This window comes from Diabrotica virgifera, chromosome 2 (genome assembly GCF_917563875.1).
Source record: "Diabrotica virgifera virgifera chromosome 2, PGI_DIABVI_V3a".
NCBI lineage: Eukaryota > Metazoa > Arthropoda > Insecta > Coleoptera > Chrysomelidae > Diabrotica > Diabrotica virgifera.
In genome coordinates this window covers 105885545-106769191 of record NC_065444.1, presented here as the reverse complement: position 1 = coordinate 106769191, position 883647 = coordinate 105885545, and the positions used below count along the sequence as shown (strand labels likewise).

The window sequence follows — 883647 nt, the reverse complement described above, 5'->3', positions numbered from 1 at the left end:
TTTAAACAACTGGACTCTATCAAAGAGTGGCAGTAGAGCTATTCAGCAGATCGCAATCGATTCTTTGAGGCTTCAATTTTAAAATACATACAATAAAAATATTAACATCTTATCAACATTGTTATAACAACTTTTTGAAGATATACTTCTTTAGGCGCGATTGAGAGTAAAATTTCATAATTCTGCGCGCATGCGCACACAGACAGTATGGCGTTTAGTTGCTAAATCTTTCAAGTTATGTACAGTCCGTTTAATTTACTTACCGTTGCACGTCATTATCTACGCCAGAGATCTAAGTTGACATAGCTGCCAAAGTATAAAAAAAATCCTGAATCCATTTTAAATCAAATAGATCACATAATTATTGTAAACGTGGATTATACAACAAAACAAATTAATATTCAATGTAAATAAATAAAAACTTAAGAAATAGAGAACAAGAATTAAGTTATAATCATTTAAGATTTGCAGTGCAAGTGTTTTTACACTGCATTGTTTAATTATTAAAAAACGGCTCCGAACTCTTGGGAGAAGCCGATAGGTTTCTTTGTATATGTCTACAATAGCAACTAAAAAAGTTGTCAGATACCTCGATTATTCCAAGTCGTGATCAAATTAGGTGAAATTTATATTTTTATAGTAGAGGATCTTTTTATATTAAAGTAAATAAAAAAACAGTAAATATAATAGAACAGATACTTATAGTAAAGAATATAAACAAATATGAAGTGTCATCACCGCAACTGTCAAATAAATGTTACCAATTTATTCTAAAATGTCACCTTCATTCGATTACAGTTACAGTGTGTTCCGAACAAATGTGCTTCATAAAAACGCTTTATAATCCATTTATACAAATTAAATGAAACATATTATTGTGTATTTCTTTAGGTTAACATTAATAGAAATCTTCAAATATTATTTCTACGCGTATATAATAAAATATGTCTAGTGGCTGTAATTCCCGTGTAATCGGCAAAATGATTCTAAAAAAGAACACACCTACCGCCAAATATTTCGTGTTGGTATCATGCGACGTCACAGGCTATGACGCGGATGACGTGCAACGGTTAGTAAATTAGTCAAAGTATATAGTATATAAATATATCAGTGCAAGAAAAGGCGTGAAAAGAATATATTAGTGTTTTTAGTAAATATATTTATTATAATTTTTGTGTCTTTGGATTTGTCTTCCTCAGGAGTAAGATGAGTATTAGTAAAACATTTTATTGTATATTTATTATACTTCACCTTGTCTGTTTATTTCTGTTAATTTTTTTTAAACACCAAACAATTTTGTGCTTACCGCTTTCAAAAAAATAAAAAAAAGTATAGGATTGCTCCGAATTCGAACTCAAGACCTCTCGATCTCTGGCCGAATGCTATACCAAATACGCTACGAGGACTGTGTCTGTATCGGTTCGGACGTACCTGACAATCCTATACTTTTTTTTTATTTTTTTGAAAGCGGTAAGCACAAAATTAGTTTGGTGTTTAAAAAAAATTAAAACTAACTGTTTAAAGTATATTTATTTTTAAGAAATCATATAATAGAAGTATAACTTCTTACGAGCGTACAAAGTACACACACATTCTTTTTTTAATTAGCTATCTCTATCTATATAAGGATTTTTATAGTTGTCGCCGCCTTCCTTCTTTCAGACAACGTCTCCAGTCATTTCTGTTCTGTCATTCTCCGTCTCTAAGGTCTCGCTTTTCCATGGCCTCGTCTACTTCATCCCTTCATGATCTTCGGGGTCTACCTCTTCTCTTTCCTATTTTGCTCCAATCCGAAATCTTTGATATCCACTTTGTACGATCTGCTCTTCTCACATGTCCTCCATACCAAATTAAATGTTTTTCTTCGATGTATCTGAGTGTGTCTTGTTCTACTGCCGTTCTTCGTTTTATCCCCTCATTTCTAATGAGATCTATTCTTGTCACGCTTGCAGCTTCTTCTCATGAACACCATTTCAGTTGTTGTAATTTAGGACCTGTTTCGGTTGTTTATTACCCAATTCTCTGTTCCATAGGTCATTACACTATGTACCAAGGTGTTATATATTCTCTTCTTTGTAAATCTGATAATCTCTCTATCCCACAGTACCCTTTCATTTGTTTAATACTAATACAAGTTCTTGTCTGTGCTAATCGGTTCTAGGTCAATTGCTCGAATGCAATTGCTCGAGATCAATTGCTCGAAATCAATTGCTCGAAATCAATTGCTCGAAATCATTGCTCGACATGAAAATTGCTCGAAATACAGATTGCTCGAATAAGAAAGAGAATTATATATCTAAAATATTTATTCACAATAATGCAAAATAATAATAATATATACCCAATAAGGAAACATTGGTAATGGGTAAGCATGTTAATGGGTATTTAATGATTTTAATATTTCTGTATCGGAATATAAATGGAAATTATTATAATCTCTAATTATCATAATAAGAGAAAATCAAAACCGTTATTTTTATTATTATTTTAAAAGTATTTTTTATTTGATAAAACTAGATTACATAATGCCACACAAAAATTAAAAAGAGAAATTCAAAAAATTAAAAACGAATCGGTTAGCATCTACCTAAGTGAACTATCAAATGATAGCGCTACTGATTACTCATTGTGGAAGGCTACCAAACGACTAAAAAGGCCAATCTTACAGAATCCACCAATTAGAAATACTAATGGTAGCTGGGCAAGAAGCAATATACAAAAGGCCAACAGGTTTGCTGATCACCTAGAAAATACTCTTCAACCAAATGAAGAACAAGAAATAATTAACTGGGAGCTCCCTGATCAAGATGAAATGGAGATTAGCCCTGTAACTCCAAAAGAAGTATACTTGGAAATAAAAGAAAATATAAATCCAAAGAAAGCTCCTGGATTTGATCTGATTACTGGGAAAGTGTTAAAGCAACTTCCAAGGAAAGCTATAATAAAATTAACACATCTTATAAATGCTTCCTTTAGGCTGAGGTACGTACCAAAGATATGGAAGGTGGCAGAAATTATAATGACACTAAAACTAGGAAAACCTCCACAAGAAGCTTCTTCATATAGGCCTATTTCACTGTTACCTGTCATGTCTAAATTATATGAAAAACTACTCTTGAAGAGACTAAAACCGACTATAGAGGAAAAAAATCTAATTCCGAATCATCAGTTTGGGTTTAGAGAAAACCACTCAACGATAGATCAGGTGCATAGAATAACAGATATAGTAGAAAAAGCTTTAGAAGAAGGAAAGTCTGTTCTGCAATTTTCCTAGATGTAGCGCAGGCTTTTGACAAAGTGTGGCATGACGGATTATATCATAAAATGAGATGCTACTTACCAAAACAATATTCTGAACTACTAGAATCATATATATCCGACAGATACTTTCGAGTTAAAAATGAGGAAGCATATTCAGAATTAAGAGAAATTAAAGCTGGAGTTCCACAAGGAAGTGTCCTGGGGCCAGTGCTATACCTGCTCTATACCAGTGATATTCCATCATTAGAACCTAACACAATTGCGACATTTACAGACGACACATGCATTCTAGCAGTCGGACAAAACCACGAGGAAGCAGCAACTATGCTACAGAATTCTGTTGAACAAATTAACATCTGGACCAGACGATGGCGTATCAAATTAAATGAAACGAAATCTGTTCATGTCAATTTTACTAACAAAAGAGAACAACATATCCCAGTTAGTATAAATAGAAACCAAATACCTTATGCAAATACGGCAAAATATTTGGGTGTGACATTAGATTCCAAGCTACGTTGGAAAGCGCATATTAAAAAAAAAAGGAAGAATTAGAAAGTAAGTTCAGAAAGATGTACTGGTTGATGGGAAAAAAATCCACTCTGTCTACTTATAACAAATTGTTATTGTATAAGTAAGTCCTTAAACCGATATGGACATATGGGATACAGCTATGGGGCTGTACAAAAGAAAGTAACATCCAAATTATACAACGATATCAGAATAAAGTATTAAGGAACATCGTCAAAGCTCCATGGTACTTCAGAAACTGTGATCTTCATCGAGACCTCCAGATGGATACGGTTATCCAGACAGTAAGTAAGTTTGCCGAGAGTCATGAACAAAGGCTCTCCAACCATGTGAATGTCGAGGCCATCAATAATTTGTCCTATGTCAAGAATATTTCGTATGTCTATATTTTGTATTATTGTGCATAAATATTTTAGATATATAATTTTATTTTTTATTCGAGCAATTTGTATTTCGAGCAATTGAATTCGAGCAATTGATTTCGAGCAATTGCATTCGAGCAATTCACCGGTTACCGTGCTAATCTGCTGGTTATCTCTTGCTCGATGGTTCCATTCTTTGAGAGTATGAATCCTAAGCGTTTGAATTTTTCAGTGCCGTTAATTTCCCTATCATCGTCCATTTCCAAGTTTCTAAGTATTCGGTATTTTCTAGGTTTATTTCCAGTCCATTTTTTGTGTATTCCTCTTTTAATTTTCGGAGCATATAGGACAGATCTTCTTTAGTTTGAGCCGTTACCACTTGGTCATCTGCAAAACTTAATGTGTACAAGAAGTTGTCCCGGATTAGAATTTCCATCCCCGGTAAGCTGTATTCCTGCGTTAGTGTGCACAGATAAATTAGCACGATAAGTGTTCCGGGGTATGTCATACCACCCCAAATTAACTAAGGCAGGAATTTAAAAACTTGAAACTTTTGATCATTTAAAATGATTAATCTTGTTTTTTTGCTTATTTATGAGTCAAATAAGTTAAACATTGTACTGTAAAAGTTTTATATTTAAAAGTTAAACATCATGTATGCTTAGTGTGACCAACTCCAATTTAGTCAAATTCGGGACAAGGCTGAAAAAACTACCTAAAATCCGGGACTTTTCAATGAAAATCGGGCCATTTTTTTTTAAATATAAAACTTGATTATCATCATTGTATAGATTATTATTTAACATTTTTATGTTGACAAAATTTTTTTTTGGTGGAATGGGTTGTAATGATAATTACATTTTTTTGTTAGTTTTTGACGTTTCGACTTCCAATCCGGAAATCGTTCTCTAAAGACGAAAAATTTTTTTGGGTGGAATGGGTTGTAATGATAATAATTACATTTTTGTTAGTTTTTGACGTTTCGACTTCCAATCCGGAAATCGTTCTCTAAAGACGAAAAATTAGAAAATCAACTAATGTTGAATTTTCATGTAAATTGAACCTTGGGTTAAAATATAATAATCATAATTTGATATTCATGTTTTTAAATCATCTTTTCAGTAGACAATAATTAAAATACAGAAACCAAAAAAAGTCCAGAGTTTGAGTTTTCGTAGAACTATAATACGACGATATAAAATGCAAGCGTTTTGGATGTGGTATTAGTATCACACTCTAGAAATTTTCGACTTTTTTTCGTCCAACGTATTCAAAATGGAATTTGAAAATTCGGATGGCCCGGAAGCCTTGTCCGGGACGCCGGGACACGACTTCGTAATTCGGGCCATGTCCCGGATTTTTCGGGCTAGTTGGTCACACTATTATGCTACATATTGTAATTATGCCACTCAAAAAACATGGGTGAACAATAATACACTCAGATATTATGAAACTTCTTACTGAACACACAACTCTAAAGAAACTTATAGCCCAATATTATACAAAGTAAAGAAAAAAATGTCGACATCGAAAAATAAAAAAGTTAGAACTCCTCCAAATAGGCCAAATTTGAACATGCATGTCATTATTGCTTGTTCCAAAAAAATTGGAGTATGACATCGCATACAAATGTTGGAGTATGACATCGCATACAAATGTAAAATGTCTTCCTATCTTTATTCCTTGGACAATTAGAACATCTACTTCTTGTCCTACGTCGCATAGGTCCCATATTGATGTAACTCTGGTTGCTGATTATCACATAGTGGTCAACGCAAGGAAGGATTTTGTCTTAGTTGGTTTCGAAACTCGGAAATCAGCTGCATTTAAAAATAGACAAGGCGTAAACGGCGGGTTCATTGGGAAAAAATCCCCATGAAATTTTTTTGCTTAATTACATTCGTGAGATATCCCAGAATAAGGTTCAAGAAGTCGCCCACGTGAAAAGTGGGCCAATATTTTTTTAACAATTTTTTTTAATCAAATTGCAAAAATCAATGTTTTTGGCCCGGACAATTTTTTTGTAGGTTTTTGAACCATTCTGGATAAAAAAGGTCTCTTATAATTTTCTCTAAAGTTGATCGTTTTCGAGTTATAAGCAATTTAGAATTGAAAAAAACAAAAAATGGCGATTTTCAAAGCTTAATAACTCGATTAAAAGTTATTATTATGAAAGTCAGAAAGTGACTAAATCAACGTTTAGTGCCCCCCTACAAGATCCCGCAGAAATTTTTGTCATTATTTTATTACTAAGCTGTTATTTTTAAGTAATAATATTAAGCGCCATGCACGTGGTAGCCGGCCGTAAATGCTGAGTGCGAGAGAGATGCCACTCCGGCAGTCCAATTGTGCATCTTACTTGCACTCACATTTACGGCCGCCTACCACGTGCATGGCGCTCAATATTATTGCTTAAAAAATGATGACAAAAATTTCTTCGGGATCTTGTAGGGGGCATTAAACTTTGATTTAGTCACTTTCTGACTTTCATAATATGTAATAACTTTTAACCGAGTTATTAAGCCTTGAAAATCGCCATTTTTCGTTTTTTTCAATTTCAAATTGCTTATAACTCGAAAACGATCAACTTTAGAGAAAAATTATAAGAGATCTTTTTATCCAGAATGGTCCAAAAAACCTACAAAAAAAATTGTCCGGGCCAAAAATATTCATTTTTGCAATTTGATTAAAAAAAATTGTTAAAAAAAATTTGGCCCACTTTTCACGTGGGCGACTTCTTGAACCTTATTCTGGGATGTCTCACGAATGTAATTATGCAAAAAAATCTCATAGGAATATTTTTCCCAACGAACCCGCCGTTTTCGCCTTGTCTAAAACATTCGTCTTTTCAGATTAAAGTTTTTTGTAGTTGTTATAATATAACTTGAACATTCATTCCAGCTGTATTCAAAAACGAAATAAAATAATGTCAAAGTCCAACGACGGCTGCGACTTTTTCTTGATACGCTGTAATTAGCAGATAGATAGCTTATCCAATGTGTCTACACAGCCTTTGGTTGAATTTTAAAAGCCGATAATTTCAGGCAATTTCGTTTCACCAGTTTCTTCAATAATTATAGTATCAAGTACCATCATGATGCAAAGTAAAAAAGAGGATTACATTTTTTTATTTGTTCAAAACAGAAACATATATGACAGTCGTTATATCGTCTTTGAAGGCAAATTGTGAACTGCGAATTTCTCTTATTCGTGTGATCAGAAGTGCTGTTGGAATTTGCCTTTTAAGGAAAATAAAAATTATTGTACATCTCAAAAAACATCAAAATATCATGTACTTTACCTCCAGAAAACAAAACAACTAAAAGTTACAACAGTAGTGTATCGGGATATGACATACCCCAAACGTCTTTGACAAACTCCTAATTCGAATTGAAATTTGGCGAATGGATTTAGTGTCCGCAGTCATATAAACCCAAATAAACAAAACAACAAGTTGAAATTGTATCGACAGCTGGCAACAAAGTTAACGCGACAAAACATGTATAAACTACATAGGTCTGGATCCCGCATATGAAAAAAAAGTTGATTAATAGCAAGCTGAAAATTTGTTAATAGCTTAAGGGTGTCTAGTCGGATAAACTTTGATATATGGGAACACTGGAACAGGGCAGTTTTAATTGTGGAACAAGTTAAAAATTTGGAACGGTCACACCACGAAAACGGCACATTTATTTTGTCCGACAGAACAGACTTAAACTCTCCGAACAGAGATTAAACTCTCATGCAAAAATCAGACTGCTATTTATCACCTGTCATAATTCCTGTCATTTGACATATTCTACATGTTCCACTCATTAAAGCACCCATTTGGTGATAAATAGCAGTCTGATTTTTGCATGAGAGTTTAATCTCTGTTCGAAGAGTTTAAGTCTGTTCCGTCGGACAAAATACATGTGCCGTTTTCGTAGTGTGACCGTTCCAAATTTTTAACCTGTTCCACAATTAAAACTGCCCCTGTTTCAGTGTTCCCATATATCAAAGTTTATCCGACTAGACACCCTTAAGCTATTAACAAATTTTCAGCTTGCTATTAATCAACATTTTTTTCATACGCGGGATCCAGACCTAACAACTACTAGGCGCTACAGGGCGCTATATTTATCGATTTTCGATTTTATAGTAATAAAAGTAGTACCTGGGGTATGGTATACCCCAGAACACTAACCGATGGTTAAGGAGGGCTATTACCCTATAGTTTCTACATTCCAATTGATCACCCTTTTTGTGTAGCGGACAGACGATTCCAATACACCACTCTTCCGGGATTTTTTCCTCATTCCAGGCTTTCAGTCTTATTTTATATATTTGATAGTCAGAGTAGCACCTCCATATTTAATGAGTTCCGCGGGTATACCATCACTTCCTGGAGATTTATTATTTTTTAGGTGTTTTATTGCATGCCGTACTTCTTGAATTGATGAAGGCTCTAATGGTGTATTGTTGCTTGCTCCTGGGGGTGGTTGATTTGGATCTTCTACTTCGATAGTAAGTAGTTCTTTATAACCTTTTCGTTGTTATTTTTCCTTAAAGATTTCAGTATTTTCCAGGATTCCGATTTCCTTATTCCTCCTCTGATGTATTGTTAAATCTGTGCACATGTTCCTTCCCATTCTTCATTCTTTTCTTTTGCCCTTCTTCGTTTTATTTCTCTGTTTTTCTCTTTGTACTTCTGTATGTTTTCTGGGGATTGGGTGTTCATACATTTCATATATGTATATAATTTTCTATTATTCGATACATTTTTTGGTTTCTTTGTTTATTTTTAGTTTGTGTTGGATATTTATTTTCTCCAGTTCTTCAAGTGTTTCTAATGTCGCCTTTTATATACTGTGTTTAACGTGCTCGTTAAAATAACGTTACAGGGTTCAAAAGCCGCAGTTAGAGTAGATGGAGAACTGTCTCCGCTGTTTGACATCAACATAAGGGGGAGACAAGGAGACGCACTTTCAACCATGCTTTTCAACCTAGTTCTTGAGGCAGTCATCAGAAAAACCAATGTAATCGGCCATATAAATACCAAAACAGTACAAATTACTGCATATGCAGACGATGTCGCCATTATTAGTAGAAGCAAGACAACTAATAGAAACGTTCAAGGAAATTGATCCTGAAGCACAAAAAAGAGGGCTTAAAATAAACGAAACAAAAACTAAGTATATGACCGTCAAAGGAACTCCTGAGAATGAAAATAATATAGCAATAGACAACTATAGTCCGTCCGCTATAACTTTTCCCATGCGGTACGATTCATTTTCAATCAAATTAAGTCAAAACAGAAAGTGAAACGTACGCCGATGTGTGTAGTATATAGTATACAGCAGGGGTGGGCGAAGTGGGCCCGCGAGCCGCATGCGGCCCTTTAGACATTTTTTTGCGGCCCGCGTAAAAAAAGTTAATTATTTTCATTTAAAGATTTTTTTAATTATTGGTAATATTAGTAATTAAATATAGATAATAATACAGATATTAATTAACACTTTCGCAACGGGTGATTTTTCCGCAAATTTTCAAAACAACGCGGGCAATTATTTGGGTTTCCGGCACAGAGTTTTGTCGGCTCTCTCAATGAAATCAATGAAATTTCAACAAATTGAAACGATATTTTTGAAGTAGTCAGGAACTGTATGGAAAATTTTAAACTACACCGTAATCACCTAGTACCTAAGTGTAACAACTGATGGAGCACCAAATTTAAGAGGAGCAAATATTGTAATGTTGAGAAAACCTAAAGATAACGTTCATGAACAATTTCCAGAACATGATTTATTATTTTGTCACTGCATAATCCGTTAGCAGGTATTGTGCAAAAATGTTTTACGAGTAGACACCGTCATTTCAATAATTATAACTAATATTGTTAGTTGTATTCGTTCAAGAGGATTAAATATCATGGTACATTCATAGCATTTTTGGAAGAGTTATAGGAACAGAACATACTCAATGTATTATATTCGATGGTTAGGTTTAGAAAGGGTTCTTAAACATGCTGTGAATTAGAGTAGGAAATTGCTTTATTTTTAGAAATCAAAAACTGGGACAAATTTGCTAAAATAAGGTTTGAACGTAAAATGAAACTCAAACTATTCATTAATCATATAAAAAAGCAAGAATTCGTTCAATTATTTCCCTCATTAAAATCATTAAATAATGTACCATAAAATATGTTTAAAACTGATGAAAAAAAACTTTATAATTTGCTGACGGATATTGAAAATTGTTTTAAAGATTTTGAAGATATATTTTCCATTACCACTTCTAAGAAATCATTTTTCAGTTCAAATTGATTCCTAGCAGTCTACATTCAACTAGAAAATAAGCTACAATTTAAGTTTGAAATTAGGTTTATATGACGTTTCGATTTCCACTTCGGAAATCGTTATAAAAATTCGATTTTTTTATTATCACATTTCAAACACATACCCCCTCCCCTAAATAACATTTGCACTTATTTAAGCATGCTATTTCCCTCAATATCTATGAACATATTTCTTTTTTGACTAATATTATTCTGAAGTGGAAGTTCCTAGTGGCATCTTATGCAATTTACTATTTTATTTGGAAATAAGACACAATTTAAGTTTGAAATTAAATTTATTTGACGTTTCGATTTCCACTCTGGAAATCGTTATAAAAATACAAAATATTAATAAATTAAGCATCTATTTAATTAGTTTAATTTATTAATGTTTTGTATTTTTTTAACGATTTCTGAAGTGGAAATCGAAACGTCAAATAAATTTAATTTCAAACTTAAAATCGATTTCGATTTTTTTTATTATTTTAAATGCAAGTATTGTACTAACTTCAAGAATACTCTCTGAAACTTTCAGTTTGATCGGAGTAAAATTACAGGAAATAAAACATGTTTAATATCCCTACGTTCGACTCGCTTTTCAGTAGCTTGAGCGCAGTGAAAAACGTTAACAGCTTTTCCCTTCTCTTTTGTACATTATTCCGCAATTCAAAAGCATATTTAGGTGTTCATCACTTTACGATTTGACAGACAAAAAAAAAATTGAAAATAAAAGTTGTCAAAACTTTAACCGCGTTTTTCTCAAAACTGCTTTTCTCAAAGGCGGTGGACATTGTAACTCAAAAGTTACTTGACAGATCCACCTGAAATTTTTCATAGATTTTGTTTAGACATTTCGTGAGGTAACGCTGTCGAGAATTTTTTTTTTAACAATAATAAATATGTTGATTTTCCCCCCTATTTTAAAAAATGTTGTTATTTTCACTTCTGAGCGATATCAAAAACTCAAAAATTATTAAAATTAAAAAACTAGACAGCGTTACCTCGATAATCACATAAGCTAATAAAATATTTTGTGAGGTGTCTGTAAAAATTTGCCACCATTAATTATTTTTCAATATTTGGTTGATTTGGTATTTTTTTGAACATTCTTTGAAATGTACCGAATATGTTTATTTATTTTAAAAATAAAATAATTCTACCACAGTTTCAAACAAAATTCACAAAAATGTGCTTGAAGTGTTGATTTAAAAACATACCCTCCCCCACCCCTTTAAGGAAAATTAGTCAAGAGTTAAAAATTCGAACATGTAGGTAACAAATATTGCGGCCCTTGGTAATAGACCAAAAACATTTTGTGGCCCTTACTAAAAAAAGTTTGCCCACCCCTGGTATACAGTATACAAAATGTATATACACATCGACGTTCGTTTCAATTTATGTTTTGACTTAATTTGATTGAAAATGAATCGTACCGCATGGGAAAAGTTGTAGCGGACGGACTATATACTATTAAACGCGTGGATGCCTTCACATATCTGGGCACAGAAATCAATCAGAAGAATTCCGTAAGTAGCGAAATTAATGCACGTATTTCCAGTGGAAATCGTACATAATATTCTAATAAAAGATTGATGACATCGAAATTATTAGACAAAAGAACCAAAATGACCATCTACAGAACCTTAATTAGACCCGTGGTGACTTATGGTTGTGAAACCTGGGTGATGACGAAAAGGGATTAAGCCCAACTCAGGACATGCGAGAGAAAGATACTGAGAAAAGTATATGGCCCAGTGCAAGAGGAAGACGGCACATTGAGAATCAGGAGAAACGACGAGGTTAATGGACTGAATGAAAGGTACGATATTGTAAGATTTGTGAAAAGTCAAAGACTGTCATGGCTGGGACATGTTCAGCGACAAGAAGATATGAAAACGACAAAGAAAATATTACAGTGGAAGCCGGTAGGAAGGCGAAAAAAGGAAGGCCCAGGACGAGATGGTTGGATGACGTGGAAGACGACCTGAAAACCATGAATATAAGACAATGGAGGAGAAGAGCATAAGAGAGATCTGAATGGAAAGACATAGCCAGATAGGCAAAGGCCCATCCAGGGTTATGATTCCAAAAGAAGAAGAAGAAGTTTAACGGCTTGTACGTTTCTTTGACGTTTCTGAAATCGAATTCCCGTAGCTTCTGGTCCAGTGTGTTGTCTGGTATAGGTCCCTTATGGATTCTTCTTGCAGCAAATTTGTGTTGAACTTTATTTCTTCTTCTTTCTGTTTATTTTCTAGCTGGTCTTCTTCCTTCCTTCTAGTTTGGGTGTTCAACGTGTAGGGAAACCCCATTTTTGAAATTATTAAACGGTGGTCAGTGCCACATTCGGCTCCTCTATTTACTCGTGTATCTCTAAATTTGATAGTACTACTTTTGCTGACAATTACGTAATCGAAAATGGTTTTGATGTTTCTTGTTGTTTGTACGAGTAGATACGTGTACTTATGTATGTCCTTATATCTGAAGACGTCGTTAGTAATTTTCAGATTGTTCAGTTCGCACAGGTCAATTAGTCTTTCTCCATTATCGTCTCCAGCAGTAGAAGATATTACATATATACAAATTGTGTACCATTTTCCTTTTTCTTGGTCTCCGTTGTTACCAAAATGTCAAGGTTCATCCTCTTAAATTCTTCTATCACCTCTTTGTCCTTAGTTCGCCATCCTTAGGTGTTTTAAGTGCTACGTGATTTCCATCCTTCTGTCGACGTTGGTTGAAATTTATGACTGAGTTTTTCTTACTAACAGCAGAATTGCCCCCCCCCCATATCCGATGGGGCTCCCTCTCCGTTGGGGGTGTAGATTACCACCCGGGGAGCTCGTATTCTTATTTTTCATCCTGCTTCTTGTATGTTCTCCCTTTGTTGTCTTTGCATATGCCAGGATGCTAAATCCTGACGCCAAAACCCGCACTTTGGAGGACCTGCACTATCAGCCGCCCATTATGGATTCGACGCGACAAGGGACACTAAGCAGGTACTAGTTTCCCGGTCCAGGAAACACCTGGAATCTGTGAAGGGCAGACAATTATTCATTTTCCCTGATAGGACTATCCAAGGAGTTTCTACCCACTACCCCTTTTTTAGCTAATAAACATTTAGGTATAATAACTATGATATTTTTTAAGTTATACTTCTTTAGGCACGAGGGTGAATTTTTATTATCGCGGGCGCATGCGCACAACTAGAGTATGGTATTATAGTCGCTTAAGCGTTATACGGGATCTGATTGGGTGTTAAAATCATATGTCAATAATTGTTCAATGTGGAGATTATGGATAAACAAGTGTATATTAGTTTTAATTGTTGTGATGGCAGAGAAAAAAGCAAGTGTATAATTGTAGTGACTTTTTAAATAGTTTTTAAAAGCGACAAGTACGTAATAATTGTAAATGTTTCAGTATCCTAATAAAAAAATACATAGGTACCTACCTATTTGGAAAATTTAAAATAAATCTACCAAAATAGTAGATATGTAATGCTTTGATTTACATAATTTGATTACCATCAAAATTTCTACCAATATTCACCTAATATATTATTATTCCACAAAATATTCCTTTAATTCCACAAAAATCAAACTGATTTGATTAAATTCATATAAGTAATAAATAACTGTCAAAAAGTTTATGGTGTAAACGTTCAGTTAATGTATATTCCCACATGACAGAAACGCGAAGATGGCGCAATGGGAAAGCACTACGTTTTCGATGGGCGGGATCGACGGGAAGCAGGTCTGATCCCCAATGCAAGTTACTATTTTTTTATTTTTTTTATACATGATTGTAAGTATATTATTATATAATTTTTATCAAAAAATACGTATTTAGTTAAAATTTTTGGCAACAATTATTGTTCAGAAATCATTTCTTTGTGGCATTTTTCAATGTGTTTGTGTGTGTTTTATTCTTTTATTTTTTTTTATTTTTGGTATTGTTTTAATAAAAATTTTTGGAAAGTAGTAACTATTAAAATTAGTTTAATAGTTAGATTAAATATAAATAAACTGTTTAAAGTACATTGATTTCAAAAATGAATAACAATTTTCAATTTCGTTGCAACACGAAACTACAGCCGCATCATTATTCCAGTTCAATCAGAGACTGCAGCAAGCACCTCTACCGGTTTCGAAACTTATTAGCCTCTCATCAGGAGGCACATATTATGCTGCTCTCTCTGACCCAACTAGGACAAACCCCGACGTGCAGTCACGGATTGCAACGAACGAAATGGCAGGGATGCCCTAGCGGCAACTGCTAGGGCATTGATTTCGTTGAAATCATATAATAGAAGTATAACTTCTTAAGTGCGTACAAAGTACACACATTCTTTTTTTTTTATTTCACGCATTTGTAAATAGGCTCTCTAAGTAGACGATGAAGAAACTATCTATCTAATCAGCCCTAAACATCCATCCTTGGATATAGGCCTCCTCTTCCTTCTTCCATGCCTCTCTATCTTGGGCAATTTGCATCCATTTTGACCCAGTGTGTTTCTTCAGGTCATCTGACCATCGCATCTGTGGCCTTCCCCTTTTTCGTTTGTGGTTCCACGGTCTCCAATGTATAATCATCTTACTCCATCTTTCGTCCTTCTGCCGTAGGGTGTGTCCGGCGAACTTCCATTTAAGCTTTGCTACTTGGGTAGAGACATCTTTCACTTTTGTTTTGTTACGGATCCATTCGTTTCTTTTCCTGTCTGATAGTTTAATGTTCAGCTGTATTATAATATGAACCCTCTGTATAAATCATAATTTAAATAAGATTATTAACCTTTAGGGTATTGAACAGATATAAAAACAATAGTTTATAGTTTTGTATCACATGTTTATTATGCGTGAACTTAAACTATATTTGTTATGATTTAGATCGGTATAAAAACATGCTGAGCAATCAGTATGGGGATATAGACAGATAATTATTAACGTAGTATGTAGAGGTCGAGGCGCTATGAATCATTAGTGTTATTATTTACATATTGGTCGTACCAGTGAATAAAATATAATGTATCGAAGATGTATTTATTCTTTTTAATTAATTAGAACCAGAAGAAGGCATTAACATCACACTATTTATGACATGGCTGATCCTGCAGACTAGGAAGGTCTTCTAAAAGGAGCAGAGATGGTGGCGCCAGCGTGTAAATACCGACGGCGAAAACGGACAAGGACCCAGGAAGAATACAGGCAACCCCAACCCAGTGAAAAGACAAAGTGTTAAAATGTAAGTAAGAAATTTAGTCTATCTTTATTGAAAATGCTTCCCTCGTTTTTTATATATACATATTATTATTATTGAACATTGAATATTTATCTTTGCTGATTGTCGAATTGAATATTTTTATCGAAGTTTATTATATATGCTATTATTGAATTTTGAATTTTATTGAATTTATTTGAAAAATCTCTATCCGACTTCGATTTTTAGTACGGTTATTTTTGAATAGCTTATGGAATATCGAATTTTTTCCAAAAATTTCTATTGAATTTTGAGATATGAACTGATTTTGAATACTTTTATCTAACTTTTGCATATGCTGTTTTTGAATTTTTATTGAATTTTTGTCGAATATGTATACTATTATTGAATTTTTATTAGCCATTTGTTTTTATAATTGATATTTGTTGAGTATATAGATACATTTTCTTCGATTTTTTTGTTAAATTTTGTATGATATGAACCTGAATTAATAATTTTTTGTGTGATAAATGATATTTTTTTAATGAATAATGATTAGTGATGACATACGGTGATATAAGAGCTTTAAGACAAACACTACTATAAGCAAGAGATATATTTTTAACGAACCGACGTGATGAGTCGAGATAAGGAATTTGGAGAAGAACTATATAGATAAGAAGAAGAACTAACAATATTATAAGTTGAATATTATGAGGAAATTTGAGACAATAAGCAACCCACTGCTCTTGTCAAATTAGGAAGGTACTAAGTGATTTATAGAAGTTTGAAAGCTTATTCGAGACCCACTCTGTGTTTTGAAGGGTACCTATTTTATTCATGATTATTCGTGAATAAACAACGGCCTCAAAGCAAGAGATTGAGGTTATGAAATATGTAGAAGAAGTTGATCTATGCAACGGAAGTATACCCGCTTTTACTTAGGTAAAACGCAGAGGTTTCGTGGCTAGTATATGGAATGATTATTATGATGATTATGAGAGAAATATGTAGAAGAATTGGAACTGTCCTCTCGAGTAAAGCCACTTTGACTAGTCGAACGTAGGCATTGAGGGATAGATAAAGGAAGTGATTATTATGATGTTATATTATGAAATGATATATTGATGATTAAATGACAAATGATTGTTATATGAAGATGAACTATGTACACTGTAGAAGTGTTATTATATGAAGAAAAATGAAGAAATATATAGTTGTAGTACCATACAAGAAGAAGAAGAGAAAAAAAGATAATTTTTTATTAAAATATGTGGGAAAAATGAAAGAAGAGACATAAAATTTGTCAGAAATGTCAAAATAAACAAGCAGAATTAAGAATAATACACTAATCACATAAGTAGCTAATCATTGAATTATGTCTAAGAATTAAAGTTGTAAATTTTTTTTCTCTAAGTAACGTAAATTATAAATAACTTATTTTTAAATGTATGTAATGAATTCAGGTTAAATTTTCGCGGAAAATAGAAGTATTTGAATTAAGGATAGACAATATCTTACAATAAGTGTTAGTAGATAGTAAGCAAAGGGACACAAAAAGTGAAGTTTTTAGAGAGATTAAATCTTTATTATAGGTACAAGAGAGTTATTAGAAGTTTTTAGAGACATATTAGAAGTTTTTAGAGAGATTACATTTTTATTATAGGTACATTATTTTAAAGTTAGTAAGGCGTATATAAATAAACCAAAAGAAGACTGAAATAGGAATTATTAATAAAGTAAAGGTTACATTTTTATTAACTGATTCGAGTAATATTAGCTTAGCTTAGGACTTTTAGTTAGATACGAGAATTTTATAATTATTTAAGTCGATTAAATTATTCCCCTGCTTATATGAGATGCTTATAGGCACTAAAAGACTATGATAAAAATCCGGATAGGTTTAGTCACTGTTTTTATGTGGACACTGTATTTTTTTTGTGAATGGAGAAAAGCCTAAAAGGCAAGACGGACCAGAAAGTGAATTAGTGATAATAATAATAGCTATTTGTATAACAAGGGAGGAAAGTGCTACTTTTCCTCCCGAGAATGAAGTTTACTGCCCGACGCGTAGCGGAGGGCAGTAATCATTCAAGGGAGGAAAAGGCACTTTACTCCCATGTTATACATATGGTTTTTCCACCTTCCTCAAAAAACAAGTCCTTTTTTCATTTTTACTTAATTTATTTATGTAACTAACCAACAAAATTTATTAGAACTAAAATTAACAAGTAGGTACAATATAACTGTCAACTGTCAAATATAAGTCAAATTATTAATGTAAACATTGTTAAATCAGAATAACAATTTACTGTTTTTTACCATTCTGCAAAATACAGAGTGTTTTTAAATAAACGTTAAAATGTATAGATACTTACGTAATAGAAAATATATATTTTACAGGGCGTCAATAGGTTATATTTCATGAATGAAATACCATGACGTCACTTTTACTTTTCCTCCCTAGGGAGGAAAAATATTTTCCTCCCTAAGGAGGAAAAGTACAACTTTGCTCCCTACAATCAGGTAGGGAAACGTATACTTTCAGTAGAGGTAGGTGGAAAACAATTTTTTAGTATTAGAAAAAACCGGTTTAGAATAGGAAAAAGAATATACAGGTTTAGGGTATTAGGGTATTAGGATAGTTAGGAAATTTAATTTTTGAAAATAGTATTACGTAACCATAAACATTTTGTAAAAGGGAAAGAGGAATATATCGTCAGATATTCTTCTTCTCTTCTTAGGACTTTATTTAAAAAAAAACGGCAGAGATGTATTATAATATGAACCCACTGTATAAATCATAATTTAAATAAGATTATTAACCTTTAGTTAAGTATTTTCTATGGGAAATAAGCCACAATTTTACTAAAAAATGAATTTATAATTTAGTTTTTAGTAAAATCGTGGCTTATTTCCCATAGAAAATACTTAATTATAAAAATGCCACAAGGAAATAGCTTCAGAACAACATTAACCTTTAGGGTATTGAACAGATATAAAAACAATAGTTTATAGTTTTGTATCACATGTTTATTATGCGTGAACTTGAACTATATTTGTTATGATTTAGATCGGTATAAAAACATGCTGAGCAATCAGTATGGGGATATAGACAGATAATTATTAACGTAGTATGTAGAGGTCGAGGCGCTATGAATCATTAGTGTTATTATTTACATATTGGTCGTACCAGTGAATAAAATATAATGTATCTAAGATGTATTTATTCTTTTTAAATAATTAGAACCAGAATAAGGCATTAACATCACACTATTTATGACACAGCATTTGTCTTTCCATGGCTCTTTCTGTCTTTGCTATTTTTTCCATATTCTCTTTTGTAAACGTCCATGTCTGAGAGCCATATTAAAACAGGGAGTATACATTGATTGAAGACTCTTGTTTTTAGGTATTGCGAGTATTTTCTGTTCTTTAGAATATAAGACAGTTTTCCGAATGATGCCCAGGCCAATCTTATTCTTCTCTTTATTTCTTCGGTCTGATTTTCTTTATTTAATCTAGTGATTTGTCCTAGATATATATATACTCTTTTACTTGTTCTATTCTTGTTTGTGCCACTGTAATTACTAGTTCTTCTTGTTGATTGGTCATGGTTTTTGTTTTACTGTAATTCATCTTCAGTCCTATCTTTGTCGATTCTCTATCTAGTTCTTCCATCATTCTTTGTAATTCTTCACTTCTTTCTGCTATTAATACAATATCATCAGCATATAGTAAGTGATTCAGATATTGCCCGTTTATGTTTATACCCAAGCCATCCCAGTGCAGTTGTTTGAACACATCTTCTAGCTCTTGGTTGAATAGCTTGGGCGAGATGGTACCTCCTTGTCTTACTCCTCGGTTTATTTTAATAGGCTCAGTTTGTTTCATTAGCTTAATAGTTGTTGTTGCCTTATTATATATATTTGTAATTAAGTCGGTATATCTGTAGTCTATTCTGCTGTTTTATAGGGAATTCTTTACTGCCCAGTGTTCCACACTATCAAATGCTTTTTCGAAGTCAATAAATGCCATGTATAGCGGGATATGATATTCGTTAGATTTTTCGATTAATATCTTCATCGTTAAAAGGTGGTAACTTGTACTGAAGCTCTTTCTAAATCCGGCTTGTTCTCTTGCCTGGTATCCATCTAATTTAGTTGTTAATCTGTTTGTTAATATCTTGGTTAATAGTTTGTACATCACATTTAGTAAAGTTATGGGTCTGTAATTCTTTAGATCCTTTTTATCTCCTTTCTTAAATAGTAACAATGTTACTGCTTCGTTCCAAGTGTTGGGTATTTGTTTTGTCATTAATATTTTATTCATAAGTGTGTACAAAACTTCTCTAGTTGTTTTCCCACCATTTTTTAGCATTTCTACAGTTATCCCGTCTTTTCCTGGCGAATTATTATTCTTCATCTCCTTGAGTGCTCTTTTTATCCCATTCTTATACTGATTTCTGGTTGTAAGTCGGAATTGTCATTTTTTATTTTTATTTGTAGTTGCTTAAGGATTTCTTGTGTTGGTTTCTGTTTTGTATTGTGGAGGTTTTTATAATATTCTTGTGTCATTTGTATAATTTCTTCTATATTATTGGTCTCTATGCCTTCTTTGTTCTTTATACTAGTAACCTGTATGCTTCCAAGCTGTGGTTTTAAGCACTTCATATTTTTATTTTGTTCAATCGTTTTTTCTATTTTTTCTTCCTGTACTCTCCTTTGACTTTCCTCGATGTTCCTTCTGATAGCTTTGTTTACCTCTTTGTAATCTACTGTGTTTCTCTTATCTTGTTCTATTAATGTTTTTCTTTTGCTCATGAGGTTTTTTGTTTCCTGGGATATATAGTTTTCCTTTTTTATTCTTGTTTTTGCTACCTCTTTTCGCGCCTTTGCGACGATGAAGAAACACAATCTTTAAAAAAGAGAACATTAAAAAAAAGAGAGAAAAATAGCATTTTCTTTTTAATCATAAAATGATTTTTGTTTATGAGCATTATGAACTGCAAAATTGACCAAATTATAAGCAAAGGTCTAGATTTTATAACCCAATTTAGAGATGGTATATACAGGGTATTTGGTAATGAATGAGCCATAGCTTAACCTTAGATTTCTGATCTTAAAATAGGTTGCTTTAAGCAAATTTACCTTAGTACGAAGGTTGATAATAACCGAAATACAGGGTGTCAAAGTTAAACTTTTATTTTATTTATTTTAAAATATTTCCTGACATGCATGGGATAACAACACGAAATTTGGTAAACGGGACTTTTTTGGATTTGATGTTTCTTGTTGTTTATACATACGTGTATTTATGTATGTCCTTATATCTGAAGACGCCCTTAGTAATTTTCAGATCGTTCAGCTTGCGAAACCTAGTTTGAGAAACCTAAATTCCCCACGAAAAATTATTAATTGCCCAGATGGCGCCACATACGTCTTTCAGCGCTCTTTTTATATGTTCAATTCCCCTCACCCTTACATAATTTTGAGATCAAAACTTTTACTCCCCTATTTTTACTTCATTCATCTCGCTAAACTCAACCGTTTTTGAGATAAACGCATTGTAAATCTACGATGCAAAATTCAATTTTTTGCATTTTTTGTTGTTACTAAAAACCATTTGACATATCCTTTTCATACTTGGCAGCAAGTGTAGGTGCTGTACACCCTACTAAATTATGTTACACAAACGTTTCTGTCTACTACCAGTGGCGTACGACGAGGGAATGGTTGACCCTTCCCAAATTCTACGCCACTGGTGGAATTGCTATTTTAGTGCAATTTTTAATAAATAATAATATATAATAATACTCTTGATTCGCAACGATAAAGTCATTAGTTTTCGAGATATTTGAAATCAAAAACGAAGTGGTATAATACATTAATAGTGTGACCAACTAGCCCGAAAAATCCGGGACATGGCCCGAATTACGAAGTCGTGTCCCGGCGTCCCGGAAAAGGCTTCCGGGCCATCCGAATTTTCAACTTTTTGGTAAAATTCTATTTTTTTCGTCATTCTTTTAAGAATACACATCAAATTAATTTGTTGGGACGAAAAAAATCGACAATAATTATGATTTTAAAAAATAAGCAATGTAAAGAATTACATTGCAAGAATACCTAACACCATATTTTGTTTGTTGAGGTCAATTTAAAATATGAATGGATTGATTTTTAAATGTTTTGAAGCTGTTTTCTTGTGGCCTGTTTGGCAATTATATTTTTGATGGGATTAGGCACAATTGGTTGAATTGATAATTACATTTTTATATTAACCTAAGGTTATGTTTACGTGGAAATCCAACATCACTTTATTTTCTAATTTTTCCTTTCTTGAGAATGACTGGAAGTCGAAACGTCAAAAACTAACAAAAATATAATTATTATTATGCCCTGTGTCTTAATACAATTAAAAATATCATTGTCAACATAAAAATATTCAATATTCAATATTCAAATATTCAATAAAATGATGATAGTAAAGTCCTATATTTAAAAAATAAAAAATGGCCCGATTTTCATTGAAAAGTCCCGGATTTTAAGTATTTTTTTCAGTCTTGTCCCGAATTCAACTGAATTGGAGTTGGTCACACTATACATTAATCAAAATAACTGTGCCGTTTCATTTTTAATTTCAAATATCTCAAACACTAATGACTGTATCATTACGAATAAAGAGTACATTATTTACATACAAAGTATTGGCGAATCTAAAAATTATGCTAGAATAGCAGTTCTGTCAGTGGTGTAGAATTTGGGAAGGTTCAACCATTCACTTTCCTCTTTCGTACGCCTCTGGTAGTAACAAGAAACGATTATTTAACATAATAGATGTACAGTAGCTATATTTTCTGCCAAGTATGATAAGGATTATTTCATTCATAGGAGATTCTGACCAATAGAAAGCTACAGAAATCTAAATTAGACTGATAATTTTTGATAATTTCCCGTCGTCAAGTATATTACGTCAGATGCCCTTCGTTGCTATGAAAAAATACATTCAGTGACATTAATGACAATTAATGTTTTAAAAATTATAAAAGTGATTACAATAAAATTTTGGTTTTGAACAGTTTTATTTATGAAATAATCGCAACAAATTGCACTCAATCTCTAAAATTAATATAGAATTTTAGAGCTCTTGTGCAATTACTACTGATAATATGTCAAATAATTTTAAAGTACCGGATACAAAAAATAATGTTTCTTAAAGTTTTAAATAAAGAATAAATTATTTAAAAAAAAATACTACTTTAAAAATATTTGACATATCCGTGTCATACTTGGCAGAAAGTGTAGGTGTTGTAGACTCTAAGGGCCAATTTCTCATATCGAGTTCAACTCCAGTTTAACCTGAACTTCTAGTAAACGTCAGTTTAAAGTCAAAATCGTCTTTCTCAATTCCCGTTCAACCGATGGCAGTTTAAACTTGAACGATGCTTGAACGGTGGAATTCGGCCGTTCAAAGATTTCAGAACTCAGTTCAGATGATTTCATGGACTACGCATGCGTTGTATTAACACGAAACGCTGTCATAATATAAATATATCCTATTTTATTATATTAAGCCTAACGATAAACGATAACATTATTTGTGTTTTTATAATAGGTCTGGATCCCGCGTATGAAAAAAAAGTTGATTAATAGCAAGCTGAAAATTTTTTAATAGCTTAAGGGTGTCTAGTCGAATAAACTTTGATATATGGGAACACTGAAACAGGGGTAGTTTTAACTGTGGAACAGGTTAAAAATTTGGAACGGTCACAGCACGAAAACGGCACATTTATTTTGTCCGACAGAACAGACTTAAACTCTCCGAACAGAGATTAAACTCTCATGAAAAAATCAGACTGCTATTTATTACCTGTCATAATTCCTGTCATTTGACATATTCTACATGTTCCACTCATTAAAACGCCCATTTGGTGATAAATAGCAGTCTGATTTTTGCATGAGAGTTTAATCTCTGTTCGAAGAGTTTAAGTCTGTTCTGTCGGACAAAATAAATGTGTCGTTTTCGTGCTGTGACCGTTCCAAATTTTTAACCTGTTCCACAATTCAAACTGCCCCTGTTCCAGTGTTCACACATATCAAAGTTTATTCGACTAGACACCCTTAAGCTATTAACAAATTTTCAGCTTGCTATTAATCAACTTTTTTTTCATACGCGGGATCCAGACCTATAATATTTATTTATAATTATTAAAATGACTATTTGACTATAAATACTTAAATTTAACTTTATTCAAAAACAGCATAAAAAAGGTAGTTCAAAATGGCGACAGTTTTTACCTTTTGCCATCCGGTATAACCGGAAGTAACAAATCGATGAAAATATTTTCATGAAGCTGTTCACCCTTCAAAACCCCTTCATTATAAAAGATAAAGGCAGTTTTTGTTTATATTCGTTATAAGATTCATTATAATTTTCATGATTCAGTTAGCTTTAGGTCTCGAGATATTTCTAATTGGTCGTTTATCTACCTCACCCATACTTTTAACTCCATTCTGCTAGATTCTATGAAACTTTTGTCGATAGGTCGAACAAGATGATGGACTACCACAGAACATCTGCGACTCTTGTATAGAAAAACTCGAAGAACTATCAGATTTTATAGATTTAGTAAAATACAATCATTCATGTTTGAAGCAAGTACACACCATAAAATCCGCTGTAAAACCAAACAATATAAAATGGCAGAATGACAACCATAACGACCAACACAAGGAATTTCATAAATATTACGATGAATCTTTGGACGCGGTAGCAGTGGTCAAAACGAACGGTTCTGGAGAGGCTTCCGAAAAGGTAGTGGAGTTGCAGATTATTGAACCTGTGCTAATGAAGGTGGAAGAGTTGTATGATGAAGATACTGGGAATGAAGATGAAGAGCTTGGCAATAATACGTCTAGGAAAACAAATTATGCTCTATTTCAACAGGTAATCATTTTTTTTTACTAATTAAGCAGTCCCATAATATATAATTTTTATTCCAAAACCATTTATATCATCAAATCAAAAGCTCCCCAATGGGATCTCCCCTCTCTCCGAACATTTCAATACAACAGCTGTGCAACAGCCCCGTCCTCATCAAATCTCAAACCCACCTGCTGGTTACGGTATACGTTTATATGACACTTTTGTCACTTGTCGCCATGATAAAGACACATTAGATCTCTTCCTCTCCCAACTGAATGGAATACATCCCAGTATTCAATTCACGATGGAATTTGAGTCTGAGGCATCTTTGCCATTACTTTATATTCTTATTCAGAAACACACCTCACAGTTTTTCGTATTTTCCGTGTATCGAAAAACCACCCATACAAACCGTTATCTCAATGCCCAGTCACATCGTCACCCCGCTCAACTCAATTCAGTTATTAACACTCTTATTTCCCGTTCCATAAGACTTATCGACCACAAACACAGACCATCCGAAATCAATTCAATAAGACAAACACGCTTACAAAAAGGCTACCACAAAACCCAAATCAATAAGTAGGAGCATTCAAACACATCTAGCCTAAACCCCATTACATACAAAAAAAGTAACCTTGCTAAGATCAACCCAAAATCTTTCTTCCTTTTATCAAAGGTGTCACTGACAAGATCAGTAGAACTGAACAAGATACCTTGTTTCAGTTGCCCACGAACATACATAGGACAGACAAACCGACGAATCCACAATCGCATTTACGAACATTATAATATATCTGTAAAACAGTCCGATACTACTTCAGCCCCAGTCCAACTAGCCCGATCAGGGAACACAAGATTTTACGAAAACCTCCAAAAAAATAAAGGAAGGATGAAAATTTGGGAATAGGTAGTTGAAATTGTCTACTATTATATAAGAAAAAGTTTACAATTCTACACCCCCTCCATTTTACAAAAATTGGGAAATAAAGGGTCAAAAATATTTTCTCGGGAGTGAAAAAATATACGTTTAAAATAGGCCCGGAATTGGACAAAATGACTAATTCTTAGCAACTTTTCTTCTATAGAGTTTTTTCACTAAGTCAATACTTTTCGAGTTATTTACGAGTGTTCATTTTTAACGAAACAAAAACATGGTTTTAAACGGTGTTTCGCAGATAACTCAAAAAGTAAGTATTCTAGCGAAAAAAATATTCTTAGTAAAAATATAGCTCATAAAAAATTGACAAAAATGGTGTACGCGTGAGGTCTGTATACCCAGTAGAAGCAGAGTTGTAGCTAATGAAAAGTAGGTTCTTCTTCGTCAAATTTCAAATCGAATATTTCAATGTGAAATAACCAAAAAACGGAGCACTTTTCGGGGAAAATTAGTTACAACTTTTTTGAAGTGTTTAAAAAAAGGTTAATTTTTGTTTTTTAAAAAAACTTCTAACATTAAAAATAAGTGAGTTACGCTCAAAATATTGTTCGTCCCTTTTATTTTTTGGTACAAAAATCGCGAAAATCGCCTCCTAATTAGCTTCCCAAATAAAAATTAATCATTACCGCTTCACAAGTTACTTTAGGTATGTATTATTTATATTATCCATAAGTTTTATTGGTTCAAAGTGCTCATTTTTGAAAAAAATTGGGTTTAAAATAAAAATTTTTTTTTATTTTGAAAAAAAAATGGAATTGTTCATGGAATTAACTTAAAAATTATTAGTAATACCAAAAATCTTAAAGAGTAATAAAATGTACGTTTTGCTTTTCTGAATATTTTTGCTTTTTTTGTTTTCTTGATAGACAAAAATTGGTTATGCTATGGCTGTTCAAAATTTGCCTAAACTCGTGATTAGTTACTCGTTCAAGCCATTTTAACTACAACTTTTTCAAAAATAAGCACTTTGAACCGATGAAACTTACAGATCATATAAATAATACATAAGCAAAGTAACTTGTGAAGTGGTAATGATAAAATTTATTTGGGGATGCTAACTTTGGGGTGATTTTCGCGATTTTTTTACCAAAAAATAAAAGGGACCAACAATATTTTGAGCGAAACTCACTTACTTGTTACAAGTTTTTTTAAAAAACAAAAATAAACCTTTTTTTAATCACTTTACAAAAGTTGAAATGAATTTTCCCCGAATAGTGCTCTGTTTTTGTGTTATTTTACATTGAAATATTCGATTTGGAATTTGATGAAGAAGAACCTACTTTTCATTAGCTACAACTCTGCTTCTACTGTGTCTACAGACCTCAAACATAGGTACACCATTTTTTCGGTTTTATATAAGCTATATTTTTGCTAAGAATATTTTTTTCGCTGAAATGCCGAAAATATCCGGTTATCTCCGAAAACCCGTCCAAAAACATGTTATTTCTGTTAAAAATGAACATGTTCACTTGCAAATAACTCGAAAAGTATTGACTTGGGAAAAAAACTCTATAGAACAAAAGTTTCTTAGAACTAATCATTTTTTTCAATTCCGGACTTATTTTGAATGTATATTTTTTACCTTCGAGAGGGGGGTATTCCTCTCCATTTTTGTAAAATGGAGGGGGTGTAGAATTGTAAACTTTTTCTTATACAGGGTGCCCAGAAACTCTACCGACAAACGAATACAGGAGATTCCTCAGATGATTTTAAGACAATTTAACCCAATTCATTTAGTCCGAAAACGCTTTCTAAGGGAGCTAGAGCTATTTGAAGATGGCGTCTGGTAATTAGTTTTTCTTAAATAGCTCTGGAACGTATCTATTTAAAAAAACAAAAATTTGTATGCGTATTTATCTTCCAGAGATAAATCGATTCCATTTATTGTAAATTTCTAGTACCGGTCATAGGCGTCCGTTTTGGGTAGGGCAACGGTTACTTTATCGCATAACTTTTTTATCTTTAACTTTTAAGCATTTTTGACTCTGGAGTATTAAATTGTGAGGTATTCCTGTACTAAAAGGTACTCGTCGTACTATTTTAAGTCGATAGAATACACCGTTTCCTAGAAAAATCGATTTGAAAATTTTTCGTTTTTTTTTATTTAAAAAAAAATAAACAAAAAAACTATTTAGAAAAACGAAAACTTGTACGTTTAAATATATTCCAGAGATAAATTGATTTCATTAATTGAGAGTATCGGTCATATGCATCGGTTTTGGGTAGGTCAACGGTTATTTTATCGCATAACTTTTTGTCTTTAAGTTTTAAGCATTTTTGACACTAGATTATTAAATTATGAGGTATTCTAGTAGTAAAAGTTACTCTTGCTTTAAGTTGGTAAAATACACCGTTTTTTTTAAATGTTTTTCAATTTTTTTTTTCAAATTCAAAAGACGAAAAATTTTCAAATCGATTTTTCTAGAAAACGGTGTGTCCTACCGACTTAAATCAAGAGTACCTTTTAGTACTAGCATACCTCACAATTTAATAATCCAAAGTAAAAAATGCTTCAAATTTAAAGACAAAAAAGTTATGCAATAAAATAACCGTTACCCTACCCAAAACGGACGCCTATGACCGGTACTATAAATTCGCAATGGATGAAATCGATTTATCTATGAAAGATAAATCTGCGTACCAATTTTTGTTTTTCTAACTAGAAGCGTTCTGGGTGTATTTAAGAAAAACTAATTACAAGACGCCATTTTCAAAGAGCTCTAGCTCCCTTAGGAAGCATTTTCGGACTAGGTGAATTTGGTTAAATTGTCTTAAAATTACCTAAGGAATCTCCTGTCTTCATTTGTCGGTAGAGTTTCTAGACACCCTGTATAATAATAGACAATTTCAACTACCTATGCCCAAATTTTCATCTTTCCTTTATTTTTTTTGGAGTCAGATTGTTCTTTGATAGGGCTAAACAAGCATTTCTCCAATCGCAACAAGCAAAAACTATCGCTCCTATCCACTTCTTAAAATAGAAAATTATCCGTGAAGCCATCGAAATTGAAAACGCCCTTGACAGCTTAAACACGCTCGATGACGCTAAAAACTGCCGGCAACATGGAGACCGCTGCACTATCGTATTGACTCATTGCGCAGAAAAAAGACGTTAAAATGAAAGTAGGCGATTGCATTTCATTTCAATTCGAACACCACCATTGCTCTACACATGTTTCGAGTTATATCATCGGGAGCACTTGTGGTTGTTCAAACTTAAATTAAAAGTAATCTAGTTTCGTTGTTATAACATAACAACCTGTCCACGCTAGCAGCGACCTCTATATGAAGCATCAAGTAGTTAGGAAACCTCTCTCTTTGATAGCAAAATAAATGAACCGCAAATCCAAAGCTTATTTTCGAAATAACTTTTTTGGATATCCTGTACTGTAGTAGAATTATCGACCAATGTCGGACTAAAAACCACGTTGCCACTCATCCACCATGGTTTATATTCATTTTAATTTGTAGGATTCTACTTCGTCTATCCTTCCCTAACTCTACTCCATGAGATATATTCGAAACTATTATTTTTCGCAATCAACTGTCTTTTTGTCAACAGCAATTTTTTCACCGTCAACCCCAATTTTTTCACCGTCAAAAGTTATCATTTTATTTGTAGTGGTAACTCCTTGATTAGACTCGTAGTAACTTATGGTTGTGAAACGTAAATAATGACAAAAAAAGATGAAGACCAACATTCGAGAGACAGATATTGAGAAAAGTATATGGCCCAGTGCAAGAGGGAGATGGTACATGGTAGTCCAGAAAGCCACTGCGCATCCGCTAGGAAAATATTCCGATTCGGATTTTTTGCACAATCTTACTCAAAAAGAACCCCTTTTAACAAATTTGCATGTTGCCAGGACCAAAAGTGGGTCAAAAATTTTTTAAATGTTTTTTTTTTGTTTTTTTCCTATAATTATTTTTTTGCATGGAACAAAGTTTTTTAGGTTTTTTGGATCATTCCAAACAGATAAGGTCTTTAGTGACTTTTCTCTAAAGTTGATAGTTTTTGACATATAAGCGATTAAAAATTGAAAAATTGCGAAATCGGCCATTTTTAACCTTCCAAAACTATGTGAAAAACTTAAAATTTGAATGTTGTCAAGGTAGGTAGATATTCTTTAAACATCGATTGATGAAATCCCGAAGAGTTTTTGCAATACAGTATTCAAAACTCCTTTGTTTTTTAATTTCTAATCACGCGTGCGCGACACTATTTTCCACCGTTGCATGTGTATACATACAGTATACAGTATGGTGCAAATGAAAGGAATAAATTCGTTATTTCGTAAACCGGCGACTTTAATCCTCGTAAGGCAGTGCTTAGATTCTTACGTAAACAACGGTGCGGGGTGCATTTGTACCCCATCCGTATATCCATTTTTTTATATGTGAACGTTGGGGAAATTGATTTGAAAGATAATTAGGACTTGTTTTTCATAGTACAGTAGAGCGTCGATAATCCGGACGTCAAAAATCCCGAATATATAAATCCTGAAACTTGACAAAGAGAACCAAAGTACGGAAACTAGAAGATCAAGACTAGTGATGTTGAACAAGTAACTATTCGTTACAAAGTACTCGTTACTTACGAATACCGAAAGTAACGATTACTATACACAGAGGCAAATCGTTACTTCGATTACTCTGACTACTTCGTACCAATCGTATTTAATTACTTTGATTACTTCGTTACAAAATACAAAAGTAATCATAGTAATCAAATCATTTTTATCCCTTAAATAGATCTGTGAAGGTCGTTGTTATATCGAAATACCTATACAAAATACCTATCTACTGAGAAATACGATTCTCGATATGATTACCGGTACTCAAATACAAAAGTAACAAAAGTAATCCTAGTAATCAAAGTAACGAATACTGTAAATGATTACTTTATACAAAATACCTACCTACTGAGAAATACTATTCTCGCTATAATTACAGGTACTCAAATACAAAAGTAACAATAGTAATCATAGTAATCAAAGTAACGAATACTGTAAATGATTACTTTATACAAAATACCTACCTACTGAGAAATACTATTCTCGATATGATTACCGGTACTAAAAATACAAAATAACAATAGTAATCATAGTAATCAAAGTAACAAATACTGTAAATGATTACTTTATACAAAATACCTACCTATTGAGAAATACTATTCTCGATATGATTACCGGTACTAAAAATACAAAAGTAACAATAGTAATCATAGTAATCAAAGTAACGAATACTGTAAATGATTACTTTATACAAAAGTAACGATTTGTAACGAATGCTCGAAAGTAACTATAATCAACATCACTAATCAAGACTAGCATGGGCAGGATTTGGAAAACTTAGTTGGATATTCAAGAACCGCAAAATACCCCAATACTTTAGAAGCAAAGTGTTCAACCAGTGTATGCTTCCTATCATGACATATGGGTGTCAATGTGTCAAACCTGGATCCTAACCAAGGTAAATATGAATAAACTAGCCCCAATAGAAAGAGCAATGTAAAAAACAACATTAAGGTCGTTTACGAAAGTAAACGACCAAGAGAAAGACCACATATGAGATGGGTTGATAATATTAAAAGAATAGCCGCAACAAATTGGAAATATATTGCTCAGGATAGAGACCGGTGGAAGGAGTTGGAAAAGGCCTATGTCCAAAAATGGATGATATAAGGCTATGAAGAAGAAGGAGCACTGAGCCCCGACAGTGTCCTGAAGGCTATGGGTACATAATTCGCAAATATTTTACGTGAATCCCTACTTTTTCTGTCTTTACACGGCAAATGACGTGTAGTAAAATTCACATTGGTATGTATATGTAAACATTACTAGAATGTCATTCTACTTGAAAATGTCATCATTAATTTAAAGAGATGGCTTTTGAATGTTCTTGGATAACTGTTATTTTTATAATTGCAAATTATTAATTCAGTTAATAAATGTGATAATTTTTTCACTAACTATGTATTCAGTGATTGTAATAATTTATTTGTACAACAAAAACTAATACTCAATCGAGAAAAGAGGAAAAGTGTTAAAGTGATTTTTTAATAATATATTGAAATGGAACGCTTACAATTTTGAACATCTGTAACAACAAAATACTTGGATCACAGAATATATATTATCCTGATGTATTCTCTGCTTGGATCTTCCACAAATAATACACAATAAATAACTTTTTATTAAGTTCACGTCTTAAATAAATTATTTATCAAATACACTATATATCAATAATATTTAATCAATAACTCAACATATTCCCGATGCAATGTCAAATATTTAAAATTGTCACTGATTGTCAGTGTCTGACTGACAATATATGCTGACAATATTATATTCGGCTGAGTGCGTTGTAAGACAAAGATAGATTTGGAAAATATTACCACGGCATTATGTTTATTTTTTTCAAATCCTGATAAAACCAATAAATATTTTTGAAAAATTTAAACGCAGAATGAAAGACTAAATTATTACCGAGGGCCGAAAGTCCCTTAGAATAAATAAAAAGTTTATTTTGAATGAGATATTTGAAATTAAAAATCACACTAACTTTTCTCTTAGTTTTTAATCCCTGTAACTTATTAAAATAAACATTATAGAAGTTCTCAGGGACTTTCTGCCCTCGCTAATAACGTAATCTTTTATTCTGCGTTTAAATTTTTCAAAAATATTTATTAGTTTTCTCAGGATTTGAAAAAAATTAATCCCCATTTGAATAGCATTGCAGCCGGAAATACGTTCCGATCCTCTGAAACCCTATTAGCCATGAGTATTTGGAATATCGAAACATATTCACTCCCAATAAATCATCAAAGTGCAGACCTCTTTAATGGTTACAAATTTTTTACTAGAGAACCCTGTCTATCCACCAATAACATGGCCGACGAACAATTGACCGTAAAGAAGTTAAAAAGAAGAAACGCGTGATTTGTAAATTTACTTAAGAGCAAATAGTGGTGATCAACAGGTAGCAACAAACGCGGTCCAAGATTGCGAAAGTTCCATAGGCGTAACCAGGATGATCCTAAGGGGGAAGGGGGTTACAACTACCTGAAAGGGGGGGTTACAACTACTGGAAGGTCTCTGAAGGGTATGGTGTTAGGCGTATAGAGCTCAAAGTACATCCCAATGGGGGGGGTTATAACCCCCAAACCCCCCCTAGTTACGCCTATGGAAAGTTCTGCGAAGTTTCAAAAGTGAGGCAACAGTGCGTCGGTAATTCGACACTGACAGTGACGTTTATACTATCAAAAACAATAATTTTTATACACATAGGCGCGAAATGTTGCCAAGTCAGTGACGTTCGATTTCTTGTTGTAAAAAAATCGATTTTTAGTACTTCCAATGTGACACAAAATCTAGGCACGGGATAAAAAAGTTTATTTGAAGAAAGTTTATTTTTTTGTGTTTCTTAATGGCGGTACATGCTCCTTTTTGCAATATTTTATTTAATTATGGAGTAATTTCCACATACTAACATATTTATGAAATTGGGCTCTGTACCGCCATTCTTTATTATATTACGAATATGTGTGCCAAATATCTCGAAAAAATATTCAAAATTACAGCGGCAATCTTGGAACGCGTTTGTTGCTACCTGTTGATCGCTACTGTGTGCTCTTAATTTGATCTACTACTATGAAGGAGCAACCTACTAAAACTTTTCCAGGCTGTTTTTTCGCGTTCTTTGACAACTTTTTTCATTGTTTTTTTTTATTGTAATAAATGATCTGTTCCAGGGTTTATCAGAAGAAGAAATTAGACTGCTAAGACGCCGTGCAGGAAATAGAAAAGCCGCGGCAAAACGTAGAAAAAAAGTTCAAGATCACCTAGATGGCCTTGTTAAGGATGCGAACTCATTGGCTAAAATTAATAAACTACTTAAAATCCAAGTGACAGAACTTGAAAGAGGAAAGCGTCATTTACTATCACTTTTGTCCAAGTTTAAATGTAGTAAACAACATTTGGATGTATTAGAAGAGAGACTAAAACAGAAGTCTTCGTAGTTTTTGTTTTGTATATTCAGTTTTTATGTAAATAAATATAATATACTTATTATAATATGCGTTTGAATTTCCTAAAACCTAGCTCTCTTGTCATTATCCCATTATAATGCAGTCAATGAAATTTTCACCTCCGATTTCGTTGAATCTAGATAGATTTTCATGAAAATTGGTGAGTAGTTAGAGGATACGTCAAGAAACAAAAGTAAAGTATGTACCTATACATATGAGGCCAACTCGCGCCTTTACCCTGGGTGTGGATGCTACCTCTTGTCAGGGGTGAAAATTATTTTATTAAGAATAACTCCAGTCGATAGAGGGACAAATTCTAATCAAAATTTGTTATTTCAAGTTATTAAAATAAATCAATACTTTTTGGATTATAGTGCAGTCACTGAAGGTTTTCACCTCCTATTTCGTTGAACCTCCATCAATTTTCATGAAAATTGGTGAGTAGTTAGAGGATACCTCAAGGAACAAAGGTGACATGATGCAAACTTGCGCTTTTGTCCTGGGGGTGGATGCCACCCCTTCTCGGGAGTGAAAATTATTTTATTAAAAATAATACCATAAATCGATAGTGGGACAAATTCTAAGAAAAATTTGTTATATAAAGTTATTAATATAAATCAATACTTTTTGAGTTATTAAAGATCAAAGATTTTATTTTTTCGTAAAAAAAATGAAAGTTCTAAAACTGTTCTTCACGTATTTATAACTCAATAACTATAAGCTTTTAAAAAAGTTATTATTACCAAAATTAAAGATAATAAAAATTTAATACATGCACTCCTCACTTAAAGAACTAAACTAATGTTAACTCAAAGTGAGTTATGGGTAATTGAATGTATATTTTTTTCGGCGACTACTCAAATCTAAGGATTTAAGTCTAAATAACGGGACAATAATGGTGCATTTTATAAAATACAACTATGAAGCACTTGTCAAATTACTTCGGAATACCTATCAAATGAGCTCCAAAAGAAGTTAATAGCATCAAAATTAAGCAAGTTATGATTAAAATAAGAGTTCCCTTTCGAATTTTTTAGAAAAAAGTGAAAAATAAAACATACCTACGCAATTTCCACAAAAATTAACATGTATAGTAATCCTTACAATAATTGCTTTGTATTAGCATAAGAAATATGATTTCAAAAATTTTGACCGGTTTAGAATGCATATTTTTGAAAAAAAAAGGTATAATTTAAAAAATCAGAATTTTTAAAATTATCGTAATTTTCTTTTGATAATAACTCAAAAATTACTCAATATACCAAAAAAAAAGATATATAACCAAATGTTAGTTTTTTTCCGTATCAAATATTTTACCTGTTTTACTATTTCTGTAGAGTAAAAATAACCGAGATAGAAACGTTTAAAGCTTAAATTTTGCTGCGAAAACCATGTAACCGTGACCATTTAATATTTTATTTATAAAAAAAGATTAAATTTAATGTGGTTTAATAACCCTTGAAATTAACTTTCAAATGGTTTTTAGGCAAACCTAATGGCGTAGAAATTAACGGAGTTATTAAAAAAAACACTTTTTGGAAAAATTTAAAAAAATAAATTTTGAAAAATTTTTGGGCATAAATTTTAATGCTATCAACTTGTTCGGAAGCTTATTTGATAGATATTTCGAAGTAATTTGACAAATGTTTAATAAGTTTATGTTATAAAATTCATCATTTTCCCATTATTTAAGCTTGAATATTTAGATTTGGGTACTCGTCGAAAAAATATTCATTCAATTACATATTACTTTACTTATACTTAGGTATCACTTTTAGTTAACAATAAAAAAAGGTTTTTCTAGTAAGGAGTTTATTTCACATTTTATTAGCTTTAATTTTGGTAATAATAACTTTTTTGTAAAAACTTTAGTTTTTGAGTTATTTTGAAAAATTGGTTAAAAACATGCATTTTTCTCATGAAAAATTAAAATCTTTCATCTTAAATAACTCAAAAAGTTTTGATTTTTTTAATATATATATATCCGGGGTGTCATATCGGCTGACGCCGCATCCCCACACCTAACCGCCATCTATTTCTATCCTGATTTTTTTAATAACTGTATATAAAAAATGTTGCTTAGAATTTGTTCATCTATCAATTATGGGATTATTTTTAAAAAAATAATTTTCGCCCCCGAGAATGGGTAGCATCCGCCCCCAGGTTAAAAGCGCAAGTTGGCACCATATGTCACCTTTGTTCCTTGAGATATCGTCTAACCACTCACCGATTTTCATGCAAATCGATGGAGGTTCAACGAAATCAGAGGTTATAGCGCATATCTACCTTCAGTTACTGCAGTATTATTAGAGATCAAAGATTTCATTTTTCGTGAAAAAAATGCATATTTTAAAACGGTTTCCATAAATAATTAAATAGAAAAACTAAGTATAAGTTTTTACAAAAAAGGTATTCTTAAGAAAATTGATAACAAATCTAAAAATTCTTTACCTATAGCCCAGTAAATGAACGGGAAATTCGGCGATACCGTGTAATTTTCAGGGGCAACTCCGAATTGCATGAAAATTTGAATTTAGGTTCTACTTACCCTCCACTTTAAAGTTGAAATTGTACCGTTGGTTGCTTTTACTTGGGGGGTGACAGTCACCCCTTCTCGGGGGGTGAAAAAACATACGTTCAAGATAAGACCAGAAATGGATAAATTGACTGATTTTAAGCAACTTTTGTTCTATAGAGTTTTTTACGTAAGTCAATACTTTTCGAGTTATTTGCCATTGAAAATGTTGATTTTTCGACAAAAAAAACTACGTTTTCAGACGGTTTTTCGCAAATAACTCAAAAAGTAAATATTTTATCGAAAAAAATATCCTTGGCAAAAGTGTAGCTTATAAAAAACCCAAAAAAATGGTGTATCAGTAAAGTCTATCAATTAAATAAAAACAAAGTTGTAGCTCATGAAAAATAAGTTCTTATTCGCCTAATTCCAAATCGAATATTTCAAGGTGAAATCACAGAATAATTAAGCACTTCTAGGAAAAAACCCATTTAAACTTTTTTAAAGTGTTTATAAAAAGCTTTGCTTTAATTGTTAACAAAAGTTTTAGCATTAAAAATAAGCGAGTTACGCTCAAAATAAAGTTGGCCCTCTTTTTTTTTGTAAAAAATCATGAAAATCTCGCCGTGTTTAGCTCCCCAAAAGAAATTAATCGCTACCGCTTTACAAACAATTTACTTACCTTTCTATTTTTTATATGATCTGTCAGTCTCACCGGTTTAAAGTGTTTATTTTTGAAAGGGTTATAATTGAGAAAGTTTGAATGGGTCACTAATCACGAGTGTATGCAAATTTTGAACAGCCATATCTTAACCAATTTTTGTCTTACGGAGAAACAAAATGAAACTAGCATATTTATAATAGCAAAACCTACATTTTTTTACTCTTTAAGATTTTTCTTATCACTAATACTTTTTAAGTTATTTTAAAAAAATGAAATTTTTCAAAAATTTTTAGAAAATTTTTTTTTACTATAAAACCAAATGTTTTCAAAAATAAGCACTTCAAACCAATCAAACTTACAGATCATATAAACAATACACATACAGTTAAAATATATGATAAAGCCAAACGATTAATTTCATTTAGGGTGCTAAATAGAGTGAGGTTTTGACGATTTTTTTTACCAAAAAAAAGGAGCTAACTTTTTTTTCATTGTAACTCGTTTATTTTTGATGCTGTAAACTTTTGTAAAAAAACAAATAATAAGCTTTTTTTCGATACTTTAAAAATGTTGATAAGGTTTTCCCGAAAAACGCTTCTTTCTTCGGTGATTTCGCGTTGAATTATTCGATTTGGAATTAGACGAATAAGAACGTATTTTTCATAAGCTACAACTTTGCTTCTACTCAATTTGTGGACTTAACTAGTACACCATTTTTTTAGTTTTTTTATAGGCTATACTTTTGTTAAAAATATTTTTTTCGATAAAATATTTACTTTTTGAGTTATTTGGGAAAAACGGTCTGAAAACGTAGTTTATTTGTCGAAAAATCAACATTTTAAATCGCGAATAACTCGAAAAGTATTGACTTACGTAAAAAACTTTATAGAACAAAAGGTGCTTAAAATAAGTCAATTTTTCCATTTCCGGCCTTATTTTAAACACGCATTTTTCACCCCCCGAGAAGGGGTGACTGTCACTCCCCAAGTAAAAGCAACCAACGACACAAATTCAACTTTGAAGTGGAGTGTAAGTAGAACCTAAATCCAAATTTTCATGCAATTCGGAGTTGCCCCTGGAAATTACACTCCAAAATGGTCATTTATTGGGCTACTACTTGAAAACTCAAATCTAAGTAAGCTTAAATAACAGGTAAACGATGAATTTTATAAAACAAGTAATTGGACTTTGTATGTCCTAGGTTTTCACCCAAAATGATCGAAAGGAAAACCGGAAGTCGATTTGAACTCTTCGTGTAATTTTACGTCGATTGATATAGGATTTCACAAATGTTGAGTAATTTTTACTAAACTTTCGGTCATAATAATTGTTTAAACGAAAATGACTTCAAAACCAGAACTAACGATTCAAGCTCGACTTTTCAATGCGCTTCGATTGATATGTCACAATGTACTATTTCTGTGACTATAATATAGCACTTCTGGTTAGAACTTTTTAACTGAAAATGATATAAAATCCAAAAGTATACATTATTTGTTCTCATCTTATTAAGGCGCGTCGAATAATATTTAGCTTGTAATATATTCTGGCGACTTTAAAACACTATTTCCGGTTACATTTCTAAAACCGGAAGTCCTAGGTCAAATGTCTTACCTTTAGTACCATCCTTGAGTTATAAGCTTTCATTCGACACCTCATTTGTCATTCTACCTGATATAAAATGAAGGAGGAGTTGTGTTTACGGACGGACGTCAATAATTCAACGTTTCCACATTTTTTCAAAATTGGGTGAAACAGTGAAAACAACTTACCTACCTACTAAACATTTGTCAAAGTGCCTATTCAAGAATACCTATCAATAAATGAGTTGCAGAAGAAGTTAATAGCACCAAATTAAGCAAGTTGTGATGAAAATAAGACGACCCTTTCGATTTTTTTAGAAAAAAGTGAAAAATAAAGACTTTTTTCTTTACATTAGCATAGAGCATAGGTAATAATGACATCAAACATTTTGATCGGTTTAAAACTTTGTTTAAAATGCATATTTAAAAAAAAATCAAAATTATTAAATTTTTCGTAAATTTCATTTTTTTTGATAATATAACTACAAAATACTCGATATACGTAAAAAGTAATATAAAACGAAACTTTGAGTTTTTTTGTTCCATTCGAAATAAGAAGAAAGGACCTTTTCTCAGTGCCGGATCTAGGGTACTTGCGGCCCTAGGCCAAATTACCCCGAGCGGCACCCGATAACTTCCGATTGTGTAACTAAAGCATAGAGCACATTTCATATTAATACATAATGGTAGGGGAGCCCAAGCGGGGATTTTTGCAGTTACTCGAGCGCGTCAGATTATCACATGGGGAGAAACCTTGTACCCTGTAAATGTACCCCTACCATATATTGGATCTTAATACATGGGAGTTCGTTAAGCGGGGTTCGAAAAAAAATCTATCTTTAGAAAAACTCAAAATCGTCAGATTATGATAAGGTAAGTTACGTACATGACATTACGGATCTGACGGTTTGAGCGGGACGTAAGGATATGGGTGAGCCACAAAATTTCACAAGAAAAAGCGATTATTTCGAGAAATAAACGTCAGATTGACAAACTCAAAAGTGCTCAATATTTTTCAAAAATCTATCCAATCATGCCAAACACGGTCCCCTACGGAGAGGGGTGGGAGGTAAATTTAAATAGTAACCCCGCGATTTTTCGCGAAATGAACATCAGATCGAAAAACTGCAAAAGGAACATATTCAATATTTTTGAAAAAATCTATCGAATTGGTTTACAAATTTGGCTAATACCACAAAACAGCTCTAACAACAATTTCTATATTTATAGAAAATATTTAATTCAAAAAGTTAGCAAATAGCAGTTATTTGTAAAATTATTAACATTACTAAAATTATCATATTATAAATTAGTAAGTATTGCAGTTAATTGTTAAAATAAAATTAAATAAGTTTTGTCTCATTTGGGGGTAAAAGTACAGGTGCCAATAAAAGATTAAAAAAAGCCGAGCTGAAATAACACTATAACAAATAAACATCCAGATTGTTAATTCTCACAGTATTCTCTTATACTAAAAAACGTCAATGTAATGTTCTTAATAGTGTTCTAAAGTTATTAATAGTGTTCTTAATATTGTTGTTAATTTGGATAAAGTTAAATTAGTGATTAGCACTGACACTCACTTCACTCAATACTCATAATAACTCTCATATATATATATATATATATATATATATATATATATATATATATATATAGACGTACACACCGGCCATGTGAGTCCCATTTTGCCATATGCTGCGCACCGTCTGAGACCCGTTTTGACCATGCGAGACCCTTCAGCGGGACTCGCATGGTTTTATCGTGTATATCGGTTGCAGAAGGTCCAACTTATCAAAAAAAACTGATCAACAAAAATTTTTTTTTGGACTCGGAAGTCTGTTTGCTATCGCAAAATATATGAAATTTAGTTCATAGAAACGCACCACAGGCGGCGCACAGGTAGACTGTATGTAAGCTGTATGTCCATCCGAGACCCAGATTGATCAAACATTATATGCGAGACCCAAAACCCGGCAACATTGCTTTGTTATAATTTACGAAAGAAATTTCATTTGAACGTTATTTTAGCCAGGGACGCGATTCCAAAAGAACGACTGTCCTCCGCCATATTTAAAGACGGCGTAAATCGTGTAGCCGAGAAACAGAATCGCGGGACTGATTATATTTTGTCAGCAGGCTACTTTTCACCAGATTATTGATTAAGTATTGGTTGTATTCGGTGGGATTTTGTATTTACCGCTAAGTTGGAAAAATAACGTTTGTGCGATGAAAAAATTTAAAGTTGTATGTATTTTTTAATCCACATTATAAAAAGATAATAAAATACAAGACCAAAAAAATGTTTTAGGGGTGGACAACCCTTATCATCTAGGGGGATAAAAATCGGTCGAACCGTTTCAGAGGAGTTTGGGAACGTACTTTATGACACAAGAATTTTATATAATATAAGATACCATTTTATTAATCATAGTTTTGTTAAAAATCTGATTTGCTAGATTAAATAAATTTTTACCGAAAAATATATATCAAACGAAATCGAATTAAAACACAAATGTTTAGAAACACGTTATTTAATAAAAACTTCACAAAAACTACATTCTGTAAGAATTGTAAACAAACGTTTTAATTTTTACCCCATCAATTGATTTAAAGTTTTCTCCAGCTTTATTTTTTTTTTAAATTCCTGTACGTCTGCTTTTTTCGGAACTCTTTTTCTTTTATGAATCTTGTAAAGTATTTAAGCATCGTTTGTTTGTCCTTTTCGGTCCATCGGTGCCTGCAATCGCTAAAAAGAGTTAATACATAAAAAAATAATACATAAAAATTAATACAAAAAATGTGCCCTTAATTAGTTATATAATTTGGAAAGCATTTTTAATTTTAACAAAAGCAGGTAATTGTCCTTTTACGAATAAAATTATTATATTAGAGTTTTTTACGAATAAATATTTTTTAAATCGTATTAGGTAACAAATATATTATTAAATTAAAACAATTGTATTACGAGTAGCAGAGTAATAGTTATCTAAAGAAATTACCATTTGAACTGCTTTCGGTTTTTTCAGTAGTTGGCTTTCTTTTTGTAACTAAAAAAATAAAATCTTTCATGCATTTTTTCGATATACTCTTATTAAAACTTCTTTACCTTTATTATTTTGCATTGGATGCGTCATTTCATCGGTAGATAACTTTCTTTTACCCTTCGACGAAACTTTTTCTGCAGATTAATAATAATTATTTATTTGTTACTTTTAAGTAGAAAACTGCTTTAAGAGTTAGGAGCTACTCATCTTTTTTTTTCATTTATAATATTTATTGTAATGATTTTTTAAGACTTCGTTTATAATAATCTTTTACCTACCATTTTTATTAGCTTGTTCAATTTTTTCGTCAGTTACATCGCTACAATTACTTTTAGGACTCCAAGAATGAGTAGGCTCTGTTAATTTTAAAAAATAGATTATTAAACTTTTAGGCAATTACCAATGCGAGTACACTAATCCTACCTTTTCATTTATTTCATTTACTTCTGTTTCTATGTTTTCAATTTCCAAGTAGTCATTTTCTTCTATATTGATATCGTCTAAGCTCTTTCCTTTGTAAATATTAACATCACCTTTATTTAAAGCGATCATTGGTTTGGCTATTTTTGCAGTCTGGTATAGATCTTGAGGAAGTCTAAAAAAATATTACAACTATTAATTATGCTAATATAATAATAAACCGTTTTAACAAGATTGGCTTACCTATACCATTCTTCATGGTTTTTTTTGTATGACCCATAAAAGTGGCTAATTGTTCCATGTCAGTATTATGAATATCCATAATCTGTAAAATTGTTGCAGTCTGTTTTCGAAATTCGGTAGAAGTTAGAGAGTTGGGATCCTTTGCCCCACAGCTTTTTGCAAATTGTTTAATTACACTTGTTCCATGAAACCAACCTTTCGACGAATTGGGATTTGCAAAAATGTATTTATTATCTTTTGGAATTAATTTTATTTTTTCTCTTATTTTAATCATCAGCTCAATTTTCTCGTTTAAAAAAGGAGAAATTAAAATAAAATAATTCTTCTAAAAGTTTCTACACAATAGTTTTTCTGAAACAGTTAAACTTTCAGCAATTTCTTGTTGAACACTGGGGTCCGCAAATGATCTTTTGTAAGTAGAAATTTCAAGGTATTGAATCTCACCGATGCGTTTTCTATTTAGTATTAAAAGAAGGGCCATTACTCCTTTTGCTAAGGTTTTATATAAAGGAAGTAAATTATTTTTGTCATTTTGTTTCCCCTTCTTTTCTAAAAGTTTGTTTAATTTTTTGGCACTGTCTTCAACCTGATTTTTGACAAAACTATTAAACTTAATTACTTCACTTGTCACCGGCAGTATTTGGGGTTTTCCCATTGCCGTTCTTTTATTGTTTTAAGGCCTAATGAAGAAATTTCATTGGCCCAACTGGTCTCTAATGTTTTAAAATCTGGAATGCTTTTTTTCCTCATTAGGGTTTTTAAAGGTAAAGAATGGAAATTTTTTTAAAATCATTCGATTAGTTATATCGCATACTTGTTTTAAAGTGGTACCCATATGAAGTGCTAATGAAGAAGATTTAAAGCTTTTATCGGCATTGCTAAATCCCGAAATTACTTTTGTGGCCGTAACTAAATCGTCAAATAATTCTGGTTTCATAGCATCAATTAGGTTCTGAACAGGTGTGAACTCTCTAAGAGCAATCAAAAGTCTTGCTAATTCTCTCATTTTGTTGCTACTGTTACAATTTGCTTTCTTTTATGTTTTTTGAGATGGGTTTCCCCGAATAAACATATTAAAAATATCATTTTTTGAGGTGGCGCTTATTTTATCTGCTTTCATAATGCAAAATACCTCTTTCTTTAATCTTGACTGTGATAAAAAACTGTTTTGGCAGCGAGAATCCGCTGAAAATGTTTGGGATTGAGTTAAGGCATTTAGTCGCCCACACTTTGTACCAGTGTTTTTCTTGGCATTTTTAGCATGCTTATAGAAAAAAAATTTTTGTACACCCCAGAACAGTTTTCGCAAACAACAAAATCGTCAAAGTCTAATGCTTGGGCTTCCGTGGGCCTTCGAACAGCCACCACTTTTTTTTCTTCTCTAAACAAATGAAAATTTCCTTCCTTGCGTAAATAATCCCATAAGGTTTTCCTTTCATTAGATCCTTTTGGAAAAGATAAAATATTTTTTACTCGACTTTCGTCATCATGTTTTCTTTCCAAATGTCTTGCAAAATGACTCACTTCTACGAAACAAATTGGACAGAAATTCTTTTTATCCCAAACTCTTTTTTCTATGTGAAAGGGCAACAATGGAATTATTAGTTTCGATCTAAAAAATTAAAAGTAAGACTGTAAAAAAGTACATTTTAAAACTAAATTTAAACAATTTAAATTAATTAAAAGATTACAAAAGGGATTCCCAATGACTGCTAATTATTAACCTAATAATTCTTTAACTTACGTTAGAAATATGGGGCTTTTCCGAGGGTTCGTCCTTTGTTAAAGTTGATTCAGGGCAAGTTACGTTTATGGTCTAAAATTAATAACAAAAAATCAGTAATAGTCGAGGAAATGAAGCATTTTGGCTCGCAATTTTTTCGTCCAGCATGGATTTACTTGAAATTTTTAAAGAAGGTAAAGAATAGTCCAAGGATCATTTTCTATACCATGCCGCTGTACGCTAAAACCTTGGGGGTGGTTGCCACCCCATCTCGGGGGCGGGAATTTTTTATTACATTTTAACCATGCAAACCGATGTAAAAAGTAATTCTAAGAAAAACATGATTTTTACATTTTTTTTATAAAACTAATATTTTTCGAGTTATTCGCGCTTGAAGGTAACAGTTTTTCGATGAAAAAATCGACTTTTTTAGAGGGTTTTTTGAGAATACCTCGAAAAATACGCATTTAATCAAAAAAAATGTAGATATCAAAATTGTATCTTTTAGTAACACAAACCAAATTCTTTTTCTGTAAAATCTTTAAGACCAATACAAACCGAGATACGGCATGTTGAAAGTTAGCTTTTTTCATCAAATGCATAAGTTGAAATATTCAAATTAAAATAACGGAAAAATTTTGCATTTTTCGAGGAAAACTTAAATAATATTTTTTCAAGCATACAGTTAGGCCTTTCAAAAAAAAAAACAATAAAAAGTTTCTAACCTAAAAATTAAGCGACTTATGATCAAAAAAAGGTCGGTACCTGCTTTTCTCTATGAAAAAAATCAGTGAAAACAAGCCCCTACCTACCCTCCTAATTAAAAACTGGTCTTCATCTTTCCGTAATTCCTTTTATATTTGGATTATCAATAGACCCAAGAAGTTTGACCTATTTAAAACGCCTAATTTTAGAAAAATTGGAGTTTAAAGAAAAATTAATTTTTTGGAATTTCCCATTTTTTACCTTTTACTTTAAAATATCTCCGAAAATACTGGAGATACGAAAAAAATGATAAACTACTAAATTGTAGCTTTTTTAATAACTAAAATTACCTTGTGTACAGATTTTCATTACAGTACAGTTAGCGAGATATAGCTGTTTAAAACCTCTATTTACGAGCAAGCACCCCCTTATTCGAGCCCTTTAAAGCCACCCTAATTAAAAGCTAAGGGATCTTATGGAATTTAGTTTACACAGTCTCATAACCCTTCAAAAATTCTACAAAGTCGTTTTTGAAAAAACTTTTTATCGCCAAAACTGGAGGAGCTGTGTTTATAAAACGAATTTATTTTTCGAAAAATTCGGATAGTCCGCTTATGGATAATTTTCAATGTATGTATAATACCACACAATCGGTTCGTATACTGGAAGATAACTAAAAAACTATTTGTATTTGTATTTGTACATATTTTTAAATTCGTATTTTTGTGTATTAAATAAATGTTGTTGTAATTCTTTAATTCTACTTTTTTTTGTATAGATCTATTAAAATATATACTTATAAAAACTGTAATGTTATTAAGGGTGGTTTTTAAGGGTTGAAATATTATGATATTATATCCTGAAGTATAAAACAATCATTATTTAACCAATCAAAACCACATTTTACCCATATTAAAGTTTACAATGTTTTTATATAATTTTTGACAATAAGGGGTAGTTTACACCCCTAAAAATAATCAACGCCCTTAAGCATGATATAGAAAATTAACTACAGGTTGAAATGATCCTAATCGCAAATTTTTATGTAAATCGATGCAAGCCGAAATTATTCTTTTAGGATAAGTAAATTTTTTATATGTAGCTCCAACAAGGGTGGTTTTAAGGGTTGAAATATTATATTATATCTTAAAGCATAAAACAATCATTATGTAAGTAATAAGAACCAAATGTTGACAATATAAAGTTTAATATGTTATTTTATTTTTTTTACAATTAGGGGTAGTTTTCACCCTTAAAAAACCAAAAGCGTACAACGGCTCAATATAGAAAATGAACTAGAGGGTGTAATGAGCCTAATCCCAAATTTTTGTACAAATCGATGCTGGACGAAAAAATTGCGAGGTTTTGCCATTTTTTGAGCAGCCAAGAATTACATTGAGCATTATCTTTTAAAATAAGTATCTACTTGTCATTTTGTATTTTACTTAAAATAAGGATTTATCCAATACTTTTTTGAAGTGATAAAATATGTCGTATTAAAAAATTACCTTAAAAATTGGGTAAATAGTTTCCTCTTCCCCTCCCTCAGACTCTATTTCCGTTTCGGGTACATATGAGGATGTGTCACGTGACTCGCTAAAGTATTCATTGTCTTCATAGTCTCTATGGTTAGTATTTGGATTCGTGTCAATTTTGGTCAAAATTGGATAGCAATCAAAATTTACAGCTTTTAATGGAGTGTAAGTTTTTTCTTCCAGCTAAAGCAATATTTAAATAATAGATAAATAATTAACACCAAAATAAGACTTTTTTAAGATATTATGTTTTATAAAATAGAGCAAATAAGTAGTATGAAAATAAACAAGTTTTTGTTAAATATTTTGTTTAAAACAATTTTTACCTTATCGTATTCAGGCGATTTTGATGCCTTTTCCTCTAAATCATTTTCTTGAAATTTATATAAATCCAAGGTTTTGTTTAAAGGTTGTGAGTCGTTATCAATATTATCATTAAGTTTAACATCTGGTTCCAGTAAAATATTTGCTTTGGGATTTAAATGGTCCTGTTTTTTTTCTTTATCATATTTATTAAATGGAGTCTAAAAATTAAAATAATTTTCTTGGTGTATACTTTAATTTACACCTTACCTCTACGTTATTTTTACTTTCAGATAATGTTGATTCATCTATTTTATTTTCTTGACATTAAAAAAAAAGTGAGTTGTTATAGTTTGCAAGTAGTTACCAATTTTTTCTTTAAGGTTAACGTTCGATAAGATCTTTACATTGGGCTCTAAAAGCTCAGTTTTTTTTTCGCATTGTGTTTCGTTTTGCTAGGCGGCCCAAAATAAGATTTCCCCATCTTATTTGCATTTGAATAATCTTCTTCTAAAAATTTAAGAAATAAATAAGAATAGAACAAAAAATAATTTATTCCACCAACGATTGCCAATAAAAAACATAATTTATAAAAGCGCTCCGAAGTTTATAATAAAATGGCATTTTTAATTTATTAATTCATTTATAATAAATATTTTGTAAAAATTTTAAATAATTAGACGTGTGTAAGTAATATTAACTACTTTGCCACATAACTGATTTTTGCATAAATTAAAAAACACTTGAGGTACTTACTTTTATTATTTTCGTCCAACGCGTTCCAAAAATTTTTTCGATCTATTTTCCATAGGTACCTAATATTTATCCTTGCGCCTAAAATCACTATTTTACGTCCGCCCTTACTATTCACAAGAATTAAAATAGCAACCGCTGAAACAAAACTGTTAAATTCGAGGTGAAATATAAAAACCGGGGAGTACCTAAAAGATTCGGCAAACAATACGAGACCCAGCGTTGTGGCAACATCGCTGGGTCTCATATTGTTTGCTGAGTGTGCCATGTATAACTGGCGGGACTCGCATGTCCTCTTGACTTGTAAGTGGGACTCGCACGGTATGCTCCGTATAGATTTATTAAACTAAAAGATTTTTCTTACCCCTCTCTGGGGCCCATAAAAGTTCATATTATATTGTTTATTTTTCTATAATAAAAATCTAATTATACACTTTGGTTATGGTGGGTCTCGGGTGGTCTGCTGGATATATCGGGACTCGCATGGTGCGTTGCTCGCGTATATATATATATATATATATATATATATATATATATATATATATATATATATATATATATATATATATATATATATATATATAAAACAAGGCTGAAATATTGGGGTAGCAGCAATCTCAAAGAAAACTCTTTATAATAGTTCCAAGCTTTCGAAAATGTTTATTTTCATCATCAGGGAAACTACAATCATAAATAGACAGTATTTAACAAATAGGCTAACTGAAATCAATAATAATTGCTATCTTTGTGTTACCAAAAATCCAGAACACCATAGTTTCCTCTCACTAAACCAGGTGTCGAGGATCCCCAAAAACACAAAAACAACAAAAAATTGTTATGAGAAATGCAGAGTCAATACTTTCACTAAAAACACTGCACATCACAAAACAATCTTACTAAAGAGTTACTTATATGTTTGTACTTACATTATTTGAGGATGTTGAGCCTAGTTGTTAAACACTGACATATAAAACGAAATTTTGTCCTGGTACAAATCGTAAATAAAAATTAAAATTAAAAACTATATATAAAAAATTGTTCTAAAAATCGAGTATAAATTGAAAAATGGTAAAATATTTTAAAAAATGATGTATGTCAAATGGCATTTTTGAAAATGTCTAACAAATGTTATATCGATTTTTATTAAATTTTGTTTGAATTCATACGGAAACGTCACCACCACTGAACCAATTATAATTATTTAATAAATGTTTTTTAAATTTTGAAATAGGAAAATTCCGAAATGAGAATAAAACAGTTTTAATCAATGCAAAGTTTTTTTAATAGTAGATGTCTTTTTTATTATGTGATTTATATTGAAAAAATCTATAAATTATATATTAAATGAAAGAAGAATTTGAATTATTAAATTTAAATTGGTTATTTTTATCTAAAGTGAGTAAATAAGAATAAATTTCACTGAGATGTCTTACATCTGATTTTTTGTTTATTGAATTTTCTTCTTGAAAGATAAAAGCCATTTCCAAAAAGAGTCTTTTGTTATATGAGTTCTCAGAAGCTAGTACTTTAGTATATTGATAATCCATTGTATGACTGATTTTTGATTATATACATATATTTATGATTGTAGTTTCCCTGATGATGAAAATAAACATTTTCGAAAGCTTGGAACTATTATAAAGAGTTTTCTTTGAGATTGCTGCTACCCCAATATTTCAGCCTTGTTTCCTAACTGTTCAGCAAATATTATATACCTGTTATATATATATATATATATATATATATATATATATATATATATATATATATATATATATAGAACTGGATTCGAAATCCGATGTATTTATCGACCGTGCAAGTATATTCTATAACACTATAAAACAGTGTTGAAATTATCGGGAATTGCGGTCTGTGGCTTAGATTAAAACTACATTTAATTCTGTTGAATTCGATATTTCGATGAGTATTTATTAATTTTTCATCTTCATCAGGAACAAACTACAAAATTAACTAACAGTTAGGTACAAACATAATATTACAATGATATAACTTACGAATTGTTGTAGGTATGTTATATAAAGCAATTTAACTTAAAGCTATGCATGTCGTTTCACGAGAACGTCGACGGCGGCACTGAGTCAGGTATCTTTTCTCACATGTGTTAAGGGTCAAAAGTTTCAATATCGAGCCATCTGTTTAATATTCTGCTATTTTTCGAATTTTAAAACATTGCAGTAAATTTCGCTTAATCTACTTGTGTCTGATTTGTAATTAATTGAACGTTTATTACTGTTTATGTGGTACATCTCGAGGAACAATCTTTTCTTATAATTGTTTTCTGAATCTAAGATCTTGATATCTGACAAATTAAATTGGTGTCGTGTTGTTATGGAATGGTGTGCTGCTGCACAAGTATTTTTGTGTGTTTTATAATCACTTTTGTGCTGCGTTATTCTTTGTTTCAGCCATTGCGATGTTTGTCCTATATACTGCCCATCACATTAGAGACAAGAAATTTGATAGATGATATGACTCTGATTCAGAAGCGGTGTCTGGTCTTTAAGCTTCGAGAATAAGCTATAGTTGGATATGCTATTGTATTTCGCTATTTTGATTTTAGGAATTCCGTTCAGCAGCTTGATTATATTGTTGGTTAAGCCATTTATGAAGGGCGACTTTTTGTAAATCACGGGATCTGATGGTCTGTTGTCACGTTGCCCGTCGTATAAGTCTGAGTTATATATCAATTGCTTAAGAATTTTACTTGGATAGCCGTTGTTCAAGAATATGTTGTAGAGTGTTTTTAAATTCTTTTGTGTGAACAGGTCATTGCTGATGTGTAAAATTCTGTTTTTCATTGCCACAACAGTGTTGTGTTTTTGGCTTTTCGAGTGCTGAGAGAAATAATTTATATATCTTCCAGAGTCAGTTGGTTTCTGATACCAATCCAAAATTATCTTGTTCTCTGTGATTCTTATCACCTTAGTGTCTAAAAAGGGCAGACTTTGTTCTTTCTCCTCCTCAACGGTAAATTGTAGGTGTTTGTGAAATCCATTGAAGAGGTCCAGTGTAGTTTGAATATCCTTAGATGCGGTATCGCTTTTCACGAATATTCCTCTCAACTTGATTATTGAAATTTTAGAGCAAAATTGGCAGTTAATAGAACCCAACACCACACTAAGTAAGAATAACTTCTTCAAACTAATCGATTTTATTTTTTCTAATGTTTACTTTTCTTTCGGTGGAACTTTTTACTCACAAATCTTTGGCACTCCCATGGGCTCTCCTATCAGCCCCATTCTAGCCACCATAGTTTTAGATCATCTATTTAATATAGTAATTCCACGACTACCGTTCAAGTTACCGTTCATATACAAATATGTGGATGATGTGATAAGTGCGATCCCCGAGGACTCTATTCAAACTACACTGGACCTCTTCAATGGATTTCACAAACACCTACAATTTACCGTTGAGGAGGAGAAAGAACAAAGTGTGCCCTTTTTAGACACTAAGGTGATAAGAACCACAGAGAACAAGATAATTTTGGATTGGTATCAGAAACCAACTGACTCTGGAAGATATATAAATTATTTCTCTCAGCACTCGAAAAGCCAAAAACACAACACTGTTGTGGCAATGAAAAACAGAATTTTACACATCAGCAATGACCTGTTCACACAAAAGAATTTAAAAACATTCTACAACATATTTTTGAACAACGGCCATCCAAGTAAAATTCTTAAGCAACTGATATATAACTCAGACTTATACGACGGGCAACGTGACAACAGACCATCAGATCCCGTGATTTACAAAAAGTTGTCCTTCATAAATGGCTTAACCAACAATATAATCAAGCTGCTGAACGGAATTCCTAAAATCAAAATAGCGAAATACAATAGCATATCCAACTATAGCTTATTCTCGAAGCTTAAAGACCAGACACCGCTTCTAAATCAGAGTCATATCATCTATCAACTTTCTTGTCTCGAATGTGATGGGCAGTATATAGGACAACAATCGCAATGGCTGAAACAAAGAATAACGCAGCACAAAAGTGATTGTAAAACACACAAAAATACTTGTGCAGCAGCACACCATACCATAACAACAGGACACCAATTTAATTTGTCAGATATCAAGATCTTAGATTCAGAAAACAATTATAAGAAAAGATTGTTCCTCGAGATGTACCACATAAACAGTAATAAACGTTCAATTAATTACAAATCAGACACAAGTAGATTAAGCGAAATTTACTGCAATGTTTTAAAATTCGAAAAATAGCAGAATATTAAACAGATGGCTCGATATTGGAACTTTTGACCCTTAACACATGTGAGAAAAGATACCTGACTCAGTGCCGCCGTCGACGTTCTCGTGAAACGATATGCATAGCTTTAAGTTAAATTGCTTTATATAACATACCTACAACAATTCGTAAGTTATATCATAATATCATTGTAATATTATGTTTGTACCTAACTGTTAGTTAATTTTGTAGTTTGTTCCTGATGAAGATGAAAAATTAATAAATACTCATCGAAATATCGAATTCAACAGAATTAAATATAGTTTTAATCTAAGCCACAGACCGCAATTCCCGATAATTTCAACACTGTTTTATAGTGTTATAGAGTATATATATATATATATATATATATATATATATATATATATATATATATATATTCTTTTTCTTTTCTAGCTTTTTTGACTGCAAAATCTTTAATTAAACCGTTAAATTCTATGGCTTGAAAAAGCTCAGCATTTGAAAAAAACTAGCCAAACTAGACAATCTAGAATCTTCGTCAGAAGTCGAGTTCTTCAAGTAGTTTTTGATTCTTTTCAACACGCTGAATGATCTTTCTCGAGATGCATATAGATGTCATCAGGCATAGTTGAATGTGCAAAGCCGTGTCCATATTCGGAAATAATGTTGTTACCTGTTTTTCACGAATGAGTTTCAGATACTCCAAAAGTTTATTCCTCGGAGCCTTGGTAATCTTGTTATCATGAGGTTCTGTTTCTTCATGAAATATACCTTCAGCAAAGCCTTTGCACTGTACACACTCTTCTCCAAAGTCACCACCTGTCTCGATTCGATACTTTTTAGCCAAAACAGAAGCTTTTCCTCTGATTTCTTCAACGGAAATTCCACCTGCAATCTGTAGCCTCCTATAAGGCGGGTTGACATTACTAGTGAATAACGAACGTGGCTCACGCTTACGTATTTTGCCCGTGCTATTGTTAGATATTTTACTATCTATTTTCAAACTCGAGCAGTACATTTGTATTTATGCATTGCGTACAAATACAAATGTACTGCTCGAGTTTGAAAATAGATAATAAAATATATAACAATAACACTGGTAAAATACCTAAGCGTGAGCTACGTTCGTTATTCACTAGTAATGTCAACCCGCCTATATCCTGGCAAGCGTTAATATTTATTTTTGATATGAACGTTGTTATTTTAATTAGATTGTATTGTTTCACTGTGTCCGTAAAGTATGGAACAAATTCTTTTTTAGCTAAACAGAGCATTTTAAGAAATAATCCTGAAACACGTCGATTTTTTATTTTAATTTACCGTATTTTAAAATAATATTCTAATATACAGGGTGAATTACTTTCGAGTAATGGAACACCCATTTTCCATTTCCATTTTTTTTTTAATGGAACACCCCCATTTTTTCTCAATTTTCGGAATACTAGTATTTTTGGAATCAGCTCAGCTAGAGCTCTAGCTGAGCTGATTCCAAAAATGCATCACATGTTGATTCAAATTGGTACAGGGTGGACAAAAATACAATAGTTTTGTTTGTATTAATAAAGTAACGCGTTAGTTAAATTAACAATATTATCAAAAATACTTATTGTCTAGCGGACAGAATATGATGAAATACATAATATGATGTCTGATGAATTCTGTCCGCTATACAATAAGTATTTTTGATAATATTGTTAATTTAACTAACGCGTTACTTTATTAACACACACAAAACTATTGTATTTTTGTCCACCCTGTACCAATTTGAATCAACATGTGATACATTTTTGGAATCAGCTCAGCTAGAGTAATCCGAAAATTGAGACAAAATGGGGGTGTTCCATTAAAAAAAAATGACGGTGACGTCATTACTCGAAAGTAATTCACCCTGTATATTAGAGTATTATTTTAAAATACGGTAAATTAAAATCAAAAATCTACGTGTTTCAGGATTATTTCTTAAAATGCTCTGTTTAGCTAAAAAAGAATTTGTTCCATACTTTACGGACACAGTGTATACAAAAGTAATGTACCCGATTTACATACAGTAGCGGTAAATTTTAATTAATTTTGGAAAATAAAAATTCAATTTTTTTACCAAATACAGTGGAACCTGCTTAATTCGAACTTCCATAATTCGAAATCTTCTTTAATTCGAATTTTTATTCTGGTCCCTAGCATTTCCTATATAAGTAATGGTAAAAAGTCGTGAATAATTCGAATTATATTTTGGATAATTTGAACTTTTCTGCCATCTTTTCTAAATATCTTAGAATCTTTTGTCATTACTGAGAAGCTAAATTCTAAAAAGCAGCTAAAAATTTCGGATCTCTTTGGAAAAAAATAAAGTCGGTCTTTTTTATAGCTTGCAAATTTTTTAATTGGTATTTTTGGCCGAATTTTGTTAGCCCATTTTTTTTAGGTTGACAAAACTCTGGCAAGAATAGAAACAAAAACAAGAATCATCAAAATAAATGGAGAACCACTCAAGGGCAAATCCAGACTAAAAAAATAATCAAGAATATTGATAAAAAACTCTCGAACAGTTTGATGAACCTCAATAAACGAGAGATGAAAACGGTCACTGAAATGGTGACTGGACATTGCCGTTTAAGAAATCACCTATACAAACTAGGTAAGGTGAATCAACCATGGCGCAGAAAGTGCGAAATGGAAGAAGAAACTGCCATACACATACTATGCCATTGCAGTGTGCTAGGTGATGTAAGGCAGTACTTCACTGGTCAAATGAGGTTTGAACCAGAAGAGATCCTAAAACTAGCAATAAGAAAACTGTTGGCCTTCGTTGAGGTCACAGGACTTATTAAAGTTTAAGGAGAAGAACAGGGTTTGGTACAAAGGTCTTATGGCCAAGTGCCAGAGACTAACGAGTCTCGCCTGAGTTAAGAAGAAGTAGAAGAGGAACAAAAACATCTCCAAGCGATAAAAATGATCAACTACTGCTTTTTTCCTGATCAACTACTGATATTTATCATTTGCAGATGTTTTTGTAGGTAATCCTTGTTTTTGTAGATTTATTTTTTAATTCGAATTTTTTGATAATTCGAATTTTTTTAACAGTCCCCTGAGATTCGAATTATCCAAGTTTCACTGTAGTTTTTTTTTTACAAAACGCTACGGCCCCCTTTTGCTTGCGGCCCTAGGCCGCGGCCTAGTGGTAGATCCGGCACTGCTTTTCTGACAATTTTGTTTCAGTGCCTGTAGACCAGTGATGTAGGAGGGAGGGGATGCGGCATACGGTGAGGTAGATGGGCTCGGTTTCACTCGCAAAAACGCTCCATCCAATATGGCGGAACAACTCTTTGGTAGTATATTCTGCTCTATATAAAATATATAATTATAAAATTATATTATATTATATAAATATATAAATGATTAATCATATTCATAACTAATTCATATCATATTCCGTATATAACGTATAAAAACCTGACCGTCGCCATATTGAATGTAGCAAAAAAGTGCCAAATCAAGTGGTCCCATCTAGTAAATACAAAATCATCCCTTATGTCGTATCCCCTCTCTCCCACATCACTGCTGTAGACTCACTTGGTAACAGCTGTGGCATAGCCACCTTTACTTAACAAGCCATGAAGAGAAAAAGGCAACATCGCAATTGATGACGCGCGTAGTCCGACTTTCGGACTACGGCTTTTGAAAACACAATTTTAAAGTAGAAATTCTGGTAAAATTTATAGTATTTGTGGAGTCGAACAAGAAAATATTATTAATTAGAAGTTTGTACAAAATAAAATTAAAAGTACTTCCTTGTAAGTAACGTTTATTATACAAAAAAAAAACCAATAACAAGAATATACATGGGATTAATTTTTTTCGAATCCTAAGAAAACTAATGAGTATTTTTCAAAAATTTAAACGCAGAATGAAAGATTACGTTAGGACCGAGGGCCGAAAGTTCCTGAAAACTTCTATGTTTATTTTAATAAGTTACAGGGGCGAAAAATTAAGAAAATTTAGTGTGATTTTTAGTTTCAAATATGTCATTCAAAAACAACTTTTCATTCATTCTAAGGGACTTTCGGCCCTCGGTAATAAAGTAATCTTTCATTCAGCGTTTAAATTTTTCAAAAATACTTATTAGTTTTCTCAGGATTCGAAAAAAATGATTGCATTTAAAATACACTGAAAATTTTGACAGGCGTCAAAATTTTGCATTTTGTTCCTTTCCCTTTAAAGTTTTTCGCACTTATTTAGAAACACCCTGAATTTATAAAGAACAAAAATCTAGTTGTTAAAGTAGCTAACTTTTTTTTATTATCCAACATAAACGAAATAATAAAAAAAAACAGAATGTTATTAAGAAAACCAGAGTCTATAGTTGGGTTTTAATATATTATTATTATTATACAAAAAAAACCAATAACAAGAATATGTGTAAAATACTTTATTTTAAATAAATAATATCTTATTTTAAATTATATACAAATATCGCTAGAAATAACTATAACAACAATTTCTCACATGGTTTGATGTGAAGTGTTGGGGTTTAGAATTAACTGCTTAGCAACAATATTATTACAGCGTATTGTTAAAGAATCAGGCTATAACATATTAAAAAAATCACTTGAATCGGCCAACAGGTTTAGTAAATATAAGACATCAAAAATGACAAAAATTTTAAGTGGACGCATTTCTATATGCACGTAAGTTTATATAAAAATATATTATACTATAAAATATAGTATATAAAAATATATTATATTGAACTAAAATCATCTTAATACATACCTTTTAATATTCTTTATAATTTGGAGCACGAAATATTGTAAAATGTTTGAGTTTTTCTGTAAATACAGTGAATATTATTTAAAAACATTTAAAAATAAATGAGAACTGTCAGAATTAACCGGTCTACGCTTAGATGTTGCCAAGTTTCAACTTCATGGCTTGTAAAGTAAAGGTGGCTATGGCTGTGGGGAAAGCTAGTAGAAAAAGAAGTATTTAACATAACCTTACATTACAATACTGTATTTGACAATCTTGACGTACTGTACTGGTATTATAAGAACCATATTTTAACATAAACAAAACAAATTATTATATATGTTTCTTGCTGGGATTTGGATTATTAAACAATGGACAACAATCCACGTCCAGTACCAGAACTCGGCAAACTACTACAACTAAAAAAATTAGAAAGTGTTTTAACAGATTTGATAGAAAAAGTGGACAAAGAAATTATCCAGACTGATGTGGAATGGCTGCATTTGAAAAGTGTTGTGGAAAGTAATAAAAGAAATAAAGATATTCTTAAGCAAAGCAGTGAGAAGTCGGAGAAAACTAATAAACAAGAGTGTTCATATACCCAGGAACCAAAATGTATTAAATATGAGCCTTATGAATTAGATCTAGACGTTTGTCAAACAGATTCTAATTTAGATGAAATTGAAGAATTTGATAGTGATTAAACATAATTCTCGAGTGTTTTCTACAAATTTGAGGTGTTCTTAATTCGGCTACAACTGTTTCAGGACAACCTAAAAATAATGTTGAATGTGGGTCTCATGTTTTAAATTCCACAGTTGTCAAAGACCACAATTTTTAAATACCTATGTTTACACATAAGATAATTATATTATTAGTATACCTACTCTTTATATTTAACACCTTGGCTGCGTTTAGGGTTATTTATAAAGTTCCATTGAGTGTGTTACAAGACATATATCGTCGGTGATGTGACAATACCTCCTACCTGCTTTTTCATGAGTTTTGTAGGAGAGACGAAAAACCTTTTTTAGGGTCACCTCCTGTTTTTATATGTAAGTTTTGACTTGTTTTGTAGTAAATAAATAGTTGAATTTACTACAAGTCAAAAAATATATATGAAAACAGGAGGTGACCCTAAAAAAGTTGTTAGTCTCTCATAACAAAACTCATGAAAAAGCAGAAAGGAGGTATTGTCACATCACCGAGGATATGCCCCATTTGCCACTGTGCGTTATGGCAAAGTCAACGCAGCCAACTGTTAATCTAATATGAGATACATTTGTCTCATAACGCAGCCAAGGTGTTACAGTTGTTTTCTAATATTTTGATAATTTTTTTTTAAATAAAATTGTTCTAACAATATGTTTTTACTTACTTATCTGTGGCTTTCTACAGCATACTCTGTCTGCCGTTAACAATGTCCCTATCTCTATTTCTTCTTTTCATAAATATCTCATTCAGTGGGATCTCTTTTGTTCCATTGCTGTTTTTATTTGTCTATTCCACTTAATCTAGGATGTCCTTTGTTCCTCCTTCTGTTTGGTTTTTATTTTTTAAGCTATCAGTGATATTCTTTTCTTATCCGTTCTTTGCATATAGTTGGTGTTTAGTTTTAATATATAATATATTCCATATTACCTATATATCGTCGCCTCAAAGCAACAGTAGGATATGTAATATCCTACTGTTGCTTTGATCGGTGCATGAGTGCACTGATCAACCAGTTAAGTGATATTGGAACAATGCGATGTCTGTGTATATACGCATATACGGTGCACTCGTGCAACAGTAAGATATGGCTTATCCTACTGTTGCTTTGAGGCGACGATATGGAGGGCATATATTACCTATTTGGGCATCAATGTTAACGATAACTGGGATATAAACAAAGACGAGAATATGCATTGAAAAAGCCAGAGCCACCTTTTATAAACTAAAGAAAATTCTTATTAATAGAGATATTACATTGGACCTTAAAATCGGATTACATAATATGCTGCTACATTCTCTACACTGCTGTATGGCATGGAGAGCTGGACCCTTACAGACACACACTAATAAAAAAATTGGAGGCCTTTGACATGTGGATGTATCGACAAATATTGCAGATAAGTTGGGTTGATAGAGTAAGAAATGAAATAGTTTTGCATCGAATGAAAAAGAGTGCATAAATAACAAAAACAATAAAAATTCGAAAGTTACAATATTTCGGCCATGTTTATAATTAGATATCCAGAGAGACATAACCTCCTACATCCCATAATACAGGGGAAAATCGCCAGAAGGAGAGGCCCAGGTCGAAGAAGAACATCCTGGCTCCAAAATCTCCGAGAGTGGTATCAAGAGACCACCACTAATCTATTTTGAGCTGTGGTAAACAAAGTTACTATTGCCAATATGATCTCCAACGTTCCATAATTGGACAGGGTACTGAATGAAGAATGATACCCTGATAATCCAGTGTAATAATTGTCATTTTATTGACTTTTCTTTATGAAATCTGTTTCGTCTGATCCTGTATTTGTTAATCCCCAAGTATTTACATGTATTCATTTGTTTGTTTTATTGAGCTCTTATTCATCTTCAAGTCTCGTGTGCTGTTTCCAATGACAATAACTTGATAGCCCGATCAAAGAGCAATCTGACCCCAAAAAAAATAAAAGAAGGATGAAAATTTGGGAATAGGTAGTTGAAATTGTCTATTATTATATAAGAAAAAGTTTACAATTCTACATGGTGAAAAATATACATTCAAAATAAGACCGGAATTGGATAAAATGACTAATTCTAAACAACTTTTGTTCTATAGAGTTTTTTCGCTAAGTCAATACTTTTCTAGTTATTTGCGAGTGAATATGTTCATTTTTAACAAAAAAGAAAACATGTTTTTGGACGGTTTTTCGGAGATAACTCAAAAAGTAACTATTTTATCGAAAAAAATATTCTTAGCAAAAATATAGCTTATAAAAAATTGAAAAAAAGTAGTCTGTAGACCCAGTAGAAGCAGAGTTGTAGCTAATGAAAAGTAGGTTCTTCTTCGACAAATTCCAAATCGAATATTTCAATGTGAAATAACCCAAAAACGGAGCACTTTTCGAGAAAAATTCATTTCAACTTTTTTAAAGTGTTTAAAAAAGGTTTATTTTTGTTTTTTAAAGAAACTTCTAACATTAAAAGTAAGTGAGTTGCGCTCAAAATATTGTTGGTCCCTTTTATTTTTTGGTAAAAAAAATCGCGAAAATCACGCCCTAATTAGCATCACAAATAAATTTTATCATTACCACTTGACAAGTTACTTTGCTTACTATGTATTATTTATATGATCTGTAAGTTTCATCGGTTCAAAGTGCTTATTTTTGTAAAAGCTGTAGTTAAAATGGCTTGAACGAGTAACTAATCACGAGTTTAGGCAAATTTTGAACAGCCATAGCATACCATAAAATGTTTTATTTTAAACCCAATTTTTTTTCAAAAATGAGCACTTTGAACTAATGAAACTTATAGATAATACATAAAAAGTAACGGATAAATTCATTATTTCGTAAACAACCAACTTTAAGGAAAAATCCCGAACCAGGTCGATTCCTATTTTTAAATTCCGATTTTTTGGCATATATTTAACACTAGTGACGTCATCCATCTGGGTGTGATGACGTAATCGATGATTTTTTTGAATGAGAATAGGGGTCATGTGATAGCTCATTTGATAGAGTATTCAATTCTCTATTCATTAATATAAACATTAACATAATAATTATTTATACATGGTGTTCAAAAAAGCATTTTTTTTAATTAAAATAGTTAAGACAAAAAGAAGAATCTATGTAATTTATTTAATTCAAAATACAGTAGGAAAATGTATTTTAAATTAAATAAATTACATACATACATTCTTCTTTTTGTCTCAATTATTTTAATTAAAACAATGTTTTTTTGAACACCCTGTATAAATAATTATGTTAATGTTTATATTAGTGAATCGGGAGTTGAATACCCTTTAAAATGAGCTATCACATGACCCCTATTCTCATTTAAAAAAATCATTGATTACGTCATCACACTCAGATGGATGACGTCACTAGTATGATATATAAGCCAAAAAATCGGAATTGAAAAACAAAAATCGACCTGCTTCGGAATTTTTTTAAAGTCGTCGGTTTACGAAATAATGAATTTATGCGATATTTTATGGACGCACTGTATAAACAATACATACAGTAGGAAAAATGAAAGAATGCCCATGAACGAACGTATAAAACACGCTGTATTTTCCTGTCACCGTGTCACACAAAAAATTGGCCAGCGCAAGTACATGTAATAATTATTGTTACATGTACTTGCACTGGACAATTTTCTTTGGGACACGGTGACAGGAAAATACAGCGTGTTTTATATGTTCGTTCATGGATATTCTTTCATTTTTCCGACTGTAAGTAAAGTAACTTGTGAAGCTGTAATGATTAATTTGATTTGGGAAGCTAATTAGTGGGTGATTTTCGTGATTTTTTTAGCAAAAAATAAAAAGACCAATATTTTGAGTGTAACTCACTTACTTTTAATGTTAGAAGTTTCTTTTAAACAAAAATAAACCTTTTTTAAACACTTTAAAACAGTTCTAATGAATTTTCCCCGAAAAGAGCTCCGTTTTTGGGTTATTTCACATTGAAATATTCGATTTGGAATTTGACGAAGAAGAACCTACTTTTCATTAGCTACAGCTACAACTTTGCTTCTATTGGGACTATAGACCTGATGCATACACCATTTTTTCAGTTTTTTATAAGATATATTTTTGCTAAAATAAATGAAAGAATAATTTTTTTGCTAAAATACTTACTTTTTGAGTTACCTGCGAAAACCGTCCAAAACATGTTTTTTTTTTGTTAAAAATGAACATATTTACTCGCAAATAACTCGAAAAGTATTAATTTAGTGGAAAAACTCTATAGAACAAAAGTTTCTTAGAATTAGTCATTTTATACAATTTCGGACTTATTTTGAACGTATATTTTTCACCCCCGATAAAATATTTTTCACCCCGTATTTCCCAATTTTTGTAATAGACAATTTCAACTAAATATTTCCAAATTTTCATCCTTCCTTTATTTTTTTGGAGGTTTTCGTAAAATTTTGTGTTCCCTGATTGGGCTATAATTACGGTGACCATATGTACTTATTTAAGTAGGACAGTACTTATTTTTAAATATTGTCCTAATGTACTTTAAAACCTTTCTAAGGACACGCGAATGTACTTATTTTTTCTAAAAAATGAATATTTTTATCTTTTACTAATTTTAAACAAATTTCTTTGTATACTGTTCCAGGTATTGCAGCTTTTGGGTTTTGATGGTTTCCAATATTTCCATTCTTTTGTTGACTCTTCTCGTGACTTTGTTGTTTGTTACAGGCTCGGTTCATGCTATCTTCAGGTACCTTCACCCACAGTTCAAATGATTCCAACTTTTTAGTAGTCGACGCGTTAATTGACCATGCTTCTATCCCGTAAAGTAGAGTCGAGAAAATATAACACCTTGCCAGCAGAATTCTCAAGTCTTAATTATTTCAGTTCTCTTGCACAAACTACCTTTCTCATTTTATTGAAGTTAGTTCTTGCTTTCTCTCTCTATTCGAACTTTGATTTCTTTGGAGTAATCGTTTGTGTGATTAATTATTGTGCCAAGATAGTTGTAGTTTTCAACTTGTTCTAAAGTTTTACCTTTAATTGTCAGGCTTTTATCATTATTTTGGGTTTTTGATAGCCTTATAAATTTAGTTTTCTTGATGTTTACTGATAATCCATATTGTTCTCCATACTCAACTATCTTGTTCATTAGCTTTTGGAGGTCTTGGAAGTTGTCCGCTATTATGATAGTGTCGTCCGCATATTTAATGTTGTTAATTGGCGTTCCATTTAGGTACCTTTATTCCTGCTGTTTCTCCGTCAAGAACTTTTCATAATTTCTTCAGAGTATGCATTTAATAGTAGTAGTGACAATACACACCCCTGTCGCACTCCTCTTTTAATTTCGAACTCTTCTGATGTGTGTTCGTTAATGCGTATGTGTGCCTGCTGTTTATAATATAGATTTGTTATAATTCAAAAGTCATTGTATTGTAATTGTTTTGCTTTGAGGACGTCCATTAGCTCTTTGTGGCGGACTTTATCGAAAGCCTTGTTGTAATCTATGAAACGGACGTACATATCCTGGTTCACATCCAAGCATCTCTGGATTAGTAGTGTAAATCCAAAGTGGGTTTCTTCAATATCCATATCAAGTGTTTGGTAAATGCATTTATGAATGATCTTTAAAAACATTTTTAAGTGTGTAAAACATCAGGATTATGGTGCGGTAGTGCGGTGGTCGCACACAAAACTTCACTGCGCAAGTGAAACATTTTTACACAAAATGTGTAACCTACCTAGAAAACTGGAGTACAAATTTTCATGAATTTAAACTATTCAAAAGCATAGATCTAAAGCGGGCTCCACATTCTCGGCGAAGTTACTTCGCCAAAGTTGACCGAAGTTCAAAGTACCCTCTCTACACACTCGTTCTACTTCGTGAGGAAATGCGATACTGACAAAGAGTGGTGCGATACCGACCAAGATCCCTTTGACCAGACCAACAGAGAATGGAAGTAGGACGAAGTGAGGCAAAGTTACACAAGGTGGCCGTCTTCACTCTCGTACTTGTTGAACCTCGATCGACTTCGGCGAGAGTGTGGAGCTCACATAAGAAGTGAAATAACATGAAACGATGTTTGTTATTCTCTCGAAGCTTTTAAATTGTATATCAAGGCAACCATGTTAAACGAAGATCAACTCTTTGACGAACTGTGAATTTTGAAAGACGTGGCTACAAGTGAAAAAATTGCTGAGTGGAACAGAGAAGAAAAAAATAGTCAGGATCGATGGCTTAAAGTTTTTAAGTGTGTAGATCAATTCAAAATGAAAAACAAATATTATGCGAATTTATTTTTTGTCTTCCGGGTACCTACTAGTGCGGCTATCGAGCATTTATTTTCTGTAATAAATAATTATTATTGGACGTCGGAAAAGTCACAAATGTCCATATCCACTCTCAAGGCAACGATGATGGTGTACGCAAATTTTGATGAGACTTGTATGAAATGTTTCATATTTACTTCAGTCGAAGCCGGACCTTCTTAAATTAATTTTAAGTTCAGAAAAATATGAATGATGCAAAAAACCGGAAGAACATGAGGTTATTCCAGGTCCCTCATCTAAAAACTCTTAATTACAGGCTTGTAACTTTTTCAAAGTTAATGTAATATGTTATATTTAGTTTAATTGATATAATTTTTTATGTCTAGCTACATAGTTTATTTATTTTTAATGCCAAAAAGTTATCTTTGTCCAATAACAAGATACATTTTGCGTTTGTAATACATTTTTGTTTTTTGTACTTATTTTTCTTTAAAAAGATATGGTCACCGTAGCTATAATCCCATATAAATAAATATAATATTTAGACCAGGTATTGCATTTTATCATAATTAATTTCTAGACCCCATCTTCCAGCTTTTTATCGTGTGGATGATGTTGTCTTGCTCTTATGCTAAAACTGTTTGATCATCGCCAGAGAACAAAAGGTTATGGACATAGTTGTCAGTTTTTGCTCCCATATGTCCAATGTCCACATTTCCATCTGTTAATGTTTTTCAATGTTTCATTTATATAAAGTTTAAATGGAATTGGTGACAGGCAGCAACCTTTTTCAAAGTCCTTTATTGGCAGTTATGGGTAGTTTAATCCAACTGTTAGAAAATGTTCTAACATAACGCTAATTATCATTTCTATACTTATATAAGAATCTTAACAAAATTCGTCGAATCCTTGATTATTTCAAAACAAACACATCTGCCTTATAGTTTCCAATTTAACTATGTAATTCCGAGAAAATACTGCTTCTCGCGGGGGGCCTCCCTTTTAGTCGGCGATACAAGGACCTTTGCACTATGAAAACATAAGATTCTAAGATACATCCTGTTTCCCACAAGCTCGGTCGAAATTAAGAACAATCTCTATATCCTTAACTTGACCAAGTGTGATTTAAGCTGTCTCGCTGTTCGGACTTATGTTTCCTAAAACCAATAAAGGCCTTTGTCCCTTTAGAGCTTCTGTTTATTTTTGAAACGTAAATTAGACACGCATAGGACTTTGATAAATGAATTCCCCTTCTTTTTGAGAAACCCGAAGGAAAGAAGAATCCTTATGTTTTAGTCGGTTTTCAGACTTGACGTTCCCGAAAACGGAGTGGGACAAGCCGAACTGAAACGACTATAGTTTGTTTTTAAACCAAGAGGAGTGTGAGGACTTTCCTGGGTGTGAATCTGTCTTTTTGGTTTACTCCTCTTAGTTAAAAAATAAACAACCCTAATAACACAAGACATTCCAGGAATGTTCCTAGAATGTACTCACAGGACATTGAAAACATTCCTGGAATGTCCCCAAATGCACACGAATGTCCCTGGAAAGTCCCAGGAAAGTGCTGTGTCAGCATTTTAAATATTCTTAGAATGTTCTGTTGGAACATTCCATGAATGTCTACGAATGTTCTTTGGACATTCACAGTATATGTTTTAGACTGAATGTCTTGTTGGAACATTCCATGAATGTATACGAATGTTCTTTAGACATTCACAGTATATTTTTTAGACTGAATGTCTTGTTGGGACATTCCATGAATGTTGGAACATTCCATGAATGTTCTTTGGACATTCACAGTATATTTTTTAGACTAAATGTCTTGTTGGAACATTCCATGAATGTCTACGAACGTTCTTTGAACATTCACAGTATATTTTTTAGACATTCTCTGAAATATATCGTCAGTGATGTGACAATACCTCCTATATCTTTTTTCATGAGGTTTGCAGGAGACGAAAAACATTTTTTAAGGTCACCTCCTGTTTTCATACGTAAGTTCTGACTTGTTTTGTAGTAAATAGATAGTTAAATTTACTGCAAAACAAGTCAAAAAATATATGAAAACAGGAGGTGGCCCAAACAAGTTTTTAGTCTATCTTACAAATCTCATGAAAAAACAGATAGGAGGTATTGTCACATCACTGACGATATGTGGCCATACCAAATAATACATTCTTGATAAATATAAACATTTTTATTGCAAAAAATCTTTTCATACATTTTTTTAATGTAATTTACTGATATTCCTATAAAAAATGTGTCACATTTGCTTTATAAACCTTTCTTTTGCCTTTCATAGCCACATATTCCATTTCCTTCCTGGTTTTTTGTAGACCACTTCTCTCAGCTGATTCTAAAAGAAAAAATAAATGGTAATTTTTCTATCCTTTACAATTAACAATCAGAAGAAATATTTACAGGTAATAATATGCATAAATAATAAATAATATTTAATAAAGAAAATAATAAAACATTTTGTATTTTGACAACGACGTCCGATGTGGAAGTAGAAACCATAATAAAGTTATTTTTTCAAGTAAATTGTGGCTTATTTCCCCATTAAAATAGTTACAATAATTACAAAAATGCCACAAAGAAATAGTTTTTTTACAAACAAATAAGTATTTTGTTTTATTATATTTATTGTTTTTATTATTTACTTTAACTTAAGATTATAACTTAATTCTTGTTTTCTATTTCTGATGTTTTTATTTATTTACATTCAATATTAATCTGTTTTCTTGTATAATCTACTTCGCAATAATTATGTGATATATTGGACTTATAATGAATTCAAAATTTTTTTGTAATTGGGCAACAATATCAACTTAGATCTCTGATGTAGATAATGAAGAGCAACCCCAAGTAGCAATTTTTCGACGCATTGGTTGTCAGTACAAACAAATGCACTGTATATAACGTTGCCACAGTGGACTTTCAGTTGTTTCGGCCAACGACCCCTAACCCGACTGACATTACGATGTTACAACGTTAAGTAATATCTTTAGTTATATGGGCAACTAAGTTATTACTATTGTGACAACTACATATCACAGTTAAGTTTTTTCAACAATCGCAACTACTTAAAAACGTTATAATGCTAAACTAATTTACGCCCATGGGTTTTCTGGCCGACTAGGTAGTTGTCTCTCACGACCCCAGGGCCTTTACGTATAGTTCTATAGATGTGTGACACGTTTACGGCAACTTCAGGAGCAAAAAAAGAATTTACTTTATAACTGTACTTCTTTCTTATTATTTTATATTTTATTTTGCTGGAAATTTTCGATTTATTTAACAACCTGTTTATTTGTTTTTTATTAGCTGGTTTCTCCATTGTCCATTGTTTTATCAGTAGATTTGATAAGCTTAAATCTTTGTATCAGCTTTGCTAGACAGGGTTGCCAGGCCAGTTCTTACTCTTTGAGTACTATATCCGTTGCAAGATAATTTGGCTGAAACTCCGACAAAATATGTACTTTTTGTACATATTTTGTCTGAATTCCATCCGAGTTATCTTGCAGCGGATAGTAGTTTTGCTTTCAAAAAATCAATAGAAATCAGTAGATTCTTTTTAGGCCTGTAAATACAGTAAAATCTGTGTTAACGGTTACCTTGTCAAAATCGCCTGGTTTCATAATCAACTTAAAGTAAACATTAAGTAAAGTTCACTTTAAAGTTGACATTTACCCATATATGAATTGTGATAAAGGTAGGTACCAACTTACTTAAAATTTAAAATCCTTAACTGATTATGAAACCGAGCGTTACAATCATTTTGAAAATTCTCCAAACCAATTATATGAAGATTTCCTTATTTAGATCTGGTATTTACCAGTTTCATTTCTCTGTCCATCTATTATCATCATCTACGTCCTGAATCTTATTTTCGGTAATGACATTGGGAAATTGTAACAAAATGTCTGAAAATTAATTTAGAAACGGGGTGAATACTATTAAAAAGCAAATTTTATTTTAGTGATAACAAAATATGGAAATATACCAAACATCTAAAAAAACATTGCCTACTAGAATTTTTTAAATAATATCAAAAATATACCAAAACAGTAGATATCTACTAAATGTGGCAACGCTGTTAAGGAGAATGATGCACTTCATTGCACTGGTCACATGACCTCTGTCACCCAATAAGAGGGTGCGTTCTAAAGTGGTTGGGATAGTCGGTCCAGGCCGTGTTTGGTCGGCGATTGGACTTCTCGGTTGTCTCATCCGTCTGTGGTTGGTAATAAGGTATATTTTAAATAATATTGGTAATGTTGTTTAATGCACCATTTTGGTTTTTTTGGGGTGTAAAGAAAATAAAAACACAAAATATAAAAAATGCAGGCATTTTCTAATACCTTTAAAAGCACCATCAATACATTAAATTTATACAAAACATCTTTAACATAAATTCTGGCTTTTATATTAAAATTAGATTTTTTAAATATACATATTTTTTGTTAAAAAGGTGATAAAAAATGAGCGCGTGTGTTTTTTAAAGGTGGAATATCCATATTTGACGGTAATCTGAGATGCGTTTATAAATTTCACATCAGGTAATTTTGTTTAAGTCCTTATTTATGTATTTATATAAATTTAAATACCTGATATGCTGTCAAAATAGTTTACTTTTTATATAGGTAAAAAAACATAACCAGCCCGACTCTTTGAGCAACCATTGCACGCAGTCACTTTTTATAGTCGCTTCAGTTGTCTTATGCAACGCTTAAGGTTGCCTAGGCAACGTCAAGACAACTCAAAAATCGTCCACCAAATTAGTGCAGAATTGGGTCGTCTTCTAGGCAATAACAACGTTGTAACAAAACGTTGCCACGCGGTAGACAACGTTGTCGCGTCGACAAATTGCTACTTGGGACGGTATCTACAGTTGGAAAAATGAAAGAATAGGGCTTTTCATCGATTGTCATTTGTTTCGAGCTTCTGTCATGTGTCACACATAATATTAATATATCTACGTCATATGTCTTTGGTTTGTATTATACCAATAACGTATGTCGTAGATATATTAATATTATGTGACACATGACAAAAGCTCGAAAAAAATGACTGTGAATGAAAAGCCCTATACGCTCTGAGCTTCGCTGGTGTCGCTCCTAGCGGTTACTAATTCAACTTTTACCGGTAATTTTTAAATTTATTATTTAATTGTTATCGCTTAATATTTACAACGCAAAAAAGTAATTAAATTGTAATCGATTTTTTTAAGATTTTTCTAACCATTTTGACGTTCTATTGATAAAATATCAATTTATTACTTCGGATACTTTGACAATAATCGTGTAGATGGCGCTAAGATTATAATAGATTATTTATAATTAGATATTACGGAACATTAAAAAAACTTAAATTCAGTATTTAAAACGTAAGTATATTTAAGGTAAAAATATATACCACAGCTTTGGCCAACTAATATTGTTTATAATTAATGTTTTTAATTTTAGTTTTAAATTAATCACTTTGACATTTATGTCAAATTTCCAGTAAACGTTTACAAACTTGTCACTACTGGCGTTCGCGAATTTGTAAATATCCCCTCTACGTACGAGCTCACAGCGTATACCCATGAACGATCACATCAATCACTTATTTTGTATTTGCTATCTTTTTCTATTTTAGAACAAATAGGAAATGATATAAAAACCTTAAAAATAAAAAACTGGAGAAAAAAGCACGAAACAGATCAGAGTGGAGAAGAATCCTGGAACAGGCCAAGATCCAGCCCAGAAAGGGCTGTCGAGCCAATGATGATGATGATGATGATGATCTTTTTCTATAACAAACGTTTGTGATTTATAGAAAAACACAGCAAATACAAAATAAGTGATTGATGTGATCGTTCATGGTTATATGGCTTTTCAGTCACAGTCATTTGTTTCGAGCTTCTGTCATGTGTCACATAATATTAATATATCTACGTCATATGTTATTGATATAACCAATGATACAAACCAAAGACGTATGACGTAGATATATTAATATATGTGACACATGACAGTAGCTCGAAACAAATGACAATGAACAAAGCAATAGGGCTTTTCATCGATTGTCATTTGTTTCAATCTTCTGTCATATGTTGTATAGTCTGTGTATAATATTAATATACACGGATTATACGAAATATGACAGAAGCTCGAAACAAATGACTGTGAATGAAAAGCCCTATATAGGGCTTTTCATCGATTGTTATTTGTTTCGAACTTCTGTCATATGTTATATAATCTGTGTATAATATTAATACAACACGGATTATACGACATATGACAGAAGCTCGAAACAAATGACTGTAAATGAAAAGCCCTGTTCTTTAATTTTTCCAACTGTATATTGTAATTGTATTATTAATTGGGTTAAGCATATTACCTGTGTGATATAAGCTATTGGAACAGCACAGTCTCTCAAACAAACAGTTGAAAGTGAAGTTCTGTCAATATCTTTTTCTAAAAAATGTTTTGAACATACTGCTCTATTAACAAATCTGATCTATACTTCATGCCTTCTTCGCAGGATCTTCTGGAAAGCTAAAAATACAAAATATATGCATTACTGAGCATTATTAACAAATTTTAGTTTTAAATAAAAAATATGATTAATGAACTCACAAAATATTATAAAAAGCAGCTTAGAAATTGTTTATTAGTATAGTCGTTTCCCTAGACACAACTGGCTAGTGATTTTAGTAGGTAATTTTTTTGTTTTTGGCCAATTTTGCCAAAATTACTAACTATTTGGTTATTATTTTTTTGCGTATTTTACCAAATTGTCAAAATTATTTACTAAAATCACTAGCCAGTTGTGTCTCAGACTAAGTTTAGCAAACCGACTATACTATTCATACTGTGTATTCATTGGTTGGTACTATTATAGTGTGTGGTCTACCATCCTGTTTATAAATGCATACATTAGCAAAAACGCAAAAAAAAAATTAATTTTACAAATAAACCGTTTGTTATTATCTCTATTTACTATTTTAGTTAGGAATAAGCAAGTTTGTGGCTTATTCGCAATTATTAAAATAATAAATGGATATTTTCTGAAATAGGGGCATGACTTTGTTTACATATTTGCATAGGTACTAACCTTTGAAACGTTATTCCTGCAGATTTTTTATCTACATTGCTTCTGCTACTCCAACTGATTTTATGCACTATGTTAATAATACTATTAAAGTTATTATAAAAGTATCCGAATTAAAAAAATATTCTTAAAAAGCACAAATAAAAACAAACAACGATCACGCACGGCAAGGTGGCCAAGGCCAAGATGCATGCCAAGATGACCGAAGCGCCGAAGTCCGAAGTGAGGTCATTGGTCGTTTTTAGTCACGTGATGCCCTCTCTAAGCACCATGCACAAATACATGCGCCGTGAATTTGAAAATGAACATATAGGAACATTGGTAGTATGTTCACAGAATGTCTTATGGTAACATTCCAGGAATAATTTAATCAGATGTTCACCGAATGTTCCCTAAATGTCCAGGACATTCAAATATTGATAGAACTTTGGTAGTACATTCCTGGAATGTTGTGTGTTGTTAGGAAATAAGTAATACAAGCACAACCAGATTGTCGATCTTTCGATGTATACGCGGTATATTAGGTACGAATGGATTATTATAAATTATTAAATTTAAGTATTTTAGAAGTATAAAACTTCTAAAAATCTTATAAGTTTAAAAGTATTTAGAACATTGTTTATTTTAAATCAAGATTATTATAAGTATTTTAGAACTTCTAAAAATCTTAAGTTTAAAAGTACCTACATATTTAAAATATTGTTTATTTTAAATAAATGTTTATTATCACCTAATATACAGGGTGTAACAAAAATACAGGTCATAAATTAAATCACATATTCTGGGACCAAAAATAGTTCGAATGAACCTAACTTACCTTAGTACAAATATGCACATAAAAAAAGTTATAGCCCTTTGAAGTTACAAAATGAAAATCGATTTTTTCGAATATATCGAAAACTATTAGATATTTTTTATTGAAAATGGATATGTGGCATTCTTATGCCAGGAGCATCTTAGAGAAAAATTATAGTGAAATTTCTGCACCCCATAAAAATTTTATGGGGGTTTTGTTCCCTTAAACCCCCCCAAACTTTTGTGTACGTCTCAATTAAATTATTATTGTCGTACCATTAGTTACCTTTAATATTCTTAAAACTTTTTTGCCTCTTAGTATTTTTTCGATAAGGCAGTTTTTATCGAGTTGAGGCTTATTTTTTAATATGTTTACATAAACATTTTATCGGGGTTTTGTTCTTTTAAAGCCCCCAAATGTTTGTGTACGCTCCAATTAAAATATTGATGCGGTACCATTAGTTAAACACAGTGTTTTTAAAACTTTTTTGCCTCTTTGTATTTTTTCGAGAAGGCGCCTTTTATCGAGATATGGCTTCTTTTTAATACGGTTCAAAATATACCTAAAAATGTAAATGATACATTTTTCATATTATTACCAAGTCTCCATAATCGTACTTAACCATATATACAAATATGTGGTGGATTTGACAAATATTCCAAATATCTCGATAAAAACTGACTTTTCGAAAAAGTACTAAGAGCCAAAAAAGTTTTAAAAATATTGTGTTTAAGTAATGGTACTACAATAATAATTTAATTGGAACGTATACAAAAGTTTGGGGGGGTTTAAAGGAACTAAACCCCCATAAAATTTTTATTGGGTGTCCGAATTTCACTATAATTTTTTCTTAAGATGCTACTGTCATAAGAATGCCATATGTCCATTTTCAATAAAAAATCTTTAATAGTTTTCGATATATTGGAAAAAATCGATTTTCATTTTGTAACTTCAAAGGGTTGTAACTTTTTTTATATGCGCATTTGTACTAAGGTAAGTTATGTTCAATCAAACTATTTTTGGTCCCAGAATATGTGATTAAATTTATGACCTGTATTTTCGTTACACCCTGTATTATTCTGAAGCTATTTCTTTGTGGCATTTATGTAATTTATTATTCCAAATTCTAAATGGGAAATAAGCCACAATTTAACTTAAACAATGATTGTAGATTGTATATGTTTTTTTTGTTAAAAATGAACATATTCTACTTCGAATAACTCGAAAAGTACCTACCTATTGATTCGGATCGAATCTAGTATCATAAAAGAGTTCTTGTATGTATTTTGTCCATATGCAGATTTCTTAATTTTTGTTTGTGATAATATTCTCCTGTTGTTCTCGCAGTTTGCTAGCTGTATTGAATTTCGAAAGACTGCTTGTTTCACCTTTTTAAGCATGTTACCTATTATGTCTTTGTTCTAACAAATCTTTTTCTAAGAATCACTATCATGTGATTTTAACCATTTTTTTTTGGCCTTTCGTATTTCGGTTTTTATTTGTCTCTGAATCTTGTTGTACATTATTTTGTTGTTCTTTGATTTTCTTCTTTCTTCGATAAGTTGCAGGATAGTGTAATTCATTCAAATCTTTCTCTTCTCTTTTCTTTTCTATTGCATGTTCTTCTCTGATCTTGTTAAAGGTTTTACATATATTTTATTACATACACCATTTTTTCACTTTTATAATAAGCTACTAGCTACTTATATTTTTGCTAAGAATATTTTTTTCAATAGAATACCTACTTACTTTTTGAGTTATTTGCGAAACACCGTCCAAAAATATGGTTTTTTTTTTTGTTAAAAATGAAAATATTCATTCGCAAATAACTCGAAAAGTACCTACCCATTGACTTAAAAAACTCTATAGAATAAAAGTTGCTTAGAATAAATCATTTTATCCAATACCGGACTTATTTGAATGTAGATATATTTTTCACCCCCGAGAAGGGGGTATTCCCCTCCGCTTTTGTAAAATGGAGGGAATGTAGAACTGTAAACTTTTTCTTATATAATAATAGACAATTTCAACTATCTATTCCCAAATTTTTATCCTTCCTTAATTTTTTTTGTGTTAAATTTTTCTTTGATCGGGCTTTACAAAAAAAAACACAACCACAACTTTTGATACACTTAAAAACTACTTTTGTTGTATGTAAACGTCTGATGATGTGGCAGTAGAAACGTTAATAAAATAATTTTTTAAGTTATCTTTCATCCTTCCTTTAATTTTTTTGAGTCAGATTGTTCTGTGATTGGGCTATGTAGCAAATAAAGACAAATAATTTATTAGTAATAAATTTTCCAAAAAAAACAACCACTACTTTTGAAACACTTAAAAACTACATTTGTATGTAAATTTAACAAATAAATAAATAAAAATAATTTATAGGTTATAAATTTTACAAAAAAAACACAACCACAACATACAACATTTTTTAAACACTTAAACATTTTCTAAAAACAGTTATTAAAAACTACTTTTATATTATGTAAATCTCCGAAGTGGAAGTGGAAACGTTAATACAATCATTGTTTAAGTTAAATTGTGGCTTATATCCCATTTAGAATAATAAATTACATAAATGCCACAAAGAAATAGCTTCAGAATAATATATTAGGTGATAATGAACAATGATTTAAAATAAACAATGGGTGCGTTCGGACGACCATAGCGGCTGGCATTCAGCAGAAATCGGCTGAGTGGTTGTATCCAGCCGTGATAGGGAAAGCTTAGTAAATCTCTCAGCGGCTGGCTTCCAGCGGTGACGTCTGACAGCTACTGCTGGCTCAGCTGTCCAGCCGCTGTGGTCGTCCGAACGCACCAATGTTTTAAATACTCTTAAAACTTGTACAGTGAGCACGTAAAGGTTGGAATAAATTAATTTTCTCGAGAATAGACAATTTTGGAAAAAAATCCCAAAACAGGTCGATTATTATTTCTAAATTACGACTTTTCGGTATATATATCATACTAGTGACGTCACCCATTTGGGCGTGATGACGTCATGGAGGATTTTTTTAAATGAGAATAGGGGTCGTGTCATAGCTCATTTGAAAGGTAATTCTATTCTCTATTCAGTAATATAAACAATAACATAATTATTTATACAGGGTGTCCAAAAATAATTTTTTTAATTAAATTTATTGTCAGAAAAAGAAGAATCTGTGTAATTTATTTAATTTAAAATACATTTTCCTGCTATCAGAACACAGGAAAAAATGTTTATTTGACAAATAAATATTGTTTTTTGCAAATTCAATATTAAAGCAGCCACCCATCTGCCTCTTGACAATTTGAACGAAATTTAATTTAAATGCATTTAATTTAAACGAAAAGCAATGATTTTTTTTCAAATAAACATTTTTTTCTGTTTTCTGAGAGCAGCAAATTGTATTTTGAATTAAATAAATTAGCATATTCTTCTTTTTATGTCAATAAATTTAATTCAAAAATTTTTTCTCTCGACACTCTGTATACAAAATTATGTTAATGTTTATATTACTGAATAGAGAATTGAATTACCTTTCAAATGAGCTATCACACGACCCCTATTCTCATTTAAAAAAATTATCGATGACGTCATCACGCCCAAATGGGTGACGTCACTAGTACGATATATATGCCAAAAAGTCGTAATTTAAAAATAAAAGTTGACCTCTTTCGGGATTTTTTTCCAAAATCGTCCATTCTCGAGAAAATGAATTTATTCCAACCTTTACGTGCTCACTGTATATGTATAAGATTTTAAACTTCTAAAATACTTATAATAATCCATTCGTACCTAATATACCGCGTATAAGTACATCGAAAGATCGACAATCTGGTTATACTTGTAGTCGGTTCAGTTCGGCTTGTCACACTCCGATTTCGGGAACGTTAAGTAGTTTTCAGTATTTCAGAATTTCAGTCTCTCAGTAACTTGTGAGCTGAGCCACCCTGATGGCTAGACGCTAGACGCTCGCGTTTTTAACTCTACTCAGAATTTCTCTCGAAACATTCTCACTTCCCGGCTCGAATTTTCTTATTACCATTACTCGGTTTTTCACGTGAACTGTTTCTCTTTATTAATCACATACTTGACTCTCAAATCGCGGTTCACTTTACTGTCGATTTTACATAGCAAATTTATGTATGTTTGTTTCTAGTAAACCCAATCCCAATAATAATTATATTTTATAGTATTTTGTAAATAATAGTGATTGTGTATAAATAAAATAATTATCCCACACGTTTCTGAATCATTCCAACACCTATTTACACCTTGCTTCGACTCTACAAAGAATATCAGAGTCTAATTATATCAACCACTATACAAGCTGGTTCCCCTCTTGTGTGAAGGACAAGAGATATTCACCAGGTCCTTTTACCATTGGTGAAGCGTCCTGCACACCAACTTTTATTCTACTTTCATGGTTTTTTTACCGCATCTTCCCCTAGGGTTATTAACAGGGTGGTTTATTTTATTTTAGAAATAGTCTTTTATACATCACATATTTACATAGCAATTTTGAAAAATACATGTTTTGGAATCTTAACAGTTTGTTATAAAGTTTACAATTTTTAAGATAGTTTATTGTTTCACTAATGTCTTCTGTTAAAGCTTCTTTCAGGTTGGGTTGTATTTTCGCTGTGAATCTTGCTGTTAAATACACTGGACAGTTCGACAGTCTATCATTATATGTTATACTGAAGTTGGTATCTGGTAGTTGTGGCACATCGGCTGAGGGTCATTGAAAATGCTGTTATCCATGTGTAAATTTTATATGACCTAGCCGCAATCTGTTGAGTGAGGACTACTTGGTCACAGTGCCGTATTTAGGATATTTGCGGCCCTAGGCCAAATTACCCCGAGCGGCCCCTGATAACTTCACGATTATGTAATTAAAGCATAAAGACAATAATACTAGACGAAGTAGTTTTCAATCCTAATAGTAAATTATTAATATTGAAAATATCAAAATATTACTAAAAGATTTTTAAATTGAAAACTTATTGGTACACTTTCCTGGTGACACCTCCAAGACTTCTACAATTTGCAAGTCAAATGGATGCTGCAGTGAAGACGAGAGGGAAGGAATTCTACACTATGCAATTCACATCCCCCGTCTGCAGCTGGTAAAGTTCCAACGGAAAAATGCACCTAGTTACTCTACGGAGTAATACGACTATAAAATAAAATAAAAATGTATACCATTTTTATTCAGTTGCAATGCGAAGGCAAAACAATCTTACTTTTCAACTAGAATACGGAGTGCAGTCCAGTCCCTTGAATCGCGATTTTCGGCTCTTATTGGAGCCTTCATCGGAAAGAACGTAGGCACTGTTCTCCATATTTTAACTGATTCGCATCGAGAGGTTTTCCCACCCATTGCAACTGAAGTGATGATAGTAGGTGGCTAGCGCCATCTGGCATTGAAAGACGAAGTAGTTCTCAATCCTGATAGTAAATTATTAATATTGAAAATATCAAAAATATTACTAAAAGATTTTTAAATTGAAAACTTATTGGTACACTTTCCTGGTGACACCTCCAAGACTTCTACAATTTGCAAGTCAAATGGATGCTGCAGTGAAGACGAGAGGGAAAGAATTCTACACTATGCAATTCACATCCCCCGTCTGCAGCTGGTAAAGTTCCAACGGAAAAATGCACCTAGTTACTCTACGGAGTAATACGACTATAAAATAAAAATGTATACCATTTTTATTCAGTTGCAATGCGAAGGCAAAACAATCTTACTTTTCAATTAGAATACGGAGTGCAGTCCAGTCCCTTGAATCGCGATTTTCGGCTCTTATTGGAGCCTTCATCGGAAAGAACGTAGGCACTGTTCTCCATATTTTAACTGATTCGCATCGAGAGGTTTTCCCACCCATTGCAACTGAAGTGATGATAGTAGGTGGCTAGCGCCATCTGGCATTGAAAGACGAAGTAGTTTTCAATCCTAATAGTAAATTATTAATATTGAAAATATCAAAAATATTACTAAAATATTTTTAAATTGAAAACTTATTGGTACACTTTCCTGGTGACACCTCCCACACTTCTACAATTTGCAAGTCAAATGGATGCTGCAGTGAAGACGAGAGGGAAGGAATTCTACACTATGCAATTCAACAACTGAACAATTCACGCATTGCAACTGAATAAAAATGGTATACATTTTTATTTTATAGTCGTATTACTCCGTAGAGTAACTAGGTGCATTTTTCCGTTGGAACTTTACCAGCTGCAGACGGGGGATGTGTACCATTGTGTCAAGCTGAAAATTGATCTAAGATTCAATGGCGCAACGCATATGTTTCGTTAATGCACGCCTTAAGCTTAAGATCTGTTGGTGCAACCAGGCATAAGAATACAACAAATAAACTTTTAGATCGTTCAATTCATTATTCTCTTATAATAAATATCATATCTAAACTCTAAAAACTCACTTTTCTAGCTTTTTCAAGTCTAAGGCTTGAAAAAGCTCAGCATTTAAAACAAAACTGGCCGAACTAGACAATCTAGAATCTTCGTCAGAAGTCGAGTTACTCAAGTAGTTTTTGATTCTATTCAATACGCTGAATGATTTTTCTCCAGATACATTAGATGTCATCATGCATAGTAGAATGCGCAAAGCCGTGTCCCATATTCCGAAATAATGTTGTTAACTGTTTTTCGTGAATGATTTTCAGATACTCCAAAAGGATATTTCTCGGAGGCTTGATAATCTTGTAGTCATGAGGTTCTCTTTCTTCATCAAACATATCTTCAACAAAGCGTTTGAACTGTACACACTCTTCTCCAAAGTCGCCACCTATGTTGATTCGATACTTTTTAGTCAAAATAGAAACGTTTACCCCGATTTCTTCAATGGAAATTGATGATAAGTTGTTTTAAATCCAAATTCTTCATTAAGACTGAAATAAACTTCGGACCTTTGATTCAATTCTGAATAAAGCGTGTCAATTACAACATTGGATTGTTAAGTTTTCTTTGCCATTAAAGTGGGATTCAGTGGATTTATCTTCTTTGTCTTAGCCAGGGAGAGCTTTTCTTTTCGGGCGTCTTTTTATTTCAAGAATATATTTCATTTTTAGACAACTCTTTTCCTCTTTTTTCATAGGAATCAAAGTTGTCTCTCAGACTCAATGCATACTCCTTTAGAGATTTGTATGTTGCAAGTCACATTCAAGTCTGTAGCAGTTAATGTTTTGCTACTCTTGTCAAAACGTTGTAAAATACCGTACCACGTGTTTAGTAGAATAGCCATTCTCTTATTTGAAAAATTGTTTACTGATTTCAATTCAATTAGTAATTTTTTTTACCAAAAAAGTTTTTTTTTACAAAACGCTGCGGCCCTTATTGCTTGCGGCCCTAGGCCACGGCCTAGTCGGCCTAGTGGTAAATCCGGCACTGCTTGGTCATCATAAGAATCTTATGTTTTTGCCACGTGTTTGAGCATTATAAAGCATGTCTTTTATTTGTGTTAAATTGGCATAGGATACATCTGATGATACCCTTTAAGGCAGCGTTTCCCAAACTTATTTTTCCGTGGCCCGGTTATTTTTGAGCTTATCCTTCGTGACCCACTAATTTTTTTGTATATCCTGGTATGTGTGTGCAAGAAAACATTTATTTTAGTTTTATAAAATATACACTCACCGGCACAAAATTCCGCCACCCAAAATTTTTGATTAAGTTTGACAATTTATAACTTTATTATTTGTGCTCCGATTTTTAAGATTCTTGCACCAGTTTGTAGGTACATGTATTGATGTCGTTTGGTATTATTCCGTTAAAAACAAAAATTTGCTTGCATGGCATTATACAGGGGTGAATGGAAGCGTTGTATTTTCTCCTTACTTTAAAAAGTTCTTTGGAAAAATAGAAGAGCTGATTTTGTTTCTTAGTCCGGTCATATGATCCCGGAGGCATCACTAAAATTTTGTTTTTGAATTATCCGAATATGTATATCTTTTCTTGTAAGAGCTAGAGCTGTACCATTTTTTATAAATAAAAACATTGATTGACTCATAAAATAGAAGTTGGACTGATAAGATTAGATTGGCCTGCACGCAGCCCAGATCTCAATCCTATTGAGCATTTATGGAATGAATTAAAAAAAGGTATTCGCCGTCATCCTAGGCCTCCAGAAAATTTGGTATAGTTATGGCCCTGGTAGAGGAATATCGGGCTATTCCCCAAGCAAGGATAACACATCTTTATTCGATGCCAAACAGATTGAGACCAGTCGTTGCTGCAAGAGGTGGACTTACCTTACCCACAATTGAATTGTTTTGTTTTGTTGTTAATTTTAGTGCGTTTGATATTTTTAATTAAATGCAGTGTTTTGATTTACAGCTCTTACAAGAAAAGAGCTATTCGGATAATTCAAAAAACAAAACCCTAGTAATACCTCCAGAATAATACAAAAGGAGCATGAAAAAAAATCAGCCCTCCAATTTTTCCACAGAATTTTTTTAAGTTAGGAGAAAATATAACGCTTTCATTTTGATACTGGAATAATTACATATGACATCAATACATGTACCTATAAACTGATGCAAGAATCTTGAAAATCGGAGTACAAATACATAATAAAGTTACATATTGTCAAAATTAATCAAAAATTTTGGATGGCGGAATTTTGTGCCTGTGGGTGTATTTTAATAAAGAATCATTAGCTCAAACAAAAATGTAATAAAACAAAATAAAAATCAAATACTTTATTAATGAGAAGTATCCAGTTGTTTCTGGTTAACTAAAAACTTCACGTTTTAAGGAAAAGATGTTAATGTTAATTTTATCCTCAGATACTTCCAAACGGTTTCTATATTTATTTTTGAGGAAAACCGGTGTTGAAAACCCCACCTCACACTTATAGGTTGTAACAAAAGGAATTAGAAACTTTATCGCTTTTTTTGTTAGAACTGGGTACTCCTGGTGGCAGGACAACCAAGAATCTATCAGTGGTATTTTGTCAAATAGGTATGTCTTTGAATGCCCTATCACACGATTGTTTAATTACTGACTTTATATCTATATAAGGATGTTCTGTGTCGGATTCTACTTTAAATGGATTCCTTATCCATGCTTTATTGCTGTGGATGGGAGAAAATATTCCTTCAGATTTGCCTCCAGTCCTAGCAGGGGTTCCTTGAAAGCCGCTGAAATCTCATCCGACAATGAATTCACGTTATACTCTTTTTGTTTTGTAGTTCTGTTAGCTTTGTAATTTCCTGCTTCTGCGCGACGTGTCCACAAATTAAGTTTTTTTGTTGCAGCTTTTTCCTTCTCCTGTACTTTGAATACAGTTACATTGCTACCTTTTAATGTAATATGTAAATTATTGTTGGAGAAGTCAAAACTATCACAAAGATAGCAGTGGCATTAGTCAGAGCGCGGCCTTAAAAAGCAAGATGTGAAACGGCGAAGCTAGACGACCCGGCATTTTGCTTTCTTGGCCCGGTACCGGGTCGCGACCCACCATTTGGGAAACGCTGCTTTAAGGCAATCAAGAATCTGATATGATGACAAACTTTATATATGTGATGGTACACAGGTTTAGTGTATTGCAGATTGCTTGCAGTTCTCCAGTATATATGCTACACTTACTGGCTAAGTAGGTGACAGAAGTACTGTCTTCGAAAATAGCTGCAGCAGCTACACCATTGCTGCTTTTGGAGGCGTCAGTAAAAATAGTCTGAAACCACAGGATATCTGGAGATGGTAGAGTGGAATTGTTGTTTTATTTCAGAAGGATTGTGTGAATGCTTGGGATAGCTGAGTAAGGTAAAATCTACTTTTGGTATTTGAACTTTTCAGGGAGGAGACTGGCATCTGTTTGTAGACAAGGCTCTCAACTGATATAATATGTGTATATCATATTCAAATCGATTTATGCGTTTGTTAAAATAGTCTGGGCTGATTATCGGAGAACAGGACATTTTTGAGAAAAGTTATTTACCAGCAATTTTATTGCTGGAATCGAAGCTTATGATTATATATATTATTAATATAGGTATGCAAAGTCCGCAGATAGTGTGCTACTTTTTTATTAACAAAATTGCGCCCCCCAAATCGTGTTTTTTTCAATTTTTGCTCAATAACTCCCAACATTTTAACTTTACACCAAAAACACCCTAATAAAAATTCACCGAAATTAAATTCTGCATAAAAACATGTTTTTCCCGATCTGCTCCGACGAAAATGTTTCTCGGAAAATGCGGGTTTTCCCAACAAAATCTTTAAATTTCAAATAAAGTTTTAGATAAGTAATTATATACCAATAACTAAATAACTAGGTGAAATAAAAGCTTTCTTGGTCTAGATTATAGTTCCAGAAGCCGGTGAAATTAAACGAAAATTTTAGCAACAATTCAATTGTTAATTAATAATTTACGGTCGCAATAATAACCAAAATAATTATGATACACTGATCAAACTTTCAAATCTTATAAAGATGAGATGCCTATTTAATATGTTGTCGACAAAATATTAATTTTTAATTTTTTTTGAATAATCTTTAAATGTTTAAAAAATATAGTTATAAACAAATTAACGATTCTCAGAAAGTTTTTATTATATTCTAATTTTAAAAAATAGGTAAAATGCGTATTTCAAAGATCTTGAAAATTAATGCTTTAATAGTTATTTATGATATAAGTGTTAAAAGTACGGGTTTAAGGCACGCATGTGAAAGTTTGCAGAATGAGCGAAAGCGTCCATCACATATTTATAATCTTTGTAAGTTTGATCAATGTCTCGTGATTATTTTGGTTGTTATTGTGACTGTAAATTGTTAATTAACAATTGAATTGTTGCTAAAATATTCGTTTAATTTTCACCGGCTTCTGCAGTTATAATCTATACCAAGAAAGCTTTTATTTCACCAAGGTATTTATTTATTGATAAATAATTACTTGCACAAAAAATTTATTCGAAAATTTGAGATTTTGTTCGGAAACCCACATCTTCCGAGGAAAGTTTTCGTCGGAGCAAATCGGGAAAAACATGCCTCTATGTAGAATTAAATTGGGGTGAATTTTTATTGAGTGTTTTTGGTATAAAGTTAAAATCTTCGGAGTTATAGACCAATAATTGAAAAAAACACGATTTGGGGGCGCCATTTTGTTAATAAAAATAGTAGCACACTATCTGCGGACTTTGCATACCTATATTATTAATATATAGAATCATAATATTCGATTCCACTGGTAAATAACCTTTCTTTGTACTTTACTAATTAGACCAGCGTATTATAACTATTTTTTTAAATTTAAATATTATGCAAAGAAACGAAAAATTTATATTATGGATAATATTTTGGTTATTATTGCGATAGTAAATTGTTAATTAACAATTGAATTGTTGCTAAAATATTCGTTTAATTTTCACCGGCTTCTGGAATTACAATATATACCAAGAAAGCTTTGATGTCACTAAGTTATTTAAGTAATTATTGATTAATAATTACTTACCTAAAACTTTATTTGAAAATTAGAGATTTTGTTGGGAAAACCCGCATTTTCCGAGGAAAATTTTCGTCGGAGCAAATCGGGAAAAACATATCTCTATGCAGAATTTAATTGCGGTGAATTTTTATTTGGGTGTTTTTGTTGTAAAGTTAAAATCTTCGGAGTTATAGAGCAATAATTGACAAAAATACGATTTGTCGGCGCCATTTTGTTTATAAAAAAAGTAGCACACTATCTGCGGACTTTGCATACCTATATTATTAATATATAGGATCTTATAATTCGATTCCAGCAATAAAATTGCTGGTAAATAACTTGTCTATGAATTTTGCTAGTTAGCCCAGAGTAAAAGGTAAGTTTCTAGGGGTAGACAGACCTTAAGTAGAGATTTGGAGTTTTTCTTTACTAAGCTTATGAAGGGATTTTCATTTGCACTGAGTTATTTACTAGCACAACACATTGAAAAATATATTGCCTTCTTAGAGTTAGTGAAGGTTCTCCTGCTAGGACTTGAAGGCTGCTAATTGGCGTGGTTCTGAGAGCTCCGAAAACTATGCGTAACGCTGTGGATTGGATGATGTTCAGTTGACTTTTAGTAGCAGTTTCGTAGCATATACATCCATAATCTAGTTTACTTCTAATTAAGGGGATGGGGATGGGTACGAAATTTCGGCTTCAATGCTATTTAAATGGGATTCATTTTTTTCGAATCCTCCGAAAACTAATGAGTATTTTTGAAAAATTTAAACGCAGAATGAAAGATTACGTTCTTACCGAGGGCCGAAAGTCCCTGAAAACTTCTATAATGTTTATTTTAATAAGTTACATGGGTGAAATACTAAGAGAAAATTTAGTGTGATTTTTAATTTCAAATATCTCATTCAAAATAAACTTTTTATTCATTCTAAGGGACTTTCGGCCCTCGGTAATAAAGTAATCATTCATTCTGCATTTAAATTTTTCAAAAATGCTTATTAGTTTTCTCATGATTCAAAAAAAATGATTAGGTACAATTAAAATACAATGAAAATTTTGACAGGCGTCAAAATGTTCCTTTCCTCTTAAAGCTTGATACAATCGTAGAAGTATAGTTAGTCTGCACCCCACACTTGTGATTAGAAAGGACTTTTACAAGGTTTATTCTCTGTTGGCATGATTTAATTAATTCATTTATATGCGATCTTCATTTGAGTTGAGAGTCGAATGTCATTCCCAAGAATTTGATTAATTATTGTTGTAAGAGGAAGTAAAACCAAATACTTCTTTTTATTCGATAGACCCATTATTACCATTGTTTATATAGGGAGATAGTTGGTCAGCCCAATAGGTAATAGGTAAATATGTTCGATTTAAATTGAAACAGTCACCAGGTGTCCCCACAATTTCTGCTGTCACACTATTATTAACAAAACATAAATATCAACCAATGACTTGTATATGAACCAAATAAAACAGTTACCAGAAAAGAGAGGAATGACCTTAAGTTGGACAAAATGGAACTGCAATGTCTAGTCCTCAAGGAACTTAGGTAACCTTTACAATCCAAAATCAGGAACAAACAAAAAAACTCACTCAGTTGAACACCACTACTTTATTCACAATAAATACATGTATCAAACAGTACACAGTAAAGATATTACTATGTAACACTTATAGTCCTGTCGCCAGTGGGGGGTCACTGGCGGATCCAGGGGGTGTCACGCGGGTCATGACCCCCCTATAATTGTAAACCCACTTACCCTAGGGTTGGTAAGACTAAGTGACCTTGCATCAGAGAAAAGTAATTAAATCACCCTCAAGACCCATGACCCCCCCCCCAAAAAAATTTCTGGATCCGCCAGTGGTGGGGGTACAACGGCCTCCTTAATTCAGATGGACTTACTCAAGTTTTTTTTATGTATTTTGACCAGTAGAACACGAATTTTTTGGGTAACAGTTGATCCGGATGTCGATAAGATTGTTATAAACAAAGAACTTAAGGAATCACATAACAGCGATTTTTCGTAAAACAAAACATGTTTTTGTATTTTTTGGGTCATTCTAAGCAAAAAATGTTTTTACAAGTTTTTTCGTAGAATGTATAGTTTTCGACATAAACGCGGTTAAACTTTCAAAAAATCGAAAAATTACAATTTTTGAACCCGAATATCTTTTGATTGAAAAATAAAATAGCAATTCTGCTTACCGCATTTGAAAGTTCAAGTCAAATTCTATCGGTTTTGATTATTTTCATCGCTAAAAATTAATTTTTTTATTAATAAACAAAGCTATAAACACATACTGGTTGAATGATGTTTTCAATGCATTTCTCATTTGAAGTCGAACAAGTAGGCGCGCATACGACAATTTCTACCTAGATTACGTACATTAAAACGCATGCATTGGGCACGGGAAACACTATGTGTTTATAGCTTTGTTTAACAATAAAAAAAATAATTTTAAGCAATGCAAATAATCAAAACCGATAGGATTTGACTTGAACTTTCAAATGCGGTAAGCAGAATTGCTAGTTTATTTTTTAATCAAAAGTTATTCGGGTTTAAAAATTGCACTTGTTCGATTTTTTGAAGATTCAACCACGTTTATCTCGAAAACTATGCATCCTACGAAAAAACTTGTAGGACACTTTTTTGCTGAGAATCACCCAAAAATACAAAAAAATGTTTTGTTTTGCGAAAAATCGTTGTTTCCTCAAGTTCTTTGTTTATAACAACCTTATCGACATCCGGATCAACTGTTACCCAAAAAATTCGTGTTCCACGGGTCAAAATACATAAAAAAAAACTTGGTAAGTCCATATCTGAATTAAGGAGGCCGTTGTACCTGCCTGGCGACAGGACTATTTATATAAATGTTGTCTAATTTTAAATACAGTATGACTTTCCTGTATTTGATTTGATTTACATTGAAATTGTGTCTGGCCTTGTGGGGATGTTGGACTATATGATAGACTAGGTGACCTATAACTTGGATATAGGTAAATCCTCTATATTATCCTCTAATCTTGGATTATAGGCTGGTGGTGTATACGCAGGACTGCGTGGTGTATAACTTGGACTGCATGGTGAATAACTTGGACTGGTTGGTGTATAATTTAGACTCATTGGAGAAAAACTTGGACTGGATGGTCGATAAACTGGACTGGTTGCTGGATACCTTAAGCTGGTTGGTGAATAACTTGGACTGGTTGGTGAATAACACTGACTGGTTGGTAAATAATTTGGACTACATGGTGGACAACTTGGATATAAATCCATTAAATTATCCTCTATTATTTTAAAATCCATTTCTCTCTTAATTCTTTTTATAGCGGGACCTTCTTGAATGTCAGGTTCCTCTTCACTATGATACCCAGTATATTCGAGATATGGGCCAATGATTTCAACATTTAGGCAAAGATTCTTCCATTTAGTCTGGTTTAATCGACTAACCACCCTTGATGCATCATTATGACATTTAAATATGACATATGCGAATATTAACTGTAAACAGTAATCCTCACCTATATGAATCTTTTCGACATCACCTACTAAAGGGACAAATCTCTGTATATGTTGTATTAGTTCATCTGGGGTTGTGCCTTTGGTTAAATTTACAAAACGGGCACATCTTGAGCGTTTTACCATTTTCTAAATAAATAAAATCGCAAAAGTTAATTTTACCAAAACGTATATCTTTGTATTTCGAATAATGTAAAACTATCGTCTGTTTTTAAATCAAGAGGAGCCCAATGCTTGTCTGTAATTGGTCCAACCTCAGGCAAGTTTACTTCACTGTTATTAAATTTTGACACTAATGACATTTATAAAATTTTGACACTACTGGCATTTCATAGGTTAATTAAGTTATATTAGCGAATTTTTGTATTTTCTTTAATTTTTAGATTTTTAGTCTAGTTGTTTTATATAAAAAACAGTTGTTTTTAGAACTCTTTAGCGAAGTATTAGTATAATCAAAGAATACATATCTACCATTAGGTAGGTAGGTATTCTTTGGTATAATAAATTATGGGTGGAATGCATAAAACGTAGTACACTTCGCGTCTAAAAAACTGGTACAACGCTTATAACCGAAAATCGTGTTTTTCAAGTTGTGCAAGTTGATCTTGTCACATGTGTCAATCTAATTTCTAGAGCAACGTTGCCAGTTCAACCAAAATATTTTATCAAACTAGCTATAAAAGCAGGGCTGTGCGCAGATCGCAAGTTTTTAGGTATAGGTACTAAAAACTAAAACAATATCAAGCATTCTCGATCAGCTAGTCACATTTATTTAAACATGCATCCTAAAAAATTAATTTTTTAATTTTCCATCATCTCAATTAAGCAGCCATACATAGGGCTTTTCATTCACAGTCATTTGTTTCGAGCTTCTGTCATGTCATGTGTCACATAATATTAATATATCTACGTTATTGGCATACAGTAGAGCGTCGATTATCCGAACTAATTGGGGGACATGGGTGTTCGGAAAACCGATTTGTTCGGATAATCGAACTATATTGAGATTGTCATACATATTTATCCACAAGTGAATAAAAACCATATTTATATAACTGTATATTTGTTTATACCTTTATAAAAACCTTTGTTTATACCTTTATATACTTTATAAAAAGTGCAGTTTTTGCAACAACATATTTTTGGATACATAATTGAAGAAAATTGAAGATATTTTAAGCGTTAATTACTAACGCTTGCTCAGTACTCGAGTGCGGGGCGCGGGAGTCGGCAGTTCGGATAACCGGTCGTTCGGTTGATCGACGTTCGGATAATCGACGCTCTACTGTATATACCAATGATAAAAACCAAAGACGTATGACGTAGATATATTAATATTATGTGACACATGACAGAAGCTCGAAACAAATGACAATCGATGAAAAGCCCTATTGATTCGAGTTTAATTGACAGATAATAAATCTAGACAGGACAAAAAATATTATGTCAAATCGAGAGGTGTGATTGGTTTCTTGTAAAAAGTAGCACAAAACTGTATTGAGTTAGATGTTTAAAGATTCTTCAAACATTTTTGACATTAACTCAACCCTCTCGATGGTTATTAAATTTATTAGATACGGTTTTTTGTTTTTAATGATAAAAATAATATCTATTTAAAAACTTTACACATTTTTGAAGTTATACTTCTTTAGGCGCGATTTCATTGAGGGTGAAATTTTATTAATCTGCGCGCATGCGCACACCGACAGTATGGTATTAGTCGTTATACGGGCTCTGATTGGGTGTTGAAATGATCTGTCAATAATTGTTCAATATGGAGGTTATCGGTAAACAAAAATATTGTATATATTAGTTTTTATTGTTGTGAGGACAGAAATAAAATCAAATTTATAATTATAGTGACTTTTTAAATAGTTTTGAAAAGCCGCAGGTACGTAATTCTAAATGTTTCAGTTGTATTCCAATAAAAAATTATCTTCATACCTATCTATTTGGAAAATGTAAAAAAAATAATGTAGTTACCTATTAGTAGGCAATGCTTTAATTTACATAATCTGATTACGAACAAACTTTCTACAAATCTTCATCTAATATATCGTTTTCTTACTCTATATTTTGTTGTATTTTAATTCGACAAAAATCAAACTAATAATTTGATTACATTCATATAAATAAACAAAGTGTCAAAAAGTTTATGGTGTAAACGTTTAGTTTGTGTATATTCCCACATGATGTATACGCGAATGTGGTGCAGTGGGAAATCGCTTCGACTTTCGTACGGCACGATAGACGTGAAGTGGGTTCAAGCTCCAAGCAAGTTGTTATTTTTTTTATTTTTTTTTTATAGATTTTATGATTGTAAGTATATTATTATATAATTTTTTTCAGAAAATACGTATTTAATTAAAATTTTTGGCAACAATTATTGTTCAGAAATCATTTGTGGCATTTTTCAATGTGTTTGTGTGTTTTTATTCTTTTATTTTTTTTTTAATGTTTGGTATTGTTTTAATAAAAATTTTTGGAAAGTAGTAGAGAAACTGTTTAATAAAGTATATTGATTTCGTTGAAATCATATAATAGAAGTATAACTTCTTACGTGCGTACAAAGTACACACATTCTTTTTTTAATGTTATTTTCTTTTATTTAGATTGCAAAACATTATTATTTTTTGGAATATTGAACTTAAATAATTGTTTTAGAAAATTTATATTATTGATAATAATAAATGTTTTTGGTTATTTAATTAATATAATTCTAAAATTCTCAATGTAATCGCGATTACGTTTTTTTTATTATTAAAGTACCATGTGAACGCTTATACAAGATCGGGCAGTTCCGTGTTGGTGTCGTATTTTAGCTGTGCTACACAAATTTCAATTCTAGAGTTGATGTTATGGAATATCATTATTTTCGTTAACATTAACAAATATTTTGGCATATGATTAATATATTTCGGCAATAGGGCTTTTCATTCACAGTCATTTGTTTCGAGCTTCTGTCATATGTCGTATAATCCGTGTATATTAATATTGTACACAGATTATACAACATTTGACAGAAGCTCGAAACAAATGACAATCTATGAAAAGCCCTATTGATGAAATCCGATTGACATCATTAATTAGAATACAGAATTATAGATATTATTTTTATAGTAAACAAAAACAAAGAAAAATATCTGACAAATAATGACAATAACGTGGCCATGTGAAAAGTCACATTCTAATGTTTTGACAGTGCTTTTACGTGAGAAATTTTGACCTACGTAATCTTGCTTTTGTAGTAAAAATACTATATGTCGACGCTGCCAAGCCAAAACGGCATAAACGCCAAAATGACCACTTTTTAGTTAGCTGCACCAAAAAATAGGATTTTAATTTTCGCACCAGACAGTCAACGCGGTATAACCCCAGACAAAGTGAAATAGGGGTAATATTGGTTTAAAATTTTTATAAACGCCAGTCTAGTCACGCACGTGAACACCGACGTGAACACGGATTGACATAATCGCCAGTGCCCGTAAGATTATCATTGTGTACAGTTCGGTCCAGTAATAATAGTAAAGGTATGTACTTTTACAATTTTTATGGATAAGTAACATGATATTACTTACCTCTGCAATATTTTGAATTTGTATTGATTTTTGAAGCGTAAATACACTGAAATTCTTTAAAAACTATGAGGCGTTTATGCCAAAACCAAATATTTACATCGTGGTTGACACAAGCGCCATTCCTCAATGGTATTCTTATTGGCCATGAGCCGAAGGGTAGAGGGGATTTGACAGCTTTCGCCAGCGCTGTTAGTGGCAGTTTTGTGCATTTATCTGATAAATTTAAATGGCGCGCCATGGGTAGAGGAGATGAGATTTGACGGTTATCGCCAGCGCTGTTAGTGCAGCGTTGCCACATTTAGTAGGTTTCTACTTTTTTGGTAAATTTTTGATATTTTTTAAAAAATTCTAGTAGGCAATATTTTTTAATAGATTTTTGGTATATTTCAACATTTTCTTATGACAAAAATAAAATTTGCTTTTTAATAGTATTTACCCCATTTCTAAATTAATTTTTAGACATTTTGTTACAATTTCCCAATGTCATTACCGAAAATAAGATTCAGGGGTGGGATTCTGTGTACAATCGCTAACACCGCCGACCGCTTTCTATCAATGTCAATATATTTGAATTTTTAGTTTTAATTCAAATATTTTCTTGTTTTACTAAGTGCCACTTCAGCATCAACCAGCAAAACTAGAAAATAATTCAATTAAAGCTAAAAATTCAAATATTTTCACGACAATTGACATCGATAGAAAGCGAAATGTAGATATCTACAGTGCACGGAATCTAGCCCCAGGACATAGATGATTAATATTAAACAGAAATGAAACTGGATTCTGGTGTAACAAACTTGCAGATTTCAAGTATAGCAGTGCAATCAGTACCTATTTCAGGTGTTATTGAAGAGTTCTGGCATTCGGTGAGCCTGTTAGAAGCTAACGATGGAAAACTAAAATATCTAAGGCCCGGTCTTTTCACCTCCGGATAAAAGTTATTCGGAGGTTTATTTGACATATTTACATGTAATCTGCCGGATAAAGTTCCTAATAAATATTTATTCGGAGGTGAAAAGACCGGGCCTAATTATAATATATGTAACTTTGCAAAACAACAAATATTGTGTTTGCGTGTTTCTAATATAAAATGCGAAATAATTGTTTGAAAAATATGATCCAGACATGCAGATGTTAAAATCAGCGGATGACAAAATATTATATACAAATATTAAATATAAAACTGATAAAAATTAATAATAGTTGGTCATTTTGTTCCACAGTTAAAATATAAAAAAGTTTTGTTTTTGTTTACAAACAGTCATATTAATTTCTAGTTAAACTCCCTCTGTGGCTCAGTGGTAAGAGCGCCTATCTTTGGACCGAAAGGACCGACTGCTCGCGAGTTCGAATCTCAGCAGGGTAGAGAATTTTTCGTTTATTATAAATTAATAAATGAAAATAGTTTCTATCCTTGTGGGATCGGTACCCACCGGGGGGACCGCAGACGTTCGGATACAATTAGCGTCTCTGCAAAGACAATGACATCGACTTTGCAAAGTAACAAGACACTTACTCAACACACACACTACACATAAAGTCGACTTTACATTACATGATTTATCATATGATTTGGTCATGGAGTGAAATTTACATGTTTACACTGTGTGATTTGTCATATGATTTTGCATTGTTTTGTCATAAGCATTGTCATGCGACTCGTCATGGGAAAAATCATATGACAAATCACATGATAAATCATGTAGTGCAAAGTCGACTTTACACTAGCTACCTAATTGGTAAAATCCACTGTACCATCACCATGCCAATGCCCATTAGTTGTCGAGGCATTAGCTAAATAAAAAAAATTTCTAGTTAGTCAGCTGTTATTTTTATTATAAAAAGTCCTAAATTATATACAAATATATTAATAAAGTTTTATAGTATATTTTAGTTTTTGATAAGTAGATTTTAGTAAGCTAAACTTACAGTAGATTTTCTAAATAAAATGTGGCAACGCTGTGTTAGTGGCAGTTTTGTTTTGTGCATTTGATAAACTTCATAAACTGAAATGGCGGATAATATGGATTTTTCAAAAAAGAAAACAAGATATTGCAGCTGTTGTATTGATTCATGTAAAAATACTGAATATAACAGTACTGGATGCATTTATTATATTCGGAAACATTGCGTACATGTCCTGCATCTACTAAATCCTTTCCTTGTTTGGTGTTGCTGATTGAAATTGGATATCATGGGAAATAAGACTTGAATCCAGTATAGTGTTTAATATCCATTTTGATAGAATTCAAACAAATTACAATTCATACAAATTACAAATTTTAATAAGCAAATCAGTAAGCACACAAAAATAAACAGAGGTAACATTTAAAATGTTAAATAATTCATTTAAACGTATTCTTTTTCTCAATGGTCTCTTGCGTAAGCAGTCATCCAGTCGCACGAACTTATATATTAAATATTAAAATTATAATGAATAAAATAAAAAAACATAATTAATTTTACTATTAATTCTGTGCATAGATATATAATACTCTAGATTGCGCCTTACGATCTTAAAATGGGTGACGGTTGCGACAGAGATAAATGAGCCTATTTGGTCGGTAGTCTCTTTCTAATTCAAGGGGAGTATCGACGACGTCACTATCCTACTCTATCGAGTATTATTTAAATGTTTTGACAGTTCGAGCGGATGGCGACGAGAACTGGTCGTTTGTCTTCGGACGTGGATAATCCTGGTTCGAATCCCATACCAATCTTTACTTTTTTATTTTTAATTTAATCAATATTGCGTTTATTAGATATTATTACATCTCTAAAATAAATCTATGATTTATATAGATAGATTTTTAAAAATATGTTACTTTTATAAAATATGCCAATGTTATTTTTTTTAATACGTTAATGGTAGAATAGTATAAAGTAATTGTTAAAAATATTCGTAAAAAATTACCAATAATTAATATCAACATAATGTACCATCGATTTATTAATTGAATCGGTCATTTCAAAAACAACACGGGTCACATATTCCTAATTTTACAGAAGAGCAAAGAAAACTAACTATATAGTCGAAAGATGGATGAAATGGATGACATCAAAATTCAGAGTTATATTGTAGTTTTGTTCCTAATGTTTTTACTGGACTGGTGTCGTTTTTGCACACAACGTTTATCTTAAAGGAATCTATTCCTCTCAAAAAGTTAGTTTCTGAAAGTTGTGGACTTGGAAGTAATTAGACATTATTTTTATTTATGAAACTATTGATACAATTTTTTAAAAAAGTAGAAGCAAAACAAACATTATTCACATCATTCGAATAAGGACGAATTTATATTAATAACGAATTACTTTTATTTTACTATGCAGTTCACAAAAATTATGTATTCCAATATTAACTTACTATACATACATTTATTATCTGCTAGATTTACTTACTTCCATTTTTCAGATGTAAAAATATTTAATAAACGCAATATTGATTAAATAAAAATAAACAAGGCAAAGTTGGTATGGGATTCGAACCACGATTATCCACGTCCGAAGACCAAAGACCATTTCTCGTCACCACCCGCTCCAACTGTCAACACATATTACTCGATAAAGTGGGATAGTCACGTCGTCGATATTCCCCTTAAATTAAAAAGAGACTACCGACCAAATAGGCTCATTTATCTCTGTCGCAACAGTCACCCATTTTAAGATCGCAGGGCGCAATCTAGAGTATTATATATCTATGATTCTGTGTATTCATTTAGTAATCAGGTTACAATAATATTTCAGTTCATAATTTGTGTCTTTCTAGATAAGTATCTATTTTTCTCGTTTTGTATATTTCACATACATAAATTTTATCAGAAAAGTATAAGTTTCAAACCGCGAGAGAGCGCTACCGTCGAAACTCACAGCCAATAGAGGTTTCTTATTTAAAAATTGCGCAAATAAAGTTTATTTTAAAATTTTCTATTGTAACTTTGTACTAGTGTGATGAACAATTAATTTTGTATTACAGCATATAGTTCAAATCAATTTTATATAGCTAAAAATGGCGATCGATTTTTGGCGTTTATGCCATTTTTTTGTTGCAGATGAATAGCAGAAGTAAAAAAATAATGGCCTTACTAAATGACAATAAAACATATACCGAAGCAGTAAAAAATGATATACAGACTGACAATAATTCCCCTATATTCCCCTTAGCACTGGCGAAGCGTCCATGTCACCACTGTTACCATTGGTAACAGTTAAAAATCTTACAATAAATATTTTATGACTGTTATGAAATAATTCCATTTATATTTTTTACCAACAGAAATATTTGTTAAAATAGTACCTAATTCAGTAAATAGCCAACTAGACGCACGAAAATATTGGCGAGATAAATGAATCCATTGCACTTTATTATATGCTGTTACCGATACTGGCAGTGGTAACGCAGGAGAAACCTCGCTATCGCTCGGGACTAGCTCGTTTCTGAAAATTTTGAAGGAGCGACGGCTCTGTTCGAGCGACGAGAGACGGCGCGCGGGCACGCTGTGTCCCAGGCAACCAAGTGACGTCAACAACGTCGAGGAAACGTCAGTATTTGGTGGAATATATACACGTGGTTGAACATTACGTCATATCGACGTCTTTTGTTGGTGATTTTAAATACGTAAGATTAATGACGTTAAAATACGTTTAAAAGACGTTTTTATTTCAGCCAGCCTAAGTCTGACGTCACGAAATTGGGAGGAGCTTGGAGCTTAAAAGTTACAAAACTAAGGTTATGTTTGTTGTTTGTTTGTATCGTTGTCGTTCGTTTGTCCTAGTCACGTCTTAGTATTTTGCCTATTTTGGATTCATTTGGATTTTGTTGGCTGTTTTGCGTGTATTTTTTAAAACTTTTGTTTGTCATTTGTAAATTTTATAAATTTACCACAATGCAAAGTGATTACCTATTTAAGGAAATTATTATTGGAAACTCCGCAGATGTTTTAGAAAGGTAGGCGAAACAATTTTTATTTACTATTCATTTTTCCCTGATATGTATCAATAATGATGAATTTTGCAAGCAATAACATTATTTCTTTTATGGTTTTAGATATTCATTGAAGCTGAAAATAATTGGAGATTTAGATCCATATACAATTCAGTCATCAGAATTGGATTTTACAGTGCATTCCATCAATTACTGTTATAATGCTATTATAGATAGACTGGTAGAGTCTCACAGTTACTACTTTAAGCAGCAGATGAAAGCATACAAAAGCCTTCAGGCACATAAAAGCCTTCACAACTGGATTTGTTTTGAAACATTTGATGTTTTGATGATTTTTATTTTATTGTTGGAAAGGTAAGTCTTTATAATATTTATTCACCATTAAAAATATATAGATAACAGTATTAGTGTCTTTCAGATAAATGGGTTTTAAATATTACATTTATTTACGTTTATATATCTGTATGAAACCAGACATATTGTCGTCCTAATTTGTAAACTGTGTAAAGGATACACATGCATATTTTTACCAGAAGAGTAAATAGTGACATCTTCGTATACACCGATCTCCCTTGCAGTAAATTTAGTACGAAAAATATGTAACTCCCCAGTTTGTCATACCACACGATTGACCTCACTGTTTAGAAAGTGATATTTTCAAGAAAGAGTTGGTGGTAAATAATATTAATACACTCATTAAACAATATAGGTACAAATGTTGTACCTATCTATAAAATATTCCATTTTAGCATTCTATCTTTTAAAATGGGAGATACGTAGTATTCGCATTAGTCATATTTAGAGAAATAATTTTTTTGCCTCTGTAAAATTTGGATAAATGGAGTTACACAGTTTACAGATTAGGTCGACGACATGTAATTGCTATGATAGAAAAGAGAATAATAAACAGTCATGATTGTTTGTTCTAAAATTATATTATATGAATGTCTGATTTTAAAATATTCTCAATCATTGTAAAGAACGCAAATACTCTAATGAAAATAAATATTTGTAGTTGAAGCATTCCCACAAAGATAAAATATTTTTTTTAGGTGAAGAATTCCCAAAAAGCTAATGCTAAACCACTAGATGCTTGGGTGATAGCCAGTTCCAATGGCATAGCAAATGCACATTGTATGTGTATTGCCGGTAATAGTGAAGTTTGCAGCCATATTGCAGCAATCTTATTTGCAGCTGAGTATGCCCACAGCAAGACAGAAGAAGAAGAACCCAATGCATGTACATATGTTACAGCTATGTACATTCTCTGGTGAAAAACTAACGAGTTTTCAAACTGTTCGGTCAGAGTGCTTGTTGCGCTCTCTAAACGAACTGAAATATAAGACGGCTTTGGCTTCATGTTGCAGCGATATGAAAATGGTTAGTCATTTTTAATTATAATGTACTTCCTCATCATGAGTATTTATGTATAGGGCTTTTCATTCACAGTCATTTGTTTCGAGCTGCTGTCATGTGTCACATAATATTAATATTATATCTACGTCATACGTTATTGGTATATACCAATAATACACACCAAAGACATATCGCGTAGATATATTAATATTATGTGACACATGGCAGATGCTCGAAACAAATGACAGTCGATAAAAAGCCCTATTAGTCTTTTAAGTGTGTATTATCAGATATCACATGTAAATTGTTTTTATCATTTTAATTTGGTCATTACAGTCCCTTAATCAAAAAATATATTTTTCAGGTGTCTGTGGATCTTTTTGTATGCAACTATTTGTAATAATTATTTGAAATCATTTTGAGGATTATAAGAGTATGGAAATATAAATGTGAGAACACAGACTATTATAGTTTTGTCCTATTTTTTATCATTCAATCGTCTTCTTTAAAATTTATAAATATAAAGCAGATAGTTTTCATTGAAATTCAATATATTGGGTCTTATTTGTATGTATTCATTTTTGACTAAAGGTACGATTCCGATAACGACTGCAGACAGCAACTGCAAACATCAGTTGCAGCTCTCGGCGTTATGGACGTTACTACTTTGCACTATTTATCTGTATGAGACTGATTCCGACATCTGACTGCAACTGCTGTCCGGCAGAATGTCAGTTGCTAATAATTATGCAAATTATTAGTGCAAAATAATGACGTCTGTCATTGTGACAACTGTAACTGCCATCTGCAGTCGTTGTCAGAATCGTACCTTTAAAATTTGTTGTATAATTATAATAATTATATATATATTATATAACTTAAATGGTTTAAACTTAAGTTTGTTATTACATTGTGACTTAAATGTTTAATTTGTTAATAAATGATTTATTAGTTTATATGTTGTTTCACTTTTGACACAGTAAATATTTATAATATAAAAAGTGAAAATTCTATGTATGTTATATATGTTGCATTGAGGATATTGTAATTCTATGCATTTTAATAAGCCTTCCATTTGGTTTTACTTAAATGGAAAAATTGCAATACTAACAATGCCCATACGAATAATTGAATGGGCCTGCCGAATAACGTTGTAAACGCCACATGGTTTGTTTTTGAGAAGTCAAAGAAAAAGTTTTAATATTGTGATGATGGTGAGTTTATACATTTTAAGGGTTAGTAGGGACATATTCACGTGATCTTCGACGTCGAAAAAACGTGATAAACTGACGTCGTTTGGTGATAATTATGAAGTTTTTTCAACGTTTTATAAACGTTATTTGGTTGCCTGGGGTGTGTGTATATCAGTATTGTCACCATGTTGAGGATTGGTAACATTAGTTTAGTACCTATTACAGATTACAGTGTGCGTGCATTTAAACATGCAAGCGTGTTGCTACGTATTGCGTAATTGATCAACTACTTGAAAAGTTATTCTCCTTGTATATATTTTTTTTAAATATAATTTTGAAGAAAAAAAAATGATATTATTGAAAGTGGAAGAATTAAAATATGAATAAAAAATAGTTTTCAAAATCTATGCTTTTTCCTACTTGTTCATTTTTTATGTTAATTTTATGGTAGAGTAATATGTTTAGTTTGTTTATTATTTATTGTTATACCTGTTACATATACATAATTAAGGAAAAGAAAATGTAGTATATCAAAGTGTGTAAATAATTTATTTCTTTAGCTGAGCGCTTTCGACATAAACGTCATCATCGGAGCTAATGGTCAAATAGTAAAAAATACCGCCACAATTGAGGTGTAATCATGTGCATCTTATGAATATAAATGTGATTTTTGATTGCAAATGTTAACTTCATAAGATGCACATGATTACACCTCAATTGTGGCGGTACTTTTTACTATTTGACCATTAGCTCCGATGATGACGTTTATGTCGAAAGCGCTCAGCTAAAGAAATAAATTATTTACACACTTTGACATACTACATTTTCTTTTCCTTTATTCATTCAAGTGTGTACAAACTTATCAGTATTTCATCTATATACATAATTACATACATATAATTTGGGAATAGTGATCTGTTTAATTTTATCCCACAGGATTGAAAACAAAAACTTATATTTGGGAGGTTCAAAATATTTTTTTTTAAATAAGACTTTTTTACATCTGGTTTGGTAACACTTTAGAAAAAGTCACGCGTCGCCACTGCCCCTTAGAAGTTTATGATATTTATAAGCCAACACTGCAGAAGCTTTTAGCAATCACACTATCATCTTTGAGGAACCACCAGACGTTGCAGTAGAAGAAGAAATATTTAGTCACGATCTCACATCATGTTTCAACTTAGCAGCAGATAATGGTTTGGGTGCCGGTATAAGTAGTGATCAAAATAAGGAAAATACAAGCAAACAAATCAATAATGATGTTGAACCAAATATTGACAGTGATTATGAATTAGAATCCGCTATTCTTAGATATCCGCTTCTATTTGTGAATTATTTACTTTTAAGTATTTCATCCTAGCATCAAAAACATGTTTAAAGAATTTAGGGTATTGTTTTTAACTTTAAAAAATAAAGCCTATCAAAAATCTTCGTAATTTCATAATTTTTCTTGTTGGCATAAACGACAATTTTTAATTTTCTTTTTTTTTTTCATTAATGGCATATATATATATATATATATATATATATATATATATATATATATATATATATATATATATATATATATATATATATATATATATCCCTTTTAAGCGCCATATTGGCTAACCTTACAACAATGCGATCGACACAAACACCAGAGGTAAGTTTGGCATATTCACCAATGTTATATCTTGATGGGACATAAGCGCAATTTTCTAGTTTTTAATTTATTTCAGACAGTATTTTCAGCTACATTCATGTTCACAAAATATTAAAATTTGAAAAAAAAATCATCAATTTTTTGAGTCACTATGCAGATAAGCAGAATTGGTAAAAATAAAAATAAACAGTTTTTTGTGTTTCCTGAAAAATCAAGTTAATGTCGTTTATGCCGTTTTGGCTTGAGAGCGTCGATGTATGGATTACCGTCGAAGGCCGATATGATCAAAAGATGTATTTATTGATTTTTCTAGTGACTTTCTTGGGTGTGAATCTGTCTCTTTAGTTTACCCCTCCTGGTTTAAAAACAAATCATAGATAATTATTAATTGCACTATTATCATAACAATAATGTGTAGATTTCACAATTTATAACAAGATCAAAAAAGAGGTTACAAAATATTTGATTATAAAATGTATTAATTATATCTATATTTACCTATTTTTTGTCAATTTTGCAACTGGTTATATCTAATGGTGAAACACAGCGAGACTAGCGAGAGGAATAGGAATAGGAAAGCCGTTCAGTGTACAATGTCCCCACCCTCTTATCTATCTGTCTATTATATACTATTTTACTATTTATCTGTGCTTATGTATATATACACAATGTGCAAATTTGTATTGTATTTGTAAATAGACGTCAAGAATTATCGATAACTATTATACGAAAAGTCAAACAATAAGAATGGCATGCATGGCACGTAATTTTCCCATTCCCATAGTTGCCATATTCTAAATTTGAAAAAATCTTCTTCTTTTTCTTCTTCTTTAGTTTGTTGGCCTCCACCCACTTGGGTATTTGGCCAGCTGTTATTGGTGAAAATCAAGCGTTCACCGCTGTGTCTAGGTACACGCTAACGTGTACGCAAATAAAAAAGTTAAGTACACGCGAATTAAACTTCATCAAGCCAGTGACGTCATTATTTAGCGTGCGCAGTGACTTTATATTTTGGTACACGCTACTTTGATATGTTTATTGTTTGTTGTTTCTTTGATAGAAAATATTTTTCCACCTACCTCTAAAGGCCGCGTCCCACCATCAAATAATTTGATCAAACTGGTTTGAGCAAACTGAAAGTGACAATAAGGCCGCGTCTCACCATCAAATAATTTGATCAAACAGTTTGAGCAAACTTGACGTACGTGAGGAAGTACGTCAAAGTGACGTCACAATTGCAGTTTTTTTGAAATTCTAAAAATCTGTGCTCTCACTATCAGTCTAGTTTGATCAAATTTTTTGTATTGAGTTGTCTAACTTGTTTGTACTTTATTTAAAATTAAAATTTTTCATTATTATCCACAATGAACACTCAGGATGTGACGTCACTAACTGTCACTTTGTGTCACTAACTGTCAAGTTTGATCAAATTATTTGATCAAACTTGACAGTTAGTGACACAAAGTGACAGTTAGTGACGTCACATCCTGAGTGTTCATTGTGGATAATAATGAAAAATTTTAATTTTAAATAAAGTACAAACAAGTTAGACAACTCAATACAAAAAATTTGATCAAACTAGACTGATAGTGAGAGCACAGATTTTTAGAATTTCAAAAAAACTGCAATTGTGACGTCACTTTGACGTACTTCCTCACGTACGTCAAGTTTGCTCAAACTGTTTGATCAAATTATTTGATCAAACTTGACAGTTAGTGACACAAAGTGACAGTTAGTATGTATAGTTTGTGTCACTCAGGGATGCCAGGTCTGGGGAATTTTCCCCAGAACTGGGGAAAATTGATAAATTTTGGGGACTGGGGAAAAACTTTTTTAAAATGACTAATATCTGGGGAAATCCAACTGGCTAAAATATGTTATTAAATTTAGTAAAAGATAGTTATTTTAGAAAGTCCAGTAATTACGTGAATATTAATTGTTTTACAACGACAAGATCGTGGTGACTGATTCCACATATAGGCCACTCTCAATACAGTTTGATGAATTGTGACTACCGCGAACAATGATATTCCCTGGAGTTCCCCAAACAAAATCGTTCTTTAACAGTTACGAGTATGCGCAGTAACGAAAAATGTGTAACTACGCATAAATTTTCGTTATTGCGCATGCGCGTAACGATTTAATAACGGTTTTGTATCGAGTTGGAAAAACCTTATAAATCTGGGGAATTCTGTTGAAAATCTGGCAACTTTTAAAACACAATTTGGGAAAATAAATTTTTTGGGCCTGGCAACGCTGGTGTCACTAACTGTCAAGTTTGATCAAATAACTGTCAATTATTTGATGGTGAGACGGGGCCTTTAGTGACGTCACATCCTGAGTGTTCATTGTGGATAATAGAGAGTTCCTGTATTTGTCCTTTATTAAAAGATCCTGTAATAAAGGAACTTTTAACTCCGAGTTTCGATATCTCTCTAATAGAGAGATCTGTCAGATATCTCTCTAATAGAGCCAACGTCTTTTAAGTCGACCTGTAATAAAAGATCCTTTATTTTGACATACATATAAGCATGCGCAGTATTGCGTCTTTTATTTTTGTCTTTTAATAAAATACAGGCTGCCTGTATTTAAGGAAAATTAGAGGACACAGTTCCTTTATTTTGACATAACGTGTCAAAAATGTGAAGAAAGGTGTAACTTCACTTGTATTTTGAATTTATCTTGTCGCTTCTTTGGATTGATAATTTATGTATTGTGGGATTGATATTTGATTAAACTTTCATCAATAAAGTTGTATGTTGGGTTTTATTTATTAAAAACAACTCTAAGTAATATTCTGAGATATAGATTATTGATGTTTTGACCCAAACGAATATAGAAAAGAACATTTTATTGAAGCTTGAGTTATTACAAGAAGTTGTAAAAAGGAATATTACGTAAATAATTTTAAATTGTTACTAATTACAATGATCAGACTTAAAATATCAGTAACTCATTTATTAAACTCAATATATTTTACATTTTTCTATAGAAATAAATATTTATTGAAGACATAAGAGATTGAAGATATAAGATCAATAAATTTTAATGAAAGTTAGGATTTGTTAAAATTCTAGATTCAAAATAGAGTTCTATTCAACAGATATATAACAACAGGTTAACAAAATAAAACAAAGGTTCAAGTATTTATTTTTGAAAATTTAATCTTTTATAGATTAGAATCTATAAAGTTTTTAATCAAAAGTATTAATACACTTTCATTTTCATGCCATCTTCTTCTTTTGGTTCTTATTCGTTTCGAATGTTGGAAATCATATAGCAATCGTAACCTTGCTAGCTGCGATTCGCAACAGTTCCATTGATATTCTCCCTCTACCAGGTCTTCGCTTACCTTTGACTGTACCTTGCAATATGTACTGCAGCAGGGAGTAACGGTGCTGATTTATCATATGTGTCCCAGATACTGCAGTTTTATGCGTTTAATGGTAAACACAATCTCCAATTCCTTCTTCATTCCTCCTTGTTCGTGATCCATTTCATGCCATCAGTATTTGTTTATTTAAACATTGCCAAAAAAATTAATAAAAACCAGCATAAAGCTTAATTCTTCTATTATCTTTTTGTATATCAGGAAGTTTATCTGACAGATTAGAGGTCTTTTCATTTTCAGATAACTAATTATTGGGAAGTTTATATAACAGTATCCTTAGTATCTGTCTTTTCAGCTCCGGATAACTAGTTAACGGGAAGTTTCTCTCTGTCAGATATCTATTAGTATCTAATCTGTCAGATAAACTTCCTGATAACTAGTTATCCAGAGGTGAAAAGAAAGAAAGAGAGGGCCATAATGGATAAAAGATCAAACGCCAATAGCATGTATATACATATTTATAAATTTATTATTTAAAACCTGCTAATGATCATAAAATACTTAAAATCAGTCACCAATATAATATTTATATTTATTTATAAATTTATTAACAAACTGCAGTCCAATAAAAATAAAATTAGTTTAAGCGCTAGCTTTAAATGTCGAACAATAATTTTAAACAAACACACACACAATTTAGTCGCATTAGATTAGCTCCTGGTTGAAAATATACTGCCACAGCTTCTATATCAATATCAACAGCACACTCATTTGCCAGTATTTCAACGTTTTCTCTATTATGTACTACTGCAATATGTAAAACTGAACAAGCTGATATTATTCTTTGAATAAAAGGTAACTTGCATCTCATTACATATGGTAAAATGGGAAATCTCTTCACAATACCAAATGTTCTTTCAATAACAATTCTTGAAGGGATTTGTGATGGATTATAAAAACACAACTTCTGTCTGAAAATTCTGGAATGGTGTCATTCGGTAGTTGTAGTTGAGGAATGGATATCCACTATTCCCTAATAATATATTCTCCAGAAATTCCCCATTACATATACCCATAATGCAAAAGTATTTAAAAACTCCTAAAATAGTATTTCCAATTTATTGCACTTCCATATTATTGAACGATGAGTATTATGGGATATATTATGTTGTTCTCTAAACATCTTTAAATGACAAAATAATTAAATTTAACGTTTTACTCTTCAATTATCTTATTTTAATTTATATCGACAAATGGAATTTTATAGGTTATTTTTATATTTACAAAAATATTTCATGTCATTTGTCAAAATAAAAGATTCTTTAACTGCGTTTGCAATACCACTCTTTTAGACCCGTCCTGTATTTGTCCTTTATTAAAGTATCCTGTAATAAAGGATCCTTTATTTGCCTAGAGAGATATCGAAACTCGAAGTTAAAAGTTCCTTTATTACAGGATCTTTTAATAAAGGACAAATACAGGACATGTGTAATGAGAGTTATCGAAAAGCAGTTTTAAGGGATCTTTTATTTTGACAAATGACATTAAATATTTTTGTAAATATAAAAATAACCTATAAAATTCTATTTGTAATCTCGTATAAATCATAGAGAAATAACAAGATATGGCTCTATTCTTGATAATTTGCAAGACTTTTTGGAAAGTTCAATAACCAAAAATGATTTTATTGATTTAGATGTTTTAGATGTGAATGAAATAGAAAATCTAGCTCTACCATTACCTGATACAGATGTTACAGGTCATGAAGGTAACACATTCAGCCCTATTCTGTAACTTTTAACAAATCGAATAGAAATGACCAAGTCGAATCGTAATTACCCAAAATCGGAATGTTTGATATCTATCGCGTAATTTTTGTGTTTGGATCGGTATTCTGTAACTCATATCGTAATCGAAATCTCTGACTTCTATTTCACGCGGTTCTGAGGAGGTGGCAACCGCGCAGTAACCAGCGAAATTGTGTTCTGTGACCTATTTTGTTACTTGAAATATGACACCGTTGCCATTTCCTCAATGTTTTCATACTTTCTTCATACTATCCTCAAAGTTTTGAGAAGTAAATAAAATATTCGTGTAAATACTGGATGCAAAAAGCTCAAAAGAGGATAAATGGTTTTAAATTAAAGTTAATTAAAATTGATATAAAAAATAAGATAAACTGATAAATAAAAAAGATAAGTGAAGATAAGAAGTATAAATGCTTTTAAATCAAAGATATTTAAATTGATTTTATTAATTCATTATTATTAATAAATTGTTTAAAATTGATATTACTAATAATATGCAATCTTTAAGATTCGATTCCAGTTGAAATAACTTCTAAACAGCGTTTCCCAAAAATGGCATCTTTTCTATAATTTGTTCAGACTATGAGCGTTGACTGATAAATATACAAGTATGCTGGTATAATATGTATTTATCAATTAACGCATAAGAAGTCTATCGTATGCTATTCTTGTGCATACCATTGATTGCAATTGTACAAGAAATATGCGAACAAAATATGGCAACAATGTGAATGGGAAACATTCAGACGCCAAGTAGCAAATAAATAAGGTTAGGTCCAATTATTCATACTCGTACAACATGTCTAAATGAAATATATATAGTTCTCTAAACAAATAACACCACAGACTAAAAATTAAGCAGCTAAAAAAAGGTACAAATACTATAAATAATTATAAATAAGTAGTATGTAATTAATTATTTTTATATATAAAATATAAACGTCAAAACAAAACAAAATGCGCTTGCGTCAACCACAATTCCGATAATCGAAATCTCATCTCGACAGGGTAAATGCTGTCGAAGTGATTTCTATTCACATTACGATTGTAGATTCCGAAGTAGTTATGGAATACGGATTTGGACTATTTCTATTCGACTTGGTCACTTCTATTCGATTTTACTGACTTCTATCATCGAAATGAGTTACAGAATAGGCATAATTAGCATATGTTGCTGGGTTTATAATAAAAAATCTTAAATATAAAGAATGTGAGGTGTGTGCAGCTAATATCATATCTGACTGTTTGGAACCACACCATACATTTACAATGTTTAAAGAATATAGTGATAATAAATTAAGTTTAAATTATGTTACAAAAAATTTTCTAGTAGATTTAGCCAAAATGTACGATATTGTAATTGCGGTATTAGTCATTAATGGACATATAAACCATTTGGTCAAAAAAATTAAAATTCTGATAAAAAAGTATGTAACCGAGTGGTTTACTTGTAACCAACATTTGGATTATGTGTTTAATTATTGTCTAGATGTGTCTGTATCCTTAATAATTAAGAAATATTATGATGATGTTTATAGAAGTTCTCAAGATTTGCAAAAAAATGATTTACGAAAAAAGAAAATTAATACTAATAAGAAAATTAATAATCCCTCCCTTAGACGGAATCTGAGCTGTAGGGCTAAATCTGATAACAATAATGATCAGTGAAATAGTTAATGGTAAATTTTATTATATTGTATTCACATTTATATAGTGATGAGCAAGCTAATCATCGGCAAAATAATGCAAAAGAGGGAAAACATATTCAGTTTGAGATAAAAAGAAATGAAACTAATGAAGGTGGGAGATGTAGCGATAAACACCTATAAACTTACATTCCATTTATTGTTTTCCACCTTTAGACATATCAGAGGAGCATGTCAACTAAAACTGTCACTGTCATTGTGGCAATTGCCAAACTCGTCTGATACATCTAAAGGTGGGAAACAATAAGTAGAATGTAAATTTATAAGTTTTTATTGCTAAATCTCACACCTCCTAGTTTCATTTCTTTTTATCCCACAACTTGAATGTGTTTTCCATCTTTTGTGCACACTCCAGCACACTCATCACTGTATAACTAACATAGTATAGTAGTCCCCAGTACAAGGACCTAAAATCTCACTGATATAATATATCTATAATACAGGGTGTCCCGAAAAGAATGGTCATAAATTATACCACACATTCTGGGGTCAAAAATAGTTCGATTAAACCTAACTTACCTTAGTACAAATGTGCTCTTAAAAAAAGTTACAGCCCTTTGAAATTACAAAATGAAAATCGATTTTTTCCAATATATCGAAAACTATTAGAGATTTTTTATTGAAAATGGACATGTATCATTCTTATAGCAGGAATATCTTAAAACAAAATTATAGTAAAATTTGTCCACCCCATTAAAATTTTATGGGGGTTTTGTTCCCTTAAACCCCCCTAAACTTTTTTGTACGTTCCAATTAATTCATTATTGTTATGCTATTAGTTAAACACAACGTTTCTAAAACTTTTTTGCCTCCCAGTATTTTTTTGATAAGCCAGTTTTTATCGAGATACGGCTTCTTTTTTAATATATTTACATAAAAATTTTATGGGGGTTTTGTTCCTTTAAACCCCCCAAATGTTTGTGTACGTTCCAATTAAACTATTATTGTGGTACCGTTAGTTAAACAAACTGTTTTTAAAACTTTTTTGCCTCTTAGTCCTTTTTTGATAAGTCACCTTTTATCGAGATGTGGCTTCTTTTTCAAAATATACCTAAAAATGTAAATTATAAATAAATTTTCAGATTATTAACAGGTCTCTATAATCGTACTTACCATATACAAAATATGTAGTGGATTCCACAAATATTCAAAATATCTCGATAAACACTGGCTTACCGAAAAATTACTAAGACGCAAAAAAGTTTTAAAAACATTGTGTTTAAGTAATGGTGCCACAATAATAATTAAATTGGAACGTACACAAAAGTTTGGGGAGATTTAAGGGAACAAAACCCCCATAAAATTTTGAGGGGCTGCACAAATTTCACTTTAATTTTTTTTTAAGATTTTGCTGCCACAAGAATGCCACATGTCTATTTTAAATAAAAAATCTTCAAGAGTTTTCGATATATGAAAAAAAATCGATTCTCATTTTGTAACTTCAAAGGGCTATAACTTTTTTTGTGTGCACTATTGTATTTAGGTTAGTGAGGTTCAATCAACCTATTTTTGGCCCCAAAATCTGTGGTATAATTTATGACCAATCTTTTCGGGACACCCTGTATAGTATATCTATAATATATCACTGATATATTATATTATAATATAAGTTTCAAGCTTTGTATGCATTCCTTGCTACATGTACGACAAACTTTTCCTCTGTGACCATAATTGTATTTAAATAAACCAAACTTGTATTGAGAGACAATAACGTAAAAGTGACATCTTTGAGAACTAAGCGTTCGAAAACATAGCAACTCTGAAAGATTTCACAGAGGAAAAGTTTGTCGGACATGTCGCAAGGAATGCAAACACAAAGTTTAAAACTTATATGTATCACTGAAATTTTAGGTCCTTGTACTGGGGACTATATAGTGTAAAGTTAAACAATTTTTAATGGCAAACATTTTGATTTCTCTTATAAACATTTATTTAAATTGCAGGTTTGTTCGATTTGTTTATCACCTAAAAGTATTTTACTTATTTATTGTAAGTTGATATTTTAAAGGTTTGTATTTTAGCTTTAGTAAAGTTCTCAGTGTATTATATAATATTTTCCTTTAGAGATTTTTAGGCTACTAATCAAATATGTATCTGCATTTTGTAAACTATAAGATAAATAAAGAATAAAGAAGAGCGGGGACATGCATGCATTTTGTGTTGATCTGTGTTTTACATCATTATTTCAAAACAATTTTACTGCATAGATTTCCCTATTTTGTTTTATCAGCACTCCATACATGCATGCGGTAAGTGGGGGGTCCCCGTGAGGATTAATAAAAATAAAATGTATGAAGTTGTTTTGTCAGTGTTTATATATTTTATCCTATTTTTCTAAAAAGTTCTGAGGGAACTACAACAGTTAGTTGATATTTTAAAGGCTTTTATTTTAGCTTTAGTAAAGTTCTGTTTGTATTGTATAATTTTTTTTCTTAAGATTTTTTTAGGCTACTAGTCAAATTTGTAATATGTATCTGCATTTTGTAAAAGATAAGATAATTAAAGAATAAAGAGCGGGGACATGCATGCATTTTGTGTTGATCTGTGTTTTACATCATTATTTCAAAACAATTTTACTGCATAGATTTTCTTATTTTGTTTTATCAGCACTCCATACATGCATGCGGTAAGTGGGGGGTCCCCGTGAGGATTAATAAAAATAAAATATATGTAGTTTTTTTCCCAGTGTTTATATTATTTTCTATTTTTCTGAAAGTTCTGAAAAAAAATATTTTTCTTTAGATATTTTTAGGCTACTAATCAAACTAGTAATATCTGCATTTTGTAAAATATAAGATGAATAAAGAGGTCGCTGTGAAGATTAATAAAAATAAAATGTGTAGTTTTTTTCCCAGTGTTTATTCCCATGTTTTACGAAGACCTATTTACAAAACCAACATAACTGTATTTTTAATATTTTTTGTGTAAAAATATAATTTCTATGAAAAAATTTAAAATTTTAATATTATTTATGACATTATAAATAAGATAATGTGTAAATAATATTACAATTTCCAAATTATTTCATAGAAATTAGGTTTTTACACTAAAACATTAAAGAAAACTTAAAAATACAGTTATTTTGTTTTTGTAAATAGATCTTCATAGCTAAGTGAAGTCTAAAATAATTTTAAATATCCCGCCACGCCCGCTTTTAGCCGTGTAGTTCGGTAAGTAGTTCATCGAGTCGCTAGCGTCTAGTGTGACAATCAAATGTATGCAACCAAGCACTCTCCTTGTTGTTATTTCTCTATGGTATAAATAAGACCATAGAAGAGTGAAAAAGACCTTATTATAGAGATAAAAATTAAAATAAGAGTAAGAACAAGACAATTAAGAATAAGATCATTGAAAAGAGTAAAACGTTGAATTTAATTATTTTGTCATTTAAAGAACAACATATCCCATAATACTTAACATAAACCATAGTACAACATGAAAGTGAAATTAGAAATACTATGTTATAAGGGAGTTAAGGAGTTGTTAAATACTTTTGCATATTATGGGTATACGAAATGGAGAATTTATGGACAATGTATCTGTTAGGGAGCAGTTGAAGTGCTGTGTAATTAATCACAAATTGCTTCAAGAGCTGTTATTGAAAGAACATTTTGTATTTTGAAGAGAATATTTCCAATATTAATATGTGAAATAAGATGCAAGTTATATTTAAAGAATAATATGAGCTTGTTCAGTTTTACTAGTTTTACAGTTTCATTGAAATTTGCACTAACAAATATGAAGGTGGTGCGATTTAATGGAACAAGCTTTGTTGTTTATTTGGGTTTATATTTATGACTGCCGACACTAAATCCATTCGCCAAATCGAACATGCTGTGGCAGTACATTTTCAAACAGGAGCAAATCTAGTGCAACTACATTTTGTGTGTGTTTGTTTGTGGTAAAATTATTCGCAATTTAAGGCAAGTTTAAATGGTTAATGTTGATAATTTTATTTTTATTGGACTGCAGTTTGCTAGTAAAGTTATAAATAAATAGGTATAGTATATATATAGTTTAATATTGGTGTCTGATTTTAAGTATTTTATTATTAGCAGTTTTTTAATAAATTTATAAATACATATTAATGTTTGATTTTACGTATCCTTTAAAATATGTTATATCACTTTCCGTTAAAAGGACTTCCACAACTAGCAAAAATGTATGAACAATTTGTTTTAACGGGTTTTGTAGAACCGTTGATACACAGATGCGTTGCAGAGCACATATAGAAAATTAAACAGATTGTGGATGAGTGGAATGCCCTATACAAAGCTTGAACGCCACAAAAGCGACTAAAATCCAGGAAAAGCTTCCTTGGAACAGTGCAGGATGAGTATTTTCCTCTTCCCTAGGTTCAATGAACCAGACAATCTCTAGACCTAGACTTTAAAACACGGAAAACTATAAATAGGATAAGACCAGGGGTCGCTCCAGTAAAATCAAACATTATAAAATGGAGGAAAATAGACCAAGCTGATGTGAACTGTGACTATGGAAAAATACAGAATATGGAACATCTTCTTACATGCAGAAACTATCCTTGTACCCTCGAAGATTTGTGGCTCGGCAACAAAGATGGAGCCGACATAGCCCAAAACTGTGTTTTAAAGGACAAAAATAATAGATGAATTAGCTTTATGGTGGATGAATTATTTTGACAGTATATTTAAATAAACAAAAGCTGATGGCACGAAAGTGTAATACTTTTGGTTCAAAACGATATAGATTCTAATACATCAAGGATAAAAAATTTCAAAAATAAATACTTAACCACTTAAATCTTTGTTTTATTGTATGAACCCGTTTATATTTTAATACCATTTATGTTATATATCTGTTGAATTGAACTCTACCTTTGAATGCAGAATTTGAACAAATCCTAAACTTTTCCACAATGTCTCAAGTATGATACTTGTGCATTCAAATTAATTGAAATTAGGAAGGTACATCTTATATATCTGTAATAAAAATATTTATTTCTATACAAAAATGTCTGGAGTTTAAATGAGTTGTAAAGAAATTCTATGTCTGATTATTGTACCTAATTATTAAACACTAAAATTATTTACAAAAATTATATTTAAATTCCTGTTTACAAACTTTTTCTAATAACTCAATGGTCTTAAATATTCTTTTTTATATTGATTTGGGTCAAAACATTAATAATCTATATCTGAGAATAAACTGTTATTCCTTTATTTAGGAGTTCTTTTTAATAAATAAAACTTCAACTTAGATCAAAAATATCCAGATGTGATAAAAACATAAATAAAAGTGAAGTTAGACGACTTTCTTTTCTTGTTTCTTCACATAATTTGACAAATATGTCACATTTTTGACACGTTACGTCAAAATACAGGATCCTTTATTAAAAGATTTTTGTCCTTTATTTTTCCTTAAATACAGGCGGCCTGTATTTTATTACAGGACAAAAATAAAGGATGTGATACTGCGCTTGCGTATATGTCAAAATAAAGGATCTTTTATTAAAGGACGATGTTAAATGGGGTTTCGATATCTCTCTATAACTCTCTAATAATGAAAAGTTTTAATTTTAAATAAAGTATAAACAAGTTAGACAACTCAATAGGGCTTTTCATCGACTGTCATTTGTTTCGAGCTTCTGTCATGTGTCACATAATATTAATATATCTACGTCATACGTCTTTGGTTTGTATCATTGGTATATACCAATAACGTACGACGTAGATATATTAATATTATGTGACACATGACAGAAGCTCGAAACAAATGACTGTGAATGAAAAATAGTGAGAGCACAGATTTTTAGAATTTCAAAAAAACTGTAATTGTGACGTCACTTTGACGTACTTCCGGAGTTTGCTCAAACTGTTTGATCAAATTATTTGATGGTGAGACGCGGCCTTAACGAAAGTATACTTTTCCGGACCTGATTGTAGGTAGGAAAGTTGTACTTTTCCTCCCTAGGGAGGAATATATTTTTAGGAATATATTTTCCTAGGGAGGAAAAGTAAAGGCCGCGTCCCACCATCAAATAATTTGATCAAACTGGTTTGAGCAAACTGAAAGTGACAGTTAGTGACGTCACATCCTGAGTGTTCATTGTAGATAATAATGAAAAATTTTAATTTTAAATAAAGTACAAACAAGTTAGACAACTCAATACAAAAAATTTGATCAAACTAGACTGATAGTGAGAGCACAGATTTTCAGAATTTCAAAAAAACTGCAATTGTGACGTCACTTTGACGTACTTCCGGAGTTTGCTCAAACTGTTTGATCAAATTATTTGATGGTGAGACGCGGCCTTAAAAGTGACGTCATGGTATTTCATTCATGAAATATAACTTATTGACGCCCTGTACAATATCTATTTTCTATTACGTATATAAGTATCTATACATTTTAACGTTTATTTATAAAACACCCTGTATTTTGCAGAATGCTAAAAAACAGTAAATTGTTATTTTGATTTAACAATGTTTACATTAATAATTTGACTTATATTTGACAGCTGACAGTTATATTGTACCTACTTGTTAGTTTTAATTTTAATAAATTTTGTTGGTTAGTTACATAAATAACTTAGTAAAAATGAAAACTAACTTGTTATTAATTTGAGGAAGGTGGAAAAACCATATGTATAACATGGGAGTAAAGTGCCTTTCCTCCCTTGAATGATTACTCTTGAAACTGAAATTTCTGATTACTGAAACTTCATTCTCGGGAGGAAAAGTAGCACTTTCCTCCCTTGTTATACAAATAGCTATTTATTAAGGGGAGGGGAAGGGAAGCAAAACTATTCAGATGTTTCAAACTTACTAATTAATTGTAATAAAACAATATGTATATAAAAGTATATATTCAGGTTAGCAAAATAAATATTTAGTTAACATGATATATATCTACAAAATACTGCTAAAATAATTTTTATACGTGAGTTATTAATTATACCAGTTTATATTGGTGTTTATTTTTGCTGTGGTGTTTGTTTTTATTTATACAGCTAGTTGGACTTGTTACGATTTCCATAGAAAATTGGTTATAACTTTGTAAATACCCTGTATAATATAATAAGCCTTTATATTTTTGTGATATGGAAGTTAAGAAGATTTCGAACATAAAATAAAATATAGGATGTTCCATTTAAAAAACATAAGGTTGGTCTGCCACTATATTATCGAACGCCCTATAACATTCTAACTAATTTTAGTAATTTTGTAATATGAAGCTCAAAGTTTGCTAAAATTTTTGTTACTAACTTTTATTGCTATCTATTACTATAGCTGATCTACTGAGCTTTTAGGCTATTGATTATGTATTTTAGAAAGGAACTACAACGTTAACGGGGTTTTATTGTTTCATATACTCAATGGACCTATAAATATGAAAAAACCGCGGAGTGCTACCATTTAAAGGGGTGCGTTTTTGAGAAAGGGTTGAATTAGTCCCTAGGCACAGGGCGAATTAGGGTGAGTTCTATGCACGTTTGGTACAAACATGTCTACAGGAAAAATTTTCCAGATTAAATTTACTATCGAAATATCATATTTTAAAGCCAAAAATATTTTTTTTTACAAAAATATATTCAAAAGAAAAGCAAGAAAAAAACACGAAAGGTAGCATTTTTGTTTCTTGCCCTATAACTTTTTTCCACGGGGATATAGGTATAGGCATTGCTTCACAGAAAAAAAAGTTCCATCCTTCCTCTTTAAAATGACGTTTAGTGTTAGTCTGTATGCTTTATAGTTTCCAAAATATGATTTTTCAAATTTCGCCACTCACAACAATTTTGGGCCATTTTCCTTGTTACTTCGCAAACATTGATTTGTAACTTTTTTTTACGCAGCTTTAGGTATATGCAATGTTACATTTAGTAGGAAGAAAAGTCAATTACCTTTAAAATGGTCTATCGTAGAAGGCTGTGTGACTATTTTGAAGTAAGATATGGTTTTTCAAAATTTTATACTTTTAATGATTTTTGATATAAAGGATGCAATTTATTTTTTGCTGAAGCAATGCCTATACCTATATCCTTGTGGAAAAAAATTATGGGACACAAAACAAAATTGCTTTCTTTCGTGTTTTTTTCTTGCTTTTCTTTTGAATGTATTTTTGTAAAAAAAATACTTTTGACTTTAAAATATGATATTTCGATAGTAAATTTATCCTGGAATAATTTTCCTGTAGAAGTGTTTGTACCAAAAGTGAATGAAACTCACCTTAATTCACCCTGTGCCTAGGGACTAATTCACCCCTTTCTCAAAAATGCACCCATTTAAATGGTAGCACTCCGCGGTTTTTTCAAATATAGAGGTCCGTTGACTATATGAGACAATAAAATCCCATTAACGTTGTAGTTCCTTTTAGCTCTCTTATTTTGAACATAATCAATAGCCTATTTATCACACTAATCAATCGCCCCGTATATTTTATTTTATTACTTCTGCTACCCTTAATCACGAATTTTTGTCTCTTATCTTTTTCATACTGTTTTAGAATGTTGTTAAACTCATTAAAAGAACTAAATAATTGTCCACACTCCATAGTTAATTTAAAAAAAAACACTAAACACGTAAAAAATAAGGAAACTCTTTGCACGGCTCAAATTAATTAGCGTGTACCAAAAACCCCAGTCATAGTACACGCTAAATAATGACGTCACTGACTTGATGACGTTTAAGCGTGTACCCAACTTTTTTATTTGCGTACACGTTAGCGTGTACCTAGACACAGCGATTATTCACTTACAATTTAGAGCAAGGTTGCCAGGTCTGGTGAAAATTCACCAGATTTGGTGATTTTCTAACCCATTTGGTGATATGGTGAAAACTTTTTTAAAAAGCTTAATATCTGGTGATTTTTGACCTTATCTATATTATATTTTTTTATTTAAAAAGTACGATTATATGTTTTTTATTCGTTATTAAGAATTGCCTAATATTCATATAATACAAAAAGTCTAATTTTGTAATATAAAATGATCCGCCTCTGTGGTGCTCAACCGGGGATTTCCCGAAGTTTACGCTACTCTTGCAAGTGTTCAAGCACTTCCAATAATTTATGTCCTAGTTTTATAAACAAACCAGTTCAGTTAATATCAACATATCAATTTAGCAGTTTTATCTTTCTTGTGTCAGCTGTAGAGTTTTAAGTGATTACTGTTCTTCATATTTTGTAGTTTTGTCACTTTTGTGTTGGTTTGATCTTGATCATCTACTAAACCAAAAGAACCGACACGGACGGCGATTCTTTTGTTGTTAGCATGTACTTAATTTTAGTATCGAGTTGGCAAGTGTACACGCGAGTACACTGAGAAAAGTCTCGCACATTTCTGGCGTGTATCAATAAAATTTTAGTTGCACTGAGAGAAAGGTTGCATGCAGGGCCGGCTTTTGTTGACATTCTTAATATGGTGGAATTATTTTTGATTACAAAAGGTTGCAAATACAACACAAAGTAATGGTGAGAATTATATTGATTAAAACCATGGATAAAATACCTTTTTTATCCTGATTTTAGCATTGAAAGACCAATAATAAAATATATTATAGTGGCGTGACATTCACTAATTATTCTTTTTGGCTTATATTGATACAACGATACAAAATATAATTTGTTGTTTTCACCAATTTTGAAAAAGTGTGAACAAGTTGGTGAGAATTTGAACGACTTGGTGTGACCTAATAGGCTGTCTGTCCGTCCGACCGCGAATATAACTCCTTCAGTCACTATACCAGGTAGAATGACAAATGAGGTGTCAAATGAAAGCTTATAATCCATGGATGGTACTCAAGGTGAGACATTTGACCTAGACTGTCTGTCCGTCCGACCGGAAATGTAACTCCTCCGTCACTATACCAGGTAGAATCACAAATGAGGTGTCGAATGAAAGCTCATAATACATGGATGGTACTAAAGGTGGGAAATTTGACCTAGGACTTCCGGTTTTAGAAATGCGACCGGAAGTACTCTTTTAAAGTCACCGCAATAGCACAAGTGATATATTATTCGACGCGCATTCGCAAGACGAGAACAAATATATACTTCTGGTTTCATGACTGTCTGTCCGTCCGACCGCGAATACAACTCCTCAGTTACTAATACAGATAGAATGACAAATGAGGTGTCGAATGAAAGCTTATAACCCATGGATAGTATTAAAGATGAGAAATTTGACATCGGACTTCGGTTTTAGAGTTACAACCGTAGGTACTGCTTTAAAGTCACTCAAAATATGATATGAATGTAAAACAAGATGACAAATTTAGTAAAATCGTAGATCAATCGACGCAAAGTTACACGAAGAGTTCCAATATCGACTTCCAGTTCTACTTTCGATTACTTTGGGTGAAAACCTAGGACCAATTACTTGTTTGTCGAGGTATTTCCTTATTCATTATATTCGTTATTTCGTAAAATAATCGAAAAATAACAGCCGTTGTAACCGTCACGGAATCCAATTCTTTTTGGATGACAAATGTTCGTGATCAACAACAAGAAACTGTATGTTAAAATCGAATGTCAATATTTTCAATTTTTATTGTCTTGGAAACCAGCCAAAACATTCCGTACATTCCAGCCAAAACCAGCCAGTACATTCTTTAAAGTCGAATATCGGGGTAAATAAATAAAAAACCAATAAGTATTGTACTATTTTATTTCTATAAATAATGTAATAACTGAAAAAATATATATAGTATACAATAAAAACTAATAAGCAATCGAGAAAAGAGAAAAAGTAATTTTTTTAATTAATATATTAATTAATATATATACGGAAACGTTTTGATCATTATGGTCAGAAGCTTATATTCCATATGAAAGCAGCCTTTAGCTTTTTTTGTTGGAACGCAAGTATAATCAAGAGAATGTAAACCTATTATGAAGAGTGTATTATCAATTATCAAGCATTAACTTGAATGTTGAAACAATTTCAAGTGATATTGGATCAAACTTTTTGAATTAGCTAAATTATATAATATTACTCCTGAAAATCCTGAATTTCAAGTAGTCAGTCATAAATTGTTTTATATATTTGACCTAAGTTATTGTTTTATACAAACTACAGAAACAATTTAATGAAACATAGTTTATTAAATTTAATTTAGGTTTGCTGATAAAAGTACTTTATGAAAGTTTTTGTGAGTATTGGATTCTCAACTTTTTAAACACAGCACGTGGCTTGTGGAATGAACACATATAAAATATGACTTTGTGCTCTTCCTGCAGATGCATTTGGTACAGTACAGGTCAAAGAAAGGTTAGAGAATTTGTATGATATTTTAGATTCAAATTCTTTGTGAAATCCCAATAAATACAAAATTAATTTTTTATACGATAGTTTATAGTTCATGAAAAAGCTTAATATAATTAATTCACATAATCAAGATATCTCAAAAAGAATTAATGTTGTTCTGAAGCTATTTCCTTGTGGCATTTTTATAATTACGTATTTTTTATGGGAAATAAGCCACAATTTTACTAAAAAATGGCAATATAAATAAATAAGCAACTCATAAGTATTGGCGATATCATTTTAAAGTCTTCTACTTTAAAATGTATAATATACGTCTGAATTGCCAATATAAATGAGTCAGATTAAATAAATTATTAGAAGAATTTTTTTACTTAGCAACAACATGTTTGTTTTATTTTAATAGTATTTTGTATTTCGACAACGAAACCCGATTTGGGCTTCGAAACGTTAATAAATTCATTTTTTAGTAAAATTGTGGCTTATTTCCCATAAAAAATACGTAATTTCAAAAAGAACTAAATTGTATAAATGTTGGAAAATAACAATTAATAGTTGTAGGCTATATAAGAAAATATATATAGAAAATAAGTCTATACAAAATATTATGAGCTACAAACTGATACAAAAACAAAATACTAACGCCAAGCCAAGCCAAACAAACAACTGTGACAACAAACGCCGATCCTGTACAAGACAAATGTCACCAAAATTATTTGCTATTCATACAAATTGAGAAATGGCCGATCTGGCACATGCGCATAAAAATTTAGTTCATAGATAATCCGTTTGTGTCGGTTCTTGGGAGATATGTATTCTTTGACTAAACTAAAATCCCAAAGGTTCTTAGGAACTATTTTTTCAATTTTAATTTGTATTAACATGAGCAAAAATTACTAGGTTTCCAACAAAACAATTTTGTATTGGCTCCGTGCGTCTCCCCTACTCCCCTCTACGTACAGTCACGTGATACGCTGTCAGATTTTGTAAGGACGTTTTAACATTGAGTCTTATGGGATTATTTTGTTAAACTTGAATATTTTATTTTGTAGTGATAATAACCGAATACAATTGTTAGAATTCATTAGTTATTAATTTATACTGTAATTTATAGTGCAACAAAAATATTTTCTTTTTCGTTAATAAAGATTTATTGACATAAACTGCGATAGTGAGGTTATGTATACAAAATCAAACTGATAATCAATATTGGAAATAGAAGAATTTATATCAGATTAAGTGCGTTTTTATTTTCTGTTTATATTAATACATAATATCACTAGCGGGACACGGCATTTTTTTAAATGTCTCATTTAAACATACACAAAGCGTCCTTATAAAATTTCAAAAAACCACCACCATGAGCAGGTCGGTCGATTTTGCTTTGACACTTTGTTAACGCTCGGAGCGAATAACACCCCGCTCGACGAGGGTCGTCTGTCAGGCCAAGTTTAAGACATAAAACGTTAAGTTTTAAATAATCTACATTGTCGGGATTATCAGTACCTTTTATAAAAATGAACACCTACATTTTACATTATATTTTACAAAAAAAAATCGTTTCATTTGTATTCTAATTATTGTTTTATTATGTTTGTTCCAACCCTTCACATTACCGTTCTCGAATGGTTACGCGTATGCGCATGCGCAATATTATGTGCAGCAACACATTTTTCGTTACTGCGCATACTCATAACAATCTGGTGATTTTTAGCAAAATCTGGCAACTTTTTAAGCAATTAGGGATTCCAATGAACTGTCAGTGGTGGTCGGTGGATGGCTAAACTGACATGCCCATAGACATAGTTAAGGGGGGTGGTCATGGCGTATCTAATGTTTACATTGAATATTGACAAATTTGTAAAGAATATTTTTTTTGGTTTTGTTTTTTTGTTAATTGTGTAGCGAAATTTGTGAAATTGTGATAGCAAATTAAATATGAAGTGGTTTAAACATTGGATACGCCTATGGATGACAGTTTCGCCATCCAGCAGCCATATTATATCACGTGATTTGGAATGCCAAATTGTCTGGTGATTTTTAATTTTTTGACCTGGCAACCTTGATTTAGAGTTTATTGGCTGTGAGTTTCGACGGTAGCGCTCTCTCGCGGTTTGAAACTTATACTTTTCTGATAAAATTTATGTATGTGAAATATACAAAACGAGAAAAATAGATACTTATCTAGAAAGACACAAATTATGAACTGAAATATTATTGTAACCTGATTACTAAATGAATACACAGAATTAATAGTAAAATTAATTATGTTTTTTTATTTTATTCATTATAATTTTAATATTTAATATATAAGTTCGTGCGACTGGATGACTGCTTACGCAAGAGACCATTGAGAAAAAGAATACGTTTAAATGAATTATTTAACATTTTAAATGTTACCTCTGTTTATTTTTGTGTGCTTACTGATTTGCTTATTAAAATTTGTAATTTGTATGAATTGTAATTTGTTTGAATTCTATCAAAATGGATATTAAACACTATACTGGATTCAAGTCTTATTTCCCATGATATCCAATTTCAATCAGCAACACCAAACAAGGAAAGGATTTAGTAGATGCAGGACATGTACGCAATGTTTCCGAATATAATAAATGCATCCAGTACTGTTATATTCAGTATTTTTACATGAATCAATACAACAGCTGCAATATCTTGTTTTCTTTTTTGAAAAATCCATATTATCCGCCATTTCAGTTTATGAAGTTTATCAAATGCACAAAACAAAACTGCCACTAACACAGCGTTGCCACATTTTATTTAGAAAATCTACTGTAAGTTTAGCTTACTAAAATCTACTTATCAAAAACTAAAATATACTATAAAACTTTATTAATATATTTGTATATAATTTAGGACTTTTTATAATAAAAATAACAGCTGACTAACTAGAAATTTTTTTTATTTAGCTAATGCCTCGACAACTAATGGGCATTGGCATGGTGATGGTACAGTGGATTTTACCAATTAGGTAGCTAGTGTAAAGTCGACTTTGCACTACATGATTTATCATGTGATTTGTCATATGATTTTTCCCATGACGAGTCGCATGACAATGCTTATGACAAAACAATGCAAAATCATATGACAAATCACACAGTGTAAACATGTAAATTTCACTCCATGACCAAATCATATGATAAATCATGTAATGTAAAGTCGACTTTATGTGTAGTGTGTGTGTTGAGTAAGTATCTTGTTACTTTGCAAAGTCGATGTCATTGTCTTTGCAGAGACGCTAATTGTATCCGAACGTCTGCGGTCCCCCCGATGGGTACCGATCCCACAAGGATAGAAACTATTTTCATTTATTAATTTATAATAAACGAAAAATTCTCTACCCTGCTGAGATTCGAACTCGCGAGCAGTCGGTCCTTTCGGTCCAAAGGTAGGCGCTCTTACCACTGAGCCACAGAGGGAGTTTAACTAGAAATTAATATGACTGTTTGTAAACAAAAACAAAACTTTTTTATATTTTAACTGTGGAACAAAATGACCAACTATTATTAATTTTTATCAGTTTTATATTTAATATTTGTATATAATATTTTGTCATCCGCTGATTTTAACATCTGCATGTCTGGATCATATTTTTCAAACAATTATTTCGCATTTTATATTAGAAACACGCAAACACAATATTTGTTGTTTTGCAAAGTTACATATATTATAATTAGGCCCGGTCTTTTCACCTCCGAATAAATATTTATTAGGAACTTTATCCGGCAGATTACATGTAAATATGTCAAATAAACCTCCGAATAACTTTTATCCGGAGGTGAAAAGACCGGGCCTTAGATATTTTAGTTTTCCATCGTTAGCTTCTAACAGGCTCACCGAATGCCAGAACTCTTCAATAACACCTGAAATAGGTACTGATTGCACTGCTATACTTGAAATCTGCAAGTTTGTTACACCAGAATCCAGTTTCATTTCTGTTTAATATTAATCATCTATGTCCTGGGGCTAGATTCCGTGCACTGTAGATATCTACATTTCGCTTTCTATCGATGTCAATTGTCGTGAAAATATTTGAATTTTTAGCTTTAATTGAATTATTTTCTAGTTTTGCTAGTTGATGCTGAAGTGGCACTTAGTAAAACAAGAAAATATTTGAATTAAAACTAAAAATTCAAATATATTGACATTGATAGAAAGCGGTCGGCGGTGTTAGCGATTGTACACAGAATCCCACCCCTGAATCTTATTTTTGGTAATGACATTGGGAAATTGTAACAAAATGTCTAAAAATTAATTTAGAAATGGGGTAAATACTATTAAAAAGCAAATTTTATTTTTGTCATAAGAAAATGTTGAAATATACCAAAAATCTATTAAAAAATATTGCCTACTAGAATTTTTTAAAAAATATCAAAAATTTACCAAAAAAGTAGAAACCTACTAAATGTGGCAACGCTGCACTAACAGCGCTGGCGATAACCGTCAAATCTCATCTCCTCTACCCATGGCGCGCCATTTAAATTTATCAGATAAATGCACAAAACTGCCACTAACAGCGCTGGCGAAAGCTGTCAAATCCCCTCTACCCATCGGCTCATGGCCAATTGCATGAGCATGATTATAGTATTTTTACTACAAAAGCGATATTACGTAGGTCAAAATTTTTGACGTAAGAGAACTGTCAAAACATTAGATTGTGACTTTTCTTTATTACCATGTTTATAACATAGAGGTATATATTAACATAGAGCCTACCTTCCGCGCTTCCTGACGACAAGATCTCATGGACTGGTTTGCTGCATCTCTTTCTAACACATTGTATCGAAAATCTATGATGACATTCAGTGTGAATATAGGCACGGAAGAGGAGGACAACTGTAGCAGCTTTACTATGCGTAAGAGTGAAACAGCACTAATCCAAATAAAAAGATGGTGTCGTCACTTCGCTCTGAATGACACTCTCTCTATGCTAATATATAACTCTATGGTTTATAATAAACATGGCAATATGAAAAGTCACATTCTAATGTTTTGACAGTTCTCTTACGTCAAAAATTTTGACCTACGTAATATCGCTTTTGTAGTAAAAATACTATACTACGATAATATATTGCGCATCTCGAAGAGAAGGGAGTCGTGACGTAACTGGAGACCCAGAATCGTAATGTCCGAATGATGTCCGATTAGTTTGAATTCAATTGGATTGTTTTGCACAAACTTACTAAAAAAGAGTTCCTTATAACAAATCCACAGGGTGCCGGGAGGTGCTACGGTGAGAAAATTGTTTGAACAATTTTTTAAACAAATTCAAAAATTCTATAAAATAAAAATTCCATTTTTATTCAGTTGTAATGCGAAGGCAAAACAATCTTATTTTTCACTTAAAATACGGAGCGCAGTCCAGCCCTCTGAATCGACGATTTTCGACTCTTGTTATAGTCTCATCGGAGAGAACAGGCCTGCTTCTCCATACTCTAAGTGATCAACACCGAGATTTTATCCCCCACGCCGCAACTGACGTGAATGGACTAGGTCACTAGCGTCATCTGGCAATTGAAATATGAAGTAGTTTTCAATCCTAATAGCAATATTAGTAATATTTGAAAAATATTAAAACATTTAAAAGATTTTTAAATAGAAAACTTATTGGTCCAATTTCTTGGTAACACCTCCATGGCTTCTAAAATTTGCAAGCCAGATGGATGCTGAAGCGAAGAAGACAAGAGGGAATTCAAAAAACTTACAATTCACGACCCCGTCTGTTCAGTTGGTAAATTCCAACAGAAAATAGACCTAAGTTACTCAAAGAAGTAACGACCAATATAAAAATAAAATAAAAATTCAATTTTTATTCAGTTGCAATGCGAAGGAAAAACAACCTTATTTTTCACTTAAAATACGGAGCGCAGTCCAGCCCTCTGAATCGACGATTTTCGACTCTTGTTGGAGTCTCATCGGAGAGAACGTAGGCCTGCTTCTCCATACTCTAAGTGATCAACACCGAGAGTTTATCCCCCACATCTCCGATGAGACTCCAACAAAAGTCGAAAATCGTCGATTCAGAGGGCTGGACTGCACTCCGTATCTCAGGCAACCAAACGACGTTTTTATAACGTAGATAACACGTCATAAACATGACCAATTGACGTGTTTTTATGACGTAGTACCGACGTTGAAAATCACGTGTATTTGTCTCATCGACTTGACGTCAAAAAGGTGACGACTTTTATACGTCGGTTAAATCACGTCTTTAATACTTTCAAAAAGTCACCTCTTTCAGATGTTTCAAAATAGGTAGTATAAAAAATAGGTAACATGAAACCCGTTCCCGTTCCATGAAAACGTCCCATGTGTCGAAGATATTATACTACCATTTGTTTAAGATTGCTTGTGCATTATAAGCAATCTAACATTAATTCTGCATGATTGTACCAGCCCTCGCATTATAGAATTTTCACTATTTATATAAGTATATGATACCTACCTACTTACTGTGTAAAAACTGAAACATATATAAACTAATATAGTTATTTTCCTAACAAGTGCAGAAAGTCATACTTTTCCGCACGCGACTGCAGTTTGCCGAACGACGCGAAGCGGGAGTTCGGCAAGCAGTCGAGTGCGGAAAAGAGACTTTCTGCAAGCGTTGGGAACAATATTTTTTCTATGAGTCCTTAAAAAATAACCATATCTTAAATTAATTAATTTAATTAATATGAAAATACTTACACAAATTAATTCTTTGACAAGGTTGTCAAAACCAAAGTTTCAGTATAATTGGTTAGCATGACGACGTTCTTGGTTTCCATGACGACGCTTCAAAACCACTGTTATTATCTACTGATTTGACTTTCGAATATTATGTCAAAATTATTTTATTTCATCGAATTCTCGCGTTAATTTCATTAAAACATGAACACAATAAGATATATTTGAAATAAATTAGTAAATAATATCTAAATATTAGTTTATTGCATGTATTATCATTACTTATAAGGCCACATTAACATATCTAAATCAACACGCGTGCGGAAAAGTAAAACGCGTGCGGAAAAGTAAAATGCGTGCGGAAAAGTAACACGCGTGCGGAAAAGTAAAACTTTCTAAACTAAAATGCGTGCGCGAAAGTAGACATTTTTGCACGCTCGTAGAAAAAATAATTTATTAACAAATTATCCAGCATAATTAATGCCTTAATTTAACGCTGTCCATTAAATCAAAAAGAATCATGAACAACTCATTTTGGAATACCTGTATACAGTAGTACATGAGCGTCATTTTTCTTTGCCATCTCATAGCTAAATCTTGTAGACTGCTGAAGCAATCTTAGAAGGCTAAACATTAATTTAATTAAACTCGATAACACATAATTAATTCATTAACAGAAAATAAACATAACCTCAAACAGTTGTCAAGAAGCATTCATATTGCATTAAACTAACTCACTGAGCAGAAACGAATACAAATCTCTTAATTAACACGTTTCTTCAAATAAATATCTTAATAAAAAGTCTTATTTTATTACACAAGCTCAAGAGAAACCACGTAAACAATAAATGAGAAATTTCTTATGAACATTATTTAACGAAATTCTTTGGAGTGATAAAAACAAGCTTCTCCCAATTTTGTGACGTCAGACTTAAACTGTCTGAAATGAAAACGTTTTTTAAAGGTTTTTTTACGTCATTAATCTTACGTTTTTAAAATCACTTACAAAAGACGTCTATATGACGTAATTTTCAAACACGTGTATATATTCAACCAAAACTGACGTTTCCTCGACGTTATATCACGTCACTGACGTCACCGAGGCCGTTCTAGGTATACTACATTTTTTGCCCTGCCTACTTTTATATCCGAGTTACAGGGTGTTTTATCGATATTGCTAATTTCTTTCCTAAGCCATAACTTTAGAACCACCCTGTACATTTTTTTTAATATTTGGTACACATATGTGTCTCATTCAAAACCCAAACGACCGACATACTAATCAGAAGAAAAATCCAGGTCCGGATTAACAAAAAATTATAAAGTAATTGTGACCTTAAAACAACACCCTGTATATTGAAATTTTGAAAATCTGTTTGCGTATTTGAAAAGAGCACATAAAACTAGTCTAATGGTTCGCTTCGATTTTTCGGCCAGACAATTTTTTGACTATAATTTTGAAATTATATTGAATTTTTTAAGAACTGCTTATAAAAAGCAGGTATTATTAACTTTTAATTATAAATTATTAAAGTTATTGAATATATACTCATTTTAAAATGAATCAATACTTATTTACCACATTGGAAAGACCCAATTATTAATCACAAAAAAAATCCAAGTCCGGATTAACAAAAAAACATAAAGTAATTGTGGCCTTGAAACAACACCCCGGCTATTGTCATTTTCAAAATTTGTTTGCATATTTGAAAAGACTTCAAAAATCTGAGTTTATCGGTTTACTTTGATTTTTGTGCAAAAATTTATTAACTTTAATTTTGAAATTAAATATTTTCAAATTTTTAAGAACCCTGAGATTAATAAGCAGGTTTTTAACGCAATTTTAATAATAAATCATTCAAATTAATGAATAAATACTAATTGTAAAAATAAATTAGTTATTATTTATTGCGTTAGAAGGACTCACTTACTAATCACAAGAAGAATCCAGGTCCGTATTAACAACAAAATACAAAGTAATTGTGACCTTGAAAAACTCCCTGTATATTGAAATTTTTAAAATACGTTTGCACACCTGAAGAGAACACGAAAAACTAAGTTTAATGTCCCGTTTTAATTTTTTGTGCAGACAATTTAACGACATTATTTTTGAAATTATATCGAAATTTTCATTATGAGTTCCCAGAGTTCTTAAAAATTTCGACATAATTTCAAAATTAAATTCATTAAATTGTCTGGCCAAAGAATTAAAGCGAACGATTAAACTTAGTTTTTTTGTGCTCTTTTCATACCTATGTGCAAAACGGATTTTAAAAATGTCAATATACAGGGTGTTGTTTCAAGGTTACATTTACTTTATCTTCTTCTTCTTCTTCTTAACTCAGGCGAGACTCGTTAGTCTTTGGCACTTGGTCATAAGACCTTTGTACCAAACCCTGTTCTTCTCCTTAAACTTTACTAAGTCCTGTGGCCTCAACGAAGGCCAACAGTTTTCTTATTGGTAGTTTTAGGATCTCTTCTGGTTCAAACCTCATTTGACCAGTGAAGTCCTGCCTTACATCACCTAGCACACTGCAATGGCATAGTATGTGTATGGCAGTTTTTCCATTTAGCACTTTCTGCAGCATGGTTCATTCACCTTACCTAGTTTGTATAGGTGATTTCTTAAATGGCAATGTCCAGTCACCATTTCAGTGACCGTTTTGATCTCACGTTTATTGAGGTTCATCAAACTGTTCGAGAGTTTTTTATCAATATTCTTGATTATTTTTTTAGTCTGGATTTGCCCTTGAGTGGTTCTCCATTTATTTTGATGATTCTTTATCAGCCATTTCTGAACCTCGTTTTTCATAGCATCTTTAGTGATGCGACAGAAAGGTTCTGGGCCTTCAAAAGTTTCTCTCGAGCCTTGTTTCGCTAACATATCTGCTCGTTCGTTCCCATGCACCCCTTCATGACGCGAGTTATAGTACAACGACCGCTACCATCCAGTATATTCTACCACGTGGAATCAACACGAGGCTACGCCGCGTCGCAGCGTTGAACATTCTGGACCTAATTGCGACGTATTGGACAGCAAGATCAGCAATTATAAAATTATAAAACACCATGTAAAAATCAATATTTTTCAGTCTGATTAAAATCTCTAAATAAAAGTCTAAATTAAATGTTAAAGTAAAGTCTGATTTTAAATTATTGAGTTGTATCTAAAATCTTTGTTTGTCGAAATAAAAGTTTTAATTGTGAAGTTTAGTTTTTTAAAAAAGTGTTTTTCCAAAGAACATTCATAATTGGCGCAGTCAGTAGGATAGTGGAAGAGTCTTTACAGATCCTCGTCACTTTTAAGTGTTTGTCCACTGTTCCAAGAACCAGCCCCAGGGAAACCGTTGCAGAGTTCACCCGAGGGAATTAGCAGTTAGAAATAGAAGTTAGGAGCCTTCAGGAGCAAAGGAATGCACATCGGCATCGTCTTTATCCTGTAAGCGATTTTTATTATTACTTAGAATTAAGAAGATTAATTTTTGAAAGAGATATTAATAAATCAGACTCCTCTGAGTCCTTAGATTGAATCAGAGCTAGATTAAGAAGATAAAAACAAAGATTTGAATAAATTAATAGAAAGATTAAAATAATTTAGAAATATCTCCTCTAAGTCCTTAGATTGACGTTAGAGCCAGATTTAGAAATTTATTTAAAGAAAAATTTGAATAGCTTAATAAATACTATATATTAATAAACACTAGAGATTAATAGATAAATAATAAGTAGTTTAAGATTGATATATTTGAAATTACTATACGTATTTGACTATTGACTATATATATTGAAATTTTTTTTAAATATGGCAGTTCCACAATTTGATGTGAAAAATTTATGCATTCTTCCAAATTTCGACGGAAACCCAAATGAATTACATGAATTTATTAAAGTTTCTACAATACTTCTAAACCATTATTATGATAGACTAAATGCAGCTAATATCCAAAATAAATTTTTGCTTCATGGTATTATAAGTAAATTAACAGGTAGAGCCAAAGAAGTTATATCTGTATATGGATGCGAAACTTTTGACGAAATAAAAAATGCATTAATTCAAAATTTTGGAGACCAAAGAGACGAAAATTCGCTTACAAGAGACTTAGTAAATTTAAGACAAGGAGCAACAGAATCTATCATGCATTTTTACGAAAAAATAATGGGACTTTTAAGCTGTATCAACAATTACTTAGAATTACATACTGTAAATGCCGACATTAAAAGAAGCAAACAAGAATTTTTCCGTCAACAAGCTCTTACAACATTTTTAGCAGGCCTACGAGAACCAATGGGCTCTGTTATCAGAGCAATGAGACCAGGAAGTTTAGCTACGGCGATACAATACGTACAGGAAGAAAATAATGTTAGATATCTTCAAAAAAATCAAATAAGTCAACCTTCAACATCAGGAAGAAGCGAAAATTATCAAGAACGCCGACCTCAGAGACAGCAAATGCCTTTACCTGTCCAAAAACCATTTTATCAACAGCAAAATTTTGCACCTCCGCAATGGCAGCAACCAATCAGGCAATTCTACCCACAGAATCAGTTTCAACAACCCCATCGACAACAAAACTTCAACCAATTTAGACAAAATTCAAACCCTCCAGCATTCAGGACCCAGAACCAGTCAAATGTATGGGCACCCAAACCCGGACAGCCAAAGCAGCCTAGACCAACACCTATGAGTGGAATATCAGAAACCACAACCGGAGGCCGTCAAAAATTTACACCAAATTACCGAGCACAACCAAAATTCACCGTAGAAGAACTTTACAATATACAATGCCACGGAAATGAGCAAGAAGAGAACGCCGACTACAATGATTACTATGAACCCGAATACGACAATTTTCTACAAGATACATACGAAAATCAACCAACCGAATACGAAGAAAACGTAAATTTTCGAGAGGACCCACCAGAAGCAGCCGAAACGTAATTGAACTTCATTCATTTCCCGACAAGAAGGAGCTACCTTACATTGAAATTTCTGAGCCTTCTTTACGACTTTTAATCTATACAGGATCCACAAAGTCATTTCTTAATCCAGAAATAGCTTCTTCATATTTTCCAAATTATATAAAACACGAACCCTTCATTGTCACATCAATTTTTCAAAATTATTCCCAAAAATATTGTGCTGAAATTCCTTCATTTTCAGAATTTAATTCTGACAGCAAAATGAAATTTTATCTCTTCAAGTTTCACAAAACTTTCGATGGTCTTATTGGCCTCGATAATCTAAAACTCTTCGAAGCCCAATTACACTTTCCTAAATCACTTCTAGTTACAAAAGATTCTACAATCCCTATCAAATATTATGAAACAAACAAAACACAATTTTATTCCATCCATTTGGAACCAAATTCAATTAGCCAAGTCAAAATTCCAGTCAAAGAAGAAAAAGGAACCATCATTATTCCAACTCAAAAAGTACAAGGCGTCGTAGTACGAGAAGCCCTTACTAACGCCGAGAACCACCTCGCCTGGACCGAAATTGCCAACTTCACGTCAGAACCCATTCACCTTTCTCTTATGGAACCACTCGAAAGCCAGGAAATAGACATTCAAGATTTCCATGTATATTCCATGGAAACAACCTCCGAACCAGACTACAGACAAGATATCGACGACTTAATTAAAACCAAACATCTTAACGAAGAAGAAGATATTACTGGCCTAATATGAAGAAAGACATAGAAGATATCATAAACTTCTGCGATATATGTCAAGAAAATAAATATGACAGACTTCCTCCCAAACCAAAATTTATGGTTACACCAACTCCCACTAAACCACTGGAAATAGTTCACATCGATTTATTCCAGGCTGATGGACAGAAGTTTCTAACCATAATAGACGCATTTTCGAAGTATGGACAAGCCTATCCAATAAATGGAGGAAACGCAATCAATGTACTCAACGCCCTACTAATTTTTATAACCCATCATGGACTCCCAACAATGATAGTAGCCGATAATGGTACGGAATTCAAAAATGGAGTAATACAAGAATTTGTAGACTCCCATAAAATCTCAGTCCACTATACGACACCAGAGAATCCGCAATCCAACGGGATGATTGAGAGATTTCATTCTACATTAATCGAACATCTTCGAATCCTAAGGAACACCAAGGCAAAGCTCCCGATAAAAGAAGAAATGCTATACGCTATAATTGGGTATAATAATTCCATACATTCCGCAACGAAGTTACGACCCATTGACATATTAAACGGCCATATCGACGCAAAAGATCCCTTTGACGTTGACATACAGAAAGTAATACTGAATAATTATATTCAAAATCATAGAGAGATAACAAAGGAATTATACAAGGAAGTAAATCAGCATATACAAGAAAATAAAAATAAAGTCATCGAAAATAGAAACAAATCGAGACAAGACCCTATTACGTATAAACCAAGTACAAAAATTTATACCCGAAAAACAGTCACTAGGAATAAATTACTTCCACGATATTCTGCAAAACTTATAAAGAAAAATAACGAAGTTACTGTAAAAACATCAAAAGCTACAGTACATAAGAAGAACATAAAACATCAACCTAAATCAAAAACTAATTTGGAAACTTCCCAACAAGATCAGCCAGACGATAGGAAAGAAATTAAAGATAAAGAAACTGAAAAACAAACCAGAAATAATTCCCCTCAACCTGGGACAAGCAAGGATTTAGATTACTAACAGACAAAAAAAAATGATAAAGAAAAAAATAAATTTAACTTTTCAAAATATCCGGAGTTATTAAATTCAAGAGCAAACGTTCCAGATAAATCGCGAATACTTTCCAAAAATTAGGACTGCAGAAATTCAAACCATTCAGGATAGACCACATCCCTTTAGAAAAATTCCATAAACTCTCCGAAGGAAGAAGAACATCCAGAAAAAAATAACCCAAAATTATGGAATAGCCATAGCCATTTTTTGGTTAACTCCTGTATAGATTTTTATTAAAATTATTTGCCTTGTATATGTTACAGATACAAAAAATAAATTCTAGCAACGAAATTCCAAGAGATGCCAATCCAAAAGTTTTGTTCATCCCTTACAAAACTTCTTCAGGGGATGGAGTAGTTATAGTACAACGACCGCTACCATCCAGTATATTCTACCACGTGGAATCAACACGAGGCTACGCCGCGTCGCAGCGTTGAACATTCTGGACCTAATTGCGACGTATTGGACAGCAAGATCAGCAATTATAAAATTATAAAACACCATGTAAAAATCAATATTTTTCAGTCTGATTAAAATCTCTAAATAAAAGTCTAAATTAAATGTTAAAGTAAAGTCTGATTTTAAATTATTGAGTTGTGTCTAAAATCTTTGTTTGTCGAAATAAAAGTTTTAATTGTGAAGTTTAGTTTTTTAAAAAAGTGTTTTTCCAAAGAACATTCATAATTCGCGGCACCCATATTAAAGACACTTTATTGTCTTTTGCCAGGTTATTGAGGAGATCTTTGCAGTTTCTCACCAGTTTTGATTTGGGTGAGAGGGTTCTTTACAGCCAGAATAGCAGATTGGCTATCTGTGTAAATGTTGATTCTCTTAGCTTTAGGGTCCTCATCAATGATTTCATCAATGCAGGCCACCAAAGCAAAAACTTCAGCCTGGAAAACCGTTGTATGTTGACCTAGGCAGTAAGATTTATTATAGTTACATGTTTGTCTAAAGACTCTTGATCCAGTACCATGGGCAGTTTTAGATTTATCAGTGAACCATATTAAGTCTCCATTAATGTTTGGGACTTTTTGTTCTCTAGATGGTATAATAGCCCATGAATCAGATCATCGACAACTATGTTCCATAATGACGGTGACAATACACCGCCTTGAGAGCATCCCTTAGTTGCCCTCAGATTTATGGTATCTTCATGCGTATCTGTGGATATTATTCTGGTCTGAAGCATCTGAATAATCCACTTATTGCATGTTGTGTTGTTGATTTTCTTCCTCACCAGTGCGCTTTGTATAGACTCGATTGAGGAATTATCAAATGCACCTTCTATATCTAAAAATGCAGCAAGGGCGACTTCTTTCTGATGCAGACTCCTTTCGAGCTCCGACACTAGATTGTGCAGGGCGGCTTCACCTGATTTCCCTGCCTGATACGCCCATTGCCGTTGGTGCAGTGGATTTTCATTTAAATTGTTTTTCTTGATGTGTTCATTCAAGATTTTTTCCATGGTTTTTAACATGAATGAGGTCAGACTTATAGGCCTGTAGGATTTTGCTAAGGTGTAATCTGTTTTTCCTGGTTTGGGAATAAACGCCACCCTTGCTCTTCTCCAAGCTTTGGGAATGTATCCCAGAGCATGGCTAGCTCTAAATATTGTGATCAGGGGACCCATGATTATTTCCAGACCCTCCTGGAGAAGTTTAGGAAATATACCGTCCGGTCCCGCAGTTTTATAAGGTTCAAAAGTTTCAATAGCCAATCTGACCTTGTGAGAACCAAAGATCTCGTCAGAGGTCAGCCAGTCCCTTTTGGTTGGGCTATTGTTTGCTTGATGATTGTTATTACCAGTTAATTGCGTCGACCCTGGAAAGTGAACACTTAAAAGATGCTCTACAGCCTCCTTGTCTGTGTCCGTATACTTCCTATTGGGCAATTTCATTGACTTGAGTTTGTTAATGTTATCTCTTTTGATGATTCTGTTAACCCTGGCGCTTTCAGGTATACTTTCAATGTTTTCACAGAATTCTCTCCAGGATCTTTCCTTAGCGGATTGGATTTTCTTATTATAGGTTTTCAGTTGCCAAAAGAAAGTCGCCCTCCCAGGCAAGTAACTTGGTGGAATAAAGAGCTGTCTGATCTCAAAAGAGAAACAAGACGGCTCTTTAATAGGGCGAAGAAATCAATTGGGAAGCATATAAGGCTAAACTGAAAACCTATAGCATTTACTTTATATTGTTTTGTTAATCCGGACCTGGATTTTTGTTGTGATTTGGAAGTGCGTCGTTCGAATGTCGTAAATAAGTATTGATTATTTTGAAAATGGGTATTTATTTAATAACTTTAATAATTTATTGTTAAAAGTGCTTTAAAAATCTGCTTTTTAATTTCAGTATTCTTAAAAGTATCAATATATTTAATTTCAAAATTGAAGTCATTAAATTTCCTTCACAAAAAATTAAAGCAAATCGATAAACTCAGATTTTTGTGGTCTTTTCAAATGTGCTAACAAATTTTGAAAATTTCAATATACCGGGTGTTGTCTCAAGATCACAATTACTTAATGTTTTTTTGTTAATCCGGACCTGGATTTTTCTTGTGATTAATAATTGGGTCGTTCCAATGTGATAAATAAGTATTGATTAATTTTAAAATGAGTATTTATTCAATAGCTTTAATAATTTATAACTAAAAGTTAATAATACCTGCTTTTAAATGTCAGAGTTCTTAAAAAATTCAATATAATTTCAAAATTAAAGTCAAAAATTGTCTGGCCGAAAAATTTAAGCGAACGATTAGACTTAGTTTTTGTGCTCTTTTCAAATATGCAAACAGATTTTCAGAATACAGGGTGTTGTTTTAAGGTCATATATTACTTTATAGTTTTTTGTTAATCCGGACCTGGATTTTTCTTGTGATTAGTATGTCGGTCGTTTGGGTTTTGGATGACACATGTGTACCAAATATCAAAAATATATACAGGGTGGTTCTAAAGTTATGGCTTAGGAAAGAAATTGGCAAAATCGATAAAACACCCTGTAACTCGGTTATAAAAGTCGGTAGGGCAAAAAATGTAGTATACCTAGAACCGCCTCGGTGACTTCTATTCACAATGAAAGTATTTCCGTTTCCCAATGAAACACCCTGTATATCTGCTTGTTTCAACTGCGTTGCTTCACCAGAAACGAAGTTAGAAAACTATAGGTTCTTTCTTCCAAGCTGTGCTTTACCTTTTTCGCTTCCCGGTGACCCAATTATTTTATATCTGCTTGTTCCAACTGCGTTACTTCACCAGAAACGAAGTTAGAAAACTATATGTTCTTTCAAGTTGTGTGTTACCTTTTTCGCTTACCGGTGACACAATTATAATATATCTGCTTGTTCCAACTGCGTTGCTCCACCAGAAACAAAGTTAAATTTTTAATTTATGAATCTTTTTTTGATATTGATAACGATTTCCGAAGTGAAATTCGAAACGTCAAGTAAACTTGATTTCAAACTCGAATTGTGGCTTATGCCCAAATAAAATAGTAAATCTTATTTTGTATTTCTCACGCCGCGCCGGTAAGAAGACAACAATGAAATGACCTTTTTTTACATTGGTCCGCATGTATATTTTTTATTTCAGCTTCTATTTCCCTTCAGATATCGGCTTTAAGTTGTTTTTTTAAATGGTCCTTTGTTGAGGATCCCACAATAATGATTTTACACGGTAAACATCAATAAGTTTGATATTTCCTTCCGACAGTTCCGACCACTCCATTACTAACAAATATTTAACTCAGACACGCCAAAACCAACAAACCACTCAGAAACCCGTCCAAATACGTATTGCGAACCATCAAAGCATTTGTTGAAAAACCGACAGAAGTTAGATCATGGTGCGCCGTGTGCGTGCCGTTTGTGCGCCACTTGAAAAAAAAAAAAGAATGTGTGTACTTTGTACGCACGTAAGAAGTTATACTTCTATTATATGATTTCAACGAAATCAATATACTTTAAACAGTTTCTCTACTACTTTCCAAAAATTTTTATTAAAACAATACCAAAAATTAAAAAAATAAAAGAATAAAACACACACAAACGCATTGAAAAATGCCACAAATGATTTCTGAACAATAATTGTTGCCAAAAATTTTAATTAAATACGTATTTTCTGAAAAAAATTATATAATAATATACTTACAATCATAAAATCTATAAAAACAATAAAAAAATTATATAACTTGCATTGGGCTTGAACCTACTTCCCGTGTATCCCGCCGAACGAGAGTCGAAACGATTTCAAACTGCACCACCTTCGCGTATACATCATGTGGGAATATACACAAACTGAACAACTTTTTGACATTTTGTTTATATGAATTTTTATTAGTTTGATTTTTGTCGAATTAAAATACAACAATATATAGAGTAAGAAAACGATACATTAGATGAAAATTTGTAGAAAGTTTGTTCGTAATCAGATTATGTAAATTAAAGCATTGCCTACTATTAGGGGTATAGCATAGCAAGTACTAGGTAAGTACATTATTTTTTTTACATTTTCCAAATAGGTATGAAGATAATTTTTTATTGGAATACAACTGAAACATTTAGAATTACGTACCTGTGGCTTTTCAAAACTATTTAAAAAGTCACTATAATTATAAATTTGATGTTATTTCTGTCCTCACAACAATAAAAACTAATATATTATACAACATTTTTGTTTACCGATAACCTCCATATTGAACAATTATTGACAGATCATTTCAACACCCAATCAGAGCCCGTATAAAGACTAATACCAAACTGTCGGTGTGCGCATGCGCGCAGATCAATATAAATTCACCCTCAATCTCAATCGCGCCTAAAGAAGTATAACTTCAAAAATGTACTAATCTGACGAACATGCAGCGCGCGAGCGGCTCGCACAAAGAGCGGAGCGCATATGTATACGTGCCTTAAGACATTCAGCAGGTAAGATGGGGTTCTTGTTGAAATTCTTCCTGTCTTGGCCAATTATTAATTATTTGTTTTGGATTTTTTCGAGTAGGTAGTCAAAAGTCTCCATTTTTACCCTGAAATATGCTTTTAATTTGACGGGATCCTCCTGTAGCTCTTTGAATAAATGGTGAAATTCACCTTGATTACCGCGGGATTGATTAATACGATGAATTCCATAACATTTTCCGCGAGTCAGGAAGTACCACGTTTTCAAAGATGAGTTTTCGAAAAAAAAAAAGAAAATAACTATCTATGACTGTCGAGTGGGAAAGAACTAAACTCTCATCTCGCGTAACTACCAGCGCAGCTCCCACTCTGGTCTAGCACTTCTTTGCTCTTTGCTCTTTACTCTTTGCTCGTGCTCTTTGCTCTTTACTCTTTGCTCGCACTCTTTCTTCGCTCCACTCTGAACGTACACTAAGGAACATTGAGATACCAAGGACTATTTTTGAAAACTGGTTGTAGCTGTTGATACCAAATACCTTTATATGTAAAAGATTCCTTCCACACTTTTTTAAATTTATCCCAGTATATTAAAAAAAAAAAGGAAACTAGTCATCTTTCTCCACCTTTATGTTTACTGGACAATTGAGACAACGACCTACATTAGCAAGTGAATCAGCTTTTATATTTCCTAATACCCCGGAATGTCCTAGGATCCATGCAATGATATCTAATTTAATACTTTTTGTCATTCCTGAACAATCGTTTACTACCTTTAAACTTTTATTATTAATTTTCTGGATATCACTTTGAGAGTCTGTAAAAATGATAGCTTTGTTAATATTTTTTTATGCAAATTGATACTGCTTTATTTATTGCGATTATTTCAGCATTGCAAATTTGGGTATGGCTAAATAACTTGACGGAAAAATTATACTCTAAAGATGGGATATGTAAACCCATACCCCATACCTGAAGTATTTAATATGAGATCCACTGAACCATCAGTGTATCAGTGTAAATCCATGTATATGTATATTTTTCACAAAATTCATTATAAAACTTTTGTTGACTATAAATTTCTGTTTTGGTAACTTTAGATGATATAATATTGACTTGTTCTACAAGATATTTTAATTCTATTTCATAAATAGGATTTATTTCTGATTGTTTAATGTTTATAATTTCATTTTGGGAATTAATGTTAGCTTCTATTAAATATGGATATTGTCTATATTTCCAATATTTTGGATTCAATCAATTTGATTTACAATAATTTGTAATAATATTATTAATTATTTCCTCTAATGGATTACCCTTTAGTTCTTTAATTTTAAGAAACATTTTCATAGAAAGAATTTTTCTTCTATATTCTAGAGATTTCACCACATTCCGATAATAATGCATTTGTAGGAGTACAACCAGTAACAATTCTTAAAGCTTGAAATTGTATGGAATCCAGTTCTTTTAAAACCGTTTTGTTTCCAGGTGTTAAGATACTACCAGCGTAGTCTAGATGTGATCTCACTACACTTTTTTAAATGGTTATTAGGGTTTTAGGATCCGATCCCCACCAGGTTCCACATAATGCTCTCATTATATTAAGCCCCTTCCCTGATTTATTGTAAGTATTCTGAATGAACTCTGACCAGTCTAAACACCCAGTTAAATTAGCTCCTAAGTATTTAACTGATTCCGACCAGTGAATTATATTATTAATATACATAATATGAGGAATATATTTGTAACTTTTCCTTTTTCTGAACAATACAGCTGATGATTTATTAATAGATATTTGTAAATTATGCTGTTACCCAAGCATGAATATTTTTTAAATTATCATTTATCTCTGTTATTAGTTTATTTGGATCTTCACCTACTACTGTCATAACTAAACTTACGTGCATAGAAACCGACCCACCTAAAAATTTGGTCATTTCTGATGTCTCATATTTTCTAAACCTGTTGACCGATTTAAGTGATTTTTTGAACATGTTATAGCCTGATTCTTTAAGAATATCACAGTACTTAATAATATTGTTGCTAAACAGGTAAATCTTCATTGTATACCGGGTGTACCAATCAAACTGTGTTTTTCTCTCAAACATCGCATCACCCTGTGGAATATAATATAATATTAAAATTAAAACCCAACTATAGCCACAGGTTTTCTTAACATTCTGTTTTTTATTCATTCGTTTATGTTGGATAATAAAAAAGTTAGGTACTTTAACAACTAGACATCTTCTTCATCAATACACGGTGTTTCTAAATAAGTGCGACAAACTTTAAGGGGTAATTCTGCATGAAAAAATAATGACAGTTGGGTTGATAGACGTTTGTCCGCAAATGTTTCGTTTCCGAGATACGGGATCTAGAATTTTTTCTTACAAACTGACGATTTATTTATTGCTTTAATACCAGTTGAGATATGCAAATGAAATTTGGTGGGTTTTAAGAGATAGTTATTGCGGATTTTTTGACATAAAATCAAGAATTTAATATTCACCATTTTTAAATTTTTAATCGCTTATATGTCAAAAACTATTAACCTAAGAGAAAAGTCACCAAAGACCTTTTCTGTTTGGAACGATTCAAAAAACCTAAAAAACTTTGTTCGATGCAAAAAAAAATAATTTTAGGAAAAAACCCTAATCTTTCCCCTCGCCTGGCAAGATCTTATGCTGTTCAGAATCGCCTGTCATTGTACACATTTCTTCTAAATGACTTACTCAAACACATAGGTACTTAAATTTAAACTTTATAGAAGAAAGTTTTTTTACCCCTAAACTATGCACTTTTCGATTCACCTGGTAGATACACGTGCAGGGCGGATGCCTGCCAGGTCATGGTTTTTAGCCTTGGTGTGCTATGAATTATCACTATACCAATTTCTACTAACTTTTAAACTATTTGACCAATTGCTTTGAAACTTAAAATATAATTTAAGCACCAGAAGTATCAGCAATTCGTGCAATAAGAAGTTTTAAGTTAATTTTTACATAAGTTATGAATATTTATAAAAACTCAAAATTTATTATTTATTTTGCAATTTTCTAAGCAACCAATAAGGATAGACATATTCAGCGAACGCCATATTGAAATTTTTTAGACGATTTATGAGTTTCTTACTCTCAAATTTGTTTAAAATGCTTAACTTTTTGTTTATAGACGAGAAAAGCGAAAATTTACCGTTTTTATCTTCAGTTGGTTATAACTATATATATTAGTGATGTTGATTATAGTTACTTTCGAGTATTCGTTACAAATCGTTACTTTTGTATAAAGTAATCATTTAGAGTATTCGTTACTTTGAATACTATGATTACTTTTATATTTGAGTACCGGTAATCATAATATGAGGTAATCATGATATTATCGAAAATGGTATTTCTCAGTAGGTATATATTGTATAGGTATTCCGATATAAAAATAATTATTTACAGTATTCGTTACTTTGATTACTATGATTACTTTTGTTACTTTTGAATTTGAGTACCGGTAATCATATCGAAAATCGCATTTCTCAGTAGGTAGGTATTTTGTATGCCCTTCTAAATGCCCTGATCTAATTCTAATAAAATCAATGCAATACATACAAAATTAAAGTTGTTGATCATACTGTACAAACATTATTATTTCAACATTTTTCCGGTCAGTCTAGAAAGTAATCAAGTGTACTGGTTGTAGATACAATAGTCGTTACTCGCTCTGATACGATTGGTACGAAGTAATCAGCGTAATCAAAGTAACGATTTGCCTATCTGTTTAGTAATCGTTACTTTCGGTATTAGTAAGTACTAACGAGTACTTTGTAACGAATAGTTACTTTTTCAACATCACTAATGTATATCATCAAAATCGGCTGCAGGAAACATAAAGGTTATTAATATAGATGTCCATACTATTCAAAAAATTTGGTTTCGGCCTGGAGGGGGATGTGTCACGAGAAAAATCTTATTTCTCTGGACTATATATTTCTCTAAATAAAATGATAAAAGTTGATTATAGTAGGGGAGGAAAGTATGCTAAATTTGCAGTCACTCTAGCGCTTTGCGGACCTATTGGGTTGTATTTATTAGGGCCTAAAACCAAAAAAAGTTAAGTAAAATTTTCCATTTTAGTGGGGACTTTCCATTTTTTAATTTAATTTTCCATTTCCAACAATCGCTTTTCCGATTATAGCGACATCTATCCATAATTCGAAAAAATGTTTCCAATAAAAGTTGCTTATTTTTACGTAAAGAATCCAAATCTTCAATAAAAATTTTGGGCTACTATTTAAGATTTTAAAGTAACCCCCCACCCCACCTCCGCGGGGGGTCGTGTTTGGTACCATTCGATAGAATTTTCAAAAATATTGGATAGGTGTATTTTGCAGTTTTTCGATCTGATGTTTATTTTGCGAAATATCGCGGATTTGTATTTAAAATTTTAAATTTACTCCCCCACCCCTCTCCGCGGGGGGTCATGTTTAGTATCCTTCGATAGATTTTTGAAAAATATTGAACACGTATTTTTTAGTTTTTCGAAGTTCATTTCGCGAAATATTCGCTTTTTTTTTGTGAAACTTTTTGACCCTCCCATTTCCTTACGCCCCGCTCAATTCGTCCGATTTTTGAAATATATGTACACTCTTTTGCATGTACTTGACTTACCTGATCTAAATTTTTTTCGGCCCCCTTAACGAACTCCCCTGTGTTAAGAGCCAATATATATGGTAGAGGTACATCTGCAGGGTACCAGGTTTCTCCCCATATGATAATCTGACGCGCTTGAGTTACTGCAAAAATCTGTTGTTCAATATTGGCTTGATCTTATGGATCGTTAGCATCTTTTACAACCAGACATTGTTCTAACTCTGGTTTTATTTGTAGCATTTAGTGACTTGTAACCGTTGACCTGAAGATGCTCTGCATACTTTAGAGAGCGAAACCGGTCGTCGGAAGTTACAATAAATGATTGAGAGTACGTCTGTCTTTTACTTCATCTCTGTAGTTGTTGTAACATACCTCTAGTTTCTCAAGTCATCTGTTATGTCATCTGTAATACATACTCCATAATTCTTATAAATAATTTTGGCGACAAGGTATCTCATTACCGCATTCCTCTGCCAATTTTTATCTTCTTAGGCATGAAATGGAGATTAACAGTTGTCGCATTTTCGTAATATTTCAAATAATATTCGCATAGGTGCCTGTGGTCTATTCTGCATTCTGATAGTACTTTTAAGATAGCAACTTTTTTTACTTTGTCAAATCTTTCTGGAAGTCGAAAAAATAAGAGCAAATTGTCTATTATATTCGACAGACTTTTCAACTAGATAAAATCCATTTTTATACCTATGTCACAGTATAAAGAGGGACAGTAGAACCACTCTCCGAAAAATTGGAACTAAATTCTGTAGTCGCGCATGGCGACCGCGAAATGTTCTTAGTCGCTTTTGCTCCACTCTCGCATTGCTAGTCGCATAGAAACGTACGGATTTTAACAGGGAAAACCCGCATCCACCACTGGTGAATTACCAATTGCGTACTGCCGGTATTACTTCTTGAGATCAAAGCGCCGACAGAGGAGTGGTTTTACTGTGGAACCTCTATATACTGTGCCTATGTAATAAGATAAAATAAGTAAATCACACAATGACACTAAGATTTATTCAAATATAATAAAACTTATCACAGAATTTCAATAAAAAATAAAAATATCATAATTGTATGTACAAATTAAAAATAAAGTATATAATAGAAACCCACAATCGTTGAAAATACGCTTAAGACAATTACACTTAAAGAATATATTGCTTTTAATAGAACAATAATTATCACAACACTCTTAAAGAAGGAAGTTGACAATCAAATATACTTAATACCTATACGAATAGTTATAATGATAAAAATTTAATTTTACAAAAATGGAAGTATATTTTGACGATTTTTAAATTAATGTATTATTAATTATTATCACAACTTTGATAGTTTTGCTTTGTATTTTGGGCATGTACACTTAGAGGACCAAAGAGAAGTTAAAAAACTGGGACTGATATTTTTTGTGATTACCAAAAAGTGAACCTAAACGTCTAATGGAAGATATACAGGGTGTTTAATTAAGAATTGTCCATATCGTAACTGGAGAAACCTTAGCACAAAATACGAAGATTTAACCCAAAACACTTAAATAAAATATTCTTCCTTACCGAGATACAGAGTGTTTTATTACAAATGTTCTAAAATGATTTTAGACCACTGTTAAAGCACCTTTTAAAATTTCTTGTTCAAACTTGATACACATGTTAGGATACTTTAACTAGTGTTAAAAGATAATTTTCCGCTGTTGCCAGAGGCGTGCTCTAGGGATATATACTTTTTTTTTCGCCCCCTTTTCCCCTTCAATCTACGCCACTGTCGTAATAATAATTTTAGCATGTTATTTAATTCCTCGTTACTTTTTAAGTAAATATCATCCTGTTGTCTCAATGCGATAGACTAAGTAGTTTTCAAGTTATTTTCGTTTAAATGTAAAGGATTCAATAAGATTATTGTATTAAACACATAATCTTATTGAATGTAGTTTAAAGTACATAATCTTATTAAATCCATTATCTTTAAACGCAAATAATTTGAAAACTACTTTATCGCAATGAGACAAAAGGATATGTATGTAAAAAGTAACAAGGAATCGAAAACATGCTGAAATAATTATTAAAACAGTGGCGTAGATTGTGAGGGGAAAAGGGGCGAAAATGAAGTATATATCCCTACAGCACGCCTCTGGTAACAGCGGAAAACTATCTTTTAAGACTAGTTAAACTATTCTAACACGTGTAAACTATGTGTCAAGTTTGAACAAATAATATTAAAAGGTGCTTTAACAATGGGCTAAAATCATTTTAGAATATTCGTAATAAAACACTCTGTACTTCGGTAAGGACAATTCTTAATGAAACATCCTGTATATACTTCTTAGTTTTGGTACCAGTATCACGGGAAAGTCAAAGTGTAAAAGTTATAGAACTACAACGAAAGAATTTCGTAAGTGGATATAACACAAAAGTTTAAAAAGAAATGGAGCTGCTATAGTATACAGAACATTACTGAGAAATGCATCCTAAATATAGCATGAAAAAGAGCTAAAATAATAAAAATATTGTCAGTTGGTTGTCTTTACAGATGTTACAAGAAAAACGAAAATAAAGGATTTGAAGACCAAACATATATTTTTAAAAACAATTAAAATATATATAAAACTCTTCAAAAACGATACACCTTAATTATAATAGAAAATAAAATATTCGAGCGGAATTATTATTTTTATTAAATACATTTTAAGTTAACAAAATAATAAATATCTAAAAATCATCAAAATATGAGCATCAACAACAGATATAATAGGGAATATTTTGTGAGAAAGTTATAGAGGTAAATTCGTGTTTTATTTCCTATTTATATTTAAAAACATTAGTTTCTAAAATATGAAAATTGCTATAAAAATTGTTTTTTATTTTATCTCGGCAGTTTATTTTTGAATTTTAATAAGAAATCCAATAAGACTGTCGTAACTAAAAATTAACAGTTAATTTGAGCAGCAGATATTTTTGTTTTATCAAACTGTATAAAATACAGAACTATTGTCGTTGGACATCTATTTTATGAATACACAAAAATTAAAACATTAACTCATTTATGAAAGCAGGTTAGAGTCACATTTAACAAATCATGGGACGGTAGAGCAATAAGGAAAGTAAGATCTAAACTTGAACCTGGTTATTTCAAAAGCAACGTTATCTCAAAAGTTCTGTATAGTATGGCGAAGCCGAATTTATGTTGTAACCATTGTTGCCATATTCAACACGCGAAATAATTGACGTTATTATTTGCATCAAATTAAAGTTCGTATATTGTGCTTCTCAGAGGTTTTTTTCAGTGCGTCACAAGTAACCGAAGAAAAGGTACGTCCGTGATTATACACATGTATAACATTTTTTCTAGTTGTTGATAGATGGCGCTACAATAAAAAAAAAATGATTTACCTATACGATAAAATCTAAAGTTTTTCTCAGTCTTTCAGTGTGGCATTAATTTTGACGTCATATATTATAATTTTAAGAATGTAGAGAATCCTTGCATGGCATTTTAGTTAAATCTGACAGTTGTCAGAAAAGTAATCAGCCAAATATGAAAAGGTTATTGCAGTATAACCCTTTTATTTGCAATTTGGTATAAAAACAAATCAATCGTGTTTATTTAATTTATAAAAAGGTATGTTCTTTGATTTGTATAGTCGTATAAATTACAGATTTTAGACGTATAGATAATACGTAAATCATGTTTTTTTATTATAGCGCCATTTAACAACAACTAGAATAAATATTATAAATGATTATAATCACGGACGTACCTTTTTTTATGTCACGTCCAACTTAATGTGTTAGAAAGATATCGAAAAACTGTGACGCACTGAAAGAAGCCTCTGAGAAAAATTACACCAATTAAAGCTCATATATGAAAAAAAAACACCATACAGACATACAAAGATAATAGTTTTGAATGCTATTTGTAAACGTTTCTAGCTGCTTTTAATACACTTATTGTTTTTAAGAACATTGTTTGTAACAAATAAATTATTGCTGCTAGTTTGAGCATTATCATAAATTATAAAAAATATCTACTTAAAGACTGGATTAAAATACATTCAAAGGAAGATAAGTATCTTACAGATATGTTTATACTGATATTAATCGCAGACGACATATAAATAGTTTAAAAAGATAATTTTAACACAATTGGTCATTTCTCTTAAATTTTCATTACACTTTCATCTATAAAGATTCGTTTATTAAAGTGATCATACCTAAATTGTAAAAGGTTTCAAAAAATGTTTGTTCGTTTGAGAAGATTTTAAATTTGGCACCTTAATATGAGCAATTTGATTTAATGTTTTAGCTATATAGCTTTTATGCATTAACGTATAAAAGAGTTTAAAAATAAAATAGCGAGATGACATATCAAGAAAAATGAGACAATTATAAAAGAAATTAAATAAAAAGATAAAAAATAACGGATAAAATAGAAATTTAAATCCTCATCCATCCTTTAGATAAAATACAGGAAATATATAAAGATGAAGAAAAACAACCAGCACAAAATGGTTTGAAATATATAACATGCTGTCAAAAACTATTTCATTTGTATCACTCTATAACCAATGTGTCTGTGATTTTTTTATTCTTATGAAAATGATACTGTATCCTCTCTAGACTAATGATTGTGTATTTTCAAAAATCAACCTGATAAACTTCTCGATGAGTTCAATTAAGGTCACCATTAAGTGCACCGATCTTCACCTAGTCCATCGTTTAAAAAAGAATAGTTGGTCAACGCAATGAATAAATCTATTTGATTCTAATTGAGACAGTCACCAGATGTCACCACCATTTCTGTCAGGGTCGCAACGTCACGCGTAACTATGATAAATCCAAAATGCATAGACACCAAGATGGATACGATCCTATTCAAAACCACATATATGGAAGAATATACTATTATATGTATTTAGAAATTGAATTAATGGTGTCATGCTATTATATGTATGATGTATAGTTTACAGCGTACAAGTCGATACGTCAATAAACTAGTTCCGACCTTATAATTTCGAGGTTAACCCTATTGTAAAGCCTTGATAAAAGTAAAAGTTCACAAGGAAATAACTTCAAAACATTAAAACTATGTTCTCTCCAAACTAGACTCCGACACAAGAGGGATACAATGGACGTTAACCACATGCCTAAGCGATCTAGAATACGCCGACGATATCTGCCTATTATAGGTCTGCATCCCGCGTACGAAAAAAAAGTTGATTAATAGCAAGCTGAAAATTTGTTAATAGCTTAACGGTGTCTAGTCGGATAAACTTTGATGTATGGGAACACTAAAACAGGGGAAGTTTTAATTGGGAACAAGTTAAAAATTTGGATCGTCAGACTGCGAAAACGTCCCATGTATTTTGTCGGAGAGAACTTCCAACTGATTTGTTACCCTTTCATTAAATTCTCATGCAAAAATCAGACTACTATTAGCACACCAACTGGGCATTTTAATAAGTCACGACAGTAGAACATGTCAAATAACAGGAATTACGTTGGTGATAAATAACAGTCTGATTTTTGCATGAGAGTTTAATGAAAGGACAACACACCAATTGGAAGTTCTGCCCGACAAAATACATGGGACGTTTTCGTAGTCTGACGTTCCAAATTTTTAACCTATTCCACAATTAAAACTTCCCCTGTTCCAGTGTTCCCATACATCAAAGTTTGTCCGACTAGACACCGTTAAGCTATTAACACATTTTCAGCTTGCTATTAATTAACTTTTTTTTGGAACGCGTGATCCAGACCTATCAGGACAAAGGTTCAAAGATGTGGCTGACCAATTGGAATCACTTTCCACTGAAGCCAATAAAATAGGTTTGAAAATCAATATTACTAAAACCAAGTCCATGAAAATAAATGCAAGGAAATTTGTAAATGCTATTTACTATGTATCGACAACATGCAGATTGAAAATGTGGAAAACTTTGCATATCTTGGAAGTGTCATAACAGAAAACGGAGGTACAGAAGACAATATTCGTATGAGGATACGAAAAGATCAGCAAGCATTCAGCATGCTCAATCCTGTTTGGAGGTATGGCGTGTATACTATAAGGACAAAGATCCAAATATTCCAGTCAAATGTCATGTTTGTTTTACTCTACGAATGTGAAACCTGGAAAGTGACAAAATCCCTCACAGACAAACTACAGGTCTTTGTTAGCAAATTTTTACGTAGAATTGTTCGTATTTTCTGGCCTAACATCATCAGAAACGAAGATCTACTACACGTGACTGAACAAAACAGGGTAGAAAATGAAATAAACTTCAGAAAGGGGGGTTGGATCGGTCACACACTCCGAAAAATAACTCCAGTATTGTCAAGACCGCCCTAGAGTGAAACTCGCAAGTAAAAAGAAAGAGGGGTCGCGCAGCACAAACTTGGAGAAGATCCATCATGGACGAGATAGGTGCTTGGAATTAGGTGCAAATTAGAATCAATGGCGCGTTTTCTCTAAATCTCTAGGCTCCACTTAGGAGTTTATTCACTATTCGAATATTTGTTTCAACTAACTCTGCATCAATAAGTTTATCAGGTTGACTTCCAAATTTATGTTTTTTAATATATTTTTGTATTACGCAACCACGAAAAATTTATTGGAAAAGTATCCTTTATCAAAAATAGTTCATAATTTTTGTTTTTTTTTTTTTTTATTTTAAAGAAAGGTATCGAAAAAAGTTCCCTGAATATCAGGGTCCGCAACAAACACTTCTTATTCTATATTGTCCAGTCTTAAAATTACTAAAAGTAATACAGCGTCCTGTATAAGATGTAAAATTGTAAAAAATGCTTCAAGTATTCATAAAATTGATATACAGTGGAACCTCGATAACTCGGATTAATCGGGACCGCGGCCGATCCGGGTTATCGAAAATCCGAGTTAGCCGGGGATTATGGTAAAAATTAATAAAATACGGTATACTTACAGGTAAACTCCGTTATAATTGAAATAACATGAAATATATATGCACAGTACCTACACATCTAAATGACTAAAACCACGCAAAGACAAACCTAAGCAAACGGAGACGAACAATACAAGACTGTACTACACACAATACAGTCACAATCGGAACGATGCTATGTTATTTAAGAACAGTGAAAACTAAGGCCATTGTTAAAAAAATAATTTTTTAAATAGTCTTTCAGTCTTTTTTAATCAACGCTAAGACAGTTTGAAATAAATAAAGGAATACTACATGTGCATGTTGTTTCCGATAATCAGAGAATCGCTCTGCCGCCGTGTACCATGAGTTATTTTTACTATCGTATAGTTCAAATTACACAAATACACATTATCTCTCAAATATTATAATACATACATTTTTATTGTTGAAATGTTTTTCTGATGAAAATCGGTCTGGGTTAGCCGGACTTCTGGGTTATCGGGGGCCGACTTATCGGGGTTCCACTGTATTATATTAATTTTAAGATATTTTAAGTCTCAAAATGTTATAGTCCAAGAGGCAGTTCTGAAAAAATTCTCTGAATTTACTGAAGCTAGTTATTTCACAGTTGATTACTGTAATTGTGTAGAGAAACATACTGCGGTCGGTCAAGCGAAACTTAGAACAGGTGGTACTGACAGCTTGTCAAAATTGCTTACCTGCGAAGGTAATTAAATCCATTTACTAAGGCTGAAAATCAGTACACACATAAATTGAATATAAATAAAAGTTATTATAGTCGGTCAGCTGTATGACGGGACAGAGCCGGTCGGTCGGCCCCAATGAATGTACAGGGTTATTCACTATATTTTGACCCCCTCTAAACTGCTTTATTTACAGAATTAGAAAAAATGTCAAATACAAAACTTATTTAACTTTTAAATTATGATTTTTTGACATATATATCGTACTAGTGACGCCATCCATCTGGGCGTGATGACGTAATCGACTATATTTTTAAATGAGAATAGGGGTCGTGTGCTAGCTCATTTGAAAGGTTATTCAATTCCCTATTCAGTAATATAAACATTAACCTCATTGTTTATACCGGGTGTCTAAAAAAAAATTTTTATTTAAATTAATTGTTTATTTAATAATTCAAAAGTTTTTTTTGGACACCCTGTATAAATAATGATCTTACGGTTTATATTACTGCATAGAAAATTGAATAACCTTTCTAATGAGCTAGCACACGACCCCTATTCTCATTTAAAAAAAATAGTCGATTACATCATCACGCCCAGATGGATGACGTCAGTAGTACAATATATATGTCAAAAAATCATAATTAAAAAATCGAATAACTCTTATATTTTACATTTTTTTCTAATTCTGTAAATAAAGCAGTTTACAAGGGGGTCAAAATATAGTGAATAACACTGTACATTCATTGGGGCCGGCCGACCGGCTCCGTTCCGTCATACAGCTGACCGACTATAATAACTTTTATTTATATTCAATTTAGAATGTGTGTACTGATTTTCATCCTAAGTAAATTGATTTAATTACCTCTGCAGGTAAGCAACTTTGACAAGCTGTCAGTACCACCTGTTCTACGTTTCGCTTGACCGACCGCAGTATGTTTCTCTACACAATCACAGATCACAGTAATCAACTGTGAAATATCTAGCTTTAGTAAATTCAGAGAAATTTTTCGGCTCTGCCTTTCCGTCTCTTAGCTGTACTTTACTTTATCGTGTCTGGACAAATCATTTATTGATAGTATTTCAGTCAGATAGGGACAGTTTTAACAAATTTTACCGGGTAATAGACTACAATAATTATTTAGACTTTCACGCTTAGTAAATCACTTTAGACTTAGTTAAATCTGTGGACTAATTTTTGCAGACTGTCTTCATCTTTGTCTACCAATATTCTGTCGTCTGCGTAACAGTATTTTTACTTCTTTGTTTCCCTTTCTCTATCCTCTGCCTTTGTCGGCGCTTTTGATGATTTCATCTATGATTAAATTGAAGATCATAGGAGCCAATGGGTCCTATGCTCTTCAATTTAATTCTTGATTATGTTCAGTTCTTCGAATTCATAGCATAATTCGAGAGCATAGGATCCAATGGGTCCTTGTTCTTCAATTTAATTTTTGATTATGTTCAGTTCTTCGAATTCCGCCGAATTGCTCCGATAATTCGAGAGCATAGGATCCAATGGGTCCTTGTTCTTCAATTTAATTTTTGATTATGTTCAGTTCTTCGAATTCCGCCACAGTATAGTTTTAACTTTTTTATTTGGCGTTCTTCTTTATGTAGGACTCCATTCTATGATGTGATTTATCCATCTATTGTCTACTATTTAACCATGCCTGAACTAAAACGTATGATCTACTATTTTTGATTTTATTTTACGTACAACATCTTGTACAAAACGCTGTCACTCTGGAACTTTGAATCGAATATACAGTTACATTAGATAATACCGGGAAGGTAATAAAAGTCTTAACATCATAGTTAATATTCTATCATCCCCACGCCCGCTTATGTCACTTAATAAAAAAAATGAAAATTCAGAACTAAAACATCTAGATATCCTTAAAACACTTCAATGGAAAAGCAATCATTGTTAAAATAATGTAAAATAGATTTATCTGTGGTTCTATTTGTCTAGATTTTATTTTAATGCAAGATATTGTATACAATTCAGCGTGAAATTAAAATAGTCAATGTTTTCAAGATTCATTTTTGTTTCGAGCATGCGTATTTGCAACCTTCCTGATGTTTTGTGATAAGTTTACCTTCTCTGTATACCGTAGGCACAAGAAATGGTAGAAATATAAAAAATAACGTAATCAGTAATGTGATTCATATCGAAATATGCACATCAAAGTATGACAAGCATTAATCAAACATGTCATGGAACCAATAGATGATAATGCCAATGATCAATAGCAATTAAAGGTGAACGATAACATATAGTTCTTCCATTATATCTTTGCACATGCATGCAATTATTCACGAATTACTTTTTAAATTAGGTCTCTTTATTACTCACAGAAACCAGTATCGCAAAATTAAACAGCTTGTTCATAGAAACCTCAATAATTTAAACAAGGATAAACAATACGTCATGTCTTTGACGTTATAATTATACGTTATATGACATTGTGTTAAATAGGTATATTATAACAAAGTTAAATATAAACGTACAGTACAATATAACTTTATAAAATACATCCACCGGTAACAGACATTTACTAATTACAGCCTTTCACTTAATGTTTGGATTTAACTTGTTTGCAAATGAATCATGACGTTTGTGCAAAAATATAATGGAAAAACTATATCAGTATATAAAATTTCCAAACGTATCCTCTCGTATCATGGTATTTATTTAGGTGGAGAAATCAAATACAGTTTAAAGTAGCTAAACTAGACATTCCTAATATTTTATATTTTCCATTGAAGTGTTTTTAATAGGAAGTATTATTTTACTAGCTATATTATCGAATTTGCGTAAAAAATATTGAGTAATAAATAGGTGGATAAAGAAGCTACTAATGGATGATTATCTACTCGGCAGGTCCGATCTTATCGTCTTTTGTTAAATCCCTGGAACCGAAAGGACTAGCCATCCTTTGGTAATGTGGTTTTAAACTGCTCGCAGGCCTCGTATAGTCGAGATGGTCGTATTCCATTTCTAAAAAAAAATCAATAAGTTAATTAGTATATGTGAGCGCATCAGAATGAAAACCTGCTAAATCCTAAATTTCTCGTTCTGCTAAATCCAAACTAAGTACAAATTTCTGAAGATGTAAAGGTGATGCAGAAAAATGACAAATTAGTGTGCCATTTTATGATATTTATTGATCCCTGTAATTGAGAAATGCCGGATACTTTTTGGAAATGAAATAAAAATGTACACCATTTTTATTCAGTTGCAATGCGAAGGCAAAACTGTCTTATTTTTCACTTAGAACAGAGAGCGCAATCCAGCACTCTAAATCGACGATTTTCGACTCTAGTTGGAGTCATCATCAGAGAGGCGTAGGCTTGCTGCTCTCTGCCCCAAGTGATGAAACTCCGAGAGCTTATCCCCGCATTGAAACTGACGTTTATGGAGTAGGTGTCTAACGACATCTGGCAACTGAAAGCTGAAAGTCAAAGTTTTCAACCTAATAGAAATATTAAAAATATTGAAAAATATTAAAAATATTCCTGAAAGATATTTAATTGAAAACTTATTGGACCATTTTCCTGGTAACACCTCCATGGCTCCTAAAAATTGCAAGCCAGATAGATGCTGAAGCGAAGAAGACAAGAGGGAATTCAAAAACTTACAATTCACTACCCCGTCTGTTCAGGTGGTAAATTCCAACGGAAAATGGACCTAGTTACTCAAAGGAGTAAAACTAATATATGTAAAATGAAATAAAAATGTATGCCATTTTTAACAAAGTTAACTCCGGTAACAAACGTTACCGGAGGAAAATTTCCATTTTTACGAGAATTTTCAACATAAAAGTTAACTCAAAAGGGTATTATTGCTCCAGTCCAAATTGTAAATTATTTAAAAAATCAAAATATTTGAAAATAAATCAACATATTTTCTCAGATTTTGTAAATAGAAGGGAATTTTTTCATAAAAGTGAGAATTTTTAAGGTAAGTTGAGCGAAAAAGCTCACTCGACGGCTGCACGGGAAATATATAAGTACGCTGTGATAATTTGTGGTTATGTTCTTTGTTGTTATATTTTTCTTAGAGTTTTTTACAACTTAAATTTACCGTACAATTCTCCGAGACTATTACCTTAATTGTTATTACTAAGCTGAACTTTATTTTCTTCAGTTTTTCATAGACCAACTTGCTTATGGTGATTACCGATTAGTATTATTTATGCTTTGCTGGCATTGAGTTAAGTTTTTTTATGTTTTTTGTAGCTTCTAGCTGTATTTACATACTATTTAAAATAAATTATATATTATAATATATATATATATATATATATATATATATATATATATATATATATACACCGTTTTTAGGCGTCAACGCCCTTGCGGTAGGGATCTATGGTGGAGTGTCACCGAGCCGCAAGCCCTTATCCCTTGCCGTACTGCTCCTCCTTAGGCCGATCAGACACCAGCTTATTCCAGACCAAGTCGTAGATTCTTTTTAGAATTTTAGACTACGACGTCAGCCTTTTTATTTTTCTATTCACCATGCTGGGGCTCGAACCTCGATCGCCTCGACCGCATATCCACTATAGATTTGTCAATCGTGCGCCTCAGTCCGCTTGGCTAATCTGATCGACTATATTATAATATATACCTAATAAAATTATATATAAATAAATTTTAGGTTTTATTGTAAAATTGTTAGTTTAACATCTTTTTACCTCTTTTAATAGCATAGATTAATTCTGTTCACACAGCAAGAGTTTATAACAATTTCTATTCATTGTTTCAGAGCTGATAGACAAAACCGAGCATCGTAACCTAAAGCGGAGGGTTGTAATCCACATCGTAATCCAATGAATAATATTAGACAATAGATTGTATTTTTAGCTTTTAGTTGAGTGATTAATAATTAGTTACATAAAATGGGGTACCCCGTCAAAATAGCCCCGTCCAAAAAGCTCCGACAAAATAGCCCCGACATAATATCCCGCACACAAAATAGCTCCGACAAAATAGCCTGCAGACAAAATAGCCGCGGAATAATAGCCCGCCGACAAAATAGCCCCGACAAAAAAGCTCCCTTCAGAATTCATCATGAAATAATCCCTTAAAAATACATTTTTTCGGAAATGTAAATTATCCTCTATTCACATCTTCACTAAATCTTAACCACATTAAATAAAATGGTCTTTTCAGAGAACTCGAGTCCTGTCTTCTCTGCCTCTTGGAAGTTTGAACATTTAATTTAAGCGAAAATCAATGTTTATTTCATTCTTTTTTTGTCAAATAATTTAAATTAAAAAAAGTTTTTGGACACCATGTATAAATAATTATGTAATTGTTTATATTACTAAATAGAGAATTAAATAACCTTTCAAATGAGCTAGCACACGACCCCTATTCTCATTTTAAAAAATCATCGATTACGTCATCACGCCCAGATGGATGACGTCACTAGTATCACATATGACAGAATATCGTAAGTTAAAAATAAAAATCGATCTATTTCACGATTTTTCCTTAACGTCGCGGTTTACGAAATAACGAATTTATTCCTTCCATTTGCACCATACTGTACGTCTGAATGACCGATATGAATGAGTCAAATTAAATTAAATTATTAGAAGAATTTTTTTACTAAGCAACAACATTTTTGTTTAATTTATTAATATTTTGTATTTTGACAACGACGTCCGAAGTGGAAGTCGAAACGTTAATAAAATAATTTTTTAAGTAAATTGTGGCTTATTTCCCAATTAGAATAGTAATTTAAAATAAATGGTACAAAAAATACTCCATTAAAAGGTAAAACTTTTTATTGGAGGTGTTTTCTAAGAGGCTGTTTTAGCCGGGGCTATTTTAGCCGGGGCTATTTTAGCCGGGGCTGTTTTGACCGTGGCTATTTTGTGTGCGATCTATTTTGTCGGGGCTATTTTGTTAGCGGGCTATTTTGTCGAGGCTATTTTGTGTCCGGGCTATTTTGACGGGGCTTTTTTGACGGGGCTGTTTTGACCGGGCTATTTTGACGGGTCACGATAAAATGGTATTGTATTTTTTATTCACGTTGTTTTATTCAAATTGTGGCTAATATGCCAAAACAAACCTTAAGCAAGTTTGTATGAAGTTTGAAAAAACAAACTTCATTAAACAAAACAAAACAAATCTTCAGCAAGTTTGTAATATCAAGTTTGTATCAAGTTTGAAAAACCAAACTTCATGCAAGTTTGTCACACTGTAACTAGAAAGTTTGATTTAAACTCGCTGCAAGTTTGCAGAGTTGCCATGGCAAACTTGCAGCAAGCTTTCAAGTTTGATATATCAAACTTGTTGCTAGTTTGAAACAAGTTTGTATTGTTATCTGGGCGTAGAATATCCTGATGAGGTAAGTAACTAAATAATAAAAGAAATTATTCGAAACAAAAAGATACTTATACAGGTGTAGGAATATAACAGTGGAAATTGTAGTGACACATAGTCTCCGAATGAACGAAGAAAAGTAATGGAAGAAAGCAACCTAAAATTGAAAATTTCCAGAAAGAAGAAAGCAAGCAAGATAGAATACGAAATAAGGAGTTCAAATCAGAAAACAATAAACAGGAGATGGGAAAGAAGTACAGGGAATAAATTATAACCATTTTAAAATTGTCTATATAAAATGTTTGTTTTTCAGTACATGGGTATACAGTGATGAACGCACTAATAACCGGCAAAATAACGCAAAAGATGGAAAAAATATTAACTTGTGAGATAAAAAGAGATGAACCTAGTGGAGGTGTTAAATTTAGCGATAGAAACTTATAGATTGACATTATATTGATTGTTTCCCACCTTTAGACGTATCGAACGAATTTGAGAAATGCAGTCACAGTGACAGTTTTAGTTGGCATACTCCTCTGATACGTCTAAAGGTGGGAAACAATCAATATAATGTCAATTTATATGTTACTATCGCTAAATTTAACAACTCTACTAGTTTTATTTCTTTTTATCTCACAATTTAATATGTTTTCCATCTTTTGCGCTATTTTGCCGGTTATTAGCACGCTCATCACTGTATAATGTACTAGTACAGTATTTTTTTAAATGAGCACCTGACAACATTTAATTAACTTACTTGGTATACTTCCACATGTAAATACCTATTTAAAAATACGTGCATTAATCGCTTTAAAAAACAAGTACTTAAGGTTTAATAATAAATATTTCGTAGTTTATCAAAAATTTGTAATACTTATTTAAAAAAATTTGGAAATCAACTTACCGATATTTACATCTTTTTGTTTAATTTCGTCATAAACGTGATCTAATTTTTCAATACTCTGATAAATGTTCGGATTCGTCGCATCTGCTTCTCTATTTTTCAGAGTTCTTAATTCGTCTATGGTCGGTTCGTACATACCTAAAAAAAAATAGAAGCATAGAATAAAATCAATGAAAATTGTCTGTACTCTGATAAGGATAGACGTCAAAAACCAAAAGAGAATTAAAAACTTAATATCGAATTTGACAAAGAAAGTACCGGAAAGTACTTAAACGGCTTGACAGTTACCGGCCATCGGATTAACCGATCTGTACACTCCGACCGTTCTAGGAATAGATGTGGAGTCAATGGGGTTTTAACTTAGGAAAAAAATCAAACAAGATGGAACTTTTTATAATTTCATTAAGAAATGTATAATAAACAACATGTCAAAAAGTTCTACTCCAAAAGTGGGTGCTTCATTTTTTATTAAACAAATGAACTGCGAAGTTAGTTGTTTTTTTAATACCTAGGAAAATATAAATTTTAGAAAAAAACTGACCTGACCAATAAAAGATTCAGAAAATTTTACACAAAAAACCTTATAAAGATTTTTGTAAAATTAAATCTACAGATTCTATCATTTTTATTTATAACGCTCGAGTCACCCCTCTCACAAACATTGGCGCACTCTATGGCAACGTTCAGCGGAACGCATGCTTGAGTTAATTTAACATAACTTTTTAACAAATTGATCAAATAAAATTTTACAAATTGGAAATGAAAGAAGAACATTAAAGCTATCTTATAGTTATATTACGAAGAAAAAAAATATGTGCAAAAGTGCAGTATGGGTGGAAAGTGGGACTTTACAGGGATTTTGTTTAAAAATGATTTAAAAATGTGTTAATAATACAATTTTACCTATATAAATCTGAAACTTACACAAATTATTTTTCAAACATCGTTCTAAACGATGTAATTGCATATCAAAACATAGTTTTTAATTCCAAACAACTTTTCATACCAACAATTTTTGATATTGTGAAATATAAAGGTACTTTACTCTTGTCCTAAATTCATTTTTGTATACACCTCGTATAAAAATTGATAAAATTTGATATCTGATGGTTGTATCTTAGATTTTACACAATGCAGAGCATTTTACGAAGAATAACTCTGTTATTTTGTAAAATTGATCATAAAAAAGTTTCCAATAAGGGTTCAAAAAATGTTTTTTTAATTTTCAAATTGTAATGTCAGATTCGGATTCAGCATAATCAAAAATAAAACACAAACTTTTTGATCAAAGTAAAATGATGAATGCACCGATATTTTTAAAATTATATTATACAAAATAGCTTTTATTGTATAAACAAATTAATAAACAATTAGCGGCTAAAACTATGAGTAGAACTTCTTACTAAAACATATTATAAACTATCAAAAAAGGTTTTAGAAAAATATAAGTTTGTTTGATTTTTTTTTCGAAACAATGCAAGTTTTCGATCTACATTGACTCCTCTAGATATAATGTTTTGATTAATTTCTTTAACTTCTTTAATTATTAATTTCTTTAACTTCATGATAAGCAAGACATTTAACTTTATGCTGTCAGCTAACACAAGATTTCTTGTTTGTAGTTTTTTATTATTGTGCCTTTTCTGGTTCCTCTTTTTGGTGGGGCTACCCAATTAACACCACATGGTGTTCGCCATAAAAACTGCTTATTAAAGGGATCTAGCAAGTCAACATCAATGCTACTTACTACAGCCAACATAAATGAGGCTATCATTACTAGTATGATAAGATTGATCCAAAAGATGGCATAACCCAGACATCCAAAGTGAAAGTTCTCCTCCAACACCAAATTGTTCTATATGGTCCACATAATGTTCAGAAAAAAGTCACATTATTTTGAGCGTCGGGTTTGGGGGGAGAGGGAGAAGAAATCGGTAAATTTGTAGTTTTTTGCGTTTTTTGTCAATATTTCTAAAACTATGCGGTTTAGCATGAACAACCTCTATACAAAAATGGTCTACATTAAATTTGAAATAAAAAAGGTCCAATGCATAATCCTTCTAAAATGAACGGTTCCAAAGTTACAGAGGTAGTATAGTATAATTTTTCCAAAAAAGGCCTAACCCAGACATCAAAAATAAAAGTTTTCCTCCAACACTAAATTGTTCTATATGGTCCACATATGGTTCAGTAAAAAGGTACACCATTTTGAGCGTCCGGTTTGGGGGGAGATGGGGGAGAAGTCGGTAAATTAGTAGTTTTTTTACGTTTTTCGTCAATATTTCTAAAACTATGCTTTAGCGTAAACAATATTCTATACAAAAATGTTCTACATAAAATTTAAAACAAAAAAGGTCCTATACATAATTGTTATAAAATCAACAGTTCCAGAGTTACGGAGGGTGAAAAGTGGAGGTTTTCGATACTTTTTATATTTTTTGGGAAATTGATGATGATTTTGGGTGGTGAGGTTGATGTTTCTTCAAGAGCTTATCACTAACATACCATCGGCCACTGAAATAGCAAATTTGATTTATAAAACCCAATCCTGTTAAAGAAAATCAGTAGGAAATTGCCCAAAAAATATAAAAAGTATCGAAAACCTCCACTTTTCACCCTCCGTAACTCTGGAACCGTTGATTTTATAACAATTATGTATAGGACCTTTTTTGTTTAAAATTTTATGTAGAACATTTTTGTATAGAAAATTGTTACGCTAAAGTATAGTTTTAGAAATATTGACGAAAAACGTAAAAAAACTACTAATTTACCGAATTCTCCCCCATCTCCCCCCCAAATCGGACGCTCAAAATGGTGTAACTTTTTACTGAACAATATGTGGACCATATAGAACAATTTGGTGTTTGAGGAAAACTTTTACTTTGGATGTTTGGGTTAGGCTTTTTTTGGACCAATTATAACTTTGAAACCGTTCATTTTAGAAGGATTATGCATAGGACCTTTTTTATTTCAAATTTAATGTAGAACATTTTTGTATAGAACAGTGCTTCCCAAACTGTGCGCCGCGGCGCCCTGGGGCGCCGTGGCTATACTACAGGGGCGCCGCGAAAGTTTTCTTCCAATATTAGACATAATCACATAATTATCTTCAAGTATTAAACATTAAACTAAAGTTGTTATGACAACTTTTTAACTTTTAAAATATACCTATATAAAAATGTTTCCCATGATAAACGAGTTCAGTTATTAGTAATTTTATTTGATGCCGACAATATATCCTCGATATTTTAAATTCCACGAAACAATTCTCTTACTACTGTAAATTGACTTCGGACCGACAGGCCATAAATCACTGCCGGTCGGCAAATACAATCGTCTCTTTGCACGTGCACATTTTAAAACTATGAATTTTTACTTATCTAAATTTTAGTTAGTTGAATTTGTAGTTTCATACTGTTCGCATCGTTTCATTTATCAGTGTGAATATAAACAAGGTTGTTTCACCTACTTGTGTACAAAAGTTGCTGTAAAAATGGAAAAGTTTTTGAATTTAAATAAACAAGGTGGTTCTAAAAATAAAGTGGATGCACCACAAACTAGTGGTAGAGTCGTGAAGAAACGAAAATACCGTAAATATGATGACAGCTATTTGGATTTTGGCTTTACATCAACAAACGTCAATGATGAAGAGAGACCACAATGTGTATTGTGCCTGAAACTTTTGGCTCCAGAATGCATGCTTCCAAGTAAGTTAAAACGCCACTTGGAAGCCAATCATCCAAACTTTGCTGACAAACCTCGTAGCTTTTTTACCAGGAAGTTAAATGATTTGAAGCAACAAAAAGGTAACTTTTCCAAGCATTTGTCGATACCTAAAAATGCTTTGCTGGCATCATACAAGGTTGCGTATAAAGTTGCAAAGTGTTAAAAGCCCCACACAATCGCAGAACAATTAATTCTACCGGCTGCTGTAGATTTGGTAAACATTATGATCGGAGAATCTGCGGGAAAACTTCTTTCAGCGGTGCCTTTATCTAACAACACCATCAGTCGCAGAATTCAGCGTATGGCGGAGGATATTAATGATCAAATAATTGAAAAAATAAAAGAAAGTGAATTTGCGTTACAGTTGGATGAGGCAACAGATTCTAGTAAAGATGCACACTTGATTTGTTACATAAGGTTCTTGGATGATAATACCATTGTGGAGGATCTTCTGTTTTGTAAAAAAATCACTGCAAGTACAAAGGCGCAAGACTTGTTCGAGATCCTGAATACATTTGTGGTTGAAAACAATTTGGAGTGGACAAAGTGCGTTGGTGTTTGCACTGATGGTGGTCGTTCAATGTCTGGCCGTTATGGAGGATTACAGGCGCTTGTTCGAAACAAAGCTCCGGATTCAGTATGGACCCATTGCATCATTCATAGAGAAGCGCTTGCATCAAAGAATCTGAGTCCTTCACTAAATTTGGTCTTAGAACGTGTGGTAACTGTGGTAAATTATATAAAAACTAGGCCGGTGAAAGTAAGGTTTTTCAAAAAAATGTGTGAGGATATGGGTGCAGAACACACGTCTCTGTTATACTATTGCCACTCACGATGGCTCTCTCGTGGTAATGTTTTGTCTCGTATGTTCCAATTACGGCAAGAAATGTACATTTTTTTTTGAAGAAGAAAAACACCAGTATGCCAAGTACTTTGTAGAAACGGATTTTTTGATTCAACTAGCATACTTATGTGATATCTTTGAAAAGTTAAATGCGTTGAATCTCTCCCTGCAAGGCCGCAACACGCACATTTTAAAATTGGCGGAGAAGATTTCAGCTTTCAGAAAAAAATTAGAAGTATAGAAGAGAAAAATTAATGATAATAATATCAATGATTGTTGTCCCTTGTTGCAGGAGTTTATTATCTCCAATGAAGTTAATATCTCTTGCAATATTAAATCTATTTTTGCGGATCACTTATCAGAGCTTATCAAATGGTTCGAAAAATACTTTCAAGCTGATAATATCGACCAGTTTGCATGGATTCAAGATCCATTTAGAGCGGAAGCTCCTTCTGAATTTACTTCTTTAGAAGAAGAAAATCTCATTGATTTGGCTTGCGACAATACGTTGAAGACAAAGTTTGATTGCACGGAACTAACTGATTTTTGGATATCAGTAAAAGATGAATATCCGCTGCTGAGTGGTAAAGTAAATACCGTCGTGCGAAAATTAACGTGGAACAAGAAATGAGGGTAGCTGTGTCCAGTTTGATTCCGAGATTTGAAAAGTTGTGTAATGAACAAGAACAAGCTCATTTATCCCATTAATTACTGTAATTATTTTTTCAATAAATTGTTTGTGAATTTAAAGTATGTTTCATTATTATTAAAGTAACCTAACCATATCAACTGCAACAGAAACCGTATTAACTACAGTTAAAGTTAGACGTTAAATCAATATTTTGACTCAGGGCGCCGCGGAAAAATTCTAGTTTATTAAGTGCGCCGCGAACTAAAAAACTTTGGGAACCACTGGTATAGAAGGTTGTTTATGCTAAATCCTATAGTTTTAGAAATATTTACTAAAAACGTAAAAAACTACGAATTTGCCGATTTCTCCCCCCTCTCTCCCCAAAACCCGACTCTCAAAATGGTGTGACTTTTTTCTGAATATTATGTGGACCATATAGAACAATTTGGTGTTGGAGAATAACTTTCACTTTGGATGTCTGGGTTTGGGTCTAGTTATACCATACTATACAGCCATCATCAATGCTGCTGTTGCTATAGCCTACATTTATCTCCATGTGAAGAATACATTCAGCCTCTCCTCCAGAAGTGACACTATCTTTGTATTAGTTATACATACGTATATTTTTACATATTTATTTTATTGTAAATTTTAAGCAAGATTTTCTCACTAAACTTTGTTTTTTTATATAATGATAAATATGGCTACTCAGTATGTTTCATTTGTTCCTGCCAAATTTCTCATTGTATAGTTCGCAATTAAGATGGATAAGTTCGTCTCTATACCTCAGAAATAGTTAGTCGCAGCTCTAACAGTAAAATTGGCATCACAAGTGTTGGTTTATAATTATGTATACGGCTGAGGTATCGTTTTATTGTTAAGCATTTGGCACCCAATGATCTATGTAGGTGGTTGCTGTATTGTTACAAATTGGTGCCCAACGCTTTATTTGTTACACATTTGTTGCTTTATTGTTATGCAGCCGTGGTTTCTCAAAAACACATTTTTATATACAGAAACAGTACATTGTTTTTTTGTTTAATTCACTTTTCACTATTCAATCATCCTGCTAATTTCGATTCAACAAAAGATTATGAGGTTCAGTATTTTAGAATTTATAAATAAAGCAACACACCTCTCAAATAAAAACAAAACAAAACTTTTAAACAATAACGTTGCTGAAATAAATATTTACAATCTAGAGATTTTAATCAATAAAGACGGTCATTCACAATACTGCGGCGTCGTTCAATTTTGTCGAATTCGACTAAATGACAAAAATGTTGATCGTGTGTGACCAACAAAATCGTTACAATTTGGCCACAGAGAATCGTTAGAGAAGACCAACAAAATCGTTACAATTTGACCACAGACCGTCTGCTGCAGTACTGCAGAATTGGGCCCTAATTCTAATTCAAATTTCGACTCAAAACAAGTCGCAATCAATATGGCGACGTTGAAATGCGACTGTGCGAGCCTTGTGGATTTTAGTTGAACAAACGAAATGACGTCACAAAATAGCGACTTATCGAAATTAATAGTGACTCCAAAAAAGTGGTTGATATTATAATTTCGAGTCGAAATTATTGTGACACGGACATGAATGAATATGAATGGCCGAAAGCGAGGTTAGGTTTAGTTAAGGAGATGTGTTTTGTTTGTTTCTTGGAAGGAAAACTAAAGCAAAAGGTATTAATATGGCTGGGTTTTATGGAAATTCGCTGGTTTTGGAGGAATTAGACAGAATAGTATTAAATTAGAAATATAATAATTGAGAATTTCCACAACGTGAATTATCCAACACAATGAAAGATGTAAGGTAATAATAATAATCTGGGAAAATTAGTATAAAACAAGGAAAATTATGTACCAGCTATTTTATTGCTGGACATGCTGGAATCAAATCCTAAGATTTCATACATTAGTAATATAGCTATGCAAAGTCCTCAGAAAGTGTGCTATTTGGTTTATAAACAAATTAGCGCTCCGAAATCTTTTTTCAATTATTCCTCTGTAACTCAGAAGATTTTAACGTTAAACCAAAAACACTCACATACAAATTCACTGTACTTTAATTCTGCACATAGATATTTTTTTCCGATTTCCTTCGGCGGAAATTTTCCTCGAAAAATTCGGGTTTTCCAAACAAAATCTTTAATTTTCAACTAAAATTTTAGGGAAGTAATTATTTATCAATAATTAAATAACTTGGTGACATAAATCTTTTTTGTTATGAAGGTCTTGAAGATATGAAAATTTGTATGTACAAAGAGGACAGGAATAAAAAGGTAATGGTCCAAAGATTGAAATCCTGTTGTTTATAACTCTGTCGCAAATGTCGGTCAAATTTGACCGGTTATACCTGTAACCACTCCTCGCAATTCAATTTTTTTTTCTTCGAAAAGGGCACAGAAGCCGTGCCCTTTTCAACATTGTTAACTTAATTTAATTTAATCTAATATTTTCTGAGGGGTTCTATTTGTTTATAAGCCAAAAAATTGTTTCTTTATAACATTCCTGAGACCGCTCAAATAGTCCAATTTCAATTCTGTAAAGTACGTTGAATAGGTATAGTGCTTTTTATACGAAAATCATAGTTATTCTGGTGTATCATAATCTTTCTGGTTATTATTTCGACCGAAATTTTTTATTTTATTTTATTTTAATTATTGCTAAACTATTGGTTAAATTGTCGCCGGCCTCCCGATATATAATCTACTATAAAAAAATCTTTCATGTCATCAATTTATTTAATTATTGATAAACAATTACTTCCCTAAAATTTTAATTGAGAATTGCAGATTTTTGGGGAAACTCGGATTTTTCGAGTAAAATTTTTGTTGAAGGAAATCGGAAAAAGATAACTTTGTGCAGAACTAAATTACGGTGAATTTTTATTTTAGTGTTTTTGGTTTAAAGGAAAAATATTAGGAGTTACAGAGCACTAATTTAAAAAAAAAAAGAAGATTTAGGAGTGCTCATTTGTTTATCAATAAAATAACACACTTTCTGCGGACTTGTCATACCCCATATTACTAATATATGCAATCTTAAGATTCGATTTTAGCAATAAAATAGCTGGTAAATAACTTTTCCCAAAAATGGCATTTTTTCGATAATTTTCCCAGACTATCAACAAATGTTGTTGCGTAGCCAATAAATCCAATAAACCGCAGCGCCAACCCAAATTTTGAGCAGTGTCAAAATGATAACGTTAATATCCCCAGTTGTAACTAACATCGAAATAAATAAGAATCGCTATAAATTGCGACCATCAAGGCGGCGTCGAAATTAAATAGCGACCTCGAAATGAATTAGAATCAGGGCCTTGATATCATCGACGATCTTGTCGAATGACACCTCAGTACCGGGTGTAGCCGGCTTAAGAGTACCTACGATGTAGGTTAAATCCAGTGGAGGGTGTTGACATTAAAGATTTAAAAAATCACTATTTACATTTTCTGATCAGCGTACCTATTGGCCGAAATAAAAAAGTGTTCGTCGGTTTGTCTTATTATCTGATATTCCTACCTTTTGACAAATCATCATCGTCTGTTGAACAACAACCTCCCAGGCGCGCTCTTTCTAAATTAGTATTCGATGGTTTATGAAGATTGTTATGAATTTTGGTCGAATTGTTGAGCAACTTGTCATTGTCTCTCTTGCCACTACCTTGATAAGAATATACTGGATTATCAAAATGATTTCGATCTACAATTAAAAAAAAATTGATCAAAAACGTGTACATCATGAATACATTTAATATGAGGTTTAATGTTTATATGAGGTTAAGCCACAAGTTGATTGTAATGAAAATTACATTATAAATAACGTTTGACGTTTCGATTTTCACTCCAAAAATCGTTCTCAAAAAAGATTATTTTAAAAAAATTCTTCGAAAATTTACAATCAACAGTTGTTTAGGTTATGTTTTTCAAATTGATAGTTGGACTCAATTCGCCTCAATCTTGTAGGCAACTGCATGTTTATGGTTGAAAAAATGTGATGGTGGTATTTTTACCCACGGAATATCAAATTCTGACTGTTTTGTGTGCTTTTTGTATTATGTGTTTGTGTAATGTGTATCGTAGCTGTGATTTTGTAACGTAGGTTATGTAACATGGATTATATGTTTGTGTAGTGTGTGTTGCATTTGTTTTGTGTATAAATTGTTGGTGATGTATCTCCGACTTCTGATTAATCCGCTATTGTTGGTATAGTCTTATTATTTACTTCTTCTTTTTGTATTGGCAACCAAAGCATGTTACATTCTGCTGATGGGTTTGCTAAACATTTTTCTTCATTAAGTAGGATGAGAGCTGCTTCTTTGACTGCTGCTTTGTCTTTTATGATGTTTGTTTCTTTCATGATTATTGATGCATCTTTGCATTGTACATACTCTGTGCTCGTTGTCCCAGGCACGATTGCATATCTGGGATTTGTCTAAGACTCTGTTCTTGATATATGTTTCATGCTCGTTTATCTTGACACTTGGTGGTCTTGAGGTTTCCACCACGTAGAAATTGTTGTATTTACAGAGTATTTTATAGGCGCAGTAGATTTTTTATCTTTCTTGTGTGTTGAGTTTAGTTTTCGACATGATAGATATCGGTGTGTTTAATTTTTTTAATGTTGTTGTGTATATCAGTGTATTGCGTTTTTTGAATGTTGTTGTGTATGCTTTTTCTCATGAGGATCTTTTAGTGCGTCACAGTTTTTCGATTTCTTTCTAACGCATTAAATTGCATGTGACAGAAAAAAACGCACGTCGGTGATTACATTTCGTCGGTGACATTTATAACATTTATTCTAGTTGTCAATAGATGGCGCTATAATCGAAAAAAATTATTTACGGATTATATTATAATATATCTACGAATATAATCTGTTCCATTTATAAGACTATACAAATCAAAGATAATTCCATTTTATAAATGCAATAAACACAATTGATTTGATTTTATGCCAAATTGCAAATAAAATGTGATAACTGTCAGATTTAACTAAAATGTCATGTCACTAAAATGTATATTATCACGGACTTACCTTTTTTTCTATCATTTGTGACGCACTGAAAAATGCTCATGAAAAGAAGCTATAAATATATTTTTTTAATTGTCATTTTATGATAATTTGTTTTTTTTTTTTCGAAAATATATTATTTTAAGTCGCAGGATTAAAATAAATATTCGGTAATGCGAAAAACCAGTAAAATAAGAACAATAAACAAAACCATGAAATAAAACAAATATAATTTTTAAGCAATGAGTATACGTTTTATGTAAATGGTTTACATTTAGATCCTCCCCTCTATTTTTCCATAAATTAAGTGGAGGTTTAGGACTGGTCATTAGGGGTGAAGAGAATGAGAAATATCTCAAAGATATTCCTGAACTTATTGACCCTTAGTAAGGGTAGTGGTAGGTTCATGCTAGAATAGAATAGAATAGAATAGAAATATGCTTTATTGTCACTGAAAATTATACAATTTTATGGACAAAGCTTAACATAGATTCACGAAAAAGATATACATAACAATAACAATAACAAATACAATTTTATAAAATTAGATAAATCGTCAATAAAAAAAATATATAAACAAGTTAAAAAAAAAAGTGAAGTAAAAAACAAAAACCAATATATTGCAAAATTACTATAAATTGCAAAATTGAACCTACAACATAATACAGGGTGTCCCGGAAAATAGTGCGTTCCTTTAAGGTATGGAGAGAATACACAATTTGGAACAAAAAAGTCCTATACCATTTTTTTCTAAAGTTAGCCGTTTCCAAAAAAAAGTTAACATTGTTTTCCATATACCTGTATTTTAATGTTTGGAAATTTTAATAAACTGGCAACATCGAACGCACTACGGAATAATAACATAATAAAAACTCGTTTGTGATTGTGATTAACAGTATTTAAAATAATCCAACCTAATAGTAGGTAATACTTATGTATTTACGATTTGTTTACTAAAATTATTTTCTTTTGAAATGTATTGAAATACCTATTGCATAATTTTAAACGAATTACACATCTTTTAACATAAAAACACGTCTTTTAACTAAACTAGTATTATGTATTTAGTAAGGTTTAAATGGGTTGAATGCTGAGTACTGCTGAGGGCTTTAACTGAATTACATAGTTTTAATAGTTTACAGTGGAACTTAAATACACCAGATAATGTCTCAGTAATTTGTTTACTTGTGAACTGAAATAACTAAGTTGTACTTACTTGAAAATAATTATTATACCGAATAGATGTTTCAAGTAACCTTTCATAAACACCATTCATAGGTAATAACATAATAGGTAATACACTCACTATTCGAAAACATTTTCGCATTGACACTAAACACTAAACAGGATTCTTTAAAACTATCTGTTTACTATGAATGTATCTTAGTATCTTCTATCTATTTACATGGGACTGTCTATGCTTAAATTTGCGTACCGCACATAGTTGTCAGATTTAAATTTACATACCAAAATACATTTTAATTTTTTGGTCAAACGGTTGCATTTAGAAAAAAATGTTATAAGAGTTTTTTGTTCTACATGGTGCCTTCTACCTATACCTTCAAGGAACGCACTATTTTCCGGGACACCCTGTATAATAAAATACAAACAAAGGAACTAATAAGTTTAAGCTGCTGTATGTGACACCCAAATATAGATAAATACACTTTAGTTACTTGTACATTACTGTGATTTCTTAGTTAGTCATTAAGAAACTCTTCTACTGAATAATATGGTCTTTTAGATAAATGAGCTTTTGTCATTTTACGGAACTTGAGAAAGGATGTTGCAGATTTAAGTTGTAAAGGGAGATGGTTGTATAGTTTTTTTGCGGAATATAGTATAGATTTCTTTACTAACTCAGAAGACGGGATCGGTAAATAGACATCAAAAGTTGAATTTCTGGTGGAGTAGTCATGATGAGGCCTTGCTGGAAAGACATGCATGTGTTTACGAATTAAGCAAACAGTTTCTAAAATATACAAAGATGGAAGGGTTAAAATTTCGTGATCTTTAAAGTAACTTCTGCAATGGGTTGTTCTTCTGAGGCCAAACAGATATCTTATTGCTCTTTTTTGTAATTTGAAAATAACATCAAATTGAGCAGCTGTACTAGACCCCCAAAAAGGAAGACCATATCGAAGATGAGACTCGAATAAAGAAAAATATGTTATTTTAGAAGATACTAAATTGAGTTCCTTCGAAACAGATCTTATGGCATAGCAGGCCGAGGCGAGTTTCTTACTTAACAAATCGATATGAAGGGACCATTTGAGGTTGCTGTCTAAAAGAATACCAAGAAATTTTACAGAATCAACGGTAGAGATCTGGCTGCTATTCACAAGCAGGGGTTGAAGAGCACCTTTATATGATAATGCTACCGTTTTATCCACGTTAAAGGAGAGTAAATTAGAGTCAGACCAGGTTTTTATCGTAAGAAGATCAGAAGTTATAGTTGCATGAAGAGTTGCAATAGTTGAGTTGCTCCAAGTGATACTGGTATCATCAGCAAAAAGAAAAATTTTTCCATCGATTTTTAAATTAGTGATGTCATTTATAAAGATCAGGAAAAGTAGAGGACCCAATACTGAACCTTGTGGTACTCCACATATAATGTTTTTGAGACTAGAGTCAGTATCATTTGCTCTAACCAATTGTTTCCTATTATCTAAGTAAGATTTAAACCAATTCAAAGAAATACCTCGAATTCCATAGTAATTAAGTTTTTTAATCAAAATGTTGTGATTTACACAATCAAAAGCTTTGGAATAGTCACAGAAAACAGTGGCAGTATAAAGATTATTGTTTAGTGCTTGGTAAACCTCGTGAAGTACAGAAAACATGGCATCAGTTGTACATTTATTAGTTAAGAAGCCGAACTGATTTTGTGATAAAATATTGTTATCAAAGAGAAAGGACATAAGTCGGGTTTTTATGAGCCTCTCAATAATTTTGGAGAGTACCGGTAGTAGGGCAATAGGTCTATAGTTGCAGGCATTAGATTTTTCGCCACCTTTATGAAGAGGAATAATAATGGCTGTCTTTAGGCACTCTGGAAATTTACCGTTTTCAAAGGAATCATTAATTAGTGACACGAGGAGTTCTAACACATTATCTGTGAGATTTGAGAAGATTTTTATAGATAGTCCATCAGTACTACAAGATGATTTGCTTTTGATACTATTGATCGTTTGGATCAATTCAGATTTATAGATTGGTCTTATAAAGAATGAATTCGAGACAATTTCTGAATTAGGGAGATAGGAAATGGGATCTTGTTGAGACTGAATAGTGGATGTTATATTTTTACTCACGTTAATGAAGTATTCGTTTAGATTTTCAGGGTTTGGAAGGGCAAATGTTTGAGCTGCGTGGGTTTTGTTTCGAAGATCGTTTATTATGGACCAAGTTTCTTTTGCAACACTTTTGGAGCTTCCCAGACGATTTTGATAGTAGGCTTTTTTAGCCGATTTGATGAGTTTTAAGTATGTGACTCTGTAATTGGTGATATATTGAGTGACAGAGACGTTGGTAGTAAATTTCTTGATATAAAGTAGTGAACGCATATTTTTTGCTGATATGCGGATACCTTTGGTAGTCCAGGGTTTGCGACGTTTTGGCTTAATCGTAATTAAAGGAAATGCCTTATTGAAGATACAGACAAGCTTCTCCAAAAAATCACTGAAATTATAGTCCACGTCCGTAGAAGAAAAATGCCAGTCAGAAGTTAAACATAAATTTTGAAATTTATGAAAATTCCGAGCGGAAAAAATCCTACCTAAACGTCGGGTTTTCGAGGAGGGTTTGCTGAAGATGTTAAATTTCGTATATACTGCTTCATGATCCGATAGTTCCGCATTAATAACTGTAGAGCAAACATCAAGGGGTGAGAAATCGGAGACAATATAATCAATTATGGTAGATGTAGTTTTTGTAATCCTTGTAGGAGAATTAACGTGCATGGAGAGACCATATGATTCAAATATGTTGACCAAGAACATTTGGGTAGCACAAGCAGCAGCATAATTTATGTTGAAGTCTCCGCATATAATTTTTCTGCTTTTGTGAGGCAAGTCATCTAACAAATTTAGCAGGTTCTGAAAAAATAGTTCCACGGAAGAGTCAGGTGATCTATAGATGCAAATAATGTAAAGATTAAGATTTTTATTAAAAACTAAGGAAAATTCAAAGAAGGCTTCATTCAACAAAAAGTCATATTTTGTTATCAGAGAAAAATCATTGTTTGCAGAAAGAATTAGGGTGCCTCCATGAGCTGAGTTTGGACGATCATACCTAGCAATTGTGGTATAATTCTCTACAAAAAAAGGCTCGTTGACTGCAAGCCAGTGTTCTGTAACAGCAACTATCTGGGGAAATCCTAATTCCTCTAGAAACAAAAACAATTCGTCAGTTTTATTTCTTATAGAAAGAATATTAATCAGAACCATACTAAAGTTGTCATCACTAAAATTATTCGAGGTTTCTAGTTCCTCAGAACACGTCGTATTATTTAAAAATTTCGTCTTGGAGAGCTAGTGGAATAATAATTTCGGTGACATTCCCTTGATTTTTGCAGGTGAATAATTCTTTCCGAAGTGAGAAAAGACCTAAAAGCAGCAAGATCAGCGTCTACTTCATCTGCACCGATTCCATAAGCATCGTTGAATTCTAGAAGAATTTTTCTTAGATCTTCATTCTTAGTCGGAAGTCCTTCGGAAGCCAGAAAGAGTTTAACACTTGTGTTGGTATACCCATCATAAAATACTGATGCAGGTTGGTCGTGTAGAAAAGCAAGATGAATTTTAATGGCCTTCAAGATATCCGGTTCCCTTAATCTGGCTAAAAGATATCGACTATTCGAGTTATTGGTCAATCTAACTCTTGGTGGGGTCAAAGGATCCAGATTTATCGATGGTTCTAAAGTATCCTTCTTAATGAAATTAATATGAGAACGGAAAGGATCTTTAGATTTGCACATTGCAATGGCCTGCTTGTCTGTCAGTATATTTGTGGTATCAACTTCATTCTTGTTGTTACTTGGAATGGTAATTGGATTTTCCAAGTTAACCGTGCTTCTGATGTTCTTCTGATTTATATCTGTCTCAGATGAAGTCGTTGGTTCGGAGTATAAGGATTCTGTAGACCACTTAACGTTTACACCCGGTGGCCAAATTTCTTTATTAAATAATAAGTCAATAGATGTTTTAGACTTAATACCTATTTTGAATGAGGAGCCAGTATCTGAGTTGGCATCTTTAAGGAGGACGTAACATCTTATAAATTCCTTGATACCTAGCTTCTCTTTAATGTAATGAACTACTTGTATAGGTGTGTATATTGGGGCTAAGTTGCTAATGACGACAAAGTGACATTTATCTTGTGCAATTTTTGTTTTTTTGACTGTACTGGTTTCAAAATGCTGGGTGTCTTCAGTTTGGGTACTTGAAGTGGCATATACTATGATTTTCTTCGATACCTCTTTCTTCGTTGGTATAGTAGGTAGTTTGTTGGAAAGATTACACATTTGATTAGATATTTCACTGATGTGTGAAGAGAGCCTCTCTAATCCCAACTTTATCTCAGATGAATGTGTATCTTGGACTTGTATTTTAATCGTGTCATTTGAACAGCCGAAAAAAACTGACGATATATTGAAAATATCTTGTTCCATCTGCCTTATGGATTTTAAAAGATACTCAGGATTTAACAAGTTATTTAATTTGTGAATCTCGTCAATTTTTTTTGTAAGATAGTCTAATTTGTCGTCATTTTTTGCTAATAAATCATATGTCTCTATAAATACAGGCAAATTATCTGTGAGTTTTTTAGTAACTTGAAGTAAGGCGTCAAAGTTCTCTTGTGGTATTTGATTTTTTGTTAAATTTGTTACTTTTTCATTTAAACATCTGAGGCTAGGTGAATCACATAATGTACAGAAATATTTTAAATGGGCATTTTTTGGATCTAGTAGAGTTTTTGAGACGGTTTTATTGAGACCAGAACACTTGAGACAAAAATATCGTCTACAGTCCCCATGACAACGTATCTTATATTTGTCGTTTTCGGAAAATTCAATCAAGCAAATATCACAATTGTAGATCATGGTGGTCAAGGTTAAGCAATATTTAATTGGGTCGTTGAATGTTAAAAAAGTAAACAAAATGTAGAATAGTCAAACAAATCTGGTAACACTTACAACGAGTTTAGTTACACAACACTCCAAAACAATAACAAAAACACTTAAACAAATTTGAGTAAGTCGGTCGTGATGACAACCAAAACAAAACACAACTGGTCACATCGACGACTGAAAACGAACTGTAGAAGGTACTACGTTCCGGTGCCTTCCCGGACTCCTACAACCCAACTAAATAATGCTTAATTCTAAATGTTCTGTGGAGCTTCGAATGATCACTATAGACTTAAACAGTACCTACATTGACTTGAATTAATGGACAATCCAAGGGGCGACCTTTGTGATAAGCAGGAAACATTCTCACTTTGTCCTCTGTATCAGGCTATTGCAGTAATACAGATGTAATTGCTATAAACACATGCAGTTCGTGGATAGTTTGATCCTTTTTCTTCGATCATATCGTTTGATTTAATACTTTTAAGTATTTCATCAACAATTTAAACCCAACTACTGTTAGGTTTTGCGGTTATTAGCGCAAGTGCTTCAAAGTTCACTGAAGATGGACGGGTACGTCCGAAAACGTTCGTCCTGAACAACCATTGTAATCCATTTGGATTTTTAATTTAATTTATAATAAAACACTTATACCAATTATACCAAATGGTATACAGCAAACTCCCAGGAACTATCCCGATTTAGCATTTAATGATAACTTTACCATGAATATATGTAGTCATTTGATCACGCTTGATTTTATGAGGCTTGTTCAATTGAAACGCGTCCTTGATCCAGAAAAAAATTATTGGTAGCTATAGTTTACCATTACAATGAAAGCACATGTCCCATTGTTTCACCAACCAATGTATACACCGCTTAAAGAATTTTTGTGGCTACTGCTCGAAGAATTCTTTTACGGCATTTAGTACTTTTTCGTCCGACTGAAAACGATTACCATTTAGCGCCCCATTCGGTGACCCAAATATCCTCCATCTCTTTAAACGGGGTTTATTAGATTTTTTTCACTACTTTGGCAACATGAGACCGAGCATTGTCGTGAAGAAAAATGACACTACGTGAGAGCTTGTCTGGAAGTTTTTCTCTTATTATTCGATGGCAAGATAATCTAATATATCTAATATTGACACCTAGATTCGTCGCTAGCAATTATTGACCAAAGAAAGTCATTACCGTTTTACCTGTATTTCATGAGATGTTGTAAAGATACCCTATATGCAAGCTTTTCTGGACCTCTGACAAAAGCCAAGGAACGCATTGCGCAGAAACTTTGCTGTAACTCAGTTTTTTTACGGTAATGGACAGATCCTATACTCTCACCAATATTTTCTAAAATTGCTCTGGTTGAAATTCGACGATTTTCTCTAATCAAGTCTTCCACTCATGCCACATTCCTGTCTGTTAATGCATTACTCATTGCGCCTGGTCGCGATTTATCTTTCATATCCTCCCTCACAATCGCGACATTCCTTGACAGATGAATACGCAAAACTTGCATTTCGATACACTATATTGTATACACATTGGCGTGTATATTTCCCATTTGCAGCACACAAAAATTGAATAATCGCACGCTGATTATATGTGGACGGATTGTTAAGAGGCTACATCAGCGCGCGGAAAACGAGTTCCAAGATTACACCTTTAATTTTGAATAGTTTGTCGAGATATTTGGCATACATATTCGTAATATAGTAAGAATGGCGACACAGAGCCCAATTTGAGAAACATGTTAGTATTATATGTTGAAATTACTTTATAATTAAATAAAATATTACAAAAACGAGTATGTATTACCGCCATTAAGAAGAACAAAAAATACACTTTCTTCAAATAAACTTTTTTATCCCATGCCTAGATTTTATGTCACATTGGAATTACTAAAATCGATTATCTATAACAAGAAAGTCACATTCTCAAATTATTCTTGAAAATAATACATGGTCGAATAAATAAAAAACTAGAAGAAGGAATAGATGATAGTCAGTTTGGGTTCAGAAACGGACTAGGAACCAGAGAGGCGTTATTTGCTTTTAATGTGTTAGCTCAAAGATGCATGGACATGAATGTGGATGTGCATGTTTGTTACGTTGATTTTGAGAAAGCTTTTGACAAAGTAAGACATGAAAAATTAGTCCAAATTCTTAAGACAAAAAACATAGACAAAAGGGACTTACGAATAATAACAAACCTTTACTGGAATCAAAGAGCACAAATTGTAATAGATAACGAACCCAGTCCAGAAATTGAAATCAGGAGAGGAGTTCGGCAGGGATGTATTATGTCTCCATTACTCTTTAATGTATATAGTGAAGCCATTTTTGAAGAAGCATTGCTATTTTAAAGTGAAGGAATAATAATTAACGGAAGATCTATTAATAACATAAGATATTCAGATGACACCGTGATTATGGCAAGCTCTGCTGAACAGCTCCAACTACTACTAAACAAAACAAACAATTTCTGTGAAGAATATGGACTAAAAATGAATATAAAAAAGACCAAATACATGATAATAACTAAGAAAACAAACATACAAACAAGCATACATTTGGGAAATGTACCGATAGAAAGGTTTTTTTTTTTTTTTTTTTTATTTTGGCTTAGACTTACCGTCATACTGCCAGACACATAAGGAATACAAGTTATCAAGTTATACAAAACAGGTTTAAAACAAAGATAACAACTAAAAGGTATTAAGTAACACTAAGCTTAACAGCTAAAACTACTAACTACCAAAGGTATTAATTAAAAATGTTTAAGGGAATTATAATGATAATTTGCTGTCTTTTAAAAAGTTAATTAAAGAGTTGTATACATCTACAGAACCAAGTGATAATAAATATAGTATATTCCAAGGAGTTGCTACTTTACATTTTAATAAATCATTTATTAATTTAGATGAGTAAATTGTATTTTTAGAACAACCAAAAAATATATGATCTAAATCACTTTCCTCTTCACAATGCTCACATTTATCATTATCCAAAACCTGTATTTTAAATAAATGCTTTGGATAACATGCGTGCCCGAATCGTACTCTAATAATAGAAGTTATGTACTTTCTAGAAGCTCTACAAGACTTGTACCAAGGAAATTTGGGAATATCGGGCTGAATTAACGAGTATCTATTTTGATTCACAAAAGAGTATTCCTTCCACTGGTAGCTCCACTCCCGATGCAGTGTTGACTTGAAAGAGATTATACTATCAGTCAGTGTTATTTTATGTAGAATACTGGTATCGGATGAAACGCTTTCTTTGGCTAATAAGTCGACATACTCATTATGTTCAAATCCTGCGTGTGCTTTAATCCAGATAAAATGTACATTGATTCCTTTAGTTAAAAGATTTTGTTTAATATGTTTAATTTTATAAATGTATGGACAGTCTTGGATGTTTGGGGGTCCATATTTACCAAGAGATTTCAATACTGCTAAGGAGTCAGACAAAATTATAATATGGGCGAAATCAAATTCAGCTACATATAGTAAAGCTTCATATATTGCAATAGCCTCTGCTGTATAAATCGAAGTCTCCGGTTTAAGTTTGAATTTCTTTTCTATATGTCCCGATGGTATAAAAAAGGCGCATCCAGTTCCATCTGCAGATTTAGACGCATCTGTATATAGAGCTATTGACTCATTGTAACTATTCGTTATGGATAAAAGAATATTTTTATTTAAATATATGTTTTCACTATAATTTGGTACAATAATATCTGTAGGAGAAAAGAAAAAAGAGTACGCGTAGTTTTTGAATAAGTCGTTCGTTTTATCTATATTTTTTAAGAGTACTATATTTTGATTATAAGCTTCACACAGTAAGGGAGATTTCTTTTTTTGCCAATATTTATTGGTTAGATCATGGCAACTTAAAGTCACTATTTTTTGGTATAGAACAGGGTTAATTAAGTATACTTTCATTAAATATTTTTTGGACAAAAAACGTCGTCTTAGATTTAAAGGAGGTTCCAAGGCTTCCAAATATAAAGCTTGTACTGGAGTGGATCTCATAGCTCCTAGACATATTCGTAAGGCTGAATTCTGTAAAACGTTGATTTTGTTTAGTAGTGCATTACTTGCTGATCCATACAAAACACTGCCGTAATCGAAAATAGATCGTATGTAAGCTTTATAAAATAATAAACTTACTTCAACATCCGATCCCCACCAAGTTCTATTAATTGATTTAAGATAGTTTATTCCCTTATTACACCTGTTCAACATGTCGTCAATATGTAACTTCCAGATCAATTTTTGGTCGAGTATCATTCCAAGATATTTAATTTTATTTTTAAAAGAAAATTTATGCCCACCTAAGGTGATTGTGCTAATATTAGGAAAGTTATGTCTGGTAAATAAACAAACTTGTGATTTACTGCATGATAATTCAAAGCCATTTTCAATAAACCATTTTTTATGGAGACCATAGACACTATTCAAGTTTTCAATGGATTGCTGATATTTCTTGTGTTCTGTGTACAAACAGAAATCGTCAGCATATTGTACAACATTAAATGCAATATTGTTAATAGTGATGTTGTGTAGATCTGCTGTGTAAATGTTAAATAAAATAGGGCTCAAAACGGAGCCCTGAGGTAATCCTTTATTATTAAGTCTAGGGCCTATAAGAGTATGATTATTTTTTAAATAAATTATTCTATTTTTATACAGGTTTACAATGTTAGAAGCAAACTGTGATGGAATATTAAAAAATGTAATCATTTTTTCTTGGAGAATTGAAAGAGAGACAGAGTCATAAGCACCTTCGATGTCTAAAAATAAAGCGGGCACATAACTGTTCCTGGAAAAACTGTTCTGAATGTCTACAACAAGAGTTGTTAAGGAATCTAAAGTTCCATAACCTTTTTTAAAACCATGTTGGTTAGCGGGTAAAGGATTTTGATCCCTTAGCCACCAATCCAACCTAATCTTAACCATCCGTTCGAGAGTCTTCAATATACATGATAATAATGATATCGGTCGGTAAGCTTCAGCTAATTTAGGGTCTTTCCCCGGTTTGGGAATAGGAACGACTATAATACGCTTAAAATCTATTATGCTGTTGCCTTCAATAATTATCTGGTCAAATATATTTAAAAGTAATTGTTTTGCGTTATCTGGTAAATGTTGTATCATAGGATATTTGATTGCATCGTATCCTGGTGAGGTACTAACGCGATTATCAAGGGCAAATTCTAATTCAGTTCTCGAAAAAGGTGTAAGGAGAAAATGATTCTGATCAGATGGAAGCGTTTTAGAATTAATAACATCTAACTGGTTATTTACGTAAGGTGGAGCTATTTTATCGAAAAAATCGTCTACCCATGAATTACTTAGAGGTAATGAAAAATTAACTTTTTTCCTATTCATTTTTCTTGCTTGATTCCAAATAAGACTAGATGGATTCCAAATAAGACTAGATGGTTTATTTAATTTTGAACACCATGCAACCCAACTTTGTTTGGCCTTTAATTTCAGGAATTTTTTGACACGAGCATTTACTTCTTTGCATTTACAAAAATTTTCAGGAGAAGAATTGTTTTTATAGTTTATTAATGCCTTCTTTCTTTCTGCAACGGATTGATCACATTCCGAATCCCACCACGGAGGGGGAGTCCGTTTGCATTTAAATGGTTTATATTCAGAAATAGATTGTTTAGAAGCTTCATTAATACAGTCAATAAGGAAATTATATTTTTCTTGGGTATTTAAGGATGTGTGAGGTTTTTCGTTTAATAAGGTATCAACAAGCTGAGAGTATAATGACCAATTTGCTTTTTTAATGTTCCACTTAGTACTGGGATAAATGGTATTAGCATTAGTTCCCAAGACATCGATCACAACCTTTATAACGAAATGATTTGATCCCAAGGTATCAAGATCTACAGACCACGAAGTTTTATCAAAAAGGGATGGTGAGCAAAACGTGACATCAATCATGGAATCTGAGTTTCCTGGACTCGTTTGGCAAGTTGGTTGTCCATTATTCATTACTACATAATCTAAATTCTGAATTGTCTCCACAATTTGATGGCCTATATTATCATTTTTATATGAGCCCCACAAAGAATTATGTGCATTCATATCTCCTCCAATGATACAAGGGTGTTTTAGTTGAGAAAATAACTTATCCCAATCTTCGGTTTTGGTTTTAGTTTTTGGGCACCTATATACAGAGAGTAAACTTAAATAACTTTGTTTATAGTTGATTTTAATACCACAAGCAAGCAAGTCTTGAATATAATTTTTTTTAATTGTTATGCGCTCAAAAGGAATACCAGTTTTAATTAAAATAGCAACTCCAGAATAGCCGTCATCGCGATCTTCGCGTATCACATTATAACCTCTATAAATATATACAACATCCCGTTTAAACCAAGTTTCACTTATTAAAGCTATGTCAATATCTTCGGTTATTAAAAAGTTAATAAGGCTGTTTTTGTTAGCAACAGCTGATCGAGCATTCCATTGTATTATTTTGAGTTTAGATTTGTTCGTCATTAGATGAGTTATTTTTTAAAATATTATCTAGAACATTATTAATACCTTTGGCTAACAAATTCATGTCAAGTGATTTTGCCTCTTCTAAACAATTAATATTTTGAATAAAACTTGAAAAAAGAAGTACTAAGGAATCTACTAACTTATTTTTATCATTGTCTGTATTAGGAAAACTTTCCTTATTTAAGGGAGGTAAAGGTTGAGACGGTCCAAATCTGAAAGGGATGAGATATGGTGTAGGATCTTCGGAAGTTGGAGATGATACTTTTCTTTTTTTATTTGCACTATACTCAGTGCTTGATGTACTACAGCTTGGTTGGCTAAAACTTTTGGGTTTCTGTAGGTGAGGCCTCAATGGCTTGAAATAAGGAGATGTACTAACTTCAGAGGAGTTAGTTAATTTTGGAAATTCTTTGTCTGAATTTGACAATATTTCAAATCTGTTATTAGAAATAAGACCAGAAAATGATGAGTCACTCAAATTTTTTGCCTCCAAATATGAGATTTTATGTTCAATCATGATATTTTTTATTTTTTTTTGATGTTCGAAAAAAGGACAGTTTTTAGAGATCGATATATGCTTATCAGTTTTACAGTGTATGCAATACTTTTTTGTTTCATCACATGTATGTATGTCATTTTTAATTTGTCCACATTGTATACAGTATTCCTGTGTACCTTTACACTGTCTAGAAATATGTCCATATTTGAGGCATTTATAACATTGCGTCACTTTACCCAACAATTTTTCCACTTGGAAAAATACATAATTTATCACAACATAGTTTGGCAAACAATTGCCTTCAAAAGTAATTATAACATTACGTCTAGGGACGTATTCTGTATTTCCATCCTTTTCTACTTTCCTGTGCATTCTTTTAATATCAATAATTGGTGAACTAGAGCTCATATATTTTTTCAAATAGTCAATATTATATTTGGTATCAACATCGCGTATCAGTCCTTTGATTTCCAAGAGGTGATTTGGAATGTACGCTTTTAAATTATCGTCCTTTAAGTGACTATTATTGACTAAATTGTTTGCATCCAAAATAGATTTGAGGATTACTTTAACACGGTTTCTTCCTATACTTTTAATTTGCTTAATATTATTAATCTTTAATTTTTGATGTAAAATATCTGCAACAACCATTGGATGCAAACGGGAAATATTCTGATCATTGGTCTTCTCAACATAAACACAACAATTTTGAAAGTCGTAACTATTACAATTAATATTAAAAAGTTTTACCTCCCTTGTAGCAGAAGAATTTGTGGTGATAGTTCCTGTATCCATGTCTTGATTACTATCACTAATAACTTCAGCAGTATTTAGTTCGCACACTGGCGTCTTTTTTATATTCTCCCCCATCTGGGGAGAATATTTTCACTTTTGTATCACTATTCTACAATATGTAAATGTTTTTACCCACGATGAAATTTAAATGTTTTAATTGTCACAAAAACTGCGAGCTGAATGTCAATATTTAGGTACGTTTAACCATGGCCAAATTTTAAACTGTTCACACAAAAGTTAAACACCGTGAAAAGAAGCCTAGGCTGTTTAACCCATAGGACTGAAACTTCTTATCAATAATAATTAAAACCACTATAAAATTAATTTAAGTTAAACTACTAAAAAATTAATTTTTTCTGGAGCTATTTTAGATGCAACCGTATTTGACGTTTATTAATGTCAAAGTGATAGAAAGGGTTGATAAATACAAATACATACCTACGAACCTGGATTTCAGAGAAAAATGATCAAACAACAGAAATAAGGACCAGGATAGAAATAGCAAGAAATGCGTTTGTAAAAATGAAAACAGTTCTCTGCAACAAAGACCTTAGCCTAGAACTGAGAGTAAGAGCTTTGAGATGCTACAATATGGACTTGAAAGCTGGACATTAAAGCAAGAACATATAAATAAGCTACAGTCATTTGAAATGTGGTGTTACAGGATGCTTAGAATAGCATGGACACAAAAGAAAACGAACACGGAAGTATTGCGAGAAATGGGTAAAGAATGTGAAATTATGAACACAATAAAAATAAGAAAGTTACAATATCTGGGACACGTAATGAGGGGACCGCGATATGAAATGCTAAGACTGATAATACAGGGAAAGATAAGAGGCGGAAGGAGTATAGGAAGAAGGAGAGTGTCACAGTTAAAGAATTTAAGGGACTGGTTTAGATGCAGTTCTATAGAACTCTTTAGAGCAGCGGTGGATAGAGTAAAGATAATGATGATGATATCCAACCTCCGATTAGGAGACGGCACTTGAAGAAGAAGATAACAAGAAATGGAACTTGACTGACTTGACAACGTTTAGCGCGCCGATGAGTATAATAATTATTATTATCACAATATTGTTCCTTAGTTTTTGATAGTATAGTGTCATATACTGCCGACGCGGCGACGCACTGTTGCCGCACTGTTGAAAGTTCGCAGAACTTAAAAAAAATATGGATGACAAGCTGTTGTAGTCTCTTAACAACAAATGCCATTTTTAAGTCACACTAATTAAAATCAGTCAAATACAAAAGATAGTAATAATTCATCAGTGTGACGTTTACAAACATAGCTCACATTGCAGAACGGCAGTTAAGGGCTTCCAAGTGCTTCCAAGGCTAACCTAACCAAAGATGCGTTTTAATTGAACTAGCATGTACATACAGTAAGCGCCACGTTACTACACACAGGTTCCTAATTGCTAGTCTTGGGCAAATCCGGCCCGTTCTCACCTGTGACTTTCATGCCTGTCATAAAACTATTTAAAATAAATATTTTTCCATACAAAAAATACATTAATTTAATAATATTGTTACACTGTTTTACAAAAAAAAAATTATTCAAACACCAACACTGTGAAAATACTTTATAACTTTTACAGCTTTAACATAATGACAACTATAAACTTCAAATACAACTATTGTTCTATAAACTGTCAACTTTCTATATTTATATTGGTTTCTATACATTTTTTGACGTTCTAGATGGCACTAGATATAAAAGTAAACAGTGCAACAAGTGAAGGGTCCAGGACAGTATTAGCTCAATGTACTCGTGTGACTAGTAGCGTGGCGGTTAATGTATATGGTAATTTACGAAATAGCACTAATAGATCGCAGATGACTTACCTGGAGCAAATGTAGGATCAGCAATATACTGAACGTGAGCAATCTCTGTCTTCAAATTAGACACTCGTCGTCTATAGTAGAAGACCAGTAATACTACTACCGCTATGAATATAATGGAAACCATTATTACGGCAACAACAACACCGTATCCTCCTTCCGTAGATTGCTCTACGTGGCGCACTCGCCCTAAAATGTTGGATTCTTCACAGTGATCTCCTATGAATCCGTGTTTGCAGATACAGCCCTCTACTGGATGACAGATAAAGTTGTCGTTCTCACACTCACAAGGTGTCATGCAGTGGTCTCCATAGTAACCCTCGGGACAAACTACAAATAGAAAGAGCGATAAAAAAAAGAAAAAGTTAGTTTAAATATAAGCAATACTATATTACCGACAATGTAAACACGATACAACTATAGTTAGAAAATTATGCAACATAATGTAATTGTATAATAAATCTTATACATACAAAACTCAAGATATTTTAGTAGGTAGAAAATAACATTCTCATATCATTAAGAGGATGGGTACGTATTTTCGGCTGCAATGCTATTCAAATGGAGATTCATTTTTTTCGAATCCTGAGAAAACTAATAAGTATTTTTGAAAAATTTAAACGCAGAATGAAAGATTACGTTATTAGTGAGCGCTGAAAGTCCCTGAGAACTTCTATAATGTCTATTTTAATAAGTTACAGAAGTAAAAAACTAAGAGAAAATTTAGTGTGATTTTTAATTTCAAATATCTCCTTCAAAATAAACTTTTTATTTATTTTAAGGGACTTTCGGCCCTCGGTAATAATTTAGTCTTTCATTCTGCGTTTAAGTTTTTTCTTCTTCTTCTTTTATATATGCAGTACTGCCTGTTTTTCTTCAACGGTGCCTTTCATTCTGCCCCTAAGTTGTCATTCCATCTTTTCCTTGGGCGTCCTATACTTCTCCTGCCTAATGGTGACTTGTCCCTGGCTATTCTTACTATCCTTGTTTCAGACAGCCTGCTTATGTGCTCATTCCACTCTTCTTTTCTATTCTTTACCCAGGTATTTACATTGTCTACCCCACATATGCGTCTGATTTCCTCACTTCTTACCCTATCCTGTAGTCCTTTTCCAGCAATCCTTCGTAAGATCTTCATTTCGTTGGTTTTCAGATGTCTTCTTGTCCTGCTTCTATCTGGCCTTGTTTCGGTCGTGTAAGTCATAATTGGCCTAATAACTGACTTATATATTCGGGCCTTTGTTTCCAATCTTAGGTGTTTGGTTTTCCAAATTGTGTCGTTTAGGCATCCGGCCGTTCTACTGGCTTTAATTATTTGGTCTTTACCTCTTCTTCTATATTGTTGTCGGCTGATAGATTAATTTCCAGATATTTGAAAGTCATTACTTGTTGTATAATTTGATTGTCTAAATCCAATTTGCATCTTATTGGTTCTTTGGCAATTACTAAGCTTTTTGTTTTTTGGGCTGATATTTTCATATTTATTTCTTTTGCGTTAATGTTGAACTCGTGCAATAATCTCTGTAGGTCGTCTTCGCACTCTGCTACTAATACGGTGTCATCAGCGTAACAGAGTATTTTTATCTCTCTATTGCCTATTTTGTACCCTCTTTTTTTATTCACTTGTTTTATTATTGCATCCAATATTACGTTAAACAGTAGAGGGCTTAGTGAATCTCCTTGCCTGATTCCTATGCTTGTTTCTATGGGTTTTGTTATTATTCCATTGACTTTCATTTCTATTTTATTTCTTACATATATGTTTTCTATCAGTTGTATGATATCCAGTGGTAAATTTTTCTCATATAGTAGGTGTATCACATCTTTTAATTGGATTCTATCAAACGCTTTCTCTAGGTCTATGAAACAGAAAAAGGCTGGTTTGTTATATTCTAATGATTTCTCCACTACTCGCCTTATCACAAAAACTGCATCGTTACATGATCTTCCACTTGTTGTTCCAAGTTGTGAATCCTTGTTGTTCATCCGATATATTTATGCACGCCATTATTTTCTTCATAAGTATTTTGGTTGTGAGTTTCAGTATAGTGCTCAGTAAATTTATCCCTCTATAGTTACTGGGGTCTGCCCAATCACCTTTCTTAAATAACGCTATCATTTAATATGGTATCGTTTAAATTTTTTAAAAGTATTTATTAGTTTTTTCAGGATTCGAAAAAAATGGACACCATGTCCGTGGTAATATTTTCCAAATCTATCTTTGTCTTACAACGCACTCAGTCGAATAGAATATTGTCAGCATATTGTCAGTCAGACCGTGACAATCAGTGACAATTTTAAATATTTGACGTGGCACCGGGAATATTTTGAGTTGTTGATTAAATAATTGATATAATTGATATATAGTCATCATCATCATTTGGCTCTACAACTCTATGTGAGTCTTGGCCGCGTTTACTATTTCCCTCCATTGTTGTCGGTCCTGAGCAGCTATTTCCCATTGCTGTACTCCCATTTTTAGACTGGGAGATATTATACAGAAGTTCAGCCACGATTTTCTAAGTCCTGCCTTTTGCAATACTGGAAGGGTAGACGATGTAATTACAATCTGTGGAAACATCCACAAATTTCCTGTGACATTTTCCTGTAAAAATTAGATTTTCCCAAAAAATAAAAATAGGGTTTTGCGATGAATTTCTAAGTCCTGCCATATCCGTAGATAGACAGGATACTATCGATTTTATGAAGAAAATTTTTTGGGCAGGACGGTCGCAAAAGTACTTAGGGAGTATACATATATACAAATATGTAATGAAAATAATGAAATTTTCATGATTTTCTAAGTCCTGCCAACTTAATAAACTAAACATATTTATTTCAAAATGATCAAAAAAATATTGGCATGACGTCTCCTAATGTTTAAGTATACTTGTCCCTTGGAAAATTCTGCGGAAAATTCTCACCCTGATTCCGTGATTTTCTAAGTCCTGCCTTTAAAAAGTTATAATACTCAAATGCAATCAATACCTTTTCGGTACTCGGCAGGAAGGTTAAACGGTTCTTGTAAGACGGCAGGAGTCCTAGATTTGTAAGAAAATTCGTGAAAAAGTCAACGATTTTCTAAGTCATGCCATTTTGCACATGTTTCAAGAATCTTAATATAAGTCTATATACAAAGAGGCAGGATGGTTTTATGGTTATTTTGTATACAGGGTGGGGCATTAGTGTGGGCTAGTCCAATTACTCGTTTGTCGTAAGATATACGAAAAAAGTTATTTAGGTAAAACATGTGCCACAGATAGGACTATAATTTAACAGTATTTTCTAATATACAGGGCTACCCGTTTTCTCAGGGTGACAAAAATTTATGTTTTTTTAAATGGAATACCCTGTATATTTTTACATTTTTGGATTCTACTCGATGTTCTCTTTAATAAAATATAGTGTTTTGAAATATTATACGAGGTAGTTTAAAATATAATTACGTTTTTTTTTTAATTTTGTAGGAACATTCACACCCTATACATATTGTTAGTGATTTGATATCCAAACTTCTATTAATTTATGTTTAAACGATTTTTAATATAGTCTACTATTGTCAGTTATTAATAGTATACCAAAATGTTTAATTTTAGTATACGGGGTTGGTTGAAACTTGAAACTCGGAATGAGTATTTTTTGAGTTTTCTTAAATGGGACACCCTGTATTTTAGTATTATAATAAAATGATATTTTATGGTACCTTTTTATTTGCTAAGCATTTTCTATACCATATTTATATATTAATTTCGGCAGTAAATTGATACAGACAGATTACTTAGGTGGTTTTTGGGGTTTCTGAACAAGAATGTCACATTAGAACAGATCTTTACCTAGTGCTCGGGGTGACTGATATACACGCCGTATTCTTAAATTTCGAGGCTTTCAGACACTAAAGTGATGCAAGTAGATTTCTCGAAGAGTTTTGTGGTTGCTGAACATGAATACGCCATCAGAATCGACCTCCAAAAACTCTCTTAAATTCGAGATCAGTCACCCTGGGCACCAGGTGCTCCGAGGGTCGGTTGTAATGTCATATTCGTGTTCGGCCATCCCAAAAACCATCGAATATTCTGTTTTTTTTTTTAAATTTATTGCCGATATCCCACGAAACTCCAGATGGCGTGCCTTAGCAGCAACTCTGGGCACTAGGTGATTCAGAGGTCGGTTCTGCTTGCGTATTCGTAACTCCATAAACCTCCCAAATAACAAAATTTTGCCCTTCATACACCGATTTTGACAGGTTTATGCACTTTTGGATGCATGTTATGCACTAAAATGCAATTTCCACACATTTTTATATTATACACCTTTTCCTGATGTTATCCTGAACACAATGCAAAAAGTTGCAAGTAGATAGATGCTGTATTTAAAAATCGATTTATTCTGGTGTTGTTAGTGTTAGTAAATTTTGCTATCAAATATAGGAAACAATATCAGGATAATATCTACAATCCTACAATATCAGGAAAACGAGTTGAGTGCGGCAACTCAGCGCCTGTTACATGCGTGTGTATTTTGTGTTCGAACAAGTAAGAAGGCGGGATAAAATTGCTATGCAACAAAATAAATTAATAACAACAAATTGATTTTAAGGCAATTAATAATTGCAATAAAGGCAATTAATAAATTTAATAATTTTAAGGCAATTTAACACAATTCAACTAATCTGAAAATGCTTCCTAAGGCAGATTAAAATAACATAAAACGTGAAAGATGAGACGTGAAACATGAAACTTGAAATAAGAAACAAAGAAATTGTGAAAAAACATTTGATTTCATGTGATATACTAATCGAAGAAACAAAAATAAAATTTGTATAGTCGACAATGGAAAGTTATGACGAGGTCGTTGCTGTCATGGCAAACCTTTATTGCTTTCTAAGGGAGGCCGCAGATCAAAGAAACGTGAAGTAAAACTTAAAACGTAAAACATGAAACAAAATGAATTGTGAAGGACGAAACCGTTTCATATTATATACTAATCAAAGAAACAAAATGAAAATTTGTATAGCCAACAATGGAAAGTAATGATGACGAGGTTGTTACTCTTGCGGCAACTTTTTATTACTGCCCAACATCATAATCATAGTACGTATTTGGTTGAAAACGAACTAAGTAATCATCTTCCCAAATTTAAATAATTTTATAGACTGAGTATTCAAACATCTACATTGTTTTATTTTGGGTCCTGGTTTAAAGAAAACTGATATTTTCTTATATTTTCTTATATTTTCTTATCATTACCTATTCGAGTACCTCTCCAGGTTATAATAATTGTACAACTCTTCGTTCTACTTTACAACAGAAACCAATGCAATATTAAATTCTTGGTTGGAATTCATATTATGCACGTAATTAACTGTCCAAAACAATGAAACTGAAACCGAAAAATACAACACGATCTCTTTCCTGAAACAGATTTCACCAAGATAAAATTTTTTTATGTGCATGAATCACACTCGCTTCTTGTGTGTGCGAACTTCAATTTGTTTAGCTGTGTTTTATTTTCATGAAACGTGTTTTACGTTTCATGTTTTATGTTTCTTTGGTGTGGGGCCTCTCGAAGATAAAAAAGTTTCAGGCACATGAATCACACTCGTTTTATTGGTGGGCGTACTTTTAAATAGACGGAGGCCTATGACCAGTACTAGAAATTCACAATTGATAAAATCGATTCATCTCTGGAAGAGAAATAAACGTAGCAGTTTTCGTTTTTCTAAATAGAATTTTTCTAAATTCTTTTAAACTCAAAAAACCAAAAACCGAAAAATTTTTCACATCGATTTTTCTAGAACACTGCACTGCGTATTCTTCTGAGTTAAAGCAAAAGTACCTTTTAGTACAAAACTATTCCAGAATTCAATAATCCAGTGTCAGAGATGCTTAAAAGTTAGACACAAAAGTTATTCGATAATATATCCGTTTCCGTACCCTAACGGACCCCTATGACCGGTACTAAAAATTGACAATTGATAATTGACATTTGACAATTGACCTCTGGAAGATAAATAAGTGTACCAGTTTTCGTTTTTCCAAATAAAAGCGTTCTGCAGCTATTTTAAAGAAACTAATTACAAGACTTCGATATGCTTCTTCTAGACGAAGCATATCGAAGTAGAGGTCGTCCGCCAACCAGATGGTCTGATGACATTTGTAAAGTTGTAAACGGTTTTAGATTAGTGTTTTTTAAGCATACTCGACATGGTAGGACTCAAGAAAAATGTGGTGATATGAATATGTTTGTATAACACCCTGAAATAATTTTACAGACAGATAATTTAATTTTTTTATACGAAATAACTATACAACCATCCTGCCTCTTTGAAAATAGATTTATATTAACCTTCTTGAGATATGTGCGAAATGGCATGACTTAGAAAATCGTGTAATTTTCCACGAATTTTCTTACAAATTTTTTAACTATATATAGTAAAAAAGGTGTAACTAAACATCCTGTCATTTTGCATAATGTATACTGAAATTATTTATTTTGTAACAAAATTTATTTTATGACTTAGAAAATCACGGAACCAGAGTGAAAATTTTATACAAAATTTTCCAAGAAACAAGTGCAGTTAAACATTAGGTGACGTCATGCCAATATTTTTTTTGGTCATTTTGAAATAAATATAATTAATTTATTAAGTTGGCAGGACTTAGAAAATCATGAAAATTTCATTATTTTCATTACATATTTGTATATATGTATACTCCCAAGTACTTTTGCGACCGTCCTGCCCAAAAAATTTTCTTCATAAAATAGATAGTATCCTGTTATTCTATGGATATGGCAGGACTTAAAAATTCATCGCAACTCCCAATTTTTTTATTCATGGAAAATCTAATTTTCACAGAAAAATGTCACAGGAAACCCGTGGATTTTTTCACAAATTGTAAGTACTTTCTCTAACCTTCCAGTATTGCAAAGGGCAGGACTTAGAAAATCGTGGTTGAACTTCTGTTAATATCTCCCGGTTTATTTGCGTAGATCACTGGCTACTGCGTCCTTCCATCTCTTTCTTAATTGATATATAGTGTATTTGATAAATAATTGATTTAAGACGTGAACTTAATAAAAAGTTATTTATTGTGTATTATTTGTGGAAGATCCAAGCAAAGAATACATCAGTACATCAGGATAATATATTCTGTGATCCAAGTATTTTGTTGTTAGAGATGTTCAAAATTGTAAGCGTTCCATAGTAACAATATATTATTAAAAAATCATTTTAACACTTTTCCTCTTTTCTCGATTGAGTATTAGTTTTTGTTGTACATATAAATTATTACAATCACTGAATAGATAGTTAGTAAAAAAATTATCACATTTATTAACTGAATTACTAATTTGCAATTATACAATAAATAACAGTTATCCAAGAACATTCAAAAGCCATCTCTTTAAGTTAATGATGACATTTTAATGACATTCTAGTAATGTTTACATATCCATACCAGTGTGAATTTTACTACACGTAATTTGCAGTGTAAAGACAGAAAAAGTAGGGATAGCCGTAAAATATTTGCGAATTATGTACCCATGGCCTTAAATCAACAATGAAGAACACCTCAATATGCTGGAAGCTCACGGGACTAGAACATGAAGACGAAGAATAAAGGAGCAAAACTAATCAATAGAGATAGACAAACCCTGCTCATGTCACAGGATAAATATTATAGGACATGTGTAAGATAAGAAATGAGACAAAAAAATCGAACAGATTTTTATGCAGATGACGCAATAATTAATGCGAACGATTAGCATGATTTTAAAAATGGCGACAATAATTAGGAAATTATTATTTAAAACAAAAAAAAATAGTAATCCATGATGTAAGGCCGCTCCCCTATGAAAAAAATTCTGATTCAGTTTCTTTGCGGCCCCGAAAAATATATTGTTTGGGTTTTTTTGGTTCATTTTATCTATTTGGTTCATCTGAAAAATGCGAAATTACACATTTTCGAGGCTTAAAGACACACGTAAATTATTATTTGAAGGCTTAAAGTTGCCAAGTGCCTAATGATTTTTAAACATTCAATTTCAAGATTCTGACAATTAATGGGGGCTTGTTTCAATATAGACCTGTCGCACGTATACATACATATTATACGTACTTATGCGAAACGATTATAACATTCCCAGACGACACAGCTATGTTAGTCACAGATGAAAATCCCGCAACAGTTACCGAATCTCTTCAAAGGCTTAAAGACATTAAAAAGTGGACAAAGAAATGGCGCATAAAGATCAATGAATCCAAATCACAACATATCCTATTTACAAAACGTCTCAAAATATCGCCTAGTATAGAAAAAAAAAACAAAGCAATTCCACAAGTTGAAAGCGTTAAATACCTTGGAATGCACCTGGACAAAACTTTGACATGGAGAACCCATATATGGAAAAAACGCCAACAGTTAAACTTAAAATTTCGTAAACATTATTGGATACTGGGCAGAACATCGAAGTTGTCTATACGTAACAAACTGTTGGTATACAATAAAATACTCAAACCAGTCTGGACCTATGGGATCCAACTACGGGGTGCAGCAGCAAAATCCAACCTATCCATAATGAAAAGATTACAATCTAAAGTGTTACGCTCTATAACAGACGCTCCATGGTTCGTGTCAAACAGACATTTATTGTGATCTAGAAATACCAACGATCAGTGAAGTGATAGTTCAGTGCAGTGTTCGGTACATAAAATGCCTAGAAAACCATCCAAATGCCCTGGCAATAAACTTGCTTGATAGCAGTCAACCAACTCACAGACTAAAACGTAAAAATCCACTGGACCTGATTTATAAATAAATATTCTAACTCACCGTAACGCTCCCTTTACACACTAAGAATTTGAACGTGCGATCGCTAAAATGACGGTAGAATGATCCAAATGGTAGCTCAAGTAATCCCATGGTAACTTTCACATTACACGGTGACTTCACCGAACGTTCCAACCGCTGTGTAATGTGATAGTTACCATGGGATTGCTCGAGCCATTATTGGAACGTCATCGTGCCTTCCAACCATCACACGTTCAAAATCTAAGTGTGTGAAACGAGGGTATTTGTGTATATATTTTAGATATATGTATTGTTTGTAAATGTGAAATGTCCAATATCCATTCCAATGGAGAGTATACCACTTGGTGTAGATTTACAACATACAGCAAACCAAATGTGCATGAGAGTATGGCAAAACCTCTGGAATAGAACAAACTCAAAACTCCACAATATTCAACCCAGAATACCTGCCTTAAAAATACCAGCATTTTGTAGAAGGGACAAAGTTGTCATGAGAAGATTAAGAATTGGACATTGCCGTCTTACCCATGGTTACCTGATGAGCCAGGGAAATCCTCCTTGGTGTCATACCTGCAACACTCGTGTCACCGTCAAACACATACTAGTTGAGTGCCAGCTATACACGAACACCCGAAGACAACATAAACTGGATGAAGACCAAACCGCCACTCTTAGTGATAATAGTAACTTTAATAATGTGATAATGTTTCTCAAAGACTCTCGGTTACACTACGCCTTATAAATATTGTTTTTTATCATTTTGCTGATATTGTAATTTATTGATTTAAATACTTGTATCTTGTATCTTGTATCTTAAAAATATTGTAAACCTTACTTTTGTAACCGTGTCAATGGCCTGCGTTGCTGAGACACGTTAATTTAAATAAAAAAAAATGTGAAATGTATATATGTATATGTATATAGCATATTATCGAAATGTCATGTTTGTTCCATACTAGATGTTCAGTCATTGGATTGACCTCTATAAAGTCATTTTTTTACTTCGAACCCCAAAGACGTTTATTGTTAGAATGTTTATGGTACATTCCATGTCAAATCACTCAGGCAAAAAATTTTGGATCTCCGATTTGTCTGAAAATTGGTATATAGCTTCTGCGAGACGTAAAAATAAGATATTTAAGGTCAAAAAATCTTCTTCTTCTTCTTTTCTCAAAATGTGATTTTATGCGATTTTACAGTGATTTGGTGTTTATTTAAACAAATTTGCATTTTCTGTCGTAAAGTATCAATAAAAAACATAATATTTTAATAGAAAGGACTCAAAAATGTCATTATATGGCATAATAACAAGTTATTTTGAATCAAAACAAGTTTTGATCAAATTTTATAGTGTAAAAAACGTTAAAATACCGTTTTTTACATTTTCCTCCATTCCCAAAATACATCATCATCGATTTGGCTGAAAATTTGCCCACAGATATCCAAAAGATAGAACTTTAAGTGGTTAGAAGGATTTTAATTATATTACAATACCAAAAAAGTTACATGCAGTAATATCAGACTCAAAAGTATATATTAGTCCAGTCGGGATAGCATTTGACCTTGAATGCCGAGCTGCCCAAAATTTATTTTTCTGATCTTTAAGGGAGTCAATAGTAGCCTAAATTTAAAATCACGAATGAATTCCTCCGTTACGTTAGCCGCCATCTTGATTTTAAAGGAGAACCTGTTTGGCTCAATATCTCCGCCATTTTTAACTTTTCGACAAAAATGGTAGGAACTGAAATTGTTCCAAATAAATTGTATTTACAATTATTACAATTTCTTTTTAACAATTTTTGTCGTGAGGTCGATATTTTCGAGTTAATTTTACTTACAGTAGACGCCTATATTTTTGACTATAATATTGCATTTAACTTTTTTGGTATTGTAATATAATTCAAATCCTTCTCACCACTTAAAGTCTTATGTTTTGTCTATCTGTGGGCAAATTTTCAGCCAAATCGATTATGATGTATTTTGGGAATGGAGAAAAATGTAAAAAACGGTATTTTAACGTTTTCTACACTATAAAATTTGATCAAAAGCTTGTTTTGAATCAAAGTAACTTGTTATAATGCCATATAATGACATTTTTGAGTCCTTTCTATTAAAATATTATGTTTTTCATTGATACTTTACGATGGAAAATGCAAATTTGTATAAATAAACACCAAATCACTGTAAAATCGCATAAAATAACATTTTGAGAAAAAAAGAAGAAGAAGATTTTTTGACCTTAAATATCTTATTTTATGTGTCCCGCAGAAGCTATATACCAATTTTCAGACAAATCAGAGGTCCAAAATTTTTTTTGCTCCAAAATTGAATGATTTGTAATGGAATGACCCTTATAACTAACAGATTGCTGAATAAACGTTTAAAAAAAACATGCGAAAAATTACCAACAAATACATACTTAACATTTACTAAAATTTTATAATTTATTATGAACATAGTTTTTATAATTTATTTATTCAATTAACTACTGCCAATGTGCTAATTAAATACGCCAATCATATAGTGCGACGGAGACGCACCATATAGTGCGACGTGCGGGGACGTGGCCGCTTAAAAGTCCAGTGGAGCGCATAATTAACAATTAAAAACAACAGTCTATATTGAAATAAGCCCCCTTTACTCGTCAGAATCTTGAAATTGAATGTTTATTTAACATCAATTTGGGTACTTGGCAACCTCACAAATAATAATTTGCATGAAATTAGTTTTTATACCCCGAAAACACATATTTTCGCATTTTTCACATTTTAAATCGCAGATAACTCGAAAACCATAAACTTTTGTGAAAAATTAAGAGACCCTTTTTGTATAAAATTGCTAAAAAACCAAAAAAAATTTTCCGTGCCATAATAGGTGATATTTTTAATTTGTTTAAAAAAATTTCTTTAAACAATTTCTGCCCAAAAGTTTCGCACGGCACCCTTCCGATTTGTTTGGAGGGGACATTTTTGAACATTCGCAAAGAAACCGAATCAGAAATTATTTCATACGGGAGCGGCCGCACAACATGGACCACAGTAAATTCCAAGAATTTTTTTAAACTCAACAAAAATATTAATTAAACGAAAAATAAAGTAATTAAAAGAACAAAAATGAAAGCTCAGTAAAAAAATATCAGGTTGAATTGATCACAAAAGCTAACACAATCCGTTAACTAATTGTTTTACACAAAATTGTAATGACCAAGAAAACCAGATGTTGATATTGAGACTGTAGTAAACTTGAATAAAAAAAATTAGATTTTGGTATATTAGAGCATAAATCGTTCTGCACAACGCTAGAACGGTCTAAAGTACCTAGCAACTCCAACAACATAAAACTATTTCTAAATCATCATTTGTTAGTTGTTTTTGTCCAAAATATATGGCTTTAAATAAAAAATACATTCTAAAACTTCATTTACAGAATAGGTCAAGGCGAAGATGACTTAAAGAAGATGATAAAAAAGAGAAAACTTGAATATCTGGGGCATATAATGAGAGGCATCAGATCCTGGATACTGCATTAATACTTAACGGAAAGATCGACGGAAAAAGAGGAATTGGTCGAAAAAAATTGTCATGGCTCCGAAACCTTCGTCAATGGACTGGCTTATCAGCAGATGAATTGTTACCTGCCGCGCAAGATCGAGAACGATATCGGCAAATTGTCATGGAAGCTACCCACGTTTATAATTTGGCCACTGTGCTCAAAGAAGAAGAAAACTTTACTTACGCTCTGTGCACTGCGTACCAGTCCATCCAGCTTGGCATCTACACACTCCATCATTTCTTCTACATATGCCTCCATTCAAACACTTACAATGCTGACTGCAGTTCATTCCGAAGCTTCCTGAAGGACAAGGAGTCGTGCAGTTTCTTCCAACCCATCCGGGAAGGCACTGGCAGTATCCTAAATAAAAAGCACATTTTTTAGTTCCACAAACTTGCTTCATTCGCTTTATACATATATTTAGTAACATTAAAAGTGTTACGCCCAGAAGCAATAAATTCTTGAAATTTTTTCACAATAGTATGACCATATTGAAAGCATACTATGATAACAATATCAATGTTTTATCTTTTATACTGTTTTTTAAAAAGAAACTTTTATCTTTAAATTTTTTTGATTAACTATTTAGATGGGAAATAAGCCACAATTAAATTAAAAAAATAATTTTATTAACGTTTCGAAGCCCAAATCGAGTTTCGTTGTCAAAATACAAAATACTACTAAATTAAACAAAAATATACGTCTGAATTGCCAATATAAATGAGTCAGATTAAATAAATTATTAGAAGAACTTTTTTACTTAGCAACAACATTTTTGTTTAATTTAGTAGTATTTTGTATTTTGACAACGAAACCCGATTTGGGCTTCGAAACGTTAATAAAATTATTTTTTCAATTCAATTGTGGCTTATTTCCCATCTAAATAGTTAATCATAAAAATGCCACAAGGAAATAGCTTCAGAACAACATTTAAATTTTTTGTGAAGACCGGCTGGTACAGAAATTTTTAGGTATTATTCCTCAGTCTAATTGTATTCAGTGTAAGAAAATGCCTCGAGTTCGAAGACACCAAAATTACCACCATGTTAGCGATTTTGACAGGGATACAATTGTTGCATATAGAGATATGGGTTTGTCGTATTGCGAAATTGGCCGTCGTATTAATTGTACGGCAATGACGGTTATGCGTGTGTGGAGAAACGAAAGTAGAGGAACACGAAAAAGACCAACTGGTAACCCGAGGCGTACCATAGAGCGTTAAGATAGGCGCTTTCCCATTACGAACGCCCGGCACGGCACAACCCATTTGTAACGGCCGGCACGGCACCGGAAAAATGATCATTTGCCATGGAGACCTCGTCAGAAAAAGAGGTTATAATAGTAAGTGAAATTTGTGCTGAGATTGAAACAGAGGAAAATGCAAAATTACGACGGAAGCATCGGTTTTGGGTTCACGAAATTTTAAAAAAAGAAGAGAATATGGCGATTTTCATCATATTTTCCCCCATAAAGATGATCCAAAATTTCTCAAATATTTTCGAATGTCTCAAACCAAATTTTATATTTCAAAACAAACAACGCGCTTTCAATTAAAAAATCAACATTTATGTATGCTTATACCGTTGACTGATAAATTATACTGGAAGATACGAAACTAAATGAGCGTTTATGTACGACACCAGTGGTTTTAGAAATAGATGGCGTTAGCAGCTTTCTAGGTGCGAGATTGAATTTACCTGAGACAACGATGAGACGTATTCAGGTAGCTTTGGTTATCGGAATTTGGGGTCGGTCGGGTCGATCGGATTAAAACAAAAATTATTTAATTCTTTTGATGCGTTTAAATTTGAGTTCTCATTCAACGATAACAATGGCAATCTTTAAAATAATTATTGGAGTGTACCTATGTATTACTTTCTAAACTCGTTTTTAAATTAGCAAGAATAATTTTGTAGTTGTAATTTGTCTTCTAATTTGAATTCTTGAAACAAATCATTAAATATTCTAAAGTTTATTTAATAATTTTATATAATATATATAATAATATAATTTATTTAATAAAAAATTTATTTAACGAGAAAAATACTCACTCGGTGATTTTAGATATTGTATATTTCTTATTTGCCTCATAATCTCGATAAAAAAATAGGTAGTTATTTTCGTTAATTACAGTCTCTTCTGATAATTGTATATTTTGTTTGGAGATATTGCAAACGTATTTACTTAAATGAAATTGACTTAGTAACCCGCTCGGCCACTTTAAACTCTTCGAGAGAAAAATGGTAAGGACTCATGAATGGTTGCAATCGCGATTTCCAACAATTTCTTCCAAGTTTTTTCGTGCCGTTGATATTTTCCGAGTTAGGGGGAAAATAGTGACTAAGTATAATTATTGAATTATTTATTATTAACTTTACTTCTTAAAGGTGCCGTGTATTTCTGCGTAGGCGTCCACCGTTCATTGTATTGTCAGGTGAGATATTAGATAGTCACGATTACATTATTCTATTAAGAGTAATTTCATTAATATCATTTGGCGAATATTAACCAGCCATGACATCTTTTTCTAGACCTCTCTTACCCTCTATATTTCCTTCTAGTTCCAGTTGCCGACAAGTATATCGTTCTCCTCGCAATATGTCCCTAAGTATGTCCATGATATTTTAAGCATTCGGTGCAGGCACCTCATTTCAAAGACTTCAAGTTTGTTAGTGGAGCTGGCCTTTATTATCCATGCTTTCATTACATACAAGAGAACAAGCCAAACGTAACACTTTAGCGTATTGTACAGTAGAAAAAAATGAAAGAATACCCATGAACGAACATAAAAAACACGCTGTATTTTCCTGTCACCGTGTCACACAAAAAATTGGCCAGCACAGGTACATGTAATAATTATTATTACATGTACTTGCGCTGGGCAATTTTCTTTGCGACATGATGACAGGAAAATACAGCGTGTTTTATATGTTCGTTCATGGGTATTCTTTCATTTTTCCGACTGTATCTCAGGTTGAAACCCTAATTTCAGTGAACAGTCATAAGAGTTTGGACGTCGACATCCCATTGTTTATGAGAGATATTTTTCATTAAGTTGAGCCCGTTTGAGCTGACAGTCGGAGTGAGTGTATATTGTCTTACCAAGATAGACGATTATCCAGTTTTATTCCCAAGAAGTTAATCAATTATGAATAATTTATTGTAAACTCTTTAGGAACTACTTATTAACTTTTGCTCTCAGAACGAATTTCGAATAAACAATACGTTCTTCAGACACAAAGATCAAGAAAAATATACATTCAAAAATACAAGAGCACACAGATCCGATATTGATTATATATTGACAAACAGAAACATCCATCATTCTCAAGTACTAGACATAAGATGTTTAAGTGCAGCTAATATCGGAAGTGATCACAACCTAGTACTTGGAAAAATCAGAATACATCTACAAAAAAACAGGAAAAAAGACCCTATTGAATGTGAGACAAGAATAAAGGTAAAACAGCTACAAGACTTGTCAACACGAGATTTATACCAGAGAAGACTGCAAAAAGTACTGAACGAAAACTACATAACACCAGATGAAGACATAGAAGAAATTTGGAGGAAGATTAGAGATAATATCGAAATGGCAGCAACGGACGCATTTGGAGAACGTAAGATAAGTAAACATATACGAAAGAAAAGGAGAACACCCCATGGATATGTGAAGAAATAAAAATAAAATGCCAAGAAAAAAGAAAATCTAGCTATAATACAAATTCAAAAGAACGAGACAAACATATGTGAAGAATATAAAAGAGTTTGAAATGAGTTAAACTCAATAGTAAGAAGGAAGAAAACAGAACATTGGTAAGCATTTTCAAAAGAGATGGAGCACGACTTATACGGGATGCAAAAGGAAATGTGGAAAATGATAAGAGGTCAAACAGCAGAGATGAAGGAATTGATAGTAGAAGTAAAACATATTGATACAAATACATGGACAACTTACCTAGAAAACCTGTATCAAACAGCTAATCATGAAGAACTGGAAAACCAGGATTAGAATCGGATGAGCAAACAGAAATTAAAGAAGAAGATAACGAACGCCTTAAAACAGATGAAAAATCGAAAAGCACCAGGGAAAGATGGAATAGCTAATGAACTTTTAAAATACGGAGGAGAGAGACTTCACAAAGAACTGAATATCCTGATAAGTAAAATAACAAATACAGGAAGAATTCCAGAAGAATGGAGTACCACTCAGATGATAGCTTTATTTAAGAAAAGTGATAGGGCAGACCCCAGTAATTATAGAGGGATAAATTTACGGAGCACTATACTGAAACTCCCAACAAAAATACTGATGAAGAAAATAATGGCGTGCATAAATATATCGGTTGAACAACAAGGATTTAGAAGGGGAAGATCATAACGATGCAGTTTTTGTGATAAGACAAATAGCGGAGAAATCATTACAGTATAACAAGCGAGGGTTTTTCTATTTTATATACCTAGAGAAAGCGTTTGATAGAATACAATTAAAAGACGTGATACACCTACTATATGACAAAAATTTACCACTGGATATTATAAAACTGATAGAAAACCTTTATGTACGAAATAAAATAGAAATGAAGTCAATGGAATAATAACAGAACCCATATAGAAGCAAACACAGGAATCAAGCAAGGAGATTCACTAAGCCCTCTACTGTTTAACATAACGCTGTATGCAATGATAAAACAAGTGAAGAAAAAAGAGGGTAAAAAATGGGCGATAAAGAGATAAAAATACTCTGTTACGCTGATGACACCGTGTTAGTAGCAGAGTGCGAAGACGACCTACAAAGATTACTGCACGAATTCAACATTAACGCAAAAGAAATGAATATGAAAATATCAGCCCAAAAACAAAAAGCTTAGTAATATCCAAAGAACCAATAAGATGCCAATTGGACTTAGACAATAAAAGTAAATACCTGGGAATTAATCTATCAGCCGACAATAATATCGAAGAAGAGGTTAAAGACTAATAATTAAAGCCAGTAGAACGGCCGGATGCCTAAACGACACAATTTGGAAAAACAAATACCTTAGAGTGGAAACAAAGGACCGAATATATAAGTCATTTGACTGAAGTTATTAGACCAGTTATGACTTACACTGCCGAAACAAGACCAGATGCAAGCAAAATACAAAGATGTCTGGATACCAACAAAATGAAGATTTTAAGAAGGATTGCTGGAAAAGGACTACGGGACAGGGTAAGAAGTGAGGAAATCAGATGCATATGTGGGGTAGACAATATAAATACCTGGGTAAAGAATAGAAAAGAAGAGTGGAATCAACACGTAAGCAGGATGTCTGAATCAAGGATAATAAGAATAGCCAGGGACAAGTCACCGTTAGGCCGAAGAAGTATAGGATGCCCAAGGAAAAGATGGAATGACAATTTAGGGACAGAATGAAAGGCGCCGTTGAAGAAAAACAGGCAGTACTGCCTATATAAAAGAAAAAGTAGAAGAAGAAATTCTTTAGGTAGATTTTTGGTAGTATAATGTGCTTCTTTGGAGTTTTACTGAAGATTATTGTTTTCGTTTTAGTGGGAGAAAATTCTAGGCCAGTAGTGTTTGACCAATTCTCTAATTTCTAAATGACTAGTGGGTTAAGTGATTTAGCGATGTCATTGATTGCAATAAGGAAAAGTGCAACGAGTAGACCATTGAGGAATGTCGTTTAATTGGATTTTTGAGTCTAAAAGGACGTTATCTATTCGAATAAGTTTCGTCTATATAGGAAATTACTAATAAATTTTATGTTTCCTGGAATTGACCAACTTAATAGAATTCTTATATCTAATCCCCAAATGGCACGCGTTATACAATATAATAAAAGATAGCCATAAGCCAAACATACTTTATCACATCCAAATTACCCATGAATTACAGATTCAATATCCACTAGGTTGTCTAATGTAGATGTGGACTTTCTAAATCCACTTTGTATAAGGCTAGGTAGCTATAATATCAATAAGTCTAATACTATCTAGTATCTATCAAGTGGATAAACTGATTAATTGTAGCAAGTTTTATTCCATTGAGTTTTTTGACTAAGCTAATACTTTTCGAGTTATTTGAGAGTAAATATGTTTTACGCAAATAACACAATAAGTAAGTATTTTATCGAAAAAGGTATTCAATAAAAATATACTTTATAAAAAATTTAAAAAAAAATGTCTGTATAAAATCTTTATACTCAGTAGAAGCAGAGTTGTAGCTAAAAAAGTAAGTTCTTATTCGTCAAATTCCAAATCGAATATTTCAACGTGAAATAACCAAAAAATAAAGCACATTTCTTTAAAAAAGCTTTGTTTTTGTTTTTAAAAAAGTTTCTAGCATTAAAGTAAGCACGTTACGCTGAAAATAAAGTTGGTCCTTTTTTGTAAAAGGTAGTTTTAAAAAAGCGTGAAAATCACCCTCTAAAAGGGAACTTGCATAACATTTTTATTTCGAAAGAGATGCTATAAATTTGCTAACTCATCGCAACTTTTTTAAAGTGTTTAAAAAGCTTTGTTTTTGTTTTTAAAAATGTTTCTAGAATAAAGTAAGCACGTTACGCTGAAAATAAAGTTGGTCCTTTTTTGTAAAAATAGTTTTAAAAAAGCGAAAATCACCCTCTAAAAGGGAACTTGCATAAAATTTTTATTTCGAAAGAGATGCTATAAATTTGCTATAAATCACAACAGAACACGATTTAAAAAGAAAAAAAGTAGTTTGTGTTTTTCGTTTGGCCCCTCAAGACGAATAAAATCAAATTATTGTTACCGCTTCACAAGTGACTTTACTTATGTATTTTTTATAATACACATGATCTGTAAGTTTCATCGTAAATTTAGTTTTACAGTATTTTTTTATTTTGAAAAAAATGCCTTTTTTTTAAATAACTTACTTACTTACTTACTTAGTCCTAAGCCTTTCTACCTTTAGGTGTAAGGCTGGTGGAGTTGAGTTTGGCATTGTAGTCTCCATGCTTTCCGATCTTGCGCTAGGTTTATTGCACTTTCCAATGTCAATCCCTTCTTCTCGACTTCTTTCCTGATTTCATCTACCCACATAACTCTTGGTCTCCCTCTTTTGTTTTTCCCCTGCACTCTCGTTTCGAACACTCGTTTTGTTAGCCTCTCGTTCGACATTCTACACACGTTCCCGAACCATCTAAGTTGTCCTTCTACTATTTTTTCATTGATTGGTTCTAGTTTTAGGTTTTGTCTAATTGTTTCGTTTCGTATTTTGTCTGTCCTCTTTCTGTTTGCTATTTTCCTCAGGTACCTCATTTCCATAGCATTGACTCTGGATTTTTGTCACCCCGTCAATGTCCATGTCTCGCTGCTATACATGATTGTTGGTCTAACTACTGATTTAACGACTGCCGGTTTTACTTTTTCCGGTATCTCTTTTTTCCCAAAAAATGTTGTTTTCATAGTGTTAAATAAGCTTCCTGTTCGTCCCATTCTCTCGTTTATTTCCATGTCTTGTTTACCATTTGATTCGATTATTACTCCTAGGTATTTAAAATATTCCACTTGCTCTAGTTGTTTCCCGTCTAATTCTATTGCGTGTGTCTTCCTCGTATTTGAAATTATCATTGTTTTTGTTTTCTCTGTATTAATTTTCATATTTATGTTTGATAGTTCTTCTTCTAGGATTTCAAGATTGTTCTGTAAGTCTTCTCTGTTTTCTGCTATCAATACCATGTCGTCTGCAAATAGTAGCTCCGATAGTTGAGTCTGTTTCATTTGCCAGTATCCTAATGTTAGTTTTCTCATTCTTCTCTTGGCTTTCTTTATCGCTTCATCCAGTACCACTGAGAACAGCAGTGGACTCAGCACGCATCCCTGTTTGACGCCTTGACTTGTAGAAAATTATCTGGATTCCTCGTTATTGGTTCTTACTGTATTTCTATTATTTTTGTACATATCCTTTATTACTTCTATTATGTGTCTGTCGACTCCCCTTTCTGTTAGTGTCTTCCAAACGTCCTTTCTTCGGATTCTGTCAAACGCCTTTTCCAGGTCAATGAAGCACATATGTATCTCTCTATTTTTCTTGATTACCTTCTCACTTACTTGTCTTAATGTGAATATTAGGTCTTGCGTGCTTCTGTCCTTCCTGAATCCACACTGTGTGTCTTCCATAGTTGTTTCTATTTGGGTTTTTATTCTTGTCTCTAGTATTCTTGCTAATACCTTCCCAGGGATACTTGATATGGTGATACCTCGGTAATTATTACAGTTTCTCTTGTCTCCCTTTTTGTGTATTGGTAATATAATGTCTTTCTTCCAGTCCTTTGGTAATTCTGCTCTATTTATGATATCATTCATTAGTTCTTTCATGCTATCCATTCCCTCTGTCCCCATGAATTTTATCATTTCCGGGGTGATATGATCCTTGCCTGGTGCTTTGCCCAGTTTTACTCTTTCTATTGCTTTCTCTAATTCCTCTCTTGTTATGGATTCCACTTGTTGTTCTTCATTCCTTTCTTGTATCTCCCCTATGTTGTCCTTGTCTACATGAGTTAGCTCTTTGAAATGTTCTCTCCATCTTTCCATTATTTGTTTTTCTTCTGTTAGTACGTTTCCATTCTTGTTTTTTATATTCGGCATAATGTGCTCTTTCTTTTGTCTGAGTTGTTTTAATGCACCGTAGAAAAGTTTTTGGTTTTCCCTATATTTTTTTGTCATTTTTTGTCCAAATCTCTCCCATGACCTTTCCTTTCCTGCTTTCGCCGCTATTTTAACCTTAAATAACTTGTGATACGAAATATCCCAAAGTTTAAAGGTTTTGGTTTTCTGAATATTTTGTTTTTCTGTAATACAAAAATTGGTTAAGATGTGGCTGTTCCAAATTTGCATATAATCGTGATTAGTGACTCATTGAAGCCTTTTTAACTACAGCCTTTCAAAAATAAGCACTATGCACCGATGAAACTTACAGATCCTCTATAATAAGCATACATACGTAAAGTAACTTATGAAGCGCTACTGATTAATTTCATTTGAGATGCTAATTAGGAGGTGATTTTTAGATATTTTTTACAAAAAAAAAGGATCAACTTTATTTTGTCCGCAACTTGTTTACTTCTGATACTAGAAACTCAAAAAAATAAAGCTTATTTTAAACTTTTTAAAAAAGTTATGATGAGTTTTCCCCGAAAAGTTCTTAATTTTTTGGTTATTTCATGTAGAAATATTCAATTTTGAATTTGACAAATAATAAGAACCTACTTTTCATTAGCTACAACTCTGCTTTTACTGGGTCTACGACTTCATAATATGTCATATTTATATAAAATATTTTTTTCACTTTTTGATAAGCTGTATTTTTGCTATGAATGTTTTTTTGGTGAAATACTTCCTTTTTTAGTTATTTGCGAAAATCCGTCTAAAAACGTACTATTTTTTGAGAAATGAATATATTCACTCGCAAATAACTCGAAAAGTATTTACTTGTGAGGTCAAGAGTAGTGAAAAAAACTCTATAGTCAATTTATATTTTCAACATTTTTGCAGAAACAAAAACAAAAAAAAATAATACAGATTAATATGATAGTGACTGCTGCGTTAAAATTTTGAATACGGGCCACGTGAAATAACCGCGTGTTCTTGGCTAGTTCCTTGAGTAGGGAGAATTTTACACTTCCCTCTAAGGCTAGTTCCAACAAATTTAAGCTAGGCGCGCCACTATACGGGCAGGTTTTAAAGACAACAAAATAATGCATAGGGTTTCGTATCTTTCCGTATTTATCAATCAACGCTTATACGTTACTACCAACAATTATGACGCACTAGCGCCGACTGGCCGTTCAGGCCGTTCGACTTCAACGGATTTTATTCTCCTCGGAGAATTTCGGCCGTTCCGTTTGCGTGCTGGACTGTGCCGAACATACCGAGCTGGCCGCTCATAATGGGTTACGTTGTATTTAAAACTATACAAATGAATTTGGACTGTCCTGTGCCGTGCCGGGCGTTCATAATGGGTTTCCTGCTTATTATGAACGCCCGGCATGGCACAGCCCGGCACGGCACAGCACAGGCCGGCACGGCACAGCACAGGCCGGCACGTCCAAAAACCCATTTGTAACAGACGGCTCGTTACGGCACCGGAAAAATGATCATTTGTCATGGAGACCTCGTCAGAAGAAGAGGTTATAATAGTAAGTGAAATTTGTGCTGAGATTGAAACAGACGAAAATGCAAAATTACGACGGAAACATCGGTTTTGGGTTCACGAAATATTAAAAAAAGAAGAGAATATGGCAATTTTCATCATCTTTTCCCGCATAAAGATGATCCAAAATTTCTCAAATATTTTCGAATGTCTCAAACCAAATTTTATATTTCAAAACAAACAACGCGCTTTCAATTAAAAAATCAACAATATATCTGCTTATTACCAACAATTATGACGCACTGGCGCCGACTGGCCGTTCAGGCCGTTCGACTTCAACGGATTTTATTCTCCTCGGAGAATTTTGGCCGTTCCGTTTACGTGCTGGACTGTGCCGGGCCGAGCTGGGCGGTCATAATGGGTTACGTTGCATTTAAAACTATACAAATGAATTTGGACTGTCCTGTGCCGGGCCGGGCTGTGCCGTGCCGGCCGTTCATAATGGGTTTCTTGCTTTACTGGTCTGCGAGACCGTTTTGCTATTACGCGTCAAATCGCTGACCAATAGTTTAGAGTAGAAGGTAGATCTGGATGGATCATATTTGGATGGCTTCATTCCGCCCACGACTAGTGCTTACTTTGCCTGCGGACTACTGCCATCAACGTTTCAATTGGTGCAGAGAACGGAAGCATTGGGTGGCATAATGTAGCATTCAGCGACATGGGCGCCCATATAAAAATTTTCAGGGGGGGGGGGGCAAACGTGAAGATGTTGCACAATTTTGTATTCTTTGGATGACAATATATACCTAGTTTAAAGCACCCGAAAGGCTAGGGGGGAGGGGGCACGGCCCCCACCTGCCCATGGGTATGGGCGCATATGTTCAGCGATGAATCGCGATTTTGTTTAGGAATGTATGATGGTCGTAGGATAGTAAGACGCCGCCGTGGAGAGCGACGAGATATCGGGTTTGCTGTTGAGAGGGATGTACACACGATAGTTAGAGTAATGGTTTGGGGGCTATTGCCTATGATAACCGATCACCACTTGTGTTTATTCAACGCAGTATGACGGCTGCACGTTATGTTGATGACATCTTACAAACCACTTTACTAGCTTTATCTCGACGGCCGTCGACACGTCCTTTTTTAGCAATACAACGCGTGTCCCCATATTTCTCGTTGAACTATTGACTTTCTCCAAGAAGTTGGCGTTAATGTTTTTCCGTGGCCACCCGTTCATCGGATTTAAATCCTATCGAACACGTGTGTGTTATGATGGGAAGGATACTGCCCACTTTGCTCCCTCCTCCACAGACTCTGGCACAGTTAATCCATGAAGTTCAAATTACCTGGCACAAGGTGACACAAGCAGACATCAATCATATCATTTTATCAATGCCTAGACGTGTACAGGAGTGTATTTAGCTACGGGGTCTCCAATTACATTATTATTTTTTTGATTACATGTTAACAAAAATACTTGCCAAGCCAACGTTATCGTTTCATTCTTGATGCAAATCTACCATGTTGCCAAAAAATTAAGTTCAAGAAATTATTCCTTCTGGGTGTAACACTTTTAATGTCACTGAGTAATAAAATAAAATAATAATAAGAGTTGTGTTGCGTTTATTACAAAAACGATAGAACAAATAAAAATATTACCTGTAACATGATGACAGTCACCACCGTTTTTGCAAGAACAGGTCTGTAAGCAATTCTTTCCGTACTTTCCTATGGGGCATGGGTGTTCACATGTAAGGCCTAGGTATCCAGGAGGGCAAACATATTCTCCGGTTATATGATCACAAGTTTTGTTCCCTACAATACAATAAAATAATAACAAATATTAACGATACTTGACATACAAAGAAAAATCAGATTTATTTATATATTTCAGGTCTATGCACCCTGTCAGCTATCATTACCACTAAAATACTTCTCACCAAACGAAGTCCGTGACGAAATCAACCTGCTTAACCCTCATAAAGCTCCAGGATTTGACCTTATACGTGGCGAAATCTTAAAAACCTCCCAAGAAAAGGTGTCGTCTTAATAACCATTATTTTTAATAGCCTCCTGAGACTATGCTATTTTCCAGTGCAATGGAAGTATGCACAAATTATAATGATACCTAAACCTGGTAAACCTCTAACTGAAGCCAGTTCGTACAGACCAATAAGTCTCCTTCCGACTTTATCAAAAGTCTTCGAAAGGTTAATCCCTAACAGAATAGCAACAATAATACCTATAGAAAACCTTATCCCAGATCATCAGTTTGGTTTTCGCTCAAATCACTCAACCATACAACAGTGCCATAGATTAGTCAACAAAATAAAAGAGAGCCTAGAAGGGAAACAAATCTGTCTATCAGCATTCCTCGATATACAGCAAGCATTTGATAGAGTGTGGCACGAGGGTCTTCTCTTTAAAATAAAAACTCAGCTAACTGACCAAATCTACCTCCTCCTTAAATCATACTTGTCCGACAGATACTTCCAAGTTAACCTTTAACTACACGTTACACCTATTTTGTACGCCAGATATAAGAATTCTACTGCAAATATATTTAAAAAATTTATTTTTGACCTTGTTTTTCTCTCTAACCTATCACTGGAATGTGCTTTACAATTTGGTTTTAGTTTCGTTATAATCGGCGTTCTGGGAAAATCGTAATTTACAGTTTATTATTTGTTGTTTCCGGTGATGGACAATATACGCCACGATTATATTAAAATAAGTAGTAATATAAGTAAATATTTCAATTGTTTTTTAGTCATTATGGCACAAAATATATTTTTCTTTATAAACAATACTTTTTCTCCTGTAAAAAAACACATTACAAAAAATTTTTTATTCAGTTATTCCATGATTCCAGTTATAAATCCCAATTGGCTTACTGAGAAGGAACTCCAAGTATTCACTGATGCCGAATAAGGTTTATAACAAACAACTAAGTGTATTTTTTCAAAAAAAAGTAAACAAATCCGCGGTTTTTAAGTGTATTTTCTTGTGGCGCATAAAGTACGCCACGCGTGTAGTTATGTTATAATTTGATGCACGGGTAGTTAAAGGTTAAATACGAAGGTACTCTATCCAACTACCACCAAATAAAATCCGGAGTACCTCAAGGCAGTGTACTTGGCCCATTCCTTTACCAAATCTTCACTGCTGATATTCTTATTAGCGAAAATACACTAATGGCAACATTTGCTGATGACACTGGTATACTAGCATCAGACATCAACGAAATATTAGCATTTAACAAATTGCAAAATCATCTCAATGAACTAGAAGACTGGCTTAAAGCTGGAAAATAAACGTCAACACAAACAAGTCTTGTCAAGTAAATTTCACAAATCGAAGAATTAGATGTCCACAACTACACCTAAATAATTCACCTATACCAATAAAAACAGAAGTAAAGTACCTGGGCCTTCATCTAGACGAAAAACTTACTTCGAAATCACATATTGCAGCCAAACGACGACACCTCGACCTAAAAGTTAAAAATATGAGCTGGCTAATCAACAGAAGATCGCAACTTTCATTAGAAAACAAACTGATCATCTATAAAACAATACTCAAACCAGTGTGGACATACGGAATCGAGCTGTGGGGCTGTAGCAAACCATCCAACACCAAAATACTACAGACATTCCAGTCAAAAACTATTCGTATGTTAGCCCCATGGTATGTGTCAAACCAAACCCTTCATGCAGACCTCAACATCCCCTTCATCAATTGCTGACCACTCCAGAAGATACATGAATCGCAGCGCAGACCATCCAAACTATCTCATAGACGAATTATTCAACCCCCACTGGTTGACAGACGTCTGAAAAGACTTTGGCCAGAAGACCTAGCTGCTAGGTAAATTCCAGAGAGTCGTCAATGGACGACACCTGCCACAAGCCAAGAACATACATCATATTTACTTATTACTGTATTGAAGTATGTAGATTGTAAATTAGCAAAAAATAAATAAATAAAAAAAAATTCAGGTCTATACAGTGTCCCAAATTAAGAATCCTTCTTCTTATTTTGGTGCCTATTCGTTTCGAATATTGGCGATCATTCTGGCTATAATTATTTTATTAACTGATGCTTTAAATAGATTAGTTGTTGTTGTGGAAAACCATTCCCTCGGGTTCTTTAACCATGATATTCTTCTTCTCCCAATTCCCCGTTATCTGAATACTTTTCCTTAAAGGATTACCTTCAGTAATTTGTATTTAGTGCCGTTTCTCATTATGTGTCCGAGATATTCTAACATTCTCCTTTTAATGGTATCGATCACCTTTCTTTCTTTCTCCATTCTTCGTAATACTGTCTCGTTGGTTATCCTGTCCGGCCATGATATCCTTAGGATTCGCCTGGAAAGCCACATCTCGAAGGGTTCAAGTTTTTTCTCCATCGCTTCAGTGAGTGTCCTGTCCAGGATTCAACTCCGTAATGTAAGATTGAGAAGATATAACATCGTAGGAGCCTTAATTTTATCTCCAGATTAAGGTTGTGACTTTTAAAGAGTTTGGCCATGCTATTGAATGCACTCCTAGCCTTCACTGGTGCTTCAGTGGAACCAGTTCACTGGTGTATTCTTAATAAGCAGTTGGGCGTCTCTAATTTTATTTTTGCTGATGACCATAAATTTGGTTTTTGATATATTTACTTGTAGTCCAAATCTTTCACTTACGTCATTTACTTTGTTTATTAGTTGCTGAAAATTGTTCAAACTGTAAACTGTAAGCGGATGTTGTTTAGGCGTTCTCCATTTAGGAGTATTCCATGTTCGCAATTTTCCAAGGCTTCACTAAATATTTCGTCTGTATATAGGTTAAATAATACAGGTGAAAGTATATATCCTTGTTTAACGCCCCGTAGTATCTGGATCGCTTTATCTCCAAGATTTGTTCTTATTGTGGCTGACTTTTGTTAGAACATCCATCATTTTTCGGTGTTGAACTGCGTCAAATGCTTTTTGGTAGTCCACAAAGCAGGTGTAAATATCGCAAGTCATATCTCTGCATCTTTGAAATAATACCTGTAAACTAAATAGTGCATCTCTTGTACCTACGCCTTTCATGAATCCAAAATGTGTGTCTTGTATTCTCTCCTCGCACAGCTTGTATATTCTACGATGTATAATTTTAAGAAGAAAAAAAAAGAAATAATAGCATCATAATCATAAGAATCCTAATCATAACAAAAATTACTGCTCAGTTACATCAGCTTCAATAAATTATTCAAATTGGGATTCCCAGAAATGACAACAAGATAAATTAGCTACTGATCTAATTTAACACCGTGAATTTACTTTTAAATTGGAGTACACCAAATACATGGCAACACCCCCTTCCCGCTTCCCACACTCGAGTCGCGCGGATTTATTCAATCATTCGTCGATTCTACAGTGGCCATGCAACTAATTCTCATAAGAAATGTTGCCGATTTTAGCTTTTCCTTGAGTCGCCTATCTCCTATCTCTAATCGAAAACTATACGTAGATTTGTCGTAATCTGTCAAATACATAGATTTCACTGTATTATAAACATTATATGATCCTTCATATCATGAATTTAAATAATCACCCTGTAATCGTATATTAATTACTATTATGGGGCCATATAAACCTTCCTCTTACATGTACATACTTCTTCTTTCAGTATCGTGTCGATTATCGAACGTTGGCGATCATATTGCGATCGGATGTCTCTTGATGCCACTCTATGAGATTCCTTAGCCAGGATGTTCTTCTTCGGCCTGGAACTCTGGGACTCTACTTCCGGCGATCTTGCCCTGTAAGGTGTAGAAGGTTATATTTCTTTGGATGTCTCAGTACATGACCATATTGTAACTTTCGAATGTTTATTGTTTTTGTTATTTCTGTGCTCTTTTGTATTCGTTGTAAATCTATTTCATTTCTTATACGATCAATCCAATATTCGTCGGTAGATCCACATCTCATAGGCCTCCATTTTTTAATTAGTCTCTCTGTAAAGGTCTAGCGCTTCATGCTTTACAACAATGTAGAGAATACGTAGCAGCGTATTAATCTGATGGTACGTGTACAAAGGGAACTAAAAACTTACCTTGAGAAACTGCTGGGCACTTTTGTCTACATTCTATTCCATAATAACCACTTTCACAAGGAGTAGTACACTCTTCTCCTTGCCAACCTCTAGCACAGTAGCATTTTCCGGTCTCTGGATGACAGGAACTGTTATTTTTGCAATCACAGGTTTGTTCGCATGTCTCCCCGAACTTGCCTTCTGGGCACATAGATTCACACATGACACCTAGAAAATGAATAAAAAAAGCTATTATTAAGAATGGTCGTCTATCTTCTGTAAAGGAAGTGTGTGGGAGAAAGAAACAAATAATAAATGAATAGAGACACCATCAGTTGACATATGTTTCTTCCTTTTGGAGTCCTCAGAACTGTCTGTTTGGAAACTCAAAATTTTGTTTGGAATTTTACCTGGATAAGTAGACAGGCGTAGAATGCATAGTGAAGATTCTCTCATGTCTACTATTCATCGGTCTGTATGCCTTGCAAATTGTAGAAGGCTCAGATTAAGGGAAGTAACCAAAAATTTGCTTTCCGACCTAAGAAATCTATACATAGTACTTCTGTCCTTTAGATTTCTCTTTGTTTGTGAACTTAATTGATTGAACTTAACATTTCTTCAACTTGGGGTTGTGAATTGCAACTTTTTAGAATTCCCTCCCTTTGTCTTCACTGCAGCATCCATCTGGCTTGCAAATTTTAGAAGCCTTGGAGGTGTTACCAGGGAAATGGACCAATAAGTTTTCAATTTAAAAATCTTTTAGTAATATTTTTAATATTTTTCAATATTATTAATGTTGCTATTAGGATTGAAAACTTTACCTTTCAATTGCCAGATGACGCTAGTCACCTAATCCATACAGTTGCAATGTGTCACTTCGAGTATGGAGCAGCAGGCCTACGCCTCTCCGATGATGACTCCAATAAGAGTCGAAAATCTTCGATTCAGAGTGCTGGACTGCGCTCCCTGTTCTAAGTGAAAAATAAGATTGTTTTGCCTTCGCATTGCAACTGAATAAAAATGGTATACATTTTTATTTTATTTTAATATTTCTTCTTCTTATTTCTAGCTTTCAAGTCTTCCCCTAACGATGAGGTCCAGCATTCTCGCCATCGTTTTGGTGGTCTTTTACCTACTGGGTTATTCGTTTTTGCGCTTTTAACGAGTCTGCTGTCGTCCATTCTCTTTATATGTTTGTTCCAATATTTTCGTCTCTGTCTGACCCACCTTCCTATGTCCTGTACTCCACAGTTTTGTCTGATGTCTTCACTTCTTATTCTGTCACGTAGAATTTTGCCTTGTATACTTCTTAGTGTTCTCATTTCAACTGTTCTCATCATTTGTAACGTTCTATTTGTGTCTGGTCTTGTTTTTGCCGTATGTGTTATAATAGGTTTTATTGTTGTTTTATATATTTTGACTTTGCGTTCAGTATTAAGATATTTCTTCTTCCATGCGACTTTCTTCAGGCATCCCGAGATTCTAGCTGCTTTCATTGTTTGTTCTCTAACCTCTTTTGAGAGATTTCCATAGCTTGTTATTTCCACACCAAGATATTTGAAGTGATTCACCAGTTCCACCAAATTACTAGGCACTTAGTCTTCTCGGTGTTGATGATCATATTTAGTTCTTTAGCTTTAGTATTAAATGCATGCTGTATGCAGTAGCCTTTGAAGATTGTCTTCAGAATCAGCAAACTTGATGTTTACCAAAACAAATTATAATAATATTCGAATACTAATTTTACACTGAAATTTTATTGAAGTTTAAACACTTCATTAAAATACCGAAAAGTTTGAAAAATTGTCTATTTATCTTTAATTGTGGAGTTGCTCATGGAATTTATCTCGTATTTGTCTCACTACAAACATTTAATCTGGCCTTTTAAATCCCACTAATACTCCCCTGCTTTATGTTTCTGTGCGTAGTCTCCCTTCTACTATATTTTTGTATATTTTGTAGCTCAAGTTTAGCAGCGATACTTCTTTAGTTAGATAACTGGAAACTGGACCACCAATATTAGATGTGAACCATCAAATGGAATGTCAGGTTATGCTGAAATATGGTTTATAATTTATAACAAATGTGAAGAGAGGAAAGGATACACTCAGTTTGGTTCCAAAAACGGTTTGGGAACACGAGCGGCACTTTTTCCGTGCAGTTATTGGTGCAGAAATCCTATGGCCAGAGAAGGGATGTCTTCACTGACTTTACTGATTATCAAAAAGCTTTTAACATTATTCACAGCTGTACTGGAATCAGTCATAATTAAGAATGAACAACGGTCTATATATACAAGTAGAAAAAAGTAAAGGGTGAGACAAGGCTGTATCCACTCCCCTGCTGTTTAATATATATGTAGATAATTGCAAAATAAATGGAGTTTCCATTAATAATTTGCGATAAACTGAGACAGCTATCACAGCAGACAACATAGAAGAAGAATTACAAGAGATAATAAATAATATTAATACAGTGGGAGATGTGAATAGTCTCAATAGTAACATCAAAAAAACGAAATTAATTAAATTAATGATAATCAGCATATTATAATCCCATATGCAAGCACGGTTGAAATGAAACAATCAGATTAAAGGGTTGACAAATTTAAATATATTGCAGCTATAGAGCTATAGACATAGTTCTCATTTCTGCATCAGACATGACCAAATCATTGCAGTCTTTGTTCTTGAACCATTTTTGGGACTACAGTCTCTGTAGTCTCTTTCCCTAATCACGCTTTTCCTGATCTTGTCCCTTCTAGTTTTACCCTTCTGTTTTGCTTATCTAACTTAGCACAATGTTTATTTAGATACATTGTTTTAACATATAATATTACTGTTAAAAAATTAATATGTTAATAACAAAATCATTCAATTGTTTTTCAAGACTTTGAACTTTAAGTAAGCAAAAAAATAACAATTGACAATTTCCATTTTCAATAATTTTTCTAAGACGTAAGCAATTAATCATCGATCAAGGTGACAATATGTCCAGTTCAAGGCAAAAATATAGAAAAGTGAATCACAAAGAAGTCATCGTTCGTAAGTAGATTATTCAATTTAATACCAGAGGTGGTTTAACTGATTTTCAGATATAGGAATTACATAAATTTCAAGAAATTACAAAACCACATCTCTAAACTTTATTTGGTATTGGGAGAGAATAATAAAGCATTGTCACGATTTAGGCGCACCAATCCTTTACGAATAATATGAACGAAGAATAAAAAAGTGTAATAAACTGGCTATTATCCTCATTTTCTACGTAATTCTCAGGATACTTCTTCTTCTTTTTGTATAGACATGACTCTGTCTGTTTTTTCAATGTGCCTCTAGTAAATTGTCGTTCCATCGTTTTCGTGGGCTTCCCAGTGATAGTCTTACTATTCTATTTGTTGTCATTCGGCTTATGTGGTCATTCTATTCTACTCTTCTGCTTCTTACACAGTTAGTAATGGTCACCACCTTGCATCTTCATCGTATATCTGTACTTTTAGCTCTGTCCCATACGACCTTACCATCGATTTTTCAAAGGGTTTTCATCTCCGCTGTTTCGAGCAATCTTTTTGTCCTCTCTGTGTCAGGTCATTTTTCTGCCACGTATGTCATTATGGGTCTGATGACTGTTTTGTAAATTTTGCCTTTCATTTCTTTTCCGATATTTTTATTTCTCCATATTGTGTCATTCAGGCAGCCTGCGGTTCTGTTTGCTTTATTCACCAGAAATAAATAACAAAGCAATTCCATTTGATCTTCCACTTCTGTTTCGAGATTTCCGTGGCTAGATAGTGTGATACCTACATATTTAAACTCCATCACTTGATCTATTATCTGGCCCTGCAGCTCCAATTTACATCGTATTGGATTTGCTGTTATAACCATGCATTTTGTCTTTTTTGGGGAAATGAACATGTTAAATTTTCTGATGGTTATAAAATTGGTGCAGCATACGTTGTAAATCATCTTCACTTTGAGAGATTAGTATTGGATCGTCTGCACAGCAGATTATTTTAAGTTGTTTTTCTCCCATTTTTTCTCCCTTGTATCCTTTTTTAATTCTTACTTTTTTATTATTTCATCCATGATCAGGTTGAATAATAAAGGACTCAGAGAATCCCCCTATCGTATCTCACTGCCAGCTTCAATTTGGTCCGTTAGTTCATCTTCTACTTTTACTTTTATTGTCTTGTTCTGGTAGATGTGTTCGATCGTTTTAATTATTCTTAGAGGTACCTCTCTTGAGTATAACAAATGGATAACGTCATTTAATTTGAACCTGTCAAATGCTTTCTTAAGGTCCATGAAACATAAATATGCCGGTTTATTGTATCCTAACGATTTCTCTTGAACTTGCCTCGTTATAAATATAGCGTCGGCGCATGATCTTCCTGACCTAAACCCTTGTTGTTCTGCTAATGTTATAATTTCATTCAGTTTGTCTATTATCACTTTGGTTGTTAATTTTAATGTTGTGTCCAAATCCATCAAATGGGAAACTATTATTCATTATTTGAAATTTTTCTTAGAAAAGAGACCCTTAAGTCATAACAAATCGCAACGTGGACGGGGCTTTCAAAGTAATTTGCTATTAACTTATAAAGGGAAACTTCCCATTGTTTGGATGTATAGGTACTGTAGTTTAAAAAAACTTTGAAGAAATTGTTAAACTTCTTGTGTAACTGGTATACTGAAAATATCCAAAAGAATTACAAAATTTTAAAACATTTTCGGTTTTATAAGACCATCATCAATGAGACTTGAACATCTGCAAAAAGACACTTACAAAACGATTTAAAAACCCTTTGATTTGCATACAAAAGGTGATTATGTATTTTATCTAAATAAAAAGGGAACATACTGAGCTTTACTTGAAATGGCGACCACATCTGGGTCAAACCAAAGTTACCAGTCGTCAGTTCGCTTAATAAACAACAAATAAATCGGTGAATAGTTATTCTTCGAATAGCGAAATGATTTGGTTGGCCAATTTGAGAAATTAAAGGCATTATTGAAACTATTGAAACCGAAAAAACAGACAGTGTTTAGTCCAAACAGAAACTTGTAACATGGGGGGGCACGCCCACTTGATTCGCAGCAAAATTCCTGGACAATTATATTAGTAAGAGAAATAAACTCGACCTGTAAACTATGTTTAAAAATCAGGTATTCGAGTCTTCTCTCCGCATACTTTCTCTGTCTGCTGTCTGCGCAGGTGGGCAAATTTTAGAAAGTCATTTCTAGTCTTGATGAGTAATACCCAACTTCTGAGCCTCCTTTTTACACATCCTGGTTTATTTTACGCTACAGTATAATACTCTTTTATATTCCGATTATATCTCCACGACTCTCCGCTTTACCAAGGCATGTCCGCAATTGCACAGTACAATTCTCGTACAGTCCATTGTTAAATATTTATAGATATAGAAATAGTATTAAACCTTATTTGTAGCACACTGCGATTTTGAATGCATACTTAAATATAACATCATTATAGTAATTAGACAATGTCTATTAGGATTTTTATGAAATATTTTTTCAAAATTTGCTTTTATAGGATACGCTACTGCACGTAGAAATACCTTACATAATAATATTATTCAACAATTATGTGACTAAGTCAATGATCATAATTCAGAACTAGTCACCTATAATTAATAATATAGATAAAAATAGTACTACAAGTCTAATAAATTAATAAATAAAACATGTTAAAAAAAGAAAAGTACTAAAATGGTGCATGCAATTATTACTTCCTGTCTATGATTAATACTGCTGGTTCTAGACTAAGTTGTCGTGGGTGCAACTAAAAAGAATAATTATTAGCGCAGCCAAATAATATTGCAATATTTGCAAGCAACACGTTCATAACTCTTGCTGGGTAAGTTAATTTATATACAGGGCATTTCATTGGGAAACGGAAATTCACTTCTCCAAGAAATTAACGCACCACCTTAAAAATGGGCCATCTTCTATGTCTTAAATTTCCTAATCCTGTTGTCCGATTTAAGTGATTTTTTTAATATATTATAGCCTTATTCTTTAACAATATCGCTGTAATATTATTGTTGCTCTATAAGTAAATTGTCATTGTACCGGGTGTACCAATCAAATTGTGTTTTTTCTCAAAGTCACCACTCCATGTGGAATATTCTAGCATTTATAAATACTGAAATTAAAACATGTTTTCTTAACATTCTGATTTTTGATTCATTCGCTTATGTTGGATAATAAAAAAGTTAGGTACTTTAACAACTAGCCTTGTTTTTCGTCAATACAGGATGTTTTACATAAGTATGGCAAACTTTAAGGGGTAATTCTACATGAAAAAATAATGACAGTTTGCTTTATAAACGTATGTCCGCAAATGCTTCGTTTCCGAGAGAGGGGGTGTTGAAATTTTTTAAACAAACTGTCGATTTATTTATTGCTGTAAAGCCGGTTGAGATATGCAAATGAAATTTGGTCAGTTTTAAAATATTTAAATTAAGACTCGATTGTAGCCTTAATCTTTCTTAACATTGTCTTTTTTGATTCATTTGCTTATGTTAGATAATAAAAAAGTTAGGTACTTTAACAACTAGCCATGTTCTTTATCAATACAGGGTGTTTCTAAATACGTGCGACAAACTTATGCATGAAAATATTATGACAGTTTACTTTATAAACACATGTCCGCAAATGTTTCTTTTCCGAGATACGGGATGTTGAATTTTTTCTTGCAAACTGACGATTTATTTGTTGCTCTAAAACCGGTTAAGATATGCAAATGAAATTTGGTGGGTTTTAAGAGGTAGTTATTGCGCATTTTTTGATATACTTGATTTTGAAATATTAAGAATGTAATATTTACCATTGGCGCCCATACGGGTAATATGACTGTTATGTGCACCATTGGTGAACATAAAATTCTTAATTGTATGTCAAAAAATGCACAACAGCTACTTCTTAAAGCACACCAAGTTTTATCAACCGGTTTTAGAGCAATAAATAAATCGTCAGTTTGTAAGAAAAATTTCAACACCCCGTATCTCAGAAAAGAAGCTGTTATGGACTTTAGGTTTATAAAGTAATCTGTCATTATTTTTTCATGCAGAATTACCCCTAAAAGTTTGCCATACTTATTTAAAAACACCTTGTATTGATGAAAAACAAGGCTAGTTGTTAAAGTACCCAATTTTTGTATTATCCAACATAAACGAATAATCAAAAAGAGCATGTTTAGAAAACATGAGGCTATAGTTGGATTTTAATTTCAGTATTTTATAAATGCTAGAATTTTTCACAGGGTGACGCGAACTTTGAGAAAAAATCACAGTTTGATCGGTACACCTGGTATACAATGACAATTTACCTGTCTAACAACAATATTATTAAATCGATATTGTTAAAGAACAAGGCTATAACATGTTAAAAAATCATTTAAATCGGCAACAGATTTAGGAAATTCGAGACATTAAAAATGACCAATTTTTAAAGTAGTGCGTTATTTTTCTTAGAGAAGTGTACTTGAGTGGTGAATAGAGTTCACTGAGGCGGTTCTACTATATTTGTTGCCCAACCGATTTTTATATCCGAGTTACAGTGTGTTTTATCGATTTTGCTCATTTCTTTCTGTATTCATAACTTAAAAATCCAGGTCCAGATTAACAAAAACGAGAGTCATTTTAACCTTGAAACAACACCCTGTATATTGATATTTTTAAAATCCGTTTACATATTTGAAAAGAGCACAAAAACTAAGTTTAATGGTTCGCTTCAATTTAATGGCTTTAATTTTGAAATTATATTGAAATTTTTATGAACTCTGAGATTAAAAAGCAGGTATTATAAACTTTTAATAATAAATTATTAAAGTTAATGAATACTCTACTTTTAAAAATAATCAATACCTACTTATTTACTACATTGGAATGACAAACTTAGTGAGCACAAGAAAAATCCAGATCCGGATTAACAAATAAGCAATCCTACCTTTCCACTGCGGTTTGCAAATGCACTTTCCAGTGACAGGATCGCATCCAAGATTGTGTCCATCTAGACAATCACACACTTGCTCGCAATTGATTCCAAAGTAGCCTTGGTCGCATTTGCTTTCGCAAAATTCTCCAGTAAATCCAGCACCACAAGTACAAGTACCTATTTAACACCATGCAAAATAAAAAAAAAACGTAAACAAAGAAAACTAAAATTTTATTATTCTTATTGCATGCTATATTACATTCAGTCTCTCTTATCCGTTTCAAAAACCTTCAAAATTTATAATAAATTAGGGCTCTCGCAAACACAGCCACTTGTGGTCGCTGCCGGTGGCTGCTACACGCTGCTGACTGAAATTTGTATGTATTTAAATGGACTCAGCGCATACACTTGAAGACGGTGGCAATCACAAGTGGCTGTGTTTGCGAGCGCCCTTAGTGTCCACAGTTGAACTAGAAGCAGCCTTCATGATAATTGAAATTATTTATAAAGTGTGTTTTTTTAGAGGTATAGAACTTGGAAATGGAATAAAACAAAGATGATTTTTTTTAAATTGACATAAAATTGATTTTATTCGAAATATGATCTTTTGGCATTATAATTTAAATATGAGTTATGGCATATGACAGTCACGGCTAGCTCTGAGGTAGTCCTCTGGAGGTCCAATTTTCGATGATTTTTTCAAACATTTGTGACCGTGTATCGACGATACCGCGGCGAATATTGTCCTCCAAGTGGTCAATTGTTACAGGTGACTTGCTTGCGTCTTCACATATCCCCACAGAAAATAGTCTAGCGGTGTTAACACTCTTCTTGGCAATGTAACAAATTTGTAACATTTTCATTTTAGGTTCTAGGTGAGTTCTAGGTAACTTGAGGTATATTTTGTTAGTCATATTTTGTACTACTAATATAAAACTATCTCTAAATGGCAATAGTATAGTATAACTAGACTCAAACCCAGACATCCAAAGTGAAAGTTATCCTTCAACACCAAATTGTTCTATATGGTCCACATAATGTTCAGAAAAAAGTCACACCATTTTAAGCGTCGGGTTTGGGGGGAGAGGGGTGAGAAATCGGTAAATTCGTAGTTTTTTACGTTTTTCGTCAATATTTCTAAAACTATGCAGTTTAGCATGAACAACCTTCTATACAAAAATATTCTATATTATATTTGAAATAAAGAAGGCCCTATCCATAATCCTTCTAAAATAAACGGTTCCAAAGTTACAGAGATAGCATATTTAATTGGTCCAAAAAAAGGCCTAACCCAGACATCTAAAGTAGAAGTTTTCCTCCAACACAAAATTGTTCTATATGGTCCACATATTGTTCAGTAAAAAGTTAGACCAATTTGAGCGTCCGGTTTGGGGGGAGTTGGGGGAGAAGTCGGTAAATTAGTAGTTGTTTTACGTTTTTCGTCAATATTTCTAAAACTATGCTTTAGCGTAAATTATGTTCTATATTCGAATTTTCTACATAAAATTTAAAACAAAAAAGGTCTTTTACATCATTGTTATAAAATCAACGGTTCCCGAGTTACGGAGGGTGAAAAGTGGAGATTTTCGATACTTTTTATATTTTTTGGGTAATTTATAATATTATTACTGATGAAAGAAACTTTTTTGTAAATAAAATTTGCTATTTCAGTGGCCGATGGTATGTTAGTGATACGCGCTTGACAAAACGTCAACCTCACCACCCAAAATCATTATCAATTGTCCAAATAATATAAAAAGCATCGAAAACCTTCACTTTTCACCCTCCGTAACTCTGGAACCGTTGATTTTATAACAATTATGTATAAGACATTTTTTGTTTTAAAGTTTATGTAGAACATTTTTGTATAGAACATTATTTACGCTAAAGCATAGTTTTAGAACTATTGACGATAAACGTAAAAAAACTACTAATTTACCGACTTTTCCCCCATCTCCCCCCCCCCCCAAACGGACGCCCAAAATTATGTAACTTTTTACTGAACAATATGTGGACCATATAGAACAATTCGGTGTTGGAGGAAAACTTTTACTTTGGATGTCTGGGTTATGCGTTTTTTTGGACCAATTACACTATACTACCTCCGTAACTTTGGAACCGTTCATTTTAGAAGGATTATTCATAGGACCTTTTTTTATTTCAAATTTAATGTAGAACATTTTTGTATAGAAGGTGGTTCATGCTAAACCGCATAGTTTTTGCAATATTGACGAAAAACGTAAAAACTACGAATTTACCGATTTCTCCCCCCTCTCCCCCCCCCCAAACCCGACGCTCAAAATGGTGTGACTTTTTCTGAACATTATGTGGACCATATAGAACAATTTGGTGTTGGAGGATAACTTTCACTTTGGATGTCTGGGTTATGCCATTATGTGGATCAATTTTATCATACTACAATAGTTGGCTTATATTTTTATTATTACCGATTTCTGATAACTTCTAATTGAAGCCATCTGTGATCTGTTGGATATATTTGACAAATTTTTGAAAAGGTCCTTGACTGCTTTTAGTAACTTTTAATTTTTTGTAAGAAATAGTGAGTTTTTTTTTATTTTGGTGATTGTTTTATATTGTGCAAAGCAATTATCCTATAAATAGAAAGTGTACATTTTAGTTGTTTTTTGTTTATTGAATTATAAAAAATCGTCGCATATTTAGGAATGTAACATATTTGTAATAAACTCAAAGGTACGTAGCAATAAATTAAAGGTAAAAAAATTTCTATTTCATAACTTTTTAAATACTTCTAGAAGGGCATTAATAGAAAGAAAACATACTTTCCACATTTCTATATTGGTTTGCCAAGAAAAGGGTTAAATCGCACGACCTTGGAGTGAAATTACGCGGTTACCAACCGTTTCCTAAATCAATTGCGACGCGAGCTGTGTGACATGTTGCGCCGTCTTGTTGAAACCACTACTCCTGCACAACATGGTTATTCAATTGACGAATGAAAAAGTCAGTAATTATGGTTTTATAACGGTCACCAGTGACTGCAACGTTCTGGCCAGGACCTTTTTGAAGAAGTACGGACTAATGATTCCACCAGCCCCTAAAGCACACCAAACAGTCAGTTTCTCTGGATGTAATAGTGTCTCAACATACACTTGAGGATATCTTCACTCCAAATATGGCAGTTTTTTTATTGACGTAGCCATTCAACCAAAATTGATGTTCATCCCTAACAAAATTCACTTATGAAAATCGGGATTAACGGCAATCTCGTATTGCTAGGTGACCGTGTATCTTTAATTCTTGCATGAGTTGGATTTTGTAAGCATGCAAACCAACAACCTTTAAGCAAAATGTTCTAAAGTGGATGGATACATATCCAACTGCTGTGTACGCTCTACAGCAGCAACAATTTCTTCTATAAGCACTGCACGACGTCTCCGATGACGCTTATTATCATTTAGAGTAAACGTGGTGGTGGATAAGGACCCCTGCAGGGACCAAAATAAGTACATAATACATTTACAATGGGCATAGAAACGAAAAAGTTTCTGAAACAACAATATTTATCTGTTTTGAAACGGATATTAACAAATATTCACTACGCATGCACACAATTATATTATTAGCAAGAAACTTACCGTTAACAGGATTACAAGAAGCACCATTTTTGCATAAGCATTTTTTGCTACAATGAACACCGAAAGAATTGTCGCTGCATGGTCTATCACATTGCTGACCCTCCCAACCGTCTGGGCACTGGCACTGACCTGTTTCGGAAGAGCAATTTGCACCGTTTTTACCTGTAATTTAAAGTGATTATATTAAATCATTGCTACATATACCAATATAACAATCATCATCATTCTCTTTGCCATTATACCTACGCGGGGTCGGCTTCCCTAATTGTATTTCTCCATAAGTTTCTATTTTTGGTCAGATCAACATTAATCCCCTTTACCGACATGTCCTGCCTAAGCGTCTCCTCCGAGGTCTCCTTCAGTCTTTCTCTCCTGCTTCTTCCAGGAACTCGCAGTTCAGCAATTCTTCGTATTGTGTGATTAACATCTCGACATTGAACATGACCAAACCATCTTAACCTATGCTTCCTCATTTTGGCATCAATTGGTGCCACTCCTAGACCTAGACTTCCCCTAATACATATACTCATTCCTAATTTTATTCTTTTTTGTTACTTCACTCATCCAATGCTACACTAAGCATTCTCATTTCCGCCACATGCATCGCTGTCCCTCTTTCTTTTTAACCGCCCAACATTCAGTTCCGTATGTCACATGGGTTGGAGACTTGGACATTAAAAAAAGATGTTTCGGACAGATTAGACTCCTTCGAGTTAAGGGCATACAGAAGGATATTAAGAATAAGTTGGGTGGATAGTCACGAATATTGAGGTGTTGAGAAGAATGGGAAAAGAAAGAGAGGTTTTAAATAAACTGCTCGTCAAAAGTAGTGTCCAATACCAAATATTCAGAATTAATATCCGATACTGAACAGTATATTTTTATCACCCCGTACATCGCACGGACCAATTTGTTATCATATTTAAACATGTGCGGGATATTTCATTTGTTTAATTGTTGCAATTTATAAACAATATTTTGGCAATGGACATAATTTTAGCTGACTAATTAAAAACCTTTGTTCTTTTGTCGTGTGGGCTATGACCCAATTCATGTTGCCAACAAGAGAGAATACATTTTAACTTCATTCTCAAGAATCAGCTCAACCAGGCCAGATGTGCCTTTAACTTCATTCCTTCATACATTCAATATGTAGCAAAAGAGTCTTCAACTAAGTCGCGTACAAGCCACATACCAGTACTCAACGTTCTCTCGAGGTAACTACCCTGGTGTCTACCGCTATCAATAAAATATCTAAGTGCTATTGGTGTTTTTAATACTGAAGATCAACCTCCTCTGAGACCGAAGATAAGACAGTTAGGGATATACAAATTTATGCTCATTTCCGCTATTTTTTATATTATTTTAGATTTTTCTTTAGTATTTACACAGTTGTGTAAAGGTTTACTTAAACTTTTTTTGTACTTATACCGGGTGGAAGAAAAGAAATGTTTTTCGTATGTTAAATTTGAAACACCCTGTAGGGAGAACAAGGTACAAGTGTGAGTATGCATCAAAGTCGTATTGAAGTCTTATGTTGTTTGAACATTTTGTTTTATGAATGTCCCTGATATCTTTAGAAACAAAGAAAATAGACGGTTTTGTAGTTTAACACGTGTTTTAACCGAGACAAAAGTTTGAGACACCTCGTAGAGAGGAAAAGGCACAAAGACGGGTATACATCGATATTATGTTGTAGTCTCATATTTTGCAAATATTTTATTTTTTAAATTTCTCTGATATCTTTAATAACAAAGAAACTATACGGTTTAACTCTTTAATATGTGTTTTAGCTGACGACATGCGATACGTGAGGAGGCCATGTCTTATCATACCATGAAGATAAAATTATTATTTCCTACTTCATCATCATCATCCAACCAATTTACGTCCACTGCTGGACATAGGTCTCCCCCAATTGTTTCCACACTTCACGGTTTTGTGCTGATTTTTGCCAGTTTTTACTAATCCGCCTGATATCATCTGTCCATCGTGTAGGCGGCCTTCCTCTACTTCGTTTATCTTCTCTTGGTCTCCACTCCATCAGCCTTCGTGCCCATCTGGAATCTTTCAGCCTGGCGACGTGTCCTGCCCAGTTCCATTTGAGCCTGGTGATACGTTCTACAACATCTGCGATTTCTACATATTATTTCCTACATATAGTGCAAAAGAAACAGAGTGTCAAAAGAAAAAAATCTGTGTAATGTACCTTTCTCTATTTAAAAAGCCTCCACGTAAACACCAAATCCGTACTTTTTCTCAAGGAAATTCCACCCCAAAACATCGCACAGCCTCCATTAAACCATCTCGTCTCTCTTATGTTGCGCTGTGCATACCACTTACCTGGCTGACAAATAACTCTTATATGTGTTGATAAGAACTGTTTACCTTATGTGCCTTTCTGTTTTTAAAGATTTGTTAATTGTTATTTATTATTTTTAATTTAGTTTTGTTTCAGTTAAAACACATGTTAGAGAGTAAAACCACCTATGTTCTTTGTTTCTAAAAATATCAGGTATGAAAACACAAAATGTTCACAAAACATAAGACAACAATACGATTCTGATGCATACTCAGATTTGTAGTTCGTCCTCCCTACAGGGTGTTTCAAATTTAACATAAGAAAAACATTTATTTTCTTTCATCTGGTATAACAAGTACAAAAAAGAAGATTGAGTAAACCTTTCACAACTGTGTAAAAACTAAAGAAAAATCTAAAACATTAAAAAAAATTAGCTGAATCCGTTAATATGTTCACGAGAAAATCAACTATGAAAATGAGCATAATTTTCTATATCCCTAACTTTTGACGAGCAGTTTACAATTAAAGTTAGAAAACTTCAACATCTGGGACATGTCATGAGGGGCGAGCGTTATAACTTGTTGCAATTAATAATACAAGGAATAATATGGGGTAGAAGGAGTCGTGGAAGGAGACGCATCTCTTGGTTAAACACACTTTGGTTTAACCGAACTTCTGCTGATCTGTTTAGAGCAGCGGTATTGAAAGTGCGAATTGCCATGATGGTTACCGATATTTTTAGAGGAGATGCCACATGAAGAAGAAGAAGATAATGTTAATGAAAGTTATATGATGGATAAGGATATTTGTTATTTAAACTAGTTGAAATGGTTTTTCAAATAATATTATAACAAGGATGCAGGTTATTATAATCAATAAATTTATGTAAAAAGTATTTTGGCCTGAATTAAGTCTTTAAATCTGATTTTAACTTTTTTTTCGAATATAAACTTACAGTCACATTTTTGAGCACAATCTTCTCCAAAGCTACCTTCAGGACACATCTTCTCGCAGTGTTTACCGGTAAAACCTGGTGGGCAGATGCAAGTACCATTTACAGGAGAACATTGAGCGTTGTTCTCGCATTTACACTGTTCATGGCAACCTTTTCCGTAAGTCAAGATAGGGCATAGTCTGGTGCAGTCCTGAGAATTCCATCCTGCTTTGCAGTCGCAATCGCCCGTCCATGGATGGCACCTGGAATTAACATTTAATAAGTAAATAAAAAAGTAGTAAGAAAATATTTAAATAGTAAAAGAGAAAAAAAAAGCAATTTATGTTATATTTCGATTCAGAGGCACGGCAACACAAAACCAAATTGCCTATTTAAAGGAAATTTTAAAGATATATTGAAATCCCCTCTGAGAACGCCGCAGCGACATCTATTAAAGAAAATAGAAAATAGGAAGGTCTCAGATACAGAATATATTATTAAAAATAATAATATACACTAATTTAAATCTAGAAATCTTCCTTATTAGAACCATTCTTTGTTAACATCCTGCATATCTGCCTTCTACCATTTACAAGGCAAAGAGGCGACGAATAGAAAACGGAAGGGGATGAAGGAAACGGGATGTGATTGAATAGTGTAGAAGATTTCCGTTTTCCATTTCGTCGTCTCTTTGCCTTGTAAATGGTAGAAGGCAGATATGCAGGATGTTAACAGAGAATGGTTCTAATAAGGAAGGTTTCTAGATTTAAATTAGTGTATATTATTATTTTTAATAATGTATTCTGTATCTGAGACATTCTATTTTATTTAAATAATAGTACTTTGATTTAACTATTTAAAGATTTGTCTTATTTTTTATGGTTTTCATAATTTTGTATGTGACTACCTTAATAGACTAAGAGCCGGGACAGGTAAAATTTGCTAATCATTTTAGGCACTTAAATAGCAGAACCTAAAAGAAAACGTGGGCTTACAGACGTATATTACGTACATCCTGGACCGAGCGCGTAATCAACGAGGAGGTACTACGCCGGGGCCGGATAGGTAAGGAGAGTAGGGGCGTAACAGAGGCCCCCGCAGCATGAACCTTGCGGGAGGGCCCCAATATGTCAGGGGCCCCATCTTGTCGTCTAATTTATGTAAAAATCTGTTGTTATATTATTTTGCGCATGCATACGCAACGTTTTTTAAGCAATGCAGTATTGAAAATGAAGTTGCCCATCAGATAGATACAATGTATCGTATGTATTCTCCTTTTCATGAACATTTTTCAGTGCGTCACAAATTATAGAAAAAAAGTTAAGTCCGTGATAATACACATTTATGACATTTATTCTAACGTGACATTTTAGTTAAATCTGACAGTTGTCAAATTTTATTTTCAATTTGGAATAAAACCAAATCAATTGTGTCTATTGCGTTTATAAAATGGTATTTTCTTTCATTTGTATAGTCTTATAAATTGTACAGATTATATTGATAATATTATTATTTTATTTAATAAATAATTCTTTTTTGATTATGGCGCCATCTATCGACAACTAGAATAATCACCGAACTAAAATAATTACCAAATTATTCACAGACGTGCCTTTTTTTCTGTCACATACAATTTAATGCGTTAGAGAGAAATCGAAAAACTGTGACGCACTGAAAGATGATCATGAGAAAAAGAATATGTATTGTATGTATTAATAAAATTGTAGATATATTCGCTGATAGTAGTGCACGAAGAAAGTTGTTCATCTCATAGAATAATACTATGTACCTAATAATGTTTTCGTTTATTAATTTTCTTTCTATTTGATTCTATGCCAATAAAGATGAAAAATGTAAGGTGTCATAAACAGTGCATGAATACACTAATAGCCTAGTAAATGACCGTTTTGGAATGTAATTATCAGCGTCACGACGTATTTGCTTGGCAATTTGGATTTAGATTCTACTTATCCTCCACTTCAAAGTTGGAGTTGTGCCGTTGGTTGCTTTTACTTGGTGGGTGAAAGTCACCCCTTCTCGAGGGTAAAATAAGTCCGGAAATGGCTAAATTGACTAATTAGAAGCAACTTTTGTTCTATAGAGTTTCTTTATCAAAGTCAATACTTTTCAAGTGACTTGCGAGTGAAAATGTTTATTTTTCTACAAAAAAACCACGTATTCAGACGGTTTTTCGCAAATAACTCAAAAAATAAGTATTTTATCGAATTAAATATTATCGAAAAAATATTTTAGCAAAAATGTAGCTTATAAGAAAATAAAAAAAATGGTGTACCTACCTATTCATGAAGTCTATCGACACAGTAAAAGGAAAGTTGAAGTTCATGAAAAATTGTTCTTATTTGTTCAATTTCAAATCGAATATTTCAACGTGAAATAACCAACTTTTCGGGGAAAACTTATTGAAACTTTTTTAATACATAAAAAAGAGCTTTATTTTTATTTTTTAAAGATTCTAGCATCAAAACTAAGCGAGTTATGCTCAAAATAAAGTTGGCCCTTTTTTGCTAAAAAAAGCCATGAAAATCTTCCCCTAAGTTAGATCGGTTCGAAGTTCTTATTTTTGAAAAAAATTAGGGGGGAAAATTTTTTGAAAAAATAAAAAAGTAATGGCTTTTTTATAAAATAACTTAAAAAGTATTACCAAAGGAGGATCCAGAGAGCCCCACCTCGAGAATTTAAAATAATATAAATTTAAATATTTGCAGTTCAAATGTTTTTAGTTTCAAACACATATCCCGCTTGCTACGAAAATATGTTTTTAGCTTTGTCCTGAACGGTAGTAAAGGTTGTGCTGAACGACGTAAAGTGTGAGGTAACCTAAGCTATGCATGTATCATAAAAAAGTGTTCATCCCCCCCCCCCCCCCCGTAAATTGGTCTTGGATCCGCCCTTGGGTATTAGTGATACGAAAAATCTCAAAAAGTAAAGAAATGTGGTTTTGTTTATAAAAATATTTTGGTTTTATTTTGTTTTTCTGTAAGACAAAAATTGGTTAAGATATGGGTGATCAAAATTTGCATACACTCGTAATTAGTGACTCATTAGAGCCCTTTCAAATAAATCCCATTCAAAAATAAGCACCATGAACCGGTGAAACTTACAGGTCATATAATAAAAAGTTAAGTAATTTGTAAAGCGGTAATGATAGGGGAGCCCAAGAGGGGATTTTTGCAGTTACTCGAGCGCGTAACATTAACATATGGGGAGAAACCTGGTACCCTGCAGATGTACCTCTACCATATATTGGCTCTTAACACAGGGAAGTTCGTTAAGGGGGACCCGAAAAAAATCTATCCTTAAAAATACTCGAAATTGTCAAATTAAGATAAGGGAAGTTAAGTACATGCAAAAGAGTGTATGTATATTTCAAAAATCTGACGATTTGAGCAGGGCGTAAGGAAATGGGTGAGTCAAAAAGTTTCACAAAAAAAAAGCGAATATTTCGCGAAATGAACGCCAGATCGAAAAACTAAAAAATACGTCTTTAATATTTTTCAAAAATCTATCGAATGGTACTAAACATGACCCTCACGGAGAGGGGGGGGGGTAAATATAAAATTTTAAATACAAACCCCGCGATATTTCGCAAAATGAACATCAGATCGAAAAACTGCAAAATATACTTTCAAAATGTGTTTGAAAAATCTATCGAATGGTACCAAACACGACACCCCACGGAGGTGGGGTGGAGGGTTACTTTAAAATCTTAAATGGGACCCCCAAATTTTTATTGCAGATTTGGATTTCTTTACGTAAAAATAAGCAACTTTTATTCGAGACATTTTTTCGAATTCTGGATAGATGGCGCTATAATCGGAAAAAACGATTGTTGGAAATGGAAAATTTAATTAAAAAGTGGAAAGTCCCCACTAGAATGGAAAATTTTGCTTAACTTTTTTTGGTTTTAGGACCTAATAATCACAACCCAATAGGTCCCCAGAACGCTCGAGTGATTGCAAGTTTAGCATACTTTGCTCCCCTACCATAATGATTAGTCTCATTTGGGGTGCTAAATAGGGGGAGATTTTCGCAAGTTGTTTACCAAGAAAGGCTTTAACTGTATTCTGAGCGTAACTCGCTTAGTTTTGATGATAGAAATTTTTATAAAAAGTAAAAATATCTAAAACTTTTTTTAAACACTTTAAAAAGTTATTAAAACTTTTCCCCGAAAAGTGCTTCATTTTTTGGTTATTTCACACTGAAATATTCTATTTGGAATTTGACGAATAAGAACAATTTTTCATGAACTACGAATTTGCATTTACTTGGTCGATAGACTTCATTTTTGTATAAGCTACATTCTTGCTACTTGCGAATACTTACTTTTTGAGATATTTGCGAAAAACCGTCTGATCTGGAAACGTGGTTTTTTTGTTGAACAATATTGAACATTTCACTCGTAATAACTCAAAAAGTATTGACAGGGCCACTTCGGTGGTGACATTGAAAATTAGGTATAGCCATATTTCAAGTTCATTTACTTGGCTATAACACATATAAGTTTTTGTTACATATGTTGCATTTATTTAGTAATTTTTTAAAAGGGGCCCCATTTCCAATTCTGCGGGGGGGCGACGGATTTTGTTATGCCACTGAAGGAGAGAGAGGTTGAGAGATAAAGAAAAGAAAGTTGGAATACTTATTCACGTTATGAGGAACAATAAATATACAGTACTACAGCTAATTATCCAAGGAGAAATAGACAGCAGAAGGGGTCCAGGGAGGAGGAAACACTCCTGTAATGGCTCCAAAACTTGCGGTAATGGTTAGGATTGTCATCTGCCAAACTATTCAGATCTGCCGTAAACAAAGTCAGATTAGCCATGTTAAATGCAACCAACAAAATTTCCGGACACAATATTTATCAAGTTTTTAAATTTTCCACTAATATTCATTGCTACTCCAATAGTTGAATTTATATAGAAAAGATTACATTTTTCCAAAATATACAAAGATTAACAAGAAGTTTATGTGTATTTACGTTATTAAATTTTAAGATTCGACAACAACTTCATGTAAATTTATTTTATCTTTTAATTATAATTTAACCTGTTGAAAATATTCTGAGAACTACTTATTTTGCTATGTATTAGATTTTGCAATTTGAGGTACCTATAAAATAATGCGTATCTTACATATTTATAATCAAAATATATCAAGTAGATAATAAACAAGTATTTTTCCAAACACGCTCATGTTTTTGTCGTGATATTTCAAGATAAGATTGTTTTATTTCTAATAGACTGTATGTATCCGCCTTATGTTGACACGTGACTAGACTAGACGATCACTACATACGGAGAAATGTAAAAAAGGAACAAATAGGACGATAGAAGTAAGATCGAAGCCTTCGAAATGTGAGTCTGTAGAACCAACTGTCAGTTCTGGAAGAGCTTCATATAAAAGACAAACTATTAAAAAAAGCAAACCGAACATACCTAAATTACTACGGCCACGTAGCCAGAAGAACGGGGACTACGGAACTATTGGTAGTAGAAGGAAAGGTAGAAGACCGAAGACCAAGAGGAAGAACTGGTGAGAAAATCTCTACAGGAAGCCGTCCATTTGGCACAGAATCGCAGTCAATGGAGACAACAAGCTAACAATATTTAGAGTGTCACCACACCATTTACAACTTCTCAGGGCCGGATTTAAGGGGTGGCAGACTGGGCAGCTGCCCGGGGCCCCCACAAAGCCCCAAAGTTAAAAAAATTAGCACATTATTCACATCTAATAATTTATGTCAACCAATTAACTATGAGAATTAGTTACATCGAAGGTTTCACTCCTGTTGAAAGGTTTCTCATATTTTTGCCAAATCACGGTCATAAAGCAGAAGATATATTTAATTCTCTAATGACATTCTTACAAGAAGATGATATCGATTTGAAAAACTACAGGGGACAGTACTACGACAACGTGTCAGTTAATAGTGGAAAATACAATGGTGTTCAGGCTAAAATAAGATAACATAATAGCTTGGCGTTGTTGATTCCGTGTGCCGCCCACTCTCTAAATTTAGTTGCAAAATAGCCCAGTCGGGATACCATTTGACCTTGCATTAGGAGCTGCCCCAAATTTTATTTTTCTAATCTTTAGGGGGGGGTCAATAGTAGTATAAATTTAAAATCTCGACTGAATTTGACCGTTGCGTTAGCCGCCATATTGATTTTAAACCAGAACCGTTTTTGCTCAATATCTCCGCCATTTTCAACTTTTCGACAAAAAATATATAATATTAAATTGTTGAAAATGCGATTTTCTATAATTTCGTTTATTATAATTTTTTTCGTGCGATCCATATTTTCCGAGTTATGGGGAAAAACAGTGACAGTTAAGCATAATTATTCATTTATTTAATTATCTCGTTTATTATTACTTTTACAACAAATTTTAACCCATACAAAAATGAAGAGAATTAAATTTAACAATTTTGATCTTTCTTTTTTTTTTGAAAAAATCAATATTTAAGGTAGTACGTATGCGGTAAAGGCGCGAGCGTAAGACCCGATTGATTTTAAAGCTTGATTGTTTTTGTTCAATATCTTCCCCATTTTCAACTTTTCGACAAAAAGTGTAAGCACTGAAATTGTTGCAATTACGATTTACTACAATTTTTCGAGAGAACCAGTGGCGGGTCTAAGAGGGGGGGAATTGGAAAATACCCCCCAAATTAAAATGTCCAAATTAAAAAAAAATGTTGAAATGTTAAAATATGTTAGCCGACATGAAAGTTAATTATCGACAGACAAATTCAACCAATAAAACCCGCTAGTTAATAAAATTAAGTGAACTTAAAGCATATAAGTTATTATTTATGTCTTTATGTACTTAGTTTGGTTGGTGTTTCATTGGAAGTTTCAAAAATTGTATAAAATATAATTTTCTTTATTTTTGTTTATGTGCAATTATGTCGTAAAATTGTGGAAAAGAAATTGTAGGAAATTGCGTTTCAAACAATTTTAGTTCCTACCGTTTTTGTCAAAAAGTTGAAAATGGCGGAGATATTAAGCAACAACGGTTCTCCTTTAAAATCAATATGGCGGCTAATGCAACCGCGGAATTCAGTCGAGATTTTAAATTTACACTACTATTGATCTCCCCTAAAGGATAGAATTATAAAATTTGGGGCAGCTCTGAAAAAAGATTTAATTCAGTAATTATTCTCCCCCCCCCCCCCATTTTTTACTACTTTCCCACTTAACTCGGAAAATATCAACCGCATGAAAAAAATTGTTAAAAAGAAATTGTAGGAAATCATGTTTGGAACAATTTAAGTTGAAAATGGCGTAGATATTGAACAAAAACAATTACTACAAAATCAATCAGGTCTTACGCTCGCGCCATTATCGCATACATTGTTGGATTTTTGCAACACCAAGGAAATAATTTTACACTGGTTTTACACTTCTGAAGCTAGGAATAACTAAAGACACTTTTCACAACTAATATTTTATTACAATAACACAAACTTTTGGTATTAAAGTAATTTTTGTGTGGGATCGGACACACGCCCTACTTTCCCGTTTTTTATTATCTTATTATTCTATATAACAACACCTTGGCAACGAACTTTTTTTTGAATATTGCGCCTTTGTGTACACTTTGAATTATAGAACATAAAAACATAGAAACATCTTTGTGAAGTGTACACAAGGCGCAAACCACTAAATAAAATATTGAAACAAAATATAGTTTTACTAAATATTAATGTTGGGAATTTATTTCTCCAACATGCTGGGGGGGCCTTGGTTTTGATACCAAAACAATATATTCCACCCCTTTTTTTTACACATTTTTTAAAGAATTTATTGCTTATATAAGTATAAAACTTTTACAAAGTTTTAAATTTAAATAGAAATAGTTATAAAGTTAAATTTTATTTATTATTATAAATTGAAAAAAAAAAAATAATTTAAATTTGTTCATCGTTAATTGGAAGAACAGCAATTTTTGTGACAGAACGTAAGTATGTTCCCTTTTTAGTTTTTACTTCCACCACTCTTACCTTTCCGTCTTTACCAGGAATAACTTTATTAATCCTTGCTATAGGCCACCCAAAAGAAGAAACATTGTCCTCCTTTACAAGCACAAGCATGCCTTCTTGTAAATTTGGCAACGATTTTCTCCATTTAGGTCTGTTTTGAAGTTGTGTTAGATAATCTTGGTACCACCTTTGCCAAAAATGCTGCTGCATTTGAACACACAACCTCCAAAATTTTAATCTATTTTCAGGAATCTCAGTTAAATTAGTTTCAGGGAAAGTTGTCAAAGGAGCACCTATTAGAAAATGACCTGGGGTCAAATATTCTAAGTCAGAGGAATCATTATTAATTGCCATAAGAGGCCTTGAATTTAATATTCCTTCAACTTGAGTAATCAAAGTATTAAACTCCTCATATGTTAAAATATTATTTCCCATCACCCTTTTTATATGATATTTAGCACTCTTCACCCCGGCCTCCCATAGACCCCCAAATACTGGAGAATAACTTGGGATGAAGCAAAATTCAATTTTATCATCAAGGCAAAAGTTGTTTAACTTAATGTTGTCGTTTAGAAGTTTTTGAAGTTGATTATTTGCTCCCTTGAATGTGGCACCATTGTCACAAAAGATCTTGGATGGTTTACCCCTTCTAGAAATGAATCTTTTTAATGAAGCTAAAAAAGTATCTGTTGTTAGATCAGAGAGTAACTCCATATGAATTGCCTTCACAGAAAAGCAAACAAACAATGCTATATATGCCTTTGTCGTTATAGACTTTCTAATCCGTGACTGTTTAATTTGGAAGGGACCACAGAAGTCTATACCAACATTCTGAAAGACCCTCGATGAACGTACCCTTTGTTCAGGAAGAGATCCCATTAACTGTTCACTGCACTTGGCCTTACATTTAAAACAGGTTACGCATTTGTGCAAAATCCTTTTAATTTCTTTAGTGGCACTAATAATCCAAAAATTTTGATTTAATGAACTTAAAACTTGTTTCGGACCTGCATGTAAAAGTCTTAAGTGCTCTCTGTGAATCAAAAGATCAGTGATATGATTGTTTTTGGGAACGATCAAAGGATGTTTTTTATTAAAAGAAATATCTGAGTTCTCCAGTCTACCACCAACTCTTAACAGTCCCTGAGAGTCCAAGAAAGGATATAAAGAATTTAAATTAGACTTAATTGCTGTGTTGTTGGTTAGACATTTTATTTCCTCAGAAAAATGAAAACTTTGTTCATACTTAATAATGGTTTTAAGGCTATTTTCTAGTTCTACAACTGTTAAACTTCCAGTAATCTTTTTATTTTTATTTTTTATATTATTTACAAATCGTAGGCAATAAGCCACTATTTTTTGAAGTTTTGTTAAGCTAGAGAATTTTATGAAGAAAGATTCTGGTTTGACCTTAGCTAAAGTGACAACTTTATATTCAGGCAAATGGTCTGGAGTAGAAAATGGAATTTCAAAGTGCAAGAATTCAATATTTGAAAGAATTTCAGGACCATTAAACCAAAGATTGTTTGAATTAATTTCATGAGGTTCAAGTCCACGAGAAAGACAATCTGCTGGATTTTCCTTAGTGTTTATATACAACCATTTAAATTCGGATGTCATTTCTTGAATTTTAATAATTCTATTGGCAACATAGGGATTCAATTTCAAAGGTTCGGATTTTATCCAAGCTAAGACAATGTTTGAATCTGAATATAAAAATACCTTACTGACTTTATCTTTTAACAGTTCAAAAACCTTGTGAGATAGTTTTGAAAGCAACAAAGCACTGTTCAGTTCAAGTCTTGGCATAGTTAGTTTTTTGTTTATAGGAACAATCCTAGATTTGGAACAAATCAAATTTACATGTACTTTATTTTCAAAAATAGTCCTCGCATAAATAACAGCTCCATATGCAATCAAGGAGGAGTCACAAAAGCCAACTATTTCAATATGAAGAGCACCAGTAAAGTTTAAATTTCTTTGGACAGTCACTGTGGGCATGCTCATTAAGCTTTCAACAAAATTTTTCCAAGTGTCAAGTAACTCACTGGAAATTATAGCATCCCATTTGACCTTACTTAACCAAAGTTTTTGCATAATTACCTTAGCAGCTACTAAAACTGGGCCCACTAATCCCAAAGGATCATAAAATTTGGAAACAAAACTGAGAATCTGTCTTTTAGTTACACATTCATTTATATCAACTTTTGGACAACTAAATTTAAAATTATCTGTTTTTGTATCATAAGTCAATCCCAGAGTCTTTACCGTTAAATCGTTTTTGCTGATGTTAATTTCATCAAAATTTTGTTTATTTTTAGGAATATCATTTAAAATTTGTAAATTATTTGAGCACCATTTGTGCAACTCGAAGGACCTTAATTTGAGCAGCGAGATAAGTTCATTTTTTAGTTTTATCGTTTCTTCGATTGTGTCACACCCACACAAAATATCATCAACGTAGGTGTTATTAAGAAGAGCTTTAGAAGCCAAAGGATAGCGTTTACCTTCAGTTCGGGCTAATTCTACCAAACATCTGGTAGCTAAAAAGGAAGAACTTCTTAAACCATATGTTACAGTTTGAAGTTGAATACATTGTAAACTGCCATTTTTCTCTCGCCACAAAATATTTTGTAACTGGCAATGGTCTGGATGTACCAAAACCATTCTATACATTTGTTTAATATCTGTCAAAAGGACGTAATTATATTTTCTAAAAAGAACAAGAATATCGAAGAGCTCATTTTGAACTACAGCACCATTATAGAGATAATCATTGATGCATTTTTTCTTTTTTGATTTCATGCTGCCATCAAAGACTACTCTTAATTTTGTTGTTTTTTTGTCTTCACGTATCACTGGATGGTGAGCCATGAAGTATAAAGAACCACTATTTAAGTCATATGTACTAAGACTTACTATTTTTGCATGCTTTAGAGCTAAATATTCATCAATAAAACTTTTGTATTGAGAGTACAGCTCAGGATTGACTTTAAATCTTTTTTCTAGATTTTCAAAGCGTTTTAATGCTACAGAAAATGAATCTCCTAAATCCAAATCAGGTAGATTTTGTTTTAATGGTAATTTAACTTGGTATTTATTATTTATTACTTGCAAAGAATTTTCAAAATTAATCTCACAAGCTTCCTGCTCTGTCGAATATTCCGGAAAAATTTCTGGAACCTTCTCGGTTTCCCAAAATTGAGAAACAATATTTTCTAAATTATTTTTCATGCTTAAATGAAAAGCAGAAAAATTACAAATTTGTAGTGATGGAGCAGAACCACTAACTATGAACCCAAATAGAGTATTTTGTAATATAATCTGGTCTACTTGTATTTTATCGGAGAGCAAAATATGAAATGAAATATTTGCCCCAAACAATATATCAATTGTGCCAGATTTATTGAAGTCATCATCAGACAATTTAATATTTTTAGGAATATTTAAATTTGAAACATTGAAATTTGTTTGTGGTATATCACTAGTAATTTTATCAACCACAGAACATTTTATATTTGTGCTATAATCAAACACACATGACTCAATTTTTAAATTTACAGCCTTTTGCACATTGGTAATATTCTCAGAAATACCTAAGATATTGACATTATTATTAAATGTTTTTAAGTTTAATTTACTTACCAATCTACTTGTTACTAATGATATTTGAGATCCTGTATCCAGGAGACCTCTGGCAGTGATATAATCACCCCTTTTTGTTCTAATTTTTACCTTCACTGTTGGTAACAGAACATTATTAATGTTTTCATTTATTGAACCAAATGTAGTCACCCTATCGTCTGCATTACCACTGTTACCCTGTCCAGTGCTGTCTAATGGAGTTTGTCTGTCCACATGCAGAAGAGAATTATGTTCTTTTCGACAAACTGAACACCTGAAACTCATTTTACACCTACCAGGATGATTATTCAAACAAATTCGACAAGCCTTATGACTGTCTATAAAAGACACTCTATCATTTACTGAAACAGATTTGAAACTGGAACAATTATAAATTTTATGGCCTGAGGATGAACAAAAGCTACACCTGGTTTCTAATTTGACTTTACTTGTAGCCAAGTGAGTTTTTTGATACCTTTCTTTGTTAGTGCTACATTTTTTATCTGGAGTGGTTACAGTTTCTAAAGCTGTAGCCCTATTTTCAATATAAGATAAGAAATCTTTTAAATTTGGCAATTTTGAGTTGTCCCTATCAATTTGAAATGATCTATTAGTATAGTGATCTAGTTTTTTAGTTAAAATGCAAATAAGGATCATATCCCAACTTTCTACGGGTTGCTTTAAGTTTTTTAGTGCACCTAACTGCTGTCTCACTTTACTAATGAACTCACGTAAGGCGGTGGAAGTTCCTTTTTGAATGGAGGGAATGTCAAGTAGTGAATAAATGTGAGAATTTATTAATATTGTTTCATTGTTATAACGGTTATCTAACATTCTCAATGCATCATTATAAGAGTCATTTGTTAGAGGTAGATCATTTATTAGGCTTCTTGCCTCTCCTTCCAAATGATTCTTTAAATGAAAAAGTTTTTCAACATTTTGCAGTGACTTATTTCTATCAAAAACAGCTAGAAATAAATCTATAAAAGGTCTATAACTTGTTAAATCTTTGCCGTCATAACAAGGAATTTCTATTCGTGGAATATTTGAAGAATAAAAAGAATTATTTACATCTTGTGGATTAGTACTTACGCTCTGTATTACTGTTTTTGAGAGTTGACTATTAATTTTAGCTAATGTGTCAAAGTATTCCTGTCTAATATTATCAATGGAATCTGCATACCCCTGTTCACAACATAAAATTTCACAATGAAGATCTTGAAGTTTATTAAAATTTTCTATTAGTAAGTCTTTCCTAGTTTGTAATTGATTAATTATTAATTCAGAAATTTCTTTGTCCAAATGTTTTTCAACAAACCTTGTAATAGTTTTAATAGACTGAATTTCTTGAGATTTTTTAGTTTTTAGCATTTCAATATCCTTTTTAGCGGGCATTTTTTTTTTATATGAATCTACCTAAAACTTAAAAGGTAAAAAAAACTATTTTAAATATCAAAATAACAAAAATGTTGACGATTATTTACAAACCAAAACACAAACAGTCAATTTATTTAATTTTGTATTCACTGTCAATGTCAGTTTTCTGTCACTTCATATATGATCGATTTCATAAAACATCGATTATTTCTCTCGATCGCTTGATAACCATTCGACGTCGGTCGTTCGCCCTCTTTTACATAGATGGCGCTATTGTATGAGCTTGACGTTTTACAAAATTAATTTTTTAATGATTTTTCTTTTTTGTAATTTCTTTTCTAATAATTTCTTTTTTGTTCAATAATTTCTTCTTTTTTTTTATTAGGTGTGTTTCTTACCTTCTGGAAATTGAGTAATTCCTAGCTTCTTTTTATATCCGGCTCGAAGGACCAAACTTGATGTTGGATTTTTGCAACACCAAGGAAATAATTTTACACTGGTTTTACACTTCTGAAGCTAGGAATAACTAAAGACACTTTTCACAACTAATATTTTATTACAATAACACAAACTTTTGGTATTAAAGTAATTTTTGTGTGGGATCGGACACACGCCCTACTTTCCCGTTTTTTATTATCTTATTATTCTATATAACAACACCTTGGCAACGAACTTTTTTTTTGAATATTGCGCCTTTGTGTACACTTTGAATTATAGAACATAAAAACATAGAAACATCTTTGTGAAGTGTACACAAGGCGCAAACCACTAAATAAAATATTGAAACAAAATATAGTTTTACTAAATATTAATGTTGGGAATTTATTTCTCCAACATACATACTACCTTAAATATTAACTTTAGCAAAAAAATGAAAGAAACTAAAATTGTGTAGAATTCAATTCTCTCTATTTTTGTATAGGAACATTTTAGTCGTAAAACTAACAATAAACGAGATAATTCAATAATTATGCTCTATTTATATATAACTGTCACTAGTTTCCGCTATAACTCGGAAAATATCGATGGCACGAAAAAATTGTAAAAACGGAAATGATAGAAAATTACATTTTCAACAATTCTGGTTGTTATACTTTTTGTCGAAAAGTTGAAAATGGCGGAGATATTGATCAAAAACGGTTCTCGTTTAAAATCAATATGGCGGCTAACGCAATGGCGGAATTCAGCGAGATTTTAAATTTACACTACTATTGACCCCCCTAAAGATTAAAAAAATAAAATTTGGGGCAGCTCCTAATGCAAGGTTAGGCCTGTTATTCGTTTAACCCGACTGGACTAAAAGCTTCAGCTGAGTGTTGTCCTATTGCAATAGCAGTCTTTGATTTCTTGGAAGGACAATATCAACTATATGTATTTTTTACTTCCTTTACATATAGATACAACGTGTTAATCGAATGTTTAAAAGAGGCGTCTTTAAGCGAGAGCAACGCCGACCTCGGCAGAAATTGTTACTAGAAGATTGAATACTACTAGATGGTTATCTACAAGTGACGCCGCAAAATCACTAGTTAAAGGTTTATCAGATTAAAGCAGCATTATCCAAAATTTCAGAAGACGATGAGTAACAATTTCAAACTCGTAGCCGTGCAAATGGTTTTTATAATCAAATGTGTTATGTGTTTACTGGAAACAGGAATATTTGCAATATTTTGGAATGAAATCTTAGAGAGGGCAAACATCACAAGTCGTATTCTCCAAGATACTAATATTGACCTTAATTCAGGAGTGGTGGCACTTAGATCACTTAAAGAATTTTTATTCTTTTAAGGAATATTTCAGTAACTGAAATGATAAGATCTGAGAAATTTAGGAATCAAAAATTTTATCGTTATTATAGATCACTTCATCATTCAAGTCAGAGGCTTTCTGCATATGAATCCATTCATTCCAATTTTGGATTATAACATTATTTGGAAAATTTAACTCCCAATGAAATTGGAGCTCACTAACTAAAGGTGACCGACATTTATAGCAATGATTTGGATGAAAACCTAGGTGTCGAACTGGTACAATTTGTAGAATTTTTCAATTCATCTAAAAGGGAAATCGGCTCATCAAAATAAGTAAAGAACTTCAAATGTAGCGACTGCTAAAAGAAAAAAATGTGAATGATGCGTTGTGGTGACACTTCGTTTATATTTAGTTCTGATTCTAGCTAAATACAGTGGAGAGAGATCATTCTCAAAATTTAAGTTAATTAAAAATCGACTTCGGTCTATGATGGGCCAAGAGCGTTTGAATCATCTCTCTATAAGGACCATTGAACACGATGTCTTAAAGCAACTAGACATGTCCGACATAATCAAGGAATATTCAATTAATAAATCTCGAAAGGTACCCGAACTTTAACCATACATTTTACTATGTTTATTTTGAATATTTTACTGTAACAAGATAAAGCTTTTGTATTTTTTTATTATTTAAAAATATATTTATAAAAGTAGATCAATATTTTTTTTAATTTCTAAAAGGGAAAACCCTGTAGTTGGCTGTATACCATAGTTATAACATTTTTTTAATGGTAGAAGGTAGGGCCCCACATCAATTCTGCCCAGGGGCCCCCACTGCCTTAAATGCGGCTCTGCAACTTCTAGGTATATTTGCCAACATATTTTGAATAACTATTAACATTGCGTTTTTCATTTTTTGGCACATCTTATTCTTCTTCTTCGGAATGTGTGACCAGATCAGAACATATTTTGTTCTTCTTCTTCTCATAGCACTACAACCCGGGGAGGGTCTTGACTGACTGCACAATTTGATTCCACCTCGAACGGTCGTCCATACCAATTAGGTCAGTGGGTAGCCCCATTGTTCTTAAATCTGACCATATATTGTCTCTCCATCGCATTCGTGGGAGCCCTAAGGGCCTTCTTCCTGTGGTGGCTTCCTCCCAGATTAAATTGGCAATGCGGTTATTAGAGACTCTATGGACATCTTAGACGCTGAGATTTAACTTCTTGGACTACGTCGCTCGCCCTATACATCGCTTGACCTCAGCATTTGTTCTCATTCGGTATTGGTTGCTATTAAGGTCGTGATAAGGTCCAAAGATTCTTCTGAGGATTTTTCTCTCAAAACACCTAAGTTTTCTGTCAATTGCTTTGTTGGCATTTTCTCTTCGTTCCATATAAGCGTTATTAGTTTGTGTATTTGTCTATGTAAAGTTTCTCCTCCGTACTTAAAAAAATTAGCCGGTTATTGTCGGAGCCTGGAGCTTTTGCGTTCTTCAATTGTTAATTGTTTGCAATGTTTCGTCTATGTTTGGTTCCTCTACCGGTAGGTTCACCCCGAGATATATTATTATCTTTTCCATGTGCTTCCTATGTTTAGTAAATGTTTTAAATATTCTTGTCATGTTTGGAACGTTTCCTCTTCTTCGATACGCATCTAGGTCCAAAGCCTCTCTTCTCGTTGTGACACTGATTTGTAAAATGCTCGACTATTCATATTGACTATTCATTTCTTCATATTGCTGTTGTTCGTATTTCGTTTTTTTTTCTCTCTAATTAGTTTTCTTGTTTCTCGGCGTGAAGTTGCATAGTATTCTTTACTTTCTGTTGTTTCTTGTTGAAGCATAATGTTTCGCTTTTTCAGTCTGTCTTGTGGTTTTTCTTGGCATTCTCTATCAAACCATTTCCTTATTCTCTTCCTGCTTTTTCCTATTATTAGTTCTGCTGACTGCGTAATTTATTTTTCCATTTGTTGCCACAGCCTTTCGACATCATTGCTCTGGTCATATTCTGTTCGGATCTGGATAATATAAGTTAAACATATCGCTTTAGACCACCAATCGAAATTTGATTTTGGTCTGGCTAGTTGGTCCCTACCAAAGCTATCAAATTGAATAAAAAAAAATTGATTTTTGCATTCTTTATGTATACAGTAGACTCCCTCTATAACGAGAACTGAAATGGCGGACTAATTACCTCGTTATAAGCGGATCTCTCTATATCAGACAACAATAATATTGAAATGTATTGATGCCTCTTACGTAGTTTATTAAGTATCGATGGTCGACCTGAACAATGAGACTTCGGCCATCGTAAATTGTAAATTTCCTACAACATTCTATATCGGTCGATAGATAAACAAGAAGTTTATTACAGGTGGCGAAGTTTATTACAGCACTGGCCTCGATAATAACACAGATGTTGGGAATTTCTATATACAGGCAGTTGGTGTCTGTATTTATAGCCATTACTGCGCTAAAAACAGGTAAAAAACATATTCTTCGATTTCATTATCCTCGTTATAACCAAATATGCCTCGTTATAGAGGGTTATAGTGCAATAGGAATTTCATGGGACACCCAATGCACCTCGTTATAAGCGAAACCTCGTAATATCCGTGTTCGTTATAGAGAGAGTCCACTGTATTACAATTATTTCGCTTAGTATGAAGATTTCATTGACAATATTAACAAAGACAACATATTATGTTCGCGGAAGTTTTTTTAATGTACTTATTTGTTTCTTAGAAAAGTCTTCCACTGGCGTACCTCTGAAGATCTTTATACTGGCAGATCTATGTTCAGATTATCACGAAGTTGCGGGATTTTAGTTCTTAGAAAGAAATGTTGTACAGTTGTACCCCATTGTCGTATTGCAAAATCCGGAAATTACTTATTATTATCTTTAAAATTATTATCCCATTTATGCTCACATGAAAGGAAACTGTAAGAAATTGAAAAATATTGTATATTGGTATCGGAATTTTTAAATGATAATAAAAAATTAGTAAGCACAGGATGAACAGTTTATCTACAGTAGCTTTTCAAAAATACATTCTTCTTCTTTAGGTGCCGTCTTACAATACATAAGAGAATATTTTGTACTGAACTATTTTTCATGAATAATAAAACTAAATCTAATAAAATTTTACAACTTACATTTCTGTATTCTCCTTGTTACATTGGCACATCTTCTGGCAACCTGGGCCAAAGTACCCATCAGGGCAAATCCTCTGATCACAGCGTTTTCCAGTCCATCCCTTAGAACACGTGCAAGTGCCGTCTCTATTGGAACATTTCGCACCATTCTGGCAAGAACACTTTTCACCACAGTTGATTCCGAAGGTACCTTCCGGACAAACATCTAGACACTGAAAACATTTGAAATAATTTATTTATTTAAATAATGAAACAAATAAGTTAGTATTATACACTAACCAGCACAAAAAACGGGCACACTAAAAAATGGGCCATTTTTGATGACTTATATTTCCTAAACCTGATATCCGATTTAAGTAATTTTTTTAATATATTATAGCCTTATTCTTTAACAATATCGCTGTAATAATATTGTTGCTAGACAGGTACATTGTCATTGTATACAGGGTGTACGAATCAAACTGCGTTTTTTTCTCAAACTTTGGAACACCCTGTGGAATGTTACAGCTTTTATAAAATACTGAAATTAAAACCCAACTATAGCCCGAGGTTTTCTTAACATTCTGTTTTTTGATTCATTCGCTTATGTTGGATAATAAAAAAGTTAGGCACTATAACAACTACCCCTGTTTTTCGTCAATACAGGGTGTTTTTAAATAAGTACGGCAAACTTTAAGGGGTAATTCTGCATGATAAAATAATGACAGTTTGCTTTATAAACGTATGCCCGCAAATGCTTCGTTTCCGAGATAGGGGGTGTTGAAATTGTTCTTACAAACTGACGATTTATTTAGTGCTCTAAAACGGTTTGTGATATACAAATGAAATTTTGTAGATTTTAAGAGGTAGTTATTGCGCATTTTTTGGAATACAATTAAGAATTTTATATTCGCCATTGGCGTACATACGGGTATAAACATTTTAGATATATTCCGTATGCACGCCAATGGTGAATATAAAATTCTTAATTGTATTCCAAAAAATGCGCAATAACTACCTCTTAAAATCTACCAAATTTCATTTGCATATCACAAACCGTTTTAGAGCAATAAATAAATCGTCAGTTTGTAAGAACAATTTCAACACCCCCTATATCGAAAACGAAGCATTTGCGGACATACGTTTATAAAGCTAACTGTCATTATTTTATCATGCAGAATTACCCCTTAAAGTTTGCCGTACTTATTTAAAAACGCCATGTATTGACGAAAAACAGGGGTAGTTGTTAAAGTGCCTAGCTTTTTTATTATCCAACATAAGCGAATGGATCAAAAAACAGAATGTTAAGAAAACCTGAGGCTATAGTTGGGTTTTAATTTCAGTATTTTATAAAAGCTAGAACATTCCACAGGGTGTTCCAAAGTTTCAGAAAAAAACACAGTTTGATTCGTACACCTTTGTATGCAATGACAATGTACCTGTCTAGCAACAATATTATTACAGCGATATTGATAAAGAATAAGGCTATAACATATTAAACAAATTACTTAAATCGGATATCAGGTTTAGGAAATACAAGTCATTAAAAATGAGCCATTTTTTGGGGTGCCCGTTTTTTGTGCCGGTGAGTGTATTAGCAATCACTTAGGACGAACAAACTTATTTCTAACTACACATACGAATTTTTTAACTACCATATACGAAACTAGAATAATGGAGTCTAATTATCCCACCCCCAAAAAAAGGTAATAGGAATAGGTCATCATGTAAAGAATTTAGACTCATTATTAGTCTCAAAAGTCACTTTCGGAAACTGCTTCTCAAGCTAATCCTTAACAGAATTAGGCAAAAATGTGAAGAAACAATGTGAGACAAATAATTCGGTTTCAGAGAAGGATTGGGAACAATGGAAGCTTTGTTCTCAATGCTAACATTACTTCGAAGATCATGGGAACTACAGAAACCAATTTACGTTTGCTTTATAGATTTTGAAAAGATGTTTGACAGGGTCCAACATGATATGATTGGAATAGTTGATAAAGATCTGACACTTTTCCAACATCTATGCTCGAATCAAGAAGCTTCTATTCTGGTAGATGACAAAGAATTAGACAAAATTTCCATTCAAAGAGGTGTCAGACAAGGTTGTGTGTTAGTTATCTCCAACTTTGTTTAACGTTTGGGTAGGTACTCTTACAATCTACTCGAAAATAATATTCAACGAAGCCTTAGAAGGGCAATGTGGAGTTCGAATTGGAGGAGAAACTATTAACAACATCAGATATGCAGATGGCACATCGATCATGATCGAGTCACTAGAGAATGATCCAATAACGGACTTAGCATAAATACGTCAAAGACAAAGTTACTTGTGGTTAGTAAACAAGACGTTGGCCCTATGCAACTAATTGTCAACAATGAGCGTATTACAAAAGTTAACCATTTTAAATACCTAGGATGTTGGATAAATGAGACGCTAAATGCTGATGACAAATTTAAAACTCACATAGAGATTGTAAGAGGAGCATTTATGAAACTTAGATCTATATTGTGCAATACTCAGCTGAACTTACAACTAAGAATCAAGTTCCTAAAATCTTATGTGTATTCTGTATTACTATATGGATGTGAAACATGGATTATGAAGGTAAATATGATGAACAAATTAGAAGCCTTCGGGATGGGGTCATATCGTACAATGCTTAAAATTTCATGGGTTCAGCGCATTTCAAACACAGAATATTTCAAGGCGAAGGTGACTTGACGAAAATGATAAAAAGAATGTGTGTGTACTTTGTACACACGTAAGAAGTTATACTTCTATTATATAATTTCAACGAAATAAATATACTTAACAGTTACAATACCAAAAATTAACAATAATTATGTACCAAAAATTAACCAAAACTTAACAATACCAAAAAAAAACGAATATGAATCGTCCGGGATTTGAACCCGCGATCTCTCGATCTCTGGTACAATGTTATACCAACCGAGCTATCAAGCCCCGTGCTATTGACGTGTCGGATATAATTACACATCACGGTGACAAATAGATCAAAGTGAATTTATTTATAGATAGATATTTTATTATCTTACGCCCGAAAGACACAAAAATTATAATAAATGATACATTTACTAAGAACACTAATATATTCTTTTAATGACTTATTTGCGCTGATACATACATAATTTGAAATATTAGCAACGAACTACATACTGACTGTCTGCGCATGCGCCAGGAAATTATAAAACTTCACCCTCGATCGTAAAGAAGTATAACTTCAAAAAAGAGAAAACTTGAATATCTGGGGCATATAATGAGAGGTAGCAATAGCAGATACTAGATGCTGCAGTTAATACTCAACGGAACAATCGAGGGAAAAAGAGGAATTGACAGAAAGAAATATTCATGGCTCAGAATTCTTCGTCAATGTCAATATCAGCAGATTAATTATTACAGTATCATTATATTAATTACTACAGTATGACGTCAATGTCAATATCAACAGTATCGACAAATGGTCAAGGAAGCTACCCACGCCTAAAATTTGGGCACAGTACCCAAAGAAGAAGAAGAATTTCTTATTATTTCCTGTATCTAAACAAGATGCAGTGTGTATTTGTGTCTCGGATACGCTTCCCTAGCTCTCTTGTTTCCTGAATTGCTACCAAACCAAACAAGGATACAGGAGTGTTGAAAGAATGCTAACTTTCCAAAGTTAATTTTTTCTTATCGAAGAAATATTTTTGTCTTCTATCTTATAAAACTTTTACCTTTTCTGATATACGGTCTGATAAGTAACCTCCTTTGAAATAAAAAAAAGTTTTTCCAGAAAATGCTTTTATTTTATTTGATACAGGATACAGTTTCCTTTTAGCTTAATATAACGAGATCATCGATTTTTCAACTTTTTTGTGCCACCCGAATAATGCGATTATGGAAATACTGCAAAACAGCCATCCCTTTTTTATTTACAAGGCATCTATTCAGATTTGGGAACACATTATAATCGAAGGGGACCAAATCAGTGCAATCAGCCGGACGAGAAAACAATTTGAATTCCAACTCATAAATTATATGCTCGTATCATAATGCTCTTGTAAGCCGGTGCATTATTTTAAAGAAACAATACATTTTTCTTCTACATATGGGGTCGTTTCTTACTGAGTTCATTCTTCAATTAGGCTACAATTTTTAGAACTCATGTTTATAAAAATTGTGGTCCTAATCGGCGAAGGATAGCGGATATTTCTAGTAACTTGTCAATTTCTACATAATTTTAACCATTTTTAGATAAGATACGTTGACATTCGACTTAATCAAGCAAAACAAATAAAGTTGATCATTTTAATTCCTCTGTCCCAGAAACAATCAATTTTTCAATTGTCTGTAGATAAGAGATAATATGCATATTTCTAATTTTCCTTGTTTAATAAATATTTTAATGTGTATTTATAGATTTCTTAATCAAGAGATATGAGAAACAAACTCACAGAACAGAATTGCAAAAAACATCTTTCTGGGAAGTACATAATCTTTTATTATTGTTAACAACAATTTTATGTGTCGAAATTAATATAAATCGTTTGTGAGGTTTCATAATTTTTTGTACAATTTAGAGATAATCATTATTCCATATTTTTATTTACTGGAAAAATATAATGTTAGCTAACTTTACTAATATAACAATAAAATGTTACTAATATAAATGGTTACTAGTTAACCATGAGCTAGCGACTCTAAATTATCCGGTAAAAGATTTTTTATTGAAAATCCTTTATAAAAGATATATAATTTAATTAAAATCCCTTCAGGGGCTACATCAAATCAGAACGTTTTCGATATAAAAATATCAATATCAGTGCTAGTACAGGTTCATCACATGCTGAGCCACCAAAAATACTTGGGTATAAAACCTTTAAGTACCCTTTCAGACTAAGACATTGGTGTTTGACACCGTGCCCCGAACCGGTTTTCAATTGCAGCAATGCATGAGCCACTAAAATCAGCCAGACACAAAGTGGCTCGTCTGTAGTCGTTCACTTAAAACAATGCTTTGCTGCACGGTTTCGGACACCGGTGTCAGACACTACTGTCTTAGTCTGAAAGGGTACTAAATTTTATGAAAATGTGTTAAATTTACATTAATAATTACCTATAATTTCAAACGATGGATGAAATTGTTAAAGATATGGCCCTAAAGGCCCTAAGGCATCGCATAACTCCCCCACACCGCGTGTGTTGCTGATCAGATGGATCTGTCCTTACATTAGAAACGATGGATGGCAACTCGATAGTGTCAAAATTCAAGAACATGCGGCCCAAATTTTATGTCATTCCGATTATTATTTACCAAGTGAAGAAATACTAAAAGAAGAGATAGAATAGAAAGTCAATATGAGGACTGGGAGGAGCAGAGTGGTTTTCGAGCAGGAAGATCGTGTATTGATAACCTGTTTTGTATAAAACAATTAATTGAAAAATCACTAGCATATGGAAGTCAGCTACATCTAGTATTTATAGATTTGAGGAAAGCCTATGACAGTGTACCGGTAAATAGACTTTGGGAGTCTCTTATAGAGAACAATGTACACCCACAGTACATTAATGCGGTGAAAAGTTTTTACCAAGGAAACAGTAGTTATATAAAAACGAGAAATGGACACTCAGAATACTTTCAGGTTAACAAGGGTCTAAGACAGGGATGCTGCCTGTCCCCTACCCTCTTCAAAATTTATATAAAGATGGCTCTGAAGAAATGGTTCAGAAAATGTAAGAAGATGGGAGTACAAATAGAAGAGGGTAATCTGACTACTTTGTTATTTGCTGACGATCAGGTGGTTCTAGCGGAGGATACAGAGGACGCTGCTTATATGGTTCGAAAACTGATAGAGGAGTATGAAGATTGGGGTCTGGAAACAAATACAAACAAAACAGAATATATGACAATAGGCTGCACAGGCGAAGACCTAGACTTAGAAGGAAAAATAATAAAAAACACTAAAGAATATAGATACCTGGGAGTTACATTGACGGAAGATGGAAACGACGAAACAGACATACAACAAAAATTAGGTAGAGGAAGAGCCATCACAAGTCAGATAAACTCATTACTATGGAGTAAAGATATACGAGAAAGTACAAAAAAACAACTATATAAAACATTTATTGAAAGTACAGTTACATATGGCTCAGAAATCTGGACAATAAATAAGAAAATGCAGAACCGAATAAACGCAGTAGAGAACAATTTTTGGCGAAGATGCTGTAGATTAACATTACACGATCATGTTAGAACCGATAGAATAAAAGAAATGATGAAGGTGGAAACAACATTAACGGATACGATAGAGAGAAAACAACTATCCTGGTACGGACACATGAGAAGAATGAATGATGAGAGATTACCAATTAAAACCTGGAGGTGGATCCCAAAAAGAAGAAGGAAAAAAGGAAGACCAAAAAAAGTCTTGGGAAAAAGGGATCAATATAGCCATGAACAGAAGAAATATAGAAATAGATTCATGGCAAAACAGAAAACAATGGCGTTCGAATTGCGATAAACGGCCTATGATGCTGTAAAACAGTCGCTATATATATATATATATATATATATATATATATATATATATATACAAACAAGTGGTTTATTAGGGTTGCAGTCAGAAGTTTGGCCAGGATATCAAAGAAACACTCTTTTGACTTTTTGTCTAGCTTTCGGGGTTGTTTGACCCCTTTATCAAGACTCTGTAATATAAAACAAAAATGTAAGTATTTTAAAATATTACATTGTTTTAGTAAACCTACTAGTCGTTGAGATTATTAAAGAGAAGCTTGATGATGCTCAACATTTCAAATTAACACAAATATTGAAAACAGAAAACAAAGGAAACAATACATTTTAAAATTTTTGAATAATTAGCAGAAATACAATAATTATTCTGTCATGTTAACCTACTGATAATGTAAGTCAAAAACTCTGACACATAGAGAACAGAAAGAAGAAACAATCTTTCTTATATATATATATATATATATATATATATATATATATATATATATATATATATATATATATATATATATATATATATATATATATTGTATTTGCGTCCCTCGTGGCTTCTGTATAGTTTTGACTCTTCGTGACTTCCGATCAATATACAGCGTGTATATTAACAAGAATAATTTCATACAGTTAGCGCTCGCTTTGGCATCCGTTATACTGGCAACAACGTACTTATAATATCAAGTAAAATATTTAACCTTGGTCGTGTTTAAGTGCAAATTTAGTTGTAGAACCCAGACAAATTCTATTTATAACTTTTGCCAATTAGGTGGTTTTGCTCGGATATACGATAAGGATTTGCTGTAAATTGTTTGTTTTCGTTTTTTTGTACTCTTAAATCAGGTTAGAAAAACTTATTTCTTGGGTGTAGTTATGAATGATGTATTTTCTAAACTTTTAGATTTTCTATTTTATTTCGATGGAAGAAGATTATGGATTTCGGAAGATTTCGATGGAATAAGTTATATTGTAATATACTTAACAATACCACTATATACCCTTGACAAATTTTTATTTTTTAAAGTTAATAATTGTTTGATGAGCCTTTCGATAAGTTAGGTTAGGTATATTATTAAATTTTATTTTGATAATAATCGGTACTGTTTCTCTCTCTCTCTCTCTCTCTCTCTCTCTCTCTCTCTCTCTCTCTCTTCCTGTAATCCCTTCCCAGCGCATCCTTATCTGTTTTATTCTTTCGAAATTTGCTATACAAGTATTTTCCATTGCTCTCTGTTTCTCGCTCTCTGTTTGACTTCTCTCCATCTCAGGCCAATTCTTTCATGATCTCTTATTACAGTTCTTCTCCAGCTATTATCAGGTCTTCCTCTTCTTCTTCTTTCGTCTGGTTGGTATTCGAGTGCTTGTTTGGTTATATTATTTCGATCCTTCCTCAGAGTCCGTGTAATTCATTTCCATTTCCTATTTTTAATCGTGACTGTTATTTTCTCTTGTTTTGTTCTTCTCCGTAGATCTATGTTTTTTATTTTATCTGGCCAGTATATTTTTAGGATTTTCCTCAACGATTTATTTATAAAGGTTTTTAATTTTTTGCTAGTTGTTTCTTCCTGTCTCTTCCTGTAAATATTTTGATTTTGGTTAATTCTGATATATCGCGTGTGTTCAAGATTTTCCTTAATGCATTATGAATATATAATGAGTGCATATTGTGCCTTTACTATCCTTTTTTCTACATCTGATCTACTAGCGCCTTTTTTTCCATGGTTGATCCCAGATAATATGTAAAGTTATCTACCTCCTGTATTTGTCTTCCTTGTATTTTAATTTTAGTTTCTTGGTTGCTGTTTTTTAAGTTTTGTTTTTTTTTGTCTTTATCTTCAGGCCCATTACCCTGGAGTATTTTGCAAGCTTCTTTTGCTTATGGCTGCTATGTTCGGTTAGGGGAAAAATGTCATCTGGGAACTACAAATCCTCCAACTAGTCATGCAATTTCAATCTAATACCTGTTTTATTATTGCTTACTTTCTGCATGATCCAGTCCGTTATTATTAGAAATAATGTCGGGGATAGCACACATCCTTGCTTAACTCCGCTTTGTATAACTACATCTACTACCATTTTTCCCGCATGTTCTAGTCTGGCTGTATATTTCTTGTCAAATAGTCTGATTAAGTTGATGTATTTTATCGGTAGTCCATATAGTTTTAGAATCTTCCACATTTGTTCTCTGTTTATACTATCGAATGCCTTTTCAAAGTCAAAGTCAAAGTAAACATTATGTTTATATTTTTTTGCCATTCACTAGCTTGTTCCAAGATAATTATAGAGTACAGGAGATACAGCGGTACAGGTACAAGATACAGAGGTGCTGATAGAGTACAAATGTAGTCGATAGTGGAGCGTTTTGCGCGAAAGCCTTCTTGGTTGCTTCTTAGTCTTAGTTTCTTGTCTATTTCTGGCTTCAGTCTATTCAATATGATATTTGACATTATTTTGAATGTGGCATTAAGCAGTGTTATTGCTCGCCAATTCTCGCATTTATTTAAATCGCCCTTTTTTGGTGTCTTAATGGTTACACCCTCGTTCCATTTCTGTGGGAGCTCCTGGTCGGCCCATATCTTGAGTTTGTGTAACATTTCTACTAATTTGTTTGCGCCCGCCTTTATTAAATTTATCGGTAGGTTGTCGCTTTCAGCGGCTTTGCCATTTTTTTAGTTGATGCAGTGTGTTTTGTATTTCTTCTTTCGTAATTTCAATTGTTCTAATGTTTATTTCCTGTATTACGTTATCTTCGTCTATATCTGGTGTTTGGAGTATATTTCCTCGCAGTGTTGTTTTCATCTTTGTATTATTTTATGTTCTGATTTAATTATATTTCCTTGTTTATCTTTGATTTGTTTATTACTGTTTAGTGTTTTCCCTGTCAAATTTCGGATGATATTGTACTGTATCTTCAGGTCGTTTTCTTGCGCAGCTTTTTCTGACATTTTTACCATATCATATACATAGTATCTTTTGTCTTTCCTGGCTTGCTTTTTAACCGCTATATTTTTTCTTTGTATTTCCTTTCTACTGCTTTTTCCTTCTTCGGTTGCTTCTTTTTGTAACATTTTTTTTTAAGTTTCTTTCTTTCTTCTCTTAGTTGCAATAGTCCAGAAAAATAAGGTTTTTGTCGGGACACTTGACCAGCCAGGTTGCAAATGGGTTTTTTGGAGTTATACCTATTACATTATAAATACAACAATGCCCGTCACAGTTCGGACGAGAATTTTAGTAATTAACAAATAAGGGTCAAATATGACAGTTTTTCGTTTAAATCGCTACAGGTAAAAATAAGGTAATTAAATATCTTATTTAGATTATTCACCTTTTAGTAGATAAGCAAAGGTTTAAAATTTTTTAAATTTTGATCCGATTATTTGTTACTTCGGAAATTGCAAAATAAAACTAAATTTCGAAAATAAAAAAATTGTTATAACTTATAAAAAAATTGTTATAAAAATGAAATTAAGACTTTGATATTGCATGAAATGTTGAGTCAAACAGTCCATAATGCACAATAAATTTGAAGACGATTTGTTAATTAGTTTAAATTTTATTCGATTTGTTTATCACAAAGAGCTTTTTTTGCAATGTTATTGTTCAGAAAATTATAATAATACAGCAATTCTGTGGAAACCACAGGAAAGAAGAATACTTATATTTTTAACTTATTTAAAAAATCAATAAGAAGTCATTTTTAGCATTCTGAAAACATTTTACGAAAGTAGAATCATTTTTGGCTTCTAAACAATTTTAATAACCATATTAACATATTGACTAAATCTGCGTTGGGATTTGAAAAGCTGATATTTTTACACGAATTTTCAAAAAAAAACTTTTCGCCTAGGTTAATTACGAGCAAAGTTAGCCACTTTTATTACTTATTTAATTCACAGTTACTTCTATGTACATAAAATTCTCCTGTAACAGTGTTAGTTATCATATTCCTCCGAAACGGCTTGACAGATTTTTATGAAATTTTACACGTATATTCTGTAGGACTGAAAATAGGTGGTAATCTATTATTTACACCCATACGTTATAAGGGGGGTTGCCCCCTGCCACTTTTTTATTGTTTTGGAGAAAATTGTCTACCTTCATTTTATATTATGTACCATTAAAAATATATACAACCCTTAATTTTCACCTTTCTACCACCAACCCCTATTTTTTAATGGTTTTCTATTTATTTACATCTATAAAATTCTCCTGTCGTAATGTTAGTTGCCATAATCCTCCGATACCGCTTGAACGATTTTTATGAAATTATATATTTATACATATACTTGTATATGTATACATAACATTTTGTATTGTTAGGTGGGTATATGTGTACATAACATACTCTACAAAACTACAGGTATATATAAATTAAAAAAATAATGATCAAAGTCCATCAACAAACTCCGGAGATATTAAGCGCAACATATCTTTGAAAAGTTAATTTCATTTTTTGAGTGCACGGATTTTAATAATTCCGCTCCACAGACCACGAGTCGATTTCGTTAGGACGTCATTTTTAAAGATATATTAACAACTCTGTTCAAGTTTACTCAAACTTTTACACATAAACTATATACATACCTTGAACTTTAAAATAGCGCTAGTTAGGTTTCTTAATTGTTATAAAGAAACTAGCTGTGAATTAAATAAAAAAAAGTGCCTAACTTTGACCGTAATTAATCAAGGTAAAAGTTTTTTTTAACATTTATGTAAAAGTACACATCTAAAACAATGTGATAACTACAGGGGTAATTTGTGTTACTAAAAGATAAATTTTTCATATCTACAGTATTTTTTGATAAAATGCATATTTTTCGAGGTATTCTCAAAAAACCCTCTAAAAAAGTCGATTTTTTCGTCGAAAAACTGTTACTTTCAAGCGCGAATAACTCGAAAAATATTAGTTTTACGAAGAAAATGTAAAAAACATTTCTTTCTCAGAATTACTTTTCACATCGATTTACATGGTTAAAATGCAATAAAAATTTCCCGTCCCCGAGATGGGGTGGCAACCACCCCAAGCTTTTAGCGTACAGCGGCATGATATAGAAAATGATCCTTGGCCTATTCCCTACGCCCTACCTTCTGTGAAAATTTCAAGTAAATCCATGCTGGACGAAAAAATTGCGAGTCAAAATGCTTCATTTCCTCGACTATAGAAGGAGGAGAAACAATCAGTAAATGTAACGAATATAAATACCTGGGTATGAATATGAAAATCACGAATGATGGAACACTAGACGGAGCCGTTAAAGAACGAAACACTCAGGGCAGGAAAGCAATTAGGCTCCTAAACTCAGTACTCTGGGACAAGCAGGTAAACAACCAAAACAAGAAAAAGATCTATAACGCCGTAGTGAAAAGCATTATAACATACAGCTGCGAAGTATGGCATATGAAGGAAAAATCAAAACGAATGTTAGAGGTCACCGAAATGGATTTCTGGAGAAGGGCTGCAGGAAGATCAAGAAGAGAACATGTCACCAATGAACGGATACGAGAAATAATGAAGGTCACATATACAATAAATGACGAAACCAACGAAATACAACTACGATGGTTTGGTCACGTATAAAGAATGCATGAAGACAGAATCCCAAAACAAGGGCAAAAATGGAAACTGCAAGATAGAAGAAGATGAGGTAGACCGAGGAAAAGTTGGCAGGCAGGAATAAACAAAGCCATGGATGAAAGAGGTCTGCAAGTAGATCAATGTACGGACAGAGAGGAATGGCGAACGGGTATCGGAAGACGAAGAACGTTATAAACCGATAATATAATAATAATGTAAAAGTACCAGCTTTTTAAATCCTAAAGTCTAGGGATGGCGCTTGTTGAACAAAAAACCGGTTTTTGGTTATACCGGTTTTTTTAACTTACGGTTTAACCTGGCGATTATAACCGGTCAAAAAATCGGTTGTTCCAAAAACAGGTTTTCGGTTTTTTTTAATCAAAAGCAAATACTCAATAAGTTATAATGTTACATTTATATTGCACTTTAGTTTGCTCAATTTTCCTCCCGAAAAATTCCCCAACCAATTCAACCTATAAAAATTTTCCCAGGCGCTTTCAAGTTACCCTAAAAATGGGCCAGAGTACCCCAATCTCTGATTCGTCGCTCGTTGTAGACGGCGTCGGCGTATATTGCGTTGTCAATAATTGGGATATTCCCAAAAGTGATGATCCTATCGATCTATCAAAATGTCCCTTGGATCTATCAAGTTTTAAAATATGTCCAAATGACTTATAGGTATTTTACAAAATAAATTCGATAAACCAATTCAGTATTTACTTCTCTATTGCCATCAAAAAATTTCAGTAGGTAATATTTTTTAATACGTTTGTATAATACCTACCATTTATTTCGTAAGAATTATTTATTGTTTAAAAATTACATAATTGAGATTCCTAATCGTATTTCGGTATTCACATTATACAAGAGTCTCAAGTCTCAAGTACTCAAGTATAAACAATTTTTTAGCTGATGATGGTTGGAATATCGATTTCAAGCAGATCACATACTTTTATGTAAATATTATCATCACATGCACCATTTCACCAGTCTTTGAAACATTTATTAATCTAAATAACTATTCTCAAAATTGTTTCATAAAAGCTGATGTGACACTTTCGTCCAGTTCTCTATTAGTAAATAAAAGTTGAATTATGGTTGTTTGGGTTAATTACTTCGCATTTATTATTTATAATATTATATGATTAAGATCGAAAATATATATAAATTTCTTCATTTTTCTCTAAATTAATTTTTTTCCACAGGCAACTTATTCGGTTTTTCAATGGTTATTACTTTAAAAAGAAAAAAACCGGTTATAACCGGGACAAAAAAACAACCGGTAAAACCGGTTGTTTCGAATTAAAAAAACTGGGTTTAGGTTATAACCGGTAGGTTTTTTCCATCCCTTAGTCGATTAATTTAGTCTGCAGTCAATACTAACAAAGTTATTCAAATTGTTTATAAGCCAAAAATGACTCTACTTTACTAAAATATTTTCGGAATGATAAAAATGAGTTTTTATTATTATTTTAAAAACTTTGAAAACATAAGTATTCTTCTTTCATGTAGTTTCCACAAAATTGCTGTATCATTATTATTTTATGAAGAAAAGCATGCTTTATCATTGCAAAGAAAAGGATTTTTTATTAAACAAATTGAATAAAATGTAAACTAATTGACGAATCACCTTGAAATTTTTTGTTATATCTGGACTGAACATGGACTGTTTGACCCAATTTTTCATGTAATATCAGTCTTAAGTTTATTTTTGCAAAAGTTTATTTTTGCAACTTCCGAAGCAACAAATAATCGTACCAAAATTCAAAAACTGCCATTTTAAACCTTTGTTCATCTACTAAAAATGAATACTCTATCTGATATAAGATATTTAATTACTTATTTTTACCTGTAGCGACTTAAACGAAAAGACTGTAATTTTCAGGGCCGTGCCGTTCTATGATGCGGTGAGGCAGCCGCATCAGGCGGCATCACAAGGGGGCGGCATAATCAGTAAAATCTAATATCTTCTTCTTCTTCAAGTGCCGTCTCCTAATCGGAGGTTGGATATCATCATCACTATCTTTATTCTATCCACCTCTGCTCTAAAGAGTTCTATAGAACTGCATCTAAACCAGTCCCTTAAATTCTTTAACCGTGACATTCTCCTTCTTCCAATGGACACGCGCCAACTCGTAACTCTTAATGACAAACTTTTTCAAATCAAAATGTACACCGGCCAATTCGTAACTTTTTTACTACCTGACCCTCCCAACTTGCAACTTATACAGGTGAATTCGAAACCATTGTTTAATTCTAATTCTATTTACACATAAACATTACATCTACTGGTAAAGCAGCAGAGTTATGCTCCACGTAACGTAGAGCCACACCCAGAGCTTTAGTGGCATCTGCGTGTGACACTCAATATGACAGGGAAACTTCTTCCTCGCTTTCTTCATCTTCATTAGTCATTAGGGTTGCCTTGAGGTTGAACCAAGTCTACAATGTATTCATCCGTAAATTCTTCGCTCCCTTTGTCGTCAGCTTCAATCCAATCTGTAATTACACTTTCTTCTTAGTTTTCTGATCCATCTTGTATAGGGGAACGGGGAAAAATGGAGCTTATTCAAATTAGAAATCAAGCCATGGAGTTAACGACTAAGCACAAATGATGACACTGGCTCTGCATCAGTGACATCAATCTGAGATGGGTGGAAGAGGGAGAGAGACAGGCACAGCGACTCAAAATCAACGACAAAGTAAACTTTCAATTATTAGTTAGGCTAACTTTCGGATAATCCGACCTTTTCGGAATCCGAACAGGCTGTCCCCCCAATTAGTTAGGATTTGCGGGGTTTTACTGTATATAGGTACCTACTATAATATCTGCGTTCCAATCGGCTGGTAGTCTGTTTTGTTCATATTTTTTGTTGTATTAGCTGGTTTATTTCCTTATGTAATTCTCTTCCTCTGTATTTTTTTCCACTGTTATTTCATTTTCTTCTGCTGCTTTTCCGTTTTCTATGTTTTTAATATTTGTTTTTGTACGTTTTCTTCTGTGAAAATTTCTACTTCGTTGTTATCTTGTTCTTCTTCATCTGTTTCCTTCATACCGAATAGCATTTTTTCGTAATATTCTTATCATATTCCGCTGATCTGTTTGTCTTCAAACAGGGTTTCTCTTTTTTTTTTGTTTTTTAGTACTCTTGTTTTAATGCTGGACGTATTTTTTTATCTGACTTTTTTGTAAAATTGTTATATTTGATGGTTTTCTGTCTTTTTTAATGTCCTCCAGCGAAACCCGACATTTTTCTTCTTTTTGTTTGTTGAGTTTGCTCTGTTTCTCGCTATTTTTTATTCTTCCCTGTTTTGTTTTGACGGATTGGTTGTTTATCCACGTCATTCTAGCGTAGTTTTTTAGTTTTCTGCGTTTCGCAGTCTTGATCGTACGTAAATTACACATTTAAAATTGAAAAGGATTTATAGGTTCCAAATTAGCTAAAAGACGGTGTTTCAATCCCTGTTTGTGTATTATCGCTCCAAACCCTTCTTGGCAGTAGCGCACCCAGGGGGGGTTTGGGAGTTAAACCCCCTTTCCCCCGGGGCATATGAAAAATATATAAATAATAGCAGGAAAATGTAACTTGTCTTTCACAAAATATAGAAAAAAATTTCGACGCCCAAGCCAACCCCCTTCCTCCCAGATAAAAATTATAGGTGCGCTACTGCTGCTTGGATGTGTCCCGTTTTTTTCAAATTTATGATATGGTCACCCTACAGTAGAAACGCTTCTTAATTCACGAGAGTATTCTACACACTTGTTCTTAATCCAGGATACAGTTTTTTGTGTCAAATTAGAATTTCATAATGGTAGATAAGTTTATTTTAATTTTCTAATCTATTTCAACAGTAGGGCCCCCGCATACTGCAGACTTTTTACCTGCCGATAGTTTAGTCGGGTTGGGCAAAATTAAAGATTTTTCTTTTTAAAATATGTAAGAATGTAGTTCGTTTGGTATGGCATGAGTGCTTTAATTTTTTTTAAGTATGTATTCTATTTGTTTTTAATTTTGTAAACTAGCAGACTTAACTACTTTATGTAATGTGAAATTTAAGACTTACTACTTACTATATTTTAAATATTTTTCAAAATATTATTTTCTATATCCTTACATAAAAAAATACATTGAGTGTATGAAATAAGTAAGCAATGTTTTAAACATTTTTATTATTTTCCAGACACCTTTGCACCTATTAGTTGAACAAATTATATTATTAAAAATTTTGTACTTACTTTACTTAAGCCGTCCTCTTGTACCCTACGCTGTCGAGGTAAAAGTTTTGTAATAAAAAATTAAGAATTCAATTTTAACACTTCTATAATATGTTACAATTGAGCAATTAGACCAGCAGATTCGGCAACTGGTTATGATAAATTCATCAATTTTAATGAACATACTTTTTAATTTTTTATTTTTGCAGTGAAAAAAATACATTGTTAATTATACAAAAAAATATCATTAATATATCACAACAATATTTTTTCAACATACTACAATAATCAATTATAAAAATATCCGAAGTCTAAATTCCAACATTTAAGGTGACAACAGCGCAGTGGAAGCCATGAGGACATAAACTCAAATATACGGAGACCACTACAACCGCAAACTGAATAAATATATATTTGGATGCCATCAAAACCGTTAAAGTGATTTTAGATATACAGCAAGCGAACATGGCGCGCCTGACGGCAATTGCTCCAAGTAATGTGTATATTATTATACAAATAACGTGACTGAGGACGTCCGGCCAATATTTTGTGTAAGCATTGTAGGAAGTGGTACCTTTCATTTGCGATACATTTTAGGGAAAGTCCTCGTGGCAACCGTATATCGGAGTTCACGAAGACCTGGAAGCCACGAGAGACTACGGTTTAACATGGGGGGACGTCATAAGATGCTAAAAATAAATATATATATATATATATATATATATATATATATATATATATATATATATATATGAAAGGAAACGGCGATTGCATTTTATTTCACTTCGACCACCACCGATATTCTACACGACGTGTTTCGAGCTCATGTCAAGCTCTCGTCAGGAACATCTAGGTGGATGGTCGAGGTGTAAGAAAATGCTTTTGGCCTTTCTGGTAATAATAAAATAACCAGACTTCAGTACACTTGGTACGACATCTATATGAATTAAACGAAAAGATTTCATAAAAGACGATGAACGACAAAAGACACCTCTTTGTGTCACAGATGTTCCTGACGAGAGCTTGACATGAGCTCGAAACACGTCGTGTAGAATATCGGTGGTGGTCGAAGTGAAATAAAATGCAATCGCCGTTTCCTTTCATATCACGGTTTTTCTCCGTTATTGACGAATGTGTAGCGAATAACGTGGCTTTGTAGACAAATCTGTGACACAAAGAGGTGTCTTTTGTCGTTCATCGTCTTTTATGAAGACTTTGAAATTTACATTTTCGCGTCCGCTACGGAAAAGATTTCTTCTGTATATCAGAGAAATCTTTTCGTTTAATTCATATAGATGTCGTACCAAGTGTACTGAAGTCTGGTTATTTTATTATTACCAGAAAGGCCAAAAGCATTTTCTTACACCTCGACCATCCACCTAGATGTTCCTGACGAGAGCTTGACATGAGCTCGAAACACGTCGTGTAGAATATCGGTGGTGGTCGAAGTGAAATAAAATGCAATCGCCGTTTCCTTTCATATCACGGTTTTTCTCCGTTATTGACGAATGTGTAGCGAATAACGTGGCTTTGTAGACAAATCTGTGACACAAAGAGGTGTCTTTTGTCGTTCATCGTCTTTTATGAAGACTTTGAAATTTACATTTTCGCGTCCGCTACGGAAAAGATTTCTTCTGTATATCAGAGAAATCTTTTCGTTTAATTCATATAGATGTCGTACCAAGTGTACTGAAGTCTGGTTATTTTATTATTACCAGAAAGGCCAAAAGCATTTTCTTACACCTCGACCATCCACCTAGATGTTCCTGACGAGAGCTTGACATGAGCTCGAAACACGTCGTGTAGAATATCGGTGGTGGTCGAAGTGAAATAAAATGCAATCGCCGTTTCCTTTCATATCACGGTTTTTCTCCGTTATTGACGAATGTGTAGCGAATAACGTGGCTTTGTAGACAAATCTGTGACACAAAGAGGTGTCTTTTGTCGTTCATCGTCTTTTATGAAGACTTTGAAATTTACATTTTCGCGTCCGCTACGGAAAAGATTTCTTCTGTATATCAGAGAACTCTTTTCGTTTAATTCATATAGATGTCGTACCAAGTGTACTGAAGTCTGGTTATTTTATTATTACCAGAAAGGCCAAAAGCATTTTCTTACACCTCGACCATCCACCTAGATGTTCCTGACGAGAGCTTGACATGAGCTCGAAACACGTCGTGTAGAATATCGGTGGTGGTCGAAGTGAAATAAAATGCAATCGCCGTTTCCTTTCATATCACGGTTTTTCTCCGTTATTGACGAATGTGTAGCGAATAACGTGGCTTTGTAGACAAATCTGTGACACAAAGAGGTGTCTTTTGTCGTTCATCGTCTTTTATGAAGACTTTGAAATTTACATTTTCGCGTCCGCTACGGAAAAGATTTCTTCTGTATATCAGAGAAATATTTTCGTTTAATTCATATATATATATATATATATAAGAAATACTAGATTTTCTATAATTCATAAATCTGTCTTTAAGTGTGTGGCTCACCAAACTGATAAGTCTAAAATCGCTGCAATCTTCTGACTTCTGATTTCAGTATAATAAGACCTCTGTCTAACTGGTTCTCACAGGTCTTCTAATTGTTTACATGAGTTCTTGAGCCAAAAAATATGGAACATCTTCTTTTAATCAAAAACTGTTTCAAACGGAATAACCCGGAAGGATTTTTGTTCGCAAATGAAAATAGAACGTATTTAGCCAGCATACTAAGGTTAAAATGTTAAACAATTAAAAAATATATTAAATATCGTATTATTTAAGATTAACCTTTAACTACACGCGCTGGCTTATTTTGTACGCCAGATATAAGAATTCTACTGCAAATATATTTAAAAATTTAATTTTTGACCTTGTTTGTCAGCTATCTAACCTATTACTGGAATGTGCTTTACAATTATTGGTTTTAGTTTCGTTATAATCGGCGTTCTGGGAAGATCGTAATTTACCGTGTATTATTTGTTGTTTCCGATGGTGGACAATATACGCCACGATTATAGTAATATAAGTAGTAATATAAGTACATCTTTCAATTGTTTTTTAGTCAATATGGCACAAAATAATTTTTTTATAAACAATACTTTTTCTCATTTAAAAAATCTCATTTCAAAAATTTTTTTATTAGTAATTTTATTTATCATGGAATCAGATTCCAGTTATAAATCCCAATTAGCATACTCAGAAGGAACTCCTATAACTTGATACGCGAGTAGTTAAAGGTTAAATATATATCAACTATCATAGGATGCTTCGAAATCGCTAGTAGGTTACTGTTATGTATTACCTGGCTATTCACTATTCACTGACCCGAATGTGGTCACCGAAAATTTACTTGCCGCCGAATCTTCGAAAAACGGACAGAACGAGGGGAGAACAAGTTTTTAGACGCCCTTTTTTGACGCAAGACGCCAGAATGTCTAGTTCGATTTCCTTCGGTATAATTCTTTTTGTTCCAGGCCCGGCCTATAAAATTCTAGTAGCAGTATAGCATTGTATAAATAGAGACAATTTGGTTGAACGAGTTTAGTTGTAATTGTGAAATCGTCGCAAGTTTTTGAATGTACGTTCCGCGATATTTTGAAATGTAAAATAAATTCTAATTATTATGTGTTAGTTATTTTGAATATGTATTAGTGTAAAATAAATATTGTAAATATTAAATGAATTAAAATAAGAAGTGTGTATAATAGGGTGCATCGAAAAAGGCGAAAAAAATTTTTTTTTTGCGATGGAAAAGTAATACCTCACAAAAGTTGCCCATTCAACTGTTAAGTATTTTGGTAAAATTTTTTCGAAATTGGAAAATATCTTCTGTCCCCCCAAGACAATTAAAAATTTTGAAAAAATGTTAACAGACGAAAAAAATTTTTATTTCGAAACGAAAATGTAATAGCTCACAAAAGTTGCCTAACACACTATTTAGTATTTTAGTAAAATTGCGTTGAAATAAAAAAATATTTTCTGCCCCTCACGGCAACTAAAAATTAGAAAAAATACATTAATATGCGAATATCTTTTGTAAGAGAAATGTAATACCTTATAGAAATTAGATAAATAAATTCGGTTTAAATTGAAAAATATTTTCTGGTTTCACAAGGCAATTAAAAATTTTACTTAAGAAAAGTATACTAAAACATTCTTTTTATAAAAAAATAGCCTAACTTATCCGTCTCCCTGACGTCACCCAAGTTTTTTAATACTAAACTAAATATAAAGCAAAGTACAAAATTAGGTATATAAATATTACAAAAAAATATGGTAAAAGCATTCTATTCGAAGATGTCTTCCGATTTAGCATTAAAGTGGGGCATAGTTTTTCTGGAATCAATTCGAGTTTTTATAAATCCATCCCTCGAATACGCTTCACAAACTGCTAGAGAAGCTTGTGTCACAAGATTGACACATCGTTCTACATATTGTTTGTGGCAGTGAAATTTCTCAATTTCAATGTTAATAGGGTCTAAGTTAGGATTCTTAATACAATCTCGCAGATTGTCACTCGAAAATCTAGAGAATATACAGTGTAGGTGGTTCTGTAAGGTGATATTCTTGTTAGTTAATTAACTCAAAGTAGTCGTGTGAATCAAAAATTTTATAGGAGGAAGTTTGAAGACCCTCACGTTTTTTGATTTGGTCACTGGCAAACTTCTTTTGATGTCCAAGGGATAGATCATTTGAATGTCGCAGACATACAAACCACTGAATCGGTTTTTTAAGATGTTCTTCTAACAGCCGTATTACATCACCCTTAACGCCAGTATTTACGACTGTTTCGTCACATGCAATAGCTGGATTTGATACTTTCTGATATACCAGACAGCGGATACCCATATCCGAAATATTTGCACCCTGGCTCATGCACAAGTGTTATGTGTTCTTCCACGATCGATTGACCATAAAACTTGGTACTGTTTTTTACTTGAGCTAAAGTTTTGTCTTTGCGTCGGTAACTTTTTTCTTTTACCGTTGTTCTTTCTGATTATATTTGTTTTTGTTTTCCCTATCAATCGAGCTTATCACCATTTTTCTGGGACCTCTTTGATTTAATAGAAATTCGCGCTCATCCAGAGGCACTTTTTGAGATTTTATACAAAGACAATTAATCAGTATCACATTTGCATGCTGCAAGATCGAAACGTGTAGTTTTATTGTTGTTCTTAAAGCCTTGAATTTTATTTTTGTAAAATTCACTGTTTTGCCTGTTCTTAAATGGTTTCATAAGTTTCATATATTTGTCATGATAGGCTTTTAAAAGCTGAATAATTCTTGTATGTTAAATTATTGGAATTAAAGCCTTTTTCCATATTTCCTCCAATTTAATTGCAACCTGTTCGGCAATACCAGAAAATTCTGACTCTTTCTTGCTGAGTTTTTTATCCTCTTGCAACCACAAAACTTCATCGCTTGTTTGTATTTCGGTAAAAAATTTTCAGGTATATTTGGTGGTTGCCCAAAAATGGGGCGGTCCACAGCACATCTTGATTTTATTCCCCATGGTCCTGGTTTATGTATTTTAAAAATCTTTAATTTACAAACAACAATAATAACAAAGTAAGGCATCACACCAAACATAAGTGAAAATTACACTCACGGACTCACGAAGCCGGACATTTCAAAGGGGTAGGGGACTGTGAAAAAACAAATAAAACTTTAAATATCGTTTAAGTTTGTAATTGACAACATTTTAAGTTTTCTTCAATTGATCCTATATCGAGTTAGCACATATTTTGTTCCAAATAATATAAATTGAAATTTCCATAAAAATCAGATATTTAATAAAGTTCAAGGCCGTTGGGGGGGGGGGGGGGGGCAGAAAATTCGCTTAGAAAAAAAGAATAAAAATACTAATATGCTGAAAAATAACACTATAGTCCATTCGCTAAACTCAGACACAACTGGCTAGTAATTTTAGTAAGTAATTTTGCCAATTTTGGTAAAATTGGCAAAAAATAATTACTAAATAGTTAATAGTTACTAAATAGTTAGTAATTTTGCCAATTTTTGCAAAATTGGCAAAAAACAAAAAAATTACCGACTAAAATCTCTAGCCAGTTGTGTCTGAGTTTAGCGAACCGACATAGCAACTTTTTCACGCTATTAGATATAACATTTCCAACTTTTATTTTTTCGATGCACCCTAGTGTATAATAAAAGAACATAAATTGTTTTTATTTAAATATAAGTGTTAAAAATATAAATAAATAAAATAAATATTACATTACGATCATAAGATGTGGTTGTTAAATAAATGCGACTCACCCTATCTCCTGTAAAACCGGGTTGACACTCGCAGGTACCGTTAATGTGGTGACAGGAAGCGCCATTGTAACAATCACACTGTTCCCCACAGTTTTCACCCCAGAATCCGAAAGGACATCTGTTGGCACATACAGACCCTGTCCAACCATTCGTACAGAAACAGAATCCTGTTTCTGGGTCACATGTCCCGCCGTTTTGGCACCTGCAGTCCGATTTGCATTCAGACCCGTGTTTGCCAATAGGGCATAAGTCATCACATCTGAAAGAGAAGGAAAAAAATTAGTCCTCATCTAATTAATCTAATACATCAACCAACAAGTAATTGGACTTCGTAAGTCCTAGGTTTTCACCCAAAAAGCCTGCAAGCTAGAAATAGATCTGCTCATCGTCCCCGAACCAAATAAGAAAATTACATCGGTCGGTGGGTGGGTACAAGATAGCCAGCAAAACGTGGCGGTGCTCATTAGGAATGGGGATGTGGGAGTTCGTGCCATTGTCAGGGGGGAAAATCATGTCCTCATCAGACTTAGGGACTTCAGCCTCCTGGCATGTTACGTGTCTCCGAACATCCCTCTACCTAGATACAAAGACATAGTAGATGAGATAATGAGTACCGCCGCGAACGAAAAAGAAATTATGATCGCCGGGGACATCAATGCAAAATCTAGGTTGTGGGGTTCCCCCATAAACGACAAAAAGGGGGAACTCTGGAATGAGTGGATAGCCCAGACTGGCCTCCAAGTTCTAAATAATAATAAACCTACGTTCGTAAGGGGGGCCAGTCAAACACATATTGACGTTACTATTGCAAGCGAGGGGCTATCAAGAAGAGTCCACGATTGGGATGTTCTCGACGATCAGTTATTTACCTACCACCGATACATCAAATATGAAATAAAGGTTAAAGGGGGAATAAGGCGGCCGATAGGACACACTAAAACATATTTTAACACAAATACGTACCTATCGGAGGTCAGAAAAATAAATGAGGAAGAGATTTCTGACCTTGGCCAACTGAGAGGAGTACTCGAGAGCGCAGTAAAGTTGGCCACCGTGAAAAGGAAAAACAACCAAAAAACTCCCTACTGGTGGACGGATGAAATTGAAGATCTACGGGAGAAATGCCTCAGAGCTCGAAGGAATTACACGAGAAGCCAGGGCAACCTCGAGCTCAATGAAATATACAAAGAACAGAAGAAAAAATTAAACAAAACAATAAAACAAAGTAAAAAAGAAAAGTGGCAGGCCCTGATTAAAGCTTTAGATGAGGATATATGGGGCGACGCATATAAAATTACCATGAAGTCCTTGAAAATAATGGCCCCATATAAACTTGACGAGGACCAGCGGATGGAATCAGCTGAACTCCTCTTCCCCACGAAGACAGTCCAAAACTTTGTTAAGATTTTTCCAACAATGGTAGAGGAGTTCACGGAAGATGAAATTAAAACCGCTGGTCAGGAGATGAAGACGGGGAAAGCTCCCGGCCCCGACGGGCTGCCTCCAGAGGCAATCAAGATAATAGCAACAGAGAAACCAGGTTTGATCAGAAGAATATGTAATGACCTACTGCAGAAGCAGGAGCTTCCCAGGGACTTAAAGGAAGCGAACTTAGTTCTACTCCTGAAGCCTGGGAAGCCCCCCGATTCGGCAGCCTCTTATCGGCCAATATGCCTCCTGGACTGCCTTGGTAAGTTCTACGAAAGACTTATCAAGAAGAGACTGGAAGTCATGTTGGAAGATGAGAGAGCGTTATCTAATCAACACTACGGATTCCGGAAAGGCAGATCGACAGTAGATGCCGCAACCTGGATAAAGGACTCGGCAAAGGCAAGCAAGAAAAGGTGGGTAGTTCTTGTTCTGTTGGACATAAAAAACGCTTTTAACTCAGCAAACTGGGGCCTCATTGTAGACAGAATAGTCGAATGTGGAGCTCCGGAATATTTGTCCAACATAATAAAGGACTACCTATCTGAAAGAACCGTATGCATATCAAAGAAAAAGAAGATGAAAATGACCGCGGGAGTACCCCAGGGGTCAGTCCTGGGACCCTCACTATGGAATATATTATATAACGGGGTACTAGAAATAAACAAAGAGAGAGGAGTAAAAGCGATTGCATACGCGGACGATCTGGCCTTACTAGTCAAAGGCGATTGGGGCATAATAGAAAAAGTAAACCAAGCAATAAAGAGAACCGCGGAATGGATAGAAGAAAACGATTTAAAACTTGCAGTAGAGAAAACTGAAGCGATAATCTTGAGGGGACCGAGATACAGAAACAACATAATATTCGAGTACAATGGCTCCGAAATAAGACCCCAAAAGACCGTGAAATACTTAGGCATCACGTTAGAGATAGACTAGCATTCGGACAACACGTTCAGGAAGCATGTCGAAAGGCTGAAAAAAGGACCTCGGTACTAAACAAGTTAATGCCAAACATAGGGGGCCCAGGATCACAGAAAAGAACAGTTATGTTACAATCCATTCTATCGATAGTATTATACGGGGCCCCGGTATGGTACGAGGTCCTCCGGATGAAAAAATATAAAGACATGCTTCTCAGGGCACAAAGGAAACCTCTGATCAGGGTGTGCAGCGCGTACAGAACCGTATCAACCATTGCGTTACAGGTGGTGGCTGGTTCTGTGCCGGTGCACATCCTGGCTGGAGAGAGAGTCCGAATGTACCAACGGGGCAATAGGTTCAGGACCATTAGAAAGAAAGAGAAGTATAGAGTTGTGGCAGAGGGAATGGGCAGCCGAAGTCGAGAAGGCGGTCTGGACGAGATCCTTGATCCCAGATGTGGTGAGGTGGTGCGGGTGTCGGCATCGGCGCGTCAACTACTACTTCACACAGTTTTTGACGGGGCATGGATCGTTCAGAAAATATACCCACCGTATAGGGAAGACCGCTGACGATCTGTGTCCCGAGTGTGGGGTGGTTGATGACGCGCGGCATGTCGTGTTCGTGTGCCCTGCGTACCATGCGGGGCGTGCCGAGCTGCAGCTGGGTCTGGGATCCCCTCTAGGTGAGCCACACGAGCTAATGGACAAAGCCATTAATAGCAAGAGAGACTTCGACCTGGTCATTGCTTTTGTCACCAAAACAATGAAACACAAGGAAGAGAAGGAGAGGCGTCTGCAGACGGGATGACCACTATATTTATTTATTTAAAAAATGTGTTTGTGTCGTGGCGGGCAGTCAGAGGGGGGAGGACCCGTTACATCCAAACCACACTGACTGTCTATTTTTATTCTTACATGGTTTTATTTAATTTATTTATTTATTTATTTTATTGTAGTTTATTTATTTATTTACTTAATTTTATCTATACAAGTAATCGTCTTTTGATCAATTTTATCTTTCTATTTCCTGTTTATGTTCTCTATCTTTACTTTTTCTTTTCTCTTTTGCTTCTTTCCTATTCTTCTTTTCTCTTTCTTCTCTCTTCTCTAATTCTATCTCCACTTTCTCTTTTCATCTCCTTTTACTCTAGTTCTTTCTTTGTATGTTATACCATGTTTTGTATCGTTTTGGGACAGTCAGTGGGGAAGGACCTTTTACATCCAACCTACACAGACTGTCCCATCTAAATGTCAGAATGAATGGGTGGACGAGTAAGTGTGCATAGATGAAAGTAAGGAATGTTTGGGGTTAAATGAAAGAAAGTATGAATAGGTGGATGAGACAGCGTGGATAGATGAAAGTATGAATGACTGGAGTTGCTCGTAACTGCCAACTGACATTCTCTGGTTCGTTCCATCCTGGGCTGGGGACACCCCGGTCGACCTACCCGCGCACGGGTTGAGCTAGGCGGTCGCTTCACCGGCCTGTCTGGTGCGAAGCGTGCGCGGGGGGCGGCCGAGCGGCCAACCAATCCATGGAATGCACGCTAGAAGTGCCGGAGGGGAGCTATGAGTAAGGTCGACGGGTCAGATATGCTCGCTAAGAGCGGTTCCAGACCCGTCGGCTGGAGAAAGAGGAGGTGGGTTTAGTCGGTAGGCGGCTCGTGATACAGAGAGGGCGGGCCGAATCCGACACACCTGGGACACCTTCCCAGACGGTCTTAAGAAGATTCCCACCTCGAAGAAAAAAAAAAAAAAAAGGTTTTCACCCAAAGTGACCGGAAGCAGAACTAGAAGTCGATATTTGAACTCTTCGTGTAACTTTTTGTCGATTGATAGGTATACGATTTCACTAATTATGAGCCATTTTTGCCCAACTTTCGGTTATAATTTTTTAACCCGAAATGACGTCAAAACCAGAACTAAAGATTCAAGCTCAACTTTTCAATACGTCTGTATTGATATATCACATGTATTATTTCTGCGACTATAATATGGCACTTCAAGTTAGGATTTTTTAACCGGAAATGATATAAAAACCAAAAATATACATTTGTTCCCATTTTCCTACGTCGCTCCGAATAATATATCGCTTTTACTATTTCGGTGACATTAAAATAATACTTTCGGTTGCAACTCTGGAACCGGAAGTCCCATTAAATTGATCACCTCTAATACCATCTTTGGGTTATATGCTCTCATTCGACACCTCATTTACCATTCTATCTGTTTTAAACGACAGTAAATATTCATATTCTTTCAGAGTAGAGATTGAAAGTTAGATGGGACAAAATACAGCCCAGATAAAGGATTAGTGCGTCCAAAATATATTTTCTGTAAACTTCAATGCTATTGCCATAATCAGTTTTCATCATGTGTTAAAAAATTTACACATTATTAAGTTTACACATTGTTAGCCTACTTACGTATTCGCCTTAAAACTAACTACCTTAGAACTAATACCTACTATTTATTAATCGTCTTTACGATTACCTACTTTATAGGTCTGGATCCCGCGTACCAAAAAAAGTTTATTAATAACAAGCTGAAAATTTGTTAATAGCTTAACGGAGTCTAGTCGGACAAACTTTGATATATGGGAACACTGGAATAGTTTTAATTGTGGAACGTGATTTTAATTGTGGAACTTGTCATCCTGACAAGTTTATGATTGTGAAAACTAGCAGTTTGTTTTTAAGTTTATTCAATAGTAAACTTTATATAATATATCGTCGGTATACTGCGAAAACCAGGTAAATGCCGAAAAACCTACTGAAACCGAGAAAAAACGTTTTTAAAGTTTAGTGTTTTATTATGAATTAAGAGGACAACTTGTGTTTGGTATTCGGTATTCCAGTGAAAGATGTATATATCAGAAATGATATTCTACCATGCATTAGTTTGAAAAAGTTAAGACACCTAGCTGATTAAACCTAAATTTAAGATGGAGATGCGGTCACTTACCTGGTTTTACCTGTAAATCTAAATTAATCAGTTACTCTTAAAATAACACATTTATAACAAATATAATAAACCAAATATAATATTTTGTAGTTTTGTGATCGGAATATGAGGCTTTAACAGTTAATAGCAATGTTTTTAAGGGATTAGTCGATAATTATAACATTTAACTGGTTTTCCCTGAACATTTTATTAAAGGGCTGTTTGTAGTTATATGGATATCATTTACATAAATGATAGGCAGTTTTATAGAAAAAACAAATTTATTTTGAAGGTGTTATAGATACAAGAAAATAATATTACTAAGCGTATTACTCGTCAGATTAGTCATTGAAAGCAGGATCTGACAAGATGCCATTGGCATCGTAAAATACGATACCACCTGTTATATTCCTCCGGTGTCACTTCCTTATCAAATAGCTGTAACAAATCTCTGTTTTTTGCTATGCTAGTTGGCGAAGTTCTATCCTAAAGTTGCTTAAGTTTTTATCGACTAACATAAGCATGCTTATGTTAGTTGATAACCCAGCTTGCTTTTTTCTTGTTGACTGCCGTGCAGTATCAATAAGGAAATGAAGCTTGGTGACGCGTCATAATTGAAATGGATTCTGTTTGTCCTTTCTTTCACGAATCTCATCTTTTTATCTTTATCCACATTATTTTTCGCCGTTTTGGTATTTTGTTCGGTTTTTAATTAGAGTGTGTGGCAATTTTTTTAAATCATAATAGTCGTAGTACCTATTTAAAATCTACCTACTTTTTTATCACTGACCTTGACATTTTTAGTTTCCCTTGCATTTTGAAAAAACAGACAAGTAATCTGGCATACCATAGAGAGACCTGATTTCTAGCGGTTTAGATGTTGCTATGTATAGAGTCAACTTCCATACAAGAATGTCCCGACTCTAAAAATTGATGTTACGATACTGTCCTCCGCAGGTGTAAGAAAATACACTTATTTCACTTGCTTACATATTCTGGGACACATTTTGATAAGTAGTTGAGTATAATGCTTTCTATTTCAGAACTTCCTCGTCTACCATTAATTTCTGACCAGGCAAAACGGTAAGCTACATTAATTTGGTAATGCGGCTTCATTTCCACACAAATTGTAGACCCATAATTTTCGGGAAGAATATAGGAATTGTCCAGTTAATCTGGAATCTGTAGTATAGCCTGTAGATCGAAGGTGATTGAAACAAAATTCCGTTGTTGATTAGAGCTTTTCTTATCATTTCATATCATAATATGATAGGGCAAATAAATATTATTTATTACAAACTAAACATTGATCTTATTTAGGACAAAAAAGCTTAAATTATAGTCGTTAGAAAATATTCTTCGGTATGTAATTTCGCTAATACCTTCCGGTTTCTTCAGCTGACAATCATTTATATAAAGAAAGTTGATACATTTTCCTTATACTCAAATTTTTGTCCAAATATCTACGCTTCGAACGTTGGCGAATATAATGTGGGACCATGGTTGGAAAAGACTCAATATAAGCCTTCACAATTTTTCGGTTTTCATTGCTTGTTTTATTTGGCAGTATATGCTTGCCTCTTTTGCCCGTATCAGCATAACAACATAAAATATCAATTTTTCTTACATCTTGCATTAACGACGCTGATATACAAAGTGTCTTACAAAAAAACTTCTCACATACCTGTACCTCTTGAACATTCAAAGAAACATAGTCGATACTATCGATTTTACCAGTCGATATGAATGAGAAATTTTAATGAAATATACATGTAAAATGTATTAAAGACATTTATCACCTTTTTACTGGATATGGTATACAGCAGTAGAAATATATTGTTGTCCGGCAAAATAATATATGTGCACTTACTTGGTTTTACATGCAACAGAACTTTAATTTTGTGGAAGTAAGTAGCGATATATTGTTTTACTTGAAAATGAAAAGTTGGTTATGTGTAACTTATTTGTTTATCACACAAATTATCTGCTGAATGGTAAGTCGTAACATTTACTGGGTTTTACCTGTATGTAGAGCGTAAAAAGCTAAGAATTTTGGTATACTTAACTCAATATTTTAAAATTTGTCATTTACCTGGTTTTCGCAGTATACCGACGAATATGAAAAAATGTTTGTCCGACAAATATGTTGGGCCTTTTAATAAGTTCGACACGTAAAACATGCCAAATGATAGGAATTATGTTGGTGGTAAATAGCAGTCTGATTTTTGCGTGAGAGTTTAATGAAAGGGTAACAAATCAATTGGAAGTTCTGTCCGACAAAATACATTGGACGTTTTCGTAGTCTGACGTTCGAACCCTGTAACCTGTTCCACAATTAAAACTTTCCCTGTTCCAGTGTTCCCGTACATCAAAGTTTGTCCGACTAGACACCGTTAAGCTATTAACAAATTGTCAGCTTGCTATTAATAAACTTTTTTGGTACGCGGGATCCAGCCCTATTAATGATATTACACTCGCTGAGACAGAAAGAACAAGGAAATCATAAATTGCCTTTAAGCTTGCATTTATCTATTCTTCATGTGAACCAGACCGTATAGCAGTGTATCTGTCGTCAGAGTAGCATCACTTCGATGTAAAAGATTTTTAAAAATTTCTATGAATTATCTAAATTACGTGGGATTCAAGAGCTCAGAAACAATAATTACACTTTCTATAATTTATGTGAATAAGTGACATTTAGAAATTCGCCAAAAATAATTTATATATTATTAAAATTAGGAAATGTGTACGAACTATCATGTTAGAGTATCACGCTAGAGGCAGAATATTTTGGTGCAATTTGGATTAGTCAATTTATTCTAATTATGTGAAAGACTCAAAAAAGAAAATGTTTGTACAAGATTATTTGCCTGCATGAAATATTTGGTTATGTATTTTTTAAATATCCAAAATAAGTTACATACCTAGACATTGCGTGTTACAATGTGTCACATATTTTTCATAGGAACTATTTAATAATACCTATTTATAATAGGCAAAAAGCGTTTTACGCAAGAGTTACAAAATTATGCCCACAAGAAAGTTGTGTTTTGTACGTTTGTAGGAAAAAGTTATGTGATTTTTATTCATTTAATTAAAACTTACAAACACCACCTAGGTAGTAATTACATGTAAGAGTGCTCATTACTTGGTATAACAATATACACACAAAAAGTACAAAAAAATACAGTATACACACAAGTAAAAAATAAAAGTACAGAAAGTAAACACATTAAAAAAGGCACAAGTTAATAAAATTTTAAAATTGAGCCCATTACTTATCTATTGACGATAACATTTTTTAATATCCCTTACACTACAGTTAAAGAGGTCTATATCACAGATCTTTATTAATGCATTACACTGATATTGCATATAGTTTATTATTGCACAAGGAATATATGGACTACAAGAAAATAGGTCATTACTGTTTACTCTTAGGTTGACCTTTGGCACATGAAACCTAATAAAATTGATCAAACCACATGTCTTATATTTAACATTGTTAATAAGATTATGAATAAATACAACACAATGCATATTTCTTCTTTGCTCTAATGACTGCAAGCCAAATATTTGAAGCAACTCTTTTGATGGCGTAAGGTGAGTATACACATTGTATTTCTTAAGGTATAAATACCTTAGAAATCTTTTTTGTACCTTTTCTATATGATTAATATGAAATTTGGCTTCAGGAGCCCATACCACTGATGCATATTCCAAGTTTGGTCTGACTAAAGCGTTATATAGTCTAATGGTTGTGTTTATACTAAAGTGTTTGGAATTTCATATTACAAATCCCAATATTTTGTAGGCCTTATTAACAATATTTATATAGTGTTCATTAAATTTCATGTTAGCCTGTAGGTATATTCCCAAATCTTTACATTTGGTTTTCCTAGATACTACACAGTTGTCAATTCTATAATTATTTTGAATGTAGTCGATTTTGCGAGTAAAAGATATAACTCCACATTTCTTAATATTCAAGATCATATTGTTGTCCCTAAACCATTCTATAACTGAGGTCAGGTCCTCCTGTAGTAACTGACAATCATTTGGATTATATATAGTCTTAAAAAGCTTAAAATCATCAGCATAGATCAAACTAGAAGAAAATTTAAGAGATTGTGGTAGTGAGTTGACAAAAATTAAGAAAAACAAAGGCCCTAAGTTGCTCCCTTGGGGGACACCAGATGTAGCCTGAAATTTATCTGAAAAACACCTACCAATTTTGACTCGTTGAAACCTTGATTCCACATAAGATTTTATAAATGTACAAGCATCATGCGAAAAACCAAACTCATTCAATCTCGATAAAAGAATGCCATGGTCAACCATATCAAATGCCTTTGAGCAGTCAGTCATTATTAAATCTAATTGGAGTTTATTATTTATTGCCTCACTAGCAAAATTAGACAGAATGCACAGATTACTAGTTGTGGATAATCCAGGCAAGAAACCATGTTGTTCTGCAGCAAATTCATTTTCAAAATTTTTCAGTATATTCATATAGAGAATAGATTCAAACATTTTAGCCACGGAATTAAGGATACTTATTGGACGATAGTCTTCTATATTGTTTCTATTACCTGATTTAAAAACTGGAGTAATGGTAGCCTCTTTGAGTTTGTCTGGAAAGGTGTTAGTTTTAAGAGATAGATTAAATAGATGTGATAATGGTTTTTGAAATATATCAGAACATCCTTTAAAAGGTGATGTAAAAAGGTGATGTAAAAATACTTTTAGAAGCTCTTCTTATTCTTCCTATTCCTTCGTTATTTTAGGTGAATTACCTATTTAAACCTCATCTACCTGCATCAATGTTCAGATTGTCGCTCCACCATTTTCGGGATCTGTTTACACTTTTCTGTCCCGTTGGCGATTTATTTTAAGCGATTCTCACCATTATTTTTGTTCACTCTGCTCTGCTAATTATGTTCATTCCACTCTATTTCCTGTTTATCACCCAACCGTTAATATTTTCTGTCCCACATGTATTCCTTATGTTTTTATTTGCTCCCTTATGTAGAAGAGCCTCTCCAGCTATGACACGAAGTACTTTCATTTCTATTGTTTCAAGCAATATTTTGGTTTTTGTTGTTTTGTGGTCTAGTCTCTGCAGTGTAGGCAGTGGCGTATCTGACAGGCCAGCAGGGCCCGCAAGGCGGGGGGGCCGGCGTTAGGAAGGGCCCCTTAAAGTCGTCAAGCTTAATACTTCTACTTTAATTAAATTGGGGACCAAAACATATTTTCCTAATAAGCACCAAAATAGGGAATTTGGAAGGAAGTAATGAAGCGGATAATTGACATAACTCTTACTCTTTCCGGGTGCAATTTAGAGTTGCGTGGACAGGTTGGTAGTTTAGATGAAAGTGAATCCCAGAAAGTTAATAATTTCTGTCGATGGTTCTTTTACTAGCTAAATATGATCCTGTTTTAGCTAAATTAATCGATAACACAATACCTTAAACAAATTACTTGAGCTCCCAAATACAAAACAAAGTTATAAATTTGCTGGCTTGCTGAAAAACTGAAAACAAATCGATTAATTTATTTAAAAAAAATTGATTTTATTCAATAATAATTCTTGATACCACTCAAGATACGTCAAAACACGATCAGCTTAGTTTTATTTTTTCGGTATGTAAAAATAACTTGCGATGGAAATAATTTATCTTCCGAATCAGAAGTGCAGAAGGTCATGTAAATGAAATTTTAAAATTTATACAATCAAAGCACCTTTCCGTACACAACTGCAGTGGAAAGGGGGCAAGCGTTATGATTGGTGTATATTCAGGTGTACAAAAGCGCATAACTGACATTGAACAAACAGTTTGCTATGTTCATTGTGCATCCTATAATCTGAACCTAGTGTTGAATGATGCCGTTGCTGGTGTACATGAGTTGTTTTTTTTACGATATAATTAAGATATTGTATGTTTTTTTAGTGCAAGTATTAAAAGCTGGGATTTACTATTATGACTTTGGATTCATCGCGTTTGCCAACACGAAAAGGTTATGTGAAAACCGGTTGTTATCCAGACATGATGCTCTTATGGCTTTGCGTCGAGCTTTCTGACAAGTAATGAAATCGTTAACGAAAATTTCATTGCTATCAAAAAACTATGAAAAATTAAAAGCTAATGTATTATTAGAGCACATGAATAGTTTTGAAATTGCCGTTCACATTACTATTCAATCTAAAATACTTAACTTTATTCATCGAACATCAAAACTTTTGCAATCTGAAACAGTAGAGTTAACGGTCCTTCAACTTTTTGAAAAACTCGTGGATAATCTTCGAGAACTGAGAAATTCGTTTTCCGAAATTTTAGCAGAAGCAGCAGGAGTAGCAGAATAGTGGGGATTTTACCGGAATTTTTGACATAAATGGATAAAACTTAAAAAAAATTAGGATGAGCTCAGCTGCGACGAAAAAATATCTTATAGCAAAAAAAGTTTTGAAGTTAATGTTTTCAATGTAAATTTAGATAAAATATTGCAACAGCTTACTAATAGGTTTGTCGGATTAAGAGACATGAAGGCATAATAGGTTTTCATGTCTATTCTCAAAAAATCTATTACCACTAACTGACGAAGAGGCGGGCCAAATATGTATCGTCATTTTACACATATTTTAGTAATTATATTATATAGTTATTAGTTGTCGTTATGTTTATAATACGGGGGTCCACAAAAATTGTCGCGGGGGGGGGGGGGGCAATCTTCAGCTACGCCACTGAGTGTAGGTATGTCAATATGCAGCTTTGTATACTCTTTATTTAGCCTCAATGTTAACGCTGTTTAAGCCAGATATTTTTGTTGCTCTTGTTCCAAGCTAGCCTGAATCCTCACTTGAGATTTTGTATCTCTCTGGCCATCTAAATTTGTTCAACTGAACTAAGCTAATCTCAGTCTCTATCAATATATTAAGTAACTTCACTCCAAATTCTCCTTCCATTTTAGATTCGTACTTTGTTTAAATTACAAAACCCCCACAATATTGTGGAAAATTGAATATTTTCATAAACGGAACCAATGTCGAACGAGTAGACCAATATGCATATCTTGGAACAATGATCAACTCCAGGAAATCAAAATCAGAATAGAGAAGGCTAGAGCAGGCTCTAAAAAATGAGTAAAGTGCTCTGCACAAGAGATTTGAAGTTGGAGCTAAGAATTAGGTTGGCTATGTGCTACGTTTTCACGACTTTATTCTATGGAATGTAAGCTTGGTTCTTGAATGCGGCATCAATGAAACAACTGGAATCATTTCAGCTATGGGTGTACAGAAGAATTCTGAAAATGTCGTGGACAGAACACGTCACAAACAAAGAGGTTCTGAGAAAGATGAATAAAGAAATGAAACTCTTAAATACCATCAGAACCAGAAAATTAGAATATCTCGAACATAATACACGTGGAGAGTGATACAACTTGCTTTAATTGATTATGCAGGGAAAGATTCAAGGAAATGTGGTCACCGAAAATTTATCTGCCCCCGAATCTTCGAAAAACGGACAGAACAAGTTTTTAGACGCCCTTTTTAGACGCAAGACGCCAGAATGCCTAGTTCGATTTCCTTCGGTGTAATTCTTTTTGTTCCAGGCCCGGCCTAGAAAATTCTAGTCTCTGCAGTGTAGGTATGTCAATATGCAGCTTTGTATACTCTTGATTTAGCCTCAATGTTAATGTTTTTATTGAGCCACAATTTATTGTTTAAGCCAGATATTTTTGTTGCTCTTGTTCCAAGCTAGCCTGAATCCACACATGAGATTTTGTATCTCTCTGGCCATCTAAATTTGTTCATTTGAACTAAGCTAATCTCTATCAATATATTAAGTAACTTCACTCCAAATTCTCCTTCCAAAAGAAGCATAGGGAGACGCAGAATATCGCGACTGCTCAATCTAAGAGAATGGTACTGATGTACATCAAATGCACTTTTAAGAGTAGTCGTCTCTAAGTCCGACTAGCTATGGTGATTGCCGACTTCCGTCGCCGTCGCGGAGATAGCACTTAAAGAAGGTCTAGTCTCTGCTGTGTTTGTCAATATGCAGCTTTGTATACTTTCGATTTAGACTCAACGTTAACCTTTTTATTACGTCATATGTTATTGTTTAAGCCAGATATTTCTGTTACTCTAGTTGTTTGCTCTCTTACTTCTATGTTTGCTCTCTCAGTTCTATGCCGAAGTATTTAAACTTCAAATCTTGCTAAATAATCGATCCATTCACCTCGAGTTTACATCTAATAGGAGTCTTTGATGTTGTCATGAATTTTGTTTTGACGGTTCATATCACCATGTTGAACGATTTGGTTGTCAGGTTAAATTGATGTAGAAGTAGTTGTAGAACCTTTAGCATTTAAACAAGATGCTTCTTCTTGATGTACCTATCCGTGAAAAATGTTGGCAATCATCATGGCAATCTTTATCTTATCCACAGCTGCGCGGAAAAGCTGCAAAGATGTTATGTTGCATCAGGTTCTGAGGTTCTTTACCAGGATGTACCTGTACTTCTTCTACCTGTACCTCGCTTTATAAATACCTTTCCTTTCAGGATGGCTTGCAGGAGAGCATATCTGGATGCATTTAATGTGTCCGAAGTATTTTTTAAGGCCATTTTTGTCAATTTCTTAGTGTGTCATAAGTCGACTTCCGTTATATCTACATATAATGTTTATTGAGAGAAAACAAGAGAAAAAAGAACGGACGATGGATCTGAGGTGATCTACAACTATCTGATTTTAGTAAAGTCTCCATTCATTTAAAATATAATTATCTTATTTTAATTGCTTTAATTATATCGGCAGTATTTCATTACAATTCCATCGATGCTACATTAAAATCCAGACACAAAAGTTATGAAAAATTTAATTGGTTTTATTATTTTTCATTTTATTTGTTACATGCCATATAATGGCACATTACATTTATTACACTTTTTAGATATTCGATATTATTATATCAAGGATATTGATGAAGCAGAAAATTCAATTATCTTTATTATAGCAGTGGGTCTACTTTTAGACGTCATAAATAAAAACAATGCAAATACCGTACATATTAGAAAAAATGCATTCTTAATATAAAGTGTATAAACGCAGAACTTTTATTTTACCCAATTAATTAACTGTGTATCAATAAAAAATACCTATTTAGACCTATTATAGGCGAACAGTTTGCCTCCATAAGCAAATCATAAACCTTTTTCTTTCAAATTTTAGGCGTGGGTAGCTTCCATGACAATTTGCCGATATCGTTCTCGATCTTGTGCGGCATGTTAACAATTCATTTGCTGATAAGCCAGTCCATTGACGAAAGTTTCGGAGCCATGAATATTTCTCTCTACCAATAGCTCTTTTTTCGTCGATCTCTCATTATAATATGCTCCAGATATTCAAGTTCTCTCTTTTTTAGCATCGTCATCAAGTCACCATCGCCTTTACCTATTCTGTGTAAGACTTCTGTATTTGAAATGCGTTGAACCCATGATATTTTGATCATTATACGATATGACCACATCTCGAAGGTTTCTAATTTGTTCTCATATTAACCTGCATGCCCTCATGATCCAGGTTTCACATCCATATATTAATGAAGTAAATCAAAAATCTACTAATTTTTTTTGCATTTCTACCGGAACAGATTTTTTTTATTCGATGCTATAAAAAATATTTTTCAAAGTTCAATTGTATTTTTTTTTAATTTTTTACAAGTGGACCGGAAATTGTCATCAACAAATAACTTATAAAAAAAAACAATTTTCCGAGACGCTTCGAATAATTTTTCGAAAAATCTTGGTAATTTTTCGAAAAATGCTTCCTTTTTGAATTATTTGCAATTTTTTTTCTCCAAAAAGGTATATAATCTTTAAACCTTCAAATACAAATATTTTGACAAGGATAAATAATGGTTTCTATCGCGCTGAAAACATGGACTTAAATATTTTAAATATGTATGCCTTCCCAAAAGTCTACCGCTGAGATCAGGCGAACGGAGTGCGGTGTGTAAAGTGTAAAAATCTTTGTTTACATTTAAACGGTATTTTTTCACCAAAAAATTGCAAATAACTCAAAAACGAAGAATTTTTTAAATTACTCACGAGAGAAATGTATTTAAATCGATGAGAAAAAACGCATAAAATTTATTTGAAACGATTCGGGAAATTGTTTTTTTTTTTGTTATTTCTTAACAATTTTATAATTTCTTAAGAATTTATAAAGCCAGTGTAAGACCAATAATGACATATGCATCAGAAACAAGACCCGATACAGCCACAACTCAAAGACTACTAGAAACGAAAAAGATGAGAGTACTGAGAAGAATTTCAGGAAATACGCTGAGAGATCGAAAGAGGAGTGAAGACATTAGAAGACAATGTAACGTACACAATGTATAAACGAATGGACACTAAATTAAATAGAAAAAAAAGAATGGAATAACCACACAACCAGAATGGGGGAGACCCGTGTGGTCAAAATAGCAAGAGATAAAATCACCAATGGGTAAAGAAGTATCGGCCGACCGCGCAAAAGATGGAGTGACAACCTTCTATAGAGGTAACAATCCGCCAATGAACAAGCAAAATTGCTTATAATGAGCAAGAAGAAAATACTCTTGGAAATGACAGAAATGCAGTACCGACGTACCTTACATTACAATTTTATGACAAATACGATAAGGCGTAGACTTTATATTCATCATCATCAGTAGCTCGACAACCCTTTTTGGGTCCTGGCTTGTTCTAGGATTTTCCGCCATTCTGTTCTGTTCCTTGCTTTGTTCTTCCAGTGGGTAATCTCAATTGTTTTCAGATCTTGTTCCACTTGTTCCATGTATCTAAGTTTGGGTCTTCCCTTTGACCTTCTCCCTACTGGTGTTTGCTTCATTATGTGTTTTGGTGTTTCGGTCTCCAACATTCGTTCAACATGGCCCATCCAGCGCAGACGTCCGATCTTGAGTTCGTTGTATGCTGCGTATAGTTCAAAATTATATCTTCTGCGCCATACGTCATGTATTTAGACTTTATATTAGTCATAATAAAAAACAAAAATTTCATTATAAAAAATTTTCATTAGTTATGTTGGTAGCCCTGTAAATTCTTAAGATTCCTTACGTAATTAAGTTACAGCCTACTTGCTTACAAATATTTGCGAATGGCAAAATATAAACGTTTTATGGGTTAAACAAATCAGACAATGTTTTGATTTAAATTCCTATGTAACGAGTTTATTTTTATTACACTCTACAAACATCAAAAATAAATACCAGAAGTGATTGATGACTATATTATAGTCCGTTTTCTAAATTTCTATTCTATTTACTACTAGCTACGATCGTAGCTTATTTATATGTTCTTGCTTCAAGGTCCAGCTTTCAAATCCATATTGCAGTATCGAAAACATGTAGCATCTCAAAGCTCGTACTCTTAGTCCAGTCGGGTTAGACGAATAACAGGCCTAACCTTGCATTAGGAACTGCCCCAAATTTTATTTTTTTAATCTTTAGGGGGGGTCAGTAGTAGTGTAAATTTAAAATCTCGACGGAATTCCGCCATTGCGTTAGCCGCCATCTTGATTTTAAACGAGAACCGTTTTTGCTCAATATCTCCGCCATTTTCAACTTTTCGCAAAAAGTATAACAACAACCAAAATTGTTGAAAATGTAATTTTCTATCATTTCCATTTTTACAATTTTTTCGTGCCATCGATATTTTCTAGTTATAGCGGAAAATAGTGACAGTTATATATTAATAGAGCATAATTATTGAATTATCTCGTTTATTGTTAGTTTTACGACAAAAATGTTCCTATACAAAAATAGAGAGAATTGAATTCTACACAATTTTAGTTTCTTCCATTTTTGAAGTGAAAACTTTTTTAGGGACGTTGTGCGATTTTTGGATAGGGGAAAAAGCATTGAATTCGCGACCGTCATCGCGACCGTCATCACTTATGCTATATATATTATTTGTATGTATATATAAATTGTATAGAAGTATTTAAATTTAAAATAAATGTAAAACCTATTTTAGGATGGGGAAAAAAGATTTATTTCGCGACCGTCATAGCGACCGTCATCTCTTCGACGAAATAAATTTTGTACGTATATGTATTGAAGTGAAAACTTCTTTGGGGACGTTGTGCACTTTTTGGATGGGAAAAAGTATTAAATTGGCGACCGTCATCGCCTCGAAGAAATAAATTTTTGAAGTGAAAACTTCTTGAGGGTCGTTGTGCACTTTTTGGATGGGGAAAAAGTATTAAATTAGCGACCGCCATCGTTTCGACGAAATAAATTTTTGAAGTGAAAATTTCTTTAGGGACGTTGTGCACTTTTTAGATAGGGAAAAAGTATTAAATTAGCGAACGTCATCGCGACCGTCATCGCTTCGGCAAAATCAATTTTTAAAGTGGAAACTTCTTTTGGGGACGTTGTGCACTTTTAAGATGGGGAAGAAGTATTGAATTAGCGACCGTCATCGCTTCGGCGAAATAAATTTTTGAAGTGAAAACTTCTTTAGGGACGTTGTGCACTTTTTGGATGGGGAAAAAGTATTAAATTATTGACCGTCATCGCCACCGTCATCGCTTCGATGAAATAAATTTGTAAAGTGAAAACTTCTTGAGGGACGTTGTGCACTTTTTGGATGGGGGAAAAGTATTGAATTAGGGACCGTCATCGCTTCGACGAAATAAATATTTGAAGTGAAACTTCTTTAGGGACGTTGTGCACTTTTTGGATGGGGAAAATTATTAAATTAGCGACCTTTATCGCTTCGACGAAATAAATTTTTGAAGTCAAAAATTCCTTTAGGGAAGTTGTGCACTTTTTGGATGGGGATAAATTACTAAATTAGGGACCGTCATAGCTTCGACGAAATAAATATTTGAAGTGAAACTTCTTTAGGGACCTTGTGCACATTTTGGATGGGGGAAAAGTATTGAATTAGGGACCATCATCGCTTCGACGAAATAAATATTTGAAGTGAAACTTCTTTAGGGACGTTGTGCACTTTTTCGATGGAAAAAGTATTATATTAGCGACCGTCATCGCTTCGATGAAATCAATTTTTGAAGTGGAAAGTTCTTGAGGGACGTTGTTCACTTTTTGGATGGGAAAAATATTATATCAGCGAACCTTCATCTATTCGACGAAATAAATTTTTGAAGTGAAAACTTCTTGAGGGACGTTGTGCACTTTTTGGATAAGGAAAAATTATTAAATCAGCGACCATTATCGCTTCGACGAAATAAATTTTTTAAGTGGAAACTTTTTTAGGGACCTTGCGCATTTTTTGTATGGAGGAAAAGTATTGAATTAGGGCCGTAAGCGCTTCGACGAAATAAATATTTGAAGTGAAACTTATTTAGGGACGTTGTGCACTTTTTCGATGTAAAAAAGTATTAAATTAGCGACTACATCGCTTCGACGAAATAAATATTTGAAGTGAAAACTTTTTGAAGGACGTTGTGCACTTTTTGGATGGGGAAAATTATTAAATTAGCGACCGTTATCGCTTCGACAAAATAAATTTTTGGATTGAAAATTTCTTTAGGGACGTTGTGCACTTCTTGGATGGGAAAAAAGTATTGAATTTGCGACCGTCATCACTTCGCTGAAATAAATTTTGTACATTATATAAATTATGTGTATGTATACATAAATAGCATAGGGCATACGCATCGCGTATATCGTATATGATATAGGTAGAGCACTTCTTTTAGGATGGGGTAAAAGCATTGAGCTCGTAATTTATATACTATAAGAAGTTTTCACTTCTGTTGGCACTCCCACGAGTGCATTCAATTTTTTTTTTGCTAAAGTTAATATTTAAGGTAGTATGTATGCGATAATGGCGCGAGCGTAAGACCTGATTGATTTTGTAGCAATTGTTTTTGTTTAATATCTACGCCATGTTCAACTTAAATTGTTCCAAATATGATTTCCTACAATTTCTTTTTAACAATTTTTTTCATGCGGTTGATATTTTCCGAGTTAATTGGGAAAATAGTAAAAAGTGGTGGGGGAGCATAATTACTGAATTGAATCTTTTTTCCGAGCTGCCTCAAATTTTATAATTTATATCCTTTAGGGGAAATCAATAGTAGTGTAAATTTAAAATCTCGACTGAATTCCGCGGTTGCATTAGCCGCCATATTGATTTTAAAGGAGAACCGTTGTTGCTTAATATCTCCGCCATTTTCAACTTTTCGACAAAACGGTAGGAACTAAAATTGTTGGAAACGCAATTTCCTACAATTTCTTTTCCACAATTTTTTTATGCGATCAATATTCTCCGAGTTAAGGAGGAAAATAGTGGAAGCGGAGGGGAAGCATAATTATTGAATTGTCTCATTTATTATTAACTTTACGACATAATTGTACATAAACAAAAATAAAGAGAATTATATTTTATACAATTTTTGAAATTTCCAATGAAACACCGACCAAACTAAGTACATAAAAGACATAAATAATAACTTCTATGCATTAAGTTCACTTAATTTTATTAACTAGCGGGTTTTATTGCTTGAATTAATTTGTCTGTCGATAATTAAGTTTCATGCCAGCTAACATATTTTAATATTTCAACAATTTTTTTAAATTTTAGACCCCTTTGGGGGAATTTTCCCATTCCCCCCTCTTAGACCCGCCACTGGTTTTCTCGAAAAATTGTAGTAAATCGTAATTGCAACAATTTCAGTCCTTACACTTTTTGTCGAAAAGTTGAAAATGGGCAAGATATTGAACAAAAACAATTGCTTTAAAATCAATCGGGTCTTACGCTCGCGCCTTTACCGCATACGTACTACCTTAAATATTGATTTAATCAAAAAAATGAAAGAGATCAAAATTGTACAAAATTTAATTCTCTTCATTTTTGTATGAGTTAAAATTTGTTGTAAAAGTATTAATAAACGAGATAAGTCAATAAATAAATAATTATGCTTTAACTGTCACTGTTTTTCCCCATAACTCGGAAAATATGGACCGCACGAAAAAAATTATAATAAACGAAATTATAGAAAATAGCATTTTCAACAATTTCAGTTTGTATATTTTTTGTCGAAAAGTTGAAAATGGCGGAGATATTGAGCAAAAACGGTTCTCGTTTAAAATCAAGATGGTGGCTAACGCAATGGTCAAATTCAGTCGAGATTTTAAATTTATACTACTATTGACCCCCCTAAAGATTAGAAAAATAAAATTTGGGGCAGTTCCTAATGCAAGGTCAAATGGTATCCCGATTGGGCTATCTCAGTTCTAATCTACGGTCATTGTTGCAGATAATTGTTTTCATTTTTACAAACGCATTTCTTGCCATTTCTATCTTGGCCCTTATTCCTATTGTTTGATCAGTATTTTTTCTATTAATATTCTATTATGAAAAAATGCTTATTTTGGGTCTTCTAAAGTGTACTAGTACCTTAAAGAATTATCTATATTATACTTGGTTAATATGTCATCAACACGAGGATAATGTTTATTGTTTACGGCCACTTTGAGTTACAGATAATGTGGTAAATATTTAATATAATATTAATAAAACAATAAATTTAATGATTGGATGTAACGTTCCTATTATTATCTTACTCAGTAATAGTAATATAATATATCAAACAATAACTAACGTGATTTAAATGAGAATGGAACCGTGATTATCGGCAATGAAGCAGTGAGACTATTCCTGATTAATAAAAAGATAATAAATCTAATAGTAAGGGAGGAAAGTATGCTAAATTTGCAGTTACTCGAGCGTTATGGAGACCTATTGGGTTGTAAAGATTAGGTCCTAAAACCAAAAAAAGTTAAGTAAAATTTTTAATTTATTGGGAACTTTCCATTTTTTAATTTAATTTTCCATTACCAACAATTGTTTTTTCTGATTATAGCGCCATCTATCCATAATTCGAAAAACTATCTCAAATAAAAATTACTTATTTTAACGTAAGGAATCCAAATCTGCAATAAAAAATTGAAGCTTCTATTTAAGATTTTACAGTAACTCCTTACCCCACCTATGTGGGGGTTCGTGTTTGGTGTCATTCGAAAGCTTTTCCAAAAATATTGAATACATGTATTTTGCAGTTTTTGGATCTGACGTTCATTTCGCGAGATATCGCGGGGTTCCTATTTAAAATTTTAAATTTACCGTCCATCCCTCTCCGTGGGGGGTCATGTTTGGTATCATTCGATAGATTTTTGAAAAATATTGAACAAGTATTTTTTAGTTTTTCGATCTGACGTTTATTTCTCGAAATATTCGCTTTCTCTTCTGAAACTTTGTGATTCGTCAGATTTTTGAAATATACACTGTTCTGTATGTACTTAACTTACCTTATCTTAATCTGACAATTTCGAGTTTTTCTAAGGATAGATTTTTTTTTCGGACCCCCTTAACGAACTCCCCTGTATTAAGAGCCAATATATGGTAGGGGTACATTTAAAGGGTACAAGGTTTCTCCCCATGTGATAATCTGACGCGCCCGAGTAACTGCAAAAATCCCCACTTGGGCTCCCCTACCATAAAGGGAACGGAGGTAATAAAAGTAACACAGCAGATAGATAATATAAACTTACAGTGGTCCCATGTATCCAGCGTGGCACCGACACTCCCCTGATATGTGGTCGCAGTCACCATTCTCGCATCGGCATTGTTCAAGGCACTCATGTCCAAAATGTTTCTTGTCACATTTGCTTTCACAGAATTTACCTACCCAACCACGGGAGCAGTGACAGTCTCCATTGAAAGGATCACAAGTTGAGTTGTTTTGGCATTCGCACTTGTGCTGGCATTCTCTACCCCACAAGCCTTTAGGACAAGCTAAAAAAATAATAAATGAGATCAGTTATACAACTATGTATATCTGTCATACAGACTGTTAGATATTTCAATCATATATACGCACAATAAATGGCAACACAGCTTTCCCGCTGCCCACCTAATGTCGCGCCGATTCATTCACCCATACATTCATTCAGCAATGTTGCCGATTTTAGCATTTTCTTCATTGGGGTATATCTAATCAAATATTAAACAGCCTGTATCAAGTATTTAATATTAGATCTGGATCCCGCGTACCAAAAAAAGTTTATTAATAGCAAGCTGAAAATTTGTTAATAGCTTAACGGTGTCTAGTCGGACAAACTTTGATGTACGGGAACACTGGAACACGGGAAGTTTTAATTGTGGAACCTGGGACGCGATTTTAATTGTAGAACAGGTTACAGGTTTCGATGTCCCATGTATTTTGTCGGACAGAACTTCCAATTGATTTGTTACCCTTTCATTAAATCTCATGCAAAAATCAGACTGCTATTTACCACCAACATAATTCCTGTCATTTTACATGTTCTACGTGTCGGACTTATTAAAATGACCAACATATTTGTCGGACAAACATTTTTTCATATATTATATAAAGTTTGCTATTGAATAAATTGAAAAACAACCTGCTAGTTTTCACAATCATAAACTTGTCAGGATGACACGTTCCACAATTAAAATCACGCATCCAGGCCTCTATGAGGTCAGATCAACATTTACTGAATTTACTAAAGTGGTAGGAACAAGTAAAATTTGGAAAAACTGCATCTGACACAATTAACAACGACCTATCTAAAAGTAGAAGAAAAATAACACCTGCGACAAAGGACCCCCCAGAAACCTTATGGGAAATGGCTCTCTGTCAAATGCTCTGAAACTTTGGGTTCTGGTAGTCCTTGATCTTGATGTGTAGAACAAAAGACCCAATGGGCGTATAGCTCCAAAAATCATGGTTTTAAGATATAAGCCTCTGAAGTTATAGGTACACTGAGGACGTTTGAGTTGGAATAAATTCATTTTGTCGAAAATGGGCAACCCTGGAGGTAAATTACGAATTAGGTCGATTTTTATTTTTAAATTATAATTTTTTGGCATATATATCATACTAGTGACGTCCTCCATCTGGGCGTGATGACGCAATCGATGATTTTTTTAAATAAGAATAGGGGTCGTGTGATAGCTTATCTAAAAGGTTATTCAACTTTCTATTCAATAATATAAACATTAACATAATTATTTATACAGAGTGCGCAAAATTTTTTTTAATTAAATTAATTGAGACGAAAAAAGAATGTATATAATTTATTTAATTCGAAATACTTTTTACTGTTGTCCGAAACCAGAAAAAAATGTTTATTTGATAAATAATTGTTTTTCGCTTAAATTCAATATTAAAGCTGCCACCCACCTGCCTCTTAGCAATTTGAACATTTAATTTAAGCGAAAGGGGTCGTATGATAGCCCATTTGAAAAGACATTTAATTCTCTATTCACTAATATAAACACTAACATAATCATTTATAAAGGGTGCCGAAATTTTTTTTTGGATTAAATTAATTGAGACAAAAAGAAGTATGTATATAATTGATTTAATTCGAAATACATTTTACTGCTGTCAAAAAACAGAAAAAATGTTAATTTGAAAAATAAACATTGCTTTTCGCTTAAATTAAATGTCCAAACTGCTAAGAGGCAGGTGGGTGGCAGCTTTAATATTAAATTTAAGCGAAAAATAATATTAATTTATCAATTAAAATTTTTTTCCTGTTTTCGAACAGCAGTAAAATGTATTTCGAATTAAATAAATTATATACATTCTTCTTTTTGTCTCAATTAATTTATTTTAAAAAAAATTTTTGGGCACCCTGTATAAATAATTATGTTAATGTTTATATTATTGAATAGAGAACTGAATAACCTTTCAAATGAGCTATCACACGACCCCTATTCTTATTTAAAAAATCATCGATTGCGCCAATACGCCCAGATGGATGACATCACTAGTATGAGATATACATATGTCAAAAAATTATAGTTTAAAAATAAAAATCGACCTGATTTGTAATTTATCGCCAGAGTCGCCCATTCTCGAGAAAATAAATTTATTCCAACTCAAACGTCCTCACTGTACCTATAACTTCAGAGGCTTATATCTTAAAACCATGATTTTTGGAGCTATGCGCCCATTGAGTCTTTTGTTTTATACATCAAGGACTACCAGAACCCAAAGTTTCAGAGCATTTGACAGAGATCCATTTCAACTAAGGTTTCTGCGGGGTCCTTTACGAAGTTAAAGATATTTGGGAAACGGAAAGCATCCTTATGGATTGAAGAAAGAGGAAAATAATAACTATTTATAAAACGAGATAAAATTACAGAGATTATAACAGCCAAATCAACTATGATGTAAATTAGAGCTGGAGGGACAATAGAACAAGTGACGGAGTTTAAATATCTAGGCATCATACTATCTAGCTATAGGCGAAGCAACGAAGCACTAAAAAGTCCAAAACCTAAGAATTTTGTGCAGTAAGATGAATCGTCATGGAACTTTTTGCATTCGATTAGAGAGAGTGTCAGGCAATTTTGTGAACTAAATTAATATCCGGCAAAAATTTTTGTTCATAAGAAAATGCTCTCGAAGAGATGGAAAATGAAAAATTTAGAACTTAGGAAATATTGACGGAAATGAGTTCAATTTTTATATTTGGAGGGTTTGGAGGTCACAGGTCACTGAACACGAATTTCATCACGGCGATGGTCTCCGAGGTTCCTGGTGCCCAGGGTGGAACTCGTCGCATGGGACGATAGAATAATTCGCGGGACGATCAAAAAATTGGCGGGATGATCGAATAATTCGCGAAATGAAGATTGGATCGAAAAACTGAAAATTTTTCAAAAATCTATCGAATGACACTAAACACGACCCCCCACTCTACTCCCTGGAGGTGGGGTGGAGTAACTTTAAAATCTTAAATGGAAACCCCTTTGTTATCGCAGATTTGGATTCATTATGTAAAAATAAGCACCTTTTATTCCAGACATTTTTTCGAATTGTGGATAGATGGCGCTACAATCGGAAAAAAAGATTTATCGTGATACCATAGGTAAATTATAGAAACGGTCTAATATCTCGAGAAATACACTTTCAAATAAAAAACCAAAAAATACGTGTTTAATATTTTTCAAGAAGTATCGAATAACATCAAACACGACTCTCCACTCTACCCTCCGGAAGTGGGGTGGGGGGTAACTTTAAAATCTTAAATAAGAGCCCCCATTTTTTATTGCAGATTTGGATTCCTTACGTAAAAATAAGTAACTTTTATTCGAGACATTTTTTCGAATTATGGATAGATGCCGCTATAATCGGAAAAACACTATTTATTAGCGCCATCTGTCAACAATTCTAAAAAATGTTTCAAATAAATGATACTTATTTTTTATGAGGAATCCAAGTCTGCAATAAAACATGGGGATTCCTATTTGATTTTAAAGTTACCCCTCACCCCACCTTCAGGGGGTGGAGTGGAGGGTCGTGTTTGATGTTATTCGATAGGTTCTTAAAAAATATTAAACACGATTTTTTTCGTATTTTATTTGGAAGTGTATTTCTTGAGATATTAGACCATTTCTATAATTTACCTATGGTATCACGATAAATAATTTTTTCCGATTATAGCGCCATCTATCCAAAATTCGACAAAATGTCTCGAATAAAAGTTGCTTATTTTTACGTAATCAATCCAAATCTGCAATAACAAATGGGGGTTTCCATTTAAGACTTTAAAGTTACCCCACCCCACCTCCAAGAGGTAGAGTGGGGGGTCGTGTTTAGTGTCATTCGATAGATTTTTGAAAAATATTGAACAGGTATTTTTCAGTTTTTCGATCCAATCTTCATTTCGCGAATTATTCTATCGTCCCGCGAATTATTCGATCGTCCTAGGCGATGAGTTCCACCCTGGGCACCAGGTACCTCGGAGACTATCGCTGTCATGAAATTCGTGTTCAGTGAAGTCCAAAACCCCTAAATATAAAAATTGAACTCATTTCCGTCAATTTTTCCTGAGTTCTAAATTTTTCATTTTCCATCTCTTCGAGATGCACTTTGAAACTGCATTTTCTCATGCAAAAAAATTTTTGCCGGAGATCAATTTAGTTCACAAAATTGCCTGACACTCTCTCGAATCGAATGCAAGAAGTTGCATGACGATTCATCTTACTGCACAAAATTCCTAGGTTTAATGCTTCATTACCTCGCCTACTATGGAAACGTCGAAACAGAAATGGGCGATCAAGTGAATAGAGCAAAAATATCTGCAGGTTGCCTGGATGAAATAATATGGAGGAATAAAAATATCGGGAAAGAAGTGAAAGGCAGAATTTACAAAATAGTCATGAGACCAATAATGACATAAGAGGCAGAAGCATGACCTCACGCAGAGAGACAAAAAAAATGCTAGAAAGAGCAGAGATGAAAACCGTTCGATGGTAAGACATTATGGAACAGAGCTAGATGTACATAATATGTATATATTATATACGACGGAGATACAAGCTGGAGAACATTAGGAACTGGATAAGAAACAGAAGATTAGAATGAAATGACCACAAAAGCCGAATAACAACAAGTAAAGTAGTGAAGTCGGTGAGAGACGGTTCTCTAGTACGAAGACGATCAATGGAAAGACCACGAAAACGATGGAACGACAACTTACTGAAGAAGAAGAACAAGAGTTTTACATCACAAGTTTTAAACTATGGTATACAGCCAACCAATGGGATTTTTCCTTTTATGTATTTAAATACAAAATTGTCAACGTTAGGAACGGAATGTTCAGATGCCTTGTACTTATAGCCTGATCCGATCAAAGAAGAATTTGACCCAAAAAAAAATAAAGGAAGGATGAAAATTTGGGAATAGGTAGTTGAAATTGTCTATTATTATTATTATATAAGAAAAAGTTTACAATTCTACATCCCCTCCATGTTGCAAAAATGGAGGAGTGTACCCCCTCTCGAAGGTGAAAAATATACATTCAAAATAAGACCCGGAATTGGATAAAATGACTAATTCTAAACACCTTTTGTTCTATAGAGGTTTTTCGCTAAGTCAATACTTTTCTAGTTATTTGCGAGTGAATATGTTAATTTTTAACAAAAAAAAAACATGTTTTTAGACGGTTTTTCGCAGATAACTCAAAAAGTAAGTATTTTAGCGAAAAAAATATTCTTAGCAAAAATACAGCTTAGAAAAAACTGAAAAAAATGGTGTATGGTATGAGGTCTGTAGACCCAGTAGAAGAAGAGTTGTAGCTAATGAAAAGTCGGTTCTTCTGCATCAAATTCCAAATCGAATATTTCAATGTGAAATAACCCAAAAACGGAGCGCATTTTTCGGGGAAAATTCATTTCAACTTTTTTAAAGTGTTTAAAAAAAGGTTTATCTTTGTTTTAAAAAAAAACTTCTGACATTAAAAGTAAGTGAGTTACGCTCAAAACATTGTTGGTCCCTTTATTTTTTGGTACAAAAAATCACGAAAATCAACCCCTAATTAGCATCACAAATAAATTTTATCATTACCACTCGATAAGTTACTTTGATTATGTATTATTTATATGATCTAAGTTTCATCGGTTCAAAGTGCTTATTTTTGAAAAAGCTGTAGTTAAAATGTCTTGAACGAGTAACTAATCACGAGTTTAGGCAAATTTTGAACAGCCATAGCATAACCAATTTTTGTCTAATAAGAAAACAAAAAATCAAAAATATTCAGAAAAGCAAAACGAACATTTTATTACTCTTTGAGATTTTTGGTATTACTAATAATTTTTAAGTTATTTCCATAAAAAAATCCATTTTTTTTTTCAAAATTAAAAAAAATGTTTTATTTTAAACCCAATTTTTTTCAAAAATGAGCACTTTGAACCAATGAAACTTATAGATAATATAAACAATACATAAGTAAAGTAAATTGTGAAGCGGTAACGATTAAATTTATTTGGGAAGCTAATTAGGGGGTGATTTTCGCGATTTTTTTAGCAAAAAATAAAAAAGACCAGCAATATTTTGACCGTCACTCAATTACTTTTAATGTTAGAAGTTTTTTAAAAAAATAAAAATAAACCTTTTTTAAACACTTAAAAAAGTTGTAAAGAATTTTCCCCGAAAAGAGCTCCGTTTTTGGGTTATTTCAAATTGAAATATTCGATTTGGAATTTGACGAAGAAGAACCTACTTTTCACTAGCTACAACTCTGCTTCTACTGGATCTACAGACCTCATGCATACACCATTTTTTTCAGTTTTTATAAGCTATATTTTTGCTAAGAATATATTTTTCGCTAAAATACTTACTTTTTGAGTTATATGCGAAAACCGTCCAAAAACATGTTTTTTTTTTTTGTTAAAAATGAACATATTCACTCGCAAATAACTCGAAAAGTATTAACTTAGTGAAAGAACTATATAGAACAAAAGTTACTTAGAATTAGTCATTTTATACAATTTCGGACTTATTTTGAACGTATATTTTTTCACCCCCAGAGAAAATATTTTTCACCCCGTATTTCCCAATTTTTGTAAAATGGAGGGGATGTAGAATTGTAAACTTTTTCTTATATAGGGTGTCCCAAAAGTAGTGGAACGGTCAAATATTTCGCGAACTAAACATCGGATCAAAAAACTGAAAAATACGTGTTTAGTCATTTTCAAAAATCTATCCAATGACACTAAACACCACCCCCACTACACCCCCTGGAGGTGTGGTGGGGGGTAACTTTAAAATCTCAAATAGAAACCCCTAGTTTTTCTTGCAGATTTGGATTCGTTACGTAAAAGTAACCAATTTTTATTCAAACCATTTTTTCGAACTGTGGATAGATGGCGCTATAATTGGGAAAAACGATTTATACTGATACCATAGGTAAATTATAGAAACGGTCCAATATCTCGAGAAATACACTTCCAAATAAGAAACCAAAAAACAGGTTTTAAATATTTTTCTAAAACCTATCGATAAACACCAAACATGATCCTCCAACCCACCCCCTGGAGGTGGGGTGGGGGGTAACTTTAAAATTCTAAATAGCAACCCCCACTTTTTATTGCAGATTCGAATTTGTCATGAAAAATTAAGCAACATTTATTCGAAACATTTTTTAAAACTGCTGATAGATGGCGCTAATAGATCGTATTTTTCCAATTAAAGCGCCATCTATCAACAATTCTAAAAAATGTTTCGACTAAATGTTCCTTAATTTTTCATAACGAATCCGAATCTGTCATAAAAAGTGGGGGTTGCTATTTAATATTTTAAAGTTACCCCCACCCCACCTCCAGGGGGTGGGTTGGAGGGTCATGTTTAGTGTTATTCGATAGGTTTTCGAAAAGTATTAAAAACATTTTTTTTGGTTTCTCATTTGGAAGTGTATTTCTCGAGATATTAGACCGTTTCTATAATTTACCTATGTTATCAGGATAAATCGTTTTTCCCAATTATAGCGCCATCTATCCACAGTTCGAAAAAATGTCTTGAATAAAAGTTGCTTACTTTTACGTAACGAATCCAAATCTGCAAGAAAAACTAGGGGTTTCCATTTGAGATTTTAAAGTTACCCCCACCCCACCTCCAGGGGGTGTAGTGAGGGTTGGTGTTTGGTGTCATTGGATAGATTTTTGAAAATGATTGAACATGTATTTTTCAGTTTTTCGATCCGACGGTTAGTTCGCGCAATATTCGACCGTTCCACTACTTTGGGACACCTTGTATAATAATAGACAATTTCAACTACCTATTCCCAAATTTACATCCTTCCTTTATTTTTTTGGAGGATTTCGTAAAATTTTGTGTTCCCTGATCGGGCTATTAATAATTCGTGTACTTACAAATATCACAATATGGTCCTCCATATCCTGTTTCGCATTGGCAAGTATCTGGAGCTGTGCAAGTTCCATGAAGGCAGTCTTTTGAACAGACCGGTATACATTTATCGCCGGTATTACTTCTCGTATATCCCTTACAGCAGTCTTCGACCGGTCTAGTTTTGACCAGATTTTGAATTTTGTACACTGTCTTAAACTTAATCTTATATTTTGAGCATCTTGGAGGGAAATTCAGGCACCACACGTACTCCCTAACTTGATATGGTTGTTCTTCCGATACTCGCACTGTCACTGTATATCTGAAACAAATAAAAAAAAACATTTAGAACAAACAATACATGTATAATAAAAAAACTGAAGGCACTCGTGGGAGTGCCGACAGAAGTGAAAACTTCTTATAGTATATAAATTACGAGCTCAATCCTTTTTCCCCATCCAAAAAGAAGTGCTATACCATCATATACGCGAAGCGTATGCCCTATGCTATTTATGTATACGTACACATAATTAATATACGTACAAAATTTATTTCAGCGAAGTGATGACGGTCGCAAATTCAATATATTTTACCCATCCAAGAAGTGCACAACGTCCATAAAGAAATTTTCACTTCAAAAATTTATTTCGTCGAAGCGATGACAGTCGCTAATTTAATATTTTTCCCCATCCAAAAAGTGCACAACGTCCTTCAGGAAGTTTTCACTTCAAATATTTATTTAGTCGAAGCGATGATGGTCGCGATGACGGTCGCTAGTTTAATAGTTTTTCACATCCAAAAAGTGCACAACGTCCCTAAAGAAGTTTTCACTTCAAAAATTTATTTCGTCGAAGCGATAACGGTCGCGATAACGGTTCCTAATTCAATACTTTTACCCCATCCAAAAAGTGCAAAACGCCCCTCAAGAAGTTTTCAGTTCAAATATTTATTTCGTCGAAGCGATGACGGTCGCTAATTTAATACTTTTTCCCATCCAAAAAGTGCACAACGTCCCTAAAGAAGTTTTCACTTCAAAAATTTATTTCGTCGAAGCGATGACGGTCCCTAATTCAATACTTTTCCCCCATCCAAAAAGAGCACAACGTATCTAAAGAAGTTTTCACTTTTTATTTCGTCGAAGTGATGACGGTCGCTGATTCAATATTTTTCCCCATCTAAAAAGTATACAACGTCCCTGAAGAAATTTTCACTTTAAAAATTTATTTCATCAAAGCGATGATGGTCGCGATGACGGTCGCTAATTTAATACTTTTTCCCCATCCAAAAAGTGCACAACCACCCTCAAGAAGTTTTCACTTCAAAAATGTATATTGTCGAAGCGATTACAGTTGCGATGACGGTCGCCAATGTAATACTTCTTCCCATCCAAAAAGTGCACAACGTTCCTAAAGAAGTTTTCACTTTAATACAGATACGTACAAAATTTATTTCGCCGAAGAGATGACGGTCGCGAAATAAATCCTTTTTCCTCATTCAAAAATAGGTTTTACATTTATTTTAAATTTAAATACTTCTATACAATTTATATATACATACAAATAATATATAACATAAGCGATGACGGTCGCAATGACGGTCGCGATGACGGTCGCGAATTCACTGCTTTTTCCCCTATCCAAAAATCGCACAACGTCCCTAAAGAAGTTTTCACTTCAATAAGTTATACGATGAAGAATGGCTACGTAATGTCAAACAATGGACAGGGCTAAGAAACATAGGAGACCTAATACATACTGCAAGGGATAGAGAAAAATGGTCAAACGTGATCGCGAAAATCCGTCAGTGGATTGCATTAAGAAGAAGACGATGAAGAAATAAAATGGACTCTGGAAAAAATTATTAACTAACGTTTTTTTTTCTGTGGAGATCTCATTTTAACTAAAATGATCATTGAACGATACTATTATTGATGTTGTTTAAAATAAAAGTTATATAGCGAACATTTTCTACAAATAATTTTTAGCGTCAGTTTACCAATTTTCCTTATCTGCAATAGAACCACCATAATAGTTTTATAATATAATATTATATATTATGACACATATGTCATATGCATAACCAATAAGTATAAAACGTTTTTTTATGGAACACCCTAACACCCCGTATATTTTTTACATTTTTGGATCCTCCGCGATGTCTTCTTTCTTAAAATATGAGGTTATTTAATGTGATACAGGGCAGTTAAAAGTCAAATGGTCACAGTTCTACGGGGTGTAAAAAAACATAATAGGTAATTATGTTTTTTTTATTCATTTCGTAGGAATATTCACACCCTGTAGAACTGTAATCATTTGACATTAAGGCCATGGGTACATAATTCGCAAATATTTTACGGCTATCCCTCTGTCTTTACACGGCAAATAACGTGTAGTAAAATTCACACTGGTATGGATATGTAAACTACTAGAACCCTAGAACGTCATTCTACTAGACAATGTCATCATTAACTTAAAGAGATGGCTTTTGAATGTTCTTGGATAACTGTTATTTGTATAATTGCAAATTATTAATTCAGTTAATAAATGTGATAATTTTTTCACTAACTATGTATTCAGTGATTGTAATAATTTATTTGTACAACAAAAACTAATACTCAATCGAGAAAAAAGGAAAAGTGTTAAAGTGATTTTTTAGTAATATATTGTTACTATGGAACGCTTACAATTTTGAACATATTTAACAACAAAATACTTGGATCACAGAATATATTATCCTGATGTATTCTCTGCTTGGATTTTCCACAAATAATACACAATAAATATAATTGTTAATTTATTTATTTATTTTAAAAAACTATTCTCAAGTAAGTGCCTACACCCTTCCATTAATATTTCGTTTCTTTCTTTTTCTTTGTACATATCCCATTATACAATAGCTCAAACAAAATAATCTTTAATTTTCTCAATTTCTTACCGTTTTCAATTTTCAATTTAAAATTTTCTTAACCGACCTTTTGATAATAATAATTTTTTCATTTAACTTACTTGCTTTCTTTAATTTCTATACACTTCATAGTTTCACAGTGTATGGCACTTACTATTTCATAATATTATAATGTTATTATTATACTTATGACATCCCTCAGTTAATTTACTGAGAACAACACATCTTAAATTAGATTAATTTATTACAACAATTTCTTATTTGTCATTACCTATGCTTTGACCTCTGCCCGCATCGTATAACATCTACGAGCTAAGACCATCACATTTGTACAAGAGTCTAGAATAACATTTCATACTTTGCTACAATTAATACGCAACCCCTGGAGCATTGTCTTTCTCCATTCGAACAAAACATCACCCGTTTCACATACGCATCTTCCTTCAGGATCCATTCCAAATTCGAAATCTTACTATGTTTTAACCTACGTAACATGTCTGTTTACCCTATCACTATCCCAACAAACCAATTAGCATAATTTGGACGTACTAATATGACAACAACTAAGTTGCAACGCAATCCTTGTAACGGCATGTAAGTAGATTAGAACAATATTACTATCTCCTTTATTATTACTACTTTGAATTTGGAAGCATATTTAAGTCAGCTTATGTTTATTTTGTTTTTTAATGGTTAAAAAAATTTAATCTCAACAAATTCACAAACTGTATGCACCCATTTGCACATACATGCCTATGAGCATTTTTACTCATAGGTGTGCCTTTGTATATACCAATATTCTGAAATGTCAACAGTTGCAAACCTTTATTTCAAAGAATTTTATATAAAAATTTTTTTAAAATTTTTAAATTTGGCTTTCTATTAACATCTCTTCAATCAGACACTGTTCTAACACAAGTTTTCTCTTATTGTAGCATTTAACTACTTGTAACGCCGACCTGAAGATGATCTGTATATTGTAGAGATCGAAACCGGTCGTCAAAGTATAATTAAATGATTGTGAGTATGTCTGTGTTTCATTACTATATTTAATATGGACTCACATATGCAACCCATTCAATTTAAGAATTTTATATTCACCATTGGCGTGCATACGGGTATAAATATTTTAGATATATCCCGTATGCACGCCAATGGTGAATATAAAATTCTCAATTGTATGCCAAAAAATGCGCAATAACTAGCTCTTAAAATCTACCAAATTTCATTTGCATATCACAAACCGTTTTAGAGCAATAAATAAATCGTCAGTTTGTAAGAACAATTTCAACACCCCCTATCTCAGAAACAAAGTATTTGCGGGCATAAGTTTATAAAGCAAACTGTCATTATTTTATCATGCAGAATTACCCCTTAAAGCTTGCCGTACTTATTGAAAAACACCCTGTATTGACGAAAAACAGTGGTAGTTGTTAAAGTGCCTAACTTTTTTATTATCCAACATAAGCGAATGAATAAAAAAACAGAATGTTAAGAAAATCTGTGGCTATAGTTGGGTTTTAATTTTAGTATTTTATAAAAGCTAGAACATTCCACAGGGTGTTCCAAAATTTGAGAAAAAAACACAGTTTCATTCGTACACCCTGTATACAATGACAATGTACCTGTCTAGCAACAATATTATTACAGCGATATTGATAAAGAATAAGGCTATAACATATTAAAAAAATTACTTAAATCGGACATCAGGTTTAGGAAATACAAGACATTAAAAATGACCCATTTTTTGGGGTGCCCGTTTTCTCTGCCGGTGAGTGTAGGTAATATTATGACACATATGTCATAGGCATGACCAATAAGTATAAAATGTTTTTTATGGAACACCCTGTATATTTTTACATTTTTGGATTCTCCTCGATGTCTTCTTTCTTAAAGTATGAGGTTTTTTTAATGTGATACGGGGTAGTTTAAAAGGTAACTGTTTTTTTTATTAATTTCATAGCAATATTCACGCCCTGTAGAATTGTAATCATTTGACATCAAGAAGTACATATATATTTATGTGCAAATGATTTCTAATATAGTCTAATATTGTTAAAAATTATTAATTATGTATACCAAAATGTTTAATTTTAGTATACAGGGTTGGTCGAAACTCGAAATGAGTATTTTCTGAGTTTTCTTAAATGGACTGCATTTTAGTATTGTAATAAAATGATATTTTATGGTACTTTTTTATTTCTTAAGCATTCCCTATGCCCTATACCTAACTGCTTTAGTTTGTGAGTTATTCGTGATTATATTAAGCCAAATATTAAATGCAACAAAAATTACGTGAAATTTTATTAGTTTGGCCCTGAAAATATTCAATCAAAAATAATTTTTTGAAAATAAATATATTTTAATCTAGACTGATTTTTAATTTATTAATATTCGTTGAGATATCAAAATACCTACGTAGTTAAGATTGTTGGTGCGTACAGTAAAATCCTTTATCTGCAACCGAGAAGAGAAGACACGACAGACGTTCGTTGATGCGGCGCAAGTGACCTTGAGGGTTTCAGTTAAATCTGTTCAGTTATAAAATATTAATAAAAACACAATACAATTGGATATAGTAATTGAGTCAATACTCGCAATCTTAAGTTTGTATTTTTATTAGTTGTTATATAATCATGGGGCAACCGGTTTCGAATCTTACAATATATGACTCATCATCAGGCCCAGTACAAAAAGTCTTCTCAATACAAACTACAAGATAACAGCCACTGAAACTACAGCTAAAGATGTCCTGGAACTCACCAGCCCCATAAGAAAAGTTGACCAGTCAAACAGCCCTTAGCCTCTTAAATTGTTTGTTATGTTCAATGTGGAACCTGGCATAAATTCCTGTGTTCCCAGTGGTGTATGTTTTTTATCATTAACAGTTGTTTTTTGCCTGATTTAGCAATTGTTTTTTATTTTTAATGTTAAGAAAGTGTAAAACATTTAATAATTTAATAATGGGACATCACTCACAAAATTTCCACATGCACAAATTCTAAAAAATTGTTTTTTGGTTACCAGAAACTTTTTATAATGTATGGTATATGTAATGATATATGGTAATTTATTTTATTAGTATGGTATAACTAGACCCAAACCCAGACATCCAAAGTGAAAGTTATCCTCCAACACCAAATTGTTCTATATGGTCCACATAATGTTCAGAAAAAAGTAACACCATTTTGAGCGTCGGGTTTGGGGGGGAGAGTGGGGAGAAATCGGTAAATTCGTAGTTTTTTACGTTTTTCGTCAATACAGTACAACCTGCCATATCCGGACCTGTCATATCCGGACCTCCCCATATCCGGACGGTTCTGCCGTCCGCATCTACCGAAAGATACCGAGAAAAGCAGTCCTGCTGTTGGACAACGCACCGTCTCATCTCGACACAAAAGAACTAAAAGATGGCGAAATAATGTATTATAGAATCTATAAAACGGGTCTATCGACGAAGGTTATTGACGGCGTTGATTACTGGAATGTATGCAGGAGAAAACGTTTTAGAGACTATAAAAGAAGTGGTCTTGATTGATATCCGGATTTTTTCATATCCGGATCGGTCTGTCGCCACATTGATCCGGATATGGCAGGTTTTACTGTATTTCTAAAACCATGCAGTTTTGCATGAAAAACCTTCTATACAAAAATATTCTACATTAAATTTGAAATAAAAAAGGTCCTATGCATAATCCTTCTAAAACTAACGGTTCCAAAGTTACAGAGATAGTATATTATAATTAGGTCCAAATAAAGGCCTAACCCAGACATCCAAAGTAAAAGTTTTCCTCCAACACAAAATTGTTCTATATAGTCCACATATTGTTCAGTAAAAAGTTACACCAATTTGAGCGTCCGGTTTGGGGAGGAGATGGGGGAGAAGTCGGTAAATTAGTAGTTATTTTACGTTTTTCGTCAATATTTCTAAAACTATGCTTTAGCGTAAATTATGTTCTATACACAAATTTTGTACATAAAATTTAAAACAAAAAAGGTCCAATACATAATTGTTATAAAATCAACGGTTCCAGAGTTACGGATAGTGAAAAGTGGAGGTTTACGATACTTTTTATATTTTTTGGGCAATTTATAATATTATTACTGATGAAAGAAATTTTTTTGTAAATAAAATTTGCTATTTCAGTGGCCGATGGTATGTTAGTGATAAGCCCTTAAAGAAACGTCAACCTCACCACCCAAAATCATCATCAATTGTCCAAATAATATAAAAAGTATCGAAAACCTCCACTTTTCACCCTCCGTAACTCTGGAACCGTAGATTTTATAACAATTATGTATAGAGCCTTTTTTGTTTTAAATTTTATGTAGAACATTTTTGTATAGAACATTGTTTTTGCTAAAGCATAATTATAGAAATATTGACGAAAAACTTAAAAAAACTACTAATTTTCCGACTTTTCCCCATCTCCCCCCCCCCCCCCAAACCGGACGCTTAAAATGGTGTAACTTTTGCAAGCAACAGCAACAATTTGCTGTTTAACTTCAACAGCAACAATTTGCTGTTGGAGGAAAACTTTTACTTTGGATGTCTGGGTTAGGCGTTTTTTTGGACCAATTACACTATACCACCTCCGTAACTTTGGAACCGTTCATTTTAGAAGGTTTATGCATAGGACCTTTTTTATTTCAAATTTAATTTAGAACATTTTTCTATAGAAGGTTGTTCATGCTAAACCGCATAGTTTTAGAAATATTGACGAAAAACATAAAAAACTACGAATTTACCGATTTCTACACCCTCTCCCTCCCAAACCCGACGCTCAAAATGGTGTGACTTTTTTCTGAACATTATGTGGACCATATAGAACAATTTGTTGGTGTTGGAAGAAAACTTTCACTTTGGATGTCTGGGTTATGCAATTATTTGGATCAATTTTATCATACTATAACAACTCGCATTGGCAACCCTTTCATCATTTGAAAAACACAATAATTGAGATTCATAGCCCCTCTGATGAGGTTTGGGGAGACTGAAACGTACGTAAGGCGATGATTGATCATCTCTGAACCGAAGTGAAACATAAGCTGTCTTTCATTTTCTCATTTTACTAATATTGTATACGAAACCAACTTTAAAAGGAAGTTTTTCCTAGACGAATGGACGGAATGTGAATGCATACTGTAGAGTCCCTTTCGTCTCATTTATTCCTCGTCTACTTGCCCTATAAATTGTAAAAGTCAGAGATTAAGGATGTACCCAGAAATTGGTTCCAGGGTAGAGGTTTTGAGATTTACGGATCTGGGACTTTTCATTTCGTTAATAGATGTCGCCACAGTATCCAAAACGCTAATTATTTTTATAATTCTGCTTAAATATACAGTTTGGTTTCATTTCGTTTCAGAGCTGATCATATAGCCCCTCTGATGAGGTCTGGGGAAACCGAAACGTACGTAACTGGATGATTGATCATCTTTGAACCGAAATAAAACATAGTCTTTCGTTTTGATTTAACTTGTTTGCAAATCAATCATTATGTTTGTGCAAAGATCCGTTTTAACAACTGTATACATCAGATGAGAATCCTTGTATAAATAAAACTATAAACCCCGTAAGAACAACACTTTCTTTAATCGTGATTATTTAATTAAAAACATTCACTATGAACAAAGACTGCATTTGTCTTAATCACACTAACAGTTTATCAGCTGAAACAAAGAAATTATTATCGCTTAACAACAGATAACGAGGAAGTATGAATAAGGATTTCATTGAAATTCTTACGCAAATAGTGATACAAAGTTCGTAATCGCTGGCATCTGAGTTGAGAAAACTCATTTTTACATGCAAATACATAATGAAGGCTAACTATTAATTTCTTCCGGAATTGCGGTTTTAATTGCTAACTTCGTGTTTTTTAGATTAGGTATAGATTTGCTTATACAGTAGGTACTTTAAGGGTGAGTGTTCATAAGGAGATTAAAATGACTTGAGATTTTTGTCTCATAAGATATTTATTTCAGATATGTTTCCACAGAATATAAGATATTTCTCTGAAACAATAATTAACACTTACGATAATACTTACCAAAATAATACGGTAATACGATCTTAGTGTAGGAAACAGAGGTTGAACCTTGCAAAATGGACACAAGTCCGGTTTTATTTTTTTTCTGGTAGATCAAGGGGTGCTTATTATAAGACTAACTTTTTCTGAAAAAATTTCTCCCCGGAACCCCCTTTTTCACCCCTTTAAAGGGGGTAATTTGTGGTTTTTTGCGGAACGTAGCCATTCCTGTACCTTTTACAAAGAATTTTTTTTATAGAAATATGAAGATGACTATATTTTCTATGATTTATTACCAACAGCATATGTCTATCATCCACCGTTTAGCGGGGGTGGCGCCCCAAAGTTGACAAGTTTTTAAAAAAGATGTTTTTAAAAAAAATATATTTTTCCCTAACTGCAACGGAAATTAAGAAAAAGTCCTGCGACAATTTTTCACAAATAAGTGACTGATTTTTTGGTATAGGTTTCACTTAAGGGAAATTGCCCAATTTTTAATTACAGGGTGTTACATTTTAAAAAACCCCTTTTTATACCATCTGAACCGTTTATGCTAGAGTAAAAAGACTTTCAGCGATTACCCATGTACTGGTGTTATTTACAAATTTGTATAATGTACCCCCATTTTTTCCCCGGAACCACCCCAAAAAAAGAATAATTAATAAATAAAGTGATTTTCTTGAAATCCTTCACACATAATGCCCTTTATTAATATGCTTCATGTATCATTTTGTGCACGTTATTATTACCCATGCATGGACACCAAAAGCGATTTCCTATTGCAACCCCTGTAGCCAAAAAAAAAATAAATAAAATGGGGGTTGAATTTTTTTTTGTTTTTTTGCTTTTTGATCCATATGGGCATATGCTTCATCAATTATGCTTTTCAAAAATATATATGGTTATTGCAACATTCCTGCGGAAACCACCCCTATCCTTGAAAATGTACTGCAGAAACTACCCCTATCCCTTGGCGAGCATGTTTTTACGATTTTCTCATTACCTATGCATTATTTTTAAACAAAACTTATACAAGGTTAAAGACCACTATTAACTCTAAAAATTAGGCCCTATTCATTTTTTTCGTATAAGCAACCGTTACGGCACAGTGGCGCCGTAAACTTCGTGATATGCTTTGGCGGGCTCCAGTTTTTGTTTTTTATTTCGTCACTTGTTTGTTTTATTGATAAAGTACTTATGTAAAATAAAACAACACAGTGTAAGCTACAAATTATGACCGATACACATTTTACATTCTTTGCCCCCCAAAGCCACAGTGGTGGCCCAAAATCAATTTTTGCATATTTTCGCCACCTACACGCATTTTATTTCATTAATGCTAACTTAATAGCACAATATTCACCCTTAAGTGGTCGCTAAGCAGTGGCGGATCCAGGGAGGGGTGATGGGGGCGATCACCCCCCCCCTCTCACACCCAAAGTGATATTATATTTAAAGATTATAAAAATATTCATTTATTTTTATAGAAATTTAGCCAATTGGCACCCCCCTTAACGATGCTGGATTTGCCACTTTCGCTAAAACATAAAAAGTACGCCATCATTATAAAAATAATAATATAAGTATTTCTATAAAAATAAATGAATATTTTTATAATCTTTAAATATAATATCACTTTTGGTTTGAGGGGGGGGGGGTGATCGCCTCCATCACCCCTCCCTGGATACGCCACTGCTTAGCGACCACTTAAGGGTAAATATTGTGCTATTAAGGTAGCATTAATGAAATAAAATGCGTGTAGGTGGCGAAAATATGCAAAAATTGATTTTGGGCCACCACTGTGGCTTTGGGGGGCAAAGAATGTAAAATGTGTATAGGTCATAATTTGTAGCTTACACTGTGTTGTTTTATTTTACGTAACTACTTTATCAGTAAAACAAACAAGTGACGAAATAAAAAACAAAACCTGGAGCCCGCCAAAGCATATCACGAAGTTTACGGCGCCACTGTGCCGTAACGGTTGCTTATACGAAAAAAATGAATAGAACCTAATTTTTAGAGTAAATAGTGGTCTTTAACCTTGTATAAGTTTTGTTTAAAAAGAATGCATAAGTAATGAGGAAATCGTAAAAAACATGCTCGCCAAGGGATAGGGGTAGTTTCTGCAGTATATTTTCAAGGATAGGGATGGTTTCCGCAGGAATGTTGCAATAACCATATATATTTTTAAAAAGCACTATTGATGAAGCATATGCCCTTATGGATCAAAAAGCAAAAAACAAAAAAAAAGTTTCAACCCCCATTTTATTTATTTATTTTTGGCTACAGGGGTTGCACTAGGAAATCGCTTTTGGTGTCCATGCATGAATAATAATAACGTGCACAAAATGATATATGAAGCATATTAATAAAGGGCATTGTGTGTGAAGGTTTTCAAGAAAATCACTTTATTTATTAATTCTTCTTTTTTTGGGGTGGTTCCGAGGAAAAAATGGGGGTAAATTATACAAATTTGTAAATAGCACCAGTACGTGGGTAATCTATGAAAGTCTTTTTACTCTAGCATAAACGGTTCAGATGGTATAAAAAGGAGTTTTTTAAAATGTAACACCCTGTAATTAAAAATAGGCTAATTACCCTTAAGTGAAACCTATACCAAAAAATCAGTCACTTATTTGTGAATATTTGTCGCAGGATTTCTTCCTAATTTCCGTTACAGTTAGGGAAAAATATATATTTTTTAAAAACATCTTTTTTAAAAACTTGTCAACTTTGGGGCGCCACCCCCGCTAAACGGTGGATGATAGACATATGCTGTCGGGAAATAAATCATAGAAAATATAGTCCTCTTCATATTTCTATAAAACATTTTTTTTGTAAAAGGTACAGGAAGGGCTACGTTCCGCAAAAACCACAAATTACCCCCTTTAAAGGGGTGAAAAAGGGGGTTCCGGGGCGAAATTTTTTCAGAAAAAGTTAGTCTTATAATAAGCACCCCTTGATCTACCAGAAAAAAAATAAAACCGGACTTGTGTCCATTTTGCAAGGTTCAACCTCTGTTTCCTACACTATCTTACGATCAACAATAATTAACAAATCAACGGCCTAAATTGAAATAAGTCCGGATTACTCGGCAGAATCTTGAAATTGAATGTTTAAACTTCAATTTAGGTATTACATACCTATATATGTATTAGGTATAGGCAACCTCAAAAATTATAGTAATATACGTATGAGTTTTCAAGCCTCAAAAATGCGTATTTTTACATCTTTCAGATTTTAAATCGCTGGTAACTCAAAAACTATTAACTTTTGACAAAAATGACACCAAACCTTTTTGTTTAAAAGGACCCAAAAAAACCTAAAAAAAATATTTTCCGGAGCAAAAAGGTGACTTGTTTAAAAAAATTGTGTAATTAAACAATTTCTATCCAAAATTTCGCCCGGCGCCCTTCTCGTTTGTTTAAAGGGAACATTTCTGAACAGAAATCCGCAAAGAAACCGAAACAGATATTTTCTCATACGGGAGCAGCCTCACAACATGGACTAAATAATATCATTAATAAAAAGAAAATAAAGACGGTAATAAAAAGAGATTTAAACAATAGGAAAATAATATGTACCAAGTGAAAAAATGTCAAAACAGAAGATTTTATTTCATTTAAAATTTTTTTAAATCTTATAATGTTTATAATTTCATTTCTAATATGCTATTTTCCTCAATAATGTTATTTGATTACCTTTTCCACTACATCGTTTTTTAGAACTCGCTTTATACAGTGCTACAGCTTATTGACTTATTTTTATTACTTTACGAGTTTTTCAATATTTTTATCATAAACACGCAATAGGAAAATATATATATATATATATATATATATATATATATATATATATATATATATATATATATATATATATATATATATATATATATAGCGACTGTGTTACAGCATCATAGGCCGTTTATCGCAATTCGAACGCCATTGTTTTCTGTTTTGCCATGAATCTATTTCTATATTTCTTCTGTTCATGGCTATATTGATCCCTTTTTCCCAAGACTTTTTTGGTCTTCCTTTTTTCCTTCTTCTTTTTGGGATCCACCTCCAGGTTTTAATCGGTAATCTACCATCATTCATTCTTGTCACGTGTCCGTACCAGGATAGTTGTTTTCTCTCTATCGTATCCGTTAATATTGTTTCCACCTTCATCATTTCTTTTATTCTATCGGTTCTTACATGATCGTGTAATGTTAATCTACAGCATCTTCGCCAAAAATTGTTCTCTACTGCGTTTATTCGGTTCTGCATTTTCTTATTTATTGTCCAGATTTCTGAGCCATATGTAACTGTACTTTCAATAAATGTTTTATATAGTTGTTTTTTTGTACTTTCTCGTATATCTTTACTCCATAGTAATGAGTTTATCTGACTTGTGATGGCTCTTCCTCTACCTAATTTTTGTTGTATGTCTGTTTCGTCGTTTCCATCTTCCGTCAATGTAACTCCCAGGTATCTATATTCTTTAGTGTTTTTTATTATTTTTCCTTCTAAGTCTAGGTCTTCGCCTGTGCAGCCTATTGTCATATATTCTGTTTTGTTTGTATTTATTTCCAGACCTCAATCTTCATACTCCTCTATCAGTTTTCGAACCATATAAGCAGCGTCCTCTGTATCCTCCGCTACAACCACCTGATCGTCAGCAAATAACAAAGTAGTCAGATTACCTTCTTCTATTTGTACTCCCATTTTTTTACATTTTCTGAACCATTTCTTCAGAGCCGTGTTTATATAAATTTTGAAGAGGGTAGGGGACAGGCAGGTCTTAGACCCTTGTTAACCTGAAAGTATTCTGAGTGTCCATCTCTCGTTTTTATATAACTACTGTTTCCTTGATAAAAATTTTCACCGCATTAATGTACTGTGGGTGTACATTGTTCTCTATTAGAGATTCCCAAAGTCTATTTACCGGTACACTGTCATAGGCTTTCCTCAAATCTATAAATACTAGATACTCTGCTCCTCCTAGTCCTCATATTGACTTTCTATTCTATCTCGTAGTATTCTGCCGTACAGTCTACCTGCGGAAGCTATAACACTGAGTCCTCTGTAGTTTGTGCAGTCATGTTTACTCCCTTTCTTGTGTATGGAGCTTATGCTTGCAGTTTTCCATTCGAATGGTATCTTTTCTCCATTTAGGCATTTATTAAATATTTTCGTCAAGTTTTCCAATACTACATCCGGGGAAAATTTAAAGAGTTCCACAAGTATACCTCCGTGCCCAGGAGCTTTATTGTTTTTCATTTTCGATAATGCTTGTTTTATTTCCTTTAGTGTAAATGGATCACAGTTATTCTGAGTCATTTGGAAGTCGTAATTAACATTCTTAAATTTCTCTCTTTTCTCAGTTAGTAAGTCTGCATAATAGTTTTTCCACGTTTCTTGTCCAATTGGGTCTATCGTTACTTTTTCGTTTCTATTAGTTTTGAGGGTTCTTACAGTTTTCCAGGCTTCTCTAGATTTTGAGCTCCCTAATAATCTGTCGATCTCATGGCATTTTCTGTCCCAGAATTCGTTTTTTGTTTTCGCTACTTGCTTCTTGCCCATATACTTCCTAAAAAATTTCCCTAATTTTCACTCTCAATTTGTTCTCTTATTGCAAGTCCTTGTTTTCCCATCAACTTAAAAATATTACTTAATGATAATAGTCAATAAAAAATACGTATCGAGATAATGTCAGATCAGCCCTGTTTTTTAATAGACAAATGAAGTCCAAAAATGTAGTTTTTTACCGGTAACATTACCAACCTTCGTCGCAGAGATGGCACGTAAAGAAGAAGAAGAGTACATATATTATTTATTGCCGTAACTTTGATACAGTAAAAATTTATGGCACATCAGGACATTTTTATTATTATTAGTAAACGTGACACACTTTTTTAAATGTTATACATATTAATGTTTATAAAAGATTTTTAATAAATAAATGTTTATAAAAGATAAGATGTTTGTTAATAATATGTCAACAACCTTTAAGATTTTGCAATTATTAATATGTATCACACTGGAGAGTGTGGTAAATAAATGTTGTGAATCATTAATGTCCTTGATTTGTTTATTAATTTCCATCTTTTTATATTTCATCTTTTATTGAGCATCAATAATAAGAACTAAACTGATGTTGCTACATAAATCTTTTCAGCGACGCGACGTTTTAATCCTGAATCCTAGAAAGAAAAATAGGAATAATATGATAAACAGTATGTATTTATCATATTTTTGCGTATTGTTGTGCTTATTACTTGTATTTACTAAACACAAACAATACATTTACATAGAAGGCTATCTTATTTACGATTTTCTTTCACTCTATGAGCTGTTCTATTACATTTTCTCAGAATTTACTGTCGCATACAACAGATAAGTAAGTTGTCTGGGACAAATATATTTTTAAACGGTATATTTTTACTGTACGATTAGTTTTCCGGGTCATCATGGTCTGCTGACCTAAGATTATCTCGTCAACGACTTCCTTAATTCTGCACTTCGTCTTCCATGTTTGTAGAATATAATATATTATATCTTATATCGTATTATATCAAAATCTCAAGTAAAAAATAAGCAATATGATATGTGGAAGACACTTTAAATACTAACTTAATCTATCTAAAAATTAAACAGGCAAAAAATTAGGATAAGAGATTTCCTGTTCTATATCCGAGAGAACGGTAGTTCTCGCCAGTGGCGCACACTCCCCTACCTTACATGCGGCACTTATATACGGGACGTTTTCGATTCTGTCAACCTGACTGAATTGAAAAATCTGCTAAATCCCATCTAGTTTAGGAAAAGGCCCGTCAATATATATGTCAACCATCCATTTTAGTCCAAGGGTGTGGCTTTTACGGCCCACCCCATTTAGGGTCTGTTTTTCGTTCTTGTCCTCAGAACTCCCAAAAATTTCGAAAATTTAAGTCCGATCTCTACGGTTTCTGATAGTATTGATCATTAGATACCTTTCCAACGAATGCCTAATTTTGAAAATCGGTTATACCATTCAAAAGTTACCGAGCTCAGAAATTTTACTCAATTTCTTTTTAAAAATGGGAAAATGATTGTGGGTATGTATGCATGTGTGTGGAAAAGTTACACCGATCGGATTTTTTTTTCTATATTTCAAGAGGGGATCAGGGCCGATTCAAAAACCGGTGCAGTTTGTGACTTTTGACCACCCATAAGGCAGCTATAGCGCTGGGTAGGTAAAACAGGGCATATTTTTTGGGTGAATGTATGTCAGATTCAATGAGAGACAGGAAAACTATAAATACACCAAATCGGTAGCGCTTGAGTTTAGCTTTCAAATGGTTCCTAAATGGTCAGCATTGGACATGCACACTGCTCAGTATAGTCAAAAAACTGAAAAATTGAACTTTGAAAATTTTGGTTTTTCGACAATTATTACTCAAAATTTCCACCTACGAATTGCGCCAATAACTAAGCGCTTGTAAGAGGACTCTAGACGCGTCTAACGATGTAAACCTCATATCTGGGAAAATTCGAATTTTTAAAATATAGGCCTAATAAGTATGTTCATATCCATTTCGATTGTAAAAACGGGTTTTTACGCCCACTAAATCCGATAATACCTTCAGATATCATATTTTACCTTGGGTGCCTGTACTTGTAAATACCTGTCAAATTCATGTTTAGTGATCAAAATCAGTAAAACCGTTTAGAAGTTATCGAGCTCCAAGGTATAATCCATTTAACCATTACATAATATCACCGAAATGGTCTACAAGCTTATAGTGGTTACGACGCCAAACATTATCGGGAAATTCGAGTTCATTTTCCAGTAATCGCAATACTTTGTCAACCTATTCCGAATAGAAAAAAATCTAGTGTACATTCGATGGACACAAAGAATTATATTAAAAACATAAGGGAGCGTTTAAAAAAAGAAGACAGGGAGAGTTCCATTATGCTGTTGCTACATAAATTGGACGAGATGAATAGGTTGGCTTAGTGGATGTAAGTCGCTGATTCTTTATCCGAATCTAAGAAGATTAATGAAATTATGTACCTAAATGCTTCCTGACGTAATAACTGCTTGTAGGATACATGATAGTTTCAGGGCATACCTTTATAAATTCGAAAAGGTATAAAATGACAAATGCTTGTACCAGTGGCGCACCCAGAATTTTCCTTTAGGGGGGTTGGCTTGGGCGGGGTTCGGACAAATAATCCCTGACAAAAATTCCCCACAAATTATCTCTGGACAAAAAATCCCGAGACAAAAAATCCCCGGACAAATAATCCCCGGGCAAAAAATCCCGGACAAAAATAATTCCCACAAATTTTTTTCGACAAAACATCCCCCACAAAAAATCTCCATGAAATATTTGCTACCGAATAGTTCTCTAAAAGTTTTCCCGTGAACGCAATCGACTCAAATGTTTTCAGCCTCAGTGCATAAGAGTTATTGCAATGGCCATGAAACCGCTTTTCGGCACGACAATAATGATTAAGTAATTAAGATTAAGCATGAGTTATTGTAATTTCGATTACCAAATTTCGAATTCCAATTGCATGCCGAAAACTTCAAATTTTACATGACAAACGAGTGTGAGTTTTTTCAAAAATCGTGGAAGATATGGGGAATGAGCTAAGGCTGTGGGAATCATGTTGTAATTATTCGCTTAAATCTTTTGCTCACTCTGCCTTGAATAACTAAGTTCAAAACATTGCCTATTATCAGTGTGCATCCATGAAAAATTTTTGCGCTATTAAGAATGTTCAGCGTTGTTATGAAAACGCAGAACACAGGTTTTTGACATAGCTTCTGAAAGCTTTTGAAGCAGGTTTCTGAAATGTTGCTTGTAGTGAATTGAAACTGATGACTAAATATTTTTCGTTATGTATTACTAAAAAGATTACTACCATACGCCGAAGAAATAGTTGGTGACTACCAGTGTGATTTCATGCCCGGAAGATCGATTGTTGATCAAATATTTACTATTAGACAAATGCTTGAAAGGATTGGGAGTATAATCAAGACGTGCATCAGATCTTTATAGATTTCAAACAGGCTTATGATTCAATTAATCATCCTACACTATGGAATACAATGGTCGAGCTGGGCGTACCCAAGAAACTAACTGCGGTAACGCAAATGTGTGTAAGTAACTTCTTTGCACAAGTTAGAAGAGGTGGGGAAATATCAAATGCTTTCCGCGTAAATTCTTGACTGAGACAGGGAGATCCGTTGTCCCCGTTGTTGTTTAGCCTGGCCTTAGAATATGCCATGCGAAAAATTTATCCAAAAATCAAACCAGACATAGCTGCTCGGGGAGAGGCCAAATGGGAGAAAGTCTGTAGGACGACCTAGAAAAAGGTGAAAAGATGCAGTCAGAGAAGATCGGGAGAAAATGGGAGTGAGACAATGGGAAATAGTGGCACAGGACCGACACATGGAAGGCAATAATAAACCACTCGCAAGGATACTCGAAGAGTTATAACGTTATTGATGATGATAAGAGAGAGATATCGAAACCCTAAGTTAAAAGTTCCTTTATTACAGGATCTTTTAATACAGGATTTGTCTAATGAGAGTTATCGGAAACGCAGTTTTAAGGAATCTCTTATTTTGACAAATGACACGTTAAATATTTTTGTAAATATAAAAATAACTGATAAAATTATATTTGTTGATAAAAACATAAATATAAGTGAAGTTAGACGCCTTTCTTTTCTTGTTTCTTCACATAATTTGACAAATTTGTCACAGTTTTGACACATTACGTCAAAATAAAGGATCTTTTATTAAAGGACGTTGTTAAATAGGGTTTCGATATCTCTCTAATAACTAAATATTTTTGACGTTAAATTTACAAAAACTAACAGGTTTTTTGCATTACAATCAAGATTATCGTTTTCGGGAGCAGCAGTTCTCATCACGAATAGGCAATGTTTTGAACATAGTTATTCAAAGCATAGTGAGTAAAAGATTTAAGCGAATAGTTACAACATGGTTCCCACAGCCTTAGCGCATTCCCCAATTCCCCATATCTTCCACGATTTTTGAAAAAACTCACACTCGTTTGTCATGTAAAATTTGAAGTTTTCGGCATGGAATTGAAATTCGAAATTTGGTAATCGAAATTACAATTCATGCTTAATATTAATTGCTAATCATTATTTTCGTGCCGACAAGCGGTTCCATGGCGATTGCTATATCTCTCACCCACTGAGGAAAAACATTTGAGTCGATTGCATTAATGTAAAAAATTTTAGAGAACTATTCGGCAGCAAATATTTCTTGGGGATTTTTTGTCCGGCATTTTTTGTGGGGATATTCTGTCCAAAAAAATTTGTGGGGATTATTTTTCCGGGATTTTTTGTCCTGGGATTATTTGTCCGGGGATTTTTCGTCTGAGGATTTTTTGTCCAGGGATAATTTGTGGAGATTTTTTGTCCGGGGATTATTTTCCTCTTCGCTTGGGCACCGAAATTTTTTTGTATTGTTTCTGAAAGATAAGTTACATTTTCCTACTATTCTTTATATTTTTTTATGCCCTGGGAGGGGTTTTAACCCCCAAAACCCCTCCTTGGGTGCGCCACTGGCTTGTACTGCGAAATAATGGGCACTGTCTCCTTGCTTGAGAGAGAGCTAGGAGGTAGGATGCAATCAGTCACGGAATTTATGAAGGATGAGAACGCTGGACAAAAGGAACAGAAAATAAGGCAACTGGACCGGAGAGAGCGTGTCCAGAAGCAAGTAAGAAGATAAGAGAGAGTAAGGGGTCAAAAAAGAGAGAAGGACAAAAGTATCAAGCAGTCCAAGCAAGAATGCTTGAGAATCGTGCGTGAATTAGAAATCAGGTGAACAACGTGCCGTCGTTATGCCCCAACCAGCGCGGTCCGGCCGGTAATTCATGGTTGAGGAGGGTATTCTTTTAGTAGGTATGTCTCTGGTATGGACATCCGTGGTGTCAACTCCTGCGATCTGGGATCAGGGCCGCCGAGAGGGCGGTACAGCCGGTACATTTTACCGTGGCCCGGCGATGTAAGGGGCCCGGCGTCGACCAGACCAAAGACGTAATTTTCCCGTTTTTTTGCTCTTCACTTTATGTCCATATTGCGTTTAATTACATAATACTTAGCTATATTTAATATTATGGCCTTTAATCGATTTTGTGTAAAATTTTAACAGCAATAAATCACAGGAGTCAAATACTACAGTGCAGTCAGATAAGAATATGGTATGGATATGGAGATTAAACATATATCAGGGCTTCTAGAATATTTACAAAAAATCAGAAGAAAGAAGAATCTATATTGAAAAATCTAAATTATTTATCAGCAATTATGGAATAAATCCAGAATTTACATCAAATAAAGAAAAACGGCGCAAAAAGCCTATGAGATTTTTTGATAATTTGCCTGGGCCTAGTTAGTAGTGATGCGACTAAAAATTTTGAGCCCGACGCAATATTTCGCTGGGAAATATTTTTTAATATTGTCATATAATAAGCAATTTAACCAGAAGATCTAATGCGGAAAATAAAATTCATTCGCTATTTAATATTTTATGGATATTCCGAGATAAAGATGACGACAATATTAAGAAAAAAATTGATATATGTATTGCGCGAGTTTTATAAAGAAGACATCAGTGAAGAATTGATAGATGAAATTTTTCATTTGAGAGCGATATATGCACAAGGATAATATTGGTGAATCTCAATTTTCTCCAATATATTTGCTTAATAAAATTAAACATCCCAAATTTGAATCGTTATTGTGTTAAGAATATTTTGCACATTACCGGTGACAGTCGCAGAAGCAGAAAGATCTGATAAGGTAATGATAGCTACAATGAAACAGGATCGGTTAGCTGCCTATCAAGTTTGTGAATTGAGAATGATTTGGTAAAATCATGCGATTTTTCGAAAATTAGAGACATCTTTGCCAATTAGAAAATTCGTATTATCTGTAAAAATCTAATTCGTATTATCTGAAAATTCGTATTATCTAAAATCGCATTATCTGAAAAATCTGTATTATAAATATTTTCACTATTATAAATATAATCAAAATTTAATCAAATTTATATTTGAAATGTTTCATTATTATTAATAATTTTATTTCTATAAAAGTTAAACAATTTTTTTCGCTCTTCACTTTTTGCCGGGGTCTCGCCCTTCACTTTTTGTCGGGGCCCGCCCTTCACTTTTTACCGGGGCCCTCTCATCCCTCTCGGCGGCCCTGTCTGGGATATCATCACGGTAACGTAGTCAAAATCATGTATAGTCGAGACTGGAAGGCAATTCTGTCCACCTTCTAGAACCGAGTAATGCTTTGAACATTTTGTACACCCTCCCCATAAAAGAAGAAGAAAAGGGTACTGTTTGCCCTCAAATATAAAGTTAAATATATGACACCTACTAAATTATCAATTTATCAGGCGGAAAAAATGCAGAGGTAAATTCAGTAATTAGGTATGTATGATGTGACATCTATGGTGTCAACTCCTGCGGTCTGGGATACCATCACGGTAACGTAGTCAAAATCATGCATAATCGAGACTGGAAGGCAATTCTGTCCACCTTCTAAGACCGAGTTATGCTTTGAACATTTTGTACACCCTCCCCCATAAAAGAAGAAGAAAATGGTACTGTTTGCCCTACTTACTTACTTACTTTCCGTGTCCGGAACACCAACAACTTTAAATTCTGTATTTCCAATGGTTGGCCACATAGATGGCCCTGTCATTTGCTATAATTAAGTCTTGTTCTGTGCAGGTCTCTCTCATCTCTGTGCATGATAGTAGATGCCGGCTGGTCTGAACCGCGCCACAGTCGCAGGTATCGTCCTCCTGGTATCCCCATTTTTTCAGGTTACTAGCACAACGTGAAACGCCGGTTCTTAGTCTGTTTAGCGCTTTCCAAGTCGGATACGGTAAATTGTGTCCAGCAGCCATTTCCTCCGAGGGAGGAAAATGTGTCGCGGTAGCTGACGCTTGCCATAGGTGTATTCGGCGCGTCTCTGGCGCTTCGGGGATGGATCTTGATGTTTTCAGGAAGCTTTTCCGAGATCTTAGTCTGCTTGGCTGAGTTTGGTGGTCATATAAGGGGTGTCTTCGGTCCGTCTCCTGCTTTTTCCGTTCTACCTCTGACGTGACCTTCCTCCTGATAGGTGGTGGAGCAATTCCAGCAATGGGGTATACCTCTTCGATAGGTGTCGGTTTCAGGCAACCCGATATTATACGGACCGTTTCATTTAGAGCCACGTCGACGTTCTTTGCGTGAGCAGAGTTTGCCCATACTGGTGCTCCAAACTCCGCGGCCGAAAAACATAATGCCAAGGCAGAAGTGCGGAGAGTGTGTGGTTGTGCTCCCCATTTTGTATTAGTTAGCTTGCGGATGATATTATTTCTGGCACTTACTTTCTTCTTGACATCTTGACAGTGGTATCGGTAAGACAGAGTTCTATCCAGACGGACGCCAAGGTATTTTGGCGTCTTGGTGTGTTCCAGCATCTGACCACTCCATTCCACCTCCAGCGACCTTCGGGCATGCTTGTTTCTCAGGTGGAAAGCACATACCTGGGTTTTTGTGGGATTGGGTTTCAGATGGTTTTTATCATAGTATAGAGCTAAGTCTCCCAAGGCATCTGTCAGTTTCACTTCGACTTCATTGAAGGTTCTTCCCTGAGCTGCCACCGCTGTATCATCAGCGTAAATAAATTGCCTTGTTTTTTGGTGTATGGGTTGGTCGTTGGTGTATATGTTGTATAGAATCGGCGCGAGGACACTTCCCTGTGGTAGCCCATTTTTTTGGTCCCTCCACCGACTGTTCTTGGACTGGAGCGTTACGTAGAAGCGTCTATTCTGGAGGAGACATTTCACTAACCTTGTTAGTCGGAAATCCTTTGTAGTTTCGTAGAGTTTTGCGAGTAGCCGTTGATGGTTAACTGTATCATAGGCGGCAGTTAGGTCTATGAACGCTACTCCTGTTATTTCCTTCCGTTCAAAACCATCTTCAATATGTTGGGTGAGATTAAGAATTTGACTGCAACAGCACTTTCCGGGCCTGAATCCTGCTTGTTCTGGAATAATTTTAGTCTCCACATATTCTGCGATCCGGTTCAGTATCATTCTTTCAAAGGCCTTGAAAAGGTGGCACAAGAGAGATACAGGTCTAAAACTCTTTGTATCCGCCGGATCCTTCCCTGGTTTTAAGAGGGCTACCACTCTAGCTTTTCTCCAGATTTTGGGGATTTGTAATGTACGGATGCAGCAATTCATCATTTTTACGAGCCACTCTACGGTTTTTAGTCCAAAGTTCTTTATTTGCTCTGTTCGTATGTCGTCCAGGCCAGCCGCTTTATTATCTTTCATTTGATGGATCGCGCCTCTCATCTCCTCTAGACAAAAAGAGGTACCTAGAACATCTCTTTCTTCGTCGATATTCCGTTGAGCTCTCACCTTGTTCTTTCTTGAGGTCGTCTTACCGTTCATTAGCAGATGATGGGCTATCTGATCGGGTGTGACTTCTGTCACTGTTTGCCCTCAAATATAAAGTTAAATATATGACACCTAATAAATTATGAATTTATCAGGCGGAAAAAAATGCAGAGGTAAATTCAGTAATTAGGTATGTATGATGGTAGGTAATCTTTAAACAGTTATGTTTTTCATTAAAAGAATGCAAAAATTTTTAATTTAGTGCACCAAAAAGCGTGAAAATATGCAAAATATATACAACGTAAGTTGATAACAATGTGAACAATTTGAAAGTTACTATTTTTATTTAAATTCTACGAATGTTCTAATTAGTAGTAATGATAACTAACTCAATTAAAAAATTCTGTGAAATATTCTATTGTAGTGAAACAGATAAGCTAATTACATTTTTAGGGGAATAAAAATTTCCTAAAAAACAATAAAAATATCAGATTTTCAAACAGGAAACTGCTATATGTAGTTATCGTCAATTTAGTACATTTCAAATTTATGATCCTGCAGTATGATCATAGGAGGATCGGAAGGCTGTATGACAGGTGTGTCCGATATGCAGTAGTTTCCTTTTGTAGATGTAAATTGCTATACGAAAACTGGGTTTGCTGGAGCGCCTTCTTTGGCTCCAATGTGATATCTAATTTAAAAAAAAAATATGAAGCATACCCGTTTATGCAGCTTTTCGTTTATTTCTAAGAAGTACTCAAGTGTCTTGCTTTCTTGATGAAAATAATCCAGAACTCAGCACGTGGAGGTGGCTGCTAATCGAGTTCCACCACCCTCCCTTTTAGTTATGCTATATTTTACCACGCTGAGCAGATGAGTTGTGAATTATTTAAAATTCTCTCATCTTAATTTCCTCGGCATCCTGTATGATTTATAAATTTTGAATATCTCAGGAGGTGTAACCAAAGAAAGTATTCCACCTGTTGTCAATCTGGTTGTATGGGAACGATATTTATTGTAAATAAAACGGGATAATACCCGAAGGTTGGCTGTATACCAAGGTTGGCTAATAAAATTTAACGTGAAGTAAAACTCCCTATTGAAGATATTTATTGTCGTTTTCTGTGCTACTTCGATTGATAACTTACTTTGTTTTTCGGTAGATGGCTTTAGTTCATCCGTGACATTTTTTTCTTTGCAATTCGGAAGGGCCTAAAGTGTGATGCCTGGGGAAATCGGAGAGAAGAGGATATGAAACTACTGATGAGGGGGAAAAGACCTCCGAAACCGGTATAGACTCTTCCTGCACTGTCCGATTTAACCAGAGCATTATGCAGCTGCTTCATTTTCGTGTTGCAAAAAAATTGAAAATGTTTATACATTTTTAATTCATTTACTCGAACACCTGAGTGAAGAAATCACAAAGGTGGGAAACACCAGAGAAATAATAATCCTAGGAGACCTCAACAGCAGAGTCGGGAAAAAGAACAACGACAAAGTAGTTGGCAGATATGGCGAAGATAACACAAACAATAACGGAGAAAGGTTAATAGATATCTGCGACCAGAATGGACTTAGAATAATGAATGGATATTTCCAGCATAAAAATATTCATAAATATACGTGGACTCAGGAAACACGCAACTTAAAATCAATTATAGACTATGTCATTCTTAAACAAAAAAGTCGACTGAAAACAATAGATGTGAGAGCATGTAGAGGACCAATTTGCGGCAGTGACCACTATCTCCTACGTTCAGATATTTCATTTCCACCGAAAATAGAAAAAGAAACGCAGCAAGGTAATAATTCAAATGAACAGCTCCAAGAAGTACGATACAATTTGAATAGTTTACACCAAGAAAGTGTTAAAAACCTATATAAACGTAGACTGGAAGAAAAACTAATTGAAACGGAAGATAATACCAGAAATGTGAATCAGTCATACGAAAACATCAAAGAATGTATACACGCCGCTGCCTTAGAAGCACTAGGGCGATATGAAAAAACCATACATCGAAAACCGTATTGGTGGGATCAAGATATTTCGCAGGAAATAACAAAGAAAAGAGAATTGTATCAAAAATATCTGAACACAAAAAACGTGGAAGACAGAATACATTATAAAAGAATGCAAGCGAGGGTCAGGAGAAAAATATGTCAAAAGAAAAACGAACTCTGGACAAAAAAGTGTACCATGCTAAATACATACATAGGTGGAAGCCAAAGTTCAGAAAGTTGGAAACTATTAAAAAATTTAAGAAACGACAGAAAGAAAGACATTATTCAGTCCATATCACCACAAACTTGGGAAAGATACTTTGAAGATTTACTAACAGAGACAAGAGAGCCCTTCAAACAGATACAATCCAACGGTATGCAAAGCGTCAGGTTGATAGGATCACCAATCAGAGTAAATGAGAGAGAAGTCGAAACCATATGTAAACAGTTGAAGAATGGCAAATCACCGGGCCCAGGAAATATAGCTCCGGAACTCATCAAATATGGACCTAAAGTTTTAATTAAGCGGCTAAGACAAGCCCTAAGGTGAACTTTAGGCTGGTGTGGGAATGTCGACAAGAACTTGATAGACTGGCACAACATAACAGTGTTATACTGGTATGGGTTCCAGGTCATCGGGGCATATACGGCAATGAAAGAGCTGATGCACTTGCCAAGAGAGCATCAGCTACAAAATACCTGGGTCCAGAGCCGGCCGTGGGAGTGCCAAAAAGCACCGTCCGCGAACGAAAAAAAGCCTGGATCCGAAGCCAACACAACTCAAACTGGGAGAGTGTACCCGGTCAAACACATGGCAAGATGTATATCGGACGGACATGTGCTAGTAGAGCTGAGTTACTGCTGAAAACAAGCAGGAATCAGCTCAGAGTCATAACAGGTTTCCTCACTGGACATGCGCCAGTTAAGGGTCACCTGCATACAATGGGGCTGTTTCATGGAGACTTGAGCTGCAGACTCTGTAACAGAGAACCTGAAACAGTCAACCATATTTTGCATGACTGTGAGGCATTGGATCGGAGGCGGCAAACACTTTTCGGAGACATCGAAATGACTCCAAAATTATATGGCACCCACCCACTAGACCTGTACAAGCTGGTACAGGGTTCCAGAATTCTAGAATGGGTTTCATAAACAATGGAAGATGTACAATAAGCCAAGTGGCTGCAGTACAACCGGTTCACAACAGACGGCTTCCAGGGAAAAAAAAAAAAAAAAAAAAAAAAAAAAAAGACAACTTTTCCAGCAATGCGTGAATAACCATGAAATACCTAAAGAATGGAAAGAGTCACATCTGAGCACTATCCACAAAAAGGGAGATAAATCAAAACCTGAAAACTATAGAGGAATTGCAGTCACTAGTAGTATCAGCAGAATATATGGAAAACTTATTAAAAATCGAATAGAAGAAGAATACCAAAATATGGAAGCCGAAGAACAGGCTGGTTTTCGCGCAGGTCGATCTACAATAGATCATGTTTTCTCCATTACTCAGATAATTGAAAAGAAAGTTGCTCGTGGCCAAGAAGTCCATCTGATGTTTGTAGACCTTAGAAAAGCGTATGATAGTGTCCCGCTGGTTAAATTATGGGAGGCACTGGAGAAAACAAATGTAAATATAGAATTGGTTGAAGCCGTAAAAACGTTGTACTACCAACAAACAACAAGAATTAAAACGGGAAATCTCATAACACCTGGATTCACAGTAACTAAAGGACTAAGGCAAGGATGCTGTATCTCACCAACACTATTCAAAATATACCTCGAAGCAGCACTCAACAAATGGAAGAAAAAATGTACGAATATGGGCATACCACTAACGGACTCAACTTTGTACACGCTGTGCTTTGCGGATGACCAGGTGATCATCGCACAGGACTCTGAAGATCTTAGTTACATGATGCGAAAACTATTAGAAGAGTTTACAGAGTGGGGCCTAGAAGTGAATATGGAAAAAACTGAGTACATGAGTATCGGAGGAGACCAACATAGCCTCCGAGTAGAGGAAAATCAAGAAATAAAATTATGTGAAGACTACAAATACCTGGGAGTAAAGATCACTCAAGACGGAAAATTAGATGCAGCTATTAAGGAACGAAATATACAGGGGAGGAAAGGCATATCCTTACTAAACAGCGTACTGTGGGATAAAAATATTTCTAAGGAGAATAAAAAAAGAATATATAACACTATAATAAAAAGCATCACAACATATGGATGCGAAGTTTGGCCCCTAAAAGACAGAACAGAGAAAATGCTTAGAGCAACAGAAATGGACTTCTGGCGCCGTTCAGCGGGAATATCTAGACGCGACAGAATAACAAACGAGCGAGTCCGAGAAATCATGGGGGTTACACATACTATTGTTGACGACATCAGGACGAAACAACTCAGCTGGTACGGACACGTAAGGAGAATGCCGGAGAATAGAATACCAAGACAAATCCTCGAATGGCAACCAAGAGGAAGGCGCAGACCAGGAAGACCTAGAAGAAGTTGGAGAGAAGGAGTTGATAGAGAAATCAGGGACAGAGAACTCGAGGACGATCTATGGAATGACAGAACGAGATGGAGATTGGAAATCGGAAGACGTCGAAGAACGTTGTAAACCGATATTATATATATATATATATATATATATATATATATATATATAATTCATTTACTCTTTTGTAAGAGTATTAAGGAATCTTTCTTGTTGGAACTTTTATCACGCTGAGCAGATGAGTTGTGAATTATTTAAAATTCTCTCATCTTAATTTCCTCGGCATCCTGTATGATTTATAAATTTTGAAAATCTCAGGAGGTGTAACCAAAGAAAGTATTCCACCTGTTGTCAATCTGGTGGTATGGGAACGATATTTATTGTCGTTTTCTATGCTACTTCGATTGATAACTTACTTTGTTTTTCGGTAGATGGCTTTAGTTCATCCGTGACATTTCTTTCTTTGCAATTCGGAAGGGCCCAAAGTGTGATGCCTGGAGAAATCGGAGAGAAGAGGATATGGGACTACTGATGAGGGGGAAAAGACCTCTGAAACCGGTATAGACTCTTCCTGCACTCTCCGATTTAACCAGAGCATTATGCAGCTGCTGCGTTTTCGTGTTGCAAAGAAATTGAAAATGTTTATACCTTTTTAATTCATTAATCTTTTGTATGAGTATTAAGGAATCTATTTTGTTTAAACTTTTACCGCGCTGAGCAGATGAGTTGTGACTTATTTAAAATTCTCTCATCTTAATTTCCTCGGCATCCTGTATGACTTATAAATTTTGAAAATCTCAGGAGGTGTAACCAAAGAAAGTATTCCACCTGTTGTCAATCTGGTGGTATGGGAACCATATTTATTGTCGTTTTCTGTGCTACTTCGATTGATAACCCACTTTGTTTTTCGGTAGATGGCTTTAGTTCATCCGTGACATTTCTTTCTTTGCAATTCGGAAGGACCCAAAGTGTAATGCCTGGGGAAATCAGAGAGAAGAGGATGTGGGACTACTGATGAGGGGGAAAAGACCTCCGAAACCGGTATAGACTCTTCCTGCACTCTCCGATTTAACCAGAGCCTTATGCAGCTGCTGCATTTTCGTGTTGCAAAGAAATTGAAAATGTTTATACATTTTTATGCTATATTTAATTATCTTTAATAACCTGGCAATACTGACTTTTTGTCTCAAATTTTGGTAGGGAGACTTTGGAGACGATTCTGGATCTTATAAATCCATTTCTTGCCTCATAGCCACATACTGCTTCCGATGCTTAACACATCGTTCCACGGCTTGAGAATGACAGAAATTTTAAAATTTCTATTTCAGCGGCGACATTGGAAAGAATTTCTTGGTGTTCATTATCTGAAATTTTTACTGTCAGTGGCGGCTCTGTAATTGTTAATAACTGCCAGTCAACCAGTTCAAAGCAATCATCTGCATTAAAATTGAAACTGGGAATATTAGATTGCCGAACTTGAATATGATTTTTGTTTTGCTTGTCTGCATTTTAGTATACTTCGAAGACCCAACTCTCCAATATATTCCCCATCGTCAGCTAGCATAGCCAATAACAATTTTTAAGGATTGCCGAAGTAACAATTTCTTTGTAGTACTGGATCTACCACCTTCTTAAAATCGTCAGGCAAAAACCTGCTTTTCTTTATTATGCCAAAAAAAAAATCACAACTACCGTATCGACATGAAGGTCGGATTTTAATTTCAAATAAAGTTGGTGCATAAACTTTCATAATGTATTCTGTTAAAAAAAAGTTCATTCTGTACGATGGACTTTCCGTCTATCTTTACGATCCTACTGGCAGTTGTTAACCATCTTGAATGTGTAATTTTGCCTGGTTCTCGTTGTGTCAAGTTTAATGAAATTGTTCCATTAGAAATTCCATTACAGATATCATAAAGATATTTTTAATCTGTACTTAACACGTTACGGGCAATTTTAGGAAAACTAACATCTATTTTCCTGAATTTTACAGTAGGATGTTTTGAAAGGTTTTCCAGTTTTAGCCAATTTCTCCACAATAACCTTTTGGTCCAGTACTTTGTCCATCTAATTCTGCAAGAGATGTCGCAACGGTAGTTCATTAATGTGCATTAAACAAACAAACCACTAAAGAGGGCCGCTAAAGAACGTTTAAGTTGTCTAATGGTCGGTTTTACTAACGACAAATAGTAGTTTATTCTATGAACAATAAACTGACATTTTTCCATTTTGCTAACGTCAAATAAGACTTATTTTATTTATTTATCAAATAAATAGGGCCCGGATAGCTCAGGTAGAAGACGTCTAACTTCCACGCAGATAGGTCGGGTTCGATTCCCAGCGCCGCGCCGGCGATAACATCTCAACGTTTTTAAAATGTCTACAGGCCTCAGGTTGATCAACCTGAATAAAATAAGTACCTTGGCTAAAACCAGGGGTAATAATAGGCGGTTGAAGCGTACCACTGGCCCTGTTACCTTCCTTGTATACCGTAGGCCCTAGAGATAGCAGACTACCCTGCTATAATCCCAAAACCGCGTTAGCGGTATAAAACGGGAGACTATTATTATATCAAATAAATATTTATATAAATTATATTATTTCCTGTTACTCCGTAAAGGAGCATAGGGCACCCACGAAGCTTCTCCAACGGACTCTGTCTCTGGCCATAGCTGCTACCTCTCCCCAGCTCTTTCTCATACCTTTGTAGTCAGCTTCAATTGTTCTTCGCAGAAGAGTTAATAAATATTTACTCTTCGAATAATTTAACAGTTTAACTTTAAATTATCAAAATTATATTGAAAAAAAATAAAAATATAAACGATCAATTATCTCTAATAAATTTTATTCAACGAATAACTATTCATTGATTAATTTGTTGTTGGTGAAACTGGACCTAAGTATTCCATTTTTGTATCCAGTATTTAACGCTGTCCCATCGCATGCAACTGCTTGCACTTCGAAAATATCTATATTTCTCTCCAGGAATTCTAACAAGTATCTTTTAAGATTTAAAGCACTTCCAGAAGATGGAGTTGTATGAACGAGACAGACGGAATCCGGATCTAAAACAAAAACGATATATGTTCTTCATTGGTTGTCTTTCTTGAAAGAATATCTCCTTCCCTTATTTCAACAAAAGTTCTATCCTTTCTTCTATCGAAATATACTCCATAGACGCTAATAATTATTATTTTTTCTCTCAAATGTTTGCGAGCTCTGACTCTTTCTCTCCTAATTTTACTTCGATCTATTATTTTAGATGATTCTCCCATTGTTATTATTCTCGTATCTTTTAAAGCAGCATTAACAAGAATTGCAGCGGATTTTTGATACTTATGTTCGGTCACAAGCCTGTGCCAAAAAAGAAACTTTCGTTCTCATTTGAGAAGTGGAAGGTTGTTCTGAAATATGATGACTTTCGTGAAATTGAAGCTCAATAATATCGTTAGAGTGTTAGAGGAAACACTAGAGCTCGTGACTCGTGGAGCTGCAACTATCTTCCAAAGCAGTCGATGTTATTGGCAAGTTTCATCATCGTCTTTTGTGGATTCTTTACTATTCTTTTATTGCTTTTAACTTTACGCTCTAACCTTTTTTCAAAAATTTTAGTTGCCTTTACATCAATTTTGCCAATCACCATTTCTCTTAGAATTCGCTAGTCATTGGATTTAAATTATGGTTTCAATTAAAAAATATGAGGTGGTATTGGCGGCCAAAGGACATGTCCGATTTGGATGAAATTTTGCACAGTTAATAGGTTTGACTTTTGCAACTATTCCGTATATACGCTACTTGAAAAAAAATATTGTCTTCGCTCCACCCTAGTTATTCGTTTGAATTTAGGTATTTGCTTGCTTTGCCCTCTTTTTTATCTTAAAACATTTATATAAAATGCTGTTGCTGTTCTTTTACAGTATTTTTTTATTTTGTAAATATGGTATAAGAAGTTATTTATTCGGATATATTTATGGAAATATCGGTCGAACTGATTAATTGCGTTTAATTATTAGAATATTTAGGGATGCATCACCAACAAATTTCTGAAACATAAAATAATTGCTAAATATAAGTGATAAACCGATTGATAATACTACAACGTATAACGCACAAAACGTTAACACTTCCTTTGAATTTTGTAAATTATAAATATTATGTAATTCAAAATATTTGCCAGTATTCGATAAAAGCCTTTGTTGATATTGCAAAAAATTATAAATCTTGTCATTAATAATAACAGCAAAAATGATATTTAATAGATAGGGTATTTCCGATGAATTTTATAAAGATAAACACTGTTATTGTATAATACATTGTAAATATGGTGTCAAAAACTGTTTTTATCATAAGTTAAAAGAATTATATGGTAGGGCAGTGTGGTCCAACCTTTTAGACGTGGCGGGCCGTATTAAATTTGAAATTATTATGAAGGGCCAGAGAACTTGACTCTTTCAAAAAAAGTTTATTTTAAAAAATAATATACAAACGAAATATTATTTACAAGTATTTTATTATGGTTTACAATTTACATGGTATGTTTAAAATTTAACATAAAATAAAAAATCAATGGGATATTTGAGGCAAGGGTTTATCCTCTACTAACTTTTGCATATCTATATCTATGCTAGTCGTAGTGAGTCTAATACATGCTTCCAGAGAATCGTTTTCCATGCGATTACGTGTTTTAGATTTAATATGCTTCAAAGCAGAAAATGTACTTTCACATATACGTACTACCAAACATTGAATATAGTTTCAACGCAAAGTTACGAAGTTTAGGAAAACGATCCTTGGAGACTAACTTCCAAAAGGTACTAATGCCTTCATTTTTCTTTGCTTGAAAAAACGAATCGGACTGTAGTTCGCACAGCTCTAATTGGTATTCTGCTGATTGGTTCTGGATGTTGACTCCCATTGGATTGTTAAAAAGCTCAAGATCGGGTTTTAGTGCATCAAATTCCGAAAACCTTTCATCGAATTCTCCTTTTATTTCTGTAAGAACTTTTGCAAACCTCGAGAAATCGACCATGGTTTCTTCTTTATTTATTTCGAAACACGCAGGAAAATGTGTGAGGTCGTTTATTTTCATGCAGTTCTCGAAAAGATCAAGTTTTTTGAGAAATGTCTCAATTTGACCAACCAACTGTGATACTGTCTTATTTTTCTCTCCTAGAGTTGTAGGTTTAATGTGTTCAAGTGAGAGGTAATGTCTGTTAGAAATGCCAGTTCATGAAGAAATGTTTTGTTCTTAAGCTTTGTTATAAATACGTCCGTGTTAATAACAATTTCCGTTTCAAAAAACAGTAAGATCTCTTTTCTTAAAGAAAAAAACTTTCTAAGGCATTTACCTGCACTCAACCAGCGTATCTCTGAATGTAGGATGACGTCCTTATATTCAGTATTTAATTCCTCCAAGAAAGAGATGAATTTTCGGTGTCGCTGAGCTCTGTTTCCTCCTCTTAAGCTGTTTACTATCTACAGTACAGTTTTCATAGTATCGTTGATTTTAATTATCTTTCCGCAGAGAGCCTCTTGATGGATAATGCAATGAAACATAACACAGTTAACACCATTTTCCAGCAAAAGTCCAGCCAATCCCGTTATGCGTCCCGTCATTGCTTTTGCTCCGTCGGTGCAAACGCAAGAGCACTTTTGAAAAGCGCCTATATTTTTCACAGCGTCACTAACTGCTTCAAATATATTTATACCTTTGGTCCCGTATTCCATGTGGTGCAGTTTTAGAAGTTCCTCAGTTACACAAAAATCTTCACTGATGCATCTAACAAAAATTATAGCTGATTTTTGTCAGTAATATCAACAGATTCGTCCAGGGCTAAGGAGTAGTACAAACAATCACGAACTGTATCGACCATTTTTTTTAAATACATGAGTATTCAGCTCATCAACTCTTCTAGATACAATTTGATGGGAAACTGAAACACATTCAAAATTTTTGGCCATCTTTTCATCTCCAAAGGATCGCGCCATTTTAACGGCACACCGCTTGATCATTTCTCCATCTCTAAATGCTATTTTACTTTTGACAAGCTCTAAACATACTTCATATGATGCTGCTAAGCTTGATGATTGAACAGCTGTCAGTATTGTAAATAGAGATTTTTGTTTATTCAATTTAGCTTTAAGTTCTTTTACAAGAGTATTGCGAGCTTCACGTTGATATTTATCGTATTTTGTTTTGTGCTGGGTTTCATAATGCCTACTAATAATAATATTGTATTCTTTTGATACCGCAAGTACTTGACAACAAATAATGCACGGAGGTTTGCCTTTTAATTCGATGAAGAAATATTGATTTTCCCATTTTCCTTGGAATGTACGATTCTCTTCGAAAATTTTGCGTTTTTCGGCACTACTCATTCTGAATTTAACATTCAATTTATTCGCCACTGTTAATTCAACACGACACGTGCAGCTGACTGAAGCTAACTGCCCACTCATCGGCAGTGCGTTTAAGGTTACCTACTTTCTTAAGATTACGGAAAGTTAGACAGGGTTGGAAGAGGTAAAAGTTATCAATGGCAATATTTTTGAAATGTGTTTGCGGGGGCCGCAGTTTAACGAGCCTCGGGCCGCATGCGGCCCGCGTGCCTGAGGTTGGACCACACTGTGGTAGGGTAAACCTTTAAAAACAAGGGGAAAATACAATTAGTACAATCGATCCGGTAGGTGTGTATCCGATAGGTATTATTTGACTAGACTTTAAGATTCTGTGGGGACAGATTTGATCAATAGCAAATACGTACCACCTTCTATTGTTGAAAGCTTACTAACCGAGATACCACCTCTTCACCGATTTCGAACATGTTCGAAAAATGAGATTTAGCTTACCAAATGCGTACAAAGCTGATAAGGATATTTTCTAGACCTGTTCAAAGCTCATCCGGATCTGTTCTAGACCTGTTCAAAGTTGATCAGGACCTGTTCTAGATCTGTTGTAGAAAAGGCATAGAATATATATTTTTTAATTATTGTACCTTGTACTTATAGCGTCCTCCGTTTTTCAACAAGCCGTCGTACACTCACATCATTATATTAATTATCATCCAATTCCAGCCTATATTACCACTCACCAGTGGCGCACCCGGGGGGTAGGGGGTTAAACCCCTTCCAGGGCATATAAAAAATATATAAACAATAGTAAGAAAATATAACTTGTCTTTCACAATCAATACAAAAAAATTCGGTGCCCAACCAACCCCCCCCCCAGAGGAAAATTCGCCACTGCCTTTCACACCACTCTTTTTACACTTATGTGTGGAAATAAGGAATTTACTAGAAAATAATATGAGATTTATTGTAGATCGATATCATATTTATATTTAGTAGATATTTTAAAATACACGATCAACAGGTAGGTTAAACAAAATCTCTTATTTTTAGCTGCATAACCTTGGCGGAAATTTTCCAGCAACGAAAATATTTATAAATCGATGATCATGAAAGTATATAAATCAACAAGTCTGACAAAATATTTTAGATTGGGATTTCTAAAATAACTATGGAATATTCGGGAAATATAACCGCGGCACTAAAAATTTCCGTTGTGTTATTGAGAAATACCTACACTTATAATTGTTTGAAAAAAGTCTTGTTATAGTTTTATTTAACCTCGATCTACGAACTAACAATTTTTCAAATTTTAATTAAGTTATCTTGCCATAATTAAAAGAACGTTAAAAGTAATAAACAATTGTTATGTTTGGCACTAAAAATTAGATTGTTTACTTTTTAACGTTATTAGACTCACTTTTCTCGCGTCATATCCTTATTTATTGCAAAACAAATCTAATAAAAGGCTATGACGACACGTCAAGCGAAAACGCAGTTTGTCCGGTACGATAACTCCTAGCGCCACATACACGAGAAATCTTAATCTGGAGAAAGTTACACATATGTGTCAAAGTTGTGGATACACAATTGCAAGGAAATTTAGTCCAAGTAGTGCAGTCATTGAAGCGTAAAATAGGTTTTTACCTCCGAATTTTTTTACTATGAACCGATTTACATGAGATTTTGGAATTAGGCTTATCTTACCCTTAACTTCAAAAGTGATATTGACCCGAACTCCGTTTTTTATTTTTTAAGGGGTGAAAACAACCCCTTTATTATTTTATTTTATTATTTATTTTAAGGGGGATGAGATGAGATGTTACGTACTTTCTGTGCTGTTCTACGGAATGGAGTCATGGACGCTGAAAGAGATTGAACCAAAAAAGTAAAGGCATTTGAACTGTGGATGTATCGCAGAATCTTGAGAGTCACAAACGTCGAGGTCTTGAGAAGAATGAATAAAGAAAAGAAAGTCATATTTACGATCAAAAACCGAAAACTTCAATACTTGGGACACATTACAAGAGGGGAAAGATATGAACTGCTTCGAATAATTATGCAGGGAAAGATAGCAGGAAAAAGGTCCATAGGAAGAAGACGAAACTCCTGGCTAAAGAATCTACGGGAATGGTATAGCTGTAGCAACAACGAATTGTTTCGGTCAGCAGTTTCGAAAATACGTATAGCCCTGATGATCGCCAACCTTCGGAAGGACGATGGCACTTAAAGAAGAAGAAAACAACCCCCTAATGGAAAAATTGACATTGAGCCATTTTATCGCCAGAAAACGTGTTTAATAATAAAGAGTGACACTGTGAAGTGTTTCCTAACACAATAACCTCATGTTAAAATCATTTTCATCCCCTTGGAAACCGTACAACCCTTGCAAACAACCCCTAAATCGAAAAAAATTTAAAAAAATCATTTAGAATGACATAAAAAGAATTAAATATAGAGTAAATGATATTTTACGTTCTCTATCTTAATTATCATATTGTTAACCCCTTTAAACCCTTAAAAACAACCCCTAAATAAAAAAAAATTACAAAAAATTAACTTGGTTTGACAAGAAGACTTAAATATAGAGTAAATAATTTTTTACGTTATCTATCTTAATTATTTAATTGTTAACCCCTTTCAACCCTTAAAATCAACCCCTCGATTAAAAATTGTATAAACAATTTCTTTTGATAAACTAAAAAGGATTTAAATATCGTTGCACGTTCTCGAAAAAGCTATGCTGGAAAATCGTCTGCTAAAGTTCATTAACCCTTAAAACTACCCCTAAATTAAAACATTGAATATGTATTATTTAGTTTTTGGGCCATAACTACTTCAATTTTGAAGCTATCACAACTTATAAAAAACCATTTTGAAGGTAATTAAAAGAGCTACAACTTTTTTCAGTATAATATGTAGTGAAAAACCTTTTATTTTGAAACGGTGAACTTTAATCAATCATATCTTCGTCAAGTTTTGTGTGATAGGAAAAACAGACAGACCAAAATATTTGTCAAAAAAACCTATTTTTTTATTATTACACTTTTTTACGTATCTTTCATTATTTTTGAGATATTATGAAAAGAATGTGGTTTTTTTTAAGTAGAAATTTTTTTTTCTTTAAATCGTGATTTTTTCAAAAAATATGTATTTCAAAGCAGCGAAACTGCTAGAATCTATTAAACTCTTTATAGGTCTGGATCCCGCGTATGAAAAAAAAGTTGATTAATAGCAAGCTGAAAATTTGTTATTTGCTTAAGGGTGTCTACTCGGATAAACTTTGATATATGGGAACACTGGAACAGGGGCAGTTTTAATTGTGGAACAGGTTAAAAATTTGGAACGGTCACACCACGAAAACGGCACATTTATTTTGTCCGACAGAACAGACTTACACTCTCCGAACGGAGATTAAACTCTCATGCAAAAAGCAGACTGATACTTATCACTAAAAGGGCGTTTTAATGAGTGGAACATGTAGAATATGTCAAATGACAGGAATTATGACAGGTGATAAATAGCAGTCTGATTTTTGCATGAGAGTTTAATCTCTGTTCGGAGAGTAAGTCTGTTCTGTCGGACAAAATAAATGTGCCGTTTTCGTGGTGTGACCGTTCCAAATTTTTAACCTGTTCCACAATTAAAACTGCCCCTGTTCCAGTGTTCCCATATATCAAAGTTTATCCGACTAGACACCCTTAAGCTATTAACAAATTTTCAGCTTGCTATTAATCAAATTTTTTTTCATACGCGGGATCCAGACCTTTTATATTAAAGTTGATTGTACACGGAATACGATCAATTTTAATTTTGGTGGAAATGGCATTTTGAAATCCATTGATTTTAAAAAAAAAACATTAGATGTTGCTCTTTTTTTCATTACTGTTCACTCATTTTACGTACAAAAGATTTTTAACAGTGCTCATTTTAAAGCTTATTTTAAGAACTATAAAATCCTTTCTCATTCGCATGCATACAATTTATTCGCTCTCCGCTAGATGGCATTGAATACATCGATTAAATTTCACACAAAATAAAAAACGGCTTTGATCTTCAATATCTCGCTTAATAGTGCACTTAGAACACTCTTTAGAAAACCAATTTGTTCATTGTTTTACCTGCTACAGTTTTGTTCATTATAATATCGTTAAAATGCATATTTTTAAGATATTAATTTGCAAAAAACTGTTGAAAATCGTGAGAAAATTTCGAATTTTCAATTGCCAATAACTTGAAAGGTATTGGGTTTTTGAAAAAACTTTATACAACATTTTTTACTTAAAATTAGTTCTCCTATCGATATCTGAGGTTATTTTGAAAAAAAAATTCCACCACCGAAAAGGGGTGGCCACCACCCCCAGGGTGAAAACGGAGTTCGGGTCAATATCTCTTTTGAAGTTAAGGGTAGGATAAGCCTAATTCCAAAATTTCATGTAAATCGGTTCATAGTAAAAAATTTCTGAGCTAAAAAGCTTCAATGACTGCACTAAAGGAAGCGATAGAGTTTTTACTAAAAATATAGTTTTTAAAAATGTCGTATAAAGTTGTATGCAAAATTAATTAAATAATTACATATTCCGAAATAGAAAGAATGAGTTTACTCCCGTGACCAAACACAAACGCCCGCAGGTCGCTCGCAGCGTGCACGCTACTTGCAAAGACGCAAGTGTACACGGAGCCTTACGATGTCGACTTGTTATGTTTACTGTACATACTACTACAAGGAATGGAGTCGTGGACCCTAACCGCGGTGACAATTAAGAAACTGTAAATATTTAAACTGTGGGTACATAAGGGAATCCTGAAAATATTATGAAATGATCATGTAGCAAACAATAATAATAATAATAATAAATTATTGTATAAATAATTGTATAAATTGGTCACATCCTGTGTAGCCCGGCGTATCTACCAACACTGTGCGCTGAACAATATCATAGAGCCTCAACAGAAAGGATGCGCTAAGGGTTCCATGGGCTGCAAAGAACAACTTATCATCGACTCGGTCATTTCTAATCAAGCATATTCCAAAAAGAGGAACCTATTTACTGCTTTTATTGATTACAAGAAGGCCTTTGATTCAGTGCCGCATGAATGGCTTATAGATATATTGAGAATATATAAAGTCGATGATAATATAGTGACCTTTTTACAACATATAATGACAGAGTGGAAAACTAGAATTCACCTTCAAATACCTGGTGAAAGTAACATCGAAACTGAAAATATCGCAATCAGCCGGGGCCTGTTTCAAGGAGATTCGTTGAGTCCTCTGTGGTTCTGTCTAGCTATGAACCCACTATCTCAGCTATTGAACTCCACAGATGCAGGTTTTAGCATCAAAAATAACAACAATGTGGTGGCGAAGCTTAATCATTTATTGTACATGGATGATTTGAAATTAATGGCTTCCACTCGAAACCAACTCGACGAGATGCTAAAAACTGTAGAAACTTTTTCTAATGATATTAGTATGCACTTCGGACTAGACAAGTGCCGTATTTTAAATACAGTCAGAGGAAAAGTACAGCCCGGAGGATTCGATATGCAAAATGGCCAGAACATCGAGGCCATGGGTGAAAACCATATGTATAAATATCTTGGAGTAAAGCAAGCGCGGAAAATTGACCATAAACAAATCAAAACAGAGATAACTACTGAGTTTATACGAAGGGTAAAACAACTGCTTCGCTCACACCTTAACAGTAGAAATTTGTTTAAGGCACTAAACACCTACGCATGTTCCGCGCTTAGCTACTCATTTGGTATTGTTAAGTGGACAAAAACAGATATAGAAGCTCTTCAGCGAAAAGTACGAACACACCTCACAAAGGCACAAAAACACCATCCTAAAAGTGCAGTAGAAAGAACAACATTACCACGGAATCTAGGAGGAAGAGGACTTATGGATATAGGTGAGCAATTAGATAAACAAATTGCTAATTTAAGAACTTATTTTCAGATGCAGGCTGAGATATCTACTCTACATCGCGCTATCTGCGCAGTAGATGACACAACACCGATCAAACTGAGGGAACCAGAAATGCGCATAAACCACCTTACTAAGGACGAAAAAGTGCGCGCCTGGATGGGTAAACCTCTGCACGGGCGACATCCCAATGAGGTCGGCCAAGATTATGTCGACAATATAGCGTCAAACTACTGGTTGACATCAGGAAAGATGTTCCCTGAAACGGAGGGTTCATTACTGGCCATTCAGGATCAGGTTATACCAACCAGAAATTACCTGAAATATATCATCAAAGACCCTCAGGTGCAAAACGACAGATGCCGATATGGATGTCAAGCCCAAGAAACCATCCAACATCTTACAGGGGGCTGCCAGGCATTTGCTGCAACTGAATACAAGGGACGGCATGATGCAGTAGGAAAAATCCTTCATCAAGAGATAGCTATCAAGCTGGGACTTCTCCAAACAGACCATCTCCCGTATTATCAATACGTCCCTGAGAGTATGCATGAGGATGGCAACTACAAGCTATACTGGGACCGCACTGTGCTCACAGACCAAACAGTGGCACATAATAGACCAGATCTCGTACTAGTTAATAAATTAACAAGACAAACAACACTAATTGATGTGGCGATACCTAACAACAATAATCTACGTAGTAAATTTACTGAAAAGATCGCCAAATACAGAGATCTAGAAATTCAAATACGAAGGCAATGGAGAATGCAAAGTACCCAGACGATACCGATTATTATGTCTACTACTGGAGTCATTCCGAAGACCCTCCTCGAAAGCATAAAAAAAGCTGGGTCTGAATGAACATCTTTATAAGACCATGCAGAAAGCTGTACTACTCGCGACGGCCAGATGCGTACGAAAATTTCTGGGAGATACACCTGCATTCCAAGTCACCTAGGGCTCGATAACACGGAAAGAGTCCCACCAGAGCTCAATCCTTTTGATACCGTAGGTATCTGGGATGAGTCAATTTTCCCCTTAGAGGGAGTGTGAGCCGTATGGCTAAATCTGGATAATAATAATATCGTATGGCATTTTGTCGGGGAGATCCTTTCGGATTATTCCGGCGCCAATTATAAGTAATAGACTTTAAGCCCCGGCGCAAAAGGAGTATGCCCTGAACGTACCCAGAGGGAGATCGCCTGCGCATTACGTTTTCGGAGGGCAATATTCGACCTTATTGAACGTCCAATTTTGTAATGCGCAGGCTTTCTCCCTCTGGGTACGTTCGGGTTATACAGCGCGAAAAGGCCTATTTTTAACTCTGCTTCAGGTAACTGTTGCCGATGCCGATGCATACTAGACGAGTGGTACCGACTGCTTTACGTGCCATCCGAAGCAGGGTGACCGCTCATGAAGAGAATAAATAATGCTAAATAATGAGAAAAATGCACAAGATACGGAAGTGATAGAAATTATTAAAGTGTTCATTACGATCACAAAATTGAATATTTGCTATAAAATCTGGGATCATTACTAGGGAATTAATGTTAATTTCCTTAATTAGGTTTGAAGGTATTTATTGTTATGTTTATAGTTTTAATTACCGTACATTATAAATTATTTTACTGAAATTTTTTTAATGGATTTTAAAAATAAATGTCACGTTCTGTCGATTTTGGTCACATAAATCACCAAAGATTTTGAAATTAATGATTAATAATAATAAATATTTATTTGTCAGATTATACACAATACCAATTTTGAATATGAGTTTGAACAATTTGTAATAACATAGTATAAATTACAAAAAAATAATAGTATCTTAAAAATTAATATTAATATAACTGCTTAACGTGTTTTTGGAAGGCTCATATCATTAACACAGAACACAGCATACAATATGAAAATACCTCTATAAACTTAATATGGAATAGGTTAAGATCAGAGAGTTTTTAATTACTAAAGGGGGCTAAGGCAAAGACACCCATTATCGACAACTTTGTTTAATTTACGTCTAGAAACGATTATAACAAAAAGTGATTTAGAAAGAAATGAAAAAGTTTTTAGCAAACAGGTCTAATGCCTATCTTTTGCACATGATTTAACTCTACTTGCTAAGACAGATAGAAAGAGATCTGAGTACGCTCAACGTCATTTAAAAGATTGAGACCCTTACTTTATGGTAGGGGAGCCCAAGCGGGGATTTTTGCAGTTACTCAAGCGCGTCAGATTATCACATGGGGAAAAACGTGGTACCCTGTAAATGTACCTCTGCCGTATATTGTTCGTTAAGAAGAGGGGAGGGGGGGCGAAAAAAAATATATCCTTAGACGATTGGAGCGAGGCGTAAGGAAATGGGTGAGTCACAAAGTTTCACAAGAAAAATGCGAATATTTCGCGAAATAAACGACAGATCGAAAAACTAAAAAATACGTGGTGAATATTTTTCAAAAATCTATCGGATGATACCAAACACGACCTACCACAGAGAGGGGAGGGGGTAAATTTAAAATTTTAAATACGAATCCCGCGATATTTCGCTAAATGAACATCAGATCGAAAAACTAAGAAATACAATTATTCAATATGTTATATTCAATATTATTTTTCAAATAGAAAAATCTAACGAATGACACCAAACACGGCCACCCACGGAGGTGGGGTGGGAGTTACTTTAAAATTTTAAATAGGAGCCCCATTTTTTATTGCAGATTTGGATTCCTTACGTAAAAATAAATAACTTTTATTCGAGACATTTTTTCCAATTATGGATAGATGACGCTATAATCAGAAAAAAAAAGATTGTTGGAAATGGAAAATTAAATTAAAAAATGGAAAGTCCCCACTAAAAAGGAAAACTTTACTTAACTTTTTTTGGTTTTAGAACCTACTCTTCACAATCAAATAGGTCCACATAACGCTCGAATGACTGCACATTTAGCATACTTTCCTCTCCTACGATTACGATGATTAATAACATTTCTAGGAGAAAAATGATATGTATTACGATGCTACATAACCACAAAAACGACCAAAACCGGCTATTTTTGTATTTTCAGGTGAGCATATCTCAGTAACCAGAGTAAAGGCAATTTGGAGGTCAGATTCAGATTCATCGCACAAAAAACCATCCGAAAAGTATATCCCTGGGTCCGAATATTGGTCAAATCTTGCCGGCATGTGTTATCAAAAAGCATAAACAAAATACTTCAATTATAGCAAACAGCAGCCTTAATGGCATGTTATTATCTTATTAGTGATCATTTAGTCGACTGTAAAAATTAAAGTGTTGTTTAATACAATATGAACCATTTGCTATAAAACAAACTCAATATTAGCAAGCCTGCCGCAACATGTGAAGTTGCGTGATTTAGTTCTCTTATCCGCCTTTGTACATCAATTGCACTTTAGAATAAATAAATATCCTCTGATGATTCATATTGATGCACAAAGAACATAACCTCAAGCTAAACACTGTGATAAGTATACCAAGTTGACAATCAATTTGGAGGTAATTATAGATAAATATATATTGCGCTAGTAACAAAAACATCCGCTTCAGATGTAAATGAAATAATTGTAATGATGGGCTTTGAAAAATCCCCAAAGCAATAACTTGGGTTTTGTTAACCACTGATAAATACAAAATTATGCATTACTTATTTTGAAACTACTAGTTCGCTACTGCTCCACTAATATAAATACTAGTCACGAAAAGCATGTAAAAAACCAATGAAAACCAATTATATAGTTTATTAAAGAGAGAATAAAACCAGTTAAACTAACAAAGACACTTAGGGCCAATTTCTCATATCGAGTTCAACTCCAGTTTAACCTGAACTTCTAGTAAACGTCAGTTTAAAGTCAAAATCGTCTTTCTCAATTCACGTTCAACCGATGGCAGTTTAAACTTGAACGATGCTTGAACGGTGGAATTCGGCCGTTCAAAGATTTCAGAACTCAGTTCAGATGATTCCATGGACTACGCATGCGTTGTATTAACACGAAACGCTGTCATAATATAAATATATCCTATTTTATTATATTAAGCCTAACGATAAACGATAACATTATTTTTGTTTTTATAATATTTATTTATAATTATTAAAATGACTATTTGACTATAAATACTTAAATTTAACTTTATTCAAAAACAGCATAAAAATGGTAGTTCAAAATGGTGACAGTTTTTTACCTTTTGCCATCTATTGGCATTTCTCGAAAGCTGTAGAATGAGCGCTGACATGAACGCGCAATGAGAAATGACCCTTAAGGGTCGATTTCTCATACCTGCGTTAATCTATGGTTCAGTTGAACCAGGTTCACCCGTGATCTGTGGTTTTGTTTGAAATGCATTTCTCATTGCGGGTTCATGTCAGCGCTCGTTCTACAGCTTTCGAGAAATGCCAATAGATGGCAAAAGGTAAAAAACTGTCGCCATTTTGAACTACCATTTTTATGCTGTTTTTGAATAAAGTTAAATTTAAGTATTTATAGTCAAATAGTCATTTTAATAATTATAAATAAATATTATAAAAACAAAAATAATGTTATCGTTTATCGTTAGGCTTAATATAATAAAATAGGATATAGTTGAAAGACTGATAAGTTTGTACACACTTGAATGAATAGAGGAAATAAAAAATGTAGTATATCAAAGTGTGTAAATAATTTATTTCTTTAGCTGAGCGCTTTCGACATAAATGTCATCATCGGAGCTAATGGTCAATTGTTAAAAAAGTACCGCTACAAAATTGAGGTGTTAACATTTGCATCTTGTGAAAATAACTTTTGGTTGGATATCCTCCGTACAACCCCAAACAGCAAAAACAGAAAAACGGCCACATTACACGTTACACAAACACAAAAAGAATTTTTTCATGGTATAGGTATCACCCATCCATTGTTGGCCTAGTAGAAAGAGGGTCAGTCAGCTGTTTCTACTAGGCCAACAATGGATGGGTGATACCTATACCATGAAAAAATTCTTTTTGTGTTTGTGTAACGTGTAATGTGGCCGTTTTTCTGTTTTTGCTGTTTGGGGTTGTACGGAGGATATCCAACCAAAAGTTATTTTCACAAGATGCAAATGTTAACACCTCAATTTTGTAGCGGTACTTTTTTAACAATTGACCATTAGCTCCGATGATGACATTTATGTCGAAAGCGCTCAGCTAAAGAAATAAATTATTTACACACTTTGATATACTACATTTTTTATTTCCTCTACAAAATAGGATATATTTATATTATGACAGCGTTTCGTGTTAATACAACGCATGCGTAGTCCATGGAATCATCTGAACTGAGTTCTGAAATCTTTGAACGGCCGAATTCCACCGTTCAAGCATCGTTCAAGTTTAAACTGCCATCGGTTGAACGTGAATTGAGAAAGACGATTTTGACTTTAAACTGACGTTTACTAGCAGTTCAGGTTAAACTGGAGTTAAACTCGATATGAGAAATTGGCCCTAAGAGTAATGGTCATCAAATAACATCATCATTCTCTTTGCCTTATGCGGGATCGGCTTCCCTAATTGCATTTCTCCACGCAATTCTATCTTGGGTCATATCAATGTTAGTCCTCTTTACCAAAATGTCCTGCCTTATCGTCTCCCCCAGGTCTTCTTTGGTCTTCCTCTCCTACTCCTACCAGGAATTTGCACTTCAGCTATTCTTCGTATTGGGTGATTAACGTCTCGACGTTTAACATGACCAAACCATCTTAACCTATGCTCACTCATTTTGGCATCAATTGGTGTCACACCTAGACTTCCCCTAATATACTCATTTCTAATTTTATCCTTCTTTGTCACTCCACGCATCCATCTAAGCATTCTCATTTCCGCCACATGCATTCGTTGTTCCTCTTTCTTTTTCACTGCCCAACATTCAGTTCCGTACATCATAGCCGGTCTTATGGCTGTTTTATAGAATTTTCCCTTCAGCTTCATAATCATTTCACCATCCAAAGATACCATTTTATTTGTAGTAACTCCATCTTTAAATGAACATTCCAAATACTCTGTTTTTGTCCTATTAAAAACCTTTTTCCTCCAGAGCTTGTCTCCACTGTTCCAGTTTTTGTTCTAAGTCTCTTTCACTATTTCCTGTTAACACTACATCATCAGCATACATTAGGCACCATGGAATGCTACCCTGTAGTTTCGCTGTTATCTGGTCCAAAAGTAATGAGAATAAATAAGGACTAAGCACCGACTACTTTCACCTGAAATTTATCAGTCTCTCCCACACCTGTCCTAACACTAGTCGTTACTCCCTCATACATATCTCTCACAATCTTTACATATTCGCCAGGGACTCCTTTCTTATTTAGTGCCCACCACAGAATCTCTCGAGGAACTCTATCATATGCTTTCTCAAGATCAATGAATACCATATGAGCTTTGGTCTCTTTATTCCTGTATTTTTCCATCAGTTGCCTTACAATGAAAATTGCATCTGTTGTTGATCTGCCCTGCATAAAGCCAAATTGATTATCGGATATTTCGGTTTCTTCACGTATCCGGCTATTAATTACTCTCTCCCATATTTTCATGGCGTGGCTAAGTAGTTTTATAGCCCTGTAGTTTGTACATTGTTGTATGTCTCCCTTGTTTTTGTAGACAGGTACTAATATACTGCTTCTCCATTCGTCTGGCATTTGTCCAACTTCCATAATTCTATTAAATAGACCTGCTAGCCAACTTATTCCTGTCTCTCCCAATGCTCTCCATACTTCCCCAGGAATGTCATCTGGTCCGACTTCTTTTCCATTCTTTATTTTTTGAAGAGCTTGAGCCACTTCCGCGTTTGTTATTCTGGTAACCATTGCAGTTACTGTCTCCGTTAACTCCACAGGCTGTCTTACAAATTCTTCATTTAATAAACTGTCAAAATACTTTCTCCATCTTTTTTTGACATCCTTTTCGTGAATTAGTATTTTATTATTTTCATCTCGGATACATCTAATCTGATTAAAATCTCTTGCTTTCTTTGCTCTCTGTTTGGCTATTTTATATATCTTTGCTTCGGCTTCCCTGGTATCAAGTTGATCGTATAGGTTTGAATACGCTTCTGCTTTAGCTTTTGCTACTGCTACTTTCGCTTCCTTTTTGGCGACCATATAGTTTTGAAGATCTATGTCTCTTTATCCTCAAACTTCTTTCCTGACGTTTTTCCATGTATTTCAATAGCCGTCTCTCTAATAATATTGGCCATTTTTCTCCAAATTGTGTTAGGGCTTCCTTTCATGTTCCAACATATTTTTTCTACTATTCTTCCTTTGAATAGACCTTCTTTCTCATCTTTTAGCATCCACCACTTGATTTTTTGTGGTCCTCTCCGATATTTTTGTTTAGTTTCGCTTTTTACTTCGATGTCCAGAACAAGCAGCTTATGTTGTTGGCGTACTGTCTCACTAACTATTACCTTGCAGTCCTTGCATTCACGTATGTCTTCTTTCCTTATCATGAAGTAGTCTATTTGGGATTGATGTTGTCCACTTTTGTAGGTAATAAGTTGAGTTTCTCTCTTTTTAAAGAATGTGTTAACAATCGCCATATCCAATGCTGTTGCTAATTCAAGCATGTCATCTCCAGTTTCATTTCTAGTTCCAAAGCCTAATCCCTCGTGTATTGTTTCATATCCTGTCTTGGCTTGGCCCAATGGTCATATCCTATTGGTCATCAAATAACATATCCACGAAAATCGGATCAGATCATTATCATGGAGAAATGTTGACAGCTTTGAGAGAAAGAGGAAAAAGTTGCCCAAAAGCTTTGTTTAAAGAATTCTGGAAGTGAGACAAATGTCAGACGAAGGTAGAAGCAGTATATTAGTACTTGTGTGCAAAACAAAGCATACATTTAATAACACTTTGTATCTGGGACTTTTCGTCTTCCTCGTTTTACGAGAGATGTCGCTGATTTGCGTCTCAAAAGTGGAATTATTGCATTCGCGGTAATTTCCCTTAAATAAGGGTCTGGTGGTGTTTGATTCAGAGTTGTGACTGTATAACTCCATTAATAACGCCTGAGAGGCAGAAATAGCTATCTGGATATGGTGGTACTCCACCCTCAGGAACGTCCCATGTTGGTTGGGGGTAGTTACCCCCTATGATAGGGGTTGATGAAGTGAACACTGCTTGCTGTATACGTATTTATTTACCAACTCGAAGTATAACAGTAAAGAGTTGGTGTGCTTAGGGTATAACCATCTGAACGAATGATAATTGATAACAGATCGAATTAGAATGAATCACGCTTCTTCTGCTGGATGTATAAGTAAAGTGTAAGGTGTTGTTGTTTTGAATGCTGATACAGCGTGGCCGTGAATTACAATAATATTGACTAGCTGACCAAGCGTTATTGCCGATTAGTGTACTTGTGTTGAGAAATCTGTGTCACCTACTTAACTGAAAACAAACGTGGTGTTTGTTTTTCTAGGACATTTAAAAATTAAATGACTATGTGTTGCTCTTATTTTTGGATGCTGATAATCCTGATACATGGAGATGGTGGTCCAACTCTGAATCAAATAAGAACAAAAACTGCCATTTTTCCCTTTTTCATCTTTACTCAGATTTGAGTACTTGAAACCGTCTTTCGGTCCTTTTCCTAAACGAAAAGAAAGTAGATACGTGGCCGTGTCCTTTATTTGCTTTCTTCTATATTCGTCGTCTCTGTGCTTATATAGGTATTGTAAAAGCCGGCGATAAGGGATGCAGCCAGAAAGCAGTTTCTTAACGAACAGTCTTAGATTTAAAATAGTGTTTATTATTTTTATTTCAGTTATTTTAGTTGTTTAATTGTAGTAAACTTTGTATTTGGGACTTTTCGTCTTCCTCGTTTTACGAGAGATGTCGCTGATTTGCGTCTAAAAAGTGGAATTATTGCATTCACGGTAATTTCCCTTAAATAAGGCGTTAAATAAGTTAATGTTTGGTTCAGAGTTGTGACTGCATAGCTCCACTGAAAACGTCTGAGAGGCAGAAATAGCTATCTGGATATGGTGGTCCAACTCTGAATCAAATAAAAACAAAAACTGCCTTTTCCCCCTTTTAAAATTTTTAGTGCTTAACAAATTTAGAAAAAAAAAATGAATAAAAAACGAAAAAACCGAAACTGATATGGCTGAAATTTTAATTATTTATTGTTTTTCCAAGATAAGCTTACGTACTATATCAAATTATAATAAAATTAAATAATTTATCAATATTGGGGCTTCTCTTGGTATAAATCGCATTCATAACCAGATTGTATTACAACGATTAATGAAGAACTAACATTTTTACATGTGAATATTCTTCGTTAGTCTAATTTAATACATGTGTTACATCGATTATATAATACGTAATTGTGGTTAAGAAAAATAGACCATCCCACAATTACACTTGCATGTATAATCCATAAAGTACGCTTGATTTTTTATTCAAACGATCGATTAGAATTTCGGCAACAGATGTTAGTGACATAGCCCATGTTGTGAGAGCCCGTATGAAAAAAAATTTTGATTCAGTTACTTTGGGGATTCTTATTTAAAAATGTCCCCTTTTTCATTTTCGAGGCTTGAAAACTCATATGTAAATTATTATTTTTGAGGCGCCAAGTGCCTAAACAGAAGTTTAAACATTCAATTTCAAGATTCTGAAGAGTAATCGGGACTTATTTCAAGAGACGCACCATTAGTGCGACGTGAGCAGTGGGTTAAAAGGTGCTTCTCTGTCGCACTATATGATTATCGTAATTAAATAGCATATTGAATAAATAAATAAAATATTAAAAAACAACTATTAGTAGAGGATCCGATATAAGGTCGATTTGCACCGATCTGTTTATGGATAAAAATTACTGGATATGTAATTTAGCATGTTAACAATTACAAAAAACAAGGGTTGCCCGATCTAATCTTGTTCTAACTATAATTAATCAATAATTAAAAAATGACATTTTTTATGAATTTAAAAAAGTTTTTCGACCCGGGCAGATATTATTTCAGATTGTTTGGATCATTCTAAACAAAAAAGGTCTTTTGTTGTAATTTTTCAATTTTTCTCTAAGTTGATCGATTTCGAGTTATAAACAATTTAAAACTGAAAAAAGAACGAAAGATGACAATTTTCAAGGCTCAAAAACAAAAGTAAAAAATATCATTTTTGTAATCAAGTACATAAATTCAAGTTCACACCTTTTTCTATCAGGTTTCGATAAGAATTTTAGCCATATTTTATTCTAAAACATATTTTTCCTATGGATGCTATAGAATGTGCGACTTCTCTCACTACTTACATACATTCAAAACGAAAAATTTCTCATGCAATGAGAAAAGTCGGCCATTGCAGTGAGAAATAGTTTTTCTCACGGGTTGTCCCCCGGCTTTCCATATATGATCGCCGTTTCCATGGTAACATGCACAATACAAATACGATTAATATTGTCAAAAAAGTGTGTTGAAGCAAAACTTACCAAGAATTTCCTTTCAAAACTGTTCAAAAATAACTGTTAATTAGAATTTTAAATAAATAACGTATATAATTTTAAGAATATTAAATACCTACACGTATATGTATTTTATTTCAATTTATGCATAAAATATACCTAAAAGCACCTAAATTATTTAATTTTGAAGTTTGAACTCTTGACAAAACCGCATCCCTAGACCTCCAAAAAGGGGTATTTTCTCATTTTTCAGATTTTAGATAGCTTGTAACTCAAAAAACTATTAACTTTTGAGAATTTTTTTTTTGTTTAAAATTACTCAAAAAAACCTAAAACATATTTTCCGGGAAAAAAGTGTTCTTTTCCTTTTGAATTTGTTTAAAACATTGTTTAAACCATTTTTCTCCAAAAATTTCGCCCGGAACTCTTTTGATTTGTTTAAAGGGGACATTTTTTAACAGGAATCCGTAAAGACACCGAATCAAATTTTTTTTCATACGTGAGCGGCCTCATAACATGGACTATTAGTGACACCATTGTAGAAAAAAATATATCGCTGTGTTTATAGATAACTTGATAAAATATTTATAATCGTGTTTACATCAAAGTAAAAATTTTCACACGCACTTATTTTTAATTTTTGTATGTGCCGATTTGAATTTCAGTGGTATTTAGGACAAAATACATTTTACTAGTATATAAATACGTACTAATAGGTTTTTAAAACTAACACAAATATTTCAGACATTTTTTCAAATGTGTCACACTAGTATAAAATAAAATTAATGTAGTCTTTGATTTGGAAAACACGACCTAAATAAAGACTAGTGATGAAAAGTGTCTTCAACACATTACCGATAAAACATTTGCACATTCTTTCATTAAAGGATTTAAATTCGGCCACACAAAAACTAAAAAATGCGTACCAAAACGTATGTGTTTGTGGTCCGAAAAGTGGAAGAAAAGGTTCAATGAAACAAAGTCAAATAAATAATAAAATTTAACTATACTCGATGTGTAACTGCATGATAGCAGAATTTTAATGCAGAAGATTGCAACGGTCTTAATACGCACCACTCAGACAAACTTCGAATAAAATACAGTATAGAATGCAAATAAGCAAGCATTATTGGTTAAAGAACCTCAGAACCTGTTTCAACACAACATCTGTGCAACTTTTCCGCGCTGCTACAAATACGATATCGATTGCCAGGATGATCGCCAACATTCGTCACGGATAGGCACATCAAAAAGAAGAAGCATTTATACCAGAATGGGGAATGGGTGTATTAGACAAGGCGAAAACGGCGGGTTCGTTAGAAAAAATATTCCCATGAGATTTTTTTACATAATCACATTCGTGAGACATCCCAGAATAAGGTTCAAGAAGTCGCCCACGTGAAAAGTGGTCCAATTTTTTTAAGTTTTTTTTAATCAAATTTCAAAAATCAATATTTTTGGCCCGTACAAATTTTTATTAGGTTTTTTTGGATCATTCTGGACAAAAAAGGTCTCTTGTAATTTTTCTCTAAAGTTGATCGTTTTCGAGTTATAAACAATTTAAAATTGAAAAAAAAAGAAAAATGGCGATTTTCAAGGCTTAATAAATTGGTTAAAAGTTATTATTATGAAAGTCAGAAAGTGACTAAATCAAAGTTTAAAGCCGCCCTACACGATCCTGAAGAAATTTTTGTCATAATTTTATTACTAAGCTGTTATTTTTAAGTAAAAATAATGAGCGCCAGCACGTATTAGGCGGCCGTCTATGGTGAGTGCGAGAGAGATGCCATTTCGGCAGTCCAATGGGGCATCTTACTCGCACTCACATTTACAGCCGCGTCAATACGCTCTTACGGCTTATTGTTAATAATTAAAAATAACAGCTTATTAATAAATTAATGACACAAAGTTCTTCAGGATCATGTAGGGGGGCTTTAAACTTTGATTCAGTCACTTTCTGACTTTCATAATAATAATTTTTAACAGAGTTATTAAGTCTTAAAAATCGCCATTTTTGCGTTTTTCAAATTTTAAATTGCTTATAACTCGAAAACCATCAACTTTAGAGAAAAATTACAAGAGACCTTTTTTGTTCATAATGGTCTAAAAAACCTAAAAAAATTGTCCAGACCAAAAATAATAATTTTTGCAATTTGATAAAAATTTTTTTTTTTTTAAATTGGACCACTTTTCTCGTGGGCGACTTCTTGAACCTTATTCTGGGGTGTATTACAAATGTGATTATGCAAAAAAATCTCATGGGAATATTTTTTCCAACGAACCCGCCGTTTTCGCCTTGTCTATATGGGCATTGCGCCGCTCTCAAAATTTCAACAACGAAAATCCTGCGTGTTTTATATTTGTTGTCGATCTTACCGTTGAGTACACTGGACAGTCTATTATTATATTTTGCACTGGTTGCACAAATTGGTATTTGACAGTTGTGGCAAATCGGCATAGAGCCCTTAGAGGTGATGTATCCATGTGTAAATTTTGTACGACCTATCCGCAGTCTGTTGAGGACTACTTGGGCATGTATTTGAGCTGGGAGAGGTAGTAAATCAGAAGTAACATCTGGTATGATAATTTTTACTTTTGCTTCTGTTTGGTTCCACTTTTCTTGCCAAGTTTTGTTAGCAGGTTTTTATTGTTTTTTGGTCTGAAAATGGTATGTCTTGTATTATAGGGATTGTCATGTTAATATGTTATTCACGGCTTCTTTCATTGCCCATTATCCCGACAAAGGCATGGGATAGTACCCATAAGAAGATATGTTTATGGCACGTGTATGAACATTGTGTAGCATGTCTTTTATTTGTGATAAATTAGCATGAGTAGGATACATCTGTTTGACACCATCAAAGAATCTGATAGAATAAGAAAATTATAACAAGGCTGGTACATTGGTTCAGTACGTTGGAGATTGCTTGCAGTTCTCCAGTAGGTATATATGCTACACTCCTTGGCTAGGTTGGTGACAGAGGTACTGTCTTCGAAAACAGCTGCAGCAGCTACACCATTGCTACTTTTGGAGGCATCAGTAAAAATTTGTTTGAAATCAGGATATCTGTAGATGGTAGACTGGAATTGTTGTTTTATTTCAGAAGGATTGTGTGAATGTTTGAGTTAGGTGAGTTAGGTAAAATCTATTTTTGGCATTTGAACTTTCCAGGGAGGAGACTGGCATCTGTTCGTAGAAGTTGCTTTCAATTGATGTATGTATATCGTATTCAATTGCGCGTTGTTATTCATTATTGCTATGTATGTAAAAAAACATTAATTTTTTATAAACTCATCAAATATAATTGCAAAACCGTTTTCAATGTATGTTCCATATTCTTAACCTTAATTTTTAACTGATAAATACTCTGTTTCTGGTAAACATTCTCCATTGTTAGTTTTGTAAATGTTTTGTTACATGTTTAATTGCAAGTTTACAATTATACGATCCGTATAAATCTACATTTTTAATTAATAATTAACGAAACATTATGGTGCTTACGTTTAACTTCAAAATATAATAACTATAAATAACCGTTACGGTGTCAAGTAGCTTACGAAGTGTCCCTCAAGGTCGAGTTCTATTGTCCCGTCAAAACAATCAAATCGAACAAGAATACAATCGTAACCACAAAGTTAATTCAAACTCACTTAAAATAATTATTGATAGGAACAACTTAGCAACGTTTACTTTGTATTTCCGATAACTAATAAAATTAAACTTTCTATTTTGTTTTTCAATTTGTGTATTTTCAATATCACAAATAAGATCCGATACAGCCACTTCACAAAGAGCTTGTTCACATTATAAGAATTTTGATCGTGCGATGGTTAAAATCAAATCTACATAGTGGCTCGAGCAATCATATGGAATCTTTCTCCCTTCACCGCTTGAAACGTTCGGAGAAGGGAGAAAGATTCCATATGATTGCTCGAGCCACTATGTAGATTTTAAACCATCGCACGATCAAAATTGTAGATTTTAAACCATCGCACGATCAAAATTTTTATAAAGTGAAACAGCGCAAAGACTTCTGGAAACGGCAGAAACGAGAGTATTCTGAGTACTGAGAAGAACTATAGGGAATACGCTGAGAGATCGCAAGAGGAAGACATCAGAAGAAAATGTAACGTACAGTGTATAAACGAATAGACACTAAATAGAAAAAAAGAATGGAATAACCACTTAAGCAGAATGGGGGAGACACGTGTGGTCAAAATAGCAAGAGATAAATCACCAATCGGTAGAAGAAGTATCGGCCGACCGCGCAAAAGATGTAGTGACAACCTTCCATAGAGGTATCAATCCGCCAATGAACAAGCAGAGTGGCTTATAAAGAGGGCGAAGAAGAAGAATTTGTGTATTTATTATTTTTGTAGCTTTTCCACGAAAGCTACAGATCAACTATTGGTCGCTCGTGGACTCTGAATTTAGAAGTGACGTATTAAAAAAATATATAGGGTGGAACTCACTTATGGAATAAAATTATTTTTGACATTATTTTTAAAAACTATAAAAAACGCTGAGACTCGTCGATTTTTATATACAGTGCTAGTCAAAAGTCCACACCCCCCTCGAATCTTTTGAACGGTTATACCCACGGTTCTTAGACATTACTACGGTTGCCTAAATCGACTAACCAATGAACATTAAGGGTGAGATTACGTCACGAGAGTTTACTGTCATTTGAATCGTAATATAATTTTTTGCGAATCCTGAGAAAACCAAGTATTTTAGAAAAATTTAAACGTAGGATCCAAGATTACATTATTACCGAGGGCGGAAACCCCCTTAGAATAAACAAGCAGATTCTATTGAATGAAATATTTGAAATTAAATATCACACTTCTCTTTTATTTTCAGCCCTGTAACTTATTAAAATAAACATTATAGAAGTTTTCAGGTACTTTCAGCCCTCGGCAATAATGTAGTCTTTCATTCTGAGTTTAAATTTTTCAAAAATATTTATTGGTTTTCTCAGGATTCGAAAAAAATGAATACAATTAAAACACATTGAAAATTTTGACATGCGTCAAAGTTTTGCATTAACTCAATGTAAAATTCTGAACTGTTGAATTCCAGCTTCCCTAATAATTATTTTACATCAAAAGACATTAGAAACTATTTGAAGAGGATTGAAATCTGTATTGGAAATAACTGTTAAAATTGGTCTACGTAATTAAACATATTCCAAAATTTTGTAAAAATGTAATACATTTCAGTTTTCAGCCCAAACTTAGGCCACACACAATGCAATAATGTTCACATTTTTGAACTGTCAATATAAATTTTGAAAAATATGATACATTTGCCACAATAGGTATGTGTGTAAAAGTAAGGCCACACGTTACTATTTAACTGACATTGCTCACACCATTGACTGAATAAAAAAAATCTTTATTATTAATCCTGAAGATACCCTCAGTTACGGAGAAAGGATTAATAATAAAGATTTTTTTATTCAGTCAATGGTGTGAGCACTGTCAGTTAAATAGTAACGTGTGGCCTTACTTTTACACACATACCTATTGTGGCAAATGTATCATATTTTTCAAAATTTTGGAATGCATTTAAATCGTAGAACAATTTTAACTTTTGATTTTAATACAGATTTTAATTCTCTACAAGTATTCTCTCATGACTTTTGATGTAGAATAATTAGGGACGCAGGAATTCAACAATTCAGAACTTTACATTGAGTTTCCTATGGCCCTTTTTACGATTCGCCACCCGGTATAAGATAAAATGTGTACTATTTGTCTTATTATTTCATAATAACACAAATAATACACATATATACACAATAACACACATTCAATGATCGAAAATAATTTAAAAATATGGGAATGTAAACTCTTGTGACGTAAAGTCAAAAATATAAGTTTCCCATAAAGTCTAATAACCGTGGGTTATACCTATACTAGTGAAATTTGGAGGGAGGAAATAAACGGACGTAAGCTTCTTAACTAGTCATGACAGGTGACGTAATTATGACAGATGACTTTACAGCACCACTGTGACAGATAATTTTAAATGGGACCATATGGCAAGTGATACCTCGTTTGAAAGGTATTGAAAATACCTATTCAGTCATACTAATTTTGTTTGAGTTTAAGCTAATTTTGACGAATAAATGAAATAAATATAAAATTGTAATTTTGCATTTAATTAATAAAAATTCAAAATTCCGGATATGATTACTTGTCAAAAAGGTTGACGTTGACGTAAAAACTACTAGAGAATTGAAAAACGTCAACTTTTTTGACAAAAAAACCATAGGCGGACATTTGAATTTTATTAATTAAATGCGAAACTACAATGTTATATTTATTTAATTTATTCACTAAACTCAAAATCAACTAAAACCCAAAAAAATTAATAACCCTGAAACGGTGCCGCCCAAAATCCCGACACGCCAGAATCCCGACAGGCCAAAATCCCGACATGCAGCAATCCTCGTATAAGTAAAAATTCCGACTTTTGTTTAATACTTATAATACAAAATACTTTTGTTTAGTAACACAAAATAAAAAACAGATGGCCATAAACAAAAAAAGAATGTGTGTGTACTTTGTACGCACGTAAGAAGTTATACTTCTATTATAATATAATTTCAACAAAATAAACATACCTACTTAACAGTTACAATACAAAAAATTAACAATAATTACCAAAAATGAACCAAAACTTAACAATGCCAAATATTAAAAAAAAAAAGAAAAAAATATGAATCGTTCGGGATTTGAACCCGCAATCTCGCGATTTTTTTATCTCTGGTCCAATGCTCTAACAACAAGGCCATCCAGCCGCATGCTATTACCTTTCAGATACATAATTATACATCACGGTGACAAGTGAAATATAAAAATAGATGTTTTATTATTTTACTCCCAAGGAAGACAAATCCAAAGACACAAAATTATAATAAAAAACCTTTTAAACCACCTTTTTCAAATTGCGCAAGTTGTATTATTAATATTAATAAATGAAATATAAATATTTTGACGTTTCACAATTTGACAATTCACTTTTAACTGCAGTGCCTTAAAATTTTTAAAGCACTAGTGCCTTAAAGTAGCATTTTTCACGCTCCTATGGAGTCCTAAAAATTGCATTTTTAACACGTTTGTAGAAAAATATATTTTAAAACACTAATATGTATATTCTTTCCACACCTCTTCTGGACTGATACATACATAAATTAAAACATTTTGAAGTATAACTTCAAAAATATAATATGAAAACTATTTAAAAAGGCAGTATAACTATTAACTAACCTTTGTTGTTTATCTTCCCACAAATTTTAAAACGCAACAACCATACATAACCAAACCGTCAACCGTCCAAACCACAACTGCGCTACAGCTGCCATATTGGATAATTTTTGACATGTCATTTGAACATCCAATCAGAACAAAGTTATAATGCGCATGCGCCGGGTCATAGGTTTTAACATATAAAAATTCACCCTCATATCGCGCGTAAAGAAGTATAACTTCAAAAACAAGAAATAAATGTAATTATATGTTAAAAAGAAACTTATCAAACCTGTCGTGATTCTGGCCTGTCGGGATTCTGGCCTGTCGGGATTCTGGCGTGTCGGGATTTTGGCCGTCGGGATTTTGGGGTAGACCCTAACCGGTATATACCGGTATAACCCGGTATAACCGTTCAAAAGATACGAGGTGGGGTACGGACTTTTGCTAGCACTGTATAAATGTGCGCTTTTTAAACATAAGTTTAAATATAAGTATAGGGAAATTCACGCAAAGCTAGCGTAGTCCATAAGTTTTATTTTGAATGGAATACCCTGTATATTTTTACATTTTTAAAAGCTGCTATCAACCTGATTTCAACGAACTACATCATGTAGGGTTTATTATCAATAATACAGGGTAAAATTTTGAAATTATACATACAGTGTGAAAACCACTTATGAAATAAAACTGTTTGTCCATATTGGAGAAAATTATAAACAACGCTGGTATTATAAATAGTGGAGTCACTGAAGGTTTTCACCTCCGCTTTCGTTGAACCTTCATCGATTTTCATGAAAATTGGTAAGTAGTTAGAAGATACTTCTAGGAACAAAGGTGACATGATGTTAACTTGCGCTTTTACGCTGGAGGTGGTTGCCACCCCTTCTCGGGGGTGAAATTTTTTTATTAAAAATAATACCAGAAATCGATAGAGGGGCAACTTCTAAGCAAAATTTGTTATATAAAGTTATTAACATAAATCAATACTTTTTGAGTTATTAAATATCAAAGATTTTATTTTTTCTTAAAAAAATGCATGTTTTAAAGCAGTTTTTCACGTATTACTCAAAAACTATAAGCTTTTTTAAAAAAGCTATTATTACCAAAATTAAAGATAATAAAGAATTTAATACACTCCCTACTTAAAGAACTAAACTAATGTTATTTTAAAGTGAGTTATGGGTAATTGAATATATATTTTTTTCGACGAGTACTCAAATCTAAGTATTCAAGCTTACATAACGGGAAAACGATGCATTTTATAGAATATACTTGTTAAACACTTGTCAAAGTACTTCGCAATACCTATCAAATGAGCTTCAGTAGAAGTTAAAAGCATCAAAATTAAGCAAGTTATGATGAAAATAAGAGAACCCTTTCGATTTTTTTAGGAAAAAGTTAATAACTAAACATACGTCATTTCCGCAAAAATTAAAATTTGTAGTAATCGTCACAAGAATTTCTTTATGTTATCATAGTTAATTATTTCAACAAATTTGACCCGTTTAGAATGCATATTTTTGAAAAAAAGTATAATTTATAATAATCAGAATTTTTAGAATTATCGTACTTTTCATTTTCTTTTGATAATAACTCCAAAAATACTCAATATACGTAAAAAATGATAAATAACTAAATTTTAGTTTTTTCTCTAACAAATACTTTACCTATTTACTATTTTCGTAGAGTAAAAAATAACCGAGATAGAAACGTTTAAAATTTAAATTTTGCTGCGAGAACCATGTAACCGGGGCCATTTAACCTTTTATTTTTAAAAAAGTAAGAGGTATAAATGACTATTTTGACGTTTTTTAACAGCTCTTGGAATAAAATTTTAACCAGTTATTAGATGAACTTGCTACTTTAAAATTTAACGGAGTTATTTACAAAAAACAATAACATTTTTTAGAAATTTTTTTAAAAGATACATTTTGAAACATTTTTGGTGCATAAACTCTAATGCTATCAACTTGTTCGAGCACTTATTTGATAGATATTTCAATGAGCTTTGACAAATGTTTAATAAGTTTATGTTATAAAATGCATCATTTTCCCGGTATTTAAGCTTGAATACTTAGATTTGAGTACTCGACGAAAGAAATATAAATTTAATTACCTATAACTCACTTTCAGTTAACATTGAAAGGTTTTTCTAGTAAGGAATTTGTTTGATTTTTTATTAGCCTCAATTTTGACAATAATAACTTTTTTGTAAAAACTTATAGTTTTTGAGTTATTTATGAAAAATCAGTTAAAAACATGCATTTTTCTCACGAAAAATTAAAATCTTTGATCTTTAATAATTCAAAAAGTTTGGATTCATTTTAATAACTTTATATAACAAATTTTGCTTATAATTTGTCGCTCTATCGAATTGTGGGGTTATTTCTTATAAAATAAATTTCACCCCCGAGGAGGGGTGGCATCCACCCCCAGGGTAAAAGCGCAAGTTGGCACCATGTCACCTTTGTTCCTTGAGATATCCTCTAACCACTCACCAATTTTCGTGCAAATCTATGGAGGTTCAACGAAATCGGAGATAATAGCTCATATTCACCTTCAGTGACTGCACTAAAAGATCAACTTTCAAATTTAAATGTGCGCTTTTTAAACATAAATTTAAATGTACAGAGTGATTCACTTAAGTCTAGCATAGTACACCATCTTTATTTTTAATGGAATACCGTGTACATTTTTCTGTTTGAAAAGTTTCTTAATAACCTGATTTTAACAAAGTTATAATGCGCATGCGCCGGGATCATAGGTTTTAACATATAAAAATTCACCCTCATATCGCGCGTAAAGAAGTATAACTTCAAAAACAAGAAATAAATGTAATTATATGTTAAAAAGAAACTTATCAAACCTGTCGGGATTCTGGCGTGTCGGGATTTTGGCCGTCGGGATTTTGGGGTAGACCCTAACGGTATATACCGGTATAACCCGGTATAACCGGGTATAACCGTTCAAAAGATACGAGGTGGGGTACGGACTTTTGCTAGCACTGTATAAATGTGCGCTTTTTAAACATAAGTTTAAATATAAGTATAGGGAAATTCACGCAAAGCTAGCGTAGTCCATAAGTTTTATTTTGAATGGAATACCCTGTATATTTTTACATTTTTAAAAGCTGCTAACAACCTGATTTCAACGAACTACATCATGTAGGGTTTATTATCAATAATACAGGGTACAATTTTGAAATTATACATATAGTGTGAAAACCACTTATGAAATAAAACTGTTTGTCCATATTGGAGAAAATTATAAACAACGCTGGTATTATAAAGATCAACTTTCAAATTTAAATGTGCGCTTTTTAAACATAAATTTAAATGTACAGAGTGATTCACTCAAGTCTAGCATAGTACACCATCTTTATTTTTAATGGAATACCGTGTACATTTTTCTGTTTGAAAAGTTTCTTAATAACCTGATTTTAACAAAGTTATAATGCGCATGCGCCGGGATCATAGGTTTTAACATATAAAAATTCACCCTCATATCGCGCGTAAAGAAGTATAACTTCAAAAACAAGAAATAAATGTAATTATATGTTAAAAAGAAACTTATCAAACCTGTCGGGATTCTGGCCTGTCGGGATTCTGGCGTGTCGGGATTTTGGCCGTCGGGATTTTGGGGTAGACCCTAACTGGTATATACCGGTATAACCCGGTATAACCGGGTATAACCGGGTATAACCGTTCAAAAGATACGAGGTGGGGTACGGACTTTTGCTAGCACTGTATAAATGTGCGCTTTTTAAACATAAGTTTAAATATAAGTATAGGGAAATTCACGCAAAGCTAGCGTAGCCCATAAGCTTTATTTTGAATGGAATACCCTTTATATTTTTACATTTTTAAAAGCTGCTAACAACCTGATTTCAACGAACTACATCATGTAGGGTTTATTATCAATAATACAGGGTAAAATTTTGAAATTATATATATAGTGTGAAAACCACTTATGAAATAAAACTGTTTGTCCATATTGGAGAAAATTATAAACAACGCTGGTATTATAAAGATCAACTTTCAAATTTAAATGTGCGCTTTTTAAACATAAATTTAAATGTACAGAGTGATTCACTCAAGTCTAGCATAGTACACCATCTTTATTTTTAATGGAATACCGTGTATATTTTTCTGTTTGAAAAGTTTCTTAATAACCTGATTTTAACAAACTATGTATATTATGTAGGGTCTATTATGAACACAATATGAAATACAAGGTGAAAGTTTGAAATGATGTACTTTCATCCAGTTAAATAAATAAAGTTAAATACAAAACTGATATAGGAAGCAAAACTGATTTTAAGGAGCTTCTAAAAACAGAAAAATATACAGGGTGTTCCATTAAACATTTAGATGATAAACTATGCTACACTTGCGTTAATTATCCTGTACACTTAAATTTATATTTAAACGCACATTTAAATTTAAAAGTCGAACCAGCGTTTTTTATAATTTTCTCAAATAAGGACTCAAACACTTTTATTCCATAAGTGGTTTTCACAATGTAAAATTTAAAAATTTCACCCTGTAATATTTATGATAGACTCTACATAATATAGTTCGTTGAGATCAGGTTGTTAAGGAGCTTTTAAACATAAAATTATACAGGGTTTCCATTAAAACTAAAACTTATGGACTATGCTAGGCTTGCGTGAATCACCATTGCGTGTTTATTTGTACAATAACATTTTTTTCTGTTTTCTGGCAGCAGTAAAATATATTTTGAACTAAATAAATTACATACATTCCTTTTGTGTCAATTAATTTAATTACCAAAAATTTTACATCCTGTATAAATAATTAAGTATATTATTGTTTATATTACTATACAGAGAATTGAATAACCTTTCAAATGAGATAGTATATGACCCATATTCTCAGTTAAAAAAATCATCGATTACGTCATCACGCCCAGATTGATGAGGTCACTAGTATGACATATCGTCGGCTTACTGCCAAAACCAACCAACTCCACTTTTTAAATTTTGGGAAGTCTATCTTTTAAACTTTAATTTAAAATGAAAAATCGTCTGAATTTAAAAAATGAAATATATTTTTGAATAATAAATGCAACATATTTTTCAGTTCTTAAATTATTTTTTAAATTCAGACGATTTTTCATTTTAATTAAAGTTTTAAAGGTGGATTTCTCAAAACTGAAAAGTGGAGTTGGTTGGTTTTGGCAGTAAGCCGACGATATATTATGTCAAAATATCATAATTTAAAAATCAAAATCGACCTTTCTCGGGATTTTTCTTTAAAATCGCCGGCTTACGAAATACCGAATTTATTGCTTTCATTTGCACCATATTGTATTATGTAATTAGCAATTGCTAGCCTACCAAATAATGCAAGTGCCTCGGTGTATTGGCTTTAAACAATATAATAAAATATTTTGCATTAAAATCATAAATTAAAAACTTATGACATGTAGTAACACTGTTAAGCAATCAAGAGGCAAGTATCCTTCACGTAACTACTAATAACAACAAAAGTGATAATGTAATTCTCATATATTTATGTACCGCTGTTGTCAAAGCGAGGTCAGCATTAACATAGTTAACATACATAATTATTATTTTACACATACATTGGAGTAACTGATGAAAATTTTTAAAAAATTGGTTGATGCAAAAAATATAAAATATAAGAAATCATAAGAAACCTTTCTAAAATATATAATAAATGAGCCCATCAGAATGAAAACCTACTAAATCCTAAATTTTTCGTTTTCCCTTCTTCACACAGTTTCAAAGTTCAAGTATCTATTAATCTGCAGGCATAAGTTTTCAGCTCAAATCCGCCATTTTATGACATTTATTGATGCCACTTTGATTAAGAAATGCCGAATACTTTTTGGGAAATTTACATTTTTAATGTTTTTGTAGTCTCATAAAAAATTTCAAAAAATGGATCTAGCATTTGGGTTTTGATTCTATAGGCCTCAAATATGATCTCATGGATTTCCGAATTGATTTTGATAGGATTGGCATGGACTATGAGTCTATGACAGAACACTAATAGTCCATATGGTGAGACCGCTCCCGTCTGAAAAACATTTCTAATTCTGTTTCTCTGCGGATTCATTCAAAAATGTCCCCTTTAAACAAATCTGAAGGGTGCCGGACGGAATTTTTGGGCAGAAATTGTTTAAACAGTTTTTTAAACAAATACATAAGATCACCTTTTATTGCTCCAAAAAATATATTTTTAGGTTTTTTGGGTCATTCTAAACAAGAAAGGTATCTTGTGATTTATCTCAAAAATTGATAGTTTTCGAGTTATATGCCAATTAAAATGTGAAAAATGCGAAAATACGCATTTTCAAGGTTTAAAAACTCATATTTAAATTAGTATTTTTAAGGGTGCCAATAACTTGGATTAAAGTTTAAACATTCCTTATCAAGATTCCGAATAGTGATCGGGTCTAACTTCAATTTAAACCGTAGTCTTTTAATTGTTAATTATGCGTGTCCATCCGGTTTTTTGCCGGTGCGGCGCGCACTATTTTCAAAAATCTCCTATTTCCTCCGAAAAATATTTTTTCTAGATTCCTTGGGACATTCTAAATAAAATAAGTTTCTAGGCATTTTTCTCAAAAGTTAATAGTTTTAAAGTTATAAGCGATTTAAAATCCGAAAAATGACAAAAAAACACATTTTCGCATTTTAAATCGCTTATAACTTTAAAACTAGTAACTTTTTAGAAAAATGTTAAGAAACTTATTTTATTTAGAATGTCCCAAAGAATCTAGAAAAAATATTTTTCGCAGGAAAATAGGAGATTTTTGAAATAGAGCACGCCGCACCGGCCAGAAAATCGGATGGACATGCATAATTAACAATTAAAAAACTACGGTCTAAATTGAAGTTAGACCCGATCACTCTTCGGAATCTTGAAAAGGAATGTTTAAACTTTAATCCAAGTTATTGGCACCCTTAAAAATACTAATTTAAATGAGTTTTTAAGCCTCGAAAATGCGTATTTTCGCATTTTTTAGATTTTAAATCGCAAATAACTCGAAAACTGTCAATTTTTGAGAAAAATCACAACAAACCTTTCTTGTTTAGAATGACCGAAAAAACCTAAAAATATATTTTTTGAAGCAATAAAAGGTGATCTTATGTATTTGTCTAAAAAAATTGTTTAAACAATTGCTGCCCAAAAATTCCGTCCGGCACCCTTCAGATTTGTTTAAAGGGGACATTTTTTAATATGAATCCGCAGAGAAACCGAATTAGAAATGTTTTTCAGAGGGGAGCGGTCTCACCACATGGACTATAATGAAAAACCTTTGGTTTGGAGTATGGTTATATCGACTAACTCTTCGACTATCTTGGACTGGACATAATACATTACTAACGAGGAAATATTGCTCTATAATCGATAAGCAACAAGTTTATAGTGAAAAAGAGAGAGCTGGAAGAACTTGATCATTTGATAAGGCAATAAATGTCGCCTCCAGCAACTTAGCAGGGAGAAGAAGAAACTCATGGATTCAAAACCTATGCAAGTGGAAGTGATGTAGTCTGATATATGTAGAGCTTTTTAGACAAATCAGATTATAATAAAATAGGATTCGTTATGTTAATAGCCAACGTCCGCAAAACCTCCTCTGTGGTTCAGTGGTAAGAGAGCCTACCTTTGGACCCAAGGGTTGTGAGTTCGAATCCCAGCTGGGTAGGATTTTTTTTTATTAAAAATTAGTAAATGAAAATTCCTATCCTTGTGGGATCGTTACTCTACTGAGGGACCGTAGACGTTCGGATACAAAAAACGACTCTTTGTAATGATAATGAAGTCGACTTTAAGCAATAAGACATTTACTCAACACACACTACACATTACACTATAATCTGATTGCGACTGATGGCTGAATGATTAATATCTATACTATGCCATTAAAAAAATAATTTGAAAGTCAGCGATGGATAAAGCAAACAAAGAAGATACTTAATAAAAAGTTTTGAAGAAGGTTATTTTAAAACTGTCAAACATTTTGAGGGAAACGTCAGATGGCAGCACAGATGGTGGTCAACACTCAGTGTTGCTGTGGTCGCTGTGGCTCAAAATATATTAGGTCTGGATCCCGCGTATGAAAAAAAAAGTTGATTAATAGCAAGCTGAAAATTTTTTTAGTAGCTTAAGGGTGTCTAGTCGGACAAACTTTGATGTATGGGAACACTGGAACAGGGGAAGTTTTAATGGTGGAACAGGTTAAAAATTTGGAACGTCAGACTAAGAAAACGTCCCATTTATTTTGTCGGATAGAACTTCCAATTAATTCGTTACCCTTTCATTAAACTGTCCTGCAAAAATCAGACTGATATTTATCACCAACTGGGCATTTTAATGAGTGGAACACGTAGAACATGTCAAATGACAGGAATTATGACAGGTGACAAATAGTAGTCTGATTTTTGCATGAGAGTTTAATGAAAGGGTAACAAATCAATTGGATGTTCTGTCCGACAAAATACATGAGACGTTTTCGTAATCTGACGTTCCAAATTTTTATACTGTTTCAAAATTAAAACTTCCCCTGTTCCAGTGTTCCCATACATCAAAGTTTGTCCGACTAGACACCCTTAAGCCATTAACAAATTTTCAGCTTACTATTAATCAACTTTTTTTTCATACGCGGGATCCAGACCTATATGTAATGTCACTCCAGAACCAGCGTAGAAGGATATTCTGGGTCCAAATCAAGGAGACAACAAATCAATACGATTATGAGATAAAAACAAATCAAAATTTCGATAAAGATGAATATATTTAGACAAATTAAAACGGGGACAGACCGTACACATCATGTTCATGTTACAAAAGTTTTGACATAATTCAGTTGTTGCGAATCAATTTTTTAACCACGTGGCGTTTCCATCAAGGCTAAAGAAGATGCAGATTTATTGCTTATAGTCAGTAGTTTCATCTTTTCTTTTGTCATCCAATATTTTTAATAAGGTTAAAATAAAGTCATATTGATTATAAAGAGTGGGCCAAAGAAAACACGATATTTGGCGAAAACACGAAAACTCGATATTTGGCAGTATTTATTAGATTTTAAGGAAATGACCAAAACAGGTCGATTTTTGATCTAAGAGGGACACATTTTTACGGTACATACATTTGTCATTTGTCAACCACCTCCCTTCCACTTCCCCCACCCGTTATTTTTAAATAGGGAATAGGAGTCGTGTGCTAGCTCATTTAAAAGGTTATTCAATTCTCTATTCAGTAATATAAACGTTAACATAATTGTTTATAGAGGGTGTCCAAGAAAACAATATTTTAATTAAATTAATTGACACAAAAACAGGAATGCATATAATTTATTTAACTCAAAATACATTCTACGTCTGTCACAAAACAGAAAAAAATAATTGATGGATTCGACCGTTACTTGATGGAAGTTCATTTTATCTAACAATAAAACACTGAAAACGTTTGTTTTCTATACTTCCACAAAATTTATTATAACTAAGTGACTACAGCTGTTTCGGCGGAGTGCCTTTCTCAAGTGATATAGTTTACAATGTGTTTGCCTTTTTAAGTCTTCAACTGAAGAGGTTGAGGAGTGGGGAGCTGTTTGTCTCGAGTTGGTCATTCAGAATTATATCTGTATTTTTCAGTTTATTAATTTCCATAGATTCTAAAAAAGATAGCTTAAGGCCTTTATTTTGAATATGTAGAATTTGAAACTCTTCATTGAAAGAATGATTATGATCTAGAAGGTGAAGTGCGTATGTAGAAGTGTCTGTTTTTCTATTGTTGAATGCCCTTTTGTGTTCTGCTATCCGTTTGTCAAAAGTTCTGCCAGTTTGACCGATGTACGTTTTCGGACAATCACCACAAGTTAGTTTGTACACACCACTCTGTAGTTGCTTTCTCTTTCGGCTTTTATTGTTCTTAATATATTTGCTTAAGTTGTTGTTAGTTCTGAAAGCTGGTGTTATTCCTTTCTTTTTTATGTATCTGGCTATCTTTGTTGTTATCTTGCCAGTATATGTGAGAGAGCAGAAGGTACTGGGTTCTTAGTCACAGCTGTAGTCACTTAGTTATAATAAATTTTGTGGAAGTATAGAAAACAAACGTTTTCAGTGTTTTATTGTTACAGAAAAAAATGTTTTTTGATAAGTAAACATTGCTTTTCGCTTAATTTCAATGTTCAAGCTGCCACCCATCTGCCTCTTGGTAGGTTGAATATTGAATTTAAGCGAAAAACAATATTTATTTGTCAAATAAACATTTTTCTCTGTTTTCTGTCAGTAGTAGACTGTATTTTGAGTTAAATAAATTGCATACATTCTTCTTTTTGTGTCAATTAATTTAATTCAAAATAATTTTTCTTGCACACCCTGTATAAATAATTATGTCAATGTTAATATTACTGAATAACCTTTCAAATGAGGTAGCACACGACCCGTATTCCCTATTTAAAAATAAGGGGTAGGGGAAGTGGAAGGGAGGGGATTGACAAATGACAGATGTATGTATCGTAAAAATGTGTCCCTCTTAGATCAAAAGTTGACCTGTTCTTTTATTTCCTTAAAATCTAATAAATACTGCCAAATATCGAGGTGGACTGTTTTCTTTGGCCACTCTGTATAGATGACCTGTTAGTTGAGTTACATAGGGATGATGTTGGATTAAATCGTGACAGTCACTCAATTATTCACAATTTTCTAAGAATGTCCATCCAAGATTTCGAAAATCTAATATGCTGTATTAGCTATCGACGTTTGCTGACGACTTGTAGGAAAATACAGAGACAAAACAGAGACACTTTGGTCTTTACTGCGCAACAAAAATTAGAAGTGGTGTATTGAATTTGTTAAATTCGCTTTGTGGCGAAACATACATTTTATTTTTATTATTTTAAGGGGGTTATGGTTTGAAAATACTCTCCGAAAATTTCAGACGGATCGGATGTTGAATACCCCTAACTTCGACTTGTTTTGCAGCAGATTCGCTCTAGCACTCTTGAGCGTAGTGAGAAACGTTCAAGAGCTGTGCCCTTTTCTTTTGGAAATTACTCCGCGATTCCACAACATATTCCAGTACACATACCTTTACGATTTGATAGACAAAAAAGAAATTGAAAATAAAGTTGTCAAAACTTTAAACGCGTTTTCCTTAAAACTGCTTTTTTCAAACATTATTACTCAAAAGCTACTTGAGCGATCCACCTGAAATTTTGCATACATTCTCTTTAGACATTTAGTGAGGTAACGCTTAAAAATAGTAAATACGTTTACTTTCACCCTTTTTACAAAATAGTTATTTATGTATTAAGAGCGAAAAGTGATACATTATTGCTTGAGAGTAAGAGTTGCCAGCGTCGAGCGGTAATTACTCGAAAGCAATAATGTCACTTTGCGCTTGTAATACATACAACATTTTTTCTACAATCACTTAATAAAATGAAACTATTTTTAAATCATTAACTTTATTCTAACTATTTTATATCTGTCATTATAATGTCATAACATTAATTTTTACATCTTTCAGTTTGAATGTTCAATGTGTTTGTATTGTATGGTTGTACGGTTGCTACGGACGACGAGCGTAAAATTAAACTTTACATGCTAGAGCGATAAAGTGACGGTACTCAGTAAACGTCAACTTTTCGTTGCCATTGACAAGCGAAAAAGTCTTCTTTATCAAGTGATTGTAGAAAATAGTTATTTATGTATCAAGGGCGTAAAATAGGCGTTTATGGACCGCGGCGTGTAAGTAAGAGCCCGAGCCGATAGGCGAGGGCTATTAAGGGAGCGTTTAAGTATTACGTAACACGATTTTTGAAGATTTTTGACTATTAAGGGAGCGTTTAAGTATTACGTAACACGATTTTTGAAGATTTTTGACCCCCCTCCCCAACGCACTGTAATGGGCGTTTAACTATTACGTAACGCAATTTTTGAAGATTTTTGACCCCCCCCCCCCAACCTGCGTTACGTAATACTTGAACGGTCCCTAACACGTAAGGTAGATAAACGCTGTTTACGCCCGAAATACAGTGGTACCTCGATATACGAGCGCCCTAATATACGAGTGTTTTGAGATACGAGCCGCCGAGCGAGCGATGTTTTGCTTTGAAATGAGAGCAAAATTTGAGATACGAGCAACCGCTTTTTATTAAAATTCATGCCTCTTTTTGACTACCTACTTCTAACTTAAAGAAGGTGATAAAGGGTATAATGCCAGCTAAGGGCGTAACAATAATTTCCAAGCTCCGGACCTCTCTCCATGAAAAAGATGGAGAAACTAATGATGGTGTGGGTTACAGAGAAGCAGCATCAAGGAGGAACCTTAACACAAAGCATCATATATGAGAAAGTACGAGCGATTTATGAAAGGGAGGAAGAAACAAACCTCTAGACAGTTTTTTTAAACAAGCTGCAGATGAAAATGAGCAAAGTGTGACGAAAAAAGCGAAGACTACTGACGAAAATTAAGCGCTTCGTAATCACCTCACTTTTTATATGTTTTTACAGAATATGTATGTATTTTTTACACTTACACAAACACTTAACAAAAACAACTAAAGTGATTTTTTTGGGACTGGAACGGATTAATGACATTTCAGTTAATTTCAATGGGGAAAATTGCTTTGACATACGAGCAATTTGACATACGAGCAAGGTTACGGAACGAATTACCCTCGTATGTCGAGGTACCATTGTACATACAAATTTTTATGCACGACTGTTTTAATGATCATTTATTAATAAAGATACAAAATTCCTTGCACGATCGTCTTAGTGATTATTTTCTTTTTCTTTCCACCTTTTGCGAGCAATTTATTTTAAATACCGTTTCAAAAGTTGAATTTTATAGCTCAATTTATTAAAGCTTATCCTGTATAACAATTCACCGAATCATTTGTATTGGTTAGTTAATAAAAAATGTCATATTGAAAGAAATATGTGTAAGAAATAATAATATGATAGAACAGTAATCTCTATAGCTATGTTCGCGTTACCCTAGCAACAAAGTAAATAAGTCAAGAATAGTAAGTCGCCATTATTATTTATCATATTGAAAGTTTCATAACACATTTTTTAAGAAGTTCTTTTATAATGGAAATTAGTGACTATGAAACATTTTCTGGAACACCACCGGAATTTTTTAAAGCAGCAGAAGATGCAAAATTAAGTTTACTACCCTCTAAATCTAAGAAAATATACGATAAGGTCTACGATGAATTTGTTAGTTGGTGCAAATTGCAGAATGTTTAAGACGGTAATTATACAGAAAATGTATTTCTTGTTATTGGAAGTTTATAGCAACTTACAACAGAGCAAAGTAGCAAATCCTAACATTTCTATATAATTGTTCAAATTGTGTTATAAATATAAAATTATAGATGTAGGAAACTTATGTTTGATTGCTAAAGTTATAATTCCTTTATTAAAATAAAATACAATAAATAAAAACTTTGTGTTTCACTAACCACACCTACCATCTAACATTACCGTCCGGCGGGCGATAAAGAAGCCCACGGGCGCTAAAGTGGCACTTTACGCCCGCCAAATGTATACATAATATGGACCGGTCGTGCATAAAAATCATTATTTTGACTTCTGAGTGATACTAAAAACTCAAAAATCGTTAAAACTAAAAAAACTCAACAGCGTTACGTCGAAAGACTCATAAGCTAATAAAATATGTTTGAATTTTTTGTTCCACATGGTCCAATGACAAGTTCTGATATCCACCGCGAAATCCATTTTTTTTGAGGTGTCTCCAAAATTTGCCACCGTTGGCGTATTTTTCAATATTTTGCCTTGAAATTTTTTTTAATATTCCTTGAATTGTACTATATAGGTTTATTAAATTTAAAAATAAAATAATTCTGCCATAGTTTAAAAAAAATTCACAAAATTTGCTTGAAATGTTGATTTCAAACCATACCCCCTTAAGGCAAAAAGTATATTATTGATTTTGAACGCCTTGTTTGCGTGTTTCTGCCAAATATTATAAGAAGAACATAATTTAAAAGGACGTTTATGAAACTTTTTGACTTTATGCACTGTACCACAAAACAGTGTAAGTAGTAAAATGCATTTGTAATCATCAGACTCATCACGCGAAGAGGAAATGTATTATCTTGAATAATCTTAGTACTAAGTTCATTTATATTTATAACAGATAAATTGAGGCCTTGTTAACCACTACGAATGTACATCGAGTATGTCCTTCAATGTCCGAGACAATCCCGGAAACTTCCAAGAGATAAAGCAAAATCACGAAGACATAAATTAAATAATGGATGGATTACAACTAAACTTTTCACATGGATTATAAACTGATTAATGAGTACAAATGGATATTATCACAATCAAACACAACATATTTGAACAAAATATATAATATGTATTAAAAAATAAGACTAGATAAGATAAATGGTGATAAATGCTGTACACTCAACACGTGAAAGGAAAGTATTTACTACACAAAACCTTTAGATGCAGAACTATCAATTCGCAAAATACACTCACCGACACAATTAACCGCCCTCCTTGTATTTCTTTTAGTTTGCAGAAATTGTCAATCTTGGACCACATTTCATGAAAGATAGGGTGAAAACTACCCTTGAAGAAAAGAAAATTTCTCACCTCACAAAGATACGCGCGAGCTTCAGGGGCGGTGCAAAAGCAATTTCTCAACCCGTTGCTGAAAATGAAGCGGTCATCTCGAATTGCAGTGCAGGCCGGCACGCAGTTCCTAACTTAAACTAATTGAACACGTTTGGGAAAACCTCAAAAAATGGGCAAGAGCAAGTGTACCAGCCCCTATATCCTTCGGAGAGCACAAGACGGCTGCGGTAGAGGAGTGGTACAATATCCCCCAATCGGATATCCAGGATATCATGAATGGATTGCCTAACCGGCTTCAAGAAGTCCTAAGGGGTCATCCATAAACTACGTCGTTGAGAAGAGGGAGGGGGGACTTGCTTATTACGACGGAGTACGACAGGGGGAGGGGGGTATGAGTGCCCATTCGACGTCGTTTAATATATTGGTATATTTAAATTTGTCGCTATTGTGTCTATAAAAATAATTTTTTACTAGCTTCTACCAGCACTAAAGTATGAGATATTCATATAAAAACGTATAGTTTTTGATATGAAATTGAAAATAAAACAAAACGTTTACGAATAAATATACCTTTGTTGAAATTAAAAAGAATAATTCTATTATAGATACTTTTATCGCATACTTTTCAGTTCGTTTTTATCAGTCACGGCGTTAAAATAATATTAGGTAGCACTTTTGTACAGGACAACAAACAATAAGACATTGTTCTTTGGGTTTAAACAATCGCTTTTATATACAGAACAACGTCTGGAAGCAAAAAATATTAAATTGTTAGTTCATTTATGTGCTGCATACTGTGTGTGAAACAACAGTTCTGAAAGAACGAATAGAAATAAAATATTGTTTTCTATTTAGTTAGTAAGTCGTATTTATACTTTAGAAGAAATGACATCGAAATCAAAACAAAATAAATATAAAGATTTATATGATGCAGTTAAGAAAGCATACCCCGCAAAATCTTGGTTCAATGCTATTTAAATGCATTCATTTTTTTCGAATACTAAGAAAACTAATAAAGATTTTTGAAAAAAACCGCAGATTGAAAGACTGCATTATTGCCGAGGGCCAAAAGTTCCTGAAAACATCTATAATGTTTTATTTTAATAAGTTACAGGGGTGAAAAAAAGAGAAAATTTTGTCTGATTTTTCATTTCAAATATTTCATGCAAAAGAAACCTTTTGTTTATTTTAAGGGACTTTCAACCCTCGGTAATAATGTAATCTTTTATTCTGCGTTTAAATTATTCAAATATATTTATTGATTTTCTCAGGATTCGAAAAAATTAATGCATTTAAATAGCATTGGACCAAGATTTTACGCCTACCCCCTCATATTTGATTAAAAAAAAACAGAAATAATATTGATTTTTTTTTAAATCAATGAAAGGGGGGTCGTGAGTTGCAACGACGACGTCGACATTAAGGGTCGTCTCTAAACGACGAATTACGACGGAGGGGGGAGGGTATTAAAAAGTTCAAATTTTTTACGACGTAGTTTATGGATGCTCCCTAAGGGCCAGAGGCGGCAACATCCATCATTAATACTCATAATTTTTATTATTTAAACTATAATTTTCAAAATTATGAAAGAATTTTATGAATTATTATATTTAAATATTTATTATATTTAAAGTTATGAATTTTACTAAGAAGCCCTTGATAAACGATTTTTTTTAAATAATTTTATTATTTTCTTTTGTAGTAAATAAATGTGAGTTATTGCCCACATGTCAAGTTGACATTTAATAATATATTACAGCATATTCAAAAACAAAATACATTAAATCATTTCGATAAAAAATATTTCAGATCTTTTAAGTAATGTACCTGATTTAGTCGCATAAAAGCGCAATATCATACTACTCGTATATCTATTTTTTATCATGAAAGAACTGAAAGAAAAAGGGGTCGCTCAGCGTACGAAAACACGTAATACAGTATGTGATACAATAATTTTATTAATTATTATCTTATTCCTGTATACAGGGTGTTTCATTAATAATTGTCCATATGGTAAATGGAGAAAGCTTATTACAAAATACGAAGATTTAACCTAAAACACTTAAATAAAATGTGGTTCCTTACTGAGTTACAGGGTGTTTTATCTAAAAATTTAAAAACTAATTTTGCTCAGCATTTTAAAACTATTCGACGTATGCTTTTCATACTTGGCAGAAAGTGCGACTACTAGACACTCTACTAAATTATGATAAACAAACGTTTCTAGCTACTACCAGAGGCGTACGACAGGGGATGGTGGATGGTTGACCCTTTTCAAATTCTACGTCACTGGAGGAATTACTATTTTGGTGCCATTTTTAGATTCTACAATACTTTCTACGTAAATAATATACTCTTCATGGGTAACGATAAAGTCATTAGTTTTCGAGATATTTGAAGTTAAATATGAAACGGTACAGTTATTTTGATTAATTTATGATATGATTCATATGATTAAAATTTAAAAATTATTTGTACCCAGTACTTTAAAAACTATTTGGCGTATCCTTATCATACTTGGCAGAAAGTGCATGTACTGTACACCCTACTAAATTAAGATAAATAAACGTTTCTAGCTACTACCAGAGGCGTACGACAGGGGATAGTGGCTGGTTGACCCTTCCCAAATTCTACGCCACTGACGAAATTGTTATTTTAGTGTAATTTTTTGATTTTGCAATAGTTTTTATGTAAATAATATACTTTTCATTCTTAGCGATAAAATGATTAGTTTTCGAGATATTTGAAATTAAAAATGAAGCGACACAATACACTGATCAAAATAACCGTGTCGTTTCATTTTTAACTTCAAATATCTCGAAAACTAATGACTTTATCGTTACGAATGAAGAGTATATTATTTTCATGGAAAGTATTGAAGAATCCAAAAATTGAACTAAAATAGCAATTTCGCCCGTGGCGTAGAATTTGGAAAGGGTCAACCATTCACTTTCCCCCGTCGTAGGCCTCTGGTAATAGCCATAAACGTTTGTTTAACATAATTTAGTATCTTCTGCAGTACCTATACTTCCTGCCAAGTATGAAAAGGATACGTTAAATAGTTTGAAAATGCTAAGCAAAAATAATTTTTAAATTTTTAGATATTTTTAAATTTTTAGATAAAACACCCTGTAACTCAGTAAGGAACCACATATTATTTAAGTGTTTTAGGTTAAATCTTTGTATTTTGTGCTAAGGTTTCTCCAGTTACTATATGGACAATTATTAATGAAACACCCTGTATATTATGAGATTTTCTATGACATAAATATAATTAGAATTTAACAAATTTACTTTTTTACTGAAAAAAATTGAAGCAATAACATGTTTTTAGATAAAATTTCCTCATATTTTTAATATTTAGAAAATCAATATTTTCACATGGTCCTTGCAATTTCTATGTTCTATGAATTTGCAGTTTTTTCGTTTCATCAATGTTACATGGAATCTTACCTTTTTCGAGTATAGCCCAGTAAATGAACGGGAAATACGGCGATACCGTGTAATTTTCAGGGGCAACTCCGAATTGCATGAAAATTTGGATTTAGGTTCTACTTACCCTCCACTTCAAAGTTGAAATTGTGCCGTTGGTTGCTTTTACTTGGGGGGTGACAGTCACCCCTTCTCGGGGGTGAAGAAACATACGTTCTAGATAAGACCGGAAATGGATAAATTGGCTGATTTTAAGCAACTTTTAATCTATAGAATTTTTTATTTAAGTCAATAATTTTCGAGTTATTTGCGATTGAAAATGTTTATTTTTCGACTTGTAGCTCATGGAAAACAGGTTCTTATTCGTCTAATTTCAAATCGAATATTTCAAGGTGAAATCACCGAAAAATTAAGCACTTTTCGGGAAAAACCCATTCAAACTTTTTTAAAGTGTTTATATAAAGCTTTATTTTAATTGTTTATACAAGTTTCTAACATTAAAAATAAGCGAGTTACGCTCAAAATAAACTTGGCCCTCTTTTTTTTGGTGAAAAAATTATGAAAATCTCCCCGTGTTTAGCTCCCCAAATGAAATTAATCGCTACCGCTTTACAAACAATTTACTTACTTATCTATTTTTTATATGATCTGTCGGTCTCACAGGTTTAAAGTGCTTATTTTTAAAAGGGTTATAGTTGAAAAAGCTTGAATGGGTCACTAATAACGAGTGTATGCAAATTTTGAACAGCCATATCTTGACCAATTTTTGCCTTACGGAAAACAAAATGAAACAAGCATATTTATAATAGCAAAACCTACATTTTTTTACTCGTTAAGATTTTTCTTATCACTAATACTTTTTAAGTTATTCTGAAAAAAGGATATTTAAAAAAATTTTTTTTTTTTACTATAAGACCAAATTTTTTCAAAAATAAGCACTTCAAACCAATAAAACTTACAGATCACATAAACAATTCACATAGAGTTAAAATAAATGGTAAAGCGGTAACGATTAATTTTATTTAGGGTGCTAAATAGAGGCAGGTTTTCACGATTTTTTTACCAAAAAAATGGGCCAACATTTTTTTCAGTGTAACTCGTTTATTTTGGATGCTAGAAACTTTTGTAAAAAACAAATATAAAGCTTTTTTTAGATACTTTAAAAATATTAATAAGCTTTTCCCGAAAAGTGCTTAATTTATCGGTGATTTCGCATTGAATTATTCGATTTGGAATTAGACGAATAGGAACGAATCTTTCATGAGCTACAACTTTGCTTTTACTCAATGTATAGACTTTACTGATATACCATTTTTTTCGATTTTTTATAAGCTACACTTTTGTTGGGAATATTTGTTTCGATAAAATATTAACTTTTTAAGTTATTTGCGAAAAACAGTCTGAAAACGTAGTTTTTTTGTCGAAAAATCAACTTTTTCAATCTCGAATAACTCGAAAAGTATTGACTTACGTAAAAAACTTTATAGAACGAAGGTTGCTTATAATCTGTCAATTTATCTATTTCCGGGCTTATTTTAAACAAGCGTTTTTCACCCCCCGAGTAGGGGTGAGTGTCACCCTCCAAGTAAAAGCAACCAACGGCACAATTTCAACTTTGAAGTGGAGGGTAAGTAGAACCTAAATCCAAATTTTCATGCAATTTCGTTTTTTCGACTTGTTACAATTTCTAAGAAAATTCGTCATGTATTTTTGCACCATCAGAAAATAGAGACTTTAACGAACCAAAAGCGCACCGACTTAAAAAAACAGATATTTTGTCGTCAGATTTTCGATTGAAAACTAGGGCGCCTTTTTGGATATTAAATAAAATTACTTAAGGGGAAAAAATAAATATTTTAAACCAAAAAAAATTACAGTGCATTTGGGTCCTAAAAATGTAATTTTTGCAAAATTTTGTTAAAAAATTTTTGTTTGTAAAAAAAGCCAAAAACTTGATTATTTGAATTTTTTGCTTAAATTTTGAAGTTATGTAAAAAAACTGTAAATAAAAAAGTTGTACGTATTATGTAAACTTTGTCATTTAATTATTTTTCCATAGGAATTTAGTTTCGCCGGAAATCGTGATACACCGTTTTTTATCCATAAAAACTCACCCCATTCCACTTCCCTACCTCAGATCGCCTCAGATATTATTTTTTCTTTGATTTTTTTTATATATTTTATTCCTTTTTCAATAGGTTCCGTCCTGTTACTATTTTTTTTTGGTCTCAAAAATTATCAACTCTGGTCTATGCAGGGTGTTTCATTAAGAATGTCCAATCTCTGAGTTGTTGATTCTAAACCTCAAACTATTAAGATTTAACCCAAATCACTTAAATAAAATGTGGCTCCTTATTGAGTTACAGGGTGTTTTATTTAAAAATTTAAAAACTATTTTTGCTCATTATTTTAAAACTATTCGACGTATACTTTTCATACTCGACAGAAATTATACACTATGAAATTATGTTAAATAAACGTTTCTGGCTATCACCAGAGTCTTACGACAGGGGACAGTGAATGGTTGACCCTTCCCAAAGTCTACGCCACTGGCGGAATTGCCATTTTAACGCAATTCTTTGATTCTCCAATACTCTCTATGTAAATGACATACTCTTCACTCGTAACGATAAAGTCATTAGTTTTCGAGATATTTGAAGTTAAACATGTAACGGCACAGATATTTTAATTAATGTATTGAGCCGCTTAATTTTAAACTTCAAATATCGCGAAAACTAATGATTTTGTCGTTAAGAAGACTGAAGAGTATATTATTCATTCTTAACTATAAAATCATTAGTTTTCGAGATATTTGAAATTAGAAATTAAGCGGCACACTACATTAATCAAAATAACAAATAACTGTCCCGTTACATGTTTAACTTCAAATATCTCGAAAACTAATGACTTTATCGTTACGAGTGAAGGGTAGGGTATTTACATAGAGAGTATTGTAGAATCGAAAAATTGCGCTAAAAGTGCAATTGCACCAGATGCGTAGAATTTGGGGTCAACTTTTCACTATCCCCTGTCGTACGCTTCTGGTAATAACCAGGAACGTTTATTTAACATAATTCCATAGGGTGGGTAGTACCTACACTTTCTGCTTAGTATGAAAAGGATACGTCGAATAGTTTTAAAATACTAAGCAAAAATAGTTTTTAAATTTTTAAATAAAACACCCTGTAAGCTGTAACTCAGTAAGGAGCCATATTTTATTTAAGTGATTTTGGTTAAATCTTAATATTTTGAGGTCTACTCGTAGAATCTACTCAGAGATTGGACATTCTTAATGAAAACACCCTTTATAATTTGATCTTAAAAACGACATAATAACGTTTATTCACATTGCATTTCAAATATCCTTTGTCTTAATACGGTCAGGATATTTTTAAACGATGTGGATATCGTCTTTGTTGACCACATTAAATTTATTCATAACGCAGGACATGTTTATAATAAATTATCGTAAGGCGTAAGGCATAGTAAACACGTCTCTGCATAAATTTTCGTCATTTTTACTCATCATTCTTCCAAGAAGTCTTGTTTTGTTCTCTTGTTGACAAAAGAAACTATCAATTATAATCCTAATACAATAAAATAGTTAATTATACAGGACTTTATACCCATCTATGAACTTTACTGTGTGATGATCCACGTATCATTTAATTGAAACTCAAATATGGTATTTACAATTATTATTATTATTTTATTTAATCAGTATAAGCTATTTTATTATTTGCGCTAGGTATTTTGAAGAATGTGTAGGTATTTCGAAGAATGTACATAAAATACATACAATTTGATTTCGAACTACGACACAAATATGGCAAACACAAATAAAGCTACAACTTAATGAGGTTTATTGGCACGAGTGGCTGCTAACTGTGTGTAATGAAATTAACAAATGGCATTTATTTACTCTTCAAAGTGAGACCTTAACAAAATGCTCACATCACACATGCTCATACATTGTGTAAAATACTCACAAATATATGAGCAAAATGCTCATACATTGAGTCTTCGGTCCTCCTGGTTATTATTGACATTACAAATTTAATAATCATTTTAATGCTATTGTTCTGAAGCTATTTTCTTGTGGCATCTTAATGCAATATTTACTATTTTTAAAAATGTATACCAATTTTATTCAGTTGCAATGCGGAGGCAAAACTGTTTTATTTTTCACTTAGAACAGGGAGCGCAAACCAGCACCCTGAATCGACGATTTTCGACTCTCTGCTCGAAGTGACAAAGCCACGAAAGCTTATCCCCGCATTGGAACTGACCTTAATGGAGTAGGTGACTAGCGTCATCTGGCCACTGAAAGGCAAAGTTTTCAACCTAATATAAACATCAATAATATTGAAAAATATTAAAAATATTAATAAAAGATTTTTAATTGAAAACTTATTGGTCCATTTCCCTGGTAACACATCCCTGGCTTCTAAAAATTGCAAGCCAAATGGATGCTACAGTGAAGACAAGAGGGAATTCTAGAGAGAAAAAAATGGTATACATTTTTATTTTTATTAGTATTACTCCTATAAAGTAACTAGGTCCATTTTTCCGTTGGAACTTTACCAAGCTGTAGACAGGGTTGTGAATTGCAACTTTTTAGAATTCCCTCTTGTCTTCACTGCAGCATCCATTTGGCTTGCAATTTTTAGAAGCCATGGAGGTGTTACCAGGGCAATGGACCAATAAGTTTTTAATTAAAAATCTTTTATTAATATTTTTCAATATTATTAATGTTTATATTAGGTTAAAACTTTGCCTTTTACTATTTTTATTGGAAATGCCACTTGGATTTCCACTTTGGGAATCGTTCTCGTACACGTGTGGAGAGTGCTCCACACTCCCTGCTAGTACACAGCAGGGAGATACTGGATTACATCAATATAGTCCATTCTTTCACGGTTTTTGCTCTAAATTTTAAAGAACCGCTTGGATTGACATGAAATTTGGCATACGTATAGCTTACATGTCAAAGAAAAAAAGTGATATTGTGCCGATGTGTGCTTTTGCCCTGGGGGTGACTTTCACCCCCTCTTGGGGGTGAAAAAATATATGTCCAAAATAAGTCCGGAAATGGGTAAACTGACTAATTTTAAGTAACTTTTGTTCTATAGAGCTTTTTCGCCAAGTCAACACTTTTCGAGTTATTTGCGAGTGAATATGTTCATTTTTCAACAAAATAACCACATTTTTAATGTCGGTAAAGTCAGCAGCACCACTTCATAAGACCAAATTCAGACTAAGACTATATTTTATTGCTAATTTATTGCTAATTTATTACGCAAAGGAAAAATTTATTGCTGTAGCCGTTTCCGAGAAACAGTGGGTGCTGCTAGCTTTACGGTAAAGCCAGCAGCACCCACCCTATATCTCGGCAATGAAAAGGAGTACAGGGATCATTTAAACGGCATATTTTATTGCTATTTAATTGCTCTTGATTGGTATATTAACCAATCCTGAAAAGCTAACCCATCATCCCCTAGCGTAAAACTCACCCCCAAAAAGATGATGAAAATCGAAAATTCAATCCCAAGGAATTAATTGCTAATTTATTGCTAATTTATTACGGAAAGAAAAAATTTATTGCTGTAGCCGTTTCCGAGAAACAGTGGGTGCTGCTAGCTTTACGGTAAAGCTAGCAGCACCCACTCTATATCTCGGCAATGAAAAGGAGTACGGGGATCATTTTAACGGCATATTTTATTGCTATTTAATTGCTCTTGATTGGTATATTAACCAAACCCAAAAAACTACCCCATCATCCCCTAGCGTAAAACTCACCCCCAAAAAGATGATGAAAATCGAAAATTCAATCCCAAGGAATTAATTGCTAATTTATTGCTAATTTATTACGGAAAGAAAAAAATTATTGCTGTAGCCGTTTCCGAGAAACAGTGGGTGCTGCTAGCTTTACGGTAAAGCTAGCAGCACCCACTCTATATCTCGGCAATGAAAAGGAGTACAGGGATCATTTTAACGGCATATTTTATTGCTATTTAATTGCTCTTGATTGGTATATTAACCAAACCCAAAAAACTACCCCATCATCCCCTATCGTAAAACTCACCCCCAAAAAGATGATGAAAATCGAAAATTCAATCCCAAGGAATTAATTGCTAATTTATTACGGAAAGAAAAAAATTATTGCTGTAGCCGTTTCCGAGAAACAGTGGGTGCTGCTAGCTTTACGGTAAAGCTAGCAGCACCCACTCTATATCTCGGCAATGAAAAGGAGTACGGGGATCATTTTAACGGCATATTTTATTGCTATTTAATTGCTGTTGACTGGTATATTAACCAATCCTGAACAACTACCCCATCATCCCCTAGCGCGAAACTCACCCCCGAAAAAATGATGAAAATCGAAAATTTAACCGCAAGGAATTAATTACTAATTTATTGCTAATTTAATACGAAAAGAAAAAATTTATTGCTGTAGCCGTTTCCGAGAAACAGTGGGTGCTGCTAGCTTTACGGTAAAGCCAGCAGCACCCACCCTATATCTCGATAATGAAAAAGGGCACAGGGCCCATTTCAACGACATATTTTGTTGCTAATTAATTGCTCTTGATTGATATATTAACCATTCTCGAAAACTACCCCATCATCCCCTAGCGCGAAACTCACACCCGAAAAAATTATGAAAATCGAAAATTCAACCCCAAGGAATTAATTACTAATTTATTGCTAATTTATTACGAAAACAAAAAATTTATTGCTGTAGCCGTTTCTGTATAAACAAAAAATATATATAAGATATAATGTGGCGCTCCAAGTTTACGTAAAGCTGTATTGCCCATATAGAATCCAAACGATTAGAGAAAATCTGAATAAACCACAAGTTAGTGCTAGGTTTGTTCTGCATTTTTGCCAAAGCGTGTAATTTTTTCTGCATAAACAAAAAAGATATACAAGATATAATGTGGCGCTCCAAGTTTGCGTAAAGCTGTACTGCCCATATAGAATCCAAACGATTAGAGAAAATCTGAATAAACCACAAGTTAGTGCTAGGTTTGTTCTGCATTTTTGCCAAAGCGTGTAATATGTTCTGCATAAACAAAATAGGTTATACAAGATATAATGTTGCGCTACAATTTTGCCTAAAACTGTAGTGCCCCACAAACGTTTATGGAAACGATATGATTCGGGACTCGTATAGCACTGATCATTTGAAGAAAACTTGTTAGAAAAAATAGTCTATAATCAAGAATAAAACGAAAGATTTGCTTTTTGTCTTGTTTGACCCCACCGAAGTTTTAAGATCATCGTAAATTTCCCATTTATTGTTATTTCGTCGGCAGTGGGAAATATAATGTCCAATTGTTATTTCGTTTTCAGGAGGAACAAACTCAACAATGCCTTTAATTTGGTATGTTTTGTTTTTTAAGGTACCTAACTAACTGTTGCTGGAATGTCGGTTAACTCGACTAATGTACAATTTTCAAGACAAAAACATGAATGGGAGCAAAAAAATTGCTTGAAAACGTAGTAACAATTAATGTCTCTTCCACAAACGGAAAACATAGATATGGTTAGATTTAATGCATTTTACAAATTCTTGATTCCCTTCCTTGACAAATACTGTGTGTTATTGATAAACCGATTTTTTATTTATGCTGAAAAAAAATCATGTATTGCTGCTGTATTTGAAATTTCTCATTGTTTCAGTTTTCATTTTGTTATTATAACGCTTATGGAAAAATTTATCTGTATCCAGAAATTTAGTGTCTCATTATAAAAGTTATTTTAATAACAGCTGTAAAGCTGAATAATCCCTTGTAAATATAATTCCTACTCTATTGTTGTAGTTTTCAGAATTACCCAAGATGTCAGGACCGGCTTCCAAGTCAACTGTAGGTACATAATATTATCATCAGATCAAATAATCTGTACTAGGGTTCCAGCTTTCATTAATATGAGTACCCAGATATACAATATTACTTACTCGTTCAATTGAGTCATTACCGATTGTTACGTTATAGTTATTATTCTTTACGGCTGCCTGTTTACTAATAACCATAAACTTTGTTTTTCTTGCGTTGAGTTTGAGTCCATATATCGCGCAGAATGCCACCATTCGTTTCAATAACGCTTGAAGATGTTCAATTGATCCAGTCAGCAACAAGGTGTCATCTGCGTATCTGATATTGTTCATAAGCATACCATTAATGAGTATTCCCTCTTTTGCGTTTTCCATTTAAGATTGTTTCAGCGTAAAGATTAAACAACATTGGTGACAATATACAGCCTTGTCGAACTACACGCTTGATTTTTACTTCTTCAGAGCACTGATTCGCAACCCTAACACATTCAGCCTGGCCACCGAATACAAATTTGCGATTATTCTAATGTCCCTACCGTCCAGACCGGTAGTTTTGAGAATATGTAGCATTTTTTCATGGCGAACTTTATCAAAGGGTTTACACATACAAAATGTCAGAAATGTGGTGTGGCACTGTGTTTCAATAGAAATAATACTTAATTGTTTTTATAATTTTCATGTAAATTAACAATATAGATTTTATATCCTTACTTGACCTTGTATGCGTATGCACAATGTAGAATTTTGGCAACAAACTTGATATTGTCAAAAACAAGTGTTTAAAATTAAACTTAATTTTTTTTTATTATTTTTTCATCATTTCTAAGCTTCCGCTAAAGGCCTTTTTTTGATATGTAACATCAACAAAAAAATCATGCATTTAAGGGTTAAACCAATTTTATATTCTCCAATTTCTGAATGTGCACTTAGGCGACCATATAAGATACTCGAAATATTTAATATTATATAAAAAATATAATATTAAAATTAAATAAATAATAAAGAAATAAAAAAAATAAATGGTACAGTGGAACCCCGTTAAGTCGGCCTCCGATAACCCGGAAGTCCGGCTAACCGGGACCGATTTTCATCAGACAAACATTTCAACAATAAAAACGTAATATTGACAACTAGAGTTGCACAAGTTTGACTTGAATGTTTGAACTTGACTTGAGTTTGACTTAATTTCAAGTCAAACTCAAGTCAATCCTTCTGACAAATAATTCAAGTCAAGTCAAACTGGTCAATCATACAGGTTTGAAAATTCAAACTGTTTGTCAAACTAGTTTGAAAGAGTTTGAAAAATAATTTATTTAGTAGATATACTTTTTTGTCGAGATAGATATGTTAGTTGCCAATTAAGATGAGAAAATTAATAATACAATGAGTGCCATATAAAAGTAACGTGATACAAGAAACGATTATAGTTTATCAAATTATCGAAAACTAGTTCTGTGATGTAGCCCTTTTTAGGGATTTTAACAAATATACCTTTTTTTATAAAGGATTTTAGTCGTTTTTTGTAATATATGGTATACAGCCAACTACAGGAAAACTTTTTCATTGTGGATATGGTATGCTTTTTCTCATGAGGATCTTTCAGTGCGTCACATTTTTTCGATTTCTTTCTAGCGCATTAAATTGTAGGTATGTGACAGAAAAAAACTCACGTCGGTGATTACATTTCGTCGGTGACATTTATAACATTTATTCTAGTTGTCAATAGATGGCGCTATAATCGAAAATAACATAATTTGCGAATTATATAATATATCTACGAATATACTCTGAACAATTTAAAAGACTATACAAATCAAAGAAAATACCATTTTATAAATGCAATAAAACCCAATTGATTTGTTTTTATGCCAAATTGCAAATAAAATTTGGCAACTGTCAGATTTAACTAAAATGTCATGTCACTAAAATGTATATTATCACGGACTTACCTTTTTTTCTATCATTTGTGACGCACTGAAAAATGCTCATGAAAAGAAGCATATATACTCGACTTAACAAGTTTATTTGAGCATTTATATAATTATATAGTATTAGCATTACGGTTATGGTTAAAATGTTTGGTTAATCGTGTGTGTTTCGGGGATGTTCATCTGCGACATTAAGAGGAATAAGTTTATTTAGATTTCCTAAGAATAATAACAGGTAATTGTTATTGCTTTGTAATTGTTGCATATTAGCTATTAATAATAGTCTTCATTTGACTTAATTAATATTATTGATAATAAATTATGACGAAAGTGATTCATTTCTTTGTATACATTACCCCTACATAATGCATAAAAAACTAAACATCCCTCTGCCAAGCAAGAGATATTTCAAAAATATTAAATTTGGTGTCAGTGCATGTATTTAATTAACAGACGCAAGTCTGGGAAGGGCCAGCCAGGTCAAAAAATCAACAGATGTTGACCGGGTGTCATCGCACTCAAAGATATCCTATTTTTACGAAATAAAAATATGTAGGTAAAGAGTTCTATTTATACACGAGAATTTCTGATTTAAACGACACAAACAAAATAATATTCAGACTAAAAATTGTTGGTAGATTAACAAAGAATTCGTTGGATGGTTTTTTTATCACACAAATTGTAATTATTTAATCTACCTTAACGAAAATTTATGAAGGAACAACAAAATATTATATTTTTGATAGGGTAGGTTTAATGAATTTTTTGCGACTTTGCAATGTCGTTTTAAAGAATTAGTTCACATTAGTTCAAATAAAGCAGTATATTTATATTTCTTAATTAATTCTGCTTCGACTACAGATTTTTTTTTCTCTTACAGAGTACAGATTAGCAGAGTACAGATTCAGACCTATCCAAATAAGTCAAAACAAGAGTCGGTAATTGGAAATAAACACGTTGCGCAATACGATATTCAAACTTCAAACTGTTTGAAGAAGTTTGATTTCAAGTCAAACCTAAAGATGTCGAAATCAAGTCAAGTCAAACTTTTTACAAAAAAAGTTTGGTTTTCAAGTCAAGTCAAGTTTGTTGAATAAAATCAAACTAGTTTGACTTGATGCATCTCTATTGACAACCGGAACTGACTGAAATTTTTACCAAGGAATGAACAATACTGTATATAACTGTACGTAATTCACATGTACTGTGCATAATGTATTTCATGTTTTTGCAATTATAATGGAGCTTATCTCTAAGGATACCGTATTTGATTAATTTTTACTATATTCTACGGCTAACACGGATTTTCGATAACCCGGATTGCCCGCATTCTCGATTAATCCGACTTATCGAGGTTCCACTGTAATCTTTATATATACAGCGTTTCAAAAGTATGGTAAAATATTTAAGGGGGCGTTTGTTTGGGTTTATTTTAAGAAGAAAACTTTATTTAAAATGCCCTAAACGTCTTAAATTCTGAGATATACGAACAATCTATAAATCCCTAGGGTGTTTCATTTAAAATAAGTAGGTTATTACAGCTTGAATTTGTTAATAGAACAATCTAAAATTCTAACCACCATGTACAAAGATAGGTATAGGAACCCTTAAAAAGATTAAAAGCTAAGTAAATTTTCCATACGATAAACTAATAAAATGTAGGGCGTTTAATATAAAATAAATGCGGTATTACAGCTTGAATTTGTTAATAGAACAATATAATATTTTGACCACCCTGTACAAAATTTTGCTACCATAAATATCTATTTAAATACGCTGAGTAGTATATTATTAAGATCCAAGAAAAAATTTGTCACCGATTTTTAGATTCATAAATATTTACTTTTTTCTAAAACCTTTATATAATTTTTTTTATAAAAATCGAAATAAATCAAAACACCTTGTACTTAGGTATGAAGAACCCTTATAAAAGTACAGCTTATTTTTTAAGAAAAATTCAAAAATGTTATCTGATATAGGGTGTTCCATAATAAAAAATATAACTTTGATTATACTACTATTTTTTTGGAGCACCCTGCATAATTCACATTGGTCCTGTATATTTCGATGAAGAATTTTTTTTAAATATCAAGTCGTTTCCCGTAATACAGAGACCGGGGCGAATGCAATAAACCACCCTGCATAATATTTTTCTATGAAATAAAATGAACACTCCTGTCACAAACTACGGTTTCGTCAATAATTGTTGGTTATTGTCGTATTTCTGATTATAAAATTATTGTAATATTCACTTTCTTCTCTTACATGGAATATAATATCGAATAATACCTATTACATTAATTTATTTTAATTTTTTTTTTTTATTTACAACAATCTGCTTCAACCTAAGAAGGTTATTAGCGGGATAGTAACAGTTAATTACACTTTGTTTAGTAAGTTGCAGTCTTTTAGAAACAGAAATAGTTTATTAGTGTTGTTATAGTCTAAAATGTCTTTAAGATTGTTAGCTAAATGGTATTTAATTCTATGGCTATTGAACTTTTCACACTTTTCCACTAGCACATGTTTCACTGTAAGGGGTGACCCGCACTCATCACAAATTGGAGGTTCTTCTTTTTTCAGCAAATATTCATGAGAAAATTGGGTATGTCCAAGTCGTAAACGGGAAATAATTGTTTGCTTTCGTCTAGATACCTCGGGTGGTTGCCATGGTCCAACGTTGTTTTTTATCTCCTGAAGCTTTGATGATGTGGATTTTCATTTACTGTTCCAATTTTCGAAAATATGTTTTATGAAGTAGCATTTTAGATCCATACTTACAGATTGAAGCGACATTGGAATACTGTTATCATTTATGGCTTCTTTGGCATTTCGGTCTGCTGCTTCATTGCCTGCTACTCCAACATGTGATGGGACCCAGAGAAACTTGATTCTTAAATCTTCAGTATGCAATTTATGTAGTTCTTCCTTTATTAGTAAAGCTATTGGATGCTGCGTGTAAATTTTCCTTATTACGTGTAGTGATGACATAGAATCTGTGACGATTAATATCTTCTTCATCTTGTTCGCATTTGCATGTAGTATTGCTTGGTAGATCGCATAAAGTTCCCCAGTTAATACAGTTGCAGTATCTGGAATTTTATGTTTGTGAGTCTCTGTGTTGTTAACAAATGCCACTCACTCCGACTCCATTTTCAGTTTTAGACGCGTCTGTATAGTATACTGTGTAATCGGAATGAGAGTTAATTAGATCTCTGAAGTGTTGTAAGATGAGATTAGGGTTAGTGCTATTTTTTTGGAATTGTAATAGACTGCAATTGACTGTTGGAATGTTTACAGTCCAAGGTGGAGATGAAGATATTTCTTTGTATTGATATAAGGGTGGAAATTCCTGCCAGTTAAGTAGCTCCATTGCATGGTGGATTCTGCGAGAATAAGTGAGATTGAACTTTGAAGAGTCATTGGTCATGGATGGATCTAAAATGTTATTTATTGAAATTCTTTTATGTACATTTATGTTAGAAGCGTAATTAAAGGTTAACAGCTGTCTACGAAGCATTAGAGTGGGTTCGCCTATTTCAGCTTGTATGCTATTTATCGGAGTTGTTCTGTATGCTCCAAGTATAATCCTTAGGGAGGTGTTATGTAGCGTATCCAAAGGTTTCAACGTTGTTTTGCTGGCAGATGCATATGCGACACATCCGTAGTCAATCTTAGAGCGAATTAAGGATCTATATAGCATGAGCAGTGTTTTACCTTCGGCACCCCAAGTCCTGTGAGCTAGATACTTTAACAAGTTAAGACCATTTCGACATGAAAGAACTAACTGCTGAATATGACTTTTCCAATTTAACTGTTGATCAAATATCATTCCTAGGAATTTTATTTCGTTTGTATACGAAAGATTTTGATTCTTAAGCGTGAGATTTGGTTTATCCTTGATACGTTTTTTTGAAAATATTATACATTTTGTTTTATTACAACAAAAACTAAAACCGGTGTTTAAGGACCAATTTACTAGTTTATTTAAGTGTTCCTGTAATATTGACGCCATATGATTTACGTTTTTTCCTTTGATGTAAATAATCAGATCGTCAGCATATAGTCGTGCCTGAACAGGTTTCGCCATGATTTTTACTATATCGTTTATTGCTATTAAAAACAGAGTAGGGCTGATGACTGATCCTTGTGGGATTCCGTTTTGTTGTTCTATAAGATAGGATATAGCACCATTCGCTCGGACTTGAAATGTTCTTTGAGTTAAAAAATTGTTTATATAGGCTAAAATATTTCCTTGATATCCAAATTTGTTTAGAATGCTCAATATACGGTGTTTCCATACTGTATCAAATGCTTTAGTTATGTCAAAGTAAATCGCCATACATTTTTGGTTATTTTTAAAAGCTTCGTGAATAGCGTTTTCCAGATCGATAATGTTGTCGTTTGTAGATCTGCCTGGTCTAAAGCCAGCTTGTTCGATAATCAGTTGATCATTGCGTTCCAGGTTCCACATTAATCTTCTGTTGACTATTTTTTCCATAAGTTTACATGAGGAACACGTTAATGATATAGGACGATATGATTCTGGGTGTAATTTATCTTTATTTGCTTTAATAATAGGAATAACAATGGCATTTTTCCAGATTTTTGGAAATGATTTTTGTTCCCAAATAATATTGAAAATTTGGAGCAGAAACTCTTTTGCTTCCATGGGAGGTTTTTTAATGAATTGTATTGGTATGTCATCTGGACCTGGTGCAGTGTCTTTTATGCTATTAAGTGCATCTTCAAATTCCCCATAACTGAGAGGAGTAGAAGGGGAATGCCGGTTCTGCTACCAAGATAGGGAAATCAATGTGTTAGAGAGAGAAGTACCTTTCCAATGAGTAAGAGTGAGATAGATGCTGACGTCACAAGTAATCTTCCATAATGGAATCTACCATAGTTATTTTCCGCTAGATGACACCAATCCGCCATTTTTATTCCATTTCAGTATTTTTAGATGGCGGCATAGCCAAAACGGCACTAAAGCATATCTCCGTTGTTATTGGTCCGATCGTGACATGTGAGGTATCATAGGAAAGGGGAGGGGCTAACGAATACGTTAACATAAAAACAAAGATGGCGGCATAGCTAAAACGGCACTAAAGCATATCTCCGTTGTTATTGGTCCGACGTGTGAGGTATTGGAAAGGGGTGTGTTGGATCGTGACGTACAAATGGATCGGTGGAAAGGGGCACGTTGCATATACTATATTTTATCTACGACCATAACATAATATGTTATTTAAACCAATCACGTGCAGAAATCTAAGCATTACGAGTTGTATACTATATTTTATCTACGACCGTAACATATTCGGCATTTTTATTCAAATTCGCCATTTTTATTCAAATTCACCATTTTTAACCCAATTTTCCTTGACATTACGTCGAAGAAATCTACCATAGTTTACCTATTAGCCGCTGAATGACGCCATTTTTAGTCAATTTTTATTCAAATTCGCCATTTTTATCCAATTTTCCTTGACATTACGTCGAAGAAATCTACCATAATTCAGCTATTATCCGATAGTTGGCGCTATACATCTCGTTAGCATTGGTCTGATTGGAGATTGTGGTACGTTAAAGGTGTGGGTAGTAACGAATATATTCATCGATATGAAAAAGAACTTCGACTGAGTTGACAAAGACAAAAAAAAATCTAGAAGGAAGATATTTAATAGAAAAAGATTGCAAATTTTCAAAGCAAAAGTCTTTTAGAGTAATTCGATTGAGAAAATTATATATACACAAGTAAAAAGAGAGGCATAGACAATAAAAGTTGTAGGTATGTAGTACCTAATGACAAAGACAAAAAAAATCTAGAAGGAAGATATGTAATAGAAAAAGATTGCAATTTTTCAAAGCAAAAGTCTTTTAGAGTAATTCGATTGAGAAAATTATATATACACAAGTAAAAAGAGAGGCATAGACAATAAAAGTTGTAGGTATGTAGTACCTAAACGGCTTAACGTAGAGAGGCATATATTTTATCTACGACCGTAACATAATTTATGTGTAAGCGATGGTGACATCTCATTAGCATTGGTCTGATTGGAGATTGTGGTACGTTAAAGGTGTGGGGAGTATCGAATATGTTATTTAATCCATAAACTAACCGTTACGAGCTGCATACTATATTTTATCTACGGCCATAACATTTGGTGCCACCAATTCGCCATTTTTATTCCAATTCACCATTTTTATTCCATTTCAGTATTTTTAGTTAAACTCGCTATTTTTATTCCAATTTGTCCTGATACAGATATTACGTTGAAGGAATCTACCATAATTCGTTCTAAATGTGATCTCAAAATCCCATACATAAAACAAATTGAATTCATCGATATGAAAAAGAACTTCGACTGAGTGCATTATAATGACAAAGACAAAAAAAATCTAGAAGGAAGATATTTAATAGAAAAAGATAGCAAATTTTCAAAGCAAAAGTCTTTTAGAGTAATTCGATTGAGAAAATTATATATACACAAGTAAAAAGAGAGGTATAGACAATAAAAGTTGTAGGCATGTAGTACCTAAACGGATTAACGTAGAGAGGCATAGACGTAAGGAGAGACGTGGACAATAAAAGTTGTAGACATGCCTAAATGGCGTAACGTAGAGAGGCATAGACAATAAAAGTTGTAGGTATGTAGTGCCCAAACGGTATGGGCGCACAAAAAAATTTCCTAGATCTACTGACAAACTGGGCATTTCGCAACATCTAGCAACAGCGCCTCCCATAAGAGTCTGTGTATTAGAGTTAGATAGAAAATCAATTTTTCCCCAGATGCTGGGGGAAATTAAAAAAAAATTTAAGGTCCATTCTGCTCATTTTTGTCTCGTTTTGTGGTGGAGGCCCGACTTTTACGTCACGATTGGACCAATAAAACAGAAGATATAACTAATGCCCTTTTGGCTGTATCCTGAAAATACGTAACTAATGCCCCTGATAACGTATAAGATATAATAGAAGCAGTATTTTGATATGTCCAATCCATCCCTCTCTGAGAGATATGCGAGGTATCATGTGATTTAACAAATTGAATAATATAGAAAAAATAAACATAACATCATGCCATAAAGACATTAGATACAAATGATTTAACCACCAGACACAGAAAAATCAAATAGAGCAGAATGTTAAAAAGGAGTTCTGTATCTTCGGTCCTCTTGGTGCAATAGGGACATACGAATTCTCAAATGATACGATTTAACCAATAGAGTTCAGTGACAGAAAAATAAAATACATCATGTCAAAAGGGTCTTAGATACGTATTTTCCGTCCAATCGTAACTTACAGTACCTCAACCAATAAAATACAATGGCATAAAAATCAAATACATCAGCATGTCAAAAAGGCTTTAGTATTTTCTTTTCTACTGAGAAACATCCAAATCTTTCGTAAAATATTATACACGGGCGTTCTTTCTATATGTCCAAACTAGTAAACCTCTTATTTTTAACACGCAACTCTCAATATTTACATTATTTCTTCCTAGAAAATATCAGTGTATCAAAATGGAATACAAATATATGCAAACCACCAATTGCTAAATCTATCATTATATCGCTAATACCTAAAATACATATCAGATAAATTCTTTCGCTAAGTCCAAACCACCGATATTTCTCACATTATTTTCAAACCAGATTTAGAGTTCTAGTCAAGCATAAAAATCAAATACATCAGCATGTCAAAAGGGTTTTAGTATTTTCGTTTCTATTAAGAAACATCCAAACTTTTCGTATACTATCGTGTTGTATACTTTTGTACACTATTGGTTTTTTATAATTTGTTTAAATTTTTTTAATAAATGTAGCAATAACTTCGAAATTATGGCATTTAGTTGTAGGGAAAATAACATGAAAAATAATCAGTATTTCTTTAGGACTTCAAAACTCAAATAACGACTTCTTGTCCTATTAGAAATACGGAATTGGATTTCCAGAAAAACGGAAAATCTGACAACAATGTAATTGTCACTATAATATAGACCGCCTCAGAAAATTAATACCCATCAAAATCTATAAAAATCTTGCAAGCCGTTTCCGAGATAATTGAGTGTTTCCATACATAAAACTCACTCTGTATGCAAACCAGATTTAGAGTTCTAGTCAGACATAAAAATCAAATACATCAGCATGTCAAAAGGGCTTTATTATTTTCGTTTTTACTGAGAAACATCCAAATCTTTCGTACTCTATTATACACAGGCGTTCTTTCATTATGTCCAAACTAGTAAACCTCTTATTTTTACCATGCAACTCTCAATATTTACATTATCTCTCCCTAGGTGCAAAATGTCAGTATATGAAGCATAAATATATGCAAGCCACTAATTGCTAAATCTATCATTATATCGATAATACCTACAATACATATCAGATAAATTCTTTCGCTAAGTCCAAACCACCGATATTTCTCATATTATTTTCAAACCAGATTTAGAGTTCTAATCAGTTGGAGAATACAAATTTTTGTTATAAAGTACGTTTTAAATGTGATCTCAAATAAAATCCCATGCATAAAACAAATTGAATTCATCGATATGAAAAAGAACTTCGACTTAGTGCAATATAAATGACAAAGACAAAAAATATATCTAAAAGGAAGATATCTAATAGAAATAGGTCGCAAATTTTCAAAGCAAAAGTCTTTTAGTATAATTAGAGTAATCCGATTGAGAAAATTACTTATTATGGGTATACACAAGTTAATAATAAGCAAAAAATCGAACTTCTATTGATCCAATCAAAAAAATCAAATACATTTGTACTATGAGAATGATCTCCGAAAGGGAAATCGATAGGTCAAAATAAACTAATTTTAAAGTAAAAATGTGGCTTATTCACAATAAAAATAATAAATAATAAATTTTCTTGCGCTCCTTATTGTTTTACGAAAGATACAAAAACAAACACGAAAAATACACGATACGTAGGTAGAAAATAATGTCATTATTAATTATGACTTAATCATTCTTTCGAATGTTTTTAGTACGCATGACTCTAAGAATTTACCCTGGTATGATTCTGGTTTCGAAGGATCTTTGGACGGTTTTAAAATAATTCGAACTAGGTTTCGAAGGATCTTTGGACGGTTTTAAAATAATTCGAACTAAATATATTCTTACCAACCATCTGGAAACTTAAGGTGTGTGTCGATATAATTCTTTATTTGCACTAACGCCATTATTACAATCGGAAATTTTCTTAATCATTCTATAAGTACAGTATTTTAATTGCATTTTAAACAGGTTTCTAATTCACTTATGGAAAAATTAGAATTAGAATCAGAATCAGATTAGAACTTTCATATTGTGATACATTTGTATATGGAAGAAAATAATACGGTATGTATAAGATACAAAATTCAAGCATTGGAAAAGCCATACAAGAGGCACACCAAATTCAAAAATCTTGACTATTTCGTCTAAACATGAATTAAAATTTCTAGTTCTATCTTCTAGCTTCTCATCCAGCTTGAAATAGGATATTAGTATTCATATTTATTATTTCAAAAAATTTTAAGATATCGTGTCTTTTGTTGTAGGTATACTGTCACATTTTCAATACATATTACCCAATTTTTACTTACCCATCATCGAGTTAATTTATAAATGCAATAAGTAACTCCTTAAGATATTATGCTTTCAAAAAACGCTACCAACCAATCTCCTTCATATTGGCTAGTTTCAAATGTATTTCTACAATTACACCATTATTTGCCGAAATATTTTAAAGCAGTGTTGACAACGTCTAAAAAACTGTACATAATTTGGTACATAAATATCAAAAATGATGATCAAAATTGCTTTTATTAGATGATTATTAGCTCTCTTTATCCAGCTTAACAAAATGAGAAAAGTGCTCTGCACAAGAGATCTAAGGTTAGAGCTAAGAATAAGGTTGGCTAGGTGCTACGTTTTCTCGACTCTGTTTTACGGAATGGAAGCTTGGACCTTGAATGCTGCATCAATGAAAAAACTGGAATCATTCGAGATGTGGGTATATAGAAGAATTCTAAAAATATCATGGACAGAACACGTCACAAACAAAGAGGTTCTGAGAAAGATGAACAAAGAAATGGAAGTCTTAAATACAATTAAAACCAGAAAATTGGAATATCTCGGACATATTACACGTGGAAAGAGATACAACTTGCTCCAACTCATTATGCAGGGAAAGATTCAAGGAAAAAGAAGCATAGGGAGACGCAGAATATCGTGGCTGCGCAACCTGAGAGAATGGTACGGATGTACATCAAACGAACTTTTCAGAGCAGCTGTCTCCAAGGTCCGAATAGCTATGATGATTGCCGACCTCCGTCGCGGAGATGGCACTTGAAGAAGAAGATCCAGCTAAAATAAAATAAATAAAGAACTTACATCGTCATATCCATATACTGTTTTGAAAACCGAGGACTTGGAAGCTCCAATAAGTCATAACTCGAAGTTTGAAATAGTAAATAGTATATCAGTGAATGTTTATGCTTTGGAATTAAATCAAGTTAAGGAAAAATAATTTTACGAATTAGTGCCTGCTTGCCTAAACAAAACAAACTTGATAGACATGTAAATTTGAATCTTATTCAGGATAAATATTTTCTAAAATTAAATGATTACCTACGACTCTCATCGTAGTGACGATGGAAATATTGAAATAAAATATCATTACTTCTGGAAAAAAAGGTGTCTAGGTTGTTACACTATATAACCAAAAAAGAAAACTAATTCACCCAGATTTATTGGAAAAATTTACTGTTTCACCGTATCATTAAAATCTTACAAAAAAAGAAATATCGAATTAAATAAACAATACATAATAGAACTAAGAAGTAAATTACGAATATCAGAGTGCATGAGATACGAAATAAACATCTTACAAGCAAAACTATCGATACAACAAATACATATTATATACATTATTCACTTGAAAATTTTAAAGTAATGTTGGCTGAATGTCCAAGAAACTGAGTATATTTAGCCTCTTTTACAATATTTCTGAAAAACTTCAACGAATTTGTCTATTTAGCGAAAAAAAAAATCTAATTCACGCAGTTTTATCGGAAAACTTTGCTATTTACCATTTTTATTCACTGTCTTTTTAATCTGTTGAGTAACATCTTTAATTTATTTTGATTTTTAAGAAGTTTTCTAACCTCCTCTAATTACGATTTTTTGTAGAATTTGGACTGGTTGTATTGAATTATGATAGGTATGTGTATCTGATTACGCAATAATTTCAAAGAGACATTCTTTGTAGCTTAGTATAAATTGGTCTTCTAATACTAAAATATTATAAAAAAATAATAGAGTAAAGCAATACAGGAGACTTAAAAAAGGTTTAAAATCTCATGAAATCTTGTTTATTTAGTCTAAACATGAATTAAAATTTATATTGTTCATACTTATTATTTCAAGAATTTTAAGATCGTTTCTAATTATCCATCATCCAGTTAATTTATAAATTATGAAATAGGTATCACTATGATATATTATGCAGCAATAACTATGTTTTCAAAAACTATACCAACCAATCTCTTTCATTCTGACGATGTATTTATACAATTACAACATTATTTACTTAAAAAGTTTAAAGCAATGTTGGCTGAATGCCCAAAAAACTGAGTATATTTAGCCTATTTTACAATATTTCTGAAAAACTTCAACGAATTTTTCTATTTACCGAAAAAAAAAAATCTAATTCACACAGTTTTATTGGAAAAATTTACTATTTCACCATTTTATTCACTGTCTTTTTAATCTGTTGAGTAACATCTTTAATTTATTTTGATTTTTATGAAGTTGTCTAACCTCGTGTAATTACGATTTTTTTGTAGAATTTGGATTGGTTTTATAGGATTATGATAGGTATGTGTATCTGAAAACACAATAATTCCAAAGAGACATTCGTTGTAGCTTAGTGTAAATTGGTCTTCTAATACTAAAACATTATAAAACATAATAGATTAAAGTAATACAGGAGACTCAAAAAAGTGTTAAAATCTCATGGTACAAAAAAGAAAATGTCTCGAGTGTGAATTTAAAAATGGAGTTACTACAAAAAAGAAGATGGTACATACCTTTGAATATTAAAAAATATTTGAAAAATTTTAATTTTTTTTTGTAGATTGTGTAGTTAATACTAAAAATTAGTAAGGAAATAAAAATGATTATAAATTAAAAAAATCTTCGACGTTTGTTCTTAGAGCATGTGAAACATTAATAATTACCAAAAAATTTCAGTAGGTACCTTTAAATATTAAAAGTATTTGAAAAATTTTAATTTCTAAGCCAAAACTCACAGCTAATATTGGGAAATCGGGAAAGTTCGGGCATACTCGAACTACGCTCTAAGAACAAACGCTGAAAATTTTTTTTTAGTTGATATTTATTTTTATTTCCACACTAATTTTTGGTATTAACTACACAATCTACAAAAATTAAAATTTTTCAAATACTTTTAATATTTAAAGGTACCGTAATTTTTTGGTAATTATTAATGTTTCACATGCTCTAAGAACAAACGTCAAAGATTTTTTTATTTATAATCATAAAGCTCACACTCTAAATAACAGTATTTTGAATAAAATATTATTTGAAAAACATTTTATTTCTTTTTATTGCCAATAGGAATGTCATAACATGTGAATATCATCGTTGTTTTTTAGAGCAAAGTTCCAAAGCCACGTTGGTCGAGCGATTTAAGACTTTGTTACATTGCATTGAAAATAAGTAAGTGTTGGATCATAGGTTCAAATCCCCTGCACTGCAATACTTTAAACCAGTCAACCAACTTGGCTTTTTTATTTTATTCCAAAGAAATAAAACATTTTTTTCTTATTTTTGTATATATCTTACTCAGATCACATAACTAATTAGATTATTTTATTAAGAATTAAAAAAGAAAAAGAGCTGGTACCCACAATAAAACAGTTAAAATCGAATACATCCGACACATTGTAAGAAAGAGCGAAGATATGAACTGCTGCAACTAATTTTACAGAGAAAAGTAGAAGAAAACCAGGAAGGTGAAGGATTTTCTGGCTAAAAAATCTATATATGTGGTGCAGCACAACAACTACAAATCTTTTCAGTACATTAGTATGCAAAGTATATATTTCTAGGATAATCGTCAACATCCAAAATGGATGAGCACTACAAGAAGAAGTAGATATATTGGGGATCGGGAAAGTTCGGGCATACTCGAACTACGCTCTAAGAACAAACGCTGAAGATTTTTTTTAATTGATATGTATTTTTATTTCCATACTAATTTGTTAGTATTAACTACACAATCTACAAAAATTAAAATTTTTCAAATACTTTTAATATTTAAAGGTACCTACTGAAATTTTTTGGTAATTATTAATGTTTCACATGCTCTAAGAACAAACGTCGAAGATTTTTTTAATTTATAATCATTTTTATTTCCTTACTAATTTTTAGTATTAACTACACAATCTACAAAAAAAAATTAAAATTTTTCAAATATTTTTTAATATTCAAAGGTATGTACCATCTTCTTTTTTGTAGTAACTCCATTTTTAAATTCACACTCGAGACATTTTCTTTTTTGTACCATGAGATTTTAACACTTTTTTAAGTCTCCTGTATTACTTTAATCTATTATGTTTTATAATGTTTTAGTATTAGAATACCAATTTACACTAAGCTACAACGAATGTCTCTTTGGAATTATTGTGTTTTCAGATACACATACCTATCATAATCCTATAAAACCAATCCAAATTCTACAAAAAAATCGTAATTACACGAGGTTAGACAACTTCATAAAAATCAAAATAAATTAAAGATGTTACTCAACAGATTAAAAAGATAGTGAATAAAATGGTGAAATAGTAAATTTTTCCAATAAAACTGTGTGAATTAGATTTTTTTTTTCGGTAAATAGAAAAATTCGTTGAAGTTTTTCAGAAATATTGTAAAATAGGCTAAATATACTCAGTTTTTTGGGCATTCAGCCAACATTGCTTTAAACTTTTTAAGTAAATAATGTTGTAATTGTATAAATACATCGTCAGAATGAAAGAGATTGGTTGGTATAGTTTTTGAAAACATAGTTATTGCTGCATAATATATCATAGTGATACCTATTTCATAATTTATAAATTAACTGGATGATGGATAATTAGAAACGATCTTAAAATTCTTGAAATAATAAGTATGAACAATATAAATTTTAATTCATGTTTAGACTAAATAAACAAGATTTCATGAGATTTTAAACCTTTTTTAAGTCTCCTGTATTGCTTTACTCTATTATTTTTTTATAATATTTTAGTATTAGAAGACCAATTTATACTAAGCTACAAAGAATGTCTCTTTGAAATTATTGCGTAATCAGATACACATACCTATCATAATTCAATACAACCAGTCCAAATTCTACAAAAAATCGTAATTAGAGGAGGTTAGAAAACTTCTTAAAAATCAAAATAAATTAAAGATGTTACTCAACAGATTAAAAAGACAGTGAATAAAAATGGTAAATAGCAAAGTTTTCCGATAAAACTGCGTGAATTAGATTTTTTTTTCGCTAAATAGACAAATTCGTTGAAGTTTTTCAGAAATATTGTAAAAGAGGCTAAATATACTCAGTTTCTTGGACATTCAGCCAACATTACTTTAAAATTTTCAAGTGAATAATGTATATAATATGTATTTGTTGTATCGATAGTTTTGCTTGTAAGATGTTTATTTCGTATCTCATGCACTCTGATATTCGTAATTTACTTCTTAGTTCTATTATGTATTGTTTATTTAATTCGATATTTCTTTTTTTGTAAGATTTTAATGATACGGTGAAACAGTAAATTTTTCCAATAAATCTGGGTGAATTAGTTTTCTTTTTTGGTTATATAGTGTAACAACCTAGACACCTTTTTTTCCAGAAGTAATGATATTTTATTTCAATATTTCCATTGTCACTACGATGAGAGTCGTAGGTAATCATTTAATTTTAGAAAATATTTATCCTGAATAAGATTCAAATTTACATGTCTATCAAGTTTGTTTTGTTTAGGCAAGCAGGCACTAATTCGTAAAATTATTTTTCCTTAACTTGATTTAATTCCAAAGCATAAACATTCACTGATATACTATTTACTATTTCAAACTTCGAGTTATGACTTATTGGAGCTTCCAAGTCCTCGGTTTTCAAAACAGTATATGGATATGACGATGTAAGTTCTTTATTTATTTTATTTTAGCTGGATCTTCTTCTTCAAGTGCCATCTCCGCGACGGAGGTCGGCAATCATCATAGCTATTCGGACCTTGGAGACAGCTGCTCTGAAAAGTTCGTTTGATGTACATCCGTACCATTCTCTCAGGTTGCGCAGCCACGATATTCTGCGTCTCCCTATGCTTCTTTTTCCTTGAATCTTTCCCTGCATAATGAGTTGGAGCAAGTTGTATCTCTTTCCACGTGTAATATGTCCGAGATATTCCAATTTTCTGGTTTTAATTGTATTTAAGACTTCCATTTCTTTGTTCATCTTTCTCAGAACCTCTTTGTTTGTGACGTGTTCTGTCCATGATATTTTTAGAATTCTTCTATATACCCACATCTCGAATGATTCCAGTTTTTTCATTGATGCAGCATTCAAGGTCCAAGCTTCCATTCCGTAAAACAGAGTCGAGAAAACGTAGCACCTAGCCAACCTTATTCTTAGCTCTAACCTTAGATCTCTTGTGCAGAGCACTTTTCTCATTTTGTTAAGCTGGATAAAGAGAGCTAATAATCATCTAATAAAAGCAATTTTGATCATCATTTTTGATATTTATGTACCAAATTATGTACAGTTTTTTAGACGTTGTCAACACTGCTTTAAAATATTTCGGCAAATAATGGTGTAATTGTAGAAATACATTTGAAACTAGCCAATATGAAGGAGATTGGTTGGTAGCGTTTTTTGAAAGCATAATATCTTAAGGAGTTACTTATTGCATTTATAAATTAACTCGATGATGGGTAAGTAAAAATTGGGTAATATGTATTGAAAATGTGACAGTATACCTACAACAAAAGACACGATATCTTAAAATTTTTTGAAATAATAAATATGAATACTAATATCCTATTTCAAGCTGGATGAGAAGCTAGAAGATAGAACTAGAAATTTTAATTCATGTTTAGACGAAATAGTCAAGATTTTTGAATTTGGTGTGCCTCTTGTATGGCTTTTCCAATGCTTGAATTTTGTATCTTATACATACCGTATTATTTTCTTCCATATACAAATGTATCACAATATGAAAGTTCTAATCTGATTCTGATTCTAATTCTAATTTTTCCATAAGTGAATTAGAAACCTGTTTAAAATGCAATTAAAATACTGTACTTATAGAATGATTAAGAAAATTTCCGATTGTAGTAATGGCGTTAGTGCAAATAAAGAATTATATCGACACACACCTTAAGTTTCCAGATGGTTGGTAAGAATATATTTAGTTCGAATTATTTTAAAACCGTCCAAAGATCCTTCGAAACCTAGTTCGAATTATTTTAAAACCGTCCAAAGATCCTTCGAAACCAGAATCATACCAGGGTAAATTCTTAGAGTCATGCGTACTAAAAACATTCGAAAGAATGATTAAGTCATAATTAATAATGACATTATTTTCTACCTACGTATCGTGTATTTTTCGTGTTTTTTTGTATCTTTCGTAAAACAATAAGGAGCGCAAGAAAATTTATTATTTATTATTTTTATTGTGAATAAGCCACATTTTTACTTTAAAATTAGTTTATTTTGACCTATCGATTTCCCTTTCGGAGATCATTCTCATAGTACAAATGTATTTGATTTTTTTGATTGGATCAATAGAAGTTCGATTTTTTGCTTATTATTAACTTGTGTATACCCATAATAAGTAATTTTCTCAATCGGATTACTCTAATTATACTAAAAGACTTTTGCTTTGAAAATTTGCGACCTATTTCTATTAGATATCTTCCTTTTAGATATATTTTTTGTCTTTGTCATTTATATTGCACTAAGTCGAAGTTCTTTTTCATATCGATGAATTCAATTTGTTTTATGCATGGGATTTTATTTGAGATCACATTTAAAACGTACTTTATAACAAAAATTTGTATTCTCCAACTGATTAGAACTCTAAATCTGGTTTGAAAATAATATGAGAAATATCGGTGGTTTGGACTTAGCGAAAGAATTTATCTGATATGTATTGTAGGTATTATCGATATAATGATAGATTTAGCAATTAGTGGCTTGCATATATTTATGCTTCATATACTGACATTTTGCACCTAGGGAGAGATAATGTAAATATTGAGAGTTGCATGGTAAAAATAAGAGGTTTACTAGTTTGGACATAATGAAAGAACGCCTGTGTATAATAGAGTACGAAAGATTTGGATGTTTCTCAGTAAAAACGAAAATAATAAAGCCCTTTTGACATGCTGATGTATTTGATTTTTATGTCTGACTAGAACTCTAAATCTGGTTTGCATACAGAGTGAGTTTTATGTATGGAAACACTCAATTATCTCGGAAACGGCTTGCAAGATTTTTATAGATTTTGATGGGTATTAATTTTCTGAGGCGGTCTATATTATAGTGACAATTACATTGTTGTCAGATTTTCCGTTTTTCTGGAAATCCAATTCCGTATTTCTAATAGGACAAGAAGTCGTTATTTGAGTTTTGAAGTCCTAAAGAAATACTGATTATTTTTCATGTTATTTTCCCTACAACTAAATGCCATAATTTCGAAGTTATTGCTACATTTATTAAAAAAATTTAAACAAATTATAAAAACCAATAGTGTACAAAAGTATACAACACGATAGTATACGAAAAGTTTGGATGTTTCTTAATAGAAACGAAAATACTAAAACCCTTTTGACATGCTGATGTATTTGATTTTTATGCTTGACTAGAACTCTAAATCTGGTTTGAAAATAATGTGAGAAATATCGGTGGTTTGGACTTAGCGAAAGAATTTATCTGATATGTATTTTAGGTATTAGCGATATAATGATAGATTTAGCAATTGGTGGTTTGCATATATTTGTATTCCATTTTGATACACTGATATTTTCTAGGAAGAAATAATGTAAATATTGAGAGTTGCGTGTTCAAAATAAGAGGTTTACTAGTTTGGACATATAGAAAGAACGCCCGTGTATAATATTTTACGAAAGATTTGGATGTTTCTCAGTAGAAAAGAAAATACTAAAGCCTTTTTGACATGCTGATGTATTTGATTTTTATGCCATTGTATTTTATTGGTTGAGGTACTGTAAGTTACGATTGGACGGAAAATACGTATCTAAGACCCTTTTGACATGATGTATTTTATTTTTCTGTCACTGAACTCTATTGGTTAAATCGTATCATTTGAGAATTCGTATGTCCCTATTGCACCAAGAGGACCGAAGATACAGAACTCCTTTTTAACATTCTGCTCTATTTGATTTTTCTGTGTCTGGTGGTTAAATCATTTGTATCTAATGTCTTTATGGCATGATGTTATGTTTATTTTTTCTATATTATTCAATTTGTTAAATCACATGATACCTCGCATATCTCTCAGAGAGGGATGGATTGGACATATCAAAATACTGCTTCTATTATATCTTATACGTTATCAGGGGCATTAGTTACGTATTTTCAGGATACAGCCAAAAGGGCATTAGTTATATCTTCTGTTTTATTGGTCCAATCGTGACGTAAAAGTCGGGCCTCCACCACAAAACGAGACAAAAATGAGCAGAATGGACCTTAAATTTTTTTTTAATTTCCCCCAGCATCTGGGGAAAAATTGATTTTCTATCTAACTCTAATACACAGACTCTTATGGGAGGCGCTGTTGCTAGATGTTGCGAAATGCCCAGTTTGTCAGTAGATCTAGGAAATTTTTTTGTGCGCCCATACCGTTGGGCACTACATACCTACAACTTTTATTGTCTATGCCTCTCTACGTTACGCCATTTAGGCATGTCTACAACTTTTATTGTCCACGTCTCTCCTTACGTCTATGCCTCTCTACGTTAATCCGTTTAGGTACTACATGCCTACAACTTTTATTGTCTATACCTCTCTTTTTACTTGTGTATATATAATTTTCTCAATCGAATTACTCTAAAAGACTTTTGCTTTGAAAATTTGCTATCTTTTTCTATTAAATATCTTCCTTCTAGATTTTTTTTGTCTTTGTCATTTATAATGCACTCAGTCGAAGTTCTTTTTCATATCGATGAATTCAATTTGTTTTATGTATGGGATTTTGAGATCACATTTAGAACGAATTATGGTAGATTCCTTCAACGTAATATCTGTATCAGGACAAATTGGAATAAAAATAGCGAGTTTAACTAAAAATACTGAAATGGAATAAAAATGGTGAATTGGAATAAAAATGGCGAATTGGTGGCACCAAATGTTATGGCCGTAGATAAAATATAGTATGCAGCTCGTAACGGTTAGTTTATGGATTAAATAACATATTCGATACTCCCCACACCTTTAACGTACCACAATCTCCAATCAGACCAATGCTAATGAGATGTCACCACCGCTTACACATAAATTATGTTACGGTCGTAGATAAAATATATGCCTCTCTACGTTAAGCCGTTTAGGTACTACATACCTACAACTTTTATTGTCTATGCCTCTCTTTTTACTTGTGTATATATAATTTTCTCAATCGAATTACTCTAAAAGACTTTTGCTTTGAAAAATTGCAATCTTTTTCTATTACATATCTTCCTTCTAGATTTTTTTTGTCTTTGTCATTAGGTACTACATACCTACAACTTTTATTGTCTATGCCTCTCTTTTTACTTGTGTATATATAATTTTCTCAATCGAATTACTCTAAAAGACTTTTGCTTTGAAAATTTGCAATCTTTTTCTATTAAATATCTTCCTTCTAGATTTTTTTTGTCTTTGTCAACTCAGTCGAAGTTCTTTTTCATATCGATGAATATATTCGTTACTACCCACACCTTTAACGTACCACAATCTCCAATCAGACCAATGCTAACGAGATGTATAGCGCCAACTATCGGATAATAGCTGAATTATGGTAGATTTCTTCGACGTAATGTCAAGGAAAATTGGATAAAAATGGCGAATTTGAATAAAAATTGACTAAAAATGGCGTCATTCAGCGGCTAATAGGTAAACTATGGTAGATTTCTTCGACGTAATGTCAAGGAAAATTGGGTTAAAAATGGTGAATTTGAATAAAAATGGCGAATTTGAATAAAAATGCCGAATATGTTACGGTCGTAGATAAAATATAGTATACAACTCGTAATGCTTAGATTTCTGCACGTGATTGGTTTAAATAACATATTATGTTATGGTCGTAGATAAAATATAGTATATGCAACGTGCCCCTTTCCACCGATCCATTTGTACGTCACGATCCAACACACCCCTTTCCAATACCTCACACGTCGGACCAATAACAACGGAGATATGCTTTAGTGCCGTTTTAGCTATGCCGCCATCTTTGTTTTTATGTTAACGTATTCGTTAGCCCCTTCCCTTTCCTATGATACCTCACATGTCACGATCGGACCAATAACAACGGAGATATGCTTTAGTGCCGTTTTGGCTATGCCGCCATCTAAAAATACTGAAATGGAATAAAAATGGCGGATTGGTGTCATCTAGCGGAAAATAACTATGGTAGATTCCATTATGGAAGATTACTTGTGACGTCAGCATCTATCTCACTCTTACTCATTGGAAAGGTACTTCTCTCTCTAACACATTGATTTCCCTATCTTGGTAGCAGAACCGGCATTCCCCTTCTACTGAGAGGTATATTAATAGCGTTAAATTCGTCGGAAATTGTAATAGGTACTGCCTCCTCCTCTTGTTTGTATGTTAGTAACTCGTTACTGTAACTTTGGTTGGATGAGAATTTTTGATAGGTATCAGCCAGTTCATTTACTATATCCTGTGGCTCAGTTAGTAGCGTTTTTTCTTTTTGCAGGCTCACAATTTGTTGGTAGGTATGCTGCCCTGTTATTTTTTTAACTTTTTTCCAAACTGATGATATATTTGTACTACTGTTTATGCTAGATATGTATGTCTGCCATGATTCTTGTTTGCTTTTTTTAATTATTCTTCTTGCTTCAGCTCTACGTTTTTTGTACTCTGTTAATAGATCAATATTTTTGTATTTTTTGTAGCGGTTCCAAATTGTTTTACTTAATTTAATAGCGGCTTCACATTGTGAATTCCACCAGGGAACTGGTTTGCGTTTTTTTAAAAGTTGAGATTTACCTATGGTTATATTAGCCGCATCCAGTATAAGCTGATTGAAGCTCCTAAGTGTGTCATCAATGGAGTCTGAAATTTTAATCTGATCCATTCTGTTTGATACAATTCTCTCAAATTCAATCCAATTTGCCTTTTTTAATTTCCATTTTTGAGTTGGTATTGTATTTGTGTTTAAATTTACTGTGTGCTTTATTAAGATTGGGAAGTGGTCGCTACTATATAAATCTTTTAATGCTGTCCAGTCTAGTTGGGTGATCAATGAGGGTTCACATATGGAGAGATCAATGGCGGAAGAAGTTCCCGTAGCCATATTGAATCTTGTTGGCGAGCCGTCGTTAAGTAGGCATAAGTTCATAGTGTTCAAAACGTTTTCTAACATATTTCCCCTCGTTGTTGTTTTATTTGATCCCCATGTAATATTATGGCAATTAAAATCTCCCGTGATTATTCGAGGGGAAGGAATTTGTTGGAGAAGATTAAGTAGTTCGGGTCAGTGGCGGCTCGTCAGAGGAGGCAAGGGAGGCTCAGCCTCCCCATAAATTTTTTACACACTCTATAATGTTTTGTTTATCATGAATCGCGAAAACAACAATTACTCTCACTATTATACAACGTGTAAATTCCATATTATCACTAATTATCCATACGTACGGAGCATTAGCATTAGAACGCATGATCGCGTCTCAGTTTTATTACATATTATTGTAGGCAGGACCCTGGGTTATCCCGAGATGCACGAACGGAGCCGAAAAGCCCAGCATTCTCCCTTGCTAATGCTCCGTGCAGCGCAGCAGGCGTGTAAGGAGGCCCGGTCTCCTAACAGTGGCATCTACGGCGCCATCACACGCTGCCCGGAGATATACCAAGGGAGGCAGAGTAGATTCTCAGCTCCGTTGGGTGGTTGGGTGCGTCTCGGGACAACGAATTTTAGGGTCCTGGCTAAAAATAATGAAAAATCTAAAAGTGCGAATTTTGTTATGAAATTTGGTATGTGGGGTTATAATAATATTTGGAACAACTTGCTCAAATAACTTTTTCCGATATCTCTAACTCTAAGCAAAATATCGGTAATTTATCGTGTTTTTGAATTCGCAGTAGGCCGCGTTTAGAATTAAAAAAATTCAGTTGAGTAGGTATCTAAAAAAATTTGAAGCTTCATTATGTATGGACTGCAAAACTTCAAATCTGTATTTATTTTGATATGCATAGGTATCTATTTACAAATATATCGAATTGTTAACAAATAAACGACACAAACTTTGGTATTAAACTTTTACTATTAGACTAACTATTTTTAAAATGATATCATGAAATTATGAATTAGGATGATATTATGAAATGTAAATAAAAAATGGTCAAAAGATGGGGCCTTAAATTACATTTTTTGGCGCATTTTTTTGCTAGTGCAAATTTGTCTAGATATTTTACAGTTAGGTATAGCCTCCCCTATTGTAAAAATCACGAGCCGCCACTGGTTCGGGTTTAGTCAGAGTCTTGTCTGGTGGAACATAAATGCTGCAAATATTTAACTTTAGAGGGGCAAGTATTGTTACAGCAACTGCTTCGATATTAGTTGTGAGGTTTATATTTTGAACAGGTATATTTGACTTTATATATAGAGCTACTCCTCCACTAGCGTAGTTCTGATTGGGTGGATTGGTGCAAAATCCTGTGTAACCTTTCAGGTTGTGTGTTGAGTTATTTTTGAAGTGAGTTTCTTGTAACGAAATCAAATCTGGTGCATATTCTGAGATAAGAAGCTGTAACATTGTTAAATGGGTGTAATACCCATTTAAATTCCATTGTAATATACTATTGAAAGTGATTTATTGTTTAGTTGAAGCACATGAATCACTATCGTGTTCAGATACTTCATGTTGTAATAGTCTTTCTAGCTTTTTGCGTAGTCGTGTGATTCGATTTTTTAATTTTGAGTCAGTAAAATGAGGATGAGTGTCTACAAGCATTTTAATAAGTAATGGTAAATCTGGTATATAATCCTTAACAATATTATAGACATCTTTAGCTCCGCATGTCTCATTTAGTAACTCCCGAAATTCATCGTAATTTAAGACATATGTAGTCCTGTCGCCAGGGGGGGTACAACGGCCTCGTTAATTCAGATGGACTTACCCAAGTTTTTTTTATGTATTTTGACCCGTAGAACACGAATTTTTTGGGTAACAGTTGATCCGGATGTCGATAAGATTGTTATAGACCAAGAACTTGAGGAATCAAATAACAGCGATTTTTGGCAAAACAAAACAATATTTTGTATTTTTTGGGTCATTTTAAGCAAAAAATATTTCTACAAGTTTTTTAGTAGGATGCACAGTTTTCGAGATAAACGCGGTTGAACTTTCAAAAAATCGAAAAACTGCAATTTTTAAACCCGAATAACTTTTGATTAAAAAATAAAATAGCAATTCTGCTTAGCGCCTTTGAAAGTTCAAGTCAAATTATGTCGGTTTTGATTATTTGCATTGCTAAAAATTTATTGTGTTATTGTTAAACAAAGCTACAAACAACTAGTGCGTGAGTTATGTTTCTATGATTTCTCATTTAAAATCGAACGAGTAGGTAGAATAGGTACTAGTGCAATCAAGACTATTTCTACGTTACATGCGTTAAAACGCATGTAAAAGCACGGGAAACCCTACGTGTTTATAGCTTTGTTAAACAATAAAAAAATAAATTTTTACCAATGCAAATAATCAAAACCGATATAATTTGACTTAAACTTTCAAATGCGGTAAGCAGACTTGCTATTTTATTTTTTAATCAAAAGTTATTCGGGTTCAAAAATTGCAATTTTTCGATTTTTTTAAAGTTCAACCGCGTTTATCTCGAAAACTGTGCATCCTACGAAAAAACTTGTAGAAATATTTTTTACTTAAAATGGCCCAAAAAATACAAAATATTGTTTTGTTTTGCCAAAAATCGCTGTTATTTGATTCCTCAAGTTCTTGGTCTATAACAATCTTATCGACATCCGGATCAACTGTTACCCAAAAAATTCGTGTTCTACGGGTCAAAATACATAAAAAAAACTTGAGTAAGTCCATCTGAATTAACGAGGCCGTTGTACCCCCCCTGGCGACAGGACTAATGATTTTGAATGTTTATTGATAAATCTTTTAGCAGCTTCTTCGGTTTCTATTGTTTCCTTGGATATTGTGTGAATTTGATTTTGTAATTTCTGATCAACTTGTATCTGTTGTTTTTGGGGTGAGTCTTGAGTGGGTGGTATTATGTTTTTTTCGGGTTCAGAATTGTTGTCGGCTCTTATTTTTTGGATATAGGACTACTTTTATTACATGCTTCGTTAAATATATTAGATGCTGCTTCTTCTGTTGGAGATCGGGGGTTTCTGATAAATGTCTTTTGGTTGATGTTGACGTTTCTGTTGTTGAAAGGGATATATTTGACACCCCCATAGAATTTATTGGAAGAAGAGGACTTGATGAATTATTTGTTTGGTTATCTGTTGTGGGAATCTACGAGGTGATACTTTGAGGTGGATTAAAAGTTGGAATGGTATTTGGCATATTAGAATTGATTAGGGAAGAGGTTTCTGATGAGCATTGTGAGGCAAGATGGCCATTTTGTTTGCATTTGAAACAAAGCGATTGGTCGTTGGACAAAAATATTTTGTAGCTAACATTATCATGATTAACCATGACAAAATCAGGTATGGTTATATTATCTAGGGGTTCTATGTATACTTGACGCCTAAAACTGAGTATGTGGCTATATTCAGGATTTGTAGCTCCAATTCTCAAACATGTTATTGGTGACATTAATTTCAAGCCTAGGTTCTGGAGAATATTAATTAACATTTCCTGCGGTATTGTTGGATGAACATTAGATAAGAGAAGACGTTCCGATGGAGTGACTAATCTACGTGCTAGAAGTACTTCATTATTTATTTTTATGGATCCTGCTTTATTTAGAAAGTCATCAACTACAGCTTTACTTGAAAGATAAACGCATAATCGGTTATTAGAGATTCTTGATGAATAAATAATATTTTTTGGTTGGACGAGTGGTCCTAGTTGCAAAAGATAATCTTGCAATTTTGCGCCATTAATTGAACTGAAGATGATGGCTTGTTCTTTCACTGGTAATTTTGGAGTAGTTTGTTGAGATGCAATAGTAGAGTACATTGGAGTGTTTTGAGAAGTGGTAGGAGTTTCCATTGTTGATAAAGTATTATTCATCATTTAATTTTACTTGAACGATTTATTATAAACATATTCAAGTACGGCCCTGGTTTTAATTGTTGTTAATAAAAAACCAGTCCGGTGTAGTGTTGATATGAAGATATTATATGGATAGATTTCCAAATGAATACATTATTTCAATCTAATTAATGTTCTTCTACTCACGTTTTTGGGTCTTCTTATAACACTAACTTTATTGAACAGGTATATCACTTTTGTTAATTTACTATTGTGAAAATACTGGTATAAAATTGCTAGTATATCGGAGCTGAAATTAAACACGCTTTGTGGTTCGGAATCAGGTCCGGTCTGTATTTTAATTACCCGTGTTGAGCTGCCCCCCCCCCACTTGCAAAAATTAAAAAACAAATAGCCCTGATTTATGAGCTATTTATGAGCTCTCATATTCCGCAAACTAAAAATTTTGAGCTCGGTCCACTGAGCAGGAATTTAATACCCTAGTGGGGGGGGGGCTGAGTCAGCCCCCCCCCCACTACTTAAAAATAGGAATATTGAATCGGTTTTTGCGGCAGAATTACGAGCTATTTATGAGCTCTTGAAATTATATAGTTTCGATTTTTGAGCTCATCCCCTTCACCCCCAAACAACCCTTTAATTGATTTAACTTAAGAGAAAGATGCTGAGAAAACTTAAAATATATCGTATCGCGAATATAATTCCTATAGCTTATATACTCTAAGAATAAACTATTAAATCAAGAGCATTTCGATTATTGAGCTACAACCCCTTCGCCAGAAAACCACCCTATCTTCCCGGCTTAAGAGAAAGTTGTATTTAAAATGCGTTAAACTAATTATTTGGCGACTACATATCATTTAATAATTTATAAGCTTCCAAATTACGCGCATTTAGATCAGTAAATTGCAATTTATTTTGTATAGTGCAGTCACTGAAGGTAAAAATCAACGATTACCTTCAATTTCGGTGAACCTTCATCGATTTTCACGAAAATTGGTCAGTGGTTAGAGGATACGTCAAGAAACAAAGGTGACATGGTACCACCTTGCGCCTTTACCCTGAGGGTGGATACCGCCCCTTCTCGGGGGTGAAAATTATTTTATAAAAAATAAATGCACAAATCAATAAAAGAACAAATTAAAAGCAAAATTTATTATATAAAGTTAATAAAATAAGTCAATACTTTTTAAGTTATTAAAGATCAAAGATTTTAATTATTTGTGAAAAAAATGCATGTTTTGAAAAGGTTTTTTGTAAATCACTGAAAAACTTTAAGTTTTTACAAAAAAGTTAATAGTAGTTTAATTCGTATAGCTTATATTCTAAGAATAAACTCTTAAATCACGCGTCTTTCGATTATAGAGCTACAACCCCTTCGCAAGAAAACGACCCCGTATTCCCGGCTTAAGAGAGAGTTGTTCTTAAAATAATTTAAATTAATTATTTGGCGACTACATATCGTTTAATAATTTATGAGCTTGCAAAATATACGCATCTCAATTATTGAATTGCCATTTTCTTTCTATAGTGCAGTCACTGAAGGTAAAAATCAACTAGTACCTTCGATTTCGGTAAATCTCCATTCATTTTCTCGAAAATTGGTGAGCGGATTTTGATACTATCAACTTTTTCTGCATCTTATTTTTCATAGGTATTTCTAAGTACTTTGACAAGTATTTAGTACCTAAGTGTTATAAAATGCATCTCTTTCCCGTTATTTAAGCTTGAACCCTTAGATTTTAACAGTCGCGGAAAAAAATATACATTTAATTACCAATAACTTACTTTAAATTAACATTAAAGGGTTTTTCAAGTAAGCAATTTATTATATTTTTTATTAGCTTCAATTTTAGTGATGAAAACTTTTTTGTAAAAACTTACAGTTTTTGAGTCATTTATGAAAAATCGCTCTAAAGCATGCATTTTCTTTCCAAAAATTAAAATATTTGATCTTTAATAACTCAAAAAGTATTGATTTATTTTAATCACATTATATAACAAATTTTGCTTACAATTTGTCCCTCTCTCGATTTGTGGGGTTATTTTTAATAAAGTAATTATCACTCCCGAGAAGGGGTGACATATACCCCAGGCTAAAACCCCAAGTTGTTATTGTCAATTCGTGAAAATAAATGGAGATTTACCGAAATCGAAGGTACTAGTTGATTTTTACCTTCAGTGACTGCACTATAGAAAGAAAATGGCAATTCAATAATTGAGATGCGTATATTTTGCAAGTTCATAAATTATTAAACGATATGTAGTCGCCAAATAATTAATTTAAATTATTTTAAGAACAACTTTCTCTTAAGCCGGAATATGGGGTCGTTTTCTTGCGAAGGGGTTGTAGCTCTATAATCGAAAGACGCGTGATTTAAGAGTTTATTCTTAGAATATAAGCTATACGAATTAAAACTACTATTAACCTTTTTGTAAAAACTTAAAGTTTTTCAGTGATTTACAAAAAACCTTTTCAAAACATGCATTTTTTTCACAAATAATTAAAATCTTTGATCTTTAATAACTTAAAAAGTATTGACTTATTTTATTAACTTTATATAATAAATTTTGCTTTTAATTTGTTCTTTTATTGATTTGTGCATTTATTTTTTATAAAATAATTTTCACCCCCCTAGAAGGGGCGGTATCCACCCTCAGGGTAAAGGCGCAAGGTGGTACCATGTCACCTTTGTTTCTTGACGTATCCTCTAACTACTGACCAATTTTCGTGAAAATCGATGAAGGTTTCACCGAAATTGAAGGTAATCGTCGATTTTTACCTTCAGTGACTGCACTATACAAAATAAATTGCAATCTACTGATCTAAATGCGCGTAATTTGGAAGCTTATAATTATTAAATGATATGTAGTCGCCAAATAATTAGTTTATTGCATTTTAAGTACAACTTTCTCTTAAGCCGGGAAGATAGGGTGGTTTTCTTGCGAAGGGGTTGTAGCTCAATAATCGAAATGCTCTTGATTTAATAGTTTATTCTTAGAGGATATAAGCTATATGAATTATATCCGCAATACGATATATTTTAAGTTTTCTCAGCATCTTTCTCTTAAGTTAAATAAATTAAAGGGTTGTTTGGGGGTGAAGGGGATGAGCTCAAAAATCGAAACTATATAATTTCAAGAGCTCATAAATAGCTCGTAATTCTGCCGCAAAAACCGATTCAATATTCCTATTTTTAAGTAGTGGGGGGGGCTGACTCAGCCCCCCCACTACTTAAAATCCCCCCACTACTACCCCACTAGGGTATTAAATTCCTGCTCAGTGGAACGAGCTCAAAATTTTTAGTTTGCGGAATATGAGAGCTCATAAATAGCTCATAAATCAGGGCTATTTGTTTTTTAATTTTTGCAATTGGGGGGGGGGGGCAGCTCAACACGGGTATTTTAATTTTCATTTCACTATTTTATTATTTCACTTGCAATTTATTTTTTCTACGAGCGTGCAAAAATGTCTACTTTCGCGCACGCATTTTAGTTTAGAAAGTTTTACTTTTCCGCACGCGTGTTACTTTTCCGCACGCGTTTTACTTTTCCGCACACGTTTTACTTTTCCGCACGCGTTTTACTTTTCCGCACGCGTTTTACTTTTCCGCACGCGTGTTAATTTAGATATGTTAATATGGCCTTAAAGTAATTACAATACATGCAATAAACTAATATATAGATATTATTTACTAATTTATTTCAAATATATCTTATTGTGTTTATGTTTTAATGAAATTAACGCGAGAATTCGATGAAATAAAATAATTTTGACATAATATTCGAAAGTCAAATCAGTAGACAATAGGTGCGTTCGCGGGTACAGTTGACAAATTGTCGCCGACAATTTCTAACCTCATTTAATATAAATAATACCGTTAATAGATAAATTATACAGGTATATTTACTTTTAATTAATATTAATAACTTATTATTAAATTATACTAGGCAAATATACCTTGTATATTTTTCTGTTAAAGATATTATTTATATAATTTATAGTGCGCATGCGTTTTGCTGCTAATTTGTCGCCGACTAGTCGCCGACAGGCTCCCGCGAACGCACTTAATAACAGTGGTTTTGAATCGTCGTCATGGAAACCAAGATCGTCGTCATGCTAACCAATTATGGTGAAACTTTGGTTTTGACACCTTGTCAAAGAATTAATTTGTGTATGTATTTTCATATTAATTAAATTAGTTGATTAAGATTTTGGTCATTTTTTAAAGACTCGTAGAAAAAATATTGTTCCTAACGCTTGCAGAAAGTCTCTTTTCCGCACTCAACTGCTTGCCGAACTCCCGCTTCGCGTCGTTCGGCAAACTGCAGTCGCGTGCGGAAAAGTATGACTTTCTGCATTTGTTTGGACAAACCTAGCAGGTGCATTTGTTCAGAATGTGCAATTAATTCAATGGGTCTATTGAATAAAAAGAAGTATTTGCTTTTACTTACAAGTATTTAAGTATTTACTTAATACTAATTGAATAAAGTCATTTCTTTAATGCTTTATTCAATTACCGTTAAGTAAATACTTAAATACGAGGAAGTAAAAGCAAATACTTCTTTTTATTCAATAAGACCCAATTAATTGATTAAGATTTGGTCATTTTTTAAACGCTCGTAGAAAAAATATTGTTCCTAACTCTTGCGGAAAGTCTATTTTCCGCACTCGACTGATTGCCGAACTCCGCTTCGCGCAATCGCGTGTAGAAAAGTATTACTTTCCGCACTTCTTAGGAAAATACCTATAACATAACAAAAATTGTTAATTACTTTCAAAATTGGGATATATTTAATAAAGAATCCACACCTCTATCAGTTTCTGTATTTTTCCCTTATTTATCTACATATTTATTTAAAATAAATATGTAATGTTAAGTTAATACCAAATCAAATATAAAATTTCTTAAGCCGGCCCATTTCAATACTTATATTTACGTGAAATCCCTTTATTGCTTCGACTTTATCAGCGGGTTACTCTTAAATTCTGCATAAGTCAATTCTTAGAATTATTGTGAATGAGCTTTATAACAAAGTTAGCCTATTCAATTTTTTTTTGGATTTTATATTATGGGGCAGTACATTTAGGTAGAATTGGAGCAACGCATAATACCTATCTTGTGTAACTGTTTTTGCGCAAATTTCACGCTTTGACAGAAATGCAGAACAAACCCAGCACTAACTTATTATAATATGGTCTATTTAGGTTTATCCATTTCACGAATATACGACTGTTTTGGATTATCTTAACAACGAATATTTTACTGTGCAAAATATGATGAACAAAACTAAATTGCAAATTACATTGTTGCTTATTGAAATAATTATTAGAGCAATTTACTTTCGTACTGCTTATGTTGCACAGTAAAATATTCGTTGTCTCGATAATCCAAAACAGTCGTATATTCGTGGAATGACGTATATTCAAAATGTCTTCAATGGTTTTAATTCTATCATATGGGACAGTACTGCTTTACGCAAAATTGTAGCGAAACATTATACATATGTATATCTTGTATAACTTTTTTGTTTATAGCACTAACTTGTGATTTATATACTTTTTCTCTGATCGTTTTGATTTTATATGGGCAGTACAGCTTTACGTAAACTTGGAGCGCCACATTATATCTTGTATATATCTTTTTTGTTTATGCAGAACAAATTACACTCTTTGGCTAAAATGCAGAACAAACCTAGCACTAACTTGTGGTTTATTCAGATTTTCTCTAATCGTTTGGATTCTATATGGGCAATACAGCTTTACGTAAACTTGGAGCGCCACATTATATCTTGTATATCTTTTTTGTTTATACAGAACAAATTACACGTTTTGGCAAAAATGCAGAACAAACCTAGCACTAACTTGTGGTTTATTCAGATTTTCTCTAATCGTTTGGGTTCTATATGGGCAGTACAACTTTACGTAAACTTGGAGCGCCACATTGTATATTGAATAACTCTTTTATTTTTTTAGAACAAACTTCAAAATTACAGAACAAACTAGAACAAACCTAGCACTAACTGCTACAGTTATGAAAACATATATTGGGAACTGGGGCAATACAGGTTTACAGACATATCGCTATGCTATCTTCGTATATATTATATTCTCAATGGTTTTTACTAAATCCACTGATATTCCCTTTTCATATAATAAATGTGTCGCGTTCCGAATTCTCACTCTATCAAGCGCTTTCCTCCAAATCTATCAGCCACATAATATATGCATATCTGTGGCAAAAAGTTTATCTAATGCCATCCCCTCTTTGTGAACACACACACACACACATAATATATGCTGATTTATTATATTCCAGTGACTCTTCTTTTATTTGTCATTACAAAAACTGCATCCGTGCATTATGATCTTCCTGTCCGAAATCCTTGCTGCTCCTCTTGCAGAGTTATTCGTTCGTTTATCTTTGTCGCTATAATTCTTGTTGTCAATTTGAGTGTTGTATTTAAAAGATTTATTGCTCGATAGTTATTGGGATCCTTCTTATCTCCTTTCTTGAAGAACCTCAGCATGATCGCTCTTCTCCATTCATCTGGTATTCTGTTCGTGGCGATTATTTTATGAATAAGAAGTTGCAGTTGTTGTACACCACCATATTATAAGAGTTCATTTGGTATTTGATTTTATTTGGTGTTTCTAGTAAAGATTTTTCGTTTTCTTTTTTAAAAATTTCTGTCAGGAAGGCCACCCACGTATCCTCTTTTATGTGTTCTATTTCAACTAGTTCTTTCATTTCGCTTCTTTGTTGTCTTATGAAGCGCCTTGTTTCTGTTGTCCATAGAAATCCATCTCTAGTCCTTTTGTGAATCTTTCCAGTATAATCTGTTATTGTTTTTCTTACCAATTGATGAGTTTCAGTTTTTACTCTTTTATAGTTTTCATATGATTCATTCGTTTTTTCTGACCTATATTTTAGGAAAGCTTTCTTTTTTTGGTGACAGTTTTATTTAACCTCTAGTGTAAACCATGGTGTTTTCGTTGACCACTTTTGGTTTTTGTTTATTATTTTCGTTCCAGGGGCTTCTCCGGTAGCGTCCAGAATATTTACAGAATTGACAGGATGGAATTTTGACAGGATTATTAAAAATAATTAGCAATAAAATTGGTCGCCAAGATGGACCCTGTACCCATTTTTCTTGCCGAGATATAGCTTTAACCGTAAAGCTAGCAGCACCCACTGTTTCTCGGAAATGGCTACAGCAATAAATTTTTTCTTTTTGTAATAAATTAGCAATAAATTAGTAATTAATTCCTTGGGGTCGAATTTTCGATTTTCATAATTTTTTCGGGGGTGAGTTTCCCGCTAGGGGATGATGGGTTAGTTTTTAGAGATTGGTTAATATATCAATCAAGAGCAATTAATTAGCAATAAAATATGCCGTTAAAATGGGCCCTGTATTCTTTTTCATTGTCGAGATATAGGGTGGGTGCTGCTAGCTTTACCGTAAAGCTAGCAGCACCCAATGTTTCTCGGAAACGGCTACAGCAATAAAATTTTTCTTTTCGTATTAAATTAGCAATAAATTAGTAATTAATTCCTTGGGGTTGAATTTTCGATTTTCATAATTTTTTCGGGGGTGAGTTTCGCGCTAGGGGATGATGGGGTAGATGTTCAGGATTGGTTAATATACCAATCAAGAGCAATTAAATAGCAATAAAATATGCCGGTCAAATTATCCCTGTACTCCTTTTCAGTGCCGAGATATAGAGTGGGTGCTGCTAGCTTTACCGTAAAGCTAGCAGCACCCACTGTTTCTCGGAAACGGCTACAGCAATAAATTTTTTCTTTCCGTAATAAATTAGCAATAAATTAGCAATTAATTCCTTGGGGTTGAATTTTCGATTTTCATCATCTTTTTGGGGGTGAGTTTTACGCTAGGGGATGATGGGGTAGTTTTTGGGTTTAGTTAATATACCAATCAAGAGCAATTAAATAGCAATAAAATATGCCGTTAAAATGATCCCCGTACTCCTTTTCATTGCCGAGATATAGAGTGGGTGCTGCTAGCTTTACCGTAAAGCTAGCAGCACCCACTGTTTCTCGGAAAGGGCTTCAGCAATAAATTTTTTCTTTCCGTAATAAATTAGCAATTAATTCCTTGGGATTGAATTTTCGATTTTCATCATCTTTTTGGGGGTGAGTTTTACGCTAGGGGATGATGGGGTAGTTTTTTGGGTTTGGTTAATATACCAATCAAGAGCAATTAAATAGCAATAAAATATGCCGTTAAAATGATCCCCGTACTCCTTTTCATTGCCGAGATATATAGTGGGTGCTGCTAGCTTTACCGTAAAGCTAGCAGCACCCACTGTTTCTCGGAAACGGCTACAGCAATAAATTTTTTCTTTCCGTAATAAATTAGCAATAAATTAGCAATTAATTCCTTGGGATTGAATTTTCGATTTTCATCATCTTTTTGGGGGTGAGTTTTACGCTAGGGGATGATGGGGTAGTTTTTTGGGTTTGGTTAATATACCAATCAAGAGCAATTAAATAGCAATAAAATATGCCGTTAAAATGATCCCCGTACTCCTTTTCATTGCCGAGATATAGAGTGGGTGCTGCTAGCTTTACCGTAAAGCTAGCAGCACCCACTGTTTCTCGGAAAGGGCTTCAGCAATAAATTTTTTCTTTCCGTAATAAATTAGCAATTAATTCCTTGGGATTGAATTTTCGATTTTCATCATCTTTTTGGGGGTGAGTTTTACGCTAGGGGATGATGGGGTAGTTTTTTGGGTTTGGTTAATATACCAATCAAGAGCAATTAAATAGCAATAAAATATGCCGTTAAAATGATCCCCGTACTCCTTTTCATTGCCGAGATATATAGTGGGTGCTGCTAGCTTTACCGTAAAGCTAGCAGCACCCACTGTTTCTCGGAAACGGCTACAGCAATAAATTTTTTCTTTCCGTAATAAATTAGCAATAAATTAGCAATTAATTCCTTGGGATTGAATTTTCGATTTTCATCATCTTTTTGGGGGTGAGTTTTACGCTAGGGGATGATGGGGTAGTTTTTTGGGTTTGGTTAATATACCAATCAAGAGCAATTAAATAGCAATAAAATATGCCGTTAAAATGATCCCCGTACTCCTTTTCGTTGCTGAGATATAGAGTGGGTGCTGCTAGCTTTACCGTAAAGCTAGCAGCACCCACTGTTTCTCGGAAACGGCTACAGCAATAAATTTTTCCTTTGCGTAATAAATTAGCAATAAATTAGCAATAAAATATAGTCTTAGTCTGAATTTGGTCTTATGAAGTGGTGCTGCTGACTTTACCGACATACATTTTTAGACGATTTTTCGCAAATAACTCAAAAAGTAAGTAATTTGTCGAAAAAAACGTTCTTAGCAAAAATATAGCCTATAAAAAAGTAAAAAAAATGGTGTACGCGTTAGGTCTCTGGATCTCGTAGAACCAGAGTTGTAGCCAATGAAAAATAGATTCATATTCACCAAATTTCATATAGAATATTTCGACGTAAAATATCCAAAAAATTAAGCACTTTTTGGGAAAAACCCATAATAACTTTTTTAAAGTGTTTAAAAAAAGCTTTATTTCTGTTTTTACAAAAAGTTTCTAGCTTTAAATTTAAGCAAGTTACGCTCAAAATAAAGTTGGTCCCTTTTGTTTTTACAAAAAAAAATCGGGAAGACCACCCCCTAATTAGCAACTTAAATGAAATTATTCGTTACCGCTCCACAAATTATTTTACTTATGTTGTGTTGATATGATCTGTAAGTTTCATCGATTTAAAGTGCTTATTTTTGAAAAAATTTGGTTTCAAAATAAAATTTTTAAAAATTTTAATTTTGAAAAATATGCTTTTTTTCAAAATAACTTAAAAACTGTTAGAGATACCAAAAATCTCGGAAAACAAAAAAAGTTAGATTTGCTTTTCTGAATATCATGTATTTTTTGTTTTTCTGTTAGACAAAAATTGATTGAGATTTGGTGTTTCTAAATTTGCATACATTCGTGATCAGTGACTCGTTCAACCCCTTTTAACTAGAGCCCTTTCAATAATAAGGACTTTGAACCGATGAAACTTACAGATCATATGAACAATATATACACGAGTCAAAAAACTTGTGAAGTCGTAACGATTAAGTTCATTTAAGATACTAATTAGGGGGTGATTTTCTCGATTTTTTTACCAAAACCAAAAGGGACTAACTTTATTTTGAGCGTAACTTGTTTAATTTTGATGCTAGAATTTTTTTTTATAAAACAAAAATGAAGCTTTTTTTAAACACTTTAAATAAGTTGTAATGAGTTTTCCCCGAAACGTGCTTCATTTTTGGTTATTTCAAGTTAAAATATTCCATTTGGAATTTGACGAATATAAACCTATTTTTCATTAGCTATAACTCTGCTTCTACTAGGTGTAGAGACGTGATATATACACCATTTTTTTAAATTTCTTACAGGCTATATTTTTGCTAAGAATGTTTTTTCGACAAAATACTTACTATTTGAGTTATTTGCGAAAAACCGTCTAAAAGCGTGGTTTTGTTGAAAAAATGAACATATTCACTGCCAAATAACTCGAAAAGTATTGACTTAGTGAAAAAACTTTATAGAACAAAAGTTACTTAAAATTAGCCAGTTTATCGATTTCCTGACTTTCTTTTGACGAATATTTTTTCACCCCCAAGAGGGGGGTGAAAGCCACCCCCAGGGCAAAAGCACATATCGGCACAATATCACTTTTTTTCCTTGACTTGTTAGCTATGTGTATGCCAAATTTCATGTCAATCCAAGCGGTTCTTTAAAATTTAGAGGTTTTGCAATATTTTACCGTTAAAGAACGGACTAATAGTAAATTATGCAACGAGCATTTAATGACGGTCATTATGATGCGAGCCTGACGGATACCATCACGAGCCGCGAAGTGGCGAGTCTCGTATGGAAGCCGAGCATTATAATGGCAATAATTAAATGCAAGTTGTATATACATGATTTTTTCTACGATCATTCACAACAAAAAAAAGAGTGTGTGTACTTTGTACCCACGTAAGAATTTATACTTCTATTATTATGATTTCAACGAAATAAATGTATTCCAAACAGTTTAATTGTATTTTTATTAAATATTAAACTAATTTTAATACTTAAAATAATACCAAAAATTAAAACTAACGATAATACGTAATTTTTATGAACTGTAACCTCCCCGCAATTGCTTTTCACTTGATGAATCGTAGAATATCTAAAAACGTCGGTAACTTATATCAGATAATACACTCGGGTGCAAAAAAATCGCTCCACTTAAAAATTTGGTCATACTCCATATCTCGGAAACGAAGCGTTTGCGGACATATGATTATGAAGCAAATTGTCCTTATTTTCTCATGTAAAATTACCCCTTAAAGTTTGTCGCACTTATTTAGAAACACCCTGTGCTGATGACGAACATGGCCAGTTGTTAAAGTACCTAACTTTTTATTATCCAACATAAGCGAAACATAAGTCTAAAAACAGAATGTTAAGAAGACCTGAGGCTATAGTTGGGTTTTAATTTCAGTATTTTATAAATGCTAGAAAAATAGTCCACAGGGTGATGCGAAATTTGAGAAAAAACACAGTTTGATTCGTACACCCAGTACACAACTACAGTTTACCTGTCTAGCAACAATATTATTACAGCGATATTGTTAATGAATAAGGCTATAACATGGTAAAAAAATCACATAAATCGGACAAAGGATTTAGGAAATTCGTGACATCAAATTGACCAAATTTTTAAGTGGATCGATTTTTTTGCACCTGAGTGTATATTCAAAATTCAAATTTATTTAATTTGTCACAATACATAGAAAATCTTTGATAGAGTTCCTCGAGAATCGAAATTTGATAGAGTTCCTCGAGAATCCTCGAAAATCATACGATAGAGTTCCTCGAGAGTTTCTGTGGTGGGCACTCAATAAGAAAGGAGTCCCTGGCAAATATGTAAAGATTGTGAGAGATATGTATGAGGGAGTAACAACTAGTGTTAGGACAGGTATGGGAGAGACTGGTAAATTTCATGTGAAAGTAGGATTGCACCAAGGCTCGGCTTAGTCGTTATTTATTCTCATTAGTTTTGGACCAGATAACAGCGAAACTACAGGGTAGCATTCCATGGTGCCTAATGTATGCTGATGATGTAGTGTTAGTAGGAAATAGTGAAAGAGACTTAGAACAAAAACTGGAACAGTGGAGACAAGCTCTGGAGGAAAAAGGTTTAAAACTTAGTAGAAAAAAAAAACAGATGTATTTGGAATTTTCATTTAAAGATGGAGTTACTACAAATGAAACGATATCTTTGGATGGTGAAATTGTGAAAAAGCAATAGTTTTAAGTACTTAGGATCGGTATTACAGAGTAATGGAGAAATAGATGGAGATGCATGCAGTAGAATTAGGGCTGGATGGATATGGATTAAGTGGAAAGAAGCGAGTGGTGTGTTGTGTGACAGAAAAATTCCAATGAAGCTGAAGGGAAAATTCTATAAAACAGCCATAAGACCGGCTATGACGTACGGAACTAAATGTTGGGCAGTGAAAAAGAAAGAGGAACAACGAATGCATGTGGCGGAAATGAGAATGCTTAGATGGATGAGTGGAGTGACAAAGAAGGATAAAATTAGAAATGAGTATATTAGGGGAAGTCTAGGTGTGGCACCAATTGATGCCAAAATGAGAGAGCATAGGTTAAGATGGTAACGTCGAGACGTTAATCACCCAATACGAAGAATAGCTGAAGTGCAGATTCCTGGAAGGAGTAGGAGAGGAAGACGAAGGAAGACCTGGGGGAGACGATAAGGCAGGACATGTTGGTAAAGGGGATTAACATTGATATGAGCCAAGATAGAATTGTGTGGAGAAATGCAATTAGGGAAGCGGACCCCGCATAGGGATAAGGCAAAGATAATGATGATGACATAGAAAATCTTTGTTTGATTTGTTTATTAAAAATGAACAGAAAACGGGAAAGGATAATTAATTATTTCAGTTTGTTTAAATATTCAATATTGTTTGTTTATATTATAAACTGTCAAAACGAATGAATTTTACTTGACATTGCTCATTGTGCATGTGCTATCTTATCTGAACGTCCTCCCGCGATCCTATTGGTTAAAAATAAAATAAAAAACTACAATATTTGGATTATATAACATGTGGTGACAGATGCGAACTCCTAAAATTAATAATGCAGGGAAAGATTCAAGGAAGGCGCAGCATAGGTAGAAGATAAATGTCCTGGCTGAGAAACCTTAAATAGTTTGGATGCAACTCAACTGAACTCTTTCGGGCTGTAGTGTAAAAAGTTAGAAGAGCAATGATGGTTGCCAACCTTCGTCGCGGAGATGGCACGTAAATAAGAAAGTAGGTACACGTATTAGCAAAATATTGAGCACTAAAAGAAGGATGTGAAAAGAATTATACCAGGAGTATTGTTCTGAAAAGAAAAAAAAAATAATTTAATATAATATGTATATCGTTGTATTGTCGTCCAGTCTTTATTCTAATCAATCTCCTTTTGTATATGTTTGATAAATTGGAAATAACTATATTGATATGACGATACTTGCTTTTAGCCAATATTTGACTGGAAAATTGGGTCTCACTGTCGGTAGTCGGTAATATCTTTGATTTATTTATAGTACGTTCTTTAACGGTAAAATATTGCAAAACCTCTAAATTTTAAAGAACCGCTTGGATTGATATGAAATTTGGCATACACATAGCTAACAAGTCAAAGAAAAAAAGTGATATTGTGCCGATGTGTACTTTTGCCCTTGGAGTGCGTTTCATCCCTTCCCGGGGGTGAAAAAATATACGTACAAAGTAAGTCCGGAAATGGATAAAGTGACTAATTTTAAGTAACTTTTGTTCTATAGAGTTTTTTCATTAAGTCAATACTTTTTGAGTTATTTGCTAGTGAATATGTTCATTTTTCAACAAAATAACCACGCTTTTAGAAGGTTTTTCGCAAATAGCTCAAAAAGTAAGTATTTTGCCGAAAAAGCATTCTTAGCAAAAATATAGCCTGTAAAAAATTGAAAAAAATGGTGTACATATATATTAAATCTCTAGGCCTAGTAGAAGCAGAGTTATAGCTAATGAAAAATTGGTTCATATTCGTCAAATTCCAAATGGAATACTTTAACGTCAAATAACCAAAAAATAAAGCACTTTTTGGGGAAAACATATTATGTACAACTTATTTAAACTGTTTAAAAAAGCTTCATTTTTGTTTTATAAAAAAAATTTCTAGCATCAAAAGTAAACAAGTTATGCTCAAAATAAAGTTAGTTCCTTTTTTTTTTGGTAAAAAATCGGGAAAATCACCTCCTAATTAGTATCTCAAATGAACTTAATCGTTACCACTTCACAAGCTTCTTTACTCGTGTATGTATTGTTTATACAATGATCTGTAAGTTTCATCGGTTCAAAGTCGTTATTTTTGAAAGGGCTGTACTTAAAAAGTCTTGAACGAGTCACTGATCACGAGTGTATGCAAATTTAGAAACACCAAATCTTAATCAATTTTTGTCTTACATAAAAACGAAAAAATACTAGATATTCAAAAAAGCAATTCTGACTTTTTTTGTTTTTTGAGATTTTTGGTATCTCTAAAAATTAAGTTATTTAAAAAAAACATTTTTTTCAAAATAAAAAATTTTAAAAGTTTTAATTTAAAACCAATTTTTTTCAAAAATAAGCACTTTGAATCGATGAATCTTACATATCATATAAACACAACATAAGTAAAATAATTTGTGAAGCGGTAACGATTAATTTAATTTAAGTTGATAATTAGGGGGCGATCTTCCTGATTTTTTTTTGCCAAAACAAAAGAGACCAACTTTATTTTGAGCGTAATTTGATTACATTTGATGCTAGAAACTTCATAAAGCCCTTTTTAAACACTTTAAAAAAGTTATAACGGGTTTTCCCCAAAAAGAGCTTCATTTTTTAGATATTTCACGTTGAAATATTTCATTTGAAATTTGGCGAATGTGAACCTATTTTTCATTGGCTATAACTCTGGTTCTACGATGTCCAAAGACCTCAAGCGAACACCATTTTTTTTTTATTTATTTTACACGCTATATTTTTGCTAAGAATATTTTTTTCGACATAATACTTTTTAAGTTATTTGCGAAAAACCGTCTAAAAACGTGGTTATTTTGTTGAAAAATCAACATATTCACTCGCAAATAACTCGAAAAGTGTTGACTTGGCGGAAAAGCTCTATAGAACAAAAGTTACTTAAAATTAGTCAGTTTATCCATTTCCGGTCTTATTTTGGACAAATATTTTTTCACCTCCAAGAGGGGGTGAAAGTCACCCCCAGGGCAAAAGCACACATCGGCACAATATCACTTTTTTTCTTTGACATGTTAGCTATGCGTATGGCAAATTTCATGTCAATCCAAGCGGTTCTTTAAAATTTACAGCAAAAACCGTGAAAGAATGTAGTATTATACAGGGTGTCCAGAAACTCTACCGACAAACGAAGACAGGAGATTCCTCAGATAATTTTAAGACAATTTAACCCAATTCATCTAATCCGAAAACGCTTCTTAAGGGAGCTAGAGCTCTTTGAAGATGGCGTCATGAAATTAGTTTTTATTAAATACCTCCAGAACGCTTCTATTTAGAAAAACGAAAATTGGTATGCATATTACCTTTTCAGATATGAATCGATTCCATCCATTGCAAATTTCTAGTACCGGTCATAGGCGTCCGTTTTGGGTAGAGCAACGGGTATTTTATCGCATAACTTTTTTGTCCTTAACTTTTATGCATTTTTGACACCGGATTATTAAATTGTGAGGTATTCTAGTACTAAAAGGTACTCTTGCTTTAAGTCGGTATGACACACCGTTTTCTAGGAAAATCGATTTGAAAGTTTTTCGTTCTTGGAATTTGAAAAAAAATTGAAAGAACTTTTCAACAAAAAACGAAGTATTTTACCAACATAAAGTAAGAGTAACTTTTAGTACTCGAATACCTCATAATTTAATAATCTAGTGTCAAAAATGCTCAAAATTCAAGACAAAAAAGTTATGCTATAAAATAACTGTTGACCTACCCAAAACGGACGCCTATGACCAGTAGGTACTCAAAATTCGCAATTAATGAAATCGATTTATCTCTGGAATATAAATAAATGTACCAGTTTTCGTCTTTCTAAACAGTTTTTTTTTGAAATTATTTTTTTAATTCAAAAAGCGAAAAATTTTCAAATCGATTTTTCTAGAAAACGGTGTGTCCTACCGATTTAAAACAAGAGTACCTTTTAGTACTAGAATACTTTACAATTTCATAATCCAGTGTCATAAATGCATAAAAGTTAAAGCTGAAAAAGTTATGCGATAAAATAACTGTTGCCCTACCCAAAACGGACGCTTATGACTGGTACTAGAAATTGACACTGGATGGAATCGATTTATCTCTGGAAGGTAAATACGTGTACCAATTTTTGTTTTTCTAACTAGAAGCGTTCTGGAGGTATTTAAGAAAACTAATTACAAGACGCCATCTTCAAAGAGCTCTAGCTCCCTTAGGAAGCATTTTCGGACTAAGTGAATTAGGTTAAATTATCTTAAAATTATCTGAAGAATCTCCTGTCTTCGTTTGTCGGTAGAGTTTCTGGACACCCTGTATAAACTATTGGTAGGAGAGCCCAAGCGGGGATTTTTGCAGTTACTCGAGCGCGTCATATTAGCATATGGGGAGAAACCTGGTACCCTGCAGATGTACCTCTACCATATATTGGCTCTTAACACAGGGGAGTTCGTTAACGGGGCCCTAAAAAAAATTACTAAACGCAACAGCAAGTCACTTACTGTCACTTGCTGTTGCGTTTAGTAATTTCTTCAATTTCCGACTTATCATAGACTTATTTCGTATGCTTTAAATGATGACGCACGGGTAAAGATTCAGGGACTCAACCGTAGGAATGGACAGGCAACGACACAGACCGTCACGTCAAACTATTGTTTTAGAGAAACGTTGACGTTCTGAGAGCGGGACGTTTCGTGATGGTGCCCACTGCCCACATATGAGAACATCCTGGCTTAAAATACACTACAGAATATTTTGACGGGACATTGCCAGTCCGTGTCGGGACGTTGACGTTGCGTAAAATGCGAATCGACCTTTAACGTATCAACTTACAAATCGGAAGTTATAAAATTTTTATTTTATAATTTATACGGTACCAAGGTAGTACCAATTATCTAAAAGAGTCATTAGCATTCTGCTGAGCCGAATATTCATGAGTATCTTAGATAGTTGGTACTACTATAGTACCACCGAATGTAGGTACTATTCGGTAGATATTTTAAAAAAAGTTAATTAGAAATAGACAAAAAAATTTATTCGAAGTTTATTTAAGAATTACGGTAACAAAGACTTTGTCTAACTAAGCTATTAAAATTTCTTGTTTCTCCAAATACTATTCATACGTATTTCTATTTAATTTCTAATTTCAAAGACACAGAGTAATTTCCTGGCAAGATTGGTAGGAAGTTTAAAATTAGTTTCGAATTACTGCAGCATCCAAGTAAAACAATTCAAAAAAGCCGTGATGGTTTATTTAGATTTACATAAAATCGTTGTATAATAGTGACACCGAGAGGAAATTTAATGAAAATAGCAAATCTTATGTACGGTGAGATAGACGTTAGTAATTTCGCTTTACGAATCCTGTTTTCATACAATTACAGATGATATTAAGTACTCAAATTTTATAGTTTTTATTGTTTCACAGCTTATGTTTTATAATATACGAGGATGTTCACATTGAAGCTGAATCATGGACATTTAATCGAAATGCAATAAATCGACTTAACGCGTTTTAAATATGGACATTTAGAAGAGGATTTCATAGGTAAATAGAGTCACGAATATAGAAGTGTTAAGGAGAATAGGCAGAGATAGGGAAATTGAAAACACAATAAAAGAAAGGAAATTGCAATATCTCGGACATGTGATATTGATACATGTGAAGACAAAAATCATAGACAAAAGGGACTTACGAATAATAACAAACCTTTACTGGAATCAAAGAGCACAAATTTTAATAGATAACGAACCCAGTCCAAAAATTGAGATCAGGAGAGGAGTTAGGAAGGGGTGTATTATGTCCCCATTACTCTTTAATGTATAAAGTGAAGCCATTTTTGAAGAAGCATTGCTATCTCAAAGTGAAGGAATAATAATTAACGGAAGATCTATTATTAACATAAGATATGCAGATGACACCGTGATTATGGCAAGCTCTGCTGAACAACTCCAATTACTACTAAACAAGACAAACAGTTTCTGTGAAGAATATGGACTAAAAATGAACATAAAAAAGACAAAATACATGATAATAACTAAGAAAACAAACATACAAACAAGCATACTTTTGGGAAATGTACCGATAGAAAAGGTTGATAAATACAAATACCTAGGAACCTGGATTTCAGAGAAAAATGATCAAACAACAGAAATAAGGACCAGGATAGAAATAGCAAGAAATGCGTTTGTACAAATGAAAACAGTTCTCTGCAACAAAGACCTTAGATGAGAACTGGGAGTAAGAGCTTTGAGATGCTACGTGTTGTCGATACTGCAATATGGACTTGAAAGCTGGACATTGAAGCAAGAACACATAAATAAACTACAGTCATTTGAAATGTGATGTTACAGAAGGATACTTAGAATAGCATGGACACAGAAGAAAACGAACACGAAAGTATTGCGGGAAATGGCTAAAAAATACAAAATAACACAATAAAAATAAGAAAGTTACAATATCTGGGACACGTAATGAGGGGATAGCGATATGAAATGCTAAGACTGATAATGAATTAAAAATAAGAGGCGGAAGGAGTATAGGAAGAAGGAGAGTGTCACGGTTGAAGAATTTAAAGGACTGGTTTAAATGCTGTTCTATAGAACTCTTCAGAGCAGCGGTAGATAGAGTAAAGATAGTGATGATGATATCCAACCTCCGATTAGGAGACATGTGATGAAAGAAGGACATGTGATGAGAGGCGAAAGATATAACATCTTGAGACTCATAATTCAAGGAAACATAGAGGGTAGGAGAAGCGTAGGACGGAGACGCGTTACGCGTTTCCTTGTTGAAGAACCTGAGGGAATGGTTTGGTTGCAGCTCAATGCAACTATTCAGAGCAGCTGCCTCGAAGGTAAAAATAACCATGATGATTACCAACCTTCGTCACGGAGGTGGCACTTAAAGAAGAAGATGTTCACACTTGACACAAAGAAAGGCATTTGGAGTCATAAATTCACAACAGTCCTTTACATGAAACTGAATTATAATCAAGTTTGGTAAACTATACAGACGAATATTGATCATGCTTATCTACTTAAAAAAAGTGCAAAAGCAGTTTTAATTAAATATTGTAACGTGTTCAAAAGCCAATTGTTCCATTTTGTCTAAATTCCGTTTGTATTTTACAACATTTTATAAAAAACACTCAGTATAAGTTTATTTTTGTAAATATTTCTTATCATTTTATGCCGTGCTAATAAAATTACCGTTATATTGTTAGCACCCAGAATCTAGAAAAACCCGTTGTACTATCCCCATAATCCCTTTACGTTTTGTTTACAAATAGTTAAACACACCGCTATAATCCCTTTAAAAGATTCTACCGAAAAATATCCCGTTAGTTCAAGTAAAGTTCTGTTTATTCCAACAACCCAGAATCACATCATATATATAACTCCATCATATTGTGAGTTTAAGATCTTATTTGTGCACGTTATTTGTTCGGAGTCGTTTCATGAATATATATTTTAAATATAGTATATTCAGGTTCCATTATACTACAAAAATACTATATTTTTTAATAAACTAAAATTTGAGTTTACTGTCTGTTTGAGTACAATGTGAAGAAATATATTTATTTACCAATTTATATGCTTTTAGTTTTTTTATAAACCGTGGTTATCAAGGTTTACTGCATGTTTATTTATGTAAATTTAAAAGAAAAATAGTGTTATGAAGTTACACTTCGGGAAATCACACAGATTCAATTCGACCTTATAATATAAACATGTTTACTATTATGAATTATTCCACAATAAAAAACTGTAAGGATGGGAGTCCCCGAGAAATATTTATCATTTATTTATTAACAGGAGCAGGAAAGTTATTTTGGTCGTATGTATTCGTCTTAAGTGAAATTGAATTAATCCAAAAACATACAGGGTTGCGAAAAAGTCTGGCAACACGGTAATTTCTCGGAAACCGCTAGAACGATTTTTATAGATTTTGGTGAGCCAGGGTCTTCTAATGCGGCCGATATTATAGTGGTAATTACATTGTTGTCAAGTCTTCCGTTTTTCTGGAAATCTAATGAACTTTCTTATTTCAAATGGAACGTCCTGTATATTTTTTGCGTATAGAAGTCCTTAATAAAAACTGATTATATTTCGTGTTATATTCCCTATATGTACCTAAATGTCATAATTTCGGAGTTATTACTACTTTTATTAAAAAAAAAATTAAACAAAAATTATAAAAATCAATTTTTTTCGGCTCGGATAGACATTATTTTAGGTTATTTGGATCATTGGGAACAAAAAAGGTCTTTTGTAATTTTCCTCTAAAGTTATAAACAATTTAAAACTGAAAAAAATCGAAAAATGATGATTTTCTATGTTTAAAAACACAAGTAAAAATATTATTTTTGGAACTACGAAGTGCCTAAATTCAAGTTCAAACCTTATTTCGATATCAGCTACCGATAAGTAATTTGGTCTTATTTCATTTTAAAATATTGTTTTTTAGTTGTTAATGCACCCCGATCGCCCATCCTCTCATATGCGCTTCATTAATAATTAAAAAAACAATGTTTTAGAATAAAACGTGCCAAAAATTCTTTTGTGCCAAAAAACTGATAGAAGAAGTTTTGAGATTGAATTTAAGTACTTCGTAGTTCCAAAAATAATATTTTTTACTTGTGTTTTTGAACTTAGACAATCGTCATTTTTCGATCTTTTTCAGTTGAAGAGTCGGCGGGAAAAACGATGAAACTCCATTTTTGGGCGAAAATGAGTTTTTGCAATAGAAATATAGGTTTTTGTGAGCCTGATTCATTGATATCCTTTGCATTTGGAAAAACGCTTAGACTCACGAAATATCCACTGAAAAATAATCTCCCTTTGGGGAAATAACGATGAGGTTCCTAGCGTAGGCGCGAAGAACGATGAAGTTCCAATAATCCCGATAACTGCCGACAGTATATTGGTCATCCTGACAGTCAACTTTTGATGTTTATTAGTGTGGTTTATTATTAGATTCATCAAAAAAGTAGCAAACAAAAAATGACAAAGCAAACGACTTCAAAATAACACAAAAGTAGCCAAAGAGACGCCAAAGTCAGCCAAAGGAAATAAGAAAAAGGCAGAAAAGAAAACAAACAAATAAAATTATCAAATTAGTGTTACAATCTATGTATTCTTAATTTTATTAAAATATATTATTTTAATAAAATTTATTAAAATTATATTATTTTAATAAAATTATTTATTAAAATTTAATACAACTCTGTAACAATATAAAAGCCTTCAATTTTATAAAAGTTGAAAAAATAACGTCCAAGACACTCCCTCTGTCGACTGAATCTGTGGAGCTTCATCGTTTTTCCCCTTTAAAAACTAACGTTTCATTGAATTTTTATTTTTTAATAAAAAACTAATGGTGCTTTTTATCTCAAAATTAATAGATGTGTTCATTTTGAATCCAGCTTGCTCCAATATAATTTTTATAGTTTTTGAACATTTTCTAACTAGTAGGTGTAAGTTTAAAATATAAAAAATGCTCTGGAGCAATTTATGAAATTTGCGACCTTCATCGTTTTTCCCGCCGACTCTTCAGTTTTAAATTGTTTATAACTCGGAAACGATTAACTTTAGAGGAAAATTACAAAAGACCTTTTTTGTTCACAATGATCCAAAGAACCTAAAATAATGTCTATCCGAGTCGAAAAAAATTGATTTTTATAATCTGTTTAAATTTTTTTTAATAAATGTAGCAATAACTCCGAAATTATGGCATTTAGGTATAGGGAATATAACATAAAAAATATACGCAAAAAATATACAGGACGTTCCATTTGAAATAAGAAAGTTCATTAGATTTCCAGAAAAACGGAAGACTTGACAACAATGTAATTACCACTATAATATCGGATGCATTAGAAGACTCTAAGGCTTTAAGCCTCGGTTTCCTCGAAAGCGGCACCGACAAACTGAGAACCTACCACTGCGATGAATGACGGCATAAAAAACTGTACCATGCAAAATAATAGCGGTGGTTTCCAAGGATGCGTTGGAAGCCACCGCTTGCTGAGTTTGCACATTCCATTGGCGCAGTGAATAACCTTGAATTTTTCACCGTAATCTGACGTAATTCATCGCAGTGTTACTGTCACAGTTTGTCGGTGCCGCTTTCGAGGAAACCCAGGCTTTACCCACCAAAATCTATAAAAATCGTTTTAGCGGTTTCCGAGAGATTACCGTGTTGCCAGACTTTTTCGCAACCCTGTATACACGAAGCATGTGAGGGAACTATAAACCTGGGAATGCATGCCTCTCCCACTAGGTTAAATACTACTACTTCACATAATTTAATAAATTTTTGTGTTATCAAAAAGATTTAGGTTGTTCAAAAGAGGAAAGAAATATTTCCACGATTACCTACCTGAGGCCGAGCAACGGAAATTCCTGAGCATTGAGACCGTGCACCGTTAAGCACGGGCTTGGTAGCCAGACTCTTCAAATGGTAGGCTGACGAGGTAAGCAAACTCCGTTTGCCAAATCGGCAGCCGATCTTCCCGCAAACACAAAACCCCTTTACGGAAAACCAGTGACCAAGGCCAAAAATCCCGAATCACTGTCTTGAGTTTTCCGACCCTGACATACTGAGATAAGGTGGTTCTTTATATACAGGGTGTAACAAAAAGGCAGGTCATAAATTAAACCGCATATTCTGCGGCCAAAAATAGTTCGATTGACACTAACTTCTTCTTCCTCTTGTGCCATTGGAAATCATCAACGCTATCCTGACCTTGTTTACAGCTGACCTAAAGAGTTCATTAGTGGTGCAGCCAAACCACTCTCTCAAATTCCGCAACCAAGACATTCTTCTACGTCCTGGATACCGTTTTCCTTCTATTTTTCCCTGCATTATATATTGAAGTAATGCGTATTTATGTCCTCTCATCAGTTGACCCAAATATTCGAGTTTCGAGAACCTAACTTACCTTAGTACAAATGTGCACATAAAAAAGTTACAGCCCTTTGAAGTTACAAAATGAAGATCGATTTTTTCCGAAATATTGAAAACTATTAGAGATTTTTTATTGAAAATGGACATGTGGTATTCTTATGGCAGGAACATCTTAAAAAATAACAGTGAAATTTGTACACCCCATAAAAATGTATGTGAGTTTTGTTCCCCCCCAAGTTTTGTGTACGCTCCGATTAAATTATTATTCTAGTACCTACCATTAGTTAAACACAATGTTTAACTATTTTGCCTCTTAGTATTTTTTCGATGAGTCAGTTTTTATCGAGATACGGTTTCTCTTTTAATATGTTTCAAAGTATACCCAAAAAATGTAAACTATAAATAAATGTTCATATTACTACCAGGTCTCCAGAATCTCACTTAACCATTTACAAGTAGGTGGTTAATTTTACAAATGTTCAAAATATCTCGATAAAAACTGACTTATCGAAAAAGTACTAAGAGGCAAAAAAGTTTTAAAAACATTGTGTTGAACTAATGGTATCACAATAATAATTTATTTGGAACGTACACAAAAGTTTGGGGCGGTTTAAGGAAACAAAACTCCCATAGAATTTTTATGGGGTGCACAAAATATCACTGTTATTTTTTTTAAGATGTTCCTGTCATAAGAATACTACATGTCAATTTTTAATAAAAAATCTCCAATAGTTTTCGATATATTCGAAAAAATCGATTTTCATTTTTTAACTTCAAAGAGCTGTACTTTTTTTATGTGCAAATGTGTACTAAGGTAAGTTAGGTTCTGTTTGTTTACTAGCAGGTATTGAACGAAACAAGTAATAAAATCAAAACAAGCAATAAAACTAATTACAACACCTGCTTATAAAATTTATCCTTTCTGATAGCTACATAATATGGAAAGAAAGTGGACTTTCTCAATAGGCGCAATAAATACAGTAAATACAGTGATTTAAATATGTGGTTCATAGCAAAGTATCCCATATTCGCTCTTTTAGGATAATCATTCCTCTACTAAGCTCTGCACCGTCAACTTTGTTATTTGTGATGTTGATTTCTAAATAGATAAAGCTAGTACTTTTACTGAGTTGTCAACTGTCAGGTAAGGTGAAGTTGCCCTCTCCCATCGGCTGTGTACTAGGACCTTTTTGTGTTTATTGACGGACCTATTTGTTTAGCATGTGATTTAAGTTCCTTATACGTATTCTCGCCTGTTGCTTTGTTTCTTTCTGCTCATGATATTTACGTCATCTGCTTATGCTGCCAGTTGTACTGATTTCTTGATAAGTGTCTTGTTTCTACCTTCTGACGTTGTTCTAACTAGGTATTCTAACTAGGTATTCCAGTGCTAAATTAAACAGCGTTGGTTGAATTCACTTAATACTTTATATTATATAAATGTGATCTGATTATATTAATCCATGTTTGGAAAAGGTCGACTTGTTTAAAGTCGACGAAAATTTTATAGACATCTATGTCATATCTCAGGCTTTGCTTAAAACTTGCTTTATCCAACCATGAATAGTTAGGCGATGGTTAATGAACCTTGGTGGTTGGATGGTTGGTATCTAAATCCTTCCTGATATTTTCCGATGATCTCTGCGAGGGGTTGTAGAATATGGTTAAGTATGCAGCAGGAAAATATATTTTGATCAAAAACTATAAACTCTAACTCTAAACGCATAATGGGTATATCATAACTTTGGTAGTTTGGCGAATGGATTTAGTGTCCGCAGTCATATAAACCCAAATAAACAACAACAACTTTGGTAGTCAAATAACTTCAATAACATGTAGCATTCTGCATTCTTTTTACTAGCATTCTGCAAAAATATAAATAGAGCTCGACTAAAAATGAATATATCCCGAATAATAAGATAATAAGTATGAAAACCCAAAATTAAAGACACCATTGGGGCACCTAATAGGTTGCTTGTTCTATATTTGACAGTAATTTTCATATCCAATAATAAATGAGTACATTTTTCTCCGAAAAAATCTCACCAAGCAATTAATGGAGATTTTTTGTTTCGCGAATACCGATGTTAATATAATAATTGTCTTCTTGTCCATATACTGTAATTTACTAAACAACTTAATACGAAGGACAATTGAAATCACTGTGATTATGACAAATACAATTGCATAACCGCTATGACTAAATTTCAAGAGAAACATCTTATTAAAGCCAAAATTAAGGTAATACTTACGTTTCCTGTGTTGTACACACATTCGGTCCTTCCAACAATCCCAAAGTCAGGGATAATGAGGAGAATAAGATGACTACGGATAAGGCTAGCATTTTGAATGGTTCATGAAGAGCTTGTTAAATGGTTTTGTACTGTGATTATCAGGTGGATGTATCGGGGTTGAAACTCCTTGGGAGTGATTGCCAGGTCTGTAACAAAATAAAAGCTTTAGTAGCGATAAATTTGACAGAATATAAAGCGTTAAACCATCTTTATTAGTTACTCACTTGATATACATATGCTAATTATTATTAATTCTTCCTGTAAAGTAAAAAATAGTATATTAAAGTATAAAGCCGGCCTCAAACGACTCGTGTACTTCGCAAGTACAGAGTTATTCGCCTACTTGGAAAGTGGAAAGTATACGAGTTTGTGATTGCAATGACAAACAGGGCACTCACACGACGTGTACAATTTACAAGTACGCGAGGTATGCGAGTACATTTGGCTTAACGACCTTGACAAATAAATCAGTGGTGTGATTTACTAATAAATAGACCAGGACATTTAGGAACAAATAAATCGATATTTAAATACAGCACGTAGAAAGTTACAACGTTTCTCATTGTGTTCAGGATGACACCAGTAAAAAAGTCAACAATAGAAAAATGGCTGGAAATGCATAGTTGCATTTTAAAGTGCATGATATGCATCCAAAAATGCATAAACATGTCAAAATAAGTGTATTAGGGCCAGATTTTGTTACTCGGGGGATTTTGGGTCGCTGAGGACGAATACGCCATCCGAACTGACCATCCGGGCACCTGGTGTCCAGGTTCACTGCTAAGGCACGTCATCTAGATTTTAGAGGGTTTTCGGCACTAAAATTATGCAAACAGATTACTCGGGAGTTTTTGGGGTAGCTGAGCAAAAATACGCCATCAAAGCCGACTCCCCGTTGCACCTGATGCCCAAAACCCCTCCAAACTCCTGAAAATAACATGCCTTAGCATTGTGTACCAGGTGGTCGGTTCTGATGGCGTATTCGTATTCAGCGACCCCAAAAACCGCCTACTTAATCTACTTGCATGCATTCAGTGCCGAAAACCTTAAAAACCTCAGAAGATGACGTGCCTTAGAAGTGACCACGGGCACAAGGTGCTCCGGGGGTCGGTTCTGATGGAGTATTCGTGTTCAGCAGCACCCAAACCCCCGTATAATCCGTTTGCATTAATTTAGTACCAAAATCCCTCGAAACTCCGAAGATGACGTGCTGCAGCAGTGACACTGGGCAAAAGGGGCTACGGGGGTCGGTTCTGATGGCATATTCGTATTCAGCGACTCCACAAACCTCCAAGTAAATTGATTGCATCAATTTAGGGCCGTTAGCCCTCGAACCTCCAGATGACGTGCCCTAGCAGTGACCCTGGGCACCAGGGGTAGGTTCTGATAGCGTAGTCACGTTCTGCGACCTCAAAAACCCCACGAGTAACAAAACTTGGCCCTTAATATGCTTATTTGACATGTTTATGCACTTTTTAATGCATGTTAAGAACTTTAAAAAGCAATTATTAATTAGGCATTTCCACCCACTTTTCTATTGTAGACTTGTTTCCTGACATCATCCTGAACACAATGCAAAACTAGCAAGTCTCTAGGTGGTGTATTTAAAAATCGATTTATTCCAGTGTTTTTAGTGCAAAATGCACTGGTCTAAATGAATAGTCGCAGTAAATGCCAATTATTTATACATTTCGTTTGACCGCCTCTGCAAGTATAGACAAGTATGTACTTCGCAAGTGTGCGAATAATCGTGATCCCTTTGACTCGGGTCATTTTTACCGACAACAGTTGGAAGACGAACGAGTGGCAACGAGTGACAAATAATTGTACGAGTAACCCACTCAAACGACATGGCAAGTATATGCAAGTGACGATTATTCGCCAAGTACACGAGTCGTTTGAGTCCGTCTTAAGTGGATATTGAGGTCTTTAAAACACGCGCGATTTTTCGACACGATGGCGCAGCCAGAGTGCTCAAAATAGAGCAAGGAAACAAAGTGTCTTTCATTTTCACGAAAACTAACAAGAGAAGGCCCCTCAGATGAAGTACAAATGGAGGTAGGCGTCAGACAGGGAGATTCCTTGTCAACATTATTTTTAACATCGCCATAGAGCACTGGCGAAGCGTCCATGTAACCATTGTTACCATTGGTAACAGTTAAAATTTGTAAATAAATATTTTATGACTACTATGAAATAATTCCATTTATATTTTTTAAAAATAGAAATATTTGTTAATAGTATCTACCTAATTCAGTAAAATAGCCAACTAGACGCACGAAAATATAAGCGAGTTTATGTAAAATCGGTTGCACGTTATTATAATACGCCCTTACCACAGTATAAAGAGGTTCCATATTTATTATACTGTGCCCTTACCCTGCGCCGCGCCGTTTACCACTTCTGTGAGTGGCAACGATAGTAGGATCTTTGACTGGATCGTCTCTGAAAATTTTGCGGGGACGATGGCTCTGAAACCGCGTATTGGTGTTACCAAATTTTAATTTGGTGACGCTAGGTAGGACCGGTGTCTATCGGGACAGAAAATACCGACCGTAAGAATATAATACTGAATAAATGCAATTTTAATTATTATTATTATAATTATAGGTAATAATTATAATTCCATTTATGAAGTCTGTTATTCTTAGGGCCGGTATTTTCTCGATTAAACTCCGGTTAGTTAACCGTACCGGCCCTTTGGATTCGATTATTGCATAATATGCATTATTAATTATTAGTTTATAACTTGTAATAACTGTAACTGTACTTGCTTATTATACAGATAATATATCTATACCTTTTTATCCTATATAAATCATATTAATCGATTTTAATTACTTTTCGAAATATATTAATTAACAACAACATTATTATAATATGACATATAATAATATTGATTATACAGTACATTGTAGTGTATAATCAATAAAATAAAAATTATTTAATATTTTAGGCTAAAAATGACAAATGAATGTACTGATTAGTATACTAATTATACAATTTGGATTTTTTAATAAAGTATAAAGGTGATATAATACATATTTTACCTAAAAACAACAAATATGTTTTTAGTTTGTAGATACTTTATATAATTTCTTAAATTTTTAATTTTATTTCATCTATTTTTATAATAGACCTGGATCGCGCGTACCAAAAAAAAGTTGATTAATAGCAAGCTGAAAATTCACGGTGTCTAGTCGAACAAACTTTGATGTATGGGAACACTGTATATATAAAAATATTTATAAAATACATTATATATATAGATAATATATAATATATCTAGTATATATTTAATATCTGGTTTTGGTAACACTTTAGAAAAAGTCACTCGTCGCCACTGCCATAGAGGGTGCAGTAAGATGAGTCAAAATTATGGGAACTATGTATTGTCGAATCCTCAGCCCAACTGATAGCGTATGCAGACGATATTGCACTGGTTACTAGTGACTTAAAAACCACTTCTTCTTCTTCTTCTTCTTATATTAGGCCGCTTGGCCTGTTCTTAACCGATTTTGAGCCTGTATTCGTAGCTGTAATGTTGACTGCCAGCTATCTCGCCACCTTTTAAAGGGCTTTTCTATTGGTCTCTTGCCTGTTGGCTTCGAATCCCTGGCTATACGGGCTATTCTCTCGCTGTTCATTCTCGTCACATGCTGATTCCACTCTCGTCGTCTGTCTTCCCTACCGTACTATATCTTGTATGTTACAGAGATCTCTTATTCTGTCGTTCGATATTCTGTCTCAGTGTTTTCCCAGTTATTGACCTCAACGTTCTCATTTCTGATGTTCTCAGTATCCTCTTGGTTTCTGCTGTGTCACATCTTGTTTCTACCGCGTACGTCATGATCGGTCTTACACATGATTTGTATATGCGAACTTTCCCTTCCAGCCTCATATCTTTGTTTCTCCAGATGACATCCCTCAGACATCCTGAAACGTAATTGGCTTTATTTGCTTGCTTTCGGACGCTCTCTTTAAGTCTTTAACATCTCCATAACTACATAGTTCGACTCCCAGATATTGGAATTTTGAGACTTGTTCAATCAGTTCGTTGTTAATTACTAATTTGCATCTTATGGGTTCCCTTGACACTACCAGGGATTTTGTCTTAGCTGTTGATATTTTTTTGTTGTAGTTAAAAACCACGCAGAAGATAATACATATTAATACTAGATAGAGAAGCAAATAAGAGAGGGCTAGTAATAAACCAAAGCAAAACGAAATACCTCAAGTGTTCAAGAGAGAGTACGAACATCGAGAAAGAAATTAAGCTTGTTCCAAAAACTTTTGAAAGAGTACACCGTCTCAAATACCTGTGAGTGATGTTGAATGGCAGAAATGATAGAATGGATGAAATAAATGAACGCTTCCTACTGGGTAATATAACCTACTGGAACTACCAAAAATTCTTAAAAGAAAAACACATAAGTGAGACAATCAAATTAAAAATGTACAAGACCGCAATCAGGCTAATTATCACCTATGGTGCAGAGACGATGTGCTTAACACAAAAAGATTAAATAAAGTTAGAAATCTTAGAGAGAAAGATAATTCTACGAATAATGGGACCGGTGAGGATAGATGTAGGCGAATTTAGAAGATTAACCAATGAAGAAATTAAAGAAGCCATCCAGGATGAAGACATAATCAAGTTCGCAAAGGCGCAAACGCTCAGGTGGCTGGGACACACAGAAAGAACTAACCCAGATTCTACGCTAAAGCGGATAATCGGCTGGAGACCAACAACAAAGAGACTAAAGGGAAGATCCAAAACAAGATGGAGAGATCAAGTCTTAGGAGACATAAAGAAGCTAAGAATCTACAATTGGAAGAAGCGGTGTAAGGACCGGAAAGAATGGGGGAAAACTGTAGACAGGGCCAAATTACACAACACGCCGCTATAATAGAATCAGTGTGATCAGAAAGAGAATGAGTCATTTGTTGGACATTTCGAAAAAATTGATGAAAACTATTCCGATCAAGCAAACCTTATTTATTGCAACTACAATATTCCATAAATATATTCTAGTTGAAATAAATATTTGCAACTACAATATTCCATAAATATATTCTAGTTGAAATAAATATGGTTAACTTTCAAGGATTCAATAATAAAAGGACAACAGCGGACTAATTCACCGCAAAAAATGAATCAGAGAGCCCAAAAGGGCGGCAAACATTCCACCAGGAGTGAGTACCTAAGTCATGATGATGATGATCAGTATTACTCCTGTTATTTTGTTTGCAACGACCTATACCTAATAAATTGTAACAATAAAAGTCTAATCATTAAATCAATCATACCATACGCTGTCCCCATAATAATTACTTCCTTCATAAAAATAACTTATTCTTTAGTTAATTGTTCTCTTGATGTTACGCAAATTTAAAATATCCCATTAGCATTTTTATCACAATCGCAAAATTATTAGCTGCAGAATATAATTATCGGTCGATGTTTCTGCAAATTTTTAAGCATGAACATTAACTATTACCTAATCTGCGTATTATTATTTCCACCAGGTGTAAGTATGTTCACTCATTTCTATATTTAAATTACAGCAATGGATTATTGAATCACAAACATGAGTGTTTTGTAACTACATTGTATAAAATTGCCTATATCGTATGTCGTACGTGGCATTTCTCAGACTACCGTCATATTAAAATTCCTAATACAAGGACTGTCTGTAAATGAATACTGTACTTTATAAAAACATTTTTTGAGTTTTAAATTACTGGGAATACACATCACTCATCTGTAAAACGCCGTCCACAGTCCACACTCTCGCCGAAGTCGATCGAGGTTCAACAAGTACGAGAGTGTAGACGGCCACCTTGTGTAACTTTGCCTAACTTCGTTCTACTTCCAAAATCTGTCGGTCTGGCGCGTCTGAGTCAAAGTTCAAAGGTATCTTTATCGGTATCGCACCGCTTGAATGTGTTCCTCGCGAAGTAGAACGAGTGTTTAGAGAGACACTTCGGACTTCGGTCAACTTTGGCGAAGTAACTTCGCCGAGAGTGTGGAGCCCGTTTAACACAAGTCAAAAAATGCATAATTCCAGTTATCTTGTTAAATTGACTCCAAGAATCCTATATTTTTACCAGAAAAAGTGTCACATAAATGTTTACTTCCAACTTCGTAAGATGGCGGTAGTGTCATTATTTATTTGGCAGTAAAATGAATATTTTTATTCCGTAACAATGACACTTTCCAGTTATGCTCTGACGTTTGACGTGAACGTATCGTTATTGATCACGAAAACCGTTGTATTTCGATAAGTAGTGTTCTAGGTATTTTTCGTTAGATATACAGGGTGTCCCGAAAATCTTGGTCATAAATTATACTACACACCACACATTCTGGGGTCAAAAATAGTTCAATTAAACCTAACTCACCTTAGTACAAATGTGCTCATGAAAAAAGTTACAGCCCTTTGAAGTTACAAAATGAAAATCGATTTTTTTTAATATATCGAAAACTATTGGAGATTTTTTATTGAAAATGGACATGTATCATTCTTATGGCAGGGACATCTTAAAACAAAATTACAATGAAATTCGTCCACCCTATAAAAATTTTATGGGGGTTTTGTTCCCTTAAAGTCCCCCAAACTTTTGTGTACGTTCCTATTAATTCATTATTGTGGTACCATTAGTTAATCACAACGTTTTTAAAACTTTTTGCCTCTTAGTATTTTTTCGATAAGCCCGTTTTTGTCGAGATGCGGCTTCTTTTTTAATATTTTACATAAAAATTGTATGGGGGTTCTGTTCCTTTAAACCCCCCAAATGTTTGTGTACGTACCAATTAAACTATTATTTTGGTACCATTAGTTAAACACAGTGTTTTTAAAACATTTTATCTCTTAGTCTTTTTTGATAAGTCACCTTTTATCGAGATGGGGCTTATTTTTCAAAATATACCTAACAATGTAAATTGTAAATAAATTTTCAGATTATAAACAGGTCTGTGTAATAGTAAAATACTTATAGTATAGTATAGTTGATCCAAAAGATGGCATAACCCAGACATCCAAAGTGAAAGTTATCCTTCAACACCAAATTGTTCTATATGGTCCACACAATGTCCAGAAAAAAGTCACACCATTTTGAGCGTCGGGTTTGGGGGAGAGAGGGAGGAGAAATCAATAAATTCGTAGTTTTTTAAGTTTTTCGCCAATATTTCTAAAACTATGTTCTACATTAAATTTGAAATAAAAAAGGCCCTATGCATAATCTTTCTAAAATGAATGGTTCCAAAGTTACGGAGGTAGTATAGTATAACTGGTCCAAAAAAAAGGCCTAGCCCAAACATCCAAAGTAAAAGTTTTCCTCCAACACCAAAATGTTCTATATGGTCCACATATTGTTCAGTAAAAAGTTACACCATTTTGGGCGTCCGGTTTGGGAGGCAGATGGGAGAGAAGTAGGTAAATTAGTAGGTTTTTTACGTTTTTCGTCAATATTTCTAAAACTATGCTTTAGCGTAAACAATGCTATATAAAAAAATGTTCTACATGTAATTTAAAACAAAAAATGTTCTATACATAATTGTTATAAAATTAACGGTTCCAGAGTTACGGAGGGCGAAAGGTCGAGGTTTTCGATACTTTTTATATTTTTTGAGCAATATTTATGATATAACTATACCAAAAACCCAGACATCCAAAGTGAAAGTTATTCTCCAACACCAAATTGTTCTATATGGTCCACATAATGTTCAGGAAAAAGTCACACCATTTTGAGCGTCGGGTTTGGGGGGGGGGACAGGGGGAGAAATCGGTAAATATAAAAAATATCGAAAACCTCCACTTTTCACCCTCTGTAACTCTGGAACGATTGATTTCATAACAATCATGTAAAGAACCTTTTTTGTTCTAAATTTTATGTAGAACATTTTTCTATAGAACATTCCTTACGCTAAAGCAAGGTTTTAGAAATACTGACGAAAAACGTAAAAAAACTACTAATTTACCGACTTCTCCCCCATCTCCCCCCCCCCCCAAACCAGAAGCTCAAAATGGTGTAACTTTTTACTGAACAATATGTGGACCATATAGAATAGTTTGGTGTTGAAGGAAAACTTTTACTTTGGATGTCTGGGTTAGGCCTTTTTTGGACCAATTATACTATACTACCTCCGTAACTTTGGAACCGTTTATTTTAGAAGGGTTATGCATCGGGCCTTTTTTATTTCAAATTTAATGTTGAACAATTTTCTGTAGAAGGTTGTTCATGCTAAACCGCTTAGTTTTAGAAATATTGACGAAAAACGTAAAAAACTACGAATTTGCAGATTTCTCCCCCCTCTCCCCCCCAAACCCGACGCTCAAAATGGTGTGACTTTTTTCTGAACATTATGTGGACCATATAGAACAATTTGGTGTTGGAGGTTAACTTTCACTTTGGATGTCTGGGTTTGGGTCTAACTATACCATACTATTAACCATATACAAATATGTGGTGGATTCGACAAATATTCAAAATATCTCGATAAACACTGGCTTATCGAAAAAGTACTAAGAGGCAAAAAAGTTTTAAAAACATTGTGTTTAACTAACGGTGCCACAACAATAATTTAATTGGAACGTACACAAAAGTTTGGGGGGGTTTACGGGAACAAAACCCCCAAAAAATGTTTGTGACAGTTTTCTTCAGAATGAGCAACATGTAACTATGGCTGTTTAAATTTTTATTTTGGCCTTTAAAAAAGATCCACGTGACTGATTTCTTAGGAGAACTTAAAATAACGTACCTACACAAAATTTGAAAAAATATTTTTAGCCTTTTTCCAAAGTGACAAAAAATTCGTTGATATTTTTTAGTGACGTGAATTACTGAAAAGGTACTACGGGTATACCTCCGTATGCCGTATATATTGCACTGTCATCAAGCAAATTTATGTGAGCTATAATTGTTTTATTGTAAATAAATAATAAAAGTTCAACGCATAAGTCAATTATTATTTTTATACAATGGTTGCATTTTGCAACATTTTCTTGTCTTTCGATGTTTCTTGTCTTTCGAGCCCCTAATGTTCACTTGTTCTTTGTATCATCAAGCAACTCAGCTCCTCCATGCTAGTCGCGAGAATCACAGTGTCATTAGCATACCTTATGTTATTAATTATTTCTCCATTTATCTTTATGCCCTCTGTGCTTTTCTCTAGCACTGTCTCAAATATGCTTCGGAGTATATTATGTGAAAGAGAATAGTAGACATGTTTATTAGTCAATGTAGATCCTACTTTCACTTTGGCTGTTTGATATCGTCGGATTCTCCTGCCTCTGTTCGGATAGACGATGATTCCAGTACAGATTGCCAATAATTCTTAAATCCCAGGTGTTTATTCCAATATTGGTTAATTTCTCCATCAGCTTTTCGTGAGAAATTAGGAGAAAAAAATTTGGAAGTGAAAATTGTTGCCACAAAGGGTTATTGCAACGGCTATCTCCATCAGTTGTTCGTAAGAAATTAGAAGAAGAAATTTAGAAGTGGTATTCTTCTTCTTCTTCAGCTGCCGTGTCCGTATTCAGACGTTGGCCGTCATCATGTTTACAAGTTCCTGAAACTTTTCTCTATCGGCTGCTGCGCGAAATAATTCTTCTACCGTGGAACCACACCATTGTCTTATATTACGCAACCATGAAAGTTTCTTTCGACCAATCCATCTTTTTCCCTCCATTTTTCATTGTATTTTAAGGCGAAGTAGATGATATTTAGGTCATCTAATTATATGGCCGAAGTATTCTATTTTTCTCCTCTTTATGATGTTTATGAGCAGACGTTCTGAAGTGATCACGATCTTTTAAAATTGTTGCTACACACAGTTATATTATTGCAAATTACGTTTTCACGTTATTTACGTTAATTCGTTTTTATTCTCATAATATCACATAACCGATAACTCCTAACCAACCCTCGTAAACCACTTAAAATGCTTCCATCCAATTCACTTTGTGTTAGTGTTGATTAGTTCCCTAATTTAATTTATTTTTCATTGTTTAGTTAGTCCGATATCGCACTTGGTTATGAAGCTACAAACAATAAGAGTCTTAAGTGATACCAGCAGGCTCTGGTTATAATTGGGGAAAGAGTAAGGACCCCAAGAGAAGCGTTGTTATTATTTTTGAGTACATGCACCGAAAGATATTATCACGATTTATTAAACCGCTTGTTTAACTCGAAGACTATCTATTTTATTATAGGCCTCTGTTTTTAAAAGTATAGTAGACTACGCATCTGTAATATAGTAACAAAAAAACTACTTAAATAACAGCACGAGCCAAGTTAAGAAAATGCAGTGGCTAACATAATTATCTCATATCTGGTAGTCTCAAATGAAATAATATATTCCTCGCAATGCAATATTTTGCAGGGTGTTAGTAAATAAGTATGAATAACTTTAAGGGATAATTCTACATGAAAAAATAATGGCAGTTTGCTTTATAAACATATGTCCGCAAATGCTTTGTTTCCGAGATACAGGGTGTTGAAATTTTTATTTCAAACTGCCAATTTTTTTATTGCTCTAAGACCGGTTGAGATATGAAAATTACATTTGGTGGGTTTCAAGAAGTAGTTATTGCGCATTTTTTTGGCAAACAAATAACAATTTTATATTCAAAATCCACAAGGAAAAGAAAATGTTTTTCCTGTAGTTGGTTGTATACCATCAATCACAAAATTGGAAAAATCCTTTGTAAAATGTATAAAATTTTATTAAAATCCCTTTAAAGGGCTACATCACAACAAAACGTTTTCGATTTTTATAAAAAAAATGATGTAGCCCTTTAAAGGGATTTTAATAAAATTTTATACTTTTTACAAAGGATTTTTCCAATTTTTTTAATTTTATATTTATCATTGGCGCGCCTACGGGTAATGGTCTGAATTTTTTTAAAGAAAAAAATGGTACGCCACTGAGATATTTCAAATTAAAAATTATTTTTGTATTCTACGTTTAATTTATGAAAAAGAACCTTTCTTGTATTTTTTTCCTATGGTGCACCCTTTTTATGGGAAAACATAAAACATCTTCGAGCGTATTTTTCATTTCTTAATACATTATCAAGAACTCTCCAATATAACAATACCAAAGTAAAGCAATAACAGAAAAGATTACTAAAAATATTTTAACTAGGTGCAAAGCTACAACAAATGTTCAAAATTGCCTCCTTCAAAGGTGACAGAATAATTTTATATTCACCATTGGCGCAAGTACAGGTAATGGTCTGAATTTTTTAAAGAAAAAAAAATAGTACGCCACTGAGAAACTTTAAATTAAAAGTTGTTTTTGAATTCCTCGTTCAATTTACGACAAAAAATCATTATGGTCTTTTTGTCATATGCGGCGCCGTTTTTATACAAAAAAATAAAACATCTTAACGGTTACAAATTATTCAAGGTAGATTCCATATGCATAGAAACTTATTTCAAATACTTTGTAAACGTTAGGATATTTTATTTTTCTGCATAAAAACGGCGCCTCATATAAAAAACGACCAAAACGATTTTTTGTCGTAAATTGAACGGGGAATTCAAAAACGATTTTTAATTTGACATATCTCAGTGGCGTACTATTTTTTTCATTAAAAAATTCGGGCCATTATCCGTACACGCGCCAATGGTGAATATAAAATTACTCTGTCACCTTTAAAGGAGGTAATTTTGAACATTTGTTGTAGCCTTGCACATAGTTAAAATCTTTTTAGAAATATTTTCTGTTATTGTTCTAGTTTGGCATTATTATATTGGAGAGTTCTTGATAATGTATTACGAAATGAAAAATACGCGCGAAGATGTTTTATTTTTTTGCATAAAAACGGTGCACCATATGAAAAAAAGAAAAGAAAGGTTCTTTATCATAAATTAAACGTGGAATACAAAAATAATTTTTAATTTGAAATATCTCAGTGGTGTACTATTTTTTCTTTAAAAAAATTCAGACCATTACCCGTAGGCGCGCCAATGATGAATATAAAATTATGATTTGTTTGCCAAAAAATGCGACATAACTACCTCTTGAAATCCACCAAATTTAATTTTCATAGCTTAGAATTAGAAGGTCTTAGAGCAATAAAAAAATTCGCAGTTTGAAAAAAAAATTTCAACACCCCGTATCTTGGAAACGAAGCATTTGCGGACATATGTTTATAGAGCAAGCTATCATTATTTTTTCATGTAGAAGTACCCATTAAAGTTTTTCATACTTATTCACTAACACCCTGTATACAAGGCGTAACAAAAATACAGGTCATAAATTAAACCACATATTCTGGGACCAAAAATAGTTCGAATGAACCTAACTTACCTTAGTACAAATATGCACACAAAAAAAGTTACAGCCCTTTGAAGTTACAAAATGAAAATCGATTTTTTCGAATATATCGAAAACTATTAGAGATTTTTTGTTGAAAATGGACATGTGGTATTCTTATGGCAAGAACATCTTAAAGAAAAATTATATTGAAATTTGTGCACCCCATAAAAATTTTATGGGGGTTCTGTTCCCTTAAACCCCCCCAAACTTTTGTGTCCGTTTCAAATAAATTATTATTCTGATGCCATTAGTTAAATTAAATATTTTTAAAACTTTTTACCTCTTAGTATTTTTTCGATAAGGCAGTTTTTATCGAGTTGCGGCTTCTATGCCTTGAGTTGAGGCTTTTTAATATGTTTACATAAAAATTTTATGAGGGTTTTGTTCCTTTAAACCCCCCAAATGTTTGTGTACGTTCCAATTAAACTATTACTGCGGTACCATTAGTTAAACACAGTGTTTTTAAAACTTTTTTGCCTCTTTGTATTTTTTTGATAAAGCATCTTTTATCGAGATGTAGCTTCTTTTTTAATATGGTTCAAAATATACCTAAAAATGTAAATCATAAATAAATTTTCATATTATTACCAAGTCTCCATAATCGTTCTTTACCATATACAAATAATATGTGGTGGATTTGACAAATATTCAAATATCTCGATAATAACTGACTTTTGGAAAAAGTACTAAGAGACAAAAAAGTTTTTAAAAACTTGTGTTTAACTAATGGTGTTACAATAATAATTAAACTGAAACGTACACAAAAGTTTGGGGGGGTTTAAAGGAACCAAACCCCCATAAAATTTTTATGGGGTGTCCAAATTTCATTATAATTTTTTCTTAAAATACTACCGCCATAACAATACCACACGTCCATTTTTAATAAAAAATCTCTAATAGTTTTCGATATATTGGAAAAAATCGATTTTCATTTTGTAATTTCAAAGGGCTGTAACTTTTTTTCCGTGCACATTTGTACTAAGGTAAGTTATGTTCAATCGAACTATTTTAGGTCCAAGAATACGGGATTAAATTTATGACCTGTATTTTTGTTACACCCTGTATAATAAGAGGGACACGATACTAATTAACGGCTACAAACAATAGAAAAAACCATGTGTTGCAATTTACTGCTATTTTGTGCATTTGCGTTTTATCCTTTCATATAGTTTGCAGTTTCTTTGACTGTGGAACCATTCATCTTTTGTCATCACAATCTTGGACGGATTTTTAACTGTCATGCTATGTCTTTCCATTCAGACCCCTTTGTGCCCTTCTCCTTCACTGTCTTAGGTTCATAGTTTTCAGGTCGTGTTCCACCCCATCCAACCTTCTCGTTAAGGGGCTTCCTTCCTTTCATCTTCCTGCCGGCTCAAATCCTGCAATGTCGTGCCACTTGCACCGGATCATATACTTTGCTCATTATCTTTCTCTCGCAAGAAATATTGTACAGCAGCCTTCCTTGATGTCTCCCAAGCCTTCGATAAGGTCTCATATCAAAACTTAAGAGACAACTGCCTTATCCAATCTGTATGCTCCTACAATCATATCTGACCAGAAGATCGTTCCAGATAAAACTTGGAGAGGCCCACTTGGAGAGGACTCTACATCCCATCCACTCTGGCGTACCACAAGGAAATCTCCTTAGACCCACACTGTACCTCCTGTTTATAGCAGACATGCATTATGATGACGCTGTGCTAATGGCCTGCTACGAAAATCTTACCCTAGCCTCTCAGATACTATAAAGTCGCCTAAATAGACTTTAAATGTGGTTCAAACTGTGGGGAGTTATCGTGAATAGCTCCAAGCTAAAACACACATTACGTTTATACTAAGAAAGGGAATCAATCAAGCTGTAACCTTTAATAATACTCCACTTCCAATCCAAAAAGACGTCAAATACTTGGGGATTTACCTAAACAGCCGCCTAACATGGCATACGAATATTTGGAACAAACGACTGCAACTAGGACTCGTATATAGAAAGATGTACTGGTTCAAGAATCAAAAATCACGCCTAAGTCTAGTATATAAGCAACAAACTGCTTATCTACAAATGTGTGCTGAAATCCATCAGGACGTATGGCATCCAAATCTGGGGAACTGACAGCGAAACAAGCCTACACCAGACTCAGCGCTTTTAATCAAAAGTTCTAAGGCAACTCTGCAAAGCTCCTTGGTACATTTCCAACAATACTATACATAGGGATCTCCAAGACTAAACCATCGAAGAAGAAATTATTTCTCTGTGCTAGTAGAAACTACCACAATAGAGCGCAGTGCTACCCAAAATATTGGTCACCAATCTCGTGACACCCCTAGAGAACAAAACGACTAAATAGAGCAGACACTCTTGATCTCAACACTAGAAACACAAAAATGAATATTATTATTGTGCTCTTTTAGGTAATCACCAGTGGGTGAATACTGACTGTGTCACTCTCTTACCACTCGCATATGTAGATATTGTTTTTTTTTTGTGTAAAATAGATTGCAATAAAATTGAATGTCTTGACGATTCCTGAAAATAAAGAGCGCTTAGATTGTTAAATAAGCAAATGACAAATTAATATAGAAAAAGGGATGCGCAAAAAAGAGCTTTTTTGCATGTTTCAATTCCTTTATATTTGATTTGGTTAGTGTGACGCCAATGCAGCAAACATACAGACGCTGTTGACTTGGGTTATTGTTTTGAACGAAAAAAAAATTAAATTGATAATTATAACTGGAGAAGTCGAGCAGGCGGATTAAACGTGTATGTTTTGTGCTCTTTATTTTATAAACTGAGGATGTTGATAGTTTAAACGGCGTGATGACTCACAACAAACAATACCCTGTATACATCGGTGCTCTACTTTTCAGGTCGTGCAAAATCGAAGTTTTTCTTATCGTGATGTTTAGAGTTTTATGATAGAGGTTTATAGGTAAATATTTAAGTATGTCTAATAAATATTTTAAAATGTCTTTAATTGAAGTTCCTAGAATGGCAGCATTTAACAAACATTTGATTACTAACATGATGTGATCATCAAGCAATATCAGTATCAACCCTCATCAATTACTAGATTTAAATCGTCATATTTTTCCTTGGATATCAAAACTATTTAAAAATATATCCAGAAAGAATATTTAGATTCTGAAGCAGAAGAAACAAGCCAGTGGCGGATCCAGCAGGGGAGGGCGATGGGGGCGATCGGCCCCCCTCTCAAACCAAGTTATATATAAAGATCATAAAAACATTCATTTATTCATTTATTTTTCATAGAAATTTAGCCATTCAGCCGCCCCCCCCCCTCTTGACGATGCTGAACCCAGCTGGTTCCGCCACTGTAACAAGCAGGATTTGGTACGGGTCGATCCACTATTGACAACATTTTCTCCTTAACTCACATATTAAAAAAAATATCACAAAATCAAGAAATGCATATGTTTTTCATCGACCTACGGACAGCCTACGGTAGCGTTCCACTGCAGAAGCTGTGGCAATCAATGGAAAGCACAAATATTAATACAGAATTAATAAAAGCCGTCAAGGTACTATACAATCAACACATATCAAAAATAAAAACAGGGACACAAATAACAACAGGATTTGTAACATCAAAGGCTTTGAGACAACGATGTTGTCTGTCCACCACTTTATTTAATATATACCTCGATAGTGCTTTAAACACCGATGGAAACAAAAATGTAGAACAATGGAATACCACTCATCAACACGCTGGTATATATGCTCAGTTTTGCAGACGATCAAGTAATAGTGGCTCAAGATGATGACTATTTAAACTAGATGGCCGGAAAATTAATTGAAGAGTATGAATATGGGGCTAGAAGTCATTAAAAAGAAAACCGAATACGTGTGCATTAGAGAACAACATATTAGACGACATAACCACGAAAAAGCACTGCCATGACTACAAATATCTAAGTATCAATACTTCGCACGATGGAATATTAGACAAAGTCATAAGTGAAAAATACGGCAGATAGAAAAGTCACACACACAATCACACACAATGTAAACAGTATTTTATGGAACCAATCCATCAATAACCAAAACCAACTATTACTCCATATAGCTGCGAGGAATGGCCACTTAAAAAAGAACACTTGCAACGCTGTGAGCAACGGAAATCGATTTTTGGAGAACCGTAGCAGGAAAATCTAGAAGAGAAAGGATTACCAACGAACGAATTAGAGAAATAATGAGAATCAAACGAACAGTCACAGATGAAATTATCAATAAAACAACTCTGGTTCAGACATTTTTTGGATGAATAACGAACACCAAAGAAAATACTAAAATGGCAACAAGAAGGAAAGAGAAAAAGAGGTAGAAAATATACAGAAAGCTCTAAATATCGTCATTATCATCAATGAAATGAACAAAATAATATTCATACCACGACAGATGGCAATAAATATTTAAACAAATAACACAACGGAATTACGCCTGCTGTATGGCAAACAATTTAACACCCAGAAAAAGTTACAAAAGGAAATTCATTAATAACTACTATTTTCTGTCCAAATAAACATTTGAAACGTACACATCAAAAATCAATAAACAAGTGCGGTTTGTTAGGAGTCCAGGAATAAATAAAACAATATTGTGGCCACCACAGGACGACAAAGAGGTGCCAAAAACTTCGTAAAGTTTTGTTAAAAAATCAGTACAGAAAGTAACTTTGAGAGTAAAGAAAAGTTGGCTAACGAGTTTATAATAGAATTATGGATGTGGGACAAAGACCATACATATGGTGGTACCTTGACAGATTCTGTGGTGGACACTCAATGATAGGAGTTACACAGGTGTCAAACATCGTCGTAAAATTTTGTTAAAAAATCAGTATAGAAAGTAACTTTGAGAGTCCAAAAAAACAAGTTACTTTATAATAGAATTATGGAAGTGGGACAAATACCATACATGTGGTGGTTCCTTGACAGATTCTGTGCTGGAGTCACTAGCCCAAGATAGTGAGAAGAAGTGAGTACTAGGTGCGCAGTGGTAAAATTCGAAAAAATGGGGAAAGCTTTACCCACAGAGCAAGTAGTTGCATATAATTTACTGGTTACTTTTATGCAGTTCTGTAACATTGTGATATACATAATATGGAGACTGCAAAAACAACAAGTTCTAAATCATCAAACGCAAGAAGGAATTTAACAGGTTTATAATTTACAAAAAATTAACCAAAAGTTGGACAAAATGCATTCGAAGAAGAAAGCTAGTCCAAACCTGACATATTATAGAATCCGTTGATTGCTAGACAAGAGATTTTTAGAATCTACATAAATAAACATAAAATATTGAAAATTAACAAGCAGTTTAGGTAATAAAGCAACAGGTAGAAACTTATATAAATATACAGAATACAGGTGTTGAGAATGTTTAGACAAAAATCCTACGTTTATTCCATTCAACAAGTTGCACGTGTTCTTACAGTTGAGTGGGTGAACGATATTAAATTACTGTCACCATGTGAAACTCGGTACGGTACTTTCATTCAGGATTACAATAGAAGCGAGCAACGCACCTTCTAATTATTAGTCGTGATTAGAATTTATGCATAAATTTTCCCGGAATAGCAATGTTCGACATCCAGTCTAGAATATTAAAATAATGCAGGAATGCTTGCCCCTATTTCTTGTCGGTAAGATATGGGCTGACAATTTAAATAAAAATATACTTTATTTATACAGTCGCGTCTAAACAAAACGTAGATATAAACTAAACTTTTCTTTTGGTGGTTTCTTTAACAGATTCCGCACCAATTCAACAGTATTGATTACCGAATATTTTCTTCTATTGCCCTATCCACGACTGATTATGTAAAAAGTAAGAATATTGCATACTAAGGGCACAGGAGAACGATACATTTTTCAGCAACTGGTACTTGAAGGAACGATAGAGGGTAAGAGTGGCCTAGGGCGTAAAAAGATGTCATGGCTGTGTAATAATCGCCAATGGACAGGAATCCACAGCTACAAAATGCTTGACAATGCTGTTAAAAACTGAATAATTTAATCACGATTATCTAACATCTCACCTAAATAGTCAATGTACGGTGGGCACCTACGCAGAATTGAACGGTACCTTAGAACCAGAAGCTCTACCCATTGAGAACGTTGACTATTAACCCGGCATTGGTCGCTATGAGATTTTCTCTCACGGTTTCAGAATATTGCACACAACTTTTTCCCTGGTAAATTACACATGCTATAGTTTGTTCTAGTCTCCTAATTATCCTTCCTCTACAATAGAATAGACTAGTTTGCTCAGATAGTGGTTCAGTTGACTTACTATGGCCCGATTGTCAAGTCAGTGCGCTTCACGTGAGATATTCTCTCATCGCGCGACCACCGCGTATAATATTATTTAGCATTATTTTATAGCATTATTCTATATTGTAGCATTATTTTATTTTGTATTTGCAACATGAACCGTGCAAAGATAATTTTAGAACTTGCCCTGTTGCAGGACAATAAAATAAAGGTATAGTACAAATTTGAAATTTACATGTATGTATTGAAATATTAAAATTAATATTATTTCTACATTTTTAGATTAAAATGTACAATCGCATCAACAGTCACATTGTGTAAAGCTAATAACTTTATTAAGCTGATTATTTCATTCATAGGAGATTCTGACCAATAGAAAGCTACAGCAATCTGAATTAAATCGATAATTTTTGATAATCTCCCGTCGTTAAGTATATTACGTCAGATGCCCTTCGTTGCTACGAAAAAATACATTCAGTGACATTAATGACAATTAATGTTTTAAAAATTATAAAAGTGATGACTTTCGATCGTCAAATATTTATAAAAACTGTGTGTTTAATGGTACTTACATAAATAAATTACAATAAAATTTTGGTTTTGAACAGTTTTATTCATGAAATAATCGCAACAAATTGCACTCGACCTCTGAAATTAATATAGAATTTTTGCTCTCGTGACACTTTGACATAATTTCACTCGCCTTCGGCTCGTAAAATTAAAACTGTCAAAGTGTCACTCGGGAAAAATTCAATAATTTCATAGCTCTTGTGCAATTACTACTGAAAATCTATTTTGAAAATTTTATTTCGTAAAAAAGGCAAAAGTTGGATATGTGAGACAAAATCTCATGCGCGATCACTGACGTAAAAGCCAACCTAGCGACCAATGCCGGGTTAAGGTCATACTATCTGTGAACACATATGTACAGGAATTTCCAAGGGACATCAGCGACTACAGGAAGCAAGATTCAGGAAAGTAGTATCGTTCATCTGATCTAAACGTATCGAGGTTCTATCAGACTTTAAAGAAAAAATATCCTGACAGTTATATTTAATAAAAATTTGTCTAATGTCACTGCGAAGGCGTTCCAAGATAATATGATCTAAAACCCGGAAAAGAAAACCACGAGATACGAGATCTACAGTCGGAAAAATTAAAGAATACCCATGAACGAACATATAAAACACGCTGTATTTTCCTGTCACCGTGTCACACAAAAAATTGGCCAGCGCAAGTACATGTAATAATTATTATTACATGTACTTGCACTGGACAATTTTCTTTGTGACACGGTGACAGGAAAATACAGCGTGTTTTATATGTTCGTTCGTGGGTATTCTTTCATTTTTCCGACTGTATCTGTCTAGTAGTGTCTAGGGATAAAGGCAAAGATAATTCAGATGAAATAAATGATAACTTAAACTGCACATCTAGGAGTAGGTACCTACTTGAATTTTAATTTGTTTTTGATGACCGAAATTTACAATTATTATTAATGGTAATAAAGATACAATTTAAGTGTCTTTTGAGAAATTTTTAGTCATACCGCTTTGACGTCACATCCGTTTTTATCGGATATAAGTAAAGTAATGTAATTAAGTTTTTAAAGATCGTTAAAAATATCACAAGTAAGTTTATTGTTTTATGGCGCGTTTACATGTATCCAGTAACTGGCGCCAGTCGCACTGGAACGACAGTGCTGACATGGTAGTGGCATCATGTAAACGCTTTTTTGTTCCAGTCCAGCGCTGTCTGCCAGCGCTGTCTCGAATAGAAAGGTGTTCTATTTTTCATGCTACTGGCATTCCAGTGAGACTGGCGCCAGTTACTGGATACGTGTAAACGTTACTTGAAGGTATTACTGCAACCTTGGTATGAATTTATGAATCACTAGTAACGAAACTATAAACTGATTTTAAAAAAGGAATTTAATGATTCAGATATATTTAGACTCGTAATTGTTTAATAGAAAGTAAAAATAAACTCAGTTTTTGCAATAATAAACGATAGTAAAGATTCATTCACGCAGTTTTATATTTCTGGATAAGTTCTTGTCCTTCATTAGCCTATGATGTTTTGTTGCCTGCTAGTACATATTCGCTTCGTTACTTCCTCACATTTCTTATTTTTGCCATTCCCAATTACTCCCAAATATTTAAATTGTTTTAAACTCTTTCAAAAGTGTAGTTTTCTATCTTGATTTCGCTTGTCCTGTTATCTTCTCTTCTAGAGAAAGTAGATATTTTGTTAATTTCTAGACCTCTTTTCCAGGATTGTTGTTACTGCTTCTTTTAATCTTTTCTTGTCTGTTACCATAAGAACTGTATCATCTACATATCGTCGGTGATGTGACAATACCTCCTATCTAATTTTTCATGAATTTTGTAGGAGAGACGGGGCCACCTCCTGTTTTCATATGTAAGTTTTGACTTGTTTTATAGTAAATAAATAGTTGAATTTAACATGATACTAGAAAAAATCATTAGGAATAGCAACTTAAATAGAAATGGGCACATATTGTACAAGAGTCATCAATTAGTGCGATATGCAGATGATGTGGCAACTATAGCGACGCGTGAAAAGATACTGAAAGAGATAACAGAAAGATTAGTAAATGAATGGTATAAGCTGGGTCTACAAATAAATCAAAAGAAAAGCAAGGTTATAAAAGTAGGAAGAGAAAGGGAATATGGGACAAAGTTAAATGTAAGCACGCAATTAGGAGAGTCTAAGGTTGAGGAAATAGACGAATTTGTATATCTAGGAGAAAGGATAACAAACAAGTGTGAAGAAATGGAATAAATTGATGCCAGATTAAGTAAAGCTAATCGATCTGCGAGAGCCATGCATTATTTACTAAGATCAAAACAGCTGTCATGGAATACGAATTCAGGATTTATAAGACTATAATAAGACCAACAACGACATAACAAAAGAAACAGTAAGAAGATGGGAAAGGAAAATACTCAGAAGAATATTAGGAGGGAAGAGAAGAGAGGAAGGGCATATAACAAGGACAAATGAGGAAGTTAATAATATTTACAAAGAACCACAAATAGATAGCGTAATAAAATCAAGAAGGTTGCAGTGGCTGGGCCATATAAAAAGAATGAACAATGACAGAGTGGTCAAGAAAATAGCATGGAGAGTCCTAGATTATAAAATAAAGAGAGGAAGGCCACGAAAGCGATGGAGAGAGGCGGTAGTAGAAGACCTAAAGGAAAAAGGAATAACAGACTGGAAGAAGTTGACAAATAACAGAAAGCTATTGTTACGGGTTAAAAGTCGCTAAGCAACTAGAAACGATTCTTATAAATAAGATTGTCATAATTTTTGCTTTATTGTCACAAGTACTGGCCTAAACAATTATAAAAGTCAGGCTTCTATATTGTCTTGAACATTAGCTGCTATCAAGCCATTTTTAAGTCCGAAATCATATAGAAAATCAGGCATGAAGTAGGCTTTAGGTATACATTGCTACCTGTCTAGTAAGGGTCATCTCTTTGTCTTTACCTGTCTAGTGTCATATCTTGCTCACTTTTGATTTACACTTCATGAGGACAAGTTAGTATTGTCCTATGAAACTCCTTGAGGATATTTAATCAGAAGTAATCCAGATAACTAATTAAGAAATATTCAATTTGATGAAGTTGAAGATTGTCTTGCTAAGCAAGGATTTAAAATATCTGGATATTTAGGTCCCCAAGACCTTTCTTTTTGGCCATACGCTATCTTTAAGGTAAGCTTTGTTTTTTTAACACCTGATTCGTTGTCTAAAGGGAAACCTCTAGTAATTTTAATTTATACCTTTTGCTCTGCTTGCATGCTGATGTATCTATTCATTTCAGGCCAACAATTTTTCTTTCTCTCCAATTCATTTTGATGTTGTGAGTTTTTTTGAAACACCCTTGTCCAGGGTCGATATTTATATAACCTGTATATCTGTGAAGTATCCAAGTATATAAATGCAGTACGACATCATCCACGTGTATAACATCGACGAAAAAAACATAAGGTAGGATCAAACCAATACTTCTCTTAAAAGAACGTTGTTTTGCCTGTCTAAGCCACCACACCATACAGCAGTCTGACAAATATCTCGGTTTTGTATTTTTTTCTTGTAAATAGTACCTAAATATAATATTACATAGTTTTAAGAATTATAATATGGGTGTACGCTGAAAAGAATATTCTTAGAGGCAAATATAAACTTTAGTTGAGCTTTTTACCTTTTCCTTTTGGGTTTTTTTATATTTTCAATCAAGATTAATATGAATTTTTTTAGTTTTGGTTAATAAGAATAAATAGTTTGTGGATTCTCCGATTTTTTTGATTTCTTATTATTATTTTTTTGTTTGGTAGAAAATAAAACTAGTTATTTACCTTCGCATACCTTCAATAAAAACCGGTAACATCGGCGAAGAGTAACACTATGGAAAAGAACAACAAAGCTCTGGGCCTAAAACGCCTGTAAAACAAGCTACATATATAAATAGTTGAATTTACTACAAAACAAGTCAAAAAATATCATATGAAAACAGAAGGTGACCCTAAAAAAGACTACTCTCTTGCACAAATGAACATCTTTCTCGTTGGTTGAAGTCTCAGGAATGCGTTCATAGAACCACTTACCCAATTTACTCTTTTTATTTCCTCTTTTAAGAAGCGTTGTTGAAAATAAAGCAAAGAAAAGAAAAATATTTCTGTTATGAATGATTGGGAATTGAAATGATACTCAATACTAGTAATACGTGTTAACTGTTATTGTAATTTGTATTGATTTCAGTTTTTTCTGGAGTTGCCTTATTATTTACATCTGAAAGGACCAAACATATCTGTTAGCAGGCGTTCTCAAAAATCCGTCAAGGAGTTATCAACTACACATTTACAAAGTGGTGCTCTCCAGTATGTCAATGATTGTCCCGCTTTGTATACGAGCAATTAATTCAAGTTTTGTAGAACCCTTTTGTGTAAACCACCAGTGTGTTAGAAGCTTTAATCGTTTCTTGGTAGCCTAGAGTCCTAGAGACCCATGGTTGCCACATCCCCACACCTCTACAGTCAGAATCTACATGACAGTGACTTGGATGGACAATAATGTATACCTATACACAGACTTTCAAAAGACTTGTATTAACTAGTAAATAATATTGTAGCTCTAGCATTTACACACACCCAAACTTATATAGAATCACCATGTAGGATGTAGGTCGCCAGGTAGTCGCCAAAGCAAGGGAAAGTCGCCAAAAGTAATAACGGCTCTTCAAGATCGTTTAATTGTCCAATCAGCTGGACGACACCCAACCATTTCTCACCTGCAGCTCCAAAGGCAGCCTTTGGAAGCTACAGGTGTAACTGTTTCAGTTGAAACGATAAGAAGAAGAGTTCGTATCTATCAAGAAGTATACAGCAGGAGACAGTTATGGCTTCCCGAGTTATCCAGGCAGCACAAGATTGATCGCCTAAATTGGTGTCTTCGCCACCAAAACTGGAACATTGGGAATTGACAAAATGTGCTATTTCCAAAAAAAGTCAGGATTTGTGTAAAATCAGATGACCCATGATATCGTGTACTTAGAGGTCGAGGAAGACAAGCAAGAACGAAAACTGTCAGATCTGTTCACAAATATACAAGGGGAAGTGTAATGTTCTGGAGAAGAATTGTGATCCGTAAAAAATCTCCTTTATTTCATCCAATCAACTTTAACTGCTCACAGGTATGTTGATAACCTGTAGTCAGGCTCTGAAGAGGTGCAACAGGAGAAAATTTAATTTTATTGCATGATAATGGACCTCTACATACCATTAGAATGACTACATACATCATTGAAGCAGAAGGTATCCCTTGTTTGGAGTGGCCTGCTTGCTCACCCGAGCTTAATCCTATAGAGTATCTGTGGGATATGCTTAAAAGAAAAATTAGAGCTCGCCGGGATAATCCACAAAACACCACACGGCTAGTACAAGCTGCTCTTAAAGGATGGAGCAGCCTAACACAACAAAAGGTTGATAATTTGATTAGGAGCGTGCCCACGCAAACTGAAGCTTGCATAAGGACCAGAGATGATAACACTGACTACCACAAAATACAAAAATAAATAAATAAAAACTATTTAAACATTATTCGTTTTGAATTGAAATTTTGTATGCTATTGACTTTAAAACAACTACTTTCAATTTGTTTGTTAAATACTTTATTGTTTCATTTAATTGTTATGTATTTGTTATTAAATTGCTTTATAATAAATATTGTTTGACTTTGTGTGTTTGTTTTTTTTTAATTCGCACGAAATAGTAAGAAATATCAGATGATTCCATATAAGTTTGGGTGTGTGTATTTTTGTTTCTGTTTATGTTTGAATTTGTTTGATTCTATTTGTATTTCTCTCTCATAATAAATTTTTCTTACCTTTGGACAGCTTTTTGAACATTTTTGACACTTCTAAATTACAGGTAAGATATATCATATTTGTATCCAGTAACATATGGTCTCTCTCATTTTAGGACATTCTTCATAATTTGTAATATGTAATGTGTAGATATTAATTTTATCTACATATACCACTTCGTTTCATCTGCAACACGAGACGGTTTTCTACTAAATGGGCCATTTGAAATAAAGCTACGGTTATAATGAAATTTACTACCCTTGTGACTCTTGTGTTCTGGTTCTGACCAATATTTCTTGATACTTTTCAAAGAGATTTTATATTTTTAATTGCACCTCGTATGTTCTTAACGTCACTGGTCTTTATGTAAGTTGTGATGTAATCCAATAAATTTATAGAATTGGTCTGGTTTACATCTAAGAAACCATTAACCTTCAAATAACACAAAAACACAACAGGCATATTGTCTGATTCCACGGTCTAATAAACAAACTGGCAATTGAAACATTGCACTGAAATACATACTATACCAACATAATCAAACAATATCTGCTTGGTGTAAAAGAGTTTGTTGGGACTCACACTTTCATTGAATTTGTGTTTTCATTTAGGCCACTAACAAGTATGTAACTTTACCTTGAAGTTAAAAATATCTATTTGCAAAATATTTGACCGGTTGTAGTTTATTTTGCAATTTGTGGAAGACAACAAAAAGGTCAATGTTTTATTGGAACAACAAACAGTCAAAGCCAGATTAATTTTCTGTTCTCAATAGATGCTAAACCCGTGTTGAGCTGCCACCCCCCCCCCCCCACTTGCAAAAATTAAAAAACAAATAGCCCTGATTTATGAGCTTTCATATTCAGCAAACTAAAAATTTTGAGCTCGTTCCACTGAGCAGGAATTTAATACTTTAGTGGGGGGAGGCTGAGTCAGCCCCCCCCCCCCACTACTTAAAAATAGGAATATTGAATCGGTTTTTCCGGCAGAATTACGAGCTATTTATGAGCTCTTGAAATTATATAGTTTCGATTTTTGAGCTCATCCCCTTCACCCCCAAACAACCCTTTAATTGATTTAACTTAAGAGAAAAATGCTCTAAGAATAAACTATTAAATCACGTGCATTTCGATTATTGAGCTACAACCCCTTCGCAAGAAAACCACCCTATCTTCCCGGCTTAAGAGAAAGTTGTACTTAAATGCATTAAATTAATTATTTGGCGACTACATATCATTTAATAATTTATAAGCTTCCAAATTACGCGCATTTAGATCAGTAAATTGCAATTTATTTTGTATAGTGCAGTCACTGAAGGTAAAAATCAACGATTACCTTCAATTTCGGTGAACCTTCATCTATTTCCACGAAAATTGGTCAGTGGTTAGAGGATACCTCAAGAAACAAAGGTGACATGGTACCACCTTGCGCCTTTACCCTGAGGGTGGATACCGCACCTTCTCGGGGGTGAAAATTATTTTATAAAAAATAACTGCACAAATCTATAAAAGAACAAATTATAAGCAAAATTTATTATATAAAGTTATTACAATAAGTCAATACTTTTTAAGTTATTAAAGATCAAAAATTTTAATTATTCGTGAAAAAAATGCATGTTTTCAAGCGGTTTTTCGTAAATCACTGAAAAACTGTAAGTTTTTACAAAAAAGTTAATAGTAGTTTAATTCGTATAGCTTATATTTTAAGAATAAACTCTTAAATCACGCGCCTTTCGATTATTGAGCTACAACCCCTTCGCAAGAAAACCATCCCATATTCCCGGCTTAAGAGAAAGTTGTACTTAAAATAATTTAAATTAATTATTTGGCGACTAGATATCGTTTAATAATTTATGAGCTCGCAAAATATGCGCATCTCAATCATTGAATTGCCAGTTTCTTTCTATAGTGCAGTCACTGAAGGTAAAAATCAACTATGACCTTCAATTTCGGTAAATCTCCATTCATTTTCACGAAAATTGGTGAGCGGATTTTGATGCTATCAACTTTTTCTGGAGCTCATTTTTGATAGGTATTTCTAAGTACTTTGAGAAGTATTTAGTACCTAAGTGTTATAAAATGCATCTCTTTCCCGTTATTTAAGCTTGAATCTTTAGATTTGAACAGTCGCAGAAAAAAATATACATTTAATTACCAATAACTTACTTTAAATTAACATTAAAGGGTTTTTCAAGTAAGCAATTTATCATATTTATTATTAGCTTCAATTTTAGTGATCAAAACTTTTTTGCAAAAACTTACAGTTTTTGAGTTATTTATGAAAAATCGCTTTAAAGCATGCATTTTCTTTCACAAAAATTAAAATATTTGATCTTTAATAACTCAAAAAGTATTGATTTATTAATAACATTATATAACAAATTTTGCTTACAATTTGTCCCTCTCTCGATTTGTGGGGTTATTTTTAATAAAGTAATTTTCACCCCCGATAAGGTGTGACATATACCCCAGGCTAAAATCGCAAGTTGTTATTGTCCGAGATTTACATTATTAAACGATATGTAGTCGCCAAATAATTAATTTAAATTATTTTAAGTACAACTCTCTCTTAAGCCGGGAATATGGGATGGTTTTCTTGCAAAGGGGTTGTAGCTCTATAATCGAAAGGCGCGTGATTTAAGAGTTTATTCTTAGAATATAAGCTATACGAATTAAACTACTCTTAACTTTTTTGTAAAAACTTACAGTTTTTCAGTGATTTACGAAAAACCGCTTGAAAACATGCATTTTTTTCACGAATAATTAAAATTTTTGATCTTTAATAACTTAAAAAGTATTGACTTATTGTAATAACTTTATATAATAAATTTTGCTTATAATTTGTTCTTTTATAGATTTGTGCAGTTATTTTTTATAAAATAATTTTCACCCCCGAGAAGGGGCGGTATCCACCCTCAGGGTAAAGGCGCAAGGTGGTACCATGTCACCTTTGTTTCTTGAGGTATCCTCTAACCACTGACCAATTTTCGTGAAAATCGATGAAGGTTCACCGAAATTGAAGGTAATCGTTGCTTCAGTGACTGCACTATACAAAATAAATTGCAATTTACTGATCTAAATGCGCGTTATTTGGAAGCTTATAAATTATTAAATGATATGTAGTCTCCAAATAATTCATTTAATGCATTTTAAGTACAACTTTCTCTTAAGCCGGGAAGATAGGGTGGTTTTCTTGCGAAGGGGTTGTAGCCCAATAATCGAAATGCACGTGATTTAATAGTTTATTCTTAGAGTATATAAGCTATAGGAATTATATCCGCAATACGATATCTTTTAAGTTTTCTCAGCATTTTTCTCTTAAGTTAAATCAATTAAAGTGTTGTTTGGGGGTGAAGGGGATGAGCTCAAAAATCGAAACTATATAATTTCAAGAGCTCATAAATAGCTCGTAATTCTGCCGCAAAAACCGATTCAATATTCCTATTTTTAAGTAGTGGGGGGGCTGACTCAGCCCCCCCACTAAAGTATTAAATTCCTGCTCAGTGGAACGAGCTCAAAATTTTTAGTTTGCGGAATATGAAAGCTCATAAATAGCTCATAAATCAGGGCTATTTGTTTTTTGATTTTTGCAAGTGGGGGGGGGGGCAGCTCAACACGGGTAGATGCTAATGCTAGACCACCGCGCAAATTGTGTCCTATTTAGAGGTCAGGAAAAAGCAGCTCAAAATAGCACAAAGTTGTTTGTGGGTAATATAATTTTTATAATCAGATAAGAAAAAAACAAATGAAGAACTGAAAACCTTGTACAATCACCTAGCTAGAGTAACCGAGAGGGACGAGAGGACCCCGCTAAAAAGTGAAAAGCGGGCTCCGCTTTTGTGTTTTTGAAAAACTGCAGGGGACAGTCCTACGACAACGCGTTAGTTATGAGTGGAAAATACAATGGTGTTCGGGCTGGAATTAGATAACATAATATCTTGGCGTTGTAGATTCCATGTGTCGCCCACTCTCTAAATTTAGTTGAAAAGCTGCAGCTGAGTGTTGTCCTGCTACCATAGCATTCTTTGATTTCTTGGAGGGACTATATTATGAACTATATGTATTTTTCCTCTACATGTAGATACAACTTGTTTATCGAATGTTTAAAAACGTCTTTAAGCGAGAGCAACGCCGACCGTGGCAGAAATATTCTTGCTCCTTCTTCTTCTTTCTCATAGTCCTTAGTGTCCTTCACGGCGTCGGATGTCGGGTTCCGCCTCTTATCCATTTCTTCCATGCACTTCTATCGGTGGCCAGATTCTTCATATCTCTTATAGTCATGTCTCTCTTTTCACCTATATCATGGGTTTGGTCCATCCATGTCGTACTCGATCTTCCCTTTCTTCTTTTGTTTCCTATTTTGGCTTCATGTACCTTCTTTGTTGGTCTCTTTTGCTCCATTTGCTCTATTATTGTTCCTAAAAGAGTAAAAATACTACTAGATGATCATCTAGAAGTGACGCCGAAAAACCGAAAAAGAACTAGTTAAAGGTTATTATCAGATTAAAGGAGCATTATCCAAAATTTCATCAGACGATGAGCAACAATTTGAAACTCATAGCGATGCAAATGGTTTGTATAATCCAATGTGTTTACTGGAAATAGGAATATTTGCAATATTTTGGAATGAAATCTTCATTCCAAATGAATTCCATTCCATTTCAATGAATGAAAGAGGACAAACGGCACAAGTCGTATTCTCCAAGATCCAAATATTGACCTTAATTCAGGAGTGGCGGCACTTAGATCGCTTAAAGAATTTATATTCTTTTAAGGAATATTTCAGAAACTTAAATGGCAACATCAGAGAAATTTAGGACTCAAAATTTTATCGCTGTTATACAAGGTGACAATTGGCAATAGAACGATTTTGAACTAAAACGGTACACAAGAAATTTGCAAGAAAATACTATTTTATTAACATCGAAAGCTTACATTATGCCATTTGCAATCTAATAAGAGTAATGGAAAATAATGTCATCAAGATGGTGACCATCACGTTGGATGCAGTTTTCGATCCTCTTTATGAAATCCTCCATAACACGCTCGATCAATAGTCAGGATTTCCTGGCGAATTGCGCTCTTCAATTCGATCAAATTACGAGGCTTGCTAATAGGTCGAAACAGGTCGATTTTTATTTTTAAATTACAATGTTTTGGCATATATTTCATATTAGTGACGTCATATACCAGAGCGTGATGACGTAATCGATGATTTTTTTTAAATAGGAATAGGGATCATGTGACACCCCATTTGAAAGGGGGTTCAATTCTCTATTCAGTAATATAAACATTAATATCATTATTTATACAGGGTGGCCAAAAAAATAATTTTTGAATTAAATTAATTGACGAAAAAAGAAGAATGTATACAGTTTATTTATCTCAACATACTTTCTATCGCTGTCAGAAAATCTGTCAAAACATTGATTTTCGCTCAAATTAAATGTTAAAACTGCAAAGAGGTTGTTTGTGATTTAATTTAAGCGAAAAGAAATGTTTATTTGTGAAATAATTTTTTTTTATTTACTGACAGCAGTACAATGTATTTTGAGTTAAATAAATTACATACATTCTTCTTTTTGCGTCAATAAATTTGATTCAAAAATTATTATTTTGGTCACCCTGTATAAATAAATATATTATTGTTTATATTACTGAATAGACAATTGAACACCCTTTCAAATGAGGTGCCACATGACCCCTATTCCCATTTAAAAAAATCATCGATTACGTCATCACGCTCAGATGGATGACGACACTAGTATAAAATATATGCCAAAAAAATTGTAATTTAAAAATAAAAATCGACCTGTTTCGGGATTTTTCTTCAAAGTCGTCGATTTTAGAGAAAATGAATTTATCCCATAATTTAGCCCCTCTCTGTATATAATATTATACAGCGTGTTTCATTGGGAAACGGAAATACTTTACTGGTGATTAGAGGTCACCGAGCCGGTTCTAGATATACTACATTTTTTACCCTACCGACTTTTATAACCGAGTTACAGGGTGGTTTATCGATTTTGCCCATTTATTTCCTAAGCCATAACTTTAGAACCACCCTGTATATTTTCTTGGTATTTGGTACACACATGTCTCATTCAAAACCCAAACGACCAACATACTAACCATAAGAAAAATCCAGGTCCGGATTAACAAAAAATTATAAAGTAGTTGTGACCTTAAAACAACACCCTGTATATTCAAATTTTGAAAATCTGTTTGCATATTTGAAAAGAGCACAAAAAAGTAAATTTAATGGTTTGCTTCAATTTTTCGGCCAGACAATGTCATGACTTTAATTTTGAAATTATATTGAATTTTTTAAGAACTCCGACATTAAAAAGCAGATATTATTAACTTTTAGTTATAAATTATTAAAATTATTGAATAAATACTCATTTTAAAAATAATCAGAAGAAAAATCCAGGTCCGGATTAACAAAAAAATATAAAGTAATTGTGACCTTGAAACAACACCCTGTATATTGAAATTTTTAAAATTGGTTTGTGTATTTTAAAAGAGCATCAAAAACTGCGTTAAAGGGTGCATGTCAAATTTTTGCGCAGATAATTTAATTACGGCAATTTTGAAATCATATTGATTAATTCTGTCAAGGTCACAAGAAGCTGCCAGAAAAATGAAGAACAATCCCAATATAATTAGAAAATCGATTCGAAATCTTTTAAAACGAGCAAGGAAATGCATCGAACAATATGGGGGACATTTTGAGCAACTGTTATAGTTCAAATATTTTTAATTTATGTTAAATTGTTGAATTGTTTAAACAATTTTTTTTATTAGATATAGCTGTTTTTTTTTTATTCTTTACTAAATCATTAAAGTATCCCAATTCTCGCAATTATAATTTTTAATGATGTGCATACAGCTACAAATCCAGAGAATCCATGAAGCGCCAGCGTTTTAAATAAGTATTAAGTATTTTTAAAATAAGTATTGATTCATTAACATTAAATTATTAATACATACCTGGTTTTTAAGCTCAGAGTTCTTTAAAATTTCAATATAATTTTAAAATTGATGTAATTAAATCAACGGCGAAAAAATTAAAATGAACCTTTAATCACAGTTTTTTATGCTCTTTTAAAATACGAAGACAAATTTTCAAAATTTCAATATACAGGGTGTTGGTTCAAGGTCACAATTACTTTATATTTTTTTTTTAATCCGGGCCTGGATTTTTCTTGTCATTAGTAATTGGGTCGTTCTAATGTGGTAAATAAGTATTGATTATTTTTAAAATGCGTATTTATTCATTAACTTTAATAATTTATAACTTAAAGTTAATAATACCTGCTTTTTAATGTCAGAGTTCTTAAAAAATTCAGTATAATTTCAAAATTAAAGTCATAAAATTGTCTGGCCGAAAAATTGAAGCGAACCATTAAACTTAATTTTTTGTGCTCTTTTCAAATATGCAAACAGATTTTCAAAATTTGAATATACAGGATGTTGTTTTAAGATCACAATTACTTTATAATTTTTTGTTAATCCGGACCTGGATTTTTCTTATGGTTAGTATGTCGGTAGTTTGGGTTTTGAATGAGACATATGTGTACCAAATATCAAAAAAATATACAGGGTGGTTCTAAAGTTATGGCTTAGGAAAGAAATGGACAAAATCGATAAAACACCCTGTACCTCGGTTATAAAAGTCGGTAGGGCAAAAAATGTAGTATATCTAGAACCGCCTCGGTGACCTCTACTCACCGTTAAAGTATTTCCGTTTCCCAATGAAACACCCTGTATAATAAAAGAAAAATTTTTATAAAAGTGCGACTTTTACTCTATAAGTTTGCTTACAGTTGCAGTAATTTGAATTTTGTGATTCATTGTTTATCAAATCATTTTGGGTCTCGGTGAATTCGTAACTATTTTAATCCCCCATCCTAATTACAGGCCAACTCGTAACTCTGGCGCGCAGGTAATTCTTCGATAACCCACTAACTACCGGTGAATTAGTAACTTTCATTTTTAAGTAATGTTGATAATTTAATACCGGTATTCCAGGTATGTACCTGTAAAAATTACTCTCTTTGAAGGTGGTGTAAAAGGTATTCATCATTTATGTATTGTCTCTTGGAAGAGTTACTAGAGAAAATCCAAATAAATTTTGTGAAAATGACTGAAATTCTTGTAACAGATAACAGATTTCGTAATGAGTGCACGTGGGTGTAAGTTATTGGTGGTAAATAATTTTAAATTTCAATTAAAGAAAGTGCTAAAAAGTGGAAAACATTTATGTTACTGTTCTGCATCTGGTTGTAAGGCAACCTGTTATACCGACGGAATCATACGGCCTGCTATCATACGGCCCCTATTTTCATTTAAAAAAAATCATCGATTGCGTCATCACGCCCAGATGGATGACGTCACTGGTATGATATGTATACTAAAAAATTAGAATTTAAAAATAAAAATCGACTTATTTCGGGATTTATCTCCAGAGACGCCCATTCTCGAGGAAATGAATTTATTCCAACTCAAACGTCCTCACTGTATTTGTTTATAAGCCAAAAAATTGTTTATAACTTTAAAACAGTGCTGCGGCCTCTTAGATAATCCGATTTTAATTCTGTAAAGTGTATTAGATAGGTAGAGAGCCTCTTTATATGTGAAAAAATTAGCAAACTTCTAAATGGTCTACTTTCTGTTCAGAAAGTTTTTAAAAAATTTGAACTTTTTTAAAAAAATTTAGATTGCAAAATTATTATGCAAAATCTATCAGGTAGATTTTAATGAAATTTGGTGGACTATTTAAGTATGTTATAAGGATTTTCTATGCCAATTAGGAAGGTTCTAAGTGCAACCAAAGTTGTTGAAAAACACTGAACATAAAGAGGCTTATTTTGCACCCTTATTTTGTATTTATTGCTATTTTTCAGAAAGGGTAATAATTTAAGACATTTTTAGCTAGTCGTATATCATAAAAAATTCAATTATCTTTATTTTAATTCCCTACGACTTTGCTCCAAAATGAATCGTTTTAAAGTTATAAGAAAAAATGTAGAAAAAAATTAATGTTTTTCGAAATTTTTAAATATTTTAATTGTTTTATTAATGTTCCGGGCATATTTGAGAAGGAGCGTAAGTCAATTATTACACAGGCCTACAGAAAAAAAAAATTGTTTTGGTGCCGTGAATCCTTAAGCTGATATTTACTATATTAGGGGCGATAAATCGAAATATGGATTTCGTTTTTTTGTATCAGCTCTAGTTTTATGGATATGACAAAATGCGAAATTAGAGCTTTAATATTTGAGATAATGAAGAATGTGCTATTCAAAGGAATGTACATTGTTAATTAAACTTATACCTCAGTATATTTGTTGTCCTCACTGTATTATGCCTTATTTATGCAAGAAATAATACTTTAATATCGTTACATTACTATTTTATAAGGAAATAAAACAGCTTGGAGAGTATATTTGTAAATATTTAAAATGATACATTTACCACTTGTAAACCCATTCAGCCTCCACCTAATAATGGCTCATAGCCCATGGACCATGCTTCGCCTACATAGGAAAGAAGCTTCCCCAGATAAGTATAGAAAAACTTAAAGCTGGAATCTTTGATGGACTACAGATCAGACTTCTTACAGAGGATCCGGCTTTTGTGGGGTCAATGAATGAGGTAGAGAAAAAAGCTCGGCTTTCAGTTGTGGATATTATGAAAAATTTTCTGGGAAATCACAAAAGTGAAAACTTTTGTAAACGGTAAACCGTTTGCTGAATAACTTCCAATCACTTGGATGGAATATGAGCATCAAAGTCAACTATCTTCACAGCCACCTGTACCGTTTCGCTGAAAACTTAGATGACACAAGTAATGAGCAAGGTGAGAGACTTCACCAAGAGATAAAAACCATTGAGGACCGCTACCAAGGAAGATGGGGCATGGGCAGCCTATGAAAAACTCAGAGACATCTTTAAAAGCGATATACCAATTTCTTTAAAACGTAAAACATGTGACCAATGTGTGTTGCCTGTGGTGACTTATGGTGCCGAAACTTTGACATTCTTCAACTTCTAAAATGCTGCAAATAGATCAGAGGAAAATAGAAAGGTCAATGCTAAGTATATCGCTTCGTGACCGAGTTGGAAATTAAGACTTCGACTAAGAACATGAGTTACCGATGTAACTTCCCGAATTGTCACCCTGAAATGGAACTGGTCCGGGCACGTCGCCCGAATCAGTGATTGGAGGTAGACGGAGAGATTACTTGAGTGGAGACCGAGATTAAAAAAAGAAGTAGAGGAAGACCACCTACTCGTTGGACTGACGATCTCAAGAAAATGTCAAGAAATTGGATGCAAAGTGCTCAGAATGGAGCACAATGGACAAAAATGAGGGAGGCCTATGTCCAGCAGTGGACGCAAAGGCCTGGATGATGATGAAATGACTTAAGATATACGTATTTTTTAATTGTTTGGTTTTTATTTTAATTTAGTATATCCATATCAGCATATTCGTATTTTAATGCATAAAAGCTGGCATGACCTACGTTATCTTGAAAACTAGAGCTGATAGAGCAAAACTAAGGCCATATTCGGAATCAGCACCCCAAATATACCCAAAATCAGCTCTAACCACTTCGGCACCAAAAACACTGTAGGCCTGTGTTATTATTGAAGTTGTCACCTAACTTTATCTGCAAAAATCCGAATGCCACCTCGCACATCCACAAATAGACGTTTTTTTTACAGATCCGCCCTGGTCTATACATATAATATTGTTTCAATCAAAAGAGATTTCAATTTTTGTTATTTTTTTATAGGTACATATAATACACAACATGTTTTTAAGCAAACCAAGAACCATTCGCTTACATAATAATATGCTATATGCCCCGTGTTGGCTTAATCCGTTACTGTTCAAATTTATTTCTTACCTTTTAACCTATTAACAACTATTAAACAATGGTTTCGAATTCACCTGTATAAAGTTGCGAGTTGGTCAGGTAGAAAAGTTACGAATTGGCCGGTGTACATTTTGATTTAAAAAAGTTTGTCATTAAGAGTTACGAGTTGGCGCGTGTCCATCATTTTTATGTCTTAGATTTTATATTTATATGAATAAAAAATATAAAGTTTTTTTTTAATTACTTTAAGATTTTTTAAAATGTACCTATAGAGTAACTATTTATACGAATTTTCTATTAAAAAACATTCCATGTGAGAAGAAGTCATTTGGAAAGTATGTACAACAGCTACTATTAAGTGGAGGCAGTTTTTACTTTTTTGTAAAAAGTACATGTAAACATCTACTAGTAAGCTAATTTTTGAAGTATCCGAATATTTCTTTTCTTGTAAGAGCTGTAAATAAAAACAGTGCTTTGAAGGTTTATTTAATAAAAAATATCAAGCGCACTAAAATTAACAAAAAAACAAAACAAAATTAACAACAAAACGAAACAATTCAATAGTGAGTATGTCCATCTCTTGCAGCAACGACTTCTCGCAATCTGTTTGGCATCGAATAAAGGTGTGTTATATTTCCTGGGGAATAGTCCGATATTCCTCTACCAAGACCATAACTGTACCAAATTTTCTGGAGGCCTGGGATAACGGCGAATAGCTCATTTTAATTCATCCCATAAATGCTTAACAGGATTGAGATCTGGGCTACATGCGGGCCATTCTAATCTTATCAATCCAACCTCTATTTTATGAGTCAATCAGTGTTGTACTTACAAAAAATGATACAGCTCTTACAAGAAAAGAGATATTCGGATAATTCAAAAAACAAAATTTTAGTGATGTCTCTGGGATAATATGACAGGACTATGACACAAAATGAGCCCTTCCGTTTTTCCACAGAATTATTTAAAGTTGGTAGAAAATACAACGCTTCCATTCACCCCTGTATAATGCCATGCAAGCAATTTTTTTGTTACCGGAAAAATACGAAACGATATCAATATATGTATCTGCAAATTGGTGCAAGAATCTTAAAAATCGGAGCACAAATAATAAAGTTATAAACTATTAAACTTAATCAAAAATTTTGGGTGGCCGAATTTTGTGCCGGTGACTGTAGTAATAATATATTTATTACAATTTCTTATCAATTATTACATACATAACATTGTAGTTGTTCACCTAAAATACGGTAAAAAATTTTTTTTTGAAAAAAAAAATTTTTAAACAAATTAAATTGTTTATTAAATAATTTATAAATCAACAGACTCCATATTTGTAAAGTACGCTAAAAGTACATACATATTAAAAAAAAACATTAAAATCCATTGGTTGGTTCCCAAGTTACAAAAAATGGAAGGTTTTTGTAGTTGACATTTAAATTTTAGGTCGCACGGATTTTATGCTTCTACTTCGTCGGTAGCAAGCGGGTCGCGTTTGTACTTCATTTTTGAAGCTTTATTGACGACTCCCTTAAAGAGCAAATAAATCCAAAAATTTTTCTGAATAATTCGTGTCTTTTAAAGTGGAAGAGCGCTATTTTCGATTCTTATTTATCATAAACAAATTAGCTGTGGATTTTTAAAAAAATGTTGCTAACTTTGGCCCTAATTGACCTAGGCTAACTTATTTTTTCCTAAGTTCGTATAAAAATGCCATCTTTTAGAATGTGCAAAAAAATGTTTTCCACCTACCTCTACCGAAAGTATACTTTTCCGGACCTGATTGTAGGGAGCAAAGTTGTACTTTTCCTCCCTAGGGAAGAAAAGTAAAAGTGACGTCATGGTATTTCATTCATCAAATATAACTTATTGACGCCCTGTACAATATCTATTTTCTATTACGTAAGTATCTATGCATTTTAACGTTTATTTAAAAACTCTATATTTTGCAGAATGGTAAAAAACAGGAAATTGTTATTCTGATTTAACAATGTTTACATTAATAATTTGACTTATATTTGACAGTTGACAGTTATATTGTACCTACTTGTTAGTTTTAGTTCTAATAAATTTTGTTGGTTAGTTACATAAATAAATTAAGTAAAAATGAAAAAATGACTTGTTATTTGAGGCAGGTGGAAAAACCATATGTATAACATGGGAGTAAAGTGCCTTTTCCTAAAGTTATTGCACTCTCTATTAACATTTTTTAAACAGGTTTGAAAGTTTAGCTTATGCTCTTACATTTGACAGCTACAGAGTGGTTCTAACATTGTTTTTCTGACTTATGTTATTGCAAAAAAAAAGCTCTGTGGGATAAACAATTTGAATAAAATATAAACAATTGAATGAATCGCTTCGAAATTTTTGTCACGTGTTAAGCACTAATGAACCCTCATTTGTCAAAAATTTCAAAGTTGTACACTAATTTTTACAATAGTTATTGCAAAATTAATTTTTTTGAAATTTAGACATTTTTTCTCAATTATATTAACAATAAATAAGTGTATCAACCTTTGTAATACGTCATTTTAAAGGTTTTTCCATGCTCTCGAAGATTTTTGTACTAATGTAACCACAAGGTACACTGTTTTCCATTAATTTGAAAAAAAACGGAAAAATGCCGTTTTTCGACATTAAATTGTTTATAAACAAAAATGGCCGCCAGATCCTACGCAGGAAATAGTTACAATTTGTTCTCATAGGCATTACCTGTCGAAAAAACGCTTCAGTACCCTGGCTGCTCGAGTGTCATGGAAAAAACCTTATTACCCTGGACTACAATAGCTGGATAGTGTGGTGCCTAAATAGATATTTAAACTCCCATCACTTTTGTTCTATTAGCCGACCTTTAAAGCTCCAATTTACATCTTATTGGATTTGCTGTTATAACCATGCATTTTGTCTTTTTTGGGAAAATTAACATGTTAAATTTTCTGGCGGTTATATTAAATTGGTGCAGCATGCGTTGTTCATTATAATCGTTTTTATTAATTTCTGCAAATGGGAACCGAACTAAATTATGTTTTGTAGTACACGGTACACAAGTTTTATTTCCACATTATTAAAGCAGAAAAGTAGGTAGTGTCGTTGTTATGTAAAAACCCGTTGTAAATAATTATCCTTATCAGGTACCATTACACCTTAAAAAAAATAAAAATAAAAAATTAAATTTCTTGTTATCACCACTTTCTCTGTGACACATACAGGTACCTACACATAACGATTGCATTATTTCCTATAACCAGGAAAAAGTGCAATAAACATGGGTGGTGCATTTGTTGCGCAAACTGTAAATACAATATATGATATACTTATATAGTGTTTATTTATTATTTACTTCCTGGGTATTAAATGATGAGTCATAATTATCTTGATGACTTTTGACTCGTTGCTCGATTTGAAATAAAGCGTAAAATTGAAGCTTGTTACCATGATTAAAATGATACGCACAACACATTAAAGGGACACTTGTATTATAGCAGTTGTAGCGTAAATAAAATTGACTCGTTGTTTACAAATATGCGCACGTATTTTATCACGTATTATGTATATTATCATAAACCATAAGTTTGTTTTATCAAACAATGTTGAAAATTGATAAATTAGAAATGAATGTTCAAAATTCTGCTGCTTAATACGCACCTCTGTTTTTCCCTTTCGTTCAAAGAAAATCGGCGTATAGTCCAAGGTTTATAAGATTTTTTCCATAACACTTCAACAGCCAGGGGGGTACTGAAGCGTTTTTTCGACAGGTAATAATAATATGTACCTATAAGAACAAATTGTAACTATTTCCTGCGTAGAACCTGGCGGTCATTTTTATTTATAAACAATTTAGGGTCAAAAAAAGGCATTTTTTCCTGTTTTTTTTTTCAAATCAATGGAAAACAGTGAAACTTATGGCTTTTTTAGTACAAACAGCTTCGAGAGCATGAAAAAAGCTTTAAAATGACGTATTACAAAGTTTGATACACTCATTTATTGGTAATATAATTGCAAAAAAAGGTCGAAATTGCAAAAAAAAATTAATTTCGCAATAACTATTGCAAAAATGAGTGTAAAGCTTTGAAATTTTTATCAAACGAGGGTTCTTTGGTGCTTAATATGTGATAAAAAATTCAAAGCGATTCATTCAAGTGTTTAAATTTTATTCAAATTGTTTATACCGGAGAGCATTTTTTTGCAATCAGAAAAAAATTCCACAGGTGTCAAATTAAAGAGCATGAGCTATATTTTTAACTTGGTTTAAAAAGTGCATAAAAAATGCATTTATTAGTAATAAATAATTATGCAAAAGTATCGTCAATCTTTCCTTATAAACTTTTTATTTTTTTATATAATAAATTATATATATATTTATTACGATTTTTATCTATTATTATATAAATAACATTACTTGGTAGTTGTGCACCTAAAACAGGGTAAAAAATAGATTTTTTAGAAAAAAATTTTCAAAAAGTTTGTAAGGAAAAATTGAGGATACCTTTGCATAATTATTTATTATTAATAAATGCATTTTTTATTTACTTTTCTTTAACCAATTTTAAAGTTTAGCTCATGCTCTTTCATTTGACACCTGTAAAATGGTTCTAAAGTCATTCACTTATGTTATTGCAAAAAAAAGCTCCCTGGGATAAACAATTTGAATAAAATTTAAACAATTGAATGAATCGCTTTGAAATTTTAATCACATATTAAGCACCAAAGAACCCTCATTTAACAAAAATTTCAAAGCTGTACACGAATTTTTACAACAGTTATTGTGAAATATTTTTTTTTGCAATTTCGACCTTTTTTTGAAATTTATTAACACTAAATGAGTAGGTATATCAAACTTTGTAATACGCCATTTTTAAGCTTTTTCCATGCTCTCGAAGATGTTTGTACTAAAAAAGCCATAAGTTTCACTGTTTTCCATTGATTCGAAAAAAAAAACAGGAAAAAAGGCCGTTTTTGACACTAAATTGTTTATAAATAAAAATGACCGCAAGATCCTACGCAGGAAATAGTTACAATTTGTTCTTATAGGTATTACCTGTCGAAAAAACGCTTCAGTAGCCTGGCTGTTGAAGTGTCACGAACAGGGTATATTTTTTTCTTATTACCTTGGCCTAGTACCTATATTAGTGTAGTCACCTGCACTTCATCTCCGATTTCGTTGAAACCGATCTATTTTCATGAAACCTGGTGAGTAGTTAGAGGATACCTCAAGAAACAAAATTGACATGGTGCCAACTTACGCTTTTACCTTGGGGGTAAATGCCACCACTTTTCGGGGGTGAAAATTATTTTATTAAAAATATCCCCATAAATCGATAGAGAAACAAAGTCAAATTATATGCAAAATGTTTTACTTATATCAAGTTTTAAAATAAATCAATACTTTTTGAGTTATTAAAGATCAAAGATATTACATAATTTTTTGTGAAAAAAAAATGCACATCTATTTAAAACGGTTTTTCCGGTATTTTTATAAATAACTCAAAAACTATACGTTTTTACAAAAAAGATATCATTACCGAAATTGAAGCTGATAAAAAATCGAGTAATATCCTTACTTGAAAAACCTTAATGTTGTTCTGAAGCTATTTTCTTGTGGCATTTTTACAATTTTAACTATTTAGAATGGGAAATAAGCCACAATATTATTAAAAAATGATTTTTATTAACGTTTCGACGCCCAAATCGGGTGCCGTTGTCAAAATACAAAATACTATTAATATAAACAAAAATGTTGTTGCTTAGTAAAAAAATTCTTCTAATAATTTATTTAATTTGACTCATTTATATCGGCAATTCAGATACATATGATACATTTTAAAGTAGAAGACTTTAAAATGATATTGCCAATATTTATGAGTTGCGTTCCTGGGACGACTTTACTGAAAGATAGTTCATTCGATTACATGAAATCAACCCCAACTCAAGAATATCCGTCACAAAAAAATCATAGCATGTGATCTGTCTTTAAAAAGACAACCACATGCAACGGTGACATTAAAATTCTCGCGTTAGAGATCTCATAGTAAATCACGAGGGAAAACCAGGAAAAACCTCGTGATACTATCCCGACATCGTAAGTATTTGGTCTTACATTTAATTTACTCTCAAAATTAATACCAAATTCTGACTTTACTATAATTTTGTTTAAATTATAAATAATATCAATAATACATGGGTATATAAGTAATACTAAAATATAAAATATGTACTAACTCGACTATTGACTTACTAATTGTGGTATTTTCTTTCTATTGACTTCCTCTTTCAGTATGGGTATCCACATCCTACTGCATTCCACCGAGGAATTTGCGACACAATTGGTTTCGTTTAGCATAATTAGAGCCGCTTCTTTGATTTTTCTCTTTGATAGTATCACGAGGTTTTTCCTGGTTTTCCCTCGTGATTTACTATGAGATCTCTAACGCGAGAATTTTAATGTCACCGTTGCATGTGGTTGTCTTTTTAAAGACAGATCACATGCTATGATTTTTTTGTGACGGATATTCTTGAGTTGGGGTTGATTTCATGTAATCGAATGAACTATCTTTCAGTAAAGTCGTCCCAGGAACGCAACTCATAAATATTGGCAATATCATTTTAAAGTCTTCTACTTTAAAATGTATCATATGTATCTGAATTGCCGATATAAATGAGTCAAATTAAATAAATTATTAGAAGAATTTTTTTACTAAGCAACAACATTTTTGTTTATATTAATAGTATTTTGTATTTTGACAACGGCACCCGATTTGGGCGTCGAAACGTTAATAAAAATCATTTTTTAATAATATTGTGGCTTATTTCCCATTCTAAATAGTTAAAATTGAAAAACCTTTTAATATTAGGTAATTTAAAGTAAGTTAGAGGTAATCGAATGTATATTTTTTTTCGGCGAACACTCAAATCTAATATTTTTTCAAACTTCAAATCTAATATATCATAAGTACAATTGTAGGTATTCAATCTTAAATAACGGGAAAAAATATCGTCTTAAATAACCTAAAAAATAATGTTTGGCAAATAACCTAAAAAGATCAGGTTATGAAATTTTCTCAGAATTTTCAAATCTAATTTCTATTTTAATGTTGACGACGATTTCCAAAGTGGAAATCGAAACGTCCAGTATTTAATTAATAAATTATAATGTATTTTTGCAATTGTCGTTCAATCCCATAATTATAAACACAATATGCACTAAATAATTTGTCTGTTTAATTATTAAACATGCTATAGTCTGTTCGCTAAACTCAGACGCAACTTTCTAAATATTTTAGTCGGTAATTTTGCCAATTTTAGTAAAATTGACAAAAAATAATTACTAAATGGTTAATAATCACTAAATAGTTAGTAATTTTGCAAATTTTTGCAAAGTTGGCAAAAAACAAAAAAATTATCGACTCAAATATCTAGCCAGTTGCGTCTGAGTTTAGCGAACCGACTATACAAGACAATCATTTGTCAAAAATGTACAATAACTACCTCTTAAAACCCACTAAATTTCATTACAATGTCGCCAGTGGTTTCGGCAAAATCGTAAAAAATGTGTAAACTTGTTTTTTTTTTCATTGCCCTGTATCTTGAACAGAATTTTTTTACCAAGTAAAACCCAATTATTTTTCAGTTATTTACCTATCCTAAAGACGGAGTTACCATTTTTGAAACACTCTGAATATTTGTCTTTGTTTGAAATAATTTCCATAAAAACTGTATTTCATAAAGAGAATCCTGCTTAATACTGCATTAAACAGTGTGGCAAAGCCAAATGGAATAAATTCATTGTGAATGAGAGATTTTGGAAATAAATCCCAAAACAGGTCGATTTTTATTTTTAAATTATGATTTTTTGGCAAATAGATCATACTATGCTTTGATTTTAAACCAGGAGGAGTAAACTAAACAGACATATTCACACCCAAGAAAGTCACTAAAAAAAATATCAAAAAATACATCTTCTTTTTTGGTTGATCATATCGGCCTTCGACGGTGATCCATAAATATTACATTATAAGTACTATTACGTCGCTGAAGAGTTCTAAAAACAACTGTTTTTTTATATAAAAGCAGACTAAAAATCTAAATATTAAAGGAATAACGCAGACAACACAAAAAATCCCCGATATAACTTAATTAACCTATAAATGCCAATAGTGCCAAAATTTCATAAATGTCATATTTGTCAAAATTTCATAACAGTGGAGTAAACTTGTCTGAGGCGGGACCAATTACAAACAAGCACGGCGCGGTAAATTTGAATTACTCCTCCTGGTTTACAAACAGAGTATAGTGACGTCATCCGTCTGGGCTTGATAAGGTAATCGATGATTTTTTTAAATGAGAATTGGGGTCGTGTGCTAGCTCACTTGAAAGGTAAGTAATTAAATTCTCTATTCAGTAATATAACATTAACATAATTAATTATACAGGGGGTTCCACTTTTTAAATTAAATTAATTGACAAAAAGAAGAATGTGCGCCATTTACTTAATTCAAAATACATTTTACTGCTGTCAGAAAACAGAGGTAAAATGTTTATTTAAGAAATAAACATTGCTTTTCGCTTAAAATAAATATTCAAACTGTCAAGAGGCAGGTGGGTGGCAGCTTGAACATTTAATTTAAGGGGATGGGTACGTATTTTCGGCTGCAATGCTATTCAAATGGGGATTCATTTTTTTGAATCCTGAAAAACTAATAAGTATTTTTGAAAAATTTAAACGCAGAATGGAAGATTACGTTATTAGCGAGGGCCGAAAGTCCCTGAGAACTTCTATAATGTTCATTTTAATAAGTTACACGGGTGAAAAACTAAGAGAAAATTTAATGTGACTTTAATTTCAAATATCTCATTCAAAATAAACTTTTTATTTATTCTAAGGGACTTTCGGCCCTTGGTAATAATTTAGTCTTTCATTCTGCGTTTAAATTTTTCAAAAATATTTATTGGTTTTTTCAGGATTCGAAAAAAATGAACACAATGTCCGTGGTGATATTTTCCAAATCTATCTTTGTCTTACAACGCACTCAGTCGAATAGAATATTGTCAGCATATTGTCAGTCAGACAGTGACAATCAGTGACAATTTTAAATATTTGACATGGCATCGGGAATATTTTGAGTTCGCGGTGTGCAAGTACTTGGAGGGGATACGAGAAACGATCGAGCACGAATAGCGGAGAAATATTGCAACTTTCTTAAATAATTCATATTGTCAATTGAAATTGTCAAATTGACGTATATTTCATACCTACTGTCATTGAAGAAGAAAAATTATATATTGCTCCACAATATTGATATGATATGCAATTATTATATAAAGGTAAATTTAATTAATTGTATTTTGCTTGCAGTACTGCAAACTAATTTTATTTACTACATACAATTGTTTACGTTTTAATCTTCTTCTTCTTCAGGTGCCGTGTCCGTATTCAGATGTTGGCTGTCATCATGTTTACAAGTTCCTGAAACCTCTCTCTGTCGGCTGCTGCGCGAAATAATTCTTCTACCGTGGTATCACACCATTGTCTAATATTACCCAACCATGAGAGTTTCTTTCGACCAATCCATCTCTTTCCCTCCACTTTTCCTTGAATTATAAGGCGAAGTAGATAGTATTTAGGTCCTCTAATTATATGGCCGAAGTATTCTGTTTTTCTCCTCTTTATGATGTCTATGAGCAGACGTTCTGAATTCATCATTTGGAGAACATTTTCATTGGAAGTGTGCGAAACCCACGATATCTTTAGGATTCGTCGATAGCACCACAATTCGAATGCTTCTAATTTATTTAGCATTGTGGTTTTTAACGTCCATGTCTCACAACTATACAATAATATAGACCACACGTAACATTTTAGGACCTTTTTGCGAATCTTCCTCGACAGGCTTCAGTTACATAAAACTGGTTTCCAGGTCATAAAAGCCTTACGTGATATTTCAATCCTGGTTATTATCTCTTCATCACAATCGCAATTTACATTTAACCAAGTGCCAAGGTATTTAAAATGGTTTACTCGTTCTATCTCCTCTCCATCAAGAGAAAGCACGCCTTGATCTACATTTATCCTTCCAACTGCCATCCACTTTGTCTTTGAAATATTGATTTTTAGGCCTCTCCGAGAACTTGCTTCACCGACTAGATTTACTAATGTCTGGAGATCTTCTAAATTTTCTGCAAGAATGGCCGTGTCGTCAGCATATCTGATATTGTTGATTACTTCTCCGCCCAGTCTTACTCCCTCTTGTCTGTCGTCCCAAGCCTCCCTAAAGATTTCTTCAGAGTACAGATTAAAGAGACTGGGTGACAAAACACAACCCTGTCGCACACCACGTTTGATGGGTAGTTTTTGATGGTAGTTAGTGAAAAAATTATCAGTAGTAATTGCACAAGAGCTCTAAAATTCTATATTAATTTTAGAGATAGAGTGCAATTTGTTGCGATTATTTCATGAATAAAACTGTTCAAAACCAAAATTTTATTGTAATTTATTTATGTAAGTACAAATTAGTACAATTAAACACACAGTTGTTATAAATATTTGACGGTCGAAGGTCATCACTTTTATAATTTTTTAAACATTAATTGTCATTAATGTCACTGAATGTATACGACGGGAAATTATCCAAAATTATCAGTTTAATTTTTATTTCTGTAGCTTTCTATTGGTCAGAATCTCCTATGAATGAAATAATCACATTTATTAATTGAATTAATAATTTGCAATTATACAAATAACAGTTATCCAAGAACATTCAAAAGCCATCTCTTTAAAGTTAATCATGACATTGTCAAGTAGAATGACATTCTAGTAATGTTTACATATCCATACCAGTTTGAATTTTACTACACGTAATTTGCCGTGTAAAGACAGAAAAATTAGGGATGGCCGTAGCTTTAAAATATTTGCGAATTATGTCCTCCTCCTCTGTCCTTTATCCTTCGTAAGGATGTGGTGACGTTATGGTATTTGACGAATGGTTGCTATCCATTCTTCTCTCTCCTGGGCGCGGTGTGCTGCCTCAGACAGAGAGTAACCGGTGGCGCATTTTATTTGGTCTGACCATCGGAGTGGCGATCTTCCTCGAGTTCTTTTACCCTCTACCTTGCCTTCAACCACTAACCTCTCCATGCCTTCTCTTCGTCTGGTAATGTGTCCAAAGTACCTCAATATATTTTGGTTGATGATGGTGGTAAGCCTAGTGTTGATGTCGAGTTCTGATAATATTGAGATATTTGTGCGATGTGCTGTCCAGGGTATGCGCATCATTCTACGATATACCCACATTTCAAAGGCCATTATACGTCGTGAGTCGGACTTTTTAATGGTCCAAGTTTCTGAAGCATAGGTAGCGATAGGAAAGATAAGCGTCCGTACCAGGCGCAGTTTCGTGTTCCTGGTTATGGCCGTATCTTTCCATATTTTAGTGAGTTTGACCGTTGCTGATCTGGCCATTGTAAGGCGTCGGCGTATTTCTTCTTCGCATCCACCATTGTTTGTGATAACAGAACCTAAGTAATTGAAACGGCTTACCACTTCAAATCCCGCTACGTTTCGTATTTCTGGCTGGTTATTTCTAATTCGATCGATTATCATTACCTTGGTCTTCCGTGCATTAATTTTAAGTCCATATTCACGACTAATAGTATCTAGTCTGTACATGATGTATTCAAGTTCATTTGTTGATGATGCTAGTACTAAAGTGTCGTCAGCATAGCGGAGATTGCTGATTTTTCGGCCTCCGACTGATATTCCTCCTAGCCATCCGTCGAATACAATGCGCATGATGTGTTCGCTATATATATTGAATAACGTGGGAGAGATAATACATCCTTGACGAACACCGGCTTTTAGTTTAAAATTATCGGAGTGTGTTGACTCTTATAGACAAGGCGGAAACGGCGGGTTCGTTGGGAAAAATATTCCCATGAGATATTTTTGCATAATCACATTAGTGAGACATCCCAGAATAAGGTTCAAGAAGTCGCCCACGTGAAAAGTGGGCCAATTTTTTTTAACAATTTTTTTTTAATCAAATTGCAAAAATCAATATTTTTGGACCGGACTAATTTTTTTTTAGGTTTTTTGGAACATTTTGGACAAAAAAGGTCTCTTATAATTTTTCTCTAAAGTTGATCTTTTTCGAGTTATAAGCAATTTAAAATTTGAAAAACGCGAAAATGGCTATTTTAAAGACTTAATAACTCGGTTAAAAATTATTATTATGAAAGTCAGAAAGTGACTAAATCAAAGTTTAAAGTCGCCGCTACATGATCCTGAAGAAATCTGTGTCATTAATTTACTACTAAGCTGTTATTTTTAATTAATAACATTGAGTGGTTAGATCGTATTGACGCTGCTGTGAATGTGAGTGCGAGAAAGATGCACAATTGAACTGCTGGAATGGCTTCTCTCTCGCACTCAGAATTTACAGCGGCCGCACACGTGCATGGCGCTTATTATTATTACTTAAAAATAACAGCTTAGTAATAAAATAATGACAAAAATTTCTTCAGGATCTTGTAGGGGGGCTTCAAACTTTGATTTAGTCATATATTGACTTTCATAATAATAACTTTTAACCGAGTTATTAAGCAAACTTTAGTTATCAAGCCTTGAAAATCGCCATTTTTCGTTTTTTTCAATTTTAAATTGCTTATAAGTCGAAAACGATCAACTTTAGAGAAAAATTATAAGAGACCTTTTTTGTCCAGAATGGTCCAAAAAATTAAAGAAAAAATTGTTCGGGCCAAAAATATTGATTCTCAAAATTTGATTAAAAAAAAGTTGGTAAAAAAAATTGGCCCACTTTTCACGTGGGCGACTTCTTGAACCTTATTCTGGGATATCTCACGAATGTGATTATGCAAAAAAATCTCATGGGAATATTTTTCCCTTCGAACCCGCCGTTTTCGCCTTGTCTATTACGTTTGCTGTGTTGTTGATATACAGTTGTTTCAGCAGGTATATTAGATGTTCGGGGGTACCCATGTCTCTCAGTATTCCCCACATTTTATGCCACTTTACATTATCGAACGCTTTCGAGTAGTCGACCAAGCACAAATATGTTTCTAGATTAAATTCTCTAGATTTTTCTATAATTTGTCTGAGATTAATTTCTGAGATAATTTGTCAGAGATTTGTCTGCGAATTATGTACCAATGGCCTTAAGCGAAAAGCGATGTTTATTTATGAAACAAACATTTTTTTCTGTGTTCTGACAGCAGGCAGTCAGAATATATTTTGAATTAAATAAATTGCACACATTCTTCTTTTTGTGTCAATGAATTTATTAAAAAAAATTTTTGATACCGTGTATAAATAAATAATTATGTTAATGTTTATATTACTGAATAGAGAATTACCTTTCAAATGAGCTAGCACACGACCCCTATTCTTATTTAAAAAATCATGGATTACGTCATCACGACCAGATGGATGACGTCGCTAATTAGTATGATATAATATGCGAAGAAACCATATTTAAAAATAAAAATCGACCTGTTTCGGAATTCATTTCCAAAATTGCTCATTCACGAAAAAATGAATTTATTCCATTTGGCTTTACCACACTGTACCTATATCATTAACCGAATAATATAAATATGGTCATTTCAAATAATTCTATTATAACTTAATATTACCATTCTCATACTAGCTAAATACTTATTAATTTTTATAAAAGATCTCTTCAGAAGCCCTCATCGTTAGCAAATGCCTTTTTAACAGTTGTACACCTCCATCCAAATAATGGGGGTGACTAACTTTTCCAATTTAATTTAATGAATATTAACGATTATAGTGACATAGAAATCTTTTATACTTCCGTTTAATGCAATAACTACCGATAGTTCCCACTTAAAAAGTTTCTAGTTATTATAATCAATTACTAAATCTAATACTAAAGTATTAACAAATCATTTATAACTAAAATTAATTAATAGTCCAAGTAATGAAGCTTAAAATAGAACAAAACCTCGCAATTTTTACAGAATGGATCGATTTGCTTGAAAATTTGAGAATAAGTAGTGGATAGTGCAAGGATCAAAATCTATATGACGCCGAAAGGCGCTATTACCATGGAGCTGGTTGGAATGAGGGCTTGTACAGACATAGAACAATTTCTACGGATGGAAATTCTGATATATCCATTCTGTCGATCATTGGTAACTCGGGGTCTACCAGACCGAGCTCCATTCCGTATCGAGTTTGTCTCCAAGAACCTATTGCTTATCCGTGAGACATCACTCTGAGAAACACCCACTCTTTCCACCACGAACCGCTGTGAATGGCCTTCCTCAACTAAATCGATAATTCGTATACGGTCAAACTCAGAAATTAAAGTACGATTCATTTTTAATCACGTTTTCAAAAATTTCACCAGAATAAATTTTTCAAATTTTTTTACACCTTGGCAAAACCAGGTCAATTAAATGGGTATTCAAATAAAATAAAAAACCAAAAAAGGTATATTTTTTATAAAAAAGGCCCATTAAATATGTGATAAAGATACGGATTTATAAAAGCACAAATACCGTGAATACGAGAGGTGATGCATAACTTGTGAAACTGTGTATATGTGGATTCAAAGTGGGTTCAAAGGATTACCAATGTTGAAGTGCTACGATGTTTAAATAAGGAGTTAGAAATTATGAACAGTATAAAAACAAGAAAACTAGAATATTTGGGTCACATTACCAGAGGAGAGAAATATGAGCTGCTGAGAGTTATTATGCAAGGAAGGATCCAAGGAAAAAGAAGCATAGGAAGAAGACGCATCTCCTGGCTGAGGAACCTTAGAGAATGGTTTAACTGTAGTTCATTACAACTGTTCAGAGCAGCAGCCAACAAAGTGGCCATAGCCATTATGATATCCAACCTCCGCTAGGAGATGGAACTTTAAGAAGAAGATATGTGGATTACTCTTTGGAAATTCCGGTTAATTTTTATTATCTGAGCATCGGTCATGAGTTTAAAGAATTCATGAAAAACTAAAAAAAGTTCACTAAAAGTAAAAGATGATTGAGACTTGATTTCAGAATAGGGCTTCCACTATATTATAGTGGAATGAAAAACTAAAAAAAAAGTTCACTAAAAGTAAGTAAAATCTTTTACTTTTAGTGAACTTTTTTTAGTTTTTCATGAATTTAGTGAATTCCACTATATTATAGTGGAAGCCCTGTTCTGAAATCAAATCTCAATCATATTTTACTTTTAGTGAACTTTTTTTAGTTTTTGATGAATTCTTTAAACTCATGACCGATGCTCAGATAATAAAAATTAACCGGTATTTCCAAAGAGTAATGCACATACGAATTTATGTTCAGTCGAGAATATAAAACAAAAAATGAATATGATATTTCAGGAAACCGTTAAATAATTAACAGCTGCTTTGACAGGCTTCTTAATACATCAAGAAGGCGAAACCAAAAAAAGTCAAGCGCCATGTGTTTAACTCGTGACTAACGTCTTGATTTTCACATTTGTTTCTAGATATCATTGTGCTTATTTTGAAAAACTGTCTTTGCTTTCTGATGACAAATCCACGTGGTTCCGCCTTTTCATTTATTTAAAGTCACTTTACTATTCTAATTGGGAAATAAGTCACAATTTAAGTTGAAAAATAATTTTATTGACGTTTCGAGTTCCACTTCGGAAGTCGAAAATAAATTAAACAAATTTTGTTTATGTTGCTTGGTAAAAAAATGTTTCTAATAATTTAACTTAGTCTGAGTCATTCATATTGACAATTCAGACATATATTATACATCTTAAAGTAGACGACTCTAAAATGATATTGTCAATATTTATGAGTTACGTTCCTGTGACGACTTTAACTTTTTAACTCATAAATATTGATAATATCATTTTAAAATCGTCTACTTTAAATATACATACAGTCGGAAAAATGAAAGAATACCCATGAACGAACATATAAAACACGCTGTATTTTCCTGTCACCGTGTCACACAAAAAATTGGCCAGCGCAAGTACATGTAATAATTATTGTTACATGGACTTGCACTGGACAATTTTCTTTGTGATAGGGTGACAGGAAAATACAGCGTGTTTTATATGTTCGTTCATGGGTATTCTTTCATTTTTCCGACTGTAAGTATATAAAATATGTTTGAATTGTCAATATGAGTGAGTCAGATTACCTAAATTAAATTAGAAGAATTTTGTTTACCAAACAAAATTTGTTTAATTTATTTAGTTTGTATTTCGATAACGTTTTCCGAAGTAGAAGTCGAAACGTCAATAAAATCATTTTTCAACTTAAATTGTGCCTTATTTCCCAATTAAAATAGTAAATTACATAAATGCCACAAATAAATAGCTTCAGAACAATTTTAAAGTTGCGTAAGATTTTTTGAATATTTTCTATCATAATACAATGTGTATATGTGTGCGGAGGCTATGTCCATCTCAATATTATCGGATTAGGTTAAATTAAAATATATTTTATATTTTAGTTTACTTAATATAAAAGTCCTTAAATGGTGTGTAATAGGTCTTGGACCCTTGGACACTTAAAAAAATATTACCTCCCTCATGAGACTTTTTTTTATTGAGTTATTCATGTCCGAGTCCGACAACTTTTCTATTTCGAAAAATTTTCGGGAGAGGGGCGTTTCGTAAATATAGAAATTTCTAAACTTTGGTACGCCCCACAACTGGAGTACCCTTAAAAATGTGTCGGGCAATACCAGATATTTTTATCAAACAATCCTTTGCTTCAATCCAAATATTACTTACGATTTATTGTTAATATAGTCCGACAAATTTTTAAAGATAATTACTCCAGTTGTCGGTCGCAACAAAGTTTAGAAACCCCCATATTTATGAAACACCCCCCTCCCGAAAATTTTCCGTAATAGAAAAGTTGTCTGATTCGACATTAATAACTGAATAAAAAAGTCCTTGAGGGAGGTAATATTTTTTTAATTCTGGGGGCCAAGGTCTATATAGTGTACTTTGTGTGTAGAAATCGAGTGCTTTGTATATATACTCAATCTAATTTACTTACCGTTGCACGTCATATGACGTCCGCTTCATAGCCCGTAACGCCACATGATACCAACACGAAATATTTAGGCGGTAGGTGTGTTCTTTTTTAGAATCATTTTGCCGAGTACACTGGCATTACAGCCACTATATATTACAGACATATTTTATTATATACACGTAGAAATAATATTTAAAGATTTCTATTAATGTTAACTTAAGAAATACACAATAATATGTTTCATTTAATTTGTATACATGGATTATAAAGCGTTTTTATGAAGCACATTTGTTCGGAACACACTGTAACTATAATCGAACGAAGGTGATATTTTGGCATAAATTGGTAACATTTATTTGACAGTTGCGGTGATGACACTTCATATTTGTTTATATTCTTTACTATAAGTATTTGGTTCATTATATTTGCTGTTTTTATTATGTACTTTAACGTAAGATTATAACTTAATTCTTGTTTTCTATTTCTAAAGTTTTTATAAATTTTCATTGAATATTCATTTGTTTTGCTGTATAATCAATCCACTTCCGCAAACACTGTGTGATTTATTTAATTTAAAATGAATTCAAGAATTTTTTGTAATTGGGCAGCAATGTCAACGTAGATAATGACGTAAAACGGTAAGTAAATTAGACGGACTGTAAGTATCTTTTTCTATTTCACTTCCTTGTCATTTTAGTGTTCTAATATGTATATTAGTTGTTAAATGTAGCTAAGCTTTGTACTATTTTTTTTTCAGTTATTTACTTTTTATATACATTAACATTATTTTATCTTACTATGTTGTTATTTCATTATTATTCTTCTTCTGCTCCCTGCTTTATTGATAGACTCATGCCTGTTTAACTTCGGTTTTAACCTCGACTGATGTGAGACCACCCTTTCCTCGGGCGTCGGGGCGTCTTATTGTCCTTTTTCCGATTCTCGATATAACTTAATTAACCTATGAATTTTAAATGAAAATAGTGTCAATATTTTATAAATGTCAATAGTGTCAAAATTTATCAATCAACGAAACAAATATTACGGCGCGGTAAATTTGAATTACTTCTCCTAGTTTAAAAACGTGCTATAGCAAATCAAGATCGTTTATGTAATTATAAAATTGCATTTTAAAGACGGCTTCCCATCCGGAAGTCCGAACGTCAAAAAAAACAACTTAATTTATTATTTGTGGTTGATTCCCAACAAAAAGTTAATTGTAAGAAATGAGATACCATAACGAAACAGTTCCAGATCAATACAATCATTTCAGGTACGTCACTGCCCCCGTATTGCATTCTTCATTCACCAGAAGATTAACAGATTTTAGTAACCGGTTTAGTAACTCGAACAAGAGCTGTATCCGTTCTACACAGGTAATATGAACAAAAAAAAACTACTATAATTTCTTGGAAGTCTACGTTTCTGGTTTTACCTTGACACACACAAACAATGTGTTGAAAAAGAAAGCACCGACAGAACAAACAAAATAACTGTTGATTTAATGGGTTCATTAATAATTTGACTAGATTCACCAGAACTTTATGGTTTATCAAGATAACGAATAATGTCCACCTACTTAGACATGACATGACTATGTTAGGAACATTTCCATATTATTACATTGCTTTTATTGTTGTATTAGTATTAATTAGTGTTGTTAATCATTGCTGTAGGAGTATTAAAGGGCCTAGCCGGGTAAGATGATGAAAACTGCCCCTAACTCGATTCGAACTCCATATAGGTCACCGTTTAGCATATATAGTGAAACTAACTTTCTGAAATTTTTAGCACCCTAGGTGGTCATGTGACCCACCTAGAGCCTAATTAGGGTTTTTTATCTCAGCCGCATCGAGAACTAATAGCGAAAAACTTTAAATAAAAAAGTTGTAAGCTTTAAAAAGTTCTGTCCGAAATTTTTTTTTTATTTTTGGCTGGAAATTTACATTTTAGAACGATTTTAAAATTTTAAATGAGTATAAAAAAATAACTAAGACATTCGTTTTCACGAAAAACATATACTTATAACGTGTATTTTTGCATATTATTTCACCCTGAATTTTTTCAAATTTTTAAAATTGGTGAAACGTACCTTTAAAAATAAAAAACCGCATTTTTTCGGTAATTTTTCGTTTTTTATACAATTTTATACATGTTTTTCAAAAAAGGTAACACCGTCACTAGTATAGGTAAAAAACTGAAAAATAATTGGGGTTTGCTTAATAAAAATTTTTCGTAATGCCATCCATTTTTTCATCCATGCCATCCATTTCGTAATGCAAGAAAACAAAATTTTACACATTTTTTACGATTTTGCCGAAACTACTGGCAACATTGTAATACAATTTGGCGAGTTTTAAGAGGTAGTTGTTGTACATTTTTTGACATACAATTAAGAATTTTATATTTATCATTGGCTCGCATAGGGGTAATGGTCTGAACTTTTTAAAGAAAAAAGATAGTACGCCACTGACATATTTCAAATTAACAATCGTTTTTGAAATCCTCGTTCAATTTGTGACAAAAAATCTATCTTCCTATTTTTTCATACGACGCGCCATTTTTATTCAAAAAATAAAACATCTTAACCCTTACAAAGTATTCGAACTTCTAATACATAGTAGTTTCTACATCTACATAAACTCGTACAGTCGTACATCCATTATAAAAACTAATTCGAATACTTTGGAAGCGTTAAGATATTTTATTTTTTGAAAGACATCTTCAATTTTCAACTTTCAAATATCTGTGGCAAAAAGTTTATCTAATGCCATCCCCTCTTTGTGAACACACACACACTCAGGGTGAAACATTATGCAAAAATACACGTTATATATTTTTTTCGTGAAAACGAATGTCTTAGTTATTATTTTACTCATTTAAAATTTTAAAATCGTTCTAAAATTTAAATTTCCCGCCAAAAATTAAAAAAAAAAACATGACCACCTAGGGGGCTAAAAATTTCAGAAAGTTTGTTTCACTATATATGCTAAACGGTGACCTATATGGAATTCGAATCGAGTTGGGGGCAGTTTTCATCATCTTAAACCCGGCTAGGCCCTTTTCTTATATATTTTTCTACAGTTTGTTTAAATATATAGACATTCTACACACTAGTTAATGTTTTGTTTTTTAGTTGGTCAGGTCAACTTCTAAATCTTCACAAGTTTTTAAGTAGGTAAATTTACCACTCTGAAAAATTTAGCACGGAGGACTTTCTATAGAGGGTATGCGCTTCCTTCTTTTTAACATTCCTCTTACAAAAGCGTAATGGGTATATAACCATAATAACCAAATACCTCAGGAACAAGCGGGGTTTGTAAAGGGTAAAGGTACAAGGGAACAAATCCTGAACCTGAAACAACTCATTGAAAACTCTAGAGAAATTCAGGTACCTATGATTATATGCTTCTTTGACTACCAAAAGACATTTGATTGTGTAAGCTGGATAAATCTGTGGTCAATTTTAATAGAAATGGGCGCACCAATGTACCTGGTGACACTTATTAAAAATCTGTACCAGTCCAATATAGCGACAGTATCTACGACTAGATCAGAAGTTCTCAAATCAATTCAAGACCGAGAGAGGTGTTAGACAAGGATGCGTGTTGTCACCTGACTTATTTAACATTTATGATGAACATGTCATGAGGATGGTTTTAGAATGATGGGCCGGTGGAGTAACAGTAGCTGGTAGGAAAATCTCCAATTTAAGATTTGCTGATGACACTACACTTTCGGAGACGTATGGCAAATCTCCTCCCTAGGGAGGAAAGGTAAAAGGTGACGTCATGGTATGTCATTGATGAAATAACTTATTGACGCCCTATACAATATTCTATTCTCTATTACGTAAGTATGTAGACATTTTAACGTTTATTTAATAATAACGTAAATAAAGAAAAGGGTAACACAAGCTAGAAGAACAATTGGATGCCTAAATTGTAATACTTTGGAGCTCCGAAATAGGAATACAGCGAAAATACAACATCTATGAAACACTTATTAAAAACAGCCTACTTTACGGAGCAGAAACTTGGAGAATAACCGAGAACAACAGGAAAAAATTAGAAGCTGTAGAAATGGATGTAATTAGAAGATTGTTAGGTATATCCCGTAGGGAAAGAATTCGAAATGAGGAAGTAAGACGACGAATTGGAATAGATGGTTACTTAACAACAGACATTGAGAGGAAACAGTTGATTTGGTATGGTCATGTTCAAAGAATGGAAGACACAAGATTGCCCAAAAAGATCTTGGAGTGGGTACCACCAAACCGCAAAAAACGAGGAAGACCCAAAAAGACATGGAAAGAAGGGGTAACCAAAGCAATGAGTACAAGGGATCTTAGAGATGGCCAATGGGATAATAGAAGGACGTGGAAGTTAGGCATCGGACAACGTCGAAAGACGTTCTAAAACCGATACATACATACATAGTTAGTTACATAAATAAATTATTTAAAAATGAAAAAATGACTTGTTATTTGAGGAAGGTGGAAAAATCATATGTATAACATGGGAGTAAAGTGCCTTTTCCTCCGTTGAATGATTACTGCCCTCCGCTACGCGTCGGGTAGTAAACTTCATTCTCGGGAGGAAAAGTAGCACTTTCTTCCCTTGTTATACAAATAGCTATTCCCCCTATTACAAGGTTCAACTCTTACATGGTCATTTATATTATTTAATTTACCTTCCGGTATTACATTAAATACAAAATTTTAGTAAATGAGTCCAAGTACCTATTCTAACTTCGCACGTACCTATAACTTACGTATGAGTGAGCAAATACTTCCGTACTCGTAAGACTTCTTTAATTCAATTATATTTAATTATGTATTTACATATTACGAGGAAAATTAAAATTAATATCTACATCTATATATTCTAGTTTCGCAAGTATAGTGGCAAATAGTGTAGTAAGTTGATTAATGTAGAGAAGTGACCTATATTATGCAACCGCAAACCGCAACCTTCTCGATTTATTAAATCTAATCTTGGAAATTCGATAGTTTAATGGATTGTTAGAAACCAAATTTACCATAATTTGTAAGTAAGATGACCCTAGTTGATTATGACGTGTATGATTTCTAAAGAAATAAACAATTAACTTATCTTTTGGTTTTGGCAAATAAGATGAATTATACATCAGTTCGTTGGTTGCCAATAATTATCAAATACAAATAATAAGAAGAACGGTGGTACGTTTGTACACAATTTGTTTAAATCACTGTAAGTAAAGACATAATGGCCTAAAGATTGGTTATAAAATGATAATGCTATCACACGGCACCAAAAATTACATACAAACACAAAAGTTATCCTTGGATCTTGTTCTTTTTCTGTGTTCTAAAAATAAGATAACATAAATCTTATTTCAGTTTTTTTTATTAGCATTAAACTAGTTATTACTATTATTAGATCTATCTTTCTTCTCTTTCTTCCATATGTGCTACAGCCGAAATTGAGACTTCGCCTCTTGCCTCCTGTTCTTACGTTTGTCAGAGTGCTAAGTTGTGCGCTTGGCCCATTCTTTTGAAGTCTCTTGACTCTGGCGAATTCTGGAATAGGGTGTTTCTTCTGGAATAGGTGAACAGTTGATGAAGTTCATGGTTAGGCTTACTACGACTGCAATTTTCCTTTCTAAAAGCTTGACTATACAATGAAGATTATTCACCATTAGAATAATTTATTGTCTCCAGATAGTTAACAATTCATCCAGCGCATGTCTCTACTCTTACTCTAGTATTTCCCCAATATCTAAAATAATTTTAACTACCTTGTGGCTGGCTAATCATACATATTCAACATTTTCGGGTGCTTTCTTTACCACTTTTGTTGGCAAAAGTGGCAAAGACTTCCAACTCCTTTCATCGATCTCTATCCTGAACAACATACTTTGTTCCGGCTATTTTTCTTATGTCATCTGCCCATCTCGTCTGTGGTCTTCTCTTGGCTCTTGATCGTCTACCTTTGTAATTTCTCCAATGTTGGATTATGGCGTGAGCAAGCAAGCATAGTGATTTAACCCCGCCTGAGAGATTTGCTCACCCCTAGAGAATGACATTCGGGTGATACAATTCATTGGGGCGAGGAGGATTAACTCCCGTAACGCACATTATGCGTTTTGACCGGATGCGGTGAAAACGCATCCGTTTCCAACGCAACCGGACCGACCTGTCACACTATGCGTTTAGTCTGGTGCAGTTTGTAAGCGCGTACCGATGACTCAAAACGCATCCGTTTCCAACGCAACCGGACCGATCTGTCACACTATGCGTTTTCACCGGATGCAGCGGAAACGCATCCGGTCGAAACGCATAATCTGACACCGGCCTAAGGCTGATCCGCATAATCTGCAGCGGAAACGCATCCGGTCAAAACGCATAGTGTCACAGATCGGTCCGGTTGCGTTGGAAACGGATGCGTTTTGAGTCATCGGTACGCGCTTACAAACTGCATCAGACTAAACGCATAGTGTGACAGGTCGGTCCGGTTGCGTTGGAAACGGATGCGTTTTCACCGCATCCGGTCAAAACGCATAATGTGGCATCGGTCTAAGCAGGAATCACTCCACCCCGCTTCAATGCTCCAGACCATCCACTTACCCCCCGATAGCACTCTGATGCGCTATAGGGGCTCTCAATCAGCAAAGTGCTTATCATATGGGAGTCTTGGGTACAATGACTCCCATATGAAATCCTACCCCGATCAATGCAGGCCAGCGTGAGGCGCTCTATTCCCGCTTTCTCTAGTGACTTGTTTTCGATCTGTTTTGCTTGCTCGGGCGCCGAGTCCCCGCTCTGGGCTATGTCCAGGTCGGTGACTCGGTGCTCGAGGATGTGGGCCACTCATGCCCGTTTTTTGGGTTTTGTTACTAATATTTTTTTTGTGGCTTTCGCCTATTGTTAATATTTTATTGACTTGTTTAGTGGCTGAAGCCGTTTTTAAGTTTTTTGTATATTTTTTTGATATATTTTTTTGAGGGATCTCTGAAACGTATAAAAATCAACATTAATAAAACTATAATGAGATGCCAAAGGTGAGCAAGTTGTCTTCTTTTGATAGAGCTACGATTATCTAGCCTTTATTATACAGGGTGTAACAAAAATACAGGTCATAAATTAAATCACATATTCTATGACCAAAAATACTTCGATTGAACCTAACTTACCTTAGTACAAATGTGCACATAAAAAAAGTTACAGCCCTTTGAAGTTACAAAATAAAAATCGATTTTTTTCAATAGATCGAACACTGTTTGAGGTTTCTTATTGTAAACTGACATGTGACATTTTTATGATAGGAACATCTGAAAAAAAAAATTATAGTGAAATTTGTGTACCCCATAAAAATTTTATGGGGGTTTTGTTCCCTTAAACCCCCCCCAAACTTTTATGTACGTTCCAATTAAATTATTATTGTGGCACAATTTAGTTAAACACCAATGTTTTTAAAACTTTTTTGTCTCCTAGTACTTTTTCGAAAAGTTAGTTTTTTTTTAGATATTTTGAATATTTTCCACAAGGAAAAGAAAAGGTTTTCCTGTATTTGGCTGTATACCATCAATCACAAAAATTGGAAAGAAATCCTTTGTAAAAGGTATAAAATTTTTTTTTAAAATTCCTTAAAAGGGCTACATCACAACAAAACGTTTTGTTGTGATGTAGCTCTTTTAAGGGATTTTTAATAAAAAAAAATTTTTATACCTTTTACAAAGGATTTCTTTCCAATTTTGAATATTTTGTCAAATCCACCACATATTTGTGTGTACTGTTAACTACGATTTTAGAGACTTTGTAATAATATGAAAATTTTATTTATAAATTACAGTTTGAGGTATACTTTGAACCATATTAAAAAAGAAGCCACATCTCGATAAAAGGTGTCCTTATCTGAAAAATACTAAGAGGCAAAAAAGTTTTAAAAACACTGTGTTTAACTAATGGTACAGCAATAATAGTTTAATTGGAACGTACACAAACATTTGGAGAGTTTAAAGGCACAAAACCCCCATAAAATTTTTATGTAAAGATATTAAAAAAGAAGCCGCATCTCGATTAAAACTGGTTTATCGAAAAATTAAAAACATTGTGTTTAACTAATGGTACTACAAAAGTAATTTAATTGGGGCGCACATAAAAGTTTGGGGGGGGGGGATTTAAGGGAACAAAACCCCCATAAATTTTTTATGGGCTGCACAGATTTCAATATAATTTCTTTTTAGGATGTTCATGCCTTAAGAATGCCACATGCCCATCTTCATTAAAAAATCTCTAATAGTTTTCGATATATCGGAAAAAATCGATTTTCATTTTGTAACTTCAAAGGGCTGTAACTTTTTTTGTGTGCATATTTGTACTAAGGTAAGTTAGGTTCAATCGAACTATTTTTGGTCCCAGAATATGTGATTTAATTTATGACCTGTATTTTTGTTACACCCTGTATATTTACTAATATTTGCTGTTTGGGCCTCCTGTGTTTCCATCTATGGTACACATCATACCTTAATATCTCTTGCAGGATCCGGTTTGGGTGGTCTTCTAGCTCAGCAAATTTTGTTCTGGCTTTTTCCTCCATAATATCCAGTATTCTTATTTGTTTTAGGTCTCTAAATAAAAACCTTTCGGCGACGTATCTGGGCACGTTTGCAGCTTCTCTGAGGCAGTTGTTGTGTGCCGCTTGTATCTTCTTTTTGTTACTTTGACTTGTGTGACCCCATGCAAGAGATGCGTATGTAATTATTGGCAGTATAACGCTATTTATCAGTCTTAAATTTGTTTTCATAGCTAATTTGGTTCTTCTTCCTGTGAGTCCTCTTATTGCCGCTCTGGCCGCTGCTGGTTTCTGGACTGTTGCGTTGACATGTGATGTGAATGTTAGACCTTGGTCCATTGTGACTCATAAATATTTAGCTTCGTTTTGCCATTCGAGGGGTCTGTCTTGCAATGTTAGCTGTGCTTCTAGGTTATCTCTTCTCTTTTTGAAGATAACCGCTTGGGTGTCATCTGGATTTATTGCTGGATTATGGCGTTCCAACGTTGGTCATTTGGTCTAGCAATGTGGCCTGCGAAGATCCACTTGTTTGATAATTTTTATTGTGATATCGTCTACTTTTGTTTTTGATCTTACCCAGTGTTTCTCTTTCTATCAGACAGTCGTATATCTAACATTGCCCTTTTCATCGCCTTTTCTGTCGTGCCTAGTTTGTTCACATTTGCCTTAGTTATGGTCCAGGTAATCAGATTAACAAAAATGATCATGGATGGATCTCGAGCTAAAGTAACAACAGAAGAAGGTAGCACAAAATCAATTGCAATAGAAACAGGAGTGCGACAAGGCGATTTCCTGTCAACCACATTATTAAGAGGAAACAGTAGCGATCAACAGGTAGCAAAAACGCGTTCCAAGATTGCGGCTGTAATTTTGAATATTTTTTCGAGATATTTGGCACACGTATTCGTAATATAATAAAGAATGGCGGTACAGAGCCCAATTTGAAAAATATATTAATATGTGGAAATTACTCTGTAATTAAATACAATATTAAAAAAACGAACCTGTACCGCCATTAAGAAGAACAAAAAAATACACTTTCTTCAAATAAACTTTTTTATCCGATGCCTAGATTTTGTGTCATTTTGGAACTACTAATGAAATAAAAAATTTTAGTAGTTCCAAAATGACACAAAATCTAGGCATCGGATAAAAATGTTTATTTGAGGAAAGTGTATTTTTTTGTTCTTCTTAATGGCGGTACAGGCTCGTTTTTTTAATATTGTATTTAATTACAGAGTAATTTCCACATATTAATATATTTTTCAAATTGGGCTCTGTACCGCCATTCTTTATTATATTACGAATACGTGTGCCAAATATCTCGACAAAATATTCAAAATTACAGCCGCAATCTTGGAACGCGTTTTCGCTACCTGTTGATCGCTACTGTTTCACCTTAAACATAGCAGTAGAAGGAACAGTCAAGGCCAGCAAAATTAAAGGAACTATAATATAAAAAAGTTTTTTTAGGTTTTTTGAATCATTCCAAACAGAAAAGGTCTATAGTGATTTTTCTCTTAGGTTAATAGTCTTTGTTATATAAGCGATTAAAAATTTTGAAAATTGCGAAATCGGCCATTTTTAACCCTAAATCGGACATTTAACTAAAAATTTAAATGTTGCCAAGGTAGGTAGATATTCTTTAAACATTGATTGATGAAATCCTGAAGAGTTTTTTGCCATACAATATCGAAAACCCCTTTGTTTTTTAATTGCTAATCAAGCAGGCGATCACACTGTGAGGACGTTTGAGTTTGCATAAATTCATTATCTCGAGAATGGGCAAATTTGAAGAGAAATCCTCAGACAGGTCGATTTTTATTTTTAAATTAGGCCTTTTTGGCATATATATAATACTAGTGACGTCATCCATCTGGGCGTGATGACGTAATCGATGATTTTTTTAAATAAGGGTAGTGATTGTGTGATAGCTCATTTGAAAGGTTATTTAATTCTCTATTCAGTAATATAAACATTAACACAATTATTTATACAGGGTGTACAAAAAAATTTTTCTTGTTTTTGTCTAAATTAATTTAATAAAAAAATTTTTTTGTACACCCTGTATAAATAATTATGTTATTGTTTATATTACTGAATAGAGAATTAAATTTCCTTTCAAATGAGCTATCACACAACCCCTACTCTCATTTAAAAAAATCATCGATTACGTCATCATGCCCAGATGGATGACGTCACTAGTATTATATATATGCCAAAAAGTCCTAATTTAAGAATAAAAATCGACCTGTCTGAGGATTTCTCTTCAAATTTGCCCTTTCTCGAGATAATGAATTTATGCAAACTCAAACGTCCTTACTTCAGTGTCGCGTCCGCTTGATTAGCAATTAAAAAACAAACGGGTTTTCGATATTGCATTGCAAAAAACTATTCGGGATTTCATCAATCATTGTTTAAAGAATATCTAGCTACCTTAGCAACATTGAAATTTTTAGTTAAATGTTAAATGTCCGATTTAGGGTTAAAAATGGCCGATTTCCCAATTTTCAAAATTTTTTTAATCGCTTATATAACAAAAACTATTAACCTAAGAGAAAAATCACTAGAGACCTTTTCTGTTTGGAATTATTCAAAAAACCTAAAAAACTTTGTTCGATGCAAAAAAATAATTTTAGAAAAAACCCCTAATCTTTCCCCTTGCCTGGCAAGGTCTTGTGCTCGTCAGAATCGCCTGTCATTGTACACATTTCTTCTAAATGACTTACTCAAACACATACTTAAATTTAAACTTTACAGGAGTAAGCTTATTTTTCCCCTAAACTATGCACTTTTTCATTTACCTGGTAGATACACGTGCAATGCCTGCCAGGTCATGGTTTTTAGCCTTGGTGTGCTATGAATTATCACTATACAAATTTCTAGCCTTACAGGAAGACCGTTAGTCGGAGGGTTCACTAGCTCTTAGACTAATAATTTTAGTAGTCCATTGAAATGTTACATTTAGGGTTGCATTTCTTAGAGGAGTCAATTTTATTTTTTTAATGTGTAGCGGGATTCAGTAGAAGCTAAAGTTCAAGTTTTTGGGGTCGCCACCCTTGTCCCCCGGCCGTCATATTGGAAAAAGGGATTTCGCGCTGTGTCTCTAGCAATCCTACAGAAAATCTAATTACACATAAAATGCAGCAAATTAAATTTTCTACAATTTTATATCTATTACTTTTTATCGTCAAGTGACCAACAAAAAAGTTATAAACAAAGAGAAAATTTTGTAAGAAGTTTCCTTTTGGAGGTTAGGTATAACTTTTTTCCGTTCATTTCACAATAAAATAACATCAAATCGATTTTGTAGAGGATTTTTCAATGAACAATTTTCAATATAAAGTTGTCTAATTTTATTTATTATCTAGGTTTTACAGCGCTCCAAACTTGACCAGATTCTCGAATTCTCATAGGAATACAATAAAAATAATATTTTTCTATCCATATATTAGGCGAGCGGCATCAACCGTTATGCCGACCACGAAAATCAAATTTAAGGTGAATAACCAATTTTGGTCTATTTTTATGTTTTCGAGGTCGCTGAATCCGAATATGAAGTTTATTTTTATCTAGAGGTAGTGTAACATGTTCAAAAATCAAATTTTATACAAAAAATCCAAAAATCAATTTTGATGATTTTTCAAATTACCTCGCTGTGTCTTTGGTCGCTGTAAATATTTCCTTTTGAAAATTTTACTGTGTCATCTCTGAAGATAACAATGAAATTTGTCCAAAATGTTTAAACACATTAAAAAAGGAGTTGTTAATTTTTAAACATTTTGTCATCATATTTCGTTAGTTTCATGTTTACTTAAAAAAGTTGAGTGACAAACTTTTTTAGTTTATAATTATAACCAACACAACAATAAAATATATTTCATGAAGAAGTTTTTTGGAAAATTTTAAGTCAAAATATACAATAGGAAAAAAGTTATGTTACTTCATAGACAAGCGGCACACCCCAAAAAACGCTTAAGTCTCGAGATCCTGACCACGGTGTGGTGAATGGCTAATTTTGATCATACTTTATGATTTTGATATCAAAAATTGTTTTTTGCTCTTCTTAAGAATTTTGCATTTTGCGGTTGCGTCATTCTTCTTCTGAACCGGCCAATTTGTCCTCAAACAACTTCTTGGGCCTTAGTGGGGAGAAAGGTCAAAAACAGATTAATAATAGCATAGGAATGTTAAAATCATAATAAATTGTATGAATAAAAAATATATATAGATAGAAAAGTAAGCCTAACTTTTGTTTTTATTGTATCCCTATTAGTCTAAGAGCTGAGAGCGGATTTTGTGCGTGATAAGTAATATGGAAAAACTATACGGGGATATGTTGAATTAGTTGTGTACATGACTTTCACCAACGGCCGGAAACCAGAGTTGGGGCCGAGGGTAGTTATAAGGGGTCAAAGTCGCGGATTTTATTATTTTTTTTATGACGCTCATGATCGAGATAGTGTACCAAAATTTGGGAATAAGTAGGTCATCTCGTACCTAAGTAAAATCTCTAGGGGCTTAACGCTGCGTGGCCGACAAAGGGGTGGGGGTAGGGGTGAATATAAAAAATATAACGGGTTTTTTGCGACGTTCGTGATTGAGATAGTGCACCAAAATTTGGGTATAAGTAGACCATGACATAAATAACTAAAATCCCCAGAGCCGGAAACCAAAATAGGGAAGGAAGGTAGTTATAAGGGGTCAAAATTCCGTTTTTTATTATTTTTTTTTGTGACGCTCATGATCGAGACAGCGCGCCAAAATTTGGAAATAAGTAGGTCATGACGTAACTAAGTAATTTCACCAGGAGTGGAACGCTGCGTGGTTGACAAAGGGGTGGGGCAGGGGTGAATATAAAAAAATGTAAGGGGTTTTTTGCGACGTTCGTGACTGAGATAGTGCACCAAAATTTGGAAATAAGTAGACCATGACATAACTAAGTAATATCCCCAGAGGCTGAAACCAGAGTGGCGGACGAGGGTAGTTATAAGGGGTAAAAGTCGCGGTTTTTATTATTTTTTTTGTGGCGCTCATGATGGAGATAGTGCACCAAAATTTGGGAGTAAGTAGGTTATGCGTAACTAAATAAAATCTTCAGGGGCGGAACGCTGCTTGGGGTACAAAGGGGTGGTAGGCAGGGGTGAGTATAAAAATACATGGGGGTTTTCTTGCCGTTCGTGATCGAGATAGTGCACCAAAAATTGGGAACAAGTAGATCATGACATTACTAAGTAAAATCTCCAGGGGCGGATCGCTGCGTGGGGGACAAATGATGTGCCGAGTCACAAAAGAAATAATACACACTGCGACTTTGACCCCTTAAAACTACCCTCATCCCCAACTCTGGTTTCCGGCTCTGGGGATTTTACTTAGCTAAGTCATGGTCTACTTATTCCCAAATTTTTGTGCACTATCTCAATCTAGCACGTCGCAAAAAACCCCTTATATTTTTTATATTCACACCTATCCCCACCCCTTTATCGGCCACGCAGCGTTCCACCCCTGGAGATTGTACTTAGTTACCTCATGACCTACTAATTCCCAAATTTTGGTGCACTATCTCGATCATGAGCGTCACAAAAAAAAATAATAAAAACGGCGATTTTGACCCCTTATAACTACCCTCATGCCCAACTCTGGTTTCCGGCTCTGAGGATTTTACTTAGTTATGTCATGGTCTACTTATTCCCAAATTTTGGTGCACTCTGTCAATCACGAACGTCGCAAAAAAAACCCCTTATATTTTTTGTATTCACCCCTGCCCCACCCCTTTGTCGGCCACGCAGAGTGCCACCCCTGGAGATTTTACTTAGTTACGTCATGACCTACTTATTCCCAAATTTTGGTGCACTATCTCGATCATGAGCGTCATAAAAAAAATAATAAAATCCGCGACTTTGACCCCTTAAAACTACCCTCATCCCCAACTCTGGTTTCCGGTTCTGGGGATTTTACTTAGCTAAGTCATGGTCTACTTATTCCCAAATTTTTGTGCACTATCTCAATCTAGCACGTCGCAAAAAACCCCTTATATTTTTTATATTCACACCTATCCCCACCCCTTTATCGGCCACGCAGCGTTCCACCCCTGGAGATTGTACTTAGTTACCTCATGACCTACTAATTCCCAAATTTTGGTGCACTATCTCGATCATGAGCGTCACAAAAAAAAATAATAAAAACGGCGATTTTGACCCCTTATAACTACCCTCATGCCCAACTCTGGTTTCCGGCTCTGAGGATTTTACTTAGTTATGTCATGGTCTACTTATTCCCAAATTTTGGTGCACTCTGTCAATCACGAACGTCGCAAAAAACCCCTTATATTTTTTGTATTCACCCCTGCCCCACCCCTTTGTCGGCCACGCAGAGTGCCACCCCTGGAGATTTTACTTAGTTACGTCATGACCTACTTATTCCCAAATTTTGGTGCACTCTCTCGATCATGAGCGTCACAAAAAAAAATAATAAAAACGGCGACTTTGACCCCTTATAACTACCCTTATCCCCAACTCTGGTTTCCGGCTCTGGGGATTTTACTTAGTAATGTCATGATCTACTTATTCCCAAATTTTGGTCCACTATCTCAATCACGAACGTCGCAAAAAAACCCTTTATATTTGTTATATTCACCCCTACCCCCACCCCTTTGTCGGCCACGCAGCGTTCCGCCCCTAGAGATTTTACTTAGTTACGTCATGACCTACTTATTCCCAAATTTTGGTGCACTTTGACCCCTTATAACTACCCTCTGCCCCAACTCTGGTTTCCGGCCGTTGGTGAAAGTCATGTACACAACTAATTCAACATATCCCCGTATAGTTTTTCCATATTACTTATCACGCACAAAATCCGCTTCTATCTCTCCGACTATATGAGCATTCGTATCCCTATCAACATCATCCACGGAGATGTATTATTGTATCCCTATCAACATCATCCACGGAGATTATACACATGGCGCAGCCCAGATGGACGAACAAGGAATCAAATAGACTACATCCTAATAAGATCAAGATGGAAGTCGTCGTCCATCAACTGTAAAACATATCCTGGCGCAGACTGTGGAAGCGATCATCAACTCCTGGTATTGAACGTTCGACTTCGTTTTAAAGTCCCCAAAAGAAGACCCCAGAGAAAAGTCATGTTTTTAAGTCCATCAAAAATCAATGACTTCCAACAAAACCTAGAAGATGCTCTTTCTTTAGACCAAGTAGATAGTGACCCTGAGAGCACTTGGATCTATCTCAAAGATAAGGTAATCGAGGCTGCAAAAGACTGTGAGGCAGCGGTTTCCACTGGCCGTAAGCCATGGATATCCGATAATACGTGAACTGTGATTCAACGCAGAAAAGAACATAAAACTAGATACGGAACAAACGATGAATACAGAGCGCTATCGAGAGAAATCAGAAAACAGTGCCGCAAAGATAAAGCTGATTACATCTCTCAAATATGCAGAGAGATAGAGGAACATGGCTGTCGAAATGAACCGACTTATTCCAGAAGATCAAACTCCTTACCAGAGAATTTAAACCTCAAACGTGGTCTGTAATAGATAAGGAAGGTAATTTAAAGACCGATACTGATGAAATATTGGAAACATGGCGAAACTACTGTGGCGAGCTATATAAAAATAACGAGGTATCAGCAGAAAATCAGTGGCCTTCTGACTACCCTAGAGAACCTACTGTCGTAATAATAAGTCAAAGATGCAATTAAATCACTAAAGAGAAATAAATCCCCAGGCATTGATTCAATACCATGTGAAATACTACAGTTACTAGGTGACAAAGGATTACATATCATCCATTCTATCTGTGTCGCTGTTTGGAATTCAGGAAAATGGCCATCTGATTGGTGTACCTCAATTTATATCCCACAACACAAAAAAGGAACTACTACCAAATGTGAAAACTACCGCACACTGTCACTAATAACACATGCTAGTAAAATCTTGTTGCATATCATCAAAAACAGATTAAAAATCTATCTACATTACCAAATATCTCAGGAACAAGCGGGGTTTGTAAAGGGTAAAGGTACAAGGGAACAAATCCTGAACCTGAGACAACTCATTGAAAAGTCTAGAGAATTTCAAGTACCTATGATTATATGCTTCGTTGACTACCAAAAGGCATTTGATTGTGTAAGCTGGATAAATCTGTGGTCAATTTTAATAGAAATGGGCGCACCAATGCACCTGGTGACACTTATTAAAAATCTGTACCAGTCTAATATAGCGACAGTACGACTAGATCAGAAGTTCTCAAACCAATTCAAGACCGAGAGAGGTGTTAGACAAGGATGCGTGTTGTCACCTGACTTATTTAACATTTATGGTGAACATGTCATGAGGATGGTTTTAGAATGATGGGCCGGTGGAGTAACAGTAGCTGGTAGGAAAATCTCCAATTTAAGATTTGCTGATGACACTACACATCAAATGATGACATCAAATGTTTGATCTTCTGCGAAGAGTTGAGTACGAAAGCAATAGAGTTGGTCTGAAAATCAATAAAGCTAAGACAAAAATAATGGTGATCGACAGATTTGACACTATTCAACTGACTAACATATTACAGGAATACCAGATAGTAAACACCTTTGTCTATCTCGGGTCTAGTATAACTAACGATGGTAACTGTGAAGCAGAAGTTCATAGACGTATTGGTATGGCAAAAAATGCGATGAGTCGCCTAACTAAAGTTTGGAAAGACAGATCTATCTCTCAAAATATCAAGATGAGACTGGTGAATGCCCTTGTATTCTCAATATTTCTATACGGAGCAGAGACTTGGACTCTTCGCGGCATGCGAGCGCCAAAAAATGTATGCCTTTGAGATGTGGTGCTGGAGAAGAATGCAAACGTTTCCATTCTAAACCAACTCAATATTAAAAAAAGGCTGTCCACAATATGTCTGCAACGAATTCTGAAATTCTTTGGTCACGTGGTTCGCAGAGGTGACGACAGTTTGGAGAGATTAATTGTTTCTGGAAACGTTCCGGGGAGAAGATCAAGAGGACGATCACCAACTAGATGGTCTGACCAAATAAAGCATTCAGCTGGAAACTCATTCTGCGAAGCTCTTAGAGCAGCTGAAGATAGAGACCAATGGAGAAACATTGTTATGAATATTGGAAGAAATCACGATCCTCAGTAATGGGGAAACGACAGGAGAGAGAGAGAGAGAGAGAGAGAGAGAGAGAGAGAGAGGGAGAGAGAGAGAGAGAGAGAGAGAGAGAGTGTGAGAGAGAGAGAGAGAGATGAGCATTCGAGAATCTGGTCAAGTTTGGAGCGCTGTAAAACCTATATAAATAAATAGAATTAAACAACTTTATAGTGGAAATTGTTCGCTGAACAACAATCTAGAAAATTTCATAGTGTTATTTTATTTTAAAATGAACTGAAAAAAAGTTATAACCTCCAAAAGGAAACTTGTTAAAAATTTTTTACATATTTTTGTTTATATCTTTTTTGTTTATATCTTTTTTGTTTATATCTTTTTTGTTGGTCACTTGACGATAAAAAGTAACAAAAACAAAATTGTAGAAAATTTAATTTGCTACATTTTATGTTTAATTAGATTTTCCGTAGGATTGGCAGTTTACGAGATATAGCGCAAGACCCCTTTGCACCCCATTTCCAAGATGGCGGCCGGGGACAAGGGTGGCGACCCCAAAAACTTGAACTTAAGCTTATACGGATCCCCCCTATACATTAAAGAAATAAAATTGACTCCTCTAACAAATGCAAGGTATGGCTTAAAAAATGTAACATTTTAATGGAGTATAGGTGATGCATAACTTTTGAAACTATGTTTATTTCTTCTACTTCTGACATAGTTGCTTATGAAATCTGATAATCATTTATTAAACTCGAAAGAATTTCTATCGACCATTCAAATAAGCTACTACGTAACAACTTGTTAATTTTTAAATAAAATCAGTTCAAATTCAATCGGTCGTTGACTTAAATTACGTTAACAATGACTCGAGCGTTTAATATGATTTTCACGATTTGTTCGTCGAACAAATTTCCAGTGAATTCTACTAAGTACCGAATGTATATTTTGACAATATTTGATTCATGTTCTAGAAAGTAGTAGTATATTTATGCAGTAATAACAAAATAAGTGATTCATTCATTTTGCGAATAATCCTACGATTCTATATCACGATTTCGTTGTGGGTACTAGGTAATGTAGTATGCGTATGTACCGGGTGTCCCAATAAGAATGGCTCTCGGTCATATCTCAGGAACCGTTTATAGTACAGCTTTGGGAAAAAAAAATTATAACAAAAGTTGCCTCGAGAAAAGCCTGGAAATTATTTCATATTTGTAAGTCCACCGCTAGAGGGCGTAATTGAATATCAAAAATTTAAAAATCAAAATTTTACAACATTTACATAATGAAAGGGCACTGAAAATCCAATCATCGTATTCTTCGCAAAATTCTGCGAATATTTGATTTCACAAGTGTAACTCTACCTTTGCAAATATAAGGTGGGGGTGAGTGGGAATCTTGTTATGAAAAATGACTGTAAGTCCGGTTCTGCTTAATCGATTTTTGCAAACTTGGTCTCGTTGAAAACAGATCCTTTTCGTTAATGTAAGAGTTATAATTACGAAACAGCCTAGTAAGTAAGATGCCAGCTAGGGGGCGCTATTTTATGTTTTTCAGAAATCTAGTTTTCTTTGGAAAATATTAAATACAAGTATGCACTTTTAACCCTGTATTACAAAATTAGACCAAATTATCAACAGAATATCGAAAACCGCATGTTGATACCTTTTTTCTATCTCGAGATATCTTAAGAAACGTATAAATTGTAAACAAACTGATAATGTCACCGGTAAACGAAGTAAGGAAATCAAAGTGAAAATAGGTATTGTGATATGGAAACAAATTAGAGCGGGACACTTGCGGAGTGCCGGCAGAAGTGAATATTTTTCATAGATTAAATTATATTCGGTTCGATTCAATTCGATTCCATTTAATGGGATTTAATTTTATGTATTATAATTATGCTTATAATTTAATATATTTAAAATATACCCAATTTAATACATACTATATATGGTTTGTCAAACGTAGAAAATAGTTTGACAATCTTATAATCGCCGAAATTTTTAAACTTTTTGCTACGTTTGACAAACTGTACTAGTGATTTTACCCATTAATTTTAGAATTAACAAACTTTCAAAGAAGTTTTACTTCAAATTTGATAGTGAATTTAATTATTATTATATAAAATGAATAGGATGTTTAAAAATACAATTTGAGGATAAGTAGGTCGAAAGGAATAATGTAATCAGCAAATTTAAAAAAGTCACTTTTGTATAACGGCCTCCCCTTTAATGAGAGTATCTAAAAATAAATGAACTCTTCCATGCATTATTTACGATTAAAATTTACACGAAGTATTTACTATACTTCATCAGTAATTAAATTTTTAAATTAAAAAATATCGGTTACATTATTAAGAAAAATAATAATTTAAAGCTTTATGCATCTTTATATCTTATTAATCCTAATTTTAACGGGTAAAATCACTAGTATATAATATTATGTATTAAATTAGGTATATATTATATATTTATATTAAATTATAGATATAATATAGGCATATTAAATAAAATTAAATCTAATCGAATGGAATCTAATTGAATCAAACGAATATAATCGAATCTATAATAAGTATTCACTTCTGTCGGCATTCCGCAAGTGTCACGCTTTAATTTTTTTCCACAGCACACTACTTGTTTCCACTTTGATTTCCGTAACTTCGTTTACAGGAGACATCATCAGTTATGTTTAAAAATTAACATGTTTCTTAAGATATCTCGAGATAGAAAAAAGGTATCGACATGCGGTTTTCGATATTCTGTTGATAATTTGGTCTAATTTTGTAATACAGGGTTAAAAGTGCATACTTGTATTTAATATTTTCCAAAGAAAACTAGATTTCTGAAAAACATAAAATAGCGCCCCCTAGCTGGAATATTACTTATTAGGCTGTTTCGTAATTATAACTCTTACATTAACGAAAAAGATCTGTTTTCAACGAGACCAAGTTTGCAAAAATCGATTAAGCAGAACCGGACTTACAGCAATTTTTCATAACAAGGTTCCCACTCACCCCCACCTCTTATTTTCAAAGGTAGAGTTACACTTGTGAAATCAAATATTCGCAGAATTTTGCGAAGAATACGATGATTGGATTTTCAGTGCCCTTTCATTACGTAAATTTTGTAAAAATTTGATTTTTAAATTTTTGACATTCAATTACGCCCTCTAGCGGTGGACTTACAAATATGAAAATAATTTCCAGGCTTTTCTCGAGGTAACTTTTGTTATAAAATTTTATTTCCCAAAGCTGTACTATAAACGGTTCCTGAGATATGGCCGAGAGCCATTCTTATTGGGACACCCGGTACCTACATATCTTCTTTCTTCAGTACCCTGTCCCTTTATTTGTTTACGGCTAGCGGTTGTCTCTTGTCTCTTGATAGCAATCCCGAAGAATTCGAAGCCAGGATCTTGCCCTGTGTTATGAGGTGCAGAAGGTTATTATACCTCTCTGTCTGGATGTCTCATTACATGGTCAAAATATTATAACTTTCGAATTTTTATTGTTTTTGTTCTTTCTGTGCTCTTTTTTATTCGATGTAAAACTATTTCATTTCTTATTCCATCAACCCAACTTATCCGTGATATTCGTCGATAGATCCTCATCTCAAAGGACTCCAATTTTTGAGTCTCCCCCATTTATTATGTTTTAATCCAAATTCTTGGTCACAACACATTTAACGTTTTGTACCACTTCCATATCTTTGTGAGACACTTTTAAGTTATTCCGAAGTCCGCAGTTTTGTATACAGGGTGTTTGATAAAGAATGGGCCATAGCTTAATCTTAGATTCCTGAGCAGGGCCGGCGATAACGGGCCTGCAAGGGATGCACTGCAGGCGGGCGCCCCTGTTTGGGGGGCGCCAAAATGACCTTTTTTCTGTCGGTGCTATACAAAATTCTAATTTAAAAGACACCGAAGGGAGCCTATGCTTCTTTTGCAGGCAAGCGCCTTATACCCTAGCGCCGGTACTGTTCCTGAGGTTAAAATAGGTCAATTTAAGCTAACTTACCTTAGTATAAAAGTTGATAATAACCGAAATACAGGGTGTCAAAGTTAAACTTTTATTTTATTTATTCTTGAATATTTTCTGACAGGCATGGGATAACAACACGAAATTTGGTAAGAGGGGGATTTTTGGGATGAGAAATCTAAATTCGCCACCAAAAATGATTTATTGCCCAGAGGGCGCCACACACGCCTTTCATCGCTCATTAAATATGTTCAATTTTTTTTATTACCCACTCTACATAGTTTTTGAATCAAAATTTTTATTCTCTTAATATTTTTACTTAAAAAAGGTATACTACATTTATCTCGCTAAACTCAACTGTTTTCGAGATCAAAGCATTTTAAATCTGCGATACAACATATTTTTGTGCATAATATCATTGTAGTTAGACCCGAAAAATAAACCTGAAACCATAATAATTGTGCCAGTTCTCATATTTATGCCATTGCATCGCAAATTCCATTTGAAGAAATTTCCGATACATGTTTGTAAATTTTTATGGTTTTAAGTTATTTTTCGGATGTAACTACAACGATAATATGCAAAAAATTATGTTGCCTCGCAGATTTAAAATGCGTTTATCTCAAAAACGGTTGAGTTTAACGAGATAAATGTAGTATACCCTTTTTAAGTAAAAATATTAACAGAATAAAAGTTTTGATTCAAAAAGTATGTAGACTGGGTAATAAAAAAAATTGAACCTTTTTAATGAGCGATGAAAGGCGTATGTGGCGCCCTACTGGGCAATAAATCATTTTTGTGTGGTGAATTTAGATTTCTCGTCCCAAAACCCTCGCTTGCCAAATTTCGTGTTATTATCATATGCCTGTTATAGACCAGGGCTCATCTGTAAAAATATTAGCACATTTGGACGTTGAGAGGTGACTCAAATTTTTTTGCAGAAATTGCTTGAAAATAAATCAAATAATAATATTTGCGTTATCCTCCCTCTCAAAAAGGTCCGGAACATTGTTTAAATAATCAAAATGTCAAAAAAATGAAGGAAAAATTCGATTTTTATCTTGGTTTTTTGATTATAACTTATAAAGTATTCATTTTCGAGAAAAGTTGAACTGACATAAAAGTTGTGTAATTAAATTTCCTACAATATAGAATTGGTTAAGAATTTAAAAATTAGTCACCCTTGTTGCAAAATAGTAATAATTGCGAAAAAGAAACATACAAAAACAAGTATTCGCATTTTACGTTTTTCAACCATTTATGCTACACTTAGGACCTTCATGTTTCACCCAGAAAAACTTTATGATACAGTAAAATAATACTGTAAATTTCATTAAGATCGGTTCAATAGATTTTGCAAAATAAATTTTGCAATCCAGCTTTCGCAAAAAAAAAACCATTTTTTCAAAATTTTACAGGACTGAAAATAAAGCAGATAACAAGTTAAAAATTGTTTGCTTATAGAAGTGTACTGTACCATTCATTTGCAATTTTGCAAAATTAAAATCGATTAACTACCACGGCGTCAGGAATTTTTTTAAATAAACAATCTTTATTGGTGCTATGCGCAGTACAGCGGATAGGTTGCTCTGATTGGGCATTCCAATGACCTTTGATAATGTTTGATACATTTTATTTTTTATTACATTTCGATATAAATAAATAAATTTGTTTATTCCAAAATAAAAGCACATACTATATCCTTCGAAATAACACCTTTTTTAGCAAAAACTTTCTTTGTTCATATATTTTAACTTAGAGAATAAAAGTTTATTATTTTTAAACACATGCAATTGTTTAAACAATATTTCACAAACAATAATAAAATTAGTTTGATTTTTGTGGAATTAAAATATTAAAATACAACAAAATATAGAGTAAGAAAATAATATATTAGATAAAGATTAGAAGAAATTTTGGTGGAAATCAACTTGTGTGAATCGAACACCGCTGTCCTGCGCGTAGCACCAAAAATTAATGTTTATTTAAAAAATTTCCTGGCGCCGTGGTAATTAATCGATTTTAATTTTGCAAATTGCAAATGAAAGGTACAGTACACTTCTATAAGCAAAAAAAATTCAACTTGCTATCTGCTTTATTTTCAGTCCTGTAACATTTTGAAAAAATGAATTTTTTTTGCGAACGCTGGATTGCAAAATTTATTTTGCAAAATCTATTGAAGCGATCTTAATAAAATTTACAGTATTGTTTTACTGTATCATAAAGTTTTTCTGGGTGAAATATGAAGGTCCTAAGTATAGCATAAATGGTTGAAAAACGTAAAATGCGAATACTTGTTTTTATATTGTTTTTTCGCAATTATTGCTATTTTGCAACAAAGGTGACTATTTTTAAAATTTTTTACTAATTCGATATTGTAGGAAATTTAATTACGCAACTTTTATGTCGGTAAAACTTTTCTTGAAAATGAATACTTTTACAGTTATAATCAAAAAACCAAAAAAAATCGAATTTTTCCTTAATTTTTTGACATTTTGATTATTTAAACAATGTTCCGGACCTTTTTGAGAGGGAGGATAACTCAAATATTATTATTTGATTTATTTTCAAGCAATTTCTGCAAAAAAATTTGAGTCACCTCTCAACGTCCATCTCAAAACAAATGCGCCCTGGACTATTAGGAAATATTCAAGAATAAATAAAATAAAAGTTTTAACTTTGACACCCTGTATTTTGGTTATTATCAACTTTTGTACTAACTAAGGTAAGTTAGCTTAAATCGACCTATTTTAACCTCAGGAATTTAAGGTTAAGCTATGGTCCATTCTTTTCCAAACACCCTGTATAACCAATATTTTTGTTTTAGATACATTTATCATTCATCTTCTTCAGAAGAAGAAAATACATTTTTCTACAACCGTGTTAAAAATGCAATTTTTAGCACTCCATACGAGCTTTAAAAATGCTACTTTAAGACACTAGTGCTTTAAAATTTTTATGACACTGCAGTTCGTATTGACCGTATAGGAAATTTTGATGTAATGTCAAAAAAATATAAAAATGGAATGTCAGTCAAGTTCAAGTAAAAGTTGTCAGTCAAGTTCAAGTAAAGATATTGTCCTGTAATTACGTTTGTAGAAAAAATATTGTATGATATGCGTGTTAAAAAGTACATTTTTAAGGAACTCACGTGAATTGCAGAACTCGCTATCGCTCATTCTGCAAACTTTCACATGCGTGCCTTAAACGTGTACTTTTAACACTTCTATCATAAACAAGTATTATTCTTAGTTCAAAATTATTTTCTGCGACCATAAGTATTTTAGGAGACGTCAGTATAAAAAGCTCCTCTTGTGCTAGTATTGCGTTGTTTGCATAGTAATGGTTCCATTGTTTTCTCCATTTAGTTGCTTCGTATTCTGCAACGCTTCTTAAAAGATTTGCTCTCAATAAATATTGTATAACTGACGGCAACAAACAATCTTGATGACTCCCAATTATATATTAACTAAGTGACCCACTTCTTTACCATACTGAAATGAACATACAATGCATAATTTTGAAAATTATTTAAAAACAAAAAACTGTTTTAAAACTATTATGTAACAGTTGTATGACACTAAAATAAACCCCACAAAATAAATATATGTCTAGTTTCTAAATAATAATACACTTCAGATAAGACAAGCTTATTTTAGAGATAAAACTTAAAATAACCAGGTATTACCAGGTAAATGGAAAAAACAGGAAATGAACGATTACCAGAATTCTAAAGATCTTTTAATAAAAAAACTAAAAAAAATATCGTAGCCACTCTTAGTAGTAGCTGTGGTAGTACCTGATGGGGACACGCGCCAACTCGTAACTTTTAGTGACAAAAATTTTCAAATCAAAATGTACACCGGCCAATTCGTAACTTTTTTATTACCTGACCTGCCAACCCAAAACTTTCTTCAAGTGAATTCGAAACCATTGATTCAATCTAATACCTTAAATCTAAACCGAATGTTTCTTGGTTTGCTTAAAAACATTATATTTGTATTATATGTACCTATAAAAATAACAAAAATTGAAATATCTTAATAAAATAATTGAAACAATATTATAGTGTTTCATTAACACGTGTTATAAATATTATTTTCATCAAGTATAGCTAGGCTCTACACGAGCTTGGTTTTTATCAAGTAATTGTAAATTCAACATTTAGATGTTTAGCAATGATAAATTATTTAAATCCATCTGATAATTTAAAAGCAAAGAGATTTTCCATATATGTTTATTTCAAGTCTAAAAGATTATTAAACCTTTATTTAGTTACGAATTCACCGGTAGTAGATACCTCACCTTTAGGAAAAACCGAATTCAGTGTTAAACTCCGCCCACTTACACCTCTTTGTCCCTCAAGTCTAAGTACTAACTGGCTGGACGGTGGCGACATTTATTGAAATTTTTGCCAAGATTGAAAAATAAATTTGAGTCGCTTGGCTGGCGTAATAGACAACGATATAAGGGTAGTATTCAGCATTTTAACAAATAATTTTAACGCGATTGTAATCTCTATTTTGGAATTCCGATTTTACTTCAGATAAAACGCTAAAAATTGATTAATAAAAATAGTGAAGAGGTTTCTTAAAAATTATTTAATTATTAATACACTACAAAAAAACAACAAAATAGAAAATACATAATAAAATTAGCAGTGATAATTCACATGTAAATTATTTTTTGCAATTTATAAAAGAATGATATTTTCAGAACTAATGCGAAATAAACTATTTGAAGTTGATATACAGAATTTCTTTCCAGATCTAACCCATTCACCCCAGGTAAAATATTGCAAAACCTCCGAATTTTAAAGAATCCATTGGATTGGCATGAAATTTGGTATACATATATACTGATAAAATGACAGGGAATTTCCAACATATAAATAGTTGAGGGCCATCTGCCTAGGAACAATAGGTAAAAGCTGATAAACGGACAGGATTAGAAAGTTTAAAACATCACTAATTAGATCATATTTCAAAACAAAGTTAATAAGTATATTTGAATGTTAATTCTTTTCAAACTAAGATAGTAAAATTAAAATTTTAGAAAAAAAAAGATATTTATTATTTCTTGTTCTCAAGAAGTACTTTCATTATTGACAATATCGAAACATTTTATTATTAAAAGTCGAGAACAATTAAAAACCACGTTCATGTTTATATGAAAGTACTTTAAAAATGAAGGTATATTTACTCTTGAGAAGAATTAATATTTTTTAACAAACTTGGTATACGACTCATAATATTTGACATCAGATTCTTTCATTTTGAGTTTTAGGACGTGCAAGTTTTTATCAATAATACATTTTTCCCTAAACTGAATAAAAAAGTTTCCATATGATTCCAATGTTTTAAGACATACTGATATTGTTTTCCTGATATTATAAAATACTTGTTAATATCTACTGTATATATAAACTAAAGCTAATAGTGTAGTTTAACATTCAGTTGAGTCCACGATTATTTACCCGTGCGTCATTAATACCTGACGAGATAAAACATACTTTTGATCTAGCATCATTCTCTTCCACGCATGAAACTAAAGACAAACCAGCTACCGCCTGTTATTAAGTAAAAACACATGTTTTTTATGAACGCACTAGACTAACTCTATTGCGCACAATAGAGAAAAAATTTTCTAGAGGATTTTGGTACAGAAAAGATGTTAAAAGATATGACACATTATATTATTTTTGAAGTTCCTCCCACAAACATAAAACTGAGAAAATGGTCCACTGAAAGCCGTGTAGACAGTGAATATTATTTCTCTCTTTTTGATTTTCAAAAACTTTAATTTTTTAAAAATATTCTAAACGTGCTTTTAAGTTTTCAGTTGACTTGCTTAAAGTTGACATTGGCTTTCTGTTTGGATTACTATCACTACAATATTTGCTGTTAAGACCATCAAAAATATTATTTATAATTTTCAAAAATTCGGCAGTAAGAGAAGCCGTTTTGGTGTGTAACTGCCCTACAGACATTGCTGTTGATATTGCTGAGGCAATTGAGTTGGAAAAAATTTGTGCTGCTAATTTTACACGCATTTTTTGAAAATTATTAGGGTTTATATGAACGTTTGTCATTTTCACCATGCATCGTGCTCTCACACTGGTTCTATCGATGTTGTATGTGTATTCAATATCTTGCCACGATATTTGTTTAGAATCGGCAAAAAACGTCAACTTTTTTTAAGAAAATTATTTCTTAGACTTTTTAATAAGTGGGGTGTATCGAACACAGTGAAAATCCTCTGATTTCCTATTTCTATTGCAGGCTGATCCTTACATGCGCCTAACAGCTTAAATAAAGCTCTATTATTAGATGCTTGATCACACAACACTTTTGGTATATACCCGATATTTTGTAATTTTGAAACAACTTCAACTACAATGTTTTTTAAGTTGTCGCTATGTATTGGACCACCTGTAGCAAGCCGCGTAGCCTTATGTAGCAAGCTGCGCATCATGAAAACCAGACCTGTGTTGGCAAATTTGTTTGTTCTGTTCTTCCTAAAGCACCTAAATCTTGAAACCCTTCTAAAATGTCATCTAATTTATTGTACTCCAATTGTTTTTTCAAAGAAATTTCATCAAACATTAACACACAAATTTTTTTCCACTCATCCATTGTCTCTACTTTTTTCTTCAACTTGTCAATTAAGGAAATGTTTAAACCAGTTATTAATTTTATGACACGCAACCAAGTTTGAATTGTTTTTAGTGAAGGTAAGATAAAGTTAAGAGATCTAATTAAAAATTTTTAACAACTAGGAGACTTATAATAAATGGCCAGAGCTAAATCCTTTTCATTGTGACTCCATTGTGAACGAGTTTTGTGTGAAAACTGCATATTAACAAAAGTGTGCACGTATATGCTTTTATTTTCTAACAGTACCTCTATCATGAATTTGGTTGCCGATTTTCTGTTTTTTGTTGTTCTTCTACAACGCTGACTGTTCTTCTGACGGCACTTCTTCTTTAAAGCATTTACTTGATACTCCAATTTTTTTACCTTCTCCGTCAATTCAGTTTCAAGTTTTGTGGGCAAATTAATATCAAAACTGGAAATATCACTGAGACTACTACTTGATCTCTTAGACGATGGAGTTGACCTAACCATACAATCGCCACTTGTAGATTTTTTACGTTTCGTACCGCAATAAACGTATGTAGAGCATAATACTGGTGGGGTATCACCTAAAATAGGTAATCATTGAAATGTATGTGTAATAATTTTAATTAAAGCAAAACAAGCATCTCCGTTATTTTTGGAGCGATACTAACAACGACTTCATATTTAAAAAAAATCTCTTTTGATTTAATTGTATAAAAAAATATATAAATCACTCAATATCAACTGATTTTATATAAAATATATTTTAATAGTATTATTCTCATTGACAAAGCGCATTAGGCAAACATAAAAATATTTCCAAAGTTGAGTACTCACCTAAATCAGTTGCTAACTGTGCAAATTTTAGAGGAACAGCATTTTTCCTTAATAACTTTGTTTGGCCACTTTGGTAAATATGTTCCACTGCATAATGATGCTGGCAAATTACCCTCTGTTTCAGGTCACTGATATCCATCAATATAATATCAATATTTCCGCAGTTTTTTTGCCAAATTTTTGTGCGCTCTACTAGTCCGTTCTTTAACGGTAAAATATTGCAAAACCTCTAAATTTTAAAGAACCGCTTGGATTGACATGAAATTTGGCATACACATAGCTAACAAGTCAAAGAAAAAAAGTGATATTGTGCCGATATGTGCTTTTGCCCTGGGGGTGGTTTTCACCCCCCTCTTATGAGTGAAAAAATATTCGTCCAAAGAAAGTCAGGAAATGGATAAACTGGCTAATTTTAAGTAACTTTTGTTCTATAGAGTTTTTTCACTAAGTCAATACTTTTCGAGTTATTTGGCAGTGACTATGTTCATTTTTTCAACAAAATAACCACGCTTTTAGACGGTTTTTCGCAAATAACTCAAATAGTAAGTATTTTGTCGAAAAAATATTCTTAGCAAAAATATAGCCTGTAAAAAATTTAAAAAAGTGGTGTATATATCACGTCTCTACACCTAGTAGAAGCAGAGTTATAGCTAATGAAAAATAGGTTCATATTCGTCAAATTCCAAATGGAATATTTTAACGTGAAATAACCAAAAATGAAGCACATTTCGGGGAAAACTCATTACAACTTATTTAAAGTGTTTAAAAATCTTCATTTTTGTTTTATAAAAAAAAAATTCTAGCATCAAAATTAAACAAGTTACGCTCAAAATAAAGTTAGTCCCTTTTGGTTTTGGTAAAAAAATCGAGAAAATCACCCCCTAATTAGCATCTTAAATGAACTTAATATATACGACTTCACAAGTTTCTTGACTTGTGTATATATTGTTTATATGATCTGTAAGTTTCATCGGTTCAAAGTCCTTATTATTGAAAGGGCTGTAGTTAAAAGGGGTTGAACGAGTCACTGATCACGAATGTATGCAAATTTAGAAACACCAAATCTTAATCAAGACTATTTTTGTTTTTCGAGATTTTTGGTATCTCTAACAATTTTGTAAGTTATTTTGAAAAAAAAGCATATTTTTCAAAATTTAAATTTTTAAAAATTTTACTTTACAGATCATATAAACACAACATAAGTAAAATAATTTTTGGAGCGGTGACGATTAATTTCATTTAAGTTGCTAATTAGGGGGTGGTCCTCCCGATTTTTTTTTGCAAAAACACAAGGGACCAACTTTATTTTGAGCGTAACTTGCTTAAATTTAATGTTAGAAACTTTTTGTAAAAACAAAAATAAAGCTTTTTTTAAACACTTTAAAAAAGTTATAATGGGTTTTCCCCAAAAAGTGCTTAATTTTTTGGATATTTCTCGTCGAAATATTCTATTTGAAATTTGGTGAATATGAATCTATTTTTCATTGGCTATAACTCTGGTTCTACGAGATCCAGAGACCTAACGCGTACAACATTTTTTTTTACCTTTTTATAGGCTATATTTTTGCTAAGAACGTTTTTTTCGACAAAATACTTATAGGTCTGGATCCCGCGTATGAAAAAAAGTTGATTAATAGCAAGCTGAAAATTTGTTAATAGCTTAAGGGTGTCGAGTCGGACAAACTTTGATATATGGGAACACTGGAACAGGGGCAGTTTTAATTGTGGAACAGCTTAAAAATTTGGAACGGTCAGACCACGAAAACGGCATATTTATTTTGTCCGACAGAACAGACTTAAACTCTCCGAACAGAGATTAAACTCTCATGCAAAAATCAGACTACTATTTATCACCTGTCATAATTCTCTAATAGAACTAATAGAATAATAAAGCTCTATAGAACAAAAGTTACTTAAAATTAGTCAGTTTACCCATTTCCGGACTTATTTTGGACATATATTTTTTCACCCAAAAGAGGGGGTGAAAGTCACCCCAGGGAAAAAGCACACATCGGCACAATATCACTTTTTCTCTTTGACATGTAAGCTATACGTATGACAAATTTAATGTCAATCCAAGCGGTTCTTTAAAATTTAGACCAAAAACCGTGAAAGAATGGAGACTATACGTCTTTGAGGGGAAATTTAAAGAAAGATATATTATTATTTGTTCCATCGTTTCTTTCAAAACATCCCGCGTAAACACACTTATGCGTTACAGAGGCCATTTTATCTAAAATGTGAGTCCTTGTTTTTAATTTTGCTATAACTTGTCACAACACTTGTCACAGATAATACACCTATAGGGTAAGTTCGGCCCTGACACTACTCCTACCCAGTGTTGCCGATGTCATGATATGAAATTATGTTAAGCGGTTGCTAAAATTATCAGATTTTGCCAAAAACTATGTTAAAATTTTTTATCGCCAACCCCTGCCGCAAGCCACAGAACTTGGACAAAATTTCAGTAGAATTGCTCCTAATTTTTCGGTAGAAATCGTCAAAGTTCGGTTGATTTTATTTTTTACTTCTTTTGCTATCACATTCAAGTGCAATTTGCTATCACAATGATTGCAATCAAGTATTCAAAAATAAACTACCTTCGTCATAATATGATGATCAATAATCATCATTCATCATAAAAATCACTCAAAGTTCAAAATCGGTTTACGTTAAAAAATGTATTTTCTCGGCTTTTTATAAAGCAATTGTCTTCATTTTTTTTTAATCCATAAGTTACTTAGTTTGATATTAATGATATGTTTTATATGAAAACCACAATCCTCAATAGTATTCACTATTCAGGTAGGTACATTAGTCCCAAAATCAAATATAAAAGGACAAAGGTGGTCATAAAATTGATATCTGTATGCAGGGGCGTCATTTGGGCGTCCAGGGGGGGCATTTGCCCCCCCCTGGCCCTGAAAAATGACTGAAATTTACAAAAAATACATCAATATTCATCATAACATCATATATAATGTATTGTATATATAGTGCTTGCCCCCCCCAAACAAAATTTCAAATGACGCTCCTGTCTGTATGTGTCGCAAGTCGCAAGCTAGTAAATGCAAATGCAAACAAATTGAAAAATTCTTGAAAATCTACTAAACTCTATTGCCAAATCTATCCGTATAAAATTATGTTAAAATTATCAATTATGTTAAAAAAATATTTATTATCAGAATGCCATAAAAATTATGTTAAAATCTGATAATTATGTACAAATCGGCAACCCTGCTCCTACCTCCTCGCAAGTCAGAGAGAGAATGAGAAATCTCGATACGGTTTTCGAGTAGCGCCATCTAGTTGTTGATACGTCTTTCGGTTACCAAGAGGTGAGCTATCACTTGCGGCTAGACATACCAATCGTACTTTGGCTGCCTGACTTCCGCATGCGTATTTTACGACTAACAACCTAACCTAAGATTAGGAAATTCGCGATTGTAACGTAAACATTAGCAATAATAAGTCAAAGTCAAGTTGTTTTCATAAATATTGGTCTCTTGTGTTATTAATTATTTATATTATAATTTATAAAAAAATGGCCTTTATATGTACAATATGCGACAAAGCATATTCAAAGCAGTGTAATTTACGAATGCATGTGAAAAAATTTCACCCAGGTAAATAGTTTAAAGGTCTATCACTAACATATTTTAGTAAGGCTGTAAATGTTTTAGATCGTACAGATGAGATTGCTCCAAATAAAAAATATACAATTGCTGCTTTTTGTAATGAATGTGGCAAGTCATTTTCCAAGTATTCTAATTTAACACAACATGTCAGAAAATTTCACCCTGGTAAGTAAAAGCATTAGCTTTTTTGTTTAATTCAGTATAAAACAAATATTAGGTACCTTATTTTTTAAAAACTTAAATTTTTAATTTTTACAGATAAGGAGAAGGAATTAACAAAATCAAAAAGCTTCAAGTATGAATGTGAGAACTGCCAAAAACATTTTAATGATATTAATAACTTTAAAAAGCACAAAAAAACCCACGAAAGCAGTGATCCAAAAAAACAACATAAGTGTATATTATGTAATGCCGAAGAACTAACAAAATCTGAAATACATAGTCATTTTAAAGTAGTTCATGAAATAGTATTAACTTCAGAGGTTTTAAAGTTTCCTACATGTGATGACTTTCATACATGGAAAAATCAAATAGAAAGGACAACCCAGTCTTCTTTTATTAATGAACATGGTTCTTACAATACCAAAGACTACAAGAGATTAAAATATGTATGTCATAGATCAGGTCTTTTTAAATCTCAATCCAAAGGCTTACGTCATTTAAAAACACAAGGTAGCCATAAAATTAATGGTTATTGCCCTGCCGAAATAATTGTAAAACTTTTGAATGATGGAACATGTGAGGTGGAATTTGTCGCTCAACATATTGGGCATAATGAAAATTTGGGACATTTAAATTTAAACCAATCAGAAAAAGAAGATTTGGCTGCCAAAATTGCATTAAAGGTCCCTTTTGAATCAATCCTTGATGAAGTGAGGAATTCTGTAAGTGGATCTGAAATTGACAGACTACATCTTCTGAAAAAGAAAGATTTGGCGAATATCCAAGCATGTTTTAATTTAAATAAAGAGTCAATTAGACATGTACAAGATGCTGTAAGTGTTGAAGCATGGATCAAAGAAGTTGAAAATAGTGGTTGTGTGTTATTCTACAAGCCTCAAGACACTTTATCTGAAGATTACAAAGAATTAAAAGAAACAGATTTTATTTTAATAATAATGAATAAGGCACAGAGAGAAATGTTAGAAAAATATGGTAGCGATTGTATCTGTATCGATGGAACGCATGGGCTAAATTCTTATGAATTTGAACTGATAACATTACTTATTCTAGATGATATGCACGAAGGCTTTCCATGTGCGTTTTGTATATCTAACAGAACTGATGAAGTGGCGATGAAAATTTTTTTTTCCTGTATTAAAGAAAAGTTAGGCACAAATGTACAGTCTAACGTATTCATGTCCGATATGGCCCAGTCATTTTACAATGCCTGGGTACAAGTAATGGGTCCAGTAGAATTGAGGTATTATACATAAATAATATTACATTACATTATATTTTTACTTTTTATTATAATGTATGGTTTTGTTACAGATTATTCTGCTCTTGGCATGTTGACCGAGCCTGGCGCAAAAATTTAAATAAAGTGAAATCCAAGGATAAACAGGTATTAAATTATTATTTTTATTTATGTTTTATATTACTCATATATTATTATACTCATATTTTATTTAACTATGTATTTAGAAAGAATAGCTTTTTTAAGGGTCTTATTCTAGCTTTGTAATTGCAATATTACACATTACCACTTATCAATATCAGTAGAAATCCAAACATTTTATAACCTAATATTTTAGTGATTAAATATATACTGGAGCTTGAAACATTCTATATGGCTATAGTTCATTTACTTGTGTATTTGAATTATGCTACATATAGGGCTTTTCATCGATTGTCATTTGTTTCGAGCTTCAGTCATGTGTCACATAATATTAATATATCTACGTCATACATCTTTGGTTTGTGTCATGGTAATACCAATAACGTATGACGTAGATATATTAATATTATGTGACACATATGACAGAAGCTCGAAACAAATAACTGTGAATGAAAAGCCCTATTGATTATCACTGTACTAAACCAACTAAATGCAAATAGAAAAATTGTGTTGTTATGTATTATGTATAAGTAAACATTTATTTTAGGTTGAAGTGTACAAACAGTTGCGGACATTACTCGGAAAGAGACATAAATTGTTTTCATCAGATGTGCCATAATTTTGTAACCTCACTGTTGGCTAATAGTGACACATTAGATTTTGGGGTATACTTTCAAGAACAGTATTTAAAAAATGTTAATGAGTGGGCCTATTGCTACCGTATACACAGTGGGATTAACACCAACATGCACTTAGAAAGCATGCACCGAACATTGAAATATATCTACCTGAATGGTAAAGTTGTGCAACGGTTAGATAAATGCATACACATTCTAATGAAATTTGTACGCGACAAAATATTTGAAAGGGTAATTGTGATCCATAAAGGCAAAATTTCAACAAAAATTAGGAATTTACGTTCAAGACATAAGGCTAGTTTAACTTTGGACGAAAATATGGTACTGGAAACTAGTTCAGGTTGGCAAGTGCAGTCATCGTCATCCAGTGAAGTATATACAGTTGAAAAAAAGGAATGTAATAATTGTAAATGTAAATTAATTTGCTCTGACTGCAAAGCATGTCTCCACCAATACACATGTACTTGTCTTGAATCAAGTATAAAGTGGAACATGTGCAAACATATTCATTTGGTTTGCAGAATATTGAACAAACATCAAATTACAACAGAAGAAAACCCTGATTTAATGACACAAGAATTAGGTATGTTTATAAATTTAGTGTTTTTAATTCTATGCTAACCTGTGGGAGTTTTTTGTCAGTTCTTCTATCAGGCGTGGCCCCCTACGAATATGCTATGCTTAATATTATTATTATTATTATTAATATCGATATGGAATATTGTAACTTTTTTTATTTCAGACCAAAAAACGTGAGATTTGCGATAAAGGGACAAGTAAAAGTTTATTTTAAAGAGTGTGGTAGTATCTGTTGTTATTTTTTATGCTTATAGGATTTTCTTTCTTTATTCCGAATATACGATTTCAAGTTTATAGTTTTGTCTTGAGTTTTTGTTAGATTATAATTAAACAACATATTTTTAATAGAACCAAAATACATGGCACCTAATTGATAGTTAATTATTATTCCTTAATGGAGTCCAACACAGTATGTTCTTTGATAGTTCCTTTGAATATTTTTATCCTGTAGAATTATAAAATATGGTTTACAATGATTATTAAGTTTGTCTTCAGTTGTTGTTAGATAATAAATTAAGCACCATATTTTTAATAGTCCCAAAATACATGGCACCTAATTGAGGCCATGAGAGCCAGAGTGGTCTAACTGATTTTAACATTACTTTACATAATCAAAGAAAATGATCAAAAGCTAACAATTACTAAAACAATTGGGCATTGATAGCTTCTGATCATTTTCTTTGATTAGGTATGTAAAATAATGTTCAAATCAGTTAGGCCACTCTGGCTCTCACGTCCTCAATTTACAGTTAATTATTAATCTTTAATGAAGTCAAACACAGTATGGTCTTTGATAGTTCCTTCGAATAATATTTTTCTCCTGTAGAATTATAAAATATGGTTTACAATGATTATAAGATGTTAAATTAGTTTGTCGTGACAGCATTAATATTATAAATATTTTGGATTCAATCTATTTCCAATTTTTAGATAATGCGTTATTGATTAGTGAGGATGTTCATGATAATGAAGAACGTAAATTAATTGAAACTTTAATATCGAAGAAAAAAGAAATTGGGAGTTCACTTGATGATAAAAAAGTTCAAGTAAAAGCAGAGTTAATAAGTATTATTGATAGTATTACATCTAATGAACAACTGGAAGCATTACAGAGATTGATGGCTCCTATACGACCAACCCTGGCTGCCATTGAGAAACAGCATATACAATGTACATCTTGGAAAAGTTGTCATAACTTACCAAAGAATAAAAATATTCCACAGCAAAGACGTCTGTATAAGACAAAAAAATCAAATATAAAAAAAAATAAAATACTTGCAAAACCAGGCTCTGAAGAATCAAATAGAATTGCCCAAAATCTTTTGTATCCAGTGTGAAGTTTTGAATGACTGATAATTTAATGTTGTTTTTATTTTCAAATAAACACATATTTTTCAAAGATGTATTTTTTTGCATTTGCTCCCAAAAACAGCTATTTTATAATCAACTATTCTAAATGGAAAATAAGCCACAATTTAATTAAAAAATGATTTTATTAACGTTTCGACATTCACATTGGATGTCATTGTCAAAATAAAAAATATTAATAAATTAAATAAAATATTTGTTGCTTAATAAAAAATTCGTCTAATAATTTAATTTAATCTGACTCATTTATATCGGCAATTCAGACATATATTATACATTTTAAAGTAGAAGACTTTAAAATGATATTGCCAATATTTATGAGTTGCTGATATAAATGAGTCAGATTAAATAAATTATTAGAAGAATTTTTTACTAAGCAACAACATTTTTGTTTAATTTATTAATATTTTTTATTTTGACGACATCCGATGTGGACGTCGAAACGTTAATAAAATCATTTTTTTTAAATTAAATTGTGGCTTATTCCCATTCACACTAGTTGATTACAAAAATGTCACAAGGAAATAGCTTCAGAACAACAGCTATTTTTTTAAACTAATATTTCGTTTTCGACCAAGTATCAAAAATTTGTCATCCTTAAGGGTAACGGAGCAAAATGCAAAATTTTGACGCATGTCAAAATTTTCAATGTGCTTTAAATGTATTAATTTTTTTCGAATTCTGAGGAAATTAATAAATATTTTTGAAAAATTTAAATGCAGAGTGAAAAATTACATTATTACTGAGGGTCGAAAGTCCCTGAAAACTTCTATAATGTTTATTTTAATATGTTACAGGGGTGAAAATAAAAGAGAAAATTTAGTCTGATTTTTTAATTGCAAATATTTCATTCTAAAGAAACTTTTTATTTATTCTAAGGGGGTTTCGGCCCTCTGTAATAAAAGTAGTCTTTCATTGTATGCATTTAAAATATATTGAAAATATTGCATTCTGCTCCGTTTCCCTTAACAGTGGGATAAACAAAGGCTACTCGACTATTTTTACTCAGATATTATTGCTGGTTAATAAAACAATATGTAGTTTTATTAGAGTACTACATACAAAAATTATAACGTATTTTCATTTTATTAATGTAACTGTGTATCCTGTTATAAAAAATCATTTTACAGGAAAAGGGTTTCCTATCAAAATTAAGTAAGAGTACCTTCTTTACTCAAATATAGTTGTGATTCAGTAAATTGATTGCAAAAATTAAGAAATGTCACAATTGTGTTTATTTAACCTTCCGATGACCAACCTTTTTTTGTTACACTGATGACCAAGGGGGGAAACAAATGACCCCAGGTCAAAAATGACAATTAACAAAAAAAAATGAAAGTTTAATTTTTAATTTTTTTTGCATGGACTTTATGTCATTCAGCCAGTCACAACCCATATAGCACACAACGTCCGATGTACGTCCATATAACGTACATTTAAAGTCCAAACGTCCATGGACCAAAACTGGACGTACTATGTACGTACATTACGGGACGTCCATTGGACGTTTGATTTCAACGTACATTGGACATCCAATTGTGGTCCATGGATATTTTACACAAAACGCGACTATTATATTAAGTCCCAATACAAACTAAATGAGAATCTTCTTGACAACGTTGTCGCTCTTCGCGCTATCGGTCGTGATGAAAGGTGTAGTATTAGGCAGGTACTTTTAGGGGATTATCGCTGTTAATTGTTGTGGAATACTGAAGGATGGTTTATTTATGATAATTCACAGAATGGCAAACGCGCTTGTAATTTACAACAACGGTACTGACACTGACTCTAAAAATAGTTTGGAACAGAAACAGAACAGAGATTAAACCTCTTTTAATGTGCATGCTTCCTAGGGCGTCATTATCTGAATCTCGTCTTTATGAAAATACATCCTGTGATATATTTGTGTTTTCTGTTTATCGTGCAAGTGCAGTCGTGCATTAATGAAGTTCCTAGTTCCTATAATAAAGTATACATTATAATGAAGTTATAGTAAAGAGAAATAAAAAAGGTCTTTTGTGTAATATTTTTAAGTATCTATAAGTTTAGTATTATAAGGAACTATTTCCTATAAAAGCTTTTTGCTATGTATTCACAAAATTATGGATACTAGATTGCTTTCTGAAAAGTGCCCTACAAATGTCCATAAGACGTACATTGAATGTACATAAGGTGTACACTGAAAGCTCCAATACAACGTACAATGTACGTTTGTAGCGGACGTTCTATGGACGTCCAATTTTGTGAACTCTGGACATTCGTTGGACGTCCATCGGATGTCCATTGTACCTTAGCGGGACGTCCATTGGACGTTCCAATGTACACAGATGTACGTCCATTGGATGTCCATAAAACGTACTTGTGCTCTCTGGGAACATGAGTATTAGTGTCATGTGTAGTGTGTATGTTGAGTAAGTATCTTGTTACTTTGCAAAGTCAACGTCATTAGCGTAAAACTACTTGTAATTACACATAATAGACGCTATTTTACTAAACATCAACTTCAGAATATATTTTTTATTCGTAAAATATAGGGAATTTTTTTTATTTCAAAATATGAGGATATCTAGAATGATATTAAAGTCAAATAAAAAAATAATGAGTTAAAAATTAAAAATACTTTTGAATTTATTAAAGAAAAACATACGATGGGGTCACAATTTCCCCCGCTTGGTCATCCGAAGGTTAAATAAAAAAGTTAGTTCAATTTCTACTTAGGACGCACCCCGATAAAAATTTTAATTATTAAGAAAAAAAGTTTTGTCCTTCTGACATATCAGCGTACAGCAAAATTTCGTGGTAACACATAGTTTTGAAAATATTGCGAAAAACCATCTTCAGAGTGCTACATTTTTAAAGAGTTCCAGCCCTTTACACACCAGTTTTGAGGTATGTTTATATATGAACTTTTTTTATTCTTTTTATCTGTAGAATTACCCCTCAAGAGATTTTGACTTTATTTTCATCCTTTTTTCTAACAATTTAATTCTGGATAATATTGGAGAGTAATTACAAAAAATTTTGCTTGTAAACAATACGTCAATAAGTTCCTTTAGGCAGGACGAATAGAATTTGAAATATAAATATTGAAATTTGAAATTCGTATAATAGGTTAGGACCGTTAGGAGGTTGTTAGTCGTAAAATGCGCATGCGGAAGTCAGGCAGCCAAAGTACGATTGGTATGTCTAGCCGCAAGTGTGAGCTATCTAGAGGAATATTTATAATCAATGCCGGTAGTTGAACGGTTACCGAAAAATTACCTGAGAGGGTCAGAGTTACCAATTGGCCTGTAATTAGGATGGGGGATTAAAATAGTTACGAATTCACCGGGACCCCCTGATGGATAGTTAAAAAGTTAAAACATAGTAATGAAAATTTAAAAAAAAAACATATGAACAGAAACAAATGAGTAGGAAAAACCTAAAAGCTAAGTAAGATAATTATTACAATGTTGTTGAAATAAAGATTTTAATAAGTATTGTTTGAAAGCTGTCGATAGATTATTTAAATATATGGAAAAATAATCCAGCTTACTCTCAGATATTCGAACTCATAATAATTATTATTAACACATCAACTGAATGAAGACCTGCAATGGATCCAGAGTTCAATCAAGTTTAGTGATGTGATATTTCTATATAATTTAATAATTAGTTATTAATATTAATTAAATTATACTTAGGTAGGTAAATATACCGTGTATACAGGGTGATTCATTAAGAATGACCAATCTCTGTGTTGTAGATTCTAGACCTCAAAATATTAAGATTTAACCCAAATCACTTATAATATAAAATGTGCCTCATTACTAGTGTTGCCAGGTCCGATTTGTTTTTAAGCGGTACATATGCAAAAAACAAATCGGGATTTAGGGTTGTAGATCGGGACAAATAAACAACAATAGCCCAGTAAATGACCGTTCTGGAGTGTAATTTTCATAAGTCAACTCCGAATTGCATGAAAATCTAGTTTTAGGTTCTATTTACTGTCTACTTCAAAGTTGAACTTGTACCATTGGTTGCTTTTACTTGGGGGTGACAGTTACAGTTAACCCGTCTCGGGGATAAAAAACCGCGCGTTTAAAGTAAGTCCCAAAATAGATCAACTGACTAACTATAAAAAACAAGTCGATACTTTTGAAGTAATTTTATCGAAAAAAAAATATTCCTAGCAAAAATGTAGCTTTTAAAAAAGCAAAAAAAAAATTGATTTTCAGAAAGTCTATAAAACCAGTAAAAGCAAAGTTGTAGCTCATCAAAAATACGTTAGTATTCGTCAAATTCCAAATCGAATTTTTCAACTTGATATAACCAAAAAATTAAGCAATTTTCGGGCAAAACCAATTAAAATTTTTTAAATTTTGTTTTATATAAAAGTCTCTAGCATTAAAACTAGAGTTGCTCTCAAAATAAAGATGGCTTCTTTAAAAAAAAAAATCGTGAAAATCTCCCCCTATTTAGCACAATAAATAAAATTAATCGTTACCGCTTTACCATTTACTTTATTTATGTATTGTTTATACGATCTGTAAGATTTACCGGTTGGGAGTGCTTAGTTTTGAAAAAAATTGGTTTTATAGTAAAACGAATTTTCCTAAAATATTGGAAACTGCCCTTTTTTTAAAATAACTTAAAAAGTATTAGGGATACTAAAAATCTCAAGGAGTAAAAAGAAGGTAGGTTTTGCTTTTATAAATATGATAGATTAATTTTGTTTTTCTGTAAGACAAAAATTGGTTAAAATATGGCTGTTCATATTTTGCATACACTCGTGATTAGTGACTCGTTCAGGCCCTTTCAATCGTGTAAAAAATACATAAGTAAAGTAAATTGTTTGTAAAGCGGTAAGGATTAATTTCATTTGGGGTGCTAAGTAGGGGGAGATTTTCACGAATATTTTACCACAAAAAAAGAGGTTAACTTGATCTTGAGCATAACTCGCTTAGTTTTGATGCTAGAAACTTTTTTAAATCATAAAATAAAGCTTTACTAAAAAGTTTTAATTGGTTTTTCCCGAAAAGTGCTTAAATTCTTGGTTATTTCACGTTGAAATATTTGATTTGGAATTTGACGAATAAGAACGTATTTTTCATGAGCTACAACTTTGCTTTTGCTGGGTCTATAGACTTGACGAGTTCACATTTTTTTTCATTTTTCTATAATATGCTCCATTTTTGCTAAGAATATTTTTTTCGATCAAATACTTTTTGAGTTATTTGTGAAAATCGCCTGAAAAAATAATTTTTTTTGTCGAAAAATAAACATTTTCAATCGTAAATAACTCGAATTAAAAGTATTCGAGTATTAACTAAGTTACAATTCTATAGAACTAAAATTGCTTAGAATTAGTCAATTTATCCATCTCCGGACTTATTTTAAACACGCGGTTTTTTACCCCCAACTAGGGGTGGCTGTCACCCCCGAGTAAAAGCAACCGACGGTACAAGCCGACCAAATTTTCATGCAATTCGGAGTTGATCCTGAAAATTACACACTATCGCCGTATTTCCCGTTCATATACTGGACTACAAGATGTTTCTATAATCTGTATTTAATCCTACATAATAATAATAATCAGACGAAATTACAAAAAAAAATAGTAGATTAAGTAAACTATTTTGCCGCTTTTAGGAGTGCCTTGTTTTTATAACATAGTTATAAAATTTACTGCAAGTCCACCTGAAATTGGTTTTCGTGGGTGAAAATCGGGACATTTAGTGTCCCGATCAGGTACAAATCGGTACGCGTCCCCAGACCCCTGAAAATCGGGACGTCCCGCGCAAATCGGGACACCTGGTAACGCTACTCATTACTGAGTTACAGGGTGTTCTATTTAAAAATTTAATAACCATTTTTACCCAGTACTTTAAAACTATTTGACATATCCTTGTCATACTTTGCAGAAAGTGTAGTTGACGTACACCCTACTAAATTATGATAAACAAACGTTTCTGGCTACTACCAGAGGCGTACGACAAGGACAGTGCATGGTTTACCTTTCCCAAATTTTACGCCACTGGCGAAATTGCTATTTTAGCACAATATTTCGATTTTCCAATACTTTCTATGTAAATAATATACTCTTCATTCGTAACGTTAAGGTCGTTAGTTTTCGAGATATTTGTAGTTGAAAATGAAACTTTACAGTTATTTTGATTAATGATTTTAACTTCAAATATCTCGAAAACTAATGATTTTATCGATACGAATGACGAGTATATTATTTGCATAGAAAGTATTGGAGAATCTAAAAATTATACTAAAATGGCAATTCCATCAGTGGAGTAGAATTTGGGAAGGTTCAACCATTCATTTTCCCCTGTACGCCTTTGGTAATAGCCAGAAACGTTTATTTAACATAAATTAGTAAGGTGTGCAGTACCTACACGTTTTGGCAAGTATAATACGGCAATTTCAAATACTGTTAAAGTAATGGGTACAAATAATTTTTAAATTTTTAAATCAAACATCCCTATTACATAAATATTAACTATTTGTATCCAGTATTTTAAAAGTATTCGACATATCCTTATCATACTTATTAACAGATAGTGTAGATACTGTACAACCTACTAAAATATGTTAAATAAAACTTTCTGGCTAGTACCAGAGGCGTACGACAGGGGAAAGTGAATGGTTGACCCTTCCCACATTCTACGCCACTGGCGGAATTACTATTTTATTGTAATTTTTCGAGATATTGCAAATATCTCGAAAACTAAAAAACTAATGACTTTAACGTTACGAATGAAGAGTATATTACTTACATAGAAAGTATTGGAAAATCGAAATATTGTGCTAAAATAGCAATTTCGCCAGTGGCGTAGAATTTGGGAAGGGTGAACCATTCACTTTCCCCTGTCGTACGCCTCTGGTAGTATCCAGAAAAGTGTATTTATCATAATTTAGTAGGATGTACAGTACCTATATTTTCTGCCAAGTATGACAACAACAAGGATGATGTATGACAAGGATATGTCAAATAGTTTTAAAGCCCTGGGTAAAAATAGTTATTAAATTTTTAAATAAAACACCCTGTAACTCAGTAACGAGCCACATTTTATTTAAATGATTTGGGTTAAATCTTAATATTTTGAGGTCGAATCTGCATCTCAAAGATTGGACATTCTTAATGAATCACCCTGTATATATCTATACTATGAGGTTAGGAGTTGTCAACGACAAGTCGCCGACAGGTAGGTACTCCGAGCGCGCACTCGTAGTATAATGTTTATGGATCATGGATATTTATTTAATTTATATTACGGATCGTGAATCTCAATCACCTACCAGCAACTTTTTTAAACGTCATAAAATAATTTAAGTTTATATTAAATCAGATAAATAATCTTTATGTATTTGTGATTGTTCAAAGTGATGCCATTAACTGGTTCTCATTCTGAAAACGATTTCCAGAATGGCAATCGAAACGTCAAAATAAACATATTTTAAAGTAAAATTGCAGCTTATTCGCAGTAAAAACAGATTCTTTCCTGAGGGTCATGACTCATGAAGTCATGAGATAAAGTGAAAGTGGGTCATGAGAGCAATTTGTGGTACAAAATGGGGAGCTGACCCGAACATCCTTTTGAGTTTATACAAAGGAATAGTTAGATCTCATTTAGATTATGCAGCCAATCTTTTAAACCCCTGCAGTAAAAGTTTGATGATGAGGTTGGAACAAGTACAGAATGTTGCCTTGAGAATCGTAACGGGTTGTCTACGTTCTACACCCATCTTAATATTGCAAGCAGAATGTTCAGTAACAACGTTACAAGTTAGAAGGGAGATACTAGCACATAAACATATACTCAAACAAATGCCTGAAAAAAACAATATCATAGTAAAGAGTCTAAATAAGCTAAAAGACGCAATAAATGCAAACAATAGATTCTGGAGGAACAAGGTCATACCAGATTACTCACTAGCATATACAAATATACTCAAAAAAACAAAAAACATAATTAGATATAAAATCAATCCTATATATGAGGTAGAAAGAAAAACTCTTCTATATCTCATTACAATTAAAAGTCTAGAATTTGAAAAATATGAAATTGAATCGAACGAAAGGTTCATAGCTAAATATGGTGGAATATATAATAATCATACCCACGTATATACAGATGGATCAATAGACCAACAAACAAATCAATCGGGATTTGGAATTTACATCCCAAGCATCAATTATAAATATTCGTCACGACTCCATAACTACACACAAATCTGCACAACTGAAATAATAGCGGTATACAAAGCCATCTCGGTATGTATTGAAAAGAAAATCATGAAAGCAGTGATCTTTGTAGATTCAAAAAGTGCCTTATCCAAAATATCTAGTCACAAATGGGACCAAATGGATTATGTAACTATAATGATCAAAAAACTATTGGTAGATGCAAATAATATGGGATTTTCAATAGGATTAGAATGGGTACCGGGACATCAGGGGATTAAAGGCAACGAGGTGGCAGATAGCTTGGCCAATATTGGGAGAGAATTAAGAGTACCATATGATGTAAAAAACATCAGCTCAGATATCTTTTGTGTTACAAAAAAGAACATCTTGACTCAATTTTACAATAACTGGTATTCCCAAATTAAAGGTAAATATCCGGACTATTATGGACTGCAGAATAGTTTCCCTATAAAACCTTGGTATAACAAATGTGGATATTTGGGTAGGAACAATATTACTAACCTTAATCGTTTACGAAGTGGACATTGCAAAACTCCTTGTTATCTCCACAAAATAGGCAAAACGGAAACACCGATATGCGAATGCGGTACTATGGGAACATTGGTACATATCATCTTTGAGTGCCCCATAAATAAACATAAAGATATGGATTTGTATCTAGAACTAATAAAAGCTGGAATAGACAGTCCAATATCTTTACAGAGCATTTTATATAAACCCTCGAATAAAGTTATTAAGATAATCAATAAATTTATCAAATTTTTTCAAGTAGATCTATATAATTTTCAAATAATAATAATAATAATAATAACAATAAATAAATACTTCAGAAAATACAGGGAATCTCCTAACATGTCAAAAATTATATTTGTATCCTTAAAATCCTTAATCCTAACCGAAGGTAGCCAGCCCTAAACCTATGTGAAGAAAATGTTTGGAAGCTACCCCCAAACGAGAAAAGTCTTAAGTTAACCTTAAATGTTGTAACACTTTTCCCCCTCTATCTACAGGAAAACAAGAAGAAGGACAAGGACCACACAGGACCAAAGAAAAAAATAGATCTGAAGTTGACAGGACACCTGGTTGTGCATTGCCTTGAGCAAGACGCGCATAACCAATAACATGTACTGGGTAAATGATTTAAAAAAATCGAAACCCAAAAAAAAGGAAGAAGAAGAAGTAAAGTGAATCATACTTATTTGTTGTTTATATGTGCTATTTCATTGGTTTTTCGTTTTCTTTGGAAATGTTTATCTTGATCTAAATGTTTGCGTGGATTCTTTAATTTTTTTGGAGAATTCTCTGCTTTCTTATCTGCTTTTGTATTCTAGAATTTATTTTTCATACTTATTTTTTCAGGGCCTCCGTTTTCTTTCTTTGGCATAATCTATTCGTTCGGATTCTCCTTTGGTTGAAAACTTACACTTTACACCTTATTTCTAATATTTCTTTGGAACTGCTTAAGTCAATCTTACTTTTTTTCTATAGCTAGTCTATATCCCTCATGATCATAGGCATAACCACGAAGTGGTTTTGGGGGGTTATAACCCCCTTGGATGTACTTTGAGCTCTATACGCTTAACACCATTATTATTCCATACCCCCCAAAGACCTTCAAGTAGACGAAACCCCCCTTAGGATCATCCTGGTTACACCTCTGCTCATGATCCAGTTTCCTCTTTACAGCTTTTGTTCAACTCGCCCCATCCGCTGCATTTTGTTGTCTGTTCCTCTTCATTTAGATTTGGAGGCATCTAATATGCCTTGCGTATTCTTCTTCTTGGTTAGGTTCTTAAACAGGTGCCAAACTATTTTCCATATCGGTTATTTATCCGTTTTGCCACCGTTGCAATCTTCTTTCATAGTTTTACTCCCAGGAGATAATGATCGGAGTTAGATTCTTACATTAAGTACATATATTGCACATATTTTACAGGTATTACTTAAATATTTGTTGTTGATAATGTACCTCACCTTATCAAAAGCATTTTCCAATACAAAAATAAATATTATGTAATCTTTTTGTTGACATCAAGTAGTGAGGTGATAATCTCCTCGAAAACGTGTAATTTATGTCATACGTCATACATTCCTTTTTGGACTTATGATTGTGATGTAAGCATATGCTTTAGTTAAGGTTTTGGGTTTCACAAAAATTTTCTACATGATTATCTGCGTATTAAGTTAAACAATGGTGTAATAATGCCTTAATCTTTATAGTAATCGCCTCATAAACATCATTAAATCAAATTGTTTTTAAATATTGCGTTACAAAATATTTAACATTTTTAGTCATAAGTAAACGGTAGTTATTGATATGCAACCAAAGCTATTATTTATATTTACCAATATATATCTGTAAAAAAAACAAGACAAGACATACACTGACAAATCAGCAAAGAGTAGATATAAATAAACAAGCTAAAATATTACAAATGAAATATGAGTTTGGTAATATTAGTAATGTAATATTTTTGGTAATTTATTTCCTTTTAGGCAGTACATACTTCTGTTCTTTTCTTTAGCAGATATAAAAATTCTATAAAATCAATAAAAGTCACAAAGGAGTTAAGGAGTTGACATCTGACAGAGTGGCAGATTAATATTACTGGAAATAATGGCAACACAAGACATGATGGTAGGGGAGCTCAAGCGGGGATTTTTGGAGTTACTCGAGCGCGTCAGATTATCATATGGGGAGAAACCTGGTAACCTGCAGATGTACCTCTACCATATATTGGCTCATAACACAGGGAAGTTCGTTAAGGGGGGCCCGAAAAAAAAATATATCCTTAAAAATACTCGAAATTGTCAGATTAAGATATGGTAAGTTAAGTACATGCAAAAAAGTGTATATTTCAAAAATCTGATGATTTGAGCGGGGCGTAAGGAAATGGGTGAGTCAAAAAGTTTCACAAAAAAAAGCGAGTATTTTTTCGCGATAAAACCCCGCGATATTTCGCAAAATGAACATCAGATCGAAAAACTGCAAAATACAATTTCAAAACGTTTTTGAAAAATCTATCGAATTGTACCAAACACGACACCCCACGGAGGTGGGCTGGGGGGTTACTTTAAAATCTTAAATGGGACTCCCAAATTTTTATTGCAGATTTGGTTTCTTTACGTAAAAATAAGCAACTTTTATTTGACACATTTTTTCGAATTATGGATAGATGGCGCTATAATCAGAAAAAACGATTGTTGGAAATGGAAAATTAAATTAAAAAATGGAAAGTCCCCACTAAAATGGAAAATTTTACTTAACTTTTTTTGGTTTTAGGACCTAATAATCACAACCCAATAGGTCCCCATAACGCTGGAGTGACTGCAAATTTAGCATACTTTGCTCCCCTACTTGAGTTTTTTCAGGATTCGGAAAACTGATGCATTTAAAAAGCATTGGCCCGAAATTTTGCGCTTACGCTCTTAAAATAATAACAAGAGAATTTGTTACTGCTTACAATACCAGAGGTAAATTACTGGAAAACACATAATTTATAAGAAATATCGAAATAATTGACAAAAATTTATAGCAGTTCATAGTTATACATATTTCTATAGTCCATTCGCTAAACTCAGACACAATTGGCTAGTGATTTTAGTAAGTAATTTTGCCAATTTGGTAAAATTGGCAAAAAAATAATTACTAAATAGTTAATAATTACTAAATAGTTAGTAATTTTGCCAATTTTGGCAAAATTGGCCAAAAACAAAAAAAAAATATATATCCACTAAAATAACTAGCCAGTTGTGTCTGAGTTTAGCGAACCGACTATAATAATATTCTATTGCGGTTTATTGATTTCCAGAAAACATAGTAGCTAAACCGTAAAATACCATATAGTCCAGTCCAATATACCAGGGTAAAAATATGATATAACCTACGATATTCATCAAGACTCATTTACCCTTCACTTCAAAATCTACCCTATGCTGAAGTGTGCTTTTTCCTTGTGGATGGAATCCACCCAAACTGGATAGAAGATAACCACAAGATAACTGTATTGAAGATAACACCAAGAAGCGATAGAAAAATATACTTAGGCCGCACCTACATTGGATCCGTTTTTCTCCGATCCGATCAGATCAGATCAGATCCGATTCGATCCGATAGGCGGCACCTACATTGGATCCGTATTGCTCCGATCAGATCAGATCCGATATAGATCAATTTTCCGGCGAGGGTGCCTACATTGGTTCCGTTAACTTCCAACCACCGACCACCGACAATGATGAAGATGTGTTAATGTGTTGGCTGTTGTTGGAAAACAACGTTCTTAAAAGACGTAGAAAACAACGTAGATGGATGCATAAATTTAATAAAGACAGATCTTCAGGATAATTTAATATAAACAAAAATCTACGTAACTATCCTGATATATTTAAGATCCTATTTTTTCGTCAGAAGAATGTAAAATAATTCATGAGAAAAGAAAAAATACATTGATTTATTACAAACTAGCCTTGTGTTGGCACGTTTTACAAATATTCTTATATAAAAAGATATAGTAACACATAATAGGTAAGTAGTATGTGTAATAATTATACTTCCGGTTTTATCACAAATTGAGCAGTAATAAACTTCGGTTCTCTTTGTAAGGTTTTATCCAAGATTATTTTGGCAATTTCAAAGACACGTAGAACCCGTTAGAATTATATAACCAAATAGAAATTGACCATCCCAATAAAACTATTTACCTAGAGGGACAGAATAGGAAACAATAATTGTTGCTAGATGTAATCACAGGCGTAGCCAGGTTTAAGTTTCGGAGGGGGTTCAAAAAAGTAAAACGACTAAAACTCTCACCTCTCGAACGATACGTACTACTCAAATACAAATGACTTTGCAATATGATTAAGATACGGTTTTCTAAAATATCTTGATAGCTTCTATACACCGTTTGGTGATATATTTGGTATTGATTTATTTTTAATATGTCTTGGTGATAATCCACGCAAGATTCACTAGTGTTTTTGTAAGATAAAGACATACAGTAGTGATCCGGCGTGGATTGTTGTTATACGCGTTTTCATTAAGCGTTTGGCCACACGGGCGATTTTTTACGGCCGCCGTAAGAGCCGTAAAAATCACGGCCGTAAAAATCAGCGCGAAAATGGGCCCACGGTGAGAATAGTAGATGGTCAAACTGAGCTGTAAAATATCGCGCAGCAACAGTCTGGCCATCTACTATTCTCACCGTGGGACCCATTTTCGCGCTGATTTTTACGGCTCTTATCGCCCGTGTGGCCAAACGCTTATTGGAAGGTGCTTTTTTGCGCAGTGTTCGCAGTTGTCAAACCAACCTTTTGGTGGAGTGTCGTGTATGTCGAACCACGTCTCATCTATATAAATAATTTATGTGTTTTGCCTCCGGTACTGTTTTATTTTCGTTAAATATTTCGTTCGCCATATGAGCAGACAATTGAATTCCATAATTGCCTGCCTTTTGTTTATTTTCTTAAGCCTAATCCTATGCGCCCCAACACTTCCACAAACTTGTTCCTTGTTCCACCACACTTATAATTTCAGTTTCAGTGTCATCTGCATTTATTTTTATATGAAATGTCAGTAATGAGGTTGGACCAATTACAAACAAGCATTACGGCGCGGTAAATTTGAATTGCTCCTCTTGGTTTAAAAACAGACCATAATTGCCTGAAAACACCAAAATTAACCATAGTAATAATATTTTAAGTTGTTTGCCAAGTTCAAATTCTTCGAATTTATTAAAACCTTGAAAATTTTCAGAATTATTTAATTAGGATTTAAGGGCATAGGCGCAAAATTTCGGCTCCAATGCTTTTTAAATTCATTCATTTTTTTTTTCGAATCCTGAGAAAACTAATAAATACCTGTTTCTTTTAACCTGTTATAATAAATAATAAATAATATAATAAATACCTGTTTTTACCTGTAAATGTTTTAAAAATTTAAACGCAGAATCATTATTACCGAGGGCCAAAAGTCCCTTAGAATAAACAAAAAGTTTCTTCTGAATGAGATATTTAAGATTAAAAATAATCCTAAATTTTCTCTTTTTTTTCATCCCTGTAACTTATTAAAATAAACATACCTAATATAGAAGTTTTCAGGGACTTTCGGCCCTCGGTAATAACGTACTCGTAATATTTCATTGTGCGTTTAAATTTTTCAAAAATAAGTTTATTAGTTTTCTCGGGATTCGAAAAAAACGGATGCATTGGATTCGGAACGGAAAAAAAAGCATTGGAGCCGAAATTTTGCGCCTACCCCGTTAAGTAGGTCCGGATAACTTACAAATTGTCAACAATAGAAAATGTATAAGAGGGGATTATTTTTATTACTTTACCATCATTTTAAGGGGTCATTAGGATAATGAAGGCACTGTATTTGTGAACCTTCTATACATAATGTTCAATTGAATTTGTATTAGGTATATTACTATGACTATGGTTATGGTAAAATAAAATATATGTATTAGGTAAATATATTTGGGAAAGTAGGTTTATAAGCTAATATTGTTAATTACCAGCAATAAGTGAAAGGACATGTGCCTGTAAAACCCACTAAAGTATACTTAATTTTTTTCAAATCCTGAGAAAATTAATAAGTATTTTTGAAAAATTTAAAAGCAGAATGAAAGATTACGTTCTTACCGAGGGCCGAAAGTCCCTGAAAATTTCTGTAATGTTTATTTTAATTATAAGTTACAGGGGTGAAAAACTAAGAGAAAATGTAGTGTGATTTTTTATTTCAAATATCTCGTTCAAAAGAAACTTTTTATTTATTCTAAGGGGCTTTCGGCCCTCGATAATAATTTAGTCTTTCATTCTGCGTTTAAATTTTTTAAAAATATTTATTAGCTTTTTCAGGATTCGAAAAAATGGACACCATGTCCGTGGCGATATTTTCCAAATCGAACATTCGCTATCTTTGTCATACAACGCACTGAGTCAAATAGAATATGATGACAAGACAGTGACAATTTTAAATATTTTACATCGGGAATATTTTGAGTTGTTGATTAAATAATATTGACAGAGTATTTGATAAATAATTGATTTATGGCGTGAACTTAATAAAAAGTTAATTGTTTGTTATTTATGGACGATCCAAGCAGAGAATTGACCAGGATAATATTCTGTGATCCAAGTATTTTGTTGTTAAAGATGTTCAAAATTGTAAGCGTTCCATAGTAACAATATATTATTAAAAAATCACTTTCAACACTTTTCCTCTTTTCTCGATTGAGTATTAGTTTTTGTTGTACAATTTACAATATATAAATTATTACAATCACTGAATACATAATTAGTGAAAAAATCATATTTATTAACTGAATTAATAATTTGCAATTATACAAGTAATAGCTATTCAAGAATATCTGAAAGCCATCTCTTTAAAGGTAATGATGACATTGTCAAGTAGTAATTAGTAATGTTTACATATTCATACCAGTGAGAATTTTACTACACGTATTTTGCCCTGTAAAGACAGAGAAAGTAGGGATAGCCGTAAAATATTTGCGAATTATGTACCGATGGCCTTAAAGGAGACATTATTTTATCTATCAACTCCAAATTAAAACCATTTCAAAATTGTAATATACATATTATTACAACAAAAACAAAATGTATTTTAAATAACGGTATTACCTATATTATAGTATAATTAACTGTAGACTGTAGGTTGTTCATTTAGATTACAAATTACAAACTGTTCAATCAACACTGGTTTGAAATCAAAAATTCTTTTGTTTCTATCACTACGTTTTAGCTTTATTGTCCAAATAATTAATATACAACTACCTAATATTTATTCTAAAAAAAAGACTCACACGAAAATTTATTCAAAAATTGAATTTCTCGTGTTAAATGTAATAACATGTTATACTACTTTTGTTATTATAGTATAATTATTAGGAAACTGGAAACTCATTAGGTATGATTTTTATTTTCAATTGACACACAATAAAGTTCAGAAAACTAAACCATTGTTAGATAAAATTTTTAATCAAGTATCTTATAAACAAATAAAATATCCAATGTTTCAATTATTCAAATATGTAATACATATATCTCATAACAGCACATTGCAAAACTGTACTGGAAACAAAGTAAATTCAATTAATTAGCTTAAACTTACCCTAAGACATAATAAACTGCTAAAATCCAGCTGACATTAATAAAAGGAACACTAAAACTTAAACACCTACACGATTATCGTTAAAAAAATGTACCCTCGAAAAATCGGAAAATAAAAAACAAACTAATAAACTAAATCACGCTGTTTCAACAACACAAACGTCGAACAACTGACACAAACTGACAAGACAAAACAGCGTCATTGACGTTCAGGGTAAACTAGATCTCCTCCTCTAAAGTGTTTGCGTTGCCAAATTTACAAATTATTTGGTTATCTAGATACATATCAGATTTTTTTGAAAACAATGAAAAATCAATAAAATTAAAATAATATATTATTATTTTATGTTTATGTTATTTAAACATACACCTATTTTATGCACTAATGGTTTATGCATACGTGTTTCATTTATATTTCTATTCAGAACAAAAAAAAAAACAAAAGTAATCACAAAATGAAAAAATGCCCATTTAATAGTCTATTACCTATATGATTTCAACGAAATAAATATGCTTTAAACAGTTTATTTATATTTTATTTAAATATTAAACTAATTTTAATACTTACTATTTTTAAAAAAGTTTTATCAAAACATTAGGTACCAAAAAATAAAAAAAAAATAATAGAATAAAACACATTGAAAAATTTCACAAAGAACAATTGTTGGCAAAATTTTTAACTAAATACCTATTTTCTGAAAAAAATGATACATATAATAAATAGGTATACTACATTCGCTCTCGCGAGATTTTTTTTGAGACATTTGGAATAGGGCTTTTCATTCAGTCATTTGTTTCGAGCTTCTGTCATGTGTCACATAATATTAATATATCTACGTCGTACGTTATTGCTATTGGGACCGTGCAAGTTCGGCAAAGCGACCTCTATTTCTACGCTCTGTACTTTTATTCGCACTTTTAATTATATTGGCCAATTATATTAGTCCTGGTTGCTGGATAATTGTCAAGGCCATAGTCCAAAAAAATAATAAGAAGAAAATATAAGATGCAGGTTATGTTTAGCAAACGTAAACAATTGTATGTAGTAAATAAAATTAGTTATTAAAATGCAGTACTGCAAGCAAAATATAATTAATTAAATTTACCTTTATATAATAATTGCATATCATATCAATATTGTGGAGCAATATATAATTTTTCTGCGTCAATGACAGAAGGTATGAAATATACGTCAATTTGACAATTTCAATTGACAATATGAATTATTTAAGATAGTTGCAATATTTCTCCGCGACTCGCGCACGGTCGTTTCTCGTTTCCCTTTCCAAGTACTTGCACACCGCGAATATAACAATGATACAAACCAAATACGTATGGCGTAGATATATTAATATTATGTGACACATGACAGAAGCTCGAAACAAATGACAATCGATGAAAAGCCCTATAGGAAACGTACAACACAAAAATTCCTACCTCACACTATTAACTGCTAAAATCAACTCAAATCAACTTAATCTTTCATTAAAAAAAGAAGAATTATTAGAAATAGTGGGAGTGTCTACTAATCTCATAAAATTTTGTGAAGTTTATTTCTACAAAATATTTTTATTTTGTACAATAAATAATTTTCTCATTTGCTATCAATACATTATAATGGTTTAGATAAATAAATATTGATTGGCGTAAGGTTTATGTTAATTTTATGTCTGTTTACTATTAATAATATTGGATATGAGTAGGTGCGTTGGTTTTGTAGTAATTTCCAGTCACTTCAGACAACTGAATTTTACAAAAAAGAAAATAATTAAGGTCAGTGTCAAAAAAAATCTCGCGAGAGCGAATGTAGTATATAAGTACTTACAATCATAAAATGTATAAAAATAAAAAAATAAAGATTTGCATTGGGGATCGAACCCGTGTATATTAGGGTCATATAGGTTGTAAATCAGGCCACGTTAACATTCTCAGCCACTTAGACACACCATTGATGTGGGAAGACACACAAACCGAACGTTTTAAACTTTTTGACAGTTGCTTATTGTCTGAATTTAATCAAATTAGTTTGATTTTTGTGAGATTAAAATATTAAAATACAACAAAACATAGAGTAAGAAAATAATATATTAGATGAAGATTGGTAGAAATTTTGTTTGTAATCAAATAATGTTAATCGAAGCATTACCTACTAGGTACATTTTACATTTTCCAAATAGATAGGTATGTAATTTTTTATTACAATACTAAAACATTTACACTTAAGTACCTGTTGCTTTTAAAAACTATTTAAAAAGTCACTACAATTATAAACTTACTTTTGTCTCTGTCCTCACAACAATAAAAACTAGTATTTACACAACATTTGTTTACCCATAGCCGTCATATTGAACAATTTTTGAAAGGTTATTGTAATACCCCATCAAACCAAATGTATAACGTTTCATCTGCGCATAGCACCAATATTTTTGTGAATTCGCGCACATATACATTTACTCCCAAACGCGCCTAAAGAAGTATAACTTCACAAAATTTCCAATTATTAACGAATTACGTAGAAATAGTACCTTCACTGTATCAAGGTAAAAATCAACTAACATAATATTACTTCCAATTTCGGTGAACCTCAAACGATTTTCATGAAAATTGGTGAGTGGTTAGATACCGTTAGATGATACCTCAAGAAACAAAAGTTACATGGTACCAACTTGCGCTTTTACCCTAGGGGTGGATGTCACATGTCACCCCATCTCAGGTGTGAAAATTATTTTATTAAAAAGATCCCATAAATCGATAAAGGGACAACTTCTAAGCAACATTTGTAATATTAAGTTATTAAAATAAATGAATGGCATTTTGAGTTATTTTGTTACGAATAAAATTTTGTTTGTTAAGGCGCAATTCCAATGAGGAAACACTGAACGACATGAGGCAAGATACACGTATCCACTTGTCGCCTGCTTCAAGTTATGCGACTTTGAGCCACAAATTTTAAAAAATCGCATGCGTCATTTGTCTCCCTAGGTCGCATGCGTCTTGTCGCATGAGCTTTGTAGGATGCGTCTAGACATGATTCCATTCAGGCGACTTCAGTTTAGTATGCTATGTCTTTGCAAGCTGTTACGGCAGCATCATATTTTTAGTAATTGCTTTGAATGGTAAAAAGAAATGAAGTAAACCACGGTGGTGGAAAAGAGAGCCAGAGAGAGAGAGAGAGTGGAACCAATAATAAATAATTATGTATTAAATTTAGTTTGAGTTTTCACAGCCTTATAGGTCTGGATCCCGCGTATGAAAAAAAAGTTGATTAATAGCAAGCTGAAAATTTGTTAATAGCTTAAGGGTGTCTAGTCGAATAAACTTTGATATGTGTGAACACTGGAACAGGGGTAGTTTTAATTGTGGAACAGGTTAAAAATTTGGAACGGTCACAGCACGAAAACGGCACATTTATTTTGTCCGACAGAACAGACTTAAACTCTTCGAACAGAGATTAAACTCTCATGCAAAAATCAGACTGCTATTTATCACCAAATGGGCGTTTTAATGAGTGGAACATGTAGAATATGTCAAATGACAGGAATTATGACAGGTAATAAATAGCAGTCTGATTTTTTCATGAGAGTTTAATCTCTGTTCGGAGAGTTTAAGTCTGTTCTGTCGGACAAAATAAATGTGCCGTTTTCGTGCTGTGACCGTTCCAAATTTTTAACCTGTTCCACAATTAAAACTACCCCTGTTTCAGTGTTCCCATATATCAAAGTTTATTCGACTAGGCACCCTTAAGCTATTAACAAATTTTCAGCTTGCTATTAATCAACTTTTTTTTCATACGCGGGATCCAGACCTATTATAATTATCAAGTAAATTGTCTGCGTTTCATAGAAACAAAACTATTTAAAATATCTTCAAATTCCAAATTTTCGAGAACATCATTCTCAATAGCCATTTGAGGGAAATGCTTGTCTATTTAGTGCCATTGTTGAACTGAACGACGATAGTTTTTAGTAATTTTCATTTTTTTTTAAATGACCGTTCGCCTGTTGCATTTGTAATCATGAGTGTAAGATAAATCTTAAAAGCTGTTGACAAATTTGGAAACTTCGATTTGAATTTGTTCTCATAAATAACCCAAAAAGAAGTGAGCAGCCGTGGAGTAACGGCATAATCGCCGGCCTCATACGCCAGTGCACGTGGGTTCAAGCCCTGCCAAAGACAAATATTTTTGCTAAAGACATTTCCAATAATGACACGAGTCATCTCACCGTGCCTCGGAGAGCACGTTAAGCCGTCGGTCCCCCTGGGCTAGTGTACATCGGCACTAGTTACTTAAAACAGGGTTAAAGATGTAAATGGCGCCGGAATTGTCCGAAAGGATCTCCCCGGCAAAAATGCCATACGATATTATTATAATTATTACCCAAAAAGAATATGAAGCAGAAATAAATTGTTTTCGCTGCAAGTCCTGAAGATGGACTATAAAATATTTGATTAATTGAATTGCAGTAGTTCATCTTAAATTTCAGGTTCAATATCATCAGCATAGTTTTCATATGCACACTCCTTTATTTCAGCATCACTCAGTTTTGGAAAAACACACAAAACACCAAATTAGTGAGTTCACTGACTCGTACGCTGTCAACTGACGACTCAGCTCAATAATTAGCTTATCCAAAATTGGTAGATCCGGCTCAACCTTTAGCTTTGCTCCATCCTGTAGAAAAACTTCATTGGAATTAGCCTCATCAAAATGTAGGTTTCTTGCCCGCTTTTGTTATTCTCGTCGGAATATTCAGAGTAGGTATTGTAGATCAGAGACCTTCCGCTAGTAGTAAGCAAAATAATCTATTACGGATTTTAAGAACCCCAAAAGTTCTCTCAATCTCTTCTCTCTGTAATGGTTTACTGATAACGTTGATGAGTTCTAAAATGGTTGCCCAAAACTCATTCATTATAAATGTTTCCCTTTTAACATTTCCTTCAACAAACACTTAGCCTCATGAACTATTTCAGCTTTCTCATTAGGGTCTTCAGCAAGAGTATGAAGAGCAGATTTCAAGGCGTTGTAACCTTTAGCTGTAACAAGCAAAAAAGAACTACAAAAGTTAATGAAAAACATAATAACAGAAGCCAAAAAATTCGGACTTAAAATAAATGAAGAAAAGACAAAGTATATGATAATGGGAGAGATCCAAAAAGAAAAAGAGAATAACATCATAGTACAAATAGATGGAGAAAAAACATACTCGTTCAAAAGAGCCAAAGAAATTATTTACCTGGGAGCCAAAATAGATGAAAATGGTCATGAAGAAGGGGAGATAAAGGCAAGAATAGCTAAAGGAAATAAAAAATATGGAGCATTACGCACAAAATTGAAATCCAAATACGTATCAAGAAAAACAAAAATAAGAATTAATAAGACTGTTATCAGACCTACAGTAACATACGCATGCGAAACATGGGTGCTCAAAAAGTCAGAAACAGACCTTTTAGAAAGATGGGAGAGAAAAATGCAAAGAGCAATATATGGAGGTGTGAAAATAGAAGGTCAGAGGAGAAGAAGAACCAATAAAGAATTGGAAGAACTATATCAAGAGCCAACGATCACGACGACGATCAAAGCACAGAGAATACGATACTTAAGGCACATCGAGAGAATGGGAAGTAAACGAATGCCAAAAATGGTACTCTCACGAAGACCAATACAAAAGACGAGGAAAGGCAGGCCAAGGAAAAGATGGAAGGACAGTGTGTATGAAGACTTGAAGAAAAGTAACATTGAGAGATGGAAAGAACTAGCATTGGACAGAAGGAGATGGAGAGAGGTGGCGAAGGAGTGTATAAAAAGACTGACGTGTAATTAAATAAAATTTGTGAGTTTTATAAGTTATGTAAGTTATATTAAGTTATTTATTATATTATTTATGTAATCAGAAATGTAAACATTTTAGCCCTAGGCCTACAAGGCTTGTTGCGCTTTAAATAAAAAAAAAGTAACCTTTAGACAAAGCTCTTGTTGAATCAGCCCTTGCAGTCCATCTAGTGCTGCTTGTTCTTTTAAGGAGAAGGTTAAGATCGTGGCGAATGGGATCGCTTAGTTGAGTTTCATTTAAAGCATTTGATCGTAGCTTCCCAACGGTGGGTAGAGGCTGAAAAAAAGTTGTACACGGACTGAACAAATCCAAAATACGATATTGCTCAAACGGCTCCAATGCAACTTTTAGCAGCACTTACTCCAACTAAAGCGAGTGTGCGGCACAAGAAATGTAAACTATAAGTTTGTTAATCTTAGATAAATGAGCCTGGATACTCCATTGTATTTGTCGGACATGTAGCGAAAGGCATGGGTAATGAAGGAGAGGGTAGCGAGGGGTCGTTGACTCATTTGTTGCTCTGGCTCTTACTACTTTCTAAGAAATCGTGCAGACTGACAGGTAGAGGTAGTACTATTTCTTCTAACAAACGGCATTCATTATCGACTCACAACATAGGATTTCTATGTGATATGAACAAAAGTAAGCATTGTAATGTAATTTTATACGTCCACCATCACTTTTATGGTATTGCGCTATATTTGAATTGTTCAACATAATATGATTTATAGTTTTTATTTAATTCTAATTATTATTTTTTTCGTTTTGGGCCCTGCTAGGCTCCCTTCGGGGCCGAGGCCACTAGGCATCTGCCTACTTTGCCTAATGGTTAATCCGGCACTGACCAGGACTTTTAAAACACTAAAACACACGGACTATTAAAACAGTAATTCCGGTTGCAACGCTAACACAGGAAGTTCGAGCTCAAATTTCTCAGATCTAATACCCTCTTTGAGTTATAAACTTTCATTCGACAACACATTTGTTACTCTATCTATTTTAATAACGGAATAGTTAAATTCGCGGACAGACAGACGGACGAACAGACAGGCATGAAACCGGAAGTATATATTTGTCTTGCTAAGGTGCGTCGAATAATATATCGCTTGTACTATTTCGGCGACTTGAAAACAGTACTTCCGGTTGCATCTCTAAAACCGGAAGTCCTAGGTCAAATTTCTCACCGTTAATAAGTTATATAGGTAGTTAATAGTTAATAGGTTGTGTTACAAAATTTGTATCTGGCTGTGTGGGTTTTACCTTAAAGCCAAAAAAAAGTTACTAGGTTATAAGCTTTCATTCAATACTTCATTTGTCATTCTATCTGGTCTAATCACGGTCTAATGACGCAGGAGTTGTGTTTACAGTGTCTCTGGGACAGACGGACAATGACATGGATAATTCAAAGTTTTCACATTTTTTCAAAATGAGTGAAAACAATAAATTAAAAAAGTGATTAATATACTAGAAGAAAGCAGTTTTAGAATAATTATTAATAGACGTGAATAATGTTAAATATTGACTAAAACCGACAACACTGTTAAATCACCTTTTAAACAAGAAATTTAAAATTTTTTACTCATCAAAATAGATATGAGTGACATCTATGGTGAATAAACTACCTTTATGTCTGTTTACTGCAGATTTCTATTAACAAGTTAAAAATAGACAACTGACATTCTGTCAACGTTTCTCTTGTTTGACATTAGCATTGACTTTGACAGCTGACAGCAGACAGCACCATACAAATAAACATTGCAGGATATCACATCACAAGCAAAATTTCAAGTTTTTTTTTAAATAACATAGTTTACACATTTAAATATGGGAAAATTTGTGCCTTGTGTCTTATCAATTATTTTAACAGCATTCGTTGCTCAAAGTAAGTTTTTAATATGTGTATTTTTCAAATAACTATGGGTGTGGCAATTATGATTCAACCTCTTTAGACACTACTTATTTATTATTAGCTTAAAAATATCTGTATGCATATTGGGTGTTAGGTAGGCTGACCAAATCATAAACTAGAAGGGACACGTCCAAGATGGGTTTGGAGGATACCATCCAGCCAAAGGAGAGTCCGAGGGGGCTTTCATCAAGATGTAATCATTGAAACATACTCTTTTTAGCTAATTTGAGACCTAGGAGTATGTAATGTATTTAATTGTGAGGCGTATAATTTAAAAATAACAATTTTGCCTTGAATACTTATTTATTATACCATACTTACTTCAAAACATAATTAAACAAGACAACTAAATTTGTTATTTGTTTGACACAAAACTGATGAATTACTTCTATTACTAGAAGAGCTAAATTTTCCCGAGATTGTTGCCATAACTGAACATTGGTTAAATGTTGATGAACCTGTGTTTATTAAAAATTACACTATTATATCCAGATTTAACAGGAGTAGATTATCTCATGGGGGTACTTTGATTATGTCTACACAAAATGACTTTTAGGCAGTGACCAAATTTGATAATTTATTAATTGAAAAAGTATTTGAATTCTCCATAATTTATCAGAAATCTTCTGACCTCTATATTATTTGTATTTATAGAACTCCCTATGCGGATGTGCAGATTTTCTTACAACTCTTAGCTTGCTAGAAACTATTCCTTCAAAAAGTAAATTAATTCTATGTGGCGATCTAAATATTGACTACTCCAGTGTGTGTGCTGCTCAGGAATCTCTTCATTCTATCTTTGATTCCTTTGGTATAGGTATGCATGTAAATTCTCCAATCAGAATAACTAAAACTAGCTCTAGTATCATTGATTATGTCGTATCGTCTTGGGCTCCAAATTCTACTGACTGTACTGTTTTCAACTCAGGTTTCTCTGATCATGAAGCAGTATTGACTACATTTTGGTTAAAATAAAAAAATAATAGTGAAAACATGCAACGAAAATTGTTCCGTGTCTTTGGAGAACAAAATTTTCTAACATTTAAACACCTATGTCAAACAACTGACTGGAACTTCGTGAAACATCGTGAAACTTCGTGGAACAATGTGAAATTGATCCACCAAAACAGTACCTGTATTTTTGTGCTCCTCTAAATTAAAGTTTTTGTGTGGAAATACTTAATAATCAAAGTTAAGTTTGGTATCAAAGTAAAGTACAAGTGATAACCTTTCATCTGATCAGAAAAACTTCGTAAAACAGTTTTATGTTAATGGTCTACATTGCATTAACACATTTGCGGACACGCTGTCATTTGATACACGTATTCTTATGGAGTAAATGACTTCATATGCAGTCATGACCGCGAATGTGTTAAACTGGTAATTAACGTAATTCTTTTTACCAATATAAAAACTAATTTCATTTTTATGGTGTGAACCAGGTCATTTCTGACTCATTTTGTTTATGTTAATGAGTTCTGAACTCAAAAGGCAGTGGCGTATCAATTTTGAACTTGAATAAATTTTATTAAATAATTTTATTAAATAATCCAGTACCATGGGATCAACAGGAAAATGTGCTAAATGTAATCATGATTGTGTGTTTAAAGAAAGCAAAACGGAATTGTTTGGTTTTCCTTGTGACCTATGTAAAAGAATTTATTGCAAGAAGTGTTCCAACCTCTCCTCTTCTGAAATTCGTGTTATAGTGATGGTATCTAGAGTTATGCCTTTTTATTGCCCCCCATGTCGAGAAAATGTAATTGGGATTCCAGATCTTATAAAACGTATCAATGTATTAGAAGAGGCTGTTCAAGATCATAACTCCAACACTCAGGGAAAATTCATTTCTATTGAACAACATATCATAAGAATTGAGGATACAATTAATAATTTAACTACTGCCGCAAATGAGTCTTTGAGCATTAGTTCTAACAGTAAGCATGTCAAAATAGATGCTACTAACTCCATCTGCCCATTGGAAAGTAACGTTGATGCATTTCTGGAAGAATTGGAAGAAAGAAAAAAGAAATCAAGTAATCTGATTATTTACAATTTGGATGAATCTACCAAGCCTACAGTCCATGAGAAAGAAGCTGATGATCATAGCAGAGTTGTAGCTGCTCTAACTACCATTTGCAGTAGTGTGAATTTAAAACATGTTTTTCGTCTTGGCAAAAAAACTAATGTAGTCGATGCTAAGCCTAGGTTAATCAAAGTAGTATTAAACTCTGAAACAGAAGTGCTTAATATTTTGAAAAATAAAAATAAAGTTGATAAGACTGTGTTAGGTAATTTACAGATAAAATCTGACTTAACTAAACTTCAACGTGATTATCTTTTGAAAGTAAGAACTGAGTTAACTAGTAGGGTTGCGAATGGTGAGACTAACTTAACCATTAGGTATATTAAGGGGGTACCCAAAATAATGGCAGCAAAAAACTAACAACTTCCAATACAGTAAACCAACAGCTTTCTTATTGTAATAATGTAAATAGTATTTATCAGAGTATACCTGTTAATACGGATATTATATATGTAAATGCTCAAAGTATAATTGGTAATTATGATCAAATATGTCAAAGTTTACTTTGCTATAATCCTAAAGTGTTGCTACTTAGCGAAACTAGAACAACTTCTGATGTTGAAGAGAAGGAAATTTACATTGAAAAATACAAATGCATTCGATGTGATTCAACTAGTCGCCATACTGGCGGAGTTTTAATATATATTCAAAGTAGTTATGAGTATTCTGTTGTGAAAACTTTTGTTCTGAACAAAAATTATTGGTGCAAGGTTGTTAAAATTAACTTTTTATCATCTATTTGGTTGGTGGGTTGTCTCTATCATTCGCCTTCAAGTTCTGATGCTAAGTTCTTGGATGATTTTGAAAATATGTGTGATTGTATTATTGCTAGGAATTACAATTTTGTATTAATCGGTGACTTTAATTTGAATTTTTTTGCTGATACTTTTTATGTTAGGAAGGTTAAAAACCTATTATCAAACTATGGTATAAGACAGGTAATAGACAAACCAACACGCATAACAAATACAAGTAAAACGTTAGTTGATTATGTGCTTACAAATGAGGATCAAATCACATCCAACGTTCATGATTCTCCTAAAATTAGTGATCACTCAGTAATATCAGTAAATCTTAATAATACGAAATCCACATCTAATATGATTATTAAACAATATAGAAATTTAAATGAAAAAAATTATTTGAAAATAAAAACTAACTTAATTTCATATAACTGGAATTTCGATTCTACTGATGTGGATGTTATCTACCAACAAATACATGAAAATTGTAAAATTGAAATTGATAATAATGCACCTATTCAGACTTGTAAACATAATCCTAAATTACCATGGTTTGATAATGAGGTTTATAAAAAAATAAAATTCGTGATGATGCATATAAGAATTTCAAATCATGTGGTCATGAAACACAAAAACAAGTTATGTGGAATAATTTCAAAAAACATAGAAATGATGTAGTTAGTACTTTAAAGTCCAAAAAATCTGCATACTATTATAATCAAATAGATAATTATAGATCAAATCCTAAAAAAATGTGGAAGACACTAAAAAAATTGGTCAATACAAATACAAAAGATACACCTAAATGTGTTCAATTTCGATGTAACATCACTGGTGAAATAGCCGTTAAAAGAGACAGTATGGACATATCTATGGGTTTTAATGAATATTTTGTTGAAAATTCCACACCTGTAATTTTGAACCAATCAAAATACGTTATTTTGACAGATCACCATGGCAACGGAGGTATTTTATCGGAAATTTTTTGCTCGTGGGGTACCCAACAGCGAATTATAGTGGAAATTTTTTGACGTCTACAATAACAGAACATTTTTGACAGACTGGTTTTTATTTGTTTACATAATTTAAAATAAAACGCCAAAAAATAATTTTCTATCACTTGTAGTTACTCAAAACTTATGTAAAATTGAAGAATATACTATTTTCTATCTTGAAATGGTATTCCCATGCAACTACAATGAGTAGAAATTACGAATTTGAAAGCCTAAATAATTGCTGACAAAGCTATGGCGCGCTATTAATCTGTTCATGCAGCTTTGGATTTTCAAATGCAAATTTGGTGTGGAATTTTCTTACCGAATACCACGCGAAGTCAAATTAATATCCGGAAATTTTTTTTTGATCATGAATATTTTTAGAAAATTTCCCTCGTCTGCGACTCGGGAAATTTTCAAAATATTCATGATCTCAAAAAAATTTCCGGAAATAATTTGACCTCTAGTGGTATTACTAGTGAGAGTATTTCTAGTATTGTAAGTCATGCAGATTTTTTTAATGATTGGATAAATGTAAATTGTAATCTTTATTTGCCATTTGACAATTTTGTACAATTAACTTTGAAAGAGTTCATTTATGAATGTGTTGGATAATAAATATTCTAACTATGAAATTTTAAATGGTAGAACGTTAAAGGAAATTTATGAGACAATTGGTCACATCATACTAAACTTAATTAATACGTCACTGGATGCTGGTAAGGTGCCAAATCAGCTTAAAACTAGTACAATTATTCCTATCCAAAAGATCAGTAATACAAATAAGGCTGAGGAATTTGACCTATTAACACATTACCGACAATTGAGAAACTCCTGGAGCTAGTTGTTTATGAGCAATTAATGGAACATGTAAAAAGGAATTCAATTTTAATAGAAAATCAATCTGGGTTTAGAAAGAACCATTCTTGTGAAACTGCATTACAACTAACAATCTGCAAGCTAAAGAATGATATAAAAGATGGTAAATATACTATTGGAGTTTTTTTGGATCTGAAAAGAGCTTTTGAAACCATTGATAGAAACATTTTATTAGCTAAAATTGAACAATATGGAGTTTCCGGTAAGGTTTTAAGTTGGTTTGAAGATTATCTAAGCAATCGCAGGCAAAAAGTATGTTTTAATAATACAGTATCGACTGAGAAAGACATTTTGGTAGGGTACCTCAAGGTAGTGTCCTTGGACCACTCCTCTTCATACTGTATATAAATGATATAGATTTGTTTTTGGATTGTGAATTTATCAATCTTTTTGCTGATGATACTTTGATAGCATGTACAGTAGGAAAAATGAAAGAATACCCATGAACGAACATATAAAACACGCTGTATTTTCCTGTCACCGTGTCACACAAAAAATTGGCCAGCTCAAGTACATGTAATAATTATTGTTACATTTACTTGTACTGGACAATTTTCTTTGTGACACGATGTCAGGAAAATACAGCGTGTTTTATGTGTTCGTTCATGGGTATTCTTTCATTTTTCCGACTGTAGTGATGTTAAGTTAGAGAATGCTGTAGAGAAGATGAACAGAACACTTGATCGAGTTAATAAATACCTCAACATGAATAAATTAAAACTAAATATTGATAAAACCAAAGCTGTTATTTTTACTACTAAATATAAGTATAGTTTAATAAATTTAAATCTGATTAATTTACACATTAAAAATGAAGAGATCAAAATTGTAAAAACGGCAAAATATTTAGGTTTTCAGCTTGATAACGTGCTGTCATTTGATGGACATTTTGAGTATACAGTGGAACCTCGATTATCCGTCAGGGCACCGGACCAATGGTATGACGGATAATCGAAAAGACGGTTAACAGAATATTAACAAAACTTAATTGATCAAACGACTAAGTGACACAATCAGTGTTCGAATTTGAATCAAATTTAATCATGGTGACACACAGATATTCAGCCCTATTCTGTAACTTTTAACAAATCGAATAGAAATGACCAAGTCGAATCGTAATTACCCAAAATCGGAATGTTTGATATCTATCGCGTCATTTTTGTGTTTGGATCGGTATTCTGTAACTCATATCGTAATCGGAATCTCTGACTTCTATTTCACGCGGTTCTGAGGAGGTGGCAGCCGCGCAGTAACCAGCGAAATTGTGTTCTGTGACCTATTTTGTTACTTGAGATATGACACCGTTGCCATTTCCTCAATGTTTTCATACTTTCTTCATACTATCCTCAAAGTTTTGAGAAGTAAATAAAATATTCGTGTAAATACTGGATGCAAAAAGCTTAAAAGAGGATAAATGGTTTTAAATTAAAGTTAATTAAAATTGATATAAAAAAGAAGATAAACTGATAAATAAAAAAGATAAGTGAAGATAAGAAGTATAAATGCTTTTAAATCAAAGATATTTAAATTGATGTTATTAATTCATTATTATTAATAAATTATTTAAAATTGATATTACTAATAATATGCAATCTTTAAGATTCGATTTCAGTTGAAATAACTGCTAAACAACTTTTCCCAAAAATGGCATCTTTTCTATAATTTGTTCAGGCTATGAGCGTTGACTGATAAATATACAAGTATACTGGTATAATATTTATTTATCAAGCTATTCTTGTGCATTATACCATTGATTGCAATTGTACAAGAAATATACGAACAAAATATGGCAACAATGTGAATGGGAAACATTCAGACGCCAAGTAGCAAATAAATAAGGTTAGGTCCAATTATTCATACTCGTACAACATGTCTAAATGAAATATATATAGTTCTCTAAACAAATAACACCACAGACTAAAAATTAAGCAGCTAAAAAAAGGTACAAATACTATAAATAATTATAAATAAGTAGTATGTAATTAATTATTTTTATATATAAAATATAAACGTCAAAACAAAACAAAATGCGCTTGCGTCAACCACAATTCCGATAATCGGAATCTCATCTCGACAGGGTAAATGCTGTCGAAGTGATTTCTATTCACATTACGATTGTAGAGATTCCGAAGTAGTTATGGAATACGGATTTGGACTATTTCTATTCGACTTTGTCACTTCTATTCGATTTTACTGACTTCTATCATCGAAATGAGTTACAGAATAGGTATGATTGACTGTAATAATTATTGTGCGGTGCATTTTTATTTTCGGCTTGCGATTCTAAAAATAGAACTCTAAAAGCACGGTATCATTTTTATCACCTATTTAAATTGAAATTTAATCCAGAGCCCTGAATAATAACAAAAATTATTTACATAAAAAAATGCGGTGGTGGCATAACTGCACGTACGAATTTCGTTTGGCTTATCGCAATGCTCAAACAAAATTAATTGATGACTAAATTTTTACTTATGTTGTCAATATAACTTATGTAGGTATCGACCATGACGGTTAACAGAGGTGACGGTTAATAGAGAGACGGATAATCGAGGTTCCACTGTATAAGTAAAAAAAATTCAAAAAAATTGTACTTTTTCACCAGAATAGCTCAAAATCTGTCGACTGAGACTAAAGTAACTGTATATAATACAATAATACAGCCACACTTTGATTACTGTGCATCGATTGTATATTTATTCAGTCTTAATAAAATTAGTCAGTTACAAAAACTTCAAAATAGAGGGATGCGCATCATATTAAGAACTAGTAGAATAACGCCAATATTGATTATGTTAAAATCACTTGAATGGTTGTCAGTTCGTCAACGTTTGCATTACCTAACCATGGTTTTTGTGTATAAAATATTGAACTCGTTGGCTCCATCTTACTTTCAAAAATATGTTTCTTTTCAGAGAGATGTACATGATTATAATACAAGGGGTACAAATAATCTACATATTGTTGAGTTTAAAAATAGCTTTATGATGAATTCTTTAATTTGCAAAGGGTTTAGAGAATATAATGAACTACCTCTCGATTTAAGAACTTGTAGAAACATTAATACATTCAAGTACAGTTTAAAAAAATATATTATAGAGAATAAGATGTGTTGAATGTATTTGTGTTGCCTTGTATGTATACTTATTGTGCTTACATTAATCGCATTGGTATTTTATTCAAATGTTTGTGGCTTTCGATATTGACATTTTAATTAGTTTCAGTTTTTTACTTTTTAAATTTTAAATTATCAAATGTTTGTGGCTTTAGGTATTGACATTTTAAATTAGGGGAAAGGAGGGTAAGATGGAAGGATATGGCAAGATGGAAATTACCTATAAAACCCGAACTGCGCAATGAAGCGCCCGGATCCACACTCACACAGATGCAGGCGAACCTCTTCCATTTACAAACGACGGCTCAATCAGTTCAGGTCAGCTAATGAGTGTACACGCTGCCTTCTTATTTTCGCAGTTATATATTACGCAATTATTGAATTTTTGTGATACGATGATTTAAACAAGGTGTATAATATTATTATTATGCATTTATACAAAGTATCTATTACGTACAGGTTATCTGAATTGATATTTAAATAAGAGAAATAATAAAGCATTTTTAAAATATTGATATTATTATTGGAAAGGGGCATATGGGCAAGATGGAAAATTGCAACTTAGGGCAAGTTGGAAGATAATAGTTAGGCAAAAATAAAAGCAAGGAAATAGGAACCTGCGAGAATAAAAGAAAAGGTAAAGGAAAAGGGACAAAAACAGAAAAAGTTAAAAATATTGTACAACATTTAGAACAGTCTTCATAAAATGATGTGTTCTGTGTATGTGGTGAACGTTATGTGGAACCGCCCACAGAGGACTGGGTACAATGTCCTGTATGTAATGGTTGGGCACATGAATTGTGTACCGACACAGAAGATGGCAGTTTTATGTGTGTAAACTGTAAAATTTAGTGCTTTCCTCTACATTTCATCTTGCCCGAACAAGCTTTCCATCCTGCCCTCAGGGTACGGGCAAGATGGAATTTTTGACATTATTTTTTAATTACTCATAAAAAAATTCTACTTATTATTAATAATATTTAATGGCTGACTTTTGTAAATGTATAAGGTCTCTTTCAAGAATGATTAAAATGAAAGTTGTGTATTACGTTGTTTCATTTTTTTCACATCATAAAGTTAAGCCTTCCATCTTGCCCTCCCTTCCCCTAGTTTTAGTTTTTTACTTTTTAAATTATGTTATGGACTATATCAATACTTGTATTGTTTTGACTATATGTACTTTAGCATGTTTATATTAGGTTATCCTATTTCAAATAAAGTATTATATTATTATACTTCCGCTCTGTTGATGTCGACATCGAGTTTTCTAGATTCATAAAATTATTGTGTGGTCTGGCATACGAATCCTTTCCTCTTAGGCCCGTCAAAACTAAACATCGTAAACCCTGGTCAACTAGAGGTCTACGTATATCTGCAAAGAACATGCGCTCATTATCATACCTAAAAAAAGAATGTGTGTGTACTTTGTACGCACGTAAGAAGTTATATTTCTATTATATGATTTCAACGAAATAAAGGTACTTTAAACAGATTATTTTAATTATATTTAAATACTAAACTAATTTTAATGCTTACCACTTTCCAAAAATAAAAAAAAAGAATAGGAATGGTCCGGATTTGAACCGAAGACATCTCGATCTCTAGCCTAACGCTATACCAATCACGCTACGAGGACTCTGTGTATATCGTCTCGGACATAATGACAATTCATGGTAACAAACAGACGAAGTGAAGTATAATAAAAATATAAATGTTTTAATAACACTCATCTTACTCCTGAGGAAGACAAATCCAAAGACACAAAAATTATAATAAATATATTTACTAAAAACACTAATATATTCTTTTCACACCTTTTTTTTGCACTGATATAATTATACCTAACTTCAAAGATTTAGCAACTAACGCCATACTGTCTGTGTGCGCATGCACGCAGAATAATGAAAATTCACTCCCAATCGCGCCTAAAGAAGTATAACTTCAAAAATTCTCGGACAACATATCCTTCCATGATTACGTTAGGCTTTACAAGAAAATTTACCATAAAGCCATAAAGGCCGCCAAGGAAATTTATTACAATGCAAGGCTGGCTAAATCAGGTAATGTTGCTAAGGAAACGTGGTCTATCGTAAATGAACTGAGAGATAAGACTTCTCCCACCACAATCCCGACTTCTCCTGAGACCCTGAACAATTACTTTGTAAATGTGGCAAAAAATTTAACAAATACTATGCCTCCTTCTCAGGATCCGATTTCATATCTTTGTCATAAGAATGTAAATAGTTTCTTTTTTACACCCATAGTATTAGGTGAACTACGCTCTACAATAAATGACATTAAAAACAAATTGTCATCTGGGACTGATGGCCTCACTCTTAAAATGTTTTCTGCTCTACCTGATTGCACTTTAAACCATCTTACTACCTTAATAAACAGGTCATTCGAAACTGGAGTTTTTCCAAGCTGCCTTAAGACAGCGATATTATTCCTATACACAAAGGAGGCGATAAAGATCTTGCTTCGAATTATCGCCCTATTGCCCACGTTGTCGAAGATAATTGAAAGTCTGGTAAAAAAAGAATCTTATCTTTTCTGTTGAAATACAAATTGCTTACTCCACATCAATTTGGATTCCCGAGTGACAAATGCACGAATGATGCTATGTTCTTCCTTTTCGATCATGTTTACTCCAGTCTAAACAACCATCACTCTACAGCAACAATTTTCTGTGATTTCTCTAAAGCATTCAATTGTGTAAACCATAACATCTTGACTGACAAATTACAGCACTATGGATTTAGGGGAAAGGCTCTTAAATGGCTTAAATATCTTATTAAAAGAAGTCAGTTTGTAAGGGTTGACACGAAGACATCTTCTTGCATGTCATTAGAATGTGGGGTACCTCAGGGTTCAGTTCTAGGCCCTTTTTTGTTTCTGATATACATAAATGACATCTCTAGTCTGAACATTAAAGGTAAAATATGTCTCTTTGCAGATGATACTAGTATTACTTGGAGTAACACGGATATTATGGATCTTCGCAATACCATAGCTACAGACCTAGTCACCATTAAATCGTGGTGCGATTCGAATCTCCTGTTATTTAACGTTTCTAAAACCAAAGTCCTACCTTACAACAGTATGATGCAACCTTTAATACTTAATAACAACAGTCTAGAGGTAGTTGAATCGGTGAAGTTCTTAGGGCTTATTGTGGATAAGTCTCTAAAATGGAACTTGCACATTGATGTCTTACACAAAAAATTAAGTTCTGCTTGTTTTGCGCTAAGATCAGTTGCTACGGAAATGAATTTGTCAACATCTAGGACCGTTTATTATGCCCTTTTTGAGTCTCATTTTCGGTACGCCCTTCCATTCTGGGTTCGTGTTGTGCGACTCAATTTGAGCATATTTTGAAACTACAAAATAGAGCTCTTCGTTACTCCCTGAGACTCAATAGCAGAGTTCATTGCCAGGAATTCTTTAAAAAATTTAAAATATTAACTCTTCCTTCTTTGTTTGTTTTTGAATCCGTTTGTTTAATTCGCAAACATGCATCAGAAGGTCCAGAGAGACCCACTCACAACTATCCTCTTAGAAACGTGGAGCATAATCTTTATCTGCCAACCCCACGGTCTGAGCTGGTTAAGTGCTCTATACTATACAATTCGAGAAAAATGCACAATCACCTGCCATCTAACATCAAATCTATTGCATTTCCCGCTTTTCACAAGGCCTTGAAAGTTTATTTGCTTGAGAGAGCTTTTTATACAGTGAATGACTTTTTTATAAACGATTTGAATTCAGCAAATTGACTTGCAGGATTATTACTTTCGAGTACTTTTTTACATATTTGCAGCGGCATAGATCTTTTGATTTACTTTCCCTTTTCCTCGTTCGCCTTCTTTTTGCTCTGACGTTGTATACATATTATTTGCAAAAATTTTAAAATTTTTTAATGTGTACTTAATAACTGTAAAATTGTATTTAAGTAGTATAACTCACGCCATTTATTTGGTGTCTGTTTCTGTTTTTATTTTGTTTGTAGTTTTTATTATTTTTTATTTTTTGTTTTTTATTGTATTTTTTATTTTGTATAAGCTTTGTCCACAAATTGTAAAAAAAATTTTTGACAATAAAGCATGCCTTAGTCTCTTTAGGGGTCAAAGGATATTTTTCTTTCATTCCAGCCAATTTTAAAACCTTTCTTTTCCAATATAAAGTTGTAAAAACTAATCTAAATTTACAATCAAGATGCAGTAAAAATAAACAAACCAAGACACGTTAAATGCTACTAGGAGCACTCCGGAATCATAATTTACAATGTACAAACTTTGGAAATCATTATTTGGGATTTACAATGTATATACATTGTAAATTATGATTCGGGAGTGCTCCTAGTAGCATTTAACATGTCTTGGTTTGTTTATTTCTACTGTATAAATTTAGTATAGAACAAGCCATTTTTAAATTGTAGAGTACCTTCAACATTGCAGAAAGAGTATCCGTTCCCATCCTTTTCCTTACCTTGTACTTTCATAAGCGATAAGATTCTTTCAGTATTAGCATTATGGCACAATAGTTAAAAATGGGACAATTATGTTTTTATAGGACATTTGATCACTTTACTGTAAAATATTACATACATTAGTGCTATGCTATTTTGATCTCCTTAGACATCATTGATTTACTGATATTACACTTTTGATTTTAGCTGCTGCCCTTTGGTGCTATCAATGTGTTTCTACACAGCCCGGATGTGGTACACCCTTTAATTGGTTATTTCATTGGACTAAAGTGTGTCCTGAGGATGATGATGTTTGTGTGAAAATCCTTGAACAAAAAGATGGTATGTTTAGCCCTTTCGCGATGGCAATTTTTAAATGTGCAGTGCCTCATATACGGGAGTTTTGAGCCTTGCACTTCCGTTTAACACTTCCGGGCATCTATGCATTTCCTGACTTTTTTGGTAAACAAGTTCGTTAATGTAAAATTGAATAAACAAGCACACAAGATAAACGTTTTATTAATTATTTATAAAAATTAATATATAACGTTTCCTGCTCTGAAGTACATTTTGATGCAAGTGAATATATGCGTCTCCAGTATATGTGGCAAGCAAACTTTCGCGCGTATATGCGATTCCCGATGTTAAAGGGTTAAGAAAAAATTAGGGTGTCAAAGTTTGTAATTAATATAAATTTTTCAGGGGAAACCGTGATTACCAGAGATTGTCTGAGTTCTATGAAAGGTATTAGAACAGATATTCCGGCAGATCATTATGAAGGTTGTAGGCCTGCAGCTGTAGATGTTAAATTAGCCAACTATGTGAATAATTCAGTGAAGGAATTGGATATTTATGAGTAAGTTATACCTATGCTGATCTAAAATTCTTTTTTTTTTATTTAACGTAATATACAGAAGGTATCTAATTAGCTTTTTTTTATTTAAATTTATGTGTCTCGGCAGCAATGGCCATTGACACAAACAATATTGGTTATACAATAATTAATTACAATAAGTACTTAAAACTAAATATTATAACAGTTAATTTCTAAATCTTAAATAACATTAGGTAAAAATTATGAAGAAAAAAAAATTTAATATGCAATCATTGGATACTATAGAGACGTACAACTAATTATAAAATTGCTTCGGTCTTCTTGGGATACTTCGGACGTTGTTTAGTCATAGTAGCAGTTGCATATGAACTAGTAAGATTACTGGAAGGATTGGATCCAGACAAGGTGTAGTCAAAAGTAACTTGAATTTGTTTATATTAACGCTTTGGATGTCTGGAAATAAGTGATAACCTTGGATACATCACTGCAATATTGGTTGCCTAACCGTTGGCGTCCGTTGGGACGAGATAGCAACAGTGAAAAACTATTGACAGTTTGACACTGAACGTGTTTAAGTTGGAAGATTATTAAATAAAACATCTCTTACTGACCGAAGTTACAGCTTGTTCTTGATGATTAACACGTAACACAATTGTTATTAGTCACTATTTGAGCGAAAACTAATTTTGATAACTAGTATTTACAGTAATAATTACAAATTTCGGCACCAATTTACAGATCGATACATACACGTTCTGACGTTAGTTTGACAGTCATCTAATTAGTTGAACCAAGTAGAAATGTCATTAAAAGGGAACCCCTGTACTTCTAAATAAGACAATTGTAATGTTGTCAAATTTTACAATTTTCCTAATAATAATGATTTGGAACAAGGTTCTGAAACTGCTTTCTTGTGGCGTGTCTAATTTAAGTATTATGATTATGAACCACAATTATTAATGGTGTAACGAATTTAATGTTTTTAATTAGGTAACTAAATGTTTCATGTTTCAATTTACACTGTAAAAATCGTTCTCAAAAAAGATTATTCTAAACATTCTGGGAAGATTTAATAATCTGTATTATAATCTATCCTGTACAAAACCAAACCCAACAACATACAAGAAAGATCCAAAAACTGCATCTACAAAATACCCTGTGAAAGCAACAATTTCTATGTGGAGAGACTGCGAAACAACTAAGTGTTGAGGTAAACAAGCATGAAACATCGCCCGCCGCTTCGCAAGAATGTAGGCTTAAGTCAAAAAAGACGATTTTAGAGGAGAGGCATTTTAAAATTTTATGGATACGATTATGAGCATAACTCCGAATAAGTTGTTACTTTAAAGAAATTACCTATACAATTTTGTTAGAAATATATCTAAATACAAACTGTGATAACTAGACAAATTAAAGTGTTTTTGTTAACCCCTATTACAGTTGAGTCTTTTCTCCTCAGAAACATTTACTTCAACTTTGTTAAAACGCTGACCTAACTAAAAAGGGGTCTTATTTCAGAGAGAATTTTCACAAAAACTAATTGTAAGTATAAAATCGGTCGTCCTTGACGAGAAGTAAACACACAAATTGCTTCACATTCTGCTCTATTCTGCGGTGTAACTAACTTGGGTCTGTATTCATATGAAAATGTTAAGTATTTAAATAATTTCGCGCTAAACAAATATAGACACTTTTTTTTTATTTGTGACTTTAGCACTTAGCTATTTAGCCAGATACAACTTGATAATAATTAATACTAATACAAAAGAACTATTAAACCTAATACAAATTATTAAAAAGAAAAACATATTATTCTAATTTACTTAATACTAAGTAAAAAAGTGTCTATCTATAATCTATACCTACTATTGCAAACAGATCAAAATAGTCAAAAGAAAAAAAAACCTCTTAAAAATTCCTAAAAGACATTACGATAAATAGGGAAAAGGAGGGAAAATAAACAATTGGGTAAAAAAAAGGTGAACGAGATTGGCTAAAATTGATTACAGACATACATTTGTACTATGTATAAATTTGATTAGACAATCATATACTCTTTTGTCATTAGTAGCCAATAGGTTATTTATTTGGTACGGAGGAAATATTTGCAGCGTTTGCAAGCTGCTTAAAAGAGTTCCTGTATGCTGAATATATTTGGAACAGTTAAAAAGATATGATTAAGATCTCCTTGTTCTTGACATGTTTCACATAAGTCTGAATTGTAAATTTTGATTTTAGCAAGATGAGTAGGATAACAAGCATGACCAAATCTCAATCTTATTAAGGTTGTTATATATTTACGGATGTTACTAAATTTCTTAAACCAAATATAGACACTTGGTGTCATCTCTTAGCGACTATTATTATTAACGTCATAGGTCTTTATTCACGCGATAGATATCGTTATTTTTAGTAGATCTGCATTAATAAGTCAATTTCGTCCAATTTTGACTTAAGCTTACGTTCTTGCGAAGCGGCGATATGTCAAGATCAAATACTTTGAGAAATCCCAGATATGCAAACATGCCTGGGACAAATATGTACAGAGTACAATGGAAAGATACATTAATAATCATGACAGAAAACAGACCTGAAAAAGAGAAGAGTTGAAAGAAGCAGACCTCATCCTACTTAATGAAGATAAGTGTGTAGCAAACCCATCAGCAGAATGCAGCAGGCTTTAGTTACCAATACTAAAAGAAGAAGTCAACAACAAGAACATACCAACAATAGTAGAGTAAAGGAAGTAGAAGAATAAATCAATAACAATTTCATATACAATACATATGCAACACACAATACACGAACATACATCTATGTACAAAATATAAAAACTTCATTTACAGAATCACATCTATGATACAAATTACAGAAACAAAATAACGCATAAAAACAATCAGAATTTGATATCCCTGGGGTAATAACATCATCTTGAAAGGTTCTTGGTGTATTTCTTTGAATATCATTGTTATAAATTGACAATATAGACATCAGTTTTGTCTACGAATGGTGTGTTTGGAATAATAACCAAATGTAGATTTTTCTTTAAATTGTAATCATATTCTGTGAGGAAAAGATCTTGTTCTAGGATCATAGTAATACCAAAGAAACATCTTTAATAAAAATATGCTATGTAAAAATAAGAAAAAACTTTACCCATTAAACTTTTTTGTTTTAGTAAATATTATGACAACACAACTTGGTGCTTCTGCTTTTTGGATCATCGATGCAACAGTGGTATTTCATTCAAAGGTTCATTGAGTTTTGTAGCTTTAAGTACAATTTTAGCTCTATATCAACTGATTTGAGCTTAAATAAAATTATCAAATAATAAGATAGTTAAAAGGTAACTGATTTTTTTACTGACTGATGTCAAGGCATCTAACCTACTCTTAGGTGTTTAGGAGCCTATAAAACTTCCATTTTTCACATGTTATATTAAGGACTATTTGATCTGGAAAAACTAATCTTCAATGTTTCACAATATCTGGAGCAATTATTGTTATTGCTAATTAATTTTAACAATGCCAGATAAGTATTTTCTCCTATTATTAATGCTTTGAATATACAGTGAAGACGTTTAGGTTGGAATAAATCAGTTTCTAGAGAATGGGCGATTCTGGAGATAAATCCCGAAACAGGTCGATTTTTATTTTTAAATTACGATTTTTTGGCATATATATCATACTAGTGACGTCATCCGTGTGGGCGTGATGACGTAAATGATGATTTTTTAAATGAGAATAGAGGTCGTGTGATAGCTCATTTGAAAGGTTATTTAGTTCTCTATTCAGTAATATACCTAAACATTAAGATAATTATAGAGTATCCAAAAAAATGTTTTTTGAATTAAATTGAGACAAAAGAAGAATTTATGTAATTTATTTAATGCAAAATACATTTTACCGCAACCAGAAAAATAATAAAAATGTTTATTTCAAAAATAAACATTGCTTTTTGCTTAAATTAAATGTTCAAACTGCCACTAGGCAGGACCTCGATTTTTGACCCTTCGCTTCGTTATGCAGGTGGGTAATAGCTTTAATATTGAATTGAAGCGAAGAATAATATTTATTTGTCAAATAAACATTTTTTCCTGTTTTCTGACAACAGTAAAATGTATTTCGAATTAAATATTTTTTCTCTTCTCGAAACATACATTTTTCTCTTTGTCTCAATTATTAATTAAAAAAAATTTAGGGCGCCCTATATAAATAATTATGTTAATGTTTATATTACTGAATTGAGAATTAAATAATGCCTGAGAATTTAATAACGCCCACATGGATGACGTCACTAGTATGATACATATGCCAAAAAATCATAATTTAAAAATAACAATCAACCTGTTTTGGGATTTTTATCTCCAGAATTGCCCATTCTCAAGAAACTGAATTTATTCCAACTTAAATGTCCTCACTGTACATTGTACATTTCTAAGCTATAAATGCAAATACTAGTCAATCACAGCAAGGATTTTAAAAATAATTCATGTTTAGACTAGATATTTAGTAGCAGGCATTTGTAAGGGAAAATATTATAGAATTGCCCATTTTACGATTTTGTTTCCAAATGAAAGTGGCCTAAATATTAATGGTAAATTGTTGCTGTAAGCATATTCTCAAAGCATTTATAGTCCACTAAACTTATATCTTTATTGGAAAAAATATATGTGGTGTAAAAGTGCAAAAATTGTTTATAGTATACAGGGTCTATTTTTATAGATCATATAGAATTAGTTGCTTTTATTTTTGTTGACATTGAATCTCAAATAAGATCTAATTTTAATTGTTATATACTTCTAGATTTATTTTTCCAATAAATAATCATACAGAAGTAAAAAACTTCGTTTGTACAATGGTATAAAAAAGTTTATTAAAAACCATTAAAAGTCTTCCTAAAGGATTCGCAAAACGTTTTCGATCTAGATCAGATCATCTTCAGTGCGTTCTGCTTAGTACATGAAACTAGCAACCTTATCAAATTGGTAACATCAAGAAATATGTTTTACATGATACTTATATAATATTTATAGCGACTCCAAGTCGATGTTAAAAGATTGAATGTGTTAGGAGTGCTCAAAGGGCAACATGGTTCCCTGCTCGATAAAAACTTGTGGTTCTTGCTAGTTCAATGGACACAGACCAACAAAAGTGGACTTTTGTTGATTGAATGGAAAAGATTGAATGTGTTAGGAGTGCTCAAAGGGCAACATGGTTCCCTGCTCGATAAAAACTTGTGGTTCTTGCCAGTTCAATGGACACAGACCAACAAAAGTGGACTTTTGTTGATTGAATGGAAAAGATTGAATTGTGTTAGGAGTGCTCAAAGGGCAACATGGTTCCCTGCTCGATAAAAACTTGTGGTTCTTGCCAGTTCAATGGACACAGACCAACAAAAGTGGACTTTGAGCACTTCTAACACATTAAATCCTTTAACATCGACTTGGAGTCGCTATAAATATTATAAAAGTATCATGTACTAAGCAGAACGCACTGAAGATGATCTGATCTAGATCGAAAACGTTTTGCGAATCCTTTTGGATGACTTTTTAATAGTTTTTCAATAAACGTTTTATACCATTATACAAATGAAGTTTTTACTTGTTCTGTATGATTTTTTAATTATGGTATACAGCCAGCTACTGGGATTTTCCCATTGATTTTGATTTTATTTATTTGTCCGTCCATTTCTGGTATTTATCATTATCTTTCTGTAATTTTTAGAAAGAAAATGTTACAAATGTTTTGTATATGTTTTAGAAGTAAGTTAACATTATTATTATCAACATATACATACAAGATATCCATAATTTAATCAATGGATATGTTGAGTTTGTAACATAAAAAAGAATAGAACCGATAAGTAACTGAGGCCTATAGAATAAATACCGGCTAGATCCATGTTTTTAAATTTTGTCAGGAATCTAAAAAAACATTAAAAATGAAAATTTTCCAAAAAGTATCCCGCGTTTTTCAATCAAAGGGGCATCAATAAATGTCATAAAATGGCACACTAATTTGTCCTCTTAATGCCTCTTACATCTTACGAAATTTGTACTTTTAGTTTGGATTTAGCAGAATGAAAAATTTAGGATTTTTGTACTTTTAGTTTGGATTTAGCAGAATGAAAAATTTAGGATTTAGCAGGTTTTGATTTTGACGGGCTCAACTGATAAGTTCTACCTCTAAATCAAACACCCCATTTGTAATATTTCATCTTAGCAACTGTTCACTACACTGGCTTGCTTGACAGCCATTCTTTAAGTAGACAGCTACTTATGGGAATGAAACCATTTCTTTGTGACATTTCTGTTTATTAATTTAATCGTTATTAACCATAATTTTCATTGAGAATAAACGTATTTCCAATTAAAAGCGTGGTTAATTCACATTAAATATATTAAATCATATCATCACGGTGCTATAGCCCTTAAAGGACCTCGACCTTCTCAAGCTTTCTGCGCCATTCTGCTCTTATTATTAACAGATTAAGTGCCGTGTGTTCTTTCCCTAAACTCAAAATATTATGTATGTCATGAAGTGGCGGCTAGTCAGGGTCGGCAGTGCCGACCCTTACATTTATGAACACATTATAGATTTTTTTAAATATTTAATTTAATGTGAGTTGATGATATTCGTTTCTGTGAAATAAAAAAATATCTGTGAGATAATACAGACTAAATTTTATTCATTGGTTTTAAAAGAATTTTCACTTAATTAAACACTTTTATTAAAGTTAAACTTTAAAGACTTAATTAAAGACTAAATTCAAGACTTTTCAAATTAATGATGCTATAGTCACGCACCCGATTGCAATAGGCCCGCTTCGGCAGATTGACGATTTGCTTGTAATAAGAAGCTATCGAATATTAGCCGATAGGCAACCAATTATACATTCCCTTATTCATTTGAATGGCAAGTCCGGCAGATACCAATCTGCCGATCGGTGATCTGCAAACGGCAGCAAGGCACGTAGCTAGCCACGTATTGCTAGCGCGACCGGGATGAAACTATGAAATAAGTAGTTTTACGTCGTTTAATTATTGATATTGTAGTTTTTTTAAGTTTGCTACCAGGAATTACCATTTAGGGGATAGGATGAATCGGAGCATTCGTTAAATCAAGTTAATTATAGAGAACAAATAAAATTGTTTAACAAATACGATCTAGAATTTTCTAATTTACTTTCTGTCTCGAAGAGATTTAGCGGCGTACCTAAAACAGCACAGAATGAAAGAATCAATTAGTAGTTACATTTTGATTCTTTTCGGTAAAGTAGACGAAACTACTGATATAGGTAACATGTCATTCACGTTACGTCTAATATTTATGAGACGTTTTTAGGTTTTCAGACGTGAGTAGAAGCCATAAGATAGAATATATTTTTGGTGTTTTAAAGGACAGATTAAAATTTTTTTGATATCAAAAATAAATTGGTAAAGCAAACTTATGACGGCGCTGCCTTGATGTCCGGTGAATTGTATGGTCTCCAGGCAAAAGTTAAAACTGTTACACCCCTGCTTTATTTACTCACTGTCATAAGTCATTTACCTCTTTGACGATTCAAAATTTAAAAGTTACGCCAAAGAATTGTCAAAATGTTGAATGGGTTGAATATGTGAGTTCATTTTAAATGAAGTAACAGTAAAAGACAACGTACTCACAATCATTTAAGTGTCATTTAAATGATTGTGAGTACGTCTGTCGTTTATTACTTCAATTTTCAAAATATCTATTAGACAAGTTCATTATCCATCATTCTATAATCAAATAAAATAAGAAAATGAAATTTTATATGCTGATTCAAATATTTTCGGAAGGTGGGATAAGTTACAAAATATGTATAATTTTATATACTGCAATTCATTAGGTACAAAAACTGTTCCCAAAATTAATAAATTATTGTTCTCAAATATGGGCAAATTCTGCCTTAAAGGAACGGGATTTCTCTCGTCTCAAAAGAGTCAAAACGTATTGTCGAAACACTATCAAACAAGAGAGAATGTCAAGCTTGTCTCCAATGTCAATAGAAAAAACTTTTAAAATCTCTCCAAAACAATAATAAATTTTACAATTACGTTATAGTTATAAAACATAGACTAGAGTTAATTTATAAACAGGTTGAGGTTCTAAATTTATAGGAAAAAACAAAAAAAAAAAAATAAAAATAAACAAAAACCAAAACCAAAAATCTCCTATGAAATTGAAGCCTTTTAATTAGATGACATACCTATCTGAGGAGACAAAACCTTGCCGACCCTGTCCCTAAAGCCACTAGCCGCCACTGATGTCATGCAATCCCTGCACAGATACAACATTTTTGTTTTTAGGCTTTTGAAAATGTTCATAATCCAAATAAATAAATAATATGTTTGAATCACTTATATTTTTGTCTTTGACATTGTATTCTACTGAAAAACTGTGATGTTCACCCACTTGGGGTGGTCAAGTTTCAATGTACTACTTACTATCTTGGTTTTCACACAAGAAACCGAATGGTATTTGTAAAATTGTTATATGATAATAAAGAAAGAAAATAGCTCTGGTACCCAGGAGCAGTTCAGAAGATTTGGTATAACCTTAACCTGTTAAATGTAGTAGATAACTTATGGAACATATATACAGTTGCATATTTTATTATAATTGATTGCATATTTCAAGAATAGACAGTTTGTTACTTACTTCTAAAACGTGATTTTGTAAATCCGTCCATTTTTAATCATTAAGAATAACAAAAATTTATGGATACTATTGTGTCCATAAAAAGTTCAAAATATGTTTATGATGTGTCTTAGATAGTGTCTTAAAAAATCCGCATTCATAGCTTTATCTACATTTTGTAGAATATTAGAGTATATTTGTAGAACACATTTTCAACTAGATGACGACACATAAAATAATGAAACAAATTACAAAATTACAAAATGTTTATGTGGTATTTCGATAATATCCCATATTTTTGGCTGATTTGATGTCATACTTGTTTAAACATAGTTAAACCAAAAAAATACTTAATTAAACTTAATAAATTAAACTAAAAATAACCGAATTAGTATGGTTTTTTCTTAAAGTAAAGGTTTTTTTATGATAAAATGCACGAATGATACTAAACGCTGAATAAACGTAAAATTTTTTTAAACTAATTGAGTACCATCAACCTACTATATGAATAACATCAGTAATCTAAAATTGCAAAATATTCGATATTTTTTCCATGAGTATATATTTTAATAAATCGTGGCAATAGTAGTGACAGTGCAAATCTGTTTCAATAGCACAAATCATTTATCTAACAATAAAACACTGAAAACTGTTGTGCCTTCAAGTGAACTGTTAACTCGAGTTCAAAATATGTCTCTTCGCGTTTCATGTACCTTTCCATAAATTACTCTGATACAGCTATTTTTTGTGTACAGTTGAAAATTTGTTGTGCGAATATCCTATCCTAAGTTGTAAATATTATTAACTGTAACGTTTTAAACGAATCTCGAACAAGGTGTATAATAAACATGTAAATATATATAAAAAAAAAAGAAACAAAATCTTTGTAATTTTTATATTTTTCCATTGGATAATAAAATATATAAATATATTCTGCATTTTTGTAAATATAGTAAAACTTTAAGCTTAAAATTAGTTCATCACAGAGTTAGTCCTGCCCAATAATATCAGGTGACAGTCATCACAAACACGAACTGGTTTAGCGGACGACGGAAGGGGCATTGTATTGTCTGAGCAGGCGTTGCAAAATATTTCTCCACAGTTTCGGCAATGATGCTGAAATGAAATGGAAAATTACAATTAGTTGCATTTTCTACAAACAACGATTTCAACTGGATTATGTCAGGCGAACTAGATATTACGAAGAAAAAGGTGTGTATTCTATTTTTGTTATTGGGACCGTGCAAGTTCGGAAAAGCAACACCTGGTTTCATATCCCGGTAACTTTTTTCGCACTTTTAATTATATTGGCCAATCATATTGGTCCTGGTTGCTAGATAATAATTGTCAAGGCCGTAGCCCAAAAAAATATAAGAAGAAAAAGTAAGATTTAGGTTATGTTATTAAAAGGTAAACAATTGTATGTAGTAAATAAAATTAGTTATTAAAATGCAGTACTGCAAGCAAAATACAATTAATTAAATAATACTTTTATATGTATAATAATGGCATATCATATCAATATTGTGAGCAACACACAGTGTGTCAATTTGAAAAGTTGCCACCCCCTATAATTTGGTCCCTACAGAAAATCTAAAAATATGCAAAAACACGTCAAATTTATTTGTGAGGGGGACATTTTGTAGACCAGTTTTCAACTAAATTAAACTAACCCTGTAGCGGAGGCGGACACAACCCCCAAAATCTTTAAATGGAAAGGGGGGTTGAGTGATACCTCATTTTGAAGGTCATTAAATTACCTTTTCAAAAATACCACATGCCTTATATTTCTTTCAGTACTTTTGGAAAAATCTTGGACTCAATACTCTAAAAAATTTTGGAGTTCTGAACTCTATACTTAATATCTTTACGGTTTTACTTGATTTTTCCAAAAATACTTCAAAAAAATACTCTAAATACTTCAACACCCCAAAATAAATTCAATTTGGAGTTCAATACTCCAAAAAAATTTTTGGAGTTCTGAACTCGTTATTTAATTATTAAAATTAATTATAAAAAAATTAAAATTACTGAAAAGAAATATAATGTATGTGGTATTTTTGAAAAGGTAACCGAACGACCTTTAAAATGAGGTATCACTCAACCCCCCTTTCCATTAAAGATTTATGGGTTGTGTCCGCCCCCGCTAGAGGGTTAGTGTAATTTAGTTGAAAACTGGTCTATAAAATGTCCCCCTCACAAATAAATTTGACGTCTTTTTGTATATTTTTTGATTTTCTATAGGGACCAAATTATAGGGGTGGCAACTTTTTAAATTGACACCCTATATCATTTTTTTCTTCAATGACAGTAGGTATGAAATATACCTCAATTTGACAATTTCAATTGACAATATGAATTATTTAAGAAAGTTGCATTCTCCGCTATTCGCGCATGATCGTTTCTCGTATCCCCTCCAAGTACTTGCACACCGCGAATACAGAAATATGGGGACGAAACATGGAATAATGCTGAAAATTAATAACAAACTTAACGAGATATACCGGGTGGAGAATCGTCAAACGGACCATAGAAAACTCAATGAGAAATCTAAATTGTTGAATTCCTGCTTCCCTAATTATTTTACATCAAAAGCCATAAGAAACTATTTATAGAGAATTGAAATCTCTATTAAAAACAAATGTTAGATTGTTTCTACGAATTAAATATGTACCTTAAAAATGTTGTAAAAATATAATACATTTGCCAGAGAATTATTAGTTCAATCGTAACATTCACTGGCAAATGTATTGCATTTCTGCAAAATTTTGGAATGTGGTTAATTCGTTAAACAATTTTAACATTTGTTTAAGGGGTTACATAGTTCTTGCGGGTAAAAAAAGTGACTTTTTAAAAAAATTATATCTCGAAAACTAAAAATTATTTTTATTTATAATTGGAACATGTAAAAGTACAGTACTTAAGGTAGTCTCAAAAAAATTTTGAGCCAAAAATATTCATTTTAATAGAGTTGACTGCAATTTTTCGACAACAGCCCTTTTTTTGTGGTGGGCAGCATAAATAAGTCCGGTCTCATCTAAAATCAAAAAGTTTCTTGTAGTTTATACCTCTGGCTAGTGAATGAACAAAGGATTTTTTTTTAGGTGAAGTCGTTTTTGTTTTATAACAAAAACTACTTTAAAAATGGTAATTTTTTAAAAATGAGACAAATTGGGGTCGAAAATGTGTTTAAACTTATGTAAAATCTTCAAATTTACTTCTTTTTTAAATTCCTTCGTTCATTCACTAGCCAGAGGTATAAACTACAAGAAACTATTTGATTTTAGTTGAGACTGCACTTTTTATGCTGCCCACCGCAAAAAAGGGCTGTTGTCAAAAAATTGCAGTCAACTCTACAAAAATAAATATTTTTGGTTGAAAATTTTTTTGAGAGTACCTTAAGTACTATACTTTTACATGTTCCCATTACAAATACAAATAATTTTTAGTTTTTGAGATATAATTTTTTTAAAAATTCATTTTTTTTACCCGCAATACCTATGTAACCCCTTAATACAAATTTCAGTCCTCTACAAATACTTTCTCATGACTTTTGATGTAAAGTAATTAGGAAAGCATTCAACAATTTAGAATTTTCCATTGAGTTTCCTATGGTCCGTTTGACGATTCACCACCCGGTATACCAACGACAATAGATCTAACAGAAAATTGGTCTAGTAATCCTTTGTGGACTGTGGACCAAATTAAATATTTTACTAAGAACAGTGATTTTTTAAGTTGCAGATACAACGATATAAAAATAAAATGTTTTCTGTCAAAATCTTTGTTAGCTTGTAGGTGATACCATGGTGGAACTACTAAGCTTTGTTTTTAAACTAAGAGGAGTAAACTAAAAAGACAGATTCACACCCAAGAAAGTCACTAGAAATATCACCAAATACATCTTTTTTGGTTGATCATATTGGCCTTTAACGGTAATCCATAAATATTATATTATACTAATACCTCGCTAAAGAGTTACAACTGTTTTTTTTTTATATAAAAACAGACTAAAAATTAAAGGAATAACGTTGCTTATTTCATTCATAGAGATTCTGAGCAATAGAAAGCTACAGAAATAAAAATTACAGCGATTATTTCATTCATAGAAGATTCTGACCAATAGAAAGCTACAGAAATCTGAATTAAATCGATAATTTTTGATAATCTCCCGTCGTTAAGTATATTCGTCAGATGCCCTTCGTTGCTACGAAAAAATACATTCAGTGACATTAATGACAATTAATGTTTTAAAAATTATAAAAGTGATGACTTTCAATCGTCAAATATTTATAAAAACTGTGTGTTTAATGGTACTTACATAAATAAATTACAATAAAATTTTGGTTTTGAACAGTTTTATTCATGAAATAATCGCAACAAATTGCACTCGACCTCTGAAATTAATATATAATTTTTGCTCTCGTGACACTTTTGACATAATTTCACTCGCCTTCGGCTCGTGAAATTAAAACTGTCAAAGTGTCAGTCGGGAAAAATTCAATAATTTCAGAGCTCTTGTGCAATTACTACTGATTATTTCATTCATTGGAGATTCTGACCAATAGAAAGCTAAATAAATCTGAATTAAATCGATAATTTTTGATAATCTCCCGTCGTTAAGTATATTACGTCAGATGCCCTTCGTTGCTACGAAAAAATACATTCAGTGACATTAATGACAATTAATGTTTTAAAAATTATAAAAGTGATGACTTTCAATCGTCAAATTTTTATAAAAACTGTGTGTTTAATGGTACTTACATAAATAAATTACAATAAAATTTTGGTTTTGAACAGTTTTATTCATGAAATAATCGCAACAAATTGCACTCGACCTCTGAAATTAATATAGAATTTTTGCTCTCGTGACACTTTGACATAATTTAACTCGCCTTCGGCTCGTGAAATTAAAACTGTCAAGTGTCACTCGGGAAAAATTCAATAATTTCAGAGCTCTTGTGCAATTACTAATGATAATTTTTGATAATATATCGTCGTCAAGTAGTACGTCAGATGCCCTTCGCTGCTACGAAAAAAAAAATGAACATTCAGTGACATTAATGACAATTCATGTTTTACAACTTGTCAAAGAGAACACCAGGAACAGGTTTAGCAAATATTCAGGCGAAAATATCAATAAAATATTAGTTAAAATGATTTAAAACAGTTTTATCTTAGCAAATTACACTCGACCTCTAAAATTATTATCGACTTGTTGCCCTCGCGACACTTTGACATAATCTCAAATTAAAACAAAGTGTCACTCGGGAAACAAATCGATAATTGTAGAGCTCTCATGCAATTACTACTGAAAATTGTAAGCTTGCCTGAGGTTGGACCAATCACAAAAAAGCTTTACAGCGCGGGAAATTTGAATTACTCCTCTTGGTTTAAAAACAGACTATAGTACTTAGTAGTCATTAGCATTATGTTTTTTCGAAATCAATAATAACTGAAATATTAATAATAAAAAGAAAGTATGTAATTCTACAAATACAATGATGAGTGCGCCAATAACCGGCAAAATAACGCAGAAGATGAAAAACATATAAAGTTGTGAGATAAAAAGAAATGAAACTAGTATAGTTGCAAAGTTTAGCGATAAAAACGTTTAAACTTACATTATCTTCATTGTTTCCCACCTTTAGACGAATCAGAGGAGTATGTCAACTAAAAATGTCACTGTAACAGTGGCAGTTGTCAAACTAGTTCGATACGTCTAAAGGTGGGAAACAATAAATATAATGTAAATTTATAGGTTTTTATCGCTAATCTTCCAACCTCTACTAGTTTCATTTTTTTTTATCTCACAACTTAATATATTTTCCATCTTTTACGTTATTTTGCCGGTTATTAGCGCGCTCAACTGTATAAGACCATCATATGACCAATAGCAACATTAGGGCGTAGAAACATGGATCATATCATAACTGAAACGACAATAAACTTTATTAATCTTTTTGAAAGAAAAATATTAAGGAGGATATTGGGACCTTGGTATATGGAGAATGAGGTTCAACCACAAGTTACATCAATATTACAAAAAACTCTTTATTATAGCAAAAATACAAAAATTGCGCCGGACAGGTAACCAAGAATGTGTAACAATAGAAGACCTAGTAAAATTCCTCAAAAAAATTCGAGTTTTTTCGAATTTGAAATTCGAATTTCCTGTATTTCGATATTATGGTTAAAGCTGACTAAACTAGAAGTCAAACAACTAGGAATGCACGTCATAGATTTAATGACATCATAACCCACCGGTACAAATTTAACGGCAAACAAATTCAACAAATTTTTCCTCATACATATATTAGTTTTTCGCTACCGTCAAGTTTGGCAGGACAGCGCTGTTGCCAAATAAAATACATACATATTTATTTACCAAATCTGCTACAGCCTACTCTGTTTCTCTTTGTCTTTAAAAGTGTGAAACAAAGTTACTATAAGTGTCAAACTGACATTGTCCGATATAAGGTTATGTAAGATGTTTGTTTGTTTATTTTTTTCTTCTTCATTTATGGCCTTTGTGAGCTGTGCCCATTTAGCCAGCAACATTTCTTAAAATTAACGCTTAATTAAACCTAACATACAACATAACCAATCAAGGATAGGGCAGGGAAAGTGAAGTTGGTGAAAAAATAAACTGTTGTTAAAATATTAACTAAATAAATAAAATCTAATTTGAAAACAATAATTTGACATTATATTTAACCTACAATATTATAGTGATGTTGATCACAGTTACTTTCGAGTATTCGTTACAAATCGTTATTTTTGTATAAAGTAATCATTTACATTATTCGTTACTTTGATGACTTTGATTACTTTTGTTACTTTTGTATTTGAGTACCGGTAATCATATCGAGACTCGCATTTCTCAGTATTTCGTATAAGTATAAGATCCGATGTAACAACCACCTTCACCGATTTATTTAATGGATAGAAATTAAATGATATGTAATCTAATATGTTAAACATTATTAAAAACAAGGGGTGCTCGATATAATTTTGTCCAGGCTAATTAATAATTAAAAAAAAATATTCTGTTTGCATCAATTAAGTGCCAAAAACAAACCCTCAAAACTCTAGATGACGTACCTTAGCAGTAACCCTGGGCACCCAGGTGCTTCGGAGGTCGGTTCTGATTGCATATTCGTGTTCAGTGACCCCAATTACCCCGAAATAAGAAAATCTGGCCCTTAATATACTGATTTTACCATGTTTATGCATTTTTTCCACCCATTTTTCTATTGTATACTTTTTTCCAGACGTCATCCTAATCCAAAATACAATGCAAAAAGTTGCAAGTAGCTATGTACCTACTATATGTAAAAATGGATTTATTCCTGTGTTGTTAATGTTAAATGCCCTGGTCTAGGGCTTACAATACCGGAATTCCAGAATCCCGTATACCGGGATCCCGGACTATTTTTGTCCGGTATTCGATACCGGTATTTATAATAAAAATACCGGTATTTCGGTATTAGGTAAATTTATAAAAAGTGAATTGATGCACAATAAACTTTCTTCCAAGATATTTTTTGCTATTACAAGAAATTATTTTTGAAGATAAACAACCAATATCATTGTAAAAAATATTTATTAAACACGTTTATTACACATACAAGTCAAGTATAGCGCTTTCTAAAAGCGTGAATGTCGTTAATTTAAGGCGAAGGGTTATATCAGCTTCTAAAACCAACTTATTAAATCTCGTCTATACAAATACATAAAATGAGTTATAATAAAAATTATTAAATATTAAATATTTAAAATTAATCTACTTTATTTTATAAATAAGCCGTAAGATTTATTAATCAGAATTGTTTTTACATTTTCAGATCTATTTTTCATTTTTTTGTGTATTGTGGTGTATTTAGGCTCACTTATTTTCTGAAATATTAATAATGATTGAAAATATATAGCGGTCTAAATACAGAGTAATCGATATAAAATATTTGTCACAGTAAGTTAATCTTTGTATTAATATATTTTAAAGTTAAATTAATTTACAAATAGCAAATTTCATAAGTAAAAGTACTATCCTATTATATGCAAAATTTATCCTAGAATCAAATACTTATATAGTTTTTCTATTTGCACATTTTTTTGTATCTATCTATTCCTACTCTCTATGTAATGTTATAAACAACATCTACTCATTTCAAAACAAAATTTAGTAGGTTTCATATTCATATATTATTTAATAACAAGTCGATATATGTGTGTGTTTTGTGTTTTATTGTCACTGGTTTTCACAACCAACTGATCAGTCAATTTCATAATGATTCTTTGCACTATAACTTATCACTAACTCAGGGGAGTCATATGTAGTGTGTGTGTTGAGTAAGTTCTTGTTACTTTGCAAAGTCGACGTCATTGTCTTTGCAAAGAGACAATGTCTCTAATTTTATTTGAACGTCTGCGGTCCCTCCGGTGAGTACCGATCCCACAAGGACAGAAACTATTTTCATCTATTAATTTATACTAAACGAAAGATTTCTGACCCTGGTGAGATTCAAACTCACGACCATTCGGACCTTTCGATCCATAGGTAGGCGCTCTTACCCCTGAGCCACAAAGTCGATATAACAAGTGAGGATAGTATAAAATTTATAATAGTATAATATTTAATATAACGTGTATATTTTTTATTCATAATACCGGTTTTAATACCGGGATCCCGGTATTTGAAATTTTAAATACCAAATACCGGTATTGAGATTTTGGCTCGGTATTGTAAGCCCTACCCTGGTCTAATAAAAACAATGACATACCTACATGTAAAATTAAAGTTGATGATCATAGTCTAGAAATATTATCATTTCTACATTTTTTCCGGTCAATCTAAGCAATTTTTTTCTGGGCCTGATAAGAATAGTGTGTATTTATTATTAAAATATAATGTGTTACATTTTTATTTTCAAAGGAACGAACATGCTTTGTTAAATGATATACCTCTCTGTGTTTCAGCTACTTCTCAGCGCCCTGTAATCCTGTAAAACTCTTCATAGTCTCCATAGCCTTCGCCCTTCATAGATAAAATTTTAGATAACTGTACTGATACCGAAAACTGGTGGAATACCGGTCCGATTCCGATATCAACCGATTTTAGATACAATAGGTACTCAAATAGGTACTCGCTCTGATACGGTTGGTACGAAGTAATCAGAGTAATCAAAGTAACGATTTGCCTCTCGGTATAGTAATCGTTACTTTCGGTATTCGTAAGTAACGAGTACTTTGTAACGAGTAGATACTTTTTCAACATCACTACAATATTATAACAGACGTCAGTTACCATTTACCATTTGACCAAATATAATAATGACGTCATATAAAATCGTCACTACTTCTACTCAATAAAACGCTCGCTGTCAAAATGGGATGGCATGTCAAAAAATCTGATTATTCCCCAAGGTCCCTATACCATAGGTTGTATGGTAACTTTGACATTCACAAATAAATATTGTCACCCAGACGATCAATTTTACGAATTGTTTGTAAAAATAATAGGATACGTGGTTTGGAGGCTATATTTTGTTATTAAATATCGTTAGTGTTTTAATTTGTGTTTATATCTTGAGATATAATGTATCTATATATATCATTAAGTGTTTTTAGTATAATAACTTAAACCCAAAACTCTTTTACAAGAAGTGTTATATACGTTGACGCCTAGCCCTATTTCTTTCGCATTTTCTTTAAGCTCCACATACAGTTCTGTAATATCTCTTGCGGTTCTTCACATCATGTTTACATCATTTGTGTACGTTACAATCTGCTTAGACTTATTGAACAATATATCTAATTAAGTCTATATATAATAGATCTATTATTGTACCTAATTGTTTCATAAAAAATTATAACTAATATTGCAGCCATCTGAAGATCGTTTGAATAAACAATTATAAAGTAAATGAATATATAAAATGGGGAAAATTGCACTGAAATTGTATTCTTTTATAATTTACTGTTAATGTAAAACTTCACAGGTACCTATTGAATGGTATCATAATGTTTTAATAGTTTTAGATATTATAATCCAGTACCTAACGTAATCAGATGCTCTTATTTTAAACTTAAGGGAAAAACTACTAATTTTGATAGGTACATAAATCTTTAGTTGAATCTCTTTTTCACCATGGTTTACATGTTAGAAGGAATTTATAATAATGTACTACATGCATTATCCCCAATTCAAAATGATTATATACCTACTCAAAATCATTTAAGGGGGTATGTAAACGCCACAGTCAAAATGGTTGGTGATCATACGAACTAAACGTTTAACAATTCTTTCAGTAGATGGCAGCACGTATATATATTCGAACATTTTAATAACGACGAATTTTAATTCTATTAACGACGGCGCTGTTGCCATTGCCAAGTACTAAATAGAACTTATGATCGTTACCGATCGATCGGTACCGTTCGCCTTCAATCGTACTTTTATTGTATTTACAGATGAGGGTGTTTAATTCTTTACCTGGAAATGGTAAATTCTTACTATTAATAGATAGCATTGTATAACTAGACAAATTTTTATCTTTTTTTAAACAATGCTAATAGATACAAAACGTTTCGTTTGGAAATATTTTATCACTTATTGTATGTAGATTATATTTGTAATAATGTAATAATGTGATTTGTAATTTTGTGACAATTATTAATTCTTTACCTGGTCAAAAATATTTATTTTAAACTGATAAAGAAATTTGCAATTGTTTGAAATACAAGTAGTAAATATATATGTTATAGTCAAAGCCCGAATTTCAGGCACTCCTAGGTTTGACTAGGCAATCCTCAGGTCTGACTGACGGTCTTAGTCAAAGCCCGAAATAAATTGCAATTTCGGCCTTTGACTAGTCAAACCTAGGAGAGACTAAGATGGTCAGGCAAAGTTCGAAATTTAATTTTATGAAATCGGGGTTTGACTAGTCAAACCCCCATCAGCTAATAAAATGTCGTAATTTGTTAGATTAGGTTTAATAAAACGTCATTTTTTAATTTAAATATTTATTATTTTTATATTGTCGTAATTAAAATAAAACAATTAGTGCTTATTCTCACATGATGAGGCATTCTGGCAATTAGAGTTGCCCAATACGTTAGACCTTTTATACTTTCATAATTTTGAAGAACGATTCTTATTGAAGTGGCATTTTATAAAGCCTTGTCCTCCAAACTTATAATATTTTGTACTAATTTCTCTTAGAGACAGCTTAACCCTCGTAAGGCGGTGCTTAGATTCTTACGTAAACAACAGTGCGGGGTGCGTTTGCACCTCATCTGTATATCCATTTTTTATATGTGAACGTCGGGGAAATTAATTTGAAAGATAATTAATTGGTACTTATTTATTATAGTACGAAACATAATTTTACAAAAAAGTACTCATTTCTTCCTAAAAAAAATTATTATCGTCACAAGACAAAGACAAATTTTTCACAGAATGAGCAACACAAAGTTTTTACACACAATACAGTTATGCCGGGACTTTCGGTCTTTTTTCTCTGACATAAGTAACACCGACCTTGTCCCGTAGCTCTGTTAGCTCCAGTTGGAACATCATTTGCAACCAAAAGTCATTTTTTTGAAAAAAAAAGCACGTAAACGCAAAGAGTTTTAAATGCTGTAATGGGTGGAATACGTTTAGAATTGAATTTAATACGAATAAAAAAATGGACAAAAGTCAAAAAAATTTATTAAAAAAGATAGGTGAGAAAAACGAGGTCTGGGTGCAGCTGCACCCCGCACCACCTTACCAGGGTTAACGTCTGGAACATCTTCGAAGTTAAGAAAATTCTCTTTGCATTCTCTTATTTGATTTCTTGAAAAAAGTATGTTTATTGTTCTGTATTCCATGCCAACTCTATATAACCGTCAATTGTTTTATCTTGTATAATACCCAAAATATTTCGAGCATCTCCTTTGGCTCTATCAAAGCTGGGGATAAGTATTGTTACAGTTTTTCCGATCGAAATTGGAGGTTTGTGGTTTATTGTACTTGACACAAAGAGAGCTCATACGTGCATAATTTGTAATCAGTTGGTATATGTTGTGTGTGCCGACAGCACACTTGGTGCATACTATGGAAATTTTGAAAGAAAAGTTACATGCATGCGTTGTGCACAGACAGCAACGATTAAAAGAAATAAAGGAAAGGTGATTGATGGTCTTGATGCTCAGGCTAATGCTATAAAACAATTAAGTAAGTGACAAAAAATTTCCTCCAATTTCGATCGGAAAAACTTCAAATAAAACCTATCCCCAGCTTTGATGCAGCCAAAGGAGATGCTCGAAATATTTTGGGTATCATACAAGATAAAACAATTGAAGGTATATATAGAGTTGGTACGAAATACAAAACAATAAACACACTTTTTCAAGAAATCAAATAAGAGAATGCAACGCGAATTTTTTTCTAAATTTCGAAGATGTTCCAGGCGTTAAGGGAGCGTTCAAGTATTATCTAACGCGATTTTTGAAAATTTTTGACCCCCCTACCCTCTACGTAACGCACTCTAATGGGCGTTTAACTATTGCGTAACGCAATTTTTGCAAATATTTACCCCCCCCCCCCCCCCCCACCTTGCGTTACTTAATACTTAAACGGCCTCTAAGCTATCTCTAAGAGAAATTAGTACAAAAGATTCTAAATTTGGAAGACAAGGCTTTATAAAATGCTACTGCAATAAGAAATGTTTTTCTAAATTATGTAGGTAAATGTAAAAGGTCTAACGTATTGTGCAACTCTAAATGTCCTAGTGCCTCAACGTATGAGAATAAACACTAATTGTTTTATTATAATTACGACAATATAAAAATAATAAATATTAAAATTAAAGAATGACGTTTTATTAAATCTAATCTAACAAATTACGACATTTTAATAGCTGATCGGGGTTTGACTAGTCAAACCCCGATTTCATAAAATTAAATTTCGACCTTTGCCTGACCAACTTAGTCTCTCCTAGGTTTGACTAGTCAAAGGCCGAAACTGTAATTTATTTCGGGCTTTGACTAAGACCGTCAGTCAGACCTGAGGATTGCCTAGTCAAACCTAGGAGTGCCTGAACTTCGGGCTTTGACTATAACATATACATTGAATCACACTTTTTGCTCTAAATTTTAAATAATCGCTTGGATTAACATGAAATTTGGCATACACATAGGTAACATGCCAACCAAGAAAAGTGATAGTGTGTCGATGTAAGATTTTGCCCTGAGGGTGAGTTTTACCCCATCTCGGGGGTGAAAAAATATACGTTTAAGTCTGAAAATGGATAAACTGACTAATTCTAAGCAACTTTTGTTCTATAGGATTTTTTCACTAAATTAATATTCGAGTTATTTGCGAGTAAAAAACACGTTTTTAGGCGGCTTTTACAAATAACTCAAAAAGTAAGTATTTTATCCGAAAAAAACATTCTTAACAAAAATATGTAGCTTTTAAAAAAGTATAAAAAAAATGGTGTATTAGACCTGGATCCCGCGTTCCAAAAAAAGTTAATTAATAGCAAGCTGAAAATTTGTTAATAGCTTAACGGTGTCTAGTCGGACAAACTTTGATGTACGGGAGGGAACACTGGAACAGGGGAACTTCGTAACAGGGGGTTACGAAAACGTCCCAGGTATTTTGTCGGACAGAACATCCAATTGATTTGTTACCCTTTCATTAAACTCTCATGCAAACATCAGACTGCTATTACTAACCGACTTGATTACTGTCATTTGACATGTTCTTTCTGTTCCACTCATTAAAATACACGCAGTTGGTGATACAACACCAGTCTGATTTTTACATGAAAGTTTAATGAAATGCTAACAAATCAATTGGAAGTTCTGTCCGACAAAATACATGGAACGTTTTCGTAGTCTGACGTTCCAAATTTTTAAGCTGTTCCACAAATAAAACTTCCCCTGTTCCAGTGTTACCATACATCAAAGTTTGTCCGACTAGACACCGTTAAGCTATTAACAAATTTTCAGCTTGCTATTAATCAACTTTTTTTAGGTACGCGGGATCCAGGTCTATATATTATGAACTCTATGGACCCAGTTGAAACAAAGTTGTAGCTAATAAAAAATAGTTTCATATCCGCCAAAATTCAAAGTGAACATTTCAACGTGAAATAACCAAAAAAACTCATTACAACTTTTTTAAAGTGTTTAAAAAATATTTATTTTTGTTTTTTTTTAGTTTGTAGCATCAAATCTAAGCAAATGCTCAAAATATAGTTGGTCCCTTTTTTTTTGGTCAAAAACCTCGGGAAAATCACCCCCTAATTATCATCTTAAAACAAATCAATCGTAACCACTTCACAAGCTACTTTCTATCTATCTTTGAGCCTTAGGACCGGTATTTTATGTCCTGGTTAGCTAATCGGGGTTTAATCGGGACAGAAAACTACCTCTTAGGGTCTCTTGCGTTGTACTCCTCCTCCTAAGTGCCTTCTCTATTGAGGTTGGCGATCAATATGGCAAATTTCTCTCTGTTCTGGGCTTGATGTATTAAGTCATTCCCTGTTGTGTGGGTCCAATCTCTGATGTTTCGGAGCCAAGATTTTTTCTTTCTTCCTATGCCCCTTTTACCTTCGATTTTGCCTTCTAATATTACCTGAAGCTGCTCAAATTCTCTATGGAGCATTATGTGTCCTAGATATGACGTCTTCCTAATTTTGATTGTATTGACCAGATGAGGACGTGTGTTAATTATTTCCAGTACTTCTTCATTTGTAGTTTTGGTGGTCCAGCTTATTCTTAGCATTTGGCGGTACATTCACATTTCGAATGAATTCAGTTTGTTGACATCATACTGTTTTAATGTCCAGGTCTCACAGCCATATAGTAATAGACACCACACATAACACTTTAGTGTCCTCAATCTTATTGTGACTGATAGCTTGGGGTTACAGAGCATTTTAAGCATGTTCATGAAGCCATATCTTGCTATTTCAATGCGTCTTCTAATTTTTTTGAGTGGTCTAGCTGACTGTTTAGCTCTGTGCCCAGGTATATGAAGCTTTGGGAACTCTGAAGGGTGATACCATTGATTTGTATGTTGGAATGTCAACACGGGAAGTTTTTTTTCCTCTTTTCCTCTTTTTTCCTGAAAATTTTACATTTTCATCTCATTTCTAATTCTTGTTCTTCATGTGCCTTGTCCGTTGTGGAAGTTGGCTATCATCATAGCAATTTTAATTTTGTTTACAGCGTGTCTATAACCCGATCGATGTTAGTCCAAACCATTGGCGTAAGTTTTGAAGCCATGAGTGTCTTCTTCTTCCGGGTCCACGTTTACTCTCTATTTGACCCTATATTATCAGCTGCAGTATACGATATTTATCATGTCTCATAATATATGACCGAGGTGTTCACGTTTTCGTTTTTTAATTGTGAAAGATATTTCTTTTTGTTTTCCCATTCGGCGCAATACCTATTCGTTGGTGGTGTGAGTCGTCCAGAATATTTTGAGGATACATCGGTACACCCACATTTTGAATACCTCTAACCTTTTCGATAATGTTTCCGTTATTGTCCAGGTCTCTGCTCCATACAACAAGACTGGAAATACATAGCATTTTAGCAGCCATATTTTTAGTGGGGCAGATATGTCGCAATTATTGAATATATTTCTCATGTTAAATGTAGCTCTGGCCTTTTCAATTCTACATCGTATTTCGGTTTTTTGATCCCATTTCGAGTTGACGACTGTTCCAAGGTATACATATAATTCTACGTGTTGAATTGGTTTTTTATTTTCAATTGTTTGGCAGGTTTTTGAGTTTTGCTCACCAGTGTCTATTTTTGTTTTATTTATGTTGAAGGTTAAATTATCTTTTTTCACTCGCTCTTTGTAGGTACCCTGTCCATAAGATGCTGAAGTTCATAAATACTGCTAGCAACCACAACTGTATCGTCTGCATATCGGTTTATCTAATTATTACTTCAGTAAATTTCAATATTTCTTTTTCACTTACGGAAATATTTGACATAAATTAATCAATGATTATACAATATTGTTTTGTCTACAATTTTTTTGTTAGGATAATGCCTCAACAAATACTAATGGCCATTGGCATGTGTAATGTGTGTAAAAATGTCGATGTCATCGTCTTTACAAAAGCTAATTGTATCCGAACAATGCATTATTTCCGTTATTATAAAAATTAAATTTGCCAGAAAGTGAATAAAACTTAAATTATTTTTAGATACGCCCCACATAACATACTAGAGCTTAGGTTATCTATGTATTATGTCAAAACTAGTATAATCCCCCAGTAAACACTTTAAAAGGGTCGATTTCTCATACCTGCGTTAATCTATGGTTCAGTTGAACCGGGTTCACGGGTGATCTCCGGTTCTGTTTGGAATGCATTTCTCATTGCGTGTTCATGTCAGTGCTCGTTCTACAGCTTTCGAGAAATGCCAATAGATGGCAAAAGGTAAAAAACTGTCGCCATTTTGAACTACCTTTTTTATGCTGTTTTTGAATAAAGTTAAATTTAAGTATTTATAGTCAAATAGTCATTTTAATAATTATAAATAAATATTATAAAAACACAAATAATGTTATCGTTTATCGTTAGGCTTAATATAATAAAATAGGATATATTTATATTATGACAGCGTTTCGTGTTAATACAACGCATGCGTAGTCCATGAAATCATCTGAACTGAGTTCTGAAATCTTTGAACGGCCGAATTCCACCGTTCAAGCATCGTTCAAGTTTAAACTGCCATCGGTTGAACGGGAATTGAGAAAGACGATTTTGACTTTAAACTGACGTTTACTAGAAGTTCAGGTTAAACTGGAGTTGAACTCGATATGAGAAATTGGCCCTAAGACATTTTGAGCCTAGTTTAACTTTCAACCATTTGTATAACGTCATGGTTATACAAACATGAAAGTCAAACAAGGCCCAAAATGTGTACTGGGAGGGGGTGGGGCCACTTTTCTAAACAAAACCGCGTGATTCATCGTATTTCCGTGGTTACAAAACTCGTTTTCAATTGTTTGCAGATTTTCTTAAAATCTGCCATCTACTAAATGACACGTGAACTCATCTTCTCATCTATTAAGTGACAGCGGAACTAATTTATCACTAGAAAAATGCCAACTTATTGCTGTAATATGAACAAAATCCCCAGATTGCAGCTTTTAACAATAATTTTTACCTTTAGCAAAGAATACATATCTCCCAAGAACCGACACAAACGGATTATCTATGAACTAAATTTTTATGCGCATGTGCCAGATCGGCCATTTCTCAATTTGTATGAATGGCAAATAATTTTGGTGACATTTGTCTTATACAGGATCGGCGTTTGTTGTCACAGTTGTTTGTTTGGCTTGGCTTGGCTTGGTGTTAGTATTTTGTTTTTATATCAGTTTGTAGCTCATAATATTTTGTATAGACTTATTTTCTAGGTTTTAAGTTTAGTTTTTACTTTATCTGTTTTATTTAATAAAAAAATCAGGAGGATACTGTAATGCTACATGAATCATTTTTGTGGGGTTGTAAGTTTTATATATTAACAAAGAATTCATATCTAAAGATTCACACTGTGTCCGGTAATTTTGACAACTGTCACAGTTACTATTTGCTATGCCCATTAAGTGATTTTTAAGATATCCACAAACATAAGTAAAAGCATTTTCTGTGGGAATATTTTCTCTCCTGTAGCTGGTGTCTGAAATGGGTTTTGGTTGATTTTGTCTATCAAATATTGTTATTTAACATCCAGTAAAACTTGATTTAAGTCATTCATGCAATTCATACTTCCTGAATGTAAATATGTTTACCAGTACAAAGCCCTTGAAAATTTAATGGTGTTGGGTTACACAATCACCAACCTGTTGCCTGATACTGCCAAAAAGTTTTCTAAACAGTATTTATTTATGCATCTAGTTTTTAAATAAATAAAGACCAGTTTTGCCAACATGTCCCACAACTATTAATTGTTAATAGCCTACAACTATTAATTGTTAATAGCCTACAACTATTAATTGTTATTTTCCAACATTTATGCAATTTAATTCTTTTTGAGATATCTTGATTATGTGCAAACCTAAATTAAATTTAATAAACTATGTTTCATTAAATTGTTTCTGTAGTTTGTATAAAACAATAACTAGGTCAAATATATAAAACAATTTATGACTGACTACTTGAAATTCAGGATTTTCAGGAGTAACATTATATTATAATTTAGCTAATTCAAAAAGTTTGATCCAATATCACTTGAAATTGTTTCAACATTCAAGTTAATGCTTGATAATTGACAATACACTCTTCATAATAGGTTTACATTCTCTTGATTATACTTGCGTTCCAACAAAAAAAAGCTAAAGACTGCTTTCATATGGAATATAAGCTTCTGACCATAATGATCAAAACGTTTCCATATATTCATAAAATACGTTAAGACCGCGTCCCACCATCAAATAATTTGATCAAACTGGTTTGAGCAAACTGAAAGTGACAGTTAGTGACGTCACATCCTGAGTGTTCATTGTGGATAATAATGAAAAATTTTAATTTTAAATAAAGTACAAACAAGTTAGACAACTCAATACAAAAAATTTGATCAAACTAGACTGATAGTGAGAGCACAGATTTTTAGAATTTCAAAAAAACTGCAATTGTGACGTCACTTTGACGTACTTCCTCAAGTACGTCAAGTTTGCTCAAACTGTTTGATCAAATTATTTGATGGTGAGACGCGGCCTTTAGACTTTAGGGACATTTCATCGATACATAAAATGCAGGCTTGTCTTGTTCTAACATTGTCCGTGATGATATTTTCCAAGTCGTACGTTCGCTATCTTTGTCATACAACGCACTCTGTCGAACAGAATGTAGTGACAAGAAGTGACAAACAACGCTATGAAATATTTGACACGGCTTCAGGAATATTTGCTTTGAATGGGGTTTGTATGTTGATTGTCTAGTCACAGATTGAGTTGTTTATTAAATAATATTGATTGTGTATTTGATACATAATTGATTTAAGGCGTGAAATTAATAAAAAGTTATTTATTGTTTATTATTTATGGAAGATCCAAGCAGAGAACGAATATAATGAATTAGGAAATACCTCGACAAACAAGTAATTGGTCCTAGGTTTTCACCCAAAGTAATCGAAAGTAGAACTGGAAGCGATATTGGAACTCTTCGTGTAACTTTGCGTCGATTGATCTACGATTTTACTAATTTTGTCATCTTGTTTTACATTTATATCATATTTTGAGTGACTTTAAAGCAGTACCCACGGTTGTGGGTACTCTAAAACCGAAGTCCGATGTCAAATTTCTCATCTTTAATACCATCCATGGGTTATAAGCTTTCATTCGACACCTCATTTGTCATTCTATCTGTATAGTAACTGAGAAGTTGTATTCGCGGTCGGACGGATATCACTTGTGCTATTGCGGTGACTTTAAAAGAGTACTTCCGGTCGCATTTCTAAAACCGGAAGTCCTAGGTCAAATTTCCCACCTTTAGTACCATCCATGGATTATGAGCTTTCATTCGACACCTCATTTGTGATTCTACCTGGTATAGTGACGGAGGAGTTACATTTCCGGTCGGACGGACAGATAGTCTAGGTCAAATGTCTCACCTTGAGTACCATCCATGGATTATAAGCTTTCATTTGACACGTCATTTGTCATTCTACCTGGTATAGTGACTGAAGGAGTTATATTCGCGGTCGGACGGACAGACAGCCTATTAGGTCACACCAAGTCGTTCAAATTATCACCAACTTGTTCACACTTTTTCAAAATTGGTGAAAACAACAAATTATATTTTGTATCGTTGTATAAGCCAAAAAGAATAATTAGTGAATGTCACGCCACTATAATATATTTTATTATTGGTCTTTCAATGCTAAAATCAGGATAAAAAAGGTATTTTATCCATGGTTTTAATCAATATTATTCTCACCATTACTTTGTGTTGTATTTGCAACCTTTTGTAAATCAAAAATAATTCCACCTTATTAAGAATGTCAACAAAAGCCGGCCCTGCATGCAACCTTTTTCTCAGTGCAACTAAAATTTTATTGATACACGCCAGAAATGTGCGAGACTTTTCTCAGTGTACTCGCGTGTACACTTGCCAACTCGATACTAAAATTAAGTACATGCTAACAACAAAAGAATCGCCGTCCGTGTCGGTTCTTGTGAGAGATATGTATTCTTTGCCTTTAGGTACAGTTAATTTAAAAATTATGGCAGTACGGACAATAAAATTCTGTTTTAAATAAAGCTTTTTGCATAGTTAATCGTTTCTGATAGTTATTTTCTACCCAAGTTCAAAAATTATTATGCAAAACGAATTTTTACAACAAGTTACTAAGTAAGTTATGACATGGACTCCTTTAAGTACAGTTATAAAAAATATACTACTTTCTTTGGAAATTTTAACTAGATACTATTAAAATAGAAAGTCTACAGATCACGTACATACCACTAAGTTGAAGATTAGTTTTGAAATAGTGACGGTAACTGTACCTAAAATCTATATAAATTTTAACATTGTGTCATACCACCTTAAAAAAGTAAATTGTATTCAACCCATTATTAATATACCTAGGATATTTGAATGATTTAGTCCCATATATAAACACAAGAAAGAATCTACTTCTGCTTTAATTAAGTAGTAATGCTATTCTACTGCATATATTTAATTGCAATTATATTCTATGATTTTTGTAACTCTACAGGTATCTACCACATTTTTTAAAGAATATATTAAATAAATAGTCATTAAAAATCCAAACGTATTTTTTTTAAATATACATATATATTTTCAATCATTAAAAACATTCCTACTTTCCGAGTTCATTTCAATCATTCACTCACGCCATTAGATTCTCGAGCTGATTGGTGGAAAGTTACCATGCAACCTGTCTATTTATGAACCTTGATTATTCCCTATATTTTTTCAAATAATGACTGTATGGCAACATTCCTTATTGTTTGACTTCTAGTTTAGTTATATTAGGTTAAAACTGACTTTAGACAGACTAAAAAGTCTATAAACTTACCCTTCTTCGAGTCAAATTAAATTCTTTAGTGCATGCTTTACATTTAGCAGCGGTATGATCCTTCGCCCACGATCCTTCAGGCCTACTTTTGGTTATCTCTTCTCTCAGGTCTGATATCTGTAGTTTAGATTCTCTTAAATGACCACCTAATTCTTCGAGTGTGTGTTCTTGTTCTAAACATTGATCTTTTAGGGTGTAATATTCTTCTTGTAACTGGGCATATTTCTAAAAAAGCAAGAAGAAGAACATTACATATTTAAATAAATATTATGTATACACTACAAAAACACGCCAGTAAATAGACACGATAGTCAAGGGATATGTAAGAAAACGTCGAATTCCATAACTAATAGATGGAGAAAATATTGAAGAAAAATCTTTTGCATAAAAAGGTATATTTATTTTAAATACCCCAAAAAAGGGCTACATATACAAAACAGAACGTTTTCGCTCTAAAGAGAGCATCATCAGTGTTCTTTGCAAGCTCTACATGCTAAGCCACCAAAATTACATGGGTTAAAACCTTTAAAATGTCGACTAAAAGTGTTACATTGAAATGTTATATACTAAGTCCTGACGATGGATGAAATTAATAAAGATACCCTAAGGCATTATATGACTATTCCACAAAGCACGCGGGTTGTTGAGTCGAATTCTCTGTCTTCACAAAGAGAAAGGTGAAAGCCAACTTCACCTATTTTACATAAAACGCTGGCCAAAACGAAAATTTCAAAAACTAGCAATTCGGGCCAATGGACGGTGATAGTGTGACGTCAAAACGTCGAAAAGGTTTCCAAACAAAGCAAAAGTTTGACGGCTGTCAATTGATTATACACGTGATTTATGTAATCATTTTTAATTTTATTTTGTTTTAACAATCATCTGCACATTTTTTCTAAAGACACGACACAATCCTTGTTAGTTATATCAATCATATTGCTCTTAATTGTATAAATGTCCTTACACAAAATCAAGGATATACACACTACATAGTACTTACTGCGTTTCTTTACGTTCTTAACTTGTGCTATTTGGAAATATGGTAGGAAATATGCTATGAGCATTGATCACAATCGCGGGTACCCAACACATTACCATTTTGTAAAAATTAAACATCCTACAAGCAATATATTCCAATTATAAAAACGAAAACAAACACCACGTGTGAATTTTTGCTTTGTTTGGAAACCTTTCCAGAGTAGCCAACATTGATTTGACGTCACGACTATCACGGTCCATTGTTGCCCCAAAGCAGGTAGTTATATCTGACGTCATCTGACACTATCCCCTCCCCAAATAACATTTCCAAACAAATTTGACAGCTGTCACTTCGTAATACGTTTTGATTGCGCTTTAATTTGAGATTTTACGGCACTTTTTTGTACGATTTGCGATTTCTGAATTTTTATAATTCAAGAAATTTTTGTGAAAGGGGCAGTTATGAATATACTAGGTGAACGTAAGTACACAACGTTAAATCATTTTCATTATAATTTCGTATAATTTTCAATATAAACGAATGTTTGTAGTTATTCTCTACTCATCGATACTGCATATGAGTTATTTCATCATAAAGATTAGACTATCTATTTTCATAAACAGTTATCAAAGTTTCCACATGTTTCCACCAAATTAAATAAAAAGGGAAATACTGTGAATAGTAGTACAAGCTAATTTATGAATATGCTATTAAACACCATACATTCAAATGTACAAAAATATTTGAAAACATAATAGCATTGATGTTTTTTGACCTGTACTTGAATCTAAAAGACCTAACCTAACTTAAAGTAGTTAAGGACACAATTTCATTATTGAGTGAACTAGTTTTAGCTAAATATTATGTAATAATAATAGGTAATAATAATATCGCTCAAAGACCCTGAGGTCCAAAACGACAAATGCCGATATGGCTGTCAAGTCCAAGAAACCATCCAACATCTTACAGGGAGCTGCCAGGCATTTGCTGTAACTGAATACAAAGAACGGCATGACGCAGTGGGAAAAATTCTTCATCAAGAGATAGCTATCAAGCTGGGACTTCTCCAAACGGACCATCTCCCATATTATCAATACGTCCCTGAGAGTATGCTTGAGAATGACAATTACAAGCTATACTGAGACCGCACTGTGCTCACAGACCAAACAGTGGCACATAATAGACTAGATCTCGTACTAGTTAATAAATTAACAAGGCCAACAACACTAATTGATGTGGCGATACCTAACAACAATAATCTACGTACTAAATTTACCGAAAAAACGCCAAGTACAGAGATCTGGAAATTCAAATATGAACGCAATGGAGAATGCAAAGTACCCAGACGATACCTATTATAATGTCTACTACTGGAATCATTCCCAAGAACCTCCTCGAAAGCATCAAAAAGCTGGGTCTGAATGAACATCTTTATAAGACCATGCAGAAAGCTGTACTCGCGACGGCCAGAAGTGTACGAAAATTTTTGGGAGATACACCTGCATACCAAGTCACCTACGGCTCGATAACATGGAAAGAGTCCCACCAGAGCTCAATCCTTTTGATACCGTAGGTATCTGGGATGAGTCAATTTTCCCCTTAGAGGGAGTGTGAGCCGTATGGCTAAATCTGGATAATAATATCGCATGGTAAAAAAAACTCCAACAGGTCGCATGGTATAACAATATCGTATCATATGAAACAGAAGGTTCATTACTCGCCATTCAGGATCAAGTTATGCCAACCAAAAATTACCTGAAATATATCGTTAAAGACCCTCCGGTCCAAAACGACAAATGCCGATATGGCTGTCAAGCCCAAGAAACCATCCAACATCTTACAGGGGGCTGCCAGGCATTTGCTGCAACTGAATACAATGAACGGCATGACGCAGTGGGAAAAATCCTTCATCAAGAGATATCTATCAAGCTGGGACTTCTCCAAACGGACCATCTCCCATATTATCAATACGTCCCTGAGAGTATGCTTGAGAATATAATTACAAGCTATACTGGGACCGCACTGTGCTCACAGACCAAACAGTGGAACATAATAGACCAGATCTCGTACTAGTTAATAAATTAACAAGGCAAACAACACTAATTGATGTGGCGATATCTAACAATAATCTACGTACTAAATTTACCGAAAAGACGCCAAGTACAGAGATCTGGAAATTCAAATACGAAGGCAATGGAGAATGCAAAGTACCCAGACGATACCTATTATTATGTCTACTACTGGAGTCATTCCCAAGAACCTCCTCGAAAGCATAAAAAAGCTGGGTCTGAATGAACATCTTTATAAGACCATGCAGAAAGCTGTACTACTCGCGACGGCCAGATGTGTACGAAAATTTTTGGGAGACACTCCAGCATACCAAGTCACCTAGGGCTCGATAACAAGGAAAGGGTCCCACCAGAGCTAAATCCTTTTGATAACGTAGGTATCTGGGATGAGTTAATTTTCCCTTTAGAGGGAGTGTGAGCCGTATGGCTAAATCTGGATCGTATGGCATTTTTGCCAGGGTGATTCTTTCGGATTGTTCCGGCAGCAATTGCATCTTCAAGCCTGTTTCAAGTAACTAGTGTCGATGTACACTAGTCAAGGGGACCGACGGTTTAACATACCCCCTGAAGCACGGTGAACGGCGCGTATCATTTTTAGACATGAAAATGGATTGTCGTTGCCGAGAATCGAACTCGTGCGCTCTGGGTTATGAAGCCAGTATCATGCCGCTGAACTACGGCCGTCCAATATTATGTACACGGTATTACATTGATAAGATAAAATATCTCATTTTATTTAATAATAATAATAAATAGATACCTTACCTGTGCAATCATCTTCAGCTGTCCATTCTCAATCTGCAACTTCGATATTCGTTCTCGATCTTGCTGCATCGTCGCCTGCAGAGATATTCGCCACTCTCTTTCTACCTTCAGATCTCCTTCTATATTCGTAGCCTGTTCCTCAACTTGAGCGGCCTGCATATCTACCTCACGCTTCAGCTGTTCAGCAGTTACACGATTAGACTCGCTTTCGCGATACCTTAAAATTTAATTTAGAGTAATTTTTTCATCTATGTATGAAATACTTATTCTGCAGCAAAAATTTTGTATAATACACTTTACTCTAAATGCATATTAAAATTATAAAAACATTTACTAAAAGCTATATATCTAAACATGTTAATTCCTGCTCAAATACCAGAAATTGGAAAAAAGGGTGGAAAACCCCAATACACAAAAAGGGTAACACGGAAGACTGCAAGAGCTATCGCTGTATTACTGTAACCATCACCTTTAGCAGATTATATGAAAAAACTTTGAGAACATTTTAATAGAAAATGAATATGCACCTTTAGAGGTCCAACAATAAGCAGGATTCCGAGCAAAAAGATCCTGAATCGACCACATCAACACGCTCAACCAACTTCACGAGAAACACATCTACTATTTGTCGATCTAACTAAGACATACGATACCGTGCCACTGTGTAAATTATGACAAGTCCTGGAAAAAAACCCTATTAATATAACTTTAATAAAAGCAGTGCAAAAAATCTATAACAACACCCAATCAAACATAAAAATCAACAACAGATTATCAGATGGCTTCATGGTGAATAAGAAACTACGACAGGGATGCAGCTTATCGCTAACACTATTTAAAATCAACATAAATGAGGGCTTGAATAAATGACAGAAGTCATGTTCCGGCATGGAGGTGAAGCTAAACGACGACCCAATACCGTACACAATACATTTTTCTGATGATCAGGTAGTGATTTCCCTGGATAAAGATGATCTGATATTTATGACAAACCGCCTGTTTAGTTAGAGAATACAAAAAATGTGGCATATACGTCAATATAGAGAAAACCAAACATATGTGTATAGGAAGAGAGAAAAATGAGTTACAACTAGATAATGATACGGTTATCGAACCAAGCTCTGAATATATATTTTTTGGAACCAGATCCAAAAAAGTTACAGAATTCGAAATAGAGGAAAGAATTGTGAGAGGAAAGAAAGTAATAGGAGCTTTGAACTCACTACTTTGGTCAAAAACCATATCAAAAGAAAACAAAACACAGCTATAATAAGCGAACAGAACAGAAGTTGCTCGTACTGGAAATAGACTTCTGGCAAAGATCGACCTGCATCTCCAGAGTCTCACACGTAATGAATGAACGAGTGCGAGACATTATGAATAGAAAAACAAATATAATTGAAGAAATTCAGGAAAAACAACTTTGTTGGTATGGCTATGTACAAAGAATGGAGGAACATCGACTCCCAAAGTTGATAATGAAATGGCAATCCCCGGAAAGAACGAAAAGGGGTAGACTGAAAACTACCTGAATAGTGGAATCCAAAAAGCAATGTCTGGGAGAGATCTACGACCAGGAGATGTTTACCTTCGAATACTTGAATGTTTACCTATCGTCGAATTTTTTTTATTTTATTTGTTTTTAAATACAATCTGTTACATCACAAAAAAAAAGTAACACTAAGCATTTTTGTTGAACGAACAAATGTGAGAGGAGTTTTAGTCCAATGACTATCAACTCCTAGTAGTTACTAATAACTATAGCGTAATAAAATTAAAAAAAAATCAAAATGTAATTCCGTACAGGTTGGAATAAATTTTATATCAAAGTTTAGGTGAATATACAGGGTGTTTCATTAATAATTGTCCATATAGTAACTGAAGAAACCTTAGTACAAAATACGAAGATTTAACCTAAAACACTTATATAAAATGTGGTTCCTTACTGAGTTACAGGGTGTTTTATCTAAAAATTTAAAAACTATTTTTGCTCAGCATTTTAAAACTATTCTATGTATCCTTTTCATACTTGTCAGAAAGTATAGGTACTGTACAGACTACTAAATTACGTTAAACAAAGGTTTCTGGCTATTACCAGAGGCTTACGACGGAGAAAGTGAATGGTTGACCCTTCCCAAATTCTACGCCACTGGCAGAATTGCTATTTTAGTTCAATTTTTGGATTCTCCAATACTTTCTATGAAAATAATATACTCTTCATTCGTAACAATAAAGACATTAGTTTTCGAGATCTTTGAAGTTAAAAATGAAACGACACTGTTATTTTGATTAATGTATTGTGTCGCTTCATTTTTAATTTCAAATATCTCGAAAACTAATCATTTTATCGTTACGAATGAAGAGTATATTATTTACATAAAAAGTATTGGAAAATCAAAAAATTACACTAAAATAGCATTTTCGTCAGTTGCGTAGAGTTTAAGAAGGGTCAACCAGCCACTATCCCCTGTCGTACGCCTCTGGTAGTAGCTAGAAACGTTTATTTATCTTAATTTAGTAGGGTGTACAGTGCCTACACTTTCTGCCAAGTATAATAAGGATAAACCAAATAGTTTTAAAGTACTGGGTACAAATAATTTTTAAAATTTAATCATATGAATCATATCAAAAATTAATCAAAATAACTGTGCCGTTTCATATTTAACTTCAAATATCTCGAAAACTAATAACTTTATCGTTACCAATGAAGAGTATATTATTTACGTAGAAAGTATTGGAGAATCTAAAAATGGCACTAAAATAGTAATTTCTCCAGTGGCGTAGAATTTGAAAAGGGTCAACCATTCACTATCCCCTGTCGTACGCCTCTGGTAGTAGCTAGAAACATTTGTTTATCATAATTTAGTAGGGTGTATAGTAGTCGCACTTTCTGTCAAGTATGATAAGGATACGTCGAACAGTTTTAAAATTCTGAGCAAAAATAATTTTTAAATTTTTAGATAAAACACCCTGTAACTCAGTAAGGAACCACATTTTATTTAAGTGTTTTAGGTTAAATCTTCGTATTTTGTGCTAAGGTTTCTCCAGTTACTATATGGACAATTATTAATGAAACACCCTGTATATGGACCGTTCACTCTTGTTAGAGTATAGGTCGCTCAAATACTATGAGCTCTTTTAATCCATTTCACGCGGTGGATTAGTCCGCAGTGTCCTTTAGGTCATCGTTCATAGGTTGTGATGTTTTTTTGCCTTCTCTACTATCTTCTTCCACTCACTCCGGTCCTGAATCTTTTCTCTCCAGTTTGCAATTTCCATCTTTGATATATCGTCTAGCAGTTGATCTTCCCATCTTATTTTTGGTCTTCCTCTTGGTCTATTTGTTACTGGTCTCCAGTTCACTATCTTCCTGATCAGTTCTTCTACCCCTCTTCTTTGTGTGTGTCCAAACCATCTGAGTCTTTGTGCTTTAATGAATATTACTATATCTTCCCCTTCAGTTATATTTATTATTTCATGGTTCATGAGCCTTCTATATTCCCCTGTTTCTGTCATCACTGGGCCATGTATTCTTCTCAAAATTTTTCTCTCAATTATTCTTAACTTTTCTTCGTCTTTTTTCGTAAGGCACATTACTTCTGCTCCATAGGCTATCACTGGTCTAACTGCTGCTGTATATATTTTTGATTTTGTTTTTTTGCTCAGGTTTTTGTCCTTGAGTAGTCGGTGATATTTCAAATATACTCTATTACCTGCTTTTAATTCTTTCGTTGATCTCTATACTCCTTCCGTTTTTGCCGTCCACCATCACCCCCAGGTATTTGAAGCAATCTACTCTCTGGAATGTATTTTCACCTATCTTTATTTCTGTTATTCTGTTTACATTGTCTCTTGTGCTTATAAGGTATTTTGTTTTATTCTGATTGATTATTAATCCTCTCGTCTTTGCTTCTCTTACAAGGGTTAAAAGTGCCTCTTCTAGTCTTTTTTTATCTCGTGCTATCAGTCCTAGGTCATCCGCATATCCTATGATCTGTGTTGAGCTTTGAATAATTGTCTTTTTCAGGCCTGTGTCCCTAATTACTCCTTCTAGAGCGATATTGAATAGTGTCGTTGACAGACTGTCTCCTTGTCTTACCCCAAGTTCTATTTTGATGTCGTTTTTATCTTCCTCATTTGTTTTAACTTTTGCTCTTGAGTCTTTCATTGTCATTCTAGTTAGTCTTATTAATTTTGCCGGTATCTCCATTTTTTTCATTTCTTTTAGTAATTGTTGTCTGTATATGCTGTCGAAGGCCTGTTGGAAATCGATGACTAGTATGTGTAATTCTACGTCATGTTCATAGCTGTTTTCAATTGTTTGTGTTAGGACGTGTATTGCATCTATTGTTGATCTTTCTTTTCTAAAGCCCTGTTGGTATGGTCCTATAATTTTTTCTGTGTATTGATTTAGTCGGTTTCTTATAATTGTGGTCAATATCTTATACGTTGTATTTAGTAGCATAATTGTTCTGTAGTTGCAGCACTTAGTTGGATCTCCTTTCTTAAAGATTGGTGTGATATGCCCATTTTTTCATTCTATGGGCATGCTTTCGTCCTTCCAAATTGTAACCATTAACTTGTGCATTCGCTTCGTGAGCTCCTCTCCTCCGTTGATGATCAGTTCGTTGTTGATTTCATCTGGCCCTGGCGTTTTGTTTACTTTTAGTTGTTTTAGTACCTCCATGAATTTCTGATAAGTAGGTGCACCTTCCTTTTCATCTCTGTTATCTCTTATATCCTCATCCTCTGAATCTGCCTTGTTGTTGTTTTTGTATAGGTTCGTGAAATGTTTTTCCCAATCTTTTTTGTTTATTTTTGTGACAGTTTTTTTGGTGTTGTATTGTTGTTTTATGTATTCGAACAATTTCTTGTTGTCTTTATTATTCGATTCTAATTCTTGCATTTGTTCAATGATCCATGTGTTCTTCTTTCTTCTATAGAGTTTCAATGCTTCTTGTTTTTCTTTTCTATATTGGTCCAATTGTTCCTGTTCGGCACTCTGTAGCCATTTGTTTCTTGCGAGGTGCTTCAATTGACTTTTTTGGTGACATTCGTCATCAAACCATTCTTTCGATTCTTTGTTTTTTTGGAATCCCTATTATTTGTTCTGCTGGCTCTATTATGAGGTCTATTATGAAGTCTCTTGACTTGCCATTTAGAAAGTGTTTTAAGGTTTTAAGTGAAAATAAGTGACTTAGTGTAGTAGTCTAGTAAAATAAGATTACACTACATGTAAATCAAAATGTAAATTCGTACAGGTTAGAACAAGTTTTATATCAAAGTTTAGGTGAATACAAAAGATATTTTCAAAAAAGTATCCAAATCATATAAGGGTATCATTATTTAAATAATTAAAAAGGGGTCACTTTTGCACAATATTTACATTTTTAATTGCTGAGGTAATTTACATTTTAATGAAGGTCTTTAGGGTTTTTTTTCTACAAAGCTGAAGGACATATCTTTCACCTACGACTTAATAAATTAAATTTGACTCCCTAGTTATTTAAATAATTATATATAAAATTTAAAAATCAAATTTGCAAGAAAATATTTTTTGCGTTTTAAATAAGCACTATAAATTTATTTTATTTAATAGGAGAAGTTGCGCTATGTTACCAGTATTAAGAAGAAAAAATTGGTTAAAAAATATTGAATAATTTATGAGATATTTAATTTCTTTATCAATTGTTACTATATTTTCAATTGCAAAAACGCGGTTGTTACCAAAAGAATATAAACCTGCTTAAAATCTCATTACTTTTATTTTTATGCATATTTTCGATAAATGTATTGATAAGTTCAAATTTCGATTTAACTCCCCTGTAAAATGACATTTGAAAATTGTTCCAATTTGACAAAAACATTTTGAAATTCTGTTTCAATAATCGGGTTCCTCGGAATTTTTCACTAATTAAAAAATTTTTTTTGTCGTTTTTTCTTCTTTTTTTCCTTATAGTAAAAGATGTAGTTTTGCTTATAGAGGGGGTTTCATTAAGAATGTCCAATCTCTGAGTTGTCGATTCTAGACCTCAAAATATTAAGATTTAACCAAAATCACTTCAATAAAATATGGCTCCTTATTGAGTTACAGGGTGTTTTATTTAAAAATTTAAAAATTATTTTTGCTCAGTATTTTAAAACTATTCGACATATCCTTTTCATACTTAGTAGAAAGTGTAGGTTTCATTAAGAATGTCCAATCTCTGAGTTGTCGATTCTAGACCTCAAAATATTAAGATTTAACCAAAATCACTTCAATAAAATATGGCGGCTCCTTATTGAGTTACAGGGTGTTTTATTTAAAAATTTAAAAATTATTTTTGCTCAGTATTTTAAAACTATTCGACATATCCTTTTCATACTTAGTAGAAAGTGTAGGTACTATACACCCTATAAAATTATGTTAAATACAGGTTTCCGGATATTACCAGAGGCGTACGACAGGCGGACAGGGGAAAGCAAATGGTTGACCCTTCCCAAATTCTACGTCACTGGTAAAATTGCCATTTAAGCACAATTTTTAAATTCTACAATACTGTCTATGTAAATAAGATCCTCTTTACTCGTAACGATAAAGTCATTAGTTTTCGAGATATTTGAAGTTAAACATGTAAGGGCACAGTTATTTAGTTATTTTGATTAATATATTGTGCCGCTTAATTTTTAGTTTCAAATATCTTAAAAACAAATGATTTTATCATTAAGAATGAATAATATACTCTTCATTCTTAATGATAAAATCATTAGCTTTCGAGATATGTATTTGAAATTAAAAATTAAGCGGCACAAAACCTTAATCAAAATAAAATAACTGTGCCGTTACATGTTTAACTGCAAATATCTCGAAAACTAATGACTTTATCGTTACGAGTGAAAAGTAAGTTATTTACATTGAGAGTATGGGAGAATCTAAAAATTGCGCTAAAATGACAATTTCGCCAGTGACGTAGAATTTGGGAAGGGTCAACCATTTGCTTTCCCCTGTTTCCCTGTCGTACGCCTCTGGTAATAGCCGGAAACCTGTATTTAACATAATTTCATAGGGTGTATAGTACCTACACTTTCTACCAAGTATGAAAAGGATATGTCGAACAGTTTTAAAATACTGAGCAAAAATAATTTTTAAATAAAACACTCTGTAACTCAATAAGGAGCCATATTTTATTGAAGTGATTTTGGCGAAATCTTAATATTTTGAGGTCTAGAATAGACAACTCAGAGATTGGACATTCTTAATGAAACTTCCTCTATAAGCAAAACTATATCTTTTACTATAAGGAAAAAAAGAAGAAGAAAAAACGACAAAAAAAATTGTTAATTAGTGAAAAATTCCCAGGTATCTGATTATCGGAACAGCATTTTAAAATGTTTAATCCCCGTGACGCCATTAAAAAAACAAATTATAAACAAATTGGAACAATTTTCAAATGTCATTTTAGAGGGGAGTTAAATGGAAATTTGAATTTTTCAATACATTTATCGAAAATATAAATAAAAATAAAAGTAACGAGGTTTTACACAGTTTTATATTCTTTTGGTAACAACCGCGTTCTTGCAATTTAAAATATAAAAACATTTGATAAATAAATGAAATATCTCATAAATTATTAAATATTTTTTCACCAATTTTTTTTTGCTTAATACTGGTAATATAGCGCAACTTCCCCGATTAAATAAAATAATTAGTGCTTATATAAAACGCAAAAAATACTTTTTTGCAAATTTGATTTTTAAATTTTATATATAATTATTTAAATAAATTGGGGGTCAAATTTAATTTAGTAAGTCTTAGGTGAAATATTTGTCCTTCAGCTTTGTAGAAAAAAACCCTAAAGACCTTCATTAAAATGTAAATTACCTCAGTAGTTAAAAAAATAAATATTGTGCAAAAATGACCCCTTGTTAATTATTTAAACAATGATCCCCTTATATGATTTGGATACTTTCTTGAAAATATCCTTTGTACTCACCTAAACTTTGATATAAAACTTGTTCTAACCTGTACGAATTTACATTTTGATTTACATGTAGTGTAATCTTATTTTACTAGACTACTACATTTTACTAGACTACTACACTAAGTCACTTATTTTCACTTAAAACCTTTAAAACACTTTCTAAATGACAAGTCAAGAGGAGTTCTAATCTTCAGACTATTTAGTTGTGTAGAGTTGTCCAATAAATTCACTGCTAATTCGTTGGGGTGCTTTTCCAGTCGTTTGAAATATTTATCACTGCATTTGATGATCATCTGTTTCACTGTCTCGATCTTCAAGTCGAAGATCGTGATAGCACGAAGAACTTTGGATTGAAACCGCTCCAGTATTGCTAGGTTGCTGTCTGCTGCAGTTCCCCACATTTCAATCCCGTATGCCCAGATGGGCCGGATGATTGCTTTATACACTAATATTTTGTTAGATAGAGATAAGGTGGATTTTCGGCCGAGTAACCAGTAGTGTTTTTTGTATTTTATTCCTAATTGCTTCCTCTTCGTCCAGATGTGTGTTCTCCATGTTAGCCCCTTGTCAAGGTGTAATCCGAGATATTTTACAGTATCATTTTTAGGAATATTCTTGTTATGCATTAGGATATTCGGTGTTTCTTTGTGACATTTAGTGAATACTACGTTAACTGATTTTGCTTCGTTGATCTTTATCTTCCATTTCTTAGCCCATATTTCAACTAGATGTATGTTTTGTTGCGATTGTAGATTCTTCTCCAGTTGGGAAATCAACTGTAAATATTGTGTAGAGAATTGGTCCCAAGACGCTGCCTTGCGGGACCCCAGCATTTATGTTGTGAATTTCAGACACACTTTCTTCGTATCTTGTGTAAAATAGCCTTTCTTCGAGACATGATTTTAGTATTGTATATAGCGGCTGAGAGATTTCTTTTTTCAGTTTGAATAACAATCCTGGATGCTAGACCTTGTCAAATGCTTGACTTACATCCAGGAAAATGGCATTGCAATAGCTCTTTTCCTGGAAGGCTGTTTGTATCTTTTCTACCACCCTATGCACTTATTCAGTTGTGCCGTGGTTTTGGCGAAAACCGAACTGATGATTTGGTATAATATTGTTTGTCTGTATATCAATAATTTTAGTCTACTTGCAATGATTTTCTCTGCAACTTTGGACATAATTCGTAATAAGCTAATGGGTCGGTAGGATGTAATCTCATGTGGAGGTTTTCCTGGTTTTGGAATCGTTATGATTTCTGCTAACTTCCATTGAGCAGGAAAGTAGCCTGTTCTTAGTATCGAGTTAATGATCTGTGTTAAACTTACTATTCCTTTTCTAGGTAGGTTATTTAATATGTTGGCCGTTATCAGATCATGTCCAGGCGACTTCTTTTTATTGAGGTTTTTTATTAGATCTTTTACTTCATTAGGAGTTGCCCATTTGGGTGGTAGATTCATTTGATTAGGACTATCATATAATATATTCTAGAATATTCATAGATGTCGTCATCTTCATTTTTGTTAGTGGCTGAAATACCTTTTCTAGATGTTTTGCGAAAGCGTCTGCTTTTTCCTGATCTGTCTTTAACCATTTTAAATCTTCTGTTCTGATAGGTGGAAATTGGTTTTGTGACCGCTTTACCTTATTTGCGGCCTTCCATAATGAGTAATCGCTATCTGAATTAGGTCAGATATAATTCAAGGCGGTATGTTAAAACGAATTGCCGATGACTATAACAATCCCTCTTTTTAAAATTCATTAATCTTTAATAGTCTTTCCGGATAATATTAGGAACATAATTTGATACTACAGACTTAATTAATCCTTGACGTTGCCTAGTTTTCTTCAACAATAATTCCTGTTTATTCCTGTTAGCCACGACAATCTTCACCATCCTTCCACATCAGCCATGACCAGTCCTACCTATATTCCTGAGAAGAAGGCAATAACCACCGAAATGACGTGGCATTCATTATATGTACATAGACAAGTCTCTAAGTGTATTAAATCTGTAATCCGAGTAATATCCACTGGTTTTGAGAATTGCATCAAGATGACTTTGTCCGAAATGTAACTTACAGATTTAATACACTTAGAGACTTGTCTATGTACATATAATGAATGCCACGTCATTTCGGTGGTTATTGCCTTCTTCTCAGGAATATAGGTAGGACTGGTCATGGCTGATGTGGAAGGATGGTGAAGATTGTCGTGGCTAACAGGAATAAACAGGAATTATTGTTGAAGAAAACTAGGCAACGTCAAGGATTAATTAAGTCTGTAGTATCAAATTATGTTCCTAATATTATCCGGAAAGACTATTAAACATTAATGAATTTTAAAAAGAGGGATTGTTATAGTCATCGGCAATTCGTTTTAACATACCGCCTTGAATTATATATGTATACCCTGTTTACTACAAAAACACGCTTGCGGTCGAAATATGTTAATTAACAACAATATTCATCATCATCATTCTCTTTGCCTTATCCCTATGCAGGGTCGGCTTCCCTAAAAGAGTTTCCTCAGGGTCGTTATTCCCTTATTTGATGTTTTTTGACGAACTGGGGCACATTATGTGTAATGACGAACTGGGCACAAACACTAACACCCCGTCTATTAGAGGGAAATCACACTTTGAGCCTAAATATCTTTCGAATAACAACCTGCCGCAAATTGCCGAATTGAATAATACTAAAGAACAACCCAACTTGAAAAGTCATAAACGGGTGACCTTCAAAATTTTCTAGGAAGGAAAATATCCCACTTTCGACAAGCGATGCCGTCTGAGAGACGGGGTGTTAGTACTTAAGGGTTAAGCTTGAATATCATAGCCATATGAAACAACTAAACAACTGACACCGGGTGGGGTCTGAACCCACGATCTAAGTGATCCCTGCCTATGTTTTAACTAACTAAAGTTAAAACTACATCTTAAAACCCACAAAATTTCATTTGCATATCTCAACCGGTTTTAGAGCAATAAATAAATCGTCAGTTTGTAAGAAAAATTTCAACCTCCCCTATTTGGTAAACAAAGCATTTATAAAGTAAACGTTTATGAAGCAAACTGGCAAACTGTCATTACTTTTTCGTGCAGAGTTACCCATTAAAATACTTATTTAAAAACATTCTGTCATCATCATTCTCTTTGCCTTATTCCTATGCGGGGTCGGCTTCCCTAATTGCATTTCTCCACACAATTCTATCTTGGGTCATATCAATGTTAATCCCCTTTACCAACATGTCCTGCCTTATCGTCTCCCCCAGGTCTTCTTTGGTCTTCCTCTCCTACTCCTTCCAGGAATCTGCACTTTAGCTATTCTTCGTAATGGGTGATTAACGTCTCGACGTTGAACATGACCAAACCATCTTAACCTATGCTCTCTCATTTTGGCATCAATTGGTGCCACACCTAGACTTCCCCTAATATACTCATTTCTAATTTTATCCTTCTTTGTCACTCCACTCATCCATCTAAGCATTCTCATTTCCGCCACATGCATTCGTTGTTCCTCTTTCTTTTTCACTGCCCAACATTTAGTTCCGTGCATCATAGCCGGTCTTATGGCTGTTTTATAGAATTTTTCCTTCAGCTTCATTGGAATTTTTCTGTCACACAACACACCACTCGCTTCTTTCCACTTCATCCATCCAGCCCTAATTCTACTGCATGCATCTCCATCTATTTCTCCATTACTCTGTAATACCGATCCTAGGTAGGTACTTAAAACTATTGCTTTTCACAATCATTTCACCATCCAAAGATACCATTTTATTTGTAGTAACTCCATCTCTAAATGAATATTCCAAATACTCTGTTTTTGTCCTACTAAGTTGTAAACCTTTTCCTCCAGAGCTTGTCTCCACTGTTCCAGTTTTTGTTCCAAGTCTCTTTCACTATTTTCTATTAACACTATATCATCAGCATACATTAGGCACAATGGAATGCTACCCTGTAGTTTTTGCTGTTATCTGGTCCAAAACTAATGAGAATAAATATGGCCTAAGCACCGAGCCTTGGTGCAATCCTACTTTCACATGAAATTTATCAGTCTCTCCCACACCTGTCCTAACTCTAGTCGTTACTCCCTCATACATATCCCTCACAATCTTTACATATTCACCAGGGACTCCTTTTTTATTGAGTGCCCACCACAGAATCTCTCGAGGAACTCTATCATATGCTTTCTCAAGATCAATGAATACCATATGAGCGTTTGTCTCTTTACTCCTGTATTTTTCCATCAACTGCCTTATAATGAAAATTGCATCTGTTGTTGATCTGCCCTGCATAATGCAAAATTGATTCTTGGATATTTCGGTCTCTTCACGTATCCGTCTATAAATTACTCTTTCCCATATTTTCATGGTGCGGCTAAGCAGTTTTATAGCCCTGTAGTTTGTACATTGTTGTATATCTCCCTTGTTTTTGTAGACAGGTACTAGTATACTGCTTCTCCATTCGTCCGGCATTTGTCCAACTTCCATAATTCTATTAAATAAACCTGCTAGCCACCTTGTGCCTGTCTCTCCCAATGCTCTCCATACTTCCCCAGGAATATCATCTGGTCCTACCGCTTTTCCTTTCTTTATTTTTTGAAGCGTTTGGGCCACTTTCTCGTTTGTTATTTTGGTGACCATTGCTACTACTGTCTCCGTTGACTCTACAGGCTGTCTATCAAATTCTTCATTTAATAAGCTGTCAAAGTACTTTCTCCATCTCTTTTTGACATCCTTTTCGTGAACTAGTATTTTATTATTTTCATCTCGGATACATCTAATCTGATTAAAATCTTTTGCTTTCTTTGTTCTCTGTTTGGCTATTTTATATATCTTCGTTTCGCCTTCCCTGGTATCAAGTTGATCGTATAGGTCTGAATACGCTTCTGCTTTGGCTTTTGCTACTGCTACTTTCGCTTCCTTTTTCGCCACCATATAGTTTTGAAGATCTGTGTCGGATCTGGTTTCTTGCCACTTTTTATATAATTTTCCCTTCTCTTTTATTTTTCCTTGTACTTCGTTTGACCACCACTAAGTCTCTTTATCCTCAAACTTTTTACCTGACGTTTTCCCAAGTATTTCAATAGCAGTCTCTCTAACACTACTGGCCATTTTTCTCCAAATTGTATTAGGGCTTCCTTTCATGTTCCAACATATTTTGTCTACTATTCTTTACCTGAATAGACCTGCTTTCTCATCTTTTAGCATCCACCACTTGATTTTTTGTGGCCCTCTCCGATATTTTGGTTTAGCTTCACTTTTTACTTCAATGTCCAGAACAAACAACTTATGTTGTTGGCTTACTGTCTCACTAACTATTACCTTGCAGTCCTTGCATTCACGTATGTCTTCTTTCCTTATCATGAAATAGTCTATTTGGGATTGATGTTGTCCACTTTTGTACGTAATAAGATGAGTTTCTCTCTTTTTAAAGAAGGTGTTAACAATCGCCATATCTAGTGCTGTTGCTAATTCAAGCACATCATCTCCAACTTCATTTGTAGTTCCAAAGCCTAATCACCCATGTATTGCTTCGTATCCTGCCTTGGCTTGGCCCATACAATATTTTATTAGTATTAAATACTATTCAATACATGCATCTATCATTTTTAGCCTAAAGATACTAAATGAACTATTTTATTGATTATACACTATCATTATGATAATATTGATGTTAATTAGTATACAGGGTGTAACAAAAATACAGGTCATAAATTTAATCACATATTCTGGGACCAAAAATAATTCGATTGAACCTAACCTACCTTAGTACAAATGTGCACATAAAAAAAGTTACAGCCCTTTTAAGTTACAAAATGAAAATCGATTTTTTCGAATGTATTGAAAATTATTGGAGATTTTTTATTGAAAATGGACATGTGACATTCTTATGGCAGTAGCATCTTAAGAAAAAATTATAGTGAAATTTGGACACCCCATAAAAATTTTATGGAGGTTTGGTTCCTTTAAACCCCCCAAACTTTTGTGTACGTTCCAATTAAATTATTATTGTAGTACCATTAGTTAAACACAATGTTTTTAAAACTTTTTTGCCTTTTAGTACTTTTTCGAAAAGTCAGTTTTTATCGAGATATTTCGAATATTTGTCAAATACACCACATATTTGTATGGTTAAGTACGATTATGGAGACTTGGTAATAATATGAACATTTATTTATTATGATTTACATTTTTAGGGATATTTTGAACCATATTAAAAAGTCACATCTCGATAAAAGGTGCCTTTTCGAAAAAATACAAAGAGGCAAAAAAGTTTTAAAAACACGGTGTTTAACTAATGGTACCGCAGTAATATTTTAATTGGAACGTACACAAACATTTGGGGGGTTTAAAATAACAAAACCCCCATAAAATTTTTATGTAAACATATTGAAAAATAAGCCTCAACTCGATAAAAACTGCCTTATCGAAAAAATACTAAGAGGCAAAAAGTTTTAATAATATTGAATTTAACTAATGGTACCACAATAATAATTTAATTGAGACGTACACAAAAATTTGGGGGGTTTAAGGGAACAAAATCCCCATAAAATTTTTATGGGGTGCACATATTTCACTATAATTTTTCTTTAAGATGTTCCTGCCATAAGAATGCCACATGTCTATTTTCAATAAAAAATCTCCAATAGTTTTCGATATATTCGAAAAAATCGATTTTCATTTTGTAACTTCAAAGGGCTGTAATTTTTTTTTATGTGCATATTTGTACTAAGGTAAGTTAGGTTCATTCGAACTATTTTTGGTCCCAGAATATGTGATTTAATTTATGACCTGTATTTTTGGTACACCTTGTATTTCGGCAAATAAATAATGAAAACCGATCGACATCGTTAATCATTAGAATAAAGATATTATTTGTACAATAATCAAAAACAAATTTACATATCTCTGACTCTGACTGACAAGTAATGATGCCTAGCTTCTAACTGTACCGGGTGTCCCAATAAGAATGGCTCTCGGCCATATCTCAGGAACCGTTTATAGTACAGCTTTGAGAAAAAAATTTTTATAACAAAAGTTGCCTCGGGAAAAGCCTAGAAATTATTTTGGCGTAATTGAATATCAAAAATTAAAAAATCTAAAATTTTACAAAATTTTCCTAATGAAGGGGCACTGGAAATTCGATCATCGTATTCTTCATAAAATTCTGCGCATATTTGATTTCACAAGTTTAAGTCTACATTTGCAAATAAGAGGTAGGGGTGAGTGGGAACCTTGTTATGAAAAAATGGCTGTAAGTCCGGTTCTACTAAATCGAATTTTGCAAACTGGGTCTTGTTGAAAACAGATCTTTTTCATCAATGTAAGAGTTATATTTTCGAACCAGCCTAATATGTAATATGCCAGCTAGGAGGCGTTATTTATTTTTTTTCAGAAATCTAGTTTTCTTTGGAAAATATTAAATACAAGTATGCATTTTCAATCCTGTATTATAAAATTAGATTAAATTAGCAATAGAATAGCGAAAACCGCATGTCTATACCTTAAGAGATATTCTATCTCGAGATATCTTAAGAAACGTGTAAATTTTAAACATAACTGTTACTGTCATCGGTAAACTAAGTTAAGGAAAAGTAGTGTGCTATGGAAAAAACAAAGAAACATTTTCCAGATGTTAACGTATATAAATATTATAATTAATTAAAATAACAATAAAACAAACAACACTATAAAATATAACAAAGAAATAAACACAACTACTTAGTGACGACCTAAATGTTGCCCATCATTTTCGATGCAAGCATTTACTACACTACTCGAGAAAACATGATCCAGAGAATACGAAACGCCATTCAAGGCATTTCGAGAGCAGAAATTGAGACTGTTGTTCAATCTACTTTTGAAAGAGTAAATCGAAAATGATGGGCAACAATTTGAACATTTAGGTCGTCACTAACTAGTTGTTTTTATTTCTTTGTTATATTTTATAGTGTTGTTTGTCTTATTGTTGCTTTAATAAATAGGGCTTTTCAACGCTTCTCATTTGTTTCGAGCCTGTGTCATAATGTCGTATAATTCGTGTATAATATTAATATACGACATATTATGACACAGGCTCGATACAAATGAGAAGCGTTGAAAAGCCCTATTATATACGTTGACATCTGGAAAAGGTTTCTTCGTTTTTTTTCCATAGCACACTACTTTCCTTAACTTCATTTACCGGTGATAGGAACAGTTATGTTTTTAAATTTACACGTTTCGCAAGATATCTCGAGATAAAAAAGGTATCGACATGCGGTTTTCGCTATTCTTTTGCTAATTTGGTCTAATTTTGTAATATGGGATTAAAAATGCATACTTGTATTTAATATTTTTCAAAGAAAACTAGATGTCTGAAAAAAATTAAATAACGCCTCCTAGCTAGCATATTACTTAGTAAGCTGGTTCGAAGTTATAACTCTTATATTGACGGAAAAGAGCTGTTTTCAACAAGACCAATTTTGCAAAATTCGATTTAGCAGAAGCGGACTTATAGCCATTTTTTCATAACAAGGTTCCCACTCACCCCCACCTCTTATTGGCGAAGGTAGACTTAAACTTGCCAAATCAAATATGCGCAGAATTTTATGAAGAATACGATGATCGGATTTCCAGTGCCCTTTCATTAGTCAAATTTTGTAAAATTTAGATTTTAAAATTTTTGATATTCAATTACGCCCTCTAGCGGTAAACCTACAATTATGAAAATAATTTCCAGGCTTTTCCCGAGACAACTTTTGTTACAATTTTTTTTTTCTCAAAGCTGTACTATAAACGGTTCCTGAGATATGGCCGAGTGCCATTCTTATTGGGACACTCTCGGTACAATAAGAAACGCATTAGGGAGTCGTGGACGCGACTCGGCTCGTCGCGGACTAGTCTAGCTCAGATTCTTTACGCTGTTTTTAATCTTCATGAATGCATTTGGAAGTCGCGGACGAGACGAGGACTTTTTTCAATCTTTAATGAGAATCTCAAGTCGTCTACTGTCTTGTTCGCGACGAGTCGCGACTCTCTAATGCGTTTCTGCCTTAAATATGGCCGTGATGAAAAGTCGTATTCTAATGTTGTGGCAATGCTCTGACGTCAGAAATCTTGAATGACGTAAGCGTATTTTTGTAGTAAAAAGGGTATATGTAGGTGTGTGCATAATACATGATAAATAAAAGTGCAAAATTGTTAAAATCAAAATGGGTAAAATCATATTTCAACTAAAATCAAATAAAAAACAAATAAAAATACTGGCAAACCTAAACTACAAAAATAAAATAGTGTGTATATATTCAAACATGGGAAGTAAATAAAATTCACATAGATCAAAATTACTTTATTTATTTAAACACTTTTAAAGCCAAAAAGTAAAAATCACAATTTGCGCTATACAAAGTTTTACATCACAAGGGGTGTAACAGAGATTCTAGTAATGTTACAAGAATATATAAGATCTATAACGTATCTGTAATTTCAAAAATTTAGTATAAAATAATACTATTTTCAAAATAATTTGAAAAACACGTATTTACATCAAATTATTTTTTTTTATTTTATACAATACAAATGTCTAATTTTGTAAAAACTAATGTTTTATACAAAACATGAAACATTTGCGGTGATAAATTGAAAACTAACGACAGTGGAAATAATGATACCAAGTACCGAAAAAATCGACATCTGTACTTCTAGGTATATACTCCCAAAATTTACAAGAAGTATACCAACTCCTAACGAGTTTGTGTAGAAATCAAGACGGACAGTTAACAAGCGAACCAACGCAATTAATATCAGTGTGGAAACCCCACTTTCTATGCCAGAAAACAAGAGAATGACTAGTTTCTGCATTGTGACATATAGAACGAATGGATGATGAGATAGAAAGGTCAAAAAGTAAGACGGTAATAAAGAAACAACAAGACACCAGGATTAGGCGATTTTCGTTCCTAACTGTTCAAACTAGATGACTAACACCTAGTAGTACACATACATACACTGGTAACTAAGATATCGAACGAATAGAAAATTTTTACCGATTGGAAAACGGGCATCACTTGTCAAGTTTACAAAAAAGACATCATGCTTAAACCTTTGACTGACAATATTATCGGAATATAAAACCGGCTTTTGGCAAAACAAAGCGATTTATTGGCTCTGACATTGCTTAACCTTTCTACAAAACCATCCTTAGACAAAAACTATTTTATGGACGTAGGACACGGTTAATAATAGAAAATACAAGAAACAAGTTTTGAAGAACAAAAGAAGTTTTTGAAAGAAATATTATAAGGAGGACCTTTTCGACCGGTCAACGAAAACAGGATTCGAAAGGCATAGAGACTTCAACTGGCTGGCAATATAGAAGTATTGATGACGACAAAATGCCAACAAGAGTCCTAGATAGTAAAATGCAGGACAGAAGCCCAAAAGAAAGATCACGGTGAGGACGGTAAAATGAAGTGGCAGCAAACATCTTGATTGATGTCACAAACTCGGGGAGAGCTGCACAGAATCGCCAATGTTGGAGGCAGAAATTACAGAAGACAATACTTTAATTTGGACTGAAGCTCAATTGAAAAGAAGGACAAAAGTGACATTTAGTACTACAGTAACTATATATGTGGTTTTACGAGGACCAGTTAAAGCAAGACCACAATCACAAATGAATATTCTTAAGAACTATTATCAAAGAGCATACTATATAATGGAATGGAAAGTATGAAAAATAATACTGGAACAATCGTACAAAATAGTGACCTAAAAACAAATGGTAAAAACACGAAGGTGTCCTTCTGCAAGTGAATGATGGTCAATATAACAATGCAATGCGAGTATCTCATGGGGTCCTGTCAGTCCTGTGAAATACTTCTGTCTACATGAAGAACATTTTCTCTAAATACGATAGAACATTATTCTGTATCAAATTGTCATGTGACAGAAAATTATATTGACTATTTTCGGACCAGTCATGTCATGTCAAGATTGATACTTTCAAGTATTTTTATGCAAATAAATTATGCAAATAAATAAATATTTTGTAATGCGATTTTATAAAATAAAAAATGTATATATCATAATAGTCAATTTCCTAATTACCGAGAGTAATTTATTATCTTTATTTATACTGCCAATAATGAAATCCTTTTTTTATCAAAATAAATATATACAGATGGTATTTCTGTTCAATTCAAGTTTCACCGTTCTCCTACCTACTTTTACCTCTCATCAGGGAGACTTGTGAAGATTGACCTGAACCGAAACGCAGTGTCTAGCAAGCAATTATATGTAGTTACATAAAATGCCAGCGTATGCTAATAGCGACCTCTACATATATTTGTTTTAATATTTTTACTCTAATGGTGAGTTAACAATTCGACATTTATCAAATTGTTAATTTCTCACAGCCTACTTTGGGCTTGTTTATTAAACTGAGCAGAAAATGAGGACATATTGATGAAAAACTTGGCTAGTTGGTAAAGTACCTAACTTTTTTATTATCCAACATAAGCGAATGAATCAAAAAACAAAATGTTAAGAAAACGTGAGGCTATAGTTAGGTTTCGATTTCAGTATTTTATAAATGATGGAATATTCCACAGGGTGTTGCGAACTTTAAGAAAAAAACAGTTTAATTGGTACACACGGTATTCAATGACAATTTAACTGTCTAGCATCAATATTATTACAGCGATATTGTTAAAGAATAAGGCTATAACATATTGAAAAAATCACTTAAATCGGACAACAGGTTTAGGAAATTTGAGACATAAAAAATGACCATTTTTTAAGGTGGTGTGTTAATTTCTTGGAAAAGTGTATATGTATTAGAAAAAAAAATTCATAAATTTTAATTTGTTTGTATTTTTTTACACAAAACGTTAGTTCTCATAATATTCCCTAAATTTGTAATAGTTAACATTGTGAAGAGATTAACTGGGATGCAAATAAGTGTTTTCCTAATCATTTTAAAAATGATTTTGATTAAAATTACCTTAAAATCTAGCAGCTGCCGGTAGTGAAGGTTTGCCAACATTTTTTTTAATATATGATTAGTAACGATATCCTACTATATAAATATATTACCCTACTCAGATAAAAGTTATTATATAAGCAAACTTCAACTAAATAAATGTCGTATTATTTAGTCTTATACTTCGCAAAATATCTATCACATGTCAAAGTTAAAGGAATTATAAGGCTAAATAAGATGTATGATAAAAAAATGTACATTTCCAAAAGAAAATAATGAATAATACATTTCTAAATAGTATTTGCTTACTCGTTACTCTATCTTAGGCCCAGGCAGGCATATGTAGTGTTTTTACATATCTCTTTACTGCTATAATCCCTCTGACGGGATTTCCAACGACCTATACACAGAAGAAATGGAGACAATGAAAAGCCGTAAGGTAGGGTTTTATTCTCCCCCACTACTGTTTAACATTTATGTAGAAAAGATATTGCAGGTGTTCCTATTAATAATCTAAAAAATGCTGAAGATACTAGCAGACAATATAGAAGAGCTGTATTTAGTGAATATCATAAATGGAACGAGAGAGAAACATTAACATCAACATAGCAAAAACCAAATATATGGTAACCAGCAGACAGCCCCATATAGACACTCACGTGAATATAAATAATAGAGCTATTGAAAATATTTAAGTACCTTGGAACTACATTAAATTACAAGTGAGACTGTGGCCTGGAAGTGAAGATAAAAGTAGCAACTCCTTCATTATATTTGGCTAATATCTCCTTCACAATGAAGTGTCTTTAGAATTACATTATCTTATCTTAGAACACTTAGAATCTGGGTCCTGAATAGCCCATCCTGATGTACGGAAGTAAGATCTGGTAACTTTAAGTGAGATATCTGAATCGTATGGAGGCTTTCGAAATGTGGCGTCTTAGAAGGCTGCTTACATTTCCATGGGTGAACAATGTAACAAATGTTGAGGTCCTAAGAAGAGCTAATACCCAAAGATAATTATTAGATCTCGTTAAGCAACGAAATGTTTCTTACTTGGGCCATATTCTACGAAATGACAAATATAATCTCCTTAATGTCATCTTAATGGGTAAAGGTCGAAGGTTAAAGGTCGAAGAGGCCTTAGACGAAAGCAACATTCAGAGACATCAGAAACTGGTGCGGCTTACCTGATGTTAGTACCATAATAAGAAAAGCAGAAGAAGAATCTCTGTACATTCGATAACCAGCACGAACGCCTACACGCTGCATATTGTGCGGCCCCAAAGAAGAAGAATCAATTTTTAATGCTGGTCTTCAAGCATTTCTAAATGTGCCGATTAATGCTTCCAGGTCTGTATTAATAGGAACAAGAAAACGAGTTTTCAAAAAAATGTATTAACGACGGAAACAAATTATAGAGGTACAAATAATTTTAGGTTTCAAGATAGCAACAATGATACACCAATGATACGTATCAAAAATAGGTCGTATGTGACATGGGCTTGAGCTTGCTTTATTCTTAAAATTATTCTGCTAAATAACTTCCAATGATAATATATTTAATTTTCTTTTGGAAACGTCAACGTCGCGGTTTTAAAATGACATTTAACAAAGCGACAACAACAACGATATATAATCCAAAAGGCAATCAATAACTACGAAATCAAGCTAATAACATACTCTTCTCACATGATAGTGGACCACTCTGTCGCTTTTTTTTTACCTTTCATTTTATATGATCAGTCTCATTAATACTTTTCTCTCTCATGGAAAAATATTTGATAAATCCATGAAATCAGTCGATAAATACGTCAAAACTGTTTAATAGGAAGGGCAATAACAACTCGAGAAAACTTCAAAGGACCAAACTAATAAAAAAGGATAATACGGAAACTACAAAGATTAAAAGCACGCTCATAGATTCACGTTGAGCCTATTTATGTAAGCTGCACACAAAATGTTAATTGATGATGATCATTACCATCATCATCATCAGTCTCAGTGTACTCTACCGATGCAACTTCTCTGTCCACGCATGTCTGATGTTAGTTGTTATACAGTGATGAGTGCGGTAATAACCGGCAAAATAGCGCAGAAGATGAAAAACATAATACATTGCGAAACAAAAAGAGATGAAACTAGTGGAGATGGAAATGATCGTTATAAACGTACAAATTAATATTACATTACATAAGGTTTGTTCGTAGAACGATCAGCAACCGTTGCCAAACATCAGACGCATGCGCGTTCGTAGTCTACGAAGGCTAAATGTTAACTGCATAACGCTAACTGTTAATTGCGCATGCGTCTGATCGTTGACAACGGTTGCTGATCGTTTGGATAGTACTACGAACAAACCTACAGTTTTCCCACCTTTAGACGTATCAGAGGAGTATGACAACTGTCACTTTGACAGTAGAATTTTATAAAATACTCCTGTCACAGACGTCTAAAGGTGGGAAATACTGTAATGTAACGTTAATTTATACGTTTATAACGATCATTTCCATCTCCACTAGTTTCATCTCTTTTTGTTCCGCCATGTATTATGTTTTCCCTATTTTGCGTTATTTTGCCGGTTATTAGCGCGCTCATCACTGTATGTACCAGACTGTTTATTATCATAGTCCCTTAGTAACCTTAAGTTTGAACGTCGTCTTGGTCTCTTGATGCCTGTGTTGTATACAATTGTGTGTATTCTCATTCCATGAGAAGAGCTGATTTGGAGACATCTCTTAGGGCTTGTCCATATGCGGGCGGTTTGCCAACGTTGACTGCACGGTTTACCTCTTTTACTTGATCTCACCCTAATGCCGCTTTTGAAGTTTCACCCTAATACCACGAAAAACAGGGGGAAACAGGTAAACCGCTCGGTCGACGTTGACAAACTGCCCGCATATGGACAAGCCCTTAGCTTTCCATAAGCCTCCCAATTCAATCCTATTCTACGCATTAGTTCATTGGTCTGGTTATCTCTACTTATGCCAATTTCCTGCCCCAGATATTTGTATGCTGATGTTTGTTTTATACTTGTTCCAGCTATGTTTATGTTCTCACTCAGAATGAGGTTTGTAATCACTTGTCTTTTTGAGTTGTTGATCTTTAACCCACTTTTCATGAGAGTCATGGTAGAGCCTTTCGCACATTTCGATGGCAGGATCATTGCGATCTGTTATCAGGACTGTGTCGTCCGCGAATCTGAGGTGACTAAGTTGGTCTCCAGTTACGTTTATGCCTTGACCCCTTGTAGCTTTCTCGAGATATTTTGATCGTTCTAAATTTTTTAGTTTTGATCATCATTTTATACAACAATAAATAAAAAAATAATAAAAAAAGAAATAAATAAAAGTACCTACTTATTTTCGAGAGATTGTATGGTATCGGTCATAGATTGTGCTTTAGCTTCTAGTTTGGTAATAAACTCAGTTTTATGCCTTAGAGAAGCCTCGCTTTCCTAAAATAAGTCACATTTACATACCAAGGGAATACATTATAATGAAATACTTTCATTAAACACAAATAAATCCTAAACAAAGTAATTATGTTTTGTTTTTTTTGTACCAAAATGTTTTAGTCAGTTAATATCGTTATACAGGGTGTCCCGAAACGATTGGTCATAAATTATACCACAGGTTCTGTGGTCAAAAATAGGTTGATTGAACCTCACTTACCTATATACAATAATGCTCACAAAAAAAGTTATAGCCCTTTGAAGTTACAAAATGAAAATCGATTTTTTTTTCATATATCGAAAACTTTTAGAGATTTTTTATTGAAAACGGACATGTGGCATTCTCATGGGAACAGCATCTTAAAAAAAATTAAAGTGAAATTTGTGCACCCCATAAAAATGTATGGGGGTTTTGTTCACTTAAACCCCCCAAACTTTTGTGTACGTTCCAATTAAATTATTATTGTGGCACCATTAGTTAAATACAATGTTTTTAAAACTTTTTTGACTCTTGGTACTTTTTCGATAAGCCAGTGTTTATCGAGATGTTTTGAATATTTGTCGAATCGACCACATATTTGTATATGGTTAAGTACGCGATTATAGAGACCTGTTAATAATCTGAAAATTTATTTTACATTTTTAGGTATATTTAAAAAAGAAGCCACATCTCGATAAAAGGTGACTTATCAAAAAAAGATTAAGAGGCAAAAAAGTTTTAAAAACACTGTGTTTAACTAATGGTACCACAATAATAGTTTAATTGGAACGTACACAAACATTTGGGGGGTTTAACGGAACAAAACCCCCATCAAATCTTTATGTAAATATATTAAAAAAGAAGCCGCATCTCGATAAAAACTGGCTTATAGAAAAAATACTTAGAGGCAAAAAAGTTTTAAAAACGTTGTGTTTAACTGACGGTACTACAATAATGAATTACTTGGTACGTACACAAAGGTTTGGGGGGGGGGGTTTAAGGGAACAAAACTCCCATACTATTTTTATGGGGTGGACAGATTTCACTATAATTTTGTTTTAAGATGTTCCTGCCATAAGAATGATACGTATCCATTTTCAATAAAAAATCTCTAATATAGTTTTCGATATATTGAAAAAAATCGATTTTCATTTTGTAATTTCAAAGGACTGTAACTTTTTTTATGAACACATTTGTACTAAGGTAAGTTAGGTTCAATAGAACTATTTTTGACCCCAGAATGTGTGGTATAATTTATGACCAATCTTTTCGGGACACCCTGTATATATTTGAAATTTGCATACAAACTATACCATATCTTCTATAACTATTGTAACGTTATGGACGTCACATCTTTGTTATTTTATTTTCAAATAATTATTTTATTCTGATTCCCTTAATAATTAATTAATTTCTTAACTTCCTTTATTGTTTTTACTGGTTTTCGTTAAAAATTAGTTATCGCCCTCTTTCTTTCTTTTCTGTAGACATATCTCCGTACGTTTGTCATAAAACATCTAATTTTATTAGTATATTCAACGAGAAATCAGGTAGGTAGTAGAAGTAGGAAATATTCATTACCTTAAATTGTGGTTTACCCTTACAAGTGAAAGAAAACTGAAGAAAAGGACTCCCTTTTCAAATCCCACGATATTTACTGACTAAAACATTCTGTATACTAATAACATGGAATGTGACAACAGGAAATGTTTATTATATTAATAATTATTATATATTTATTAATTATTAAATAGGAGGTAAAATATGTACTGATACTGATAAGTAATAAGTCAAAAATATCGATTTTGACTGTTTTTTACTAAGTTAAAAAATTCGATAAAAAGTAATAGAAATGACTGATTTTAAGCTCTATTTTGAAATTAACTATTCAACTAAGCGTTGAGATTCATTCGCTTTTCATCGCTTTTTATCGACCTTTTTAACGTACTAAAGAACTTTCAAAATCGATATTTTTGACTTTTTTACCTATTTACTTATCATTACAGAAATAAAATTAGTATAGAGAGCATAACTGCTAATTTCATATCCTGAATTCACACTTAAATACAATTTTAACTTGTAAAAACAAAATAATTGAAATTTTTGTAAATTTCGTTAATTTAATACCTTTTGAGGGCATACAACTCAAACAAGCTACCACAGACACATATAGTCGAATGGGGAATTACATATTTTTAATAATAGACTATTCTTTCGGTTCTGGAGAGTTAAGATCTAAATCTAATTTAATGAAAGACTCGGTAGAATCGGAAGGTATGGGTTCCTTTAATACGGCCTCTTTTTCTACTCCGGCACCTCCAGATTCTTCCGCAGCCTCGCATTTTCTATTTTCTTTTATAACCGATTTTGAAAGTGAGTGTTTTCTGTCGTGTATAGACTTTTTATCAGCTGGTCTTTTATCGTCTTTAAGCAGATGGTTGTATTTCTCTAAGTTGTTGAGGATCTTTCCGATCTGACCAGCTTTCGCTTGCAGACGACTCACCATCTCACCTTTCTGTGTTAGTTCCATCTCACATTCCTATAATCAGTCAAAGTAGAATAGAATATCTATGTAGTAAATGAACAAAATAATTTATACGGACATGCCTATACACAATCAATCTTATTTGTATGATAAAAAGCAGACTTGTTGTAGTGCAGAAGGATAAGGATGTAAAAAGGTTGTGTTTAAAAAAAATATAAAATGTATGGGCACTAAAAGTAGCAGTAAAGCAGAATTTTTTCGCCCGCTCGAAATACGAATCCATAATGTTGTATCAAGTTATTAATTACCACAAAACTTTAACATTTTTTATTCCTTATGTATATAATATGAATGTCATATTCGCTCCGTGCATGACTGACGCGATACCTAGCGTCGCCACCTGACATTTTTGGCCTATGATAAATGCATGTTGTGAAGTTGCAAATATTAGTACATAATTAGTTTTTTTACGATACTTTTCCAATTTATGTATAAAATGGATGTAGTATTAAGAACTGTGTTTCTAAAATTTCATCACAATTTATCTTTTCAACTTCAAGAAGCAATAAATAGAATAAATGTAGGAAAAGCCAGCGGATCAGATAAAATTGATCCCGAAATGATAAAATGCATAGGTAGAGATGGAAAGAAATGGCTGCTGGAAATAATGAGAGAAGCTTGCAGAAAAAATAAAATGCCGAGAGAATGGAAAGACAACATATTGATACCAATACAGAAAAAAGGAGAAGAAGCCGTGTGCGGATACTATAGAGATATTTGCCTGTCATCAGTAGTAGAAGCTTTATACTAGAATAATAAAAAAAGGCTGTAACTAATTATTACCTCAATGTTATTCTATTCTGAATATCTTTATAATTAATAATATAGATTTTGACTGACCATTCTGCTCTCATATTTATAGTATTTACTTACTTATCTGTGGCTTTACAGAGCATAGTTTGTTTGCCGTTTATCACATCTCAATCGCCATTCCGTGTTATCATATATGTATTTTTAAGTGAGGTGTCTTTTTTCCATTGCTGCTTTATTTGCGTTTCTCTGTAATCTGGGACGTCATCTTCTCATCCTTCTATTTGATTGCCATTTCCAATTTCTCAGCGATATTTTTATCTCGTCCTTACTTTGTATATGTCCATACCAGAACAATTTTTGTTTTTCTATTTCGTCATTTTGTGTCTCCTTCAGATTTATTAGTTCTCTAATTCGGTCATTTCTCACGTTAAGTCAAAACGGCAACAGGTGTATATTTTCAAAAAAATGATAGTGTGTAAAACATTTATTAAAAATGAGCTTTAATAAATTAGCTGATTTTTAATAAATGTTTTACGTATCTGTTTCTTGAAAACATACACCTGTTGCAGTTTTGACTTATATAGAAGTGTGTACAAGTCATACAGTCTTTTTCTCTCACTTTGTCTATTAGTGTTGGCTATGGCATGGACTTTATGTCATTCATCCAGTCACAACATGAGGTACTTAATGTCATGTGTAGTGTGTGTGTGTTGAGTAAGTGTCTTGTTACTTTGCAAAGTCGACGTCATTGTCTTTGCAAAGATACGCTAATTGTATCCGAACGTCTGCGGTCCCTCCGGTGAGTACCGATCTCACAAGGACAGAAACTATCTTCATTTATTAATTTATAATAAACGAAAACTTCCTGACCTTGGTGAGATTCGAACTCACGACCATTCGGACCTTTCAATCCAAAGGTAGGCGCTCTTACCACTGAGCCACAGAGGGGGTTTATTAGTGTTAATATGCAGCTTCTTCTCTAAAACTCATTTCCATTGCGTTTATTTCCATTATTATATTTGTCACCCATTTCTGAGCCATGCAGTGAGCAGCTTTACACTATTGTCTTAAAGATTTGGTGTTCAGTTTTGGTTGAAATTAATATCGCTCAAAATTTCAATTTTCAGTCATATAATCGAGAATTTCAATATTATTTCAGAATTTCAATATTACGTCGCTCCATATAATCGAGTGTAATTGTCGTGTTATTGTCTTTCGTTTACTAATTTTATTTATTATTATGCCTTTCATCTGATCCTGTATTTGTTAGTAACCCCCAAGTATTTATATTTATTTGTGTGTTTTATTGAGTTGTTTATATTTATCTCTAGTTCTGCGGTGTTTCCATGACCATTTATTGTGTTTTATAATAATTAATTATCAAACACCAGCTTTTAAAATCTTCTTCCAGCTTTTTATCGTGTAGACGTCATTGTCTTTGTCTTCTGCTAAAATAATTTGATCATCTATCTATGGATATAGTTTGCGTCTATTTTTACTCCCCCCTGTCCACATTTCTTGTTCCAGTTATTTAAAGTACAGTGGAACCCCGATAAGTCGGCCCCGATATCCCGGAAGTCCGGCTAACCCGCACCGATTTTCATCAGACAAACATTTCAACAATTCAAAATAAAAATGTAAGTATGTAATATAATATTTGAGAGATAATGTGTATTTGTGTAATTTGAACTACACGTTAGTAAAAATGACTCATGGCACACGGCGGCATCGGCAGAGAGACGTTCATTGTCTTGAATTATCGGAAACAACAAGCACCTTTAAAAAATTCTTTTTTAAACAATGGTCTAATCTTCACTGTTCTTAAATAACATAACATCGTTCCGATTGTGACTGTTTTGCGTGTAGTACAGTCTTGTATTGTTCGCTTCCGTTTGCTTAGGTTTGTATTTATGTGTTTTTGGTAATTTAGATGTGTACTGTGCACATAAATTTCATGTTATTTCAATTATAATAGAGTTTATCTGTAGGTATACCGTATTTAATTAATTTTACCATATTCTCCGGCTAACCCGGATCGGCCGCGGTCCCGATTAATCCGAGTTATCGAGGTTCCACTGTACATGCAAGATATAAGGTACGTGCGCACCTGATGCATTAACGGAATGCAACATGGCAATTTAATGTATTTCTTTATTCAAACCAATCAGCGCAAACTTTACGAAAACATAACACATCAACAGTGCGGTGCGTTGCTTGATGACTTAGCGAACACTTTCCGTGTTTCTGTTTTTACAAATTTCGTACACTCATTTATTAAACTTCCCTTTTGGACGTTTATTTTGTTGTTCCTCGCACAACGAACTAACATTAATAACAATAATTTTTGAATCTATCTTCCATGAAATATGTAAATCCACTGACTGAGCTGATGGGATTTTGCCGGTAAAAATGTGTGTGTTACGGAATTTAATTCCGAGTTGTAGCGGTGCGTTCCGGTGCCGGTCGGTTCGGTGAAGTGCGCGCATACCTTTAATCCTTACGTCTTTCACATTGATATGTCTTGGAATGACCTGTATTCAAAGTTGATCATGTTTTTCAAGTTTCTTTTGAAGACAATACTCCATTTTTTACGATAAACGTAACTTATACTACTTATGACTGATCATCTGAAAAGAGAAGGTACTCCATTCTCATTATAGAAAATTTTCTAAACCATTCTTTGAGCACTTATTGAATATATTTTAAAACTTGTTGATTGAAAGTAACATCCTGCCTAGTACTAACAGTCCCATGTTATTATATTTCTGTTCTTACACATTTTAAGCTCATAGATATTTGATAAATGCTTATTATTATAAAGTGACCATTTAACATTTTTTCGTTCTCTTTGTGTACCATGCTTGTTTTCAAAAGTTGACTATCCTCGTATTAACAAGCTGATGAAATGTTTCTCGGTCGGCAGCTATATGAAACAATTCCTCGACCGTTCGACCTGTCTATTGTCTAATGTTATGCAGACAGTACAGTTCTTTTCTTCCGACATAGCGTTTTCCTTCGATTTTGCCCTGAATGAACAACAGGGCCGTAACTACGATGTTGGGGGGCCCCGGGGCAAATGTGATCTGGGGGCCCCCTACCGGGAGGTCTGGGGACTTTACCCCCACGCACGGGGGGTCCGGAAAAATGTTTGATATTTAACCCCTTGAAAGCGCATTTTCCCTCCTATGTGTGCACCACACTCTCTTCTTTCTTTTTTTTTCAGCATGTCCTGCAATAACTATAAAATTAGCAGCTCTAATGATTACAGCTTCATCTGTATCTGACATTGCGAACGGATTATTAACGAATGCGTTCGTTCGCTACAATGTAAATTGTCTTACTTTGTACCGAACGAATAACCAAGCGAACACCTACGAATTCGTTCCTTCGTTCGTGTTCACTTTGATTTAAAAGCACCTTGAGGTGCCTTAAGCTATTGCAGTGTGAGCCAAGCACACTCAGTGAAACTGGTCACTGTACTGGTGGGACTGATCCTAATGTGCTCATTTTATCTTATGTATACCTTTCTTTTCAATATGTGCTTCCTTTCACGTACCAAGATGTGGTCTGGGGTAAATTGATTAAGACAAAGTAGCTGGGACCTGGGGTCCCTATTCCGGTTGCATTTTAGTTTTTATTTCGCCAAAATAACTAATTCCTTCAGTTACAATTTATATGTTTACGAAAGATCTCGGCGGCACCAGCTTAGCCCGAGCCCACCTCTTCCAATGGCATTTTAGGTTTTATTACGCCGACAACTAATTTCTTAAGTAATAATTTAAATTTTTATGTTAAGGTCTCGGGCGCCCCAGATTAGCTCAGGCCTCAGGGTCCTTGTTCTGTTCCAATTGCAGTTTACTCTAAAAGACTAATTTCCCCAGTGAAAAATTAAAACTAAGTTGCGGTCTTTTTAAAATTGTGTCATTTGAAAATATTTCGTTGGGATCGGCTTTTAAAATACATATTTTTATTTTCCTCGTTAAAATCTATGCACGGGGCCCCCTTGGTCGGGGGCCCCGGGCCACTGCCCCGGTTGCCACCCAATGGTAGTTACGGCCCTGATGACCAACCGGAGTAAGCGATAATTAGGAATATTCATTATATGATCGAAGTATTAAACCTTTCTCATTTTAATGATGTTGATCAATTCTCGCTCTTTGTGCCTGGTCTTTAGCACACGTTCGTTAGATATGTGGGCTCTCCATGGGGTTCTGAGCATGCGACTGTAACCACAAATCGAACGCTTCTAATTTGTTAAGATTTTTTATTTTTGTTGTCCAGGTTTCACATCCATGGAACAAAACGGACCAGGCGTAACACTTCAATACTCTTAGACGTGTGGACAATGACAGACTTCTACTGCACAATACAGAACGCCAACTAAAAAAGCTTTTTCGTGCAAGTTCTATTCTGGTCGAAATTTCCCCACCACTTTCAACCCTGCAGTCAATTCAGCTACCCAGATATCTAAAACGTTTTGACCTTTCCAAGATTTTGTTATCTAATTTTAGTAGTGAGTCTTCGATATTAATTTATCCGACCACCATCCATTTTGTTTTCTTTGTGTTGTAGCCCAGTAAGGATCTGCGAAAAAACGTCTATTTTTGGATGTGAGAGGTGGCATTCGGATTTTTGCAAATAAGGTTAGGTGACACCTTCAGTAATAATAATTGACTTATGCTCCTTCGCAAATATGCCCGAAACATTAATAAAAAAATTAAAATATTTAAAAATTTCGAAAACATCGATTTTTTTCTGCTTTCTTTGCTTGTAACTTTAAAACGATTCGTTTTGGAACAAAGACGTACAGAAATAAAATAAAGATAACTGAATTTTGTATGATATACGACTGGTAAAAAATGTCTTAAGGTATTACCTTTTCTGCAATATAGCAATAAATACAAAATAAGGGGGCAAAATAAGTCTGTTGTTATTCAATATTTTTTAACCACTTTGGTGGCACTTAGAACCTTAGTAATTTGCTTAGGAAATTCTTTGTAACATACTTAAATCGTGTACCAAATTTCATTAAAATCGACCTAATAAATTTTGCATCATAAATTTGCAATCTAAATGTTTTTAAAAAAGTTCAAATTTTTAAAAATCTTTCTGAACAAAAAGTAGACCATTTAGAAGTTCGCTAATTTTTTTACATATAAAGAGGTGCTCTACCTATCTAATATACTTTACAGAATTAAAATCGGATTATTTAAGGGGCCCCAGCAATGTTTTAAATTATTAAACAATTTTTTGGCTTATAAACAAATAGCTTTGTTTAATAATAAAAAAATTAATTTTTAGCAATGCAAATAATTAAAACCGGTATAATTTGACTTAAACTTTCAAATGCTGTCAGCAGAATTGCTATTTTATTTTTTAATCAAACGTTATTCGCGTTCAAAAATTGCAATTTCTCGATTTTTTGAAAGTTCCACCGCGTTTATCTCGAAAACTATGCATCCTACGAAAAAACTTGTAAGAACATTTTTTTGCTTAGACTTACCCAAGAAATACAAAAAAATGTTTTATTTTGCGATTTTATAAATCGCAATAAAAATCGATTTTATGTAATTCCTCAAGTTCTTTGTTTAAAAAATTCGTGTTCTACGGGTCAAAATACATAAAAAAAAACTTGGGTAAGTCCATCTAAATAAAGGAGCCCGTAGCACCCCCTCCTGGCCACAGCAGTAATTTGTTTATAAGCCAAAAAATTGTTTATAACTTTAAAACATTGCTGAGGCTGCTTAAATAATCCGATTTCAATTCTGTAAAGTGCATTTGATAGGTGGAGTACTTCTTTATATGTAAAAAAATTGACAAATCTTTGTATGTTCTAGTTTTTGTGTGCAAGATTTTAAAATTTTTTAATTTTTTAATAAAAGTTTAGATTGTAAAATTATTATGCAAAATCTAGTAAGTCAATTTTAATGAAATTTGGTGTACGGTTTTAGCGCATTACAAAATTTTTCTAAGCGAATTAGGAAGGTTCCAAGTGTAACCTAAGGGCCGGTATTTCAATAGCTACTTAAGCTTTTGCTTAGCTAAGCCTGTGTCAAAAGTTAAGGAGAAGCTTAAGCCGGGTGCCGTATTTCCATCATTTACTTAACTAAACTGATGCTCAACTGCAAAGTTAGTTGGTTTGGTACCTCTGAATACGTCAAAATACGAAAACTAACTGTTCTGAGGTAAAAAACACTACTGTTGACGTTTAATTTTATGTTGTAATCGGTATCAATGTCATTTACTTCACTTAATTTTGTGTACATGGTGCATGTGTTGTTAGTTTATTTTATTGCCGATATTTACTCTGGTTATATTGTTATTGTTATTTTGCATAAGCAATAGATCCGTCTTTGTATTTTTGTTTATTGGATATATTCCTTAAAATGGCAAATTTGAATGTAAGTTTATTTTTGTAAAATAAATATACCTACCAAGCATTGGGTCTACATATTTACTTAATAAGTATTTACTTAATAGTAATTAAATAAAGCATTAAAGAAATGACTTTATTCAATTAATATTAAGTAAATACTTAAATATATGTAAGTAAAAGCAAATACTTCTTTTTATTCAATAGACCCATTGTAGAAATAAATAATTTTCATGTGCCTGCACCTTCCAAAAGTAGTAAGAATTTTAATAATCGTTTTACGATTAATAAATTAATAGATTAATAGATTATTTAATAATCTAATAATAACGTTATTACTCAAAAGTTGGTTTTCAAAATAACTCTCTAATTAATAATAATCTATAGAAATAACCTCAAAAAACAGAAAACAAATTTTAAGCAAAGGCTTAAACCAACTCCTGCGCGAACTTAAAATTATTTGGTTTAAGCCTAGGCTTAAGCCTCAAATTGAAGTGGAAATACAAGCATCTAAGCTTAAGCAAAGGCTTAAAGTAAGCTTTGGCTTAAGTGAGGTTGGAAATACCGGCCCTAAGTGATGGAAAATCATTGAATAAGGACAGGCTTGTTTTGCCCCCTTATTTTATATTTATTGCTATTTTGAAGCAAGGGTGATAAATTAAGACATTTTTAACCAATCGCATCTGGTAGAAAATTTAATTAATTTAATCTTTGTTTTATTCCTATAGGACTTTGTTCTAAAATGAATAGTTTTAAGTTATAAGCAAAAAAAAGTAGAAAAAAAAAACAAATTTTTTGAAATTTTTAAATATTTGATTTTTTTTATTAATGTTCCGGGCATATTTGAGAAGGAGCATAAATCAATTATTATTAACGAAGGTATCACCTAACTTTATCCGCAAAAATCTGAATGCCACCTCTCACATCCACCTAAAAACAGATCCTTACCGGTCTATTGATTGTTAAGCCCTTTGCAGTACATTCGTCGTTTAAAGTAGGGTTTGAAGGTTTTCTATAAGACGCTCTGCCATTAGGGCGGTCTAATCTACGTATCTGATGTTACTAATAATTTCACCACCGATTTTAACACCTTCGCGACGATTATTTAACGCTTTCTAAAAAATGGTTCGATAAAGTAATAAATAATGCCAGCGACATAACACATCCCTGTCTGACACCCCGCTTAATAGAAACTTAGCTGAAACTTCTTGATCCACATTAATACAAGCGGTCTGATTGTAGTACAGATTTTTTAGCAATGTATTGTACGTGTCCAGATCAACTAAGTCCAAGCATTGGAATAGTAATGTATGTGGTACTCTATCAAAGACTTTTTCGAAATCTATAAAGCACATGTAAATATTTTTCCTAAACTCAATGCTCTTTTGTAGTACAGTAGAGCGTCGATTATCCGAACTAATTGGGGGACATGGGTGTTCGGAAAACCGATTTGTTCGGATAATCGAACTATATTGAGATTGTCATACATATTTATCCACAAGTGAATAAAAACCATATTTATATAACTGTATATTTGTTTATACCTTGATAATGACAAATAGCAATTAAACAAAAAAGTGCAGTCTTTGCAACAACATATTTTTGGATACACAATTGAAGATATTTTAAGCGTTAATTACTAACGCTTGCTCAGTACTCGAGTGCGGGGCGCGGGAGTCGGGAGTTCGGATAACCGGTCGTTCGGTTGATCGACGTTCGGATAATCTACGCTCAAGTGTATTATTATAAAATGACCCTTTCACTCTTATAGTCGAGGAAATGAAGCATTTTGGCTCGCAATTGGCAAGAAATTAGAAGCTCAAAAAGAAGAAAAATCAGAAAAACAACAGACAATGCAAACAGTACAAATATTATTGTAACAGAAAATAGATTTGAAGCGCTAGAAAATGAAGTAGTCCCTCCCAAGGAGAACAACACAGCAAACCCTCCACCAATTTTCATACACGGTGTACAAGACTATCAAAAAATGGTACAAAAAATTAAGGATGTAGCAGAAAGGGAAGAATATCATACAAAAAGTTTAACTAACAATGTCGTAAAATTAAGTTGTGGCACGCCAGATACATATAGAAAAATGGTTAGATATTTTAATGAACATAACATTTATCACCATACATATCAGTTAAAACAGGATCGAGCCTATAGAGTTGTAATAAAATACCTTCACCACTCTACTAACACCGAGGATATAAAAAACGAACTCCTAAAACTGGGTCATAAAGTTCGAAATATAATAAATGCACAACACAGAATTACTAAAGAGCCACTTAATTTGTTCTTCGTGGATCTCGAACCGGCAGCAAATAACAAAGATATGTATAACTTAAGGGGGCTACAGAATAGAGTTATTGAAATTGAACCTCCCCGAACAACCAAAAATCGCATAATACAATGCATGAGATGCCAATCGTACGGTCACTCCAAGTCATATTGCAATAAACCATTTGTATGCGTCAAATGCGGAGGAGCCCACAATACCACAACTTGTAAGAAGACTAGAGAAACTCCAGCAAAATGTGCATTATGTGGTGGGGATCACCCCGCAAATTATAAAGGATGTGAACATTACCAAAAAATTTATAATATTAATAACAGGTATCATAACAGAGGAAACGTATTAAATCCAGCAATAAATCAAATACATACACAACCCAGAATATATACACAACCCAGGATTCAGAATCAGTATGAAAGTTACGCTCAAGCTGCAGCAAATAATCAGAACAATAACGAAGATACAGCGAGTATACTTACCAAATTTCTAGAAGAGTTTAAAAATTTATTTAACCAGCTAATGCAACAAAACAGTATGGTGCTCAACATGATTTCCATGCTAGTAAATAAAGTAAACTAACAATGTCTAAGTTCATAAGAATTGCCCAATGGAATGCCAATGGTCTTCCTAATCATAAAGAAGATATAAAACTATTTCTGGAACAAAATTTCATTGACATACTACTAGTAAGTGAAACCCATTTTACAGACAGAACCTACTTCAAGATACCTAAGTATAAATTATATTACACAAATCACCCAGATGGTACAGCCCACGGAGGTTCAGCCATATTGATAAGAGAAACTATAAAACATTATGAAATGCTAAAATACGAAACAAATCACATTCAAGCAACATCGATAAAAATACAAACTCTTCCATATGATATAACTGTCACAGCAATTTATTGTCCGCCCAGGCATAGACTTACAAAAGAAGATCTTCTACCCTTTTTCGAAACTCTAGGGCCAAAATTTATAGCAGGTGGAGATTACAACTGTAAACATACGCTATGGGGTTCACGCCTAACAACCACCAAAGGCAGAGAGCTAGCAAAAGTTATCCAGGATAAAAGCTACTCATTCCTATCGACGGGATCACCGACATATTGGCCAACCGATCCAAATAAAACACCAGACCTATTGGATTTCTTTATTACAAACGGAATATCTCAATCATATACAGATGTAGTACCAAGTTTTGATTTATCATCAGATCATAGTCCCATAATTGCCACAATTAGCACAACGGTGATAATCAAAAAACCAACATCTCGACTGCATAACTTCAAAACAAACTGGGACACATACCGGCTAATCATAGAACAGGAAGTAAATCTACTAGTGAGATTGCAAACTCCCGAACAAATAGAAACAGAAACTAATAATCTAATCAACTTACTTCAAAATGCTGCCAAACAGTCTACCCCTCAACCTGGACAAAAAAAATTTTCAACCAACATTCCTCTTGAAATAAAAAGACTAGTAGCAGAAAAACGAAAAGCTAGATCAATTTGGCAAAGAACTCACAGACCAGACGACAGGACAATTTATAATAACAAAACAAGAAACTTAAAAACAGCTCTAGAACAGATGAGAAACAACTCATTTGAAAACTATGTATCAAACCTTTCGCGTCAAGATAACTCTATCTGGAAACCAATCAAAAATAAAAATAAACCAATAAATACTTCACCTCCAATTCGGAAAAACTCATTACCACCAGGACCATGGGCAAAAAGCAACAAAGAAAAAGCTGATTTATTTGCTGAACATCTAACTGAAGTCTTCAAGCCACACGACAATGACCAAGTACAAGAAGTAGAGCAGGAACTAGCCTTACCAATTAATCAACGAGAGCGACTAACTTTAATTACACCGAAGGAGATCAAAGATGAAATTAATCATTTGAATGAAAAGAAGGCACCAGGCACTGATCTCATAACAGCAACAATGCTAAAACAACTTCCTAAAAAAGGTATAATGAAGTTATTGTACATATTAAATGCAATCTTAAGACTTAATTATTGGCCTATATCACTAAAAATTGCCCAAGTAATTATGATACCGAAACCTGGTAAAGCTTTAACGGATGTTTCATCATACCGCCCAATAAGTCTACTGCCAATAATGTCAAAACTTCTTGAAAAGCTGTTACTTAAAAGAATTATGAGCGACCTAGAATTCCAAAACTGGATCCCAGAACACCAGTTTGGATTCCGGCAAGGTCATTCTACAGTGCAACAATGCCATCGCATATCAAATGTAATTAATAGAGCTTTGGACAATAAACAGTATTGCACAGCAGCCTTTCTGGACATCAGCCAAGCATTTGATAAGGTATGGCACCCAGGATTACTTTATAAAATCAAAAAATCCCTACCCAACAAATACTTTGACTTATTAAAATCATATCTAAATCACAGAGAATTTGAAACTAAAGTGGAGGATGAACTATCAAACCGTAACAAAATTCAATCAGGAGTCCCACAAGGTAGTATATTGGGTCCACTTCTTTATGTACTGTACACATCCGATTTACCAACCTCTCCACAAACCACCATTGGAACTTTCGCTGATGACACAGCAATATTTGCAACTGAAGAGGATCCAAGAGCTGCAGTATTAAAACTTCAAGAACACCTAGACCAAATTGGACAGTGGTTAAAGAAATGGAAGATAAAAGCTAACGAAACTAAGTCAACACATATAACTTTCACACTAAGGAAAGACCAATGCCCAAATATTAGCCTTAATCAAGTCAACATACCACAACAGAACATCGTCAAATACCTGGGGCTTCATCTTGATTCTAAATTAAACTGGAAACAACACATTTTAAAGAAGAAGAAACAAATTGAGTTAAGAGTGAAAGAAATTAATTGGCTTATAGGTAGAAAATCTCGACTCTCAATTGAGAACAAACTGCTGATTTATAAAACAGTCATCAAACCTATATGGACGTACGGTATAGAACTATGGAGTTGTGCCAGCAAATCAAACACAAAAATTATCCAAAGAACTCAATCAAAAATTCTACGCACCATCGCAAATGCCCCGTGGTACATTTCCAACCAAACCCTTCATACAGACCTAAACATCCCGTTAGTCAGCACAGTAATTCAAGAAAGAGCCAACAGACATCACGAGAAATTGGAAGACCACCCCAACCAATTAATATTACCATTACTACAGCCACTAAACAACAGAAGATTGCGAAGATTATGGCCCATAGATCTTCGCTGAAACTGAGGTGAAACCGCTGGGTGATGTACCTCATAACGCCATTTTAGTGTACAATAATACATTGATATATGTTATTGTACTTGTTATCAAATTAGCTTATAGAATTATGTAATTCTGATTGTTAATAAATGCTTACAAAAAAAAAAAAAAAAAATTTTTTTCGTCCGGCATGGATTTACTTGAAATTTTCACAGAAGGTAGGGAACAGTCCAAGGATCATTTTATATATCATGCCGCTGTACGCTAAAACCTTGAGAGTGGTTGCGACCCCATCTCGAGGATGGGAATTTTTTATTACATTTTAACCATGTAAATTGATGTAAAAAGTAATTCTAAGAAAAAAATGTTTTTTACATTTTCTTCGTAAAACTAATATTTTTCGAGTTATTCGCGCTTGAAAGTAACAGTTTATCGTCGAAAAAATCGACTTTTTAGAGGGTTTTTTGAGAATACCTAGAAAAATATGCATTTAATCAAAAAAACTGCAGATAACAAAATTGTATCTTTTAGTAACACAAACTAAATTATTTTTCTATAATATCTTTATTACCAACCCAAACCTAGATACGGCAGGTGAAAGGTTAGCTTTTCTCGTCACATGCATAATTTGAAATATTCAAAGCCAAATAACAGGAAAACTTAAATTATCTTTTTGCAAGTATACAATTAAACCTTTCAAAGAATAATAATAAAAAAATAACACGAAAATAGAACGACTTATGATCAAAAAAAGGTCGGTACCTGCTTTTCTCTACGAAAAAATCAGTGAAAAGAACCCCCTAACTACCCTCCTAACTAAAAATGGGTTTTCAGCTTTCTGCAATTCCTTGTATGTATATTTGTTTTGTCAATACATCCAAGACGTCTTTAAAAGGTCTAATTTTAGAAAAATTGGAGTTTAAAGGAAAAAAGATTTTTTGCAATTTCGTATTTTTTACCTTTTACTTCAAAATATCTCCGAAAATACTGGAGATACGAAAAAAATAATAGATTACTAAATTGTAGCTTTTTTAATAACTAATATTGCAATTGTAATTTATTGTGCAAATATTTTCATTATAGTGAATAGTTAGCGAGATACAGCTGTTTAAAACCTCTATTTACGAGCAAACACCCCCTTATTCGAGACCTTTAAACCCACCCCAATTAAAAACTGAGGGATCTAACGCAATTTAATTTACACAGTCTTATAGCTCTTCAAAAATTCTACAAAATCATTTTTGAAAAAACTTTTTATCGCCAAAAATAAAGGAGCTATGTTGTAAAACGATTTTTTTTTTGAAATATTCGAATAGTCCCCTTATGGAACATTTTCAATGCATGTATATAATACCACAGAACTGGTTCGTATACTGGAAAATGACTTAAAAACTATTTGTATTTGTACTTCTACATATTTGTAAATTCGTATTTTTGTAATGTTGTTCTGAAGCTATTTTCTTGTGGCATTTTTACAATTTTAATTTTTACAATGGCAAATAAGCCACAATATTATTAAAAAATGATGTTTTAGTCTCAAAGAAGGATACTGGATATGAGACTCAAGTGTATAGAAAACCAACACATACCAACAGATATCTCAATTACAAATCAAATCACAACATCAACGTTAAAAAGGGAATCATAAAATCCTTATATGATAGAGCCAAAATTACTTGTTCTAACGAAAATTCATTTTTAGAAGAAAAACAATTCTTAACATCTGTTTTATTAAAAAATGATTATCCTTTATCGTTTATAAATAAGGAATTGTCAAGATTGGATCGAATGGAACAGAACAACATAGAACGGGATCCTACAACATTCACAAGAAATAATACGAGGAAAATACCAATACCATACATAAAAGGACTATCCGAGAAACTTAAAACAATAGGAAATAAATTCAACATTTCAACAACATTCAAAACAACCAACACATTGAGATCTATTCTATCTAAAACTAAACCTAACAATGAACAAGAAAGGACAAAGAATTGTATTTATAAAATACCTTGTGAATGCGAACAGTTTTATATAGGTGAAACATCAAGACCATTAAACGTTAGAATAAGTGAACATCAATCTTATATTAAAAATAGAGAATTTGATAGATCTCAAATATGTCAACACGCATGGGATAATGAACATAGAGTTCAGTGGAGAGATTCAAGTATAGTCCTGAAAGAAACAGATAGTAAAAAGAGAAAAATCAAAGAAGCGGCTCTAATTATGCTAAACGAAACCAATTGTGTCGCAAATTCCTCGGTGGAATGCAGTAGGATGTGGATACCCATACTGAAAGAGGAAGTCAATAGAAAGAAAATACCACAATTAGTAAGTCAATAGTCGAGTTAGTACATATTTTATATTTTAGTATTACTTATATATCCATGTATTATGATATTATTTATAATTTAAACAAAATTATAGTAAAGTCGGAATTTGGTATTAGTGTTGAGAGTAAATTAAATGTAAGACCAAATACTTACGATATCGGGATAGTATCACGAGGTTTTTCCTGGTTTTCCCTCGTGATTTACTATGAGATCTCTAACACGAGAATTTTAATGTCACCGTTGCATGTGGTTGTCTTTTTAAAGACAGATCACATGCTATGATTTTTTTTTGTGACGGATATTCTTGAGTTGGGGTTGATTTCATGTAATCGAATGAACTATCTTTCAGTAAAGTCGTCCCAGGAACGCAACTCATAAATATTGGCAATATCATTTTAAAGTCTTCTACTTTAAAATGTATCATATGTATCTGAATTGCCGATATAAATGAGTCAAATTAAATAAATTATTAGAAGAATTTTTTTACTAAGCAACAACATTTTTGTTTATATTAGTAGTATTTTGTATTTTGACAACGACACCCGATTTTGGCGTCGAAACGTTAATAAAAAATCATTTTTTAATAATATTGTGGCTTATTTCCCATTGTAAAAATTAAAATCGTATTTTTGTGTAAATAAATGTTTTTGTAATTTTTTATTTCGACTTTTTTTCTGTATAGATCTATTAATTATCTACTTTCAAAAATTGTAATGTTCTTAGGGTGGTTTTTAAGGGCTGAAATATTATGATATTATATCCTAAAGCATAAAACAATCATTATTTTTAGCCAATCAAAACCAAATTTTACCCATATTTAAGTTTACAATGTTTTTATATAATTTTTGACAATAAGGGTAGTGTACACTAGGGTGCATCGAAAAAATAAAAGTTGGAAATGTTATATCTAATAGCGTAAAAAAGTTGCTTGTGTTATTTTTCAGCATATTAGTATTTTTAATTTTTTTTTCTAAGCCAATTTTCTGCCCCCCCCCCCCAACGACCTTGAATTTTATTAAATATCTGATTTTTATGGAAATTTCAATTTATATTATTTGGAATAAAATATGTGCTAAGTCGATCTAAGATCAATTAAAGAAAACTTAAAATTTTGTCAATTACAAATTTAAACGATATTTAAAGTTTTATGTATTTTTTCAGTCTTCCCAACCCCTTTGAAATGTCCCGCTTCGTGAGTCCGTGCGTGTAATTTTCACTTATGTTTGGTGCGATGCCTTACTTTGTTATTATTGTTGTTTGTAAATTAAAGATTTTTAAAAGAGATAAACCAGGACGATGGGGAATAAAATCAAGATGTGCTGTGGACCGCCCCATTTTTAGGCATCCGCCAAATATACCTGAAAATGTTTTACCGAAATACAAACAAGCGATAAAGTTTTGGGGTTGCAAGAGGATAAAAAACTCCTTAAGAAAGAGCCAGAATTTTCTGGTACTGCCGAACAGGTTGCAATTAAATTGAAGGAAATATGGGAAAAGGCTTTAATTGCAATAATTTAACATACAAGAATTATTCAGCTTTTAAAAGCCTACCATGACAAATATATGAAACTTATGAAACCATTTAAGAACAGGCAAAACAGTGAATTTTACAAAAATAAAATTCAATGCTTTAAGAACAAAAGTAAATTTTCTTAGTAGCAAATCTCAAAAAGTGCCTCTGGATGAGCGCGAATTTCTATTAAATCAAAGAGGTACCAGAAAAATGGTGATAAGCTCGATTGATAGGGAAAACAAAAACAAATATAATCAGAGAGAACAACGGTAAAAGAAGAAAGTTACCGGCGACGCAAAGACAAAACTTTAGCTCAAGTAAAAAACAGTACCAAGTTTTATGGTCAATCGATCGTGGAAGAACACATAACACTTGTGCATCAGCCAGGGTGCAAATATTTCGGATATGGGTATCCGCTGTCTGGTATATCAGAAAGTAACAAATCCAGCTATTGCATGTGACGAAACAGTCATAAATACTGGCGTTAAGGGTGATGTAATACGGCTGTTAGAAGAACATTTTAAAAAACCGCTTTAGTGGTTTGTATGTCTGCGACATTCAAATGATCTACCCCTTGGGCATCAAAAGAAGTTTTCCAGTGACCAAATCAAAAAACGTAGGGTCTTCAAAACTTTCTCCTTAAAAATTTTGATTCAAACGACTACTTTGAGTTACTTAACTAACAAGAACTTACCTAACCTTACTACAGAACCATCTATATTCTCTAGATTTTCGAGTGACAATCTGCGAGATTTTATTAAGAATTCTAACTTACACCCTTTTACCCACTGCCACAAACAATGTGTAGAACGATGTGTTAAACTTGTGACACAAGCTTCTCTAGCAGTTTGTGGAGCGTATTCGAGGGATGGATTTATAAAAACTCGAATTAATTCCAGAAAAACTATGCCCCACTTTAATGCTAAATCGGAAGACCTTCGAATATAATGCTTTTACCATATTTTTTTGTAATATTTATATACCTAATTTTGTACTTGGCTTTATTTATATTTATTGTAGTATTAAAAAACTTGGGTGACGTCAGGGAGACGGATAAGTTAGGCTATTTTGTTATAAAAAGAATGTTTTAGTATACTTTTCTTAAGTAAATTTTTTAATTACGTTGTGAAACCAGAAAACATGTTCCAATTTAAACCGAATTTATTTATTCAAGTTCTATAAGGTATTACATTTCCCTTACAAAAGAAATTCGCATATTAATGTATTTTTTCTAATTTTTAGTTGCCGTGGGGGGCAGAAAATATTTTTTTATTTCAACGCAATTTTACTAAAATACTAAATAGTGCGTTAAGCAACTTTTATGAGCTATTACATTTTCGTTTCGAAATAAAAATTTTTGTCATCTGTTAACATTTTTTTAAAATTTTTAATTGTCTTGGGGGGGCAGAAGATATTTTCCAATTTCGAAAAAATTTTACCAGAATACTTAACAGTTGATTGGGCAACTTTTGTGAGATATTACTTTTCCATCGCAAAGAAACATTTTTTTTTCGCCTCTTTCGATGCACCCTAGTGTACACCCCTAAAAATAATCGACGCCCTTGAGCATGTTATAGAATATGAAGTACAGGGTGAGATGATCCTAATCCCAAATTTTTATGTAAATCGATGCAAGCCGAAATTATTCTTTTAGGATAAGTAATTTTTAATATATAGCTCCAACAAGGGTGGTTTTAAGGGTTGAAATATTATGATAGTATATCTTAAAGCATAAAACAATAATTATGTAACTAATAGGAACCAAATGTTGACAATATTAAAGTTTAAAATGTTATTTTATAATCTTTTAAAAGTAGTTTTTTTAGGGGTAGTTTTCTCCCTTAAAAAACCAAAAGCGTACAACGGCTTAATTTAGAAAATGAACTAGAGGGTGAAATGAGCCTAATCCCAAACTTTTGTACAAATCGATGCTGGACGAAAAAATTGCGAGGTTTTGCCATTTTTTCAGTTTCATTTCCTCGACTATTACTAATAATCAATTGGACGGCGTTATGCATAACTCGACCAAGCGCCATTTCTTTAAAATCGAGATAACAGCGGATTCTGGTGACACATAGCTAAAAATATCTTGGAAAAAATCCCTGTTATTGTTACGTTAACGGTTACTAAGAAAAACAAAATTAAACCAAGCGACATTCTGTCTATTAAGGGTTTTTAGTTTTGCATAACAAGACTATATCCATAACACCCATTCTTAGTTTCGCAATAGTAGACTAAGCGCCGACTTTGGTCTGGTTATGCTTAACTAATAGGTCTGGATCCCGCGTATGAAAAAAAAGTTGATTAATAGCAAGCTGAAAATGTGTTAATAGCTTAAGGGTGTCTAGTCCGACAAACTTTGATATATGGGAACACTGGAACAGGGGAAGTTTTAATATTGGAACAGGTTAAAAATTTGGAACGGTCAGACCACGAAAACGGCACATGTATTTTGTCCGACAGAACAGACTTAAACTCTCCGAACAGAGATTAAACTCTCATGCAAAAATCAGACTGCTATTTATCACCAAATGGGCGTTTTAATGAGTGGAACATGTAGAATATGTTAAATAACAGGAATTATGACAGGTGATAAATAGCAGTCTGATTTTAGCATGAGAGTTTAATCTCTGTTCGGAGAGTTTAAGTCTGTTCTGTAGGACAAAATAAATGTGCCGTTTTCGTAGTCTGAACGTTCCACATTTTTAACCTGTTCCACAATTAAAACTGCCCCTGTTCCAGTGTTCTCATATAACAAAGTTTATCCGACTAGACACCCTTAAGCTATTAACAAATTTTCAGCTTGCTATTAATCAACTTTTTTTTCATACGCGGAATCCAGACCTATAAGCGTTTGGACAGAATAACATTTTTGTACCCCTTAATGTACACATTAATTTTGAAGTTTCGGTCAAAAAATGATCGAATTGTTTTAAAGTGAAAATGTTGTTTTTATGTATAATTAAATTAAAAATACAAATAATTCTAAGTATATAAAATCTCTATACCTATATAAGGCATAAAATAATTCTAAGAATAAAAAAACATGATTTACTTCAGACTGCTTCAAATACCCTTACGCATTGTATAAAAACAAAATACTGAAAATTCTAGAAAATTCAATTCGTATCGATTGTCAAATGGTTCGGACTGCTGCAAGTTATTAAAAAATAAATCTCATTTTACAATGTCTTAACACTGGCTGAGCAATAAAGAAAGGTATCTATGTACCGCTGTTTAGTACACTAACGCTTCGAATAACAACAGATTTTTAACAATTCAACAAAACTAAATTTATGAATTGTCAATGGTCCCTACTGCAAGTTAATAGATAAATAAATATCATTTTACATGACAACACAGTCTTGGCAATAAAAAAAGGTATAGATGCAAAAAAAGATTTTACCGCAATTTTAAGAACTTTGTATACTCCAATTTTTTATTGAGATAATTTTAACTGCATTGGAATTAACGCTATTGAATGGTAAAATAAATTTAGAGCAATAAAATGCAAAAAATATATTTAATGATAATTGAATTGATTATAATTTAGCAATACACGTTTAACATAACAATTAAAAAAATACTAGTTTATTTATTTAGTGATTACAAGAGGCATATCGCAATATTTTGTTTTGCATTAATTGACCAAACGACATAAATGGTAGTTGGTCTAGTAATGTATAACAGCTAAACTTCCTAAAATATATTTAAAGCATAAGTAGACCAAGCGACATTTTATTTTTTTTTCTAGAATATCGTAGGTGCGATTATATTGAAACTTTGCAACCAAAAAGAGTTAGAGGTGATCATTCTTCTGTTAAAATTTTGTGCAAATATGTTAATAAACGCATTTTTAAGAAACGATAAACTTTGAAGCCATTTATCTCAAAACTATGTTTTGGCGCTTGGTCGAGTTATGCATAACGCCGTCCAATTTTACTAATGATAATTTTCAATAAAATTAACTAGGCGAGTGTTTAACTTGCTACAAACTATGAACGTAGCAAAACAGGGATTACATAAAAAACGGGAAGTTTTAGCACAGTTAAATACATGCAAAATATTGGCGAGAAGGCTAAATAAATAAACATAAGTTTTCAATATGAATCAAAAACGGGGGATACTGGTAGTAGGGCAGTCAATGAGGGTATGTGGCTCCGAATTCTATCCTACTATATCGATTTACGTGTATTTTCACAGTAAGTAGGGAATAGCCCAAGAAACAAAGTCTATCCTATGCCGATGTGTGCTTTTGTTTTGGGGGCGGTTCCCACCCCTTCTCGGAGGTGGAAATTTTTTTGCTTAAATAACTACGGAAGTTGCTAGAGAACCTAATACTAAGCAAAAACTGTTCTATAATTTTTTTTCAAAAACTCGATACTTTTTGAGTTATTCCTGGTTGAAAATTGGCCATTTTCATTGAAACATAACACCTTTTCAAACGGTTTTTTGCGAATACCTTAAAAACTATGCATCTAACTAAAAAAACTATATAAAACATTTTTGTAGCTTATAAAATAACAAAGATTCTTTCCTTTATGAATCTTCTAGTTATAACACAAAAAGAGATATGGTAAGTGAAAAAAACTTGTTTTCTTGGTGCATGCTCAAATCAGTGTATTTAACTTGAAATAACAGAGAAACGGTCGATTTTAGGTGTATAATACTACCAATAACTTTTGTTGTGCTTGAAAAGACCTTTAAAATAAGCAATATTAAATGTAGATTACATTCAAACTATGCGAGATAAACTGTAAAAAATTTGATGACTAACGTATTTTAAGAAAAAAATGAGAAGTATATTTAACCCTTCATCCACAAGAATTTAAATGCATCGTTTTCCTTCTACAATACATTTTACTATAGTTTTCTTTTTATGTTCAAAAAGTTGGGTAGGTTAAAAATGAATAGACCAGGGCGCATCTGTAAAAATATTAGTACATTTGGACGTTGAGAGGTGACTCAAATTTTTTTGCAGAAATTGCTTCAAAATAAATCAAATAATAATATTTGAGTTATCCTCCCTCTCAAAAAGGTCCGGAACATTGTTTAAATAATCAAAATGTCAAAAAATTAAGGAAAAATTCGATTTTTTTCTTGGTTTTTTGATTATAACTTTAAAAGTATTTATTTCCGAGAAAAGTTGTACTGACATAAAAGTTGCGTAATTAAATTTCCTATAATACAGAATTGGCTAAATATTTAAAAAATAGTCACCCTTGTTGCAAAATAGCAATAATTGTGAAAAAAACATACAAAAACAAGTATTCGCATTTTACGTTTTTCAACCATTTATGCTACACTTAGGACCTTCATATTTCACCCTGAAAAACTTTCTGATACATTAAAATAGTACTGTAAATTTCATTAAGATCGGTTCAATAGATTTTGCAAAATAAATTTTGCAATCCAGCTTTCTTAAAAAAAATTTATTTTTTCAAAATGTTACAGGACTGAAAATAAAGCAGACAGCAAGTTGAAATTTTTTTTGCATATAGAAGTGTAGTGTACCTTTCATTTGCAATTTTGCAAAATTAAAATCGATTAACACCACGGCGTCAGGAATTTTTTTAAATAAACATTAATTATTGGTGCTACGCGCAGGACAGCGGATAGTTTGCTCTGATTGGGCATTCCAATGACCTTTGATAATGATTGATACCTTTTAATTTTTATTACATTTCGATATAAATAAATAAATTTGTTTATTGCAAAATAAAAACACATACTCTATCCTTTGAAATAACACTTTTATTAGCAAAAACTTTCTTTGTTCATATATTTTAACTTAAATAATAAAAGTTTATTATTTTTAAACATATGCAATTGTTAAACAACATTTCACAAACAATAATAAAATTAGTTTGATTTTTGTGGAATTAAAATATAACAAAATATAGAGTAAGAAAATAATATATTAGATAAAGATTGGAAGAAATTTTGGTGGAAATCAACTTGTGTGAATCGAACACCGCTGTCCTGCGCGTAGCACCAAAAATTATTGTTTATTTTAAAAATTTTCTGACGCCGTGATAATTAATCGATTTTAATTTTGAAAATTTCAAATGAAAGGTACAGTACACTTCTATAAGCAAAAAAAAATTCAACTTGTTATCTGCTTTATTTTCAGTCCTGTAACATTCTGCAAAAATGAATTTTTTTTGCGAAAGCTGGATTTCAAAATTTATTTTGCAAAATCTATTAAACCGATCTTAATGAAATTTACAGTATTGTTTTACTGTATCATAAAGTTTTTCTAGCTGAAATATGAAGGTTCTAAGTGCAGCATAAATGGTTGAAAAACGTAAAATGCGAATACTTGTTTTTGTATGGTTTTTTCGCAATTATTGCTATTTTGCAACTAGGGTGACTATTTTTCAAATTTTTAACCAATTCTGTATTGTAGGAAATTTAATTGCGCAACTTTTATGTCAGTACAACTTTTCTCGGAAATGAATACTTTTAAAGTTATAATCAAAAAACGAAGAAAAAAATCGAATTTTTCCTTCAATTTTTGACATTTTGATTATTTAAACAATGTTCCGGACCTTTTTGAGAGGGAGGATAACTCAAATATTATTATTTGATTTATTTTCAAGCAATTTCTGCAAAAAAATTTGAGTCACCTCTCAACGTCCATCTCAAAACAGATGCGCCCTGGACTAGAATGTTTTTTGAAAAAAATAAGATCAAATTATTGAGCGCATTTTTAAATTTTCTTAAAAATCATCCTTTTTCTCCATGTAACACGAAAATGATAAGAGATGCCAAAAAAAGATGCCATACAAAAATAAAGGTTTCTTCTAGATAAACATTTTGATTTTATTTTTTATAACAGTATCTCTTATCATTTTCAAGTTACATGAAAAAAAGAAGATTTTTAAGAAAATTTAAATATGCGCTCTATAATTTGTTCTTATTTTTTTCAAAAACCATTCATTTTAAACCCGCTCAACTTTTTGAACATAAAAATGACACTGCAGTAAAATGTATTGTAGAAGGAAAACGATGCATTTAAATTCTTGTTTGTGAGGGGTTAAATATACTTCTCAATTTTTTTCTTAAAATTCGACATTTAATATTGCTTATTTGAAAGGACTTTTCAAGCACAATAAAAGGTATTATATACATAAAATCGACCGTTTCTCTGTTATTTCAAGGTGAATACACTGCTTTGAGCATGCACCAAAAAAAAAAACAAATTCTTTTTATCTACCATATCTCTTTTTGTGTTATAACTAGAAGATTGAAGAAGGAACGAATCTCTTTGTTTTTTATGAGCTACAAAAACGTTTTATATAATTTTTTTAGTTAGATGCATTGTTTTTAAGGTATGTATTCGCAAAAAACCGTTTGAAAAGGTGTTATATTTCAAAGAAAATGGTCAATTTTCAACCACGAATAACTCAAAAAGTATCGAGTTTTCGAAAAAAAATTATAGAACAGTTTTTGCTTAAAATTGGGTTCTCTAGCAACTTCCGTAGTTGTTTAACAAAAAAATTTTCCACCCCCGAGACGGGGTGGGAACCACCCCCAAGACAAAAGCACACATCGGCATAGGGTAGACTTTGAATAAGGAGATATTTTCAGGCTATTCCTAAAATTTCATTACAATCCATGCAGTAGGATAGAATTCGGAGGTAAAATAACCTGTTCTTGCTCTCATCGACTGCCCTATAGATGCATAATATTTGTTTACCCACTTACCTGAAGTTTCTTGTACATTTCTAAGTTAATTAATTTGATGTCATCTAGCTGTCGTCTTAAGGATATTATTGTATCCTGTTTTTCGTGTATATCTTTTTCTAGCAGTTTCATCGCTACTTCCATTTCTGCTTTCATGCACATCTAAAAAAAATAGCATTAAGAGATAAGTAATTATCTAATATACGACAGTGAGCACGTAACGGTTGGAATAAATTCATTATCTAGAGAATCGACAATTTTGGAAAATAATCCCGAAACAGGTCAATTTTTATTTTTAAATTACGACTTTTTGACATACATATCATACTAGTGACGTCATCCATCTGGGCGTGATGACGTCATCGACGATTTTTTTAAATGGGAATAGGGGTCGTGTGATAGCTCATTTGAAAGGTAATTTAATTCTCTATTCAGTAATATAAACATTTACATAATTATTTGTACAGGGTGCCCAAGAAAACATTTTTTTAATTTAATTTATTGACATAAAAAGAAGAATGCATGTAATTTATTTAATCCAAAATACATTTTACTGCTCTCAGAAAACAGAAAAAAATGTTTATTTGAAAAATATTCATTGCTTTTCGCTTAAACTAAATGTTCACACTGTCCAGAGGAAGGTGAGTGGCGGCTTTGATATTGAATTTAAGCAAAAAACAATATTTATTTGTCAAATAAACATTATTTCCTGTATTTTGATAGCAGTAAAATGTATTGTGAGTTAAATAAATTACACACATTCTTCCTTTTATGTCAATAAATTTAATTCAATATTTTTTTTTGGACACTCTGTATAAATAAATATGTTAATGTTTATATTACTGAACAGAGAATTAAATTACCTTTCAAATGAGCTATCACACGACCCCTATTCTCATTTAAAAAAATCATCGATTACGTCATCATGCCCAGATGGATGACGTCACTAGTATTATATATATGCTAAAAAGTCCTAATTTAAGAATAAAAATCGACCTGTCTGAGGATTTCTCTTCAAATTTTTTTAAGATGACGTCATCACGCCCATATGGGTGACGACACTAGTATGATACATATGCCAAAAAGTCGCAATTTAAAAATAAAAATTGACCTGTTTTGGGATTTTTTTCCAAAATCGTCCATTCTCGAGAAAATGAATTTATTCCAACCTTTACGTGCTCACTGTATACCGGTAAAACCACTCGACAGGAATGTATTGGTGCTCTCAAACTAAACATGGACTATTTAAAGACACATTAATTTTATAGTTTGATTAAAAAAATCTATTCTTTTCCTCATAGGCATCTTTCAGTGCGTCACAGTTTTTCGATTTCTTTCTAACGCATTAAATTGTATGTGAGAGAAAAAAGGCACGTCTGTGATTAGAGACATTTATAACATTTATTCTAGTTGTCGATAGATGGCGCTATAATTGAAAAAAAATTATTTACGAATTATATAATACATCTACGAATATAATCTGTACGATTTATAAGACTATACAAATCAAAGAAAATACCATTTTATAAATGCAATAAACACAATTAATTTGTTTTTATGCCAAATTGCAAATAAAATGTGACAACTGTCAGATTTAACTAAAATGTCATGTTAAAATAAAAGTTATAAATGTATATTATCACGGACTTACCTCTTTTTCTATCACTTGTGATGCACTGAAAAATGCTCATGAAAAGAAGCATACCACTGCCCAAGGTTCCTGACCAGAGTACATACTATAGTAGGCAAGTGTATGTGCATAATCTTGGAAGAAAATAGCAAAGCCAAACTTACACCAGAGAATGTGACAGCATATTGCTAGACTGAGAATGAATTCCCAAAAGATTCAAATATATGATTTCCATGGCCTCCACTGATCTGTCAAATTATAAGGCCATAAGGATTGTATCAGATAGATGTTCAGGTCGGACTAAGAATTCTACTACTGTGACTATTTATGAAGTTTATAATATCATTGCCAAATATGCAATTTTGAAAATTATTGGACGTGAAGTTGAAGTTGGTAACTTCAAAATCTAAATTTTGAACATAAAGAAGTAAAAAAAACGACATTTCCAAATTTCAAAAGTAAAGAGAATTTTCATTCAGAAAAAATCAAACAGTCTTCTACGAGAAATTAGTTAGAGATGTGATCTCTAAGTTTACTTAAGCTTAATGAAACCAGGAAAATATTTTATTAACTTTCCACAAGTAATGGCAAATAAGAATGAGGTCACTGCAGCAAAAAAGAAGGACATTGGCAACCTCTTAAAGAAGCATTTCGAAAAACAATAGAACTGAATTTTAATTTTATGAACTTGAATTTTATGTTCACTTTGTTGAAAATGCTGTCAAATCCGAAAGACAAGAAGGTGAAATGTGTGGGATAAGAAAAGAGGATATTAGAGTGATAGTTTAATACTAATTTTCAACGACAGCTACATTTTATAGTTTCTATTAAAAAAAGATAACTCTTTGTATAATGAAATTATTTCATAATTATTATTATTTCTGTTGTTACTTCGGGTAAGAGTAATAATTAAGCATTCAATTTTCCATTATTTCCAAGAGGTTACAAAAACTTGTAATCAAAACTTACATTATCCTTGAAAATAAGCGTCAAAAGTAACTAAATCCAACAGTTTTTTCCAGCTGTTTTTCTGGTTTTGTGGAAAATTGAATTTTTGGATTATGTAAATTTTGATTCTAGTGTTGTCAAATATTGAAACAAAAAATGCCATTCATTATGCTGAAATAAATGAAAACAAGCCCCTTAATCGTCGACGGATTATTGTTTTTGATTGACTGTGAGTATAAGCCCAAAGATTGACTTTAGGCACAACTTTATCATTGACAAATGTTCATGCAATGTCTCAATAGTTGTATAAAATAAAAAGGTTAACATTATTCTATCACTTACTTGAATTTCAAGTTCATTATCAGCTTCTTGTCTCAATTTTCTCTCCTCTTCTAACCTATGTTTCAATTCCTCTACTTCACTACCAACTAATTTACTTATTTCTTTTGTTTCCTTTTCCTCTACTTTAGTAATTTGTACACCACTAATACCTAGAGCATATCCATCAGATTCTTTACCTAATTCTAATCGTAGTTGTCTATTTTCATCGTAAAGAGCTAAGAGATTATTTTTGGCTATAGCTAGATCTTCTTTCATCAGTGCGTTTGTGGTGGTAAGCGACTCTACCTTGGTTTGGAGGTTTGCTACAGTTGCACTAAAAGAAAACAAAAACATTTTAAATAAGAAAATCAATTAACATCAAGAAGTCGAAACGGCAACAGGTGTATGTTTTCAAAAACTGATAGTGTGTAAATGATTCAGGGCTAGGCCTATGATCTTGGGGTAAAAACCCTTAAAAATATTTAATATCACATTGGATGTGGTAGTCATATTGTCTTTAAGCACATCGGTGTGATATTAAATATTTTTAACGGTTTTACTTAAGAACAGAGAACTAGTCCTGAATCAATTTTAAATTTAATATGTTGTTTGTTAACAATTACAAAAATTGGAAAACATCCTTTGTAAAAGGTATAAAATTTTTATTAAAAATCCCTTTAAGGGCTACATCACAACAAAACGTTTTCGATTTTATAAAAAATCATCATCAATGTTAGACCTAAAAGTAAGTATATCCGTTTTAATGAATGTAAAGTTGATATTTAAATTTTGACTAAGGTTAAAGCAAGTTGGTTATACTTACAGATTGGATCCACTTAATTATTTGGTCCTAGATGTTCTTTAACATAAATGGATCCATTATTCGCTAATTAATTCAACTTCATTTTAATTATGTATACATGGCTGCATACATTCTGCCTAATTCTCTATTTGCCTTAACTGTCATTATAAAATCATTTTATACTCTACATCTTACATAATTAAGGTAAATGTAATTATAGCCACAACTTTGTTGATGTTTGCTATTACTGTTGGAAATTTAAAAAAAAATCTTTTATTACAATTAGTTGGCTATAGTAATACAGGGTAACTTCTACGTCACATTGTCGGTTTGTTTTTGACACCTTTCAGAAACATCACTCAATTTGCATTTAGTTGCCATTAAGTCATTGGAATGTAAACAACTCAATTTGCATCCCACGTGTTGGGAAATTCAATACCTTACCTAAGGGCATTATCCTTGTTGCCATGTATCCATCCTAAGGCATTTTATTTAAGTATGCACCTTTAATGCATCCATATCATATCCAAAGGATTTTTACCCGAATATTTCTTTGGCGGCTCAGCTAGCATCGAATCTGTAAGTATAACCAACTTGTTTAAACCTTCGTCAAAATTTAAATATCAACTTTACATTCATTAAAACGGTTATACTTACTTTTAGGTCTAACACTGATGATGATTTTTTATAAAATCGAAAACGCTTTGTTATGATGTAGCCCTTAAAGGGGTTTTTAATAAAAATTTTATACCTTTTACAAAGGATTTTTTCCAATTTTTGTGATTGATGGTATACAGCCAACAAAAATTTTTCTTTTCCTTGTGGATTTTGTTAACAATAATTACTCTTCTATGAGGTTTTTTTATTTAGCTAATGCCTCGACAACTAATGGCCAGTGGCATGGTAGGTACGGTGAATTATTGCAGTTAGTGTCATGTGTAGTGTGTGTGTTGAGTAAGTGTCTTGTTACTTTGTAAAGAGACGCTAATAGTATCCGAACGTCTGCGGTCCCTCCGGTGAGTACCGATCCCACAAGGACAGAAACTATTTCCATTTATTAATTTATAATAAACGAAAAATCTCTGACCCTGGTGAGATTCGAACTCACGACCATTCGGACCTTTCGATCCAAAGGTAGGCGCTCTTACCACTGAGCCACAGAGGGGTCTATGACGTTTTAATACCTATAAGACGAAGCTCTGATGATGGCATTTTGCTATGCTGAAAGTACTTAGTTGATTTTTAATAAATACTTTACACACGATCAGTTTGTGAAAACATACACCTGTTGCCATTTTGACTTATATTATAGAAGTGTGTACGAGTCATACAGTCTTTTTTATTTATCTATTAATTAACAGAGTCCACCAACCAAACTATTAGATTCACCCTAAAGATTTGAAAGATTTTTGAACTTACAGTGTCTTGAAAGTATAATTATATTAATGGAGGCCTACTGAATGGTTGTTACAATTTTTTATATTAATTTGTCAATAATTTATCAAAGCTAATAGAAAGTGTTCAAAATGTATCCAAGTCATTTGTCTTCAACTTATTTAACTATATAATTATTGGCAGTAGGGATCACAAAATTCATATTAACCCTTAGTCTCCCTACGGTACTTTTAAGTACCACCAAATTTTGGTACCCTCAAATCCCAAGTATTGAAGTAGATCTAATTTGAGAATCTACTGTTAATAAATAGCATTTATTAGTTATCAGCTGATGTTTAATACTTCAAATGTCATCCAAACGATTTCGTTTTAAATACACAATAAGATATGTAATAGGTACTCATAAGGTTGTTTAAGGATCGTTAAGAAAAAACAACGCTTTTAGCTTATTTTAAAAAGTTATGATCGAAAAAATACGGCAGACTTAAAAGTACCGTTGGGAAGTAGCTGCCAAAAAATCTAAACATGCTAAGGTCCTAAGAAGAACACTTACTTTAGGTGCCTGTTAAGTTCTTCTATATAATTTTTTTGATCTAACACTGTAATCATAGCGTCGCCTTGTTCTTCATTACTGGAATCCGTCGACACGTGACTTGAAGATCTTAAATACAATGAAAAGTCGATAACTCCTTGAGGACAGTCTAAATCTTCCTCCTAAAAATCAATCGGATTTTATTGTTTTGGTGCAAATTTTCGGCTCCAATGCTATTTAAATGGGATTCATCTTTTTTAATCCTGAGAAAACTAATATGTATTTTTGAAAAATTTAAACTCAGAATGCAAGATTACGTTATTACCGAGGGCTGAAAGTCCCTGAAAACGTCTATAATGTTTATTTTAATAAGTTACAGGGGTGAAAAACTAAGAGAAAATTTAGTGTGATTTTTAATTTCAAATATATCATTCAAAAGAAACTTATTATTTATTCTAAGGGACTTTCGGCCCTCGGTAATAATTTAGTCTTTCATTCTGCGTTTAAATTTTTCAAAAATACTTATTAGTTATTTCAGGATTCGAAAAAAATGAACACCATGTACGTGCTGATGTTTTCTAAATCGGACATTAATATAAATCATATAAATTACTATATTAAGGGCCGGTTGTTCGAACGCTAATCAACAATGATCACTATCAAATATTTAATTACTGTCACAACTGTCACTGTCAACTTTGATTGGGTTGCTGAAAACATAATTATTGATTACAATTATAAAATTAGTTAATCAATTATGTTAATAATTGTTATGTTAATTGATTAACTAATCTCATAATTATAATCAATTATGTTTTCAGCAACCCAACCAAAGTTGACATTGACAGTTGTGACAGTAATTAAATATTTGATAGTGATCATTGTTGATAAGCGTTCGAACAACCGGCCCTAATTATATTATATAAATCAGTTAACAGGATTTCGAATATAAAATAAAATATAGGGTGTTCCATTTAAAAAACATAAGTTTGGTCTGCCACTGTGTTATCGAACACCCTGTAACATTCTAACTAATTTTATAATGTGAAGCTCAAAGTTGGCTACCATTTTTGTTATTACCTTTTATTGCTATCTATTACTATAGTGGATCTATTGAGCTTTACCCCACTAATCAATCACCCTGTATAATCTTACTTGTTGGTGTTTGCTAAGGAATTGATATTGAACGTTTTCAATGCAAATTTTAAAACATTTGTTAGCCTGATTTCCGATACTTGTCTTATGTTACAACTTACCTTAACGCATAGGTTACAATCTATCACATTCAAACCAACTAGAAGACCAATGATGATTATAGCTTCGTCACTTAACATCAAAGCGTCAGGTTCGAAATACTCTACTAAGGCTTCATCCTTATGATCTATCAATACTTTTAAGTAGTCGGCTAGTTTCTTTTGCATTAGTGCTAATCGTAACCAAGCCCGTGCTCGACCCATGTGTGTCCTAAAACAATGTTATTAATTACAGAAAATAGAGTGTATTACTGGAATGTTGCTATAATATGGTTCTTTTCATGAGCATTTTCCAGTGCGTCACAAATAATAGAAAAAAAGGTTAGTCCGTGATAAATACACATTTATGACATTTATTTTAACATGACATTTTAGTTAAATCTGACAGTTGTCACATTTTATTTGCAATCTGGTATAAAAACAAATCAATTGTGTTTATTGCATTTATAAAATGGTATTTTCTTTGATTTGTATAGTCTTATAAATTGTACAGATTAAATTTTTTTTATATAGAATAATATAATATTATTTAATATTATATTATTAGCGCCATCTATTGACAACTCATTCGTATTTGAATCGTCGGTGTGTTAACACGTTTTGTTTTTTGTTCTGTTTAGCTGTCGACATACACGAGTGTGTTATTGTTATTTTGTTATTGTTATTGGAGTGAACGAAACTGTAAGTTTTGCACCAGCTTTGTTTAATTTATTTTATGTTTTGTTTATCAACGACCCAGTTAAATATTGCAAATTGACCTTGACCATAACTATGGCAAACTACCAATGTGAGAATTGTTTACATGAATTCCCCGAAAATGACAAATATAATAAGCTTCGTTGTTTTGGGGAATGTCAGCGAAATTTCTGTATGCACTGATCTGGATACAACAAGACCATCACCAAAACTCTCCTGGACCCATAAAATTCAAATCTAAGATTTTTCTGCAAACTATGTGATTCGCCTAGCCTCAGATATTTAAATGAAAAAATAACAAATCTATCAAAAAATCAGATACCTCATGAGAACTTTAATGCCTTAATTCAACTAACTAAAAAATTGACTGATAATTTGCCCGTTTTTATAGAGACATACGATTTATTAACAAAAAAAGATGGCAAATTGGATTACCTTACAAAAAAAATTGACGAGATCCAGAAATTAAATAGCCTAATGAATCCTGAACATCTTTTAAAATCGGTACGGCAAATGCAACAAGATATCTTCAATATATCTTCAGTTTTTTTCGGCTGTTCCGATGATACTATTAAGGTTCAAGTTGAAGACTCAAATTCATCCGAGATAAAATTGGGATTACAAAGGCTATCTGAAAACATCAGCGAAATATCTAATCAGATAAGTAATCTTTCCAGCAAACTACCTGCTATACAAACTGAAAAAGAGGTACCTAAAAAAAAGATAGTGTATGTCACTTCAAGCACCCAAACTGAAGGCCCTCAACATTTCCAAACCTGTCCAGAAAGAAAGTCAAAAGTTTCAGAAGATAAGTGTCATTTTGTTGTTATCAGTAACTTAACAGCAGCATACACCCCTATACAAATAGTACACTACATTAAAGAGAGGCTAGGTATCAAGGATTATATTAGATGTTACGCTCTCCCTAAAGACGCCAACACAGCAACTGGTTCCTCATTCAAAATAGGCATAAAATCCAAACCATCTATCGACTTATTATTTAATAAGGAAATTTGGCCACCTGGTGTCAACATTAAATGGTCTATAGAATCACCACACTCTGAACCAAAGACTTCATCTGAAGAAAATATGAATCCGAAGTACATCAAAAGCCAAGTTAGCTTGGAAAACCCAATTACCATTCCAAGCAACAACAAAAATGAAGTTGAAGACACCAATATATTTACAGACAAGCGGGCCATCACAATTTGCAAATCTCAAGAGCCTTTCCGTTCCCATATCAATTTTGTTAAGAAAGATACTTTGGAACCATCCATAAATTTGGATCCTTTAACACCACCAAGAGTTAGACTAACTAATAACTCGAACAGTCGATATCTTCTTGCAAGATTAAGGGAACCAGACATCTTAAAGGCAATTAAACTACATCTTGCTTTTCTTCACGATCAGCCTGCTTCTGTATTTTATGACGGATATACCAACACCAGCGTGAAACTCTTTTTGGCTTCCGAAGGATTACCTACTAAGACTGAAGAACTACGAAAAGTTCTTCTAGAATTTAACCATGCCTATGGAATTGGTCCAGCTGAAGTGGAAGCTGATCTTGCCGCTTATAGGTCCTATCTAACTTCGGAACGAATTATACACCTACAAAAGTCAAGGGAATGTCACCGAAGTTATTATTCCACTGGCTCTCCAAAGCGAAATTTTTAAACAACACGACGTGTTCTGAGGGACTAGAAACCTCAAATTATTTTAGTGATGACAACTTTGGCATGGTTCTGATTAATATTCGTTCTATAAGAAATAAAACTGATGAATTATTTTTGTTTCTGGAGGAATTAGGATTTCCTCCGATAGTTGTGGTTACAGAGCACTGGCTTGAAGTTAACGAGCCTTTTTTTGTAGAAAAATATACCACAATTGCCAGGTATGATCGTCCAAGTTCGGCTCATGGAGGCACCCTGATTCTCTCTAGAAATAATGATTTTTCTCTGGTAACAAAATATGACTTTTTGTTAAGTGAATCCTTCTTTGAGTTTTCCTTAGTTTATAATAAAAATCTTAATCTTTACATTATTTGCATTTATAGATCACCTGATTCTACCGTGGAACTATTTTTTCAGAACCTGCTAAATTTGTTAGATGACCTGCCTCATAAAAGCAGAAAAATTCTATGCGGTGATTTTAACATTAATTATGCTGCTGCTAGTGCTACCCAAGTGTCCCTGGCAAACATATTTGAATCGTATGGTCTCTCAATGCACGTTGATTCTCCTACAAGGATAACAAAAACTACATCTACCATAATCGATTATATTGTCTCAGATTTCTCACCCCTTGATGTCTGCTCTACAGTTATTAATGCGGGACTATCTGATCATGAAGCAGTGTATACGAAGTTTAACATCTTCAGCAAACCCTCCTCAAAAACCCGACGTTTAGGTTAGAGGGCGTTCTAACCTTACTCCGGTATAAATAGTTTTATTGTATACCGAGAACTACGGAAGTTTTGATTTAAATTTGTCTTCTTGCATAGCCTCCTTGACAAAAGGTAGACCTAGAAATAGCGCTATCGGGGGATGGCAGGAGACAGATTTAAATCAAAACTAAACCGTCTATTTTTAGGATTTTTTCCGCCCGGAATTTTCGTAAATTCCAAAATTTATGCTTAACTTCTGAGTGGCAATTTCCTTCTATAGACGTGGACTATAATTTCAGTGTTTTTCTAGATAAGCTTCTCCACATCTTCAATAAGGCATTTCCTTTAATTCCTATTAAGCCAAAACATCGGAAACCTTGGGTTACGAAAGGTATTCGCATATCAGCTAAGAATATGCGTTCACTACTATACATCAAGAAATTTACTACCAATGTTGCTGTCACTGAATATATCATGAAGTACAGGACAACATATCTAAAACTTGTCAGGTCAGCTAAAAAAGCCTATTATCAAAATCGTCTGAGAAGCTCTAAAAGTGTTGCAAAAGAGACTTGGTCTATAATAAACGATCTTCGAAATAAAACTCACACAGCTCAATCATTTTCCCTTCCAAATCCTGAAAGTCTAAACGACTACTTCGTTAATGTGAGTAAAAATATAACATCAACAATTTTGCCGCAACAAGATCCTATTTCCTATCTTCCTAATTCAAGACAGGTCTCGAATTCATTCTTTTTACGACCAGTCGATAACTCTGAACTTATCCAAACAATCAATTGTATCAAAAGCAAATCATCCTGTAGTACTGATGGACTATCTATAAAAATTTTCTCTAATCTCACAGAAAATGTGTTGGAAATCCTCCTCTCACTAATTAATGATTCCTTCGAAAAAGGTAAATTTCCAGAGTGCCTAAAGACAGCCATTATTATTCCTCTTCATAAGGGTGGCGAAAAATCTGATGCCTGCAACTATAGACCTATTGCCTTACTACCGGTACTCTCCAAAATTATTGAGAGACTCATTAAAACTCGACTTATGTCCTTTATCGTTGATAACAACATTTTATCACAAAATCAGTTCGGCTTTTTAACAAATAAATGTACCACTGATGCCATGTTTTCTGTACTACATGAGGTTTACCAAGCACTAAACAATAATCTTTATACTGCCACTGTTTTCTGCGACTATGCCAAAGCTTTTGATTGTGTAAATCACGACATCTTGATTACAAAACTAAATTTCTATGGAATTCGAGGTATTTCTTTGAATTGGTTCCAATCCTACTTGAATAATCGGAAACAACTAGTTAGAGCAAATGATACTGACTCTAGTCTCAAAAACATCGTCTGTGGAGTACCACAAGGTTCAGTATTGGGTCCTATACTGTTCCTTATCTTTATAAATGACATTACTAATTTAAAAATCAATGGGAAAATTTTTCTTTTTGCTGATGATACCAGTATCACTTGGAGCAACTCAACTATTGCATCTCTTCATGAAACTATAACTTCGGATCTACTGACGATAAAGACCTGGTCTGACTCTAATTTACTCTCTTTTAACGTAAATAAAATAGTAGCATTATCCTATAAAGGAGCTCTTCAACCTTTGCCACTTCATAACAGCCAGATCAGTACCGTTGATTCTGTAAAATTTCTTGGTATTTTTTTAGACAGCAACCTCAAATGGTCCCTTCATATCGATTCGTTAAGTAAGAAACTCGCCTCAGCTTGCTATGCAATACGATCTGTCTCAAGGGAACTCAATTTAGCATCTTCTAAAATAACATATTTTTCGTTGTTCGAGTCTCATCTTCGATATGGTCTTCCTTTTTGGGGTTCTAGTACAGCTGCTCAATTTGATGTCATTTTTAGATTGCAAAAAAGAGCAATAAGATATTTGTTTGGCCTCAGAAGATCTACACATTGCAGAAGTTACTTCAGAGATCACGAAATTTTAACACTTCCATCTTTATATATTCTAGAAACGGTTTGTTTAATTCGTAAACACCTTCATGTCTTTCCATCTAGGCCCAATCATCTTTACTCCACCAGAAATTCAATCTTTGATATTTATTTACCGATTCCATCCACTGAGTTAGTAAAGAAATCTATATTATATTCCGCAAAGAAACTGTACAATCATCTTCCGTTACAACTTAAATCTGCAACATCTTTCCCTAAGTTCCGAAAAATGACAAAAGCCTATCTATCCAAAAGACCATATTATTCAATAGAAGAATTTCTTAATGAATAACTAAGAAAATTGGGTTCTATGCGCAGTAGCATAAACTTGTCAGTTCCTTATGTTGTACCTATTTTATTTTATTTGTTGTATATTCAATTTGCAATTTATATATGTTTTGCAATAAATTGTTTTTGTCTTGGCTTTTATATCTTATACTGTACATTGTTGACGATTTATCTAATTTTAGTAAATTGTAGTTGTTATTTGTTATTTATATTATGTTTTTCTTTTGACTGTATGTAAGCTTTGTCCATAAAATTGTAAAAATTTTCAGTGGCAATAAAGCATATTTCTATTCTATTCTAACTAGATTAGAGAGAAATCGAAAAACTGTGACGCACTGAAAAATGCTCATGAAAAGAACCATAACAATAATATGGATACTCTGCACAGATAATCCACCCTTAATTATTAAACAAACAAATCTTACAATAATATAAATAATTTGTATCTAATATAAATGTTTAATTCGTAAATGTTGTTAACTAAATACTGACATTTGGAAAGCACTACTGTTTACCATAATTAAATATATAAATTCGAGTACGTATTTAGGAGTAACAATCATACAGTCGGAAAATGAATCATATCAAGCACATATTTTGGATTTGCTGCCTTTTTCTATAAATAACAAACGAGAGAGATAGATTATTAAGTGATGTCTACTAAGCAAAAACGTTATCAGAGTGAGACGGCGTAATTGACAGAGTGAGACGGCGATACAATTGTTCAACGTAGTTATATTAATTTAGTAGAAAATTTAAACTCACACTTGACTATTTCTGTACTTCTAATGTCATTCTTAGAAAAACATTCAACATCAGTAGAGATAATGATTGTATAAACTACTACTCGAGTAATCGTGTTGGTCAACTATAATCTGATAGATTCAATTTCTGTCACTTTGACAGTGAAACTGGGTTAGGTTCGGTAGAGTTTATAAATTTTAATAATCAGTCGTATTTACTTGAATAAACTCAGTTCTTTTAAAAGCTATTTTGATATTATATTGTATTTTTGGTTTGGTAAGTATTTATTTAATTAAAATAAGTCAATAAAATTTGTAAGTAATCATCTGTCAATATGGTTAACTTCTGTCTATGAGTTTGCCAAACGTGTACATATTACTCTGACTTTTCAATCATATTGTATAAAATTACAGATTAGTATATTTTTACGAATGTACATTTATTTGCAGATAATGTCTGGAAAATGATCTGGATACCAAAATGATCTGAATTCATTAAGTTTACTTTCATTTAAGTCACTTAATGCAGCTGACATAAACGACATTTTTTAAATTCCTGTTACTATTTACGTCCGGCAACTTTAACATCGAGAAATTCATAATACTATATTTGCTTACTCATTATTTTTGTATTATTAATCTATATCAAATAATTAATTACGGTAGTAAAAGTAACATTTATTAGCAATAAATATATAGGTATTATCAGAAAAAGAATAACATCACAAAATTTTTTTTACACATTTACGTAGCGAAAAATTGTACGGTGGGGTAGTAGTCACATTCGTTTTTTTACAGTATTAACTTAGTTTAGACGTTGTTTTGACTAGAAATTTTTGATTTGATTCGTATGCATATCATCGATGACGCATGGGTATTCTTTCATTTTTCCTACTGTAAATTACTTCATTAAAAGGGGTTTTTCTTCTATTCCATTCCATCATAAATAAACGAGAAGTTTATCTAGTCTTTAAAAATAAATTGATATAGAGGGTGCGTCATTAGTCCGAGGAAGTAAAATTTCTCGTTTGTCATAAGAGATACGAAAAAAATTGCGAGAAATCTGATCGAACAAACACTACTGTAAATCAATAAAATGAATTAAATGTAATTCTTAGTGTCACTGAGATTCCGAATATTGGTGTTACTACTACCGTTTTTGTTATCTAAGTGTCTAGTCCGTCGAAACCGTTCTAGTCAACTTTGACAAGTTTCTCTTTTTGGTTGTCGTCTATCAGAGAATTGCTGATAATAAAATCTTATTGTTGGTAGCACATTTTTGTTGTATTCTCTTAGCACAAAAACCATATTAATCAGTTCTTCATCAGAAAAATTCATATTAGTAATGGTAACAAAGCAACTAGAACTATAAAAATACTAGAATGTCAAATGTTCAGTGGAAGTTCAGTGTGAAAGTCATAGCAAACTACAAGTAGGTAGAATATTGTATGTTTAGTTAATATTTTACGTAAAATACTAACAATATTAACTACGTAGGTATTTTCATATCTCATCCAATATTAATAAATTAAGGATCAATCCAGATTAGTATGTATTTTTGTTCGAACAATTATTTTTGACTGAATATTTCCCCGGTCAATCTAATAAAATTTCAGGTAATTTTTTGTTGCAATTAATGTTTGGCCTAAAGAATCATAAATAACTCACAAATTAAATCATTAGGTATAGGGAATCTTTAAGAAATAAAAAAGTACCATAAAATATCATTTCATTAAAATACTAAAATATAGTTGTTCTGAAGCTATTTCCTTGTGGCATTTTTATAATTAAATATTGGCGATATCATTTTAAAGTCTTCTACTTTAAAATGTATAATATACGTCTGAATTGCCAATATAAATGAGTCAGATTAAATAAATTATTAGAAGAATTTTTTTACTTAGCAACAACATGTTTGTTTTATTTTAATAGTATTTTGTATTTTGACAACGAAACCCGATTTGGGATTCGAAACGTTAATAAATTCATTTTTTAGTAAAATTGTGGCTTATTTCCCATAAAAAATACGTAACTAAAATATAGGGTGTTATATTTAAGAAAACTCATAAAATACTCATCCCATGTTTCGATCAACCCTGTAGACTAAAATTAAACATTTAGCTATATCTATTAATAATTATTTTTAACAATAGTATATTGTACTCAAAATCATTTGAACATAAATAATTTTTTTTATGTAAATCACTAGACCGTATATGTTGCTACGATATTAATAAATAACCTTAAATTAAATAACCTTAAATCTTTTAAACTACCCCGTATAACATTACAAAAACCAAAAACCTTATAATTAAAGAAAGAAAACATCGAGGAGAATCCAGAAATGTAAAAATATACAGGGTGTTCCATTAAAAAAAAGCATAAGTTTGTGTCATTTTGGCAATTCGGGTGGCCCTGTCTGTATATTTAAAAATATTCTTAAATTATGATCCTATCTATGCCTATGGCTCAACATTTACCTAAATAATTTTTTTCGTATCTCTTAAAACAAACGAGTAATTGAACTTCCACGCACTAATGGCGCACCCTGTATATAATTCGGATATCAAAGAGGGTATTTTGAAACACGATAAATCCTTTTTAGAGATTTGTTTTAATATGTTTTAGAATATAAGAATAGAATAGTAGCAAAAACCTTGTATCTCCATATATTAAAAAAATATGGATAATAGCAGCTCCAATGATAAGAAGAAAGATAAATCTGAAAAATGTCCATATCCTGCCGTCGACTAAAAATAAAGGAGGTTTTTTATTTATTTATTTATTTAAAACTTTACAAACACTATAAACTAATAGTAGTTACATGTAAAGTGTAGTACTAACTAATAATATAAATTTAAAACTAATAAAATAAGTAAATGAAAAAAGGAAGGGAGTATTCGTGTTTTCTGAAGTCCCTTAAACCTAGCGCTGATGTGCAAGCAATGTCCTAAGGCCACTGCTTTTTTACATTAAATATGTCTATATCAGTCAGTCTATTGAATACTTCATTGCATATTTTTAACATATTATTCACTGGTGACATGTTTCTATAAGAATTTGTACAAAAAAGATCTAGGTTGGTTATCCTTAACCTACTCTTAGGTACTCCTAGGTAAACAAACTCAATCAGATCACAGTCTCTGTACTTAATACTGTTAACAATTAGGTATATAAACATAATGGCCTGACTGTTTCTTCAAGTGGCAAGTGACTGCAACTGAAATGAATCCAACATTGCCCTGTAAGAGACCATATATGGATATTCCTTGTTTTTCCTTAGGTATAAAAATCTTAGAAACGTTTTTGAACTTTTTCAATCCTTTCTGAGTTTGAAAATGCAATTGGAGACTAGATGTTTGAAGCATATTCCATATGTGGTCTCACCAGGGCATTATAGAGTTTTATAATTGTGTTTATTCTGAAGTTATTGCTATTTTTAATAACAAAACCCAAGGCACGATAGGCTCTGTTAGTTATTTCACAAAAGTGTGTATTGAACTTCATGTTTGTTTGAAATGTAACTCCAAGATCCTTCATAACACTCACTCTCTCGCTATCTCCACTCTATCACCATTAATATAATAATCTTCAATAATACTATTAAGTTTTCGAATATATGAGACTACTGCGCACTTTTTAACGTTAAGAGTCATTTTCGAATTGTTGAACCATTGAGTAAATGACCTTAAATCGTCCTGCAATTTAACTACATCTTTCTTATTAGAGATTGTTTTAAAAAGTTTAAAATCATCGGCATACATTAAGTTGTTACAAGATTTAATACAGTCTGGCAAGTCATTAATAAATAAAATGAAGAGCAATGGTCCAAGTTTGCTCCCCTGTGGAACTCCCGAGGATGACACAAATTGATGGGAAAAGCAATTACCTGCTTTTACTGTGTTCTTCCTATCTGACAAATAAGATTTTAATAAATTAAAAGCTTTTCTTGGAAATCCAAACTCTACCAGTTTATTTAAAAGAATACAGTGATTGACGTTATCAAATGCTTTTTCGCAATCAGTATAGAGAACGTCCAACTGCTCCCCTGCCTGAATAGCCTTAGTAATATGTTCAGAAAAAACACAGAGCTTTGTTACTGTTGATTTGTCACTTACAAAACCATGCTGGAATTTGCTAATTTTACTCTTAACATGATTGTATATATCCTCATAAAGAATGCCTTCAAAAATCTTAGCATGCTGATTATAAAAATGAATCCAACGTATGTATTCAAAATGGAAAAGGTGTTTCGAAAATAGATCTAAATATTTAAGCGATTACCAAATTACATAAGGTAAGGTAAACAGTAACATTGTTAAAAGGTTCATTAAAAAATAGTATAATAATACAGGAAAACGATAATAGAATGGTAATTTAATACATATGTACTTACCTTACTGTTGGTAAATCTCTAACACTAGCAGTAATATCTTGTGCTTCTGGAGTATATTTTTCTACCATTTGTAGGATATCCCAAAGCTCTTTTTTCGGTCCCAGCAGACCCTATAATTAAATAAAGGATATACATAAATAGATACTTCATTAACTAAACAGTTAGTTCACCAAATTATTTTAAAGGTATGTTAATGCTTAGTCACTTAAGCGCCTCACGCTAGCCTGCATTGATCCGCTAGGACACCATGTTTGAGTTCTTGTACCCAGGACTCTCACATGAAGAGCATTTGGCTGGTAAGAGCCACCTATCGCGCATCAGAGTGCTATAGAGGGGAGAAAGGGATGGTTTGAAGCATTAGAGCGAACATTGAATTGTAACACCCGCACGTCGTTTTAAGTGGGTACAAGTCTCACAGGTTTGGTTAAATTAAATTGCTTGTCTGCTTTAAAGTCAGTGGGTTTTAATATTGATGTGCAATTGGTGATTACAGTCAGTTCTTTGGTACAATTTATAAAATAGTTATTTAACGTTATTTGTACTGTGGGTGTTGTGATATTTATATTTCATCAATGGCAACCACACCAACTTTTAATCCACAGAAACTGGTTAGTAAAACTACTTATTCTCAACGGGAAAAAACTATTATACCTATTGAATGTGCATAATGCGTTAGTTCACAAAACTCCAAACATAACTGTTCGTTAAATCATTGATTGTTGTTCAGTTATGACTGGAGTTGAGGAAGCAACAATTTATCGATTTTTAAAAGAAAGGAAAGCTGGAGGAAGAGTCGAGCCAAAAAAACCATTGGAAAGAAACTAATGGAAACGGATGACTTCGTTAAAACTAGGTACCATACGTCATAAAGTTCATTAAAGAAATGCCTACCATCGACAAGATTTGGAACAGTATTGAGCTATTCCAGGTCAAATCAACACACTTTGAATTAATTTTTTTCCTGTCCTATTTAGATTTTGTTAAAATTTAGAGTACTCATAGTGGATGAATAGGTGAAGAAAAATACAAAATTTTAAATTTCTATCTCAAGCCGTTTCCGAAATATGGTTATGTAAAGTTTTCCAAAAAGGTCCAAAACACCGCGACCATACTTTATTGGAATGCTTGTAGAAGCTGACCTGATTGAGCTAGAATGCTGGGAGAGGTGTCATTTTGTAGCATTTTTGAAGCTCTTTACAGTGATATATACAACATGATGCTACGATAAACAAGTTTTTCTCAAACAAAAAAAATATATTTTGATTAGTTTTTTTTCCAAAAAGTATGTAATTTAAAATTTTCATAATATTCCTAGAAATACATAGTACTGTTGTTAATAACATAAAAATTTTATCATGGGATGGTGATGGGTTCAACATAAAAAAAATAAATTTCACACATACAGTATGGTGCAAATGAAAGGAATAAATTCGTTATTTCATAACCCGGCGACTTTAAGGAAAAATCCCGAAACAGGTCGATTTATATTTTTAAATTGTAATTTTTTGACATATGACTTTAAAAATGCTGCAAAATGACACCTCTCCCAGCATTCTAGCTCAATCAGGTCAGCTTCTACAACTATTCCAATAAAGTATGGTTGCGGTGTTTTGGACCTTTTTGGAAAACTTTACATAACCATATTTCGGAAACGGCTTGAGATAAAAATTTAAAATTTTGTAGTTTTGTTTCCCTTATTAGGCACTATATTTCAAATTATATCCAAATCTGAAGAGGAGTGGAAATTAGGTGTGTTGAGTTGATATGGAATGACCCTATTACACAAGACGGCGAACTACCGGTTTTTAGTTTTTTAAAAGATCGTGGGAGTGCCTTAAGGAAGTAGTTTTTCTTGGGAAAAAGCTAACAAAAGAGCTTTACTTCTTGACAAAGATTATATTGTTTGTTGGAGAAGATAATATCTAAGACAATTAAGAATAGATCGTAGACTAATAATCACTGCTCATATTGAGTAGGGATGATGGATGAGAGTACCACCAAAGATTATCATGAAGCAATGACTGCAGACGTAATTGAAGAATATTTCTTTCAGATGGTTAGTAACATACCTCAAAATTCTGTCATAGTAATGGATAATGCCCGTTAGTATTCTCGTTTAATTGAAAAACTACCAATTTTGGCGTGGAAAAAGCATAAAATACTTAATCGGTTAAAAGAAAAAGAGATCACATTTGATAATACGATGGTTAAAAAAAGAACTCATGAATATCGTTCAACAATTGTATTCGCGGTGTGCAAGTACTTGGAAAGGGAAACGAGAAACGACCGTGCGCGAGTCGCGGAGAAATATTGCAACTATCTTAAATAATTCACATTGTCAATTGAAATTGTCAAATTGACGTATATTTCATACCTTCTGTCACTGACGCAGAAAAATTATATATTGCTCCACAATATTGATATGATATGCAATTATTATATAAAGGTAAATTTAATTAATTGTATTTTGCTTGCAGTACTGCATTTTAATAACTGATTTTATTTACTACATACAGTTGTTTACGTTTGCTAAACATAACCTGCATCTTATTTTTTCTTCTTATTATTTTTTTGGACTATGGTCTTGACAATTATCCAGCAACCAGGACTAATATAATTGGCCAATATAATTAAAAGTGCGAATAAAAGTACAGAGCGTAGAAATAGAGGTCGCTTTGCCGAACTTGCACGGTCCCAATACTTATATTGTACATATTTGTACTATAATATAAAAGATTATAATCAAATTTCATTTTCCAAACGTCCCCGTTATCTGTGGCAAAAAGTTTATCTAATGCCATCCCCTCTTTGTGAACACACACACAAACGTCCCCGTCACTGAATTGACAAAATCCTTCGTTTTCATTATTAAATGTACCTTCGAACCATTATAACAACTACCTGAATTGCATAATACAGATAGGATGTAACGAAAGATGCGAGTAAAGATACATTTCTCATGAAGAACTGCTTTAGAGTCGCTTAAATTTTTTGAACGACTCTATAGTGATTCGGACACATTTTTGAATTTATAATGAGGTGCTGTGCTATATCAACCTCACGAGGATAGGCTATAATTATTATACACCTGTTATTGTAGAACCCTCGTATATTTTGACGGTTTTGTTGGTTTTAACACAGTCATATCAAGCTTAAATTGTATATAGAGTAATACCTTCTTAGGTCTGAGTCCATGCCTTAGAACGTGCTCCAAAACAATGAAGAAATGTTGTAAAGGCATATGATCCGAGTCCAACATTCGTCCATATCTCAAAGATTGTTCGATCAACTCTTTCACAACTAGTTTGCTTATGTTTACTAAATTACTTCTTTCTATTACGACAGGATCTCGACCTGGAACAAAAAAATAATAATTAGTTGAATAATTATGAACATTCCATCAAATTTTTTTTTTATATACCATTTTTTTCTTCTTAAACCTTCTTTCATTTTTGTTTTAACAACGCATATCTATTTGTTCTTCTAAATACTTCTGTCAAACGAGATTATTAAAAAATGTTACGATATGTACCCTGATCCAACGAAGAATCCAAGGGAGACCGAGGACAAGATTTTTCCGAAACCTGGAAGTTGCAGACCCGGAAATAAATTAATTGACGTTAATGGGCAGATAGCAGCAGATAACGCAAAAAAATATGGACTAAAGAATACATAGAAGGCAGTGGCGGTTGGTATATAAGTGCTGCGGAGCTGCAGAACCACCAAAATAATCCAAACAAAATTACTTTGAAAATTAAATAAAAAATATCACTACTTATAAAATCTAAATTCATTTAGATGGTTTTCGTGCATGGCCGCCTTTATTTTAATCTGTCGTCCGTCGCATCTCATGGCGATAGCAAGTCCCACTTATTTGACCGGACCGGTGCTACTCCGAGCTGTGAACTGTTAAAGATATCCCCGATAACACCCGCTCAACCCTCGCCTACACTTTTCAGGCGACGACTGAAAGCAATATTTGAGCTGCATTTGTCGCAGTTCGAACTAGTGTGTAGAAACCTACGTTTATTGTAATTTTAAATAATCGGTGATCGCGACGCGACGACTGTTAAAATAAGTTGTCCTGCACGTAATTCGGTATTTATATTAAGTATATGAGAATAAAAGTGCTGTTCAGGATGGATGTTATTTATAATTTGATTAATGTTAAGAGATTCTTTAAATATTCTTATGACGAAAAACTAGAATTAAAATGCAAAGGACGTCCTTTGCCGGATATTAAAATCGAAAAAGAAGGATCAAGCCGAGGGAAAAATTACAAACGACAATTTAATTGCGATATTTATACGAGAAATAGTTGGATATGTGGCTGCAACAGAAAAAACGCTCTTTTCTGTTTTCCTTGTGTACTCTTTGGAGGTGATAAGTCATGGACGCAAGTTGGTGTAACAGACTTAGTACATTTAAGTGATAAAATAAAAAAGCACGAAACTTCTAAGCATCATTTGCACAATCAAATGGAATATGCTTTATTAGGCTCCGTGAATATTAAAGAACAGTTAGATTCTGCATACTGGATAAATATTCAAAAATTCAATGAAGCTGTAACAAAAAATAGGTATGTTCTCTCAAAAATTATAGACTGCATAAAATTTTGTAGTGTTTTCGAATTGGCGCTTCGGGGACACGACGAGACACAAACATCCGACAATCCTGGAATTTTTCGCGGCCTCATAAATTTTACTGCTGAATTGGATAGAACTTTAGCACAACACTTCGAAGAATCGACGGTTTTTAAGGGCATTTTTAAAGAAATTCAAAATGATATTTTGGACTGCATGTTGGAATTATGCCAGGATAAAATTTTGGAGGAAATTCGGGAATCTCCATATCTAGCTGTCATGGCCGACGAGACTACAAACATTTCAGCAAAATCACAAATGGTTGTAGTATTTAGATATTGTCGAAATGGAGCACCGGTAGAACGATTTTGGACATATTTGGTACCTTCCAAATGAAATGCAGATATAGTCTGTTCGCTAAACTCAGACGCAACTTTCTAGATATTTTAGTCGGTAATTTCGCCAATTTTAGTAAAATTGGCAAAAAATAATTACTAAATAGTTAATAATCACTAAATAGTTAGTAATTTTGCCAATTTTTGCAAAATTGGCAAAAAACAAAAAAAAATATCGACTAAAATATCTAGCCAGTTGCGTCTGAGTTTAGCGAACCGACTATACTTTAAGCAAAAACATTTTCAGTGTTTTGGATCCTATCCTGGAAAACTCAAATAATAAACTAATTGCTCAGAGTTATGATGGGGCAGCGGTCATGTGTGGACAGCACGCAGGAGTTCAAGCCAGAATCAAAGAAAAATATCCATTTGCTCATTTTGTACACTGTTGCGCATCAATTAAATTTAATAATGTCTAAGGCTTGTTCCGAAAACTCTCAAGTTACAAAAACTCTCAACATCGATCTTCTTTTATCGAATGTATGGAAGAAATAGAAGAATCGTTTGATAAGGCAGCTGTCTGTAGTTCAGCGTCTTCCATTCGAAGAATACTAGTGGATCAAAATTTTGTTTTTTGGTTAACATTTTTCCATCGCATAATGCCACAAGTAGACGTTTTGTATAATGCCCTTCAAAAGACTAAAACGGATCCTTTGGAAATCAATAAAAAGGTGACAGATTTCGAAAGATACATGAATTCAGTTATAAATTCAATAGATGATACCATTGACCAAGGTTCTAGTTTATGCGTTGAACCATTACCAACTAAAAGGTTACGGAAGGATAACAGTCCAGTAGATCATCGGAGAGCATCTATCGAAGTTTGTGATATAATCATAAATTGTGCAAATGATAGATTTGCTTTTAAAAATCACCTACTTGCAACTTCATTGCTTTATCCTGAGCAATTTGATAATTATTGTGCTAATTTCCCAGATGATAATTTAAGCCTGACTTGCGCGTCATATCCAAATTTAGATAGGGAGCGCTTGAAGACTGAATTATCTGTTATTTATTTTAGAAGAGACTGTAGAGACATTAATGGGGCAATACCTTTTTTAAAATTTTTAATTGAAAATAATTTAACAGAGCCTTTTCAAGAAACTGTAAAACTGCTTCAAATTCTAATTACAGTGCCCATGAGTACGGCAGAAGCTGAAAGGTGCTTTTCGAGTTTAAAACGGATTAAAACATTCTTGAGAAATTCCATGACTGAAGACCGACTTGTAGCATTAACCATGTTGTCAGTAGAAAAAACACTTATAAAAGAAATACCAAACTTTAATGAAAAAGTTATAGACAAGTTTGCTTTAAAAAAAATCGACGAATCGAGCTTATTTATAAAAAAAAATAATATATGTGGCTCTGTGTGTAGTTAGTTCGTAAGACCCTATAATGCAATTATTGTTGTGGCGATTTTGTTTGTAGTGTTTTTTCGTTTGCATTCCTTAGTTTCGCGTATTTATCGATAAAATTCTACTAAAAACATAAACTATAAAACAATTACTAGTGTGCCACAATGTACCATTGCTATTTTTGATATAATTGGATTTATCTTCAATTTGAAAAGAAGAAAATCGGTAAGTTCTTTATTATTTTTTAATAGATATATAATGAATAAATATATGGTGTAAAATATCAAACTAAAAGCCTCGTTGTAAAATACAACGATTAAAAGATATTGAATTAAAAAAAACCAAAAAATACTGCAGAACTACCAAATTTTTGAGTCACCAGCCGCCACTGATAGAAGGCCTCTTTCATTAAGAAAGAGTCGGTCCAACACTATCAGAACCAGACAGAGCGGACCAATGATAATAAATGGAGAGGTACTGTTAAGAATGCTTCATCAGTTTGTAAATTGACATGGTGAATGTCTATTGTTCTCCACATAAGACGAGAACCAGCTTCTGTAGTGGCTGATTACGAAGACTCTCGATTTTCTTTGTCGAGTCAAAGCAAGGTGTAAATCGGTGTCGAAATGAATAATATTCTTCTTTTAGTGCCTATTCGTTTCGAATATTGGCGATCATTCTGGCTATAATTATTTTATTAACTGATGTTTTAAATAGATTAGTTGTTGTTGTGGAGAACCATTTCCTCAGATTCTTTAACCATGACATTCTTCTTCTCCCAACTCCCTGCTTTCCGAATACTTTACCTTGAAGGATTACCTTCAGAAATCTGTATTTAGTGCCGTTTCTCATTATGTGTCCGAGATATTTTAACTTTCTTCTTTTAATGGTATACATCTCCTTCTTTCCCCATTCTTCTTAATACGGTCTCGTTGGTTATCTTGTCGGTCCACATCTCGAGATCTTCAAGTTTTTTCTCCATTGCTTCAGTGAGTGTCCAGGATTCAACTCCGTAATATAATATTGAGAAGATATAACATCGTAGGAGCCTTACTTTTATCTCCACATTAATTTTGTGGTTTTTAAAGAATCCACAAGGAAAGAAAAGTTTTCCTGTAGTTGGCTGTATACCATCAATCACAAAAATTGGAATAAATCCTTTGTAAAAGGTATAAAATTTATTAAAATCCCTAAAGGGCTACATCAGAACAAAACGTTTTCGATTTTATTACAAAATCATTATCAGTGTAAGACAGTCTGGATGCTAGCTGAGCCACCAAAGAAATATATGGGTAATAACCCTTCAAATATAAAGTGTATGCTTTACAGATGCATATTTACTTAAAATGCCTTGTGATGGGCAAAAGGCAACAGGAATAATGCCCTAAGGTAAGGTATTTAAATTCCCAACATGTGGGATGCAAAAAAATTTTGAGTTTACATTTCGATGACTTTATGGCAACTAATCGAAAAGTCATCGAAATGTAAACTCAAAATTTTTTTGCATCCCACATGTTGGGAATTTAAATACCTTACCTTAGGGCATTATTCCTGTTGCCTTTTGCCCACCACAAGGCATTTTAAGTAAATATGCATCTGTAAAGCATACATTTTATATTTGAAGGGTTATTACCCATATATTTCTTTGGTGGCTCAGCTAGCATCCAGACTGTCTTACACTGATGATGATTTTGTAATAAAATCGAAAACGTTTTGTTCTGATGTAGCCCTTTAGGGATTTTAATAAATTTTATACCTTTTACAAAGGATTTATTCCAATTTTTGTTTTTAAAGAGTTTGGCCACGTTATTGAATGCCCTCCTAGCCCTAGCCTTCTCTATTTATTTTATTTCTTGTGAGTTGTTCGTTTACTATTGTTTACCATTGTTCATTTACTATTGTTGAAATGAATAATAATTTAACATACTTAATTGTTTTATTTTGTAACACAATAGTTATTTATGAAACAGTTCGTGAAGTATGCTTTTTGCGAACGAACGCGATATTTAGAGCACAAGCGACAGAGGCGCGAGTGCTATACATCGCGTAAGTTCGCAAAATGTACTTCACGCAGAGTTTCATATAAAATTTTATCTACGATAAACAAATAAAAAACTGTAACTCTTCGTCACTGGAATTCATTTCTATTCTACAATTTTTAGAACTTTGACATTTAAAAATTCTAACTTCTTTCAAACCACAAAACTTTTGTAGTAATTTATTGGTCATATGTCATCACCATGACAATGGGAAAGTTAAGGATATTTGATTATATGAAAGTGTGCCAAAAAACAGTGCGAAAAAGTAAATCCCATTTAAAATACATTGTTACTTCACGCACACTTTAAATCCTTCACGCACTGCTATCTATAATGACAGTTTTCACAAACTAAAAACTACATAATATGAGATAGAGTAGATAAATCCTTTTTACAAACACTGTACAGTAATAACGATAACTAAATTTAATACACAACTTTGCTATGTCTCGCGAACCGTGAGTAAACGTAGACCGCGTTCTGAGTGTCAAACTTAAACGTGATAATGAGAGAATCAAGAATCGTGAATAAGTGAATAATTCGCGTAATAAAAGTAGAACGTCCAACGTGTACTTAACAACGAGAATTGCGTACCGTGAAAGACTGCTTGACACTCGCGACTATATTATTCTGACTTGTACTAACTGAGACTGGCTGGTAACCAACTGTTAAATCACTGAACCGCATAAGAAATCAGCTTCTTATAGATTTTTACAACGAGGGAATAAAATCAATTAATTCTTGAGCGTGTCTAATTAAAATTTTAGAGCAAATAAAACCTCTTAATGCGGTCGTAATATAAAGGGCTTTCAGAGGATGTAGATACATAAAAATGCAATAATAACGAATTGAAATTGAGTTTTTAATCCAAGCTATATTAAGCCACATGTGAATTTAGGCCAATAAATTGTTTTTATGAAGGTTAGAAACGTGTGAAAGAAGAAATAACAGGAGGTTGAGATTATGAATTCGTTTTCAGAGCGTGACAAACTCTAAGTCAAAGGTTGCGAAAGTGCCAAACGAAAATAGCGTAGTAATTTAAAGACTTTTCTCATATTCAAGTTAATTGGAAGCTGCAAGGGGACGATGGCCGAACATGTGTATCCATTTAAGTAGTAAAAGACGCGATAAATTATATTAAGATCGTAATAAGGAAAGGAATATTCTTATCGATATGTTACAAAGTTGTAACAGGTACTATATGCGCTAAAGAATATGACAAATGGAAAGGCTTCTGGTCCGGACGAGATACCTGTTGAACTACTAAAGTTTTCAAAAGAAGACAATATATGTACATGTGCTTACCAAACTAATACGGTCTAAAGAAATACTAGAAACAGGAGAAATACCGGATGATTGGCTGACTTCTAATTTCATCGCAATCAAATTTTTGAAATTTAAAAACAAGACAAAAACAATACAATAAGTTTTCGTATATAATATCACAAGAGAGAAAATTTTGCCGCCAATATTTTCGACTGGTATGAAAGTTTGTTGCCTGGCAATTTTCGCGAATTAAATTTTGACTTAAATCACGAGACGTCAGTCGAGTGATTTTGTCAAAATTTCATAAGCGAAAATTACCAAAAGGCAACGAACTTGAATGAAACCAGGAGAAAATTTTGCCGGTAAATAATTTTCTCTCGAATGATATTCGACAAGACTATTTCACGAGACAATTATTGCACCATATAAACGAAATATAATCTTTATTTATTTGTTATTACCAGACACTTTCGTGACGGATCTGTCATAATTTTGTCGCTGAGAAATCACGTCGCTAAGGAGTTTTGTCAGTAGAAAACGATGCGTTGCTATGCCGTTTTATCAGTTAAAAACAGTCTAGTGAAATAGTCAATTAAAAATCTTTTAGTAATATTTTTAATATTTTTCAATATTATTAATGTTACTATTAGGTTGAAAACCTTGCCTTTAAAAACAAGATTTTAAACTAAAAACTGCATAAGAAATCCCAAAAATTAGTCCTTCCACCACCAGAGAAAAAACACAATAGGTTTTGTTTGCCAAAAATAGCCAAACACATAAAAAATACAGGAATAACACTAGCTTTCAGAACAAACAATATTAAGCAAATATATTAGGAACAAGTGCCAAAAGAAAAAGCACGTGCAGTGGTGTAGTGATGTTGATTATAGTTACTTTCGAGTAATCGTTACTTTTGTATAAGAGTCGTATAATTCCAATATCCGCTAACTCCACTTTTTGCATATTTTGAACTATCGTTGTTTTTAGATAGTCTGTGCAATTTTTTAGATGTTATTATGTTCGTTTTGTACCTAAAACCGCCAGATTCCGACTAAATTTGACAGTAAGGTTAAGAATTTTTTCCAAAACGCGCCAGCTACTTTCATTCTGAAGATTTCAATATGGCGGTATAATTCAAAACTGTGCGAATATTGTTGTCCGTAATTTTCTTTTATTAATTAAAATATTGGAAGAAATAACTAAACGAGTTGAAAAAGCATGTCATAATAAAAAAAGAAAAAGGAAAAGTCATTTTCAGTATTCGTTACTTTGATTACTTTTGTTACTTTTGTATTTGAGTACCGGTAATCATATGGAGAATCGCATTTCTCAGTACATATTTTGTATTAGTAGGATATTTTGATTACTATGATTACTTTTGTATTTGAGTACCGGTAATCATATCGAGAATTGCATTTCTCAGTATTTCGTATAAGATACGATATAACAACGACCATCACCGATCTATTTAAGGGATAGAAATTAAATGATATGTAATCTATTATGTTTAAAATTATTAAAAACAAGGGGTGCCCGACATAATTTTGTCCAGACTAATTAATAATTAAAAATAATTTTTTTTATATAAATTCTTCTAATTTTTTGCCCGGGCAGATATTATTTCAGATTTTTGGATCATAACAATAAAATACACATAGACCAAGGCATTTAGGAAAAAATAAATGATTTTTAGGGAAATAGTGAAACAGGAAAAAGTTTTCAATAGAAAGATGGGTGGAAATGCATAATTGCAGTATAAAATGCATCCAAAAGTACATAAACATTCATCCATGATTAAATTGAAGAGTATAGCACTCAATGAGTCTCCCTGTCTTATTCCGCTGCCTATATCTATTGATTCTGTAAGTTGTCGATCTATTCTGACTTCCATTTTGTTGTTATGGTAGATTGTTTCAATAGTTTTTATGATATCTAAGGAAAATTCTCTATTATACAGAAGATGGATTACATCTGTGAGTCTTAACTCTACTCTGTCAAATGCTTTATTCAAGTCAATCAGACATAGAAATGCTGGTCTATTATACTCTAGTGATTTTTAAGTAATTTGCTGATTCATTGGGTCTTGTAAAAATTTAGTTGTAAGTTTTAGGGTAGTATTTAACAAGTTGATACCTCTGTAGTTTTCTGGCTGCTTTTATCTCCTATTTGAATAGTAAAATTAGTTCGCTAGCTTGTTCTCCATTCTTCCGGTATTTTATAATTTTGTTAATTAATAATTGTTCTATCATTGCTGCTCCACAATATCAGTAATCTCGAGTAATCTGTTTGTATCAATTAAGTGCCAAAAACAAACCCTCGAAACTCTAGATGACGTACCTTAGCAGTAACCCTGGGCACCCAGGTGCTTCGGAGGTCCGTTCTGATTGCATATTTGTGTTCAGTGACCCCAAATACCACGAAATAAGAAAATCTGGCCCTTAATATACTGATTTTAACATGTTTATGCATTTTTCGATGCGTTTTATACACTTTAAAATGTAATAATGCATTTCCACCCATTTTTCTGTAGTAGACTTTTTTCCAGACGTCATCCCAAAGCTAAATACAATGCAAAAAGTTGCAAGTCTCTAGGTACCCACTATATTTAAAAACAGATTTATTCCTGTGTTTTTAGTGTTAAATGCCCTGGTCTAATAAGAACAATGCCATACCTACATGTAAAATTAAATTTGATGATCACAGTCTAGAAATATTATCATTTCTACATTTTTCCGGACAATCTAAGCTATAGTCCGTCAAACCTTGACTTTACAGTATAAGGAACATAGGCAATGCAGTCCTGATGAGAGTTTTTAGCGCTGTGATGCCTACTTTATCAAACAGAATTTGTAGTCGAAGATTGGAGATATTAAATTAAAATTGTTTTAGAATAGACCAGGGCGGATCTGTAAAAATATTAGTACATTTGGACGTTGAAAGGTGACTCAAATTTTTTTGCAGAAATTGCTTGAAAATAACTCAAATAATAATATTTGAGTTATCCTCCCTCTCAAAAAGGTCCAGAACATTGTTTAAATAATCAAAATGTCAAATAATTAAGGAAAAATTCGATTTTTTTCTTCGTTTTTTGATTATAACTTTAAAAGTATTCATTTCCGAGAAAAGTTGTACTGACATAACAGTTGCATAATTAAATTTTCTACAATATAGAATTGGTTAAAAGTTTTAAAAATAGTCACCCTTGTTGCAAAATAGCAATAATGGCAAAAAAACTATACAAAAACAAGTATTCGCATTTTACGTTTTTCCAACCATTTATGCTACACTTAGGACCTTCATATTTCACCCCGAAAAATTTTATGATACAGTAAAACAATACTGTAAATTTCGTTAAGATCGGTTCAATAGATTTTGCAATCCAGCTTTCGCAAAAAAAATTCGTTTTTTTAAATTGTTACAGGACTGAAAATAAAGCAGATAGCAAGTTATATTGAAATTTTTATAGATATAAAGATAGTTGAAATTTTTTTTGCGTATAGAAGTGTACTGTACCTTTTATTTGCAATTTGCAAAATTAAAATCGATTAACTGCCACGGCGTCAGGAATTTTTTTAAATAAACATTAATTATTGGTGCTACGCGCAGGACAGCGGATAGATTGCTCTGATTGGGCATTTAAATAACCTTTGATAATGATTGATACATTTTAATTTTCATTACATTTCGATATAAATAAATAAATTTGTTTATTGCAAAATAAAAACACATACTCTATCCTTTGAAATAACACTTTTTTAGCAAAAACTTTCTTTGTTCATATATTTTAACTTAGAAAATAAAAGATTATTATTTTTAAACATATGCACTTGTTTAAACAATATTTCACAAACATTAATAAAATTAGTTTGATTTTTGTGGAATTAAAATATTAAAATACAACAAAATATAGAGTAAGAAAATAATATATTAGATAAAGATTAGAAGAAATTTTGGTGGAAATCAACTTGTGTGAATCGAACACCGCTGTCCTGCGCGTAGCACCAAAAATTAATGTTTATTTAAAAAATTTCCTGACGCCGTGGTAATTATTCGATTTTAATTTTGCAAATTGCAAATGAAAGGTACAGTACACTTCTATAAGCAAAAAAATTCAACTTACTATCTGCTTTATTTTCAGTCCTGCAACATTTTTAAAAAATGAATTTTTTTTGCGAAAGCTGGATTGTAAAATTTATTTTGCAAAAGCTATTAAACCGATCTTAATGAAATTTACAGTGTTGTTTTACTATATCATAAAGTTTTTCTGGGTAAAATATGAAGGTCCTAAGTGTAGCATAAATGGTTGAAAAACGTAAAATGCGAATACTTGTTTTTGTATGTTTTTTTTTCGCAAGTATTGCTATTTTGCAACAAGGGTGACTATTTTTTAAATTTTTAACCGATTCTATATAGTAGGAAATTTAATTACGCAACTTTTATGTCAGTACAACTTTTCTCAGAAATGAACAGTTTTAAAGTTATATTCAAAAAACCAATAAAAAAATCGAATTTTTCCTTCATATTTTGACATTTTGATTATTTAAACAATGTTCCGGACCATTTTGAGTGGGAGGATAACTCAAATATTATTATTTGAGTTATTTTTAAGCAATTTATGCAAAAAAATTTGAGTCACCTCTCAACGTCCATCTCAAAACAGATGAGCCCTGGACTAGAAGGGCAATCTACAATTTTAGGATTCATATGCGTAATAACTATAGTACATCAAATCAACTTGAACGAATATGAATCCTAAAATTGTAGATTGTCTTTTTAAAACAGTTTTAATTTAATATCTTTAATGTTCTATTACAAATTCTTTTTGATAAAATCGGCATCACGGCACTAAAAACTCTAATAAGAACTGCATTGCCAATGTTCCTTATACTGTAAGTATAAGGACATACTGGTGGGACAAGGACAAGGTGGGACAGACTATAGGTATTTTTTTTTCTAGGCCTGATAAGAATAGTTTATATACAACGTAGACGTATACAACGTAACAACCAACTCAAGTTGGTTGTTAACCTCTCACCTGATCACAACAACCTTGTGCAAATTCCGAGCAAGGATGACATACATCCACATGTGATATATTTTTAATCTTAAGACATCGACTTATTGTCGATTACTATACAGCTCATAATGTAGCAATAATGCTATTTTGAGGTTTTACACCTATTCAAGTGGCTAGTTTCAATTACTTGTACACTGGACGTTTACACTGAGGATGGTCTGTTTGACCGAAAACGTTTTGTACTTCCACTCCCTTGTGGATAAATTTTAAGAATTTTTTAATAAATTTATATACCTACATACAACAGAAGTGTTTACTTCATTCTACGTTGTCTTAACAAAGGTATACAGCCAACTACAGGGTTTACCCTTTTAAAGTTTTAATAGTGTATATTTAATATTAAAATCTAATGTGTTGCATTTTTATTTTCAAAGGAACAAACATCTGTGAATTATCTACCTCGACAAATCGTATTTTATCGTATAGACATCTGTTTCTGGGTGCATGATTTGTTAAATGATTTACGTCCCTCTGTTTCAGCTACTTCTCAGCGCCCTGTAATCCTGTAAAACTCTTCACAGCATTTGCCCTTTATAGATAAAATTTTAGTTAACTGTACTGATACCGAACACTCGTGGAATACCGGTCCGATTCCGATATCAACCGATTGTAGATACAATACTCAAATAGGTACTAGCTCTGATACGATTGGTACGAAGTAACGAAGTAATCAGAGTAATCAAAGTAACGATTTGGCTCTCTGTATAGTAATCGTTACTTTCGGTATTCGTAAGAAACGAGTACTTTGTAACGAATAGTTACTTTTTCAACATCACTACAGTGGTGTATACAAATTTACATGTGGTGACTGCCCAAAAACTTTATCGGTCAAACTGGTAGAACCTTTAACAAACGTATAGCAGACGATAAATAATAATAAAAACATAGATTCTACGTATGCATTTCACCTTCTACCATAATCATTTTTTTAACGACCAATTTCAAATTATTCTCCATGTTCAAATAAAGGCCTTAAGCAATCTTTATTATAATGTATGGAGATTAATAAATAAAAAAATAGTGATATAATTCTGAATGACCAACTTGAGACAAACAGCTCTTCCCTCCCCAACTTATTCAGTTAACCACTATAAAATGTAGACGCCTAGTAAAAATACATCACTTACACTTAAGAAAGACACTCTACCGAAACAGTTGTAGTGAAAATAAATTGTAATACAGCTTGTGAAAGTGTAGAAAACAAAAGTATTAAGTGTTCTATTCTTAGAAGGTCAAAATCCATACTCAAAGAATTTTTTTTGAAAAATATAATACAGGAAGCAACAAATAGATTAAAAAATATAACCACAAGAAATCATTTAAAAACACAAATTTAAGAAAAATTTTATATTAACGTAAACGGTAACCAATTTCAACTTTTAATTTAACAAATTTAACATGGTGCCTGCTGTCCGAGTCTATGTGACGAACAAAAAAATACTCTGTATTTCAGCGAGAGATTGAACGAGCATTTTAATTACTCGGGCATTGCAGGTTCTATAAAGGTATCACTGACACTACACACCTAGTCGGAGAGATAGAAGCGGATTTTGTGCGTGATAATGGAAAAACTACACGGGAATATGTTGAATTAGTTGTGCACATGACTTTCCCCAACGGCCGGAAACCAGAGTGGGGGACGAGGGTAGTTATAAGAGGTCAAAGTCGCGGTTTTTATTATTTTTTTGTGACGCTCATGATCGAGATAGTGCACCAAAATTTGGGAATAGGTAGACGATGACGTAACTAAGTAAAATCTCCAAGGGTGGAACGCTGCCTGGCCGACAAAGGGGTGGGGTAGGGGTGAACATAAAAAATATAAGGGGTTTTTTGCGACGTTCGTGATTGAGATTGGGCACCAAAATTTGGGAATAAGTAGACCATGACATAACTAAGTAAAATCCTCAGAGACGGAAACCAGAGTGGGGGACGAGGGTAGTTATAAGAGGGGTCAAAGTCGCGGTTTTTATTATTTTTTTTGTGACGCTCATGATCGATATAGTGCACCAAAATTTGGGAATATGTAGATGATGACGTAACTAAGTAAAATCTCCAGGGGTGGAACGCTGCGTGGCCGACAAAGGGGTGGGGTAGGGGTGAACATAAAAAATATAAGGGGTTTTTTGCGACGTTCGTGATTGAGATTGGGCACCAAACTTTGGGAATAAGTAGACCATGACATAACTAAGTAAAATCCTCAGAGACGGAAACCAGAGTGGGGGACGAGGGTAGTTATAAGAGGGGTCAAAGTCGCGGTTTTTATTATTTTTTTTGTGACACTCATGATTGAGATAGTGCACCAAAATTTGGTAATAAGTAGGTCATGACGTAACTAAGTAAAATCTCCAGGGGCGGAACGCAGCGTGGCCGACAAAAAGGTGGGGGCCGGGTTGAATATAAAAATTATAAGGTATTTTTTGTGACGTTCGTGATCGAGATAGTGAACCAAAATTTGAGAGTAGGTAGATCATGACGTAACTAAGCAAAATCTCTAGGGGCGGAAACCAGAGTTGGGGATGAGGGTAGATTTAAGGGGTAGTTTTAAGTCGCAGTTTGTATTATTTTTTTGTGACGCAGCACAACATTTGTCCCCCACGCAGCGTTCCGCCCCTGGAGATTTTACTTAGTAATGTCATGATCTACTTATTCCCAAATTTTGGTGCACTATCTCGATCACGAACGGCAAAAAACCAATTATATTTTTATACTCACCCCTGCCTACCACCCCTTTGTACCCCAAGCAGCGTTCCACCCCTGGAGATTTTACTTAGTTACGCCATAACCTACTTATAACCAAATTTTGGTGCACTATCTCGATCATGAGCACCACAAAAAAAATAATAAAAACCGCGAATTTGACCCCTTATAACTACCCTCGTATCCCACTCTGGTTTCCGGCTCTGGGGATTCTACTTAGTTATATCATGGTCTACTTATTCCCAAATTTTGGTGCACTATATCAATCACGAACGTCGCAAAAAACCCCTTATATTTTTTATATTCACCCCTGCTCCACCCCTTTGTCGGCCACGCAGCGTTCCACCCCTGTAAATTTTACTTAGTTACGTGATGACCTACTTATTCCCAAATTTTGGTGCACTATCTCGATCATGAGCGTCACAAAAAAAATAATAAAAACCGCCACTTTCGACCCCTTATAACTACACTCGTCCTCCACTCTGGTTTCCGGCTCTGGGGATTCTACTTAATTATCTCATGGTTTACTTATTCCCAAATTTTGGTGCACTATCTCAATCACGAACGTCGCAAAAAAACCCTTATACTTTTTATATTCACCCCTACCCCCACCCCTTTGTCGGCCACGCAGCGTTCCGCCCCTAGAGATTTTACTTAGTTACGTCATGACCTACTTATTCCCAAATTTTGGTGCACTATCTCGATCATGAGCGTCACAAAAAAAAATAATAAAAACCGCGACTTTGACCCCTTATAACTACCCTCGTCCTCCACTCTGGTTTCAGGCCGTTGGGGAAAGTCATGTACACAACTAATTCAACATATCCTCGTACAGTTTTTCCATATTACTTATCACGCACAAAATCCGCTCCCAGCTCTTAGACTAACCGTGAAGTGAACGGTAATTGTTTCTAACATGTAACAGAAATGGCATCGGCGTGAACGGAAAGTACCTATTAAAAGTTCCTCTACGGCAGACAACCTGTTAAATCTAATGCTTTCGCCGGATTGATCCCTGGCCTTTTAATTGAAAATTAAATTTAATGGTCTTACGTTGTCTTGATTTTTTATTAAACCGTATTTTTCCATCACAATTGGTATTTTATGAGATAATTAAAGCTTACGTCGCTGTTATCGAGGTGACAGATATGACTTGCATTGTAAATTTTAAATGCAAATATTCCGAGAACATAAATATTAAATCTTAACACATCGAGATCGGCAAGTACACGTTTTTTAGTCAGAAATAATGAATTTTTTATTATTTTTTCATGTAAATACCCATTATTTTTTACCCAATTAGGGCTATTAGGACCACCCTCATATCGTCGGTGATTCGGCAGAATTATTTTTTTTCAGAAGTTAGTTTTTGCCCTGTCAGAAACTCCGTTAAAAAATACACATGTTAACGTAATGAAAATGTCAAGAAACTTAATTACGTTAACATAGTTACGAACTTTTGCATGTACTTAACTTACCTTATCTTCATCTGACAATTTCGAGTATTTTTAAGGATATATTTTGTTTTTTCGGGCCCCCCTTAACGAATTCCCCTGTGTTAAGAGCAAATATATGGTAGAGGTACATCTGCAGGGTATTACCAGGTTTCTCTCCATATGATAATCTGACGTGCTCGAGTAACTGCAAAAATCCACGCTTGGGCTCCCCTACCATTATTATATTTTGGACAACCAAAATGCTTGATATCGCAATCTTTAATAATTTCACAAATTTTAATTGTGTGGAACAATCGCGTTTTTAAGACCAATTAAGCAGATTTGACATCTTAGAAATCGAAAAAACTAAGAAATATTTCATGTTAAAACAACATTTGTTTTACTTCATATGAATTTATTTTTAGATATTTTCCAATTGCTGGTTGTAATAAATCATTACTATTTATTCTGCGGTAATCCAAGCTGAGATAATAAAAATTTATAGTCTGCATGCCATTATTATTCGTCGTCTCGCAAAAACCAATTTAATTAATATGCACATAACGTTACATATAGTGTGGTTCGCACTGAAGAAAAGTACAATGTTGAACGTTTTAATCATTTCTAGACAATAATATACCGTGTCGGCAAATTTTCATGGTTGGTATTGACCTTACGTGAGAGGGAGTGAAAAACAGCTACTTTAAAAAGAGGTAGGTATATTAGGTCCGCCTAATATTATCCAAAAATGCAGTAGTGGAAGTACCTAAAGAGGAGAGGTTTCACATTGTTGCCAAACTTATTGTTTTTACTTGACCTGTTGCATGTCGTCTTTTCAGCATTTGAACAATGTTCTATCTATGACAATCAAATTTGGGCGAATTGATTTAAATGACATCTCATTATTTTTATTGGGAATATGCCACAATTGTACTTTAAAATAAGCTTAGAAATATTGTTTTCGCCCAATTTTAAAAAAATTTTACCTAGTATTTCCGGTTTTAGAAATGCAACCGGAGTTACTGTTTTGAAGTCACTGGAATAGTACAAGCAATATATTATTCGACGCGCCTTAGCAAGACGAAAACAGATATGTACTTCCGATTTCATGACAGAGTGTCTGTCCATCCATCCGCGAATATCCTTCGTTTAGAATGACAAGTGAGATGTCGAAAGAAAGCTTATAACTCGAAGATGGTATTAAAGATTACAAATTTGACCTCGGACTTCCGGTTTTAGAGCTTTAACCGGAAGTACCGTTAAAGTCAGCGAAACAGTATAAGCGATATAATATTTGACGTACCTGAGCAAGATAAGAACAAACGTATACATTTAGTATCATTTCCGGTTAAAAAAGTTCTAACCGGAAGTGCCATATTAGGTATAGTCGCAGAAATTATACATGTAACATATCAATGGAAGTGTATTGAAAAGTCAATCTTGAATCTTTAGTTCCGGTTTTGAAGGGTACCTAATTTCTGTTTAAACAATAATTATGACCGAAAGTTTAGTAAAAATGACTAAATCGACAAATTAGTGAAATCTTATATCAATCGACGCAAAGTTATAAATTTGCGTCGATTTTAAATATCGACTTTAGGTTCTACTTTCGATCACTTTAGGTGAAAACCTAGGACTTACGAAGTCCATTTACTTGTTTTGATTTTCAGTTCGGAAATCGTTTTATATAAATAAAATTTATTAATGTTTTGTATTTTGAAACTATTTCCGAAGTGGAAATCTAAATATCAAAATAAACTTATTTTAAATTTAAATTGTATTGTGCCTGATTTCCAATATGTAGTAAATTGCATTAAGATGCCACAAGAAAAAAGTTTCAGAAAAATATTAATTGGCAACGTTGTTTATATCATTCACAGGTGGGTGTGGTCACAGCCGAATTTGTGTCTATTGTACTAACCTGTTAGTTAAAGGTTAAGTTTAGGGTTTAGGTTTAGTATTCATTCGTCTGTTGAGGGAACGTGTGTTGAATTCAATTTAAACTGGAGAAAAAATTACGTTTTTTATGTAAAAATAAGATATTATTTGGTATTTTCCAAATAATACTTTGAAACCATATTTTCTTTAAGATTTTTTGGAGGTAATAGGTGTTAAAATAAAAATTAGTTTTATAAAAATGAAATAAAATACAATTAATTCTATAAAAATGAATTAGAAAAGATAAAATTTGTTCTAAAAAAATTAAATCATATAAAAAATAATTCCAACATTACTGTTTAAATTAAAAATAATTCCAAACAATTAGAAAGTATAAACTAAATTAAATTCTTAGGGAAGTAAATGTTCAAACAATCCACCATTTTCATGCAAACAATAACCAAATCTGTTATACAACGCATTTCTCATGGCGTTGAGTTCATCTGCCGATATGTTTTGGCTAAGTTGGATAATCTTTTCTCTCAGTTCATCTAAGTTGGTGGCTCGTTCGAACTCATGCCCGTACAAATTGTTCTTTAGCATCCCCCAAAAATAAAAATCTAGGGGAGCTAAGTCGGGTGACCGAGGGGGCCATTTTATTGTACCGTCTGTACTAATGACACGTTCACCAAAAGTTAAAGATAAATAATGTTTAACTGCATTTGCATTATGTGCAGGACAACCGTCTTGTTGGAACCATGTTTCGTTGAAGTTAATCTGAAGACGTACAAGTTCAGGAATAATTTGATTTTGCAATAATTCAAGATATTTGACAGCGTTTAAATTCCCTTGGATGAAAAAAGGACCAATAATAATATGGTCTCCCAAAATTCCAACCCAAACATTTAACTTTTGTGGATACTGTGTACGTACAGACACACTCAAATGCTTATTTGCCTGAGACCAATAACGTATAACGGATGAATTATGTTTTTTGTGAATAGTGAAGGAGGACTCATCTGTAAATAAAATATTTTTCAAAAAATTATTATTTCTATTGTATCTCTCCATCATCTCTTCACAAAAAACCATCCGTTTAAAATGATCATCAGGAAATATTTCCTGAGTCGTCTGCACTTTATAGCAATGGTATTTATTTCTTTTCAAAATATTCCTCACTGTTCTTATCTTTAAATCAACTTCATCGGCGATTTGTTGACTAGAACACGGCCTCGCTTCTGCCAATGCACATACCTGAATTTCTCTAGTTTGTCGTTCTTGAGAGATTTTCTTTTCGTTGTTGAATTATTTTCAAATATTTTGGACTGGGGCAAAAATTTCCTTTTGGGTTAACTTTTTTCCTATTATCACATTTTATGTTAAAAATTCCCGCAAATAGAGAAATATCCCTCTGGTTGGCAACACTGAAGCAGAACAACTTTGAGAAGCGGTGTCAGTAACTGACAGGATTATGGTACTATGTTGCCAACATGATAGTGTTTTATCGGAAATTATATTACAAATGTTTCGTCAAATAAAACTACGAATCTGTAAATTTCTCATGATTTTGAGAAAGTTTGTACCAGTATTTGTCAATTAGTGTTTCATTTTTAATATCTTCACCCAATTCAGTTAAATTTTTTGAATCAATTTAATGTTTTAATTTAAATATGTAATAGCAACCCTGCATTTTACGTATAATACGGATCGGTAATAATCATGTTTCGTGTTGACATTCGCTGATGGGCGTGCATGAACAATGTGGTGGGGAGGACAAGGGGAAATACGATTGATATCTTTGTCTATTCACTGAAAACATGATTTTATATCTTTGTTAGATATCACATTAAATTTTGCTATACCAACCATAACATTTTGCCGAGCCTGTATATGGCCTTAATAATAATTTAAAACTTCGGAATTTTTAACACCTTTACCAAGCGCACTCAACTATCAAATCTTTAACTTAGTTACGTATATAAGTTCTTACCTACACCAATATACTTATTCTTTTATTAATATATCTTCAGAAGCGAAGTAGATAAGGAAGCTAAAGGCACGTATCTACTATGTTAGCGCTCCTCGCTCCCTACAACTGCTCCAATCGATACGGCATGCGCTCCTAATATAAAGTGATAAAACATACAGGGTGTTTCATTGGTAAAGTAACATACGTTAACTGTAGAAAGAGGATACTTAGGCGGTCTCAAAAATACCATACTTAATGGGTCTTACTCCATTAATAACAAAGATACTGGGTGTTTTATCTATTTTGCCATTTTCTTAATTGGTTCATAACTTTTTGACCACACTATATATTTATTTTATATTTGGCACGCAAATATCATTTAAGGCGTACAATAAATTAATTTATTTACAATTGTAAAAAATCCAGGTCCGGATTAAAAAATATTGGAAAAATATTCCGACCCCAAAACAACACCCTGTACATGAAATTTTTTTAAAATGGATTTTTCAGTTGAAAAGAGGATAAAAAACTAAATTCAGTGGTATACTTTGAATTTTCGGCAAAATGATTTTTCTGGTGAAATTTGGAATTTGAATTCTGAAATTAAGTGAAATGCGAGAGCTCTAAGTAGAAAAAAATTTAAATACAGCTTACAACTTGTCAACCACACTGTATATTGATTTTATATTTAACACGCGAATATTCTTTTAGGTGTCCAGTCAATTAATTTAATTATAATTATAAAAAATCCAGGTCCAGGTATTTAAAAAATATTGTATAAATGTTCCAACCCAAAAAACACCTTGTATATTAAATTTTTTTAAAATGGATTTTGCATTTTAAAAAGGATGAAAAACAAAATTAGTGGTATACTTTGAATTTTCGGCAAAATGATATTTCTGGTAAAAATTTGAATTTGAATTCTGAAATTATGTGAATTGCGAAGCTCAAAGTAAAATAAATTAAAATATGACTTAATTTTAATTAATACCATTATTTAATCTAAATTGGTAAAATATTAACATTTGCACACATAACAATAATTTTTGATGAACCCCTCTGTGGCTCAGTGGTAAGAGCGCCTACCTTTGGATCGAAAGGTCCGAATGGTCATGAGTTCGAATCTCACCAGGGTCAGAAATTTTTCGTTTATTATAAATTAATAAATGAAAATAGTTTCTGTCCTTGTAGGATCGGTACTCACCGGAGGGACCGCAGACGTTCGGATACAATTAGCGTCTCTTTGCAAAGACAATGACGTCGACTTTGCAATGTAACAAGACAATCAATACACACATTACACAGTACACATGACGCTAGGTACCTAACTACAAAAATTTACCGTACCTACGTATAAAAAAAATAATTTTTGATGGTGGTAATTTTGAATAAGTACTTTAGTTTTGAATATTGATTATGCTGCAAATTTTCGCTGTTTTGTTATAATTTTTAGCTATTTTGTTGATTAAAGTGATGCATTCTTTATTGACCCTTTATTATTTATTCATTATTTAAAGATGAATATTCGCCAAAAACTATTTTTCACACATAATAAAAAAACACTAAAATATTAACATTTTACCAATTTAGATTAAATAATGGTATTAATTAAAATTAAGTCGCATTTTAATTTTTTCTACAAGAGCTCTCGCAACTGACATAATTTCAGAATTCAAATTCAAAATTTTTCCAGAAAAATCGTTTTGTCGAAAATTCAAAGTATACCACTAATTTTGTTTTTCATCCTCGTTTCAACTGCGAAATCCATTTTAAAGAAAATTAATATACAAGGTGTTTTTTTGGGTCGGAATATTTCCACAATATTTTTTAAACCGGACCTGGATTTTTTATAATTGTAAATAAATTAATTGATTGGACACCTAAAAGAATATTCGCGTGTTAAATATAAAATCAATGTACAGTGAGGTTGACAAGTTGTAAGCTGTATTTCAATTTTTTTTACTTAGAGCTCTCGCAATTCACTTAATTTCCGAATTCAAATTCAAAATTTCACCAGAAAAATCATTTTGCCGAAAATTCAAATTACACCACTGAATTAAGTTTTTTTTCCTCTTTTCAACTGAAAAATCCATTGTAAAAAAAAATTAATGCAGAGGGTGTTGTTTTGGGGTCGGAACATTTTTCCAATATTTTTTAATCCGGATCTGGATTTTTTACAATTGTAAATCAATTAATTTATTGTACACCTTAAATGATATTTGCGTGCCAAATATAAAATTAATATACAGTGTGGTTAAAAAGTTATGAACCAATTAAGAAAATGGCAAAATAGATAAAACACCCAGTATCTTTGTTATTAATAGAGTAAGATCCATTAAGTATGGTATTTTTGAGATCGCCTAAGTGTCCTCTTTCTACAGTTAACGTATGTTACTTTCCCAATGAAACACCCTGTATAAACCGCTATCGATTAGAGTGCCGAGGCGGAGCGAGAAAATGTTACACGGTCCGGTAACGCCAACGTATCCACTATGTGGAGCAGTTGCAGGAGCGCGGAGCGCGGAGCGCCAACATAGTGGATACGTGCGTTATAGTCTAAGATCCGAATAGGAGGTCGAAATGTACCCATCTGCTTGCCGGATGAAACATTTTTTTTTATTAAATTTCATACAAAGACAAACACGACCAGCATGGGTTACCTATCAAAATCGTGTCATAGCCGTAGGGGTTGAAATCAATACTTCAAGCACATTTTTTTAAAGTAAGGTAGTATTTTATTTTTATATTAAATAGGCATATTCAGTACAATTCATAGATTACTCAAGAAAAAATTCAAGGAAAAATACTGAAAAATAAGCCAACGGTGGCAAATTTTTAAAAGACACCTCAAAATATAATGAATTTTGCGGTGCATATCAGAACGCATCATTGGATCATGGTAAACAAAAAATTCAAAAAGATTTTATTAGCTTATGAGTTTCTCGAGGTAATGCTGTCGAGTTTTTTAATTTTATCTAATTTTGACTTTCTGATATCATTCAGAAGTCAAAACAACGATTTTTTTTACAAAAAAGGGTGAAAATTAACATATTTATTATTGATAAACAAAAAATAAGCATACACCAAAAAATATCTCGACAGCATTACCTCAAGGAATGTCTAAAGAAAATAAATACAAAATTCCAGGTGGGTCGATAAAGTAGTTTTTGCGTTACAATGTCTACAGCCTTTGAAAAAAACAGTTTTGAGGAAAACGCGTTTAAAGTATTGTCAAGTTTTATTTTCAATTTCTTTTTTGTCTTTCAAATCGTAAAATGATGCACACCGGAATCTTTATGAATCACGGAGTAATTTACTAAAGAAAATGAGAACAGCTGTTGACCGTTGTTCACTACGTTCAAGCGTGCTGGCGCGAAACTGCTGCACATCAAGTCGAAGGTAGGGCTATTTAACACTATCTCCCTACCTCTCTATATTCGACTCGCTTTGCAGCAAGTTCGTGCCAGCGTGTTTGAACGTAGTGAACAACGGTCAACAGCTGTTCTCATTTTCTTTAGTAAATTACTCCGTGATTCAAAAAAATATTCCGGTGTGCATCATTTTACGATTTGAAAGAGAAAAAAGAAATTGAAAATAAAACTTGACAATACTTTAAACGCGTTTTCCTCAAAACTGCTTTTTTCAAAGGCCGTAGACATTGTAACTCAAAAATTACTTGACCGACCCACCTGGAATTTTGTATATATATGTATATTTTTTTAGACATTACTTGAGGTAATGATGTCGAGGTTGTTAAAACAACAGTTAATAGGTCTGTTCCAACCAAAAGTCAAACTGGTCAGAAATCGTCTGCAAACAGCTGCCCAGTGCGAGAACATAATGCAATCATCAGTGCTATCCCCTCTACTCGCGCTGGTCTACTACTCGCTGATAGTTTCTGACTGGTTTGACCGCTAGTTGGAACAAACCTATAAGGCTTTGGCCACACGGGCGATTTTTTACGGCGCGATAATTTACGGCAGAAATCATTTCATCTAAAATTGGTGGAGGAGGTATAGGGAACTTGCACATTTTTTTTTTGTTACATAATAATGTTCAGTTTTGTTTAAAAATGAGATTTCCAAAATTTCACGCTTCAAAAACTCGTAATAACTTAGAAATACATATTTAAAGTCTTCTGCGGTATAAAATAGTTCATACGACCCGTGACGTCACATAGTTTTACATTAGTTATTATTATGGTTATATTTCGCTGTGTCTAGGTACACTCTAACGTGTACGCAAATAAAAAAGTTAGGTACACGCGAATTAAACTTGATCAAGCCAGTGACTTCATTATTTAACGTGCGCAGTGACTGTATATTTTGGTACATGCTATTTTGATATGTTTAGTGTTTGTTTGATAGAAAAATACTTGTTAAGGGAAGGGAAGCAGAACTATTTAGATGTTTCAAACTTAATTGTAATAAATCAATGTATATATAAAAGTATATATTTAGGTTAGCAAAATAAATATATGTATTTAGTTGATATAACACGTACAAAATATTGCTAAAATAAGTTTTATACCTAAGTTACTTATTATAATCAACTATTCTAAATGGGAAATAAGCCACAATTTAACTAAAAAAATGATTTTATTAACGTTTCGACATCCAAATCGGATGCCATTGTCAAAATACAAAAATTAGTCAGATTAAATAAATTATTAGAAAAATTTTTTACTAAGCAACACCATTTTTGTTTAATTTAATAATATTTTGTATTTTGACAACGACGTCCGATATAGACGTCGAAACGTTAATAAAATCATTTTTTGGTTAAATTGTGGCTTAGTTCCCATTCAGAAGAAGTTAATTATTATTGTGAAAGCTTTAGGTCTTCTTTTTATTTTAATCTTTTACGGTAATACATACTATTTCATTTATAACTAAAAAAAATATATATTAATTTATAGTCTCTTTTCTTTTTCGTACTGTTTTAAAATGTTCTTAAACTCATTAAAAGAACTAAATAATTGTCCACACTCCGTAGTTAATTTAAAAACAAACACTAAACAAATAAAAAATAAGAAATCACTGACACTCTAACTTTTTTATTTGCGTACACGGTAACGTATACCTAGACACAACCTTATATTTAGGTATATTCTTCTTCTCCTTCTTTAGTTTATTGGCCTCCACCTACTTGGGTATTTGGCAAGCTCATCGTCGTGGAATAAGTCAAAAATATTTATATTCTGATGACATTTATCGTATGTCATTGTAATAATATATACCAGTTTGTTAAAATTGTAGTTTTATACTGTTTTTGAAGGAAAGGAACGAAGGTTTACTATTGAAAATAAAACCATTTTGTAAAAGTACGAATTTTTCTATGAATAGTTCAAACGATCAAAAACACTTGTAACGTCACATAAATGTATTTTCTACTGACGTTTATAACGTCTAATTTAAAATTCTGTTTACTTTATTGGAAAAATGTAAATGTAAAACCAAGTGACGTCACGAAGTGTTTTGGACCACCTGTTTTAATTTGAATTTTTAATCGTCTTTAGGGGCCAAACGAAAGACAAACAAAACTTTTTTATCTTTGATACATGTTTTAAATTATGTTGTGTTGTGATTTATAACATTTTTTTCGAATTTAAAAATTTATGCAAGTTCCCTATTGGTGCCGTAAATTATGGCGACGTAAAAAATCGCCCGTGTGGCCAAAGCGTTACCACTACTGCAGCCACTAAACAACAGAAGATTGCGAAGATTATGGCCTCATAGATCTTTTCTAAGACTGAGGTGAAACCGCTGGTTGATGTACCTCATAACGTCATATTAGTGTCCAATATTATAGTTTATATAAGTTGTGCCTGATCAAATGAACTTATATAATGTTTAATTCTGATTGTTAATAAATGCTTCTTATAAAAAACATGATAAATTAGAACCAATGTCGCTACTATACATTAAAAGTGCATGATTAATTTAAATACATTTTATAAGTAATCTGAGTTGTGAACTGGTCAAAATATACCAACTAATTATGGCAAGAGTCACTTCTTAAATGAAACATCCTAGATCTTGTACATATTATATTTTGAATGAGTAGGTAGTACATTGTTTACTGATTTAGGTACATGTTCTTCTTATGCTGAGGCCACACCAGCGTCTAATGCCGTTAATTATCGCATTATTTGCAATAGAGATATGTCAAATAATGCGATAATTAACGGCATTCGACGCTAGTGTGGCCCCAGCATTAGAAATTTATGATACCCGGTTTATTTATTCTAATGCAACAATGAGTCACGACAATGACAATTTTCTTATCTAAATGTGTTGTATTTAAGATATGTGTTGTATATTTAATATGTGTTGTATTTAAGATAAAGCCATCATACCAAACGGTTGCACTGGAATCTCTGGGGAAGGTGTTGACAAGGCCTTGGTTATAGACTCCTGCATGTTGAATTCGACATCCTGCAGTTCTTTCAGACACAACCATTCGCCGTCCACCGATACTCGGAAATTACACAAATATATCGTATCCTGAGCCCCAGCCATCTCCTGCTCCATGCCATTGGGGCCTGCCTCGGCAGGCAGTTCTTGGACTTTCATCGTGATGGCTTTTTTGACTTCTTTTTACATCAAAATAACTTTCCCGGAAGAAAACATGCTAAGAACATCGCACTCGCTACGTCGCGAATTCGAAATGTAACGTATTGATTTTCGGGGTAGAGCTGAGAGACCATGGGACTCCGCGAAAGGAATCGATTTTTAGAGACGCAGAGCCATCTACGGGAGTTTTTGCGAAGATTTTTTAATTATAAATTATTTCTGTAAGGCATTTAGTAAAATTAATAATTTTTCTAAGGCTTTCTTATACAGCGTGTCTACTTAAGTTGGAAACATATGGGAAACTTTTTTATTATTAATTTTACGAAAAAAAGTTATTCTTCCTAAAAAGTTCTGCATGCTCTAAAACCTAAGATTTAATCATCATATATCAAATTTTGTCAATATTATACGAGGTCTGTCAAAAAATATGAATTTCGTTCAAGGGTAAAGTACCTTTATTTCTCTGAATATCGAAAATTCTTATTATAAAAAATTGTTTGGAATTTAAAACCAAGATCAAATATCCAATTACATGCTTCCGATTGAAAAAAAAAATCTAAATTTTTCTCAAATTTATGGATACTTCGTTTTTATTTATTACCCATATTATAACTCTTTTATTATTAATTTTACGAAAAAAAAGTTATTCTTCATAAAAAGTTCTGCATGGTCTAATACCCAAGAAGCAACCTTCAGATATCACATTTTGTTAATTTTATACGAGGTATGTCAAAAAATATGAATTTCACTCAGGAGTATAGTACCTTTATTTTTCACAATATTGAAAATTATTATTAAAAAAGTTGTTTGGAATTAAAAACTATGTTTCAATATGTAATTACATCCTTCTAATTAAAATTTTGTGAAATATAAAGGTGTACTATACTCATGAGCGAAATTCATATTTTTTGACACACCTCCTATAAAATTAATAAAAGTTGATATATCATAGTTGCATCTTAGATTTCAGACCATGCAGAGCTTTTTATGAAGAATAATTTTTTTCGTAAAATGAATAATACAAGAGTTATCATATTAATTTGTAATAAATAAAAATGACGTTGGGTATGCATAAAGAGAAAAATTTGTAAAATATTTTTTTTTTAATTAGAAGCATGTAATTACATATTTGATCTTGGTTTTTAATTCCAAACAACTTTTCATAATAAGAATTTTCGATATTCAGAGAAATAAAGGTAATGCATAAAGAGAAAAATTTGTAAAATATTTTTTTTTTAGTTAGAAGCATGTAATTACATATTTGATCTTGGTTTTTAATTCCAAACAACTTTTCATAATAAGAATTTTCGATATTCAGAGAAATAAAGGTACTTTACCCTTGAACGAAATTCATATTTTTGACATACCTCGTGCAATATTGATAAAATTTGATATATGATGATTGAATCTTAGGTTTTAGAGCATGCAGAACTTTTTATGAAGAATAACTTTTTTTCGTAAAATTAATAATAAAAAAGTTTCCCATATGTTTCCAACTTAAGTAGACACGCTGTATAATACACACCTGGTCAAAAAAATCCGGACATCTTAAAAATGGGTCATTTTTGATGTCTCGAATTTCCTAAACCTGTTGTCCGATTTAAGTGATTTTTTAAATATATTATAGCCGTATTTTTTAATAATATCGCTGTAATAATATTGTTGCTAGACAGGTAAATTATCATTGTATACCGGATGTACCAACCAAACTATGTTTTTTTCTCAAAGTTCGCCACACCTTGTGGAATATTTTAGCATTTATAAAGCAATGAAATTAAATCCCAACTATAGTATCAGGTTTTCTTAACATTCTGTTTTTTTATTCATTCGCTTATGTTGGATAATAAAAAAGTACTTTAACAACTAGCCATGTTTTTCAATCAAGGGTGTTTTTAAATAAATATGACAAACTTTAAGGGGTAATTCTACATGAAAAAATAATGACAGTTTGCTTTATAAACGTATCTTCGCAAATGCTTTGTTTCCGAGATACGGGGTGTTAAAAATTTTCTTACAAACTGACGATTTAGGCTCTAAAACCGGTTTAGATGTGCAAATGAAATTTAGTGGGTTTTAAGAGGTAGGTAGTTATTGCTCATTTTTTGACATACCACTAAGAACACAACTTTTTCACCATTGGCGCGCATACGAGTAATATGACCCGTACGGGTAATGGCCTGAATTTTTTATAAAAAAAATAGTACTCCACTGAAATATTCCAAATTAAAAATCATTTTTGAATTCCTCGTTCAATTTACAACAAAAAAATCTTTCTTGCCTTTTTTCATATGAGGCGCCGTTTTTATTCAAAAAAAAAAAAATAAAACATCTTAACGTTTACAAAGTATTGAAATAAGTATCTATGCACACGCAAACTACCTCGAATACTTTGTAAGCGTTAAGATGTTTTATTTTTTGAATAAAAACGGCGCATCATACGAAACAAAGGCAAGAAAGATTTTTTGTTGTCAATTGAACGAGGAATTCAAAAACGATTTTTAATTTGAACTATCTCAGAGGCGTAGATACTAATTTTTTCTTTAAAAAAATTTAGACCATTACCCGTACTGGTCATATTACCCGTATGCGCGCCAATGGTGAATATAAAATTCTTAATTGTATGTCAAAAATGCGCAATACCTACCTCTTAAAACCCACCAAATTTCATTTGCATATATCAACCAGTTTTAGAGCAATACATAAATCGTCAGTTTGTAAGAAAAATTTCAACACCCCGTATCTCGGAAACGAAGCATTTGCGAACATAGGTTTATAAAGCAAACTGTCGTTATTTTTTTATGCAGATTAACCCCTTAAATTTTGTCAAAAGCAACAATATTATCACAGCAATATTGTTAAAGAATAAGGCTATAATATATTAAAAAAATCACTTAAGAGCAAACAGTAGCGATCAACAGGTAGCAACAAACGCGTTCCAAGATTGCGGCTCTAATTTTAAATATTTTGTCGAAATATTTGGCACACATATTCGTAATGTAATAAAGAATGGCGGTACAGAGCCCAATTTTAGAAATTTGTTAGTATGTGGAAATTACTCTATAACTAAATAAAATATTGAAAAAAGGAGCCTGTACCGCCATTAAGAAAGACAAAAAAATACACTTTCTTCAAATAAACTCTTTTATCCCATGCCTAGATTTTGTGTCATATTGGAACTACTAAAAATCGATTTTTTTATAACAAGAAATCGAACGTCACTGAATTGGCAACATTTCGCGCCTATGTGTATAAAAATTATTGTTTTTGATAGTATAAACTTCACTGTCAGTGTCGAATTATCGACGCACTGTTGTCTCACTTTTGAAAATTCGCAGAACTTTCGCAATCTTGGACCGCGTTTGTTCTTAAATCTGACAACAGGTTTAGGAAATTCGAGGCATCAAAAATTAACCATTTTTAAGGTGTCCGGATTTTTTTGTCCAGGCGTGTAGTACGAGATTCGAATCCAGGTCGACCTTCACCACGTGAAACAAAAAATTCAAAAAGATTTTATTAGATTATGAATTTTTCGAGGTAATGATGTTTTTTTAGTTTTCACGATTTTTGACTTTTTGCTATCATTCAAAAATGAAAATAACGAATTTTTTTGCAAAAAGGTGAACATCAACATATTTATTGTTGTTAAACAAAAAACGACTGTAAGCCATTGATACTTTGAGATTGCAGACTCCGTCATAAGTATGCAACGGACGACAGTCCTCGTCCTCTCACTATAGCTCTCTCGTAATAACTATTCAAAAAGATATTCAAAACTATATTATTGCGTTTGTTATTAAAATTTAATTATCTAATATTATTTATTAGTCTGGGCTGATTATCAGAGAATAGGCCATTTTTGGGAAAAGTTATTTACCAGCAATTTTATTGCTGGAATCGAATTATAAGATCCTATATATTAATAATATAGGTATGCAAAGTCCTCAGATAGTGTGCTACTTTTTTTATAAACAAAATGGCGCAAGAAAATCGTGTTTTTTTCAATTATTGCTCTATAACTCCGAAGATTTTAACTTTACAACAAAAACACTCAAATAAAAATTCACCGTGATTAAATTCTGCATAGAGACGTATTTTTCCAGATCTGCTCCGACAAAAATTTTCTTCGGAAAATGCGGGTTTTCCCAACAAAATCTTTAATTTTCAAATAAAGTTTTAGATAAGTAATTATCTACCAATAATTAAATAATTTGGTGACTTAAAAGCCTTCTTGGTTTAGATTATAGTTCCAGAAGCTGGTGAAAATTAAACGAATATTTTAGCCATAATTCAATTGTTAATTAATAATTTATAGTCGCAATAATAACCAAAATAATTATGATACACTGATTAAACTTTGAAATCTTATAAAGATGAGATGCCTATTAACATTTTGTCGACAAAATATAAATTTTTTATTTTTTTGCATAATCTTTAAATGTTTAAAAAAAATAGTTATAAACAAATTAACGTTTCTCAGAAAGTTTTTAATTTTAAAAAATAGCTAAAATGCGCATTTCAAATATCTTGAAAATGAATGCTTTAAAACTTTTTTGCAACCATTTGCAAAAAAGTTATGAAACAGCAAAGTAAACATACGATTACTACGGTGTTTATAATTTTTTTTTTAATTCTTTCAAAGCGTAGAAGTGAGTTTAAAGTACAAGCTAATTATTTACAAACAAATATCAATTATAAGTTTAATGGTTATATTTTAATTAATGATTATAAATATATTTTTTTGTAATTTACAAAGTAAATAGAATAATACAGTACTGTAGCTAAAATTTTCACTCGGAGCGACGACCGGCGGCCGCGCGACGTACACTTTTAATAAATAATGTATGCTGCGTGTCAGTCGCTTCGAGTGAACATTTTAGCTCCGACTCTGATCAGACCTACTTTTGCGCTAAAAATTACAAAAAAAAAGTATTTTTAATCTTTGATTAAAATATAACTATTGCAATAATTTTTGACATTCTTTGTGAGTAATTAGATTGTACCATAGACTCACTTTTAAGCTTTGAAACAATTAAAACAAATTATAAACAACGGAGAAATCGTATATTTACTTTGCTGTTTCATAATTTTTTTGCAAATGGTTGGAAATTTTTTTTAAAGCATTCATTTTCAAGACCTATGAATTACGCATTTTAAGTATTTTTAAAATTAGAATATAATAAACAATTTCTGAGAAATGTTAATTTGTTTATAACAATTTTTTTAAACATTTAAAGATTATGCAAAAAAATGAAAAATTTATATTTTGTCGACAAAATATTAAATAGGCATCACACCTTTATAATCTTTCTAAGTTTGATCAATGTCTCAATTGTTGCTAAAGTATTCGTTTCATTTTCACCGGCTTCTGAATTTATAATCTATACCAAGAAAGCTTTTATTTCACCAAGCTATATAATTATTGATAAATAATTACTGGCTCAAAAAAATTATTTGAAAATTCGAGATTTTGTTGGGAAAACCCACATTTTCCGAGGAAAATTTTCGTCGGAGCAAATCGGGAAAAACATGCCTCTATGTAGAATTAAATTGGGGTGAATTTTTATTTGAGTGTTTTTGGTGTAAAGTTAAAATCTTCGGAGTTATAGAGCAATAATTGAAAAAAATACGATTTGTCGGCGCCATTTTGTTTATAAAAAAAGTAGCACACTATCTGCGGACTTTGCATACCTATATTAATAATATATAGGATCTTATAATTCGATTCCAGCAATAAAATTGCTGGTAAATAACCTTTCTTTGTACTTTACTAATTAGACCAGCGTATTATAACTATTTTTTTTCAAAATTTAAAGATTATGCAAAAAAACGAAAAATTTATATTTTGTCGATAAAATATTAAATAAGCATCTCATCTTTATAATCTTTATAAGTTTGATCAATGTATAATGATTATTTTGGTTATTATTGCGATCATAAATTGTTAATTAACAATTGAATTGTTGCTAAAATATTCGTTTAATTTTCACCGGCTTCTGGAATTACAATCTATACCAAGAAAGCTTTGATGTCACTAAGTTATTTAATTATTGATTAATAATTACTTACCTAAAACTTTATTTGAAAATTGAGTTTTTGTTAGGAAAACCCGCATTTTCCGAGGAAAATTTTCGTCGGAGCAAATCGTGAAAAACACATCTCTATGCAGAATTTAATTGCGGTGAATTTTTATTTGGGTGTTTTTGTTGTAAAGTTAAAATCTTCGGAGTTATAGAGCAATAATTGAAAAAAATACGATTTGTCGGCGACATTTTGTTTATAAAAAAAGTAGCACACTACAGTTGAGTCCGCGAGTCTTTACCCGTGCGTCATTAATAGGGCTTTTCATCGATTGTCATTTGTTTCGAGCTTCTGTCATGTGTCACATAATATTAATATATCTACGTCATACGTCTTTGGTTTGTATCATTGGTATACATAATAACGTATGTTGTTCTGAAGCTATTTTCTTGTGGCATTTTTATAATCAAGTATATTCAAATGGGAAATAAGCCACAATTTTACCTAAAAATGATTTTATTAACGTTTCGACGCCCAAGTCGGGTGTCGTTGTCAAAATACAAAATAATACTAAATAAACAAAAATGTTGTTGCTTAGTAACAAATTCTTCTAATAATTTATTTAATCTGACTCATTTATATCGGCAATTCAGACACGTATTATACATTTTAAAGTAGACGACTTTAAAATGATATTGCCAATATTGATGAGTTGCGTTCCTGGGACGACTTTACTAAAAGATAGTTCATTCGATTACATGAAATCAATCCCAACTCAAGAATATCCGCCACAAAAAATCATAGCATGTGATCTGTCTTTAAAAAGACAACCAAATACAACGGTGGCACTGAAATTCTCGCGTTAGAGATTCCATAGTAAATCACGAGGGAAAACCAGGAAAAACCTCGTGATACTATCCCGACATCGTAAGTATTTGGGTTTACATTTAGTTTACTCTCAAAACTAATACCAAATTCTGACTTGATATTTTAAATAATACCTACTAAAATACTAAATATGTACTAACTCGATATATTACTGATTTGTGGTATTTTCTTTCTATTGACTTCCTCCTTTAATATGGGTAACCACATCCTACTGCATTCTACCGAGGAATTTGCGACACAATTGGTTTCATTTAGCATAATTAGAGCCGCTTCTTTGATTTTTCTCTTTTTACTATCTGCTTCTTTTAGGACTATACTTGAATCTCTCCACTGAACTCTATGTTCATTATCCCATGCGTGTTGACATATTTGAGATCTATCAAATTCTCTATTTTTTATATAAGACTGATGTTCATTTACTCTAACGTCTAATGGTCTTGACGTTTCACCTATATAAAATTGTTCGCATTCACAAGGTATTTTATAAATACAATTCTTTGTTCTTTCTTGTTCACTGTTAGGTTTAGTTTTAGATAGAATAGATCTCAATGTGTTTGTTGTTTTGAATGTTGTTGATATGTTGAATTTATTTCCTATTGTTTTAAGTTTCTCGGATAGTCCTTTTACATATGGTATTGATATTTTCCTCGTATTATTTCTTGTGAATGTTGTAGGATCCCGTTCTAAGTTGTTCTGTTCCATTCGATCCAATCTTGACAATTCCTTATTTATAAACGATATGGGATAATCATTTTTTAATAAAACAGATGTTAACAATTGTTTTTCTTCTAAAAATGAATTTTCGTTAGAACAAGTAATTTTGGCTCTATCATATAAGGATTTAATGATTCCCTTTTTAACGTTGATGTTATGATTTGATTTGTAATTGAGATATCTGTTGGTGTGTGTTGGTTTTCTATACACTTGAGTCTCATATCCAGTATCCTTCTTTGAGACCAAAACATCGAGGAAAGGTATGGTGTTATTGTATTCCTTTTCCATTGTAAACTTTATTGTCTCTTCTTGATCGTTTATAATATTCAGGAACGTATCCAACAATTCCGATCTATGAGGCCATATGGAAAACACATTATCTACATATCTCCACCATACTGTGGGTTTTAAATTTTGTTTAGAAATGATATTAGTTTCGAAATCCTCCATAAATATATTAGCCAATAATGGAGATAAAGAAGAGCCCATTGCGAGACCAAAATTTTGTTTATAGAATTCATTATTTAGTTGAAAATAGGTATTATTAGTACATAATGTCAATAACTCTATTATAGCTGATACATTTAATCTTGTCGTAGTTGTTAATGTATTACTTATCATTTTCTAATTTCGTTTTGATTATGTTTAAAGTTTTATCTAATGGCACATTTGTAAATAAACTGTTTATGTCAAAACTTACTAAAATATTATTTGGATTAAATTCAATATTTGATAATTTGTTTAAAAAATGTTGTGTATTTTTTATAAATGTGTCATTATTATTTGCAAATGGTTTTATATTTAATAAAAATTTTGATAGTTCATTACAAGGAGAATTGATGGTACTACAAATAGGTCTAAGTGGCATATTTGCTTTGTGAATTTTCGGTACTCCATAAAAATGTGGTGTCTTACTGTAATGAGGTGTCATTAATTTTCTTTGATAGTACGTTAGATAATTTTTAAATTTGAATAAAGTTCTATAGATTTTGTTTTCCAGTGTCTTCGTTGGATCCTTCGTTAATTTGGTATAAGGTCCATTTGTAATTAGATCTTTAATTTTGTCCTCATATTGTACTTTATCCATTATTACAGTTGCATTTCCTTTATCCGCTGGTAGGATTGTTATGGAGTCATCATTTTCATCATATTAAACTAAATGTAAACCCAAATACTTACGATGTCGGGATAGTATCACGAGGTTTTTCTTGGTTTTCCCTCGTGATTTACTATGGAATCTCTAACGCGAGAATTTCAGTGCTACCGTTGCATTTGGTTGTCTTTTTAAAGACAGATCACATGCTATGATTTTTTGTGGCGGATATTCTTGAGTTGGGATTGATTTCATGTAATCGAATGAACTATCTTTTAGTAAAGTCGTCCCAGGAACGCAACTCATCAATATTGGCAATATCATTTTAAAGTCGTCTACTTTAAAATGTATAATACCTGTCTGAATTGCCGATATAAATGAGTCAGATTAAATAAATTATTAGAAGAATTTTTTACTAAGCAACAACATTTTTGTTTATTTAGTATTATTTTGTATTTTGACAACGACACCCGACTTGGGCGTCGAAACGTTAATAAAATCATTTTTAGGTAAAATTGTGGCTTATTTCTCATTTGAATATACTTGATTATAATAACGTATGACGTGGATATATTAATATTATGTGACACATGACAGAAGCTCGAAACAAATTACTGTGAATGAAAAGCCCTATACCTGGCGAGATAAAACACATACTTTTTATCTAGCATCATTCTCTTCCATGCATGAAACTCATGACAAACCAGCTGCCGTTTGTTATTAAGTAACAACACATGTTATTTTTATGAACCATCTAGACTCAGTGCAGTATTGTTTTTGTTTTTGTAACATGTAATGTCTAATTTTTAATTTTAATTTTAATTATGATAATTATTGTTCTATGTACTTTAGATTTATACAATCTCTTTTTTTTACTTTTACTTTTACTTGACGTTATTTGCTCAAATATGTAAAAATTTTATGCAAATAAAAATTATTCTGTTCTATTTTATCAGGTCACTACAGATTAGCTTTATGTGGCAAGAAATGGTATTTAAATATACCACATTAATGTCTATAAGGACACACAAACTCGTTGTTCCGCTTGTCATAAAAAATGTAATTTTTGCTGCAATAAATGTAATGTAGCACTACATACATACTTCCAAAACAATGTTTTTAAACATATACAACCTAGATAATATTTAAGATTTTTTTTCCTTTTCAAATTGTTTTAAAGTGATACAGTAGCGATCAATAGGTAGCAAAAACTCGTTCCAAGATTGCGGCTGTAATTTTGAATATTTTTTCGATATATTTGGCACACTTATCCGTAATATAATAAAGAATGGCGGTACAGAGCCCAATTTGAAAAATATATTAATATGTGGAAATTACTCTGTAATTAAATACAATATTAAAAAAACGAGCCTGTACCGCCATTAAGAAGAACAAAAAAATACACTTTCTTCAAATAAACGTTTTTATCGGATGCCTAGATTTTGTGTAATTTTGGAACTACTAATGAAATAAAAAATTTTAGTAGTTCCAAAATGACACAAAATCTAGGCATCGGATAAAAAAATTTATTTGAAGAAAGTGTATTTTTTTGTTCTTCTTAATGGCGGTACAGGCTCGTTTTTTTAATATTGTATTTAATTACAGAGTAATTTCCACATATTAATATATTTTTTAAATTGGGCTCTGTACCGGCATTCTTTATTATATTACGAATACGTGTGCCAAATATCTCGAAAAAATATTCAAAATTACAGCCGCAATCTTGGAACGCGTTTTCGCTACCTGTTGATCGCTACTGTTTCCTCTTAATAATTAGAAATAAAAATTTTATGCCACCAGACTTTTAAAAGAACACCGTTTTTGAAAAAAGTACCATTCTTTTAGCAAATATCTCTACCAAACTTTACTTTTGTAAGTATTAGTAATCCTAAACATTCAATATTTCAAAAATTGAACAAAAAAGTTTGGGTCCTATCTAGGTTAACACATTCGCTGACCATTTTGAACAAAAAACACATGACTGGTACCACATACTTAAAAGGTTAATTTAGTAAAGAAATAGCACCGCCGCCACTCGAGCGTCGTTGGTGCCCTTGATGAAATCTGCGTGCCGACATACTATCGGTATGGGCGTTGAAAGAGTTAAACACATAAATAGTGCTTGTAATATTTTCAGTAATGATTGAAATAAGTAATTTCAACTAAATAAAAAGTTAAACATTAGCAGAAGAACAACAGGTTTTAGGACAGGAAGATCATGCATCAACACTATAATATTCAGCATATTTCAAAAAATGAAAGGAATGAATTCGTTATTTTGTAAGCCAGCTACTTTAAGTAAAAATCCTGAAACAGGTCGATTTTTATTTTTAAATTATGATTTTTTGACATAATATATTTTTTCTACAACCGTGTTAAAAATTCATTTTTTAGCACTCCATAGGAGCGTTAAAAATGCTACTTTAAAGCACTAGTGCTTTAAAAATTTTAAGGCACTGCTGTTAAAAGTGAATTGTCAAATTGTGAAACGTCAAAATATTTATATTTCATTTATTAACATTAATATTAATAGAACAACTTGCGCAATTTGAAAAAGGTGGTTTAAAAGGTTTTATATTTAATTTAAACTGTATTATTGCATTTTTAACATGTTTGTAGAAAAAAAACTATTAAAATTTGTTAGAATATACAACAACAAAAGTAAGATGTTATTCTATAGTTGTTATGATTTACGTATTGACAGTATAGGCAGTTTTGATGTAATATCAAGAAAAATATAAAAATGGAATGTCAGTCAAGTTCAAGTAAAAGTTTTTGTAGATATTGTCCTGTAATTGAGAATGAATAAATTAAAATTTTTGATATATAAGACGTTTGTAGAAAAAATATTGTATGATATACCTCTTAAAAAGTATATTTTTAAGGCACTCATGTGAATTGCAGAATTCGCTTCACTCATTCTGCAAACTTTCATATGCGTGCCTTAAAATTGTACTTTTAACACTTATATCATAAATCGCCGCCGCCTACGAAAAGTATAACTCCGAAAAATGCCGTTAAGAGTAGAACTTTCAATGAACGCCGCGAAAAATTATATTTTCGATTATATGATTGTGAAAATTATAATCCCCAATCAAGTGTTAACGAAAAAATTTATTTTTTGAGGAGTACAGTACTTAGAACCCCGATTATCCGTGCTCCTCGGGACCGAAGGGTGGCACGGATAATTGAAAAGCACGGATAAGCCGAACATGTATTTCTTATGTATAATACATATTATGTACAGTTACGGTCATTGAATAGTTTACAGGCTTACGTATCTAGGAGCCGATTTTTTTTTATTTTTACCTCGTTTAAACGCACCTTTTACGTCAAAGTGACGGTACCAGTGGTGTGCCTAGAATAGGTTGATTAGAATTAAAAAACCTAATTATACTCGTAAATATATTTTACAAAACTTAACAAATAGGAAAGTATAGAAAGAAGCTTTTTTGACTAAAATAGATTATGGTCTTAATAACGAAAATAAGGAAGTCTGGTTTTAAAATAACCATTTTATTTTACATCTATTTTACATTAAATAATGACAAACGATGATAAATAATAAACAAGAATTAATTTTTGGTGGAAGCCCCATTATTGCAATACAACTTTGCAGTCTTCTGTTCATAGATAGATAACACCAATTCCCTCATATTATAGTCACCAAACTCTTCACATGCCTGCTCAATTGCTTCCCATCTTATAAACTCTTACTCGGCCATAGCTATATGACTGAAATACTTTTTCATCGGTAACCCTAGACCAAACCTTCTTCGTGTTTGGCAATTGCTGTTGCTTTTTGCGCATCATTTAAATGCATTCTAACCATTTTGGAGGAATTTGTTATCGTTTTATTTTATTTTTCAACACTCGCGAAACTTCTGACAAGCACTGACTGTTTAAAATTTTTTGACTTTGACATTTATCAAATCCGTACGACACTGCAATTTTACAGTAGGTATTACAATATAAAAATTAAGGTGTAAACTATTCAGTGACCGTAACTGTACGTATACACATACATATGTACCTAACATAAAAAATAAGAGAAACAAATAAATCTTTCATTATGAGTCTCTCTTTCGTCATATAGAGTTTCCGTCAAGTGATTTACGATGACGCTATTTTGATAAAACCTCAAAAACGGAACTTGAGTAATAGAAAATCATAACATGGATAATCCGTAGCACGGATAATCCGCACCCGGATAATCGGGGTTCTGCTGTATCAGCAAAAACATCATTTCTGTTTGTGGGTCCACGAAAATTATAATTACTAAAAAGTTCTCAGAACTAATTGTTTTCGTCGGCAGAAACAGAAACAGAAAGGGAAATAATTGTTTTCGTCGGCATCTATTATGAACTAAATCTTTTCGTTATAAATATTTTGGGAGTTATAATCTTCGCGGACACGCATATAAAAAAGAATTATATCGGCAACACTTATCAAAGAGTTATTATTTTCACTGGAAATGTATTAAGAATCACATTAATCATAGGTACCAGCGAAATAACTAATAAATATCATTCTACTGACGTCATCCATCTGGGACGATTTTTTTTAATGACAATAGGGATCGTGTACTAGCTCATTTGAAAAGTTATTCAATTCTCTATTCAGTAATAGAAAAATTTACATAATTATTTATAAAGGGTGTCCAAAAAACATTTTTTTTTTAATTAAATTAATCGACACAAAAAGAAGAATGTAAGCAGATAGTTTATTTAATTCAAAATACATTTTACCGCCGCCAGAAAACAGGAATTAATGTTTATTTCATGAAGAGAAGTATCCATAGTTATTTAACTAATACACATTGCTTTTTGCTAAAATGAAATGAGCAAACTGCAAAGAGGCAGGTGGGTGGCAACTTGAACATTGAATAAAAGTGAAAAGCAATGTTTATTTTAATTGTGAAATAAACATTTTTGTCAGTTTTCTAACAGCAGTAAAATTTATTTTGAATTAAATAAATTACATATATATTGTTCGTCCACTCAACTTTTCCCACGCGTCACAATTCATTTTCAAACAAATTAAGTCAAAACATAAAGTGAAACAAACGTCGATGTGTATATACATTTTGTATACTGTATACTATACAGGGTGTCCCAGACTAAATTAGCCACGCTATATCTCTTAAACGAATAGAGATTTTCGAATGGGACAAAAAGTGATATATTCTACTTGTAATACACTTTAATATGGCGTACAAAAAATCATCCCCTAAATATTCATCCCTTAGTTACAACCCCCAACTTTAATTTTTTTAATAACACCCTGTATATTTTTTTATAGTTTTGGATGTGGTCTTTTATCGTCTATTCAACACATTTTTTGAAAATAAAATCGGTTCGTAAATAACCAAGAAACTATCAGTTTATTTTTGTTAATTGTGTGTCCCAGACTAATTTATCCAGGCTATATTTCTTAAACGAATAGAGATTTTCGAATGGGACAAACACTGATCTATTCCATTTGTAATACACTTTCATATGGCGTAGAAAAAATGCATCCCCTAAATATTCATCCCTAACTTACAGGGTGCTATTAAAAAAAATTAAGTTAGGGGTTGTAACTAAGGGATGAATATTTAGGGGATAATTGTTTTTCTAAGCCATATTAAAGTGTATTACAAATGTAATAGATCAGTGTTTGTCCCATTCGAAAATCTATATTCGTTTAAGAAATATAGCCTGGATAAATTAGTCTGGGACACACAATTAACAAAAATAAACTGATAGTTTCTTGGTTATTTACGAACCGATTTTATTTTCAAAAAATGTGTTGAATAGACGATAAAAGACCACATCCAAAACTATAAAAAAATATACAGGGTGCTATTAAAAAAATTAAAGTTGGGGGTTGTAACTAAGGGATGAATATTTAGGGGATGATTTTTTTACGCCATATTAAAGTGTATTACAAGTAGAATAGACCACTTTTTGTCCCATTCGAAAATCTCTATTCGTTTAAGAGATATAGCGTGGCTAAATTAGTCTGGGACACCCTGTATACTACACACATCAGCGTATGTTTCGCTTTATGTTTTTATTTAATTTGTTTGAAAATGAATCGTGCCACATGGGAAAAGATAAAATGGAACTACTATACATGCATGAGAGTTTAATGAAAGGGTAACAAATCAATTGAAAGTTATGTCCGACAAAATACATGGGACTTTTTCGTAGGCTGACGTTCCAAATTTTTAACCTGTTCCACAATTAAAACTCCCCTGTTCCAATGTTCCCTTACATCAAAGTTTGTCTGACTAGACACTGTTAAGCTATTAACAAATTTTCAGCTTGCTATTAATCACCTTTTTTTGGTATGCGGGATCCAGGCCTACATGGGACAGAGCTAGAAGTACAGATATACAGCTGGTTCCAAAAAAACTGATACAACTCTTGTCGTATTCAAAAAAACTGATGCGTATTTTGTAGAAAATTGAGCAGTGTATTTTGAAGGATAAATACATATTATTTACATACTGTCACTGTCACTGCCAAATCTTAAAATTTGTCAGATTAACTTATTCTGTTCAACCTCAAAAAATGGCTCCACATGCTAGTAAATAACTAAAAGCAAGAATTGTAACTAAATTAGAAGATGGATGGTCACTATCTGCAGTAGCGAACCATTTTAATATAAGCAGAATAACAGTTTTTACTATTAATAAAAGATGGAGAGAACAAGAAATTCTCGAAAGAAAGCAAGGTTCTGGAAGACCAACAATATCTATCTACCGCTCATGAAGATCGTACGCTTTTGGAGAGATTAGAAGAGAATCCTTTTGAAGATGAGACAATTGCAAGAATTATGTCACAGTTTCCGGGAAGAAAGACAACAACTTGGTGCAGAATTAAAGCATCGCATCTTATGTTTTGTTGCCTCTGATAGTGCTCAGTTATCTTTTAATTTGGTTACAATTCTTGCTTTAATATATTGTTGAGTTAAGTGGTTTGTTTTATTTCTTAATGATAATAAAAAATAATAACAACAACCCTATTTTATATAAAAACTATCATTTATATACTCTTTATAAAATGCAGGGATTCAATATAATATCAAAATTTAGACCTTAATAAGTATTACAATTTATGAATTAACATACAGTGATGAGCACACTAATAACCGGCAAAATAACGCAAAAGATGGAGAACATAATTAAGTTGTGAGATAAAAAGAGATGAACTTAGTGGAGGTGTTAAATTTAGCGATAGTAACTTATAGATTGACATTATATTTATTATTTCCCACCTTTAGTTACATCCGACGAATTTGAAAAATGCCACTGTCACAGTGACAGTTTTAGTTGACATACTCCTCTGATACGTATAAAGGTGGGAAACAATCAATATAATGTCAATTTATATGTTACTATCGCTAAATGTAACAACTCTACTAGTTTTATTTCTTTTTACCACACAATTTAATAGGTTTTCCATCTTTTGCGCTATTTTGCCGGTTATTAGCACGCTCATCAGTGTATATGGATGCCTCAGAAGTCAAACGGTGTAAGTCACATTACATTCTCCCTAAAAATGACTTATGAGATATAACACTTATTATTATACATAATAATATTATTATTTCCTTGTTTGTATTTATGAATATGTTACCCATATTATGAAAAATAAAGACAGTTTATTTGTTTTTAATAACTACTTAAATTTCTGCAACTATTGTCAGAAACATAGTATCTCAGTTTAAACACTTATTGACTTACACGGATTGGCTTCTGAGGCATCCATATATGGACGGCGTTATGCATAACTCGATCAAGCGCCAAAACATAGTTTTTAGATAAATGGCTTCAAAGTTTTTCGTTTCTCGGTTGCTTAATGGTCGCTTAATGGTAAGTGGATTAATGTCACTTAATTTCATTTTGTTTTTCTTAGTAACCGTTAACGTGACAATAACAGGGATTTTTTCCAAGATAGTATTAGCTATGTGTCACCAGAATCCGCTGTTATCTCGATTTTAAAGAAATGGCGCTTGGTCGAGTTATGCATAACGCCGTCCATATGTTATTATCCATATATATCGATATTATGCATACTGTATGTAATCAGTTGTTTGTTTGTTTTATTATTTGTCTGTCATAATAATTGTAATGTCAGACCAGTGGCGGCTCGTGATTTTTACAATAGGGGAGGCTATACCTAACTCTAAAATATCTAGACAAATTTGCACTAGCAAAAAAATGCGCCAAAAAAATGTAATGTAAGGCCCATTATTTGACCATTTTTTATTTACATTTCATAATATCATCAAAATTCATAATTTCATAATAGGTCTGGATCCCGCATATGAAAAAAAAGTTGATTAATAGCAAGCTGAAAATTTGTTAATAGCTTAAGGGTGTCTAGTCGGATAAACTTTGATATATGGGGACACTGGAACAGGGGCAGTTTTAATTGTAGAACAAGTTAAAAATTTGGAACGTCAGACCACGAAAACGGCACATTTATTTTGTCCGACAGAATAGACTTAGACTCTCCGAACAGAGATTAAACTCTCATGCAAAAATCAGACTGCTATTTATTTATTTATTATTCATTTACGGACCGAAGTCCATTAGTACATGATACAATTAAAATTTTTTACAATTAAAATGTCACACAAATTAGAAAAATAAGATCTAGTAGATACAAAATTGGTAAATACATAACAAACAATAATAAAGAATAAACTTACTTGCTCTCATTCAACAATTGAGAGCTAGAACATTTTGAAATTGACAAATACAACTTATCCTAGAACAAAGACAATAACAGTAGTTGACAAATCAGTCTTGAAATTAGAACATTAAGTTAAGTATAAATATAATTGTGTGGAAAACGCAGTAAAGTCGTTCACAAAGAAATCAATTTGCGGAGATAATGTGTTTGCTAATTTAAGAGTTTTAGAGAGATAGGAATTTGAACTATAATTTGTGCGGTTAATGACCTCGTGGAAGGTGGTCACAGAACGGGTGGTTCTTGAAGGTACATGTAGACCAATTTTATTTAAAAGTGGGATACAGAATTTATGACCATGAATTAAGTTATATAAGAAGCAAAGATCTTTATGTTGACGACGACTCTGTAATGAGTCAAGTCGAATAATTTGCAGTAAAGACTCATAACTTTGACCAGTGAGATGCATCTTATAAGCATAATAACGTAAGAATTTACGCTGAACTTGTTCGATTTTATTAATATGACAGTTATATTGAGGTGATTATTATCAGGTGAGTATTATCACCTGTCATAATTCCTGTCATTTGACATATTCGACATGTTCCACTCATTAAAACGCCTATTTGGTGATAAATAGCAGTCTGATTTTTGCATGAGAGTTTAATCTCTGTTCGGAGAGTTTAAGTCTGTTCTGTCGGACAAAATATATGTGCCGTTTTTGTGGTCTGACCGTTCCAAAATTTTAACCTGTTCCACAATTAAAACTTCCCCTGTTCCAGTGTTCCCATATATCAAAGTTTGTCCGACTAGACACCCTTAAGCTAATAACAAATTTTCAGTTTGCTATTAATCAACTTTTTTTTCATACGTGGGATCCAGACCTATAATATCATATCATTTTAAAAATAATTAGTCTAATTGTAAAAGTTTAATAGCAAAGTTTGTGTCATTTATTTGTTAACAATTCCATCTTTGTAAATAGAAATGCATATAAAAATAAATACAGATTTGAAGTTTTGCAGTCCATATAGGTTGCAGGTTCACATTTTTTAAGATACTCAACTGAATTTTTTTAATTCTAAACGTGGCCTACTGCGAATCCAAAAACATGATAAATTACCGATGTTTTGCTTTGCGTTACAAATATCAGAAAAAGTTATTTGAACAAGTTGTTCCAAATATTATTCTAACCCCAAATACCAAATTTCATAACAAAATTCGCCCTTTTAATTTTTTCATTTTTTTTAGTCAGGACCCTAAAATTCGTTGTCCTGAGATGCACGCAAGGGCAACGGAGCTGAGAAGCTAATTAGCCTCTGTTGGTAAATCTCCGGGCAACGTGTGATGGCACTGTCATAGCCACCTTTACTTTACAAGCCATGAAGTTGAAACTTGGCAACATCTAAGCGTAGACCGGTTAATTCTGACAGTTCTCATTTATTTTTAAATGTTTTTAAATAATATTCACTGTATTTACAGAAAAACTCAAACATTTTACAATATTTCGTGCTCCAAATTATAAAGAATATTAAAAGGTATGTATTAAGATGATTTTAGTTCAATATAATATATTTTTATATACTATATAGTATAATATATTTTTATATAAACTTACGTGCATATAGAAATGCGTCCACTTAAAATTTTTGTCATTTTTGATGTCTTATATTTACTAAACCTGTTGGCCGATTCAAGTGATTTTTTTAATATGTTATAGCCTGATTCTTTAACAATACGCTGTAATAATATTGTTGCTAAGCAGTTAACTCTAAACCCCAACACTTCACATCAAACCATGTGAGAAATTGTTGTTATAGTTATTTCTAGCGATATTTGTATATAATTTAAAATAAGATATTATTTATTTAAAATAAAGTATTTTGCACATATTCTTGTTATTGGTTTTTTTTTGTATAATAATAATAATATATTAAAACCCAACTATAGACTCTGGTTTTCTTAATAACATTCTGTTTTTTTTTTATTATTTCGTTTATGTTGGATAATAAAAAAAAGTTAGCTACTTTAACAACTAGATTTTTGTTCTTTATCAATTCAGGGTGTTTCTAAATAAGTGCGAAAAACTTTAAAGGGAAAGGAACAAAATACAAAATTTTGACGCCTGTCAAAATTTTCAGTGTATTTTAAATGCAATCATTTTTTTCGAATCCTGAGAAAACTAATAAGTATTTTTGAAAAATTTAAACGCTGAATGAAAGATTACTTTATTACCGAGGGCCGAAAGTCCCTTAGAATGAATGAAAAGTTGTTTTTGAATGACATATTTGAAACTAAAAATCACACTAAATTTTCTTAATTTTTCGCCCCTGTAACTTATTAAAATAAACATAGAAGTTTTCAGTGACTTTCGGATCTCGGTCCTAACGTAATCTTTCATTCTGCGTTTAAATTTTTGAAAAATACTCATTAGTTTTCTTAGGATTCGAAAAAAATTAATCCCATGTATATTCTTGTTATTGTTTTTTTTTTTGTATAATAAACGTTACTTACAAGGAAGTACTTTTAATTTTATTTTGTACAAACTTCTAATTAATAATATTTTCTTGTTCGACTCAAAAAATACTATAAATTTTACCAGAATTTCTACTTTAAAATTGTGTTTTCAAAAGCGGTAGTCCGAAAGTCGGACTACGCACGTCATCAATTGCGATGTTGCCTTTTTCTCTTCATGGCTTGTTAAGTAAAGGTGGCTATGGCACTGTAGATGCCACTGTTAGGAGACCAGGTCTCCTTAAACGCCTGCTGCGCTGTGCAGAGCATTAGCAACGGAGGCTGGCCGGCTTCTCGGCTCCGTTCATGCATCTCGGGATAACCCAGGGTCCTGCCTACAATAATAATAAAAAAACTGAGATGTAATCATGTGTTCTAATGCTAATGCTCCGTGCGTATGGATATTTAGTGATAGTATGGAATTTACACTTTGTATAATAGTGAGAGTGCTTGTTGTTTTTCGCGATTCAAGATAAACAAAACAGTGTAGCGTGTGTAAAAAATTTATGGGGAGGCTAAGCCTCCCTTGCCTCCTCTGACGAGCCGCCACTGTGTCAGACCAATCAAATACACTGCTCAAAATGATCAAATCTTACTAAGGGTCGTATCAGTTTTTTTAGGAACCAACTGTACAACATAGATGCAAGTTGGAGAACATTAATTACTAGGTAAAGAAACAGAAGGGCAGAATGGAACCACCACATAAGCCAAATGTAACAAGTAGAGTAGTAAGAGATGGTGCCCCAATAGGAAGACAACCAGTTGGAAGACCACGAAAATGATAGAATGACCACTTACTGGAGGCACAATTGAAAAAACAGACAGAGGACAGACTCATGTCTACAGAAAAAGAAGAAGAACTAAATAAATAATTTTCATTTAAGGCTATGGGTACATAATTCGTAAATATTTTACGTGTATCCCTACTTTTTCTGTCTTTACACGGCAAATTACGCATAGTAAAATTCACACTGGTATGGATATGTAAACATTACTAGAATGTCATTCTACTTAATAATGTCATTATTAATTTCAAGAGATGGGTTTTGAATGTTCTTGGATAACTGTTATTTTTATAATTGGAAATTATTAATTCAGTTAATAAATGTGATAATTTTTTCACTAACTATGTATTCAGTGATTGTAATAATTTATTTGTACAACAAAGACTAATACTCAATCGAGAAAAGAGAAAAAGTGTTAAAGTGATTTTTTAATAATATATTGTTATGGAAAGCTTACAATTTTGAACATCTTTAACAACAAAATACTTGTATCACAGAATATATTATCCTGATGTATTCTCTGCTTGGATCTCCCACAAATAGTACACAATAAATAACTTTTTATTAAGTTCACGTCTTAAATCAATTATTTATCAAATACACTATATTTCAATAATATTTAATCAATAACTCAACATATTCCCGATGCAATGTCAAATATTTAAAATTGTCACTGATTGTCAGTGTCTGACTGACAATATATGCTGACAATATTATATTCGGCTGAGTGCGTTGTAAGACAAAGATAGATTTGGAAAATTTTACCACGGCATTGTGTTTATTTTTTTCAAATCCTGAAAAAACCAATAAATATTTTTGAAAATTTTAAACGCAGAATGAAAGACTAAATTATTACCGAGGGCCGAAAGTCCCTTAAAATAAATATAAATTTTATTTTAAATGATATATTTGAAATTAAAAATCACACTAAATTTTCTCTTAGATTTTCACCCCTGTAACTTATTAAAATAAACATTATAGAAGTTCTCAGGGACTTTCGGCCCTCGCTAATAACGTGATCTTTAATACTGCGTTTAAATTTTTCAAAAATACTTATTAGTTTTCTCAGGATTCGAAAAAAATGAATCCCCATTTGAATTGCATTGCAGCCGAAAATACGTTCCGATCCTCTTAAAATAATAAATCCATGACAGAAAAAAACCATTTAAACATCAAATACATAATCTGATAAGCTGTCATAAGAGCTCATCAGTCACAAATGAGTCTAAAATAAGATCCTCAAACAAGTTTCCTTGAAACTCTGTTATATTCTAAATATTTTCATTGTATATAAATATAACTGATAAGATATGCAGATGACTAAAGTTAATAAAAATATAGATCTTTAAGCAATGTAGAGCAGAATAATTACCAAATGAATTATGTATATTATCTGTAAATTAATTACCATTATATAAATAGCTTAAATATGGTTTTAATATGTATAAAAAATATTTCAAAGACATAATATTTATAAATAACTAACAAAAATTAGTCAGATTAACTTCAAAATGTAAACAAAGATAACTACTTAAGTCTTCTACCAGATAAAGTAGGTACATATAAACAAATATGTAATAATTGATTAAACATCTGGTTATGGTTAATTATATATTGATTTCGACCCCTTAGAAAGTAAGGAATTTAGTTTTTTAATATAAATATATGGAAATATATTCCTACCTTTTGATTTTTTCCCTTTCTTCTTTCCTGGTTTGGAAACCAGCATACTTGTGAATAGAAAATTATTTACAGATGAAATTGAGGGCGATCTGGATTCAATGGTGTTTCTTTGTAAATTAAACGAATCACTCGGTGTTGTTGGCGAATTTTCACTACTAGCAGCGGCCATATTTTACTTAAATTAAATAATTAATTTCATACGATAATAAACATTATTTGATTCTGTTTTTGACAAGTGTCAAACTCATGCCCTGGAATCTTATATGAACAAACTGGGGAATTTCCCCCATCACTTTCACTACGGTCAGCTAATAAAGAGAAATGACAGCCTATCTCGCTCACGAAGACTTTAACCAATCATTTATGTTAACGCCATATCTGAATGTCACAAATAAAATAATCAAACGAGGCTTAACTCGGCAATGTCAATTCTGTCAAAAGTAATGACAATGAAAGTTAGTGGAAATAATTTTCCATTAGTTTACAGTTTTTATTGTATTATCTTTAACGATTTGTTCTTAGTAATTTCAATTTAAGTTGGTCCTTATCCTTCGTTGATAAAGTGTAGTTTTGTTTTAGTTACGAAACGAAAGAAGTTTTGTGTTGTGTTAATAAAAAAACTGAACATGGTTTATTATTGTTGTGTACGGTTGTGTACAAATCATAGAAAAGTTAGAAAAATGCATAGATAGGTAAATAGTAATTAGTTTATAACTGTTTTATCTGAAACGAAACAACAAATAAATACACGTAGGTACCTATATTTACAAAAACATTGTCTAACTTTTTTTATATCCCTTTTCCTTACTAAATTTGACAGCAAAAATAACATATACATTTTGTAACTTGGGAATTCCGAATAAGTTATAAGTAGTACTTAGATATTATTTAAATAAAATACTTTAACAAGCTTTGTAAGTTCTGGTATTTTATTTTAATAATATAGGTGAGATTATTTCTCGTAAAATAAGAAGATATTTTAATTAGTAACAAAAGGGCCCGCAAGAGGCGCTGAACGGATGAAATTAATGCTTGTCCATTTAAATTTCCCGCCAAATGGTGATTAGTTAACACTACGGTCGCATGTGGCGAAAGGAACCAAATTTTTACAGTGAGTTGCCTATCTATCCGGTAATACTATATTATTTATCTATGGTCAAACTGTTATCCTTATCCATATGGTTGGATAGTAGGAGGTGAAAAACGAATGCGCATGCCTGCCAGAATCTGTAAAGTATTTTCTATTGCCCTCTTTGTGATTTAAACAGGAAAGTAGATTTCTTGAGAGGAAATTGTTAGTTTTAATTTGAATTGATAGATGGCACTAGTAAGAATATCATGCGCAAATATTTAGGCCAGTATATGAACGTAAAATACGGCGATGCGGTGTAATTTTCCGTGTCCCACCGTATTTATGAAAATGGACATGAAAATTTGGATTTAGGTTTCTCTTACCTTCTACACTTTACTATTGGATTTAAGCCCTGGGTTACTTTTACTTGGGGGGTGAAAGCCACCCCTTCTCAGGACACACGTTCAAGATATATAAGTCCGAAGATGAATAAATCGACTAATTCTAAGCAACTTTCGTTATATAGAGTTTTTCACTTTTTCAAGACAATAGTTTTTGAGTTATTTGCGAGTGAAAATTTTCATTTTTCAACAAAAATAAAAAGAATGTGTGTATGTACATACATTGTACATAAACATATTAACAATAATAGACCAGGCTAGGGATATGCCACTCAATGCATCGGGGTGTAACGCCAATATCAAGTACGTTGGTCTAGCTATCTTTGTCTGTAGTACGAGTGTGAGCGTATCTACCAAGAGGTGAGAGTAATGGAACGACACAGACACAGAGGCAGCGGCCATCGTATGCTAGAGAGAGAAAGCTAAGCTTTCACTCATAACTCGGGTAATTCTTAAGTATGTAATGAAATGTTTAAAAAAATTGTAGTTTTTGTAGGGGTACCTAATAAGATCTTTTAAATAATTTTTTTAAACCCTTATTATAGGGCTTTTCATTCACAGTCATTTGTTTCGAGCTTCTGTCATGTGTCACATAATATTAATATATCTACGACAAACGTTATTGGTATATATCAATAATACAAACCAAAGACGTATGACGTAGATATATCAATATTATGTGACACATGACAGAAGCTCGAAACAAATGACAATCGATGAAAAGCCCTATTAAAAGGGTTGTAGTTGAAAAGGCTTGAACGAGTCACTAATCACGAGTGTATGCAAATTTTGAACAGCTATATCTTAATCAATTTTTGTCTTACAGAAAAATAAAAACATCCAAAGTACCCTTTCAAAAAAGTAAAACCCACATTTTCTTACTCTTCGAGATTTTTCAGATCACTAATACTTTTATTAAGTTGTTTTGGAAAATGAAAAAAAGCATTTTTTTTAATTTAATATATTGTGTTCTATAAAACCAAATTTTTTCCAAAACAAACACTTTGAACCGGTGAAAACTTACAAATCATAAACATAAACAATACATAAGTAAAGTCAATTGTAAAGCGGCAACGATTAATTTCATTTGTGGTGCTAATTAGGGGGAGATTTTCTCAATTTTTCACCTACCAATAAAAGGGACCAACTTTATTTTGAGCATAATATTAGTTATGATTTATGATACCAGAAACTTTTGTAAAAAATAAAAATAAAGCTTTTTTAAAACATTTTAAAAACTTTTGATAGGTTTTAGGAATTTAAAGAAACAAGAACCCATTTTTTATGAATTACAATTTGTTTATACCGGATCCATAGACTTCATAAATACAAACGGATATAATAAATAAAGAAAGGGAATGACAATAACACAATAATTACAGTAGATTATCTGGAGCAACTATATTGCAAGAAAAACTAAACAATAGGTATGCTGGTACGCAAGAAAATAATGGAAAGCTGATCCATGTATAGCTCAGAGACGTGAGTGACAAATAAAATAATGGAAAACAGAATAAATGCAATGGAAATGATGTTTGGGAGAATAAGTTGCAGATTAACACTAATGGATAAAGTGAGAAATGAACGAGTTAGACGCAACGGTGCAGTGAAAAACGAAAATTACTGTGGTATGGACATATGCGAAGAATGGACGAGACAATAATACCACTAAGAACTTGGAAATGGGAAGGAGAAAAAAAGAGACGACCTAGGTTACAGTGGAAGAGTGGAACAGACAAATAAAAACAGCAATGCAAAAAACAGCCTTCACTAAAGAAGATATAATTATATACGAGAAGAAGATATGGCGATTGGAATGTGGTAAACGGCAAACGGTAAAACAGAATCTGCTGTGTACAGCTACGTATAAGTATGTAAGTACTAATTTTAAACATAATTTCTATATATTGCAAATTCATGCAGATTTTGCATCCCTAAACCTTTGGAAAGAATCGTCTACTTGTTTATTCGGTTTCGAAAATGAAATACTTTTATATAAGCCGTCATTTAAGCGACTTCGAAAAAGCACGAATTGCAGGCATGAAAAACCGATTTTGGTTTACGAAAAATTTGACGAAAGGTTGAAACAGATCCATCAACGGTTTTAAGAGTGTGGAGTAGTGATGTTGAAAAAGTAACTATTCGTTACAAAGTACTCGTTACTTACGAATACCGAAAGTAACGATACTATACAGAGCGGCAAATCGTTACTTTGATTACTCTGATTACTTCGTTACTTCGTACCAATCGTATCAGAGATAGTAACGACTATTGTATCTACTTTGATTACTTTTATTACTCTGATTACTTCGTACCAATCGTATCAGAGCTAGTAACGACTATTGTATCTACTTTGATTACTTTTATTACTCTGATTACTTCGTACCAATCGTATCAGAGCGAGTAACGACTATTATATCTACTTTGATTACTTTGATTACTCTGATTACTTCGTACCAATCGTAACAGAGCGAGTAACGATTATTGTATCTACTTTGATTACTTTGATTACTCTGATTACTTCGTACTTCGTGAAGGTCGTTATTATATCGGAATACCTATACAAAATGGGGTGTAAGAATGTGTTATAGAGGTAGCACCTTTTATTGGAACGACCACATCAAACGTCATCGACGGGTTTTTGATAACTGGTCCTCATAAGGCACTCAACTCTCACTTATGGCTCCACGTGCCACATCCCGGGCAACTGCATTGGTCTGCAGGCTAAACTAAGTGAGGGTAGCCAGACATGGTGATAGGTTGGACAGTGGCAGCTGGCTGTTACAAAACTGACCATGCGGCGAGAATCATAGCCACAGAAACGGCACATATACAGCGGTGCAGAAGGCAAAGGGAAACCACTGCACTATTTTCCCAAGAGAATTTCTTCCCATAACGATGACAATTTCAGTAAGTGAAGATGGAATGTGTAGCGACCCGACTCACGTTCGGCGCCATCTCGGTTCCGGGTCGGATGGTGTGAAATTTGCTACCGGCTGCCAAGGTATGAGGGACTAGGTACCTGGCAGAAATTGTGCGACTGAATCCAAATTTTCATTTAATTTAAGAAAATGTCAGCGAATTGGTACATGGAACGTCCAGGGACTGATCCAAAACCCTGAAACCCTGGAAAGTTACACATAATTGAAAAAGAAATGGCAGACCACAATCTTTCGGTACTGGGACTCTCTGAAACTCACTGGAGAGGTAAAGGGCATTTTAAAACAACTGCTGGCAACGTCGTCTATTTTTCAGGCCCAGATAACAAAAGTACAAATGGAGTCGCAATAATTGTACCCTCTAAACTTAACGACTGCGTAATTCGATATAATACTATTAATGACAGGATAATATCCCTTAAAATGAGAATATCCACCGGAATATAAAACTCCTTACCAGAGAATTTAAACCTCAAACGTGGTCTGTAATAGATAAGGAAGGTAATCTAAAGACCGATACTGACGAAATATTGGAAACATGGCGAAACTACTGTGAGGAGCTATATAAAAATAACGAGGTATCAGCAGAACATCAGTGGCCCTCTGACTACCCTAGAGAACCTAATGTCTTACTCGCTGAAGTCAAAGATGCAATTTCAAAATCCCCAGGCATTGATTCAATACCATGTGAAATACTACAGTTACTAGGTGACAAAGGAATACATATCATCCATTCTATCTGTGTCGCTGTTTGGAATTCAGGAAAATGACCATCTGATTGGTGCACCTCAATTTATATCCCGCTACACAAAAAAGGAACTACTACCAGATGTGAAAACTACCGCACACTGTCACTAATAACACATGCTAGTAAAATCTTGTTGCATATCATCAAAAACAGATTAAAAACCTATCTACATTACCAAATACCTCAGGAACAAGCGGGATTTGTAAAGAGTAAAGGTACAAGGTAGTCCTGTCGCCAGGGGGGGTACAACGGCCTTCTTAATTCAGATGGACTTACCCAAGTTTTTTTTATGTATTTTTACCCGTAGAACACGAATTTTTTGGGTAACAGTTGATCCGGATGTCGATAAGATTGTTATAAACAAAGAAGTTGAGGAATTACATAACAGCGATTTCTCGCAAAACAAAACATTTTTTTGCATTTTTTGGGTCATTCTAACCAAAAAATGTTCCTACAAGTTTTTTCGTAGGATGCATAGTTTTCGAGATAAACGCGGTTGAACTTTCAAAAAATGTAAAAATTGCAATTTTTGAACCCGAATAACGTTTGAATAAAAAATAAAATAGCAAGTCTGCTTACCGCCTTTAAAAGTTTAAGTCAAATTATATCTGTTTTGAATATTTGCATTGCTAAAAATTTATTTTTTGATTGTTAAAAAAAGCTATAAACACATACTGTTTCCCGTGCCTAATACATGCGTTTTAATGCATGCTACTTAGAAATAGCCCCGCTTGCACTTTTACCTCCTCTACGTACTCGTTCGATTTTAAATGAGAAATCATTGAAACATCACTCAAGCACTAGGTGTTTATAGCTTTGTTTTAACAATAAAATAATACATTTTTGGCAATACAAATAATTAAAACCGATATAATTTGACTTGAACTTTCAAATGCGGTAAGCAGAATTGCTATTTTATTTTTCAATCAAAAGTTTTTCGGGTTCAAAAATTCCAATTTTTCGATTTTTTGAAAGTTCAACCGCGTATATCTCGAAAACTATGCATCCTACGAAAAAATTTGTAGGAACATTTTTCGGTTAAAATGGACCAAAAAATACAAAAAAATGTTTTGTTTTGCGAGAAATCGCTGTTATGTGATTCCTCAACTTCTTGGTTTATAACAATCTTATCGACATCCGGATCAACTGTTACCCAAAAAATTCGTGTTCTACAGGTCAAAATACATAAAAAAAACTTGGGTAAGTCCATCTGAATACAGGAGGCCGTTGTACCCCCCTGGCGACAGGACTAAAGGGAACAAATCCTGAACCTGAGACAACTTATTGAAAAGTCTAGAGAATTTCAAGTACCTATGATTATATGCTTCGTTGACTAAAAGGCATTTGATTGTGTAAGCTGGATAAATCTGTGGTCAATTTTAATAGAAATGGGCGCACCAATGCACCTGGTGACACTTATTAAAAATATGTACCAGTCTAATATAGCGACAGTACAACTAGATCAGAAGTTCTCAAACCAATTCAAGACCGAGAGAGGTGTTAGACAAGGATGCGTGTTGTCACCTAACTTATTTAACATTTATGGTGAACATGTCATGAGGATGGTTTTAGAAGGATGGGCCGGTGGAGTAACAGTTGCCGGTAGGAAAATCTCCAATTTGAGATTTGCTGATGACACTACACTTATAGCAGCAAATGAGCAAGAAATGTTTGATCTTCTGCGAAGAGTTGAGCACGAAAGCAATAAAGTTGGTCTGAAAATCAATAAAGCTAAGACAAAAATAATGGCGGTCGACAGATTCGACACTATTTTATACCAGATACCAGATAGTAAACACCTTTGTCTATCTCGGGTCTAGTATAACTAACGATGGCAACTGTGAAGCAGAAGTTCGGAGACGTATTGGTATGGCAAAAAATGCGATGAGTCGCCTAATTTAAGTTTGGAAAGACAGATCTATCTCTCAAAATATCAAGATGAGACTGGTGAATGCCCTCGTATTCTCAATATTTCTATACGGAGCAGAGACTTGGACTCTTCGCGCATGCGAGCGCCAAAAAATTGATGCCTTTGAGATGTGGTGCTGGAGAAGAATGCTGCGCATACCATGGACAGCTCATAGGACAAACGTTTCCATTCTAAACCAACTCAATATTAAAAAAAGGCTGTCCACAATATGTCTGCAACGAATTCTGCAATTCTTTGGTCACGTGGTTCGCAGAGGTGACGACAGTTTGGAGAGATTAATCGTTTCTGGTAACGTTCCGGGGAGAAGATCAAGAGGACGATCACCAACTAGATGGTCCGACCAAATAAAGAATTCAGCTGGAAACTCATTCTGCGAAGCTCTTAGAGCAGCTGAAGATAGAGACCAATGGAAAAACATTGTTAGGAATATTGGAAGAAATCACGATCCTCAGTAATGGGGAAACGACAAGAGAAAGAGATACAAAATACCTACCTACTGAGAAATACGGTTCTAGATATGATTACCTGTACTCAAATACAAAAGTAATCATAGTCAAATCAAATCATTTTTATCCCTTAAACAGATTAGTGAAGGTCGTTGTTATATCGGAATACCTATACAAACCTACCTACTGAGAAATACGATTCTCGATATGATTACCGGTACTCAAATACAAAAGTAACAAAAGTAATCATAGTAATCAAATCATTTTTATCCCTTAAACATATCGGTGAAAGTCGTTGTTATATCGGAATACCTATACAAAATAGCTACTACTGAGAAATACGGTTCTAAATATGATTACCGGTACTCAAATACAAAAGTAACAAAAGTAATAATAGTAATCAAAGTAACGAATACTGTAAATGATTACTTTATACAAAAGTAACGATTTGTAACGAATACTCGAAAGTAACTATAATCAACATCACTAGTGTGGAGGAGGTGGTCCAATGATGAGATTTATTGGCGTCGTGGAGGGTCTGGGCGTACTAGAATATTATAATGACGTGATATGCGCCATCTTAGACTTCTTGCTCTCAGAAATAGATGGGACAGTGTACACCAAGTAATAAGAGATGATTTAGTTGCAGGTTGCAGCTACAGGAAGGGTAGTCTCAAGATGAATACTTAATCAAAGATTACTTGGAATAGGATTGAGAGCTTACCTTCTGCTTTTGGTGTTAGGTACTTTTGACACTACAGCATAAGGCTAGACGCTTCGTCGCTTCGAATGGTGCAGAGCTCGGCAAAACTGGAATGACCAATGGAATTTTGTCTGCTTCAGTGATAAATCTAGGTTTTGTTTGGGTAGCTCTGATGGGCGCTCAAGGGTAAGGCGTTTTCGAGGTGAGAGGTGAAATAGACTTGGCCGCTGAACGTCATACAGCAACACAACCAAGTATTATGGTATGGGTGCTATATACATGGGAATCAGATCACCTCTAGTTCTTAGTATCGGTACTCTGACAGCCCGACGATAAATATATTGGTGAAGTACTGCATCCGGTTTTACATCTCTACTTACTTCTTCTTCTTCTTGCAGTATCGTCTCCTATCGGAGGTTGGCTACCATCACAGCAATCTTAAATTTGTTGGCTGCAGCTCTGACCAACTGTATTGAACTGCACCCATACCACTTCCTTAAATTTCGCAACCAGGAAATCCTCCCACGTCCCACATTTCTCTTTCGCGAGATTTTTCCTTGGATTATGAGTCTTAGCAGAGAGTACTTTTCTCCTCTCATTATATGGCCTAGATATTCCAGTTTTTTCATTTGTATGGTTTTTATGACTTCCCATTCCTTTCCCATCCTCATCAAAACATCTTGATTTGTTACTCTTTCTGTCCATGGTATTTTCCACATTCTCCTGTAGCACCACATCTCGAATGCCTCAATGTTTTTGATGTTTATCTTTTTCAGTGTTCAAGCTTTCATGCCGTACAGCAGAACGGAGAAAATATAGCACCTTAACATTCTCGTTCTTAAGTTTATATTTATGTTCCTGCTGCATAGGAACTTTTTCATTTTGACAAACAATTGTTTCGCTATCTCTATTCGCCTCTTGATTTCTCTTGTCTCTTGTCTGGTCATTAGTATCAGTGAACCAAACTCCTAAATATTTGTAGGACGTAACTCTTTCACCTGGCTGATTATTTATGGTTAAATTCACATTGGTGACATTGGTGTATAGCTTCTTTGTTACAATCATGAATTTAGTCTTTTTGATGTTCAGTTTTAGACCATACTTATTGGTATGAGTGTTTATGTTTTCCATCAAATACTGTAAATTTGCTAGGTTATCTGTTACTATTAGACTGGGAGATATTATACAGAAGTTCAGCCACGATTTTCTAAGTCCTGCCTTTTGCAATACTGGAAGGGTAGACGATGTAATTACAATCTGTGGAAACATCCACAAATTTCCTGTGACATTTTCCTGTAAAAATTAGATTTTCCCAAAAAATAAAAATAGGGTTTTGCGATGAATTTCTAAGTCCTGCCATATCCGTAGATAGACAGGATACTATCGATTTTATGAAGAAAATTTTTTGGGCAGGACGGTCGCAAAAGTACTTAGGGAGTATACATATATACAAATATGTAATGAAAATAATGAAATTTTCATGATTTTCTAAGTCCTGCCAACTTAATAAACTAAACATATTTATTTCAAAATGATCAAAAAAATATTGGCATGACGTCTCCTAATGTTTAAGTATACTTGTCCCTTGGAAAATTCTGCGGAAAATTCTCACCCTGATTCCGTGATTTTCTAAGTCCTGCCTTTAAAAAGTTATAATACTCAAATGCAATCAATACCTTTTCGGTACTCGGCAGGAAGGTTAAACGGTTCTTGTAAGACGGCAGGAGTCCTAGATTTGTAAGAAAATTCGTGAAAAAGTCAACGATTTTCTAAGTCATGCCATTTTGCACATGTTTCAAGAATCTTAATATAAGTCTATATACAAAGAGGCAGGATGGTTTTATGGTTATTTTGTATACAGGGTGGGGCATTAGTGTGGGCTAGTCCAATTACTCGTTTGTCGTAAGATATACGAAAAAAGTTATTTAGGTAAAACATGTGCCACAGATAGGACTATAATTTAACAGTATTTTCTAATATACAGGGCTACCCGTTTTCACAGGGTGACAAAAATTTATGTTTTTTTAAATGGAATACCCTGTATATTTTTACATTTTTGGATTCTACTCGATGTTCTCTTTAATAAAATATAGTGTTTTGAAATATTATACGAGGTAGTTTAAAATATAATTACGTTTTTTTTTTAATTTTGTAGGAACATTCACACCCTATACATATTGTTAGTGATTTGATATCCAAACTTCTATTAATTTATGTTTAAACGATTTTTAATATAGTCTACTATTGTCAGTTATTAATAGTATACCAAAATGTTTAATTTTAGTATACGGGGTTGGTTGAAACTTGAAACTCGGAATGAGTATTTTTTGAGTTTTCTTAAATGGGACACCCTGTATTTTAGTATTATAATAAAATGATATTTTATGGTACCTTTTTATTTGCTAAGCATTTTCTATACCATATTTATATATTAATTTCGGCAGTAAATTGATACAGACAGATTACTCAGGTGGTTTTTGGGGTTTCTGAACAAGAATGTCACATTAGAACAGATCTTTACCTAGTGCTCGGGGTGACTGATATACACGCCGTATTCTTAAATTTCGAGGCTTTCAGACACTAAAGTGATGCAAGTAGATTTCTCGAAGAGTTTTGTGGTTGCTGAACATAAATACGCCATCAGAATCGACCTCCAAAAACTCTTAAATTCGAGATCAGTCACCCTGGGCACCAGGTGCTCCGAGGGTCGGTTGTAATGTCATATTCGTGTTCGGCCATCCCAAAAACCATCGAATATTCTGTTTTTTTTTTAATTTATTGCCGATATCCCACGAAACTCCAGATGGCGTGCCTTAGCAGCAACTCTGGGCACTAGGTGATTCAGAGGTCGGTTCTGCTTGCGTATTCGTAACTTCATAAACCTCCCAAATAACAAAATTTTGCCCTTCATACACCGATTTTGACAGGTTTATGCACTTTTGGATGCATGTTATGCACTAAAATGCAATTTCCACCCATTTTTATATTATACACCTTTTCCTGATGTTATCCTGAACACAATGCAAAAAGTTGCAAGTAGATAGATGCTGTATTTAAAAATCGATTTATTCTGGTGTTGTTAGTGTTAGTAAATTTTGCTATCAAATATAGGAAACAATATCAGGATAATATCTACAATCCTACAATATCAGGAAAACGAGTTGAGTGCGGCAACTCAGCGCCTGTTACATGCGTGTGTATTTTGTGTTCGAACAAGTAAGAAGGCGGGATAAAATTGCTATGCAACAAAATAAATTAATAACAACAAATTGATTTTAGGGCAATTAATAATTGCAATAAAGGCAATTAATAAATTTAATAATTTTAAGGCAATTTAACACAATTCAACTAATCTGAAAATGCTTCCTAAGGCAGATTAAAATAACATAAAACGTGAAAGATGATACGTGAAACATGAAACTTGAAATAAGAAACAAATAAATTGTGAAAAAACATTTGATTTCATGTGATATACTAATCGAAGAAACAAAAATAAAATTTGTATAGTCGACAATGGAAAGTTATGACGAGGTCGTTGCTGTCATGGCAAACCTTTATTGCTTTCTAAGGGAGGCCGCAGATCAAAGAAACGTGAAGTAAAACTTAAAACGTAAAACATGAAACAAAATGAATTGTGAAGGACGAAACCGTTTCATATTATATACTAATCAAAGAAACAAAATGAAAATTTGTATAGCCAACAATGGAAAGTAATGATGACGAGGTTGTTACTCTTGCGGCAACTTTTTATTACTGCCCAACATCATAATCATAGTACGTATTTGGTTGAAAACGAACTAAGTAATCATCTTCCCAAATTTAAATAATTTTATAGACTGAGTATTCAAACATCTACATTGTTTTATTTTGGGTCCTGGTTTAAAGAAAACTGATATTTTCTTATATTTTCTTATCATTACCTATTCGAGTACCTCTCCAGGTTATAATAATTGTACAACTCTTCGTTCTACTTTACAACAGAAACCAATGCAATATTAAATTCTTGGTTGGAATTCATATTATGCACGTAATTAACTGTCCAAAACAATGAAACTGAAACCGAAAAATACAACACGATCTCTTTCCTGAAACAGATTTCACCAAGATAAAAATTTTTTATGTGCATGAATCACACTCGCTTCTTGTGTGTGCGAACTTCAAATTGTTTAGCTGTGTTTTATTTTCATGAAACGTGTTTTACGTTTCATGTTTTATGTTTCTTTGGTGTGGGGCCTCTCGAAGATAAAAAAGTTTCAGGCACATGAATCACACTCGTTTTATTGGTGGGCGTACTTTTAAATAGACGGAGGCCTATGACCAGTACTAGAAATTCACAATTGATAAAATCGATTCATCTCTGGAAGAGAAATAAACGTAGCAGTTTTCGTTTTTCTAAATAGAATTTTTCTAAATTCTTTTAAACTCAAAAAACCAAAAAACGAAAAATTTTTCACATCGATTTTTCTAGAACACTGCACTGCGTATTCTTCTGAGTGAAAGCAAAAGTACCTTTTAGTACAAAACTATTCCAGAATTCAATAATCCAGTGTCAGAGATGCTTAAAAGTTAGACACAAAAGTTATTCGATAATATATCCGTTTCCGTACCCTAACGGACCCCTATGACCGGTACTAAAAATTGACAATTGATAATTGACATTTGACAATTGACCTCTGGAAGATAAATAAGTGTACCAGTTTTCGTTTTTCCAAATAAAAGCGTTCTGCAGCTATTTTAAAGAAACTAATTACAAGACTTCGATATGCTTCTTCTAGACGAAGCATATCAAAGTAGAGGTCGTCCGCCAACCAGATGGTCTGATGACATTTGTAAAGTTGTAAACGGTTTTAGATTAGTGTTTTTTAAGCATACTCGACATGGTATGACTCAAGAAAAATGTGGTGATATGAATATGTTTGTATAACACCCTGAAATAATTTTACAGACAGATAATTTAATTTTTTTATACGAAATAACTATACAACCATCCTGCCTCTTTGAAAATAGATTTATATTAACCTTCTTGAGATATGTGCGAAATGGCATGACTTAGAAAATCGTGTAATTTTCCACGAATTTTCTTACAAATTTTTTAACTATATATAGTAAAAAAGGTGTAACTAAACATCCTGCCATTTTGCATAATGTATACTGAAATTATTTATTTTGTAACAAAATTTATTTTATGACTTAGAAAATCACGGAACCAGAGTGAAAATTTTATACAAAATTTTCCAAGAAACCAGTGCAGTTAAACATTAGGTGACGTCATGCCAATATTTTTTTTGGTCATTTTGAAATAAATATAATTAATTTATTAAGTTGGCAGGACTTAGAAAATCATGAAAATTTCATTATTTTCATTACATATTTGTATATATGTATACTCCCTAAGTACTTTTGCGACCGTCCTGCCCAAAAAATTTTCTTCATAAAATAGATAGTATCCTGTTATTCTACGGATATGGCAGGACTTAAAAATTCATCGCAACTCCCAATTTTTTTATTCATGGAAAATCTAATTTTCACAGAAAAATGTCACAGGAAACCCGTGGATTTTTTCACAAATTGTAAGTACCTTCTCTAACCTTCCAGTATTGCAAAGGGCAGGACTTAGAAAATCGTGGTTGATCTTCTGTTAATATCTCCCGGTTTATATTAGCGTGTCATCAGCGTATCGTATATTGTTAATTAACTCTCCGTTAATGTTCATACCAATGTTTTGCTCTAGGAGCGCTTCCTGACATATTGTTTCGCTATATATATATTGAATAGTAGTGGAGAAAGCACACAACCCTGACGCACAACTCGACGAATCTCAATTTCTTCGGTTAACTCATTATTAACCTTGATTTTTGCTGTTTGTTCCCAGTACAACCTGGATATGATGTTAATGTCGCGACTGTCGATGTTTTTGCTTCTTAGGATTTCATACAGCTTTTGGTGTCTGACTTTATCGAAGGCCTTCTCAAAATATATGAAACCTACGTAGAGGTCTTGGTTTACATCCAATGCATTAACACACTCAGATCAAACAAAGCTTCCCGTGTTCCCAGTCCACTTCTGAATCCAAACTGTATGGCGCTTATGTCCTCTTCTAATTTATTAAATATTCTTTTGTGAATTATTTAAAAAAATACTTTTAGTGTGTGGCTCATCAATGCTATAGTTCTGTGATCTGAACACTCTCTGGCGTTATTCGTTTTCGGGATTGTGACAAAAGTAGAGGAGAGCCATTTCTTTGGTATGATGCCTGTTCTATAAATTGTGTTAAAGAGGTTCACCATTATTTCAAGTGTGTCGTCGTCTATAAGTTTCAACAATTCTACAGGAATTTCATCTGGTCCTGCAGCTTTACCCCCTTTAGTATTCCTTATAGCATATTCTATCTCGCTTTTTAGGATTGCAGGCCCTGTTGTGTCGTCTGTAAGTTCTGCCACTGCTATTTCTGGTCTTTCGTCTGCAAAAAGTTCTTCAATGTATTCTGTCCATCTGGCCAGTTTTTCATTTAAATCTGTAATTATTTTACCTATTTTGTCTTATTGTCTTTTACGATGGATGCTTGTTTCACTTTTTACCTGTTATTTCCTTGATCTTTTTACGCATGTTAAAGCTATCGTACTTTCTTTCATATTCTTCTATTTCCTTGCAGTTTTCCAGAGCCCACTTTTCTTTGGCTTCTATAATTTTTCTCTTAATATCACGATTCACTTCTTTGTATTTTGTCTTGTTGGTTGTATTTCTTCGCCTTTCCTTCATGAGGTACAAAATTTCGTTTGTCATCCATTCCTTTTTCTTAATTTTGCTTGGAGCTAAGGAGCCTTCACCAGCTGTCATAAGGGCCTTTTCTATCTCCATCCATTTGTCCTCTACATTGCCTGTGTTCCTATTTTTTGCAGCGAGGTTTCTAAGATTGTTGTTTACCTGTTCTCTTGTCTTACAAACTCTACTTACAAACCATTCCAAATGCAATCTTTCAAGAGGATAACGTAAGACCGCATATTGCCCGTGAAACCAATACAAGAATCTGGTATAAAGACTTTGAAGCGGCCATCAAGATCAGCTGATTTGTCACTCATCGAACATGTGTGAATATGGTAGGTCGAAACATAAATCTATTGCCATACGTCCTCCAGCAAATTTAGAAGACCTGTGATATGTCAGAAGAAGAATTTTGATGAGTATTCCGCAATATGATACAGACCATTTAATTCGATCAATGCTCATAGATACAGTAACTGAGTGCATAGAAAATCAAGGAGGAGCCACTCATTATTAAGTTTTTAACGAAAATGACTTTGCAAATTTGTTTATAAAATTATATACAGTGCGCTGGAATAAGTGTTACCCCCTTATTAACTTATTTATTTTTAGTACATAAGCAAAACCTCGGAGAGGTCGATTTTTAAAATAATCATAATATATTATAGCATCAATGTTTCGAACTTTACGCGATCCCTCTTCAGGTGACAGGCAAAACTTTATTTTTTTTAAATGGGACAGTACATCATGTGACACCTAATTTAGAAGCTTTTGATATACTGATTACAAAAATGTATAATACTTTAATCCTGTTTGAGAGCGTAGGCGCAAAATTTCGGTCGAAATATTTTTAAATGCATTCACTTTTTTGGTATCCTGAGAAAACTAATAAGTATTTTTGAAAAACTTAAACGCAGAATGAAATACTACAGTATAACTGAGAGTAGAGAGTCCCTAAGAACTTTTATAATGTTTTTTTAATAACTCACAAGGATGAAAAAAAGAGAAAATTTAGTCTGATTTTTAATTTCAAATACTTATATCATTTAAAAGAAACTTTTTGTTTAGTCTAAGGGACTTTTAGCCTTCCGTAATAATGCAATATTTCATTGTGCGTTTAAATTTTTCAAAAATTTTCAAAATACTTATTAGTTTTCTCAGAATTCGAAAAAACTTAATGCGTTTAAAAATAATTCCTCCGAAATTTTGCGACTACGCTCTCAAATAGGAGTAAAGTATTATACTTTTTTGTAATCAGCATTTCAAAGGCTTTTAAATGAGGTGTCACATGATGTACTTTCCCATTTAAAAAAGTCAAAGTTATGCCTGTCACCTGAAGAGGGATCGCGTAAAGTTCGAAACATTGATGCTATAATATACTATGATTATTTTAAAAATCGATCTGTCCGAGTCTTTTGCTTATATCCTAAAAACAAATAAGTTAATAAGGGGGGTAACACTTAGGTATTCCAGCGCACTGTATATACATACTAGCGGTTTACAACGTTCTTCGTCTTCCGATAATCATTCGTCATTCCTCTCTGTCCGCACATTGGTCTACTTGCAGACCTCTTTCGTCCATGGCTTTGTTTATTCCTGCCTGCCAAATTTTCCTCGGTCTACCTCTTCTTCTTCTACCTTGCGGTTTCCAGTTTTGTACTTGTTTTGGAATTCTGTCCTCATGCATTCTTTGTACGTGACCAAACCATCTTAGTAGCATTTCGTTGATTTCGTCATTTATTGTATGTGTTACCTTCATTATTTCTCGTATCCGTTCATTGGTGCAACGCCGGATCCAGCAACCTTGCAAGGTAGGGGCAATGAAATAAAAATTTTCTCGTGACTGGCGTACGCTGAATTTTTTTTCGGGATGGGCGGTTATTTTCTTATTCTTCATGTACCTACCATGCCCTTTCAGAACGTTGGTTACCATCATAGGTATCTTAATTTTATTTATTGTCACCCTAAATCAACCATGAAATTCTTCTTCGTTCTGGACTGCGTTTGGCTGCTATGTTCACTTGAATAATATTTTGTAGCAACCTATATTTGGGACCTCTCATTAAATGTCAGATATAATCCAGCTATCTCTTCTTGATGCTTTTTATAATCGCAGTAGTCTGGGTGAGACATTCTAATATTGTGAAGTTTCGAATCTTCTCCATCCAATAAACTCTTAAAATTCTTCTATTGCACCACATTTCGAGAGCCTCAAGGCGATTTAGAACGATTTTATTCAAAGTCCAAGACTCGAAACCATACAGTAAGACCGTCAACAGCAGCGAAGTAGTCGGATCCTTAATGCCAATTTTAGGTCTCTGTTACATAATACTTTGGACATCCTTCTAAAAGCGGCTCTTATTCGGGGGGTGTTATTAAATGATCAAATTACCATAACATAGCACCGACAATTACTATTTTCATATGGTCTCTGGCACTGAATTGAATAGATGGCAATAAACAGATTTATTGTGAGACTTTTTCATTTATTATGTTCCAAAGACTTTTATAATTTTCGATTCCAAGGAATGCTGCCATATTTATGTTTCACTTATTCAGTTATCAACAGGACACAAAATTCACTATTTATGTTCAATCGTAATCTCTTTCTTAAAAACAGTGTCAGTAGACACCAGGCGAGGTCTCAAGGAGGGGGCAATTGACTTCATTGAGCCCCCCTTGGATCCGCGCCTGCATTGGTGACATGTTCTCTTCTTGATCTTCCTGCAGCTCCTCTCCAAAAATCCATTTACGTGACCTCTAACATTTGTTTCGATTTTTTCTTCATAGGCCATACTTCACAGCTATCTGTCATAATACTTTTCGCTGCGGCCTTATAGATCTTTGTCTTGTTTTGATTGTTATCTTCTTGTTCCCGAGTACTGAGTTTAGAAGAGTAATTGCTTTCCTATCCTGAATATTTTTATATTCGTTGCATTTACTAATTATTGTTTCTCTTCTGTCTAGGATCAAAACCTGCTGCGGTCCACCGACATTCAGATATTTGGTTTTTCCTATGTGGATCTCTAGTCCCCATTTCCTATATTCCTCTATTAGCTTTCTTGTCGTGTATTAGATATCATCGTAGTCTTGTGATATTAGTATTTGGTCGTCTGCGAAACAAAGGGTAGGTATATTATATATTTATAGTACATGACAATTCAATGGGAGTCCCATGTTCCTGCATTTCCGTTTCCAATTTTTCAGAGCTTGCTCATAATGTATATAAATATTTTAAAAAATATTTGTTTTTCTAGGTTTTGCATTTTTTTGACCATCAGTAATATTATAATTAATAATTATGTAATAAAATGTAGTTTGGCAAAGGTTTTGATTTTCGCATTTATATATTGTACCGTTTATTTCATTTCCATTTATATTTGTTTGCAATGTTATGTTCTCACCCCTTTAACAATACATTATTTTTATTTTGTACATGATCAAAATAAAACTTTTTAAATGCAGGCATACGTCTGCGCCCTTCTATAAATGGTTATAGTGGGGTTGATTACTGCACCTCGCGCCACTGGTTTCTGTTATTTCAAAAGAGATACTGACTGTTAAATCAACTGTGACTAAATATTGAAGAAAAAAATTGTATTTGTTCGTGAAGTTGGTTTATAAGTGATATTGTGCTGATCTGTGCAAAAAGTTTGCAAATTATAAAAGGTACACTTTTAGAGCACTATTACAGATTTAAATTAATTTCAAAATTTTCGAAAAAAAATTTAAGTGTTTATTTTTTTGTGTCAATGAATACGCGATAATTTTTTTAAATATTAACTAAATAAAGAATGAGGATAAGAATGATAAAGATTTTTACCATTTAGTAAAAATGATAAAAACTTTTTTGTATACATTTTCGTTTGATATAAAATATAGCGCTAATTTATTGCGCTAAAGTAAGTATAGCTTTTTCTATGATTACGTAGTTAATTACTTTAAGTTTTTCATTTAAGGTCATAGGCGGAAAATGTTGCTCTAATGTGTTTTAAATGCATTATTTTTTTCGAATCCTAAGAAAACTAATACCTATTTTTCAAAAATGTAAACGCAGAATGAAAGATTACCTTATTACCGAGGGCCGAAAGTCCCTTAGAATAAACAAAAAGGTTCTTTTGAATAAAATATTTAAAATTAAAAATCACACTAAATTTTTTCGTTTTTTTTTTCACTCCTGCAACTTCTTCAAATAAACATTATAGAAGTTTTCAGGGACTTTCGGCCCTCAGTAATAATGCAATCTTTCCTTTTGCATTTAAATTCAGGTTTAAATTCATTCAGGATTCGAAAAAAAATGAAAGCATTTAAAACACATTGGAGCGACATTTTGCGCCTATGCCCTTAATATTCATTTTATAATTAGATGTAGCTTTAGCTGTAATAGTTCTCCACTTTTGAGTTTGCCTGTGATCTTTATGTTTGGTTTCACTTTCTCTTCATTTATTTTAGTTCATATATTATATGTTAGAATTAGACTTATGCAAATATACAAATTGTATATTTTGCATATTATGCATAAAAAATGCAAAAATGTCAAAGTTTGCATATTTTTATAAAAGTGTGCATAAAGTGCATATAATTTGAAATTTTGGTTGTATATACCCATTTTTACATTACATTACAAAGAACTTGGAAATCCCAATATTTAATTTTGTTTTATAATATCTTGGTATTCAAATTTTTATACCTAATAAATTAGTTAATACCTAACTAATAAAAAAGATAGCGGCCTATAGTTTTGTCACGTGTTTTCCTTGAATATAAGAGTTCGAAAATCTGCAGTTTATACAGAGGGTAAAAAATTTTATTTTGAGGGTCAGTTTTACTATTGTAAAATTAAAGGCCTGAATACGTGTCTTTGTAATTTGTGAATAATTATTGCGCTTTGAAAATGCCGAAAATAGTTAGACAAAACCTTCTTTCAAAGAGCTATGTGTGGATATTTGGATATATATATATATATATATATATATATATATATATATATATATATATTGATGTGATCTTGATTATTGATATGAGATAATGTTTTTATATGTCATTTAATTTAATCAATGCATTAATAATAATCTAATTAATTTACCAGATCACATATCAATATGTTTTCAATCTCAGGGCTTTTTATAAAATTAATTACTTACTTACGTGGCTTCTAAGTATTTCTCAATGGTTCCTAATCGGGATAGGAAAGAAAAGAGTAAAATAATAACACATATGGGTTACAATTGTAATCAAAATATTGTTTATTTTATTTAAATGGCAATCACTGCTTAATATTTGCTATATCTTATTATTCTTAAACATAACATTTACACATGGGAATCTTATTTCCTTTTGGTTTCCAATTTAAAGTTTTTATTAACATTTAACTATTATGATTTATTAGCAACAATTCTATTTAAGTTTGATGAAGCTTTTCTGATATTATTGATTATGTTTCTTCAATTTTAAATGTGGTATTTAATACGAAAAACCCATACATTCATGTCCAAACAAATGAGACTGACCTTTTTCTGGTGAACTGAGAATGTCTTCACACAAAACCCGTTTCCTGCTATCCTTGGCTGCAATCAAAACCTCGTCCTGGCTTCCAGTAATGTTCTCCTTTGAAACTAGCTCGTATAGCTCTCGTTTCCTGCTTCTGTCGTGATGCTGTGTTCTACCTTTTTCGAAACTGCAATCAGCTACCGGGAACTCTTGGCTCAAGGAGGTTCTTTTACTCTCAACCTGGCCTACCTCTCGTTCCACGATAGATACTCCACACTCACGGAACTACACCGGCTTTCTCACTCTCCGTACACTACCGTCTACTACTGGATACTTTCTAAATATCCCTTCCAGATTCACAAATCAAACTTCCACCACCAACTCTCATTCGCAGTATTCCTCAAAACCAATTTTTAATCTTTCTAAATATGCTTAATGGATTTCAAAAGAAAAATAGTTAATTCCCATTCTAAAATTACTTTCTACTAATTACAAAATTTAATGATCTATTATCTACTTCCACTAAGTCTTATTTAGCATCGGCTAATGATCGAACCTTCCGCGAACAACGATAATGACCTATTATCGATTTCACTTGAGTCTTATTTAGCATAGGCTAATGATCGAACCTTCCGCGAACAACGACAATGGTACGCGCCATTCACTTTGTTCATTCTAAGCGCATTGTCCCGAGTTTCGTTTAATCACTTCTTAAAATTAAATATAACAATTTGTTGTATACAGGTTGTTCTAAATTTATATGCCCGTGGTTGAGAAAATTGAAAATATTTTATATTAAATTGAATTTTGTTTATAGTTATCAAAATTTAATTTTCATATCAAATAGAAATATAACAAATCCCCGCCTTGTATTCGATAAAATTTATCTGCATTTTTAAATAAATTTTCTCGAGGCAAAACCAACTCCCTGTATATTTCCTTACTTTAATCTACGTCTTATACCCCTTCTTCTTGTATTACTCTAATTAGTCCCACCTGTAGAGTAATTGTTTCCTTATTTTCAGTGTCCTCATCCTGTGTTAGAGTGTCGGCTATTATGTTGTCCTTCCCTTTTTCCCATATCAATCTTCTGTCTTTTTCCTCAGATTTTTCACATACTTTTACCGTGCATTCTGCCTCCTCGTTTTCATATGCCTCCTCTTCAAATGCCACTGTTTCGATTATATCTTTTTCGCTTTCATTTGTTAGCTTTATTTCTTCTTCTCCTGAGCTCATCTCTTCTTTTGACGAATCCCAGTTTTCTTTTGCTTTTGATACTCTCAATTTTTCTTCTTCTGGGCTCAACTCTTCTTTTGAGGAGCCACAGGTTTCATTTTCTTTTGTCTTTTTCTGACTTTTTCTCCCTTTTCTTCTTTGTCCTTGCTTCGTTGCCAAATTCATTTCCACTGTTTGTTCTTTACCTGATTCGTCCGTATTTTGTTTTTCCTGTTCCTTGTCCTGTTCTTCTTCTTTTTCTTCTGTTAGATTCATCGTATTATTTTTAAAATCTATCACTACATGTTTTTCTGCCAATTCGTCAACTCCTACTATCATGTCATGTGACATGTTTGGCATTATTACACATTGTAGTGCATACATCTTCTTACCCAGTCGTACCATTACTCGTATGCCTTCATTTATAGTTGCCAATGTCCGTTTGTTTGCGCCCACTAAATTTACCCTAGGTATTTTGTAAATTAAATTTGTTAAGTTAACTTCTTCTATTAGTTTTCTGTTGACCAATGTTATTTCAGATCCAGTGTCTATCATAATTTTAATTGGTTTCTCGTTGATAAATCCATCCACAAATTTTAAATTAACTCCATTTTTCTTTTCGTTGTTTCTTGCCAATTTAATAAACTCCTTGGAGTTACAAAAGATTCCTGTTTGATTTTTGGTTTTTAGTGAGCGCCGTCGTGAAAAAACGCCGGTTGCTCATCGTTGTTTATATTTTCGTCATAATGTCTCTCTCCGTCATATTCATCTGTCTGGGTATTATTTACTTCTCTTCTATTTTCTCTTGGTCTGTCGGATCTGTTTCGGTTTTCTCGATATCCTTGTTCATTTTGTCTACCATTATTTCTGTTTTCTTGATTTGAGCGTGTGATGTTTCTATTCTGGTATTCTCGATTTCTGTCCTCATTCCATTGCCTATTTCTTTGTTCATAATTTCCTCTTCCGTTGTCTCTATTTTCGTTTTCCCTTCTGGGATTAAAATCTCGTCTTGTATAGTCCCTCCTATTTTGATTTCTATCTCTGTAATCCTGTGTTTCTCGGGGCCTGTAATCTTCTCGCGACCTTCTTGATTTTCTTTCTCTTAAACGTGATTCTCTTATTTGTAGGAATTGGCATAAACTATCTATGTCTTTGTAGTTTTGCAATGTGATATGGTCTTCCAGCGTTTCTTCGAAATGTCTTGCAATCAGTTCGACTAATTGTTCCGATGAGTAATTATATTGTAAATGTTTTGCGTTATAGTAAATTTGTAATGCATATGTCCTTTCTGATATACCCATCCTATCATTGTATTTCCCATTTTGCAATTCCTTGTTAATTTCCAATTGTTGGACTTTTCCCCAGAAATAATTCAAAAACTTTTGTTCAAATTGTTGCCAACTGTCAAATTCTTCTTCTTTGCAATCGAACCATAGGCTTGCTTCATATTTTAGATGGTTTCTGATAGTTTCTTTTGCTGTTTCGAAATTTCCGATGTGCTGTATTTTCTTTTTCAGGCTATTTATGAATGGCACTGGGTGTAATCTTCTTACATCCCCGCCAAACCTTATCTTCACGTCATCTGTGCTATGTATAACCATTTCTCTTCTTTCTCCGACATTCTGTTGAATATTGATTTCCGCAATCTTTCTTTCCACTTCTTCTATGTCTGCTTGAATAGCGTTTTGCAACTTGTTTTCCAAACTTTCCATTTCTTTTTTCTGGCAATTCGTTAACTCCTTCATTTTATTTTGAATTTTCATTTCTTGTTGTTTCATGTGGTCCTTCATTCTCATTTCTTGTTTTTGCATGTGATCTTTAATTTTCATTTCATACTTTTCTATGCGTTCCTCTATTTTCTTATTGTTCTCTTCTATCGCTTGTTTTGTTTCCTGTTGATTGTCATCCATTTTTTGCTCCACTTTATCCATTTTCTGTTCCATTTTTTGTTGTGATTCATCCATTTTTTGCTGTGTTTCATCCATTTTTTGATCCACTTTATCCATTTTCTTTGATGTTTCTTCCTGATTTTTATCCATTGTCCTTTTTGCTTCATCCATTTTTTGTGACTGGAGTTGCATCAGTTGTAATAGTTTATCTATTCCTGATAATTCTTGCTGTTCTGATGCCATGATTGTCGTGTCTAAAATATCTTCTTGGTCTGAATGTTCTTTTTGTTTTTTGTTGTCTTTGCTTTGGCTTCTTGTCACAGACATTTGTTTTCAAGAAGTACTATCCCCGCCAAATATGAAATTTTACTAGTATGTTACCAAGACGACTTTTTCTCACCCAAATATTATAAATTGTCAATAAATATATCAAATGTAAATATCGTAAAAATAAAATATTAAATCAGTTATGTAAAATTTGTACCTAAAGAGATCTAAAATTTTATGTTATCAAATGTAAGTATCTCACTTTTTACCACAGGCATATAAATTTTCAAATACCGGCTTTACTCTTTCTATCCTTCAAATTTGCCACTAGAAATACTTTACAATGCTTTCCACGTTGGACGACAGTTGATGTGATCTTGATTATTGATATGAGATAATGTTTTTATATGTCATTTAATTTAATCAATGCATTAATAATAATCTAATTAATTTACCAGATCACATATCAATATGTTTTCAATCTCAGGGCTTTTTATAAAATTAATTACTTACTTACGTGGCTTCTAAGTATTTCTCAATGGTTCCTAATCGGGATAGGAAAGAAAAGAGTAAAATAATAACACATATGGGTTACAATTGTAATCAAAATATTGTTTATTTTATTTAAATGGCAATCACTGCTTAATATTTGCTATATCTTATTATTCTTAAACATAACATTTACACATGGGAATCTTATTTCCTTTTGGTTTCCAATTTAAAGTTTTTATTAACATTTAACTATTATGATTTATTAGCAACAATTCTATTTAAGTTTGATGAAGCTTTTCTGATATTATTGATTATGTTTCTTCAATTTTAAATGTGGTATTTAATACGAAAAACCCATACATTCATGTCCAAACAAATGAGACTGACCTTTTTCTGGTGAACTGAGAATGTCTTCACACAAAACCCGTTTCCTGCTATCCTTGGCTGCAATCAAAACCTCGTCCTGGCTTCCAGTAATGTTCTCCTTTGAAACTAGCTCGTATAGCTCTCGTTTCCTGCTTCTGTCGTGATGCTGTGTTCTACCTTTTTCGAAACTGCAATCAGCTACCGGGAACTCTTGGCTCAAGGAGGTTCTTTTACTCTCAACCTGGCCTACCTCTCGTTCCACGATAGATACTCCACACTCACGGAACTACACCGGCTTTCTCACTCTCCGTACACTACCGTCTACTACTGGATACTTTCTAAATATCCCTTCCAGATTCACAAATCAAACTTCCACCACCAACTCTCATTCGCAGTATTCCTCAAAACCAATTTTTAATCTTTCTAAATATGCTTAATGGATTTCAAAAGAAAAATAGTTAATTCCCATTCTAAAATTACTTTCTACTAATTACAAAATTTAATGATCTATTATCTACTTCCACTAAGTCTTATTTAGCATCGGCTAATGATCGAACCTTCCGCGAACAACGATAATGACCTATTATCGATTTCACTTGAGTCTTATTTAGCATAGGCTAATGATCGAACCTTCCGCGAACAACGACAATGGTACGCGCCATTCACTTTGTTCATTCTAAGCGCATTGTCCCGAGTTTCGTTTAATCACTTCTTAAAATTAAATATAACAATTTGTTGTATACAGGTTGTTCTAAATTTATATGCCCGTGGTTGAGAAAATTGAAAATATTTTATATTAAATTGAATTTTGTTTATAGTTATCAAAATTTAATTTTCATATCAAATAGAAATATAACAATATATATATATATATATACACACACCGGCAAAATTAGCCGAACACGTTAAAAATGGGACTTGTTTGATGTCTCGTATTTCATAAACCAGTGGTCCGATTTGAGTGATTCTTTTAGTATGTTATAGCCTTATTATTTAAGAATATCGTTGTAATAATATTGTTGCTAGACAGGTAAATACCATTTTATACCGGGTGTACCAATCATACTGTGTTTTTTTCTTAAAGTTTGGAACACCCTGTGGAATATTCTAGCATATGTAAAATATTAGAATTAATACTCGATTGTAGACTTAGGCTTGCTTAACATTTTCCTTTTCGATTCATTTATTATGTGAGATAATAAAAAAGTTATGTGCGTTAACAACTATCCATGTTTTTCATCAATAAATCCTCATAGTAGGGGAGGAAAGTATACTAAATTTGCAGTTACTCGAGCGTTATAGGAACCTATTTTATTGTGAAGAGTATATGCTAAAATCAGAAAAAGGTTAAGTTAACTTTTCCATAAAGTGGGGGACTTTTCATTTTTTAATTTAATTTTCCATTTGAAACAATCATTTTTCTCCGATTATAGCGCTATTTCTCCATAATTCGAAAAAATATGTCGAATAAAAGTTGCTTATTTTTACGTAAAGAATCCAAATCTGCAATAAAAATTGTAGGCTCCTATTTAAGATTTTAAATTAAATCCCCCACCCCACCTCCGTGGGGGCTCGTGACACCCCACGGAGAGGGGTGGGGGGTAAATTAAAAATTATAAATACGAACCCTGCGATATTTTGCGAAATGAACATCAGATCGTAAAACTGCAAAATACACCTATTCAATATTTTTCAAAAATCTACCGAATGGCACCAAACACGACCCTCCACGGAGGTGGGGTGGGGGGTTACATTACAATATTAAATAGGAGCCCCAATTTTTATTGCAGATTTGGATCCTTGACGTAAAAATAAGCAACTTTTACTCGCAACATTTTTTCCTATTATGGATAAATAGCGCTATAATCGGAAAAAAACGATTGGTGGAAATGGAAAATTAAATTGAAAAATGGAGAGTCCCACACTTTATGGAAAACTTAACTTTTTTTGGTTGTAGCACCCACTCTTCACAATCCACTCCAGGTCACAAGAACGCTCGAGTAATTGCAAATTTAGCATACTTTTCTCCCCTACTATGAGGATTTATTGATAAAAAACCTGGCTAGTTGTTAAAGCACATAACTTTTTTATTTTCCAACGTAAGCAAATGAATCAAAAAAGAAAATGTTAAGAAAGCATAATTCTACAATCGAGTTTTAATTTTAATATTTTATATATGCTGGAATATTCCACAGGGTGTTCCGAACTTTAAGAAAAAAACACAGTATGCTTGTTACATCCGGTATAAAATGACATTTACCTGTCTAGCAACAATATTATTACACCGATATTCTTAAATAATAAGGCTATAACATACTAAAAGAATCACTCAAATCGGACCACTGGTTTATGAAATACGAGACATCAAACATGTCCCATTTTTAACGTGTTCGGCTAATTTTGTCGGTGTGTATATATATATATATATATATATATATATATATATATATATATATATATATATATATATATACAAGCTATACGCTCCCGAGGAAGCTGAAGCTGTTTTCACTTGAAGATCCTTTTTGTGGTGGATCATCCCATTCTGAGTTTGGTTTTACAGTTGCTGGTGTGACTTCGCTGTTTCCACTACCTTTCTCCATTCTTCTCTCTCTCTCTGATTTTCCTTCCTATGTTTCTAATTTCCATACTTCTTAAGTCTTCTTCCACTTGTTGTTTCCAGCTGAGTTTAGGCCTACCTCTGGTTCTTGTACCTGGTGGTATCCATTTGGTTATAACTCTTAACGGATTGTTATCCTCTTCTCATTATGTGTCCATACCATCTAATTCTCTGTGCTTTTATTGCTCTAGCTATGTTCTCTTGACCCATCCATTCTTGTATTTCGTGGTTCATCCATTGCCTTGCATCCTCTTCGTTTTCCCTCTTTGGTCCCAGAATTTTTCTCATAATTTTTCTCTCAAAAACTTTCAGCTGCTCTTCTTCTCTTGCTGTTAATGTGAATGTCTCCAAAGCATATAGCACTATTGGTCTTATGGTCGTTTTGTAGATTTTCATTTTTGTATTTCGGCTTATCTTCTTATCTTTGAAAATTTTTTTATTTCTGTAGAATGCTTTGTTTCCTGCTTGAATTCTTCTTTTCATATCTATACTTTCATTTCTTCTGTTGACTAATATTCCCAAATATTTGAATGTTTCAACCTCTTCGAAGCTGTGTGCATCTATTGTCATTTCTGTCAGTTGCATCTTCTTTTTTTACTTACATTCATGTATTTTGTTTTATTTTCATTTATTTCCAGTCCTCTCAGTTTGGATTCGTTCTTTTTTATTATCTTGTCTAATGATAGAATAAATAGTACCGTTGAGAGCGCATCTCCTTGTCTTACTCCATTTTTTATTTTTATTATTTCTGTTCTCTCTCTTCCGGTGTCTATTGTTGCTTGGGAATCTCGCATTGTCATTTCTATCATTCTTATAATTTTATTTGGTATTTTGCTCTCTTGGAACTCTTGGATCATATTTCTTCTACTTAGTTTGTCAAAAGCCTGTTTAAAGTCTAGGAAAAGTATATGTGCTTCTCCGTCGTACTCGTATGTTTTCTCTATCGCCTGTTTTAGTGTATGGATAGCATCTATCGTGGATATTCCTTTTCTGAAACCGTACTGGTAGTCTCCTATGCTTTGTTCTGTGTATATTGTTAGTCTGTCTCTAAGTATACCAGTCATTACTTTATATGTTACATTCAGTAAATTAATTGCTCGGTAGTTTTTACATATCCTGTGGTCTCCTTGTTTTGGTATTGTCACAATAATTCCTTTCTTCCATTCTTCGGGCATTGTTTCCTTATTCCATATATTCTGTATTAGTTCATAAATCTTTCTGTATAGTGCCTCACCCCCGTATTTTATAAGTTCGCACATATTCCGTCGTCTCCCGCTGTTTTCCCGTTTTTCAGTTTGCATATTTTATCTTTTACTTCTGTATAGGTCAATTCTTCTTCTTCACCTTGTTCCAGGTTCATTATTGTTTCTCTTTCTTCGTCTATATCCGTTTCTTGATACATTTCTTCGAAATACTTCTGCCATGTTTCTGCTTCTATGGCTACATTAGCTGTCCGTTTTCTAGTACCTAGCTTTAAGTATTGGTACAGTGGTTTTGAATTGTGTCTCTTATTTTCTGTTTCGATCTCGTTCATAATTTCGTCTACTTTTTTATTTTTCTTTGATTTAAACAATTTCTTTGTCTTTTTCCTTTGATCTTGGTATTTTTCTCGTTCCTCTTCTTTGCCTGTGCTTAGCCATTTCAATCTTGTTTTATTCTTTTCGTCCACTGCTAGTTTGCACTCTTCGTCAAACCAATTGTTTCTTCTTTCTTTTTTGCATTTTCCAACCACTTTCTCTGCTGCTTTGTTTATTCCTTGTTTGATTTTTTCCACTGCTCCTCCATTTCTTGTTCTTCCTTGAACTGCATCTCTACATTTACTTCTTTTACAAATCTTCTTTTTACTCCTTTATCTTTCAATTTATCTACATCCCATCTTCCCTGTGCTTTTCGTCTTTCATTCTTTGTTGTTTTTATTTTACATTTTGCAGTCACTAGCATATGGTCCGAATCGATGTTGGCCCCTCTGTGAGATCTCACGTCATTTATCGACTGTTTGTGTGACTTTTTCATAAGTACATGGTCTATTTGATTCCCCTCTAGACTGCCTGGTCTCATCCATGTTATCTTGTGTATGTTTTTGTGTTTATATCTCGTGCTACTTATGTCCATGTTTAATGCCGCTGCTAAATTACATAATCTTTCTCCATTATTGTTTGTTGTGCTATGTAATGAGTTTTCTCCTGCAACCTCCCTAAAGCATTTTTCTTTACCTATTTGTGCGTTGAAATCGCCTATAATAATTAATATATCTTCTCCCGGGATTTTTTCGGCATTTTCTTCTAGTGTTTCATAGAACTGTTGTTTTATTAAGTCACCACTGTTTTCTGTGGGTGCATAGACGTTTATTATGGACAACTTGTTCGGTTTGCTGTTTACTCTTATATATGATATTCTTTGACTTATGGGTTTAAATTCCATAACTTTATGCCTCATTTCCCCTAACACCATAAAAGCAGTTCCTCCATATCCTTGTTTTTCTTCTCCAGCATACCATCCTGTATAATTTTCTTTTTCGATTTTTCCATGTCCCCCCCCCACCTGGTTTCCTGAATTCCTGCAATATCTTTATTGTATTGTTTCAACTGTGTCGCTAGCTCTTCCATTTTTCCTTCTTCTAGCAGTGTCCTGACGTTCCATGTTCCAATTTTTTTCTCATTTTCTTAATTCTCTTCCTTTTTTGTATTTTTCTTATTATTTTGAATATACCGTGACTCATTTACCTCTTCGTTTGCATTGTCTGTTTCCTTTTCATCCATCCACTCTCTTTTGTCTAGTTTTTTGGAACATTTTCAATTTCTATGAGTTTATTTTCTCTTGCATTTCATTTTAGCACCTTGTCATTTATTTCTAATTTCTGGTATCTGATTTTTACTTTTGCTCCTTTGCTTTTCTGTTGTTTTGCTATATCTCTGATTTCTTTTTGTATCTTTGCTTCCTTGAACGTCAGCGCTGCACCTATGTATATTTCTCTACAGTCTCTTGTGTATTTGAGTTTACCTTTTTCTTGCAGTATTTTCTGTTTGTCTTCCCAGCTCTTCGTTTCTATTATACATTTCCTGTATCCTATCTTAAACGCACTTTTAACTTCTATTTTCAGTTGCAGCACTGTTTCTATCATTTTTTGTATGTTTTCTCTTAGTCTAACTTCATCTTCAAGATCTATCTCAATTCCTGTTATGATTAATTTATTGCGTATTTTTTCTTTATCGATCTTCTCTAATCTATTCTTCATGAGTGTTAACGCTTTTTTGGGTTCTTCGTTTTCTTTCTCCCATTTTTGTTCTTTTATTTCTACTTCTCTTTTTAAATTTTCTGTTTCTGCTTTGTTTTGCTTGAGCTTCTGCTTAATATCTTCCAGTTCGTTTTTCATATCCTTGATTTCATCTTTAATTTCTGTTTTGCTTTCCAGGATATCTTCTTTAATTTCTTGCCTCATTTGGCTCAGCAATATTTTAATATCTTCCATGTCCGTTAATATTGTACGTACTTTTTTTATGCGCGTGTCTGGAGCTTTTTTGCTTTTATGTTGCTCTTCTTTGTCTTCTTCAATCGAGCTGTCGTGCTCCGGTTTGTGTCTTTTTCTTTCGTTTTTATTTTCTTCGTTGTTCATCTGTTTGTCTTGTTTGTTTTCTAGACTGAAAATATTTATCAATATAAAGCGAGAAAGATATATTTTTAGTTCACTTAAAGCTTATAATATACAGAAAAATAGAAAAATGTAACCTGTGTCTAACAATAATTATTACTTTTTGCCTAGCCAATTTAGCTCCTAGTATCTGAGAGCGGTGCTGAACCTATAATAAGAAGTACTGTTGCACTGCGGAAGGTACCCACCCCCAATCAACTCGCCGAAGGGTTGATACCTATCAATGCACAGTTTTCTTATTTTTAATTACGTTTTGGTAAGGTTTCAGATATTTATTTGGATATAGATAAAGTTTATTGCTCATTTTGTGGCAATATGTACTCAGAAACCATAACTTTTTTTTAGAAAATTTTGAACACCATTTGAAAATTTGTTGTTACCACAATTCTAAATAATATTATTTATTTGTTAAAATACTTAAAAATTTAATTATCCTCGCTAGTCGCTAATTTCAAGATAATCGCGATACATCGCCTGGTTCTGTCCACTCAGCAAAACCGAAAACATCCAAAAATACTTAAGGAACTTTTCCCAGAAAAACATATCTAAACAATATTATTAATATACAATTGCCGAGTCGTATTTTGTGTAAAAGTAGGTACCTATGTGTTAATTATTATCAGCCGAATAATACCTACTCATGACACAATTGAACGTCTTAATTTTAACCGTATTGAAATACAGGGTGTGTATAAAACAGAGACCTGGAATTAATGCAATATTATTCAAATGGCTCGAACACTATATTGGGTGTCCCAGACTAATTCATCCAGACTATATCTCTAAAACGAATGGAGATTTTCGAATAGGACAAAAACTGGTCTATTAAATCCATTATCCACTTATATTTTCCCTCATTTTAACTGGCTATAACTTCTAAACGGATCAAGATAGAAATATGCGGTTTTCGCTGAAATGTTTTATTGTAGTAAAAGTTTTGTTTGAATTGATTTAATTTTTTATGTCACTTTCAATTACGAAATAAAAATGGCGGATTTTTGAAAAGAAAACGTTGTTGCATAGGCGTAACCAGGGGGGTTTGGGGGTTATAACCCCCCCATTGGGATGTACTTTGAGCTTTATACGCTTAACACCATGCCCCCCAGATATCTTCCAGTAGTTGTAACTCCCCCTTTCCAGTAGTTGTAACCCCCCCTTAGGGTCATCCTGGTTACGCCTATGCGTTGTTGACTTTTTTTTAATGGACCACCCAGTATATTTTTTTATAAATTGAAAGAACGGTCATTCACCTATCTAGCAATATAAAGCTTTTTAAAATCGGTTGTCAAATGAATGAGTAATTAATTTTTAAAATGAGAGATACAACATGGAAATCACATAACTAAATAACATGATGTAACAAATCGGCCCCTTCTACGCTGTCTATGTAAGGGATGCGTCGGTCGGTAAGGAACCAGTGGGACATATGCGTTTCCGGGAACCGATACTTGTGTGGGGCTAATGCCTTAATATGTGTCCTTGGAGTGGTGTGTTTTATCTTGAATGTTTTTGCAGATGTTGAGAAAGACCCTATTTTCAGTTTCTGTTTTAGTTTAGTTAGCATCAAGATTCTGTAACGTATAGACGAAAATACACCATTTGATCGATTATCGTGATTTTCTTATAATCAACCCTAAAACCTGAGATAATTACCTTAATTTACCTTTACACTGGCGCCCAACGTGGGGCTATATGAAAATTACGCGATATATTTCGGTAGTTTGAATGAAAAAGCGCGCTTCAGCATAGTAATTACTTAAAATAAAGTGTTAGTGTTGGACCCTATTTCGCCGGTGTTCGCGTGAAAAGTGAGTTTCGATAGCTTAATCGGACTATTTTCACTATAATCTCGCTAACTCAAAAGTTAAAAACAATTTAGTACTTCGCTAGTCACTTTTTTCATATTTGGACCAAAATTCGTTTCGGTATAAAAAAAACTAGTGGACGTATTGTGTGGTAACAAGTACACAATAAACGTGTATTACGAAAGCACAGAGAGCACATTGCATATAAGATTAAATCAATAAATTAGTATAGAATAGTAAAGATTAATTTAAATTCAAGAAGCTATTTAAATACGAATAAATTATAAAAAAAATAACAGGAATTCCAAGTGTAAGAAGAGTAAAAGTTGTTAGGTATGTAGGTAGTAGGTATTTATAACCTATAATAATATTAATATTTGATAGATTTTGTTTATTAGCGTTAATTAATGATTCTTTTACAGCTAACTAATGATTTTAAAACGTTTCTATATTTTTTGTTATTAATTAAATACATACTATATTGGTTATTAAGAGTGTAGGCGCAAATATTTTACGGCTATCCCTACATTATATTGTAAACATTATTTGACAATGTCATCATTTAATTTACTTTAAATAGATGAATTTTGAATGTTCTTGGATAACTGTTACTTGTATAATTGCTTAAATTATTAATTCAGTTAATTAATATGATAATTTATTCAGTGATTGTAATACTGTACAACAAAAACTAATACTCAATCGAGAAACGAGGAAAAGTGATTTTTTAATAATATAGGTATTGTTACTATGGAACGCTTACAATTTTGAACGTCTTTAACAACAAAATACTTGGATCACTGAATATATCCTGGTGTATTCTCTGCTTGGGTCTTCCATAAATAATAAACAATAAATAACTTTTTATTAAATTCACGTCTTAAATCAATTATTTATCAAATATACTATCAATATTATTTAATCAACAACTCAAAATATTCCCGAAGCCATGTCAAATATTTAAAATTGTCACTGTCGTGTCACCACATTCTATTCGACTCGTTGTATGACAAAGATAGCGAATGTTCGATTTGGAAAATATCACCACGGAGATGGTGTCTATTTTTTTTTAATCCTGAAAAAACTAATAAATATTAAAAAAAAAACTTAAACACAGAATGAAAGACTTAATTATTATCGAGGGCCGGAAGTCCCTAGAATAAATAAAAAGTTTCTTTTGAATGAGATATTTGAAATTAAAAATCACACTACATTTGCTCTTAGTTTTTCACCCCTGTAAATTATTAAAATAAACAATATAGAAGTTTTTAGGGACTTTCGGATCTCGGTAAGAACGTAATTGGATTCGAAAAAAATTAGTGCATTTAAAACACATTGGCGCGAAATTTTGCGCCTACACCCGCCTGGAGCTTTTGCGTCGTTCAATTTGTTAATTGCTTGCAATGTTTCGTCTAGTTTTGAGTCCTCTACCGGTAAGTCCACCCCAAGGTCACGTTCTTCCTCTTGATGTATATTTAGTAAATTTTTGAAATATTCTTGCCTTGTTTGGAGCAGCTCCTCTTCGTTGATTATTAATTAATTCATCAGTTCATCATTATTATTCCTGAATACAAACATGCTGTTAGCTCTAAAGTCCCATTTTTCGTTTGACACCGATTTGTAAAATGTTCGACTATTTGACTGTTGGATATTCCTTTCTATTTCTTTATATTGCTGTTCGTATTTTTTTCTCCAATTAGTTTACCTACTTGTTTTCACTCCTGATGTAGGTACCTATAGTTTTCTTTACTTACTTTCTGTTGTTTCTTGTTAAGCATAATATTTAGTTTTTTCTGTCTGTCTTGTAGTTTTTCTTGGCATTCTTTATTAAACCACTTCCATGTTCTCGCCCTACTTTTTCCTATTATTAGTTTTGCTGTATCTGTAATTGATTTTTCATTTGTTGCCAAATAAATACCGATATCAAATACCAAATAAAATACGTTTAATATATATTTTAAGTTTTTTTTTTTTACTAAAAACAAATATGTATACAATTAGAAAATAGGTACATTTACATTTACTTCTATTGATATACCTACATAGGTGCAAAACTAATAAATTTCACGATAACAAATTGAAAATGATTCCAATAATTATTATTTAATTTTATTATTTTACTTACGACACCTTGTGGAAATTTAGTGAACTTTTATTTAATTTAATCAATCTAAATTTTGTTCAACATTTATTACCCCTGCCACTGTATAAAAAGTATGTATTCTATAGGGCTTTTCATCGATTGTCATTTGTTTCGAGCTTCTGTCATGTGTCACATAATATTAATATATCTACGCCATACGTCTTTGATTTGTATTATTGTATATACCAATAACGTATGACGTAGATATATTAATATTATGTGACACATGACAGAAGCTCGAAACAAATGACTGTGAATGAAAAGCCCTATTCTATGTATATTGTGATGGATGATGGATGACAAACATACACGTCAGGATGTCTGATAATTTATGCAATTTGTACACATAAAAGAACATGAATGAAATTTAAAAAAATGTGGTTTTTTGGAAAATCTTTTCATGGTAAACAATATTCAAATATTCAAACAAAAGGAAACATTTGATTTAAATTTATAAGTAAAAAACATAGTTGGCAAAGTTTTACAAAAACAAATCTTATGTACTTAATCTGATAATTTCTTTTTGTAAGGGATATTTTGGCCTTACCCTTAATGACCGTTAATTGTTAAAACATTTATTTTTATTTTAGTTTATTTTCTTCTCATTTTGAATATTATGTTATTGTCATTTATTATAGTCTAGTCTAGAAACTCTCGGCTTTTGTCTTTTTTCTTACAAAAAATAACAGATAGGTAAACTTATAATTAGTAATAAAAGTAAAATAATAAATACCCACAAAAATTTGAAATTGCATGTAGGTACAATTCAGTTTGTCTGGACTAAACTCGAAAAACATCGAGAAAATGACGTCATTAAAATGAAAATAAGAAGAGGGAACTGTACTTAAAAAATGCAAATATCTAGTAAGTTCTTTTTAATCTGTCAAATTAAGTAAAAACGATTTCAAGATTTCCTTGTACTTTTTCAAAAAGTTTTTAATTAGAAACTGACCGATTTCTTTTGTACGTAAAACTGAACCGTTCCTACAACGCTACAACTATTCAAAAGCATCAAGATGGATAACAATATGATCATAAGAAATTACTTAGACGAAAATTTAACTCCTACTAAAATAGAATACATAGATCCTTCAGACAATGGAAGAGTTGTGTCGCAGTCGTATGGTCCACAAACGTTACACCCTTCTTCTGATAGAATGAATTGCAGCTTCCCTATTAGTTTTCCTGAAATCTCTATAAAAACGGAAGAAGATATAAAAAGTGAGGTACAAGAAAAGGTATTTAAGATTAAACAATTTTCATATCGCTTATGATAAAATATCTCTTATAATTGCTATAAAATGGTACGTTGCAATAAATTCTAAAGCTACTTCAAAATTGCTCTTTTTTACTTTAATAAAATTGTTCAAAAAACAAAAAAGTTGGGCTCAACCGGGATTTGAACCCGGGACCTCTCGCACCCAAAGCGAGAATCATACCCCTAGACCATTGAGCCGCCATACTTATTGTTGAAAGATTATGCGTGATATACATTTTAGAATTATTTTAATATTAAAATTTTACTTACAGGTTGTTTTGGTAAATGGCTGTTGGGATACGACAAATAGAATTCCAAATATCGTAGTTGAAATGCATGTAAATACCAAAGATATTAACGGCTTGAATAATTGTACCTTAAAGAACGGTGATTTTGATTCTCCTAGAGACGTCACAAGTCCAAGTCCTCGTGGTTCTGACAGTGGCATAGAATCGGACTGTACAGAAGGAAGTCTTTCCTGGCTTCTTAATTATAAAATTCAGGAATTGCCCCCTGTTCCAGGTACTAAATATGCATGTTAACGTTTACGAATTTATTTATTGTTGAATTTTTCACATGTTTTTAGTTACAGTCTCATTACCTAGGAGTGGATATTCAATTTTTAAATTCGTGCCATTTTGCCAGTGACGTAGTAAATTTTTTTAGGTACAATTTTGATACCATTATTTACAAACTATAGATGTAATCAGTGGCGGCTCGTGACAATTTCAGTTGGTGGGGCCTGGGCCGTATATAAATTTGACGAAATTACAATAAAAAGAAAATTAAGAATGAAAAAGTAAACTGCCCTTCCCTTCTGTCCCTCTTCTTTTTGCTCTGTATTTCCAAGTAGGTATATCATGTACCTTTTATAGGTACTTTGACTTTTCCTGGTTTATTACTAATTACTAGGATAAAATATTTTGCTCATTTTCTAATCTTTCTATAACATTTTTTAATAATTTTCTTGTTTTCATTAGAACAGTAAGATAATCAGCGAAGACCACACATTGATGTTCATTGTTGAAGATGGATCCGGTTGTTTTAATTCGGCTGTTTCTAATTATTGTTTTCAATGCCAGATTAAAAAGCACCATCTTACTAACCTTATCAGTTTTACGGGTATGCACACGGAGCTCAGTTCTTCATACATTTTATTCCTTTTTATCCTATCATACGCTTGTTTAAAATATATGAGCAACGCAGGAAGGGTTACCTTATGCTCATAGCAGGTATAGTCGGTTCGCCAAACTCAGACACAACTGGCTAGAGATTTTAGTCGGTAATTTTTTTGTTGTTTGCCAATTTTGCATAAATTGGCAAAATTACTAACAGTTTAGTAATTACTAACTATTTAGTAATTATTTTTTTTTCCAATTTTACCGAAATTGACAAAATTACTTACTAAAATCACTAGCCAGTTGTATCTGAGTTTAGCAAACGGACTATAGTCTGGATTTCTTCTAGTGTAAAAATCGGATCTATCTAGTTCATCTTCAGCAAATCTGTTCAGTCTCTCTCTTGTCATTCTGGCTAATACCTTGTAACAAAACAAGTATTCAACAGAACAACACTTCTCTGTAATTTTCATATACCCTTGTTGTTGTTGGGGCATAATAAAGCTTTGGTTTAGTTTTCGGGTATATTTTATAAGTGAATGTATCTATAGGATGAGGTTTTTCCCAGGTTTAAAGATAAAATTATTTTACCAAATCATTTTCCAAATTGGACGAAATATCTTGTTCTTCGTACAGCGTTATTTAGGCTTACCTTGGGAATTCTTTAAAAAAGCTTGTGTTATTTAGATCATATTAAGTAGGCAATAAAATAACCTACCTAAATTCTTGAAATTAATATTTGGAGTAAATACAAACTTAAATCCTTTCAGATGCTACTGCTACAGAAACTGTTAATAGAAACGTTAATTTAATTCAAGATAATTACTCTATCCGACCACAAATAGTACAGGTAATATATTTTAATGGAGAACTTATAGCATGCATTTATTTCTTGCACTTTTTAGGTACCAACAATAGTCAAACCTTGTGATGCAAAAGGTAACTGCTCACATTCATGTAGATACTCTGGTCAAAAGAAACCACCTTTCACGTACACCGAACTGATAGAATATGCGCTCAGTGTAAAAGGAGAGTTGACAGTGTCTGGGATTTATCAATGGATATCGTAAGTATACATTTTTGTATAACGAACAAATTAATTACGGATCATACAAGATTTTTTGTCAATAGAATACTACTTATTTTGGATTTTTTATTTGCAACGCAACAATGTAGTTGTGTTATATATTATAAAGAAGACTTGTCCATAAGTCCATACAATCTTATTTAAAAATGGCGGTCGATATTTTCTGAAAGAAACCCTTTATCAACCTATTGTTACAAAACTTTACTTTTCTATGATCTTTTAGGCACTAATGTTTAATTTTAGTTGACTTTATTTATTTTTAATAACTTACAACTAAACAAATGAAAAACACTGAAATCCTTTATTTTACAAACTACGATATCTAATTGATTTATTGCACTAAATCTAATAATTTATCTAATTACGAATTCAAAAATATACCCCGCCCGTTACATATCAAAGTACACCGACGTTTTCAAATTCACAACTGACTTACTAATTCCAAACACCCCTATTTATACATTATTACAATGTTCTAGAAATAAACAACATCTCGAAAAAGGTTAAATAATATTTACGACTTTAAAAGAATTTACTTCAGAAGTCTAGAACAATTGAACATCATAAATCATAATAAAAGAAGGGTCTTGTTTACTTTAAATTTATAATAAATAGGCAGGACGCAGCCTGCAGCGTCACACTATTATAGTATACATTATTATATTCATTTGCATCATCTTGGCGTACTGTAATCGATCAAACGCTTTTTCGTTATCAACCAGACATGCGTATACGTCGCAATAGGGAATTTGCATAAATTTTTAAATTAGAAAAAAATGTTATAAATCACAACAGAACATAATTTAAAACATGTATCAAAGATAAAAAATTTTTGTAGGTCTTTCGTTTGGCCCCCAAAGGCGATTAAAAATTCAAATTAAAACAGGTGGCCTAAAACGCGTCGTGACGTCACTCGTTTGTACATTTACATTTTTCCAACAAAGTAAACAGAATTTTAAATTAGACGTTATAAACGTCAGTAGAAAATACATTTATTTGACGTTACAAGTGTTTTGATCGTTTGAACTATTCATAGAAAATTGTACTTTTACAAAATGGTTTTATTTTCCGTAGTAAACCTTCTTTCGTTTCCTTCAATAACTATATCAAACTCCAATGTCAACAAACTGGTATATATTATTACAATGACATAGGATAAATGTTAATAGAATATAAATATTTTTCCTTTATTTCGCGACGAGGTATACCAAAATAGCTGGAGGACAATAAACTAAAGAAGAAGAAGAATATACCTAATTATAACCATAAACGGAACCATATAGTTAAACCGAGTGACGTCACGGGCCGTTTGACCTATTTTAAGATACCGAAGACTTTAAATTTGTACTTCTAAGTTATTATGAGTTTTTGAAGCGTGAAATTTTGGAAATCTCATTTTTATACAAAACTGAATATTATTATGTAATAAAAAAAATGTGCAAGTTCCATATTGACGTCTCTGCCTGCTTATCTGGAATAAGACTACTTATCTTGAGAACAAAGCCCCTCTAGTACCAACAGCATTTATAAATCCGAACTGGTTGGGGGAAATTTGACTTTCAGACAGGAACATTTTTTTAGGAACAATTTTAGGAGATGAGTCATGAGGCTTATCGTTCGGTATTCTTCGCATTTTTTTGCTCCTGGTCTTTTTGCAAGTGCAATAAACTAAGACTTCAGCCATTCTGCTGGTATTTCTCCAGATTTGTATATGCTATGGATGAAGCAGTGGCGGCTCGTGAGAAAAATATCGGTGGGGCACTTTTATTCTTAGCGTCAAATACGATTTGCCGCTCAATACTTATTCTTGGTCCATCATTTACCTCTTCGTTTAGCTCATAGGTATTATCTCTTAGACATGCGTATACGTCGCAATAGGGAATTTGCATAAATTTTTAAATTAGAAAAAAATGTTATAAATCACAACAGAACATAATTTAAAACATGTATCAAAGATAAAAAATTTTTGTAGGTCTTTCGTTTGGCCCCCAAAGGCGATTAAAAATTCAAATTAAAACAGGTGGCCTAAAACGCGTCGTGACGTCACTCGTTTGTACATTTACATTTTTCCAACAAAGTAAACAGAATTTTAAATTAGACGTTATAAACGTCAGTAGAAAATACATTTATTTGACGTTACAAGTGTTTTGATCGTTTGAACTATTCATAGAAAATTGTACTTTTACAAAATGGTTTTATTTTCCGTAGTAAACCTTCTTTCGTTTCCTTCAATAACTATATCAAACTCCAATGTCAACAAACTGGTATATATTATTACAATGACATAGGATAAATGTTAATAGAATATAAATATTTTTCCTTTATTTCGCGACGAGGTATACCAAAATAGCTGGAGGACAATAAACTAAAGAAGAAGAAGAATATACCTAATTATAACCATAAACGGAACCATATAGTTAAACCGAGTGACGTCACGGGCCGTTTGACCTATTTTAAGATACCGAAGACTTTAAATTTGTACTTCTAAGTTATTATGAGTTTTTGAAGCGTGAAATTTTGGAAATCTCATTTTTATACAAAACTGAATATTATTATGTAATAAAAAAAATGTGCAAGTTCCCTATTGACGTCTCTGCCTGCTTATCTGGAATAAGACTACTTATCTTGAGAACAAAGCCCCTCTAGTACCAACAGCATTTATAAATCCGAACTGGTTGGGGGAAATTTGACTTTCAGACAGGAACATTTTTTTAGGAACAATTTTAGGAGATGAGTCATGAGGCTTATCGTTCGGTATTCTTCGCATTTTTTGGCTCCTGGTCTTTTTGCAAGTGCAATAAACTAAGACTTCAGCCATTCTGCTGGTATTTCTCCAGATTTGTATATGCTATGGATGAAGCAGTGGCGGCTCGTGAGAAAAATATCGGTGGGGCACTTTTATTCTTAGCGTCAAATACGATTTGCCGCTCAATACTTATTCTTGGTCCATCATTTACCTCTTCGTTTAGCTCATAGGTATTATCTCTTTGGTCTTCAAATAGTTTCCATAGGTATTCTTTTCACGTTCTTATTTTACTCTGGCCAAGATAATATTTCCGTCAGAATCAGTTAGATGTCCTTTCAGTGTCCGTGTTAATTCACCTGTGAGTTCTTTAACTTTCCTATGTAGTACATTGTGACTATCGTACTTTGCATCTTTCCATTGCATTTTTTTTTTCGCTTCTCTGATTTTCCTCCATATTGATATATTTATCGTTTTATATTTGTGTGGGTCATTCTTGGCTTTTCTTCTTTCATTCGTTAGTTTCAGGATCTCAAGTGTCCTCCATGATTTTTTCTTGATTAATTTACCTATCTTTAATTGTTTATCCTTTACATTTTTATTGAACTATTTCTTTAATGTATTTGATCGTTTGGTCTTTGTTCGATTCGTCTCAAATTGCAGTGACTTGTTGCAGTTGCTCGTTTATCGTAGCTTGGACTCTCATTTTCATGTTAAGCTCTTTTAACATACCTACGTAGATCGTACGACTGTGATTTTCTTTTTTGCACTCTTTTGAGTCTGACTCGGAATACTCACACCCCACGTGGTCCATCTCCAAGTCTGCTCCAGGATAAGTCTTGACAGATCTAAAGCTGTTTCTGAATCTTTTATTTACTAAAATCTAATCAAATGTCAAATGTATCAAAATAATAAGTTAATTTTTAATAATTCTCTTGGATCTGTCTTGAGGGAATTATCACATGTACAGCCTTCGAGGTGGTAATTGGAAGAATGTGATAGTGAAAACTAGTACTGAGTCTCTCACGAATTTTTCTAGGAGGTCCCCTCTCTCGTTTCTGACTCCAAGGCCATGTGCCCCTATATACTGTGTCTTTTCCCCAGCTCCAAGCTTGGCATTAAAATCTACCATAATAATGAGAACTTCCTGTCATAGTCGTAGAATATTCTGTATAATTAATTCTTATTTTGGAAGAGGCTAAATTCATTTCCTTCGAAACAGATCTTATTATTGCATAGCAAGCTGAGGATAGTTTCTTGCTTAACACATCGATATGAAGGGACCATTTAAGGTTGCTATCTAAAAAAATACCAAGAAACTACAGAATCAACGATACTGATGTGGCTACAAGAGGTAAGGGAGTAAGGGTTGAAGAGCTCCTTTATAGGATAATGCTACTGTTTTATCTACGTTAAAAGAGAGTAAATTAGAATCGGACCAGGATTTTATTGTGAGTAGATGAAAAGTTTATAGTTTTGGTAGCATGAAAAGTTGCGATATTTGAGTTGCTCCAAGTGATACTGGTATCATCAGCAAAAAGAAAAACTTTTCCATCGATTTTTAAACTAGTGATGTAATTAATAAAGATAAGGAATAGTAGAGGACCCAATAGGTACTGAACCTTGTGGTACGCCACATACAACATTTTTGAGACTAGAGTCGGTATCATTTGCTCTAACCAGTTGTTTCCTATGATCCAAGTAGGATTGAAGCCAATTCAAATAAATACCCCAAATTCCGTAGAAATCTAGTTTTTTTTATCAAAATGTTGTGATTTACAATGTAGTGGCTTTGTGGCATAATCACAAAAAATAGTCGCAGTGTGCAAATTGTTGTTTAATGCTTGATAAACCTCATGTAGTACAGAAAACATGGCATCGGTGCCAATTCGGTGGTACATTTATTATTTAAAAAGCCGAACTGATTTTGTGATAAAATGTTGTTTTCAACGAGAAAGGACTTAAGTCGGGCTTTTATGAGTCTCTCAATAATTTTGGAGAGTACCGTTAGTAATGCAATAGGTCTATAATTGCAGGTATTAGATTTTTCACCACCCTTATGAAGAGGAGTAATGATGGCTGTCTTTAGGTACTCTGGAAATTTACCTTTCTCAAAAGAATCATTAATTAGAGAAATGAGGACTCCTAACATATTTTCTGGGAGATTTGAGAAAAATTTTATGGATAGTCCAACGGTACTACAGGAAGATTTGCTTTTGATACTATTGATTGTTTGGATCAGTTCAGATTTATCAACCGGTCTTATAAAGAACGAATTCAAGACCTTTCTTGAATCAGGAAGATAGGAAATGGGATCTTGTTGTGACAAAATAGTTGATGTTATGTTTTTACTCACATTAACAAAGTAATAATTTAGATTTTCTGGGTCTGGAAGGGAGAATGTTTGAGCTATGTGAGTTTTATTTCGAAGATCGTTTATTATGGACCAAGTTTCTTTTGCAACACTTTTAGAGCTTCTCAGACGATTTTGATAATACAATTTTTTAGCTGATTTTATAAGTTGTAAATAGATTGCCCTGTACTTGGTGATATATTCAGTAACAGAGACGTTGGTAGTAAATTTCTTGATATACAGCTTTGGTAGCCCAGGGTTTGCGATATTTTGGCGTAATTGTGATTAAAGGAAATACTTTATTGAAGTTACAGACAAGCTTATTCAAAAAATCACTGAAATTATAATCGATCGACGTCCATAGAAGAAAAGTGCCACTAAGAGGTTAAGCATAAATTTTGGAATTTACGAAAGTTCCGAGCGGAAAAAATCCTGCCTACGGCTACGGCTCCACGGGCTGGAAATTGACGCTAGCACTAGCCGCAAAACGAACTTAAGGTTCCGCAGAACGGAATAGGGATAGCCGAACTGTACCGACTACAGGACTTGTGCGTAGTCGGTTCAGTTCGGCTATTCCTATTCCGTTCCGTGGAACCTTAAGTTCGTTTTGCGGCTACTGCTAGCATCAATTTCCAGCCCGTGGAGCCGTAGCCTAAACGTCGAGATTTCGAGGAGGGCTTACTGAAGATGTTAAACGTCGTACAAACCACTTCATGATCAGGTAGTAACGCATTAACAGTTGTGGAGCAGACATCACGGGGTGAGAAATCTAAGACAATATAATCAATTATGATAGATGAAGTTTTTGTAATCGTTGTAGGAGAATCAATGTGCATTGTTAGACCGTACGATTCAAATATGTTGACCAGGGATATTTGTGTAGCACAAGCAGCAGCATAATGTTGAAGTCCCCGCAGGGCCGCGTTTAGGTCAATTGCCGCCCTAGGCAATTTTCTAGTAGCCGCCCGTCAAACATGTACCATTTTTGCGAAAAAAAATGCAAGCAGAATTTTTTATTTAGGGAGCGTTCAAGTATTATGTAACACGATTTTTGAAGATTTTTGACCCCCCCCTCCCCCATACGTAACGCAATTTTTGAAGATTTTTGACCCCCCTCCCAACCTGCGTTACGTAATACTTGAACGGTCCTTTAAATAAGAAATGTATTGTTTGGAAATGTATTAAAATGAGGAACATAGAATTTATAAAAAATAATATTTTACACAAGTGAGAAGAACAAAAATCACACTGATCACAGTATGGTATGAATTCACTTTTGACCGGTGAAAATAAACACAGAATGTTTTACATAAAAATGAAAAATTATGATTATGTATAATTTGCAATTTGCACTAGATAGGAATGTGTTGCGATAGCAGTAGCTGTTATTTTTTAACTGTTATTTCACTGAAGCTATTTCACACTGTTACATCATTTTCATAACAACTGAAATATTCAGGTAGCTGACTACTTTTTTAATTATTGTAGACCTATAGGAAAAAAACCTACCCGTGTCCTGTCTAGAGTTCACGTCCGTTTTTTTAATTATTAACAATTTAATTTGTATGTAATTTCTACAAACATTACATAATATGCAATTTTATTATAAATGTATTTATTACCTGTCGAAAAAACGCTTCAGTACTCTGGCTGCTGAAGTGTCACGAACAGGGTATATTTTTGTCTTATTACCCTGGCCTATGAGTATAAAAATTCACGGTTCTTAGACATTTACTACGGTTGCCCAGATCGACTAACCAATGAACATTAAGGGTGCGATTACGTCACGAGTATACTGTACCTAATTTGAATCGTAATATGATTAATCGGTATTTTTATGTCTTTGATGTATGGAAAATAGTTAAGATAGTTAAGAAATAAAGATGTTTAGTGGATTATAATACCGACTTATATAAAACTGTTGATATTTAACCAACGGTTAATGCAATAATTACGGAAATCTAGGACTTCAATCTCAATTCTACACTGAAAATTTGTCGCTGAATTTCCATTAATACTGGATTAACTATTAAATTCATACCATCCTCTTAGAGGTCAGCTAGGATTATGTGAATTAGAATTAATTGTATATTTTATTGTAAGAATTTACATAATAGGTAATAAATTTGGCCACACTACAGCCTGTACCTGGCATTCTAAAATGCCATAAACATTATTATTACCTTAATACATAATCAAATTTTAACGATTTAACCTACCTTATAAATATATAATAAATACAACTACATATAATAAATAACCTCATGAATAATTCAAAATATGTTTTTACGGGAAACAACAGCAAAATTACAAATACAAAAATATAAAGTAAACTATGATATATAAGATACATAAATAATAACACAAATAATACACATACATACACAATAAGACACATTCAATGATCGGAAATCATTTAAAAATATGGGATTGTGTATACTTGTGACGTAAAGTCAAAAATTTAAGTGTTCCCACCACCGTCGGACAAGACAACCGTAGTAAATGTCTAACAACCGTGATAAAAATTATTGTTTTTGATAGTATAATATCACTCAGTGTCGAATTACCGACGCACTGTTGCCTCACTGTTGAAAGTTCGCAGAACTTTCGGAAAACAAAAATATTGATGACGCGCTACTGTTTACTCTTAATCCTAAGTATTCAAATTTCAAATTCTGTCATTTTTTAAAAACTATAGGTAGAGAGCCTCTGCTCCTTTAATTGTAATATCTTTTGTTATTATTTGTTATGTCTCCTCTCATTTCTATCTATTGTGTTTTTGTTTGGTAGATTTTTGTCTGTATCTTGTCGATTCTTCTTGAAATTTCTGGAAAACTTTTCTATTTTTTTTTTCGTCCTCGCTAGTATCACCACATCATCCACGTACTGTTCCTTGCTATTGAAAATAATCCTGTTTGTGCTCATATTTGATCTTCTTACAATTTGTTCTAATTAGGTTGAATCGATTTGTTGATAGCGGATCCCTTGTTTTAAACCTCTATTCTATTCACTGCACGTGACTGCCTTGAAAAGCTTTCTTCCATTCTACGGGTTCCAAAGCGTCGTTCTCACTAGTCTTATAACCTTTTCTGGCAATAGTACGTTTATATTAAAAGAAATTTTAATATAAATTTTTTCACAATTAAGTACACTTTTTAAATTTTAGTCATATAAAAGTAACCGTAAAAGTTTTCACCACCAAAAATTAATGGAATCAGCTAATCCGTTCACGAGAAAATCAACTTTGCGAATGTGCATAATTTTTGGTGGTGCAAGCATAATTTTTGGTGGTGCCACACTTGCACCACCAAGAATTGGTGATGCGGTTAAGTTTAACAACTGTCAGGGGTTATACAGTGATTAGCGAGTTAATAACCGGCAAAATAACGCAAAATGGAAAACATAATACGTTATTAAATAAAAAGAGATGAAACTAGTAGTGATGGGAAAATATCGGTAGAAACCTACATTAGTCCAGGAACCAAAGCTTTTCACTTCGCAATTTGTACAGAATGGATAAATTTGCTTGAAAATTTGAGAATAAGTAGTGGATAGTCCATGGATCAAGATATATATGATGCCGACAGGCGCTTTTACCATGGGGGTGGTTGCCACCCCATCTCGGGGGTGGAAATTTTTAATTATATTTTGACCGAAAAAGTTAATAAAAACATTCATTCTAAGCAAAAAATGATAAATACATTTTTTTGATAAAATTAATATTTAGTTTTTGATTTATTCGCTATCGAAAGTGTTAGTTTTATATCTAAAAAATCAATGTTTTTCGATGGTATACTCATTTACGATTCACTCAATTTTTGCCGTAGAAGAAATTTTATCAAACCGAGTTCTTGGGAATTAAATTACCTACAAATTTATATTTAAACATTTTTTCGTATCTCTGATGCTAATCTTTCTATTCTGAAGAAAATATCATTTTTTACCAAATTGCAAACATTCGTTATTCGATTTAAACAGTTTTTTAAAACCTAATCATTCTAAGCCAGTCAAACTTCTAGAATCTATTAATAATACATAAATAAAGAAGAATAAATAAGGCCAATGACTAAAAAAAACCGCTACCTTACATTATTATGCTTCCAATTTAATTTCTCCTTTTTTTTTTCAAAAAAATATATTGATTTTTTAATCGTAACATTTTTATTTTTTATCTTAGAAAGTTCGTTAAAAAGAATTTTGTAGGTTTTTACAAGGTCTATAAGGTTATTAATATTAAATCCTTTTAAAATTCTCAGTCACAAAAAGAGGTGGCATTGAAAGGGTTGGTAAAGGTGGTTTTTGCATGATATTACAAGTTTTAATTGTCAATAGCTCACTAAATTTTTGCCGTAAGAAAATTTTTGCAAACCATGTTCTTGGGAACCAAATAAGCTACAATTTCATATTTAAATATTTTTTCATATCTCTGATGCTAATCTTGTTATTCGCAAACAAAAACTTGTTATTCGCTTTTAACTCCATTTTTTTAAAAACTAATCATTCTAGGCCGGTCAAACTTCTAGAACCTATTAACAATACATAAATCAAGAAAACCAAATCAGGTCAATAACACATTTTAATTAGGGTGGGTGATTAGGTGGTTGTTTACGATCACTTTTTTGCTGAAAAAAATAGGGACTGAGATTCTTTTCATTATAAGTCATTTAATTTTATTAGATAGGGCTTTTTTTATTTCTGGAGTTACATATTTTTAAATACTTTCAAATTAGTTTCAACAAGTTATCCTCGAAAAATGCATAGTTTTCCCGTCGTTTGACTTTGAAACTCAATATTTAGCATTTGACGAAGAAGAGCCAACATATAATAAAGTATAGCTCAATTACTATTAGTCTTAAAGAAAATAAAGAAAAACAGTTTTGTTTATTTTTTCAAAAGGTACATTTTTGTTAAGTAAAGTTGTTTTGATAAAACGAAAAATTTTTGAGTTATTAGCAGAAAACTGATTAAAAACATTGATTTTTTCGATATAAAACACTTTCGATAGCAAATAAATCGAAAATTTTTAATTTTATCAAAAAAATGTATAGAACGTTTTTTGCTTATAATGAATGTTTTTACCAACTCTTGCGGTCAAATATAATAAAAATTTCCACCCCCGAGATGGGGTGACAACCACCCCCATGGTAAAAGCGCCTTTTGGCATGATATAGATTTTGATTCTTGGACTATCCACTACTTATTCTCAAATTTTAAAGCAAATCGATCCATTCTGTAAAAATTGCGAGTATTAGAGGTATTGTCCAATTTTAAGCTTCATTACTTGGACTACATAATAATTTAATTTAAATTACATTACCACTATCGAGAGTTTCCACCTTTAGACGTTTGCTTAAAAACTAACTTCAGTCATAACGTTCTTCTTAACGTAGTTAAGTTATGTATTAGGTTATGTTTGTCTTCTTTTTCTTCTGCTTTAGTTTATTGGCCTCCATCTACTATCTACTTGGGTATTTGGCAAGCTCATCGTCTCGCAATAAATGAAAAATCCCATATTCACCTATGTGGAGTTAATATGTGACAAAAAATACAACAGAGGTAAAAACTTTTCTCACTCAGAAATAACTGCCAACCTACACAATCTGCTTTAATAAGCCACAAACTTGACGTTTCTATTTCGATTTGACGTTTATTTGTGTCAGTCGAAACGAATAACATGGGGCATTAAAATAAAATGTTTTTCGATGTCATAAGTATAATTATGACTGAAGTCAACTAGCCATGTATTCGACGTGTGCAAGTACGCCGAGGGGATACGAGAAACGATCATTTTTTTATGTAATTATGTTTATTTACAATCTACATCATTAAAAGAGTATTAAGTAAATTTGTTCCATGTTTTTGGGCATGAAGAAGAGACTTCCAATGATGTCTCATCTTATTCTATTTATGTATAAGTTTTAAAATAGGTCCTGAGGCCAGGTTCTATCTAGTCTCCTTGTGGCAGGGCCATTATGGAATAATTCCCTTACAAACTCATTTTCATGGTGAATGGTACGCTCATTTTGTGACTTCGTGGCTCGATGGATTTCTTCCCTGATGAAAGGTATATTTAAGTCTTCGTGAAGTGTTTGGTTGCTTATGTACCATGGTGCATTCACTATTGATCTTAGAACTTTAGACTGAAATCTTTGGATGATATTCAGTGATGTTGACTTCGCACAGCCCCAGAGGTGTAGTCCGTAGTACCAAATAGGTTTGAGTATTGCTTTGTACAGAAGAATTTTGTTTTGGATATTGAGTTTTGATCTGCGCCCAAGAAGCCAATACATTTGCCGGAATTTCAAGTCTAGCTGTCTTCTTTTGGTCTGGATATGTTTCTTCCAAGTAAGACGTTGGTCAAGATGGAGGCCAAGGCATTTAGCGTCTGTTACTGTTGGTATTCATACATTTTCCATTCTTACAGGTGGGCATGTGTTGTGGCGGTTGGTAAACGTTTTTTGAGATGATTTTATTTTGTTTACTTTTGTTCGTCATTTTATGTACCATTCACTGAGTATGTCCAGATGGTGTTGCAGGTCTTGTGAGGCTTGTATGGGATCTTCATTTACAGCTAGTATGGCTACGTCATCAGCAAAGGAAGCGATCGTAGTATTATGAGACTCTGGTATATCGGCTGTGTAGAGTGAGAAAAGCAGCGGCGCGAGAACACTACCTTGCGGAACTCCGGAGTTAATAGGACAGAGGCTGGATTGTTGGTCTTTGAATTTTACAGAGAAATATCTATTTGATAAGTAAGATTTGATTAGAAGGAAATAGTTATTAGAAAGTGCTAATTTTACTTTGTAAAGCAGACCTCTGTGCCAAACTTTGTCAAACGCTTGTGAGATATCTAGGAATACAGCGTTGCAGTATTTCCTTTCTTCAAGAGTTTTTGATATTTCATTTACAATTCGATGGACTTGTTGTGTAGTAGAGTGATTTTCCCGAAAACCAAACTGATGTTCTGGTAGTAATGTTAGGAATTCATGATATGCGTATATTCTTTGTAGCAGCAATCTTTCAAAAACTTTGCTAACGATTGGGAGTAGGCTGATGGGTCGATAAGATGTTACTTCATTGGGCGCTTTGCCTATGGCTTAAGGATCATTATGATTTCTGCAATTATCCATATTTTTGGAAAGTATGATAAGCTTAGCATGCGATTAAATATTACTGTTAGCATAATAATGGCCTTACGAGGAAGTTGTTTTAGTACTTGTGCCGAGATTGTCATAACCTGGAGCCTTTCGTGAGTTAAGTTTGGTTATTTCTTTCTTGACTTCTATAGGAGTAAAACTTTTGATTGAAAGGGACATTTGACATGCTGCGCTAATTAGTTCTTCCACTTCTTCATCAGGGTCTGGGGGCTCGGTTTGAAACGATCATGCGCGAATGGGTCTAGGACGTTTCATCGCCGCCGTTTCGATGCCGCCAGTTCATCGCCGGCCGATTCATCGCCAGTCAGTTAATCGCTATCTGATATATTTCCGAATTTTCGACAGTTACAATTATTATTTATTTTTAGTATTAATTAGGAATTCTAGGAAATGCGAGATGTGACGGCGATGAAATGGACTGACGATGAACCGGCGGCATCGAAACGGCGGCATCGAAACGGCGGCGATGAAACGTCCCATTTCGTGCGCGAATAGCGGAGAAATCTTGCAACTTTCTTAATTAATTCATTGTCAATTGAAATTTTCAAATTGACGTATATTTCATATCTACTGTCAATGAAGAAGAGAAATTATATGTTGCTCCACAATATTGATATGATATGCAATTATTATTGAAAAGTAAATTTAATTACATAATTGTATTTTGCTTGTAGTAGTACATTTTAATAATTAATTTTATTTACTACCTTTTTACCGTTTAACTTTTAATAACATAACCTTAATATTACTTTTTCTTCTTATATTTTTTTTGGGCTATGGCCTTGACAATTCTCCAGCGACCAGAATTAATATAATTGGCCAATATAATTAAAAGTGCCAAAAATGTTGCTGAGCTATGAAACCAGGTGTCGCTTTTCCGAACTTGCACGGTCCCAATAAGAACTAGCTTTATCTCATAGTATGTCACAACTTAATGTTTTCCATCTTTTGCGTTATTGTGCCGGATATTAGGGCACTCATCACTGTATAACGGTATAAACGCAGATTTAGCATGTTGTTAACGAAAGTTGTCAAACTAGATTATTCAAGTATTTAGAAAACACATATTATCCGTCAATTATCCCGAGCTGCCTAAAACAAAGAATCAAAATACGGACGCGTGCATTCTTTGTTATCATGAATTGCGCTTCCGTCCTCGTCAGAAGGTTCCCGCAGTTCGGCGACTGGTACCGGTCTATACGCTTTCACTAAGAAATCAAACGCCTTGTTCTCTCCCTAAGTTCTACCCTATTTAATGTATATATGTCACTATAAATGTGTCCATTGATGCACGAAGTCATTCTTTTGATATATCGCATTAATATGCAATAAAAATATTGTATAAAATCGGAAATGTATAAATGTTACGATTAATTAATTAAAAAATTGTTAAAAAAAATATCTTCCCAATGTGCACATGTACCGGGTGTCCCAATAAGAATGGCTCTCGGCCATATCTCAGGAACGGTTTATAGTAGATCTTTGAAATAAAAAATTTTATACCAAAAGTTGCCTCAGGAAAAGCCTGGAAATTATTTTCATAATTGTGGGTCCACCGCTAGAGGGCGTAATTGAATATCAAAAATAAAAAAATCTAAATTTTACAAAATTTTCCTAATGAAGGGGCACTGGAAATCCGATTATTGTATTCTTCATCAAATTCTGCGCATATTTGATTTAACAAGTTTAACTCTACCTTTGCAAATAAGAGGTGGGGGTGAGTGGGAACCTTGTTATGAAAAAATGTCTGTAAGTCCGGTTTTGCTAAATCAAATTTTGAAAACTGGGTCTTGTTGAAGACAGATCTTTTTCTTCAATGTAAGCGTGATAATTTTGAACCATCCTAATAAGTAATAAACCAGCTGGGAGGCGTTATTTAATTTTTTTCAGAAATCTAGTTTTCTTTGGAAAATATTAAATACAAGTATGCATTTTTAATCATACTTTATAAAATTAGATTAAATTAGCAATAGAATAGCGAAAACCGCATGTCGATACCTTTTGTCTATCTCAAGATATCTCGAGAAACGTGTAAATTTTATACATAACTGTTACTATCACCGGTAAACTAAGTTAATGAAAAGTAGTGTGCTGTGGAAAAAAACAAAATAACATTTTCCAGATGTCAACGTATAAAAATATAATTAATTAAAACAACAATATAAAGAGAAACAATACTATTAAAATTAAATATAACACAGAACAAAAAGAACTACTTAGTGACGACCTAAATATTCAAATTGTTGCCCATCATACACTACTCTAGAATACATTATCCAGAGAATACTAAACGCCATTCAAAGCATATCGAGAGCAGAAATTGAGACTGCTGTTCAATCTACTCTTGAAAGAGTAAATTTTTGCAACGAAAATGATGGGCAAAAATTTGAACGTTTATGTCATCACTAAATAGTTGTTTTTATTTCTTTGTAATAGGGCTTTTCAACGCTTCTCATTTGTTTCGAGCCTCTGTCATATGCCGTATAATCCGTGTATAATATTAATATACGAGATATGAACGAGGCTCGAAACAAATGAGAAGCGTTGAAAAGACCTAATATACGTTGACAGCTGGAAAATGTTTCTTTGTTGTCTCCATAGCACACTACTTTTAATGAATTATTTCGTTTACCGGTGACAGTAACAGTTATGTTTTTAAATTTACACGTTTTGTAAGATATCTCGAGATAGAAAAAAGGTATTAACATGCGGTTTTCGCTGTTCTGTTGCTAATTTTGTCTAATTTTGTAATATGGTATTAAAAATGCATGTTTGTATTTAATATTTTCCAAGGAACACTAGATTTCTGAAAAAAATTAAATAACGCCTTCTAGCTGGCATATTACTCAGTAAGTTGGTTCGAAATCATAACTTTTACATTAACGAAAAAGATCTGTCTTCAACAAGACCAAGTTTGCAAAATTTGATTAAGCAGAACCGGACTCACAGCCAGTTTTTCATACCAAGGTTCCCACTCACCCCCACCTCTTATTTCCAAAGGTAGACCTAAACTTGTCAAATAAAATATGCGTAAAATTTTATGAAGAATACGACGATCGGATTTCCAGTGCCCCTTCATTAGGAAAATTTTGTAAAATTTAGATTTTTTCATTTTTGATATTCAATTACGCACTCTAGCGGTGGTCCCACAATTATGAAAATAATTTCCAGGCTTTTCCTGAGGCAACTTTTGTTATAAAATTTTTTATTTCAAAGCTCTACTATAAACGGTTCCTGAGATATGGCCGAGAGCCATTCTTATTGGGACACCCGGTACACACAACCAAACTTATATGGAATCACCATGTATTTCAAAGTAATATTTATTTCTTTTGAAAAAACTTGTTATTGTTGCGAAAAATAAAGGTTTTTATTGAAAATAAAAAAATATATAAGACAATCGGATAGTACAGCTCGGTACGGTATAGGTTATTTGCTCGAGTTGAAATTGAACGAAAATAAATAAACTAACTTTTGCGTCCAAAAACGAATATATGCCTCATGTGGGGTTATACAACTTACAACGGGGAAAGATCATTGGTCTTGTGGAGAAAGTAATGTTCTCAGAGGGACGTAGCTGTAGAGCTAGGTGTAACACAGGGCGTTCTATCCAAAACCTATGCTAGGTAACAGGAACTAGGAATGCTCAAAAATAAAGCAAGGGAAAGTCACCAAAAAGTAATAATGGCTCGCCACGATCGTTTAATTGTCCAATCAGCTGAAATATACCCAACCATTTCTCACCTGTAGCTCCAAAGGCAGCTTTTGGAAGGTACAGGTGGTGTAACTGTTTCAGTTGAAACGATAAGAAGAAGAGTTCGTGCCAAGAAGTATACAGCAGGAGTCAGTTATGGGTTCCCGAGTTATCCAGGTAGCACAAGATTGATCGCCTAAATTGGTGTCTTCACCACCAAAACTGGACACTGGGAATTGACCAAATGTGCTATTTTCAGAAAAAGTCAGGATTTGTGATAAATCGGATGACCCACGAAATCTTGTACTTAGAGGTCGAGGAAGACAAGCAAGAACGAAAACTGTCAAATCTGTTTACAAATATACAAGGGGAAGTGTAATGTTCTGGAGAGGAATTGTGATCCGTAAAAAACTCCTTTAATTTTCATCCAATCAACTTTAACTGCTCACAGGTATGTTGATAACCTGTAGTCAGGCTTTGGAGAGGTGCAACAGGAGAAAACATAATTTTATTGCATGCTAATGGAGCTCCACATACCATTAGAGTGACTAGAGACATCTCTAAAGCAGAAGGTATCCTTTGTTTAGAGTGGCCTGCTTGCTCACCCGAGCTTAACCCTATAGTTCAGGGGTGGCCAAACTGTGGCTGGCGAGCCACATGTGGCTCTTTGAAGGATTATTTGTGGCTCCCAATAAATTTACCTGAATTACTTTAAATTTGTGTTTTAAAATCTCTTAAATCACTGACAACAAATATAAAAGACTAATAACACTGGTCAACATGGAAAAATGAACAGACACTCTGATGTGTGTTCTTAACTAATTTTTGGTCGCTGAACTCGAATATGACCTCCGTTTTTTTCCATCACCCTCCATTTTTCCGCTCCCCCCTATTCTTGCCAAAATAGTGGTGAAATAGGTAAATTTCGTTTAATTTGCTCATTTCGCCGCGACAAATGCCAACTTATAGATTAAAATTACAGTAAAATAATGTTTAAGATTATGCCCAACGATAAACATAATTGGGGATCCGAGGGGGCGAAAAAAGGGGAAGAAAGGGGTATTTTTCTGAAAAAAACGTAAAAAATCAGCATTTTTCAGTATTTTTTTTTTGAAAAAAAGCGACATTACAGGCCTTTTGCCATTTTTTACACCTTCCCACTACCCCTTTGCACCTTTCTATCTCTCTTTTTCACCCCCCCCCCTTCTCTCTTTTACACTACTTGAATTCGCAAGCAAGCACCTGTCAGTTGCAGTGAGCGTGTTGTTCGAGACAGACTGTCTCGAAGTTTTTAAAAGTGAGGTGTTTGCGTTTAGCACACGTGTTTTTTTTCTGTGCTTCAAGTACACTTTGTAAAGTTTTTGGAGTTACAATGCCGCGTTTTTGTAAGAATGATGTGAATTCTTTCTGTTATATTTGTGGAGAAGTAACTTTTAAGCATCAAAGGAGACCTTTAAATAAGATGGTTCGAAAAGCTTATGAGCATTATTTCGGTTGCAAAGTCGGGGATCAAGACAAGCCATGGGCCCCAAAATTATGTTGCAATAGTTGTTACACTAATTTAAGTTCGTGGTTACGTGGGAAATCACGTCCGATGTCCTTCGCTGTACCAATGGTCTGGCGTGAGCTCACTTCTCATGCCGAGGACTGTTATTTTTGTATGACGAAAATATCTGGATTTTCGCGAAAATCGAAACGTACCATCACTTATCCGAATATCCCTTCGGCAATTAGACCCGTGGAACATAGTAATATGCTGCCTGTTCCCATACCACCCGTAAACTACACCCTAGATGATGAAGAATCAGCAACTGAACAGAATGCGTCACCACTGGAAGAGGAGACCTCACATGGGAGCCAAGATGGAGACTACACGCCTAACGGTTCGAACGAACCACAACTTTTTACTCAGGAGGAATTGAACGACTTAGTTCGCGATTTAGACCTGCCTAAAATAAAAGCTGAGCTTCTTGGTTCACGACTTCAGCAGAAAAATCTCCTGCAGAAAGATGTCAATATTACGTTTTTCAGAAAAAGAAATTCCGCCTTCATTTCTTTTTTCTCGCGAGATGATGATGATGATGAAGATTTAATTAGCTGTAACAACATTGCAGGACTAATGACTGAGCTAAAAATACCATACGTATCTGAAAACTGGAGACTTTTCATTGATTCCTCAAAAACTAGTTTAAAAGCGGTTTTACTTAATAATGGAAATGATCTACCATCGGTCCCTGTTGCCTATGCAACCAGTATGAAGGAAACATATGACAATCTAAGAAAAATTTTGGAAAAAATTAGTTACGATCATCATCAATGGAATGTTTGTGCTGACCTCAAAGTAGTGGCAATATTAACTGGATTGCAAGCTGGATACACTAAATTTTGTTGCTTTCTTTGTGAATGGGACAGCCGTGCTAAAGATCAACATTATGTGCGAAAAGACTGGCCCTTGCGCGTGAATGATATTCCCGGTTGTAAAAACATCGCTTTTGGTGCCAGTAGACAAAAAAAAAATCATTATACCTCCACTTCACATTAAGCTGGGCCTTTTTAAACAATTCGTTAAGGCTCTAAATAGGGATGGTAAAGGATTCTTATACCTGAAGCAAAAATTTCCGCATATAAGTGATGCCAAAATCAAAGAAGGCGTATTTGTGGGACCCCAGATTAAACAGTTATTTGATGACGATGCTTTCTCCAACAGTTTGTCAAGAAAAGAGAAAAGAGCCTGGGAATCTTTTGTTTTTGTTTGTCGCAATTTTCTTGGAAACAAAAGGTCAGATGACTATCAACAACGAATTGATGAGCTACTTAAATCTTACAAGGCTTTAGGTTGCAATATGTCATTGAAAGTCCTTTTTCTCCACTCCCACCTGAGTTTTTTCCCGGAAAATTGTGGAGCCGTTTCGGACGAACATGGTGAAAGATTTCGTCAGCAGATTGCCCAAATGGAGAAGAGATACGCTGGAAAATGGAACCCTAGTATTGAAACAGGCTGGAAGAATCACAATCTAAATATCGCAAAAGTCCGTCTCTGTCGTTATAGATAGAAGTAAGACGAAATGTACTTCCCAACGCGTTTCTCTTGGGCCACCCACAAGAAAGCGGAAGGATTAATATTTTAAGAAATTCTAGACGCCTAAGCTGATAATTTAGCTATTGCAGGCAGTAAAATCACAAAGACACTTTAGAGCTCGAAGACAGCTTTCCTAAGAATTATTTACTTTGCACAGGATATGCCTCATAAAAAGAAGAATAGGAAAGATTGCTAAGTGTTTGAGTGATAGAAATCTCAGAATTCCACAAGGTTACAACGCAGTAATTTTCGTGGGAATCCTTAAACGGTTACAAAAAGGACACTCGTGGTGATTGGCCGAAAAAGAAACGTATGATCATAATAAGGCTGGTCTAAACATTATTTCCCAGCTATGTGATTGGTACGAAAATTTCGGAATGATGATTATTGGTCAAATTATGCGATAGCTGTGAAAAAGGGAAGTGAATATAGAGAGCAGAGAGGAATCTTGTCCGAGATTAGGACAAGAAGAAATCAATTAAGTTCTAGCGGTCATGCAGTGAAGACCTGCATTTTTTCTTGTCTGTGCCTAAATAGGCAAAATGGAATCTTAAAGATTCTGTCGTGAAAATCGCAAGTGCGATATGTTGTCTTAAATACCATACCGGTATATTCTCTGTGTTGTGTCCGGTACGATAAAATAATAGTTTTCTTAGCACGGCGTGAATATGTTTCGTTCAAACAGAACTTAGTTCAACATTTGCGGATAAGACTTCCGTTTAATATGTCTCATATAAACCGCACTTAATTCAATCTTCGTGGAACGCAGTTCCATTTTTTTTAAAGACACTGGTCTAAATAAAATATGTTTAATTATCAAGTCAGTGAGAAGTATCACTAATAATCATGAATGCAGTTATTTTCTTTTCATAAAACAAAAAGAACTATGGAATTTTTATTTTTCGTATAATATAACAACAATTATGTAACAGTACTTTAACTCTAAAAATGAAAGTGAAAAGTGAAAGTGATTTCGTCGTATCCACAACTCTGGCGAGCTAACCCGATTCCAGCAATTCAACAACAATGGATCATCATCAGGTATTTTGCAATAAACTGTTTCGTTCCTTTTTCTTTTTTTTGAACTTTTAAGATGCAACGCGAAAGACTTATTTTTTTATTTTTCTAATCAACTCAGTTTAATGACTATTTTCTATCTAAATAAATGGTAACTATGTTAAAACTTATTTCGTCTTTTTCTGTTCGCACAATCCATCTATGTATCCTTATTGTATTAGGAAATGCAGCCTACCACAGACAACAAGGGTAAGTACCATTAGTAGTCAAAGGGATACCATTTTTTTCGTAACATTTTTGTAATTTTTATATAGATAAATAGTAATAAATTCTGATCTATTAATGGCGCCCAAAAAATTAATAATTTCTTTTCTCTAGCATAAATATTATTGTATGAACTCACACCCTAAAATCTCTTGATGATTAGAGCCGCCGGTGCGATTTTAAATTATGTAGCACGTATTTTTTTTAAGTTTATGTACATCACATGTTTAGCTAATTTGCCGTGCTTCAGTATGTTGGCAGACTACTGTTGGACTCAAATTCGAGAAACACCGGAGGACGCTTACAAAAGGAGAAAAATTTCCAAGTAGATGCAGGTATGTTTTTTTTTCAGACTTTTTGATTGCTTAGCCTTATTATTAATTTCAATACTTTTTCTCCCCCTCCACCTTGTCTAATCATATTTTTGTCATAATTCTCAGATACAATCAAAACCACATAAGAGTTTGTTTCAAATAAATAGGTAACTTCTTTTTTTTTTGTACATCCATATTTATGTTTTTTTTTCTTGTTGAAGAACGAGGGGGCTTTAAGGGGGGAGGGTGAAAAAGAGAGATATGATGATGCAAGGCGGTTCAAGGGGGTATTGGGAAGGTGTAAAAAATGGCAAAAGGCCTGTAATGTCGCTTTTTTTCAAAAAAAAATACTGAAAAATGCTGATTTTTTACGTTTTTTTCAGAAAAATACCCCTTTCTTCCCCTTTTTTTCGCCCCCTCGGATCCCCAATTATGTTTATCGTTGGGCATAATCTTAATCATTATTTTACTGTAATTTTGCATTTATCGCGGCGAAATGAGCAAATTAAACGAAATTTACCTATTTCACCACTATTTTGGCAAGAATAGGGGGGAGCGGAAAAATGGAGGGTGATGGAAAAAAACGGAGGTCATATTCGAGTTCAGCGACCCAAAATTAGTAAAGAACACCCATCAGAGTGTCTGTTCATTTTTTTTCAATTTTTTTTGTTGACCAGTGTAATTAGTCTTTTATTTTGTTAGCTACAATTATTGTAACATCAGGACTAGACCAGGGGACCCTTTATCACCACTTTATCACCGTTGCTCTTCAATTTGGTCGTAGAATATAATGTAATAAGTAAAATATCATATGCGTTGGCAGGGGGATTACCGAATCGAGGATCAAAAGCACTGTTTTCCTTTGGTGATAATCTAGGTATGGTCGCTCATTCTACAAGAGACGTGAGAGAGATGTTTTCACAAGTCGAGGAAGAAACAGGTAGTCTGAGCCTTCGAATAAATAATGAGAAGATGAAATACATGCTAGTACCTAACCAAAAATTCAAGACCAAGAGTTAGGCAGAACATAATTGTTAATGACCACAACTTCGAAGTAGTAAAAGAGTTGAAGTAGGTAGGGGCGGTAGTCACAGATGACAACCACATATAAAAAGAGGTCTCAGCATGGATAGCTGCGCGGAATAGAGCATTATACCCCCTATCATCATTATAAGATCTAAACTGGTAAAAAGACAATCTAAATTCAGACTGTACACGCCAATTATTATTCGCCCAATTGTTACATACGGAAGTGAAACATAGACTCTACATCAGCAGGAAATAAATATGCTGCTGGGTTTTGAAAGGAAAGTTCTCAGAATGATATTTGGCCCTCAAAAAGATAAACTGACAGGAGAGTGTAGAAGGAGCCGCAGAGTTGGTGACTGTGTATGGTACTGAAAACATCTCCAGACATATAAAAGCTAAGATAAGATGGGCAGGTCATGTGGCAGAGGAAACAAAGTGTTAAAGACAGTGTTTTTTGAGAGATGATAGAAGACCAGTGGGCCGTCCCAGAAAGAGATGGAAGCATGATGAAAAATCGAAGTTACTTGAATTAGTATAAAGGCTGCTTGTAGAATTATTTGCCTATTTGAAACAACGATGTGAACAATTTTATTTCAAAAAAAAGTTTAAAAAAGTTTAAATTTTTGAAACTGTTTATTCATTTTTAATTTTGTTTCACTTTAAAATTCACAAATCCAAGGAGTGAGAGAAAAATGTAATATGTACATTTTTTACACTTATTAAATAATTTTTAATTGCGGCTCGCGAAAAATTTCAAATTTTGAAAAATGGCTCAGACTATCAAGGAGCTTGGCCACCCCTGCTATAGATAGAGTATTTGTGGGATATGCTTAAAAGAAAAATTAGAGCTCGCCGGGGTAATCCACAAAACACCGCACGGCTAGTACAAGCTGCTCTTGAAGGATGGAGCAACCTATCACAACAAAATGTTGATAATTTGATTAGGAGCGTGCCCACGCAAACTGAAGGTTGCATAATGACTAGAGGTGATAACACTGACTACCACAAAACACAAAAAAAAATAAAAACAATTAAAACATTATTCGTTTTACATTGAAATTTTGTATGCTGTTGACTTTAAAACAACTACTTTCAATTTGTTTGTTGAATAGTTTATTGTTTTATTTAATTGTTATGTATTTGTTATTAGATTGCTTTAAAATAAATATTGTTTGACTTCATGTGTTCGTTTTTTTAAATTCACACGAATTAATAAGAAATATCAGATGATTCCATATAAGTTTGGTTGTGTGTATATTTAACAAGAATAAAAAACCGCTAAACGCCGTAAAATTGAGTGGCGCATACAATATTCTAGCTACAAAAGATCTGCTATGAATATTACGTGGCGCGAAAATGTATTTTCATTTTGATGCAAAATAAAATTTTAGTTTTATTTTAAACGATTTTTCCATAATTGCTAAATTTGAAGTAAAACGCGCCACAAAAGAGTAACAGTTTGAATTTTGAAACTCTTTTGGGCGCGTTTACTTTTTTTTAATTTTTCAAAATTTTATTTTGCATCAAAATGAAAATACCTTTTTGCGCCACGTAATATTCATATTAGATCTTTTGTAGCTGGAATATTGTATGCGCCACTCATTTTTACGGCGTTTAGCGGTTTTTTATTCTTGTATCAGGAGTTTTTCAAAGTTTTTTATAATTAAATGTATGAAGTTGAATGCAATTTTTCTCGATTACACGTTAAGCTTTATAAATGGTCGCCTTTGTCGCATTATCTCCCAAATGATCTAGTGTCCATCGAATGTACACTAGATTTTTTTTCTATTCGAAATAGATTGAAAAAAATATTGGGATGGCCGGTTAATGAACTCGGATTGCCCGTTGCAGATCAAATTTAGCGTCGTAACCACTACAACTACATAAACCATTTCGGGAATAATCGTTAATTTTATTATACTTTTGTAGCTTAATAACTTCTAAACGGCTTAACCGATTTTGATCACTAAACATGAGTTTGAAACGTATTTACAAGTAGTATCTGATGCATCCAAGGTTAAGTATGATAACTGAAGCTATTACAGGAATTATGAGCTTGAAAAACCGTTTTTCCCATAGGAAATAGATTTGATCATAATTATGAAGCCTATAACTTAAAAATTCGAATTTTCCCGGATATGAGGTATACACCGTCAGATTCGTCTAGAGTCCTTCTACAAACGCTCAGTTATTGGCGCAATTTCTATACATTATTTACATTCTATACAATATTTCTATACAAAACTTATTTATGTACACTTACCTACTTTATAATGTCCGGACATGTCATAATGTGACCGAAGTATTCCAGCTGGATTTAATTATGCATTGCTATAAAGATCAGAGTTAATATTACGTTTTATATTGACTTACAAAAAGTAAAAGTAGAAGATGAACTAACTGACCCAATTGAAGCTGGTAATGGGATAAGACAGGGGGATTCTCTGATTACTTTATTGTTCAACCTGATCATGAATGAATAAAAAAAAGTAAGAACTAAAAAATACTAAATGGTAGAAAACAACTTAAAATAATCTGCTATGTAGACGATGTAATGTAATACTAATTTTTCAAAGTGAAGATGATTTACAACATGCTGCACCAATTCAATATATATGTAAACGCCAGAAAATATAACTTGTTAATTTCCAAAAAAAAGGCATGGGTATAACAGCAAATCCAATAAGATGTAAATTAGAGCTGGAGGGCCAGATAATATAACAAGGGATTGAGTTTAAATATCTAGGCATCACTCTATCTAGCTACGGAAAGATCGAAACAGAAGTGAAAGATCAAGTAAATAGAGCAAACAAAGCCGCATGTTGCCTGAATGAAACAATATTAGTCGAGGAAATGAAACTGAAAAAATGGCAAAACCTCGCCAGTTTTTTCGTCCAGCATCGATTTGTACAAAAATTTGGGATTAGGCTCATTCCACCTTCTAGTTCATTTTCTATATTGAGCCGTTGTACACTTTTGGTTTTTTAAGGGTGAAAACTACCTCTAATTGTAAAAAATTATAAAATAACATTTTAAACATTAATATTGTCAACATTAGGTTCTTATTAGTTACATAATGATTGATTTATGTTTTAAGATATAATATCATAATATTTCAACCCTTACAACCACCCTTGTTGGAGCTATATATAAAAATTTTATTTATCCTAAAATAATGATTTCGGCTTGCATCGATTTACATAAAAATTTAGGATTAGGATCATCTCACCCTGTACTTTATACTCTATATCATGCTCAAGGGCGTTGATTATTTTTAGGGGTATAAACTACCCCTTATTGTCAAAAATTATATAAAAACATTGTAATCTTTAATATGGGTAAAATTTGGTTTTGATTGGTTAAATAATGATTGTTTTATGCTTTAGGATATAATATCATAATATTTAACCCTTACAAACCACCCTTAATAACATTACAATTTTTAAAAGTAGATAATTTAATAGATCTATATAGAAAAAAAGTAGAATTAAAGAATTACAAAAACATTTATTTACACAAAAATACGAATTTACAAATATGCACAAATGCAAATACAAATAGCTTTTTAGTCATCTTCCAGTATACGAACCGGTTCTGTGGTATTATACATACATTGAAAATGCTCCATAAGCTGACTATTCGAATTTTTCGGAAAAAAAATTCGTTTTATAAACATAGCTTCTTCATGTTTGGCGATAAAAAGTTTTTTCAAAAATGATTTTGTAGGATTTTTGAAGAGCTATAAGGCTGTGTAAATTAAATTCCGTAATATCCCCTAGTATTTAATTGGAGTGGGTTTAAAGGGCTCTGAATAAGGGGTAAATAGAGGTTTTAAACAGCTATATCTCGCTAACTATTCACTATATTGAAAATATATGTACAAGGAAATTTAACTATTAAAAAAGCTACAATTTAGTAATCTATCGTTTTTTTCATAACTTCAGTATTTTCGGAGATATTTTGAAGTAAAAAGTGAAAAATACGAAATTGCAAAAAATCAATTTTTTTAAACTCCAATTTTTCTAAAATTAGGCATTTTAAATAGGTCAAACTTCTTAGGTGTATTGGTAATACAAATATGCAGGGTGTCCAGAAACTCTACCGACAAACGAAGACAGGAGATTCCTGAGATAATTTTAAGACAATTTAACCCAAATCACCTAGTCCGAAAATGCTTCCTAAGGGAGCTAGAGCTCTTTGAAGATGGCGTCATGTAATTAGTTTTTCTTAAATACCTCCAGAATGCTTCCATTTAGAAGAACGAAAATTGGTATGCATATTTACTTTCCAGAAATGAATCGATTCTATCCATTGCGAATTTGTAGTAGCGGTCATAGGTGTCCGTTTTGGGTGGGGCAACGGTTATTTTATCGCATAACTTTTTCGTCTTCAACTTTTAAGCATTTCTGATACTGGATTATTAAATTGTGAGGTATTCTAGTACTAAAAGATACTCTTACTTTAAGTCGGTAGGACACACCATTTTCTAGAAAAATCGATTTGAAAGTTTTTAGTTCTGGGAATTTGAAAAAAAAAATTGAAAAAAATTTAAAAAAAATTAAAAAAAAAACGATGTGTTTTACCAACTTAAAGCAAGAGTAACTTTTAGTACTCGAATATCTCATAATTGAATAATCTAGTGTCAAAAACACTTAAAAATTAAAGACAATAAAGTTATGCTATAAAATAACTGTTGACCTACCCAAATCGGACTCCTATGACCGGTACTAGAAATTCGCCATTAATGAAATCGATTATTCTCTGGAATATAAATAAATGTACCAGTTTTCATCTTTCTAAATAGTTTTTTTTTAATATTTTTTTTAATATTTTTTTTTAATATTTTTTTTTTAAATTCAAAGAGCGAAAAATTTTTAAATCGATTTTTCTAGAAAACGGTGTATCCTATCGACTTAAAGTAAGAGTACCTTTTAGTACTAGACTAGCTCACAATTTAATAATTCAGAGTCAAAAATGCTTAAAAATTAAAGACAAAAAAGTTAGGCGATAAAATAACCGTTGCCCTACCCAAAACGGACGCCTATGACCGGTACTAGAAATTCGCAATAGATGGAATCGATTCATTTCTAGAAAGTAAATAAGCATACCAATTTTCGTTTTTCTAATTCGAAGCATTCTGGAGGTATTTAAGAAAAACTAATTACATGACGCCATCTTCAAAGAGCTCTAGCTCCCTTAGGAAGCATTTTCGGACTAGGTGAATTGAGTTAATTTGTCTTAAAATTATCTGAGGAATCTCCTGTCTTCGTTTGTCGGTAGAGTTTCTGGACACCCTGTATAAGGAATTACCGAAAGGTGAAGAATAATTTTTAATTAGGAGGGTAGTTAGGGGGTTGTTTTCACTGATTTTTCGTAGAGAAAAGCAGGTACGACCTTTTTTTGATGATAGGTCGCTAAATTTTCATGCTAGAAACTTTTTATTATTATTTTTTGAAATATCTAATTGTATACTTAAAAAAAGTTTATTTAAATTTTCCTCAAAAAATGCAAAGTTTTCCCGTTATTTGGCTTTGAATATTTCAAATTATACATTTGACGAGAAAATCATGCCGTATCTCGGTTTATGCCGAATTTAACATGCCGTATTTCGGTTTGTATTGGTCTTAAAGATATTATAGATAAACAATTTGATTTGTGTTACTAAAAGATACATTTTTTGATATCTACAGTTTTTTTGACTAAATGCATATTTTTCGAAGTATTCTCAAAAAACCCTCTAAAGAAGTCGATTTTTTCGTCGAAAAACTGTTACTTTCAAGCGCGAATAACTCGAAAAATATTAGTTTTACGAAGAAAATGTAAAAAATATTTTTTTCTTAGAATAACTTTTTACATCGATTTACATGGTTAAGATTTAATAAAAAATTCTCACCCCCCGAGATGGGGTGGCAACCACTTCCAAGGTTTTAGCGTAAAAAACAGTCATGAAACCAATAATGACATACGCGGCAGAAACACAACCTGACACAGAGAGGACAAAAAGATAGCTAGAAACAGCAGAGATGAAAATCCATCGAAAAATCGATGGTAAGACACTATGGGATATAGCTAGAAGTGCAGATATAAGACGGAGATGCAAGGTAGACAACATTAATAACTGGGTAAAAAACATAAGAGTGGAATTGAACAACCACATAAGCCGAATGACGATAAATACAGTAGTAAGGACGGCGAGAGACGGTTCCCCAATAGAAAGACCATCAGTGGGAAGACCAAGAAAACGATGGAATGACAACTTACTGGAGACACATTGAAAAACGTATTTACACAAAAAGAGGAAGAATAATTATCAATAAAAGAAAGATGAGTAAAGAGGGAATCTTAAGATTAGTTGAATAGATTCAGAGACTCAATGCCAGAAAAACAACTTTTAGAAGACTATCACTCGATAAGATTAAAATATGAGACACTTTTGAAAAAATATTTGCATACAAAATGGAAACTATTGATAGATTAAGGCCTGGCTTCGAAACATATTTCAGAGGGTCTAAAATCATACCGGAGTCGTGGTGAAATAGTTGATATACAGGCGATCGTCAATATCCCGTACCAGGTACGGCGAATTGCGCCACTTTTACAAGAATTTCGGTCTCGATGTACAAAGCAGAGTTCAGAAGTCGTCGAACATCCGAACTAAAACACCTGGAAAATGGTTTTCTTCTGAAACTATAGTCTAGGAGCTAAACTTAAAAGTAGTTCTGTAGAATCTTTAGTGGCTAAATGTATTAGGGAGCCAAGTTGACCAATCCTTTTACAGTGGAACCTCGATAAGTCGGATTAATCGGGACCGCGGCCGATCCGGGTTATCGAAAAACCGGGTTAGCTGGAGAATATGGTAAAAATTAATAAAATACATATAAATAATAAACTAATACACATTACAATTGCAAAAATATGAAATACATATGCACAGTACTTCTAAATTACGTACAGTCGGAAAAATTAATTTGCTGCATTTTTCTATAAATAACAAACGAGAGAGATAGATTATTAAGTGTTGTCTACAAACCAAAAACGTTATCCAAGACATACGCAGTTACATATTAATAATTGACAGAGTGAGACGGCGATACAATTGTTCAACGTAGTTATATTAATTTAGTAGAAAATTTAAACTCACACTTGACTATTTCTGTCAAAGATCTTATACACACAGATTTGGCAAACTCGGAAAAATAGCGTAACGCGGAGCAGTTCGGGTCAGTGGTCTATCTATCTCCCTCTACCGGCGCTTAGCTTTCTCTCTCTAGCATATGATGACCGCCGCCTGTGTATCAATAGGTTTGTTCTAGCAAACAGTCAAACTAGTCAGAAACCGTTAGCAAACAGTTGGTCAGTGAGAGGACATAATACAGTCACCAGTGCTATCCCCTCTACTCGCGCTGGTCGACTATTCGCTGATGGTTTCAAACCGTTTGAAACTGATGCTAGAACAAACCTACTGTCGTTCCGTTACTCCCACCTCTTGGTAGATACGCTCACACTCGCACGACAGACAAAGATAGCTAAACCACCGTACTTGATATCGACGTTACACCCCGATGCATTGAGTGGCATATCTCTAGCCAAGTCTATTTTCTTTACATGTCTCTGATTTCTGTACTTCTAATGTCATTCTTAGAAAAACATTCAACATGAGTAGAGATAATGATTGTATAAACTACTATTCGAGTAATCGTGCTGGTCAACTATAATCTGACTGATTCGATTTCTGTCACTTTTACAGTGGAACTGGGTTAGAGTGAGACGGCGATACAATTGTTCAACGTAGTTATATTAATTAAGTAGAAAATTTAAACTCACATTTGACTATTTCTGTACTTCTAATGTCATTCTTAGAAAAACATTCAACATGAGTAGAGATAATGATTGTATAAACTACTATTCGAGTAATCGTGCTGATCAACTATAATCTGACTGATTCGATTTCTGTCACTTTGACAATGGAACTAGGTTAGGTTCGGTAGAGTTTATAAATTTTAATAATCAGTCGTATTTACTTGAATAAATTCCGTTCTTTTAAGAGCTATTTTGATATTATACGCTCTGAGCTTCGCTGGTGTCGCTACTAGCGGATTACTAATGCAACTTTCTCCGGTAACTTTAAATTTATTATTTAATTGTTATCGCTTAATATTTACAACGCAAAAAGTAATTAAATTTTAATGGATTTTTTAAAGATTTTGCTAATCATTTAAACGTTCTATTAATGAAATATTAATTTCTTACTTCGGATACTTTCACAATTATCGTGTAGATGGCGCTTAGATTAATTTATAATTACATATTACATTGCGATATATTAAAAAAACTTAAATTCAGTATTTAAAACGTAAGTATATTTAAGGTGAAAATATACACCACAGCTTTGACCAACTAATATTTTTTCCTATAAATGTTTTTAATTTCAATGTTTTAAATTAATCCTCACTACTGGCGCTCGCGAAATTTTAAATTTCCCCTCTACCTACGAGCTCACAGCGTATATTGTATTTTTGGTTTGGTAAGTATTTATTTAATTAAAATACGTCAATAAAATTTGTAAGTAATCATCTGTCAATATGGTTAACTTCTGTCTATGAGTTCGCCAAACGACTTACTCTGACTTTTCAATCATAGTGTATGAAATTACAGATTAGTATTACATATATTTTTACGAATGTACATTTATTTTCAGATAATGTCTGGAAAATGATCTGGATACCTAATGATCTGAATTCATTAAGTTTACTTTCATTTTAATTACTTACTGCAGCTGACATAAACGACATTTTTTAAATTCCTGTTACTATTTACGTCCACTGGCAACTTTAACATGGAGAAATCCATAATACTATATTTGTATACTCATTATTTTTGTATTAATAATCTATATCAAATAATTAATTACGGTAGTAATAGTAACATTTATCACCAATAAATATATTATATTATCAGAAAAAGAATAACATTACAAAAATTTTTTGACACATACTTACGTAGCGAAACATCGTACGGTGGGGTAGTAGTCACATCCGTTTATTTTCAGTATTAACTTAGTTTAGACTTTTTTTTAACTAGAAATTTTTGATTTGATTCGTATGCATATCATCGATGACGCATGCGTATTCTTTCATTTTTCAGACTGTATGTACAGTTGTATACAGTATTGTTTATTTCTTGGTAAAAAACTCAGTCAAAGTGAAAAAATGTTTGTTTGATCTGATGAAAATCGGTCCGGGTTAGCCGCACTTCCGGGTTATCGGAGAACGACTCATCGGGGTTCCACTCTATTTGATTTTAAAGGATTTTACTAATTTTTTTGTGCTTAATGGTATACAGTACAGTCAGCTACAGGAAATTTTTTTTGTAGATTTTTACTTCTTTAGATTTTTTTGATACTTTTTCAAAACCATATTTTTATTTTGATTAGATATTGGGAAGATTGGATAAGATATACCTTATAAGATAACAGAAATTAAGTAAATACAGAAGTCAAGGTAACTCCATATAAGATAGGATGAAAAATAAAGTAAAGAGCAAAAACTAGATGCAATTGGAATTATGTATAAAAAATTGGAATCTATTAAGAGCGATATACTGGATGGTGAATGGGGCCACAGATAACTCAATAGGAAATTCTAAATTGTTGAATTCCTGTTTTCCTAATTATTATTTTACATCAAAAGTCATCGGAAACTAGGACTGAAATCTGTATTAAAAACAAAAAATGTTAAAATTGTTGAATGAATTAAACACATTTAAAAATTTTGCAAAAGTACCTAGGTACCTATAATACATTTTCCAAAGTATTATTAGTCCAACCGTTAGATATTTGACCTCCAAAAATCATACAAACAACCTGAATTAAGTATACTGAGAATGTTAATTTTGGGACCCTAAAAAGATGCAAAAAAATTTGCCGCCCTTCCCCCGGGCTTCCCCCCTGAGTTACTTCTTTACTTATACTAATATTTCTGCATGTTTGATCGTCTATCATAATCTTGGCATATTCCCTTCAATGTAGTTACTTATTAATCTGAGTAACTTTATAATGAACTTAATATTTTTGCAGCTTACTGATTTTTCTGCCTCGTATGTGATTCCACCATTCCATTCGTAAAATTATTTCCTAGTTATAAACTGCTCGACAAAAGTTAGCGATATAGAAAGTTATGCTCATTTTCATAGTTGATTTTTTCGGGAACAGATTAACGGATACCGCTAATTTATTTATTATTTTAGATTTTTCTTTAGTATGTATTTACAAACTTGTGCAAAGGTTAACTCAAACTTCTTTTTTGTACTTATACCGGGTGAAAGAAAAGAAATGTTTTCTTGTGATAAGTTTGAGACACCCTGTAGGGAGGACGAGGTAGGTTCTACAAATGTTAGTATACATCATAATCTTAGTAGTCTTATGTTTTGTGAACATTTTTTTTGAATGTCCCTGATATCTTTAGAAACAAATAAAATAGACGGTTTTGTAGTTTAACATGTGTTTTAACCGAAACAAAAGTTTGAGACACCTTCTAAGAAGGAAAAGGCACAAAGATGGGTATACAACGATGTTATGTTGTAGGCTCATATTTTGCGAATATTTAATTTTCTAATTTCTCTGATATCTTTAATATCAATAAAACTACACGGTTTTACTCTTTAATATGTGTTTTAACAGACTACATGCGATACGTGAGGAATCCATGCCTTATCATACCACTAAGATGAAATTATTGTCTACATATACTGCGAAAGGAACAGAGTGTTTACAGAAAAAAATATATAGATAAAGGCATTTAATATTTAATTTCGATTCAGAGATCATTACCATCTCTCTATGGACCATTTCAAACTTTTGTTATCTTCAGGAGGGCCTGTTATGTTGCTCTGAATCGAAATTAGACATTCTTGCCAAGTATGCCAATTACGTGACTAAAAACGCAGGTAGATAAAGGTATTTATTATCTAATATCGATTCAGAATATTTCATTCATGACCCTTTATTTCTTGCAAATTTTAGAAGGATGGGGAATAGGCATAAGAGAGAATCTGTTTCCGACTTAAGAAATTAAAAGATTTTATTTTTAAACATTTATTTGTTTGAAAATGGAATCACTGGGTTTCGCCTTTCCTTTAATAGAGGTCGCGAGTGCGTTCTAAATGTTAATTATTTCCTTGTAAGTGGCATACTTGGCAAGAATGTCTAATTTCGATTCAGATCATCATTACAGGCTCTCCTGAAGATGACAAAAGTTTGAAATGGTAAATAGAGAGATGGTAATGATCTTTGAATAGAAATTAAATAATAAATGCCTTTATCTACCTGCGGTTTTACTCACGTATTGAGTACTAGGAAAGAGATTTGTTGATCTTTGCCTCGTTGAATTGATGTGTTGTGGAGTGCAATTATAGACTCCCCAGGTTTCTGCATTCATCACCCCTTATTCCTTGCAAATTTTAGAAGGATGGGGAATAGGTATAAGAGAGAATCTGTTTCCGAATTAAAAAATCCAAAGATTTTATTTTTAAATATTTATTTGCTTGAAAATGGAGTCGCTTGGGTTTCGCCTTTCCTTTAATAGAGGTCGGGAGTGCGTCTAAATGTTAATTATTTCCTTGTAATTAGCATACTTAGCAAGAATGTTTAATTTCGATTCAGATCATCATTACCGGCTCTCCTGAAGATAACAAAAGTTTGAAATGGTAAATAGAGAGATGGTAATGATCTCTGAATAGAAGTTAAATATTAAATGTCTTTATCTACCTGCGTTTTTACTCACGTATTAAGTACTAGGAAACAGATTTGTTGATCTTTGCTTCGTTGAATTGATGTGTGGAGTGCAATTATAGACTCCCCATGTTTCTGCATTCATCACCCTTTATTCCTTACAAATTTTAGAAGGATGGGGAATAGGTATAAGAGAGAATCTGTTTCCGACTTAAGAAATCCAAAGATTTTATTTTTAAATATTTGTTTGAAAATGGAGTCGCTTGGGTTTTGCGTTTCGCCTTTCCAAAAAAATATGTGTAATGTACCTCTCGTTATTTAAAGAGCCGCACGTAGATACCAAATCCGTACTTATTCTCAAGAAAATTCCACCCCAAAACGTCACAGAGCCTCCATTAAACAATCTCATCTCTCTTATGTAGCGCTCTGCATACCGCTTACCTGGTCGACAAATAACTCTTATAGATGTCAATAAAAACTGTTTATCTTATGTGCTTTTTTGTTTTTAAAGTTGTGTTAACTGTTATTTTTTATTGTTAATTTAGTTTTGTTTCAGTTAAAACGCACGTTAAAGAGTAAAACCACCTATCTTCTTTTGTTTCTAAAGATATCAGGTAAATTCAAAAAATAAAATGTTCACAGAATATAAGACTACAATACTATTCCTATGTATAGTAACATTTGTATCTCGTACTCCCTACAGGGTGTCACAAATTTAACATAAGAACACATTTCTTTTCTTCCACCCTGTGTAAGTACAGAAAATAAGTTTGAGTAAATCTTTGCACAACTGTGTAAATATTAAAGAAAAATCTAAACTATTAAAAAAATTGGCGGAATCCGTTAATCCTTTCGCGAAAAAATCAACTATGAATATGAGCATAATTTTCTATATCCCTAACTTTTAACGAGCAGTTTATATTCAGAATATTTATGTTGTACCTATAATACTGCCGTCCTAAGCAAGAAGGCAGTATCTCCAATTTTTACAATTTTCGAGTTTGCTCTTTTATATGGGTTCTTATACAATTATTAATATAACTAACAAAATTAGAAAGCAGTAAGCCTGTTAGACTATTTCTGGGTCTGTTAGACTATTAGAATTGCAGTAACTCAACTTGTTGTTAGGCATTACTTAGTTAAAAGGCAGTAAGTATCTTATACAAGCCTAAAATGCAGTATCTCCTACAGAAAAAAATGGAGATATTTACAAATCATGTAGAAGATAAATCTGAGTCTCGAGGGCAGTCTGACGAAGAAGAAGAGAATTAATATTTAAGCTCAGATAAGGAGTTTGAAGAAGAAGTACAAGATTCGAACACAGAATTAATTTAGTTTATAGTTTTATACTTTTCTACCTATATATTTATAAAAATAAATTTGTCTTTTTCTATAATATTTGCAAAAGCTATTGTATAGTACGTATTATTTTCTTTTAATTAAGAAAAAGTTACTTAAGAAACTATAATACCGGGTGTCCACTTATATTTTCCCCCATTTTAACTGCCTATAACTTCTGAACGGCTTAAGATAGAAATATGCGGTTTTCGATGAAATGTTTTATTTTAGTAAAAGTTTTGTTTGAATGGATTGAATTTTTTATATCGCTTTTAAATACGAAAAGAAAAATGGCCGATTTTTGAAAAAAACGTTGTTGACTTTTCTTTAATAGAACATCCAGTATATTTTTTTGTAAATTAAAATAAAGGTCATTCATCTATCCAGCGATATAAAGTTTTTCAAAATCGGTTGTCAAATCACTGAGTAATTAATTTTTAAAATGAGCGGTGCAACGTGGATATCGCATACCTAAATAACATAACTAAGCAAAATGATATTATGTTATGTGATTTCCACATTGCATCTTTCATTTTAAAAATTATTTGCTCAGTCATTTGAAAACAGATTTTAAAAAATTTAATATCGCTGGATAGGTAAATGACCGTTTTTTCAAGCTACAAAAAAATATACTGGATGTTTCAATAAAAAAAGTCAACAACGTATTTTTTTTCCAAAAATCCGCCATTTTTATTTAAAAGCGACATAAAAATGGTCACTTACCTAAAAACTTGAAAAAACGGTCATTTCCCTATCCAACAATATAAATTTTTTTAAAATTGGTGGTCAAATGACTGAGCAATTAATTTTTAAAATGAGAGATGCAATGTGGAAATCACATATTATGTTATTTAGCGGAATGGGACATTTCGATGCCGCCGGTTCATCGCCGGCCGTTTCGATGCCGCCGGTTCATCGCCAGTCCATTTCATCGCTGTCATATCTCGCATTTCCTAGAATTCCTTATTAATACTAAAAATAACTAATAATTGTAACTGTCGAAAATTCGGAAATATATCAGATAGCCATTAATTGACTGGCGATGAATCGGCCGGTATCGGCATCGAACTGGCGGCATCGAAACGGCGGCGATGAAACGTCCTAGACCCGTTATTTAGGTATGTGATATCCACGTTGCACCTCTCATTTTAAAAATTAATTACTCAGTGATTTGACAACCGATTTTGAAAAAATTTATATCGCTGGATAGGTGAATGACCTTTCCTTCAATTTACAAAAAAATATACTGGGTGTTCCATTAAAAAAAAGTCAACAACTTTTTTTTCAAAAATCCGCCATTTTTCTTTTTGTATTTGAAAGCGATATAAAAAATTCAGTCCATTCAGACAAAACTTTTACTAAAATAAAACATTTCAGCGAAAACCGCATATTTCTATCTTGAGCTGTTTAGAAGTTATAAGCAGTTAAAATGGGGGAAAATATAAGTGGACACCCGGTATATAATAATTACTCTAACGTTTCGAGGCACAACAACATGGGTATCGCCAGGTCACGTGATCTTTCTCGAGCTCTTTCTCACAATGCTGCTTACCTATAGGGCTTTTCATTTATATGCATGCATAATTTGTTTGATCACCTGCAGTTGGAAAATTTCACCAAAAAAACCTGTCTTTTTTAGAATATTTATTTTTAATATTAAAAAATATCCTGTCAAAATAACAATTGCACCTACCTGTCGGGAAGGAATGTACATAGCTATGCATGTATAGTTGTATATACAGATATAGTTGTATATACTCGTTAATAGTATGTACAGATTCAGATGAAATCTTCTGAAGTTCAGATGCATCCCCTGAAAATAATCCTGGGGCGCCCATGTAGTCCTGTCGCCAGGGGGGGTACAACGGCCTCCTTAATTTAGATGGACTTACCCAAGTATTTTTTATGTATTTTGACCCGTAGAACACGAATTTTTTGGGTAACAGTTGATCGGGATGTCGATAAGATTGTTATACACAAAGAACTTGAGGAATCATATAACAGCGATTTTTCGCAAAACAAAACATTTTTTTGTATTTTTTGGGTGATTATCAGCAGATAATGTTTTTACAAGTTTTTTCGTAGGATGCATAGTTTTCAAGATAAACGTGGCCGAACTTTCAAAATATCGAAAAAGTGTAATTTTTAAACACTAATAACTTTTGATTAAAAAATAAAATAGCAATTCTGCTTACTGCATTTGAAAATTCAAGTCAAATTCTATCGGTTTTGATTATTTGCATTGCTAAGAATTAAGTTTTATTTGCTAAACAAAGCCATAAACACATAGTGTTTCCCGTGCCCAATGTATGCGTTTTAATGTACGTAAATCTACGTAGAAATATAGTCCAGAGAAATAAGGTTTTTCTCGTGACACATCCCCCTCCAGGCCGAAACCAAATTTTTTGAGTAGTATGGACATCTATATTATTAACCTATATGTTTCCTGCAGCCGATTTTGATGATATACATAGTTATAAACAAATGAAGATCGAAAAACGGCAAATTATCGCTTTTTTCGTCTATTACCAAAAAGTTAAGCACTTTAAACAAATTTAAGAGTAAGAAACTCATAAATCGTATAAAAAACTTCAATATGGCATTCGCTGAATATGTCCAACCTTATTGGTTGCTTAGAAAATTGCAAAATAAATCATAAATATTGAGTTTTTATAAATATTCGTAACTTAGGTAAAAATTAACTTAGAATCTTCTTATTACGCGGAATGCCGAGACTTCTTGTACTTAAATTATATTTTAAATTTCAAAGCAATTGGTCAAATATTTTAAAAGTTATTTAATTTATTTTTCCCAAATTCATTTTTTTTGCAACACTATAAGTCAGAAAATTATGAGGTTACAATAATACTTCGGACAGTTTATGAAAGAAGAACATTTATACTATTACCTTAATTAAAAATAAATGACAAAAAATAATTTTAAACAGTGTAAAATTATTTTGCAAAAACATGTCCATTTTTTGCTTACTTATAAACAATTAGAATAACTTTTTAACCGTTACCCGTAGAAAAATTATTTTTTCATATTTAGAAAGACTGAATTTTTATACACATTTAGAAAGAAAAACAACTGTTCTAGGACATTTAGGGACAAAGTTAGCCCCCCCAATTTTTTAATTCACATGTTTTTGCAAAATTATTTTGCAATATCTATAATTATTTTTTGTCATTTTTTTTAAATTAAATTAATACTGTAAATTTTCTTCTTTCATAAACTATCCAAAATATTACTGTAACTTCATCATTTTCTGACTTACAATGTTGCAAAAAAAATTGATTTTGGATAAACAAATTAAATAACTTTTAAACTATTTGACCAATTGCTTTGGAATTTAGGGTGTAATTTAAGCACCATAAGTCTCAGCATTCCATGTAATAAGAAGGTTCTAAGTTAATTTTTACATAAGTTATGAATATTTATAGAAACTCAAAATTTATGATTTATTTGGCAATTTTCTAAGTAACCAATAAGGATAGACATATTCAGCGAACGCCATATTGAAGTTTTTATACGGTTTATGAGATTATTACTCTCAAATTTGTTTAAAATGCCCAATTTTTTAGTAAGAGACGAAAAAAGCGAAAATTTACCGTTTTTTGATCTTCATTTGTTTATAATTATGTATATCATCAAAATCGGCTGCAGGAAACATATAGGTTATTATTATAGATGACCATATTACTCGAAAAATTTGGTTTCAGCCTGGAGGGGGATGTGTCACCAACACGATATTTTTTTTCCTTATTTCTCTGAACTAATATTGTATGCGCGCCTACTCGTTCGATTTCAAATGGGAAATGCATTGAAAACATCATTCAATCATTATGTGTTTATAGCTTTGTTTAAGAATAAAAAAATTAATTTTTAGCAATGAAAGTAATCAAAACCGATAGAATTTGACTTGAACTTTGAAATGCGGTAATTAGAATTGCTATTTTATTTTTCAATCAAAAGTTATTCGGGTTCAAAAATTGAAACTTTTCGATTTTTTGAAAGTTCAACCGCGTTTATGTCGAAAACTATGCATCCTACGAAAAAACTTGTAAAAGCATTTTTTGCTTAGAATGACCCAAAAAATACAAAAAAATGTTTTGTTTTGCGAGAAATCGCTGTTATGTGATTCCTCAAGTTCTTTGTTTATAACAATCTTATCGACATCCGGATCGACTGTTACCCAAAAAATTCGTGTTCTACGGGTCAAAATACATAAAAAAACTTGGGTGTCCATCTGAATTAAGGAGGCCGTTGTACCCCCACTGGCGACAGGACTAATGCAAGTATTTTGCAGAGTTTTTAACCCTTTTTTTAACTTTGGGGGGATTTCTGGGAAAAATAACCGCTACCCTCCAGCCAGCCCGGCATTTTTGTATTAGGCTATCATGGAAGAGTCACCTGAAAAATTTTCAGGTTGCTTAAAATACCTACTCAAAAATGTCTCACAGCTCTCGGACCATATGAAGAGTACAGGGGAAAAACAAGGAATGTCATTTTTTCCTGAACTTTGGCTTTTCTCGCCATGTGGTAGCAAAAATTGAGTACTCTCGACTAGCTTATCGATTTTGGACAATAATCAGAAAGATCCGTCTATATAAATTTTCTAAAAATTTATATCCAGATGAAGGACCAGGATTGTCCGCACGCCACTGAACAAAAATAATGAATGTCAGCAATGTTTTGGTGCATTATTAAATTAATAAGTTAATATAGATTAATAATATATCAAGATTATAGAATAATAATTGCTAGAATTATGCTAAGAATCTCCTAAGTAGTTTTTAGATAACATAAGAATTAAACCTTTATTGGTGTTTATCTCAATGTATAAAATGTGACATTCCTTGTTTTTCCCCTGTACTCTTCAATGAAGTCCTGTCTGGTTCCTTTCTTTGTTTTTAATGCATGGGAATATATTCTATCTACTTTAACTTTGGCTGAGTTTTTATCACACAGATTTCTTATTAGGTTAACTAGGTGGTTGGGTACTTCCATATTTTGCATCGTACTTCAAAGGGGATCCCATTTTACTGAATCGAAAGCCTTTGTGTAATCTACGAAACAAAGCAGGAGTGGTATATTTTGTTACCTTGCTTTTTCTATTATCTGTCTGGTGTTCAATATCTGCTCACGCGTGACTTTTCCAGATACGAATCCTCATTGTTTTTCGGCTATCTCAGGAAGTAGAAAGTTCTGTAGCCGTTTATTGATTATATGTAGCAGGATTTTGTTTGCAGGAGGAATAATGGCAATGGTTCAATGGCAATAGCATCAGGTCATTTATCTGCAACAATACTTGCAGAGAAAAGCTTCTATTGCATCCATTCCGACTCTGAGTCCAAATTGGTCCTATCTCTCTTCCTTTTCACATTGTTTATATAGGTACCTACTCGTAATCTGTTATGAACTATATTTAGTAGAATTTTAAGTGCTTGGCACATAAGTAGTGTGACCAACTCCAATTCAGTCGAATTCGGGACAAGGCCGATAAAAATACCTGAAATCCGGGACTATTCAATGAAAATCGGACCATTTTTTTCGGGCAGTTGATTCATGTGTATAGATGAATTGTTATTGTTATTGAATCGTCTTTTCAGAAGACAATTAAAATACGCAAACGAAAAATAGCCCACAGTTTGAGTTTTCTAGTGCAGCCGATATGTGAAACAATTGTGCATTTAATGATAGAAGTAATATAATTTGGACAACATATACTACACATATAAAGGTTCAAATTTAGATACGAGGCCATCTCAGATTTTGCTTTTACAAAAATGGCGGGCATTCAAAATGGCGACTATACATATGTGACTAATAGCACGATAACTTTTGAACGATACGTCAGATTTCATTCAAATTTAGTACGTAGGTTCCTTTTTTGATGTAAAAGATCGAGGTCTTGAACCGGAAGAATCAGTTTACCAGAAGTTGTGTTTTTCCTGGTTTTAATGTAAAAATATGTTGTTTTTTTTTTCAATTCTTTCACCCTGTATGTATTAATTTTTCAAAAACTCAATACCTCCATTGAAAAGAGCGTAAAAATATTTCTTAGGAAATATTTAAAAAGTTTTTAGTTCTGTTAATTACCATTTAATAAATGCATAACGTATCTTCACATGTACCTATTAGCCCAATAAATGACCGTTTTGGAGTGTAATTTCCAGGGGCAACTCCGAATTGCATGAAAATTTGGATTTAGGTTCTACTTACCCTCCACTTCAAAGTTGAATTTGTGCCGTTGGTTGCTTTTACTTGGGGGGTGACATTTACCCCTTCTCGGGGGGTGAAAAACGCGTGTTTAAAATAAGGCCGGAAATGGATAAATTGACTTATTTTAAGCACCTTTTGTTCTATAAAGTTTTTTACGTAAGTCAATACTTTTTGAGTTATTCGCGATTTAAATTGTTGATTTCTCGACAAAAAACCTACGTTTTCAGACCGTTTTTCCCAAATAACTCAAAAAGTAAATATTTTATCGAAGAAAATATTTTTAGCAAAAGTGTAGCTATAAAAAAACGAAAAAAATGGTGTACCAGTAAAGTCTACAAATTGAGTAGAAGCAAAGTTGTAGCTCACGAGAAATACGTTCTTATTCGTATAATTCCAAATCGAATATTTCAACGCGAAATCACCGAAGAAAGAAGCGTTTTTCGGGAAAACCTTATTAATATTTTTAAAGTATCGAAAAAAAGCTTATTATTTGTTTTTTACAAAAAAGTTTACAGCATCAAAAATGAACGAGTTACACTGAAAAAAAAAAGTTGGCCCCTTTTTTTGGTAAAAAAAATCGTGAAAACCTCCCTCTATTTAGCACCCTAAATGAAATTAATCGTTTGGCTTTACCATCTATTTTAACTGTATGTGTATTGTTTATATGATCTGTAAGTTTGATTGGTTTGAAGTGCCTATTTTTGAAAACATTTGGTTTTATAGTAAAAAAAAATTTCTAAAAATTTTTGAAAAATTTCATTTTTTCAAAATAACTTAAAAAGTATTAGTGATAAGAAAAATCTTAAAGAGTAAAAAAATGTAGGTTTTGCTATTATAAATATGCTAGTTTCATTTTGTTTCTCCGTAAGACAAAAATTGGTTAAGATATGGTTGTTCAAAATTTGCATACACGCGTGATTAGTGACCCATTCAAGCTTTCTCAATTATAACCCTTTCAAAAATAAACACTTTAAACCGGTGAGACCGACAGATCATATAAAAAATAGATAGGTAAGTAAATTGTTTGTAAAGCGGTAGCGATTAATTTCATTTGGGGAGCTAAATACGGCGAGATTTTCATGATTTTTTACAAAAAAAGTGGGCCAACTTTATTTTGAGCGTAACTCGCTTATTTTTAATGCTAAAACTTTTGTTAACAATTAAAACAAAGCTCTTTATAAACACTTTAAAAAAGTTTAAATGGGTTTTTCTCGAAAAGTGCTTAATTTTTCGGTGATTTCACCTTGAAATATCCGATTTGGCATTAGACGAATAAGCACGTATTTTTCATGAGCTACAACTTTGTTTTTATTTGATTGATAGACTTTACTAATACACCATTTTTTGGGGTTTTTTATAAGCTACACTTTTGCTAAGGATATTTTTTTCGATAAAATATTTACTTTTTGCGTTCTTTGCGAGAAACCGTATGAAAACATAGTTTTTTTTGTCGAAAAATCAACATTTTCAATGGCAAATAACTCGAAAAGTATTGACTTACGTAAAGAACTCTATAGAACAAAAGTTGCTTAAAATCAGTCAATTTATTCATTTCCGGTCTTATCTTGAACGTATGTTTTTTCACCCCCGAGAAGGGGTGACTGTCACCCCCCAAGTAAAAGCAACCAACGGCACAATTTCAACTTTGAAGTGGAGGGTAAGTAGAACCTAAATCCAAATTTTCATGCAATTCGGAGTTGCCCCTGAAAATTACACGGTGTCGCCGAATTTCCCGTTCATTTACTGGGCTATATGTGTGGCAGATTCGTGCAAATATTATAAGAATTATTGTGCATTTAATGGTAGAAGCATATAATTTGGACCATTTATACTATACTACATATATAAAGGTTGAAATCTAGATATGAGGCCATTTCAATTTTTGTTTCTTTTACAAAAATGGCGGGCATTCAAAATGGCGACTATACATATGTGACTAATAGCACCATAACTTTTGAACGAGATGTCAGATTTCAACCAAATTTGGTATATAAGTTCTTTTTTTGATGGTTAAGATAGTCTTGAATCGGCAGAATAAGTTTACCGGAAGTTGTGTTTTTTTCTGTTTTTTTATGTAAAAATATGTTGTTCCTTTTCAAATCTTTCACCCTGTATATGTAAATTTTTCAAAAAGATAATACTGCCATTGAAAAGAGTGTAAAAATTTCTTTTAGAAAATATTTTGAACTGTTTACTTATGTTAATTACCATTTAATAAATGCATAACGTATGTTCACATGTACCTATGGGCGACAGATTCATTTTGAATGCCCGCCATTTTTGTAAAAGACAAAATCTGAGATGGACTCATATCTAAATTTGAATCTTTGTATCTGTAGTATGTGTGGTTCAAATTATATGCTTCTACCATTAAATGCAGAATAATTTTTATATTATTATTTGCACGAATCTGCCCCACATAGGTACCTACATGTGAAGATATGTTATGCATTTTTATTAAATGGTAATTAGTATAACTGTAGAGTTCAAAACAATTCCTAAAAAATATTTTCACGCTCTTTTTAACGCTGGTATTACCTTTTTGAAAAGTTAATATATACAGGGTGAAAGAATTGAAAAAATAAACAACATATTTTTACAAAAAAATCAAGAAAAACACAATTTCTGGTAAACCGACTCTTCCGGATTAAGAACTAGATCTTATACATAAAAAAGAACATATATCCCAAATTTGGTTGAAATCGGAATTTTCGTTCAAAAGTTATCGTGCTATTAGTCACACATGTATCGTCGCCATTTTGAATGCCCGCCATTTTTGTAAAAGGCAAGATCTGAGATGGCCTCGTATCTAAATTTGAACCTTTATATGTGTAGTATATGTGGTCCAAATTATGTGCTTCTATCATTAAACGCACAATTCTTATAATATTTGCATCAATCTGCCGCACTATTCCTAGAACTATATTATATACCACGAGATAAAATGCATGCGTTTTGGATGTGGTATTAGTATTACACTCTAGAAATTGTCAACTTTCTTTGTCCCACCAATTCAATTTGATGTGAAATCTTAGAAGAGTAACGTATTCAAAATTTTAAAACAGAATTTTACCAAAACGTTGAAAATTCGGATGGCCCGGAATCCATGTCCGGGACGCCGGGACACGACTTTGTAATTCGGGCCATGTCCCGGATTTTTCGGACTAGTTGGTCACACTACTCATAACACTTATCAACCTGAAATCAGTAGATCGTCTTGAGTTAATTTATTTTAGCAAGAGAATAAAGATATATTCTAACCAGTCTTCTGGTACTTCCTTAGTATCGAATTAAACATAACTAGAGTTGTGCCAGTTTCTGTTATATTATAATATTATAGAGGGGTTACATTTTTATTTTATCTGACTAAAAAAAAAATGTTAAATATGAAAAGTGATAGGAATTGACAGCAGAGTATAATTGCTCTCTAAAAGAAGGTTTACATGTTTTTGGGAAATAAGAAAAGTATTGCAAACTTTAGTTTTAGCCAACAATAGACACTAGATCAGTTTCTACTAATTAAAAGTAGATTGATTATGTTAAAGCAATAACAAATAGTATTTAGTTTAGCCCCTTGACTATGTATGAAAACATTTTTCCACATTTTACGAGCACCTTTTATGGCCACCTTCACCTGTCCAATATCGTCGAAAAAAGGGGCCGTTGGTGCGGGTGTAGTTTTTCACAACGGCGGCGCACCGCCTGCCCGTCCGGATGTGATCAAGCTTTGAACAATTAGCGTGTCTAAACGTTGGTCTCGCACCGATGATTTCCCGTCTTATTGCAATTGATATTGGCCACCGCTTTCCCAAGGTACCTGGTCGTGCCGTTGGTTTTGTTTCCTATAAAAATGCACCCTATTTGAAAAACTATTAGTTGTAATATTCCATACTTTTTATGTACACTTGCGAACAAAAAAATCGACTCACTCAATGAATAGGGAACTTGCACATTTTTTTATTGCATAATAACTTTCAGTTTTGTTTAAAAATAAGATTTCCAAAATTTCACGCCTTAAAAACTCATAATAACTTAGAAGTACAAATTTAAAATCTTCTGTGTATTTAAACCATTTCAGTCGACCCAAAAAGCGCGCGATCACTTGTGACGTCATATCATTATATGTACATATTTTATAATAACATTTATCTTATGTCATTGTAATAATTACAGTATGGTGCAAATGAAAGGAATAAATTCGTTATTTTGTAAACCGGCAATTTTAAGAACAAATCCCGAAACAGGTCGATTTTTATTTTTAAATTATGATATTTTGACATATATTGTGTACTAGTGACGTCATCCATCTAAGCCTGATGACATAATCGATTATTTTTTTAATGGGAATAGGGATAGTGTGCTAGCTTATTTGAAAGGTTATTCAATTCTCTATTCAGTAATATAAACATTTACATAATTACTTATACAAGGTGTCCAAAAACAATTTTTTTAAATTAAATGAATTGACAAAAAAAGAAGAATGTATGTAATTTATTTAATTGAAAATACCTTTTACTGCTATCGCTAATCATAAAAATTTCAGAAATAAACATTGCTTTTCGCTTAAATTAAATGTTGAAACTTCCAAGAATCAGTGGCTGGCGGGAGCTGGCTTGAACATTGAATTTAATTGAAAAGCAATGTTTATTTGTGAAATAAACATTTTTTTCTGTTTTCGGGTAACAATAAAATGTACTTTGCATGAAATAAATTACATACCTTCTTTTTTTGTCATATTTATAATTTAATTTAAAAAAAAATTTGGACACCCTGTATTAGTAATTATGTAAACGGTTATGTTACTAAATAGAAAATTAAATAACCTTTCAAATGACCTAGCACGCTACTTATATTCCCATTTAAAAAATCATCGATTACGTCATCACGCCCAGATGGATGACGTCACTAGTATGGCTTATATGCCAAGATATCATAATTTTAAAACAATAATCGATCTGTTTCGGGATTTTTCACCAAAGTCGAAATGTTTACGAAATATCGAATTTATTCCTTTCATTTGCACCATACTGTATACCAGCTTGTTGAGATTGAAGTTTGATACAGTTTTTGAAGGAAAGGAAAGAACTAAAAATATTTATAAAACTGAGTGTCTGAACGAATTCCATACCTAATGAATTAATGGCGAGGACTTCAAATACTATAATAATATGACATCATGACTAATGAGGGCGCGTTTTAGGCTGCCTGCTGTAATTTAAATTTTCTCTCGATTTTAATCGTTTTTAGGGGCTAAACGAAAGACAAAAAAACTTTTTTTTTCTTTGATATATGTTTTAATAGTTATTTATGATATAAGTGTTAAAAATACAATTTTAAGGCACGCATGTGAAGGTTTTTCACATGAGTGCCTTAAAAATGTAATTTCAAAACGTATATCATGCAATATTTTTTCTACAAACGTCTTATTTATCAACAATTATAATTTATTCATTCTCAATTACAGGACAATACCTACAAAAACTTTTACTTGAACTTGACTGACATTCCATTTTTATATTTTTCTTGACATTACATCAAAACTGCTTATACTGTCAATACGTAAATCATAACAACTATAGAATAACATCTACTTTTATTGTTTCTATTGTATATTCTAACAAATTTTAATAGTTTTTTTCTACAAACGTGTTAAAAATGCAATAATACAGTTTAAATTAAATTTTAAAAAACCTTCTAAAAAACCTTTTTCAAATTGCCCAAGTTGTACTGTTAATATTAATGTTAATAAATGAAATATAAAAAATATTTTGACGTTTGTTTTCAAAATTTGACATTTCAATTTTAACTGCAGTGCCTTAAAATTTTTAAAGCACTAGTGCTTTAAAGTAACATTTTTAACGCTCCTATGGAGTGCTAAAAGTTGCATTTTTAACACGTTTGTAGAAAAATTATGTTATGTTGTTATTTAGAGCATTTTTTTCGAATTTAAAATTTTATGCAAGTTCCCTATTGTAGTTTGTGTTTAGTAATTTCATATTGCGTTCTTTGAATTAAAATTGCTAATCAAAAAAATATTATCTATTATAGAATTTCTAACAAATAATTGTTTTGTGCAAATTGGCAACGGGTTGTAAAATTTGCGTACTTCAGTATGGCTTAGAAAATGCAGTAAACATTGTAAAGGGCATGTTCTACGCAATGTAAACCTTTATGAATTTGCCGGTGGTCGTCTCAGTCACTTTTCAAACGTTGATCTGTATGTACACTTGAAGTGGAGTAAGTGAATATTTTACAAATGGACACTTCACCAGTGACGGAGGCCCAGGTAATTGCATAATTACGAGAGGGTTATAGTTAGACTGTCGCCCGTCGCCTCCTTATGACGCAGTCTGTAGTCTCAAGGGATTACCGTCGATACTAGGAGACCGGTAACAGACAGGGATGGTCGATTCATTGTCCTGAATACCTTGCGAAATGGGCACGCGACAGGGGTTGAGCTTCAACGATCCTTGGGGAATGTTCTAGGTGTCACCGTAGCTCAGTGGACAGTTAGGAGAAGACTTAAGGCTGCCACTTTGACTCCCAAACAAGCTAACACAGGGTCCAAATTAAACGCACTTCAGAAACGAAACAAGCTCGACTTCAGTTTGCCCGAGAACATGTCAATTGTGACCTTGGCCAATAGAGCAGAGTTTTATTCTCTTATGAGAGTCGAATGGGCTTATAAAGCAATGATAGAAGACGACGCGTCTATCGAAGGCCCGAAGAACCATTTGCCCAGTGCTGCAATGTAAAAACAGTAAGATATGGAGGTAGTTCGTGTATGGTTTGGGATGGTATATCTTTATAAGGAAAAACAGAGCTTGTGTTCGTGCCCGGTGATGGTCGCGGAGGGGGTTTGACAGCGGATTGTTACATTACAGGTATTCTACAAGACCACGGTGTTCCTTACGCCGGCTGCTTAGGCGACGGCATCATGCTAATGCATGATAACGCACGATGTCACACAGCGCAGATTACGAACGTTTACCTGCCCAACACTAATATAACAACAATGGACTAGCCTTATTGAGTCCGGACATGAATCCCATCGAACACATATAGGATGAGCTCAACCGCAAGGTTCGGGTCCGTAAACAAACACTACAGGGCGTGTCAGGGCTAAAAACTACATTAGATAAAGAGTGGGAAGCGATACTTCAGCAATCAGTCAAAAACTTGATAAGGTCCTTAACCCATGTAAAGTGTAATACAACGCAGAGAAGGAAATACTCAATATTAATTTTGATTTTTTATGTTAATTTACTTTTATGTTCGTTACATAATGACTGTCATTCATAACATGTTTTCTCACATACAATATTGGTGTCATTGCAATAAAAATTACTTCTATTCATAATATTTTACTTCTAATTTTAAATATGGATAGACACTTGCCAAACAATGTAGTCAAAAAATTGTCAATGTAGTCAACTTATTTTACTTTTGAGTCGATTTTTTTGCTCGTAAACATACAATATGGTTTCGTAGAAAATTTTCATTTCTATCTAGAAATTATTTGCAATTATCTGATAAGCCCGATAATATTCCAGTAAATTGTTTTTGTCTTTATTAGTGTGTCAATTAGTTGAAATAGCTTACTTTGGTATCTGGAATTTAGTTCTCTTGGAAATCTTTTCGATATCAATTTCTGAAAGATACCTATCATCATGATTTCTTCCACTGTTTACCATATTTCGCATGTCACTGTCAATGATGGTTTATCTGCATAGTAAAAAGTTGTAATTATAACAAAAACTTCTTTAATAACGAGCTATCGAAAAAAACTTAGAGCAAGCCTTGGAATAAGCCTTCCTTTTTTTGGATCTTTAGTCACTCCCACACAAGGATATCAAAATAATATTTCAGTATCAGGTTTCAGTACCAATTTCAGATTCAGTAACAAGTTCTGAAAGTGATATTTTACGGGACGAGCAGCAGGTTTCCAGGACGAACCGAAGGCAAGTCCTGGAAACAAGAAAAGGAACTAGACAAGGCTACATACTATCACTATTATTAGACAACACACTAAAATATATTCTGAATCAGAAATCAAAGGTAGACTAGCAATGGCCTGAACCGCAACAGCTAACTTAATACTTAACCAGAATTAAAATATGAAAGACCGAACCATAACATTAAACACTAAGCTCAGGTTGGTCGTCAATACCCTTATAAACCTGGATCCCGCGTACCAAAAAAAAGTTTATTAGTAACTAGCTGAAAATTTGTTAATAGCTTAACGGTGTCTAGTCGGACAAACTTTGATGTACGGTAACACTGCAACAGGGGAAGTTTTAATTGTGGAACAGGTTAGAGATTTCGAACGACAGAATACGAAAATGTTCCATGTATTTTGTCGGACAGAACTTCCAATTGATTTGTTACCATTTCATCAAAAATCAGACTGCTATTTATCACCAACATAATTCCTGTCATTTGCCATGTTCTACGTGTCGGACTTATTAAAATACCCAACATATATTTGTCGGTCAAACATTTTTTCATATATTATATAAAGTTTGGTATTGAGTAAACTTAAAAACAACCTGCTAGTTTTCACAATAATAAACTTGTTATGATGACACGTTCCACAATTAAAATCACGTTCCAAAATTCAAACTTCCCCTGTTCCAGTGTTCCCATACATCAAAGGTTGTCCGACTAGACCCCGTTAAGCTATTAACAAATTTTCAGCTTGCTATTGCATTACTACATACGCAGCCGAAACATGAACCCACAAAAAAATCGATAGAAGTAAGATCAAAACTTGCGAGGAGTGGATCTATAGAAGAATTAATTCTACGCGTATGCTGGACAAAACGCAATACCAACCTGTCAATTCCGGAAGACATAATAGACAGGCTTTTAAAAAAGTAAACCGAGCATACCTAAATTACTTCGGACACATAGCCAGAAGAACGAGGACTATGGACATATTGGTAATAGAAGGAAACATCTGGCACAGCATCGCAGCCAATTTTTTAGCACCACGCCCTGACAAAGGCTCAAGGCATTACTTATAGCAAATGGCACAACGAAAAACGCTGCCATTCGTCCTAGCCCTAGTTAGGAATAATATCTGGTGTTATAAACTCGAGGCAGATCGTCATTATCACTCACACCATTTTTAACGCCCACCGAAGATAGACCTCTATCAGTCGCCACTTCCAATCCAATTTATTTTAACCATCTTTATACTATCCGCCCACAATGTCGAAGTCCTATCGCTATGTGCCTTAAACCCATGTGGGACATATTTAGGCTACGATTCCTTTCTACAAAATCTGCAATCTCTGTTCTGGCTCTTAAGGCTCGTTTTCACGCTACGTCTTATTGTACGTTTTGTGTGTCATGCAAAACGTACGACAAAACGAACGTTTTGTGAATAAGTGGATTTAATTTTTTCGATTCGACAAGACGTAGCGTGAAAACGAGCCTTTTTAATGATATTTGGAATTGGTATTAATTAAAATTAGAAAAATACATTTAACTTAATTGTATATTTTGTTTGCAGAGACCACTTTCCGTTCTACAAGCAAAACGATGATAGATGGAAGAATTCTGTCAGACATAATTTGTCGATAAACCCTCATTTTAGGAAAGGGGGAAAAGCAGTTCAAGGTGCTGGTCATCTTTGGACTATTGCCCAGAGGGATGCTCAAAAATGTGCCCAAATTGTAAGTAACATTTTGATATGGTTATGTTTGTAAGATCTTTTAACTTGAACTAGATTTAATGTATCTTTTTTACAACAATTTTTACAACTCAAATACTTAAGTTGATGTTAATAGGTCTGGATCCCGCGTATGAAAAAAAAAGTTGATTAATAGCAAGCTCAAAATTTGTTAATAGCTTAAGGGTGTCTAGTCGGATAAACTTTGATAAATGGGAACACTGGAACAGGAGCAGTTTTAATTGTGGAACAGGTTAAAAATTTGGAACGGTCAGACCACGACAAATTTATTTTGTCCGACAGAATAGACTTAAACTCTTAGAACAGAGATTAAACTCTCATGCAAAAATCAGACTGCTATTTATCACCTGTCATAATTCCTGTCATTTGACATATTCTACATGTTCCACTCATTAAAACACCCATTTAGTGATAAATAGCAGTCTGATTTTTGCATGAGAGTTTAATCTCTGTTCGGAGAGTTTAAGTCTGTTCTGTCGGACAAAATACATCTGCCGTTTTCGTGGTCTGGCCGTTCCAAATTTTTAACCTGTTCCACAATTAAAACTTCCCCTGTTTCAGTGTTCCCATATATCAAAGTTTGTCCGACTAGACACCCTTAAGCTATTAACAAATTTTCAGCTTGCTATTAATCAACTTTTTTTTTCATACGCGGGATCCAGACCTATAATGACTTTTCAAACATTCTTCTTAAATTTGATTGTCAATTGTAGCCTTGCACATATAAATTTTATTTAATATTCTTTACATAATATACTATTTGTTAAACCAGTCTCAGTAGTTATTGATTTCTTTTCTTTTCCTTCACCTCTACATACTACTTTCTTTTACTCGTTACATACATGTTGCAGTACATATTGATTATATTCTTATTTCGTCCCTTCTTATGTAAATTTTTATGTTACTATTGTATCGTTGATGGTGCTTTAAGTGGCAAATGGCGCTTTCCAATTTTGTAGTTGTCCTTTTAGGTAGTTTATGCCAGGTGTTTGCAATGGTGATCTCATTTTCTTTACAGAATTCATATAATCTCTTTTCTCAATCGTTGGTTTGTCCAAAACCATAAGAATCTACAGTTTAAGGTTGTCGATATTCCCCAATTTTTTGATTATTGAAGTAGCTTATAGTATTAGCGGTTCATCATCAACAGCTATTCCATCCATTGTCGAATGTAAGCCTCCCTTGGAGGTGTACATTCATTTCTGTTCGTTGTTTTTGCATCCATTCGTGACCAGTCATTAGCTTGATGTCATCTGTCCATCTGTTTTGAGGTCTCTCTATTGCTCATATGTGCTCTTCTTATTTTTTCATGGGATCTGCGATCGCTACGCTTAATGTTGAGCATTCTCCGTTCCATAGCTCTCTAAGTTACTTGGAGTTTGTGGACTATGTTTTTGTTAAAAGACCATGTTTCAGTTCGATATGTCAGAACCGGCAATAAGTACCGATTAGCGGTTACTTGGTCCAAATTCATGTATTTACATGATTTACATGAATTCTCATGTATAAATTCTCAGGACTTAATTTAAGTAAATTAATTCATCAGAAGAAGAATGTACTTATGCGCTTCAATTATAATTGTGATGTTTCTTTATTTAAGTAGATCTGGTCTCTTTCGTCTTATATATTTTATTTATGACTCTGACAACTTGTCTATTACCTACTATCCTTCTCCTTGTATAGTATACAAGAATAAAAAACCGCTAAACGCCGTAAAAATGAGTGGCGCATACAATATTCCAGCTACAAAAGATCTGATATGAATATTACGTGGCGCGAAAATGTATTTTCATTTTGATGCAAAACAAAATTCTAGTTTTTTTTTACAAGATTTTTTCATAATATTTGCCCAATTTGAAGTAAAACGCGCCACAAAAGAGTAACTTTAATACAGTTTGAATTTTGAAACTCTTTTGTGGCGCGTTTACTTAAAATTTAGCAAATATTATGAAAAAAATTTTTAAAATAAATCTAGAATTTTGTTTTTCATCAAAATGAAAATACATTTTCGCGCCACGTAATATTCATATCAGATCTTTTGTAGCTGGAATATTGTATGCGCCACTCATTTTTACGGCGTTTAGCGGTTTTTTATTCTTGTATCAGGAGTTTTTCAAAGTTATTTATAAATTAAATGTTTGAAGTTGAATTCAATGTTTCTCTATTACACGTTAAGCTTTATAAATGGTCGCCTTTGTCGCATTATCTCCCAAATGATCTAGTGTGCATCGAATGTACACTAGATTTTTTTCTATTCGAAATAGATTGAAAAAAAAAGAATGTGTGTGTACTTTGTACGCACGTAAGAAGTTATACTTCTATTATATGATTTAAACGAAATTAATATACTTTTTATTTATATTTTGTTTAAATATTAAACTAATTTATACTTACTACTTCTCAAACATTTTTATTAGAACAGTGCCAAAAATTAAAATAATAAAAGAATAAAACACACACAAACACATTAAACAAGCCACAAATGATGTCTGAACATTAATTGTCGAAAATTTTTTTAGCTAAATACGTATTTTCTGAAAATACAATTATATAATAAATATACTTACAATCATAAAATGTATTAAAAAAAAAACAAAAAAGAAAGTTTCTGTTGGGACTCGAACCAGCGCTGATAAGAGCGGTTGGTATTGGAATTCATTCGCCTTCTCCGCTTAGCCACGGACACTATGTGTCATTATTTACGAAGATCGACTAACTAAACGGATTAAACTTGTGATATTTTGATATTTTGAAAATTGATCAAATTATTTTAATTTTGAATTGAAATGATTTAGAATTGAAAAAATACAACAAAACATAGAGTAAAAAAACAATATATTAGGTGAATATTGATAGAAATTTTGATGGTAATCAAATTATATAAATAAAAGTATTACATACTATGTATTTTGGCAGATCAAATAGGTAGGTTTATACCCATGATACATTAACAATTATTACGTACCTGTTGCTTTTAAAAACTATTTAAAAGTCACTACAATATTATAAACTTTTTTGTTTCTGTCCTCACAACAATAAAACTAATATATTATACATTTGTTTACCTTTACCTTTACCTCCAAACCACAGCTGCCATATAGGATAATTTTTGACACGTCATTTGAACATCCAATCAGAACAAAGTTATAATGCGCATGCGCCGGGCTGATAGGTTTTAACATATAAAAAAATCACCCTCTATCGCCGGTAAAGAAGTATAACTTCAAAAATATTGGGATGGCCGGTAAATGAACTCGGATTGCTCGTTGCCAGATCAAATTTAGCGTCGTAACCACTACAACTACATAAACCATTTAGGGAATAATCGTTAATAGGATTATACTTTTGTAGCTTAATAACTTCTAAACGCCTTGAACGCCTCAAACATGAGTTTGAAACGTATTGACAAGTAGTATCTTATACATCTTAGGTCAAGTATGATAACTGAAGCTATTATAGGAATTATTGAGCTTGAAAAACCGTTTTCCCATAAGAAATAGATTTGATCATACTTATGAAGCCTATAACTTAAAAATTCGAATTTTCCAGGATATAGGTATACACCGTTAGATTCGTCTAGAGTCCTTCTACAAACGCTCAGTTATTGACGTAATTCGTAGGTTGAAATTTTGAGTAATTGTCAAAAAACCAAAATTTTCAAAGTTTAGTTTTTCAGTTTTTCGGCTATACTGAGCCGTGTATATGTCTGATCCTGACATTTTAGACACCATTTGAAAGCTTAACTCAACGCTATTAATTTGGTGTATTTATTGTTCTCCTTTCTCTTCTTAAACCGAAGATATATACCGTCAAAAAATATGCCGTTTTGTACCTACCAAGTCCTATAGCTGGTTTATGGGTAGTCAAAACTCACAAACTACACCGGTTCTGAATCGGCACTCACCCCCTCTTCAAACACAGAAAAAAAAATTCAGATCGGTTTAACTTTTCCACACACATACATACATACATACATACATACATATCCACAAACATTTTCCCGTTTTTAAATAAAAATTGACTCATATTTCTGAGCTCTGTAACTTTTGAACGGTATAACCGATTTTCAAAATTAGACATGCGTTGGAAAGGTAATGATCGCTTCTATTAGAAGCCGTAAAGGTCGGAGTTAAATTTTCAACGTTTTTGGGAGTTTTGGGGACGAGAACGAAAAACAGACCTTAAAAATCCCCGTAAATCCACCGTAAAATCCACACCCTTGGACCAAAATGGATGGTTGACATATGAATGGATGAGTATTTTCCTGAACTTTAAGATAGGAGTTGGCTCAATTTTCAATTCAGTCAGATTTAGAAAATCGAAAATTTCGTGTATATATAGTGTCGCGTGTAGGGGGTGTAGGTGTGCTCCACTGGCGAGAACTGCCGTTCTCTGGTAATAGGATTTTCGTATGAATTTTTTTTTGATACACTGCATTTTTACAATCTACTCTAAACACAAAGTTATAAGTAAATAGTCTGAAAGTAAATTAACGTGAGTTAGGTACCATCCAGTGACGGTTCTCTAAGTATTATTCTTTATTGTGGTAGGTCGTCTGGCCATATTCTCTTTAGTCTTCTTTCAGCAAGTGGTTGGGTGAATAAATTATTTATCAAGTCGTTGGTGTGGTCAGTGGTGCGATTTTTATATTTTATTGAACGTTTTTTTATTAAGTCCTTGATTAGTGGGATGTCCAGATCATTGTGGAGTGTCTGGTTGGATACATACCATGGAGCTTTACTTATCATACGGAGAATTTTGGATTGGAATGTTTGGAGTATCTTCGTATTTGAAGGTTTACTGCAGCCCCATAGTTCTATTCCGTAAGACCAAACTGGTATAAGTATAGCTTTGTACAGAAGCAGTTTATTTTCAAGAGATAACTGAGACTTCCTGTTAAATAGCCAGTTCATATTTTTTAGTTTAAGATTTAATTGTTTACGTTTAATTTTAATGTGCGTTTTCCATATGAGTTTTTCATCCAGATGCAATCCCAAGTATTTGACAACTGGCTTGATGGGAATCGGAGTATTATTTATAGAAACTTGAGGACATGTAGATTTTCTGGTTGTAAAAGTAATTTGTACTGATTTGCTGGCATTAACATTTATTTTCCATCGCTTGAGCCAGTTTTGTAATTGGTCTAAATGATTTTGAACTTTTTGTGATGCTACATTAGGGTCGACATCCACTGCTAAGATTCCCGTATCATCGGCAAAAGTAGCTAATGAGGTATCATTTCTGGTTGGAACGTCGGCTGTAAATATCAGATAGAGAAATGGGCCGAGAACGCTACCCTGTGATACGCCAGATTGGATGATGTGGTAATTTGAGAAGTTGTCTTCAGTTTTGACTTGGAAATATCGGTCAGTCAGATACGATTTTAGAATAAAGTATAGTTGGTCTGTCATGTGTAATTTTAGTTTATAGAGGAGACCTTGATGCCATACCCTATCAAATGCCTGTTGTATATCGAGAAACACTCCAGCGCAAAACTTTGTTTCTTCAAGAGTTGTTTTAATTATATTTACTATTCTGTGGCATTGTTGTATGGTTGAGTGTTCATTGGTGTTGTGGTATAATTTCGTTTATGGGGACAACTTGCTCGATTTTATGTAACAGTAGCCGTTCTAATACTTTCGACATTATTGGGAGTAGGCTTATCGGGCGATATGAATTTGCTTGTGTTGCGGGTTTACCAGGTTTCGGAATCATAGTAACTTGAGCTAATTTCCATTGTATTGGAAAGTAGCGAAGACGTAGCATGCTGTTGTATATTACTGTTAATAACACCACTGCTTTTCTCGGTAGCTTCTGAAGTAATTCTCCTGTTATCAAATCATAACTAGGAGCTTTCTGAGGATTTAGCATTTTTATTTGTTGTCGAACCTCTGTCGGAGTAAATGTTGTCAGAGGAAGAGATAGTTGACATGGAGTTTCGAGGTACTTTTTTATATCGTCATCTTCATCGTCATTGTGTTCTGGTGCTGAGAATACAGTTGCAAGATGCTCTGCGAATACGGTGGTTTTTTCTTCATTTGTGCGGGCCTATAGGTCATATCTGTTTTTCTTGAAGGTGAATTTGTTATTGCCGGCCGTTTAAATTTTTTGTAGCTTTCCATATAGAGTGGTCTTCACGTGAGAGGTTCGAAACATAAAATTGGAAGGAGTCGTTTTTTTCCTCATGTAATGCTCTATTTAGTCTATGACTTATCCTATTAAGGTACGTTTTATTTAATGGATTTCTCGTTTGTTGCCATATGCGTCGAGCTCTTCTCTTTTCTGCTACAAGTTCTTTTATATGGAGGGGAATATTATGGTTTTCTTGCACACTTCTTTGACGCTGCTGTGTTGCTTCCCACCCTGCTGTTTGTAAAACTGTTGTTAAATAGTCATATTTATATTTACAGAATTTTGGAAAATATCCCAGTTTGTTTCTTTAGTTGTCAGTTTGGGTGGTAATCTTCTCCATATTATGTGTGTGCTTAAAGTTATTATTATTGTGCTGTGGTATGATGTTAAATCGAAGTTTGACTCTATTGCACTATGGATGTCAGATATCCCTTTTGTTACAGCAAAATCTACCAAATCTGGGATTTTGTTGGGGTCCGTAGGCCAGTATGTGGGTTCTCCTGTTGATAAATATCTTAAGTTATTTTGTTGAATAGTATTCATTAATGCTCGACCTTTAGGCGTGATTAATCTGGAACCCCATATGGTGTGTTTGGCGTTCCAGTCTCCTGCTACTATGAATTTGGATCCAAGAGTTTGTATAAAATTATGATACTCTTCGCTTGAAATGGGATGTCTAGGTGGGCTGTAGATGGATGCTACACTGAGAGAGGTATTTGTTTTGAGTTTAATTATTGCTGCTTGGATTTTTTCCGTGATGTAAGGTTGGACTGCATAGTGTTTAATTTTTGATTTAATAATAACGGCAGAACCTGCATGTGCTCCTCCGTCTGGATGGTTTGCGTAGTACACAGTATAGTAAGGTATACCTCGTCCAATTTACTTACCGTTGCACGTCATCCGCGCCATAGCCTGTGACACGATACCAACACGAAATATCTAGGCGGTAGGTGTGTTCCCCTTTAGAATAATTTTGATTCTACAAAAGAACACACCCACCGCCTAAATATTTCGTGTTGGTATCGTGTCACAGGCTATGGCGCGGATGACGTGCAACGGTAAGTAAATTGGACGAGATATATCTTAGTAACCGTTCTTTCTGTGGCATGGCTTTCAGATATTAAGAGAATGTCTATATTATTCATTTTTAAAAATAGTGATATTTCTAGTATATGGTTTGAAATGCCATTAGCATTCCACGACGCAATTCGTAACGACTTTGTCATTATTTTGTTACTTTGTTAATGGCTGTGGTTAACATGGTTAAAATCATGCTATTTTGGTTTAAGAGTTGAGAGAACATATTTTTGAATTCGTTTAGGAAATTTGATAGTTAATCTGCTAATTCATTGTTATTTTTGTTGTCTTCATTTGTGTTTCCAATGACAGCATCTCTATAACTCATCCTGTTGAAATTATGGCTATGATGTTGAGTAGGTATATTTACATTGGGAGTATTGACAGGATTTTGAGTGGTGATTTGTTTTGATTTGTCATTGTATCTGGCATTTAGTAGTTCACGATAAACAGAACATCCTCTATAATTAGAAGGATGGTTTCCGTTGCAATGAGTGCAAATTGCTGGCGTGTTTTTTGGTTTCTTGCAATCCTTTGTGTTGTGTGATCCAGCGCATTTTACACAATTATATGGTTTTGCACAGTACGCTTTAGTGTGGCCAAATTCTTGGCATCGTGTACATTGTGGTATATTTCTTTTAATTCTCGGTGGTTCCACCCTTATTTTACAATGTTGAACTGCAGTTCAAATATTTCCTTATTGTTCGTTTGAGGCTCGAGGTCGACAAAAAATAAAGACAATGGTTCACGGCTCAATCTGTGTCTGACATTTGTAACGTTCCTTACTTTATGACCCTTTTTCTGGATTTCCGCTTTTATTTCATCTATCGGAAAGGAATGATGTAGGTCTCGAATAACTGCCCTGTAGGCTTTTCTTCCTTAGGTTGATATGTATGGTGGACGATGTTTTCTTCTCGTAAGTGATGTATTAGTTTTCTGTAGGATTCAGGTGTCTTTGGGAAATTTTTTATTGTATTGTTTGTTAATGCTTTAGTATAGTAAGTCTCTATTTGTACTGCTTGCGCTAAACTATCTATCATTTTGCTATAGTTATTCACGCCATATATAAAAATTGGAGGGGGGTTTGAGTTTGGTGGACTTTTATTCGTATCAGTTACAGAGGTTTCCTGTGGAAGTGACTGGAACCTATTTGAGAGTGTAATTGGATGTTCATTTTCTTTTGAAGTTGGACTTTTAAACCTTCTTCTTTTTGTTCTGATCGTTTTCCATGGGTTTTTTAGATTTTGAGACTCTTCATGTTCTTCATCTGACATCAAATCATCTTCACTCTGCGTTTCTGTATTGTTTTTAAAGTTTAAGTTGGTCTGTTGCGTAACTGTTGGCTGTATCTGATATTGTTCTTGACAATTATTATCAACAGGTATCATTTGGATTACTATTGGTTGATTTGAGCATGATGATGGAGCTTGAGTATCTATTTGACTTACTTGGTAGTACGGATGCATTAGGTTTGTAGTCTCGTTCTGCATTACAGTTGGACACTGCTGTGTAGCATACCGAAAACCATTTGATCCTGGTCCGTTCCCTGTTGGAAGTATTTTCACAACTTAGAACTCACTTCTCTTTTACTTTGAACTTATCTTATTTAATGAAAGCAAAACACAGATATTAATTACTCGTTTCTTATCGTTGGATAATAGGAAACAAATATAATCACAGAAAACCTTTCTTTTCTTTCGAAAAATATTAAAATTTAATATATTTCGGGAGAATCGTTATAATTTCTGTTTTGACAGAACTGTCAAATTTTTTCGTATGAATTAGGGAATAATAATATGTATAAATAAAACATTGGATTGTTTATATTATTAATAAATGTTAACTGAACTTATTTGCACAGAAACAAAGGATTAGTCAGTTCTTCCAGAATTTTTATGCGGATTCACACAGTACACCCCAGGATCCTCTAGAAAAGGAACTAGAAGCAGCGACACAGAGTATTTTAGGAGAAATTAACCCTGTAAGTAAAATAATGTTATCTATACATAGAATAATTAATTAAAATAATTAGTTCCTATTCTATTACTGATAAGTTTATGTACATAATATATGTTCGCATTTCTTTAGTATTAAAATAATTCAGAAAATGGTTGAATTTGAGTAAAATGTTTATAGTATAGGTATAATGGAAGAAGTCCCCTGTAAAGCCGTTAGTGTAATTGTAATTTTGCTATATTGTTAGCGTATTCGCAAAAAATCTATTCGTCATCGAGGAACAAGTTTTACCAACAATCATGAGATCTCGGCCAGCTCTTGCACATCTAAAAACAATTTTTAAATAATTTTAAAAGTAAAATAAAAATTTAAAAATTAAATAATTAATAAATAAAATAACAATAATATTAATACATAGTAATAAGTAAATACAGAATTAGGTCTCTAAATAAAAACACAATGAGTGAGCATAGAAGCGAAACTGGAAGCGAGGTAGAAACAGACGAAGAAACTAAACGGAAGAGAACGGAAGGAAACGATGACAGTTTTGAAAGAAGTAAAAAAGCAAAGAAAACACAACAGAAAAATGAAGCAGACAAAGATACAAATGCAGTCATGATTAGAATGATGAAAGAACTTATGGAGAAAAATGAAGAAATGATGAATGAAATAAAACAGCTCAGGAAGGAACAAGCCGAAAACAATAAGCAATTAATGGAAATGAGGCAAGAGAATCAGAACTTGAAAAGAGAAGTAAAGCAACTACAGGAAAGAATCGAATACATAGAAAAATACAGTAAGAAGAAAAACCTGATAATATCAGGATTAAAAATGGACACAAACGACGATAGAAACATTAGAGAAGAAATGGAAAATTTCCTAGTCAGAGAACTGCAAGTTAAAGTGAAATTAAGGAACGCCACAAAAATTGGAGAGAATCTCTGTGTTATAGAAACGGAAACAATGACTGAAAAAATGGAGATATTGAAAAACAAGAGAAAGTTAAAAAACCACAATGAACGCATTTACATAAACAGTGACCTAACGATGAAAGAAAAAGAAATACAGAAACAATTAAGCAAGGTGGCGAAAGAAGAAAGAGAAAAAGGAAAAATGGCAAGAATTGGATACAAAAAGTTAATAGTAGACGGTAGAGAATGGAGATGGGATGAAGAGAAGGAGCAGCTATACGAAATAAAAAAAGGAGAAGCTGCACCAGGGGGTCAAAAAAGTAAAAAATAATAATCAACATGAGAAAAATGGTAACGACATGGCTACAATAAGGACGATGAATTCGGAAAAAGGAAAAGAAGATAAGAAAGGAAATAAACAAATTGAAAATGTACTGAAAGTGGGCACATGGAATGTAAGAGGGACCTACGATGAAGGAGCATTAAGAAATTTAGATAAAATACGAGAGAAATATAGAATTGAAATAATGGCCTTGCAAGAGACCAAGCAACTAGGAAGTGAGATAGTAAAAGTTGGGAAAAGTACCCTTTTTAAAAGCGGCGGGCCAAATAGATACCTGGGGACTGGTTTTATAGTATCAGACAGAATAAGACGAGTAGTAACTGACTTCCAAGCAATATCAGAAAGAATGTGCTATTTAAGAGTTCGCGGGAAGTATAGAAAAATTAGCATAATTAATGCACATGCTCCTACAGAAGAGAAAGACATGGAAACAAAAAATGAGTTCTATGAACAACTCGGTGAGCTAATTGGGAAAATACCAAAATATGATATAAAAATAATTGTGGGAGATATGAATGCGAAAGTAGGAAGAGAAGAAATTTATATGAATATAACAGGAGGTAAAAGCCTACATAAAGAAAGTAATGACAATGGCAAAAAACTAATAGAGCTTTCAATGGAACATAACCTTAAGATAGTAAGTACACAATTTGATCATAAAGATATACACAAAATAACCTGGATCTCTCCTGATGGAAAAACGAGAAACCAAATAGACCATGTCCTCATTGAAAGAAAACACAACAAATCTGTGACTGATTGTAGAAGTTACAGAGGAGCAGACGCGGATAGCGATCATATATTGACAATAGTCAAACTTAAGCAAGAAATTCCCAAGCTAACAAGAAAAGGAACACAACGGAAAAAATACCAATTAGAGCGACTCCAAGATAAAGAGGTAGCAAAAAGAACAGAGGAAGAGATAAACAAGAGATTGGAAAGAATCACGACCGGGAACCTAGAAGAGGAATGGGAACAAATACAAGCAGCTGTGATAGAAGCGGCAGACCTTAGCATTGGGAAAGCAGAAAAAGAAAATAGAGAACAATGGTTTGATGAGGACTGCAAAAGAATTCTAGAGCAGAGAAACAACGCAAAAATGGAAAATATTAGAAACAACACAGAAAAAAGTAACGAGTATTATAAAGAAAAGAGAAGAGAAGCTAAGCGATTATGTAGGCAAAAGAAGAGAAAAGCACTGGAAAAGCAACTAGAAATAATAGAAGAAAACTATGTCCAAAAAGAAGTTAAAAATTTTTATCAAGGAGTAAAAAAAACACGAGGGACTCAAAATAAATGCATAATGTTTTGCAGAAATAAAGATGGTATGTTGTTGGGAGACAAGACAGAAAAATTGAATAGATGGGCAGAATACTTCGGAGAATTATTAAACGATAAAGCCCAAACAGAAACAGAAATGCAACAGCGAGGGCAAGAAATCGAACAACAACAAATACAAGAAGCGGAACCACAACAAACACAAGCACCGACAGAAAGGGAGATAATAACAGTAATAAAGGACCTAAAAAATAATAAAAGTGCCGGAGAAAGCAGAGTTCCAGCAGAGATATTAAAGGTAGGAGGAAATATACTGCAGCAAAAAATAGCTGGACTTATAAAGAAAATATGGGACAACGAAAAAATGCCGGAGCAATGGAACACAGCACTCATCTGCCCAATTCACAAGAAAGGGGATAAGACCATATGTGAAAATTACAGAGGAATCGCACTGTTAGAAGTGGTGTATAAGGTATTAGCAAAAATTATAAGAACTAGATTGAAAGCTTATGAATCAGAGATAATAGGAGAATACCAGGCTGGTTTCAGACAGGGAAGAGGAACAACCGATCAAATTTTTTTGCTAAAGTTATTGCAAAACAATAGTTATGAACACAATCTAGGATTACATATGCTCTTTATCGATTTTAAACAGGCTTACGACTCAATCTCACGAAACGGGCTATACGAAGCAATGAGAGCACTAGGAATATCAGAGAAACTGATACGATTAGTTAAAATGACGTTAACCAACACAGTCAATAAAGTCATAATAGAAGGCAGTTTTTCAAATCAGTTTAACGTCAACATAGGATTAAAATAAGGGGACCCCCTGTGAACAGACTTATTCAATCTAGTACTAGAAAATATAATTAGAGGAGCCAATATCCAGACAAGCGGCACGATTCTTAACAGAAGACAACAGTGTATAGGTTTTGCAGATGACTTGGTGTTTCTGACGCGTTCAAGAATAGAACTTCAAAAAATGTTCAAGCAATTTGAAGAAGAAGCAAAAAAATATGGCCTGACTATAATGGAGATGTATAAGAAACCTAAAATAACTCAAAAAATCAAGGCACAGAGAGTTAGATGGTTGGGCCATGTTTTACTAATGCCACAAGAAAGAAACGTCCTAAGAGTTTTATCAGCAGGAGAACAAGGGAAGAAAAGAAGAGGGAAACCACGAAGGAAGTGGTTTGATGCCGTCCGGACTGACCTAGAAGAAATGGGTACAAGAGACTGGAGAGGACAAGTACAGGACCGCAAAAAGTGGAAGAAATTAGTCAAGACTATCGAAGCCAAGGGCCTCTAAGGCCTGTAGGGCTGTTATATATATATATATATATATAATGGAAGAAGTCCCCTGTAAAGCCGTTAGTGTAATTGTAATTTTGCTATATTGTTAGCGTATTCGCAAAAAATCTATTCGTCATCGAGGAACAAGTTTTACCAACAATCATGAGATCTCGGCCAGCTCTTGCACTACCCAAAAAACCTTTGCGACGCTGTTAGGTCAGGAAATGAAGCTAAAAAATGGCAAAACCTCGCAGTTTTTTCGTTCAGCATCTATTTGTACAAAAATTTGGGATTAGGCTCATTTCACCCTTTAGTTCATTTTCTATATTGAGCCGTTATACTCTTTTGTTTTTTTAAGGGTGAAAACTATCCCTAGTTGTAAAAAATTATAAAATAATATTTTAAGAAACTAAGTTTTCAATCTAATAGCACATAAAACAACATCCAAAAATGTTATTCTACATCCTACCAGACTGAAAACAATGGGAACCTTCTCTTTTAACACCTCCGAGGCTTATACAATTTGCAAGCCATAACGGATGCTAAGACTAAGGAAGATGAGGGAATTTTACAATTTATAATTCACGTCCCATCTGCTCAACGCGGTAAAGTTCCAACGAGAATGGTTCCCTTCGTACTCCAATTAGAGTAAACATGTAAATCAAAAATGAATAACCATTTTCAATTTCGTTGCAACACGAAACTACAGCGGCATTATTATTCCAGTTCAATCAGAGAGTGCAGCAAGCACCTCTACCGGTTTCGAAACTTATTAGTCTCTCTCAACTAGGACAAACCCCGGCGTGCAGTCACGGATTGCAACGAACGAAATGGCAGGGATGCACGCCGGAGTTTGTCCTAGTTGGGTCAGAGAGAGCAGCATATGTGCCTCCTGATGAGAGACTAATAAGTTTCGAAACCGGTAGAGGTGCTTGCTGCACTCTCTGATTGAACTGGAATAATGATGCGGCTGTAGTTTCGTGTTGCAACGAAATTGAAAATGGTTATTCATTTTTTAATATATTAAGCTTTAATATGGCCAACATTTGGTTTTTATTAGTTAAACAATGATTTATGCTTTAAAATAATATAATATCATAATATTTCAACCCTTATAACCCTTGTTGAAGCTATGTATACAGGGTGTTTGGTAAAGAATGGGCCATAGCTTAACCCTAGATTCTTGAGTTTAAAATAGGTCGATTTAAGCTAACTTACCTTACTACAAAAGTTGATAATAACCGAAATACAGGGTGCCAAAGTTAAACTTTTATTTTATTTATTTTTGAATATTTCCTGACAGACAGTGGACAACAATACTAAATTAGGTTGTTTCTGGTACTGTACACCCTACTAAATTATGTTAAACAAACGTTTCCCGCTACTACCAGAAGCGTACGACGGGGGAACGTGAATGGTTGACCCTTCCCAAATTCTACGCCACTGGCGGAATTACTATTTTAGTGCAATTTTTTGATTCTTCAATACTTTCTATGTAAGTAACGTACTCTTCATTCGTAACGATAAAACCATTAGTTTTCGAGATATTTGAAGCTAAAAACGAAGGAGCATAATACATTAATCAAAATAAGTGTGCCTTTTCATTTTTAACTTCAAATATCTCGAAAACTAATGACTTTATCGTTACGAATGGAGGATATATTATTTGCATAGAAAGTATTCAAGAATCTAAAATTTATGCTAAAATAGCAGTTACATCAGTGGCGTAGAATTTGGTAAGGGTAACCATTCACTTTCCCCTGTCGTACGCCTCTGGTGTTAACCAGAAACGATTATTTAACATAATTTAGTAGGGTGTACAATACCTACACTTTCTGCCAAGTATCATAATGATATGTCAAATAGTTTTATAATACCGGGCACACATAGTTCTTAAAGTTTTAAATAAAGAATAAATTATTAAAAAAAAAAGAATACTTTAAAATAATTTGACATATCCGTGTCATACTTGGCATAAAGTGTAGGCACTGTACACTCTACTAAATTATGTTAAATAATCGTTTCTGGCTACTACCAGAGGCGTACGGCAGGGGAAAGTAAATGGTTGACTCTTCCCAAATTCTACGCTACTGATGAAACTGCTATTTTAGCATAATTTTTAGATCCTCCAATACTTTCTATACAAATAATATACTCTTCATTCGTAACGATAAAGTCATTAGTTTTCGAGATATTTGAAGTTAAAAATGAAAAGGCACACTTATTTTGATTAATGTATTATGCTCCTTCGTTTTTAGCTTCAAATAACTCAACAACTAATGACTTTATCGTTACGAATGAAAAGTGTGTTATTTACATAGAAAGTATTGGAAAATCAAAAAATGGCACTAAAATAGCAATTCCGCCAGTGGCGTAGAATTTGGGAAGGGTCAACCATTCACGTTCCCCCGTCGTACGCCTCTGGTAGTAGCCAGAAACGTTTGTTTAACATAATTTAGTAGGGTGTACAGTACCAGCACCACTGACCAAATTTCGTGTTGTTATCCCATGCCTGTCGGGAAATATTCAAAAATAAATAAAATAAAAGTTTAACTTTGACACCCTGTATTTCGGTTATTATCAACTTTTGTACTAAGGTAAGTTAGCTTAAATCGACCTATTTTAACCTCAGGAATCTAAGGTTAAGCTATGGCCCATTCTTTACCAAACACCCTGTATATAAAAAATTTATTTATCCTAAAAGGATGATTTCGGCTTGCATCGATTTGCATAATTGGGATTAGGATCATCTCACCCTGTACTTCATATTCTATATCATGCTCAAGGGCGTTGATTATTTTTAGGGGTGTAAACTACCCCTTATTGACAAAAATTATATAAAAACATTGTAAACTTTAATATGGGTGTAAAATTTGAATTTGTTTTTTAAATATTGATTGTGTTATGGTTTAGGATATAATATCATAATATTTCAACCCTTAAAAACCACCCATATCATTACAATTTTTATAAGTAACTTAATAGATCTATACAGAAAAAAAGTAGAATTACCTACAAAAACATTTATTTACACAAAAATCCGAATTTACAAATACAAATACAAATAGTTTTTTAGTCATCTTCATCGAGATCGATGTCAGGTTTTGTGGTAGGTATTATATACATTGAAAATACTCTATTTATTACATTTTCAAGCGAGCTATTCGAATTTTTCGAAAAAAAATTCGTTTTATAAACATAGCTCCTTCATTTTTGGCGATAAAAAGGTTTTTCACGCATGATTTTGGTAGTGTTTTTTGAAGAGCTATAAGACTATGTACATTAAATTCCGTAATATCCCTTAGTTTTTAAGTGGAATGAGTTTAAAGGGGTCGAATAAGGGGGTATTTGCTCGTAAATAGAGGTTTTAATCATTTATAACTGGCTAAGTATTCACTGTAAAGAAAATTTATGCACAGGAAAATTTTAGTTATTAAAAAGGCAACAATTTAGTACCTACTATATCATTTCTTTTGTATCTCCAGTATTTTCGGAGATATTTTGAAGAAAAAGGTGAGTATTACGAAATTGCAAAACAAAACAATTTATCTTTAAACTCAAATTTTTCTAAAATTAGGTCTTTTAAATAGGTCAAATTTCTTGAGTGTATTGATAATATATATATAAAAAGAATTACAGAAGGGTGAAGATCAATTTTAATTAGGAGGGTAGTTAGGGGGTTGTTTTCACTGATTTTTTCGTAGAAAAAAGTGGGTATCGACCTTATTTTGATCATAAGTCTCTTAATTTTTATGCCAGAAACTTTTAATTTACTTTTTTTAAAGGTCTAATTGTACACTTGACAAAAGATTTGGTATGTTTTTCTCGAAAAATGCAAAGTTTTCCAGTTATTTGTCTTTGAATATTTCAAATTATGCATTTGACGAAAAAACCTAACATTTAACATGCCGTACCTCGGTTTGTATTGGTCGTAGAAAAATTATAAAAAGGATTTTGTTTGTGTTTCTAAAAGATACAATTTTGATATCTACAGTTTTTTTCAGTAAATGCATATTTTTCGAGTTATTCTTAAAAAAACCCTCTAAAAAAGTCGATTTTTTCGTCTACAACCTGTTACTTTCAACCGCGAATAACTCTAAAAATATTAGTTTTACGAAGAAAACGTAAAGAATATTTTTTTCTTAGAACTACTTTTTCCATCGATTTTCCTATGTGTATAAATTGATCATCCAAGAAACATAGTATGTCATCTATTTAAATCTGTTGGTAGTTATCTGTATGCACCTGCATCTGCAGATTTCGTGTGAGGCCAAAATTTCGTAAAACTTTAACAAAGTGTGTAATAATGTTCCCTCTATAACGCTCTTAGTTAACTATTGTTGAACCTCTTGAAGATCGTTTTGAACGGAAAGAAATAACAGGAATAGCGTTCATAGACCTGACTGCCACCTATGACACGGTTAACTTTCAACGACTGTGAGCAAAACTCTACGAAACTATAAAGGATTTCTGACTTCCAAGGTTGGTGAAATGTGTCCTCCAGAACACACGCTTCTACGTACCGCTCCTGACCCAGATTAGTTGGTGGAGGGACCAAAAAATTGGACTCCCACGGAGAAGTGTCCTCGCGCCGTTTCTATACAACATATACATCAACGACCAACCCATAATCCAACAAACAAGACAATTTATTTATGCTGATGATACAGATTTATTAAAAACTCTCGAAGAATGGAAATACTGCAACGCTGTATTCCTAGATATCTCACAAGCGTTTGACAAAGTTTGGCACAGAGGTCTGCTTTACAAAGTAAAATTAGCACTATCTAGTAACTATTTCCTCCTAATCAAATCCTACTTATCTAATAGATATTTCTCTGTAAAATTCAAAGACCAACAATCCAGCCTCTGTCCTATTAACTCCGGAGTTCCGCAAGGTAGTGTTCTCGGGCCGCTGCTTTTCTCACTATACATAGCCGATATACCAGAGTCTCATAATACTACGATCGCTTCCTTTGCTGATGACGTAGCAATACTAGCTGTAAATGAAGATCCCATACAAGCCTCACAAGACCTGCAACACCATCTGGACATACTCAGTGAATGGTACACAAAATGGCGAACAAAAGTAAATAAAACAAAATCATCTCAAATAACGTTTACCAACCGCCACAACACATGCCCACCTGTAAGAATGGAAAATGTACGAATACCAACAGTAACAGACGCTAAATACCTTGGCCTCCATCTTGACTAACGTCTTACTTGGAAGAAACATATCCAGACCAAAAGAAGATAGCTAGACTTGAAATTCCGGCAAGTGTATTGGCTCCTTGAGCGCAGATCAAAACTCAACATCCAAAACAAAATTTTTCTGTACAAAGCAATACTCAAACCTATTTGGTACTACGGACTACACCTCTGGGGCTGTGCAAAGTCAACATCACTGAATATCATCCAAAGATTTCAGTCTAAAGTTCTAAGATCAATAGTGAATGCACTATGGTACGTAAATAATCAAACACTTCACGAAGACTTAAATATACCTTTCATCAGAGAAGAAATCCATCGAACCACGGAGTCACAAAATGAGCGTACCATTCACCATGAAAATGAGTTAGTAAGGGAATTACATATTCCATAATGGCCCTGCTACAAAGAGACTAGATAGAACCTGGCCTCAGGACCTATTTTAAAACTTAAACATAAATAGAATCAGATGAAACATCACTGGAAGTCTCTTCTTTATGTCCAAAAACATGGAACAAAACTTAATACTCTTTTAATGATGTAGATTGTAAATAAACATAATTACATAAAAAAAATGATACAGATGTGGCAGCTTAGAGAAGAACCTTCAATGAAGTCGAAGTAAAAGTGACAGATACCCTAAGAGGATTAGCACTACACTATGATTAGCAGGATTTCGGCTGAACAACTTGTGTATAGATCATGTAAACGCTATAAGAATCATTTTGGAAGAGGTAACGGAAAAAGGAGAAATTTTTATTAATTTTATTGACTTTGAAATAGCTTTTGATTCAATTAACCGCAACATGATGTGGAATATACTGAAACAATACTGAATATGAGACAAATATATTAGGGCAATAAGACTCGTTTACAACCAATGTACTGCAAGAGTTGAGCACGAAAGTGAATTATCCGAACAAATAAATATTAAAAAATGAGTTAGACAGGGATGTGTTCTGTCACCTACGCTGTTCATAGTAAGAATAGATTGGATAATAAAGCAGACCGAAAATAAAAGAACATGACCAGTGGCGTAACCAGGGGGGTTTGGAGGTTGTAACCACCCCCCCCCCCCATTGGGATAAACTTTGAGCTTTATACGCTTAACACCATTACTATTCCATACCCCTCAGCGACCATCGAGTAGTTGTAACCCCCCCTTAGAATCACCCTGGTGACGCCGTTGAACATGACTACAATGGAGATTATTTAAAAGGTTAGATCATCTAGAATTTGCTGACGACATATGCCTCATAACATCAAATAAACAATATACGCAAAATAAAACGACCAGATTAAAAGATATAGCAAAGTCTGTTGGATTAAAAATAAACACAAAGAAAACGAAAATACTCTCAAGCAGAAAAACCAATGACGGATATATATTTATACTTGGAGGACAAACAGATTGAAGAAACAGAAGAGTTCTGCTATTTGGGTAGTCTAGTAAATGCAACAGGCGGAACGGAAAAAGACATACCAAGGAGAATAGGCTTAGCACAAAACCCCAAAAGTCAACATCACTGAATATCATCCAAAGATTTCAGTCTAAAGTACTAAGATCAATAGTGAATGCACTATGGTACGTAAATAATCAAACACTTCACGAAGACTTAAATATACCTTTCATCAGAGAAGAAATCCATCGAGCCACGGAGTCACAAAATGAGCGTACCATTCACAATGAAAATGAGTTAGTAAGGGAATTATTCCATAATGACCCTGCCACAAAGAGACTAGATAGAACCTGGCCTCAGGACCTATTTTAAAACTTAAACATATTGTAAATAGAATCAGATGAAACATCATTGGAAGTCTCTTCTTTATGTCCAAAAACATGGAACAAATTTACTTAATACTCTTTTAATGATGTAGATTGTAAATAAACATAATTACATAAAAAAATGATACAGATGTGGCAGCTTAGGGAAGAACCTTCAATGAAGTCGAAGTAAAAGTGACAGATACCCTAAGAGGATTAGCACTACACTATGATTAGCACCATTTGAAACCCAATTCCACACAAACCCAGGTGTGTGTTTTTCACCTTAAAAACAAATATGACCTAAGGACGCTGGAGATGGCATGACGTGATCTGATAGGTCAAAATACCCCGGTATGCGTCTGGATAGAACTCTGTCTTCGATACCACTGTTAAGGTGCCAAGAAAAAAGTAGGGGTCAGAAATTATATCATCCGTAAACTAATACAAACTGGGAGGGCAACCACACACTCGCCACACTTCTGCCTTAGTATTATGTTTTTCGGCTGCGGAGTTTGGAGCAGCAGTTTGGGCAAACTCTGTCCATGATACAAACGTCGACGTGACTTTAAATGAAATTGTTCGTATAATATCGGGTTGCCTGAAACCGACACCTTTCGAAGAGGTCTACTCCATAGTTGAAATCGCTTCACTACCTATCAGAAGACAGGTCACCTCAGACGTAGAAAAAAAGAAGCAAGAGACGGATCGAAGACTAGCCAGCCAAGACAGCCAAGTAGACTAAGATATCTGAAGAGCTTTCTAAAAAAATGGAGATCCATCCTCGAAGCGCCAAAGATGCGCCAGAAACACCTATGGCAAGCGTCAGCTACCACAACACATTTTGGCGCCTCAGAGGAAAAGACTGCTGGACACAATTTGCCGTATCCGACATGGAAAGTGATAAACAGACTAATAATCGGCGTTTCACCTTATGCTAGTAACCTGAAAAAATGGGGATACCAGGAGGACGATACCTGCGATGGTGGCGCGGTTCAGAACAGTCACCAGTCACCATCTACTATCATGGATAGAGATGAGAGAGACCTACATAGAAAAAAACCCTATGAGAGGGTCTCTAAAAACATATTTTTAGCAACGGCAGTAACCACTATTTGTAAATATGTATATGTTCAATAATCTACTAACAGGTTATGAAGCTTGTTTGCATGACAATGCTACAAATATTGAACATACGAGTCATAAAAAATAATCATAAATTCAATTTTTATTTTTGGAAGTTACCAATTATTCTGGCGAGTAATGTGTTAATGTTTAAATATTCCATGATTTTAAATAAAAAAAAAATACAATAACTTCATTCTTGATATTCTAGAGTTACACGATCCAGACATCAAGGAGTAATACCATAGAAGTGGAGTACGTTAATATTGAAGAGTCCACTAATGGATTGGAAGGTAAGTCAAATAATCCTTTTAAATTTACAGTTGAACTTTAACAAACTATTAATAACTTTTTCTTGCGATGCCAGTACATAATTTAGGTATGTTGAATATTTTCTTTGCCTAATGGCCGGTTTCACCAACGACAAATAGTAGTTTATTCTATGAATAAAGTTATTCGACCAATAAACTGACATTTCTTCATTTTACTAACGTCAAATAAGACTTATTTTATTTATTTATTAAATAACTATTTACTCTTTGAATAAATTGGCAAGTTAATCTCGCTCTAAATATTTATAAGAAAGTAAATTCGTCAGTTTAACTTTAAATTATCAAAATTATATTGAAATAAAATAAAAATATAAACGTCTAATAAATTTTATTCGACGAATAGCTATTCATTGATTTATTTGTTGTTGGCGAAACCGGACCTAATCATAATCACCAGCTCTAGTATTATCACAATCATTAAAATCATCCGCTTCTATTGATTATAAAGCTTCATTTATTATAGTCAGAACAAAATTAGATCGGGCACCCCTTCTTTTTTATAATTGTCAACATACTATATTAGGTACATATCCATTAAATAGATCGGCGCAGATCGACCTTATATCGGATCCTCTACTAATAATAATTATAGGGTTACAAATCAGGATAGAAGGACATCAGGAAATGAAGGACTTAGAATAAACCAAGCAGGATTTCGGCTGAACAACTCGTGTATAGATCATATAAACGCAATAAGAATCATTTTGGAAGAGGTAACGGAAAAAAGGAGAACTTTTTATTAATTTTATTGACATTGAAATAGCTTTGGATTCAATTAACCGTAACATGATGTGGAATATACTGAAACAATACGGAATATCAGACAAATATATTAGGGCAATAAGATTCGTTTACAACCAATGTACTGCAAGAGTTGAGCACGAAAGTGAATTATCCGAACAAATAAATATTAAAAAAGGAGTTAGACAGGGATGTGTTCTATCACCTACGATGTTCATAGTAAGAATAGATTGGATAATAAAGCAGACCGAAATAAAAGAACATGACCAGTGGCGGAACCAGGGGGAGTTTGGGCGGTTGTAAATTCCCCCATTTCGATATACTTTGAGCTCTCTACGCTTAACACCATTACTATTCCATACCCCTCAGTGACCCTCGAGTAGTTGTAACCCCCCCCCCTTAGAATCACCCTGGTGACGCCGTTGAACATGACTACAATGGGGATTATTTAAAAGGTTAGATCTAGAATTTGCTGAGGACATATGTCTCATAACATCAAATAACAACATATGCAAAATAAAACGACCAGATTAAAAGATATAGCAAAAACTGTTGGATTAACAATAAACACAAAGAAAACGAAAATACTCTCAAGCAGAAAAACCAATGACGGATATATATTTATACTTGGAGGACATTAAAGAAACAGAAGAGTTCTGCTATTTGGGTAGTCTAGTAAATGCAGCAGGTGACACGGAAAAAGACATACCATAGAGAATAGGCTTCACACAAAACGCCTTTAACACATTACGCAAGGTATGGGCCTCGACAAGTATTAATAAAAAACGAAACTGTGCTTTTTCCAGACAAATGTTAAATCAGTCCTAGGGACTAATATTGAAAGTATTTTGGCCAAATGAAATTACAAACGAAGAACGAAGAACTATGACGAATAACGAACGATGAAAAAATAGAAATTACAATAAAAAGCGGAAATGGAGGTGAATAGGTCACACGTTACGGAAACCCCTGTCAAATATAGCGACACGAGCTTCACTACATTCTAACAGGTAAAATGAAACAAGGAAGACCACTAGCCACAAAGAAAATAACGATAGAAAAAGAACTTGGACAAGTTAAATTAACATGAAACGAAGCAGAAAATATTGCAGGGAACAAAAGAGAGTGGAGAAAATTAATCAATAAAATCGGACGGGACTAAAGCAATGATGCGTGAGGCAGCAGCCTTATCATCAAACCTTTTGCTTTGACTATTTTACTATTTTGAAGCACTGATGTGCCCTTTGCTCCAATATGGAGCTATATGATTAAAAAGAATCAGGATAAGAAGCTGGATGAGAGAGCAATTCGAAGCCCAACCAAAAAATCAGGATAATAAGCTGGATGAGAGAGCAATTCGAAGCCCAACCAAAAAATCAGGATAATAAGCTGGATGAGAAAGCAATTCGAAGCCCAACTCATAAATTTTTGGCATTGTCATAACGCTCTTGTGCGTTGGTACAGTGTCTTGGAGAAACACTTTTTTCTTCTGCATATGGGACCGTCTCTTACTGAGTTACTGATTAAGTTTGTCTAATAATGCACAATAATCTTGACTATTGATAGTTTTATCTTTGACAAGATTCTCAATTAAAGTTAGGCTTGTGCAATCACAAAATACAGTAATCGTGACCTTTAAGACCCACTGATCGACTCTTGGCACCTTCGGAGCACTGTTGCCGTCTTCAATCTTCTATTATGCATTCATTTTGCTCTTTGATGTCTAGTAGTAGATAAAGATTTCATAAACGGTTACCGATCAACGTCAGAAGTCTGACGAATTATTGCGCTTGATAAGATCGAAACACTGATCACAAGAAGTGATCATATGGTGCCATGGACTTTTTTAATCTACACATCGAGAAGTATCATTGACCAAACTCTCGTTAAATTTAACCGGGACCACTTTTCCATAAGGAGTGTTGCGGGGTCCTTTAGTAATTTATTGTAACTGTGTCACAAATTTTAATTACTATTCTTTTATTTATTTATGCCTTATAATCCAGACTAGACCTACATAATTAAAAAATATGTTTTTCCTATAGATTTTCTAGCCCCACCAGTTTCGAAGGAGGACATCGTCAACGAGTGTGGACTAGGTAATGACATCTTCATCACCGATATAAATCCAAACGTATTAGGACTCAATCTAGCCGAAGTAGAAGGTATGGCAGACACCTACGAAGATGTTTTCGAGTATTACACCACAAAAGAATAATTATTTTCCACAGTAGGTAGCACGTAAACGAAAAATATGTTTTCTGTGTCTTCGTGCTCAAAGATGATATTCCAACGTGTTGAAAATTTGTAAGGAATGGCTCAATTTTTAGTACCTTTAACGAATTGGTTAGTGTTTTAATTAGATACTTATCTATAATTTCTTTAAATAATAATTCAATACGCTCATCCGGAAGAAAAGTGACACAACTCAAAAAATGCATAATTCTAGTTATCTTGTTAAACTGACTTCAAATATCCTATACTTTTATCAGGAAAAGTGTCACATAGATGTTTACTTCCAACTTCGAAAGATGGCGGTAGTGTCATTATTCCTTTGGCGGTAAAATGAATACTTTTATTCCGGAACAATGACACTTTTTAGTTATGCTCTGACATTCGACGTGAACTTATCATTATTTAACGCAAAGACCGTTTTATTTCGAGAAGTGTCCTAGGTATTTTCCATTACTTTTAAAAAAAGTGACCATTATTTTAAAAGAAAAGGGACATAACTTATAATTTTGATCGTTTTTCTTTGTTAAATCAGATATCATAGTTTTTTTTTGGTTTCGCCACTTACACAACTAATTCTTCACAATTCTTCGTTTTTAATAGGGCTTTTCATCGATTGTCATTTGTTTCGAGCTTCTGTCATGTGTCACATAATATTAATATATCTACGTCATACGTCTTTGGTTTGTATCATTGGTATATACCAATAACGTATGACGTAGATATATTAATATTATGTGACAAATGACAGAAGCTCGAAACAATTGACTGTGAATGAAAATCCCTATTTATAAATTCTAGCAGTTACCGTTTAAAACTTACAGTTAAATTAAGATCTAAAAAATCTATTTTTGTCTCCCCTTAAAAAAGATGTTTTTTTAGTTGGAACACCTTTCTTCTGGATGAGCGAATTGTTAATATTTAACTTTTTATACATATAACTAAAAACTACCAATTTTACTTTAGCTTTGATATACAATGAAGATTTTATTTTATATTTTGCGTTAACAATTTTGTTGGGATAAAAATGTGGAAAATAGTCTTAGTAAATATGTGTAATAATTTTAGCTTAGTAAAATATTGAAATCTCAGTTGTATGTTTCTCTAGTTTTATTGTACCAAATGGTATAAAAATAAAATCTATTCTAGTCAATTACTTTACACGTTGTAGACCAAAGATGTACGAATAATAGAATAGGTCTTAAGTTCTATAAACAGTCTACTCGATAAATCCGAGGGCTGATCTCTCATTATTTTGTGAGTAATTTAGTGGACTAAAAACTTTAGTAGACTGGATCCGAGCCAGAAATCTTTCAAAATGTAGTAATAAGAAATAAAAAGGATATTTACAACCTTGAACTAGAATTCGCAAATAAATCGGGTGGGACAACAATGAGTAGTAGGTACACATACGCCAGTCAATGAGAGCAAGAACAGAATATTACCTCCGAATTCTATCCTACTGCATGGATTTTAATGAAATTTTGGAAATAGCCTCTACCTATCTCCTAATTTAAAGTCTACCCTATGCCGATGTGCGCTTTTATCTTGGGGGCGGTTCCTACCCCTTCAAAGGGGCGGAAATTTTTTTGCTCAAAATTTCTACGGAAGTGGCTAGAGAACCTAATTCTAAGTAAAATCTGTTTTATAATTATTTTTCGAAAACTCAATATTTTTTGAGTTTTTCGTGGTTCAAAATTGGCCATTTTATTGAAATATGACATATTTTCGGACGGTTTTTTGCGAATACGAAGTTGCGAAGTTGTATGTTAACTTGTAAAAGGATCACTACAGGAGCAATCTTACCATTTTTGGTCATATTGTTAGAAGACCCGCATATCGCAAGGCTACAACTAGCTACTGTCAATGAGGTATAAGGCTACCTGAGGAAATGAAAACCCAATAAATAAAAAAAATACTATAATTATTAAATAAAATGATGTTGAATAATCGAGTACAGTTATAAATATAAATAAGCAAAATTATTGGCTAATACTCGTAAAGTGAATGTGAATTTAAATGTAAATATATAAAATGATGAAGGGGCATCATTCCATACATTTCTAGAAGCAACTATATACACGTGTTTCGGCCTAATTGGACCTCATCAGTATAGTGTAGCAAGTTAAAAAAGTTGTATCACATGTTTTTTTAATATTGTTCAAATATCTCGAAAACTAATGTTTTTATCGTTACGAATGAAGAGTATGTTTTTTACATAGAAAGTATTGAAGATTCAAAAAAGTGCATTAAAATAGCAATTCCGCCAGTGACGTAGAATTTGGGAAGGGTCAACCATTCACGTTCCCCTAGCCAGAAACGTTTGTTTAACATAATTTAATAGGGTGGACAGTACCAGCTCCTCCTCCTCAGTCGTTTCCTCATTGCTGAGTGTCGTGATTCCCTATAATACGAGCAACTATCTCTTTCCATCGGCTTCTGTCCTGAGCTTCCCTCATGGATTCAGAGAATGTTTTTCCACTGGCTTTCTGTACTTGATCCGTCAATCGAGTAGGTGAGCGACCTCTACTTCTGCGCCCTTCAACGTTTCCCGAAATTATAAGTCTCTCAAGATTATCATCAGTACCAGCACCACTTACCAAATTTCGTGTTGTTGTTCGATGCCTGTCAGAAAATAGTCAAAAATAAATAAAATACAAGTTTAACTTCTACACCCTGTATTTCGGTTATCAATTTTTGTACTATAAGTTAGCTTAAATCAACCTATTTTAACCTCAGGATTCTGAGGTTAAGCTATAGCCCATTCTTTACCAAACACCATGTATTTAATATTGTCTCTTACTATCTCATGTCCGATTTTGTTTAAGGCCAATTGATGACTAACTTATAATAAAAATAAAAAATACAGATATAAAATGTATCATTAATTATCATCAAGTAATGGTGTAAATAAAGTATTTCTAAATTAATTCAATAAAAATAAATAAATAATACTTGTACCTGTAGCAATTTTTGTCGTTAGCAACGTGTAAGTAAACCGTAGCAATAAATAAAAAATTGTATATATTTTCAACTCTGTGTTGTAATTACTTCAAATTGTAATATTTAGAATGGTAATATTTTTATACGTAGTAACCCGCAATTGTAAACTTAATCTATTATGGAATATAATCGGCTTTGAATAAAATATTTATTAAAAATGTGGTTTGTCTTTTATTTTTACGATAATTATTAATATTTTCTACTTTACTGTGGTATACAATATTACTATACTATACTATTATCTATTATGTAACTGGTAACTACTATACACAACCCCCTCTGTGACTCAGTGGTAAGAGCGCTTACCTTTGGATCAAAAGGTCTGAATGGTCGTGAGTTCGAATCTCACCAGGGTCAGAGATTTTTCGTTTATTATAAATTAATAAATGAAAATAGTTTCTGTCCTTGTGGGGTCGGTACTCACCGGAGGGACAGCAGACGTTCGGATACAATTAGCGTCTCTTTGCAAAGACAATGACGTCGACTTTGCAAAGTAACAAGACACTTACTCAACACACACACTACACGTGACACTAAGTACCTCATGTTGTGACTGGCAGATTGACATAAAGTCCATGCCATTAAAAAAAAGCTACTATACACGGTTGGACAACTCAAAAGAGTTATCATCATCATTGGACGTACAGTTGCGAGTTGCGAGTTCCGAGTTGCGAGTTGCGACGTGCGAGGTGGTGCAAGGTGCGAGGTGCGAGGTGCGAGGTGCGAGGTGCGAGGTGCGAGGTGCGAGGTGCGAGGTGCGTGGTGCGTGGTGCGAGGTGCGAGGTGCGAGGTGCCAGGTTGTGTGTGTGTGTGTGTGTGTGTGTGTGTGTGTGTGTGTGTGTGTGTGTGTGTGTGTGTGTGTGTGTGTGTGTGTGTGTGTGTGTGTGTGTGTGTGTGTGTGTGTGTGTGTGTGTGTGTGTGTGTGTGTGTGTGTGTGTGTGTGTGTGTGTGTGTGTGTGTGTGTGTGTGTGTGTGTGTGTGTGTGTGTGTGTGTGTGTGTGTGTGTGTGTGTGTGTGTGTGTGTGTGTGTGTGTGTGTGTGTGTGTGTGTGTGTGTGTGTGTGTGTGTGTGTGTGTGTGTGTGTGTGTGTGTGTGTGTGTGTGTGTGTGTGTGTGTGTGTGTGTGTGTGTGTGTGTGTGTGTGTGTGTGTGTGTGTGTGTGTGTGTGTGTGTGTGTGTGTGTGTGTGTGTGTGTGTGTGTGTGTGTGTGTGTGTGTGTGTGTGTGTGTGTGTGTGTGTGTGTGTGTGTGTGTGTGTGTGTGTGTGTGTGTGTGTGTGTGTGTGTGTGTGTGTGTGTGTGTGTGTGTGTGTGTGTGTGTGTGTGTGTGTGTGTGTGTGTGTGTGTGTGTGTGTGTGTGTGTGTGTGTGTGTGTGTGTGTGTGTGTGTGTGTGTGTGTGTGTGTGTGTGTGTGTGTGTGTGTGTGTGTGTGTGTGTGTGTGTGTGTGTGTGTGTGTGTGTGTGTGTGTGTGTGTGTGTGTGTGTGTGTGTGTGTGTGTGTGTGTGTGTGTGTGTGTGTGTGTGTGTGTGTGTGTGTGTGTGTGTGTGTGTGTGTGTGTGTGTGTGTGTGTGTGTGTGTGTGTGTGTGTGTGTGTGTGTGTGTGTGTGTGTGTGTGTGTGTGTGTGTGTGTGTGTGTGTGTGTGTGTGTGTGTGTGTGTGTGTGTGTGTGTGTGTGTGTGTGTGTGTGTGTGTGTGTGTGTGTGTGTGTGTGTGTGTGTGTGTGTGTGTGTGTGTGTGTGTGTGTGTGTGTGTGTGTGTGTGTGTGTGTGTGTGTGTGTGTGTGTGTGTGTGTGTGTGTGTGTGTGTGTGTGTGTGTGTGTGTGTGTGTGTGTGTGTGTGTGTGTGTGTGTGTGTGTGTGTGTGTGTGTGTGTGTGTGTGTGTGTGTGTGTGTGTGTGTGTGTGTGTGTGTGTGTGTGTGTGTGTGTGTGTGTGTGTGTGTGTGTGTGTGTGTGTGTGTGTGTGTGTGTGTGTGTGTGTGTGTGTGTGTGTGTGTGTGTGTGTGTGTGTGTGTGTGTGTGTGTGTGTGTGTGTGTGTGTGTGTGTGTGTGTGTGTGTGTGTGTGTGTGTGTGTGTGTGTGTGTGTGTGTGTGTGTGTGTGTGTGTGTGTGTGTGTGTGTGTGTGTGTGTGTGTGTGTGTGTGTGTGTGTGTGTGTGTGTGTGTGTGTGTGTGTGTGTGTGTGTGTGTGTGTGTGTGTGTGTGTGTGTGTGTGTGTGTGTGTGTGTGTGTGTGTGTGTGTGTGTGTGTGTGTGTGTGTGTGTGTGTGTGTGTGTGTGTGTGTGTGTGTGTGTGTGTGTGTGTGTGTGTGTGTGTGTGTGTGTGTGTGTGTGTGTGTGTGTGTGTGTGTGTGTGTGTGTGTGTGTGTGTGTGTGTGTGTGTGTGTGTGTGTGTGTGTGTGTGTGTGTGTGTGTGTGTGTGTGTGTGTGTGTGTGTGTGTTAAGAGGGGGGTGCCAATTGGCTAAATTTCTATAAAAATAATTAAATATTTTTATAATCTTTGAATATAATATCACTTGGTTTGAGAGGGGGGGAGGTGATCACACCCATCACCCCTCCCTGGATCCGCCACTGCTTAGCGACCACCTAAGGGTAAATATTGTGCTATTAAAGTAGCATTAATGCAATAAAATGCATGTAGGTGGCGAAAATATGCAAAAATTGGTTTTGGGCCACCACTGTGGCTTTGGGGCGCAAAGGTTGTAAAATGTGCATAAGTCATAATTTGTAGGTTACACTGTGTTGTTTTATTTTACATAAGTACTTTATCAATAAAACGAACAGATGGCGAAAAAAAAAACTGGAGCCCGCCAAAGCATATATGAGGTTTACGGCGCACTGTGCCGTAACGGTTGCTTATACGAAAAAAATGAATATGACCTAATTTTTAGAGTAAATAGTGGTCTTTAACATTGTATAAGTTTTGTTTAAAAAGAATGCATAGGTAATGAGAAAATCGTAAAAACATGCTCGCCAAGGGATAGGGGTAGTTTCTGCAGTATATTTTCAAGGATAGGGGTAGTTTCCGCAGGGATGTTGCAATAGCCATATATTTTTTGAAAAGCACTATTGATGAAGCATATGCCCATATGGATCAAAAAGCAAAAAACAAAAAAAAAATTCAACCCCCCATTTTATTTATTTTTTTTTTGGCTACATGGGTTGCACTAGGAAATCGCATTTGGTGTCCATGCATGGGTAATAATAACTTGCACAAAATGATATATGAAGCATATTAATAAAGGGTATTGTGTGTGAAGGATTCCAAGAAAATCACTTTATTTATTAATTCTTCTTTTTTTGGGGTGGTTCCGGGGAAAAAATGGGGGTGTATTATACAAATTTGTAAATAGCACCAGTACATGGGTAATCGCCGAAAGTCTTTTTACTCTAGCATAAACGGTTCAGATGGTATAAAAAGGGGTTTTTTAAAATGTAACACCCTGTAATTAAAAAAAGGGCAATTACCCTTAACTGAAACCTATACCAAAAAATCAATCAATTATTTGTGAATAATTGCCGCAGGATTTCTTCTTAATTTCCGTTACAGTTAGGGAAAAATATATATTTTTTAAAAACATAATAAACATGGCAATAATGAAAAGTCACATTCTAATGTTTTGACAGTTCTCCTACGTCAAAAATTATGACCTACGTAATATCGCTTTTGCAGTAAAAATACTAATATATTATCCAATTTGTTTGTATTGTATGGATGTACGTCGTTACGGACGACGCGCGTTAATAAAAGTATGAATGTTGAATTTGTTTGTATTGTATTATGGGTATGGATGTACGTCGTTACGGACGACGCGCGTTAATAAAAGTATGAATGTTGAATTTGTTTGTATTGTATTATGGTATGGTTGTTACGGACAAGACGCGATTTTTAAACTTTATCGCGCTAGAGCGATGAAGTGAAGGTACCATAGAGTTATATATTAGCATAGAGAGAGTGTCATTCAGAGCGAAGTGACGACACCATCTTTTTATTTGGATTAGTGCTTTTTGACTCTTACGCATAGTAAACCTGCTACAGTTATCCTCCTCTTCCGTGCCTATATTCACACTGAATGCCATCATAGATTTTCGATACAATGTGTTAGAAAGAGATGCCGCAAACCAGTCCATGAGATCTTGTCGTCAGGAAGCGCGGAAGGTAGGCTCCCTCTATGTTAATATATACCTCTATGGAAGGTACTCAGTAAACGTCAACTTTTCGTTGCCATTGACAAGCGAAAAACTCTTCTTTATAAAGTAATTGTAGAAAATAGTTATTTATGTATTAAGAGTGAAAAGTGATACATTATTGCTTGAGAGTAAGTTACCGCGCGACGCGTAGCGAATAGTGGTAATTACTTGAAAGCAATAATGTCACGTTTTGCTTGTAATCCATACAACATTTTTTTCTACAATCACTTAATAAAATGAAGCTAATTTTAAATGATTAACTTTATGAGTTTAAACATTCAATTTGTTTGTATTGTATGGATGTATGGTTGCTCTACGGACGACGCGCGTTAATAAGTATGAATGTTGAATTTGTTTGTATTGTATGATGGTATGGTTGCTACGAACGACGCGCGTATTTTAAACTTTAACGCGCTAGAGCGATAAAGTGACGGTACTTAGTAAACGTCAACTTTTCGTTGCCATTGACAAGCGAAAAAAAGTCTTCTTTATCAAGTGATTGTAGAAAAAAATCATTAGTGGCGAAAATAAGGTTCGATATGTTTCTGCGTTAGTAGTCCAAAAATAATATAATAAGTAGTAAATTATATTTATATACACCATTACTGCAAAAAAAAAACAGTAAATACTAAATTATAACCACATATATCATGGCTGCGAATTTAGTGGCCCAAAACTATGATTGCTAAATTAAACCCATGTGTTAAACTTTAAAATTCACAGCTATTATTTTTTTATATTCGTATTGAGAGCAAAAAAGCAGCGTACGAGACAAACATTGTTAGGATTTGGGTACCATTTATTGGGTCTACAGTTTTGGTTTAGAAGATTTTCTACATAACAGAATTCTACACAACGAAGTCAGTGAGTACAATAAGAAGAGCCCTCACACTCAAGGTTTTGCGATAAAATAGTAAGCTCCAATTAGTATAGTATAACCAAAACCGTTGAACTTTCGTTGCAACGAAAGCTCTTGAAAGCAGGCCTGAATGTGGCAAAGAAAACGAAAAGTAAAGAAGACAAAATAAGCGTTGGAACAAAAAGGTTGTTGGAAAAGAGACGCCTATTTCTAAGCGAAGGAAAGCGAAACACCGACGGTTTCAAAGAATTGAATAAACAAATAAAGAAGGGAGTAAAGGAAGACTTAAGGATCTACAATGAAAACAAGGTAGAAAAAATTATAGAAAAGAATCGAGGCCTACAATGCTTAAGACCAAACATAGGAAAGCCTCTAATAATCGCATTAAAAGATAAAGATGGAAAAGAAACAAGAGAAAAGAACAAAATCCTAAAAGTTACACAAACATTTTACCGTGATTTATATTCCTCAAACAAAGACCCAGATAACACTGCAAAGGAAAATCTTAAGAAAAAGATAATAAATGTCAACTCAGAAGTACTCCCTAATATAGAATCCTTCGAAATAAAACAAGCTATGGCACAACTAAAGAACAATAAGGCTCCGGGCCCAGATGGAATACTTGCCGAAATGTTAAAGATGGGAGTGAAATTATTCTCGAAGAATTGAAAAATCTTTTCAACGAATGGAGAAGTCCCAGATGATTGGAAAGAAAGCTTGACAATAATTCTCTTCAAAAAAGGAGACAGGGGAGATCTGAAGAACTATAGGCCAATTTCCCTGTTGTCCCAAATGTACAAACTGTTTATGAGAGTAATAAATAACTAATAGGCTATCGTCGAAGCTTGATAGCTATCAACCGGTAGAGCAGGCAGGATTCCGAAAGGGTTACAGTACAGCGGATCATCTTCTTACAGTCAGAACGCTAATAGAGAAAGCCAATGAATATCACTTGAACTTATACATTGGCTTCGTTGATTATGAAAAGGCATTCGACTCCATAGAACTTTGGGCAATAGAGAGAGCTATGAACAACTGCAGGATAGATTCTCGATACAGAATGCTCATACATAATATTTATGAGCAAGCTACAATGAAAATACAAATAGATGAGAAAACCAAAGCTACACCAATCCACAGAGGAGTTCGCCAGGGAGACGTTATTTCACCAAAGCTGTTCACACTGGGACTTGAAGACGTGTTCAAAGACATTAACTGGGTAGATAAAGGAATAAATGTTAATGGAAGAAAACTGAGCCATTTGAGATATGCTGACGACATTGTAATATTCGCTACAAGTTTCGAAGAATTACAGACCATGATGACGCAACTATTTCAAGCTTCGGACAAAGTAGGTCTTAAGATGAACTTGGCAAAAACAAAAGTAATGACAAATACACCGAGCATTACAAAAATAACGTTGAATGACATAGCTTTAGAAACAGTAAGGGAATACATCTACCTGGGACAGATAATAAAATGTTGTTCTGAAGCTATTTTCTTGTGGCATTTTTACAATTTTAACTATTTAGAATGGGAAATAAGCCACAATATTATTAAAAAATGATTTTTATTAACGTTTCGACCCCCAAATATTGTATTTTGACAACGGCACCCGATTTGGGCGTAGAAACGTTAATAAAAATCATTTCTTAATAATATTGTGGCTTATTTCCCATTCTAAATAGTTAAAACAGATAATAAAAGTTAACAAAGAAAATCAAACTGCCGAAATTACTAGAAGAATAAGGTTAGCGTGGGTAGGACTTGGAAAACTGAGTTGGATCTTGAAAAACACTAAAATAGAACAATATTTGAGAACCAGAGTTTAAGATCAGTGTATCCTCCCCAAACTTACGTATGGTTCACAGACGTGGACACTCACCAAGGCCAACATGGATAAAATAGTAAAGGCACAGAGAGCGATGGAAAGATCAATGCTCGGGGTGAGGCTCATAGACAAAAAAGAATGTGTTTGTACTTTGTACGCACGTAAGAAGTTATACTTCTATTATATGATTTCAACGAAATCAATATACTTTAAACAGTTTCTCTACTATTTTCCAAAAATTTTTATTAAAACAATACCAAAAATTAAAAAAAATAAAAGAATAAAACACACACAAACACATTGAAAAATGCCACAAATGATTTCTGAACAATAATTGTTGCCAAAAATTTTAATTAAATACGTATTTTCTGAAAAAAATTATATAATAATATACTTTTAATCATAAAATCTATAAAAAAAATAAAAAAATAACAACTTGCTTGGGGCTTGAACCCACTTCACGTCTACCGCGCCGTACGAGAGTTGCAGCGATTTCCCACTACACCACATTCGCGTATACGTCATGTGGGAATATACACAACCTAAACGTTTACACCATAAACTTTTTGACATTTTGTTTATTTATATGAATTTAATCAAATTATTAGTTTGATTTTTGTCGAATTAAAATACAACAAAATATAGATAGTCTAAGAGCTGGGAGCGGATTTTGTGCGTGATAAGTAAACAAAATGTCGGTAAACAAAAATATTGTATATATTAGATTTTATTGTTGTGAGGACAGAAATAAAATCAAATTTATAATTATAGTGACTTTAAATAGTTTTGAAAAGCCGCAGGTACTAATTCTAAATGTTTCAGTTGTATTCCAATAAAAAATTATCTTCATACCTATCTATTTGGAAAATGTAAAAAAAAATAATGTAGTTACCTATTAGTAGGCAATGCTTTAATTTACATAATCTGAGTACGAACAAACTTTCTACAAATCTTCATCTAATATATCGTTTTCTTACTCTTAGTTGGAGAGATAGAAGCGGATTTTGTGCGTGATAAGTAATATGGAAAAACTATACGGGGATATGTTGAATTAGTTGTGTACATGACTTTCACCAACGGCCGGAAACCAGAGTTGGGGCCGAGGGTATTTATAAGGGGTCAAAGTCGCGGATTTTATTATTTTTTTATGACGCTCATGATCGAGATAGTACACCAAAATTTGGGAATAAGTAGGTCATGACGTAACTAAGTAAAATCTCTAGGGGCGGAAAGCTGCGTGGCCGACAAAGGGGTGGGGGTAGGGGTGAATATAAAAAATATAAAGGGTTTTTTGCGACGATCGTGATTGAGATAGTGGACCAAAATTTGGGAATAAGTAGATCATGACATTACTAAGTAAAATCCCCAGAGCCGGAAACCAGAGTTGGGGATGAGGGTAGTTATAAGGGGTCAAATTCGCCATTTTTATTATTTTTTTTGTGACGCTCATGATCGAGAGAGTACACCAAAATTTGGGAATAAGTAGGTTATGACGTAACTAAGTAAAATCTCCAGGGGTGGCACGCTGCGTGGCCGACAAAGGGGTGGGGCAGGGGTGAATACAAAAAATATAAGGGGTTTTTTTGCGACGTTTGTGATTGAGAGAGTGCACCAAAATTTGGGAATAAGTAGACCATGACATAACTAAGTAAAATCCTCAGAGCCGGAAACCAGAGTTGGACATGAGGGTAGTTCTAAGGGGTCAAAATCGCCGTTTTTATTATTTTTTTTTGTGACGCTCATGATCGGGATAGTGCACCAAAATTTGGGAATAAGTAGGTCATGAGGTAACTAAGTACAATTTCCAGGGGTAGAACACTGCGTGGCCGATAAAGGGGTGGGGGTAGGTGTGAATATAAAAAATATAAGGGGTTTTTTGCGACGTGCTAGATTGTGATAGTGCACCAAAATTTGGGAATAAGTAGACCATGACTTAGACAAGTAAAATTCCCAGAGCCGGAAACCAGAGTTGGGGATGAGGGTAGTTTTAAGGGGTCAAAGTCGCAGTGTATATTATTTTTTTTGTGACCCGGCACAACATTTGTCCCCCACGCAGCGTTCCGTCCCTGAAGATTTTACTTAGTAATGTCATGATCTACTTATTCCCAAATTTTGGTGTACTATCTCGATCACGAACGGCAAAAAAACCCATATATTTTTATACTCACCCCTGGCTACCACCCCTTTGTACCCCAAGCAGCGTTCCGCCCCTGAAGATTTTACTTAGTTACGTCAAAACCTACTTACTCCCAAATTTTGGTGCACTATCTCCATCATGAGCGCCACAAAAAAAAAATAAAAACCGCGACTTTTACCCCTTATAACTACCCTCGTCCGCCACTCTGGTTTCCGCCTCTGGGGATATTACTTAGTTATGTCATGGTCTACTTATTCCCAAATTTTGGTGCACTATCTCAATCACGAAAGTAGCAAAAAACCCTTTACATTTTTTATATTCACCCCTGCCCCACCCCTTTGTCGGCCACGCAGCGTTCCACTCCTGAATATTTTACTTGGTTACGTCATGACCTACTTATTCCCAAATTTTGGCGCGCTATCTCGATCATGAGAGTCACAAAAAAAAATAATAAAAAACGGAATTTTGACCCCATATATCTACCTTCTTTCGCCACTCTGGTTTCCGGCTCTGGGGATTTTAATTACTTATGTCATGGTCTACTTATACCCAAATTTTGGTGCACTATCTCAATCACGAACGTCGCAAAAAACCCCTTATATTTTTTATATTCACCCCTACCCCTACCCCTTTGTCGGCCACGCAGCGTTGAGCCCCTAGAGATTTTACTTAGGTACGTCATGACCTACTTATTCCCAAATTTTGGTGCACTATCTCGATCATGAGCGTCATAAAAAAAATAATAAAATCCCCGACTTTGACCCCTTATAACTACCCTCGACACCAACTCTGGTTTCCGGCCGTTGGTGAAAGTCATGTACACAACTAGTTCAACATATACCCGTATATTTTTTCCATATTACTTATCACGCACAAAATCCGCTCCCAGCTCTTAGACTATCTATATTTTGTTGTATTTTAATTCGACAAAAATCAAACTAATAATTTGATTAAATTCATATAAATAAACAAAATGTCAAAAAGTTTATGGTGTAAACGTTTAGGTTGTGTATATTCCCACATGACGTATACGCGAATGTGGTGTAGTGGGAAATCGCTGCAACTCTCGTACGGCGCGGTAGACGTGAAGTGGGTTCAAGCCCCAAGCAAGTTGTTATTTTTTTATTTTTTTTATAGATTTTATGATTAAAAGTATATTATTATATAATTTTTTTCAGAAAATACGTATTTAATTAAAATTTTTGGCAACAATTATTGTTCAGAAATCATTTGTGGCATTTTTCAATGTGTTTGTGTGTGTTTTATTCTTTTATTTTTTTTAATTTTTGGTATTGTTTTAATAAAAATTTTTGGAAAATAGTAGAGAAACTGTTTAAAGTATATTGATTTCGTTGAAATCATATAATAGAAGTATAACTTCTTACGTGCGTACAAAGTACAAACACATTCTTTTTTGTCTATGAGCCTCACCCCGAGCATTGATCTTTCCATCGCTCTCTGTGCCTTTACTATTTTATCCATGTTGGCCTTGGTGAGTGTCCACGTCTGTGAACCATACGTAAGTTTGGGGAGGATACACTGATCTTAAACTCTGGTTCTCAAATATTGTTCTATTTTAGTGTTTTTCAAGATCCAACTCAGTTTTCCAAGTCCTACCCACGCTAACCTTATTCTTCTAGTAATTTCGGCAGTTTGATTTTCTTTGTTAACTTTTATTATCTGTTTTAACTATTTAGAATGGGAAATAAGCCACAATATTATTAAGAAATGATTTTTATTAACGTTTCTACGCCCAAATCGGGTGCCGTTGTCAAAATACAATATTTGGGGGTCGAAACGTTAATAAAAATCATTTTTTAATAATATTGTGGCTTATTTCCCATTCTAAATAGTTAAAATTGTAAAAATGCCACAAGAAAATAGCTTCAGAACAACATTTTATTATCTGTCCCAGGTAGATGTATTCCCTTACTGTTTCTAAAGCTATGTCATTCAACGTTATTTTTGTAATGCTCGGTGTATTTGTCATTACTTTTGTTTTTGCCAAGTTCATCTTAAGACCTACTTTGTCCGAAGCTTGAAATAGTTGCGTCATCATGGTCTGTAATTCTTCGAAACTTGTAGCGAATATTACAATGTCGTCAGCATATCTCAAATGGCTCAGTTTTCTTCCATTAACATTTATTCCTTTATCTACCCAGTTAATGTCTTTGAACACGTCTTCAAGTCCCAGTGTGAACAGCTTTGGTGAAATAACGTCTCCCTGGCGAACTCCTCTGTGGATTGGTGTAGCTTTGGTTTTCTCATCTATTTGTATTTTCATTGTAGCTTGCTCATAAATATTATGTATGAGCATTCTGTATCGAGAATCTATCCTGCAGTTGTTCATAGCTCTCTCTATTGCCCAAAGTTCTATGGAGTCGAATGCCTTTTCATAATCAACGAAGCCAATGTATAAGTTCAAGTGATATTCATTGGCTTTCTCTATTAGCGTTCTGACTGTAAGAAGATGATCCGCTGTACTGTAACCCTTTCGGAATCCTGCCTGCTCTACCGGTTGATAGCTATCAAGCTTCGACGATAGCCTATTAGTTATTTATTACTCTCATAAACAGTTTGTACATTTGGGACAACAGGGAAATTGGCCTATAGTTCTTCAGATCTCCCCTGTCTCCTTTTTTGAAGAGAATTATTGTCAAGCTTTCTTTCCAATCATCTGGGACTTCTCCATTCGTTGAAAAGATTTTTCAATTCTTCGAGAATAATTTCACTCCCATCCTTTAACATTTCGGCAAGTATTCCATCTGGGCCCGGAGCCTTATTGTTCTTTAGTTGTGCCATAGCTTGTTTTATTTCGAAGGATTCTATATTAGGGAGTACTTCTGAGTTGACATTTATTATCTTTTTCTTAAGATTTTCCTTTGCAGTGTTATCTGGGTCTTTGTTTGAGGAATATAAATCACGGTAAAATGTTTGTGTAACTTTTAGGATTTTGTTCTTTTCTCTTGTTTCTTTTCCATCTTTATCTTTTAATGCGATTATTAGAGGCTTTCCTATGTTTGGTCTTAAGCATTGTAGGCCTCGATTCTTTTCTATAATTTTTTCTACCTTGTTTTCATTGTAGATCCTTAAGTCTTCCTTTACTCCCTTCTTTATTTGTTTATTCAATTCTTTGAAACCGTCGGTGTTTCGCTTTCCTTCGCTTAGAAATAGGCGTCTCTTTTCCAACAACCTTTTTGTTCCAACGCTTATTTTGTCTTCTTTACTTTTCGTTTTCTTTGCCACATTCAGGCCTGCTTTCAAGAGCTTTCGTTGCAACGAAAGTTCAACGGTTTTGGTTATACTATACTAATTGGAGCTTACTATTTTATCGCAAAACCTTGAGTGTGAGGGCTCTTCTTATTGTACTCACTGACTTCGTTGTGTAGAATTCTGTTATGTAGAAAATCTTCTAAACCAAAACTGTAGACCCAATAAATGGTACCCAAATCCTAACAATGTTTGTCTCGTACGCTGCTTTTTTGCTCTCAATACGAATATAAAAAAATAATAGCTGTGAATTTTAAAGTTTAACACATGGGTTTAATTTAGCAATCATAGTTTTGGGCCACTAAATTCGCAGCCATGATATATGTGGTTATAATTTAGTATTTACTGTTTTTTTTTGCAGTAATGGTGTATATAAATATAATTTACTACTTATTATATTATTTTTGGACTACTAACGCAGAAACATATCGAACCTTATTTTCGCCACTAATGATTTTTTTCTACAATCACTTGATAAAGAAGACTTTTTTTCGCTTGTCAATGGCAACGAAAAGTTGACGTTTACTAAGTACCGTCACTTTATCGCTCTAGCGCGTTAAAGTTTAAAATACGCGCGTCGTTCGTAGCAACCATACCATCATACAATACAAACAAATTCAACATTCATACTTATTAACGCGCGTCGTCCGTAGAGCAACCATACATCCATACAATACAAACAAATTGAATGTTTAAACTCATAAAGTTAATCATTTAAAATTAGCTTCATTTTATTAAGTGATTGTAGAAAAAAATGTTGTATGGATTACAAGCAAAACGTGACATTATTGCTTTCAAGTAATTACCACTATTCGCTACGCGTCGCGCGGTAACTTACTCTCAAGCAATAATGTATCACTTTTCACTCTTAATACATAAATAACTATTTTCTACAATTACTTTATAAAGAAGAGTTTTTCGCTTGTCAATGGCAACGAAAAGTTGACGTTTACTGAGTACCTTCACTTCATCGCTCTAGCGCGATAAAGTTTAAAAATCGCGTCTTGTCCGTAACAACCATACCATAATACAATACAAACAAATTCAACATTCATACTTTTATTAACGCGCGTCTTCCGTAACGACGTACATCCATACAATACAAACAAATTGGATAATATATTAGTATTTTTACTGCAAAAGCGATATTACGTAGGTCATAATTTTTGACGTAGGAGAACTGTCAAAACATTAGAATGTGACTTTTCATTATTGCCATGTTTATTATGTTTTTAAAAAATATATATTTTTCCCTAACTGTAACGGAAATTAAGAAGAAATCCTTCGGCAATTATTCACAAATAATTGATTGATTTTTTGGTATAGGTTTCAGTTAAGGGTAATTGCCCTTTTTTTAATTACAGGGTGTTACATTTTAAAAAACCCCTTTTTATACCATCTGAACCGTTTATGCTAGAGTAAAAAGACTTTCGGCGATTACCCATGTACTGGTGCTATTTACAAATTTGTATAATACACCCACGGTTATTAGACTTTATTACGGTTGTCTTGTCCGACGGTGGTGGGGAGACTTATATTTTTGACTTTACGTCACAAGAGTTTACATTCCTATATTTTTAAATGATTTTCGATCATTGAATGTGTGTTACTGTGTATATATGTGTATTATTTGTGTTATTATGAAATAATTAGACAAATAGTACACATTTTATCTTATACCGGGTGTTGAATCGTAAAAAGGGCCATAGGAAACTCAATGTAAAATTCTGAATTGTTGAATTCCTGCTTCCCTAATTATTTTACATCAAAAGTCATGAGAGAATACTTGTAGAGTTAAAATCTGTATTAAAATCAAAAGTTAAAATTGTTCTACGATTTAAATGCATTCCAAAATTTTGAAAAATATGATACATTTGCCACAATAGGTATGCGTGTAAAAGTAAGGCCACACGTTACTATTTAACTGACAATGCTCACACCATTGACTGAATAAAAAAATGTTTATTATTAATCCTTTCTCCTCAACTGAGGGTATCTTATCAACTGAATTTTTTTTAAACAATAGATGATAAAATAAAAATATTGACAGTTCAAAAATGTGAACATTATTGCATTGTGTGTGGCCTAAGTTTGGGCTGAAAACTAAAATGTATTACATTTTTACAAAATTTTGGAATATGTTTAATTACGTAGACCAATTTTAACAGTTATTTCCAATACAGATTTCAATCCTCTACAAATAGTTTCTAATGTCTTTTGATGTACAATAATTATTAGGGAAGCTGGAATTCAACAGTTCAGAATTTTACATTGAGTTAATGCAAAATTTTGACGCATGTCAAAATTCTCAATGTGTTTTAATTGTATTCATTTTTTTTTCGAATCCTGAGAAAACTAATAAATATTTTTGAAAAATTTAAACTCATAATGAAAGACTACATTATTATCGAGGGCTGAAAGTCCCTGAAAACTTCTATAATGTTTATTTTAATAAGTTACAGGGCTGAAAATAAAAGAGAAGTGTGATATTTAATTTCAAATATTTCATTCAATAGAATCTGCTTGTTTATTCTAAGGGGCTTTCCGCTTTCGGTAATAATGTAATATTGTATCCTGCGTTTAAATTTTTCTAAAATACTTGGTTTTCTCAGGATTCGAAAAAAATCATATTACGATTCAAATGACAGTAAACTCTCGTGACGTAATCTCACCCTTAATGTTCATTGGTTAGTCGATTTAGGCAACCGTAGTAATGTCTAAGAACCGTGTAATACACCCCCATTTTTTCCCCGGAACCACCCCAAAAAAAGAAGAATTAATAAATAAAGTGATTTTCTTGGAATCCTTCACACACAATACCCTTTATTAATATGCTTCATATATCATTTTGTGCAAGTTATTATTACCCATGCATGGACACCAAATGCGATTTCCTAGTGCAACCCCTGTAGCCAAAAAAAAAATAAATAAAATGGGGGGTTGAATTTTTTTTTTGTTTTTTGCTTTTTGATCCATATGGGCATATGCTTCATCAATAGTGCTTTTCAAAAAATATATGGCTATTGCAACATCCCTGCGGAAACTACCCCTATCCTTGAAAATATACTGCAGAAACTACCCCTATCCCTTGGCGAGCATGTTTTTACGATTTTCTCATTACCTATGCATTCTTTTTAAACAAAACTTATACAATGTTAAAGACCACTATTTACTCTAAAAATTAGGTCATATTCATTTTTTTCGTATAAGCAACCGTTACGGCACAGTGCGCCGTAAACCTCATATATGCTTTGGCGGGCTCCAGTTTTTTTTTCGCCATCTGTTCGTTTTATTGATAAAGTACTTATGTAAAATAAAACAACACAGTGTAACCTACAAATTATGACTTATGCACATTTTACAACCTTTGCGCCCCAAAGCCACAGTGGTGGCCCAAAACCAATTTTTGCATATTTTCGCCACCTACATGCATTTTATTGCATTAATGCTACCTTAATAGCACAATATTTACCCTTAGGTGGTCGCTAAGCAGTGGCGGATCCAGGGAGGGGTGATGGGGGTGATCACCTCCCCCCCTCTCAAACCAAGTGATATTATATTCAAAGATTATAAAAATATTTATTTATTTTTATAGAAATTTAGCCAATTGGCACCCCCCTCTTAACGATGCTGGATCCGCCACTGTCGCTAAAGCATAAAAAGTCATTCTTATAAAAATAAAATTAATATAAGTATTTCTATAAAAATAAATGAATATTTTTATAATCTTTAAATATAATATCACTTGGTTTGAGAGGGGTGGGGGTGATCGCCCCCATCACCCCTCCCTTTATCCGCCACTGCTTAGCAACAACCTAAGGGTAAATATTGTGCTATTGAGGTAGCATTAATGCAATAAAATGCATGTAGGTGGCGAAAATATGCAAAAATTGATTTTGGTCTACCACTGTGGCTTTAGGGCGCAAAGGTTGTAAAATGTGCATGAGTCATAATTTGTAGGTTACACTGTGTTGTTTTATTTGTGCGACCACTTAGGGGTCAATATTGTGCTATTAAGGTAGCATTAATGCAATAAAATGCATGTAGGTGACGAAAATATGCAAAAATTGATTTTGGGCCACCACTGTGGCTTTGGGGAGCAAAGAATGTAAAATGTGCATAGGTCATAATTTGTAGGTTACGCTGTGTTGTTTTATTTTACATAAGTACTTTTATTATCAATAAAACGAACAGATGACGAAAAAATAAACAAAAACTGGAGCCCGCCAAAGCATATATGAGGTTTACGGCGCCACTGTGCCGTAACGGTTGGCTTATACGAAAAAAATGAATAGGACCTAATTTTTAGAGTAAATAGTGGTCTTTAGCCTTGTATAAGTTTTGTTTAAAAAGAATGCATAGGTAATAAGAAAATCGTAAAAACATCCTCGCCAAGGGATAGGGGTAGTTTCTGCAGTATATTTTCAAGGATAGGGGTGGTTTCCGCAGGGATGATGCAATAACCATATATATTTTTGAAAAGCACTATTGATGAAGCATATGCCCATATGAATCAAAAAGCAAAAATAAAAAAAAAATTCAACCCCCCATTTTATTTATTTTTTTTTTTTGGCTACAGGGGTTGCACTAGGAAATTGGTTGTAGTGTCCATGCATGGGTAATAATTACGTGCACAAAATTATATATGAAACATATTAATAAAGGGCATTGTGTGTGAAAGATTCCAAGAAAATCACTTTATTTATTAATTCTTCTTTTTTTGGGGTAGTTCCGGGGAAAAAATGGGGGTTTATTATACAAATTTGTAAATAGCACCAGTACATGGGTAATCGCTGAAAGTCTTTTTACTCTAGCATAAACGGTTCAGATGGTATAAAAAGGGGTTTTTTAAAATGTAACACCCTGTAATTAAAAATAGGGCAATTACCCTTAAGTGAAACCTATACCAAAAAATCAGTCACTTATTTGTGAATAATCGCCGCAGGATTTCTTCTTAATTTCCGTTACAGTTAGGGAAAAATATATTTTTTTTAAAACATCTTTTTTAAAAACTTGTCAACTTTGGGGCGCCACTCCCGCTAAACGGTGGATGATAGACATATGCTGTCGGGAAATAAATCGTAGAAAATATAGTCCTCTTCATATTTCTATAAAAATTTTTTTTGTAAAAGATACAGGAAGGGCTACGTTCCGCAAAAACCACAAATTACAACCTTTAAAGGGGTGAAAAGGGGGGTTCCGGGGCGAAGTTTTTTCAGAAAAAGTTAGTCTTATAATAAGCACCCCTTGATATAACAGAAAAAAAAATAAAACCGGACTTGTGTCCATTTTGCAAGGTTCAACCTCTGTTTCCTACACTAAAGTTAATGATTTAAAAATAGTTTCATTTTATTAAGTGATTGTAGAAAAAATGTACCTATGTATTACAAGCAAAAAGTGACATTATCGCTTTCGAGTAATTACCGCTCTCCGCTACACGTCGCGCGGTAACTCTTTGTAACGATCCGAAATAAGTATACCTTTAATTTAATAATATTTATTTCTCTTTTAATTCACACCGATTACTTGCATGACGTAATCATAATAATAAGTGGTCACCGCGAGAAAACTTTTTAAATTCAATTTTCAAACGCAACAAATTCCATAACGAAAGTCATTTTTCTGATAATCCACCGACTAACTGTCACTGTCTAATAAATCATTTTAAAATTTACTTGTGCATACAATCTGGTTTCACACAATAATTTTGGTAAGTGTTCATTAAATATTTCCTTTCCTTTCGGTTTAATAATGGCTGTCCATCGATAAAAGAAAACGTTTGTCTTACGGTATAAATTGTTACAGGTTTTGGAATGTGAAAAAGTCACACAAAGTCCTGACTTTTTGGCCAGATTTTGCGAGGTAGCGTATATTGTTAGGACGCTCTCGTTTTGATATGCCGTTAATTTGAGACCAATTCAATTTAAGACCGTCTAGTTTGAGGCCTGTACGAATAAAGTCAACCATATTTTGATTGTTTTACAATTGTTTATCCTGTTGCTGAATTTCCACTACATACCCATTTGGAAAACTAAAGTAATAAATTTTATTAATATTTCTCATCGATTCGGAATGTGACGACAGAATCCAGCTTATTTCCTGTTTTTTTTTTTTTGAAAATTGAATATTTAGTTTCTAAAGAATTTTTGTTAGAATACTCTGCTACATAATATTATATTATTTCTTATTTGTGAAGACTAAGAAAGCTTTCCGGCGTCCAAAAATAAGTTAATTACATAGTAAATAATAATAATATCTTCTTTTTCGTTTTGATAAAATTATAATTTTTTTTGTTATTTAATTGAACGATAAATATACCATACTCTAACGTTATTACCGTTGTTCACTATTCCTAGGTTTTTTTATACTTAATTCTATTCCAGATAATGAGGTGTATCTAGATGATATAGTAAAGGTAGTTAACCTCCTAATAAATATTTCATATATTTTTTTTTGTGTAATCTGACTATGTATACCATGTTTGTTTTGTGTGGTTTCCATGTTTCTCCTAGGTTAGCTGAAAGATATGGTGGCGCCCGCTGAAGATTGGAAAATAAGACCTGACACCGATCGTTGTACTAAAATATTTTTTTTTTATTTGATTTTCATAATTTGATCTGATAAACAGCATCACATCTCTAATAACATCCATAAGAATCCATCCCTATAATCTCTAGAGACTAGAGCTACCGTGGTATTTATATGTGTTAGCTTCCTCCAGTGTGTTTCTCATTTTTTTTATCATTTTATTTGAGTGAAATCTCACCATTCTATGAATCGACACTATAGTGTTGCTACACATAATTTGGCGCCCGAGCAGGGACTTATTCTGTAGAGGTTTGTGATAGTGTTTTTTTAAGTATAAGAACAGGCATACATAGAAATAAAAAAGGAACTAAATTTTTTTTCTTTCACCTTTTATTTTTTTTCGATAACATAACACCTTAGTAAGTACCAGGAACAGCAACAAAGAACAATCTATTCAAATTTAGAAAAAATAGATATCTTGTTAATGATAAAAATTTTGGTTGCATTGTTTATGTAAACTGAATGATAGGAATAAATAATTCCAGTTTTTTCCGATTGTTAGTGTTTGTTTGAATCTGTCAACAGAATACCTCCAAGGGTAAACTGTGGATTGTGTCCTAATGATTGAGTGATTTTGCCTTTTTAGTGTATGTTTTTTTTTTCTGGACAACAGTGTCGTGTCTGGTCGCATATCAAATATTTTGTTTTTGGCAGGTAATAACGAAGTCGTCGTGTGTTTGTAGTTGACTCAAGTCTTTTGTCTTTCGGAAAGTTCTGAAAGTTCTTTTTGTGTGAATTTCCAGTTTAGAAAGAAAATTTCAAACATACCAAGGAGATTACGAAAATATTTATCTTGTGTCTTTGAGTCAAGTTACTACAAATTTATTTCCCCAAATGTGACTTAGTTTTTTTTTTGTTTGCTGAAGTGCACACTATCGTTTTTTCGACGACTTAAATATATTGATTTGGTTAAGAAAATTTTTTTCTTTTCTATTGAGATTTTGTTAATTCTTTTAACGATAATATGGAGTCCTCTATTGTACCATATTTAAAAGTTGATGAGTTAGATTATGAACTTTTTATACGGGGAGTTAAAACTACAAGGAGTGTTAGTGACAAAAAGACTATTCTTCGTAAACTTCTGTTAAAGAATTCTCCAATAGACATTGAAACCAATGTTCTTCACTTTGACGATGAAAAGACAAGCATTGATAACACTTTAGCTGATATTACCAACCTTGTTGATGAATTTGAAGGTGATGATAATGATTCTGTCTACCGTAGAGCTAAGGCTAGGTTGACCCATCTCGCTTATAGAATTGCTCGTCTTCCTAGTGTTTCAGCTGATGAAGTAGAATACAAAAATGAAGCTACTGCAAATTGCTTATTATATGAAGGTCAACTTGATGATAAGATTGTCTCTAGTCAACCATCCACTACCTTAGGTACTCCGATTAATCAGAACAATGTCGTTATCCCAACTCCAGTTGTACAAGTTTCTCATCCGATCAATCTTGCTGATTGGAACATCAAATTCAATGGTGATCCAAAAAGTGTATTCTCTTTCCTTGAAAAAGTTAAAGACATCTCAGAATCTAGGAATGTTTCACAAGAACTACTTTTTCGTTCAGCTGTAGAATTATTTTCTGGCAGTGCTGCTACATGGTTTAGAAGCGTTCGTCATACCATCACGAATTGGCTCGACCTTACTGTTTTATTAAAAACTACATTTCTACCGCATGACTATGACGAGGAATTATGGAGTCAGATCAAAACTAGGAAACAAAAGAGGAATGAATCTTTTGCTTTGTATCAAGCTCAAATTCTGTCCTTGTCAAAACGTCTGACTACCCTTCCTATTGAAAAAACTCTAGTTAAATATATGAGACAGAATATTCTTCCAGAGTATATTCCCTTAATTGCTTTAACCGATACTAACACCATCGAGGAACTTTCAATAGTTATCAGAAAATTAGAAAATAACGCTCAGATTTCAAATGTTAAGAAAGAATCATCTTCTAATGTTGCTTTGGTTAGTCACCAACGTCAGACTAAACATTCTAATTTTAGGAATAAAAAATCTTCTCAAAACCATGCTGAATCGAATCAGTCTTCTGAAAACCTTTCAAGTGGAAGTCCCAAAAATGTTATATGTTTTAATTGTCAAAAACCGGGGCACTTTTCCAGTGAGTGTAGACGAAAACATCAGCGTTACTGTTATCGCTGTGGTAAAAAAGATGTCACCATTCCAACATGCCGCAATAATTGTTCAAAAAACTAAAGAATGACACTACTGTGTTCGGTAGGTGTGTCTTTCGTAGGAGTAAAGAATCCGAACGAAAATGTCTTTCTATTTCGACTAACAAAAATTTCGATTCAAATGAGTGGTCCAAATGGCTCAATAACGTTAAAATTTTTTTAAACCAACCAAAACCACAAATAACTCCAGTTATATATTCCAAACCGTGTGACAACCGACCATATCTAAAGGTACAAATATTTTTTCAGACTTTTACTCTTCTGTTAGATACAGGATGTACTACCACTGTCGTAGGATCCCAGGGAATTGAATTTCTTCTAAAACATGACGTTCAGATTGCAATACCCAATCATAAGAGTGTATCGCTTGCCGATGGTTCTAGTCAAAAGGTAACTGGAATTGTAGATTTGCCGATAGTTGCTAATGGCGTATGTCACGTCATAAACTGTCTTATTGTTCCATCCTTACCTCTTACATTTATTCTTGGTAGCAATTTTATTTCGAAATTCTCTCTTTCGTTGAATTTTACTCAAAACACTTGGAATGTAAAAAATCGAGTATGTTTAACATCATGTGATGAATCAGAAATGAATGAGTCTTTTGATTATTTGAGTTCTATTGAATCGTTAGATCCAGAATCGAAAAATCGTGCAGAAAAAGCTATACAAAGTTTCCAAGAAGTAGACAATAAAAATGGGATAGGTTTAACTAATAAGATCAAGCTCACTATTGACACTGGTGATGCCAAACCATTTCGGAAACGTCCTTTCCCAATGTCCCCATATATGGCCAAAATTCTAAATGATGAATTGGACGAAATGTTAAAACTTAACGTCATAGAACCTTCTAATAGTCCATGGTGTTCCCCTGTGTTACTGGTCAAGAAGAAGACAGGCGAGTATAGATTTTGCTTTGATGGCAGAAATTTGAACGAGGTCACCCGTCATGACACTTATCCTTTGCCAAACATCGATCGTATTTTGTCTCTTTTAAGAAATGCTAGATATATCAGTTCCATCGATCTTAAAAAAGCTTTCTGGCAAATTCCCCTTGATAATGCTTCACGTGAAAAAACCGCTTTCGCTGTAGTAGGTCGTGGACTTTTCCAATTTACGGTCATGCCTTTTGGCTTATGCAATTCTGCACAGACACAACAAAGACTAGTCGATCAAATTTTTGGTCCCGAATTCGAACCATATATCTTTACTTACATCGACGATATAATAGTTTGTTCAGCTACAGCCGAAGAGCATATAGCCCTCCTTCAAAAAGTGAAAGATAAACTCAAAGAAGCAAATCTTACCATCAATGTGGAAAAATGTGAATTTTTTAAAACATCTCTTAAATATTTAGGTTACATCGTTGGCAATAATTCATTGAGATCTGATCCTGATAAGATAACTGCTATGGTCAATTATCCTCGTCCGACTAACACCACGGAAATAAAACGTTTCATTGGCTTGTGTTCTTGGTACCGACGTTTTATCAAAGATTTTTCGACACTTGTCTCTCCCATTAATGACTTACTTAAAGGTAAGAAGAAAAAGGAACTTATATCTTGGAATCCCGAAGCTGAAAAAGCCTTTCTCTCTGTTAAAGAAGCTTTAATATCTTCTCCTGTTTTAGTACAGCCTGATTTCTCCTGTCCGTTTACTGTTCAATGTGATGCTAGCAATACTGGTCTTGGTGCTGTTTTAACCCAAGAAATTGATGGCGGAGAAAAGGTAATCGCTTATGCAAGTCGTTCTTTAACTAAGCAGGAACGTAACTTTTCCACGACTGAGAAAGAGTGCTTAGCCGTGTTGTTTTCGGTTGAAAAATTTCGTCCTTATATTGATGGAGTCGAGTTTACTATCATAACTGATCATTACTCTCTTTTGTGGCTAACGAATCTTAAGAATCCGACTGGACGTTTATCTCGTTGGGCGATGCGTTTAAAACAGTTTGGTTTTAGAATTATACATCGAAAAGGAACTTCCCACAATGTACCGGATGCACTTAGCAGAACTCATGAACATTCTGAAATTTCCTATCTTGAGGTAGATACCGATCGTATCGATCCCTGGTTCGATAATCTGCGTTCTAAGATCCTTAATCATCCAGATGAATTTCCCCAATGGAAAGTCGAAAACGATCTTGTCTATAAATTCATACCGTCTTGTTTACCGTTTAATTCGAATATGTTTGAGTGGAAAATATTAGTGCCCAAACCTCAACGTCGTGATGTCATCAATTCATGCCATGAACCACCAACATGTGCACACCTCGGTGCTTACAAAACTCTTGCACGTATCCGAGAACGTTATTATTGGCCGAAGATGCGCCAAGACGTTGTAAAGTATGTTAGATCTTGTAAGACTTGTGGAGCTCAAAAAGCCCCTAATACTGCTAAAATTGGAAAAATGGGTCGTCAAAAACAAGCCGATTTTCCTTGGCAAATCATTGCTGTAGATTTAATAGGTCCTTTGACTCGTAGTAAAAGTGGCCACTCCTGGTTACTTGTAGTAGCTGATTGGTTTTCTAAATTTACTCTATTACATCCTTTGAGGAAAGCTACTGCTTCGAATATTTGCAATTTTCTTGAAAATCAAGTTTTTCTCATGTTTGGAGTTCCTCAGCATCTTCTTTGTGATAATGCCCCTAATCTTAATTGTAAGATCATGAAAGATCTGTGTGATCGTTACAACGTTCAAAAAATATGGTTTTCCGCAGTCTATTCCCCTCAGGTTAATTTTGTCGAGAGAAGCAACCGTGTCATCGGAACTGCTATTCGTTGTTACGTAGAAAATCACTGTGACTGGGATAAAGAAATCCATAAGATTCGTCAGGCAATAAACACCGCCAAGCATGAAGTGACTCAATTCACTCCAGCTTTTTTAAATTTTGCTCGGCATGTACCTATCTCCGGAAATTATTACGGTCGAATACCAAATGATCTTGTTGATTTGAAAATTGTCCCAGGTGACCGTAAATCATATGCCTCTGAAGTTAAAGGTTTGTCTGAAGTTTTCTCTTTTGTACGCAAGAATATCACCAAAGCTTATGAGCGCAATGCCAAGACGTACAACCTGCGCAAGCGTGATGTCCAATTTAGTGTTGGAGATAAAGTATGGAGAAAGAATATGGCTCTCTCCAGTGCACCAAAAAAATATATGGCAAAACTTGCGCCTAAATATGTGTTATGTACAATTGTGAAGAAATTTTCTCCTCTAATATATGGTTTGAAAAATCCTGATGGATCTAATGCTGGCAAATGGCACATAAAGGATTTGAAAACATATTATCCTGATAATGATTCAGACGACGAACCGAACTCGTCAGATACAGAATAAAAGAAAGTTTTTCTTTATTTAATACTGTATCGAGTGTATGTATAAACTTCTCCTGTTTAAATTACTTATGGCCAGTGTGTCCTTTGTGACCATTTTTGTTTTGTAACGATTTTGTTTTTCTTTTGCCAAATAAATCTAGACATCCATGATCTGTCTTATCTGGTAATTGCGAGAGAAAAATTTTATAATTGTGTTGTTTTTGCTTTGAGTTCGGCAACCATACATAAAGCTGTCAGATGTGTATACTATACGCATGCTGGTCGTTTTTGGTTTATGCCTCTACTGTGTATCACAATGTTAATGATATGTAGGTTATATATCATATATCTGTTGTGCAGTTTGTTTTAATCTTGGTGTGTATTGTTAACACACTACCTTTTAGTTCTGGTTGATGATGGATGTTAGTGTCGATTTCATGAATATTGGTAAATGGTAAATTTTTGGCCGACATAACGTTTTTTAGATAATACATCTAAATAGTCAACATGTGTGTTTTGTGATTTCTCTTTCCCTATATAGAGAGATTTGATATACTCATGGGGTCACAAAAACAAAATGATGTATTAGTACATAATGTAGTTAATAGTAAATATAGTAGTAGTAGTAAATATAGTATTTTTTTTTATTTTTTTATGGGAATCGTTTATATCCTGAATTGTAATAAACAGTACCTACTGTTCTGATATGTATTCTATCATATGAGTACTAGTTCGAATATTGTAGTTGTACTTTACCCTATAGACTAGGAATTTTGACTCCTTGCATTCAATATTTTTCTCATTCTTTCTCATTTTGTTACTAGCGTTCAACGGATGTCTTGGATAGCCAGGCACAGAGAAGGGCTAGGAAAAATGTTAGCAGATTTCCGCCAGCTACTTGTCGGAATAATAAGTTTTTCAGATATACCGTACCAATAATAATTTTTGAGTATCCTGATTAACTTTAAGTTATGTAACCTAGGATTTTAGACCCTCACCGATTTTGAGCTTACCGAATTTGACCCTCACCAAAAATGTCCCTATTACAGGCGTTTGATACGCGTTAGTTATCACCAGTCCTAAGGAAACAATAACTATTACCATCTATCTCATATGCAAGTATGTCATCCCGTATTTCTAATGTCTAACTTTTCTCCAGTATAACCCAATTCTTTTGTTTTCGAAAAACTAGTAACGTACCTCTATGTCTGAATTTCATGGTTTGTTTCTTTTATGGCCATGTTCCTACTTTTTGTTTTTTTTTTAGTTTACTCATATAACATTTACGCTGTGAGTGAACGTAGAAATGTGAAAATATGTGATTAAGTCCGCTTATAGACGTGAGGATAAATACGTATACCTCAAGTCGAGAGATATAATGAAAATCTCTATATGTCAAGCCACAAAGGCTACAATTCTCCTTCCATTTTAGTGTAATAGTATGGTCGTTTGAATAAATTTTATCTAAATTTTCTTTGGATGTATGAATTTGTCTTGGTCGTTTCGTTACGTGTGTTTCCACACCCATAGTCCGATCTAAATCGCGCTAGCGAGCTTTAGTTCGTGAAGGAGGTTGTGTAACGATCCGAAATAAGTATACCTTTAATTTAATAATATTTATTTCTCTTTTAATTCACACCGATTACTTGCATGACGTAATCATAATAATAAGTGGTCACCGCGAGAAAACTTTTTAAATTCAATTTTCAAACGCAACAAATTCCATAACGAAAGTCATTTTTCTGATAATCCACCGACTAACTGTCACTGTCTAATAAATCATTTTAAAATTTACTTGTGCATACAATCTGGTTTCACACAATAATTTTGGTAAGTGTTCATTAAATATTTCCTTTCCTTTCGGTTTAATAATGGCTGTCCATCGATAAAAGAAAACGTTTGTCTTACGGTATAAATTGTTACAGGTTTTGGAATGTGAAAAAGTCACACAAAGTCCTGACTTTTTGGCCAGATTTTGCGAGGTAGCGTATATTGTTAGGACGCTCTCGTTTTGATATGCCGTTAATTTGAGACCAATTCAATTTAAGACCGTCTAGTTTGAGGCCTGTACGAATAAAGTCAACCATATTTTGATTGTTTTACAATTGTTTATCCTGTTGCTGAATTTCCACTACATACCCATTTGGAAAACTAAAGTAATAAATTTTATTAATATTTCTCATCGATTCGGAATGTGACGACAGAATCCAGCTTATTTCCTGTTTTTTTTTTTTTTGAAAATTGAATATTTAGTTTCTAAAGAATTTTTGTTAGAATACTCTGCTACATAATATTATATTATTTCTTATTTGTGAAGACTAAGAAAGCTTTCCGGCGTCCAAAAATAAGTTAATTACATAGTAAATAATAATAATATCTTCTTTTTCGTTTTGATAAAATTATAATTTTTTTTGTTATTTAATTGAACGATAAATATACCATACTCTAACGTTATTACCGTTGTTCACTATTCCTAGGTTTTTTTATACTTAATTCTATTCCAGATAATGAGGTGTATCTAGATGATATAGTAAAGGTAGTTAACCTCCTAATAAATATTTCATATATTTTTTTTTTGTGTAATCTGACTATGTATACCATGTTTGTTTTGTGTGGTTTCCATGTTTCTCCTAGGTTAGCTGAAAGATATGGTGGCGCCCGCTGAAGATTGGAAAATAAGACCTGACACCGATCGTTGTACTAAAATATTTTTTTTTTATTTGATTTTCATAATTTGATCTGATAAACAGCATCACATCTCTAATAACATCCATAAGAATCCATCCCTATAATCTCTAGAGACTAGAGCTACCGTGGTATTTATATGTGTTAGCTTCCTCCAGTGTGTTTCTCATTTTTTTTATCATTTTATTTGAGTGAAATCTCACCATTCTATGAATCGACACTATAGTGTTGCTACATCTTACTCTCAAGCAATAATGTATCACTTTTCACTGTTAATACATAAATAACTATTAAATTCCAAAAAAATGAAAATACAATAAAATACAAAGTTATTTTCTTCCCATTCGACTTCATAAAGTCGTTTATTTTTTCAAAGCCCCTGAGTTCAGGACCGTTGCGATAATTTCTATCTCTCCTTCACTAAGTTTTTCGGGGAAGAACTTCCGAAGTACATCTGTGTGGACACGCTTGCCGTCTCCTTAGTCGTTCCTTCCTCGTCGGTTTTCTCCACCATTCTATTTCATTTCTTAATGCTGCCGAGGGCGACTTGCCTGAAAGTGCCCTCCATGTCTTCTGTGACTCTCTTTAGGGTTTTACCTCATTCTTAATCTCGACTTTCGTGTTTGTATGGTCGGACATTAGTTTCACTAATTTATGTGTAAATCTGCTAAGTTTCTTCATTGCTCTTACCATAGCCTTATGTCGGAGCTTTCCCTCTTATCCTTAGATCTTTTTTCCTTAAGTGAGGAGCTCCTTTGTAAGGTTGCCTCCCCTCGAAGATCCATCTTGGTCAGGTCCCTACTTCTGACCGGAGATGTTCTATCGGATCTCTTCTACCGAAGATTATTGTATCCTCCTTCCTCATTTCCTCTTCGCTAAGTACTTTCCCTTTGTTTCCTTCACTACTGATATAGATGTAGTTGATGATGTTCCATATCATCTCATTCATAGTTTGTTCCAGCTGCACCACCATTGGTGACTCGCTCCATTGTCTCTACGTTTTGTTTTATTTTTTTCAGCATGATTAAATACTTATCCATATAGTTTCCACAAGTAGGGCGAATTATACTGTCCTGTAAGACAGTGCGCCTTTGCCTTGAATTACAAAGCTTGAATTACAAAGGGTTTCGCCAGTTCTCCGAGAGCTCCGTTTTTGAGACCGTTTGACGTTAGAGTCTGTAATGAGGTCGTTGCGTTGTTGTTGCTCAAGGTAACTTTCAGTCGAAGAAAAAGAGTTCGCTTTTCAAAACATTTTTATTTGGAATCGAAATAAACAGAAGATAATTAGCCTTAATTACTCATTAAATTCGTTAACAAAATATATTTATAATTTCTACGCATCGAGCTTACTGTTCGGGTCGATGTGACGATATTTTTGTACATGAATGAATGATTTTGACGATCGCGCGAAATAGGAATTGCTTTTATTAACACGAAATGAATGTATAAAGAAAGGGGAGAAAGGAGATCCCGCTCACCTCGCCGGATTGAAAAGACATATAAAGGATATACGATCACCGCTCATATAAGGATAGGTAAAAGGAGAGGTAAGAAGAAAACTGTCGGATTTGCTCAGCTCGCCAAAATGACAGCGGAAAATAATCGGGAAATACTACCTACATAAACTCACCTCTTGTACCTCGCTGTTGTCTATTATTCTTCGATCAACGCTCCAAGAATAATAATCAACTAGGCTTTTCGATCCGATTTTTATATCGTTCGAAACCGCACAAAAACGTGTTTTACTTAATTCATTGGCGTACTCTAGACGATAAAATTATATTATCGTCACAAGTCGCTAGACCATTCAACACTTAGGCACGGATCGCCTAATACCGTATAGTTGCGGATTTTTTATTGAGGTTTACTTTTATATTATACGGAGTTTTAGAGAGCTCTAAAAATTTAAAAAAATTCAAAAAAAAGATTCTATTGAACACCAATCACCATGTTTTTTGTTAAATGTTTTTGAACCAGTAGATCCTTCTGTAAAATCAGTTGAAAAATTACTCACAATTTTCAAAAATTTGTTTGGAGTCTCCAGGGGATACTGGGAAACTGAACCTATATTTTTGTGGCATCTTAAGAGGAAACAGTAGCGATCAACAGGTAGCAAAAACACGTTCCAAGATTGCGGCTGTAATTTTGAATATTTTTTCGAGATATTTGGCACACGTATCCGTAATATAATAAAGAATGGCGGTACAGAGCCCAATGTGAAAAATATATTAATATGTGGAAATTACTCTGTAATTAAATACAATATTAAAAAAACGAGCCTGTACTGCCATTAAGAGGAACAAAAAAATACACTTTCTTCAAATAAACTTTTTTATCCGATGCCTAGATTTTGTGTCATTTTGGAACTACTAAAATTTTTTATTTCATTAGTAGTTCCAAAATGACACAAAATCTAGGCATCGGATAGAAAAGTTTATTTGAAGAAAGTGTATTTTTTTGTTCTTCTTAATGGCGGTACAGGCTCGTTTTATTAATATTGTATTTAATTACAGAGTAATTTCCACATATTAATATATTTTTCAAATTGAGCTCTGTACCGCCAATCTTTATTATATTACGAATACGTGTGCCAAATGTTTTGAAAAAATATTCAAAATTACAGCCGCAATCTTGGAACGCGTTTTCGCTACCTGTTAATCGCTACTGTTTAACCTTGATATAATTTACTATTCCCAATAAAAACAGTAAATTACTTCATGGATTTAAATTAAAATTAAACTTACAAAAATTCACAAGTAATATTGATTTACTTAACATAAAAAGTTTGATATAAAAGCTTAGGAGGGGGGTCTGGCCCCTTTGTTTAGATATTATGTTGGCGCCTTTTTTAGAATTTGGGTCGGCGCCTTTTTCATGAGGCAGTCCGGCCCTGTTCAGATGCTCTTAAATGTTAATATTACAAAAACAAAAAATATAAATGAAAAACAATATTACAATTCAACGTTTATATTACAATTCAATTTTCTTAAAAATATTAACGGTATTGCGCAAATCTCAATGGTTTTTAATATATTTTACACGTCATATAAACGCCAAATAAAAAGGCGGTTAATTTCCAAGCTCTCGCGGCATTACTATACTCTGTTTTTAAACCAGGAGGAGTAATTTAAATTTACCGCGTCGTAACGCTTCTTTGTAATTCGTCCAAACGGCAGGAAAGTTTACTCCACTAATATAAAATTTGAAAGGTCGGGAGTTCGTATCCTACCAGTGGCAGAAATTTTTCATTTATTATAAATTAATAAATGAAAAATAGTTTCTGTCCTTGTGGGATCGGTACTCACCGGAGGGACCGCAGACGTTCGGAAACAATTAGCGTCTCTTTGCAAAGACAATGACGTCGACTTTGCAAAGTAACAAGACACTTACTCAACACACACACTACACATTACTCCCCTGACTTAGTGATAAGTTATACAATTACGTGGCTAAAGGTTCTAGTTCTAAACCAAAGCCAGAATCAGAGAAAAAAAAATATAAAATTTTTACACTATTGACATTTATGAAATTTTGTCACTATTGACATTTCATAGGTTAATTAGGTTATATCGACGATTTTTTGTATTTTCTGCATTATTCCTTTAGTTTTTAGATTTTTAAATTGAAAAAAGACTGTATGACTTGTACACACTTCTAAGTAGGTCAAACCGGCAAATAGGTGTATGTTCTCAAAAAAATTGATAGTGTGTAAAACAGTTTATCTACTCTATGTCATATTATGTATAAGTTTTTAGTTTGTTTAAAGTGTGCGTGAAGTAACAATGTATTTTAAATGGGATTTACTTTTTCGCACTGTTTTTTGGCACACTTTCATATAATCAAATATCCTTAACTTTCGCGTTGTCATGGTGATGACATAATGAGCAATAAATTACAACAAAAGTTTTGACATTTATGTGGTTTGAAAGAAGTTAGAATTTTTTAATGTCAACGTTCAAAATTTAAAAATTTTAGAATAGAAATGAATTCCAGTGACGAAGAATTACAGTTTTTTTATTTGTTTATTGTATGAAACAGTATTGTATGGCATTGTATGAAAAGCATACTTCACGAACTGTTTCATAAATAACTATTTTTACACACTATCAATTTTTTTTTTGAGAATATACACCTTTTTGCCGATTGTACATATAAAAAACAGTTGGTTTTAGAACTCTTTAGCGTCGTATTAGTATAATATAATATTTATGGATTATCATCGAAGGCCGACATGATTGATCAACAAAAAAAAAGATATATTTGGTGAATTTTCTACTTCTGACTTTCTTGGGTGTGAATCTGACTTTTTAGTTTACTTCTCCTATCTCTCATTTTTAGTTTACTTCTCCTATCTTCTCCTATCTCTCCCCCTCTAAGAAAGTATATATTTCGCTGTTAGGGGGTTGAAAATTACCCAGAATCATCCAATGTTATAAGGTGCTTGAGATTTGGGCATATAAGTGTTCAATGTAGGAGAAATATAGATGTTAACGATGCGGTGAAGAACATAATAAATCAAATTGTTCAAATCCGAACAAATCCGAAGCTCATATAGGTGGAAAACATTAACTAAAAAGAGTTTTTAATATCAAATAGTAAATTTGTTTACATAGTAAACAAACTATAATTTATTGCAATACTACAATGCAACAAATTTGTATGTCAACAATATAAATAGCAAAGAGAATAGCAGAAGATTGTTAGGGTTACATAGAAATTTCAGCTTTCAAACATATAAACTCACCGTGATCAACATTCGAATGTTGGTTTGGATTGTCTTCTATTGAAGGAAATTAACGTAGTACTGCGTTTTTACATAACATGTTCCGAGTTTTATTTTCAAACATAGTATTTTCAAAATGAACACTGCATAATCTGTTCGAATTTAAGTTTTTTTCTTGTTTAACAAATCTTCTCTCTGTCACAACATTGCCCTATTTCGTGCTCTGAAAATAAATTAAATTTATTTATTATTTAGACAACACTAGATTTTCCGGCTATTATTAACTTCCATAAATATACAGGGTGTTTGGTAAAGAATGGGCCATAGCTTAACCTTAGGGAGCATTCAATTATTACGTAACGCGATTTTTGAAGATTTTTGACCCCCCCCCCCCAACCTGCGTTACGTAATACTTGAACGGTCCCTTAGATTCCTGAGCTTAAAATAGGTCGATTTAAGCTAACTTACCTTAGTACGAAAGTTGATAATAACCGAAATACAGGGTGTCAAAGTTAAACTGTTATTATTTTATTTATTCTTGAATATTTCCTGACAGGCATTGGATAACAACACGACATTTGGTAAGCGGGGGTATTTTGAGATAAGAAATCTAAATTTGCCACCAAAAATGGTGTATTACCCAGAGGGCGCCACATACGTCTCTCAGTGTTCATTTAAGAAGTTCAATTTTTTATCCCCCACTCTATATACTTTTTGGGCCAAACCTTCTATTCTCTTAATATTTTTACTTAAAAAGGAATACTACATTCATCTCGCTAAATTCAACTGTTTTCGAGATAAACGCTTTTGACATCTGCGATACAACATAATGTTTTGCATAATATTATTGTAGTTAGACCCGAATAATAAACTTGAAACCATAATAATTGTGCAAGTTCTCATATTTATGTCAATGTGCGGCAAATTCTATTTGAAGAAATTTGCGATACATTTTTGTAAATTTTTATGGTTTGAAGTTATTTTTCGGGTGTAACAACAGACAACAATGATATTATGCAAAAAATATGTTGTGTATTGGGATACACTGCATCTCTTAGTAATCATCTTATTAAGTACAAGACAAATTCTTTTAATATTTAAATGTCCTTGGTAAAACAAATACGTTTGTTTATAATAAACATGATTGACCCATATTACCATACCAGTGTATCAGTTTTCGATACGAGGCCAGCTTGCAGTAGCAAATATTATTCTTTATTTATAATCAAGTCGACACAGCATTTTTAATACAAACACTCTCACTTTTATATATACCAAAACATTAAACAGCGGATTCCACATTCTTAGTTTTAAATTCATTGCGTAAAGATTAGTCATTGGTATTTGAGATCCCAACGGGTAAACATCACAGCGGATAAATATTTTACCACCAGCTCTTTACCGTAGTTACTTCAACGTACAAATAAATGAATTTACAGTGAGTAGTGTTACTTTTTCATGTTTTTCATTTATTAATTTATAATAAATGAAAAATTTCTGCCACTGGTAGGATTCGAACTCCCGACCTTTCAAATTTTATATTAGTGGAGTAAAATACATTGTTACTTCACGCACACTTTAAACAAACTAAAAACTTATACATAATATGACATAGAGTAGATAAACTGTTTTACACACTATCAATTTTTTTGAGAACATACACCTATTTGCCGGTTTGACCTACTTAGAAGTGTGTACAAGTCATACAGTCTTTTTTCAATTTAAAAATCTAAAAACTAAAGGAATAATGCAGAAAATACAAAAAATCGTCGATATAACCTAATTAACCTATGAAATGTCAATAGTGACAAAATTTCATAAATGTCAATAGTGTCAAAATTTTATATTTTTTTTTCTCTGATTCTGGCTTTGGTTTAGAACTAGAACCTTTAGCCACGTAATTGTATAACTTATCACTAAGTCAGGGGAGTAATGTGTAGTGTGTGTGTTGAGTAAGTGTCTTGTTACTTTGCAAAGTCGACGTCATTGTCTTTGCAAAGAGACGCTAATTGTTTCCGAACGTCTGCGGTCCCTCCGGTGAGTACCGATCCCACAAGGACAGAAACTATTTTTCATTTATTAATTTAGAATAAATGAAAAATTTCTGCCACTGGTAGGATACGAACTCCCGACCTTTCAAATTTTATATTAGTGGAGTAAACTTTCCTGCCGTTTGGACGAATTACAAAGAAGCGTTACGACGCGGTAAATTTAAATTACTCCTCCTGGTTTAAAAACAGAGTATAGTAATGCCGCGAGAGCTTGGAAATTAACCGCCTTTTTATTTGGCGTTTATATGACGTGTAAAATATATTAAAAACCATTGAGATTTGCGCAATACCGTTAATATTTTTAAGAAAATTGAATTGTAATATAAACGTTGAATTGTAATATTGTTTTTCATTTATATTTTTTGTTTTTGTAATATTAACATTTAAGAGCATCTGAACAGGGCCGGACTGCCTCATGAAAAAGGCGCCGACCCAAATTCTAAAAAAGGCGCCAACATAATATCTAAACAAAGGGGCCAGACCCCCCTCCTAAGCTTTTATATCAAACTTTTTATGTTAAGTAAATCAATATTACTTGTGAATTTTTGTAAGTTTAATTTTAATTTAAATCCATGAAGTAATTTACTGTTTTTATTGGGAATAGTAAATTATATCAAGGTTAAACAGTAGCGATTAACAGGTAGCGAAAACGCGTTCCAAGATTGCGGCTGTAATTTTGAATATTTTTTCAAAATATTTGGCTCACGTATTCGTAATATAATAAAGATTGGCGGTACAGAGCTCAATTTGAAAAATATATTAATATGTGGAAATTACTCTGTAATTAAATACAATATTAATAAAACGAGCCTGTACCGCCATTAAGAAGAACAAAAAAATACACTTTCTTCAAATAAACTTTTCTATCCGATGCCTAGATTTTGTGTCATTTTGGAACTACTAATGAAATAAAAAATTTTAGTAGTTCCAAAATGACACAAAATCTAGGCATCGGATAAAAAAGTTTATTTGAAGAAAGTGTATTTTTTTGTTCTTCTTAATGGCAGTACAGGCTCGTTTTTTTAATATTGTATTTAATTACAGAGTAATTTCCACATATTAATATATTTTTCACATTGGGCTCTGTACCGCCATTCTTTATTATATTACGGATACGTGTGCCAAATATCTCGAAAAAATATTCAAAATTACAGCCGCAATCTTGGAACGTGTTTTTGCTACCTGTTGATCGCTACTGTTTCCTCTTAAGATGCCACAAAAATATAGGTTCAGTTTCCCAGTATCCCCTGGAGACTCCAAACAAATTTTTGAAAATTGTGAGTAATTTTTCAACTGATTTTACAGAAGGATCTACTGGTTCAAAAACATTTAACAAAAAACATGGTGATTGGTGTTCAATAGAATCTTTTTTTTGAATTTTTTTAAATTTTTAGAGCTCTCTAAAACTCCGTATAATATAAAAGTAAACCTCAATAAAAAATCCGCAACTATACGGTATTAGGCGATCCGTGCCTAAGTGTTGAATGGTCTAGCGACTTGTGACGATAATATAATTTTATCGTCTAGAGTACGCCAATGAATTAAGTAAAACACGTTTTTGTGCGGTTTCGAACGATATAAAAATCGAATCGAAAAGCCTAGTTGATTATTATTCTTGGAGCGTTGATCGAAGAATAATAGACAACAGCGAGGTACAAGAGGTGAGTTTATGTAGGTAGTATTTCCCGATTATTTTCCGCTGTCATTTTGGCGAGCTGAGCAAATCCGACAGTTTTCTTCTTACCTCTCCTTTTACCTATCCTTATATGAGCGGTGATCGTATATCCTTTATATGTCTTTTCAATCCGGCGAGGTGAGCGGGATCTCCTTTCTCCCCTTTCTTTATACATTCATTTCGTGTTAATAAAAGCAATTCCTATTTCGCGCGATCGTCAAAATCATTCATTCATGTACAAAAATATCGTCACATCGACCCGAACAGTAAGCTCGATGCGTAGAAATTATAAATATATTTTGTTAACGAATTTAATGAGTAATTAAGGCTAATTATCTTCTGTTTATTTCGATTCCAAATAAAAATGTTTTGAAAAGCGAACTCTTTTTCTTCGACTGAAAGTTACCTTGAGCAACAACAACGCAACGACCTCATTACAGACTCTAACGTCAAACGGTCTCAAAAACGGAGCTCTCGGAGAACTGGCGAAACCCTTTGTAATTCAAGCTTTGTAATTCAAGGCAAAGGCGCACTGTCTTACAGGACAGTATAATTCGCCCTACTTGTGGAAACTATATGGATAAGTATTTAATCATGCTGAAAAAAATAAAACAAAACGTAGAGACAATGGAGCGAGTCACCAATGGTGGTGCAGCTGGAACAAACTATGAATGAGATGATATGGAACATCATCAACTACATCTATATCAGTAGTGAAGGAAACAAAGGGAAAGTACTTAGCGAAGAGGAAATGAGGAAGGAGGATACAATAATCTTCGGTAGAAGAGATCCGATAGAACATCTCCGGTCAGAAGTAGGGACCTGACCAAGATGGATCTTCGAGGGGAGGCAACCTTACAAAGGAGCTCCTCACTTAAGGAAAAAAGATCTAAGGATAAGAGGGAAAGCTCCGACATAAGGCTATGGTAAGAGCAATGAAGAAACTTAGCAGATTTACACATAAATTAGTGAAACTAATGTCCGACCATACAAACACGAAAGTCGAGATTAAGAATGAGGTAAAACCCTAAAGAGAGTCACAGAAGACATGGAGGGCACTTTCAGGCAAGTCGCCCTCGGCAGCATTAAGAAATGAAATAGAATGGTGGAGAAAACCGACGAGGAAGGAACGACTAAGGAGACGGCAAGCGTGTCCACACAGATGTACTTCGGAAGTTCTTCCCCGAAAAACTTAGTGAAGGAGAGATAGAAATGATCGCAACGGTCCTGAACTCAGGGGCTTTGAAAAAATAAACGACTTTATGAAGTCGAATGGGAAGAAAATAACTTTGTATTTTATTGTATTTTCATTTTTTTGGAATTTAATAGGTATTTATGTATTAACAGTGAAAAGTGATACATTATTGCTTGAGAGTAAGAGTTACCGCGCGACGTGTAGCGGAGAGCGGTAATTACTCGAAAGCGATAATGTCACTTTTTGCTTGTAATACATAGGTACATTTTTTCTACAATCACTTAATAAAATGAAACTATTTTTAAATCATTAACTTTAGTGTAGGAAACAGAGGTTGAACCTTGCAAAATGGACACAAGTCCGGTTTTACTTTTTTTCTGTTATATCAAGGGGTGCTTATTATAAGACTAACTTTTTCTGAAAAAACTTCGCCCCGGAACCCCCCTTTTCACCCCTTTAAAGGTTGTAATTTGTGGTTTTTGCGGAACGTAGCCCTTCCTGTATCTTTTACAAAAAAAATTTTTATAGAAATATGAAGAGGACTATATTTTCTACGATTTATTTCCCGACAGCATATGTCTATCATCCACCGTTTAGCGGGGGTGGCGCCCCAAAGTTGACAAGTTTTTAAAAAAGATGTTTTAAAAAAAATATATTTTTCCCTAACTGTAACGGAAATTAAGAAGAAATCCTGCGGCGATTATTCACAAATAAGTGACTGATTTTTTGGTATAGGTTTCACTTAAGGGTAATTGCCCTATTTTTAATTACATGGTGTTACATTTTAAAAAACCCCTTTTTATACCATCTGAACCGTTTATGCTAGAGTAAAAAGACTTTCAGCGATTACCCATGTACTGGTGCTATTTACAAATTTGTATAATAAACCCCCATTTTTTCCCCGGAACTACCCCAAAAAAAGAAGAATTAATAAATAAAGTGATTTTCTTGGAATCTTTCACACACAATGCCCTTTATTAATATGTTTCATATATAATTTTGTGCACGTAATTATTACCCATGCATGGACACTACAACCAATTTCCTAGTGCAACCCCTGTAGCCAAAAAAAAATAAATAAAATGGGGGGTTGAATTTTTTTTTATTTTTGCTTTTTGATTCATATGGGCATATGCTTCATCAATAGTGCTTTTCAAAAATATATATGGTTATTGCATCATCCCTGCGGAAACCACCCCTATCCTTGAAAATATACTGCAGAAACTACCCCTATCCCTTGGCGAGGATGTTTTTACGATTTTCTTATTACCTATGCATTCTTTTTAAACAAAACTTATACAAGGCTAAAGACCACTATTTACTCTAAAAATTAGGTCCTATTCATTTTTTTCGTATAAGCCAACCGTTACGGCACAGTGGCGCCGTAAACCTCATATATGCTTTGGCGGGCTCCAGTTTTTGTTTATTTTTTCGTCATCTGTTCGTTTTATTGATAATAAAAGTACTTATGTAAAATAAAACAACACAGCGTAACCTACAAATTATGACCTATGCACATTTTACATTCTTTGCTCCCCAAAGCCACAGTGGTGGCCCAAAATCAATTTTTGCATATTTTCGTCACCTACATGCATTTTATTGCATTAATGCTACCTTAATAGCACAATATTGACCCCTAAATGGTCGCACAAATAAAACAACACAGTGTAACCTACAAATTATGACTCATGCACATTTTACAACCTTTGCGCCCTAAAGCCACAGTGGTAGACCAAAATCAATTTTTGCATATTTTCGCCACCTACATGCATTTTATTGCATTAATGCTACCTCAATAGCACAATATTTACCCTTAGGTTGTTGCTAAGCAGTGGCGGATAAAGGGAGGGGTGATGGGGGCGATCACCCCCACCCCTCTCAAACCAAGTGATATTATATTTAAAGATTATAAAAATATTCATTTATTTTTATAGAAATACTTATATTAATTTTATTTTTATAAGAATGACTTTTTATGCTTTAGCGACAGTGGCGGATCCAGCATCGTTAAGAGGGGGGTGCCAATTGGCTAAATTTCTATAAAAATAAATAAATATTTTTATAATCTTTGAATATAATATCACTTGGTTTGAGAGGGGGGCAGGTGATCACCCCCATCACCCCTCCCTGGATCCGCCACTGCTTAGCGACCACCTAAGGGTAAATATTGTGCTATTAAGGTAGCATTAATGCAATAAAATGCATGTAGGTGGCGAAAATATGCAAAAATTGGTTTTGGGCCACCACTGTGGCTTTGGGGCGCAAAGGTTGTAAAATGTGCATAAGTCATAATTTGTAGGTTACACTGTGTTGTTTTATTTTACATAAGTACTTTATCAATAAAACGAACAGATGGCGAAAAAAAAAACTGGAGCCCGCCAAAGCATATATGAGGTTAACGGCGCACTGTGCCGTAACGGTTGCTTATACGAAAAAAATGAATATGACCTAATTTTTAGAGTAAATAGTGGTCTTTAACATTGTATAAGTTTTGTTTAAAAAGAATGCATAGGTAATGAGAAAATCGTAAAAACATGCTCGCCAAGGGATAGGGGTAGTTTCTGCAGTATATTTTCAAGGATAGGGGTAGTTTCCGCAGGGATGTTGCAATAGCCATATATTTTTTGAAAAGCACTATTGATGAAGCATATGCCCATATGGATCAAAAAGCAAAAAACAAAAAAAAATTTCAACCCCCCATTTTATTTATTTTTTTTTTTGGCTACAGGGGTTGCACTAGGAAATCGCATTTGGTGTCCATGCATGGGTAATAATAACTTTCACAAAATGATATATGAAGCATATTAATAAAGGGTATTGTGTGTGAAGGATTCCAAGAAAATCACTTTATTTATTAATTCTTCTTTTTTTGGGGTGGTTCCGGGGAAAAAATGGGGGTGTATTATACAAATTTGTAAATAGCACCAGTACATGGGTAATCGCCGAAAGTCTTTTTACTCTAGCATAAACGGTTCAGATGGTATAAAAAGGGGTTTTTTAAAATGTAACACCCTGTAATTAAAAAAAGGGCAATTACCCTTAACTGAAACCTATACCAAAAAATCAATCAATTATTTGTGAATAATTGCCGCAGGATTTCTTCTTAATTTCCGTTACAGTTAGGGAAAAATATATATTTTTTAAAAACATAATAAACATGGCAATAATGAAAAGTCACATTCTAATGTTTTGACAGTTCTCCTACGTCAAAAATTATGACCTACGTAATATCGCTTTTGCAGTAAAAATACTAATATATTATCCAATTTGTTTGTATTGTATGGATGTACGTCGTTACGGACGACGCGCGTTAATAAAAGTATGAATGTTGAATTTGTTTGTATTGTATGATGGTATGGTTGTTACGGACAAGACGCGATTTTTAAACTTTATCGCGCTAGAGCGATGAAGTGAAGGTACTCAGTAAACGTCAACTTTTCGTTGCCATTGACAAGCGAAAAACTCTTCTTTATAAAGTAATTGTAGAAAATAGTTATTTATGTATTAAGAGTGAAAAGTGATACATTATTGCTTGAGAGTAAGTTACCGCGCGACGCGTAGCGAAGAGTGGTAATTACTTGAAAGCAATAATGTCACGTTTTGCTTGTAATCCATACAACATTTTTTTCTACAATCACTTAATAAAATGAAGCTAATTTTAAATGATTAACTTTATGAGTTTTAACATTCAATTTGTTTGTATTGTATGGATGTATGGTTGCTCTACGGACGACGCGCGTTAATAAGTATGAATGTTGAATTTGTTTGTATTGTATGATGGTATGGTTGCTACGAACGACGCGCGTATTTTAAACTTTAACGCGCTAGAGCGATAAAGTGACGGTACTTAGTAAACGTCAACTTTTCGTTGCCATTGACAAGCGAAAAAAAGTCTTCTTTATCAAGTGATTGTAGAAAAAAATCATTAGTGGCGAAAATAAGGTTCGATATGTTTCTGCGTTAGTAGTCCAAAAATAATATAATAAGTAGTAAATTATATTTATATACACCATTACTGCAAAAAAAAACAGTAAATACTAAATTATAACCACATATATCATGGCTGCGAATTTAGTGGCCCAAAACTATGATTGCTAAATTAAACCCATGTGTTAAACTTTAAAATTCACAGCTATTATTTTTTTATATTCGTATTGAGAGCAAAAAAGCAGCGTACGAGACAAACATTGTTAGGATTTGGGTACCATTTATTGAGTCTACAGTTTTGGTTTAGAAGATTTTCTACATAACAGAATTCTACACAACGAAGTCAGTGAGTACAATAAGAAGAGCCCTCACACTCAAGGTTTTGCGATAAAATAGTAAGCTCCAATTAGTATAGTATAACCAAAACCGTTGAACTTTCGTTGCAACGAAAGCTCTTGAAAGCAGGCCTGAATGTGGCAAAGAAAACGAAAAGTAAAGAAGACAAAATAAGCGATGGAACAAAACGGTTGTTGGAAAAGAGACGCCTATTTCTAAGCGAAGGAAAGCGAAACACCGACGGTTTCAAAGAATTGAATAAACAAATAAAGAAGGGAGTAAAGGAAGACTTAAGGATCTACAATGAAAACAAGGTAGAAAAAATTATAGAAAAGAATCGAGGCCTACAATGCTTAAGACCAAACATAGGAAAGCCTCTAATAATCGCATTAAAAGATAAAGATGGAAAAGAAACAAGAGAAAAGAACAAAATCCTAAAAGTTACACAAACATTTTACCGTGATTTATATTCCTCAAACAAAGACCCAGATAACACTGCAAAGGAAAATCTTAAGAAAAAGATAATAAATGTCAACTCAGAAGTACTCCCTAATATAGAATCCTTCGAAATAAAACAAGCTATGGCACAACTAAAGAACAATAAGGCTCCGGGCCCAGATGGAATACTTGCCGAAATGTTAAAGGATGGGAGTGAAATTATTCTCGAAGAATTGAAAAATTTTTTCAACGAATGGAGAAGTCCCAGATGATTGGAAAGAAAGCTTGACAATAATTCTCTTCAAAAAAGGAGACAGGGGAGATCTGAAGAACTATAGGCCAATTTCCCTGTTGTCCCAAATGTACAAACTGTTTATGAGAGTAATAAATAACTAATAGGCTATCGTCGAAGCTTGATAGCTATCAACCGGTAGAGCAGGCAGGATTCCGAAAGGGTTACAGTACAGCGGATCATCTTCTTACAGTCAGAACGCTAATAGAGAAAGCCAATGAATATCACTTGAACTTATACATTGGCTTCGTTGATTATGAAAAGGCATTCGACTCCATAGAACTTTGGGCAATAGAGAGAGCTATGAACAACTGCAGGATAGATTCTCGATACAGAATGCTCATACATAATATTTATGAGCAAGCTACAATGAAAATACAAATAGATGAGAAAACCAAAGCTACACCAATCCACAGAGGAGTTCGCCAGGGAGACGTTATTTCACCAAAGCTGTTCACACTGGGACTTGAAGACGTGTTCAAAGACATTAACTGGGTAGATAAAGGAATAAATGTTAATGGAAGAAAACTGAGCCGTTTGAGATATGCTGACAACATTGTAATATTCGCTACAAGTTTCGAAGAATTACAGACCATGATGACGCAACTATTTCAAGCTTCGGACAAAGTAGGTCTTAAGATGAACTTGGCAAAAACAAAAGTAATGACAAATACACCGAGCATTACAAAAATAACGTTGAATGACATAGCTTTAGAAACAGTAAGGGAATACATCTACCTGGGACAGATAATAAAAGTTAACAAAGAAAATCAAACTGCCGAAATTACTAGAAGAATAAGGTTAGCGTGGGTAGGACTTGGAGAACTGAGTTGGATCTTGAAAAACACTAAAATAGAACAATATTTGAGAACCAGAGTTTAAGATCAGTGTATCCTCCCCAAACTTACGTATGGTTCACAGACGTGGACACTCACCAAGGCCAACATGGATAAAATAGTAAAGGCACAGAGAGCGATGGAAAGATCAATGCTCGGGGTGAGGCTCATAGACAAAAAAGAATGTGTTTGTACTTTGTACGCACGTAAGAAGTTATACTTCTATTATATGATTTCAACGAAATCAATATACTTTAAACAGTTTCTCTACTACTTTCCAAAAATTTTTATTAAAACAATACCAAAAATTAAAAAAAATAAAAGAATAAAACACACACAAACACATTGAAAAATGCCACAAATGATTTCTGAACAATAATTGTTGCCAAAAATTTTAATTAAATACGTATTTTCTGAAAAAAATTATATAATAATATACTTTTAATCATAAAATCTATAAAAAAAAATAAAAAAATAACAACTTGCTTGGGGCTTGAACCCACTTCACGTCTACCGCGCCGTACGAGAGTTGCAGCGATTTCCCACTACACCACATTCGCGTATACGTCATGTGGGAATACACACAACCTAAACGTTTACACCATAAACTTTTTGACATTTTGTTTATTTATATGAATTTAATCAAATTATTAGTTTGATTTTTGTCGAATTAAAATACAACAAAATATAGATAGTCTAAGAGCTGGGAGCGGATTTTGTGCGTGATAAGTAATATGGAAAAAATATACGGGGATATGTTGAACTAGTTGTGTACATGACTTTCACCAACGGCCGGAAACCAGAGTTGGGGTCGAGGGTAGTTATAAGGGGTCAAAGTCGCGGATTTTATTATTTTTTTTATGACGCTCATGATCGAGATAGTGCACCAAAATTTGGGAATAAGTAGGTCATGACGTACCTAAGTAAAATCTCTAGGGGCTCAACGCTGCGTGGCCGACAAAGGGGTAGGGGTAGGGGTGAATATAAAAAATATAAGGGGTTTTTTGCGACGTTCGTGATTGAGATAGTGCACCAAAATTTGGGTATAAGTAGACCATGACATAAGTAATTAAAATCCCCAGAGCCGGAAACCAGAGTGGCGAAAGAAGGTAGATATATGGGGTCAAAATTCCGTTTTTTATTATTTTTTTTTGTGACTCTCATGATCGAGATAGCGCGCCAAAATTTGGGAATAAGTAGGTTATGACGTAACCAAGTAAAATATTCAGGAGTGGAACGCTGCGTGGCCGACAAAGGGGTGGGGCAGGGGTGAATATAAAAAATGTAAAGGGTTTTTTGCTACTTTCGTGATTGAGATAGTGCACCAAAATTTGGGAATAAGTAGACCATGACATAACTAAGTAATATCCCCAGAGGCGGAAACCAGAGTGGCGGACGAGGGTAGTTATAAGGGGTAAAAGTCGCGGTTTTTATTTTTTTTTGTGGCGCTCATGATGGAGATAGTGTACCAAAATTTGGGAGTAAGTAGGTTTTGACGTAACTAAGTAAAATCTTCAGGGGCGGAACGCTGCTTGGGGTACAAAGGGGTGGTAGCCAGGGGTGAGTATAAAAATATATGGGTTTTTTTGCCGTTCGTGATCGAGATAGTACACCAAAATTTGGGAATAAGTAGATCATGACATTACTAAGTAAAATCTTCAGGGACAGAACGCTGCGTGGGGGACAAATGTTGTGCCGGGTCACAAAAAAAATAATATACACTGCGACTTTGACCCCTTAAAACTACCCTCATCCCCAACTCTGGTTTCCGGCTCTGGGAATTTTACTTGTCTAAGTCATGGTCTACTTATTCCCAAATTTTGGTGCACTATCACAATCTAGCACGTCGCAAAAAACCCCTTATATTTTTTATATTCACACCTACCCCCACCCCTTTATCGGCCACGCAGTGTTCTACCCCTGGAAATTGTACTTAGTTACCTCATGACCTACTTATTCCCAAATTTTGGTGCACTATCCCGATCATGAGCGTCACAAAAAAAAAATAATAAAAACGGCGATTTTGACCCCTTAGAACTACCCTCATGTCCAACTCTGGTTTCCGGCTCTGAGGATTTTACTTAGTTATGTCATGGTCTACTTATTCCCAAATTTTGGTGCACTCTCTCAATCACAAACGTCGCAAAAAAACCCCTTATATTTTTTGTATTCACCCCTGCCCCACCCCTTTATCGGCCACGCAGCGTGCCACCCCTGGAGATTTTACTTAGTTACGTCATAACCTACTTATTCCCAAATTTTGGTGTACTCTCTCGATCATGAGCGTCACAAAAAAAATAATAAAAATGGCGAATTTGACCCCTTATAACTACCCTCATCTCCAACTCTGGTTTCCGGCTCTGGGGATTTTACTTAGTAATGTCATGATCTACTTATTCCCAAATTTTGGTCCACTATCTCAATCACGAACGTCGCAAAAAACCCTTTATATTTTTTATATTCACCCCTACCCCCACCCCTTTGTCGGCCACGCAGCTTTCCGCCCCTAGAGATTTTACTTAGTTACGTCATGACCTACTTATTCCCAAATTTTGGTGTACTATCTCGATCATGAGCGTCATAAAAAAATAATAAAATCCGCGACTTTGACCCCTTATAAATACCCTCGGCCCCAACTCTGGTTTCCGGCCGTTGGTGAAAGTCATGTACACAACTAATTCAACATATCCCCGTATAGTTTTTCCATATTACTTATCACGCACAAAATCCGCTTCTATCTCTCCAACTAAGAGTAAGAAAACGATATATTAGATGAAGATTTGTAGAAAGTTTGTTCGTAATCAGATTATGTAAATTAAAGCATTGCCTACTAATAGGTAACTACATTATTTTTTTTTACATTTTCCAAATAGATAGGTATGAAGATAATTTTTTATTGGAATACAACTGAAACATTTAGAATTAGTACCTGCGGCTTTTCAAAACTATTTAAAGTCACTATAATTATAAATTTGATTTTATTTCTGTCCTCACAACAATAAAATCTAATATATACAATATTTTTGTTTACCGATAACTTCCATATTGAACAATTATTGACAGATCATTTCAACACCCAATCAGAGCCCGTATAACGACTCATACCATACTGTCGGTGTGCGCATGCGCGCAGATCAATACAATTTCACCCTCAATGAAATCGCGCCTAAAGAAGTATAACTTCAAAAAACAAATACATGGATTAGAAGCAAAACCAAAGTAAAAGACGCATGAGAACATGCTGCCAAATTAAAATGGAGCTTCGCAGGACACAATGCCCGACCGGATAAAAGATGGAATCACGAAATACAACAATGAAGACCGTGGTTAGGAACAAGAAGTAGAGGAAGGCCACAAATGAGATGGGTCGATGACATAAAGAAGTTTGGAGGACACAAATGGAAACAGGTGGCGCAAAATAGACAACACTGGATTGAATTGGGGGAGGCCTATGTCCAAAGTTGGATTACTGAAGGCTGAAGAAGAAGAAGAACCAAAACCGTGGACCCAGGTTTTGGATATACTACACTAATTGGCGCTTACTATTTTATCGCAAACCTTGAGTGTAAAGGCTCTTCTTATTGTACTCACTGACTTGGTTATGTAGAATTCTGGGGCATGAAAATCTTCCATGTATAATGTAGTTAACGAGCGCAGGAAACTGCATAGGTACATTTAATGCCAATTGTGGGATGTAACACTCTTATATTATATCATAAACAGCTGAGATTGATGCCTAAAGCCGCCCAAATCATAAAAATGGTCTTCGAGGGCGCCACGCGTTGCATCTAGGCTATTATAAAACCCGGGGTACCATTTTCGAGCTGTCTTCTAGTCTTTGATTATCTGATACCTGATATGAGTTGAATTTTGTTGTACCCACTGGCTTCATTATGTAGGATTCTAGGTCGCAAAAATTCTATATGTGTATAATGTAGATATGGAGTGCAGAAAGTGCATATATTTTAGGCCAATTGTGAGATTTAACACTCTTATATTATAATAGAAACCTTGGATATTGATACCTAAGGCGCCTGAATCGCAAAAATGGTCTTCGAGGGCGGCGAGCATCGCATATAAGCTATTTGATTATCTGATACCTGATACAAGTTATACTTTCTTTATTTTCTGGCTTCATTATTTAGGATTCTGGGGCGCAACAATCCTATACATGTATAAAGTAGTTATGGAGCGCCGAAAACTACACCTGTATATTTTATGCCAATATCCGCTATTTCTATTATAATAGAAACAGCGGAAATTGCTACCTACAAAAGACGCCCGAATCTTAAAAATTGTCTTCGAGGACGCCGCGCATCGAATCTAAGCTATTTATTATAATAAAATCAGCGGAAATTGATATCTACGAAAGGCGCCCGAATCGTAAAAATAATTGTCCTTTGAGGGCGCCGCTCGTTGCACTCAAGCTATTTATTATAATAGAAAATAGTGATATAGATCCCTACGAAAGGTGCCCAAATCGTAAAAATTGTCTTCGAGGGCGCCGCGTCTAAGCTATTTAATATAATAAAAACTGCCGAAATTGATACCTGCGAAAGGCGCCCGAATCGTAAAAATTGTCTTCGAGGGCGCCGCTCGTTGCAACCAAGCTATTTATTATAATAGAAGAATCAGCGATTAGGTATTTATACCTACTCCAAATTCACAATAAAGATGCAGTAGAAATAAAGAAACCAAGACACGTTAAATGTTACTAGGAGCACTCCCAAATCATAATTTACAATGTATGTGCATTGTTAATCCCAAATTATGATTTACAAAGTTTATACATTGTAAATTATGATTTGCGAGTGATCCTTGTTTAACGTGTCCTGCTTTGTTTATTTCTACTGCATCTTGATTGTGAATTTAGAGTAAGAAAGGGGCCCGAATCGTAAAAATTGTCTTCGAGGGCGCCGCGTCTAAGCTATTTATTATAATAGAAACAGTGGAAATTGATACCTACGAAAGGCGCCCGAATAGTAAAAATTGTCTTCGAGGGCGCCGCTCGTTGCATCCAAGCTATTTATTATAATAGAAACAGCGGATATTGATACCTATGAAAGGCGCCCGAATCGCAAAAATGGTCTTCGAGGGCGCCGTGCGTCGTATCTAAGGTATTTGATTATCTGATACCCGATATAAGTTGTATTTTGTTGTACCCACTGTCTTTATTATGTAAGTTTCTGGTGCGCCCTCGGCGTTAAACGGCGAAATCAGAAGCAAGGAAAAACATTTTTTAGGGGAATGATAGCTGCATCATCTTTGTGTAAAGGTTCAAAATAATTTTTTTCAGTGTTTAATTTTTTTATGGATGGATACCAACAAAGGCAAAAGGCGCATCAGCCAGAGGGCCGGTGGGCCAGTCCGGGCTTGCATCTGAACATTTAAATATGGGAAGCCGTTTAGTGCGGCTCTGTCGGGTTACCAAAGGAGCGTGCGGGTTCCGCCCGCACACACCTCTAGTGGATTAACATTTTCGAACTCTGGCGGTATCACTCGCTCAGATCAAAGTGCCGACAAAGAAGTAATTTTACTGTCTCTCTTTATACTGTGCCCATACTAACCTTTCTTTGTTTAATGCTCCAACAATCAATTTTCTTCACGTGGTTTTCTTTCGGGATTGCTGCCTGGCGGCCTCCACCACGTCGGAATGATAGACGGAAAAACAAATAGATGTTCTCAACTTATTTATATTCATATATAGGGCTTTTCATCGATTGTCATTTCTTTCGAGCTTCTGTCATGTGTCATTAAATATTAATATATCTACGTCATACGTTATTAACTTATTTATATTCATATATAGGGCTTTTCTTTTCATCGATTGTCATTTCTTTCGAGCTTCTGTCATGTGTCATTAAATATTAATATATCTACGTCATACGTTATTGGTATATACCAATGATACAAACCGAAGACGTATGACGTAGATATCTTAATATTATACGACACGTGACACAAGCTCGAAACAAATGACTGTGAATGAAAAGCCCTATTGTTCTCCTCTTTACTTCCTTCCATCTGTCATCAATCATGAGTGTTGCTTTTCATTCACAGTCATTTGTTTCGAGCTTCTGTCATATGTCGTATAATCCGTGTATATTAATATTATACACAGATTATACAACATATCACAGTAGTTCGAAACAAATGACAATCGATGAAAAGCCTTATTCTACACTCCAACCAGCCATCAGATCTGTAAATGTTTCGTCGGTTTCCCACCTTTAGACGTATCGCACGAGTTTGGCAACTACCACTGTCACACTGACAGTTTTAGTTGACATGCTCCTCTGATACGTGTAAAGGTGGGAAACAATCAATATAATGTAAATTTATAGGTTAATATCGCTAAATCTCCCAGCTCGATTAGTTTCATTTCTTTTTATCTCACAACTTAACACGTTTTCCATCTTTTGTGCTATTTTGCCGGTTATGAGTGCGCTCATCACTGTATAATGATTATGCTGAAAAGGTAATAAAACAACCAACTATGTTTAAATTTTTGTAATTTTCAATACAAATTATAAACCTGATTTAAAATACTGTACACAAAGAGCAAAAGTATAAGATTCAATAAATGTTTTTTTACTTTGATATGGCAATTCCAGATATGGATAAAAATCTCATTTAATATAGCACACTTCATAAAGAACCTTATAATTGCCGGTTTAAGAGATAAAAATATTTAGCCGCCATATTTTATGCTCATAGAAATATATTTACAATATTATTTTTATACACTGACACTCTAGATTTTAAAGTACATTTTATTTTGCATTTTAAATGCTTAACATTCTAATCTCGTTTATAAAAATAAAAAATACTTTACTACAGCAGAAAAATAATATCTGCAATAATCTCTAATTCTCTTAGTAGCTATCTAGAATTTAATTCTGTTACATAGTACAATAGAGAATTCTTCTTGTTTTCAGATGTCCATAAATATTCAATTTATTTACTAAAGTAATAGTTCTGTTGATAAAATATTACAATATTCAAATGACATCTCCGTATTTTATAAATTTGTACTACAACGATATGAATACAGAATAGTAAAGCAGAACAGGGACTATATAAATACTATAAATAGTATCCACATCTATACGGTTTTATTTGGTCTCGGATTATGTCTTAATTAATCATTATCAATCTGAATGCTGGACATCGGTCTTCCTCAGCTCTTTCAGTGTGTTCAGTTTTGTTTTTTAGTGTTTTGTGTTAATTCAGTTGATTGTAAATCACTTAACGTTAGTTCAGCAGTTTGGTCTGTAAAAGTCCCAACTGTTCAGGTCATCTTTGAAGTATTTCAATATCATTTTGATACTGTTATCCTGGTTGAAACTCATAAATATTGTGAATACTAAAAGCTGTCGTTTCTTTCATAGAATACAGAAATGTCGCCAAACAGATTTTAGCAGATGTTCAACACAGAATGTATAAAGGCAAAAATATTTTCTTTCTTTGCATACATTTACTAAAAGTGTGGAGGTGTATTCTAGTAAAATTTTTAATATCCAAGCAGGCGCCTTTTCAAAAGGGAGATAATGACACCTGTCACTTGTAAGGTGGTATAACTCCTGTCAAATTCATGTGTCCTAGATCGCACCAGCTGTCATGTATCACTGCTTATAAGAAAATCTTCTTTCTAAATCTTTTGAATGTGTTATGAATTCTATGTCAAATAAATAATTTAAAATGTATTTTAGCTACTGATATGTGATATGTATTTATAATGTTGGGATTATAATTTTATATAAACATTAACGATTAAATAAATTTAATAAACGACATTACAATGTTAAGCCACAAATTTCAATAAACTTGAACAGAATTCATACTGCTAAATCTCAAAAAATAGTTTTATTCCATCTTCATAGAAGACATCAGGTGTCAGTACTATATTATATTCAAGATAGTCACTTTTTTCTTATCGATTATTGTTTTGTCCAAAGTCCATTCTTTAAAAAATTAAAAGCTACCAAAAAATTACATAATACACTTATTAAAATAATTTCCGAAGACTAAATCAGAGATCAAAAACATTGCCACTTGTAATAATAATAATAAACATTTTTTTTAAATACTATATGATGTTTCACAACCCATTATTATTTTTTGATTGCACTATGCACAGGCTTCTGTGTATTGGTCCACATTGGAGCTTTCAGGTAGTGATTATAAAATTATGATTAATTTCAGGTAATGATTATACATTAATTTATAATATTAATGTTGGTATTATGACACTCACCTTATGAAAAATTGTAAATTGCAACGAAATAACCAAGTGTATTGGTTAAAATAATATAATCTCGTATAAAACATAAACCAAATTAGGTCATTACTTTGGTAGTTGAAGTTTTTTTCATTGAATTATTTGATTTATTATGCATTCGAGCCCGTATACGTTATATTTTTAAGATAGTTTCTGTGTGTTCTTAATAGTCATTTGCCTTTCTGTCTCTTCATAGATGGTGATATATCTTTTTTCTAGAAGTATCCATGTTTATATGCAAAATAGATATTTTAGGTTAGACAGTAGGTATATCTCTTATAAATATGAATATGAAAATACTATTTGTTTGAAATAAGTTTTAGCATTTTATTGATAGATCGGGCTACTTACCTCATGAGATGCAAGTATCTCCAAATCATGATAATATACTAGTATTAAACAAATTTCGAATAAAGTGGTTACAAACAATTGCCTTTGTTGTTTCTAAATGCCGTTTTCAGATTTGGTTTCAGGAAACAAAACTACATAAGAATCTATCGGTAGATCGGCTCCAGGTATTGCAGTGGCTGCTACGAACAAACGAACGAACGTACATATTTTACGTTGGAAATTAATATTACTATGAAGTGAAGAAACACAGACTTACTCACAATCATTTAATAATACTTTGACGACCGGTTTCGATCTCTACATTATACAGATCATCTTCAGGTCGGCGTTACAAGTAGTTAAATGCTACAATTAAAGAAAGCCAGAGTTAGAACATTGTCTGGTTGTATCAAAATGTAAATAGAAAGAAAATAGAAAACCCAAAGATTTTTGAAAAGTAAGCAACTGTTGCCATTTCAGAACAACAAACTGATACATATGTATGCACACATATGAGAAACAGGTACTCATAAGCACGCATACGCACATAGATGCATGCGGTTTATGACTATTTGTTGAGTTAAGTTAAATTTTAAAATTATTAACCCATTATTAATTATTAAATTTTAGCATGTCCGCTTACCCAGTCCCTCACCTAGCTATCCTATTAACATAATTTGGACGTTTAAACATGTTATCGATGAACTTACAAAGCATCCCTTGTAACGGCATGTAAGTGGATCAAAATTATATAGTTTTTTAGAAAAAAGTTTTTAATAATTTTAAAATTTAACTTAACTCAACAAATAGTCATAAACCGCATGCATCTATGTGCGTATGCGTGCTTATGAGTACCTGTTTCTCATATGTGTGCATACGTATCAGCTTGTTGTTCTGAAATGTCAACAGTTGCTTACTTTTCAAAAATCTTTGTGTTTTCTACTTTCTTTCTATTTGCATTTTGATACAACCAGACAATGTTCTAACTCTGGCTTTCTTTAATTGTAGCATTTAACTACTTGTAACGCCGACCTGAAGATGATCTGAATAGTGTAGAGATCGAAACCCACATATGCAACCCATTCAACATTTTAATATTACTATCTGTCGTAAAACCCCATATTCTTATACACTTATGTGCATTAGGTAAAACTAGATAGTTATACCTAATTCTATAGTATATTCACTTTAAAGAAATGTAGTTTGTCAAAACACATACACGAACAGAACACCTGAAACCTGATGTTTATTTTGTAAATATCAGGTTTCACGTATTCACATACATGCACAGAACACGTGAAACGTGATTTTTATATAATAAAGTAATAACCATGTTATATAAACATCAGGTTTCAGGTGTTCTGTGCATATATGTGTTGAAAGATTACATTTGTAAGTGAATATACTAGAGTTTAATTATTCTTCCTAAGAGCGTAGGTGGAAAATCTTGGTCCAATGCTATTTAAATGCATTCATTTTTTTCGAATCCTGAGAAAACTAATAAGTATTTTTGAAAAATTTCTGAAAATTTCTATGTTTATTTTAATATTTACAGGTGTGAAAGAAAAGAGAAAATTTAGTGTATATTTTAATTTCAAATACTTCATTCAAAAGAAACTTTTTGTTTAAGTGACTTTCGGCCCTCGGTCCAGGATTTGAAAAAAATTATTAATTTAAAAGGCATTGGTTCGAAATTTTGTGCTTACGCTCCTATGATGCTTATATTTTCTTGTAGCATATATTTCGTTCTATATCTTACTTTTAGTATTTATTGCAACACGACATGGTCCATGATTATTAAAGAAACCCGATTGTCCTAACTCAAAAATACGTTGCCAATTCTAACCAATAATTGTTGCCAACGTACAGTGTCGTAGGATTATGTAGCAGCCCCTCTGTACCACTAGACTCTCGAGATCTCTTGTGCGTAACTTTTGTATTTTATGTAGTTAGTGTTTTGACGAAATGCCTGGTTACTGAGTAAATTCAATATTGCCGTAAACATACGCCTAATAGGCTATTGATTATGTTAAAAATAAAAGAGCTAAAAGGAACTACAACGTTAACGGGATTTTATTGTCTCATATAGTCAATGGACCTCTAAATTTGAAAAAACTGCGGAGTGCTACCATTTAAATGGGTGCATTTTTGAGAAAGGGGTAAATTAGTCCCTAGGCACAGGGTGAATTAGGGTGAGTGCTATGCACTTTTGCTACAAACACGCCTACAGGAAAATTGTTCCAGGTTAAATTCGCTATCGAAATATTACATTATAAAGTCAAAAATATTTTTATTTACAAAAATATATTCAAAAGAAAACCAAAAAAAAAACAACACGAAAGAAAGCAATTTTGTTTTTTGCCCCATAACTTTTTTCCACGGAGATATAGGTATAGACATTGCTTCAGCAAAAAATAACTTACATTCTTTCTCTTTAAAATGACGTTTTGTAGAAGTCTCCAGGATTTATATTTTCCGAAATAGGATTTTTCAAATTTTGCCGCTCACAGAATTTTTGGGCCATTTTCCCCATTATTTCGCAAACATTGTTCTGTAACTTTTTTTGCGCATTATCTTTAAAATGGTCTATTGTATAAGGTTAGTTAACTATTTTGAAGCAAGTTATGCTTTTTCAAGGTTTTATAATTTTCATGATTTTTGATATTTTTTATGATGTTTTTTTAAATTTCTCATTATGACTTTTTTTCTTGTACATTTAGGTATAAACATTATAATATAATAGAAAACATCATATTTTCTTTACTTTAAAATGGTGTATTCCAAAAAAATGTATGACTATTTTTAAACAAGATAGTATTTTAAACAAGTAGGATACCCAAGAGTATCCGTAATTTGAAAAAAATTTAAAATTTTTTATGTTTTTTCAATTCAAAGAATATAATTGCATATTATACCATAATTTTTAATTCCAAATAATTTTTCTCAATAACATTTTTCGATATTGTGAAATATAAAGGTACTTTACTCCTGAGCGAAATTCATATTTTTTAACATACCTCGAACACTATTAATATAATTTTATATCTGATGATTGCATTTTAGGTTTCAGACTAGGCAGAGCATTTTATAAAGAATAACTTTTTTTCATAAAATTAATACTAAAAAAGTTTTCCATATGGTTCCAACTTAGTGAGACCTATTGCATGGGTATATGTCATACTTTGAAAAAGCATGTATCTTGTTTACAAATAGTCCTAGAATTTTTTACAGTACACCATTTTAAAGTAAAGAAAATGAGCTTTCTTTTCTATTACACGATGTATATACCCAAATATACAATAAAAAAGTTATAATGAGAAATTTAAAAATAATCGTAAAATATATCAAAAATCATTAAAAGTATTAAATTTTGAAAAACCATATCTTGCTTAAATATAGCTATACGGCCTTCAACAATAGAACATTTTAAAGGTAATTGAATTCTCTTTCTACCAAATGTACCTACCATTGCGTAGAAAAAAGTTACAGAACAATGTTTGCGAAATAACAAGGAAAATATCCCAAAATCGCTGTGAGTGACGAAATTTGAAAAATCATATTTTGGAAATTGTAAATCATAGGGACTTCTACCATACGCCATTTTAAAGAGGAAGGGTGGAAGATTTTTTTATGTGAAGCAATGCCTATACATATATCCCAGTGGAAAAAAGTTTTGCTATTTTTTTCTTGCTATTCTTTTGGATATATTTTTGTAAAAAAACATGTTTTTGACTTTAAAATGTGATATTTCGATAGCAAATTTAAACTGGAACAATTTTCCTTTAGACGTATTTGCACTAAATGTGCATAGAACTCACCCTAATTTGCCCTGTGCCTAGGGACTAGTTTACTCCTTTCTCTCTCAAAAACGCACCCCTTTAAATGGTAGCACCTGGAGGTTTTTTCATATTTAGAGGTCCATTAACTATATGAAACAATAAAACCCTGTTAACGTTGTAGTTCCTTTCTAAAATACATACTCAATAGCCTAAAAATACTGCCGCATCTATCATAAGTACCGATCCGATGCACATGAGAATTGTTTTTTATTTACCGAATTACACGCTTCGGTGAAAGGTAAGTAATCTTTTTTTATATAAAATGTATAAACAACCTACAAAGAAAAATCGAATGTCAAATACAAATATCATCAATTGTGAAAATGTACCATATAAATTTCTGAAAAATGAATAAAACCTCAAACCTGAAAGTTCCAAAGAAACCTTACTTAAAATTCCAATGGGTACCATCTACTTGGCAAATCTTGAGCCAAAATGAACACAAATTATAAAAAATAACTGCCCACAAAATTCACTTTTAGACGGTATCTCACAGACCCTGGAGAATTTTGTGGAAACCTTACCTAAAGCTATACATGTTATTGGCAAAAACCTACCTAGCAGACATATACATCAAAATCGGTTTAAAATGTAAACAAGATCAACGTTGAATATATTTGGTCAATTATTGATCTATTTTGAAAGGAAATCTTAACTCAAGTGAATTGAGGTACAAAGACTTGCCACTGATAATATTTAATTAATTGAATTAATATTCTATTGCATTAATATCAAAACAAATTAAGCAAACTTAAAACACTATCCTTTTCGAATTGTCAAACTTTTGCTTACTTAAAATATGCAATTTTTCAACCCGATCAGTCAATTAGAGGCTCTCCACTTACCCCTTACATCACACCAAATTCAGGGATTGTTTTCAAACATGTTGAATTTGTTTTTACAAAAATTGGTTTTAGGTATAAATACATACAGTATGGTGCAAATGAAAGGAATAAATTCGTTATTTCGTAAACCGGCGACATTAAGGAAAAATTCCGAAACAGGTCGAATTTTATTTTTTAATTATGATATTTTGGCATATATGTCATACTAGTGACGTCATCCATCTGGGCGTGATGACGTAATCGATGATTTTTTTTAAATGGGAATAGAGGTCATGTGTTAGCTCATCTGAAAGGTCATTCAATTCTCTATTCAGTAATATGAACATTTACAAATTATTTATACAGGGTGTCCAAAAAAATTGTTTTTAAATTAAATTTTTTGACAAAAAAAGAAGAATGTGTGTAATTTATTTAATTCAAAATACATTTTACTATTGTCAGAAATCAGACAAAAATCCCAAATAAACATTGCTTTTCGCTTAAATTAAATGTTCAAACTTCCAATAAGCAGGTGGCTGGCGGGAGCTGGTTTGAACATTGAATTTAATCGAAAAGCAATGTTTATTTTAGAAATAAATATTTTTTTCTGTTTTCGGGCTACAGCAAAATGTATTTTGAGTTATACTGTACTTGAGTTATAAATAAATTACATAC

General features: G+C 33.0%; 8 protein-coding genes, 3 long non-coding RNA genes and 1 other non-coding gene across 21 annotated transcripts in view; 5 read left to right on the top strand and 7 right to left on the bottom strand.

Moving 5' to 3' along the window:
- Positions 1 to 33603, top strand: part of LOC114334623 (uncharacterized) — a 57240-nt gene extending 23637 nt beyond the window's left edge. For both annotated transcript variants that reach the window (XM_050643944.1, XM_028284706.2), the window contains exons 2-3: positions 24208 to 24609; positions 33282 to 33603. In XM_050643944.1, the coding sequence (XP_050499901.1) occupies positions 24208 to 24609; positions 33282 to 33548 (669 nt within the window). In that variant the 3' untranslated portion in view covers positions 33549 to 33603. The remainder of the gene's footprint in view (positions 1 to 24207; positions 24610 to 33281) is intronic.
- Positions 33604 to 40837: 7234 nt separating this feature from the next.
- LOC126880176 (uncharacterized) lies at positions 40838 to 43566 on the bottom strand. Of its 2 annotated transcripts, none has more exons than XR_007696465.1 (6): positions 42030 to 43566; positions 41790 to 41978; positions 41645 to 41722; positions 41429 to 41500; positions 41322 to 41369; positions 40838 to 41068 (listed from the first exon to the last, which is right to left on the bottom strand). It is a non-coding gene; the product is annotated as an uncharacterized LOC126880176 (long non-coding RNA). The 2 variants fall into 2 exon arrangements; XR_007696464.1 differs by having other exon boundaries at positions 41790 to 41961.
- Positions 43567 to 46388: 2822 nt separating this feature from the next.
- LOC126880177 (uncharacterized) lies at positions 46389 to 47567 on the bottom strand. Its single transcript, XR_007696466.1, has 3 exons — positions 47052 to 47567; positions 46566 to 46805; positions 46389 to 46516 (listed from the first exon to the last, which is right to left on the bottom strand). It is a non-coding gene; the product is annotated as an uncharacterized LOC126880177 (long non-coding RNA).
- A 17597-nt stretch (positions 47568 to 65164) lies between these two features.
- LOC126880175 (uncharacterized) lies at positions 65165 to 70260 on the bottom strand. Its single transcript, XR_007696463.1, has 3 exons — positions 70088 to 70260; positions 69371 to 69528; positions 65165 to 65339 (listed from the first exon to the last, which is right to left on the bottom strand). It is a non-coding gene; the product is annotated as an uncharacterized LOC126880175 (long non-coding RNA).
- A 13658-nt stretch (positions 70261 to 83918) lies between these two features.
- On the bottom strand, positions 83919 to 99344 carry LOC114334618 (uncharacterized). The gene is made up of 2 exons (XM_028284696.2): positions 99059 to 99344; positions 83919 to 85975 (listed from the first exon to the last, which is right to left on the bottom strand). The coding sequence occupies exon 2, from the start codon at positions 85970 to 85972 to the stop codon at positions 85307 to 85309; it is 666 nt and encodes a 221-aa protein (XP_028140497.1). The 5' UTR covers positions 85973 to 85975; positions 99059 to 99344; the 3' UTR covers positions 83919 to 85306.
- On the top strand, positions 93904 to 96678 carry LOC126880174 (uncharacterized). 2 transcript variants are annotated; one of them, XR_007696462.1, is made up of 4 exons: positions 93904 to 94369; positions 94469 to 94720; positions 95419 to 95746; positions 96087 to 96678. XR_007696462.1 is itself a non-coding variant. In XM_050643938.1 (3 exons), exons 1-3 carry the CDS (start codon positions 94308 to 94310, stop codon positions 95420 to 95422), a joined length of 318 nt encoding a protein of 105 aa, XP_050499895.1. In that variant the 5' UTR covers positions 93904 to 94307; the 3' UTR covers positions 95423 to 96678. The 2 variants fall into 2 exon arrangements, 1 of the variants encoding a protein (XP_050499895.1); XM_050643938.1 differs by having other exon boundaries at positions 95419 to 96678.
- A 41252-nt stretch (positions 99345 to 140596) lies between the features above and the next one.
- LOC126880173 (protein draper) lies at positions 140597 to 537385 on the bottom strand. 3 transcript variants are annotated; one of them, XM_050643935.1, is made up of 16 exons: positions 537194 to 537385; positions 431011 to 431198; positions 294341 to 294636; positions 286204 to 286447; positions 264319 to 264577; positions 241753 to 241964; positions 223853 to 224094; positions 220596 to 220757; positions 216991 to 217155; positions 209039 to 209245; positions 204612 to 204767; positions 193016 to 193192; positions 180474 to 180800; positions 163182 to 163361; positions 154450 to 154587; positions 140597 to 150207 (listed from the first exon to the last, which is right to left on the bottom strand). In XM_050643935.1, the coding sequence occupies exons 2-16, from the start codon at positions 431100 to 431102 to the stop codon at positions 150080 to 150082; spliced, it is 2985 nt and encodes a 994-aa protein (XP_050499892.1). In that variant the 5' UTR covers positions 431103 to 431198; positions 537194 to 537385; the 3' UTR covers positions 140597 to 150079. The 3 variants fall into 3 exon arrangements, with proteins under 3 accessions (XP_050499892.1, XP_050499894.1, XP_050499893.1); XM_050643937.1 differs by lacking the exon at positions 163182 to 163361; XM_050643936.1 differs by lacking the exon at positions 216991 to 217155.
- LOC126880760 (uncharacterized) lies at positions 515841 to 517956 on the top strand. Its single transcript, XM_050644813.1, has 3 exons — positions 515841 to 515886; positions 516978 to 517860; positions 517953 to 517956. The coding sequence occupies exons 1-3, from the start codon at positions 515841 to 515843 to the stop codon at positions 517954 to 517956; spliced, it is 933 nt and encodes a 310-aa protein (XP_050500770.1).
- A 7363-nt stretch (positions 537386 to 544748) lies between the features above and the next one.
- On the top strand, positions 544749 to 567647 carry LOC114328897 (uncharacterized). The gene is made up of 4 exons (XM_028277878.2): positions 544749 to 544905; positions 557426 to 557560; positions 557921 to 558074; positions 561232 to 567647. Exons 1-4 carry the CDS (start codon positions 544848 to 544850, stop codon positions 561359 to 561361), a joined length of 477 nt encoding a protein of 158 aa, XP_028133679.1. The 5' UTR covers positions 544749 to 544847; the 3' UTR covers positions 561362 to 567647.
- On the bottom strand, positions 567597 to 711160 carry LOC114328896 (RUN and FYVE domain-containing protein 2). Of its 3 annotated transcripts, none has more exons than XM_028277876.2 (11): positions 710721 to 711160; positions 662247 to 662425; positions 659072 to 659181; positions 648581 to 648788; positions 647346 to 647506; positions 644617 to 644929; positions 641718 to 641858; positions 614890 to 614987; positions 591599 to 591815; positions 587786 to 588010; positions 567597 to 567832 (listed from the first exon to the last, which is right to left on the bottom strand). In XM_028277876.2, exons 1-11 carry the CDS (start codon positions 710887 to 710889, stop codon positions 567689 to 567691), a joined length of 1965 nt encoding a protein of 654 aa, XP_028133677.1. In that variant the 5' UTR covers positions 710890 to 711160; the 3' UTR covers positions 567597 to 567688. The 3 variants fall into 3 exon arrangements, with proteins under 3 accessions (XP_028133677.1, XP_028133676.1, XP_028133678.1); XM_028277875.2 differs by lacking the exon at positions 710721 to 711160 and adding an exon at positions 688125 to 688426; XM_028277877.2 differs by lacking the exons at positions 567597 to 567832; positions 587786 to 588010; positions 591599 to 591815; positions 614890 to 614987; positions 710721 to 711160 and adding exons at positions 614994 to 617503; positions 688125 to 688431.
- An 18120-nt stretch (positions 711161 to 729280) lies between these two features.
- Positions 729281 to 825254, top strand: LOC114328895 (uncharacterized). 3 transcript variants are annotated; one of them, XM_028277874.2, is made up of 8 exons: positions 729281 to 729390; positions 747188 to 747437; positions 748804 to 748883; positions 748939 to 749099; positions 799579 to 799741; positions 808829 to 808948; positions 821064 to 821145; positions 823971 to 825254. In XM_028277874.2, exons 2-8 carry the CDS (start codon positions 747248 to 747250, stop codon positions 824141 to 824143), a joined length of 969 nt encoding a protein of 322 aa, XP_028133675.2. In that variant the 5' UTR covers positions 729281 to 729390; positions 747188 to 747247; the 3' UTR covers positions 824144 to 825254. The 3 variants fall into 3 exon arrangements, with proteins under 3 accessions (XP_028133675.2, XP_028133674.2, XP_028133672.2); XM_028277873.2 differs by lacking the exon at positions 729281 to 729390 and adding an exon at positions 745549 to 746883; XM_028277871.2 differs by lacking the exon at positions 729281 to 729390 and adding an exon at positions 745551 to 746895.
- On the bottom strand, positions 747042 to 747113 carry Trnap-ugg (transfer RNA proline (anticodon UGG)). The gene has a single exon. It is a non-coding gene; the product is annotated as a tRNA-Pro (tRNA).
- Positions 825255 to 883647: the final 58393 nt, after the last annotated feature.

Excerpts from the sequence above, each read along its gene's own strand:
- LOC114334618 (XM_028284696.2), bottom strand. The coding sequence starts at position 85,972 with ATGGTAAAACGCTCAAGATGTGCCCGTTTTGTAAATTTAACCAAAGGC.
- LOC126880174 (XM_050643938.1), top strand. The coding sequence starts at position 94,308 with ATGCAAAGTGATTACCTATTTAAGGAAATTATTATTGGAAACTCCGCA. Across the intron at positions 94,370-94,468 it reads TCCGCAGATGTTTTAGAAAG|ATATTCATTGAAGCTGAAAA; the intron begins GTAGGCGAAACA and ends TTATGGTTTTAG.
- LOC126880173 (XM_050643935.1), bottom strand. The coding sequence starts at position 431,102 with ATGCTAGCCTTATCCGTAGTCATCTTATTCTCCTCATTATCCCTGACT. Across the intron at positions 241,965-264,318 it reads CCGGTTTTACAGGAGATAGG|TGTCTAGATGTTTGTCCGGA; the intron begins GTGAGTCGCATT and ends AAATGTTTTCAG. Across the intron at positions 204,768-209,038 it reads GTGCCCAGCAGTTTCTCAAG|GGAACAAAACTTGTGATCAT; the intron begins GTAAGTTTTTAG and ends ATTGTATTGTAG.
- LOC126880760 (XM_050644813.1), top strand. The coding sequence starts at position 515,841 with ATGTTTTATATGAAAACCACAATCCTCAATAGTATTCACTATTCAG. Across the intron at positions 515,887-516,977 it reads CAATAGTATTCACTATTCAG|ATAAGGAGAAGGAATTAACA; the intron begins GTAGGTACATTA and ends TAATTTTTACAG.
- LOC114328897 (XM_028277878.2), top strand. The coding sequence starts at position 544,848 with ATGGGAAAATTTGTGCCTTGTGTCTTATCAATTATTTTAACAGCATTC. Across the intron at positions 544,906-557,425 it reads AACAGCATTCGTTGCTCAAA|CTGCTGCCCTTTGGTGCTAT; the intron begins GTAAGTTTTTAA and ends TTTTGATTTTAG. Across the intron at positions 557,561-557,920 it reads AATCCTTGAACAAAAAGATG|GGGAAACCGTGATTACCAGA; the intron begins GTATGTTTAGCC and ends TAAATTTTTCAG.
- LOC114328896 (XM_028277875.2), bottom strand. The coding sequence starts at position 688,341 with ATGAAAGTCCAAGAACTGCCTGCCGAGGCAGGCCCCAATGGCATGGAG. Across the intron at positions 659,182-662,246 it reads ATGGACTCAGACCTAAGAAG|GGTCTGCTGGGACCGAAAAA; the intron begins GTATTACTCTAT and ends ATTTAATTATAG. Across the intron at positions 641,859-644,616 it reads ATAATGAACTTGAAATTCAA|ATGTGCATGAAAGCAGAAAT; the intron begins GTAAGTGATAGA and ends TATTTTTTTTAG.
- LOC114328895 (XM_028277871.2), top strand. The coding sequence starts at position 746,674 with ATGGATAACAATATGATCATAAGAAATTACTTAGACGAAAATTTAACT. Across the intron at positions 749,100-799,578 it reads GGGATTTATCAATGGATATC|AGACCACTTTCCGTTCTACA; the intron begins GTAAGTATACAT and ends TTTTGTTTGCAG. Across the intron at positions 808,949-821,063 it reads TTTTAGGAGAAATTAACCCT|AGTTACACGATCCAGACATC; the intron begins GTAAGTAAAATA and ends TTGATATTCTAG.